Source organism: Schistocerca gregaria, chromosome 3 (genome assembly GCF_023897955.1).
Source record: "Schistocerca gregaria isolate iqSchGreg1 chromosome 3, iqSchGreg1.2, whole genome shotgun sequence".
Lineage (NCBI taxonomy): Eukaryota > Metazoa > Arthropoda > Insecta > Orthoptera > Acrididae > Schistocerca > Schistocerca gregaria.
The window spans coordinates 241,901,474-243,054,906 of NC_064922.1; the positions used below are offsets into that span (position 1 = coordinate 241,901,474).

Below are 1,153,433 nucleotides of genomic sequence, written 5' to 3' on the forward strand. Positions count from 1 at the left end.
AATTTGTATAGTAACCAGATATCAGGTATAAGAGTCGAGGGGCATGAAAGGGAAGCAGTGGTTGGGAAGGGAGTGAGACATGGTTGTAGCCTATCCCCGATGTTGTCAATCCATATAATGAGCAAGCAGTGAAGGAAACAAAAGAAAAATTCTGAGTACGAATTAAAATCCATGGAGAGGAAATGAAAACTTTGAGGTTTGCCGATGAAATTGTAATTGTGTCAGAGGCAGCAAAGCACCTCTAAGAGCAGCTGAACAGAATGGACAGTGTCTTGAAAGGAGGATATAAGACGAACATCAACAAAATCAAAACGAGGATAATGGAATGTAGTCGACTTAAATCGGGTGATGCTGAGGGAATAAATTAGGAAATGAGACACCTAAGTAGTAAATGAGTTTTGCTATTTGGGGTGCAAAATAACTAATGATGGTCGAAGTAGAGAGGATATAAAATGTAGACTGGCAATGGGAAGGAAAGCGTTTCTGAAGAAGAGAAATTTGTTAACATCGAGTAGACATTTAAGGGTCAGGAAGTCGTTTCTGAAAGTATTTGTATGGAGTGTAGCCATGTATGGAAGTGAAACATGAACTATAAATAGTTTGGACAAGAAGAGAATAGAAGCTTTCGAAATGTGGTGCTACAGAAGAATGCTGAAGATTAGATAGGCAGATCACATAATTAATGAGGAGGCACTGAATCGAATTGGGGAGAAGAGAAATTTGTGACATAATTTGGCTAGAAGGAGGGATCGGTTGGTAGGACATATTCTGAGGCAACAAGAGATCGTCAATTTAGTACTGGAGTGCAGCGTGGAGGGTAAAAATCGTACAGGGAGACCAAGAGATGAATACACTAAGCAGATTCAGAAGAATGTAGGTTGCAGTAGGTACTGGGAGATGAAGAAGCTTGAACAGGGTAAAGTAGCATGGAGAGCTGCATCAAACCAGTCTTTCGACTGAAGACGACAACAACAACAAGAGCCACAAAACACGGCGTGACATTTGGCTGTTTATTATTCAAAACAGTGGTTTTTCCTTGTTATCTGAATTGAGCAAATAAAATTCAAATGGACTAGTAGTTTCGAAAGCATGAAAGACGGACATAGAGCACGGGTCTATTGCATGAATTTAGGAGATTTGTACTTGTGCATTTTCCATCTGGGAAAGAAACAAGACCTTGTGATTCCAAAAATACTTTTTTTTTTAAATGGAATAAGCTGCGCAGCACTGTGTAAATTCATTCTCTGTGTCAATACGCAGTGTTTCAAGAATGTGGCCGGCCGGTCTGGCCGAGCGGTTCTAGGCGCTACAGTCTGGAACCGCGCGACCGCTACGGTCGCAGGTTGGAATCCTGCCTTGGGCATGGATGTGTGTGAAGTCCTTAGGGTAGTTAGGTTTAAGTAGTTCTAAGTTCGAGGGGACTGATGACCTCAGATGTTAAGTCCCATAGTCCTCAGAGCCATTTGAACCATCAAGAATGTGAATCGGAAAATGTACTGTAATCAAAATAAAACTTCAAACTTCCATTTCAATTAAATAACTGTATTTGATAGATACAGCATCTCTGAAACATCATAAGAAAGTGTCTAAGGCACGAAGACATCTTGCACAGAAGACTCGTCAGCTGCATCTGATTCCAATATGTCACAGTCCAAAAAAATGTCTTTGAAGACTATGGGACTTAACATCTGTGGTCATCGGTCCCCTAGAACTTAGAACTACTGAAACCTAACTAACCTAAGGACATCACACACATCCATGCCCGAGGCAGGATTCGAACCTGCGACCGTAGCAGTCGCGCGGTTCCGGACTGAGCGCCTAGAACCGCTAGACCACTGCGGCCGGCCTGTCACAGTCCTTCCACATGTCAAGATGCTGCTGTATTCGCTGGAACTACTAGAAAACAATTATGTGTCTATGAATTTGTCTGTGAAGACTACATTTATTATGAAGAGGATACATTTTAATCACACGATTTCCCTTGTAGAAATGTGATATGTGTCATATATATGTGTATATGTTTCCAAACTGCACTGGGAATGTACCCTGTTAGCGTTTATTGCACTTTCTGTCTTTATTTTTTGACATTAATTTGTCGATGTTGTATGGAAATGGTTGATGTCTCCAACTGTAATAAATATTTTATAAAGCAAAAGTTTTTTTGAATTTGCAACGAGCGGCGAGCACGTACTAGTCATTTCACCCTGTCAGTCGATCTCTCGACCATGTAATTAGTACGCGAACATCCACGTGTGCATCCATCGGTTCAGTGAAGCTCTCGTGCAAGGCACCTTGATGGCCAAAGAGTATCTTACACTGGTTGCAGGCCACGTATATCCCTCATGACGATCATGTTTCTGGATACCAATGATATTTTTCAGCGAGATACTACGCTAGGCGTGTCATGGTATGGTTCGAGGAACGCGGTGGCAAGTTCCAGTTGAAGTGCAGGTCTCCCTAACTCGCCATACAAGAACCCAATCGAAAACATCTGGGATATGACTGAACTTGGCATCATAGTTCATCGCCCCCTCCCCGGAAAATTACGGGAATTAGGTGTCTTCTGTGTGCAGATGTGGTGACATTTCCCTCCAGCGACCTATCAAGGCTTCATTAGTTCTACGCCAAAGGTGGACATACCGGCTATTGGGTGGATGGTCATAATGACCTCGCTGATCAGTGTATATCATTATCTGGCACAGACAGCACATGTTGTAGTATCTGTTCTTCATCTGTCTGCTAGATAATACACTACCATTTGGGGAAAGTGAAACAAAAGAGATCGAAAGACGCGATCACAGTGAAATTTATTCCACTGATTAGGGACATGACACTACATACATGATTAACATTGCAGACTTCTACATGAACTGTGACTGTGGAAATTCTGTATGGAGTAGTGCCATCACGTGGCCCAGTTAGAGCATCTAGACGTCGTGACATGGAATCAAAGAGCGGCTGAATATGCTGCTGGGGAATACAATGTAGTTTTTAGGCGCGTCCCCAACGCGTTAGTTGGGGCAGTAGGAGGACCTGAATTACCAACCATATCCCAGACATGTTCGATGTGCAACATTTCAGGCGAATGGCTGACCAGTGAAGCAATGGTACCCGTCGTTCTTCGGCTTGCACATCCCTCGCCACATGCGGCCGGACATGGTCCTGCTGGAATGTGGCATGTGGAACGGCCTGCAGGATGGGCAGTGCCTCAGGCTTTAAAACTTCCCTGATGTACCGATAGCTGTACAGATTGCCCTCAAGACGTATGAGGTGAGATCGCGTGTTATAAACAATGGCACCCCAAACAAACACAGTTGGCGCTTGTCCGCTATACCGCTAAGCAATACAGTTTGCCCGATCGCGTTCATCACGGTGGCGTCGAACGCATGTGTGGGCACCACTGTAGACTAAGTTTAAGGGAGACTCGTCCGAAAACTCTATATTTTGCCACTGGAAATGGAAATCCCGTGTGGCTGCGGTCTCCCGTCGGGTAGACCGTTCGCTTGGTGCAAGTCTTCCGAGTTGACGCTACTTCGGCGACTTGCGTATGGATGGGGATGAAATGATTATGACAAGGACAGCACCCAGTCCCTGAGCGATCACCAACCTAGTCGACAATGTAACCCGGGCCCTTAGGTATGACATTCCAGCACGCTGACCACTCAGCTACCAAGGGCGGACCATTTTGCCGCTAAGCACGCCAGTGTCGGTGTCCACGTCCTGATTGGAGTCTGTAGCGTTGTTTGGTTCCGGTCAATGGAAGTCGAAGCAAAGCTATGCGTGGCGTCAACCCAGCCCACAGAAGATGGTGTCGAACCGTCTACACAGACCTGTCCACAGCCGCTGCCGTGCTCCAACCTCGCGTCAACAAATTGGACGAAGCGATTCCGTTCGTTACGACCAAACGGACAAGACGGCGGTCATCCCGAGCTGTGCTCACATAGTGTCGTCCAGTAGCGTGTCACCGGTGCGTACGGCCCGCTTGTCTCCACTGTTCCACATACGCCTCACTGTTGAATCAGCGCGCCCTGTACGAGCCACAACGTTTCGGAACGACAGAGCCGCCTCCCAGAGACCAATAGTTCTGTCCCGTTCGAACGCACCCATAAGCCCAAATTCCACACTGTGATGTCGTCGAGACACAATGGCACTCGGTTACACGTTTCCACTTCGTACGACGGCTCTGCCCCAACTGAACGTTCTAACACTTACCTGTGTGGTCACAAAAAGAAAGATGGCGCTGTTGCGCCTACGTGCACGCCATCTTTCTGCCATTTAAATTACTTTTTATGGTCCTGCTGTTCTACACGTCCTCCTACTGCCGCATGTTGCAGACCACTGCTTCTGAGTGTTTCACTTTTTACAAACTGTAGTGTATACACCAACTATATGTAAACATAGCCGGCCGCGGTGGTTCAAATGGCTCTGAGCACTATGCGACTTAACTTCTGAGGTCATCAGTCGCTTAGAACTTAGAACTAATTAAACCTAACTAATCTAAGGACATCACACACATCCAAGCCCGAGTCAGGACTCGAACCTGCGACCGTAGCAGTCGCGCGGTTCCGGACTGAAGCGTCTAGAACTGCTCGGCCACCGCGCTATTGCTTTTAAAATCTGTGAATGTAATATACAACAGTACATGCCCTTTAAGTCTTGCTTCTAATGGTCGTTTATTTGTTCGTCTACTGTGAGTTCCTATAGCATTCATCCCATTACAAAGAATCTTAGGTGACTTGCTGTGTGCGCACGTGAGGAGGTTTCTGTGGTGGTACGAACCACCTAACGCTCACTGGAATGGAGCATGGATGTGTGTGATGTCCTTAGGTTTAAGTAGTTCTAAGTTCTAGGGGACTGATGACCTCAGATGTTAAGTCCCATAGTGCTCAGAGCCATTTGAACCATTTTTTTAAAGTAACCATGTAAATAGAAATATTAAAAAAGGTAGGAAGATTTTTCTGTTTTTTTAAATAACCATGTAAATAGAAATATTAAAAAAGATAGGAAGATTTTTCTGTTTTTTAAATAACCATGTAAATAGAAATATTAAAAAAGGTAGGATGATTTTTCTGTTTAGCAAAAGTAACGAAAAGAAGATTACAGAGTACCTGACGGCTCAACACAAAAGTTTTGTCTCAAGTACAGATAGTGTTGAGGATCAGTGGACAAAGTTCAAAACCATCGTACAATATGCGTTAGATGAGTATGTGCCAAGCAAGATCGTAAGAGATGGGGAAGAGCCACCGTGGTACAACAACCGAGTTAGAAAACTGCTGCGGAAGCAAAGGGAACTTCACAGCAAACATAAACATAGCCAAAGCCTTGCAGACAAACATAAATTACGCGAAGCGAAATGTAGTGTGAGGAAGGCTATGCGAGAGGCTTTCAATGAATTCGAAAGTAAAGTTCTATGTACTGACTGGGCAGAAAATCCTAAGAAATTCTGGTCCTATATCATAGCGGTAGTTGGATCAAAACAAAATGTCCAGACACTCTGTGACCAAAATGGTACTGAAACAGAGGATGACAGACTAAAGGCCGAAATACTAAATGTCTTCTTCCAAAGCTGTTTCATAGAGGAAGACTGCACTGTGCTCCCTTCTCTAGATTGTCGGACAGTTGACAAAATGGTAGATATCGAAATAGACGACAGAGGGATAGAGAAACAATTAAAATCGCTCAAAAGAGGAAAGGCCGCTGGTCCTGATGGGATACCAGTTCGATTTTACACAGAGTACGCGAAGGAACTTGCCCTCCTTCTTGCAGCGGTGTACCGTAGGTCTCTAGAAGAGCGAAGCGTTCCAAAGGATTGGAAAAGGGCACAGGTCATCCCCGTTTTCAAGAAGGGACGTCGAACAGATGTGCAGATCTATAGACCTATAACTCTAACGTCGATCAACTGTAGAATTTTGGAACACGTATTATGTTCGAGTATAATGTCTTTTATGAAGACTAGAAATCTACTCTGTAGGAATCAGCATGGGTTTCGAAAAAGACGGTCGTGTGAAACCCAGCTCGCGCTATTCGTCCACGAGACTCAGAGGGCCTTAGACACGGGTTCACAGGTAGATGCCGTGTTTCTTGACTTCCGCAAGGCGTTTGACACAGTTCCCCACAGTCGTTTAATGAACAAAGTAAGAGCATATGGACTAACAGATCAATTGTGTGATTGGATTGAGGAGTTCCTAGATAACAGAACGCAGCATGTCATTCTCAATGGAGAGAAGTCTTCCGAAGTAAGAGTGATTTCAGGTGTGCCGCAGGGGAGTGTCATAGAACCGTTGCTATTCACAATATACATAAATGACCTGGTGGATGACATCGCAAGTTCACTGAGGCTTTTTGCAGATGATGCTGTGGTGTATCGAGAGGTTGCAACAATGTAAAATTGTACTGAAATGCAGGAGGATCTGCAGCGAATTGACGCATGGCGCACGGAATGGCAATTGAATCTCAATGTAGACAAGTGTAATGTGATGCCAATACATAGAAAGATAGGTCCCTTATCATTTAGCTACAAAATAGCAGGTCAGCAACTGGAAGCAGTTAATTCCATAAATTATCTGGGAGTACGCATTAGGAGTGATTTAAAATGGAATGATCATTTAAAGTTGATCGTCGGTAAAGCAGATGCCAGACTGAGATTCATTGGAAGAATCCTAAGGAAATGCAATCAGACAACAAAGGAAGTAGGTTACAGTACGCTTGTTCGCCCACTGCTTGAATACTGGTCAGCAGTGTGGGATCCGCACCAGATAGGGTTGATAGAAGAGATAGAGGAGAGCCAACGGAGAGCAGCGCGCTTCGTTACAGGATCATTTAGTCATCGCGAAAGCGTTACGGAGATGATAGATAAACTCCAGTGGAAGAATCTGCAGGAGAGACGCTCAGTAGCTCGGTACGGGCTTTTGTTAAAGTTTCGAGAACATACCTTCACCGAAGAGTCAAGCAGTATATTGCTCCCTCCTACGTACATCTCGCCAAGAGACCATGAGGATAAAATCAGAGAGATTAGAGCCCACACAGAAGCATACCGACAATCCTTCTTTCCACGCACAATACGAGACTGGAATAGAAGGGAGAACCAATAGATGTACTCAGGGTACCCTCCGCCACACACCGTCAGGTGGCTTGCGGAGTATGGATGTAGATGTAGATGCATATGTTTATTAAACTAACAACACAAATAATTTTACACGTAGCATGAATTAATCTCTCTGGACAGGAACTTGCTCGTATAGTGTAGCGTAACCAGCTTGTGAGACAGAAAGTCGTGCTTGATCATAATCGACCGCATGCAACGAATTAGCGACCGTGGATGGTACACTGACCAATTTGAATGTGGTTTTTAGACGACTTCCCAGACTCGTATAGGAAAATGCAGAGATTTCTCCCACTTTCCGTCTCAGAAAATACGATACGCAATCAGTTAAAGTTCGGTAACACACAGAGCAAAGTTTCATTCCCTTAGGTGATTGAAGGCTGCGACGACTCGAAGGGCCTCCGGTCGCAGAGTTGAGTAAAATAAATATTCCAAAACCTGAGACTGAGAAGATTTTTGTTTCTACAATCGTCATAATACCTAAACACAAAACATCATCCAGAATTCTGCAAGAGATCAGCGTTAGCGATGTCGACTCGCGAGGACCTGGGGTCTAACCAAGACAGCACTCGCTTCTAACATCGGCCAGTCTTTGCACGTTACTACAGAGCCATCTCGACGCGTTATCAATTTTCTTTCTGGTAAGAGACACGGAATGAAATTTGACTGTTTACTAGCCTAAACATTGTTTTTTTTCCTCCTTGTTATGTGGACCGAACGAATAAAATTCAAATGTGACTGGTAGTTTTGAAAGCCGGAAAGGCCATCAGGCAAACATAAAGTACGAGCCTGTGGCTTGAGTTTAGTACATTTGCACCTGTTTTCCGCCTAACTAGTGAAATAAAATAAGCTGCGCAGCACTACGTGAATTCATTCGTTGTATTAGTGCTAACTGTATAGGAATGCAGTTGAAATCATCCTTTCTTAAGATCTTTAAGACAACCAACGTTAGTAGCACATACAACAAATCAGTCAATAGCGCAGTTATATACCTCACATTTATGAACTAGCGTCACGTAAATGTCAAAAAATGTATCATCTTTCGACTTTTGAAAAAACGAGATACTTAGACAGAATTAACTGCCATTTAAATTCGATCTTGAATGCCAATACTGCTTCCAAAACTCCACTCAAATTCAGGCAAATTACTTTTCTGAATATTTTGAGTACAAAGATATTCCCCTTCCTCTTACTCTGATTCACTCAACTAACAGTTCTCCTTCTTTTCAGTAAAATGATCTATGATCTTGATTGCATTTTTTCGTGATAGACATGAAGGACAAACAAACACCTTTGAAAGAAATTATTTCTCGACAATTACTCATAACTAAACACTCTCTAAACGAAGGAAAGAAGAAGAACCGTTCTGGAACTGTATTTTGGAACACTATCTCAATGGAATTCTCAGGAGAGAAATTCGGTGACCTTGACGATCACAGCATGCTGCTGAAACGTGCCGTGCCAATAAATATTGGAGTAGAAACGTGACTTAGGCTGAGAAAGTGTTGCTTTATAAATATGTTTATTTTAGCCCGGAGCATTGCTGCTGCAGGGGGCGTCACCCTTGGCATTTGTTTCTCGTGAGCACCTTTCACTGATTCTGGAGCTCGGCAAACTTTCCGTCCGCCCGCCAAAACACAATGCTGAGGGACGGGTATGAATAATAACGATTGGTCTTTGGCTCTCCGCCCGTTAACGGTTGGAAATGCAGGCAGTTTGCCAGTTAAGCGACTTTTGTAGAGCGCGCGAAATGTCACAGCTGCTCTAAAGTTCCTCCCAGGCGCAGCCCCACCAGTGAACCGGGATCAGCCGGTTGAGATGTTCGTTCATTTATCCACGTAGGCGTCACCCTGTCATATCCGTGAGGAAGTCTTCCAGAGGATCAACATATGGGCCTCTCAGTACGGCTATCTGCATCCAGGAAGCAAATGTCTAGCTGAACTGGCTTCTAAAACTAATCATACACGTAAGTGCGAACTTGACAAGTACACAAGTAGAACATTGTTGCGAAATTACAATGAAATTCTATGTAGTCATTACACGTTTCCAGTAAATTCTCCATTCTCCGTTTAGATGTTTTGTCCTATATTGCAATTTCATTCTGTTGTCCTGATGGCTGATGGTGGCCTGTCAGTGATCCATCTGCCTGAACTTCATCCAAAGGTATTTTAAAATATACAAAAATATTGCTAAACATTAAAAAGGTGAAATATTTACATTTTCTTATAAATTATTAATAAGACGGTTGTACGTTGGTGATGTTATACACTGCTGTTATCTTTAAAAACTGGTATGAAGGATTGTCTTCCTAATAACAAGAACGAGGCACTTCACAGCAGTGAAATAGGTTGTAGGAAAGGCAATGGTATATAATAAGTGTTTTTATGATGAGGGGGGCTGTAAAGGAGTCTTGGATTGGTTTGTGGGAATTTGCAATGTCAGTGAATGGCAGAAAAAGTGGAATGGAGGTAGGGGTAACAAGCACAGACTATGATACAGGGAATGGATCATAGGAGAAGAGGAGGAAGTATTGATCCGAGATAGAATAAGGACAGCATTATACATCATAGAAGGATCAGATTCTGGGCAGCTTTCAATGTCTGGGAGTAGGCGAGGACTGCTGAAATTGCATTGGGACCCAATATGAAGCGAGAATGGGCGTAGGGTTGCTCGTACTGGTTTGCCAGCATACCAAAATCTGGAAGAAAACGGAGGGTTTCTGGAGTCAAGTTTTCGAGATGGGTAGGAAGGCAGGGCAGAGGGTGTGTTACTGTGAACAGTTCAGTGACCTGATTGTTCTAATCAGAATCGACAGCAGACCAACACCGACAACGATAGTTCAGGTATACATGCCGACATCGCAAGCTGAAGATGAACAGATAGAAAAAGTGTATGAGGATATTGAAAGGGTAATGCAGTATGTAAAGGGGGACGAAAATCTAATAGTCATGGGCGACTGGAATGCAGTTGTAGGGGAAGGAGTAGAAGAAAACGTTACAGGAGAATTTGGGCTTGGGACAAGGAATGAAAGAGGAGAAAGACTAATTGAGTTCTGTAACAAGTTTCAGCTAGTAATAGCGAATACCCTGTTCAAGAATCAAAAGAGGAGGAGGTATACTTGGAAAATGCCGGGAGATACGCGAGGATTTCAATTAGATTACATCATGGTCAGACAGAGATTCCGAAATCAGATACTGGATTGTAAGGCGTACCCAGGAGCAGATATAGACTCAGATCACAATATAGTATTGATGAAGAGTAGGCTCAAGTTCAAGACATTAGTCAGGAAGATTCAATACGCAAAGAAGTGGGATACGGAAGTTCTAAGGAATGACGAGATACGTTTGGAGTTCTCTAACGCTATAGATACAGCAATAAAGAATAGCGCAGTAGGCAACACAGTTGAAGAGGAACGGACATCTCTAAAAAGGGCCATCACAGAAGTTGGGAAGGAAAACATAGGTACAAAGAAAGTAGCTGCGAAGAAACCATTGGTAACAGAAGAAATACTTCAGTTGATTGATGAAAGGAGGAAGTACAAACATGTTCTGGGAAAATCAGGAATACAGAAATACAAGTCGCTGAGGAATGAAATAAATAGGAAGTGCAGGGAAGCTAAGACGAAATAGCTGCAGGAAAAATGTGAAGACATCGAAAAAGATATGATTGTCGGAAGGACAGACTCAGCATACAGGAAAGTCAAAACAACCTTTGGTGATATTAAAAGCAACGGTGGAAACATTAAGAGTGCAACGGGAATTCCACTGTTACATGCAGAGGAGAGAGCAGATAGGTGGAAAGAATACATTGAAAGCCTCTATGAGGGTGAAGATTTGTCTGATGTGATAGAAGAAGAAACAGGAGTCGATTTGGAAGAGATAATGGATCCAGTATTAGAATCGGAATTTAAAAGAGCTTTGGAGGACTTACGGTCAAATAAGGCAGAAGGGATAGATAACGTTCCATCAGAATTTCTAAAATCATTAGGGGAAGTGGCAACAAAACGACTATTCACGTTGGTGTGTAGAATATATGAGTCTGGTGACATACCATCTGACTTTCGGAAAAGCATCATCCACAGAATTCCGAAGACGGCAAGAGCTGACAAGTGCGAGAATTATCGCACAATCAGCTTAACAGCTCATGCATCGAAGCTGCTTACAAGAATAATATACAGGAGAATGGAATAGAAAATTGATAATGTGCTAGGTGACGATCAGTTTGGGTTTAGGAAAAGTAAAGGCACGAGAGAGGCAATTCTGACGTTACGGCTAATAATGGAAGCAAGGCTAAAGAAAAATCAAGACACGTTCATAGGATTTGTCGACCTGCAAAAAGCGTTCGACAATATAAAATGGTGCAAGCTGTTCGAGATTCTGAAAAAAGTTGGGGTAAGCTATAGGGAGAGACGGGTCATATACAATATGTACAACAACCAAGAGGGAATAATGAGAGTGGACGATCAAGAACGAAGTGCTCGTATTAAGAAGGGTGTAAGACAGGGCTGTAGCCTTTCGCCTCTACTCTTCAATCTGTACATCGAGGAAGAAATGATGGAAATAAAAGAAAGGTTCAGGAGTGGAATTAAAATACAAGGTGAAAGGATATCAATGATACGATTCGCTGATGACATTGCTATCCTGAGTGAAAGTGAAGAAGAATTTAATGATCTGCTGAACGGAATGAACAGTCTAATGAGTACACAGTATGGTTTGAGAGTAAATCGGAGAAAGACGAAGGTAATGAGAAGAAGTAGAAATGAGAACAGCGAGAAACTTAACATCAGGATTGATGGTCACGAAGTCAATGAAGTTAAGGAATTCTGCTACCTATGCAGTAAAATAACCAATGACGGACGGAGCAAGGAGGACATCAAAAGCAGACTCGCTATGGCAAAAAAGGCATTTCTGGCCAAGAGAAGTCTACTAATATCAAATACCGGCCTTAATTTGAGGAAGAAATTTCTGAGGATGTACGTCCGGAGTACAGCATTGTATGGTAGTGAAACATGGACTGTGGGAAAACCGGAACAGAAGAGAATCGAAGCATTTGAGATGTGGTGCTATAGACGAATGTTGAAAATTAGGTGGACTGATAAGGTAAGGAATGAGGAGGTTCTACGCAGAATCGGTATCAAATGCCGGCCTTAATTTGAGGAAGAAATTTCTGAGGATGTACGTCCGGAGTACAGCATTGTATGGTAGTGAAACATGGACTGTGGGAAAACCGGAACAGAAGAGAATCGAAGCATTTAAGATGTGGTGCTATAGACGAATGTTGAAAATTAGGTGGACTGATAAGGTAAGGAATGAGGAGGTTCTACGCAGAATCGGAGAGGAAATGAATATGTGGAAAACACTGATAAGGAGAAGGGACAGGATGATAGGACATCTGCTAAGACATGAGGGAATGACTTCCATGTTACTAGAGGGAGTTGTAGAGGGCAAAAACTGTAGAGGAAGACAGAGATTGGAATACGTCAAGTAATTAATTGAGGACGTAGGTTTCAAGTGGTACTCTGAGATGAAAAGGTTAGCACAGGAAAGGAATTCGTGGCGGGCCGCATCAAACCAGTCAGTAGACTGATGACCAAAAAAAGATAATTGGAAATCGAAAGAGGAGCGAAGTGAATTGGATGTCTAGGTAAGAGACTTTAGTGGATCCAGTAAGCGAGGACGAGTATATGGCGTTCAAGGTTGGGATACTGACAGGGACTGAGTGGAGTTGATATCTATCTGACACTGGCATAAGATAGAGTGCCCTTAAAACTTTTACTGTACAATGCCAGGAAATGAATCACAACACCATAAAAATTATTGTAGAGTAATGAAAATTTTATAAATACATCTGTCAAGATAATAAATTTAAGTGATTAATGTTGCAAGTCCACAGGTTAAGGAAAGCGCGAGATATGCCATTGAAAATGTGAAATAAAGCACTCCGTTTTCAGGCCACAAGTGGCCCATCGCGACCATCCCTCAGCTGAGGATGCAGATAGGAAGGGCGTGTGGTGAGCACACCTCTCTCCCAATCGTTATAATGGTTATCTTCGACCGGAGCCGCTACTATTCGGTTGAGTAGCTCCTCAATGGGCATCACGAGGCTGAGAGCACCCCGAAAAATGGCAACAGCGCATGGCGGCCCGGATGGTCACCCATCCAAACGCCGGCCACGCCCGAAAGCGCGTAACTTCGGTGTTCTGACGGGAACCGGTGTATCCACTACGGCAAGGCCGTTGCCTAAATGTGAAATGGTGGTATATTAATAACCGATGCAACCGCCAGAATGTTGAATGCAAGCATGCAAACGTGCATGTATTGTGTTGTATGGGTGCCGGATGTCAGTTTCTGGGATGGAGCTCCAACCCTGTTGCACTTGTCTGTCAATACTGGGACGGTTTATGCTGTTCGTGGATGAAGCTGTAGTCCGATGGTGTCCCATATGTGCTCGACAGATCTAGTCATCGAGCTGGCCATGGCAACATGTCACCTCTGTAGAGCATATTGGGTTACAACAGTGGAATGTGGGGGAGAGTTATCCTGTTGGAAAATTCCTGAAATACTTTTCATGAGCCGGTCGCTGTGGCCGAGCGGTTGTAGGCTCTTCTGTCTGGAACCGCGCGACCGCTACGGTCGCAGGTTCGAATCCTGATTCGGGTATGGATGTCCTTAGGTTTAAGTAGTTCTAAGTTCTAGGTGACTGATGACCCCCGATGTTAAGTCCTATAGTGCTCAGAGCCATTTGAACAGTTCATGACTGGCAGCACAACAGATCGAACTGACGTACAAATCTGCAGTCACGGTGCGTGAAATAACCACGAGAGTGCTCCCGCTGTCATATGGAATCACACCTCAGACCGTAACTGATGGGGCAGGTATAAGTCAAGTGTATCTAACACGCAGGCAGATTGACTATAGGCCCTCAACTGGCTTTCTTCTAACCAAAACATGGCCATCACTGGCACCGAGACAGAAACCTGCTCTCCAGTGAGTTTTCGCTTGACACCACTGAAGTCACAATTGTCGGTGGTTTTGGGGAGAGTGGAATGTTTCTACATGGCGTCTGGCTCGGAGCTGTGCTTGAAGTAACTGATTTGAAGCAGTTGGTTGTGTCACTGTGGTGACAACTGCCGCTAAAATTGCTGTTGCAGATGCAGCACGATGCGCCAGAGTCATACGTCGAACGCGATGACCCTCCCTTTCAGTAATGCTACGTGAAGAAGGAGATCAGTCTTCTTGCGACTGTACGTTTCCGTGGTCCCCGTTGTCATCAGTTACGTACAGTGGCTACATTCTTGCCAAGCCTTTTTTCTGTACTGCAGAAGGTACACTCAGCATCTCGTAGCCCTATTACACGAGCTCGTTCAAACTCAGTAACGTCCTGATAATGGTGTCTTTGTCGTCTTATGGGGGTTCTTGACTAACATCAAGTCACTACGTCCAATCTCAAAGATAACTAACTATTGCGATCGTTACACTGAGTATTTAAATCAAGCCTCATTTGCATCTTCATCGTGACGCTACCGCCACTGGTGCGAAACTTAAATAGACGTCGTCTTTCAGATGTAGAAACACGCCCGCTAACTTTTGTTTGTGTCTCACAACTTCGTGGTGTTGCGATTTTTTTTCCATTGGCGTATAAGATATTCGATTATTATTGGTACAAACGAACGGGCGAACAGAGAACAATGAACGAAGCAAATAATCATAACAAACACAGGTTCAAAATGTTCAAATATGTGTGAAATCTTATGGGACTTAACTGCTAAGATCATCAATCACTAAGCTTACACACTACTTAACCTAAATTATCTTAAGGACAAACACACACACGCACCCATGCCAGAGGGAGGACTCGAACCTCCGCCAGGACCAGCCGCACAGTCCAAACATAGATTCGAATACTAACTGTTTCCCCAATTCGACGCATGTACAAGCGCAGTCATTCTAATGTTATGTTTCACGTGATGTTCATTATGATGAAAGGATCCGTATATGGTACATACATAATGGTACACCGGCTGTCTTTGACGTACCTGTTCAGGAATAAGTAGCACGAGTCTTCGACAAAAAGTGTATCAATTGTGACGCCATTTCCATGATCTCGAAGAACTCTCAACGTGTCAGACTGTTTTTCTTTTGTATGACGATATTTAAAATCTTTGGTGGAATCCATCTCTGTTGATAATCTTTAAAAATGGGTCAAATTGCTCTGAGCACAATGGGACTTAACATCTGAGGTCATCAGTCCTCTAGAACTTAGAACTACTTAAACCTAACTAACCTAAGGACGTCACACACATCCATGACCGAGGAAGGATTCGCACCTGCGATCTTAGCGGTCTCGAGGTTCCAGACTGAAGCGCCTAGAACCGCTCGGTCAGCACGGCCGGCTGATAAACTTCGGAAATGCATTGTGGATAACTGTCGATTCAGAACACGCCCGAGATTTTTGAATGGGTACGGGCATCCTTGACGAGATATTCTCAAGCCTGCCGTAACATGAACGGTAGCCATGTTGTAATTTCATTGTCCTCAAGTGCACATCTACCGTTTGGATACTCGGCGACTCTGTTATAAAGTATTCACGTACTCAGTCGTAATACATCGTATTGGGGGAATCATTGGTTTCCGGACCTATGTTTTTTAATCTTCGTACATCCATAGTTAAAATGGAGGACAGTGGGACGTCACCTGGTATAAATTTATATTAAATATGAAGAAATTCCTCCAGTTGTATTTAAGGTGTCTATTTTATTTTGGCAACTAATTTCAACGTTGTAACAACGTCATCTTCAGGCTCATACACTTGTTGACGTCAACTGCGTGCGGCTACTACTAGAAGTCAATGGTGAGATCCGGACGTGCTCAGAGTGGGAGGTGTTTGTTTTTTTTTAGAATTATTTGCCTGTTTGACTGTCCTCTGTTAGCCCCTTTCTTTTGTATCTACACTAGTCAAACACCCGGTACATCCAACGTTATGACCACCGGCTTAATGATGTGCTGCACAACCTTTAGAAAGCAATACAGCAATGATTTTGAGTGGAAAGGATTTGGCAACTCCTTGGTAGTTTCCCGGGGATATGTGGCGCCAGATGTCTACACAGAGATCACGTAATTCCCGTAAAGATTAAAGGCCGATGGTTCGTGCGTGTGTCGAGGTGGCGCTTGATAGCGTTCCAGACGTGATCCATCGGGTTCAGATCAGAAACATTTGATGGCCAAGAAATCAACTTGAGTTCACAAACATGCTCCTCAAACTACTGCAGCGCGATAGTGCCGTTGTGAGACGGACGGTTGTACATCTGGAAGATGCCATCGCATTGGGGAAAACATCAAGTATGAAGGGAAGGATGCCTGTGGTCTGCTATAGTGTTCACACAGTCCATAGCTTTCATGGTGTCTTCGATTACTATCATACCCCCTTGAGAACCCACGTGGATGTCACCACACTATAGCACCGCTCCCATCAGTCTGCAGCCGTGGGGAGGAGGGGGGAGGAGGCCGCTGTTTCGAGCAACCTATCGCCTGTGATGGAGTATTCGCGCACTACCTTCGACCTGGTCCAACAAGCAACGTCATTCGTTCGACCAGGCGATACGTGTATACTTCCAGCCTCTGTTGACACCGTACCTACTGCAATCAAGTTGACGTTGTCATTGAGTCAATATGGGAACATTTAGCAGTCACTTGCTGCGGAGCCTCACGTTCAACAACATGTACAGAACGGTGTACAACAAAACACCAGTATTGTTCCCTGTCATCAGTTCTGACACAGATCGCAACATATACAATTTCACAGAGCGGACATGTCTCTAACCTCCACGTTCTATGGTGCGATGTGGACGTCCAGTACCTTGTCACCTACTCCTAGTTTCACCGTCCTTCAGCCACTTTCTACAGATGCTCACGACAGTAGCTCGCGAACAGCCAACCAACTTCTCCATTTTCCAGATGGTCTTTCCCAGGTGGCGTGGCATAACAATCCACTCTGTCAAACTGTCTTACTTTATTTTCCTATTTGTGGCCCGTTTCGTTGCTAGAATGATAAGTCATTCGTCTCTGTTCCGCTCATATACTTTTATTACCGCGTCACGTACTTGCAACGCCAAGTGGCATTCAATCTCGCTGTGAGCAACCGTAATAATGGTTTTGATCCCCTGCGTATATGCATACTTTCTACTGTCTACCCTTAAAGGTAAATGAGGGTAGCTCTGTGCTTTGCAGAATCAGAGTTTTATCGACTGAAGAACACACTAGCTGTTAGTGGAGAATATATGGGATCAAAGGAAATCTTCCGAAAGCCTAAGTTAGAAACAGGGGAATCGGAATTGTTGTTGTTGTGGTCTTCAGTCCAAAGACTGGTTTGATGCAGCTTTCCATGCTACTCTGTCCTCCTAAAGCCTCTTCATCTCTGAGTAACTATTACAACCTATATTCCTCTGAATATGCTTATTCATCTCATGGTCTCCTACGATTTTTACCCCCCACACTTCCCTCCAGTATTAAATTGATCATCTCTTGACTCCCCAGAAAGTGTTCTACCAGCCGAACCCATATTTTAGTCAGTTTGTACCAAAAATTTCTCTTCTCCCCAATTCCATTCAGTACCTCCTCATGTGATCTATCCATCGACTCTTCAGCATTCTTCTATAGCATCACATTTCAAAATCTTCTATTCTCTTCTTGTTTCATTTCCATACGTGGGTACACTCCATACAAATACTTTCACAAAGGCATTCCTGACACTTAAATCTATACTTAATGTTAACAAATTTATCTCCTTCAGAAACCTTTTCTAACCATTGGCAGTCTACATTTTATACCTTCCCTACTTCGACTATAATCAGTTACTTTGTTTCCCAAATAGCAAAAGTCATTTACTGCTTTAAGTATATTTCCTAATCTAATCCCCTCAGCAACACCAGATTTAATCGACCTCAAAATTTTTATTTCTTTTCCATGGACTTTGATTCCTACTCCAAATTTTTCTTTTGTTTTCTTCACTGCTTGCTCAATATACAAATTGAATAACATAGGGGATAGGCTACAACCCTGTCTCACTCCCTTCTTAATTATTGCTTCCCCTTTCATGCCGCTCGACTCTTATAACTGCCATCTGGTCTGTGTCCAAATTGTAAATACCCTTTTGCTCCCTGTATTTTTCCCATGCCACTTTAAGAATTTGAAAGAGAGTAATCCAGTCAACACTGTCAAAAGCTTCCTGTAAGTCTACAAATGCTATAAACGTAAGTTTACTTTTCCGTAACCTACCTTCTATGAGAGTTCTGTCATGGCTGGCTCTCCCAAGGCCATCAGTAGCTCTAACGGAATGTTGTCTACTCCTAAGGTCTTGCTTCGACTTAAGTATTTCAGTTTTCTTCAAATTCTTCACGCAGTATCATATCTCCTTTCTTATCTTTCTCTATGTCCTCTTCCATTTCCATAACATTGCCCGCAAGTAAATCTCCTTTGTATAGCCTCTCTATACACTCCTTCCACCTTTCTGCTTTCCCTCCTTTGCTTACGACTGGTTTTCCATCTGAGCTCTTGATATTCATACAGGTCTCTTTAATTTTCCTGTAGGCAGTATCTATCTTACACCTTGTGATATATGCTTCTACATCCTTACATCTTCCCTCTCGCCATTCCTGCTTAGCCATTTTGTACTTCCTGTCGATATCATTTTTTAGATGTTCGTATTGCCTTCGCCTGCTTCATTTATTGCGTTTTAATATTTTCTCCTTTCCTCGATTAAATTCAGTATCTCTTGTATTACCCAAGGATTTCTACTATCCCTCATCTTTTTACCTTCTTGATCCTCTGCTGCCTTCATTATTTCATCTCTCAGAGCTACCCATTCTTCTTCTATTGTATTCCTTTCCCCTGTTCCCTAATGCTCCAACTGAAACCCTCTGCAACCTCTGGATATTTCAGTTTATCCAGGTACCATGACCTTAAATTCCTGCATTTTTGCACGGTCTTCATTTTAATCTGCAATTTGTAACGAATAAATTGTGGTCAGTGATCATATCTGCCACTGGAAATATCTTACACTTTAAAATCTGCTTCCTAAATTTCTGTCCAACTATTATATAATCAATCTGAAACCTTCCGGTGTCTCCAGGTCTCTTCCACCTATACAAACTTCTCTCATGATTCTTAAACCAAGTGTTACATATAATTAAATTATGCGCTTTCCATTTCCCCAAATATTTGTGGAGGAAGTTTTAGGTGATTTCCATTGCTCAGCACATTTTACCAAGTAACCTACGCGACAGGTCGTATGTCTATTCCACTTTCACTAATCAGTTTTCATAGACATTATTTTTCTTACACACATTTCAATAAAATTCTTGAAGTTCTTCGCATTTGTCTCTGCAGACCTCAAAAACTATCTAGATACTGCCTGTGCTGAAACGTGAAATAATAGCTAAACGTAAATGTCGCCAGTTGCAAATAAGCAGAGTTCAAATTCTAGCTTTCCTTCAGGTTATGGTAGTCGCCGGTAATTAGAGTTCTGCTTTTAAATTTCCTCCTTAGTTGTAATGAGACGACAGGGAAAATCGTCAACTGATATACGTACAAAATTTTGGAACAACGCTAACGAAATACGGATCTGCACTTCAGGTGCACTACACCCACGTATTTCACTTTTACGTACGAAATGAGACACCCACGTTCTCGCTTTCCTACGCCGTTTCGATTACTTAGTCAAAAACAGTGCGCTCTCTGATATATTAAGTTAGGTCAGGTAACGCAACGGTGCCAGGAATAGTGCGATTATTTGGGGAGGGTCTTTGCAATGATAATAGCAATGAATTGCCTAATCACTTAAAAATCCATTCTTCAAGAACAAATAAAGGTTCTTCTCAGGTATACATAGGATGCACGAAGTTACAGGTTAATAACACGTTATCTCCTAACAAATTAAAAGATAATAATTCAGACAGTGTAAGTCTTCAGAGTATGTAATGTAGCATCCAATCAGTCTACACTACTTGTAAAGTATGATGTGCAGAAAAAGTCGAAGATTCAAAACGTAGACAGCATTCTCCACGGGGTGAAGTATACAAAATGCATATAACGTGAAAAGGAAGCTTAAAGCAGCTCTATGAAGAAAGACAAGAGAAATATCTATTGTGAACTCCGACTCAAAATTATTTGGAGGCGGAGTTGCAGAAGGTTCGCAGTTGCATAAGACAAGAGCCCGTAGAAGATCATAAGAAGTGCAAGAGGCCTGATAATGTGGAACGAGGACATTAAAGTAGCTCCAAAAAATAATAAATATTCGAGCACGAATTTTCACTCTGTTGCGGAGTGTACGCTGATTTAAAACTTACTGACTTACTGACACCTTGAAACTGTGTGCCTAGTGGGAACTCAAAACTGCGACCCTCATCTCATAACGGTCAGCCGTCCACCGACTGAGCTTTCCAAGCAAATTACACATGCTGCGCTCACAACCTTACTTCAACCATTATCTCCTCTCCTACCTTTCGAATTCCGCAGAAGTTCTCCTTTATACCTTGCGAGATTAACACTTGTCCAAGAAACGATTTTGCGGGGACATGGTTTAGCTTAAGTCTAGAGGATTATTTCCAGAAGGGCGTATCCGTAGTCGTGTTTGGATAGTTCAGATGGTGGAGCACTTGCTCGCGAAAGGCAAAGGTCCCAGTTTCGATTTAGCCAGAAAAGTTAGAAAAATGGTAAAGAAAGGTATAAAGATAAAAGAAATTAAGCTACTCGCATATAAATAACTAAAGAAATGGAAGGTCTGTTCAACAAGTAACGCAAAACACTTTCTCCTGAAAACAGATTGGTTTTACCCATGATTCCAGTACACCACATTACTCCCCACTCTTTTGGCTACAAAACCCTATTTTAAACATTGTTACCGTTCAGTACGAGGTCCGTACACCACGTGACACGCAGGGCCTGTATGCCCTCACGGTACCACTCAACTGGTCAAAGCCGGTGCCAACTGGAAATATTCCACGATGTCCCAAAACGAATTTAGCATTATTTTTTTCAAACAAAATTGGCAGAGAAAAACTGTTGTGTTACTCACTGATGCCCCTCGTACAGCAAGCTGTCTGTGATTGCTGTAAGTAGCCACAAAATATTGTTAAAGCCCTCAAGAAAATAAACTAGAAGCAAAGGGAATAAAAACCACTCAAAGCAAATATGAACCAAACAGCTTAAAAGGCTGTCGATCTACACGCCATGCCGGACAGCATCAACACGACGATGAAAGGCGCACTGCCAGAAATCTATGCTAACTGGGGCGTTAACATCCACAGGGCAGAAAATACCGCTGGCAAGTAACACTCAAATGGTTCAAATGGCTCTGAGTACAATGGGACTTCACATCTATGGTCATCAGTCCCCTAGAACTTCGAACTACTTAAACGTAACTAACCTAAGGACATCACACACATCCATGCCCGAGGCTGGATTCGAACCGGCGACCATGGGGGTTACACGGTTCCAGACTGAAGCGCCTAGAACCGACACGGCCTCACCGGCCGGCAAGTAACAGTCAATTTAATAATTAATCACAATATAGGTAGAAGGCTGCAAGATTTCGCCGACTCCAGCACTTTTTTTGATGCTGTTAGCCCAAATGGCGCAGGGAGCAACAATTCGCAAATGAACGAAGAGATGTCACAATAGTTGAGGTTTCGTAACAGGTTAACTGGTCACTCAACTTCAGCGTCCAGGTTCGGTGGGCAACGAACTTTGTCGCTCTCGCAGCTAGCGCCTCACGATCCGACAGCGCGTACACGCCGCCAGCGGTCCCGGCCTGGCCTTGCAACGTGGAGACTTCCTCGGTGCTCTGTCCCAACCGACTGACTCAGTCCAGCACACAGACAGAATTAAATGGTTCAAATGGCTCTGAGCACTATGGGACAACTTCTGAGGTCATCAGTCTCCTAGAATTTAGAACTACTTAAACCTAACTAACCTAAGGACATCACAAACATCCATGCCCGAGTCAGGATTCGAACCTGCGACCGTAGCGGTCGCGTGGATCCAGACACTAGCGCCTAGAACCGCTCGGCCACTCCGGCCGGCAGACAGCATTAAAATAACTGCTCAGTCAAAACCACACAAGCTACACACAGTTCCGTGAAACGCTACCACAAACAACTCGATCAATATTAAAATCAGTCACTGTGGAACAACTAGGAGGACTCACAAGTCTACACATACAGAGAACTCGGAAGCGGTCAGCGACCAAATACACGGCATCCGATGAGACGACCGACCGAACGACCAACCAAGGTCGTCCCCACTGAAGGCATGTGTGCCGACAACGATTGGGTGAGTCATGGCTGTCCGGACCTCACTGATGCTCCGTCCCCACTCAATTCCCGACACACGACGACCCGGAAAGTAGTAGTTTCGAAAGCGTGAAAGACGGACGTAGAGCACGGGTCTATTGAATGAATTTAGGAGATTTGTACTTGTGCATTTTCCATCTGGGGAAGAAACAAGACCGTGTGATTTCAAAAACACTTTGTTTTGAAATGGAATAAGCTGCGCAGCACTGTGTAAATTCATTCTCTGTGTCAATACACACTGTTTCAAGAATGTGGCCGGCCGGTGTGGCCGAGCGGTTATAGGCGCTACAGTCTGGAACCGCGCGACCGCTACGGTCGCAGGTTGGAATCCTGCCTTGGGCATGGATGTGTGTGAAGTCCTTAGGGTAGTTAGGTTTAAGTAGTTCTAAGTTCGAGGGGACTGATGACCTCAGATGTTAAGTCCTATAGTGCTCAGAGCCATTTGAACCATCAAGAATGTGAATCGTAAAATGTACTGTAATCAAAATAAAACTTCAAACTTCCATTTCAATTAAATAACTGTATTTGATAGATACAGCATGTCTGAAACATCATAAGAAAGTGTCTAAGGCACGAAGACATCTTGCACAGAAGACTCGTCAGCTGCATCTGATTCCAATATGTCACAGTCCAAAAAAATGGCTCTGAGCACTATGCGACTTAACTGCTGAGGTCATCAGTCTCCTAGAACTTAGAACTACTTAAACCTAACTATCCTAAGGACATCACACACACCCAAGCCCGAGGCAGGATTCGAACCTGCGACCTTAGCGGTCGCGCGGTTCCAGACTGTAGCGCCTAGAACCGCTCGGCCACCCTGGCCGGCTATCGATAATCGCTGCTGCTGTCACTCACGGGCAGGCAAACCAGCAAATTACTGGCGCCAGTAAATCGAATAAGAAACGCGACGGGAATACCGCCAAGACAAAAGTCAAGCAATAACGGCACGAACACCAGCCGCGCACGGCTCAAAGATGGCACTTGACGTTATAAAACTCCAGCGTTCGTCAGAAGATGCAGTTGTATTGTATTGTATGTTAACTGGGGATCTAGAAACGACAGAGAGGCTCCGTGCCCACTGCAGCCGCAGTGGTTCAAAAGCCCACAACGACTACGACAATCCACTTAACCACTCCGCCACCCAACACCGAACGCAGGGTTATTCTGTGGTTCAGCCCTCAATTAACGCCCCAGGGAACGACTCACACCAGACGAGTGTAGCCCCTATGTTTGCGTGGTAGAGTAATGGTGGTGTACACGTACGTGGAGAACTTGTTTGCGCAGCAGTCTCCGGCATAGTGTAACTGAGGCGGAATAAGGGCATTCGCCGAGGCAGATGGAAAGTCGCCTAAAAGCCATCAACAGACTGGCCGGTTCACCAGACCTCGACACAAATCCGCCGGGTGGGTTCGTGCTGGGCACCGGGCGCTCCTTCAACACGGAAAGCCGTGCGTTAGACCGAATGGCCAACGGGGAGGGCGAGCATGCAGTTGGTTGATAATACCATTAGAACCTTCAGGGTGTTCACACGACGCAGGCCACGGTAACACGGATATACTGTCACCTGTATTCGAGCGCTCGTGACAGACTCAAAGTCTCGTTGCTGTACAGCAGAAAGAGACGAGGAATCCGACAGAGTCCAGTGGACTAGGCCGGTGTCGTACTAAGAGTCCAAAGCAATGAGAAGACGGTACCTTAGCGTAGCTGTCGATAAGCTGCTTGACTGGTTGCCCGAACAGAGGTCGCCTTCCGCCTGCTCTGCCACCACTTATAAAGTCATCTTGGATTTCCCCTGACTGCTGACTCTGTGGCTGACGGTCACGTTCCGTAGTAACCGACGCTTGTAGCGGAGCCGCTAAATCTACGATATCTATAGTCTCTGCTGGTGGTGCGTCTTCGTTCATCGATGGCGAAGATGTAAGAGAAATAAGAATAAAACAAGAATAAAATATTTTAAAAGTGCGAACCTTAATGCTGGTACCTACCAAACGCACACTAAACAAAATACTAGCAATACAATCAGAATTTTTGAGAAGTACAAGAAGTTGCTCAAGAGCAAGCCACATAAGAACGAAAAGATCTAAACATACAACACAATAAATCCTTGCGTACTACAAAAAATGGATGAATGTAAGTTTGTGTGCATGTTCCATATCTCCTCCTAAGCTACTGGACGGATTTCAACCAAAATTGATACACACATCCCTCACTTCAAAATCAAATGTGTGTGAAATCTTATGGGACTTAACTGCTAACGTCATCGGTCCCTAAGCTTAGACACTACTTAACCTAAATTATCCTAAGGACAAACACACACACCCATGCCCGAGGAAGGACTCGAACCTCCGCTGGGAACACATCCCTTACTGTCAGGCAACAATCGTTGTGGGGGTAAAAACCACTTACCTATCATAGTTCGGGAAATATGACGTCATTAACAATTAGACTCGTACTACTAATTCTATTCGCAATCAATTTCACAGACAGTATCTACATATGTCACTAAATGCACCTGAAAAATTATATCATGGTCCCTCACTTAGTTCCAGACATACGACGTGCTAACAGTCAGAAGCATGAAAAACTGCCTTCTTGTGTATGAATTTTAAATTTATTACTTCGTTGCTACTAACTACAGGCTGATAATTACTGAGCTTTGTGAAAAAACCTAAATCAATTATAAACTACGGTTGCACGCACTTTATTCAACATGTAAACGTCACGACAGATATTCAGATTTAGGTTATGACATGTTCGATATGCCAGTCAACATTGGCGATGAGCCGGCCGCGGTGGTCTCGCGGTTCTAGGCGGGCAGTCCGGAACCGTGCCACTGCTACGGTCGCAGGTTCGAATCCTGCCTCGGGCATGGATGTGTGTGATGTCCTTAGGTTAGTTAGGTTTAAGTAGTTCTAAGTTCTAGGGGACTTTCAGCAGTTGAGTCCCATAGTGCTCAGAGCCATTTTAGCCATTGGCGATGGTATGGCGCAGACGAATAGTTCAAATGTTTGAAATGGCTCTGAGGACTATCGGACTAAACTTCTGAGGTCATCGGTCCCCTAGAACTTAGAACTACTTAAACCTAACTAACCTAAGGACACACACTTCCATGCCCGAGGCAGGATTTGAACCTGCGACCGTAGCGGTCGTGCGGTTCCAGACTGAAGCGCCTAGACCCTGCATGGCCCGTTGAAGTGTCGAAACATCGTTGCTGTCGATGAGCTTCTAAATGGCTATTTTCAACTCATGCAGTGCTTTTTGGGTTATTGCTGTACACCTTGTCTCTAACGTAGCCCCACAAAACAAGTCGAATGTGTTCAGATCCGGAGAATATGGCGGCCCATCGAGGCCCACCACAGTGCCAGAATGCGGTCCCCAAAGTGCCCCTCCAGGACATGAAGCAATCTCCTGCTTCGATGGGGTCGAGCTTTGAGTTGCATGAACAATATCTTATCGAAATCAGGGTCCCCGTGGGTAACGGGGATGAAATCATCTTCCAGAACTTTCATGTACGTTACGGTAGTCAGCGAACCATCAAGCAACGTCGCACCGAAGAGACTTCTCGATTGCTGATTGTGGATTCTCAGTCCCCCAAATGCACCAGTTTTGCTCACTGACGAGCCCATCCAAATCAAAGTGGGCTTCGTCGTTAAACCATACAGCGCATACTAATTCCCATCATGCCCTGCGGCCAACCGTGCGGTTTTAACATCCTAACGCAAACCTTTCAGAAGTTATGACGATTTTATTTCATATAGTTCAATAATTGTCACCATATATATTCGCACCACATTTTGCAGACAATATCCACATATGTCGTTGAATGTATCTACAAAATTATATCATTGTATACAAATACACCAGGAGTTCTGACGTCATAAACACTGAGATGCGTGAAAAACTGTCATACCACTTGCGAAGCCTTAATACACTTATTCTTTACTGCTAAGAGGCTCCTACAGTCGAGTTAACCTTCGGAAATGTCTGACACATGACACCGCTTTCGAGAGCTTTCAACTGCGCAGCGCAAACGGTGTAGATGAAAATAATGCCCATCTTTAGAGGTATGAAGAGGCGTTGGCATAGAGACTTTTACAAAATAGCGTTGTACACACGCGATGTAGCTGCACCCAGCGAACAGAAACTCTCTGGGATGCTATACTTATACATCTGTACATTTTGCGTACTTATATGTATGACTGTTTCATAGTTTCAAATGTGTTTTCTCGAATACATGGGCATGACTTTTTTTCGATATTACACTACAAAACACTTTTCATTTTTTGTTTTAGTTTCTACCCTAATACTAGCAAAATGAATACCTGGGCAATGTCGGGTTTTTCAGCGAGTGTAAAATAAATGGAAAGCACATAACTTGATACAAGCACTTACAGAGATTGATCGACACACGATTTGGCAGGTAGTGTTAGGTTATTGCTACTAACTGGAGAAGATGTAGGAAGTCGTCAGACGCTATAGGCAGACTATTATCTGCTTGAAGTCAAATCCATCCAGTGAAGAACATTAAGATAGGGAAGTATCATGTCCATAAAAATACTACATTACGCCTGTTGACAGGTTCACACGTGCAGTGGTACAAATATCTTGCACATTTCCCAGAAGCTGATGTATTCTTTTTTCCCATCTTCATGTTTCCCATTCTCTGTTACCACTTGTCAGGTGACCTTCCGCTTATGTTTAATATGACGCTGGTTTTCTGACAATATCATCAGCTGTCTTTTAAATCCATTACTTTGGCCGTAGTCTTCTTACGCACACCTACGTCTTTGGTCCAGATGCATAGTATTACGAGAGGCGCTACGGCGAAAATTGCTTCGAATTGCCTCTTGATTTGTTCCATCACTCTTCTCTATACCCAGCATAGAGATTACCGATTTAGTTATCTTAAGTTTAATTCCGAAATTCTAGTTCCAAAACCCGTGACAGCCACGTTATAAATTCGAAGAGTTTTTGACAATAACAGGAAGTTTTTATAGACATATTCGCAATTTTTCTATTAAGTTTAGTTGTTTTGTCACTTCTTTTTGGATATAGGATTTGATAATTTAGTTTCTTCCCCGGAATAACATTGAAACGTCCCCTTAGAAAAATTTATACTCGACTGTGCTTAAACTGACACACAATAGTTTTTAGTGCAACGCAATCTGACTTTCAGTAATCCCTACAAGAGAATGGCCCTGACTAACATTAACCTATATGTTTCACAAATCACTTACCTCACAAAAATCTTCGCTACTCAAGCTACTGCAATACAGCCAGCACCACTACTGCCAGCTAAATAAAAGATTCTAACTACGGAAGGCACTAACTACTGATAGGCATAGTTAGCAAATGAAAGATTTTAATAGAGAACAAACAATGTATTTATCTTAATAGCCAAAGTATATATAGCAGTTCATGACATCCAGTCTTACAAATTTCAAAACTCCGCCATCTCTCTCCCCACGTCCACCACTGCTGGCGGCTCACCTCCAACTGCGCAACGCTACGCCCTGTTAGCATCCAGCTGCCGCTGCCCAACACAACAATGGCAGACAACAAAGCAAACCAACCACAGACTGCACACGGCACAGCCAGTGATTTTTATACAGAGCGCTACGTGGCGTTACCAATAAGAAAACCTAAACAGCCTACTTACAACATCATGTACCCACACTACTCATTATTTGCTCTTTTAACCTGAGTTTACTCTCAGCTTTTGCCACGTTCTTTCCACAAACATGTATGCTACTTTTGGTTTGTTCTCGAAACATCTTTTTCGTTTTTTGTCTAGATCAAAAGTATTACTTTTTTCTTATTGTTTTATTTTATAGATCAACAAAAAAAGTGGCTCTGAGCACTATGGGACTTAACTTCTGAGGTCATCAGTCCCCTAGAACTTAGAACTACTTAAACCTAACTAACCTAAGGACATCACACACATCCATGTCCGAGGCCGGATTCGAACCTGCGACCGTAGCTGAGGTGCGGTTCCAGACTGTAGCGCCTATAGAGCAACAAAGACACTTGTTAGGCTCTCTACTTAAGCTTGTAATATCACGGAGAATTGCCAAGACCTGAAAGAAGAGAAGCAGAAACTAGAGGATGTCTACAGGGCGCTACAACTGATGAAACATATCAAGACGGTGTAACGTGAATGTGTTCTCGTTATATGCTTCTCTACGTACGTTTCAGAAATGAATTAACTCACTATTCGCTCTTGGCAACAGACAATGAATGAAGTTATATCTCTAGTGTGAAAAGATCAATCCATCAGAAGTTTTCAACCCTCCCATTTACTATGCCTGCTGCACAATATGAGGTTGCGTTGTTCGATCTTTTCTTCTCGAATCTGTGGTTCGGTAACGTAAGGTGGAATGCAATAATACGATACTGCAGTGCTTGTGTTGTTAAGAAGAACGATTCAATGTTTCTTCTGACATGTATTCCTTAACCACTTTGACTATCCGTGCACGACCAACGGCCAGATCTAAATCTCCATACGTTGTTTGTCGTTTCTGCATCACAACCTCTACCCATACACATACTGCACTAATGGCCCTTAAAATTGCTACACCACGAAGCTGACGTGCTACAGACGTGAAATTTAACCGACAGGAAGAAGATGCTGTGATATGCAAATGATTAGCTTCTCAGAGCATTCACACAAGATTGGCGCCGGTGGCGACACCTAGAACATGCTCACATGATGAAAGTTTCCAACCGATTTCTCATACGCAAACAGCTGTTGACCAGCGTTGCCTGGTGAAACGTTATTGTGATGACTCGTGTAAGGAGGAGAAATGCGTACCATCACGTTTCCGACTTTCATAAAGGTGAGATTGTAGCCTACCACGATTGCAGTTTATCGTATCGCGACATTGCTGCTCGCGTTGGTCTAGATCCAATGACTGTTAGCAGAATATGGAATCGGTGGGTTTAGGAGGGTAATACGGATCGCCGTGAAGGATCCCAACGGCCTCGTATCATTGCTGTAACGGATCGTGCAGCCACGTCTCGATCCCTGAGCCAACAGATGGGGACGTTTGCAAGACAGCAACCATCTGCACGAACAGTTCGACGAAGTTTGCAGCAGAATGTACTAACAGCTCGGAGCCCATGGCTGCGGTTACCTTTGACGCTGCATCACAGACAGGAGCGCTTACGATGGCATACTCAACGATGAACCTGGGTGCAAGAATGGCAAAACGTCATTTTTTCGAATGAATTCAGATTCTGTTTACAGCATAATGATGGTCGTATTCGTGTTTGTTTGGCGACATCGCGGTGAACGCACATTGGAAGCGTGTATTCGTCATCGCCATACTGGCGTATTACCCGGCGTGATGGCATGGGGTGCCATTGGTTACACGTCTCGGTCAGCTCTTGTTCGCACTGACGGCACTTTGAACAGTGGGCGTTACATTTCAGAAGTGTTACGACCCGTGGCTCTACCCTTCATTCGATCCCTGCGAAACCCTACATTTCAGCAGGATAATGCACGACCGCATGTTGCAGGTCCTGTAGGGGCCTTTCTGGACACAGAAAATGTTCGACTGTTGCCCTGGCTATCACATTCTCCAGATCTCTCACCAATTGAAAACGTCTCGTCAATGGTGGCCGAGCGACTGGGTCGTCACAATACGCCAGTCACTACTCTTGATGAACTGTGGTATAGTGTTGAAGCTGCATGGGCAGCTGTACCTGTACACGCCATTCAAGCTCTGTTTTACTCAATACCCAGACGTATCAAGGCCGTTATTACGGCCAGAGGTGGTTGTTCTGGGTGTTGATTTCTCAGGATCTATGCACTCAAATTGCGTGAAAATGTAATCACATGTCTGTTCTAGTATGATATATTTATCCAATGAGCACACGCTTATCATCTGCATTTCACCTTGGTGTAGTACTTTTAGTGGCCAGTAGTGTATGTAATTCCACAGGGTAGGACATTTTAATGAAGGTCGCTGCCTAGTACCGGTGGATAATTACGATACTGCAATACCTGTTGTTAAGAATTACGATGCTATACTGTCGTGCATTGTCTTCATTCCCTTGTACAGTTGACGGTTTCTCGTATTCGCAACTGCAAATACATTTCAGGAATGCAATAAGACCTACAGCGGTTGTCGTTCGAGCTGTGACCGCTTGGTTTCTTGAGATGGTGTGGTGTCTTTGGTACCAGTGGTCACACGGCGTGACTGGGCGGTTAATGCGCGGTAAGAACTCCATTGCCCCGCGAGCTATAAACAAGTTTTTGCTGAAACAGGAAATGTAACTTTGCACATTCATTGCTCGCCAGCTCTGCGGCGCATAAACCAGGAACAGCACAAAAAAAGGCAACCGCGGCTTTACTCCTCATTGAAAAGGCCGAGGAAATTACTTTCAAAATGAAGCAAACCTTCATATCAGCTGGTTCGCTCATTGATGGCGCTCCTTCTTTTTGCAGTCACGCGTCCTTAGTTCGTGGCTCAAAACAGTTTATTTGAAAGAGTTAATTAGAAATACCGTGGATTTTATTTTCCCTCAGGCCCGTCGATAACCGTGAAATTACCGAGCCGGCCGCCCGGATAATGTGTTGGGAAATGTGAAAACAATACTCTATTACTGCAGATGGAGTGGGTTTTTTCGTTTCCCTTTTAAAAGGGTACAGAACGTTAAGTCATTATTGGGACTATAATACGCGGAGTCAAAATATTCTTTCAGTGGTACACAAAGAAACCAGTGGCAGTAAATTTCACGGTTTTTAACGCGTCCATAGTTAGTTTTAACCACTTAACCGTAACTGTCAATCATATTACTCTCTTTATTGTCTGCCATAATTAGAGAAGTCTCCTGGCTTCCACCAGAGTTTGTTTTGTATATCATCATCTCCGACATAATTACAGGATGATGATCGCTATTTGACTTTCAATCAGGTTATAAGACTTCGTGGGTGAAATATGGTTCCTGTGAATGTGATGAGACTACTTGATGTCCCTTGTGTTGAGAATCTGTAGCAACAGAAAATCACATTGTGATACAGTTCTGTTGCTTCTTCGATCTTTCTGTAAATCTAAGATCGATTTCAAGCACTAATCTACATCTAATGGACTACCGCAGACGGAAAGCACTTTGTTCACAATAACTTAAATTTTCAAATTACAAAAGTTGGTTTTGATTAGATATGCGCTCTACCAAAACTACGGTTAGGTAATTTTGGTAAAGTACATAAATAACATAGTAAATAGTAGTATTTCTAGTAGTACTGGTAGCACTGATATGAAAAGAAACATAAATGAATGTGTGCGAGAAAAACTGGGAAACGACAAATTCTCTTTGTTTTTTTGTATTACGTATAATTAGAATCACACATCAATCAGTGTCAGTCTATTGTGAATTCTATATGCTTAACAAATATAAATTGTATTTTATATGTAACAAAAATTAGCTGATAGCGTAACTTAAGCGCTTTCATGTAACCAGAGCAATTTCTTTTGATTTTTGATGCAAGTACAGTTTACAGGCACAAACAAACAAAAAAATTATAACTTTTTTTCCCAATAGAGGGTTCTTCATCGTGAGGAAAGGCAAGAGTTTCCTGTTATTGTTGATTCATCGAAGCTTGTTATGAGTACAAGAAACATGTTCTATAAAAGCTCGACAAAGTGCTGAAGCGAATTTGATATGTTTTTTTTTTGAGGTTTTTTAATTTTACATTCACAATTTAAATTTAGCTGTAAGTGCTGTTTTTTTCGCCGGTTGGCCGTGCGGTTTAACGCACGGCTCTCCGGGCGGGAAGGAGCGCCTGGTCCCCGGCACGAATCCGCCCGGCGAACTTGTATCGAGGTCCCGTGAACCGGCCAGTCTGTGGATGGTTTTTAGGCGGTTTTCCATCTGCCTCGGCAAATGCGGGCTGGTTCCCCCTATTCCGCCTCAGCCACACTATGTCGGCGATTGCTGTGCAAACAAGTTCTCCACGTAAGCGTACACCACAATTACTCTACCACGCAAACATAGGGGTTACACTCGTCCGGTGTGAGACGTTCCTTGGCGCTTCACCGGGGGCCAAACCGCACAATAACCCTGGGATCAGTGTGCGGCGACGGAGGGGTGAAGAGGGGTGAAGTGGACTGCGGTAGTCGTCGTGGGGTTGTGGACCACTGCGGCTGCGCCGGGAACGGAGCCTCTCCGTCGTTTCTAGGTCCTCAGTTAACGTAACTGTTCATTTTCAGGTAATAGACAGGAATGTAACAATGTAGAACAAAAATGTTCCGGAGGTTACAATGCCCTTTATATATCCTCCCTCATTTTCTAGGCTGTTCGCCGCTTCCAATTTCTAGTAAGACACTGGTCGCATACGCACACGAAGCGATAGAAATGAGATAACACCCGTTGCTATGCAACACACCTATCGTATAGGTAGCCAGCCGGTGTGTCCATGCGGTTCTAGGCGCTTCAGTCAGGAACCGCGCGACCGCTATGGTCGCAGGATCGAATCCTGTCTAGGGCATGGATGTGTGTGATGTCCTTAGTTAGGTTTAAGTAGTTCTATGTTCTAGGGGACTGATGACCTCAGCTGTTAAGTCCCATAGTGCTCAGAGCCATTTGAAAAAATCGTACAGGTAACGCGATTAAGATATTAATTGACGAGGGCTATTTGGAAAACCACCATAGCCTTCACTTACTTGTGATAGTCTACGGTAGCTCAAGATAGTTTTACAACTCTAGTTCTGATACAGCAGAACAAAATACTTCCGGTCGCAACATTAAATTTCCTGAAATTATTTGGCTCTTTTTATATCAGTCGTTCAACTTGCAATCACTTTGTCAGCTATCGTCGTGTGGTTTAAGTTCGCGCTTTTAGTTTTTTTAGAAATTTTGCTTACCATCACTAACATTTATTGAAAATTAAAATCACCTGTTATCTGAAGTGATACGATTGGTTTCATCGCCAACAGCCTCCATGAGCTAATCCCACCATTGCGAGAGTTCAACCCAGTAAATAATTTTTTGTTGATAATAAATATTAACAACGAAAACGCCTTTGAAGCAACTGAGACATCTCAGTCGAAGCAGAAGTTTGAAATAAACGACGATGTTTTAATTAATTTTAATTGATTAAAAGGTATTTAAAATAGGTAGATGACTATTAATATAGTCTGATTTGACAAAATTCTGTTTCAAACTTGTGCTGTCCAAATCAAATACCATACGGTTTCATTGAAACGTCCCCTTTGAAAAATTTATACAAGACTGTGCTTAAACTGACACACAATATTTTTTAGCGCAACGCAATCTGACTATCAAAAATCCCTACAAAAGAATGGCCCTGACTAACATTAACCTATACCTTTCACAAATCACTTACCTCACAAAAATCTTCGTTACTCGAACTACTGCAATACAGCCAGCACCACTACTGCCAGCTAAATAAAAGATTCAAACTACTGAAGGCACTAACTACTAATAGGTATAGTTAGCAAATGAAAGATTTTAATACAGAACAGACAATGTATTTACCTTAATAGTCATAATATATATCATAGTTCATGACATCCAGTCTTACAAATTACAAAACTCCGCCATCTCTCTCCCCACGTCCACCACTGCTGGCGGCTCACCTCCAACTGCGCAACGCTACGCGCTGTTAGCATCCAGCTGCCGCTGCCCGACACTACAATGGCAGACAACAATGCAAACTAAACACAGACTGCGCACAGCACAGCCAGTGATTTTTCATACCGAGCACTAAGCGGCGTTACCAATAAGAAAACCTAAACAGCCTACTTACATCATATAAACCGCCTGACAGAACAAGTGAAAGAAGCAGAAAACAGATTTGTCTGTCAGTGGAACTTCATACATGTACACACCATCGGCGGGTGTGAAAATGATTAAGAGGCGCAGTATCCAGTGACAAGCAGAGCGACCTAGTGCTGTTACTCGACCTGGTAAGGTATATAAGGGGCATGAACAGCGTCAGATATTGAGTGAGAACTGTTAAGGACAAGGAAATGCCGGAACGTCAGGGTCGGGACTATACCAAGGAAGGGACAATCGAGTTATACAGTTGGTACGTGAGATCCGATGTATTAAGGTTGTTGTGGGAAGCTAGAAAACATTAAAATAAAAAAAGAGACTACAGTTTGATGTAATGGATGTGAGTGAAATTAAATGGCCTGGGATAGGAGATTTTTACAGTGATGACTACAGAGGTATTTTCTCTGGAGATGGAAACAAAGAAACAGGAATAGGAGCAATTCTAACTAAAAAAATTAGGGAAGCAAGTTAATTTTTTTACAGTGTAGCAACAGGACAGGTAGAAGTTGATGCATGTCTAGTTGATCTAATCACTATTTAGGTTCATATGATAACTATACGAGACATTCAGATAAATAATTATGGAAGAATATGAAAAATGGGACAAAGGAAGTCATTGGTGGAAAGGGGAATATTGTGGTTATTGGTGGATGCAGTGTAGTAGTTGCAGAGAGCACAGACAAAAATATTGTTGGGAATTCCGGGCTTGGGGAAACAGATAATGCATGACAATAACTGGTTGAATTTTGTCAAAAAATGGAAATGGCAGTTGAAACATGCTGTTCACACAAAAGAAGAGCAAGAGATAAACATTGATTGCACAGAACACTCAGGTGAATACCAAATCGATTAGATTATTGAGCTAGCGAAGACAGAGATACCGCCGGCCGGAATGGCCGAACGGTTCTAGGCGCTACAATCTGGAACCGCATGACCGCTGCGGTCGCAAGTTCCAATCCTGCCTCGGGCATGGATGTGTGTGATGTCCTTAGGTTAGTTAGGTTTAAGTATTCCACAAGATTTCGGGATTGGAGCCGGATATCGTCAACTTCTTTTCACGATGTTTCGACTGATAACCTTACAGCCATCTTCAGGCGAGTGTTTGACACTGGAGATTGCTAGTGCATGTCGCTCTATTTATACGCAAAAGTGCCACAAGACGCGCATGCGCAAGTTACCGTTGCATGCGCGCCACCTGTCGATTCCAAGGCCCTCTATAATATTACTGCATCTATGGAGCGCAAGCGAATGCGTGGTACAAGTAAAACATGCACACCCCCTGTTGGCAGACGTGTCGAAAACAATAAAATGCAAAATATTTCAATATTAAAATTAAAATTACTTGTCGCTCGACATGTCAGAAGGCATAAAAAGTTTTCTTTTGGTTGATATTAAAGAAACCAACGAGTCCCAGGCCTTATTCAATTGAAAGCCGCCATCACGATTAATGAGATTTTCCGCCAAACGTATTTCCACGGATTCCTTGACAACTGAATCCCAGAAGGATCTCGATGGGGCTAAGATTTTCGTGGCAGAATAATCCATAGTATGTCCTGTGGAAATACAATGTTCGGCTATGGCTGACTTACTGGGCTGTAAAAGGCGAGTGTGGCGCTCATGTTCAACGCCGCGCTCGTGTACTGTGCGTGTGGTCTGACCAATGTAGGCTATCCCACACTCGCAAGGTATTTTATAAATTCCAGCCTTCCGTAATCCCAGATCATCCTTGGCTGAGCCCAGAAGAGCACGAGTCTTTGTAGGTGGCCGGAAGATTGCTTTCACACGATGTTTCTTTAAACTTCTGCCTACTTTCGATGAAATGTTACCGACATATGGGAGAAATGCTGCGGACTTATCCTCTTGATCATGTGGGTGGTCACGTTTTTTCATCCTTAAAGCAGTACTGACCTGATGTGCAGAATATCCATTATGTTGAAATACAGATTTCAAGTGCTCTAATTCGTCTGCAAGGCTGTCTTTATCAAACACGACATGTGCCCTATGCACCAACGTTCGAAGGACGCCCATAGTTTGTGACGGGTGATGACAGCTTGACGCCTGCAGGTACAGGTCCGTATGCGTGCGTTTTCAATAGACAGAATGCCCCAATAACCCATCCACATTGCGATCAACCATGACGTCCGGAAATGGTAGGCAACCATCCTTTTCAAATTCCATCGTAAACTGAATGTTTGTGTGGATGGAATTCAGATGTTGTAAAAACCGTGACAGCTCTTCTTCACCGTGAGGCCACACTGCAAATGTATCGTCCACGTACCGAAATCTTGTGGAATATTCGATACGCCAGGAAAACTTCAAGGTTTAGGTAGTTGTAAGTTCTAGGGGACTGATGACGTCAGACGTTAAGTCCCATAGTGCTCAGAGCCATTTGAACCATTTGAACAGAGACACGGAAACCAAAACAAACAGCGTAAGGCCATGTTGATGTTTGCAGGGACCATAACCTTGTCTGCATGTAATGTAACCTGAGACTAATGAAAATAAGTGAAACCAAATCAAAATTAAGTTTCGATGTAACGAGACTAGAGAAGGAGGACTCTAGAGTATTTCAAAACTCTGTACAAAGAAGTTTGAACCAAGCGAGAGCCAGCGCAACAGACTACACGAGAAACAACCTGAAAACGCTGAGACACAGGTAATTCCCAGTACACCATGAAGCCACTGACAGACAGTTCAGTAATTAAACTGGTGGGGGAAAGAAGGAAATGCAAAAATTTTAGGAGTAAAGAAGGTTGAGCAAGTTATAATAGACTCAAAAAATTTAGTAAATAATCAGAGAAAGCTAAAGAAGCTTGGACTGAGGAAAGATGTACTAAAATTGAAGGAAGTAGGAAAAGATGGTATGTAGAAAAAGCTTAGCAGTTAGTCAAGTCATAATTTGGAGAGCGAAAGCCACAAAGAGCAACAGCCAAAAAACAAAGATGGAGAGTCCATCATAGACAGTAATAATTTAGCAGAACACTGGACAGAATACTTAAACAATTCATATTATGGACATGGGATGAAGGATGAGTTAAAGAAAAACGCAACAGATGTATTATAGGACTACTTTGGGAAAAAAATACTCAGACATGAATTCGGTGGAAACAATTAAACTTCTAAGGCCAAAAAAGGCTCCTGAATAATATGCAATAATATTCAAGCAATGCATTCATCAATGAGATGTACGAAAAAGTATAAGTTCCTGAAGATTTCCAAAAATCAATCCTTGTTCAAATCCCTCAGCGAGTATCAGGAAAATGTGAATGCTATTGTGCAAAAAACTTGCTAACCCATGACTCCAAAATACTGACAAAGGTCCTAAGTAACAAAATCCAAACTAAGATAATCCAAATCTGGTTGAATACAAGGTTGGATTTAGTTAAATTGTGCTAGAGAAGCAATAATTGTATTAAGCGTACTGTGTGAATAATTACTTAGAATTAATGAACCGCTGTTTATGAACTTTATCGATTCAGAAACGGCTTTCGACCATGAAGTCTGGTCTAACATAATGTAAATTTTAATGCACTGTAAGTTGGATCCACCACATTTACGGGAATCTCACAAACAATGACGAGAGGTTTGCAAGAGTAAGTAAAGATTTTTTCCAGGGACGCAGCCTTGCCAAACTTTTTACATATTCACTGGGACGCAGTAAATGAATGTAGAGAACACACTTTGAAGGAATAGCTATAGATGGAAAGACACAAAAATGCTTACATTTGAAAATGATACAACAATGTTATCTGAATCTGAAAACAGTCGCCAAAAGACTATAGAAGGCATGAACAAGGCATTCAGGGGATGGAGAGAAGCAAATCACCATCTTTCAGTACCTGAGTAGTACAGTAATAGAGGACTGCAGATCATGCCAGGAGATTAAATACACAAGCTAAAAGAGCGTCCTATCCAGCAAGAAGTTGCTAACATTGACAAATATTAGTTTAAATTTCAGGAAACGGTACGTAAAGGCTTTTCTTTGGAGTGTTGTTATAGCTCGGAGACATGGACAATTCTCTTCCACCTTCTCAGATCGAAATCACTTCCCTATGGGTTAGTACGTGAAAGTCGATAAAGAGACAAAATGAACATTTGGTGGTGAATCTAACGAGGATAAGCTATCGGTAACAGCTAATGCATTAAATAAGAAAAGAAACCTAAATAAGTTGGTTTGATGAGGATACTTCAGCTTAACAATTAAAGTAATGTCCAGCAAAGCATAGGTGTGAAATGTGTGAAGAGGAAGCCAAAGAGAAAACTGGCAACTGGCGCAAGATCCGTGACAGACAATGGTACAAAGTATAACTGGCATTCTTTCAATGGGGTCGAATACAATGTGGCTGTAATTAATCTTTCGTTGCTTGGACTAATCTAGAAGAAAAACTGTTTGTCTTGTGGGTGCCCAACTTTGTAGGAATGATGTTCAGACTGTTCGCCGCAGGATTTGCGTTGTTAGTCGTGTTAGTGGCATGACTTTCCACTAGGCGCCGGTACTTATTCAGCAACATAGGCCCGGGGACTGGGTGTTTGTGTTGTCCGCTTCATTTAATCATAATCATCATCATTCGTGACAGTGGCTCGATTGGATTGCGTGAATTGGGATTGTACGGGCGCTGATGACCGCGCAGTTGAGCGCCCAACAAACCAAACATCATCAGCGACATAGGGTTGAAACACAAGCATCTGTGTGCGTTACATTTCCAGTCAAAATGGGCCTGCGAAATCTGAGCAGTGCTTTGCTCGTAAAGCTGTTTTATCAAAACAACAGCAACAGTGCTACTGCTCTTCATCAGTATCGATACCTTAAAGGGATGAGAAGACGTCTTCTTTCCGAACGGGGTTCCAAGAACATGATTCGTAAATTCGGATTAACTGGCGATCTGGAAATTGTTCCTGGGATAGCAGACGGTAAATTGCGCAACTGCTGGATGAAGAAGTTGGTGATGTCATGGTCGAGAACGCCGGACGCAATATGTGTTCTTAAATCAGTGCACAGGCTGTGTCAAGATAGTTGAACATATCCATGATCAACCGTTCCAAAAGTGCTGCGAACAATTGTGTAATGGTTTCCCTACAAACTTCCAGTCTGTCGTGGATGCAGATTGTCATCATATTGAGCAACTTTGTAACCTGGAACTCAACATGCGACGCAATCAACAACTGTAACTCTGTCATATGGAAATTGAAATGCGTTTCTTTCAATGGTTTATTCGTTGTTTCTCTTCCGTATGTCCTTACAAATGGTTCCACAGAGATTCATTGTCCTACGAGCACTCGGTTTTCATGGGTGCCCTCTCAAGTAGCGAAAGTTTAATTATAACCACCCTGTATCAAATTCCTAGCCTTTGAATTCGTTGTTTCTGAGCTATAGTATGATGTTCCTAGTCGCAAACACTGCAGTATGTCACTCCCCGTATCCTCCCGGTTTCGGTGCAGTTCATGGGCCATTGTTAACATCCACATTTTGTTTGTTATGTTGGTGTTTCAGCTCCAGATCGATCACTTTGCCTAACTAATTTGTTATCTTTGCAACCGTCTCATTTCAGAAAAAATAAACTCTTCAGAATGAGTAAAAAATGATGTAAGCTCAACAGTCTTGTGGTCATTGCTAATACGAGTGGGCGGTGTCATTTCTAAAAGCAAGAAATTATAAATTTCAGAACTGTTTAATAAAAGAAGTGTGAGTGCTGTTTTCTGTTTAATTCATAAAACCTATATCTATATTTCTATATTTTCAAAGTAGAACTCCGACTGAAGTTAACGAAATGTTTGACATTACGTTGTAACGCAAAAAAAAAAAAAAAATGGTTTGTGTTCGTTTAGGTCCAGAGGCAAGAGCTAATGTGGAATTTGAAAACACGTTTTCAAAGAATAAGTATCTGACTAAATAAACGTTCTGTTCTCATTCAAGTTACCCAATGGTACGACAGAACAAAAAAATCACATGTACATGCCTACTGCATGGTGGGCTCATTAGGTTTATTTCGAATTAGCTCTGTTAATCACTGGATACGAGATGGATTGTGGTTTTCTGTCTATTAATACAAGTTGCTTCAAATTTTCAGTTTTATCACTAGATACAAGGGAAACAATAAGAAAGAGCTATAATTAGTACACGATTAAAATTACACTACACTGAAATTCTTTTCCCTCAGTGGTTTCAGCAGAGTTAGGCCTTTTTCATCTCTTAAGTGGTACATCATGACAAGCTAATGCGTACCACGCTTATCAAAGAAATAGGAATTCAGTGTCGAAATAATTCCAGACATAAACGATAAAACGGTAACCAGACGTAAACAACTCTCCCCATTGTGTTGTTCACTGTAAATGTTTTCTTCCGCTGCTTCTTCTTTTCATTTTTGGATACGTGGACTACGCACATTAATTCGGATCAACTTCTTGTTTTGTGATGTTTATCCTTGTCCGGTACTCCTTCAGTCTCACATTTTCAGCATACTTTTTCTTCTCTGCCTATGATGTTTTTATCCAGCGTCTAATTCTGTTCTGGAAGTCAGTGGTAGCCTCGATTTTCGATCTGAAAGCTGTCTTGTAAAAAACCCTGTTTTCTTTCTTCGCATATCTTCGATATCACTTCATACCTCTTGGAGCCAGCTCATTTTGGGTTTCATGTTCTCAGTTATACCATGTGAAATTTTGTAAACAGAGGATCATCAAGTAGAAGAGTGTAGTCTTCAGTATGGGATCAAATAGTTAGCTATTTAATGGTTGAGTTTCGCAATAAGCTATTTCAGGCAACACTGTTAGTCTTTGGATTGATTCATATGTCGTTAATCCGTAACAGAAGATACCGAATACTGGCGAATAATGACGTACAGGGTGATTCCGTGATGTTGTGTACATAGTTCCGCGTAGTAGCGCGTACACAACTTTCCCACTAGAGCCCTCCCCACTAAGGACAACAGCGCAGGCGCAGCGCTCGTCCGTCTCCGCACTACGAGATGGCGCTGCCATAGAGACGGACAAAATACTGCTTCTGCCGATCTGCGTATTAATATGTAATGCAGCCAACGAGATTGCTGCTGACATAGAACCTGTTCTCCTCCAGATCACACTCGCGCAGTGATACATGAACGCACAAGGTATTATAACGAGTGTACAGACCTCCGATTAGGCAGTCTGCATTAGTCTATAGCCAAGTTTCGGTCTGCGCCTAATAAGATTACCATATTCCTGTACATAGCCATGAAGATAAATGTATAGACACTTTTGTCAAGTATCAGAGATATATGTGAGAATAAGATTAACGTACCAATACCAAAGGAATTTCAGATTGTCAATTTTGGTCACTGTCAATCTGCTACTCTAAGCGTGCAAGTGGCATTTCTATCGTCTGACCTAACGGCAGAGGATAATCACGCCATGATAAGACCATGAGACATATTGCTGACACTCGCCTACTTCGTTAGAGCGACAAGTCAAATAATCTGATGGTGTGTGTACTGAAGGTCTTACAGTATGCACACCACATGTGATGAGCTTATAAACTTTCAGGGTTAGGAGAAGTGGAAATGTATCAGTCTGAGGTAAGGAGCCACAGTCCGGGAAAGACCGATTCGAAAGTTATAACCGAAAGTCGTTCTGACACGTTTGGCATTTGAATACTTGTAAACGGTAGCGTTGATGCAAATGTTGTAGTGTAGGCAACTTTCAGAGGTGGTAGTATGGACCAAAACAAGAAAAAAATGTACACTAAATATGGGCTCTAAAATGCATACCTTAAGAGCTGCAGGAACTTCTTCAGCAGAAATGATGTGTTTCTCATTTGCAAAGATGAAAAAGTGCCCATAGCTCTTAATGTATGCATTTTTAGAGTCCATATAATTGTTTTCTTGTTTTGGTACATGCTGCCTCCTCCAAATATATGCAAACCAAAGCTCTTGCAGTAGAAGAGACGCGTTTCTCGTATCAAAGGTGAAGTAGTCCTCATAGCTGCATTTTAGAACCTATGTTTACTAAACTTCTTTGTTTCGAAAGATTGTTCCGGTCACATCCCTGAACACTGACCAGTGCCGTGGCCGGCTGCATTAGGATCCATGGCACGAACAACCCGATCGAGGTGGTTTACATCCAGGGAGTCTGGTGACCAAGGAAGTACGATAAACTCATCCTGATTCTGTTCGAACCACTCGCGTACGCTGCGAGTTGTGTGACGCATTGCAGTGTCCTACTGGTAGATGCCATAATCTCGAGGAAAACCAAACTGCGTGCCGGGGTGAACATAGTCGCCATAGATGGACTTATAGTTGTGTTCATCCCCTGTGGCTTCCACAATAACGATATCACCCAGAAAATGCCACAAAAACATTTCGTAGACCATAACTGTTGCAGGGTGTTTGCCCCTCCAGGGTAGCCGAGAACACTAATGCGCTGCTTCCTGGACTCGGGTAGGCGCGCCGGCCCCGGATCGAATCCGTCCAGCGGATTAACGACGAAGGCCAGTGTGCCAGCCAGCCTGGATGTGGTTTTTATGCGGTTTTCCACATCCGGCTCCGTGAATACCGGGCTGGTCCACAACTTCCGTTTCAGTTACACGCGTCGCAGGCATTTGCACATGTCCACACTATTTCATGATTTACACTAGACGCAGACAGTTGGGGTACACTGATTCCATGCTGGGGGGTGGGGGGGGGGGGGGGGTGTTCTGGGTGGCGCCAGGAAGAGCATCCGGCCGTCTCTAAAGCTAACATTGCCAAATCCGTTGTGAACACGCCGACCCTGCAATCGCTGCGGGACTATGGCTTGCGCGAAAGAAAAGAAAGAAAGAAACTGTTGCAGGATGTTTATTTTCAGACGTCTCACGCCCTATACCCCAACTGCCATCTGTCCGATGGAACATGAAACGTGATTCATCTGCAAAGGACCCCTGTCACCACTCGGTGGACGCCCACTTAACAGCACTGGCGTGCAAATTCTAGTCTTCTTCGCCGATTAACGGCAGTCAGCATGGGTTCATGAGCCAGGCGCCTGCTGAGGAAGCCCATTCGCAGCAACATTCAGTGAACGGTCGTTGAGGAGACACGGTTGGTAACCCCTCGGTTCGTCTGGGCAGTCAGGTACTCAATAGTTGCACGTCTATTCGCCCGTATATATCGCCGCAGCCGTCACTCACCCGCTGTCATTTACGGCTCGTGATTCACAAAAGTCGCCTCGGCGCCGGTTTTGGACAGCGCAATTTTGCCAAGCACGGTATACTTTAACCTCGGCGGCACGCGAACAATTTACAAACATAGTCGTTTCGTAAATGATTCTACCCTTGTCCCAAAAAGTCAATGATCATGTCCTTTTTGTACGTCAGATAAATCGCTCCGTTTCCGTATTACGACAACGACTTCATTGTTCCCGCCTCCCCCAACGACACGGTTTATATACCCTCCTCTGCTAATGTTGCCACCTGCCGTCTGTGAATGATTATTGCTCGTTGAGGTCGAAGATAGGCGGTGGTTAATTTAATATGCCTGGACGGGACTCGAATAGGGGAGGACAGCGGTTCAAACTCTCGTCTGGCCATAAAGATGTAGGTTTTTTGTGGTTTCCCTAAACAGCTTAAGGCAAATGCCGGGATAGCTCCTTTGCAAAGGACACAGCCGACTCCCTTCATTTTTTTCGTATCTGAAACTAAACTGCGTGCCTAATGACTTCGATGATGTCATCATCGACGGACCCTTACACGCTAACTTTCCTTCCTTCCTCACTTCTGTATTTCCAGCTGTCTACAGATGTGAAGGAATGTTGAGCGTCATTTCGAAACGCTATTATTTTCCTATAAAACTATCCGTTAGTGACAGATTTGTATTATTAAAAAAGTACTTTTTTCTTGTTTTCGTTATGATCAAATCAAAAAATCCTCACTACAGCTTAACAGCATTGAGTTTTTGTTCAATATCCATCGTTTTACACGATAAATGTCGTAAAGTGTGAAACCTACAAGACTCTGAATCTAGTGGTACACGCACCTAAGATAATAAACGTAATTCTTCTAATCCTCATGGAGCGGAAAGTTGAAGCTACTCTCTCAGAAGATCGGTCTGGATTCCAGGGAAACAGGTGAACCAGCGAAGCAATAGTAGCTCTAAAATTAGCCGTAGAGAAGCGACTGGAAAAAAGTTTAGCCACATACACACCATTCGTCTTCTTCTTCTTCTTTTCCTTTGCCTTTTATTCAATATCTACCTGGGGTCGGCCTGTTGATGTGGATCTGTCACGTTAGTTGTATGGAATGGCCGGATGCCCTTTCTGCCGTGCAGACTGTGGTTTCTTGAAAAGTAAAAGACTAGACATACACTATGTGATCAAAAGTATCCGGACACATGGCTAAAAATGACTTATAAGTTCGTGGCGCCATCCATCGGTAATGCTGGAATTCAATTTGGTATTGGCCCACCCTTAACCTTGATGACTGCTTCCACTCTCGCAAGCATACGTTCAATCAGGTGCTGGAACGTTTCTTGGAGAATGGCAGCCCATTCTTCACTGATTGCTGCACTGAGGAGAGATATCGGTGAGGCCTGGCACGAAGTTGGCTTTCCAAAACATCCCAAACATGTTCCATAGGATTCAGGTCAGGACTCTATGCACGCCAGTCCATTACAGGAATGTAATTGCCGTGTAACCACTCCGCCAAAGGCCGTGCATTATGAACAGGTGCTCGATCGTGTTGAAAGATGCAATCACCATCGCCGAATAGCTCTTCAACAGTGGGAAGCAAGAAGGTGCTTAAAACATCAATGTAGGCCTGTGCCACCCAAACCAACAACGGGTGCAAGCGCCCTCCATGAAAAACACGATCACACCATAACAACACCGCCTCCGAGTTTTACTGTTGGCACTACACACGCTGGCAGATAACGTTCACTGGGCATTCGCCATACCCACACCATGCCATCGCATCACCACATTGTGTACCGTGATTCGTCACTCCACGCAACGTTTTTCCACTGCTCAATCGCAACTTACACCTAGCGAGGCGTCGCTTGGCATTCACCGGCATGATGTGTGGCTTAAGAGCAGCCGCTCGACCATGAAATCAAAGTTTTTTCAACTCCCGCCTAACTGTCTTAGTACTTGCAGTGGATCCTGATGCCGTTTGGAATTCCTGTGTGATGGTCTCGATAGATGTCTGCCTATTACACATTATGACCCTTTCAACTGTCGGCGGTCTCTGTCAGTCAACAGATGTCGGCCTGTACGCTTTTGTGATATACGTGTCCCTCGACGTTTCCACTTCACTATCACGTCGGAAACAGCGGAGTTAGGAATGTTTAGGAGTGTGGAAATCTCGCGTACAGACGTATGATACAAGTGACACCCAGTCACCTGACCAAGCTCGAAGTCCGTGAGTTCCGCGGAGAGCCCCATTCTGCTCTCTCACGATGTCCAATGACTAGTGAGGTCGCTGATACGGAGTAAGTGGCAGTAAGTGGCAGCACAATGCACATAATATGACAAACGTATGTTTTTGGGGGTGTCCGGATACAGTGTTAATAGTAGTAATTGGGAACCATGAAATAGACGAAGGTATTCTGCTATCTTGGAAGCAAAGTAACACGTGACGGCAGAAGTGATGACAAAATTTTTGGCAGACTAGCATAGGCAAAGAGGCCATTTCTAGCCAAAAGAAGTCAATCATCACTATCAATCATCCGCATTAATGTGAAGAATAAATTGTTCATCTATTTACAGCGCTGAATGGAACCGAATAATGGACTGTGGCAAAGCCGGAAAAGAAAAAATCGAAGCGTTTGAGACAAGGTGTATGGAAAGTGAGGCGAGAATCTGCTAGGAGAGGAACATGCGGGAAACACTGACATTAAGCAAGGATGGCATGATAGGATATGTGTTGGGACATCCAGGAATAACTTCCATGATACATGAGGGAGCTGTAGAAGGAGATGAGGGAGCCGTGGGGGAAAACACAGATTGGAATATATTTAAGAAATAATTGAGAACGTAGGGTGCAAGTGCTGCTCTCAAGTGGAGAGGTTGACGCAGGAGAGGAATTCATGGCGCGCCACATCAGACCAGTCAGAAGATTGACGACAAATAACATTATTCGTCCGTGAATTAGTTTTACAATTTTGTTTGATAGATCATGGTACTTCAGTTTAAGAACTAAAACTATATAGACATTGCATATACGTCTTGTCTGACAAGGCTGAGACAGGTGGCTCTATACGTAGTAGTAGACGTTCCAGCATTTGCCTGAGGTAATTCAGGAAAAAAATCTTAAATCAGGCTGGTCGAAGAAGACTGACGCTTCCATCCTCCCAAAAACACTGCCAGCCTTTAGAAAACACCGTAATCTTATTCGTAGTTTTCATTGTGTACAATTCTGTTTTGTTCATATAAACGTTAACCAAATGAAAACGAAGCAAATGAAAAAATAAAGCAAACTTTTTTTATCAAAAGTGATTGCCATAACTATTAACACATTACCGCACTAGGAGACAAGACGATCAATGTTTTCGTGGAAAAATATTTGCGGTTCCCTACAGAATGATGTTTGTATTCAGGCATGAAACTTTTCTTCCGTAGCAAGTCGACGGCCATGAATGTCTTTCTCCAAGCCTCCAAAAATATGGAAATCGTGTAGGGAGAGATCGGGACTGTATGGAAGATGTGTTAAGGGCTTCCCAGCGAAATTTCTGCAGCTCAGTCGCAACAAGTCACGCCATCTCCAGGGAAGTCATGATGATCTTTTTCTGTGACTGCAAGAGCCTAGTTGTAACAGCCTCTTTATCCTCCCAAATGCTAAGGTCATAATCATTCAAAGAGTGCCACAACAACTTGATTTGTAGTTCAAATGGTTCAAATGGCTCTGAGCACTATGGGACTTAACTTCTGAGGTCATCACTCCCCTAGAACTTAGAACTACTTAAACTTAACTAACCTAAGGACATCACACACATCCATGCCCGAGGCAGGATTCGAACCTGCGACCGTAGCGGTCGCGCGGTTCTAGACTGTAGCGCCTAGAACCGCTCGGCAACCCCGGCCGGCCATTTGTAGTATCCATCACTTTAACACTGATGTCTCATCCGTTAATTAACATGATAAACACTGCGATGCGACCTAACTTCCGTTTTATTAGTACCTTTTCGTCACACAATTGCATACCATGTCCACTAAGCAGTTGCTCAAGAGGAACTTAGCTCCTGTGACTGGCGTTTATTGATAACCAGAATTTCAAGTAATGTTAATTTTTTGTCAGTATTCGCTTCATCGGCAACATTGCATTTAGTATCATAGAATAACATTCAGTTATAGCATTTTCAGCAAAAGTGGAATCTTTCTTTTCCTGTTTCCTATTTTTTTCATGTTCATTGGATATAGTAGGTGAGTCATAGTTAGCAGAGAAATGAGACAAAGAATAACAGCACTTCTGTATTCTCTTCAGAAGGCACTAAACCACACTGACAACGACAACAAATGGTCCCCATGCTATTCGCTGAGGTGACAAAAGTCATGGGATTCCGCCTAATACCGTGTCGGACCTGCTTTTCCCCGGCGTAGTACAGAAACTCGGCGTTGCATGGACTCAACAAGTCGATGGAAGTCCCGTCCAGAAATATTGAGCCATACTGCCTCTATATCCGTCCGTAACTGCGAAAGTGTTGTCGGTGCAGGAGTCTGTGCACGAATTGACATCTCGATTATGCCCCATAAATGTTCCATAGGATGCATGTCGAGCAATATGGCTGGCCAAATCACTCGCTCAAACTGTCCAGAATGTACTTCAAATGAATCGCCAATAATTGTGGCCCAGTGACACAGCGCATTGTCATCTATAAAAATGAATCAAAACGGTCTCCAAACAACCGAACATAACCACTTCCAGTCAGTGATCGGTTCAGCTGGGCCACAGTCCATTCCGTGTCAACACAGTCTACACCATTGTGGAGCCACCACCAGCTTTCACAGTGCTTGGTTCACAAAATGTTGTCATGGCCTCTTGGGGTCTGCACCACACTCGAACGCTACCAACAGCTCTTACCAACTGAAATCGGGGCTCATCAGACCATGCTACAGTCGTCTATGGTGCAACCGACATGGTCACGTGTCCAGCAGAGCCACTGCAAAAGCACTCCCGTCGGTTCTCTGCTGCCTTAGCCCATTAACGCCAAATTTCGCTGCACTGTCGTAACGGATACATTCGTCGTGAGTCCTACTATTATTCTGTGTCTATTTCACGCAGCGTTGCTTGTGCCTTAGCACTGACAACTCTAAGCTAACGCAGCTGTTCTCGTTCGTGAACTGAAGCCCGTCGTCCACAGCGTTGTCCGTGATCGTATTCTCGGCGCACTGTTGATATGTGTATCCCAGAATATTGAATGCCCTTACGATTTCCGAAATGAAATGTCCCATGCATCTAGCTCCAACTACCATTCCGCGTTCAAAGTCTGTTAATCGCCGTCGTGCGGTCATGATGATGTTGGAAATGTTTTCAGATGAATCACATGAGTGCAAATGATAGCTCTGCCAATACACTGCCCTTTTATACCTTATTCACACGACACTACCGCCACCTTCACATGCGCACATAGTTATTCCATGACTTTTTCAGTGTATGTAGGTATGACCTTACATATAATTGCAAGCAAACTAAAATCCAGGCAATTTATAACAACTTTTTGTACACCAGAGGTACTGTTATCCAAATTCTCTCCAACAGTGAAGACAAGAGTCCATCTATATAACAGAGTGGCATTCATACATTCCCTGCAATATATGGACCAATTTATACGCAGGTCAATCAGTTAGGGCTATAACGAATGGACTGACAGAGCATGAAAGTAGTTGGGGACAGAAAAAATAATGATTCCACATTTGCTGAACGTGCACCAAAGAGCAAATAAAGGCAGAAACTAATATTAATTGTAATTCTGGTTGTCAGTGAACACCAGTCGCAGAACCCTGTCTTTACCCTTAATGATGAAATACAGTTCCATTATTCACCCTTGCTAAAGTGGCAGTTAATATTTTTTCTAATCGCAAGATAATGTGCTTGTTGTAAGCAGCATGACTGTTCTCTATTCACCACAAATCATTCACTCCTTCCTCCGCTCTGTCCCACACCACCGTTTTGCCGTTTCACCAAATTTAGCAGTTCTTTTGTCCACAGACACACTAGTCCTTTCCAGTACTCACTTGTGTGCTGTTTTGGGTATTACATTCTTGAGTTTTAATCTTTGAGTAAATTTAATGTAAGGTTTATTTCTTCGTAGCTTCTTTCTGTATTTCACTATACTTGTGTTTTTCGTACAGACAATAGTCATCAAATGAGAAACAGAGTGTTGGTTGCAGTGTTGTAATTGTTATTTATTTACCAATGACCCCTTTCACCTGATTCAGGCGTCTTCAGATTGGCCTACACAAAAAACATACAACTGCAAGATGGGTCCTACCACTTCTAACAAAATGTATATTTATTGCGTAAACCGAGCTGAAGATCCCTGAATAAGGAAAAAACGCGTCATTAGTAAATAAATAATAATTACAACCCTGGAATCAAGACCTTAGGTTTCTTCGTCGTACCATAGATTACGCGTTGACATACCTTGCGCGCTATGAGCTGTAAAAAGTTTTAGTCGCCAAATTGTCCCATATCCGTGGGAAAACGATTTTTGGACGGGTGCCACTCTCGCTGACGTTGTGTTGGGTGTGTGTTCAATCTTAAGTTGTTCGCAGATGGCCTAGAAAGCCGAAAACCAGTTTACAATGAAATTTGAAATAAATATTATTGTGGAACATCAATAATGTGCAATTCAGTTTTTATGAAACATTTTATATATTTCGTGGTTATTACTTTTAAAATCGTAGGCATCTGTGGTACGTTAAAAGTGTGTCAGAAGACAAGTTATACAGGTTGTCCAAGCTGTTGTACGGTTTACTATAACTGTTAGAATATCCCACCAACGACTTCAGTGTATTTGTGCACTCTTGGGAGAACATGTTGAGTTGCACGCTGAGTGCTTATGCAGCGGGGTCCGTGATGCGACCAAGCAGGTCATCTCTAGTATTCATCTATCGCATGTGCAACTCAGACTTCATCCAACCCATAAACAAAGATCTAATGACGTACCGTCTGATGACCTTGGTGGCCACTTAACTGAACCACCACGAACAATCCAGCGATTACGGTAAGTGCGGTTGAGATGTTCCCTGACACATCTCGTAAATTGTGGAGGGCCTCCATCATAATGCAAAGCATTAAAAATCACCGCGAAAGTCGAAAGTGCGTCAGAGCCCCAATTATGTTGATTCTCGTGAACGACTGTGATGGTATTATCACAGCGCATTGCGTTCCTCCACGGCAGACCGTCAATGCACAGTGTTACTGTTCGTTTTTCGAGCATCACCTGCGACCAGCTTTGCAAACGAAGCGGCGACACTTCCGCTCAGCCACCCATCACTTTGCACGACAATGCGCGGGCGCGTACAGCGCAAGCTGTGGCTGCTCTATTCGTTCGATGGGACTGGGAAGTACTGTACCATCCACCATACTCCCCGGACTTAAGTCCTTGTGACTTTGATTTGATTCCGAAGATGAAGGAACCACTTCAACCCAAACATCATTTTGTACGACAATACGCAGGCGCGTACAGCGCAATCTGTGGCTGCTGTGTTCTGTCGGTGGGACTGGAAAGTACTGTACCGTCCGCCATACTTCCCGGACTTAAGTCCTTGTCACTTTGATTAGAATCCGAAGATGAAGGAACCACTTCGTGGCATTCGCTTCAGAACTGTTCCAGAGATTCGACTGGCAGTACACCGCTCCATTCGACCACCAAGAGAACACACTCTGCTAACGGTGTACTACGCCTTCCACGTCGCTGGCAACCGGCTCTACACAACGCCGGTGACTACTCTGAAGGACAGTAACAGGTGCAAACGTGTAATTTTTTGTATCGGTTGTGAATAAATAGTTACCGCTACTTAAGTTCCAACCCTCGTATGTTCCAGTCCGCGTGGCAAAAGGTACGTCCTCAAAGTGTTCAACAAGCGAATTTTCCAAAATGCAAGTAATTATGTACCGTGATTCGCTCTTCTAAAATGACTGGACCTCTCAACATGTTACCTATCGAGCGGCACCAAACTCTGGTAGAAAAACGAACACATTGGTTTCCACTGTACAGGTTCGATTTTCCTGGAACCATCACTGATTATTTAGTGTACTGATTATCTTAGAAGAAAGATTAAGGAAAGGCAAACCTATTTTTCTAGCATTTGTAGACTTAGAGAAAGCTTTTGACAATGTTGACTGGAATACTCTCTTTCATATTCTAAACGTGGCAGGGGTAAAATACAGGGAGCGAAAGGCTATTTACAATTTGTACAGAAACCTGACGGCAGTTATAAGAGTCGAGGGGCACGAAAGGGAGGCAGTGGTTGGGAAGGGAGTGAGACAGGTTTGTAAGCTATCTCCGATGTTATTCAATCTGTATATTGAGCAAACAGTAAAGGAAACAAAACAAAATTTCGGTGTAGGTATAAAAGTCCATGGAGAAGAAATAAAAACTTTGAGGTTTGCCGATGACATTGTCATTCTGTCAGAGACAGTAACGGACTTGGAAGAGCAGTTGAATGGAATGGACAGTGTCTTGAAAGGAGGATATAAGATGAACATCAACAAAAGCAAAACGAGGATAATGGAATGTAGTCGAATTAAGTCGGGTGGTGCTGAGGGAATTAGATTAGGAAATGAGACACTTAAAGTAGTAAAGGAGTTTTGCTATTTGGGGAGCAAAATAACTGATGATGGTCGAAGTAGAGAGGATATAACATGCAGACTGGCAATGACAAGGAAAGCGTTTCTGAAGAAGAGAAATTTGCTAACATCGAGTATAGATTTAAGCGCCAGGAAGTCTTTTCTAAAAGTATTTGTATGGAGTGTAGCCATGTATGGAAGTGAAACATGGACGATAAATAGTTTGGACAAGAAGAGAATAGAAGCTTTCGAAATGTCGTGCTACAGAAGAATGCTGAAGATTAGATGGGTAGATCACATAACTAATGAGGAAGTATTGAATAGGATTGGGGAGAAGAGAAGTTTGTGGCACAACTTGACCAGAAGAAGGGATCGGTTGGTAGGGCATATTCTGAGGCATCAAGGGATCACCAATTTAGTATTGGAGGGCAGCGTGGAGGGTAAAAATCGTAGAGGGAGACGAAGAGATGGATACACCAAGCAGATTCAGAAGGATGTATGTTGCGGTAGGTACTGGGAGATGAAGAAGCTTGCACAGGATAGCGTAGCATGGAGAGTTGCATCAAACCAGTTTCAGGACTGAAGACCACAACAACAACAACAACAACTATTGATTCCATTCGGAGCAAACGTGGCTTCATCTGTGAATAGTATTTGTGAAAGCAATTCTCTATTATCACTTAACCAGTGACAAAGCTCAAGTCCTGTGACACTACCGTCAATGTGAAGATTGTGGACACACAATAAATACAGTTTTCTGCACGTAACATTCGCCGTTCACGTGTTCGTAGGAGACTGATGCGTGCAGAAAGACGCCGTTTGCTGTTCGCAGGAATGCGCTGCGCCATTTCAACGTTGCTATTCCTGCACACACTCTCGAACTACACGTTCAGAAGAAATATGGGAACTTGGAAGAATACCTACCCGTTCCACGTAATGTGCTGAAAACTATGGTAAACAAGCTACTATCAGGAATTGGACGTGTCGAAAAAAGCCGACGGCATTTTTCCACCACTAGGAGCACCACCATCGCAGAAGCCGTTAAAATACTCCTTATCTGCAGATTCTTCGTTAGTGTAGATGTGTGATCTTTTGCCAGGGCGTTTACAGTCGCAGTTAACCGACGCTTTTCTCTCAGTCCCTCGCACTACTTCTCTCACAACACACAATGGACAGTTGCGCGTTCAGTGGGATAATTTAATGGCAGAAAGACACTCCAAGATGAGAGGCTGAAAGCAACAAGCTATGTTGGGCTAGACTAAAACACCAAAGAGGTTAAGTAGGCAAGATAGATACGTGCGCACCACTAGCCCAAAAGCAAATGTACATTAAATTTGTTCTATCTCGGGATATGACATGTGTCCATAGGAAGTTTTTTTGCTTCATATGAGCTTTCTTATCATGTCCCTGAATACTGATCAATCCTCTGGAACATCCCGTATTTGTGGGTGGGAGACAGTAACAATTGTAACACTTCCTTCCGAGAACGGAACCCTGGATCCCCATCTAATAGAAAAGTACGTGTTATAAACTGCCCCTGCCTTTTTTTATTATTATTTATTTATTTATTTTTGACATAGCGCTCACGGAAATAAATGAAGCAACTGCATGGACAAAATAAACAAGTCCTGCAACTTCTCGGATGCAGGCGGTTTTCAGATACGAATTTCGTTTAAAGAAGGTTCACTAGAAAACTTTGCTCTCTCCTAAGGATGACAAAATAGCACCTCAATTGTCATTATGCTACTTCATACGAGAACAAAAACGAGATTCACGTTTCAGTTTTCCTAAGAAAGAGAGTATTATTCCAGGAATAAGTCCACAAAGGTGTTCCCTCAACTTGGAGCCTATTGCGCCGTTCCAAGTGATTTCTCCCCTGTGACAGGGACTTCAGCGTAATGGAAAAGATGATGGTGGCATCTAGAATCAGCGTGCTATCCTAATGAAAGTATACGTAATTGCGGCTGCCATTGTACGTATCTCGAATTTTAGATTTAAGAAAACGCAAAACGAAGATCTCAAGAACACAGGCTGTATTGAGATACGTTTCAAATGTTCTAAAAAAGAAATGAAATGCTGTGCTTAAAACACTGCAACAATTATCCAAGAGATGTACAAGTACTCTTTCGTTGAGTCCACAATTCTTCGGTCATGTGAAAGACATAATATTGTCAAAGACCTATTAAACATGGCTAAATTCCTGAAGTCATAGTACAAGAAATTTCATGAAAATGTGGATTGTGATAGTTCACTCATAACATCCAGAAAGATTCGACTTTGTGTTGAAGTACACCTTACTAAACTGTTGCGTGTTATTATTGTGTTGAGAACATTATCATCAGAATTCACATGGTAAGATGAATTGGCTGAATGAGGTTGTAGTAAAAAACCTGTGTGCCAGTAGGCAGTTCAGTGGTCAATGAAAGAAATCCGTGCTGTAGAATAAGGTTTCACAGTGATACAAAAAACTAAGAACTCTTACCTAAAACATTCTTGGAATTCATCCACAAAAATAAGAAACAACCTGCGCTACAATTGCTTTGTCGTTATATTTTGGAACTTGAAATTTGTCACACAGAGTTATCCTTACACATGCTACATCAATGTTTACCTCAGTACGCATGTGACATTATTAGTTCCTATATAAAGATTATGAAATCATTGATTCAACTTGATATCCGCTATTGCTACTAAATATTTAATGAACTGTGAATCTGTCTATTCAGTGTATGAAATATATACCTACATCACCATATGCGTTTCGTATTAATGAAAACCTAAACATCACCATTTACTGTAAATCATGTTCCACCTTTCTTTGTTTCTTACAGCGGCACAGATCGCGCATGTATAATCCAATGCTACTTACCAGCCGGAGTGACAGTATGTGTTAGAGCTACTATCAAACCTGTTTCGTCTGCAGCCTGATGAAAATAAATCCAGCTCTATTGTCACTTGTGTTTTGTTTCCTTCTTTTGTTGTTACTCCCCCCTGTAAAATAAATATCTGTCTCGTCATATTACTGTCTGAGTGCACCGCAACAAATATCGGTTTATCTTCTTTCAGGGGCTACTTTGGTCTCCATTAATGTTCCAGTGGAATCAAGTAAAGGAAACTATTAGTCATATTATTGACGGTGAGTACCGCACTTTTCCAAACTGATTGCAGATCAATTTCAGTAATTATTACAAAAGCCTGTATTAACCTACCTGAAAGGGACGACGGCCCCTGTCCTTTAAATACGATAGAATTGCTACACAGCTTCCACAGGTGTGAATGAAGCAAAGCAAAAAGTGTGACAGGCGTTCCGGGAAATCTGATGGCAGTGGCATGCGTTTGTGGAAGCTTTTCATGCCTTAAAATTCTTATATCTTTGTCGTCGGCAACTTGGCACATTCATTTATCAATAATGAAATGTCAAGTGTGTAGTATTATTGGGATTTCCGTCGTATGAAAGCTGTGAGTACCCTTGGAAAGGCATTCACCTACCTGTATATTAAATGATCAACTTATGAGATGAGACCTATTCTTTGCAATACATTTGTTTTATATAATATACTGTAAAGATGCGTATCTAGCGCGGACGCTAATACATCGATTTCCCAGTCAAATAAACATTTTAACAGAAACTGAACTAAATAAAAGATGACAGTAAAAACTTTTGTAGTTCTTCAGATTTTATCGTACTTTTGCTTCTAATGTGAAAGCGTAAAGAAGGTCGTCTTTAAGCCATAAAAGTGAGCGGTCTTGCCAGCGTACAGACAACATTATTAATTAATAAAATTCGAGTAATTTATGTTTGATACTGTAAACCGGCAAGTTATTGTTATGAAGGTGTTGAATGGTGCAAGAATTGTCTTGAAGGAAGGAGAAAAGTAATGACTGTAATTTGTGACAAAAACGTGAACCAAGGAGCTAGCTAGCACAGGACAGGATGAAATCTGATCGCACCATACAGTTAGAAAAGGACTTATGTACGTTATATTGTTTATAAATAAGCCCTAATTTGATTGTGAGAATTGTTTGAATATATTTAGTGTTTACCAGATTTCTTATTCTATTCTTTTCCTTCATATTTTTTTTTTACCTCCATGTCATATTATTTTTGTAAATATCAAACAGCCTTTACTACAGCAGAGAATACTGCGGCATCCTGGTCGTAGACAGAAGGCCGCTCCTTGTTTATATACAACTCATAGCTGCCCCATTTATTAACGAGTTCACTTGCAAATGCAATTTTTTTATTGTTCATTGTTAAAGGTCCCTTACGTGATTATAAATTTCGTACTGATTACGTAAATACATCCGGGTTGTTCTTTTCCAAATAATAGAAGTCTTTGCGTAATCAAAAACTAGCCTCCTTCTGACGACGATCAGGAGCCGACCAGAAGACGGACGTCTTCGACCGCTTTTGTGTTTCCTGTGCCAAAGCTATGCCAAACTGGGAAAACGACATTCTAGCATGTAACACAGATTTAAATTGAAATATATTTAACTTATTTGTTGTTTTTTATCATACTAGAAGTGGTAAAGCCGCGTAAGGCACTGCTGGAACAGGACACTTTCATTGTCGCCTTTAATACAATATCGTTGCAGAAGTTGTCATATTCTGCGAGAGTACGGTGAGTGAACAGCTGTTCACCGCTTCTCTCCCGGCACTTCCTCCGTCACTTGTCTGTGTCGTTCATGCTCTCTCCGCAAGGGCGCACAACGATCGCAATATGGCTCCACAAAGTTAGTAAACATTGACGTTTCGCGTAATTATCGGTAATTTATTTAGTACATCTTGTTTTAGCTTGAATTTGTTCTTCTTGGTTCTTCCGTTAATGAATTAGTATCTTTGTGATTGACTGTCATAATTTTCAGACAATAATATTTGTGCGTTTTACGAAAGCTACTACTTTGCAGTCGTTGTTGACATCCGAAAATTCGCCTTAAGTTAAACTGTAGCTTATTCCTGAGTCTACCAAATTTCATCAGATGAACTAAGTGTTTTCGCAGAAAAATATATAATGGAACTGTGCAGCAATTACGAAAACTGTAACACATGTTTATCACAGAACACAACGATTGATGCTAGTAATGCTCAAGTCGTACAACATTTTGACGGAAGTGGCAGCAGTCTTACGTCTAACTTCGATTACGAGAGAATCTACAGACCAAATGGATCCCTCGCAAGAACATTATACCTGAAATATCTACAGGACGAGAAGCTGCAAAGAATGGACAAGAGACAGGTAAGCAAATTTTTTATTTTTGCTTGGGTTATGTTCAGCTGCTGGCATATGTTCAGTACACTTGATAGTATTATTGGAAAGAATCGTGCCCTTACCAATCTGTTGTAGCAGAATAGTGGAGTATTTATTGCTGAATATAAACATGCCATTAAAGTGTTTAATTTATACTGAGTTCGTTGAATACAAGTGTCTGGTAGTGAATGTTATTCTCTAGACGAAATTCCATACCACCTTAGAGTGTCACTGAATGGTGAGAGTGGCATTTGAAAGCGTTTCCATTGCTTCTGTTGATTATGAGTTCAAAAATTATATCCCACAGTGGCAATAAAGTTTTTTATTCAGTACAGGCTTATGTATGTCACTTCTTTTCATTACACACTTACAAAGCTGTCTCGTTTGTGTATCCACAGACTCATGATGAAAATTCGATGGAGTTCGAGTAGTAGGCCTTCTATCATTTCTTAAGTAGTACTGATAGTTCATTGTTTACATATGTCAGGGAATTTTTGTTTTTAAAACTGTGTAGCAGATGTCAGTGTATTTTCCTGACCCTTAGACAAGATTGTGTAAACTATATTTCTTGGGAGAAAATTACTTAGTTAATAAAAACTTAAAGTGGATGTCAGTATGTACTGAGAGGAGATTTTGAATAAGATTCAAACTTCAGATGTGAGTGAATACAAGTAACAACAAGAGTGCACTTAGTGTGGACATGAATAGTTTTTGTGTTTGCTTGCTTGGAAAAGTAAGTAAGAAATAGCACTGAAAAACTGTAGTTTCAGTTTCTGTAGAACATTATTTATATGGATGCAGGTACTCCATACCAATTGCAGTGCACTGAAAACTGCTTGTATTCATACTAATCTTATTCTTAGTGGTTCTGCTTCTAGAGCATGGAAACAGTTGCCTCGTAACTACTTTTTTCATTTGACTATCTTTAAAAGAAAAAAAATACAGTTATGTGAGACACTGTAGAATCCATATTATTGACATATTCCTACCCTTAGATATTTCACAGTGTAAAGGATTTTCTTTTTTTAATTTGTGAGCTGAGATGTATTAATTTCATGGTTTAAAATGAAATGTGTTTCAAAGTTCATATTATGTATTTGTTTAGGTGATTAACATGATCGGATAGGAGGAATGCATATCTAAATGTGAAGGCTGGAACAGTAAAAAAGTGAAAAGTATTCAAGGAATTTTTAGTTTTTGTTTTAGAGGAAAACTATGTTCCCACAAAATACTGTATTACATTTTCATTGTTGGCTTCCATAGTTTACTATGTATACCTGTATTACATTGTTGCAACCAATGTAAAATTCTGTACTGTCTGATGTTGTTGTTAAGGTTGTATGATTCACTAGGTGTCTTGTCCTAATACCTCAGGTGCTCCTACCCTAGCTTTTCTCAACATTTAGTGTATGCCATGTTTTTATTTTGGAAGGTATGATATTTTTCTCTCTCCTTCCTTAAAAACAAATTTCAGTTACTAATGAGGTGACTGAAATACATAAGTAACCTCAGATAATCATTGGACAATAATGTTCCAGTAAAGAAAGCATTTATGTTCACAGCTCATATTGTCTTAAAACATTGATAGGCCTACTTGTCTCTTTTTTTATTTTGTTCACCTATACACTTCTTAATTATCGTGCCACCAACTGTGCTGTTATGTTGCTGTATGTGAATATGTTTCATTCCCAACAGTGACACATGCTTGCATATACAAAGAACAGTGAGACTAGTACACAGTCAGAGCCAAGTAGCTTTCCATCATGTCAGTGTCATTAACAACATTTTCAAATAAGGTATTTTTAGCCTTGACACTGGTGCACTATGTTGTGTATAAAAATGTTCTACGAAACAGTAGTGGGTCCATAAAAATTGATGTGACACTTAGGTTTTTGAAAACTCCTTATACTTATGTGCTACGGTATGCAATTGGACAGTGTTAATGTTTTCCATTTCGATGGTAATGATCAAGCAATATTTACTTACCTGTTAAAGTTAGTGAGAATCTACATAGTATATGAGTGATGTTTATTTGGAGTTCAGATTATAAGTAATGTACATCGTGTTAAGAAATGAAAAATTTTATTATTACACTGTTTCTAAGTCAAGCTCAGTCATCAACTACACCTGCCGTAGAAATCTTTTTGAAAAATACGTCGATAAATTAATTTAGATGTTGTTCAAGTCTGCAGTCCAAAAACTGGTTAAGTCTCTTAATTTCTTCAGCATAACTACTGTAACCTACATCCTTTTGAACCTGTTCATGCCAAGCTATCATCTCCCTCTACAGTTCCACTGTCATCACATTCTCATATTAAAATATTAACTGTTTCTTGATGTTCCATCAACCTGCCCTTTCTTTTAGCAATGTTGTGCCATAAATTTCTTTTCTGATATTTACCAATTCCTCCATCTGTATATGGCCAAATCATTAGGTACCATGATTGCATAAGATTATTAATAAATGATTTGTGTGGACAGTCACCAGTAGAATTTATATTAAAACATTTTTTATCATTTCAATTATTATCTGTAATGTCCCATACGATTCTACACTGTTGTCTTAAACAGACCAATTTTCAGATCAGTTTTGCTGTCACATGGAGAAAAATTATTTAATCCATGGTAGCTGTAACAAACAGCACTAAAAATAAAAACAGTAAATTATACAGTTTGTGTTGTTCCTGTTGTATTCTGTATCGTAAAGAAGAACGACATGAACTACCCTTCCAATGGTCATGGATGTAGACATCAGTGAAACAGCTGTCAGAACAGCCCCTCAGAAAATGATCCACACCCAGTAACTGAACATATGTAAAAGTGAATAAGTGCACTACATCTTTGATACATACCAAATGACTGGCAGTTACGTAATGCAATTGGTAAAAGGTAAAGTCTGTGATGCAACCCCATGACTGTACTATTGGCCTGACTGCAGGTAGAATGCAGCCCTTCTGTTGACTGCAGAACTAGGAGATGGATCTTCTGGAAAGACCCCCAATACTCATTTTTAGAGCTGCCCTGGAGGGAATGGAATGAGGAAAAATCCTTGCCCCTACCATGGTTTCAAACTGGGACCTCCTGGACTGGACTCTAGTGCTCTACTGACTAGGCTACCATTGGTCCACATAATGCAGTAGTTATAAATAAATTTTATAAGTTTAATTTTTTACTGACAATAGCTCTTGTTTATTGTTTATATAAGGGGTGTTAAAAAGAAACGAGCTGGAGGCATAATTACCTGTATGTTAGAAGTATTGACCCTGGCTGTTGAGACACTTGTCCCACTGTGACACAAGGTGGTGAATGGCTGTCTCATAAAATTACTGGAGCTGCAATGTTAACCAGTTCCGTATGTACAGCTGGACGTCATTGTCCGAGATGAATCATTTGCCCCTCAGAGCCTTTTTAAGGGGACCAAAAATGGCTTAATCACAGGCAGAGAGGTCCGGACTGTACGGAGGGTGGCTGAGAACCTCCCATTTGAATTTCTGTATGAGTGCTGTGACTGTGTTGACCGTATGAGGCTTTGCATTGTTTTGGAGTAAAATGACCATACGGGTGAGATTGTCTGGTTGGTTCGATTTGATTGCTTTTCAAAGGGTGGTCAAGGTTTGTGAGTAATGCTGGGCATTCCCTGTTGTCCCGTGCTGCAGGAAGTGAATCAGAAGTGGGCCATCTTGGTCAAATCAGCATGCCAGCATAACCTGTGTCTAGCAGCATTGGACAATTGATACATGCTGCTGCTAGCTCTGTATAGTCACATGGCATGCACGTGTCACAAGCTGTGAACTTCCACACTCTGGACGGAACCACATATGCCACTATATTACCCTCCTGTCGCTGGTTTGCTCATTCCAGTCTCCAGCATGCCACTCTTATATTATTAGTAAATTCAAGCATGGAAAAGATAATTTGCCCTAAAATAAATAATTTAAACAGTTGCTGTAGAATTGCTGCCATTGAACCAAAGTAATTATGATGGCACAAAAAAAAAAAAAAATATATATATATATATGTATATAATATACTGCTCAGCAGGGAAGGAGTAGTTACTGTAGTTAATATGAAGAGTGAATTTAGGATGAATGTTGCAGTTCACTGCCACAGTACTAGTGATTAAATAATTTTTATACACACTGTGCATCCCTCTCTAGCATTCAGAATGGCATGTTATACTCTGATGGAACGGCCTGTAGCATGATACCGGTAGACATCAGGGAGACGCTGAAAATCCCTAAATATTAATAAAAAAAAATAAAAAAAAAAAAACGGAAAAAAATGAAAAGTTAAAGAATACCACATTAGTCACACCTCCTACGAGTTGTTAGAACATTTGGATCCAGGGCTGTAAATTCTGCATAACTCTAATATCTGTATTAGTTATATCTTGACTTTGCCAGTATCATATACAGAGAGCTGATAATGGTGTTTGTAATGTTACACGAATGCTTTGTTTGAAGTATTAAAGAAAAGCAGCAACAGAGTAAAGTACAAGAAGGAAAGTGCCTTTTCCCATAGTAGCTGTTTTTCTGTTAGAATACATATATAAAGTAATATATAAGCAATTCCCACAACTATCAGTGTGAGAAGATTAGCAGTAGTCATAATACAGAGAAGAACTTGCCCCGATCCACATCCTTGAGTTCTATCCTTCATGATCGGATTTACAGGACATGATGTGATTCAGGGCCTGCAACAAAAGTGGCCACGTGGGGCACCAAGCTTGAGAGGGGCACTGGAGGTGCCCAAGTGCAAAATTTGTATACAGGATGTAACACATGTGAAAATATGAGAGGGTAAGACCTAAGGAGCTGAAAGCTGATTCGTGGTCAAGTAAATATAATTTTGCAGAACATTAAGAGATGTGCTCTGCCAAGCACCAATGGAAAATTGAGTGGATGTTGTTTTCCTGTGAGTTCTTGCCACTGCACAATAATTGTAATAATCATGAAAGGAAAAATTATAAAGTGTTTTCTCCATCTTTAATTATATTTTGTCAGGAAAAAAAGAAAACTGTCTGCAAAAAAATAACTGATAAAAATTTACTTTGTTCATTTTAATCTCTGCATCATTTACATCCATTCTTTGAAAACCACTGTGAACTTCATGGCAGAAGGTACTTGCCTATGTAACACTCATTGGGGTTTCTTCCTGTTCCATTTGGTACAAATTGCTGGAAGAATAACTGTTTAAATACCTCTGTGCAATAAGCACCTCTGTTCACGTTTCTTCACTTCTAAATGTCTGTGTCATGGACCCTGCATCTACTTCATGTTCCATCAATATAAAGGTTTTAAATTTATTTATTGTTGTGCAGCCTTAGTTGGTCTCATTTCCTATGAGGAATATACAGGACTTGTTGTTTCATCCTAAAATGCTCTTGGGTTTGTATGCTAGTTATCTCTTTCCTGGCATTTCTGTTCCTTGTTTGCCTAAGTTTTCTCATTTTGCAGGATTGTGTGTTGTTTCTTGAGTAGAACTGTGTTTTCTTGCAAGGGGGGGGGGGGGGGGGGCGTGCATGCATGTATCAGTGGTTCCTTCTTTCCATATCTGTCAATTGATAATCTAGAAAGAAACATCTTGGATTTTATATGTCTGCTTTTATTGGAACAAGGATACACATACAAACACATGCATACATGCATGGATCAGGGATACAGATATCTGGAGGGGATCATAGTTCCTTATTTTCTGCAACCCTTCCTCTTCCCCATCCTTCTCTGAAATATAATTTTCTATTATCCCTATTTTTCACATATCACAGATTCCTATGATTTTAATAATAATAACAATAAAATGTATAAATGTTTTAATAATAGTAATTTGTTTACATTGGTTCTATTTTACATGTGTCTTGTAGTTGAAGTGGGAACTATTAATAGCAACAGAGTCTCACTAGTTTGACATCACAACCTTCACAACATAAAATTTAAATATAAATGCCTCCATTATCACTATTTCAGTTAGCACTTAGCACTGCTATTGTTTCTAACCTTTTCCTTTAACATTTTATTGATAATTTTTAAATACTCTTTCACATGTAAAATTTAAAACTGCAGTCATTATTTTCTTCTGTTATTTGTTTGTTCTTCTTCTGTACATTCCAGTATCATTCATTCAATTATGATGAAATGTTGTTACACTGTGCTTGTGTCTGTGAAGGTTTTTATGCTGATAAGAACCACCTGCTGCCCAGAGGGGTGGGGCTGAAAAGTGATAGACATAGAAGCTTAACTCAGGAATGTCTGGAGCAGTTTCAGTCAATTTTTTTACATATATGACTTATTATTTAAATAAAAATACTGTGGGGGTCATGTACCCCAACCACCCCTATGGGTGGGGGTGTGAAGGCATGATAAGTAAAAACATTTGATAATGACCGATACTAGTAACAAATCCATAGTATTCGTGGTCACTAGGCTTATTGGTGACAGTCACTGTGATGTTTCAACCCTAGAATTGTGGTTGGGACCGATACTAGTAGCAAATCCATAGTATTCGGGGTGACTAGCCTTATTGGTGACATTCAATTTGATGTTTCAACTGTAGAATTGGGGTTGGGGCGGGGACGGCAAGAGAGAGAGATGCAGACAGACATATATCTCCGTAATGCTTGGAAGAATTTCTATCAAAATTGATACATATGTCATTTGCTGTCTGGAAAAATCCACTGAGTTCATAGGACACCTCTAGTGTCGCTAGTCCGAGGGGTCGGGGCGAAAAGGCTTGATGTAAAAGCATAACTCAAGAACGCTGGCGCAGTTTCAACCAAATTCCTCCACTCGCTGGAGGTGGTGATGGTGATGAGAAGGGGTGAGAAGCGAAACCGTCCGGAAACGACCTATTTTTATTTCTTTCCTCTAATTAGTTGACTCACAATACTTAAAAATTATGAAGTGCAATTTTGTGTCTTATTTTCGTTGTACAGTACTTGAATCACATCGTGTTTCGTGGTGAAAGATAATGCCGCTCGGCTCAGTACCGCAGGTACATTAGCGTCCTCTCTAGAATCCCATGGTGTAAAACACAGGTGTGTCGAACAGTTTCCGAGGACACTCCTTTTTCTTGAAACTGCATTCAATTACTAGCAGAATTACAAGTTCCCTCAGAATTCGGATAAAACTGCGTAGTGAAATTTGCTAGGGACACGGATGAAATACGTGTACAAACACGTGAGAAACATGTTAAATGTTTATAAATATATGTATGTTGCTTGCTCACGAGTGGGACAGTTGTGAAATTTGTTTCTGCCGAAGACAGTAAGACCAAAAATATTGTATAGTCCAAAGCATTTGAATAAACTTTTTCAAATGTAATTTAATGCACAAAAAATCGTTCTCATTCATTTGTAGTGTGCACGTAAATGTGTCTGCGTTGGATATGTGTACCAGCTTGGGAAGAAAAAGAGTCATTGCAGCAGCGCATGCCGGGCACAGCTAGTAAAAATATAATTTGTGTGGCTACTGTGCGCAAAATGAAATAAATAATTTTATGTATAAAAAAGTATCGGATTTTTTGGCAGCGTGTTCAGCCTGTCTGTCAATGTGCTACTTGTTCCTGGCTGGAATGTTCTCCGCAGTAAGTCAAGCGGCAAGCGTATCCACGTGGTCCAGCACTCAGGCGAGCAACTGTAATGTACGAGGGTAATCCCAAAAGCAAGGTCTCCTATTTCTTTTATAAGTGCAAAGACCTGTTTATTTCTACAGTGGTTTACATCAGTTTGCAGCTTGAACATTTAGCTACTTTTCGACACAATCGCCATTTCTGTCAATGCATTTTTGCAGATGCTGTGGCAGTTTTTGTAAGCCCATGTCATACCAGCTCGCCGCCGTGCTGTTCACAAAGGTATGAACCTCTTCTTTCACCTCGTCGTCGGAGCTGAATCGCTTTCTGGCCAAATGCTCTTTTAACCTAGGGAACAGGTGATAGTCACTGGGCCCCAATTCAGGACTATAGGGTGGGTGGGTGATTGTGTTCCACTGAAACTGTTGCGGGAGAGCAACGGTTTGTCGAGCGATGTGTGGGCGAAGGTTGTCATGGAGAATGTGTAAGCCCTTGCTCAACATTCCTCTTCTCCTGTTCTGAGTTGCCCGTTTGAGTTTTTTCAGAGTCTCGCAGTACCAGTCAGCGTTAATTGTGGTCCTAGCGATTCAGCTCCGAATAGGAGGTGAAAGGAGAGATTCATAACTTTCTGAGCAGCATGGCGGCGAGCTGGTATGACATGGGCATACAAAAACTGCCACAGCGTCTACAAAAATGCATCGACAAAATGGTGATTATGTCGAAAAATAGCTAAATGTTCAAGCTGTAAACTGATGTAAACCATTGCAGAAATAAACACGTCTATGTACTTATACTAAAAATAGGAGACCTTACTTTTGGGATTACCCGCGTGTTATGTATTAAACATAGGTTATCATAGAATGAGATTTTCACTCTGCAGCGGAGTGTGCGCTGATATGAAACTTCCTGGCAGATTGGAAGGTAGGAGGCGAGGTACTGGCAGAGGTAAAGCTGTGAGGACGGGGCGTGAGTCGTGCTTGGGTAGCTCAGTTGGTAGAGCAGTTGTCCGCGAAAGGCAAAGGTCCCAATTTCGAGTCTCGGTCCGGCACACAGTTTTAATCTGCCAGGAAGTTCCATAGTTTATCATGTTTTAGCATTCCTTATAATTTTTGAGACGATTAGTTTTCGTGACACTTGGTTTTCCGAAAGTTAGGTGAGGAACTATATCTAAAAATATAAACGATTTTAGTAAAATATTATTTGGGGGGACGCATGACCCCCTTGAATAATTACCCCCTCCACCATGGATCAGCTCCAGTAGGCACGCAATTTTACTTGTGCGTTTCCGCTTGAGGTAGTGGTGTAAAATGTGCAGTATTCGGGTATGTTGCTATCTGTGCCCCATCGTGAACAGATTAGCGAACTTCAGAATAATTTGTGAACCGTTATGTGATCAGAAGTTCTACAGAGTCGACAAAACAGTTGGCGCACCAGTGATTCTGCCGGACAACAGAAATGAGACATACTAGGGAGTCCTTTTGCGTTTCATGCAGCAGCTGTTTCGCGGCTTGATGCCATCTGCATGTTTGTGCGCTGACTTGCAATTCCCGGTCCTTTCATGCCAGAGTTCACAAATGTTTGCGGCAGAGCCCCTAGTCACAATAAGTACGCAGCACCGTCCGGGGCCGAGCATCGCGTTGCCCGAGCGCCACTGTTTGCTTGTGAATCCGCAGTTACTCTTCCGACAACAGCCCGTAGTGCATATGAATGATTAAGATTACTCCGCTGATCTGCGAGGCGACGGGTTCAGTGCGTAGGTCCCGTCGTTAGTGACTGGCACATTCATTTGTGGAACTGCTGATGGGAGTTTGCTTTATGACCACGTAACGCTCCAATCTAGCGTGAATACACTGTAGCGGCTAGTCAGCGTGCGAGCAGTCTCCCCTACCCTCCATCGTTTCTGCCCCTCTCCATGACGTCATATTTCTCTCTTCATAACATTCACGCATTCCTGCCTTATTTGTCTTGCAGAGAGGACATTACGAGTGGAAATATATTGTGTGTGAAGGGTGCAGACCGGCTCAGGTAACAATTTTACGAACTTTGTGTGCTAAGGAGAGTGCCCACAGATTTGAAAGCTAAGAAAATTTATTGATACCGTATGAAATCGATGTATAGCTTGGGTTGAATTATTCGCTTCTGCGCTGCTTTAAAGTGCCACTATAACACAACCCACAATTTTCACTGTTTTGCATTTGATCGGTCTCATTACTGTAGATGACGTAATTTTTTAAAAAAAGCAGCTTTCCAACACCGCAGCTCCACCTCCTTATAAGTGTGACAAACAATAAACAATTTCGCAGGTGAATCCAACGTACGAACTGCATTGTGACAAGGTGTTCGTAGAAATCGCTTGGAAGACAAGCTATTTGAATATGATGATCTGCTTTTCGCGAGAACGCATGAAAAATAGGTGATTTTAGTTATTACGCTGACGGAGAAAAAATTCCATCACCAAGAAGGAGTTCTGGGACGTAAACTAAACTTGGTAGGCGTACTTCTACATCTGAAAGATGGTTTCTGTTCCAATTTCGCGCCAGTCGCATAAGAACGGCGCTAAGAGCACCACTGATGATGACGATGAGCCGGCCGCTGTGGCCTAGCGGTTCTAGGCGCTTCAGTCCGGAACGGCGCTGCGACGGTCGCAGGTTCGAATCCTACCTCGGGCATGGATGTGAGTGATGTCCTTAGGTTAGTTAGGTTTAAGTAGTTCTAAGTTCTAAGGGGCTGATGACCTCAGATGTTAAGTCCCATAGAGCTCAGAGCCATTTGAACCTTTTTTTTTATGACGGCGGTGAGGTTCCATACTCCGAGGAGCATAGCGGACGATACAGGAGACCCGCAACGCCGTACTAGGCGAGGCTCTGGCGGAGGTGGTTTGCCATTGCCTTTCTCTGACCGTAATGAGGATGAATAATCATGATGAAGACGACACAACAACACCCAGTCATCTCGAGGCAGTGAAAATCCCTGACCGCGCCGGGAATTGATCCCGGGACCCCGTGCGCGAGAAGCGAGAACGCTACCGCAAGACCACTAGCTGCGGACAAGAGCACCACTGTGAGGATGCAAATCAGGTTTGCTTTAAATACACGATATAACGGTAGTGAGCGTTTGTTACCTGTGAGATTGGACAAGGTGGGTTGACGTTAGTATGAATGCCTTTAAGGCAAAAAGACGCCATTATCAACACCTGCCTGAGTTGGAACGAGGTCGTGTAATAGTACTACGAAAAGCTGGATGTTCCTTCAGCGATATTGCAGAAATACTTGACAGGAATGTAGCCATTGTACATAACTGCTGGCAGCGGTGTTCACCGGGCACTACCGACAGAACACCATCGTGTTTGGTGTAAGCGAGGCCTACGACAAAGACAGACCGCGACGAGTACGTGACGAAGGTAGTCCTGCGCTCTCTCGCTCGCTTAAATCAGCAGACAAACTACGTTTCTACACGTAACTAGGCGTGTCCGTACAAACGAAAACCGAATCTCCTACTGGAATCCGCTAGTATGGAATCTTACTGTTATTAGTCCTATAATGATGAGAAGTCCATGGGCCTACATATAATTTGTTACGGCTGTACTGGCGAACAATAAAATAAAATCATGCTAAAATGATTATCAGTTGCATAAGGCACCACTTCCAGTATGTAATGAGAACTGTTAAGCAGAAGAGACTAAAGGCTGTAAACAAGCCGTTATTCCATTTATATCGAGTTGTTGTTGTTGTGGTCTTCAGTCCTGAAACTGGTTTGATGCAGCTCTCCATGCTACTCTATTCTCTGCAAGCTTCTTCATCTCCCAGTACCTACTGCAACCTACATCCTTCTGAATCTGCTTAGTGTATTCATCTCTTGGTCTCCCTCTACGATTTTTACCCTCCACGCTGCCCTCCAATGCTAAATTTGTGATCCATTGATGCCTCAGAACATGTCCTACCAACCAATCCCTTCTTGTAGTCAACTTGTGCCACAAACTTCTCTTCTCCCCAATCCTATTCAGTACCTCCCCATTAGTTAAATGATCTACTCACCTGATCTTCAACATTCTTCTGTAGCACCACATTTCGAAAGCTTCTGTTCTGTTCTTGTCCAAACTATTTATCGTCCATGTTTCACTTCCATACATGGCTACACTCCATACAAATACTTTCAGAAACGACTTACTGACACTTAAATCTATACTCGATGTTAACAAATTTCTCTTCGCTTTCCTTGCCATTGCCAGTCTACATTTTATATCCTCTACTTCGACCATCATCAGTTATTTTGCTTCCCAGATAGCAAAACTCCTCTACTACTTTAAGTGTCTCATTTCCTAATCTAATTCCCTCAGCACCACCCGACTTAATTCGACTACATTCCAATATCCTCGTTTTGTTTTTGTTGACGTTCATCATATATCCTCCTTTCAAGACACTGTCCACTCCGATCAACTGCTCTTCCAAGTCCTTTGCTGTCTCTGAGAATTACAATGTCATCGGCGAACCTCAACGTTTTTATTTCTTCTCCATGGACTTTAATAGCTACTCCGAATTTTTCTTTTGTTTCCTTTACTGCTTGCTCAATGTACAGATTGAATAACATCGCGGAGAGGGTACAACCTTGACTCACTCCCTTCCCAAATACTGCTTCCCTTTCGTGCTCCTCGACTCTTATAACTACCATCTGTTTTCTGTACAAATTGTAAATAGCCTTTCGCTCCCTGTATTTTACCCCTGCCACCTTCAGAATTTGAAAGAGAGTATTCCAGTCAACATTGTCAAAAGCTTTCTCTAAGTCTACAAATGCTAGAAACGTAAGTTTGCCTTTCTTTAATCTTTCTTCCAAGATAAGTCGTAAGGTCAGTATTGCCTCACGTGTTCCAACATTTCTACAGAATCCAAACTGATCTTCCCCTGGGTCGGCTTCTACCTCTTTTTCGATTCGTCTGTAAAGAATTCGCGTTAGTATTTTGCAGCTGTGACTTATTAAACTGATAGTTCGGTAATTTTCACATCTGTCAACACCTGCTTTATATCGATTATTGATCTTAAATTTTGCTGTAGTACTGTTAATCAGTAAGACTTCATAACAGCAGATTCCAGTGAAAGATACAATTCTCGTTAGTATTTACACGCCCAGCGTCGAGTTAACAGGTTTAGAAACGCATTTTGTCTGTTGAGCTGAACGGGCGAGTTCAGGTCTACCTTCGTGACGTACGCGCCGCGGCCTGTCTTTTCGTGGGCCTCGGCTGTAAGGCTGTGGTGCATCGTACTGCATCTGCAGCAGCAATCTGAGCAGCAGTTGGCACCACAGTGACACAGCTAACTGTAACAAATCGGTTACTTCAAGGACAGATCCGAGACAGACGCCCTGTAACTTGCATTCATGGACACCAAACAGCACCATTTGCTACTAAACAGTTGTTAAGCGAGTGGTCATTGGAGAGTAGGGTGGAGGTTTGTCGATGATAGCTGGTTCTGCCCCGGTGTCAGTGACGGCCGATTAGGAGGAGGTCACTTAAGAACATGCTACCAACCCGTCTGCGTGCTCGACGCGCCGGACCTACACCTGGAGTTACGGTTTGGGCTGCGATTTTGTATGACAGCGAGGCCATTCTCGTAGTTGTCCCACGCACCCTGGCTGCAGATTTGGACGCCAGTCTAGTAATACGAGCTGTTGGGCTGCTATTCATGAACAGCAATTCAGGGGCTGTTTTTCAACAGGATAACGCCCGCCTGTTGTAACATAGCATGCTCTGCAGAGTGTCGACATATTGCCTTGGCCTGCTCAATCACCAGAGATATCTGAAGTCGAGAACATGTGGGACATCATCGGACGACAACTCCAGCGACATCCACAGTCAGCATTAACCGTGCCATTTATTTAGCGAACAAGTGCAAGAGGCATGGAACTCCAACACACAAACTGACATCATCTACAACTACATGGATACTCTGCAAACCACATGTATGTGCCTGGCAGAGGGTTCATCGAACCACCTTCACAATTCTCTATTATTCCTATCTCGGATAGCGCGCGGAAAGAACGATCACCTATATCTTTCCGTACGATCTCTGATTTCCCTCATATTATCGTGGTGATCGTTTCTCCCTATGTAGATCGGTGTCAACAAAATATTTTGGCATTCGGAGGAGAAAGTTGGTGATTGGAATTACGTGAGAAGATTCCGTCGCAACGAAAAATGCGTTTCTTTCAATCGTGTCCAGCCCAAATCCTGCATAATTTCTGTGAAACTCTCTCCCATATTTCGCGATAATACAAAACGTGCTGCCCTTATTTGAACTTTTTCGATGTACTCCGTCAGTCCTATCTGGTAAGGATCCCATACCGCGCAGCAGTATTCTAAAAGAGGACGGACAAGCGTAGTATAGGCAGTCACCTTAGTAGGTCTGTTACATTTTCTAAGTGTCCTGCCAATAAAACGCAGCCTTTGGTTAGCCTTCCCCACAGCATTTTCTTTGTGTTCCTTCCAATTTAAGTTGTTCATAATTGTAATACCTTGGTATTTAGTTGAATTTACAGCTTTTAGATTAGACTGATTTATCGTGTAACCAAAGTTCAACGAATTCCTTTTAGCACTCATGTGGATGACTTCACACTTTTCGTTATTTAGGGTCAACTCCCAATTTTCGCACCATTCAGATACCTTTTCTAGATCGTTCTGCAATTTGTTTTGATTTTCTGATGACTTTATTAATCGATAAACGACAGCGTCATCTGTAAACAACGTAAGACGGCTGCTCAGGTTGTCTCCCAAATCGTTTATATAGAAAAGGAACAGCAAAGGGCCTGTAACACTACCTTGGGAAACTCCAGAAATAACTTCTGTTTTACTCGATGACTTTCAGTCAATTACTACGAACTGTGACACCTCTGACAGGAAATCACTAATCCAGTCACATAACTGAGACGATATTCCATAAGCACGCAATTTCACTACAAACCGCTTGTGTGGTATAGCGTCAAAAGTCTTCCGAAAATTCAAAAATACGGAATCGATCTGAAATCTCTTGTCAATAGCACTTAACGCTTCATGTGAATAAAGAGCTAACTGATGGTTACCTGTAGGGGCAGTTTGCCACCCCTAGGACAAGAAAGTGCCCTGAACGTGTGGACGCTCCTCCGCCCCATTTTACCAGGCCGTTGGCAGAACTGGGGGTGACTTCTTATGCTGCCTTCAGCCACCAATGCTGATTCTTAATCAAAATTTAAGCAGCTGCGGGACTCGAACCTGGGACCGAAGACGTTTTGATTATGAATGAAAGACGGTGCATCTGGACCACTGGTCTTTTTTCCGGTATCTGTACAACACAATTCACGCGCGGTTGCTTGCTTGTACTCAACATTCTGGCGGTTACACCAGTTATTAATAAAACGCCATTTCACGTTTGAAACGACTTATCTCCCGCTTACATTAACCTATGATCTTTCAATGTTAGTCACATGTGTTACCTAGGCAAATGTATTCTCGGAACTTAATTACTACGTTCATTATTTTTTGGTGTTGTGATTTTTTTCCGTCAGTGTATTTTTACAAGTAAATAAAAAGTAATATTAAATCTGATGATATAGTTTTATTCCTTACGCTGTTGGCTTTAAGGGATTTTTGGCCCTACATCGGCAGCTGCTCCCTTTAACCGCTGCACTGAACAGAAGAGCCCCTTGCAGCCACAACATTGGTCATCGGCGGGAATTCCCGAAGCCCTCGTAGTAGATCTGTAACAAAATAATTTTTTATAAGTCATTTTCAGTACGGAGGATAACTGAAAAAAATGAAGTTCAAAGAAACTGGAGACTTGTTGAAATAAATATAATTCATTTCGCCCAAAAAAACCGAGAGGGTGGCATATACCGGAAGATATTGCAAAATGGCTACGTACGCTGCTAGAGAATTCAATTTAGAACGCAGTCATCAAATTCCGATGATAATCGTATATACTGTTCTTAAGACTAGCTTCCCGGGGATTTGGGAAATATGGTTTCGAGAAAAATGAGTTTAAAATTTTGGGTTACATTTTTTGTAGTTAAGTTAAACATGCCCTCTTGTCAGCGATCCCGGGACCGTACTTCAGTCCTCCCAGATAAAAAGAGGAGAGCCTCCTGCCTCTTCTTCGTGGCTTTGGTGGTACTGCGAGCCTCTTTGGCAGCTTCTGTCATGCTCTGCTCTGCTCGTTCGATACACTTTTCACCCGCTTTTGTGCAGAAGTTGTAACAGGCTGACCCGATCTAAAGGTCGAGCGCTTCCATAATTTCGCTAATGCCTGTTAGGCTGTCGTTGAAATTACATGGTGCCACACTGGCGCCGATATTGACTATTCTTCTCGCTGTGAATGGTTTTCGGAGGTACTTTTTCACATATTGGCTTGTAACTCGGTAACGGAGATTCTGGCCAACTAGGGATGAACACTACAATAAAGCCAAAAAATTCGTTTTTTATATATTTTCATTCAATCAATATTTTATTCAATTTGTATATTGAGCAAGCAGTAAAGGAGTAGGTATTAAAATCCATGGAGAAGAAATAAAAACTTTGAGGTTCGCCGATGACATTGTAATTCTGTCAGAGACAGCAAAGGACTTGGAAGAGCAGTTCAACGGAATGGACAGTGTCTTGAAAGGAGGGTATAAGATGAACATCAACAAAAGCAAAACGAGGATAATGGAATGTAGTCGAATTAAGTCGGGTGTTGCGGAGGGAATTAGACTAGGAAATGAGACATTTAAAGTCGTAAAGGGGTTTTGCTATTTGGGGAGCAAAATAACTGATGATGGTCGAAGTAGAGAGGATATAAAATGTAGACTGGCAATGGAAAGGAAAGCGTTTCTGAAGAAGAGAAATTTGTTAACCTCTTGTATAGATTTAAGTGTCAGGAAGTCGTTTCTGAAAGTATTTGTATGGAGTGCAGCCATGTATGGAAGTGAAACATGGACGATAAATAGTTTAGACAAGAAGAGAATAGAAGCTTTCGAAACGTGGTGCTACAGAAGAATGCTGAAGATTAGATGGGTAGATCATATAACTAATGAGGAGGTATTGCATAGAATTGGGGAGAAGAGGAGTTTGTGGCACAACTTGACCAAGGGATCACAAATTTAGCATTGGAGGGCAGCGTGGAGGGTAAAAATCGTAGAGGGAGACCAAGAGATGAATACACTGAGCAGATTCAGAGGGGTGTAGGTTGGAGTAAGTACTGGGAGATGATGAAGCTTGCACAGGATAGAGTAGCATGGAGAGCTGCATCAAACCAGTCTCAGGACTGAAGACCACAACAACAGTAAACCAGAAAATAATAAGTCATTGTGAAAATTGGTGCTGATTATTTCTGATGCAGTTCTCTGGGAAACTGTGAGCTAATGGCCAGTGCACATCAACCGAAAAATTACCGTCGCGCTCGAAATTTTCAGGCAGATCAAAACTTTGTTCCAGACTGAGACTCCAACCCGGGACCATTGCTAGTCGCAAGCAAGCGCGTTCTGCCGATTGAGGTATCCGAGCTCGACTCATGACCAACCCTCATTGATTTACTTCTTTTATCTGCCAGGAACTTTCAGATTAACGGACTCTTGGCTGCAGAATAAAAATTTATTCTGGTGAATTTCGCTCTTGCCAGTTGTGGTGTATGAAATTAGAATTCTTAAGACTATAATAATTCATCTTCTTCACCAACATTTCGCGAAAATTGTATCAGCTCTGTTTCCATCAAAACATATTTTCACTTGTTGTCATCGCGAAAACCGAATAATCACAGTCTGGCTCGAATTTCAGTGTACACAGCTCGTGGTCTAGTCGCTAGCGTTGCTGCCTCTGGGTCACAGGGTCCCGGTTTGATTCCCGGCCGGGTCGGGGATTTTATCCGCTCGGGGCTGGGTGTTTGTGTTGTCCGCATCATTTCATCATCATTCGTGAAAGTGGCGAGACTGGACTGTGTAAATGTTGGGAGTCTGTACGGGCGCTGGTAACCGCGCAGTTGAGCCCCCACAAACCAAATGTCATCATCATCGAATTTCAGTACCTGGAGGTATCTGAAGAGGTCGGCGGGAGAAGGTGCTAACTCTTCGTTTAGTGAGAGTTAGTTTCATTACATAATCTGTTGTGTTTTCGAATGCACCACATTCTGATAACAAGTAGCTACAGTGTATTTCTAGAAAACACTATAGGCTTATTCTATAGAAGTTACTTTGTCTTATTATATTTATCTCCTTGTCTCACGCAAGGCGTGAAAACAGGCTCTTGTAGTTTAGCACTCTCTCCCAACAATCTCTTCATTTCTTGAGTCACTCACAAAGTTCTTAGCACCAAGGTATTTATTTACTATCATATTTTTCGAATCGGAGAAGTAGTTGGTAATACCATTTGTTACTGCTGACTACACACATTTTTTCCATGTCATTCCATTTCTGTTTTTTTCCTTCCGTGCCATCCTGTAATCTTACCCTGTTATTTTTCACTCGTCCTCTAACGAGTCAACTTCTTCTCCACATTGATTCCTTCTGTACTTCTGTCATACATTTCTGTTAGATGTCGTTACTGACATTCGAAGAAATACGGCGATAAAGGTGCTTAACACGATGTTAAATAGACTTACACTTCTTAAATTTTAGGTATTCATTACTTATCATTATATACTGCTGATGTACAATTTGTAATTTCGACTCATTAAGGATGTCTGATTAGATGTAAGAGAGGGTCTGTGGGCGGGTTATCGTGTCGTGCGAAATAAATGCGCAAATAAAACAACTGCAGATCTAATTCACTACGTATAGTATTAAGAGTCATTTCTGAGAATAACCAACTTTAGTTCTGCTTTGGTAAAGTATCAATTTTCGGAGAAAGTTGCCTAACTTGTCTTGCGCTGTTAAAAAATTCATCATGTTTCCTTGCAAGCCAAGGTTAAGAATAGTATTCCGCAAAGAAATCTATTAAGTTTGGCAGTTTGGGTATACATTATCTGTTATTTTGGCCTCGTCGGCGGACGATAAACTTCCGGCAAAACAATGAACAACATGCGAGGCAGTAATTCAGGGGAACCAATGGTCACAGCCCGCTAAGTAAGAGTGGAAGTAGATCGTTGCCGTGAGCTGTGTTCATCTCTGACCACGTTACTGTATATTTGCTGCTGATGCTGATTGTGTGTTGGAGGAGACCAAACAGCGAAGGTTATCAGTCTTATATTCATCCCCCCCCCCCCCCTCCCTCTTCCAAAAGGTTTCGGGGTCTACCACGAATGACCACCACAACGAAGGATCGCCCTTCACCACTGTGCCTGCCATTTGAGAAAGGCTAATGGACTCCCTGTAATATTATTTGTCATGTCACACCATTGGTCGGAGTTCAGCAGCAGCCGGACTAGCGAACTGTTGTCCCATGCGTTTGCTGTCGTTAACAACACAATGCAGACGGCTGCATTTGGAGTGGTGCCGTGACCTGGGAGCATGGACAGCTGATGCATGGCATCGCATTGTGTTCAGCGATGAATCACGATTCTGCCCTACGCCAGACGACCAACGTCGGCGAGTTTAGCGCCGACCTGCGGATAGGTCCCATTCTTCCAGTGTTTTGGTTAAACTTAGCGATGTTACACGTGGTGTCATGGTGTGAGGAGCCATTGGGCTTGAGATATGGTCACGGATGGTAGTGACTTGAGGGAACTCTGACAGCACAACTGTACGTTACCTACATCCTGCATCCTCATGTGTTGTGCATCATGCGACAGTTTCGTGGTGACATTTCTCAAAAGGGCAATGCGCATCCGCGAGTGGAAAATGTTCGTACGAACTGTCTGCGTGAGGTTGAGGTACACCCATGTACATCGAGATCCTCAGATTTGTCCCCGATAGAACTTGTGTGGGACCAGTGCGGATGTCAACGCTGCCCCAGTCCCGGTGTCAACTGACAAAAGTTGTTGGCCAGGTTGCCTCAGTAGAAGATACGACGACCTAAAACCGTTCCCAATCGACTGCATACACGACTAGAAGAGGGGGAGGGGGGGGGGGGTGAGCAACATCATATTGATAGATAGACACATTCTGCCAAGTGCTTGATAAATCTGACTCTGTTTTGTCGTCACTGTAATGTCATCACATACCCTCAAAACTAGTGAAGTATCGTTCGTTTCCTCCTCGCGTTCACTATTTTTGTGAGGCAGTGTAATAATAACGACTTTTTAAGTCTCTAATTATGCACGATAACGTCGGAAGCAAAGGACTTGGAAGAGCAGTTGAACGGAATGGACAGTGTCTTGAAAGGAGGGTATAAGATGAACATCAACAAAAGCAAAACGAGGATAATGGAATGTAGTCGAATTAAGTCGGGTGATGTTGAGGGTATTAGATTAGGAAATGAGACACTTAAAGTAGTAAAGGAGTTTTGCTATTTGGGGAGCAAAATAACTGATGATGGTCGAAGTAGAGAGGATATAAAATGTAGACTGGCAATGGCAAGGAAAGCGTTTCTGAAGAAGAGAAATTTGTTAACATCGGGTATAGATTTAAGTGTCAGGAAGTCGTTTCTGAAAGTATTTGTATGGAGTGTAGCCATGTATGGGAGTGAAACATGGACGATAAATAGTTTGGACAAGAAAAGAATAGAAGCTTTCGAAATGTGGTGCTACAGAAGAATGCTGAAGATTAGATGGGTAGATCACATAACTAATGAGGAGGTATTGAACAGAATTGGCAAGAAGAGGAGTTTGTGGCACAACTTGACAAGAAGAAGGGACCGGTTGGTAGGACATGTTCTGAGGCATCAAGGGATCACAAATTTAGCATTGGAGGGCAGCGTGGAGGGGAAAAATCGTAGAGGGAGACCAAGAGATGAATACACTAAGCAGATTCAGAAGGATGTAGGTTGCACTAAGTGCTGGGAGATGAAGAAGCTTGCACAGGATAGAGTAGCATGGAGAGCCGCATCAAACCAGTCTCAGGACTGAAGACCACCACAACAACAACAACGTCGGAAGCTGAAGAAGTGAATTAAAATTTGTGCAACGGCCGGGACTGGAACCCGGGCCTTCTTGCTTACTATGCAGATATGCTGACCATTACACCACTAGAGTATTATGGTCAACACAGCTGCACAAACTACCTAACACAAAATCTAATTCATATCTCCCTTTATATTGTCATTATTACCAGAGCTCTCCGACGTAGATTAATTAGAGACTTACATGTCTCAGGGAAAACTTAATTTAATATCTACACGATCAGATGTAATATAACACGTCCAATGCTGCGTTGCTATTACAAAGTTGTAGAGCCTTGGTAATAGTGACAATATAAGGGGAAATGTGAATTAGAGTTTGAGTTGGGGAAGGTGTTTGACTTGAGTAGTTTGTCCAGCTATGTTGACCATAATGCTGTGGTGGTGTAATGCCCAGCATATCTGCCTCGGGAGCAAGAAGGCCCGGGTTGGAGTGACCACCGCAGTTCAAATTTTGCTTCTTCAGCTTCTAACGTTATCGTAAATAACAAAATTATTTTTATCACTCTTAGTTTTTACCTCCCAGAAAATTCGCACTAGAGGGTGCACCTACGAGGTCTTTTCAATAAATTCCGGAACATACATAATTTCGCGCCAATGGTGTGTTGGCGCGAAATGCGGTAGGCATTCGTGCACAATGCTGTGCTTAATCTGTAACTGCCAGTAGTTTCATTGTTGCATGTCTGTTAGTTATTGTTCAGTGCTTTGTTGAGCAGAAAGTTGCGTCGCATAATTTTCGATTTTCAGGATGGCTGAGTTAGAGGAGCAACGCGTTTACATTAAATTTTTCGCGAAACTGAAGAAAGCCTCTACAGACACGCCAAATGACTCTGGAAGTCTACGATGATCGCTGCTCACGCCGTACTAGGTGTTACGAATAGTTCACACAGTTTAAAAATTGTCGGACGTTAGTTAAAGATGACCCCCGTTCAGGACGCCTTTCGATGCCTACCGACGATGATCGTGTCAGGAACGTCAACGAAATTGTGCGTGGCAATCGAAGACTGACTGTCCGAGAGATTGCAGAAGAATGTAACATTTCAGTTGGATCGTGGCATCTTGGAATGCATCGTGTTGCAGCCAATAGTTTTCTTTGACCTTGCAGAATTAGTTCACCATGAGTTCGTGCCACGGGCACAAACTGCTAATCGATGGTATTATCGGGATGTGTTGCGGCTCCTGCAAGAAAATGTGAGCAGGAAACAGCCGGAAATGCGGCGAGACAATTCACAGCTCTCGCATCATGATAACGCACCCGCACATTCATTGCTGTTCGTGCGTGACAGTCACACAAAAGAAAAACGAAATCACTGTACTCTCCAGGCTTGGCCGCTCCGAACTTTTTTTTAATTTCCAAAGTTGAAAACTCCGTTGAAAGGACGAAAATTCGCAACGACAGACGAGATACAAGAAAATCCGCAACGGTGCTTCGCGCTAACCAGCAAGAGGCGTACAAGACTGCTTCTGGAAGTGGAAACTGCGTTGGAACCGGTGTATCCATTGTGGAGGAGAGTATTTTGAAGGAGACCATGCACAATAAGCAAAAGGTAAGCGTAGAAAAATTTTGTCGCCAAAGTTCCGGAATTTTTTGAACTGATCTCGTATTCATCCCCACATCTGTATCTACACTACTGACCATTAAAATTGCTACACCAAGAAGAAATGCAGATGATAAACTGGAATTCATTGGACAAATATATTATACTACAAATGACATGCGATCACATTTTCACGCAATTTGGGTGCATAGATCCTGAAAAATCAGTACCCAGAACAACCACCTCTGGCCGTAATAACGGCCTTGATACGCCTGGACATTGAGTCAAACAGAGCTTGGATGGTGTGTACAGGTACAGCTGCCCATACAGTTTCAACACGATACCACAGTTCATCAAGAGTAGCGACTGGCGTATTGTAACGAGCCAGTTGCTCGGCCACCATTGACCAGACGTTTTCAGTTTGAGAGAGATCTAGAGAATGTGCTGGCCAGGGGAGCAGTCGGACATTTTCTGTATCCAGAAAGGCCCGTAAAGGACCTGCAACATGCGGTCGTGCATTATCATGCTGAAATGTAGGGTTTCGCAGGGATCGAATAAAGGATAGAGCCACGGGTCGTAACACATCTGAAATGTAACGTCCACTGTTCAAAGTGCCGTCAATGCGAACAAGAGTTGACCGAGACGTGTAACCAATGGCACCCCGTACCATCACGCTGGCTGGTACGCCAGTATGGCGATGACGAATACACGCTTTCAATGTGGGTTCACCGCGATGTCGCCAAACAGGGATGCGACCATCATGACGCTGTAAACAGAACAAGCATTTATCCAAAAAATGACGTTTTGCCATTCGTGCACCCCCAGGTTCGTCGTTGAGTACACCATCGCAGACGCTCCTGTCTGTGATGCAGCGTCAAGGGTAACCGCAGCCATGGTCTCCGAGCTGATGCTCCATGCTGCTGCAAACGTGGTCGAACTGTTCGTGCAGATGTTTGTCGTCTTGCAAACGTCCCCATCTGTTGACTCAGGGATCGAGACGTGGTTGCACAATCCGTTACAGCCATTTAGATAAGATGCCTGTCATCTCGATTGCTAGTGATACAAGGCTGTCGGGATCCAGCACGGCGTTCCGTATTACCCTCCTGAACCCACCGATTCCTCAAATGTGACAGAATCACTGCCTATTAATTCCTGAAACTCTTGCAAATCACTTGCAACATCTTCCACAGGAGCTAACACTTCATTCTCACGGAATCCGCTTTTTTGAAACAGTTTTTAATAGTTTCAGCACTGACTTCCCTCCACGAGTACATAATTAAATTCATTTCCTGTAAAATATTCAGCTTCAGTTGTGAGCTCTGCTGGCTTCCCAGTTTTTTAGGTCCATCAAATTCAAGGCCTTTTTTACGAGGGTTGTCCTATATTTAACTTTAAGGGCGTGTATTATTCCCAAGTCCAAAGATTGCAGGTGGCTGATGCAGTTGGTTGGCAGGAAAATTACTTTCACGTTTCTCAGAAAGGATACGTCTGGTGGTTTGTCGCAAATCTATCCACAAACAACAGCAGTTTTCTTGCAGCACTCCCCATTTTGTCGTCAAATTCTCTGAGAAAACGTAAAAATCTATCACTCGTCATCAATGCCTTGGCATTGTTTGTATATTTGCACGGAAACGTGGAAATGTTTTTGAAGCACCTCGGATTTTTTGGCTTCCCGATAACCAAAGGTTTCAGCTTTTCACTGCCATCGGCGTTTGTACACGACATTAGACGTTTCTTGCTCTTCTTACTGCCATGACAATTTTCCCCACGAAAAGTAAATGTCTTATCCAGTATTAAATTTAAAAACATGCCGATTTCGTCAGTGTTATAAATGTCACGCAGTCTGTAGCCATGTATCAGATTAGGGAGAGCCTGCATCCACTGAGTTACAGTTGGTTCGTCCACACTTTTACTTTCTCCACATTCCGCTTTGTATACAACACCATGATGCTGTCAAAATTTATCAGTCCATCCATTGAACGCCTTAAAATTTTCCATTCCTAACTGTAGTGATATTTGAAGCACCTTCTCCTTTAGAATAGTTCAGTTTATAGGAATGTTTGCAGCGCGTGCTTGCTGAAACCAAGTTAATAAAACTTCCTCCATTTCGTCGTAAGTCGATGATTTCACACGCATACGTTTCGAATTTCCACAATTTTCAAACCTTTCCATTATCGACGATCTGTTTTTCATAATAGTGGTGTGTGTTGAGGGGGCCAGTTCAAACTGCTTCGCTAGCCCCACGTGACTCACACCAGGAGATGCCTCCACTTTTTTAATAACAGAAAACTTCTCTTCCAGAGGTATGTTCTTCCACTTTTCACTCATGTCCACTGATGAAAGCTTAAAAAAAAGTTATATCGAAGACACACTCTCACTAGACACACAAACTGTTTGTTGCTCAGCTCACACAACACGCTATGAATACAAAGCATCGACTGGATTGGCACTAAAAAGTTCGCAAGCAGAATGTGCGTCACATGTCATGTGACCGGGTTCTGCCACTGACATATAAAACACGCTGAGCGCGGGCTTTCTGAGCCGGTGCAAATTGTGAATCCACAGAGCGGAAAACTGTGTGTCTACATCCAGTCACTTAAACGTTATAAAGAGGTAAATAATTGACCAGGGTTCCAAAAACGTGAGCGTTACATGGAGGAAATTGTAACATGGAGGAATCTCAGTAAAAGAGGAAAATTTAACATTGTTTATAAGGGCTTTTAGTCGGGATCGAAAAAAAAACGGACGTAATATAGAGGAAGACATTATATGGAGGAATGTTATAAAGAGGTTTCACTGTACATTATGTAATAAGTTATTTGTAAAAAAAAAAAAAATGTGTACCAGGAGTAAATCTAATGATAGTCTCTAACTACAAGTCTGTAAATATATGTGTATACGAATTAGCTTATTTTAAATTGATCTAAACTTGTAAATACTTTGACATGTGCTATATCCTTGTACGGATGAATAAAACTGCTGCTACTACTACTACTGCCTGTAAAGAAGCTTAAGGTGGCAGTGTTTTCAAGCGATTTCATCAATAACTATGCAGCCCTAGTCAAAAATGGGACTTAACTGCTAAGGTCGTCAGTCTGTAAGCTTACACACTACTTAACCTAAATTATCCTAAGGACAAACACACATACCCATACCCGAGGGAGGACTCGAACCTCCGTCGGGTCCAGCCGCACAGCCCATAACTGCAGCGCCTGAGACCGCTCGGCTACTCCCGCGCGGCAGCCCTAGTCCTGATGGGGCATTGGCTATGCGAGTGCACGAGTGAGTTTTGGCCGCCGTCTCGGATGTGTTCATGTGACTCAGGAGTGTTTTAATCCGCGTGGAGCACATTTAGTCCGTGGACCAGTGGTTGGTTTACCGTTAGTGATGGGACTCTGCGCTGCCGGAGGGTCACGTGAGTGGCGTGAGGGATGGCGCTGAGCGCAGCAGGACTCGGCGACCGTGATTAAGCGTCTGTCCAGGGCGTCGCACCGGCGCGGCGCGGGCAGCCGCCCCGCCCCGCCGCAGTTAGCGCGATTAACGCTCGCGCCGCGATATTTCATCCGGCCCGCTGGGGGGCCTTGCTCCTCCCGCATGCAACAAGCTGCGCCGGTGGCCGGTGGCTGGCGCGTGTCGGAGGCGCCTCCAGTCTCCCGTCCAGTCTCTGTCCCCTCCGGACACCGTTCTAGAAGTCGTTGCTTTGCTTGCACTTGCCGTGCAGGAGTCAGATATGGGTGATCACCTTCCACTCGTCTGTCCAGCTAGCGTCAGGCCGGGCGTGGATCCATGTGGGAGGGGTCCGATCTGCCCCCACGTCTAACTTTCGGACAGTAAAGTAGCATGAATGCAAAGAATTCCGAAAACCGTGCAACGTATCATTTCACGGTAGCCGTGTTCGCTGTTGCAGTCACCTCAGCCACTTTCCGCCTGCAGATTGAAGGGATTTCTTGTTCAGCCTGAAGAATATGCGCCGTGCATTCCGTAAACCTCCTAAATGGGCTGTGTCCATAACATTCACAGCAGGTTTGTAGGGAGATTAATTACCCCATTGCCTGAAGGCAGCACCTTACAGAAGCGCTGTTTGCAAGAGCAGGAAATGGCCAGTGAGAATGCCTGCTTTGTGCTCTTGGCTGGCTGAGATGCTTTAAGTTTAAATAATTTCAGTCACAGTTGTGATTTTATTTTTATGCAAAATGCATTTCGAGACTTGGGAACCCATCTTCAGGCGCTTTGACAGTCTACATCTTTTGTTTTCGTATTTAGATTACAATCTGCTCCTGTTGAAATTGATTGGTTTGTTGTTTGATTTGGGGCAGGGGACCAAATAGCGTGGCCATCAGTCCCATCGGGTTAGCGAAGGATGGGGAAAGAAATCAGCCGTGCTCTTTCAAAGGAACCATCCCGACATTTGCCTGATGCGATTTAGGAAAATCACGGAAAACCTAAGTCAGGATGGCCGGACGCGGGTTTGAACCGTTGTCCTCACAAATGCGAGTCCAGTGTGCCAACCACTGCGCTACTTCGCTGGGTCTGCTGGGATTACGTGGTGCAAGATCCCCTAGCTTCTAAACTGATACTGTTATTACTCAGCTTAGCCGCGAGTCGGCAGAGGGTGGTATATGTGACGTACAGTATAACTGGTCAGCATTTCTCCCCGTAATTTGCGCGTGTAAGTCGGACCTTCCTTGATCCGCCATGGTGGGTCGTGTCGTCGGATTTCCTCCTACCTGTGCGCGGTGCAGCTCTCATAAATGTCGTCCCGTGCAGATTCTTCACTGGCGCATTGGATGTCTCTGTCGGTCGCAGCTAATTATCTGAAATTGCTGTCGATCAACTTTGGGGTATCTATTTACTCGAAATCAACATTGAGAATGCCGTAATATCACTTTTATTCCTATTAGGTCAATAATGACACACTCACGTCACAAACTACTCGTAACCGAGAGCATGGCTACCATCGAACAAGACAGGAAGAGCTCTTAACGCCGACTGCCGACTTTGGCGCGCAGCCCGTATCTCTTACAAGTTTCCTCACAGTTCGTGGATTTCCGATCAAGTTCGTACTTAGTAAGATATGCATTTGTTAATGAACGGGTGTGAATTTTAACGAGGCAAAATTATGATAAATAGTTTTAAACATCCAGAGGCTCCTCCTAGTATTTATGTTGTCATAAATGACTTTAATCATTAAATAAAAATAAACAAAATCTGTGACTTTGTCGCCAAGATGGCGGTACTTCCAGTCATGTATATTTCCCAGGCTGACGCTTGTTGCTACGGTCCAGCGCCGAGCCCCACCCCACTAAGGGCGATATATGGTCGCTTCGTCACCTAGCCAGCCAGCGTGGGAAATGCTCTCCGACTCATGGCCGGCTACGGACTACAGCGCTTCCTAAATATCATGAATACATCAATAAGAGACAATAATTTATTTAAACTGTTAAAAATGTCTTCCTCGCGTAAGAGGCACCTTACAATGGGTATATTGCAAAGCAGCATATTGTGAATATAAGGTTACAAAACTAAGAGAAATCGAAACATAACTTCGTGTTCCCAGTAGTGGATACATAATTCTGAATCACAGTATGAATAAACATGATTATGTACATATATACATTTTTCATTCTACTGCAAATTTATAAACACAAGTCAAAGAATTTCAAATGCGAAGATGCTGCATTTCTACAAATACCCAGGTGTTATTATTTCAAGGAAGATACAAAGCTGTTACATTATTAATTATAGAGGGATATAATTTATAAAACAAATTTCTGAAAATATAAAATGTGACTGCATTTTATCAAATGCTTGCACCACTAAATATTTGTTTATTTCCCAAGAAATAAACTATTAAAATACTAACAACCCTGTGGCTGTTAAACTCCGTTTGTTTATTCATCTTGTTTTCAGAAGATTTTTCTTTGTGTAACGTTATTTCTAATGTAAAAAAAAATTGATCTTCTGGAACAATTAGAAATAATGCTACACAAAGAAAGATCTTCTGAAAGAAATATTGAATGAACAAACGGAGTTTAACAGCCACGGGTTTTTCAGTAATTCTAAATGTTTATTTTCTCCCAAAGAAACAACTATGTAATAGTGCAGCCATTTGATTGCATACAGACACATTGGACGTATTCACATTTTTTTTAGGAATGATATCTCTCTACACTTAATGATGTAAGAGCTTTGTGTCTTCTTTAAAATAACAACACCAGTGTATTTGTAGAAATGAAGCATTTTTGCATTTGAAATTTTGCACTTGTTTCTACTTATGTATATAAATGTGCTGTGGAATGAAAATTGTCGATGTGTACATAAACGTGTTTAGTTATATAGTGATTCAAAATTATGTATCCACTACTGGGAACGGTAAGTTATCTTTCGATTTGTCTTAATTTTGTAAACTTATATTTACACTGCGCCACGTTGTAATATACCATTGTAGTCACACCAAGGTCAGAACTAACATAAACCTGAAAAAAAATTGATTTAGACAGTCAAAAGACCTGAAGATAAGCCTCCAAGTGCTCGAAATGAAATAAAGTCGCGATTGTGACTGAAGGCGGTTGTTCTTTATTTTACGAAAGCAGTACAGCCACGGAAGAAAAAATGGCGGCAGTGGATAAAATGAAGTTAAATGATTTCATGGAGCCATTTGGGCCTCGCGTAATCGGCGAGTCGGCCGTCTTCCCTCGTCGGGTTTTTGAGGTGGCTGGTTGTGTGCCGTCTGGAGCTGAGTTTGTGTTTCAAAGTAGTTATTATTTCTAACGTCCGGAGTTCGTGATCCTTTGTGATGAGCGAGATTACTTTTACGGCACGGGAAACCCACAAAACATTCGAAAATGCGTCAACGTGCGTGGACGTCAAATTCTGCTTAGTCACTTTATTGTTTCTCTAGGTGGGTGTTGCGGATTAAAAAGCGCGGACATGTTCGGCCAAAAGAGTCAGACGTCAGAGGAGAGCGCGGAACCGTTAGCTAGCTGATAAAAATGACACATTGGGCTAGGTTTAATTCGAGTCAATCAATTTCATATGCTTGCGTGCAAATCTGAGTTTTTTGCTAGTCTTTTTCCCTGTTGACGTCGAACTGAATGAACTGTAAGCGCTGAACGTATCCCATTGCAGTGATCAGATCTCGGAATCTTCGTGAGGTTAGCTAGATAGCTACGAGACTTTTAATCAATGAGTTTTGAGTTTTGAGAAGTTTAACCCGGTCTCGTCGCTCAAAGCGAGACTGGTGACCCTTAGTTGTATTGACGTGTCTGTGCAGCAGAGCAGAGAATTAATGTGGATCGGCTAATAAAAGTTTACGGTTAAATCCGCGGAGGATTATGTCGCGGAATTTGTCTCAGCTGTCGCACACCATCAACAGTGTTTGGTTTCTGACCGCCACCACGGGTCTGTTTCCGCGCGGCGCCACAGATACCCAGACTTACAGACGAAAGAAACGCTTCAGTGCCAAGCAACTCTATAAATTACAAGCTTCAATTGACGCAGGATACTTGTAATTTACTTGCCTGAGAGTTTGTCCATGTGGATCCGATTACGACCTGAGGGGTAACGTTCTAGTCAGATAAATGTGCACGTTCCCAGGCCGACCGTATGCGCTATCAGTGTCAAATCCATTATGGTTCGTAGGCCTACAGGGATAGGTCCTCCAAGAAGGGGAAGAAAGCAAACAGAAAGTTTATCTTCCCAAATGGCGTGAAAGAAACGGCGGTGCCCAGTTTTACACGCATCCATAGCTAGTCTTCAGTTTTTGGTACACAACTGTAGTGTTAAGAGAAACACTGATAATGGTAAATGCACATTTCGAGTATATAAGAGCAAGGCTATTTACAATTTGTACAGAAACCAGATGGCAGTTATAAGAGTCGAGGGACAGGAAAGGGAAGCAGTGGTTGGGAAGGGAGTGAGACAGGGTTGTGACCTATCCCCGATGTTATTCAATCTGTACATTGAGCAAGCAGTAAAGGAAACAAAAGAAAAATTCGGAGTAGGTATTAAAATCCTTGGAGAAGAAATAAAAACTTTGAGGTTCACCGATGACATTGTAATTCTGTCAGAGACAGCGAAGGACTTGGAAGAGCAGTTGAATGGAATGGATAGTGTCTTGAGAGGAGTATATAAGATGAACATCAACAAAAGCAAAACGAGGATAATGGAATGTAGTCAAATTAAATCGGGTGATGCTGAGGGAATTAGATTAGGAAATGAGACACTTAAAGTAGTAAAGGAGTTTTGCTATTTGGGGAGCAAAATAACTGATGATGGTCGAAGTAGAGAGGATATAAAATGTAGACTGGCAATGGCAAGGAAAGCGTTTCTGAAGAAGAGAAATTTGTTATCATCGAGTATAGATTTAAGTGTCAGGAAGTCTTTTCTGAAAGTATTTGTATGGAGTGTAGCCATGTATGGAAGTGAAACATGGACGATAAATAGTTTAGACAAGAAGAGAATAGAACCTTTCGAAATGTGGTGCTACAGAAGAATGCTGAAAATTAGATGGGTAGATCACATAACTAATGAGGAAGTATTGAATAGGATTGGGGAGAAGAGGAGTTTGTGGCACAACTTGACCAGAAGAAGGGATCGGTTGGTAGGACATGTTCTGAAGCATCAAGGGATCACAAATTTAGTATTGGAGGGCAGTGTGGAGGGTAAAAATCTAGGAAGGAGACCAAGAGATGAATACACTTAGCAGATTTCGAAGGATGTAGGTTGCAGTAGGTACTGGGAGATGAAGAAGCTTGTACAGGATAGAGTAGCATGGAGAGCTGCATCAAACCAGTCTCGGGACTGAAGACCACAACAACAACAAGAGCAAGTGAAATGAAAACGGAACATTTGGAAAAAATGAGTAAATTGTTTATGATTTCAAAAGTTAATGCATTTATCACACTATGAGACAAGAAGGTCAGTGCCTTCTCGGAAACATGTTTACCCAGGCGTGCATCCATTCGTGCGGGGCAAATCGACGGTCACGAACGTCTTTCTTGAGGGCTCCAAATATAGAGAAATCCCACAGGGAGAGATCGGGACTTTATGGTGCTCCTACGTGTTCGCAAGGTTGTTTCCACTAGCTGCAGAAGTTTCGCTGGGAAGCAAGTACACAGCCTCCATACAGTCCGAATCTCTCCCCCATCCGATTTTCATTTTTTTTGGAGGGTCCTAAGACGGACTTTACTGGCCGCCGATTTGCTGTGGACAATGAGGTGCACACGTCGGCACAATCTTGGTTCCGTAGGCAACAGTAAAGCTTTTTCCAACGAAGGCATTGACCGTCTTATCTTATTAATAGCTGTGGCGATTACTTTGGAAATAATAAACAGTTTACATACTTTCTTCCACCTGTCTCATTTTCGTATGACTACCCGTAATATAGTTCCTAGATTACACTCTAAGGGGAAAAAAGGGATGCCCGACGAAGGATTTTTCCAAATGAGACGGAAATCGGTAGATGCCATGTACAAGCACAGAGAAACAAATCATTACAATTTCAGAAAAATTGGATGATTTATTCAAGAGGAAGTGCTTCTCAAACTCAGCTAGCCAATAACGCGTTGGTCCACGTCTGGCGCTTATGGAATCAATTGTTCGGCTTGGCGTTGATTAGAGTTGCTAGATGTTCTCGTGAGGAACATAATACCAAAATCTATCCAACTGGCGCGTCAGATCGTCAAACTCTCGGTGTAGTTGAAGGGCGCTGTCCATAATGCTCCAAATGTTCTCAATTGTGAACAGATCTGGTGACCTTGCTGACCAAGGTAGGGTCTGGCAAGCACGAACACGAGCAGTGGAAACATTCGCCGCGTACGGGCGGACGTTATCTTGCTGAAATGTAAGCACAGGATGGCTTGCAACGAAGGACAAGAAAATTGGGTGTAGAATATTGTCGACATAGCGCGGGGTACTGTAAGAGTGCCACGGTTGACAACCAAAGGGGTCTTGCGATGAAACGAAGTGGTACCATAGACCATCACTCATGGTGGTCGGGCCGTGTGGTGGATGACAGTCAACTTGGTGTTCCACAGATGTCCGGAACCTCTCCAGACACGTCTTTGTGGTCATCGGAGCTCAGTTCGATAGGGGTTCATCGCCGAAGACAATTCTACTCCAGTCAGTGAGAATCCAGGACGAGTGACTCGTGTTTCTCGAAAAATTACTGAAATAACCACTGGAATTTGTAATGTTATATACATCCCGCGAGATACTGTGGACAAGTTTGGGTCTGAATAAAAATCCAATGGTCAGGATTTGTATATAGAGTAATTATCGAGTTTTGTCTGCAAAATTAAGGTTAAAAAATCATTCATAGATCTGACAAGGTTCTTTTATGAAGGCCAATATCGTTTCTGCAAATGCTGTTCAGTTATAAGATCTATTTCTGCTTTTGCCCCATTGTCTTTTCACCGTAGTATCGAACAAGAATACGCATGAGTTTCTTAAAAGGCTCACAGACTTACATATTTATTCCACCCTCTGCTTCATAGAACCTACAGTGGCACAGTGACAGATACAGAGAAGTGACTGTGATGTTACGGTGATCTTAATTCAGTCTTGATAGCTATTTAATATGAATCCGAAAATTTGCTGACGCCCTTTGGAAAAGGCGAAAATAGGCGGTCTTTGGCAAATGCGTCGCTTTGTCTGCTCCTCTCCTCGGGCGTGGGTCTCGTGCAACGGAAATCATCCCCGCCTTCGTATTAACATTGCGGAACGGATGCGGATGCGAGTGGAAAGGGGGAGGGGCGGGTGAGGGGGAGGGAACGGGGGGGGGGGGGGTTCAGAGGGCTGATCGGCGGGGTTGGCCTCGGCGCGCGAGGCGTGGATGGGAACGGGTCTGCAAAGAGCTGGCGGCGAGGCGCGGGCGCGAGAAAGAAAGCTCTTTATTTCGCAAAGTGGTGCGATGTTGGGGGCATTATGGGCGCGCGGGAGCCGCTATAGCGCCTTCAATCTCTTCTCCTCTTCCTCGCGGCTACGCGTCTCCCGCCGCGCTTCCTCCTTTTCGGGTTCTTCCCTCTGTTCTCCCGCTGCCTGGCCTCTTCCGCGCATCAGAGCGGCATTTCTTTTACGTGGAGGTCTTACTGTTCACACCTTATTGTTTTCAGTTAAATATGCTCCCCCGGCAGCCACATGGTCTTACCATCAGGTCTGAAGAACGTATATGACTTTGAAGCTGGATCAGTGCAAGCAGCCGCACGTGGCTACTTTAAGCTACATTAAGACAGCTTAGGTCTGGCCTTTCCTACTAATCAGCTAACCTCAAGAATGTCGAAGAGACACTGCGTCACAAGAAAAGTGAAGTACCCAGAAGGTGATGAGGGAAGTAAATGAAACTTTACGGTTTGAGAAAGTACCTGGTGTTGATTCAGTGATTACAAGATCCAGTCGGATTTACCAAAAACTTGTCAGTAAGTGCCCTCTTACCAGTATAACATTACACACTCCCTGGCCTGGACGCATGCACTGCTTCGGTTGGGAAGGGTTTGTTAAAGCCATTGGATCCACTCCTGAGGTAGTGTGGCCCACAACAGCTGTAACTCCTCCTGGACACGGACAGGCCTGGTAGGGTACATAAGGGTAGTAAACGGCGTCAGATTTTGAGTGATCACGGTGATACTGCTAACTCTTGGAATATTGATGCGTGGGCTGGGATCTTTGCCAGATAGTATTAACAGAGTACATCGAAAAAGTTCAAAGAAGAGCAGCACGTTTTCAATGGAATGAACAGTGTAATGAGTGCAGAATATGGCCGAGGGTAAACCTAAGAAAGAAGAAGGTAATGAGAAGTGGCAGAAATGAGAACAGGGGGAAACTGAACATCTGGGTTGGGGATCACGAAGGAGATGAAGTTAAGAAATTCTGCTACCTGGGCAACAAAATAACCCATGAAGAACGGAGCAAGGAGGACATAGAAAGCAGACTAGCACTGACAAAGAGGGAACCCATGGCCAACAGAAGAGTACCAGCATCAAACATAGACCTTGATGTGAAGGAGAAATTTCTGAGAATGTACGTCTGGAGCACAGCATTGTATGGTTGTCAAACATGGACTGTGGGAAAACCGCATCAGAAAAGAATCGAAGCCTTTGAAATATGCTGCTACAGAAGAATGTTGAAAATTAGGTGGAATGTCAAGGTAAAGAATGAGGTGGATTCCGCAGAATCGGCGAGGTAAGGAAGACAAGAAGAAGGGACCGGATGAAAGAATATTTAAAACATCAGGGAATAACTTCCATGTGAGATGAAAAGGTTGTCACACGAGAAAAAGACGTGGTGGCCGCATCAAATTAGTCAGAAGACTCTTAACACAAAAAATCTTTGGCAGCAATGGGCTTGTGGAATATCACGGTATGGCTACCCAAATTACCGCCGACCCTCGCCCCCCCCTTTCACTTCACTCGACGAAAGGTTGGAAACAGAGTGAAACAAGACTCATCAGACGACATGACTTCCTTCTGTTGCTCGTTAGTCCAGGTTTTGTTTCTTCGGCACCACCTTTTCCTGTTATGGTGATTTGTACCACTAGTGAGTGCTTCTGGAATTGCAGCTCGCTCATGGACCTCCTTTTGTGTTGTTTTGGTGCTGACAGGATTCGCGGATTTGACATTTAGTGGAGTGACTTTTGCAGTTGTCGTCCTCTTTTTTTTTTTTTTTTTCATCACAATCGTCTTTAATGGCTGTATGTCACGATTACTCAATACCCACTTTCGTCCGGCTTGTGGTTCAGAGAATGATGTTTCTCGGCATTCCCTGTACGCGGTGTAAATCTACGATAGGCTGCCTCTTGAAACACGAAACAGTTCGGCCACCTTCATCACGGAAACACCCACCGTAAGAGCACCAACAGTTTATCATGTTCCAATTCTCCCAGCTCCGATATAATGCGTGTACAATTAAAAAAAATGGTTCAAATAGCTCTGAGCACTATCGGACGTAACATCTCAGCTCATCAGTCCCCTAGAACTTAGAACTACTTAAACCTAACTAACCTAAGGACATCACACACATCCATGTGCGAGACAGGATTCGAACCTGCGACGATAGCGGTCGCACGCTTCCAGACTGAAGCGCCTAGAACCGCTCGGCCACCAGCGGCCGGCTCACAGTTACACAGAACACTGTCGTGACCAGGACTACCCCTTGCAGCGTACGTGCGACGTTGCACAGGGCCCGTTCGTGGTCAGGTACAACAGCGCATCTTGCTACTTCGGCCAAATTCTGCATTTATGTTCAAGCATGCATTTCTCACGTTGTTTACATACTTTTCACTTATACACTCATGGCCATTAAAATTGCTACACCAAGAAGAAATGCAGATGATAAACGGGTATTCATTGGACAAATATACTATACTAGAAATGACATGTGATCACATTTTCATTCAATTTGGGTGCATAGATCCCCAGAAATCAGTACCCAGAACAACCACCTCTGGCCATAATAACGCTTTCATACGCCTGGGCATTGAGTCAAACAGAGCTTGGATGGCGTGTACAGGTACAGCTGCCCATGCAACACGATACCACAGTTTATCAAGAGTAGTGACTGGCGTATTGTGACGAGCCAGTTGCTCGGCCGCCATTGACCGGACGTTTTCAATTGGTGAGAGATCTGGGGAATGTGCTGGCCAGGGCAGCAATCGAACATTTTCTGAATCCAGAGAGAACCGTACAGGACCTGCAACATGAGGTCATGCTTTATCCTGCTGAAATGTAAGGTTTCGCAGGGATCGAATGAAGGGTAGAGTCACGGGTCGTAACACATCTGAAATGTAACGTCCACTGTTCAAAGTGCCGTCAGTGCGAACAAGAGGTGACAGAGATATGTAACCAGTGACACCCCAGACCATCGCGCCGGGTGATACACCAGTATGGCGATGACGAATACACGCTTCCCTTGTGCGTTTACCAGGATGCCCCCAAACACGGATGCGACCATCATGATGCTGTAAACAGAACCTGCATTCATTCGAGAAAATGACTTTTTGCCATGCGTGCGTTCGTCGTTGAGTACACCATCGCATGCGCTCTTGTCTGTGATGCAGCGTCAAGGGTAACCGCAGCAATGGTCTCCGAGCTGATAGTCCATGCTGCTGCAAACGACGTCGAAATGTTCGTGCAGATGTTTGTTGTCTTGCAACGTCCCCATCTGTTGACTCAGGGATCGAGACGTGACTGCACGATCTGTTACAGCCATGCGGATAAGATGCCTGTCATCTCGACTGCTAGTGATACGAGGCCGTTGGGATCCAGCACGGGGTTCCGTATTACCCTGCGGAACCCACCGATTCCATATTCTGCTAACAGTCATTAGATCTCGACCAACTGATCAGCAATGTCGCGATACGATAATCCACAATCACTATAGGCTGCAATCCGACCTTTATCAAAGTCGGAAACGTAATGGTACCCATTTCTCCTCCACACACGAGGCATCACAACAACGTTTCACCAGGCATCGCCGGTCAACTGCTGTTTGTGTATGAGAAATCAGTTGGAAACTTTCCTCATGTCAGCACGTTGTAAGTGTCGTCACCGGCGCCAACCTTGTGTGAATGCTCTGAAAAGCTAATCATTTGCTTATCACAGCATCTCCTTCCTGTCGGTTAAATTTCGCGTCTGTAGCACGTCATCTTCGTGGTGTAGCAACTTTAATGCCCAGTAGTGTATATTGCGCCAGCTCTTTAGATATTGCGGGTAATATATTTCATCAGTCCAAAACGTATCAGGACTGTATTAATAAAAATAGAGAAAAATTAAGATGGTTTCAAATACTCTGCTTCTATTGAACGTGTAGAACCTTCATGCAACTTATGTGAGATCGTCGGGGAAAGTCCTTATTTAGGGGATTTCTCAGTTCGCGCGGCCCATTGGCTTGAATGTCGACTATGAACCTTCATGTGAATTTCTGCACTTTTTTTTACAGTTGCCTGTTGAGAACACCAAGTCTCGTTGCATTTGATAAATCTTTTTACATAAAAGAACTGCCTCGTTTTGCATTCAATCAAGTCGCAGGCGTCCAAGCGGATGTTTTTGTTCGAGATTCCAGGTGTGTGGGACAAACTTCGCACACATTTTTCTCTTATTCGAAACATTCGGGAGAATGTTTTGAAGACTTGATGTAGAGATGTTGCTCCGTTGCGATTTGTGACCCAACAATGTTGAAACACCACGACCGCTCGTCGACTATTTAACACTGCCCGCTGACAAATGACTGGCCGAATGCTCGTCTGTTGTTTACAGTTGCCAGTTCAAGCTGCCACCGGTTACTGCGTTTGACGTCGCTTGCACGCCAGGAGTAAAAACAGTTTTCGAACTTTTTGGACGGTCGGTATAAAAGGCAATTGTGTTACCATTATATAGCAGTTTGGTCAATGTGGAGTTTTCCTCGTACCAGGTACGTGAAAGATGGTATCATCGTAATTTACATATCGGATAATTAGGTGTGGCGTACAAGATATAATACCTCCTACTGTCAAATGTCGGTGTATATTAGCAGCGTAATAGACTCTCGCGTGATACGGTGCAGTCCGTGGGCGAACTGCTATATTTCTCATATTTCCACTGTAAAATCCGTGTCGTCTCTGTTCTTTTTCTCTTTATTTCCCTTGGCGTTCCAAGCCTCGTAAAACACCTACCGGCTGCTGAACGCCAATTCGAGCTGCTGGAAGGAAGTCTCATACAGCTCGCCTGCTGTGCAGACGTTTGTGTGTGTGTGTGTGTGTGTGTGTGTGTGTGTGTGTGTGTGTGTGTCTGAAAAGTCGTGCTGCTTAGGTGTGTGTGTGTGTGTGTGTGTGTGTGTGTGTGTGTGTAAAGTCATGCTGCTTCAACCTGCGGCCAGCGCATAATTCGTATTCTGTGTCTCCGGAGTGTTTAGTGGTAAAAGGTAATTTATGTGCCAGCGCGTAATTATGTTTTTGCACGATATCGTTTTAATGCGTCTCCGAAGTCGCCCATAAATTTGCAGTGGTGGCGCATTGTGCTCTGCCGGACGTGTAACGCACGGCTCGACGCCAGCGCCTCTCCGCGTCCCTTGGGGCTGCGACGAAGCGCGTGGCGAATCTGGGCACTAAATTCCTGCATGGCTAAGTGGCCGGCACGGCGCGGACCAAGCGCTGTTCTCTTCTGTTCTGTTCACTGGTGAGGTGGAGGCGGCGCTAGGTGTCTGCGGCTGACACCTCCCTCGTAACTGCTCCATCCGGATTGTGACGGGCCTCCTGATTCACGTACGTGTGTTGGGCACGAAGCTACGAAGGCACACTGCGAAAAGAAATGGGTTCAGGTTATGACACGCATTTCAATAATGCCCAGTCCCCGAGAAGAAATAAGTTTGGCTCTACACCGTTACATACAATTTCAATCAGTATACAGTTGCTTGACGAAACAGCAATTGTTTGGTCATGACTGTGGATTCTTTGATTACTCTGGCAGATGGTTCATCAGAAGAACAGCATATGAAATATTAGTTCACGTTATTGCGAAATATTAGTTCACTTTATTACAAGAACGATAAAACGATGTACTTTATACAATCCATTGCCACAGAAATGTGCCAAATACGACGTAACGTTAGCGACAGCCCCGGACGGTGCACAAGTCTCGCCCAATCACCCCCCTCCACACCAATCCATATCCTAAGCTCCGCCCATGGTCTGCCGCATGTTCCAACATCAAAGTTGTTCGTATCACAAATATGCCAGTCATAACAAGGGGGAAAATCAGTAGTTAGTACGAAATACAGTATTTCCGGTATCATTGTGAAAAGAATTAGAAATATGTTCATTGAATATCCGAGTAGAAAAATCATCAATAAGAAACAAAAATAAAAATGATGTCCACACTGTCTTTTTTAATTCATGAGCTTTCATCTGCACTATATCAAAAAATTTGGTAACTGCAGTGAGCGCAAATTTCCGTTACCTCGCGTGGTGTAAGAAATTCTGTTGGGAAGTATTAATTGGTAGTATCGCCAAGGATGCTGTCCATTATCCCGATTGTCTAAAGTCAATGTTGTGCATAAACAAGGCAAAGTCGATGTCTTGGTTGATTACCCCTTTAAGACTCAAGAATATAAGAGTGGGATAATGTAGAAATGCGTAATATAAGCAGTCAGATATTTATGCAGTGTCATTCTTCATTAATATTTGCTGGGTAATGGGTGGAATTTTAACTTGTGAACTGTTACAACTGCTTGCTTATAGCAGACACGAGATTACTTTGAGTTCTTCTTCAGTGTTTGAGAGCCTTAGAGCTGGCTATTGTTAAACATATGTACATAATTTCGTCAGTGTCATTCCAACACATCTTATCGTACTTTAATGTCTGTTAGATATCAGTTTTGACAGCAGTTGGCCACAGCAGTCAAGATCAGGTACCTTGTGTATGATAGCTTTATTGAGAGTGCATATCTGTGTTTCGTTTTGACAGTATTACACAAACGTCTAAGAAGTACTAACAGCACAACACTGCAACCGCGGTGAAACAAAAAACGACGAACAAAAACACGACAGCGACGAGAACTATCAAAGATCATAGTGATGCGCTCTTGGTTGGTGCGGCGGGAGGTAGGTGTGGAGGTGGGTAAATGGGCGGGGTTTTTGCAAATGTCCGTGGCAGTCGCTAACGTTTCCTCAAATATAAGGTGGAACAATAAAGTAATGAGACTGATTTTCTTTGCAAGATGTGGCAACTCTGCAGGCTTGCGTAGGAACAATATCTTTGACCTTGGTCTATAAGCTGCTTCTAGTCCAAGCGGCACATCGATGCAATTGCTCAGTCGTGAGTTGTGCTGTAATAGGTTAAAACGTGTTTGTATCTCTCATCATGAAAATGGAACTGCATAATATTGTGCAACGGTATGCCATTTCTTTTTGCATTAAATTGGCGAAAACGCGACCACGACTTACAGCAAGCTTCAGAAAGCTTTTGGAGAGGAGGTTATGTCAAGAGCTCAAGTTTTTCATTGGCATAAAATGTTTAGTGAAGGCAGAACGAATGTTGAAGATGAAGACCACAGTGGACGACGGATGTCAGCTTGGCCAAGGTGCGTCAACTCGTACGATCTGATCGAAGATGATCCTTGAAACTGATTGCAGAAGATTTGAACATCAATCGAGAAACTGTTGGTCTAATAATAACTGGTATGAGAAAGATTTGTGCCAAAATGGTCCCCAAAAATCTCACACCGTAACAGCGAGAAAAACGGAAAAATGTGGCAGGCGATCTGTTAGAGCAAACGGAAATCAATCCAGAATTGTTGAGCCGTGTTATCCCTGGTGATGAAAGTTGTTTTCTTCAGTACGATCCAGAGACGAAACGCCAAAGTTTGCAGAGGTGCTCAAAGGATCACCCAGACCAAAAAAAGCTCGCATGTCAAAGTCAAAAGTGAAATGCATGCTTGTGTGCTTCTTTGATTCCAAGGGAGTTGTTCACAAAGAGTGGGTGTCTCCTAGACAAACAGTTAACCAATATTACTGCAAAGAAATTTTAGAAAGACTTTGTAAAGGAGTTCTTCGTGTCCGTGTCATCACTGCTGATAATTGGATTCTGCATCACAATAATGCGCCATCCCATACTGCTCTGTCAGTACAGCAATTTCTAACCTCAAAACAAATTTCAGTACTAACACAGCCACCTTATTCACCATATATCGCTCCGTGCGACTTTTTTTCTATTTCCAAGAGTCAAAACGGCGGTCAAGGGACCCCATTTTCAAACAACACAAGATGTCCAAAAAGCTGTGACGAGGCTTTTGGAGGATATTACAGAAGATGAGTTCCAGAAATGTTACCATCAATAGCAGAAAGGCTGGAAAAGTGTGTGCAATCAGAAGGGAACTACTTTGAAGGAGACAACACTAAACTTGACTAAAACTGTAAGCTACATTTTTTTCCACATCAGTCTCATTACTTTAATGTCGCACCTTGTATATACCTCTGTCTAAATATTAAAGCATCACTTCAGGCCAACATTTACGAGAGGTGTTCAATAAGTAATGCAACGCTTTTTATTCTGAAAGCAGGTTGATTTTATTCAGTCTTCCTATACACCATATTATTCAACACTCTTTTGCTTACAAAACCGTGTTTTCCGACATAATCTCCATTAAATGCGACAGCCTTATGCTACCTTACATGGAGTACCTACATCTACATTTATACTTCGCAAGCCACCCAACGGTGTGTGGCGAAGGACACTTTGCGTGCCACTGTCATTACCTCTCTTTCCTGTTCCAGTCGCGTATGGTTCGCGGGAAGAACGACTGCCGGAAAGCCTCCTTGCGCGCTCGAATCTCTCTAATTTTACATTCGTGATCACCTCGGGAGGTATAAGTAGGGGGAAGCAATATATTCGGTACCTCATCCAGAAACGCACTCTCTCGAAACCTGGACAGCAAGCTACACCGCGATGCAGAGCGCCTCTCTTGCAGAGTCTGCCACTTGAGTTTGCTAAACATTGCCGTAACGCTATCACGCTTACCAAATAACCCTGGGACGAAACGCGCCACTCTTCTTTGGATCTTCTCTATCTCCTCTGTCAACCCGACCTGGTACGGATCCCACACTGATGAGCAATACTCAAGTATAGATCGAACGAGTGTTTTGTAAGCCACCTCCTTTGTTGATGGCCTACATTTTCTAAGGACTCTCCCAATGAATCTCAACCTGGCACCTGCCTTATCAACAGTTAATTTTATATGATCATTCCACTTCAAATCGTTCCGTACGCATACTCCCAGATATTCTACAGAAGTAACTGCTACCAGTGTTTGTTCCGCTATCGTATAATCATACAATAAAGGATCCTTCTTTCTATGTATTCGCAATACATTACATTTGTCTATGTTAAGGGTCAGTTGCCACTCCCTGCACTAAGAGCCTATCGGCTGCATATCTTTCTGCATTTCGCTATAATTTTCTAATGCTGCAACTTCTCTGTATACTACAGCACCATCCGCGAAAAGCTGCATGGAACTTCCGACACTATCTACTAGGCCACCTGCAGACGCACATGGTACACCTATCCTGGTCGACGTCGGAGTCAACTTCTGGCTGCATCTATAACCTCCTCCTCATGTGCGTACTGCGCCCTTCAAATGTGTGAATTTCTAAGGAACCAAAATGCTGAGGTCATCTGTCCGTACCGGTTCCTGCGGAGTAGATCCTTCTCTGGGCAAAACAGATAGTAGTCGAAAGGTGCGAATTCCGGGCACATGCATATGCGTACCCCAACGTTTGGACCGAGTGTGGCAGTACTGCCAACAAAGACGTCCAGTTGTGCAGCGAAGTGAAATGAAGTGAAATGTTCGTTTGGCATTGATGGCCGGAAGTTCCGACATATGGAAGTTCGGCTGCCGAGTGGCAAGTCTTTTCAGTTGACGCCACTTTGGGCTACTTCCATATCAATGATGATGAGGACAACACAATACCCAGTCCCCGAATGAAGAAAATCTCTGACCCGGCCGGGAATCGAACCCGAGCCTGCTGCATGTCAGACGCGCAGACCACTCAGCTAAGAGTGTGGACGCAGTGAGACGTTTGATTGTAATTCGTCTGTCACCCCGACTGATAGTGTCCGCACGTTGCAGTATTGCAGGAGTCACAGCCGTGTGGCACACGGGAGCTCGGGCAGGTTTGCGCGACCATGTTGCGATTATGACAGAACGCTTCGCCTAACGACCTGCCGTGGTTTTTTCACTGTGATGACTCCGTCGACATACTGCCAGCGCCTCTGAATATGTGCCGTGTTCTGGTTACCCCCAGAAGAAATTCAATGACAGCTCTCTGATTGGAGCGCACCTCAGTTCAACACGCCATTTTGAAGGCTACGTACAGCGCCGGCACCTATCGGAACTTCATGGAACTATAGACACTGAAGTGGGAATATTCCAGGATGTCACACAACACATTCCGCATTTTTTTCAACCGAAACAGGGTGAGTAAAAAATGTTTTGCATACTTATTGAAAAGCTCTAGTGCAAAACTGTTGTCTTGAAGTATGCAGATCACAAACTTCAAAAGTAGAGTTCCGTCTGAGACATGAATAACACTTGTGTCCTAAATAGGCGATGTCTGCTGGATCAGAGGTCAAGAACTGTGCTGAGCAATCCCATGCTCGACTGTATATCGGCCTCCATGCGGCGGTGCTGCGAAGCTCGGAGCGAGGATTTGGCTCCACCAGTGCCTGCCATTAGTCGATGCGGATTGCAGAGTCATCGCTAACTTGTTCGGTATCGGTGCGAGTTGCAACCTTTGGTATAGCACCACGATCTTTGAACGATACTGCAGCTACTATTTCAAGTCGTTTCAATCCGTGTAAACGAATTAGAAGGGGTTTATTCTATCACCAGTTTCATTTAACAGTGATGAAATGAAATGTCGTGTGATGAGGGCCTCCCGTCGGGTAGACCGTTCGCCTGGTGCAAGTCTTTCGATGTGACGCCACTTCGGCTACTTGCGCGTCGATGGGGATGAAATGATGATGATTAGGACAACACAACACCCAGTCCCTGAGCGGAGAAAATCTCCGACCCAGCCAGGAATCGAACCCGGGCCCTTTGGATTGACAGTCTGTCGCGCTGACCACTCAGCTACCGGGGACGGACATTTAACATTGATGAAGAATATGCAATGAGTTCTGTAATAAACTTCAGCTACTAATAGCGAATACTCTGTTCAAGAATCGCATGAGGAGGAGATACACTTAGAAGAGGCCGAGTAATACGGGAAGATTTCAGTTTCATTACATCATGTTCAGACAGATATTCCGAAATCAGATACTAGATTGTAAGGTGTACCAAGAAGCAGATATACACCCAGATCACAATTTAGTAGTGATGATGAAGAGTAGGCTGAAGTTTAAGAGATTATTCAGGAAGAATCAATACACAAAGAAGTGGGATATGGAAGTGTTAAGAAATGATAAGATAAGCTTGAAGTTCACTGAGGCTATAGGTACACCAGTAAGAAATAGCTCAATAGGCTTTACAGTTGAAGAGGAATGGATATCTCTAAAAAGAGCAATCACAGAAGTTGGAAAGAAAAACGTAGGTACAAAGAAGGTAACTGGGAAGAAACCATGGGTAACAATGATTTCCATATTGTCTGTGTAACAAGATAAGTTCCCAAATTTGAGGAAAAAATTCTGCATTTATTCTCGTCCACAAACACATGGATGCATGGCCTTTAATATAAGCCAAACGAAAATTTATACTGTTATCCGTTTAGTGTTGTTTGAAGTTATGTTACCTGAAATTTAGTTGCGAAATCAAGGATAATGTCCTAACAATTTGTGTAACCGCTATATAATTATCAACGCGCTTAAGAAGTGGCGCTTCCTTCTGGCATATTTCTTTTCTGAAGATCGGCGAAATTACTCTCTGCTGCCCGACGTCCCGCTGCTAAGTTCCTCGTAGGCCCTAACTCCACAAGAAATTAAATTTTTCGCAGTAGAACATTCGAAAGTTTCTATGCAATGACGTCACTCTAAATTTGAATATGATAGTATTATCCGTCCAAGGAAAACCTCAAAATTGGGGAACACATTGGCGACGAATGAAAATTCTCCCAGAAGAGTTCTAACCGTGCGTAGGCTCGTGGATTTTCTACGAAAGTCCACTCATCCGATGCGCAACACACCTGGATTCATATACATAATATCACTTGAAATAAAATCGTAGTTAACCTCTCAAATAAAATAAGAATGTATTTTTCAGTATTCATCTTATACGGTACGAATTAGAGTTTCGGTTTAACTTATTTGAATGTCATCAGTTCAATAACTTTTACAGTGCCAAAAATTCACAAGATGGCTGTCTTGCAACAACATAGTCAGCTACCGACATACAAAGATCAGTACACGTCTGTCTAGTTACTAGACAGACTAGACTCTAGTGGATAATTAATATCAGAGTGAGTCGTCTCGTTTTCTTCGCTGCTTATTTGCGAAGTCCAGAGAGAAGTGCCACGCGTCTTAGAGCGCATATCTTCTCTCTCGCAGTCACAAATCAAAGATCTCCGTTATGTAATATTTTCGGTGTTCAATACAACGCAGCAAAATTAGTGCAAAGACCAGTTAAAAACCATAAATTATAATGTTCTCATAATCGCTAAAATTCCAGTGAAAGTTCTTTAATTATTTGAAATTTCCTTTATTATTAAGAAATAAAATATTCATGATCTCTAAGGCGCTGCCGTCCCCCCATGAACCATGGACCTTGCCGTTGTGGGGAGGCTTCAGTGCCTCAGCGATACAGATAGCCGTACCGTAGGTTCAACCACAACGGAGGGGTATCTGTTGAGAGGCCAGACAAAAGTGTGGTTCCTGAAGAGGGGCAGCAGCCTTTTCAGTAGTTGCAGGGGCAACAGTCTGGATGATTGACTGATCTGGCCTTGTAACAATAACCAAAACGGCCTTGCTGTGCTGGTACTGCGAACGGCTGAAAGCAAGGGGAAACTACGGCCGTAATTTTTCCCGAGGGCATGCAGCTTTACTGTATGATTAAATGATGATGGCGTCCTCTTGGGTAAAATATTCCGGAGGTAAAATAGTCCCCCATTCGGATCTCCGGGCGGGACTACTCAAGAGGATGTCGTTATCAGGAGAAAGAAAACTGGCATTCTACGGATCGGAGCGTGGAATGTCAGATCCCTTAATCGGGCAGGTAGTTAGAAAATTTAAAAAGGGAAATGGATAGGTTAAAGTTAGATATAGTGGGAACTAGTGAAGTTCGGTGGCAGGAGGAACAAGACTTCTGGTCAGGTGACTACAGGGTTATAAACACAAAATCAAATAGGGGTAATGCAGGAGTAGGTTTAATAATGAATAGGAAAATAGGAATGCGGGTAAGCTACTACAAAGAGCATAGTGAACGCATTATTGTGGCCAAGATAGATACGAAGCCCACACCTACTACAGTAGTACAAGTTTATATGCCAACTAGCTCTGCAGATGACGAAGAAATTGATGAAATGTATGATGAAATAAAAGAAATTATTCAGATAGTGAAGGGAGACGAAAATTTAATAGTAATGGGTGACTGTAATTCGGTAGTAGGAAAAGGGAGAGAAGGAAACATAGTAGGTGAACATGGACTCGGGCAAAGAAATGAAAGAGGAAAAATTTTACACAGAGCACAACTTAATCATAGGTAACACTTGGTTCAAGAATCATAAAAGAAGGCTGTATACATGGAAGAAGCCTGGAGATACTGACAGGTTTCAGATAGATTATATAATGGTAAGACAGAGATTTAGGAACCAGGTTTTAAAATGTAAGACATTTCCAGGTGCAAATGTGGACTTTGACCACAATCTATTGGTTATGACCTGTAGATTAAAACTGAAGAAACTGCAAAAAGGTGGAAATTTAAAGACATGGGATCTCGATAAACTGAAAGAACCAGAGGTTGTACAGAGTTTCAGGGAGAGCATAAAGGACCAATTGACAGGAATGGGGGAAAGAAATACAGTAGCAGAAGAATGGGTAGCTTTGAGGGATGAAGTACTGAAGGCAGCATAGGATCAAGTAGGTAAAAAGACGAGGGCTAGTAGAAATCCTTGGGTAACAGAAGAAATATTGAATTTAATTGATGAAAGGAGAAAATATAAAAATGCAGTAAATGAAGCAGGCAAAAAAGGAATATAGACGTCTCAAAAATGAGATCGACAGGAAGTGCAAAATGGCTAAGCAGGGACGGCTAGAGGACAAATGTAAGGATGTAGTGGCTTATCTCACTTGGGATAAGATAGATACTGCCTACAGGAAAATTAAAGAGACCATTGGAGGAAAGAGAAACGCTTGTACGAATATCAAGAGCTCAGATGGAAACCCAGTTCTAAGCAAAGAAGGGAAAGCAGAAAGGTGGGAGGAGTATATAGAGGGTCTATACAAGGGCGATGTACTTGAGGACAATATTATGGAAATAGAAGAGAATGTAGATGAAGATGAAATGGGAGATACGATACTGCGTGAAGAGTATGACAGAACACTGAAAGACCTGAGTCGAAACAAGGCCCCCGGAGTAGACAACATTCCATTGGAACTACTGACGGCCTTGGGAGAGCCAGTCCTGACAAACTCTACCATCTGGTGAACAAGATGTATGAGACAGGTGAAATACCCTCAGACTTCAAGAAGAATATAATAATTCCAATCCCAAAGAAAACAGGTGTTGACAGATGTGAAAATTACCGAACTATCAGTTTAATAATTCACAGCTGCAATATACTAACGCGAATTCTTTACATACGAATGGAAAAACTAGAAGCTAGATTAAGGAAGGGCAAACCTACGTTTGTAGCATTTGTAGACTTAGAGAAAGCTTTTGACAATATTGACTGGAATAGTCTCTTTCAAATTCTTAAGGTGGCAGGGGTAAAATACAGGGAGCGAAAGGCTATTTACAATTTGTACTGAAACCAGATGGCAGTTACAGATGGCAGATGGCAGTTACAAGAGTCGAGGGACATAAAAGGGAAGCAGTGGTTGGGAAGGGAGTGAGACAGGGTTGTAGCCTCTCCCCGATGTTATTTAATCTGTATATCTGTATATTGAGCAAGCAGTGAAGGAAACAAAAGAAAAGTTCGGAGTATGTATTAAAATCCATGGAGAAGAAATAAAAACTTTGAGAAAAAGCCATGTCTCCGCAATATCCTTTCTTTCAGGAGTGCTAGTTCTGCAAGTTTCGCAGAAGAGCTTCTGTAAAGTTTGGAAGGTAGGAGACGGATACTGGCAAAAGTAAAGCTGTGAGTACCGGACGTGAGTCGTGCTTCGGTAGCTCAGTTGGTAGAGCACTTGCCCGCGAAAGGCAAAGGTCCCGAGTTCGAGTCTCGGTCGGGCACACAGTTTTAATCTGCCAGGAAGTTTCATATCAGCGCACACTCCGCTGCAGAGTGAAAATCTCATTCTGGAAACATCCCCCAGGCTGTGGCTAAGCCATGTCTCCGCAATATCCTTTCTTTCAGGAGTGCTAGTTCTGCAAGTTTCGCAGAAGAGCTTCTGTAAAGTTTGGAAGGTAGGAGACGGATACTGGCAAAAGTAAAGCTGTGGGTACCGGACGTGAGTCGTGCTTCGGTAGCTCAGTTGGTAGAGCACTTGCCCGCGAAAGGCAAAGGTCCCGAGTTCGAGTCTCGGTCGGGCACACAGTTTTAATCTGCCAGGAAGTTTCATATCAGCGCACACTCCGCTGCAGAGTGAAAATCTCATTCTGGAAACATCCCCCAGGCTGTGGCTAAGCCATGTCTCCGCAATATCCTTTCTTTCAGGAGTGCTAGTTCTGCAAGTTTCGCAGAAGAGCTTCTGTAAAGTTTGGAAGGTAGGAGACGGATACTGGCAAAAGTAAAGCTGTGAGTACCGGACGTGAGTCGTGCTTCGGTAGCTCAGTTGGTAGAGCACTTGCCCGCGAAAGGCAAAGGTCCCGAGTTCGAGTCTCGGTCGGGCACACAGTTTTAATCTGCCAGGAAGTTTCATATCAGCGCACACTCCGCTGCAGAGTGAAAATCTCATTCTGGAAACATCCCCCAGGCAGTGGCTAAGCCATGTCTCCGCAATATCCTTTCTTTCAGGAGTGCTAGTTCTGCAAGTTTCGCAGAAGAGCTTCTGTAAAGTTTGGAAGGTAGGAGACGGATACTGGCAAAAGTAAAGCTGTGAGTACCGGACGTGAGTCGTGCTTCGGTAGCTCAGTTGGTAGAGCACTTGCCCGCGAAAGGCAAAGGTCCCGAGTTCGAGTCTCGGTCGGGCACACAGTTTTAATCTGCCAGGAAGTTTCATATCAGCGCACACTCCGCTGCAGAGTGAAAATCTCATTCTGGAAACATCCCCCAGGCTGTGGCTAAGCCATGTCTCCGCAATATCCTTTCTTTCAGGAGTGCTAGTTCTGCAAGTTTCGCAGAAGAGCTTCTGTAAAGTTTGGAAGGTAGGAGACGGATACTGGCAAAAGTAAAGCTGTGAGTACCGGACGTGAGTCGTGCTTCGGTAGCTCAGTTGGTAGAGCACTTGCCCGCGAAAGGCAAAGGTCCCGAGTTCGAGTCTCGGTCGGGCACACAGTTTTAATCTGCCAGGAAGTTTCATATCAGCGCACACTCCGCTGCAGAGTGAAAATCTCATTCTGGAAACATCCCCCAGGCTGTGGCTAAGCCATGTCTCCGCAATATCCTTTCTTTCAGGAGTGCTAGTTCTGCAAGTTTCGCAGAAGAGCTTCTGTAAAGTTTGGAAGGTAGGAGACGGATACTGGCAAAAGTAAAGCTGTGAGTACCGGACGTGAGTCGTGCTTCGGTAGCTCAGTTGGTAGAGCACTTGCCTGCGAAAGGCAAAGGTCCCGAGTTCGAGTCTCGGTCGGGCACACAGTTTTAATCTGCCAGGAAGTTTCATATCAGCGCACACTCCGCTGCAGAGTGAAAATCTCATTCTGGAAACATCCCCCAGGCTGTGGCTAAGCCATGTCTCCGCAATATCCTTTCTTTCAGGAGTGCTAGTTCTGCAAGTTTCGCAGAAGAGCTTCTGTAAAGTTTGGAAGGTAGGAGACGGATACTGGCAAAAGTAAAGCTGTGAGTACCGGACGTGAGTCGTGCTTCGGTAGCTCAGTTGGTAGAGCACTTGCCCGCGAAAGGCAAAGGTCCCGAGTTCGAGTCTCGGTCGGGCACACAGTTTTAATCTGCCAGGAAGTTTCATATCAGCGCACACTCCGCTGCAGAGTGAAAATCTCATTCTGGAAAAACTTTGAGGTTCGCCGATGACATTGTAATTCTCTCAGAGACAGCAAAGGACTTGGAAGAGCAGTTGAACGGAATGGATAGTGTCTCGAAAGGAGTATATAAGATGAACATCAACAAAAGCAAAACGAGGATAATGGAGTGTAGTCGAATTAAGCCGGATGATGTTGAGGGTATTAGATTAGGAAATGAGACAAAGTAGTAAAGGAGTTTTGCTATTTGGGGAGCAAAATAACTGATGATGGTCGAAGTAGAGAGGATATAAAATGTAGACTGGCAATGGCAAGGAAAGCGTTTCTGAAGAAGAGAAATTTGTTAACATCGACTATAGATTTAAGTGTCAGGAAGTCGTTTCTGACAGTATTTGTATGGAGTGTAGCCATGTATGGAAGTGAAACATGGACGTTAAATAGTTTGGACATGAAGAGAATAGAAGCTTTCGAAACGTGGTGCTACAGAAGAATGCTGAAGATTAGATGGATAGATCATATAACTAATGAGGAAGTGTTGAATAGTATTGGGGAGAAGAGAAGTTTGTGGCACAACTTGACCAGAAGAAGGGATCGGTTGGTAGGACATGTTCTGAGGCATCAAGGGATCACCAATTTAGTATTGGAGGGGAGCGTGGAGGGTAAAAATCGTAGAGGGAGACCAAGAGATGACTACACTACGCAGATTCAGAAGGATATAGGTGGCAGTAGGTACTGGGATATGAAGAAGCTTGCACAGGATAGAATAGCATGGAGAGCTGCATCAAACCAGTCTCAGGACTGAAGACCACAACAACAACAGGGCGCTGCAGTCATGGACTGTGAGGTTGGTCCCGGCGGAGCTTCGAGTCCTCCGTCTGACATGGGTGTGTGTGTTTGTCCTTAGGATAATTTAGGTTAAGTAGTGTGTCAGCTTAGTAACTGATGACCTTAGCAGTTAAGTCCCATAAGATTTCAGACACATTTGAACATATTCACGATCGTTATATGAACATATCATACATAAATAAGCAAGTCACCGTCAGGAACATACAAAAAGTTCTATAACAACAGCTAATTATTTAAATGACTTTGTCTTCTTCAAATGAATCATTTTTTGTCTGCATCATCGTCAGTTTCAGATTGATACGATTCTTTGATACCGATTTGCTGTACAAGGTTTATTGGAATTTCATACACGTTGTAGCATTTCCCTTCCAACCTCCAGTCACAGCGTATTCTTAATAAAGAAGTTAAAAGATTTAACTTCATTCAAATCCTCAGCTTGTTTTTTATTACATTCATACTGGCTTAGCATTGGAATTGGAATGATACATCATTAGGAGAGTAATCGCAGAAGTCGCTCATTCCTCAGATCTGGATTCCCCTTGACCATCTTTGAAATTCAGTACTTCATTCCAAAGTTTTTTGTATCTTTGGTCTCATTCAAGTTCAACGAATGAATTTGCTGGGAATTCTACACTTTTATTGTACTGAGCCATTATATCAGCTAGATTTTATTCGATGTGATTAAGCGCTTGTTCAACACCTACTCTGGAAATTTTCTTCATCAGAGTCAAATTTTCTGGTAACCTGTTTTTTATTTCTTGAATCAGACTTACTACAAATGTTATTCACCGATTACGCAACATTTCTTCGGCTTCCCATGGTATTCCTTTTTCTCTCATTTCAGCCAGCTGCTTTTCAAAGCGGAATCCCAGATAACATCTTCAATCAAAGACATCACGAATATTTTGAGTGAAAATATTAATTTTATTTGCAGGAACGTAACTTTGCGGCAAGTATATATATCAGATTGGTCATCTCATCAAAAAGTTTAGTGTGATCTTTATCTTTCAACTAGGACTTTTTATTGACTCTGTTTATTTCAGTTACTGTTGGCTATAAAAATGAAATATGTGCGTAATTAATCTCGTTCGCATACATAGCGTGCAATAACGCTGCCGTATGATACCCTTTGCGCACTTTAGCTACAGAAAAATGTGTTTCTAGCTCTGAACATCGCGTGTATATTCTTGATACAGCGGATTCTATTGATAACCCCCCTTGCCTGGTATGCCTGAACTAGTTTTGTTTTGTGTAACTCCTTATAAAGAGATTGTCTGTAGGAGGAGTGACTAAACCAGTCATATGTCTCCTTAATTAAAAACTCCAAATTTCTCGCTAAAAATTCTTTTGCAGCATTTGAAATAGCCAGTTTTAAGGAATGGCACAAGCAGCGTACTGAAATCAGATGTGATACCTTTTCTTTCAATTTCGTAAATACTTCTTTATTTATTACAGCCGTGACAGCGGTATCATCTGTACCAATGAATGCCCTTTAAATTTTTTAGTCGCAAATCGAATCGTTGTAGTATCTTGGTTTATAGCAGAGACAATAGCTTCAGTATTAAACTCTTGCAGCTCAGCAAGGTCAAGGTACGTAGATACTATTTTTTTGATGGAATATACTGTAATAAACTATAATCAGTCCCAAATATTTATGTACAGCAATATCAGTAGATTCATCAATTAATAAGCTAAATGCTTGATCTTTACAATATTATTTTAGAACGTCAGTGAAATGGGGTGGTAACAAGTTTTTTGTATCTGAGGTGCATTTAGTTCGGTGCAGCTAAACCTTTTCGATATCTCTTTCATTACTGGGATAAATTACCTCTCCCAAACGGTCGACTACCCGTATACTGGTATGCATGGCTGTGAATAATGCAAGTCTTGCTTCTTCCTTTTTTTAAATTTCCAATGGGCTCTGACTTAAAAGCAATTTTAGGCTGCATAGTTACAACCTGCAACAATTTACTTAGTCAAAGAGTGGTCAAAGATATAAAACCGATCAGTGTATGACTAATCAATTTTTTTAAAAAATGTTGCTCTTATTTAATTTTGAAGATACTTGCGTCTGTGGCATCCCATGAGACTTCAGATCTCCACAGTGACTCCTTAAAACTGTGCCACAAAATTTGCACTTCGCTACCTGACCCATAGTACTTTCCGTAACTTTTAAATGTGGATCTTGAAGCTAAGAATTCCTAAACTTTTGCGTGTATTGTGGTTTCGGCATAGTTATAGACGTATGATGTAGTGAAATATTACCATACACTGAGAATCACAATTGTATAGTGCACACCACGAACGACAACAGTAGAGTTACCTTTTCTGCGCATCTGACGTTACGCACCCTGCGTGAACCAACAAGCGCTCAGTGGTTATTCGAAGTGACAATGAAATGAGTGAGTACCCATTGTTTTAAACTGGTTGCTGCACTCCCTGTACCTGCGCAAGCCGCCTTCGTTCGTGAAATGAACTACTGTACAACTAGGCGCTACTAAGTACTGTTCATTCTCCAGGGAATCGCCGCATGTAGCCTATCGAGTGTGATGGTTGTTTGATGTCAATTTGTAATGCATCAGTGCTGTCTTCGCAGTAAAAGTTAAGTACTCCTGAAATCAGATAAAGTAGAAATAACATATTTCGAAACATATAAATAGCTTAGTGATTAAGAGACTACATTTTCAGCAACTGAAACGGATTAATACTAAAAGACTACAATATCCACCAGGAGGGTAGGAACCACCGGTTTTAGTGAAAAATACGCTAAGTCGGCAACACTAATTGATATGCGCTGTTATACGCTGATGGACATTGCGTAGCACTACGCAGACACTGCATAATTGGATTACACGCCTGACTAGGCCGCAACAATAATAAAGTATGTGTATGTGAATTCCTAAGGGACCAAACTGCTGAGGTCATCGGTCCCTATACTTACAAATTACAGTAGGACCCCTCTAATCCGTCACCTTCGGGACCGGGACCATGATCGGAACGAAAAAAAGGTCGGATTTTCCGAAAAATCTAATATTTATTGGAAAAAATATAAAAAGACATAAAGTACAAAAAATTAAACGATTTAAGAACTAAAAGACGTCTACAGTAATATAAAAAAATTGTTCCATAAAGATGTTTTTTACACAGTGTTAAACGATATATTAACTAAAAAACGCCTACACACACTGCAATATGTATTGGTTTCAAAAGGAAAAACGACAAACAAATTATAGTACTGTACTGTACTTAATACCGGGAACGATATATACTTACTAAAAATGTTTATACCACTGTGTATATAAAAAAGGATTTTTATACAAAGAAATAAACTACTGTATGTGTAAACTAAGAAATGATTATACTGTATGCATTGTTTTTACAGTAAAAACGAAAACAAATTACTTGGAAGAAAAGTCAGTGATACATTTTTGTTTAGCAGATGTTAATTCTAGATTTAACTGCAGTTTCCCTCCATTTTTTATCCACAAAACGTCAATTCGAGCTGAAGTTGTATTCTGTTTGGTGTATTGAAGGGCGATGTCAAAAGCGTTTTTTTGCGTCGTTGTGTGAAATCCGGGTGGGGGGGTTCGTCTTCGCCGTCCGAGTCCTCATTTACAGTTTCCTGGCTAACAGCGGCAACAATCTTGTCGTCATTGAGCTCTTCAAAAGTGACACAGTCATTGTCACATTCGTTGATCCACTCTTCAACTTCATTGGCAGGGACGTTCGGCTCCAGAGTTTGTAGATCTTCAACGATTTCCAGTGCGTCGTTGTTTTGCTCATCTTCAGTATGCTAATTTCCAGTCATAACTTGTGGTCAAAGCTTTTGCCACGATTTCCGCAGTGTGTCAGGTTTCAGTTCATCCCATGCTGCAGCGATTGCGTAGATAGCATCTTTTATTGTTGAGGGATTTCATTGCCTCAAATAAGTTATGACCTCCTCCAGATTTTTCCAAGATTGAGCTGATATACTTTCTGCGATATCGCCTTTTTAACCATTCGATAACGCCCTGATCCATTGGTTGAATGATTGCGGTCACATTAGGAGGCGGAAAGAGAGCTTTTATGTCCCCTTTCACCAAATCTTCCTTAGATGGATGTGATGGTGCGTTATCTATCAGCAGTAGAGAACGAACAGGCAAATTTTTTTGCTTCAAGTATTTTTCGACTGATGGCACAAACTCGTCGAAGAACTATGATTTAAAAAGGTTGCAGTCCATCCAAGCAGATTTTTGATTGCGGTAATAAACCGGCAATGAAGATAAGTTTATATTTTTGAATGTCCTCGGCTTCTTAGATTTGCCAATGACGAACAAGGGGAGCTTGTGGGTACCATCTGCGTTGCTACAAGGAATGACTGTTATTCTTTTATAAGTTTCGTTGCTACCACGGATTCATTTGAACCTGCGAGCGTTTTCGTTAGCAACATTTTAAAGTTCAGCCCTGTCTCGTCGATGTTACACACTTGGCAGCGTAACAGTTGATTTTCTTCTACAATTTCTTGAAAATAACAGAAAACTCCTTAGCAGCTGCGGCATCGGCAGATAGTTTTCCACCGGAAATAGAAACAAATCGGACACCATGACGAGTTTTCCAACGATCAATCCAGCCTGGCAGCAAATTTGCTTTCGGCTTCCAGTTTTTTGTGCAAAACTATCGCTTTTTCTTTGAGAATTGTCCCGGATATTGGAGTTCCCTTCCTTCTTTCTTGACAAAAATCACATCCATAATGCGTTATCAAGCAATTCAAGTTTAGGCTTTTTTAATGTTTTGCTATTCTTCAGTGTTTTCACCATCAATCGTAACTGTATAAATGTCTTTCCTATTCTTCCTCCAATCCTTAATTGTCGTAACACCCACATTCAGTTCTTCTGCAATTTTTTGTAGCGATTCTCCTTCTTCCAGTCTTTGTAGCGCTGCTAATTTTTCATTTAGTGAAGGAGTTACGTGTTTACGTTTGAATCCAGACATGTTGAAAAACAGGCAACTGTACACACAATGAATGTACAGTAATAAGTACTGCAGAGAACACGGAATAAAGCAAACAACGATGTTTTTTAATCCCAACAAAGGATAAAACTGCACAATAACGTGCAGTATAACAATGTGCACAGCGATGGACTCCTCAACAATGGCCCCACAGGCGTCCAGTCAGTGACAAGTCGGCACAGACTCGCCAGCCTGAGCATGGTCGGACTAAGCGGAGCGACGGACCATCCAAGGTCGGATTGGAGGGGTTCCACTGTACTTAACCTAACTTATGAGCCGGCCGCTGTGGCCGAGCGGCTCTAGGCGCTTCAGTCTGGAACCGTGCTGTTGCTACGGTCGCAGGTTCGAATGCTGCCTCGGACTTGGATGTGTGTGATGTCCTTAGGTTAGTTAGGTTTAAGTAGTTCTAAGTTCTAGGGGACTGATGACCTCAGATGTTCCATAGTGCATAGAGCCATTTTAACCATTTGAACTAACTTATGCCAAGAAGAACAAACACACCTATGCTCGAGGGAGGACTCGAATCTCCGGCGGGAGGGGCCACGCAATCCGTGACATGGCGCCTCAAACCGCGCGGCCACTCCGCGCTGCGCGCGCGACCGTAATAATAAAGGCTCTCCTTGCTGAAATCACAGCAAGCATGTGAGCACAAGACTTAGGAACAGTGACATACGGAGGGTTGGATCGATACAGGAGGCATGCACGGATAGTCTAAAGGGTTAAAGTGCGTGTTAAGCGCGCAATCTGGGTTGTAGTCCCGGCCCGGCACAAATTTTCATTTGTCACAAGCAGATTGCACAGTTGATGTCTCAGTTTGCGATCAAAAGTGAAGGTGCAGACGTTCTAAGGTTTCCTTCGCCCCCCGGAGTTCAGCTTCGATCAAGACATTCGCGCGCAGAGTCGGAGTCGACGAGGGAACGCACTCTGCAGCAGCGCCGCCTCGGATTACACGGCCCCAGCCGCCGTTCCTGCGCACCCCCGCGCCGGCGCTTCCGGAACGCGCGGCGCGGCCCCGCCTGGGCCCTGAGTTTAAAAACGCGGAGATGCGGCCGTGAGCGGGGGTTGCGCCAGCGGACTAGGCGCGGCGCGCGGGGCGCAGATAGCCGGCCGCGCCCCCACATACGTGCCGCGGCAGCGCGCCGCCGACTTAAAAACCTCCCTGTGTACCCAGACGGCCGGCGCGCCCTTTAAAAGATTCCGTGTTCTATCGCGCGTCCGCTGCATGAGCCCGGCGCGCGGCCCGACGCTGTCTGCGCTCGTCAGCGCCCCAAGGCGTCGGTGCCGCCCTTATTGGGTTATTCCGCCGTCCCGTAATACGGCTCCTTTTCTCCGCGCTGATGAGGTGCGCCACAAAGGGTCCGACCGCGTTAAAAGAACTGGAAATGAGGACGCCCGCCGTCTGGGGTGGGGGGGAACTACTACACTCATTCCCACGCGCTCCTTCTCCTCCTGTCTTACTCCAGACGCCCGCGCCTGATTAGAAGGGTCCGATCTGAGGCGCCGTCTGAGCGAGTCAGATCGCGCTTTTCGTGCAATGGAATAAATCTTTAGCTATCGTGCCACATTTCTTGATGTTTGTTTCCTTTTCTCGCTCCGAGGACATTCCTGCAGAATAGAAAATACCTATCTGCTTCTCTGCACTGTCCAAAAAGTGCAAATTCGCTTACGTTCAACGTATTCGCCAAGTGAATAATTTACCTAGTTATCCCCCATGATTATTCTACGAAGGACACTCAAAAAGAATACAAGACTTTTTCTCGGCCAATTCCAGCTGCAAATAAATAAATAAATAATGCAGAAATAGTTGTGATACATCGTGGATATTCCCGCGTCAGCCCATCCTAACAAGGGAACCTCCCCATCGCATCCCACTCAGATTTAGTCATAAGTTGGCACAGTGGATGGGCCTTGAAAAACTGAACACAGATCAATCGAGAAAACAGGAAGATGTTATGTAGAACTATGAAAAAAAAAAAGCAAAATATACAAACTGAGTACAAGATTTTAAACATGGCTGCAACAGCAACTGTTGAAATTCTTCACGATAAAGGATGACAGCCAAAACAGTTGCAGGATAAAAATTTATGTCTTGATTATTGACGACGCCTTTGGCACAATTGTTTTATTAATCTCCATTGTATGATGTAATTTTAGATTTTTTACTTGTGGTGAAGGTATATTTATATGTACCGAAACCTTGGTCAAGAATTTTAATAAATTTTTATCCTGCAACTGATTTGGCTGTCATCCTTTATCGTGACAAACTGAGTAGTCCATGCACAAGATAGGCAACATCAAAGATAGTGTGAGCTCGGGAGCGCCGTGCTCCCGTGGTCAGCGTGAGCAGCTGCGGAACGAGAGGTCCCAGGTTCAGGTCTTCCCTCGAGTGAAAAGTTTACTTTATTTTCGCAAAGTTATGATCTGTCCGTTCGTTCATTGACGTCTCTGTTGACTGTAATAAGTTTAGTGTCTGTGTTTTGCGACCGCACCGCAAATCCGTGTGATTAGTAGACGAAAGGACGTGCCTCTCCAATGGGAACCGAAAACATTTGATCGCAAGGTCATAGGTCAACCGATTCCTCCACAGGAAAGTACGTCTGATATATTCTATAAGACACTGGTGACAGCGTGTGAATCACATGACAGAAATATGTTGTTGACCCACATAACTTGTACACTTGGCGAATGGGTAAAAAGATGCTTCTACCTTGCCCGATTTAGGGTTTTCTTGTGGATGTGATAATCACTCCCAAAAAAGTGATGAAAACATAAATTTGACACATAAACTGCAACAAATGAATGCAACAGTTTCACCGTCGCACAGTTTTCCCTGTGCTCTGTCAAAACATATGTTTTTAACGTTTTCAAATTTTTCCGTGTGTAGACCTTCAAATCCTGCATATGTCCAAGCAAATCTGAACATGTCCTTGAATTTGGGAGAGCGAAGTTGATTATGTGTGAGTGCCTGAACTTCGATAATTGACACACGAGCACGTAAACAATACTGCTCTGTGTACCTGTGCAGCTTCGCAAAATAATTGTCTGAAAACAAAAAATTAAACTTATCACTTAAGGGAAGACTTGAACCAAGGACGCCTCGTTCCGCAACTGCTCTTGCTAACCACGGGACCACGGCGCTCCTGAGCTCCCACTATCCTTCATTTTGGCTATCTTGGAGTAATCAGTTTGTATATTTTGCTTATTTTTTCATAGTTCCACACAACTTCTTCCTGTCTTCACGAGTGATCTGTGTTCAGTTTTTCAAGGCCTATCCACTGTGCCAACTTATAACTAAATCTGGGGGTGGTGCGACGGGAACGTTCCCTTGTAAGAAATTTTGGTCTTATGTCAAAGCGGTAGTTGGATCAATACAAAACGTCCAGACACTCTGTGACCAAAATGGTACTGAAACAGAAGATGACAGACTAAAGACCGAAATACTAAATGTCATTTTCCAAAGCTGTTTTACAGAGGAAGGCTGCACTGTAGTTCCTTCTCTAGATTGCTGCACAGATGAAAAAATGGTAGATATCGAAATAGACGACAGAGGGATAGAGGAACAATTAAAATCGCTCAAAAGAGGAAAGGCCGCTGCACCTGATGAGATACCAGTTCGATTTTACACAGAGTACGCGAAGGAACTTGCCCCCCTTCTTGCAGTGGTGTACCGTAGGTCTCTAGAAGAGCGAAGCGTTCCAAAGGATTGGAACAGACCACAGGTCACCCCGTTTTCAAGAAGGGACGTCGAACAGATGTGCAGAACTATAGACCTATATCTCTAACGTCGATCAATTGTAGAATTTTGGAACACGTATTATGTTCGAGTATAATATCTTTTATGGAGACTAGAAATCTACTCTGTAGGAATCATAATGGGTATCGAAAAGGACGATCGTGTGAAACCCAGCTTGCGCTATTCGTCCATGACTCAGATGGCCATAGACACGGGTTCGCAGGTAGATGGCGAGTTTCTGGATTTCCGCAAGGCGTTCGATACAGTTCCCCACGGTCGTTTAATGAACAAAATAAGACCGTATGGACTATCAGACCAATTGTGTGGTTGGATTGAAGAGTTCCTAGATAACAGAACGCAGCTTGTCATTCTCAATTGAAAGAAGTCTCCCGAAGTAAGAGTGATTTCAGGTGTGCCGCAGGGGAGTGTCGTAGGACCGTTGCTATTCACAATATACATAAATACTGAGGCTTTTTGCGGATGATTCGGTGGTATATCGAGAGGTTGTAACAATGGAAAATTGGACTGAAATGCAGGAGGATCTGCAACGAATTGACGCATGGTGCAGGGAATGGCAATTGAATCTCAATGTAGACAAGTGTAATGTGCTGCGAATACATAGAAAGAAAGATCCTTTATCATTTAGCTACAATATAGCAGGACAGCAATTGGAAGCAGTTAATTCCATAAATTATGTGGGAGTAGGCATTAGAAGTGATTTAAAATGGAATGATCATATAAAGTTGATCGTCGGTAAAGCAGATGCCAGACTACACTCATTGGAAGAATCCTAAGGAAATACAATCCGAAAACAAAGGAAGTAGGTTACAGTACGCTTGTTCGCCCACTGCTTGAATGTTGCTCGCCAGTGTGGGATCCGTACCAGATAGGGTTAATAGAAGAGATAGAGAAGATCCCTAACCTAACCTAACCTAACCTAACCTAACCTAACCTAACCTAACCTAACGGAGAGCAGCGCGCTTCGTTACAGGATCATTTAGTCATCGCGAAAGCGTTACGGAGATGATAGATAAACTCTAGTGGAAGACTCTGCAGGAGAGACGCTCAGTAGCTCGGTACGGGCTTTGTTAAACTTTTGAGAACACACCTTCACCGAAAAGTCAAGCAGTATATTGCTCCCTCCTACGTATATCTCGCGAAGAGACCATCAGGATAAAATCAGAGAGATTAGAGCGCACACAGAGGCTTACCGACAATCCTTCTTTCCACGAACAATACGAGACTGGAATAGAAGGGGGAACAGATAGAGGTGCTCAAGGTGCCCTCCGTCACGCTCCGTCAGGTGGCTTGCGGTGTGTGGATGTAGATGTATTTTCATTAAGTTCTCACTGGTGGCGTCGTTATACATTGTCTTTCAAAACGGCGTCTGTAATGGAGAGAGCTACTATTGAGTTTCTTTTGGCGGAAAACCAGAACATTGCAGTTATCCATAGGCGTTTGCAGAATGTATCTCGACACTTGGCAGTGAGCAAAAGCACGGCGAGTCGTTGGGCGAGCGGTTTGTCATCATCGCAACAAGATAACGCAAACCTGCTCGATCTCCAGCCTACCGCCCAGCGGCACAAAGTTCTGACTCCTGCAATGTTGGTTCGTGCCGACACTGTCAATTCGAGGTGATCGACGGATCACAATCAAACACTTCAGTGTTCAACTGGACTTCTCTGTTGGTAGTCCTGACACAATCGTCCATCAGTTGTTGCCTCTTCTCGCTGTAAGTATTTTTTTCCTTGTCGTCATTGTCATACACTCTCTCTCTTATTATCACTGGCTGTCGCGCCCACTTCCAGTCTCCACTTTCTCTGTATCTATAACCCCCTCCCCCCCCCCCCCCCCAACCCACATACACATACTCCCCCACGTCTCGTTCACTCCTTTCCAAGCACTGTTCTGTCCTGTCAATTCCACAGTCACTCTACCTTTCTCTTTCTTTTACACTGCCATTGTCTCCTCACTTTCTCTAACACCACCACTGTCTACTATCTTCCAGTATTTATTGTATTGTATTGTATGTTAACCGGGGGCTTAGAATCGACGGAGAGGCTCCGTCCGCGCCGCAGCCGCAGTGGTCCGCAAACCCACGACTACCGCAGTCCACCCCTCCGCCGCCTCTCACCGAACCACTCTTTCAGGGTTATTGTGCGGTTCGGCTCCTTCAACTGTCGATGAATTTCAATTGGTTTCACACCACGCAAATTCAGAAAACGCATGATTGCACGCTGTTTAAGTAAGGAAAACGCCGCAATTTTAAGTATTTAAAACAGTTCTCATTCTCGCCGCTGTCGGTAAAATTCCATCTGCCGTACGGTGCTGCCATCTCTGGGACGTATTGACAATGAACGCGGCCTCATTTTAAAACAATGCGAATGTTTCTATCTCTTTCCAGTCCAGAGAAAAAAAATCGGAGGCCTTAGAACTTGAACTCACCTCTTACAACGTGGGGTTCTCAGATAATGGAGACACTTTACAGAATATTTCTCCTTGCTACGTCACATTATAAATTACGTTTTCGGTTGATAGCGGATTTTATGTGCCTGTTTTAGGTGTACAAGTAGAGTAACTTTGAGCCTTTGTATCGCGTACACGGATCAAGATATGAAGATAAAAATTACAACTATTTTCTGCGCGTAGCCGTCTCGCGATCCGTGGTTGGGTTTTCATAACCAAAAATTAAGTTTTCGCGGTGTTTCTTGATAAAGGATAAAGATTTTTGAAAAAGAGGAGGCGGCTTCCCTAATCCGATGGGACCGATGACCTCGCTGTTTGGTCCCCTCCCCCAAATCAACCAACCAACCATTTAATCTTTATTTATGACAGACTGTTTCGGCATTTATCGCCATTGTCAAGTTCCTCTAGAGTGATATGATATCCATATTACGTCGCTAGTGAACTGTTTTATAATTGTCAGGGCTTTGATTAGATGGTAAATGACGTAAATATGACATCATGTTATTGTAGACGTACTTGACAAGACAATAAATGCCGCAACAGGCTGTAGTGAATAAACATTAATTATTAGAAGCAGCTATTCTGGTGCACCTTTCTAATAGGATGAAAGATCGTTGCAGACTGCCATGAAACCTTTGTGAGGCTACAGGAAAGCAAGTACCGCAGTGAATCTGCTGTGGGTCTCTGGTCACTCAGGTGTTAGTGGTAACGAGCAAGGTGATAGGTTGGCAAGAGCTAGCGCAATTACTCCATTTATTGGACCGGAACCTGTCCTATCACTAAGTCGATGGTAAAATCAAAACTACGTAGCTGGATCAGGAGGCAGCACTTAGAACTTTGGGCTAAGATCCCAGAACAAAAACACAGCAAGATAATAATACCAAAATAATGCTTAAAGAGATGTTCTGCAGCTCCAAGCTTAAACAGGAAGCAAGTTAAATTCGTACTAACTTTAAATGACTGTCTTTGTGATCTTTATGAAACACCAGTACACGATGGGAATAGAGAAAAAAGCCCTTGAGTGCAGACTGTGTAGTGAGGGGGATGAAACTGTTCACTTTTATTCTTCAAGTACTGGAGGCTAGAAGATAAAAGTATTTGCTTCATTAATTCCTGAAGAAATTGTGGCTAACGGAGATCTAGTAGAGATACTCGTACTATTGCTTAAGGGTACTGGTTGGATTTACTAAAAAGGAAGGGGAAGAGACCGCACAATAAAAGAAGTTTCGGTGTGGACAACAAGGGGCTAGGACCACTGTTGTTTTGTCTCTCTGGTTAAATCAAATCAAAATCCTATTATTTACTAAGATGGTATCTGTCCGAAAGAACAGATACCATCGGTGACCAAGCAGCTCGATAGAATGAAATTACAATGAAACGACACCCTTAGCTGCTTACAGGCGTTGACATACGTCAACGGGGACAGATGAAAATGTGTTCCTCGACCGGGACTCGAACCCGGGATCTCCTGCTTACATGGCAGACGCTCTATCAATCTGAGCTACCGAGGACACAGAGGATAACGCCTCCCGCGAAACCCACATTCTCAACGTATTGCCCCGCACTACATTCGTATGCTCCCGTAAATATATAGTTAAGGCTCATCGGCCACTTGACCATCTTCCTCTTCTGTGCGAACGCACAAACAGTGCCCGAACTCTTACGGGAATCGGCAACGCGTCGCGAGTAATGAGTATAATTGGCGGGGGCACTACGAATGTAGTGCGGGACAATACGTTGAGAATGTGGGTTTCGGGGGAGGCGTGCCAGAGATAAATCCCTGCAGTCGCGCTATCCTCTGTGTCCTCGGTGGCTCAGATGGATAGAGCGTGTGCCATGTAACCAGGAGATCCCGGGTTCGAGTCCCGGTCGGGGCACACATTTTCATCTGTCCCCGTTGACGTATGTCAACGCCTGTAAGCAGGTAAGGGTGTCATTTCATTGTTAAATCCTATTAGCTTCGTCTTTCGTATTACTTTCTACGTTTTTCATAATAACACTTGTCATCTGCAGCGAGAAGAAATCTAATCCGATACTACAATTTCCATGTCCTCCGGTAGACTTTTTGACGTGTAACATATCAAATGCCCAGAAGAAATCAGACGTAGTCCTCCAATAAGATGTTAATTAGGAGGGAATTGAGTCTACCCCTAAAATAATTCCAGTATTTTGGAATTACCTCCTCCGCAAAAGCTTGTAAACGAATGTCACTGAAGCCTGCGCTGAGGAAGTGCTAATGTTTACTGTACGACCAGTCGCAGATCTCACGTATGAGAAGTGGTACCAGCCGCGTGGAGGGTAATTTTCATTTCGGCCACACGACCAGTAGAGAACGCACGGCGCGTGGAGAATTGAGGGAGGAGCAAAGTCGCGGTGATATAAAAGTAAATTCCCGTCCAAATAGGTACGGCTCGAGGGGTGTCTCATCAGGGCCCTTTTTCCGTTTCGCAAATGTCTAGATTCATGAAGCCACCCTCCACATTTCCTTCGTTTCCATCCAATCATTCGCGCCCGCGCCTACCTCCTGCGCCCTCCCCCACCCCCTCCTCTTTCACCACCCACACCCCTGCCCCACCCCTTGCCCCTTGCCGGTTGTGTGCTCTCTTTCTCTTGCCCCTTGCCCTTTTCATCCCCCCACCCAGCAGAATTCGACCCCGTCCCTCCCACTCCATTACCCACCTCTTCGGTCCTCGCGAGCGAAAAATGTTGCCTTTAACATTGACGCGCAGCCGCACACGGCGCCCATGTTCGCCGAGGCACTGCGCACTGCTGAGGTGTCACTGTGTTTCGCTAGGAATCGCGCGCGTACTGATACTAATACAGACAGTTTATAAATATTTCGTGTCTACGCAGCGGTCACCAAAGCTCCAACAGCGTGGTCCGTTTGTATCAATGCTGAATGTCCCATTTAAAATGTTTCTGAAGTGAAATTCTCACTCTGCACCGCCTTCAACGCTACAATTCAATTTTTGTGAGGTTGAAAATGTCTTGCCAGTTTATCTATTCAGGCACCCACCACAGCCCAACTCACTGCACTCTGTGCTTTCTCTCTCCTACATTACTGTCTCGACATAGTCTCTCCGTCCTACGTTGTTTTACACTTAAGCCTCATTGAGACAAGTTGGAAACGGCTTACACGGCGTAGAAGGTTTATGACCAGAATGAATCTCATATTCAGCGGTGAGGTGTGCGCTGTATTGTAGACTCAGTTGATAAAGGACGTTGCCCGCAACGCAAGAAGTCACTGACATGAGAATTTCTTTGTCGGTAAATTTCGTTAAAAATTTACCATTCGTTTTGTGGAAACAGAGAGCGGGCGATTTTGGATGACGTCGAGGCGTTTATACAGGGTGCTCCATTGATCGAGACCGGATATCTCACAAAATAACTACAAAGATCGAAACTCCTCTAGCTTGAAGGGGGAAACCAAATGGCACTATGGTTGACCCGCTAGATGGCGGTGCCATGGGTCAAACGGATATCAAGTGCGTTTTTTTTAAAAATAGGAACACCCTTTTTTTATTACACATTCGTATAATACATAAGGAAACATGAATGTTTTAGTTGGACCACTTTTTTCGCTTTGTGGTAAATGGCGGTGTAATAGTCACAAACGTATAAGTACGTCGTATCCGCCAGTGTGGACGGTATTTGCTTCATGACACATTACTCGTGATAAAAAGGACCGTTTACTAATTGCGGCAAATGTCGATATCGTGTTGATCTATGGCTATTGTGATAAAATAGCCCAACGGACGTGTGCTATGTATGCTGCTCGGTATCCTGGACGACATCATCCAAGTGTCCGGACCGTTCGCCGGATAGTTACATTATTTAAGAAAACGGGAAGTGTTCAGCCACATGTGAAACGTCAACCACGACATGCAACAAATGATGATCCTCAAGTAGATGCTGTAGCTGCTGTCGCGGCTTATCGGCACATCAGTAGCAGACAAATTAAGCGAGAATCGGGAATCTCAAAAAGGTCGGTGTTGAGAGTGCTACATCAACATCGATTCCACCCGCACCATATTTCTATGCCCCAGGAATTGCATGGCGACGACTTTGAACGTCGTGTACTGTTCTGCCACTGGGCACAAGAAAAATTAGCGGACGATGACAGATTTTTGCACGTGTTCTATTTAGCGACGAAGCGTCATTCACCAACAGCGGTAACATAAACCGGCATAATATTCACTATTGGGCAACGGAAAATCCACGATGGCTGCGACAAGTGGAACATCAACGAGCTTGGCAGGTTAATGTATGACACGGCATTATGGGAGGAAGGATAATTTGCCACCATTTTATAGACAGCAATCTAAACGGTGCAATGTATGCTAATTTCCTACTTAATATTTTACCGATGTTACTACAAGATGTTTCACTGCATGACAGAATGGCGATGTACTTGCAACATGACGGATGTCCGGCACATAGCTCGCGTGCGGTTGAAGCTGTATTGAATAGCATATTTCATGATAGGTGGGTTGGTGGTCGAAGCACCATACCATGGCCCGCACGTTCACCGGATCTGAAGTCCCAGGATTACTTTATGTGGGGAACGTTGAAGGATATTTTCCATCGTGATCCACCGACAACGTATGACAACATGCGTCAGCGCATTGTCAATGCATGTGCGAACATTACGGAAGGCGAACTCCTCGCTGTTGAGAGGAATGTCGTTACACGTATTGCCAAATGCATTGGTTGACGGACATCATTTTGAGCATTAATTGCATTAATGTGGTATTTATAGATAATCACGCTGTAACAGCATGCGTTCTCAGAAATGATAAGTTCACAAAGGTACATGTATCACACTGGAACGACCGAAATAAAATGTTCAAACGTACCTACGTTCTGTATTTTAATTTAAAAAAACCTACCTGTTACCAACTGTTCGTCTAAAATTGTCAGCCATATGTTTGTGACTATTACAGCGCCATCTATGACAAAGCGAAAAAACATTCATATTAGTTTACGTACTACATGTATATGTAATAAAAATGGGGGTTCCTATTTAAAAAAAAAAAAAAAACGCAGTTGATATCCGTTTGACCTATGGCATCACCATCTAGCAGGCCAGCCATAGCGCCATCTGTTTTCCCCCTTCAAGCTCGCCAAGTTTCGTTGTTTGTAGTTTTTTCGTTTGACGCTTATTTCGTGAGACATTTGGCCCGGTCACGATCTGTGGACTACCCTGTCTATGTGAACATTACACTGGTCACACAAGTTATGGGACAGTGTTACGCACATATATGGATGGCGGTAGCATCGCGTACACAAGATATAAAAGGTCCTTGCATTGGCGGAGCTGTAGTTTGTACTCAGGTGATTCACGCGAAAAGGTTTCCGAGGTGATTATGGGCCACGACGGTAATTAACAGACTTTGAAAGCGGAATGGTAGATGGGCTAGACGCATGGACCATTCCATTTCGGAAATCATTAAGGAATTTAGCATTTTAAGGTCTACAGTGTCACTTAACGACCGAGAGCAGCGGCGTTTGCGTAGAGTTGTCAGAGCTAACAGACAAGCAACACTACGTGTAACAACCGCAGGAGTCAATGTGTAGAGTTGTCAGAGCTAACAGATAAGCAACACTGCGTGTAACAACCGCAGAAGTCAATGTTGGACGTACGCCGAACGTATCTGTTAGAACGGTGCGGCGTAATTTCGAGTTAATGGTTTATGGCGGTAGACGACTGGCGCGAGTACCGTCGCTAAAAGCACGACATCGCCTTCAGTGCCTCTCCTGGGCTCCTGGTCATATCGGTTGGACCCAACGCGACTGAAAAATTGTGGCCATTTCGGGTAAGCCCCGATTCCAGTTGGTAAGATCTGATAGTAGGGTTCGAGTACGGCGCAGACCTCACGACGCAATGGCACTAGGTTGTCAACAAGGCAATTTACAGGCTTATGGTGGCTCGATAATGGTGTGACCTGTGTTTGATAGATGTCCCAGGTTGTCAACAGGACACTGTGCATGCATGTTGGGGCTCCATAATAGTGTGGACTGTGTTTACGTGGAGTGGGCAGAGTCTCCTGGTCCAACTGAACCGATCATTCACTGGAAATGGTTATGTTCTGCTACTTGGAGACCAGTTACAGCCATTCATGGACTTCATGTTCCAAAAGCGATGGAATTTTTGTGGATGACAATGTACCAAGTCACTAGGCCACAGTTGTTGGCGATTGGTTTGCTCTGGACAATCCGAGCTCCTGATTTGGTCACTCATATCGCCCGACATGAACACCATCGAACATTTATGGGGGGGAGGGGGGGGGGGGCTGTAGAGGCAGCAGGCTCAATATTTCTGCAGGGGACTTCCAACGTGCTGATGAGTCCAGGCCACGTGGACTTGTTGCACTACGCCGGACAAATGGAGGTCCTGCACTATCTTAGGAGGTGTCCCATGACTTTTGTCACCTCAGCGTATATTTCCACTAAAATAACGTCGTGATTGACGTTTCAGCAAGTCGAGCGGTAAAGCTTGCCGAGAGGCAGTGGCACGGCAGGACTTCAAGAAGTAAGTCACACCTGCCGTCACATACTAAGACCACTGCGCACTGTCAGAAGAGGGTTTTCCTTGTGGGTTTCTTACAGACAGTTCTGTTACTGTACGGATAATAAGTGCATCACAGCCACGGAGTAAAATGGCGCAGCAACTGGGTACGTACTTCGAAGTTAAAGCATACGGGGAAACTACGGTTCTTGCAAAGAAAAACGTCTAAACTGCACACAGATTCACTGTGAAATTCTGCTGGTGTACGGACTAAATGCAGTTTCGCGTCCAGCCGTGATCAAATGGTGCCAACAATTCGACCGAGGCGGCGCAGATGTGGGTGACGCTGACCGAGAAAGGCAGGCTATAGACATCGACCACAGACAACATTGTCTAGACAAAGAAATGAATCGCTGCTGTCGCAGATTTCCCAAAAATGAGAACGTTCTCGCAGTGGTTGTCGAATGGCTCCGTCACCATGAAACAGAATTCTCTCGTTGAGGTTCTGAACGAATGATAGAACGTTCCGACCGTTGTTTACAGATCCTTGGAGACTGTGGTGAAAAATAGTGTCATGTATGACTGTCATTTAGGAACAGCACTCGATAAAAGTTGCGTACAGTAAGTACAACTTAATTTTTGAAGTCCGCTCGCAGTTCTTTCTCGAGCGGTACGATCTCGCTGTTTCGCAAGCCTCGTCAGGTTGAGTTAAAAATCATCTATTCATTCACTCAGTGACTATACTGGCACCGAAACGACAGATAACAGGGAAAAGCCCGAAATACTGAATCGGTCTTCCGAAATTGTTTCACCGCAGAAGATCGTAACACGGTCCCTCCTTTCAGTCGTCTTACGAACGTCGAAATGGCAGATATTGAGACAACCGATCGCGGAATAGAAAAAAAAAACTACAATCGCTTAGCAGTGGAAAGGCGTCAGGACCAGGTGAGGTACCTATTAAGATTCTACAAAGATTATGCGAAGGAATTTGCTCCCTTCCTAGCAGTAACCGCTTGAACAACGAAGGATACCTAGTCATTCCCGCGCAGGTCATTCCCGTTTTTAAGAAGGAACGTAGGACAGTTTCACAGTATTATAAACCTATGTCATTGTTGTTGACATCAGTCTAGTGTAGAATTATGGTTTGAATTATGGTAAAGAATTATGACGTTTTTGGAAAACGAACATCTCCTCTATAAAAATCAACATGGATTCCGCAAACAGAAATGTTGCGAAACTCGCCGGCCGTTGTGACCGAGCGGTTCTAGACGCTTCAGTCCGGAACCGCGCGACTGCTACGGTCGCAGGTTCGAATCCTGCATCGGGCATGGATATGTGTGACGTCCTTAGGATAGTTAGGTTGAAGTAGTTCTAAGTCTAGGGGACTGATGACCTCAGATGTTAAGTCCCATAGTGCTCAGAGCCATTTGAAGCATTTGCGAAACTCAGCTCGCTCTGTTCCTCCGTGAGATCCACAGCACCTTAGACAGTGGCTCTCAGGTTGATGCTGTATTCTTGTCTTCGGGATGGCACATGACACGGTCCTGTACTGCCTTCTAGTGAAAAAAAAAAAACAAAAAAAAAACAAAAAAAAACGAGCTTCTCGAGTATCGAAGCAGATTTGTGACTGGATTCACAACTTCCTTGCATATATAACTCAACATGTCGGTCTTAACGGAACAAAACCGACAGATGTAATGAAGTGTGACAGGACCGTTACTGTTTACAATATGTACAGATGATGTAGTAGGAAGCGTGGGATGCTGTTTAACGCTGTTCACGAATGACACGGTTGTGAATAACAAAGTAGCAACGCCAGAAGATAGCAACGACTATCAGAATGACCTCCAGAGAATGGACGAATGGTGCAGGCTCTAGCAGTTGACTCTGAACGTAAATAAGTGTAACATATTGCGCATACATAGGAAAAGAAATCCACTACTGTACAGCTACACTATTGATGACAAACCGCTGGAAACGGTAGCTACGTAAAATATCTGCTAGGTACTATCCAGAGCGGCTTCAAGTGGAATGACTGCATAAAACAAACAGTGGGAAAAGCAGATGACAGACTGAGATTCAGAGGAACAAATTTAAGGAACTGTAACTCGTCCACAAAGGAAGTGGCTGATAAGGCGCTTGTTCGACCGATTCTGGAGTATTGTTCATCTGTCTGGGATCCCTAGCACGTAGGACTCATAGAAGAGAGAGAGAGAGAGATAAGACCTAACGAAGAGCGGCGCGTTTCGTCACAGAATCGTTTAACGGGCGTGAGAGCGTTACCGAGATGTTCAACAATCTCCACCGACAAGAGAGGCGTTGTGCATCTCGGAGAGGTTGACTACTAAAATTTCGAGAGAAAACTTTCCGGGAAAAGTCGGACAACGTATTTCTTCCACCCTCGCGTATAGACCACGAGGAGAAATTAGAGCCAATACAGAAGCGTACCGACAATCATTCTTCCCACGCGTTATTTGCGGGTGGAAGAGGGTTGTAGGGCTCATTCAGTGGTACAAAAAGTACTCTCCGCCACACACCATTAGGTGACTTGCGGAGTATGACGTAGATCAGTGTTTTTTCAATTTTTTTGAATACGCTATACCTTTCGAAGTAAAAATATTCTGGCGACCCCCAGAACCATAATAAAAGTATGTGAGCAATTTCAAAGGCAACGTATTTAATTTTCTTTCTATTGATACTATACGGATCGAGAAATCAAGTGCGTTGTGAAATGAAATCGCAGTGCTCTGCGAGCAGAGATATATTATTTGCAGCGTTAGAGGCGTAGGAGTGAGGAGAAGTCAGCGAAGGCATAGTCGCGCGTTTTCGGTCACTACAATCTGTTGTAATACGCCACCGATTATTGTCTTCGCGCTTCGCTCTGAGCGGGCATAAAATGGTCAAGTTTTTTTTTTCTTTTTTTCTTTTAGCCATGCTGCAACTGCTTTCTCCTGCGACCGCGACCCTCTGAGCAAGGCTTTGCGATCCCCCAAACCACTGATGTAGATAATTGGCTTGATCCCGGCGACACTGTAGGCCCCCACCTCTCCCATAGCGGTCATTCAGTCACAGAGTTATTTATTTTAAGGTGTAACCCGGTCCAAAATAATAAAGAAATGAACGTGCAGACGTCTTTGTCGTGGAGGCTTTTGGGTTCTCACCTGCAGTTTTTAAGCATACCACCCAGCGCTAGTGAACTCAAAACAAAAAAAAAACAAAACAAAAATGGCTCTGAGCACTATGGGACTTAACTGCTGAGGTCATCAGTCCCTTAGAACTAAGAACTACTTAAACTTAACTAACCTAAGGACATCACACACATCCATGCCCGAGGCAGGATTCGAACCTGCGACTGTAGCGGTCGCGCAGTTTCAGACCGTAGCGCCTAGAACTGCTCGGCCACCCAGGCCGGCGCTAGTGAACTGTCGGAATTGTTAGACGTAGATCTGGAACTACTGCTTCAGAATAGTCTGAAGCGCTGCAGGCCCGTAGCACATTTTACTGCTGGCCCTCATTCATCTTCCAGTACTTAATATTGATTCTCCATTGTTTCATTGTTCGTATAATTGTGTCTTTGTTAACCGTCCGTACCCTTACTGCTGTTTGGTGCTGTTATTTCGCAACGAAACATGAAGTCTGTCGTAGGGACGAGTGTCTAATCGACAAGTAATGATCATATAATGGTAACTGTATTTTTACAACCTGCCTAAAAAGAGTAATCTCCTGTAACGTAGAGAAATGTGGTACTTAAGTTCACATAAACGATTTGTTTAATAATTAATCTTAACATGGTTCTGAAAATCTGTTTTCCTTCTTGTAAAAGACATTACTTAATGGCTTAAACTGTAAGCACTGATGTTTATGGCCAACTCCAGTATGACTAAAATGAGCGATTGTTTGGGATTGTCGGCCACGATTTGTTGCGTTGTTAAATAGCATCTCCCTGAGAGGGGGCTACGGTGGGGGTGGTGTTAGATTCCTATTGCAAAGTGAGATAACTTGAATTTGTGAGGCGAAATTAACCATACGGTTGTGAACCAACTCAACGGTCACAGAGCATAAATTCACCAGGGGATACAAAACATTGTATCAGCATGACAGTGGTGGACTGTAGAGTTTTATTTCGAATGTCGGTACATTGTTAGGGAACGGTTGGCAGATGAACCATTCTCCAGCGCCACATCTTCTTGGAGTCTGTTGATCTGTGTTTGAAGGCAGACAATGATTTGGACAGGAAATAACCGATATCAATGAGACACTGCCTCTGGATACAATGAGCTGCTCGGTACAGGCAGCGTGTTACCTGTGAGTACATTGGGTACATAACGCCCTGTCCGACGAAACTAGATTTGAAAAAAAGAAAAAAAAGCCTCCACTGTCACCGAGACCACCACAAAAGGCTCTAATCATACGTTTGCTGACTTGGATACACCGGATGCTGGTCGGCGATGATGTCCACATTTCTTGTCGCCATCACGCATTTATATTGCCCCATCTGGGAGGTAGGAGATGAAGATTTGAATGCTAGCGGTGGGGGGGGGGGGGGGGGGGGGGGGGAGTGCCACGGCTATCCATGAAAACTAAAAAAAGACCTCTGCGACAGTCTGGACCGATGGCAGGGCTGTTAGCGTACTGCCAGCACCAGCTTTTCGTGCAAGTCTGTTTTACTGCTCACTTACGACATCTGTTGGACCAACGGCAACGGTCTCAATCCCGTAAGATGCCAATAGCATTGTCAGAGAGGCCAGTTTAAAACTAGACTCTCAGCGTAGATTATCACACGGGTTTCGATTATGATTTACGTGTTGTCAGCATTCCTGTTTCAATCTGATGTTAGGCTGTATAAATGTAGATGGCGAAAACAGCCAGATTGGCTGAAATGCAGGCGCTCGCGTGCGTCATTTCATCTGCGTCGTTTGGGTTTGAACTTTCCATAGACTGTCAGTTGTCGAAAGAGTGTTTCTGGTCTTCTGTACTTCCATCTATGGTTGCTTCATTCTGAGTTGCACGCGGGAGTCCCCATAGAGATGAGTGTCATTGGACAGGCTACATGATCAAAATAGGACAGATTATTTATGAAATGAAAGGGGTCGGTGGAAGATAATACTATCAATTTAGCAAGAATCAGCCGAGCATGCTATCACTTGTGGTTTCGAATGCGCCACATGTTGGTAACAACTTTCTTCATATGCACCACTCGAAAGAGCTGTATAATACAAAATTTGTTTTGCCTTATGTTACTGTTATTTAATTTAATCAAAGATATAATAAGTAGTAACTCAAAAAGTGCTTTTGTGGATGAGAACATAGTTTCCACGACCCCTCCAAATGTTGAACCCCGTAAAGTATCATTGTCATTCCTACAACAGGGAATTATGTGTTCTCTCACTTGCCACCGTCATATCAGGAAAGCATGAATGTGTTGTTTTTCGTTCTTCAAGATATTATCCGAGTTATATTCCAATGGGGAAATGCTGTTCTCAATGTCACATGGGGCGATATAGACTACTTCTCTTTATCTTCACCTTGACTTCCCCGTTCCGACACGGCGCCTGTTCTACGTATCGACGATTTCTTCACATGATGTAGTCGTAATGTTTGTCCCCTTGCCAACACAGATGAACCTAGGCATCGGATAAATGCACCCCGTTATAGATGTCGTATACTGTATACTTGGCAATTAGCCTAGTTCTGATCCAAAGCGTAGATAGCTATTTTTGATGAGGTGTTTTATAATATATAGTAAACAAATCTTGAGATGGCTAACGCTGTCTTCAATAACATTAGAAGTTTTATAATGTTGGTTTCCTGTTTTTCTGTGCTCTAACAGAACATGTGCGATACTAAAAGTGATTTACATCTGTTTTTTCTTGGTGTTGGCGTTTGAACTATTTTCAGCGTCCATTGCAGCATAAATTAACACCGTAAGTGTCTGATAGCGTGGAAGATGCCGAGCAGATTAGATAAAATATACTCAGTTGGGTTAAAATGTACGATAAGGGCCTCCAGTTTTTAGGACTTCAGTTTCGTTTATTTGGTTGGTGGGACGTATGTATCAGTTTCATTTCATTTCGTTTCATTTTATCGTACACATTAAATAATGTAAAACATTTTCTTTTGCTTCAAAGAACTTTATGATTGTAATTTGAGGAATAATGGATCGTGATAGAGTGCAACGTGCTGGTAAACCATGGGCAGTAGAGACTGAAGGGAGTAGTTGAAGAAATAGCAATAAATTAAAAAACGAAGAAAAAAAGTTATTGAATTTCGGAAGTTCGTGTTGTGCTGCAAAATTGGCAACGTGATGAAAGTAAAGAATAATCTCAAGGAATAATATTGAAAGAAAAAGAAATCTGTTCATTCTAAGAATGGTGTTTTCATTATTCTGCCAGGGTTACTTGCATTTGGGTTTCTGTAAAGATGAAATAAGTTAAGTGGGTGAAACTGTGATTTAGTTATTGTTCGTGACCTACCAGGCCTTGTCAGTGTAAATAATTTACAATATCGGAGTAGTAAGGTCTTTATTTGGATAAACTAATAAAATAATTTCGTTATGCCCTTGACTTACTCGTTGTCATTAATGAGATGCGAGTTCGAACGTCAGAAGTAACACCTTCACTTAATTGCATTAAAAATTCATGAACCCCGTTCTCCAAGAAGGGTGAAGAAATTAAGGGTGTTGAAGTAACTACATCTGCATATTCATTGCCGACTAAATTCTTAAAAATCTCTTTAAATCAAGAGCGTTTACTGAAAACCGGAAGATTTTACAAAGTCTCTCAACGTCTGAATTTTAAATTACGACTTCACCCTTAATCTTAATGTCTGGATATAATCGAGCCGGTGCTTGACATTAGTTTAAGCGTCAGATAATTATCGTTGCGGGGATTTCTTGAGCTTAAAACAGAATAAGAGTCCCGTCTGTTAACATCTGGCTCGCGTAACTTCGTTATATTCGTTGTTATCTCCATTGGAGAATGAATTCTCCGCTAAACGTAGGCTCGCCAAGCCCTCCCTGTTTACATACAAATAACAGAACTTCCGTCCGTGGTTGCTGTTCTTGCCGTGTCGTGTGAACGCTAACCTCACAAGTTAAACTACCCAAGGAATACACATCTATTTTCATTGGATGTGAATATGTTGTAGTTTAGAGCAAAATAAGAGACACACAATTTTTTTTATACATGCCCATGTAGCTATTAGGGGGACTAAACACTCCCCTGAAAAAAAACTGAGTTTAATATTTCTGAATGAATACCGTTGAATACTGTCCACCACTTCCTGTCGGAATGCCCATTTTTTAACCGTTTACGTCCCCGCTTGGATTTGCCGTCTGAGTTATCGGCCGTTTAGCAAATGACGCGCGGGTTGTCGACCCTGTTTTACTTTTTATCTGCCAAAACAATATGGCAAAGGCCATTTAGTTGTTAGTTTTGGACCTCCGTTTCTGTATGGTCTCTTTTAGCTCTTTTTCAACGTGCCTGTTTTTAGCTGTCTTCTATTATGTCAATTGGGAGTGACGTATATGTAATTCCCACTATCCAGTATTAAAGTTCCAACCCTTTGTGTGTGTGTGTGTGTGTGTGTGTGTGTGTGTGTGTGTTCGTTCAAGGCGTTCTTCCAAAAATTTTGTTAAAATAGTAACAGTATTGGATTTCTTTTCTGGTGAATGTTCATAGTCACTAGAACTGTTAACTTCTCTTTGAGGGGTTTTATTTCTGCCATTGCCTGTAACACCACAATCTAGAACACTGTTAGTCGCGTTATAGTCTACAAAATCGTTGTCTTCATCCCCTGTGTTTCAGTTGAGCAGTGAAATGCTTATTCATGTTTCTGAATAATCAGATCCACCAAACACTGCGAAAGTTTCATCATCCTGTCCTACTGCTTGTTCCATTGGATGACGCCTTCTTAACGAGGACGCTACAATATGTAAAACGTTCCAGATATTAATGGTTTCGTTTATTTTTGCTGATTCGTATGACAATACTGACACACGTATACTAAACACGTCAACTACTTGCTGCAGTAACTGATTGATTGGTTGTTAACCTCCCATCCTCCAAGAGTGTAAGCGCTGTTGTGTCCAAGCCAACAGCAATACAATCACAAGTCATCGAAGGCGTAGTTAGAGATGTGAGTTGGGTCTGTATAGAAATGTTTAAATACAAATTTCGAGCCGAGAGACGTCCCTTGTTAGACAGAATCTGTTTATAAGACTTCGGCTACATTCTTTTACAGAGAGCTTAATGAAAAACATTTTAAATATTTTAACATGTTTCTGAAGACTGTTAAGTGGCTCAAAAGGGTTACAGCACCAGTTTATTACCTTTTCCTTCTTTTTGTTTCGAGTCTCGGGCTTTCAGTTCGTCACCGGGGTGCACGCGGAGCCAGTTTGCAGGAGTTTTCTACCGAACGTTCCAAGGGCGCACCCCTCAGCGCCACAGGCGAAACTTCGTAAAACTGCATGTCTCGCTGAGGGATAGCGCCGCCCAACCGACTCCTTTGATGTGGCATTCCGAAGGAATCGCTCTCCGGCGAGCGACGCCGAGGCCTGCGGCGGAGGGTGGTTAGCCCCCCTCTGACAGTCGCCAATCTCTGCAGAGCGGCCGGCGCGGCCTCGTTAGCATAAATGTCAAAGTAATGCTAACAACACCTGTGTTCCGCAGCACAGCGCTCTCGCCTGGCGGAAACACTGATCATTCAGTGCTATCACGTTCGTTCTCAATTGCTTCGAAGGGAGTTGAACCGCAGTACTGTAGATAGGGTATCGCATATTCATCTGTGCGACCGCTTTTCCTACTTTCAGTGAGAGAAGTTCTCGGTATTGAAACGAAATGAAACTACAATAGTCTGGCCATAACAGTGGGTTTTTTGAGTGCTCTGAGAGACAGGTCATTGGATTTTCTGCGGATGAAATTTTGGTTCACATTATTACATGAATGATAAAAAGATTTACTGAACTTGATACAATACTTTGCCACAGGAATGCTTGATAATTTACAACCTCCATTGACTATTAAAGCCGGCCTGGGTTCTAGGCGCTACAGTCTGGAACCGCTGACAGCTACGGTCGCAGGTTCGAATCCTGCGTCGGGCATGGATGTGTGTGATGTCCTTAGGTTAGTCAGGTTTAAGTAGTTCTAGGGAACTGATAACCTCAGAGGTCCCGTAGTGCTCTGAGCCATTTGACTATTAAAGCGTCACTTTATACACTAATTAACACTGTTCTGTTGAAGTACAATGTTCAACATTTACAGAAGTATGTGTCCATCTGAGACTTGACCAACGCTAGTCCTGCTCGATGATGTTGGCTGCTTCAGTCCACGTCACGAACTGGGCAGAGTACTTCCAAGCTCGGCACTTCATTGACCTCTGTATGAGGGCTCTGCTGTGCTGAGAGAGAGATCGTGTCTGCTTCAGCCTCCCCCATTTGTCCTTGCGATTGCAGCGAGACGTCGCTAATGTCTATGGTATCGTTGTTCGTTGTCGACTTTAGTGTGGCGGTGCGATCTCTGGATGACACCACAATCGGGACTTTGCAACTGGAACTCTATCGACGAAGGGTGTATTAGATGTATCCTTGACATCCATTTGTAGTAGAATCTTAGAACATATTCCGAGCTTAACTCGAACGGAATGGTCTCGATGTCACTCAGCATGTATTCCAAAAACATCGATGAAATGAAAGACAATTCGCTCTTTTCTCACATGAGATCTTGAAAGTCATGGATCAATGTAGAGGCAGTATTTCTCGGCTTCCGAGCAGCAGTTGACTCAGTACCACATCTACGCTTATTGTGAAACGTACAATTATATGGAATATGAAGATATTTGGACTGTATCGTGGATTTCTGGGTAGGGTGGATGCAGCAAGTTACTTTGAACGGTAGTGGTCGTCAGATATAGAAGTAACGTCAGCTGTGCCCCAGGAAAGAGTGCTGGAACCTCTTGCTGTTCATGTTGTGTATCAATAAACCTGCAGATAATAACCTCGGACTTTTGCTGGGTAATATGGGTATCTGTAACGACATACTGTCTGAAGAAAGCTGCACAATGATTCATTCAGAACTTGATAAAATTTCAAAAAGTCAGCCTTTGACAACTTCCTTCATATGTTCATAAATGTGAAAGTATGCAAAAAATGGCCCTGAGGACTATGGGACTTAGCATCTGAGGTCATCAGTCCCGTAGAACTTAGAACTACTTAAACCAAACTAACCTAAGGACATAACACAATCCATGCCCGAGGCAGGATTCGAACCTGCGACCGCAGCGGTCGCTCGGTTCCAGACTGAAGAGTCTAGAACCGCTCGGTCACACCGGCCGGCGAAATTATGCATTTCACAAAACAAAAAAACGTAGTAGCCCATGACTACAAAATCAAATAATCACAACTGCAACTGGTCGACTTATACAAATACTTGGGTGTAACTGTTTGCTGGGTTATAAAATGGAACTATCACATATGTTGTTGTTGTTGTTGTCTTCAGTCCTGAGACTGGTTTGATGCAGCTCTCCATGCTACTCTATCCTGTGCAAGCTTCTTCATCTCCCAGTACCTACTGCAACCTACATCCTTCTGAATCTGTTTAGTGTATTCATCGCTTGGTCTCCCTTTACGTTTTTTTACCCTCCACGCTGCCCTCCAATACTAAATTGGTGATCCCTTGATGCCTCAGAACGTGCCTACCAACCGATCCCTTCTTCTAGTCAAGTTGTGCCACAAACTCCTCTTCTCCCCAATTCTATTCAATACCTCCTAATTAGTTATATGATCTACCCATCTAATCTTCAGCATCCTTCTGTAGCACCACATTTCGAAAGCTTCTATTCTCTGCTTGTCCAAACTAGTTATCGTCCATGTTTCACTTCCATACATGGCTACGCTCCATACAAATACTTTCAGAAACGACTTCGTGATACTTAAATCTATACACGATGTTAACAAATTTCTCTTCTTCAGAAACACTTTCCTTGCCATTGCCAGTCTACATTTTATATCCTCTCTACTTCGACCATCATCAGTTTTTTTGCTCTGCAAATAGCAAAACTCCTTTACTACTTTAAGTGTCTCATTTCCTAATCAAAATAATTTTTATATATTAAAATTGAAGAGCCTTTACCCATCAGCTGAAGTTGACGGTGCGGAGAACAGTCTGTCACTGAAACTGCTGCTGTTGCCTAGGCAGCATTGCGTTATATACATCTGGTGAGAGCGTGTTTGTGCTATATGCAATGGCGTCCATAGATAGCATTTTCAGACCAGAAGAGTGCGTCAATGTTACACTACATTTCATAATATTCAGCGTACAATTTTAATTATTGCCTTATTATCACAGACGATAGCTATTTTATCTTAATTCACTTGTTTATTTCATACATACACTCTACTGATTAAATAGCCGATGCTATCGATATTTTACACTAGTTAAATAAATTATTTCCGCCAGATGGTACAACAAGAAATAAGATATATAATTTTTAAATAATCTTATTACTCATATTGTTAATATTCAGTTCTGTCTTACAACCACTACTTTTTATAATTATTCATTTTTAGAAAAACTGTAACTTCAACTGATATGTAATTTATGTAAATCGTTCCTGATTCGCTGACGTTGACGTCATGTAGCACAAACACTCCATTACCAGATCTATGTAACGTAATGCTGCCTAGCCAACAGCAGCAACATCAGCGACTGAGGTTAACTGACTACACGCCGTCAACTTCAGTGATGGTAACGATTCTTCACTTTTAATATGTATAAATTATTTTAAATCACTGACTTCTTTCTATAACTAGCACGTTGTCTATATTTCACAGTGCTGTCTGAATATGGCCTAAGACTAGGTCGAAACAGGTCGTTTTAATAAACTGTCCTCGCCATCTAGACTGTTTTTCCCCTGATTTTACAAAGAAGATGCTTACAAAGCACTGGTGCTACGTATTATAGGATATTGCTCAAGTCTGTGGGAACTGAACGGAATAGGAATAACAGGAGATGTTAAAGCTATTCAAAAAAAAGGAATTAAAAATGGTCACACGTGGGAGAGCGCAACGGCGATGCTGAAAGCTCTGAACTGCCAAACGATTGACGATAGACCCAAACTATACTCAGTAAGTTTGAAAGATCAGATTTAAGTGAAGAATCTATTAATATATATGTCGCCCCCTTCGGTATTGCAGACAAAATTAGATTAACTACAGTGCGCACTCAGGCGTTTAAGTAGTGATTCTTCTCGCATGAATGGAACGGAAAGTAGCCTTACTAATTTGTCCAATGGGAAGCACTCCATGCTGTGCACTGCACAATGCTTCCCATCGTGCTGATAGAAACGTAGATGCAGATGAAGCTCAAACTACCTAACGTCACAGTAGTGCACTCGGGAGAGAGCAAAACGTGATCAGCGAAAGGTAAACAGTTGTTCAAATGTGTGTGAAATCTTATGGGACTTAACTTCTAAGTTCATCAGTCCCTAAGCTTACACACTACTTAACCTAAACTATCCTAAGGACAAACACACACACACACACCCATGCCCGAGGGAGGACTCGAACCTCCGCCGGGGCCAGCCGCACAGTCCATGACTCCAGCGCCTGAGACCGCTCTGCTAATCCCGCGCGGCGGTAAACAGTTGTGAACAACTGACATAGTGATAATGCTTCCCAAATTGTGACGTTTCCCGCCACATTAGACACATTCAATGTCTCCTTGCAGTAAAAAAAAAAAAAAAAAAAAAAACACCGAACATCATGCTTACGTTCAGTAGTGCATCCTGGATTCCAGATATGCAGATTAATTTGTCAGTGGATTGGGCAACTCTGATTAGAACTGAGGTTGTGAATTAAATGAAGTAACTAAACTAAACTAAACTCCGTCTGAACAGGCCATGAAGGTCCAACAGTACCGACCGGCCGCCGTGTCATTCTCAGCCCACAGGCGTCAGTGGATGCGGATATGGAGGGGCATGTAGTCAGCACACCGCTCTCCCATCCGAATGTCAGTTTACGAGATCGGAGCCGCTACTTCTCAATCAAATAGCTCCTCCGTTTGCCTCACAAGGGCTGAGAGCACCCCGCTTGCCAACAGCGCTCGGCAGACTGGATGGTCACCCATCCAAGTGCCTGCCCAGCCGAACTTCGGTGATCTGACGGGAACCGATGTTACCACTGCGGCAAGGCCGTTGGGTTAAATGAAGTTAATTTATCGACGGTGATGAAGACATTATCGATGCAATGACATGAAATCATATGTGTGCAAGTTTTTCATATATGCCACATGCGCATTAGTTTATGGTTCCTATTAATAGGATGCACGCAAAATACTGTAGGCAGGGATGAATGAAAATATTAGAGACGCATGGATTAAAATTGCGCATTATCAAACCTAATTTGCATGCTTTAGTGCAGTTTTTCTATCTTGAATGCAGCGAATTGCTGAAATACGCACACTAATTCTCTGCAAAATTACTACGTAAAACATGCCTGATAACAGGGAAGTATGACTGTGAGATAGATTGAAATACATCTCGAGCAAATCATTGACTCTTGCGGACATTAGTAGTTGCAATTCCACAGCAGGCTTCATACTTTCTATGGAGCATATTGTCTCAAAACCCAATAAAAATTGGTCCAATAACACGATCCTGAGCAACGTTTTTGAGAGTTGTCCCTTGTTTGTAAGACAAATGCCATAACTGCAAATATTGACCCACATACTGCGTGACCGAAAAGTCAGTATACATTTGAAACCTGAATAAATCACCGGAATAATGTAGATAGAGATGTACAAATTGACACACATGCTTGGAAAGACATGGGGTTTTATTAGAACCAAAAAAATACAAACGTTCCAAAAATGTCCGACAGATGGCGCTTCATCTGATCAGTATAGCAATAATCAGCATAACAAAGTAAGACGAAGCAAAGATGGTGTTCTTTACAGGAAATGATCAATATGTCCACCATCATTGCTCAACAATATCTGTAGTCGAGGAATAATGTAAACTGCACTGTAAAGCATGTCCGAAGTTATGGTGAGGCATTGGCGTCGGATGTTGTCTTTCAGCATCCCTAGAGATGTCGGTCGATCACGATACACTTGCAACTTCAGGTAACCCCAAAGCCAATAATCGCACGGACTGAGGTCTGGGGACTTGGCAGGCCAAGCATGACGAGAGTGGCGACTGAGCACACGATCATCACCATACGACACGCACAAGAGATCTTTAACGTGTCTAGCAATATGGGGTGGTTCTAATAAAAACCCCATGTCATTCCAAGCATGTGTGTCAATTTTTACCTCTCTATCTACGTTATTCCATGGTTTATTAAGTTTTCAAATTTATACTGTCTTTTTGATCACCCGATACATGTCGCAGAATCCATGTCGATTCTTGCACATGAGATTTTTCCGGTCTCCCGAATGGTAGTAATACACTAGTACAAAAGTGTTGTTACGGCAGTAACATTTTCTCGTTACTGAAAAATAATTCCATACTCTTTTTGTGCATTTCTGTGGGAAACCGTATTGCGCTACTAATAACGCTCGTTGAGTGAGAGAATTTCCATTTTTCTATACTTTGCGGTCTTCCCATGTACTGAGAACATGAGCGGGTGGACGTGCTAACGTGGAGGTATCAGAGGAGAGAGCCCTATGTTCAGAGAGCTAACTTGTGCTTCGGTCCCACGCAGCTCGTGCGTCGTTCGGAAGGGTTGCGGTGTTGACTTTTAAGGGATTAGTGCGGCCCCGTCGCGAATGAGATGAGTGCGCTGCGACGCAGGAAATGCCACCTCTGATGGCGGCGGGGCCACGTATTCGATCCCAGCGCGGTGACATTTACGCTAATGCGCCGCCGGCTGCCGTCCTCTGCGACCTCTCTGTAGCCGCCCTGCTCGCGTCGGGTTCCGCATATGCCAAAGGCGACGTCTGCCCGCGGTTCGCGTCCCTCCCTTCCCCCCCCCCCCCCCCCTCCTCCAGCGCCTTAAGTAGTCGCATAGTCGCATCAGCCATACGAGCACTTCCATCCCTCCTCTAGGGCATCAGTTCACAAACACTACAGTGTCACGAGGCTAATCCTTTGGCGTGTGTTAGTGCCACACGATATTCACATGGGTGATCCTTAATGTTAGTTGTTTCTTGGTTATGTAACCTCCAATTTATGTGTGGGATTACAGTGCATGATTTAAAAGGTGAAGCACCCGGGGAAGACATGGTCAGATGTCAGTGTAATTTACGAAGGTACTTGTACACACCATCGGCTGATATGTAAATGATTCCAGTTGCAATTCGCCCCAGAATGGCTTAGTATTGTCCGTGTTTAGTGATGTCACCAGACTTCATAGGATATATGAGGGTCGTGGAGAGCGTCACATGTTGAGTGATCATCGCGAAGGACAGAGAGTTCGACAGCAACTACCGTAATTGAACGGGACAGTTTTGTTTCCTTATATGGATATGGTGTCTGTTCTTTCGGACATGTCCCAAAGAACAAACACCATTGATGACCTGCAGCAGCCTAGAACAAAATTAGAATTATATTAATACCTTCAGCTGCTGACGGGCGTTGATGTATACCAACGGGGACAGGTGGAAATGTGTGCCCCGACCGGGACCCGGACCCGAGATCTCCTGCTTACATGGCAGACGCTCTATCCATCTGAGCCACCGAGGGCACAGAGGACAGTGCGACTGCAGGATCTACCTTCTTCTTCTGTGCGGATGCACTCTTACGGGACTTGGTAAGACTCAGATGCCGGCACGGTAGCTCAGCGTGTTCGGTCAGAGGGCTGCTTGCCCTCTGTAATAAAAGAAACTTAGTGGAAGGATCAACAAAAAAACGAACTGGATCAGATGTCTTGTGACGTCCGCCCAAACGCAACGAACAGTACCGAACAAAAAAAAAGGAAAAAAAGATGTATAGAGCGTCTGCCATGTAAGCAGGAGCTCCCGGGTTCGAGTTCCGGTCGGGGGCACACATTTTCACTTGTCCCCGTTGGTATATATCAACGCCCGTCAGCAGATGAAGGTATTAACATAATTCTAATTTAGTTTCGTTTCCATTCAAGATACACAGCGCTCACTGCCGCTGTTTTCAATGTTGAGCGTGTATTTTCAGTGCAATAGAGGTTCGAAGATAAACGGGGGTACTTAATCAAACGAAATGCAAATACCAGACACCACAGGTGCCTCTATCAAAATATTCAGAATGTATTCGTGATATGGCTGTCAGATTGGTGCGCCTTATAAAAGTGGCGTAAATATCGCCTAATGACTTGCCTCAGCGAAGCTAGTTCCGTTGGAAAGTGAGATTCAGGATGGCGGGCGATTCATATAGCCGTACAAACAACACACTATTTCTCACATCAGATGTATTGTTACTCAGTAATTTCTTATCAGTCATACAAAAATTTCACTAAACTGCTGATTTTATCGGATGCAGTGTTGCACTGAATATAGCTTTATTAAATTTTCCTGTAATTTGTTATCTCTCGTTACATACACATTTCACATTCCTTACATACATATTTCACGTTGCCGTTCACAGTATTCTATGTTATCGCATCTTACGCGTCATTCAAGCGATGTACACTTCGGAGACATTTTTGTAGAACTAACAAAATTACACAGTAAAAATACATCTAGTGTGGGGAATTGTGTGCTTTTCTCACGGCTATTTGAATCTGTCTCTACAAATCGTAAGGTACTTGGTTTGGCACTGGGTACGTTCTGGAGTATACAGTGTTTAACTATTGTAGGTACAAACGATGCAAAAACTGGTAGAAGCCGACCTCGGGGAAGAACGGTTTGGATTCCGGAGAAATGTAGGAGCGCGCGAGGCAACACTGATTCTACGAATTATCTCCGAAGGTAGGTTAAGGAAAGGCAATCCTACGTTTATCGCTTTTGTAAATTCACAGAAATCTTTCGACAGTGTTGACTGGAATACTGTATTCGAAATTCTGAACGTAGCAGGGGTAAAATGCAGGGACCGAAAACCCATTTACAACTTTTACAGAAACCAATCGGCAGTTATGAGTCGAAGGGCATGAAAGGGAAGCGTGGTTGAGAAGAGACCGAGAGTTGTAGCCTGTCTCTGATATTATTCAGTCTGTACACGGAGCAAGTAATAAAGAAAACCAAAGAAAAAAATTCGAGTAGGAATTGAAGTTCAGGGAGAAGAAGTAAAAACTTTGAGGTTTGCCGATAACATTGTAATTCTGTAAGAGACAGCACAGGACATGGATGGGCAGCTGAAAGGAATGGACAGTGTCTTGAAAGGAGGGCACACGATGGATATCAAGAAAAACAAAACAAGGGTACTGGAATTAGTATAAATAAATCGAGCGATGCTGAGGGAATTAGCTTTGGAAACGAGACTCAAAGTAGTGTGTTAGTTACGCTATGTGGGCAGCAAAATAACTGATGATGGGTGAAGTATTGAGGATATAAGGTATAGACTGGGAATGGGTAGAAAAGCGTTTCTGAGGAAAAGAAATTTGTTGACATGGACTGTAGATTGAGGTGTTAGGAAGTCTTTTCTGAAGGTACGTGCATGGAGTGTAGCCATGTATGGAAGTGAATGATGGACGATAAATAGTTTAGATAAGCAGAGAATAGAACCTTTTGAAATGTAGTGCTACAGAAGAATGCTGAAGAGTAGATACATAGATCACGTAACTAATGAAGAAGTACTTAATAGAATTCTACAATTGTGGCACAACTTGACTAAAAGAACGGATCAGTTGAGATACCAAGGGACCACCAGTTTAGTACTGGAGGGAAGCGTGGCGGTAAAAATCTTAGAGGGAGACCAAGAGATGAATACGGTAAACTGATTCAGAAGGTTGTAGGTTGCAGCAGTTATTCGAAGATGAAGAGGCTTTCGCAGAATAGAGTTACATGGAGAGCTGCATCAGACCAATCTTCTCACGGAAGACAACAACAACAACAGGTACAAACGAAAAGGGCGAGTAGACGATAACGAAAACAGAAAATAATCTTAATAAACATAGATCCGGAAACCAATGATTTCCCCCCATACGCAACGTACTACGAATGTGAGTATATAAACGTCATCTTAACAGAGTCCGAGAGGATCTAAACTGCAGATGTTTGAATAATGTCCCTTGTGCTGAAAATATGCGTATAAGTCACGTGCATTGTGGTGCATCAGCACACTTTCAAATAGCTGTCCGGGAATACGCAGCACAAATCTTCGACAAGTGTTTGGGCCGTGGCTCGCCAATAAGATTCCTTCTCAGCCACCCGACTAGAACCCGTTGAATTTTTTTGTGTTATGGATATTTAAACGCTGTAGTGTCTTCTACTTATGTAAGTAGTGCCGATGAACTTCGGGATCGCTCTGTGGGCGGTTGTCAATGAACGCTGAACACCCATAGGATTTTTACCGTGTACAGAAGGAAAGAAGTGCTGATACCTGTCTGTCTTCACATGAACGATGCCAAAGTGAACACTTTTTCTCTTGCGTTTGTCCTCCAGTGCGTATGTGCAATTGGATACGCGGGGACTGTGTTAGAATGTGGTCACGTACTTAGTCATAATGTGTCGTATAAGGGAAAACATTCATTTCCGGAACTTTGTTTATTAGCATTATTTGCTTTTTTTCGCCCCCCTTTCGTTTGTATCTGTGATAATCAGACACCCTGTATAATTTCTTTTTCATCTCAGTGCCTGTCATGTTCGGTAGTGCTTTTTGCGTGTAAAACAGAAAAATGTTTGTCGCAGTAGTTCTGAAACTGTAGATCCTCCCCGAAACTAACAGAGTGATATCGTTGACATGTCGTTCGAGAATTATGGTACGCCACCTGTAGTGGAAAAAGTGGTAATGGTAACCATTTAACTTAACTGCGGCAGAAAAATGTAATGAAAAGTAGCTCAAGACTATGGCTGCATTTTCCCTTAGACAGTATGGATAATCTGGGTAGATCCAGAAAAAGGGTATTAAAAACAAATGCCTAGCCTGCCCACACTACCGAAAATCGCTTGGATGACGGGTCAGAATAGCTGATCAGCAGTTTAGTGAAATTTTTGTATGACTGATAAGAAATTACTGAATAACAATACATCTGATGTGAGAAATAGTGTGTTGTTTGTACGGCTATATGAATAGCCCGCCATCCTGAATCTCACTTTCCAACGGAACTAGCTTCGCTGAGGCAAGTCATTAGGCGATATTTACGCCACTTTTATAAGGCGCACCAATCTGACAGCCATATCAACAGCACAAAAATTCCCATATTCATTTCTCACCTGCATCTACATGGTTACTCTGCAATTCACACTTAAGTGCTTGGCAGACGGTTCCTAGTACCACTTCGAGACAATTTCTGAATCTCTCCACTTCGAATAGCACTTAGGAAGAAATGGACACGTAAATATTTCGGCGCCAACTCTATTATTTCTTATTTTATTGAGATGTTCGTTGCTCACAATGTTGGTAACTGTGAAAAAAAAAATATTTCGACATTTGGAGAAGAAAGTTGGTGATCAAAATATTGTGAATAAGCCTTTAATTTAATGCTTAATACACCAATTTTTCCTAATCATATCCGTGAAACTCTCTGCCCTCTTTTGCTATATTACAAAACGAGCTGCCCTTCTTGGAACGTTTTGGATACCCTACGCCAGTCGTATCTATCCCATACCGCGCAACAGTACCCCAGTAGAGGACAGACACCATCATCTGCAAACAAGCCAGGACCGCTATTCAGAGTGTCTGTTAAGTCGTTTGCATAGATTAAGAACGGGAGGGTGCTTCTAATGCTGCTGTTATAATAGCTGACTCACTACAGTGACTACGTACTGTGTCCGCCCCGATAGCTAAGCGGTCAGCGTGACGGATTACCGGGTTCGACTCCCGGCTGAGTCGGGGATTTTCTCCGCTTAGGGACTCAGTGTTGTGCTCTCTTCATCATTATTTCATCTCCATCCGGCGCGCAGGTCGCCCAATGTGGCGTCGAATGTAATAAGACCTGCACCAAGGCGGCCGGACCTGCCCCGCAAGAGGCCTCCCTGCCAGTGGCGCCAAACGCTCATTTCCATTACTACGTACTGTGACCTTTCCGAAAGGTAATTGCGAATCCTGTCGCACAGCTGAGACGACCCTCTGCAAGGCACGCAATTCGATTAGAAGCCGCTTGTGAGGAACAGTGTCAAAAGCCTTCTGGAATGCTAGTCATTACTTGGTGAGAATGAAGAGCGAATTGTGTTTCGTAAGAACGATATTTCATGAATCTTTGCTGGTTGTGCGTCAGTAGACCGTGTACTTGAAGGTATTTCGTAATGAGCCCTGAGCACTATGGGACTTAACTGCTGAGGTCATCAGTCCCCTAGAACATAGAACTACTTAAACCTAATTAGCCTAAGGACACCACACACATCCATGCCCGAGGCAGGATTCGAACCTGCGACCGTAGCGGTCGCGCGGTTCCAGACTGAAGCGCCTAGAACCGCTCGGCCACTATGGCCGACGTATTTCGTAATGTTCGAACACAGTATATGTTCAAAAATCCATCTAGAATTCGATGTTACGGACCTGTAGTTCAGCGGATCATTTCTGTTTTTTATATTGGATATCGATGCGATCTGTGCAAACTTTCCAGTATTTAGATACGGATCTTTCGTCTGGCGACTGGTTTCTTACGACTGCTAAAAATGGAGGTGTTTCACCAACATATTGCAAAAGGAAACCTAGGTGGTATGCGGTGTGGACCGGACAAGTTGTCTTTAGTAAGTGGCTTAAGTTGCTTCGCCACTCCGAGAGTATCTACTTAGTCCTTAATTTCATAGCAGATCTATAAAAGAGTTATATTTTTGACTTTGTCGCGCGTCTATCACCCTTTCACGAAAAATACATTAGCTCCATTTTTAAAAAATGCTACTAATCTTCCTGTTTTTAGTGGAAGACATTCATGGTGTTCTGTAAACTGCGCCCAATGAAATGTGCGAGAAAAGGTTGAGGATAGGTGCAATAATCCCCCTCTCCGAACTCGGCAACTTGCGCTGCAGGTAGAGAGAGCGATTGTCCTTGGGTCGTGTCCTGATAAAGGGGACTGAAGACGCTTGAACAGGAACTGTAATGTTAAGACTTACACATTCCAAAATGATTGTAATTTATTTTATTTCCAGTTTGAGGCAATCACAACATTTTTTTCTAATGAGCGGATCTTTAGAAAGTAGAATGGAAAAATAAAATTACAAACTCGGAATTTAAAATTCGTATCTGTAGTGCAGTGACTAAGCATACGTTGAAATAAAATATGGCCGATACCCGTGGTCAGCATATGATACATGTTGTGTAAATAAGCTATGTTGTTACACAAAGTAAAAGGGTGGGATTATCCAGGTGTATACGTGATATAAGTTGTAGATAGCTTCTCCTCTCACTCCTAGCGCTACAAGTGCTCTTCCTGTATGTGCCACTTCGAAACATTGAAACAGAGTTGTTTATAAATAAAGGTCTGCATATGATTTTCAGTATTTCCATGTTGAAGAAAATTATTTTAGCTTTATGAAACTGTACATTAAGTAAGCTATACAGTAAAAGGAGAGAGTATGCATCTTAAAATAACTTACGCAGTAACAAACAACAACTTTTTCTTTGAGACTGGATATCATGACTTTTCATATTAGGGCAGAGTGAGATTTATCTTTTCACTTGGTAAATATATGTGAACATGAAAAAATTTTATGTTTTAAACATTGATTAAAACACTATAACAAAACCATGTTTTATCTAGAAAGAAAATCAAACAGTTTTTATTAATACATGGTAAAAACACTATTTTAAACATGGCAACCGTGAGTAGTGCTCGGACGGAGAGACAAACCGATGCGGAACAAAAGGCTCCACAAAAATAGTATTAACCGTATATTAACCATTTTGACTAATCCCTAAAAAATATTGACCTTTTATTGGTATGTCATATACATTAAATATCGTTTACCTTTACTTATTTTGCAGATGGAAGACAACATTGTTTGTACTTTCCCTTGAAGCGTATGATTACGTAGCTTTGAAGCACCACATGGGAGACCAAAGTAATTTTATGTAAATTTAACGTCGCAAAAACTACGGAAAGCACAAAAATTTTCACTTATTTACTTGTTAATTGTAAATATCTTCAAATTTAAATAATTTATATAAATCAATTTTGTGAAATGTAATTATTATTTCATAAATAATATTTCAAACGTATAGCAGCAATCAGCGTGCGGCTGAATGCGATCGATTATAATACATTTTTTGTGTTCGAAAGTAAATGAAGAGCATTCTTTCTCTGATCTCTCTCTCTCTCTCTCTCTCTCTCTCTCTCTCTCTCTCTGAATTGTGACTTAAGTGTCATGTATGAGCTTTAGAACCATTTAAAATTAAGTTAATGTATATTAAGTCTCATGAGTTCTCATTTTAATAGTTCTCCTAATATGTATAGGACACTTAAAACGATTTAGTGCTTTATTGTTACAGCCAACGATCAATACGAGCTTAACGGATCGTGTCGTGGACCTGCTATGGACGAATTATTATTCTGCCATTTATTCATTTGCAACGTGCTACAGCGTCCCTGAGATGAATTTCCGATTATCACGAAGCATTTTGCAAACTCGAATGCAAAAGCGGAACATTAAATGATCTGGCCACAGTCTCCAAGCTATAGTTGGGTTTCACCGGTAAATAACAGTTATCGGCCCCTCAAAACTGATGGTGATATTTGTCAGTTTGACAGCATTTTTCTAGAAGTCTATCTGACCACTAATAACGATGCATCCACCATCAACAATGGCTGTCTGCTCCAGTTAATTTTAACAGTTTTATTTCCAGTGATTAATTTCAATTTCTATTTGAAGTCATCACACACATTTTAGTAATCTCGCGTGAGCAGACGCGTCAGCTTTTCAATTTCTGGATTTATATGATCACTAAGAGGATTCCTGACCGTGAACATCAGCCTTGCTTTCTCCCACAAACGATTATCTTCTTGCTTGCACGTGTGCTTCGGCATGTCGTCACCGCGCTTAACCTACACATTGTAAAAGTTTTGATAGAAATTAATGCTGAACACAATAAAAAAGTATTTATATGCGTTGCAGAATATCACGTCTGACTCACTGACTAGCACACAGTGAATTCGACCGGCGCAGCAGTGAACAACTTGAATGAAGCATTCACTTCAGTTCAGAGAGGTCATAAAGATAGGTGGGCTCTTCAGTATGTTCTCTCAATTAAAAAGATGACGTGGGATCTTTCACTCCCACATCACCTTAAAATGAGATTTGGTAAAGTATTTCCGGACCACGCCGTCACCCCCCCCCCCCCCCCCTCCTCGCCAATTTTGAGCTCAAGTAATTAATAGACGTCCCCTAATTCGTGCCGTGTGGGAGGATGATTGTTCAAACCGTCATCCACTGAGGTGAATCAAGATTTTCGGAGTGCAGGTGGCGGTGACTCGTAAGAAGCATTCCTTGTGGCCGAGAACTCTCGATGTACAAGTAGGCAGTTACTTAGTAAATAGGTAGTTTGGTTGATTGATTTGGGGGAAGGGACCATACAACGAAGTTATCGGTCCCATCGGATTAGGTAAGAATAGAGAAGGAAGTCGACCTTGCCCTTTCATAGGAACCATGCCGGCATTTGCCTGAAGTGATTTAGGGAAATCACGGAAAACCTAAATGAGGATGGCCGAGCGCGAGTTTGAACCGTCGCCCTCCCGAACGCGTGTCCGGTGTCCTAACCACTGTGCAACCTCGCTCAGTTACAAGGAAGTTTCCAGGAACTCTTCGGCAGATTTCCAGATTTTTCTTTGGGCACCATTTCTTTTTAGGCACAGTTTTTATATATCCGTCTCTCACGTGATTTCCGGTAGCGCAAGAAGCTACGGCTTCTGAAACCAAACCACCCTTGCCTGAGTGATTTTTCTTATACACTACTGGCCATTAAAATTGCTACACCACGAAGATGACGTGCTACGGACTGATGACCATAGATGTTAAGTCCCATAGTGCTCAGAGCCATTTGACGTGCTACAGACGCGAAATTTTACCGATAGGAAGAAGATGCTGTGGTATGCAAACTATTAGCTTTTCAGAGCATTCACACAAGGTTGGCGCCGGTGGCGACACCTACAACGCTCTGACATGAGGAAAGTTTCCAACCAATTTCTCATACACAAACAGCAGTTGACCGTCGTTGCCTGTGTTTTTGTGATGCCTCGTGTAAGGTGGAGAAATGCGTACCATCACGTTTCCGACTTCGATAAAGGTCGGATTGTAGCCTATCGCGATTGCGGTTTATCGTGTTGGCACATTGCTGCTCGCGTTGGTCGAGATCCAATGACTGTTAGCAGAATATGGAATCGGTGGGTTCAGGAGGGTAATACGGAACACCGTGCTGGATCCTAACGGCCTCATATCACTAGCAGTCGAGATGACAGGAAAATTATCCGCATGGCTGTAACGGATCGTGCAGCCACGTCTCGGTCCCTGAGTCAACTGATGTGAACGTTTGCAAGACAACAACCGTCTGCACGAATAGTTCGACGACGTTTGCAGCAGCATGGACTATCAGCTGGGAGACCAAGGCTGCGGTTACCCTTGACGCTGCATCACAGACAGGAGCGCCTGCGATGGTGTACTCAACGACGAACCTGGGTTCACGATTGGCAAAACGTAATTTTTTCGAATGAATGCAGGTTCTGCTTACAGTATCATGATGGTCGCATCCGTGTTTGGCGACATCTCGGTGAACGCACACTGGAAGCATGTATTCGTCATCGCCGTAATGGCGTATCACCCGGTGTGATGATATGGGGTGCCATTGGTTACACGTCTTGGTGGTCACCTCTTGTTCTCATTGACGGCACTTTGAACAGTGGACGTTACGTTTTAGATGTGTTACGACCCGTGGCTTACCCTTCATTCGATCCCTGCGAAACCCTATATTTCAGCAGGATAATGCACGACCGCATGTTGCAGGCCCTGTACGGGCCTTTCCGGATGCAGCAAATGTTCGACTGCTGCCCCGGCCACCATATTCTCCTGATCTCTCATCAACTGAAAAGGTCTGGTCAATGGTGGCCGAGCAACTGGCTCGTCACAATACGCCAATCACTACTCCTGGTGAACTGTGGTACCGTGTTGAAGCTGCATGGACAGCTGTACCTGTACACGCTATCCGACCTTTGTTTGACTCAATTCCCAGCCGTATCAATGCCGTTATTACGGCCACAGGTGGTTGTTCAGGGTACTGATAGGATCTATGCACCCAAATTTCGTGAAAATGTAATCACATGTCAGTTCTAGTATAATATATTTGTCCAATGAGTACCTGTTTATTATCTGCAATTCTTCTTGGTGTACTAATTTTAATGGCCATTAGTGTACATAAAAATTGATGTAATTTTTGTAGACATCAGTGTTAGGAGGGACACGCTGAATAAATATCGACACATGAACCAGAGTTTTTATTATCACTGGTATGGCTATCTCGAATGTACATCTACATCGGGAGGCGCGGAGCAGTGAGGTAGGCAGAGCGAGCTCGTCGCCATCTGCACAGCCCGCCCGCCACGAGCCTTTCGCTGTATTTGCGCCCCCATCCCGGGGATTGCGGTCTGTCGTTGCGTAAGCCGCCAGTGCCGCCGCCGCCGGCGCTTTTATTTCGCTAAGTGCTACATAAATATTTGCGCGCCGAATACCGGGACCAGCCCGGAGTAACGAGTCGGTCTAACTGCCGGCGCTCCGTATTTAATCGCGTGCGCGCCCGTTTGCTCTGCTATTTTCATTCAACATTCAGCGGATTGCGGCCTACCTTCCAGCGACGTACCTGTCCGCTGATTGATCTGGGGACCGCGCCGTAGTTCCGTCGGTGTCTTCGGCATGTTCCGTGACATTAACTGATCGGGATTCCCGTGCATATTCAGGAAGGCTGCCGCATGCCGCAGGTAATCGTGTGCCCTTCTGTTTGCGCCCCTGTTTCCGAATTAAGCCGTCGTTCGGTACCGTGGTTGGTCTGTAGCAATGACGCACGCAGACGACTGTATTAGCCCATTGTTCCTTTCGAGTTTCTGGAATTGCGCTGCAGTATTCGATAAAACTGTTCGTCAGTACACCATATAGTATTTGAAGCCGGTAAATTTGACATATCGAAATTTTTTCTGTGTTTATAGCTACTAATAATTTACTACTTAATTAGAAGGAAGGTCTGCGTTTGCCGTAATATTGATGGTTTATTGATAGCAAAAGCGATTTTCAATCATATAGTGATCATCTTCAGTGCTGTGGTGCACAAATTAAACTCGTAGGCACTGGTATCCAGTTATTATCATTAACCAAACCTAAGAAACGATCACAATAACTCACTTTACTACTAGATACTTTTATGGAGTTAACAGTATCCTTACCCAGTGGATAGTATCGTATCTGACAAAATGTACTGGAACGTTGTACTTCCTTATTAAACCAGTTTAAGCAGGGATTTTTTCCCCTTTCTTTCTTTTCTTTTCTTCTTCCTCTCCCTCTCGCATTCGGGAGGACGACAGTTCAATCCCGTCTCCAGCCAGCCTGATTTAGGTTATCCGTTATTTCCCTAAATCGTTCCAGGCTCAGTACTGAGTCCACCAGTGTTTCTCTTATATGTGGAACACCATCCGTCAAATATACAATAAGTGAAAACAGTTCTTTCAAATGACGACGCTGGTCTTCTAATCAGTCCATACATACATACATCAGCAGAAAAAATGATAAATAATTTTATTAAAATTATAATTGAGTGTTGATCTGCAAATAGTATCAAAAAGACCAGTTTATTCAATTCTAGCCCTCTAGATGATTTCACCATTGAGAAACATCTTACATGGTGAGCAAATAATAAGTCAGACAGAACTCCTAAAACAACTCAGTTGAGCGAGAGTTGCTCTTCGAGACAAATCAGGAAGTTAAGATATTTTGCGAAATTTCATTTGATAACGTCGTGTGGAATGATGTTCAAAGGTAACTGATCTATTAAAAAAGAAAGTTTTCATTCTTGAAAAGCATAGTATGAGAATGATTTGTGCTACTCACCCACGATCATCTTGTACACGTCTGTTTAAGGAGTTAGGCATTTTGTCTACCTCTTCCCAGTAGATTTATTTCCTCATGAATAATAACCCACTACAGTTCAAAAGATACAGTGCTGTACGTGATTACAATACCAGAAGAGAAAACTGTTTTCATTACTTCTCATTAAGGTTGTCTGTGGCATTAAAAGGAATCCAAAATGCTGCCACCAAAACTATCGATACATACCCAGTAGTATAAAATATCTGATACGCAGCAAAGTTAAACTTGAAAGGAAATTGAAGAAAAAAAGTTTCTTCTTGATTTCTTCTGTTCCGTAAAAGAATTTATATTATGTAATGTGAAAGAACTGGTGGGCAGGAATTAATTATTCTGACACACACACACACACACACACACACACACACACACACACACACACACACCACACACACCACACACAACAATAACAACAAAGACTTAAAATGGTCAGAACGTGGTCACGTTTACATATGTACGTCAAATTAATCGTTCTATATCATTTCGATAAATCGTAAAAGTGATCCATAGAATAAGAAACTATATTAAAAGTAAGTTCGCTAGTGGGATGGTCGCTTTTTCGTGCGTACGAATTAAATGTGGGTTTTTAACATATCGTCGACTTCTGATCGGCCACGGACATTGTAATACCTTAAATGTTTGACATATACATTTTCTCACATCTCAGTGGCAAACAGGGCACAATTATGCAAGGTAAACCGCTAGTAAATCTAGTTAGCTGCATGTTTTTTTCATTACACAAGCGATCTCACTTAAACGGAAGAGCACACCGGTATGAGGAGAAGCGTGTGAAAGGGAAAAAGATTAGTTGCCTGTTGATCCAATATGGATGCGGGACAGCGCCCTGTCAAATATTTACCAAAGAAAATCCCCAAACAACCAAATGTTTTGAGGAATTAATTTATTTAGACAACCAGTTCCGGCATCTCAGTAATGCGGTCTTCACGCCCTTATGCACTCCATATCTAGACAGTACGGTATGTCGATCATCTTTGGCCACTTACTCAGACTGTAGGCGGACTCAGTTGTTGTTAAGTCTTCGAAGTAAACACTCCAAACATGAATTCAGAGAATCCAGTTATTGGCGGCTCCAGTATGCAAGTATCGATATATCTGATTACCTATACATGGAATGCATAGGGGCCTGAAGATGGCATTATTGAGATGCCGAAACGGGTTGTCTAAATAAAATAACTTCTCAAAACATGCAGCTATTTGGCGATTTTCCTTGGTAAATAAAGAAGATTAGAATCGCCCTTGGCGAGAGAAACGTCACTGGAGACACAGTAACTCAGAAACTGTGCGGGAATTTGCAGTGACTTCGAGACCAGAAAAAACCATTATCGGATTGCTGACCGAGATTTGGAGGATTCAGAATTAAATAAGCCCAAGTCTAGTAAAATCAGTTTAGAGAGAGTGGACTAAAAAGGTAAATCACTTGAGTTTATCATCCATACGATTTAACTCGTCTTAGAATTTTAGATGTGTTTGGTAAATACTTAAATTGGCTATTATGCTGTATTATAACTACTAACTTATTGCAATTATTGGTGGGAAGAATAAAATTTAACTATATACGGAACTTGGTGGTTCTCTTTTCGTCTGAAACATGAAGGAAAATATATGACGTAAGATTTTTATCAGTATTGATTTTATATTACAAAGTATATAAATCTCGTTCGTAGTATATTAATATGCATACCTTTGATTTCCTGAGTTTTCGTGTAAATAGTGCCTTAAAATCCTGTAATATTATTACACCTGGGACACCTGCATATTACAATATTTCTTAAAATTCAAATAATAAACAATGTCATCGTCATGCTACAAAGGTATGTCGCTTGCGTTTGTATTCAGATGTACTGGGATGTTTTTGAAGTATGTGTGATGTACTGATGGCATTTATAGCGTGACTGATTTCATCTTGTATTCCCTCTGCGCACTCTTCGGTCTTCCGCACCGATAATCTTGACTCACGTTTGTTACGATATGCAGAGGTCTTTTGTTTCCGTTCTTTTCCAGCTTACTCTCTCGAAAGGAAGTACAGAATTCGTTGTTAGTTTCTTTAAATGTACTCGTTAAGGCAGCCTCTTTAAAATTTCAGCCGCCGTATAGTTATCCAGTTTGACAGACTGTCCTTGTGTGTTCACTTCCAGTTAACTTCTGGAATTTTCCAATACCTTCGTGCTTTTCTGTACATTAAAACAAAACGACTGTGAATGTAAGCCTATTCCTCTTGCTTGAATTTATAATTTTCATCCAGTCTTCTGTCATGTAAATGTATAGCGCTCTTTTTACTAGCTTTTTCGATTATAGCGATGTCAGGATTGTTAGGCGACAATGAATTCTCAGACTCGAGGAACTTCAAATCCTTAGTTTGCATTTCCAGGTTATGAGCTTGGGTCAGTTGTAAAAGAGTTACAAACATTTTAATGTTTCGATATTATTCATTCCACGAGTCTAAAAACAGGAGGAAGTACTTGAAGCTCCGCGCATTTTCTCTTAAATGCTTGCTCATACAAGGTGATGATGAATTTACGAGGCGTATTCGGAAAGTAAGGTCCGATTAAGCGCGAAATGGAAACCACTGTGAAAATCCGACGGAACTTTGCACAGATGGTTTTGACAGTGTCTTTAATGTGCCTGTCGATCGTCTCACGTCGCTCTTTTCAGTTCAGAGTGCAAAGTAATCACGTAGAAATGCCTAAAACAACAGTGTCTCCCGCCAAGTATGTGGATCTGGTGAGAGATTTCGCCTGAAGCTATGCAACCCACATAACATAAATGTTACACGTTTCTTTCTTAAAGAAAATTTTCAACTGCATTCTGCAGGGGCAATGAAGACGCTCCTGCAGCGTTTTCGATGGGAAGTGTTTGATCACGCACAATACAGCCCTTACTTGGCTCCTTCCGTTGTTCATCTCTACTCGCATGAACCGCTGGCTAAGAAGCCAACATTTTGGCACAAACAATTAAAGGCAGACCTGCGTAGAGAATTGGCGGAAAGCACAGGCGGTTGCTTTCTGTGACGAAGGTACTGGAGAGTTTGTACAACGCCACGACAGATTTCTAAGACGGAGCGGCTAATATTTAGATGGATAGCTGGAAGGGGTGGCTGTTGCGCTTAAGAAATTTTTGATTTTCACTGTTGTTTTCATTTCATGGCCGATCGGGCTTTACTTTCCGAACAGTCCTCGTATTTAAAAAGAAGTCCACGACTTCATGAAACTAAAAGCTCAAATACAAGTTTCAGTGTATGTTTACAAAACATTTAAACCGAAACAAGCCTGAAAGCAAATGTCTTGTGGACCTGGTTCACTATAACTCTGAAAACAATTGACTGTATATCTCAGAGGATGAGGCCTAATGCCATCTCGTGGTTGAAAATTAAATGTAGACTTGGTTAAATCCTATACAGAAAAATAACTTTTTTACCATGTATTGGCACGTACTGTTCAAAAATAGCAAAAAAATTGACTTGGCACATTTCTGCATGCTGCTTCTGGAAACGAGTCTATTGCCTAGAGCCTAGACCATACCTCAGCCGGCGTGTGAGAGGACCGAACCAGGAGAAAGTGTGTGTGGTGTCACAGAATAGGAGGAAGTTGAGAAGTATTGATGACATTGCCCACTTGTCATAGTATTGAATTACACAACAGATATCCTTGACATATGAGTATGTCGCAATCCCTAATGATCTATTTTTTGCCCTCCAAATACGATTTACGAACATTCTATTTTCTAAACTGTTTTCATTTATTGGACAGTTCCTGTTCCCGACAACAACTGAGCTCATTATTGATAACAGACTAGGAAAATGTCCCGGCAACCCAGCTTGTTTTTGGAGTGGAACCCGTATTATGGAAATGACTGAACAAGTGAGGTTAAACTGATCTGTCCATTGTGCGTGCCTGGGCTGTCGTGATGCTCCCAGCCCTCCTGGCGTGTGGATCCTTTCCATCTCGTAGTTGAAATCGCGTGTCAAATCGGCCTCTGTGTGCCTTCGACTGGTAGCATCTGAATGTGTCCTGTATGCGAAACGCATTTTTAGTAATTCCGTGCTTGTACTGGCCAGACGTAATGTTTACTACCCTTTACTCTCAAAAAGAACTTCATTCGGATTACGTAATATTTATTTCCCGACTGCGATGTAAACTTTTCTGTTGACGCATGAAATCATTCATACATCAGACAGTCGCCAACTTACTTTCACCCTGCAGACTTTTAATCTGTCATGAGCTGTCTCTTCTTTAATATGTAACATCTACATCTTCACAGTTTTTCACAAAGGATTCCCTTCTTGACAGAGATGCCATCCCGTGCAACAAACGAAAAAATACCAATCACCCAATCTATCTTTGCACTGTCTAAATTTTGCCGTTTTCTGTTGCAAAGACGGAAATTATTACTAAACTGAGCATCCTCCTAATTTTGCGTGAAAAAAAAAACACTCATTTTCAACTAATGTGAGTGTCACTTCGCTTCCAGTCTCGGTAGGAACAGTTTTAATCACTCAACTGTGGTGATAGGTTACCCAATAAATATGCAGTGTTGTTAGCTGTTATTGTGCTTTTTTACTGACTGGATAAGAAAGAAAAAGGCCATACGGACATATGCCCGAAAATCCGTTCCAAGGAAGTTACAACCACTTGAAAGTGGAAGCAAAAGATCTGAGGCAATGACTTGTGAATCAGCAACTGATGGGGGGAGGGGGGGGGGGATTTGCTATCATGGGATAAGCCAGACGACCAAGTGAAGCACTCCGTCTTGCGTCTTCAGACCACAAGTAGCCCATAGGGACCATCCGGCCATCCGACCGCCGTGTCATCGTCAGATAAGGATGCGGATAGGAGGGGCGTGTGGTTAGCATAAAGCTCTCCCGCTCGCTACCATGGTTTTCTTTGGCCGGAGCCGCTACTATTCGGTCGAGTACCTCCTCAATTGTCATCGCGAGGCCGAGTGCACCCCGAAAAATGGAAACAGCGCATGGCGGCCCGGATGGTCACCAATCCAAGTGCCGGCCACGCCCGGTACGGCTTACCTTTGGTCATCTGACGAGAACTGGTGTATACACTGCGGCAGGGCCGTTGCCAGACGACCATGTGAAACATCCTCCAAAACCGCCACCATCCGTATGGCTTACAACAAGTGTAGGTGGCGCTATTACCAACGCACTCGCCTCCGCGGCTCGTGGAATCAGTCATCCTTTCACAACGCTTCACAGCCCGTGTTGGCACACGTGCCTTGGTGGCACGGAGGGTAAGGTGGCTACAATGTCATAGTGGTCCCGCTAACTGTCGTTTTGAGTGTGGTGCTATAACAGTAGTACACACAGAACATTCCCATTTACCTGGTGAGTTCTCATGCTTGCACTGAATCGGTGAAACCTACACTGTCAAAGAACTTCAAATATTCACCTTCAAGTGCGTTCCCGGCCTTATTTCCCTATGGGCTTCTTAACTCCTTCTCCTCTCAGCTGTCATTTCCTGCTGTCAGTCTCATAGTGCTCAGAGCCATTTGAACCATTTTTGTCCCCATGTAGCATGTACATACTCATTTAATATAGATCTCTTATCGTTTCGTATACACTTGCAGTGCTAATCGTCCCTGCCCGCTTACTACACTAGACATTCTCGATAATCTGTTCTACATGTTCCAGTCTTTGTTTTGTTCTTTTAAATATTTTTTTACTATTATCCTGTTATCTCCCCATTTTGTACTTTATGCGCCAAGTTAATTTTTAATGTGCTACTAACTTTCTACGTTTTTTCTCGGTCCACGTTTCATCAATTCACTACATATTGTAAAGTCTCCCGCCGTGTTTTTCTCTCTTTATGTGAAGGCTAGAAACTGCTGTATGGACACTGATACGGTCTCCACTAATAACCAGGCTGATTCACGATGCAGCTTTTTGTATATAATTTATAAATATTTTGCGCAAATTGCTTGATTTATAATGATGCCTCCTGAGCACTTTCCAGGTGTGCGCTGCTTAAATAGCTGGGTGGTTGAAATTAAAGTGCAGCTACTTACAGAGGTCCATTGTGGGCTGTAAGTATCGAACGGCAGTGAAACGTGGTAGATATTCTAATGCGTTAATGCGGAACCGAGTTACGCTGGAAAAAATGTTGTTCCAGTTTTGGCCGCCAGGTGCAGATCTGGTGCTGTGAATGCAAGAAAGACTTACAGAAATACACTCCTGGAAATTGAAATAAGAACAACGTGAATTCATTGTCCCAGGAAGGGGAAACTTTATTGACACATTCCTGGGGTCAGATACATCACATGATCACACTGACAGAACCACAGGCACATAGACACAGGCAACAGAGCATGCACAATGTCGGCACTAGTACAGTGTATATCCACCTTTCGCAGCAATGCAGGCTGCTATTCTCCCATGGAGACGATCGTAGAGATGCTGGATGTAGTCCTGTGGAACGGCTTGCCATGCCATTTCCACCTGGCGCCTCAATTGGACCAGCGTTCGTGCTGGACGTGCAGACCGCGTGAGACGACGCTTCATCCAGTCCCAAACATGCTCAATGGGGGACAGATCCGGAGATCTTACTGGCCAGGGTAGTTGACTTACACCTTCTAGAGCACGTTGGGTGGCACGGGATACATGCGGACGTGCATTGTCCTGTTGGAACAGCAAGTTTCCTTGCCGGTCTAGGAATGGTAGAACGATGGGTTCGATGACGGTTTGGATGTACCGTGCACTATTCAGTGTCCCCTCGACGATCACCAGAGGTGTACGGCCAGTGTAGGAGATCGCTCCCCACACCATGATGCCGGGTGTTGGCCCTGTGTGCCTCGGTCGTATGCAGTCCTGATTGTGGCGCTCACCTGCACGGCGCCAAACACGCATACGACCATCATTGGCACCAAGGCAGAAGCGACTCTCATCGCTGAAGACGACACGTCTCCATTCGTCCCTCCATTCACGCCTGTTGCGACACCACTGGAGGCGGGCTGCACGATGTTGGAGCGTGAGCGGAAGACGGCCTAACGGTGTGCGGGACCGTAGCCCAGCTTCATGGAGACGGTTGCGAATGGTCCTCGCCGATACCCCAGGAGCAACAGTGTCCCTAATTTGCTGGGAAGTGGCGGTGCGGTCCCCTACGGCACTGCGTAGGATCCTACGGTCTTGGCGTGCATCCGTGCGTCGCTGCGGTCCGGTTCCAGGTCGACGGGCACGTGCACCTTCTGCCGACCACTGGCGACAACATCGATGTACTCTGGAGACCTCACGCCCCACGTGTTGAGCAATTCGGCGGTATGTCAACCCGGCCTCTCGCATGCTCACTATACGCCCTCGCTCAAAGTCCGTCAACTGCACATACGGTTCACGTCCACGCTGTCGCGGCATGCTACCAGTGTTAAAGACTGCGATGGAGCTCCGTATGCCACGGCAAACTGGCTGACACTGACGGCGGCGGTGCACAAATGCTGCGCAGCTAGCGCCATTCGACGGCCAACACCGCGGTTCCTGGTGTGTCCGCTGTGCCGTGCGTGTGATCATTGCTTGTACAGCCCTCTCGCAGTGTCCGGAGCAAGTATGGTGGATCTGACACACCGGTGTCAATGTGTTCTTTTTTCCATTTCCAGGAGTGTATTTCCGTATGTAATAGACTGGGAACGGGATGTAGACAGAAAAGGTCAGACAAGCGGGAAAGGGGTAATGTTGGTGTTATAATTAACCGAATTAGCCTGGCGCGAAGTCGGCATTCCAAGACATCCCAAAGGTGTTCTATAGGATTCCGGTCAAGGCTTTGTGCAGGCCAGTCCATTACAGGGATGTTATTGTCTTACAACCGCTCCGCTACAGGCCGTGCACTATGAACAGGTGCTCGATCGTGTTGAAAGATGCAATCGCCATCCCCGAATTGCTCTTCAGCCGTGGGAAGCAAGAAGGTGCTTAAAGTATCAGTGTAGGCCTGTTCTGTGATAGTTCCATGCAAAACAACAAGGGAAGCAAGCCCCCTCCATGAAAAACAACATCACCGCCTCCGAATTTTACTGTTGGCACTACACACTCCGGCAGTTGACGTTCACCGGGCATCTGCCATACCCACACCCTGCCATTGGATCGCCGCATTCTGTACCGTGATTCGTCACTCCACACAACGTTTTTCCACTGTACAATCGTCCAATGTTATGCTCCTTACACTAAGCGAGGCGTCGTTTGGCATTTACCGACGTAATGTGTAGCTTATGAGCAGCCGCTCGACAATGAAATCCAAGTTTTCTCACCTCCCGCCTAACTGTCATTGTAGTTGCAGTGGACCCTGGTGCAGTTTGGAATTCCTGTGTGATGGTCTGGGCCTATTACATATTACGACCTTCAACTGTCGGCGGTCTCTGTCAGTCAGCAGACGAGGTCGTTCAAATGTGTGTGAAAACTTATGGGACTTAACTGCGAAGGTCATCAGTCCATAAACTTACACACTACTTAACCTAAATTATCCTAAGGACAAACACACACACCCATGCCCGAGGGAGGACTCGAACAGCCGCCGGGACCAACCGCACAGTCCATGACTGCAGCGCCTTAGGCCGAGATGAGGTCAGCCTGTTCGCTTTTGTGCTGTACGTGTCCCTTCACGTTTCCACTTCACTTTTACATCAGAGACAGTGGACCCAGGGATGTTTAGGAGTGTGGAAATCTAGCGTACAGACGTATGACACGAGTGACACCCAATCACCTGTCCACGTTCGAAGTCCGTGAGTTCCGCGAAGCGCCCCATTCTGATCTCTCACGTTGTCTAATGACTACTGAGGTCGCTGATATGGAGTACCTGGCAGTAGGTGGCAGCACAGTGCACCTAATATATAAAAAACATATTTTTGGGATGTCCGGATACTTTCGATCATATAGTATATCTGCGGCCGGACAAGTTGTCTGGCGCTGCGATAGTAAGTTATATACAGATGCCTTTTTCGTGAATCAGTCTATCTGTTACTAGAAACGATATCAAAACCCACTTAGTGGTTTCTAAGATTAGCCTGCACTTGCAGAGTATAATTTATAATTTGTATAGATTTGGAGTAAATACTCGTGTTCAGTTATCTAACATTGTTCTATGAATTTTAATCGCAACTTTAGGCAGTCGGCGGTAAACAAAATCGCACGGAAGATACTTAGTGCTACCTGTGCAAAGGCTGGGCGGGTCGCTAGTTTTCACGCAGTTACCTGCACCTGACGTGCCCATTCAGATCTCTGTGCATATTCTGCGTCATAATTTGATACCAGTAAAGCTCCTTTGTTCGGTCCAACTGTCTGGATAAGCGTAAATTAACATTTGATGCCTCGTCGATCAAAGTGGTGCTATTGTTAAGTCATTGTTTTTGCATTCGAGGGGATCATCGTTAAAATATTCGTCCAGGCGTCCAGACTTCGGAGTACTTATTTCCCAAATAGACTTTACGCACAAATGGGGATTGTAACTATTCATATCCCCGGCCGATTGTTTATCCTCGTCTAACTGAGCTATTATTCCGTCTCACACCACGTGTACACCAAGGACAATTTACTCTGTTGCATAACATTCGGACAATTTACTCTGTTGCATAACATTCATTCATTCATTTCCGTGTCTGGTCAGCATTTCCAGAAAGTAGCAACTCCGATGGCCTTGTTGTTTCCCTCGATCAGGTCCAGTGCTGTGCAGGGTAGTTCAAGTTGAAGACATATTAGCAAGTGGTCCGGGTCTTGTGTTGTTCCGCACTCGTAGGATGTATCTCCTTCAGCTGGAAGAATGCCCCGTTTTTGCATGTTGGTCTTGCATAGAGAAACGCCCACCCTAAGACGATTGAGCGATCTGCAAATAGGGTGGGGCAAGTCGTTTACTGGAGCTAGATCTTCCTTTACAGGGATATCAGGTGGTAGCTTGCTCTGCCACCTGGTGATGCGATTAGATTCTGGTGTTCCCTCTAGTGGTTGAGTCCTCGTGATGCTCATTCTCGACTTCAGTCGACGAACTACAGCCTGATGATCATGAAGTGGATGTCGAGGATCATTAGTTTGCTTAGCCCTCTCTACGTCAGCAGCAACAGCCCTTCTAATAGTGAGGAGAGCTATTCCAACAATCGGGCAGATTTTATCGGCAGGAGTTGGCTTCATACATCCCGACAAGGTTCGGACGGTGTCACCGATTTGCAATATCAACCTGTTTGGTGTGAGTGGATGTACTCCACACAGGTGAAGCATACTCTGCAGCAGACACACACAAAGCAAGAGCCGAAATTCTCAGAGCGGGAGGACTTGCACCCCAGGCGGTGGATGTGAGCTGCTTCAAGATGTTATTCCGCGAACTAACTTTCAACCTAGTGTTATGGCAACGTTTCTTGAGTGTCAGAGTTCGGTCAAGGGGAACACCCAAATAAACTGATGAACGACGCTCCAGTCGTTTGCCTTGCCATGTAACGTCCAGTTCCCACCGAGCTTCTCTATTCTTCAAGTGAAATGCACACACCTGAGTCTTGCATTGGAATAACGCTACATGGTATGTCCTGTATTCGTTACCTCGGGTCACATGCAATTCATGCTTAGTAAGATGCACAAAATTTACAAGTTGAGAGTTTTTTTATTCGGCGATCGCTACTCTTCTGTATGATCACATTCGAGATAAACTTTTGATGGAATGTGACTGTCACAGACGCTCTTCTGCATACTTTGCTGGACTAGTCCCGGCAGAGAGGATATTGCAGAGAAATAGCTGAAGCAGAGTCTAAGGGACTGTTTTCACAGGGAATCGTTTAACCTACAGCGGAGCGTGTTTTGTTTTGAAACTTCTGGCAGGTAATGAGCGACAGTCATAAAGATTTAATTATTAACTCCAAAAAAATAATATTTTTGGGGAACAGTAACGCAGCCAGCCGTAAGAACCATTAAAGTACTTTATTACAACGCCATAACCTGTTTCGGGCTGTCATGCCAACCTCCAGATATCTAACGTTTCCGATTACAGTAATGTATTCGTCAGAAGCATGCCGTCGTCTGCGGCAGTGTATGTTCCAGTGGGCGGCCGTTCACCTTGCTTTGGTCCTTCTGCTTTTACAGGACAGTGTCACTTACAAACTGTTCCAGTGCAAAGAGCACACACATTCGAAATAAAGCACTGTCGCTTACGAACACTTCATCATTCATTCCAAGACAAAAAAAAAAGACGCAGACGGAGAATGTGACGGAAATTGGCAGGTGCGATATATGAGATGCGATATGAGGCAAACAAACGATTACAGTTACAGAAAAACTGAATGAGGTAGTAATGAGTTGGCCCACCACTAGCTCTTATGCAAGTAGCAAGTAGTTATTCGGCTTGGTACTGATAAACAGAGTTGTTGGATTTTCTCCTGAGGGATGTCGTGCCAAATTCTGTCCATTTGGTTCGTACGATCGCCAAAATTACGAGCTGGTTGGAGGGCCCTAACCATAATGCTGCTAACGTTCTTGGCTGGGGATAGATCGGGGGTCCAGGATGGCCAGGGTAGGTTTGGCAACCATGAAGACAAACGTTATAATCTCTCGCTATGTGCGGGCGGGCATTATCTTGCTGAAATGTAAGTCCAGGATGGCGTGCCAAGGAGGGCAACAAAACGGGACGTAGAATGCCGTCGACGTTCCGGTGTACTGTAAGGGTGCCGCGGATGATAACAAAAGAAAAAAAAGGTCAAATGTGTGTGAAATTCAAAGGGACCAAACTGCAGAGGTCATCGGTCCCTAGGCTTACACACTGCTTAAACTAATTTATGCTAAGAGCAACACATGCCCATGCCCGAGGGAGGACTCGAACCTCCGGCGGGAGGGGCCGCGCAGTCCGGGACATGGCGCCTCAAACCGCACGGCCACTGCGCGCGGTGGATGACAACGAAAGGGATTTTATCTATCGCTTGAGCCTTGTCCCGCAGCTACGCTGGGTCAGCCATCGTTTATCGGATTTGTCGTGTTAATGCTGGAAGGGTGGCCAGATGCCCTTCCTGCCGCCACCCCGTACCCCCAGGGACGGGATTAGTGTACCCCAACTGTCTGCGCCAAGTGTAATCCATGGAATAGTGCGAATGTGTCCAGATGACTGCGAGCCGTGTAACTGAGGCGGAACATGGGAACCAGCCCGGTATTCACCTAGCGGGATGTGGAAAACCGCCTAAAAACCACATCCAGACTGGCAGGCACGTCGGCCCTCGCCGTTAATCCACCGGGCGGATTCGATCCAGGGCCGGCACGCTTACCCGAGTCCAGGAAGCAACGCGTTAGCGCTCTCGGCTACCCTGGCGGGTATGACAACGAAAGGGATCCTGCTCTGAAATGAAATGGCACCCGAAACCATCACTCCTGGTTGTTGGTCCTTAAGGCGGGCAACAGTCTGTTTGATGTCCTCCCTCATGGTGCCACGATAGCAACGATCGACTCTGAAGTGTAATGTGGTACGCGAGAGGAGCTCACATGACTTCATTGGACTGCTCTTCCTCATCCAGCCTACAGCCCCCGGATCTCTCATCTTCCGACTTCCATCTGTTTGGCCTAATGAAGGATGCACTCCGCGGGAAGCAGTACGTGGATGATGGGGAGGTCACTGATGCAGGAAGACGTTGGCTCCGAATTCGACCAGTAGAGTGGTACGATGCAGCATACAGGCCTTCCCAGTAAGGTAGCGTAAGGCCGGTGCATTGTACGGAATTTAAGCTGAAAATAGGGCTTTGTAGCCAAAAGAGGGGAGAATAATATGCTGTGCTTGGATGCAGATTAAAACTAACCTGATTTCAGAAAAAGTGCGTTACTTATTGGACCCCCTTGATCTTTCAGATTTTTGTTACTAATTCTGATACACCCTACAAAATGTTGCCTCAGGAGCCCCCTCCCTCCCCCGTCAGCTTGGCACAGATAGGGGCCTCTCATGAATTCGGCTTGTCGGTCGTTCAACAGCGTGGTTATCAGCGCCTTTACAAATCCCCAATCTTTGCACTGTCCAGTCTCGCCAGTTCCAGAATGGTGATGAAATGGTATGACACAAACTCTCAGTTCCAGGGCGGCGAAAACCCCGACTCGGGGCATCTTGTGTCGGACCTTAAACAGATCCTGGGCAGAAGTAAAGCTGTGAAGGGAAGGTCGTGAATCGTTGTTGGACAGCCACTCATGAAGAGCATTGCGGCGAGAGGCAATATGCCGGATCCGATGTCCGTTCCCGTAAACAGTTTTAACGTGGCAGGATGTTTTAGGACAGTCTACACTCGGCTGCAGAGTGACAGATTCTCTGCTAGCTGCACGACGCGGTGACGTACCATATGGTGATGAAATGACGCCGGGCGTCAAGTGTTTGGCGATGCGAGTGCGTCACACACACACACACACACACACACACACACACACACACACACACACACAGCCAGACAGACAGGAGCGGCCAGCGCGGCGCCCCCTGCGTGTATTATTAAGCGCGCCGCAATTGCCGGCAGGTGGCGGTGGGCGCGCCCGCTGCCTGCTCCGGCTCCGGCTCGCATGCTGTCACGGAAGTTTGCCCAGCCCCCTCCGCTAATGGTGGCCACTCTGAATATTGATAGCGCCGCTGCCCCCTGCCTCGCGCCGTCATGACCGCGCTGCCAGCCCCTGCTCCTACCCCCCCCCCTCCCTCCTCCTCCTTGTAATCCGCCACACTTGCTTTCGGGCCATTATTTTCCCAACGCGCCGCCGACTCTTGCTTCACTTCGGCGTGCGCCGTTGCGTCCGTAATTTCGCTCATTTACACAGTTGAAACTACTGCCGATTGAGCTACAAGGCAGCAGTTATTTTTCGAGAAATGCGCAAAATAATCAGACTTCTGCATCCGCACAGAAGATGACTGCGCAGCACAAAGCCTTACACCTCTCGTGGGCCCGACAGCACCGACATTGGACTGCTCATGACTGGAAACATGTTGCCTGACCAGACGAGAGTCTCGTTTCAAATTGTATCGAGCGGATGGACGTGCACGAATATGGAGACAGCCTTATGAATCCATGGATCCTGCATGTCAGCAGCGGACGTTCAGCTGGTGGAGACTCTACAATAGTGTGGGGCTTGTGCAGTTGGAGTGATATGGGACCCTTGATACGTCTAGATACGATCCTGACATGTGACACACACGCAAGCGTCCTGTCTGATCACCTGTTACCATTCATGTCCATTGTGCCTTCCGACGAACTTGGGCAATTCGAGCAGGACAATCCGACAGCCCACACGTGCAGAGTTGCCACAGAGTGACTCCAGGAACACTCTTCTGAGTTTAAACACTTCCGCTCACAAAACTCCCTAGACATGAACATTATTAAGAATATCTGCGATGTCTTGCAACGTGCTGTTCGAAGGAGATCTCCACCCTCTCGTACTCTCACGGATTTCTGGACAGCCCTGCAGGATTCATGGTGTCAGTTCCCTCGAGCACTACTTCAGACATTAGTCGAGTCCATGCCACATCGTGCTGCGGCGCCTTTGCGTGCTCGCGAGAGCCCTAATAGATATTAAGCAATTGTACAAGTGTCTTTGCCTCTTCAGTGTATATCCCATTACATCGGCCATAATCAGTTATTTTCCTGCCCAAACATCACAACTAATGTAGTACTTTTAATATCTCGTTTCCTAATCTATTGGCCTCAGAATCGCCGTATTCAATTCTACTACATTCCAATATCCTTGTTTTGCTTTTCTGGACATTCATTTTATGTCCTCTTTTGAAGGCACTCTCCATTCCGTTCAACTACCCATCCAAGTCCTTTGCTGTCTCTTACAGAATTACAATGTTATTGCCAAACCTCCAAGTTTTCATTTCTTTCCCCGAATTTTAATTCCTACTTCAAATTATTCTTTAGTTTCCTTTACTGCTTGCTCATGTTCAGATTAATAACATCAGAAACAGGCTAAAAGCCTGTTGGACTCCCTTCTTAACCACGGCTTCATGCTCCTCGCGTAATAACTGCCGTCCATGTTTCACTTCCATGCATAGCTACGCTCCATGCAAATACCTTGAGAGAAGACTTCCTGATATTTCAGTGTATATTCCGTCTTAACAAATTTGTTTTCCTCACAAACGCTTAGCTAACCATTCCCAGACTATATCTTACACTTATGCGCCAAACAAACTGGTAAAGGTATGCGTATTCAAATACAGAGATACGTAGACAGACAGAGTACGGCGCTGTGGTCGGCAACGCCTATATAAGACAACAAGTGTGTGGCGAAGTTGTTAGATCGGTTACTGCTGCTACAATGGCAGGTTATCAAGACTTAAGTGAATTTGAACGTAGTGCTAAAGTCGGCGTATTATTCAAATATCCGAGCAATACCTGCTGGAATGACCTAAGCACTCTTTGCTACCGATTTCGGTACTGTCAAAATTGTTCGATTGGTGTACTTCATTTGTATGTACTTTTGGAGATCACAGTTTATCTAATTTATTCAGCCTGAGTGTGACTCGTGTATGAATAGTGTTGCAAAGCACTTCTCAAAGGGAGCTGCCAGACGGGCTCCCACTTTTAGCAGACCTTAGACGAGAGGAGGGGAGACAATAGCTACACTGCGCCAACCAGTCGCTTATGTTCATTTTATAAATGCGCCACCAGACCTGTCCTACATTGAACAAATGAAGGGCGTAAAGGGACGACGTCTTGGTACCACCAACATCTGTCGCCAATTCCACCACAGGATGGAAGTAGCATAAAGTAGCATACGTAAAACGCTGTCTCCTATGATGACATGCAACAGCTTTATGAACCTCTCTCTCCACTACAACTGCAGGCTGTATAAAATAGTTTGTTCTGTACGACAGTCTGCTCATGCGTGTCTAATCCTTTGATTGCAATGTAGTCCAGTGTGTGGCCTGCATAATGATGTTGCACTCTCAATAGGAAAACTAGTGTGATACACGTTTCCATGCAAGCCCATGCCGGCCGGCCGGACATAGCTGTGACTCCTGAAATGTTGGAACGTGCGGACACTCTCACTCCAAGTGATAGATGGATCACGGTCAGACAACGCGGTGCTCAAGTAGATGTCTCTGTAGGTAGTAGTGACACACTTGTCCAGCAGTTCGGGTACTCAGGTTGGATGCCCACTGAGTTGCTAGCACCTAACAGAAGACCATAGAGATCAGCAAAGGACAATCCGTGCAGTTTGCGTGTTACGAAGCTGATCGTGACAATTTTTTGTCGAACGGTGTCACTGGCGATAAAACATGCGCTCATTACTTCGAACCGGAAACAGAACGGCAATCGATGGAGTGGCGCCACAAGACCTTTTCACCGAAGAAAAATTTCAAAGCCGCACCATCAGCCGCCAAATTCATGACGACGAGCTTCTGGGGTTCTGAAGGGGTATTCTGTTTTATGTCCTCCCTCGTGGCGCTGTCCAAAGGTCAGCGCAGAAGTGATCAGCTCCACAGGAAAATAAAGAAACGACTTCAGCTTGACTCGTCACCACAAAAATGCAAACTAATTTCTCCTTATCCGTGACAACACAAGGCCTCACACAAGTCCGCACTCAAGAGGAGCTGAAAAAACTTCATTGAGCTGTTATTCCTCTTCCACTCTACAGCCCAGACTCCATTTGTTTGGCTCAATGAAGGATGCATTCTACGGGAAGCAGTACGTGGATGATGATTATTGATGCAGCAAGACGCTGACTCCTACGTCAACCAGTAGAGTGGTACCATGCGGGCGTATAGGCCCTCCCAGTTAGGTGGAGTAAGGCCGTCACATTGAACAGGGTTCATGGCGAAAAATAGGGTTTTGTAGCCGAAAGAGTCGGGAACAATATAGTGAATTGCAGTTGTGAATAAATCCAACCTGCTTTCAGAAAAGAATGCGTTACATTACTTATTGGATGTCCCTTGTGCAAGGGTCACTCCAAAAGAATTGCACACTATTTTTGCGAAAATACAGTTTTCATTCTGCATGTGTGAAAGTTTTACAGTGTGTAGATACATCCTTCCCGCTTGTTTCCAAACTTATTCAACCTGTTCCCGAGAGTGGCGCCGTCACAGCATGCCTTCAAGATGGCTGCTACACTTGACGTTCGTCAGAAGCAACGTGGTTTCATAGAATTCCTGTGCTGTGAAAACGAGACAGTGGGAAACATCCACAAGAGGTTGCAAAAGGTGTATGGAGATGCTGCTGTCGATCGCACCACGGTTAGTCGGTGGGCAAACAGGTTACGTGATGAAGCGGGCACGGCAATCTTGAGGATTGTTCTCACAGCGGCAGACCTCGTACTGCACACACTCCAGACAATGTGCAGAGAGTTAACGAATTGGTGACTGCTGACAGACGCATCAAAGTGAACGAATTGTCACGATATGTTTGGATAGGTGAAGGAAGTGTTTGCAGAATACTTGAAAGAGTTGACGTTAAAAAAGGGGCCGGCCGGAGTGGCCGTGCGGTTCTAGGCGCTACAGTCTGGAAGCGAGCGACCACTGCGGTCGTAGGTTCGAATCCTGCCTCGGGCATGGATGTGTGTGATGTACTTAGGTTAGTTAGGTTTAATTAGTTCTAAGTTCTAGACGACTGATGACCTCAGAAGTTAAGTCGCATAGTGCTCAGAGCCATTTGAGCCATTAAAAAAGTTTTGTGCCAGGTGGATTCCCAGGATGTTGACAGTGACTCACAAAGAAACAAGAAAAACGGTATGCAGCGAAATTTTGGAACAGTACGAGAATAGCGGAGATGAATTTTTTGGAAGAATTGTGACAGGTGATGAAGCATGGCTCCATCATTTTTCACCAGAGACGGAACAGGCAATCAATGAAGTGTCATCATGGAAATTCACCCAAGAAAAAAAAAAAATCAAAACCATACCTTCTGCTTGAAAAGTTATGGCTACGTTGTTTTTCGATTCCAAAAGGACTCTTGCTTGTGGACATCGTGCCAATTGGAACCACCATAAATTCTGATGCATATGTGACGACACTGAAGAAATTTCAAGCTGGACTGAGTTGTGTTCGACCACATCGCCAAAAGCAGGATGTTTTGCTGTTGCACAACAGTGCCTGGCCACATGTCAGTCAAAAAACCATGGAAGCGATCACAAAACACGGATGGACAACACTGAGACACCCGCCTTGCAGTCCTGACCTGGCTCCATGTTACTATCATCTCTCTGGGAAACTGAAAGACTCTCTTCGTGGAACAAGGTTTGAAGATGATGACTCCCTTGTACACGCTGCCAAACAGTGGCTCCAACAGGTTGGTCCAGAATTTTACCGTTCGGGTATACATTCGCTGGTTCCGAGATGGCGTAAGGCAGTTGAGAGGGATGGAAATTATGTTCAGAAATGAAAATATTGTTCCTAAAGAATGTATCTACACATTGTAAAAGTTTCAAACATGTAGAATAAAAGATGGATTTTTAAAAAAAAGTAGCGTGCATTTCTTGTGGAGTGATCCTCGTAAGTATCTATCATGTAAGTTAATTCAGTATTTCTTAGAAATGCACCAGTAGTTCATGAGCACCTTAGATATGAGCAGAACTTCATTCACGTGGAACAACAGCGCCATTTTCCGCATACTCAGGTTGCCACAGAAGTCCTACCTGTTCGAGCTATGGTACGCTGAATAGTCTCGGTGGCCCGAGATGGCGGGCCACCAAACAGCGACGTAATCGAGGCTTTCCCGCCTCTGCTCCCCGCCCCGCCATGCAAACAGTGCCGGCAAATACTCCTTGCCGCCTCCGTGTCCGCGGGCGTTCGAGCCGCTCTGCAATTCCGACGCCTGGCGCCACCTCGGTTCCCTGCCGCGCCGCTGCGCCTTTTATTCCGAGCTGCGATGCGCCGAGAGCGGTCCGTATGATTCTAACGGCCCTCTCCGCGCTCTCGCCCGCCCTCCTTTTATTCGCCGCGGGGAGCGAGGCTGTTGTTTAACTTGGCGACCGCTGCCGCGCCCCGACGAGCTAGGTGTCGCGGGATTCCTCCCACTCATACATTCATTCACACGCCGCCTTTGTTCTCATATCTCATATCCTGCGCCCGTCGCCGCCACCTGATTTCTGCTCGGCTGCGCCGCCTCACCTCGCCTCGCCCAGTTCTGCTGCAGCCGAGAGATTCTCCAGTCGCAGAAGATCGAAGGACCACCAGTTTGCATCGGCTGTCTGTGGCCTTTCGCTAGCGAGCACCATTACTGCTTCCTGTACCACTGTTGAAAATCAGTATGATAAAGTGTACAGTATATCAGAGGTTCCGTTTCAACATAGTCATATCACGTAAACGAAACCATGGAGAAAATTGGAAATGTAGCTTAAGATGATGGAGCAGAAATAAAAAAAATTGGCAAGATGCGAATAGCTCTCGCGTACTGCCGTACAAACACGTGTACATAGACATATAATCCATTACAGAACTCGAGAATCTCGACGATTTTTACCTATTATGGACATTGATACTGGCAAGACGATGGTGCCAGTTGTTCCAAGACTTCCGAGAATGTTTTAAAGTTTAAAGTCGGATAACAAATGACAAAAGAAATATTTTTCGTCTGATACAATTACAGATTAACAATTTACTCATTATTTTCCTGTAATTGTATTGTGGAACCGTTCTTGTTGCCAAAAGTTTTGATTCTATGTCATGAGAAGTAATCTATATGTTTCAATGAGCCAGTTTGCGAGCATCAAAATATGTGACATAAATGGCCGCATCTTACGATTGCATCGTTTTAGAAGCTTAACATTTTTACACCATCAAACGACTTTACACCTCAGTATATGACGAATTTAAACTTGGTACATCTACTCGTTCTTGAGAAAAGGGTTTCTTAACAGACGGAGGGACAGGCAGTCAGATGATAAATGACAAAAACTTTTTTTTTCTCTCTGCCGTTATTACAAATTAACAATTTGAACTTTTCTTTTTGCTTGTGATGTCAGGCCGTCCTTCTTCTCGGCCGGCCGGGGTGGCTGAGTGGTTCTAGGCGATACAGTCTGGAACCGCGCGAATGCTACTGTTGCAGGTTCGAATCCTGCCTCGGGCATGGATGTGTGTGATGTCCTTAGCTTAGTTAGGTTTAATAGTTCTAACTTGGAGGGGACTGATGACCTGAGAAGTTAAGTCCCATAGTGCCCAGAGCCATTGTTTTTTTTTTTCGTCCTTCTTCTCAAATTTCATGTTTCTACATCAACAGGAGGTCCCCTACCCCTTTCGACGAATCAGTTTGCTAGAATCAAAATATATTACACAGATCATAGCTTTCCATAGCATTGACATAGGAGCTCATATTTATCACGCAGCCAAAGGACTATATACACTCAAGCGCCAAAGAAACTGGTAGAGGCATGCGATTACAAATACAGAGATATTTAAACACGCAGAATATGGCGCTGCGGTCGGCAACACCTATATAAGACAACAAGTGTTTGGCGCAGTTGTTAGATCGGTTACTGTTGCAACAATAGCAGGTTATCAAGATTTAAGTGGGTTTGAATGTGGTGTTATAGTCGGCGCACAAACGATGGGACACATCGTGGGGACTTTCCAGTATTACCATTTCAAGGGTGTACCGTGAATATCAGAATCCGGTAAACTATTAGATCTCCGACATCGCTGCGGCTGGAGAAACATCCTGCAATAGCGAGACCAACGACGACTGAAGAGAATCGTTCAACGTGACGGAAGTGCAACCCTTTCGCAAATTTCTGCAGGTTTCAGCTTTGAGCCATCAACAAGTGTCAGCGTGCGAAACATTCAACGAAACATTATCGATATGGGCTTTCGGAGTCGAAGACCCACTCGTGTACCCTTGATGATTGCACGTCACGAAGCTTTACGCCTCTCCTGGGTCCGTCAACCCCGGCATTGGACTGTTGATGACTGGAACATGTTGCTTGATCGGACGTGTCTCGTTTTTCAAATTGTACTGAGCGGATGGACGTGTACTGCTATGGAGACAAGATCATGAATCCATGGACCCTGCATGTCAGCAAGGGGACTGTTTAAGCTGGTGGAGGCTCTTTAATGGTGTGGGGCGTGTGCAGTTAGAGTGATATGGGACTCCCGATACGTTTAGATACGACTGTGACAGGTGTCACGTATGTATGCATCCTGTCTGATCACCTGCATCCATTGATGTCCATTGTCCATTTCGACGGGCATGGGCAATTCTAGCAGGACAATCCGACACCCACATGTCCAGAATTGCTATAGAGTGGCTACAGGAACACTCCTTTGAGTTTAAACACTTCCCCTGCCACCATACTTCCCAGACATAAACATTACTGAGCGTATCAGTGATACCTTGCAACACGTTGTTCAGAAGAGATCTTCACCCCCTAGCACTCTCACGAATTTATGAAAAGCCCTGCATAATTAATGGTATCAGTTTCCTCCAGCACTACTTCAGACAGCCTACCAGAGTGGCCGAGCGGTTCCAGGCGCTACAGTTTGGAACCGCGCGACCGCTACGGTCTCCATGCCTCGGGCATGGATGTGTGTGATGTCCCTAGGTTAGTTAGGTTAAAGTAGTTCTAAGTTCTAGGGGACTGATGACCTCAGAAGATAAATCCCTTAGTGCTCAGAGCCATTTTGAACTACTTCAGACATTAGTCGAGTCCATGCCACATAGCGTAGTGGAACTTCTGTGTGCTCGCGGTGGCCCTACACGATATTAGGTAGGTGTACCAGTTTCTTTGTCCCTTCAGTGTACTTTAGTTGTTGTTGTTGTTGTGGTCTTCAGTCCTGAGACTGGTTTGATGCAGCTCTCCATGCTACTCTATCCTGTGCAAGCTTCTTCATCTCCCAGTACCTACTGCAACCTACATCCTTCTGAATCTGCTTAGCGTAGTCATCTCTTGGTCTCCCTCTACGATTTTTACCCTCCACGCTCCCCTCCAATACTAAATTGGTGATCCCTTGATGCCTCAGAACATGTCCTACCAACCGATCCCTTCTTCTAGTCAAGTTGTGCCACAAACTTCTCTTCTCCCCAATCCTATTCAATACCTCCTCATTAGTTACGTGATCTATCCACCTTATCTTCAGTATTCTTCTGTAACACCACATTTCGAAAGCTTCTATTCTCTTCTTGTCCAAACTAGTTATCGTCCATGTTTCACTTCCATACATGGCTACACTCCAAACAAATATTTTCAGAAATGACTTCCTGACACTTAAATCTATATTCGATGTTAACAAATTTCTCTTCTTCAGAAACGCTTTCCTTGCCATTGCCAGTCTATATTTTATATCCTCTCTACTTCGACCATCATCAGTTATTTTACTTCCTAAATAGCAAAACTCCTTTACTACTTTAAGTGTCTCATTTCCTAATCTAATTCCCTCAGCATCACACGATTTAATTGGACCACATTCCATTATCCTCGTTTTGCTTTTGTTGATGTTCATCTTATACTCTCCTTTCAAGACACTGTCCATTCCGTTCAACTGCTCTTCCAAATCCTTTGCCGTCTCTGACAGAATTACAATGTCATCGGCGAACCTCAAAGTTTTTACTTCGTCTCCATGAATTTTAATACCTGCTCCAAATTTTTCTTTTGTTTCCTTTACTGCTTGCTCAATATACAGATTGAATAACATCGGGGAGAGGCTACAACCCTGTCTCACTCCTTTCCCAACCACTTCTTCCCTTTCATGCCCCTCGACTCTTATGACTGCCGTCTGGTTTCTGTACAAATTGTAAATAGCCTTTCGCTCCCTGTATTTTACCCCTGCCACCTTTAGAATTTGAAAAAGAGTATTCCAGTCAACATTGTCAAAAGCTTTCTCTAAGTCTACAAATGCTAGAAACGTAGGTTTGCCTTTTCTTAATCTTTCTTCTAAGATAAGTCGTAAGGTCAGTATTGCCTCACGTGTTCCAACATTTCGACGGAATCCAAACTGATCCTCCCCGAGGTCCGCATCTACCAGTTTTTCCATTCCTCTGTAAAGAATTCGCGTTAGTATTTTGCAGCTGTGACTTATTAAACTGATAGTTCGGTAATTTTCACATCTGTCAGCACCTGCTTTCTTTGGGATTGGAATTATTATATTCTTCTTGAAGTCTGAGGGTATTTCGCATGTCTCATACATCTTGCTCACCAGCTGGTAGAGTTTTGTCATGACTGGCTCTCCCAAGGCCGTCAGTAGTTCTAATGGAATGTTGTCTACTCCGGGGGCCCTGTTTCGACTCAGGTCTTTCAGTGCTCTGTCAAACTCTTCACGCAGTATCGTATCTCCCATTTCGTCTTCATCTACATCCTCTTCCATTTCCATAATATTGTCCTCAAGTACATCACCCTTGTATAAACCTTCTATATACTCCTTCCACCTTTCTGCCTTCCCTTCTTTGCTTAGAACTGGGTTGCCATCTGAGCTCTTGATATTCATACACGTGGTTCTCTTCTCTCCAAAGGTCTCTTTAATTTACCTGTAGGCAGTATCTATCTTACCCCTAGTGAGATAAGCTTCTACATCCTTACATTTGTCCTCTAGCCATCCCTGTTTAGCCATTTTGCACTTCCTGTCGATCTCATTTTTGAGACGTTTGTATTCCTTTTTGCCTGCTTCATTTACTACATTTTTATATTTTCTCCTTTCATCAATTAAATTCAATATTTCTTCTGTTACCCAAGGATTTCTAGCAGCCCTCGTCTTTGTACCTACTTTATCCTCTGCTGCCTTCACTACTTCATCCCTCAGAGCTATCCATTCTTCTTCTACTGTATTTCTTTCCCCTATTCCTGTCAATTGTTCCCTTATGCTCTCCCTGAAACTCTGTACAACCTCTGGTTCTTTCAGTTTATCCAGGTCCCATCTTCTTAATTTCCCACATTTTTGCAGTTTCTTCAGTTTTAATCTACAGGTCATAACCAATAGATTGTGGTCAGAGTCCACATCTGCCCCTGGAAATGTCTTACAATTTAAAACCTGGTTCCTAAACCTCTGTCTTACCATTATATAATCTATCTGATACCTTTTAGTATCTCCAGGGTTCTTCCACGTATACAACCTTCTTTCATGATTCTTAAACCAAGTGTTACCTATGATTAAGTTGTGCTCTGTACAAAATTCTACTAGGCGGCTTCCTCTTTCATTTCTTAGCCCCAATCCATATTCACCTACTATGTTTCCTTCTCTCCCTTTTCCTGCACTCGAATTCCAGTCACCCATTACTATTAAATTTTCGTCTCCCTTCACTATCTGAATAATTTCTTTTATTTCATCGTACATTTCTTCAATTTCTTCGTCATCTGCAGAGCTAGTTGGCATATAAACTTGTACTACTGTAGTAGGTGTGGGCTTCGTATCTATCTTGGCCACAATAATGCGTTCACTATTCTGTTTGTAGTAGCTTACCCGCATTCCTATTTTCCTATTCATTATTAAACCTACTCCTGCATTACCCCTATTTGATTTTGTGTTTATAACCCTGTAATCACCTGACCAGAAGTCTTGTTCCTCCTGCCACCGAACTTCACTAATTCCCACTATATCTAACTTCAACCTATCCATTTCCCTTTTTAAATTTTCTAACCTACCTGCCCGATTAAGGGATCTGACATTCCACGCTCCGATCCGTAGAACGCCAGTTTTCTTTCTCCTGATAACGACATCCTCCTGAGTAGTCCCCGCCCGGAGATCCGAATGGGGGACTATTTTACCTCCGGAATATTTTACCCAAGAGGATGCCATCATCATTTAATCATACAGTAAAGCTGCATGTCCTCGGGAAAAAATTCGGCTGTAGTTTCCCCTTGCTTTCAGCCGTTCGCAGTACTAGCACAGCAAGGCCGTTTTGGTTAATGTTGCAAGGTCAGATCAGTCAATCGTCCAGACTGCTGCCCCTGCAACTACTGAAAAGGCTGCTGCCCCTCTTCAGGAACCACACGTTTGTCTGGCCTCTCAACAGATACCCCTCCGTTGTGGTTGCACCTACGGTACGGCCATCTGTATCGCTGAGGCACGCAAGCCTCCCCACCAACGGCAAGGTCCATGGTTCATGAGGGGGTGTACTTTAGTGTGTGACATAAATTTCAGCGTGATGCGTGTAGCCTTTCTTGAGAAAAAGGTATCTTAACATATGGACGGATAGAACAGTTTTATAAGATGTGTCAAAAATTTTCTTAGTGTGATATTACAAATTCATAATTTTCGGATTTTTTCCCTTTGGTTGTAATGTGAACCCTTATTTTTGGCAAAAGAGAAGTATAGGTTTTGATGAGTGATTTTGCGTCTATCAAAATATGTGACAAAAATGCCATAGCTTTAGGCTGCATTAATGTAGAAGCTTCATTTTTTTACATCGCCAAGGGACCATAGAGGTACCATAAAAATGACATAAATTTCAACATTATCCGTCTACCCGTTCCTCAGAAAAAGGGCTTTAAACCGTCAGACAGAGAGACACACAGACGGACAACAAAAATGATCCTATTTTATAGACTGAGGCACAGAACCCTGAAAAACTTATAAGTTTGCCGATGACACTGTAATGCTGCCAAAGAAACCAAATGTCTTGGGAGATTATTTGAACAGTATGAATAGTGCATTGCAAAGAGGTTGTAAGAAACATAAAACAAGGGTACCGGAATGTAGCCGAATTAAATCGGGCGATGCTTAGGGACATTAGATTAGGAAATCAGACACTAAATGTTGTAGATGGGTTTCGCTATTTGGGCCGCAAAATAATTGGTAATGGCAGATGTGGAGGAGATATAAAATATAGACTGACGATATGAAAGAAGACTTTTCTGAGAAACATAAATTTCTTAGCATCGAATATAAATTGAAGTCTTAAGAAGTCTTATTTCAAGAGTTATTTCCGTTGAGTGTAGCCTTCTAAAAAAAGTGAAACGTTGACGATACGCGTTTCAGACAAGAAGAGAATAGAACATTTTAAAATGTTGAGCCGAAGATTAGATGGGTAGGTCGCTTAGCTAATGAGGAAGTACTGAATACGAGCGACGTTCTCAAAGTAATCCAACACATTTACTTTCTCGGCAAATTTCGGTTGAAAAAAATACGCAATTTTTTGAGGGACATCGTGGAATATTCCCGCTTTAGTCCATATAGTTCCATGACGTTGCGCAAGGTGGCAAAGCTATACGTAGTCTTCAAATTGGCGTTTGTAACGGAGGTACGTTCGAACCAGGGACCTGTCATTGAGTTTCTTTGGCGAAAAATTAAAGCATTGCAGATATCCCTGGCCGCCTGCAGAATGTCTACGCAGACCTGGCAGTGAACAAAAGCACGGTGAGTCGTGGAGCGAGACGTCTGTCATCAGCACAACACGTTCGCCCAAACCTATCCGCACTCCCGCATACCGGCCGCCCTCACACAGCTGTGACTGCTGCAATGTTGAAACGAGCGGACACACTCATTGGAGGTGATCGACGGATCACCATCAAACACCTTGCAGCACAACTGGACGTGTCTGTTGGTAGTGCTGATACACTCGTCCACCAGTTGAGGTTCTCAATGGTGTATGCCCGCTGAGTTCTTTGCCGCCTAACAGAAGACCATAGAGAGCAACGAAGGACCATCTGTGTGGAGTCGCATGTTCGTTACGAGGCTGTGCGTGACAACTTTCCTCTATCATTGTTACAGGCACTTACACATGGGTTCATCGTTTCGAACCGGAAACAGAACGGCAGACTGACGCAACACCACCTCTCCTCCGAATAAAAAACTGATAGCTGCACCCTCAGCTGGTGAAGTCATGGCGACAGTCTGCAGGGACTCTGAACGGGTTGCTCTGTTTCATATCCTCCGCGATGGTGCAAGGATTAACTCTGAAGTGTATTGTGCTACCCTCACGAAATCGAAGAAACGACTTCAGTGTGTTCGTAGCCACGAAAATGCAAGAGAATTTCTACTTCTCGATGGCAACGCAGGTCATCACAGAGGTCTGCTCATCCTCAGAAGATCACAGAACTTCATCGGACTCTTCTTCCTCATCCTCCCTCAGCCCGGATCTCGCACCTTCCGACTTCATCTCTTTCGCCCAATGAAGCATGCACTCCGCGGAAACAAATAAGAGATAATGAGGAGGTTGTTGATGCAGCAAGACGTTGGTTCCGACGTCGACCAGTAGAGTGTGACCACCAGTATGGTAGCATAAGGCCGTCGCACTGAACGGAGATTATGTTAAAAAATAGGGTTTTGTAGCCGAAAGAGGGGGGAACAGTATGGTGTACTGGAATCTTGAATTAAACCAACCTTATTTCGGAAAGAAAGTGTATTTATTGAACGCCCTCGCTGAACTGGATAGAAAAAAAAATGTCGACACAGGAAAACTGAAACAAGGGATCAGTTGACAGGACAGAATCTTCTTCTTCTCTCTCTCATTTTTTTCTGTCCACCCTTGAGGTTGGTTTGCAGCAATACACCATTCTTCTCTTTTGTTTGCCCCGATCTTCATCTCCGCATGTTTAGCACATCCGACAACATTCATAATCTGCTACATGTGCGACGTCCTTTTTCGTTCTCATCGATTAGTCCCTTCGATAGCTCCTTCTGCTGTTGTTGCAGTAATATTATTGTGCCTTAAAATGCTTTCTACGATTTCATCTCTTCCTTGTTTGGATGAGTCTCCAGAGGGGTCCTGTTTCTTGTGCTGTTCTCCGCACGTGCTCTTTCGTAACACTGTCTCCCCAGCTGTAACATCTGTAGGACAAAATCTCCAGGGCTCCTCTCTTGTTTCCCAGTCGTCCAAGTTTCAGACCCATATAGTTTCACACTCCAAACAAATGCTTTCACGATCCGTTTCCTTATTTCCCGATTGCCACTCTTGCTGGTGAGTAAGCTCATTTTCAAACTACATGCAACTTTGGGGTGCTGTCACAATTCCTTTCCAACTTCTACCATCCCTTGTGATCCTAATCCCCAAAAGGATAAAGTCGTATACGACTTTTAACTCCTCCCCTCAAATTCTCATTTTTAGGGATTCATATTCTCCTTCAGTACTGCATTGCTCTTTCCCTTGTTTATTTTCATACCGTACTGATTACAGAAAGATTTTCCCATCGTGCTTGAGGACCTCCTCTAAATCTTCTTACGTCTCCATAACACACCAATATTGTCTATCTACATCAACATGGATACTCTGCGAGTGCCTGGCAGACGGTTCATCGGACCACCATCACAATTTTCAATTATTCCAATCTCGTATAGCGTGCGCAAAGAATGAACACCTATATCATTCCGTACGAGCTCTGATTTCCGTTATTTTATCGTGGTGATCGTTTCTCTCTATGTAGGTCGGTGTCAACAAAATATTTCCGCATTCGGAGGAGAAATTTGGTGATTGGAATGTCTTGAGAAGATTCCGTCGCAACGAAAAACGCCTTTCTTTTAGCGATGTCCAGCCCAAATCCTGCATCATTTCTGTGACACTCTCTCCCATATTTCGCGATAATACAAAACAAACTTTTTCGATGTACTCCGTCAGTCCTATCTGGTAAGGATCACACACCGCGCGGCAGTATTCTAAAAGAGGCCGGACAAGCCTAGTCCCCTTAGTAGGTCTGTTACATTTTCTAAGTATCCTGCCAATAAAACGCAGTCTTTGGTTAGCCTTCCTCACAACATTTTCTATGTGTTCGTTCCAATTTAAATTGTTCGTAATTGTAATACCTAGGTATTTATTTGAATTTACGGCTTTTAAATTAGACTGATTTATCGTGTAACCGAAGTTTAACTAGTTCCTTTAGCACTCATGTGGATGACCTCACACTTTCCGTTAGTTAGGGTCAACTGCCACTTTTCGCACCATTCAGATATTTTTTCTAAATCGTTTTGCAGTTTGTTTTGATCTTCTGGTGACTTTATTAGTCGATAAACGATAGCGTCATCTGCAAACAAACAAAGACGGCTGCTCAGATTGTCTCCCAAATTGTTTATATAGACAAGGAACAGCAAAGGGCCTGTAACACTACCTTGGGGAACGCCTGAAATCACTCCTGTTTTACTCGATGACTTTCCGTCAGTTACTACGAACTGTGACCTCTCTGACAGGAAATCAGAAATCCAGTCACATAACTGAGACGATATTCCATAAGCACGTACTCCAACTACCTTTCTTGAATATTGGTATGTAACGCAGGGACACCAAGGAATAGTTGATTTGGTGAGGGAGGGAAGTGTGAAGAAAGAGATGCTTGCAGAGGCCAGATTATAAACCTGTCTTCAGTCTGAAGACTACAACAGCAACAACAACAACACGTATCACGTTACACCACGAGTTGCCAGTCCGATATTTCTCAAATTGTATGAACATTTTCGTCACATAACGCAGATTAAGTAATTGGCTCAAGGTCGTCGCCACCACCAGTATTACGTGTGGCCCCCACAGGCGCGAATACATTCTCTCCAGAGGTGGCCAGTCTCCGCCAGTGGAGCTACGTGAGTTTGTTAGCGTGCCAGCAGCTGGGGAGTCTCCTTTTAAACGGCGCCGCCTCCCGCTGAGCCGGTAGCGCACGTGGGGACACGTGTTTCCCGCATAGCGGGAGGGGAGTGGGACACGAGACGCAGCAGTGAAGGCCTCTGCCTGGCGCTGACGGTCATCCCCTCTGAGCCATTTCCCCCGTCTGATTTTCTTCCGCTCCGCGCATTCTCCGCTCTTCTTATTTTAATCTCGGCGCCATCCTCTTCTGCAGTGGTTCACGCCGTTTGCTGCGGAGCCTCGCTGCCTGACAATCGGCCTGTTCCCTTCACTCCGAGTCCATACGGGTTTCATCAGACAGATGTCACATGCCGGCTGCATCAGACATTCGCGACATTTTTTTTCCCCCCATTTGTTCGTGGTGCATCAGTTGCGACTCCTTTGTCTCTTTATGCTCAGTTTTCGAGTCATTACCTGGCTTTGCAAGATCTATTGTATACTTCCACAGATCATTTTATACCGAAATAAAAGAGGGACTGTTTGTTTTTTGTCGCGCGGGATTAGCCGAGCGGTCCAGGGCGCTGCAGTCATGGACTGTGCGTCTCGTCCCGGTAGAGGTTCGAGTCCTCCCTCGGGCATGGGTATGTGTGTGATTATCCTTAGGATAATTTAGGTTAAGTAGTGTGTAAGCTTAGGGACTGATGACCTTAGCAGCTAAGTCCCATAAGATTCCACACACATTAAAAAAAATGTTTTGAGAGACACGCAAAGTAACGATTTGAATTTTTCCTGCAGATGGTTCATGGTGTGGGTTCCTGTAGTCATGTCCTAGTTCATGAACCACGGGCAACGTATGAGTGGTCAAGTAAGTGGTCCCGACAGTCGGGATACCAGTTACTTTGGAATAAGGCTGGGCATCTCGGACATATTCTGAGTCGCGGTCATCTTTGTGCTCATACGGCAAAGACTACGAAATCCACCGGTTAGTCCCTCAACCGGTAGGGGTAAAACTCAATGGGACTCAGGGCAAGTAAGGCTAGCAACCTGCTTCCCCGATATTTTAAATATGATGCAGGCAACAATCAGAGCAAAATGCCTCGGACCTTTGGAGGTGACTGAGTCCACCTCTAACTGACAAACCAGGGACTCCTAAGATACGACTTGGAAAACAAATGGTAATGAGATGGGGAGCTATTAATACCAATGGGGGCTACCCTGGGAAGAAGGTAGAGCTGGCAGAGGCTGCAAGTAAGATGGGGCTGGACGTTTTAGCTGTTAGTGACATTCGGGTAAGGGGTGAGAAAGAAGAGGAAGTGGGAGAATACAATGTCTTCCTGTCAGGAGTCAAAGCAGGAATAGCACTATGGGGTGTAGGGATTTACATCAGGAAAGAAATGGAACCCAGCGTAGTTGCAGTAAGGTATGTAAGCGAACGACTGATGTGGATAGATCTGACGGTGTCTAGCAAGAAAAGTAGGATTGTTTCAATATATTCGCATTGTGAAGAGGCAGATCAAGATAAGATGGATAGTTTTTATAACGCACTCAGTGGTGTAGTTGTTAGAGTGAAGGACAAGGACAGTGTTCTGCTCATGGGTGATTTTAATGCCAGGATTGGAAATCGAACAGAAGGGTATGAAAAGGTTATGTGTAAATTTGGAGAGGATATGGAGGCCAACAGGAACGGGAAACAACTCTTGGATTTCTGTGCCAGTATGGGCTTAGTAATCACAAACTCCTTTTTTAAACATAAGAACATTCACCGGTATACTTGGGAAGGCAGGGGAACCAGATCTGTCATTGACTTTATAATAACAGATCAGGAATTCAGGAAGGCTGTGAGGGACACACGTGTATTCAGGGGATTCTTCGATGACACTGATCATTATTTAATCTGCAGTGAAATTGGAATTGTGAGGCCGAAAGTGCAGGAGGTCAGGTCCATATGTAGGAGGATAAGAGTGGAGAAACTTCAGCATAAGGAAATCAGGCTCAAGTACATAACAGCGATCTCAGAAAGGTACCAGTTAGTTGAATGTAGTCAATTACAGTCATTGGAAAAGGAATGGACAAGGTACAGGGACACAGTACTAGAAGTGGCTAAAGAATGTCTTGGAACAGTAGTGTGTAAAAGTAGGACGAAGCAAACAGCTTGGTGGAATGACACAGTCAAGGCAGCCTGTAAAAGGAAAAAGAAGGCGTATCAAAAATGGCTACATACTAGAACTCAGGTAGACATGTAGCATCCAAGAAGAAATCTTGGGAAGACTTTGGAAACAGATTGGAGACTATGGGTCAAGCTGCTGGAAAACCATTCTGGAGTGTAATTAGCAGTCTTCAGAAGGGAGGTAAGAAGGAAATGACAAGTATTTTGGACAGGTCAGGAAAACTGCTGGTGAATCCTGTGGATGCCTTGGGCAGATAGAGGGAATATTTTGAAGAGTTGCTCAATGTAGGTGGAAATACGATCAGCAATGTTTCAGATTTCGAGGTAGAATGGGATAGGAATGAGGATGGAAATAAAATCACATTTGAGGAAGTGTAGAAAACGGTCAATAGATTGCAGTGCAATAAAGCAGCTGGGGTGGATGAAATCAAGTCGGAACTCATCAAATACAGTGGAACGTCGGGTATTAAATGGGTACCCAGGATAATTGAAATGGCCTGGGAGTCGGGACAGGTTCCATCAGACTGGACAAAAGCAGTAATCACACCAATCTTTAAACATGGAAACAGAAAAGATTGTAACAACTACAGGGGTATCTCTTTAACCAGCGTTGTGGGTAAAATCTTCTCAGGTATTGTTGAAAGGAAAGTGCGAGTATTAGTTGAGGACCAATTGGATGAAAATCAGTGTGGGTTTAGGCCTCTTAGAGATTGTCAGGACCAGATCTTTAGCTTACGGCAAATAATGGAGAAGTGTTACGAGTGCAACAGGGAACTGTATCTATGCTTTATAGATCTAGAAAAGGCATATGACCGGGTTCCTAGGAGGAAGTTATTGTCTGTTCTACGAGATTATGGAATAGGAGGCAAACTTTTGCAAGCAATTAAAGGTCTTTACATGGATAGTCAGGCAGCAGTTAGAGTTGGCGGTAAATTGAGTTCATGGTTCAGAGTAGTTTCAGGGGTAAGACAAGGCTGCAACCTGTCTCCACTGTTGTTTATATTATTTACGGATCATATGTTGAAAACAAGAGACTGGCTGGGTGAGATCAAGATATTTGAACACAAAATAAGAAGTCTTGCATATGCGGATGACTTAGTTGTGATGGCAGATTCGATTGAAAGTTTGCAAAGTAATATTTCAGAGCTAGATCAGAAATGTAAGGACTATGGTATGAAGATTAGCATCTCCAAAACGAAAGTAATGTCAGTGGGAAAGAAATATAAACGGATTGAGTGCCAAATAGGAGGAACAAAGTTAGAACAGGTGGACAGTTTCAAGTACTTAGGATGCATATTCTCACAGGATGGCAACATAGTGAAAGAACTGGAAGCGAGGTGTAGCAAAGCTAATGCAGTGAGCGCTCAGCTACGATCTACTCTCTTCTGCAAGAAGGAAGTCAGAACCATGACTTAGTTATCTGTGCAATGTTCAATCTTTCGACCAACGTTGTTGTATGGGAGCGAAAGCTGGGTGGATTCAGGTTACCTTAGCAACAAGGTTGAGGTTACGGATATGAAAGTAGCTAGGATGATTGCAGGTACTAGTAGATGGGAGCAATGGCAGGAGGGTGTCCACAATGAGGAAATCAAAGAAAAACTGCTAATGAACTCTATAGATGTAGCAGTCAGGATGAACAGGCTTAGATGGTGGGGTCATGTTACATGCATGGGAGGAGCAAGGTTACCCAAGAGACTCATGGGTTCAGGAGTCGGGGCAGACCAAGGAGAAGGTACCTGGATTCGGTTAAGAATGACTTTGAAGTAATAGGTTTAACATCAGAATAGGCACCAATATAGCACTGAATAGGGGATCGTGGAGGAATTTTATAAGGGGGGCTATGCTCCAGACTGAACGCTGAAATGCATAATCAGTCTTAAATGATGATGATGATGATGATGATGATGATCAAAGCGCTGAAAGACATACTTCGCTACAAGGACCCGAGAGTAGACGACATTTTGTCAGAACCACTGATAGCCTTGGTCGGGCCAGGCATGACAAAACTATTCATCTGATGTGCAAGACGTATGAGACAGGCGAAGCACCCTCAGGCTTAAAAAAGAATATAATTATTCCAGTTCCAAATTGTTTACAGACAAATGGGAAAAAAATCGGGTAGAAGTCGATCTTTGGGGACACCAGTTTACATTTCTGAGGAATGTAGGAACACGCGAGGCAATACTGCCCTGACGCGGCATGTAAACTGAGAATGTTTTAAATATCAGTGCCGTCGCGAAATACTTCGTTCTTATGGGATTTCTTTATCACCATAAAAATTACAGCGCAGTAACTGTTGCAGAAATAATTAAACCAGTGTACAGAGATCTCAGGCATCCTAATCTTCTTAGAAAATGTCTTCATGGTTGTGTCCAGAAAAAAAAACAACTCGTATACACTCTTGTGTTTAAAAATGCTTTTGTTGGTGTAAAAACGTTGGGATGAGGGGTCATAGACGCCGTTATTTCATGCAATGATGGTCATCTGCGTAGGTTAAAGGTCCTGGAAGGGCTCATCAATGTGCCAGGTACGAATACCTCAGCGTCTAAACCAGGGGTCTCCAAACTTTTTAGCCCGCGGGCCACGTTGACTCCTCCACGAAGTCATAAGGGCCAAGATCTACCTAGTGGGATTAAAGCACCCTAGCACTCCATGATCACCGTCATGTAAGGCTAAAGGAAAGATGAAATCGCAAAAATCTAAGGTTGTGGGAATAGCTAGCTCTGAAACGAACTACGATTTTTATTTAATTACATAATTTTGATTGGTGAACATACCTGACCGAAATTCTGGTGTATTTTATTCTGGCGAATTTCACCGACAAAAAAGTATGTCACTGCACATTCTGTATGTAGTTTACAACGTAATCAAAAGAAAGTGAAACCTCGCTTAAGAAGCATCTTCCATAATGATTGATTTCTAAGGCTAGTCGCCGAAGTGGCGTCCATTTGAAAGACTTGCACCAGACTCGTGAGTAGAATAAAATGCAAAGAATTGTTTTACTTAAAATGTTGTCGCCAAAGTAGTCTGTTAACCGTTCTTTTTTTTTTTTCTTCACTATCGCACGGAGCATGTTCTGTCTGTTTATTGTGGATAGCCACAAGTTTAACCATGACCTTTCGCTTTGTAAAGATAGAGCTCTGACAATATCGCGGTGTATTGGTCTCGATAGGCCTCGAAACTCAATTGTTGCCAGTATAGGTACCACCTCAAATATTTGGCGGGCCGGATACCGGGAATGACCGGCCAGCTAACGCGGGCCGGTTTGCCGGCCCTTGTGGGCCGGTTTCGGCCCGCAGGCCGTAGTTTGGAGACCCCTGGTCTAAACGAAATGTGATTAAGGAATATAATGCCAAGAGTGCACAGGCAGCAGGAAAAAGAAACCTTCAAGGTGAGGGGGAAGAACCAAAAAATGACCCTTATTACTCCGGAGAAAACTTTCGATTATAATATCGGAGTTATTTGTGAAATTCGATAATAAATTCCATGAATCGGATGTTCTGGAATAGACGTTTTCAGTTTTATATGTATCATTAACAATTCGTATTCATGCCATAAAGATTTTAAAAGGAGCCAGTGAACCAGAATCACGGCAAGAACTGCCTTGTTGTCTAAATCAAAGGAAGTGACATGAAATTTTTTCCAGTTAAATGTGGTTAATGAAAGCTATAAACATTTTACCAACGAGAAAGATACATTGATTCCTGTTCTGTGAGGTAACAATTCATGCACATCGCCAAGCAGCAATTTCTCTAAATCACGTGTTCAAGACATTCTCCACAATGTTTTTAAGAAGAGAGAACTATCTGCAACGTTAGACTCGCGCAGCTTGACTCCCGAGCAAAACCGAGACTTGTGGACGCTGCCGCGCGAGTGCGGAAATTCACGTGAAGGGCAACGCTTTGACGACGTAAACGACATTAAAGTTTTTGTGACACACGAGTTGGAAATCATCTCAAAGGACTTTTCTGAGAATGTCATGTGGTTGTATAAACGTTCTGTGCGTTATGCTCAAGTGGCGAGACACTATGTGGAACACGTGGAGCGCTAAAACCACAATCTTAACGTTTCTCTAATTTTTTTTTTTAATAATCCGGCCTCGAAACTTTTTGGCCTTACGCGGTATAGAGATTAACTTCTCACTCAGTCCTATCGGCCCTCGTACAGAGCGCCACTTATAATAATGAGAAATAAAAAGGCTTAACGAGTCAGTCTGGTATTTATCCGAATGTCAGCTGTCGTTGCGTAGCAAATTTCTGCTGGTTACCAATTAGAGACGCAACTTTGTGCGGTATAATCGACTGAAGATCTCACAGAGTCGCATAAAAAGGATATGAAAATACAGCGCTGAATAAGATATCGCGTCAAGGGATGACAGCGAACGGTTTGCTGTTTAAGGGATCTTGAGACCTGATTCTTCTCTTTTCTGCGTCGTGGACTGCAGAGATAGCAAGGAGGCGAGATTCGTGTGACTAGCAGCGCCTCTAATTGGCAGGTGTTCGTCACTTCGACGATTCTTCGTAATGTTCTTTTGAATAACGCTCCTGTTTAACGTGAACAAATTCGTGGCTGTGTTCGATGGGGGTGTTTAAGTTTCCGCTAAGAATTAGACACGGTATGGGAGAGCATCGTGTGCTCGTTAAGTAATGAGAATAATTTGGCCGCCCTGCAGCCAGACGCTGTACGTGCAGTTCTTTGCTTCTGAAAGGAATGAATAAGGCGGGGATGCCCATAATTTAAAGTATAATTTACACCCTTGTAATATTCTCTCTTCGTGAAGTGTCCATTAAGTAAGGACCGCCCGTCTCCTCCAGGAAGTGAAACGCTGCGATGCCGTTCCGAGTCCGCTTGAACTCTTGTCCCCGGGAGAAGCGCGAGAAAGTAATCCCGCAGCGGTACAAGTCGGAGGAACGAGGAAGATTTACACAAATTGACGACTTGATGAGCCTATTTCGTACTTTGATGCATAATTTTACGGACCAGTAGGCACGGAGAACAACGACCACGAGGTGTGTGTGTGTGTGTGTGTGTGTGTGTGTGTGTGTTTGCCGTACAGTTGCGCCTTAGAGAAGTACTGAGCGCCAGAGCGGATTCTTCCGCCGTCGGTAGCCTCAAAAGGAACAGCCGCCTGCTAAGAGCCTCCGACGGCGAATGGTGAACATTACGGAGACCTGCCGAGTCCTTGATGAGCGCACTCTCGGTCGCACTGTGTCGGCCGATTCTGTACTTCGCTTGTCGCGTAACTTAATTGGATTGGCTCTCCCCCCAAACCTCCTCACAGCAGTCGCCCGTCGCAGTCTTGTTAACAGTCTGACGTCGCGCACGTTCACGCGGAAGCGTGTGTAATAACGGCGCCGCTGTTTAATTGCCATAAAGCCCTGTCTGAGGTATATTTTTGATAATTAAATATCCTGGCGAGGAGCAGCTCCGCGCAAAAAGGGACGCTGGCGCTCGCAGGGGAGCCGCATAATGCGGTCGGCGCTCATTTCTTGGGGCGTCGTAATCAGAAGAGGCGTCGCCGGAGCGGAGGCGTCGCGACGCGTCGGGACGGGACGGAGCGTAATTTGACGCCTCGTTTGTCGCGCCCGAGTCCTGGGGGACGCGGCTGAGGCGGCCGCTAATTCATCGGCCACTGGCGGCGCTCCATCCTACCGACGACGGTGCTGCCGAAGGACTCAGAGAGCAGTATCGTCCCGCTGTACGAAGAAGAGATGTTGAAGCTAATTCGGTGTCTGAATCAGAAATCAACTGCAGTGTACGGTGGCGCAGGAAGAGCACTTGCTTTGCAAATACACTCCTGGAAATTGAAATAAGAACACCGTGAATTCATTGTCCCAGGAAGGGGAAACTTTATTGACACATTCCTGGGGTCAGATACATCACATGATCACACTGACAGAACCACAGGCACATAGACACAGGCAACAGAGCATGCACAATGTCGGCACTAGTACAGTGTATATCCACCTTTCGCAGCAATGCAGGCTGCTATTCTCCCATGGAGACGATCGTAGAGATGCTGGATGTAGTCCTGTGGAACGGCTTGCCATGCCATTTCCACCCGGCGCCTCAGTTGGACCAGCATTCGTGCTGGACGTGCAGACCGCGTGAGACGACGCTTCATCCAGTCCCAAACATGCTCAATGGGGGACACATCCGGAGATCTTGCTGGCCAGGGTAGTTGACTTACACCTTCTAGAGCACGTTGGGTGGCACGGGATACACGCGGACGTGCATTGTCCTGTTGGAACAGGAAGTTCCCTTGCCGGTCTAGGAATGGTAGAACGATGGGTTCGATGACGGTTTGGATGTACCGTGCACTATTCAGTGTTCCCTCGACGATCACCAGAGGTGTACGGCCAGTGTAGGAGATCGCTCCCCACACCATGATGCCGGGTGTTGGCCCTGTGTGCCTCGGTCGTATGCAGTCCTGATTGTGGCGCTCACCTGCATGGCGCCAAACACGCATACGACCATCATTGGCACCAAGGCAGAAGCGACTCTCATCGCTGAAGACGACACGTCTCCATTCGTCCCTCCATTCACGCCTGTCGCGACACCACTGGAGGCGGGCTGCACGATGTTGGGGCGTGAGCGGAAGACGGCCTAACGGTGTGCGGGACCGTAGCCCAGCTTCATGGAGACGGTTGCGAATGGTCCTCGCCGATACCCCAGGAGCAACAGTGTCCCTAATTTGCTGGGAAGTGGCGGTGCGGTTCCCTACAGCACTGCGTAGGATCCTACGGTCTTGGCGTGCATCCGTGCGTCGCTGCGGTCCGGTCCCAGGTCGACGGGCACGTGCACCTTCCGCCGACCACTGGCGACAACATCGATGTACTGTGGAGACCTCACGCCCCACGTGTTGAGCAATTTGGCGGTACGTCCACCCGGCCTCCCGCATGCCCACTATACGCCCTCGCTCAAAGTCCGTCAACTGCACATACGGTTCACGTCCACGCTGTCGCGGCATGCTACCAGTGTTAAAGACTGCGTTGGGGCTCCGTATGCCACGGCAAACTGGCTGACACTGACCGCGGCGGTGCACAAATGCTGCGCAGCTAGCGCCATTCGACGGCCAACACCGCGGTTCCTGGTGTGTCCGCTGTGCCGTGCGTGTGATCATTGCTTGTACAGCCCTCTCGCAGTGTCCGGAGCAAGTATGGTGGATCTGACACACCGGTGTCAATGTGTTCTTTTTTCCATTTCCAGGAGTGTATACTCGGGTGACAAAACTTATGACGTACATCCCAATATTGTTTTAGACCTCGTTTTGCTCGGCGTAGTGCAGAACGTGGCATGGACTCAACAAGTCGCTGGGAAATATTGAGCCATGCTTCCTCTATAGCCGGCGATAATACCGACAGTCGACATCTACATATATACTCCGCTAGCCACCAAGCGGTGTGTGGCGGAGGACACAATTCGCGCCAAAGTCATATTCCCCCCCCCCCCCTCCCCCTGTTCCACTCGCGGATCGCGCGAGGGAAAAACGATGTCTGAACGCCTCAGTACGAGCTCTAATTTCCCTTATCTTTGCATGATGATCATTACGCGATTTGAAAGTTGGTGGTAATATCTATCACTTTAATAAGTCACAGCTGTAAAATACTAACGCGAATTCTTTACAGACGAATGGAAGAACTGGTAGAAGCTGACCACGGAGAAGATCAGTTTGGATTCCATAGAAATGTTGGAACACGTGAGGCAATACTGACCTTACGACTTAGCTTAGAAGATAAATTAAGGAAAGGCAAACCTACGTTTCTAGCATTTGTAGACTTAGAGAAAGCTTTTGACAATGTTGACTTGAATACTCTCTTTCAAATTCTAAACATGGCAGGGGTAAAATACAGGGAGCGAAAGGCTATTTATAATTTGTACAGAGACCAGATGGCAGTTATAAGAGTCGAGTGCCGCAAAAGAGAAGCAGTGGTTGGGAAGGGAGTGAGACAGGGTTATAGCCCGTCCCAGATGTTATTCAATCTGTATATTGAGCAAGCAGTAAAGGAAACAAAAGAAAAAATCGGAGTAGGTATTAAAAACCATGACGAAGAAATGAAAACTTTGAGGTTCGCCGATGACATTGTAATTCTGTCAGAGACAGTAAAGGACCTGGAAGAGCAGCTGAACGGAATGGACAGTGTCTTGAAAGGAGGATATAAGATGAACATCAACAAAAGCAAAACGAGGATAATGGAATGTGGTCCAATTAAATCGTGTGATGCTGAGGGAATTAGATTAGGAAATGAGACACTTAAAGTAGTAAAGGAGTTTTGCTATTTAGGAAGTAAAATAACTGATGATGGTCGAAGTAGAGAGGATATAAAATGTAGACTGGCAATGGCAAGGAAAGCGTTTCTGAAGAAGAGAAATTTGTTAACATCGAATATAGATTTAAGTGTCAGGAAGTCGTTTCTGAAAGTATTTGAATGGAGTGTAGCCATGTATGGAAGTGAAACATGGACGATAAATAGTTTGGACAAGCAGAGAATAGAAGCTTTCGAAATGTGGTGCTACAGAAGAATGCTGAAGATTAGATGGGTAGATCACATAACCAATGCAGAGGTATTGAATAGAATTGGGGACAAGAAGAATTTGTGGCACATCTTGACTAGAAGACGGGATCGGCTGGTAGGACATGTTCTGAGGCATCAGGGGATCACAAATTTAGCATTGGAGGGCAGTGTGAAGGGTAAAAATCGTAGAGGGAGACCAAGAGATGAATACACTAAGGAGATTCAGAAGGATGTAGGTTGCAGTAAGTACTGGGAGATGAAGAAGCTTGCACAGGATAGAGTAGCATGGAGAGCTGCATCAAACCAGTCTCAGGACTGAAGACCACAACAACAACAACAACAACAACAACAACAACAACCTCGCTGAAGATTGGATTTCGGAATTTAATGAGCAGCCCCTTCTGTTTATCACGTCGTCTATCTGCAAGTGTGTCCCACTTTAAACTTTCTATGAGATTTGTGACGCTCTCGCGATGGCAAAATGTACCAGTCACGAATCTTGCCGCTCTTCTTTGGACCTTCTCAATCTCTGGAATCAGACCCAACTGGTAACGGTCCCATACAGACGAACAGTACTCCAAGCCTGGACAAACTGACGTATTGTAAGCTATTTCCTTTGTTGAAGGGCTGCATCGCTTCAGGATTCTACCAATAAACCGCAATATAGAGTTCCCCTTACCCGTTACTTGTGTAATCTGAATATTCCATTTGAGATCATTTCAAATAGTCACATCCTGATACTTGACCGATGTTACCGCTTCCAAAGACTGATCATTTATTTTCGCCTTGTTATACGCAGTAGGTTACACTTACTAATATTGAAAGATAACTGCCAGTCATTACACCACGCATTTATTTTCTGCAAATCCTCATTAATTTGTTCACAACTTTCGTGTCATACTACTTTCCTGTAGACTACAGCATCATCAGCAAACAGTCTAAGGCTGCTGCCGGCTTTTGCCCATGATCTGACTTCTCGATTATATCCCATATATGTTCGATGGGACCCATGGTGGGCGATCTGCATGGCCAAAACATTCGCTAGAATTGTCGAGAGTGTTCTTCAAACCAATCGCGAACAACTGTGACTCATTGACAAAGTGCATTGTCATCCATTAAAGTGCCATCGTTGTTTAAGAACGTGAAGTCCGTGAATGGGTGCAGATGGTCTCCTAGTAGTAGCCGAAGATGAGCATTTCCAGCCAGTGATCTGTTACGCTGGACCACAGGACTCGGTGCCTACAGTGTAAACATAACCCACATCATTATGGAGCCACCACCATCGTGCACAGGTCCAAGGCTTAGTGGGGTCTGCGCCACACTCGAACCCTCCAGTCAGCTCTTACCAACTGGAATCTGGACTAACCTGACCAGGCCACGGTTTGCTAGTCGTTTAGATCCCAACCGAAATGGTACGGAGCCCAGGAGAGACGCTGCAACCGATCTCGTGCGGTTAGCGAACGCACACGCTTCGGTCGTATGCTGCCACAGCTCATTAACGCCAATTTTCACTTCACTATCATAACGGATACGTCCGCGGTACGTCTCACATTGATGTCTGCGGTAACTTCACGCAGTGTTGCTTGTCTGTTAGTACTGACGTCTCCTCTGATCCCGGCGGAGGTTCGAGTCCTCCTCGGGCATGGGTGTGTGTGTTTGGCCTTAGGATAATTTAGGTTACGTAGTGTGTAAGCTTAGGGACTGATGACCTTAGCATTTAAGTCCCATAAGATTTCACACAAAAAAGTACCGACATCTCTAAGCAAACGCCGCTGCTCTCGGTCGTTAAGTGAAGATCGTAGACCACTGCGTCCGTGGTGAGAGGTCATACCCGAAACTTAGTATTCTCGACACTCTCTTGACACTGTAGATCTTGTAATACTGAATTTTCTAACGATTTTCGAAATAGAGTGTCCCATGCTTCTAGCTACCATTCGGCATTCAAAATCTGTTAATACCAATCGTGCGGCCATAGTCACGTTGGAATCCTTTCCACGTGAATCCACTGATTTCACTGCCATTTTATACCTTGTGTACACGATACTACTCTCAGCTGTGAATGTGCATATCGCTATCCCAGGGCTTTTCTCACCTCCGCGCATATGTAGCTAGTGTGGAGTCTGGGTTGTGCTGTTTAGCACACCCCTGGATGCTATAGTCCAATATCTGGAGACCTGCAGAGACAGGAAGTACGTCATGTAGTTATGCAAATTAATTTAAAGGAAATCATAGTGTTTCCCAGTCGGAAACTTCTTAAAGAAATGGTAATTAGTAGAGATGGCCCACTAACAACACCAGAAAAATCGCCAAATTGCATAATGAGAGGAACTAGCCGGCTGTGAAACGTTAAAACTGTACAGTTAGCTCCTGAGCGGAGTTAACTAATTTCGCATTCCTGCCGCTTCGGTCTTCGACACGCTGGCCTATCTTACCAATCTTATCAAACTCGTAGCGTGAATGCGGAAGGTAGCGGCGAGGGAATTTGAGTTCTCTCTCTCTCTCTCTCTCTCTCTCTCTCTCTCTGTGTGTGTGTGTGTGTGTGTGTGTGTGTGTGCGCGTGTGTGTGCACTCAAGTGCAGACAGCCTTCTGTATGACAGTAGGGCTCGTCTCATCAGCCGTATTCACTCTTCCATTTTCCAGCGCCGACTCATTACTTTCTCCTTACTCCTCCATCTCGTAGGAGCAAGTGTTTTCTATCTTAATGCTCTGAAACATTACTGTCTGTCAAATGGTTCAAATGGTTCTAAGCACTATGGGACTTAACATATGAGGTCATGTCCCCTAGACTTAGAATTACTTAAACCTAACTAACCTAAGGACATCACACACATCCATGCCCGAGGCAGGATTCTAACTTGCGGCAGTAGCAGCAGCGCGGTTCCGGACTGAAGCGCCTAGAACCGGTCGGTCACAGGGGCCGGCCTGTCTCTGTCAAAGCACGAGTCTCAGTGGCCAATAGAAGTAGAAGTTGCGAGTTCCATAGAATAAAATTTTAGTAATAATGTAAAATAACTCCTACTCTTGTGGATGTCGTTGTCATTAACCAATAGCGTGTGAGGAAGAAGCTGGGAGACTTCTTCCACTTCGTGATACGATTTTGAAGCTGACAAATGACAGAGATGTCACGTAGACACACATGTAACAACGCATGTTCTACAGAAAATGTTGCAATGAACCAATAGAAATGCTTGTTTCAGAAATTGAAATTGAAATTTCCAACAGGAGTGGTCGCATTCTGCTGAAACTTGGTGTGAAATGTGTTTTTAGGCTGTAAAACTAGCCGACCCTGGTGGATGAGCGGTTCTAGGCGCTACAGTCTGGAAGTGCGCGACCGCTACAGTCGCAGGTTCGAATCCTGCCTCGGGCATGGATGTTTGGGATGTCCTTACGTTAGTTAAGTTTCAGTAGTTCTAAGTCTAGGGGACATGACCTCAGATGTTAAGTCCCATAGTGCTCAAAGCCATTTGAACCATTTTGTGTAAAAATGATGATGTTGGTTTGCATGAGTTGGGTGTCTGCCGTATACCTTGCAGTTGTGGCGTGTTGTACATTGGTCCTACCGTTAGGACCGTCGACAGACCGGTGTATGGAGGATTACAACAACCGAGCAAATCTAGTATTGCAGAACACTGACTTGGCAGTGGCCATCCTATGGAACACAACAACACGGAGGTTCTGTCTCTTATTGTGTTATGGAAACTTGCGTTAATTACGTCAGAATAAGCTTTGAAAATACGATATGCGTTTAGTGTAGTTGTGACGCAAACCAAATTTGCGTTTCATAATTAAACTCTTTCCACTGCAGAATCTAATCCATTTATTCAACATTGATTACAAATGCTCCACTCGCGTACCTTTGCCATAGTTAGTTAATGTAATTAATGTAAATTAGCAGGCTTACAGTATAACATACGTTCGTACAACTTGCGGGAATGCAGAGGGGTAACTCTTCGACAACCGCTGATTTCCTGACAGGTGAAGACACCGCCGTTTGTGTCTAGAAACTGATCTGTCGGGATATTGGCGGTTGCCGAAGACGTTACCTATCTGCATTCTCGTAAGCTATCCGAATATTCGCCAGTAAGTCTATTAATTTATAATCGACTTTTACATTGTTCACAACAAATTGTTAATTACAGTGACACGTTTATCTTTTACAAATCGTTTCAGAGGTCTATTGAACCGAGTTTATTAGCTGTGCATAAGGGGATTTTGATTTTAATTTGAAAAGTGTTGTTACACAAGTTGAATCAGGCACATCGGGCTATCGCAGTAGGGATTACTTGAGGATGCCTCTGGGGAGCTTATCTGCCCAGATCGCATAAAAATACGCATTGATATACTAGTTTCAACAAAATTAAATTGCCATCTTCAGATTATTTTTAAACATAAAATTTAAAGTTAAAATATGAAGTTTGGTTGGAAGCCTTTGTTCAATGACTCCGTGCGTAACACTTATCGTGACTTAGTCCATTGCTCAGATAACAGACTTAATACATTGGACGATAACTTAGACCTTGAGCTACTCAGCATACACCAGTTGATCATTGAAGATACAGTGTTAGACAAGATTGTAGACTCGTATGAAGTAAAGTCGCACAACACCGTTTTCATGTTTTTAATCTCTATAAACCAAGTATTTATTATTGTAACGTTAGTAGTTTACCACTTTGTGTGTCTGGTAACAATGACCATAAGACTGATATAAGACATAGTAATAATATTTTTGTAACAGATTTTGACGTATATCTTTGGAAAACTAGGTATATAATCCCTTTTCTTCTATAGATTTTTAAGATATAGGAAATATAAAGAAAATTAAAAATATAAAATTTTGAACATTGCATTTCGAAGACATAGTGCTATCATCTAGTGGCGCCTCAAAACATGATGTTTTCCGCTGACTGCCTCGGAACAGTTTCCTATCAGATGTCGTGTTAACGCAGCATGAAAACATTTTGTTCATGTCTTATGTATTTTATTTGTGACTATTGTGCGCTGTTCGCACAGTTATTCTCTTATTGTACGTCGACAGACGGTACCGCGTTATGTCGTCTCTATAAGGTGTGTTTACTTTGAATTTGTATGAATTTTATGTTTGTTTGACGTTAGAATTTTCCATAATGATACCTTTATACACATTACATTCGTTTTCAGTTATAATGTGAACAGTCGACGAAGTGGATTTTCCCAGTAAACATTTTTGTTCTATACAAATCATCTCAAGATGGCAATTTAATTTCTCTGAAACTAGTAATCGTTGTGCATTTTAAGCGATTCTCTAGCAAGAACAACAATCGCCAAAAGATTAATTATTCAGTAGATGCAGTTCTTATTGACCGGTAAACTGAATGTTGAGCAATCTAAGGGGTCTGTTCAGGACGTGAGAATTTTCGGAGTTCGCCATGAAATGTTACTAAGCAAATTCTGGATTCGTTTAGTCCTGTGGAGGGATGAAATCTTTTCGATAACTTTTAGACAGTTTTACTTTTTCGAAGGCTATAGTTTCGATACAGAGGTACCGTAAAATTTACAATCCAGTTGTAGACGCAAAATAGGGAATTGCGGTAGAAGTTGTTCTTGTGGGACAGGACACTGCAGAGATTTCTTTCTGTTGTAGTCTGGGGTTTCAGATCCTTTCACTCGCTGCCCAGCGACTGGTTGCTGCTAGCTAATTGGAGGTGGCGTTAATCGAAGGAACACTCTTGACTAGATGACGATAAACTGTGTTACTTTTGAGGCAACATATGTCTACATCAGAGTGACTTTGGGTCTCGCATTTGCTACTGGTATACTCAGACTTGTCCCCCTAGGGTTCAAGGACTTTGCTGTTAAATTGAGATGGCAAGAAGATTATAATTCCTGGTTCAGTGTAGAGATGTGAGGTTTTACGAGTACCATCATTTAGCAACGAGGTTATGTCCGAGTAATATAGGAGCCGAGCCTAATTAACCCCATCGCGCGGGTTAAAACTGTGCATTATAACAATTTAATGAACCCGGTAGTGGAGGAGATGGATCCGGGTACGCGAGCAATATGTTTTCTTTCCCGACCGTGGGGTAATTACGTCGGACAGCTGAACTGCGTGCGTCACACACCGCTCGAGTCACGTGAACGAAGGCGGCGAGCGCTGTTTTTCGACCACGAGAAGCAAAGGAAGATTTGCATACTTTACTGTGGGAGTATTACCTCATTCTTTCTGTAGGCATATGATAAGCCTGTTCTTGAAATCTTGAAGTTCCATATCGCGCATGGCGATACGTCGTCTAACAGCAGCAGAATGGCGGCTTCCGAGGCTTCTGCGGTGCGAGGTGACGCATGGTGTCAGAGCGCAGCTACGCTTGTGGCATCAAAATAACCCCGAGTAAGCCAAACGGGCAACGGGCTTTCCACTGTTAAATGCAGAGGACACAGCGGGTTGGTGGAAAGAGTAGATTGAAGGCCTGTATGAGGGGGTACATTTGTCTGATGTGGTACAACAAGGAAAAGGAATCGATTTAAAAGAAATATGGGATCTAATATTAGAATCAGAATTTGAAAGAATTTCGGAGGACTTAAGATCAAATGAGGCAGCAGCGATAGATAACATCCCATCAGAATGTCTAAAATCGCTGGGGGAAGTTGCAAAAAGCGAGTATTCACGATGGTGTGCAGACTGCATGGGTCAGGCGACATACCATCTGACTTTCGGAGAAATGCTCAAAATGTTCAAATGTGTGTGAATTCCTAAGGGACCAAAGTGCTGAGGTCATCGGTCCCTAGAGTTACGCACTACTTACACTACTTAAACTAACTTACGCTAAGAACAAAACACACACCCATGCCCGATGGAGGATTCGAACCTCCGGCGGGAGGGGCCGCGGAATCAGTGACAGGGCGCCTCTAACCGCGCGGCCGGAAAAATGTCATTCACACAATTCTGAAGATTGCGAGAACTGAGAAGTCCGAGCAGCTTAACGCTTCATGCATTCAAGTCGCTGACAAGAATAAAATATAGAAAAATAGAAAATTGAGAATGTGTTAGATGAAGATCAGTGAAATGAAATGAAATGTCGTGTGACGAGGGCCTCCCGTCGGGTAGACCGTTCGCCTGGTGCAAGTCTTTCGATTTGACGCCACTTCGGCGACTTGCGCGTCGATGGGGATGAAATGATGATAATTAGGACAACACAACACCCCGTTCCTGAGTGGAGAAAATCTCCGACCCAGCCGGGAATCGAACCCGAGCACTTTGGACTGACAGTCTGTCGCGCTGACCACTCAGCTACCGGGGCGGACATGAAGATCAGTTTTAGGAAAGGTAAAAGTACCAGGGAGGCAACTCTGACGTTGCTGTTGATAACAGATGCAAGGTTAAAGAAAAATCAAGACACATTCATAAGATTTGTCGACCCGGAAAGAAAGTATGACAATTTAAAATGGTGCGAGATGTTCGAAATTCTAAGAAAAATAGGAGTAAGCTATAGGGAGAGGCGGGTAATATACAATATGTAAAAAAACCTAGAGGGAATAATAAGAGTTGACAACCGAGAACGAAGTGCTCGGATTAAAAAGGTTGTAAGACAGGGTGTAGTCTTTCGCCCCTACTGTTCAATATGTACATCCGAGGAACAATGATGGAAATAAAAGAAAGGTTCATGAGTGGGATTAAAATTCTAGATTAAAGGATATCTGTGATATGATTCGCTGACGACAATACTGTCCTGAGTGAAAGTGGAGGAGGATTGCATGATCTACTGAATGGAATGAACAGTCTAATGAGTACAGGATATGCTTTGAGAGTAAATCGAAGAAAGACGAAAGTAATGAGAAGTAGCGGAAATCAGAACAGCAAGAAACTTAATAGTAGGATTGATGGTTACGAAATAAATGAGGTTAAGGAATTCTACTTTCTGGTTAGCAAAATAACCAGTGACGGACGGAGCAAGGAGGACATCAAAAGCAGTCTACTATTGGCAATAAGGGTATTCCTGGCCAAGAGAAGTCTACTGGTATGAAACATAGGTCTTAATTTGAGGGAGAAATCTGTGAGAATGTGCGTTCGGAGCACAGCGTTGTATGACAGTGAAAAATGGACTGTGGGGAAAACCAGAAGAGAAGAGAATCGAAGCATTTGAGATGTGGTGGTGCTAGAGGTGAATGTTGAAGAAACTTAAGTGGATTGATAAGGTAAGGAATGAGAAGGGTTTGCGCAGAATCGGAGGGGGAAGGTATATGTGGAAAAGATTGACAGGTAGTAGGGACAGGATGATAGGACATGTATTGAGACATCAGGGAATGACTTTTAGAGGGAGCTAGAGGGCAAAAACTGTAGAAGAAGACAGAGATTGGAATACATCCAACAAATAATTGCGGGACGTAGGCTGCAAGTCATGGTCTGAAGTGAAGGGATTGGTTGGCACAAGAGAGGAATTCGTGTCGGGCCGCATCAAACAAGTCAGAAGACTGACGATCCCCCCCCCCCCCTTCCCACTCCCCCCAAAAAAGGCCAAACGCTCGTATTGCACACCGCAGCAGTCGGTGAGAAGGGACGAGAATGAACAGCAGTGGGTAGTGCTGTCCTAATGCACTCACTTCTTAAACGGCCACATACTGGCTGCTGCCCGAAAGGAAGAAATGTTAAAAGGCTATATGCTTGTCAGCTTAATTCAGTTCCCGTTTATTCCCTGTGGCAAGATAATGCACGATCCAGGGTGCTCCCGCAGTGGTGTGACGCTATTTCCTCATGCCCCGCGGGCAGAACTTCGTGTGTAATATAAAGAAATACTAATGACAATGAAAGTTTGCGTCGGGCCTCTAGACATTCTCACATTAGCCTAATGGTTGAGGTGACTACTCGTGAAAAGCAGGAAACCAGGGACAAATTTTTAATAGTAACTAGATATTACAACAAAGAAATAAATTAAAAACATTTATCTATGTCGGTAAGTTTTATTTTCTCACGCAACGCGTTTCGAGAGCTTATTATTCATGTGATTGAGTGGATTACATTCTGATTTCATTTGCTGGATGTAGGCAGTTGTTTGTTGTGAACTTCTTTACGCTTCAAATAAGGTATATTTTGTCACTTGTTATCGTAATATAGCACTGAAATAATGAAGCTTAAACATTAATAAATATACTTGAAAGGTATTCCAGCAGAAAGAACCCTGAAGGCCGTTTTAAATTTGCATTTGCTTCATTAAATGCTACACTAACACGAAAGAATAAGACAAATAATCAAAAGATTGTACATATGCAGAAATACACTGCCTTGTAAGTCGAAGAGCGTATCAGTCAGACAGATAACATGGATATAAGTGTTTAAATCTTCACAGTCTTTCAGTTTTTTCACTTGTACATCTCATTATTGCAAAAAAAGGCTCATAAGCATGTATTTCAGATTGTTTATATTTGTTGAGGAATAAACTGAACTCTCAGATTATTAAACCACTTAATTTGATGGAGAGTGAACTCAATCTCCAAATCACCAAACCAATTCCTCAACAAATAATTTGTAAATTTAACAGAATTTTCAGTTGTCTTGAATTCATTGGAATTAATAGAAATACGAGGGGCAGCCACGGCTGTATTACGGGATGAACTGAGAAAAATGTTAACCAGATTGGTAGTTCAGAAGAGTGCAAGGAAAGGGCCCTAGATCGACAAAGATAGACGCAAGTTTTAAGCTGCACAACCCGTGATCTAGGGGTAACGTCTTTGATTCATAGTCAAAATGTCTTCGGTCCCGGGTTCGAATCCCATCGCTCTTAAATTTTCATAAATAATCAGATTTTGCGGCCGAAGACCTCCGGCGTAAGAAGTCACCCTCATTCTGCCAATGGCCTTCTCAAAGAGAGCAGAGGAGCGGACAGAGGTTCAGGGTACCCTCTTATCCAAGGGTTGGGAAACTGCCTCTAAAAGCGGAAGAATCAGCAATGATCAACGGCATGAGGATGCAGAAGGCAATGGAAACCGCTGTATTAAAGACACGTAACGTGCATCCACAGAACATGTGGCCTGTAATTGAATAAGTGTCATGATGATCTCTCCGTTGGCAAAAGATTCCGGAATAGTCCCCCATTCGGATCTCCGGGACGGGACTGCGAAGGGGGAGGTTACCATGAGAAAAAGATTGAATAATCAAAGAAAGGATAACGTTCTACGAATCGCGCCGTGGAATGTCAGAAGCTTGAACGTGGTTGAGAAACTAGAAAATCTGAAATGGGAAATGCAAAGACTCAGATTAGATATAGTAGGGGTCAGTGAAGTGAAATGGAAAGAAGACAAGGATTTCTGGCCATATGAGTATAGGGTAAAATCAACAGCAGCAGAAGGATTCGTTAGAAACAGGAAGGTATGTCAGAGAGTGTGTTACAGTGAACAGTTCAGTGACAGGGTTGTTCTTATCATAATTGACAGCAAACCACACCGACAACTATAGTTCAGGTATACATGCCGACGTCGCAGGCTTAAGATAACGAGATAGAGAAAGCGTATGAGGATATTGAAATGGTAATACTGTATGTAAAGAGGGATGAAAATTTAATAATCGTGGGGGACTGGAATGCAGTTGTAGGGGAAGGAGTAGAAAAAAAGGTTACAGCAGAATATGGGATTGGGACAGGGAGTGAGAGAGGTGAAAGACTAACTGAGTTCTGTAACAATTTTCAGCTAGTAATAGCGAGTATCATGTTCAAGAATCGCGAGAGGAGGAGGTATACTTGGTAAAGGCCAGGAGATACGGGAAGATTTCAGATAGATTGCATAATGGTCAGACAGAGATTCCGAAATCAGATACTGGATTGTACGGCGTACCCAGGAACAGATATAGGCCCAGATAGTTGTGATGAAGAGTAGCCTGAAGTTTAAGACATTAGTCAGGAAGAATCAATACGCAAAGAAGTGGGATATGGAAGTACTAAGGAATGACGAGATACGCTTGAAGCTCCCTAAGGCTATAGATACAGCAGTAAGGAATAGCTCAGTAGGCAGTACAGTTGAAGAGGATTGGACATCTCTAAAAAGATCCATCGCAGATGATGGGAAGGAAAGCATAGGTACAGAGAAGGTAACTGCGAAGAAACCGCGGGTAACAGAAGAAATACTTCAGTTGATTGATGAAAAGAGGAAGTACAAAAACGTTCCGGGAAACTCAGGAATACAGAAATAGAAGTCGCTGAAGAATGAAACAAATAGGAAGTGCAGGGAAGCCAAGACGAAATGGCTGCAGGAAAAATTGTGTAGACGACGAAAAACAATTGATTGTCGGAACAACAGACTCAGCATACAGGAAAGTCAAAACAACCTTCCGTGACATTCAAAACAAGAGTGGTAACATTAAGGGTGAATGGGGAATTCCACTGTTAAATGCAGAAGAGAGAGCGAATAGGTGGAAAGAATACATTGAAACCTCTATAAAGGGAAGATTTGTCTGATGTGACGGAAGAAGAAAAAGGAATTAGAAGAGTTAGGGGATCCAGTATTAGAATCAGAATTTCAAAGAGCTTTGTAGGACTTACGGTCAAATAAGGCAGAAGGGGCAGATAACATCCCATAAGAATTTCTAAAATCATAGGGGAAAGTGGCAAGAAAACGACTGTTCACTTTGGTGTGTAGAATGCATGAGTCTGCCGACGTACCATCTGACTTCCGGAAAAGCATCTTCCACACAATTCCGAAGACGGCAAGAGCTGACTAGTGTTCGAGAATAATCGCACAATTAGCTTAACAGCTCATGCATCCAAGTTGCTTACAAGAATAATATACAGAAGAATCGAAAAGAAAACTGAGGATGCGGTAGATGACGATCAGTTTGGCTTTAGGAAAAGTAAAAGCACGAGAGAGGCAATTCTGACATTACGGCTAATAATGGAAGCAAAACTAAAGAAAAATCAAGATACGTTCATAGGATTTGTCGACCTGGAAAAAGCGTTCAACAATATAAAATGGTGTACGATGTTTGAAATTCTGAAAGAAGTAGGGGTAAGCTACAGGGAGAGACGGGTCATGTACGATATGTACAACAACCAGGAGGGAATAATAAGAGTGAACCTCGGCCGCGGTGGTTTCGCGGTTCTAGGCGCGCACTCCGGAACCGTGCGACTGCTACGGTCGCAGGTTCGAATCCTGCCTCGGGCATGGATGTGTGTGAGGTCCTTAGGTTAGTTAGGTTTAAGTAGTTCTAAGTTCTAGGGGACTGATGAGCACAGCAGTTGAGTCCCATAGTGCTCAGAGCCATTTGAACCATTATTGAATAAGAGTGAACGACCATGAATGAAGTGCTCGTATTGAGAAGGGTGTAAGAGAAGGATTTAGCCTTTCGCCCTTACTTTTCAATCTGTACATGGAGGAAGCAATGATGGAAATAAAAGAAAGATTCAGGTGTGGAATTAAAATTGAAGGTTAGAGTGTATCAGTGATACGATTCGCTGATGACATTTCTATCTTGAGTGACAGTGAAGAATAATTAAATGATCTGCTGAACGGAATGAATAGTCTAATGAGTACACACTGCGGACTGAGAGTAAATCGAAGAAAGACGAAGGTAATGAGAAGTAGTAGAAATAAGGACAGCGAGAAACTTAACATCAGGATTGATGGTCACGAAGTCGATGAAGTTAAGGAATTCTGCTACCTAGGCAGAAAAATAACCTATGACGGACGGAACAAAGAGGACGTCAAAAGCAGAGTAGCTGTGGCAGAAAAGACATTCCTAGCCGAAAGAAGTCAAGTTAATTTGAGGAAGAAATTTCTGAGAATGTACGTGTGGAGTACAGCATTGTATGGTAGTGAAACATGGACTGTGGGAAAACCGGAACGGAAGAGAACCTAAGCACTTAAGATGTGGTGCTACAGACGAATGTTGAAAATTAGGCAGACTGATAAGGTAAGGAATGAGGAGGTTCTGCGCAGACTCGGAGGGGAAAAGAATATGTGGGAAACACTGGTAAGGAGAAGGGACAGGATGATAGGACATCTGTTAAGACATAAGGGAATGACTTCCATGGTTATAGAGAGAGCTGTAGAGGGCAAAAACTGTAGAGGAAGACAGAGAGGCCGGCCAGGGTGGCCGTGCGGTTCTACGCTCTACAGTCTGGAACCGCGCGACCGCTACGGTCGCAGGTTCGAATCCTGCCTCGGGCATGGATGTTTGTGATGTCCTTAGGTTAGTTAGGTTTACGTATTCTAAGTTCTAGTGGACTGATGACTTCAGAAGTTTGAACAATTGAAGACAGAGATTGGAATACATCCAGCAAATAATTGAGGACGTAGGTTGCAAGTGCTACTCAGAGTTGAAGAGGACAGCGCAGGAGAGGAATTCGTGGCGGGCCGCATCAAACCAGTCAGAAGACTGATGACAAAAAAAGAAAAAAAATCTATGGAGAAGGTGCTTTGCTATTACCTGGGTATATTTAAATACTTTCCTTGCAAAAAAATCTCCCGAATATTTCCTCATCCTGCAATAACAGAGTAAGGAATTAAATCATATAATTTTTACCTCCGGAAAATGTGGTTCCTAAGTTCAGGTTGTAAATAAACAGTAAAATTTAATGAATTAGTAACAACACCTTCATTTGCAACTAAAGGTTGTTCCGAAAATAAAGAGTGCTGTGTGATTGTCGGTTACTCCGCGGGCGTTAAAGACAAAATAGTAATAAAGCTCAGTCTTTGTACTTTTTGATACAGAAGTCACATTTAAAAACTTCCCAAGTCTCATCGTAGACACATGCACAAAGCTCATAACACCGGGTCTTTTTAATCAGTTGGTTGCAGAGAGTTCGCTTCCCTTCCTCTTCATAATCAGGTCATAAATCTTTCGTGACACTCTGGTTTTTCGCACGAAGAAATTCCTTTTGGTAGCCCCAGATGTTGAAGGTATGGGAGATGCATGAAATGAAGCTCGTGGAGTAGGTTTTGTTGAAAGTGGCGTATCCCCTGTAACCTTTCCCCTATAGTCAGAGACTGCTTCAAATCCTTTGTAAAGGCGATAACGTCAACACTGCTGCTTTACTTGCCCGTGTTGTTAGGCTTGACGGTGGAAGTAAGGGAGGTCGGCTGATTTCAAAAGTAGAAACCGCTGACTCTCGCATTCCATAAACTCCACTCGACAGTGGCTCTGCTGTGGCTTTTGAGGCCTTATCTGCATTTGCTGCAGAGTACCGAGGAGGAAAATTCCATAGATGAAGAAACCAGGGTAGATCGTACAGTTTTTGAAACCATTTGCGGCCACTTCTGTTGTTGGGGGCTTTGCAGTATGCCCATCCCATCAATGGCCCAACGTCTTTGTCTCTCAAACACTGGAAAGCTGACATCCGTAATAAAATTCAGAACGTATGTGTGTGTAAACTGACTCGAAATTTCGGGTACTCGATATATTGCAACCTGTTACTACCTGTTATAAGGGACCATCCGTTAAATCTATTTAGACTCAACGAAACACTTTAGTGAACGTTAAATGACACGCTTTATTAAATACATAAGAAAGTGCGTGCTTCAGTCTAGTTGGCGCTATGAAATAGTTTGAAAGCACGCCGTACCTGGCTTGAGGAAGGACTGCCAGCTGAACGCTGTAGGCCGTGCGGTTCTAGGCGCTACAGTCTGGAGCCGAGCTACCGCTACGGTCGCAGGTTCGAATCCTGCTTTAACATTTTAATGTTCGCGTAATAAGTTGCCGACTCTTTAATCTAATAATAGATTATGAATGCAGCTAGCCGCTATCTCTGTGTAACGTCTTGTCTGTATAGACGTGTATCTGTTGTCTTTAAGATCCCTTCACGTTGACACATAAGTCTATACAGTAAAGTAAGGCCCTCCCAGTTCTTGGCTGATCCGTGATAAGACAGGCGAAAAATTAGACTAATGGAGGATTATTAGTATTATCTCGATTTTCATTCGCTCTTTTTCTCCTTTATCTATGTATAGTTTTTAATATAAGATTTCATTACGTGATATAGTGATAAAAAGAATCAGCCAAATAGAATCTATGGTGGAGCCCTTCGTCTTGGTAATCAGCGGCTGGCTTACTGTAAGAAAAAAAATGGTTCAAATGGCTTTGAGCACTATGGGACTTGACATCTTAGGTCATCAGTCCCCTAGAACTTAGAACTACTTAAACCTAACTAACCTAAGGACATCACACACATCCATGCCCGAGGCAGGATTCGAAACTGCGACCGTAGCAGTCCCGCGGTTTCGCACCTAGAACCGCACAGCCACCGCGGCCGGCTCTTGCTGTAAGACATCTTTACATTTATTATTACTGTTAAACACTGCAGTCAGTCGAGAGAATCAATCGTTTGGACAATTTATTCCTTTTACGAAAGATTACGAATTCCAGATGTGTACGAAACCTTTTTGGGCGATGTAACACAGACTCAGTGATTGCAGGCTCTCTTCGACACAGCTGAAACTTCCCCACTAATTACAGGGCCAACGTGATCAACAAATGATTCAGAAAAAACTCATTCATTCATTCACTCCAGAACAAAAAATTCAGAAACCTTATTTATGGAGGAAATCGTGTGTTAAATCCATCTCCATTATATGTCTAGATCTCCGGTGTTTCCACGCCTTAATTATTGTCCTTTTACAGTCTCTTTCTCTTCAAAACAAACCGCTAGCGGCACAAATGTTAATTGGCTCGCTTTAGCGAGAAGAAAAGCAGAATATGTGTCTCTCGGAAACACGTCAGTCCCTCAACAGATACTCCAGAAGCTGTCCTAGTTACCACTCTCACAACCATGGAGAATGCATATATGCATCTCTGTTATTTCAAAGAATAAATGCACTAGAAAATACTTCGGCGTCGACGAGCTGTCGCCTCATATATTACGACAAATTCAGATCAGCTAACTTTTCCAACGTGAATGAACGTGGATGGTTTGATTGAAAATGATTAACTGGTGCGTGGTAGAGGGTATTTGCTGTGGGGACATTACACTGCCTCGGGCATGGATGTGTGTGATGTCCTTAGGTTAGTTAGGTTTAAGTAGTTCTAAGTTCTAGGGGACTGATGACCATAGCTGTTAAGTCCCATAGTGCTCAGAGCCATTTGAACAGCACCAAATTCACAGTGGCGTATCAGAACGACGTGCGCTACTGGTTATCGGAGTGATCTACGGGGTGTAGCACCAAACGAGGCAGGTAGCTCCCAGCAATTAGGAAACCACCCGAAATAGGGGCACTACAGCCTAGTGGTAATGCTCTTGTGTGTTTCAGGGCCCAGTTGCTATGTTCTGAGCAAATCAGTGAACTCCTGTTGAAACACAGACACCGCACGCCCAACCATTTTCTTTGTCGTGGCGAGAAACCATTCCGTTTCATATGACGAGTGTGCGCCTCATAGCAAATAAGTTACGGCCTCCGCCCGAGCCCCGCCGCAGGTGTTTTACCGTGACTCACTTTTTTGCGCTCTTGTCCTTTTCTGTGACTCAGCTGATGGGTTTGCTCTGCACCTCGGGGCTGTGAGCTAGTTATTCGTCGACCGCAGAGTGTGGGGCCGTAAGTGCTGGCGGAGCTAGCAATTGCCCATCAGGGTCGGCGGATGACGACTGGCGCGCCGGCCGGACTTATTTACGAGTGCGTAAAACAACGCTTCCCATGCCGGCTTTACGGCGCCCCACCCACGCCCCGCCTACGCGTGGCGACTCTGCCACAACGTGTTCACTGCACGCCGCGCGCTCCACAGGTGCAGCTGCCAGGCGCCGCGACACGGCTCCTGCCTTCCTGCGTTCCTGTTGAACACGGACCCAACAGTGGACTACGGTAATCACCTTCATGTACCAATAGTGGCCGTCCGTGGTAGCAGATATCTTGTGGGGCTGTTGTGGTATCGATAGCTACGATGCCACAACGTAGGTGCGCTCTACAAGGTCGACACTACGACACCGACGACAGCGCCCTCTAGCCGGCGCTGTGCAGCTCTACGAGCGGCGCTACGGATTCAGCCCGTTTGATTCCTAGAATGACGACCAAGCAACATTGTTTCTATTTCATAGTGGGCGAGCCACTACAGATTTTGCCTGTGTAACTTCTGTGAGCTTTGAGACATCCGCCTTCGTACCTACGTGCACCTCAGCGCAAAGTTACATATTCCTATTCTTCCTATAGTAAAGGTGATTTAAATTTACACGCAGCGCCGAAGTACTTCCTCCTCACCTGCTCCTCCTAGCTTCCTACATTCGGCCTACCCTTCAGTTTTCAGGAGCAGACCCACGCACCGCCTTCCTGGCGGGATACAAACGCTGTGTCAACAGAGTGAAACGCACATTTTCATGTTCCTTGTTAACTTCTCAGATTCACCTCATTTTTTAGGGTTCCTTGCCTCAGTATGTAAAAACGGAACCCGCGTGGAATCGGTCTGTTGTCCATCTGTCTGTACGACTGTTAAGATCAATTTTTCTCAGGAATTGGTGGACGTGCGGAGTTCACACTTATCTCACATGTTAAGACGTACGGTCGCTTGGCATTGTACAAAGTTGAAGCTCCTAACTCGGTGCAATCAAAAGATACGCCATTTATGACACTTATTTTGAAACTCGAAAACTCACTCATAAAAACCTCTAGGGTACTTCCCGTTGAGCTAGTATCGTGAAATTTCGTAAGAACCGGAGTTTCAGAGTAAGAAAATCCGAAACTTTGTAATAATATAGTATAAAAATATATTTTTTCATCTTGTCTGTCCGTCTCTTAAGACCCATTTCTCTGGAATAGGCTGACGCATCAAGTTCAAATTCGTCACGGACTAAAGTGTATGTTTCCTTGGCGTTCTAAATAATTTAAGCTCTTTCCGTCAATACGATGCAAAGATTGGGCCATTTCTGTCGCGTATTTTGAGGCAAACTCACTCATCAAACGCTATAGTGTACTTGCCGTTCACCTCTCCGTCCGAACAGGCCTTGGAATGCCCAACGGTACCGACCGACCGCCGTGTCATCCTCAGACCACAGGCGTCACTGGATGCGAATATGGAGGGGCACGTGGTCCGCACACCACTCTCCCGGCCGTATGTCAGTTTCAGAGACCGGAGCCGCTACTTCTCAATCAAGGAGCTCCTCAGTTCGCCTCACAAGGACTGACTGCACTCCACTTGCCAACAGTGCTCGGCAGACCAGATGGTCACCCATCCAAGTGCTAGCTCAGCCCGACAGCGCTTAACTTCGGTGATCTGACGGGAACCGGTGTTACCACAGCGGCAAGGCCGTTGGCTTCCCATTCGCCTAGAATCATGAAGTTCGGTCGACGGGACGTTAAACTCTGATCGTCCTTCTCTTCTCGCTCTTTTCAAGTTCCTGAGCACGGTGATTGGTCTGGCTGGACTGCTGGTAACACTTCGGAACTCACAAGTCATGCCTTCCGCTGATTTCATACTACATACAGTGCATGACGACCCGTGTCCGTCAGTACTTGAAATCTGCCTGGTCTTGGTTTTACGACTGTCATTTCTTCGCGTTTCCATTTCCCAGTCACGCCACCGACCGTCAAGCTGGGCAGCAATGGAAGAGCCTGTTACTCACGAGTGAAACTCCCCATCGCTCCCCCTCAGACTTAGTGGTAAAAGGGCCCAGTGGACTGCCCGTCATAACCTGAACACAGATCAAGCATCGAAACAGGAAGGAGGAGTACTGAACTGTGAAAAAACAGCAAAATAGAAACAGTGAACGCTCCAAGGACAAGAAGTGCAATATAAAGCTACTTGAAAGAGCAACGTCGTCGTGATTAAGTGGTCGCAGTGTTTGGACTGCCAAGCGGACGAGCCGTGTTCAAACCTCCCTCGCTGTCGCTGTATTCAAATTTGTGTCTGTGTCATGTTATAACGTCCTTTTACAACAGCGAGGTGTATAAAGGCAGTTGATTCTCCACAACTAGTCTATTAGCATCCGAAAGGAACTGGCTTTCGAATTGGAACCGCAAACGTTTGATGACAAGGCGACAAGTCAACCGAATCCTCAGCCGGAAAACAAGTTTGGTGTGTCATACACGTCATTAGTGACAGTACCTGTGTGATATGACAGGAATCTCTTATCGACACCTAATTTGTACGCCTGACGACTGAGTGAGATACATGTCCTTGCCCGATTTAGGTGTTCGTATGAATGTGATAACTCTCAAGGAAATGATGAAACCATAGTAGTTTGTTCATAATCTGCAACAAATGAGCGGAACAGTTTCACAATCACACAGTCTCTCTGTGTTCTGTCAAAACATATGTTTTTAACGTTTCTGACGTTACGTTCCGTATTGGAATTTTTGGCTCTTGAATTCCTTTGTTGTAACATAGTTTGCACCTGTTTATCTGTCTGTGTGGCATTTCGCCCGCTCTCACCATTCATCATATTTACTTGCGACGGTAATGTATTCTTAAGATACAACTCATATTCTATAACAAATATATAGCATCACAACTGTCAAGACTACAGAAAGAGAACGAACATTTGAATGACTGTACGGACAGTTCATAATGTTGTGAAAAAATGAAGTAAAATTGAATGACACGAGGGAGTTCTGAACACGGTTCGTCCGATTCTGATGTTACTGCGTCCCTATTAATAACACAGTGTTAGTCACCTCCTTTGATACTCGTGGGTCTGCGTCTTGTGACATCTGCTGGACATTTTTGCATTACATAGGGGTGTCCGGATACTTTTGATCAGATAGTGTATATTCCTCCTATAGTCAGTCACTTTTTCACCATACATTCTTAGAATGCGGTTTCCTAAAATAAATCACACCGTCTTACTCTGTTAAAAAATACATTAAAACCTTCAGGTTTTCCAGGTAATATGTTGATATGTTGAATAATCGTCTCTTCTGCAGGTTGTTCGCATCGTTCTCGCTCGATATTTCCACGACGTGACTCACTGTCTTCCTCAACTTCTTTCGGAGACCTGAAGAAGACAGCGAGTCACACCGTCGAAATATTGTGCGGGGACGAGGCGAACATCCTGAAGAGAACCCAATTATTCAACATGTCTACCTTAAAACGTACTTCCAGTTAATAGTAATGTCATAGTGCTTGTGTGCTGCGGCCGTCCATTGACACTATGGAATCTGACTGCTGGCGCGCAATGCGCGACGGAGTAAAAACGCGGTGACAGGGTCCAGCTGTTTGGGCTCGTAATTTGAAATTTCCAAAGCTTAGGCGACGTCGGAACGACAGCATGCTTACAACGTCCATTCGTTCCTAACGATGCGTTGTGCCATAGTGCTGTAGTGTCTGCAAATGCTGTTGAGCATAGCGAAGAATTTGGTAGGCGACCACAGTAATGTATATGCAGTGTACAGCGACAGCATCATTGACAAGCAGCAAATGGAGTATGGAATCTTCCAGCAAGACATTGCACCATGTCGTAAAGCTGTAGAATCTGCAAATGTCTGAAAGAACATAGTGAAGTGTTTTGCAGGTGGCTACAGAAATGTGACAGTGCCGTGTATAGTGATGACTTTGACAAGCAATAACTAGAATATGGAATTTTTCAGCATGTGAGTGCACCGTGGCATAATGCAGTAGTGTCTGCAAATGACTGGAAGAACATAGTGAAGAGTTTTGCAGGTAGCCACAGTAATGTGACTATGCAGTGTATACTGATGGCATGTCTTCGACAAGCAACAACTAGAGTATAAAATTTTCCTACAAGACACTGCAGTATGACATATTTCTGCAGAACCTGCTAATCTCAGGACGGACACAGTGAAGAGTTTTGTAGGTGGTCACAGTAACATGACTCTACAGTTTGAAGAGACGGCATGACTTTGACAAGCAGCAAGTAGAGTATTGAATTTTTCAGCGTGACATTGCACCATGGCATAATACAGTAGTGTCTGCAAATGACTGTAAGAACATAATGAAGTCTGTTGTAGATGACCACAGTAATGTCACTGTACAGTGTATAGTGATGACATTACTGTGACGAACAACTGTTGTGTACTACTTCATACCCAAGAGTAAGGAGAGGTGGACTAAATAGTGGGGCGGCAACTATCGTCGTAGGAAAGCTCTGCATCTACATGAATACTCTGAAAATCACATTTAAGTGCCTGGCAGAGGGTTCATCGAACCACTTTCACAATTCTCTATTATTCCAATCTCGTATAGCGCGCGGAAAGAATGAATACCTATATCTTTCCGTACGAGCTATGATTTCCCTTATTTTATCGTGGTGATCGTTCCTCCCTATGTAGGTCGATGTCAACAAAATATCTTCGCACTCGGAGGAGAAAGTTGGTGATTGGAATTTCGTGAGAAGATTCCGTCGCAACGAGAAACGCCTTTCTTTTGACGAATTCCAGCCCAAATCCTGTATCATTTCTGTGACACTCTCTCCCATATTTCGCGATAATACAAAACGTGCTGCCTTTCTTTGAACTTTTTCGATGTACTCCGCCAGTCCTATCCGGAAAGGATCCCACACCGCGCAGCAGTATTTTAAAAGAGGACGGACAAGCGTAGTACAGGCAGCGTTCTTAGTAGGTCTGTTACATTTTCTATGTGTCCTTCCAATAAACCGCAGTGTATGGTTAGCCTTCCCCACAACATTTTGCATGTGTTCCTTCCAATTTAAATTGTTCATAATTGTAATACCTAGGTATTTAGCTGAATTTACGGCTTTTAGACTTTATTAGCCGATAAGCGACAGCGTCATCTGCAAACATCCGAAGACGGCTGCTCAGATTGTCTCGCAAATCGTTTATATAGATAAGGAACAGCAAAGGGCCTAGGACACTACCTTGGGGAACGCCAGAAATCACTTCTGTTTTACCCGATGACTTTCCCGTCAGTTACTACAAACTGTGACCTCTCTGACAGGAAATCACAAATCCATTCACATAACTGAGACGATGTTCCATAAGCACGCAATTTTACTACGAGCCGCTTATGTGGTACAGTGTCAAAAGCCTTCCGGAAATCCAGAAATACGGAATCGATCTGAAATCCCTTGTCAATAGCACTCAACACTTCATGTGGATAAAGAGCTAGTTGTGTTTCACAGGAACGATGTTTTCTAAACCCATCTTGATTGTGTGTCAATAGACCGTTTTGTTCGAGGTAATTAATTCATAATGTTCGAACGCAATATATGAAGATTAGATGGGTAGATCACATAGCTAATGAGGAGGTATTGAATAGTATTGGCGAGAAGAGGAGTTCGTGGTACAACTTGACTAGAAGATGGGATTGGTTGGTAGGACGTGTTCTGAGGCATCAAGGGATCACCAATTTAGTATTGGAGGGCAGCGTGGAGGGTAAAAATCGTAGAGGGAGACCAAGAGATGAATACACTAAGCAGATTCAGAAGGATGTAGGCTGCAGTACGTACTGGGAGATGAAGAAGCTTGCACAGGATAGGGAGAATGGAGAGCTCCATCAAACCAGTCTCAGGACTGAAGATCACAACAACAACAACAACAACAACAACAACAACAACATCATATGTTCCAAAATACTACTACATATCGACGTTAACGATATGGGCCAGTAATTTAGTAGATTACTCATACTACCTTTCGTGAATATTGGTGTGACCTGTGCAACTTTCCAGTCTTTGGGGACGGATCTGTCGTCGAGCGAACGGTTGTATATGATTGTTAAGTATGGAGGTAATGCATCAGCATACAGCAAAGATGGACTTGAGCAGAGATAATTAGCGAGTAAGCTAACACAACAAACAAAAGATTTATTTAACTGGTACTTGTCCAAATGGACAAAGAGTCGTTCCAAATAATGTAACAGGAAACAGAGTCTAGCTACCAGAAAGTCAACTGGAATGAGGCTCGCTGTAGTAACAAGGGAACCTTCCCATCGCACCCCCCTCAGATTTAGTTATAAGTTGGCACAGTGGATAGGCCTTGAAAAACTGAACACAGATCAATCGAGAAAACAGGAAGAAGTTGTGTGGAACTATGAAAAAAATAAGCAAACTATACAAACTGAGTAGTCCATGCGCAATATAGGCAGCATCAAGGAGAGTATGAGCTCAGGAGCGCCGTGGTCCCATGGTTAGCGTGATCAGCTGCGGAACGACAGGTCCTTGGTTCAAGTCTTCTCTCGAGTAACTTTATTTTCGCAAAGTTATGATCTGTCCGTTCGTTCATTGACGTCTCTGTTCACTGTAAGAAGTGTAGTGTTTGTGTTTCGCGACCGCACCGCAAAACCGTGCGATTAGTAGACGAAAGGACGTGCCTCTCCAATGGGAACCGAAAACATTTGATCGCAAGGTCGTAGGTCAACCGATTTCTCCACAGGAAAACACGTCTCATATATTCTATACGATACTGGTGACAGCATGTGCGTCACATGACAGAAATATGTTGTCGACCCACCTAACTTGTACACTTGGCGAATGGGCAAAAAGATTCTTCTACCCTGCCCGATTTCGGTTTTCTTGTGGATGTGATAATCACTCCCAAAAAAAGTGATGAAAACATGAGTTTGTCACATAAACTGAAAATAAAAAATTAAGCTTTCCACTCAAGGGAAGACTTGAACCAAGGACCTCTCCTTCCGCAGCTGCTCAAGCTAACCACAGGACCACGGAGTACCTGAGCTCACACTCTCCTTGATGCTGCTTATCTTGCACTACTCAGTTTGTATGTTTTGCTTATTTTTTTCATAGTTCCACACAACTTCTTCCTGTTTTCTCAATTGATCTGTGTTCAGTTTTTCAAGGCCTATCCACTGTGCCAACTTATAACTAAATCTGGGGAGGTTCCCTTGTAAGCATGAATGATGGTGTCGTAGCAAGTGCAAGGGGCTCTGTGTGTGCCGCCGTCCATCCTAAGTTTCTGCGGCTGAGGGCGCTCGTAGTCCAGAGCCGTTGAAGGCGTGGCTCAGCTGGAATGCACCATTGGGTCCACCAGATCCCACGCAACCGCTATGGACGTCAGACAGAAACTTGCAATTCCATTACCAACGCCGCAGCATACGGATTGTGGAATTTTTCAGCATGACAATGCACCATGGCACAGTGCTGTAGTGTCAGCATATGGCTGGAAGAACATAGGTGAAGAGTTTTGCAGGAGGTGGCAGTACTGTGTACAGTTGGGCGAGCAACACCTGCGAGCCGTGGCTGGGCTAACCGCCGGCAGCGTGCACGCGCAGCGACGGCAGCCGCTGGAGGCGCGACGAGACGCGACGCAGCCACTAAAGCCGGCCCTCAATTACTTTGATGGGCGTAAATAAGGCGCTGCGCCGCGCCGCCAGGTACGCCACGGCTCGCGGCGCTTTACTGCCGGCCGGGCGCGCCGCCGTATACACATACTTTTACCGGCGCGCCCGCTTTACGGCCCCGGATGCACTATTAACTCGCCACATAAAACTCCACAATGCAACTAAATATGCTAGGGACAGCCGCAGACGAGACGGCTCGGGCCGAGCCGAGCCGAGATGTCCTAATGCGCAAGCGACTGCCGCCTCCCTCGCCGCCACCCACCCACGCCACTCGAGGAAACCTGTGGCACAGTAATTACCGAGCCAGGTGGTGCAGCGGGCGAAACACACGGCTCTTTTTCAGAAGAGCGAGGGAGCGTTAAGAGACTGCAATCAAGCCCTTCTTCCACATATCAAGATTTAATTTTCCCCTCGGTCAGTTCCTAAAACCGCTTGGGGCAAATACGAGGGGCGTTTGAAAAGTCCGTGCAAAAATAAAAACTACTTAAGTGACTGGGGTAAACCTATTTTTATTTTTCGACATAGTCTCCTTTTAGACTTATACACTTCGTTCAACGAATAATAGGAACTGTCCAAGTCTGTAAAATACCTATTAGTTGCTACGATCACCGCCTCGTTTGAATAAAATCTTTCTCCTGCCAGCCATTTCTTCGAATTGGGGAACAAATAGTAGTCCGAGGGAGCCAAGTCTGGAGAATAGGGGGGATGTGAAGCGAGTTGGAATTCTATTTCCATTAATTTTGCGACCACAACTGCTGAGGTGTGCTGGTGCATTGTTTGATGGAAAAGAACTTTTTGCGGTCCAATCGCCGGCGTTTTTCTTGCAGCTCGGTTTTCAAACGGTCCAATAATGATGAATAATATGCACCTGCAATAGTTTTACCCTATTCCAGATAGTCCATGAGGATTATCCCTTGCGGATCCCAAAAAACAGTCGCCATAACCTTCCCGTGCGAAGGTCTGGTCTTCGCCTGTTTTGCTGCCGATTCTCGCTTGATAACCCATTGTTTAGATTGTTGTTTGGTCTCAGGAGTATAGAAATGTATCAATGTATCCATGTTTCATCCACAGTGACGAAATTACGCTTAAAGTCCTGCGGATTCTTCCTCAACAGCTGCAAACCATCCTTGCAACCCTTGTTCGCAGTACGAGCAGCCCCTAGCGGCTCGCCATCTCACAACTATTCATGACATCGCCTTTCCGGCTTAGATCTTTTTTAATATGTGACTTGTAAGTACTGCATCTTTTCCAGTCAGTACAAACTTTAATTTTATTAGTGTATTATATACCTAATATGTTTTAGAACAGTTAGTCTAATTCTGAAGACGACGCTCACAGTAGCGTCGAAACACTCGCAGTAGCGTCGAAACATGGTCAATTTTGACTTAATATTTGTGACCGAGGGCTTATTTGTTCTAATATAACTTCACACGATTCTGTTTTTGGTCAAGCGTGAACAATCGCGGAACCCATCCTGCGGATGGCTTTCTCGCGTCCAAATGTTTATGCAAACTATTATGTACCCGTTCATTTGAGATGCCCGCAGCACTAGCAATCTCACGCACCTCAACTCTTCTGTCATCCTTCACCATATCATGGATTTTATCTATGATTTCTGGAGTCGTTATATCCACAGGGCGTCCAGAACGTTCAGCATCACTAATGCCCATATGGCCACTCCGACAATTTCGAAACCACTTATAAACTGTTCGAATTGAAGGTGCAGAGTCACTGTAATGTTTATCAAGCTTCTCTTTAGTCTCCTTTCATAAAGCAATGTTTATTCACCACACGAAATTCTTCTTCGTCCATTTTTTGACAATCACTCTACTTCCTTGATTCACACAAATGCCAGACACAAAGAAATAGACAAATATGCCTGAAACTTTGTGTGCGTTCTTTCCAAAGATGCTACTAACTAGACGTGACCGCTATACGCGCCGGTCGTGCCATCTCTCGGACTTTGCACGTACTTTTCAAACGCCTCCTCGTAACAGACTGATTCTTTAGAAAAGCGTATGAGGGAATTTCTTTCGTATCCTTCCACAATCCAAGGTAACGCTGCATCTCTAATGACGTCCTCGTCGACGGGACCTTAAACCGAAGTCTTTCAGCCATTCTTCATGTTCAATAGGACCACGCATCGTTCTCAGAATGCCCATACTGAATAACTGCTGGCTATACCAGCCCAGAGCTTTCAAATAAATTAACGGTGGTTCCTTACCCATACTTGTTCAATCGAGCGATTATTCCGTCTCTGATGGCTTAGCCACACTGTTTTGTTAATGTATATATTCAGACTGAAACGACGAATGAAAATTTGTACCAAGGGCGCGATCCTAACGCAGATCTGTATCTACATCTACGTGATTACTCTGCTATTCACAATAAAGTGCCTGGCAGAGGGTTCAGTAAACCACCTTCAAGCTGTCTCTCTACCGTTCCACTCTCGAACGGCGCGCGGAAAAACGAGCACTTAACTTTTATTTGTGCGAGCTCACTAGGCACATGCGCTAACCACTACGCCACTCGGGCACGCTGCCTTTGCACAACTGCACAGACTACTCTAGCACGCCTTCCTCTTCATTCCAAGTTCCCCTCACATCTCAGACCACTTGGTATTCCCCTAATCTCGAATAGCATTGCAAAGGCTCTGCATCTGTAGTGGAACAGCACCTCAACATCGAATGAAACGGGGAATACCAAGTGGGCTGAGGTGCGAATAGGAACTTTGATTGAGGAAGGAGGTGTGCTCGGATAGTCTGCACAGTTGTGCAAAGCCACTGTGCCAGGGTGGCGTAGTGGTTAGTGGAGCCAACAGAGCAGAAGACCCGGGTTCGGATCGCGCCTTAGGTATAAATTTTCATCCTCTGTTTGCATATGTATATCATAGATGTTTGAGACTTAAAAAGTTATCTACGACCATATAGTTTCATTTCTTTTTAGTTAAGCCAACGGCCTTGCGTAATTGAATACAGGGGTTGTCGTCAGATCACCGAAGTCGGGGATTGCCAGCAATTCGATGGGTAAACATCAGGGTGTGCCACGTGTTGTTGGCGGAGCCGTAAAGTTTCTGATCACCAGTCTTTGCACCAATGTCCTAGGTTAAAATCCAAACCTCTCAACAGTGTCTCATGAATTGATGGCCTGTAACACTCTTGATGTGACGTCCATCGAACGGGGGCGTTAAGCTCGGCGATCCCTTTGATGCTACTCGGCTTTCACTCTCTGCCTTCTCTCATCATCTTCCAACGCAAACTTGATACCACACTACAAAAACAGTCACCTAAACCTCTCAGATTCACTTCAACACACAATCTCACAATTCGCGAAGCAAATGTGCCATTGTGGGCGAAGCGCAGGAAAACCTTTCCAGTGAGGCAGCTGAATCTGCCCTTCGAGATCTCCCAGCCAACAACGCCATAAAACTTCACTTGTTATTTTTTAGGTCTACAATCAGGACAATGTAGAACTGCTGATGGAAACAGGACATCGAAGCTCAGCTTTGTCGGTCTGATATGAACAAGAATGTACCATTTGTTGAAGCTTACCACAAGTTAAAACGGTGGTTCTGTCGGGATTATATGCTTTTGACAAAATTTTAATTTAATGGTACACCACCAACGGCCATTTTGGTATCATCAAGCTACAATACACAGTGGTCGGACAAATATGAGGAAAAGCAGCAGGAAATGCAAGCTTGAAACAAAAATCCATATTTTAGCCAAGTCTGCTGGTTGCGCTCTTGTATTTGACTACAAATGGCACGTGTACGATGTCCTGATTAAGTTACAAGTCTCAGTTGTGGTCAGAACAGTGTGCTGTGAGTGCGTTATGTCAGAGGCATGTGAATTTGAACGTGAGCAAAGTTTTGGTAACCAAGGAAGCCGAAGTGTTTGGCGTTTCAAGAGAGACCGTACCGAAAAATTATACCGCGTGCAAGGAAAGCGGGAAAACATCAACCGGTAAGTTACAACGCTGAGTAAGGAATGCATTGAGTGATCGTGACAGATGATCACTGAAAGGGATTCTGATGAAAAAGAAGAAGACTACAGCAGCAAAAGTCATGGCAGAATTAAATGTCGCGCTCGCTAACCCTGTCAGCTGCAAAACAACACAAAGGGAGCTCCATAAGCGGGAAATTGTTGGGCAAGCTGATCAGTGATGCAAATGTCCGTAAGAGGAAAACGTGGTGCCGAAGCAATAAAGCGTGGACTATGGTGCTATGGAAGAAAGTAATTTGTTTGGAAGAATCCTCTTTCACTCTGTTTCCCCGAGGGTGAGGAATGAAACATGGCGGGGATTCGGCGATGATTTTGACAGCTATATCTCAGTGTTCCGTAAGCCCCAAAGTTACTCTGCAAGGTCGCATTACAAAATGATTCAAATGGCTCTGAGCACTATGGGATTTAACTGCTGAGGTCATCAGTCCCCTAGAACTTAGAACTACGTAAATCTAATTAACCTAAGGACATCACTCACATCTATGCCCGAGACAGGATTCGAACCTGCGAGCCTAGGGTCGCATTACAACCAAGGATAATCTGACCATTTTGCCTGATCAGGTCGATTCAATGTTACAATTCTCTGTCCCAAAATGGTGTTACTGCGTTTCAAGGCGATAGGACCCCTGTTCACACAGCTCGCTCCGTCCAGGACTGATTTTGTGAGCTCGGGGATGAGTTATCTCCTCTCCACCACAGTCACCAAATGTCGTTATTATTGAGCCCGTGTTGTTTGCTTTTGAGAAAAGGGGACTTGATTGCTATCCACCTCCATCTCCGTTACCTGAATCTGCCAATTTTGCGGGGAGACTGGCATAAGATTCCCGAGAAAACTGTTCAGTAGTTGTACTTATCCATTCCGAGACGATTGGATGCTGTTATGAATGCCAAAGGTTTTCCTGCACTGTATTAGTCATGGTAATGTTTTTTTTTTTTTTTTTTGTATTTCCGTCCATCGCTTGTACACCGCTTGCAATAATCCTGGGAAGCAGGGCACCTTTTGTGCAGTCTTCATAAGTGTGCATGAACGCGGAAATTTGCTCAATTCTGCACGTCGTAAGATTTAAGTATGTTGCTCGGACTGTACAGACGTGATCTTGTATTGAAGTTTCATACATAAAGTTGTAGCAGTCCGTGGAACGAATCAGCTATATCTTTCAATGTATACACATTGCTGTGGGAAAAGCAAAGCAGTCTTTAACATTAGGTTAGATGAAACAGCATTGTGCCTTACTTACGTGGTCCTGCTAGAGGTCGCGAAGTGTTAACCCCACGGCTTCCTGTAACATGTGAACTGGTGAAGTCGACGAAGTCCTGCTGAACTGTCAGTTCGAAGTGCAATCTGAACTGAGGCCCAGCTTCACACTTTTCATACACACAGAAAAGTACCGGGGGTAAAAATGCATGTTAACTGCCAGTAGACCTGGCAATGCTCAACCATCAAACAGTCAAACAGCGAACCTCTTATAATCATTTTTGTCCATCCGTCCTTACAGTGTTATTTACTATATGGCTACCAGTTTCGGTACTTCAGTACATCGTCTTCAGGCCTTAACTGATATTGAGGGGTTAACTCCAATCGTACGCAGGATTCATCAGTGACCAACGTCTATGAACTGGGTCTCGCAGACTACATATAACAACAATGTTGTGTCTCCGCCCATCAGCTTGGTAGTTGATAGTTGGAGACACAACATCGTTGCTTGAAGATGGTGACCTGAAGCACTGAAAATGGTAGCCATATAATAAATAACAATGTAAGAACGGCTGTAGGTGTCCCATTTTATTGCATCTTATATTCATTGTTTAAACCGACTCACACAGCCACTGTCTAGGAACACAAAGGCATGCTTCTGTTCTCTGGCAGCATCTGAGGATGTTGCAGTCTGTAGCAGCTTATTAAACCAAGGTGGTTATTTCTTTTATTTTAAAATATGTGAAACGACAGGTGAATGATTCAGAGGGATGATAAACTGTATCAGCAGAGATAATGTGCATAAAAGTTTATAAAACGTGGATGTACTGGACGCCACACATATACCTCAATGAATAAAAATCAAAAGAAAACTTCAGGGTGATAAATAGCTAAAACTATCACCAGGTGACCCGATCCTAGTTGCAGTTTGTATATCTAACGGCTTCTAGGAACAAGAATAATTTTATTCTCATAAGGGAAGCTACCCATCGCAACCCCTCTTAGATTTAGTGGTAAAATGGCCCAGCGGATAGCCCATCAAAATCTGAACACAGAACAAGCTTTAAAAGAGAAAGAAGGTGTACTGAACCGAACTAGAACTACCGCTTTGTGGTTGTGTGGTCGCGGCGTTGGACTGCAAAGCGGGAGATCCGTCTTCAAAACTCCCTTGTGCTCCACTGTTTTATAAATAAAATCATGAACTTCCCGTTCGGTCATTGACGTATGTGTTCCTTTTCTGTAGTCGTGGGAATTGTTATACGAGTGCATCGGTTATAGAATATGACCACATAACCACAACGCCGTGGCTGCCCAAATTCCATCGACAGTGCACGTCGTGAGCTTGGGCGGTTCACTTTTTCTATTTTACTTCTTTTTTCACAGTTAATCACCCCCCCCCCCTTCTTCCTGTTTCCATGGTTGGTAGGGGTTCATTTTTTGATGAACCATACACTGGACCACGTTGCCACTATATTTGAGGAGGGTAGGGGTGGGGTGCGATTTCAAGTAATGATGGACCTAGTTTAAAATTTTGAAATTGTCGTAATCTACTCATTAAGAGGCATAATCTTAAGTTAAAGGTTTTACACACTAAGACATCATTAGTGTTAGGAACTGCGTATTTGCCTTGAGCCATCTTAACTCACAACGAGCGTATGACACAGACTGTATTTATTCAGTGTCTGTGAATGAGAGCGCTTAGCAACTTCCAAGAAAGTGTACACATAATTTCAAATCTTTTCGAAACTTTTACTCGCTGACATACTCAACGGAAAACGAAAGTCACTGTAGTTCTCTAACACACATTGCGAGACGTGGTACCAGCGAATGTCGCGGTACATAAGTGAGGCGTGCATGAATAGTAGAAGTCAGTGTAGGGACAGGTAGTAGACATCACGGGTAGGAGTTTTGTGAGGTGTTCTTAATCTGGTATTAATGAACACAATACTTTGTTTGACACTGCTTCCTAACTTACGGCAATCACTTTCCAGGTGGGAAGGTAGCCACGATTTTTGAAGGAGTACACGAGCTCACATGTAAATCAGGTAAACTCTCCATCGCCGGCCGTTGTGGCCGAGTGGTTCTAGGCGCTTCAGTCTGGAACCGCGCGACCGCTGCGGTCGCAGGTTCGAATCCTGCCTCGGGCACGGATGTGTGTGATGTCCTTAGGTTAGTTCGGTTTAAGTATTTCTAAGTTCTAGGGGGCTGATGACCTCAGATGTTAAGTCCCATACTGCTCAGAGCTGTTTGAACCATAAACTCTCCATCGATGGAAATTAGGAGATTTTGTTACCTTACCAGCAGTTGGTGGGACACGCGACAGTTGCTGGTTCTTTTTCCCACTCTGTGCTTCCAGTCCGTGCGATCCTTGGAGGCGTGGTGCAGTGAGCTGAAGACGGACTCATCGAGCAACTGGATCTGCCAGTAACTCCTATCTGTCTGTAAATAAGTGTGGAAAACAGAAAACAGTGCAATTTCTGCAGTGGTGCAGTTTACCCTGTAAAATCTTTCACCAGCTGCGACATAGTCGCGAATATGAACAGTGAAACATTACTGTCAAATGTTTTTATTCCAGTCTTTGATCACAATATGAATTCCTTTGACGAAGACCGGTTTCGGTCAGTAATAACCATCTTCAGATCTGTTCTACACCATGTCCTAATGTGATATGGCCGTAATGGCGTCGTCAAAACATGTAAATATTCTCATCGGTCATCGTCAAAGGAATTGACATTATGATCAAAGACTGGAATAAAAGAAATTTGAATCAAATCTCTGCTTCAGTGAACTACTGGTGGTGTGTTCCAAAAGACAAGGTACAACTACTTACTCAGCGCAAAATTCACCTGCTCAACTCTTCTTCGTGCAGCCAGTGGGGCTATTGCCATTCGACAGTCGCCCTGTTGGTGTGTCCTAGAATTCGTTACCAACCAACAGAGCACTCTGATCGAAGTATTAAGTATGAACTACACATCTAGTTTCAGCTCAGTGATTTCGTGCTAATAATTAAATTATTTTGAGATATTGAAATTATATTGTTTATTTCTATTACGGTTTGTCGTGTGGCGCACCAGTTTCACAGTATATTAGTAACGACTTACATTAGTTGAAATTCAGGTTTAGGGGACTTTGCCAAGAAACTGGAATATTCCGTTGCTGATGACAGTGATGAATATTCATGCGTTGGAATGCAGTAGTATATCTGTATTATTACTTATAATTTGGGAACTGAAAGCAAGGGGATCTCTGTCAACAGTGCCATATTGTTCATATCGAGGTGGCTCCAGGGAGAATGTGACGAACTATGAGAGTATATCGGCGTATAAGTCTGAAGGTGATGAGGAGCAATAAGAAATTTTCCTCCAGAACCCGCTATCTTGGAATCAAGTGCTACCAGTTTATCTGGCGTAGAAGTAACTACGTCTAAAACTATTTTTTTTTCCGTACCGATGGAACGAAAAGTGTTGAACAGTAAGAAGCAACCCACCGCCCGTCGTAGAAATAGGAGTTATCGCTGGTTCATTCTATTCTTTTTACCGTAGAATTTATTACGCTGCAGATTCGAGTCGGCGCTTGGCATCTTGCATCATTCTGAGCATTTGTCTTACATGCGACTATTAGTGTAGTTGACCGCTTACGTGGTAGATAACACATTTGCCATGAGTACTTTAAGGAAATTCGCTAAATTTGGATTAAGCGAGATTTCACACAAATCTTAAGCTTGTAAATTCAATAAATACTTAGGGATTCCAATTACAAATAACCTAAATTAGGGCGATCACATAGATACTGTTGTGGGTTGAGTAAACCAAAGACTGCAATTCATGTAACGTGTCTACTAAAGAGACTGATTACACCACGCTTGTCCGTCCTATCCTGGAGTACTGCTGTGCGGTGTGGGATCCGCATCAGGTGGGACTGACGGATGACATCGAAAAAGTTGAAAGAACAGCATCTCGTTTTGTATTATCAGGAAACAGGGGAGATAGTGTCACAGACATGATATGTGAATTGGAGTGTCAATCATTAAAACAAAGGCTTTTTTCGTTGCGATGGGATCTTCTCATGAAATTTCAATCAGCAGTTTTGTAATCCGACTGCGAAAACATTCTGTTGGCACCCATTTACATAGGGAGAAACGACCATAACGATAAAATAAGAGAAATTAAGGTTATCCCACAGAAAAATTTAAGTGCTCGTCCGAGCGTGGAACGGTAGAGAGACAGCATGAAGATGGTTCATTGAACCCTGTGCCAGGCACTTTATTGTGAATAGCAGAGTAATCAAGTATATGTAGTTTTACACAGTAGGAAACCTTATAATGGCTTTCCCATTTGAAGGAGGGAAGCTGCTAGACGTGTTCTCTTCTAATCAAATGGTTCAAATGGCTCTGAGCACTATGGGACTTCTTAACTTCTGAGATCATCAGTCGCCTAGAACTTAGATCTGCTTAAACCTAACTAACCTAAGGACATCACAAACATCCATACCCGAGGCAGGATTCGAACCTGCGACCGTAGCGGTCAGCGGTTCCAGACTGTAGCGCCTAGAACCGCTCGACCACTCCGGCCGGCTCTCTTCCAACCCCATTGTACTAAAAGATTAGTGTAGTTCGTATAGCAAAGAAATGAGACAGTTAAGAACACAGATAACGAAGCAGAGTCTGGTTCAACGCAACCCGCTACGTTATCATGTCCCGAGCCAAGCTCTTCTTCTCAGAGTAGTACTTACAACGAAAGCCCTTAATTATTTATTGTATACATCCCAGTCTCTTTCTTCCCATATAGTTTTGGCCCTCGGCACTCTCTCTAGTATGATGGGAAATGCTTCCTGATATCTCAACGCGTGTCCTGTGATCCTGTCCCTTATTGCAATTTATTTTATCCACATATTCCTTCCCTTTGCAATTGTGCAGAGAACAACCTAATGTCTTATATTACCAGTCCACTTTATTTTGAGCAACCACGTCTTAAAAGCTTGGATTGTCTTCCGATTTTTCCACAGTTCATATTTCATTTCCATCCAGTGTGTGAACCGAAAAATTGTTCTGTAAAAAAGGAGATGTACGTATAAAAATCGCTTCGGCGTTCCTGAAGAAAGTGTAGCACGTTGGTAGTCAATCGTTTTTGCTCGAGAGCCAACACTGACATTGTGGGGCAGCACTTCGCTCCGCCTATGTACCGATCTTAGAATTAATTGGTGACTTACATGAAGTAGTGTGTTCTGAGCCCGAAGTCGAGTAGCTATGGTAAGGCTGCCGGAAGTTGGACGCCGAAACTCAAGTACCGCTCATTAAAAGTCGGCATTAAGAGGAGGAGGAGATTAGTGTTTAACGTCCCGTCGACAATGAGGTCATTAGAGACGCAGCACAAGATCGGGTTGGGGAGGGCAGGAGAAGGAAAGCGGCGGTGCCCTTTCGAAGGAATCATCACGCCGTTTGCCTTGAGCGGTTTAGGGAAATCACGGAGAACCTAAATCAGGATGGCCGGATGCGGGTTTGAACCGTCGTCCTCCCGAATAAGTCAGTCCGGTGTGCTGGCCACTGCGCTACCCCGCTCTGTGCAGGGTTAGGAACACTTTATGTCAAGTGTTCTCTGTTTGAGGTTGCTGCCGCCTCTAGCGACCCCAAGGCTGTGACGCTGCAATTCCCAGACGAAGTGGTATTGTTTTGTCTGTCTGTGCGGCTGATCCACTAATAACAGTTATTGTATTGCGTAGTGCAATGTAACACAGGAACACGAATGTTTACTAAATATCGTGAATGCCTTTTTTTCAACTCGTTGCGTTGCATTACCACAGCTGTAATTTAATTTCATGTTTCTTGCTGAAAATACGGGTTGTTTAACAAGCCCCCCCGCAGTGCCGTACGATTTTTAGGCGCGCGTGCCGTATGCCGCAGTGAGTACACGGAAATGGAACTCAGTTAAATACAGTTTATTAATTCATTGAATATTCATTTTTACTTACAAATGTTCATATTAAATGTTGAAAGTGTCCCCCCTGTTATTGAATACACAATTCAATTCGTTGAATCATGTTTCCAAACACAAGCTGTAACATTTCTTCTGTAACAGAAGCAAAGTGGATATTGCAGTTTTCAATTCATCAATAGACTTTGCACGGTTTTTAAAGTAAGTTGCTTTCGCTGCACCCCAGAAGAATAAGTCAGGTGGTGTTAGGTCAGGCGATCATGGAGGCCAGAGACAGTGTGAAATTATGCGAGCACCAAAAACATCAGCAAACAGTGACATTGAAACGCGAGCTGTATGCGCGGTTGCACCATCTTGTTGAAAATAACCGCTCAGTATTTCTCTTAATAACAATTTGTCCATTTTATTTGGGCTGTGCTCCGTGGCCGTGGATAATGATATTTCACTGAAAAAATACGGCAACCAGCCACTTTTTAATGCATTTTTATTTACGCCAATATGCATTTCGGGTTTGCACCCATCTTCAGCTGGCAAATTACATGGATCTTCAGTTACTACAGTAGTACAATCTCGACAGCAGTTTGGATGCTGCAGCAGGCATTCTCCTCTCCTTGTTTTTTCTTGGCTTTTCTTCTTTTTTGCAACAACACAAACACTTTTTATCGTGTTATCCGCCATGTTGCCTCATCAGTGAAAAAGTTTCATTAAGAATATCTCTTCCATTTTGTTGCATGAAATTTTTGAAACGTTCACAATAATGCAATCTCTTGTCATGGTCAGTATTTTTAAGTTCTTGCACGACTATCACTTTGTATGGGAAAAATTCTAATTTTTTCGTTAGATCTGTGTGAGCCGTTCCGACACTTAAAATCGATTTCCTGGACGAATTTTCTTACTGACTTGTTCGGACTCATGGACAGTTTATCTGAAATATCGAGTAGTTTATCCTCAAACAAAACGCTAGGACGCCCACTTCTCGGTGCATCTGTCACTGAACCCATACTTCGAAATTTGTTTAATCAAGTCAAACACAGTATTGCGATGTGGGAGTGTTGTCTCCGGGAAAACTGAATTCAATGTTTGACGAACTGAAACTGTGTATTTACCGTCAGCTTTGAACACTTGTTCGACTAAAAACACACGTTCTTAAATGGTTAGCATTTTAACAGTGACAAAAACGAAACAACACGTTCACCTCAACACGTCACGACACACACCAACGATACCACTGACACTGGCTGAGATAAATGGAGCGGTCGAATGTTGGGAGAGTTCACTTGAAGGGAAGTAACCCAGGCAGAAGAACAGTCATACGAAACGCGCGGCTAACAGTCATACGGCACTGCAGAGAGACATTTTGAACACCCCGTATTTACCGCATTTGAAGAAGGCATTGTAATGCACATCGAATCCTTTTTACTACGTTTTTACCGTGACAGTTGATCATACGCGCATCGGACGCCTGTGAGTTCAATCTGGTTAAAATGGCTCTGAGCACTATGGGACTTTACATCTGAGGTCATCAGTCCCCTAGAACTTAGAACTTCTTAAACCTAACTAACCTAAGGACATCACTCACGTCCATGCCAGAGGCAGGATTCAAAAATGCGACCGTAGCGGTCCCGCGGTTCCAGACTGAAGTGCCCGGAAACCGCTCGGCCACACCGCCCTGCCGCCTGTGAGTTGTCGGTATTGAAAGACAAACAAACAAACAAACAAACTTACTTAGTTACTCTCCACTTCTGACGTCCTTGTAAGCCCTCAGTAGCCGCGCTACTCACCCCTCTGCCCCTGAGGTAAGCGGTCAACTTCGCTTAGCTCATAGACAAATCCACTAATGTCTACTTTTAACAAAAGTAAACACATCTTTAAATATTACTGCACTGTAAGTCCTTTTGGTTCTTACTGAACAGGAAAACTACACTCTTAAGAAACTTTTAGCGTCAGTTGACGTTTTCGGCTTCTGTTGTTCGTTTTACAGGCGTATTACTATAAAAGACGGCAGATAATCGCGGATTGCCGTTACCCATCCTACTGTCGCAGAGGTTTTTTCCCTTGGCGCTTGCCTTGGCACTTTTTTCCTCTGCCCTTACAATCGCTACCCTTCGATCGTTTTAGACCACTTCTATCTCCTGATGGACCATGTTAATGAGTAATCTTACCCAGACGCATGGATAACATCACAGCCCGCATCCTGTGATTCCTGATTCAAAAACTAACATGTTTACGGAGGTGACAGTTGAACTTTTGGTTACGTTGGTTGGTTGTTTTGGGGAGGGAGACCAGACAGCGAGGTCATCGGTCTCATCCGATTAGGGAAGAACGAGGAAGGAAGTCGACCGTGCCCTTTGAAAGGAACCATCCCGGTATTTGCCTGGAGTGATTTAGGGAAATCACGGAAAACCTAAATCTGGATGGCCGGACGCGGTATTGAACCGTCGTCATCTCCCGAATGCGAGTCCAGTGTCTAACCACTGCGGCACCTCGCTCAGTTTTTGGTTAGGTCAACACGTTGGTGTGGGCGTGGAGGGGCCCCATCCTTCATGCGGAGTGCCGTTTGACGACCACTGGTGTAACTGAAACACATGAATTGCGGTGGACGTAATTTTAAGCGCATTTATGAGCTTCTCATCCGCTGTCCCCAGATGTTCTACCTCGGCTCCGGATGTAGGACAGCGGGAGGTGTGGGTGAACGCCTCGGCTCCTCCGAACCTTACGTGCTGCGCTGCCGCCAGAAATACGGCGAGTGATAGACCCGCAAGCAAATTCGGGGCTTTTATTCCACCGAGGCTTAATCCATCAATTAGGCTTTAAAAACGTGCCATCACAATGAGGATGAACGCTGAAAGAGGGCGGAGGCAGCCGCGTCCCCCGGGCCGGCCTAAAAGCCCTGCATTGTGCCCGCGCTTCCTACAGGTGTTCGCGCTTCGTCTCTGTCACGGCGTGGGCGGCGAACACTGAACAGCCGCGTAGCTGCCGGCTCCTCGTTCCCCGACACCTCTGAAGTCGCACCGCCCCCGCCCAGCAGTGTGCGCCGTACAAAGCCACTTAACAGGACTACCAACAGGCGACCTGTATCTACATCTCCGTAGATCACTGGTTCTCAACCTTTATGGGGCCATTACTCCTTAGTGTAATCAGCGCGGAGACTTCCTTACTGGAAAGGAATCGTGAATCAGAAAGTATTAGAGACATCAATTTAATTCTGTTTCCTTTACAAAGAATACCAACTAAAGTTTTGTTCCATTAAGTTTTTAAAAAAATGATATCTTGGAGCCCCCGGGAGTAGATAACATTCCATTAGAACTACTGACAGCCTTGGGAGAGCCAGGGCTAACAAAACTCTACCATCTGGTGAGCAAGATATATGAGACAGGCTAAATACCCTCAGACTTCAAGAAGAATATAATAATTCCAATCCCAAAGAAAGCAGGTGTTGACAGATGTGAAAATTACCGAACTATCAGTTTGATAAGTCACAGCTGCAAAATATTAACGCGAATTCTTCACAGACGAATGGAAAAACTAATAAAAACCGTCCTAGGGGAAGATCAATTTGGATTCCGTAGAAATACTGGAACACGTGAGGCAATACTGACCCTAGGACTTATCTTAGAAGAAAGATTAAGGAAGGGCAAACCTACGTTTCTAGCAGTTGTAGACTTAGAGAAGGCTTTTGACAATGTTGACTGAAATACTCTCTTTCAAATTCTGAAGGTGGTAGGGGTAAAATACAGGGAGCGTAAGGCTATTTACAATTTGCACAGAAAGCAGATGGCAGTTATAACAGTCGAGGGACATGAAAGGGAAGCAGTGGTTGGGTAAGGAAGTGAGACAGGGTTGTAGCCTCTCCCCGATGTTATTCGATCTGTATATTCAGCAAGCAGTGAAGGAAACAAAAGAAAAATTCGGAGTAGGTATTAAAATCCATGGAGAAGAAGTAAAAACTTTGAGGTTCGCCGATGACATTGTAATTCTATCAGAGACAGCAAAGGACTTGGAAGAGCAGTTAAACGGAATGGACAGTGTCTTGAAAAGAGGATATAAGATGAACATCAACAAAAGCAAAACGAGGATAATGGAATGTAGTCGAATAAAATCAGGTCATCCTGAGGGAATTAGATTAGGAAATGAGACACTTAAAGTAGTAAAGGATTTTTGCTATTTGGGGAGCAAAATAACTGATGATGGTCGAAGTAGAGAGATATAAAATGTAGACTACCAATGGCAAGGGAAGCGTTTCCGAAGAAGAGAAATTTGTTAACATCGAGTATTAATTTAAGTGTCAGGAGGTCGTTTCTGAAAGTATTTGTATGGAGTGTAGCCATGTGTGGAAATGAAACATGGATGATAAATAGTTTAGACAAGCAGAGAATAGAAGCTTTCGAAATGTGGTGCTACGGAAGAATGCTGAAGATTAGCTGGGTAGATCACATAACTAATGAGGAGGTATTGAATAGAATTGGAGAGAAGAGAAGTTTATGGCACAACTTGACTAGAAGAAGGGATCGGTTGGTAGGGTATATTCTGAGGCATCAAGGGATCACCAATTTAGTATTGGAGGGCAGCGTGGAGTGTAAAAATCGTAGAGGGAGACCAAGAGATGAATACACTAAACAGATTCAGAAGGATGTAGGTTTCAGCAGGTACTGGGAGATGAAGAATCGTGCACAGGACAGAGCAGCATGGAAAGCTGCATCAAACCAGTCTTAGGACTGAAGACCACGACAACAACAACATCTTTGAGGTGGCCTCCGTTCTGCTCAGTGCATTAGTAGAGTCGAAATCGGAAGTTTCCGCCCATTTTTTCCAACATGACTCTGTGTCGATGTTGACACGAATATTGTTCCGTAGCTCAGCCAGGGCCGGCGGACCTTTGGTATACACCAAGCATTTGAGGCAGCCACATAAGAAATAGTCGCATGGCGCTAAATCTGGCGAGCTTCTGGCCACTGGAAATTACCCCTCAAAGAGATGAGACGATCGGGGAAGTGTTCGCGCAACATGGTCGATGTTCGTGCCGTGTGAGCTTTGGCGCCATCTTGTTGTGACCAGACACCACCCAAATCTATTTCTTCAAGTCCTGGAAGAAAAAAACTGTACAATTATCTGAACTTTCGCCCAGAAGTGACCGTCACTGCCTTATCGTTCTTTTCGAAAAACCACATGCCAATAATGCTAATTTTACATAGTGCACATTTCTCAGAGAGGTCGCAGTTCGTAGTGATAGACGGTAAATCATCGAGTAGAACAGAAGTCCTATCTGGCGTTCCGCAAGGTAGTGTCATAGGCCCTCTACTGTTCCTGATTTGTGTAAATGATCTAGGTGATAATCTGAGCAGCCCGTTTAGATTGTTTACAGATGACGCTGTAATTTACCGTCTAGTAAAATCATCAGACGATCAATTCCAATTACAAAATGATCTAGAGAGAATTTCTGTATGGTGCGAAAAGTGGCAATTGGCACTAAACAAAGAAAAGTGTGAAGTCATCCACATGGGTACTAAAAGAAATCTGATAAATGCTTGGTATACGATAAATCGCACAAATCTAAGGGCTCTCAATTCGACTAAGTGCCTAGGAATTACAATTACGAACAACTAAAATTGGGAAGACCACATAAATAATATTGTGAGGAAGGCGAAACAAAGACTGCGCTTTGTTGGCAGAACACTTAGAAAAATGGCTCAAATGACTGAGCACTATGGGACTTAACTTCTGAGATCATCAGTCCCCTAGAACTACTTAAACCGAACTATCCTAAGGACATCACACACATCCATGCACGAGGCAAAGTTCGAACCTGCGACCGTAGCGGTCGCTCGGTCCCAGACTGAATCGCCTAGAACCGCTCGGCCACAACGGCCGGCCGAACACTTAGAAGATGCGACACACCCACTAAAGAGACAGCCTACATTACACCTGTCCGTCCTCTGCTGGAATATTGTTGCGCGGTGTGGGATCCTTACTAGGTAGGATTGACGGAGGACATCGAAAAAGTGCAAAGAAGGGGACCTCCTTTCGTGTTATCGTGCAAGAGGGGTTGAAAAGTCCTCTTAGAAAAATTAGTGAATTCCAGTGCTGGTAAATCCCTTACGTTATTTGATTTTCAAACAGGTGAGCAAAACTGAACGTACTCAGACATTTCTATCTTTACTTATTCTGATCATCACCTAACTGACACACAATATTTTTAGCGCAACACAATGTGACTTTTAACAATCCCTACGAAAGAATGGCCATGACTAACAATAACCTATACCTTTCATGAATCACTTAACTCACAAAAATCTTCATTACTCGAACTACTGCAGTACAGCGAGCGCCAATACTGCCAGTTAAATAAAAGATTCTAACTACTGAAGGCACTAACTACTGATAGGCATAGTTAGCAAATGAAAGATTTTGATAAAGAATAAACGTTGTATTTACGTTAATAGTGTTCAAAAGTTCAAATGGTTCAAATGGCTCTGAGCACTATGGTACTTAACATCTGTGATCATCAGTCCCCTAGAACTTAGAACTACTTGAACCTAACTAACCTAAGGACATCACACACATCCATGCCCGAGGCAGGATTCGAACCTGCGACCGTAGCAGTCACGCGGCTCCGGACTGAGCGCCTAGAACCGCGAGACCACCGCAGCCGGCTGTTCAAAAGTCATTATATATATATCAGTTCATGACATCCAGTCTTACAAATTTACTGTCTATGATGGACATCCGGCCGCGGTGGCCAAGCGGTTATAGGCGCTCCAGTCTGGAACCTCTCGACTGCTACGGTGGCAGGTTCGAATCCTGCTTCGGGCATGGATGTGTGTGATGTCCTTAGGTGAGTTAGGTTTAAGTGGTTCTAACTTTAGGGGACTGATAACCACAGATCTTAAGTCCCATAGTGCTCACAGCTATTTAAACCATTTTCTTTTCTGATGGACACGCGTCCAGATCAACCGCTCTCAAAACTCCGCCATCTCTCTCCCCACATCCACCACTGCTGGCGGCTCATCTCCAACTGCGCAACGCTACGCGCTGTTAACATCCAACTGCGCAACACTACAATTGCAAATTCGAACAATGCAAACCAGCCACAGACTGCACACAGCACAGTCAGTGATTTTCATATAGAGCGCTACATGGCGTTACCAACATAATAACCTAAACAGCCTACTTACAGGGTGAGAGTGTTACTGATATGATACGCGAGTTGGGGTGGCAGTCACTGAAACAAAGGCGGTTTGCTTTGCGGCGAGATCTATTTACGAAATTTCAATCACCACCTTTCTCTTCCGAATGCGTAAATAATTTTCTGACACCAACCTACGTAGGGATAAATGATCATCATAATAAAATAAGAGAAATCAGAGCTCATACGGAATGATTTGGGTGTTCCTTTTCCCCACGCGCCATTCGAGAGCGCAACGGTAGAGAAACAGTATGAAAGTAGTTCGATGAACCCTCTGCCAGGCATTTAAGTGTGAATTGCAGAGTAACCATGTACATTTGGATGTAGATGAAGCAGTCACACGTTCTGTATGCAGGGACTGTTCATGAAGTTCTCGGGCGTTCGTGCCACTCCAGTACCACGTGTTTATTCATGCTGCCAGACAAATGAGAATGTGCCTCGTCGCTGAAGAACACTAAGGCGTCATGAGGCAGCTGATCGATCAAGGCTTCATAGGCGTTTTTTCGTGAAACAAAATCACGTGCATGAAGTGTGTGCACCACTGACAGTTTACACGGATGAAATTTCAACGCGTCATGAAAAATTCGTCTCACTGTGCATTCAGAAATTGCGAGAGCAGGTGGACGTTTGCGTGCAGATCGCTTGGCGGAATTCAAAATCGACATCCTTACCCTCTCGAAGTTTCCATCCGTTCTGGTGGTTCTTGAAGGTCCCGGTTTCTTTTTCTGCACACTTCCAGTATCCATAAAGGTGTCTACCCACATAACGGTTGATTTCCCACCAAGAACACGATCTGCAGTCGCGATGTTGAGCTGTTTCCTGAAGGCACGCTCAGTTCTGATGACCGAACGGCGAACGCGCGCTCCTCTCTTGCCCAGTGCATGATCTCTACTTAACTAACCTTAAAAAAACGTTAAGTCTCGCAATTTTGATTGCACTGAAACCCACGCAACGATGACTAACAGCCGCTGTGTGCCGCGCGTTTCAAATAAGGAAGTTCCCGCGCCGCACCCTGTACCTAGTACCCTCTCCTCCCGCCTTTATCAACATCGGTGTTTAACTAAACTTTACAATAAATAGAATTTTCCTTATACACTTCTATTTTTGAGATGATGAAAGACGAATAATTTTTAGTTTCTTTAGGTGTTTTATTAAGCCACAAACTAATGAGTCAATGAGACAGTTATTACCATTTTGTCTAACAACTTATATATATATATAATGAAGCTGTTCTGAGGGCATTCAAGTGCTACCTACAACTACTTCTCAGAAAAAAAGGTTAACAGCTACCCATACTGAGGGTAGATACTTGTTAGGAAACATTCTACCAGTCCTCTCCCTAACGACACTTCCTTCAGCCACACCGCCGGCCGCTGTGGCCGAGCGGTTCAGGGCGCTTCAGTCCGGAACCGCGCATTTCAGCCACACCCTGCACCCTCCTTTAAAGTGAAGCAAGTGAAATGTGTGGACTACACGTATTGTTTCTAAATTACTTGATTAATGGACTCCTTCTTTGTCAAGCGGCAGAAACACTTCAGGTTCAAATGGCTCTAAGCACTATGGGACTTAACTTCTGAGGTCATCAGTCCCCTAGAACTTAGAACTACTTAAACGTAACTAACCTAAGGACGTCACACACATCAATGCCCGAGGCGGGATTCGAACCTGCGACCGTAGCGGTCGCGCAATTCCAGACTGTAACGCTCGGCCACTTCGGCCGGCTACACTCGAGGCTGCCAGTACTTTCTATATGAGCACTGCCATTAATAATAATGATATGAGATAATAGTAACAATGATATAATAACAGTAATAATAATATGATGATGATAATAATAATAATAGTGTGCCTTACGTCAGTGCAGTAGCCATTGCGTAGTTGCTCTTGCGTGCTACGGTAATTTAGTTCGTTTCTTGTAGCCAATGAAGAGTCAATTTTTTTTGACTAATGTGGAAACTATTTACAACTCGGACTATGCTTATTTATGAGATATTAAAGTAGATGCATGGTAAGGAACGCGAAGTATATATGTGGTGGACCAGGTATACGAAATTGTTCATATATTCGTTCCACAAGCTGTAACCTCGACCAGATTTTGTTACACACTGTTGCTAGAGTATGAAATGAAAAAGTAATTATTGGATTCTTAAGTAATTAGTATTACAGATTTACCAAATAGTGACAATACGAGGGGCGATCCACACTCATGTATTATTCACAGTACGCCACATTACTCGTATTACCACCTACTTAAGACTATGGAGCACTCTCTGTGTAGACATCATTTTGCAGATTTCCAGGTACTACGAGCAGCTGCCCTGAGTTGGGCACGACAGACTCCAGAAAAATGGTTCGAGGAGAACCTGCAGAAGTTAAGGGGAACCAAACCAGGAGAAAACGATGGGTATGACAGTATCTGCAACCCCAATTCAGCGACGGCAGTGAGGATTTTGAGATTCGTATGGGGAAGGGCGTTGTCGTGTTGGAAGATCACTTTTCCGTAACGATACACACTCCTCACACATTTATATCAAGCGCTTGTAAATATCCACATTGTTTACATCCTATTTCCACAGAAACAACGTTCTGCAGCGCTGTCCTTGATGGTCGCACTCCATATTTTCTACTCACGTAATGTCAGCAGTTGGAAAAATAGGGTGTAGTGTGCAGGGCTTCTGTGCATTATGCTGCCACCTACAGTTAGACAAAGTTGCTGTATACTTTCAGCTGTAATGAAGATTAAAATGGAAAAATAAAGTGTAAATCAATAATGAATGATCCTCGTAGTTAGGATGACTTACAAGTAATGTAGAACACGTGAGCACTTGTGTGTTTACTCGTCAGAAAATTTCATTTTGCCCATCAGGGAGTATTTACACCAGGTTGGGAACCACGGACACAGATACTCCACATACCACTGCACAGTGCACGGTGGAGGATTCATTGTTCCATAATTATCGATTTTCTGTCCAATTCCAATCGCGTAGCGAGTGAAAAATGGCTGTCCGTATGTCACTCTACGCTCTCTAATAAGGGAACCTTGCCTACTGGCCACCATCGATTCCGTCCAGATATGTGGTATATTCAAGGATCCACCAGGAATAAAAGTTGACAAAAGAAATTCATCCTCTGAATCGAAAATCTCCACGCTTTTTGCCTGTTTCCGACATTAATACTGACAAGATATCGGCCTCGGGAATTCCAATAATTTAGAGAATCTTTTAAGATTGAAGTCAGAAAACAAATTACAGTAGAAGTATATTTGTGATATAATTACCAATTAACAATTTTGCGACTCTTTTTTTCTTACTTCTTCTGTGAAACCTTGCTCCATGCCAAATTTCACGATTCTAGGTCAACAACAAGTACCCTACAGATTTTAATGAGTGAGTTTGCGAATATTAAAATATGACATAAATTGCCGTGTCTTTCATTGCATCGGCATAGAAGCTTTAATTTTTTACACCACCAAGTGACACAGCCCTTAATATGTGACATAAATTTGCTGAGAAAAAGACGCCATAACAGACGAGCAGACCAACAGTCGGACAACAAATGACAAAATAAATGTTCTTGTGTGTCGTATAATTACAAATTAACACTTATCGGATTTCTCCCCTTACTTTTAACTTTTAAACCTTGCTTCTTGGCAAATTTCAAGATTCTATCCCAAAGGGAAGCACCCTATAGATTTTGATGAGCGAGTTGCGAGTATCAAAAAATATGTGACCTAATTCGCCGTATCTTTTCATTGCACCGACTCAGAAACTTCAATTTTTTACACTGTGACAGGACAACAGATCTTAGTATGTGCCATAAATTTGAACATGATACATTTACCCGTCCGAGGGAAAAAGGGGTCGTAACAGTCGGACGCACAGACGGACCAGTGGACAGACGAACTAGGGGCTCCATTATTATCGAAAGAGGTACGCAACCCTAAAAATAGCATTTTTGGAGCGGGTCGCGCGAGACACGAGCCGTTTGTGCTAACGTAGTTTCGAGACAGCAGTTAGTGTGGCAGGAACAGTACTGAACGCTAACACCAGGGCCGCGCGTTCGACTCCTTTTGTGGAAACGAATATTTTCATATTCAATTTTTACCTTACCTAGACTGTAAATAAACCGAAATGTGAACAAAGTAACCCACTCTATGCAGCCCAATATACTATAACTCTTTCTGGAACATTATTGCCAACAGTCTGCGCATGTCAGCACAGTACTGGATCTGTTTGACTGAGTATTCAAAAAACGTTGAATGAGTACGCGGTAATGTAGACTGTAGGACTGTCGCTTTTACTGCGCCAAAATATGAGAACTTCCAACAGCCTTACACGGAACTTTTTTTGACTAATGTGCTGAAGCGCCACGGCCATGAGAAGAACTTGCTTCTGATAATTGATTCGTGGGAGGACAATTCCACAATTATTCAAGGAGCTTTTTCAAGTTGAAGAAGGATAGTTATTGTGCAGTATATGTTCATTCCTCCAAAATGCCCTCCGCTACTGCAATCCTGCGATGTCTCTCTTTATCGTAAGGTAAAGAATTCGACCTGAAAGCTCCAGAACTGTTCGTATCTCATCTTAAGGGAAACAGAAAACACATACGAAGAAGACTACACTACGATACATTACATTTTGGTAACGGGCTAGGTGGCGCAGTGGTAGCACACTGGACTCGCATTCGGGAGGACGACGGTTCAAACCCGCGTCCGGCCATCCTGATGTTAAGTTTTCCGTGATTCCCTAAAATGATTCAGGCAAATGCCGGGATGGTTCGTTTGAAAGAGCACTGTCGCGTTCCTTCGCTATCCTTCCCTAATCCGATGGGACTGGTGACCTCGCTGTTTGGTCCCCTCTCCCAAATTAAGTGACCAACCAATATTTGGCGAAAGGATACTTCACGCCTAGTTCGCTGCCAAACTGTGCGATGAGAGAGAACCTGTTATGAATGTAAATCACGTTTGTCTTTCTGTAGAACATTTGAAACATCGTGTAACTGTAAAAACGTGTCGTTTATAAAGTGTGCAAAATGTCGAGATGATTATTGCTTATCCCATTCTTCCAACGAATAACACCCTAGCAAGTGTAAATCATCAACTGTAAATTAATAAAAGTATCTGATTTTATATACGAAGCTTCCGTCTATGTCTTAAAACTCCCTCTTGGAAATTTATTTCCAGTCCCAAATGTTCCTTTCATTTTCATTATAAATATGCTAATAAATACAATATAATGAAAATTATTTCGGTGGATTTGCAGTGTAAGTACCATCCTTCCGCATGAGGATCCGACCTCACGATTGTCGGATTACCATTCTGTTCCCTTCCCTCTACGTCAACCGCTGCCTTGTGTCTGTTGTTGTGGTCTTCAGTCTGGTTTGATGCAGCTCTCCATGCTACTCTATCCTGTGCAAAGATGCTTCATCTCCCAGTACGTACTGCAGCCCACATCCTTCTGAATCTGTTTAGTGTATTCATCTCTTGGTCTCCCTCTACGATTTTTACCCTCCACGCTGCCCTCCAATACTAAACTGGTGACCCCTTGATGATGCCTACCAACCGATTCCTTCTTCTAGTCAAGTTGTGCCACAAACTCCTCCCCAATCCTATTCAGTACCTCTTTATTAGTTATGTGATCTACCCATCTAATCTTCAGCATTCTTCTGTAGCGCCGCATTTCGAAAGCTTCTATTCTCTTCTTGTTAAAACTGTTAATCGTCCATGTTTCACTTCCATACATGGATACGCTCCACACAAATACTTTCAGAAACGACTTCCTGACACTTGAATATATACTCTTCTTCAGAAACGCTTTCCTTGCCATTGCCAGTGTCCATTTTATATCCTCTCTACTTCGACCATCATCAGTTATTTTGCTCCCCAAATAGGAAAACTCCTTTACTATTTTAAGTGTCTTATTTCCTAATCTAATTCCCTCAGCATAACCCGACTTAATTCGACTACATTCCATTATCCACGTTTTGCATTTGTTGATGTTCATCTTATATCCTCCTTTCAAGACACTATCCGTTCTACACTCCTGGAAATGGAAAAAAGAACACATTGACACCAGTGTGTCAGACCCTCCATACTTCCTCCGGACACTGCGAGAGGGCTGTACAAGCAATGATCACACGCACGGCACAGCGGACACACCAGGAACCGCGGTGTTGGCCGTCGAATGGTACTAGCTGCGCAGCATTTGTGCACCGCCGCCGTCAGTGTCAGCCAGTTTTCCGTGGCATACGGAGCTCCATCGCAGTCTTTAACACTGGTAGCATGCCGCGACAGCGTGGACGTGAACCGTATGTGCAGTTGACGGACTTTGAGCGAGGGCGTATAGTGGGCATGCGGGAGGCCGGGTGGACGTACCGCCGAATTGCTCAACACGTGGGGCGTGAGGTCTCCACAGTACATCGATGTTGTCGCCAGTGGTCGGCGGAAGGTGCACGTGCCCGTCGACCTGGGACCGGACCGCAGCGACGCACGGATGCACGCCAAGACCGTAGGATCCTACGCAGTGCCGTAGGGGACCGCACCGCCACTTCCCAGCAAATTAGGGACACTGTTGCTCCTGGGGTATCGCCGAGGACAGTTCGCAACCGTCTCCATGAAGCTGGGCTACGGTCCCACACACCGTTAGGCCGTCTTCCGCTCACGCCCCAACATCGTGCAGCCCGCCTCCAGTGGTGTCGCGACAGGCGTGAATGGAGGGACGAATGGAGACGTGTCGTCTTCAGCGATGAGAGTCGCTTCTGCCTTGGTGCCAATGATGGTCGTATGCGTGTTTGGCGCCGTACAGGTGAGCGCCACAATCAGGACTGCATACGACCGAGGCACACAGGGCCAACACCCGGCATCATGGTGTGGGGAGCGATCTCCTACACTGGCCGTACACCTCTGGTGATCGTCGAGGGGACACTGAATAGTGCACGGTACATCCAAACCGTCATCGAACCCATCGTTCTACCATTCCTAGACCGGCAAGGGAACTTGCTGTTCCAACAGGACAATGCACGTCCGCATGTATCCCGTGCCACCCAACGTGCTGTAGAAGGTGTAAGTCAACTACCCTGGCAGCAAGATCTCCGGATCTGTCCCCCATTGAGCATGTTTGGGACTGGATGAAGCGTCGTCTCACGCGGTCTGCACGTCCAGCACGAACGCTGGTTCAACTGAGGCGCCAGGTGGAAATGGCATGGCAAGCCGTTCCACAGGACTACATCCAGCATCTCTACGATCGTCTCCATGGGAGAATAGCAGCCTGCATTGCTGCGAAAGGTGGATATACACTGTACTAGTGCCGACATTGTGCATGCTCTGTTGCCACTGTCTATGTGCCTGTGGTTCTGTCAGTGTGAACATGTGATGTATCTGACCCCAGGAATGTGTCAATAAAGTTTCCCCTTCCTGGGACAATGAATTCACGGTGTTCTTATTTCAATTTCCAGGAGTGTAGTTAAATGAGAAAGCTGTGTGAGAATAATCGCCAGTTGTTTTTACCCTCGGAACACCTTTATTGGTGAAGATACCTCTATAACTGAGAAAAGTTTCTCATACCCGGATCACCATAACGGAGACTATCTGATCTACCCCCAAGCGGTAGAGGACCAGCCTACGTTAAAGTGCGTGAAATGCTTTCCAACCTACGAAAGTTAATTATGTCATACGCACGTTCTTATCGTACTTCTTAGTATGCGCATTCATTATCTCGGTCTCTTTTTCTTAAAGCCGGCCGCGGTGGTCTCGCGGTTCTGGACGCTCAGTCTGGAACCGCGCGACTGCTGCGGTCGCAGGTTCGAATCCTGCCGTGGGCATGGATGTGTGTGATGTCCTTAGGTTAGTTAGGTTTAAGTAGTTCTAAGTTCTAGGGGACTGATGACCGCAGATGTTAATTCCCATAGTCCTCAGAGCCATTTGAACCATTTTTTTTTCCCTTAAACCCCCTGTGTCAGAAATGTAGATGAGAAACCAGCTGAGTGAGAAACCTATACAAAGGAGAAAAATTTTTGGTCCTTTAAATCACCGTTTGTTTACGTTCGAATGGACTACATTGTTTTACATACGCCGCGAGCTTAGGTTTGTCACCCCCAATCTTTCTGGACACTGCGGTCTTTAATTATCAATCATAGACTGTGTATCATTATTTTCCCTATGATATTCAACAGGTAAAGGCAATTTTCTTTGGTACATGGCTTGCCACCACTGACTCAACAACAACATGCCGTAAATTTACGAAGAACTAAGTAGCAGGCTATCGATTTGTGCAGACTCCGTAGCTCGAAGATCGACGAATCAAAGTCTAGGCGAAAATGAAAAAAACTAGACACGGATCATGGTTAAACATCCTGCACGACATTTTGAACGTGATAAAGGTCACCGTATCTAGGGTCCGCGGCTGCTCGGGTGCAGCTTATCACCATGGACGAGTGCTAGGTTTACACTTATGAACATGAGGCAATGAATCAAGCCAAGCATTAACCACCCCTCACTTTTTTTAATGTATTGGTGCGGTGGTTAGAAACTAATTCGTAAAGGGTGCACCGAGCATACAATCGATGTCTACAGAATGGTTTACAGCAGTGTTTTAAGATGAAGTGTCGTTGGAAGGTGTCCAAGGGCGTTTTTTTGCTCCACGATATTGTTCAAGATCATACCGCTATAAACACACTCACATATGCTGCTTCTCAGGGCTGTCAAATTTTGCTAACCCCTTTTACGCTACTGACATTCCAGCCAGTCGCTTCTTTAGTTTTCCACGAATGAAGAACCATTTCGTGACAGGCATTTCCAGAAGTACAACGAGGCGATTTTCGACGTGGGACGTTTCGTGAAAAGCCAAAATGTAGACTTTTACAACAAAGGTCTCTGCCGGGTCGTCCACCGGTGGGAGAATGTGTTCAACTGAAAGTTGAACCTGCAGCGAATGTCCAACACCATGGCCATGACCTGCAGTGTCATAGCTTAAAGTTTTCGAGGTTATAATCAAAACTACACTATCCGATGAAAAGTAACTGGACACTTTAACGTAAAGCTGTGCCGGCCACTAGATGTCAGGAGAGGTTGACATGGCAGTTTAAAAGGAGAAGGAGAGTTCTGTGATGTCGATAGGTAAGCAGTAGCAGTTGGATGGGTCGATCAGCAGAATTTAGTGACTTCGAACGTACACTCGTCATTGAATGTGACGTAGATAACAAATGCATCACGGACATTGCAACCCTTTTAAATCTGCCGAGGCCGACTGTAGCCGATGCGACTGTGAAACGGAAACGCGAAGGAACAACCACAACTGTATCGGGACCAAGCAGATCTCATGCGGTGACGGACAGGGACCTTCGAACACAGTGGAAGATGACTGCAAAAAATCTCCTGAAATAAGCGGAAGGAGCCACTCGTGAGTTCCAAAGTGCTACCATCAGTCCATCTAGCACTGTGCTTCCCAATTTTTCTTGGACCATTATCCCTGACTGGCCTAACTCACTCCCTCCCCTGCCCTCATCATCAACTTTAGCACGTAAGTAAACTGTTGAATGAAAGAACTGTCTTCGAACACTTTTGTTTTTAAAATGATGACAGATGAATGATAATTGGTTTGTGTGGGGGAGGAGGTGCGAGGAGGCCGGGGGGGGGGGGGGGGGGGGCGTTAGAATGAATGACAAACGAATTCGTGGTGCATTGCAAGCGTTACACACAACTCCTTCTCACTAAAGGAAACTAGCTTTCTACAGTGAGGTAAACGCTTTTTACAAAACATACATGCCCTGCATTATTCCTCTCCACTGCGGAAATTGCTTGACCAGCACACTGCAACCCATTCAAAATCAAGAAAGTTAAAGTGTGTACACTATACTTATTGTTCATAAATCGCTTGTTTGTTGGCCGAGCGGTTCTAGGCGTTTCAGTTCGGAACCGCCGTGTGCTGCTACGGTCGCAGGTTCGCACCCTGCCGCGGGCATGCATGTTTGTGATGCCTTAGTTTAGTTAGGTTTAAGTAGTTCTAAGTCTAGGGGACTGATGACCTCAGATGTTAAGTCCCATAGTGTTTAGAGCCATCACTTGATTGCTGCACTCTTTACTTCTGAAATGGCAGAAATTGGAAAACTTCAGGCTGTTAATGCCTCGTCGTGTCTGTAATAGTAATAATAATAATAACACTGTACACAGTACTTAGCTACTGCTGTGTCGTACTGTCAATTAATTCATTTATCTTTTTCGAAGTGAGTAATGAAAAAATTTCTGCAGTACTGCAGCTACTATCTAGAACGTGAGAAGACATTTTCTTGAGGTACTTAGCATTTGTCTCACTTTTATCATCAGCGATGGATGGGATCTACATCTACATCTACATGATTACTCTGCAATTCACATTTAAGTGCTTGGCAGAGGGTTCATCAAACCACAATCATGCTATCTCTCTACCGTTACACTCCCGAACAGCGCGCGGGAAAAACGAACACCTAAACCTTTCTGTTCGAGCGCTGATTTCCCTTATTTTATTTTGATGATCATTCCTACCTATGTAGTTTGGGCTCAACAAAATATTTTCGCATTCGGAAGAGAAAGTTGGTGACTGAAATTTCGTAAATAGATCTCGCACCGACGAAAAAGGTCTTTGCTTTAATGACTTCCATCCCAACTCGCGTATCATACCTGCCACACTCTCTCCCCTATTACGTGATAATACAGAACGAGCTGCCCTTTTTTTGCACCCTTTCGATGTCCTCCGTCAATCCCACCTGGTATGGATCCCACACGGCGCAACAATATTCTAACTGAGGACGAACGAGTGCAGTGTAAGCTGTCTCTTTAGTGGACTTGTTGCATCTTCTAAGTGCCCCGCCAATGAAACGCAACCTTTGGCTCGCCTTCCCCACAATATTACCCATGTGGTCTTTCCAACTGAAGTAGTTCGTAATATATGCAACTATATGTCCAACTATGTGTGTAGTGGGTGGACTAAATGAGGAACCTGTAACGTCCAAGGCATTAATGCTACTAATTGAGAAAAAAGTAGTTATTATAACTTACATAATCAGTATTAGAGTCTTACAAAATTGATGACGGTAATTATCTTTTTAAAATAATTTTTACAGAATCGAATAGTTTGGTTTCTAGTCCTTAGAAAATTTCATTTTACAACTCATGGGATAGTTACCCGCAGATTGGGAACCACTGAACTAACGCATTGACGGTGGATAGATAGTTAAAAAGATTGTGGTACAGTGGTAGCAGCTCCTCATAAACCGAACGTTTCTATAGTGAATGCTAAGCGACACTTGAGGTGGAACAAACAGCGACGCCACTGGAGAATGGGTGACTAGAAAAGAGTGATTTATAGTGATGAATGACGCTTACCTCGTGGTTATCCGATGGGAGGTTTTGGGTTTGGCGAATGCCCGGAGAGCTTTAACTGCCATTATATGTAGTGACACCATTGAAATATGGAGGAGGTGGTGTTGCGTTATGGGGTGTTTCTCTCTATTAGGGTTGTCTCCTTATTGTGGTTATGATGATGAAGTCCCGTACTCCTTGACGGAGCGTAGGGGAGCGATGCGGAAGACCCGCACCGCCATATTAGGCAAGGTCCTAGTGGAGGCGGTTTGCCGTTGCCTTCCTCCGACCGTGCCCGCATCTCGTGGTCGTGTGGTAGCGTTCTCGCTTCTCGCGCCCGGGTTCCCGGGTGCGATTCCCGGCGGGGTCAGGGATTTTCTCTGCCTCGTGATGGCTGGGTGTTGTGTGATGTCCTTAGGTTAGTTAGGTTTAAGTAGTTCTAAGTTCTAGGGGACTGATGATCATAGATGTTAAGTCCCATAGTGCTCAGAGCCATTTGAACCCTCCGACCGTAATGAGGACGAATTATGATGATGATGATGATGATGATGATGAAGACGACACAACAACACCCAGTCATCTCGAGGGAGATGAAAAATCCCTAACCGCGCCGGGAATCGAACCCGGGACCCCGTGTTCGGCAAGCTGGAACGCTACCGCGAGATTATTGTGGTTAAGAAAGCGCTAAATGCGGAGGGGTATGGACCCATTTTACAGTACTGTGTGCTTCGTACGGTAGAGGAACAGTTCGAAAACGATAATTGATTGTATCGGTATGGCAATAGCAGTAAAAACCGAATAAATCAGTATCTGTGTGGCAAAGATTTGTGGACGACAACATTCCTGAAATGGACTGAACTACCTCAGAGTTCCGACTCGAACACAGTCGAACAATTTTGGGATGAGCTAGGGCGTCGACTTCGCCACAGACCCCACCGGCCTACATCAGTACATTTTCTGGTCTCGTCTTCTCAGGAAGATTGGGCTTCCATTCGTCCACAGACATTCAGACACTCCATTGAAAGTATCCTCAGCAGAGTGCAAGCCGTCCTAAAGGCGAAGGGTTGAACATATCCCGTGCTAATGTCCAGTGAGGCGTAGCGCCGTATACCGATCCTGCCTTGGAGGCGGTTAAGTGGGAGATCTGTCTCAGAGCTGGATAGTGACAGACGGTGACGCGAGACTGGACGCCCACGTAGTATATGTATCAGCCGATAGAGGACAATATTGGATAGGGGACTGTGGTTTAGTTTCGATTGTGCCCACTAGAGTGCACTAACGTAATAGAATGTTTTTCATAAACTGTTCTAGTATTTTCATAAAGTGTTCTTATGTCTTTTAGTGTATGTAAAATGTTATAAATGTGTTTTAGTAGTATGAATGATACGTGAGTGTGGTTTAAGGTTAATATTAAGATAATTGTTTGACGAGCTATGTAGTGGGATTTAGTGTGGCAACATTTCGAAGAAGTATGGATGTGGACAAAGTAGAATAGATTCGTAAAGTAAGTTTATGGTAAAGGGAAAGATAATTCAGATATAAACAACGATAGTAAATAACATTATGCATAAACAAAACTTCAGCATATTAGATAATTACGGCGGTAAAAAGTGCAGTCGTTAGGTTCACTGTTTTGCGATTGGTTATTGATGAAAAGCGCGGACTGAAGCGGGAGAACGTTGTTTTGGTATTGGCTATTGAGTAAACTGACCAATGGTAAAGCAATATTCTTCGCGCGCCTTTCTCTGCTGGTAGAGAAGACTTAGACTATTCTAGAGAGGATTCGGAGCCCAGCCATGAAACAGTTCGGACGTGTGTAGTAGTAGTTCCGATGGAAATGATAAGTTGCCGGATCTAGCAGTGTTTCATACATCAAAAGTTTTGTAAAGTGACGGCATAATTATTCCGATGGGTGTGTAGAAATTTCGGAATTTTTAAGTGACGAGAAAAAGACAAAAATTCCGCGTGGCGTATTGAGCAGGTCGGTGGCTAAAAACTATGACTGCATTAGGTGCCGACAGACTTAATATTCGTCGAGCATTCTCAAACAAAAACAATCCGTATTTTTGTAGCTATAATGTTTTCGGGAAATGCAAACTCCATAAACTTGCTAACGCGAGTGAAAGGGATTGTGAGTACTGTGTTAAGACTAGCACGGGCTTGGCAGTGATATTTGTTCACCTAAGTTTCAGAATATATTAATTGAGGACAAAATTTCCAACCTTTCATTTCGTGTTTCTCCCGAAACGTAGATTAGTGACTTTAACTGCACCCTGGTTCACTTCGAAGTACAGCAGGTTTCGCTCGGCTTTCCTACTGATGATCTGCTGAGACAATGTTCACAGGTAGGTGCAGGTTTGTCCTGAACGGACGGAAGGAACCGCGCCGACACACCAGCAGTAGGTGTCGGGATGCTTTTGATGAAATAGTGTATGATTACACTCGTACAGCAACCAGGTAAATGTTGAAACTTCCTGGCAGATTAAAACTGTGTGCCGGACCGAGACTCGAACTCGGGACCTTTGCCTTTCGCGGGCAAGTGCTCTACCAACAGAGCTACGGAAGCACGACTCACGCCCTGTACTCACACCTTTACTTCTGCCAGTACCTCGTCTCCTACCTTCCTAACGTTACAGAAGTTCTCCTGCGAACCTAGAAGAACTAGCACTCCTGAAAGAAAGGATATTGCGGAGACATGGCTTAGCCACAGCCTGGGGGATGTTTCTAGAATGAGATTTTCACTCTACAGCGGAGTGTGCGCTGATATGAAACTTCCTGGCAGATTAAAAACTGTGTGCCGGGCCGAAACTCAAACTCGGGACCTTTGCCTTTCCCGGGAAAGTGCTCTACTTGCTAATGCATGGTGCGCAGGAGAGCTTCTGTAAAGTTTCGAAGGTATAAATGTAGATGTAGAGGTAGACTTGAGCGGCAGGAAATGTTACGGGCAGAATTCTCGTTCTGCGCATCCGAATGCTCACAACATAAATATTTGTATTCTATGATGGCTGCAAGGAAGTTGCTGGTATGTAAAGAGCTTAATGACATCGGGAGGCCTTGTTTCCACCCTAACAGCCCAAGAAAGTGACGAAAAAATGACTCCCACTTATAAAACGTGGTGTTTCTGCAAAATTTACGCTGTGGTCTAGCGATCCTCCACAACCACAATCTCGTAACATGCCAAAAACGTTTACGAAACTATAATTTTAATTGGGATCTATTTTCGTCACTTCCTTTGACCGTTTGGCTGCGAACTTCACGTCCCTAATGACATCACTGTGGACAGAAACGATCAGTGCGAACTTATGTAACTGACGACATGCAGACCGAGTTCAATGTGGCGTCCGGGAGACTTCTAGTACGAGGGACGTTCAGTAAGTAGAACACTGTTTTTGTCCGTCTATTTAAACTGAAATAATTCGGACTTTGTTGTGTGACATCGTAGAATATTCCCGCTTCGGTCCCTAAGGTTTCATGAAGTTCCGTCAGGTGGCGGAGCTATAAGTAGCCTTCAAAGCGGTGTCTGGAACGGAGGTGGGTTCAAGGCAGAGAGCGGTCATTGAGAATCTCTTGGCGGAACACTAAGCAAAAGGCAAAGGTCCCAAGTTCGAGTCTCGGTCCGACACACAGTTTTAATCAGCCAGGAAGTTTTATATCAGCGCACACTCCGCTGCAGAGTGAAAATCTCATTCTGCAGGTACATGTTGACTGTGGCGTATTTATTAAAGAGATTGTTCAGTAGTATCTCACACTGTATCGTGATAATGTTTGGAGAAGCGCGCGATGCGCCAGTGGCGCGGGGCGCGAGGCGGCGCTGGCGCAGTGTGAACACGTGTGATACACGGCGGTGGCGGCGGCGGCGGCGGCTGCCGGGAGCGGGCGGTCCGGTCGGCTGGAATGTGCCACCTGTGCGGCCTGTATTGTATTCCTTATTAGTAGAGCGGCCGGCCGCCGGCGCGTCGCTTTGTCCGCGGCCTGCCCGCCTCTGCTGCCGCCGCCGCCGCCGCCGGCCGCCGCTTCTTGCTCGCACCTCGGCCCCCGTCATTACTGCGCGCGCTTTTTTGCCCGCCTGATGGACGAGGCCGGTCGCGATTCAGGCGCCGAGGCGGCGAGCGGGCGGTGCCTGTCGCACCGCGGGCGCGCGCTTCTGCACTCGTTAAACGCTCCCGCTGCCACCGCCGCCCGTCAACTGTCTCGCGCGGCTGCCGCTGCGAGTTGCTGCAGGGAATGCGGTAGCACGTAGCTGCCGGCGCACCTCATAACTATTTACTGCTGCTTCGCGGGTAGAATAAGCGTTTATATGTCCCTGTACGAGCCGTCATTTAACGGTTAGTTTATGTAGCTCCGACTCTCCCGGACGACACGCTGAACTCGCTCTGTATGTCGTCAGTCACAGACTTTCGGACTGATGGTTTTCGTCCACAATAATGTTATTACCTCAGATGGAAACCCAGTTCTAAACAAAGAAGGGAAAGCAGAAAGGTGGAAGGAGTATATAGAGGGTCTATACAAGGACGATGTACTTGAGGACAATATTATCGAAATGGAAGAGGATGTAGATGAAGATGAAAGGGGAGATACGACACTGCGTGAAGAGTTTGACAGAGCATTGAAAGACATTAGTCGAAACAAGGCGCCCGGGAGTAGACAACATTCCATTAGAACTACTGACGGCCTTGGGAGAGCCAGGCCTGACAAAACTCTACTATCTGGTGAGCTAGATGTATGAGACAGGCGAAATACCGTCAGACTTCAAGAAGATTATAATAATTCCAATCCCAAAGAAAGCAGGTGTTGACAGATGTGAAAATTACCGAACTATCAGTTTAATAAGTCACGATTGCAAAATACTAATGCGAATTCTTTACAGACGAATGGAAAAACTGGTAGAAGCTAACCTCGGAGAAGATCAGTTTGGATTCCGTAAAAATGTTGGAACACATGAGGCAATACTGACCTTACGACTTACTTTAGAAGAAAGATTAAGGAAAGGCAAACCTACGCTTCTAGCATTTGTAGACTTAGAGAAAGCTTTTGACAATGTTGGCTGGAATACTCTCTTTCAAGTTCTGAAGGTGGCAGGGGTAAAATACAGGGAGCGAAAGGCTACAGAAAGCAGATGGCAGTTATAAGAGTCGAGGGACATGAAAGGGAAGCAGTGGTTGGGAAGGAGTGAGAAAGGGTTGAGGCCTCTCCCCGATGTTATTCAATCTGTATATTGAGCAAGCAAAAAAGGAAACAAAATAAAAGTTCGAAGTAGGTATTAAAATCCATGGAGAAGAAATAAAAACTTTGAGGTTCGCCGATGACATTGTAATTCTGTCAGAGACAGCAAAGGACTTGGAAGAGCAGTTAAATGTAACGGATAGCGTCTTGAAAGGAGGATATAAGATGAACATCAACAAATGCAAAACGAGGATAATGGAATGTAGTCGAATTAAGTCGGGTGAATCTGAGGGAATTAGATTAGTAAATGAGACACTTAAAGTAGTAAAGGAGTTTTGCTATTTGGGGAGCAAAATAACTGATGATGGTCGAAGTAGAGAGGATATAAAATGTAGACTGGCAATGGCAAGGAAAGCGTTTCTGAAGAAGAGAAATTTGTTAACATCGAGTTTAGATTTAAGTGTCAAGAAGTCGTTTCTGGAACTATTTGTATGGGGTGTAGCCATGTATAAGTGAAACATGGACGATAAATAGTTTGGACAAGAAGAGAACAGAAGCTTTCGAAATGTGGTGCTACAGAAGAATGCTGAAAATTAGATGGGTAGATCACATAACTAATGAGGAGGTATTGAATAGAACTGGGGAGAAGAGGAGTTTGTGGCACAACTTGACAAGAAGAAGGGACCGGTTGGTAGGACATGTTCTGAGGCATCAAGGAATCACAAATTTAGCATTGGAGGGCAGCGTGGAGGGTAAAAATCGTAGACGGAAACCAACAGATGAATACACTAAGCAGATTCAGAAGGATGTTGGTTGCAGTAAGTTCTAGGAGATGAAGAAGCTTGCAGAGGATGAGTAGCATGGAGAGCTGCGTCATACCAGTCTCAGGACTGAAGACCGCAACAACAACAATGTTCTTAAGGAGGCCTTGTTTGCACCCAAACAGTCTAAGGAAGTGACGAAAAGCGTTTCCAGGCCAAATGTGTGTTTCGAAACATTTTTTGGCCACTGCCGAAGTGGGGGTTAGGGAGGAAGCAAAGATTACTCCTAAAATATTACGGGAACATTACGTTTCGGCCGCCCCATGTTGCAGAGCGGTTCTAGGCGCTTCAGTCCGAAACCACGCGGCTGCAACGGTCGCAGGTACGAATCCTGCCAACTTTTAGTTGAATTAAAAATTATACCTCAAGAGTAAGAAAATCATGTTCTCCAGTACACTAGTTGCGTTGTTGGAATGAACAGCAATGTGTGTCTGCAGACCTTTGGTGTTTCTTCACGGTCATATACGAGGGGAGGGGTATGTAGGACTCAGCAGATTTCTTCAAGATTATTCTGGGAAAACATGGAAGTTTTCGAAGCAAGTCTTTCCAGAATATTTGACGTCTTTCTTGGATTGAATGCCCTCTAACAAACTGAGCTCAGTTGAACAACACGTAGTCTGCAAAGGACGCTGCAGTTACCTAGATATGTCCGATATTCACTATGAGGGGAAGTAATAAGGACCATACACATTTGAGCACTGTTCAGTTTGTGACCGTTGAGCGCGTTACACTCATTAATTCCGTCTGTAAAATGGAGATTCCTAATATCTTACTAGTGACCTCATACCTGTAATAGAGAATCGTCGCTCAGGCGTCAGACAGCGACATGTTCCAACACTTAACAAGAATCCATAGGTTGGATACGTTTTGCTATCGCATTGACACACTGCGTTACAAATTTTAAAAGTTTTTGTATGGGGTTCTGCTGTTGAGGTTGCGTTATTGACGTTACGCAGAGTGCGTTTTGCCGTCCTTGTCTGGTAATGATTTGTGCTAAGTGATGCTGGTTGCAACAACAAAGTGTTATATCATCTGATAAGTGACCTTTTTTCATTTTCGAAAAGTATTGGCACGTTCGTTTCCAGCCAGAAAATATTAAAGTCCAGAAGAACTGAATCACGTTGATGCACAACCAGCCAATGGCATGCAACATATTTCTGCAAAATTTTGTTACTAGAATTGTGCAGAAACACGATACTATACCGAACATGGAAAATTGAACGGAAATTTTCGACTCCCATTAGCTATCTTTGTAACATAATTCTTGTGCTCCCACCTATTAAAAAAATAGGGAACTTATTAGAATGATAAGCTGAAAACGAATGATTTCGTAAAGGTATCACAGTTTGCTAGCTTATCGCGGATTGATATTATGTGAGCCGCTGTTTCTAATTATAGGTGCCTTCTGAACGAAACGAAAACATCAAGCATCTACAGTAGTCTTCTCTGTTTATTTTAGGTAATAGAGGTATTATGTGTTTTAAACATCACAATTGCAGGTCTAGACGCATGCACGAATTGCACATAATTTCGCAACGGTCGCAGGTTCGAATCCTGCCTCGGGCATGGATTTGTGTGATGTCCTTAGGTTAGTTAGGTTTAAGTAGTTCTAAGTCTAAGGGACTGATGACGTTAGATGTTAAGTCCCATAGTGCTTAGTGAGCCGTAGTTGTGTCCGGTTATCCGAAAAGCACGCCAGGCGGAGTGCCTTCGCTTCGCGTCTAGTGTTTGCGGTGGCGCTTTCGGTTCGGCGCGCTCTTTGGGATCGCTACCGCCCTCTGGCGGGAGATGGAGCAGGTGTACGGTCGCGTGACGATCGAAGAGTATATTGTCGGGAAGGCGAGCCTAAGGTTGCGTTTCATTGGCAGGACACTTAGAAGATGCAATAAGTCCACTAAAGAGACAGCTTACACTACACTCGTTCGTCCTCTGTTAGAATATTGCTGCGCCGTGTGGGATCCTTACCAGGTGGAATTGACGGAGGACATCGAAAAGGTGCAAAAAAGGGCAGCTCGTTTTGTATTATCACGTTATAGGGGAGAGAGTGTGGCAGATATGATACACGAGTTGGGATGGAAGTCATTACAGCAAAGACGTTTTTCGTCGCGGCGAGACCTTTTTACGAAATTTCAGTCACTAACTTTCTCTTCCGAATGCGAAAATATTTTGTTGAGCCCAACCTACATAGGTAGGAATGATCATCAAAATAAAATAAGAGCTCGTACAGAAAGGTTTAGGTGTTCGTTTTTCCCGGCCGCTGTTCGGGAGTGGAATAGTAGAGAGATAGTATCTACATCTACATGACTACTCTGCAATTCACATTTAAGTGCTTGGCAGAGGGTTCATCGAACCACAATCATACTATCTCTCTACTATTCCACTCCCGAACAGCGAGCGGGAAAAACGAACACACAAACCTTTCTGTTCGAGCTCTGATTTCTCTTATTTTATTTTGATGATCATTCCTACCTATGTAGGTTGGGCTCAACAAAATATTTTCGCATTTGGAAGAGAAAGTTGGTGACTGAAATTTCGTAAAAAGGTCTCGCCGCGACGAAAAACGTCTATGCTGTAATGACTTCCATCCCAACTCGTGTATCATATCTGCCACACTCTCTCCCCTATAACGCGATAATACAAAACGAGCTGCCCTTTTTTGCACCCTTTCGATGTCCTCCGTCAATCCCACCTGGTAAGGATCCCACACCGCGCAGCAATATTCTAACAGAGGACGAACGAGTGTAGTGTAAGCTGTCTCTTTAGTGGACTTGTTGCATCTTCTAAGTGTCCTGCCAATGAAACGCAACCTTTGGCTCGCCTTCCCGATAATATTATCTATGTGGTCCTTCCAACTGAAGTTTTTCGTAATTTTAACACCCAGGTACTTAGTTGAATTGACAGCCTTGAGAATTGTACTATTTATCGAGTAATCGAATTCCAACGGATTGCTTTTGGAACTCATGTGGATCATCTCACACTTTTCGTTATTGTGGTTCGATGAACCCTCTGCCAAGCACTTAAATGTGAATTGCAGAGTAGTCATGTAGATGTAGATGTAGATGTAGATGTAGATGTACTGGGCAGTGACCGAGAGAGGTGGTGGTGCGAACAGGACCTGTTGGGAGTCGTCAACTGCTCGCACCTTGCTTTGCCCGTCCTCTTGGCTGTCAGGGGCTAAGTCTGCCTTACCCACATGTACTGGCTTATGAAGCTTAGAAGCCGTGGTGCAGGAGATCAGCACATGGGACTGTATGTCTTCTTATCTTCTTATCGGCCGTTGAAACCGCTGTCAGCGGTTGGCTCTGACGAGCATTTGGAAGTGCAACCTGTTCCCGGTGCTGTGGTGGAGTGTTAGAAGTTTTATATATAAAGAGGTTTTTCAAGTTCTAGTGAAGTGTATGAGTTTCTTCACCAGTGGTTTTGTTGGGGTCTTCCCACCACAGTTTTCGTTTGCCTGTCCGCGGGAATGTGGTAGTTGCTTCTCGGTCGGGCCTTTTCATTCACACCTCGATTGGGTGATTTACGGTCAGTGTCGCGTGTCTCTCTGTTTCGGAGTCTGTGCAGGCACCGCCTTTGCTACATCTTGTGGTTTCGGGGAACCCGGGGAGGTGACGGCTTGTTATGGAAGTTTTGGGGCTGATCTGCTACGGCCCTGTAGACCACCAGTAACTATTCCGCCCATTGTGTTTTGGCCCCTATCGTATTGAGACATTGCGTTACAAATTTTAAAATTTTGTGTATGAGGCTCTGCTGTTGAGGTTGCCTTATTGACGTTACGCAGAGTGCGTTTTGACGTCCTTGTCTGTTAATGATTTGTGCTAAGTGATGCTGGTAGTAACAACAAAGAGTTATATGAGCCATATCATTTTCGAAAAGTATTCGCACGTTTGTTACTAGCCAGAAATTATTAAAGTCCTGAAGAACTGAATCACATTGATGCACAACCAACCAATGGCATGCAAACTATTCCTGCAAAATTTTGTTAGTATAAGTGTGCAGAAACACGATAATATACCGAACATGGAAAATTGATGGGAAATTTTCGACTCCCGTTAGCTATCTTTGTAACATAATTCATGTGTCCACATCTTTATAAAAAAATGAAACTTATTAGAATGTTAAGCTGAAAACGAATGATTTCATAAAGGTATCACAGTTTGCTAGCTTGTCGCGGACTGACTGTCGCTATTTCTAATTGTAGGTGGCTTCTGGCCGAAACGAAAACAGGAAGTGTCTTCAGTAGTCTTCTCTGTTTATTTTAGGTAATACAGGTATTGTGTGTTTTAGACATCACAGTTTCAGGTCTAGACGCAGGCAATGTGTTCTTAGCAGTGGGACTTGGGCTCACAATGCAATCTTTTACTGCAGTTTCTTGCCGCTACAGTCAAAGTTTATGCAGCGTTGGCAGCTGATGTCAGAGACAAGTGTCAGAGCTAATAACGGACTACTAAAGCTCATCACATTCTAAGGAACACATGGATTCTTGTAAGTAGTGATTATTTGACGTTACAATATTTTTTATTACAAGCGACAACAAACGGAATTAATCTTACAGAGATCATGCAGTACCGAATACTTTTCAAATTTAAACAAATCGGCATCAAGGCTATTTTCATGCAACGCCCTGACCGACAAAGATGAAACAAGCTCACCAATACTCACTGTATTTGACACTGTGGGAAGAGCGTAAACTGTTCCACGGGAAATGAACGAGATGTAGAAATACAGAATAGTTTGACACAACAATTTTCTCCTTTCACTTGCGCCAGTGTCACTCAGAACAAAAATCTGTTCGATGAGTTAGGCACGCGAACAGCATCCTACAATACAAAAATTCACTAGTAAAACTCGCCATAAAATAATTATCATAATTTAAAATCAATAGTAGTATATACAGCTACAGCGATAAAAAATTATTTTCGTTACTTATTTGTAAAGCAGTCAGTAAATCAGAAAACTGTGCGCTATGCGGTGATGAAAATCTCTAATTTTTCACGTAATAACGAAATGTCAAGAAAAACTTGTATTTGATTCGAAAGTTTTTTTTCTTCTGGATAATTTCCTTTATTCTAAACACAAGTTTTAAATTAAACATTAGTAGGACGAATAATTTATTTTTGCAGTGGAGGTTTGTATCTTTCTCTCGGCTAAGTAGTATCAATAAGTCTCTTTTTCCTGTATGGTGACATCTTTACACGCATCTGAACTTCGTTATCTCCAACGAAGTATATTCGGGTGGTCGCCCCTACCGATGAGTTATTCGAGATTTCAGAGGCGTGCAGAAGGGACAATCGTGTATGTGAAATGAAGGAGTAGAACGTGAAATTCTACTGGGCATCTTTCTTTGCCGTTCGTCAAAACTAAAAGGAATGTTATGCGGACACTCATATGTGTTACTGCTTTTAAAACTATTTTAAAGTAATTTTCGATTAAGAGAAGTTCAGTTGTAATAATAACAGTTAATTCTGGCGAAGAAATATACAGATGAATGTCTGCATAAAAATGTTTTATATTCACAGCTGAAAAACATTAACTGCACAACAGTTCGAAGCCCTAGTCAGAAAGCATTTACACATTGAGAAAAAAACCGCAATCGATCGCGAAATATCAGCTAATACGTAGTGATCTTCAGTGCATATAACAGTGGGTGTCATTAGTGAAGTGTATCACGTAGTAAACAGTACTAGTTTATGTAGACCGAGCTAGGGTCTAAAACGACTTCCCTTACAGCTCGGTCGTGAGTCCACCAGACTTCGACTTGTTCCTGAAATTGAAAAAAAAACATATGCGTGGACGTCGTTATCTTTCGATAGAAGAGCTTTCCACTACCGTTACCCTAGCAGCTCGATAGATGAACGGGAGTGGTTTCCTGGATGGCATAATAGAGCTTCAGAGACGTTGGCACTCAGTCATAGAGAAGCACGTAGACAAAAAGACTGTAAAGAGATATTTAAAAAGAAAATAAAAGTGTAAGTAAAAAAATTAGGCCGAATTATTGATGAAATGTCTCTCGTAATCCCGTCAGCGTCACCTGATTCAATTCAATTACATTCCATTATCCTTGTTTTACTTTTGCTAACGTTCATCATATAATCTTTTCTAGACACCACCCATTCCATTTAGTTTCTCTTCTAAGTTTTTTGCTGCCTCTGACAGAATTACAGTGTCATCGACAAATCTCAACTGTTTATGTCTTCTCCCTGAACTTTAACTCCCACTCCAAATTTTTCTTTGTTTTCCTTTGCTGCTTGCACAGTGTATATATTGAATAATATCGAGGATAGGTTCCAACCCTGCCTCATTCCCTTGCCAATCACTGTTTCCCTTTCATGTCTCTCGACTCTAAAGACTGCCGTTTGGCTTCTGTTCAAGTTGTAACTAGCCTTTCCGTTCCTGTGTTGTACCCGTGCCACCTTAAGAATTCGAAAGAGAATATTCCGGTCAGCACTGTCAAAAGCTTTCTCTAAGTCCAAAAAAGCTATAAACGTAGGTTTGCCTTTCCTTTACGTATCATGCTAGAGAAGTCATAGGGTGAGTATTGCCCCGAGTGTTTCCTCGTTTCTCCGGAATTCAAATTGATCTTCTCCGAGGTCGGCTTCTACCAGTTTTTCCGTTTTTCTGTGTTTCTGTAAAGAATTTATGTTATTATTTTGCAATCAAGTCTTATTAAACTGACGGTTCCGTATATTTCACACCTTTCCGCGACTGCTTCGTTTGGAATTGAGCTTATTACTCTTTTTTTTATCAATTGCTGTAGAATTGAAACCTGATGAATGAAACCACTTCAGCTGTATAATAAGTCTTTATTACTGATTCAGCTTGTTACCGTGCGTTAGAGCCACATCTTCAGGGATACAACTGTATGTAAACAAGAGTAGAAACGAATGAAGATTCTGTTGTAGTTAAAATATGATTTTGCTATACGCGAAACTATGTAGGAAAAAGTATGTACTCACATTTCTAATTTATTCCAAACGATAAGCAGTAGGTGACTGAACGTTCTTTGTCCCTTCTGATAAAGCTGTTTAACCGTCAAGGGGTCGGTAGTCCAATTTAAAGTAAATCAGGATGTAGCGAACATCGTCGAGATACAGGAAAACTAGAATTAGAATTTATGGATGTCAAAGATAAAACAAATAATATGTTTGGGTGGTTCACGCTGCCGAGGCAAAATAAATCTCAAAGCAGAGCTTGAGTGATTGTACGATAAGTCAAGTTTAGATAAATTGCTACATTCAGAATACACAATTATCTAAATGAAAGGACTGGAGGAAGGAAAACATAAAATCTTGTATAGACATACCTAGGGCCTACTAACGTCATGACAAATTGACATCTGCAGGGACCGCCTAGACAAACTAAGCTGAACTGGCGCTGACGCAGATAAGTAAAACTGCTGCATCCCTGAAGATGTGGCTCTAACTTCTTGAAGTGTGATAAACCCACTAAACCACTGAATCACGAGCCAAAGAAAAAAAAATGTGTAAATACGGGGCGTTCAAAAAGTCTCTCCGCAGTGCCGTATGATTGTTCGCCTGCCTGGGTAACTTCCCTTCAAATGGACTCTGCCAACATTCCGCTGTTTCGTTGATCTCAGCCAGCGTCAGTAGTATCGTTGGAGTGTGTCGTTACGTGTTGACGTCAACGTTTAAGTTTAGTTCCTTTGTTCGTTTGTTTCGTTTTTGTCATTGTTAAAATGCTAATCATTGAAGAACGCGTATTTTTTGTCGAACAAGTGTCCAAAGCTGGCGGTAAATACACAGTTCATTTCGTCAAACATTTAATTCAGTTTTCCCGGAGAAACACTCCCACATCGCAACACTGTGCTTGACTTGATTAAACAAATTTCGAAGTGTGGGTTCAGTGACCGATGTTCCGAGAAGTCGTGGTCCTAGCGTTTTGTCTGAGGATAAACTACTCGATATTTCCGATAAAATGTCCATGAGTTCGAACAAGTTAGTAAGAAAACTCGCCCAGGAAATCGATGTTAGTGTCGGAACGGTCGACACAGCTGTAAGGAAAAAATTACAAATTTTCCCATACAAAGTGACAGTCCTGTAAGAACTGAAAAATACTGACTATGGCAAGAAACTGCATTATTATCGATGGTGTTCAAAAATTTCGTTCAGCAAAATGGAAAGGATATTCTTAATGAAACGTTTTTCACGGATGAGGCGTGGTTTCATTTAGCCGGGTACATAAACCCGCAAAATTCTCGTATGTGGAGTACTGCAAATCCATTGTTAATTCGTGAGGAAACATTTCAAAAATGGTTCAAATGGCCCTGAGCACTATGAGACTTAACATCTGAGGTCATCAGTCGCCTAGAACTTAGAACTACTGAAACCTAACTAACCTAAGGACATCACACACCTCCACGCCCGATGCAGGATTCGAACCTGCGACCGTAGCTGTTGCGCGGTTCCAGACTGAAGCGCCTAGAACCGCTCGGTCACTCCGGCCGGCCGAACCACTTTATTCTGTGAAAATAGCAGTTTGGATTGCAATTTCTAGACCTTGGATTCTGGGTCCCATATTTTTCAACGAAACAATAAACGCACAACTATACTGCAGTGAGATTCATTACGGTATATTCACTGCGGCATACGGCACGCGCGGCTAACAAAAAACGTATTACGAAACAAGGCCAATCGACGAATTGTGGTAAAATAACATTGTGGTAGAGTCATACAAAAAATTGTTAGTTGAATTTGTTGTTTCGTCATTTAATTTCATGCAGTTAGCTAACCGACATCGAAATTACTCTGCTGTAAGATTAGTGAAATACAAGACAGATGTATATCCCTCAAGATGATGCTCAACCGATATGCAGCTTCTTCAGCAGCAAGACAGATGGCGATGTAACACCACTCTTTTTATTTTTATTCGTTTTTTGACAACTTGTTCACAATTTTAGAACTGTGAAATATTATCAGTGATGGAAGATACTCTGTTCAGTATATGCTCACGTAAGGCTTCACATTTATTTTTGCTTTCGAAACGTTAAATTTTGTGCGTGGCGGGATCGATGTTTCACGTCGGCGCCGAAACAAAACCAAAAATTCCAGCAAACACACCTGGAGTTATAAGGCCTCGGCGTGGCCGTGCAGAAGCATTAAATCCTCGGTTTCCAACCCCGCGTGTAGTGTGAACCAGATCAGGAAAGTACAAGTGGAGGACGCCTCATAAAACTCGCGATTTGTATCTTAAATCTTGTAGCGCACATTATCACCCATCTTTCGCCGGCGCGTCCTTTATTTTGATTCGGGCGCTACTTTATCTGTGAATTTGTAGCGCGGGGCGCGCAAGAACGGCGCGGTCCGGTATCGGCGGGCGGCTTTTGTTATATTGTTCGGCCCGTGGGTGGACAATGGCGGTGGCCGCTGGTTTCCCGCTAAGCGCATAAGCGGCGCGCCTGATAGCATCTGAGGCGGCGGACGGCCACCCGCTCTTCCCTAAATAACGCTCCACACCACAGCACAGCTCTGCGGCGGGGAAGAGGCTATGACTGAGCGCCCGAGGCCCACCCGCCGGGTATGAGGCTCTTACAGACGCCTGGCTTGCTCGTCTCTGCACCGCCCTGCGTCGCCACTTCTGCAGAACGTAGCGAAGGAAGTTGGACAAACCATCGTCGTGGCCCCATACATAACGGGTGATCAAAAAGTCAGTATAAATTTGCAAACTTAATAAACCACGGATTAATGTATATTGAGAGGTAAAAATTGACACACAAGCTTGGAATGACATGGGGGTTTTATTAGAACAAAAAAAAAAAACAAAGTTCACAAAGTGTCCGACAGATGGCGCTGGACAGCAAAACGTCAGTGACTGCGGGTGACAATCGTTTATAAAAGGAGCTGTAATGAGAGAGAGAATCAGATCCGCCAGCAGTCGCAGCATGTTGACGTTACCTGAAAAGTTGCTTTTAGTGTATCTGTATTATCAGAATGGGGAATGTGATAGTTCAGCGTTACGATCCTATCGTCACAGGAAGGTGATTCGAACCAGCTGTGGCGAGAATGATTTCGAAGTTCGAAGCCACGGGTTGTTTCGACGATAGACTCCGTAGTGGCCGACTGAGCACAAGGCGTAATGCTGCGGAGACAGTTCAGGAAGAAATGGAGACTGTAGCGAGTTCGTCTATGCACGGGGAAGTCAGCGCTCGTGCAGTCGCACGTCGCGCCGGCATTCCATACACTACTGTTTGGTTGGCACTGAGGCGTGCCCTCCGATGCTATCCGTACAAAATCCATCGGCATCGTGAACTGTTACCTGGTGATTTAGTCATGCGGAGGGCATTTGCGGTGTGGGCGTTTCAAAAGATGGCGGAAGATGACGATTGGTTGAGTAACGTGTTGTGGACCGACGAAGCTCATTTCACGCTCCGAGGGTCTGTCAACACCCACAACTGCAGAAGTTGGGCTACCGAAAATCCTAGAACTGTCGCGGAAACTCCATTGCACGACGAGAAAGTCACGGTATGGGTTGAATTTACCACATCTACCGTTATCGGGCCTTTTTTCTTGCAGGAAATGCGTGATTCTGGTTTTGTAACTGCTACCGTGACGGGTGAGAGGTACGCCGATATGTTACAGAATCGCATCATCCCCAGCCTGGCTGATAAACACCTGCTGGAACGTACGATGTGTATGCAGGATGGTGCTCCACCCCATATTGCTAGACGCGTGAAAGATCTCTTGCGCGCGTCGTTTGGTGGTGATCGTGTGCTCAGCCGCCACTTTCGTCATGCTTGGCCTCCCAGGTCCCCAGGTCCGTGCGATTATTGGCTTTGGGGTTACCCGAAGTCGCAAGTGTATAGTGATCGAGAGACATCTCTAGCGATGCTGAAAGACAACATCCGACACCAATGCCTCACCATAACTCCGGACATGCTTTACAGTGCTGTTCACAACATTATTCCTCTACTACAGCTGTTGTTGAGGAATGATGGTGGAAATATTGAGCATTTCCTGTAAAGAACATCATCTTTGCTTTGTCTTACTTTGTTATGCGAATTATTGCTATTCTGCTCAGATGAAGCGCCATCTGTTGGATATTTTTTGAACATTTGTATTTTTTTAGTTGTAATAAAACCCCATGTCATTCCAAGCATGGGTGTCAGTTTGTACCTCTCTATCTACATTATTCTGTGATTTATTCAGTTTTTTTTTCCATTTTCCCTCTGGCATCCATCTCCATAGTTCCTTTTGCCATAAGTTATCATCCACTCATTCCACATTGGCCATATAAAAACTACTTACGTTTTTGGGGTAAACCTTTTTTATTTTTCGACATAGTCTCCGTTTAGACTTATACACTTCGTCCAACGCTGTTCTAATTTGTTGATTCATTCCGAATAATAAGAATTGTCGAAGTTTGTAAAATACCTATTAGTTACTGCAATCACCACCTCGTTTGAATATAAACTTTGTCCCCCCAGCCATTTCTTCAAATTGGGGAACAAATAGTAGTCCGAGGAGACAAGTCTGGAGAATAGGGGGGATGTGAAATGAGTTGGAATTCTATTTCCATTAATTTTGCGACCACAACTGCTGAGGTGTGTGCTGGTGCATTGTCGTAATGAAAAAGGACTTTTTTGCGGTCCAGTCACCGGCGGATTTTTTTCCAGCTCGGTTTTCAAACAGTCCAATAACAATGAATAATATGCCCCTGTAATAGTTTTGCCCTTTCCCAGGTAGTCGATGAGGATTATCCGTTGCGAATCCCGAAAGACAGTCGCCAAAAACTTTCCGGCCGAAGTACTGTTCTTCGCCTTTGTTGGTGCAGATTCTCCGTTGGTAACGCATTGTTTAGATTGTTGTTTGGTCTGAGGAGTACAGTAATGTATCCATGTTTCATCCACAGTGCCGAAACTATGCTTAAAGTCCTGCGGATTCTTCCTGAACAGCTGCAAACCAACCTTGCAACACTTCACAGGATTCCGTTTTTGGTCAAGCGTGAGCAAACGCGGAACCAATCTCGCGGATAGCTTTCTCATGTCCAAATGTTTATGCAAAATATTATGTACCGGTTCATTCGAGATGCCCACAGTACTATCAATCTTACGCACCTTAAGTCTTCTGTCATCCATCACCATATCATGGATTTTATCAATGATTTCTGGACGCCCTGTGGTGCTTACGCCTCCAGAACGTTCAGCATCATTTGTGCCCAATGACCACTCCGAACATTTTTAAACCACTTATAAACTGTTCTGATTGAAGGTTCAGAGTCACCGTAATGTTCATCAAGCTTTTCTTTAGTCTCCTGAGGCGTTTTGCCTTTCATAAAGTAATGTTTAATCACCACACGAAATTCTTTTTCGTCCATTTTTTGACAATCACTCGACTTCCTTGGTTCACACGAATGCCAAACACAAAGAAATAGCCCAATATGGCTGAAACTTTGTGTGCCTTCTTTCCAAAGATGCCACTAACTAAACATGACCTCGATACGCGTCCACGGCGCCATCTCTCAGACTTTGTACGAACTTTTCAAACTCCCCTCGTAGTAATCTTTTCCTCCCAATAGCTTCCATTCTTGAGACTGCAGAACTTGGACTCTTGTAATCCGTTTCTGCCTCTACATACACGCTCCACAAGCCACTGCACGTTTCGTGGCGGAGGGTACGCTGTACCACTAAAAGTCACTTCCTTCCCTGTTCCACTCGCAACGGAGCGAAGGATTGAGCCTTTATTTCTTATCTTCGTGATCCTTTCGCGAAATGTTTGTTGGCGGCAGTAGAATCGTTCTGCAATCAACTTCATTGTCGGTTCTCCAAATTTTCTCAGTAGTGTTCCTCGTAAAGAATGCCGCCTTCCCTCCAGCGGTTCCCATCTGAGTTCCCAAGCATCTCTGTACTTCTTACATGTTGTGCGAACCTACCGGTAACAAATATAACAGCCCGCCTTTGAAAGTTTCGATATCTTCCTTTAATCCGACCTGTTGGGGATCCCAAACGCCCGATCAGTACTCTAGAATAGGTCGCACTAGTGTTCTATACGCGGTCTCCTTTACAGATGAATCACGCTTTCCTGAAGTTCTCCCAATTAACCGAAGTCGACCATTCACCTTGTCTACCACAATCCTCACATGCTCGTTCCATTGTACACCACTTCACAGCGTTACGCCCAGATATGTAAACGATATGATTGTGTCAAGCAGGACACTAATAACGCTGCATCCGAATATTACGGGTTCGTTTCTTCTGCCAATGTGCATTAACTTAAATTTTTCTACATATGTAGCGAGCTGCAGTTTAGCACTCCAAAAGTCGTCTCGTATCCTCGTACGGTGACTTAACTTTGACACTTTACTGTACACCACAGAACCATCAGCAAACAACCGCAGATTGCTCCTCACCCTCTCCGTCAGATGATTATGTGTATAGAAAATAATAGCGGTCCTATCGTGCTTCCCTTGGGCGCTCCTTTTGATACTCATCTCTCTGATGAGCACGCAACATCGAGAACAACATACTGGGATTGTTACTTAAGAAGTCTTCGAGACACTCGCGTATCTGTCAACCTATTCCGTATGCTCGTGCCTTCCTTAGCAACGTGTCAAATGCTTTCCGGAAATCGAGAAGCATGGAATCTGCTTGTTGTCCTTCATCCATAGCTTGCGGTGTATCATATGAGAAAAGGGCAAGCTGAGTTTCACACGAGCGTTGCTTCCTAAACCATGCTGATTTGTGGATACCCGGCCGCTATGGCCGAGCGATTCTAGGCGCTCAAGTCCGGAACCGCGCGACTGCTACGGTCGCAGGTTCGAATCCAGCCTCGGGCATGGATGTGTGTGATGTCCTTAGGTTGGTTAGGTTTAACTAGTTCTAAGTTCTAGGGGACTAATGACCTCAGAAGTTGAGTCCCATAGTGCTCAGAGCCATTTGATTTTCTACAAGGAAATCTTAAGGAGGGCGTATGAGATAATACCCGCATAGATATAAGCTAATGCAAGTTTTACTATCTGAAAGATAACTGAAGCAAATTGTGCACATTCAAGTAATTTGATCAGGAAGGTGCTGGATACATTTAGAGCACGTACTATCACACGAGGAACATTTTCTAAAGGGTTACTTATTTACAAAATGTGGTAGTTAATTCTCAGTAATTAAATAAACAAACCTGTCTTCAGTTTTTTTAAATATTTGTCTTAGAAGACTCGTAACAATTTTTTTTAAATTTGTGAATGTCATACATAGCAATTTTTATTTCACAAAAATGTAAATAAATTTGACAATAACACACCTTGAAAAATTTTGAAACAGAGCAAGCTGTGTTATAGTATGTACAAAGCCTGTACCAAATTTCACCTGCAATCGTTCAGCAGAAAGTGTTCCCTAGCCACTGGAAAATGAAAGTTGCCGGAAATGCAGAAAAAATTATTAACATTTATACCAGAAACTAGTACATTCATGTTGGCCATGACCATACATTTGGTCTGTCTGGTCTTCATATAGCTCTTTTCTTCTATTCTGATCCTTCTGGGGTCTCCTCTTGGCAATTTCCTTCACTAACATTTTGGAATTAACGATACGCACATCATAAATCTTCTTCTATAGATTTTCAGTGAGGCAACCTACATCAAATCCTTGTCCCATATGGGTCCTGATTGTTCCAGTGTTACTATTACTGAACACTAGACAAAAAATGTGATTATTAAAGCTCTCGTTCGGGTTTCGTGTTCCTCCAAGTGTGCAATTCTTTGAGAAATCCTAATTAATCGCATCGTAAATGGGGTATCATAACCTTCTATACTATACAGATATCTTCTCTGATGACAGGAAATAGTAAAATATCACATAAATGAACAGGGTCCTGTAGAATAGTGGGCATTGTTAAAAAACAGAACTATTGGTGGCAAAAAATTATAAAAATAAAAAGTTTCAACATTTTTGACTACTTTTACATAAAACATAAGAATCAGTGGCACTAACTGGAGAAAGGTATTTTAGAAGAAGTGCGAGCAATCCCCGTTCATAAGGAATAGATGACGGGATTCTAGGCAACATTCATTTCATTATTTATTAGCGTATGGCTCATAACATCACTGTAAAAGTTACAGAAACAATACGATTAAAAAAAAGTCACAGATGTATAAACAGAACAATAAATAACACTTCGTATATAAGGACACCACCAATTGTAAATTTACAAATGGTTCCAATGGCTCTGAGCACTATGGGACTCAACATCTTAAGTCCCCTAGAACTTAGAACTATTTAAACCGAACTAACCTAAGGACATCACACACACCCATGCCCGAGGCAGGATTCGAACCTGCGACCGTAGCAGACCCGCTGTTCCGCACTGCAGCGCCAGAACCGCACGGTCACCGCGGCCGGCCTGTAAATTTACACTCACAGAAGAGCAATCACAAGCAGACGTCCAGCTTTGATAATATATAGTCGATGGCCTCTTTGGTCGCCATTAGGAAATCCTGTGGGTGTAAAGTTAGTTCGCCTCCGCGTGGTGCACCCTGGGTAACGCTAAATGAACTAACACAACTGGCGGCAGACCGAACAAAGAATTTCTGCGCCATATCACAGTGAAACAGAACGACAGACAAAGCGCTATGCAAGATACATTTCATATGCACGCAGCAGAGCGCGCATGCCGTGCCGCCTTTCAGGGGCGTAACAAATATTAAAAAACTCCCAGCGTCGTCGTAAAGTGTCGACGAACATTTTGTGTCTAATAACAGTTGTTCCCCATAATGTGATCCATCGCACCTAGACATTTGATGCAAAGTCTTTGAAACACCTAGTATACATACACTTAATAATATTGCTTTATATACAACGTGTTCGACTATTATAGATACTACGAAAGAGGACGAAACAAGAAAATAATCTTAATAAACGCATGTCCGGAAACTACTGATTTCTCCGATATGGCCGGCCGCTGTGGTGGAGCGGCTCTAGGCGCTTCAGTCTGGAACCACGCGGCTGCTACGGTCGCAGGTTCGAATCCTGCCTCGGGCATGAATGTATGTGATGTCCTTAGCTTAGATAGGTTTAAGTAGTTCTACGTTCTTGGGGACTGATGACCTCAGATATTAAGTCCCATAGTGCTTACAGCCATTTGAACCATCTCCGGTACGACACATGCACAAGCGCAGTCATGCATGTTGTTGTTGTTGTGGTCTTCAGTCCTGAGACTGGTTTGATGCAGCTCTCCATGCTACTCTATCCTGTGCAAGCTTCTTCATCTCCCAGTACCTACTGCAGCCTAAATCCTTCTGAATCGGCTTAGTGTATTCATCTCTTGGACTCCCTCTACGATTTTTACCCTCCACATTGCCCTACAATGCTAAATTTGTGATCCCTTGATGCCTCAGAACACGTTCTGCCAACAGGTCCCTTCTTCTAGTCAAGTTGTGCCACAAACTCCTCTTCTCCCCAATTCTATTCGATACCTCCTCATTAGTTATATGATCTACCCATCTAATATTCAGCATTCTTCTGTAGCACATTTTGAAAGCTTCTATTCTCTTCTTGTCTAAACTCTTTATCGTTCATGTTTCACTTCCATACGTGGCTACACTCCATACAAATACTTCCAGAAACGACTTCCTGACACCTAAATCTATACTCGATGTTAACAAATTTCTCTTCTTCAAAAACGCTTTTCTTGCCATTGCCAGTCTACATTTTATATCCTCTCTACTTCGACCATCATCAGTTATTTTGCTCCCCAAATAGCAAAACTCCTTTACTACTTTAAGTGTCTCATTTCCTAATTCAATTTCCTCACCATCACCAGACTTAATTCGACTACATTCCATTATCCTCGTTTTGCTTTTGTTGATGTTCATCTTGTATCCTCGTTTCAAGACACTGTCCATTCCATTCAACTGCTCTTCTAAGTCCTTTGTTGTATCTGACAGAATTACAATGTCATCGGCGAACCTCAAAGTTTTTATTTCTTCTCCGTGGATTTTAATACCTACTCTAAATTTTTCTTTTGTTTCCTTTACGGCTTGCTCAATATACAGATTGAATAACATCGGGGAGAGGCTACTACCCTGTCTCACTCCCTTCTCAACCACAGCTTCCCTTTCATACCTCTCTACTCTAATAACTGCCACCTGATTTCTGTACAAATTGTAAATAGCCTTACGCTCCCTGTATTTTACCCCTGCCACCTTTAGAATTTGAAAGAGAGTATTCCAGTCAACATTGTAAAAAGCTTTCTCTAAGTCTACAAATGCTAGAAACGTAGGTTTACCTTTCCTTAATCTTTCTTCTAAGATAAGTCGTGAGGTCAGTATTGCCTCACGTGGTCCAAGATTTCTACGGAATCCAAACAGATCTTCCCCCGAGGTCGGCTTCTACCAGTTTTTCCATTCGTCTGTAAATAATTCTTGTTAGTATTTTGCAGCTGTGGCTTATTAAACTGATTGTTCGGTAATTTTCACATCTGTTAACACCTGCTTTCTTTGGGATTGGAATTATTGTATTCTGCTTGAAGTCTTAGGGTATTTCGCCTGTCTCGTACATCTTGCTCACCAGATGGTACAGTTTTGTCAGGAATGGCCGTCCCAAGGCCGTGAGTAGTTCTAATGGAATGTTGTCCACTCCCGGGGCCTTGTTTCGACTCAGGTCTCTCAGTGCTTTGTCAAACTCTTCACGCAGTATCGTATCTCGCATTTCGTCTTCATCTACATTCTCTTCCATTTCCAGAATATTGTCCTCAAGTATGTCGCCCTTGTATAGACCCTCTTTTTTACTCCTTCCACCTTTCTGCTTTCCCTTCTTTGCTTAGAACTGGGTTTCCATCTGAGCTCTTGATACAAGTGGCTCTCTTTTCTCCAAAGGTCTCTTTAATTTTCCTGTAGGCAGTATCTATCTTACCCCTAGTGAGATAAGCCTCTACATCCTTACATTTGTCCTCTAGCCATCCCTGCTTAGCCATTTTGCACTTTCTGTTGATCTCATTTTTGAGACGTTTTTATTCCTTTTTGCCTGCTTCATTTACTGCATTTTTATATTTTCTCCTTTCATCAATTAAATTCAATATTTCTTCTGTTACCCAAGTATTTCTACTAGCCCTCGTCTTTTTACCTACTTGATCCTCTGCTGCCTTCACTACTTCATCCCTCAGAGCTACCCCTTGTTCTACTGTATTTCTTTCCCCCATTTGTGACAATTGTTCCCTTATGCTCTCCCTGAAACTCTGTACAACCTCTGGTTTCATCAGTTTGTCCAGATCCCATCTCCTTAAATTCGCACCTTTTTGCAGTTTCTTCAGTTTTAATCGACACATCATAACCAATAGATTGTGGTCAGAGTCCACATCTGCCCCTGGAAATGTCTTACAATTTAAAATCTGGTTCCTTAATCTCATTCTTACCATTATATAATCTATCTGATACCTTTTAGTATTTACAGGATTCTTCCATGTGTACAACCTTCTTTTATGAATCTTGAACCAAGTGTTAGTTATGATTAAGTTATGGTCTGTGCAAAATTCTACCAGACGGCTTCCTCTTTCATTTCTTTCCCCCAATTCATATTCACCTACTATGTTTCCTTCTCTCCCTTTTCCTACTCTCGAATTCCAGTCACCCATGACTATTATATTTTCGTCTGCCTTCACTATCTGAATAATTTCTTTTATCTCATCATACATTGCATCAATTTCTTCATGATCTGCAGAGCTATTTGGGATATAAACTTGCACTATTGTAGTAGGTGTGGGTTTCGTGTCTATCTTGGCCACAATAATGCGTTGACTATGCTGTTTGTAGTAGTTTACCCGCACTCCTATTTTCCTATTCACTATTAAAGCTACTCCTGCATTACCCCTATTTGATTTTGTGTTTATAACCCTGTATTCATCTGACCAAAAGTCTTGTTCCTCGTGCCACCGAACTTCACTAATTCCCACTATATCTAGCTTTAACCTATCCATTTCCCTTTTTAAGTTTTCTAACCTACGTGCCCGATTAAGGGATCTGACATGCCAGAACGCCAGTTTTCTTTTTCCTGATACATGTTAGAACACTGTTAATGTCTAAGGCTACGTTTACGCTGCAGCATTCTTATGGTAAAAGCATGCATGTATGTTACATACATATTGCGGCACCGATACACTGTCATGTTGCTGTTCGGGAATACTTATCGTGAATCTTTCACAACAACTGTATCGTCCATGGCGCGTCATTACCAAAGGCTCCCAGGTCATCTAACTTGAACGCGCAGGAGATTTTTTTTGTGGGGATGTTTTAAAGCTTTGGTGTATTCTAGCCGTATTGATAGAGCCGATGAATTCAGGGAACGCATTTGGTTTTGAGTGTGGTCTTATTACACCAAAGAATTGAGTTTGGCGGCCGAACAAAACCTTCCTCCTGTCCAGTCTTATTTTTAATAGCTTCTGTAACATTTCCATTTTTAAATGCAATTAAATCTAGGTATTTAAAAGAAAGGCAGCAGTTAATAATGAAATTCAGAGAATCTAAGTCACGTTATTTGTACCACCTGTATCTTGGTAAAAGGAGTAAATCTTTACAACAGTGGAAGATACATGTTTGTTTAATAAAAATCCGTCGGCTGTCTATGTTTTGGTTTTTATTTCCGACTCTTAGTTCCAAGTGGAGACTCCATCGTTAGTATTCCCAAGATCCACACGAGGCTTCCCGTCACGACCTGGTGACGCAATTGCACCAGACTGTTGCGAGAATCTCATCCACTCCCGGCCCATCCCAAAATTGTTCAGTGTTCTTTAGTTGTCATTGCATACATATCTTCAGTAGATGTCAAGTATGAAAACATTGAAAATAAAATGGCTGTGAGGTTTACCGATGACGGTGTAGTCCCGTCAAAGACAACAGTGGAGTTGGAAGATCAGCTGAGAGGTGTGGTAGTGTTCTGAAATCAGATTATAAGGTAAACATCGGCAAAAAGAATACCAGCCGAGTTAAAGAAGGCGATGCCGAAGGAATTAAGATTCGGAAATGGGTCCCTGAAAGTAGAAGTAGAGATTTGCTTTTTGGGGACCGAATAACTTACGATGGCCGACGTAAAGACGATATGAAATCTAGACCGCCATAGCAAGAAAAGCTTTTCTGCAAAAAAGAAATTTGTTGACCTCTAATACAGGGCTGCTCAAAAAGAATAAACAGATTTCAAACATTGATTGCTTCCAAACTACAAAATATTGAAACACAATTCCAAAGTTTCTGGGAAGAGAAAAGTTCAGATTTTTATGCATTCAATGTGAGCACCATGTGTTACACGACAAATATCAAAACTGTAGCTCATTTCCTACCAAACACGAAGGAGCTGGTCTCTCGTTAACGAATTCACAGCTTCGGCAACGCGATTCGCCAACTTTCAAGAGTGTCATTCATAGGTGGGATGAAAACATGGTCTTTTACTTGACCCCACAGATAAAAGACACAAGGAGTAGGGTCTGGAGACCTGGGAGGCCACCGACGATGAAGTTCACCCCTCTTCCAGTCCGTCATCCTGGAATGGTGTCATGCAGGTAACGTCGGACGTGCTTAGGGAATTGTGTTTCTATCTTTGGTAGTTTGTAAGCAATAACTGTTGGAAATCTATTCCTTCTTTTTGAGTAGCCCTGTATAAAGTGACGTACTATCAAGATAAGAGTGTTAAAACGTTCCGACGAGAACGAGATCATTAGAGACGGAGAACAAGTTCGTATTGTGCCGAGGGTGTGGAGGGAAATCGGCCGTGTTCTTTCAGAGGTTCCGTCCCGGAATTTCCCTGAAGTGAATTAGGGAAATCACGGAAAACTTAAATCATGAAGTTCCTCGACTTGCGTGCCCCATTTGCAACTTTTTCATGTTTGCGAATTAAACTTGAATTTTTTAAAATTCTACCTTCTGCAGAACAATTTCTTTAGCAGCAGGTGGTGGTGAAAAAATTTGCAGACAGGAGGAGAATGAGATGCTTTTGAAATGAAGTTGAAATTTGTTGGTACGGAAGAATTCTGGAGATTAGATGTATTGATAGAGTAACTAATGAAAACATGATGAAACGAATCGAGGAGAAAAGAAATCTGTGTTTCATCTTGACGAAGGGAAGGGATAGGTTCGTGGAACACATTCTGAGACACAAAGGAGTAGTTACTTTGGAAATGGAGGAACAATTAAAATTTGGGGGGCAGTAATTCTTAGAGGGAGGTCAAGACTTGTCTTAGAATTGAGATATGCAATGGGTCAGTTCCAAAAAAGTTGTAGATTCAACAACATTTTTTAACACCTTCCACATACCACGCTTGAGTCTAGAAAGCTTGTATAGGATGTTCTCATTCTCTGCCAACCTACTCCCTGTGTTTCAAAAGAGATCTAATTGGATACTGTTTACTGGAGAAAGCATAGCGAATCAGACTGACCCAACCTAATAGCCTACGAAGACACCTCTGTCAAGGAGAAACTGGAGCCACATAATTCACATCAGAACCAGGCATTCAAGATGAAATGAGGATAGTACATACTCCAGACGATGCTAGTTTCACAGTGGAGCAAAAAGCAGACCACATTATCAGCGAATGCCCATTAAGAAATTATTAAAGGGACTAGGACGACGTCATAAAGACCTCTCCAAAGACTGTTGGGTGATTGTAATCCCTGGCCATGAATGTCTGATTCAACAGTGACATTGCTAACGTCTGTAAATGTTCAGTTGCCCTAATATGTGCTAGATTGTTAATATTTTCGTATGTTAGTTTTATACTTTATTTTTCTGTTTACATCCGTCACACCGGATAGAGTAGCAACGGTATCCGCGTTAATCCACACCACACCATACCAACAGAATCAGGTGCCCGAAAACATCCCCGTTTTTGTCAAATAACTGATAACGAAATCACCTACCAGACACATTCTGTCGATTTAGCTTTATTATCCACACATATACTCTGCAAATCACTATGAAATGCGTTATAGAGTGTACTTTTCATGGCGCTGTATACTAAGATTTCTTCCCATTCCATCACAAACGGAGCGATGGCTGTTCGTACATCTACATCTACAACTTTATACTGTGCGAGCCAACATACACTGCGTGGCGGCGGGTACCTTGTATCACTAATATAGTCATTTCAGGTATTTACCCGAAGTGTTGTTGGCAGCAGTAGAATCATTAACAGTCAGTCACAATTGTCGGTTCTCTATACTATCTCAGTAGTGGTTCGTGACAATAACGTCGTGTTTCCTTAGGAATTCCCTTTTGAGTTCACAAAGCATATCCGTAACACTCGCGTGTTCGTGGAAGCTACCGGTGGGAAATAGAGCTTCATGCGTCTGAAATGCTTCAATGTCTTTCTTTAATCCGACGCGGTGGGGATCCCAAACAGTCGATCGGTACTCAACAATGGGTCACGTTATTCTAGTACCATCTCTAGTACCATGGAAGTCATTCCCTGACGTCTTAACAGATGTCCTATCATCCTGTCCCTTCTCCTTGTCAGTGTTTTCCTAGTATTCCTTTCCTCTCCTATTCTACACAGAACCTCTTCATTCCTTACCTTATCAGTCTACCTAATTTTCAAGATTCGTCTGTCGCACCATATCTCAAATGCTTTGACCCTCTTCTGTTGCGGTTTTCCCACAGTCCTTGTTTCACTACCATACAACGCTGTGCCGAAACGTACTCCCTCAAATTAAGGCCTATGTTTGATACTAGTAGACTTCCCTTGGTTAAGAAGGACCTTTCTGCCAGTGTCAGTCAGTTTTTTATGTCCTCCTTGCTCCGTCCGTCATGTGATATTTTGCAGCGTAGGTAGCAGAATTTCTTAACTTCGTCTATTTCGTGACCATCAATCCTGATGTTAAGATCTTCAGTGTTCACATCTCAGTTACTTCTCATTACATTCGTCTTTTGTCGATGTACTCTCAATCCATATGCTGTACTCATTAGCCTGTCATTCCATTCTACACATTGTGCAATTCTTTTTCGCTTTCACTGAGAATAATAATGTCATCAGCGAATATTATTATTGATATCTTCTCACTTTAAATTTTAATCCCGCTCCTGAACCTTTCTTTTATTTCTGTCATTGCTACTTCGATTTCTAGGGGGAACAGTAGGGGCGAAAGATTTCAGACCTGTCTTAACACACATCGTTCTCCGTCTCCAGTCTTATTGTTCCGTCTTGGTTCTTGTACATACTCGTATATTACCAGTCTTTTCCTACAGCTTATCTCTTTTTAGAATTTCGAGCGTCTTGCACCATTTTATATTGTCGAACACTTTTTCCAGATAGACAAATCGCACAAACGTATCTTGTTTTTTTCTTCAGTCTTGTTTCCGTTATTACCCGCAACATCAGAGCGGCATCTCTGGTGCCTTTACCTTTCCTGAAGCCAAACCCATCGTCATCTAACAGATCCTCAGTTCTCTTTTCCATTTTTCTATACATTATTCTTGTCAGCTACTGGGATGTGTAAGCTGTTAAGCTGATTGTGCTGCAATACTCGGACTTCCCAGCACTTGGAACCTTCGGAATTGTGTGGATGATGTTTCTCCGAATGTCTGATAATATATTGCCCGTCTCATACATTCTACACATCAACGTAAATAGTCGAAAAATGGCTCTGAGCACTATGGGGCTTAATATCTTAGGTCATCAGTCCCCTAGAACTTATAACTACTTAAACCTAACTAACCTAAGGACATCACACAACACCCAGCATCACGAGGCAGAGAAAATCCCTGACCCCGCCGGGAATCAAACCCGGGAACCCGGGCGTGGGAAGCGAGAACGCTACCGCATGACCACGAGATGCAGGCGAATAGTCGTTATGTCGCAACTTCCACCAATGATTTTAAAAATTCTGGTCGTGTTTTGTCTATCCGCCGTGCCATATTTGATTCTAAGTCGTCCAATGTTATTTTATAGTCCAACTCTAGTACTGGATTCTCTTCTCTGTCGACTCCTATTTTTTCTTCCATCGCGTCATTAGACTAATCTTGCCCTTGATAGAGACCATCAGTATACTCTTTCCATCCATCCCCTCTCTCCTCTTCATTTAACAGCAGAATTCTCATTGCACTCTTAAAGTTACCGCCATTGATTTTAATTTCACCAAAGTTTGTTTTGGCTTCTTGAATGCTAGGTCAGTCCTTGCGACAATCATATTTTTTCTTTGGTATCTTCACATTTTTCATGTAGCCTTTTCGCCGTAACTTTCCTGCAATTCGTATATATTTAATTTCCCCTTTTGTGGAACAAGTGAAATATTTTTTTCTGTTAGCCTCGGTTTTTTCGAATTTACCTTCCTTGTACCTACGTTTCTCTTGCCAGCTTCTGTGATTGCCTTTTTTAGAGATGTACATTCCTCTTCGACTGAACTGCCAGCTGAGCTGTTGTGTATACAATCCGTACAATATACTATACTCAGGAGCCTGAAGACTTATCGTACTTTCTGAACTTAAAGACGGTTCTCGAAGCTTTAAAGCGACTCCCCGCGTTATGTACTGCGTCTTTCGTCGCTTGGCAGCAAGTTAAAATTTTCCCACATTTGTGCTGCTCATTCTCACCAGCCAGACTAGCTATTTTCCATTCGCCACGCCCTTCGTTGTATACACTCGATGTCTCCTGTTACCTCCGATCTGAATCGCGCCCCATACACCCAACCAGTATACACAATGGACAGTCCAGATGTTTTCTAGGCAGTGTCTTTTGTAAACAAACTACAGTTTTTCCGTGTCCTACGAATGAATAATAGCCTGTGATTTGCTTCGTCTGCAACAAGGCTTTCTGGTCGTACATATTATAGCTCTACAAATTGATACTGAGGACTGCTTAATCTCAGTAAAAAGACAGTATTCCTGGAAGATTGAGTTTCACAAGGCATATGACATTCTGCTGGAAGATCTTCACTTATTTAAAGATAAAGACAAAATAAAACGTCGGGGATATGGTTTACCGTATTTATTGTTTAGCTTGTATAAGGAAGAGGCAGTGAAGGATGGAGGGAAGGAAGGGAGATTAGAATTTAATGTTTCGTCGACAATGAGGTGGTGAGAGGTGAGGCTGAATCTCGGAAACTGGAAGAATAGCGAGGAAATGGGGCGTACGCTTTTAAACAAACCACATCCTCAAGCACTTTAGGGAAATCACTGAAACCCTAAAACTGGACGGCGAGGCGGGGATAGGAACTCCCCTCTTCCCGACTGCAAGTCCTTTACTTACAGCTGCGGCACATTGCTCGGTGCACGAAAAAAAGAAAGAGAAAATATAGAAGTAAAACTTCTGTAGAAGGACAACAACATTAAGATGCGCCGTCGTACTAACGATCTGGCTAAAGTGTTGTAAGAGCTAACAAACTATTAATCGAACGAATTGTGTACATAGTAAGGAACTTGACCATACAGCGGAAAAAAGAAAAATCCTACAGAAACCTTTTCAGAGAAATGGGTATATTAACTAGTGATATTCAGTGTGCGATATTTTATTTCTTAACGGTAGTAATTACTTACCGGTTTTTTATTTATTTTTTATTTTTATTTTTATTTTATTTTATTTTATTTTATTTTGCAAACCAGCACCTCAGTAAACGCAATGAATACTAGGAATACGAAAAAATACACAAAACTTGAAAGCACTTATTTTGGACCAAAGAGTGTGTCCATTTTTTAGGGACACACATTTACAGCTTTTGCGGGGAGTAGTTGAAATTTTTATTACTTACTTATAAAGAACTTGGTCATCAGAAAGTCCTTCTACACCTTGGCTTCTTATATGATCGTCAGATAAGTTAATACTAAATACTAAACAGATAATCCATGGAACATTGGCAACAGTTCACAGATTTGCAGAAATTGTTTTTGAAAATGTGTGACATTTTATGACTGTACATCAGTAGAAAAGCACAACCGTTATGTAATTCGCAGAGAAGCTCTGAACAAATATATGTTACATTATTTTATACATAAAGGTTAAAAGTACAGAAATGTATTAGCAAAAAACGTTCTATATTTGGGTAATTGCAAAGACTGCTATGCAGTTTGGACAAACTGATAAATGTGATGAATACGCCGAAAAAGGGCGGGGGCAGGGGAGAATCGAGTCCGTGGAATGTGGGTGTGGAACATTTATGACAAGAATATTATTTAAAGGCGAGAAGAATACGAACTGGCTGCTGCTACTTTAGCAAGGGTGAATAATGAAACTATTTGGTCACTAAGGACCAAGTCAGGGTTAATTCTGTTTGGCTTGCCATCATCATTTACTTCAGATGCGTCATTTGAGTATTAGGGCGTACTGAAAAGTAATACATCCGAATCTTTTAGCCTGTTCTCAATATCGGTTGAGGTATTATATGTCGTGCATATTACTCCATCGACTTTCCTACTTCGCTGATGCAAGTTGCCGCTAGAGGGCTCCGAGTTGCAGCGTGTAACATTGGATACGTGTAACGTAGCTGTGTCGGTGCGTGAGATACAGCGTGCTGTAATCAAGTTTGTGACCGCAGGAAACGAGCCTCCAATTAAGGTCCTTAGAAGTATGAATACCGTGTACGAAGATGATTGTATCGACATCAGTAAAGCGCGACGTTGGGTTGTTAATGCTCGTAACGAAGGAAACGGTGGTGCTAACCTCAACGTGTTTGACAGAGATCGGATAATGACGACAGCTTAGGGTAACCTACGGGACTTACAGGAATCATTTTGATGAACTCATCAGAGAAAATCATCGGATAATACACACACAGTTCTAAGGCAAGTATGGCGTATCACAAGAACGTGTGCAGGCTATCACTACGAAAATGCGGTACAGAAAACTTTGTGCACGGTGGATGCCTCGAATGCTCAGTCCTGACACGAAACAGTGGAGAGTGGAGATCTGTCGACAATTTCTTTTGCGTTTTGATCACTAGTTTGATGGGTTGTTTAACAACACTGTGACAGGCGATGAAAACTGGGTTCTTCATTTCACCCCGAAAACAACAGAGCGTCAATGGAGTTCAACCACAAAGGGTCACCAAAGCTTAAAAAAATTAAAAACAATGCCAGCAGCAGGTAAAGTGACGCTCACAGTGTTCTGGGATGATAAAGGTAAGGTTCATTTGGATTTCAAGCCTAAAGGCACCACCATAAACTCTGCAAGGTACTGCGTGACCCTCAGAAAACAGAAAGTACGAATTCGAAGAGTTCGACCCCACATGGAGCACGCTCTTTTCCAGTATGACAATGTCAAACCATACACGAGCGCTGCGACATCCAATCCGACACGTTGGGTTAACTGTCATCGATCATCCTCCATACAACCCCGACTCGGCCCCATTCGATTTTCATCTGTTTCCAAAATTAAAAAAAAAAAAAAAAAAAAAACTTCGAAGGCTTCCCGTGGTAGCGATGTAACAGTGCAAGCAGAAGTGAGGCTGTAGCTCCGTAAGCAAAATAGAACAGTCTACAGCGACGGTATCAACAAACTGGAATCTCGTCGGGAGAAATTTGTTCGTTTCTATGAGGACTGTCTTGAGAAATAAATATGTAGACATGAAGGATAAAGATGTAGAATATTAATAAGTTCGTTTTATTTAAAAAGCTTTGAGAGTTTTCACCTTTAAAATTCGGAGGCATTACTTTTCAGCATGCCCTCGTAGAACGTGAAATCTGAGAATATGTATCTACCTATCTAATCTCAGAATGAAAAAAGAGTTAAAAAACCATATAAGTTCAAACATCAAGACTAGAGAAGATTCCATTGACTCACTGATATGACATGTATTTACGTTATAACTTGGGTGCTTTATTATCATCGTATTTAAAATTTTTAAACTTGTGCGTTAAGAAAACCTGGAAGCAGCAGTTGAAAGTATAGGAAATCTCGAAGTCTACAAAAATGAGACTAACGCCAAAACTTACGAAAAGGCGGGTGCTGATATCAGCAGATCCATCTTAATTTTTAGATTGTCCTTGTTTTCCTTAGTCGCTTAGTCGGATATTGCAGTGTTTCTTTCATCAGTCCGGAGATCGATGCTTCTGCTAATACTTCTACAACTGATCTAACAACCTTCTCGCCAGCTGATGTATTACATACCAGCTTGTTGTACAATACCTCGATCTTCAACCATACTTTCAATTTCCTTGATAGTTTTTGCTACATACTCCAACTTATATATTTTCTCACCACCTGAGACTTCTTTCACTACATCCATCTCCAGGCTAGTGAGTACTATATTGCGAAGCCTTTGTCCAATTAGTTTATTCCTACCTTTAGGGATAATTATTCAAAGATCGCGTCCTTCACTTGTTCTGTAGAATACTGCTTCATGTCACTTAATCTCCCAGTTTCATTTTTAATCATGCTTTTGTGACACCTTCTCCCTTTCTGTCTTTTCTTTCCACTGTTCGCTTTAGACAACCATTTATTTCGGTACTCGAATCACATAGCATCATAATCTTCTTTCTTCGTCCTCGATTACAATGGTTTCTCTAAGTTGAAGAAATGGAAATATTAATGCGAAATTCTGATACTTACAGCAATCTTCCGTTGTTTTGCTTCTTAGGTGCCCGAAATTCTTCATGTCCTGTGTCGTCTATTCCATAGTTTTAATGTTGTTAGTGTAGTTTCCCCTACTCTGTTGCTTCTGCAGTAGTTTTGCTTATTGTCTATCTGACGTGTATCCTAAGTAGCCTGTCCATGCAGTTTTAACAATTATTCTAAATTTTGTAACCAGAACAACAATATCATTTGTTAATCTGTCAGTGGATTTCTGGCGAAATGAATTAATGTGAACAAAAATTCGTGCATTTTGAAAGAACGCGTTGGCTGAGCCTCAGTATGTGTACTTATACACCATGACACATTGTTAAATATTTTCTTTCTTATTCTGATATCACAGAACTTTTAAAAAAATTGCAATTACGTGCTCAGAGTATCTTTATCTGTGATAAGGAACACAGACACACAATTATTATTACCAGAATATTAACAGTAAACTCAATCACCATTGTATAGATATAAATCTTAATGTTGCAAGATGTTGAAAATAAAAAAGAACACATTTAATGAGACTGAGGTATACGTTCTTTGAATGGATATGAAAACATAATTATATTAATCCGAAAAACAGGAATGCGAGAGTATGAAGAGAAAAGAAGGTAGAATTTTAGCTGAATATTTCGAGAAGGAAATAATAAGAAAAAGTCTTCTGGTAATTTGTAACAGAGTGTAAATATACACAGTCACCATATTATGATGTTGCAAGCAATTTTAAAAGAAGTTTCCGGTAAAAGAAATTCAGCAGAGACTTACTTCGCATCGAGCAGTACCTCGTTGTGAGTTTAGTCGACCAATTTGACTGCGTATGTAGGCTTCTTCCCCGCCTTGCGTTTTAAGGACTTACGATCCTTTGATTTATGCTATATCGCCATTCGTTTCTCATTTGAATTATTTCACTACGTCTTTGATTCATTGATTTGTAAATGATTTCGTTATTATACCGTTGTCCAATTTGGTTTTACGCTCGCTATATTTTCTTGCCTCTTTTCTGGTTTATTAGTGTTTAAAATGTCCAGATTCTATGTGACTACCGTTTTTATTCCAGTGTTTTTCCTTTCATTGCCCTAAAGAATTTCATCTCCACTTCTTCTATACAGTTTTCATCCTTTATTATCATTAGCCATAGCTCAAGTTAACAAAGAAATACTCGAGCGACTACAATTTTAAAAGGAATGATTCACTTCGTAATATTATTTATTCCTTCAAATTATGTCGCTTGTTCGCAATATAGCATGAAGTATATTTATCTTCCTGCTCCTGCTGCATTTATTACTGAAATCACAGCTTAAACCACAGCGTGTTTCGAACCCCATGTTCTTTGCATTCCTTTGTTTCAGTCAGGATTACTGTTGCGATGCTTCATTTGTAAAGGACACGATCGACATATTTTTCCAGTGCTAACTTTTACTCCGTCTGTAATAATCTCCAGTCTTCCTTGCCTTTCGCGGTCTAAATAGCAGGCAAAAATATGTGCAGCTGTTTTATCTCCACCAAATTGTTACTGTCTGTAAATTGTCGTTGAATTGTTTTCATTTCCTAAATTGTATTCAGAGAAAGTCTTTTTGAACGGGAAATAACGAATTGTAACCGTTATTATGTGTTCTTAATTTCTGACATGTCATTAGCAATTGTTTTCGTGAATTTTTGCTCCCTTTCTTTTAAATATGTTTTTTTAGAAATGCGCATTAAGAAGCGTAAAAGATAAGATTCGGTGCTCTTTCGCACCGCCGTTTCGACACATTTGTTCACCACTAAAATTTAATACGTCAGTCACATTGCTTTGTTAATGTGTTCTGGGTTCCCTATTTCTTGGACTATCTAATATAGGAACTTTTTGCTAGTTCTCTGAAACGCCTTTACAAAATGTTGTAATGGCATGTGAATTGCATCCTTTCATGAGGGAAACGTGAAAAGAGTGACTGCTGCTAGTACGCCTTTGTGCGTCGTATCTACATGATCGATTCAGGGGGAACTGAAGAATATTTTTGGTTTTCGTGCCGAAAGCTGCTTCTTGGAATTTCTTAAATAACATTTTTATGGAGTATATCTTACTTTTCTTCGAATGTTTATCTCTCTCTCCCTCTCTCTCTCTCTCTCTCTCTCTCTCTCTATATATATATATATATATATATATATATATATATATATATATATATATATATATATATATATATATATAATCTCTGTTTCGAATGAAACAAGCACTGACGATTTGCTCCGCCCATCATTGCACTTCGCGGTCCTGTGCATCATGTATTCCAAATGAAGGAAGACTAATTTTCAACAATAGTCGAAGACGCTACTGTTTAAAGGGTTTGCACCATGTCCATTTCTTCAGAGAAACCATCCCGGAATTACCTTAATCTATTTACCGAAATCATGGATAACGCAAATGTGAGGTTATGGATCTCTGAAGTATTTCTTGACTGACTCTAGTTGAAGGCGTTAATCATACTGAAGCAATATTACTACTTTATACGTTTTGTGAAGCGAACAGCTTTACCTTGCTGTGTAGTAAGAGCTAATTGCCCATTTGATACTTTGCAAATACTTATGAAAATAATAACGCCCTCTCTGTAGAAATCGTCGACGTCCGGATTATGTACCCGTTATTAAGAGAGCGGAGGGAGGATTTTCGTCTCTTTCAGAGTTGTTGGGGTCACAGCATGCGCGTCCGCAATGTTCTGAAAGTGCCAGTGTTCATAAGACTCAGTCGCAGAGTTTAAAAAAGTCTCGTACACCAAGAACTAAATTTGACAAGAACAACACAAGAACATCGTGTATCTGAATCGATTAATATTTGTCTGTTTAGCATTTTAAGGTAATTGAAAGAAAAATCGAGAATCAACAAAAAGGGAGTGTTAGTACACCAGTGAATGGAAGGATGATCAGTGCATAACTTTTAAAAAGTACTTATTCAACTTTGGTCTCATCGACTACATTTTTTTGTTTACTAAACTTCACATCTAATCACATTACTTTCAGGCTTTCTAATTTGTTAATGTTGACTGGAATAACTTAAGTTGAACGAAATGTGTTTTGAAAGCTACAGTTTTTGGATTGGTTAGGTAAGGTGTAACCAAGGAGCAGTATCTGACTAAATGTATAAGAGTATTGTCCCAAAATTACTCCCAAATTGGCCGGTAGAATCGATTTCTAACAGCCTAACCCTGAACCAGTGCAGTTCTCATCTTTTCAGTTTCACACATTAACTAGCATAGCAACTGGATAACAGAGTTCATAGATCTATTAGTGCATGCAATGTTGTGTTACACCCAGTGTTACAGCCAGTACAATCACTGAGTGATGTGGCGTCTTTGACTCGGCGTTCGACATAGGATCACAGCAGGTTATTCCATTTTTGCTCATCTTGAGATTTCCGTCGTCAACTGAATCTAGCTGTCTTTCGTAATTCTCTGTCCCATCTGCCCATTGGTATTTCCCTCCAGTCTAGTATTTGTTTTGTCCATCTGCCGTGCTTTCTTTGAACGACATTTCAGGATATTTGGTCTTTCCATAATGTCACTTACGTCTGTTGCACTTCTGATGTGACCGAGCGAGGTGGCGCAGTGGTTAGACACTGGACTCGCATTCGGGAGGACGACGGTTCAATCCCGCGTCCGGCCATCCAGATTTAGGTTTTCCGTGATTTCCCTAAATCGTTTCAGGCAAATGCCGGGATGGTTCCTTTGAAAGGGCACGGCCGATTTCCTTCCCAATCCTTCCCTAACCCGAGCTTGCGCTCCGTCTCTAATGACCTCGTTGTCGACGGGACGTTAAACACTAACCAGCACCACCACCTAATCTAAAAGCCGTAAATTCAACTAAATGCCTAGGTATTACAATTACGTACAACTTAAATTGGAAGGAACGCACAGAAAATGTTGTGGGGTAGGATAACCACAGACTGCGTTTTATTGGCAGGACACTTAGAAAATGCAGCAGACCTACTAAGGAGACTTCCCACACCACGCTTGTCCGTCCTCTTTTGGAATACTGTTGCGCGGTGTGGGATCCTTACCAGATAGAACTGACGGAGTACATCGAAAAAGTTCAAAGAAAGGCAGCACGTTTTGTATTATCGCGAAATGTGGGAGAGAGTGTCACAGAAATGGTACAGGAATTGGGCTATAAATCGTTAAAATAACGGCGTTTTTTGTTGCGACGGAACTTTCTCACGAAATTCCAATCACCAACTTTCTCCTCCGAGTGCGAAGATATTTTGTTGACATCGACCTACATAGGGAGGACGATCACCACGATAAAATAAGGGAAATAAGAGCTCGTACGGCAAGATATAGGTGTTTGTTTTTTCCGCGCGCTGTACGAGATTGGAATAATAGAGAATTGTGAAGGTGGTTGGATGAAGCCTCTGCCAGGCACTTAAATGTGATTAGCAGAGTATCCATGTAAGATGTTGTTGTTGTTGTTGTTGTTGTTGTAGTCTTCAGTCCTGAGACTGGGTTGATGCAGCTCTCCATGCTACTCTATCCTGTGCAAACTTCATCTCCCAGTACTTACTGCAACCTACATCCTTCTGAATCTGCTTAGTGTATTCATCTCTTGATCTCCCTCTACGATTTTTCCCCTCCACCCTGTCCTCCAATACTAAATTTGTGATCCCTTGATTATTCAGAACATGTCCTACCAACCGGTCCCTTTTTCTTGTCAAGTTGTGCCACAAACTCCTCTTCTCCCCAATTCTATTCAGTACCTCCTCATTAGTTATGTGATCTACCCATTTTCAGCATTCTTCTGTATCACTACATTTCTAAAGCTTCCAATCTCTTCTTGTCGAAACTGTTTATCGTCCATGTTTCACTTCCATACATGGCTACACTCCATACAAATACTTTCAGAAACGACTTCCTAACACTTAAATGTATACTCGATGTCAACAGACTTATTTTCTTCAGAAACGCTTTCCTTGCCATTGCCAGTCTACATTTTATATCCTCTCTACTTCGACCATCATCAGTTATTTTGCTCCCCAAATAGCAAAACTCCTTTACTACTTTAAGCGTCTCATTTCCTAATCTAATTCCCTCGGCAGCACCCGACTCAATTCGACTACATTCCATTATCCTCGTTTTGCTTTTGCTGATGTTCATCTTATATCCTCCTTTCAAGACACTGTCCATTTCGTTCAACTGCTCTTCCAAGTCCTTTGCTGTCTCTTACAGAATTGCAATGTCATCGGCGAACCTGAAAGTTTTAATTTCTTCTCCATGGTTTTTAATACCTACGCGGAATTTTTTTTTTGTTTCTGTGGTGTGCGTACTGTAAGACCTTCAGTACACACACCATCAGATTATTTGACTTGTCGCTCTAACAAAGTAGGCGAGTGTCAGCAATATGTCTTGTGGTCTTATCGTGGCGTGTTTATCTTCTGCCGTTAGGTCAGACGATAAAAATGCCACTTCCACGCTTAGAGTAGCAGATTGATGGTTACCAACTGTAAACAGAACTTGATTAATTTTCACACACATTTATTAAAATAATAAAAAGCATTGACATTACGTAACTTGATTCTGGATGCTGTTTACAATTGACAATCTGAAGTTCCTTTTGTCTTGGTACGTTAATCTTATTCTCACATATCTCTGATACTTGACAAAGTTCTATACATTTATCTTCATGGCTATGTACAGGAATATGGTAATCTTATTAGGCACAGACTGAAACTTGACTATAGACTGGTACAGACTAATGGAGTTTGGTACATACTGGTGGAGACAAGTGCACACTGACTAATCGGAGGTCTGTACACTCGCTATACGAGGGCTGTCCAGAAAGTAAGTTACGATTGATTGCGAAATGAAAATCACAGTGAAAATCAGAAATGTTTCATTTGTAACAGTTTGCTACACCTTTCAGCTACTTCTTTACGTAGTCGCCGTTCTGACTCAGACATTCGTCGTAACGTTGTACCACTTTTCCAATACCCTGATCATAGAAGGCAGCCGCCAGTGCTTTCCGCCAATTCTCTACGCTGACCTAAATCTCGTTGTCTGTGGCAAAATGTTGTCTTCATAGCCAGCGGTTCGTTTGAGAAGAGATGAGAGAGACAATTACGGACTGTGTTGTGGGTAACCAAACATTTCCAATTGAAACGATGCAGGAACATCTTCATTGCCCCTACAGAATGAGGCTGAGAATTGTCTTGAAGAAGAAACCGCACGACAGTTATGTAATATTGGTTGCATAGCTACAGGGGAAAATTCTCACCAGGCCATCGTACTTGGCGGGAGACACTATTTTCTATAACATGTTTACGCCCTCACTAAGAGCTCAGGAATGAAAAGAGCGACACAATTCTACCTAGAGTCATACTAGAGACACTGCCCAACACATCTTTGCAAAGCTTTATCGGATTTTCATAGTCGTTTCCATTTCGCGACCGATCGTAACTTACTTTCTGGACAGCCCTTGTAATACAAGCGCGTTCAGGTATCACTGCGCGAGTGTTATCCGCGAGGAGAAAAGGTTCTACGTTAGCAGCAATCTCATTGGCTGCATTGCATATTAATGCGAGAATCGGCGGAAGCATAATTTGGTCCGTCTCTAAGGCAGCGCCATCTCGTAGTGCGGAGACGGACGAGCGCTGCGCCTGCGCTGTTGTGCTTAGCGAGGCGCGCTCTAGTGCGAAAGTAGTGTACGCGCTGACTACGCGGAACTATGTATACAACAGTTTCCTTTACTGCTTGCTCAATATACAGATTGAATAACATCGGGGAGAGGCTACAACTCTGATGTAAGATGTAGATGTAGACGTAATTGGAGGATGGAGTCGAAAGTCAGCCGTGGCCTTGTGTGCCTCGAGGTTCACGGCACTACTGTGCGTTAGCGACCTCGGTTACGGAGGCGGGTGCTGTGAGTGAATGAGTCGGTGTGGTGCGCCTCCCGCGATCTACTTACTCGGGCAAGCGGCGCGACTGCTGCTGCTGCTGCGTGCGGAATCCGTGTCCCGCGTGTCGGCGCATACTTGCCGCGGAGTGGGAGCGGGCGAGCGCGTGCCGCCTGCAGACCGAGCACCGGCCGGGCCGAACGTCGGAACAGCGGGAGGCGGCGTGGCGGCGGCGCGGGCGATCGGCACGCCAGGAATGCGCCGTAAAAATAGCGCGCCCAGCCGCGGCCGAGGGCACAGGTGTGCACGCCGGGCCGGGCCGGACCGGACCAGCCGCCTACACCGCCAATGTTACGCCTGTCCGTCCCACACCGCCAGCCTGTCCACAGCTACCCAGGCACACTCCACTGACTCGTTGCCAGCCACCTGTTTCGGTATGTCCTCCCGTCTTCACTTACGAGGGGGGTTCAGTAAGTAACGCAACACTTTCTTTTTCTCGGCCAGTTTCGGTCGAAAAAAATGTGGAATACAATGTGGGACATCGTGCAATATTACCGCCTCAGCCCCTGTAGTTCCATGAACTGCCAGTAGCTAGCGCCGTTATACAGGGTGAAAAGTATTTATACCGACAAACTTTGGGAGCTTTGCGAGGTGCCTGGGCTAACAGTGTATGTAACACTAAATTCTTCTAGAATCTTCATATGTAAATGATGCTCTGAGCCCCCCCCCCCCCCCCCCCCATTTTCTAACTCCGACTTTTTCTGTTGCACATGGATTAAGAAGAAACGCGAACTGACTGTAATCGACACTGCAAGTGGAGTAGAAAAGTGTTAGGCACCTGCAATAATTTAACTTGATAGAAATTAATTAAATAAAGGAAAGTTTCATTAACGTAGTGAGAAATGAAAGGGTTGCTCTACCGTGTAACAGAATGAAAGTTCTGTCCAAAATAACAATTTGATTTATTATGACTAAACTCAAAATAGTAAACAAACACATGAAACATTTACAATACGTCCAATTGGATAATCAAATAAATGCTGTGAAGGTGAGGTTGTCCATAAACTTGATTGTGACATTTATGACCAAGTGGTATGTGGAGCCAATTCCTTGCAACTCAAATCTTAAGAGAAACGCCCAGCCAACCCAACGTTAATTCCTGCTACAGTAGTGAGAACTCAGGCAATGAACATCCAAGACAGAACCACGTAAGAAAAGACGGGAACGGGCGCGCTCTGCTGAGCTCTGATTATCACAGAGAAAATTCCCTAATCTGCCGGTGCTGCGGACATACATTACCAAGCTGCCTCACCACAAGGACACGATCTGGCGTACCGGAAGCGATGGCTCGTTGCTTCGACGTTCCGTCGTGGTGATGATAATGTCACGACCATAGCCCGAAACGAAGTATCCTGGTCTGGATGTTCCAGACTAAAGACTTCCTATCAATACAAATGCGCCTCTGAAGGAGACGACGAAGGCTCGCCACACAATCACTGACGGTACAGTGAGTGATTTTAACAGGCGAAGTCACACAGTAACTCCGATACAGTCAACTTTTGCCAAAACTGCTCAAGACGGACAACATAGGTCGCTTGTACGCAGGACGCTCAATTGCCAACTGTACTCGGAAAGTTACGTTGAAATCGAAACTTCAGCAACTCCGTCAAGCAGATCCCGAGAGTGCTATCCCACGCTATGACGTCAGAAACTCGGCACGCTCAACGTTCGGATGCACGGTCCGTGTGCAGACGGCTTAACGGTGGTGCGTTCCAAGCAGAGAGCTGTCATCGATTTACTGTTGGTAGAAAAGCAGCGCATCGCAGATATTCGTAGGCGGTTCAGACCGTATACGGACACCTGGCAGTGAACAAAGGACGGTGAGTTGTTGGGCGAGACGTCGGTCATCATCGCAACAAGGTCGCGCAAACTTTCCCGACCTCCCGCATGCCGGCTGGCCGTTCACAGCTCTCCCCTGCAGCGTGGAACGTGCAGACACTCTCTTTCCAGGTGATAGACGGATCACAGTCAAACATCTCGCTGCACACTTGGACACATCTGTTGGTAGTGCTCATAAGTTCGTCCGCAGTGGCCGAGCCATTCTAGGCGCTTCAGTCTGGAATCTCGCGACTACTCCGGTCGCAGTTTCGAACCTGCCTCTGGCATGCATGTGTGTGCTGTCTTTAGGTTAGTTAGGTTTAATTAGTTCTAAGTCTAGGGGACTGTTGACCTCAGGTGTCCCATAGTGCTTAGAGCGATTTGAACCATCATAAGTTCGTCCACCGGTCGAGGTACTCGAAGATGTGTGTACGCTGGATTGCTCTCAGCAGCGAAGTACCATGTGTGCGGAAATTCTTGCGCGTTACGAGCCGATGGTGCTAAATTTTTGTCGATGATCATCAGAGGCGATGGAACATGGGTTCATCACGTAGAAACCGGATACAAAAACGGCAAAGCCGGCCGGCGTGGTGGAGCGGTTCTATGCGCTGCAGTCTGGAACCGAGCGACCGCTACGGTCGCAGGTTCGAATCCTGCCTCGGGCATGGATGTGTGTGATGTCCTTAGCTTGGTTATGTTTAATTGGTTCTAAGTTCTAGGCGACTGGTGACCTCAGAAGTTAAGTCGCATAGTGCTCAGAGTCATTTGAACCAACCAAAACGGCAATCCATGGAGTGGCGCCACACCACCTCTCCTCCGAAGAACAGTATCAAACCGGCAACGCCTGCCGGTAAAGCCGTGGCGCCGCGCGGAGTGGCCGCGTGGTTTAGGGCGCGATGTCACGGTTTGCGCGTCCCCTCGTGCTGGAGGTTCGAGTCCTCCCTCGGGTAAGGGTGTGTGTGTTGTTCTTAGCATAAGTTAGTTTAGGTAGTGCGTAAGTCTAGGGACCGATGACCTCAGGAATTTCTTAGGAATTGAAACACACACACAAAACCATGGGACGCTGGGGAGGGGGGGGGGGGGGGGGGGGGGGGGGGGGTTGTTATTCTGTTTGATGTCATCCGTCATGGTACAACGATCTACTCTGAAGTAGTCTACATTTTGCTATCCTCAGGAAATAAAAAAAAAAGGTGGAGGAGGCTGTTATTGTGATCTTATTTTGTACTGAGGATGAGGGGAAGCGGTGTTAAACGTCATTCATTGGTTTATGCTCTACACGGGTATTCCCGGATAATCTTCACTGCACGATGTTTCGGCGATCCATCTGATCCCCATCTTCAGGTGCGATCGCTGTGTACACAATCACGCCGGAGCTGAATGAACATCCGAAGAATTGCAGCACCGCCGGCGGTAGAAACAAATGGGTCTAAGCACTGTGCGACTTAACATCTGAGGTTATCAGTCCCCTAAACTTAGAACTACCTAAACCTAACTAACCTAAGGACATCACACACATCCAAGCCCGACGCAGGATTCGAACCTGCGACCGTAGCGGTCGCGCGTTTCCAGACTGAAGCGCCTAGAACCCCTCGGCCCAACTAGCCGGCGTAACCAAAACAGTGGGGAATAATATGGTGTATTGAATTCCTAAATAAAACAAATCTGCTTGCAGAAAATAATGTGTTGCATTACTTATTGTACAGTCGTCGTACTTCCCGAGAAAGCCAAGTGGTGCAGACAAGACACCACAATCGTATTCGACATGGCGACGGCTGAAAACACTGTCTGGCCATCGATACGAAGTGTAGTCGTAAAATATTATTTATTAACTCCAAAAAAAATAACGTTCCGTAATTTAATAAAATGGTTCAAATGGCTCTGAGCACTATGGGACTTAACATCTGTGGTCATCAGTCGCCTAGAACTTAGAACTACTTAAACTTAACTAGCCTAAGAACATCACACACATCCATGCCCGAGGCAGGATTCGAACCTGCGACCGTAGCAGTCACGCGGTTCCGGACTGCGCGCCTGGAACCACGAGACCACCGCGGCCGGCCGTTCCGTAATTAGTTTTCATTTAAATGTTCTCAGTCGTACAGGGAGCACACAAAGACGTGGAAACACCGCAAACAAATCATGGTGTAGGATATTCCAAACAACTTCCACTCTGCTCGGAATGGATAAATACAGGGCCTGTATGGTTTTCAACGAAATGTTACATCATTCTTCCAGCATATAGTGGCAAGTTCGGGCAGCGATGACGGATGTGAAAAGTGACCACGCACCCATTCTCTCCAATGTAGATCATAAAGGCTCAATAATATTGAGATCTGGTAACTGTGAGTGGCCAGAAGAGACGCAGTATTCACCTCGTGCTTAGAAAACCAGTCCTGGTTGACGCTAGCTGTTTGCGCAGGCACCCTGACTTCTTGGAACACAGCATCAACATTGGCGAACAAACATTGTTACAATGAGATGGGCTTGCTCAGCTAATATAATCACTTAATCGTTGGCACTAATGAGACCTTGCAGAGTGGTCATCTGGCCCGTGGAATACCACGATATGGCTGGCCAATTCCTCACAGAACTTTCGACATGTTTCAACCCTGGCCGGTGTTGGGAACAGTGTGGCACAAGACTCATACCACCGATTGACATTCTCCCATTACCCCGTAGTCCAGATTTTACGGGTGTTTGTATCACTCATATGTGGTTTTGGTATTTCAGCTCCCCGTGCAATTCCCAACTTTCGAAGCTCCCTTCGTGTTGTTTTGGTGCTGACCGGATTCGCGAGTGCCACATACAACTGTGCAGTGACTTTTGCAGTTGTGATCCTCTTATTTGCTGTCACAGTCCTCTTCAGTGACCGTCAGATGCGATCAGTCAACACACACTTTTGTCCGCTTTGTGACTTAGTGCATGATATTTTTCCTCATTCCCTGTATGCTGTGTAAATCTTCGATACAGTTCATCTTGAGACACGAAACAGATCGCCCACCTCGTTTATGGAAGCACTCACCATTCGAGCACCAATAAGCTGCCCACGTTTGATTCACATTTGCTCCGACGTAATACACTACACAGATTAGATTAGTACTTGTTCCATAGATCATGAATACGACACTTCGTAATAATGTCGAACGTGTCAGGTTAATAAAGCTGTCTATACAAGATATTACATTACATAAAATATTACATGACATTTAACATTTTAATTTATTTGTGGGGGTTGGGGAAATTACTTACTATATCCCAAAATTCATCTAATGAGTAGAAGGACTTGTCATTAAGAAATTCTTTTAATTTCCTTTTAAATGCTATATGGCTATCTGTCAGACTTTTGATGCTCTTAGGTAAGTGACCAAAGACTTTTGTGGTAGCATAATTTACCCCCTTCTGAGCCAAAGTTAGATTTAACCATGAGTAGTGAAGATCATCCTTTCTCATAGTGTTGTAGCCATGTACTCTCTATTACGTTTGAATTTGTTCGGATTGTTAATAACATATTTCATAAGTGAATATGTATATTGTGAGGCTACAGTGAGGATCTGCAGCTCTTTAAATAAGTCTCTGCAGGACTATCTTGGATGAGCTCCAGCAATTATTCTGTTTACACACTTTTGTGCAATGAACACTCAATGATAAGTTACCCCAGAATATGACGACATACGAAAGCGGAGAATGAAAATAGGCGTGGTAAGCTAATTTAATGAGATGTATATCGCCAAAATTTGCAACGACCCTAATATCATATGTAGCTGAACTCAAACGTTTCAGCAGATCTTCCGTGTGTTTTTTCCAGTTCAACCCCTCACCAGTGCATACACCTAGGAATTTTGAATATTCTACCTTAGCTACCGATTTCTGATCGAAGTCTATATTTATTAATGGTGTCATTCCATCGACTGTGTGGAACTCTATATACTGCGTTTTATCAACGTTTAATGAGAGCTCATTTGCAGAGAACCACTCAATGATTTTATGAAAAACATCGTTTACAATTTCACCAGTTAATTCTTGTCTGTTGGGTGTGATAGCTATACTTTGTATCGTCGACGAAAAGTACCAGCTTTGCATCTTCGTGAATACAGAATGGCAAGTCATTGATGTATATTAAGGACAGCAGAGTACTCAAGACCGAACCTTGTGGCACCCCATTCTTGATTGTTCCCCCGTTTCAGAAATCGCCAGTTTTTTGCATATAATGTGAACTGCTGAAACATCCCCTTTGAAAAATTACACAAGACTGTGCTTAAACTGACACACAATATTTTTTTAGCGCAATGCAATCTCACTTTCAGTAATTCCTGCAAGAGAATGGCCCTGACTAACATTAACCTATACGTTTCACAAATCACTTACCTCACAAAAATCTTCATTACTCGAACTACTGCAATACAGAGAGCACCACTACTGCCAGCTAAATAAAAGATTCAAACTACTGAAGGCACTAACTACTGACAGGCATAGTTAGCAAATGAAAGATTTTAATACAGAACAAACAATGTATTTACCTAAATAGTCATAATATATATAGCAGTTCATGACATCGAGTCTTACAAATTTCAGAACTCCGCCATCTCTCTCCCCACGTCCACCACTGCTGGCGGCTCACCTCGAACTGCGCAACGCTACGCGCTGTTAGCATCCAGCTGCCGCTGCCCAACACTACAATGGCAGACAACAATGCAAACCAGCCACAGACTGCACACAGACAGCCAGTGATTTTCAGAGCGCTACGTGGCGTTACCAATAAAAAAAAACCTAAACAGCCTACTTACACTGCTTATTTCAACTTTCTGCACTCTTCCAGTTAGGTATGGCACAGAACATAGCTCTCACTACGATTGACGCTTGCACCGTATTGAGGAAATTGTACAGGTCCCGTTCGTGGTGAAATACAGTAGCGCAAGTTGCAGGATTACTAGTTTATGCATTTGTGTTCAAGCAGGCTTTGTCAGGTGCTTCCATATTTTTATGCAACCCTGTAGCTTCAGCGAGTCTCCTTTTGTGATGGTTCTCTTTTTATTATCCCATGATCCGTTTCAAGTCGTCCAGCGATTCGTCATGAGATGGTTGATTGTGGCGTTGTGAGAGTCGCTTAGCTGTGGAAAGATAGAAAAGACGAAACAAGTAAGTGCTGGATGTGGCAAGGTATCAGATTCTCATCATAACATCGACTTGAACACATTACTTACAGTTATCATCATCCATGAGTTTAATCGTGGTGCACGTATTACTCTGAGAAACATAATTGTTGTTTTCCATTTATGTTAACTCTACAGCACTACACAAATTTTGCCACTAGCAACAACTCCCACATGCTTTTCGAGATGTAAACGAACCGAAGAGCGTGAGTAAGGGTAATGTTCAAAGAATTTTCGGTGGAACAGAGATGTTCTTAGATCACGACAAGCATTGTGTAATGTTCCACATGGATTACAGTAAATATACAGGGTGTTTCAAAAATGACCGGTATATTTGAAACGGCAATACAAACTAAACGAGCAGCGATAGAAATACACCGTTTGTTGCAATATTCTTGGGACAACAGTACATTTTCAGGCAGACAAACTTTCTAAATTACAGTAGTTACAATTGTCAACAACAGATGGCGCTGCGGCCTGGGAAACTCTATAGTACGATATTTTCCACATATCCACCATGCGTACCAATAATATGGCGTAGTCTCTGAATGAAATTACCCGAAACCTTTGACAACGTGTCTGGCGGAATGGCTTCACATGCAGATGAGATGTACTGCTGCAGCTGTTCAATTGTTTCTGGATTCTGGCGGTACACCTGGTCTTTCAAGTGTCCCCACAGAAAGAAGTCACAGGAGTTCATGTCTGGCGAACATGGAGGCCAATCCACGCCGCCTCCTTTATGTTTCGGATAGCCCAAAGCAATCACACGATCATCGAAATATTCATTCTGGAAATTAAAGACGTCGGCCGTGCGATGTGGCCGGGCACCATTTTGTATTAAACCACGAGGTGTTCGCAGTGTCGTCTAAGGCAGTTTGTACCGCCACAAATTCACGAAGAATGTCCAGATAGCGTGATGCAGTAATCGTTTCGGATCTGAAAAATGGGCCAATGATTCCTTTGGAAGAAATGGCGGCCCAGACCAGTACTTTTTGAGAATGCAGGGACGATGGGACTGCAACATGGGGCTTTTCGGTTCCCCATATGCGCCAGTTCTGTTTATTGACGAAGCCGTCCAGGTAAAAATAAGCTTCGTCAGTAAACCAAATGCTGCCCACATGCATATCGCGCCGTCATCAATCACCGTGCAGAATGGCGCACCCACAGACCGCGTTGTCTTCTATATCTTTCACATCACTTGCAGCGCCATCTGTTGTTGACAATTGTAACTACTGTAATTTCGAAAGTTTGTCCGCCTGAAAATGTATTGTTGTCCCAAGCATATTGCAACAAACGGTGTATTTCTATCGCTGCTCGTTTAGTTTTTATTGCCGTTTCAAATATACCGCTCATTTTTGAAATACCCCGTATAAATACAGATTTAAGTTACATTCGTTCTTCCAAAAGAAATATGTATGAATTATTGCAAAGTTAACGTCATTTACGAAGTCTGTAAAACTAGAGCTCAGGACAGCTCCTATATAACTTTTGGTACCGAAATTATTATGTTTAACATATTCGTGATTAATACACATACGTTGTGAACTGGACATCAGAGCTTAGCATTTTGGTGCTTTCACTAAATAAGACAAGCAATGCGAACTAAGTGGGCTTTGGGAGGGTGGTATAGGCGGCGGGATTGCACTTGTCTGGAAAAAAGAGAGAGACAGTGGTAATTAAGTGTGACACTTTGAAGGTTTACGTATCGATAATGTGTGAACCAGGAATACTGATAACTGTAAGTAACCCTGTCAAGGCGATCTCATGATGTAAGCGATTCCTGATAACTCGCCAGTGCCAGTACTTACTTGTTTCATTGTTTCTATCTTGCCAAAGCTACATGACCCCCACAATATTCCAGTCAGTCACGAAAAGTATGTACTATCTGACGATGATTCGCTAGGTGAGTAAAAACCTATCATGGTATAATAAAAACTGAACCATCTGAAGTGACGACTGGTTACATTTTTTTCTGAAAACCTTTATTCATCACAGTCGCAGCGTTCCACATCCATAACGGATAAATGATTTAATTTTTTTAGTTCCTGGGTGCATGGCTGCACTTTCCCGTTACACATTGAATTTGCCACTGTACTCGAGGAGACAAAACATAACGGCGTGGCTAATTGTTAAAGTAGAATATCGCGCGGTTCAAATGCCTCCTGTGGGACTTAACATCTGAGGTCATCAGTCACCTAGAAATTAGAACTACTTAAACCTAACTAACCTAAGTACATCACACACATCCATGCCCGAGGCAGGATTCGAACCTGCGACCATAGCAGTCGCGCGGTTCCGGACTGAAGCGCCTAGAACTGCTCAGTCACAGCGGCCGGCTATCGTGCGATAGTTAGTTTTCTGCAACAGTGGAAATATTTCGTTTGTGTCAGATCATTGCGGATGGCTTCTCTAACCGTCTGGAGTGGCCTACGGCTCTGAGAGCGGGTCGTGAGTTTTGTTTGGATAGAAAAATTTCGGATCACTCAACACTTCGCAGCAGAGTGAAGATTCACGGTGATAGACTGAGTGGGAGGGGGGGGGGGGGGGCAGTGGTTAGGACATTGGACACACATTCGGGAGGGGGACGGTTCAAATCCGCGTCCGGCCATCCTGATTTAGGTTTCCCGTGATTTCCCTAAATCGTTTCAGGCAAATGCTTTCAAAGGGCACGGCCCACTTCCTTCCCTAATCCAATCTGGTCCCTCCACCAAAACAACCAACCAGCCATTGTGAAAGAAAAAAAATGAATTACTTATCTTCTGCTCTTTCACTAATAACACGTCCTCGATGAGACGTTGAACTATTAACCCATTTTCTGCCGAAGTGAAGTAGGTTTTAAGGATGAAGAAGGAAAAAAAAAAAGGCTTGAAAAGGTGCCAGTATATGCGAGCAGCCGCGTGCGGATTGTATTCCCCCCCCCCCCCCCCCCCTCGCACACAGCTCAACGCTAAACCTAATGAAAGAAATATCGAAAATATCAGTTCTTATTGAGATAAGATATAAACGTGGATTCACACATTATACATGAACGCAATGATGGAAAAGCGACAGTATGTGATGTTACAGCCAAACAATTGTTAAGTTTTTGTGTATTTTATCGAGAAATCGCTACACAACTCTGTGCAGGAATTCCCAATACGTTAATTGAATTCTTCGGGACTGTACTTGGTGGTATATGATAATTAAAACAAAGAAGAAAAATGTTAATATTTTGCGATCAGTTTGATTGATTTTTGCCTTTTCTTCCGCTTTCATGAAATGGTAATTGACAGTTGCAACCGCAGATAAGGTATCTTGCGACAGAGACGAGATCTTGCGTGATACAGAATCTACAACATTTAAATTTTTAAAGTTTATGTATTACAGCTCTTTCATGTAAATAGTTCTTCAGTTCGACAAAGAGTATTTCATACAAAAATTTCTCAAATTCGGAAAAAATCTTCCTTGAGTCTTATAAACAGTTGAAAACACCACCAGGGCTATGGAACATTGTGACTTTGGCATAGTAAGTAATTGCACGGTACTGAGAGTGAAAATATTTAGCCCAGTTCTTATGCTTGTGGATACTTGGTGTTCACTTCAGTGATCGTTTACTCGCGTTGCGCGTCATGCCGTCCCACACTTAACCGTACCGCTGAGTGCTTGCCTTATACACTCGTATTTCCCTTTCTCGGACAGAAATATGGCGGTGCTACCACTGTAACCGGACCGCTATTCGCGTTTTCGCTAATGCTTCGCGAATAGTTATTTTGTTTCATTTCGTCCGTACTGGAAGTTGTTGAACGCTGCCGCTGTTCTGTAACGTTTGCATGTGGGTGGCGGAATAATTTATTACTAATTTATCAGATTTAATAATTTACGATATTTAATGTGTATGCCGTTATTTTCCTTTCGTTTACCGCTTCATGCGCTAGGGCAAAATTGCCGAAGTAATCGTGCACAAGTCGCCATTTATGTTATGTCTACAGAAATTAAATCCACCTTATTCTATTGTTATAAATTCTTTGGAACGTGTCATGCTTGTGTGGTATACACTTAACGTTACAGAGTCTAGTTACTGGTAGTATCCTGTTCTTTTCGATTTTTAATTTAAATGTTTATATTTTAACTATCGCAAGTATAAACTATTACACTAAAAATGCGTAATGAAGGTGACTTTCTTAACGGGTCGTTTCATTTATCTCTAATTTCCATGAGGGACCAGTTCCTTTTCACGGCAGATGGTGTAAATATTACTCAATGTCAATAATTAAAATCGGGTGTAGTGAGACAGAAAACAGCACCAAAAAAGTGTTAACATCTACCTTGCTGTTGTCAGTAAAACTCCACGCAAATCGTTCGGAGCGTTAGTAACTGTGTAAGTGAAATAGCGCGGTACGGAGTCTAGCTGTATCGCACAGACTATACAGGAAGCTATTAGTCTGTAGCTATACGGTAAGAGCTTCCCCACTTTTCAGCCCAGGTCCTGGTTCCATGAGTTTCGAAAATGGTATATCGAATTGAGAATTTTTTGATAAAGTATAGAGCATCATCAACTCAGTAATGTGTGGGTTTTTCCTGCTCGCTGAATACATAATCCAGTTTTCCTGCGTTGCAATAGGAAAAAAGTAGGTGTAATTGCTGTAGTAAAAGAGATGTTTCGTTTTAACGTAATATCTGGTAGCAGCAGAATACTTTTTCCTTGGATTTATGTCTACATCCACCGCACGTGTATACACTTTCCAGTGGCTTGTGAAGCCTGACGGATGGTTCATGTTTCCCATTCTGTAATTATAGTTTCTAACGACCTTGCCGTCGACAAAACGCCTTCAATTACAAGCCAAATACTCGTATTAATGAAGAATTTTTTTTGACCGAGTGGGAAACCTCTGAGTGGCACACTACGCATGAGTTCTCTCTTTCGGTTCCGGAGGTGTTTATTCAGATCTACTTACACCACAAAAGTCCTGCAACGAGAGAGCCCTTTAATTTATTTTCGGGTGGTAAAAAAAAGTTCATGGCAATTCTGATTCGGAGAGAAAGCTACTGTGGTTCGTCCGATTGGCCCACTCATTTGGCTAACGTTTAAAGATAATTGTACATCTCTATTTATATTCAAGTAATCACTGTAAATTGTAAAGAATGGATAAATTTTCCTTGTACCAGTTGTTCTGTTCTCCTATTTCCTGTTAAATTTAAGGATGTGACTGTGACAAAACGATCGTGATTGCTTAGTGCGTGATTTTATTATTCTGTCATCATTTGTGTACTGAAGCGACACATAAGATGAGCATGGAGACATATGTGTTGGCTTATATCACATTTTGTAGAAATTAGTTGTGAAGTAAAGGTGAGAAAGAAATTATATATAAAAAACTGGGTGAAAACAGTGTACATAATAGCAATAAAATGAGATATCCTCAAGAGATACACATCGGGACAGAGTGCAGTAAGAAACATAACTACTTCCAGGAAAACGTTTTCCAGAAATGCACAAATTTCTCTGTAATTACTTTGCAGATGACCTGGTGTCAAAATGACAAAGAACGGGCACAAAATAATCTGGATAAATGCATTTTCATAAGCATTTTCAGATGAACAATGGATACAAATCAAACGAAATACGCATGTCATAATTTTTAGGCCTGCAGTAAAACGTCCGTAGACTTTGTATTGTATTTTACAGAAATGTATTTGACTGACAGAAGATGACATATAAGCTAGGTGTCGAAACATGTCTGTGTAGATAAAAGAAACTGTGTTCCAATAAAGCGAAGTTCAAACACCCTAAAAACTTAAAGGATGAAACGTATTTGTTAATTTAGTTCCGAAAATAATTTCGTCAGAATGTTATTGTGAAGTGTTCGGATGTCTTTTAAGAGTTTTCTCCAGCCGTTGTGATTTCTCAGCATTTCCTTTACGTTCTGCCCGAGGCCAACCCCTCATTCTGTACCTTCAGTTGCTGTAGTACCTGGTGTAGATCCCAAACATTCGATGGTATTAGGTTTTATAAGAAATCTATTTCGCATGCGTGCTATATTTCCCCGGTATATGTCACTGAAACTGAGTCTACCGTTTACTCAATCTACGACCGAATCTATTTGATTGTTACACTTCATATTCCCGCACATTTTTTAGTCCCAAGTACTTTTATGGCATAATTATCTCCCATTAATTATTATGTGATCCAGTAATATTTATTTATCGTGTTAGAAGCACAACAAAAATTATAGACATCTTAAGAAAGGACGAAATGTAAAGACGACGAATCTTAGGCAACTACAGTCCAGAATTTCACAATCTAGATACCAGACGGTAGGTAGCTTTTGACAATTCTTGCGTGGTATCGAGAATGGGCGTTAGTGCAACTCTAAGGAGGAGGCTTGTTAGTGACACTGTAAGAAGAAGGCTGAGATCTACTCAGCAGCACATTCACGAAACACCGGCGCCACACTGAAGCCTGAGCTCTGGAAATTAAGTTTACTCCTCGTGACATCAGAACAGATTCTACTGACTGAGTTTCAGTTAGTCCATTCTTCCTTGCAGCCACTAGGAAGACGTTTTAGTCAGGTATCATCCATTCTTCAGGACGCTAGATTCTAGCACGCCATGTTTGTAGTCTCGAATGCTATCATGGTGCCGTTTGTATATAGCATGCGGCAGTAATAATGTTCGGTACAAAATCAGTGGCTCTTTTAACGTTTCTCTAAAAAATATTTACAAGGACGTTTTACAAAGCTCATTACACTGAGAAGTGTAGCACATTAATATGGTTTAGCGTTTGGGTGAATTAACATACAGTTGATAAACGAACTGTGTAATCTAACATTTAATAGTATGCAGTACATGGTCAAAACTTGTAAAATGACCTCATATGTCTTCGCAATTTGGGAAAATGTGTCGCATGAAACTCTAAAAACTCCGTTTTAGCAACTCTGAGAGAAACTTGTAATTTCTCTCCTAGTGCGCACGCCACGAATCCCTCTCTTGCGCTAACCTCTTCATCTCGGAGTAGCTCTTACTCCCAACATCGTCAGTTATTTGTTGGGTCTATTCAAATCTCTGTTTTCCTCTGGAACCATGGAAATTTTTCCCTGGCGTGTTACACATGTCCTATAATCTTTTCTTCTAGTCAGTATTTTCCATATATACATTTCCTCGCTGATTCTGCGGAGAACTCCTCATTCCGTACCTTATCTGCCCACCACATTTTCAACGGCCTTCGGTAGGACCATATCTCAGACGCTTCCATTCTCTTCTGTTCCGGTATTCCCACAGTCCATGATTCATTACCATACAATGCTGTGCTCCAGACGTACATTCTCAGAAATCCCTTCCTCAAATTAAGGTTTATGTTTGGTACTAATAGACTTCTTTCGATCACGAACGCCCTCTTTGTTCTGTGCCACTCTGCTTTTTATGTCGTCCGTCATCGGTTATTCTGCATCCAAGATAGCAGGTTCGCTAAAATTCTTCTACTTCGTAATCACCAATTTTGATGCTACGCTTCTCGCTATTCTCATGTCCGCTACTTCTCATCACTTTCTTCGATTTACTGTCAGTTGTATTCTTTACTTATTAGATTGTTCATTTATCACTCAGTAATTCTTCTTAACTGTAACGCAAACACACGGCAATGCGCGCTTCCGTGTGTACGTGCAAGTGTAGTGTAATGTTTGTGTTGTATGATGATGATGAACGAAAGGAGAGGATGAAACACGGTCCCAGTACATAGCATACTCCTCGGTAGAGCCGCGCGGTTTAGAGCGCCTTGTCACGGTTCGCGCAGCTCCCCTTGTCGGAAGTTCGAGTCCTCCCTCGGGCATGGATGCGTGTGTTGTCCTTAGCGTAAGTTAGTTTAAGTTAGATTAAGTAGTGGGTATGCTTGGATACCGATGACCTCAGCAGTTTGTTCTCATAGGATGTTGCTATAAATATAGAAATTTCCTCGCGAATATCACCAAGGGAGCCGTCAAACTTAGCGTCACTATACGACGGACGGATCACCATGAACAGTATCGTATGCCCTCATCTGATGAGACACTGCGGAGAGGTTTGATATTTAAACTGCTACATACTATTTCTAACCCATTTTCAGAAATGTAAATACGAAAACAATATACCAGTGTGAATGAGCTTTTAGTAAGGCAGGAGCAGCCAGCTAGCCAGTGATGTCACATGCACCACATGACTCAAATGAAGCGTTTTATTTGGATTTCAAGTAATTTATATTTCATTTCCCTTTAAAAAATATTTGAAATGGAAGAGGAAGGTGGTGTTGTGGTGTTGAGTCCTGAGACTGGTATGATGCAGCTCTCCATGATACTCTATCATGTGCAAGCTCATTCATCTCACAGTACCTTCTGCAACCCACATTCTTCTGAATCTGCTTAGTGTATTCATCTGTTGGCCTCCCTCTACGATTTTTACCCTCCACGCTGCCCTCCAAGAATAAGTTGGTCATTCCTTGATGCCTCAGAACATGTCCTACCAACCGATCCCTTCTTCTAGTCAAGGTGTGCTACAAACTCCTCTTCTCCCCAATCCTATTCAATACCTCCTCATTAGTTATGTGCTCTATCCATCTAATCTTCAGCATTCTTCTGTAGCACCACATTTCAAAAGCTTCTATTCTCTTCTTGTCTAAATTATTTATCGTCCATGTTTCACTTCCATACATGGCTACACTCCATACAAATACTTCCAGAAACGACTTCCTGACACCTAAATCTATACTCGATGTTAACAAATTTCTCTTCTTCAAAAAGCTTTTCTTGCCATTGCCAGTCTACATTTTATATCCTCTCAATTTCGACCATCATCAGTTACTTTGCTCCCCAAATAGCAAAACTCCTTTACTACTTCAAGTGTCTCATTTCCTAATCCAATTCCCTCACCATCACCCGACTTAATTCGACTACATTCCATTATCCTCGTTTTGCTTTTGTTGATGTTCATCTTAAATCCTCCTTTCAAGACACTGCCCATTCCGTTCTACTGCTCTTCCAAGTCCTTTGCTGTCTCTGACATAATTGCAAAGTCATCGGCGAACATCAACGTTTTTATTTCTTCTCCATGGACTTAAATACCTACTCCGATAAAGCGTGTTATTAACATAAAATGGTATGATTTAACCATTTAAGACGATTTCCAAAAAACAATATTAGGCTTTGAATAGCTTCATGCGACTATTTGACTGCAGCGCACTTTGTTGCGAGGAGAAATACTCTTGGTGCTGCTCTCCGAAAGTGACATGGCACACCTGTCTGTCTTTCTGTAGTGAATGACTTCTACATTTTTACGTTGCTACATTTGCCTTCAGCAAGAAGTGATTGCCGAGTGAGAACATTTAGATGGGGTTCAGTGTTCTGCAGAGCTCGGTTCACTGCGCGAAGTACTTAGCGCCGAGCTTTTGCGAGTGTCGAGATGGGGCCGATGGCAACCACGAAGCTGTCAGGCAGTGGCCGGGGTCCTTTCACGGCCGGGCAGCCTGTCAGCGCGCGCTGTTTGTTAGCCCACTCGCGCCGACAGCCCTCGGCGGGCTAATGATAGAGTAACGCTAGTAGGAAGCGTATGTCTCGTACGTCATCCTCCCCCTCCTCCCGCCGTCCACAAATAAGAGCCGTCAATACGCGGTAATGGGCGGCGCGCACTATTGTTTTGGCGCTGACAGAGTGCCGAGTCAGGGCCGGACAACAGGTGTGGCGGGGTCAATCCCAACAAGGCTGACTTGCAGGGGCCATTGTGAGGGCCCGCTCTTAATTCCGGTAGCGGGCAGCACCGGCGCCGCATCATTAGTGGAGGCGCTGCCTGCCTCCGGGGGCGGCCCACAAGCCTTCACCTCGCCTCGGCTCCCGCCACACTCGGCTGCGTCCTTCTCACCGTCTTCGGTCTCGAGCGCCATCCCTGTTCACACAAATGAATAACGATGTTTTTCAGAAAATCATCTTACAATATATATAATTGACATAGTAGACAGTGTCGGAAGTTCCATGCGGCTTTTCGCGGATGATGCTGTAGTATACAGAGAAGTTGCAGCATTAGAAAATTGTTGCGAAATGCAGGAAGATCTGCAGCGGATAGGCACTTGGTGCAGGGAGTGGCAACTGACCCTTAACATAGACAAATGTAATGTATTGCGAATACATAGAAAGAAGGACCCTTTATTGTGTGATTACATGATAGCGAAACAAAGACTGCTAGCAGTTACTTCTGTAAAATATCTGGGAGTGTGCGTTCGGAACGATTTGAATAGGAATGATGTTGTGGTTGGCAGGAGAGCCAACACCGTGTTACTAGAGGAGGCCGAAAGGCACGCGTTTTAGCTCATGCAGGCTGGCGTGAGGTCTGGAACAGGACAAGGAAATGAGAGTTTAGAAAAACGGACGTAGCTGGTGGAATACTTAACTTTACTCCATTAATGATGAACGTCGCTCTTGACGGTACATGATTTACAATATCAATAGTAACTGTTAATGCGCCTTGCTAGGTCGTAGTAAATAACGTAGCTGAAGGCTATGCTAACTATCGTCTCGGCAAATGAGAGCGTATTTAGTCAGTGAACCATCGCTAGCAAAGTCGGTTGTACAACTGGGGCGAGCAATTCGTGTGGCCGTAAAGCTGCCTGACAACATTGTCGGCAACATGCAATTCTTGTAAACCCTAGACGTACATTTACGAACATACCTGAGCCACCCATGTATCCGCGGATTTCCTAGCAATGAAGTCGGGATCTTGATTATGGCAGTCGGACTTTCTGCTGTTATGTTTGCCGTCATAATGCGTTTCGTAATGGATAGTAAAACATGCTTCATAGAGTATCGACAATATGAACCGAGTACCCTTTATCTTACGTACTTTGTAGATTTATTACTGTATTATAGCCCGCCTCCTTGGCTGATCGCCGGCAGGGTAGCTCAGCGTGTCTCGTCAGAAAGCCGGCTGGCCTCTGTAATAAAAAACTGAGTAGAAGGATCAACCACCGAACTTGAATAAGATGTCTTGCGACGTCCGCAATGACCAAACACAACTATCAATAACGAACAAAATGAAAAAAAAAACAAGTGGTTAACGCGTATGATTGCCATGAGCGGGCCCGGGTTCAATTCCCGGCCATATCGGACTTTTTTTCGCTCGGAGACTGGCTGTGGAGTGGCCCTGATCATCATTTCATCATCGTCGACACCCAAGTCGCCCAGTGCTGCGTCACTTGAAAATCCATGCAACTCGGCGGCCGCAACTAACCCATGTGTGGTCTCCCGGCCATCGATGCCATGCGATCATTTCGTTTTCCACTGTATTAAAGGAAATGTCTTACACGATTACAGCTGACAGGGAGGGGGAGGGGTCAGGTAGTGCATCGTACTCTTCAGCTGCTAGCACGCAGATGTAACACGGAGCCTAGCAACGTTATAGAAACACATCCATGCGCAATTAGATTTGCGTAATACACCAAACAAGACACACACCCAAAGACATTTTTATTGTATGATTACAGGATTACCGAACAGTCATGTCCATTAAATATCTGGGCGTATGCATACGGAGCGGATCACAAGTGCAACAACCACACACAGAAGTAATCATGGGAAAAGCAGATGCCAGACTGAGATTCATTGGAAGAACCCTAAGGAAGTGTACTCCATCCGTGAAGTAGGTAACTTAAGGAACCCTCGTTCGACCTGCAGTTGAGTATTGCTCGTCAGATAGGTCTGATAGATGAAATGGAGAAGACCAAATGGGAGCAGCGCGTTTCGTCACAGGGTCGTTCAGAAAGCGCCACGGAGATTCTCATCCAATCTAGTGGAAGACGGTACAAGGAAGGCGTTGCGTATCACTATGTAGATTACTGTTAAAATTCCGAGAGCGTACGTGCCTAGAATAGACAACCAGTACATTGCCTCTCGCTAACTACATTTCGCAATGATTCGACGAGCCTTACCAACAATACTACTTGCGCAGTCCAAGCTGACGCTCGCCTCTGTAACTGAAGCGAGCTAGCGTCACTGACAAACTAGTGTACAGTCACTCTCACCAGCCACCGCCCCGAGCGTCGACTTTGACTGAGCGAATAGAAGTTCTTTCCACGCTCTATTCTCGACTGAAACATAAAGGAGTGGGGATCGACAGTGCTGGACAAAGTACCCATCCCCACACACCATAAGGTTGAGTGTGGGCCATAGTTGTATCAGTAATAATAAACAAAATCATTCTACCTCAGTTGCCTCTTCAGTTACGTTCAAGATGTAAATAAGGATAAATATTTTCAGTTTCACTCGGCATTTCACGGGCAATTCTACTTCCAGTGCGGTGCAAGTTTTGACATACCGTTAGTTGAAAACTTATTTTCTGGTCATATAGTGCTTATACAACAGTCAGTAGCTCACAAAACGTGTAGGACACAAAACTAATCACACAATCACAAACCTGTAATTGTAAATAATAGCCGGCCGAGGTGGCCCGCGGTTCGAGGCGCTACAGTCTGGAACCGCGCGACCGCTACGGTCGCAGATTCGAATCCTGCCTCGGCCATGGATGAGTGTGACGTCCTTAGGTTAGTTAGGTTTAAGTAGTTCTAAGTTCTAGGGGACTGATGACCTCAGCAGTTAAGTCCCGTAGTGCTCAGAGCCATTTGAACCATTTTTTGTTGTTGTAATCACTAATTATTTCACAACAAAATACGTATAAAATTGTTAAGACTTTCGTGGCCCTCCATCGCTGGTGGTGAACCGGAGCCGAGTGTGAAGCTTTGACAATGACAGCCACTCGTGGTTGCGAAACGTCAGTAAAATCACCGGACGAACTTCGGCCGAAGTGTCCGAGACAGAAACCAATAGCCAGTTTGTCAACAAGTGGCCACGAAATCGTTAACAATTTTATACGTATTTTGTTGTGAAGTATGTAGTGTTTATGGAATGTTGTTATTTACAATTACAGGTTTTTGTCTGAGTGCTTACTTTGCGTCCGAGACAGAAGCCAATAGACAGTTTTTGAAAATACGTATTGTTGAATAGTTGCCTGTCTTATTTTTTATAGACCGCTCATGATAGGTGAGACGTGTTTAGTTGAAAAGAATAGTAAACGATCAGTTGCAAATGGAGGAAAAATATTTATTCTTATGTGCATGATAACCTTGATTGATGATGATAATGATCGTTATCAAAACATACAGCAAATCTTGTGAAATAACTGTGGCGGCTTTCTTATGAAACTTAAACTAATGATTATTTATGTGGAAATAAGTTAGTGACTTGTTCAGAGTTATTCTAACGCCGCCAGTTTCAGTTTAATAGAGAACGCAAGAGAGTACTTTCTTAATTACTACTTAGTTGTTCAGACGAAATTCTTTTACAAATTAACAACTTTTTCTTGTTCAATCGAAATTTTGTTACAAATTTCCAGCCCTTATTGTCACACAGTACTGAATGGACGCATATCTGGCAACTAACTAATTTCACTACAACAAATATCACAGGAAAGACACTATTAACAACTTCTAGCCACTTCTCGCTAGTGAGCAGTCAGTAATTACGTATCTGTGATGTACATCATGTAGCTCTCTCACAGCGGAAATTAACAGCAGTTTTACATTAAATTTTTCCATTTGATGCTACACATTATACTGTGTACATTATGACAAATTTTGAAATAAAGCGTGACTGTTAACAGCCTCAAATTCTAGGCCGGCCTGTGTGGCCGAGCGGCTCTAGGCGCTTCAGTCCGGAACCGCGTGACTGATATGGTCGCAGGTTCGAATCCTGCCTCGGGCATGGATGTGTGTGATGTACTTAGGTTAGTTAGGTTTAAGTAGTCCTAAGTTCTAAGGGACTGATGACCTCAGATGTTAAGTCCCATAGTGCTCAGAGCCATTTGATTTCAAATGGTAGTGAAAATAGAGGTACAATCTTTTCACTGCATATATTTGTAAGTATTTACAGAAGCCGCTCAAAGGTAGCGACTGTCTACTGACCATTCTGCACGTATGCCGCATTTTGTGAGGTAATTAAAGAATGCTTGACACGGAAATAAATAAATACCAAAGTAAAAGAAATGTGTACAAGCAAGTTAGTATAATGATTGTATCATTTTAAGTCAGGGTCATCCTTTTTCTGTGCCAAATTGAAAAAGGCGTTTGAACTTATTTTGTTATTTTCTCAGTATCTTCTTCATCCCTGTTTTGCTATTGCATTATTGTGTCCAGCCTGTAACCTATCGAAGAGGATTCTCAGCAAATTTGTGATGGTTCATTAAGGGTCTAAATTTTAATGTATCTCCAATGATTTCTTCTTGCACACCAATTTCCTTTACGTGTACATGAATTTCTGTTAATCAGCCTGTTTCCGCCCCTGATGGATAAAACTACGTTCCAGGATTTCTTTGTAAACGTGTCTTTAGTTATTCAATGTAAGTGTAGTGAAGTAATCCACCGCACGTTACAGCATAGACTTGCTGCAGCTTCGCTGCCCCGCCATTTCTTTTGTGTTTTTATTTATTTTTCTGAATATTTGCTCTTAATGTTAACAAAGTCAAGTATAAACTGACATGAAACAATGAAATATTAGTATAAGCCAACCTTTAAAATAAACAAAATTTCAGGAAGTATTGCCCGCTCTTCACAAGTGATTTAAGTGTATTTATTCCTTATAATAATTTTTATAGTCTAACTGCCTGGAAATGGCAACAGAGCAAAAAGAGGCTAGCTGGAACTATAGTTGTTGTGCTTGGATATTTATACAGTGTTAAAGACGTTCACACAGTGAGGGTCACAGAACTTTTTCTTGTACTCATTGCCTTCTGCGTCGGTTTGGTTGGTGACTTAAACGCTAGTACAGGTGACGAACATCTGTACAAGACACCTGTTGTGGATGCACCAGATATAAACGTAGCAGGAAGTAAGATCGTAAACTGAAAACTGTCTCACTGCTCTATATGGTACTTTTTCATCTGTGGAAGGTTTTCCGTGTAACTTTGATGCAGAATAAATACTTCCGTATGAATCAAGTCGTTCCTCAAATTCGATGAAATTTAGGAAATAGTTTTAAAATATTTCTAGTTGTTTCTGTGAATTAACAAACCTTTAGATCAATTCACAAGTAGGTATTTAATGTTTCGCGGAATAATGACTATAATGCAACTAACAGCTGTAATCACAGAGCTTGCCATCTTGACTGATCAGTAACACAAATTTTGTAAAGAAACCAAATCGACATTGAAGATAGAGATAAAGAGTATACAAGGAATATTGACACTTCGTTTGTGTGCGTTTCCGTGGAAAAAATATTGGTACTGAAGATACTGGTTTGAAAGTAGACTTTATTGGATTTTGACACTACGGGTACCTTCTTCTAGTTTGCTAAGTGTAATTACTGTACTCATTAAAGCAAATTAGTATCTCATATTCATTATAGCTTTCTGAATTATTTGTTTACTGCTCTTCGCACTCTTCTTAATATGAAGTTCCCTTGGTGCTCCGTGGGTAACTGCAGCTATCTGTGTTTTGTTTTGAAATTAAAGAAAACTGAAGTCCGAAAATGCATCACAAATGACAAAATATGTGGCTAGATAAACGTCTAAGGGAATCAGCAATCATAGTTATCACAGATAATATCGATATAACTCGAAACAAATACCGATTACCATTCAAATCAGAGATGTTACGTTGCATATTAACAAAAATTCCAGAAACAAAATGATTTTCAGCCTAGCAGAGATTATATCGTTGTCTGCAGTGGAGGAATGCTAGCATAGCCGTTAATGTTACTGGAGTGTAAATAACTCGGCGTGCCCGTCTGGATTCTTTCACGAATTTCACAGTAACATGCATTATACTCTGAAATTATATTGTGGAACTGCAAATATGTTTTTTTAAACTTTTCCCCACCTTTACTTTTCATCTTATAAGAAACCGTAGTTTAATTCTTTAAGAGGTAAGTTTTGCCTTTTTAAACAAGGCAGTTTAAGTTATGTATTTCTTGTACACTTTGATTCCCAGGTTAGAAGTACAGTTTTGAGTTTCTCTTTTAGTTTCATATTCGTTTAAAATCATTTCACTCGTCTAGAGATACCCGTCATAATGTGGCTAGTTCACAGATGATTTTTTTCCCCTCGCATATCGTTCTTGTTAGCGAATGAGAGCGTTTTGAAGTCGTAACTTCGCCACACATTTTTTTTTTTTTAAGAAACTTTAAATGATTCCTTATTGCGAAGTCTTACTATGGTGTTCGTCAGAATCAGGAATTTAATGCTTCCCCGCCTTTGCTTACTTTTTCAATAACTTACTAGCTCTTTTGCTACTTCCCTTTGCTGAATTTTTCATATTGTTTTCGCTATCTATTTACCGGCAATGAAAACACGCAAGAGACAGGCTACAAAACGACCGGTGCACGCGGAAGTGTACAATTTCCATCTTCATTATAGCCAACTCGCGTAACACATTCTGGCACTTATACCATTTTGCATGAACCAACTCATAGGAGAATCTGCTTCAGCCATCCTTGGAGATAGCCCCTTCAGAATGTAAAAGCCGTGTTTAGATACCACGTATCGAAGTAGAAGACTCAATTTGTACAAAACTGGCGTTTAACCCATTCAGTTAGTTCAACCTACTTTTGTTTTTCGGAAAGCGTTCAAGTCGAGTGTGAAGTTAAATTTGTATTTTGGACTGAATGGAGAGATAAGTTCTAGTTTACAAAGATTCGTGATACACTGTAGTGACAAAAGGCCATAGAATAGCTATATGTACATACACAATAGCGGTAGTATCACGTACACAAAGCATGAAAGAGCCGTGTTTTGGCGGAGCTATGATTTGTACTCGATGATTCATGTGTAAAGGTTTCCGGCGTGATTGTGTCCGCACGACGGGAATTGACAGACTGTGAACGCTGAATGGTAGTTGGAATAGGCGCTTGAGAAGTCGTTTGTGAATTCAACATTCCCAGACCCACAGTGTCAAGAGTGTGCCGAAAACACAAAATTTCAGGCATTACCTCTCACCGCGGACAACGCAGTGGCCGACAGCCTTCACTTAACGACCTATAGCAGCGGCTTGTGCGTAGTGTTGTCAGTGGTAACAAAGAACAGTGCGTGAAATAACCGCAGAATTCAATATGGGTCGTAAGACGAACGTATCCGTTAGGGCAGTGCGGCGAAATTTGGCATTAAGTGGTTGCGACAACAGACGACCGACGCGAGTGCCTTTGCCTGGCTGTATGACATCGCCTGCAGCTCCTGCCTCGGGCTCGTGACCTTATCTGTTGGAACCTAGACGAGTGGAAAACCGTGGCGTGGTCAAATGAGTCGCGATTTCAGTTATTAAGAGCTGATGGTAAAGTTCGAGCGTGGCGCAGACTCCACCAAGCAAGGAACCAATTTGTCAACAAGAGACTGTGGTCGCTCCATAATGGTGTGGGCAATGTTTACATGGAATGGTTTCTCTGGTCCAAGTGAACAGATCATTGTCAGGAAATAGTTATGTTCGGTCACTTGGAGATCATTTGCAGCATGTCATGAATTTCATTTTCCCAGACTATGATTGAATTTTTATGGATCGCAGTTCTTCGCGACTGCTGTGCAGAACATTCTGGACATTTCTGACGAATGATTTTGCCGCCAAGGTCTCCGTACGCGTATCCCATGGAACATGGGAGGGCAGTTAGAGCACATAATCGTGCAGCGGTAGCACTTTTGTAATTATGGACGACTATGGAGGCAGCATGGCTCAGTATTTCTGCAGGGGACTTACGACGACTTGGTGAGTCCATGCCAAGTCGATCTCTCAACCCCGCCGGGCAAAAGTAGGCCCGACACGATATTAGGAGGTATCCCGTGATTTTTTTTCAATCTCAGTATACTGTTAACAAGAGTTTACAGTAACGATAATGTGGTACATTTTCTGGTAATGTAATGCAGCCGCCAGGTAGCAGAAGAGGAACAAGTGGTGGGGTGTAGCTGTTCCTCCCTCCAGAGAACAGCATGGAAATACACACATCAAAAAAAAGTTTTGCATCACCTAGGCTCCGACGGAACCTGTACAGAAGATTAGAATACAGATCAATATAAACATTATTTCCGCTCTTTTTATTGCTCATGAAAATCACACATAGCATGTTGTACCACCACACATCGAGACCTTCTGAGGTGGTGGTCCAGATTGCTGCACGCACCGCTACCTCTTATACCCAGAAGCACATCCTCTTGCATTGATGCATTCGTGTATTCACCGTGGCACACTATCCACAAATTCATCAAGGCACTGTTGATCCAGATTGTCCCACTACTCAACGGTGATTCAGCCTAGATCCCTCAGAGTGGTTGGTGGGTCACGTCGTCCATTAACAGCCATTTTCAATCTATGCCAGGCATGTTCGATTGGGTTTGTGTCTGGATAACATGCCGGCCACTCTAGTCGATAGATGTCGTTATCCTCAAGGAAGTCATTCACTAGATGTGCACGATACGGGCGGGAATTGTCATCCATCAAGACGAATGCCTCGCCAATATACTGCTGATATTGTAGCACTATCAGTCGGAAGATGGCATGCACGTATCGTACAGCCGTTACGGTGCCTTCCATGACCACCAGCGGCGTACGTCGGTCCCACATAATGCCGCCCCAAAACATCAGGTAACCTCCACCTTCCTGCACTCGGTGGACAGTGTGTCTAAGGCGTTCAACCTGCCTGGGTTGCGTCCAAACACGTCTCCTACGATTGTCTGTTTGAAGGCATATGCGACACTCATCAGTGAAGAGAACGTGATGCCAAAATCCTGAGCGCTCCATTCGGCATCTTGTTGGGCCCATCTGTACAGCGCTGCATTGTGTCGTGGTTGCAAAGATGGACCTTGCCATGGATGTCGAGAGAGAAGTTGCTCATCATGCAGCGTATTGCGCACAGTTTGAGTCGTAACACGACGTCCTGTGGCTGCACTAAGAGCTTTATTGAACATGGTGGCGTTGCTGTCAGGGTTCCTCCGACACATAATCCGTAGATAACGGTCATCCACTGCCGTAGTGCCCCTTTGGCGGCCTGAGCGAGGCATGTCACCGACAGTTCCTGTCTTTCTGTATCTCGTCCATGTCCGAAAACATCGTTTTGGTTCGCTCCAAGACGCCTAAACACTTCCCTTGTTGAGAGTCTTTCCTGGCACAAAGTAACAAAGCGGACGCCACCGAACCCGGTATTGACAGTCTAGGCATGGTTGAACTACATACAACATGAACGGTGTACCCCCTTCCTGGTGGAATGACTGGAACTGATCGGCTGTGGGACCCCCTCCGCCTAGTAGGCGCTGCTCGTGCACTGTTGTTTACATCTGCGGGTGGGCTTAGTGACATCACTGAACAGTCAGAGGGACTGTGTCTGTGATACAATATCCACAGTCAACGTCTGTCTTAAGAAGTTCTGGGAACCGGAGTGATGCAAAACTTTTTTTGATGTGTGTATATGAAAATATGATTTGTGTCAGTAAGAAAAAAACGTTTATACGTAAAGACGTTCCTAACGAAAGTAACGGGTGTGATTACGAAGGCTTCCCGGCGTAATAATTGATAATATTCTTCTCGGATGTGCAACCGGATCATAACGTCATCTTGACACAGTATTTCAGCGGTCCAACTGGCCGCCATCTTCAGGTGAGAGTGCTGGGACAGGATCTCGCCGGAACTGGCTTCAAAGCGCAAGCGGCGGCCCCTATATAGGCCGCGGAATTCCCACAACGCGTACGCGAGAAGGTACCATAATTGCTCTCTAGCGCTACTAAACATACCGCGCCCCCTGCAGTGGAAACAGGCGAAATCGAGGTACCACTATCAAAAATTATAAATTATTCCGACGATAGAAACACAGACCGTTGTTTTTTAATGTCTGATAACACCGAGTTCCAAGTCATACTTAAAAGGTAACCCTTGTCTCTATTAATAAGATTATGGATTCTTTTAAAACACAGTCCCAATAGTAAGACGCAGGGGCAACCATTTGTGTCTCGTCATACAGCATTCTGTGTCCCTCGGTGACACAGTGCTCCGCCACTGCAGACTTCTCAGGTTGAAGCAGCCTTGTGTGCCGCTGGTGCTCAACACATCGGTTCTGAATGGTCCGGATTGTCTGACCGATATAAGCCTTCCCACAGTGGCAAGGGATCTTGTACACACCGTGCTTTCTCATCCTTAACAGAGCCAAGAAGCGCTCTAATCTTGGCCGGCGGACGAAATATACTTTTGATATGATATCTTTTTAGAATTCTACCTGTCTTCGAGGAATTGCCCCCAGAAAAAGGTAGAGAAGCCACCGATTTGCTGGTATCTTCTGGTGGTTCATGTGAAGGTACAAACTGGAAAGCATGACGGATCTGTGTATCTGTATAGCCATTCTGCTTGAACACAACCTTGAGATGGTCCAATTCTTGTGTCAAGCTTTCTCCGTCTGAAATGGCGTAAGTAAGTTCTCACCAACGTCAGCAGGACCCCCGTACGCTGGAACGATGGATGACAGCTAGAAGCATGCAGGTAACGGTCCGTGTGCGTAGGCTTTCGATAAAACACTGTGTCCCAGTGCCATCATCCTTTCTGTACACCAGAACATCCAGAAACGGAAGCATTCCATCACTTTCCACCTCCATGGTGAACTTGATGCCAGGATGCATGGAATTAAAATGATCTAGAGGCGGTAAAGCGCTTCTCTCCCATGAGGCCACACCATAAACGTATCGTCGACGTACCTCCAGAAACAGGTCGGTTTTAAAGGCGCCGCCTTCTGCGCCATGTCCTCAGAATCATCCATAAAAAGATTGGCGACTATTGGGGACAATGAGTTCCCCATAGCCACTCCGTCAGCCTGTTCAAAATATTTGTCCCTGAATAAACTGTATACCGATTAGGTTCCTTTCAGATTGCGCTGATACAGTAGCTCCCTACTTGGCAATCAAATACAACCGCTCGCTCACCGATAGATCTGTACCTACAGATTGTAAAATTGCGCAGGTCGCACCAGTGTTTAAGAACGGTAGCAGGAGTAATCCATCGAACTACAGACCTATATCATTGACGTCGGTTTGCAGTAGGGTTTTGGAGCATATATTGTATTCAAACATTATGAATCATCTCGAAGGGAACGACCTATTGATACGTAATCAGCATGGTTTCAGAAAACATCGTTCTTGTGCAACGCAGCTAGCTCTTTATTCGCACGAGGTAATGGCCGCTATCGATAGGGGATCTCAAGTTGATTCCGTATTTCTAGATTTCCGGAAAGCTTTTGACACCGTTCCTCACAAGCGACTTCTAATCAAGCTGCGGAGCTATGGGGTATCGTCTCAGTTGTGCGACTGCATTCGTGATTTCCTGTCAGGAAGGTCGCAGTTCGTAGTAATAGACGGCAAATCATCGAGTAAAACTGAAGTGATATCAGGTGTTCCCCATGGAAGCGTCCTGGGACCACTGCTGTTTCTGATCTATACAAATGACCTGGGTGACAATCTGAGCACTTCTCCTAGGTTGTTCGCAGATGATGCTGTAATTTACCGTCTAGTAAGGTCATCCGAAGACCAGTATCAGTTGCAAAGCGATTTAGAAAAGATTGCTGTATGGTGTGGCAGGTGGCAGTTGACGCTAAATAATGAAAAGTGTGAGGTGATCCACATGAGTTCCAAAAGAAATCCGTTGGAATTTGATTCCACGATAAACAGTACAATTCTCAAAATCGTTCAAATGGGTCTGAGCACTATGCGACTTAACTTCTGAGGTCATCAGTCGCCTAGAACTTAGAACTAATTAAACCTAACTAACCTAAGGACATCACCCACATCCATGCTCGAGGCAGGATTCGAACCTGTGACCGTAGCGGTCACTCGGCTCTAGACTGTAGCACCTAGAACCGCACGGCCACTCCGACCGGCTACAATTCTCAAGTCTGCCAATTCAACCAAGTACCTGGGTGTTAAAATTACGAACAATTTCAGTTGGAAAGTCCACATTGATAATATTGTGGGGAAGGCGAGCCAAAGGTTGCGTTTCATTGGCAGGACACTTAGACGATGCACCAAGTCCATTAAAGAGAGAGCTTACACTGCACCTGTTTGTCCTCTGTTAGAATATTACTGCGCGGTGTGGGATCCTTACCAGGTAGGATTGACGGAGGATATCGAAAGGGTGCAAAAAAGGGCAATTCGTTTTGTATTATCACGTAATAGGGGAGAGAGTGTGGCAGATATTATACGCGAGTTGGGATGGAAGTCATTAAAGCAAAGACGTTTTTCGTCGCGGCATATATTAATAATTATAGTACAGAGTTACATCACCAGTTACAGTTACATTTTCAGCAAGTACACCAAGTCCTTTGATCCATACATGTATTTTTTCATCATTACTAACTTTGCGACATGAGCGGGTATACAATGCAAAAGGCATATTAATATATACATAACTAGGTCTAGATTGGGATTTAGCATTTATTCCACAATGCCACGTCTTGTAGGCGATAACATCTCGGCGAATGATTCCAATCCAGGTAGAGAAGCATTCTCACATCTAGATCTACATCTAGATCTATTTACGAAATTCCAGTCACCAACTTTCTCTTCCGAATGCGAAAATATTTTGTCGAGCCCAATCTACATAGGTAGGAATGATCATCAAAATAAAATAAGACAAATCAGAGATCGAACAGAAAGTTTTAGGTGTTCGTTTTTCCCGCACGCTGTTCGGGAGTGGAAGGGTAGAGAGATAGTATGGAATAAATTTACAAAGCGCTGTGCCAAGCACTTAAATGTGAATTGCAGAGTAATCATGTGGATGTAGATACGGCGACAAAGTTTGGTTGTGGACGGGTATGTGCGTCGACAGTACCGAATACGCTCATTCGTTACTTTCACACTGGTATTGGCACCGTTCGTGACTGTTAGCCCCGTTCGAGGTTCAGACGTAACAGGCGGCAGTCGGAGAAGTGGTCCGTCGCCTTTTCCTGGAAAGGCTGTGATGCGACGCGACTCGGCGGCGCCTCCCGCCCACGCCTCCGAACAGCCAGTAATCGAGTTTGTCCGTCCGTCTCATTAGGGCGGCCCGGCCCGGCCCGGCCCGGCTAGCGCTCTCCGGGAGCTGCTGGGAGCTTCGTCACCGCCCGGCGCAGAGACAAAGCGCGGCCAGCGAGCGCGCCCGTGATTCACAAGGGGATGTTAATTATGATTACTCTCTTTCGAATGCCCGCTGCTCCTTTTTCTGTCCCCCTCCGCTCCGCTCCGCGCTGACTGCTTCGCTCTCCCCGCAGTCATTTATATTTCTCCGGAATGTCTTTAGATTAAGTTAATTAAGCTACTGAAAACTAACTTCTCGACCCAGCGGGCCATCCGGGCGAGCCGTGACCGCACAAAAAAGAGGAGCATGGGAGAATAAGGACGGCCAAAGAAAGCGAAGAAAATAGATGGCGAAGACGCGCCGGAACACGTATTTCGCATCGTCAGATTTTGTACAAAAGCTCATCATGCACTCGAGGCGGGCAGCAGCCGAGAGACGTGGTTTTCTATTGAAGACGTCCGTAATGAAAGCTTTGTGTGTACAGGGACTGATAATGTTTCTGACTACGCAGCAGTTTCTTTACAGCAGATGTAGACTTCGTGGTACAGTGTTATTCTGTTGGTCGTCTAATTACACTTTTTTGTGTAGCATCGGCTCCTTCTTAAGCACTCCCTCCGTCCATTTCAATTACAAAACATCTTCTCTGGCTGCCTACATCTTGTAAGCAGAATACCTTATACAGTGGCACCAAAAAGTATTAGCACAGACATCTTTTCGCATCTGGTACAAAATTTATAAATACTAGGTACATTATATGTATACCTGAATTTTTGACAGTGTCTTGAAAGGAGGATATAAGATGAACATCAACAAAAGCAAAACGAGGATAATGGAATGTAGTCGAATTAAGTCGGGTGATGCTGAGGGAATCAGATTAGGAAATGAGACACTTGAAGTAGTAAAGGAGTTTTGCTGTTTGGGGAGCAAAATAACTGATGATGGTCGAAGTAGAGAGGATATAAAATGTAGACTGGCAATGGCAAGGAAAGCGTTTCTGAAGAAGAGAAATTTGTTAACATCTAGTATAGACTTAAGTGTCAGGAAGTGTTTCTGAAAGTATTTGTATGGGGTGTAGCCATCTATGGAAATGAAACATGGACTATAAATAGTTTAGACAAGAAGAGAATAGGAGCTTTCGAAATGTGGTGCTACAGAAGAATGCTGAAGATTAGATGGGTCGATCACATAACTAATGAGGAGGTATTGAATAGTATTGGGGAGAAGACGAATTTGTGGCACAATTTGACAAGAAGAAGTGACCGGTTGGTAGGACTTGTTCTGAGGCATCAAAGGATCAGAAATTTAGCATTGGAGGGCAGCGTGGAGGGTAAAAATTGTACAGGGAGACCAAGTTATGAATACACTAAGCAGATTCAGAAGGATGTAGGTTGCAGTTAGTACTGAGAGATGAAGAAGCTTGCACAGGATAGAGTAGCATAAAGAGCTGCAACAAACCAGTCTCAGGACTGAAGATAACAACAACAACAACAACAACAACAACGACTCAATAAAGAATATAATTTTTATATTAAAATGTTTTCCCAGCACAACGAAAACACATGTAATCAATTAAATGCGCGTTTTCTCCAGCTTAAAGTCCGCAGCTCGTGGTCGTACACCGAGCGAGGTGCCGCAGTGGTTAGCACACTGGACTCGCATTCGGGAGGACGGCGGTTCAATCCCGTCTCCGGCCATCCTGATTTAGGTTTTCTGTGATTTCCCTAAATCGCTTCAGGCAAATGCCGGGATGGTTCCTTTGAAAGGGCACGGCCGATTTCCTTCCCAATCCTTCCCTAACCCGAGCTTGCGCTCCGTCTCTAATGACCTCGTTGTCGACGGGACGTTAAACACTAACCACCACCACCACCGTTGTCGTACGGCAGCGTTCTCGCTTCCCGCGCCCGGGTTCCCGCGTTCGATTCCCGGCGGGTCAGGAATTTTCTCTGCCTCGTGATGACTGGGTGTTGTGTGCTGTCCTTAGGTTAATTAGGTTTAAGTAGTTCTAAGTTCTAGGGGACTAATGACCACAGGTGTTAAGTCCCATAGTGCTCAGAGCCGTTTGAACCATTTGAACCTTCTCAAAGAAGTATTCGCACACGTTGCGACGTACGAGATTTGTGGGTTCAGAGTTTACAAACAGTTCAGTCAATTGCCAGACGTCCAGCGTAAGGGGCATTCACTTTTCACGAGGAGTCCCAAGGAGAAGGAGCATTTTGTGTCGTTCCGCCACAAGACGGCTTTATTGCATTCGCAGGATAAAAGGTACCGTGACGTTGGTAAAGACCATTCTGTTAATTATACAACACAGTGGGCAATCATCAAGAAGTTTCAAGAGACTGGTACAACAGACAATAAACGCAGTTTCGGACGTCCAAGAGTTCTTACATGTAGGAAGCGTCGAAGGACAGTTCGTCTTGCACAAAAAGCACGTTAAAAGTGCTGTGTCGTTTATATTGGACATCCTCTCTACGTCGAACAAATAGGTCAATGCTCACACCATCAGGAATCTTTTGGCGCAGTTGATATTCGACCAATCTCCCAGATAGAAACCACTTATTTGCGAAGTTAACCGAAGAAAACACTTGGAAATTTCCGAAGATTATGTCAATAAATCGAATAAATTTTGGAATACTGTGCTATGTCGTGACGAATCGAAGTTTAACTTGTTTGAACCTGACGCAAAACAAATACAAAGCTCCAGTCGCAACATGTTCAACCTACAGTAAAACATGGGGAGGAAGCACAGTGCTTCAGGGATGCGTGAGGGTTCTGGTGAGTTGGCAATTATTAAAGATGTCATGGATCATCGGTAAATATATCAATTTGTTGCGAGTGCATTACGCAGCAGTGCACAGAGACTGGGTCTAGAATCGTTTACTTTCAACAAGACAACGACCCTGAACATCCGTCTCTCACAGCTCCAAGAAGGGTTTTCACTCTACCACAGAGACTTGGTCTTAAACTAACATAGCATCTTTGGGCATAGAAGGATACAAAGATTCGAAAACGTCGTTCTACAGGGAAGTGGGATATTGACACGGTGTTGTTAGAGTAGTAGTCTAAGATCTTGCCAGATATTACTTGCAACTAGGTTCATTCCGTGCCAAGACGTAAACAAGCTGTCAGCAATGCCAACGGGATGCATGCAGGCTGTTAGAATTCAGTTACTTAACTTCTTTTTTGTGCAGGTGTACCATACTTCTTTGACTGATTTATTTTTCTAAACTGATATTCATGTTGTGAGAAACCAAATGTACTACAATCTTATATTTACTACCGTATGTTTAAATAAATCTAACAGTATCTTGGCATCACCTTGATTTGTTTGTAATGCATATATAATGGTAGGTGAGCCAATAATTTGGGGTACCACTGTAACTACACATTTGTCTTTGAAAGAGGAATTAAGAATAAGAGGGAAAGTACTGTATCCCAAAATTTTTGGGAGAGCATCCCAAAGACACAGTACATGATGTAGCTTGACTAGCAGAAAAAGCCGGCCGCGGTGGACGAGCGGTTCTAGGCGCTTCAGTCTGAAACCGCGCGACCGCTACGGCCGCAGGTTTTAATCCTGCCTCGGGCATGGATGTGTGTGATGTCCTTAGATTAGTTAGGTTTAAGTAGTTCTAAGTTCTAGGGGACGGATGACCACAGATGTTAAGTCCCATAGTGCTCAGAGCTATTTGAACCGTTCTAATTAATGATACGCGTGCAACGTAGCTATAGTGGGTCCTACCAGTCTAAAGGGCAACAGAAAAGAGAGAGAGATACGAACAGGTTAAATGAAACTACCGGCTTATACCACAATGGATTGTCGGAGGTCTCGTTGTCGTGAAAGTGGTAAATATTGCGAGATATATAGACAGTATGCAGCTGGATGTTGAACGAAATCGTGAAAATACACATGAAAGGAAACAGAGCTGTGAAAAATTATTAATTCACTTAGATGTGAAACAGAATTTTCTTAAATTTATATCTGTGGAGAACTATTTAATATAGAATGAAAAGATGGATGTGGTAACATGTAGACATAACAAATCGGAAAATGGAGAAAGAGGAGTACCAAACCTGTTAAAAATAAAGTTGACGGGTAAAATAGCGCAGAAGAGAAGTGGAAAGGAAGCCGTGGGAAAGAAATGTAGGAAGATCAGAGGTTGACGCCCTGTCGACGACGAGATGGAACACAAGCTGCGAATATGGGAAGGAAATCGGCCACACACTTAGCAAAGGAACCGTTCGATGGTTTCCCGTAATCGATTTAGGGAAACCAAAGAAAATCCTGATCTGTAAGACCAGACGGTGATTTTAACTGTCGTTCTCCCGAATTTGTTTCCAGTGCCCTACACCAGTGACACATCGCTTGGTGACTGTGTAGTGAATCTCTTAGCTGGTTTTGGAGTTGATTGGCGGAGTCGGTTAGTTCTACAATGCGAAGGAATTCTGGAAAGGCCACAGGGGGAGCAACTAAGGCGAATCCTGCAACAGAAGACGAGCACTGAAATGCAACTATGCAGTACAGATTATCGACGAAGTTGAGTCCAGCTGTTGCGTAGCAACGAGAAAAATGTGCTGAATGAGCATAAATAGAGAACTCCATCAAAATGCTTGGAAGAGTGTTGAGAAATTAAATGTATTTTGACCGTTTGAGACATAAGATGTGTAACTATAACGGTAACTGATTTTTGTTCATGTTACATTCACGTGAGTATTTTGTTTTCGTTTGCTGTCAGTTTTCTTCGGTACCCAAAGATACATGCAAAGAAGTCTCCTTCCCCGTGGCGCATGAAGATGGAGAGTGATTCTCAACCGCAGCCTTCGCTGATTTTGCTTAAATTCTTACTCGAATCTACATTAAAATTGTTATTGGAGCCCTTGGACGACAATTTGTCTTGAATCAAAACAGATTTTCTGAAAAGCAGAAATAAATTCGGAGCACTATATGAAGGAATATACATGTGGTATATTTTCAATTTACTCACAATCGCCCATTGCCAATATTTAATCATAACGCCCAGTACATAATTATAGTAGCGCGATCAATTGTATTAAACATAAAAGGCACGTAAAATAATTAGATGTTCTATGTTAACAGAATCTTCCGCCGGTTCTTGGTAGAACAACATTATGTGCTACGCCTTCGCTAAAGTATTATTTAGTAATCAATTGTTCCTCAACACAATTCAGTAGAAAGCCACATTCTCTCGTCATTTATACCTCACAAGTCAGCTCCTGCATGCTCATAAATCGTTTGCAAAATTTTTACAACTTTAATTACTAGGAATTACTCGTCATTTATTCCAACTTCACACACATGTTTCAGTAAAGGCCAGTGTCTTGAGTCGTTCAGAATTTTATTTTCGTAAATTCGATGTCCAAAAGTTTTCAAGCTTACTATCCTACTTTTTTTCCCTACTCGTTCTTTCACCTTCTTCCAGCTGTACACAACAGAAAATACACGCGTATAGGCTAAGTATATTACCGTATAATATTCAATGCCTCCTTGACCACGACGAAATTCTCTGAGATGGCTTACGGCTGTGTGTCTGAGAAGGACCGTATTTTGTTCTATTGACGCTCTAATATTGGCACCAGAGTTTTTTTTTTATACGCTCCCTGCCGTAGATCGTAATATGAACAAGAACACCTAATACTATTAGACATAAACACGTATGCTCTGTATGCTCCCCTAAAGGGACGTATTAGATCATAGCCATTTGGCTTGTAGAACCACAGTTCCTCCAACACTATAATAGCTGCAGCGCCATTAATTTTGTTGCCGTAGAACGTTAATGCTAATGTGTCTATCCTATCGTCCGAATCAGGTGCAGGAATGCAAGCCTCAAGGAGTCTGAAGTTTATCTGATATGGACCCAATCTGCATAAAAAAACGCTAACTAGACGTCAACTGTAATGCAAAAACTTTCCTCAACATTTTATTTTGCCTTTTCTCTTAGAGAACGTTAGATGTTCAACACTTTTAACCCAAATATTTAACTTCTGCTTGATTGTTATCATCTGCTTTAGTTTGACCCACTGACCAGTATACCAACATAAAAAGGATTAGTCTGGAGCACAGTATTCTTATAGTCACATTTGTTTTTAATACTTGTCCAGTTTGTCACTGTATTAACAGACATTGACTTATCAGGTTTACTATATGTTACAAAGTTATATGCATTTCGGCCACTAAATTTCCTCCGCGAATTACCAGTTGAGTCAGATCCCTGACAACTAAATTGAACAACAGAACAAAAACCAGTTCAAGTTGCAAATATTTTACTTTGCATTGGATGATGTAACAAAGTCCTACATGGTATTTGTTACGTTGATTTGAAAATGTGTCTCGGCCCGAAACTGTTCATAGAATGAAAAATAAAATATTTGCAACGTGGACTGGTTTTTTGTTGTATTGATTAACAGAAGTTGCTGACCCAAGTTACTCCAGAATGCTGGAAGTTCGTGAACTGACGAAGTTTTTTCTGACACAGAATCGAACCTTTCCCATAACGCCTGCTTCCTCAAAATATTTATTGCCGGACGCTGTGGCCTAGCGTTTCTAGGCGCTTCAGTCGGGAACCGCGTTGCTGCTATGGTCGTAGATTCAAATCCTGCCTCGGGCATGGATGTGTGTGATGTCCTTAGGTTAGTTAGGTTTAAGTAGTTTTAAGTCTAGGAGACCGATGACCTCAGATGTTAAGTCTCATAGTGCTGAGAGCCATTTAAAACGTCTTTTGAAAAAAATTATTTTGTGCCTGACCGTCGTTCGTAATTCTCTCTATTCTAACCATAATACGATATACTCAGGTTACTACTTCATTAATAAGATTTTGATACTTATTCTTAAAGGACACTAGCTCGTCCTTGGTATTGTAATGTCTGAATGCCGGCAACTGAACATGGAATCAAACTTGTCCTCCGCGCCTTGCAGTTTCACCACCGAAATTAAATTCAACATCAATGCTGTGTGGGACATATCGTCGGATGAAGCGACGTCATCTGACTCATAGGTTAAAGGGATAGACACATCGTAGGCGTAAAATCATTATTGCGACACGTCTAGGGGAGATGTCGTTGGAAGACACAGTTTGTTGAGACATTTTATGTTGGATTTAATTACGGTGGTAAAACTACCTTGCTGGAGGGCAACTTTGATTCATATGCTATTCAGTTTCCGGCATTCGGACATTCAAATATTAAGGACGAGCTAAGGAAAAAGAGTAAAATACGTAAATAAATGCACCAGAAAAATTCCGATTCAGGTGATTATTAGGTGTAAGCTGTAGCTGTCGCTGTCGCTTGGCGTTGGACGCTGTATGGATCTACGGAATTTGATTTACAACGGCCTTCGCGCTTTTGTGTGTGTGTGTGTGCGTGTGTGTGTGTGTGTGTGTGTGTGTGTGTGTGTATGTGTGTGTGTTTGTTTGTTTGTTTTCATGCGTCTCGTGTGCTTTCGTTCGTGACAATCTGTTGGTGCGTATTCCGCTGCATAGCTTACAAGTTCCCACGATTTGTCGCCTTTCGAAAAGATACGTTGGGTCACGTGTTCTGCATTCCTACGTACTGTCTTTGATGTCCTTTTGCCTTCCATAGCCTGAGATGTTCACACGTCTGGGACATCAGAGTGCTTGTACATTTTTTTCGCCCTAACAATACGTCAGTGCGCTTTTATTTCTGGAGCTCCTGCTTAATCTTTCAGCAACGTTCGTTTACATCGTGTTTCACCCGGCCTATGAGAACATACCGCGCGCTCCCGGCAGTCGATTTCGCCAATGCGCGTTAGTGAGGTGGCGGCAGATTTGGAGAGATCTGATTGGAATTGTGCGTAGTAAAAAACTTTAATTTTCTTCGTTTGAATGAGGAAGGCGGGAGCGGGTGCTGCGGTACAGTTCTTGATCACCGGAAACGTCATCGCAGTGTCTAACGGAGTGAGCTTAAGTTTCTCCTTTTATTGGAAAAGAGCATCAGTGAGCACATTCCTTTTAACTAAAAGTCTACTTTGTCAGTGCTCACACAGAAATCATACCAGCCTCATATAATAATCTCTCCTAGGGTGCATCGACGCAAACATCAAATGGCTCTGAGCACTATGGGACTCAACTGCTGTGGTCATTAGTGCCCTAGAACTTAGAACTACTTAAACTTAACTAACCTAAGGACATCACACACATCCATGCCCGAGGCAGGATTCGAACCTGCGACCGTAGCAGTCGCACGGTTCCGGACTGCGCGCCTAGAACCGCGAGACCACCGCGGCCGGCCGATGCAGACATCGCCCGAGAGATATAGTTGGGTTATTGGTAATGACTGGTCTGTTGAATCGGTGTAGCCTTTGAAGAATTTGTGTGAGAATTAATAAATGAACTCTATAGTAATGGAGTGAGGGCGTGATGGACTGTTGTAAAAGCTGACAACCACCGCAAGGAGCAATTGATAACTGGAACTCCAAAAAAACTCATTCTCCGTCACTGATCTCAGCATTTGTACTCGAAAAGGAAACTCTCAAGTCCAATTTTATATAACAAGCTTACCGTACAAGCATTACAAATGAACGAGGAAAAGGAAGTATGCAGGAAATATGGCGGACAGTCATATACACACGCTCAAAATCTCTGTGAATAGACCGATGGTAACGCTTAATGCGTGCATTTACGAAATGTCCAGAAATGACACTTAGCAATGAACGTACTGAGCTGAACCAGTTAGTGAGTCTGAAGAGTCTTTTTCACAATGAAATGGGGCAACGGATAAACATCGAGTTTTTAAGCGAACTGTTACAAACTCCCGTGAATAGGCAGTCGAAATTGAGGCAAGTATACCTACCAAAAACAGTGAGTTGAAAATGTGTTTACTGATGGTTTAAACGCCAGAACACACAATATTCCTCTCTCTCTCTCTCTCTCTCTCTCTCTCTCTCTCTCTCTTTTTTCTTTTTTTCTCTTTTTCTCTTTTTCTCTTTTCTTAGCCCTCCAGCCCCCTTCCACACTTCCTCTCGCTAACCCCCTCAATTGTACTAAATGTCTCTTTCCAGTAGGTAGTTTCAAAAAGCTTAAATTACACACTTGGCAATATAAGAAGTAAGTTGCTACGAGTATGTTGACTGACTCTGTGTGTTAATAAGCATTTCAAATCTCATGTTGAATATGTAAGAAAGTGAAACAAAAGTTGTTAACTGTCACTCCTCGAAATAATTTTTCCTATTTCGTAAATCTATATAAACGTAAATAATACGAAATTCAACACTTCGTCTTATCAATGTAACATAGGTTAATCATGTCATTTGAGTCACGAAGTATTATGATAAACATGCTAAACTGTCAGCAATATAAATGCAAGTCTGAAAATTTTTCATCATTGCATAACACGAATGTTTGGTGATCAAACACAGGTAATATGTTACAATAATTCATTTCCCTCATTATTCCCTCCTGAGATACTTTTCTCATTAATTATAACAATTGTATCCTTGTGTTAGTATTAGATTAAAATCTAAAGCAGATTTGGCCCCATCGTGACTATACAGTTCTTGAAAATGGAGCTGTACCTCCGAAACGCGTTGAATGCACCTAGCTGTCGGCACAGAATTCGGAGTTAATTCACGCTTCTGCCGAATGAGCACGGCTCCCCATTAGTATTCTAAAACGCTATCTTACCGTCTATGGCGAGTAGCAGCTGTGTCTGTTTTGTTTCTGCTGTTGGTATAAGGCAGTAAATATGTTGTGACTGCGGACGGAATGTTATTAACAAATGTATTCCTAACGTAGAAGTTACATCAACCTCTACATACATACTCCGCAAATTACCGTATGGCGCGTGGCGGAGGGTACACTGTACCTTTGCCAGTCATTTCCTTTCCTGTTCCTCTCGCAAATATAGCGAAGATAAAATGTTTTTCTATACCCCTCCGTTTGAGCCGTAACGCCTCTAATATTATTTTCAGGGTTCTAACGTGAAATGTACCTTGGCAGCAGTAGAATCGTTCTGTAGTCAGTCTCTGACGCGTGGTTTTCTAAATTTTCCCAGTAGTGCCCCTCGAAAAGAACGTCGTCTTTCCTCCAGTGATTCCCATTTGAGTTCGCTAAGCTTCTCAGTAAAACTCGCGTGTTGCTCTAACTTTCCGGTAAGAAATCTAGCAGCCCGCCGCTGAATTACTTCGAGGTCTTCCTGTCAAGGACCACTACTACTAATGCTGTACTCGACCACTAAGAGCTGGTTTTTCTTATTCAGCCGCATTAACTTCCATCTTTTTAACATTTAGAGTTAGCTGCCATTCACTACATCAACCAGAAATTTTGTCTAAGTCATCTAGTACCCTCGTACTGTCACTCAGCAACAACACCTTGCCGTACACCACATCATCATCAGCAAACAGACGCAGATAGCTGCATACCCGTATCCGCCAGATTATTTATGTATATAGAAAGCAACAGCGGTCGTATCACACTTTCTTGTCGCTGGTGACGACTCGCACATCGAGGACAACATACTTGGTTCTCTTAATTAAGAAGTTACAGTCACGGCCAGCCCACGAAGTAATGTCTATTAACAACATAAATAGAGATATAGCTAATGTATTCGCAATTTCGAATGCAGGTAACATACAACTGTAGAATGAAATGACGACATTGAAAATTTGTGCTGCACTGGGAAACAAACTCGGAATTTACGCTTGTCGCGAGCGATCGCTTTAAGCACGTCCGCTATTCGTGCACGGCTTCATGCATATCCGAAGGAACATTGCATCTTGATTGTTACATACACAGACACTGCAATATCGTACTTATCGCCAATGGCAGCCTAGCGACTTTCTATTAAGTGTCTCCCATGTACTTGAAATACAGTATGTGTACGAGTGCTAGTTAATAACACAAGGACGGAAACATGCTACGGACGTTTGGAACTGGACGTGAAGTGCGCACGGGTAGCCGAAATTGTTAACGTGACCGCTGGCGCCGGCCGCGGTGGTCTCGCGGTTCTAGGCGCGCAGTCCAGAACCGTGCGACTGCTACGATCGCAGGTTCGAATCCTGCCTCGGGCATGGATGTGTGTGATGTCCTTAGGTTAGTTGGGTTTAAGTAGTTCTAAGTTCTAGGGGACTGATGACCACAGCAGTTGAGTCCCATAGTGCTCAGAGCCATTTGAACCATTTGTGACCGCTGGCGACAAGCCGGAAATCTGGGCTCGAGTCCCGGTCTGACACAAATTTTTAATGTCGTCATTCCATTCTACAATTCAGGGTGAACCATATTCGCAATTGCGAATTAATTCCTGTATTTCGTAACAGCTGTAAACCACTGCGTCGTACTTGTTATAAACAAAAGCACTCCAGTGTCGTATGAAGTAGAGGCCTTCAGAACCCTGATTGCTGAACTTTATTGTGTGCGGATATGAATTAGGCCTTCTTCCGCCAGAAATGGTTTTTTAAAATGAAATACCTGTGGTGTTCTTCGGTACGTCTTTCCCAGGCTACTGTTCATCGCATTCCGGCCGTCCATGTATTGAGGACGCTGTTCTCGTCTGCGACTCAACACCTGTCTGGCGGCACAGAATTCGCAGTTAATTCACGCTTCTCCCGAATAAACACGGCTCGCCACCGGGATCGTAAAATCTGGATCTTGCCATTTATGGCGAGTAGCATCTGTCGTGTATTTGGTTCTTGCTGTTGTTATGTTTTGAAACGCTGAGAACGATACTGTCGGAACATTCATTTAACATTTCTTTGGTCAGTTCCGCATTGACAGTTTTATATTCTTTGTTGACAATGACGTAAGTCTCTCGCTTAACCCATCGTAAATTGATCGGCGTTCGGCAACTTGTTTTCTCGATTTGGGTGTTACGGGCTTCGAACTTGACAGAGAAATCTGGGAGACTCTTGTGCTAGATCTGTAGACATCCCGTTGTAACTCCTTGTTATTGTATCTTCGAACCGCGTTTCCATTGGCAACTGAGGAAAAAAAATCCGATTGGATAGCGAAGTCCTGCTTCACAACCACCTGGGTAAGACACACCTCACGTCGTCGTCGTCGTCGTCGTCGTTGTTGTTGTTGTTGTTGTTGTTGTTGTCTTCAGTTGGAAGACTTTTTTAATGCATCGATCTACGCTAGTCTATCCTGTGCTAATACCTACATCTCTATGTAACTACTGTAACATACATCCATGTGAACCTGCTTGCTGTAGTCAAGCCTTTGTGTGCCTCTACAATTTTTAATCCTGCCATTTCCTTCTATTACCAAGTTAATTATTCCTTGATGGTCCAGTATGAGATCTATCAAGCTATCCATTCTTTTAGTCAGGTTGAAGCATATGGATCTTTCCTTCCCAACTGGATTCACTACCTCTTCATTTGTTATCCCATATACCTATCAAATTTCCAGCGTTTCCCATTTCAAAATATTTTATGCCCTTTTTGTCTGCTCTGTTTATCGTCAATGCTTCAGTTTCAGGTAAGGTTTCTCTCAAGATAATACTTTCAGAAAACACATCCGACTAGTTAAATTTACATTCGCAATTTTCAGGAAAGCTTTCCTCTCTCTTGCCTTACTGTATTTTAATATCCTCTTCTGACATCGTCAGTTGTTTCGATACCCAAATAAAACGCTTGGTAATGTTAGTGCCTCCTTTCCTTATCTAATTCCGTCAGCATGACTTCATGAAGTCTTAAGGGTGTTTCCCGTTACATTCAGTGAATATAATTTTCTACAATGTATAGTTACTATACCGGGATTGTAAGTGATATATTGATGAATTGTTTTACATGTGACTTTGTAGGCATACACCTATATAATTACTCTGCAATTCACAATTAAGAGCCTCGCAGAGGGTTAATTGAACCACCTTAAAGCTATTTCTCTACCGTTCCGCTCTCTAACAGCGCGCAGAAGATCTCGCGTGCGAGTTTTGATTTCTCTTATTTTATCATGATGATAGTTTATCCCTATGTAGGTAGGCTCCAACAAAATCTTTTCACACTCTGAGGGGAAAGCTGGTGCTAGAAATTTCATGAGAAGATCCTGCCGCAACAAAAAACGCCTTTTGGATTAACACCCCAAATCGCGTGTCATTTCCATGTCATTCTCTCTCCTATTTCACGATAATGCAAAATGAGCCGGCGTTCTTTGAAATTTTTTGATGTTCTCCGTCAATCCTATCTGGTGCGCATCCCACACCGCCCAATAATACTCTAGAAGAAGGCGGACAAACGTAGTATAGGAGTTTCTTTAGTAGACGCGGTGCATTTTGTAAGATTTCTGCTAATAAACCGCAGTATTCGGTTTGCTGTGACTGTTCTAATTTAAGTTGTTCGTATTGTAATCCCGAAGTATTTTGTTGAATTTACAGCTTTTACATTTGTGTATTTTATCATGTAACCAAAATTTAACGGATTCTTTTTAGTACTCATGTTGATGACTTCAAATATTTCATTATTTCATTATTTTCGCACCATACAGATATCTTGTCTAAATAGTTTAACAATTTGTTTTGATCATCTGCTGACTTTATAAGCGGTAAATGACTGCATCATCTGCAAGCAACCTAAGAGGGCTGCTCAGGTTATCTCCTAACTCGTATACGTAGATTGGGAACAGCAGAGGGCGTATAACATTTCCTTGGGGAACGCCAGATACCACTTCTGTTTTACGCGATGATTTTTCCGTTGACTAATACGTACTGTAACCTTTCTGACGGGATATCACAGATCCTGTTGCGCAACTGAGACGATACTCCATACGCATGCAATGTGATCAGAAATCGCTTTGAAAAACGGTTCAAAAGTCTTCTGGAAATCTGAAAACATGGACTCAGTTTGACAGCTCTCATCGATAGTACTCTTTACGTTGTTGAAGTATCTTGTTAGCAGAATGAAATTTTCACTCTGCAGCGGAGTGTGCGCTGGTAAGAAACTTCCTGGCAGATTAAAACTGTGTGCTGGATCGAGACTCGAACTCGGGTCCTTGCCTTCCGCGGGCCAGTAGGAAGGTAGGAGACGAGGTACTGGCAGAAGTAAAGCGGTGAGGACGGGGCGTGTGTCGTGCTTGGGTAGCTCAGATGGTAGAGCACTTGCTCGCGAAAGGCAAAGGTCCCGAGTTCGGTTCTCGAGCCGGCACACAGTTTTAATCTGCCAGGAAGTTTCATCTTGTTAGCAGTTTACGGCTTTAGCTGCTCCGTGTGTCATAAGTAAATAAAAGGCCATTGTCATCGCAGTTAACTTCGCATACTCATTTAATAGCGTAGTGGGCCCCAGCCAACTTAGTCTAGCAAATTTCAGAGCCTCTCAGCGAGAACAACGGATTCACGATCTGACTCCTACATCTGCGCAGGGACAAGGACGTCTTTAGGAGACAACAGGCGGGTTGACAATCACAGAATGTCAGTGTTCTCCTTTGATCCGGCAGAGTACAAGTGGGTCCCTCACATTTCCCGAATTTCCAATACAAACGGGAACATTTACATGCAATCTGTAGTAACACAGCGGAGAGCGTGAATATACAGAGCACATGTTTCACCAGACACTGACCGTCACCACATTTGGTTGCTATATGCGTTCATTCTGTTTCGTATTTCATTTTATTACCATAACTAATTGCATGCTGTTTGCGTCTTTATACATATATAGTAGACCATCGTTGATCCTGCCTCGCATCCGAGGCTGAGTCCAACCATCTCATCTGCGGCGTTTGTTTACACGACTCGTCGTTTGCGATATTGGTCAGTAGGCAGTTGAGCCTTCCTAGATGTGAAATAACTTGTTTCTACGTCGATCAAGAAATACTATTGTGTACGCATTTGTTTTGTAAATTGGTAACAGTGTTCATCCTTCATTTTAAAGTACGTAAAACTAAATTATATCATCAACTTAACGTAAACATCTGACGTTGTCTGTAGTGGAGTCTTTTCAAAACATTACCGGTGATGTAGGGGTTGGCATAAGAACTGTTAAACGCTGGAGAAAAAATAGGAAAATTCGTGAAACTCATGCAATGATAATTGTCACGAGAAACGACTGAAAATACGCAAGACGCCTTTGAAGAAGCCTAAAAGTGGAATTCTAGACAGTGTTTTGTGGGTGCCCTTTGAGCAGGTGAGGACAAAAGGAACTGTGTTGTCTGGGCCAATCATATTCTGCTAGAATATTAATTCATTAGTCACCATTGATGTTCTTCTCTTTGTTGATCGTGTGTATCTTCCTAAGTCGGCATTGGTTTACTTCAGGAAGACGGTGGAAACCAAGGAATACAATGCTACGTCGCTTTAAATAATTCTCGTCAAGCTTAGATACATCTCAATATTTTTTATTCACAAGACAATAAGACTTGCTGTGCTCGTCGCACAAACCATAAATACTAACAAGATGGCTGCCTTTCCGCACACACCAGCAGTATTATGTTATGGGAGACATCCTGCGCTTGCATGGGACCTGTCGTGGTAATCAAAGACACGCTCAGAGCTGCGAAACACCTGCATCGCTTCATGCTTCATGTACTCCCCAATGTTATCTTTTAACAGTATAACAGTGCATGTCTCGGAGCCAGAACCGTGCTACAGTGCTTTGAGGAGCACGATAAAGAATTCACATTGATGTCTAGGCGACCAAATTCGCCTGATATAATACTATGAACCCACCTGGCTCGCTATCGGGCGCCATTACCGCGTACCCAAATCAGTGGCCCGTTATTTACGCCAATCACATGACCTGTGCGTAGACATCTAATGCCACATACCAGCACAAAACTACCAACAAACTGTCGGATACGCAGCATCAGTGATGCATTTCATTCCAAAGACGGACAAACAAGCTATCAGGCAGGTGGTCCTAATGTGTTGGCCCATCAGTGTATTCGAATGCAGATGGTGGTAGTATATCTTACACAAGGTATAAAAGGGCAGAGCATTGGCAGAGCTGTGATTTGTACTCAGCTGACTCATTTGAAAAGGTCTCCGGCGTGATTATGGCCGCGCAATAGGAATTAACAGCCTTTGAACGCGAAATGGCGGTTGGAACTAGACACGTGGGACATTCCATTTCTGAAATCGATCAGTGGTATGATCCATAGTGTGAAGAGTGTGCCGAGAATACCAAATCACAGGCATTACGTCTCACCACGGGCAATGCAGTGGCCGACGGTCTTTACTTAACGTCTGGGAGCAGCAGCGTTAGCATAGAGTTGTCAGTGCCAACAGACAAGCAACACTGCATGAAATAACCGCAGAAATCAATATGGAGCGTACCATGAACGTATTCGTTACGACAGTGCGGCGAAATTTGTCTTTGATGGGCTGTGGCAGCAGACGACCGAAGAGAACGCCTTTGCTAACAGCACGACGTCACCTGCAGCGCCTCTCCTGGGCTCGTGACCATATCGCTCGGACCCTAAATGACTGGAAAACCGTGGCATGGTCAGACGAGTTCCGGATTCAGTTGTTAAAGAGCTTACGGTAGTGTTCGAGTGGACGCAGACCAGCCAAAGCCATGGACCCATGTTGTCAAGAGGGCAGTGTGCAAGCTGGTGATGGCTGTATCATGACGGGAGCTGTGTTTACATGGAATGTACTGGGTCCTCGAACCCAGCTGAATCGATAATTGACTGGAAGTGGTTATGTTCGGCTACTTGCAGACCATGTTCAGCCATACATGGACTTAATGTTCCCAAACAACGATGGACTTTTTATGAAAGACAATGCGCCGTGTCATTGGGCCACAGTTGCTCACAGTTGTTTTGATGTACATTCTGGACAAATCGAGCGAATGATTTGGCCATCCAGAGTACCCGGCACGAATCCTGTAGAACATTTATGGGACATAATCGAGGGGTCAGTTCGTGCACAAAATCCTGCACCCTGAACACTTTCGCAATTAATGACGTCTATAGAGGCAGCAGCATTGCTCAGTGTATCTGGGGATGACTTCCACCGACAAGTTGCTCCACCACGCCGAGCGAAAGGAGTTGCGACAGGATATTAGGAGGTATTCCATGACTACTCAGTATATGTGTACAACAGCATCGTACACACTACTCCAGACGCAGTAAAGATGGCGTCCTGAGCTCTCACGAATGATCTGTCTGTCTCCCTCCCTCCCCCACACCCCCTCTTCTCTCTCTCTCTCTCTCTCTCTCTCTCTCTCTCTCTCTCTCCCTCCCTCCCCTCCCCCTCTCCCTACCTCCCTCTCTCCCTCCCCCACTCCCCCCCCCCCTCTCTCTCCCCCTCCCCCCCCCTCTCTCTCTATCTCTGTACTCTGGTCTAGGTGTTTGTGTGGCCCAGCTGGCAGCCGCGTCGCGTGTTTGCAGCAGCACCCCGGCCCTGATGACACTTGCCGGCCAGCGAGGCAGCCACTAATTACATCTGGTGGCCGGGCAGCGCGCGTCCCCCCGCCGACCCGCCGCTGGAATCTAAATTACATTAGTCGTTACAAACCGCGCCACGCCGCAGTATTCTTTCACGTTCCGGCCTTCTCTGAATCGCGCTGCCGGTTTGGGAGCAAGGCGAGGGCCTTTCAGAGCGGCAGCAGCAGCCGCGCTAATGAGTGCTGGCAGATGCGTGTCCGGTCACAAAGCGGCGAGCACCTGCGCACTTGCTCCGAGCCAGCCACTGCCCGAGTGTCTGGCCATCAGCTCCGCGCCTCCATCGCGCGTTACTACTGTAACAACAAACATTCGTTCCTAATGGACTGCTGCCACAGGGTACGACTGATTAATAATGAGCTGAATAGAACGGCGTTCCGCGGCGGCTACACTTTTGTTCGACCGACAACACATTTCATATCTCGTGTTATCATCATCAGTTGGATTACTTTGCATTTTATTTTTTGCACTGAGTTAGCGTCGTGCACGTTTGATGTTATTTTCGACATCTGATGCTACGAAAAGGTTATCTAACGCTTTGCGCTACTTTACACTGAGGTGACAAGAGTCATGTGATAGCGACATGCACATATACAAATGGAAAAATTGGAAATTCGTGATAAGTATCTAAGGGACCAAACTGCTGAGGTCATCGGTCCCTAGCCTTACTCACTACTCAATCTACATCTACATGGTTACACTGCAATTCACACTTAATTTCCTGGCAGAGGGTTCATCGACCCATTTTCATGCTACTTCTCTACCATTCCGCTCTCGAGTGGCGCGTGGGAAAAAGGAACACCTAGGTCTTTCCGTTCGAGCTCTGCTTTCTCTTATTTTATTATGATGATCATTCTTCCCTACGTAGGTGGGTGTCAACAAAATATTTTAGCATTCGGAAGAGAAAGTTGGTGATTGAAATTTCGTAAACAGACCTCGCCGCAAAGAAAACCGCCTTTGTTTCAGTGTCTGCCACCCCAACTGGCATATCATATCAGTGACACTCTTACCCCTCTTGGCCGGCCGGGATGGCCGAGCGGTTCTAGGCGCTACAGTCTAGAACCGCTCGACCGCTACGGTCGCAGGTTCGAATCCTGCCCCGGGCATGAATGTGTGTGTTGTCTTTAGGTTAGTTAGGTTTAAGTAGTTCTGGCTTCTAGGGGACTGATGACCTTAGCAGTTAAGAGCCATAGTGCTCAGAGCCATTTGCACCCCTATTGCGCGATAACACGAAACGCGCTGCCCTTCTTTGCACTTTTTCGATGTCGTCTGTCTATCCTACTTGGTAAGGATCCCACACCGCGCAGTAATTTTGCAGCAGAAGATGGACAAGTGTAATGTAGGCTGTCTCTTTAGTGGGTTTGTCGCATCTTCGAAGTGTTCTTCCAACAAAGCGCAGTCTTTGTTTCGCCTTCCCCAAGATATTATCTATGTGGTCTTTCCAATTTAAGTTGCTATCAATAAATAATGTGCAAAAAGATTTGCGTTGGTCTCTTCATTATTGTTTTTTTTTTAATTGTAAAATTCCATTATTTTATAGGCTGACAGGTGAATGAACCTTTAACACGGGCAGATGCTCTCACTTTATGAGGCACTGCGAAGAGGTTTGCAGTTTAACCCGGGACATTTGCGCAGAGACTGGTGATTAGGAACTTTGCGCCACCACGCCTTTTCCCCTGTGCCGTAAAGGCGTAGGGAAAGCAGCTAATAGCACGTGGCGTACCCAGGCGGTTACCCATCCGAGTATTGGCCACGCCTAACGTTGGTTAACTTCGGTGAAGTAACGAGAACCGGTGAATTCAACAGGGCAAGGTAGCGAAATGTTATTTATAACTTGTTAAAAAACCAAATTGGAGTTTCAAGTTTCGAAGGATGTAGTATAAGGGAAGTTATAGATCAAAAGAGGGTGAAACAAGGTAGTAACTATCCCCAATATTATTCGATCTATACGTTGAGCAGGCAGTAAGAGAAACCAAGAAAAAAATTCGAGAAGGAATTAAAGTTCAAGGGGAAGTAATAAAAATATTGAGTTTTGCCGATGCCATTGTAATGTTGTCAAAGACAGCAAAGGACTTTGAAGAGCGATTGAATGGAATAGATAGTATCTTGAAAAGTGGATATAAGAAGCACATCGGCAACAGTAAAACAGGGTAACGGAATATAGTCGAATAAAATCGGACGGCGCTGAGGTATTTAGATTAGATTCAAATGGGTCTGAGCACTATGGCACTTAACTACTGTGGTCATCAGTCCCCTAGAACTTAGAACTAATTAAACCTGACTAACCTAAGGACATCACACACATCCATGCCCGAGGCAGGATTCGAACCTGCGACCGTAGCGGTCTCGCGGGGCCCGGACTGAAGCGCCTAGAACCGCTCGTCCGCCGCGGCCGATAGTTTTGGGAATGAGCCACCAAAAATAGCCGATGAGTTCTGCTACGTGAGCAACAAAATAATTGACGATGGCTTAAGTACAGAGGATGTAAAATTGAGATTGGCAGTGGCAAGAAAAGCATTTCTGAAAAAAGGTATTTGTTAACCTGTAACATCAATTTAAGTGTTAGAAATCGTTTCTGAAGGTACGGAAGTAAAAGGTGGACGATAAGCGATTCAGACAAGAAGAGAACATAAGTTATTGAAATGTGGTGTTACAGAAGAATGCTGAAGGTTGTTTGGATAGATGGAATAACATATGAGGAGGTTCTAAATCGAGTTAGAGAAAAAAGAAATTTGTGACACATCTTGAATAAAAGAAGCGCTCGGTTGATAGGTCACAACTTGAGGCCTTAATGAATAGTCAGTTTGGTAATGGGATTTGTGGAGTTCTTGTGCCATGTAATGGACAACATGTGACGCCGTTGGTAAGAAAATTCGGATAAAACAAAACTCTTCTTTGCTACTATTTAGTAATCTCTGTCTTCGATTGTAGAACTTTTCTTCGAAGGCGTGCTGAACAGTAATGCCTCTGAATCTGATTGTGAAAACTCGTAAAGCTTTTTAAATAAAGCAAACGCTATTAACTTTCTAAATCTCTATTCCTCATGTCTACGTATTTACTTCTCAACATAATCAAGCTGGGGGTGAACACATTTCCTCCAAAGAGAGTCCAGTTGGTTGATACTGTCCCCGTGGAATGTTTGACCTTCTGGACGAAGCGACATCCTCACGTTTGCTTGCACCAATTCATCAGTATCAAAGCGAAATCCTCGCACGTGTTATTTAAGTTTTGGAAACAGATGAAAAACGGATGGGACCAATCGAGACTGTATGGAGGCTGATCGGTGACAGTGAACCCAAGGCGTCGGATTGTTGCATCTGTCGCAGCGCTTGTGTGTGGCCTTGCATTGCCATGCTGATGGAGAGGGTACTCCATGTCTGGACGAACTCTTCAAATTCAACACTCGATTACAGCACGCTGTTTCTCACGTACATAACGACCGAGCTAGGTGGCGCAGTGATTAACACACTGGACTCGCATTCGGGAGGACGACGGTTCAGTCCCGCGTCCTGCCATCCTGATTTAGGTTTTCCGTGATTTCCCTAAATCGCTCCAGGCAAATGCCGGGATGGTTTGAAAGGGCACGGCCGACTTCCTTCCCTAACACGATGAGACCGATAACCTTGCAGTTTAGTCTCTTTCCCCAAAAAACCAACCAACAAACCAACCAACCACGCACATAATTACGGTACACACCACATGTCACACTCTACAAGTCAGAGTCCTCTTGTGGCAGAGGGTTGAAAATTTGTTGACATGGACCATAAAGATGTAGAATGTTAACAACGTTTGTTTTATTTAAAAGGCCTTAAAAGTTTTCGCATAACAAATTCAGAGGCATTACTTTTCAGCACATCCTCGTATTTATACACTATGGGTTCAAAAGTATCCGGACACCCCAAAAACATACGTTTTTCATATTATGTGTATTGTGCTGCCACCTACTTCCAGGTAGTCATTAGACAACGTGAGAGAGCAGAATGGGGCGCTCCGCGGAGCTAAAGAATTTCAAACGTTGTCAGGTGCTTGGGTGTCACTTGTGTCATACGTCTGTACGCGGGATTTCCACACTCCTAAACATCCCTAGGTCTATTGTTTCCGATGTGATAGTGAAGTGGAAACGTGAAGGGACACTTACAGCACAAAAGCGTACAGGCCGACGTCTGTTGATTGACACAGACCGCCTACAGTTGAAAGTGGTCGTATTGTGTAATAGGCAGACATCTATCCGGAGCATCACAGGAATTCCAAACTGCATCAGGATCCACTGCACGTACAATGACAGTTAGGCGGGAGGTGAGAAAACTTGGATTTCATGGTCGAGCGGTTGCTCATAAGCGACACATCATGCCGGTAAATGCCAAACAACGTCTCGCTTGGTGTAAAGAGCGTAAACATTGCACGATTGGAACAACAGTGGAAAAATGTTGTATGGAGTGACGACTCAGGATACACAATGTGGCGATCCGACGCAGGGTGTGGGTATGGCGAATGCCCGGTGAACGTTATCTGCCAGCGTGTGCTGTGACAATAGTAAAATCTGCAGGCGGTGGTGTTACGGTGCGGTCGTGTTTCTCATCGAGGGGGCTTGCACCCTTTGTTGTTTTACTTGGCACTTTCACAGCACAGGCCTACATTGATGTTTTAAGCACCTTCTTGCTTCCCGCCTTTGAAGAGCAATTTGGGGGTGACCGATTGCATCTTTCAACACGATCGAGCACCTGTTCATAATGCACGCCCTGTGGCGTAGTGGTCGTACGACTGTAGTGGACTGCCCTGCACAGTCCTGACCTGAATCCTACAGAACACCTTTGGTATGTTTTGGAACGCCGACTTCGTGCCAGACCTCAGCGGCCTACATTGATACCTCTCATCAGTGCAGCACTTCGTGAAGAATGGGATAATGAGCTGCCATTCACCTGATTGAACGTATGCCTGCGAGAGTGGAAGCTATCATCAAGGCTATGGGTGGGCCAACACTATATTGAATTCCAGCATTACCGATGGAGGGCGCCACGAATGTGTAAATCTTTTCAGGCAGATATCCGGATACTTTTGATCACATAGTGTATGTTTTAGGCCTTTGTTTCTCAAATGTCTTTTAATTGTATTTTGTCCTATTTTGTAACCCTACCTACAACATGTACATCAAATACGAAACTTCATGGCAGATTAAAACTGTGTGCCGGACCTAGACTCGAACTCGGGACCTTTGCCTTTCGCAGGCTAGTGCTCTAGCACCAGAGTTACCCAAGCACGACTCACGTCCCGTCCTCACAGCTTTACTTCTGCTAGTACCTTGTCTCCTACCTTCCAAACTTTACAGAAGCTCTCCTGCGAACCTTACAGAACTAGCACTCCTGAAAGAAAGGATATTGCTACATGGCTTAGCCACAGTCTGGGGAATGTGTCAAGAATGAGATTTTAATCTGTGAGGAAGCTTCGTATCAGCGCAAACTCCGCTGCAGAGTGAAAATCTCATTCTGGATGCATCAAATATGGTCTTCTTTCATGACTACGTGCAGCCTTGGATGACAGCACAAATTTCTCATTGCACATGACTGAACGAATGAGCAATAAATAACATAGACTAGCTTCAGTAACGCTAAAAACCAAAGAACTAACTTGGAAGCAAAGTAATGATCATATATGGTTAATCGCACCCTTATTTGTCCAATTAACATTTTTTCAATGAATTCCAATTTGTTTCTAATACCACTTTTGTTTCGATGTAATTTGGGAACGGCTCTGTTAAATAGGAGTTACTTTCATACAAGCCCCTGTTATTCTACGAGTATACGAATTTCCTCCAGCTGTGCTATTTGTCTAAGCGTGCAAGGAGCCAAATCTGCAAAATGGGGTTGAACAGGTTCACCGTTCAACGATTTTATCCATTCCAATCAAGGACTTGATAGTGGGTACACTGACGGGAAGAAAGTATGTTTTTTTTTCTGAGCCGTTAGTAACTCTTTTATATCAGTTACTTCCTCTTCCATATCAGTTACTTCAGAAATTTGCACGAGAAATTTCCGTTTTCAACTTCATCAGAAGATATTCAGAAAGAGATAACAAAAAATTGTTGTCGCTGTTAGGGTGGAAGTGAAGTTAATGAGTTACATCAAAAGTGGCATAGCACAATACGATCACGTCGGCAATAGCGGCATCTTTCTTGCTGACAGTTGCTCATACCCAGAAATATAATGCATTTCAAAGATAACTATCCGATTTCACAAGATTGTGCCATCTCCATGGGTTAAGGCAAAAACTTGGAGTGAATTTTAACGTAATCAAAGAACTACAGAGTTTCTGTTTTTAAAAGATTTTATAGGGATATATCATCACAAGCATATTAAATCTTTAGTGCTTTCTGGAATTACTTTAATTATAAATGTTTTCACCTAAGTTAGACAAATATTCAGTGTGCTCTCTACCGACGCATGTTAAATATACAGACGATAGTTAAACTCGTCTCATACTTTAGCGAATGTGTGTGGAGTAACTGCATTCGCTGATATTGCTATTCATCGGCGCAGTTCATCAAAAGCTGCAAGGTAAGACACACAGACGGAGTCTTTCACAGCTCTAACCGCCTCCCCCAATCCCCGCCCCCCAAATTCTCCCCCTCCCCCCCAAAAAAAAACATTCTGTGAGATCAGAAGGTTTTGGAGACCTTCGTTCAGAGAGATCGTTTTTGACAAAACGTCTTTCTTATTGAAAAATTAGACGGCTTTTACTTTTATTGTTGCGCTGCCGCCACCTTGACTTGACACACATTGCATAATGAACGAGTGAGTCAGCGACGTTACTTCACTAGGAAATCCCTACATGGATCGGCAAATTGAAGCTGGGGCCACGGTAAACTTTTATTTTCGGTGCGTAAACAAATATTTGCCCCAACTTTGTCTTCGTTTCTGTATAAGATATAGGGTTTCATATCAACTTTCTGAAACGCTCTGCATCAAGAACCCGTTCACGAGGCTTTTGCGGTCTTTGCTATCTCGCAAATCTTCGCTCGGCGTAGGCGAACCCAATAATGTGAGGCTGATCGTCTATTAAAATGTGACCGCCTCGCTAATTGTCATCATTTTCTCTCTCTCTCTCTCTCTCTCTCTCTCTCTCTCTCTCTCTCTCTCTCTCTCTCTCTCTCTTACGACCACAATAATAACAAAAACATCATTACTGACCGAACAGTTCGCAGGACAAGCGGTATGACAGAGCAGAAAGCACCCAACACATTTTCAATTTTTCTCTAATTTATTTGACTGTTTTTCCGTACAACATGAAGTATTCTTCTCCCTTCATCGAGAAAAGACGCTGGGTAATTTTCGATACTCTTTGTAAAGTTTAGCCTCGTAAATCAAACTAGATTTTGTGTTAATGCAAACAACAATGTTTATGACGTTAGAAATATTTGCTGTTGATGCACAATATCGTGATATCCACAGGATCATTAAAGTGCCAACCACGAACGGTTTTCATTCATCTCGTTAATTGGCCCGCTACGGTCGCAGGTTCGAATCCTGCCTCGGGCATGGATGTGTGTGATGTCATTAGGTTAGTTAAGTTTAAGTAGTTCTAGGGGACTGATGACCTCAGAAGTTAAGTCCCATAGTGCTCAGAGCCATTTGAACCATTTTTTGTTAGTTGGCAGTTTAAGTATTTATGTCTGTATGTTTTTTGATTAACTTTAGCGCTCGATACCGCTTTGCCAACTCAGACACACTGTCACCTCATTTCCTCTACAGGTCCACCCAGTACTGCGGAAGTTACTCCCTTGCGTCTTAACACATGTTCTATCATCTTGTACCGTCTTCTTATAATTGTTTTCCGTATTTTCCTTTCTTCGCCAAATGTGTAGACAACCATCTCATTCCTTATCTTGCCAGTCCACCTAATTTTGAACATTCTTCTATAGCACCACGTATCAAATGCTGTGATTCTTTTGCCTGACTACGCTACAGATCAGCCTGTCACCACAACCTGCATTAGACCGAGCGAGGTGGCGCAGCGGTTAGTACACTGGACTCGCATTCGGGAGGACGACGGTTCAATCTCGTCTCCGGCCAACCTGATTTAGGTTTTTCTGTGATTTCCCTAAATCGTTTCAGACAAATGCTGGGATGGTTCCTTTGAAAGGACACAGCCGATTTCCTTCCCAATCCTTCCCTAACCCGAGCTTGCGCTCTGTCTCTAATGACCTCGTTGTCGACGGGACGTTAAACACTAACCACCAACCAACAACCCGCGTTGCAGTAATGTAGACGCAAAAGAAATATTGCCAGTGTTCTGTTCTCCTTCTGTTTGCACGTATATAACGGTACACGTCAATACATTGTTCCATTACGGAACGAAATCGACAAGCGTGTATCGGTAGGTGCAGTTGACCCCCTCTTCTCCACTAATTCGAAACCAGAGCACGAACTGAAGCGCCACCTCATTACGGCTGTTACGGCTTGTGTTAAGCTTTCAGCGAGTGGCGGTAAGCCGTGACACTTTTTCACGGCGCTCTGGCTGTTTAGGCTGACCGCGTGTCTGTTTTTGCACAGTGGTACCAGTGCGGCCAGCTGGCGGAGCACGCGCAGCGGACGTTCCAGGAGCAGTCCGTGGACGAGGAGACGGCGCACTTCCTCCAGCAGGCGTCGCACAAGTCCGACTGGGTCTTCACGCAGCTCTGGCACTCGCTCGCGCGCTCCATACTCAGCATCTTCATGTCGCAGACCTCCATCAACGGGTGAGTGCAAGCCCGCCCGCTCCCGCCGGCTCTCCTTTCGACCTCGGCGTCTTCCACTCTGTCTTTATGCTGCGACAGTGAGGACGGGCAACACACCGAGCACTGTGCCCTACGGCATTCTCGTCTCAAGCCACACATTTAATCAAAAAGCAAATGTTATTTTCTACTCATATTCCCAGATGAAGGTAAGATGAAGTATAACTTCTGCTACGCTCTGTACAAGCCTTATTTGGAAAGTACACTACTGGCCATTAAAATTGCTGCACGACGAAGATGGCGTGTTACAGACGCCAAATTTAACCGACAGGAAGAAGATGCTGTGATATGCAAATGATTGGCTTTTCAGAGCATTAACACTAGGTTGGCGCCGGTGGCGACACCTACGACGTGCTAACATCAGGAAAGTTTCCAACCGATTTCTCATACACAAACAGCAGTTGTCCGGCGTTGCCTGGTGAAACGTTGTTGTGATGCCTCGTGTAAGGAGGAGAAATGCGTACCATCACGTTTACGAGTTTGATAAAGGTCGGATTGTAATCTATCACGATTGCGGTTTATCGTATGGCGACATTGTTGCTCGCGTCGGTCGAGATCCAATGACTGTCAGCAGAATATGGAATCGGTGGGTTCAGGAGGGTAATACGGAACGCCGTGCTGGATCCCAAAGGCCTCGTATCACTAGCAGTCGAGAAGACAGGCATCTCATCCGCATGGGTGTAACGGATCGTGCAGCCACGTCTCGATCCCTGAGACAACAGATGGGGACGTTTGCAAAACAACAACCATCTGCACGAACAGTTCGACGACGTTTGCAGTAGCATAGACTATCAGTTCTGAGACCATGGCTGCGGTTACCGTTGACGCTGCATCACAGACAGGAGCGCCTGCGATGGTGTACTCAACGACGAACCTGGGTGCACGAAGGGCAAAACGTCATTTTTTCGGATGAATCCAGGTTCTGTTTACAGCTTCATGATGGTCGGATGCGTGTTTGGCGACATCGCGGTGAACGCACATTGGAAGCTTGTATTCATCGTCATACTGGCGTATCACCCGGCGTGATGGTATTGAGGTGTCATTGGTTACACATCTGGGTCACCTCTTGTTCGCATTGACGGCATTTTGAACAGTGGACGTTACATTTCAGACGTGTTACGACCCGTGGCTCTATGCATCATTCGATCCCTGCGAAACCCTACATTTCAGCAGTATAATGGGCGACCGCATGTTGCAGGTCCCGTACGGGTCTTTCTGTATACAGAAAATGTTCGACTGCTGCCCTGGCCAGCACATTCTCCAGATCTCTCCCCAATTTAAAACGTCTGGCCTATGGTGGCCGAGCAACTGGCTCATCACAATACGCCAGTCACAATACGCCAATCACAACTCTTAATGAACTGTGGTATCGTGTTGGAGCTGCATGGGCAGCTGTACCTGTACACGCCATCCAAGCTCTGTTTTGACTCCATGCCCAGGCGTATCAAGGCCGTTTTTTACGGCGAGAGGTGGTTGTTGTGGATACGGATTTCTCAGGATCTATGCACCCAAATTGCGTGAAAATGTAATGACATGTCAATTCTAGTATAATATATTTGTCCAATGAATACCCGTTTATCATCTGCATTTCTTCTTGGTGCAGCAATTTTAGTGGCCAGTGGTGTTGTGGACAAGAGTGTACGTAACCGTTCACTAGGAGGCCTGTAGTTCCTGCATTAGTACTCTTAAGTTCTGGGCGTCTATTACAAGTAGACTCGTTGTGCTCATCTTATTCCCACTCAAACTGATTACACTGGAAACGAGATATTTCAGTCTCATAATCGCTTCCGAAGTACACAGTGCGTCCACCCATTGGGGGATAGTGTGGTGAGACAAGCGCCCGCTCACTGCGACTTCACCAAGTTACTTGACAGTCCTGGAAAAAAAGGGATTGGTGCTCTAGGCAGGCACACACAAACACAATTACAAAGTTTCCGACAGGGGACATGTCGCAAAGTTCAACAATAGATGTCACTAGCAGTGAGAATGACTAAAAAAACTTAACGGAGGCTGATGACAAAGCAGTGCAGACACCCCACTCGGAACGTCCAACGTTGGACAGGTTTGGCGGTAAGTGATACTAAGCCTGAGGGCTGAGTGTTGTGTTGCATGATTCATATTCTGAATTGAGAGAGTGGAGTACCTATGAATTATTAAGCGGAACAGTAAACTTTCTTAACAGCGTTAGGCACCCCGTCTATCACATATCAATGTTAGCCCTAACACTTTTCGCTCCATTAAATGCAACAACATGTGTATCATATTTAGTTACTATTTTTCAGAGAGCTCCATTGTAAGTGTCTTTCCTCAAGCTATCAGAAACCGATAAAAATAAAACGGAAATTATTCGATTTAAAAACAGACTTTTGAATAGATTCTTCACATAAAAATAAGATAAAATCGACTTATGTATGCTGTAAGGGTAAGGTGGGATAAAGTGACGCAGTCGAAGAAGTGACCATTGTCCATTTCATAATTTTTGCCCTTAGCATTCCTGCTACATGCTGTGAAGTGATAAAATTGTGGCTCTAACATGCACCAACATTGTGAATCTGACAGAAGATGCTTGTTTCGTGAGTTTTTAGTAAAAACGTTTATGATTTTCAGTCGTCGGATGTAAGGTAAGTCATTTGTATTATTCTTGTTACCTCATTCAGACGTAGAGTAAGACTTATTAAAATGTTGATGTTTAAAACGCGTTTTTTGGTCTACAAGTGTAGATTTCTTGTCGTTTCTTTCGATTATCGTTTCATCTCTGAACCACTAGTGGCGTTTAGGTGTGCGATCAGGAAAAGTGTCACAACAACAGTTAATTACTTCCATATATCATCAAAACGCAACAGATCAGATAGACTTCTAATCCCTTTGAAATTTGAATATATAACGCATCATTTTGTGACAGCTTTGAATTAAGTAAGTAATTTATTTATATTATTTAAAACTGTCTCTGTTGTATTATATTTTGTCTAATACAACAATTCGATTCAAAACCCTTTGATGCAGCTGCTTGGTATCATTTCAGATACTATGGCACCAAGATGCCCGGTAAATATATCAGTAAACCACAACAACATACAGGGGATCTTGTTAGGATGACACTGGCCACATTACCCCCTTACGTAGGGCAAAGTGGCCACTATGTAAGTCTTCATAAAAATTCACATAGTTCCTATAAATTATTTTCTTTTCCACGTAAGAGTTCAGAGTGTCCATGAAAGAATCTCCCAGTTTCAGTGGTATTTTATAACAGTTAATTTAGACCACTTACAAAACTATTCATTAAACTGAATATAAACCAGCCTAGTTTTTCTTGCATATATTCAGTATGTGCACCTTTAGTTATACGGCACACATCCGGCCCAAAATACAGTTCTTCCCACACTTTGGTTAACAAGTCTAGAATAATGAGAAGCAATATCCTCTTCAATTCTGTGTTACAACCATAGCAACAGATAGTGGCACAACATAGACATGATGTTTTATAAAGCCTCCAAACAAAGAAATCACATGCCGTTAGATCGGGCCAACATGTAAGTAAGCCAGCGGAAAAGTCTGTTGTATTGACCAGTCCAACTGGCAGGGACTTCGACTTTCAACCAATTTCGTACAAGGAGATACCAGTGGACAGCACTTCCATCTGGTAACAACCAGATGAAATTTTCAGGTTCATCTTCTAATTGGGGAAAGAACAATTCTTCTAACTTATCAAGATAAGCCACAAGTATTACGGTAGCTTCAGAAAGAAAAAAAATATTGTCCGTAGACTTGATGTCGGGACGCAGTGCAGAAAACGTTTAATTTTGGGAAATGTTTTACAGGTTCATGAGGATAATCTGACCCCAGATACGAACATTATGGGTATTTAGCCTGCCATACCATTTAGATGGGAATCTGCCTCATCGCTGAACACAACACGATCAAGAAAGTCATCTTCCCGCTGCAATATTTCACTTACAAAGCTGTAATGTGCACCATAGTCATCTTGCTTTAAACATATACTAAGTGTAACCAGTATGGAATCATGCAAACTTTTTCTTAAAATCTTCCACACGGTCATCCCTACCCAATGAAGTTCAAGACTTGGTTTCGAACTTCTTGTGACTACGAAGGTAAGATGCTCTGACACGGTCAATTTACTCTTCTGACATTTATGGTCGTCCCGTGCCTTTCTCTTAACACGTAAGTCCGGTCGTTTCGAATTGACTGTGCCATCGTCAGATGATTTTGCCACATGGGGGATCGCAATTTAACCGAAATGCACATTGAACTGAAATTACAGATTCAGCCCTACCAAACAGCAAAACACAAAACGCTTTACACAAAGGAACCGTCATTTTGCATATGTGGCGTTGTAAACGGGAAAATGACACAACAGTACTTGTGTATGCGCTTATCTAAAAGTGTTTGATCGTGAGCTTGAACCAACAATCTTTCCGTTGATATCAGTCCCCTAAAAATTAGAACTACTTAAACCTAACTAACCTAAGGACATCAGACACATTCATGCCCAAGGCAGGATTCGAACCTGCGCCGTAGCGGTCGCGCGGTTCCAGACTGAAGCGCCTAGAACCTCATGGCCACACCGGCCGCCCGTGTGTAGAGTGGTGATGGCGCGCGATCAGTCTGAGTTAGATGGTTGTGTTGGCCCGGACGCTCTGCGTGAGCGTTTCGAAAACTGCACAAGTTGTCGGGTGTTAGAGGAGTGCTGTTGTTAGTGTCTGCAACACGTAGCGATACGAAGGTGAAACCACGTCCAGACGTCGTGGGGTTGTGCTGTGCGATCACGCCTGATTACAGTTGTCGGACGTCGTAGGCCGTGAAACAGGACAGACGGCGAACTGTGGCCGAACTAACATCGATGCTGGGCAGAGTACTCCTAATGATGGGTATCCGCAGTCGATGACTCATGAATATGCCAATGTTAACACAACGGCATTGGCAACTACGACTGAAATGGGTACGTGACCATCAGCACGGTATGTTGGCGCCCAGAGCGTTGCGTGGTCCGTTGAACCCCCATACGTTCTTCATCATGTCTATGGCAGAAGGCGAATCCGTCTTCTTGCAGGGTACAGCTCATTGACACCTGTACTGCTGCTCGGAGACAAGATGGCGGCGACTCCATTATGCTGTACAGGATAGCAGCCAGTCAAGGAATATTTTCGGGAATTAGTTTAAAAAAATTTATTTCGAAGGCCGAGTGGAATCTTTACAAGTTTTCTCCCAGAGTAATTCACGCCGTGTGTACGTAACACAAGTCGCTTGTCTTTCGAAACCGAGGCGGTTCTGTCCGCTTAAAACTGCTGACAGGAGACGCTCTGAGCCGTCTGCTGAAACTGCTAGCGAATTCACGCCATTGTTTTTAGCCAATAGCGTGCACGGGATACGGATCACATGTGTGGAGTCTCCTGCGGTGCCGGACACAGTTGATTCTCTCTCTTGTAATCCAGACCTCGAGCAGAACAGACGTCTTTCTGGAAGGCAGAGCCTCTGGCTCTGCTTTTCACGACCGGCCACCAACTTAACATAAACCACTTCCCCTTGCGTTGCCCATTTTAATTAATTGTTAGACCACTTAGACTGGCCTAAACCTACTAACTTCCGACCGTAGGCGCACCTTTCGTACTCCGTATATTGAACTATATCCTCTTTATTGCACTTAATTCCCTGTTTTGACGGCAGCCCTGGATGCCCACTATCAAATCCTGACCGCTCGATCTCCTGCACACTGCCGCCACGAGGCATATTTAACAACCTTCTTCCTCCTTCCCTGCCATTTTAGACATTAACATTGGTGTCAGAAGTATCTCTCCCCATCCCCAAACCACGTACTCTTTTTACATTTGGTGTCAGGAGTGGGATGTTACAATTATATCTCCCCTTCCCGACACGAATTCCTTTACAATGCCCTTAGGAACATTCACATTGGCATCCTTAGGTCCAGTGGACCCTGTGCAAGGACGGTCAAGGAGAACCGTACATTGGTTGCGGACCACGTACACCCCTTCATAACGATCACGTTTCTCGATGGCAATGGCATTTTTCAACAAAATAATGCGCCATGTCACAAGGCCACAAGTATGACGGAGTGGTTCGAGGAGCACAGTGTCGAGTTCCATTCGATGTGCTGCCCCCACCCCCCGCCAGCTCCCCGTGCCTGATCCAGAACGATCACATTTGGGACTGAATAAACGTGGCGTCCCGCTCCCCAGAATTTACGGGAATCAGGTGACGTGTGTGTGCAGGTGTGCAGATGTGGTGCCAGTTTCCTCCAGCGACCTACCAAGATCTCACTGCTTCCATGTCCCGACGTGTTGCCGCTGTTATCTGTGCCAAAGGTGGTCATAATGATCTGGCTGATCAGTGTATTTTCTCAGAAATGCTTAACTAATTGTTTATACAAATTTTGAGCTACTTCTGCTTTATAGTCCGCAGCTCGTGGTCTTGCGGTAGCGTTCTCGCTTCCCGCGCACGGGGTCCCGGGTTTGATTCCCGGCGGGGTCAGGGATTTTCCATGCCTCGAGATGACTGGGTGTTGCTGTGTTGTCTTCATCATCATCATTCATCCCCATTACGGTCGGAGGAAGGCAGTGCCAAACCACTTCCGCTACGACCTTGCCTAGTCGGCGGTGCGGGTGGCCCACATCGTTCCCTATACTCCTCGGACTATGGGATCTCATCATCATATGCTTTAAAGATTGGTACTACTGCGAGGGGGACGAGAATGTTAGAAACCCAGCGCGTTCAGCGAATGAGAACAGCGTTTAGTGAGTGCTGTCCGACGCGTGGAGGAAGACGTACGCGGGGCGTATTTCAGCCGGATTGCCCACGATGGGAGGCGACGCCATTGCAGAGGTATCGACGGCGGCCATTGTCGCAGCTCCCGTCTGGCGTGACAGTCGCGGGCGGAATGGGCCCTCGCTCGCGCGCCCTCAATAGTCGCTTCGGAAGCGAGGCGCACGGATATAGACGGCCGCGCCATAAAACTGTTCATGAATTTCTATTGCTCTTAAATTTTCATTTAAACTTCCATATTTATTTCTTGTCGCACATAGATTATGCATGAGGAACGGTGCATCTGATGTCCCTGCCGGCCGTAATACCGGCGGAGCATGCAATTCGGGAATTGGGCGAATAAAGTGGACTGTCTGACTGGGCTGCTTCCTGCGCGGCGAGACGAGGCGCGTTCATTGCCGCAGTGGCGGGCGCCTCGTTTAAATCGAAATGGAATTAACCTTGTTCCCCGGTCCCCGTGCCAGGAGGGAAGCTCTCCCCGGCGCTGTCGTCCGCCGTGTGATCGCCCAAATTGCTCCCGAAACACCCCGTGTTCTCCGCACAGCCTGCACCTGTAGGATACTGTACCTCTTTACCATAAGTACTTGCCATACGCGGTCGCAGATCTCTGTTTGCAGTCTTCCTCGTAAGAAGGTATCTTATCTGTTCTCCTTACGTAAGATGTCGGTGGTGTCAGGGGGTGCAAGCCAGCAGCTAAAGGTAACGCGAATGGCGGTTTAAGGCAGCAGTTAGAAGGTCGTTGTATCTGTACCTTCCTCCGGTACCGTTTCTACTAGCTGTTAAAATGGAAACTCCATTCTGTGAGCCGTGTAGCCTTTACAGAAACACCTGTATCTTGCGCAAACATTGTAACACTATCACAGCAGACAGGGGAATGAATCTTCGAAATATCCTCTGCCACAGTATGTACACGGGGACGCACAGTGATACTATTTGTGATTTAGAGGTGGAAGTCTAGTGCGTCCGCTCCCTACCTCTCGTAATTGAATTGTAGCCAACTTGCTTACCTCCTGTCTGGTAGATGTTGTCCCCAGTTCCTTTCGCCTTCATCGGTCGCGATCTCTAACGCTTGTGCATAATAATGTGACAAGTGGATAGGTGTAAATGCTAAGCATAATAAAAAACGCACTCCGTCTCCAAGCCACAGGTGGCCCATCGGTACCATCCGACCGCCGTGTCATCCTCAGTGAGGATGCGGATAGGAGGGGCGTGTGGTCAGCACACCGCTCTCCCGGTCGTTATGATGGTTTTATGTGACCGGAGCCGCTACTATTCGGTCGAGTAGCTCCTCAGTTTGCATCACGAGGCTGAGTGCACCCCGAAAAACGGCAACAGCACATGTCGGCTCGGATGGTCACCCATCCAAGTACTGGCCACGCCCGACAGCGCTTAACATCGGTGATACGACGGGAACTGGTGTATCCAACGCGGGAAAACCGTTGCCCTCATCACAATAAGAATCTTAAAATGTTAGGATGCCAATTAATTTAGCTTTATTTCACCAATCGCAAAATTACTAAAACGATTTCTAGAGCCACTGTATCGTCAATATTCATAACAAAATTACCGGTCATTAATCATTCGTTACCGAGCACCGAAAAAGTCACAAAAGTGCCTCAGTCGATCATGGAAACAACATAACCTCCCACAAATATGTTTTCCGAGGCAGCTATAACACTTAACTCCGTCTTTATAAGGAGTTGCACTTCACACATTAGCTCGCTTACTGCCACCTCGGAAACCGATCGTAGACTGCTTTGGATTAACACAACATCTCACGCGAAGCAATTGTTCTACAAACTATTCTGTCTTTACATGAGATCAGATTTCATGCACTGATTCATTTATTACATCTTTGGAAACCGATCCCAGTCTTGCAGTGAGCTGTCTTAATACACTCCTGGAAATTGAAATAAGAACACCGTGAATTCATTGTCCCAGGAAGGGGAAACTTTATTGACACATTCCTGGGGTCAGATACATCACATGATCACACTGACAGAACCACAGGCACATAGACACAGGCAACAGAGCATGCACAATGTCGGCACTAGTACAGTGTATATCCACCTTTCGCAGCAATGCAGGCTGCTATTCTCCCATGGAGACGATCGTAGAGATGCTGGATGTAGTCCTGTGGAACGGCTTGCCATGCCATTTCCACCTGGCGCCTCAGTTGGACCAGCGTTCGTGCTGGACGTGCAGACCGCGTGAGACGACGCTTCATCCAGTCCCAAACATCCTCAATGGGGGACAGATCCGGAGATCTTGCTGGCCAGGGTAGTTGACTTACACCTTCTAGAGCACGTTGGGTGGCACGGGATACATGCGGACGTGCATTGTCCTGTTGGAACAGCAAGTTCCCTTGCCGGTCTAGGAATGGTAGAACGGTGGGTTCGATGACGGTTTGGATGTACCGTGCACTATTCAGTGTCCCCTCGACGATCACCAGAGGTGTACGGCCAGTGTAGGAGATCGCTACCCACACCATGATGCCGGGTGTTGGCCCTGTGTGCCTCAGTCGTATGCAGTCCTGATTGTGGCGCTCACCTGCACGGCGCCAAACACGCAGACGACCATCATTGGCACCAAGGCAGAAGCGACTCTCATCGCTGAAGACGACACGTCTCCATTCGTCCTTCCATTCACGCCTGTCGCGACACCACTGGAGGCGGGCTGCACGATGTTGGGGCGTGAGCGGAAGACGGCCTAACGGTGTGCGGGACTGTAGCCCAGCTTCATGGAGACGGTTGCGAATGGTCCTCGCCGATACCCCAGGAGCAACAGTGTCCCTAATTTGCTGGGAAGTGGCGGTGCGGTCCCCTACGGCACTGCGTAGGATCCTACGGTCTTGGCGTGCATCCGTGCATCGCTGCGGTCCGGTCCCAGGTCGACGGGCACGAGCACCTTCCGCCGACCACTGGCGAAAACATCGATGTACTGTGGAGACCTCACGCCCCACGCGTTGAGCAATTCGGCGGTACGTCCACCCGGCCTCCCGCATGCCCACTATACGCCCTCGCTCAAAGTCCGTCAACTGCACATACGGTTCACGTCCACGCTGTCGCGGCATGCTACCAGTGTTAAAGACTGCGATGGAGCTCCGTATGCCACGGCAAACTGGCTGACACTGACGGCGGCGGTGCACAAATGCTGCGCAGCTAGCGCCATTCGACGGCCAACACCGCGGTTCCTGGTGTGTCGGCTGTGCCGTGCGTGTGATCATTGCTTGTACAGCCCTCTCGCAGTGTCCGGAGCAAGTATGGTGGGTCTGACACACCGGTGTCAATGTGTTCTTTTTTTTCCATTTCCAGGAGTGTAGTTTAACCCTGCTATTTCAGGGCGTAAGTGCGGTTGGGTCATCCTTTCCATTGGTAAACACTGACAGGAACTAAAGTTTGTGATTACCATTTCGTGATGAATTCTACTGGTCGGTTCCTCGTTCCATGTGAGTTCCTGGGTGTTATCGATCAGATAGCATATGTAGGACTTTTAACCGCCAGTATTTTTATAGAGTATTCTGTACACGTTCTATTTCTACCAAGTAATCGAGTCGGTCTGTCCAATCATTGGCGCGTTAGCTGTTGAAGATAATGTCGTAGCTAAGCCTCAAATAAATGATTACAGTACGGTGTTCCTTAGAGTACCGCTCTCTCTTCACCTTGTGGTTCTTCCTCATCATTTTTGATCCTTTAGAATATTCGAACTGTATCCGGTTACATAATGTCAGCTTTTACCACACTTCAAGTTGTTGCACTTTCTTCTCCGCATTTCGGACGGCCCACGTTTCACTTCTGTCCAATGATGTGCTCTAGATGCACGCTTTCAGGAACATCTTCCTCAGCTCCTTGTCAATATTTGATGTCAGCAGAGCTCTTTTGTCGGAGAAAGCTTTCTTCGCCTGTGCCAGTCTACTTCTGATACCTTCATTACTCGTGCATCTTTTGTAACCTTGCTTCCTAGATAGGACAATTCGTTTAGTTCTTCCAGTACTGTGTTATCAGTTCTGATGTTAAGCAAGTCGCTGTTCCCCGTTCTATTTCTCATTATCATATATGTCTTTGCTGCGTATGTCCACAAGCCATATTTCGTATTAAATACACTCCTGGAAATTGAAATAAGAACACCGTGAATTCATTGTCCCAGGAAGGGGAAACTTTATTGACACATTCCTGGGGTCAGATACATCACATGATCACACTGACAGAACCACAGGCACATAGACACAGGCAACAGAGCATGCACAATGTCGGCACTAGTACAGTGTATATCCACCTTTCGCAGCTATGCAAGCTGCTATTCTCCCATGGAGACGATCGTAGAGATGCTGGATGTAGTCCTGTGTAAGGGCTTACCATGCCATTTCCACCTGGCGCCTCAGTTGGACCAGCGTTCGTGCTGGACGTGCAGACCGCGTGAGACGCCGCTTCATCCAGTCCCATGTTGGGGCGTGAGCAGAAGACGGCCTAACGGTGTGCGGGACCGTAGACCAGCTTCATGGAGACGGTTGCGAGTGGTCCTCGCCGATACCCCAGGAGCAACAGTGTCACTAATTTGCTGGGAAGTGGCGGTGCGGTCCCCTACGGCACTGCGTAGGATCCTACGGTCTTGGCGTGCATCCGTGCGTCGCTGCGGTCCGGTCCCAGGTCGACGGGCACGTGCACCTTCCGCCGACCACTGGCGACAACATCGAGGTACTGTGGAGACCTCACGCCCCCACGTGTTGAGCAATTCCACATACAATACGAGACTGGAATAGAAGGGACAACCGATAGAGGTACTCAGGGTACCCTCCACCACGCACCGTCAGGTGGCTTGCGGAGTATGGATGTAGATGTAGGAAATGCAATCCGACAACAAAGGAAGTAGGTTACAGTATGCTTGTTCGCCCACTGCTTGAATACTGCTCAGCAGTGTGGGATCCGCACCAGATAGGATTGATAGAAGAGATAGAGAAGATCCAACGGAGAGCAGCGCGCTTCGTTACAGGATCATTTAGTAATCGTGAAAGCATTACGGAGATGATAGATAAACTCCATTGGAAGACTCTGCAGGAGAGACGCTCAGTAGCTCGGTACGGGCTTTTGTTAAAGTTTCGAGAACAAACCTTCACCGGAGAGTCAAGCAGTATATTGCTCCCTCCTATGTATATCTCGCGAAGAGTCCATGAGGATAAAATCAGAGACATTAGAGCCCACACAGAAGCATATCGACAATCCTTCTTTCCACATACAATACGAGACTGGAATAGAAGGGACAACCGATAGAGGTACTCAGGGTACCCTCCGCCACACACCGTCAGGTGGCTTGCGGAGTATGGATGTAGATGTAGATGTAGACATTCACCCGGCCTCCCGCATGCCCACTATACGCCCTCGCTCAAAGTCCGTCAACTGCACATACGGTTCACGTCCACGCTGTCGCGGCATGCTACCAGTGTTAAAGACTGCGATGGAGCAACGTATGCCACGGCAAACTGGCTGACACTGACGGCGGCGGTGCACAAATGCTGCGCAGCTAGCGCCATTCGACGGCCAACACCGCGGTTCCTGGTGTGTCCGCTGTGCCGTGCGTGTGATCATTGGTTGTACAGCCCTCTCTCAGTGTCCGGACCAAGTACGGTGGGTCTGACACACCGGTGTCAATGTGTTCTTTTTTCCATTTCCAGGAGTGTATATTTCTTTCAACAGAATTGCTAAGCCTTTAGTACATCCTCTCAGGCCAGTGTTTACACTTTGATTCCACAATGTCTAAATAACAGATGGGTGTGCGTTTAACCGCATTGCATTTCGTCCAGAAAGTTATGTCTCAACGTGGTTCTACGTCGTACTATTCGCGGTGCCTGCTCTCACATGCATAGCAATTGCGTGCCATATGCAGATGACACATGCGGTTTGCAGAGTTGCTGGTATGTATGCACTTGTTTCGTGCAACGCCACTGTGGTAAAATACTTCTTCCGTGATTTAGACGTGAATTCAGAATTTAAAATATTGTGAAATAGCTAGGAACAAAGGCCAAATAAATCGCAAACGGTAAAACTATGAATTTTAAATTGTGAATAATGATAATGTGGGTCATGATTATAATTTGTTTTATAAAGTAGATAATACATTGAGAAAGTAAGCTTTCTGTCTTTTGTCTCTCTCTAAAATCATTTATGTAATTGTTCTGAAACAAACCGCAGCGTAACAAAATTTAGAGTAAATATTATTGGGAATCCATTTATGGAATAAGGAATTAATATATTTTGTAGGAACGCTCAACTTTATTAGCCCGTATAAAGCCTCACAAGAAAAGTGAAGCACCCAGGAAGACATGACCAGATGTCAGTGTAGCTTCATACACATTCACAACATGGTCGGATATGTAAATTATGAGAGTTACAATTCTCTGTGACAGGTCGAATGTGTTCGTGTTTAATGTTGTTACCAGGCGTGTTGGGGTATACAAGGGGCATGAACGACGTCAGGTTTTCAGTTATCAATGTGGACATGCAGATGCCTCATGCGCGTATGAAACAACGTTATCAGCACATGTCTTGTCTTTGCAAAGGGTTTCACATTGTGAGTGTCCATTGGCCCGGCTGGTCACACCTTGTATATCCAGAATTGAGGGGCATTCGATTGTGACAGTGGACTGGTGTTGGGCTGCATGAGGAGGTGAGGACAGGTATACACGTCGTCGAGGTTCCGGTGGATCATGTCAGACCATCACAAGGCAGGATCACAGCAATGTTTACCAAATACATCTCAACCCATTCACTTATATGCGTGCTGCTCTAGAATATGTAATCGACCCTCTGCAACATACTGTGTCACATTTTGAGTAGTGCCTCGACCGGAAGGCCTGAGCCGCTGATCAATGAATGGCGTCGGGTTGCGTTCAGCGATGAATCACGGTTCTGCGCAACCGCACATGACCTTCGTCTCCGAGTATGGCGGCGACCTTGGGTGGGATCCCACTTTTTCAATTTTAGGAGAGGTGTCATGGTGTGGGTTGCTGTCGGGTATGACTTCATGCCAATTTTTCAAGAGGACAAATCTCGTCCACACATTCCACGTGTCTGTAAGAACTCAGTCATTGATGTTGAGGTTCTTCTGTGGCGAAGAAGATATCCAGATCTGTCCCCTATAGTATATACATGGGACCAGCTTGGCTGTCAAATCCGTTCCAGCTCCGCCTTCCAGTATATACAAGGACCACTTAGAAACGTTATGGGTTAGCTTCCTTGAGGAGAGGATACAAAGGCGTTACGCGACCCTTCCCAACCGAATCATTCCATGAATACAGGCAAGACCAGAGATTGTACAACGTCATGCTGATAAGAGGGCTCATACAGCCCAGTTATTTGTAGAAAAGCAAACAATGAAAAATGCAGCATGGGATAGTCTGGCCTAGGCGGCCGGAGACTGTAGTCATGTATATAATATATATGACTGCCTGTTTGGCCGAAAGCTTTGTCTGACGGTCTTTTTGTTTTGCATACCTGCGGCTCAGCACCTCCTCTTATGGTGGGTAGCAACTACCCTTCTCATAATGTTGCCAGTTCTTTCTAAATTTGACCTGTTTTGTAATCCATGAAATTACATCACATCCCTTCTCAACCTGTGGAGTTTCATTTTGTTCCATGCTTCCCTCTGGGTGTTCCACATTTTTTTGCCAGGCAGTGTAATTTTCTCAGTGATGACTGCATTATGTACTGTTCGATATATTTTGCCTCCGACGATTCTTTCCGTTTTAACGTGTCAATATATAAGAACAAATTGTAGTCTGCTTCACCTTCCATCTCATCTCGAGCCAGCGAGTAAAGATGCGAAAACTGCCATTTGTGTATTCGGTCGGATAAGCGTACTCCATCCTATCAGAGATATATTTTCTTCTAAATAAGCATGGTGTATTGATGTTATACGAATAGTAACGCTACACGTTCGATGCCAGGAGCGAATACAGTTACTTTTGGATCTATGTTATATGTTTTTTATATTCCAATTTTTGCGTCATGCTGAGTTTATATCTCGAAACGTGTTGTAATATTTAGTAATTTAAGCGACTCATCAAATAAAATTATGACTGTTGGCGGTTTCCGAGAAGTTTGTTCACTAGGTCAGTTAAAAGTTCCAGACAGAATAAAATTCCAGATATTTTGTCGTATTTCCGGAAGATTATCTACATCTGTCTTGTCCACTGTATATTGTAGAACTACCGCTCTTCTTAGTTTTAATTATTTTTGGTTGAAGGAACTGCCGCGAGATGGACGACTGCGGTTATCCGATAAGTGACTCGAGCAGTTGGGCCTTTAAATCCTAATCACGTTTGTCACGGTCGGGATCTAATTAGCGCTTTTAGCGGGGAGGCTGGAATTCTATAAATCAGCCGCGCCCGGAGGTATTTAATTAAAAGTAATATGGCGGCGAGGCGCGCCGGCACCGAGGCGCGCACACTGTGTTCCCGGACACCGTTTAACGAACGTCTCGCGGAGATCCGATTGGGCCGCAGATGAGATGGCGATAAGGATTTATTTATAAGGTCCTAAGGGCCGACCGCCGAGTTGCTGACAAGGTGCTTTATAGTTGGCTCCGGACGGCACGCAATGCTCCGAGGCGCCAAGCGAGGCCGGGCAGAGACCAGCCCAGCCATAGGGGCGGCGAGCCGCTGCGCTGCGCGGTAGGCGGCCACTGTTCTCCAGTATACACGCCTCTCATGTCACCGTTTTCACTGGGGCAGGACATACAATATACACTACTGACCATTAAACTTGCTACACCAGGAAGAAATGCAGATGATAAACGGGTATTCATTCGACAAATATATTATACTAGAACTGAGATGTGATTACATTTTCACGCAGTTTGGGTGCATAGATCCTGAGAAATCAGTACCCAGAACAACCACCTCTGGCCGTAATAACGGCCTTGATACGCATGCGCATTGAGTCAAAAAGAGCTTGGATGGCGTGTACAGGTACAGCTGCCCATACAGGTTCAACACGATACCACACGTGTTGTGACGAGCCAGTTGCTCTGCTACCATTGACCAGCCATTTTCAATTGCTGGCCAGAGCAGCAGTCGAACATTTTCTGTATACAGAAAGACCCGTACGGGACCTGCAACATGCGGTCGCCCATTATACTGCTGAAATGTAGGGTTTCGCAGGGATCGAATGATGCATAGAGCCACGGGTCGTAACACGTCTGAAATGTAACGTCCACTGTTCAAAATTCCGTCAGTGCGAACAAGAGGTGACCCAGATGTGTAACCAATGACACCTCAATACCATCACGCCGGGTGATACGCCAGTATGGCGATGACGAATACAAGCTTCCAATGTGCGTTCACCGCGATGTCGCCAAACACGCATGCGACCATCATGAAGCTGTAAACAGAACCTGGATTCATCCGAAAAAATGACGTTTTGCCCTTCGTGCACCCAGGTTCGTCGTTGAGTACACCATCGCAGGCGCTCCTGTCTGTGATGCAGCGTCAAGGGTAACCGCAGCCATGGTCTCAGAACTGATAGTCCATGCTACTGCAAACGTCGTCGAACTGTTCGTGCAGATGGTTGTTGTTTTGCAAACGTCCCCATCTGTTGTCTCAGGGATCGAGACGTGGCTGCACGATCCGTTACACCCATGCGGATTAGATGCCTGTCTTCTCGACTGCTAGTGATACGAGGCCGTTAGGATCCAGCACGGTGTTCCGTATTACCCTCCTGAACCCACCGATTCCATATTCTGCTGACAGTCATTGGATCTCGACCGACGCTAGCAACAATGTCGCGATACGATAAACCGCAATCGTGATAGATTACAATCCGACCTTTATCAAAGTCGTAAACGTGATGGTACGCATTTCTCCTCCTTACACGAGGCATCACAACAACGTTTCACCAGGCAACGCCGGTCAACTGCTGTTTGTGTATGGGAAATCGGTTGGAAACTTTCCTCATGTCAGCACGTTGTAGTTGTTGCCACCGTCGCCAACCTTGTGTGAATGCTCTGAAAAGCTAATCATTTGCATATTACAGCATCTTCTTCCTGTCGGTTTAATTTCGCGTCTTTTGCACATCATCTTCGTGGTGTAGCAATTTTAATGGCCAGTAGTGTATTACATATACCTTGGGCCTTCAGAAATTAATGCAACGCTTTCTTTCTCTCGGCCAATTTCATTTGAAAGATGTTCCGAATTTGTGGTGGGACATCGTGAAATATTCCAACTTCGACCAGTATAGTTTCACGAAGTCCCTATAGGTAGCGGCGCTATACGTGCCATTCAAATGACATCTGCAACAGAGGTGTGTTGCAAGGAGAGAGGTTCATTGACTTTCTTTTGGCAGAAAACCAGAGCATCGCAGATGTCCATAGGCGCTGACAGAATGCCTAAGAAGACCTGTCAGTGAGCGGAAGCACGGTGAGTCGTTGGGCGATGCATCTGTCATCATCGTAACAAGGTCGCGTAAGCGTGTCCGATCCTCCGCATGCGGACCGATCGCACACATCTGTGATTCCTACAGCGTTGTAACGTGTGGACACTCTCATCCGAAGTTATCAGCCCATCACAATCAAACGGTTCGCTGCTCAACTGTCGGTAGTGCTGACACGCTCATCCGCCAGTTGGGATACCTGAAGATCTGCAACCGTTGGATTCCTCGCCGTCTAACAGAAAACCATTAAGAGCAACGAAGGACCATCTGTGCGGAAAGCTTGCGCTCTATGAGGCCGGTCGTGACAAATTTTTATTAAACGTCGTCGCAGGCGATGAAACATGAGTTCAGCACTTCGAAGCGGAAACAGAACGCCAGTCCATAGAGTGGTGGCACGCCACCTCTCCACCGAAGAAAAAGTTCAGAACTACCCCTTCAGCCGGACGGTATTCTGGGACTCGGGCGGGGCTATTCTGTTCCTGTATTCCTACCTCATGGTGCAAACGATCAACTCTGATGTGTTTTGTGATACACTGCGGAAATTGAAGAGATGGTTTGGGCGTGTTCGTCGCCACAGAAATGTATACGAACTTCCCCTTCTCAGTGACCACACAAGGCCTCACCCAAGTTTAAGAACCTGACAGAAGATCACAAACTTCATAGGACTATTCTTCCTCATCCACCCAGATCCCGCATCTTCCGATTTCCATTTGTTTGGCCCAATGAAGGTTACACTCCGTGGGCGATGTTATTTATGCAGCAAGACATTGTATCTGACGTCATCCGAAAGAGCGGTACCATGCGGGCGGCCATACAGGCCCTCCGAGTAAGATAGAATAAGGCCGTCGCACGGAACCGACATATGTTGAAAAGTAGGGTTCTTTAGCCAACCATGAATAAAATCAACCTGCTTTCAGAAAAAAAGTATTGCATTACTTATTGAACGCCACTTATACATTTACACTGCTGAGCCTAAACATTACGACCACTGCCCACCACCCAACTATACGGCGCCTTGTGACTTTCTAATAGCGAAAGTATACACGGTGTAAACGCAACTTTTTATAACGTACATAGTGGTGCAGAGGTACACGAGACGAAGAGTTTGATATGGGACATTTGTGGTCTATCAAGCCGGGGAACAACCCCATATGCCCCACAGAAGACACTACAGCGCTTAAAGGTCGAGCGATATTTTCAATATCCTTCTGCTCCCTTTCTCCTCCGGCCTGCTCGATCTAAACTGTTGGAGGCCCTTTTCTATTTCTCGCTGAAATCGTCTTTGAACATAAAATAAGCCCTGTTCTTGCAGATATAGTTGCAAAAAAGACGTTTTTGTAAATTTTAATCTAACATTTTGTAAATTTTAAGAGCGTAAAATTTAGAATTAAATCGTTTTGTTCCTCTAGTTTACTTACTGTAAAGAGCAATCAAAATGTTTCCATTCGAAGGCCGTACTGTCCAAATCAGTGTGACCATTGATTCAATCATCCCAGCGACGCACCGAGTTGAAGATGTTCGTCTGTTATAACACCGTGTCCTACTGAATGGCGAAATCCGTAACTACCTGCTGCACATCCTCGTCCGACAGCAATCGTCAACCCTTCAGTGCCTTTTCCAAGGGGCCAAAGGCGTGTTAATCGTATGGGGAGTGATCAGATCTACAGCTTCGGATGTCTCCCACTTCAGTAACCTCTGCGTTACGTCATTTGCGATATCGAGATCTGCGTTGTCGTTAAGCAGCGGCACCTTTTGTCGCAGTTTTGCCAGAAATTTTGCCTTAATTGTACACCGTAATTTCTCCGACTTTGCGCAGTGCCGTTTCACTATAAGGGAGACAGCAGGTTCCTTGAGGCTGGCGAGCGAGGTGGCGCAGTGGTTAGCACACTGGACTCGCATTCGGGAGGACGACGGTTCAATCCCGTCTCCAGCCATCCTGATTTAGGTTTTCCGTGATTTCCCTTAATCGTCTTAGGCAAATGCCGGGATGGTTCCTTTGAAAGGGCACGGCCGATTTCCTTCCCAATCCTTCCCCAACCCGAGCTTGCGCTCCGTCTCTAATGACCTCGTTGTCTACGGGACGTTAAACACTAACTACCACCACCACCACCACCACCTTGAGGCTGGCCTACCAGATCGACCGGCGTCTTTTGTCGATTAGTGACCAGCAGGGAACTTGGCGCACCATTCCATAACGGTGTTTTTCCACAGACGCGCTGTCCCATACACATTCTTCATTCTCCTATGGGAGTCTCTACCTTTGTTTGTCCTTCAACAACCAAGAAGAGACTAACAGCACGTAGGTCCTGTTTGTGGGCGCATTTGGTAATGTCACCATAGTTCATGCGCCTGCATTTACCGCACGCAAGTCTTTACATGAAAGCCACCCTAATCCCTTGCCTACCTTTCGGTGCTTATATACCCACATCGGAGTCGCGCTACGTTACATATACGGTAAAGAAACGCCCTCAAACGGAAACTTTTTGATCGCTCCTTATACGAGACTACTGCCTTTGTAAAACGCTGTATTCAGTAAACCTATACTACACTGATGTTCATAAATTAAGGATAATGCTGATACATGGTGAAACAACGCTCTGGTGGGCGGTTTGCGGGTTAAATCACCTCGGGGTATGACCGCGCGGTGCATTTGACCTGCGGTCGTCGCACGGTGGCGCTGGCAGCAGTCCACATACGCATATGTGTGTTGGTGCATGTCAGAGTACGGTGCAGCTAATGGTGTCTGTGTGTTGAAAATGGCTCAAAGAACACATGTTGATGACGTTATGAGGGGTGGAATACTAGGGAGACTGAAGGCTGGTCAAACTCAGCAGGTCTTAGCACGGGTCCTCCGTGTGCCATAAGTGTGGTCTCAAGATCATTGCAACGATTCCAGCAGACAGAAAACGTGTCCAGGCGCTACAGTAGGGTACGTCCAGTGTACAACACCACAAGAAGACCGATACCATCAGTGCTCGCAGACGGCCACGGAGTACTGCAGGTAGCCTTGTTCGGGACCTTACCGCAGCCCTGGAATAGTTGTCTCCAGACACACAGTCTAGAGACGACTGAAAAGACATGGTTTATTCGCCCGGGGACCTGCAAGGTGCATTCCACAGCCCCCTGCCCACAGGAGAGCCCGTAAAGCCTACCGGCCGGGGTGGCCGAGCAGTTCTAGGCGCTTCAGTCTGGAACCGCACGGTTGCTCCGGTCGCAGGTTCGAATCCTGCCTCGGGCATGGATGTGTTTGATGTCCTTAGGTTAGTTAGGTTTAAGTAGTTCTAAGTCTAGGGGACTGATGACCTCAGATGTTAAGTCCCATAGTGCTCAGAACCATTTTTGAACTGTAAAGCCTGGTATCAAGAACACAGTACACGGTCATTGGAACAGTGGTCCCAGGTTATGTTCACGACGAGTCCAGGTATAATCTGAACAGTGATTGTCGGTGGGTTTTCATCTGGCGTGAACCAGGAACCAGGTACCGACCCCTTAATGTCCTTGAAAGGGACCTGTATGGATGTTGTGGTTGATGGTGTGGGGTGGGATTATGATTGGTGCACGTACACCCCTGCATCTCTTTGACAGAGGAACCGTAACAGGTCAGGTGTATCAGGATGTCATTTTGCACCAGTATGTCCGCCTTTTCAGGGATGCAGTGGGTCCCACCTTTTCCTGATGGATGGTAACGCATGGCCCCACCGAGCTGCCATCGTGGAGGAGTACCTTGAAACAGAAGATATCAGGCGAATGGAGTGGCCTGCCTGTTCTCCAGACCTAAACCCCATCGACTACGTCTGGGATGCTCTCGGTCGACGTATCACTGCACGTCTTAAACCCCTACGACACTTCAGGAGCTCCGACGGGCATCGGTGCAAGAATGGGAGGCTATACCCCAGCAGCTGCTCGACCACCTGATCCATAGTACGCCAACCCGTTGTGCGGCCTGTGTATGTGTGCATGGTAATCATATCCCATATTGATGTCGGGGTACATGCGCAGGAAACAGTGGCGTTTTGTAGTACATGTGTTTCGGGACGGTTTTCTCAACTTACCACCAATACCGTGGACGTACAAATCTGCGTCGTGTGTGTTCCCTATGTGCCTATGCTATTAGCGCCAGTTTCTTGTAGTGCCACGTTATGTGGCACCACATTTTGCAACCGACCTTAATTTATGAGCATGAGTGTATATGCAGTACGGTATGAGACGATATGCGACGCGAAGCAGTAGCAACCTGCATTGGTGGACCGCATAGGAAAGTAGTTGAAGCTACTTGACATTGTTTTTAACTGTCGTAGTAGAGCAATAGCTCTTTCCGTTTTCGAGAAAATACATGATATATGTTGGAGGTTCCCACAACGATTTTTTTTTAGCTACTGTTCTTTCCTTGCCAATACTGCCGGTACTCCTACCATTTACTACGTTATTTATGTACATACCAAAGCGAACAAACCGTAGTTTTGGTAGGTCGCAATTCTACTGATCAGATATACCCCAATCAAGCCGAACGAGTATTTTATAAACTTCTTCTGTCTTGGACTGCGCCATTCTTCTTCGGAAGTAGCAGTTCTGCTGGCTATCATTAGGACATCATTCGCGGTTGTTGAACATTCGCTACTGAGCGAGGTGGCGTTGCGGTTAGCACACTGGACTAGCGTTCGGAAGGAGGACAGTTCAGATTTGCGTCCGCCCATCCTGATGTAGGTTTTCCGTGTTTTGCATAAATCTGTTTAGGCAAAAGCCGGGATGGTTCCTTTGAAAGCGCACAGCCGGTTCCCTTCGCCATTCTTCCCTAATCCGCGCTTGCGCTTCGTCTCTAACAACCTCGTTGTTAATGGGACCTTAAACAATAATCTCCTCCTCTCCATAAATATTCGCGATTACTTAAGATTTATTATGATTGCAACCATGGCTGGAATTCGTGCAACACAGGCAGAAAGCAACCGCGAGACTGTTCAGTGTGATTACTTACTCACTGTTGAAGACGTCCTCACGAGATGCGAAACACCGAGAGCATTCTTCACGGCTCAGTGTACCTTTCATTTTTCGGAACACTGATTCTAATACTGTCGCCTTTGTTGTATGGATCAGAGCAGCGCTCTGTGCAAATGTTATAACACTCATCATCACTAGAAAATTGTAGCCAGAACCGCCTCCTACAGTAATAATTCACTGACTTGCTACTACGATGGTGAAAAGTTGGAGTGTTTATAGTTCACTTCGTGTATTTACCCATTAGTAGTGAAACTGTTTTTATGATTGTGTGGAAAATCTTCAGCCAGTGGCAAACAATCGCAATATGCTGACAAATGGTTTTCTGGGCAAAAGTGTATTTTTTACTGTAGAACTATGGCAGTAGATCATTTGCTGATGAGCCTCCTACGAAATTTCCGTTCATAAGTGATTCTGATCCACATTTCATGGTAGTTGTTGTTCTTGTTGTGCATTGCCTATGGTTCAGTATAATTACGTTCAATCTAGATGTGGCATTAGTATCTCTAGTGAATACCTCACACATTATAAGTAATAGAGTTACATGCGTTTCGTAATTATTGATAAATCATGCTGTGTCGCTGCTTGATACGATACGAGTCGTACTCAGAGCTTCGTATTTCACAGCATATGACGACCAAATTACTTCATCAGTACAGTAGCACCCCACCCGACATATTTAATTAAACACACAGATTAGGTTCATTCGTGTACGGGCACAGTCCGAAATGAATTCCAGCCGATCGAATGTTTCTTCTTTACGTTGACGACCTGAAACACTGTGGGCCGGCCGTTGTGGCCGAGCGGTTCTAGGCGCTTCAGTCTGGAATCGCGCGACCCCTACGGTCGCAGGTTCGAATCTTGCCTCGGGCATGGATGTGTGTGCTGTCCGTAGGTTAGTTAGGTTTAAGTAGTTCTAAGTACTAGGGGACTGATGACCACAGATGTTAAGTCCCATAGTGCTCAGAGCCATTTGAACCATTTGTAACGGTGTGTTCTCATACTCTTTGAGGATTTGAGATGTGTCATTGCCACATGTAGAGAAACTGTGTGTACCCATCTAAGACTCTCTCCAGAGCTTATTCTGTAATGCTCGATGTAGAGGTTTCCGTTTAAAGACTTACGGAAACAGCTTTCCGAGCCAGTTATTTATTTGAGTCTCTGTTGATTCCACACGTTAAGGAAATACGAACAAATGGAAAGCTATGCGACCACTCTTTGTGTCTCCTTTAACGTGGTTCCGCATAGCTTTTAAATCGCAATATGTGGTCCGGGTGCGGGCCGTAAAATGCGGTAATTGAATAGCGAGTGATAGCTCTCATCTGCGCTCAGCTCCTGCCGTTGTGCCGCTGTCTCGGAATTGACTCATTCATAACGCCCTCGGCATAAATCAGTCCGCACCGTAAAGTGTCGCAGCAAGGAGTACTTTGTTCCCTTACTTCGGCCGTTTATGCCTCGTTTCCCACATTAATTGCCGACAGTATATAATCTCCTGGCATTAAACGAAGTACTTGTCCACTGTCGACCTCTGGAAGCAGCAAGTCGAACTCATATGAGACATGCGCAATCTCTGTTTCTACGCATAGAAGGCGGCCGTTGTGGCCGAGCTGTTCTAGGCGCTTCAGTCCGGAACCGCGCTGCTGCTACGGTCGCAGATTCGAATCCTGCCTTGAGCATGGATACCTGTGATGACGTTAGTTAGGTTTAAGTAGTTCTAAGTCTAGGGGACTGATGAACTCAGATATTAAGTCCCATAGTGCTCAGAGCAATTTGAACCATTTTCTGCGCACAGAACGGATAAAAGCTAAATACACTCATGTGTCAGAAAGGACAGAATGCCTTGAACGAGTAGAGATAGGACGTTCCTGTTCACAGAGCATGAAGACTAGTGTGTTCTGCAGATATGATTAGCATTTCTGTCACCTCAGTACAGCATGTGTCCTGTTGCCTAGTAGGCACAGAGTCGGCCATGGGCCGGGATAACTTGTTCCATGTGTGATGGCATAGACGCGTGTAAGCGTCCTCTGGTACAGCCATCCATGCTGCATTCACCTGGTTCCAAAGTTCATCTGTGGTGGCTGGCATTCGGTCACAGCGCTGCACCCGTCATTTCATTATACTCCACACATTTTCGATTTGCGACAAGTCTGGTGATCTGGCGGGCCAGGGCGAAAGGCTGTCATACCGCGACACCGAGAAGGCACGTGTTCGTGCAGCAACATGTCATAGTGCATTGTCTTAGTGAAAAATGGCGTCTGGGGTGTCGTGCAGAAAGAGTATGGCTACGGGTCGCAGGATGTCATTAACGTGGGTCACACTGGTCACAGTGCCCTGACACGCTCCAGCTGTGATTTGTGGTTGTACCCAGTAACACCCCATACCATAAATTCTTGTGTTGGCGCTGTATGTCTTGTGCAAGTGCGGTCACTTTGATGCCGCTCCCCCTGTCTGCGGCAGACCAAAATACTGCCATCATTTTCATACAAACAGAACCATTATTCGTCCGTAAACACTATGTGATACTATTCCTGCCCCAGTGATGTCGATCCATACACCATTGTCGTCTAGCATGTTTCTGCACGTTCGCCAAAGGTAGGCGGAGAAGCAGGCGACGCGCACCTAACCCGTGCCGTAATAAACGGCGACGGGCTGTCACCCCTTATAGTGTACAAAATGTTACACTGTCCCACGGCTGTGCCTGAGCCGAGGAGGACTCAGTCCTGGAGTGCCATAAGGTGTCGAACTTCTTGCGGGGTGGTCTGGGTGATGCGACCTGACCGTTCTCGTTTTGTTCCACGGCATTCCGTGAACCATTCTGCACATACCCGACGTACTACTGAAACACTTTGTCCAACACGAACAACTGTTTCCCGAATGGATGTATCACACTTTCTCATGCCAGTAATGCACCCTCTTTCAAAATCACTGACTTGACGGTACGTACGCGCAACTACTGCGAGCGATCGTTACGTTTGTTCAAGTCACACTGATCCATTATCTACGGTTTACAACGACAAAGAGAGTCGCTGGTACATTTTACCGATATCAGTGTCACATGGAAATCGTCAGCTGACATGGTTCAAATGCTAATCATTTCTCCAGAACATCCTAAAGTAAATGTCCTATGAATATGAACATCCTGTCTGTAGTCGTTTACGGTGTTTTTATTTCTGAACATTAATGTAAAAGCAGTGAAACTGGTGCGTTGCGTGCACGCGACGCGGTAAGGAAAGTATTTCAGAGCAGAGACCAATGAGGAATTATTCTAACAACGATTCGTGGCTACAAATGAGGAAAGCCACTGACGTATGTGACTTTGGCCGAGGCCAGATTGTTACGACCAGCGCCTGGGGATGATCATCTCAGAAACGGAGAAAGTGGTCAGCTGTTCGCGAGTTACTGTCGTGGAGTCTGTGGGAAGCGGATGAAGGACGGCGAAATCAATAGTAGGCGACAACATGTTGGTCGCCGTGTCTTATTACAAAACGTGGTGGTCGAAGGCTTAAACGCTCTGCAAAGGACAATACCCGACGATCTGTGGCAGATCTGGAGTTGTAAAACTACCGTAGGCTACCGTAAGCAAGCGTAGACTACGGCAGATTTCCTAGTACCTTTGATTAGTTGAGATCGTAAACACGGTACCTGTACTTTAAGTGTGTTGCACACCAATCGCGCTTTACATCATGTCGGTCGCTTTGTTTGGGTGTGCGATCAGTGTCTTACTAGATTCCACTGGAAACTGAATGATGATATACAAAAGGCCGCGTAACATTTTTGTCCTAGGTACATATCTTCGTATCATTACTTAAAGATAAACAGTATTTATAGCAAACTGAAGATGTGAATGTTTAATTGCTGTTTTTTTCGAAAATTTTAGATGTTTTACGTGAAGCAGAGGTGTGTAGTGTTAAAAATAAAGAAAAACAACACAGATTTATCATATCGGTAGCATATGCAATTTTATGATACAAGGTAAACTTAAAATAACGTGTAATAAAAACATATGAACACTTTATAAAAAAAAATGTGTCTTTTATTGCTAAACAATTTTCGCACTTATTCTAGCAGGCATCGTTTGCCTTCGATCATGATGATGAACGTTTTATTGACTAAAAAATAACAACAATAATTATATAGATTTCTTATGTTTGTGCATATAAACTGTACTTACGTCAAAAGTAATTATTACTTTAGTTACAAATAAACGCAGAAGCTACTTGGTCAACTAATTCCTATTACTTATAAAACGTAATTTATATTTCGTAAGGATATAAAATACACAATGAACTAACGCTGAATGATGTGCGTTTCTAATTATGTGCAAAACAAACAAATAACAAAGAGAAGTCGTAGGCCCTGGGTTGCTGTCTCAGACATACGTTTATGTTTCTGTCCTACCGACGCTACGAACAGTATACAGGGTGATCCATTGATAGTGACCGGGCCAAATACCTCACGAAATAAGCATCAAACGAAAAAACTACAAAGAACGAAACTAGTCTAGCTTGAAGGGGGAAACCAGCTGGCGCCGTTGGGCATTTTGATCACAATAGCCATACATCAACACGATATCGACATTTTCTGCAATTGGTAAACGGACCATTTTAACACGGGTAATGTATCACGAAGCAAATACCGTCCGCACTGGCGGAATGTTACGTGATACCACGCACTTATACGTTTGTGACTATTACAGCGCCATCTGTCACAAAGAGAAAAAAGTGGTCAAACTAAAACATTCATATTTCTTTACGTACTACACGAATATGTAATAAAAATGGGGGTTCCTATTTAAAAAAAAAACGTAGTTGATATCCGTTTGACCAGTGGCAGCTCCGTCTAGCGGGCTAACAATAGCGCCATCTGGTGTCCCTCTTCAAGCTAGACGAGTTTTGTTCTTTGTAGTTTTTTCGCTTGACGCTTTTTTGTGAGATATTTGGTCCGGTCACGATCAATGGACCACCCTGTAGATAATCCTACGTTATGCACTATATCAAAACTACCTAACAGTAGTGTGGTAGAGCGCAACTCTAGTCAAATTATTGACAGAGTACAACACTGGTGAAGGCACAAGCGCTTTGGGGCACAGTGCTCAAAGCGTATTGTTGAACGTGGCGACCCGTAGAAAGCGAGCCCTGTTTGTTCCTGTGTTGAGCCAACGACATCGTCAGTTACGATATCAGAGGGCCCAGGATCATCGAATCTGGAACATGAATGAATGAAATCGCCTAGCCTGATCGAACGTATCAAGTTTCTTGTTATACCAGGCCGATGGTCGTGTCCGGATACCCGTCATTCTGGTGAACGTCTGGTCGAAACGTGTATGACGCGACGGATGCAGATCAGTGGAGCTTGTATTACGTTACGGGGAACGTTTACCTGGGTTTGCATGGGACCTGTTTTAGTAACCTAAGCCACCGTGATAGCTGTGGACGACCACCGTTCCGTCATGCCTGATGTCTTCCCCGACGGCGGCGTCATCTTCTAGTAGGATAACTGTTGGGGTCACAAAACCAGAATCGTGATAGCAGTGAGGAGCATGGCAGTGAGCTCATGTTCATGTCTTGGACATCAAATAAGCCTAATCTGTACACGAAGAGCGCATTAGGGGTGCTACAGAGTGCCAGGTCTAGCCTGAAAAACCAACGGCCCGTATTTTAAGAGAATTGCATGATCTGATGTAGCTACATTTTTCTTGATGCATGACGAGTCTCAGCTTTATCTTCAATAAGGATAGAACCCGAAATAATTAATAAAAATTTCTGCTAAGGCCGCGACTGGAACCAAGATCTCTTGTTCATAGGCAGATGTGCTGTCTACTGTACCACCATGGCATTCTGGCTGACACAGTTGCACGGAATACCCTAGTCCAGTGCCCTCCCCAACACAAACTTCAATTCGCACATAAAAAAAGTTCAAATGGCCCTGAGCGCTATGGGAATTAACATCTCAGGTCATCATATCCATGTCCGAGGCAGGATTCGAACCTGCGACCGCAGCGGTCGCGCGATTCCAGAATGAAGCGCCTAGAACCACTCGGCCACACCGGCCGGCCAATTCGCACATCAGCCTATCTTTTTTACCCCCTTCTTAAATCGTCAGTATTGCTGAGACTCTCCGATAGTGGAATAGCACCCCAGCTCTGTACGTAATGGGGAAGTCATGTCTCCACCTCAGGAGTAGGTGATCTATCCATCTGATAAAATTACATTTTCCTGGAGACATTGAGTCTCAACTTTATCTTCGATAAGGATAGAAGCTGAAATAATGAGGTTAAGTATGTGTTGGGGAAGGCACTGGACTAATGTATTCAGTGCACCTGTGTCAGGCACAATGCCAGGTTGGTGTAGTGAACAGCTCATCTGCTTCGTAAGCAGGAGACGATGGCCCAAGTCCGGGCCTTGGAACAAATTTTAATACATTACTTCAGCTCCTGTTCTTATCGAAGTAACTGCGCGACTTGGACGTAGACTTCTAGTGACACATGTCTCCGGACACCTACCAAGAACATGTCGAACCGTGTCACGAAGTGTCGCTGCTGTTTTTTTTCGGGTTCTACACGCTATTAAGCAGGTGGTAATTGTTTCGGCTCTTCACCGTAGGCGCAGAGCCCAAATGTAGCGAGTCTGTTGGCTCTCGGCCTTCGCAGGGAAGGCCGTATGTGACGAGAGGCGGACCAGAAGCCGCGTGGTCTTGAGAAGGCGGTCGCAGCAGGAGTTCCCACGTCGCGGCTCTTAGGCAGTCGCCTGATTGCGGGCATCCGCTGGGAACTCGGGCCATTATTGAAAACAAGGCGATCAGTTCCGGTTGCGATGAGCAGAGGACGCGCGGCCGCCGCCACCATGTCGCACGGCGCTACCGCGGCCAGCATGGGAGGCAGCCGGCCATCGTTCCACTCGGATGCCGGCCGTACTGGGTTACACATTCGTGCGCATCATCCTTAACGGCTGGTCGTATTGTGACGGTGTTTCCTAGGCTAACGCCCTTCAAGACGTGGTGAGTGTTCAACTCACGAACGACGGCATGTTAAAAAGTTTAATGACGACATCACAGTTCATTTGTGAGGGGAGTGGTTTTGGAATGCCAGGGTTTCTGTGTAACTGTGTTTAAGGAATCATCCCAGCATTCAGTCGAAATCCTCGTAAGAAGTTGACCAAGTCCTACGGATGGTTCCGTGCATGTAATTAGTTCATCCGTCCTTGGAATCTAGAATCTCACTTATTTTTGCCTGTTATCGATATGGATACTTGAGCGATTCTAGGCGCTTCAGTCCGGAACCGCGCTGTTGCTACGGTCGCAGGTTAGTTAGGTTATAAGTATTTCTAAGTTCTAGGGGACTGATGACCTCAGAAGTTAAGTCCCATACTGCTTAGAGCCATTTGAACCATTTGATATAAATACTGGCAAGATATCGGTCCCAGAAATTCCAATACCATATCAAAATCTCTACAGTAGTTTCTGAGACTAGCTTGGACATGTAAAGAAGAGCGACCAGGGGACAGACTAGCTTGGACATACAAAGAAGAGCGACAAGGGGACTTCACTTTATATATGTAGACAAAGAATATGTAATAAAATATATTTTATTTACTCAGTAAAACATGAGTACAACTTTCCTGTTATGTTAGCGTAGAGTAATGTTGGTCTGTTACGCTATTGGCGGATGACGGGTGTGATGTATGCTCGTATGGCAAAAAGAAATTTGTATGTGATACAAATGCAGTTTAACAATTTTAAGATTATTTACTTTACTTGTACATTGGAACCTTGATTTTTGCGAATTTCACTGTTTTAAGTGAACGGGAAATGCTGTGTAGGTTTCGACGGGTTAGTTCTCGAGTATCAAAGTGACACGAATATCAAAATAGACATGACATAAATGGCCGCGTCTTTTGACTGTATTGACTTCGTAGCTTAAAACTTTTGTACTGCCAACGGACCGTATATGACGTAAATCTGAGCTTGATACGTCGACCCATTCCTCAGGAAAAGGGGTTCTTAACAGACAGGCAGATGGACGGACGGACAACAAAGAGATTCTATTGCCCAACTAATCCGTGGTGGTGGAATCTTCACAGCATTCGCCTGGAATGACTGCACAGAAAAAGGAGAAAACACATGATGTACGTTAGAACGGCTGGACGGTGATTCAAACCCAACTCAACAGTGAAGGAGGAATTTGAAGGTTCGATGTGGAGAAGCTAGAGTGACAATTGGACAAACACTGAAGAACGATTTTATTGAAAACATCAAAAACTTTGTCTTCTTCATCTTGAAGCATAAATTCACAGGAACACAAAAAATAGATAATCAGTCTTACTCCCAGTCTTAAAAAAAAGTTCATACAGTTCAGGTCAAAGTTAAACTGTCCGCCATAAATGGCCAATCCCCAAACGATGTGGCAGAGTCAAAGTTTTAAGGACAACAAGATGAGACGACTGTCTATAAAACAAGCACAATACGAACCAAATATCAGAGTCTGTGGGGCGTCGAGAGTCACGATGGGAACTCAGTGGTGGCGTTACACATTTCTGGAAGGCGGCTCTCCCAGGTTGGGTGGCTGGCTGCAACTGCCCCATAAAAGACAGAGCGACGGAAACTGCCACTGGGTGGATCAATGGCTCGCAAACTATTTGCAGCCACATGATGTGGCGGAAGGAAATACACTATGCGATCAAAAGTATCCGGACACCTGGCTGGAAATGACTTAAAATTTCTTGGCACCCTCAATCGATAATTCTGGAATTCAATATGGTGTTCTCCCTCCATTAGCCTTGATGACAGTTCCACTCTCGCAAGCATACGTTCAATAAGGTGCTGTAAGGTTTCTTTGGGAATGGCAGGCCATTCTTCCCGGAGTGCTGCACTGAGGAGAGGTATCGCTGTCGGTCGGTGAGGCCTGGCACGAAGTCGGCGTTCCAAAACATCCCAAATGTGTTCTATACGATTCAGGTCAGGACTTAATGCAAGCCAGTCTATTACAGGGATGTTATTGTCGTAATCGCCATCCCCGAATTACTCCTCAACAGTGGGGAGCAAGAATGTGCTTAAAACATCAGTGTAGGCCTGTGTTGTGATAGTGCACGCAAAACAACAAGGGGTGCAACGCCCCTCCATGAAAAACACGACCACACCATAACATCACCGCCTCCGAATTTTACAGTTGGCACTACACACGCTGGCAGATGAAGTTCACAGGACATTCGCCATACACACACCCTGCCATCGGATCGCCACTTTGTGTACCGTGATTAATCACTCCACGCAACGTTTTTCCACTGTCCAGTCGTCCAATGTTTAAGCTCCTTACACCAAGCGAGGTGTCGTTTGGGATTTACCAGCGTGATATGTGACTCATGAGCAGCCGCTCGACCATGAAATCCAAGTTTTCTCTCCTCCCACCTGTCATAGTACTTGCAGTGGATCCTGATGCTGTTTGCAATTCCTGTGTGATGGTCTGGATATATGTCTGCCTATTACACGTTACGACCCTCTTCAACTGTCGGCGGTTTCTGTCACTCTACAGACGAGGTCGTCCTGTAGGTTTTTGTGCTGTAAGTGTCCCTTCACGTTGCCACTTTGCTATCACATCGGAAACATTGGAACTAGGGATGTTTAGGAGTATGGAAATCTCGCGTACAGACGTATGGCACTAGTGACACCCAATCACCTGATCACGTTTGAAGTCCGTGAGTTGCGCGTAGCTCCCTGTTCTGCTCTCTCACGATCTCTAGTGACTACTGAGGTCGCAGATATGGAGTACTGGCAGCACAATGCACCTAATATGAAAAACGTATGTTTTTGGGGGTGTCCGGATACTTTTGAAAACATTGTGTACGTTTGCGCTAGCTACGCCTCCCAGGAGCGATGCTGCTGCCTTCAGCCGGCGAGGCGAGTGCCCAGTGTCTGAGTCGTGGCCTGTCTCCTTCTTTTATCTCTTCTTCAGTTTCTGCAAAATTTGATATTTTCCGACAAGTACTTCTTCTTCTACTCCCTCAGTTTTTGAACTTTTCTGCATTGTGTCTTCACATCTCGAGCACTGCTGCTTTCTCTGACGCTAGCTTATTCCCATTCTTAATTTTCCATGTCTGCTTCCCACATATCCCTCTTAGTGCTCTTATGACTGTCCAGAAGCTCTTTGTGTCGTACTCTCTTCCCCTGTCCTCAACCATGTTTCCAAATTCCTCCCAAGATTTCCTTTTAGCTCCCTTCAATACTCGTTTCACTTCATTTCTTCTTTCCTTATACTCCAGCCTGTCTTCTTCAGTCTGAGGTCCTATCTATCTTTCCCAGGTTTTCTTCTTATCCTTCACTGCCTGCTTTACTTCTTCATTCCACCAACTTGTTCTTTTATTCCCTTTGTAACTATTAGATTCCTACATACGTATTCTACTGACTGTATTAAGACTGATTTCAGCCTGATCCACGTGACATCCACGTCATTTCTGCTTTGCAGCCTTGTTGTTGCCAGTTCTGCATACTGAGTCTCTTTCTGTTCATTCTAAAATTCTTACAGATTAGTCGACTTCAATTTCTTGCTTTCAGATTCAGCTGGTCTTCTGATTCTGTCCTCCACCAACAGTCTATGATCTGTAGCAAGTTCTGTTCCTCGTATAACCTTCGCATCCATGATATTATTCCGCTTACCATGGGGATATACAAAGTAATCGATAATGCTTTTCATATTTGTACATTCGACTTCGTTGAAAATTTTCTGCACTTGTTTGTGAGGGAAAAAGGAGCTTCCCAGGATTCTGCTAGTTGCCTGCCACAACCTTTTCGGGTTTTCTCTTCAACATGACTGCTCATGCTTGCATGTGCTATTCGTTCATCGTAACTCGTTCTGCCATTGTAATTTCCTCTTATTGGTACTTGGCGTCCTCTGGCTACCTCCTTGTGCGCAGTCCGTTGCAGTATTACTTAGAATTCTCTCTATCTGGTCTCCTGGCATCTTCAGTTGGCGCGCACATTTGAATGTAAGGCACTTCCATTTCTAAGTCCTACATTTATTCTTGAACTGACTGATTCCCATCGGTTCCCTTTCATTTCAAGCTGCATTGTGACAGTTATACCTACTCCCTCTTGTGCTCGACTATCCATTCCCATCACAGATGATGATGAGATCGAAGTCTTTCGCGACAGCACTGATATGTAAAACATTCTCGGTTTTCTTGCTGCGTCAATTCGGGACAAAATCTCGAGCTTTCGACGATAGTCTATCGTCATCATGGTCGGCGACCAATCGCAATCCGACCAATCAGAAGCCGTCCACGGACTATAAAATCCCACCACAGCAGCAGTGAAGTCAGCCAGTTGCTCCTGACGATAACGATGGAGGCTATCGCCGAAAACAAGATATTTTATCCCGAATTGACGGGGCAAGAAAACCGAGAATGTTTTACATACATATGATGATGGTTTTGGTTTGTTGGGTGCTCAACGGCGTGGTTGTCGGCGCCCGTTCAAATTCTCAATCTTTTCCAGTCTCGCCATATCCTGAATTTTGTTGAAATGATGAAGACAAAACAAATATCCAGTCCCTGGGCGCAGAAAATCCCCTACCTGGCCAGGATCCAAACTGAGACCCACAAGACCACGAGCTGTGGATACCAGTTACAGAATCCCTTAAAGTATACCCCTCCTATGTTCTTCACATTCCAATACCTTTCTTCTTCCCCTTGCTTAGCCCAAGAACATCTAGTTTATGATCCTTCGTTCCTGAATCACTTCTTTCTCTCGTTCCTGAATAACTTCTTTCTCTTTAGCAAGAATCGTTTTTAGGGACCAAGTTCCATATCGTATCTTCTGTTTCCAAGCCGGTCGTCGTACAGACCTGTCCACTTCGAAGCTAATATTACACTCCTGGAAATGGAAAAAAGAACACATTGACACCGGTGTGTCAGACCCACCATTCTTGCTCCGGACACTGCGAGAGGGCTGTACAAGCAATGATCACACGCACGGCACAGCGGAAACACCAGGAACCGCGGTGTTGGCCGTCGAATGGCGCTAGCTGCTCAGAATTTGTGTACCGCCGCCGTCAGTGTCATCCAGTTTGCCGTGGCATACGGAGCTCCATCGCAGTCTTTAACACTGGTAGCATGCCGCGACAGCGTGGATGTGAACCGTATGTGCAGATGACGGACTTTGAGCGAGGGCGTATAGTGGGCATGCGAGAGGCCGGGTGGACGTACCGCCGAATTGCTCAACACGTGGGGCGTGAGGTCTCCACAGTACATCGATGTTGTCGCCAGTTGTCGGCGGAAGGTGCACGTGCCCGTCGACCTGGGACCGGACCGCAGCGACGCACGGATGCACGCCAAGACCGTAGGATCCTACGCAGTGCCGTAGGGGACCGCACCGCCACTTCCCAGCAAATTAGGGACACTGTTGCTCCTAGGGTATCGGCGAGAACATTCGCAACCGTCTCCATGAAGCTGGGCTACGGTCCCGCACACCGTTAGGCCGTCTTCCGCTCACGCCCCAACATCGTGCAGCCCGCCTCCAGTGGTGTCGCGACAGGCGTGAATGGAAGACGAATGGAGACGTGTCTCTCTTGAGCGATGAGAGTCGCTTCTGCCTTGGTGCCAATGATGGTCGTCTGCGTGTTTGGCGCCGTGCAGGTGAGCGCCACAATCAGGAATGCATACGACCGAGGCACACAGGGCCAACACCCGGCATCATGGTGTGGGGAGCGATCTCCTACACTGGCCGTACACCTCTGGTGATCGTCGAGGGGACACTGAATAGTGCACGGTACATCCAAACCATCATCGAACCCATCGTTCTACCATTCCTAGACTGGCAAGGGAACTTGCTGTTCCAACAGGACAATGCACGTCCGCATGTATCCCGTGCCACCCAACGTGCTCTAGAAGGTGTAAGTCAACTACCCTGGCCAGCAAGATCTCCGGATCTGTCCCCCATTGAGCATGTTTGGGACTGGATGAAGCGTCGTCTCACGCGGTCTGCACGTCCAGCACGAACGCTGGTCCAACTGAGGCGCCAGGTGGAAATGGCATGGCAAGCCGTTCCACAGGACTACATCCAGCATCTCTACGATCGTCTCCATGGGAGAATAGTAGCCTGCATTGCTGCGAAAGGTGGATATACACTGTACTAGTGCCAACATTGTGCATGCTCTGTTGCCTGTGTCTATGTGCCTGTGGTTCTGTCAGTGTGATCATGTGATGTATCTGACCCCAGGAATGTGTCAATAAAGTTTCCCCTTCCTGGGACAATGAATTCACGGTGTTCTTATTTCAATTTCCACGAGTGTATTTTCGTCAATCACTTCTATCTCCACATGGTTGGTTAGTGCGAGGTAGAGTTGGCCAGTTGACCGTCATACCCCAGGCAGTACTGGTTTCCTCATTACCCATTTAGGTAGTGTTATCCCGCCAATTCTCGGTTGACTGCTTGCAGTGGCTTCCCATGTGCGGTAGGGTTGCCACATCCCTACGTCATACGTATTTATACACTGATGAACCAAAACATTATGACCACTGCCCACCACGAGGTTGAATGCGTCCTGGTAGAGTTTCGGGTATGTGACGTAAGGAAAGAATGTAAGCGGAAGAGAGACGAATGGGCAGTCATAATAGCGAAGATACGGGGCACAAATTCTGAAATTCGCATATTTAAACTGTTTCGACAAAGGGCACATTGTTTTGGCGCTGCGGCTGGAAACGTGAATTCTGAAACGGCCAAGGTTGGTGCAATACTATCGTGAGCACCTATGTTAGTGGTTTAAGAAGGGTGAAATAACGAGTAGGTTGTGTGATATTCACGACCACGACTCATCACAAAACATACAGGTCAGAGGACCGCGCACTGTGTAATCCACGATAGACAGCTATCTACGGCGAATCTGACGAAACAGTACATCGATGGTGCAGGCACAACTGTTTCGGAGCACACTGTTCATTGTTGAACATGAAGCTCCACGTCACATGACCTTTACATGTTCCTGTGTTGACCCATCTCCGTCGTCATTTATGATTGTAGTGGCCACAACATCAATGAGTTAGCACGTGGATCAATAGAAATATATTGCCTGTCGCAAGCATCGCATTTCTTGTTACACCAGGTCGATGGTTGGATCCTTACACGCCGTGGTCCAGGTGAATGGCTGCACGAAACATCCCCCACAACACAGATTTAGGCCGGTGAGGGCAGAATTATGCCATGGAGAACATTGAGTTGCGCGTCCGTGGTATCTGTGGTGGTAGTCGAACGGATCATGACAGCAGTGAACTACGTAAACTTCGTTGCGCACCACCTGCATCGCTTCATACTTGACGTCTCCCCCTTCGGCGATGACATCTATCCGTGTTGCAAGGTCAGACTCGTGCTACTGTGGTTTGAGGGGATTGTAGCGATCTCACATTGATGTCTTGGCCAGCGAATGTGCTTGAACTGTACCCGTTGGAATACACAGCTAGATGCCCATAAACCACTGTCTCATAATTCGCTGCAATTGCTTGTTCTGTGCGTAGACATCTGGCACTACATACTTCTAGAATATTGTGCAGAACTTGCAGAATCCATCCCAAGCAGGATCTCTGTTGTACAGTGTTTGAAAAGAGGAACAACACGCTATTAAATAGGTGGTCATAATATTTCGGCTCATCGGTGTGTATGTATGTATTGAAACTTTAAAACTTCTTTTCCGATACGTTATTTGTTGTTGTGGTCTTCAGTCCTGAGACTGATTCGATGCAGCTCTCCATGCTACTGTATCCAGTGCAAACTTCATCAAATGGCTCTGAGCACTATGGGACTCAACTTCTGTGGTCATTAGTCCCCTAGAACTTAGAACTACTTAAACCTAACTAACCTAAGGACATCACACACATCCATGCCCGAGGCAGGATTCGAACCTGCGACCGTAGCAGTCGCACGGTTCCGGACTGCGCGCCTAGAACCGCGAGACCACCGCGGCCGGCCGCTTCTTCATCTCCCAGTACCTACTGCAACCGACATCCTTCTGAATCTGCTTAGTGTATTCATCTCTTGGCCTCCCTCTACGATTTTTACCCCCCACGCTGCCCTCCAGAACTAAATTGGTGAGCCCTTGATGCCTCAGAACATGCCCTACCAACCTATCTCTTATTCTAGTCAAATTGTGCCACAAACTTCTCTTCTCCCCAATCCTATTCAATACCTCCTCATTAGTTACGTGATATATCCACCTTATCTTCAGCGTTCTTCTGTAGCACCACATTTCGAAAGCTTCTATTCTCTTCTTGTCCAAACTATTTATCGTCCATGTTTCACTTCTATACATGGCTACACTCCATACAAATACTTTCAGAAAAGACTTCCTGACACTTAAATCTATATTCGATGTTAACAAATTTCTCTTCTTCAGAAACGCTTTCCATGCCATTGCCAGTCTACGTTTTATAACCTCTCTACTTCGACCATCATCAGTTATTTTGCTCCACAAATAGCAAAATTCCTTTACTACTTTAAGTGTTTCATTTCCTAATCTAATTCCCTCAGCATCACCAATCACCATACGTATACAGATTATTCACGTGTAATTTATATATAGTGAAATCAAAATGGGTTACATTGGCTCTGTCTGTTGGCATAAACCTGACTTTGTTTTTCCTTTACTCCTTTGCGTTGTTCGTAATATTTCGTCCTTCTCATGGCACCTGCGTGTCCACAAGTGTGCCATATCCCTTTCGAAGAAATTGAGAAGCAGTAACTGGATAACCAGCACACACGTATTCATAATCCCTATGCAGGCACCTTCATCGTGTAAGCCCACAGAGCAAGGAGAACGGCAATGAAGCCAACGAGGGCGACACCTGGACAGCTAAAGAAGCGATCAGCCAGCTAGAGTACACGGGGGGGGGGGGGGGGGGGGGGCACCTCACAGCGTATAATCACGGAGCGATTAAGACAGCGCCTAACGATGGTCCAGTTGAAGCGGGCGCCCCTAGTCGGCGCCGTGTTTCTTACCTCCTGCGTTTCTTCGCCGCACCGTCCGCCAGTCCGTTTATTACCCTGGCTACACACTGGTCAGCGCGTCTCGACTGTCGATGCCTCATTGCAGACGTTAGCTCCTGAGCCCTGTCTCTATTGTCAGTCGCGCATAAGAAACACCTTCTGACTTAATGACTTCATACGATTCATGCGCGGCGGAAACTTCTGCTATACATAAAAAAGTTTCAAGATTTAGTATTATTATTAAACGCATTGTTCGTCAGGAAGGTAGAATAACTGAAGTATTTGGAGCACCCGGTGTAACCTATGTTCATCTGTCATTTAAATTACTGTAGAAGCCCGACCTCACCCCGTTGTTGGAGGATATGTTTTACTCCTGCGTACTCTCGGGATATCGAGATCGAGCCATGTAATAACAAAGTGTCTTGAAAGGAGGATATAAGATGAACATCAACAAAAGCAAAACGAGGATAATGGAATGTAGTCGAATTAAGTCGGGTGATGCTGAGGGAATTAGATTAGGAAATGAGACACTTAATATAGTAAAGGAGTTTTGCTCTTTGGGGAGCAAAATAACTGATGATGGTAGAGAGGATATAAAATGGACATTGGCAATGGCAAGGAAAGCGTTTCTGAAGAAGAGAAATTTGTTAACATCGAGTATAGATTTTTTTAAGTGTCAGGAAGTCGTTTCTGAAAGTATTTGTATGGAGCATAGCCATGTATGGAAGTGAAACATGGACGATAAATAGTTTGGACAAGAAGAGAATAGAAGCTTTCGAAATGTGGTGCTACAGAAGAATGCTGAAGATTAGATGGGTAGACCACATAACTAATGAGAAGGTATTGAATAGAACTGGGGAGAAGAGGAGTTTGTGGCACAACTTGACAAGAAGAAGGGACCGGTTGGTAGGACATGTTCTGAGGCATCAAGGGATCACAAATTTAGCATTGGAGGGCAGCGTGGAGGGTAAAAGTCATAGAGGGAGACCAAGAGATGAATACACTAAGCAGATTCAGAAGGATATAGGTTGCTGTAAGTACTGGGAGATGAAGAAGCTTGCACAGGATAGAGTATCATGGAGAGCTGCATCAAACCAGTCTCAGGACTGAAGACCACAACAACAACAGAAAGTTGGCAAAAACACACAATGCAGTATTGTAGATCCTGAATTTTACTGTATTTAAAGAACATTAGAAGTAAAGTAGTTCTGAAACTTACCAAATGGGATACAGCAATTAGACAAACTTCACTCAAAGTCGACCAAACAGTAACACGACCTTCGATACGGTATGCGAGTGGGGGGGGAGATCGAAAATTTACCAGCCTAACAAATAAAGAATGACAGAAATTTCATAATACCAATTTGTTTTTCAATATAATACCCGTGTGCACTAATATACTTCCAGGTACGGTCAGGTAACTTCTGCAAACCATTCAGATAAAAGCTCTTCGATTTCGAGCCCAACCAAATGTTCACAGCATCAATCACTGGATCATCATTGTCAAATCGTCGTCTTTTTTGTTTAGGTTTGGCAAAAGAAAAAAGTCTGATGGAGCCAAATGTGGAGAATGTGACGGAAAACGTAACAATTCGAACTCGCAGTCACGCATCACGCAGAGTTTCCAGTGTTGCGAGGGCTTTGTAGGCCGGTGCGTTATTCTGATGCAAAAGAACTCCGCGCGCCAATTTCCGCGCCTTTTTTCTGTATCTCTTCTCTCAAATGGCACTGGAGTGTGCAATAGTATCATGTATTGATAGTTACGCCCTTATGCAAGTAATCCACCATAATTACACCTTCTGCATCTCAGAAGACCGATGCCATCACCTTACCTGCTGATTTTTGCACCCTGAATTTTTTTGGCATAGGGAAAGGGTGTTTCCATTATTGTGACCGTTGTTTTGTCTCAGGAGAAAAGTGGTGAACAACGTTTAGTCCCTTGTCACCTACCTTGCAAGAAAGCCATCTTCATCCGCTTAAAATTGGCAAACGATTTCTTCACAACACTGCACATGCTCCCGTCTCTGATCTGCGATCAAGTCTTTCGGTACCCACCGAGATGAAACTTCCCGCATTCCCAGAATATTTACAACAACGTCATGAGCACGCCCATGGGAGATTCCAAATGTGTTGTCAACATCTTCCACATTCATCCTTCCACGTTTGAAGTCGGACACCCAGTTTTCACAGTTGAATAAGACGGAGCACTGTTCTTACGTGTATATCGCATGTCTTCCGCAATTTCCTTGGGCGTCATTTCCTTCAAATGCAGATACTCAATCACAGCACGGTTTTTGATTCTATAGTCGCAATTTGCTTACACTACGGTATACAACGCATCCTAGCGGCGAAACTAATAAAGCTGGAGCCGCGAATTTTGACTTGCATACCCACAAGAGGTCACCATAAAGGTAGGTGGTGGTGTTTGTGCGAGACATTACGGTAACTATCTCGGGCTAGAAATTTTCCTACCGCCCCTCGTATAAACTGCATTATTAAATACAGTATCATAATTTACCACACTGCCTCCAAGCACGTCATTCTACTGCTTTAAAGAAGGCAGTCGGTTTTCTTTCGCGGGTCGTTTTTCGCGGTTTCTTTAGTGCGTGTTGTTTCATGATCATCCGGTGCAACAGCTCTGTTTGGTTTGATTCACCTGTCTCTCCATCAACGTAACCCCTGTTTTTATATTAACCAACATTTCACGTGTACTTGGAAAATAGTCTATACTTTCTTCTTCAGCTCCATCATCCTCGTCATCAATTGCTTCGCTAATCTTATTGCGAACATCATCAATAATGTCATTTTCATCCGTGGTCTCCGAAATCGTTTCTTCTTTATCGATGACTACCCAGCGTTCCAAATACTCGTGATCAACATTGCACCATAGAACACCAAATGCAGACTGCTTCTGAAATGTATGCCACTAAAGCGTTCATCTACTGAGTGTCTTCTATGGAACACGTGTTCCAGCAATTCCTCGTAGTGGTTGGACCGATGCTTTGCCACTCCAGACCTACTGAATGCCTAACGCTCTTAAGACTTACAGATATCAAGAACATTTCCATTTCCTCATCTGAGTTTACTATTGAATTGATTAGTTCATATTGAGTCTTAAATGCTCGTTTGATCCCCTGATCCAGCGGCTCAGTTATTAATGCCATTGTGTCTTTAAGCAAAAACAAAGTCTTTATTTTTCCATCTTGTGATTGCAAAACGTCAGCAGGTGGATGAACTGGACAGTGATCAAGCATTAGTAGAGCTTCTTCTCTCAGCGTAAGTGATCGCAGGTGCTTTCTCATCGACGGAACAAAACTCTTGGCTCTGAGCGCTATGGGACTTAACATCTGTGGTCATCAGTCCCCTAGAACTTAGAACTAATTAAACCTAACTAACCTAAGGATATCACACACATCAATGCCCGAGGCAGGATTCGAACCTGCGGCCGCAGCAGTCGCGCGGTTCCGGACTGAGCGCCTGAACCGCTAGACCACCGCGGCCGGCAACAAAACTCTTCTTGAAACCAATTGGTTTTTATATCACGTGTCATCCAAGCATTCTTTGAATGCCTGTTAGTGATCTGTAACGATGACAGGTTTAAATGCTTGAAACATCTTCGTCTTCTACTTTACCTATACAAAGAGCTTTCAGCTCGTGGCTGCCTCATTTATTTATGGTAAAGAGAAGGGTCCTTTTGTCTTTATTCATTTCGAAACACTGCGAAGCACATTCAGCGTTGCAACCTTGGTTCTCCTTCAGTGGTCGTTTGGTGAATTCCTTCGATATTTCCACCTTGAAAACTATCCGTCGGAAGCTATAAAATCTTTGTTGCCATGTAAATTAAAGAGAAATGTTTCAGCTTGGGTTTTAATAATTGACTCGGAAAGTGGTACACATCCATTCCTTTTTATTAAAAACTACTTATAAAGTCATTTGTCAAGTTCACTCTCTTTTCTTACGTTACTCCTTTTCGTGTTCGTTCCCACATTACTTTCAACTTTGTTTACAAAACTCCCATCTTTGTTCTCTTCTTCCATCAAACCCCTGATTGTTTATTCAGGTGCACCACACTCCCGCGATAAGCTTGCTTCAGTTTCACCATTCCTCACACGATCAATAAATTTTACTTTATCAGTCACAGAATATCTTCTCTGTGTCCGTGACATCGCAACAAGAACACAGAAATCTAGAGCGTAAATGAGTAATTCATGATCCCCCTTGATAGTTGTGCTCATTTCTACAATTGCCAAGCACTGTTGCATAGTCACCGTGAGATATATATTCTAGCTTATGTCCGGAAACAATTCTGATATGGTGCTAAGATAAACCAAAGGTTGAGTTTAATGACGTCCATTTATTTTGTTTATTGTTTATGGAGCTTAGAAGCTGCAGCAGTAAACTGTACTGCAGAAAGGCTACATGGAAAGTGTAATAAGATTTGTTTCTAGTTTATAAAATATACTGAGAGTGCAAAAATCGTTCAGAAATAATATTTTATTTTGGGGATCATTTCTCTTATTATCTATGTTGCAATGAAAATGTCCGCACAACTGTCCAAATGTTGACAGTGTACACCATTTCTCGCTTTTGGAAACAAACTTGTTCCTTTCACTGACTTTACTTGCTCTTCATAAAAGTAACTCCGCCCAACTGACTCTTTATCCTTGCACGTAGTAACGCCAGGTTCTAACTCGGGCTTGTTTTTCCGGTAGTGTTAGTTGTATGTTAATGGTGATGCACAACACAATGAACAGGTTTACTGATGTAGGGTTGGCCGATGTGCACCTCGTCTGTGTGTTCACTGAATATAATCGCACAGCGACGTTGCGCATGCATGTTTCGTCTAACGTAAGGACTGTCGTATTACCCTGTGTTTTGTATTGTACGTTTTGATGGATCCATATTACTGCCTTTTTCACTGACGTGGAGATATTATCACAGAAACAAACCGGATAAATCGAAATCACATTATTATTCTGTACTAGTCACAGGAAAATCTTCCCGAGCAACCGCCGAAATTTTATCCTTGTAGCTCGGGTTGACCTTCTGTACGTGACAAGTTTGGCTGAAATTTCTCCATCTGTTCAAGAACTATTTTTGCATGTTATCATTTTCGGCTTTGTTTTATATCATTTTCCGCTTTGTATTTCCAATTAGAATAGCTGCTAATACTCAAGAATTTTTCGCATCAGTGACATCAGCTTTTGCCGTGCATATTAGAATGAAGGTATTCACTTAATTAGCAACAGTTTGTGGCACAAAGCAAAAGTCTACATCTTCATCAACATGGCTATTCTACAATTCAAACTTAAGTGTTTGTCAGTGAGATATAGAACCACTTCCAGACTGTTTCTCGAACGTTCCATTCTCCAGTAGCACATGGGAAAAGTAAACACTTAAATCTCCCCGTGCGAGCTCTGATTTTTCTTCTTTTATAACGATGGAAAATATTCCCTTAGTAGATTGGAAACAACAAAGTCTTTGGCATTCAAAGCAGAAAGTTGGTGATCAAAATTTCGTGGAAAGACATTGCCACAACTAAAAACGCCTTTTACTGTTCGCCACCTCTAGTCGAGTATCATATCCATGACAAACTCTCCATTATTTCCCGTTAATAGAAAACGAGCTGACTTTCAGTGAACTTTTTCGATGTCCGCCGTTAATCTTGTGTGATAAGGACCCCTAAAACGCAGCAGTACTTTAGGAAAGTACGGACAGGCGTACTGCAGACAATCTCTTTTGCAGATTTGTTGCATCTTCTAAGTGTTCTGCCAGTAAAATGCTGTAATAATAATAATTCTGTAATAATTCTTGCTAGAGTCTAATTACTATACTTGACAATAATTTGCCATTATCTTGTAGCATGGCGTGCGCAGTGGAACTTTACTATCAGGGCACAACCGTACATCATATTTTCTTGAGACTTTTCACTGGCTAATGAGTTTTCTTCACGTACTTTGGACACTTTTGTGTGATATGTCTGTTTTCCGTGGAAAGAATTCTATCATTGACTTTCTAGAAATTTGCTGCTAGACACATTTGCGGGAGTAGCAGTGTCTTCTCGTCTCCAAGTTTCCTTCACTGTTTCATTTGCCTACTCTTGAATGGGTGGTTTTTCGTCGGTGGCTGTACCTGTCATGAAACTGTACTCTATCTAGGATAGCAGAAGGTTATTAAATTTAGACCAATATGCTATTTAAGAATCTTTAAACGACCAAGAGGCGGACACACAAAAAAAATCATCTTTTCGTACACGCATACTGACTCGTTCCACATCATTTCGATGTGATTCTTGTAAATGAGCTGTATATTGCACCTAACCACTTAGCTCGAAAATGTATCGCCGCCGTAGATTGATTGCAAGGAGAATTTGGAAGAAGTTTGTATAGCAAATTATTGCTGGAGTGCTGAGGAATAGAAGTAGTTTTCCTCAGATAGCAAAAGAGCCACCTCGTATGCTGGCCATAAAGATGAAAAATTGTGTAAGTAGTCAAGAATAGGAAAGTCGGTTATTTATGAAAAAAACCGGTTTTCGATTGTATCGTTTCTTTCCAGCGACAGTTTAACAGTAGTAATGAAACTGCTGAAAATAATAGATTTCTGAAGTAATCGATTTTCAGTCTTTTATTCTTGTTATTTCTTGTATTAAAAGTAGAAGTCGAGCAAAGATTGAAAAATATTGACTCCATCAGTTTTAAGATACATAGAACCAAAATATTAAATTAATTAAGCGAATAAAATAAAAGTTAAATGCGAAATTTAACAGTGCCACAAGTTCCTCCAAAAAATCGTAACACAACACACACACACACACACACACAAAGTGTCATACTAACTATTGTAAATCCACCCGATGATGAAGGTTTAAACCTTTGAAACGCGTCGTGGAAATAAATAAAACGGTGACTGGTAACAGTAAAGTTGTTGTTTCATTTAAAGAAAACTTAGTCCGTCCATCGTTTGCTGCTTTTCTCTAAAAGTAGTAAGTAGTTTACTACTACTAAAAGTCACCAGTATTCTCCTACTTATTCTAATTTTTTGCAACTCTGCTCAAAAATCGTTTTGTAATTGGGGATCGTACCACTGTTTGGACATTAAGAATAGTTAGTGGTAAAGAGTGAAAACTGAGGCTGAAGAACTATATTTTTCGTATTAATTTGTCCGTTCTCAGGGGGCTACAAACCAGATAAAGTAATGTTGTGTATACGCAAGCAGCTAACAGCTGCTTTCTATTTTTATTTTTTTTTTTTTCAAACTATGAATCAACTCTTAAGTGTTAAGTTTTCTCGTTATATTATGTCATAAACTCTTTGTAGCTCCTCTCGTTTTTAATCTTTTAAAGCAAATGGAGCATTGTACTTAGTTGATATTGCACTTCGCAAATACTTCCAGACTAGGGATGATGCCATTCCGTAATACAACTGATGGCCGAAGACGACAGTGAGAAGCTACCATATAGAACAGATGCACACTACCTGCACACACCAACTATTAGGCCACACCACATGTGGCAGCTGGTACGTTATTGTCTCAGCATTGCTATATGAATTCTTATGCCATGTGATTGTTGCTCGTTTTTGTCGGCATTGTTATTAAAATAGCATTGATCGTTTTTCCCATTTTCTGTAGTAATTTTAGCACTGCTACAATGAGTTACTGATATTTTTTACCTAGTTACTAGTAAAAAAAATACCTGCAACAACGGCGGGCAGTCAGTGACCTAAAAATACAGATTATTCAGCTCTAAAATACCAGTGTCGGTTTTAACCGGTTGGTTTTCAAGTCTACAGTTGCCGCATTATCCGTCACTCCCTCGCCGCAAGATCGTTTAAACTATCTTTGTCAGTCCTCCGACGCTCCTTACGCCAGAGTCAAGCCGCAGTGAACGCACTGTTGAAAAGGACTCACATGTCTCTATTCGCCTGGCGTTTATGAGTGAGCTGGCGTCATTCCGCGGCGAATTAAAGCCTCGCGGTAATTCCACGGCGCGGGCATATTGAGATGAGGGCAGCGGTGCCGGCGAGGCGAGGCGTCGTAACAATCCTCATTTTGGTCCAGCCCGACTTTTTTATTCGAAACCATGCAGTGGCTTAATTAAATTCGCAGTGCTATTTCAAGAACTGACGCAGCAGCAGCACTAATTTAAAATTTCGTGAGGGAGGGCTTTAGTTAACTCGAACCGGCGGTAAAGTGGTCGTAAAAGCAGCGGGGCCCATTTTGTTTTTCTACGATAGCGAAACATAGTTATCTCTTGCGCAAGTTCCTTGCCTTAATTGGCGGCTGTAATAAAATTAGATAAAGCACAGCACGAACTCCCACGGCGCATTCAATCTGCAAAAACTTCCGCGCCCGCGGAGCCGGTTCGCGGGTACTGGATGCGCTCCGCTGCACGATACTCGCCGATACACTGCCGTCCGGGTGGTTTCGCCAGTAGTCTCCAAAGTAGAGGCCCGATACATCTGGAGCAGTGCAGTACACGGTGTCTGACAAGAAACGTGCACGTTTCCAGAGTCCACTGCCTCAGCAGTATCAAGTTATAAAGTTCAGATGACGAAGTTTAAGTACTGATAGCTGCGACCAGTAACTTGGTTTCCGTGAACTGGTTTTCGAATGATTTAAGGCTCATCTTGAGATGAGTTTACGTATTCATTACACGTAACAAGACACTGGACTCTGGAGGTAACTCCACAGTGACAAGTACATAAAAAAACGGTTTAATGTGTCGCTTGTGCTGTATTTATTAGGGAAGTTATACTGAAAGTTGAATTTATTTACTTGTTATGTCAATATAGGTATTACTGGTGTTGATATCCAACTGGAATCTTCCATTTTCGTTGCCTATCGGCCACAAAATTAACCACTGTACTCTGTAAGATATAAATATTTCAAAAAATCGCCAGTATCCAGCATCTGCTGTATAACTGGTGTCTGCTACAAAGATCTTCGCTCAAACGCATAACATTTTTCGTTAGAAATCTTTCTTTTCTGTGTACATCTCTGAGTGGAGATTTTTATACACACATCAAAAAAGTGATGCATCACCACGGTTCTAGCAGTTCCTGGCTCTTTAGATAAAAATGGAATTGAGATATACGACGGTAATCCCAAAAGTAATGTCTCCTATTTTTTATAAGTACATAGACCAGTTTATTTCTACAATGGCTTACATCAGTTTACAGATTGAACATTTAGCTACTTTTCGACATAATCACCATTTCTGTCGATGCATTTTTGTAGACGCTGTGGCAGTTTTTGTATGCCCATTTCATACCAGCTCGCCGCCATGCTGTTAAGAAACTTATGAACCTTTCACACCGTCGTCGGAGCTGAATCGCTGTCCGGCGAAATGTTCTTTTAACCTGGGGAACAGGTGATAGTCACTGGGAGCCAAGTCAGGACTATAGGGTGGGTGGGTGATTATGTTCCACTGAAACTGTTGTCGGAGAGCAACGGTTTTCGAAGCGATGTGTGGGCGAGCGTTGTCATGGACAATGTGAACGCCCTTGCTCAATATTCCTCGTTTCCGGTTCTGAATTGCCCGTTTGAGTTTTATGAGAGTCTCACAGTACCTGTCTGCGTTAACTGTGGTCGCCTCGATTCACCTCCGACGACAAGATGAAAGAGGAGGTTCATAACTTTCTGAACAGTATGACGCCGAACTGGTATGGCATGGGCATACAAAAACTGCCACAACGTCTACAAAAATGCATCGACAGAAATGGTGATTATGTCGAAAAGGAGATAAATGTTCAAGCTGTAAACTAATGTAAACCATTGTAGAAAAAAACAGATGTATGTAATTATAAAAAAATAGGGCCTTACTTTTGGGATTACCCTCGTACAAAAACCACATTTCAGCTCCCTCCCTCTCTCTCTATTACTCATGAAAACAAAAAGCTGAAAGTTGTACAATAATAATCTAGAATTTTTGAATTTATGTTCCAGATTGCAGCATCTGTGCCTGTAATACTCGGTAACACTACCTCTGGCACTAATGCGTGCCTCTATTCGTGGGGACAATCGTCCACTAGATCATCAAGGCACTCTTGACTACATTGTCCACTCCCTAGCGGCGTTTCGGCGCAGATTTCTCAGATTGGTTGGTGGATCATCTCGTCCAAAAACAGCCCTTTTCGTTGTATACGAGGCATGTTCGATAGAGTCCATGTCTGGAGAACATGCTGGCCATTCTAATCTAGCGATTCTTTTATCATGAAAGAACGCACTCACAAGATGTGAACGATGGGTGCGAGAAATGTCGTCCATTAAGGCGAATCCCTCTCCGAAATGCTGCCGATATGATTGCATTGTAAGCCTACGTCGGAAGGTGTCATCCCTCTTATAGTCTTTTGATTGCTCTCAGCGATCACCAGTGACGTACTTTAGGTTCACACAAAGTAGCACCCCAAAACATTAGGAAGCCACCACCTTGCTGGACTCGCTAGACAGTGTGTATAAGACGTTCAGGCTGATCACACTGCCTCAAAAAACGTCTCCGACAATTGTCCGCTTGAAGGCATATGCGCGTCTCATCTGTGAATAGAACTCGATGCCCATTGTGAGGAGCTCATACAGAAAGTTGTTGGTCCCACCTGTACCGCGCTGCGTGGTGTCTACGTTTCAAATTTTGACATCGCCATGGACGTCGGGAATTAAGCTGCACATTATGCAGCCTGTTTCTTACAGTTTGAGACGAAACACGAAAATCATTATTCACCACGATGACGTTCCTCCGAGCTGAAATCAGTAGGAATCGGTCGTCAGCTGCAGTAGTAGCGTTTGGGCGACTTGAGACAAGTCGTCGACAGTTTCTGTACGTCTGTACCTTCTCCAGCATCACCACTTTGATTCAGTCTGAGACGTGTTTAAACTTCCCTTGATGAGGGCCCTTCCAGATACAACGAAACAATGAGGATACCATAGAACTTTTGGAATAGACCTTCTAGGCGTGGGGAAACCACAGATAACACATGTAGTATACTCCCTTCATGGTGGTACGACTGGAACTGATTTGCTGTCTTGCCCACTCAGTCGCATAGGCACAGGGCGTGCATAGTTGTTTACCCCTTTGTGTGGGTTGCGTGATATGTATGAACAATCTCAGAGAGGGTATTGTTGGTGCAGTATACACTTTCAACGTCTGTGTTCTGGAGACCATGGAACCGAGGTGATGCAACATATTTTTGCATATGTGTAGTATGCTTCTGTTGCAAATCATATGCAGAACGCTGAAGAACTTCTGGTGACACTCAGTGTTTATACTGAATAATGATTATGTCCCAATAGGCGATGAAAATGGAAAACTGACGGATGGGTATTGACGCTAGCACCATCTATACTGACGCAGTGAGTAAAGCAGTTCGCTTTCCGATACAACTCGCAATGCATTTAATAACAAAGGCAATGTATGGAAGTGTTTCCTATCTTCTTGTCTGAGAGGAGCGTCCTGTGGTACGCCTCCTGACACCATGGTCTTGTCTCTCGATAGTGCCACGTGGCCGTCCGGAGCACAGTCCTCTTGTGATCGTACATTCCCGTGACCATGGCTGCCAGTAATCATGTACAGCGGCTGCATTCCTGCCTAGTTTATCTCAAATATCGCAGAAGGAACAGCCACAACCTCTTAGCCCTATCACACGACCACCTTCAAACTCAGTGCCTTAAAGATAATCCTATCAGCTCACCACGTCCATTCTCAAAGGCAACTGACGCTTACTACCGCTACAGCGTGCATTTAAAGCAAGCCTGATTTCCGTCCTCACAGTGGTGCCACTACCGCGATTCGTACGCAACTGGCGCCAAATCTGAATACAGGGCATCTTTAGTCGGCCGGAGTGGTCGAGCGGTTCTAGGTGCTTCAGTCCGGAACCGCGCGACCGCTGCGGTCGTACGTTCGAATCGTGCCTCGGGCATGGATGTGTGTGTCGCCCTTAGGTCAGTTAGGTTTCAGTAGTTCTAAGTTCTAGGGGACTGAAGTCCTCAGATGTTAAGTCCCATAAGTGCTCAGAGCCATTTTAATCATTTGAATAGGGCATATTTCAGATGTAGAAACACTCCTACTGACTTCCGTTTATTTCACGCAACTCCTTCTTGGAGCTGTGCTTTTTTTGTGTCAGTGTAGTACACCAAGAATGTAAGCAATATTGCAAAGACTGCTGGTGCATTGAAGCCGATATCGATATTTTTTTAAAAAATTTGACCTGCTGTAAACCTTTCATTTTTAAATAGCTAAATTATGTGTATGTCTGTGTGTTTCATCATAGGTGAAGTTTCTTCCCACCCCTATCTTTGAAACGACTGCAATTCTACACTCGCCAAAAGTTGAAGTATGTTACACATATGGGAACTCGGTCTTGGTCAAACTACGGCTTTCTGAATTTGTAGTGCTTCCTGAAACACGATACAGTACGAAGTGCAGCCTTTGGGAGTATTTTGGGACCTTTCAGGTTTGCTGGAACTTTTCAAAATGGTTGAAATGGCTCTAACCACTATGGAACTCAACATCTGAGGTCATCAGTCCCCTAGTCCAAGAAACTACTTAAACCTAACTAAGCCTAAGGAAATCACACACATCCATGCCCGAGGCAGGATACGAACCTGCGACCGTAGCAGGTCGCGGCCGGCGGGAACTTTTCATAAAACAAATTTTGAACAGAATTCTGTCTAACCGGAATTTATACTTGCAGGGAAGCTCACTTCTTCTCTCTGCAAACACCTCCGATTCAGAGAAAAATAACAATAACATATGACACTTTCATGTACAGCAGTTTTCAAGGCTACGGTGGATGAGCTTCAGAAGCGATGGCAGACTACGTGTCGTAGTCCTCCACTCTCCTGTATCATGATTTCAGTATCTAGATAAAACGAAGAATTAGAGCGAATATTGAATAGTAAATTCGAGTCTTTTCCTCCTATGTCATCCGAAATGGGAAGCAAACTGTCGTAAGTGGAATCGATTATGTGTGCCCACCGCCACCCCCCTTCGCTACAGCTGGCGAAGTCTAGATGTTGACGTAGATGTAGGTGCATCGTGCACGCGAACGAGCCTCACTGGAATCTATAACTGGGAGGACTAGCAGACCTGCGCACAGAAATCTCTGGAAATGTGACGCCGATCGTCAATAGCAGTGTGAGACCGCAGGTTTTGTGTTAATTGTGTGTGACATCTCATCTCACGTCGTTTGGTCGTTGTAGTTTCTTTTCCTTGACGTCAAAACACATTTCAATATTTTTAAGATCACACCGCAAGCTTGGTGGCAATGCAACGCTTGCAGAATTTGAGCACTCAGTTAAGATTATATTTGATCCGCATCTCGTTGTCTTCTGTACGCTTCTAGGCGCTTCAGTCCGGAACCGCGCGACTGCTACGGTCGCAGGTTCGAATCCTGCCTCCGGCATGGATGTGTGTGATGTCCTTAGGTTAGTTAGGTTTAAGTAGTTCTGAGTTCTAGGGGACTGATGACCTCAGATGTTAAGTCCCATATCCCATAGTGCTGAGAGACATTTTCTGTACGCTTCCTGCTTATTGTAATCTTTTTCTCTCCCACTCCTTAACTTTTCTCTCGTTCACCATCATCGTACCCCCTGCCTCCCCCCACCAACACTCACACACAAAGTAGAAATAGCCTAAATAGATTAGCGCAATATGTTACAAGAGAATGCAACTGTAAAGTACAGTTTCAGTTAATATCGGGAGACAAGTGTGGTAAGAATTTTTACTCGTACCTCAGAGACTAGTGACTTTTGGCCTGTGAACGTTCGATAATGCTTTCACTTCGCTATTAATTTCGAAGATAGTGGGATTCTGGCTAGAACGGGCTGTCACTTCTCACACATAATAATTACATCGATCGGTTCGTATCATGGTGATTATCTGTTTATTTGGCATATGGCTAGTACATACATAGTAGGTTACATATACATATATAGGGTGTTTCCGAAATAGCGTGCAAAACTTTAACAGGACTTAGGGGACGTTCCACTGAACAATTTGAGGTAGGGAACCTGGAGCCTGGAGTCGGAGAATCCAGGTTAAGGAGATAATAAGAATAAAATCACATTACTGTGTACTTCTTTATTTACATTTGTTAACTGCAAATACCATCATTGGCACAATGAACGTACCATCTGTACTGTATCTTACAAAAGCTGAAACTGACGGCCATCAACCTCAAAGCAAACATAACATCGGCGCACAACATTCTGACGCACCGTGACAAGTATCCCTGGTGTGTTTCGAATTCCATGAGAGGCAGCTACAATTCTGGCAACTAATTCCATCTCCGTATCCACTTAGGTCTCATACACAAATGACTTTAGATATTCCCGTAGGAAATAATCAAGGGGATTCCGGCTCATATGACCTCGCAAACCGTAGAATAGGACCTTCCATTCCAATCCAGCGACTAGAAAATACTGTACGTGTACTGCTCAGTCGTACTGTAGCGCTGTGAGTCGCACTGAGTAATGAATAAGTCTGTTGTTAATTCATAGCAAGTTCTGACATGGGGCAATGTAAATACGTACAACAGAGCCACCTTATGATCAAGTAAAATAAGCAAAACCTGCATCATGACTTCCTAGTGATCAGGCTCGCCCTCTTATATACGAAGACTGTAACTTGTTCTCGAAAGAACAGTTACTGTTGATGACCGTGCAGCTTTTCCCGGTCGGGGCACACATTTTCAGCTGTCCACATCGAGGTATATCAACAACACCTGTCGGCAGCTTAGGTTGTCAGTCAGTCATCATATGTCCTCCTTGTTTCCTTGCAGGAAATAAAGAATTTACATGTAAATAAACAGTAGTATATGTTAACTTGTACGCATGTTAGCTGTAAATGAGTTGGAAAACAGTGATGCTAGACAAAGCAAACAGACAAGTTTACTCCGACCCCGGGTTCCCTATCTCAAATTGCTTCGTGGAGCATTCTCTATGTTTTGTGACATTTTTGCTCCCTCCTACGGAAACACCGTGTATATTTTTTTGCAGATGAGAAACGTAGTACTGTTTGTGCTTCTCAACTGGATATCCACTTCTTCGATCCAGCGCAAAGCATCTGGAGTTGCCAGTATGAAGTCCTCTTCATCGCCGTGATAGGCTCGAATCTTGCAATCACTGACAATTTCATTAAAATTTTGGTATGGAGCTCCGCAGTCACAGCCTGGATTGGGCAGCTTTTTCCACTCGGGGAGAGCAACTCTACACCGGCCATGGCCCGTTCATATACTGTTCAGGGCAGTCCAGATCTCGCTTAGTAGGTCGGATCCCCTTGGAAGTCCAGCACCTGTAAAGGTGTTATGCAGGCCCACATCTGTTACTTATTGTGACCGACATTGCCATTCATCAAGAGGCTTAAAATCCTTCGCATCCCTGTCAGTAGCATCACGCAGGGTTGGGCGGCGCGATTTTAATCGTTTAAGATTCAGAAGTGGCACATCAAGTATGCAAGATCTTGTTGAATTCTCTCGTAAGGGCAGTAGATCTACGTAGATAAGGAGGCATTATACCGGTTAGCAGCGGAAGCCAATGAACTGGAGTAGATGCGATTGCGCCAGATCCTATGCTCCTTGTAGTATTCAGCTGGGTATCTGCAAGCCTTGTATGATGACTGTCCATCCAAACAGGTGCACAGCATCCAGCTGTTGAGTACTCCATACCCACGGCTAAAGATCACAGAGTAGTTGTTGATGATCCACAGGTAATTCCGCATAGCTTACGGAGGATGATTTTTCAAGCCGTCAACATTTGAACCAGGTTCAGAAGATGCTGTTTGAAGATCAGTGAACGATCCGAGATGACACCAAGATATTTTGGAGAGGCAGGTTTTTTTCATAACGCTATTTTCTGGCGATGTATCGGTACTCGTTCACTATATGCATCGTTCATTACCCGTCTCATAACTGAACTGCTTGGCTGAGATCTAAATCTTTTTTTTTTTTTTCAGTAGTTCCGTTTAGTTATCCATACAATGACGGAAAATCGTGAGTTGCTTTCGGTTGGTTATGACTGACAGAATCCACAGCGGAAGAAGTTACCACCTGTTAACTTTATGCGGTGTTCATCAGTTCAGTTGCTCGCGAAAGCTGTTTGGATCTACGACAATAATTCGCACGTTGGTACCTATAATAAATTAGTGTCGGGAAAACAGAAAAACCGTAACTCGGGGTGAGTTTCGAAGTTATTCTGAGATGTTCATCTTCGACTCAAGTTTTTCTTTAGTGGTCGTCAGCTGTCAAAATGAGAAAACATGCTATACGAGACCTAGTCCTACTCTCATTAGAGAGGAATAAATGGTAAAAATCCACAGCAGTTAATAATCATGTTGTCAAGTTGTTTGAGCTACGCAAAATTTATGTTATTAATAAATACCGTCACGAACTCATGAGTAGCTTTCCAGCATGTTACAACTTTTAAAAATTTAACTGGCTTGTTTTTGTAAATGGCATTGCCTATAGTTATGTTGCTGGTATTCACAGTAAAGTGTTGAATTGGAAGAAATGACTTACGCTATTAGAATCATATCACTGTACCAGTGCGTCCCAAAAATTTTGCGACAAACTTCTAGGGGTTGTAGAGGGTGTCTTGAGCAACAAACGTCATTCGACGAGGCTAAAGAGTGTCGAAGTTACAGGCGCCGGCGCCTGTCAGTAGGCAACCCCTTTGGCAGCAGACGTGACTGTGTACGGAAGATGGAGCTAGCTGTTGTGTAGACAGGCCATGTCTCCTATGAATGCGATGGTGTGTTTCCTTTATGAATGACGCTTTCAGACACGACTTTCCATATACAGTTTCTTTTTCTCCTTAATACCGAAAAACATTGGAAGTTTTAGATGGTCCCAGAAAAAAATAAACTGCAGATGGAAACCTGTGTCCTAAACTGTCCTCCACTAAGGCAACAGAGCATGACTTTCATAGGAGACAAGGCTTTTCTACGTAGCAGCTAAGTCCACCTTCTCCATTGGCGATCGTGGCAATCAGTCGCAATCACTGAATAACAAACAGCATTGTGAGACGTTCCGCCTGTAGTTTGTCAACGTACAAAGCCATGTTTGCTGCCGAAGGGGTGGCCTAATGGCAGGCGTCAGCGCCTACAACTTCCGTCCTCTGTAGCGTCGTTGGATGAGATTTCCGGACACTGGTTTCTATCCTCGATTTATTCTTCAAGACACCCTCTGCAACCTTTCGAGCGAACGAGGTGGCTCATTGGTTAGCACACTGGACTCGCATTCGGGAGGCCGACGGTTCAAACCCGTGTCTGGCCATTCTGATTTAGGTTTCCCTAAAATGCTCCAGGCAAATGGCGGGGTAGTACCTTTTAAAGGGCACAGCCGACTTCCTTCCCCATTGTTTCCTAACCCAATGAGACCAATGACCTTGTTGTTTGGTCCCCTTCTGCCAAATCGTCCAACCAACTGCAACCTCTCGAACTTTGTCGCAACATTTCTGGGGCGCCTTGTTTATGCATTTGTGTATGTCGAAATAATTCTGTGTATAAATTATATTTACTTCTTCTTTAATTGTGTTACAGTTGACATTTCACTGGTTGTGTTGAAGTCCCCACCACAACTACTAGTTATATGTTTTCATCACTTTGCCTGTAATATGATACTGAATATTTGCTTTGGTTAATGCAGCGTGCCAGCGTGCTGTACACACACAAACGTAGCATAATATCGTACATTTTTCCTCGGTTATTTCGTTTGTGTAATTTTTTGTATAATGAAGGCCATTTGATATGAAAAATATACAGGGTCAGTGACGAATAAATCTCCATTTTTACGTCGGTCTCGTGAGTCATGAGGCTCGTTTTTCTCGGTATGTATCATTCGTCCCAGGTCTTTTGTCGGACTGTCTCGAGTTTGTCAGGAAGCAAGCAGTCACCGGTTTTGTTCTTCCTAGCTTCCTCGATTACCATTCGGAAATTACAGATCATCCGTATACATCAGTTTAATATTGAAATGCGTGTCCGCGGAAGGCTCTCGTTGAAGGCAATATGATAAAATAATACATGAATTTCAAATCTGCCGATTTCATCTGTTACGTTCCCCCCATGAATAAAGAACGTGTCTATGAGGCCGTCGCGCTGAATATTTATACCGGCCGAACAGAAACGGTGAGGAAGCTCCGCGCGCGGGGCGTATTATGTGCTTTTTTTCTGGTCGGCACCGCCGAAGATGTTATTCAAATTTAGGTCAAGTGCAGACGGCGGCAGGCGGCGGCGTGTTGCGCAACGCTTTTGGCCCAGATGCGGGGCCCGGCGTGTGTGATTTGTGTGTTGTGGCGCGGCGCGGACCATTACCACAAGGTGACTCCGCGTGTCGGAGCGAGGCGACGCGCCGCCATGCAAATGGGAAAGACGCGCGCGGCGGGCCACCTGGCGACCCAGAGGGGCGCGCCAGCTCCCGCCGTCGTCCGCGCCCGCGGGACCTTGTCCGTCTGTCTGTCTGTCTGTCTGTCTGGCGGCTGCTGGCCGGCCCCTGTGTGTCTGGCGCGGCACCGCCGCGGTCCTCTGCCACTTGGCGCCGAAGCAGTCCTAAGTACGTGGGGTAGTCGTACTGTCTTAATTGTCATTTTGTTCTTCAGCCCACATACTGGTTACCTGCAGGTCGCAGTGCTACGAACCCCAGATCTACTGGCCATCAAAATTGCTACATCAAGACGAAATGCAGATGATAAACGGCTATTCATTGGACAAGTATATGATGCTAGAACTGACATGTGATTACATTTTCACGCAATTTGGGTACATAGATCCTGAGAAATCAGTACCCAGAACCACCACCTTTGGCCGTAATAACGGCCTTGATACGCCTGGGCATTGAATCAAACAGAGCTTGGATGGTGTGTACAGGTACAGCTGCCCATGCAGCTTCAACATGATACCACAGTTCATCAAGAGTAGTGACTGGCGTATTGTGACGAGCCAGTTGCTCGGCCACCATTGACCAGAAGTTTTCAATTGGTGAGAGATCTGTAGAATGTGCTGGCCAGGGCAGCAGTCGAACTTTTTCTGTATCCAGATAGGCCGGTAAAGGACCTGCAACATGCGGTCGTGCATTATCCTGCTGAAATGTAGGGTTTCGCAGGGATCGAATCAACGGTAGAGCCACGGGTCGTAAGACATCTGAAATGTAACATCCACTGTTCAAAGTGCCGTCAATACGAACAAGAGGTGACCGAGACGTGTAACCAATGGCACTCCATACCATCACGCCGGGTGATACGCCAGTACGGCGATGACGAATACACGCTTGCAGTGTGCATTCACCGCGATGTCATCAAACACGGATGCGACCATCATGATGCTGTAAACAGAAATTGGATTCATCCGAAAAAATGACGTATTGCCATTCGGGCACCCAGGTTCGTCGTTGAGCACACCATAGCAGGCGCTCCGGTCTATGATGCAACGTCAAGGGTAACCACAGGCATGGTCTCCGAGCTGATAGTCCATGCTGCTAGGGTCGTCGAACTGATCGTGCAGATTGTTGTCGTCTTGCAAATATCCCCATGTGTTGACTCAGGAATCGAGACGTGGCTGCACGATCCGTTACAGCCATGCGGATAAGATGCCTGTCATCTCGACTGCTGGCAATACGAGGCCGTTGGGATCCAGCACGGCATTCCGTATTACCCTCCTGAACCCACCGATTCCATATTCTGCTGACAGTCATTGCATCTCGACCAACGCGAGCAGCAATGTCGCGATGCGATAAACCACAATCGCTATAGGCTACAATCCGACCTTTACAAAAGTCGGAAACGTGATGATACGCACCCTTGCACGAGGCATCACAACAGCGTTTCACCAGGCAACGCCGGTCAACTGCTGCGTATGAGAAATCGGTTGGAAACTTCCCTCACGTCAGCACGTTGTAGGTGTTACCACTGTCGCCAACCTCGTGTGAATGCTCTTAAAAGCTAATCATTTCCATATCACAGCATCTTCGTCTTGTCGGTTATATTTCGCGTCTGTAGCACGTCATCTTCGTGGTGTAGCAATTTAATGGCTGGTAGTGTACATTTGTCCAATGAATACCCATTTATCATCTGCATTTCTTCTTGGTGTAGCAATTTTAATGGACAGTAGTGTACTACGATATTTCCAAACCGGAGCAAAAGCTTAATAGTGGCACATCCCCTCCCACATGCAGCATTGAGATAGGACAACAAAATTAAAAAAAAAATCAATTTTTGAAAGACACGCTCGTCTATTAACGCACATCATTGTGAAGAGTCAGATGTATAAAACATGTATATTCAAGGAAATGTAAGACGTGTTATTTGGTCTTAAGTTTCCCAAAGCGCAGTGTCCGCCTCTTAACACAGCATGCCTCTATCGCACGTCACTGTATTTCGCTCTGTGGAATTCAGACGTGTATACTTTGTAATGGAAGTCATCAAACCTATATTCAGGACAGTGGAAATTAAAATGTCCTATGGAGCCTGTCCTGCTCCCAGTTGACCCGAGGAAAAAGAACTCTTCAGAAAATTTACACTCTTTATTCCTTATGTGCTAATAACTTTCTATTTTGTGTGACAAAATTAAATATAAGAAACTTAAAAGCAGTAAGGTCAAGAGACATGCAAGACAGTACACCTTTCTTCAGTGCTTAGGTTCCAGCATTTTTCTCTAATCTTTACAGAGCTTGCTTTCCTTCCTGCGACAGTAACTATTACCTCATCAAAGTTCGTCAAACGTTTTGCTACATGAAAAATCGAAATGTTGTGTAATATTGAAAAAGCTGTCAATACGAATAGTACGAGGGTAATCCCGAAAGTAAGGTCTCCTATTTTTTATAAGTACATAGACCTGTTTATTTCTACAATGGTTTACATCAGTTTACAGATTAAACAGTTAGCTATTTTTCGACATAATCACAATTTTTGTCGATGCATTTTTGTAGACGCTGCGGCAGTTTTTGCATGCCCATGTCAAACCAGCTCGCCGCCATGCTGTTCAGAAAGTTATGAACGTTTCCTTTCAACTCGTCGTCGGAGCTGAATCGCTGGGACCACAATTAGCGCTGACAGGTACTGTGAGACTGAAGAAACTCAAACGGGCAATTCAGAACCGGCCAAGAGGAATGTTGCGCAATGGCGTACACATTCTCCATGACAACGCTCGCCCAGACATCGCTCGGCAACCGTTGCTCTCGTGCAACAGTTTCAGTGAAACATAATCACCCAATCACCCTATAGTCCTGACCTGGCGCCCAGTGACTATCACCTGTTCCCTAGGTTAAAAGAACATTTGGCCAGAAGCGATTCATCTCCGACGACGAGGTGAAAGAAGAGGTTCATAACTTTCTGAACAGCACAGCGGTGAGCTGGTGTGACATGGGCATACAGAAACTGGCACAGGGTCTACAAAAATGCATCGACAGAAATGATTGTCGAAAAATAGCTAAATGTTCAAGCTGTAAACTGATGTAAACCATTGTAGAAATAAACACGTCTATGTACTTATAAAAAAATAGGAGACCATACTTTTGGGATTACCCTCATATCTTAGTCAGGTGTGGATTCTGATTTCTTTACGTCTGTTTTATCACTGTTTGCTAGATAAAACGGAACAGACCTTTCTAATATTGTAGCAATTGTCACACACGCCAAATAAGCGAGACAGTTTTGACGCAAGTGCTCATTTTCATGTGCCTCGTTTACATAAATGATACAACAGAATGTAATTCACGAAGTTCCAGTATCAATTGCCTGATTGGCCTACTACAAGCAAAAAGTTTTAAGCTAGGAAATAGTTTCACAATTCAATCATACGCCTCCAGTTTCTCAAGCATGAGATCGAAAAGTAGTCGTACGAAATTTTTGTATAAATTTGGAATCGTCATATTCTTCCTCATAATTTGTGTAATGTCCCTGTTTCTTCTCCTTCCGTGATGACTGGGTGTTGTGTGATGTCCTTAGGTTAGTTAGGTTTAAGTAGTTCTAAGTACTGGGGGACTGATGATCATAGATGTTAAGTCCCATAGTGCTCAGAGCCATTTGAACCATTTGAATTTTCTCCTTCCTCGTTCTAACCAACGATCTTGCCATTAATAATTTTGTAACTATTTCTGCCATTCTCAAAACTCTCCGATTAAGTTCACTAACCCTGCGAGAATCACCGGTTCAGTTACCCCGTGTTTTTTATCCGGGCAGGCGTTATTATGTATTCGTACAACACATTGTCCGCGCTGTCAGAGAATAAACTTTTGACGGCTGCCAACCAGTGTCTGTACAACTGGCCCTTAGTAGTATTGCATTCTGGCAAGAATTTTCTGTAAAAATTTCATTTTCTTGGATACATCGAGAAGATAATATGTAATCTTTCTTACCTGTTATTCCTATTCGTTGTTTATTTCCACTCTGGTAGTCTGAATCTGTGGATTGCGCTAGTAATTATAACAATTCATATCATTGACACACCCAATCAACCATATAAACTAACAGCGATTGTCATTGATCCGTTTGGGTTTATTCGTCTCAGCTCGTGTAGCCCCGTCCCCTTTTATCTGCGGGAAAATTTTTTATTTCTAGGTGCAACGGGGATTCCCCTGGCAGAGACATCTCGTACCGTATGCACGCATTCAAAAATTAACTTATGATTCGTTGAGAAATAAACTTAGAATGTCTTCAAAAATGTCCAAAAACAGCTGGCATGCGTTTCAAAATCATAGGAATAATCGATAGACGTTTTCTGTATGCTAGGCATTTTGCAACAAGGTTTTTTTTTTCCTTCAGAATATGAACTTGGCGCCCCGTGGAAGTTGCCGCCCGGGGCAGATACCCTGGTTTTCTCCCCTCCCTGCGCAACCGCCTCCCCCACCCAAATCCGGGCCTGCGTGCTACTCTATCCTGTGCAAGTCTCTTCATCTTCCGATTAACTACTGGAACCTGCCCTGAGGTGACAAAGGTAATGGGATACATCGTAATATATTGTCGGACCTCTTTTTGACGGCCGTAGTGCAGCAAGTTGGATGCCCACTGCGCCTGTATCCGCCCATAATTGCGAAGGTGTTGCCGGTGCAGCATTTGTTCACCAACTGACATGTCGATTATGTCCCATGAATGTTCGATGGGTTTCGTGTCGGGCGATCTGGGTAGCCGTATCATTCGCTACAATTTTCCGGAATATTCTTCAAATCAGTCGCGAGCAATTCTATCCCGGTGACATGGAGCATTTTCATCAGTAAAAATAAAGTCAATGAATGGCTGAAAATGGTCTCCAAGCAGCTGAACATAACGATTTCCAATCAGTGATGGGTTCAGTTGGACCAGAGGACCCAGTCCATTCCATGTAAACACAGCCCACATCGCTACGAAGGTACCAGCAGTTGCCACGGTGCCTTGTTGACAATCTGCGTCCATGACTTTGTGGGGGTCTGCACCACACTCGAACTCTACCGTCAGCTCTTACCAACAGAAATCAGGGCTCATCTGACGAGACCACGGTTTCCCAGTCGTTTAGAGTCCAACTGATATGGTGAGGAGCCCACGAGAGGCGCTGCAGACTATGTCGTACTGTTAGCAAAGGCACTCGCCACTCGCCTCGATCGACGTCTGCCATAGCCTATAATGACAAATTTCACCGCACTTCCCTAACTGACGTACGTCCCACATTGATTTCTTCGGTAATTTCACTCGGTATTGTTCGCCTGTTAGCACTGACGACTCTAGACAACTACCGCAGCTCTCGTTAAGTGAAAGCCATCGGTTACTGTGCTGTCTATGGTGAGAGTTAACGCCTGAAATTTGATATTCTCGTCACACTCTTAACACTGTGAATCTCGGAATACTGAATTTCCTAACATTTTCCGATATGGATTGCCCCATGCGTCTATTTGTAAGTACAATTCTGCGTTGAAAGTCTTTTTAATTCCCGTTGTGCTGTCATAATTACGTCGGAAACCTTTTCACAAGAATCACCTGAGAGGTAGCTCCGCCAGTGCACTGCCTTTTTTACCTTGTGTTTTCGATCCTATTGCCACCCGTTTATGTGCATATCGCTACCCCGTGTCGTTTGTCGTTTGCCGGCCGCGGTGGTCTAGTGGTTCTAGGCGCTCAGTCCTGAACCGCGCTACTGCTACGGTCGCAGGTTCGAATCCTGCTTCGGGTATGGATGTGTGTGATGTCCTTAGGTTAGTTAGGTTTAAGTAGTTCTAAGTTCTAGGGGACTGATGACCTCAGATGTTTAGTCCCATAGTGCTCAGAGCCATTTGAACCATTTGTCGTTTGTCAAGTCATTGTATAGCCACTTGAAGCTGCTTATTGTATTCACTCGTGGTCTCCCTCTTCTGTTTTTACCACAAACACTAAATTGGTGATCCCTTCTTGTCTCTGAATGCGTTCTATCGGCTGATCTACATCCGACCACCCGTGTTTTTTGCTCTTCCTGAAGTTCATCTTATATCCACCTTTCACGGCACTGTCCCTTCCGTTCAACAGCACTTCCAAGTCCTTTGCTGACTCTGACAGGATTAAAATGTCATCGGCAAAGCTCCGCGTTTTTATTTCTTATCCTTGAACTTTAATTTTTTCTCCAAATTTTTCTTTGGTTTCCTGTACTGCTTGCTGTACGAACAGATTGAATAACATCGGCGATAGGCTCTGGCTCTCACTCCCTTCTCAACTACTACTCCTTTTTCATGCCCCTCGACAGTTAAAACTGTCGTCTGGTTTCTTAACGAGATGTATATAACCTTTCACTCCCCTTATTTTACCCATGTTACTTTCCGAATTTCGAAGAGAGTACTCTAAATGATAATGTCAAAAGCTTTCTCCAGACCCACAAAAGCTATGAATATAGGCTTGTCTTTCCTTAGGCTATCTTCTAAGAGAGGATCTGTATTGCCTTGCGTGTTCCTTTATTTTTCCAGAATCCAAACTGATCTACCTCGAGGTCGACTTCTTTCATTCTTCTATAAATATTTCGTGTTAGTGTTTCGCAACCCTGACTTATTAAACTTAAAGTTCTGTAGTGTTCACACCTGACAGCAGCTGCCTTCTTTGGAATTCGAATTATTACATTCGTGTTCGAGTTCTGAGGATATTTCGTCTGTCTCATATGACTTGGACAACAAATGAAAGAAATATGTCATGGCTGACTCTCCTAAAGGTATCAGTAGTTCTGACGGAATGTAGTCTACTCCAAAGGCCTTGTTCGACTTAGTTATTTCAGTTGCCTGTCAAATTCTTCACACAGTATCTCGTCCTCATCTACGTCCCGTCCTCTTCCATTTCCATAATACTGGCTCCTATTTCATTTCCATTGTTCCACCCCTCTCTGTACTACGTCCATCTTTGAGATTTCCCTTCTTTGCTGCATACTGGTTTTCCATTTGATCAGATATTCATACAACTGCTTCTCTTATCTGCAAAGCCTCTTTAATTTTAATGTACGTGCAATCTATTTTTCCCCTAGTTATATATACTTCTATAGCCGTGCACGTGTCCTGTAGTTTTAATTAGCATCTCGAAGAAATCAAGCTGTGACAGTGAAACTCGGTGATTTTATCAGTCCTTCAGCAAAATAATCATCCAGTGCCTCGCATTTTTCCTAACGATCAAAGCCTGTTTAAGGCCTCCTGCTACACAAGCAACCGCTTGTTTCGCCAAACTGAGAGGTATAAATTTGAGCCCAATTAGGTGGGGACTCAACCGAGAAAATTACATTTGAAATACATTTATAGTAAAAAGGACAAAATTTGATGCTGAAGTCACTCGCGCTTCGTAACCACGCATTCGCAGTTACGGGAGGTGGACATAAATAAGCGAACGCTTAAACCACAATTCATTACCGTGACTTATACTGCACTGTTGTCATACGGAGCAGCTCCCAGTCGTGTGAGAATGGATAAATACCGGTCCTGTATGGTATCCAGGGAATCTTTTACGATTATTCCTGCAAAATAGTGGGTAGTACAGGCAACGATGATGGATGATGATGATGTTTGATTTGTGGGGCGCTCAACTTCACGCTTAACAGCGCCCGTCCAAATTCCCAATCTTTACACAGACCAATCTCGCCACCTTCATGAATGATGATGAAATGATGAAGACAACACGAACGCCCAGTCCTCGGGCAGAGAAAATCCCCAGCTCGGCCGGGAATCGAACACGGGATCCCAGAGGTAGGAACGCTAGCCACTAGACGACGAGCTGCAGACAACGATGGTGTAGGCTGATAGTTATGACACACCCTTGTCTCCAGAGAAGATCACGAAGTCTTAATAATATAGAGATCCGGTAACTGCGTTGACCACGGGAGATGCGATAATTTGTCCTCGTGCTAACGAAACCAGTCCTAGGCGACGCGAACTACGTGACCAGGAGTCGTGTCGTCACGGAACACATCACGATGAAGAACAATCATTATACCGTGGGATGGACGCCATCTGCCAAAATTGTCACATAATTCTTAGCAGTAATGCGACCTTTTAGAGTAACCAGAGGTCCCGTGGAATACCACGATATGGCTGCCCAGAACATCACCGAATACGCGGCATGTTTCACTCCTGACAACAGCCAGTCTTCATCGTATGCTCGGGACAGCGTTCGCCAGACGTAAACAGGGCCGGATATTACAGTGTGCAGCAACACTTCACCGACCAAATGGCTTTCTTCCATTGCTCCATAGTCCAGGTTCTGCTGTTTCGGCACCACGTTCTCATGTTACGGGTTTTTCATCAATGACGTGATGCTTTAGAATTACAGCTCACCCTGCATTACCTAGCGAATGTTGTTTTGGTGCTGGCAGTGTTCGCGAGTGCGACATTCTGTTTTGGAGTGGCTTTTGCAGCTTCGTGCTCTTGTTTTTTTCCGCAGTGCACTTCAGTAACCGTCTGTCGCGATCTGCCAGTACACGCCAGCCGTGGTGGCCGAGCGGTTCTGGGCGCTTCAGTCCGGAACCGCGCGACTGCTACGGTCGCAGGTTCGAATCCTGCCTCGGGCATGGATGTGTGTCACGTCCTTAGGTTAGTAAGGTTTAAGTAGTTCTGAGTTCTCGGGGACTGATGACCTCAGATGTTAAGTCCCATTGTGCTCGGAGCCATTGGAACTAAAATTATTGTATTACATTACGCTTATCCGTTCTCTTCTGGAGTATTACTTCGAGATATGCGACCCGTAGCAGGTAGGACTGACGGAGGACATGGAAAAAATTTCAGAGAATGGCAGCTCGGTTTGTACTATCCCGAATAGGGAGCAGAGGGTCACTGATGTGGTATGCAAGATGGGGTGGTAATCATTAAAGCAGAGATGTTTCTCGAATGCCAAAATGTGTTCTTGGCTCCCACCTACGTAGGGAGAAATGAGCATCGAAATAAAATAAGAGAAATCAGAGCGTCCGCGAAAAGAATTAGGTGCTCATTTTTCCAGCGTGCTATTCGAGCGTGAAACGGTCGAAGAATAGTGGTTCTACGAACCCTCAGCCAAATACTTAAGTGTGAACTACAGAACACTCATGCACATGTAAAATTAGATATGGAACTGTATGTGAACAATTTTTTGTCATACGTTGACAACTATAATCTTAAATTTAACACAAACGGGACTAAAATAATAGTTGCCGTTAAATCAAACAAACAAGTAATAACAAACATTGGACAGGAAATAAAATACGAATTCGAGTAAATGACTTTTGCTAGTTTCGCGTGAAGTTTAGGGATCTCGTCGGATACATTGAAATCGGAGTAAAGTAAGTGCCATTAGTCCTTGCGCCCCTTGCGATGAAGTCCACGTACTCTGTTTTCTAGAGTCTAGGTGCGTTGGTGACAAGAGGTAGTTCATCGAAATCCCGCATCACTGCGTCCCAACCGGCTTCGGCATTAGTTGGTTTGTTGAGAGGTGATAGGAGAACTATCGAATCAGATGCGATCTGGATCTTATTCAGGTCCAGCAGCCTGACGAATTGGTGAACGTGCTTGCAATGTGTCCTCTGTCTGTGGTGGTAACACACCTTCTGAGGCAGCGAGTTTTTAGATACTTTTTAAATATCTATGTATTGGATTACCAATATTTTTTAAAAATATCAACAGTCGTACTGTAAAGTTAGGGACTTTCCGACCAAATAAACGGCGAACTGGAGTGGGGAAAAGGGTGACCCAATTGGGAAAATTTGGGAGACAATTTCCAGTGCTGGCAGTAAAGAGATACCTCCTGAAAACCTTGGTCAGAATCGAGGGTAATTACTGTTTTTAATTTAATTCTAAGGAAATTTATTATCGGCTCCAGATATATCGAAAAAAGTAACGATATATCGACGGAAAAAATCGACGTACGTGCTTATAACTTTGTAAATGTGTAACGCTGGTTTTAGAGCTGTGTATTTAAGTGTTGATTTACTATTAGATATTCTCTTCGTCGACAAGCTAGCAGCCTGCCTATCTTTCTTAGAGCAAGAACTGAAAGGAAAACAGTGCACTTTCACGTTTGGCATAATTACTTTGCTAACAATGGCAACTGCAAGTAAGTGGCGCAACAAAAGGTGTCCGATCCGCCCGCCGTTCGGTTTCGTCATATATCGGATTTGTCCGGAACACTTCATGTCGACTTACATGTTGTTTCTTTTTTTTCATTTCTACCAACGACCTAGCAATTGTAATGTCAAAATTGCGTGATGACGCTAAACGTTGCATTTTCTGTTGGCAGCGCCGAGAGCGGATTACATCAGCATTTCCCGCTTTCACGTCTCCGCCCACCGTAAAGATCGATCTTGCCATTTATATTTTTGTTAATAATTTTGAGCAACCTTTTTTGAAGAACGCCGATGTGGAAAAATACATACTAGTTGCGTTAAACTAGTGCTATTTCTTCACATCAGAAATTTCGTTATTCCGCTGACACAGCCATCCCCCAGCGCAATAGGTCAAAGTGAAAGATTGGACCTGATGAAAGCTCAAAAAGTAGTAAGGCTCCTTCACACAGTGAAAGTAGAATTACAGTCTCATAACAACAACTTTAAATATTTACCAATAATAGTAAATAAAATAAAACATAAAATAAAAATATCGGCACTCGATATTGCCATCTTGATGTCGGTTTACTCCTTTGCCATTTGGGGAGCAAAATAACTGATGATGGTCGAAGTAGAGAGGATATAAAATGCAGACTGGCAATGGCAAGGAAAGCGTTTCTAAAGAAGAGAAATTTGTTAACATCGAGTATAGATTTAAGTGTCAGGAAGTCATTTCTGAAAGTATTTGTATGGAGTGTAGCCATGTATGGAAGTGAAACATGGACAATAAGTAGTTTGGACAAGAAGAGAATAGAAGCTTTCGAAATGTGGTGCTAGAGAAGAATGCTGAAGATTAGATGGGTAGATCACATAACTAACGAGGAGGTATTGAATAGGATTGGGGAGAAGAGAAGTTAGTGGCACAACTTGACGAGGAGGAGGGATCGGTTGGTTGGACATGTTCTGAGGCATCAAGGGATCACCAATTTAGTATTGGAGGGCAGCGTGGAGTGTAAAAATCGTAGAGGGAGACCGAGAGATGAATACACTAAGCAGATTCAGAAGGATGTAGGTTGCAGTAGATACTGTGAGATAAAGAAGCTTGCACAGGATAGAGTGGCATGGAGAGCTTGATCAAACCAGTCTCAGGACTGAAGACCACAACAACAACAACATCTTTGGAAAAATTATCGATGTGTCGATATTTTATCAGCAGCCCTATTCTACTGTGGGTCATTATTGTAATGAACATTACTTGTACCTTTCGTTTTCATTAAACATTACTGATACATAATTTTTCAAATGCAGAATTATTTACGTTACGGAATGCTACTTTTGTGAGGTATAACTTTTTCAGTTGCTTGGGTCGTCCTGTTACTATAGTCTTCGTTTTCCAAGATAACAGAGAAATAAATGAAAAAAATCTCTTAAGGTTTTATGTTGTGTATTCGTGATGAATTGTATATTCTGTTACCGCGTGTCCACCATCACCTGAGAACGTGGTCGTTAGTTTTCTTGTTTTCCTCTTTGTGTCCCAGTCTCTAGCCTTTACGTGTCGCCCCAACAAATTTCGGACGTGTGTTCCATCGATAAGGATAATGGGCGGGACGGCGTGCGTTTAATTTGGCTCGTTATCAATTGAACGCGTCGGCAGCCGGGTCGGCCGTCGCCCGCGCAGACAGTCGGGAGACACCTCTCGGCCTGTTCAATTAACATACTGCTCCACCCTGCTCTGCCCCGCTTTCCCCACTCTGTTCCGCCGACGATGTCCGTATATGGCGCCACAGCTTTGTGTTTCCGAAATCGGTTGTCCTGATGAAGCAAAAGGGGAGAAAAACGATATAATGCTTGGAGCCACCTCCTTGTAAGTCCTCCAGAGGACTGTTGGTAAGTGTGGCGGAGAACGATGAACGATTTACGCACTTACTGTCCTACGCGTAGTCATAAGATGGTGGTATCCTCTCGAGATGAGCGGGTATTTGGAAAATTTGAAAAATCTGTCTTTGCAACAAGAGCTAGTGCTCTCATGATTGAGTCTGTGTGGGACTCTCTTCTTTTTGGGGGCCAGTAAAGTGTCTCCTTCTAACAAGGGAACCTCCCCATTGCACCCCCCTCAGATTTAGTTATAAGTTGGCACAGTGGATAGGCCTTGAAAAACTGAACACAGATCAATCGAGAAAATGGGAAGAAGTTCTATGGAACTATGAAAAAATAAGCAAAATGTGCAAACTGAGTAGTCCATGCGAAGATAGGCAACATCGAGGACAGTGTGAGCGCAGGAGCGCCGTGGTCCCGTGGTTAGCGTGAGCAGCTGCGGAACGAGAGGTCCTTGCTTCAAGTCTTCCATCGAGTGAAAAAGTTTAAATTTTTATTTTCAGACGATGATTATCCGTCCGTTCGTCCGTCCGATGCGAGGTAACTGCGCCGTAGTATGGGGACGCTGCACGTAAACAAACATCGAAACACGCGACGTCAGTCGACTACAGCGCACGGAAGAGAGGGTATTCCTGCTAACGAGGCTCCCTGGCTGGCAGTTGACTGTTCGCTACTTTGGACGCCAGTGCATTAAATACGTGAGATGTATTCCGTGGGCAATGTGTTTTCGGTTCCCATTGGAGACGCACGTCCTTCCGTCTACTAATCACACGGTATTGCGGCGCGGTCGCAAAACACAGACACTAAACTTATTACAGTGAACAGAGACGTCAATGAACGAACGGACAGATCATAACTTTGCGAAAATAAAGAAAGTAAACTTTTCACTCGAGGGAAGACTTGAACCAAGGACCTCTCGTTCCGCAGCTACTCACGCTAACCACGGCGCTCCTGAGCTCACAATTTCCTTGATGTTGCCTATCTTGCGCATGGACTACTCAGTTTGTATATTTTGCTAATTTTTTTATAGTTCCACACAACTTCTTTCTGTTTTCTCGATTGATCTGTGTTCAGTTTTTCAAGGCCTATCCACTGTGCCAACTTATAACTAAATCTGAGGGGGGTGCGATGGGGAGGTTCCCTTGTAAGCCGCTGTGTCTACTTCTGAAGTGACTGGGTATGACTTCAGGAGCTTCTCTTTGTAATTTTTATGTCAGTGTGCGAAAGGCTTAATAGATAACGAATGTTGCCAAAATAGCGAGTTCGAGCCGTTTGTTGTCGAAATCATGACTGTCGGTGCCTAATGTACATCTTTCGTCCAGGAAGTTCCGACACTGATTTCATTTTTGGCGTATAAATAACGTCGGCGCATTAACTACGGTGGCAGCTTGAATTAATAACAGTAAAGAACAGATGTGCATTCACCTAGTCAGTTCTTAGAAGGCCGCGCGGTGTAGCCGTGCGGTCTCAGGCGCCTTTCACGGTTCGCACGGCTCCTCCCGTCGGAATTAGAGTCCTCCCTCGGGCGTGTGTGTGTGTGTTGTCCTTAGCGTGAGTTAGTTTAAGTTAGATTAAGTAGTGTGTAAGCTTAGGGATCGATGACCTCAGCAGTTTGGTCCCAAAGTCCTTACCACAAATTTCCAGTTTCCAGTTCTGAGAAATGGACTCGTTGCTGTACGGATTCAAATTTATTACATCACGAACGCAATAGAGCAACATCTCTAAATCAATTATTCAAAAATTCTACATAATGTTTGTGCACTTCGGCGCGGCTCGATTGAAATGCAAAACGCGGACAGTTCTTTTCTCAAAGAAATTATCACGGAAGGTGAGACTTCTGTAACTATACGAGCCTACCACGAAACGACTAAGTGCAGACATTCACTCGATTTCATGACATAATCGACATTCAAGCCAACATGGTGCGCGAGTTGAAAAACATCTCAAAGAAAAACTTTTCTGGTAGTTTTAATCAGGTAGTGTACGCTCCACAGGTCACCTTGCTGTGTCTCTCGGAGTGTACTCCATCCGAAGATGCCCCGAAAGGCCTAATGATATCGACCGACCGCCATATAAGACTCAGATCCGGATCATCGGATGCGCATATGGAGGGCCATGTGATTAACACACTGCTCTCCGGCCGTTGTAAGCTTTCGTGACCGGAGCCGCTACTTCTCTGGCAAGTATCTCTTCAATTAGCGTCACAAGGGCTGGGTGCACACTAATTGTCAGCGTTCGGCAGACGTGAAGAGTCACCTATCCCCAGGTGGTAGCCAAGCCCGACAGCGCGCACCTTCGATGACCTGACGGCGTTAGCACTTCGGTAAGGCAGTTGGCTCAGAATGTACAGGGTGGTTATGATTATAGTTTCGCTACTGGAGAGGGCCTCTATGGAAAACGAGTGATCTTAGGATAATGAAAATTTGTGAAACATTTATAAGGAAATGCGGAAGAGAAACAACGAATAAACCATTGAAAGAAGTACATTTTAATTTCCACATGGCAGAGTCAGATTTGTTAATTGCATACCATGTTAACGCTCCGGGTTACAAACGTTGCTCTAGCTGACGACCATCTGCAGCCACGAGATGTTGGAACAGCATACGAGATTACTTTACTGCTTCTCGAAACATCTCAGATGTGATGTTGGCGCCGGCCGCGGTGGCCGTGCGGTGCTTGGCACTTCAGTCCGGAACCGCGTGACTGCTACGGTCGCAGGTTCGAATCCTGCCTCGAGCATGGATGTGTGTGATGTCCTTAGGTTGGTTAGGTTTAAGTAGTTCTAAGTTCCCAGGGACTGATGACATCAAATTTTGAGTCCCCTAGTGCTCAGAGCCATTTTTTGTGTGATGTTGGCTACCTCCTTCCTATGCTCGTCTTCAATTTTCAACCTGTTTTAGTGTCCCGTTGATAAATCCTGTCCTTCAGGTGACACCACAGCCAGAAATCACACGAGTTCAAACCTGGTGACCATACAGTTTGGATGAGTTGTCCAGTGATTCGGTTTTCTCTACATGTGTTTCGGAGTAACCGACTGACGTCAAGAGCAATGTGAGGTGGAGCTCTATCGTGCATCAAAGCAGTTGAGTCCGAAGCACCTTTCTCCTGCAGAACGCGAATCACATGTTGGCGAAGCATATCACAGTAACTTCGTCCTTACCGTTAGAGTTCCTCCTACGTAGCCGTACCAATACGAGCGCCTAACGGCAAGTCATGACACGTTCTTTTCGAGAAACGGTATTTCAGTCTGACTGCAGAACGATCCTCGTGCTAGCATAAGGACCACGAAGATGAGATACGAGAAATTATGGCTCGTATGGAGGCATTAGACAGTCCTTTCTCCATCGCTGTATTCGCGATTAGAACAGAAAGGGAAATGTCTAGTAGTGGTGCAGGATACCCTCCGGCACGGAGTATGTGTATAGATGTACGCTTGGCGGGCACCGAGCGAGTGGTGAGCTGTTGCCTCCCTGTAATCATTTTGACAGCAGGCTGACTTGCCGTTAGGCGCTGGTACTGGTACGGCTACACAGGAGAAACTCGGACCGTAAGGACGAAATTACTATGATATGGTTCGCTAACGTGTGATTCGTGTTCTGCATGCTTAGTACAGCAGCCCTGGTGGGACTGGAACACGTGAAAAATCACCCGTCTCTTGCAGGAATTGAACTCCTGTCCTACAAGGTCGGAGGCTAGTGCTCTACCCGCAGTGTCACTCGATATTAACGTGAATTCCTTCTGTGGCGACCAATTTTTTCTCCAGTGTTCTTAGTTAGTCGCTGATCGAACTGCAGGCGTTACGGGCATTCCATCTGACCACTTTTGGGATTAACGACCGATAGTGCTTCTCCGCTGAGACCAAATATTACTGTTTATTTGCTCCCTCCTCCCCCGGGAAGCAGCGCCCTTTGACTGCCGCCTCCTCCTCTCCCTCCTCGATATGCGCGCCCGGTGCCCGCAGATGTATTGCAGGCTCGGCATCAGAGGAGTATCGCCGCTGCCATCCGTGATGGAGTGTCGGCGGCAGCCGCCGCGCGTCCATTCAAATGAGCCGGCCAGAGCTATCCCTGGCCACTGGCTGCGCCGCCATTCATGCTGTCAGCGGCGCCGGCCGCCGACCGCCGGGGAAACAACACTGCCGCCGGGGGACGCAGAAAAGATGCAAACTACAAAGCGTCACTCTCTTCTGCTTCCCACCTACTGTACAGCAATTTACGCGAATACTCCACACAACTTGCATCGCTGCGGTTCTTCTTCTTCTGCTTTCTGGCGCGTATACGGGAGAAGCCAGCCACATTTACGATTTTCGTTGAGTCGAATACCGGGATTTTTCTTCCCGGACCTTGCCGTCGCTATTACTTCTGTGATGAAATACTTCCATAGTAGAGGCAGGAGACCATTACGATTTGGTACAACTTTGAAATATACACCGAAACGCCAAAGAAACTGGTTTAGGTGTGCGTACACAAATACAGAGATGCGTAAACAGGCAGAAGACGGCGCTGCTGTCGGTAACGCCTATATAAGAAAACAAGTGTCTGGAATAGTTGTTAGATCGGTGAATTTGAACGCGATATTATAATCGGCACACCAGCGATAGGATACATCATTTCCGTGGTAGCGATGAAGTGGTGATTTTCAAGTATGACCATTTCACAGGTGCACCGTCAATATCATGAATCCGGTAAAACCTCAAATCTCCGACATCGTTGTGGCCGGAAAAAGATCCTGCAAGAACGGGACCAACGACGACTGAAGAGAATCCCTTCCACAAATTGCTGCAGATTTCAATGCTGGGCCATCAGCAAGAATCAACGTACGACCCATTGAACGAAACATCATCGATATAGGCTTTCGGAGCCGAATGCCTACTCGTGTACCCTTGATGACTCACGACACAAAGCTTTACGCCTCGCCTGAGCCCGTCAACACCGACATTGGACTGTTGGTGACTGGAAACATGTTGCCTGCTCGGATGAGTCTCGTTTCAAATTGTATCGAGCTGATGGACGTGTACGGGCATGGAGACAACCTCATGAATCCATGGACCCTGCATATTAGTAGGGGACTGTTCAAGCTAGTGGAGGTTCTGTAATGGTGTGGGGCGTGTGCAGTTGGTGTTATATGCGACCTCTGTTACGTGTAGCTACGACTGTGACAGGTGACATGTACGTTAGCATCCCGTCTGATCACCTGCATACATTCATGTCCATTGTGCATTTCGACGGATTTGGGTGATTCTAGCAAGACAATGCGACACCCCAAACTTCCCGAATTGCTACAGAGTGGCCCCAGGAATACTCTTCTGACTTTAAACGTTTCTGTCGGCCACCAAACACACCAGATATGAACATTATTGAGCAAATCCGGGACACCTTGCAACGTGCTGTTCAGAAGAGATGTCTAGCCCCCCTCGTACTCTTACGGATTTGTGAACAACCTTGCAGGATTCATGACGTCAGTTTCCTTCAGCACTATGTCAGACGTTAGTCGAGTCCATCCCAAGTCGTGTTGAGGCACTTATGAGTGCTCGAAGAGCCCCTACGCGATATTAGATAGGTGTACCAGTTTCTTTGCCTCTTCAGTGTAGAAAGGTCTAGATCGCACAATTCTTTATCAAGCGTTACGCGTTTCAAAATTTCATCGTCAGACTGAAGCTGTGGAATGAAGTGCACAATGAATTAGTGACAGAAAATCTGGGTATTGCAATATACAGACTGTTGATTAAGACTACCTCTGCCAATGTTTTAACGATGTCACCTAGCTATGCACTTATCGTGCTGTTAGTATGCGTTTCTCTTCCATAATAGTATCACAAATGTTTTTGTCAACTTTGTTCACAAGGTGCAGACATGTACTTAATTGTGGTGTATAGGAGTTTATAAAGTTACTCTTTGACTTGCTTTCTAGCCAACTCCTAGCCTTTATTTACCTCTTTGATAGTTCAATCGCCACACTCATTTTGGCACTGGTTCGAATACACGGCACTATCAAATATGCCTACATGAGATGAGATTTGTATTGCATTCAGTCTATACGCGCTCACTTCCGAGAGCTTTGTACTAAAGTTTGAATTTTATGGAAGTATGGTACTCTTTGAAATTTACGTCTATTGCAATACTTAGATGTACAGTTATGTATACTTTCTATCATTAGTTTATTGTACACTTCAATCCACAGCTTCAGTCTGACTACGAAATTCTGAAGCGTGTAATGCTTAATAAGAACTGTGTGATCAAGAGTTTTCTGTACTTCAGAGTTGTGACATCCTCACTCATGGCACTTTAAATTCTAATTCTTGTAACGTATGCGCTTATTCACTGACGGAAAAAATCCTAACACCAATAAAATAATTAATGTAGAGTAGTGAAATTTCGGGAATACATTCATCTATGTAACATATATAAGTGATTAAGATTGCAAGATTAAAGGTTACTGTAAGCGCGAGATAAGCCGTTACAAATGCGAAATGCTGGTACATTAATAACCCGTGTAACCGCTAGAATGTAGAATGCAAGCATACAAACGTGCATGCATTGTGTTGCCCATGTGCCGGATTCAGTTTGTGGGATAGAGTTCCATGCCTGTTTCTGTTGGTCGGCCAATATACCGACATACATTCGTGATCTCTTCGGGAGGTATAAGTAGGGGGAAGCAATACATTCCATACCTCATCCAGAAACGCACCCTCTGGAAACCTGGCGAGCAAGCTACACCGCGATGCAGAGCGCCTCTCTTGCAGAGTTTGCCACTTGAGTTTGTTAAACATCTCCGTAACGCTATCACGGCTACCAAATAACCCTATGACGAAACGCGCCGCTCTTCTTTGGATCTTCTCTATCTCCTCCGTCAACCCGATCTGGTACGGATCCCACACTGATGAGCAATACTCAAGTATAGGTCGAACGAGTGTTTTGTAAGCCACCTCCTTTGTTGATGGACTACATTTTCTAAGGACTCTCCCAATGAATCTCAACCTGGTACCCTCCTTACCAACAATTAATTTTATATGATCATTCCACTTCAAATCATTCCGCACGCATACTCCCAGATATTTTACAGAAGTAACTGCTACCAGTGTTTGTTCTGCTATCATATAATCATACAATGAAGGATCCTTCTTTCTATGTATTCGCAAGACATTACATTTGTCTATGTTAAGGGTCAGTTGCCACTCCCTGCACCAAGTGCCTATCCGCTGCAAACCTTCCTGCATTTCGCTACAATTTTCTAATGCTGCAATTTCTCTGTATACTACAGCATCATCCGCGAAAAGCCGCATTACGGACCCCTAGGCGGAGCCAGCTTTCCACCCTGCTCAACAGTGAGCTCTCACTTGACACCACTGAATTCGCAAATGGCGGTGGTGTGGAGTCGGTGGAATGCATGCTACAAGGGGTCTCGTTCAGAGCTGTCCTTGAAGTAACCGATTTGTCACACTGATCAACTGGCTGCTGCAGAAGCAGTGCTATGCAGCAAAACCATTCGTCGAACACGATGGTCTTCCCTTCCGGTAGTGCTACGTGACTGCCCGGAGACTGGTCTTGTTGTGACCGTATACTCCCGTGACCACCGCTGCAAGTAGTTATATACAGTGGCTACATTCCTATCAGTTCTTTCTGTAAAATTGCAGAAGTGAAATCCTCGTTGCTACTCAGTGAGGTGTTGGTAATGGCGTCTTTGTCGCCTTAAAGGTATTCTTGACTAACATTAACTCAGCACGTGCAATCTCAAAGGTGACTAACGCTCACAATAGTTACACTTTTTTTCACTAGCTGCTTATTTTTCTGACCCACCGTCTAATTTATTATGGTGGGTCGTATGTTGCCACTTAGCCGCTGTGATTGGGTCTGGGGTCCGGTGTGACTGGAAGTAACACCGCACCGGCTCTCGTCCCCATTCACACCGTTGCCCGTGTACCGTCACGTGGAGGTGGGCTCTATTTGTTTACATCCATATGATATCTTTTTTTTGTGCAGAATTAGAAAAACTTATAACTAATACAAAATCAAGTGAGATATTAATAAACAAAACAAAATTAAATATTTAGAAAGAAGGAAGGAAGAGAATTGAATATAGAAGGGATAGGTATAATATTGCCCGTCACCTGGTTGTGGGCGGCGGCCCGGGTCTTGGAATGACACTCAAGACGCTGGCCATCGCTCACCATGCCTTTAACATTTACCATCCTAAAAACTAACTTAACTAGAAGAGATTAGGGTACGTTAAAGCTAGAAACTAAGACTCAGATCTCCATGTCCAGCTTGCTAAACTATTTACGATATACAATGGAGAGGTAACTGATTTTGTGATTGGCTCAAAGTTGCCAATGAAAGGGTTCTTGTGTTAATAGTAATAAAGGCAATGACGCTAACGGTTTGTGTTGGGACTACAAGGCTCCTAGTAGAGTACATCAGGCGCAAGCACCTCCCGGCCCTGCCGACAACACGACCTGAACGGTGATTTTCCCCGATCTACCATAGGTATCCGTCGGGTTGGGCTCAAAGGAGAGGAACCACAATTAAGATCATTCCATCCAGATCGTGCGCCGCCTCTTACCAGGGGGCGTACGTCCCTTTAAGAGGTGCCTAACTTTAAGTTTCAGATCAGAAGTTATTAGTGTAGTGGAGGTTGGGATATAGACTGTGTAGGGTGGTCGTACAAACAATTCATGCTGAGCCAGTGAGACTTATAATGATACCTGGTGTGGCAGTTAGCACCTTCCGGCCCCGCCAGCAACACAGCCTGAGCGTTGGTTTTCCCCGATCTACCATAGGTATCCGTCGGGTTGGGCTCAAAAGAGAGGGACCACAATTAAGATCCTTCCATCCAGACTGTGCGCTGCCTCTTAACGGAAGGCGTAGGTCACTTGAAGAGGTACCTAGCTTTAAGCTCTTATTAGACATGGAGGTACGATAGTTACAGCGTTTATTTAAAGCAAACCTGATTTGCACCCTCATAGTGGCGCAATTAGCGCCACTCATATACGCCTGGGGCGAAAGTTGAACAGCCATCATCTTTCAGATGCAAGAACACGTCTACGAATTTTATGTCGAACAACTCCTTGATTTTTCTATTTTTTTCCGTCAGTGTATGTTATGTACAGGTTTTACAAGTATTAAGAAACGACATAATTTTCGCTCGTACCTTGTGGTTCAAAGACAGCTCCAATGACTCAACGAGGTAAAATTGACTGAAATGAAACTCGAAGTACACAAAGAGAATACATATATCGCTTTATTCATTCTATTACATTTTAGATAGTAATAATAATGATAATAATAATAATGGTAACATTTTGGCTGTAAAAATAGTGGTTCTAGGCGCTTCAGTCTAGAACCTCGCGACCGCTGCGGTCGCAGGTTCGAATCCTGCCTCGGGCATGGATGTGTGTCATGTCCTTAGGTTAGTTAGGTTTAAGTAGTTCTAAGTTCTGGGGGACTGATGACCTCAGATGTTAATTCCCATAGTGCTCAGAGCCATTTTTTGTTGTTGTAAAAATACAGAAATACAGTCTTCCGGTCGATGCAAGCGGATAAAAATTTCCATCTCCCATCTCCTTTGTTTTCGTGTTCCGGTGACATCTGAATATTATGCCGATGGGGGAATTAATATCTCAGGTGAGCTTTCTTACTACGGAAAAAGAAATCGAGAACCAGCAAGGAATACATTACACTGTATTATTTTATGTAATCAGTATGAGCCATTAACTTCTACGTTTGTGGTGAATTATTTGCTGTTTATGTTCGTATGATTATGCACAACAATATATTTGTCAGCTGTGCTGGACAGTGAACTCATAAACTGAACTGTAGGTCGAAAAGCCGCGCGGGATAGCCGAGCGGTCAGAGGCGCCTTGTCACGTCCGCGCGGCTCTCCCCCCCCCCCTCCCCCCCACCCCCCCCCCCCACCCGGTCGTCGTATGTCGGGGCTTGAGACCTCCCTCGGGTATGGGTGTTTGTGTTGTCCTTAGCGTAAGTTAGTTTAAGTTCGATTAAGTAGTGTGTAACCTTGGGGACCGATGACCTCAGCAGATGGTTCCATAAGACCTTACCACAAATTTCCAATTTTTGTAGGTCGAAAAGAATTAATAACTATTCAAACAATTGTCAAAAAATGTGTATCTCCCTTTTTTTTGTTTTATACCTTGATGTAAGTACCATGGTCGTCTGCAGACTGTGTAGATACTTTGTTGCAATGCGTTCAATATTTAGACTTTTACAGTACACGATGGACCTTGTTGTGTTATGGCTTATGAGCCTGAGCGTTACAGGAAGCCTAAACCTAGGAGCAACCATTTAGGAAGGATATATCTGGAGAGGTCAGAATAACGTGTGGTACCTGGAGACCATTATATTTTCCAGTGGCATATACCTTTACCGGTGGCTTCCTCCAACATATAATATCCCGCAGGTAAAACTGTCCCGTATTCAGATCGCCAGGCGAGGATTAGTCAGGAGAATGTTGTCATCAGAAAGCTTGCTAAGGAATAATAAATTTTAGAATGGTCGGAAGCGTGGAAAGTACAGGGAGGCGAAGACTTGAATACAGAAAGGGGGCTCGTTGAATATAGGGTTTAGTAGTCGTGCATATATGAAACAATTTGCACATGTTAGACTAGCGAGGAGAGTTGCGTCAGACTTGTCTTTAAAGTGATGATTGTAACAAGAAAATCCACAAGGAGGCAGCAATCCCAATGTTGGAAATAAGGGCCATTCTGGGAACACACAGTTTTTCATTGACTAAATGATGTCAGGTAGACGAATCAGCTGCTCCGGTGCCATTGGTATCTTTGCTGCGAGTCTCATGTCTCTCGTGTGATTCTAAGTGCCACAGCCTCAAAGGTGAATATGATTTCCAAGGGTGCATACAACTCAAGCTTTCTGAGAAGTGTACCGTCCGTGGATGAGTGGTCACAAATGACGACTGTCAAAATTTCCCGAATACCAGGCATGCAGCAGTGGTACAAGACATTTTATCTTCGCTGTTTTCTTTAGCACACCATTCACTGCGTTGCCAAAAAGAGAACCCAGATATAATAAGAGAAGGGATCTCATTCTCAATCAGCGGAAATGAAAAGTAAAAGTATTCATATTCGGAAGGATGGCGGTTCAAATCTTCGTCTCGCATTCTAGATTTGGCAAGTAAATTTTAGGCAAATTAAAATTGTCTGTCGGATCCAGTTTCGAACCTGAGACATTTTCCTTCTACAGACAAGTGCACTATTGACTGAGCTATCAAGCGTGACCCACGGGCCGCCCTTACAGCTTTACTTCCGCCAGTACCTCATCCCCTACCTCCCAAACTTCACAAATCTTCTCCGCGGTACATTGCGGGACCACTACTCCTGCAAGAAAGGAGGTTCGATTACCGGTCCAGCACACAGTTTGTCTACCAGGAAGTTTCAAATCAATCCTCATTCTGCTGCAGAGTGAAAATTCACCAGATTTAAGGATTCCGTGATTTCCCTAAGTCGATAGAGTAAATGCCGAGGTGGCTCATTAGGCGACGTTAATCCGTACTCTTCCCTCAGTCTGCGGACTTATCAATCTGGGTCTGTCCCACTAACTAAAGACGTTTCCACAAATATAATGAGACGATAAGTCATAGGACACTTCCTAATACCGTGTCGGACATCCTTCGTCCGCTTTAGTGCAGCAACTCAACGTGGCATGGACTTAACGAATTGTTCGAAGTTCCCTGCCATCTCTATAGCCGTCCATAATTTCGGAAATGTTACCAGTGCAGAATCTTGTGCACGAACTGACCTCTCAATTATGTCCCATAAATGTTCGATGGGATTCGTGTTGTGTGATCTGGGTGGGCAAATAATTCACCCGAATTGTCCATTGTGTTCTGACATAGCGTATTGTTATTCATAAAAATCCGTGATCTTCCAATAGCCGAACTTTGCCATTTCCAGTTAAACATCGGTTCAATTGGACCAGAAGAGCCAGTCCTTCCAGCGTAAACCAAGCTTCACCAGTATGGAGCCAACACCAGCTTACATACTGCCGCATTGACAACTTGGGTCGATGGTTTCTTTGTGTCTGCGCCACACACTAACTGTACCATCAGCTCTTAACAACTGAAATCGGAACTCGTCTGACCAAGTCACAGTTTCCTAGTCGTCTTGGTTCCATCGCATATGATCAAGAGCCCAGGAAAGGTTCAGCAGGTGATGTACTGTTAACAAAGGCACTCGCGTCGGTCATCTGCTGCCATAGCCGATTAACGCCAGATTTCGCCGCACTGGCCTAACGGATGTGTCCACGTTCGTTTATGCAGTTATTTCATACAGTGTTGCTTGCCTGTTAGCAGTGACAATTCCACGCAAACGCCGCTGCTCTCAGTTGTTAAGTGAAAGCCGTCAGCAACTGCTTTGTACGTGGTGAGAAGCAATCTCAAAAGTTTTGTATTCTAAGCAGACATTTGACACTGTTGATGTCGTAATAATGAATACGCTACCGATTTCCGAAATGGAATGCCTTATTCGTCGAGCTCCTGTTACCATTGCTCGTTCACAGTCTGTTAATTCCCATCGTGTGGCGATAATCACGTTGGACACTTCCTGTCATAATAAACTGAGTACAGCTGACAGCTTCACCAATGCACTGTCCTTTTATACCTTGTGTACGCCATCCTACCGCCATCTGCGTATGTGCGTATGGGTATCCCATGGCTTTTGTCACCTCGGTGTGGAACGACCTCATCCAGAGCTATGATGGGTGTGTATGTTGTCCTTGGCGTAAGATAGTTGAAGTTAGATTAAGCAATGTGTAAGCTTAGGGATCGATGACTTTAACAGTTTGATCCCAGAAGATCTTATCACAAATTTCCAATTCCAGAACTATGTTTTAGTGCTGTCTTTTGTGCATTTGATTACTATTCCGAGATCTCCAGTTTGGATTCTAGCAACTACTAAGTTTTTAAAAACTAATCCGTACTGTTGCATGGCGGACTGCCGATTATTGTGTGGGCCTTTTCGGTAGTAATTACAAACAGTGTTTTAAACTCTCGGTAAGCTCATCTTTTGCTGAAAAGATCGGGTGTCTGGACATTGAGAAGTAGAATACGTATAGCGAGTGATGTGAATAACAAACCTTAGTCGAAGCGCACTGGCCTTACCATTACACCAAGATGTTATGTTCTGAAACAGCGTTGTTTACATTATGCTGATTTCTTGTTCACTGAAATCGACTGTCTCCTTAGCACACAATGGCGGTGAAAGATAAACAGCTCGAAAAGTGGTCGCCAGTTCCATGAAACAGACTGACGGTATCCGAATGAACACTTTTGGAAACTGTTTAATTTCGCTTACTGTGTAGATCGCAGTTTTTTAAAGCATTAAACTAGTCTTAATGTATCTAAACTGAAGATTCTGGTAATATAGGTTATTTAGCGACTTACTTAGACTATACGCGTTTCGCTTGATTTTAAAGCATCTTCGGGTGGATGCTGTAACAAAAACATTTTTCTCCCAAACCTGTATTCCAAGACTGTAAAAACGTTCTCATGTTTTAAATTACTGTTATTAAGCAGTATTAAATAATAACGATTAATCGTGCTGTTTTGTTTCCCACTTCATTCCCAAGTTTCATCTCTACATATATGTTCGATTTCAGTACGATGCACTTCACTGATATGGAATATATTGTACAGGATGTATCAGGAAGATACAGTCTATATTTCTGAAACTAGTAAACATATACATTGAATTTTGTTTTTGATGAACGGGAAACCGAAAAAAAATTTTATACCTTTTCATAGGTATTCAATATGACCTCCTTGAGATGCATGGCACATGTCAATGCGGTATTCTAATTGTTCCCAAACTGCAGCATGTCTTGAGCTACAGCTTCCACAGCTGCTGTTATGCGATGTCTCAGTTCATTCATTGTTGTTGGTAACGGAGGCAGGTAAACAGAGTCTTTTATAAACCCCCACAAGAAATAATCACATATAGTCATCTCCGGTGACCTTGGACGGCAGTAATGTAAATCTGAATCATTTGGTCCAGTGCAACCGATCCATCGTTCAGTAATCCTATGAATTAAAAATTCCCCCATTTCCATGTGCCAGTGTGACTGTTGGTAAATCAAGTCGGACGTCGGGGACATGTAGAGCTGTTGAGCTGCACGGCGAATGGATATCTGCGGTCTCCTTGTGAAACTATGGCGGATGCGTTCGACACCTGTGCCACACACTCGGGGACGACCCGGCGATTTGACTTTACACAAACAACCTGTTTCTCGGAACTGCTCATGCCATCGTCTAATGCTCTGTGCTTTAGGAGGATCCTCTCCATACCTAGTACGAAACTCACGCTGAACAGTTATTACTGACCCGCACTGCGCAAAATGTAGAACACGAGACGCTTTCTGTCGTCCCGACACCATTTTTACATTGCTGCTACCCAGCGGGAACCGTTTGCTTTTTCCAACAGTACGTTGTTCATGCATGTATCTGAAATAACATAATAGTTATGATTTTTTTAAGTCTGATAATTCTTTTTGATACACCCTGTATATTCGCTTTTATTTTGTGTAGATCCACTTACACCCATGTACTTTGTTTTGATATTGCGAGATGCCATAGTCTTTTTGTTTTGTTTTAATGGTTGCTGAAGCGCCTAGTATTGCTCTTTGAGTGTGATTATATTTTTCGATAGATGTGTGTCCACGATCGTTACAGTATTGCTTTTTCCCCGGTGATGGGAATATGAAAATTATTAGACAATTCAAAACTGGTTCAAATGGCTCTGAGGTCATGAGTCCCCTAGAACTTAGAACTGCTTAAACCTATCTAACCTAAGGACATGACACACATCCATGCCCGAGGCAGGATTCGAACCTGCGACCGTAGCGGGCGCGCGGCTCCAGACTGTAGCGCCTATAACCCCTCGGCCACGCCGGCCGGCCTATTAGACAGTACTGAGATGCAGGAAATGATAGTTATCATGATGACAACATCCGCTTTTGTTACGGCTCTCGTATTATACTGGAATGACAAGCGTAATGGGATACTTCCTAATATCGTGACGGACCTCCTTTGCCCGACGTAGTGCAGAACTCGACTTGGCAAAGAGATACAAGTAGTTGTTAAGTCCCATGGAGAAATAATGAACCAAGCTGCCTCTATAGCCGATCATAATTGTCAAAGTGTTGCCGGTGTAGGATTTTGTGCAGGAACTGACCTCTCGATTTTGTCTCATAAATGTTCGATGAGATACAAATGGCCAATTATTCGCTCGAATTGTCCAACATGTTCTTAAAACCAACCGTGAATAGCTGTGGCTCAGTGACTTGTCGCATTGACATCCATATAAATTCCGTCTTGGCTTGGAAACATGAAGCGCGTGAATGGCTGCAAGTGGTGTCAAAGTAGCCGAACATAACTATTTCCTGTGTCAATTACCCAGTCCATTCCATGTAAACACAGTCCACACCATTGTGGAACCACTACCAGCTTGCAGAGTGCGTTGTAGACATCCTGGGTCGATGGCTTCAAGGGATCTGCGCTTCACTCGAGCCCTACCATCAGCTCTTACCAACTGAAATCGGGACCCATCTGACCAGGCCGGGTTTTCCAGTCGTCTAGCGTCCAGTCGATATCGTCACGAGTCCAGGAGACGCTCTGCAGGCGGTGTCGTGCTGTTAGCATACCACTTGCACCGGTCATCTGCTGCCATAGCCCATTAACGGCAAATTTCGCCGCACTGTCCTGAAGGATAGTCCGTCGAACCTTTTACATTGATTTTTGGAGTTATTTCATGCAGCGGTGCTTGCCTGTTAGCAGTGACAACTCAATGCAAATGTCGCTGTTCTCCGTCGTTAAGTGAAGGCCGTCGGCCACTGCGTCGTCGGTGGTGAGAGGTAATGCCAGAAATTTGGTACTCTCGACACACACTTGGCACTGTGAATCTCGGAATACCGAATTCCCTAACGATTTCCGTAATGGAATGTCCCATGCGTCTAGCTCCAGCTACCATTCCGTTTCAGAGTTCGCTAATTCCTTGTCGTGCTGCCATAATCAGGTCGGAAAACTTATCACGTCAGATATAACTCCTCCGCCAATACCCTTTTATACCTTGTGTACGTGAGACTACCGCCATCCGTATATGTGGATATCACTATCCCCTGGCTTCTGTCATCTCCGTCTAATATGATGTATTTTGACAACCAAGAGTGAGGATAATTCTGTACCGTGAATGTAACCCTTATTACTCTCAATTAGAATTTAAACATTTTGCTACTGTTTCCTACTTTGCTACAGTGCACTAAATTGTGGAATATTAATTAGCGGACTTCTTGGTGAAGCTGACCAAATACTGCGCGGAGGTATACAGCAATTAAGTCGGATATTAGGTCTTACGTAGGATGATCCTGCCGAGTGCTGGAAGGCTGCTATGAGGGCCGTCTGCTGACGTCATAGTCTCTCCATGTTTAATTCATGTCGTCTTGTTATTCGCATGTCTCCAGAGCTTCGCGGAATTCATTGGCATTCAGCGTATCGAAATCGACCGTCGTTAGGCTTCAATTTCCCTTTTATCACGTTCGACCGATCGTAGTCCATTTTATGCTGCGGCAGCAGTTTCCTCGGCTAGGCAAACGCTAACGGGGTGTGTGCGTTCCTTTTGCGGCCACTTGGCTACTGATGATAAGAGTGAAGGCGACGGTCGGCGTAGTTTTATTTCACAGATCGTTTTGTTTGGACCGCGATGGCGGAGGAAGCTGTGCTGAAATTTACAGCACTGCACACGTCGGAGTTGAGTCCAGTGTCTGCCAGAGATGGTTAAAATTTCGTGCCGCGATAGCTAACGTCCGTCCGAGCATCTGCCATGAAACCCGGAGAACTCCCACCAGCGTCACTGTAGCGTATGTCGGGTCTACGACCCTGCTACCAACGGGAGAAGTGACCTAGAAAATGAGACTTTTCCCCCAGAACTGACATATAAAATATTATATAATATTACACTTTAATGATCATCGTATACAATGAATCATGCAACTGTCAATAAACGGCGAAAAATCTTCTGGTAATTTTTTTTTTCAGTCTGCTGTTTTCCATTTGATAGCTTTGCAACTGGGACACTCTTCTATCTACGCCTTCCAAATTTTTGTTTTAATCCGTGACTACATGTGGTTTTTACACGATGCCATTCCTTGAATTTACCTCAGAAAATGCATAGTCATCGAACATGCTGACTGTGACGATGTCTCTCTCATCCTCCCATTTCATCAACATCTACTTGTTTTTGTACGCCGTTACGTATTCGCACTTATTCAGTTTTTCATTTTTCATGATTTTAGGGCACTTCTTTCTGTTTTGCAGCAAGTGCTGGCAATGGCGGTTTTCTTACTCGTTAGTATGTCAAGGAAATCTGGACTACTGTACCAGTTGTCGAGGTAAATGCAATAACGTATTTCCGAACAAACCGTGAATTAGCTCCAAAATAATTCGGAAAGTTATTTCCTTTTCGGGATAATGACTGCCACAATTTTTGTTCTGACTCAAACAAAGGAAAACGTTTTACCTGGCCGAGAATACAGTACCTTGACTGACTAGAGGTGTCATCTGCTGGAGGGAGCATTAACTAATGGCATTTTTAACACCAGCAGGAGTGAAACTCCTCGTTCCACAGAATGGTGTAGCTGGTGTCGTCCGGCCATGGAGGGTACACTACCTGATAAAAAGTATCCGGACAAACGCACGTCTGATGCGGAATTAACCACTGGATGTCAGAAGAGGCGTGCCCGCGAGAGTGAAAGGAAGCGGGGACTATTGTGTTATCAGTAGAGAGGCGGTACTGTTGGTTATATGTTTGTGAAATGGAAACACAGAGGGATAACCTCAGCTAAACTAAGACCATCCAAACTTCATGTATTTACAGACAGGGACCGCCGTGCATTGCGAAGGGTGGTTGTAAAAAATTACATGAAATCAGCGGAAGGAATCATTCGTGAGTTCCGAAGTGCTACCAGCAGTTCAGTAAGCATATTGACTGTGAGAAGGGAGTTGAAAAGAAAGGCTTAAAGATAGTCGAGCAGCTCCTCGTACGTCACACATTTCTGTAGTGAATGGTAGTGAATGCTAAACGATGGTTCAGGTAGTCTTGAGAATGACATCATTGGACAGTGGATGACCGGAAACGAGTGATTTGGGCTGATGAATTACGCCATACCCTGCTGGAATCCCATGGAAGGATTTGGTGTTGCGCACTGCCTCGAGAACCTTACCTGTCTTCGCGTGTAGCGCCAACAGTGCAGTAGGGAGGAGGAAGTGGTGTTATGGTGTACGGATGTTTTTAGTAGGTAGGGTGTATTCACTTTATTGTGCTTAAGTAAACGGTAAATGCGGAACGGTATGAATACACTTTACAGTATTATGTACTGCGTATAGTACACAAACATTTCGGAGGCGATCCAACATTTGTGATGCAGATCACGCGGTCCCGGGTTAGATTCCCGGCCGGGTTGGGAATTTTCTCTGCCCGAGGATTGGGTGTTTGTGTTGTTCTCGTCATTTCATCAGCACCAGTGTCATCATTCGTGACAGTAGCTCGATTGGACTGAGGAAAAAAAATTAGACTGTGTAGAAATTGGGACTGTATGGGCGCTGATGACCGCGTAGTTGAGCGCTCCGCAAACCAAACATCAGCATCTGTGGTGCAATAGTTTGTGAACGTTGTTGTTTTGGTATGCAGTACAAAAACTGATTTGATGAAGCTCTCCGTGCTACTCTATCCTTTGCAAACTTCTTCATCTCCGAATAACTATTGCAACCTACATCCCTCTGAATTTGCTCACTTTATTCATCTCTTGGTCTCCCTCTACAACTTTTACCTCCCACATTTCGCTCCAGTAAAAAATTGGCGATCTATCGATATTTCAGAATGTGTCCTGGCAACTGATCCCTTCTTTTACTCAAGTTGTGCCACAAATTTCTTGTCTCCCCAATTCTATTCAGAACCTCATCACTAGTTACATCATCTACCCATCTAACCCTCAGCATTCCTCTGTAGCACCACATTTCAAAAGCTTCTTTTCCATCTTTTCTGAACAGCTTATCAACCACATTTCACTTCCTTGCGAGGCTACACTCGAAACAAATGCCTTCAGAAGACACTTCCTAACACTTCAATTTATACTCGATATTAACAGTTTTCTCTTCTTCAGAAACCCTTTTCTTGCCATTGCCAGTCTACTATTTAAAACCTATCTACTCCAGACATCATCACTCACTTTACTCCCGAATACCAAAACTTATTTACTACTTTCAGTGTCTTGTTTCCGAATCTAATTCTCTTAGCATTGCCTGATTTAGTTCAACTACATTCTATTACCCTTGTTTCGATTTTGTAGAAGTACATATAATAGCCTACTCCATTGTTTTCAACTGCACTTCCTAGTTTTTTTCCGTCTCTGACAATTACAGTGTCATCAACAAACCTCCTCGTTTCTATTTCATTTCCCTAGATTTTAATTCGTTCTCAAACTTATTCTTTCGCTTGCTTTGCTGCTTCCTCAATGTACAAATGGTTCAAATGGCTCTGAGCACTATGGGACGTAACATCTGAGGTCATGAGTCCCCTAGAACTTAGAACTACTTAAACCTAACTAACCTAAGGACATCACACACACCCATGCCCGAGGCAGGATTCGAACCTGCGACCGTAGCAGTCTCGCGGTTCCGGACTGAAGCGCCTAGAACCGCACGGTCACCGCGGCCGGCCTCAATGTAGAGATTGAATTACATCGCGGATAGACTACAAGTATGTATGTCTCACTCCCTTCCAACCACTGCTTCCCTTTCATGCCTCTCGCCTTTTAAAATTGCCATCTGATTTCTGTACAAACTGTCTCCCTGTATTTTACCCCTGCTGCCTTTAGAATTTGTAAGCGCTTTCATTTCTGAAATGGACCAGTGTCCCTAGGATCCCGGCCTGAACCGAGTGGAACACATTTGGGATGAGTTGGAACATCGACTAAGTTCAAGACGACAGCGTCCAACATCACTACCTTCTCTGGGTTAAATGTGGTACCATTGTTCCAGACAGATTCAAACACCCCATCGGAAGCGACCTCAGCAGAGTTCAAGCCGGCATAAAGGCGAAGGGTGGACGCACTCCATATTAATGTCCAGTAACAGGTGTCCGGAAACTTTTGATCAGATAGTCTGTATCCATCATGCCCAGTTGAAGGGCGGAGGACAGCGCGCCGAAGCTAGCGGTCACTGCCACAGACAAGGTTGACCCTTGTGGTAAACTACGCAGGCAGCCAAATAGGAGAGCGGGCGATATGGTCTGTAGCAGCGGTGCCTCTGCGGCCCAATACAGGAATCAATTAGTATTGTGCGGTGCGGGCAGCCCGCCGCTATCTGCGCCTAACAAATAAACGGCGCGCGCGCGTTCCGTAGCTGCGGCGGCGGCGTCCCGGCTGGCTCCTCCTTTATATGTTAAGGGCTGCCCCTCGGTCTCAGTCGGCCCACCTCCACTTACATTTTAATGAGCTGCCTCGCTGCCGGCTCCGCCAGTGCCCATACATTCGTTTCAGAAACAATATCCAGGGCGCGGGACCGAGGCGGTGGCGGTGGCGGTGGCAGTGGCGGGCGAGGGCCCATATCCCATTCCTCTCTCTCTCTCTCTCTCTCTCTCTCTCTCTCTCACACACACACACACACACACACACACACACATTGACGAGGTTTTGCCCTTTTTTGATTTTTCTTATCGATTTGATTTCACTGATTAATTCCACGCCTTTGTCTTCAGCCTCTGTGAAGCTGACGAATCGATCTATTTCTTGAGGTTGTCCCGCTGTCTGCGATGGCGGTTGGTGTTCCTGCGGGAGCGAAAAAGCAAGCGGCCAAAAACAAATTCTGGATTAATCGCGTGGCTCGTGGTCTCGTTGCTGCTGACTGATATTTCCATAGGTAATGCCGGAGGAGGTGCACATTTCCTCCCTTCTGCTATTCCTGTCCTCTTGAAGCGTCTCATAGAAGTCTTTGTACAGGTGGGAAACGTCATATTGTAGAACCGCCAAGAACTGTCGATGAAGAAGTCTCTATTAACTACTGAGTTCGATTCCCGGATCATCTTCAGACGCCATAAAATTTTCTACAGCAACCTGTCTGGCAACGGGTTTCGTGTGGCGGAAAAAAAAAAAGGCAGAAATCACCATGTGCAGACTATAATAAACAGTTCTTCCGTGCTGTGTATAGAGCACTCTACGTGCTTCACGGGAAGTTGCTGTCTTACTGTCAAATGCTAAGACCATAAAGATTGCTTTTTTCAACAAGCAAGCTAAGCTACCGCAGCGGTAAGACGCTGCAATCACATTCCGTAGGACAGTTGTTCAAATCAACGTCTGGCTTTCCATATTTAGCTCTGCTGTGCTTTCCGTAAACAGCTTAAGGAAAAATCCGGTGTGACATACTTATTGTTTATTTTAATTGGTATTTAATCTAGCCCCCCATAAATAACATAGATTCCTAAATCCACAACTCCAGTGAATATACAGAGTAGGCGAGCTGTCCCCGTACCTCCTAGTATTGTATACTAATTGATCTGATTTGTTTTAGCTCGTGTACTTACATATGAAGTGTCCAATACATAGGTGTGTTACCCATCATGCTGTAGACGCATTTCCATACGCTTCCGTGTTCTTAATCATATATTTTTAAGCATGTGCGATGTTACAGTGCGAAATACAGCCTCAAGAGCATTGGGCAGTTCCTTTGTAGCACAAGGACATGCAGATATACTTGCCTTAATGAATCCCCATGACGAGTTGTCAGTTATGATGAGGTCACGATCTCTTGCTGGCTATTTCAAGCGAACTTATGTTGCTGATGAATCACGACCTAACCACCGCCATCTAAAGTATTCATTTAGGAATTCGCGCATAGAAAGTGCATAGTGAGGAGGCACTCTGTCTTGCTGCAACCATATGCGTCCTGCAAGATCCCTTCCCTCGAGCTAAGATTTTAACCATGTTTGTAACATGCATAAATAAATTGAGCCATTTAAAGTCCCTTCAAGAAAGTACAATCCAAGCAGATCTGTTGCCATCGCTGCCTATATCATTACGTGTCGCGCTTTCCTTTGTAACTCGACTGTGTAATGAGGATTCTCTTTGGCCCAGATGACAATATATCTAGTACATGAGCTGCGATAAGTGGCACATTCATCTGGAAACACGATTCACTTCATTTGGAAATTCAGTTGACAAAGCACGGCATGCTAAAACGTACTCATTTTGGGCTGTATCCGATGTCTCTTATAGAACGTAGGTCGAAGGGGTCTGACCTTAAGGTCTGTTTTTATAGTTTTTATAAGATCTCGCATTGCTGTCATCGTTATACCGACTACCGAAGCATGTTATACGTGTCGACTTCACTGGAGATTGTTCAAGTGGAGCAGATACTCCTGCAGCCTGTCTAAGCACTGCCAAAAGCAAAAGCTCGTCTTTCCCCACTCAGAAGTGTTGCCTTCTGGGGTGGAATCTTATTACATCTTTTCTGGGATGCTTACGCAATCTGTCTCATTGTCTGCCCTGTGTGTTGTCGTACGTTCACTCCCACTTATGTCACTAAGCCCTCCTCAATAGTGTAGCTGTAACGGCTGTTGTCTATGATAGGTGCAAATTGAAACTCGACTGCGACTGCAAAGACAAAAATTCCAACAGTTGTTTTCAACAACTGATAAGAAGTAACATAGCTACATCATTTGATAATAGGCGGGGGGGGGGGGGGGGGTGTTTTGGTGGAGGAGACCAAACAGCGAGGTCATCGGTGTCATAGGACTAGGGGAGGATGGGGAAGGAAGTCGGCCGAGCCCTTTCAAATGAACCATCCCGGCAAATTACTTGAACCGATTTAGGGAAATCACGGAAACCCTAAATCAGGATGGCCAGACGCTGAAGTAGACAGTGGTCACAGGGGTACGGGACTTCTCGCCCATCCTGTACTTATATTTTAGTCGTTTTGTTTTCTATGGTTGCAGATCCACAGCTTCATATGTATGTCTGAGATGATGATTCAGTTTTAGTAATAACAAAACAAACACTTCCAACAGCTTTAGTAAATTATAGTTCTGCCAATAATCAAAATGAGGACGATGTTTTTCACGATTGAAGTACAGTGTTGCCACGTTCACTCTAAGCAAAATCGATACCGCGGCATCTCGTAAATATATACTGATCTCTAAACGAACGCACATTATCGTCTCCTAATTCGTCTGCCGACACTGTCTCCACGTCAGCCACCCCCACAAATGTTGCTGTCAGGAAAGACCCCTCATCCCACCCCCGCCGTCTTTAGGGTGCTGCTCATGTTCTAGTGGTACCAACGACATTCTCATAACGTCAGACAAGCTCCACGTCAGAATTACGAGTGTAGTATGATTCAAACTAAGTATCATGTAAATTTAGGTTGGTGGCAAATAATACATGTAGGTTAGTGCATCCATATGACATTGCGAATTCCTCACAAATTGCCGGTTCTCGTCGCATTCAAATCGTGGTTATAGCGTTCTAATTGAACCAGGAATTCAAAGGTCTAAAACATACATAACAACAAAAATCACTAGGAAATCTAACTGAATGTTATTATGCTGTACAAGGTTTAGAGCCTGAATAGTGGCAGCTACTTATTTACAACGAATACAGAATGGACATGTGTTTCAGACAGTTTACTGTCCTTCAAAGTAGTCGCCATCATTGTGGATAAAGCGTTGTCAGCTATGTCGAAGTCATAGGATACTCTTAGCAGCAGGCTATTGGCCGACGAATCTCCGTACCAGTTCTGCAGCGAAAGCCATAAAGTGCTTCCTTGAATTTAGGAATCAAGTTGAGATCACAAGGGCTTAAGTCCGGGGAGTGTGGTCGGTGGTACAGCACACTCTAGCCGCATCTGTCGAACAAGTCAGGCACAACTCACGCCATATGCGACTGCACATTGTCCAGCAAAATGTTGGGCAGGTCCTATAGAAAGTGTCTACGCTTCTTTCTCTAAGGTGTACATTTGTGAAACAATGCCCACGGCCAGCCGAGAGAAACACGAGGCTACACTGTCTGCAGGACACGTCCTTCATTTTGTAGGACAATGCTCGGACGCATATGGTGCGCATTGTCACTGATTCTTTCGTTCGATGGGGCTAAGAAGCGCTGTACCACCCACCATCCTCGCCGGACTTAGGCTCTTGTGACTTAAAGTTCATTCCTAAATAAAAGGATGCACTGCATCGTATTCTGTTCAGAAGTGTTACCTTGTCGTTGGCTAATAGACCTCTTCATTCGTACTATGAGTACAACTGGCGCTGCTGGCAACGGGTGACACGCGGTGCTGGTAATTACTTTGAAGGACAGTGTTGGAACATACACCTATTTTGTTTCAGTTGTAAATAAACAGTTGGCGCTATTGCTGGTAACTACTTTGAAGGACAGTGTTGGAACATACACCTATTTTGTTTCAGTTGTAAATAAACAGTTGGCGCTATTGCTGGTAACTACTTTGAAGGACAGTGTTGGAACATACACCTATTTTGTTTCAGTTGTAAATAAACAGTTGGCGCTATTGCTGGTAACTACTTTGAAGGACAGTGTTGGAACATACACCTATTTTGTTTCAGTTGTAAATAAACAGTTGGCGCTATTGCTGGTAACTACTTTGAAGGACAGTGTTGGAACATACACCTATTTTGTTTCAGTTGTAAATAAACAGTTGGCGCTATTGCTGGTAACTACTTTTAAGGACAGTGTTGGAACATACACCTATTTTGTTTCAGTTGTAAATAAACAGTTGGCGCTATTGCTGGTAACTACTTTGAAGGACAGTGTTGGAACATACACCTATTTTGTTTCAGTTGTAAATAAACAGTTGGCGCTATAGCTGGTAACTACTTTGAAGGACAGTGTTGGAACATACACCTATTTTGTTTCAGTTGTAAATAAACAGTTGGCGCTATTGTTGGTAACTACTTTGAAGGACAGTGTTGGAACATACACCTATTTTGTTTCAGTTGTAAATAAACAGTTGGCGCTATTGCTGGTAACTACTTTGAAGGACAGTGTTGGAACATACACCTATTTTGTTTCAGTTGTAAATAAACAGTTGGCGCTATTGCTGGTAACTACTTTGAAGGACAGTGTTGGAACATACACCTATTTTGTTTCAGTTGTAAATAAACAGTTGGCGCTATTGCTGGTAACTACTTTGAAGGACAGTGTTGGAACATACACCTATTTTGTTTCAGTTGTAAATAAACAGTTGGCGCTATTGCTGGTAACTACTTTGAAGGACAGTGTTGGAACATACACCTATTTTGTTTCAGTTGTAAATAAACAGTTGGCGCTATTGCTGGTAACTACTTTTAAGGACAGTGTTGGAACATACACCTATTTTGTTTCAGTTGTAAATAAACAGTTGGCGCTATTGCTGGTAACTACTTTGAAGGACAGTGTTGGAACATACACCTATTTTGTTTCAGTTGTAAATAAACAGTTGGCGCTATTGCTGGTAACTACTTTGAAGGACAGTGTTGGAACATACACCTATTTTGTTTCAGTTGTAAATAAACAGTTGGCGCTATTGCTGGTAACTACTTTGAAGGACAGTGTTGGAACATACACCTATTTTGTTTCAGTTGTAAATAAACAGTTAGCGCTATTGCTGGTAACTACTTTGAAGGACAGTGTTGGAACATACACCTATTTTGTTTCAGTTGTAAATAAACAGTTGGCGCTATTGCTGGTAACTACTTTGAAGGACAGTGTTGGCACATACACCTATTTTGTTTCAGTTGTAAATAAACAGTTGACGCTATTTAAGATCCAACCCTCGTACACCAAATAATTCCGTGTGATCAGATGTTTATGAAACTGTAATTTGATTATGAAAGATCCTGATTTGTCTTTTTTGATGCTCAATTAATAAATGGCAATCTAAACATCGTCTTTTAAGTGAAACCGGTTGTTAGAAGAAAGATATTTTGCTTCGCCTGCAATACATCAATTGTTTCAGAAGGCGTTTAAAAAACGTCACAATTAAGGTGACTAGTGTTCTCATAACATGTTTTGCAAATTTAGTTGATGGAAGCCATCGCCCACAAAACGTGTTATGCTACTGCGAGCAAGAGGTGGTTCTGACATCTGTTACATGTTACTAAAAGCTGGCGGTAACTTCTAAAAAGGAAACCAAATAGAAAACATTAACTACACGAAGAAAGTTGATAAAGTAAACAAAAGTAAAAGGCTCTATATGAAAATGGATGAATAATTTCAAGCAATTTTGTGTTGTGGCCGAAAGTGTCTGTGGTGTTACATCAGTACCAACTTTTATTACGTAGAATTTGTGTTGTGACAAACACTGCAGTTCTCATGTGAAACAGTCGATTTGGAACAGATCGATTAGTCGCGACGTGAATAGAATTTTATCACACAGGATGGTTCCTTCGAAAAGGGCACAGCTAGATTTGCACTCTTCCAAAGCTATCATTATTAGGAAACGCCAGATAGCTATGCAACGCACATAACATACAGATAACTCGTGTAGATCGTAACTGACAAAAGCTACTAGGAAAATAGTCTTGCAACACTAGGCACCACTCGGGCTTGTGTTCCCTTCCTGATGACCTTGTCGTCGATGGGACACAAAACCCTTACCTTTCTTCCATACTCCTTTCTTTGGAAGTACTTGTCCGGCCGTATCAACGACTGTGTTGCATGGGGCTGCCAAAACATAACCTTCGTGGAATGCACTGATGATGATTTTATGACTAATAATGATGCGAATTCTGCCAGTTAACGTCCCCAAATAAAGTGAACCAGTCCTCGTGTGAAAAAATGCAAAATGAAGATCCAAATGCCTCGGTACCACCTCATTCTTTGTGATTTAGATTACACCGTAACGAAATACCGAAAATCCTTTAATTGCATAATCATGGAGTCACATTAAAACGTGAACCTTGTATTGGAGAACAATAACAACAGTAACAACATAATGCAACTTAGCGTGTGGCAACGCAAGCTAGAGCGCTACGGACGTGCTGCGTTGATCTGTGACAATGTGTCGGTGAACATATCTGTTTTGTTGGTGGATTTAAACAACATTATGTAAGGAACCTTGTGATACAGCTCTGCCCAAAAGAAGCGTTATTTGTCACAGCTCTGCTTAATAACCACCGATCCTTGCAGGTGAGAGAGCAATACGACACATTTGTACACAAACAAAAATATATGTGCTGTTATTCTTACATGGAGAAGAACTTGTCCTGTCTGTCTCGGAAGAAAGAAGAATTCTCCTTCAAGATCTCTCGTTTCACAGCGTTCCTGTCTGAATTCTGTATCCCATTCTTTCCACCACTGTTCCTAAGTTCTTGGGCGGTAAAGGACCTATTTTCATTGTCCACTGCATTGCTACAGACATTACTTGTAATCAATACTCATCGTCTTCTGCAGTCAATACTCCCACTTTCACGAAGTAAAAACACAGCAGCTTATCAGCAACACCAAATTTCAGTTCCTTTCTATTCTTATAAATTTTCTTGAATGACTGAGCCGGTAAAAATCCGAATGAGAGTAGATGTGAAGAAAAACGCTCTGTTCTGAAATTATGACATTGGTTACTTTCACTGTTCATTAACGGATGTGATTCTTACAATATTTTCGCACATTAGATTCTTGTTTGCGCAAGACATTTTGTAAAAGTGGACTGGAAGAAATGGCTTTTCCCTACACCTGACCGTACTTGACTTTATTCTTCTGAAGTTACATGCGAAGCCTTTTTTGAAAAACATATGCAGAGACCCACCTTATCTAAAGAATCCAAGCTGCACACAATGGCTTTAGTGTGACATCAGGGGTATTTTGATCTCTACTACAACTTGGTTATGTCGGTCTTAAAACAGAGAAAACAGTTTCGGGCCATTGGTCAGTGGCACTTTTTCTTCACTGCTTTTTTTTAAATTTGTCGGCTGTGCCTGCCCTCAAATGGGATTTATAATCTCAGAGTGGACCATTTGTTCCCAGCAAAACGTATTTTTGCGAAGCTCCTCAGATACCATATTAGCATGTTAATTCTATGAAGATTATCACTCTAGGATGATGATTTCGTAACAAATAAAGACTCAAAATATCAAAGTCAGCTGGAGAAGGCGTAAGATGATTTTTCTCACTTCTTTCGCCCCTAATCTGGTTACAGTGAAGCTGCCTTGTTTCTTCGGATTTACTAATTGTCTGTTAAATCGTATGTTCCCGCAGTCACCAAAAGAAACAGAAATACTATCTGAAATCATCCGATTGACAAATTCTGGTCATTGTGACCATGTATAAGGTTTTGAAATGGGTATGATAATTTTCGGCCTATTTGCATTGGTGGCCTGTATCATCACTGCCAAAATTGAGTAAATAAGTTATTAAGTTCAGCCTATTGTCACTCTCAACAGCACTTGACGTTGCGTCCATTGACTATTTGAATACCAGAATTTTAGTTGCACTCAAGATTTCCACTATGTCTCACGTGTGTACATGTTAATCATTAGTGCTATGAACTGTGAACGTCATAATAATTTCCCACAGGTTGTTTCCCAAAATTTTGCGAATTGCATACCAGTGAAAGGCAAAACTGGGACCGTAGGGATAATAACAGTTTCAGTAACCTTTACTTCAGAAATATCACGTACTTAAAGGATTGGTTAGACATGTCTATGGCACCATGTCAACCAGTGAGGTTGCTTTATGTCATTCTCATTTTTTAATTTTTTGTTCAGTTAAATTTTGCAGGTTCACGCTTTCGCGTTTCATATTTCAATCCGTATTTTTACTAGCGAAGAATTTCAGTGATTTACCTTTTCAAAGACGGATAAAGTTTTGTTCTATCAGTATTCAATTTTATTTTGCGGTAGAACCTTTAGCGCACAAGCGGCTACTGCCCACAAAATTGTTTAGTTAGTAAAGAGCACTTTTTTGTGGTCTCGTATAATAGGCAGACTTAACTTTTTTGTGATTTTTCCTGATAAAAATAAAGGTGGAATACGCGTCCCGGCCGGAGTGGCCGTGCGGTTCTAGGTGCTACAGTCTGGAACCGAGCGACCGCTACGGTCGCAGCTTCGAATCCTGCCTCGGGCATGGATGTATGAGATGTCCTTAGGTTACTTAGGTTTAATTAGTTCTAAGTTCTAGGGGACTTATGACCTCAGAAGTTAAGTCTCATAGTGCTCAAAGCCATTTTTTTTAATACGCGTCTACTTTCAAATTGAAGCACATTTGTGTTTCTTGGGCCCAAACCCCAAATTCGGATAATCGGGAAAATGCTAAAGTACTGTGCTTGACATTGCTCGCGCTGCGTAAAGAAGACACGCAACAGAACTGGGTAAAGCAGGAGCCAAATTAAATTTATGAGCTAATGACAGTAAAGTAAAGTGACTCTAGGCGAATCTGGAACACGATCGTCTGAAATAAATTAATAGTGGCATACACATGAGGTTAGCATCCGATTTAATTGAGACATGTATAAATAAAATAGGTATAGCATAAAACTGAGTAGATGAAGTTGCTAATATCAGCATGACTTATAAAAGCACGAACTCAATTTGTCGTCTAATACGACAAACGAGTATTCTTTGTTTTGATATTTTGATGAATGAATCTGCCGTTTAATACCGGTGAGTTCTGTGAGGTACAGTGTACAAAATACTCGCTAACCATAGTACACTATGACATTATGTCTACAGTGTGGAACATTCGTGTCCCGTATTAATTGTTCATTCCTTTATTGTCTCTTGTAGGTCCACTGAGAAACAAGCGTAAAATTACGGTAGCATGGAGTTAGTCGAATGATATAAGTACACCCACCCGTGAGACACGTAAAGCAAATTGTCAGTTATTAATTCTCCGGGTATCGACTTGGTCTCAATTTTTGATAAACGTCTAGTTAATCTACGCTGTGCAGTGGTGGAAATAAGTATAAAGGCACATGGCTATTTGTGGAAAAACATATTTATTTACGTATTTGGTATTGCACGCGATTTTCCCGTATAGTTTACAACAAAGCGCAGAAAAATACATTCTCATTTTACCATTAGAATTAGACCGAGTACTTAAAACTTGGAAAAAAAGGCGGTATTTCGGGTAGGAAGGGGAGGCATTTAGTATAGAGGCAGGTCCGCTAGATGACGCGCATGGTAGTGAATATGAACAGTTTGCTGCAGTTACAGTTTGGAGGAGTGTCTGCTAACGTCGCACGGAGTTATTGTGATAATGCCGTGTGGAAAAGCCCTATTGTGTGACGAGCAAGCAAGTATTGTGGCGTATGAGGAAGCGGGCATGTCTAATCGCCAGCTTGCTGAGAAATTAGTTGTGTTGTTGATAATTTTGTCAGATTGAGTGCACAGTATGTCAAAACTGGGCACGACAGTTACCATCGTCATATACGCGTTTGTTTCTGCTTAAAGCAAAAATGTCAACGGCTTGTGATCCGCTCAAATAGTGGCTCATTTGCAGTTGTCGGTAACTTAACAGACCCGTTAGACAATTCCTGGCTCAAGACACGAATGTAGCTTTCAAGAAACGTTCCCGTAAACCAGCTTTAAACAGCGCGCATAAGGTTGTTCGATTGAAGTTTGCGGAAGAACGTATGTCGTGGACCGTAGAACGGAACAAAGTAATTTGCAGTGATGAGAAGTAACCGTAGAACGGAACAAAGTAATTTGCAGTGATGAGAAGTAGTTTAATTTGGGTGGGCCAGTATTACTGGCATGATCTCCGCACAGAAGAACTCGTTCGGATGAACGGTGCCAGCATTTTCTGCTAAAGGCACGTCCATCATACAGATGACTGCAACCCAAAATGAAGTCCGGTGGTTATACAGGAATTCTGGAAATTGAATTGTCGTTTGTATGAGGAATTTGGCGATAATAATGTACTGTTCCAACTCGATAACGCTAGGATTCACAGGTCTGCCAAGACAAACCTGTGAATTCAGGATAAAGGAATTCCACTTCGGAGTTGAACATCGAGAAGTCTGGGTTTAAATCCAATGGAAAATCTGTGGGGGATCCTAGGATAACGTGTTTATCGCAATGGACGACAGTCTAAGACTGTGACCGAGCTGAAAAGCGTAATTCTAACGGAGTGGACCTCAGTCTCGGAGAGGGAAGTCACTGCCCTTATACGATACTGTCTGAGCGTATTTTCGCAGTTATTAAGGACAATGGAGGTTCGACTAAATAAACTCATTGTTCTCATTTATAAATGGTCCATTGCGCATTATCCACATCTAAAGTCAATTTGTGCCGTTGTTTGTTTAAAAAGTAATGTTTTTTCTCTGCAATTGGTAATAATCTTGATAAATATATTATACATTACGGAGAGAAGGTCGAGGTGTATGTCGTGTGACCGCATAACTCTGATTGTGAGCAAAGTGAGATCCAGGTCAATATTCATTAGAAAAACTCTTCGTAAGGGTAATTCAGCTAAGTGGGGGTCATTTACGAGGGTCATTCCAAAAGAAATGTGCAACATTTTCCAAGAATGCATCCTTTGTTTTATATTTTTGCTGTTCATGGATATCTTATCGCTGTAGATGAATGTATGCACTCCGTCATCAGGCCACAAGTGGCCCACCGGGACCATCCGACCGCCGTGTCATCCTCAGATGAGGATGCGGATAGGAGGGGCGTGTGGTCAGCACACCGCTCTCCCGGTCGTTATGATTGTTTTCTTTGACCGGAGCCGCTTACTATTCGGTCGAGTAGCTCCTCAGTTGGCATCAAGAGGCTGAGTGCACCCCGAAAAATGGCAACTGCGCATGGCAGCCCGCATGGTCACCCATCCAAGTGCCGTCCACGCCCGAAAGCGTTTAACTTCGATGATCTGACGGGAACTGGTGTATCCACTGCGGCAAGGCCGTTACCAGATGAATGTATACCACATGTAAATTCTACGTAGAACTGAAGCAGTGTCAAGAGAAATTATTCGCAAATATATAATATTCTGGTATGAAAACGCATTTAATAAAAACAGTTTATTTGTAAGCTCTTAATTTCCTGAAAGAAATATCTGGTGATTAAGTTACGTGATATTGGTAACAAGAGCGAGAAATGGGAAATGTAACGTCAGCAAAAAATTATGTTTTTATGACGCGAGTCCTCTTACTGACAGAACTAGGAGAGAATACCCACCTAACAGTAATAATGCACGATGAAGAAACACTAGTTGGTAGGAGACGGGGTGTTGTTGTCGGTACCTTGGTGGTCCATAAACCAGGACCGTAATCCTCGTTAAGAGTTACTGCTGTAATTGTCCGCTCGTAAATGACCATTCGTATAGCGATGCGGTAGTGTGTGTGTTATCAGCAGTCTCCTCGTTCTTTGAAGTATCTGTAGTCGGCGGTACAGACCAAACGTGCTTGACACGAGAAAAAAATGTTACGTTTACCGACGCCTCTCTTCTTATTAAACGTTTCTCACCACCGGTTCGAAATTTGTAGGTTTTATATTATTTTCTTAGTTATTAGTTCATATAAAGAATCACTTCAGTTTCGCCACGGTCACAGGTTCGAATCCTGCCTCGGGCATGGATGTGTGTGATGTCCGTAGGTTAGTTACGTTTAAGTAGTTCTAAGTTCTAGGGGTCTGATGACCTCAGAAGTTAAGTCCCATAGTGCTCAGAGCCATTAGCCACTTCTGTTTATTTTTATTTATAGTTCACAGCACATGTTCAGCGTCAAAAATGGTCCATTACAACACTTTACTCCACTGTCCGAACATCGTAGCTTTGAGATGATTGTTCCGTGAGACAATAGTTGACAACAGGAGCTGTACACTGAAAACAGCCGATATAGGAACTACCGTAAACACGCTTCCCGCTATTCCTTCGCCTACACACGACAATAATCACATCAGTGTCTCCACTTTCTTCCGGATTTCCTTGTTACCGCTTCACATAAGCGATCTATCGATACCTTTCACAGCTCGTCTCTTCAGTAATAAATGGAATTAATTACATTTTTACATTAATATACAGTTTTATGCACCTATTATTTATGATTAAGGCTATGGCTAGTATGACACAAGAAAAATTTTTCCCTGTAACAGTACACACATTTAAACAGAAAAAAATTATAATTAAAAGCTAATCAGATTTACATTATTTGCCAAGTACAGAAGGTTACAGACATACATCACTCAACTGCTAGATATATTCAATTGATGTCTTTGTTGCCGTCAGGAACTACTTCGAATCGCCCGGAAATGATCGTATGAGGCACGCACGCGAGATATACTGAACAGTTGGTCGTTTGCACGACAGCCACATCTGGGCGACGTTGGTAATTCCCATTTGTACCTCGAGTCAGCAGATATCACTATTTGTCGTTACTATGTTGAGCGCAGACCACATCTTCGGGTGCTCTTCAGTTCCCGGTGGCTTGGACGAGATGCAGGGCATCTTAAATTGTTCTGGAGTAGCATTATTCTGCCATATTTCTGTTCGTAGGTCTGTCGTTGTTATTCTATTGTCCACCGCCCTATAGAGGTGGATGACGGGAGAGAAGTCTGCGTTTACTGTGGGCAAGTATATTTTCGTGTACAGGGATATAAGGACTACCAGCTATTTCTGTAAACTCCCGCTTGAGAGCAGATTTTCGCCGCAGAAAATGGATGAACTTCATGGCATCTCGGGTGCGTGGTTGCTTTCATAAGTTAGCGAACTTTTACTACATACGCAGTGGATCGGATAGTAATGAACAGGCATTCGCTGAAATTGGGACGGGGCAAGGGGCCATGTTCCTGAAAACAATATCCAGCACCGAGAAAAACAAGAAGTGACTGCTAAGGAGAAACTGATGACACAAACTCAGCGGCGCACTGAAACGGCGAAGATGCTGCAGGTCGAGATAAGAGGAAGAAGAAGAAGAAGATAAGAATGATCAAACTATTGTGTGTGTGTGTGTGTGTGTGTGTGTGTGTGTGTGTGTGTGTGTGTGTGTGTTTGTGTGTGTGTGTGTGTGTGTGTGTGTGTGTGTGTGTTTTAGAGAGAGAGAAGGCCGCAAGTGATGAGATATGAGGTATGACTTACAACAAAAATTTTCCAAGTTGCTAAGCAGTATTTTGCCACAGAATACACGAGTCCAAGAGCAGAAGTTCTTATTGTTGAAGTTGGTGAAACGCATGTCGTATCACAAAAATTTGTCTCTACATTTTAGCGGCGCATCTCAGCAAATCCTCTTAAAGCTGAGCTTCGTGTCTACAATAGCCCCTAGGTAAGGCGGACTTCTGCTGTCTCTCTTCAGTATATACCTTTACTTCCTTGTTGGCGAACTTGTTGTTAAGGTGCAAACTGGTGACTTCTATTTTGGCAGCATTTGTCTGTAACCTCCAGTTACGGAAGTATTTGCCAACAATTTGTAAGTCTTCGGTCAAGACAATACAGCAGCAGAAACCATTTGTAATGGATCAAATCAGACAATAGCAGAAAATTAAAAAAAAATATTTTCGTGGCAGTTATAAAACGTAAATAGAACGTAAAAAAAAACTGCACCACGGAAGTCTTATCTTTCATGTGAAAAGAATAAAAAAAAAGGAGAAAGAAAAGAATACTGTATCAGATTATAGTAGAATTTTCACAAAGTCTGTATGCGAAAACAATAAATAGTGCAACGCATACACAGATACACATCCTGTTTAATTTTATGACACTGACTACGCCTTGCGTGTTTGCACTTCAGTAGATACACTAACGTGTTTCGGTATGATATGTACGCTAGTACAGTGATAAAACACGCGTAAATCTTGCTGCTCTTGTCATTTTACACGCGGTTTTCAAATCTATGATGACTGTGGCCATAAATGCTGCAGTTGTGCGAAGCTCTTTCGTTAGGGGCGCCATCACTTGTTTTTTCCGCACGGTGATGAGTGAAATATACCATGCTGTTCGGGTAACAATTTTAATTGTTATGTCATCTGGCCTGGTAACATAGTGGTAAAACGCCTACCTGGAAACCGAACGGCCACATGATCGAATCCCGACCAGACCATGGAATATTTCAGTCTACCTGTAACCCAGCCTTCAAGTCTCAGTAATGTAGAAATTCACCAGGAACGATAAGTGTTGCGATTCCAAGCAGAATATAGGTCCACTTACCCCACGAGGATCATTGGGGTACGCGTCCAGTCGAAAAACTTGCGCTAGGCCGTCTAGGCATACGAAATTATCATCATCATTGCTGTGATGTAGCTTGATAATGCCCAAGTGGGTCGAAATTAGCTAATTGCTAAATAGTGGTATGGAGTGTTCCTTTCAAAATAATAGTCTACGCGGGTGAGAGACTTCCTTTTTGGAAATTTACAGCGACTCCTGATCGATACTTGAAATAGATTATTGTTATATTCTGACTATTTTTGTATCGTTATTTACAACTTCAGCTCAAAATGGCTCCAAGCGCTATGGGACTTAACATCTGAGGTCACCAGTCCCCTAGACTTAGAACTATTTAAAGCTAACTAACCTAAGGACATCACACACATCCATGCCCGAGGCAGAATTAGAACCTGGGACCGTAGCAGCAACGCGGTTCCGGACTGAAGTGCCTAGAAGCGCTCGGCCACAGTGGCCGGCTGGAAATCTGGGTCTGGCCGTGAATGGTGCATGGATACCCACATGATAAGGCGAGCTTTCGCGGAAAAGCGGGAAATCTGGGTTCGAGTCATGGTCCGGCTCAGATTTTCATTGCCGTCATTCGCTTTTACAGCTGATGTTTGCCCATATTCGCGCCTGAGAAGACACAGAATATATTTCATAATGACTGTAGTCGCTGCAATGCCTGTTCCTTTGGACATGCATGCAAGTCCAAAGGAAGTTTCATAGTAATTCAGAACAACACAGACGCTGCAATATCGTAACTATGTTTAATAGGCGTAGTGATCTTTTCTCTCGAAGTACATGCCCTGTAAAACTGCAAAGCATGAATTAAAGATATTTGCTCTTGTTGATCGTAAGACAATCAGTCTAGTGGTGATGAAAAACTAATTCGTTACATTGTGTAGAATGCTCTATGCAGTCAAAAGCATAACGTATGATTAAAATTTTGGCAAATAAATGAAGGAACACTATTTTAAAATGATTTTCCTTGTTCTGGACAAATGTTAAAGGTTCGTGACATCTGTCAGCCATAGGCCCAATTGTGCGGAGGGCCTTCAATAAATAATGTAACACTTTTTTTCTCGGCCAGTTTCGCGTGAAGAAATGCGGTATTTGTTGTGGGATATCGCTTTAGTCTGTATAGTTTCACGAAATTCCGATAGGTGGCGCTTCTGTAGGTAACCTTCACACTGCCGTTAGTACCGGAGGCGCTTTCCATGCAGAGACCTGTCACTGAGTTTCTTTTGGTGGAAAAACAGACCGTCGCAGATATTCATAGGTTCTTGCAGAATATCTACGGAGACCTGGCAGTGAACAAAAGCATGGTGAGTCGGGCGAGGAGTCTGTCATCATCGGAGTAAGGTCGCACATACCTGGCGCATCTCTCGGGTGCCGGCTAGCCGCACACAGCTGTAACTCCTGCAGTCTTGGAACGTGCGGACACTCTCATTCGAGGGGATCGATGGATCTCATTCAAACAGCTCGCTGCTCGACTGGACGTCTCTGTTGGTAGTGCTGGTGCACTCGTCCAGCAGTCGGGGTAACCAAAAGTGTCTGCTCGCTGAGCTCCTCAACACCTACGCACCTTCCCTCTTCCTACTGTTTGGCCCAATGAAGGATGCACTTCGCGGGAAGCAGTACGTAGGTGATGGGAAGGTTATTGGTGCAGCAATACGTTTGATCCCACGTCGACAAGTAGAGTCCTACCATGTGGATATGCAAGCCCTCCAGTAACGTGTCGTAAGGCCGTCGCAATGAAGGGAGGTTATGTTGAAAAATAGGGTTTTATAGTCAAAAGAGTAGGGAATAAAATAGTCAAATGGCTCTAAGCACTATGGGACTTAACATCTTAGGTCATCACTCCCTTAGGCTTACAACTACTGAAACCTAACTAACCTAAGGGCATCACACACATCCATCTCCGAGACAGGATTCGAACCTGCGACCGTAGCAGCAGCGCGAATAATATGGTGTATTTCAACCCTGATTAAAACCAACCTTCTTTCAGAAAAAAAAAAAATTGTGTTGCATTACTTACTGACCTTGCTTGAAATCCTTGTTCCATTACTGCGCAATTGCCCCTTTTTCGCAGTCTATAAAACGAAGTGGGAAAGAAAAGAAAACATTTCTCTTCATTGGTTCAATAGGTGATAATTAGAAACGCCTTCGGAGGGTAATAGGAGGATATAAAACGAGGCATCCGAAGAGAGACAGGAACTAAACACACAAAGCTGGTGCTCAGGTATGTGTTAAAGCCTTCGGCCCGAACGAGGCCAGCGCCCGGGAAACGCGTGGAAGATGACGTTTAATTTACGCCGGCCCGGATGTCAGCGTAAACGCAGCGCCCCTAATGAGCGGCTACAGAGGTCCGCGCCGGGTTACGAGCGCACGCTTTTATTTACCAGGCCGGGCGCGCACGTGCATCCCACGTGTGGCTGGCCGGGCGCCGTCGAAGTGCGACTTACGAGCCGCCCACGGGATTATTTATAGTTGCGTAAGGTGGCCGTACCAGGTCGACACCTCGCCACATCCGTCCTCGCTCGCCCCGGCCTACGTCCTCTGCCGCTAAATATATTATTGTTTTTAACGAGTCCTGCGCTTTTCCGCCATACTGCCGAACATTGTGCACTTCGATATATATGGCCTCGTAAAGACGTGCAGGTGCGTAAAAAGCGTATTATATTGTAACAAAATAACAGGATTTGATTTATCGAGATAACTATAAAGCAAATTTTTATGACCTGTAATATTTGCGTGCGATAATAAAACGTGCCTAAACGCCAGTTGAGTTCGCCCTCGCCTCGATGAGGGACATCTGAAAACTTATGGTTTTTCCCACCTTTTACTTCTCCATTTCGGATAGCAATAACAATGGACACTCATTCCATAAATACATAAAAGAAAGGCTAATAGTTTTAGACCTTCTCGCCACCATCCGGTTTTCCATTGGAACGCTCTCTGTACTAGTAAGTGATCCTTCAATTTTCCCCATCGAAACTGGTGGTTTACAAATTTCTGCTTCTTGCAACCGAGTTCTCATTTTCTGTCTTCACAACGTTTCGATATCTTCCCTATTTGTCTTCGTCATATGTCGCACGCAGATTTCGTTGCTGAGTGTTTGGACTCCAGCAATATGGGAACAAAAGTTTTTCTCTTATTATGACTAAAGCAGCTGAGTGCAAATAGCAAGTTTGATTTTTCTCTCTTATTGCGTAATACTCTTCCCATTTGCAAGCCTTGGACAACATTTCTATCAGCTGTAATATCGCTAACCCGACATGGGTTATATGTTACGAAAATCTAGTTTTTTCTCATTATTTTTCGCTTTGTGCGTATAATGTAAAATACACTTCGTATCCCCTTAGTAAAATTTTAGGAGACGATATGACTTACATGTTTCCCTCCGTGGTACCGTTTGAAATGACTAAAAACCCAGTATATAACGATTAAGGGTTCCGCTGTACCAATAGCACGGATCGGTAGTTTGGTACACTGCATAAATCTTGTAGTAAGTAAATGGAGTGCCGGTACTATTGGTAAAATTGATAAGAAAAGGAACATCAACATACGCACGCTTCTGAAGAAGGCTAGATTACTCTAGCTGAAACCTGGGTAAAGACCAGTAACGTCTCGCAAGTGAGGCGGATTTTTGACATATTAATTTATCACAGTTGCTGTCAGGGCTGCAACATGTTAAAAATTCCTCAGTTGTTTTCTTTATTTTTACTAGTACATCCATTTGTTTCACATTACAAATCAATATTAACAGTTAAACTGTCACCGTTTCATTTTTGCTGTAAATACTGTTATGCCTTAAGTAACTGTCAGAAGGATGACTATAAAGAACCAAAATTTTCGGTACGTTGCTCAGCCCTTAATATATTCTGTCTCACTTTCTGAAGGGTTCACCGCTTCCATTTTTTAGGTGGGTCTAGTAAGACATTGGTCGCATACGTAAGCGAACGTTATGAGGTAACATCTGATAGGTATGCAACCCATTCACATACGCAGGTAACGCGGTTACGATCTTAACTGACTAAAGCTAATACGAAAACGACCTTGGTCTACGCTGACTTTCGGTAGCCTACAGCTGTAATTAATTATGGTAGCTACCAGATGCACTACGAAAAAAATTAGACTTGAAAGAAAAACTATGGAGCTGTTTAACAGCAAATATAATATAAAATAAGTTCCATTATAGAAGGGATCACCAGTAACGTACAGAACTCAAATGTGTTCGGAAGTATTTAACATATTGAAAGATAGCGTTCCGCAAGTGATTCTTTGCAAAGTTTATACTGTTAAAGATGCAAACATCGCTTCAGCAGGCAACACAGTGGCGTCTTTATTGTGTTTTCTCCGCGACGAGGGCCGGTTCGAGAACATTTTTTCACATACGCGCCACGTTTTGCACCCCCCCCCCCCCCCCCCCCCCCGTTTCTCTCTCTCTCTCTCTCTCTCCATCCAACTCTCCCCTCCTCCCCTACCTCTTCCTTAACGTTAGTTGTCTTTACTTGGGCTCAAATTTAAATGTAGTAATAGCAAAAACTGCTTCTTTTGTTCCTAGACATTTCTCTGTAACAGAAACACATTTCTGAATCTTATTCCGGTGCTAATTGAAGGAAAACAATTTATTTCCTTTTAAGGTAATTGCTAACATCTTTAAAAGATTCTACTGAAGGCATTGTTTTAACTTCAATAAAAGTGGAAAGTTTGAAACTATAAAATTTGTGTTAAAGTTATGGTTTAACATTGAAACTCTCTAATTCTGTAATTTACAAATTATTTCACTTTCCATCGGATAAAAATGGGACAGAAATACAAGAAATACAGGGTGTATGTAAAGTCCGGGAACACTTTCAATTATTTATTGCACAAGAACCAAACATTGTAGAGATATCATACATATGTCATTTTGAAGAGAAACACTGAAAGTTTTTTCTCATGTGTACCGTCAGAGCGTAGTTCGGTAATTTGCCGATAGTCAGCGCTAGTCGCAAACATGCCGAGTTCAGGCGCGGAGCGAGCTTTCTGTGTGTTGGAGTTCTAAATGGCCTCCCCGATCACCAGATCTCACTCCGTGTGACTTTTTTCTGTGAGGACACATTATAGATCTGGTGTATGTATCGCCTCTACCACGTGATGTAGCAGAGCTCCGGGAGAGAATACGGGAAGCGACTGCCACAGTTGACGATGCCTTGCTGGGAAGGGTATGGCAAGAATTCGATTACCGTATTGACGTCTTGCGGCTTACTCATTGTTCGCATATCGAATGTTTGTAAAGAAAAAAAAACCTTTAAGACTTTCTCTTCAAAATTCAATTTGTATGACATCTGTATAGTGTTTAGTTTTTGTGCAATAAATAATTGAAAGTGTCATCGGACTTTATGTACACCCTGTATATTCTAATTTTTTACTGGCGTGTTAACAGTAAGACATCTTCAGCTGCGTAAGTTGTATTTTACATGCGAAGATAACTCAATAGTAAACTTTAGTATGTAATTTACTGAAATAGTATTGTACGTTGAATTTCTTGATGAGGCAGGCCATGGCTGAAATTTGAACCCAATTAAATGAGGACATACTCTGAAAGTTTACATTTTAAATTATTTTTACTGTCTGTAACACTATTCGATGTAGAAGTCAGTGCTGGCTCGTAACCACACATTGGCGATTATCTTTCAATCGGCTTATTTACGGACACCTCTGTACTGGAGCGTTTTTTACTTCTGTTGTCCTGTACTTTTCGCGTTGTCCGTTTTCATTACAGTCTCTATACGGCATGGCGCCCCGAGCAGCAGGTTGTGTCGCTTGGGCCTTAAACCGGCCATGTCCGCTGCTGTTTATGCCGCCAGGAAAGAAGAGAGACACAAATTCCAAAATATCTGTTGAAGTACCATATACACTCCTGGAAATTGAAATAAGAACACCGTGAATTCATTGTCCCAGGAAGGGGAAACTTTATTGACACATTCCTGGGGTCAGATACATCACATGATCACACTGACAGAACCACAGGCACATAGACACAGGCAACAGAGCATGCACAATGTCGGCACTAGTACAGTGTATATCCACCTTTCGCAGCAATGCAGGCTGCTATTCTCCCATGGAGACGATCGTAGAGATGCTGGATGTAGTCCTGTGGAACGGCTTGCCATGCCATTTCCACCTGGCGCCTCAGTTGGACCAGCGTTCGTGCTGGACGTGCAGACCGCGTGAGACGACGCTTCATCCAGTCCCAAACATGCTCAATGGGGGACAGATCCGGAGATCTTGCTGGCCAGGGTAGTTGACTTACACCTTCTAGAGCACGTTGGGTGGCACGGGATACATGCGGACGTGCATTGTCCTGTTGGAACAGCAAGTTCCCTTGCCGGTCTAGGAATGGTAGAACGATGGGTTCGATGACGGTTTGGATGTACCGTGCACTATTCAGTGTCCCCTCGACGATCACCAGAGGTGTACGGCCAATGTAGGAGATCGCTCGCCACACCATGATGCCGGGTGTTGGCCCTGTGTGCCTCGGTCGGATGCAGTCCTGATTGTGGCGCTCACCTGCACGGCGCCAAACACGCATACTACCATCATTGGCACCAAGGCAGAAGCGACTCTCATCGCTGAAGACGACACGTCTCCATTCGTCCCACCATTCACGCCTGTCGCGACACCACTGGAGGCGGGCTGCACGATGTTGGGGCGTGAGCGGAAGACGGCCTAACGGTGTGCGGGACCGTAGCCCAGCTTCATGGAGACGGTTGCGAATGGTCCTTGCCGATACCCCAGGAGCAACAGTGTCCCTAATTTGCTGGGAAGTGGCGGTGCGGTCCCCTACGGCACTGCGTAGGATCCTACGGTCTTGGCGTGCATCCGTGCGTCGCTGCGGTCCGGTCCCAGGTCGACGGGCACGTGCACCTTCCGCCGACCACTGGCGACAACATCGATGTACTGTGGAGACCTCACGCCCCACGTGTTGAGCAATTCGGCGGTACGTCCACCGGGCCTCCCGCATGCCCACTATACGCCCTCGCTCAAAGTCCGTCAACTGCACATACGGTTCACGTCCACGCTGTCGCGGCATGCTACCAGTGTTACAGACTGCGATGGAGCTCCGTATGCCACGGCAAACTGGCTGACACTGACGGCGGCGGTGCACAAATGCTGCGCAGCTAGCGCCATTCGACGGCCAACACCGCGGTTCCTGGTGTGTCCGCTGTGCCGTGCGTCTGATCATTGCTTGTACAGCCCTCTCGCAGTGTCCGGAGCAAGTATGGTGGGTCTGACACACCGGTGTCAATGTGTTCTTTTTTCCATTTCCAGGAGTGTATTTGGTAAAAAGTGTTGATGGACACCATGCCGACCGCAAAGGCGGCGAAAACTAAAGAAAAAAATTGCAGCGAACCCATTCAATCTAGAGGAACAAAGATCGAGGAACAAAGTAAATAAATCTTAAAATTTAATGTTACATGACTGGCTACTTACAGATTGTTTGTGACTGTAATTAATATGTGAAGACAAATCTTTTTGTACTAAACCGACACTCGAACCTGTATCGCCTTAGCGCAGGCAGTCGCCTTATCTATTAGGCTTATGGGAATTAACTGCTAAAGTCATCAGTCCCTAAGCTTACACACTACATAACCTAAATTATCCTAAGGACAAACACACACCCATGCCCGAGGGACCAGCCGTTTCATCTGTCATTACGTGTCCAGTATATTGTAGGCTTAGAGAAAGCTTTTGACAATATTGACTGGAATACTCTCTTTCAAATTCTAATGGTGGCAGGGGTAAAATACAGGGAGAGAAAGGCTATCTACAATTTGTACAGGAACCAGATGGCAGTAATAAGAGTCGAGAGACATGAAAGGGAAGCAGTGATGGGGAAGGGAGTGAGACAGGTTTGTAGCATCTCCCCGGTGTTATTCAATCTGTATGTTGAGCAAGCAGTAAAGGAAACAAAAGAAAAATTCGGAGTAGGTATCAAAATCCATGGAGAAGAAATAAAAACTTTGAGGTTCGCCTATGACATTGTAATTCTGTCAGAGACAGCAAAGGACTTGGAAGAGCAATTGAATGGAATGGACAGTGTCTTGAAAGGAGTATATATGATGAACATTAACAAAAGCAAAACGAGGATAATGGAATGTAGTCAAGTCGGGTGATGCTGAGGGAATTAGATTAGGAAATGAGATACTTTAAGTAGAGAAGGAGTTTTGCTATTTGGGGAGCAAAATGACTGATGATGGTCGAAGTAGAGAGGATATCAAATGTAGACTGACAATGGAATGGAAAACGTTTCTGAAGGAGAGAACTTTGTTAACAATGAGTATAGAAGTCGTTTCTGAAAGTGTTTGTATGGAGTGTAGCCATGTAGGGAAGTGAAAGATGGACGATAAATAGTTTGGACAAGAAGAGAATAGAAGCTTTCGAAATGTGGTGCTACAGAAGAATGCTGAAGATTAGATGGGTAGACCACATAACTAATGAGAAATTATTGAACAGAATTGGGGAGAAGAGAAGTTTGTGGCACAACTTGACAAGAAGGGACCGGTTGGTAGGACATGTTCTGAGGCGTCAAGGGATCACAAATTTAGCATTGGAGGACAGCGTGGAGGGTAAAAATCATAGAGGGAGACCAAGATATGAATACACTAAGCAGATTCAAAAGGATATAGGTTGCAGTAAGTACTAGGAGATGAAGAAGCTTGCACAGGATGGAGTAGCATGGAGAGATGCATCAAACCAGTCTCAGGACTGAAGACCACAATAACAACATATTGTACGTTCAGCAGTTTTTAACGGTTTTATTGATGGTACTAGCTTACAAACCCGGCATTCGCTGGGTATTCGTTTTACCAATTTTGTATTCCAAAAAAAAGTGTCGTTGTAGTGTAATATCCCGAACAGTTTCTGTACAGTTGGCGCAGCTGCTTCACGTATCTACAACGTGATTTCGTAATCATCTCTGTGATAACGTCAATTCACAGCTCTATAGATGGCTACTGTTTTCGCCAATACCCGTTTGCCCTTTGCAGTTGAAAGCCTGCCGGGTGTCAGGGATTTCCTTAAATTCACTCTGACTGTAGCAATGTCCTAGTAATAAAGAATAAGTGTGTTAAAACTTCATGCATTATGTGACATTATTTCACGCATCTCAGTGTTAGTGACGTCATATTTCCTGAGGTGTGCGTGCTATCGTGATATAATTGTGGAGGTTCATTCAGATGTAGATGTTGGTGAAATTTATTGTGAATAGAGTTAGTAGCACAGAAGTAATAAATTTAGACATCAGACATGATGCGGCAGTTTTTCATTCGTCGCATTGTTTATGGTGTAATGTCTCATGAACTATGATAAGTAGGTGTTCCTTACCTCGACAAAGATTGTTACCGGACGTTAAGGGATATGCGTACAGAGTTTGGTTGAAATCGGTCCAGTGGTTTAGAGGGAGATACGGAATACACACAGCCGGCATGAGTGGCGGAGCAGTTCTAGGCGCTGCAGTCTGTAACCGCGCGACCGCTGCGGCTGCTGGTTCGAATTATGCCTCGGACGTGGATGTGTGTGATGTCCTTGGGTTAGTTAGTTTTAAGTAGTTCTAAGTTCTAGGGGACTGATGACCTCAGAAGTTAAGTCTCATAGTACCATTTTTTGAACAAGTCAAAAAAACATTCCGAAACGCAGAGTTCACCAGAAAACGCTTGAAACCCCTACCAAATTAACCCGACGCCTGTCGCAAGAGATCGGCATATCATGTGGATAGATCGGCATATCACGTCGATCATGCGAACGAATTTCTACGGAATACACACACACACACACACACACACACACACAAGTTTTTACAATATGTATGGATTTAATTTATTTGCATCCACATTGATTTCATTCCCGCTAATGTCATTATGTTCCCTTCAGTAAACTTAATTCGATTGTTTTCACTGTGTTTGGCTCCTCAGTCGTATTTAGGAAATGACTAATTTTCCCTAGCCGGCTTTGCATGGTTTGATATTAGATTCCTTCCACTATCGATTTCAGCTTGCAGCAATTTCAATAATTCTGAAAGCCTTAGCGTGCCTGTCACAGGTAAGAGAGCTGAAGTGGTTCAAAACAACTTGAATATGGTCACAAGCTGAAGTCGATAGTGGAATTAATTGAATATCAAACTACAAACAGTGGCTTGGCGAAAATGTTGCCCTATCTTAATTCATGTAGCTTATGACTGTCTTTCTCTTAATGACTGTCCCCGAATTTTAAACAATTCTTGCTTGTTTTACAGTTCATTTTTTTTTCGTTTGTTGCAATGAATGTAAAGAGGCTTTCGAATACCAAACTGCAGAAATTATTCAATGCTGAATTCTCTCTCGCTCCCAAAGGATCGACTGAAGCTGTAATGCCTAAAATTATCTTGCTCATTTTGTGGAACTTCAGTGCTTGTATTAATCATGTATGGTCATTAAGTACAGCGCCAATAGTTACTATTTCGTTTAAAAAAAATGTTTTATTCTATGGTAACACCGGTTCTCGTTATATCACCGAAGTTAAGCGCTGCCGGCCTGGGCTATCACTTGGATGGGTGACCATCCAGTTCAAAATGGTTCAAATGGCTCTGAGCACTATGGGACTTAACAGCTATGGTCATCAGTCCCCTAGAACTTAGAACTAGTTAAACCTAACTAACATAAGGACATCACACAACACCGAATCATCACGAGGCAGAGAAAATCCCTGACCCCGCCTGGAATCGAAACCGGAAATCCGGGCGTGGGAAGCGAGAACGCTACCGCACGACCACGAGCTGCGGACAGGTGTGCCGAGCGCTGTTGGCAAGCGGTGTGCACTCAGCCTTTGTGGGGCAAACTGAAGAGCTAATTGATTGAGAAGTAGCGGCTCCGGTCTCGTAACCTGACATATGGCCGGGAGAGTGTTGTGCTGATCATATGCCGCTGCATATCCGCATCCACTGACGCCTGTGGGCTGAGTAGGACACGGCGGCCGGTCCGTAGCGTTGGGCAGTCGAGAACTGTTCGGGCAAAGCTTAGTTTAGTTCTTCGTCTTCTCCTTATTCTTCTCCTTCTTCTTCTTTCAAAAAGCCCGAATATAGTAAGAAGGCTTCGAAAATGTGTCCAACGAGTTTTGTTTTCCGTTGGTCAATAACTTTCAATCGTTCTTTCTGCTCTCCTATTTCCTATAGATACGTTGTTAAGAATGGGCGCTAACGCGTAGGCTCGGTGGCAACCTAGCAACCACAGATCCAAAGGTTTTGGGATAGATCCTCGATCCGTCCTAGGATTTTTATCTGTCGCTTATTTCTATTTCACTTTCGACGGCATTGTTAGTGTGAAAAAGGGCGTTGCACCGTTTTTCAAAATCCACGAAAAACTATAGGTGCCTCTGATACTGGCGGGATAAGTCAGTTTAAAGGTCGGAAGGTAACGGCATTCCATGTCTCATAGGTGCATCCTTGGTAAAGCTTTTACTGCTGAAACTAATGTTTGGCTGATACCAGCTTAACTTCATCTAAATTAGTCTCGACTATGATATGTTCTCGACTTGCATAGACTTAATGCCGAATTATTTGATACCGTTGCGTCCTCATAGCGGTGACCTCTTAGCCGTACGTTATCGCATACTACTGAAATGGCTCTTGGACGAACTTTCATAAGAATCGCCTCTTGTGCGGAGCAGCTAATGACGCGGCTCCTCGGTTGTCGGACAGTAGCGACCCAGTGTGGCTGCTTGCTCCATAATGCATACTCTTGATCTGTCTGCGTCTGGACAGACGTTAGAGTATTTGAGGCGCGGATGTCTGGGCGAAGCACGTACTTCCCCGTGGACTAAATTTAGGGCGCCCCTTTGTCAACAGCTACCGTGTGAAAGCAAGTAATCTGTGTGTCATATCCTGTTTCCGTAAGTTATAAAAATGATACTTAGTCTAGTTCCCTGACTCGTTGATGACTCGATAGCTCTCGACTGCATGATGAAAGAAATTTTCATTCGCTAACAGGCCGGCGTACATTCCCTGCTTAGCAAACTGTGCGTTTCTGACCTGATTTTAGTTCCATATTTCCTGTATGGCTGTTGGTGTGGGAACATGAATCAGTAATTGGTCCGTCGAATCGGGTTGTTAAATTGGACGACATTCTTGCTGCTATCCGAGAGCAAACTGCAAGCATAATACATTCGCATCAATGACATTTCAACACTACCGACTCTCGACGATAGCAGAATTGTGGATTTATTTAAATACAGTTAAAAGAAATGGAGTCAATGGGTATTAAATCAGTGAATATACAGTGACAGGCAATATACAGGGTAAATGATAATTAATTTAAATTCTCCGCTGCCGACAGATGTTGTTTAAATACCTCGATGGGGACACCTGAAAATGTGTGCCCCGACCGGGACTCGTACCCGAGATCTCCTGCTTACATGGCAGACGCTCTATCCATCTGAGTCACCGAGGACACAGACGAATAGCGCGACTGCAGGGGCTTATCCCTTGCACGCTTCCCGTGAGACCCACATTCCCAACTGTCCACAATCTACATATGTAATATTCCAAGTAGATACCTTGCCGATCCCTGCAGTCGCGCTATCCATCTGTGTCCTCAGTGGCTCTGATGGACAGAGCGTCTGCCCTGTAAGCAGGAGATCCCGGTTTCGAGTCCCGGTCGCGGCATACAGTTTCTGCTGTCCCCATGGAGGTATATCAACACCACCTATCGGCAGCTGAGGGTTTCAGTTAATCATTTATTCTAGAGAAGCTGCACGGTCATCAATGGTATCTTCAAATATACGGAGTGTTACGAAATTCCTGTTACGAACTTCTAGGACTTGTAGAGGAGTTGGGTAAATAATGCAGGCTGGGGGAATTAAAAGTGGCCCGGACCACTGGGTACCATTGGACGTGAAGGTATGCATATGGTAACGCGACGTCACGGGCACACCACGAGTACGCCCGCCACATAATCCACACTGGTTCAAAGCGCAATACGCGCTGTTTCAGTGTGAGTGGAGCAGTGCAAAGGGGACGATAGTAATCACAGTGGTGCAGCGGGTGTTGGTTGTGGGAAGTTACGTGACGACAAAGTAATGGAAACGGTGTGGTCACTTGTTTGCTGAGCAGTTTAATGGTGTCAGATTGCCAGCATAGAGTGCCACGCAACGCTTAGTCCGAAAATGGCGTCAGACAGAATCTGTTTTGAACAAGTCAAAAGCCGGCCGTGGTGGCCGAGCGGTTCTAGGCGCTACAGTCTGGAACCGCGCGACCGCTACCGTCGCAGGTTCGAATCCTGCCTCGGGCATAGATGTGTGTGGTGTCCTTAGGTTAGTTGGGTTTAAGTAGTTAAGTAGTTCTAAGTTCTAGGGGACTGATGACCTCAGATGTTAAGTCCCATAGTGCTGAGAGCCATTTGAACCATTTTTTGAACATGTCAAAAAAACATTCCGAAACGCAGAGTTCACCAGAAAACGCTTCAAACCCCTACCAAATTAACTCGACGCCTGTCGCAAGAGATCGGCATATCACGTCGATAGATCGGCATATCACGTCGATCATGCGAACGAATAATCCACCTGGATCTGCAAATGCATCCCTATCCAGTGTCTGTCTGGTCATGCATTAAAACCAGCAGATGCTCTTCAGCACCTCCTGTTTTGTGAGTGGCTTTTTAGTGATAACAAGGAATGGCTTGGACACGAATCTGTTCTTTATGTCCGATGAAGCCTGGTTTAACCAGAGTTGTTATGTCAGCTCGCAGATTCTAGGCAGCGGAGAATCCGCATAATTTCCACGAAACACCATTGTATGAGGTTTAGTGCGCAGTGTCTGCTCGCCTCATTGTTGATCTCATCTTCTTTCATCAGACGCTGATTTCGGCTCGTAACATTGTCAGAATTTTGAAACCGTTTTTGGCAGCATTAACGGAGGAGGAAAAGACGTACAGCTACTTCCTACATGATGGAGCAACTCCCCATACAGCCGGCCGAACCTTGGAGCACATTTACACAATCGTCACTGCTGACAGAGTTGTTTGTGAGGTCAGTCTGGGCGCGGTTCTACCTGGCCACCGAGGGTACCTGACCTGTCAGTGTGCGATTGCTTTGTGTGGGGAACCCCCAAGTCTAAGATGTATCGCAACAACCTTCAGAGTCTTCAAGAACTGCAGCACAACATTTGGATGAGATTGGAGCAGGTCTAACAGTATAGCTTCGATCTGCCTGCAGCAATTTGCTGACCGGGGCCCAAAAGTTCCAAGAGATGAATGGTGTTCACTTTCAGCATCTGTTATAGTCGGATTAGTGCTGTATTTCCATCCCTCTGCTGTATTTCTTTGTGCCCTGGAACTCTGTTCTCTAGGCCACTTGTATTTGCCCCACCCTGTATTTTGAATTGGAACCAATGTCCGGAAACGTAGCAGTTTCGTACTATACTGGAAAACATATTGGTAACGCGACCACTTTTTACGTGTAATATGTTAGGCGTGACTCAAAAAATCACTTGTTTTACATCCATTGCACGCGCAATTTCTCTTGTACCTGCGGAAGGTGAAGGTACTCCTTTTTTGATGCCGTTGCGCAATTGTGGCGAAAAGAGTATGAAATGGAGTAGGACATTGTGGATAACGATCTTGATATAGGTGACGAGCAGCTCTTCCATTACCGTGAGCTTCAACACACAGAAGAATCAAGTCGGTGCACTGTGCAAACGTGTACTCAACCATGTTGGTCTTAACGCTCACAAATACGTGAATGAGGTCCGAAGCAGGTCAGAGACGTAGGGTAGACGTCAAATAACAACAGCCGATCTGACTCAGGCGCACCCCCACCATGACAACCTTCTATGCTTACCTACCCAGCGAACATATTTTCGAGCGGTACATTTCTGTACGCGGGCTCCTATTCCAAATATTAAGTACTCACTTCCCTCTACAAGTCCTAGAAGTTTGTTACGGAAATTTCCGAATACGCTGTATAAGATGGGCAAAAGAAAACTGTCCCAGAAAATATTTCATGCAGCATTGCACCTGGGGCAGATGATGGTTGGTTGCCTATATGGTGCATGAAATATTTTCTGCGCCATCTTTATTTTCGCCATAGTGTATAAGAAACCGAGAAACCGGTCTCGTGTGATGCACGTGCATTGTCTTGCGTCTGAGCAGGCATATGGACCCGAGTCACAATTTAGCTCTGATACTTCCTCGTGCTGTTATTTTTCCAATACTGCAGTCAGAGGTATGATTACAATATGTAAATCTACAATTTCTATAACAACATCGTGGACATCGTTAGAGGATCCTATTGAGATTAAGAATGCAGCCTTTATTGTACGGCGCACATATCTGGCGATCTCGTAGGGTGGATGGTAAGTTGCACAGAGGAGGTCGTATCGTGGTATTTTACCCCTTGTCCTGACTTGGTCTTCGTCATTTGCATGTGGTTCTTCGATAGCGATCACGTCAACATTATTTTCCAGACAAAGTTTTGATAAATATTGGCATTTAGATTTCATGATACTCTATTTTAATCTGTAAAATTCTAACATTAGGTCAAAAATATGTAGGTTCTCAACTCTTGAAAAAAAGCCCTAGTGATGTCGTGTGCTACATCAGAAGGATCGTCTAACAACCAATTTTGTTTGCTTGCTAAGCACCACCAAGGAGCCACGTGTAGGGTATTTCGAGGTTATACCTACACACGTGAAGCAATAATCTTAGAGTGTTCCATGTGTTTCCGTACGAACTATATTTCTTAAATTTGCGTGACAAGACGTTGGTTGGCATTTGTTATCTTTGTGTGAGTTCAAATGCTGTTATTGTAATCGCTTCTGGGCTGCGCTTTTCGTAAACATATGGGATTTTGCTATGTCGAAATGTGTGCTATAGTCGTAACTTTCTGGAGAGAAGATTCTTGATAGATCTGCGATCTGACTTGTGAGCCCCACGTCCTCGGTATTAGCAGGTAGTGATTAACGAGGCCAGAATCTGAGCGACTTTACGACATAGGAATGCTCTCTCAGATAATATCGGAAGTCACAGTAATTTTAGTCATCTTCTAGGTGGTGTAAGAGTGTCGCGTGATGACAACCAAGGGGGTCCTACTGTGAAATGAAACGGCACCCTTGACCATCGCTCTTTACTGTGGGGCTGTATGGCGGGCGAGTAGCACCATCGATTTGACGACGTTCGGGGAGGGGGGGGGGGGGGGTCGGGAGCGGACACAGATTGGTTGACTGTGGCTGACCATGCCACAAGGCGTACATAAAAATTGAAACTGGGATGAAACGAATAGGTAGATAAAGATGAAATTAGTGAAGATGCAGTGACATGAGACGTTAGTGTAACATATTTCCTGGCTGCTCATGTGTGCTAGCCCTGTTCGCTGTTTTAGTCACCTTGGCCATTTTCCGGCTACGTGGGCAGGGGGGGGGGGGGGGGGGGGGGGCGGGGGGCTCTTCTTCAATTTGTAGATGAGTAGACGAGTGGCCGGTGTTTCCCTTATCGTCTTAAATGAGCGACGGTCGGAACCGACTAGACTGATTTTGAGGGCGAGTAATTTGCCCATGACAGCCGGTGTCTTGCAGCGCCCCGTGACAGAGAAAGGCCTCACAGTCCTGCCAGAAAGCAGCAGCTTACAGAAGCTCTATTACCGGGAACAGGAGACTGCCAGTGAAAATACTTACATTGTGTTCCCGATTTTGACTGGCTGGTAGGCGTAAAAGTGAAGTAATGGGGCTTGGGTTTGAAGGTGAGCAATCCCTTGGGCTGTTGCCGATGTCTGTGTTCGGAGACATAATGATCCACGAAGTACTTCTTCGAGTACGGAAGGCTGAGTGGACATGGCTTGCCGTGTTTGGATGTGGAGCGCTCAACTGTTCTACGGTTTTCGTGAAATGAAGTTCGTTTTTAGCGAGGATGCACGTGCTTAGTAGGCGGAGTCCTCAAACGAAGTTGTCGAGCTAAGAAGCTACTTGCATGGCTGGTGTTCTAGGTGTTCCAATTAACGAGACAAGCTAGGCGATCCTTCCATTGAAGCCAATAAATTACATTTTCTGTGTGAATTTGAGTGTGGTGTTTCGTGTTACTCCTTCGTTCTTGAGTTAGTTGGGTCAGTCCTGAGGTTTGGATGGAGGGATCTCTTTTACCTGTCTCATCGTAGCCATGGAAGGACAAATACTGATTTTCCATTCTTCTCTTAGATCACACCTCTGTGAAATGGGTTGACCTTTGTTTAACCAGTTGGTTTTGTAGATTTTCGTCGTCTGTCTGTGCTCCAAATTGTTAAGTGTTTCATGAGTTGTAAGCATCCGGATCTTTCGAGTTTTTCCTTCAACTGTTACTGCTTGTTGTCGTCGGAGATTTAGAGGGAAGTATTGGCGAGTACTGATGGACCTGGCGATGATGTGAGTTTATGGTTTCCTGTGAGACAGTCCTCATTCTGCCATTTGATGGATACCTATTTTACTGACATCGCTACCACAACTCGAAACACAAGAACAGTATTAGGCGATAAGATACGCTAGCTCTAGTGCCCAGCTAGCACCAAACAGTTTTCTTAATATTTCTTGAGTGTAGGTTTTGTCCTGTTAATTCTGTGTGTTTTCTAGATGTCAGTGTTCTGTCGAGAGTCACATCCACATATACTACTGACCATAAAAATTGCTACGCCACGAAGGTGACATGCTACAGACGCGAAACTTAACCGACAGGAAGAAGATGCTATGATATGCAAATGATTAGCTTTTCAGAGCATTCACACAAGGTTGGCGCCAGTAGCGACACCTACAACGTGCTAACATGAGGAAAGTTTCCAACCGATTTGTCATACACAAACAGCAGTTGACCGGCGTTGACTGATGAAACGTTGTTTTGATGCCTCGTGTAAGGAGGAGAAATGCGTACCATCACGTTTCCCAGTTTGATAAACGTCGGATTGTAGCCTATCACGATTGTGGTTTATTGTATCGCGACATCGCTACTCGCGTTGGTCGGGATCCAATGACTGTTAGCAGTATATGGAATCGGTGGGTTTAGGAGGGTAATACAGAACGCCGTGCTGCATCCCAACGACCTCGTATCACTAGCAGTAGAGATGACAGGCATTTTATCCGCATAGCTGTAACGGATCGTGCAGCCACGTCTCGATCCCTGAGTCAACAGATGGGGACGTTTGCAAGACAGCAACCGTCTGCACGAACAGTTCGACCACGTTTGCAGCAGCATGGACTATCAGCTCGGATACCATGGCTGCGGTTACCCTTAACGCTGCATCACAGACAGGAGCGTCTGCAATGGTGTACTCAACGACGAACCTGGGTGCACGAATGGCATAACGTCATTTTTTCGTGTGAATACAGGTTCTGCTCACAGCGTCATGATGGTCGCATCCGTGTTTGGCGACATCGCGGTGAACGCAGATTGGAAGCCATACTGGCGCATTATCCGGCGTGATGGTATGGCGTGCCAATGGTTACACGTATCGGTTACCTCTTGTTCGCATTGACAGCGCTTTGAACAGTGACGTTACATTTCAGATGTGTTACTCCCCGTGGGTCTACCCCTCTTTCGATCCCTGCGAAACCCTACATTTCAGCAGGATAATGCACGACCGCATGTTGCAGGTCCTGTACGGGCCTTTCTGGATACAGAAAATGTTTGACTGCTGCCCTGGCCAGCGCATTCTCCAGATTTCTCACCAATTGAAAACGTCTGGTCAATGGTGGCCGAGCAACTGGCTCGTCACAATAAGCCAGTCACTACCCTTGATGAACTGTGGTATCGTGTTGAAGCTGCATGGGCAACTGTACCTGTACACGCCATCCAAGCTCTGTTTGACTCAATGCCCAGGCGTATCAAGGCCATTATTACGACCAGAGGTGGTTGTTCTGGGTACTGATTTCTCAGGATCAATGCACCCAAATTGCGGGAAAATGCAATCATATGTCAGTTCTAGCATAATATATTTGTCCAATGAATACCCGTTTATCATCTGCGTTTCTTCTTGGTGTAGCTATTTTAATGGCCAGTAGTGTATCTGCGGTGTCGACTGTGCCGCAATTTTTTTACTGCTCAGGAGGGGAAATCGTAGCGTGCCGCACCACAGTTCTTCCAGCAAACAAAATATTTTACCAGAGTCAAGAGTCAAACGGTGGCCTCACCCGCCCCCCTTTCCCCCCTTTTGCCTCACAAACAGGTACGTCACTCTAGCTGCAAAGGTAGACCACTTACTGAGTGGTCCACAGAAATTGTGAATACGTGTTCGGACGCCAGTCGCGTCACGTCCGTAGACAACGCCACTGGGCGCGATATATGGAACTGATCCGCATCGCTCGTAACTTTCACTTTTTTTCCCGCCCGGACGCGCCGTAGGCGTGAGGAGCGGTGCGTCTGCAGTGTGGGCGGCGGTGGCCTTGCCGTCCGTGTGGACGCGACGCCGTGTGGCGCGACGCGACTGTACCTCAGCCAATACGCAATCAGTTGAGCGTCTCTTGTTATCCGGCCTGTCACACCCAGCAGCAGGTACGGACACCGTGCCCACTTTCCTTTTCTTTACTTCTCACTGTCTCCCCCCTTCCCCCCTCTCCCTCCCCCTGCTTTTTTCCCTTTTCTTTATTTTCTCTGCTCTGCCACGACTGCGCTCGCCGTCCTTTACCCCGTACCCCTCCCCTCCCCCCCCCCCCACCTTCTCGCGCACTCGGCCCCACCTCTGCGCCTCCCCTCGTACCACGCCTGTACTAGAGGCGACAATACACAAGTGGCTGCGGAGAGGTGGCTATAGATAGCAGCGGGCTGAGGCGCGGTGGTCGCGCATGCGGACTCCGCCGCGGCGACGCGCAGCCCGCCTGAAAGAATATCATGCAAATGAAATGCTAAATATTGTGCTCGCGCACGCGGCTAAGTGGTAGCCTAATGTATGCAGTCGCTGTGTGTGTGTGTGTGTGTGTGTGTGTGTGTGTGTGTGTGTGTGTGTGTGGTGTTCGAGCACGCACGCGCGAGTAATGCTGTGGAGTGGGGGGGGGGGGGGGGAGGGGTCGGTTAGGCCGCCCCGACTGCTGCTCGTTTGCGCTCACCGCCGCCGCCGCAGCACCAGCACCGCAACTGTTTGTTTTTGGTGGCGCTTTTTGTTTAACCATTTCTCTCCCGTCCCCGCCCCGTTTTAGTCCTTTTCTGCGAGATTCCCCACGGCGGCTCCCGTCTGGGGCAATGCTAAACCAGGTGTGCGAGGAGCCGCCGTATATCTTGGCGCACGCACCCGCCCTATTAGAGGGAGCTGACCGCGCGGCGGCGAACAAAAACGGGACGCCCCGCGTGTCCTCGGCTTTCCTCGCCTCAGCTCGGCCGGCCTGCCCGGCCGCGCTCCCTTTCGTTAATCTAAATAACCCGCCGCGTAGTCTTATTGTCAGGCCGCGTGTTTATCTGATTAGATTGGTTATACGAGCCAGGAATCACATACTAAATGCCTCCTCGGCGGCGCTTCCAGAAAAGGAGTCGGACAGCCCGAGCAGCGGGTCCAAGTGCAGGAGGAGCGGCAACGTCTCGCCCGCCTCCTCATGTATATTGAATTAGGGAGTAAGCGCGTAGATTAATAAAAAAGACGGAGAGAGAAGGAAGGACACGTCGGCGGTACCCCTGTCCGCGGCACGTAATGGGATCGGACACGCCGAGCGGGTGTTACAGTTTGTCCCTGATAACACGCCCGCGTGGCAGCTCGTGCGATAAGCGGCGCGTACACGCCCGATGACAGAGGGTGTGCCGGGCACCTGTCGCATGCCGTGTCAACTCGAGCGCGGTCCTCACGAAAGCGAAAGAACCGCGGCGGCGCTGCCTTCCGTAAGCGACGAGGAGAACACGGCAAGTGCCATAACCCAATTTCTCAGAAACTTCGCTCAATGGAAGAGGAGCCAAAGTAAGCGAACGGTTATACCTAGATATTCGACCGTTTCTGAGTAAACTACAGTCAATTTTCGACGTGCTTTATGCGCCTTTTACCGAGCGACACAGTGGATAGCATCATGGCTTCGCTCTTTTGTGCCCCGTTTTCGAAACCCAATTGCTATCTTTATTTTTGTTATTCGTTTGCCGACCCTGACCATAGAAGATTAATACGCGAATGTTTTACAATGTGTATTGAAATAGCCTTGTCCGTAGTCTTCTAATAATTGTATCTCTGCTGAATGAATTAAAGAAGAACAAAATAAGAAGTAAATGAACAGAAAAATTATTTGAAATTGTTTTTCGTGACATTCCTCTAGTGTATTGTGGTTCATAATTAAATGCAAGAGCCAGTTATCAGAAAAGCGATGCATAGGCATGGTGTACCTCGCAACCATTGGCAAAGTGTGAAATCTTCCGCAAAGTTGACGTTTCTTTCTCGAGGGAGATTCATACGAAGAAACGTCGCTGCAGCAAACCTGTCCCGATACTCGATGTGATCGGAATTTTTACGTTTCCAGTGTCTCTACGATCGGTATCATCCAAGGCAGTGCACTAAATGTTTCTGAAGAATAAAGATAAGAATTGAAGTGTGAATGAAACATAAGAATATAAGAATTTAAAAAAAGATTGTAAACCCTGAAAATTGTATAATAAACTTCTTAAAATGTCGTGTGACTAGGGCCTCCCGTCGGGTACACCGTTCGCCCGGTGCAGGTCTTTCGATTTGACGCCACTTTGGCGACTTGCGCGTCGATGGGGATGAGACGATGATGATTAGGACAACACAACACCCCGTCCCTGAGCGGAGAAAATCTCCGATCCAGCTGGGAATTTAACGTGGGCCCATAGGATTGACATTGTGTCGCAATGACCACTGAGCTACCGGGGCCGGACAATAAACGTGTTACACTTATTGTGAAAGCCAGTTGTAATTTCACAATTACCCTTGTATCCTCTAGCTCGATAAGAAACATTCGTGTAGTAACCTTCAACAATCATAGCCAGATAAATGAAAAATGAAAGACCCAGAAGTGACACGCCGTTACGCTACAAAGGTACCAGAATTTTTTTAAAACTATTTAGGGACACTGTGTCAAACATACATCTACACTTTCTTTCTTTGTCTGGGTCGCCCATGGTTAATCGGATGAGGCATGGTAAGTTGAAGGGGTGGCCCTTCCTGCCACCACCCCGTACCCCTCAGGAAGGAATTAGTGTACCCCAGCTGTCTGTGTCTAGTGTAAGCAATGGAATAGTGCGAATTTGTTGCAAATGTCTGCGAGTCGTGTAACTGAGGCGGAACGTGGGGACCAGCCCGGTATTCACCTAGGGGGATGTGGAAATCAGCCTAAAAACTACATCCAGGCTGGCGGTCCTTCGTCGTTAATCCGCCGGGCGGATTCGATCCGGGCCGGCGCGCCTACCTGAGTCCAGGAAGCAGCGCGTTAGCGCTCTCGGCTACCCTGGCGGGTCCAAACATTCATCCACACTATCTGATCTAAATTATGCGGACATCTGTTACTCGGCATTAATGTGGGCTATTTCCACATTTCGCTTTTATGGCGCCCTGGACTCTATTGGAGACACTTTCAGTAATGATGAATTGGAATGTCTGACGGAAGACGGCTCATTCTTCCTCATGAGCCGAACCGACGTGAGGTAGTGATCTTGGACACTGGGATGTGGAGCGAATTCTGCGTTCTAACTCAACCCAAAAGTGTTGCGTTGAGTTCGGGTCGGCACTCTGAACAGATCAGTCCATTTCAGGAATGCTACTCTCCACAAACACAGCTCACAGATACTACTTTATGACAAGATGCTGATGCAAAGAATAATCGTCTCCGAACTGATCTTCTACTGTACAACAGTAAACAGTGCGGCAGATGTGTTCGTATCCTTTCGCTTTTATCGTTTTCTTAGGGCAATAAGGGGTCCAAACTTAACCAAGAGGAACACCCCTACATCTTAATACCACCTTCCCCGTACTTCACTGGCACCACTACACATAATGAGCGAAGTAGCGCAATGGTTAGCTCGCTAGTCTCACAGTCGGGAGGATGACGGTACAAATCCTCGTTTGGCCATCCTGATTTAGGTTTTCCGTGATTTCTCTAAATCACTTCAGGTAAATGCCGAGATGGTTCCTTTGAAAGAGCAAGACCGACTTTCTTCCCCATCCTTCCCTAATCCCATGGGATCGATGACCTCGCTGTTTGGTCTCCTCCCCCCTCAGATTAACCAACCGACCAACCAGCACTATACATGGTCGCAGGTAATCTTCCTAGGTACTCGCGAAATCCAAAACCTTACATCTGGTTTCTATAGCGCACAGCATCATTCATCACTCAAAATCACTTGTTTTAAGTCTTTAAGTTGCTGCTACTTAGTGATGTCGCTCTTTATACCACCTCATGCTTTCCTTAGCATTCACTACAGTAGTATTTGATTTATGATGAGTTGCTCGTGATTTGCACACCATTCTCTTTAACTTCCTACGTACATTCAGTGTGCTAGCTCGTAGCACTTTGCAACTCACGAGTAATTCCATACGCTAATTTCTTGCGATTTCATGCAACCACCTTGCGCATTTCTCGCCGGTCCTTGTCGGTCAGTGGCCTACGTGAGGTTTTTCTAGTCTCTCTTTAGCTGTGGTTGCTCCTTCGCGTTACCATTTTTCAGCGACATTACCAACAGTCGACTTGGTCAGCTTGAGAACCGTTGGTATGTCCCTGATGGATCTGTTACGCAGGTGACATCCAATGATTAGCCCACGTCCGAAGTGGCTGAGCCCTCCTGACCGACCTATTCTCCCGTTCTTACTGTTCTACTGACAACACAATACTCTCCGCCTCCTTTTATACTGGCGTGTCCGTCTCTCGTGACATCTAATGATCGATTCCACTCTACATAGGAATGTCCGGATACTTCTGATGAGACCGTGTGCAACTACATCTATGCCACACTAGCGGAAGGTACTTCTCGTACCTCTGTCATTTTCTGACTTCCCTGTCCCATCCGCAAATGGTCCATGGGAAGACACTCGACTAATTTCATATACGCTCTAATGCTTCTTATTTTCTCGTAATTTTCTCTTATTTTCTCTAGTAATTTCGCAAGATATCAAGAGTATGCATTAATATATTTCCCAGCTCTCCTTCGACGTACGCTCTCGGAAATTCAACAATAACGTTGTCCGAAATTAACAATGCTTGTCTTGTAACGACTGCGAATGGAGTTTGTTGATCATCTCCGTAAAGCTTTCGCCGTTACTGAACCATCCTTGAAACACGCCGCTCTTCCTTGAATATTGTCTCTCTCTCCTGTTAATCCTACTTGGAATCGTTCGAACAATTTTTATGTGGTTATTCCACTTCAGGTGGTTCCCGACGGTTACTCCTGTGTATTTTACGTTTGTTACTGTATTCAGTGATTTTACGCCATTGACGTAATAGAACGAAAATGTTCCCTTTATTTAAATTCAGGGTTAACTGTCACCCTAGAACCAGCTGCCGAGCTTCTGCCGATCTTCTTTTGTTTCGATACAGTCTTCTGGCGTTGCAACCTTCATATAGACAGCACCATTCTCTGTAAAATGTCTCACAGAGCTTCTGGCACTATCCTCTGGATCATTGATATACCAGCGGAAACATGCACCAGCGGAAAAATGCTCCTTTCGGAGCACAAAAGTTGGGAATATGTCCCTGTTTACTTAAAAGACTCACTGAAAAGTGGGATACCAACTGCCTTATTCTGCCATCTTCAGCACCGTTAATAGTTTTCCCAAAATTTTTGGCATGCAAACATATGCGTGCTGCTCTTAAGATGTAATTCACCGCTCACTTCCACAAGCTGTCCTAATTGTAACTCACACCCACTAATCTGTCGCTGTAAGCCTCTATTCCCATCCACTCCCAATTGTCCATTCTCACTCACTCGTTCGGTCCAACCCAGTATCATTATCTCTTTGTTGCCCTACAACGTCACTATTTCCTGTATCACAGCCACAGTCGCCTTCGTTTCGTCCTACTGCTACTGTCTCTACTGTCACTTTCACTGTCTTCCTACTTCGCTCTCTTACTGCTGCTATTTCATTCCTTCCTTCCCACTGTTGCTATCTCTTCTCGTTGTCACTATCTCTTTCTTCCTCGTTGTAACTGTCATAGGCTCTATCTCTTATTATCATTGGCTCTCATTTCCACTTTCTCCATGTCTCTATTCCTCTCCCACTGCCACTGTCCTCTTCACTGTTTCCCTCCCACTATTCCGTCACTGTCAACTATGCTCCACTGCCATTGTACCCCTTCTGTTTATCTCACACTGCCATTCTTTCCTTCTCTCTTCCTATACCACAATCACTGTCTACTATACTACAGTATCGCCGGCCGGAGTGACCGAGCGGTTCTAGACACTACAATCTGGAACCACGTGACCGCTCCGGTTGCAGGTTCGAATCCTGCCTCGGGCATGGATGTGTGTGATGTCCTTAGGTTAGTTTAAGTAGTTCTCAGTTCTAGGGGACTGATGACCTCAGAAGTTAAGTCCCATAGTGCTCAGAGCCATTTGAACCATTTGAACTACAGTATCTATTATTTTTCCGTCTCTTCGTCCTACCTGTCTCTCAGCACAAAAAAGCGCGAATGTGTTCACTTGCCAAAACGTTTTGGAAAGTTCTTAAATATGGCGAGGAAAATAGAATGAGACAGCTGGTACCCCACTTTTCAGTCAGAGTTTTTAAATAAATAGGAACATATGACCAGTAGATTAAAACTGAAGAAACTGCAAAAATGTGAGAAATTAAGGAGATGGGACCTGGATAAACTGAAAGAACCAGAGGTTGTACAGAGTTTCAGAGAGAGCATAAGGGAACAATTGACAGGAATAGGGGAAAGAAATACAGTAGAAGAAGAATGGGTAGCTCTGAGGGATGTAGTAGTGAAGGCAGCAGAGGATAAAGTAGGTAAAAAGACGAGGGCTGCTAGAAATCCTTGGGTAACAGAAGAAATATTGAATTTAATTGATGAAAGGAGAAAATATAAAAATGCAGTAAATGAAGCAGGCAAAAAGGAATACAAACATCTCAAAAATGAGATCGACAGGAAGTGCAAAATGGCTAAACAGGGATGGCTAGAGGACAAATGTAAGGATGTAGAAGCTTATCTCACTAGGGGTAAGATAGATACTGCCTACAGGAAAATTAGAGAGACCTTTGGAGAGAAGAGAACCACGTGTATGAATATCAAGAGCTCAGATGGCAGCCCAGTTCTAAGCAAAGAAGGGAAGGCAGAAAGGTGGAAGGAGTATATAGAAGGCTTATACAAGGGCGATGTACTTGAGGACAATATTATGGAAATAGAAGAGGATGTAGATGAAGACGAAATGGGAGATACGATACTGCGTGAAGAGTTTGACAGAGCACTGAAAGACCTGAGTCGAAACAAGGCCCCGGGAGTAGACAACATTCCATTAGAACTACTGACGGCCTTGGGAGAGCCAGTCATGACAAAACTCTACCAGCTGGTGAGCAAGATGTATGAGACAGGCGAAATACCCTCAGACTTCAAGAAGAATATAATAATTCCAATCCCAAAGAAAGCAGGTGCTGACAGATGTGAAAATTACCGAACTATCAGTTTAATAAGCCACGGCTGCAAAATACTAACGCGAATTCTTTACAGACGAATGGAAAAACTGGTAGATGCAGACCTCGGGGAGGATCAGTTTGGATTCCGTCGAAATGTTGGAACACGTGAGGCAATACTGACCTTACGACTTATCTTAGAAGAAAGATTAAGAAAAGGCAAACCTACGTTTCTAGCATTTGTAGACTTAGAGAAAGCTTTTGACAATGTTGACTGGAATACTCTTTTTCAAATTCTAAAGGTGGCAGGGGTAAAATACAGGGAGCGAAAGGCTATTTATAATTTGTACAGAAACCAGATGACAGTAATAAGAGTCGAGGGGCATGAAAGGGAAGCAGTGGTTGGGAAAGGAGTGAGACAGGGTTGTAGCCTCTCCCCGATGTTATTCAATCTGTATATTGAGCAAGCAGTAAAGGAAACAAAAGAAAAATTTGGAGTAGGTATTAAAATTCATGGAGACGAAGTAAAAACTTTGAGGTTCGCCGATGACATTGTAATTCTGTCAGAGACGGCAATGGACTTGGAAGAGCAGTTGAACGGAATGGACAGTGTCTTGAAAGGAGGATATAAGATGAACATTAACAAAATCAAAACGAGGATAATGGAATGTAGTCAAATTAAATCGGGTGATGCTGAGGGAATTAGATTAGGAAATGAGACACTTAAAGTAGTAAAGGAGTTTTGCTATTTGGGGAGCAAAATAACTGATGATGGTCGAAGTAGAGAGGATGTAAAATGGACACTGGCAATGGCAAGGAAAGCGTTTCTGAAGAAGAGAAATTTCTTAACATCGAGTATATATTCAAGTGTCAGGAAGTCGTTTCTGAAAGTATTTGTGTGGAGCGTAGCCATGTATGGAAGTGAAACATGGACGATTAACAGTGTTAACAAGAAGAGAATAGAAGCTTTTGAAATGTGGTGCTACAGAAGAATACTGAAGATAAGGTGGATAGATCACGTAACTAATGAGGAGGTATTGAATAGGATTGGGGAGAAGAGAAGTTTGTGGCACAACTTGACTAGAAGAAGGGATCTGTTGGTAGGACATGTTTTGAGGCATCAAGGGATCACAAATTTAGCATTGGAGGGCAGCGTGGAGGGTAAAAATCGTAGAGGGAGACCGAGAGATGAGTACACTAAGCAGATTCAGAAGGATGTAGGTTGCAGTAGGTACTGGGAGATGAAGCAGCTTGCACAGGATAGAGTAGCATGGAGAGCTGCATCAAACCAGTCTCAGGACTGAAGACAACAACAACAACAACAACATTCCCATTTTATCTTCTCCGATAGGAGCATTTTTCCGCTGGTTCTCCTCTTTTCCCTGTTGCAGCAGGGCATGCCACTGATAAGAAATGTATTGATCAATAAAATTTTTACAGTTTGCTTATGTGAAGTGTAAGTAATGCAAAAAAAATTTTTCACCTTAGACTGGATTTTATGTACAAAAAAAATTTGAATCCGTTTCAGTATTACAACATGGGACTGCCAGAACTCTTATAATGATAACGGAGACCCTTTGCAGCATATTTCTCCGTGCTAAGTCACTTTATAAACCACGTTTTCGCATCGCACCGCATTTTAAGTGCGTATTTTACCTGTACAAGTAGGGTAATTTTGAACTTCTGTATATCGGAAACGGATAAAGATACGAAGAAAATTTTGAAGATTGTTTGAGGTCGGGATCTGAGGAACATATCGTAAAGATCACAGCCATTTGATGTGATTAACCGTCTTGGAACCCGCGGCACGGTTTTTGGTACAAAAAATGGTAAAAGGATTTAAAGGATTTCTAAGGAACAGCCCATCAAGTCATGGTGCTTCCATTAGCCTCCTAAGGACCGCCTATAGCACAAACCGATTTGCTCCATTCGTCTAAGCTGGAGGAAGTGTGTACTATTCGTATTTTGCCACCATACTGAAGGATAGAGTCTAAGACTATCCTTCTGTTTGGTATACAAATGATCCCAAGCTCAACGGCAATGCAAAACAGTTGATCCTACCTTCCTATCAGCAATAGAACCCGAGGTGCAAGCTTCCGAAAAATCTCGTTTTTATGAGCGGCTTTTGTAATATATTGATAAGCATGCTGTTGCATACGTACCGATACTGTAACAGTAATGGCCCCATAACACACCCTTCGGGTACTTCAGAAGCTACATTTGCATGTGTCGATTTGTGACGTTAGGACTAACGTATCGAGCTATATCTCGTAGACCTGTATCCAGTCGCAAATCTGGTCCGAGAATCCTTAAGCTTGTATTTTGTTGACTAAACGACAGTTCGGTGGTGTATCAAATGTCTTCTGAAAGTCGAAGAACATGGCAGGTACCTGAAAGCCTCTGTCTGCGGCGCTCTGTATATCATAGGCGAAGAGATCAAGCTGTGTTTAACAAGATCTCTGTTTACGGGGCGCACTTCAGTTTTCAATAGAGGAGATTGTCGTTTTCCAGAAAAATCATAATGTACGAGCACACAAGCACTTCCATAACTGTACAACAGATTTACATCAGCGACATAACTGATCTGAATGGCCGCACGAGGTTATGAATCGCCATCTTCCTGATTACGAGTACAGTGTCAAATCACAGCGCCGCTACTCTACGTCACTACACCATACTAAGCGGGCCACTTAAGCGCGGCCTTCTACGACAGGACCCTGGGTTCACTGCTCCCTTTTACATCCCTTCGGTGTGCCAGTTCACGAGCAATTTTGTTGGCGGCTCCGTGAACTTCAGCGCAGATTTTAACTTGTCCATCAGTGATGAAATGTCGCCTTGCAAAAAGATGCAAGGTTATGAAACACTGGATAGAGCGACATCATCAGATGTGAGATTAACTTCGGGTGCACCCTAAGGGCACAAGTGTCTGCAAGGAGGGGCAAGGGGGGCGCTGGCCTTCTCCTGGGATCTTAGGCTATAGAGTTTATTCCAAAATTCTCTCGCATTTACGCAGTGATTGTTTCGGAATCTCCTAAATATGAAATTTAGCATTGCCCTGTGCTGTGGGAAGTACAGTGGTTTTTTTGTAGTTTTTGTCTGTTTCTTCAGTTTGAGAAGTACGTATTTACTTGACATTTTTGCGAAAATATTTGTTTCCTCAGTCATTCTGATTTTGTTTTATATTTCAGATTCTTAGTTTTCAATCAAACCTAACTTTCTTGGTATATGAGTAAAATTTTTTTGGTGAATAATTCGTTAAGTATCTAGGAGTTAGTCACGAGAATAATTTCAGAGTGTTGTATCAAAATAGTGGCATTCGTATTAATAACAAAGAAACACGCCCTAGCATATACTAATAAAATATGCTTGCCATACTGATATTTAAAATACAATAAGTTTTAATCTTGGCCCCCTGTTGAATGAATTCCTGCGGACGCCAATGCCTAAGACAGTGTTATTAAGGTATTAGTGGTCATGATGGTCATATTACATGAGATATCTAACTTTTTCAACTCAAACCCGATTAGAAAGGCGTAAACGTTTTTCTACCCAAGAGAATGGTACCGTTGAACGTCATTCAGTGTCGTAGAATTGCGTACGGTGTGCCATTCAAACTGCCGCAACAACAGCACAGCCGGCCGGGGTGGCCGACCGGTCCTAAGCGCTACAGTCTGGAACTGCGCCACAGCTACGATCGCAGGTTCGAATCCTGCCTCGGGCATGGATGTGTGTGATGTCCTTAGCTTAGTTAGATTTAAGTAGTTCTACGTTCTAGGGGACCATTTGAACCATTTTTGAACAACAGCACAAAAATCCTCATTTTCACTGTATTTGTACTCCGTAATGTTTTGTCAAACCTACAAGAGATTTATACCACTCGATTTGTCTCTTAGATATGTACTATGTGCTGCCAAAAGTAGCATAGAAGGTGCTGATCTAAATCCAGTGCAGACGATACAAAAGGAACCTTGTACATTTGTACAGAGAGATAGAGCTGTGAGTTCTGGAGAGTGCGTTCTCCGAGAAGAATTTAGTGAAGTTTTGCTTCCTACCACATACGCCTCGCGAAATAACTATCAAAGAAATTCCAGCTCGTTCTCTGTCTTGCCGACAGTCTTCTACATGAAAACCATTCGCAAATGAAACAGAAAAGCGGTAAATTCAAATGAGAGGGATCCTGTGTCCATACGTCGTTTCACCCACAGTCGGGAAAGGAAGTCTGTTATTTTTTGTTACTGTAGCATCTCCCCTTCTGCCTTGGCTTCCCATAATTTCCTGTGGTCTGTCGGTACCACCTGTGTGGACTCACGAACCGTGTCTAATTTGTTGTTGGCAGCTGGTATGATCAGCCCGTAGTTTGTATTGGGATGACAAACACAAAGAGAAGTTCAGTACACCGAGACACATGAGAATGAGGAATAACTGCAGAGTTACTACTTCATAAATCATAGGGAAAGAAAGAAATCCCTCAAGACCCGCTGTGTGAGTTTGTGACTGTACACCGTTTCCTGGTAGAAGTATTCTCTGCAGGAACCACTGCGCATGGGCTAATCTTCAGGAAGTCAACAGAAAAATATCGCCTACTGAACGAAGCTTGTAACTTTTTAGAATTCCTTGCGTTTTCGAGATTATTAGTATGCACAATACGGTATTCTCCGAAAGGTAGCGAAAAAATTAGAATATTTACATACGTAAAACATCACAGTCGTTTTGTTTCGAGCTTATCTATTACAGCGGTCCTCAAAATCATTCTTTTCCGCATGTCTCCACTTCTAATTTTATCAAAGTCACACCTTCAGAATCCCATCGTCACGTTCTTCATAATTCTTTCAGTTATTCCCATGTTTTTTCTCCATACTTTAAAATTCTTATTTTTATTCTTTCTATTATTTAATGAGCGTTTTATTAATGTGTTTGCATATTATTATTATTAATTGATTTTTTATTTATGGTTTGGTTTAGCGATTCCATTTTACTGTTTGCTCCTTTTATTTGAGTCCTTTAAATTATGTTTGTGGCGGTTATGAAGTCTATATTGCTTACTGTTCTCCGCAAGTTAAAGAATACGGTAATACCATATGCGATTCGCAGCAGCAGATATCGTTGAGTCTCCTTGCTGGAGCTTCTCCACCTGAAATCGCTACAGACAATTTATCGCTCTACGGGAATCGACCGATACAGCCAAGTGCTATGCTGTGTCATGTGTATGGAATGTGGCGTCCAACTTTAGTTCGTGAAATTATTTAGGTCTTCGGAGAAATATTCTCGATGAATCCCAAAACCGTGTAAAACTGCAGGTTCGCACCATCAAACTCCACAACGATTCTGAAAGACTTGCTTCTTTATAATCACAGAATATTTCTTTTGAAATAATTAAGAGTTACGAACTCTACACACCTGATGCTCCTTTTTCGCTGTTATATGTATTTATTTTCTTCATTACCATAAAACATAGATAACTGCCTTAATGGCGGCTTCCAACAATCTCCTCTCAATCCGACGTAGAACATCTCTCTTTGCTGTAGCTTAATACAGTCTGTATATCTTTGCTATTGAGTTCGCAGGGAGATGCTTAAATCCCACAGAGTATTGACCTCTCGCGCAGGTACTTTACATTATCGTTGTATTAATAGTCCGTCGCACGTAATTTTGCGTGTACTGGTATTCTGTATTCTTTAAATGTATGGTTATTCCTTACGTATTATATTTCTCTGTGCAAATTTCTGTGTACGAGTAGTTCGTGTCACCCACACCAGTATATGTGGCGCTTGGACGAGGACAGGTGGCTCTAGACGATGATGGAATGGGTTCCGGCCAATAGAAGAACTGGACGCTCGGAAACGACGTGGGAAGAGGGAGTCCGAAGCGGTATGTCAAAGAGGAATTTACGAGTGGGAGATTGCTGAGGTGGAAGCTAGAATATCACTAACAACTGTAACGTTGCATTAAATCGCAATACAAGTAACATTGTGCTCATGAAGTTCCACCATAATGCTGGAGCGAAGACGAGCAAATTGGATTATTAAATTTTATTTTTTCAGTTTCTGTCACAGTTGCGTCCAAAAATTATTATTTGTGGTGACTAGTTTCGGACTATGTTGTCCATTCACAAACCACAGATTACAAACAACACACAGCTTATAGTGTAATCTTTAAAAGATTGTTACGTACGAGGAAGAATAGACAATTCTCATTTGTGTAAATAACACTACATACCTTCGTTGTAAATGTTAGCGTACATTTCGACCAGTGCATATATACACAGTAACAATAACTGTTGTTTTAGTATATTTACACAATAATAATGCATAATCAGGACCCAGAGTGATCTCGATAAAGGCTAAATGTGAAATTCGTATGTGTTGCGAAGCTTTACAAACTTCACACATGTACAGTGGTAACCATTCGCTGTTCATTACTACTATTTAATGAACAGTTCACGATCACCACTATGCGCTATTCATTAAACAGTAGTAATGAACAGCGGATGAAGCCTGAAGCATGTAAAGCTTCGCAGCACATACGAATATCACATTTAGCCTTTATCGAGGTCACTTCGATGTGCTCATAACATGGACCACGTGCTTTTGGAGGGAGTACTCACCACTTGTCCACTTGTCATTGGAAAATTATTGGGTCCTTAATGCGCTTTGTTGTTCTGCACATATATAAAAACACTAGTTATGGCTATTGTGTGTAGTGTTGATTGCAATTGTCTTAGCTTCCTCGTACGTACCAATCTTTTGAAGATTAGACTACCAGCTATGTATTGTTTTTAGGCTGTGATTTGAGAATAGATAATGTAGTCCGAAACTAAACACAGTAAGTAAAATTTTTCTAACGCAACTGTGACAAACTGTAAAAATTGAAAATTATGTTGGGCAGGACGGGTCATCAGCAAGCCTGAGGTGTTAGACAGAGATTATGTAGTGGATGTTTAAAACGGGAGCACTGTGTCTGCAATTACGCAGAATACCAAAATGCATGAAAAACGAGAGAGAGAGCCGTGTTACGGAAGCAATCACTGGTCACCAAGCAGCTTCTAAGTGACTCTTTCGCGACAGTGTATAAATTGTTAATATTAAATTATTTTCGTAAGAATGTTCAATCATTTGATGAACTTAAATACTGGACAATTGGCGCAGTAGTAATGGAAAACAGAGGGGAAAGGCTAACTACCCCGGAGAAAGAAATGTCAACTGAGACTCTGAGTTTGTGAGTAGGTGAAACAAACTAAGCTGGTGTCTCTAGAAGAACGATAATTATTCGATAAATCAACAAGTCCTTTACCATTTAAATAACAACATTTACTGAATTGTGATGGCTACAATCATCCAGTAAACGCCACGTACGTCGATGTATCTTTTTACTTCATCTGCATCTAGGAATAACGTGCATTGGTTTGCGGCGTGACTGAGTGCAGAGAATACTCCTGCGAGGAAACGGCGCCCATTCACAGGCAAACACAGCGGGTCTTCACTGGGATCCTCTTCTTCCCCGGCGGTTTATGGGGTATTAACTCAGCAGTTATCCATCCAACTCATGTGTCTCCGGGTGGTGAACTTCTCTTTGTGTTTGTCATATCAGTATCCCAATACACAGGTTGACCATACCAGCTGCCAACAACATATCTGATACGGTTCGTGAGTCCACAGGTGGTACCGGCAGACCACAGGAAATTGAGGGAAGTTAAGACAGAAGGGGAGATCTGCTACAGCAACAAAAAATAAGAGTGCGTTTTTCGAGCATAGGCGGAAACGACGTATAGACACAGCATCCCTCTCATTTGCATGATCGCGTATCTGTAGTCTGCAGACCTGCGTTCACACCTTAGAGCTAACAAGGAGACCGTCAGACCTGTTAATCAAAGTTTTTGGTGAGTATATTGTAGAGGAACCTGTCCTGAGTACGTGGCTAGTAACTTGTCGTGTGACGGCTCCTGTTTCCGAAAAGATTGGAAAAGTTTTATGAGCACGGCCTACACACGTGGCATTACGTTTCTTGTAGACGAGCGTAGCGCTACCAATAAAGGTTCGCGGATATCACGCTGACGGAACGGATTAATAATCCTGCCCTTGTACTCTTTTTTTTCTTCAATTTTGTCATACAGAATGCCATTAAATGGTGTATGCCATGCAATATTATTCAAAAGTACTTGTTTTCACCGTAGTCATTCCATTAATAAATCTATAATTACAGCAAACTTTCTTCAAATGTGTATTTCGTTTGTTAAAGAATAGATTACGGAGTCTTCTTAAACGCTATCGCTTGCTTTGAAAAGAATTCGGAACGGTATTCGTCGTAGAAGCAACCAAAGCACAAATTCGTAGAGTACCACGCAAATTTAATGAAACCTACAGTCTTGCACACAAACGGATTTTTCAGGAGCGATATCGGAAAACACCGTTTGAATTAAGAACGACTGCTCTTTCTGCGGTCAACGTCAGTGCGAACCACGCGTATTTTATCATTCCTGCGAAAGCAGAAGCACTAAATTGATGCAGGATTGAACAAGGTATTTTTATGGAATCTACGCTCTAAGTGATGAAACGAAAATACACCGACAGGATTTGTGCCACTGCTCCAAGCTTGGAAGCCGTGAACATTAACGGGTGCGCTACGGTCGCCTGGTCAATACATTACTAACGTTATGGTTATAGGAGATACGCATAAAAATTCAACATAGATTTTGTCAGAAACTAGGCGCCGTCACATTAAAATGCGCTAGTCAGGTACTCCCGACAGATTTATCTACAACATATGCATACTTAGGAATCCCAAAACTCCGTCGTTAACAAGTTTGTTGGTCCACTTGTAAGTGAAATTCTGATAACCGTGACCAAACACTTCGATTTAATGCCGTAAAAGCGAACACGGATATCGTACGCAATTGATAAATAGGTAATGATGATTAGATATCCGTCCTAATCTCCTTGTCCCCCATCTTCTGTCCCTCTTCTCGTCCCCCTGTCTCTATCCATCACTTACTCCAGCTACGCTGTGTCCATCTCTTCCTCTCTGCTCTCGTCATCTCCACCTTCCCTCCCTCTCTCTGTCCATCTTCTCCTTCCCCATCTCTACATCATCCCCCACCCCTCTGTGCCCATCTTCTCTTGCCCCCTCCCTTTTCTGACTCTGAGCCTCGTTTATTGTTATAGCAAATTCTGATTCCATAGTTGTTGTTGTTGTTGTCTTCAGTCCTGAGACTGGTTTGATGCAGCTCTCCATGCTACTCTATCCTGTGCAAGCTGCTTCATCTCCCAGTACCTACTGCAACCTACATCCTTCTGAATCTGCTTAGTGTACTCATCTCTCGGTCTCCCTCTACGATTTTTACCCTCCACGCTGCCCTCCAATGCTAAATTTGTGAGCCCTTGATGCCTCAGAACATGCCCTACCAACCTATCTCTTATTCTAGTCAAATTGTGCCACAAACTTCTCTTCTCCCCAATCCTACTCAATACCTCCTCATTAGTTATGTGATCTACCCACCTAATCTTCAACATTCTTCTGTAGCACCACATTTCGAAAGCTTCTATTCTCTTCTTGTCCAAACTATTTATTGTCCATGTTTCACTTCCATACATGGCTACACTCCAAACAAATACTTTCATAAACGACTTCCTGATACATAAATCTATATTCGATGTTAACAAATTTCTCTTCTTGAGAAACGCTTTCCTTGCCATTGCCAGTCTACATTTTATATCCTCTCTACTTCGACCATCATCAGTTATTTTACTTCCTAAATAGCAAAACTCCGTTACTACTTTGGGTGTCTCATTTCCAAATCTAATTCCCTCAGCATCACCCGATTTAATTTGACTACATTCCATTATCCTCGTTTTGATTTTGTTAATGTTCATCTTATATCCTCTTTTCAAGACACTGTCCATTCCGTTCAACTGCTCTTCCAAGTCCTTTGCCGTCTCTGACAGAATTACAATGTCATCGGCGAACCTCAAAGTTTTTATTTCTTCTCCATGAATTTTAATACCTACTCCAAATTTTTCTTTTGTTTCCTTTACTGCTTGCTCAATATACAGATTGAATAACATCGGGGAGAGGCTACAACCCTGTCTCACTCCTTTCCCAACCACTGCTTCCCTTTCATGCCCCTCGACTCTTATAACTGCCATCTGGTTTCTGTACAAATTGTAAATAGCCTTTCGCTCCCTGTATTTTACCCCTGCCACCTTCAGAAATTGAAAGAGAGTATCCCAGTTAACATTGTCAAAAGCTTTCTCTAAGTCTACAAATGCTAGAAACGTAGGTTTGCCTTTTCTTAATCTTTCTTCTAAGATAAGTCCTAAGGTCAGTATTGCCTCACGTGTTCCTACATTTCGAAGGAATCCAAACTGATCCTCCCCGAGGTCAGCATCTACGTTTTTCCATTCGTCTATAAAGAATTCGCGTTAGTATTTTGCAGCTGTGACTTATTAAACTGATAGTTCGGTAATTTTCACATCTGTCAGCACCTGCTTTCTTTGGGATTGGAATTATTATATTCTTCTTGAAGTCTGACGGTATTTCACCTGCCTCATACATCTTGCTCACCAGCTGGTAGAGTTTTGTCAGGACTGGCTCTCCCAAGGCCGTCGGTAGTTCTAATGGAATGTTGTCTACTCCGGGGGCCTTGTTTCGACTCAGGTCTTTCAGTGCTCTGCCAAACTCTTCACGCAGTATCTTACCTCCCATTTCGTCTTCATCTACATCCTCTTCCATTTCCATAATATTGTCCTCAAGTACATCGCCCTTGTATAAACCTTCTATATACTCCTTCCACCTTTCTACCTTCCCTTCTTTGCTTAGAACTGGATTGCCATCTGAGCTCTTGATATTCATACACGTGGTTCTCTTCTCTGCAAAGGTCTCTTTAATTTTCCTGTAGGCAGTATCTATCTTACCCCTAGTGAGATAAGCTTCTACATCCTTACATTTGTCCTCTAGCCATCCCTGCTTAGCCATTTTGCACTTCCTGTCGATCTCATTTTTGAGATGTTTGTATTCCTTTTTGCCTGCTTCATTTAGTGCATTTTTATATTTTCTCCTTTCATCAATTAAATTCAATATTTCTTCTGTTACCCAAGGATTTCTAGCAACCCTCGTCTTTTTACCTACTTTATCCTCTGCTGCCTTCACTACTTCATCCCTCAGAGCTACCCATTCTTCTTCAACTGTGTTTCTTTCCCCCATTGCTGCCAATTGTTCCCTTATGCTCTCCTTGAAACTCTGTACAACCTCTGGTTCTTTCAGCTTACCCAGATCCCATGTCCTTAAATTCCCACCTTTTTGCAGTTTCTTCAGTTTTAACCTACAGGTCATAACCAATAGATTGTGGTCAGAGTCCACATCTGCCCCTGGAAATGTCCTACAATTTAAAACCTGATTCCTAAATCTCTGTCTTACCATTATATAATCTATCTGATACCTTTTAGTATCTCCAGGATTCTTCCATGTATACAACCTTCTTTTATGATTATTGAACCAAGTGTTAGCTATGATTAAGTTATGCTCTGTGCAAAATTCTACCAGACGGCTTCCTCTTTCATTTCTTAGCCCCAATCCATAATCACCTACTATGTTTCCTTCTCTCTCTTGTCCTACTGACGAATTCCAGTCACCCATGACTATTAAATTTTCGTCTCCCTTCACTACCTGAATAATTTCTTTTATCTCATCATACATTTCATCAATTTCTTCATCATCTTCATTCCATAGTAGAGATGGAAAACTGTTCGGGCTGGAATTTGAGTTCTGTTGGACCTTGTAGAAAGATCTAGCGAGAAAATTGTTAAAAAAAACTGGTAACGTCGGAACCATTATTATATCGCATTACGTACAAACACATATTATTTACGGGAGGCTCCGTACGCGATAGGGTGCAGATATTCGTGTGCCACCGACGAGATATTAGTTCCGACGCCTCGCCTTAATACGACCGAAAATATTCTCTCCCTCCTGAACAATTTTTGTTTCTGCTCTTACTGATCCTTCGTCACTGCACTCATCATCCTAATCCCCGGTATACGCTGTACAAAAGTAACTGTAATCAGTTTCAGGCCTATGTTTCCGTTGAAGTCTAGTAAAACATATTTTTCGTGCAGTTTTGTGAAACACAAGTTTTGCCGATGTATACTACAAGCCTGCTGTCTTGAGCCCGCAGTAAGTTCAATTTACATAACACTTCGCTCTTACTGCCACAATGTCTTTGAATTCCATTAATTTTTTTGTCTATCATTATACTTATTCAGTCAAAAACCAAGTCAGCAGAGAAGGCAAAGAACGGAGGTCTCTGAGGCGGAAAAATTATTATTATTATTATTTTGCTCGTGGAGCTCGCTCTGTATTTTTCTAGCCGTCGGATACTCTCCTCTGTCAGAGTACAGTTCTATGCGGAAATTTTTTTGTCGAAACCGTCAAATTACGTAATTTAATTTTTCATTTATATCTCTTTCTTGGAGAATGAAAACACAAGATGGCATCTACAGATTCTGCCGATGTTAGTGCACTGTTAATACGGAATACAATCGATTCAGAAATACCACAATGTTTTTTTGTCGTTTTATGAACTTGTGCAGAATTTATGTCAATCCTTGCTTCTTCACTGTCGGCCAGATTAGTAAAGAACTTTCAATACTTTCGATACGACGATTTTCCAGATGTCTTTTCGTCTTTTATACATACCGACTGGAGTAGCATTACAAGTAGGCCCTTGTTTTTGCATTTAGCTCACTACCAAATACACGTCAGTGCACCGTTCCACGGAAGACTGAAAACACACTTGCACAGCCGGCCGCTGTGGCCGAGCGATTCTACGCGCTTCAGTCTGGTACCGCGCGACCGCTACGGTCGCAGGTTCGAATCCTGCCTCGTGCGTGGATGTGTGTGATGACCTTAGGTTAGTTAGGTTTAAGTAGTTCTAAGTTCTAAGGGACTGATGACCTCAGATGTTAAATCCTATATTGCTCAGAGCCATTTGAACCATTTTTGAACACGTGAACACACGATATCGGACGGAAACACAGGAACATCCAGCTGTCGCTTCCCAACATTGTACATGCGGCTTACGGCAAGGAATGGGTGTGATCTTGGGGTGTCTCATATCTTGATAGCCACTCAAGTACAGCTGTGGACCATATAATGCAATCATTGACAGCCCAGTATCTCTCCCTTCGATAAGCGACTTAGTGCTGAAACTGGTAATATTATGGACTATACAGTATGCATTTCATCTACATCTACATCATTACTCTGCAATTCACATTTAAGTGCTTGGCAGAGGGTTCATCGAACCACAATCATACTATCTCTGTACCTTTGCACTCCCGAACAGCGCGAGGGAAAAACGAACACCTAAGCCTTTCTGTTCGAGCTCTGATTTCTCTTATTTTATTTTGATGATCATTCCTACCTATGTAGGTTGGGCTCAACAAAATATTTTCGCATTCGGAAGAGAAAGTTGGTGCCTGAGATTTCGTAAACAGATCTCGCCGCGACGAAAAGCGTCTTTGCTTTAGTGACTTCCATTCCAACTCGCGTATCATATCTGCCACACACTCTCCCCTATTACGTGATAATACAAAACGAATTGCCCTTTTTTGCACCCTTTCGATATCCTCCGTCAATCCCACCTGGTAAGGATCCCGCGCAGCAATATTCTAACAGAGGACGAACGAGTGTAGTGTAAGGTGTCTCTTTAGTGGACTTCTGGCATCTTCTATGTGTCCTGCCAATGAAACGCAACCTTTGGCTCGCCTTACGCACAATATTATCTATGTGGTCTTTTCAACTGCAGTTGTTCGTAATTTTAACACCCAGGTATTTAGTTGAATTGACAGCCTTGAGAATTGTACTGTTTATCGAGTAATCGAATTCCAACGGATTTCTTATGGAACTCATGTGGATCACCTCACACTTTTCGTTATTTAGCGTCAACTGCCACCTGCCACACCATACAGCAATCTTTTCTAAATCGCTTTGCAACTGATACTGGTCTTCGGATGACCTTACTAGACGGTAAATTACAGCATCATCTGCGAACAACCTAAAAGAATCGCTCAGATTGTCACCCGGGTCATTTACGACGTGCGTTCAAGTTCTAAGGCCTCCGATTTTTTTTCTAATTAACTACTCACCCGAAATCGATGAAAATGGCGTTACTTCTCGACGTAATCGCCCTGCAGACGTACACATTTTTCACAACGCTGACGCCATGATTCCATGGCAGCGGCGAAGGCTTCTTTAGGAGTCTGTTTTGACCATTGGAAAATCGCTGAGGCAATAGCAGCACGGCTGCTTAATGTGCGGCCATGGAGAGTGTCTTTCATTGTTGGTAAAAGCCAAAAGTCGCTAGGAGCCAGGTCAGGTGAGTAGGGAGCATGAGGAATCACTTCAATGTTGTTATCACGAAGAAACTGTTACATAACGTTAGTCCGATGTGCGGGTGCGTTGTCTTGGTGAAACAGCACACGCGCAGCCCTTCCCGAACGTTTTTGTTGTAGTGCAGGAAGCAGTTTGTCCTTCAAAACATTTTCGAAGGATGCACCTGTTACCGTAGTGCCCTTTGGATCGCAATGGGTAAGGATTACGCCCTCGCTGCCCCAGAACATGGACACCGTCATTTTTTCAGCACTGGCGGTTACCCGAAATTTTTTTGGTGGCGGTGAATCTGTGTGCTTCCATTGAGCTGAGTGGCGCTTTGTTTCTGGATTGAAAAATGGCATTCACGTCTCATCCATTGTCACAACCGACGAAAAGAAAGTCCCATTCATGCTGTCGTTGCGCGTCAACATTGCTTGGCAACATGCCACACGGGCAGCCATGTGGTCGTCCGTCAGCATTCGTGGCACCCACCTGGATGCCACTTTTCGCATTTTCAGGTCGTCATGCAGGATTGTGTGCACAGAACCCAGAGAAATGCCAAATCTGTAGGCGATCTGTTCAACAGTCAGTCGGCGATCCCCCAAAACAATTCTCTCCACTTTCTCGATCATGTCGTCAGACCGGCTTGTGCGAGCCCGAGGTGGTTTCCGTTTGTTGTCACACGATGTTCTGCCTTCATTAAACTGTCGCACCCACGAACGCACTTTCGACACATCCATAACTCCATCACCACATGTCTGCTTCAGCTGTCGATGAATTTCAATTGGTTTCACACCACTCAAATTCAGAAAACGAATGATTGCACGCTGTTCAAGTAAGGAAAACGTCGCCATTTTAAGTATTTAAAACAGTTCTCATTCTCGCCGCTGGCGGTAAAATTCCATCTGCCGTACGGTGCTGCCATCTCTGGGACGTATTGACAATGAACACAGCCTCATTTTAAAACAATGCGCATGTTTCTATCTCTTTCCAGTCCGGAGAAAAAAAATCGGAGGCCTTAGAATTTGAATGCACCTCTTATATAGATCAGGAACAGCAGAGATCCCAGGACGCTTCCATGGGGAACGCCGGATATCACTTCAGTTTTACTCGATGATTTGCCGTCTATTACTACGAAGTGCGACCTTCCTGACAGGAAATCACGAATCCAGTCGCACAACTGAGACGATACTCCACAGGCCCGCAGCTTGATTAGAAGTCGCTTGTGAGGAAAGGTGTCAAAAGCTTTCCGAAAATCTAGAAATACGGAGATCCCCTGTCGATAGGAAAGTTACAAAAATGTGCACTTAAAAATATTCGCGGAGTCGTACAGTGACTTAATGTCTCTATTTAATATAAAAATTTGGGATTCGTTTTCCTGCACGTGAGTCACTGCTGTGCCGTTGTGTGCTTTACGGGCAGGCGAGGAAGGGCGCTGACGAACGAGTGAAAGAGGCGGCCTGCCCTGCTGGCCCCGGCCGGTCCCGGCTTATCTGGACATCCCGGGTCCTGTGTAATTTATGCTGAGCGGGGACTTATTGAGCGGCCTCTCGTGCGGCACGCCGCTAGTTAGCATAAATCTTTAATTACTAATTAGTGGCCGGGCGCGGGATTCTTCATAAATTACCCCAGCTGATGACGGGCAAATATGTGGAAAGCGCGCGCCTGATAGAGCCACGCCACGCCATGCTCGCCCGGGGCGCGTCATTAGCTGCGAGTCTCTCCCGCAACGCGGCCCGTCGCCGGCTATAGTGCGCTGCACGTAACAAGGCGGGCGGAGGGGGCGACGGGCCGTGTCCCGGGTGACGCTCCAGCCGAAAGCGTCAGTCCGTTGCGCGCGCTTGTGGATGCGCGTACGACATTTATCGTTGATTTTCATGTCAGTTAACCCACACTACACTCCATAAACTTGGAAACAGCATACTGCGTGTTGCAAGGGAGCAAGATGGGAGTGATTTATGTGAGTTACAGAATAGTATGCTCAAATAACGATCAATAATGACACAGTGTTGTACAGATAATTATTGTACATATACAGGGTGTTACAAAAAGGTACGGCCAAACTTTCAGGAAACATTCCTCATGCACAAATAAAGAAAAGATGTTATGTGGGCATGTGTCCGGAAATGCTTAATTTCCATGTTAGAGCTCATTTTACTTTCGTTCTTCCACCTACACTCAATGCAGCACATTATCATGATTTCATACGGGTACAATACCTGTGCTGCTACTACATGTGCCTTTACAAGTACGACACAACATGTGGTTCATGCACGATGGAGCTCCAGCACATTTCAGTCAATGTGTTCGTACACTTCTCAACAACAGATTCGGTGACCGATGGATTGGTAGAGGCGGACCAATTCCATGGCCTCCACGCTCTCCAAACCTCAACCCTCTTGACTTTCATTTATGGGGGCACTTGAAAGATCTTGTCTACGCAACCCCGGTACCAAATGTAGAGACTCTTCGTGCTCGTATTCTGGACGGCTGTGATACAGTACTCCATTCTCCAGGAGTGCATCAGGGATTCCATGCGATGGAAGGTGGAAGCATGTATCCTCGCTAACGGAGGAAATTTTGAACATTTCCTATAACAAAGTGTTTGAAGTCACGCTGGTACATTCTGTTGCTGTGTGTTTCCATTCCATGATTAATGTGATTTGAAGAGAAGTAATAAAATGATCTCTAACATGGAAAGTAAGCGTTTCCGGACACGTGTCTACATAACATATTTTTTTTCTTTGTGTGTGAGGAATGTTTCCTGAAAGTCTGGCCATACCTTTTTGTAACACCCTGTACATACATATTGGTATGTCCTGGCATTGCTCAGTTTCATATTTACTGACGACCTGTCGAAGCACTCCCACTAAACACACCAGTCGGATCCAGTAGACGGCACGACTTTGTGGATGTATGTTCCTTACAGTTTTGTTCAATTGTAGTTCCTTTTGTATAAAAGTAGGACACGCCACGAGAGAAGATAGCACACGTAGCAAAAGTTATTGAAAATGATCCAAAAGTGTCACATTCCGTATGATTCACAGGTGAAGATAGTCACTTTGCACCAAGAACCCATCAGTGTCTGACAAAAATCATGGAAATTGAAGATTTCCATCAGTGGAGTTGGCAAGATTGTACCCTGGCATCGGGAGACTGGCGCCTATGATGATTGATCATCCTCGCTCAGGAACACACAGGAAAATATCCGAACGCCAAGAAAAGTATTTGGTAATGGCCAGTGAATGTAATAGATTAAAACTTTCTGTGGAACGACTGCTAAACTGGACACAACTAGGGATGCACCAGTGAGTGAGTCAATAGTAACATGGCACCTGGCAGAAAACAGTCTCCACGTTTATATAGCAGCGAGGAAACCATTGTTGCGCCCTGTTAACAAGAGGACGAGGCGTCAGAGGGCTACGAGTCACTAACATTGGATAGCAGGGGCTCGGGGAAGAGTACTATTCACTGAAGAATACAGGTTCGAAATATTTGGAAGTAAACGCCTTCAATTTGTACGCCATTCACCCAATGAACACTTGAACCCTCAGTGCCTATTTCCAACTGTGAAGCATCGAAGGGGATTTGTGATTGTATAGCGATTTTTTGGAGGGAATAGAGCCGAATATTTGGTGAAAGTATGTGGTTCTCTACCAACATGTCAAGACATCTTGTTTGCATCTGTTTGGGAAAAGGTTTGTCTTGCAGCAAGACAAAGACCCGAAACATACGTCCCACTTCTGTTAGAATTATGTGAAGTCTCTCGAGGTTCAGAAAACTTTAAAAACATGGAATGGCCTCGGCAATCCCCTGATTGTAGTCAAATCGTGCTACTGTGGGATGAGTTGGACAAGAGAATCCGAAAACGTGGAATCTTGAGTAGGACACACTTGTGGGATGTCCTGCAGCAAAAATGGGGACTAATTCCAACTGAAACCCTGGTAAAATTGACCCATCAAATGCTGAGAGTGTGCACGATACTGATAAAGGCAAAGGATGGCTATTTTAAGGAATCTAAAATTGAATGTTGCGTTTACCTGTGTATTGTTTGAGCTCAATAAACATTAAGAAAGAGATAAAATGCAATTTTATAACTTATTTCCTTTCCATTGTCAATAATCAATTGGTGTTTCCAAACTCGTGGGGAGCACTGTATCATGCAGGCACTTCACCAAGCGACGGCCATCTTAGGCGCACTGTGCAGGTTGGTTGGTTGATATGGGGTAGGGGACCAATCAGTGAGGTCATCGATCCCGTCGTATTAGGGAAGGGTGTGTCCTTTCAGAGAAATCATCCCGGCATTTGCCTGAAGTGATGTATGGAAATCACTGAGAATCTAAATCAGGATGGCTGGACGCGGGTTTTCCTGTGGCCTTTCCGGATGCGAGTCCAGTGTGATAACCATTGCGCCCCCCCCCCCCCCCCCCCTCGCTTGGTCGCACTGTGCAACGCACTCCTATGTGTATAAGATATGTAAGATATGTGCCCTTTGTTCGCAGAAGAAATGACCGTTAGTGACACTTCGATATCGCTGTCGTTGGCATTATTCACTTGGATGAGAATTAGAGCAGGATTGGTCTTTGCCGAGAATACATGTTGAAACTTGTCTTCCTCTATTTACCGCCACCATCCCCTCTTGCGCCTTTTTGATGCGTAGTGGCCCCCACCATATTCTCGGAGGGATGTTTTCATGATCGGGCCGGCCGAAGTAGCCGATCGGTTCTAGGCGCTACAGTCTGGAACCGCGTGATCGCTACGGTCGCAGGTTCGAATCCTGCCTCGGGTATGGATGTGTGTGATCTCTTTAGGTTAGTTAGGTTTAAGTAGTTAAGTTCTAGGGGACTGATGACCTGAGAAGTTAAGTCCCATAGTGCTCAGAGCCATTTGAACCTTTTTTTCTTTTTTCTTTTTCTTGATCTGTTGTTATCAGTGCCGGAAGGCAGATGCGATACCCTAGTAATCTCAAACATACTTTAAAGCTAGGTATTGTTGTTTTAATATGTAGTTAAATGGTTGTTGCGAAATATATACTCACCTAGACTACTGTGCCACATGCTTTAAACGTGTATATGAAATGGTGCATCTGCATCTACACTCCTCAAGTTGCCTTATGGAATGTGGCGGTGGGTAGGTGCTGTACCACTTTTTTTCCCGTTTCCTTTACAGCCGCGAATGGTACGGTGATACGATCCTAAAAGATCACGTTACAGGAATAACAACAAATGTGACGTCAGCCAGCGCCCAGTGCAAAATGCATTTTCCCGGTTCTCGTTTTACCACTGATGGCAAGTAACTGTTCCTAATTGTACTAGGAATGTAAAACGCGTCGGCCTGTTGTACTCTGCCGCACCAAAGCAGAACACTGAGGTTCTCTACATGTTCACCCACCTGTCACCTTTTAATGTTATTGTTGCTCCTGCACAGGAGTGGCAGTTAAGACAGATATCAATTACGTTTGAGGCGAAGCTAAGAAATTTGTAGCGATTTGGCTATGGCTCAATAAGCTATTAAATGAAGATTCAGAGTTAACTAGGATGCCAGTGGCTATTTATTAATGATACATGAGCAAGAGAAAGCCGTCAACTGCTAACAAGTGGTATACCAAACGCATACCTACCAAGTCACACGTAAAGTAGTTCAAACATAACAGCTACATTTCAGGCTTGAAATTGCTTGTACAGATTAGATAATGTACCTCAAACTCTGTTCGTCTCAACAATAATTGTAAAACTGCGATTTCGTAAGATCATTATATACACAGCGCTCAACAACTAGTAAGATCATTATATACACAGCGCGCAAAAACTTTCACCCCGTGGCCGCTAGAATGCGAACTATACCGTGCAGCTTCTCGAGGTGGTCTGAACTGGATAGCCATAATCTCATCGTTCGGTGTGCCTTTTTGACCTGCTTCATCTGCATATCGTAATTGTGATGTTCAAATCGGTACAAAAAAGAAATCTGAACTCAGTATATGTTGGCTTACTATTGAGAGGCCATCTGTTGTGATCTGACATCTGAATTTTACTTTGACAAAGATTAATAAACGAAAATGTGAGATTTGGCGCACAGTCCAACGGTAGTTCCTCCATCTTCTATTGTGGCACCCAGTTAGTTTATACGAGTACTAAATTGGAGCAGTTTCTCACGAAACTGGTACCCACATTACCATGTGTTGTCAGCACGTCACTCCACTTCTTACGTCATACATGAGCTAATGCATTGTAGAAGGGCACTGCCACAAACTCATAGAATTTCGCTTGAAAAAATGCGGACTTTTGTTGTGCGACATCGTGGAATATTGCCGCCACAGCCCTTACAGTTTCATCAAGTTCCGACTGGTACCAGTGCTATACATAGCCTTCAGAATGGCGTCTGTAATGGAAGTGTGTTCCAAACAGAGAATTGTCTTTGCGTTTCTTTCCTCGGAAACCAGAGCGTCGCAGAAGTTAATAATAGGCACCTGCAGAATGTTAGTGAACCAAAACGAGGTGAGTTGTTGGGCGAGGCGTTCGTCGTCATTGCAACAAGATCGCGCAAATCTGTCCGGTCACCCGCATGAGAGACGGTCGCACTCAGCTGTGACTCCTGGAATGTATGAACGTGCGGACACACTCATTCGAGATGATCGACGGATTACAGTCAAACACCTGTTGCTAAACTGGACTTCTCTGTTGATATTGCCGATACATTCGCCCGCCAGCTGGGGTGCTCAAAGGTGTACGTCTCCTGCGTTCCTCGCCTCCTAAGAGAAGACCATAAAGAGAAACGAAGGATTATCTGTGCGAAACTGACTATGAAACATCGGTTCATCACTTCGAACCGGGGACAAAACGGCAATCCATGGAGTGGCGCCACACCACCCCTCCACCGCAGAAAACGTTCAAAGCCGCATCCTTAGCCAGTAAAGTCATAGCGACGGTTTTCTGGGTCTCTGAAGGGATTACTCTGTTGGATTTCCTCCCTCATGGCGCAACGATCAGCTCTGAAGTGGAGTGTACTGTGCTACACTCAAGAAACTGAAGAAACTATTTCAGCGTGCTCGACGCCACAGAAATGCAAACGAACTTCTCCTTCTCCTTGAGAACTCAAGGCCTGACACAAGTCTGTGCACCCGAGAGGAACTCACAGAACTTCATTGAACTGTTCTTCCTCATTCACCCTAGAGCCTGGATCTCGCCACTTCCTCCTTCCGGCTTCCATCTGTTTGGCCCAATGAAAGTTGCACTCCGCTGGAACCAGAACGTGGATGATGGGGGTGGTGTTGATGCAGCAGGACGTTGGGTGTGACGTCGACTAGTAGAGTGATACCATACAGGCATACAGACCCTCCCAGTAAGGTGGCGTAAGGCCGTCGCATTGAACAGACATTATGTTGAAAAATACAGTCTTATAGTTAAAAGAGTGGGGATTAATATGATGCATTGAAATTCTGAATAAAACCTATCTCGTTAAAAAAAAAAAAAAAAAAAAAAAAAACGCAAAAGTGCCCCTCATATCTCGAAATGAAGCTTCGGTTGAATATCATGCTGCCCTTTCCCAGAAATGTTAAAACGATCCACTGGAAGAACGGTTCTAATTTTTGGCTTCATGAACTTTTCGCGAGATATACTAAGGAGGAGGCGCGACGTATTTGTTGTCTCTACTAGGAGCGTACGTTCTCGCATTTTTAACATCCTCTGTTGCAGCGTTTACCACTACATTTGGCTTATTTTCTCGGTGACGTTTTCGCGCCTACCAAATGGACCTGTAACGGAACACGCCACTCTCTCGATCTTCTCTGTTTGCTCTACCTGACGTATCTGGTAATGGATCCTAGACCGACGAGCCCTATTCAAGTATAGGTCGAACGAGGGTAAGCTGCCCCCTACACTGGTAGGCTAACGAATCTCAAGTCTTAGTGTCTGCCATACTGCAATTAGTTTTATGTGGTCGTTCCACTTTTAAATCGCTCAGTACGCATACTTCTAGACGTTTTACGGGTGTTGTTGCTTTCTGTGATTGTTCTACTGTCCTGTGTATGTACAGTAATGCCGGGCCGCCACTGCGTGCCGAATCTCACGCGCCCCCCCCCCCCCCCTTTCCCGGTACCGCCGTTGCTCGGTACTTCCCGGAAGTACTCGGGACGGCGCGACCTTTCCTTTAATATTGCGTTGCGTTGTCACATTTCTTGGTCGGCACAGTTCTCTACAGCTCGATTGAATCGTGGTGCCAGCGCTTTGTACCCTTCGCTATTTGTTCGTGGTATGAAGGACGTTCACAGGTCCAGCGGCTGTTTGCACAAAAACAGACAGTGTAGCGATGTATCTTGAGTCTTTAAAAATGAATGGGAGTGACAGGAGAGAGGGATGAGAATTCTCAATAGCCGACCGGAGTGGCCGAGCGGTTGTAGGCGCTACAGTCCGGAACCGCGCGACCGCTACGGTCGCAGGTTCGAATCCTGCCTCGGGCATGGATGTGTGTGATGTCCTTAGGTTAGTTAGGTTTAAGTAGTTCAAAGTTCTAGGGGACTGATGACCTCAGCAGTTCAATCCCATAGTGCTCAGAGCCATTTGAGCCAATTCTCTGTGTATGTTATGAAGTCGTGTAAGCGAGGGGTTCCGCAAATTTGCTAGGAAATAATACTAGAATACTATGCAGAAAGAATTGAAAGATTTATTTGATAATGAAAGAGTAAAAAAATGGATCGACAGATGGAATTTATTGTTTAGTACATCAAGAAGCACTTTCTGCTAAATTTTCAGGCGAGGATATTGGTTGAGTGAATATTAAATTCCTGATGTCGCAGGCATTATTCCACTGTCAATTGCAACTGTTTCTGATTGAACTGAACGAAGAATATGGAGACTTTATACTGCATAGTACGTTTGTTAAGTCAAGGGGCAGGCCTGGAACAATTTTTCGATTTAAAACTTGCTATTGTTGAATTTATGAATTAAGAAGGAGAGCAGGAACGAAAATTAGAACATCCAGAATGGATTGCAGGCATAGCATTTTAAGTGGACTTGACTGCACACCGCTCGCAGTAAGACAACTTTCTGACGTGATGAGGGTGCATGTAAAAAGAAAATCGCGTTGTAGAAGCGTCATATTTTAACAAGTACAGCCCAGTTCCCTAAGCTCACTGATGTTAAAGACAACATTGAGATTTGAAGAATTCATTGTGGCATTGAAATAATTACCAAGACAGTTGCCTAAACATTTTGAGGACACTATTTTCGCTACTGTTTGGCAATTCAGTTGAAAGTGCATGTGCAGATGTAACTGATTGACCTGCAAAGGAATTCCAGTTTTAATGACAAATCGTTCTATGTTAAAATTGTCCTCATATAGACTTGCCACGTGTGCACAATGATGTTCCAAAAATGTTAAAATATATCAATGGACATATTTGCGTTAAGGAGCTTTTTTCAGTCGTGAAACTAAATACGAGTAAGTCATGACTACATGGCAACGTGTGTACGAAAATCTGTGAGATGGTCTGCATCTGTCAGTCTGTATTTTACCCCAGCCACCTTCAGAATTTGAAGGGGAGTATTGGCTCTGAGCACTATGGGACTTAAGATCTATGGTCATCAGTCCACTAGAACTTAGAACTACTTAAACCTAACTAACCTAAGGACATCACACACATCCATGCCCGAGGCAGGATTCGAACCTGCGACCGTAGCAGTCCCACGGTTGCAGACTGCGCGCCTAGAACCGCGAGACCACCGCGGCCGGCTCATCTGTCAGTATGTCGACAGGTTGTACCGTATAAAAATCATGTCTTCAGCAAAATAATTAAATAACAGTGAAAATCTGTTTTGTTTGTGATCCATATTGTCGAGAAATGTGAAATATAAAACCAAGTCGTATGCAGTACGACTGCGTTACCATTTAAGTGCGGCACATTCTCAGTTTCCTCCCCTTCCCCCTCCAAGCGGTCAGACAGCGTGGCGCGGTGGTGGGGGAAAAGTGCAGCGAGGTTGAGCGCTATGGCATTAGTGGCAGAGCATGGCCCGCCAGCTGGAATCTGGGCCACACCTACAGTAATGCGTCTTTCCCCCTATTTATGCGCGGTACGCTGCATTTGCTGAAGTTGTGGATCAGCTGTCAATCCCTGCATCAAGTGTCGATTCTCTGCAGGTCTTCATCTGGGCCATTGATATACAGGGAACCGAGTGAGGTGACGTAGTGGTTCGGGCACACTAGACTCACATTCTGGAGGATGATGGTTCAAACCCGCGTGCAGCCGTGCTGTCTTTAGGTTTCCCGTGATTTCCGTAATTCGCTTCAAGCAAATGCCGAGTTTATTCCTTTGAAAGGGCACGGCCGACTTCCTTCCACCATCCTTCCCTAAGCCAGTGGAGCCGATGACCTCGCTGATTGGTCCCCTCTCCCAAATGAATCAACCAACGCAATAAATTATAATTAACATTATTACTGTGCACGCTCTGGTCAAGCGGTTCTAGGCACTTCAGTCCAGAACCACGCGGCTGTTGCGGTCGCAGGTTCGAATCCTGCCTTAGGCAAGGATGCGTGTGGTGTCCTTAGGTTAGTTAAGTTTAAGTAGTTCTAAGTTCTAGGGGACTGATGGCCATAGATGTTCAGTCCCATAGTGCTCAGAGCCATTTGAACCATTTGACCATGGAACAGTAACATGACAATACTCAGGAAGAACCACAGAACAGCCTCCGAAATTTGTCAGTGGATTTTTGGTTCGCCTTTTACATGTCGATAACAGATAATGTTAAAACTACGGCAGCAACAGCTACAGTAACTACACATAATTGAATGACCATTCATAAATAATAGCGCAGGTTTTTATATAGAGGAGTTAAAACTTTTTAAAATATGAAACCGGTTCACCGTTTTTAGTCAATGATCAGTTCCATTCCTTCGGTTTTATAGACTCGATATTTACTAGTTTGACCAACTGAAGAAGGCTGAGAACTCTGCCTAGCCACATCAATTGTTATTCTGTGGTTTTCGGTAATAGCCCCCTATACCATATTATGTAAGATTTTATGTAACCATCTTTTGCTATGAAATTACAAATCTCATTTATTAAATACGAATAGGCCCATTCTTTATGGGGCTATGTGACCGACATTTGCGTTACGAACCGGATTCGTAATATTTTCTTCCTTATTCAAATCTGTTCAGACAGTACTCTGAAAGTATGTCAGATAATTTCATTTTACCATTAACAAAGCACTAATTTCTAAAAACTTTTGTGCAGATCTACACCAGAAGATACAACTTAGATGAAGCAACACAGGTTGTGTGAGTGTCTAATCTACTTCAATAAATACAGCTATTGCGGAGTATTAGACTTCATATTTAGTTTTATATTTAAAAAGTGTTAACACCTGCATCCTGAAACCTGTGTTGTACTGTATGAATAGTCACTTCTGTACAGACATCAGGAAGATAGGTACCACATTGAAGAACCCACTTCGTAGCGGAATATTTTCAGTTTCCAATCTGAGCCGCAATGTGTACCATTAAAAAGATGTGATTCTTCAGCCAGATTAGATTATGCACGGAGGACTCGGAGAAATTTGGAAAAGGCAGCCGACACAGAAATCTGTTTCTGCCGGAAGACGCTCTCAAAAGGCACCTGTTAACTATTCAGCAAGGCCTTGTATAACGCCAGGCAGCGGTCGTAGCGGATTTCGCCTCGTAATTAGGTAAGCTCCGTCATTCTGCTGTCGGCCGTGCATCAAGTCGGGCGAGCGGGCGCCGTGCTGAATTCTGACGAACCAGCTCGCGCGGGGGGTTCCCTCCCCTCCCCCCTCCCCCCTCCTGCCGCCTCCGGGCGCGTCCGAATAAATCAGCCGGATTCTTCCGAATTGTATGCACGCCTCTGCTAACGATGCTTCTTCGCGCTTGCCATTAGCATCGGCCGCCGCGCCGGGCCGCGTTTCTTCTCATTCTCTTCCTCCTCCTCCGCCGTCACGGCCGCCCCGCCTCGTCCCTACCCACTCTGCTCCTGCCTCCTTTTCTTTTTTTTTTCCTTTTTTTTTGTTTCTCGAAAACGGTTTACAAAGGCTATAAAAGATATTTTTTTGTCACGACACGGGATCGGCCCGCGTCACGACTCTCCTAATGTGCGCATTCCATGTAAGGAGCAGGACGGCGACGCGCTGAAAAGTGTATTTCACGAGGCGGCGTGATCGATCACTGCCAGCGGCCGGCGCGTCAGCCGGGGGCGAGCCCGCCTGTCGCCTCGCCTCGCCACACGACGCCGCCGCCGCCGCCACGCCCGGCCGCCGCCGGCGCTCCGCCTCCAAACAAAGGCAGCGGGGCCAGGAATTCGCGCGCCGCCTCTCCGCTCATTGACTTTCCGCAGGCGCGCGCGGCCGCCCGGCCGGCCGGATGTCGCCAAATGAATGGACACTTGCGCTCGCAGCAGGTGCTCTGCTGACCCAGCTCCTCTTATCTCGCAGTCACCGCCGTCGCCCCTCCCATTACGCACGACTTACACAATGCGGTTACACTTTATCTCCTCCGCGCTGCTAACATGCCCAAACCACCCCCACCAGTCCACCTCCTTCAGTATGCGGATGACACCGCTTTCTTCGCCCTCAACTTCAGTAGAGACACTAACTATGCATTTAGAAATGTATGGAAGCGTGCACTTAACAAGGAAAAAAACAGAGAGGAACACTTCTCGTAGTTCACCCTGTGATGGCGCTGCAAAGCAGTACAAGACAGACAGCGCAAGCAAAATCAATGGAAGTAGAGAGCGTTACCTCTGTACGCGCCATTATTATGCAATCCAGCCAATTGGCGAAATTTTTCCAGTTCACGACAGCCAGTTTTAGTCCCTGAGCAAGATTATGTTGAATCATCGAAAACTTGGAATTTTATCGGAATATCAAGCGGTAAGTAAACCGAGAACTTTTTATGCACATAAGAAGAAACTTGGCGCTTTCGGAAGATTAAAACTGTGTCCCGGGTCGCAAATCGAACGCAGGATCTCTGCCTTTCGTGGACGAGTGCTGTACAAACTGAGCTACCCGAGTACGACTCACGACTGGTCCTCACATTTCGCTTCCACGAGTACGTCATCGCCTGCTTTCTGGACTTCACAGAAGTTCTGCTGCGAAACTTGAAGGACTAGCACTGCTGCAGTTATTATATATGGGGTTATTTTTGGGGGAAGAGACCAAACAGCGAGGTTATCGCTCTCATCGGATTAGGGAAGGATGGGGAAGGAAGTCAGCCGTGACCTTTGAAAGGAACCATCCCAGCATTTACCTAGAGCGATTTAGGGAAATCACGGAAAACCTAAATTACGATGGCCAGACGCGGGATTGAACCGTCGTCCTCCCGAACGCGAGTTCAGTGTGACTGCTGGAGTATTCGTGCATATTTCGCAGGGAACTTCTTTGAAGTTCGGCGGGTAAGAGACGAGGTACTCGCGGAAGTAAAGTGGTGACGACGGGTTGTAAGTCGTGCTCGGAAATCTCAGTCAGAGCACTTGCCCACTAGCGGGAGAGGTCTTGCGTTCGATTGCCGGTCCGGTACAAAATTTTACTCTAGCAGGAACTTTCATATCAGCCCAAACTCAGCTGCAGAGTCAAAGATTTATACTGGAAACATCAGAGGAAGTAACAATACAGACGATGATGACGACAACGTTCTTGACAAAATCACCTGTTACATAATACATGACGTGTTATTGTACCTAAAGTCACGTAAAACCTGTACAGTAGATACATGCACGTAGCTTAGTAACAATGCGTATCAGTTTTTCCCCTCCCCCTCCTTCCCCCACTTCCCCCCCTCCACCGCTGGACTTCGGTGGCGCAAATCTACAACTCATCTCTACCTTTTCCATCAACACCGTAGCTCCTACAGTTTTATTAAGTAACTCCCAATTACCGGGTGATCAAACAGTCAGTATAAATTTGAAAACTGAATTAATCACGGAATAATGTAAATAAAGAGGTAAAAATTGACAGACATGCTTGGAATGACATGGGGTTTTATTAGAACAAAAAAAAGTATTTCTATATGCGTGAAAGATCTCTTCCGCGCGTCGTTTGGTGATGATCGTGTGCTCAGCCGCCACTTTCGTCATGCTTGGCCTCCCAGGTCCTCAGACCTCAGTCCGTGCGATTACTGGCTTTGGGGTTACCTGAAGTCGCAAGTGTATCGTGATCGACCGACATCTCTGGGGATGTTGAAAGACAACATCCGACGCCAATGCCTCACCGTAACTCCGGACATGCTTTACAGTGCTGTTCACAATATTATTCCTCGACTACAGCTATTGTTGAGGAATGATGGTGGACATATTGAGCAATTCCTGTAAAGAACATCATCTTTGCTTTGTCTTACTTTGTTATGCTAATTATTGCTATTCTGATCAGACGAAGCGCCATCTGTCGGATATTTTTTGAACGTTTGTATTTTTTTGGTTCTAATAAAACCCCATGTCATTCCAAGCATGTGTGTTAATTTGTACCTCTCTATCTACATTATTCCGTGATTTATTCAGTTTTCAAATTTATACTGACTTTTTGATCACCCATTATTTCATGGCAAAAGAAAAATCTGCAGGAAAAAACGAAATAATAATATTGAATAATTTGATGTTATACAGCAACCAGCAACAAATTAATTTTGAATTACCTTATTCAAAAAGTACCGTTACCGCTTTCGAATTTTTCGCAAGTCTTCCTCAGACGGTTTTTCGTACTTTCATCAAAACAGATGATACATTGGCTTACTGGTGAGTTGCCCTAGGATAAACAATAATTCACAATTACATGCGTGTAACAAAACTGGCTGCGCTACAGATTTGCATTGGAATGTAAGTTACGTGAAACGTTCGTCTAGGGCACTTGTTTCTGCAATTATGTCCGAATGAAAATATATCCTCAAGGCTGTTCGTATTTTCACCATCACATACGCTTTGTTTGCATTGTAAAACGCTTTCAATTGATCACAAAACCAATTTTCATTGTGCATCCCATGCTGTAATTTACAACATACGAAAACAAATGCAAATACAAGATAGCAGCAAACCGAAAAGAAGTAAGAGGCGTATCACGGACAACGTTGTGCCGTACCCCGCAAGCGAGATGTGAAGGCCATCAGTGCGTACAACTTGACTCTGAGCCCTGACGTTGCAGCTAAGAAGGCAGGTGAGAACTTGACCCTTCAAATCCCACAAAGCGACGGGTCTAATGGCAGCGTCAAGTGAGATAACAAACTTACGCACTCTTGTGGCCTATCGTCACTGTGAACTGTATCACAAATCCTATGTAACCATCAGACTCACAGAAATATTGTCTGCCAACATCTGGAACACCATTTGGCGACAGTGGCAGTAGTCGCCGCGAACCGGTGTCCCTCTGAATAAACAGAGACGTTGTCCACGAGTTGATATCGTGACAGCAGCTCTCATAAACCGTGTCAGATACAGTAGCATTAGCGTTTCCATTGAGGTGCACCTGCTAATCCGTGTGCCACTTCTCATTCCAACGTCACTGTGGAATTTGTTCAGGTCCCGATCTATATATGTCAGTGGCGTTCTGCCTTGCAGAATAGCCACATCGGTTTTGCAAATGTATTCAGAAATTGTTCTGTTTGCATATATTTGATTTCATCACCGAGCTGTAAGAGTCCAAAAATACTAACCCCGCTTCAAAACGAAAACGTTAATTTATATAAGATCATCCGGTAACAGCTGTTCAGTATTCACAAGCGAAGCGTGAAAATGAAGTTCTTCGTACAATGGCATCATCCAGTATTTAATCTAAACTGTGTTCTTACAAATATGTTCGTATGGGAGAATGAATCTCTCGGTTGTTTGTTAACTAAATAGCCGTTATATGAAGTAATAAACTTATATCTTCGTAGTACTATTTCTAATGCACTCTTCAAAACAGCTCTGTGTGTTACATGCGGCGATTTACAGTGTTGCAAACGGCCAGACATCACAGTTGAAGGTCACTGGAGGTGCCCTATAGTACCCAGTTAGTAATCCCATCCTCACCGCTTTAAAGACTCGAACATTTGTGATCCGTTTAAAGAAAACTAGTTTTTCATGCGTCTCAGTATTTATGACGTCATATTTCCTGAAGAGTGTGTCGTCATCATCAACAGTACGTCTTTCGAAGTTGCAAGTTGGTGGCCCACCATACAGTCCTCTTTACAGTTTGTTTCCATTCTTTCTGGTCTTCGGCATCTCGGAGTAGCTGGCCCCATGTTTGGGTGTGTCTTCTCCTTTATCTGGCCTATCCATCATCTCGGTCGTCTTCCCCGCAATGTTTTCCCTTCGACTGTGCCTTGGATGATCATCGTATCCCAGTTATCATCGTGTCGTCGAATTATGTGCCTAAATAACTGCTGGAAACAAATACTGCACAACCTTTTCCCCGGTTTGAGTTCTTAAAGGATGGATCCGTGGTCCGTTTTTCCATACATGATATTCTCAGCAACCTCCTACATGTCCACATCTCAAAATCATCAGTTCTCTTGCAGTCCCATTCTGTTATTGTCCGTGTTTCAGGTCCATACGGGAAAACTGAAAACACCTGCCATTTCATCATTCTCAGTTTTGTATGGTTGTCGTTCAACCATATAATACTTCAAGTGTATATGTCATGTGTGTATACTGGCAGCAGGATGTGTTGCTACTAGCAAAGAAGCAGTAATTTAAAACGACATGCCTGGTTCTGCAATTTTGCTGATGAAAACGTAGTAAGCGATAAATTTCTTTCCTTTGGTTATTTTGTTGAGGCTGTCAGCTAAAAAATTTCGGAAAGGTTTGAAGTCATTTGCAAAATATTATGGAAGTCACTTAGTGCTCTAATTCTCAAATACCTGTAAATACAATATGCTTAATTTCCGCTCTGGCGGAATGTTACGTGATACGACGTACTTATACGTTTATGACTTTTACAGCGCCATCTGTGACAAAGCGAAAAAAGTGGTCCAACTAAAACATTCATATTTCTTTACGTACTACACGCATATGTAATAAAAATGGGGGTTCCTATTTTTAAACAGAACGCAGCTGGTATCCGTTTGACCTATGGTAGCGCCATCTAGCGGGCCAACCATAGCGCCATCTGGTTTCCCCTTCAAGCCTGACAAGTTTCGTTCTTCATAGTTTTTTCGTTTGACGCTTATTTCGTGAGATATTTGGCCCGGTCACGATCAATGGACCACCCTGTATATACTGCAGTCTTCATATTCGTCGCGAGAGACTTCAGCAACTATATATACGTACATGTAGAGGGTGAATCACCTAAAACTTGCCACCACAAATATTGCGGAAGTGGAAACTGCTATTGACGTGCGGTTTTCACAGAACGGATTGGTAGTAAGAGGTTCGTACTGTAGGTCAATAAATAGATTGTAATAATACCTAGAAAGTGTATTATTTGTGCAAACTTACACTTTTTTTAATGCAACAGTGCCTTTTGGCACTAACGAGCTACAATTAGAGTAAATTAAAAAACCAACACTTGTGTAATACTTGTGGTATCGCACACTAAAAAACAAAGCAAGTGCATACACCAGTTACGTGAATTCTGACCAGTAACGAGACAGTTGACCGTCACAGGTTCTGTCCGAAATGACCATCGGCAGCGGCAATACAGCCTTTCAGTCTGACATGGAACGACTGCTCCACAGATGCTTGCATTTTAGCGGAGATGTCTGAGCAGGGTGCAGCAACACTTTGTTGCATATCAGTAGACAGTGTCTTTCAGCTGTACTCACAAAAAAAGTGTACGGTTGTCAAATCCGGGGAACGGGCCGGCCAAGGTACAGGTCCTCTGCGTCCAGTCTAAAGATTTGGAAACAATTCGTGAAGACATCCTGTAGTACTTCGTGCAGTATGGGCTGGACAGCCATCATGTCGGTACCACGGGTTCCTCCTAGCACGCAGAGGAACGTCTTCCAGCATCCGTGGAAGATGGTCTGTTAGGAGACTGCGTTCAGTGTTCCGTCTATGAAACACGGATCTATGAGCAGATGGTTCACTATCCCACAACACACGTTTACACTCCATGGACTCTGAGGTTGCACCTGACGAAGCCAATGGGGAGTGTCAGCAAATCAATAGTGCATGTTCCGGCCGCTTACCTGGCCATGATTGGTAAATGTGGCTTCATCGCCAGACAAGATACACGATACATCTCGAATATCCTGTGTTATGGCTGTTGATATCCTCTCCGGGATGTGAGGTCGTGGTCCAAGAACTTTTCTGCTCCTTGCGTTTCGTCCAGGACTGCGCTGGACTTCCTCAGAGGCGCTGCTCCGCTGAGTCTTGCCGACTGACTGGTCGGGTGTCTGAGAGCGACTTATATATTGTGAGAAAGGGGGGCGTGGTTCAGGTGACACGTGATGAGCAGTGATAATCCATAGCAAAGATAAGGTTGACTATCGATTACCACCTTGTCAAAGATAAAAATTGTTAGCAATTTTGTAGAGCCACTGTCCATATATCGCTAAGTTTCATAGCCTCCTCCTTCCTATTAATATTATCGTGATGTTTATAAATTTCAATAGCGTCTCTATATAACCGTGGATAATGATTTAACGTTGTAGATAAAACTTCGGTATCCGAAAACTTCACTTGGTGGTTGCCTGGTTGAAGAGCATGTTCCGGTACAGCTGATTTTTCTATTATTCCAAGTCGACAAAGACTTTTATGCTCTTTCAGTCGCGTATTTACGCTCCTTTTGGCAGTACCAATATAAACTTTACCACAGGTACATGGAATTTTATACACACCACATGTCGACAGGGGAGGGCGTTTATCCTTCACAGATCGTAGTACTTGACTTATTTTCTTTGTTGGTTTAAAGACCGGTTTTATGTCATGTTTTCGTAAAATCTTATCGATCCGATCTGTTACTTTTTTAATAAAAGGGAGAACTACTGTATTTTTCTGTCGTTGTGGTTTATTCTTATCTTTTGGTCTTCTGTTCCTTGGACGCAAAATTCTATTTATCTCTTTTCTTGAGTAGCCGTTTTTTTCAAAAGCCTGCTTCAGATGTTTCACTTCAGCATTCAAATGTTCAAGTGTACATAGCCGTTCCACTCGATCGACAAGACTTTTTATGACGCCCCTTTTTTGTTGTGGATGATGATTAGAATTTTTATGTAAATATATGTCCGTATGTGTTGCCTTCCGAAAAACTTTATATTCCAAGCTTCTATATGGACAGTGGCTCTACAAAATTGCTAACAATTTTTATCTTTGACAAGGTGGTAATCGATAGTCAACCTTATCTTTGCTATGGATTATCATTGCTCATCACGTATCACCTGAACCACGCCCCCCTTTCTCACAATATATAAGTCGCTCTCAGACACCCGACCAGTCAGTCGGCAAGACTCAGCGGAGCAGCGCCTCTGAGGAAGTCCAGGGCAGTCCTGGACGAAACGTAAGGAGCAGAAAAGTTCTTGGACCACGACCTCACATCCCGGAAAGTATATCAACAGCCATGTCACATGGTCGTGAAAGCCTTCATTCTACAATCCTGTGTTATGCCCATATATAGAGGTTTACACGATTCTTACAATAGTTTCCATGCAGATCCTGATGGGGAGAGACGTGGTAGGAATGGAGCCTATGGAGAAAGAATAGGACACTTGCCTGACTCGTGCCGGTTCCTCGTGCGACTGCGCTGGAGCTAATGTGCAGAGCAGCAGCAAGAATATTTATTTTCTCCTCTTCTGTCGTCAGTTGCTTCCTTCTGTTACGTTGTCTATTGTTATATTACCACTTTCACTTAACTGGTTGGAGGTTTGATAACTAAATGCCGAGATGGTTGACGTCTGTTGCGATATTTTAACACATTTGCCTTACAAGAACAAACTTGCATTCTTCCCACTCTCTCCATACACCATGAGCATGTCGACTTCTTCTGCATTGCTAAATCCCATCGTCCACTCACGATCTACTGCTTGGACTGTGATACACTGGCTGACTAACAAGTCGCATTGCGCTCAAGCAATATATAAGCACACTGTAAGCAAACATAAGAACGTCGTACCTATCAACTACGCAAGTAGAATAGCACTGGCAAGTGTCGGTGTGGAACTTTTCAAAATATGGTATCTCGGAAACAACTCGTACTAGATTCCTGCAGTAGATACGAATGACATTCGGTTTATCGTATTTAAAATTTCTTAATGTCAATAGGCATTGTTCCATTTAAAAAATTGCATGTTTGCACAAACAAATGCAACTAATACAGACAAATAAAAGACATAAATTTTTTAAGTATATTCAGTTTTTAATTTCAACACTCACAGTGTTAAATCTTGAACCTAAGGCATTACCTCTTGATGAGTAGACGACGGCAGCATTTTAAAATTTGTGCAGTCAGTTGGTAATTATTTGAGTTACTGAAAATGAAATTTTTCTTGGCCCTAGAAGCCATTTGATAGGAAACCTGCAACTGGAACTGTGTGACCCTTTTAGCCTTTTAATAACACAGAAGATTGCGATGGACCTGATTAGCGGCGCCTTCTTATTGCCTATGAGATCTGGTTACTGTCTTGGTACAGAGCTCTGTAGATACTATCAGATATGTAACTATTACTGGCTACAGTGAATCAGTGGAGAGCTGAGTGATGGAAATGTCAACGGTAGATCAGATTTAAGTAATCGAACAATGAAGCGAGTGGAGAAATTCTGTTTTAACGAAAAAAACTTTCTGATTTGTGAAGTGGGTAGTTAATTTTCATTTACTTTGCGTGTAATCAGCTAAGCAATCAGTTTTCGTTTTCAGCTATATAGGTGACAACTGAGTAAATCCGTGTACGCGAAATAAAACATTGCAACAAACATTGAGAATATAAATAGGTACAACATAAGATAAGACACAAAATTGATAAATGATTGTCGGTTCGAGCCCAAGAAAAAGTGTCTGATTAGCAGACATAATTGCACATGTAATAGATCTACAACAAGTGGAACCTATAAAAGTCTCGACTTGATGTATCAAGCTCGGAACTGTTTAATTCAAGAGAACTGCAGTGCTACGTTTCGTTGCCTCACTGGAAATGGAGGGGTGCAGATATGCAGGTAGTTTTATCCTCTACAGGGAAAAACTTATTTCGTTATACAATTCTGGAAACACTAGTCGTCGTGCGATGCTATATCGTAGTTATAAGGAGAACTGCCGTCAGAATGGTCTGCGCGTCAACTATCGTACCAACACGTACGGTTTGTTACTCGTACAGAGGATTGTTCGCGTTTCAGTTATGCCTTCTCGTAACGCCAAAGCCCTGTTCACTTGAAGTGAGGACAAAAGTTTAAGGATGATGCCGCGACGCCTCGTGTTCTAAGTGTTTGTGCCGCGGAGAAGCCGTTTGCACGTTGTCCAATGAGAAGTCAAATCCTTCTCTCGAAGGAAGTCGAATCTTATTTACATGCGTTTTCTGACGTTTTCTTATTTTACCGCGGGACAATGAAGACACGAGGGGCAGTAACTAGAAATGTGTCAAGAAGTGCAGAAAGTTTGGCCATAGTAGGTACAGTTTTAAAAGTGCGTACCGTATGTTCGTGTTAGAGTATCGTTGTCGACAGTCAACGAAGAAACTTCAAAACCCTGCAGTCGCATGCGTGGTGCCCGTTCTGACACACTATTCATTCGTGTACCCCTCTCGTGGCTTACTCAGAGCGCAGTCAATCGTTTGAGTCTCTCCATTGATATCCTCTCAAACTCCATTGATATCCTCTCAAAGTCATACGAACCTTAGGGTTCACATTGCAGAAATTATAATATATTATGCCACACATGACTAAAACATGTTCCAGTGCTGCCCACAAACTAATACTGGGCGAGAATATCTTTATATAAAAAAAGTAATCATGGCTTTCGACTGAATCGATTTAGGGATTCCAGGGAAAAGCTAACGGGCGGGATTTGAGCTCCGCTCCTAACGAAGGCAGTCCATTTGTGCTAACCGTTACAAACTCGCTCGGTGAAAAAATTTATTCTCGATAGTGGTAATTTCAATTTTGATTGTATACAGATATGCTATATTCGTGGTATGGCATGAATGTGTTATTGCAGAGGGAGATAGTTTAGCAGCGCTACAATAGAGTTCTTGTTTATTCGCTTATTTACCTGCTTTCTTCCAGTTTCACTGTCACGTCTAGTACCTATCTACCAAACACGAATTGCTATGATAGGGATGGTATACAAAAGGTAAAATAACAATGCAGCCATTTATTAGGTACCACAGAATTTTATTCCTTGTGTTATATTGATTGTAATAACACGCAGAACTCTCTGTTCAACAGATTACTAATTGCCCCTTATAGGCAGATGGACTTTGTGGATACGGAACCATTCATCACGAAGGTTATTCTGTCGTTTCTAGCGACATTCACGCCGCCCCCCCCCCCCCTCCCCCCACCTCTTTCCACCCAATCCTAAGCCATTGCGTACTTTTTTCCCCAATAAATTCTTATATATGTTAGGCAATGAGGAAGAGTCGGAACAGGTTTTAAAAGAACCGTCAGAAAGGATCAGTATGCAAAGATGTGGGATTCAGGTGTTCTGGGGAATGATCATGTGCGTTCAGTGTTCTCTAACGGTGTTAATACTGTGATAATGACTACCACAGTAGGCAGTTCAGTTGAAGATGGATGTCTATCCCTAAAAAGAGCAATCATAGAAGTTGGACTCACAGATAAAACTACAAAGAAGGTAAACGCGTCGAAACCATAAGGACAGAAGAAATACTTCAGATGATAAACAGGAGAAGGTAATACAAAAATATTCAAGCAAATCCGCAATAAGAATAACCTCAAAAGAAAATGCGAGGCAGCATTAGCAGGAAAAATGTAAACATATCGGAAAGTGAATAGTGAGTAGTCATTGGTAGGGGGGGGGGGGGGGGGGGGGGGGGGGGGGGGGGGGGGAGGCAAATCCGCCAACATTAAGAGTACAAGGAATTCATTGTTAAATGTAAAGGAGAGAGAGAATATGTGGAAAGAGCACATTCAGGCCCTCTGCATGATGGAGAAAGTGTTCGCTAAAGTGAAAAAAAAAAGAGAGTGAGTTCGGTGTGAAGAACATAGCAGATCTAGAAGTAGACTCGGAGTTTGACAGTGCTTTGAAAAGCTTTTGACCAGACAAGTCATTAGGGATTGATGACATCCCTTCGGAACTTCTAAAATCAGTTTGGTAAGTGGCAACAAAACGATAGTACAAATTAATATACAGACTACATTTGACTGCGGATATACTCTTGAGACGTTCGGAAGAATATCATCCACACAATCCCGAGTATAGCAGCAGCAGACGAATGTGATAACTATTGCGTAATCAGCTTGGCAGCTCATACATCCACGTTTTTGACAATAAGCATATTCATAAAAATGGAAAATAAAGTTAAGGGTCTGTTTGATGATCAGTTCGGCTGTAGGACTTGTAAGGGCATCAGTGAGGCAAGCAGATGTTACGCTTGATAACTGAAGCAAGACTTATCAAAACACTTTCTTAGGATTTGTTGACCTAGTAAAAGTGTGCTACAACGTAAAGTGATGCGAGATGATCAGAACGCTCAGGTGTATAGAGGAGGGGTTAACAAACAGTGTGTACAAGCACCAAGAGGAAGTAATAAAAATCGAAAGCCGAGAGATATGTGCTCTGATTACAAAGGGTGTAAGGCAGGGACGGTGTCTTTCTCCTCTGCTATTCAACCTATAATTTCAGAAATAAAATAATAGTTACCAAGCGGAGTGATAGTTCATACGCCGTTTTGTAATTCCGTTCACGCCTTGCAAATTGTTGCACTGTGCTGTAGCCACTTATGAAGACAGCGTGTTCGCATCACTGATTCAAGTGTACTTTTCCCCCTATGTGACTGATGATTATTTTATTGAACGGCTTCTACATTGACGTGTAGTACGTCTGTATTTTTGCGTCATCCCTAGACAGTAGAATGATTACAATGTTTGTCCAGTTTTGGAGGATTATCTACTTCCTCAGACATTCTGTAAATAATTTTCGATTTTATTAATTTGTATTTCAAGCCTAAATCTGCAACTTACCATACTACCTCGGCTCTCAGATGCGAAATATCCTTTCTCATTGTAAATTAGGACACAGTTTCGATTCTCAGTCGAAAATAGAACTGATAGTTTACACAAAGTATGTTGGTATACTTCGTGTTGCTGAGACATACCTTGACCATGTTAGCTACTGAAATGTGTCATCAGCTAAACTGCGTTAGTTTCGTAGATCTCTAATAACTCACATCTTGACGAATCTTCGTCTATTTGGACACTTCAATGTGACACACAATTCAGATACTGAAAGGATTTAGTGACCATTGTCGAATTATAATAGTGGAAGGGAATTTGTACTGAAATCTTACAGAGCGGAAGCACCGGAGAAAGGAAAAGGCAGAAATAGTTCCGCTATATAACTAAGTCGGCCACTAGTAATGCAAAAAAGAGCAATTCAGCCAAGCTTGCTACATGTACATAGTTTTCCGTCAATGCTCATTCGATTGCACAATTATATCTACTTCAGAAATCAAGATAGAAACTCGATGCGAATATTAACTTACGTATCGGGACTAAAAGTTTACGTTGGCTTCAAGTCTAAAGTTATCACTCTATGTTTTTGCCGGTAGGTGCCTTCGTCGTGCCGGCAAGACTGGCCGAGCGGTTCTAGCCGCTACAGTGGAACCGCGCGACCGTTACGGTCGCAGGTTCGAATCCTACCTCGGCTATGGATGTGTGTGATGTCCTTAGATTAGTTAGATTTAAGTAGTTCTCAGTTCTAGGGAACTGATGACCTCAGAAGTTAAGTTCCATAGTGCTCAGAGCCATTTGAACCATTTGAGTCTTCGTCGTGCACCTAGCTACCTCGCTAGCTTACGCCTTAACTATTACCTGCCTCAACGATGGTTCGACTGAAGGGTACGTACGGACATCGCATTGGCTTCCAAGGTCCCCTGATCTCACAGTATGTGATATTTTTGTGGAGGTTCCGGAAAGACTGTGTGTGTCGTCTTCCAACAACACGGGGCGCCGTGCGAGGCCGCACAGCAGCAGAAGTGAATACGTAACTACGGACATTATTGCAATAGTATCGGACGAGTCTGGCTATCATCTGGATGTGTGTCATGTGTTCTACGGAAGGTGTATTGAACATTTAAAAAAAGTGCATGAAAGCTTTGATCCTAAACATATCTGTAAAATTACAATGAAATGAATACCCATAGCTGCATACAGGCGTTGACATAAGTCAACGGGGACAGTGGAAAATGCGTGCCCCGACCGGGACTCGAATCCGGGATCTCCCGGTTACACGGCAGACGCTCTATCCATCTGAGCCACCGAGGACACAGAGCATAGTGCGACTCCAGGGACTTATCTCTGGCTCGCCTCCAGTGAGACCCACATTCCCAGCACATTGTCCCGCACTATGTTCATAGTGTGCCCCTGCCCATTATACTCACTACTTGCGGCTTGCTGCCGGTTGCCGTAAGAGTTCGGGCACTGTTTGTGCATCCGCACAGAAGAAGATGGTCAAATGGCCGGTGAGGCTTAACTATATATATATATGAAGATGGTATCTGTTCATTCCGACAGGTCCGAAAGATGGTCTGCCATGAAAGCAGGAAATCCCGGGTTCGAGTCCCGGTCGGGGCACACATTTTCAACTGTCCCCGTTGACTTATATCAGCGCCTGTATGCAGCTAGGGGTATTTATTTCGTGGTAATTTCAATGTAACAAGCTGCATGGTCACCGATGGTATCTGTAAAAGGTTCTGTGTGTATGTGAAGGCTAATCTGAAAGCTTTCAGAGATGATACTATGGATGAAAACACAGAAAAAATGTCTAGGTAAAGGTAGGCTCTGAATAGCATACCTTACCAGCCACGGGGACTTGCTCACAATAGCCAAAGTGAACAAGTACTCATAGCTTTTGAGGTATGTACTTTTAGAGTCCATGTTTACTAGACATTTTTTTTAATGCTTTGGTCGATACAACCTCTGAGCGGTTATCGGTGGCGTATTCGTGCACCCTGTGTAATTTATTTCCACTACGCCAGACAAGTAGTCTGGATGTAGATATTTAGTGCTACCCTTAGGATGCCAGGTCCGGCCGCTAGTACCCTAACGAAAACGGATGGTTCTTGTGAGACAAAATAGAAAGGGGTGGGAGCGTGAAATCTCTACCATTTTCAAATTGTCGAAAGCTAGCTGCAGTGCCCTGCGTTGCCCTCGAAGTCAAATATCTGCCACACAAAGTTAATGGCCCTGTGCCCTGTTGATACTTATAGCGAATACAAGCCGCATGGGAAACTGCAGTGGACGAAGGTCTCTTTCCTCTGACGTTTTTCTTGCCCTAGACGTAGGAACCCTCATACGCTCATGATGCTGAAGTTCGCGTTGTTCAGGTGTTTCCGACGTCCATGTAGCTGTCTGTGTTTTAGCTGCAGGGCTTTTCTGACCAGTAGACGTTCTTTTCTTCGGCGGCATTTCGATAGGTGTGAATTGATATCTGACGGAACTAAACTTATCTACTTCTAGTTCTAGCTGATACAAATACATCAGCAAGTAAAAGTATTAAAAATTAGGTTAAAGAAAGCGGGATGACTCATATGATAGACAGTAATTTAAGCTGGCAGCCACGCTTCCTAACGGCCGTACTAAGCAACTTCCGGAGTAAGTTGTGCTTTGTTATCAGTATTCGATAAACAAAATTTGGTAAACAGAACTTCGTTATTTCTGATAAACTCTGATAGGAACTAAATGAGTTGCTATTAGTGTTCTTAATGCATTTCTTCAAGAAAATTTTAGCAAACTTTATACAGACCTATTCAAAAAGAAGGAACAGATTCCAACATTTATTTCTTCCAAACTACAAAAGATAGAAACTCAATTCATTTGTTCCTGGGAAGAGAAAATTTCAATTTTTTTATGCCTCTAATGTGAGCTCCATGTGTTAAATGACAAATATTAAAACGGTGACTCATTTTATACCACACATGAAGCAGTTGGTCTCTCGTTATCGAATTCACAGCTTCAACTGTGCGATGTCGTAGACTTTCAAGAATGTCAGGCATAGGGGAGAGAAAAACGCGTTTTTTTTTTTTTTTTTTTTTTTTTTTTTGTGTGTAACCATACAGATAAGTCACAAGGTGTTCGGCCTCGAGACGTGGAGGGCCACGGCGATGTAATTCATCTGCTGCTCCTCCACTTCCAATTCAGGTGTCATTCAGGTAACGTCGGACGTGCTTAGAGAAATTATCTTCCTGTCACACCTGGTGACTTTAATCTGTGGGGTTACGTAAAAGACCGCGTTTTTATCCCCACTCCCCTATCTTTGACACTCTTGAACATCTGCAACATCGCATTTTTGAAGCTGTTGATTCGATAACGGGAAACCAGCTGATTCGTATGTGGCAGGAAATGAGCCACCATCTTGATATTTGTCGTGTAACACATGGTGCTCACATTGATTGCATGAAGATTTCAGCTTTTCTCTTTCCAGAAACATTGGGATTGTGTTTCTATCTTTTGTAGTTGGGAAGCAATAACTGTTTGAAATCTGTCCCTTCTTCTTCAATAGCACTTTATTTTTCCTATATGAAAAGATAATTAGTTTGCGCCATGTGTTGTTACATTTTGCGATAAGTATCCCATGGTGATTTTGGAGAATTCGTCTATTGTTTCAGCACGGATTTCACTGTTTGACGTGGGGCTGTATTTGAGTACGATTCGAACTGTTCAAACAGTTTACGTCACCGTGCGTGAAATCTCGGGTTCTGTTCGATCTTTTGATCGACCAGGCGTCTAGTGACTTTCTTTGGTACTATATCCACGACCTGCCTTAGCGTCTGTGTGACAGTATGGAGTTTAATACTGAAAACAACTGCGAAACAAGGACTAAAATATCTTCCAGGGTATATGTCATATCTAACAACGGCAGCTAATCAGTAACTGGTAGCTTCCAATCATGTTTCTGCCCAGTTCTCGCACTTTCGCTCGTCTCGCGGTCTAGTGACGTCTTACGGCAGTAACTCCCAGACGGCTACTAACACTCTAATTTATCTACATCTACATCCATACTCCACAAGCCACCTGACGGTGTGTGGCGGAGGGTACCTTGAGTACCTCTATCACTTCTCCCTTCTATTCCAGTCTCGTTCGTGGAAATAAACATTGTCGGTATGCCTCTGTGTGGGCTCTAATCTCTTTGATTTTACCTTCATGGTCTCTTCGCGAGATATACGTAGGAGGGAGCAATATACTGCTTGACTCCTAGGTGACGATATGTTCTTCATCAAAAGCCCGTACCGAGCTACTGAGCGTCTCTCTTGCAGAGTCTTCCACTGGAGTTTATCTTCATCTCCGTAATGCTGTCGCGATTACTAAACGATTCTGTAACAAAGCGCGCTGCTCTCCGTTGGATCTTCTCTATCTCTTCTATCAACCCTATCTGGTACGGATCCCACACCGGTGAGCAGTATTCAAGCAGTGGGCGAACAAGCGTACTGTAACCTACTTCCTTTGTTTTCGGACTGCATTTCCTTAGGAGTCTTCCAATGAATCTGAGTCTGGCATCTGCTTTACCGACGATTAAATTTATATGGTCATTCCATTTTAAATCACTCCTAATACCTACTCCCAGATAATTTATGGAATTAACTACTCGCAGTTGCTGACCTGCTATTTTGTAGCTAAATGATAAAGGATCTTTCTATGTATTCGCAGCACATTACACTTGTCTACAGTAAGATTCAATGGCCATTCCCTGCACCATGCGTCAATTCGTTGCAGATCCTCCTGCATTTCAGTACAATTTTACATTGTTACAACCTCTCGATATACTACAGCATCATCTACAGCATCTTCTACAAAAAGCTTCAGTGAACTTCCGGTGTTATCCAGAAAGTCATTTATATATATTGTGAATAGCAACGGTCCTACGACACTCCCCTGCGGCACACCTGAAATCACTCTTACTTTGGAAGACTTCTCTCCATTGAGAATGACATGCTGTGGTCTGTTATCTAAGAACTCTTCAATCCAGTCACACAATTGCCCTCATAGTCCATATGCTCTTCTTTGTTCATTAAACGACTGTGGGGAACTGTATCGAACGCCTTGCGGAAGTCAAGAAACACGGCATCTGTCTGGGAACCCGTGTTATGGCCTTCTGAGTCTCGTGGACGATTAGCGCGAGCTGGGCTTCACACGATCGTTTTTCGAAACCCGTGCTGATTCCTACAGAGTAGCTTTCTAGTCTCCAGAAAAGACATTGTACTCGAACACAATACGTCTTCCTAAATTCTACAGCTGATCGACGTTAGTGATATAGGTCTATAGGTCTGCACATCTGTTCGACATCCCTTCTTGAAAACGGGGATGACCTGTGTGTGCCCTTCAAGAAACTTTTGGAACGCTACGCTCTACTAGAGACCTACGGTACACCGCTGCAAGAAGGGGGTCAGGTCCACTCGCTTACTCTGTGGAAAATCGAACGGGAATCCCATCAGGTCCAGCGGCCTTTCCTCTTTTGAGCGATTTTGTTTTTCTGTCCCTCTGTCGTCTATTTCTATATCTACCATTTTGTCATCTGTGCGACAATCTGGATAAGGAAATCTTCCTCTGTGAAACAGCTTTGGAAAACGACATTTAGTATTTCGGCCTTTAGTCTGTCATCCTCTGTTTCAGTACCATTTTTGTCACATAGTGTCTGGACATTTTGTTTTAATCCACCTACCGCTTTGACATAAGACCTAAATTTCTTAGGATTTTCTGCCAAGTGGATATAACCCATAATTTTTTTAATGTTCGAGGGAAGATAGCAATTACTGCCAGTTTACCACGATATATTTTGTTTGTTGGGAATTTAATTTTTCTTTAATTTTCTTCACTGTTTCATCTGAATGTAGAAATTTGAAGTTAATCGCCCAAGAACTTTGAAGTAAATCGGTCGAGTACTTTTCGAGATATTTGGTAAAAACATTTCAGTCCACAGGGCCATGTTTGGCGTATATGGGGACGACTGTGTAGACCTTAGCAATGTCTCCAGGTGGTGTGCATTCTTCCAAGAGGGCCGTGAGAACCTTGGTAATTCGCTACACTCCGGGCCGCCGGTAACAGTTGCATCCCCACAAAACGTCGGAGCCATTGAGACAGCAATTCTGAACGACCGGCATGTACAACTGCGAACCTTAATGTAGTAATTCAACATTTCCTATGGCGCCGCGTACAATATTGTTGAAATTTCGTAAAGTTAGTGTTCGTTGGGTTCCTAAGAGCCTGACCGTAAAGGCCAACGAATGTGTCAAGCTTGGATCACTTAACGCGTTACGCCGCAGAAGGAATCATCACTGATGATCAGTCGTGAGCAAATCGCTGCACGCCCGAAACTAAGCGGGACTCTATGCATTAGAAACATCCTGGTTCTCCAGTACGAAAAAAAAATTCAGAGTGACTCAGTCTCCTAGGAAAGTGCTTGTGACAGTGTTCTGGGATATGCGTGGTGTGTTATTGGTGGACTTTTCTGAATACGGGTCCACTCTGAATGCTGCAGCGTCGTGCCCTTCGTGACAAACACCTCTTCATGACAATAAACACCCCTTGTTGTTGCTCCTGCTCGTGAGAAAATCGCCAAATTTGGATGGGAGGTGCTCCAGCATCCACCATACAGTTCGGACCTTGCACCGTCGGACTCCCATCTGTTTTGATATTATGAAGACATTCCTGGACGGTTAACTCTTTGCGAGAGGTGCAGAAATAAAGTCAGCAGTCCGCAGATGCTATACTCAAACCAAACGGACTTCTACGAACTCGGGTTACTGAAACTGGTACTACAACGGGAGAAATTTATTGAGAACTTTGGAGATTATGTATAAAAGCAGGAAAAATATGTAACTTCGTTTGTTATTTTTTTGTTTAGTTACCTATTACACTTTTTAGTAATAACATTATTATGCCCTACTTTCCGACCTTCCCTCGTACATTAAAAAAAATTATGGCTTATGTCCATCCCAATGTTTATTGGGGGATCGTGTATAAATTTGAAGTAAATAGGCCAACAACTTTTAGATAGTTTTTGGTTACAGCTTTTCCCCTGTGTATATTGTATTGTATGTAAACCGGGGGCCTAGAAACGACGGAGAGGCTCCGTTCCCGCCGCAGTCGCAGTGGTCCACAACCCCACGACGTCTACCGCAGTCCTCCGCCGCCCCCACACCGAACCCAGGGTTATTGGCGGTTCGCCCCCCCCCCCCCCCCCCCCCCCGCTCGACCCCCCAGGGAATGTCTCACACCAGACGAGTGTAACCCCTATGTTTGCGTGGTAGAATAATGGTGGTGTACGCGTTCGTGGAGAACTTGTTTGCGCAGCAATCGCCGACATAGTGTAACTGAGACGGAATAAGGGGAACCAGCCCGCATTCGCTGAGGCAGATTGAAAACCGCCTAAAAACCATCCACAGACTGGCCGGTTTACCGGACCTCGGCAGCCGGCCGCGGTGGTCTCGCGGTTCTAGGCGCGCAGTCCGGAACCGCGCGACTGCTACGGTCGCAGGTTCGAATCCTGCCTCGGGCATGGATGTGTGTGATGTCCTTAGGTTAGTTAGGTTTAAGTAGTTCTAAGGTCTAGGAGGACTGCTGACCACAGCTGTTAAGTCCCATAGTGCTCAGAGCCATTTGAACCATTTGAACCGGACCTCGGCACAAATCCGCCGGGCGGAATCGTGCTGGGGACCAGGCGCTCCTTCCCGCCCGGAAAGCCGTGCGTTAGACCGCACGGACAACCGGGTGAGCCCTGTGTATATTACACACATATATATGAGTTGTGTACATAGTTCCAAGTAGTCAGCGCGTACACAACTTTCCCACTAGAGGGCACCCAGCTAAGCACAACAGCGCAGGCGCAGCGCTCGTCCGTCTCCGCACTACGAGATGGCGCTGTGTTAGAGACGGACCAAATTCTGATTCCGCCGATCCGCGTATTAATATGTAACGCAGCAAATGAGATTGCTGCATACGTAGAACATTTTCTCCTCGCGGATCACACTAGCGCAGTGATACATGAACGTGCGAGGTATTATAACGAGTGTACAGACCTCCGATTAGTCAGTGTGCATTTGTCTGCACCAGTCTACATTTGCCTTTACCAGTCCACAGTCAAGTTTCAGTCTGCGCCTAATAAGATTACCATATTCCTGTACATAGCCATGAAGATAAATGTATAGACACTTTTGTCAAGTATCAGAGATATATGTGAGGATAAGATTAACTTACCAATACCAAAGGAACTTCAGATTGTCAGTTATAAATAACATTTGGAACCAAGTAATTTTTATGCTTGTTATTATTTTGATAAATGTGTGTGAAAATTAATCAAGTTGTGTTTAAAGTTGGTCACCGTCAATCTGCTACTCTAAGCGTGCAAGTGGCATCTAAATGTATAGACACTTTTGTCAAGTATCAGAGATATATGTGAGGATAAGATTAACGTACCAATACCAAAGGAACTTCAGATTGTCAGTTATAAATAGCATTTGGAACCAAGTAATTTTTATGCTTGTTATTATTTTGATAAATGTGTGTGAAAATTAATCAAGTTGTGTTTAAAGTTTGTCACCGTCAATCTGCTACTCTAAGCGTGCAAGTGGCATCTAAATGTATAGACACTTTTGTCAAGTATCAGAGATATATGTGAGGATAAGATTAACGTACCAATACCAAAGGAACTTCAGATTGTCAGTTATAAATAGCATTTGGAACCAAGTAATTTTTATGCTTGTTATTATTTTGATAAATGTGTGTGAAAATTAATCAAGTTGTGTTTAAAGTTGGTCACCGTCAATCTGCTACTCTAAGCGTGCAAGTGGCATTTCTATCGTCTGACCTAACGGCAGAAGATAAACACCCCACGGTAACACATCGAGACATATTCCTGACACTCGCGTACTTCGTTAGAGCGACAAGTCAAATAATCTGATGGTGTGTGTACCGAAGGTCTTACAATACGCACACCACGATATGTTTGAGATCAAATTACGAAATCTTATGTAGACAGTGATCTTCCTCTCGTTTCGAAGATCAGGTGTGCAAAATTTCGTGAAGATCAGAATAAAACTGGAGATTTGTACGAATTTATAGATAGAACACATTTAATTCCATGCGCTCGGTAGTAGAGTATTTGTCTAAATATACAGCCGGCAAACGCCAGGTTTAATACTTATAAGACCCAGTGCCCTTAGCGCCCGTGACGCATCGTATCTCAAAGCTGGAAATGTCTGTTTAATGAATAGGTGCGTCGCTGCTAGCCGTTCGACCATGTGGTTGTCTGCCACTGAACTTGCGCCCACTGCGCTTACTCCATAGGCTACGGGTTTCCATTGTAATTCAACCCGCTAATCCCGTTTTACACGGGTTGCGCACCCCGGACGACATTAACAGGTTGTTTTTACAGCCGCTAATCCCCGGACTCTTTTGCATTTTACGTCTTTCGAATATCCTTTTTTTTCTCTTTTTTCCCCCTCCTGGTGGGGTTCCCCCCTCCCGGCTGCGTTAGCCGGTCCGTTTTGGCGAGGTTTTTAGTAGGCATGATTTGTTCGCCGGACAGCAGAAAATAAAAGCGAGGAGTCGGACGGGCTGGCGGGCGGCGCGGTCGCAGGTGTCGTAAACGCCAGCAGGCGCTGCGCTGCGCTGCGTGGCGCGGCCCGGCCCGGTGTTATGTGGGCGGCAGTAAATCCCGCCGGCCGCAGGTAATTAAACAGCGGCACGGCGAAGCGAGGCGCGGGCGACGGCCATCGATACGAGCGGCGCCGAGGCGAGAGTGCGCAGATTAGCTCCGCACTCGCCGGCTGTAAATCTGCGAGGCGGGCGCAGCCGGGCAGCGCCCAGCCGGGCCCGGCGACTTCGGCGACCGCAGTCCCTCGCGACAGCACGGGCCCCACTTGTTGCAGCTGCCGCACACCACCTGCGTCCAGCCGCCCGGGGCTGGACTCCTCTGCGTCCGTACTCCGTCCGTCACAAGTTTAACACGGAAGCAAACACGCGTGCCTCTGCGTTTGTCGTTGCCTCACTGGAAGCTCCTTCCCGCGGAACGCAAATGATGCATCTCTGTATGTCCATCTTTTCAGAGATGTTTGCAGCACTCGGCTGTTCAACACAGTATGTCGAATCAAACACCTTACAGCCGTATAATTTCCAAACTCTTACATAAGGGGGGTAGGACGTCAAACGGGCCGACTCGGAGCAGGAGAGGCACCACAGGACATTTTATTTTCTACTGTCTATACTTTTACAAATAAATTCATAAAACTTTGTCAGCATGACCAGGAAGGATTCAGGATTCACACTCATAGCAGTGGCAGTGCAAAAACATAACAAAATAATTTTCTTTTAGATATGAACTTTCATCATTTTGTCACATACTGTTGGCTGCATTAGTTGCTGTAGGCACATTTTTCTTCACAACTAAGAGAGATTCTTTGATGAATTTTGCACAGCATACAAACCATACTTACAAGTGTATGAAACTCTAGAAGTTCCCAAATCTATTAATCGTAGGAGCGGAAGTTCAAAAACATAGCAAAATAACTTTTTTTACATGTGAAATTTCATTTTTTTTTTTCACTTACTATTGGCTGCATTTGTTGCTAGAGGTACACTTTTCTTCATAAGTAAGAGAGACTGTTCGATGAATTTTGCACAGCATACAAACCATACTTAATGGTCCTGAATGAGATTTTTCACTCTGCAGCGGAGTGTGCGCTGATATGAAACTTCCTGGCTCATTAAAACTCTGTGTCGGACCCAGACTCGAACTCGGGACCTTAGCCTTTCGCAGGCAAGTGCTCTACCAGCTGAGCTACCCAAGCACGACTCACGCCCCGTCATGACTGCTTTACTTCTGCCAGTATCCGTCTCCTACCTTCCAAACTTAACAGAAGCTCTCCTGCGAACCTTGCAGAATTAGCACTCCTAAAAGAAAGAATATTGCGGAGACATGGCTTAGCCACAGCCTGGGGGATGTTTCCGGAATGAGATTTTCACTCTGCAGCGGAGTGTGCGCTGATATGAAATTTCCTGGCAGATTAAGTTTGGACGGTAGGAGATGAGGTACTGGCAGAAGTGAAGCTATGAGGACGAGGCATCGTGCTTCGGTAGCTCAGATGGTAGAGCACTTGCCCGCGAAAGGCAAAGGTCCCGAGTTCGAGTCTCGGTCCGGCACACAGTTTTAATCTGCCAGGAAGTTTCATATCAGCACACACTACGCTGCAGAGTGAAAATCTCATTCTGGACCTATAAGTATGGTTTGTATGCTGTACAAAATTCATCGAACAGTCTCTCTTACTTATGATGAAAAGTGTACGTATAGCAACAAATCCAGCAAACAGTAAGTGAAAAAATGATGAAATTTCACGTGTAAAAAAAATTATTTTGCTATGTTTTTGAACTTCCGCTCCTACTTGTGTGAATCCTGAATCCTTCCTGGTCATGCTGACAAAGTTTTATGAATTTACTTATAAATGCATAGAAAGTGGAAATTAAAATGTCCTGTGGTGCCTCTCCTGCTCCAAGTCGGCCCGTTTGACGTCCTACCTCCCTTAATTGGGCTACCAGTTCCGGCGATATATTACGACATCTTCAGGCCTCCTGACGGACGTGTAGGAAGATTCCAACCTCGGTTGCGGTCAAAATAGGGGCCAGCATTCAAAGATTATGATGAACGCTTTTCACTATATGTATAAATGACCTAGTAGATAGTGTCGGAAGTTCCATGCGGCTTTTTGCGGATGATGCTGTAGTATACAGAAAAGTTGCAGCATTAGAAAATTGCAGCGAAATGCAGGAAGATCTGCAGCGGGTAGGCACTTGGTGCAGGGAGTGGCAACTGACCCTTAACGTAGACAAATGTAATGTATAGCGAATACATAGAAAGAAGGATCCTTTATTGTATGATTATATGATATCGGAACAAACACTGGTAGCAGTTACTTCTGGTAAGGTGGGTGTCAGGTTGAGATACATTGGCAGAGTCCTAGTCCATCAACAAAGGAGGTGGCTTAGAAAACACTCATTCGACCTATACTTGAGTATTGCTCATCAGCGTGGGATCCGTACGCGTTTCGTCACAGAGTTATTTGGTAAGTGCGATACCGTTACGAAGATGTTTAGCAAACTCAAGTGGCAGAGTCTGCAAAAGAGCCTCTCTGCATCACGGTGTAGCTTGCTGTCCAGGTTTCGATAGGGTGTGTTTCCGCACGGAGGCTTTCCAGCAGTTGTTCTTCCCGCGAACCATACGCGACTGGAACAGGAAAGGGAGGTAATGACAGTGGCACGTTAGCTGCTCTCCGCCACACACCGTTGGATGGCTTGCGAAGTACAAATGTAGATGTTTCAAGTGATCGCTGCATCAATCAGAAAACCTACAGATATCATTACGCGTTATGAATGCTAACCCCTATATTGACCAGAACCTAGGTTGGAACCTTTCTACGCGTCGCTCAGGGGGCCTGAAGATGGCGTAATGAATCGTAGAAACTGGTAGCCCAATGAAATAAGTTTGGAAATTAGACTGCTAAAAAGTGTTTGATTTGACATTCTAAATGATGCAATGTCATGTGGAGTCTCTCTCTCTCTCTCTCTCTCTCTCTCTCTCTCTCTCTCTCTCTCTCTCTCTCTCTCTCTCTCTCTCTCTCTCTCTCTCTCCCTCTCTCCCTCTCTCTCCCTCCCTCTCACCTTTCCGTCTTATCCATCAGACTTCCGTCTGGTTTGTTGCGTCCACCTCGTATCCGTCTCCTGTGCCAGAGTACCCCTTGAAAGCTACGTCTTCAATTATTTGCTGGCTGAATTCCAATATCTATCATCCTTTGCAGTTTTTACCCCCTCACAGCTTTCTCTAGGGCCATGGAGGTTATTCTCTGGTGCCTTAAAACATGTCTTATCGTCCTGTCTCTCCTTCTTGTCAGTGTTTAGTGCACGTTCCTTTCCTCGCCGATTCTGCGGAGAACGTTCTTCGCCGACCTAATTTTCAACAGTTTGATTACATATTTCTGGATTGCGAAGTCTTTTAACACTGTACCACACAAGCGGATTCTTGTGAAATTGCGTGTTTATGAAATATCGTCTCAGTTATGTAACTGGATTCGTAATTTCCTGTCAGGGAGGTCACAGTTCGTTGTAACTGGTGAAAAGTCATCGACTAAAACAGAAGTGATTTCTGGCGTTCCCCAAGGTAATGTTATCGGCCCTTACTGTTCCTTATCTATATAAACCGACTAGTAAAGTCATCAGAAGATCAAAACAAATTGCAAAACAATTTAGAAAAGATATCTGTATGATGCGAAAATTGGGTGTTGACCCTAAATGCCGGCCGCTCTGGCCGAGCGGTTCTAGGCGCTTTAGTCCGGAACCACGCAGCTGCTAGGGTCGCGGGTTTGAATCCTGTCTCGGGCATCGATGTGTGTGATGTCCTTGGGTTAGTTAGGTTTAAGTAGTTATATGTCTAGGGACTGATCCCAGATGTTAAGTCCCATAGTGCTTAGAGCCATTTGAACCCTTTTTTTGACCCTAAATAACGAAAAGTGTGAGGTCATTCACGTGAGTGCTAAAATGAATCCATTAAACTTGGGTCTAAAGACCGTAAATTCCACCAAATACCTTGGATTTACAATTACGAACAACTTAAATGTGGAAGAACACACACAAGATGTTGTGGGGAAGGCTAATGAAAGACTGCGTTTTATTTGCTGGACACTTAGAAAATGTAACAGACCTACTAAAGAGACTGCGTACGCTACTCTTGTCCTTCCTCTTTTGAAGTACTGCTGTGCGATCTGGGGTCCCTACCAGATATGTTTGACGGAATTCATCGAAACATCTCAAGGAAGGGCAGCACGTTTTGTATTATCGCGAAACACGGGAGAGTGTGTCACTGAAATGTTACAGGATTTGGGGTGGACATGAGGGAAAGCGTTTTTCTAATGTACTGATGTGTGTGAATTTTTATGGGACTTAACTGCTAAGGTCATTAGTCCCTAAGCTTACACACTACTTAACCTAAATTATCCTAAGGACAAACACACACACACCCATGCCCGAAGGAGGACTCGCACCTCCGCCGGGACTAGCTGCACAGTCCATGGCTGCAGCGCCTCAGATCGCTCGCCTAATCCCGCGCGGCAAGGCGTTTTTCGTTGCAGCGCAAACTTCTCACGAAATTTCAATCAGCAACTCTCTACTCCGAATGCGTAAAATATTTTGTAGACTCCGACCTACGTAGGGAGAAACTATCAACAAAATAAAATAGGGTAAATAAGAGCTCGCACGGAAATATATAGGTGATTCCATTTACTCTCAACCGATATTCTGCACCCATTCGACTGTTCACTCCCTTCAACAGATTCTGTAAGTTTTCCTCGCTTTCGCCCAGGATAGCAATGTTATCAGCCAGTCATCATGCATATTCTTTCACTCTGAATTATAACCCCACTCTTGAACCTTTCTTTTGTTTTCCTCTTTGCTTCCTCGATCTACAGTTTGAATAGTAGGGGCGAAAGACTACGCCTCTGCCTTGCACCCTTTTCAATCCGAGTGCTTCGTTCTTGGTCTACGTATGAGATTTATCGGAGTCCACTATTCGACGTTAGGATTATTACGATACCTTTAAGGTGCTACTTCACAGCTCGCACATCACCTCAAAAGGGGGCCTTCATAAAAGTGGCTAATTTTCAATTTAATTTTTGTTTATTAATAGAACCCTTGATAAGTTCCCAAAGTTTCAGTGATGAAATCGCATCCGAAATGAATAAAAAGTAATTAAACGTGTGAAGCGACCTTACTGCCACGCCCACTTTTTGAAGCAACATTCAAATATCTACATGCCCAGAGGGATAACAACTCCAACATTTAGAAGGAGAGGCTTCCAAATCGTATCCTTGATTTTGTCAAGCCAATGTACAGGTTTCTGACAGATCCTGAACTTCTGAAAAAGTGTGTCCATGGCAAAACCCGGAACTCAAATCAGTCTTTAAATTCACTCATATGGAAACGACGCCCTAAAACTAAATTTTCCTCTGCTAGAGTTGTTAGAATTGCAAAATCTGGTGCAGTTCTTTTATTTAATGTTGGCAACGTAGGGAGGATGAAAGTATTCGATAGAATGGGCTTAAAGACCGGAAATTTCACTCAAGAGACCTTTAGAAAAATAATTACGGTGCCTCTCTACAGTTGAAAAGTCACCTGAAGACCTGGAAAAGTAGCGAAGGCAGAAAACAAGAAACCAGAAGTGAAGCCTTTAAGAGAAAGAGGACCCTGAGTACAAATTTCGGGCCTTCTGAAAATTATGTTTTTTAATTTTTATATACCTTTTTCTGAGAATTTATCAAGGCTAGAATTGTGAAATTTTGTATCCTTATTTCTGTAAACAGAATAAATGTTGACTCAAGAGTAAATTTTGAAATTCTGCGTATAAGCTGAGATATGGGGCAAAGTTCTTGGAATTTTGAATGAGTTTTATCTTCTACATACAGAATTATAATTAAAAACATATTAAAAGTCTCCTATTGGATATATTCAAAAAACCTCATGGGAGAAGCCGGCAGTTGTGACCGAGTTGTTCTAGGTGCTTCAGTCTGAAACCGCGTGACCGCTACGGTTGCAAGTTCAAATCCTGTCTCGGCCATGGATGTATGTGATGTCCTTAGGTTAGTTAAGTTTAAGCAGTTCTAAGTTGTAGGGCACTGATGACCTCAGAAGTTAAGTCCCATAGTGCTCAGAGCCATTTGAACCTCATGAGAGAAGCTCACCATATGCACAGAGATTAAACACAGAAAAGTTTATAGGACTCCCTCGAATAATTTCTGCGAACATATATACGTGTAATAATGTTTTTCAAATCCATAAAAAATAATGTAAGGAATTTGACTATGAATGTTCTGATTTCATGTAAAGAATGGTACAAAATTGTGGATTTGGTGCATCTTTTAAGTAGCGTGTGTGTTTTTCATGAACCCCCCACCCCTTAGCCCATTTTTTACGGCCTACTGTTGCATTCATGAAAATGAATCTGACGGCCAAAATCCAAGCTAACAGAAATCGAACTCCTCTCTACACAAAAATTGCACGTTTGCAACAGATATAATCATTGGGCATTATACGTAACATATATTCGCAGTTGCATTGCATTGTACTTCGGAACAACACGAGGATGTGCAATGTCGTGTTGTGGGCTATATTCTATTATGTCAAACGTGAGGACGAAAGTAACTTTCGCATGTGTCACTGCCAGATTCAAGAAACTTGGACGATACATAAAAAGAAGTCAAAGCAATTTCAAATGGTTCAGATGGCTCTGAGCACTATGGGACTTTAACATCTGAGGTCAACAGGCCCCTACAACTCAGAACTAATTAAACCTAACTAACCTAAGGATATCACACACTTCCATGCCCGAGGCATGAATCGAACCCGCGACCGTAGTGGTCGCGCGATTCCAGACTGAAGCGCCTACAAACGCTCGGTCACTGGGGCCGGCTCAATGCAATTTATCATGGTCACCTGGACATTACAAAAGGTGTCATATGCTTGTTAACAGGGCGATCACTACGAACGGCATTACATCCTCTGTAAAGCGCAGCCATACTACCCACAAAGTTGGCGACGATTTCTTTTTGTTGGGTGTTTCTCTGCTCCACCAGCGCTTTTCACGACTGCCACATGGTCGTTGGTGCATACGGACGTGTTGCAGTACGTCTCCCCACCACATATCACACGTGATCGATGTGATTTAGGTCGGGGGAAGGCAGTCCAGTCCATTCGCTTGATATCTTCGAAGTACAAGAGTTCCTCCACCTCCTCTGTCCGAAGAGGTCGCGTGTTATTATTAAAAAAGTAGTCGTGTGCGTCGAACGCACCACTGACAAGGCCAACATGGAGGAACAAGTGCAGTGTCACAATAACGTAGATCTATGAATGTACGACGTTCAGAGATTTGGAGGTCAGTATCTCGATATAATATTATAGCTTCCCACACCATGACACCTGGACCACCAAAATGATGATGATCGACAGTGTCCTGGGGCGCATCACGCGTTCCCGTCTGTCCCCACAGAGCGAGGTGGCGCAGTGGTTAGCACACTGGACTCGCATTCGGGAGGACGACGCTTCAAACCCGCTTCCGGCCATCTTGATTTAGGTTTTCCGTAATTTCCCTAAATCGCTCCAGGCAAATGCCTGGATAATTCCTTTGAAAGGGCGCGGCCGACTTCCTTTCCCATTCTTCCCTAATCCAATGGGACCGATGAACTTGCTGTTTGATCTCCTCCTCCCCCCCCCCCTCCCCCCCAAGATCAACCAACGAACCAACCTCTCGCCATGTGAGGGTATGTCCAGAATCATTACACAGTCTCCCCACGATTCTTCTCCATGTGAAGTCATCCGAATGTAGGCTCCGGGCCATATTGTGATGAGGAACACCACCACAGTGCACCGGAACAGCTCACTCATTGATATACACAGTCACGTAATTGGCTTTTGAGACGTGTCCATCCAGAATCAGTGGTGGAATGTCAGTTATGACGATACGAGCGTAAGGATAACGCAACAAGTAGTCCCAGAGCGGAGGAAATCTCCGACCCGGCCGACATCGAACCGGGGCCTCTTCGGCTAGTAATCCACCGCGCTGACCGCGCAGCCACCGAGGCAGACATCCCATTCCTTCAACTGCCTAGTGTTAAAGGGCCAGTCCAATTTTTCGTTGTTGTTACGCTGACCCCACGCCGTGTAACGTCCAATTTTCTGTACGCGACAGGAGAACATCTCAAAATATGCTCCCGCGCTCTCGATTCCATTGCGGTCTGTCACTTAATCCAGCTCTTCCTTAAGTCTTACTGATCAGTGTGTCTATAGCAAATATTATGGGGAACATCTTGTTGGTAGATCATAACTGTATAAAAACTGAATATAGCTATAAATAACTGTGACCAGTCACTGATAATTTATTTGTTTGTTTCCATTAATTAGTTTTTGTGCCTCTTCAGGTACAGCTTAAGATGAGTCACTCACAAGTTACATATTCATGCTCGTAGCGTGTTGCTGGGTGCTGAAGATGATAACAGTAGTTATACACCATATGCTGGATACTGACGAATTTCTGGTGACACTTACTGTTTACAGAGAATATTGAATAATTCTGTTGCTGTTTACAACGAATGGTGCTTTATTGTGTGGCCGATAGGCAGTGAAAGTGTAATCTGCCAGGTGGATATTAATATCACTACCGCTCATACTGACGCAAAAGGCAACCTCTGTTATCCAGCATCGCGCTACATACATAAATATGTAACTTCTGAATATCACATCTGAGGATGAGTCTGAAAACTCTCGAAAATTAGTTAATGAGAAAAAAAACTATTTCGTAAGTGACTCGCAGTACTTACACTCTATTTATATTGAGAACTGCTTTTTGTTGCAGACAAAAGAAGCACCTCCCTCTGTATGAGAATCATTCACACGTTACGAACATGAGCTAGTCACAAGACTTTCGTCTCAATATACAGTACATAACATGGCTCCCAAAGATAAAAACTGAATAGAATGAATAACTGCTGCAGAATTTCGGTCTTACAATGTCCTCTTGTAAGAAGTTAATGAATTTCATTTAAGAACCAAAATCATAAATGTCTCCACGTACGTTAGCTAAAAGGTTACGAGTAGTATCCATAGAGTCGAATACTCTTAACTCTATTACCACTTGGTGAATCAGGATGGAAACCCAGTTCTAAGCAAAGAAGGGAAAGCAGAAAGGTGGAAGTAGCATATAGACGGTCTATACAAGGGCAATGCACTTGAGGACAATATTATGGAAATGGAAGAGGATGTAGATGAAGATGAAATGGGAGATATGATACTGCGTGAAGAGTTTGACAGAGCGCTGAAAGACCTGAGTCGAAACAAGGCCCCGGGAGTAGACAATATTCCATTAGAACTACTGACAGCCTTGGGAGAGCCAGTCCTGACAAAACTCTACCATCTGGTGAGCAAGATGTATGAGACAGGAGAAATATCCTCAGACTTCAAGAAGAATATAATAATTCCAAATCCAAAGAAAGCAGGTGTTGACAGATGTGAAAATTACCGAACTATCAGTTTAATAAGTCACAGCTGCAAAATACTAACGCGAGTTCTTTACAGACGAGTGGAAAAAACTGGTAGATGCCGACCTCGGGGAAGATCAGTTTGGATTCCGTAGAAATGTTGGAACACGTGAGGCAGTACTGACCCTACGACTTATCTTAGAAGGAAGATTAAGGAAAGGCAAACCTACGTTTCTAGCACTTGTAGACGTACAGAAAGCTTTTGACAATGTTGACTGGAATACTCTCTTTCAAATTGTAAAGGTGGCAGGGGTAAAAAACAGGGAGCGAAAGGCTATTTACAATTTGAACAGAAACCAGATGGCAGTTATAAGAGTCGAGGGGCATGAAAGGGAAGCTGTGGTTGGGAAGGGAGTGAGACAGGGTTGTAGTCTCTCCCCGATGTTATTCAATCTGTATATTGAGCAAGCAGTGAAGGAAACAAAGGAAAAATTCGGAGAAGAAATAAATACTTTGAGGTTCGCCGATGACATTGTAATTCTGTCAGAGACAGCAAAGGACTTGGAAGAGCAGTTGAATGGAATGGTTAGTGTCTTAAAAGGAGGATATTAAGATGAACATTAACAAAAGCAAAACGAGGATAATGGAATGTGGTCGAATGAAGTCGGGTGATGCTGAGCGAATTAGTTTAGGAAATGAGACACTTAAAGTAGTAAAGGAGGTTTGCTATTTGGGGAGCAAAATAACTGATGATGGTCGAAGTAGAGAGGATATAAAATGTAGACTGGCAATGGCAAGGAAAGCGTTTCTGAAGAAGAGAAATTTGTTAACATCGAGTATAGATTTCAGTGTCAGGAAGTCATTTTTGAAAGTATTTGTTTGGAGTGTAGCCATGTATGGAAGTAAAACATGGGCGATAAATAGTTTGACCAGAAGAGAATAGGAGTTTTCGAAATGTGGTGCTACAGAAGAATGCTGAAGATTAGATGGGTAGATCACATAACTAATGAGGAAGTATTGAATAGGATTGGGGAGAAGAGGAGTTTGTGGCACAACTTGACCAGAAGAAGGGATCTATTGGCAGGACATGTTCTGAGGCATCAAGGGATCACCAATTTAGCATTGGAGGACAGTGTGGAGGGTAAAAATCGTAGAGGGAGACCAAGAGATGAATACACTAAGCAGATTCAGAAGGACGTAGGTTGCAGTAGGTACTAGGAGAGGAAGAAGCTTGCACAGGATAGAGTAGCATGGAGAGCTGCATCAAACTAGTCTCCGGACTGAAGACGACAACAACAACAACAACGAATCAAGATTAGTTTAAGAACTGTTAAGTACGTCCACATACTGATAGGTTACCACATCGTTCCTCCAGTCGCCTAAAATTAAGCTTGTAGGAAACCCATCTGTGTTGTCACTATCCAGAGAGCCGAGCGCGCAGTGACTCGCCCGAAATATAGGACTTGTGTACAATGGCTGGAGCTATTCTTTCACGGCCGGCGAAGGCCGAAAAACGTGGAAGTGCGATGCCGCCGGAGCTATCTGTCACATAGCTGCGCGGTGAGTCGACAAGTCGACTGTGAGCTTTAATTGGATCGTCCTGAAATCTCATTAGCGGTGATTCCACGCCGGCGGCCAGCATTGCAACAGAAGGCGGGGAAAGAAATCGGCATTTCCCAAATTGCCTCGCGCTGCCCGCGGCCGCTGGGCGCGCCGTGACACCTTTCGGCCGAGGCGGAAGCCCTTTGTCCGCGGCGCCATTGTGCCACGTCATTATGCACCGCGTCCGCCGTCGACTACGTTAATTACTCGGGCCTATCGATTCGCCCAGCGCTCCGGTCGCGCTACGACCCCGACAGTAACGGCGCGCTCTAAATCTACAATTGCCGGCCTCATTATGTCAGGTGAAGATGAACACAGTAAAATGGAATTGGAGAAAGTTCGCTGGTTGTTCGTACCCATTTGCCATAAATTCAGTTATGTTTCATTTAGAAATAGTTCTGAATTTGTAATTCCCCTCCTCCCCTTCCTTATCTGTATAGCATGTAAACAGGCGAAGATATTCAAATGTGAGTAAAATTTTATGTGACTTCATTGCTAAGGTCATCAATCGTTAAGCTTACCCACTACTTAACCTAAATTATCCTAAGGACAAACACACACACCCATGCCCGAGGAAGGACCCTGTAAAGGAACTGAAAATATTGTGATTTAATCGCAGAGGTGCTGAAAAATTGTTCCAGTGACACACCAGAGAAATATCTGGTAAACTTTTTATCTTTGAGAGACATAGGAACAATTTCGCCCTTCGTTTTTTATTTCTTGTATGAACGACTACTTTTTGTTCTGATGGGCTGGTGGGATGTCGTACTGTCTAATTACTAGTGTGTGTGTGTGTGTGGTAAATGAATGAGTTAAAATACGCAAGATGTGTTTTATATTATTTTCATCGCACAACAAGCCTTATTCCCATGCCTATGGAGTATTTATGTTAAGCAGACAAGGCGAGTTTTAGATGGAACCGAAGATCTTCAAAACGGCGCTGCTCAACAATAGAGGTACGTGATTGTGCTCTCTACTTTCCTTTCGTGGCCGCTAAAATTACTTCTGATTCGTTTTGCCGAGACATTCAGAACCTGCAATCTTCTTTTTCTTATAAAAATACTAGTCCGATGCAAAAGAAATACTCTTAGATTTAAATAATTGCCATTCTTTTACCCAGGCCACGGGGAATGATAGAACGTACGTGCCTCTACTCTGAATGTACGTTCGCAACCTCCGAGTGTGTTACGACGAAATTATTTCACAATGAAAATTTCTCATCAGACCGCAACCACTCGCACGCGAATGTACGTACCCTCTGAATGTATCTAGTCAGTCACGCGCGTTGTTCAAAAGCTTTACTTTTAATATTCAGTGGATTACATTTCCGAAATTAATTTTTGTTTATGCTGCAAATCGTACTTCACGCGAAGTATTTATTACGTAAGTTTCAGGCTCAATTTAATAAAAAAAAAGATTCCGAATAATAGAAATAAAGAATAACAATCAAACAAATCAAACGTAAATAAACAGAAAGAGGGAACGTTACAACCCGAACCTCCGCCGGGACTAGCTGCACAGTCTATGACTGCAGCGCCTTAGACTGCTCGGCTAATACTGCGCGGCGAAGACATTCATCATGTTAGAGAGGCTGTATCACCGAAAGCAGTAACAACTGTAAGATAGCTCGGAGAAAGTATCCGGAGCGACCTAAAGTAGATTGGATTGGATTTTTTGGGGGAGGGGGGAGGAGACCAGACAGCGAGGTCATCGGTCTCATCGGATTAGGGAAGGACGGGGAAGGAAGCCGGCCGTGCCTTTTCAAAGGAACCATCCCGGCATTTGCCTGGAGCGAGTTAGGGAAATCACGGAAAACCTAAATCAGGATGGCCGGACGCGGGATTGAACCGTCGTCCCCCAAAATGCGAGTCCAGGTGCTAACCACTGTGCGACCTCGCTCGCTCCTAAAGTAGAATAACCGAGCGAGGTCGCGCAGTAGTTAGCACGGTCGACTTCCTTCCCTATCCTGCCTTAATCCGATAGGAACCATGACCTCCTAGTTTGGTCCCCCCAAAATCAACCAACCAACCAACTTAAAGTAGAATGACCACATGCCGGCACGTTCACAGGAGCTCAGTCCGTCAGTTCACCTGATGATGGCGACATGTATGATCGCCGAAATATTCTGCCCGTTGGACACTGTAGACCGGCATTACGCCGAGTTCCCTCTGAGCAGCCATAGCGTACGGATCTCCGTGCCTGCACGTTCACTGTAGCTCAGTCCGTCAGTTCACCTGATGATGGCGACATGTATGATCGCCGAAATATTGTACCCGTTGGACACTGTAGACCGGCAGTACACCCGTGGATATTCTGATCACATTAAACTAGGCTGAAATTAGAATTACATTAATACCTTCAGCTGCTAACGGGCGTTGATATATATCAACGGGGACAGGTGAAAATGTGTGCCCCTACCGAGACTCGAACCCTGGATCTCCTGCTTACATGGCAGACGCTCTATCCATCTGAGCCACCGAGGACACAGAGGAGAGCACGACTGCAGGCACTTATCTCTGGCACGCCTCCCGTGAGACCCACATTCTCACCTTTTATGTCCACACACACTACATTCGTAGTGTCCCACCCCAAAAATCTCATTACTCGTGGAAGACGTTCTTACCAAGTCCCGTAAGAGTTCGGAGAAAATATGTGCATCCCCACAGAAGAAGGAAGTGTTGCCAGAACTATATATATATATATATATATATATATATATATATATATATATATATATATATATATATATATATATATATATATATATAATGTCCGAAAGAACAGACACTATATCCATATAAGTACATTAAACTAGTTCTAGAAAAAGCGAATAAATCTTGTACTCTTAGTAGTTTACAGTCTGTAGACTGGTTTGATGTAACTCTCCACGTTATTATATCCTTTGTAAGCCTCTTTATCTCTTTGAAACTACATCAACCCACATCTATTTGAATCGGCTTACTGTAGCCAAGCCTAGGTGTCCCCCATCTAGTTTTTACCGTCCGCCCCTCTCTGCATTACCAAATTCATGATTCGTAGATGCCTCAGTTTGTGTGGTGTCAACCGATCCCTTCTTTTAGTCAGTTCGTGCCGTAAATTTATTTTCTTCCTGGTACAATTAGTACCTCCTTATTACGAGTAATTATCCGACATACGCATCTGGTCTTCGGTATTCTGCTGTCACTGCTTCTATTCACTTTTTGTACGAACAACTTGTACTCCAACCTTTCGTATCCGTACTGCGAGGGAACAGAAATCATGAAGTTTTTGTTTGGAATGTTTGTTCAGGAGTAGAATTAAAATTCAAAGTAAAAGGATATCAGTGATACCATTCGCTGATGACATGGCTATCCTGAGTGAAAATGAAGAAGAATTACATGATCCGCTGAATGGTATGGATAGTCTATTGAGTACAGAATACGGATTGAGAGTAAATCGGAAAAAGATGAAAGTAATGAGAAGCAGCACAAATGAGAACAGTGAGAAACTAAACATCAGGACTGATGGTCACGAAGTAGATGAAGTTAGCGAATTCTGATACCTAGGCAGAAGAATAACCAGTGGCGGACGGAGCATGGAGGACATCAAAAGCAGACTAGCACTGGGGAAAAAAGGGCATTCCTGGCCAAGAGAAGTATACTAGCATCAAACATAGGCATTAATTTGAGGAAGAAATTCTCGAGAATATACGTTTGGAGCACAGCATTGTATGGTAGCGAAACGTGGACTGTGGGAAAACCGGAACAGAAGAGAATCGGAGCATTTGGGATGTGCTGCTACAGACGAATGTTGAAAATTAAGTGGACAGACAGGGTAAGCAATGAGGAGGTTCTGCACAGAATCGGTGAGGAAAGGAATATGTGGAATACACTAGGAGAAGGGACAGGATGATAGGACAACTTTTAACACGTCAGGGAATGATTTTCATGGTACTAGAGGGAGATGAAGAGGGAAAAAATTGTAGAGGAAGACAGAGATTGGAATACATCCAGCAAATAGTTAAGAACGTAGGCTGCAAGTGTTACTCTGAGATGAAGAGGGAGGAATTCGTGGCGTGCCGCATCAAAACAGTCTGAAGGCTGATGACGCAATAAAAAAAGATACATTTTGTCTTGCTGCACTGTATTTTATTTTCCCAGACGCGTCTCACCTTTTTTCACTTTCAGGCAGAATGAGATACACAGTGAACCCAAAGTACTTATGTCCATATTAATGTTATGTCTGTATTAGTGACAAGACTGATAGCGACATCACAACAAGTGCAAACAAAATGAAAAGTGGGAAGAAAAATGTTCGAAACACAAAAGCATGGCGGCACGGAGTGGCCATGCGATTTGAGGCGCCAAGTCGCGGATTGCGCGGCCCTTCCCCGTCGGAGGTTCGAGTCCTCCCTCGGGCATGAGTGTGTGTGTTGTTCTTAGTATAAGTTATTTAAGTAGTGTGTAAGCCTAGGCACCGATGATTAGGAATTCAGGAGCACAAAAACATGCGTGTGTTTCGTAAAGAGAGTGTTACGGCGACCTCCATGTGACCAGATGAAACTCCGACGCCAACTAAAAACAGGAAGAACCATCTCACTGACGATGCCTTAAAGTGAAAAAGGGTGAAACGCGTCTGAGAAAATACAATACAGTGCAGCGAGAGAATACGTTTTTTATGTACGAAATAAGTATTTCTGTGCTTGCTGCGGCGTATGGCCACGCAAACAAACTCAATTAGTTTCAGAGAACGTCATCAAATTTTTTTCTCGGTTTGAAATTTCTGTAATCTCAGCATGGGCAAAGATACGATATTGTCGTATTTTAAAAGCGCTAGTAAACATTCTACACGATTCCGATTTTGTATGCCAGCGATTTATTTACATAACATGTGGTAGGCTACGATTCTGCTTGCCCTTTATAATTTCTGTTTGAGGTACTCGTATTTGTGGTCTTTGTGCGGTGTTGTAGGCGTGACTAACGATTCTCTGGCGTTAGCCCGGGTGTAACAGAGATAGAGGTCAACGCCGTACGTCGCTTCAAGAAATACGTGCAACATAAGCCTTTCTTTGGTCAGCGTTAACAAAGACGTATAAATAAGAACGTCAAATCAGTTTTATACAGAATAAGTTGTTTGAGAAGCTTTAGGCTACCTTCAGAAAGGTCTGTTGTATCAAAATCGGCAATAAACCAAATCATAACTTGCAAGTGTATGACTACTTATTGCAGTGGTGACGTACTGAAGAATTAGAAATTACCTCGTTTTATCCTACGAAACCGTCGCAGTGCAAGTTTTCACTCCAGACATATAGCTTCAGAAAGGTTAAATAACATTCAAATTTATGTTTAGTGTTAAAAAATTTATCTTTTTAATAAACGCTTTTTTACAATTGTCAGTCTGCATTTTATATTCCACTCTACTATCGGTATCGTATTTTTTGCTGCCCAAAGAACAAAAATTATTTACTACTTACAGTGTCTCATTTTGTGATCTAATTCCAACATCATTGCCCGATTCCATTTAACTATATTTTATATTCGACTCTACTATCGGTATCGTATTTTTTGCTGCCCAAAGAACAAAAATTACTTACTACTTACAGTGTCTCATTTTGTGATCTAATTCCAACATCATTGCCCGATTCCATCCAACTAAAATCCATTCACATTACTTTACTTTTGTTGATATTGACTACAATCTCTTTTCAAGATCTCCATTCCATACAACTGAAATTCATAGTCATTTACAATCGTCCATCGGCAAACTCAAAGATTTATTTCTTCTCAATGAACTTTAACACTCTTCAAAATTGTCTTTAGGTTTCGTTTACTGCTTGCTCACTACACAGGTTGAATAATTTTGACGGCGCACTACAAACTTGTGTCTCTCACTTCTTGACTATCGATTCCCTTTAATGAGCTTTATTTATTATTATATTCAGGTTTCTGTACGAGTTCTAAATAATTGTTAACTCCTTGTATTTTATTCCTGTTACTTCCACAATTTCGAAACATAATATTCCCGTCAACACTGTCAAAAGCTTTCTCAAAACTCACATTCATCTTCTCATAGATCCACTCCTACCAGTCTTTTCATTTTTCAGTAAATAATTCGTGTGAGTACTTTGCTACCTAAAGAAAATGTCAATCACCTACGAAAGAAGTGGCTTGCAAATCACACGATCGATCGATCTTGAGTATTGCTCGTCAGTTTTGGACTCCTATCAGGTGATCTTATAATGATCCCGTACACTACCCAACAACAGGGATACACATTTTCTTAAAGTGCTCAATTAAGAATAGAACTCGAATATTTCCATTTTGTAGGGGTTATAATCGTGGTATTCTACACAGCAAAAGAGAAAATAAAGAAGGTGACTCCATTTTCTTAAAGAAAGTGTGAATCCTTGTTGCTGGGTAGTGTTCGGGAACATGATAAGATCACCTGATAGGAGTCCAAAACTGACGAACAGTACTCACAGAAGAAGGGAAAGACTGGTAGAAGCGGAACTGGGTGAAGATCAATGAGTTTTGAGAAAGCTTTCCGACAGTCTTGATGGGAGTCCTCTCTTTGAAATTCTGATACTGTCAGCGATAGAATACAAGGATTATCTTACTTGTGAAATTCTACCCTGGAGCAGGGAAAACAAAAAAGGTTATTCCATTAACAAATTATTCATTGTGTGACGCATTTAAAGATTTTTCGTCGGCAGCAATTTCCTGGCTTCATATTGAATATTTCGCACTTATATGATGGTTTTACCGAAGGTTGACTGGCCCGAACCCCAACCTTTTAGGACGTACTCTCTTCTCTATGATTTTCGAGGTATCCGCAAACCCCTTTTTCCGCCCGCAGGCTTTGGCTAATGCAGATGGACTGGTTACCGGCACCCCAAAATAAAGCGTGACATCCGAAAGTGTGTGAAAATTAAGCGGCTCACGATGACATTACTCACTGAACTATTGTTAGAGACGCTGGCAGGATTACGAGTATATGACTTTGTTTGTTAGAAACTGACTAGGACTGTCTCCTTTTACAGGAAGGGCAGGCAGCTCTTCCTTTCGTTGAACGGCGTCTGACAGTGTTAGCCTGATTAAGACAGAGAAAACGTAACTGCTCGTTACTAGTATCTCTCCAAGTTGTTAACTCACGTTACAGGTGCCCATTTTTAGTATTCAGTAACGGGCAGAAGAGCTTGTGTATGCCAGTGATTGAAATCCCAGTAACTGCAGCCCACTTTGGAAATCTGTAGATTGAGCTGCCTATCTGCAGGCGCGAACAAATTCGAAGCGACAATATGGAGTGGATGATATGTCTACCTTTCCTGAGAGGCGTGCCAGTATTGCAATTGCGCCACAACGCTTATTACCAATCTAAACTTGGAGAGATGTGTTGTCGACCGATAGGTGTTATTTTTGTTTTGCACAGTCGTCTTCTGAAACACCGCAGGTACTTAGGAAGAAGCCTATACACAGTAAGACTCCACGCTACGCTTAATGTCGGCTTCTAACGATCATGCGTGGAATGAACTTCAAGAGCGGGGCCGGCACGTAACACACTCATGAATGACCGTTCTTTGCGTATCTTTTGCGCGGTGAGTGCTGCATCGACCTATTCCCCGAACAACACAATTAATTTTAGTACATCTCCTGATAGTTTCTGCCTCATAACATAGAGTATCCGGCGCATCCCAATGTCTGCAAGGGGAGACGCGCAGTACTTTCGACACGAGGACTTGCCGTACGTAATTACGTTCTCGCCCAAGGACTTCAGAGCTTGTATCCGTCTGTTGTACTGAATAAAGTGTCTCAGGACACTCAATTCGAGTAGTGTTATCAATCTTGTCTAAGTAAACCAAGTGAGCCCGTATTATCGGGTGCGATCTCCGTTTCTTGTATGAAGAACTCATTTAGTGTCATCGTAAGTTGATACATTCACTGCAAAGCTATAGACCAGTTTTCTGGCCATGCCTTCAAGAGAAAAAACGTGTTTTTTGATCGTAGACAAAGGTACAATACTGTCGACAGAACTTTCAAAATGGTTCAAATGGCTCTGAGCACTATGGGACTTAACTTCTGAGGTCATCAGTCCCATAGAACTTAGAACTACTTAAACCTAACCTAAGGACATCACACACATCCATGCCCGAGGCAGGATTCGAACCTGCGACCGTAGTGGTCGCGCAGTTCCAGACTGTAGCGCCTAGAACCGCTAGGCCACCCCGATCGGCGATAGAACTTTCAAACTGTTCCGGAAAGTTCTCAACGTCTTCAGCGATACGTTACCCGTAGCTGCACTCGCATTTCTTCGTTACAATGAGTGGGTGTCAGTTTTTAGGAGTTCCTCTGGATCACCAGAGCAACACGTACCAGCAGTTTCTTCCATTTCAAAACATTACAGTGACTACGTTCTTGATCCATTCTCCCTACGTTGACTAATCATAATTAATGTAGTCGATTAATGGAACGTAATCAAATGAAGTCTCACAAAAAGCCTCCCACGTTCTACATGTGACGTTCTGTTTGTCGTACATCATTCAATGGACGCTGTCATTGGGAGTCTCGAAGCTTCTCAGAAGCTGTAAGAGACGCGTCACGTTCAGCGTCAAAAATGCGACGCGCCAGTGATTGTTCTGTCTCTCCAGATCTTAAGGCCACATGACGTTCTGCATCTGAGTTCCTGCTGATCTGAACTGATGCGAGGTTTGTTGGTCTCGAGTAACTTTTGGAACTCTAGCTGTCTTAGAAATGTGCGGTGAATCAGTCTTATGTTTGCGAGGCATCTCGTAAAATAAATGACATTGATAATATGTTTCTTAAGGCCTACTCTACGTTACAATTTTAATACGGTTATTGCGATCACCATCGGATTGTTTTGTTATGTCTTCACAATTTTTAACCATAAAAACTGTCCAGCTTCGCCAGCTGGCATAACAGTTCTTTTTAAAAATTCAGAAACCTTCTGCACGAATAAACACTGGATTTGCACTGTCATGCAATAATCTATAAACATCCCGAATCGCCGACCTGCGCGCAAGCATCGTCTGCACCCCCCCCCCCCCCCCCCTCACTTTCTAAAGTAACATATGTTCTTCCTCAGAGTTGAAGCCATCTCCATACCAAATTCCATCAAACTCGATTCAGCGGTTTAGTTGTGAAAACGTAGCAAATAGAGCTACTTTCGCAGTTATAATATTAATATGGATTTAAATATTTTAGTGACGAAATTATGATGTGCCGAATGTTTGATCTTCGTTCATCTTCCGAGAAACTAAAATATTAACCACACACTACCTTTTTCTATGTCGTAGAAACTATTGCCACAATTTGCTATTATAACTGCTTTAAAATAAGGATAATGGTTTGAAAACCTTGTGTATTAAGGAGGAAATTAGTCAGTCATATAAATCTTAACAGCAGATGAATATTACTCGAAACGTGTGTACATTCAACGGATTGACTGGCAGCGCGCTCCACATTACCGAATTGATCTAGCACTTGTCGCACAAGGTAGCCCTAATATGTTAACACTTTATTATCCTGTGTATCGATATTTTTCAACAACTAAAGTACTTGTTTCTGGTGTGATAATTAAGTTAGACTTTTGTGGTAGTTGCCCAAGGAATGTTGCTGTGCCTGTTTTGATATATTTTTATTTGCATCTGTATCTGCAACGGTTCAACACTGTTGCTGTTAGATAAATGTGTAAAAAGTAGGAGATACTTATTCAAGTTTCAGCCTTAGCGCAGAATGTAAACAACAATGTCAGTTATTTCCCTAAATCACGCCAGAAAACTGTCGGGATGATTCAACTCGAAAGGGCACGGCCGAATTCCTTCCCCCTCCTTGACACAATCCAAGCTTGTGCTCTGTCTCCAATGACCTCGATGTTGACGGGATGTCAAACCCAGTCTTCCCTCCAACAATGTGATACAAACGTCATCTGACTATTTCAGTTTAATATTTGCGTTCCGTACGCCGTGTTCTCTCCACAGATGTTACTTCTTTATTGTGACAACCGCAGATCTTAGTACTCACAGCAGGAGATAATGGACAAACAAATATTCAAACAAAATGCCCAGAGCAGTATTATCATTTCTTGGTTCATATAAAACGCTCGAAATAGCAGAGCAACGGCAACAGTAACAGTACCAGGCAGTAGTAATAGACTTCTCTACAAGGCGTGATACACTGGATGCGATAGCGCGTTATACCATTTTTATTCCAGTAGTTTCTCTCTCGATTGTGGCGTGTGGACAGAAATGTATCGTCAAGTAGTATCCGGCAAATCTCGTTATCCCGTATTTCCTCACCAGAAATTGTCACCTTTGGTGAGTTACAAATGACAGAAGGAAATCAACAGCACACATTTGAAGCAGTGCGTTTACTCAGTCACATATTATTACCATAGCTACAAGTCGACAAAATATGTAGTGTGAACATCAATACAAATATAAAATGACTTTCATATTAAGATAAATATGTACAGTGCAGCCATTTATCAACAATAAAAGCCTGTCAGACTAGGTGTTTTTTTGCTGGATTAAAGCATCTCTTTAACCATTGTCAAGCGACTGTCGGAAATAAGCATGATGTGTGACATGGCTAAAAAGTATAATATGTAAAGCACCCATTGGTTTCTTAGTCAAGGTAATAAAAAGAGGACAACTAATGAAATCGACAGACTTGATTATAGTCAATGTATTCGCCAAGTCATGCAATAAAAAAGTAGGAGTTGGCCTGTTACGCCATAGTTAAATTATATTAAAACTGAAGTCATTAAATGCTGATATAATAAAGCACTTTGACACACTAACGTTCTAAGCAAAGGACAGCGGTGACATGGTGTATCACTTTAAGAGTGTAACAGTTGTAATGGCGCCATCTCGCGGCCTACTGGTCTACATTTTTCCGTCAAGGCAGCCTCTAGTGTTGTATAAATAGTATGAATATTACTCTACGAAAGTGGAGTAGTGCGACGTTTCGACGGTAGATAGGGTAGAATGATATATGTTTCTTTATTGTTGACACATTGTTCGTAGGGAGCTTATGTCTCCAATCTTCATGGCTCTTTTATATTTGTAATTTAAGTATGTTACATCTGATATCTATTTCAGACAAAAGTCTGAAAATAGCTACACAGTCGAAAGTGTGTGGTAATGTTGAATGGACAACAAAAGAATATTAGATTGGGACTGTAACTTGGGAATAAAACTGAATTTTTACTTGGCAAACCAGAAAAAAAAATCCAACCAGTGGCAGCCATTAGGGGTGATTGTTGTACTTCAGAGAAAGTTGGAATGAAAAGAGTCTAATTTTGTGGATATTACTTCTGTTGTGGTTTTTTGTATCTGTGCAAAGTTGTTGGTGGTAACAAAGACCTCTGGTAGAAGCCGCGCTGCGCTGCCGGCAGCGCCTGCCAGCCAGGGTCGCTCCGGTCCGCGAGAGGCGTGACATATCTGCGCGCAGGAACAATGGCGGCGAAGTGGGTCGCCTGCATATTTTATTGATATGCAGGCCGGGCTGCGCGCGTGACCCCTCTCGCTTCCAGCCCCGACAGGATTTCGTCACAGCGTCCTTTGTGATTCATTTATGTGGCCGCCACCGTGCAAGGCGCGCGCCGAACCGCGCGGCACGCTTTAGTTCGTCCGACAGTTCCTCGTCCGAAGTCGCCGCTTTCGAGAACAAATCCGAGACTTTTTTTACCGAACGTGCGCTCATACGTAAGTGTGGTTCACGACGACGTAACGGAAGCTGCAGGCGGCAGAAAACGTGATGTCTGTGTACACTTGTCAGTCCAGCCTGTAGAGCAACCAGAATGCAGTTCTAGAAGAACATGAAGCGGAAGCAGTAGTTGACAAGCCAGTCAGACCGGGCTATTGCCTATTCTCCATTTTACGCAGGCTGTAGTCCTACAAAGAGGAAGCAGCTAACGAAGCCAAGACGAACTTTTGAATTGGAATCAGCTCTCAAGAAGAAGAAGTAAAACTTGGAAGGTTTCCAGATGACGCTGTAACTGCGTTCGAAACAGAAAAGGATTTGAAAGTTCGACAGAATGGAGAGTGTCTGAAAAAGGAGTTGTAAATAAGGCGATGCTGAGGCAGTTGGTTAAGGGAATGACACAATAAATGATAAGATTCACTGTTCTACATCTACATACATACTCCGCAAGCCACCCTCCGGAGCGTGGCGGAGGGTACCGTGTAATAATAATAGCTGTTTTGTTTCCTGTTCCACTCGGAAATAGAGCAGGATAAAAACAACTGCCTATATGCCTTCATATGAGCCCTAACTTCTCGTGTCTTAACGCCGTGGTCCTTACAGGAAATATACGAGTGTATTGCTGGCAGTGGAATCGTTCTGCAGTTTTATTCAAATGCTGGTTCTCTAAATTTTCTCAATATTGCTCCCCGAAAAGACCGTCACCTCCCCACCAGGGATTCACATTTAAGTTCCAGAAGAATCTCTAACACATTCGTCTTATTCGAACCTGTTGTTGTTGTTGTTGTTGTTGTGGTCTTCAGTCCTGACACTGGTTTGATGCAGCTCTCCATGCTACTCTATCGTGTGCAAGCTTCATCGTCTCCCAGTACCTACTGCAGCCTACATCCTTTTGAATCTGCTTAGTGTATTCATCTATTGTTCTCCCTCTACGATTTTTACCCTCCACGCTGCCCCCCAATACCAAATTGGTGATCCCTTGATGCCTCAGAACATGTCTTACCAACCGATCCCTTCTTCTAGTCAAGTTGTGCCACAAACCCCTCTTCTCCCCAGTCCCATTCAATACCTTCTCATTAGTTACGTGATCTACCCATCTAACTTCAGCATTCTTCTGTAGCACCACATTTCGAAAGCTTCTATTCTCTTCTTGTCTAAACTATTTATCGTCCACGTTTCACTTCCATACATGGCAACACTCCATACAAATACTTTCAGAAACTACTTCCTGACACTTAAATCAATACTCGATGTTAACAAATTTCTCTTCATCAGAAACGCTTTCCTTGCCATTGCCCGTCTGCATTTTATATCCTCTCTACTTCGACCATCATCAGTTATTTTGCTCCCCAAATAGCAAAACTCCTTTACTACTTTAAGTGTCTCATTTCCTAATCTAATTCTCTCAGCATCACCCGACTTAATTCGACTACATTCCATTATCCTCGTTTTGCTTTTGTTGATGTTCATCTTATACCCTCCTTCAAGACACTACCCATTCCATTCAACTGCTCTTTCAAGTCCTTTGCTGTGTCTGACAGAATTACAATCTCATCAGCGAACCTCAAAGTTTTAATTTCTTCGCCATGGATTTTAAAACCTACTCCGAATTTTTCTTTTGTTTCCTTCACTGCTTGCTCAATATACAGATTGAATAACATCGGGGAGAGACTACAAGTCTCACTCCCTTCCCAACCACTGCATCCCTTTCATGTCCCTCGACTCTTATAACTGCCATCTGGTTTCTGTACAAATTGTAAATAACCTTTCGCTCCCTGTATTTTACCCCTGCCACCTTCAGACTTTGAAAGGGACTATTCCAGTCAACATTGTCAAAAGCTTTCTCTAAGTCTACAAACGCTAGAAACGCAGGTTTGCCTTTCCTTAATCTTTCTTCTAATATAAGTCGTAAGGTCAGTATTGCCTCACGTGTTCCAGTATTTCTATGGAATCCAAACTGATCTTCCCCGAGGTCGGCCTCTACTAGTTTCTCCATTCGTCTGTAAAGTATTCGTGTTAGTATTTTGCAGCTGGGACTTATTAAATTGATAGTTCGGTAATATTCACATCTGTCAACACCTGCTTTCTTTGGGATTGGAGTTATTATATTCTTCTTGAAGTGTGAGGGAATTTCGTCTGCCTCATACATCTTGCTCACCAGATGGTAGAGTTTTGTTAGGCCTGGCTCTCCCAAGGCCGTCAGTAGTTCTAATGGGAGGTTGTCTACTCCCGGGGCCTTGTTTCGACTTAGGTCTTTCCGCGTTCTGTCAAACTCTTCACGCAGTATCATATCTTCCATTTCATATTCATCTACCTCCTCTTCCATTTCCATAATATTGTCCACAAGAACATCGACCCTGTATAGACCCTCTATATACTCCTTCCACCTTTCTGCTTTCCCTTCTTTGCTTAGAACTGGGTTTCCATCTGAGATCTTGATATTCATGCAAGTGGTTCTCTTTTCTCCAAAGGTCTCTTAAATTTTCCTGTAGGCAGTATCTATCTTACCCCTCGTGAGATGAGCCTCTACATCGTTACATTTGTCCTCTAGCCATCCCTGCTTAGCCATTTTGCACTTCCTGTCGATCTCATTTTTGAAACTTTTGTAATCCTTTTTGCCTGCATCACTTACTGCATTTTTGTATTTTCTCCTTTCCTCAATTAAATTTAGTATCTCTTCTGTTACCCAAGGATTTCTACTAGCCCTCGTCTTTTTACCTACTTCTCTGCTACCTTCACTATTTCATTCCTCAAAGCTATCCATCGGTAAAAAATTTAGAAACCCGCCTCTAAATCGCTTTGTGTCTTCCGTTGACCCGAGCAGAACACAAGAACAGGTAATACTAGCGTCCAATATGCGGTCTCCTTTACAGGTAAACCACACTTTCTCAAAATTCTTCAAATAAACTAAGTCTTCCACTCGCCTTCCCTACCACAATCCTCACGTACTCGTTCCATTGCACATCACCGAGCGAGGTTTCACGGTGGTTAGCACACTGGACTCGCATTCCGGGGACGACGGTTCAATCCCGCGTCCGGCCATCCTGATTTAGGTTTTCCGTGATTTCCCCAAAATCGCTCGAGACAAATGCCGGGATGGTTCCTTTGAAATGGCACGGCAGTCTTCCTTCCCCAAGCCTATGAGTCCGATGACCTCGCTGTTTGGTCTCTTCCCCCCAACAACCCACCCCATTGCACATCACTTTGCAGCCAAACGTACAGATACTTAAACCAAGTGGTTGTGTCAAGCAGGACACTGCTAGTGCTGTAACTGGCTGCTGTGGCCGATCGGTTCTAGGCGCTTCAGTCTGAAACCGCCGGACCACTACGGTCGCAGGTTCGACTCCTGCCTCGGGCATGGATGTGTGTGACGTCCTTAGGTTAGTTAGGTTTAAGTAGTTTTAACTTCTAGGGGACTGATGACCTCAGATGTTAAGTCCCATAGTGCTCAGAGCCATTTGAACCAACTAAAGCTGCATCCGAACAATACAGGTTTATTTTTCCTATTCATCCCTATCAACTTAAATTTTTCTACGTTGCACCAACTATAAATTTTGTCTAAGTCATCTTCCATCCTCCTACAGTCACGGAACTTCGACACCTTACCGTACACTGCAGCATCCTCAGCAAACAACCGCCGACTGATGACCACCCGACCCGTCAATCTTTTATGTATAGAGAGAGCTACTGCGGTCCCATCTCACTTGCCTGGGCACTCCTGACGGTACCCTTGTCTCTGATCAACCCTCGCCGTCGAAGACAAAGTAACGGACTGGAATTTAAGAAGACTTCGAGCCACTCACATATCTGGGAACCTGTTCCGTATGTTCGAACCTTCGTTAACAGTCTGCAGTGGGGCACCGTGTCAAATGCTTTCCAGAAATATGGAATTTACCTGTTGCCCTTCATCCATAGTTCGTATAATATAATATGAAAAACTGCTAGTAGAGATTCGCGTGAGCGAAGCTTTCTAATACTGTGCTGATTCGTGGACATAAGCTTCTCGGTCGTACATGGGATATAAAATGTAGACGTTCAATACCAAGAAAATCTATTCTGAAAAATCAAATATGTTCATGTCGAGTATAAGTTAACGTGTTAGAAAGAGTTTGAAAATTATTTGTGTTGATTGTCGCCTTCTTTGGAAGTGCAACGTAGTCGGTATGTAGAACAGAGAGGAGGAGAATAGAACCTTTTGGTATGTGGTGATGGACTAGATTCTGAAGATTATGTCGGTAGATCGGAAACTTAAGTAATGAAGCGAATCGGAGAGAAAAGAAATTTATGGCGTAACTTGACTAAAACAAGGAATCGATTGAGATGAAACACAGTGTAACGTAAACGTAAAAAGTGTAGGGGTAAAAGTTGTAGACAAATCATTGCGTGACTATGGTAACAAAGTCAAGCGGATGTAGTTTATAGTAGTTATACAGAGATGAAGAGACTTCACAGGATAAGGCTAGTTCATAGAGCTGTATCGTATCTGTCTTGAAGACAACATCAACAACAATAACGGTTTCATCGACACTAGGAAGACGTGATAAGCACCTATAGCATCTACATCATATACGTCAGTATTCCAAAACCATCTGACAGTGTGTGGCGTAAGGTACTCGTGGTACGATAGAGCCACTGTTGTTCTCTATATGCAAAAATGATGTGACGGACGGGGAGGGTAGCAATCTGCGATAGTTTCCTGATGAATCTGCGGTGTAAGGTGTCCAAATTGAGTGTAGGAAGATACAAGACGGCTTAGACAAAATTTCTAGCTCGGAATGTGGAAAAATGTAAGTTAGTGCGAGTGAGTAGGAAGGACAAACCTGTGATGTTCGCATACAGTATTACTACTATCCTGCTTGACATTCAAGTCGTTTAAATATCTGAGCGTAACGTTGCAAAGCGTTATGAAATGGAATGGCCATGTTAGAACTGTGGACAGGAAGGCGAATGGTCGACTTCAGTTTATTGGGGATCCTGGGAAAGAGTGGTTCACCTGTAAAGGAGTCCACATGTAGGATGCTGGTGCGACCTATTCTTGAGTACTGCTCGAGTGTTTGGGATCCGTACCAGGCCTGATTGGAGCAAGACGTCGAAGCAATCCAGAGGCGGGCTGCTAGATTTGTTACCAGAAGGTTCGAACAAAACGTAACTGTTGCGGTGATGCTTCGGGACCTCAAATGGGAATCCTTGGAACGAAGGCGACCTTCTTTTCGAGAACCGCTATTGACAAAATTTAGAGATTTGGAAGCTGGCTGCCTAACGATTCTACTGCCGCCAACATGCAGTGCATTGCGCGTAAGCACCATGAAGATAAGATTGGAGAAGTTAGGGCTCATACGGAAGCTCAGTGTGTGAGTGGAACAGGAAAGGAAATGAGTAGCGGTGGTACAGCGTACCCTGCGCCACGCACTGTACGGGGGCTTCTGGAGTATCTACGTAGATGTAGATGTAAATGTAAGTGTATATGTACACGTACGTGTACCATTGACTACTCCCTCCCTTTCCTGTTGCACTGGCGAAGGCTACTCGGGGAGAATGATTGACGATAAGCCTCTGTAATTGCTCTCATTTTTCGATGTTGAGATCGTTTCTCGAGGCATATGATGAGGAAGGAGATAGACCTAATGCGTTGTCTCATTCTTCCCGGAAAGTACCCTCTCGAAATTCCTTTACTAAAAGTCTGTGCACGATGCATAACGCTTCTCTTGTAGCATCTGCTACCGTAGTTTATTGGGCGCCTCTGTACTCTGTAACGTTCTCGTGCTGACCAAGCGATCCCGTGACAAAACTCGCCTCTCTTAGTTGGATCTTTTCTCTCTCTTCTATCAGTCCTGTCTGGTAAGGATCTCAGATTGATGAAGAATACTCAAGAACCAGTCGAACAAGAGCCTTTAAGTCACTTCCGTCGTGGATGTGTTGCAGTTCCTTAAGATTCTCCTATGAATCTCAGTCTGGCGTCTTCCTACTATCTGTTTTATGTGGTGATTCCACCTAAGGTCGCTCCGGGCAGATACTCCTAGCTACGGTGCAGTAATTCTATTCCCAGCAATTTGTCATCACTCGTTTTCCTGCGTATACACAGTATGTTACATTTATTTTAAATTCAAAGTCAATTCCTAATTCTACAACATTTATTGATCCACTGTAGGTCCTTCTGCAAATCGTTACAGTCTTTTGTTACTATCGTCCGATCATTTGTATACAATGTAAACAATAATGATTTTGTCACACTTCGTTGTGGTACCCCCGAAATTACATTTACACCTTTTGATTTTTTGCCCTTAAGGGCGACGTGTTGTGTTCTATCGGCAAGGAAGTTTTGAAAATCTCGTCTCAAACTCTATAATCTCGGCGTTCTTTTCTGTTTTCTTTTTTCTTTTTTGTCGGTAAACGACAGCCCTGGACAGTGTCGAATACTTTCCTGAAATAAAGAAACACGGCATTGGCCAGAACACCGTTGCCTACAGAGCTATGGATCACATGGAGAAACAGAGCGATCTGTGATTTCGCAAGATCTCTGTTTCTGGGATGCATGTTGGTATTTATCAAGGAGATTTTCTTTCTGTAATAGTGTCGTAATATGTGAGTGGAAAACATCTTCCATACTTTAACGACAGACTACAATTATGTGGACCTGTCCTACGACCCTCTTGAAAACGTGAGTGACTTGCGTTTTTTTTTTTTTTTTTTCTGTCGTTAGGTACCCTTCGTTGCTGCAGCGGCCTACGACAAACTGCTCCTTGAAGGAGATCATCTTCTTACGCATAACTTCTGTAGAATATTTCTGGTATCTCATCTGGTTCTGATTGTATTTGTTTTTCTATTCCGCAATCAGTTACTTCAATGTCTGTCATCTACAAGGTCGTACGATGATTGAAAGGACCGAACGTATTACTTTCTTCCGCGGCGAAATCATTTCGGAAGACCGAATTAAGTATTTCGGCCTTCTGTCAGTCATTTTCCGTTGCGGTGCCATTATGGTCATTGACGTTCTGAATAGATGTTTTCGAACCGCTTCCTGATTTTACGTAAGACCAAAACTTCCGGGTTTTTACTCAGCTCGGTTGACAAAATCTTACTTTCAAAGTCATTTAACGCTTCTCACATTGCTCTGCTTACCCTTATTTTCGCTTTGTTCAGCTTTAGTTTCTCAGCACGATTTTGACTTCTCTTGAACCTGTGATCAAGCTCTCTTTGTTCACTTTGCACGTAACTACAACGGCTACTAAACCAAGGTAGTCTTTCGGAACGCTTAAGACCTTGCTCGGAATATACTTGCTCGGGATATACTTGCTAAGGCATATCGAACGATGCTTTTGAATTTTTTCCATTTGTTGTCCCGTGCACTGGATACCTGATGTTGACTACTCACATACTTTGCAATTTATATCCTGTCGCTTTTTCTAAGCAAAAATAGTTTTCCTACTTAACGCTTCTTCATTAACGACAAATCAAACTTCAGTCTGAGACAATACTCTCCAACTAATCTGATATAGCCTCAAAATCGATGTACACAAGTTCCTGAATAATTTAAAATCTGAAGCTTATAAGAACAGGAATTGACAAAGTGTAAAACGGGATACATTTATGATGAAGTAAGTAAGGAAACAAATCAAGCAAGAGGCAGTTTTGACCCCAAAGAGATGGCAGCTCAAGGTATAACATTTCTAATGTAGTTTATACCAACAATTCGATATATTATTTACTATTAGTTAGAATAAATATTCACGTTTATGTATTAGAAAGTTTCAAAAGCCTTGAAATGAGTATTCAAAGCAGATACCGTAGAAGGTGATTTGAATAACTGAAGAAAGACGTAATGTGAGGAATACTATGAATGCGAAACACTGTCAGCTGTTATGAGTTTAACAACGTATCATTTAATTATCCCAATAAAAACTTTAATTTGTTCTCTGCTAAACACTAAAACAGGCGAAAGCTGTGGACTAAATACTAAAATTTAAGCATTATTTTTTTTAAAAATGTGTGTGAAATCTTATGGGACTTAACTGCTAAGGTCATCAGTCCCTAAGCTTACACACTACTTAACCTAAATTATCCTAAGGACAAACACACACACCCTTGCGCGAGGGAGGACAGGAACCTCCGCTGGGACCAACCGCACAGTCCATGACAGTAGCGCCTTAGACTGCTCGGCGCAATATTTCAAACGTTGCTTTAGGCAAAGAATGAAACCTAGAGAGTCCTAACCAAGCGAGGTGGCGCAGTGGTTAGCACACTGGACTCGCATTCCGGAGAACGACGGTTCAATCCCGCGTCCGGCCATCCTGATTTAGGTTTTCCGAGATTTTCCTAAACCTCTCCAGGCAAATGCCGGGATGGTTCCCCTGAAATGGCACGGCCGACATCCTTCCCTACTCCGATGAGACTGATGACCTCGCTGTTTGGTCTCTTCCCCCAAACCAACCTAGAGGCTCCTAGATGGTATCACAGCCTGGTTTAAGGGAACCACCACTTCATTTGTGTTAATTGATTTGGAAGAACAGCGCGAAACTTTAATTTAGATAAGCGAACGGGAATTTTAGCCCAGCGTTTCCTTAAGGCGAGTGCATTTCAACAGTCGCCGCACAAAAATACTGATTTTTCTTGCGTTGAATTCTCCTTTTAAGCAACATCCTAATACATGATAAGCATGATGACGAGATTCAATGCAGTTTACATATGACCAACATATGTCTATATTCACGTACAATACTGGCAGCTGTGTTGTTACTGGAACACTTGTTGTGAGCTTTACTTCTCGATCAGTACATTTTTCCACATACGTTTGTGTTACAGCTGGCCTCTCTGTGGCGGGATAATTTTAGCACCAGATGATGCCCCCTCGAAAATAATGAACTTTGGAGTCTACACATTTTTTTCGTGTGAAGCTTATTTTTCGAGTTATTCTGGTTTGTCAACCTAAAATTTACACCCTGTATGTAGTGGAGAAAAACTGTCACGAAATTTTAACCCTCGAAAGCTGATGCGAGTAGGAACGAAAATTACTAATGTTGTGTAGGTCGACAACGCGCCATTTTTAAACTACGGGAACTTGGGGCAACGCACTCCGATTGGTCGCGGCTTTGGGGCATGTTGCCGGATGCTCTGCTCAAGGCGTTCTGCGAATGATTTGCCTGCCGGATATCGCGATGTACCCGAGGCGGCCTGCATCATCGGTGGAAGCGCGCCATCCTTCCACTCTGAGGACCTGGTGGCGAATCCACCGGGCTCCCGACACATCCGTAAGACGTAGCGGGGACAAACCGGTCAACTGCTGTTAGTTCGAGTACAGAAAGTCTTTTACAAATTATGTCGGCCCTGAAAGGGCCTTTTTTGTAGCTAGGACATTGTTTACTTGAAGCAGGTGCTCGAGCTGGTGACCCTCTGACGCGACACAAGCTTGGTAACGACGATCGGTGTTTTGCCGAACTCTTTCAAAGATTCCATTAATTCCTCTTCGTTTCTAGGTGCTTCGCGTCAGTGTGGGTGAACTAGAACCTCGAGGAATCCCCACAGCAAAAAGTCCGGTGGTGTGAGGTCTGGTGGTCGCGGGGGCCATGTCCTACGAGCACCTCTGCCAATCACCCAGCCGACGAACGGCAACAGAGCAATCCCACGGCCAATCGGCGCGCATGTCGCCAAGTTTCTATAGTTTAAAAATGGTGCCTTGTCGACCTACACAACAGTAGTAATTTTGGTTTCTACTGGCTTCAGCTAGGGTTAAAATTTCGTGACTAAGTTTTTTCTCCACTGCGTATATATACATTACTGGCCATTAAAATTGTTACACCACGGAGATGACGTGTTACAGACGCGAAATTTAACCGACACTAAGAAGATGCTGTGATATGCAAATGATTAGCTTTTCAGAGGATTCACACAACGTTGGCGCCGGTTGCGACACCTACAACGTGCTGACACGAGGAAAGTTTCCAACCGATTTCTTATACACAAAGAGCAGTTGACCGGCGTTGCCTGGTGAAACGCTATTGTGATGCCTCGTGTAAGGAGGCGAAATGTGTACCATCACGTTTCCGACTTTGATAAAGGTCGGATCGTAGCCTATCGCGATTGCGGTTTATCATACCGCGACATTGCTGCTCGCGCTGGTCGAGATCAATGACTATTAGTAGAATATGGAAACGGTGGGTTGAGGACGGTAATACGGAACGCCGTGCTGGATCCCAACGGCCTCGTATCACTAGCAGTTGAGATGACAGGCATCTTATCCGCATGGCAGTAACGGATCGTGCAGCCACGTCTCGATCCCTGAGTCAACAGATAGGGACGTTTGCAAGACATTAACCATCTCCACGAACAGATCGACGACGTTTGCAGGAGCATGGACCATCAGCTCGGAGACCATGGCTGCGGTTATCCTTGACACTGCATCACAGACAGGAGCGCCTGCTATGACGTACTCGACGACGAACCTGGGTGCACGCATGGCAAAACGTCATTTTTTCGGATGAATCCAGGTTCTGTTTACAGCATCATGATGGTCGCATCCGTGTTTGGAGACATCGCGGTTAACGCACATTGGAAGCGCGTATTCGTCATCGCCGTACTGGCGTATCACCCGGCGTGATGGTATGGTGTGACATTGGTTACACGTCTCGGTCACCTCTTGTTCGCATTGACGGCACTTTGAACAGTGGACGTTACATTTGAGATGTGTTACGACCCGTGGCTCTACTCTTCATTCGATCCCTGCGAAACCTACATTTCAGCAGGATAATGCACGACCGCATGTTGGAGGTCCTGCACGGGTCTTTCTGAATACAGAAAATGTTTGACTGGTGCCCTGGCCAGCACGTTCTTCAGATCTCTCAGCAATGGAAAACGTCTGGTCAATGGTGGCCTAGCAACTGGCTCGTCAAAATGCGCCAGTCACTACTCTTGGTGTACTGGGCTATCGTGTTTAAGCTGCATGGGCTGTACACGCCATCGAAGGTCTGTTTGACTCAATGTCCAGGCGTATCAAGGCCATTATTACGGCCAGAGGTGGTAGTTCTGGGTCCTGATTTCTCAGGATCTATGCACCCAAATTGCGTGAAAATGTAATCACATGTCAATTCTAGTATAATATATGCGTCCAGTGAATAGCCGTTTATCATCTGCATTTCTTGTTGGTGTAGCAATTTTAATGGCCAGTAGTGTATATATTGCAGAAATGTAGTAAACACTGCAAGACTGCGAGCAAATGAGGTACATGGACAGAGACGATATTTCGTAGTGTTCGATAAGTTGAGAAAAAATGGCTCTGAGCACTATGGGACTCAACTGCTGTGGTCATCAGTCCCCTAGAACTTAGAACTACTTAAACCTAACTAACCTAAGGACATCACACACATCCATGCCCGAGGCAGGATTCGAACCTGCGACCATAGCTACCGCACGGTTCCGGACGGCGCTCCTAGAACCGCGAGACCACCGCGGCCGGCGATAAGTTGAGAATTTGGGTCAGACGGAAAGCGTGTTCGAATAGCCAAAGCGGCTGAGGCAATCTTTCGCGTGAACCGGGAGATGCGGGCTCGAGTCCCGGTCCGGCAAAAAAAATTTCAATTTTCTCGACTGAACTATTTCAGTGTCCAACTGCGGCTGATTTCGGTGCCGTCGTCGAAAGACTGATATTTACAGCCGCAGTATCAAATACATAGGTGCCTGTTTTACCGGACATGTTCGACAGAACAGGCACCACACGTGTATGCCAGTAGAGAGTGTTTCAGAGCTGACCTGTCTGCCGTAGAGAAGCAACAAGATATTCACCAACGGAACGTCCGTACCAGGAAGTGAGTCGAACCCGGACCTCTGCCACTGGTGAGGATTCGCCCGCCGCCGTTTTGCTTTCGTACAACGGTGTCTCGGCTTAAACACACACACAGAGGCGGCGGCTCGCGGCTGGACACCCCTGTGGGAACGAGGCTCACGTAATGTCAGAGGCTGAAGCGCGCGCATATTACCGTTCTGGCTTGCCTCCGATCAGCGCCGGCGCAGTCACGAAGCTTTAATAAGCACCGGCCCAGCCGTCTAATTATGTTTCCCTTTTCACACGTTCGCCGGCGTTCCTGGGATTCCTTCCCACGTTGCATCACATCGCCATCGCATCGCATCGCTTCGCGTTCGGTGGTCCGTTTCGGTTCTCGCTGGCCGGTGGGTCCTTCTCCGGGCCAGGACAAGTGGTCGAGCCTTCGTCCCGTATGACTCAGCAGCGGCTGCCTCGTTCCCCAATCCCCCCCCCCCCTCCTCCTCCCACTCCTCCTCCGGCCCTCTCTTACTCTCTGACGCGCGCAGATCGCACTACGTGGGCGGGGCATGGCTTGTACGAACAGCACGGTTGCGGCCGTTGATCGCCCCCCGAAATCTAATCAGGCATTAACACAGGCCGATTTGTTACGTGTGCTGAGCAGCGATGGAGTGTCAGGACATGTTTTTGAAGTGATTCTGCCTTGAGCAGGCAGTTTCCTTCTTTTTGGTAAAATGTTGTAAGAAGGGCGAAAACAAGATGACTGTAAGTACTATGGGACTTAACGTCTGAGGTCATCAGTCCCCTAGGCTTACAACTACTATAATCAACTAATCTAAGGACGTCACATACATCCATGCCCGTGGCAGGATTCGAACCTGCGACCGTAGCAGCAGCGCGGTTCCGGACTGAAGCGCCTAGAACCGCTCGGCCACAGCGGCTGGCAAAAACAACAGTCCACCGAATTTACACAATGGACGTTTGTCTGAATTTGCTTAGACAAGTGAAAAATGAAAAATAGAGAAATGGAGTATAAAACCAGCGTCAGGTTTAGTTGTACAAAAAATATGCAATTGCTTGAAAGTATTCAGGATATCTGTATCAGTGGTTTTGAAAAGGGCTTAAGTCCCTAAGCCTTAGTTTCAGAAAACAAAAAAAACAAAAAAACCTGTTTGGCCAAAAAGTTTTCAATAAAATTTGTAACTTTTTTTCCTTAGTTACTTGTTGTGAAAAAGACATATTCTACTAAATCTTATTTTGTACAACTTTGTTGAGCTAGTAAGAAAAATTATAAATAAGCGGACTGACGCCCATTTCAGAACAGAGATAAAGAAAATGTTTCAGAACCAAGATAACATGGCTTAAACTATTTTAGATTTTGCAAAAGTGAACACCAATACATATAATGACACAGCCTACAACATCTGTGCACAAGAAGTGCATTTATGTGTAACAGTTAGCTTCATCAGCTTTGATATTATGCCTTTTAATCGGCTTCTTCTCTGTCCTTCGGTGGCTACTCGTAGATCTCCCCCCCCCCCCCCCCCCCCGGAATAAATTGCTGGGACTCTACTCCTGAGGCACTCCTCCAAGTACACCTTTTCTGTAGAGAATGGTATATTACAATAATCTGCACACTTAAAACTATGAACTCTTAATTTGTCGTGCTTGTTGCATTCAAACATGTATTTTGATATACACCACTGCTCTTTTTCTTCTCATTTTGATTACAACTATCAGGACTTTTTATACCTCTGTTACGTTTTTAGGAACAATTTCCTCTTCAGAATCAGTCACAGAATTCATCTTTTCAGGAAGATTATCAGCATCTAGCTAAAATAAAAAATAAGAACAGCATCATCTGCAAGGAGTTTCGCTGGTTGATCACAGCGCTACTGTAGTTGTTTTGAACAGGTCATCACTCCTGGACTGACGCCCCTTTTCTAAACACGTGGAATTTTCAAACCATGGTAACTTCGACAATATTCAGTCGATTGATACCCTTTCCAATGAAAACAGCCGTAGAGCACGTATTCAACTCCTAACGACCTGTTCTTAAGAAGTATGACTGATGTCATTCTTAGAACCACTGATTTCATTTTAAAAAAACTTTACAGTGATTGGAGCTCGAATTCTCTTAGCCAAATGAACAGTAGCAAATGCACAAATTGAGTATAAAATTGACCAGCTTCAGATCTAGCTATGCAAAACTACCGTACATTAGATGCTTGAAAGTAATCAGGGTAATTAAGAAAAACCAAATAGTGATTTGAAGGGAAATTGAAATGTTTCACGAAAGATTCTGCTTGCTATATAAATGAAGAGTAAAAATTTCGTGTCTTCAGAGTCTAGCTATTTTGCGGATAAAAAATTTGAAATAAAAAGAATAAAACATTGAAATGTTTTCTGAAGTTATTTCTGCAAAGCTATGAGATAAAATAGCCTATAGAAACATTTGTCACGCCTTTGAATGATGCTTGAAATCATGTGCAGCAGATGACAAGCGGACTGATAATTTTTAAGTTAGAAATTTGGTATTTTAAAGAGCACTGCAGGATGCATATCTGTTGGAGTATGTAGACCTTGCAGTCTCAATTTGCTGTACATGATTTCAAGTATCATTCAAACAAGTGTCAAATGTTTCTCTAATCTATTCTTTTTGATCTACACATTTTTCGATGAAGTGTTTGCTAGTATATTTTTCGTTGAAGTGTTTGTGAATATAGTGTTCATAATGTAACGACAACGCGGAAACCGTAAAAATTGCTGGCGACAGGCTGTACCAAAGTAACAACTAAACTTCAGAAGAGACGCTACTTCGCAAACAACAATATGCGGTGTTAAGAAAATAAAGTGATGCCACTGATGGTGAATAAACTTCACGAAAACATATATGGGTGAAAAATTTGAAAATTTTGTTTCCTTAAGGTAAAATCCATTTCAAAGCATATTTGAACGCGAACTGGGGTAACACGAGAGCTTACCCGTCAAGGTGAATAGCTTGCAAAACATTTGAAGAAGAACACTTCATTTGGCGTAATCGTGTTGGAGCTGTGATTCCTCTGCTTCCTCCAGTCTGTGAAGTGGCCTACTAGTCAGCTACAGGGCGACAATCACTAACTAATCAAAAGTATCCGTCAGTCGTTGTGGTCGGTCGTGTCTAGGGGCTTCAGTCCGGAACCGCGCGACTGCTACGGTCGCAGGCTCGAATCCTGCCTCTGTTATCGATGTGTGTGATGTCCTTAGGTTAGTTAGGTTTAAGTAGTTCTAAGTTCTAGAGGACTGATGACCATAGATGTTAAGTCCCATAGTGCTCAGAGCCATTTGAACCAATGCTATTATATTAATTTAAACCGTTAACTTTTGTTACTTGTGTGTTCGCGCTATTTAAGAGTTATCTTGCTATTGGTGGACTACATCAAGTGTGGTAAGCTGTCATCAGCTGGCGAGATCACGTGACATGAGCTATGACTGGCTCATCGCAAGCTCGACTTCAATGCTTCAGAAACTGACATGCTGTGTTTGGTGGAATTGAAATTTATACCTCCGTAATACGAAAATATGCAGCGTACGTGTTACAGCACATCAAAAGTCTTTCAGAACGTGTTCGCCCCTCCCTGAATTTCGTTTCCTAAAGTGTCGAGAAATTCTACTTCGGTATATAAAAACGTTAAACATTCAAAGAATTAATGAATTTTACAATGCTGAGGAAGAGTATACTGTCACTTAACACGGAAGAAATGTATTTTCACCTGGGAGAAAGTGTATTTTTAACCAGGAAATCTGGGAAAAATCCGGGAATTTTTATCCTTGTCAACGTATACACCCTCATTAAGCCAAACGATGTATTGAAAACCAAAAATAATTTCGATAAAAAAAAGCGCAGACCATGCAGTTGAGAAAGGAGCAATTTTAACGGCCATCCATAAGTCTTAACTTAGACGAGATGCCGCTCCAAGTATTGGCGTCTTCCAAACACTGGATTTTCGGCGTGACCTTGTATCCAGTCAATTAACCACTGATGCCTCCTCAGCGGCGACAGCTGCTGGAAGCTGCCACTGTAGTAGCTGCTGGAAGCTGCTAGTTCCAGGGCTGCTGGAGACGGCTGCCTCCGCTGAGTGCCCGCAGCAAGAACAAAACTCGCCAGCGCCGAGTGCTCGCATTGCTGTGAAATAATTAACTCAATCTCGACTTCTCTCCGGCTGCGAGAAAATTAACTTTTTTTCCTGCGCCCCCAGAGCCAGCCGCGACCACCTTCACAAGTGAGCTAGAATTTAAAAGAAAGAAAAAAGTGGAAACTAAGGGAAGGAGCGCCACGAGAGAGCGGCGGATGCTGCGCCCGTGTTATTTCCGTTGGTTTTTCTCGCCCTCCCGCCGGCCGGTGTATTAATCCTGGCGAGATTAAAGGCACGCAGGCAGCCGGGATAAGCTTCTTAATTAGCGTGCCGCCTTGTTGCGAGCAGAGGCAGAAGCCGCGCCATTTCTAATTGCCGGCCTCGCAGCTGCAACAAGTGCCGGCAATAACAGGCCAGTGGCACTCTCTCTGTCTGCCCCCGTTGCCAGCACTCAGCGCCGGGCCCTGCGCGTCAAAGAATTGCCCATTCGTTTTCTTCATGATACACTTGCTTGCGTGATGAAGTGTGAACAGGTACAGGGCACGCCGGGATCTGTGCAAAGCATACCTGTAAGTGCGATGTTCTCTTGTGCTTACGATTCTCTCGTGAACCTCGGGTACCCGATGCTACGTTACTGAAAACCTGGAACAGATTCGATATTGTCTCTGTTTTCCGTCGTCGCCGCTGTCAGCTTAATCTTCTCGTCGTACCACGCACCGGCGGAAGGTCGAAACGGCAGCACTTCTCCAAGAACTTAAAACTAGCCAAGTAGTCAATAAAAGTAGACGAAGAATGATATTTCTTGTATTACATGTGAACTTGCCGCTTTAATTCCTCGTGAAAATTCGAACTTTCAACAATAATCAATATTGCCTTCGTCAGGCAAACAACAGACTGCGGAAAAATGTAACGCAGTTGCACAACTTTGCCCGGTGCGAGCACAGATTACATTGGCGCCAACAGTGAAACGTAACTGGCAGTTAGTTTGTTTGTACGTAACTGGCAGTTAGTTTGTTTCTACAACGATATATAGTATGCCTCTAGGACCACGAAGCGAAGACCAACATCAGACATCAGCTATAAGTAGCAAACCTTGCACCGACACCGACCAATTTGGAAGCAAAGAAACCACAAGAATTCGGCCTCCTCGAGCAGCAGACAATCCCATAAACATCCGCAAATTACCCTGGAATTCACCCGATGTTGCCGCAATCCCACAAACATCTGTAAACTACCTTGGAATTCACTTGTTCTTGTTGTTGTTGTTGTGGCCCTCAGCGCACAGACTGGCTTGCTGCAGCCCCCCATGCTACTCTATACTGTGCAAGCCTCCCCGTCTCCCAGTACCCACTGCAACCCACATCCTTCTGAATCTGCTTAGTGTATTCATGACTTAGTCTCCCTCCACGATTTATACCCTCCGCTCTGCTCTCCAACAATAAATTGGTGATCCCTTGATGTCTCAGAACATGTCCTACCAACGATCTCTTCTTCTAGTCAATTTGTGCCACAAATGTCTCTTCTCCCCAATTCTGTTCAATACCTCCTCATTAGTTAGGTGGTCTACCCATATAATCTTCAACATTCTTCCGTAGCACCCATTTCGAAAGCTTCTGTTCTTTTCTTGTCCATGTTTCACTTCCATACATGACTACACTCCATACAAATACTTTCGGAAACGACTTCCTGACACTTAAAGCTGTACTCGATGTTAAGAGATTTCTCTTCTTCAGAAGTACATTCCTTGCCATTGCCAGTCCTCATTCTATATCCTCTCTACTTCGACTATCGCCGGCCGGTGTGGCCGAGCGGTTCTACGCGCTTCAGTCTGGAACCGCGTGCCGCTACAGTCGCAGGTTCGAATCCTGCCTCGGGCATGGGTGTGTGTGATGTCCTTAGATTAGTTAGGTTTAAGTACTTCTAAGTTCTAGGTGCCTGATGACCTCAGATGTTAAGTCCCATAGTTCTCAGGGCCATTTGAACCATTATCATCGTTTTGCTTTTGTTGATGTTCATATTATATCCTCTTTTCAAGGCCGTCCATTCCATTCAGCTGCTCTTCCAGGTCCTTTGCTGTCTCTGACAGAATTACAATGTCATCGGCGAACCTGAAAACTTTTATTTCTTCTCCATGGATTTTAATTCCTACTCTAAATTTTTCTTTTTTCCTTTACTGCTTGCTCAATATACAGATTGAATAACATCGGGGGTAAGCTACAACCCTGTCTCACTCCCTTCCCAACCACTGCTCCCCTTTCATGCCCCTCGACTCTTGTAACTGCCATTTGATTTCTGTACAAATTGTAAGTAGCCTTTCGCTCCCTGTATTTTACCCCAGCCACCTTCAGAATTTGAAGGGGAGTATTGGCTCTGAGCACTATGGGACTTAACATCTATGGTCATCAGTCCCCTAGAACTTAGAACTACTTAACCCTAACTAAGGACATCACACAACACCGAGTCATCACGAGGCAGAAAAAGGAAGTATTCCAGTCAACATTGTCAAAAGCTTTGTCTAATTCTATAAATGCTACAAACATAGGTTTGCCTTTCCTTAATCTATCTTCTAAGATAAGTCGCAGGGTCAGCACATGTGCGAGACGAATTGTTGAAACGTAGAGGGAAAAATCAGTGCTGCATTTCAAAAAGTTTCGGATGCGTGGTTCTGTGCAGCAGCTTTAACACTGACCGCTGGGAAACTCTTACTAGACCACAAACATACCAATGTACCCTCCTGAAAGACTGAAGCTTTGAGCCGCACACCTTTCTGGAATAGCACTCCTTGGAAACAGGACACTGAAGAGAAATGGGTTACCCGCGACTAGTGTTGCTTTTTCCACCGATGTTATCAGCCAGGACTTGAAGCAAGGTCCTCGCACTTCGAGGCTTTTTCCCTTGGAGCTATTCTGGCAGAATACACTCACGGCTTTAAATCTCCCGGTACTTTACGTCTGCATAGTTTTAATGTGTCATTGAGTTTCATAATATCGCATTACCTAGTGCATACACGAAATAACCAAAGAATCTAGAGACCCATGGAAAAGCGGCAGTGAACTGTAGCCGTAAGTCCAACTATTGTGTCCACATAATTAATCTACACAGTCGTGGAGATACTATAACTGTTTGCGTAAAGAACGGTCTTGAAATTGTGTTTCAAATAGAATGATATAATTTTTCCTAATTTCCCTAATTTCATCCCAGTGAGGTAGTGCTAATACTGGGCTTCATACATGTACAAAGAAGGGTAGTGAGACTGATCATAACTTTATTAGTTACCAAGTCTTTAAGAAAGTCGTCTTTTATCTCACGAAAATCCCAAAGATTGGTTTTCAAAGCGGAATGCACGGAAGTCTTCAGTCCACTACGCGCCGTTCCCATAGAGACCATAGAGATAGAGAGACTACTAATATCTCGCATGTAAACATAAAAGATACTTTTTCGAAGCTCCATTCGTTAATGAAGCATTGGGAAACATTAATACATGGTGAAATAATAAGTACCTTCCTCACACATTACACTGATTTCTAGTGAACGCACGTACCGAATCAATGTGAACGCTGGGCTATTTTCGTCAGCAGTGTGGCGATCTTTTCCTGCCCTCTTCTTCCTCCTTCGTGTCGTAATGACCTCCATGCAGGAGGAGGTCCAACTGAATCCTTCCATTTTATGCAGTGGCGTCTGACCTCGTTTTGACCTCTTACAACATACACAAATTTGCAAGCAGGGAGTGAAAGGTTTTTTTTTTCTATCGCAAAGTTACTATACTGGTAGGTGTCAATATCGGTATTTGTGCCACACCGTGATATCCTTGTCTAAACATATTCGTTCAGATTGTTCAAGATCAACGCTCTAAACGGAGCAACCCACTATTGGTGTTCTTTAGTTGTAAAGGAACTGCTCAGCTGATCGTGCATTGCAAACAAACTGACTATTATACTGATACACAAATTGCATATTCAAAAGACGTCTTGAATTATAGTAACGTCCTTAGAAATCCTCCACAGTAAGACTACCACAACATTTTGATGGTATTTCCTTGTTGACAACGCATGTTAATTACGGCATATCGATGGTAGGCAATGAAAACGTCGTAGCTCTATGTGTCTGTTACAGCTTCGTAATTCCGGTAATTAGTAACTCCATGATCAAACAGAAATTTGAAAGCGCAAGATATCTACAATCTGTCAGTAACTAGGCTTCTACTATATAGTTACACATGACGAACCTAATTTGTATCACTTTATATGAGGCCTAGTCGGAAAGTAAGTTACGATCAGTCGCAAAATGGAAATCACTGTGAAAATTAAAAACGTTTTATTTGCAGCGGTTAGTTACACCTTCCAGCTACTTCTCTACATTGTCGCTGCACCAATTTAGAGATTTGTCGTAGCGTTGTACCAACTTTCCAATGCGCTCGTCATGGAAGGCAGCCGCCGGTGCTTCCTGCAAATTGTCTGCGCTGATCCACAGCTCGTTGTATGTGACAGAACATCGTCTTCATACCCAGCAGTTGTTGTGAGCAGAGATGAAAGACAGGGAGAGTCAGTTACGGGTTCTATTGTGGATGATCAAACACTTCCCATGGAAAACGCTGCAGGAGCATCTTCATTGCCCCTGCACAGTACGGCCGAGAATTGTAATGCAGAAGGAAATGCATGACAGCTATGCCATGTGGGCTGCGTGGCATCAGGCGAAATCTCACACCAGGCCGTCATACTTGGCGGGAGACACTATTGTTCTAAGCAGCTTTACGTGCTTACTGTGTGTACAGAACTAAAAAGAGCGACGTGACGCGATCGGTGGGCATACCAGAGACACTGCCGAACGCATCTGTGCAAAACTGCATTGGATTTTCACTGTGGTTTTCATTTCGCACTCCTCGGACCGTATAGCGCTCTTATTATTTTTTTTTAAGATACCATTTTTGCTTCTCCTGTAAAACTTAACAAATGGAGTTATGAAGTTTTCATTGCCTAGATTCGATATGTAGCTTTCTGTGGTGTTTTAATTTCACACCCCTGCACTGGTGCCAATGCTCTATCTGATCAGAAGTGTTGGGAAAACATTGTGTAATACGGAATTGACCACTAATGTCCTGAGTGGCGGACCCGCCATTGTAGAAGGAGACGGGGGATATTATGTTGGCAGTAGAGGAACACCAACAACAGAATGGGTCAGTCAGCAGAACGCCGTGACGTCGGACGCGGACTAGTCGTTGTCGTTGGATGTCACCCGAGCAACATATCCATCAGCGACATTTCAGCCCTTCTAAAGCAGCCCAAGTCGACTGTTGGTGATGTGGTGAAGTAGAAGCGCGAAGGGACAGCCACAGCTGAACCGATACCAGGTAGACGCCATTGTCCGACAAGGACCGTCGAGCACTGCAGGTGGTGGTTGTATAAAATCATATAAAATCAGCGGAAGAAGTCACTCGTGAGTTTCAAAATGCTACCGACACTCCGGGTGGTACAGTGAGTGTGCATAGGGAGTTACAAATAATGGGATACAGCGGTCGAGGAGCTTCTCATAAGTCACACGTTTCTCAAGTAAATGCTAAGCGGTGCTTGAGTTGGTGTAAAACACGACGCCACTGGGCAGTGGATGAATGCGATCGAGTGATCTGGAGTTAAGCATGACGCTATACCCTATGGCAGTCCGATGGAAGGGTGTGGGGTTGGAGAATGCCTGGAGAGCGTTACCACAGCATGTGTAGTACCAACAATTAAGTAAGCAGGAGTTGAACCCGATGGAACACTTTTGCAGTGAGCTACAACGTCGACTGTGCTTCGGAACCCAGAGTCCAACATCGCTATCGTCTCTAGTTTCGGCTATCGAGGGAGAGTGGTGTGCGAATCGTCCACAGACATTCAGACACTCTGTTAACAGAGTCCCTAGTAGATTTCAAGCCGTCATAAAGGTGACGGGTGGACTCACTCCATACTGATGTCCTCTAATAGATGTTGGAAAACTTTTGATCAGATAGTGTATGTTAGCATTTTATGAGGTGTGATAGGCGATATGATAAATTATGCTTCCTTGCTATTAGGGATTGGTTCTGTTGTCATTAATCAAGACCATATATGCTCTTTTTGTTCCCCAGTGGCTAGGGTCATTATTAATGAATATAGCCTGCGGAGGAAAAGTGTCTGCTAATGTATACGTCTTGACTAACGGCAGTTAGTTCTAGACTGAGACTCGAATTCTCTGCTTTTCGCGACCAGTCGTCTTATCCAATAGACTAAATGAACACGTAGGTCGCCCGGCTAGCCGCGCAGTCTAACGCGCTGCTTCCCGAGCGGGAAGGCTTGCCGGTCCCCGGTATGAATCCGCCCGGCGGATTAGTGTCGAGGTTCGGTGCGCCGGTCAGCCCGTCCATGGTTTTTAGGCGGTTTTCCACCTGCCTTGGCGAATACGGGCTGGTTCCCCTTATTCCGCCTCAGTTACACTATGTCGGCTGCGCAAACACTGTCTCCACGTACGCGTACACTATAATTACGACTCAAACATTTGGGGTTACACTCGTCTAGGATGAGACGTTCCCAGGAGGGTCCACTGGGGGACGAACCGCACAATAACCCTGATTTCGGTGTGGGGCGGCGGTGAGGTGGGTGGACTGCCGTGGCCTGTTGCGGGGTTGTGAACCACCGAGGGCTACGCCTCGGCGAAGCCTCTCCGTCGTTTCTAGGTCCCCGGTTCAATACACATACGTCCACACAAATGAACACGTAAGTGAGCTCAATTGAGATTAGGTAATATGGATGAAATCGACGAAGATGAATTAAAATGAGTTCAAACCAGTGTGGTGATATCTAGAAATGCTAGACTCCAATCTAATAGATGTGTCGTGAGTAATGAAAATATACTCCAAACTAAGGCTGAGAACAGGATATTCTGCTTCTCGTAAGCAATTGCTGATGTAGCCTAAAAATTAATGGGACTTCTCTCGGAAAATGAGAATCCGCATCAAAATCTCGATCTGGCACGAATTTTCATTGCTCACGACGTATTCCTTAGATTAGAACTCGTCATTTCTGGACCTCTACCACACTTACATGATTACGTGTTATTGTATCTTCGTCGATATCATCCCTATTATTTCCATTCATTAAGCGAATTTTTTCTCAATTTCGGCTCTGGGCCCAAGTATGCAAAATATTGTGTGTTTGCAGGCTTTTCAGGCGAAAAGGTTCTCGGGCATGCGCTGTCCGCTATGAACAGAATGCGACCGTAGTGCCCTCCGAGAGCTGGCCGGCGTGGCCCAGCGGTTCTAGGCGCTTCAGTCTGGAACCACGCGATCGCTACGGTCGCCAAGTTCGAATCCTGCCTCGGGCATCGATGTGTGTGATGTCCTTTAGTTAGTTAGGTTTAAGCAGTTCTAAGTTATAGGGGACTGTTGACCTCAGATGTTAAGTCCCATAGTGGTCAGAGCCGTTTGTCCTACCTGATTCAAGTCTGTCTAAAGCACTTCATCGAAATGGCAACGAACGATGTACAATCGCCCCAAAACTGCTAATATTTCCCTAATGGCCACTATGTCAATAGTACGTCCAGCTGCAGCAATAAATTAATAAATGGTAACAAATGAAAGAAGTGTTGCTCCAAAATCAAAATTAATAGTTCTTTGCTTTTCCGGGCGTCTATTCCAACTTAATAAAAGCTTTATCGCACAACCTAATGTCATCTCTGTGTCAGCGAGATGTATATTAGTTTCTCCGCCACACATCATATTTTCATTGCAACAGTGGAAACACGCTTCGCCTTGAAATGACACTAGCCCGTTGCAGTGTTGTGTTCAGTTAAATTTATTCGGTATATCGGCAAAGGTAGCGTCTTCAATCTCGTGGCGTATTATTCGTGACTCAGTATAATTTCCCGGGTGAACGCTGGCATATTATCTAAAATGAGGATGTGGCATTACGTTCCCCAGGCCCGCGACATAATGTAATTGCGTCCTCGCTGGAGTGGATGAGCTTTAATCAATAAAACCAAATCAGGAGAAAGCGTGTCACATAATCATGAGTCTCCGTAATCCGATACCTGTTCCCAGTAAAAGCAATAACTTAAACTACTTATGTGATAGGTAGCGGCCGGTAGTAGTGAACACCGGACTTTTATTACAGGATAGAAAACCGCAGCCAGCCTCCCTCATTTCACTGAACATCTTTGCAACGTATCTCGCCTTACGTGTAATGGAAGCTTGAGTACTTCCTCAGTTAAATGCACATTTTCGTCTTGTCATTGGGTGGACGTTAAGTTAGAAAGTGTGGAAGGGTGTGCATTAACGTCCGAATGAAATACTGTGAAGTCGGCAGGCAAGAGAAGCTTCCTAGAGGTGTCTAAATTCCCTGACTGTGTTGGATTATCCAGGCCACCCCAACATTTAATAAGTCTCTCTCTCTCTCTCTCTCTCTCTCTCTCTCTCTCTCTCTCTCTGTGTGTGTGTGTGTGTGTGTGTGTGTGTGTGTGTGTGTGTGTGTACGTGCCGCATGAGCCGAAACGTCTCAATACTATGGGTTCTGTTATATTTGCCATTTCTTGTAGCATTGTGTACTTTGTCTCTGTTATTTCCAATGTGGACATCGGCTTTCTGAAGTGGCAGAGTGCCCTGAGTTGCTGATGAAATGGTATTTTCGGTACTGTTTGATCCAAGAGCAAAGTCTGTGTTTACTGACATAATACCTGATGATTTTCTCGGTCCTCTATCGACATTCGAAGATATGTTTATTTGTTCATCAAACAATGTCACTTCCTTTTGTTGTGGAATTAGTCTTTGTACCCATTGTTTGCGAAGTAATGCAAGGTGGGTCAGTCGTCAGACCGAATATTGGTATGAACACCAGAAATATTGGCGGACTTGCAAGTTAAAGTGGACACCCAACGACAGTGTAACTCAGAACTTTTCGCGGTAACAAAGAAGTGAGAAACGAGGGATAAAAATTCTTGGACTCACTCGGGATCGAACGCGATTCGTTTGGATGCGTAGCTCTTCACTTTCACACTGTACCACTTTGTTCTATTAAAATATAGCTTTCTTACAAGGACTGACATTAAATCTGAAAATAATGAATGTTGATGGTGTTCAGACAGCAACCAGCCACTTATTTATTTTCAGTTCCTTTATTCGAAAGGTACCGTTACCGTTTTCGAATCATTACGATTCATCTTCAGACGGTTTTCAGGCTTTCATTAAAACATGTGGTGCGTTTTTTTGCAGATTAATTGTCCCAAAATGTAAATAGATAGCACGCCACACATATGGTTGCGTTACAGATTTGCATTGTATGTGACTTACGTGAAATGTCGGTTTGGAGTGTTTGTTTTCACAGTTTTCGTCCAACAGATGTGAATTCATACCCACTGCTTCTTATCGTTGCACACGTAAATTTTTTTCACTGAGCACCTTAGATTTGTCTCAGAGTAGATTTCTAACATGCACTACATGTTTTGATACATACAAAGTCCTTACAAACATATGAGTGTCAAAGATGCTATGATATATCGTAACATTATAAAGATGTCCCATGTTTGGAAAAAGTTCATATATTCACGTATACAACTGAAACGCCTTTTACACTAGTACAGAGAGACATTGATTTTGTGAGTTTTAGAGTCAATACTGTTACATTAATTATTATAATTAATTAATTATTATTATTATTAATTATAACCGACATGGACTGTTGATGATTGGAAACATGTTGCCTGGCCGGACGAGTCTGGTTTCAAATTGTATCGAGTGGATGGACGTGTACGTGTATGGAGACAACCTCCTGAATCCATGCAGTTGGAGTGATGTGGGACCTCTGTTACGTCTAGATTTGACTCCGACAGGTGGCACGTACGTAAGCAAAAAAATGGTTCAAATGGCTCTGAGCACTATGGGACTTAACTTCTGAGGTCATCAGTCGCCTAGAACTTAGAACTACTTAAACCTAACTAACCTAAGGACATCACACACATCCATGCCCGAGGCAGGATTCGAACTTGCGACCGTAGCGGTCACGCGGTTCCAGACTGAAGCGCCTAGAACCGCATGGCCACAATGGCCGGCGTACATAAGCATCCGGTCTGATAACCTGCATTTGTTCATGTCCATTGTACATTCCGACAGACTTGGGCTGTTTCAGCAGGACAATGCAACACACCACACGTGCAGAATTGCTACAGAGTGGCTCCAGGAAGACTTTTATGAGTTCAAAAATTTCCGCTGCCCACCAAACTCCCCAGACATGAATATTATTGAGCATATCTGGGATGTCTTGCAACGTGCTGTTCAGAAGAGATCTCCACTCACTCGTATGATTACGGATATGTGGTCAGCCCTGCACGATTCATGGTGTCAATTCCCATGCAGCAAACTTCAGACATTAGTCTAGTCCATGCCACGTCGTGTTGCGGCACGTCTGGGTGTTCTCGGGGGGCCCTACGCGATATTAGGCAGGTGTACAAGTTTCTTTGGCTCTTCAGTGTATCTTGGGCGCGTTTCGTAATATGTACAATGTCTAGATGATACTTTACTTCAACTCATGTGCATTTAGGCGTGTCTGTGATGGAGGCTATTGCATCCACAACTTTGCGTCAGCGCATTGTCAATGCAGGTGCGAACATTACGGAAGGCGAACTACTCGCTATTGAGAGGAATGTCGTTACACGTATTGCCAAATGCATTGAGGTTGACGGACATCATTTTGAGCATTTATTGCATTAATGTGGTATTTACAGGTAATCACGCTGTAACAGCATGCTTTCTCAGAAATGATAAGTTGACAAAGGTATATGTATCACATTGGAACAACCGAATAAAATGTTCAAACGAACCTACGTTCTGTATTTTAATTTAAAAAACCTACCTGTTACCAACTGTTCGTCTAAAATTGAGCCGTATGTTTGTGATTATTACAGCGCCATCTATCACAAAGCGAAAAAAGTGGTCCAACTGAAACGTCCATATTCCTTTACGTACTACTTGAATATGTAATAAAAAACGGGGTTCCTATTTTTAAAAAAACGCCGTTGATATCCGTTTGACCTGTGGCAGCGCCGGCCGAGGTGGCGACCGCTTCTAGGCGCTACAGTCTGGAACCGCTACGGTCGCAGGTTCGAATCCTGTCTCGGGCATGGATGTGTGTGATGTCCTTAGCTTAGATAGGTTTAAGTAGTTCTGAGTTGTAGGGCACTGATGACGTCACAAGTTAAGTCTCATAGTCCTCAGAGCCATTTGAATTTGAACCAATGGCAGCGCCATCTACCGGGCCAACCATAGCGCCATCTGGTTTCCACTTTCAAGCTAGACGAGTTTCGTTATTTGTAGTGTTTTCGTTTGATGCTTATTTCCTGAGATATTTGGCCCGGTCACTATCAATGGACCACCTCGTATATATGCATGCCGCGATTGTATCCGACGAAAGAGGAAGAAGTGACTGGACGCTATGTAAGGAGAACACGCAGTGTCAGGCAAATTTTGCCTGACATTGCCTATTGCGTATTCTCCTTACGCACGTCGGATACAATCGCGGCATGCATTCTCTGAACGCGTCGCCTGTTGCTCAACGGGGACCAGCGCCACACTTGGGGTCATGCAGCACAGTGTTTATGCACGTGGAGAACGGGTTGAGATTACCTTTTTGTCTCTCGCTCTCCAGGGTAAGGTACTGCTTTCTTTCACACGAAAAGTCTTTGAGTCATTCTCATATTTCAGAACCTGTTTTTGTTAAGTGTCTGGAGTGCGGTACAGTGTGGCACACGTTTTATGCATCAATAGCAGGGACGTATCTACGGTTCGGTTCTAGGAGAAGTCAAAGTCAGTTGTAATCTCTCGCCTATTCCTTTCCTACATTGTCGTCACCTCCACTTTTAATGTAGCACAAATATTGCACTTGCCCGGAAAAGGAGGAAGTAGGGGACAAGCAGGCGAGGCAGAAAGACGAAGAGAATTTTGCCTTGTTAGATTAGCTGAAAGATAACAAAGAATCAGGTCTGATTGCAGTTAACGACTGAAAGCTTCGGACGGTACAGCAAACCAAGAATCATTTCCGGAAAGCTGTGTTCCAATGCCGGACTGACAGTCTTTGCAATAAAGCATTGCATGGGTTGTTTTTGGAGAGGATTGAAGGCACAATAGGTAAAGAAAATATGTATTATTTGAACCAGAAATTCTTCCTTAGTAGAGGCGGCGACCATTCAGATTTGGGACAAACTGCGATTACGGAGAAGTCTTTGTCGTGCAATTCTTTATTAGGAATGATAAATATGGCATTCAGAGGCATTAATGTTTTACCTAAGAATATTGTACATAGTAAACGTGTGCTAAAACAGCTTAACACTAAACTTCGTGATGAACGTGTGATTGCTACGAAATCAGATAAAGGTAACTTCGTATTTCTCCTTTTTGACAAGGGTTAAATAACAAACATAGAAATTTTTTACTAATGCTGTACTACTTTACTTCATGTAATATTTTACTTACAGGAGCAAAAAACAAAGGCTCTGATATCATATGTATATGAATGACGTGCAGATAAATAGTTTCGTCTATTGTGTTGCTATCAAATTTTGATGCAGCTTATATGTTATTATCTTTTAACTTTTTTACGTGTCATTGTAATACCTGGTGCACATTTTTATTGTCATTTAAGTTTAATCTAAAGGCAACATAAACATCTTATTTCTTAAAAGAACTTACGTTATTTACAGAAAAAGCATGCTAGTGCGTTTACTCGTCGATGTGAATTGTCTTTGGTTAATGCTTCCGCCATCTGTCGTGTACTTTACTTCTTTGACAGTTTTATACACTACAACCAGTTTGACACTTGCATTCATTGAAGTGACAACTCTGCTACCATATGCAGTCTTTATGAAATGAGAGTTGTATTTCCATATATAGTCCACACTCGCTGCCTTTTGACCCTAAGTTAGGACTCCATGTAAGTAATGAAATAATTGTGCATACAGTGTATGTCGTGATCATGCAATATTTTGCACTGCACTTACTTTTAATAATTTTTGTACATTGTCTCACAACTTATGTCTGACGACGATTTTTCGAAACGCATGATATTTAAAAAAGAATTGCCGGATCTAGACTTTTCCGTAATTGCAACTTATGTCGAGAAGGATATGGAAGGCAAAGCAGATAACGAAAATACCTGTTTTGGCTGACCAACGAAACTCTAACGATGAAACTGGAGAATTTCTAAACGGGCACAAGGCATCAACTATTCATCGAAAGACCCAAAGTGCAGACTCTGCAGAGATTTTGACGAAACAGTTGACCCTCTTCCGAACTGCTGAAAAAAGATCGCTCAGACTGATCAGGATTACAGGCATAAGGATGTGTCTCGAATGATCTATTGAAACTTATACTAAATTTACTATCTGCCAGTGGCAAAGAACTGAGGGACCACAAGCCAGAAAAAGTTACCGAAAACGAAGATGCCAAATTGCTGTGGCACTTCCGACTTTAGACAGATCGAATGCTGGGACACAGTACAACAGACGCACAACTGTGGAGAAAAGATAGTGTAGATGATTGACATTTCCATCGCGATGGAGATACCAGTAAAAAGACCGATTGGGAGGCATAGAAAAATATGAGCAGATCAGGTTAATGCAGATTTGAAGAGAAGTAGCGTGGGATGCAGTGCAGAGAGAAACGCTATTTCGGGACAGGAATCAATGGGAGCATATCGTTCACAAAAGTTCTCGACGGGTCGCTATGATGATGATGATGATGATGATGATGATGATGATGATGATGATGATTGCTATGCGAACTTGTCAGTGGAAAGCTGTTTCTTTCAGTCGTTTGGGCCTACGATCGCGAAGTGAGTCATGCTGTTAGTTTTTTCTTGGTGGCGGTATTTCCGGTTCTGTCTTCCCTTATTCAGCTTCATGTGGTTTGGCGGTCCTACCTGTGAAATCGCGAACCGTGTCGGATTTGTTGTCGGCGGCGGGTACAATCAGCTTGCCAATGCCCGCCTCTGCGCCGCTGCAGTGATGTCCGCAGGCGGTCAGGACCCAAGCCCACCCACGTGGGCCATACGCTGACAAGTGTCATTGCTCACAGAGTTCGATATCTTCTAGAATTCCTTGCCATTTTAGAGATTCTTATTTTTGATGCTACTTTATTCTGCGAAAGTGAAGTGAAAAATTAGAAAATTGATGTATGTAAAAATGTAAAGACACTGAAACGTTTCTTTCGTTGGTCCTCGAAGCTTCCGTGGCGTCGCGCCGGCAGGCAAACATAGAGTTAGGATCAAATGTATAGGCACCAGAGCGTCACGAAAACAAGTGCTCGTTCAAAATGTTCAAATGACTCTGAGCACTATGGGACTTAACATCCGTGGTCATCAGTCCCCTAGAACTTAGAACTACTTAAACCTAACTAACTTAAGGACATCACACACATCCATACCCGAAGCAGGATTCGAACCTGCGACCCTAGCGTTCGCGCGGTTCCAGACTGTAGCACCTAGAACCACTCGGCCACACAGGCCGGCCCCAGGGCAGGATTCGAACCTGCGACCGTAGCGGTCGCGCGCTTCCAGACTGTAGCGCCTAGAACCGCTCGGCCACTCCGGCCGGCAAGTGTTCATTAGACAGTAATATTAGATTATAAGAGAAATGTAGAAAGAGCGGACAGCGGACGTTCCCTTGTAATGTGACGTAACCTAAATATAGAATCACGCCAATTGAGGGCGAAAGGCGCACACCGTTGCTGAGGCCCTCCCCCACAGATGGCGAGTAGCAATGGATGGGGCGAAGGCTTCACGACTGTGCTAGTAACTAAGTGGCAAATTATCTGTAAACAGCAGCAATTAAATTAATACACACAGTGTACACTGATGAGTCAAGACATTATGACCACTGCCCAACGCTACGATGGATGCTGCCTATTGGCGTTTCGAGCAGGCGACGCGGTAAGCATGTAAGTGGAGCAGACACGTACGGGGCATCACCTTAGCGAAGATATCCGATACAAATGGGGAAATCCATTTACACAAAGTACAAATTATTATTACGAATATCCCGAGAACGGCGAAGCTGGTCGAATGTTCACGTGATACTGTCGTGAGCATCTACGGGAAGGGATAGAAGGACGGTGAAACTACCATAAGCACTAAATCGTTTGACGTCCACGGCTCCTAACAGAGCGTGGGGTTCGGAGGCTTGCGTGCTCTGTAGAGTAGAGCAGACGGTCATCTGTGGTATCTCTGCAGAAGGAGCATAATGCCGGTCCACGCCCAAGTGTTTCGGAGCACACCGTTCATTGTACGCTGTTGAACATGGAGCTCCACAGCATACCTACCCTACGTGTTCACATGTTGACCCAACGACATCATTAATTACGATTGCAGTGGGCACGGGACCATCGGGATTCGACCGTCGATCAGTGGAAACGTGACGGCTCTTCAGGTGAACCACGGTTTTGCTACACTATGTCGACGGTCGTCTCCATGAACGCCGTCGTCGAGGTGAACGGTGGCTCGAAACATGCAGCCCGCCAGGGACGGAGAATTATGCTACGGGAGAAATTCTTCTTCACTTTCATGGGACCTGTGGTAGTAATCGAAGACACGCTGACAGCTGCGAACCACCTGCGTCCCTTCATGCTTGATGACTTCCCCGACTGCGATGTCATCTTTCAGCAGTATAGCAGTCCGTGTCTCGAAGCCAAAACCTTGGTACGGTGGTTTGAGGATCATTATAGTGAACTCACGCTGATGTCTCGGCGACCAAATTCGCCTGATATAAATCCTATGCATCCCATCTGGGTTGCTATCGAGCGCCATCACCGTGTACACAAATCAGCGACCCGTTATTTACGCGAATTACATGACCTGTGCGTAGACATCTAATGCCTCATACCTCCACAAACCTACCAACAAACTGTCAGAGCCCTAATACGCAGACCGGCCGCGGTGGTCTCGCCGTTCTAGGCGCTCAGTCCGGAACCGCGTGATTGCTTCGGTCGCAGGTTCGAATCCTGCCTCGGGCATGGATGTGTGTGATGTCCTTAGGTTAGTTAGGTTTAAGTAGTTCTAAGTTCTAGGGGACTGATGGCCACGGATGTTAAGTCCCATACTGCTCAGAGCCATTTGAACCTAATATGCACAATCAGTTACGTATTTCGTTTCAAAGACGGACAAACAAGCTATTAAACAGGTGGTAAAATGGAAATGAGTGTTTGGCGTCATTGGCCGGGAGGCTCCTTGCGGGGCAGGTCCGGCCGCCTTGGTGCAGGTCTTATTACATTCGAAGCCACCTTTGCGACCTGCGCGCCGGATGGGGATGAAATCATGATAAATACAGCAGAACACCCAGTCCCTGAGCGGAGAAAGTCCCCGGCCCAGCCGGGAATCTAACCCGGGCCCGTAGGACGACAATACGTCACGCTGACCACATTTTTTTTAAATCTCTTTTTGTGCGCTTTCGTTCGTTGCATCTACTCGGGGCTGGCGTCGTAAGACACCCGTTTAAGTTCATTGTTGATCGATTGATCAGTTTTTTATTAGAGGGGGCTGGTAGCCCTGTGACCGAACACGCTGAGCTACCGTACCGGCATCACTCAGCTATCGGGGCGGACAACAGGTGGTAATAATGTTTTGCCTCATCAGTGTAAGCACCACCGCTGCCCCAGAGGGCTCACAACCTCTCCACCCCATGAGGACTGCCGGCCGACTCTTCGATTTCGCGAGTTCCTACCTGCTCCATGAAATCGTTTACCATTTGAAGCTTTCAGCCAATCAGAGTCAGGAACAGTATGTAGGTATCATCATTGGACATTTACTGCACCTGCTAACAGTACTCTTGCACGGTACTTCCACCTAGGAGGACTTTGAGAACTCGTATGCTGTACCAAATAGGGGGATAAGGGAAATACCACCATTTACCTCCAGGCTGGACGAAACCTCTTTCCCTGGTTTACACATAACCAACGAAACGAGCAAACATGCGCGGCACAGAAACTATGTCGCAGCTTCTACTAAAATGGTTTCTGGAGTTGTTCATGACCCCTCCCCCCTTCCACCCCTGTATGTGTACCTTGTTTATGGGAGTGTAGGATCTGTGTCTTTCCTTTTGTATCACATAAGCAGCCTTTAAATGCGTGAAACTATATGCGACTTTAGGCTTTCCCGACGTATACTGCTGACAAAATCTTCTCGAGCTTCTATCTGGATGTCTGCGTTAAAATTCCGCGACGTTTCAGTGAGGGGCACTCTCATAATCTTCTGGCGAAGTGTGGAGGTTACGTAGGAATCCAATATACACAGAGTGTTTGTCTTAACTTGAGACAACCAATTATCTCGGAGACGATGCATCGTACGAAAAAACATTTCTAGCTGAAAAGTTAGTATTAGTGAAGAGGGGGACACGGGCTATCAGGTATGTTCGGCGTGCAACACTGCTCTACCAGCTCTACGCCAAGACCGCGGCCAGCAGTTGACGATTCGCGAGAGTGGGCAAGACTGGATGCACCGCCAGCCGAACTGCGGCCCGCTGACCGCATCACAGGTCGCCGAACCCCGCGCCAGGGGTCAGGATTGGGGAGAGGCAACCGCCGTTCCGATACATATGTGTGTGTGGGGTAAGATGACGAGACTATCAGGGAAACATCGTGTAATTTCAACGCAGTGACGCGGTTGAAAGCGAGAGAAGAATTCTTCAGCATGAAACTATTCCCTAAAACGTTTGCGGCATTGTGTCTAAATCATCGACATATGTAAGTGAAAGTATTTAATGTAATATAAGGTAGTGCACCGAAATTTCTGGCTGCTCCTGCGTCCCGCGCTGACAGCGCGGTGTGTGAGTGTGTACGTGTGGGTGTGTGTGTGTCGGGGCCGGCAGGACGGAGCGTGCGCCGCGGGGCCCCGCCCACGCACGTGGGGCGCGCGCGCAGCGGGCCGGCGAATCAATTGGCGGCCGCTAATGAGCGGCTCCCAATTAACACGGCGCCGCGCGCAGACGCCGCCGGTGCCCAACGGGTTGCGGCCGCTCCGGTGACAGGCGCCAGGCGCCCGCGCCGGCGGCCCGCGCATGCGCCCTGCGAGCAAGCACCTGCGCCGCCGCGCCAGCTGCTGGACCCCGGCGGCTGCCCGCAGCGCCGTGTACAGTGCACAGGGATGGCAATATTTCCGGAAATATCGACGCACAGACCCCTAGATAAATCGCATCAGTTTTGTTACAGATAGCTGGGCCACACTGTGAAAGGATGGAGCGGTTTATTGAAGCTGGATTTGCGTTTTTAAAACATTTATTAAAGATCAAAATTGCGTATAAGTTCGATCGCTGATGACCGCACAAAATATTCTCTTTAGTTGGGCTATAGTTACTGTATCAGTTTCAACATTAAAGCAATTAGTTTCAGAATCAAATATTTAAAAACAATAATTTACTTCAGAAACAAATGAACCAACAGCCTCTCAATTAAATCAGTGAACTTCACGATTTAATAAAGCAAACAAAATTTGTCCTACAGTAAATTTCAATGGTGTTTATATGGTGACAATTATTGAACTATATGAAATTAAAAAACCCACTCCGTCTACAGGCTCCAAGTGGCCCATCGGGACCATCCGACCGCCGTGTCATCCTAAAGGAGGATGCGGATAGGAGGAGCGTGGTGTCAGCACACCGCTCTCCCGGTCTTTATGAACATATTCTTGACCGAAGCCGCTACTATTTGGTCGAGTAGCTCCTAAATGGCATCACGAGGCTGAGTGCACCCCGAAAAATGGCAACAGCGCATGGCGGCCTGGATGGTCACCCATCTAAGTGCCGACCACGCCTGACAGCGCTTAACTTCGGTGATCTCACGGGAACCGGTGTATCCACTGCGGCAAGGCCGTTGCCATTGAACTATATGAAAGAAACCTAGTTACAAACTACGGCGTGCCCACACGTCATTTGTCGCTACAGTCATTAGGATTTAGGTTATGACATCTTCGATATGCCTGCCATCATTGGCAGACCTGCTGAATGTAGGAACATCGATGCTGTCGATGACCTCATCAGTGACTGTTTTCAGCTCACCAATGGTTTTGGGATTATTGCCGTACACCTTGTCTTTAAAATAGACCACAAAAAGGAGACGCAAGTGTTCATGTCCGGAGACTATGACGGGCAATTGAGGACCATTCCAGTGACATTTGGGTAGCCGAGAGCCAAAATGCTGCCCCCAAAGTGCAACAAAATGAATGGCAAAAGCACATACAGTTGAAAGTGTACGATACCAGAAGCAAAAACGTCTCAGTAAACATAGGTCCGCGAACGAATCGTGTGCGAGATGATTTTGACTTTGTAATTGCCAGCCACCACTGAATTGATTATGTGTAAACCTAATGCAGGTTAGGGAAAGGTAACAAGTCTGTACAACAGTAAGAAAAATTATTAGAGATAATTTGGCGAAAGGTTTTCTTTTTAATGTATACGACAACAGTAACATGACTGTACTTGTAGTTACATTAAATGTATTCGCAGTTCCGAATATGGATAACCGTCAGCTGCATAATGGAATGACGACAATGAAAATTTGTGTCGTACCAGGACTCGAACCCGGATTTCCCCCTTTTTCGAAGACGACTCACGGCTGGACCCAAACGTACATATGTCAACCGTATGTCCACAATATTCATTATGTAAGTTGCCGTTTGTGAATTCCTAAGGGACCAAATTGCTGAGGTCATCGGTCGCTAGACTTACACACTACTTAAACTAACATATGCTAAGAACAACACTCACAGCAATGCCCGAGGGAGGACCCGAACGTCCGGAGCGAGCGCCCTAAATCGCGCAGCCACTCCGCGCAAAGTCACTTACCCAGCGTCGCCGTATAAATACGATATTGCAGTGCTTGTGTTCAGAAGTATGCAGGGCCGTAGGAACTTTCAATCGTACTTGTGAATAACACAGGCACTGAATCATCGTATTTATGCGCTGACTGCGAGCAAGCGACTTTCAATTACACTCCTGGAAATTGAAATAAGAACACCGTGAATTCATTGTCCCAGGAAGGGGAAACTTTATTGACACATTCCTGGGGTCAGATACATCACATGATCACACTGACAGAACCACAGGCACATAGACACAGGCAACAGAGCATGCACAATGTCGGCACTAGTACAGTGTATATCCACCTTTCGCAGCAATGCAGGCTGCTATTCTCCCATGGAGACGATCGTAGAGATGCTGGATGTAGTCCTGTGGAACGGCTTGCCATGCCATTTCCACCTGGCGCCTCAGTTGGACCAGCGTTCGTGCTGGACGTGCAGACCGCGTGAGACGACGCTTCATCCAGTCCCAAACATGCTCCGGAGATCTTGCTGGCCAGGGTAGTTGACTTACACCTTCTAGAGCACGTCGGGTGGCACGGGATACATGCGGACGTGCATTGTCCTGTTGGAACAGCAAGTTCCCTTGCCGGTCTAGGAATGGTAGAACGATGGGTTCGATGACGGTTTGGATGTACCGTGCACTATTCAGTGTCCCCTCGACGATCACCAGAGGTGTACGGCCAGTGTAGGAGATCGCTCCTCACACCATGATGCCGGGTGTTGGCCCTGTGTGCCTCGGTCGTATGCAGTCCTGATTGTGGCGCTCACCTGCACGGCGCCAAACACGCATACGACCATCATTGGCACCAAGGCAGAAGCGACTCTCATCGCTGAAGACGACACGTCTCCATTCGTCCCTCCATTCACGCCTGTCGCGACACCACTGGAGGCGGGCTGCACGATGTTGGGGCGTGAGCGGAAGACGGCCTAACGGTGTGCGGGACCGTAGCCCAGCTTCATGGAGACGGTTGCGAATGATCCTCGCCGATACCCCAGGAGCAACAGTGTCCCTAATTTGCCGGCAAGTGGCGGTGCGGTCCCCTACGGCACTGCGTAGGATCCTACGGTCTTGGCGCGCATCCGTGCGTCGCTGCGCTCCGGTCCCAGGTCGACGGGCACGTGCACCTTCCGCCGACCACTGGCGACAACATCGATGTACTGTGGAGACCTCACGCCCCACGTGTTGAGCAATTCGGCGGTATGTCCACCCGGCCTCCCGCATGCCCACTATACGCCCTCGCTCAAAGTCCGTCAACTGCACATACGGTTCACGTCCACGCTGTCGCGGCATGCTACCAGTGTTAAAGACTGCGATGGAGCTTCGTATGCCACGGCAAACTGGCTGACACTGACGGCGGCGGTGCACAAATGCTGCGCAGATAGCGCCATTCGACGGCCTACACCGCGGTTCCTGGTGTGTCCGCTGTGCCGTGTGTGTGATCATTGCTTGTACAGCCCTCTCGCAGTGTCCGGAGCAAGTATGGTGGGTCTGACACACCGGTGTCAATGTGTTCTTTTTTCCATTTCCAGGAGTGTAAAATGTCTCTCTTGTACGGGAATATACGTAATGAACGTAGAAGTGCAGGCTGTAGACACATAGAAGAGGACGTATGTAAGTTTGGTTCTGGCCATGAGTTGTGCTCGAAAGCCCCTGTGCAGCACAAATTTTCACTGTCGTCATTCCATCATATAGCTGATGGTAATCTACGTTCGCAACTACGAATACATTTAATGTATTTCATAGCGGCTGTAGTCGCCGCAATGCCTATTTTGCATCGTAATTCCGAATAACACAGGCGCAGCAAAATCTTACTCTCAGACAGAAGAACTGTTCAAAGCGTCATCCTTGTACCCTGGTGCAGGCCTGTACCCTTCGCAGCAATGAGTTTCGAATGCTTTCAAACACGTCCGCATCACTTCCAAATTCTCTACAAGCGTTGACAAGTGTCTGCTCCAACAAATATGTTAACCGGAGTGGCGTACACACTACCTCTATGGTCGCCCCCAGCACAGAAATTCTTGGAATAACGTAAGGTGATCTTGGAGGCCACAGTATAGCTCCTTCTCGACCAGATCATCTTTGGCCATGTCGGCTTGGTGGATGTCGTCTTAGCACACTAATAAAATGTCCTGGTTCTGCATCCTGCACGTACCACATTCTCTGGCGTTTCTCCAAGGGAACATCCTCAAGCAGTCCTGCAAGATGTTGCCGTATGGTTGCTAACATGTGCGGCCAGTAAGACGATCAGCTAGTACCGCCGACCACACATTCGTTGAGAAACGTCGCTGGTGTTGAAAACCCACGCACAATATTTGGGTTGGAGGCTAGATGACTTCAAACGTGAGAATCGTGAGTGGACCCTGCTTCATCTGTAAATAAAATGTTGTTATCAAACGTAAGGTTAACTACAGCTTGTTTTTGGATTCACTGACTGAATATTTTTCTAGGACCAATGTCCGCCTCAGCCACTGAACTCGGTGGAGGTCGTACGAAACGTTGCATGCGATGCATTATCACCAAACACTACTGTGGCTCATTTCAGGAAATTGTTTGCGAGTCTCCTTGTCGAGATTTTAGGAGAGTATTCGACTTTTCCCAGCCCATATCTTGAAGCAAAGGTGCAATTCGAGCTGGCCTCCCCGCTCCCGTAGCGTGTGAAAAGCTCCCAGTTTCTCGGAGGCGTTGACGCAATCTTTCAAACGTTCTACTCTCGGGGTACCTTCAGGCGGCGTACGCTTTTTCGTACAAGCGTGCAGCCTCCCTTGCACTGCTGTTAGCCCTACCATACTTGAAATGCATATCCGCATACTCCTCGTTACGGGAATGTTTCATCTTACCACCACACTTGTACCATACAACTGACGTTCTGCAGACAAGTGACATGAGTGTCACTCTTACTGTTTACTGTACTGTCGTTCCAATTATATTTACAACTCCGCGTCTGGAAAATGTAAACAAACACCATGTCAAGGACCAGCAGGCGACATTCACAAAGAAGCATGTCTGTAGTGGCTGGTAGTCACACAGTCTCAATTAATCGCAAACGCTTATTTCTGTTGATATATTCATCGTCTGCCTAGTTATGACCAGTGTTGGCCGGTGATAATAGTATGTGCTGTTCATTTGTATTACCAGCTTCCTTATTTCAAAGTCAACTGGAAACTTGTTGTTGTTGTTGTTGTTGTTGTTGTTGTCTTCAATCCTGAGACTGGTTTGATGCAGCTCTCCATGCTACTCTATCCTGTGCAAGCTTCTTCATCTCCCAGTACCTACTGCAAACTACATCCTTCTGAATCTGCTTAGTGTATCCATCTCTTGCTCTCCCTCTACGATTTTTACCTTCCACGCTGCCCTCCAATACTAAATTGGTGATCCCTTGATGCCTCAGAACATGCCCTACCAACCGATCCCTTCTTCTGGTCAAGTTGTGCCACAAACTTCTCTTCTCCCCAATCCTATTCAATACCTCCTCATTAGTTATGTGATCTACCCATCTAATCTTCAGCATTCTTCTGTAGCACCACATTTCGAAAGCTTCTATCCTCTTCTTGTCCACACTAGTTATCGTCCATGTCTCACTTCCATACATGGCTACACTCCATACAAATACTTTCAGAAATGACTTCCTGACACTTAAATCTATACTCGATGTTAACAAATTTCTCTTCATCAGAAACGCTTTCCTTGCCATCGCCAGTCTACATTTTATATCCTCTCTACTTCGACCATCATCTATTTTGCTCCCCAAATAGCAAAACTCCTTTACTACTTTAAGTGTCTCATTTCCTAATCTAATTCCCTCAGCATCATCAGACTTAATTCGACTACATTCCATTATCCTCGTTTTGCTTTTGTTGATGTTCATCTTATATCCTCATTTCAAGACATTGTCCATTCCATTCAACTGCTCTTCCAAGTCCTTTGGTGTCTCTGACAGAATTACAATGTCATCGGCGAATCTCAAAGTTTTTATTTCTTCTCCATGGATTTTAATACCTACTCCGAATTTTTCTTTTGTTTCCTTTAGTGCTTGCTCAATATACAGATTGAATAACATCGGGGAAAGGCTACAACCCTGTCTCACTCCCTTCCCAAACACAGCTTCCCTTTCATGCCCCTCGGCTCTTATAACTGCCATCTGGTTTCTTGTCAAATTGTAAATAGCCTTTCGCTCCCTGTATTTTACCCCTGACACCTTTAGAATTTGAAAGAGGGTATTAAAGTCGACATTGTCAAAAGCTTTCTCTAAGTCTACAAATGCTAGAAACGTAGGTTTGCCTTTCCTTAATCTTTCTTCTAAGATATGTCGTAAGGTGAGTATTGCCTCACGTGTTCCAAGATTTCTACGGAATCCAAACTGATATTCCCGAGGTCGGCTTCTACCAGTTTTTCCATTCGTCTGTAAATAATTCGCGTTAATATTTTGCAGCTGTGGCTTATTAAACTGATAGTTCGGTAATTTTCACATCTGTCAACACCTGCTTTCTTTGGGATTGGAATTATTATATTCTTCTTGAAGTCTGAGGGTATTTCGACTGTCTCATACATCTTGCTCACCAAATGGTAGAGTTTTGTCAGGCCTGGCTCTCCCAAGGCCGTCAGTAGTTCCAATGAAATGTTGTCTAGTCCGGGGGCCTTGTTTCGACTCAGGTCTTTCAGTGCTCTGTCAAACTCTTCACGCAGTATCGTATCTCCCATTTCATCTTCATCTACCTCCTCTTCCATTTCCATAATATTATCCACAAGAACATCGACCTGGTATAGACCCTCTATATACTCCTTCCACCTTTCTGCTTTCCCTTCTTTGCTTAGAACTGGGTTTCCATCTGAGATCTGATGTTCATGCAAGTGGTTCTCTTTTCTCCAAAGGTCTCTTTAATTTTCCTGTAGGCAGTATCTTACCCCTCGTGAGGTGAGCCTCTACATCGTTACATTTGTCCTCTAGCCATCCCTGCTTAGCCATTTTGCACTTCCTGTCGATGTCATTTTTGAAACGTTTGTAATCCTTTTTGCCTACTTCACTTACTGCATTTTTGTATTTTCTCCTTTCCTCAATTAAATTTAGTATCTCTTCTGTTACCCAAGGATTTCTACTAGCCCTCGTCTTTTTACCTAATTGATCCTCTGCGGCCTTCACTACTTCATCCCTCAAAGCTGCCCATTCTTCTTCTACTGTATTTCTTTCCCCCATTCCTGTCAATTGTTCCATAATGCTCTCCCTGAAACTCTGCACAACCTCTGGTTCTTTTATTTCATCCAGGTCCCATCTCATTTAATTCCCACCTTTTTGCAGTTTCTTCAGTTTAAATCTACAGGTCATAACCAATAGATTGTGGTCAGAGTCCACATCTGCCCCTGGAAATGTCTTACAATTTAAATCCTGGTTCCTAAATCTCTGTCTTACCATTATATAATCTATCTGATACCTTTTAGTATCTCCAGGGTTCTTCCTTGTATACAATCTTCTTCCATGATTCTTAAACCAAGTATTAGCTATGATTAAGTTGTACTCTGTGCAAAATTCTAACAGGCGGTTTCCTCTTTCATTTCTTAGCCCCAATCCATATTCACCTACTACGTTTCCTTCTCTCCCTTTTCCTACACTCGAAACTGGTCTACCATATTTCTTCGTTAATGTGGCTCGATGGTGAAATCCAAAAGTCAGGGATTCAGTACCATGTGACGCTTCCAATTTTTATGTCACTTCTCACAATGTTTGTTGATGTGAAAAATGTATAGCTGCACTGTAGTTCAGAGCCTACGCTAATCTGTGTATCCTCCTGAGGTTGACCAGTACATCACAGTGGTGCTCAAACCAACCATGGGATTGACGACGCTTTACTTCAAAATATCTCCCATTGGATATTGCAAGTCATGCTTCTAGCTCACTCGATTCCTTGGTATTGTTGTAATTTCAAACAGCAGTCAGACATGCACTTTGACTCCTGTAAGTTGAAGCAAATCGAATCAGTATTCGTAAGAAATGTTCCAGTCATAATGGATACGAACGACCGACTCTTTGCCACAGTAACTCTACTTTTGTTCTACCAGAATTTGTTTTTAGTGTGTTACCTTCAATAGGTACAAGATATTTTAATTTGGATCTAATTTTGCTATCTGAAAGCTTTCGTTCATTTACTTGTTGGTTTTATACAGCTTTCGTAGCCAAATGGTACATTCTTCCTGAAGAACGCGGCGGACTTGGCCTTTCTTGATTGAGCGGTGTCTCTCTGCGTTACTATGCGCCTCGAGTTTTGGCCAGTCTCACTAGCTCACTGATGGAGGTAGAGCACCGTCTTCCGTGGACCCTCCACTGGCTGTTGCTGAAATACTGGTGCCATTTTCCTGTTTTGGATTTTTTTTGTCTGTATTACATCTAGCTAAGGGAGGTTCTCCCTGTCTCTCTCTTCCCAACGGTCAGTGACATCTATCATGTAATGTAGTCGAACTGACCTACCCTATCGTGGCATTGGAAGGTAGCATGCACACTGTCAACGCCGTAACACTAGGTTCAGACGTATGTTCGACCAGGTGAACAAAAAACAGATTACTCGAGAGAGATCCATTGCATACATCCTGCTGATTCGCCTTGATGTGTAAATTGCAACCTTCAGGATACAGACGAACATCGGCTTCATTGTGGGCCGGTGGTAAAGATATGGTCTTTCATGCGTCAAATTTTGCCTCTCTTTTTACGGGTGTGCTTATGTCGATTCACGCACTTTACCCGGCCGGTGTTTATTACCCGTGAACGAAACATAACGCCGTCATCAGGCTCAGAAGTTTTGCGATTCGTTATTTGTTTGGAGGTGGTGCCATAGATTTTTGGAACTAATTAACCAGTCTTCATTGTACAGTTGTGAAGAATCCTAAGTAACGCTAGTACTTTTCGAACTTCTTGCGGAGCATGAACCACGATCCGTCCCACAGGTGATCTTTAATGGCAGGAGATAAATTTGATACAGCCACACGTAGACGATTGAACAGATGACGGTACCTACACAACACTACGAGAAGGTTCAAAACGGTTCAAATGGCTCTGAGCACTATGGGACTTAACATCTATGGTCATCAGTCCCCTAGAACTTAGAAGTACTTAAACCTAACTATCCTAACGACATCACAAAACATCCAGTCATCATGGGTCAGAGAAAATCCCTGACCCCGCCGGGAATCGAACCCGGGCGCGGGAAGCGAGAACGCTACCGCACGACCACATGTGCATGTCTCAGACGTGCTTCTCTCTCTCTCTCTCTCTCTCTCTCTCTCTCTCTCTCTCTCTTTCTTTCACGCAGTTAGTATGTAAAGTTTGTACTTTCAAAGACTAGACGACAAAGACATTTCGTGGAAGAGGTGGATTTATTTCTTAACAATAAATATATGAGTATTCTCCCATGGCGCTTTAACCCTTTCATTTCGTCCTGTTTGTCGACGGGGACATTGTGCCAGACCCCATAAAATCACACCTGCCCACTTTGCCCCAGGGACGATCCCCCCTTGAAAAGAAAGTTAACATTGGTACCTTCGTTGTGGAAGGGTTCGAATCCTGGTACGTTCTCAATTTTTTTTCTGAGGCGGGGAGGTCTGGAAGAAGGTCCACTCAGCCCCGTGAGACCAGACGAGGATCCGCTCGACTAAAGAAGCAGCGGCTTCATCAAGATCCATCTACTGGCATCAACGGCTGAGGAGATCTGGCGACATTCTGATCACATATCTCACGATGATAGATCGCTCCTCGTACTGCATTACAAGCAACAGTCGGGCAGACGGGACAGGCTCAACACCTAACCCGTGAGTAGTCTTTATTTTACGTTTACTTCTCGGTTCTACAACTCATTAAAATATTTGCTATCAGAATCCACGACTGATGACAAATGACGACGCTACCACAGAATGGCGGAAAAAGAAGTAAACAAAGACTAAAAATAGCTTGCAGCGCTTTTAATATACACTATAAGCTTACAAAACGAAACTTCCAATGCGTCTGAAACTGAAAATTTACGATCGATATGTATTACCCGGTTTTGATTCATGGCATTGAGGTATGGACTTTTAACACGAAACCGATAAAAAAATAAAGTTTACTCAACGACCGACGGAGAGATCCATGCTGGGAAGGGAATTACTGGCAGAATTATGGAAAAACAAACAAATGGTCCGAATAACAGGCTGCTGTGGAAGTAATTATGGCTGTAATCAAAACGAAATGATGGCGGACAAGCACCTGTATACAGGGAAATGGAAGGTAGGTGGGAAAAGGGCTATTGCTGAATTCCAAGAGAAGGGACAGGATCAGTACTACGACCTAATGTAAGGTGGATGCATGAAACTGCACGAGCAGCATGGACGCGTATAGCTGGATGTGTGTGATGTCCTTAGGTTAGTTACGTTTAAGTCTAGGGGACTGACGATCTCACATTTTAAGTCCCATGTTATGTTAACTGGGGACCTAGAAACGACGGAGAGCCTCCATCCCCACCGCAGCCGCAGTTGTCCACAACCACACGACGGCTACCGCAGTCCACTTCACCCCTCCGCCCCCCCCCGCCCCTCCTCCCCACCCCCGAATCCAAGGTTATTGTGCGGTTCGGGCCCCGGTGGACCCCCAAGGAAACGTCTCACACCAGATGAGTGTAACCCCTATGTTTGCATGGTAGAGTAATGGTGGTGTATGCGTACGTGGAGAACTTGTTAGCGCAGCAATCGCGGACATAGTGTAGCTGAGGCGGAATAAGGGGAACCAGCCCGCATTTGCCGAGGCAGATGGAAAACCGCCTAAAAACCATCCACAGACTGGCCGGCTCACCGGACCTCGACACAAATCCGCCGGGCGGATTCGTGCCGGAGACCAGACGCTCCTTCCCAATCCGGAAAGCCGTGTGTGTGTACTTGTACATATGTTATTAGAACGAAGACAGCGTAATCATCACGACACCAGCATTTGTCGGCACATTGATAGGAATACTTGTATAATGGTCCTATTACATTTCCATGTTACGAAGTGCATGCAATGGCTTGGAAGGTAGTAGATGGTACAGTAACTCGTGTCTAATTCAAAAATCTACTGCTTGCTCAAGTTGTGGCTATGAGCACTATGGGACTTAACTTGTGTGGTCATCAGTCCCCTAGAAATTAGAACTACTTAAACCTAACTAACCTAAGGACAGCACACACATCCATGCCCGAGGCAGGATTCGAACCTGCGACAGTAGCGGTCACCCGGTTCCAGACTGCAGCGCCTAGAACCGTTCGGCCGCCCTGGCCGAATGCATATGTTGTGTACAACACAACAGTAAGGAGGGGTGGACTACAGAGTGATGTAGTAACTGTCACTAAGAAATCTGAACAGGAGCAAAAAATTAACACGTTTAAAAGAAAATTTACTTCTACTTCTCCCAGCGTATAAAGACTCGTCACAAATAATGCAGCAAGAATTAGTGTCCAGCAATCAATTTCAACAAGGATGAGGCTCCCTAAAGTAAGCGCAAACGATGGTGTCGTAGCAAAGACACTGCAGGTTCGAGTGTGGTGGTTGTCTGCACCTGGCCTTCCTGTGTCGCGGCGGCAGAGGCCGCTCGTGGTACAGTCCCACTGGGTGTGTGGCTCAGCCGTGGGCGCACCGCTGGGTCCCCCAGATCCCGCGCGACTTCTGTCCGCACGAGATGGAAACTTCCAGTTCCATTGCCAACAGCATGATGCCTATGGGGCGGTATCGAGATGTGAAACCACAGCATATTATAGCTGCATATACCACCAATTTGAATCACAGCTGCAGTTCGTCATCCACAAAAGACATAATGAATTAATAAGCTATTTACGACCATGTTATATGAATGTCTAGTGTCTATTCTTTCGAATATGTCCGAAAGGACATACATCACGCATTCATGTAACTGATAGCCTCAGTGGGCAATGAATCCACCACCTTCAGTGCAGGTGCACAGTTATGTCTGACCTCCTGCAGGAGTCTGAAAGTAGCGAGCATAGAGGACATGGAAGGGAATTGCGCATAGGTGGCGCTAGGTGGGAGTGTGGGCTGTCCGAGAGGCGTGCCGAGGTACTCCACGCGATAAACACTGTGTCCGGGTGGCGCAGTGGTTAAGTGGTTAATGCAGTTGCCTAAGAAGCAGGAGATCCCGGGTTGGAATCCTGGCCCGGCACTTATTTTCAGCCGCATGGGATTAGCCGAGCTGTCTGAGACGCTGCAGTCATGGACTGTGCGGTTGGTCCCGGCGGAGGTTCGAGTCCTCCCTCGGGTGTGTGTGTGTGTGTGTGTGTGTGTGTGTGTGTGTGTGTGTGTGTGTGTGTGTGTGTCCTTAGGATAATTTAGGTTAAGTAGTGTGTAAGCTTAGCGACTGATGACCTTAGCATTTAAGTCCCATCAGATTTAACACACATCTGAACATTTTTGAACTTATTTTCCAGAATGAGATGTTCACTCGGCAGCGGAGTGTGCGCTGATGTCAGAGTGCTAGTTCTGCAAGGTTCGCAGGAGAGCTTCTGTAAAGTTTCGAAGGTAGGAGGGGAGGTAGTGGCAGAAGTAAAGCTGTGAGGACGGGTCGTGAGTCGTGCTTGGGTAGCTCATTTGGTAGAGCACTTGCCCGCGAAAGGCAAAGGTCCCGAGTTCGAGTCTCGGTCCGGCACACAGTTTTAATCTGCCATGAAGTTTCATATCGGCGCACACTCCGCTGCAGAGTGAAAATCTCATTCTGGAACATTCCCCAGGCTGTGGCAAAGCCATTTCTCCGCAATATCCTTTCTTTCAAGAGTGCTAGTTCTGCAAGCTTCGCAGGAGAGCTTCTGTAAAGTTTCGAAGGTAGGAGGGGAGGTAGTGGCAGAAGTAAAGCTGTGAGGACGGGTCGTGAGTCGTGCTTGGGTAGCTCAGTTGGTAGAGCACTTGCCCGCGAAAGGCAAAGGTCCCGTGTTCGAGTCTCAGTCCGGCATACAGTTTTAATCTGCCAGGAAGTTTCTTATTTTCAATTGTCGCCGCGGATTTCGCGTAAAATTCCGAGGCAGCTGATATCACTAGTGCGTTCCCTTTCCTTTTCCTTCTGCCCCCTCCCCTCCGCCCCCCTCACCAATTTCCATTTACATAGAACATGCAGTTCTTAATGTTTGTTTTTAACGGTACGTCATTTCCTCCTAATGAGATTCATTTGTTTTGATTTTACTGTAAACGTATATGTTTGATGCTTAACTACGGTTTTCACCAGAGGGAATAAATATCCTTGTAATGAATTCACAAAGTCGGTGATGTTTATTTCCCAGTTCACCGATACCACAGTTGCGATTTGCGTGAGAGCCGAGACGAATTACCCGAAGATGATATGCTGTTCTTGTTCTCTCTCTCTCTCTCTCTATATATATATCGTGTGTGTGTGTGTGTGTGTGTGTGTGCGTCGCGTGCGTGTGTTTTTGAGCAAAAAAGGAAATGGTGATTCACAGAATATCTGGGAATTAAGCGGCCACGTGGTATTCCAAGCCGAGAGTCGTAATGCAATATTTATGTCTTATTTACGCCGTGGCATAAGTCGTAATGAGACGTGAGAACTTCTCGGATGCATCCTTACCTGTCGGAATATTTGCGTTAATTATGAATTGCCTCCTCCTCACGGTGGTGCGTGGCATCTCTCTCTATCTGTCTCGCGCACCGTGTTTTGCTTTCGCTCGCCTTCGTTTCGCGCCTGTCTGACTTATTGGCGCGTTGCCCCAGCGACCTTGGACCATCCCAGAGTGGTTCTTATTATATTTCATTTGGCGATTAATGATTCACACCGTACCCCCGCGACGGGGCCGTGCCATGTGTGTGTGTGTGTGTGTGTGTGTGTGTGTGTGTGTTGTGCGCCCGAGGTGACGGCGATAAACCACGCGCCGGGCCGGGCCGGACCGGGCCGTACGTCTTGATGCGGGCAGGTTGACGGTGGCGGCCGTCGGGTCGGCTTAATTGCCGCGGCCGGTAATTACGAGCAATATAATTTAGTGGCTCCTCGGCGCGACGCCGCGTTGGCGCATACTGCTCGCACGGACCCCCGCGGGGCCAACTGATTTATCCGGCGCTGCGCTTTCCGCTCCCCGCACCCCACCTCCCCGGCCGGCCGGCCACTGGCCATTCCGGATTCTCCGATAAAAACAGTTTTATGTTGTTTTGCGCGGCGGCGGCGGAAAGAGCGCGCGAGAGGACCGATACGGGCGAGTCCCGGAATTAGGTGCGAATTTTATGTCTCTTATGCAGCGCCGCCGCGGGCCCGGCCGTAAATAGCGTCTCCTCCGGTGACCGCGCCGCAACCACCCGCAGGGGGGGCGGAGGCCGGGGTTTATTTTGGGGCGCTTTATTTTGTTTTGCGACGGCCGGATGTGTCCGCCTGTTTGCGAAGCTGCGGCCACCGGCGGAGTTCCGCCTGCAGTGTATCTGGTCAACACCGGCTCAAAGGAAGGCCCCGGCGCTTGTTCGTGACGTCACGTCAGCTAGGCACGGCGAACGCCAGGTCTGTTGCAGGCAGAAGCGCCGGCGCGTGCTTATCACTATAAATCTCTTATTTTCGGACAAAATCTTTGGTGTTGTTTTGGATTCTGATGTTTTATGTAGATGAAAGATTTTCTTACTATCGTAAAGCTACAAATGAAGACCACAGTTCTGTATTACTGAACGCTGTCGAAACGAACGTAGATCAATATGAGAAGATGCTTTGCCCCATTGCAAGCTTCGGAAATTTTACATTCAATTAACTACATTTACTTGATCCATTTTGTTATCGAAACGTACCTCAACCCCCCTACAATGAACTCCTTTCATTTATTTATTTATTTATTTTCGTTTGACATCGTCACTGGAAACGTGAACTAATTTACATGTGTAAATGTCCAGTCATTTGATTACAGTCGTTTTCAAATAAAGGAATTCTAAACAGGAAACAAAATAGCTTCATACATCGAAAATACTGCTGAGCTTAAATTTTTTTCAACATGCACATTAGAAAAGATAAATATTCCCCTCTTGCAACTGAAAGGAGAAACTTTATAAGATAAAAAAATTATTTGATAAAACAAGTATCTCTCTTTTGCCTCTTCTTCTGTCCCTCACCCCCTCCCCCAACGTCTACAATCGCAAGATATTTCGTTAACACTCAGTGCTCCTCGCCCCATAGTCGACCAAGATACCTAAAGAAGAGGACCAGTATATTCACAGTTTCTTGTAAAAGCAACCCAGTACAAAAGTAACTTCCACAGATTTACAAATAAGGTAAAGAAGCACGAATTCTGTTGCTGCTGGACAATGAAGTTCTTTTTGTATGTCAATCCTTAAAACAGGTGGAAATTTAAGTTCAGTAGTACACTATTTGTTGAGAAGTGTAATGAATTGCACAATTAATTGATTGCGGAAATTTCCCAGAACAACGTGTGTTCGTCAACTACCGCCAATAGTTTCACATTTTCCTGTGTCAGAGAGGGAGACACCACCATTATGAGTATGCCTGCAACAGACCTGGCGTTCGTCGTGCCTAGCTGACGTGACGTCACGAACAAGCGCCGAGGCCTTCCTTTGAGTCGGTGTTGATCTGGTGCGTTAACGTGGCGTCGCTAACGTCTCGCGCCATTGGTGGCTCGTCAGTGTCGAGATGAATCGGAAGGAACCGTTTGTTATCGGATATGGACGATCTGACGATGCGTCACACTGCAGCTTCTTTAGGTTCCTGCCCCTATGCTCACCCACCAGCGCTGAGCGTAGAGGTACTGGAGAATACTGCGTACTTTCTACATCTGGGACCGTGCTGACGCCATGGCGAGATAAGCCCCCATCAAGTGGGCAGGAACACAGGGTGCGCATAAACTGAACAAAGAAAAATACGGTTTCAAAATTAACCGGGATTGGAGCTTTGGCAGCTCTCCCAAGGGTGCAGTAGCACCTCAGTACGGTTTTGTCAACATCTGATCCTATAATACGCAATCCATCGTGCAGTGTGTGGCGGAGGGTACTTCGTGAACCACCGTCACTTCCTCTCTCTCCTGTTGCTTTCAGTTGGCTCGTTAGATCGTCCAAATCCCGAGATGGTTTGAGGGCTCTGCCCATAATACTCCAAACGTTCTCAATTGTGGAGAGATCTGGTGAGCTTGCTGGCGAAGATCAAGTTGGACAAGCACGAAGACAAGCAGTAGAAATTCTCGCCGTGTGCGGATGAGCATTATCTTGTTGAAATGTAAGCCCAGGGTGGTTTATCATGAAGGCCAACGAAATGGGGTGTAGAATATCGTCGACATACTGGTGTGCTTTAAAAGCAGCGCGGATGACAACCAAAGGGGTCCTACTATGAAATGAGATGGCACCCGAGACGATCAATCTTGGTTCTCGGGCCCTGTAGCGGGAGACATTCTGGTTGGTATCCCACAGTCTTGCGGCGCGTCGCCAGACACGTCTTCGCTGTTCGTCGGTGCTCAGTTCGAAGCGGGAGTCGTCATTGAAGACAATTCTGTTCCAGTCAATGAGATTGCGGGCCGAAGATGTGTCTGGAGACCGTCCGGACAACAGTGGGGCACAAAGCTGACTGTCGACCGTCATACGACCCGACAACCAGCAGTAATGGTATGGGATGCCATTTTTTTCATAGTAGGAGCCCTTTGATTGTCATCCACGACGCCCTTACAAACAACGTCACGTCGGCGATGTTATGCGCCTCGTTTTGTTGCCCTTTTGGCAACCCATCCTCGGCTTACATTTGAGCAAGATAATGCCCGCCCACACACGCCGAGAGTTCCTACTGCCTGTCTTCGTGCTTGCCAAATTCTGCCTTGACCAGCACAGTCCTTGGATCTTTTCCCACTTGAGAATTTTTATAGCATTATGGACAGTATCATCCAACCAGCTCGGGATTTTGAAAGTGTAACGCTCCAATTGGACAGAATTTAGCACGTTATTCCTGAGGAAGACGATCAACAACTCTATTAATGAACGTCAAGCTGAGTAACTGCCTGAGGCTGGTCCTGGCGGAGGTTCGAGTCCTCCCTTGGGAATGGGTGTGTGTGTTTGTCCTTAGGATAATTGAGGTTAAGTAATGTGTAAGCTTAGGGACTGATGACCTTAGCAGTTAAGTCCCATAAGATTTTACACACATTTTTAACTGTTTGCATAAGGGCCAGAAGTAGACCAAGGCCTTATTGACTTGCTCTGCTTGTTATGCTCTCTCTCTCTTGAACAAATTATACAGTTTTTCTGAAATTGTATTAATTTGTTTCTGTATACATGTACGCCTCATCTACCGATTTCTGTCCCATTCGGATACTTCCTTCGTGGTAGGTTTTCCTCCTCCTCCTCCTCCCCACCCCCCCTCCACCCTTCCCCCTCGCCAGACTGTATATCCTCGGCAATAATTCTAATGATATGCAGAATTATAAAGCAGACTGTTTTCATGTTTTTGAAGTTACATACAGGGAACGGTCGTCGTAGCGCTAGGAGTGAAGCTATGTACAGACTCTTTCACCCAAAATTTGTATGTGGATGATACTGGCGTTTTAATTAGCAAAACAACGTGTCTTACGTCCCGCATGATGATCTACGGGTATGACCCATAAAAATATGGGTATATGTATTCTACAATAAGCTTTGTTAAACATAAGCTATATACACTCCTGGAAATTGAAATAAGAACACCGTGAATTCATTGTCCCAGGAAGGGGAAACTTTATTGACACATTCCTGGGGTCAGATACATCACATGATCACACTGACAGAACCACAGGCACATAGACACAGGCAACAGAGCATGCACAATGTCGGCACTAGTACAGTGTATATCCACCTTTCGCAGCAATGCAGGCTGCTATTCTCCCATGGAGACGATCGTAGAGATGCTGGATGTAGTCCTGTGGAACGGCTTGCCATGCCATTTCCACCTGGCGCCTCAGTTGGACCAGCGTTCGTGCTGATTGTGGCGCTCACCTGCACAGCACCAAACACGCATACGACCATCATTGGCACCAAGGCAGAAGCGACTCTCATCGCTGAAGACGGCACGCCTCCATCCGTCCCTCCATTCGCGCCTGTCGCGACACCACTGGAGGCGGGCTGCACGATGTTGGGGCGTGAGCGGAAGACGGCCTAACGGTGTGCGGGACCGTACCCAGCTTCATGGAGACGGTTGCGAATGGTCCTCGCCGATACCCCAGGAGCAACAGTGTCCCTAATTTGCTGGGAAGTGGCGGTGCGGTCCCCTACGGCACTGCGTAGGATCCTACGGTCTTGGCGCGCATCCGTGCGTCGCTGCGCTCCGGTCCCAGGTCGACGGGCACGTGCACCTTCCGCCGACCACTGGCGACAACATCGATGTACTGTGGAGACCTCACGCCCCACGTGTTGAGCAATTCGGCGGTATGTCCACCAGGCCTCCCGCATGCCCACTATACGCCCTCGCTCAAAGTCCGTCAACTGCACATACGGTTCACGTCCACGCTGTCGCGGCATGCTACCAGTGTTAAAGACTGCGATGGAGCTCCGTATGCCACGGCAAACTGGCTGACACTGACGGCGGCGGTGCACAAATGCTGCGCAGCTAGCGCCATTCGACGGCCAACACCGCGGTTCCTGGTGTGTCCGCTGTGTCGCGCGTGTGATCATTGCTTGTACAGCCCTCTCGCAGTGTCCGGAGCAAGTATGGTGGGTCTGACACACCGGTGTCAATGTGTTCTTTTTTCCATTTCCAGGAGTCTATTTTTAAATTCCGTATTTTTAAGTTGATTTTGTATCTCTTTAGATGAAGTTCCTGAAGCTATGGCCACAAGTAAACATTTTGTGATTCCTTCTGATACAGAATTATAATCACTTCAGATTATACAAATTTTGTATTAGTAGTTCATGTTCGAGAATCTCCAGTTCTCTTCCTCCGTCAACACGTAAAAGCCCTTGGCAAATTTCAGTGGGCGCTGTTCACGGGACACCAAACCACACTACGGCGTGTGGTGCAGAGTGCTTATGTACCACTGTCACTCCTCCACTTGCCCCCCCCCCCCTGACACACACACACACACACACACACACACACATTCTCTCTCTCTCTCTCTCTCTCTCTCTCTCTCTCTCTCTCTCTCTCTCTCTCTCTCTCTCTCTCCTCTCTTTCTTTTCCCATTCTGTAGATGAATGGCTCGCTGGTAAGTCTCCGTCCGAGTCCAGATCCTTGCAATATTACCTTCATGGTCTTTTCCCGAGATGTAAGTAGGAGATGGCTAATACTGGTTGACTGTTCTAGGAACGCACGCACTCGAAATGTAAAATTAAATGCAACCGTTATGGACAACGCTTCTCCTGTAGCGTCTTCTAGTGATGCTGGATGAACATCTCTGCCACGTTTTCACGATCATTAAATCAACCTGTGACGTAATGTGCTTCTATTCTTTGGATGTTCTCTGTCAATCCTATTCGGTACGGGTCACGTAGGTCACAAGCAGTACCGATGAGACAATGTTTTTTAAGCTGTCTCGATGGTGGGTGGCCTATACTCCTTGAGGAGTTTTCCAATGAAACTCAGTCTGGCATCTGCCGACTTGTCATTAGTTTTATGTGATCGTTCCACATTAAATCGCTCTGTACACATATTCCCAATTTGTAATAGGTGTGACGGGTTCCAATGATTTTTCGGACTCGTGTAATTAAATAATAACCTGTCTTTACGACTATTTATGCACAATACGTGGCGTTTGTTTTGACCGTTAATTGCCAATAATTTCGGCGAGCGTCGACCTTCGGCAGGTCTCCCTGCACTTCGCAACAGTTTTATAGCTTTGCGACTATCGTGAGTACGAGAGCAACATCTGCGAACAACCTTTTGATGGTACCCGCGTTATCCACTAGGTCATTCTCTGTTTCTGACGAACTCGTCTGCGTTGTTTCACTAACTCACATCTCGTTCTTCGTAAGTCTTTAGAATGCCAGGTGCATATATGAAGAGGTTACATTGTGCTCTTTACACAGGCGGTCGTCTGTTCTGGTGGCCAGGGGTGGTCCACCAGAACGTTGACGACGATTATGCCTGGTTTCATGTTCCCATATAGCCCAACATCCTCCAAAGGCCCCAAAAATTTGGATGTTACGTAGTTCCTCCAGCCAGCAAAATTAAGACCCGCATTGAGGTCCCTTTCACACTCAGATGCTGATAACACTGTCTCACGCGAGTACACGGCTCCTATGTGTCTCTCACATTGATCACTTAACATCTGGTGCCGTTCACGCCCCTTATATAGTGAGGTGACAAATGTCATGGGACACCTGCTAATGCTGTGTTGGCTTTTGTGCTGCGTAGTGCAACAACTATATGTGACATGGACTCAACAAGTCGTTTGAAGTCCCCTGCAGAAATATTGAGCCATGCTGCCTCTTTATCCTTCCAAAATTGCGGAAGTGTCGCCGAAGCAGGATTTTGCGCACGAATATCTCGATTATTTCCCATAATGTACAATACGATTCATGTAGGTCAGTCTGGCCAAACAATTTGCTCGAACTGTCCAGAGGTTTTTTTTTCATATCAACCTCGAACAATTGTGGGCTGGTAACATGGCGCTTGTCATCCACAAAAATTCGATCGTTGTTTGGTAACATTAAGTCAACGAATGGCTGCAAATGGTCTGCAAGTACCCGAACGTAACCATTTCCACTTGGTGGTCGGTTCAGCCGGACCAGAGAACCCATTACATTGTTTGTAAACACAGTCCACACACTACTGTTGTGCCATCACCAGCTTGTAGTGTCTTGTTGACAACTTCGATCGATGGCTTCGTGGGGTCTGCACCACACTCGAACCCTACCATCAGCTCTTACCAACTGGAATCGGGACCCATCTGACTAAGCCACGGTTTTCCAATCGTCCAGCGTCCAACCAACATGGTGACGAGCCCAGGAGAGGCGCTGCCAGCGATGTCGTGCTCTTAGCAAAGGCACTAGTGTCGGTCGTCTTTGCTATTGCCCATAACACCAGATTTTGCCTCACTGTCGTAACGGATACGATCGTCGTATATCCCGCGTGGATTTCTGCGATTATTTCACTCTATGTTGCCTTCTGTTAGCACTGACAAGTGTACACAAACGCCGCTGCTCTCGGTCGTTAAGTGAACGCTATCAGTCACTGCATTGTTCTCGGTGAGAGGTAATGCCTGAAATTTGATATTCTCGGCACACTCTTGACACTGTGGATCTAGGAATATTGAATTACCAAACGATTTCCAAAATGGAATATCCCGTGCGTCTAGCTCCAACAACAATTTCGCTTTCAAAGTCTGTTTATTGTCGGTGTCTTTTCACATGAATCGCCTGAGTAGGAATGGCAGCCACGCCAATGCACTGCCATTTTTCACCACTGGCCATTAAAATTACTACATCACGAAGATGACATGCTACAGACGCGAAATTTAGCCGACAGGAAGAAGATGCAAATGATTAGCTTTCCAGAGCATTCAGACAAGGTTGGCGCTGGTGGCGACACCTACAACGTGCTGACATGAGGAAAGTTTCCAACCGATTTCTCATACACAAACAGCAGTTGACCGGCGTTGCCTGGTGAAACGTTGTTGAGATGCCTCGTGTAAGGAGGAGAAATGCGTACCATCACGTTTCCGACTTTGATAAAGTTCGGATTGTAGTCTCTCGCAATTGCGGTTTATGGTATCGTGACATTGTGGCTCGCGTTGGTCGAGATCCAATGACTGTTAGCAGAATATGGAATCGGTGGATTCAGGAGGATAACACGGAATGCCGTGCTGGATCCCAACAGCCCCATATCACTAGCAGTCGAGATGACAGGCACCTTATCCGCATGGCTGTAACGGATCGTGCAGCCACGTCTCGATCCCTGAGTCAACAGATGGAGATGTTTGCCAGACAAAAACCATCTGCACGAACTGTTCGGCTAAGTTTCCAGCAACATGGACTATCAGCTCGGAGACCATGGCTGACGTTACCCTTGACGCTGCATCATAGACAGGAGCGCCTGCGATGGTGTACTCAGCGTCGAACCTGGGTGCACGAATGGCAAAAAGGCATGCATTCAGAAACTGTTTACAGCATCATGATGGTTGCATCCGTGTTTGGCGACATCACGGTGAGCGTGTATTCGTCATCGCCATACTGGCGTATCATCCGGAGTGATGGCATGGGGTGCCATTGGTTGCATGTCTCCATCACCTCTTGTTCACATTGACGGCAGTTTGAACAGTGGACTTTACATTTCAGATGTGTTACGACCCGTGGCTCTACCCTTCATTCGATCCCTGCGAAACCCTACATTTCAGCAGGATAATTCACGACCGTATGTTGCAGGTCCTGTACGGGCCTTTCTGGATACAGAAAATGTTCGGCTGCTGCCGTGGCCATCACATTCTCCAGATCTGTCACTAACTCGAAACGTCTAGTCACTGGTGGCCGAGCAACTGGCTCGTCACAATACGCCAGTCACTACTCTTGATGAACTGTGGTGCGGTGTTGAAGCTGCATGGGCAGCTGTACCTGTACACGCCATCCAAGCTCTGTTTGACTCAATGCCCATGCGTATCAAGGCCGTTATTACGGCCAGAGGTGGTTGTTCTGGGTACTAATTTCTCAGGATCTATGCACCCAAATTGAGTGAAAATGTAATCACATGTCAGTTCTAGTATAATATATTTGTCCAATGAATACCCGTTTATCATCTGCATTTCTTCTTGGTGTAGCAATTTTAATGGCCAGTAGTGTATAACGCATGTACGTGATACTAACGGCCATTGTAAATGTGCACATTGCCGCCTAGTGGCAGTTGTCTCCTCAATCTATACCCTAGAACGGCCGGTAAGAAGACTAATCACGAACAACAGTAGTCCACTCTCGTAAGTGTTCTGTCACTGAGAATTTTATCTGACCATATCTATATCTTCTGAGTGCTTCACTATTTTTTTTTTCAGCTCGTATAGTCGCCGTTACTCCTGCCCACTTTGTCCGAACGCGCTGAAATGCGAATGATACCCATGTTCAGCCTTCCCGGGTTCGATTTCCGGTGGAGTCAGGGATTTTCTCTGCCTCGTGATGGCTGGGTGTTCTGTGATGTCCTTAGGTTAGTTAGGTTTAAGTAGTTCTAAGTTCTAGGGGACTGATGACCATAGATGTTAAGTCCCATAGTGCTCAGAGCCATTTGAACCATTGTGTTCAGCCGGCCGGTTTGACCGAGCGGTTCTAGGCGCTACAGTCTGGAATCGCGCGACCGCTACGGTCGCAGGTTCAGATGCTGCCTCGGGCATGGGTGTGTGTGATGTCCTTAGGTATAATTAGTTCTAGGGGACTCATGAGCTTTAGAAGTTAAGTCCCATAGTGCTCAGAGCCACTTGATACCCATGTTCAGTCATGCCAATTTACGCTTGACGGAATTCGCTTTCACGGTGAAGCGCTTACAATGAGCAGCAGTGTAGTGTGATGATGAAAACGTGGTACCGTGCGACTAGGAGTGCTCTGTGTGGACACGTGTCGCTGGGAGACAGAACAAGGTGGTGGCTGTGCAGCGTGGCAGCTGGTAGCAGAGGGGGCGGCAGGTTGATTTGCGAGCCATAAGCCGGGGGCCGGCGCGGGCGCGGGCGTGGGCGGCGCCATAAACGCTCGCCTCTGGTCGCGCAGCCTCGCCTCTGCCCGCCTCGCCCTGCCAAGGCCAAGGTGCGCGCCTGGGCTCGGCGCGGGCTGGCCCCCATTCAGCCGCCGCGTCCCCTTCTGCTACCGACGCTGGCCGGACCGGGTGTTCGTCACTCAGCTGTTACGGCTCGCCCTGTCCACCGTGGCCTCGACCCCCAGACCCTGCAATAGGCGTCCGCAAGGTGGGAGGGCTGGGGACGTGCCGCCTCCTGCAATACACACGTACATGTGCGCACCAGTAAGACGTTCATCCGACTAGTGGGATATTCCTCTGCACCACTAGCGGACTACCTCGCACTACCATATCCAGACCTCCACTGATCGGTGACTTATCCAAAGTATTCGCAAACTTGACTTCAGAAACTCCTCAGACATTATATACGAAGACAATAGCCGGCCGGAGTGGCCGTGCGGTTCTAGGCGCTACAGTCTGGAACCGAGCGACCGCTACGGTCGCAGGTTCGAATCCTGCCTCGGGCATGGATGTGTGTGATGTCCTTAGGTTAGTTAGGTTTAATTAATTCTAAGTTCTAGGCGACTGATAACCTCAGAAGTTAAGTCGCATAGTGCTTAGAGCCATTTGAACCATTTTTGAAGACAGTAACTTGTTCTCGAAAGAACAGTTACTGTTGGTGACCGTGCAGCTTTTCCCTGGAATAAATGATAATTAACTGACAACCTCAGCTGCCGACAGGTGTTGTTGATATACCTCGATGTCGACAGCTGAAAATGTGTGCCCCGACCGGGACTCGAACCCGGGATCTCCTGCTTACATGGCAGACGCTCTATCCATCTGAGCCACCGAGGACACAGATGAACAGCGCGACTGCAGGCACTATCCCTTGCACGCTTCCCGTGAGAACCACATTCCCAACTGTCCGCAATTCTACCTGTGTATTCTACCTTATGGTGCAATTGTGGACACTTGGGAATGTAAGTCTCATGGGAAGCGTGCAAGGGATAGTCCCTGCAGTCGCGCTGTTCACATGTGTCCTCGGTGGCTCAGATGGATAGAGCGTCTGCCATGTAAGCAGGAGATACCGGTTTCGAGTCCCGGTCGGGGCACACATTTTCAGCTGTCGACATCGAGGTATATCAATAACACCTGTCGGCAGCCGAGGTTGTCAGTTAATCGTCATTTATCCTCACACATTGCCTACGAATCAGCAGGGACCACCCTGTTCCACACACGTCTCGTAAAACTGACAACAGGAACTTCCCATCACACCCCCTCAGATTTAGTGGTAAGATGGCCCAGTGGACAGCCCGTCATAAAGTGAGCACAGGTCAAGCATGAAAAGAGGAAGAAGGTGTGCTGAACAGTGATAAATAGAAACAGTGAAAAGACCAAGGACAAGAAATGCAGTATAACCAGCTTGAAAGAGCAAGGGGGTTGTGGCTAAGTGAGCACGGTGTTTGACTGCCAAGCGGGCGAGCCTTCATCGTGCCAACTTCTTTTTTTCTACTGTTCGCTGTATTCAAATATGTGTCTCTGTCGTGGTGTAACGTCCGTTTGCAGTAGCGAGGTGTAAGGAAGGGACCTGCAACGATAGTTGGTTCTGCTGCACAAGTACCCTATTAGCAGCCGAAGGAAGTGGTTTAGAGTGGGAACCACAGACGTTTAATGGCAAGGCGACAAGTGAGCCGAATGGCCCACCGGAAAACACGTCTTGTAAGTGAGCGAGATATGCCTCTATGGCAGATTCAGGCGTTCGTACGAATGTGAATGTGATCACTCCCAAGGAAATGATGGAAAATTGGAAATTTGTGGTAAGGTCTTATGGGACCAATCGCTCCCTAAGCCTACACACTAATTAATCTCTCCCGAACAGGCCATGAGGGCCCAACGGTATCGACCGGCTGCCGTGTCATCCTCAGCCCAACTACTTAATCTAACTTAAACTAATTTACGCTATGGACAACACACACACACACACACACACACACACACACACACACACACACACACACACACATGCCAGAGGGAGGACTCGAACTTCCGACGTCGGGAGGGGCACGGACCGTGACAAGACGTCTCAGACTGCGCATCTACCCCGAGCGGCAGGAAATGATGAAATTAATGGCTCTGAGCACTATGCGACTTAACATCTGAGGTCATCAGTCCCCTAGAACTTAGAACTACTTAAACCTATCGAACCTAAGGACATCACACACATCCATGCCCGAGACAGCAATCATTTAGACTTATTCTGGAAAAGTTACTTGGGCTCCCAGCCGTGAATTGATCTTTGTTGTTCCAAAGAGAAAACTGTGCATTGATTTGAGGAATAAAGTAGCGTGTAGAATAAAATGTTCTCGGGTTTCCAACCGCGTCAATTGCTTAAAACTAGACGAGCTTTTGGCCAAGCACTTCTTGGCCATTGTCAAGTGCTCCTCCATAGACCGTACATGTCCCTACGAAGGGACTGCGTGATGTTGAAGTACTGCTGCAGCCAGCGAGGTCTGCACATCCGTCGCGATGGGAGCCCTTCCGGTGTCAGTTCTGTCCCCATGCCAATATCGAGTATACCAAGGGTCGGTTGTAGGCCAGCTTGCTTCAGAAGAGGATTCTGTGGCTTTGTGACACCCCTCCGAACCGTGCAGTGTATGCATCAAGGCAAGAGCAGTGCAACGTCATACTGATAAATGGGCTCATATTGTCAAGTCTTTTATATGTTTCACACGACTTTGTAAAAACTGAAATGACACCATATGGCCTCTCAATCCATGAAGTTTCCTTTTTCTCCTCCTCTTCTTCTGGCTACTCCTCTTGTTTCATCAGGCAGTGTAGTTATAGAATCTTAATTCATTACAGAACTATCCGCGACTTATTGCAGTGACTGTCTGTGAATGTACGAAATTGTAGATTTAGCACTGCCGAGCGCATGAGGAAATAGATGGCTGTGCCATTTGCTATACAACTTGGCTTAGCTTTAATGAAATCATGCAAGTAGAGTCTTCGTTTTGAAGCGACGTTTGAAAAATTTTCATGCTTATTATCTCCTAGCGGAGGGTATGGGTCAGACTGGATGCTCGTATTTGTTTGATTTAGGTAGTATCTTTCAACTCCCAGAATCGAACCACACGGGCGAATCGTAAATGCTTGGAAGTGTGAGGCAAAGGAGACGTGGAAGAGGTTGCGCACAGTGTTCCGCGGTCGACAGTCTGTCCTGTCCGTTGCTGTCACTCTAATTTGGGAACAAATGTTTGATAATACAGTACGCTTTTCCAAGCGAAGCTGAGGTCAAACCGCTGTCTCCGTTCGCTAAGCTTACATGGACACTTGTTTCTGTTCCTTCCTTGCTTCCGCAGGGTACGCAAAACAATACAGGCCCGGAAAATATTGCATGCACCGCAAGGTAGGCTACTCAGGTTACATTCTTCCTGCCCAGTAACATGTAAGCTCGGTTGCCTGTCTTAAGGCGCTTGTAATATTTTCCGGGCCACATCTGTTTTGTCCACCCCGTAGAATCCCTGAAACTGCTGGCGCGATATAAGACCTTGGAAGTTAAATCTGTGTGTCTGGAAGATGCTCTTCTCCGGTACCGCGCGATTTGTTTGTGTAGCCACAGCGAACGTTTCTCACGTGTTCTGCGCATCTCTACGAGACGGAGCGTTGTGTTTGGTCGGTATCTTGGCGACCACACTCAGACGTGATGGTGGGGACGCCAGGTGTTCTTAGTCATTAGGGAGATATCTCATCGCTGCATTTCACAGAGATGTGTAGAACTCGCGCCAAACGTCCGCCTCGCCTAGACAGACAAGTCTTCTAGAGCAACACCTTTAACTTCAAATTCACAAAGGTACTCTGTCGCGCCAGTGTTCTGGGATTCTAAAATCACCGAAGGGATCAAATTAGAGGGGAAGAAAATCTAGAGAACAGAGGAAGCATCTCCCATTTCAGCTCTATTTAGGACGATGCATTATCCAAAGCTCGCCAGGTGTTTTCCGTGATTAGAGAGGCCACAACGGACATAACCGATTGGCGGTCCACGATTCAGCCAGAGCCCCCACCCCCTCACCGCTGCGTCCAACATTCGGGGCTCCGACTAGTAATCGCTCGAGACTGGCACACCATGTGCGACTCCGGGGAGACGAAAGATGGGACCCGTAATGGATTAATAGCAGCATCCGATAGGAACTTCTTCACCAGAAGATTTGCCGGAACGTCTCTCCGAAACGAAGATTTTACTCAGCTGAATACCCGACAAGCACTGATCAGTGCATTTTGCCGAGAAACCCTGAATTTGAATATGCACTGATGGAAAAAAGTCGGAACACAAAAAAAATTAACGTAGAGCAATGAAATTTCGGGAATACATTTCTCTAGCTAACATATGTAAGTGATTACATTGCAAGAGCACAGGTTAATATAAGCGCAAAAAAAGCCATTGCAAATGTGAAATGGTGGTACATTAATAACCGGTGTAACAAAAATGGTTCAAATGGCTCTGAGCACTATGCGATTTAACTACTGAGGTCATCAGTCGCCTAGAACTTAGAACTATTGAAACCTAACTAAGGACATACATAACACACATCCATGACCGAGGCAGGATTCGAACCTGCGACCGTAGCGGTGTTTTTGTGAGGCGTAGCACGACAAATTTTGAAAACATATTTCCGCTTCCCCATTTTTGAATATGATTCTGCGTGTGTTTGTTCTGCCGTTGTTTCCCTGCAGTGGCCCTTCTTTATTCTCTATACACTAAGAGTTCTTTATCAAACAAAATAACTATTCTTCTGAGACGGAAAACGAGAAGATATTCAATAATTTTGATACATACAGTTAGACTTTTATAAAATAGTTTTGCGATAGCGAAGGTGCAGCGCAGACCAATGTCGCTCGCACGGGCGTGTCTCGACACGGGTAAGGGCGATGAGCGAGTGTGTCAGGGCAGGGTGCAATGGCATCAGCTGACGGTCGCATTGTGCATTACACTCGTGCGGACTATGAGGAAACGTAGGACACAGGCATAAGAGAAGCATATACATTTATAACCTTATGATATATTTCCTTAATCTCCTTATACTTTCGTCTCGCGCTTACTTCATTAGCTTGGAACGGGCCTTAGTTGTGCGTTCTCTTAACGGACCTGACATTTATTTGGCAGGACACGACCGTGAAAATTCGGACATATAGCAAAACCCTACTTGTAGATCTTCTGCGGCGTCGCAGCAACGACCGGTCACAGTGAAACTGTTGTGCGTACGCCAGAACACACCATATTGCTAATCGGTTTCTCGTTTTGGTAATTCAAATCAAAGGACAAAGGCCGAAAAGCTTAATAAGTCATCGCGTTCAACATACTGAACACTTTAAATGTGCTCCGGTAGAACTGGATTTAGCCGGCCGGAGTGGCCGTGCGGTTCTAGGCGCTACAGTCTGGAGCCGGGCGACCGCTGCGGTCGCAGGTTCGAATCCTGCCTCGGGCATGGATGTGTGTGATGTCCTTTGGTTAGTTAGGTTTAATTAGTTCTAAGTTCTAGGCGACTCATGACCTCAGTAGTTAAGTCGCATAGTGCTTAGAGCCATTTGAACCATTTTTGAGAACTGGATTTAACTGTTAATAAGTGCAAGTTATCAACGAGATGGGATTTTAGAGGTGTTCGTGTGAGTTGACACTGCGGGATAAATTTGAAAATGAAGGTATACAGAAGAGAATGAGCTTGGGCACCGTTGTAATGGATACAATAGAAGCAAAACTATTGAGATACTATGGCCATGCGTGCCGTTTGGGTGAGGACAGATGGCCTAAGATGATGATGGAATGGATTGCCACTGATAAAAGAAGAAGAGGGCGCCCGAAAACATTATGAGAAGAGAGAGGCCGAAGAGCCACATCAGACAGGAATTTTCAGGTGGGAGGTTATAAACATAGTAGTCGTTGGAAACTAGGATGTGGAAACAACTACATTATTAAACCGCAAAAAAGAAAAAAAAGCAAGAACTCGGGAGAAGCAGATTTTTTGAATTATGTACGGGCTGAATAGAGATAACTAGAGTTTCGTTTTACCTAAACTACGGTTCGGTAGTTTTGGTTCACCATGTACATAAATGACGTAGTAAATGAAGGGATTTCCGATAGTATTGGCAGCACTGGTAAGGACAGAAACAAAAGTGAATGAGTAAGGAAAAAATTGGGAGGTGACAACTTCCCTTTGTTTTTTTGTTTGTTTCGTTGTTTCCTTTGCACATTATTTCAATTACACATCGTTCAGTGTTAGTCCACTGTGTATTTTATATCCTTACAGACTCTTAATTGCATTTTATTAGTAATAAAGATTAGTTGAACGCTTAGCTTCTTCGCATTTATGTAACGAAAAAGTTATTTTGATGCAAATGCTGTTTACATGGACCAACATAAAAAATGTTTAATTATTGTTCTATTTTGCACTCAGTAAGACGTTCTTCATTATGGTCAAAGGCAAGAGTGTCCAGTTATTATTGATAAATGCGAAGGTAGTTTATGGATAACAGAAACATGTTCTATATAAGTTCACCGAAGTATTGAAACGATATTTGATATTTTTTATTTTGCAATTTTTTAATTTTACGTTTTTGTTCAGAAAATTGCGTTTTCTATCGCCATGTGGTTAATCTGTATTTTCTTTTTTTGTTTTTACCGCATCCCTCTGTTTCATGACAAAAATATTCAATCTAAAATATGAATTAAACATTGATAGTTTGTTTCGCTATAAATAGTGTTTACTCGTAAGTAACAGGAGGATAACTGTGTAGAACAAAAATGTGCCGTAGCTTACCTGGCTCTTTATGTGTTCTCACCCAGATTCTAGACGGTTCACCACGTCTTGTAAGACACTAATAAAGAAAGCGCTTGTTTTGAGGTAAGGCTGTATAGCTATTCAACACTCGTAACATACTCGTAATGCGGGTACAACCTCAACTGACGAAAGCCACTGGGTTCAAATGGCTCTGAGCAATTGGACTTAACATCTGAGGTCATCAGTCGCCTAGACTTAGAACTACTTAAACCTAACCAACCTAAGGACATCACACACATCCATGCCCGAGGCAGGATTCGAACCTGCGACCGTAGCAGCAGCGCGGTTCCGGCTGAAGCGGCTAGAACCAGTGGGCCACAGCGGCCGGCGAAAGCCACTAGGGAAACTGGCATAGTCTACTCTTACTTATGATAGTCTACAGCTCTAGACATAACACATTCACGCATGTCGAGCAAAATACCAGAATACCAAATACTGAGTACTGCCAGTGAAGGGATTTTTCCTTCCTGTCGTTCAGCAAGTGACGAACACAGATACTTGTCAGCAGCATGCGTTCTGCTGCCAGAAGACGCAAAACAAACATGCGAAATTAAAGTCTTCGATGGGAGTAATTGCTGCTCTGACGACTGATTACCTGACAAGCGATGTACGCTCTGCAACAGCTACTGGTTATCGGTAGTATGAAATGTTAATTTATATTTTATTTTTATTTTTGTTTTCTTGAGGAGTAACTAATTTCGTTAAGCATTTTCTCTGTACTTCTGACACGATGAAAATAATAGTTATAGCGTCGGCGAACCGAAAACAGCTGGCAGGTTTGGCTGCAATTAATTTTGTGTATTTACTCAACCTCTTTCATCGGGTAGCAGGTGCCCCGTCCTCGAGCCATCACAAAAAGGGAGAGAGCGCGGGAGAGCTGGCGAGATGGGTGCTTTCACGTGTGCCTCCCGTCTGCCCGTCGGCCCCGCCTCCGAATTAAGAAAATGCGTAATGGGAACTCCGACCCTAGGCGCAGAAAGCTGGTGGGGACGCCACGCGCTAGAGGGGCAGCGAGCAGACTGCGTCGCGTCCGCGAGGCCTGCGCTCGGAACAGTTAACGGCGGAGGCGAAAGCAGCTGCTTCCCCCGTCCCGTCCCGGCAACTCTTTCCCTTATCCGGCATTCCTGGCTCGGCGCCAGTTAATTGGCGGGGCCGGTAGGCAAATTCTGGCCGGCCGGTTAACGGGCGAGGTAAGGAAGCCGCCCCAATCAACCCGTTGGGCTCTGCCCTGGCCCGCCGTGCTCTTCTAGCCTCGCCATATGGCGCGTCTGTGGGAAGCAGGTCAGCCGCTGCATCTGCGAGCCCAATTATCGGCGCACCTGCCTGCTGCTGCCCCCTCCCCCCTCCCACCTACTCGCTCTGTAGACCTTTACAGCAGCACCAGGTCGTTTCGCCATTACCCCTAACACGCCTGGCCTGGGGGAAGCCGACGTCTTGAGACACTTCGGCGCAGTCAACGTTCAGCAAGCACCCAAATTCACTGGTGTAAAATCAGATATACCATCCCGAAGCAGCGTTTCCATACCAACAAAGTTTCAATCACACACACTCTCTCATAAAATGTACACACATCAAAAAAGAGTTCCGGAACCTGTACAGAAAATTGGTAAAGAGATCAACATAAACATCGTTTCTGCCCTTTTGTTCCTCATGAAAACCGCACATTGCATGTTGTACCACCATGCAGCGAGATCTTTAGAGGTGGTGGACCAGGTTGCTGTATACACCGGTACCTCTAATACCCAGTAGCAGGTCCTCTTGCATTGATGCATGCCTGTGTTCGTCGTCTCATACAATCTACAAATTCATCAAGGCACTATTGGTCCAGATTGACTCACTCCGGAACGACAATTCGTGGTAGATCACTCAGAGTGGTTTGTGGGCCACATCGTCCATAAACAGCCCTTTTCAATCTATCACAGGCATGTTTGATAGGGTTCATGTCTGGAAAACATGTTGACTACTCCACTCAAGGAAGGAAGTCATTCACAAGATGTGCACGATGGGGGCGTGAATTGTCGTCCATGAAGATGAATGCCTCGCCACTATGCTGCCGATATGGTTGCACTATCGGTTGGAGCATGGAATTCACGTATCGTGCAGCCGTTACGGCGCCTTCCGTGACCATCAGCGGCGTACGTCGGCCCCACATAATGTCACCCCAAAACAACAGGGAACCTCCACCTTGCCGCACTCGCTGGACAGTGTGTCTATGGCGTTCAGTCTGACTGAGTTGCCTCCAAACTCATCTCCAACGATTTCTGGTAGAAGGCATATGCGACACTCATCAGTGAAGAGAACGTGATGGCAATCCCGAGCGGTCCATTCGGCATGTTGTTGGGCCTTTCTGTACCGCGCTGCACGGTGTCGAGGTTGCAGACATGGACCTCGCCATGGACGTCGGGACTGAACCTGCGCATCATGCAGCCTATTGCGCACAGTTTGAGTCGTAACACGACGTCCTGTGGCTGCACTAAAAGCATTATTCAACATGGTGGCGTTGCTCTCAGGGTTCCTCCGAGCCATAATTCGTAGGTAGCGGTCATCCACTGCAGTAGTAGCCTTTGGGAGGCCTGAGCGAGGCATTTTTTCGACAGTTCCTGTCTCTCTGTATCTCCTCAATGTCCGAATAACATCGCTTTGGTTCATTCCGAGACGCCTGGACACTTTACTTTTTCAGAGCCGTTCCTGGCACAAAGTAACAATGCGGGCGCGATCGAACCGCGGTATTGATCGTCTAGGCACGGCTGAACTACAGACAACACGAGCCGTGTACCTCCTTCCTTGTGGAATGACTGGAACTGATCGACTGTCGGACCCCCTCCGTCTAATAGGCGCTGCTCATGCATGATTGTATACATCTTTGGACGGGTTTAGTGACATCTCTGAGCAGTCAAACGGACCTCACCTGCGATACAGTATCAACAATGAACGTCTATCTTCAGGAATTCTGGGAACCGGGATGGTGCAATACTTTTTTTGATGCGTGCAATGAGACTCCTATGTACACTGAGGTGACAAAACTCACGGTCTACCTCCTAGTATCGTGTCGGACCTACTTTTGCCCGGAGCAGTGCAGCAACTCGACGTGGCGTGTACTCAACAAGTTGTTGGAAGTCCCCTGCAGAAATATTGGGCCACACTGTTTTTATAGCAATCCATAATGGCGAAAGTGTTGTCTGCGCATGATTTTGTACACCAACTGACATCTCGATTCTATCCCATAAATGTTCGATGGGTAGCCAGATCATTCGCTCGAACTGCCCAGAATATTCTTCGAGCCTATTGCGAAAAGATATGGTCCGTTGACATGGCGCATTGTCATCCACAATTATTCCAACGTTGTTTGGGAACATGGAGTCCATGAATGCCAGCACATGGACTCCCAAGTAGCCGAACATAAGCATTTCCAGTCAATGATCGGCTCAGTTGGACCAGACCAGTCCATATAAACACAGTGCACACAATTATGGAGCCACCACCAGCTTGCACAAAGCTCTTTGTCGACAACTTGGGCCCATCGCTTCGTTGGGTCTGCGCCACACTCGAACCCTAAAATCGTGACTCATCTGACGAGACCACGGCTTCCCAGTCGTTTAGAGTCCAACAGATATTGTTATGAGCTCAGGCGAGGTCCTGCAGGCGATGTCCTGCTGTCAGCATAGGCACACGCGTCGAATTTGGTATTCCCGGCTCACTTCGATGGTTCAAATGGCTCTGAGCTCTATGGGACTTAACATCTGAAGTCATCAGTCCCCTAGAACTTAGAACTACTTAAACCTAACTAACCTAACGACATCACATCCATGCCAGAGGCAGGATTCGAACCTGCGACCGTAGCGGTCGCGCCGTTCGAGACTGAAGCGCCTAGAACCGCTCGGCCACAGGGTGGCCGGCTCACTTTGATTCTGTGGATCTCGTAACGGTGAATTCCCCAACGATTTCCGATATGGAATGTCCCATGACACTACCTCCAACTACCGTTACGCATTCAAAGTCTGTCAATTCTCGTCGTGCCGGCCGGTGTGGCCGTGCGGTTCTAGGCGCTTCAGTCTGGAACCGCGTGACTGCTACGGGGACAGATGACCACAGATATTAAGTCCCATAGTGCTCAGAGCCAATTCCCGTCGTGCGGTCATAATCACGCTGGAATCCTTTCACATGGATCACCTGAGTGAAAACGTCAGCTCCGCCAATGCATTGGCGCTTTATTCGTTATGTATGGCATACTATCGCCATCTGTTTATGCGCATATCGCTATCCGATGACTTTTGTCACCTTAGTGCAATGCGAAATTGGCCCCTACATACACGACAAGGGGAGCCGAGAATTTTGTTGTCAGTTGAGAAGCATGCGGTCAGGAGAGTATAGCGATTTCTAATGTAGACTACTGAACAACTACCGTTAAAATGAAACCAGACAGACCTCATATACTAACGGGCAGAGACCTTCTAACACTGCGGAGGGTGGCTGTAAAAATCACATGAAATCAGGGGAAGAAGTCATTCGTGTCTTCCAAAATGCTTCCAATGAGTAGGGAGCTAGAAAAATCATGGTGAATGGTGAGCGGCTCCTCATAAGGCACACGTATCTGTAGTCACTGTCAAGTCATACTTGAAATGAAATGAAAGGAGCGTATGACATTGTTGACCGAAAGGCCCCATCCAGGAAAGTTGGGCCGCCGAGTGCAAGACTTGTTTCAGCCGACGCCAAATTGGACGACTTGCGTGTCGGTGATGAGGATGAAATGATGATGAGGACAACACAACGTCCAGTCCACGAGTGGAGAAAATCTCCAACCCGGTCGGGAATCGAACCCGGGCCTGCTGCACGGGAGGCAAGCACGTTAACGCCCAGCTAAGCAGGAGGACTCTAAGTGATACTTGAGGGGATGTAAAGAACTGCGCTTCTGGACAGTGGACGACTGGAAAAGACTGACTTGGAATGATGAATCACGCTGGAAGGCTGCGGTCACGGTGGATTCCGACTACGACCGACAGTATCCGAAAAGCGTCGATTTCTTCAAACCAGTACGCCGCAACTAATGCGGTCACACTGTAGCCGAACTTGTCGCCCGAACGTGGAGTCTTCGGACGACAATCGGTGAAATTCAAAATCAGTTTGTTTTCTTCGGTCAAATCGATCGACATTCTCACACATACATTTAGGACTTTGGGAAACTGATGAGTTTAGTCCGAGAATGTGTGATACCGTGGCATCTCGAGGATGAAAAATGTCGTAATCGGGTTATAGTTTCGAATCTATGGGCTGAAAGTGTGAGTTTATTGGAAACCACAAGTAGACAAATTCTTTATCGGAAATTGTGGATGTAAATTATATAAACTCAAAAAATAATTTGCACAAGTGAGAAAAGTGGCGTATATTTTGCTTTTAGTTGCTGTAGTGGATCTTTTTTGGATTTTAGTAGTTGGGCATTAACTGCTTACAAATTATTATTACTGCTTACTGCTGTGTTTATGCCAGTAGAATGGTGTTTCTGTTATATGAAGTGATTTGCTAATCTCTGTATGTCCATCTTTTTAGAGATGGTTGCGGGACTCGGCTGTTCGATACAGAATGTCGAATTAAACACCTTTCAGACGCCTAGTTTCCAACATTATTTTACTTGGCAACCAGTTTCAGCGTTTTAAAACGCCATCTTCAGGCATATGAGGACCGAAGTGATACCAGTGCATTACCTTGCTCTAGTACGGATTTGAGTTTTCATCCGGTTCAAAGTTTTACTCTTTCAAGAAGGAGCTTTAGAACTTAATGCTTCCCCGTGGCAGATAGTCCTTTTGTACCACAGCCACCTCACTGCATGTGTAGCTCATTCCACGCAATCACTTGAGTGTGGTCGGCCGTCTCACTGTTGGCATGTTGTTGTTGTTTCTAACGACTGGTTGCTCGGAAGCGAGGCGTAAGGTACCGTCGATGCGTGAAATACCTGTGGAGCGCAGGGGAGCGTTCTTCCCTCATGACGAGCCACATCGGTGATTCACGACCTCGGGCTACTCACTAGCGGCCACAATTCTGATGGCGGAGACCTTGTTTAAGCCTGTCATAACCTTTCACGCAATCCCGGCATTGGATCCTTACGTAAGGCCAACCGATTTCTTGTCATCTAAAGCGGAGATGCTCCATCTTTCATCACATCAAAGTCGTTGCAATCCGAAACGCGAGTGACTCATTTCCTCGGACTGTTTCCAACCTTGCTAAAAATCGAACGATACGGATTACAAACGGATGACTTCACTTCTCGTCCCTGTTTTATATAGACAGTCGTGTTCGTTTTACAGTGGTGATCCGTCAGTTTAGGGCGATTCACGAACAACAACTGAAGTACACATGTTACTCCAAAAACGTTATCGTGGAAGTATGGGCCAGGAGGTGCTGGTGAAATAACACACATTGCTTGAGATACCTTTTTATTTTAACTTTCTCAATAATAAATTTTTAAGTCTGGCATTTAAAAAAAAAAAATAAAAAACAATCTCCAATAGATGACAAATTTTCTTTATGAAACGGAGATTGCAAGGTATGACGTTAACAACTTCCCAATAATAAGATTTTAAACTGGAAATTGAAATAAGAACACCGTGAATTCATTGTCCCAGGAAGAGGAAACTTTATTCACACATTCCTGGGGTCAGATACATCACATGATCACACTGACAGAACCACAGGCACATAGACGCAGGCAACAGAGCATGCACAATGTCGGCACTAGTACAGTGTATATCCACCTTTCGCAGCAATGCAGGCTGCTATTCTCCCATGGAGACGATCGTAGAGATGCTGGATGTAGTCCTGTGGAACGGTTTGCCATGCCACTTCCACCTGGCGCCTCAGTTGGACCAGCGTTCGTGCTGGACGTGCAGACACTGCCGGCGGCGGTGCACAAATGCTGCGCAGCTAACGACATTCGACGGCCAACACCGCGGTTCCTGGTGTGTCCGCTGTGCCGTGCGTGTGACCATTGCTTGTACAGCCCTCTCGCAGTGTCCGGAGCAAGTATGGTGGGTCTGACACACCGGTGTCAATGTGTTCTTTTTTCCATTTCCAGGAGTGTATGTATATAAGGCTATAAAAGTAGCTCTATGTAAAGGATATTGCAAGATTTGACGTTAACAATAAGAAGATTTTAAACTTGTTACATCAGTAAGGGAACCATTCGCAAAAATTTTAAGTAGCTAGCTTGTACTAAGCAAAATAGTTGTCTCTCGACAGTTACATAACTTATATTTGTTACAAGATAAATGTGAATAAGCCAGCACACAAACCTTCACATTAAAGGCAGTATCCAAAAAAATATTTTCTTAGTTCGGTGAGGGAGTGACACTTCTAAAGGGGCTCAGATCACAATGGGCGGAGTAGTTACTGGTGGTCTACAGGGCCACAGCAGATCAGCCCCACAACTTCCATTACAAGCCGGCACCTCCCCGAGTTACTCAAAACCAGAAGATGTAGCAAGGGCGGTGCCTCCACAGACTCCGAACCACAGAGACACGCAACACCGACCTTAAATCACCCAGTCGAGGTGTGAATGAAAACGGGCCGACCAAGAACGAATTACCACATTCCCGCAGACAGGCAAACGAAAACTGTGGTGGGAAGATCCCAACAAAACCACTGGTGAAGAAACTCATATACACTTCACTAGAACTTGAAAAACCCCTGTTACATAAAAACAGTACTCAACTTCTCACACTCCACCACAGCGGCGGCGAACACGTTGCACTTCCAAGTGCTCGTCAGAGCCAACCGCTGCCAGTGGTTTCAACGGCCGATAAGAAGACATACGGTCCCACTTGCTGATCTCCTGCACCGCGGATTCCAAGCTTCATAAGCCACGTGCTTGCGGGTAAGGCAGACTTAGACCCTGACAGACAAGAGGTCGGGCAAAGCACGTGGCGAGCAGTTGACGACCCCCAACAGCAGGGCCCCGCTCGCGCCACCACCTCTCTCGGTCACCGCCCAGTACGTCCTCGATCGTCATGCGACAGTATACTTGCTCCATCTCCCGCCAGAGGGCGGTAGCGATCCAAACAGCACGCCAAACCGAGAGCGCCACCGAAAACACTAGATGCGAAGCGAAAGCACTACGCCTTGCGCGCTTTTCGAAGAGCCGGACACAACTACGGCTCAAGTGGTAAATCGATCGATTACAACATACACTGTACGAAACTGTTATTTTTCTTAATTAAATTGAGCGTATCAAAATGGAATTCAGTCTGGAATGAAAAGGTATGTATTTGTTTCAGCTCAGACTTATTTTACAGCATTTATTGGATACATAAATAGCTGTGTTTGTCCGTGCGTTCAGATGACTACACTTCCACAGCCAGGTGGACTCACTGAACTTCTCGTAACGTAGATGCTTTCTGTGAATTCATCTGAAAGTAGAGACATAATCCTGCGAAGGGATTTGTGGAAAAAAGCGAAATTCTTTTTACTCGCCCTTATCCCATATTTTCACAGGGTCGCCTTGTTAGTGTGGATTTGGTAATGTTAGTTGTACAGGAAGATGCCCTTCCTATCGAAACCCATCTCCGCTCGGGACGGACTCGTTGTGTCTGCGTCTAATCCCCTGTGAAGGCGTGAGAACGTTTTCTAAACATTTTTGAATCGCGTAACTCAGGCGGGATGTGGGACACAGCCTAAAACACACGTCTAGGTTAGCCGGCATATCGATCGTCGTCGTCAATCCGCTGTCCGGATTCGATCTTGGACCAGCGCGCTCTCCCAATCCTGGAAGCAGCGTCCTAAAGGCCCCCACACACGCTACTGCATGCTTGACAATCAAGCTTGCGCAAGCGTGCTTGGCCGTGTGTGGGGTAAATTAACGCAACCATCAGGCTTGCACAAGCAGCTTGACGCTTGACCGAATTTCGATTATGCGTGCTTGTGCAAGCCTCCGAGCGTGTCCTTGCTTAGTCGTGTGTGCCTAGAGTACGGACGCTTGAAAAATCACACATCTGCCATTCGGACACAGACTGTGGAGAGGGCTCGTTTATTTAGATTTTGTGTCGTTTCCTTCTTCGTTCTGATATCGGACCGGGAAGTGTTGGAGGAATTTATTAGGTGCTAGGAAAGACACCCATGTTTATGGAATATTAAAAGTAAAGAATATCACGATGAAATGAAGAGAGACGCGATACATGAGTTGCTTCTCTCAAAGTACAAAGAAATAGAGCCATTCGCAACTAAAGATACTGTTATTAAGAAAATTAATACATTACGAACGAATTACTGGAGAGAAAAAGGAAACGTGAGAGCACTTACAAATCAGGGGCTGCAGAAGACGGAGTTTACAGACCTGTTCTGTGGTACATTGATCTTTTCAGCTTTTTCAAAATGGTTCAAATGGCTCTGAGCACTATGGGACTCAACTGCTGTGGTCATCAGTCCCCTAGAACTTAGAACTATTTAAACCTAACTAACCTAAGGACATCACACACATCCATGCCCGAGGCAGGATTCGAACCTGCGACCGCAGCAGTCGCACGGTTCCGGACTGCGCGCCTAGAACCGCGAGACCACCGCGGCCGGCTTCAGCTTTTTAAATGAACAGTAGACACCAAGATGCTCTTCGAGTAATTTACAAGGAATAGAGGTAAGTGAGATAGGTTGGTAGTGGTATTTAGTTACAGTAGCACTGTTACAATTAAGATATATAGGTAGAGGTCTGCGCGGATAAGAAAAGTGAAATCCGCATCCGCATATATTTAAGTTTTGAATGAGCAGTTAATAGTAATAGACAGTAGTAGTTAGAATTATGGTATGTAATGACATAGTTATTGTTAGGGTGCCATTTCTGCTACAACTTAACTACTTTTTATAAATACTAGGATGGTATCTGTTCTTTCGGACATGTCCGAAAGAACAGATACCATCGGTGACCATGCAGCTCGTTAGAATGAAATTACAATGAAATGAACACGCTTAGTTCCTTACAGGCGTTGCGTTGACATACGCCAACGGGGGCAGATGAAAATGTGTGTCCGACCGGGACTCGAACCCGGGATCTCCAGCTTAAATGGCAGACGCTGTATCCATCTGATGGTAGACAGTAGGCAGGTTTGCCACTCAGAGAGCACTTCACAGTCCACACAAAAGACACGGTCGCGGAAACGGATTAGGCGCAGGTCTCTTGGATACAGCTACGTCGGTCGTAGCCAGGGGCTGAGGACAACAGACATCCGCTCTACCCGGGCCCTGCAGGATTCCAAGAATGTCAACAGACTTGAAGTTCTCAACTAACATTGCAACATACGTACTGAGCAGATGCCTTGCTCATTATCCGCAGATGATGCGCGGATATCCGCGCCGGTCGCGATTTTATCCGCCAAGTAACAAATACCGCGGATATATCCGCGGATGTCCGCATCCGCGCAGACCTCTAGATATATGCCTATGCTTTTATTTGTTTATACTATACTGGAATACACATTGTTTCCTTTTACAATTTTTCTTTACTGCTAATGCAAAAAATTATGTTGCCAAAGAACTTGTCCTTCATTCACAAAGTAGTTCATAAATCCCTCTCTCACATGTTTAGCATCAAGTGGAATGTTTCCTGTAGTAGACCTTTGCAATGGTAGCATACTAGAATCCTCTGTTGTTAAGCCATAAGACGTCTCGAGGGACAAAAGATTCAAATACTTTTCCGCATTCATCCTGAGGTAATTATGCCAATCACGACGATATATCTTCAATTCACTCCGTAAATTTGTATGAGAATACGTTTTTTGTTTTATAAGCCACCCTTTACTCCACGTATCGCGTTTCCTCTTTTGTTTTTTTTTTCGTAAAACAAACGAAAAGGCTGCAACAGTAAGCGCATCGTCGTCTGTGGTCGACATTTTCCAATGTAAACAAACTGACGCTTATACGTGCGTGCTTGAATCGTGTGGAGGCGCGAGGAATTTCTGGACACTTGACCAAGCACGCTTGCGCAAGCGTGATTGTCAAGCATGCAGTAGCGTGTGTGGGGGGCCTTAACGCCGAAGGGAGCTTAAGAAGCAGTTAATTGCAGGGCGAGCTGGAATTTCAGTACTTAGTCATCAGTTGTGCAAATGCCCGTCACGGAGAAACTTGGTGCTGAAGCCATAAAATCTGGACTCTGGAACGATGGAAGAATCTCATTTCATCCGATCTTGCTTCACACTGTTTCCAACTTCTGTCCTAGTTTATGACCCAAGAGTTAAACATGGCGCGGGTTAGGTGATGATTCAGGCAGCCACATCGTATTATTCCAAGGGCACCATGGTTACTCTGCAAGGTTCAGTACTGCCAAGGATTATGTAACCAGTTTGACTGATCAGGTCCGTCCCATGGTACAGTGTTTGTTCCCCAGTGGTGATGCTGTGTTCCAAACAGACAGAACCCCTGTTCATACAGCTAGCCTCGTCCAGGTTTGGTTTTGTGGCACGAGGGTGAACTGTTGCATCTCTCCTGGCTACCACACTCACCAGATCTCAATATTATTGAGCCTTCGTGGTGTCCTTGTAGAGAAGGCTAGCCACCTTAATCATCGTTACCTCCACTTGCTTCTGTTTAGCGGGAAGAATGGTATAAAATTCCCTTGAAAACGGTACAAGTCGTGCATTTATTCATTCCGAGACGAGTGGAAACCGTTTTAATTACGAATGGTTTTCCTACACTGTACTAGACACGGTGCTCTTCTGCGTTTGTGGTGGTAGCACATTTTTCTCCACCCACTGTACATTTCGCGTAAGAACCGCGAAAGGCCGAGCGGTTCTAGGCGCTTCAGTCTGGAATCCGCGCTACTGCTGCAGTCGCAGGTTCAAATCCTGCCTCGGTCATATATGTATGTGATGTCCTTAGGTTAATCAGGTTTAAGTAGTTCTAAGTCTAGCGGGCTGATGAGCTCAGATATTAAGTCCCATAGTGCTTAGAGCTATTTGAACCATTCTAACCGCGAAATCAAAACCAGAGAAAATAAGGCTCGTACGAAATCGTACAGGCTTTCTGTGGTGTTACCGCCAGACACCACACTTGCTAGGTGGTAGCCTTTAAATCGGCCGCGGTCCGGTAGTATACGTCGGACCCGCATGTCGCCACTATCCATGATTGCAGGCCGAGCGCCGCCACACGGAAGGTCTAGAGAGACTTCCTAGCACTCGCCCCAGTTGTACAGCCGACTTTGCTAGCGATGGTTCACTGACTTCTAAGCTCTCATTTGCCGAGACGATAGTTAGCATAGCCTTCAGCTACGTTATTTGCTACGACCTAGCAAGGCGCCAGTATCCGTACTATTGATATTGTGAATCATGTACCATAAAGAGCGACGTTCTCCATTAATGGATTAAAGTTAAGTATTCCACCAGCTACGTCCGTTTTTCTCAATTCTAATTCCCTTGTCATGTTCCAGACCTCACGCCAGCCTGCGTGAGCTGAGACGCGTGCATTTCGGCCTGCTTTACTAACCATACGGTTGGCTCTCCTGCCAACCACAACACTTTCTTCTTTCTCTCTCTCTCTCCATCTCCGTGTGGAATAGGAAACGAAGTGACCAGCAGTGATAAATGGTAGTCTCTGCCGTAGACCATACGGTGGCTTGCGAAGTATGTATGTAGATGTAGATGCGCTAAAGAGAAGAAAGTTTGGCCATTGATAAGCTACCGACGAAACAACGTGCACTTTAAGGATAGCGACCCAAAGACTCCGTAAGGATGAGTAATTTCTGGTCGTATTGATGAATAACGAAACCAGGCGCGAATACAAAAATGGTTTATTTCAACATCATAACTGGTTTCACGTTATCGAGCTCGTCATGAGACGTCTAACGTTTCGTATTACAGTACTGTATTGGTCAGCAACAGCCGGCTCATGTGACCGAGTGGTTCTAGGCGCTTCAGTCCGGAACCGCGCTGCTGCCACGGTCGCAGGTTCGAATCCTGCCTCGGGCCTGGATGTGTCTGATGTCCTTAGGTTAGTTAGGCTCAAGTAGATCTAAGTCTAGGGGACTGATGACGTCAGATGATAAGTCCCATAGTGCTTAGAGCCATCTGAAACGTTTGATCAGCAACATGTTCATTCCTGCAGTATGTTGTAGTGGACAGCACTTTGTCTTGCTATGGTCCGTGTGCCTCTTTAGGACAATGTTTTACAAACATAAATAACCACTTCGGCACGCAAACGCTTTTTTATGCCAGTTTCAGGCCTCAAACATGTGCTTAAGATTCGATGTTTTTATTTACAATGCAAGTTTGTAGGTCTTGTAGCGTGCGTATCGGCGACCGCAACTGAAAGTGAGAGAGAGAGAGAGGATTTTTTCCAGTGAAATTCGATCATGGTTTTCGTCCTCGTTATACAGCGTCTCCCTGGAGGAATGGTCTAGGTAGAGAAATACGACAGGAACGATCAGTCTGGCAAACACAGACTCTGAAATGCATATCTTAAGTACTAACGTATCTTAAGTACTAACGAGCACTTTTTCGTTTTCGATACTGTGAAACAATCCTCTTCTGTTACAAGCTCTTTGCTTTCTAGATTTTGGGAGGAGGTAATCTGGACGAAAATACGACAAAATTTTAAACATGGGCTCTAAAATTCACACCTTCATAACTATGAGCACTTGTCATTTGTTCAGTAGAAGAGATGCGTTTCACAGTAACGAAGATGAACAAGTGCTCATAGGTCGTAAAATATGACTTTTAGAGCCAGTGTTTGATTTTTTGCTTCGAATGGTAGTTCCTGTCATATTCCTGAATACTGACTATTCCTCTTGGGACACACTGGATGTGCATCGTTACCTTAAAAGCTTTGAACACAGAGTTGAATATATTAAGCGTGTGCATATGTACTTATTACGGAACACTGCAGTGGGGATACAGACGGGTAGTTAGTAGTTAGACGGAAGGCGTATGTGCAAATTTTAGACTTCTAGCGAACTGGAGGTAATTTAGAAGCATTTGAAGACGCACATACCTTACGCATGGATAAATACCATTTAAAGTGAGCGATGTGCAAAGCAACTTTGTAAACAATATCAAAATGCCGCATATTCAACTAATATTTTTTGCAACATAAGGGAGGAAATATTTATAGCATTCTTGAACTGAAAACGTAATTTTATTACACAAGGGTGTTCGTGTTTAATTTACATTATCACAGTACTCCCCGCCGAAGCTTCATGTCTAATTTAAGCGAACACCTGATGCTGTTACTACGTAATTGCCTTTGCATCCAAATACAGGACAAACAATTATCCACACGGCAGTATAGACAGCTGAAAGATAATGAGATGTTCACATTATTGGAACTCTCGATATTTTACTCTGGCGCAATAAAGTTAGCGGTTTATGTAACAGGACGTATAGCAAATTAGGTTTTCTTGCTCCCCACCCCCATCTCAGGATAAAAGTCCGCTAAGTGTGATGGAAAGCGCGGTCCGTGTTTTTCCTTCTCCCGCATGTGCGCTAACGGACTCCTCGCGCTGCTCAGAGGCAGGCAGGAACAACGGCGCGTTTTAAGGAGCGTGTAAGTGATTGAGGAATATAAGTTGCGGCTAATATACGGCCGTCAGCGGGCTGCGTATTCTGCGGACGCGTCGCCCACGCCTCAGTAAAACGCGCTGAGCGATGGATCCGCTGACAGCCGGCGGGCCGCGTCCATTTTTCTGTCGCTGCGAAAATTAACGCGCTTCCTATCGGCAGGCCGTTGTCTCCCGCACAAGGTGAGTAATTATCTTCAACGTCTTCTGACCTGTTCTATTCGGCCGTGTCTTACTGGTCGGCTTCGAATTGCCTGGAGGAAGATTCAGGTGCGTGAACAGAACAGCACAGGTTAGGCCCGAGATACGTTCGACACATTAATTTTTCATTTACTTCGACCAGTTTCCTTCTGCTGCTTGCCATCATCTGGAATTCAGTTGGGTTTTCGTGCTACTTTTTTGGCACTAAAGGGGCCTGCGCACCTTCGATTTAAGTGCCCAGTTGTCTGTCCATTCCAAAACCAGCATTGCTGCGTGAACTAAAGGTATCTAGGGTGCATTGAATTTTTTTCCCCTTCTGTTACGTTCTCAATTCTCTCTTAAGGGGAGGCCATGACGTCGGGATCACAGATTTATTTCAGACATTGTACAACTTTAGTAGGCCCTTAAAACAACATAGTGTGCAAATAGTAAAGTGCACTACAGTGGCAAGAGAAGTTTTACGCTTCTATTACGTGGCTTATATATCTGTGCGTAGGCTTTTGATGTCAACAGTTCCTGTGGCGCAGTCACGGTAGCCCAGCGTGTTGGATCACAGGGTTAGCTGCCTACTGGAAAAAAATAAATAAAATAAAAAAAATCCTGAGTTAATGGATCAACGATGAACTTGAACAAGCGTCATGAGACGTCCGTCCCGAACAAATACGAGGGTAATCCCAAAAGTAGGGTTTAAAAAAAAAAAAAAAAAAAAAAAAGATGCAAATGGCTCTGAGCACCCCTATAACTTAGAACTACTTAAACCTAACTAACCTAAGGACATTACACACATCCATGCCCGAGGCAGGATTCGAACCCGCGACGGTGGCAGTCGCGCGGTTCCGGATTGAAGCGCCTAGAACCGCTCGGCCACCGCGGCCGCCCCAAAAAGTAAGGTCTCTTTTTTTCTTATAAGTACATAGACCTGTTTATTTTTACAATGGTTTACATCAGTTCGCAGTTTGAACATTTAGTTTTTTTCGACATAATCGCCATTTCTGTCTATGAATTTTTGTAGACGCTGTGGCAGTTTTTGTATGCCCATATCGTACCAACTCGCCGTCATACTGCTCAGAAAGTTATGAACCTCTTCTTTCACCTCGTCGTCGAAGCTGAATTGCTGGGATCACAATTAACGCTGACAGGTACTGTGAGACACTGAAAAACTCAAACGGGCAATTCAGAACCGGAGAAGAGGACTGTTGGGCAAGGGCGTACGCATTCTCCATGACAACGCTCGCCCTCACATCGCTCGGCAAACCGTTGCTCTCCTGCAACAATTTCAGTTAAACATAATCACCCACCCACCCTATAGTCCTGATTTGGCGCCCAGTGACTATCTCCTGTTCGCTAAGTTAAAAGAACTTTTGGCCGGAAAGCGATTGAGTTCCGACGACGAGGCGAAAGAAGAGGTTCGTAACTTCCTGAACAGCATGGCGGCGAGCTGGTCTGACATGGTCATACAAAAACTGCCAGAGCGTCTACAAAAATGCATCGACAGAAATGGTGATTGTGTCGAAAAATAGCTAAATGTTCAAACTGTAAACTGAGGTAAACCATTGTAGAAATAAACAGGTATATGTACTTATAAAAACTAGGAGACCTCGCTTTTGGGATTACCCTCGTACAACGAACAAAATTAGATTTTAAGAAAAGTAGCGTTTGAACTTCGTAAGATAAACGTGTATGACGGTTCGATTTTCCTTCAAACTTAATTTTTAATCAATATTTTTTCATCAGCGATCATATTGTTTAATCTCTGCGACATTTGAGCGGTAATATAATTTAAAAAACCACGTATAATTGCATGAACTTTTAGTGAATTTCATGTTATCTGACTACCTACTATTTTTAATTAACTTTAATTATTAGAACAAACATATCTCTAACTATCGACAAGTATATGAAGAAACGCTTAGATTTTTTCCTGAAAATGTAAGCAAAGTATCCGGAACTACTTGGCAGGCCCCATTTGGCAATTAACTTCCGTAGAGTTGAGACGTTGCTAATGTAAGAAAAACGAGAAGTGTAGATGCAAATTTTTTGAAGATAACAGAATTTACGCTTGTACCACAAAAATGAAGATTTCAGCGGGAGTCGAACCGTCGCCTCATTCACGTTCGTCTTACGAAGCTCGAACGTTAGGCACTTGACCACTATGCACTTTAACGTCCGGTACCTGCCCACAGGTACATCAGTTACATAATAGATGCGTAAAACTTCTCTTGCGACTTTCTCGGAATTGCCAGAGTATTACGCCTTACTACTTCCACATTATGTAGTTTTTAATGGCCTACTAAATGTGTAAAATGACCAATGAGAAACATGCCACACACAACTTCACTACCAGAAATATTGTCCTAAACACTTTGTTGTAGATTTTGTAAATAGCATCAGAAAATTTTGCAATGTAAAAACATAATAATAATTTTTATAAACAAAGTAATGTAATAAATATATATTTTATTACGAATGCCACACAAAACGAAAAATGAGCAAAGAAAATCTCTGCCACCACAAAACTATTTGGAGACAACAGCCACTCTCTTTCGTTTGTTTATATTTTGTAAAGTATGTGGGAGTCGCCATCGGTGGAAAAGTGCCTGTTCCACTTGATATTTAACGATACTGGTAAGACCATATTATGTTTTCCAGAGTAGTGCCTGCCACAGGAATAAATACAGTGAATAATACCATCAAATTAATCTTACAATCTTAATATTCTTCCCACATACATTGCTCACTTTTTTGTCTCTGTATTTGCCACAGATGCACGACCCCCCATAATACTCCAAACCAAATTGTATCATCTGATGATTAATCGCCAGGCGATTCGAAACCGATCATGAATAAATGAAAATTGAAGAAAAAACTGCGATTGGTTGCAGTAATTCCTGAAACATTCATGATTAGATTGCGGGGGTGTTGATTCCTAAGTTTTACTGCTACAAATAGTCCCAGACATTTCCGGTGGGGTTGAGACTGGGTGATTTATCGGACCAGGTGACAGGTTGAGAACTACTGTTCTGATCTTGGAAGATCCGAGTATCCACAGCATATCCATCATGAAGACGTAGAAGAAAGGACAACAGTTTGTTACCGAGAATATTGAAATAAATATCCGGGTTCATTTTGGTGGTAATCTAGATGAGTGAGCCCAAATCGTGGTGCGAAAAACTCACCTAATACATCACAGAGTCTAAAGTAGACGCTCCACATAAACGTCTTTTAGGGTTGTCGGCGCGTTCTACGTATAATTTGCATCGTTTGACAAGAAGAGAATTCGTGACCTGTTGAAGACGTGTAGCTCGGTGTGGCGCGACGGGTGTGATCTTTAAAGGGGACGAATGGTATTTTATCCGTCGAGCTTTTCTCTCGTCTTTTGCAACTGAGCTTCAGTGAAAAGGACAGGTTATAGTTACTACTTGCGAGGTAGTAACTACGCGGTCTCAAACATGTTTTGGGAATGAAAAGGAAATAAAACTTTTTTTAAAAGTATCATCACTTGAATGTTAAATAAAATGTTTTTAGATATTGGACGCGTACTTATGAAACAGTAAAACCAGTTATGAAGCTGACGTTTCGACCGTTTTTACAGCGGTCTTCTTCTGGACTACTGAAGAGGATATATAAAAGGATTTTGTTCACACTGACACTGGTCGTAAAAAACCTACGCTCCTTCGACCGTTTTAATGCTGTCCTCTATCCTTTCCCTTCTCCTAATCTTTTCATCTGTGAGCTACTGATCCACCGAACATAACCTACAGGGTGTTACAAAAAGGTACGGCCATACTTTCAGGAAACATATCTCACACACAAATAAAGAAAAGATGTTATGTGGACATGTGTCCGGAAACGCTTAATTTCCATGTTAGAGCTCATTTTAGCTTCGTCAGGATGTACTGTACTTCCTCGATTCACCGCCAGTTGGCCCAATTGAAGGAAGGTAATGTCGACTTCGGTGCTTGTGTTGCCATGCGGCTCATTTCTTTACAATTTGGGCAGACATTGTTGGTGATGTCTTGATTGGGCCCCATGTTCTTCCACCTACGCTCAGTGGAGCACGTTATCATGATTTCATACGGGATACTCTACCCGTGCGCTAGAACATGTGCCTTTACAAGTGCGACACAACATGTGGATCATGCACGATGGAGCTCCTGCATATTTCAGTCGAAGTGTTCGTACGCTTCTCAACAACAAATTCGGTGACCCATGGATTGGTAGAGGCCTCCACGCTCTCCTGACCTCAATCCTCTTGACTTTCATTTATGGGGGCATTTGAAAGCTCTTGTCTACGCAACCCCGGTACCAAATGTAGAGACTCTTCGTGCTCGTATTGTGCACGGCTGTGATACAATACGTCATTCTCCAGGGCTGCATCAGTGCATCAGGGATTCCGTGCGATGGAGGGTGGATGCTTGTATCCTCGCTAACGGAGGACATTTTGAACATTTCCTGTAACAAAGTGTTTGAAGTCACGCTGGTACGTTCTGTTGCTGTGTGTTTCCATTCCATGATTAATGTGGTTTGAAGAGAAGTAATAAAATGAGCTCCAACATGGAAAGTAAGCGTTTCCGGACACATGTCCACATAACATATTTTCTTTCTTTGTATGTGAGGAATGTTTCCTGAAAGTTTGGCCGTACCTTTTTGTAACACCCTGTGTAGTCTGCTTTGCATTTTCAAGACTTTTCTACCTCTACTATTTCCCCACTCTATTACCTCTCCTGGTAACCATCTTCCATATTCTCTCCTCGCCTCACTTTTTCATTACGTACGTTATCTCTCCATTTAAGTTTCAACATACCACGATGGCAGTTCATTTCAAATGCTCCCAGCTTCTTTTTATCTGGATTTTCGATGGTCCACTTTCAACTTCTTTGTGGTCAACTCTAACACATCCACGAACATATTTCTCACTTCCATTTCAGTATATTGTTCCAGTAGAGGTCCTTTATTGAAGGAAGCCTCTTTCACCTGTGCGGGTCTGCTTGTGTCACTTCCTCCTTCAACAGTTTTGTCTGATTTTGCTTCCTAGGTAGGAGAAGTGATGTTGCCAGTTTTGGTGACGGCAAAGTCGTTATTCTCCTTTCCACTTCTCCTTATCACTTTCATATTTGCTTTATTTATCTTTAAACCAAATTCTGTGCTATGTACAGGAGTACAGACGGGCTAATTATTCTGACGCTGTACTGAAAAGATCTGATCGTCCGTCCTTTACAGGCAGCTTTGTGAGATCACTTCAGGAAATTTTTAACTTGGTTGTAAGAGAATACATCGCAAGCCAGAAACAAAGCCTTCACAATTCCCTTGATATCTCGGTTATAATTAAAGTGCAACTATGCACGGAGGTCCAGTGCGGACCGCAATCATCGTCCGACTGTGGAACCTAGTAGACATCTCATTTGGACAGCTGATGTGAAGATCGACATAGGGGTACACGTTTCTCGGATTCCACCAGGAGTGCTGCCAACAACTGTTGAGCACGTCTTTTACGGATGTAGCATCTCGTCGATGTCTCCGGTGCTCATATTGAGCAAACTGTGTAAGCGGAGACTCGTAAAAAATCAGTATTATGCTTTTCACTCTTGTTTGGCTTTCCAGCTCACGTGCCGTTTGTAACCCGTGATGTATGGAAACATTTCTGTACGTCACGATAAAGGATGACAGCCAAAAACAGTTGCAGGATACGTTACGCGAGATTCTCGCGCAATACACTAGTGCCCTCTCTCGTTAGATGTTCCATAGCGCAAGCTTTGTCTGTTTGACACTAGGACACAGGGAAATTGTGTTCTATATTTTCTGTTTTACATAAATGTTTTTAAATGGTCTGATATGTTTTATTTATTAAGACAGAAATTTTGATTTTACACAACTTTTAATAATTTTTGATGCGCTTTTGTATGTATTCGTGGATTTTAATTTGCGCGATTGTCTGGCACATACAAGTGCCCTCTCTCGGCGAAACCATCTGCCCTAGTGCTTTCACACTCTTGTCTCGGTAGTTCATAGGCGAAGTAATGATGCTAAACTGTTCGCTTTGACCCTGTGCCCAAAGTCATGTTGTATAGATGGAGATGATGTCTCAATTATTGACGACACCTTTGGCACAATTGTTTTATTAATCTCCATTGCATGATGTAATTTTAGTAAGTAATTAAAGATTTTATGTCTGTATTACTCTGGTAATTTTACTGTTACGTAAGCTTTTGTGTTTCTCACTTCCGATGCTAAGGCTTTTCTAATGAAAGTGTCTTCCTGTTCAGGATTTTATACTTCTGATGAAAGTATATTTATATGTACCGAAACCTTGGTCAAGAATTTTCATAAATTTTTATCCTGCAACTGTTTTTGGCTGTCATCCTTTATCGTGAAGAATTTCAGCAGTTGCTCTTGCTGCCATGTTTAAAATCTTGAAATTTCTGTACATCTTTCTTGTACCCACAGTGTCAGATTTACACCTGATGGCCAGAGTTGGAACTAATTTTTCTTTCCTCGTAAATCGACTCCGCATTAACGTGTTAGAATGTGTACCATGTTGTCTGCCATACGACAACTATAGCCCAACTGCACCTCTGTGAGTAGCTGCACTTTAATTATATTTACCCGATAGCTCATCACGAATGTATCACTGTAGTTACCGTTACTATTATTGTTCCTTCCCGAAGAAGCATGTTTCGTTGTAGCGATACAAGTGTTTGGTGAAAGTTTAGAAAAGAAGCAAAATAACGTGGTTCGGACGCTGTACTGGTTGACTTCTAAATGCAGCTCCAGTCGGTTGCGTTTACGGCTGTCGCTTTCGTATGATACTACTCAGCCGCCACAAGTCACAGCAGCCGGCCTCTGTGACCGAGCGGTTCTAGGCGCTTCAGTCTGGAACCGCGCTGCTGCTACGTTCACAGGTTCGAATCCTGCCTCGGACATGGATGTGTGTGATGTCCTTAGGTTAGTTAGGTTTAAGTAGTTCTACGTTCTAGGGGACTGATAACCTCAGATGTTAAGTCCCATAGTGCTCAGAGCCATTTGAACCATTTTGCGCCGGCCGCGGTGGTCTCGCGGTTCTAGGCGCGCAGTCCGGAACCGTGCGACTGCTACGGTCGCAAGTTCGAATCCTGCCTCGGGCATGGATGTGTGTGATGTCCTTAGGTTAGTTAGATTTAAGTAGTTCTAAGTTCTAGGGGACTGGTGACCACAGCAGTTGAGTCCCATAGTGTTCAGAGCCATTTTTGAACCATTTTGCGATAGTGAACTGGAAATGTGAAGCGACACGTACAGCACAAAAGCGTACAGGCCAACCTCGTCTGTTGACTGACAGAAACCGCCGACAGTTGAAGAGGGTCGTAATGTATAATAGGCAGACATCTATCCAGATCATCACATAGGAATTCCAAACTGCATCAGGATCCACTGCAAGTACTATGACAGTTAGGCGGATTGCGAGAAAACTTGTGTTTCATGGTCGAGCGGCTGCTCGTAAACCACACACCACGCCGGTGAATGCCAAACGACGTCTCGCTTGGTGAAGAAGCGTAAACATTGGACGATTTAACTGTGGAAAAACGTTGTGTGGACTGACGAATCACGGTACACAATGTGGCGATCCGATGGCAGGGTGTGGGTATGGCGAATGCACGGTGAACGTCATCTGCCAGCGTGTGTAGTGCCAACATTGATGTTTTAAGCACCTTCTTGCTTACCACTGTTGAAGAGCAATTCGGGGATAGCGAGTGCATCTTTCAGCACGATGGAGCACCTGTTCATAATGTCTGTGGCGGAGTGGTTACATGACAGTAAAATCTCTGAAATGCACAGAGTCCTGACCTGAATCTTATAGAATACCTTTGGGATGTTTTGGAAGGCCAACTTAGTGCCAGGCCACACCGACCGACATCGATACCTCTCCTCAGTGCAGCACTCCGTGAAGAATGGGCTACCATTCCCCAAGAAACCTTCCGGCATCTGATTGAACGTATGCCTGCGTTGAGTGGAAGCTGTCATCAAGACCAGGGTGGGCCAACACCATACTGAATTCCAGCATTACCGACGGATGGCGCCACGATCTGGTAAGTAATTTTCAGCCAAGTGTCAGGATAGGATTGATCAAAAAACAAAAACAAAAATGGCTCTGACCACTATACGACTTAACGTCTGAGGTCATCAGTCGCCTAGAACTTAGAACTAATTAAACCTAACTAATCTAAGGACATCACACACATCCATGCCCGAGGCAGGATTCGAACCTGCGACCGTAGCGGTCGCTCGGCTCCAGACTGTAGCGCCCAGAACCGCACGGCCACTCCGGTAGGCTAGGTTTGATCACATAGTGTACATTAATAGCTGAAAAATCCGGTACTGCGGGTATTCATTTTGACATTTTTTATTAGTAATGTAGTTTCTGTATGCTGGGCGCAGCTGGTTCTCGTATCTACAACGCCATTTTGTAAACGTCTGTATGGCAACGCCTCTTGACAGCTCTTGTAGACGGGCATAGACGTCGTCTGGAACCGTTTGGGGTTCGCAATTAAAAGCTGCCAAAAGTGCTGCCATTTGTCAGAGATTTCCGTAAGTTGTCGCGACTGTAGGAGTGTCTTAGTAAGAAAGAATAAAAGTATTAAGACTTCATTCATGATTCGGCATTTTTTCACCCACACTTGCATTTATGATGTTATATCTCCTGACCTATGGGTCATACAATGATATATTTTTGCAGGTACGTTAAGCAGCATATTTGGATGCCGCCTGAGAAATTTATTGCGATTGGAGTTAGTAGCACAGGAGTAATAAATTTGTCATGCATGTTGCGGCAGTTTTTTTATGTATGTCATTGCTAATGACGCCAGACCATCTAAACTATGATATGTAGGTGTTTCTTATCCACATTGCGATTGTTATCTAATAGTAAGGGATATGTATACCAAGTGTGGTTGAAATCGGTCCAGTGGTTCAGGAGGACATGTGGAACACACACACACACACACACACACACACACACACACACACACACACACACACACACGCTATATATATATATATATATATATATATATATATATATATATATATATATATATATATATATATTGACAGGAAAATAATACCAGTTATACAGTAGACATTGATAGTTGACAACCTCCGAAGTTAAATTCATGGAACAAACATCAGAAGGATTTCAGATTAATATTGGTGTTCAGCAAGGAGATGGCCTCTCCTCCCTTCTATTTAACATGGTTCTGAAAAAAAATGAGAGGTCATGGGAAAAGGAAATAAAGCGAATTCGACACGGGATTTAAAAAAAATAACAGCTTCCGAGGACGATATTGCTATACTAACCAACAACAGAGAAGAAGTCAAACTTTCACTAGAGACGCTTCGCAAAATCTCACAGAAAACTGGCCTACAAATCCCCTACGAGAAGACTAAATTCGTCGGAAGCAAGCCTGAAGATAATCTTCTACGAGTTGCGCACTGCAAATACCTAGGAGACATAATCATAATCCAACCATCAGGACTGAACTCCGTAGCCGTTCAAGAAAGAATCTCCAAATTACAGAAAACATGTAAGATCACTTGGAATGACTATAATAAAAAATCTGTATCTGTCAATGAAAATCTAAGGCATTACAACAAATTCTACCAGAAGCACTCTACGCTGCAGAAATTACAGTGGTTCGTGGTATTGAAAGGCGAGAAAGAAAAATTCTAAGAAAATATGTGGACAAGTGCATTGTGAAAAAATTTGGATAAAGAGGCCAAGAAGAGAGATATACAGAGAGAGAGAATCAATAACGGACACTTTTAGAAAGAGAAGGTTGAAATCCTATGGACATATCAGCAGAATGAACAAGAACAGTCTGACAAGGCAAACCTTTGGCGTAGCGAACATTGGAAAGAAAAAGACAAAGTGGATCACTGAAACAGGATAAGTATCTATTAGGAACACTGCGTATGTAGATTGTGGACAGTTGGGAATGTGGGCCTCACGGGAAGCGTGCTAGGGATAAGTCACTGCATTCGCGCTATTCATCTGTTTCATATGCCTCTGAGCACTATGGGACTTAACATCTATGGTCATCAGTCCCATAGAACTTAGAACTACTTAAACCTAACTAACGTAAGGACATCACACAACACCCAGTCATCACGAGGCAGAGAAAATCCCTGACCCCGCCGGGAATCGAACACGTCCGCGGGAAGCGAGAACGCTACCGCACGACCACGAGCTGCGGACTCATCTGTTTCCTCGGTGGGTCAGGTGGATAGAGCGTCTGCCATGTAAGCAGGAGATCCGGGGTTCGAGTCCCTGTCGGAGCACACATTTTCAGTTGTCCCCATCAAGGTATGTCAACAACACCTGTCGGCAGCTGAGGGTATAAATTAATTATCGTTTATTCTAGAGAAGCTGCACGGTCATCAATGGTATCTGTTCTTTCGAGAACAGTTACTATCTCCATATATACACATTAAAGAAGCTGGGAATCATACAAGACAACATAAGCAATCGAGAACAGTTGAGGAACATCATAATGAAACAGTATTGGTTAAAAACAGTCTTGGTTGCAATTTTAATTTTTATATTTTTCAGCGACGCGTTTCGCCTTGTTTAGGCATCTTCAGGTTATCTACATAGAAAACAGAGAACAAATACATCTATTTACGAATCGCGATCGCATTGTGCAGTCTTGGATAACGCAAGAGAGAGCGCAAGCGAGAGCGTATGAACAGAATTTGGGAAGAACGAAGGAAGAATACTCAAATTCAGTCACCCTCTTGCAGTTACAGCTAAATACTACAGTTCTGGGAAGGATGAGCAGAAACTGTGACTCTTTGGATGTTGTTGTTGTGGTCTTCAGTCCTTAGACTGGTTTGATGCAGCTCTCCATCCTACTCTATCCTGTGCAAGCTCCTTCATCTCCCAGTACCTGCTACAACCTACATCCTTCTGAATCTGCTTAGTGTATTCATCTCTTGGTCTCCCTCTACGATTTTTACCCTCCACGCTGCCCTCCAATACTAAGTTGGTGACCTCTCAATGCCGCAGAACATGTCCTACCAACCGAGCCCTTCTTCTAGTCAAGTTGTGCCACAAACTCCTCTTCTCCCTACTCTATTCTGTACCTCCTCATTAGTTATGTGATCTACCTATCTAATCTTAAGCATTCTTCTGTAGCACCACGTTTCAAATGCTTCTATTCTCTGCTTGTCGAAACTATTTATAGTCCACGTTTCACACTACATACAAATACTTTCAGAAATGAGTTCCTGGCACTTAAGTCTATACTCGATGTTAACAAATTTCTCTTCTTAAGAAACGCTTTCCTTGCCATTGCCAGTCTACATTTTATATCCTCTCTACTTTGACCATCATCATTTATTTTGCTCCCCAAATAGCAAAACTCTTTTACTACTTAAAGTGTCTTATTTCCTAATATAATTCCCTCTGTTGATGTTCATCTTATATCCTCCTTTCCAGACACGGTCCATTCCGTTCAACTGCTCTTCCAAGTCCTTTGCTGTCTCTGACAGAATTACAATGTCATTGGGGAACCTCAATGTTTTTATTTCTCTTCATTGATTTTTATACCTACTCCGAATTTGTCTTTTGTTTCCTTTACTGCTTGCTCAATATACAGATTTAATAACATCGGGGAGAGGCTACAACCCTGTCTCACTCCCTTCCCAACTACTGCTTCCCTTTCATTCCCATCGACTTTTATAACTGCCATCTGTTGTGTGTGCAAATTGTAACTAGCCTTTCGCTCTCTGTATTTTACCACTGCCACCTTCAGAATTTGAAAGAGAGTAATCCAGTCAACACTGTCAAAAGGTTTCTCTAAGCGTAGAAATGCTAGAAACGTAGGTTTGCCTTCTCTTAATCTAGCTTCTAAAATAAGTCGTCGGGTCAGTATTGCCTCACGTGTTCCCGTATCGTTGGATGTATGTCCCTCATATTGGTCCACAAGGCGATGAAGGTGTGTATCCCTCCCCACCTGCCCCTTCAACGATTCCTCCTACAGTTACTAAACGTCAGGGCGGAATTGCTCGTCGGCAGGGGGTGGGGGGTGTATGGAAACGTGTCGAGCAGATCTGGCAGGCACTTGTGCGGGCCGTTATTGCCGCGGCCCAGCGGCTGTGCTCGGCTGTGCTCTCCTGTGCTCTCCTCTGCTCCGTGTTGAACAATAGGACGGCCCGTACCGAGCGCGGCCACGTGGGAAGCCGGCAGGCCCCCCAGCCGCGCAGCGCCTCGCGCCCGCTGCCTGCCTGGCCTCCTCCATTCACGCGATGACTACTTTACGACGACTTTTATGAATTTCGCCCCGGCGCGGCCCCTTGGCCGTTATTTATCCGCATTTTTTTACGTTTTCGCGAACGGAGAATTACGAGCGTGCGCCATTATCTGCAATTGTCACCTGCGCGCGACCTGGCCAGAGTTACGAGCCGCCGGCACGGAGGAGGCAGCACCAACGCCAGCTACAGCTGGAGAGGCGGAGGCAGGCTGCAGCAGACCAGGGCAGGCCGGTTAATGAAGCAGAATCGCCGGCACCGCTCCACTGTGCCCACCTCCAACGGATCACACGGCCCCGTGCTCTGCGCTCCCTCCCTCTCTCTCTCTCTCTCTCTCTCTCTCTCTCTCTCTCTCTCTCTCTCTACACCACTGCTTGTCACGCCTCTTTTACATCTACATCCATACCCAGCAAACCACTGTGGCAGAGGATGCTTCCAATTGTAGCAGTTATTAGGGTTACGTCCCATTCCATTCACGTATGTAGTGCGGGAAGAATTATTGCTTAAACACCTCTGTGCGCGCTCGAACCTACCCTCACGATCGCTATGGCGGCGATACGTACGGGTTGGTGTATATTCCTAGATTCCTCACTTAAGCTCGTTCAAGGAACTTTCCGTGTAGGTAATATTTCTGAGTAGGATTTCTAAGGGTAGTTTGCGTCTGTCTTCAAACGCCTGCCATTTTAGCTTCTTCATCGTCACCGTGACGCTCCCCCAAAATACACAGACGCGAAAAAATAAAAAATAAATTTTAAAAAAAATGCAGCACCAGCCAGCAGTTGTGCGACTCAAACGAAAGAGGGTAGGCGTGTTTCTACATTCGAAATATATCTATTCAAATTTCGCACCAGTCGCATAAATGTAGTGCTAATAGCGTCACTATAAGGATGCACGAGGCCCACGACAAAGGCCGCGGCGAGTACGTCACGAAGGTAGTCCTAAACTCAAAATGATTCAGATGGCTCTGAGTACTATGGAACTTAACATCTGAGGTCATCAGTCCCCTAGAACTTAGAACTACTTAAACCTTACTAACCTAAGGACATCACACACATCGATGCCCGAGGCAGGATTCGAACCTGCCACCTTAGCGGTCCCGCGGTTCCAGACTGTAGCGCCTAGAACCGCTCGGCCACTCGGGCCGGCATCTCAGAGGGTTGGCAGGAGGAGGAGAAGCCAGCCGAACCACGCCGCACAGTCCAACAAGCATTTGTTCGGTCTAACCACCTATGCCGCCAGTGTAATCAGCACATCCACAGCTCGCTTTAATGCATCGTCCCAATTGTTTCTTAGTGCGTCATGACGGAATGCTTTTGTTCTTGGGAGTTTAGATTTTTTTTTTTTTCATGGAGACTCAGATATGCTCTACCAATGGTCATCCAGTAGATAATTTTCTCATGTATTTAGGAAAGTACACTCGGCACCAGAAGGATGTATTTTTTTTTAGTCATAGTTGTGCATTGTGTTCCGAATATGCAACTATAGAAGTGTCTCGGCATTGTTTACATTTTACCTATGTTACTATGTTAGTTGTTGTTGTGGTCTTCAGTCCAGAGACTGGTTTGATGCAGCGCTCCATGCTACTCTATCCTGTGAAAGCTTCTTCATCTCCCAGTACCTACTGCAGCCTACATCCTTCTGAATCTGCTTAGTGTATTCATCTCTTGCTCTCCCTCGACAATTTTTACCCTCCACGTGGCCCTCCAATACTAAATTGGTGACCTCTCAATGTCTCAGAACATGTCCTACCAACCGATCCCTTCTTCTGGTCAAGTTGTGCCACAAGCTCCTCTTCTCCCTATTCTATTCTGTACCTCCTCATTAGTTATGTGATCTACCTATCTAATCTTCAGCATTCTTCTGTAGCACCACATTTCGAAAGCTGCTATTCTCTTCTTGTCTAAGTTATTTATCGTCCACGTTTCACTTCCATACATGGCTAAACTCCATACAAATACTTTCAGAAACGATTTCCTGACATTTAAATCTATACTCGATGTTAACAAATTTCTCTTCTTCAGAAACGTTTTCCTTGCCATTGCCAGTCTACATTTTATATTCTCTCTACTTCGACCATCATCAGTTATTTTGCTCCCCAAATAGCAAAACTCATTTACTACTTTAAGTGTCTTATTTCCTAATCTAATTCCCGCGGTATCACCCGATTTAATTTGACTACATTCCATTATCCTCGTTTTGCTTTTGTTGATGTTCATCTTATATCCTCTTTTCAAGACACTGTCCATTCCGTTCAACTGCTCTTCCAAGTCCTTTGCCGTCTCTGACAGAATTACAATGTCATCGGCGAACCTCAAAGTTTTTATTTCTTCTCCATGGATTTTAATTCCTACTCCGAACTTTTCTTTTGTTTCCTTTACTGCTTGCTCAATATACAGATTTAATAACATCGGGGAGAGACTACAACCCTGTCTCACTCCCTTCCCAACTACTGCTTTCCTTTCATTCCCATCGACTTTTATAACTGGCATCTGTTGTGTGTGCAAATTGTAACTAGCCTTTCGCTCTCTGTATTTTACCACTGCCACCTTCAGAATTTGGAAGAGAGTATTTTAGTGAACAATGTCAAAAGCTTTCTCTAAGTCTTCAAATGATAGAAACGTAGGTTTGCCGCTCCTTAATCTAGCTTCTAAGATAAGTCGTAGGGTCAGTATTGCCTCACGTGTTCCAATATTTCTATAGAATCCAAACTGATCTTCCCTGAGGTCGGCTTCTACTAGTTTTTCCATTCGTCTGTAAAGACTTCGCGTTAGTATTTTGCAGCTGTGTCTTATTAAACTGATAGTTCGGTAATTTTCACATCTGTCAACGCCTTCTTTCTTTGGGATTGGAATTATTATATTCTTCTTGAAGTCTGAGGGTATTTAGCCTGTCTCATACATCTTGCTCACTAGATGGTAGAGTTTTGTCAGGACTGGCTCTCCCAAGGCTGTCAGTAACTGTAATGGAATGTTGACTACTCCTGGGGCCTTGTGGCTATGATAATATAGAAACAAATCGTATTAATGAGTTTTATTACGAAATGAACAATGACAATACTTCACCTTGACAAAAACACAGAAGTGTCGCAAGCAAACGGCGATATGCAAGTAAGAAATCTCGTCAGTATATACAATTCCTAACTCGCTGGTCTTGAAGCTCCTAATCCTGATGCTGGTGTAGAAGTGGGCCTCGACCAGTCGTCGTGGCCTCTTTGTGAAGAGGACACGAGGGCCACGACGACTGGTCACAGCCCTCGTGTCCTCTTCACAAAGAGGCCGCTGTCGTTGCGTTGTCGTCCTGGAAAGGGGTCATCGAGAGTGCAATTGGGTGACGTCTTCTTCACAGCTCTCTCTGCCCTCTTGTTTCGACTGGCGTGCCGGCGCTCGACTTTACGCCGTAACAAATTGCTTCCCCATTCTTGACGCAATCACATCTTCTGCTCTGACTCTAATGAGCTTCTTCCAATGTATTTTGCTTTCTGTGTGGAGGTAAATAATGAACTGAAGTAAAGAGTGTACTCTAAAAAGGGAATACAAACGAGTGACCGTTCTTGCTGCCCTTCTCTGTATTTCTTCCATATCCAGTACTGTCCATAAACTTGAGCAATATTATAGTTTGGGTCGCACGAGTCAATTGTAAGCAATCCGATTTGTATGTATGTATGGTATTCTGCCTTACAGCGGGTCTAGTCATGGGTTAAGCCTCTTCCACTGTTGTCTGTACATAGCCAGTCTTTTCTTTTCTGTATATTTTCCTCCTTTGATAGTGTGCAACATTTGATATCTCCTTTTTCCTCATCCCCTTTTTCCCCTGCACCATTCCATCTATTCATTGCTTCAATAAACAGTCCGTCCTCAAACAATGTCCAATCCAGTTCTGTTTTCTCTTTTTGATGACTTTCAGTATGTTTCTTTCTTCTTAATACTCCTTCATTCATTATTCGGTCTTCCCATTTCACGTTTTTCCATTCTTCTCCATTTCCACATCTCTAGTGCCTTCAATCTTCTTTCATCTTCCTTCCTCAATGTCCAGGTCTCCGCCCCATATAGTGCAACGCTAAAGATGTAACATTTGGCAAGTCTTTTCCTCAGATATCGGTTTAGTTGTACACAAAGTAACTTCTGTTTCCATTGTGGACCTCTAAACAGAGATCTGATTTGTAGACTGATTTAGTTTCCCTAGTATTCCACCAATCAGCCATATGCTGAGACCTGCTTTACCTAGAACTGTGCCTATTTGATCGTTCCATTTCATATCCCTACAACTAGATACACCCAGCTATTAGTGGGAGTTGGACTGTGCCAGCTTTGAGTGGTTGATATTGTGGTCATAAGATATTAGATTTTATGGATTTGTGAAGTGTACATTTTTACATTTTTGTACCATTAAACGAAGTTACTGATCTTTGCATCACTCTGAAATCATATTACAGTTCGACTGAATTAAGACTTCACTATAGATACCTGCACCATTTGCGAAGTTGATATTACTATTGTCTGCAAGGTCGTTAATATATAACATCAACACGAAGGGTTCACAACACTCTTCCCTGGAACACTTCTGAAGTTGCTTCTACATATACCGACGACTGTTCATTCAGTATAGCGTTCTGCGTCCCTTCTGCTAATAAATCCTCGATCCAGTCACAAATTTCGCCTGATTCCCCATAGGATTGTACTTTCGGTAATATCCGCACGTGTGGTACCAAGTCAAAAGCATTTTTTAAGTCAAGAAATACGCCATTTTCCTGACTGCCTTGATCCATGGCTTTCAGTATGTCATGTGAGAAAGGTACGATTGGTGTTTTGCATGATCAATGTTTTCGGAATGCTAGCTGCTTAGCATAGAGGAAATCGGTCTGTTTGAGATATCTCACTACTTTTACGTTCAGAATATGTTCTAACATTCTACAACAAAGTGATGTCTAGGCTGTTGCACGGTAGTTTTGTGAGTAACTTGTGCTACCTTTCTTGTAGACGGGTGTGACATGTAGTCTCTTCCAGCTATTGGGAACAGTTTTCTGTTCAAGAGATGTACGGTAGATAATGGTTAAAAGAAAGGAAAATTCGGCGGCTAAATTCGGCATAGAATGTAAAGACAACAAGTGATTGCTGGTGCTTTGGAGAAATAAAAAAAAATAATCGTGCAACAAGCATGTCATTCGTTTTTTTCGATACAGTTACATATATAGTATCTGGTTGCTGAACTCTAGGTTATATATAAATTCCGCATACGTGCTCATTCCAATGCCTTGCATCATTCACCATGCTCTATTTAGGCAAATAGTTTCAGTTGGTCTGTTCGTGATAAAGGATTATTTACCCACTTCAGATTATAAACGTTATGTCATGGACTGTAATAGTAACTGAAGAGCAAAGATTTGTCATATCAGAAGAATATTGAAATATTTCATTAGAAGAGGCGTGCATAACCAGAATAACTGGTTCCTTCACCATTGCTGACTTTCACACCTGCGGGACCCTTTCAATCATTTGCAACACTATTCCCAAGATGTGTCAACTTGTATGTTTATCTGTGTTTCAAAATAAGCTGTATGAAGCACCCATACATACAATTTATTCCCTCTTGAAGTAAGTATCTTGTCTGATTTACAGTATCTATCTGTGTGTCACTGGCTGGAAACATAAATGCAGGTAGGCAACACATCACTTCACATATGAAGTAATTAAAAATGTATTTCGTTTTAAGTTGAAATATTAGTGCTATTCAACATTCCAATACCAGTTTATATTTAGCAAATACATGTGTATTGTATTGTATGTTAACCGGGGACGTAGAAACGACGGAGAGGCTCCATCCCCGTCGCAGATGCAGTGGTCCACAACCCCACGACGACTACCGCAACCCCTCCGCCGCCACACACCGAACCACTCTTTCGGGGTTATTGTGCGTTCAGCCCCCGCTGGACCCCTCAGGGAACGTCTCACACCAGACGAGTGTAACCCTTACGTTTGGTTGGTAATGGTGGTGTACGCGTATGTAGAGAACTTGTTTGCGCAGTAATCGCTGACATTGTGTAGCTGAGGCGGAATAAGGGGAACCAGCCCACATTCGCCGAGGCAGATGGAAAACCTCCTAAAAACCGTCCACAGACTGGCTGGCTTACCGGACCTCGACACAAGTCCGCCGAGCGGATTCGTGCCGGGGACCAGGCGCTCCTTCCCAACCTGAAAAGACTGAACAGCTAACTGGGTGGGCAAGTACTTGCATTGTTCACATTTCGTAATAATTAGTAGCGCCATATCTGAGGAAACAATGTCAACGTTTCTAAAGAGGCGTCTGCGTTGTTAGAACACTTGATTTTATGAGCCACAAGTATATGAAGGTTTGGCTAGTACAGTACCTAATTTGTTGATATCTGCTGCATCTCATACCTTTCTGTTGCCAGACAGTGAAATATATGAGTAAAAGGTGTGTGGAATAAATCAGAATCAATATTTTGATCATCCTGCCAATGTCTAGATGACAGGAGAGTTATAAATGATACAGCAGAATTATCACGTTCTTGCATTCTTCTTTAAATGGGTCGTCTTATTCTCCAGAGTTCTGGAACATGGTATGTAATAGGCTCATGTGAGCTCAGAATCATAAAGTATTTTATTTTGTGCTGTATTAGAGCACATCGTCCACAAGCAACACAGGCATGTCAGGCAGGTTGCATACTGACAGGTCCTGCTGCCAACACGTAAACATTACGGGCTGACAACATAAATACCAGTTTGTTTTTGTGCAGAACTTCGGCGGATGCTGAAAAGATGAGCAGCGCCCTATCTGCGTACAGGCGGCGCCCTTATCACCACTAGAGACGCAGAAAATACGGCTTCCGTGGATTATACATTGTCACGTACCATCAAATAGGCAGTATCACTATTTAGGCAGCTGTCCAACGACGGAGCCAGTAGTCCCAGCTACCACACCAACCTGAAAATTATGTCCAGCAATTAGCTGTCGTCTCTGAGCGTCCACATCTCCGACATTGGCCTTACCTGGACTCTGCATAATGGGACTTAGTATCCTTAAGTTGTTACTGATTCTGTGATTGTGTGAGAGGATTACTTCCAAGATTTGGTGCGTCTGGAATTAGGCTTGTGCTGTTAAACACTCGGCAGTGATTGAAGTCATACCTAGGCACATTTACTTCAACTGTTAGTATATTTGATATGAATTATAGTACTGATGAAGAGGATCTTTTATTTGTGGTCAGCTAATATTGCTACATCTGTGGAGATTCGTTGTAAATCATTAACTTCATGCTTATCAAAAGAAATTTATCTCTGCCCGGGAATTTTATTCGGTATTGTGTCACCACATTTAAACATTCTAGTGTCATTTTGTTGTCGCCTTATTGTAACTGGACAAGATACAAAATATAAAGATCTTTGGATGGCACCGTTGGATGTCTGGGGATCGATATCCTGTTTAGATAGAGATCACCGATCCTGCATCTAGAGACATTCTCTAGCAACTGCTGTGAAGTGCGTGACAGAGAGTACTTAGCACTTAACCATGCGCTCTACACCTACATCTATGTGCGACAAACTTCTGACACTGTGTCACGGGGGGTACTTCTGGCGCCACTATCATTTTCCCCCCTCCCCTGTCCCATTAGCAAATCCCGCGTGCGAAGAACGACTGTCAGATTCACTACATTATTTGCTTTCCCCGTCTTGGTCATTTCGTAAAACATGTGGCAGGAAGCACATGTTTCTGACTATCCATCGAATGTACACGCTCGGAAATTTAACACAAGCCCTCTGCGTGATACAGAGCGGCTCTCTTGTGGCCTCGGCGAAACGCTCGTGTGTTTCCTAAATCAAATGAATTGATCGTATGGCATTGTTGGCCGGGAGGCCCCATGCGGGGAAGTTCGGCCGCCGTATTGCCTTTTTAGTTGACACCACTTCGGCGACTTGCGAGTCAATGATGATGAAATGATGGTGAAGAACACACAACACGCAGTCATCACGAGGCAGAGAAAATCCCTGTCCCCGCCGGGAATCGAACCCGGGACCCCGTGTGCCGGAAGCGAGAACGCTACCGCAAGATCACGAGCTGCGACCTGTGTTTGCTAAACCATCCCGTGACGAATCGTGCCGCTCTTCGTTGGATCTTCTCTCTCCCTTCTGAATTCTACTAGGTAACAATTCCAATTTGGTTGACAACACTCAGAAAACGGTCGAACAAATTTTGTGTGATCATTTCACTGTAGGTCGCTCCGGGTGGTTGCTCCTAGATATTTTACTGTTGTTGCTGTTCCCAATTCTTTTCACGAATGGCATAATCCAACTGTAATGGATCTCTTCGCCAAATTGGGCGTAGTTTATTGCATTTACTCACATTCATGGTCTACAAAAATCCCTCCACCCGTCATCGATCTTTCGGAGGTGTTCCAGCCGTTCGCTACACTCTTTGGCGTTGCAGCCTTACTAAAGGCAAGAGCATCGTCAGCAAGCAGGCTAATGGGGTTCCGATTTTAAGCACTATATGATTTTCATATGTATTGTAAACATCAATGGCCCTATAACACTCACTTAGGCAGCCCCAAAAAATTTCTTTATATTTGCCGTTTTCGTCCCGTTCAGAATAAACCGTTGAGTTCTGCCTCTTAGAAAGTCCAGAATCCAATTACAAATCTAGTCCATACTTTGTAAGCGAGGATTTTGTTCACTGAGTGGCAGTTTCCAAAGGCGTGTCTGGTGTGGAAAGAATGGCTGCTTCACGCTTCTGCGCGTACTGTAATTATTGTAATATTAATAGATTGCCTTATGGTGTTCAGTCGAATTGTTGATTCCATTCTTATTGGCAATATTTCGATAACCGACCCAGCCGTATTTTTCGGGTACTGCGGGCTGTGATGATATACGAACTCACTACTGGACTCCAGCCACACAGTGAATTACTGGAGACGTTGCACTATTTATAACAGAGTTAGACTGCTGGCGCTCGCTACGCCCTTTGATGCTCGTGTGTTTTCCGGTACCCACGCTGTCCTGCCGTGAAACACAATTTCTCCCAGCGTTTTCCAGCGCTCTTGTATGGTATATTAATAAATGGAGCACCGGGTCCCAAGCCTTGATTAAACTGAAACTTCCGTCCCGGTTTATTATATTTTTCCGGCATCTTTATTTCGATTCGTTCCCAGTTACGATGTCCCAGAAACGTGACGTTTGCCACGATGACGTTCTCGTCGTATTTCATTTTGTGATAAGCTAGTTGATTACGAAAGAAACATAATTTCTTCCTTTTTTACCAGACTTATCGAGCCACCCAGGTACATCGTTCCCAGTCGTCATATGGGAATACCGCTTAGTTATCCTGTACTCCTCTTGATGATCCGTTGTTACAGCGTCTTCTCCTAGCTCGTCTGCTAATTCATTGCCATAAAGGCGGTAATATCCTCTTATACGCACAGTCATTTTGGAATTGTGTATGTCTTTTGACCCTAGAGTCAATTTAACCATTGTATACGCGCTCAGAAGTTGTACTTGAGGAAAGGAAGATGACTATTTTATTGGGTGAGGTGACGCATCCCGTCTAACCCTTTTTGTAAGTCTCTGACATGTGAAATATTGTATTGGGCGTTAGGGATGTTTCCGCACATTCCGATTTACGAGGTGGTTGATAATGCCAGCATTTCTCGACTGTTGCGAGAACTGTGAATGCAGAATCTTGAGAAATTTATGAAACACAGACTACGGTGTCAATGGCCGTGCGACGTATTCCTCAACGCTTTAGCTCCAAGAGGAATGAGCTAGCTCCTCCTACCATCCTCTCTTATCCCCCGCCCGTTATTCTGTTATCGACGGTGCAGGAATTGTTCGTTTTCCTCGCGTTTACGACTTCGCTGACCGTAAGCAAATGCAAACAGAGGCGTAAAATATTACCCAAGGCGTATATGGCTGATCTGTAATTGTGGTGCCCTTGGGTAATGGTCCACGCGCTCAAGATGTTAAGCGGCACTCGACATTTGCATGCAGTAAACACTCCCTCCTCTTCGCAATGCTCTTGGCCTCTTGCCTTGCCTGTGGATAGTGATCTGTGATTCTGGCGTGTTGTATTGCAGCATTGCTGGTCTCATTTTGCTCCTTAACTGCACCAGATAGGTATGACACATCCCGGCGGACATCCGAGGTTATAAAACACTAGAGTAATATTTTACTGGTGGCTCGGGGATATCGATGCGTATTTCAGTCGTCTTAATTATAAACGTTGCAATAATCTGCGCACTCTGATTGTTTTTCTTGCGAAACACGAACGGTTTAACGAAGTTGTACGTATTCCGCGATAGCTATGATGACTGCGTCATTAGTGTAGTTTCGCGGTTTCATTGTTTACGTCGAGGTGAAGAAGAAAAAGAGTGAAACTGAATCCCTGGCGTGTAGCATACTCCCGTCGAAAATCAGCACGCCATCTTCACGTTTAAATTCCTATACGATCAATGCATCACTATCAATATGGACTTAATACATGTAACCCATCAAACCCTACTGCTAGATTATGTCATCTGCAGAGTAATATACTATTAATATTACTGACGGAATGGTACGGTACTTTGTTGTAATTTTTAGCTACTCTCTGTCCTATTCAAAATTGGTTCAAATGGCTCCATGCACTATGGGGCTTAACATCGGAGGTCATCAGTCCCCTAGACTTAGATGGTTCAAATGGCTCTGAGCACTATGGGACTCAACTGCTGTGGTCACCAGTCCCCTAGAACTTAGAACTACTTAAACCTAACTAACCTAAGGACATCACACACACCCATGCCCGAGGCAGGATTCGAACCTGCGACCGTAGCAGCAGCGTAGTTCCGGACTGCAACGACTAGAACCGCTCGCCCACAGCGGCCGGGTCCTCTTCTATTCGCATATGAAACTGCAAGAAATGACTTTATCCCTTCGTACAGTTCCAATTATCTCTTGTCTTGTTCTCAAGCGATGTTTACGGCACACACAATAGGATACTTGTAGTCATCTCGAATAACAACGTTTTGCGAGGACATCATCACCTCATTTCTAACAGATACTATATGTTTCCTGAGTATTTCTGTTACTCTACCGCATGGTCTACACTGGGTTGAGAACAGTCACTACACTTATGCACAATCTTCTAACGACACCTAGCCTGAATGTTCCTGGCTGTAAGGAAAACACACACACACACACACACACACACACACACACACACACACACACACACACACACATACACACACGGTTAGACACTGAAGGTCCTTTCGGTAACAGTGCGTCCTATGGCTGAGATTTGCTTTTACTGACATATCGCTTCTGCTATTTTGTGGGCCTGCGTCATCGACAGCCTAATTAAGACTATTGCCTGATTTCCTGCATAATGAGTTCTCGCCATGTTTCGAAAATGGTTGGCTTGTTTTAATAAAGCAAGTTTTATCAGCGACACGACGTCAAGCATTATGCAGAAGCAAAGCGACAACCTGAAATGATGAGAATCGAAACGTGTGAAGTGTGGTGCTACAGAAGGATGTTGTAAATTAGGTGAGGTAATAAGGTGAGGAACGAAAAGTTTCTCCGCAGAATCGGCGAGGAGAAGAGGATCCGGAAAACATTCACAAGAAAAGAGAACAGGATGACAAAACATGCGCAAATACATCTAGGAGTAACCTCTGCGGGACATGAGGGAGCTGTAGAGGGTAAATTATGTAAGGGAAGACAGAGATCGGAGATTATGCAACAAATAATTGTGAACATTGAGTATATATAATATTCAGCGAAGCAGAGGTTGACGCAGGAGAGGAATGTGTATCAATCTGCATCAGACCAGTCAGAAAACCGACGACAAAAAACGATACGTTAGCTACATCTTAGCATTGTACGATCAGTAGAAAACGTAAGGCGACTACCGAGCGAGGTGGCGCAATGGTTAGCACACTGGACTCGCATTCGGGAGGGCGAAGACTCAAACCTGCGTCCGGCGATCATGATTTAGGTTTTCCGTGATTTCCCTAAATCGCTTCAGGCTAATGCCGGGATGGTTTTCTTTGAAAAGGTACGGCCGAGACTTCCATCTCCATCCTTTCCTAATCCGATGGGACCGGTGACCTCGCTGTTTGGTCTTCACCCCCGGGCCAACCAACCCATCTTTGTCGACTGAGTGAACGTACACGTATACATGTGAGACAAATCGAACAATGAAGAACATCCTTTGCCATGCCCTTCACAATGATTTGCCGAGTATGGATGTAGAATTGGTCGCCTACTAGATCTACATGATTACTCTGCAATTCACACTTAAGTACGTAGCAGAGGGTTCATCGAACCATTTTCATACTACTTCTCTACCACTGCACTCTCGAATGGCGCGTGGGAAAAAGGAACACCTAAATCTTTCCGTTCGAGCTCCGATTTCTCTTATTTTATTATGATGATCATTTCTCCCTACGTAGGAGGGTGTCAGTAAAATATTTATGCATTCGGAACAGAAAGTTGGTGATTGAAATTTCGTAAATAGATCTCGCTACAAAGAAAACCGCATTTGTTTCAGTGACTGCCACCCCAACTCGCGTATCAAATCAGTGACACTCTCACCTCTATTGCGCGATGGATATTGTGACCATAAAACGACTTCCAACGCGCTTCACTCCATTGTCTGTTGGTGGACATTCATGTTTTTATTGGCTCTGCACATTTAGCCACATCACACCTGTATGTGTCAACAGCCAGTACATTTCTTGTAGGGTTTCCGAGTTCGGGTGCTGGCATGCCGTACTAAAAACGACAGATGGTTTTCCAAAACAACTTTCAACCATTCTGTTTTTTGTACTTACTTTCTTGCTACTAAATAAAGGCGTTTCGACCGTAGAATGGTGCTGGAATCTTTAAAACCTGATAGTTTCATACAAAATGATACCAGTTTTCATACTAGCAATAAGCCTTGTCCGTTGTGGAGTATCAATGAAGCAGCCGCAGTTAGGAACACTTGCAAGTATTTATGCAACAGTTTTTTAGAGCAAGTTATTTCTATGCTAAAGTAATGTTAATGTATTTTCAACACGGAAAATTCAGTTATTGTTGAACTTGTAAAGGAAGTGCATTGCTGATACCTGTGTCGACGAACTAAAACCCAATACTCGCTTGGTTCAGTGTGTGCTAAACGCATTGTGACTAACAGATTTACATTTTAGTGATTTATATCGGAGTATATTTGTCGCTTTTAACATTTTTATTATTCTGTTTATTCACTGGAATGTGCATGTGTTCGTATTTATCATTTGCCGCAAGTTTTCGATTTTGTCAGCTGGTGCAGGGACAGCGACCAATACAGCTGTATTACTAGCACTTGTAATCTGTCAATCGTCAGTGGATTCTTACCGCATAAGGAAATGTGAAGTTAGCAGCTGTCATGAAAATGTGTTATGTAACAGATGCAACAGTTGTTGCAAATTTCACGTATAGTAGCTGTGAAATAACAAATGTGCAAAACAAGAGTATAAGATCAGAAAAGTGTGAGATACTGAGGAAACCGAACCTAAGCACCTTTAGGTCATGATGATCGCCCAAAATGAATTAACGTGTCCCAGAAAACTTGTAGACAGTCGCTGGGAGACATATTGTTCAAACGCGGCAGGCTCCGTTTGAGTGAAGACAACCAAAGCACTGACACACCTTTTTATGCAGAAAATTGTATTGAAAGTTTGTGAGTTGTCACTGAAATCGAACATGTGCAACTCTCTATCTAATAACGTATCCCACTGTATGGCTAGTTAGCAACCGCGTATTAGAACTTCACACGCGTGAACATTGATAGAGATAGGTCTAGTTATATTAACTGTAACATCCCCCTTACGTAAGCCTACCAGGCGACTACCGTGATACACTTGCATCAGCCTGACTAACAAACTTTGCTTCGCTAGGATGAACTCTGTGGTCTAGCTGACTTCAATGTCCAATCCCTCAAATCACAACTTGCGCAAGTCGGTTGATTTCGTTGAATCCATCGCTGGCATTCCGCTCGTTCTTCGAAACGATCGCATATGTTTTCACTGGGTTCAGCTCCACAGCCATTGGATGATGCTCAAGAAATGCGATTGATCCTAAGTATTTCTCACGCCAAGCAGCGCAATTCTAGCCCGGTGGTAATACGAATTTTACAAGTATATTGTCGGACACAGCGGTAATGTTATGGTACTTGTTAAGATGACGGACAAACAGCAGCTCGATGTAAAATGGCTCTGAGCACTATGGCACTTAACATCTGAGGTCATCAGTCCGCTAGAACTTAGAACTACTTAAACCTAACTAACCTAAGGACATCACACACATCCATGCCCGAGGCAGGATTCGAACCTGCGACTGTAGCGGTCGCGCGGTTCCACACTGAAGCGCCTAGAACCGCTCGGCCACACAGGCCGGCAGCTCGATGTAGCCGTTGTGGTTCAAGTTAGCTGTCACCTCGAGGAAAGGCTCAGGTTTCGTGTGGTCAAAAAAAAAAAAAAAAAAAAAAAAAGAGGGTTCAAATGGCTATGAGCACTATGGGACTTAACATCGTAGGTCATCAGTCCCCTAGAACTTAGAACTACTTAAACCTAACTAACCTAAGGACATCACACACATCCATGCCCAAGGCAGGATTCGAACCTGCGACCGTAGCAGTCCCGCGGTTCCGGACTGCAGCGCCTAGAACCGCAATACCACTGCGGCCGGTCGTGTGGTCAAAACGCTAGGAATGTCGTAGAGTCTTCACCAATTTGTATCGCATCCTCGTTTATCGACTACAATGAACAAGACGCCGGCCATCATTCACTACCAAGCAGTATTGTGACGCGCCTGGCCTAACAATGCGTTTCCAGCGTCCGTTCTTTATAATCCTTCCCCCACAGTAGCAGAAAGTGCTCGAGAGAGGGATGGTGCCTTGCGGACTAGACTGACAAAAACGTTAGAGCTGCGCTAGCACGTCTGCTGTGTCCGTTCGGGTAGGTCCAGCGTTGGCGCCTTCGCAATTCCAGCTGCGCAAGGAAGCGGTTTCTATCCACGAGATGCGATATGCACCATCGCGATGCATTGGTTTGGTCTTTATGATAGTCTTTCGGTTTCATTTCTGACGTGATTTACCAACAGAAACTGATTTCTGGCTCTGCCGGTAAACCCATAGGACAACAGGGAGAGGTGAAATTTGATACGCCCAAATGCAATCACTACATTTTTTCAACCTTTCAAACCACCGTAGCACTGCGTGCTTTGCGGCGATAGGGGTATGGAGTACACGTTATCATCTCCGTAGATATAATGATCACTTTCCTACATTTACCAAACAATTGAAACAGCACCTGATATTACCCCGCCTGCACACCTCAGTACATTCAGCTACTCCCGAGGTTAGTATTAGGATCCCGAAAAAGATAAAGTTGCGTGTTCTGGCCCTAAAGAGCCCAATCGAGTCTGGTCGACCGCCGTGTTATCCTCTGGCAATGACGCCGTGCGCTGCAGTGTGGTGGGACGTGTGAACAGCACACCGCTATCTCGGTCGTTGGACTCCTAAACGGGTGTCTAGTTTCTTATTCGGTGATCTGGTATTACAAGTTCATCTGATGGCGGCAAGACACAACGCTGTTCAAACATCGTTTGATATTTGCAGCTGCATTTTCCTGTGCGCTTGGGAAGAACTTAGACATACAACAGTAGAGAAAAGTTTAATTAGGCCTGCCCATATTTGTCCACAACACTTTCGTACGTTTTTATTTTGGAGGACAACTCTTTACAATCTTTTGATTTTCAGTAGCCAACTATGATTTTCCACTGTTCTACAGCTTTTTCCACACAGATCTTAAATACTTCTGTCTTTTGCTGTTATTTTATTCCATCTATTCTATGGATCTCTACGTAAATGCTGGTGCTTTTTATATTGGTTCGTTTGTTGTAACATTGAATGTATTTCAACGGAAGTTTTTTTTTAGTTTCCATTTGATGCTTGTTGCCGAACTTAGCAGAAGAGATTCGTGTGCAGATGTAGAGTGTTTCAAGCCAAGCCCTGTCTGTCTTGATGAAGCTCAAGCCATTGTACGTAATTCGATTTGGTACTAACCTATAGTTACTATCTTGTTTCCAGTGTCCAGTGTCCTGGACAGGTTAGAAAAAAGTCAATTTAGAACAGATATGAAGATCTTATGTTTTTAAATTCTATTTAATGTTGGATATTAAGCTGTATAAGAAATACATATGGTTGTTAGATGCCTAGCGAACATTCCAGATACAAGTCACTTTTTCCCAATAGTTCTCAAACGTGGTCACAGATGCTACCGAAAGTGTCAGCAACGTTAACCAGTCATACAAAGAGGTTGAGCAACTTGGCTACTGTACTAACTAACTTTCGACCTGATATGATAAAAAAAATTTAATAATAGTGTCGATACTAGTTACGTATAAAATATTTTCCTGAATTTTAGTGAACAGGATGAAAACAACACTGAACAGTAATTTAGGTGAATGTCAAGGTGGTTCTAGAAAGGGCAGATCGTGTTCTGAACAAATATTTAACTATAAGTCAGTCATTCGCGACAGATTACTGAATTCAAAAGCTGTTGTAGTAATGTTTGGTGATTTCAAAGAAGCTTTTGATTCCGTTGACAGTCAAGCTGTAGATAAAATAATCCGAGAATTTGGTGTCAAAGCTAAATTAGAAAATTTAATTAGCGAAACACTTACAGACACAGCATCTGAAATGAAATTTGTGGAAGAAATATGTCAGCTTTTCGAAATAAAAAGTAGTGGAGGGCAAATAGGCCTGTCACCAATTCTTTTTAATTGTACTGTGGAAAAAACAGTAAAATACTGGAATGGAAAACTTAATAAATATAAAATTTCACCAATAAGTTTGAGGATAAACAAAAACATTGGAATAAATTGTCTCTCATATGCGGATGACTGTGGTACATTTCTGAAACGTGGCGTCTGCTGTAACACAGCAAAAACAGCCAGTGGGACCGACTTAAGAAATTCTACAGAGAAAACCAAATATTTTACAGACATTAAAAAGGCACCGAAATTTATAAAAACAGATATTGCTCACATTTAAAAGGTTAATAAATTTAAATATCTTGGGCAGATAATCCCCGAAAATAGTCTAGAAAAAACTGCTGTAGAGGAAAGGATACTTAAAATGGGAAGGGCATTTGGTATAGCCAAAGGCTGTTACAGCAAAAAGTCTAAAAATACAAAAATAGTGCAGTACAATAAAATGGAGAAGCTAGAATATCTATGTGGAAGCAATTGTGTAGCAGTAAACTGTAATTTAGATAAATTAGAGATACTAGAGAGGCGAATCATTAGGAAAATGTTAGACCAACCAAAAACTACGGAAGGTTGTAAATTACGTAGGAATGCTGAAATTTATCGAAACGAAGAAAATGTGTGAGAAGTAATTAGGACGAAAAGACTGGAAATTTCATTTATATCAAATGGAAAGCAGTAAATTAACCAAAAAGATCTTCAAATATTTGTGAGCTAAGTCAACAAGAAGTTGGACCCATGAAATAAAAAAAATAAGAAAACATGATATAATTCTGAAGGAGCAACTGAACAGAGAAGTGTTTAGGGAAGAAAATTTTGAATATGGAATGGCTGCAAGTTAGGAGAGTGATAGAAACTGGTCAGGATGCAGGAAGAAAAAACATGAGGAACAGATGAAAGAGTACTACAAGGAAATGGGAGAATAACGAATAAGGAATGCATTTGGCAGCTGGTCCTTAGCTGGCCCGTCCTATAAGGAGAAATTTTTTTTTTCGTATTTTCATAATAGAAGGTTCAAATGGCTCTGAGAACTATGGGACTCAACTGCTGTGGTCATTAGTCCCCTAGAACTTAGAACTACTTAAACCTAACTAACCTAAGGACATCACACACACCCATGCCCGAGGCAGGATTCGAACCTGCGACCGTAGCAGTCACACGGTTCCGGACTGCGTGCCTAGAACCGCGAGACCACCGCGGCCGGCTTTGATAATAGAAAGAGGAATACAGAATGTAGATAACGTCACATGGAAACAAATCTTGTTCTAATTACCCAGAAATACAGTGAACATTTTATGTTCTCTCTCTCTCTCTCTCTCTCTCTCTCTCTCTCTCTCTCTCTCTCTCTCTCTCTCTCTCTCTCTCACACACACACACACACACACACACACACACACACACACACACAAATTGTACCTCTAAATTCAAGTTGCATGTGTACAACTAAAAATTTCAGTTATATTAATATTAGCACTATTCATATATGTACATATATCTTGTCACCTGACTTGTTCCACATCATATCGATAAAATAGTCGGGAAAATGATCTACGGAACATTACATAACCAAAACTAATCTAAAACACTGCTGATACCATTCCAACCACAATGTTTCCCACAGGTACGTTCCCTTATACAAATGTTATTGGTTTTCGCCTAGCTCACTTCAACAGCTTTCTGCATGCCCATTTGCCTCAAACAGTCCTAACAGAGAAGCTGCAGCAGAATTATTCATTATGTGAAGCACATAGTACGTACTGAAACACATCACATGTAATCTCAAGTTATAAGGGGCGATCAAAAAGATTCCGTTCGAAGGTCACACAGTCCAGAATCGCTATTCCATTCAGGCAAAATCGCTATGAGTATTGAGGCAATCACGACGCACCAGGTTAAAGGTACCTATTTGATAACGCACCGTGTCCTGCTGCGTGAAGAAGTCCGTAACTGCCTGCTGCACATCCTCGTCCGACGTGAATCGTCGACCCTTGAAGGCTTTCTTTAAGTGACAGAAGGCGCGGTAATCTCACGGGGAGAGATAAGGACTACAGGGCGGATGCTCTAGTGTCTCTGACTTGAGCTGACGCAACTTCTGCCGTCTCTCAGGCCAACTGGCGTCCTGTGACGAAACGTGACCGACACGGAACTCGGCGCACGGAGCTCTTCGACACAAATGCTGCCCCATACACATCGCTCGCTTCCCAGTCGATGTCTACCACTGTTTGTCTTTCGGCAGCCAAGAAAAGAATAACAGCGCTTTGGTCCGGTGTGGACGCATTTGGTAGTAACGTCGCCATAGTACACGTTTCCCTCAAGCACACCAGAAAGACACGAATGCCGCACTAATCCTTTGTCTACATGTCGGAGCTGATACTTTGTGTAGCCGCATCGGAGTCGCACTGCGTTGCATACACGGCCCAAATATCGCACGAAATAAGCATCAAATTAAAAAACTACAGAGAACGAAACTCGTCTAGCTTGAAGGGGGAAACCAGATGGTGCTATGGTTGCCCCGCTAGATGGTGCTGCCATAGGTCAAACGAACAACTGCGTTTTTTTTTTTAGAAAAAGAAGGAACCCCCATTTTTATTACATATTCGTGTAGTACGTAAATTAATATGAACGTTTTAGTTGGACCACTTTTTTCGCTTTGTGGTAGATGTATAAGTACGTGATATCACGTAACATTCCGCCAGTGCGGACGGTATTTGCTTCGTGATACATTACCCGTGTTAAAATGGACCGTTTACCAATTGCGGAAAAGATCGATATCGTGTTCATGTATGGCTATTGTGATCAAAATGCCCAATGGGCGTATGCTGCTCTGTATCCTGGATGACATCATCCAAGTGTCCGGACCGTTCGCCGGGTAGTTAGGTTATTTAAGGAAACAGAAAGTGTTCAGCAACATGTGAAACGTCAACCATGACCTGCAACAAATGATGATGCCAACTAGGTGTTTTAGCTGCTGTCGCGGCTAATCCGCACGTCAGTAGCAGACAAACTGTGCGAGAATCGGGAATCTCAAAAACGTCGGTGTTGAGAATGCTACATCAACATCGATTGCACCCATACCGTATTTCTATGCACTGGGAATTGCATGGCGACGACTTTGAACGTCATGTACAATTCTGCCACTGGGCACAAGAGAAACTACGGGACGATGACAGATTTTTTGCACGCGTTCTATTTAGCGACGAAGCGTCATTCACCAACAGCGGTAACATAAACCGGTATAATATGTACTATTGGGCAACGGAAAATGCACGATGGCTGCGACAAGTAGAACATCAGCGACCTTGGCGGGTTAATCTACAGTGCGGCATTATGGGAGGAAGGACAATTGGCCCCCATTTTATCGATGGCAATCTAAATGGTGCAATGTCTGCTGATTTCCTACGTAATGTTCTACCGATGTTACTACAAGATGTTACTGCATGACAGAATGGCGATGTACTTCCAACATGATGGATGTCCGGCACATAGCTCGCGTTCGGTTGAAGCGGTGCTGAATAGCATATTTCGTGACAGGTGGGTTGGTCGTCGAAGTACCATACCATGGCCCGCACGTTCACCGGATCTGACGTCCCCGGATTTCTTTATGTGTGGAAAGTTGAAGGATATTTGCTATCGTGATTCACCGACAACGCCTGACAACATGCGTCAGCGCATTGTTAATGCATGTGCGAACATTACGGAAGGCGAACTATTCGCTGTTGACAGGAATATCGTTACACGTATTTCCCAATGCATTGGGGATGACGGACATCATTTTGAGCATTTATTGCATTAATGTGGTATTTACAGGTAATCACGCTGTAACAGCGTGCGTTCTCAGAAATGACAAGTTCACAAAGGTACATGCATCACATTGGAACAAATAAAATGTTCAAACGTACCTATGTTCTGTATTTTAATTTAACAAACCTACCTGTTAACAACTTTTCGTCTAAAATGGTGAGCCATTTGTTTGTGACATCTATCACAAAGCGAAAAAAGTGGTCCAACTAAAACATTCGTATTTCCTTACGTACTACACGAATATGTCATAAAAAATGGGGATTCCTTAAAAAAAAAAAACGGAGTTGATATCCGTTTGACCTATGGCAGCGCCATCTAGAGGGGCCAACCATGGCGCCATCTAGTTTCCCCCTTGAATCTAGACAAGTTTCACTCTTTGTAGTTTTTCGTTTGACGCTTATTTCGTGAGATATTTGGCCGGCCACTATCAATGGACCACCCTGTATACGCTGCAGGAAAGTCCTCACACGGAAACATTTGATGGCCCCACTAAGCGGTAAATCTGTGTCCGTAAGGAAGTTTGTGTGTTCCTCAGTGCTTTAAAAATTATTACGTGCATATTAAGACAATTTCAATTCCTTTTTAAATAAACTTAATTCTTCACATTCTTGTTTATTTCAAAATGTCAGTTGCCAGCTATCAAGAATGTGTACTATCGAGCCGTCCCAAATCAGACCGCGAGCCGCGAAATGTATGACGTCTTTTACTTTCTCCGGTTCTTTTATCTGCCTTTCAAAAGGGCCGAAGCTCCTGCCCTTGTCGGGAACGCGTACAGAGAGATCCCCCGCCCTTCACAACCTTCTCCAGTGTTTCCATCCGAAAATTATCTGTTATTCTGTCACAACACGCGTTGTTACTGCCGTTATGAGAGGAAGAGCCGATGCGTATAAAAAATAATCTTATTGTGAGCGAATGGGGAAAAGAGAAGGCCTTAAATCTTGCCAATGAATGGGGACGGCGCGCCGGCTTTGAGACGGCGCGGTGGGCCCGATGGAAAAAAATCCCGGCCCGGTCCGACCTCGCGGCCGCGAGGGCGCGATTCAAATGAGAGCCGATACGTTGCGCGTTAGCCATGCATATTGGGCGCGCACAAAGGGCGCAGCCGATCCCTACCGCAGACCGCGCGGCTCTCTAATTGAGCCGCCGGAGCCTTCCGCCTCATTGGCGGATCGCGTCCTGCGCCGTGCGTCAGCGCGATGCCCACTGGCGCGTGTCCTCTGTGTCCTGCGCGCTGCCCGCTCTCGCAACCCTATGCGCCAGCTGTTGGCGATTCAGAAGCTCTCGTGCACCTCTCCCGCTGATGATGATGTCGCGCCTTTCGTAACGTTTCTGAAATACTGCCACAAGACAAAGCTATGTTATGAGTGCGTATGGAGTTCAGATTCTGGTCCTGCTAAGTGATGTGGGCATTCCAAAGAAAAAGAAAGCATATCCAAGAAAAGCAAAAGGAAAGGAAAGAAAAGCAGAGACGAGAAAGCTGAAAGTTGGAAGGGCTGTGCGAGGGAGCTGTAGTGTAGTTGAGGGCAGTATTATAGAAATTCAAGAGGATGTAGATGAAATGAGATAGGAGATGTGATGCTGTCAGAGGAATTTGACAGAACAGTAAAAGACCTATGTCAAAACTAGGCCCCGGGAGTAGACGACATTCCGTCAGAACTGCTGATAGCCTTGGGAGAACCAGCCATGGCAAAACTCTTCCATTTGGTGTGCAAGATGCGTGAGGCAGGTGAAATATACCGAGCGAGGTGAACTCGCATTCGGAAGGACGACGGTTCAAACCCCATAGCGGCCATCCTGATTTAGGTTTCCCGTGATTTCACTAAATCACTTCAGGCAAATGCTGTGATGATTCCTATGAAAGGGCACGGCCGATTTCCTTCCCCATCCGATGGTACCGATGACCTCGCTGTGTCTTCCGCTAGCCCCCTCACCCTCGGAATCAACCAACGAGTCTGCAAGCGAAATGTCCTCAGACTTCAAGAACAATGTAATAATTCCTATTCCAAAGAAATCAGGTGCTGGTAGGTCTCAATATTATCCAACTGCCAGCTTAATAAGTCAAAACACTGACAGGAATTTTTCACAAAATATTGAAAACTACTATAAGCTCATCTCGGCAAAGATCAGTTTGGATTCCGGAGGAATGTACAAATGCGCGAGACAATACTGGCCCTGCGGCTTACCTTAGAAGATAAGTTAAAGAAAGGCAAACCTACGTTTATAGCATTTGTAGACATTGCGAGAGCTAATGAGAATATTGACTGGAATACTCTCTTTAAAATTCTGGAGGTAATAGTGGTAAAATACGGGCAGCGAAAGGTTGTTTACAATGTGTACAAAAGCCATACGGTAGTTATAAGAGTCGAGGGGCATAAAAGGGAAGCGATGTCTGAAAAGGGAGAGTGATGGGGCTGTAGCCTGTCTCCGATGTTATTCAATCTGTACATTGAGCAAGCAGTAAAAGAAACTAAATAGGAATTAAAGTCTAAAGAGAAGAGCCAAAAACTTTGGGGTTTGCCGATGACACTGTAATTCTGTCAGAGGCAGTTAAGGACTTGGGAGAACAGTTGAATGGAATGGACAGCATCTTGAAAGGAGGATATAAGGTGAATATCAACAACAGCAGAACAAGAATAGTCGAATGCAATCGAATTAAATCAGGTGATGTTGAAAGAATCAGATTAGGTAACGAGATACTTGAAGTACTAGATGAATTTCACTATCTAGGCAGTAAAATAAGTGATGATGGCCGAAGCAAAGAGGATATAAAATGTTAACTGGCATTGGCAAGAAAAGCGTTTATGGAAAAGCGAAATGTGTTAACATTGACTATAGATTTAAGTGTGAGGAAGTCTTTTCTCAAAGTATTTGTACTGAGCGTAGTCCTGTATGGAAGAGAAACATAGATGATAAACAGTTAAAAAAATAGAAGCTTTTGAAATGTGGTGCTACAGAACAATACGAAAGATTAGATGGATAGATCCGTTAACTAATGAGGAGATTAGATGGATAGATCAGTTAACTAATGAGGAGGTACTCAATAGAATTGGAGAGAAAAGCGATCGGTTGATAGGACACGTTTTGAGACATCAAGGGTCATAAATTTAGAACTGAAGGGAGTTGTTGGGGAGGGGGGAATCATAGTGGGAGACCAAGAGATGAAGACAGTAAGCAGATTCAGAAGGACGAAGCCTTGCGCACGATAGAGTAGCGTGGAGAGCTGCATCAAACCAGTCTTCAACCCGAAGATCACAACAACATCAAGCATTTCAGAAGATTTTATGTTAGCATTCAAAGAAAGTTTCCTAAAAGATGATTTGGGAACAAATATTCCGCTCACATACAGCACAAAGATATCTGTCTCAAGACTCAAGGATTAGCGATCTTCAATTGTAATAAATACGCAGGATTGGTGAAAATCGTGTCACTAGGCACTAAATCTCTCTTATGTAGATGATCTAAGCCTTTTCTCTACCATTCAATACCCTCAACCTCTTTGTGTAGTTTCAGATAGGTCGTTTTACACAGTAAACCGTTGTTTTGTTATCAGTGGCCCAACGATTTCAGGTGAGAAATCTGTAGTTCACGTCAGCTGCAGAAGATTACAACACGCCATTTTATTCGTACGTCTGTACTCCCTGCCGGTGAAGAAAGCGAAACTTTTAGGCGTAGTGTTTGACATGCACTTTACAAGAGATGTTCACATAGCCCTTATAATCAAGAAAACAGAAAACTGCTTTAAAAGGAAGATATATGTCGCCGGAACTTGGCAGGTTGAAGATCCTTACATTCCTCTGATAATTCACAAGGGTCTCGTACGCTCAGTCATAGATTGTACATCCTTATATCACACCGCTGCCAAACAGGCACTTCAGAAACTTGTCACAGTACAAGACCGACGCCTGCTGAACCTCTGCTGTATGTTCGACGTCAGTACTTGGAGAGAGAATTTATTTTCCACAAGAGTCAGCAACCGAATAGTAGATTAATCACCTTCCTATGAGACATGAGAGACGATCTTCCACTCATATGATCTAAAATGGAAATGCGTGATTTTTACCCTCCGCTTGTGGTAGCATTGGACACAACGCGTACCATACGTCATTGCGTTCAGTCTGATAGCCATATATAGTTTTGAAATTCCGTACAGATGTCAGTTGCAAAACCTAGATGTTCGCTATTACAGTTTTATGAGAAAATGTTTCAGAGCTTACGTTAATTTTTATTGGCTAAACATTTTTCATGTATATACTGATGGCTTTCAGCGTCATGACACTTCTGTACTAGGCTGCGCATTTTGTGTCCACAGGTGAAACATTGCAAGCAACTTCATTAGCTCCCATAGTGTTTAACTTACTCCTACAATGCGGAAGTGATATTTTAATGTTGGTCGTCATTCGTGACTCCAAACCCTGCTTATAGTATCAGATTAAAAAACATACTGCGGTCTGTTTAAAACCCTAACTGGAACAGTACAATAAGAATACCATAATTGTTGCAAAATAAAGAAGAGATATAAGCATCTCCTTTCTATAGGCCCCAGGTCGTGTAGGATTGGTTTACAATAGAAAGGTGACTTAATTGGTGAGGAAGGCCAGCATATCTGGACCTGTAAAGGACTTCATTCTACTCCTCCGATTATAGGATATGAGTACAGGATCTGGCAGAAGAATATTGAGCAATGGCCCCTATAAATCTACCATAAAGGTCAGATCTAGAATACAATCTATGCGTTAATTAGGAACTCCCCCCTGATTTTGAAAATTGTAGGCGAGCAGTAAACTTGTAGCTATGAATGCGTACCAGCGATGGTTCAACTCCTTCACACTTCAGTCGAATAGTCATGGAGGGTACAAAGAAGGAGGAGACCAAAATCAGTTGCTGATTTCCTGCAGTTTCTTCGAAGCACGCCATAAGCACTTACTGCAAGCCTTTGAGAAAAAGGAGATCTCCCTTCCAACAAATGCTCCCGTTTTTTTTATTATTTCAGGAAGATAGTAACGTCCGCTGTTCTATAAAAAAATGTCATAAACAGTAGGGCAGATAGAAAACTGACGAACAAGTGAAATGTTCACCCCATTTCATACTGGTATCACATTGCATGAAAGCTTAATGAGACGTGGTGGTCATATTCTGTACTTAACAATGAAACACGTATTGACCACAAAATATTTATTTTGTTTTTTCCTCACGCGGTTCGCGTTTTTCCATTGTCAAAGCAACCGAAAACTGTTGATACAAAGTATCCGTCCAAATTACTCGTACTTGAATAAGAGGAAGCTGGACTCAATACTTTGAAACAACAACGTTCTTTTCCCTCGACAATGGCGAATTGCCGAAACGAGCCTCGAAAAGTAAAATAAATTTTTAGTGGTCAAGGCGAGCGCTTCACAATAAGTTCCTTTTCGTAATGGTAGTTGCGAAAACCTTCTTTCGATATCGAGAAATAGGAGTGCCCGTCAAACTAAATACAGCTGTATGCTCGCCAAATTCAAGATCCAGATATTGCTCTGATACAATCGCTCATACAGTGACATGTGTGTTTCTTGTTACTTTTACGGTTCTGTACATCAATCGGTAAAAAGAAACCCTTACAGGATCACTTTGTTGTTCGTCCGTTCTTATTCCTTTCTATCTGTCCGACTGTTCATAACCCTTTCTCTCAGGACATGTAAAGTTGCGTCACTTGGTGGTATAAAAAAGTGATCCTTCTAAGACAATGCAATAAAAAGACAGGGCCATTTAGGTCACATGTATTGATACTCGCAAACTCGCTTATCAAAAGCTGCAGGGTATTTACCGTTAACCTGGAAACGTGAAATTTGGCCAGCAGCAAGGTTTTACATTACAACCAAAGGAAAAAAAAACAAAAATTGATAATTTGTAATTATATTACACGACTTTTTTTTCATCAGACTGGTCTTCCGTCTGTGAAGATCCTTTTTTCTTAGGAACAGGAAGACATAAAAAGTTGAAATTTATGCTACATGCAGAGGCCTTCGGTCGTTTAGAGGTATAATAAACGTTTGCTTCTTAGTCAAATCCCGTCAAAACACAGGCCATTCATGTCACACATTTTGATACTCCTAAACTCACTCTTCAAAACCTGTGGGTCCCGCCCGCTGACCTAGAATCATGAAGTGTGCCAAGCAGCAAGGTTTCACAGTACAGCCAAAGTAAAAAATTCGAAAATTTTTAACTTGTAATTATATAACACGAAAATAAACTTCTCAATTGTTATCAGATTATACACTGTGTGATCAAAAGTATCCGGACACCCCCAAAAACATACTTCTTTTATAACAGGTGCATTGTGCTGGCTGCCACATACTGCCAGGAATTCCATATCAGCAACCTCAGTAGTCATTAGAGTCAGTGAGAGAGCAGAATGGGGTGCTCCGCGGAACTCACGGACTTCGAACGTAGACAGGTGACTGGGTGTCACTTGTGTCATACGTCGGTTCGCGAGATTTCCACACTCCTAAACATCCCTAGGTCCACTGTTTCCGATCTGACAGTGAAGTGGAAACGTGGACACGTACAGCACAAAAGCGTGCAGGCCGACCTCGTCTGTTGACTGACAGAGACTGCCGACAGTTGAAGAGGGTCGTAATATGTAATAGCAGGCATCTATCCAGATCATCACACAGGAATTCCAAACTGCATCAGGATCCACTGCAAGTACTATAACAGTTAGGTGGGAGGTGAGAAAACCTGTATTTCGTGGTCAAGCGGCTGCTCATAAACCACACGTAACGCCGGTAAATGCCAAACGACGTCTCGCTTGATGTAAGGAGCGTAAACATTCGACGATTGAACAGTGGAAAAACGTTGTATGGAGTGACGATTCACGGTACACAATGTAGAAATCCGATGGCAGGGTGTGGGTATGGCAAAGGCCCGGTGAACGTTATCTTCCAGCGTGTGTAGTGCCAACAGTAGAATTCGGAGGCGGTGGTATTATGGCGTGGTCGTTTTTTTCATGGAGGGGGCTTGCACCCCTTGCTGTTTTGCGTGGCACTATCACAGCACAGACCTAAATTAGCGTTTTGAGCATCATCTTGCTTCCCATTGTTGAAGAGCAATTTGGAGATGGCGATTGCATCTTTCAACACCATAGATCATAATGCACGGCCTGTGCCAGAGTGGTTACACGGCAGTAAATCTCTGTATTGGACTGACCTGCACGGATTCCTGAGCTGAATTCTACAGAATACCTTTGGGATGTTTTGGAACGCCGACTTCGCGCAAGGCCTCACAGACCGACATCGACGCCTCTCCTCAATGCAGCACTCCGTGAACATTGGGCTGCCATTCCCCAAGAAACCTTCCAGCACCTGACTGAATGTACGCCTGCGAGAGTGGAAGCTATCATCAAGGCTAAGGGTGGGCCAACACCATAGTGAATTCCAGCATTACCGATGCAGAACTCCACGAATTTGTAACTCATTTTCAGCCAGGTGTCCGGATACTTTGTTATCACATAGTGTGTGTCGGTCCGTTTGTCTGTTAAGACCACTGCTTTTCGGAAGTGCGTCGACGTATCAAGTTGAAATTTATGACGCCTGCTGAGGTCTGTAATTCTTTGGTGTTATAAAAATAAGCTTCTGAGTCAGTTCAAAAGATGTAGGTATTTATGGTACACATTTTGATCCTCGTAAACTTCCCCGTGACGCAGAACGATGAAATTCGAAAAGAATGTAGGTTTCGCTGTGCAAGTAATGGAAGAGAATCAGGAAGTTATGAAATTGTAATTATATCACACGAAAAAATTATTGGTTTTGTCATTTGTTAATCGAATTCCAACTTCAAATTAAAACAAAAATCTTGTGAATCCTGGGACCGATATCTTGCCCGTATCAATGTCGATAACGGGAAAAAATCGTCAATATTGTCGATTGTAGGAATGAATAAATTGTCTAGATACATAATTAAGTTCGTACAGAACCCTCAGTGCGCCAATCCTGCTCGCACCTGGTAAACTTTTTCTACCTCTGGTATTTTTTTCCCTGACAGTGTACTAGAGTAATTTCGAGGTAAACTGTCATATATGAAATAGTTGAATGCAGGAAGCAATAGTATGCACCACAGTTTGCAAGTCTATGCAAAATCCTAAGAGATGAAACCGGAAGGCAGTGAAACGTCGGCTGTCTAGTCGCTGGCGTCCACAGCGCTGGAGAAAGCCTGTGTGCACGTGCGGTGCTGGAAGGAGTGCAATCAGGTGCTACTCCCCGCTGGATGAAGCGGTTGCGGTCGCGCCGGTCCGGGAAGCCAGATTTGCGTCCTACGCACCATTGCGCATGCGTAATGAGCGGCGGCGAGCGACGTACGCTGACGCGGTGATGGAGCGCCGCGGCGCCAAGCCGACAAAGGACGGCGCAGCCGCGCGCGTGCTGGGAAAGGGGCAGGTGATGCTACCATCTGGGGACGGGCGCTCACGATGCTTAGCGTTCAGTGTGGTGACACACACACACACACACACACACACACACACACACACACACACACAAAAGAGCCGGCCGTTGTGGCCAGCGATTCTAGGCGCTTCAGTCCGGAACCGCGCTGTTGCTACGGTCGCAGGTTCGAATCCTGCCTTGGGCATGGGTGTGTGTGTAGTCCTTAGGTTAGTTAGGTTTTAGTAGTTCCAAGTCTAGGGGACTGACGACCTCAGATCTTAAGTTCCATAGTGCTCAGAGCCATTTGAACCATTTTTGAACACACACACACACACACACACACACACACACACACACGGATATATATATATATATATATATATATAGAGAGAGAGAGAGAGAGAGAGAGAGGAAGTAGCGTACTGAAACTAGTTTTCTACAGTGACATCTTTATGCGAGTGGGACGGAAACGGATAGATCTGATGTACATTTTCAGACAAACAAATTAATGAATTTGATTCCAGGGAAATTGGGTGATTCAGTCAAGAGACACAGCTTCATAAATTGAGCAAGTCAATAACGCGATGGTTCACCGGAGTCCGTTACGCAGGCAGTTATTCGATGTGGCATCTATTGGTAGAGATATTGGATGTACTCCTGCGGGATATCTTGCTAAATTCTGTCCAACTGGCGCGTTATATCGTCTAAATTCCGAGATGGTTGGAGGATCCTGTCCATAATACTCCAAACGTTCTCAATTGAGGAGAGATCTGGCGATCTTGCTGACCAAGTTAGAATGTGAGAAGCAGTAGAAACTCTTGTCGCGTGCAAATGGCCATTATCTTGCTGATATGTAAGCTTAGGATAGCTTGCCATGAAGGCCAGCAAAACAGGGAGCAGCATCTCGTTGACGTACCGCTATGCTGTAAGAGTGCCGCAGATGACAACAAAGAGGTCCTGCTATGTAACTGTACATAGTTCCGCGTTGTCAGCCCGTACACAACTTTCCCACTAGAGCGCGCCCCGCTAAGCATAACAGCGCAGGCGCAGCGCTCGTCCTTTCCGCACTACGAGATGGCGCTGCCATAGAGATGGACCAAATTCTGCTTCCGCCGATCCGCGTATTAATATGTAACGCAGTCAATGAGATTGCTGCTAACGTAGGACCTTTTCTCCTCGTGGAACACACTCGCGCAGAGATACTTGAACGTGCGAGGTATTATAACGATTGTACAGACCTCCGATTAGTCAGTCTGCATTTGTCTGCACCAGTCTGTATGAGTTCTACATTGGTCTGTACCAGTCTATAGTCAAGTTTCAGTCTGCGCTTAAGAAGATTACCATATTCCTGTACATAGCCATGAAGATAAATGAATAGACACTTTTATCAAGTATCAGAGATATATCTGAGGATAAGATTAACGTACGAATACCAAAGGAACTTCATATTGTTAATTGTAAATATCATCCAGAACCAAGTTACGTAATTTTATGCTTGTCGTATTTTAATAAATGTGTGTGAAAATTAATCAATTTCTGTTTAAAGTTGGTCACTGTCAATCTGCTACTCTAAGTGTGCAAGTGACATTTCTATCGTCTGACCTAACGGCAGAAGATAAACACGCCACGATAAGACCACGAGACATATTGCTGAAACTCGCCTACTTCGTTAGAGCGACAAGTCAAATAATCTGATGGTGTGTGTACTGAAGGTCTTACGCACACCACAGCAATGAAATTGCACCCGAGACCATCATTGCAGGCTGTCGGACCATATAGCGGGTGACAGTCAGGTTGGTATCCTACCGCTACGCTGTCTAGGGCCTCTCTAGACACATCTTCGCTGGTCATCGGGGCTCAGTTCGAAGCGGGACTCATCACTGAAGACAGTTATACTCCAACCAATGAGACTACAGGCGACAGCGTGTCTGGAGACGGCCTGGAAAACAGTGGGATGCCAACCTGTCTGTCGCCGTACGACCGCGACAACCACGAGTGATGGTCTGGGGTGCCATTTCTTTTTCACAGTAGGAGCTCTTTTGTTGTCTTCCGCGGCACCCTTACAGCAATGAGGTACACCTATGATGTTTTGCGCCCTGTTTCGTTGCCGTTCGTGGCAAGCCATCTTGGATTTAAATTTCACCAACTTTTTGCACGCCTGAGGGAGGCGAGAACTTCTGTTGCTGGTCTTCGTGCTTGCCACGTCCTACATTGACCAGAAAGGCCGCCGGACCACTCCCCAATTGAGAACGTTTGCTGCATTATGGGAAGGGCCCTCCAATCAGCTCGGGAGTTTTACCATCTAACGGTCCAGCTGGACATAATTTTGCACCATATCCGTCAGGAGGAAAAAACGGTTCACACAGCTCTAAGCACTATGGGACTTAACACCTGAGGTCATCAGTCGCCTAGACTTAGAACTACTTAAACCTAACTATCCTGAGGACATCACACACATCCATGCCCGAGGCAAGATTCGAACCTGCGACCGTAGCAGCAGTGCGGTTCTGGACTGAAGGGCCTAGAACTGCTCCGTCACAACGGCCGGCCCTAGGAGGACATACAAACTTTGTGGATCAGTGTTAAGCCGAATAACTGCTTGCAAAAGGCCAGAGGTTGACAAACGTTTTGTTGTGTTGCTCAATTCGTGAAGTCTTTCACTTCAATAAATCATCCTCTTCATCATCAATACCATCATCATCATTTAAGACTGATTATGCCTTTCAGCATTCAGTCTGGAGCATACTCCCCCTTATAAAATTCCTCCATGATCCCCTATTCAGTGCTAACATTGGTGCCTCTTCTGATGTTAAGCCTGTTACTTCAAAATCATTCTTAACCGAATCCAGATACCTTCTCCTCGGACTACCCCCACTCCTCCTACCCTCCACTGCTGAACCCATGAGTCTCTTGGGTAACCCTGCTTCTCCCATGCGTGTAACATGACCCCACCATCTAAAAGAAATGGTCCAAATGGCTCTCCTAGAACTTAGAACTACTTAAACCTAACTAACCTAAGGACATCACACACATCCATGCCCGAGATAGGATTCGAATCTGCGACCATAACGGTCCCGCGGTTCCAGACTGTAGCGTCTAGAACCTCTCGGCCACTCCGGCCAGCCCACCATCTAAGCCTGTTCGCCCTGACTGCTACATCTATAGAGTTCATTCCCAGTTTTTCTTTGATTTCCTCATTGTGGACACACTCCTGCCATTGTTCCCATCTACTAGTACCTGCAATCATCCTAGCTACTTTCATACCCGTAACCTCAACCATATTGATAAGGTAACCTGAATCCACCCAGCTTTCGCTCCCATACAACAAAGTTGGTCGAAATATTGAACGGTGCACAGATAACTTAGTCTTGGTACTGACTTCCTTCTTGCAGAAGAGAGTAGATCGTAGCTGAGCGCTCACTGCATTAGCTTTGCTACACCTCGCTTCCAGTTTTTCCACTATGTTGCCATCCTGTGAGAATATGCATCCCAAGTGCTTGAAACCGTCCACATGTTCTAACTTTGTTCCTCCTATTTGGTACTCAATCCGTTTATATCTCTTTCCCACTGACATTACTTTCGTTTTGGATATGCTAATCTTCATACCATAGTCCTTACATTTCTGATCTAGCTCTGAAGTATTACTTAGCAAACTTTCAATCGAATCTGCCATCACAACTAAGCCATCCGCATATGTGAGAATTCTCATAATATGAACAACAGTGGAGACAGGTTGCTGCCTTGTCTTACCCCTGAAGTCATCCTCTTTTCTTTTCTTTTTTTTTCTTTTTTCTTTTTTTTGTAATTGTAATAATTTGTTTGTGTGGACCCGTACATCATGTCTTCCGGTTTCCGTCCATGTCGGGTAATTCCTTCGTGGTACGTCTTTTTCTTTTTTTCCCCTTCGAGTTTATTTGACTCTAGAATCTAATATCCCATTTTAACCCAGTGGCGGCCGTTTATGTATCCACACTCAGTTTCTAGTCTTTCCACCCCTTCCAGTTTCTAGTGGAATCTCGTAATACGCTGACCAAATACGCAAACAAAGCAATCGAAATGAGGTAACATATCTGAGGTACAGGTAACACGATTATAGTGTTAATTGACGAACGCGTCTAGGAAAACTAATGTACTCTATGCTTATTTAGGACAGTCCAAGGTAGTTTTACGACTTTATTCGTCACTAATTGACCGCTAACGAAGGTTATTGTGAGGTACTTTTCTTAAAGTTGGCAAATTCCCACTTTCAAAGAAAGAAAAGGCAGCGGTAACTTCCAAAATTGCTGCGAAATTTTCCAGTTTAAGACATAATCGTCTTCTCCATTCGTTCGTCTGCTAGAACGGCTACCGCAGTTTAGGGTCTCGAAGGATGGCGAAAGTCGATACACGCCTTCCGTCGTCTTCGATACAGCGCGTACAGTCATAATGACGTCACATGGGTTCCATCTACCGTCGACGGTCTGCAGCAGCAACCTTCGTGCGGGGCTGTGGAGTGCCACAGAACGCAGGGGGCCACCCAGTTGCCGGTCGGGCGGCGAGAGGCGGGCACCTCCCGTACCGGCGGCGCCGTCTTTAGCGGTGCTCGGATTGCCTCGTCACTTATTTAGGCGCAGGCCGCGCAGCGCCTACTTGCTGCACCCCCCTCCCTCTCCGCCACTCCTTCTCTCCCTTTTCCACTTCCTTGCTCTGATTCTCAGACTCTCCTTCCTTCCTCCTTTCTTTCCTCGGCTTCTTTTTCGCTTCGCGATGTTCTCCCCTCAAACTCATAAAATTCCTCCACTCTCGACATTATTGCTTGAATTAATGCTTAGATTCCCACCCCATCGCCACGGAAGAGAATGAATCCAAAAGAAAAGATGAGGGAGGGCATTTTCTTTCTTTCTCCTCTACGTGCCACCGTTCCTATATCCCCTTCGCTTTTGTCCTACGGGGCCGTGAAATATTCTTTCTCTGCTTGTGACACGACGACCCTATGTACATTGCCGTTCTCCCTTCTTATGAGTTTTCACTTCTTTTGCGGTAAAAGGCAGGCTAGCTTGAGATATGTATATATATAGTAAGCGTTCAGTGGGTCATTAGCACGATAAATCACTGTGACGGTAGACGATTCAGATCACGGTTTGTTTCACACTATTCCTGTTCAGATACGAATTTACAGAATAATTCGTGTAATATAAATGTAAATGTTGTGTGACTAGGGTCTCCCATCGGGTGCAAGTCTTCGATTTGACACCACTTCGGCGACTTGCTCGGCGATGGGGATGGAATGATTATTAGGACAACACAACACCCAGTCTCTGAGCGGAGAAAATCTCCAACCCAGCCGGGAATCGAACCCGGGCCCTTAGGTTTGACGTTCTGTTACGCTGACCACTGAGCTACCGGGGGCAGACATTAGTATCATTAGTATAATAACAGAAGTACGTGTATAACTCTTCCTCTTCGTGTGATCTACGAGTAGAAATCGTAATTAGGTGCGCAAGTGTACACTAAAATAATGCTAGATGTCTTACTATACATCCTTTTGCATCACTGTGACAAGTGGTTGTTTTTGTCGCATGTGTGCTGATTTTCGTTTGCTTGTGTTGGGTGTTAAAATCACGAACAACTTCAGTTGGAAAGACCTCATAGATAATATTGCTTACAACCCGGAAAAAATGCTGCAGATACGCGCTAAATGTTGCAACAAACTTTTGGAGACAACGGTTTAGATCAGACACTGGTTTACGACCAGTATAAGCGTTTCAGAAACGGCCGTACATCGATTGGGGATGACTCCCTTTCTCTTGACCTTCAACTGATACCACACTAAAAATTGCTCAGAAAATGAGTTCAGTAAAGAATTCTGTCTAGATGTTGTAAGACATTTGACGGGGGACATGAAGGAGAGAACTTCCACAGAAGTAGCGTACGTGTGACAAGTTAGTTACTGCAGTATTACAATGCACGATCGCATACGGTCTGCATGATTCGCGAGGATTTGACTGAGAACGAGGAGATAGACGACACCCGTTCCGGTCTTTCCAGCCACTATACTCACCAGACATAGCTCTGTGTCACTTCACAGTGGTGCGTTTCAAGCGAAACCACAGAGGGTACTAAATGCCGCGAAAAGAAATACTTTAAGTATGCGTTTCAAATGTAGCAGAATGGTTGGAATCTGTTTATTCCCCCCCCCCCCAAGGGCACTGCTTCGAAGGTCATGGTGCTGAGTAAGAAGTAACACGTAATAATATTTACAGAGTATGTTCCGGAAATTTTAATACTGTGTCGTATTACTCTCTCCCACGTAAGTCTCGCTAAATAACATCGACAAAGAATATCTGAAAAATACGGACTCAAATGGCGGTTTACCATCAATAGTTCTTCTCGCATACTGTTCGCAGATGATAAAGGGAAAGGAGGAAATGAAAGTTGGACCAGAAGTACCCATTTCCACACACCGCAAGGTTCCTTGTGCAGTGTAGGTGTAAATTTAGCGGTACCATAAGTATAGTTCGTCGTTCATCGAAAAATGGATTTCGTAGTACATAGGGTGGACCCGAACTCTCCGGGTAAAATTTCGAAATGGTTACCTGACATGACCATTTAGTGCAGGACGTGTTCTTTTGAAACTCTTTTCATTTGCCAAGTCCGCTATATTAACACAACTACTGGATTACTAGTTTCGGCATCAGGTATTGCCATCTCAAATCCATAAAATTTGGCAGTCGTAGTTACGTCATACGACGCTTACACAATTCTGTCACATGAGGACTATACAATATGCTTAAAAATGTCGACGCATTACATTGATGTGCAAGGTGTTTTGTCATAAGTGTATACAACTATGATTACGCATAGCACGTAGATGACAGACAAATGCCGCGTGTTGCCGCTTCGTTGTATAAAGAGACAGGGCCAGACACTTACCATTTCGCAACCAACTTGTCTGCGTCCAATAAGTAATACAAGAATTTTTTACTCGGCCAATTTCAGTTGGAAAAATTAATTCGTTGTAGAACATCGCCGACCGGAGAGGCCGTGCGGTTCTAGGCCCTACAGTCTGAAGCCGAGCTACCACTACGGTCACATGTTCGAATCCTGCCTCGGGCAAGGATGTGTGTGATGTCCTAAGGTTAGTTAGGTTTACTTAGTTCTAAGTTCTAGGCGACTGATGACCTCAGAAGTTAAGTCGCATAGTGCTCAGAGCCATTTTTGTAGAACATCGTCGAATATTTCAACTTCAGCCCCTATAGTTCCACGATGTTCCGATAGGTGGCTGCGCTAGACGTAGCCTTCAAAATGGTGTCTGGAAAGGAGGTGCTTTCCAAGCAGAGAGCTGCCATTGAGTTTCTTTTGGCGGAAAAGCATCGCATATTTACAGGCGCTTTCAGGTGGTCTACGGACAGCCTGAAGTGAGCAACTGCAAGGTTAGTCGTTGGGCGAAGCGTCTGTCATTATCGCAGCAAAGTCGCGCAAAACAGCTTTGACCCCTTCAATTTTGGAACGTGCGGACATTCTCGTTCGAAGTGCTCGACGCATCACAAATACCTCGCTGCACAACAGGACGTCTCTGTTGGTAGTGCTGACACACTCGTTCCACCATTTGGAGTACTGCCCGGATCTGACACCTTCCGCCTTCCATCTGTTTGTCCCAGTGATGGATGCACTCCGCAGGAAGCAGTACGTGGTTGATGGAGAGGTTATTGGTGCAGCAAGACGCTGGCTCCGACGTCGGCCAATAGAGGCATACAGGCCCTGCCAGTAAGGTGGCGTAAGGTCCCCGCTTTGCGCGAAGATCATGTTGAAAAGTGAGTTCTTGTGGCCAAAATATTGGTGAATAATGTGGTGCACTGGTAACCTGAATAAAACCAACCTGCTCTCAGAAAAAAATGTGTTACATTATTTAGTGAAAGCCCTTCGTACTCTAACATCCGACGTGTCTTCTGGGTGCTTAACTTTTTTTGATCAAACAGTGTAGATTTAGATATACAGGGTGTTACAAAGAGGTACGGCCAAACTATCAGGAAACATTCCTCACACACAAAGAAAGATAATATGTTATGTGGACATGTGTCCGGAAACGATTACTTTCCATGTTAGAGCTCCTTTTATTACTTTTCTTCAAATCACATTAATCATGGAATGGAAACACACAGCAACAGAACTTACCAGCGTGACTTCAAACTCCTTGTTACAGGAAATGTTTAAAATGTACTCCGTTAGCGAGGATACATGCATCCACCCTCCGTCGGATGGATTCCCTGATGCGCTGATGCAGCCCTGGAGAATGGCGTATTGTATCACAGCCGTCCACAATACGAGCACGAAGAGTCTCTACATTTGGTACCGGGGCTGCGTAGACAAGAGCTTTCAAATGCCCTCATAAATGAAAGTCAAGAGGGTTGATGTCAGGAGAGCGTGGATGCCATTGAATTGATCCGCCTCTACTAATCTATCGGTCACCGAATCTGTTGTTGAGAAGCGTACGAACACTTCGATTGAAATATGCAGGAGCTCCATCGTGCATGAACCACATGTCGTGTCGTAGTTGTAAAGGCACATGTTCTAGCAGCACAGGTAGAGTACCCCGTATGTAATCATGATAACGTGCTGAATTGAGCGTAGGTGGAAGAACATGGGGCCCAATCAAGACATCACCAACAATGCCTGCCCAAATGTTCACAGAAAATCTGTGTTGATAACGTGATTGCACAATTGCGTGAGGATTCTCGTCAGCCCACACATGTTGATTGTGAAAATTTACAATTTGATCACGTTGGAATGAAGCCTCATCCGTAAAGAGAACATCTGCACTGAAATGAGGATTGACATATTGTTGGATGAACCATTCGCAGAAGTGTACCCGTGGAGGCCAATCAGCTGCTGATAGTGCCTGCACACGCTGTGCATGGTACGAAAACAACTGGTTCTCCCGTAGCACTCTCCATACAGTGACGTGGTCAACGTTACCTTGTACAACAGCAATTTCTCTGACGCTGACATTAGGGTTATTGTCAACTGGACAAAGAATTGCCTCTTCCATTGCAGGTGTCCTCGTTCTAGGTCTTCCCCAGTCGCGAGTCATAGGCTGGAATGTTCCGTGCTCCCTAAGACGCCGATCAATTGCTTCGGACGTCTTTCTGTCGAGACACCTTCGTTGTGGAAATCTGTCTCGATACAAACGTACCGCGCCACGGCTATTGCTCCGTGCTAATCCCTACATGAAATGGGTATCTTCCAACTCCGCATTTGTAAATATTGCACTGACTGCAAAACCACGTTCGTGATGAACACTAAGCTGTTGATGCTACGTACTGATGTTCTTGATGCTAGTATTGTAAAGCAATGAGTCGCATGTCAACACAAGCACCGAAGTGAATATTACCTTCCTTCAATTGGGCCAACTGGCCGTGAATCGAGGAAGTACAGTACAAACTGACGAAACTAAAATGAGCTCTAACATGGAAAGTAAGCGTTTCCAGACACATGTCCACATAACATCTTCTCTTTATTTGTATGTGAGGAATGTTTCCTGAATGTTTGGCCGTACCTTTTTGTAACACCCTGTAGGTGCCGTTATCTGGCGGGCAGTTGTTGGTGAGGAGCGCGACATATGCTGGCGACCTCCGTGGCTACGCTAGCGGTCTCTGGCGGCCTCGCGCCACGCAGAACAACGCCCGCCGCCGCCGCCGCCGCCGCCGCCGCCCACGCCCTGGCTGGCCGCCACTTTACTGCAGCGCCCGCTGGGGGCGGCGACTTAATATTCACGCCGTGCGAACGCCACCGGCCGGCCAGCCACCTCCTTTGTGTTTCTCGCGGGCGGCCGGCTTTTATTGGCGCTCGCTCGCCCCCATATTCCCTCCACTTCTCGCACCAAAAGGCACACCAAGTAACACGCTTACATTGTAAATTATGGCGAACATCTGCGGTCGTACGCGATGATTACAAAGAGGGGGAAGCAGCAATTAACATCCGGGGCGTCTATATGGACCATTAACCGTACAGCACGCCGCCGCCTTTTCTCCTTGCTCCTTTCCTTTCCTTTTTTTCGTTCCGCGCCTCGTTACAGGCGGTGCTTCGCTGAAAGTCGAAGTGTGCTATTACGCCGCCCCCCGCCTTCGTGCGGGCTCCAAAACGGCTTCTAAAGCGGCCGCTCAACTCTTCGGAGAATCCGTGTGGGATTAGCTGCCGTCCAGTCACAACCGCAGGTCTGCCGTGTCCGTTGTCTGACGCTCGGCCGTCTCTGGCTGTCCCGCTAGCCAAGTCATAATTTGAACCTACTGCGCATCGTCGTGTTGCTCAGTCTGTTGTGTCGAAGAGACTGGAAGAAAACGTTACAACCAGTCTCTACTTTTTTTCTTCGACAAGGATAGCAGCTGAAGTAATGAATCAAAATTTGTGACTAATCCGGGACTTGAACCTGGGTCTCCTGCTTAGGAGGCAAATGTGTTATCGACTACGCCGTCCGCAGCTCGTGGTCTAGTGGCTATCGTTGCTACCTCTGGATCACGGGGTCCCGGGTTCGCTTCCCAGCCGGGTTGGGGATTTTCTCTGCCCGGGGGCTGGGTGTTTGTGTTGTCTCATGATTCCATCATCATTCGTGAAAGTGGCTAGATTGGACTTTGCACAGATTGGGAATTTGTACAGGCGCTGATGAACGCACCTTGGGCGCCCCACAAATAAATCATCATCATCATCATCATCATCATCATCATCCACTACGTCACCCCGGCATTGTGGCTAACTCAGCTACACGGACTGCCGTAGTCCATTGCTCTCTCTAACACAAACTTCAATTCATACCTCAGCTCATCTTGATTTTCTCCTTCTTAAACCATCAATATTTCCGAGGCTCCCCGCTGTTGGAATAGCACCCTAGGTTTGTACGTAAAGATACTCCGTGCAGCTGTGTTAGCCACAGTGCCAGGGTGGTGTAGTGGATAACATCTACCTAGTAAGGAGGAGACCCGGGTTCAAGGCCCGGCCGTGGTGCAGATTTTAATTCATCCCTTCAGCTTCGGTCCTTATCGAAGAAAAAGTTGAGACTCAGTATGTCGCTGGGAAAAATGTGATACCACCAGATTAGTCTCAATATTATCGAATCCCGTCCTCAGCTAATGATACACATTACTCGTTCATAACACATCGTTTTTACCGTGCTATAAACAGAGGTATGACTCTGTAGTTGCGGTCGTAAAGCTAAAGTTCAGCCCAAAATAACCTAACACAGTGCTTCCTCCTTCGTGTAAACAGAGACTAGCAGGGATGGAATATTGCGCAGTGTAGCCAGACTTGGCCTTGCCATTTAGCACATCTTAGAGTCTTTGTTTTAAGTTTCTCTCTGAACATGAGTTGTATCATGCTACTGCTGTCGCTGTCGGATTCGTAAGTGGTGCGAATCCTGAACGAGCGAAAAATTTTCGTGCCAAACATTTGTTCGGAAACGGTAATAGAGGAACTTGCGCACAGTTCCTGTTGACCAGTCTACGCCAAGTCACTGAATGGTGACCCATGGAAGAAGGGCATATGACACTTGGGTGGGGATCCCCATAGGCTGTAAGCATTCAAATCTCCCTCTCTCCCCTCCTGCCTCTCTCCTCTTTATCCTTTTTATCCTATTCTCTCACTCTCTCTCTCTCTCTCTCTCTCTCTCTCTCTCTCTCTCTCTCTCTCTCTCTCTCTCTCTCTCTCTCTCACACACACACACACACACACACACACACACACACACACACACACACACACACACACACATTAATCTGGCATTGAAGATGCTTTCAGTAAGATGGTTTTTCGTGGATGAGAGGCGATTAGAAATTCGCTTCTCTGTTAACTTGTGGGGCGATGTAGTCGATAGTCGCTTGAACATTCTACGGGCAATCGAAAAGCAAAGTCAACCACGATACAAACTGTACAATGTGAAATACACACAGTGGTTGGCAAAGTATTTAAAAAAAATTATCAGCTTCGTTTATCTTTGTATTACATTGAAGATATCTCTGCAAGAGTGTAAATGCCGACTGTGCGGGCTGACTGCCTTCCTTAGTAACAAAGTTTCCCCATACTGCCTATTGACAACAGTAATGCCCGCTTTGCTCTTCGTGTTTAAGCTTCTACTCAAGTTCTTACTTCTCGGTTCTGTCTTGTTTTTCTTTTTTTTTTTTCCAATTGCGGTCTCGCTGCCTCACCAGCTCGGTCATGAGAAATCACATAGGGACTTTTCCTTTTGTGGGCATGTGAAGAGTCTAGTTTACGAAGCTCCAGTCGATACTGGCTCGTATCTGGTTGCCGAGATTGTCAAACCCACGCAATTAGTAAGCCAAACCACAGAGATTCTTGAACAGGTAAGCCAATCGATGGTGCGCCACTGTACACAGTGGCATGACCATGGAAGTCGATGTTTTGAACAGTACCTGTAAGACAACAGTTCCGCATTTGCTAACGCTTTACTGTACACTGACAGAACTGGTTGAGGGCACTGTAATGTAAGTGTGCGTGTTTTCCTTGAGGACTGTTAAATTAATGTGTTATTTTGTGTTGTGCGTTTTGGTGATTGAATATTACAGGCTGTGTCATTGTTGTGAAGGTGTTTTCATAGAAATAAGGGCAATTGGGGCACAAACCGAATAAATCATTATTACATTATTACTCTGTAACTGTCCACCAGGCACCACGGGATCATAACGCCAAAATACTCACGAGGGAAGTGTGTGAGATCGAACCTTCAGAACCGCACGAAAATGCGCTTAGAATGTAAATCGCTCACCTAAAAAACAGTGATGTGAGCCATTCGTACGGAAAATTGCTCGTCTTAATACGAGAGACATTTGAATGAGGTAATTTGCCAACACGAAGAAACAAAATATCGTTATAATAACACCAGAATTAGATAATTCATTGTTGTAACCTATTGCTATATTTCCCTGTGCTTAAAATAATTACACTGTCCGAACACCGAATTTTTTTTTAGTGACCTGATAGTGCTACACCGGTATCCACTTTCAAAGTTCAGGTTGGGATTTCAATGAAGAAGTAAAAACAAAGTATGTGCATCTAGCTAAATGTCACATTCGCCATCAATTCTACATTCGAGCAGTTCAGTATCAAACGCCCATCTAGTTGCATATTCAAACGATCACATTCGTGTGTAAGTGCCACAACAATCTGCCTTTTTCCCTCGTGTATTGTAGGCTTGTTTGGATGCAGAAAGCTGATTGTATAGTACAGAATGAAATCTGTTGATGAAATTTCTATCGTTTATCTTTGCTTGCGTTTTTCACATGAAGAGGTTGATAATATTTTTTAGTCTTCGGTGAGCGTTTCGTCGTATTACATCAATATATTGTTTCTTGCCGTTACGAAAGTTTCTCCCTTAGATCTCTCTCGTGATACGAAGCGTAGTTTTGGATGCGAATGGCTCACTGTACCACTGCTTTTGGGGTGAGTTTATTCACAGTTTCATGCGGCCTCGAGCGTTCGAGATTACGCGCTTCTGTTGCCAGAAAATGTACGTAAAAGATTTCAAAACTTTGGTGGCAGAGTTCAGGTGCAACCTATATGGTGTAGTCGTAAAACGATGGGGTTTACAGCGCTCTACTTCTTCGTCTACACTAATATCTATATCTACTCTTCAAGCCACCTTTCGGTGTGTGGTGTAGGGTACTTTGTGTACCAGTACCCTTCCCCCTATTCCTGTTCCAGTCCCGTATGGTTGGCGGTAAGCACGGCTGCTCATAAGCCTGTATATGGAGTCGTATCACTCTAATTTTATCTTGATGGTCTTTTCGCGAGGTATTTGTAGGAGGAATCAATATATCTGTTGAGTCTACTAGGAACGTACGCTTTCGGGACTTTGCCTCTCTTGCAACCTCTGCCGCTAGAGTTGGCCAAGCATCTCCATGACGCTTTCTCGCTTGCTAAATAAACCTGTGACGAAAACTGCTAGTCTTCTTTGGATCTTCTCTGTTTTCTGTGTCAGTCCTATGTAGTGCGGATTCCATACTGAAGAGCAATATTGAAGTATAGGTCGAACGAGAGTTAATGTTTTGAACGGCCTGTGTGGTCGAGCGGTTCTAGGCGCTTCAGTCTGGAACCGCGTGACCGTTACGGTCGCAGGTTCGAATCCTGCCTCGGGCATGGATGTGTGTTAGTTAGGTTTAAGTAGTACTAAGTTCTAGGGGATTGATGACCTCAGATGGTAAGTCCCATAGTGCTCAGAGCCATTTGAACCATTTTGTAATGTTTTGTAAGCCCTTTCCTTTGTTGCTGGGCTACATAACCTGAGAATTATTCCAGTGACTCTGAGTCTGATATCTGCCTTACTCTTGATTAGCTTTATGATCCACTTCAGATCACTTCGTATGCATAGTGCTTAATATTTTCTGGAAGTAAATGTCTCCCTGCTTAGCTCATTGGTGACATGTTTGCCTACCATGCCGCGGGCCATAGTTCGATATCAGGCATGTTTCGAGTTTTTTGCTGCCCGTGTTGAGTTGTTCTCATCGTCATCTCATCATCACCGTCGCGCAAGTCGCCCAATTCGCGTCTCCTGAAATAAGACTTTCACCCGGCGGCCGAACTTCACCGGACATGGCTGCCCGGCCAACACTGTCACACAATCATTTCATTTCATTTTTTCCTGTGGTTGTTCTGCAATCGTTTAATCATACTGTAAAGGATTTATTCGCACTTTTGTGTTTGTTTAGGATCAGTTGCCACTCCCTGTACCAATCGATCCTCTGCAGGTCTTCGAGCGATGTGAATTGTCTGTATAAAACAGAGTCATAGAACCTCAGACGTTATCTACTAGGTCATTTATATATGAGGGTTTCCCAAAAATTAATGCACCGCATTTTCTTAACAATTCTTTATTGAAGATTATGAGAATTACATACACGAAAGAATAGTGTTTTATCTACACACCCTATATTTCTAAGTTATCTCCATCCCGTTTTATTACTTTCCTCCAGCGCGAAACAAGAGCGTGTCTGTCCTCTCGGCAGCAATACTTGTCCTGTTGGTGGAGCCAGTGACTCACTGTCTGAATCACGCCCGCATCGTCCTCAAAATGTCTTCCATGAGGGGCATGCTCTAATGGCTCAATCAAGTGTAAGTCCGAGGCGACTTCGTCAGGTGTGACAGCCGTGGATGGTCTTCCCGACCGCCGCAAATCGTGGAGCTCTGCCGAACCGCCTTCTGATGACCTCACCGTTCGTGCCCAGCGACTAACTGTACTTCCGTCGACAGCAGACGCAATAGACTTTGCACAAGCGTTTGTGAATATTCCCCACAGTTTCTTTGTCATCATTGAGAAATTCAATACTGGCACTTTACTTCTAACGTACACCAGCTACAGATGCCATTTTGAATCTGTTCTGCAGGTACTTTATCTGTCGGTTTGGCTATGAAAAAGAAATGCGGTTCATTACTTTCTGGCCAGCCCTTTTACATTGTGAAAAGTAACGATTTTATGACAATCACTTGCGGCAGGCCCGAATTTGCTTTTACGTCTAAAGACTTCTCTCCCTCCAAAATGGCATGCTGTATTCTGTTTGCTAGAAACTGGTAGGACCAATCAGAAAATTGCAGCGAAGTGCAGCAAGATCTGCAGCGGATAGGCACTTGATGCAGGGAGTGGCAACTGACCCTTGACATAGACAAATGTAATGTATTGCGAATACATAGTAAGAAGCATCCTTCATTGTATGATTATATGATAGCGGAACAAACACTGGTAGCAGTTACTTCTGTAAAATATCTGGGAGTATGCGTACGGAACGATTTGAAGTGGAATGATCATATAAGATAAATTGTTGGTAAGGCGGGTGCCAGGTTGAGATTCATTGAGAGAGGACTTAGAAAATGTAGTCCATCAGCTAAGGAGGTGGCTTACAAAACACTCGTTCGACCTATAATTGAATATTGCTCATCAGTGTGGGATCCGTATCAGGTCGGGTTGACAGAGGAGATAGAGAAGATCCAAAGAAGAGCGGTGCGTTTCGTCACAGGGTTATTTGCTAAGCGTGATAGCGTTACGGAGATGTTTAGCAAACTCAAGCGGCAGACTCTGCAAGAGAGGCGCTCTGCATCGCGGTGTAGCTTGCTGTCCAGGTTTCGAGAGGGTGCGTTTCTAGATGAGGTATCGAATATATTGCTTCCCCCTACTTACAGCTCCCGAGGAGATCACGAATGTAAAATTAGAGAGATTAGAGCGCGCACGGAGGCTTTCCGGCAGTCGTTGTTCCCGCGAACCATACGCGACTGGAACAGAAAAGGGATGTAATGGCAGTGGCACGTAAAGTACCCTCCGCCACACACCGTTGGGTGGCTTGCGGAGTATAAATGTAGATGTAGACAGCTGGTCTGATGTTCGGTGCGCCCGTATGTTGTTCGTTCAGAACTATATAGAATGCCTTACGGAAGTGAAGGCATCTTCCCAGGCGCCGGTACCTAGAACTTTCTGGGTCTCGTGGACGAACTGAGCGAGCTGGGTAACGCACGATCGTCGTTTGCGGAACCCGTGTTGATTAGTACCTAGCTTATTCTGAGTGTACAGAATTGGGTTTCCGAGCAGGTTAGGAGATTACTCGTGCTTCGAAATGGGCGTACTTTTAGTTGATGGTGCAGAACCGCGGGAAGAAGCGGCAGGGAAGTGCCCACGTTGTGCGTTGCCTCTCCTCACACCGGAGACTTCGGCGGCGCAGAGAGGGTCGCGCTAAGCGGGGCGACCTAGCGACCGACCGACCGACCGACCGACCGACCGACCTGCGGGCAGAGCCGCTGAAGCTGAGCCGACCCGGCCGACCGACCATATTTTTAATTGGTGTAATCGCGGCGCACCAGGCGTTGTTATTACTGCCGTACCTGCCCGGCCGCTCTCTCACCAGTCGTTAACTTTAATTACTCGCGATTACAGCTTGTTGCCTCAAATTGAGAATAATTACTCCAAAACCTTATTTAACATCTATGATTTTTAAAAGCTGCTCTACAGTGCTTTTTTTTCGTTCCTTTCCCTTTACTACTTCCCCTCTACTCTCGCTCTGGTCGCCGGTTTTTAAGAACTGAAGAAGAAGGCCGGCCATACAGAGTGTTCTTTTGTTTCTGAGTAGCCGGCTGGCCGCCAGGCAGTTGTTGCGTTTAAATACCGCGTGTAAATATAGAGGCCGACCGGCGGCGGCAATTACCGGCCGCTGTGGGAACGGTGGGATACGGTCCAGGGACCGCGCGCCGCCGCCGCCACCGCCGCCTCGGCAGGTGTCGCCCCCGCATCACACAGCCAACGCCTGATGCTGCTTCCGCTGCTTCGAAGGCGGCCGCCACACAGTCACGCATCTGTCAGTGGCATACACCTCCAGCATCCTGCTGATTCCGTACTCCACTACCTGCTTCTGATTGCACACAAACAGAAATGTGTACGGCGCAAGACACTTTACATCCTCTGGCTGGCTGGCTCTGAGCACTGTGCGACTTAACTTCTGAAGACATCAGTCCCCTAGAACTTAGAACTACTTAAACCTAACTAACCTAAGGACGTCACACACATCCATGCCCGAGGCAGGATTCGAACCCGCGACCGTAGCGACCGTTACATCCTCTGGTTTAGAGTCCTTAGACTGCGACGTGTGTGACTAGAAAGAATACAGAAACCAGTCAGTTTTATTTTTACATTTACAGAAAAGCATTCAGGGGAACGTCTTATAAATTGTACTACCTTTTAAATTATCTCTAACATTCATACTCTACTGGCCATTAAAATTGCTACAGCACGAACATGATTAGCTTTTCAGAGCATTCACACAAGGCTGGCGCCAGTGGCGACACCTACAACGTGCTGACATGAGGAAACTTTCCAACCGATTTCTCATACAGAGACAGCAGTTGACCGGCGTAGGCTGATGAAACGTTGTTGTGATGCCTCGTGTAAGGAGGAGAAATGCGTACCATCACGTTTCCGACTTTGATAAAGGTCGGATTGTAGCCTATCGCGATTGCGGTTTATCGTATCGTGACATTGCTGCTCGAGTTGGTCGCGATCCAATGACTGTTAGCAGAATATAGGATCGGTGGGTTCAGGAGGGTAATACGGAACGCCGTGCTGGATCCCAACGGCCTCGTATCACTAGCAGTCGAGATGACAGGCATCTTATCCGCATGGCTGTAACGGATCGTGCAGCCACGTCTCGATCCGTGAGTGAACAGATGGGACGTTTGCAAGACAACAACCATCTGCACGAACAGTTCGACGACGTTAGAAGCAGCATGGACTATCAGCTCGGAGATCATGGCTGCGGTTACCCTTGACGCTGCATCACAGACAGGAGCGTCTGCGATGGTGTACTCAACGACGAACCTGGGTGAACGAATGGCAAAACGTCATTTTTTCGGATAAATACAGGTTCTGTTCACAGCATCATGATGGTCGCATCCACGTTTGGCGACATCGTGGTGAACGCACATTGGAAGCGTGTATTCGTCATCGCCATACTGGCGTATCACCCGGCGTGATGGTATGTGGTGCCATTCGTTACACGTCTCGGTCACCTCTTGTTCGCACTGACGGCACTTTGAACAGTGGACGATACATTTCAGATGTTTTACGACCCGTGGCTCTACCCTTCATTCGATCCCTGCGAAACCCTACATCTCAGCAGCATAATCCACGACCGCATGTACGGGCCTTTCTGGATACAGAAAATGTTCGAGTGCTGCCCTGGCTACCACATTCTCCAGATGTTTCACCAATTGAAAATGTCTGGTCAATGGTGGCCGAGCAACTGGCTCGTCACAATACGCCAGTGACTACTCTTGATGAACTGTGGTATCGTGTTGAAACTGTATGGGCAGCTGTACCTGTGCACACCATCCAAGCTCTGTTTGACTCAATGTCCAGGCGTATCAAGGCCGTTATTACGGCCAGAGGTGGTTGTTCTGGGTACTGATTTCTCTGGATCTATGCACTCAGATTGCGTGAAAGTGTAATCACATGTCAGTTCTAGTATAATATATTTGTCGAATGAATATCCGTTTATCATCTGCATTTCTTCTTGGTGTGGGAATTTTTACTGACCAGTAGTGCAGCTACACTACAGCTTAGTGTGTCTACAACAAGGGACGGTTTAGAATTCGGCATAGGGACAGGGCTCTGGTTCTGATGCCATAGCTCTCTCATCTGTCTGCACACTTCCCTTCGCCCCTCCACCTCCCGCCAGGCTACGCTCTCTTAGCTTAGGGAGAAACAAGAGGGGGAAATTTCGAACGTGCCGCGCCAGCTCAACAGTATTATGAAAAGCGTAGATTGTGCTACTCACCCTTATAGTGGAGGCGTTGAGTTTCAGACAAGCACAACGAAACGATTGGTAAACAAATAAGCTTTAGACCAGAAGGCCTTCTTTTGAAACAGACACACATTCATGTAAACACAGTTCAGTTACAGATGACCACTTTGTTTGGCTGTCGAGGCAGCCAGAGAGAGCAGTCGTGTGTGTGTGTGTGTGTGTGTGTGTGTGTGTGTGTGTGTGTGTGTGTGTGTGCTGTGTTTGCGCAAATATTGTTTAGCAGTCTTTTTGTTGTCCCTGTCAGCGATTCAACACCTCCACTATATGGTGAGCAGTAGTCTGTCCGTTTCATAATAATGTCATTATTCCATCCTGTATTTTCCGTTGTCTGATGTTTATCATCATAATCACAAATGAAACTAATTTTCACTGTTATTTAATTACTTCGGGGATACTGAAGACGTAATATTATTTTTTATCTGGTATTAACTGTCAACATATGGACAGATTTCTGCAAAAGGATTGCCACATAATCGTCGCTTATTTAGGTTTGTAATCGAAAAAAAGGTCTTTCAGGCACATATGTGTTGTATGAAATTTTGTAGCACTTCTGCAACCCCATTATGGAGACGCCGGAACACTACCTGCCGAAAACATTGTAAATACCGTGGATTTGTCTTTAAAATTGGAATTATACCGCAGATCAGCACATGCACACGGGCACTTTCAGCTGACTCGTGTGACCAAAAGAAACTACTTTCCTCTGGCCGTATGTTACGTTAACCGGGGACCTAAAAACGACGGAGAGGCTCCGTTCCCGCCGCAGCCGCAGTGGTCCACAACCCTACGATGACTACCGCAGTCCACTTCACCCCTCCGTCTCCCCACACCGAACTCAGGGTTACTGTTTGGACCCCGGTGGACCCCCAGGAAACGTCTCACACGAGACGAGTGTAACCCACATCTTTGCGTGGTAGAGTAATGGTGGTGTACTCGTACTTGGACAACTTGTTTTCGCAGCAATCGCTCTCATAGTGTAGCTGAGGCGGAATAAGGGGAACCAGCCCGCATTCTCCGAGATGGAAAACCGCCTAAAAACCATCCACAGTCTGGCCGGCTCACCGGACCTCGACACACATCCGCCGGGCGGATTCGTGCCGGGGACCAGGCACTCCTTCCCGCCCGGAAATCCGTGCGCTAGACCGCACGGCCAACCGGCGGGCCCCTCTGGCAGTAACTGTGGTTTCTTTGATTGCTCGTGAGGTGGCACAATAGTGAATACAAGATTTACTTAACTTCGATCTACGTTTTTGTCACGTGACTACAAGATAGTTTACAACTGCAGTTGACTAGCAATCACGTGATGCACTAATTAATAAACTGTTCTTTTGAGATAAAGTGTTCAACATTTACTCGAAGCACAAGTTCATCAGAAACTTCAATAGCCGGTTGGCTCTACAGTGTCGTCTTGTCTCCTTCAGATGAAATCACGAACTGGGCTCAGCTCTTTCTTGTTACAACAGCATATTTGACCTCAGTGTGAGGGCGCTGCTATGCTGAAAGGAAGGCGTGGTCCTCTGGAGCGCCTCACATTCGTTGTTGAAGATTGCAGCGAGCCCTCGATAATGTCTTTAGTATCGATTCACAGACGAATCTGGTGTGGCACTGCAATCTCTGACGATACCACAGAAACGGCAACAGTCATGAAAACAACTCGAAACAGACATGAGACTTGCAGTATCTTCAAATAGTTAAGAAAACTATCACTGTAGGTCTCTCAAAGCCACAATGAATTCTTCGAACCTCGTGTTTTCCTTAATGTCAGTGATACTTTTTTTCGTCCCTTCTACGACGCGATTTTTTTTTAATGCAGCCCCATCAAATCAGAAATAAGTTGTTCCTCCCCTCGCGCTTTCTTACTGTGGGCAGTGTGCATTCAGTCCACTTAAAATATGACGTCTGAAATTCATTCCTAATGTTTTAATTTTCGTTTCTGCACTCCTTTTTCCTTCATACATTCAACAACAGCGGGTTTTAAAACGAAAATCCGTTCCCGGCATGCTCCTTAAATTAACCAATGTACTTTGCAGTGATAGATAAAGCCTCCATGCTCTTCCTTTAGTTCCATCAAAAATTTTCGGAGCTGACAGTGGGATAATTGGTGCAATTTCGAAAATTTTACTGTTCATACCGCCAATTTCTTCACATGCTCTGTGCTGCAAATTTAGCACTAAGTGCTTCTTGATATACAGAAGAATGCATTACTTCTGCCGATCATTGTAATTTTTTGCCTTTTCATACTTAACTAAATCTTTAAATTCTTTCTGCATGGTGTTTCAATGTCGTTTCACAGTAAATTTGAGGCAACTGTGGATTATCCGACTGCGTATTAGATACTTATAATTTAGATGCCTTTCTTCTGTCATTCCCATTCATTTTTAAACAGTTGTGACGATAAATCGCTAGAGCTTTTTGTGAAGACACACACTGGACCTACGAACGTCCTTCATACCACGAACAAAATGCGAAGGGCAAACACGATTCTGCCGAACTGAAGAGAGTCGTCCTTACTAAAAAGTGCCGTACCGCAGTACAGTGTCGCACTGTACCAGGTACTTCCGAGTACAACCGAGCAAATCCGAGCCAGGCCGAGCGTTGTCCGACACGCGGCCCGCACATCGGGCTCGCATGCGTTTTGGAACGCCCTGCTTTAAATCTTCCGGGTTACAATTCTCATGTTCAGATGTATGTTACTTGCAGGGATACCTGCAACGTTCTTCATATTTATGGTGATGCATGTTGGGCAGAATGTTTATTAGGTTGTATTTAGCTGTCGTCCGTTACCAGTTGACAGACCTTACATAATTTTGGTATGCAGTTTTTCAACTTCATTTTGTGCTCTGAGCAAGTAGATATTTATTTGTTTGTGAAGCTAATCCTCTGCACCCTTACATATATGTACAGGCTATTTATAATTTATATAGCCGAAAACAATATAACACAGGAATATTTCAAATCACCTAAGTAAATTTAAAAAGTATAGTGTGATGGTGATGATGTCCCATACTCCGAGGAGCGTAGGGGACGATGCGGGAGAAGTATAGTGTAGGCTAATAAATTGTACCACCACTTTTCTTACGCAGGGTGTCCCAGAAACCTTGCGACAAGCTTGTTTTGAAGAACAAATCGAGGAGAGGAACCCATGTCCGGAAACGTCATCCAACGACGCTACGGAGTGTGGAAGCTACAGCTGACGCCGCCAGCCAGTAGGACACTCCTTCGGCAGCAAACGTGACTACTCTGCGCTGACGGACCGTAAGCGGAATGTCTCGCAGTGCTGTTTGTTTTTCAGTGATCGGGTGTGATTACCACGGTCGCCAGGGGAGAAAAAGGAGCTAGCTGCTGCGTAGACACGCCTTGTCTCACACGGATTTCTATCTGCAGTTTATTTTTGTCCTGGAACCCTCTAAATCACCAGTTTTTTCCGGTATACACGATAAAATAAACAGTAGATGCAAACACGAGTTCGAAACCGTCATCCGCCTAGGTAACAGAGCATTGCATTCATAGGCAACGAGGCCTGTCTACGCAGCAGCCATCTCCATCTTCTCTACTAGCGTTCGTGGCAATCAGTCGCGATCACTGAATAGCAAGCAACATTGTGAGGCTTATCGCCTTCGGTCCGACAGCGTACAAAGTTGCGTTTGCCGCAGAAGTGGTGGCACAGTGTCAGACGCCGGCGCCTAAAACTTCGAAGCTTTGTAGCGTCGTTGCATAACGTTTCCGGGCACGGGTTTCTATTCTCTGTTTGTTCTTCATAACACCCTCTTCAACCTCCCCCCTTCCCTCAAAGTTCGTCGCAACATTTCGGGGACACCCTGCGTACTGTGCCGGAACATTTTAGTGTTTGTTCACCATATGTGCTTTACCAGTTGACTTGAAGTGACAATTGTCTACTCTACGTGTTTCCTGCTGTAACTTTAGCTACATGTAATGGTGTAATTATGTTTTGCCTACCTCCACACACCACGTATAGGCCACAGTCTCTGTATGCTACTTTCATAACCCACCTGGAGCTTATTACAACCAAGCAGCTGACAAACAGCTTAGCACAAACCTTGACTGGAGAATCGGGCAGACAAGAGTTGCTGAACTGACATATACAAAATGCTGGAAGTGGCTGCTCCAAAACTGAAATCTGGGCTTTGGATCCTTACGTTCTTCATGATCCGAGCTTCGTGGCGATTAAATCCAATTCATAATCAGATAATCAGAAGCTAGACATGAGGACGAAGAAATGAGTGAACATGAAAGTCAAGAACTCCTGGGAAAATCAAAACAAACCAATGGAAATTATACACTGCTGAATTCTTCAACTCCCATGAAACGAACCTGTAGTAGGAGAGTGTCAGTAGGCCCACAAGATATCTTCCCTATCCCAACTCTGCAAGAAAGATACGGAAGTAGAGCTACATCATGTGCTGTTGAGATCACTAATAGTCCTTATAAGATGCTCCTCCTCGACGAAGTATCTGAGAAAAACAAAAGTAGACTAACAAAACTAAAATGTTCAAAATCTGAAGTGGCTGTACGTCATCACGTTGGTCCAGCAAGATCTGCGAAATTGGTCCGTAGAAAGAAGTAAGCAAGTTCTTCATTTGTTGTGATGGTACAATACTTGGTGTGTGAAATTAAGTTTTAAAAAAGAAAGTATTTTATTGTGACAACTGTAAACTTGAAAGAGTAGCTGGTGTTGAAATGTTCAGTGCAAGTCCAAAAGCATCCTAATATATTAGATAATGAATGTGTGTCTGTATTTCTTACTATATCTGAGAAAATTGTTAGTGGTACAATTTACGGTACAAGTGGTACAATTTAATACTCTCTCGGCTCTATCCACTACGTCATTTTTATGTACAAAAACTGCAGAGCCGCAACAAGTCGCATGCAAATTTTCCTTTGTTTTACATCTTTCACTCGACCAGCGCGAGCGTCTTCAGAACTGTGGAACTAAGTTGTGTTACACCACCGTAAAATAAGCTAAATTAACAGATTCCACGTACAACATAAGAACTTGCATTACGTGACGGAGGGTGTTGTTGTTGTTGTGGACTTCAGTCCTGAGATTGGTTTGATGCAGCTCTCCATGCAACTCTATCCTGTGCAAGCTTCTTCTTCTCCCAGTACCTACTGCAACCTACATCCTTCTGAATTTGCTTAGTGTATACATCTCTTGGTCTCCCTCACGATTTTTACCCTCCACGCTGCCCTCCAGTGCTAAATTGGTGATCCCTTGATGCCTCAGAACATGTCATACCAACCGATCACTTCTTCTGGTCAAGTTGTGCCACAAACTTCTCTTCTCCGCAATCCTATTCAGTACTTCCTCTTTAGTTATGTGATCCACCCATCTAACCTTAAGCATTCTTCTGTAGCACCGCATTAAGAAAACTTCTGTTCTCTTTTTGTCTAAACTATCGTCCTTGTTTCACTTCCATATATGGCTACACTCCATACAAATACTTTCAGAAATGACTTCCTGACACTTAAATCTATACTCGATGTTAACAAATTTATCTTCTTCAGAAACGCTTTCCTTGCCATTACCAGACTACATTTTATATCCTCTCTACTTCGACCATCATCAGTTACTTTGCTCCCCAAATAGCAAAACTCCTTTACTACTTTAAGTGTCTCATTTCCTAATCTAATTCCCTCAGCATCACCCGACTTAATTCGACTACATTCCATTATCCTCGTTTTGCTTTTGTTGATGTTCATCTTATATCCTCCTTTCAAGACTCTATCCATTCCATTCAACTGCTCTTCCAAGTCCTTTGCTGTCTCTGTTTCCTTTACTGCTCGCTCAATATACAGATTGAATAACATCGGGGAGAGGCTACAACCCTGTCTTAGTCCCTTCCCAACAACTGCTTCCTTTTCATGTCCCTCGACTCTTATAACTGCCATCTGGTTTCTGTACAAATTGTAAATAGCCGTTCGCTCCCTGTATTTTACCCCTGCCACCTTCAGAATTTGAAAGAGAGTATTCCAGTCAACATTGTCAAAAGCTTTCTCTAAGTCTACAACTGCTAGGAACGTAGGTTTGCCTTTCTTTAATCTTTCTTCTAAGTCGTGAGGTCAGTATTGCCTCACGTGTTCCAGTATATCTACGGAATCCAAACTGATCTTCCCCGAGGTCGGCTGCTACTAGTTTTTCCTTAGTCTGTAAAGAATTCGTGTTAGTATTTTGCAGCTGTGGCTTATTAAACTGATTGTTCGGTAATTTTCACATCTGTCAACCCCTGCTTTCTTTGGATGACGGAGGGTGACTCGTTATAAATATCGGGCTGTGTATAGCGCCACCGTCGTATATAAAATGGTGTAAGATGGATTACTTATGACGGTGGCGCTATACACAGCACGATATTCAACTTATAATATGCACGTTATCATGTTTTAAGTTGAATCTGTTAATTTATCTTATTGTATGGTGGTGTAACACATCGTATTTCCACAGATCTGAAGATGCTCGCGTTGGGCGAGTGAAACATGTAAAATAAAGAAAAAGTTATATGCGACTTGTTGCGTCTCTACACTTTTAATATCTAACGGCTGCTCCCATACAGGCCAATGCTTGCTCTGACTATTCTTATTTATGTATTGTGGGAACGAATGGCCGTATAACACCTCCTTGGGTACATCTAAAGTCACATTGACCCTTAAGATTTCTTTATTTTAAAAATGAAATGCTCTGTTCTGTTTTCTAGTGACGGAAGTAAAATTTCGTTTCCGCATGTTCCAACGCAGGGATTCGACTGTCCTTGTTTTCAAAAATTACCGTCGGCTGACACTCTCGTTCGCTAATCCTAGTGGCTCACGGTGAAAGACACTGTTTCTTCGGCGCCGAAATGCAGATAGCATTCAGTTTCACACCTCTCTCCTCCACCCTTAAAAAGGTATGCGCGTCCTTCGAAGATTGATAACTAGGCACATGTTGTGTGATAGAGACAGACTTGCAAAGGAGCCAGAACATCCACAATTTGTGTTCAAGGACAATGGATACTCTCCACATCAAAGTAGCATCGCTTTAACGAATGGTACAAATGTGAAGGGGCTCATCCAGTCCAGTTTGTCCCTCCAGTGCGTAATATTTCTTCCAAATCAGGCTGAATCGTAAGGAAACTTTATGTCGAAGTAATCTTCCGGCCACCTACAAAGACCGGTGCCCTTCTCTATTCGATAGCGTGGTCTTAATTTCGGAAGGCTGGAGTCAGCCGAATACCATGCCAGTGTAGTAAAGCGTATATTGGTCAGACTACACGCATAATATCGACATGAAAGGTGCGTGAAATTTAGTTGCCACACTGGCCTTTCGCAGCTTAATAAGTCAGCCGTAGCCGAAAACTGAATCTCTATAGGACGTTCAGTGGCTGCCATGAAATTCTTGGCCAGGGCGATATCCATCTGCGCTTCAATTACCAACGAACGTGTGTGAAAGTAGATTTGACAGGAACATGATGGCAGGTTTCAGCTCATACAACGGTAACCTTCCCGCATGCGCCACCGTGTCAATTTGTGCTGCAAGTTTAGTGACGTGCGCCAGAAATCTCGCCTAAGGATATCTGAATGGTTGTCATCCGAAACAACGAAATATCGGCTGCAGTCCAGAAACCTCAAGGATAATCTATATCACTCCTCCGTATAGCCGATGAAAATATCAGCTCGTAGCAGGATAAGATGATTGGACATGCACTGAGACATCAGGGAATAACTTCTATCGTGCTAGAGGAAACCCTAAAGGACAACCATTGCAGAGAAACACAGAGGTTATAATATATAGAACAAGGAAACTTTGGACATAGATTGTAAGCTTGTTGCCTAGTTCTGTGGGGAATGGACATTCGATGAGCATTGTCGTACTGAGGAAGCGAATTTGACGAGGTGAGCGAGCGTGCATTTTTCAGTACTCGAGTGGCAGTCGAATATAAGAGGAGTGAGCCAGTAAGTCGAAACACGAGTGGAGGTAAGCAGAATCTGGAGTCGAACAGAGTTCTATTGAATATTAGTGAATAGAAGTTAAAGCAGTTGTAGCCCTCGGTCACAAAATTTAAGTCTTTCGACAAGGTTTCGACACTTCTATGAGTGCCTCCATCAGAAATTAAATATTGAAATTGGCCTATAACGTAAGTACAAAATTATGGAATAAAAGTGTAAGTACTGACTAGCAGTACAAGTAAGAAATAGTACTTACATGTCACGTATAAGATAAATATCAAGCGGTAAGGTTTCGTCACAAAAATTTAATAAATAAGGCGAGCCACTATGGGCTGCTCATACATATAAAGTCGCACGTAGCAAGAGACAGGCGCTCGCGTTAGCAACTGCGGGCAGGTAAACATTACACCAATAGTGCCATTTAGTAGCCGGAAATATAAGTAGGCTACTTAACATTTAAAATGTAGACATATGAATGTTAAGATGAACCGTATTTAGTACATGAACTAACAGGCTAAGTTTTATTTGACAGCAGCAGACATGGTAAATTTTTCTTTATGTAAAAGCTTAAAAGCACAATTTTGAAGACTGAAAACTGATTAGCACTACAAAAAGAAACAGTACTTACATGTCATGTATAGTACCAAGCGATAAAGCTATAGTCACAATTTCTAAAGTAGAATACTTGCCTTTGCGTTTAAGTGGCTCGTATACTGAATGTCATGAAACACGTATTCACGATGATAGATGTTAATGGCCCTGTACGAGGTTTCTACTAAATTTTAATACCTTTCATCGAGAAATTTCCAGAGTGAAGACAGTAAAGTAAAGCACTGACGATCGTAGGTGTAGACTGAAGCTTTTTAGTGTGGCTATAATTACGAGTGGTCCTTCTTAATTGCTGAATACGAACCAGGCACATGATCTTTTTGTTGAACATTTCTTGAAACTGTGTTAAAAGAGCGAAATAGGGACATGTGATGGGTACTAGGTTCCTTAATCTTGCTTTGTTTTCTTGTATGTGAATTCTTCACCACCAAAATAAATAGCTTCTGATTGTCTTTAATGAAATTCGTGGCCGCTAAGAACCATTTAAGCGTAGAGAAACGGGTGAAAGCTTATAAGGCGCTACTTTGAGCTCAAGAGTTTGACGAAAAGGTGTATGTGGCACGGTTGGTTGGAGAGAACGCAAAGATTCAGGAGCCTGATCGAAAAGATATTTCTTTTTTTTCGCATGCAATAGCTTTTTCTTCGCTAAGTGTGAGAGTTGTGTCTTAACTGCATGTGTTGTGTATAGGTGACTGTAATTGGTGTGTGTGTGTGTGTGTGTGTGTGTGTGTGTGTGTGTGTGTGTGTGTGTGTGTGGTGTGCTGTCATTTTTGTGTTGAATGACGGTCACAGAAGGGAGAGGGTGGAACCGGGTGCCGGCAAGTAGCTTACTCCTCTCGAATCGCACCAACGGGGCCACAGATTTTGATGTCCCCACCTGAAGGTGTCGCATACCCTCTCTTCATTAAACACTTCGGAGAGGTTTGTAATTTAATCCAGCATATTGGCAGTAAGTCTGATAGTCATGACGTCTACGGCACTACGTCTGCTCACCTTGCTGTCCAGATACTTGCTGTGAATTTGTTTTTTCGCCATCAGAATTTAAACCGACGTGGCTCAGATTCGAGCACCACCGCAAATGCGCCTCTAGTGTTCTCTGCTACGGAGACGGATAGAGGAGACATAATCGTTGCGGACGGCATCAGACCTGTGGGAAGACTCTTTCTACATATTCTTCTTCCTCCTCCTCATCCTCCTCCTCCTATTCTTGTGCCGGCCTCTGTGACCGAGCAGTCGTAGGCGCTTCAGTCCGGAACCGTGCTGCTGCTACGGTCGCAGGATCGAATTCTGCCTCGGGCACGAATGTATGTGATGTCCTTAGGTTAGTCAGGTTTAAGTAGTTCTAAGTTCTAGGGAACTGATGCGCAGATATTAAGTCGCATAGCGCTCAGAGCCATTTGAACTTTTTTTTTGTCAAGTCCCATAGTGCTTAGAGCCATTTGAACCTCTTATTGTGCCTTTGTGGCGTATCGGCATGTTATTAACGGATTTGACATTCAGTTTAAGGGATTTCCAGATGCCCACTCTGTCGTCGCCTGCCGCCCTCCACCCCCACCCCCCACCCCTCAGGATGGAATACGTATACCCAATCTGTCTGTGTGTAGTGTTATTTGTGCGAAACTAAGTGAAAGGTTTCTAAATGTTTGCGAATCGTGTAACTCAGGTGAGACTTAGGTACCAGCCCAGTATTCACTTAGTGGGATGTGGGAAACCGCCTAAAAGTCATATGTATGCTGACCAGATCACCGACCCTCGTCGTTAATCCGCCGGTCGGATTCGATTCGATACTGGCGCACCTCACTGTTCCATAAACAACGCTTTATCACGCACGGTTTTTCTGGGCGGGATAAACTGATGACAAAAAAATTAATTAATTAAAACTAAAACAAGAATACAGGTACTTCTGCTTCGTTACATAGTACCTCATTCCCGTTGCGATGAATGTGGCCAAGTCCGTGTTTCATATCAGGCTTCTACAGCGTCCTTCAGAACACGCCAGGTACATACTGATTAGCCAAAACATTACGATCACCTACTTAATAGCTTGTCCGTCGCTCAAACGAAATACATCATTGATTCTGTGCATCAGGGATTCGACAGTTCGTTGGAAGAGTTGTGGAGGTATGTGGACTAGATCCCTATGTACAGCTCCTGTAATTCGCTTAAATAACAGGCCTCTCATTTGCGTACGGGTGATGGAGCCCGATAGCGACGTAGATGGGTTGCATAGGATTTACGTTAGGTGAATTTGGTCGTCGATACATCAACCTGAGTTCACTACAATGCTCCTCAAAGCACTGTAGCACGGTTCCGCCTTCGAAACAGGGACAATTATACACCTGAAAAATGACATCGCCATTAGGGAAGACATGTGGCATGGAGGACTACAGGTGATCCGCAGCTGCGTGTCTTCGATTACTACCACAGGTACCATGCATGCGCAGAAGAATGTTGCCATACCATAATTGTATTGTATTGTATGGAACTGGGGTTGTAGAAACGACGGAGAGGCTTTGTCCCCGCTGTAGCCCGCAGTGGTACACAACCCCACAACAGGCTAAAGCAGTCCACTCCCACACTGCCGCCCCACACCGGACCCAGGGTTATTGTGCAGTTCGGCCCCCAGTGACTCCCCCGGGAACGTCTCACACCAGAGGAGTGTAACCCCAATTTGTTTGCGTGGTAGAGTAATTGTGGTGTACGCGTACGTGGAGAAAGTGTTTGCGCAACAATCGCCGACAGTGTAAGTGAGGCGGGACAAGGGGAACCAGCCCACAGTCGCCGAGCCCGCCTTAAAAACCATCCACAGACTGGCGGGCACAACGGACCTCGATACTAATCCACCGGGTGGGTTGTGTGCCGGGCCCGGCACCCCTTCCGGCACGGAAAGCAGTGCGTTAGACCGCACGGCTTACCGGGCGGGCTCTCCCTTACCATAATACTGTTCTCACCAGCCCGAGTCCGTTTCGCGCCCCACTTTCCCTGCCGCCGTTCACATCGATGACGGTGTTTGTGGAAACGACCATCGACCTAGCGTAGCAAAAATGTGATTCACTCCAAACATTTAGCGACTAGTGGTTGTTTCGCTGCCCTCCTACCTCTTTCCGTAGATGCTGACGACAGTAGCGCGTGAACAATCGACCAGTTTCGCCGTTTTCTAGATGCTCATTTACAGGCTCTGTGTAATAATAATTTGCCCTTTGTCAAACTCGCTTATCTCGAGGTTTCCCCATTTTCAGTCCATATCTTCGCTTGGGTGATCCCTCTTTCGTGTCTGCTCCGCTTACATACACTTGTCATCGCGTCACGTGTCCTCAACACCGCCAGGCGGCATCCAACGTTGTGGTGGGCAATGGTCATGCAAATTCAAATGGAACATGCATCACATTTTTCCGTAGCAGACTATGCTCCCAGTTGTCAACACGTCAGTCAGTGACGTTTTGTATAGAATAAAAGTTTAGGCACCACTCCCGATTGTTATATCACCGTGCAGTTCCTGTCAGTGGTAACGAGCACCCACCGAGACGCTACTTCCGACGCACTGTGGTAACAAGCTTCAATCCGCTCGATGACACTGCGTGGCGGCTGATGTCCTCGAAGGGCTTGTCTGATCAGTAGGAGAGAACTGCAAACACGGGAGCCCCTTCGGACGCGCATTTTGAGCCGAGTGTGTACAAACACTGGGCCATCGAGGCGGACGTCCGAAGGGCCTAGGCACGCGTCCGCCGCTAATGGTCCGTTGTTACTGTGACGCCCTGTGCGCCTCGCTGGCCCGTCGAGGGCTCTTTGACGGCTGTAATTGCGCCACGAATCGCCGCCCACCTCCACCAGATTCCTGTTCGTCCCATAACGAGTTCCCCGCATTCTCCCCTCAGTTCGTTAACCCCCCCTTCCCCCCCCCCCCCCCCCCCGTCTTCCTTGCAAGTTTTGCCGAGGCCACATGAAAGCAAGCACTGCTCCGCTACTCAAAACCCTGTCTTCGTCAATAGCACTGCGTTAAATTAGCGGCCATTGAATACCTCCCTCCTAAGCAACGCCGTCACGGATGTTTCTCACTTTTTACGTGGTTCTACCTGTTGACACGTTCTTCCGTGTAAAATTACATTACATTTGTGCAAATGAAAAGCGACAGGCTCATTATATTAGTTTCGTAAGCATTAACATAAAACTAAACTAAACTCCGCGCGAACAGGCCATGAAGACCGAACGGTGCCGACCGACCGCCGTGTCATCCGCAGCCCACAAAAATCGAAATGAGCGTACGGCATTGTGGGCCGGGAGTTCCCCATTCGGGGAAGTACTTACGACGTCACATTGGGCGACTTGCGCGTCTAGGTATGAAATGATTATGAGGACATCACAACACCCAGTCCCTGAGCGGAGAAAATGCCCTGCCCCAGCCGGGAATCGAAGCCGGGCCTCTTGCCGTGGCATTCCGCCGCGCTGACCACTCAGCTAACGGGCGCGGACCTCAGCCAACAGCCGTCATTGGTTGCGGGCATGGAGAGGCATGTGGTCAGCACACCGCCCTCCCGGCTGTGTAAGCATTGATACAGTGTGTACTAATTCTTCTTCATCTGAAAAAATACCATAAAAATTATATAAGAGTTCTGTCATAAAGCAATGAAAATGCTATCCTTTTCCAGTAGAGAAAATATGCATTGAAATAAAAAAATCCAAAACCAAAAAGGAGCTGTGCGACGAAACGGAAGTTGGTAGGCTTGTTTCTACATCTGAAGGGTAGGTTTGAATGAGTTCGTGTAAAAGGACTACGAGAAGCTTGATGTTCCTTCCGCGGTATTGCAGAAAGACCGGGCAGGAATGTATCCACTGTACGTGGCTGTTGGCAGCGGTGGTTACGAAAATATACGGACGCAAGAAGACTGGGCTCCAGATTGCCACGTGGCACTACTGAGAGAAGACCATCGTGTTCGGCTCTGGCGCTTCGTACCGCGTCTGCAGCAGAAACTTGAGCACCAGTTGGCACCACAGTGACACAACCAAGTGGTACAAGTCGCTTAGTTCAAGAAAAAACAAGAAGCAAGACCCCCTGTAGCGTGCATTTCACTGCCCCCAAACTACCACCACCACTTGCGACTTCATTGCTGGGTGAAGTGGAGGTGTGTGGTGTTTTCGGATGAAAGTCAGTTCTCCGTCAATGCCAGTGTGTTCGTAGAAGAAGGCCAGGTGAGTACCTGCAACCAAACTGTCTTCTGACAAGACATACTGTATCTATACCTGAAGTGATGGTCTGGGGTCCGCAGTCCGTGGCCGTGCGTTCTCTCTTCCCGCGCCCGGGTTCGCGGGTTCGATTCCCGGCGGGGTCAGGGATTTTCTCTGCCTCGTGATGACTGGGTGTTGTGTGACGGGACTGATGACCATAAATGTTAAGTTCCATAGTGCTCAGAGCCATTTGAACCATTTTTTTGATGGTCTGGGATGCGATTTCGTGTGAAGCAGGAGCACTCTGGTGACTATTCCAGGCACCCTGACTGCAAATTTGTTCGTCAGTCTGGAGATTCGACCTGCTGTGCTGCCACTAATGAACTGCATTCCAGCGTGTGCTTTCCAACAGGAGAACACTCACCCACATACTGATCTTGTAATCCAAGATCTTTTACAAAGTGTCAGCAAGTAGCCTTGGCCTACTCTTATCACCACATCTGTCTCCAATCGAGCACAATACGGACAACATTGGACGACAACTCCGTCATCCACAACCAGCATTTAACCGTCCCTGTACTGACAGACCAAGTGCTACAGGTGTGGAACTCCATCCAAGAAAGTGACATCTGGCACCAATATGACACAATGCACGCCCTTTTGCCTGCTTAAATTCAACATTCTGCCATTTACACCAGTTGTTAATGTCCAGCATTTCACATTTGCAACGGATATTCACTCGCTAACGAGAAACGTTAATCACTTACGTGTGTTATTTAGACAAATGTATTCTTCAAATTTCATTACTCTACAATTAATTATTTCTTGGTTTTGGGATTTTTTCCGTCAGGTTATATCAAAATGATATTTATGGATTATTAATTATCTCGTCATAAAAAGAGAGACGCTGTCACAAAGTTTTCTACTTTACCGTCACGGTGATCCATCATTCTCTCTCAGCCATTCTGGTTGATTGCGAAAAGGGAAACACACTCAATAAAATATCGTGACAGTATTTTCTTTGAAATTAACACACTAGCACTAGTATTTGAATTGCAGTTTTGATTGTACTCTGTGTTACCTTAGCCTCGTATGTTTCCTCTCTGTACTTCGTTCAGAATTGCATGTGTAATTTCGTATACTGTACAGCCAAGTTTCCGTACCTGTTATCGACTTCTGTTCTACTCCAACTGAGAAACAATATTAATAAAAGAACACGCACAGGAGCAGTCTCAGTACTGATAATATTCTATTCGAATCCCACGGCGCATATAATATTGCTAAAAGTTTAAATATCCCTACAGTGAACCAACCTATGTAAAGACTGACAATTAGCCCTCAGTGCGCGAAATGTATAAATGTAGCAGCATGTTAATACACGGTTAGTGAGTCCCAACCGTTGTGCTCATGTTGTAGAAAAACTAGTGAATAGGTATGCATGGGTATATGCGGTGAAGCCATCACATAAGCTTACTTCTAAGTAAAGGGAATGGTAGACTTCGATTCTGTGATAGCATTCTCAGAAATTTCAGTTAATCTGTGAAAGGCTTTGCCTATAAAATACTTGCACAACTTACACTAGAATACTGTCCTTATTTATTTAATTCAAACTGGATTGGAGCAACAGAGACACGAACTGCATGCAAAAAAAAAGAAACGAAGATTGGAGATTAAAGTGGAGGTGATTAGAGACGGAACGCAAGCTCAGATTAGGGAAGGAAATCAACTGTGTTCTTATGAAGTGAATCAGCCCGGCGCTGGCCTTAAGTGACGTAGGAAGACCACGGGAAACATTAATGTGAATGGCGGAACGTGAATTTGAACCGCTGTCCTCTCAAATTCGAGTCCAGTGTCAGAGTACTGCCACCTCGCCCTGTGTGTGTAAAGAAAGGCAAAGCAAATTGCGAAGGACTAGTTTGCCACGCAACAGAGTCTAACAAAAACCTGTGAGACCTAAACTTTCAGAGCATAAAGAGGTAATGGCAGACGGCAAATAGACTACGATTTCCAGAAAGGAGTCTACTGGTATCTCAACCCCCTAAATATCGCACACGCAGGGGCATCAGGCTGAATTCGATTGATAAATGCCCTCACCGAAGCGTGCGAGTAGTAATTCCTCCTATACTTCAATCGACAGTGCAGTTTCAATATTCAGTTGCGTTCAGTAAACACGATTTGGAGAATACAACTCTAGATGTAGACGTAGAGTGTTTTGTTTCGTTTCACGTTAGTTCATTCGAATATTTCAAGTTTTAAGATAGCCTGTCGCAAGATAACTATGTTCGTACTGGCTCTGAGCACTATGGGACTCAACTGCTGTGGTCATCAGTCCCCTAGAACTTAGAACTACTTAAACCTAACTAACCTAAGGACATCGTACACATCCATGCCCGAGGCAGGATTCGAACCTGCGGCCGTAGCAGTCACGCGGTTCCGGACTGTGCGCTTAGAACCGCGAGACCACCGCGGCCAGCTATGTTCGTACTGTAAAGACAAAGAGTAAGTAATAAAGTTCCTGTAGAGAGCACTATGGGACTCAACTGCTGAGATCATCAGTCGCCTAGAACTTAGAACTACTTAAACCTAACTAACCTAAGGACATCACACACATCCATTCCGGAGGCAGGATTCGAACCTGCGACCGTAGCGGTCGCGAGGTTCCAGACTGTAGCGCCTAGAACCGCTCGGCCGGCAGAGGAACAGGTGCCCAGGGCAAACTTCAACTTTCCGCCCCAAACACCCCCCCGCCCTTTACCATCTCGACGACCGCACTCAATTTTTTTTTTGTGGTTAAACATCACACTGATTGAAAAGTTTAACAAAAAACAAATAAAACCCTGACTGGCCCATCACTTCCTTGGTACCGATTTTAGTAATTATTTTTGTGTGATATAATACAAATCTCAGTTCAAAATCGCGTGTCTTGCAACGATGTTGCTACGCTTTTCATTGTTTCACCACTGCATTACCTTCATACTTTCGTTGTGTTGCCTTACTTTCATAAAGAGGCTGGCTGCATCTGTTGCTGCTGCTGCTGTCGTCGTCGTCGTCGTCGTTGTTGTTGTTGTTGTTGTTGTTGTTGTACCATTTCCGGAGAAATGCGGTATTTTTTTTATTTGTGGGGACCACGTGGAAGAGCTTCTCGTAATTCCACGTGAAAGAGAAGCATAAAAGCAACAATGCCAGCGAGTGGTTATTTGATTGTACTTTTCAAATTCCACATTACAATACGTTCAAGTAAAACATCAGAGAAGTTACATTTAAGCAGTGAAAAACAGACTGAACTCATTTCATAACCTCTGGAGCGACCTGCAGGAACGAACTTTCTTAGGACAATAAGGTTACAATAAAACAAGCAGTCAATTCAAATACAAAATGTTACCATAATCTCGAAATAAAGTTATGTAATTAATGTTTTTCTTTGTTTGCACGTAAGAATTACGTGTTCGCTGTCCTGGTACACATTGAATGGTTGCGCCAATGTTACGTAGCACGTTGCTAGAAACAAAATACCACTGCCCATTGGTAAGGTACGCTGTCGCGTGGTAGTTCATTTTTCTATTTGAAGGAGAACAAAGCTCCAACAACCCACGCTGAATTAGCGGAATTGTATAGTAATAATAAATCATTATATGATGTTTTTCAGCGCTGATGCTTCAGTGTGGTCAAATAAAAATAACGAAGAACGTCTCTCTGTGAAAAAACCTCGAATCGCAAGGGAAGTGGAGTCCTCGGAAACCAGCTTATCACAATCACGGTGCTGATAGACAGATACAGAAAGTGACAATCGCTCATTGGTCAGTTCTGAAAACATTGGACGACACTAAACGAGATGAAGGTCTCCGCCTGCTGGGTAGTTCAGACATTATGGTGAAGAGATAGGGAAAGTTATTACCTGAAAACAAAAAAAGGAGCGTATAGGAAATTAAACAGAGTTTCTTTTTCTTGAAACTCAATGCAAGATAGCGAACATGGACAAAAAAATCCAAAAAGCTGCAAATAACGGTTTTTCTTAAATAAGTAAAAAACTATACCTACGATTGTAAGTAGGCTGTTTAGGTTTTTATTTTGGTAACGCCACGTAGCGCTATATATAAAAATCACTGACTGTGCTATGTGAAGGCTGTGGTTGATTTGCATTGTTGCAGTATATGCTATTGTAGTGTTGGGCAGTTGGCTGTTAACAGCGCGTAGCGTTGCGCTGTTGGAGGTGAGCCGCCAGCAGTGGTGGATGTGGGGAGAGAGATGGCGGAGTTTTGAGAGCGGATGATCTGGACGTGTGTCCATCAGAGACAGTAAATTTTTAAGACTGGATGTCACGAACTGATATACATATTATGACTTTTGAACACTATTAAGGTAAATACATTGTTTGTTCTCTATCAAAATCTTTCATTTGCTATGCCTATCCAGTAGTTAGTCCCTTCAGTAGTTAGAATCTTTTATTTAGCTGGCAGTATTGGCGCTCGCAGTATTGCAGTAGTTCGAGTAACGAAGCTTTTTGTGATGTAAGTGATTCATGAAACGTATAGATCATTGTTAGTCAGGGCCTTTCTTTTTTAGGGATTTTTTAAAGTCAGATTGCGTTGCGCTAAAAATATTGGCTGTCATTTAGTGTTGATTAGAATAGGTAAAGAGCGAAATGTCTCTGAGTAGGTTCAGTTCTGGTCAGCTGTTTGAAAATCAAATAACGTAAGGGGTTTACCAATTCATTAATTTTTTTTAAGGGGACGTTTCCCGATCCAAAAGCGTTAAATTAGAAAGTGACGGAGCTTAAAATATCCTGTCTTTACTTTTGTGTAAGATCCGATCGCTTTGTCTCGTTTGAAGACATTTCGAAAAAACAATTACAAACTGAGTTCTCTACAACTCGTTACCATTCACGTTCCCATATTGCTATTTGTGGTAAGTATAAGCCAATAAAGTATTTGTCGGAAAAATAAAAAAAAAACATTATTTTTCAAGATAAATAGATCTTTTTTAAAAAAATGGCTCTCTCGATAACTGGCTAGATGTTCTCAGTACGGTTCTAGGCGCTACAGTCTGGGGCCGAGCGACCGCTACGGTCGCAGGTTCGAATCCTGCCTCGGGCATGGATGTGTGTGATGTCCTTAGGTTAGTTAGGTAGAATTAGTTCTAAGTTCTAGGCGACTGATGACCTCAGAAGTTAAGTTGCATAGTGCTCAGAGCCATTTGAGCCATTTTTTTCTCAGTAGATGGTCCTACATAACGGTTTCATAGTTATTTTCTTCACAAACAGTTGTGTTGTCATACTATTAAATTGTTACTATTTTATAAGCTGCAATGGTCACAAAAAGTTTCTCATATTTCATTTTATGAAAATAACTCTTAAAGAAAGAAGTTGTTCACATTCCATTACTTAAAAAAATGTTTCTACGACCTTATTGAGCCGAAATAACCTCTTAATTCTAAAAAAAAAAAAAAAAAATCTAAATTATCTAGTGGACGCAATAAAACTTTTCTGTGATCTGCGTGATGGAATATTTACATTTTCAAGGAAAAAGTACTAAGATATGTTTCACAAATTTTTAATAATAGTATTTGAATAATAAAACGAAACGTGCAAGAGCAGAGTGCGCGGCGGAATGAAGTGGAAAAGTGGGTTGGTGGGAGGGATTGGGGGGGAGGGGGGAGTCTGAACCGGCGCGCCTTCGCTATGGAAGGTGAATCTAAACGGCGGCGCTTGCATAACCGCTGATATCTCGTTTCCTGGTACACGTACATAAATCCTTTTGTCCTTACTCTGTGGTAGTTTTCAGAGATAAACACGAATGTTAGTCATTTACACCTTAGACGCAAAACAGACTCGGAACAAATTAATTTTATTTAATTTCAATTTCATTTTGTCTCTTTTGTTTTAAAGTTTATCGTCATTTTAGAAATTTTGTATTAGTACAACAGTATTCTTCTTGCCATACCTTAAATGGTTTGCTTCGTTAATGATAGCTACGCTATACTTTTTCCAGGTTTCCTTGACACTCTCTTCATTACTTCATTATTTTTGGTCCAAAACAAAGTAAATGCAATATATCAGTTTACAGAATTTTATTAATTTACACAAATATTTAATAATATTACTGTCTACAAAGTATGTATAAATTCATTATAATGAAAACTTTCTTATACACCCCCGACAAAAGTACAAGATTTTCGAAGTCATTATTGATCCTTACAATTACTGAATCGTAAAAATTGTGTAATAGCGCAGTAGCACAACTCTTTTGCGAAGAACATAATGCTGAATCCGTTATTGTAGGTCCATCCACTTAGATGCTCTAGCGAATCATCGAGAGTGTGCCTTTCAGAGATCGCTCTACGTCGAAAATATTTAATATATTTGAACTGCTCAAAAAAGTGCTTTTTTGACTTACCTGCTTTCTATACTTATAGGAAATAGTAAGTATGAGTACGGGAACCCTAAGGAGTTATAGACAACCCTGTTTTTAACGTTTTTTCAACAACCTCGAAATGTGACGAAGCAATGTATAGATTTTTTAAGCCCTACGCCCTTGTTGTTTGACATTTTGTATCGCGGCTATAGTATCTTTAGTTATTTAAGATAAACCGTATTTTGCAACTTTGCTTATATTTTTGGTTACCTTTTCCGTCTTGGATTGAGTTTCATGAAAAAGACTCCATTAAAAATTTAATACCTATACTCTCATATTTTCAGGTAATAATTTTTACAAATTTAAGAATTGGACGTCACAGAATGCTTGGATTAGGGCTCGCTTGTCTGGATATCGTTCCTGATACAAGCTTATTGCGGGTTGCATAACATGAATCGGTAGGGGTGGCTGATTCAGTCTGTGTATAATGCCTGTTTAGACGTAAGAGAGGGCCTGATGGTCCTAATCTTGCTAGGTAGAATAAGTAAATAAAGAAAATAATTAAATCGTTAACGATCCCATGCAAGTGCATCTGAAATCAGGACCACGGTTGCGCCAGGCACGTTTCCACAGTTGTGCTGTTCCGATTTCCGCGAGTGGTTTCCCATTTAATAAACGGTAGGTTCTACACTCGACGATCGCTATGCACTGGCAGAGCAAGCGAAGAAGCGGTGTTCGACACGCCTCGCCGCAGCGGACGGGTGTTATTAAACACGCAGCCACTACCACCGTCTCAACCTCAACCTCCACCTCCACTGCCACTCCCATTGTTTTCGAGCGACAAGCACTCGCCTCCGCCTTTGAAACGCAATACGGCGGGCCGCCGACGGCTGCCTATATCTGTCACCACACCACGGCACGGCAAGTCGCACTGCCAGGGAGGCAAACTCCACTCTGTAATAAACTGCGACGTCGCGTACTCTAGAATCAGTCCACGCAAGGCCGCGTTATGGATGCGAAAAACCTACCGTTTAAAACCGATACCGGTATTTTACTTTTGAATAACCGGTATTTTACGGCATTTGTTTGGTTTCGGCAATAACAGTTTTTTTTTTAATTTGTTACTTATAACCGCTTAAAACCAGACTTATCAGTTAGCCATAGTAATAAAATTTTTGTTGTTATTTGCATTTAAAAAGGATTAACTTTTATTGGTGAAATTTCCATTGCTTTGATATATTGCGTTATTAGAGAAAATGGGAAAGGCGATGAGTGGCATTTTAATAACAAAGCCGACAGAAACGAGCAACAAACAACTGTTACAGCACTGCTGTGACAATAATGTACATGTTACCATGTGGCGTGGCCTGTTGGATGATTCAAATGTAGATGAAGTGTGTAAGATGTGCCCAATCTGATGTATATGGTAGTTTTTCACTGTGGTATTCGGACATCAGTTGCATTACAGAATGGCACCAGTATTTTACGAAGTGCAAAATCACTGAAATACAGTGCCTCATTTTGCTTTAAAAGATTAAGAACGGTTGGACCCACTACAAACTTGCGACATCACATAAAACTTAACAGTTAACAATGAAAATAGAAAGCTACTGATATATTCCCCATGCCTACATATTATACCTTTATCTGATTGTAGCCCTGAAACTGGATTAATTTGCTGGCCGATGTAGCCGAGCGGTTCTAGGCGCTTCAGTTTGAAACCGCGCGACCACTACGGACGCTGGTTCGAATCCTGCCTCGGGCATGGATGTGTACGATGTCCTTAGGTTAGTTAGGTTTAAGTAGTTCTAAGTTCTAGGGGACTGATGGCTTCCGATGTTAAGTCCCATAGTGCTCAGAGCCATTTGAACCATTTGGATAAATTAACATGGAGAAACAAAGCTCTTCAAACTCAGTTTGCACCCTTCAGCACTAACTATTCTTAATATACATGATCGTCGATTAGAACATGATTTTTCATCAGAGTCCCAAAAAATTAGAATCCATAGGAGAGTAATGGTGATTTTTTGTAGTATTCAACCACTTTTGGAGAAGAACAGTGAACGGTGGACGGATTAACTTTTCTTGTATACTGGAACTGAAGGAGTCGGAATTTTTCAGTCTTTGTTCGATTTCTGCGTTTATTACAGAAAATAGCAGGAGTGAAAAACCGAATATCTGTAATTGCAGGAACCGGTTATTTTGAGCGGTTTTAACACTCAGGTTAAACTGGCTTTGAAATCAACCGATGGAACCGAAAACCGGTTGTTTCACCGATAACCGCCAACCTTCGGCCACATCGTGCTTATTCCCTGTCATACCCTCTTATGGGTCAGAAGCGGTATTAAAATTCTGCGTGAAGGGATACCAATGAAAAAATTCTACATCTACAACTACATTATATCGACCATTGGGAAGCACTTGGCAGAGGGTAATTCCCATTGTATCACTTACTAAGGTCTCTTGCCGCTGCATTCACGAGTGGAGCTTGTTGTAATTAGTGTAATCCTGTGTTTACAGCCCCTGCGGGAGTGATACATGGGCGTTATAGTAGATTGCTGGATTCATCACTTGAAGCATTGGAAGTAGGCCTTCTCGGCGTAGTTTGCGCCTATATTCGAGCATCTGCAAATTCAGTTTCTTCACCACCTCCATGGGTGAATCAAACCTATGTGCAACGACCTGTCCTTTTTTGTATACGGTGGACATCCCCCGCTAGTTGTATCTGATACAGGTCCCGCACATTTGAGAAATATTCCAGGACGGATCTCACGAGTGTTTTGTAGGCAATCTCTTTTTCACACTATTGGAACTTCCTAGTATTCTGCCAGAGAACCGTAGTCTGCCATCTGCTGTACCTATTCCGGAGCCTTAAGTGATCGTTCCATTTCGTATCACTACAAATTCGTACTCTCAGGTATTTGTATGCGTTTGCACATTCCTGTTGTGACTTGTTATGGACTTAGGAACGTTTTTTTGACTAGTGCACTGTTTTACATTTCTGAACATTTAAAGCAAGTTTCCAGGCTTCGCAAAACTTTTAAATCAACCCGACTGCATATTTGTGCAGCCGTATTTCATCATAGACAAACGGATCATCACTGAAGAGTCTGAGGCCGCTATTAATATTGTTAGCAATTTCATTCTTATGCAGCATGAAATCCCGGGGACAAGCTTGAGGTTTTACTCAATGTCACGGTGTTTCAATTCTATGTCACTTCGGCGACTTACGTGTTTCTAACGTACCCCAGTTATCCAACCGGGAAAAGGAGACATATATTTTAACGTGGAACCCGAAACACGCGTCGTTTGTGGTGACTCTTCACGCCGTTGAGAGATGAAGGCAATGTCGAAACGCTCTCTGAAAAATCGGTGATACGACCGCGGTTCGATACTGCGACATCTCGGTTTCCAGGCACGCGCATTTCCACTTTTTGTTTCGTCTTTCGATCTGTTCCTTCGTCGTCATATCGTCACTGATTTTTCCAGATGTTTCATGACTTCTTTCGTACTCTATCGATGAGTACTTCACTCAGTTCTTTGTTTATTATATGGAATGGCCTGGCCCGTGACCGCTACCTCACCAGCACCGCTAGACTGACACTTCAAGTTAATTTCTACATCTATCGTTGCCCCTCCATTCAAGATAACACGATGCGTCTTCCATAACAATAATTCCACAGTCCCGTCAAAAATTTCGCTTGATACTTCATATGATCGTACTGTCGATAATATGCGTGGTTGTGGTACCGAGTCAGGTGCTTATCGGCACGCAGTGGTGAGCAGACTGGACTCGCATTCGGGAGGACGACGGTTCAATCCCGCATCCGGCCATCCTGATTTAGGTTTTCCGTGAGTACCCTAAATCGCTCCAGGCAAATGCCGGGATGGTTCCTTCGAAAGAGCACGGCCGACTTCCTTCCCAGTCCTTCCCTAATCCGATGAGATCGATGACCTCGCTGTTTGGTCTCTTCCCCCAAACAACCCAACCCAACCCGCTTATAGGCAGTCAAGAAATGCTGCAGCTAAACGGGCTGTCCTGGTCTATGGCTTTCAGGAAATCACGTAATAAAAGTGCGGATAATCAAAGGCATTCAGTTATGACCAAAATAAAATTTATAAATTGAGAAAAAAATATAAATTACCTCCATGTTTGACAAAATAACATGAAGCAATTTGAAGGACTGTGTGCTATTGTTCAAACTGATGTTGAAAGGAAACAAGTAAAATTATGGGCAGTGTTTGGAAATACCTGCCTCGAGTATTGAGGTAAGCATACCTCTGACTATCGTAGGCGCCCTAAGACTCCTGGCATAATGCGAACATCTTCACTAGCTAAGCGTCTCATAAACTACTGTCCCGAAATGTTCAATGAAATAGCTGTCCGGCGGGGTGTGGTCAGCCGATCGAGACGTCGCAGACGCTAGTCATATTTTCGGTGCTCTACAGCGTCGTTGGCAGGATTCCTGTCCACAGTTTGTTCGAACGAGCACCATCTGCAATAGCTGAAATAATTTAACCTGTATCAAGACGTTTACAGGCGGATAAATTGCAGCAAAAGAACCATTGAGTAAAGATTAGTTGCTCTGACTTAAGAGTACGGAAATGCTTATTATTGTCGAGCCGAGCGGGGAAGCCGTGCGAACTCAGGCGTCTTGTCACTGTTCGCGCGGCTCCCCGCCCCCCCACCCCCACCCCCCCTCGGGCGTTGGTGTGTTTGTTGTCCTTAGCGTAAGTTAGTATAAGTTAGTTTAAGTAGTGCGTAAGCCTAGCGACCGATGACCTCAGCAGTTTGGTCCCCTAGTCCTTACTACAAATTTAAATTATGTTATTGTCGTTTAATTCCGTTCATCCTAACCAAGAACAATGTTCCAATGAAGCTAACGCATCACGAGCGTTCAAAGATGGCTGAAGGAACAGTTTGTAGTCTGACTGATGAACCATTCTGGAAGGAAGGAAAGAAGAAAGATAAGCGTTTAATGCGATGACATGGTCATTGGAGTACAAGCTCCGACAGGGGAAGGATACTGGCAGTATCCTGTTCCAAGGAACCAGCCTGGCATTTTCCTTAAGCTAGTTTGCAACAGTTCAGCATATCGATGTCTGGGTGGCCGCTCGAGGACTTGAACCTCCGTCCTCCCAAATACGAACCGAATGTCTTCCTAATACGCCGCTCTTTGGAACAATCCTCGCATTCGCCTGGAGCGATTTAGGAAAACTACGAAGGCCTAAGCAAGGACCTGCTCGCATAACGAAACACGCAGCGCGCTAGATTGCGAGAGATGGAGGTCAGGCGGACCCAGATAGCAATATCGCGGCAGATGAATGACTGTGGGATGGTACACGGCCGGCCTAAGTGTGTCTATTAGGCGGTTGTCCCGCTCGTTTAAACAAATACTGGGCTTGCCCCTAAACCTAACCTCAGAGAATACGATACACAAACACAACAAATACAACAACACAGAAACGCGAGCGTATGCTATTCCAGATGATACACGCAGCTTCCCTTCCTTAACTTACCTTGGCGACTGCATTGTCAAAAGAAAGTTATATAATAAAATAGAATATACCAAATGATGAAAAAAGGAGGTCCCTTACTAGACAAGGGCAAACGCTAGGGAAAAGAGAAAGAAGAAGGAGAACAAGATTCCACGTGGGGATTTGAATCTTGCACCTTCTAAAATTGATATAACAGCGTTACTATCGATGTAGTTACCAAACTTGAGATGTGGGCTTGCCCCCCCCCCCCCCCTCCCCCACACACACACACAACCACTGTAACGACGCGTTTATGTCGGCACTGCGATTTGCACGACACGACCAGGCAAAATCGTTCTGTCCGCTTTACATCTTTTCCTGTTTAGTTTTCACATCCAAGTTGCTTCAGTAAGTGTTCAAAAAAATGGTTCAAATGGCTCTGAGCACTGTGGGACTCAACTGCTGCGGTCATCAGTCCCCTAGAACTTAGAACTAATTAAACCTAAATAACCTAAGGACTTCACACACATCCATGCCCGAGGCAGGATTCGAACCTGCGACCGTAGCAGCAGCGCGGCTCCGGACTGGAGCGCCTAGAACCGCACGACCACCGCGGCCGGCTCAGTAAGTGTTACATGGAGGAGTATGCGAGCCTGTTTACGGATATTACTCGCGCTAAAATATGTAGTCCAGCTTTACAGTTGGAGCATCTGTCGAATGTTGAAATGGGAATGTGCGTGCGAGGATGAAATGATGTAGACCCAGCCCAGTCTGACACGGACTTTTCCGAAATATTCCGCTTAGTCATATTAACATCCTCCATCGCTTCTGGCAGTCCTTCAGAAACACAGAAAAAAATCATGGTAAGATCCCAGCTGAGTGAAATATGCAACGCGCACGCTGCTTTATTTTAGGATAAACAGTAGATAACTGCGACGGTATATTGCATTTCGTATATGTCCTGCACACATTCTTAAAACAGATATGAGACGCTTCGATAACCGTCGGTTATGGGACGGGGTAACACAGTCGTTGAAGGAGAACATCGTTACGTTACTTGCAGATGTAATAGCTTTGGACTTCTTAGGCATAGATGGATGGGTACACTTTGCAATTGTTCTTTCATAGTTATGTCCAAAGTCGTAACGATGAAGTCAGCTTGCGTCTCACTAATGGCTGAACTGAAGCCACACATACGACACAAATTGTCAACGTTCTCTCCCTCAACTCGGTCCTGCAAGGGTTCGGACGTCAGCCACCCAGAAATATGTCGTGCTGAGACGTGTCCCATGTGGTAGTGGCTGTGTTAAGCGCGTAAATGTGTTCTACGGCCGTCTTCCATTAGAGTAGGGGTTCCAGACTTTTCCTTTGACGGAACCCCAAACTGGTACTTTGGTGGATTACTTTCTTTATTTGTGTCGTAGTTTCATAAAAAAAAAACGTGAGGAAAGGCATAAGACAATGATGAAACTGTGTAGCGTCTGTCTTCTCGAGTGGTTTATCGACTTTCTGCACCGGGTCGCCAGTAATGACTGAGTTTTCTCATCGCGCTCATTTACGCGACCATCTTTGAATGTTCAGTATCATTTTCTAAACTTTCCAGCGTTTATAGCGTTTCCTCCATACACTAATCTGCCGACATATTTCAGCTGCTACCACGCCTCTTGCGTTTAAGAAATGAATTACAGGACGTATTTCACAATTGGCGGCATTTTCACTGGCTGAGCCATTTAAAACACGTATCAGTAGACATTCATCCAAACGAGAGCTACTTTTTAGGCATTTACGGATAGCCAACAACTGAAGTCATTCTGCGAAATGCGCAGAATGGCGGCCGCAACGCTCAGCCGACCGTATTTCAAAACGGGAGTTACTTTAAAAACACGCTTTTTATTTCCAACCACGTGCGACGCGTTATTCTCGCAATATCTGCTCTGTTCCAGAAAAATATCTCATTTTCACTTTCCCTTTAAGTCTGCTAACAGACCGACAGCACAGTAAGAGCACGTTAGAGGTGTACTTTCACAGAGTAACGTGTGTTAGAATGTCGACAGGAGTCTTCACAACCAGTTACCTCATCGTCGTTCTGGCGTAATAGTTACGTTATTGTTTGACCTTGTCTGCAAAACTTTTTTAATGATCCGACAGTTTCTTTGAACTATTTTATATTGCAGCTTCTCTAACGAAGTTATGTAATAACAATTGCTTCAAGACGCTGTGTTTGGCGACCATTGGGTGCAGCCCGACGTCATAGCAGATAAGGATACAGTAGACTGAAGCAGCGCACAAAAAAGTGATGCTGAAAGACACAGCCAGAAATATATTGCTCCCTACCCGCCTCGTGGAAACAAACTAGTGCTGAAATGCACGTTAATGTGGTCTTGATGATGGAGAAGTTGGAGCGACTCTGTGTTATATCATTGCCGAGGTCAGCTACCTGGACATACTTAATTAAATTTTTGTTAATTACTAGTAAAAATCAACCAAAAGAATCAAACTTTTAATAGAACAACTCTACGACAATTACTCGGCTATTTTTATTTTTCTATTTTCTACTTAGCTGCGAGAAAGAGAACAGGTATCTGTAAATTATTATTCTCGTGTTGTTCCTTGTAGGAGCAGACGATCTGCTTCCTATTCACGCAGACTACCTCTCTTTAAATCGCTTTTCGCCGGAGCGTAGCCAATGCCGCGCTATAACTTGTGCTCTGTAATGCAGAACCTTAACCTGGCTTCGTTTTTAGGCGAGTCGTCTCTACGAACATCTTCTACATTCAGTACACTCAGTACGACAACGAAGTATTGTATCCCCATGTCACGACTCAGTGAAATCCATTAACATTTTTTGTGCCACACTATTTGTACAGTAATAGTGGAGTTAGCATGCACGCGAGGCATAGCGAAGAGTTGGTGACAGCATGGTAAAGGACTGGGCTTTCCATTGGAAGAGGAGCGAGTTTCATGAACTAGTACATTCTCTAGCCACAGATCTCGGCGATGTGTAGAGCGATTCAGAAAAAAATAATCTGTCTGTAGAAAACCTACGTCTACATCTACATATATACTCCGCAAGCCAACGTAAGGTGTGTGGCGGAGGGTACCCTACACCATTAATTGTCATTCCCTCTCCTGTTCCACTCGCAAATAGAGCGAGATATAAAAGACTGTATGTGTCCATCTGTATGAGCCCTAATTACTCAAATCTTATCTTCATGGTCCTTACGCTCAATGTATATTAGTGGCGTTAGAATCGTTCGGCAGTCAATTTCAAATGCTGGTTCTCTAAATTTTGTCAACAGTGTTTCTCGAAAAGAACGCCGCCTTCCCTCCGGGGATTCTCATTTGACTTCCCGAAGCATCTGCGTTACACTTACGTGTTGTTCGAACCTACCGGTAACAAATCTAGCAGCCAGCCTCTGAATTGCTTCGATGTCTTTCATCAATCCAATCTGGTACAGATCGCAAACACTCCACCAGTACTCAAGAATAAGAGGCACCAGCGTCCTACATGCGGTCTCCTTTACAGGTGAACCACTCGTTCGTAAAATTCACCCAATAAATAGAAATGGAACTTCCGCCTTCCCTACCACAGCTATCACATGCTCGTTCCATTTCATATCGCTTCGCAACGTTATGCCCAGATATTTAAACGACTTGACTGTGTAAAGCAGGAGACTGTAACCGAACATTACAGGTTTGATCTTCCTACTCATTCACATGTTTCTCCACATTTACGGCTACCTGCCATCCATCACACGAACTTGAAATTTTGTCTAAGTCGTATCTCCCTACAGTCACTCAACTTCGACACCTGCCCTTAGTCCATGGCTGGCATCATCCGCAAACAACAGCAGATTGCTGCTCACCCTGTCCGCCAAATCATTTATTTGTATACAGAACAACAGCGTTACTGTCACACTTCCTTGGGGCAATCGTGACGATAGCCTTGCGTCTGAAGAACATTCGCCGTCGAGTACTGGCTTTCATTAGTTAAGAAGTCCTCGAGCCACACACATATCTGTGAACTTAATTCACATGCTCGTACCTTCGTTAACAACCTGGAATGGGGCGCCGGCCGGGATGGCCGAGCGGTTCTAGGCGCTACAGTCTGGAACCGCGTGACCGCTACGGTCGCAGGTTAGAATCCTGCCTCGGGCTTGGATATGTGTGATGTCCTTAGGTTAGTTAGTTAGTACTTCTAAGTTCTAGGGGGACTGATGACCTCAGAAGTCCCATAGTGCTCAGAGCAATTTAAACCATTTTCCAATGGGGCATCGTGTCAAATGCTTGCCGGAAATCTAGACATATGGAATGTTCGCGCATTAGTGTTTATGTACCGCACTTTTGAAGTACAATAAATAGCAATTAGTGAAACTGTTCAGAGAGTGAAGGGCACACCTTATTTCAATGTGCAACGTTCCTTTCGTCCGTGCTTCATAGCGATCGTAGCGTCGCGAGAAAACACACTTTCGATCGCAACCAGAATCCACAGTACTCCTGCGACGTGCAGGACGCGGGACAAAGTATGCGATGCATGCTCTCCGGACTTAATTGGTAACGTTTACTGGTCTTCCTTCCTGAAGAGCATCCTCTCTAGAGGACAATGCGTTTGGTCTCTATACACGCAGAATTTCAACGTCCAATGCAGTCGTTTTGCACACAAGAATCTGCTGTTCCGGGTACTTCAGTTTTAAAGTACGTTTCCAGTGTCGCGCCGTTTCACTCTCACACCAGTTCAAAAAATGTTCAGATGTGTGTGAAATCTTATGGGACTTAACTGCTAACTCCATAAGCTTACACACTACTTAACCTAAATTATCCTAAGGGCAAACACACACACCCATGCCCGAGGAAGGACTTGAACCTCCGCCGAGATCAGGCGCACAGTCCTTGACTTCTGCGCATCAGAACGCTCGGGTAATCCCGCGCGGCTTTCACACCAATCCACCCCCGGTAGTTGAGTGGTCAGGGAGACAGAATGTCAATCCTAAGGCCCCGGGTTCGACTCCCGTCTTGTTCGGAGATTTTCTCCGTTCAGGGACTGGGTGTGGAGTTGTCCTAATCATCATCATTTCATCCCAAGTCGCCGAAGTGGCGTCAAATCGAAAGACTTGCACCCGGCGAACGGTCTACCCGACGGGAGGCCCTAGTCACACACTCTCACACCTGTTAACCGTTCCACACCCCTCTCCAACACGACAACGCGACAGCAGGGCCTCTATGCGAAGAGGACATACGTGCCGCTCCCGACTGGTCCCGGCCCAGAACAAGAGGAGCTTCAAGACTAGCGACCTGAATAGAAGCGTCTACGGTATTACTTACCTTGTAATAGGATTGTTCATTCTGAACAAAATTGATTATTTTGCATGTCGCCCTTTGCTTGCTACACATCTATGTAATTGTCAGAGTTAAATATTGTCATTTCCTTTTTTTTAATCTCTCTTGTGGTCTACAGTCCAGAGACTGGTTTGATGCGGCTCTCCATGCTACTCTATCCTGTGCAAACTTCTTCGTCTCCCAGTACCTACTGCAACCTACATCCTTCTGAATCTGTTTAGTGTATTCATGTCCTTTTCTCCCTCAACGATTTTTACCCTCCACGCTGCCCTCCAATACTAAATTGGTGATCCCTTGATGCCTCAGAATATGCCCTACCAACCGATCCCTTCTTCTAGTCAAGTTGTGCCACAAATTTCTCTTCTCTCCAATTCTGTTCAATCCCTCCTCATTAGTTATGTGATCTACCCATCTAATCTTCAGCATTCTTTTGTAGCACCACATATCGAAATCTTCTCTTCTTGTCTAAACTATTTATCGTCACTGTTTCGCTTCCATACATGGTCACACTCCATACAAATACTTTCAGAAAAGACTTCCTGACACTTAAATCTATACTCGATGTTAACAAAACTTCTCTTCTTTAGACACGCTTTCCTTGCCATTGCCAGTCTACACTTTATATCCTCACTACTTCGACCATCATCAGTTATTTTGCTCCCGAAATAGCAAAACTCCTTTACTACTTTAAGTGTCTCATTTCCTAATCTAATTCCCTCAGCATCACCCGACTTAATTCGACTACATTCCATTATCCTCGTTTTGCTTTTGTTGATGTTCATCTTATACCCTCCTTTCAAGACACTGTCCATTCCATTCAACTGCTCTTCCAGGTCCTTTGCTGTCTCTGACAGAATTATAATGACGTCGGCGAACCTCAAAGTTTTTATTTCTTCTCCATGGACTGCAATACCTACTCCGAATTTTTCTTTCGTCTGCTTTACTGCTTGCTGAATATACAGATTGAATAACATCGGGGAGAGGCTACAACCCTGTCTCACTCAGTTCCCAACCACTGCTTCCCTTTCATGCCCCTCGATTCTTATAACTGCCATCTGTTTTTTGTACAAATTATAAATAGCCCTTCGCTCCCTGTATTTTACCCCTGACACCTTCAGAATTTGAAACAGAGTATTTCAGTCAACATCGTCAAAAGCTTTCTCTAAGTCTACAAATGCTAGAAACGTAGGTTTGTCTTTCCTGTATAGTAAAACTCATTAATACGATTTGCTTAAATTGTTGTCTAGCGATCCGAGGAAGCAAGTTTCCTAGACACCCCATTAGGCATGCTTTAACAGGTTGGACACAAATATGCCTGCTTGAATTTAAATGCACATGCTATCCAAGTCTGCACTAACAACAATAATAAACTAAAACCGACGTTTCGGCCGAATTGCAACAGCCTTTCTCAGGGCACGTGTTAGTTTTTAGCAATGACGCGAATTTTAATCACTATGACACCGGCCGCGTAAGCCTACGTTCTAACATCCTCAATAGCTTGCATGTATCAGTCGTGGCGAGACCGGTGTTCTGTGTAGTTGTGAGTGCATTATTTCGGAGCTCAGAGAATTCCAACGTGGACAAATTGTTGGTACTCCTACGATTGGTGCTTCCGTAACCAAGTGTGAGTTGACATCCACGTCAGTCAATTCAAATATTTCAAAATGTGTTCACCAGAATGAAAATCATAATCACAGGTCGGTGTTGGTAGCAGCTCAACAGAAGGTGTGGACCGACTGAATTAAAAAAAATTACTCTGCATACTGCTATTTCGTAATCACTCTGTGCTGTATGATTGATTTGAAAAACTCGGATTTCATCTCTGAATGACTGCAGGTTTCGCGGACAGTAGTTGAAAAACAGAAACGAAATCACGACAGTGGTGGATCAGTGTCACATCATCGAAGTGTTGCGTCTTTCTTGCTAGAAATGCAGAAAAACTGAAATCGTAATACAATAAATATTCGTATAAATATGTGATGTGGTATTTCAATAAGAAAGAAACACATAAATGACTCAAAATAAGCTCGTATATTATGAAATAATTTACAAAAATGATTCAAATGGCTCTGAGCACTATGGGACTTAACATCTCAGGTTTTCAGTCCCCTAGAACTTAGAACTACTTAAACCTAACTAACCTAACAACATCACACACATCCATGCCCAAGGCAGGATTCGAACCTGCGACCGTAGCGGTCGCACGGTTTCAGACTGTAGCGCCAAGAACCGCTCGGCCACACCGGTCGGCAAATAATTTACAGTTGCAGCCCACGATGCTTACATTGCGATAGCTAAAAGCAGAAAGACAAGTGCACACACCCCGGCTTTTGCTAGCTGCTCTCTCTAAAAAAAAAAAAAAAAAAAAAAATGCGCCTTCTTCAATTACTCAACCATTAACAGACAAAATCGTTGACATTTGTATATATTATACAAATTTTGATACATACATAGGAAAAGTAAATTTTTTAGGTGTTATTACACAAGGTAGCCTAAGTGTTTGGTGTCTCAAGAGGCACGGTAAGGCACCGTACCGAAGCTTTATACCTCATGTAGGAAAAGCGGAAAAACATTATCCGCTGAGTCACAACGCGGACGAAAGTGTGTGTTGAGGATGGTGGTAGACGGTCATTGAAGAGGACTATGACGAAAAATAAGGGGACGACAGATGGAAAAGTCACTGAAGGACTGAATGTCGCACTCGTGAACCCTGTCAGAACAAAACAACACGAAGAGGGGTCCATAAGCAGGAAATTTTAGGGCTAACTAGAATTCCAAAACCGCACGCACATCAGGGATTCAGATGCACGTATCAGTATAACTTGATGCCAAGCCATAAAAGCTGGACTATGGAGCAAAGGAAGGAAGCTGTTTTGTTGGACGAGTCTTGCTGCACACACTTTCCAATTTCTGACCGAATTTCTGTCACAAGAGTGAAACGTGGCCGGGATTCGGTGATGATTATTTGGACAGGCATATCGTGGTATTGCATGGGCCCCATGGGAGCTGTGCAAAGCCACATTGCTGCCAAGGATTATTTGATAATTTTGGCTGTCCACTTCTACCGCATGGTACAGTGTTTGTTTCCAAATGGTGACGCTGCGTTACAAGACGAGAGAGCTACTGTTCACATTGTTCGCATTGTCCAGGAGTGGTCTTGCTAGCACGAGGCCGAGTTGTTGCCTTTCCCCCAGTCGCCAGAGTCACTAGATGTCAACGTTATTGAGCCTTTGTTATCTGCTTTGGAATGAGGTCGTCACCGTTACCGGAAATTGCCACTATTTTACAAGAATAATAGTATAAGATTCTCACTTGAATTCCACACGGAACCTTATATTTATCAATTCCGAGACGACTGTTAAGTTGTTTTGAATTCTTGCAGTTTTCCTACGTCATATTAGCCATGGAAATGAGTTCTGTTTTTGATGTTTCCATATCTTTCGCCATGCCCTGTATGTCTGCAGGAAACGTGTGCTTTCTTCCGACAATGCACCACTGTTGTTGCGCCGTGGTTTTAGTGTGGAACGATATGTGTTGCCTTTTTAAGTCCTCTCATACTATCTGTTACTAGTAATGGACGCTGTATATCAATACTAGACACTCAGAACGGAGAAACTTCTGCTAAACTGCTTTCCTTCGATCAAAGAATTCAAGGAGAATTTCAACGGGAAGCGCATCGAGAAACTATCACGGAAGCCTCACCTGTCTTATATGCCGTGCAGTGTTGCCTAGTTTTCTTAGAATATAATTGTAGCCTTCGAATACATTTGTGCAATAATAAGGATCTATCACAGCATTCGGTTACAATATTCTGTGACATTCACTTACGCGTTCAAGCTCGTTGCAGACTTGAGTCGTTAATGCCATAGGTGTGCATAAAAAGAATCGGGCTAATATTCCGGTGTTATAAATCTTCTGTAGAGATTGCGCCTCACCAGGTACGGCGTAATTGCTTCTCACTGCAGGGCTTGTCTTTTAAAAAGGGTAGATGGGAAGAGCTTGTAACTACGTAACCTGGTTGTTAAGAAAATAAAAAAAGCAAATATCGACTCAAAACGCACTGGGAAGTTCAATCCGCAAATCGGATTGCTCAGAGGGTGGAACATCGCCCGCTAAATGCGAGGATCCAAATTCATATTATGCTTCAGCATACATTGTAAATAATGAAATAATTCAAATCTATCAAGTGGATCGACAGCAACCGTACACTATGCCCGAGGGTTGACTTAGAAATCCAGGAATAAGGAAAAGGATAATTTGTGTTAACTGTACTGTGGGTACTTGTTGAAATACGATTACTGGAAATAACACCATTCTGTCATTTATTAGTGAAACAAATGGCAAAATAGTGTTCTTTTCCTGTAAAGAAAAGAAATTTCAGAAATACTGCGAGGTACTGACTGGTGGTAAAAGAGAGAAACAGGATACTTCAGTAGTAAGTTATGTCAACATCTTTCTATTTCTTTCTTATTAGTTTTACAATTATACTTTCGCTATGAAAGTATAAAGTGAGTAGTCGTGACTATACTGCTATTTTAAATTGTCCTGACAAAAGAGGCAAATATTTTACAAGCTCCTTCCGGTTCGAAGAAAATATTGAATAATTGTCGAACTATCGCAGATTGTCGAGATTAAAAAGGTAGATAGATTTGTACACCTGCAGCATACATGTGTATTGATAAATGACCAATCACAGTTGTCCTAAATTCACTAAATGAAAACAATTTCGCTCTTTTTTAAAATTTATGTTAGATAATTGTTACTAGAAGCTTGAAATAAAAATACCAGTTAGGAAATTTTGCAGGAAGAAAATTAGCTTTAAGAATACACACATATAATAAACCAAAAGTCTCCCGCCGCATTTTTCTGTCTGTATGTGAAGGCTAGTCACAGTTTTGATAAGTTTTTCACTAGTAGATAGACGGATTGCTAATTCAGGGGGGAAATTTGTGTATTTAATTTATGAGGGCTACTCCAGACATGTCGTCCGGCCATAAATATTTAGTGCTACCGTGAAAAGACGGGGCAGCTCGGTAGTATAGATATAAAACAGATTTTAAAAAAACTAACGTGGCATACACTGGGTGTATTATGTCTTCGCGCACTATCGCCACAGCTCCTTGGATGACTTTCAAACTTTGCTGTTCGATTCGTGCTTCATTATTCCACCATCGTTTTGTTTTCCACTAATAACCATCACAGAAAATATTTGCAACCTGTTATTTGTCGAAATCAACTCTACAGTGTACTCTAATGGCTTCAGGATACGTGTTTGCGTATTTAATGTCGACCTGTAAAAGAGCCAAGTATTAGTCTAGTGGGCTATCCTTTTACTTCAGCAGTTTCCATGCAGTAAGCGGCTTTTACGGACACGTTAACTATAGATCCCCTACTTTTCTACACTTCTGTCAGAGTTTGTTTTCCGCTAGAAACAACAAAATGAACTAAAACGTTCTGGCAGATTGAAACTTGTGCTGGACTGGGCAAGCGCTTTAATGACTGAGTTATCCAACCGCGACTCAAGCCCGGCCCTCACAACTGTACTTTCGCGAGTACATCGTTTCTGCCTTGAGTATGCTTCGGTAGCTCAAGCGGTGGAACACTTGCCGCCGAAAGGCAAAGGTCCGTCGTCAAGCACAAGGTTTTAACGTCTTCGTTCGCTCCATCGATACGTGTGGACCTTAGTTCTTTTTTTTTTCCTCCGTAAATAGGCGTGTTTTTCCGCTTATAGACAGATGGTCCATAAATTCGGGCTTTCTAGTTCTTCGTTTTAAAACCAGGGCGGAGCACCTTGCAAGGTGCGTTTGGTGTGTTAGTTTACAGCCGGTCGCACGCAGATAACGGTTACTTCTCCAAAATGGAAAAGGTATGTAAATAATTATTGTGCCTAAATATTAGACTGAGAATCTGTGTTTTTTCCTTAAAATTCACTAACTATACTAGATCAAGTGAATTAGTTCAGATTCACATAAATTTTGTTCGTTCCTACTGAAATAACCCGTTTTCTGAAGTTTCTCGTACTAGGATCTCAGGTCTTAATGCATATTTGCTAATATCAATTTGGTCTTCGATAATGGAATACTGAAATAACAGATATTTCTACACTTTTCAATAATGCATGAAATATTAACTGGTGAACAATTAGAAACTCGGAAACACGGAATTGGGAAAATGACGAATTCTCGTTTTTGACTGAAGATTGTATTGCTGAGCTGGATAAAACTGACTGGTAAACAATAAGAACGTTAAGACGTCGTGCAGCTAGCTAGAAGAGGACGTCCTTGTGCAGTGAATTCCTGTGACAGCGAAGATGTAGAAGCCAAGAATAAGTGTGTTGGAACCAATTTTAGAAGTTTGATTTTAAAATGTTGGCCAACTACCAAAATTTGTTGAGGCAATGCCTCAAAATGCAGGCAATGTGACTACAATTCCAAGATAAGAGACATGTTCGTCAAACGTGGTATATATTTGTGTGTTGTGAAAAATAATTGCTTCCAAGGTTATCATAAAACATATTATAAGATTTATTTACTGGCAGTAGCACATTATTACTTGACAGTAATTATTCTATGATTATCTTGCATTTATGAAGATGGTTTAGAACATCAACAAAAACTGAATTGGAAATCACATATTCCAGAGTATTAACATTAAGAATCCAGTTTTCTGTGTGCATTGGCATGTTGAGTTCACCGTTTCTGCTGAATAAAATGTATTTTTTGCAGAAAGGGAAAACAAAATTAAAAAGGAAAGACTATTACGTTTGGTCGATATGTGTATATTAGTTTGCTGGCAAATATAAACAGGAAACTTTACTGTGATTTTTTTTCCCTCGGGAGTAAAGAGGCTAATCTGCCAAATACACACACCGCTGCGGAGTGAAAATTTACCCTGGAAACGAAATGACCGTTCCTGTCGAAACCTTTACCGTTTTAACTCTCTGAAATTGGTCCGTTTGCTGCCCGAAATGTACTACAAAATTTAACAAAAGTGTGTGTAGGAAATGCGTTTGTCGATAAACGCATCCAAACAGATTATACGAGGTGGCGTTTTGGTTAAGGTACTACAATTGTGTTCGGGCTGAGCAGAGATCATATTCCCTCCAGGTCTCAGGCCATTCGCATTTAGGTTTTTCGTCTTAGGTGTATTAAGACCAACACCGGGATGACGTCCTAGAAAAGAAAAATGCCAATTTCCTTCCTCATCCTGACCTTACAGATTCTTTTTTTAACCCTATGTAAGAAAACCGTACTTTTCCTTTTTTCACCGGTCAGGAAAACAGACAACGGTCGGGAGAGCGGTGTGCTGACCACATGCCCCTCCGTATCCGCATCCCGTGACTCCTAAGGGCTGAGGATGACACGATGACCGGTCGGTACCGTTGGGCCTTCCAAGGCCTGTTCGGAAGGTGCTCTTTTTTTCTTTTTTGACTTCACGAAGTTCTTATTTCTGAAGTGTCTCGTATGTAGATGTGCACCTACTCGTATTGCGTAACGCGCAGCGCGCGAAACAAGCAGGTAAGCAGATCCGGATCGAATCCACAAGCCGTATTAACGATGGTGGCTGGTGCACTGACGAGCCTCAGTGTGGTTTTTAGTCAGTTTCCCACGCTCATTCAGGCAAATGCTGGACTGGTCCACAATTTCCGCCTCAGACATTACGATGCGCAAACATCTACATCTACATCGATACCCTGTAAATCACATTTAAGTGCGTGGCAGAGGGTTCATCGAACCACGTTCACGATTCTCTATTATTCCAATCGGCGTATAGCGTGCGGAAAGAACGACCACCTATATCTTTCTGTGCGAGCTCTGATTTCTCTTATTTTATCGTGGTGATAATTTCTCCCTATGTAGGTCGGTGACAACAAAATATTTTCGCATTCGGAGGAGAAAGTTGGTGATTGGAATTTCGTGAGAAGATTCCGTCGCAACGAAAAAAGCCTTTCTTTTAAAGATGTCCAGCCTAAATCCTGTATCATTTCTCTGACACTCTCTCCCATATTTCACTACGATACAAAACATGCTTCCCTTCTTTGAACTTCTTTCGATGTACTTTGTCAGTACTATCTAGTAAGGATCCCACAACGCGCAGCAATATTGTAAAAGAGAACGGACAAGCGTAGTGTAGGCAGTCTCCTTAGTAGATCTGTTACATTTTCTAAGTTCAAAATGGTTCATATGGCTCTGAGCACTATGGGACTTAACTTCTGAGGTCATCAGTCCCCTAGAACTTAGAACTACTTAAACTTAACTAACCTAAGGACATCACACACATCCATGCCCGAGGCAGGATTCGAACCTGCGACCGTAGCTCTGGCGCGGTTCCGGACTGAAGCGCCCAGAACCGCTCGGCCACAACGGCCGACCATTTTTTAAGTGTTGCCAATAAAACGCAGTCTTTGGTTAGCCTTACCCACAACATTTTCTGTGTGTTCCTTCCAGTTTAAGTTGTTAGTAATTGTAATACCTAGTTATTTAGTTGAATTTACGGCTTTTAGATTGGACTGATTTATCGTGCAACCGAAGTTTAACGAATTGCTTTTAGCACTCATGTGGATCACCTCACAATTTTCGTTATTTCGGGTCAACTGTCAATTTTCGCACCATTCAGGTATCTTTTCTAAATCGTTTTGCAATTTGTTTTGATCTTCTGATGACTTCATTAGTCGATAAACGACAGCGTGATCTACAAACAACTGAAGACGGCTCCTCAGACTGTCTCCAAAATCGTTTATATAGATAAGGACCAGCAAAGGACCTGTAATACTACCTTGGGGAACGCCAGAAATCACTTCTGTTTCACTCGATGGCTTTCCTTCAGTACTACGAACTGTGACCTCTCTGACAGGAAATCACAAATCCATTCACACAACTGAGACGATATTCCATAAGCACGCAATTTCACTACAAGCCGCTTGTGTGGTACAGTGTCAAAAGCCTTCCGGAAATCCAGAAATAAGGAATCGGTCTGAAATTCCTTGTCAATAGCGCTCAACACTTCATGTGAATAAATGGCTAGTTTTATTTCACAGGAACGATGTTTTATAAACCCATGTTGACTGTGTGTCAATAGACCGTTTTCTTTGAGGTAATTCATAATGTTTAAACACAATATATGTTCCAAAATCCTGCTGCATATCGTCGTTAACGATACGGGCCTGTAATTTAGTGGATTACTTCTGCTACCTTTCTTGAATATTGGTGTGACCTGTGCAATTTTCCAATCTTTGGGTACGTATCTTTCGTCCAGTGAACGGTTGTACATTATTGTTAAGTATGGAGCTAATGCATCAGCATGCTCTGAAACAGTTAAAATACGATGTCCCACAGAATAAAGTTTACACAATTCACAAGCAGGTCGCGCACTCAACTTTCCCTTCTTTTGATAGCCGACGATTGTGCCGACAATAATGACATCCTGCCGCAAAGTTAAATAAAATGAAATTTGCCAAATCTTCAGTATAGTGGAGTCCAGACTGGGCTGAGTTACCACTATCGGGGATAAGAAAAGAATAATTCTATATAGATGTATAGCTTGCGGTAACAGCGATTTCCCCTGTGCGTGCTTTTTACATTGCTGCTGTTGTACGAACGCTCTTCGTATTTCATTCGTTACCACAGCCTTTGTTTTGAACAGATATTCCTTGCTACATATGCTCATTTTCGACGACTGTGCGCTTGATCCAGTGGGAATCTAATTTCTCGGGGATGTAGGTTTTGTAAAACTAAGCAAAAGTACATCGGTATGGATTCAAACATTTCATCTTTGGACGAAAAGCTTTTTTCACAATGAAGACATATTTTAGACTAAAGGAATATAGATAGATCAGTTGAGGTTACGTCAGGAGATGGACAAGGATTGAAACAGCTCAGATGCCAGCTGATTCCCTCTCACCCTGTGAATCCTTCTATGCTTCCTGCAGCCCTGTCCCGACGAAAGAGCACTTTATTGTGAGACAAATATTGATGGATCTACAGATAGTTCCTGTTTCAAACGGTCCAGTAATGAAGCACAAAAGGGGTCAACTATAGATCTGCCTATGTTCGAGTAATCTGTCCAGTTTCACAACTGAAAACGCGAACGAGAGTGACTGCCATCTTTAGACCCAACAATATACCCTCCACCTCGGCTATAGAAGGCTGCGGTCTCGCTGTTACATGGTGTCATGATTGTAGCAGTAAATCCGTGTTCATTTCTTTCTCAGGAATATGCACAGAAGTCCAGCAAATTTTCTTAAACATTACCGGATTCTGCAGAGAAATATTCTTCTGTTGGCCATATGGATTAAAGAAACGGCAATTGCAACATGCAACACACACGTAACTGCTTCATGCCCAACTTTTCCCGAAGAATTTTGCATATTGATGGAGATACCTGTGATACGACCGTCCACTGTCATATCGTGAACGATTCATCGGCTTCCTGTGCTATGACAGTTACCGTGGTCGGAGCGCATTTCAGCGCCTGTTCTTCTACCGTCACTTAGAAACTCGTTAATTAAGAGGCAAATTATGTAAAATAATACTCCTGAGTAGTAGGAAAGCGCAATTCGAATTCTTTCGGAGCAATCGGAACAACAAGCAAGTCATTCTCCCTTGCCTTCTCCACTAAACCTCGCACCTCACCTCCTCTCACTTCTGGCGAATACCACCTCACAACTGCTCTTGATTTCCATGCGAAACTTGCAAGCGATAATGTTAAAAAAATTCATGCTTATCAGCAGTTTTATGAATCAGCAAAATTTCGCAGTCATTCGTAGACGTGTATCGCTTTGTGTCTCTAGCAGGGCAGACAAGGCGTTGCTGCATGTGGACGTGGCTTACCAGACTGTTCAGAATACTCGTTTACCCTTAGAGCCACTTTATTCTGCTGTGGCTTGGTGGCTACAGATAAAATCGTCCGGGGTTCGAGCCTCAGTGTCTCCTGAAATTTGCTATCATTTGTCGTTATTTCACTTTTCGCAAAGATCTGAGCATGTGAAAAGTTACGAGATGCACGATGATTCGTAGCAGGCGGCCTACACGTTAAATTCTAAGTCTCCCAGTAACTGGCAGGGAAAGTCGTTTGGGGACCGGTAAAACGCTGCGGTGATCAGACCTTCGAGTAATGGATAACTTTATAATATTAACGAGAAGAATCAAAACGCTACGTGTCACCAAAAAATTAGAGAACCTTTATTTTACCCCCAAGACTGGATTCGGGCTAGTATACCGATGAGCACATTGCTACTGATATTTCATGACAGAACTGGCCACCCGCCTCGTCTTCACACGGATAGCAATAATTTTATTTACTTCCGGACAACGTGTCTGGCGTAGCGATGATAAATTATAAACAAACCCTCGTGAATCAGTCTGTGTATTAGTGAAAATTGTATAAAAATCGCTGAGGTAGCTGCTGATGTTAGAGCCTTTACACGTAGAAAAAAAAATTAAAAAAATATTCGCGTCGGAAGACTGTTAATGTGTGTAGATATGTACAGATTCTGCTCAAGCTTCGCCGCTGTCTGGTTTTGCGGTGGCTGTTTACTGGATTTCCCGCCAGATACCGCCTCCTTTCTAGCTAAACAGCTCGTAGCACCCATTATTGCCACGAGATGTCACGCCAAATGCCAGTTAAATATGGAATAGATAACAATAAATACGTTACGCATTCATTACTACTACAATTATGAATTATCTACGCAAGCCTTCCGTATGAATCAGTTTATCTGTTGATGAATACTGTATAAAACTCCTTACAATATTTTCTGAGATACATACAGACAGATAAAGGCGGCGATGGACGTTAATTTTGTAATATGTAAAGCCCAAAATCCTCAGCAGCATGCCGTATACTCCGGCGCTGCGTAAGAATTTTTGAATAGTTACTGTCACTTTCGCCGGCCGGTGTGACCGAGCGGTTCTGGGCGCTTCACTCTGGAACCGCGCGACCGCAACGGTCGCAGGTTCGAATCCTGCCTCTAGCGTGAATGTGTGTGATGTCCTTAGGTTAGTTAGGTTTAAGTAGTTCTAAGGAACTGATGACCTCAGATGTTAAGTCCCGTAGTACTCAGAGCCATTTACTGTCACTTTCGAAGTATGTTATGAAGGTGACTTGTACAACATTACTTGTATGATATAGAAACGATGACTCCTATAACATAGAAATATATGCAGATGGTAACACATAAAGTTAGTGAGTGATATGCACTTACATTTTAGTTTTATCCTCCGCAGCAAGCACATAAATATTTGTTTTGCAAACAAAGAACGCCTTCTCTTGCTGCAGTGTATGTTATTTTTCCCAGACATGTTTCGCTTTTTTTCACTGTAATGCGTTGTGAGTAGGATAGTTCTTCGCGTTTTCAGTTGACGTCTGCATTTCCTCTGATCTATTCGCACACTGTCAGTCGCACTACAACTCTGTCTACGAAACATGAGCATGTTTTCATGTTCCGAACTTTTTTCTTCCCGCTTTTCGTCTTGTTTTTCCTTATTGAGATTTACTATCGGTCACTAATTATAGGTATTTGATTGAAAACTGTGATTTGAAGACGTAACTACTTTGTGTTCACTATATATCTCAGAACGAGAGACACAGAGTTGAGCCTTGAAATCTCAGTTTTCGATCAAATAAATGTAATTAGTGACAGAAGACCGATGTACATCACAACAACAAGGGCAAACAAGATGAAAAGTGGGAAGAAAAGAATTCGGAACATGAAATCATGCTCATGTTTCGTAAACAGAGCTGTAGTGTGAAATTCGTTTTCCATGTTTAGTCATTATGCTTTCGAAATGCGTAATTGCATGCACAGTAGCATATTCGCTAGTCAAAGTCATCCATATAGCATACGAAGTGACGCTAAATATTCAAAAATTCTTGTGCAGTACATGAGCAGACGACAGGGTGTAAGGGTATCAATCTGAAGAAGGGCATAATATTCCGAAAGAAGTCATGTCAGTAAAATAAAACTTCTTAAAATTGTTGGTAAGTGTTTACGTTCTCCGGCAACAAACCTTAATTGAATAATTACAACGGAGCTAGAAAATAACTTCGAGTTGTATTTTGCGGCAGCAGCTCGAGATCAAATCTTCTAAACTTGATTGCAGTCCTAATATGTGTAACTATTACTTCCTTATTTTCGCTTTTTCTTAAGACCACACCTGGTCTGAAAGGGATCGTATGCCGCAACCTTTGACTTTTGTTCTTTCGAAAACGGAAGCGTACTGACATAAAATCCGTCGCATGTGCTACATTCGACTGTTCCCCAATTCGACTGCTGAATGTCGAAACTAATGGGTCGCCGTGTGTGGCCTCTCCTTATTAGTCTATGGCTCGTATTTAGTTCGCCTTAAAATTGGGTGCATAAATTCAGACAAAAGGCGCAAAAAAATTGTGTTGCTCAGTCCAATTTTATCTGTATTAGTGTAGTTATGATTAAACTGGTGATTTGTTGTTTTCACACTATTTTGCGAATTCTCGTAGTGTGGTGACAGTTATCAGCGGACAGCTGACTAATATCTCAATGAAACTTGACGTAGCCAAACTGAAACACGTGAAATATTTGAAATACACTCTTTTATTTACAAATATCCTTACCGCTTTTGGTGGCTGTTTGACTCTTAGGTTAACCTGAATTAGAGCGCCTTTAGTGAAACTGGTAATATGTCCGTTTCGTTTTGTCGGGCATAGGGTCGCCGTTTAATTTTGCTTCGGTACTCACAATTGTGATGAATTTTATTTTAATAAAGAAACTAATGATAACGCCACAAAACTGCTTCATTGTAACTATTTTTTTAAATTGTACATCTCGCACATGTAAGTATAGTATCCATTACCATTTCGACGTAATTGTTTGTAATTTGTGCTTGAGTGTTTCATCTCTGTTATCATGCATATAATCCTTGTTCATGGAGACATTTAATCTCTGGTGCAAATCTGCCTTCCAGCACTTGTTTTATCACTAGATTTTGTTAATGGACGCTCTGCTGCCTGGGCGTACGAGCGAGCAGTACGCAATTTCACTACTCTCGTGACTCTATGTATTTTTCTGTATTGTTTGTCGGACTGTTAACCCAGGGCATGTTATTCATAACCAGTGAATTACGATAAACAGTTATTAACAAATAGAGAAGGTTATTAGTTTCAACTTATAGTTGCTAGTCAATTTTCTGTTTAAATGTTTTGTAGCAATTTTTTCTTTGTGGTGTTCTGTAACGCGAACGACATACGCTGTCGCGAGAGTGGTTTTCTGTGCTATCCTCTGACGCTAGCGGTAGTCAAATGCGAAGGGACCTGCAACTAATTCTTTGGAATAATAATTTATTGGTCGTCCAACTGTCAGTACACGTATAAAAAATTGAAATTCTTCAGTTAGATATAAAATGATTAAAACAGGACACCACGAAAGCCGAGCATGATCTCGTGTCTCCTAAGAATATAACAGATCCACTTTTTAAAGTAGAACGGAAGAGCAGGCGCGGCAGTTTATTTTATCGACTACGGTGGCCGCTAGTTGACGATTTGACGAATTTACTTTCGTAACAAAACGCTGTTTATAATTTAATTTTTTTTCTCTTTACCTTGCACTTTTTAACAGTATTTAACAATAATTTTGCGCTATTATATTTTCTAATTCTGGTGACGACTGTCAAAATCAATCCAGTGCGACCAGGACATTTGGCAATAAAAGGGTTATGACTGATCTATTTGAGTCAGTGTGATAGTAGTAGCAGTAGTAGTGGTAGTGGTAGCAGCAGCAGGAGCAGCAGCAGTTGTGAAGGAACATTTATGACGGCGTTTCTCGCGGTGTCTGTTCGCCGGCATGTGTGCGAGTTTCGGACGCCAGTCGGCAGCATCTCCTCCGTGCTCGGCGTTCCGCAAGACGTCCCAAATCGGGCCACGTGCTGCCACCTGGCGGCCGAACCTCGGAAGCTGCCGGCTCCGCCCCCCGCGGACCGGCCGGCCAATGGCGGCGCGGGGAGCATGCGCGCGGCGGCGGGCCGGCCCCGCATGGCCGCCCGTCCCCCCGCCCCGGGTTCGTGGCCTGGCCGCGACACCACACCTCGCCGCGCCGCGCCGTGCGATACCATCGCAGCTGCAGCCGCTGACGTCGCCGGCCATCGCAGCTCGCAGAGCGTTGCCCCCGCAGCCACAATGTTTTCAAGGATACGCTCGGGCGGCCAGCAAGGACGCAGCCGCCTGCATTCTCTCCGCGTAATAGCCTCGCTCTTGCCACTCTGTTAATCGATCGATAGCAGCGCTCATCGTTGTCTCGAAAGTTCGTGTCATTTAGTTTTACAATCAATCTCGCAGCATTCGTTACTGAAATAAAGTTCATTTAAACCATTTTACCAACCAAATGCGCGCCGAAAATCCTCCGTATCACTCCGTTTTTCGACCTCTGTTTAATTCCAGTTCTCTTCACCTACGAATGGATTTATGCAGTCGTACTGAAGTTTATATGTGCGCAGAAATGAGGTCAGCGATAACCTTCATAAAAAGCTGAGTATTTCGTAGTGAAGTCGGACACACTTACAGATAGACGACGCGCTAAATAGAAGGGGCTGCTCTCAAAATTCCGAAATCCAATCTTCAGCGAAAATGTAGAGCATATATTATTACCACCAACTTTCAAATCGCGTAATGATCATAATTCAAAGGTGGAAATAAGCGCTCGTACTGAGGTGTTCAGACAGTCGTTTTTCCCTCGCGTGTTCCGCGAGTGGACTCTTCACGTTTGCTGTTGTATTTTCGAGTGCACCTCTGCAGATAACAAGTGCAGGGTGGTCAAAATATAACTGTCTCGCAAAATATTTACAATAAGACTGACATGCTATTGACCCTTGTTAATGAACATCACAGAAGATGCTGGAAACGGCCACTGTTGCGCACCTTTTTGCCACTATGTTTTGCATTGCAGTCTTTGCTGGAGGTGTTGCCGAAACAGCTCCCCACACGTTTTCCATGAATTGTGCTCCGCGTAACATTCGTCAACGGACACATGCTGCTTTATCACGAGCATCACTTTGTTTGCATTCAACTCTGCTCCTCTCACTGATTCAAACGCTGCTAAGTACTTGGGGCGGAATATGCGGGAGGTGGACATGTGTATAAATGAGACAGTAGCCGAGTTGTCCATCGAAATCACCGTTTCCAACATTTTCTGTGGTGGACATTTCTGCTGTTTATTGACAGCTATTGGGAATACATCCAATCATCCAACACAACACAAAGAAAAATACTTTTTTTCCAGCATTGCACAGAATGTTACAGTTACCACTCACAGATGAGGAAAGGGCTAGAGAGTTACAGACTTGAAAAGGTTGCAGTAAGGAACGGTTTTCATGAAGATGATGCGGCGAAGTTATACCACATAATAAAGAAAAATATTAACCGGGCGAAACAGAGTAGTATAGACAATCGATTCGGAAAAAAAAACCATCGCATTCATATATATAAAGGCCCCATAATTGACCGCATTGCCCGATGTTTTCCCAGGAAGAAATAGCAACTGCTAGTACATGCATTGAATCACAGGAATGATATAGTTAATGATAAATACAATAGGCCAGACGTATATAAAATTGTCAGAATTGTCAAAGTACATATACAGGGCAGACAGGAAGACTGCTTCGAACGGGGTACAGAGAACATTGTAACCTGCATTCAAACAGTACAGCATTGGGTGAGCATCTGAAAGCAATCAACCATACTTTACGTGGCATTTAGGATAGTCTGAGAGTTGTTCAAATTGCAGATAAAGGCCCAACGTTGAATTTATTCCAAGAATTGAAAGCCTTCATTGAGAAGAAGAGAAACCCACACACATTGTTAAACGATCAGAACGAGTTTAATACGGACGGGTCAGTCCGGTTGTTTGGTGATGTACTGTAGACAGGCGCATGTGATTTAGTTATTAAGTGAACCCGCAGTAGGCCGTGCATGAAGCGGTTGTGCAATGTCTGCAGGAATTAGTGTCACCCGTGATTTGAACGTAAAAAGCTTTTAACTACCAGACGTTTTATTCTCAAACAGGTAAGATTTATAGGATCTTTATCCGAGATTTTTCTGTGCCCAGTATCATATATGCAAGTTGCGTTAGAAGACATGTCAACAACTTATTATACACAATGCCTTTCATAGTAACTGCTCGCCCCTCGGTGCGTCATCATGTCGTGTTATTAAACGAAAGTAGCTAAAGCAAACCTCAATTTAAATTGTGTACTTACGGCCATAGATTATTGCTTTTGTTACATACAGTGGAAACATGATGCTTATTATTCTTTTTGCCTCATTAATGTTCTTGGTGCTCGCAGTTCAAATGCAAATGGTAGATAAAGCATGTCCTTGATGTTGGCACGCTAACACTATTGACGATCATAATTATTGCCTCACAGAGAGCCAAAATGGGAACAAAATGTTCCAGTAAAAAGAAAGAAAGGAACTATCATCCCATTACAATCATAATAATTGAAGAATGAGATAGTCGCAACTTTGTTTGTGCCATTTTCTTCTGACGACACTCCAATCCCGCTGTCGTGGAAACAAAAGAACGCTTGACGAACGAAGCAAGGACGATACAGGACGCAGACAACACAACCAAAGAGAGCATTCCTTGCCAAAAGAAGGCTAATAGCATACTCAATTTGAGCAATATATTTCTGAAAATGTGCGTCAGAAACTTAGCACTGTATAGGACTGAATCAAGCAGGGAAAAAAGAAAATCGAAGCGGTTGAGATGTGGTGTTACAAAACGATACTAAGAATTGAGTGAACTGACAGGATTATAACTGAGAAAGTTCTGCGAAGAACCCACAAGAGAAGAAATGTCTGGGAAACAGTGAGTTAGAAGGGACAGGGCTGTAGGGCCCATGTTAAGATGACAGGGAATAACTTCCATGGTACTAGAGGGAGCCGCGGAGGGTAAAAATTGTAGGGGAATATTAGGAAATTAACGGAAAAAATTGAAAGCGTCGAATGTAATTGCGACTATGAACCGAAGAAGTTGAAGCAAAAGCGGAAATTGTTGCTCGCCGTGTCGAACCTGACAGAAGTCTGATGACAGAAAAGAGAGAAAGATACGCGTGTAAAGAATATATCAAATTACAGTGCCAAAAAATTAGTTTGAAGACGTTAGACCAGATCGAAGAAATTGATGAAGTCTTATCGGGACTTGAGCTTAGTGAACTGGTCGATATGTGACGACGTTTAGCCAAGTCGCTAAACATCGATCAGTTCGTTGGCTGACGTTCCGAGAAGAATTCATCGGTGAAGGTCGACGAGAAACCCGCCATTCGCGTCCCTTACACGTATTATTGGACGTCGGCTGTAAGTGCTATTCGATTTTCAAAGAAAGTAGTTAGTTCGTCTGGGTCAATACAGTATTTGTCAAGCAACTTTACAACGAACAGTACTCATTACTATCTTGCTAATAGGAATTTTAAATCCTTAAATCTAGACGATCAGGTAATTTTAAATAGAATAGCCAATGAGATCTTTGAGAAGACATATTATTATAAAAGCGAGAATTTGTGTAGGTGCTGACTGTACACCAAGATCAGTATGCAGCATGCCAAACTGACCTCGCTCCCCTAACATCCTAAGAGCTATGGTTAGAGAGAAACCTTCAGAAAGCATTCTCTTTCCACCAGGCTATCGTCTGGCTGACGTGATCTTACAAGGCGAATAGCTATAGTACGTGGGTATCATCTGTGTGAAGACTGATCCACGAGCGGACAAGTAATTCCATCTGTGCCACGACGAAGTCCAATAAAGAAGCCACTGTTGACATAATAGATATTTTACAACGATAGACATTTACTCGAAATATAATTCACATGTAAACAAAAAGTTAGGACTACTCAGACATCACGATGAGAAAAAAAAAAACTTAAAGCATGATTTACACATTCATCGTGGTTATCTGGCATACCAGACAGAACTTCGTTAGAAATGAAAACAGCCACATCCCCATGTTTCATGTTACAATATATCCTAAAAAGGTCAACAAATTTTTAAATAATGAGTATGCTCTTGTAAAAAGACTTCTCACCACTTGAAGTATATCGTAGCATATGTTCAAAGTAACGGCCGTTATCATGCTGGCATAGCGCCATAAGTATTCTAGTGCGAGTCCTAGCTCCTCTACCCGGATTCCTTCGTTTGATGCTATCTTCCTGCCCTACACTCTTTGTCAAACTGTTTATCCGCACCATGTTTATGTACTGTTAGTAGATTTGCCGCAGTTTCTAGCATCAGGTGTCGTGGGTTATCAAGATTTTTCTTTCCCCTAGTCTGTGTTTTTTGTACTTGTCCGATTTTGAACATTCCGCTGCGTATAAAGCTTCTAGTTTAAAAATCGCTCTAGAAGCAGGTAGTTCAATTTCTAGTAATTCAATTCTGTCCCCAAAATTTTACCGACAATCAAGAAAGAGCTGATGACGTAAAGTTCATGATAAGCAACCAGCTGAGTTAAATTTGAAGCGTCTCTGCCGCCGCCTGTTATATGGGGTGAGGCCACGTGAGTGTGTCGGTGGCAGCAGTGGGGAAGTTAAACTCGGGCGCCCCCTTCGTGCTTCTACGTCGGAGCAGGGTACGTGCCGGTATCAGGTTTCACCCTTTCGCCTATCTCGCGGACACCCACGTCACAAACACAACAACACACTTTGGATGCACTTTCATCACATCTTCCACAATGAAACTGCAGACACAAATATTTGTTGCCGATGCGCGCGAGTGCAGAAAGTCAGTTAGCGTGTTCGAAGCTAAACTTCTCGCGTCTCTTGGCCAACGATGCCATACGACTTTATTTTCTGCTTGTTCAGTGCCTTCTTGCAGTATAGGATATTGATCGTCTCTTGCACAGATCTGTAGCAACTTCAAACTCCATTGCATCCGGTTGAGACTTTCCGAGGTGGCTTGATTTAGAACACATCTGACTCCATTCGTATTGGTATTTGAACCTTAAGACTCTTTGTAATTATCTTTTACTACAACTGTAATAAAACGGTTCTTCCTGTTAGATTGCTCTGTATTTGCTTTTGGAACCGCGCGACCGTTACGGTCGCAGATTCGAATCCTGCCTCGGGCATGGATGTGTGTGATGTCCTTAGGTTAGTTAGGTTTAAGTAGTTCTAAGTTCTAGGGGACTGATGACCTTAGAAGCTAAGTCCCATAGTGCTCAGAGCCATTTGAACCATCTGATTTCGTATTTTCTTTTTTTCTATAGACCGTAATTGTTGCTTTATTTATTTCGTAATGGTAACTGGCAATATGTGTATGCATCTAGCAATAATCTTTTTGACTAACAGGATTTCTTGGCAATTATTTTACAAATATGTGTACATAAACCGTAGGCGTAAAGTGAATACTTGTTAATGAAACATATCTAAGCCATTTTCGTTTTTCGGATGACGCTGCAATGTTAGCCTCTAGTTGGTCTACACACAAACTTTACCAGCGAGTGAAACGTAACAGAGCAAATTAGAAAATAGGGCAATAAATCAGTTACAATAAAATTAAAATAATGTAACTTAAACTGAAAAAAAGCATACCCAGAATCTGAGCTTGCGAGGTGACTCGTTAGGGGGACCTCACGTTAATTTCGTGGTGAATCACAGAATAGATTTGAGATTTTACGACAGTTTGTGTGCACATGCCACTAGTCAAGATCCATTACATGATCTTGATTTCTTCGGACTGATACTTAACTGATAGGCTAATGTCTGTTCTGTTTGTCTGGCGGGGCAGTCTGCGAATTCAGTTAATGATTTTTTAAAATATTTTTTTTCGTACTGTGTGTCTGTGTGCGTATGTGGAAGGGAGGGGGAGGTGGGGAACAGGGAGATGAACTCGCGGCTATCTTATTCTGCTCATCACTGCTTACGCCCTCGCCTACAGGTAAACAGATTAACAATGAAGTCATAGGACCAGTTGATGACTTGCTGCATCACGTGCAGTTGAATATAATGACTTGACTGGCAGTGAAAGAAATAAAAAGAGGAGGAAATGTGACCTCGTGTCCTCTTGGTAAACCAAGCGTCTGATGTACCTGAAATTGAAACGCTATGATCAGTCTGAACTACCAGTTTTCACTTACGACAGCAAGAAGAGAATTTTTAAAGCGAAAATTGTTTCAAAATTGTGAATTGTCGAGGAAGCAGTGGAGAGATGCATTTTGAGGGTGTAGCGCAACTTTACGCTAGCACAGGAAAGGTTCAGTTAATGAAAGCACTAGGCCACAATTCTCAAACATGATTGACTTTATTACAGTATAACTCCGCAAAGAGCTTAAAATTTTTAGACAAAGTTTCTCATAAAAACATTACTCTAATTAAATATAGAAATCACAAAAACAAATTCAAGCTGACAAATAAATGACTTTAGAGTTAACTTCTGCAAAGTTCAACACAGGATCATTAAACAAACTCGTGGTTTTAAAATTAAGCCACCACCCACACAACTACAAATGCATCAAAGGTAATGGTTATAATTGGAGGCGTATGCTCATACCAGGATTACGCAGCTTTCCTTTTATTACACATGTACAGCCGCTCTTGGTACGAGCTCTTTTTCTCTCCAACAATCAACAGGCCCAGCTTGCCCGTCTCCTCAAGTAGGTCGTTGTACACACGGGAGAGAACGCAAAGTAACAAGACAACCTTTTAAAACACACAAACAAATGGTGTTAATTCAACAAGCCTCAAAAACATGTTCATAATTGCTTCAGGGAATACAGGCCAGACAATAATGACAATTTAAAGTATGGCCTGGAAACTTAAGCAACCGATTGGTCCAGTAAATAAAATAAAATAAAATAAAAACTTTAACCACACTTGATAAACCAAAAAAACACTGGCGTTTCACTACTAAAGAAATGGTTCAAGACTGGCAGTTGGCAATACCCATAGCACTGACTGAAGTAGATGAGAATTTCGAATGAGGTAACAAGAGACAGCAATACATTAAATCACTTTGTTACCACAGTTCATGGGCTGAAATTTTGCTCCCCCCCCCCCCCCCCAAAAAAAAAAAAACTATCCATGGTTTCAATGGCGTCGTGAGCAGGAACAAGGCCGTCCACTCAGATCCCGCCAACCAATGAACGTCAGAATCACCAACGCCAGGACCAACAGTTCTACGCGTTTCCAGCTTAACTGCCGCCCAGCATGCTCCTAAACACAGTGCATGCGCGATTCACGCCTCCAGCGACTCCGTGTTCACTCTCTTGTCACGTGGCTCCTCTCAGGCGCGCGCTATATAGGCAAACTTTAGGCCAGACGGAATCGATAACCGCTAGGTCGATGTGCACACAGCAGAGGGACAGTGAAAGTCTTAAATGGATCACAGAAATGACTCGAGTGGAGACATAATTAGAATGATGACTGTAATTAAAATGAACTGTAGATGGACGGTGTGACATTCTGAGTCTCAGCGACCACTTAAATGTAATAAGTAGTCAGAAATGCGGTCAGTGATATGTTTTACATTACATTCGAGTAGCGAACGCAGCCTCTCTAGATCGCTAATTTGATGTCAGCTGAGGGGTGTGGCACGGTCTCTGAGAACAAGGGGCATTCTGTTTTTGGCGGTCATGAGGGCAACATAACTTAATAGTATGGTACTAGCCAATGTGTTTTAATAAATGCGTTCTGAATAAGCAGAAATTAATTTCAGCGTATCTCGACAAACGTTCATTTATTTAAAAAATATTTTAAAACTGAACAGGAACATCAAAGAGGGACAAAGTCACGCGAATGAGTAGAGAAACGAAGCTCCTTGTTACATTCCAAGATACAAGAATAGATCCGAAAGGTAAGTTACTGAGAGGTGGATAATTACCGAAATGTAATGACATCAAAAGACACGCAGCAGCAATGTGGATGCATGTATGTGAGGGTCGTAAAACATGCAAAAGCATAGAGGAGACTTTTATCCAGCAGTTAGTAGAAAATGGCTGCTGGTGATGGAAATGATGAAGATAACTTATTTTCTGTGTAATATTTGAAAATAACCTGTTTCGTCGCCTGTTCTTCTAGAATACCGCCTATATTTGAAATCTGTTGCCGACGTTCACTAAGAAGCTGAAATGAAAGGAAGTACGTTTGTTGTCGTAAGGTATCTACCAAATCTTTTGCTAAAGAGTTCTGGTAGCAATGTCAATTAGCGTAAAATAACTCAGTCAAAATTACAAAAGCAGTCACAAAAAGTCGGTCATTCCACATGCAAAGTTATTGATCCTGCACGTTACCGTAGTCACAATGGACTTGATTGGTTAGCACTGCATTGCAGTGCCTTGTACTGTGCATGCTAGCAGTCTCCTGTTCAGTGCAAAGATGTCTGGAAGGAAAGCCAGACTTCAACGCGATGTCCATGTCGAGGTCGTTACAGCCGGGTGGAGGAAGGTACCGGCCGTGGCATTTTCGAACTTCGGTCGCGCCATTCACCAACAGCGATTTTGAGGGAAAACTAGATAATCCCTCCTCACGAGGTCATTGTATTTTTGATAAGCAATGCACATGTGGCATGAACTCGAATGCCTTCTCCGTCACTAAAGAATTGCACAAACACTGTAAATTTTCATTCGAAAAATACAAGTTAAGCTCTCTCTTTTGATTTTCCTTCAGTACCCGGAAGCAGATCTGCTGTGTATTAACATTTTACTATTACTTGACTTATTATCGTTCGCCAGCCGTATATTGAAATCTTACCCTGAAGAATCATTTTGAACTTAGTTTATACTCGAAGGAGAAATGACTTCTGAAACTAGCTGCGGTGGTTTACTGAAATTTCTGATACTGAAATAATGTGTAGCAGTGTCCCGAATAGTGAAGTATTCGCCCCTTGCCACTTGCCTGTAACTAATAACATTGCCAATATTATTGATTGGTATCGTCTTAATCGTACTGCTGTTTAAGAGACAAGACGCGTTTCGCGTTTGGTGGTACGAAGGGTAATATGCCTACTATGTGGTGGAATTCTGTAAATGTAGTACACAAATACGTATCTTAATTTCACCATTTATAGATTGATAACGGTTTTTCATTATTAATTTTGTGTACAATTAGTTACAGTTTTTAGCACCCCTTTTTACATGTTCTATAGTCAACAGATTTTCCCATCGTTGTCAGCACAGGTTGAAGTTGAAAAGTCTTGGTTGTATTTTTCGCCTTTTCGACTTCAGCCTCTACTATGAGGGTAAAACTTGCTTACTTCAGCACATATAAAAATTAGTACTAAAGCGATAAGTAATTTGTTCACCACATTCATAACGAATACCTGTTTTCATTCCATAGATATGAAAATGGAGAAACGTATAGCGTATACTATACGAAACTAGCAATTCGTAAAAAAAAGCGAAAAGCGCCTGGTATGGCTCTGCCTTAAATTGCAGTACTCGTAAGACGGAAAAACCAAACAATAATTGATACATAACAGCTACTGCAGGAGATTGGCATTCAAATAAACACACAATAACTTTCCGTGTGAGACAGTTTGTGCTTACAGCTGCAAGGACAATACTGGGTGTATACAGGTGGATTCTTAAAGTAAAACCAGCAACCATTCGATACAGCATTTCGTAAAAAATAGCGCCGTTACTTCTGTCTAAATGTCAAGCCCATCTTCAGACGTTGTTCATGTATACTTTGTCATTTACGTACGTTGACCACAAAATGTCGGCTGTCTTCAGCTGTGACACAAGTTTCTCTGAGACATGAACCAGTCGAAAATCTTATGTCGTTTTCTGCGGAACTGATGTATGTCGTTGGAAGAATTTATAATCCGCGGAAAAATAAGCCTGAATGGACACTATTTCGATTCTGAAGAGATGTGTACATCAATACTTTGCTAACATAAGATCCAAGTATGTTCACTAACTCCACCCAGGGGAAGAGAAATTTGCCATTGAAATATGCTCAGTCCAGGATTAAACGCATGTCGAGAGCTCGGTAGACCAATAAGGATGTGTTGAGTTTGCACGTACTCACCACATTTAACACGCTTGAATTTTTACCTATGGGTCGCTCTGAAAGACTGCGTACGCCACGAAGTCGTATACTCTGGATGCAGTGAGAACCCGTTACCAACGAAATCGCAGCTACTGCTTTTTACCACGATTTACAGAAATGTATACAAATGCTGTCACTTGGAATATCAGAAAAAGAACGATGTTGTTTTTGTGGTCTCCAGTCCAGAGACTGGTTTGATGCAGCTCTCCATGCTACTCTATCCTGTGCAAGCTTCTTCATCTCCGATTGACTACTGCAACCTACATCCTTCTGAATCTGCTTAGTGTATTTATCTCTTGGTCTCCCTCTACGATTTTTACCCTCCACGCTTCCCTCCAGTACTAAATTTGTGATCCCTTGATGCCTCAAAACGTGTCCTACCAACCAACCCCTTCTTTTTGTCAAGTTGTGCCACAAATTCCTCTTCTCCCCGATTCTATTCAGCACCACTGGTCACGCGATCCATCCATCTAATCTTCAGCATTTTTCTGTAGCCTCACACTTCGAAAGCTTCTGTTATCGTCTTGTCTAAACTATTTATCGTCCCTGTTTCGCTTCCATATATGGCCACACTCCATACAAATACTTTCAGAAAAGACTTCCTGACACACAAAATCTATACTTGATGTAAACAAAGTTCTCTTCTTTAGAAACGCTTTCCTTGCCAGAACCAGTCTACATTTTATATGATCTTTACTTTGATCATCATCAGTTATTTTGCTCCCCAGATACCAAAACTCATCTACTACCTTAAGTGTCTCAGTTTCTAATCTAATTCCCTCTGACCGAGCGTGGTGGCGCAGTGGTTAGCACACTGGACTCGCATTCGGGAGGACGACGATTCAATCCCGTCTCCAGCCATCCTGATTTAGGTTTTCCGTGATTTCCCTAAATCGTTTCAGGCAAATGGCGGGATGGTTCCTTTGAAAGGGCACGGTCGATTTCCTTCCCTAACCCGAGCTTGGGCTCCGTCTCTAATGACCTCGTAGTCGACGGGACGTTAAACACTAACCACCACCACCACCATCTAATTCCCTCTCAGCATTACCTGCTTTAATTCGACTGCATTCCATTATCCTCGTTTTGATTTTTTTGATGTTCATCTTAGATCCTCCTTTCAAGACACTGTCCATTCAGTTCAACTGCTCTTCCAGGTCCTTTGCTGTCTCTGACAGAATTGCAATGTCACTGGCAAACCTCAGAGTTCTTATTTCCTCTCCAATGATTGTAATTCCTACTCCAAATTTTTCTTTTGTTTCCTTTATACTGATTGAATAACATCGGGGATAGGCTACAACCCTCACTCATTGCAGAAATCGACTGTACGGCTGGTCCCGGCGGAGGTTCGAGTCCTCCCTCGGGCACGGGTGTGTGTGTTTGTCCTTAGGATAGTTTAGGTTAAGTAGTGTGTAAGCTTAGGGACTGATGACCTTAGCAGTTAGTATCATAAGATTTCACACACACACACACACACACACACACACACACACACACACACACACACACCTGTCTCACTGCCTACCCAACCACTGCTTCCTTTCCTGCCCCTCGACTCGTATGACTGCCATCTGGTTTCTGTACAAATTGTAAATAGCCTTTCGCTCCCTGTATTTTACCCCCGCCACCTTCTGAAAGAGAGTATTCCAGTCATCATTGTCAAAAACTTTCTCTAAGTCTACAAATGTCAGGAACGGTAGGTTTTCCTTTCCTTAATCTATCTTCTAAGATAAATCGCAGGGTCAGTATTGCCTCGCGTGTTCCAACATTTCTACGGAATTCGTATTATGAAGGTATACCCAAAGCTATTCTTCCTCTTTTTTTTCTCTTTCCGCGTCTGCCACTCTGAATCGATTATTTCACTTTAGATGATATTCTACCTTTTTTCTGAAGCAACAAACTCACTTAGTTTCAAAGGGACGTACTCATTATTGACCTATTTCATATCCGAATTAAGTTTCGACTTAAGTTACTACAACGGTTTCGATTGTTCGTGGAGAAGTGGCAGGCCATCTGAATTGTAAGAGCAGTGCTCGCGGAAGATCAAGGTTCTGATTGAAGCCCAGGTCGGAACGAGGTGATTCATCGCGATTATCGCTTCATTTCTGAACGTAGCTTTTATTTTCCGTAAGGTTGTACGGAAACCATTCGAAAAATAGCGCTGTTACTTCAAGGAGAATAATTATGATCGAATAGAGGTGTTATCTTCAGTATCTGTAGCGTCTTTTCTGTTTTTTACTTTTGTTTTCTTTTCCTGTCTTCAGTGTCTTCGACCTACTCAGAACAGGCAATTAGTCTATAATGTGCATCGCAGAACATCTGTTTGAAAAGAAACCACAGCTTATATACAACATTTAAGAAGTAACGTGTAATATTTTCTTATCAAGTCCTCATGAGCACTCTTCTCGCAGCATCATGCCTATTGTACCAACATGTTGCCTAAGGTGACATATCTCGGCAGTGCGTTTAAGGGAATAACGTAAATGTTTCACTTAACCACAGATGAAGCTAGCTTACGAAACACATGGTGTGAGGAACAAATCACTTCTGTGGCAAAAGTTAAGAAGTCGATGGTGTCCATTTACAAAGTCGCTGGGAACGTTATAAAGCCTGCCATATCGTTTAAACACCTCAGGAAACTATTAAATGCCACGAACATGTGAAATAAATTGTGGGGAAGGCTAATTGAATGGTTTGATTTGTTGCGAGTTGTCTAGAAAAGTGCAGTGTGTTGCTAAGGTTGTAACATCTCGAAAAAGTAACGGAAATTCTCGGTGGACTTCATTGGCACTGTTGGGAGATAGGCGATGCAGTTATTGGTAAACTATGTTAGGTAGCTTTGGAGAACCGATATTCGACACGGACTGTGCTAAAGTTGTACTGACGCCCACATACAGGGGTTGGACGAAAATATCGAAACACCGCGAGAAACGCATGCTTGAACATAAACGCAGATGCTGACAGAGCCTGCGAGCTGCGCTGTTCTATTTACCCACGAACGGCACCTGACCAATGCAAGTGTCATTCGTGCTCACAACAGTGTTCTGTGTAGGTATATTGGAGCTAAGAGAATTCGAGTGTGGGAAATTGTTGAGCTCGTGCGGTGTGTGCCTCAATAAGGAAAGCAGTCGAAGTGTTTGGTGTTTCAAAAAGCAGCGTATCGAAGATTTATACCGCATGCAGGGTTAGCGGAGAAACATAGTCCTCTAAGTTACAACACGGACGAAAGTACGTTGAGTGATCGTGACAGACCGTCATTGAAGAGGATTGTGACGAAAAAGTTATTGGAGGACTGAATATGGCACTCGCGATCCCTGACAGCACTTGAACAGCACGAAGAGAGCTCCATGATCAAGGAATCGCAGGCCGAGGGGGAATTCTAAAACCACTCATCAGTGGTGCAAATGTCCTTAATAGGAAAACGAGATTCCGAAGCCATAAAACCTGGACAGTAGAGCAATGGAAGAATGTCGTTTGGTCGGGTGACTCTTGTTTCGCACTGTTTCCAACTTCTAGCCTAGTATACGTCCGAAGAATGAAACATGTTGGGGTTCGGTGATGATTTGGGTGGTATTCCATGGACCCTATGGTTACTCTGCGAGATCACATTACCGCCCAGGATTAGGCAACCATTTTGGCTGACCAGATCCATGTCATGGTACAGTGTTTGTTCCCAAATAATAATGGTGTGTTCCAAGACCACAGGTCCCTGTTCACACGCTCTCATCGTCCGGGACTGGTTGTATGAGCACGAGGATCAGGTGTCGCTTCTCCCCTGGCCATTATAGTCACCATATCTCAAGAGTACGGAATCTTTGCGGTGTGCTTTGAAGAGAAGGGTGCGTGATCGCCGATCACCTTCACTGTCGTTACCTGAACTTGCCACTATTTTGCAGGAAAAATGGTGTAAGATTTTCTTGAAACCCAGACAGGACCGATATTTGTTCATTCCGAGATAACAATTCTGTGTTGAATGCCAGGTGGTGTCGTTCATCGTATTAGGCTTTGGTTTTGTTATTTCCATATTTTTGTCCACCCCTGTATGTCTGTTGTAGGCATGAAAGAGTACAAAGGATTAGGGCGCATATTGTGTGTACACATCTTTCTGCCCCTTATGGAGGAGGTTTCGTTAAAGAGAACTGTGTTTCATACAGAGTTTGCGTACATAGTTTCATTATGCAGATGATTTACTGAAGGAGTCATTAGTAAGCTGTTGTTTCCTTTTGGTTTTGAATTTCTTTAGTTTACGAAATTCGTCCTATGTTTGCACACAGCTTATTAAAAAAAAATCACCTGCAATAAGGACCGCGTGTTACGCCGTAGATAAGACTACAGCGTCCATGTGAAAATTCGTCATAGGTCATACACAGCGTCATCTTGCTGAAGGGGAAAAATTGCAGGAAATGATCCCTGAGAGTATACCATCTACGTCTGCATGATTACTCTGCAGTTCATAATCAAGGACCTGGCAGAGGATTCATCGAACCACCTTCAAGCTATTTCTCTACCGTTCCACTCTCGAACATCGCGGGAAAAACGACCGCTCTAAGATTTGCCGTACGAGCTATCGTGCATCTTATCTTGTGATGGTGATCATTTCTCCCTATACAGGTGGATGACAACAAAATATTTTCACACTCTGAGGAGAAAGTTGTAACTGAAATTTTTAGAGTAGATCCTGGCGCGACGAAAGACATCTTTATTTTATTGCTTGCTACCCCAATTCGCGTATCATATCCGCGGCCTCTTTCCCCGATTTCGTGATCATACAAAACGAGCTGCTCTTCTCTGGACTTTTTCGACGTTCTCCGTCAATCCTATCTGACGCGGACATGTTATATATTATCTATGACACTTACTCGTTTAGCACCACGTCACGTCACTTGTAGGGTTATTTAGATTATACCTACGGACGTGAGTAACGATCGACCCTCAAAAATTCCGGTTAGGCACCGCAAGGATACGAACCCTCGATCTCCTGTTTACCAGACAGGCGCTTTAACCAACTAAGCAACGGCGCCGCAACAAGAGCCCATCACCTTGCTCCCACAAAGAAGTCAAAAAGTTTTGACATACCGAGGAACCTCCGGTGCCGCCTCAACAGGTTACGGACTCGACATAATTGTTGTAACTACTTCAGGTACGAATGGGGCTGGATCAGTTCACCAGTGTGTGAATGTAATCAAGAAGAGCAGACAATTGTACATATAGTCCAACGCTGTCCACTTCATTCATACCCTGGAATTACCGACCACTTGTTCACTCTCACACCAAGCTTAATTAGTTTAAACCTTTAAGTCCGTGTTTCTCAACTATGTCTTATATCATATGTATATTGTATAAAATCTCTTGTCTTATATCAACTGTATATTGTATAAAACCACTATACGATTAAATAAATAAATCTGACGCGGATCCCACACCGCTCAGCAAAACTCCGGAAGACGGCGAACAGGCGTAGTGTAAGCTGTCTCTGTAGTACGCCTGTTCCATTTGTTAAGAGTTCTGTCAATAAGTCATAGTCTTTGGTTTGCTTTTCCGACAACGTTAACACTATGACCATTGCAATTCAAGTTATTCGTAAGTGTAATGCCTAAATATTTAATTGAATTTACAGCCTTTTGCTTTGTGTGATTTATCATCTAATCGCAGTGTAGCGGATTCCTTTTAGTACTCTTTTGTATGAATTCACACATTTCAATTTTTAGAGTCAATTGGCGCTTTCGCACCACAGAGGAGTAAACAGGATCGCTTCGTTAAATTGCCAGAAGTGCGCTCCAGTGGAAGTCCGTCCAGTTGAAGGTGGAGATTAAAGATTTTTTACAGTGACTCTCGTGTCAGCACTAGTTAGATGGCCCATCAGCAGGGGATAAGCCAGACGACCGTGAGGACTAATCCCTGCGACAGCTGACACTATCCTTATCACCTACAATGCGTGCAGACCTTATTCATTATAGACTTTTGTCTGCGGTGACGCTATTGTCGGTGGTTCGTGGCACAAGCCACCGCGGTGACGAGATGTTTGTCGTCCATCCTGTTCACAGACAAAGCCACCTTCACAAGGTATCGTCAACCACAACACCCACCTGTAGGCCACAGAGAATCTCGACGGTATGGTGACAGCTAACCATCAGCACGGGTTCAGCTTCATCGTTTGGGTGGGATTTACCGACGACCGCTACGCGGGACCAAGTTTTCGAACAACGCCTCACTGGCGTGTCTGCACTTCCTGGGGATGACGCTGTCTGCCGTAGTGGAAGACGAGTCCTTGGTGGCGCGAAGGGTAATATGGCTACTACATGATGGTGATCCAGTTCACTGCTCTCTTGAGTATGGAGTTAAAACACTTGTACAGACAGAAAATTCCCACTTGCCTGTCGTGTTCTCATGGGTGCTATCAGTCATGTAGAAAACTGCAGTCTCGATCTTTCCTCTGCACATTCAAGTGCGTGTAGCTCTCTCTGAATGCGATTGTGGAATGACGGGGAACGAGGGGGGAGGGGGGCTGTAACATATGTGACGAGTAAGGTGGGTTCCAACAATTCGTACTCCAAATCGCTCCATTTATCCCAGTCCGAAACACTTTTCATGCTTCTAACCAAAGCCTTTTTTTTTTTTGTATTTAAGTTTGAAATCTGGGCCTCTTCTTATGCAGTAGCGAAGAAGAATGCAGATTTTCCCGTCCCAGTAACGTAGGTTATAGCTTTTCCGGCAAATGTAACAAACCTTGCTCATTTCTGATTAAGGACTGTTGGCATCCACTCGTTGCTTTTTATCCCACTTTCAGTTCTGCCGTTAAATGGTAGGCACACGTTTCGCTCGTAGTAACAAAGTGGAGCGCAAAGCCAGAGTACTTCTTCTTTTAAAAGGATTCAAATATTGCAGAGAAATGCGTTTCGTCAGTTTCTTTTAGTCAGTATTCCTGGAATGCAACAACCAATTCGCACAGAAGTTCCACAAGGTTAAATCATCATATAAAAGGTGTCCCATTCTGTCCCCTGATATGCTTATTGTGGGAATTGTTGCATACATCTTTAATTACCGATGATTCAGTACCAAATCGTGCGCCCTTTCGATCTTTTCTTCTCTTACTGAAGTTTTATGATCATCTGTGGTACATTTTCCTCTACCTGTTGGAGTCCTAGCTCTGCGCCTGTGAAATTTTTATGGTTCCAAACACTGTAAGTTACACTAGAACCTGCTGTGCAATTTTCCAGAATAATTTGAATAACCCCAGTTCTTTCTCTTATTAATTTCATTCCTCATACCTCCATAGTATTATCCATAGATTGCTCACTCCAATCAAATTATTATCCTTTGCTTTCAGAACAATGTGACCTGCTTCAGCAGGCTACCACTGATGCTGTAATCTGATACTATCGGCTTCTTTCTGTTTTTTGTATGCATTGCTCTGAATTTATGAACATTAAATAAGAGCATTTAATACAGAAATACTTAGTCAGTGACAAATAGTTTGGATTTCAAAACGATATTCAACTGAAAAGATTATATGTACCTCGTCGGATGATATACTAGAATCAATAAATCAGAAATTGTTAGCATTGGAAATATTTTGTGACGCGACCAGCCACAAATATTATTAAAAATCTTTATTTTGAGACCATAACCGGTTGCAGACCATTATGATCATCCTGGCTAACGTTTTCAATTGCATTAATGTTTTTGTCAGCAGCATGTCGCCAGTTCGGTTCAAATGGCTCTGAGCACTATTGGACTCAACAGCTGAGGTCATCAGTCCCCTAGAAATTAGAACTGCTTAAACGTAACTAACCTAAGGACATCACACACATCCATGCCCGAGGCAGGATTCGAACCTGCGACTGTAGCGGTCGCGCAGTTATAGACTGAAGCGCCTAGATCTGCTCTGTCACATCGGCCGGCGCGTCAGTTCGTGCACTACACAAGAGAATTTGATATTTGGGATGCAACACATTTTTTCTCGGTCGGTTTAGGTTGAAAAAATGCAGAATTTGTTGGCACGTCATTGAATATTTCACTTCAGCCCCTATAGTTCTATGAAGTTCCGATAGGTGACGGCGCTATACGCAGCCATCAATATGGCGTCTGTCACGAAAGTGCGTTCCAACCAGAGAGTTGCCATTGAGTTTCTTTTGGCAGAAAACTATAGCATCGCAGATATTCGTTGGCGCTTTCTGAATGTCTACGGAGACCTGGCAGTGAACAAAAGCACGGTGAGTCGTTGGGCGAGGTACCTGTCACCATCGTAATACGTCGCGCATGTCTGTCCGATCTCCCACATGCCGGCCGGCCGCACACAGCTGTGACTCCTTGAGTGCTATCCTCAGGAAACTGAAGAAACGACTTCAATCTGTTGGTCGCCGCAAAAATGCAAACGAACTTGTTCTCCATAACAACTCAAGGCCTCACATAAGTCTGCGCACCCGAGAGAAGCTTGCAAAACTTCATTGAATTGTTCTTTCTCATCCAAACTACAGCCCGGATCTCGCACCTTGCGAGTTCCATCTGCTTGGCCCCGCGAAGGATGCACTCCGCGGGAAGCGGTACGTGAATGTTGGCGATACAGCAATGCGGTAGGTCTGACGTTGAGCAGTGGAGTGGTACTATGAAGGCATGCAGGCTCTCCCGTCGCACTGAACGGAAATTATGTTGAAAATAGTGTTTTGTAGCCATAAAAGTGGGATATAATATTGTGTTTTGTAATACTAACTGACACCAACCTGCTTTCAGGTGTTGCATTACTTATTGAACGTCTCCCATATGTTGTTTACATGGTAAAACCATCCAATGTGACTGCGTTATGTTCGATATGAGGTGAAACAGTTCTGTACACATCCTTTTGATCCAGTGGCGGTGCCGGGGTGGCCGAGCGGTTCTAGGCGCTTCAGTCCGGAACCGCGCGACCGCTCCGGTCGCAGGTTCGAATTCTGCCTCGGGCATGGATGTGTGTGATGTCCTTAGGTTAGTTAGGTTTGTTCTAAGTATAGGGGACTGATGACCTCAGATGGTAAGTCCCATGCCAGCCGCGGTGGTCTCGCGGTTCTAGGCGCGCAGTCCGGAACCGTGCGACTGCTACGGTCGCAGGTTCGAATCCTGCCTCGGGCATGGATGTGTGTGATGTTCTTAGGTTAGTTAGGTTTAATTAGTTCTAAGTTCTAGGGGACTGATGACCTAAGCAGTTGAGTCCCATAGTGCTCAGAGCCATTTGAACCATTTTTTTGGTAAGTCCCATAGTGTTTGGAGCCATTTGAACCATTTTGAGATAACCCATTTTGTGCTTTTTAGGGCGGCATGAACAGTCATTTATAATTTCATTTGTGGTGTTGGCATTTCTACTATTTTTGAAACCATTTCTTTTGATCAACGTTTTTATTCTAAGATAATGAAAAGTGATGGTCTGATATCTCTGATGCTTAACAGTGTGTTTTGATATTGGTCTGCTAACTACTCATGACATTTGCATGTCATTCAATTTCAGCTACTGTACCGAGCAGCAGAATGACTGTACCATCGGTATGCCCTTCGTTGTAAATCAGTTTACGTGTCAAATCGCTGCTGCCACTGAAAAAATAATTTTCCAAATGGGTAGTATAAGTATCTGCGATTAGGCCTCCAAGATTGCTTTCCATTGCTAGACCGTCTGGCTGATGTAGAATTTCCTGTTGAATGAGAAGCAGTCACGTGCTAGAATTAATTCTAACATCTCCATAAGTTTTCTAGTAAAGTGCACTTAATTATTTCAGTAGCATCATGGACAGCATAATGTCCACTATACTGCAGAAATAATTATTGGTTTGGTGCATAAGTTCGAAGCGCTATTCCGTAAGTTTAATAAACACAACACATACACAAAACAGAGTCTTCAGTCACAAATGGTTCAAATGGCTCTAGGCACTATGGGACTTAACATCTGAGGTCATCAGTCCCCTAGACGTAGAACTACTTAAATCTAACTAACCTAAGGACATCACACACATCCATGCCAGTAGCAGCAGCGCAGTTCCGGACTGAAGCGCGTACAGCCGCTCGGCCATAGTGGCCGGCCCACTATTTACAACAGTCTGGCAACGCCAGTATAACCATTCGATTCTACGACTGTAGAAATCACGTAGTTTTGAAGTGAAGAACTCGTCGATCCACGTTCGGAGCACATTTTCATCTGTAAGGGAAGTTCTTTCAGTGGTAACCTGCTGAAGCAGGTCACATTGTTCTGAAAGCAAAGGATAATAATTTGATTGGAGTGAGCAATCTATGGATAATACTATGGAGGTATGAGGAATGAAATTAATAAGAGAAAGAACTGGGGTTATTCAAATTATTCTGGAAAATTGCAAAGCAGGTTCTAGTGTAACTTACAGTGTTTGGGACCATAAAAATTTCACAGGCGCAGAGCTAGGACTCTAACAGGTAGAGGAAAATGTACCACAGATGATCATAAAACTTCAGTAAGAGAAGAAAAGATCGAAAGGGCGCACGATTTGGTACTGAATGATCGGTAATTAAAGATGTATGCAACAATTCCCACAATAAGCATATCAGGGGACAGAATGGGACACCTTTTACATGATTAATTAACCTTGTGGAACTTCTGTGCGAATTGGTTGTTGCATTCCATGAATACTGACTAAAAGAAACTGACGAAACGCATTTCTCTGCAATATTTGAATCCTTTTAAAAGAAGAAGTACTCTGGCTTCGCGCTCCACTTTGTTACTACGAGCGAAACGTGTGCCTACCATTTAACGGCAGAACTGAAAGTGGGATAAAAAGCAACGAGTGGATTCCAACAGTCCTTAATCAGAAATCAGCAAGGTTTGTTTCATTTGCCGGAAAAGCTATAACCTACGTTACTGGGACGGGAAAAGCTGAAAATATGAGGGCGAAAGATCACGTGAATATGTTGGGTACAGAATATCTTCCCAAGCCAACTGCTGTGTTATGTGTTCTGTCGGTCTAGCAGAATGTGGGTGTGTGTTATTGTGCACTATATTAGCTTCACTTCAAGCAGTCTTCCTGGTCGCTGCTGGATTGTGTCTGCAAGACGTCTCACTTGTTGACAATAGGCGTCAGCAGCAGTGGTTACACCACACCACACCACACAGCCACTGTTCAACCAGATGCATAACGTTACCTTTTGCGCGTGCGCGCAGGTCCCTGCACAGAGAGATGCTGCTTGGTTTGAGCACAACCATTCCTTATGCTAGCATAAATATACAATTTCTCGTCACCAGTAATGATATAGGGCGTTGTTCGCGAGACAGTTGCTCTGAGCAAGCAGAGATGCACATATCGTGGCCACCCGCTGATTTTTGTGATGTTGGCTTAGAGCGTGTGGTACCCATGCACCCAATTTTTGAAACCCCCCACAATTGCATGTAAATGTTGCACCATGGTGGAATGATCACAGTCCATCAAATGTTCTACCGCTCGAGTACAGTGGCGTCGAATGTTGTGGATCGTTGCGTTTAAACGATCTTCATCAAATCCCGAAGGTCTTCCTGAATGTGGGGAGCCACTAATGTCAAAACGATCCTCCTCAAAACGAGAAAACAATTTTTTTTTCATGCTCTATCAATGACATGATCGCCATACACGGAGCAAATGTTTGTGGCTGCCTACGCTGCTGTCACCCCTCCATTGGACTCAGGTAGAAGAGTGTGTCGTGAATGTCCCGATTTCTCCATTTGGCACTGCATTTTCAAGCATCCACAGCTCCATTCACTATCTCCAAATGACAAAATGACAATACGTAAAAGTCAGAAAGCAAAAGTGAATGACAACAAAGAATAAATGAATGAACTACAAAGAAAAAATGACAATCGATAAATAAACTCATAGTAATCGGAAAACCAACGCGCAAAACAAAAACGCTACGAAATTAGGCGCCAGCCTGATAACGCTTTTTACTTAATACGCGCTTATTGACTTCTGGGTATGTTTTACGCAGAGGAGGCATACAAACAAGGTCTCTCACATAAACCCATCAAAAGGAATCCATACGTATAAGACCCGGAGAGCTAGGTGACGAGGAGCAGGACACAGGATGCCCGATCCAATGGTTTGCGAGGTACCAGTTTAAAAATGTGCGAACTTTATATTCTCTGCGCTTGCACAACGTTCGAATTTTTTATCGTTCTCTTTCATTCTCACGGATGTATCAGTACGCATTAAGTAGTTACAGCCGTTTGTAATTGCTGCGTTCATTTCTAATTGCCGTGTGTAGGATATGACTGATGTATTACAGCCGTAATGCCATAACCTCATTGTGGATCCTCTGTGGCCTCACATTTTAACACTTTGCCGTCCGCACGCGTCTTACAAATTGATTCACTTGGCGCCGGCAGCGCTAATTCGGATTACTTGGTTGTCGACGGCCGTTCTTGACATCATCGGGAGATTATAAATTGTTAAGTGTTACTAATCTCGTCGTTACTTCTCTTCAAGTTCTCAACCCTGTTCCCCTACTTTCATGAAATTTCGAAGATATGCATACGTAAATAAACGCAAAATTTGTTTGTTTCAAATATTTGTTCATTTCAACTTTTTGGAAAACTAATCAGCTCCGTATTGCAGTTTGAAAAGCCGGTCGGCATTATCCGGTTTATTGTTGCTGTCGAAAAAAATGTAAAAATCATAATATTTGTCTGAATCTGTTGCGGAGCATCGTTTTGCGAAAGATCGGTGTGTCTATCAACGGATTCATTTACCAATAATCGTCGACCCTTGCTTTTTTTTACAGTTCCCTCGAGGATAGCAAGCCCGGACCATTTTCTAAGTTCGGGACCCGTAACGTCGACAAACTTGGCATTTTTTAAAGTCTAGTTTCCTTCTATTGCAATTTGGACTGTAGTACTTGTTGGTTTCGTCGCTAATATATTCAAATATCGTTTCCAATATATAATTCTACAATATCCTCGACGCTCTGTGTATCTTTGGGAAATATGTTTGGACCCGAAAATCCTTCAAATTTTTTGGCTGCCCTCGGTAAATCAACGTCTGACCACTGTGCACTGTCTTCTTCGTCTGATTCATTGGATCAGTTGGCAACCGTAGCGTTCGCAGAATTCTTCTTTGACGTGTTTCACTATGTCCCGCCGATTCTGCTTCACTTTCATTTGTTCGATACCCAGTGTCTACTTCCAAATTGGCTAAGTCGTTCCGAACGTCAAAGACGTCCTCGCATTCATCGTAAATAATCGTATCGTCTCTTTCGTCTGCCATGATGAAAGGGCAGAAGTACTTGTAAAAACAAAAAAAAACTTGCTGACATGTGTATCCCATTGTTACCTAAACAAAACAGCAACAGAATGCAAAAGATACTAAAGTGCTGTCGCCGGCCACTGCACGATACTATGCTCACGACACCACTGTGGTGTCGCCGGCCACAGGGCAATACCATGCACACGACACCACTGTGGTGTCGCCGGACGGCGGTGTGATAATATACACCTGAAGATGGGATACATGTCCTGAAACCATGTTGTGCTTTCTTTTTTAGAAACAAAAATTATTTTTGCAACTGTAAGCGGATCTTATCATGATGATGATGCAATCTGTTTTGCTCCACATCGTTGCCGTGCTGTTGGTAGTCAATCGCAGAATACGTCTGTAATCCTAATAAGCTGTCATAGCTGATACATAGTGTGTAGATACCACAAAAAGAGAACTCAGTCCGACCAGAAGTAAGGCGGGAGTCGGAAGCGCCAGAGTGCGTGGCGTGGTGCTAGAGTAGCGGCGGAAGCTTTCGCCAAGTGTTGCAGAGGTGGTCTCATTATACGCGCCGCCGCGGCCGGTAGGCGGGGCGGAGCCCGGTTTGTTAGGTGCCCACGGCAGACAAGATCCCTCGCCTCTTATATATAATGCTGTCCGCGCGACGTCCATCGATTGCCAATAAAGCAACCTAACAACAGAATAAACATACAATGCTGGCGCGGCTTTTAGTACGGAGGACGCCACCGCAACTGGATTTTATCCTGTTTGGGAAAGAGCTTTTTTACTGCCGTCTTAGGTGCACCTATATTTTTTCTCCGCGGTAAATGGGCAGACGTGACGTGTCAAATAAGACCGACGAGCAGAGCGTAATGGAAAGTGTAGTCGGCCGCGTTTAATACGAACAGAAATTATTGATGTGCTGTCCGTTTTACAGGGGGAAAAATGCCATATTTTCCATTTCGCGGAACAAGTGAATTAATCGTATTCGTTCGATTGTTATGATGGAAAATTGGGAGGAGGGGAGGGGGCTTGCTACATGAAAGGTTTTACTGTTGCTGTCTTATAGAAAAAGAGAGACGAAGTAATGTGACTCGGGGCGTTCAGAACGATGGAACGTCGACGTTATTGGAGACAAAGCACTAGCTCATTTGCTGAAATAAGCGGCCCCTACATTCATCCGATCTGAGTCAAGGAAACATAAATCATCATTGACTGGCAGGAGTTGAACCCTTCTCGGTAAAAATGTAAGTCCAATGTGCTAATCTGTGCGTCACTTCTCTCTGTCTGTAACCTTCACACTGCGCGGATTGGATTGACCGCTCGTATTATCCAAGAGAAGCATGCTCAGAATATGTTTAGAAAATCTGATTGATGTACAAGGGTTTCAGAAATAGTGTGCAAAACTCGTAGGGGTGTTACAGAAATATTTGATAAGAAAAACAGCCGATACGCTGCTACGCTGCGCCGTTTCCTATTTATCTGGCATTGAAGTTAGCCAAGCAGATCGTTGGCACGCAAAGTCAAGCTTCCTGTCACAGACAGTGTCTCCAAACGTGTTTCTTGTTTGATTTACTCAAACCAAACCAAACCAAACAAGAGAGCGATAAAAAGTTTGACGTGGGATGGTAGTAAGGATCGAACCCAAGACAATGGCAGAGCAGTCTCTTGCGCTAGCATCTACGCTATGAGAAAACTGACACTTAACTGTATCTCGCAGGCTGCTTGAATCTGCTTACGCAACGACCTGATTGGCTAACCTCAAAGTTAGTTAAATCGGGAACGACGGAACATACCGCACTTTTCTCTTAACAGTTATTTCTCAGCACAAAACACCCTGCAACAGCTTTACAATCTTTCTAGACGGTTTCTGACCACCCTGCATAAGGAGTGTTAAAAAAAAAGTATTTCCGATTTTGAGAGGTGGCAATATGGACCACATGAAGTCAGAAATTTCCAATAAATGTGAGCTATAAAATGGATACCTTAAGACCTATGAGCACTTGTTTATCTTTGTTATTATGAAACGAATCTCTTCAACTGCAGTCTGTTTTCTATTACGAACGACCTACAGAGTGCAGTAAACAAATGATGACGGATTCCTGTTTTAGTTTCCGTGGATACAGCGTGTTAGTGTTGTTACAGTAAATCGTGTTATCAGTTCTGGGGTAAGTTCAGCTCATCCATTAGTTCTAATGGAAACAGTTAGTGTTTTGATAAGTTTGTGAAATGCTTTTACATTTAAATATCTTTTCACTTATCTGCATAATGGGAGCCTCTTTAGCACACGGGAAGTGGCAGATATGGTCTTCTGTAATGTTCTAGCAAATGGAAGCAACTGTCGAACCCGTGTCCTGAATACTGAAAATATCCAGGATGTATGATGCTATCTGCACAGCCATTCAGATGTCTTTTGCAGCAACTAGCAGACTGGCTTCCCAACTCCAACAATTCGGATCGTCGTAGCCCTCGCACCATTAATACTCTTGTTGTGCAGGAGCGAGAGGCACGAGAAGTGAATGAAAACCCTGGAACTAATGTACGCAGAATTTCAGCATTTATTGGGGTGAGTCACCCTGGAGTCTGACCGATCCTACATGAATAGTTGTTATACTCGTGTCACGCAGAGCGTGTCCAAGCCATTCTGCCTTAATATCAATGCAGTTCCGCCGATGGCTGTGGCAAAGATGTGCTGAAAAGCCACTTTGTACAACAATATTTCCCATAGACGAGGCTGGTTTCACGCAGGTATTAGGATTGTCAGTTTTCATTATCAATATGTGTGGGCTGATGCAGAACTAACACAGGTGAAGTAGCAAGGTACCAGTGCCGATTTGCAGTTGATGTATGGACAGGAGCTATTGCCGGCAGAGTTATAGGGTACTTCATACTGCGAAACACGTTGCCTGAAGCAGAGTATTGTCAGTTCCTATGAAAAGTCCTGCCTGTCCTTCTAGAGGAAACACCATTCCAGCAGTGACTGGAGATGTGTTCTGCGGCTGACCTAGCAGCAGCCCATTTTGTCCGAAATATTCGAGAACACCTCACACAGACACTTAATGGAAAATGGATTGGTAGGATAGGTCCAGCTTCCGCGAGCTTAAACCCTTGGGTTTTTGGTTGTGTGGAAATTGGGAATCTCTGGTGAAAACAAGCACTATTAATGTACAAAACCTACAGGGACTCGTCGTCGATAAGTGCCACCACATCCATGACCAAACAGGAGGAATACAGACATAGCGTGATTCCGTAAGATGTCGGACAGAAGCATGCCTCACTGTGTATGAATGTACACCGTATTGAGCACCTCCTTTAGCGATGGTTCACAAATGCAGGACGTCGGTATTAGCAAGTATATTGATCAGAAGATCTTCTGTTTCACACTAACAGAATCATATGTTCTCGTTGGTATACTCATTTGTGTACTGCGTTCTTTAGGTTTTTCGTAACAGCAAAGAGCTTACAGTAGCTGTAACGAAGATGATTACGTATATATTCTTTTCATTAGTGTACTTCTGCTTTGTAAATTTCTTAGAGGAGATATTTCAGTATTTTGTTCCCAGTAGGGAGAGATTATCGAAAGCGAAAGCTGCATCTGCCATGTGTGTAGCTGAAAGTACTATGGTAGGGTCGATACGATGGACGGTATTGTAAGTGACGGCCGTAATATTCCGTAGATGAATCTGACAGTGAACCATACCTAGTATTTGAAAGAAAGCACAGGTCATACCCATCTCCAGTTAAGGTTAGCTGAACTGATATATAAAATTACCATCCAGTATTCTTGACATATCTTCGTTGTAGAATCTTAGAACATATTCTGAGCACAAATGTGGTGTATCTCGAACAGAATGACATTCTCCATCCCAGCCAGAATGGATTTCGAAAATATCGATCATGTCTAACCCTAATCACATTTTTCTCACATGACATCTTGAAAGCCACGGGTCAAGCTTTATTGGTAGCCTACATGAAGAGTGATTGACAGATATAGAAGTAACTCTAGATGTACCGAGGGAAGTGTGTTGAGATCCTTGATGTTCGTGTTGTACATTAATGATCTTGCTGACAATATTAACAAAACCTCCAGAATTTTGCAGGAGATTCAGTTATCTATAATGAAGTCCCGTCGGAAAAAAACTGCAACAATATTTCTGCTGAAGCTGATAAGATTTCAAAGTGATGTGAAGATTGTCAACTTACTTTAAATGTTTCTAATGTAATATTTGCACTTTAAAAAGAAAAACGAAGTATTCTAATACTACAATAGCAATAGCTCACAACTGGGATCGATCAATTTGTGCAAATACCTGGCCGTAACAGTTCGTGTGGATATAGGAATGTAAAATATAACGACAAAATAGATTTAGTTGTAAGGAAAGCAGGTGGCGGGCATCGGTTCATTGGTAGACTACTATGGAAATGTAACCGTCCTCAATGGAGATTGCTTCAAAACACTTGTGCGCTCCATCCAAAAATACTGCTTTAGTGTGTGGGACCTTTACTAAATAGGACGAATAGTGGCTATTGAACGTACACAATGTGTCTCAGGAGGAATGGTCAACGTTCTAGGATATGACAGGAACGATCATTCGAAGCAAAACAGTCTAGTAAACATGGACTCTGAAAAGCGTATTTTAAGAGCTATGAGCGCGTGTTCAGTAGAAGAGGTGTGTTTCACACTAGCGAAGTTGAACAAGTGGTCATATTTCTTATAGGTATGCACTTTAGACGCATTGTTTATCAGATTGTTTATGCTTCGAATGATCTTCCTGTCAGATCGCTAAATACTGACCATACCTCCTGGAACAGCCTGTGTAAAGGAGGATAATAAGAATGATCACAGGTAGCTTTGGCCAAAGAGAGAGCGTTATGGAGATGCTGAAAGATCTGAGGTATCAACGTGTCTTACTTGCGAAGTTTCAAGCAGTGATGGACGTAGGAATATATAACACCCTATGTATCGCCCCCGTAGAGGTCACGAACGCAAGATTCGACTAATTACAGCATGCAAGGAAATCTTTAAGCAATTAATCTTAATCAATTAATCTTAATGAATGGAACGGAAAGAAGCCGTAATTACTGGTACACAGTGGGAAGTACCCTCTAGCATGCACTTAACGGTGGTTTTTGGGGTATGGATGTAGATCGGAGATTGGAGAATGTTGGTACTCTCTGATACTTTTCGTTCATAACGCCGTTATGTGTAAGGAAATTAGCATCGATCGATCGATGGATTTGAGTTTAAGGCCCATGTTATCTTGGGTCATTGCCACCCATAATTTATTTACTATTATCGTGAGTATAAATAAATAAAATGTTATGAAGTGAGAGATATTTTTACACTTCCCCATACTGATGCTAAAAAATTAAAAAGAAACAGACAGTAGATGTAATTGTTCTGAGAATGTAATTAGTTCCTTACTTATTATGAGGAGGGGCGGGGGGGGGAGGGGGGGGGGGGAGATTAACCAGCCGCTCTGAAACATATATTCTGTTCGGACTCAATAGTGGAGGTGAGAATAAAAATAAAATAAACAATTTTTAATTTTATGGCACACCCTGTTCCGTAAAATACATTTGATCCCATCTAAAGAAATTTCTAGTAATTTCTCTAAATACAGAACGCAACCAGTCAAGATGTGACGCGCTACATTTGCTGCGCTTTATACGCCTCTACTCGGAGCATGTTGTACTTGCAGAATGGCCGCACCCTATAGTGTAGTGCCCTATTTTTAGACTTACTGGTGCCACTTCTCTCCATCTAAGTGACTGGAACGATGTCTGCCATTACCCTGTAGTCATCTTCGTCTGCCGTAGCGTGATGGGTTATAGCTCCATCTACTAGTTCCGTTACTAGCACATAAGCTTTCTTCTCAAGTGCGAGATGTTAGCTCTTAACAGACTGACCCTCTGCCTTACCATCTCGATCTACATGATTACTCTGCAGTTCATGCTTCAGTATGTAGCAGTGGGTGCTGTAGTAATGCTTCATAGAACAGTAATTCATTCTTCCAAGAACTTGTTAATAAATCTGTTGCGCTTTCACAAGGAGCGCATAGGTTGCACATTCGTTATCATCTCTGAGGTGGCTTAGGCGTCTTACATTTATTCTTAATACACATGGATTACTGTTACTGTTCTGTTGTATTTTTTAGTCAAGAACGATTTGGACAAAGAAGCTATTGTAAGACTTTTCTTACATTTAAAGTGGAATAACAAGTACACCGTGTTTGTCCTACTGATCTTAATTTCAGACTAATTTTCGGTTTACTGGGCCATTTTTAGGAAACAACTGACTAGCATCTTAAGGGGACTCTAGTTCTTAGGTAATCAAGCATTAAAAGCGAAGATACACTCCACTTGCGTGGAGTGTTGTGCATCAAAATTGTTTCTTAGCATTGAAATAACGATTTACACACTGGACACAGTTAAGTAAAATAAATAATTAAACTACACAATACTACAGGTTAAATGGTTAAAATGTTAAATTTTGTAAGTCTCGACATTGACTGAGAAACTGTTAAACTGAGCACTCTTCATTTATGTTGTGCAAAGTAAATGTTTTTTAACGTTGTAAACTAAATTTTAGGCAGTGGACAGTATTATACGCAATAATGACAATACACAATTTTACAGTGTTAAAGGTTGTATGGTCGTGATGCCAAGTATGTATGTGTGTATTAAACCGGGGACCTAGAAGCGACGGAGAGGCTTCGTCCCGCCGTGGCCCTCAGTGGTTCACAACCCCACAACAGGCCACAGCAGTCCACCCACCCCACCGCCGCCCCACACCGAACCCGGGGTTATTTTGCTGTTCGTCCCCCAGCAGTGCATCGCCCCTCCCCTCCCCCCCCCCCCCCCCCCCTCGCCCCTGGGAACGTCTCATACCAGACGAGCGTAACCCCAAATGTTTGCGTGGTAGAATAATTATGGTTTATGCGTGGAAACGGTGTTTGCGCAGGTAGGTGGAAAACCGCCTTAAAAACCATCCACAGGCTGGCTGGCACACCGGTCCTCGACACTAATAAGCCGGGCGGATTCGTGTCGGGGACTGGCACGCCTTCCCATGCGGGAAGCAGCGCGTTGGACCGCGCGGTTAGACGGGCGGGACATGATGCCATAGTTTGTGAAGTTGAGAACTATCTAACTAATTACTATTAGCCTATATTCCGCAACAAGCATGTTTTACATTGTAAATTATATTTTTATGGAATGGAAAATGTTAAACATAATACATGATTGAATAAACAATATTAAAACTATGTTGTTGAAGCTTGTGGGGTATGCAAGGTAAGGAATGGGAAATTCTTTTGTGTTTTAATTTTGTGTAAGAATATGTCTCATTGTGGCGGCCTGTGGGTATGTGGCTGGTTAATTGCATCATGTCAAGCTTAAAAATAGGGTCGTGCTCAGCTGTAATTGATCATTTAGAACCAGCTGGGGATTTTGAGCTAAACGTCTGTTTATCTCAAGTGCTTCTAACAGGCTTAGTTTTCTTCCTTTGTTGGCTATATGTAGTACTTTTGTGTGGACTTGGTATTTTTGTCCTTCCTTCAGTACATGTGGCAAAGCTGGAGTCTGACTTACGTTATCTCTAGCGGCGCTCGTGTTCAGTTAGCCTAGCTGTTGTGGCCCTGCCTTTCTGCCAACATGCAGTTTGTTGCAGTCATTGGAGTTGGTTTTGTAAACACCACTGTTATTTAATAAATTTGTTTTGTCCTTGCTGTTGAATAAGATGAGAGTTTTAGAGCCTCTTACATAGAGTGAAGTTTTGTAATTCCAGGATTTCAGGGTTTTGGTTAATTTGTTGGCTAGCTTTCCTGAATGAGGGATATTACGCCAGTTGGTTTTAGGCACTACTTTTAATGCAAAAAATGGTTCAAATGGCTCTGAGCACTATGGGACTCAACATCTTAGGTCATAAGTCCCCTAGAACTTAGAACTACTTAAACCTAACTAACCTAAGGACATCACACACACCCATGCCCGAGGCAGGATTCGAACCTGCGACCGTAGCAGTCCCGCGGTTCCGGACTGCAGCGCCAGAACCGCACGGCCACCGCGGCCGGCCTTTTAATGCAAATGGGGCATACATATAGAGGGACTTTTTCCTTGTTTTGTTTTCTTGTAAAATGTTGTTAATTAATTATTTGATGCAATGATTTTAATGGTGTGTAATTCAGTCTAAGAATTCTGTTCTGAAATAATAATTAACTTTTTCATTTGGGGGGGTGTCATTTATTTATAGCTCGTATCGTATAGCTAGTTGTGTCAGTTGGACTATTTTCACAAGATCAGAAGTTTATCTTAGCCGACGCTGTAATTTCGTTAAGAGACTGGTGTTTGCGAACAATTCATCGTTGGTAATTCGTCACGTAGGCACTAATTTAAAACCGTTAATCGAATCCGTTACCTGTTACTTACGTGTATTCTGGAATATAAAGCTCGATCACTATTCCCTACTGAGCGAGGTGGCGCAGTGGTTAGCACACTGGACTCGCATTCGGGAGGACGACGGTTCAATCGCGTCTTCGGCCATCCTGATTTAGTTTTTCCGTGATTTCCCTAAATCGCTTCAGGCAAATGCCGGGATGGTTCCTTTGAAAGGGCACGGCCGATTTCCTTCCCAATCCTTGCCTGACCCGAGCTTGCGCTCCGTCTCTAATGACCTCGTTGTCGACGGGACGTTAAACACTAACCACCACCACCACCACTATTCCCTGAGCGCTACATCTCACTTCTGAATCATTTATATTCCTTAGATAATGCAACATCAAGCTGGCTCAGCGAATGTCTCTACTTCCTGGTGCCTGTGGATAATATTTCGGAGCTGACCTAAGTTTACTTTTATTCACACAACAGATAAAATTATCAGTTAATTTGCTCCTTAATGTGTACTACTACTGCTGGTGCGAACCTTCATTGCGTCTACTGTCTTTGTCGTGTCAAAAGAAAAAAAAAGCGTCGGCAATGCATAGAACCACTCCGAGGCTATTTATCTACTGTTACACTCATGAATAGCACGTGGGATAAATGAACACTTAAGGTATATCGATGCGAGCTCTGATTTCTCTAATTTTTCACGAGTTTCAATTCTTCCTATGTAGATAGGAGTGAGCAAAATATCTACGTATTCGTAGGAGGAAACTGTGACCGAAATTTCGTAAAAAGATTTCGCCACAACGAAAACTGGCTTTGTCTTAACGATCACCACCCCGACTCGCTTATCATATCCGTGACACTTTCTCGCTTATTTCGTATTAATATGAAACGAGCTGCCAGTCTTTGAACTTTTTCGATCGTCTCCATCAGTCCTGTTTGGTAAGAAACCCACACCGCTCAGCAGTATTCCGGAAGAGGACAGGCGAGTGTAATACAGGCAGTATCTCTAGCCGATTTGTTGCACTTTCGAAGTGTTTCGCCAATAAAATTGAAACTGGATTTGCCTTCCCCACAAAATTTTCCATGCAATGGTTGCTTGTAATTGTAATCCTCAGGTTGCATCGAGAACCTTCAAATTTGTGTAATTAATGGTGTAACCGAAGTTTAAGGATTTTTTTTAGTACCTATGTAGAGGACTTAACAATGTTTATTATTCAGAGCGAAATATCACTTTCCACATCATCCACATGTTGTCTAAAAACCACATGACCCTCGCAGGCTTTCCTTGCTTCATTAGCAGCTTTCTCACTTTCACGGATTCCCAAGTGTCCAGGTACACAGACGAATGATACCTCTTCCACTGACGCTGTAAAAGGAGAGTTTTTTGTGGATATTCTGGACTATTCGCGTCCTTAGGAAAAGGCTCAAAAAACCAGGATGACGCGGATGATCAGTTGTAGCTCTTTAGATTAGCAACTGGACCTCAAAAATAGCAAATGTGATGCAACAGGCAAAACAAATCTAATATTATTGGAATTACATCGTTCACAGTCAATTACTGCAATCAGTCACACCCCTGAAATATCTGTGAGGATCCATCTGGAATGATTTAAAGTTGGAGGACCGCGATGTGCGGAAGGGAAATTTTTTTCTAGTGGCTATTATTGAGTTGGGCCAACGGAAGCGGTAGAAAAAATTTGAGGAACTATGTTTATTCACCGTCGTTGCGTTAGAGAAATGGTAAGAAAATAAGAAGAAAAAACTCCAATGTGAGACGCGTAATGGAAAAGCCATACTCATCAAATTCGGAGGGCGGTCGTTGAAGGATAAGTCACAAACTTTTTCTGCTTCCGACATGCGTGTAGCGTAATGACCATTGTCGAAAAATTAAAGAGGCATGCGGTTGTACGGAAATGTACGGAAAGCCGTGTTCTCTGCGCAACGTTCGTAAACGGTGTAAGGATACAGGGAATGTATGTACTAGCGATCACGCTACGGACGGTGGATTGCGGAGATCAGTAACACATTGTGGAGCCTCGTACTTGATTACGAGAGGTGTGTCACATGGCTAATGAAGGTCCTCACGTGTTGTTCATCGCGGTCGTGGTACGTAAGAAAGGCTGCGCATTTCCAAATACGAAACCAGTAACTTAAACGTGCGCTGCTTCGCATGTTTCTATATGGTAGCCAAAATAAAACTGGCTCTAAGTTTATTTTCTGCAATTTTTGCAGATAGAATCCAAAAGGCAGGCCTGCAATTTGCATGAAAATGCTGTAAGATTACGCGGCCATTTTGAAGCACTTTTAATAACTTCTCTTACGTCTCTTATGTTTGCAGCAACACACAAGTTTCACTTTTCTAGTGATTGAGAATGTTGACGTGATACAATGTGTGTAATGAACAATTTTATATGACTAACATAACACTGCCCTTGAAAATCACGGAAAGTCGAAACGCCTTAGGTTCAAATGGCTCTGAGCACTATGGGACTTAACATCTGAGGTCATCAGTCCCCTAGACTTAGAACTACTGAAACCTAACTAACCTAAGGACATCACACACATCCACACCGGAGGCAGGATTCGAACCTGCGATCGCAGTGGTCGCTGCGGTTCCAGACTGTAGCGCCTAGAACTGCTCGGCCACTTCGGCCGGCGGCGACGAGCAGACTGAAGTGGTTTCTTCAGTTTCCTGAGGATAGCACTGTAGGAGCCACAGCTGTGTGCGGCCGGCCGGCATGCAGGAGATTGGAAAAATTTGCGCTATCTTGTTACGATGATGACAGAGGCCTCGCCCAACGACTCTCCATGCTTTTGTTTACTCCTAGGTCTCCGTAGACATTTTGCAGGCGCCTACGAATATCAGCGATGATAAAGTTTTCTGCCAAAAGATCGTATCCAGAAATGTCCGACAAAATCGCAGCGCCGTTCATCTACACAAGTGGAAAAGAAATTACCGTTACCAAAGAGTATTATTAAAATGCACACTACATATTTTCTTTGATGCACTAGTTATAGCGTCCGAACGGAACGGTATGTGTTTACTTCCGCAGATGGTTTCTGAATGAATTGGTATCGGGATGTTTGCATTCTCGGTTTCACAGAACATAGGGCATTATTCATAGAAAACAACACCTTATCAGTAAGTGTAAGAGCTGCTGCATAATGTAAACACTGGTATTTTGGGCGCAGTTATAGAGCCAGTTTCCTTTTGGCCACTCTTTACTCCTCTGAACTCCATACGTTAAAGTCGGCTGCGTTGATATCTTCAGTAATGAACTAGACGTTACCAACGTTATTTACTGTATTTCAAAAAATGGTTCAAATGGCTCTGAGCACTATGGGGCTTAACATCTGAGGTCATTAGTCCCCTAGAACTACTTAAACCTAACTAACCTAAGGACATCACACACATCCATGCCCGAGGCAGGATTCGAACCTGCGACCGTAGCGGTCGCGCGGTTACAGACTGTAGCGCCTAGAACCGCTCGGTCACACTGGCCGGCTACTGTATTTCACGCAAGTAACTAATTTCTGAAATGCACTACACACTTACCGGAGAGGCTTAGACATTGGAATAATGTCTGCTTTGTCTTGTTGCACGTGTTTCTCTCCTGGTTTGCAATGGTATTAGAAAAGGATGAAGAATGGGTTGTACTCTTCTCTTGCCGGCGGCGGTGGTCTAGCGGTTCTAGCCGCGCAGTCTGGAACCGCGCGACTGCTACGGTCGCAGGTCCGAATCCTGCCTCGGGCATGGATGTGTGTGGTGTCCTTAGGTTAGTTAGGTTTAATTAGTTCTAAGTTCTAGGCGACTGATGACCTCAGATGTTAAGTCGCATAGTGCTCAGAGCCATTTGAACCATTTGAACTCTTCTCTTCTCTTCTCGTCTCTTCTCTTCTTCCTGCCATATGGTTTAAAATAGTCCAAGGTTATGTTATCTATAAGACTTTATGTACACGGTTACGTCCAGCCATTATCTAGGTGACAAGGAAACTTGCTATAATGTATTGGGAGTTGCATTTTATGTTAGCAGTCAACTAGAAAGCTGGGAAAACTACTATACTCAATTACTATGCTTATTTATATAGCTATGGAGAGCTATTACAAACTATTTTGACGGCACCTTCTCCCTAGGAATAAAATCGCTTAAACAGCGGTAGTTCACATCGCACGTCTTTCCTTTCTGTGTGACAGCGAGCTAATTTCCTTAACCATTCTTTTCAGCACCTAACTCTAATCTGCCTGTCTTTACGCCTCTTCGGTTTCCTATCCGATTAACTTTGTAATTTCTCTCATTACTCCCTTCGCCATTTTCGTACTTTCGCCTCATCAACCACTTCTTTGTCAAGACTCGCCAGAGTGTCTGTAATTTCAGCCGTGGCTGGACTCATTTCTTTTTCTTCAGTTACTAGTGTGCCCAGCGTCACTGCACGAAAACATGGTGCCAGCTTCTTTCGTGGTGGAAGATGCGAAATTTACTTTTCTCCAATGTAGGTAGGTATTAAACTTGAAGAAATCAATCGTCAAAAAATGGTCTAGTGTTTGGAAGGGAGGGCGAATTGTATCGAAAAATTTTGAGAGCAAAAGTTTAACGCAAATTATCTTAAAACATGTCACCGTTTATTATTCAAGTAATGGATTAGCACTTCGCTACTGCAAGTTACAAAACACGGTAACTGCAGGTAATAACGAAATTAAAAATGAAAATAAGTAGCGTGAGTCATCTGATGATTTACAATAGCGTTGACAGTTTAAAATTGCTAAATCCTAAATTCAACGAGTTTTTTCAAGCATTCGAAACCATCGACTGATATTGGACAGTAGTGTATTTCAAATCCGCATTCCGCCATCTAGTGTAAGATTTGTCATTTTTTCTCAGATTGTTAGGATTAACTGTTGAAGTCCTTTTCCGATAGCGGAATAAATTCGGTTCTGATGGGATTTTGACCTTCCTTCCTTTTTTGTACCACAAAATAGATAATTTCGGAAAAGCAGAGTAGCTAGTACGCGCTTTAGTATGAAAGTTATTCATATTGTGGAAGCTTGCGATATTATCCATTCCTTCTCGGGATACTTTCTTGATCTGATGTATTTACGTCAGCAGTTCGCCATAGTTCTGGTCCTTGACCTGCTTCGTAATATTCAGTGTGATAGAACAAGTGAAATACGGTATCATTATTTCGCCTTTATGCAGCGATTTCGAAGTTTGTTTAGGTGCATAATCTGTAACATACCCTCGATGATTTCATTAACGATTGTTAATTATTCAAATAGTCTGTCTCAATGTAGATAGAAAAAGTCGTATTAAATTTATAGTAGTTGCTTCTTCGACAGAAGTTATACTGCTGCTTTCTCACTTGCAGACTATAAACCATAGAAATAATGTCGGCAGTGACAACTCAGAATCCGTCTACTATTCTTTAACAGCTTCTTCACTTGTTGTAAAGTTCCGATTTTATTTAATTACGTACCCAGTCTGGGTCTGGAGTCTTGATGTAAAGGACGGCGTTGATAGATATTTTAATTAAATAATTTTTTTGAAACTTGTGCTCATTAAATAACGGCGTATTATTTTACCTTATCTCCGCCGACGTCTTTCTATGCGATAATAATTAAAAAAGTTAACTAAAAAAATTGCAATACCTCTCAATCTAAAAGAAATACACTTTCCTTACTTGCGCTTCTGCCAAATCAAGTTCGACCCGTCGTTCCAACAAATGTGCGTTAAAATCATTCTATTTATTGTGAAGTCTCGCTCGCACACTTTTAATTAATTTATATGTTTCGGTCACTCAGGCTGAGCTTCAAATCTAAAATAAAGTAAAACTATTTATGTACCATCTAACTTTAGTTGCTGCACGTAGTTTCACATTAATAATTTATTTATACATTTTACTGTTTCGTACTTTCAGCGTTTCTAAAGAAATTCACATAATTTTAGTTTTTTACGATCTTTATGAATTTCCCTGTTTATATAGCCATTGCTCTAGGCCCATACTTTTAATATTTTAACGAAAAATTTTTTATTCATTTTTATTTTTTATACTTCCAGAGTAAGACCTTATGGTTTTTATACTTTCGAAGTTTCACTCTCTTAATACCTTAAGATACTAATTCACTTTTCGTCACTTTAATTTCACTTTTATAGTCCACTGTTTTATCCTCCTTTACAGTTTTACATGCCCATTCTGCTGTTTTTGCGTAATTGATTCTTTGCAAACTTTGGCTCCCCTCACCCTTCTCCCTTGCCTTCTTTTCCCGCTCTCTACCTCCCCTATAATTTTATTATTTTATGCCGTTTACGTTTTACATACTCATTGTTGTACGCTGTTAGTATTTTTAACGAGAATTTTTACGTAATTACATGTGCTATAATTTTAGCTAGACCCCTCTTTATAAAATCATGACATCCCCACCACCACCATCCTGCTTCCTTTCCCCTCCCCCATCAGCCTCATTCAATTTCCCCTTCATCGTCCCCCCCTTCCCCCTCCCTTACCGCCAACAAATGCCTCTTTAAAACACTGGGAGCAGCTGCAGAGCACAGAGTTTTGATATGTGGTTCTGAGTGGATAAGACGGGTTGCTGACGCAACTACTTAGGTAAATTCTACGTTTATGTACAGTTCTTTTTTTCTACTTATTGTAAAATATTATAGGGTATATATTTAGTTTTGCTTTGTTTTAGATCTGAAGAGGGTCCTGGGTGATCGAGACGTGTAGTCTAATTAAAAATGTGCGACTGAGACTGATAAATAAATGAGAATTCTCTTAAATATCAATATAGTTGCTGATTCTCACGAGACAAATATGTCGGCTATAGTGAAAATTGTGCAATATAATTTCAGTTACAATTGAAGAGTATCGCAATACAACCAGCGTTCACCAGGTGAATCAAACAGCAACTGATCATTAATGCAGACGAAAAATAACATTTCTTTTTCTAACTGTAAAATAATAATTATCACTTACTGCGCAGTTGGCCGAAGTGTATGCCTTTTGCGATCACAGACTTCCACCACGCGTTCATACAAAGATAAGTTTCGCGGACAGTCTGTGATTTTACTTCGAATGAACTTCGCTCGGCCGCAGTCTCATTTAGTGAACGTGAAACATCAAAAGCACAAGGAGGTAAATCAGTTTTTAGAGTTTACGAGGTGGTCTTGTGGTTCTAGGCGCTCAGTCCGGAACCGCGCGACTGCTACGGTCGCAGGTTCGAGTGCTGCCTCGGGCATGGATGTGTGTGATGTCCTTAGGTTAGTTAGGTTTAAGTAGTTCTAAGTTCTAGGGGACTGATGACCATAGCTGTTAAGTCCCATAGTGCTCAGAGCCATTTGAACCATCTGTCATTACCGTGTGTTCCTGCAGTGGAAAAAATACAAATGGTGTAGTTCTACAGGCTGTAAGCTTTGTCTAAGTTGTTGTCAGAAGTTTCAGTTAGTCCGTGTTCTGCAGTTCATGGGAAATAGTTACACATACTGTAACTGCATGCTTCCTCTCTTTCTTGCGTAGTATTTTTTTAACATTAGATAATATTTTCTTTGTCCTCTGTGAAATAATTTTGAAGCCATTTGCTGACTACTGTGTTACGCTATTAAGCTATGAAATCGTTCCCTTTTTCGTCTGAGGAACGTCGTGGTAAGAGTACTAATAAAACCTTGCTCGGGCGATGAGCACTCGATGTATAATTGGCTAATTTGAAGTATACATCGGAATAGCGTCGCGTGCAGTTTTCTACCTGAACACTCAGCTCTCAGATCGGTGCGTATGCGTGAAGGCTTGCGTCACTGAAACAGCGTGAAATCACTCTGTGGCGGGACTGTTCTGTGTAATTTCTTCAATTATGTGTGAGCCGCGAATCGTTTGATGAGCACCAGCTGAGCATCTGAAGTCATTTCCCGTGTCTTCGTGTGTTTCCAGGCCTTGACATATTCGCATTTTTTCTCGTCGTTTTTGAAACAGACGCTCGAAACCTCTCGTCCTACGCTCTGCGGAATTTTATAATTGCAACCATTATAGACACCGGAGAATTGGTTTTTCATTGCGGTTGCGACCTGAAACGAGAAACTAATGGAACTTCATTTTTGCTCTGTGTTTTCTTATTCTACAGATTGATATTTCAGGCTGAGCGGAGATATCCCTGACATATATGAGAGACTGGCTGGTAGCGCGAAACAAAGTCACGCAACTCGAGAGAAGCAGATTCCGATGCTGACAAACAACGTCCTTTCTCCATTTATGACTGTCGTCAAACAGGGATAATAACCCATATTCTCCCTTCGTACATTTTTTTTGCGGGTGCTTAGTGGGAAAATTAAACAACCAAAAATGAAATTTTGTAGCTTTTATTCGTAATAATTACGGTGTAACGACATTTTGTCTTTTCTGCTAAAATTACTCCAAATTTACTGGTGTATTGTAAGCCAGTACGTTTTCAAAGGAAACACCATGTGGGCGTTGGTGCAATACGTGCGTTGAAAGTAGTATCTAAATAAAATGTCTAATTATTATTGACCACCTCCACACATAATTTTTGTCAGGAATCGGCAAATGTCTCAGTAGCAGAGTTTCGTTGTTACGGCCTTCAGTCCGAAAACTTGTTTAATGGAGCTCTCCACGCTACTCTATCCTGTGCAAGCCTACTCATCGAATAATGGAATATCGGACTAGTTGTAGACAGAAACTGTGCAATTCTAATTTGGTTTCTGCAATATTCTTAAAGACGTTTGGGGATGGTCAGTAGAATGATTGGTTTTTGATGAAAGACTCAATTGCTGTCACCATTTCACAGTGATCACTTGACAATGGCCATCGAGCACGCGGTCGAAAGCTTGCGGATTTTAAAACAATTGACGCTGCTGGAAGCTCGAGAGAATTTTGTGACTATCAGTTCAAAAAATGGCTCTGAGCACTATGGGACTTAACATCTGAGGTCATCAGTCGCCTAGAACTTAGAACTACGTAAATCTAACTAACCTAAGGAGATCACACACATCCATGTCCGAGGCAGGATTCGAACCTGCGACCGTAGCGGTCGTGCGGTACCAGACTGAAGCGCCTAGAACCGCTCGGCCAGCCCGGCCGGCCTGTCACTGTCAGTATCGTCCCCATTCCTTGAGCAACGAAGATAGTTGTTGCATACATCTACATCCGTACCCTGAAAATTACTGTGAAGTGAAGGCACAGATTACCTCTCATTGTGCAACTAATTATGACTTTTTCCCATTGCATTCGCGTATGGAACAAAAAAATGATTCAAATAGCTCTGAGCACTATGGGACTTAACATATATGGTCATCACTCCCCTATAACTTAGAGCTACTTAAAGCTAACTAACCTAAGGACATCACACAACACCCAGTCATCACGAGGCAGAGAAAATCCCTGACCCCGCCGGGAATCGAACCCGGGAACGCGTTTGGAACGCGAGAACTGTTTAAACCCCCATGTGCGCGCTGTAATTAGTTTGATCTGGTCCTCGTGAGTCGTACGGGAGCAATACGTAGAGGACTGTAGTAGATGGTTAGATTCATAATTTAAAGTTGGTTCTTGTAACGTTGTAAGAAGGCTTTCTGTGGATAGTCTTAGAGCGTCTACCATTTCAGTTTCTTCTGCATTTCCATGACGCTCTTCCGTGTATAAAAGCAAACTTGACAATTCGCACGGTACCTCTGTATATACGTTGAATATCCCTTGTTAGTGCTACTGGGTACGGGTCCCACACAGTTGTGCAACATCGGTACACATGCGAGAGCATGCGCTACCTAATATGTACCAAAACGCCGCCCATAAAAAGAGATTTTTTTTTCAGAACTCAATCCTCGGGTTCTGTTAGTGATAGAAGGTTTACCAAAACGGAGGCGCGGATCCCATATTGGCTACGGCCGACGAGTGGCTGTAATTTTTGCGATGTACTCCCTAGATCCCGATCTCTAACAGCGCTGAAAATTTTCTTGGTATCTATCCGTTTCCGAGATACAGACGTTCGAAGTTATCATACTTGTACACGTTAAATACTCCCGTAAAATCCGATATGAGGCGAAATCGCAGTTATAAAGTGACGTTGCCCGAATAGATATTCTGCATAGTGACTCGATTATCATCAGAATGGTTTGGGAACCCGATGTTGTAGTACTGAAGCACATTGAAAATTTTTGTGCTCGTAAAATCTGGTCTGAGGTGTAAAATTAATTTTGGGTTATTTCAGTTGTACTGACGCATAAAGTTCATTTCATACGAGTCACGTACCCTGCTGTTACAGGGAAAAGAAGGAAACCGGATGATCGTGTCGGGGCTCATTGTACCTTCCTCACCGCCTTTAAAAATTCTCTCGAAGCTTTTGGCATGCGAACACATTCGCGCTATTTTATGGTGGGGGAGAAGGAGATGGTAGGAATAGGAAAAAACACATAAGATAAATACTGGAAGATAGTAGACAGTGGTGGTGGCATAGAAAGAGCGAGAGAAAGTGGGAGACAGTGGCAGTGGAACATACTTGAGGGTGACAGAACACAGTCGGGAGAAGAGTGAAAGAGACTGTGTCATTGGGAGACGAATAAAGAGAAGTAGAAAGTGGAAGTGGGTGAGAACTAGCAATATTCAGACACAGAGTTTATGACAATGACAAAAAGGAAGAGAGAGATAGTGACAGTGAGAGAAGACTGTAACAGTAGGACAGAACAAAGGACTCTGTGACTGTGAGGCAGGAGGCAGCGACAAAGAGATATTGGCAATGAATTGGGCTAAATGAGTGACAGAGTGTGGGCGAGTGGTAGTGGATGGGTATGAGCGACTTACAGCGATGGACTAAAAAGCGGGTGTGAGCGAGTTATAGCTAGGTGAGCTTGTGGGATTGGTAACTGAATTGCATGTTAAAAAGAGCGCAAATGTGTTCACATCCCAAATTTTTTGCGAAAAATTTAGTACTCCACTTTTGAGTCCGAGTCGATGCGCCGGACGAATGTCTTGTAAGAAACCTCCTTTGCAGACTGATTGCATTTCCCCAATTTTCTACCAGTGAGCAGAACTCTGCCATTCATCGATCACAACATCAGTACAGTGAAGAGCCGGTATATGGAGCATACGTGCTCATAATAGCCGAGCGATCTCCGATTGCAGAACAATGCTTCGTACCGGTAATCGTAAAAAATATAATAATATGGAGATCTCCGTGCACTTTAAGTAACTGGAATAATGTTATTAAATAAAATAATCTGTTGAGATAAAACTAGAAAATAATCTTATAAACAGAGACGAATGTTTTTGTTTAAACTCTGCCTGAAATCCTACTCTCTCCCGGGTCAAAAACCAGATGGACAGAGTTAGCGCTGCCGATAAAGTCTGACGTTACCCGCCAGGATTGGCGTGCGTGTTAACCCCTCACTTCCGGGACGGTGAGATACGCCGTTCCCAGATCGAATACGCCCGAGGGCTGATGTGTGGACCAGCTGGCATGTGGTTTTAGGCGGTTTCCCAGGTTCAACGAGGTGAGTTCTGGACTAGTACCCCAATCGCATCTCAGTTACACGATTCGCCAAGTTTTAAAACATTTTCGCTGAATTTCACATGAATAACATTATATAACTCCCCGTGATAGGGGGGGGGGGGGGGGGGTAACGGAGTGGTGGCCGAAAGTGCACCTGACCACCGCTTAAGGGGGGAAACCACGTTAGGAGGTTAAAAAAATGTATATAGCATAAATCGTTAACTTAACTATCCAAGAATACTCTGTCAAAATTTCAAAGAGAAATTCGCATTCTTTTAGATTTTATGAGCATAGAACTGAGTGCAAAACATGAAAAAAGCAATTATGGCGACATACTAATATATGATTTCCACTGATGAAAATCCTCGACACAAGTATTGCCCAGAGGGAGAAGATAGCCGGTGCAAGTGGCAGAAAGAACAGCTCTTGGAACATGAACCGCAACCTTTTGCATTGCACCCCGACGTACAGAAGGGCATTCTTCCAACATATGAAGATTTATCAAGGGATGAATTGCTGGAGAGATGTTTAGGTGGCCACACACAAAATGAATATGAAAGTGTTAATTCCACTATTTGGCGATTAGCTCCTAAACACTTGCACTCTGGACTGAGAGTCGTTGAAGTGGCATCATTTAGCAGCAGAGTTATTCAATGAAGGAAATTCATTCCTTCTGATGGTCATGGACGAGGCAGGAATTGTAGTAGGCACGCAAACTTTCAGTTATGCCGAAAAATGGATAACCAGCGCGTGAGCCGGCAGAATCGACTTAGTTCATTGGAATCGAAGGAAGGTCGGGAAACTCGGAAAGCACTGCTGCCAGCGCAAAACGAAGCTTGTGAGGAAGAAGAATGGTTACTATATGGTGCTGAAATCGCGGATTAATCGGTAAGCATTTTTCATTATTGTCAACTTCCTTGAATTTATAGTTTCCGAAAGTTTATTTTTCAAACGCGTTTATCTGGAAATGAGTTTTTTCGCATTTGTGTGCAGTCTAACTCAAAAAGTGTATAACTAATCATTATGAAAATTGATAGTATGATTCCTTATAAAATTACGAATTACGATATCAGGTTTAAGGGTGTTTTACTTTGCATAATTAGACAAAAAAACCGTAAAAATCGAAGTAAATTGTTCTAATTTTCATTAGTTTCACCTGCACTGAGGTTCATACTCTTAGAAAATAAGTTATTAATGTAAGTACCACACCGGTTGAGACCTTATGATTGTAATTAACCACTGCGTACACTATAAATTATGACTTACTTTGAATGAAATATAGCGTAGTAAAATTTACGATGGTTTAGTAACAATTTAACATTTCCCCCACTCCCCCCCCCTTTAATGTTCTAGAGCTAATGTTGTCGCCTCACGCCATAACTTATTTTGTTTCAGTTCGATTTCTCAAGATTCTACCGTCTGCTCGACTTCTTAACATTATAACTTCTGTTAAGAGCCTTGCTTTTAGCCTGAGAGCCGGCCGGGGTGGCCGAGCGGCTCTAGGCGCTGCAGTCTGGAACCGCGCGAGCGCTACGGTCGCAGGTTGCAATCCTGCCTCGGGCATGGGTGTGTGTGATGTCCTTAGGTTAGTTAGGTTTAAGTAGTTCTAAGTTCTAGGGAACTGATGATCTCAGAAGTTAAGTCCCATAGTGCTCAGAGCCATTTGAACCATTTTAGCCTGAGAGATGCTGTTGTCTTGCCTATGCATCTACGTTCCTCTGATTTCATCATGACGCATAACTCGTACACACGCATGAGTGCCTTTGAATGTACCGTGTTTTATGTTGTCTTTCGGTAAGGTAATTTCCTGTCCTGTAGTAATCTCTTCATTATAGTCCACTTTCGCTCTGTGTAACACTCGTCTGGTTTCCTTCCGCGTTATAACGTTTGTTACGTAACGCGCTAGAAGAAAGTTTAATGGCTAACAACGCTGTATTTGTTTGTATTGTAATACTAATCCTTACTTCTCTGGTTCACTGTATTTCTCACTTCATAATTAGAAAACTGTGCTGTTCGTTATTATCTTTCGATTTTCAGTTCTAATTTTACCTAAAATCTTTTCCATGTATTCATTTACTTGTTAATATAGCACTGTGGTGTGTATTGTTTTTCATGGTTAAAAATTGTTGTTGTGTGTCGTCACGATTCTTCGGTGAACTTGTGATTACCCGGATGAAAAATAGTTACGTCCTCTTTGTCCTTCGCTGGAGCACGCACACTTATGGTACTTAGTAACAAATGGCACAAATTAGTTATTTCACCCCATAGAGACATATTTAACAAAGAAGCCTCTCGCAGCCAACGGCTTCTTAATGTTGTTTCATGAGCTGTGATGTATAGTGGCCAGAAAGTAATCACGGGGGGGGGGGGGGGGGGGGGCAGGGCTAATAGTGGCCTCATTTTAGAAAGTGTGCGCTTAGCATGAGCATCATTTAAATGGCACGCCTTTCCAGACACAGCGTCTGCTAAGAAGCAAGTTCTTATCTTACTTCACGTAGTGTGATCACTGCAGCCGCGGTTTGTGCATTATTTACCTTGAATCTACATATGTTACTAGAAATATATGCATACATAGCGGAAGTAATCGACAATCCCATCAGCTGGGTGAATGTTTCTCGGATCTGTTGCTGCGGCAGATTTATCTGTAAACTCAAGCTTCAACGACTTCCTTTGTCCTCATCGACAAGAGTTATCCTCTTAATAATAGGCCTGCGGTACTTTTGTATTTAGTTTGCCGAATTATGTCATGGAGACGTCACAAATTTACAGAACTTCCTTAGCCTATTAGAGACTATATTTTATGTCTAACACTCCATTCATTCTTAACGACTTAAATATCATCATCTTCTTCGTTTCCCCTCTATCCAACATCTGGTCGGGTTGCGGTATCAATCGTACTTCGCCACTGTCTTTCCACCATTCTTCTTCCACAATTTGGTTCCATAGCATGTTTCTCCTCCTTAAATTCATCTTTATTGTGTCAGTCCATTTTGTTCTCGGTCTTCATCCTGGCCTCTTGCCCTCAATCTTGAACTCCATGATTCTTCTTGGTATTCTTCCCCCTCCCATTCTCTTCACGTGCCCAGACCATTTTAATCTATTCTTTCAATTTTCTCAGTCAACTTCTCCACTCCAATTTCCTTCCTAACATCTTCATTTGGCCGCGCGGGTTAGCTGCGCGGTCTTAGGTGTCTTGTCACGGTTCGCGCCGGGCGTGTGTGTGTGTGTGTGTGTGTGTGTGTGTGTGTGTGTGTGTGTGTGTGTGTGTGTGTGTGTGTGTGTTGTCCTTAGCGTAGTTTAGTTTAAGTTAGATTAAGTAGTGTATAAGCTTAGGCACCATAGAACTTAACACAAATTTCCAATTTCATTTTTCACTCTGCCTCTCATCGTCTTGCCTACCATACTTCCCAGAAACTTCATTTCACTGGATTTTATCTTGCTCTACTGTCTTCTAGTCCAAGTATGGGTGTGAAGTAAGTCTTTTATGGCACCAGCTTGCACCTCATTGGCCTTTCCCTTCCCCACACCAAGCCCCTGACACATTGGTAAAATGTACCACTCTGTTGTATTCTTTTGCTAATTTCTGTCTCCAAACGAGAATTCCCCATTAATACACTTCCCAAATATTTAAAGTTGTCCACTATTTCAATATCCCGTCCTTTGATATGAATTTGTCCCTGGCCCCCTCTATCCTCTCTGGTTATCACCGTGGTCTTGCTTTCTCCGCACTAAATTTCATGCCATATTTCTCGACCTTACCATTTAGGAATTTCTTCAGATGAACTGGCCGAAATATTTGCAAATTTATACATACGACTCGAAAACTGAAACACACGTGGGCATCGCAGTTTTTTGTCCTACAATTGAATACCAGTTGATAGTTGCACAGCCTGTGGGAACTAGTGCTTACACAACACAACTGTTAACCATAAAGGAGGCGGTCGGTTAAGGAACAACTCACGGTGACACAATATTAATTTTGATGGGTTGAAAACGTAATTTACGAAATCTGAAACATCAGAAATCGAGTCTGCAAACCAATGTTTAAATATGTGACGTTCGCGAGATAATCGAGCAAGCTAAAGCAAACTGCGAAACTATTAACCTAGTGGTGATTAAGGCTCACGTCGGCATGCGCCACATTAAGATTATATCAGCAATGGCTAAATCTTTGACTTGTATCACAAACAGAAAAGCATGGACATTACGCTACTATTCAACCACCAGTGCCAACTTTTAATTGGTCCAGCCACTTTTTTTATGTTCTTATCTCCTTAGTTTGTACGCTGTAGGGGATGGATCTCACGCAGCTTACTTGCACAAAGGCAGAGATACACAGTCTCCTTACTGCGAACGACACCAGCGTGAAGTTTCCATTTACTGTTTTGGTGCTCGAAGTATTCAGAACAACGCAGGGAACTACACGCAGCAACAGCATAAACCACAACTCTATTATCAATTAGAGATGTGGGTCTTATACCGAAGTTTGATACTACTGTGTGTTCATAAATATGATAATATATTTTTGAAACACGGCTTTACGTGTAAAAATGAGTATTGTTCAAATGGTTCTGAACACTATGGGACTTTACATCTGAGATCAGCAGTCCCCTAGAACTTAGAACTACTTAAACCTAACTCACCTAAGGACATCACACACGTCCATGCCCAAGGCAGGATTCGAACCTGCGGCAGTAGCTCTGTCGCGGTTCCAGACTGAAGTGCCTAGAACCGCTCGGCCACATCGGCCGGCGAGTATTGTTCAATTAAGTGCGAGTTGACTACTATCCGAGTGTTAAATTGTATAATACAAAGGTTAATGAATAAGTAAACTGTAGTGACCCGTTTCCGAAGGGGGGTGGATGACTCGGCTTGTTTCTCTGTAGGCTTCAAGTATCGAGCACCCGGTTGTATGCACTACTAAGCTGTTACATCCACCATCACTGCTTATGATCCTCCTCCATAGACATCGACATAAACTCTAGTTGGATATGTAAATTCGGTGACGACTCCACGACATATTTCAGCCAAGTATAAACGAAAGTAATACTCGGCCTATTAACACCACAGATAATACGAGTGCAGCACAATGACTGGGAGTATTACGTCCATAAAATATAACGATTTTAAGTGGAACGAACATATAAAATTAATCGCGAATAAGGCATGCCAGACTGAGATTCATTGGAAGAATTCTCAGGAAACTTACTCTATCAGCATTATGAAGCACTCGTTCGACCAGTACTTCGGTATTGCTCGTCTGTCTGGGATCCGTGAGAGAGAGGACCGAAATACGAGTAGATAAGATCCAAAGAAGAGCAGCACGTTTCGTTACAGGTTCGTTTAGTACGCACGAAAGCGTCACTCCAGTGGCAGACGCGTACTGTCCCAGACGAGGCAGCCAATATATTGCTTCCTCTTATCTAAAGCCCAGCTTACACGACCACACTAGGTTGCAGGCAACTGCGCTACGGGCCACTGCACATGCGCGCCGCGCGTTTGCGCAACTTGTTGGTGAAACTAAACACTTTCGGTGTGTTCCAACTTTGGCGACACTAGTTGCATGAGTTTTGAGGTTGTGTGTGTTCGTAGAGTGTATACAAACTGAAATATGAAGTGGGGAACTGAGAATATAGTTAGCTTTTTCGTTATCTATGCTTTGATAGGTGTTTGTGGGATTTCAGTTATGCTGATCAAAAAAATAAGCGACGTACTGCTGCCGCTGAGACCGTCATATGCGATCATAACATAGATGGTTTGACAGTATCTTAGCTGCAGGAAAAAATTTATTGAGTTAGGAGCAGATATTCAACTGAATTAAGAAAAATACAATCAAGTGTAATTCTAGCTGTGACAATGCTCTCGTCTTCAAGACTAAAATCCCATCGTTTGAGTTGGCCGGCTTTTTGTTCAGGAATATTGTTGACAGGAGGGAAGGCTATACAGATTCAACAAGCTGCATTCTTTATTCAATATTCATGTATTTAAAAGGTCGCTGCAGTGCTCTCCATTCACATATGTTAGAATTTTGGAATATTGTCACTGTACAGATCTATCTTCTTAAAGCGGCCTGCTTCGAATAATTATTGTTGCTAATGTTAATAATTATCACTGTTAGTGTTAATAATTATTGGTGTTAATGAAATAGCGTCGCCACCAACTAGAACCGTATCTTATAGCATGCCGAGTGTTCTCGCTTGTAATGCACGCAATATGATATGTAATTACAGTTCTGGCGACTGTACCTCATGCATTACAGCACCTTTATTCCTTATTGCATAATTAACTCTATTTAGAAAAATGGCTCTGAGCACTATGGGACTTAACATCTATGGTCATTAGTTCCCTACAACTTAGAACTACTTAAGCCTAACTAACCTAAGGACAGCACACTACACCCAGTCATCATGAGGCAGAGAAAATCCCTGACGCCGGCGGGAATCGAACCCGGGCGTCTATTTAGAATAAACGTGAACAGTTCTGGTGACATTCTAAGATAATTAAAAGAACTTCTTGGATCTTCCGTTATAAATTATGTCAGCAATGATGCTGAGCAACCGAGCTGACGTCTTTTCTTTATGCAGTCACGAATCGAAACACGTTTCTTATTTTTTTTCTTAAGCAGCGATTCCACGCAACAAGCTTTAACTCCATCGCAACTCGTACGACGTGGAGCTGCCAAAACTTTCATTTCAGACACCACTCAGGGAGAGATTCGATCTCATACGGAGGTTTACCAACAACCGTTCTTCCTGCGAGCCGCGGCTGGAACAGGAAAGGTGGAGTGACACAAACGGTCAGGTGACTTGCGGAGTGTAGATGTAGATGTACACCCGACAATGACGGCGGAGGTAGTCGTTGAGGGTCGAGTTTACAAAGGAATCCAAGAAACATTTATCGGAGAATGTCGCCGCGAAAAACTGAGCTCTCAAATTCCATCGGCTGATAGTTTCTCCGACGGGAGGATGTCGCGCTGTTGAATCTGCGGACAGGAGTGTAATATAAGGCGCGTTTCGGCGACGCTAGCGCAGACTGGCGGTGGGAGGCGGCAGCGACGGCGCCGGGCCCGGGTTAGGGCGCCTTAACGCCCGCAGAGTGATAGTAAAATGGCGCGCCGGGTCGGCCGACTATCGCCTCGCGCCTCTCTTCTGCTTTTATGGAAGTGAGTTGTAAGTCTCTGGTCAACTCGTCCGGACTTTAGTGCGCGTAAAGCGGTCCCCGACTGTTGCCGCCCCCACCTCTAACCCTTCCCTTGCCTCCGCCACAACACGCCACAGCCGCCTACACTGCCGGGCAAGGGATTTGCCCCCACTGGATTTGCGGAATAACTCGTGTGCGGCAGTGGAGAACGTCGTCGTGCACAAAATAAGCCTGCCGCGTAACTGAATTACAAACGCGCTTAGCGGCTTGTAGTTGGCAGTTTGTGATCGTAGTGTAAGCACACTCTCGTTGTAATGCAGGCAGTATCGCTGCATAGAACAGTGTCAGCAGTCTGCACTAATGTTGTTCGGTACATCCCAAGAAACTGATTCCGCAGCGCTATAAGATATACAGAAAACTGGATCTTGTAAACTTGTTCCTATCTCGGCCTAAGTGCGAAGTAAAATAATACAGGGTGAGCACAAAGTCTTGCCCTGATTGTAACAATTTATTACAGAATAACCGTTTGACATAATAATTTACATTTGATGCCGTTACATAGATTAGTGTTACTAGATTTTTTTAAGACCACTTAAGTTAGTAAACCTGAACGTGTGCACCCTTGGTAGCTCGGACAATGTCGAGGCGGTATTCCAGTTCCCGCCAGGTGTTTCGTAACATGTATTCTGTCACAGTACCCACATCAGCTTCTATCCTAGCCTTCAGTTCGTCGACGTCAGCAACTGGTGTGATGGAGACTCTGCCCTTGTTATAGCCCCAGAAAAAAAGTCAATGGGTGTAATGTCTGGAGAGATGAGTAATGTCCGGATCGGTGGATTGGAAGAAACAGTCCAACGCCCTGGCCAACGCGCTCTCCAGATATTACGCCCCTTGACATTTTTTTTTTTTTTTAGGCTAGGATACAAGCTGCTGTGGGTACTGCCCGCATCTCGTGGTCGTGCGGTAGCGTTCTCGCTTCCCACGCCCGGGTTCCCGGGTTCGATTCCCGGCGGTGTCAGGGATTTTCTCAGCCTCGTGATGGCTGGGTGTTGTGTGATGTCCTTAGGTTAGTTAGGTTATAAGTAGTTCTAAGTTCTAGGGGACTGATGACCATAGATGTTAAGTCCCATAGTGCTCAGAGCCATTTGAACCATTTTGCTGTGGGTACTACCACACAACACATGTTACGAAACACCTGGGGAGATCTTGAATGCGGCCTCGACATTCTCCGAGCTACCATGGTAGCACATGTTTAGGTTTACTAACGTAAGTGGTCTTAAGAAAAACTAGTAACACTAACATATGCAACGGCATCAAATGTAAATTATTAAGTCAAACGGTTATTCTGTAATAAATTGTTATAATCAGGGCAAGACATTGTGCTCACCCTGTATTTACGAATAATTCGACATCGTGACTTAGAATTAATCATATAAAAAGAAATACATCATTTACACTGGTCTGTGTGGTTTAGAAAAGGACTGTGTGAGGGCGTGCCGCAAATTAATGTCTCCGAATTTTTTATGTGAAAACTCTTAATGCTTTTCAAATAAAACAAACTTTAGTAACATTCTACATCTCTATTCTTCATGTCTACGTACATGACGGAAAAAATCACAGCACTAAAAAAATAATTTAAGCACAATAATGAAATTCCTGGAATACATTTGTCTAGGTATCATAGTTAAGTGATCAACATTGCAGGATTACAGATTAATGTAAGCGCATAACAGCCATTGCAGGTGTGAATTACGAGGACATTAATAACCAGTATAACTGCCAAAATGTTGAATGAAAGGGTGCAAACGTGTGTGCATTGCGTTATACAGGTACCGGATGCCAGTTTGTGGGATGGACTTCCAGGGCTGTTGCACTTGGCCGGGAAATACAGGGACGGTTAATACTGTTTCTGGATGACATGCTGGAGTTGTCTTCCGTATGTGCTCCGTTGGAGACAGGTCCGGTGATCGAGCAGGCCAAGGCAACATGGCGACTCTGTGAAGCATGTGGTTTACAACAGGGGTATGTGGGTGAAAGTTATTCTGCTGGAAAACACCCCTCGCATGTTTTTCATGAATGGTAGCACAACAGATCGAATCACCAGGTTGACATGCATATTTTTAGTCAGGGTGCATGGCATATCCACTAGAGTGCTCCTGCTGTTAACGAAATAGTACGCCAGACCATAACTCCAGGTGTAGGTCCAGTGTATCTATAGCACGCAGACATGTTGGTTGCAGGCCCTTAGCTAGCCTCCTCCTAAAAAACACATGACCATCACTGGGACCGAGGCAGAACCAGCTTTTATCAGAAAACACAATAGATCTCCACCTTGCCATCCAATGAACTCTCGCTTGGCGCCACTCAAGTTGCAAATGGTAGTAGTTTGGGGTCAGTGGAATGCAAGCCACAAGGTGCCTGGCTCGGATCTGTCCTTGAAGTAAACGATTTGTAACAGTTTGTTGTGTCACTGTGGTGCCGACTGCTGCTCAAACCGCTGCTGGAGACGCAGTACGGTGCCCTAGAGCAATACGCCGAACACCATGGTCATCCCTCTCGGTATTGCTACGTGGCTGTCCGTAGCTCGGAATTCTTGAGACTGTATTTTCTCGTCAGCACCACCGCTGCCAGCAATCATGTACAGTGGCTGCCTAGTCTTTCTCCAATATCGCAGAGGGAACATACAGTTTCTCGTAACCCTATTACACGACATCGTTCAAGCTCAATGAGGTGTTGACCATAACGTCTTTGTCGCCTTAAGGGGTGACGGAAGGCAAGTGGGCTTCAAAAATTCGATTTTTAGATTTTAGCATATTTGAAATGCCTGGTCTTTCCTGTGTGAAACAGTTTTTGTTTTATATAAATACGACAATTTTTCGTGAGATATGGTGGTTTTCCTGACGCTCTGTGCCATCTGGACGGTGACAGCAAGGCATATGACCGGGTATGTGCAGAACAACCCTATGGTCCTAATGTCACAATCTATAAATTAGAGTGCATTGGGCATGCCCAGAAGAGAATGGGGTACAGGTTGAGAAGACTATTGAAAGAAAAGTAAAAAATAATATTGGAAGCTGGTAAGAAGATAGGTTGTGAAGGTCGCCTGACAAATATTGGAATAGATAGACTACAGAATTATTATGTCGTGGCCATAAGACGAAAGTAGGGAATTTAGAAAACATGAAAAAAGCTGAATGAAATGAAACGCATATTTAGAGACCTTTGTAAAGATACCTCGTTGAAGAAATGTCTCATGGGAAAACCCAGAATTTAAATGAATTTGTGAATTCTGTCATTTGGAACCAGCTACCGACAACAGTATTTGTTCGGATTGCAACCCTCAAATTTGGTGTCTATGATGCTATTTTATGCCCCAATGATGGTGTAATTAAAAAAACTGGATATTTTGGAATAATTGGGCATAAAATCTAGTGGAAAAATCCGTGGTGCAAACAGATAAAGAGAGAATCCGCAAAGCAGATATTACTAATTTAAAATGCACAAAAGAAGCCAAACAGAAAAGAAGAGAGACTAAAAGAAAAGGTTATCAGTATGATTCAGATTATGCTCAGTATGGTACAGGAAAATATTAGTGGTAAGTCATTCTCATCAATAACCGTACTAGAATTACAATAGTAAACTTTAAATGGATTTTCTCAAAACTATATTTTTTTTACTTTCAGGTATCATTATTTGATAAACTAATGGGCTTAGAAAAATAAAATTTGGTCAATTTGTGCTACAGATATTAATACGTTATTACAAGTCAATTGAGAACCACCAATCAGAAACTGTTTTTTAATAATTAAAGCTCAAAAAATTAAATTTTACTAGTGAAAGAATAAATTTTTTTCTTCAAAACTATAAGAGGTATTATGTTCATTTTACTTGTAAACTGAGGCATATATGTTATATGTATGCAGTAAAGATTTCATTGTTTTATCACTTATAGTTCTTTTGAAAAGTGTACCTATTCAAAGGGTAAAATAGCATTGACAGAATAGGGGTAAAAATTGCCTTCCGTCTTCCCTTAAAGGCGTTCTTGACTCACATCAACTCACAACCTCCAGTCTGAAAACTAACTCACTCTTACGACCGTTATGGTTTGTATTTAAAGCAAACCTGATTTGCATTCTCATAGTGGCGCTACTAGCGCCATTGTTATGCGACTGACGCGAAATTGGAATATACAGCATCTTTAGAATGTAGAAACTTTCATACCAACTATCGTTTCTGTAGCACAACTCATTCTTGGTGTTGCGATTTTTTTCCCTTTAGTGTATTTGCATCATTCTACAGCTAGAGGGCTCCGAACTGTAGCGTGTAACATCGTGGTCTGTTATCGTAACTGTGTCGGTGCGTGAAGAACAGCATGCGCCATCGTGTTTCGATTTCGACAGTTCGCCCACACATAGAACACCCTCAGGATGACAGTGCCATCCTTCAGGATGACAATGCCAGACCACTCACGAGCGCTGCGACATCTGCAACAATCCGACTCCTAGGGGTCACTGTCATTGATCACGCAGCATACTGTCCCAACTTCGACTCAACTGTTTTTCATCTGTATCCAAAACTTAACACCTTCCAGGACTTCACTTTCATAATGACTAATCAAGTAGAGGTGAGGCTGTGCCTCAGTGAACAAACCCAGACATTCTTCAATGACGGTATCAACGAACTAGAGTCTCGTTGGGAGAAATATGTTCGTCGTTCTGTGATTATATTAAGAAATAAATGTCTAGACCTGAAGAATATAGATGTATAATGTTAATAACGTTCGTTTTATTTAATAAGCTGTAAGAGCTTTCACACAAAAACCTCGTAGACATTACATTTCAGCACGCGCGTGTATTTAGCATTACTGGCCAGATTAGAGCTTTACCTACTGTTCTAGCTCACAGATGGATGTAGACACGTAGCTGTAGTAAGTACACAGGGGGTTTCAGCTATAATGTTCAACTATAATATTTCCTGATCCGTTTAAGACGTCGAAATTCTGTTTTCACTCAAATGAATTGTAAAAAAGTCCACAGTAATTGACATACAGTCTCGTTTCATCCAATAATAACTACAGAGATGGCTACATGTGCTTGGACCGACACACCAACTGGAAAACGAAGGCTGTAACATCTAAGAATGATACACAAGTTAAATTCGGTAACAGCTCTACTCTTGTTTCTACCAGAGCCTTGAAAGAAAGATTCACTTCAAAACTTAAATAGATTTGTAAAACAGGCTATTGACGTTTTAAGGCTGTTAAGTAATAACGTCTCGTCATTAGTTTAATGTCATGATACATACTTACATTGCAAAATTACACTGAGGATCCAAAGAAACTGGTACACCTGCCTAATTTCATGTAGGACCTCCGCGAGCATGCACTAGTGCAGCAACACGACGTGGCATGGACTCGGCTTATGTCTAAGTAGTGCTGTAGAGAACTGACACCAAGAATCCTTCAGGACTGTCCATAATTGAGTAAGAGTACGAGAGGATGGAGATCTCTTCTGAGGAGCACGTTGAAAGACATCCCAGATATGCTCAGTAATATCCATGTCCGGGGAGTTTAGTGGCCAGCGATAGTGTTTAAACTCAGAAGAATGTTCCTGGGACCACTCTGTAGCAATTCTGGATGCGTCGGGTGTTGTATTGTCCTGCTGGAATTGCCCAAATCATTTGGAATTGACATGAATGGATGTAGGTGATTAGACAGGTTGCTTATGTACGTATCACCTGTCAGAGTTGTATCTAGGCATATCAGGGGTCCCATATCACTCCAACTGCACACGCCGCACACCATTACAGAGCTTCCACCAGCTTGGAGCCGAGCGAGGTGGCGCAGTGGCTAGCATACTGGACTCGTATTGGGGAGGACGACGTTTCAATCCTGCGTCCAGCCATCCTGATTTAGGTTTTCTGTGATTTCCCTGATTCGCTCCAGGAAAATGTTAGGATGGTTCCTTTGAAAGGGCACGGCCTACTTCCTTCCCCGTCCTTCCCTAATCCGATGAGACCGACGACCCCACTGTCTAGTCTCCTTCCCCAAACAACCCAACCCCACCAGCTTGAACATTCCCCTGCTGACATGTAGGGTCCTTGATTCATGACGTTGTCTCCATACAAGTACACGTCCATCCCCTCGAAACGATTTGAAGCTAAATTCGTCCGACCAGGCAACATGTTTCCAGTCATCAAGAGTCCAATATCGCCGTTGGTGGGCCCAGGCGAGTGGTAAAGCTTAGTGTTGTGCAGTCATCAAGGGTAAACGAGTGGGCCTTCGGCTCCGAAAGCCCAAACCGTTGATGTTTTATTGGATGGTTTACACGTTGACACTTGTTGGTGGCCCAGCATTGAAATCTGCAGCAATTTGCGGAAGGGTTGCACTTCTGTCAAATTGAACGATTCTCTTCAGCCGTCGTTGGTCCCGTTCTTGGAGGATCTTTTTCCGGCCGCAGCGTCCACTTCATCGCTACCTCGCAGATGCTGCCTCCCATCGCTCGTACACCGACTGTAACACCACGTCCAAACCCACTTAAATCTTGATAATCTGACACTGTAGCAGCAGTAACCGAACTGCGCCAGACAATTGTATGATATAGGCGTTGCCGACCGCAGCGCCGTATTCTGCCTGTATACATCTCTGTGCGCCGCGCGAACTGAAGCGCCTTGCCACGGTCTGCGCGGCTCCCCCAGTCGGAGATTAGAGTCCGCCCTCGGGCATGGCTGTGCGTGTTGTCCTTAGCGCAAGTTAGTTTTAAGTTAGATTAAGTAGTGTAAGTCTAGGTTCCGATGATCTCAGCAGTTTGGTCGCACAGGAACTTACCACAAATTTCCAAAATTTTTCCTTATCTCTGTATTTCAATACGCATGCCTCTACCAGTTTCTTTGGCTTGGTATTTGCTTGTTTATCGCTAAGTTGTATCAGTTTACGACCATGCCACTACCAGTCTGAATTGAAAGTACTCCATGTTTGTGCCCCGCCAGTAGTTGAACACTCTTCTGTGTGTTCACCTAGTTCGTAAGACCTTCAGTAGCTGTTTTTATTTTTATTTTTATGTATTCATTTTTAACGTGCCTCCCGTCGCATTGTGTTCTCTAGCGCACATTGAGCTCCGCCCTCACCTGTGTGAGTCTGGTCTTCTTATTCGAGAGGAAAAGTCCTTTTAATGTGTTCCTGTCCCCATAAGTTGAAGTTTCTTATGATTAGTATTTTGTCCATCTTCAGAAATTGTAGTCGTATATAATGAAATAATAAGCAACCAGTTGCATATAAGACATTTAATTTCTCGACCGGTTTCGGGCACTTAGAGCCCTTCTTCAGAAGGATATGGCTATCGCATTATTTGTGAGTGTCAATAACAAACTGCATATGGCACGGCGCCATGGTCCTAAAAATGTATGCAGGAACAGTAAGTAATACAATACTGAATATTATTAGTTCAATTTGCGTAAAAAGTACGTGTTGTTATCAATTTTTGATGTCGCTGAACACAAATCTGAAGTTAGATTTTCAAAATTAAAAATGGGTAAACCAGTAAGGTGGGCCAAAAATTATGTTATGACTAATTTTGACCAAAATTTGACCACAAAACATTGTTTCGTTACTTACGTTTAGTCTGCAGTTCCAGGAAAGTATATCAATCTTTCCTCTGAACTCGAGCTGTCTCTGGAGAGCGATACGCTCTTTCTTCTTGACAAGAAAAGCCGATGTGGATGACGTGGAGCCGGCCAGGGTGGCCGAGCGGCTCTATGCGCTACAGTCTGGAACCGCGCGAGCGCTACGGCCGCAGGTTCGAATCCTGCCTTGGACATGGACGTGTGTGATGTCCTTACGTTAGTTAGGTTTAAGTAGTTCTCAGTTCTAGGGGACTGATGACCTCAGTTGTTAAGTCCCATAGTCATGCATGACATGACATTACATTTATCTCGCTACTTAAAGAAATTACCATACATGTAATTTAATTATTAATGTAATTAAACTAATAATTTTTCCGTTCCGTTGTTTTCTAAATAGTTAGGAAGGGCTTGAGCTGGCGGCGACCCTGAATTTCTGAATTTTTATCATTGTTTGTGTGACAGAAGCAGCGACAAATGCGAGATAACGTATATGGCTCGATGAGAAATGTCGTAACGATAGTAATACGTTACAAGGTTTAATCTTGTCTTATATGTATATTGTATAAAATCACTTGACTTATATCATCTGTATATTGTACACTACTGGTCATTAAAAGTGCTACACCACGAAGATGACGTGCTACAGACGCTAAATTTAACTGACAGGAACAAGATGCTGTGATATGCAAATGATTAGCTTTTCAGAGCATTCACACAAGGTTGGCGCCGGTGGCGACACCTACAACGTGCTGACATGAGGAAAGTTTCCAACCGATTTTTCATACTGTTGTGTACTTAGTTCCGCGTAGTCAGCGCGTACACAACTTTCCCACTAGAACGCGCCCCGCTAAGCACAACAGCTTAGGGACAGCGCTCATCAGTCTCCGCACTACGAGATGGCGCTGCCATAGAGATGGACAAAATTCTGCTTCCGCCGATCCGCGCATTAATATGTAACGCAGCCAATGAGATTGCTGCTAACGTAGAACCTTTTCTCCTCGCGGATCACACTCGCGCAGTGATACATGATCGCGCGAGGTATTATAACGAGTGTACAGACCTCAGATTAGTCAGTCTGCATTTGTCTGCAACAGTCTGTACGAGTTTTACATTAGCCTTTACGCGTCTGTACCAGTGTATAGTCAAGATTCAGTATGCGCCTAATAAGATTACCATATTCGTGTACATAGCCATGAAGATAAATGTATAGACACTTTTGTCAAGTATCCGAGATATATGTGAGAATAAGGTTAACGTACCAATACCAAAGGAACTTCTACCTGTAATTGTAAAATGCATCCAGAACCAAGTTAAATAATTTTTATGCTTGTTTTTATCTTAATAAATGTGTGTGAAAATTAATCAAGTTCTGTTTAAAGTTGGTCACCATCAATCTGCTACTCTAAGCGTCCAAGTGACATTTCTATCGTCTGACCTAACGGCAGAAAATAAACACGCCACGATAAGACCACGAGACATATTGCTGACACTCGCCTATACGTTAGAGCGACAAGTCAAATAATCTGATGGTGTGTGTACTGAAGGTCTTACAGTACGCACACCACACATACACAAACAGCAGTTGACCGGCGTTGCCTGGTGAAACGTTGTTGTGATGCCCCGTGTAAGGAGGAGAAATGCGTACCATCACGTTTCTTACTTTGATAAAGGTCGGATTGTAGCCTGTCGCGATTCGGGTTTTATCGTATCGCGACTTTGGTGCTCGCGTTAGTCGAGATCAAATAACTGTTAGCAGAATATGGAATCGGTGGGTTCAGGAGGGTAATACGGTACGCCGTGCTGGATCCCAACGGCCTCGTATCGCTAGCAGTCAAGATGACAGGCATCTTATCAGCACGGCTGTAACGGATCGTGTAGCCACGTCTCGATCCCTGTGTCAGCAGATGGAGACGTTTGCAAGGCAACAACCATCTGCACGAACAGTTTGACGACATTTGCAGCAGCATGGGATATCACCTCGGAGACCATGGCTGCGGTTACCTTTGACGCTGCATCACAGACACGAGCGCCTGCGATGGTGTACTCAACGACGAACCTCGGTGCACGAATGGCAAAACGTCATTCTTTCGGATGAATCCAGGTTCTGTTTACATCATGATGATGGTCGTATCCGTGTGTGGCGACATCACGGTGAACGCACATTGGAGCGTGTATTTGTCATCGCCATACTGGCGTATTACCCTGCGTGATGGTATGGGTTGCCATTGGTTACACGTCTCGGTCCTTTCTTGTTCGCATTGACGGCACTTTGAACAGAGGACGTTACATTTCAGATGTGTTACGACCCGTGGCTCTACCCTTCATTCGATCCCTGCGAAACCCTACATTTCAGCAGGATAATGCACGACCACATGTTGGAGGTCCTGCACGGGCCTTTCTGGATACAGAAAATGTTCGACTGCTGCCGTGGTCAGCACGTTTTCCAGACCTCTCACCAACTGAAAACGTCTGGTCAATGGTGGCCGAGCAACTGGCTCGTCACAATACGCCGGTCACTACTCTTGATGAACTGTGGTATCGTGTTGAAGCTGCATGGGCAGCTGTACCTGCACGCGCCATCCAAGCTCTGTTTGACTCAATGCCCAGGCGTATCAAGGCCGTTATTACGGCCAGAGGTGGTTGTTCTGGGTACTGATTTCTCAGGATCTGTGCACCCGAATTTCGTGAAAATGTAATCACATGTCAGTTCTAGCATAATATATTTGTCGAATGCATACCCGTTTATCATCTGCATTTCTTCTTGGTGTAGCAATTTTAATGGCCAGTAGTGTATAAAATCACCACGTGATTAAATAAAAATTGGTTTCGTGTGAGCATATACGCATACGTTTCTGCACTGATTTCGGTATTTTCGACGACGGTACATGAGAGCCGATAAGGCAGGTTGGTCACGCAGCAAGTGTTTGCAGCGTACCGGCGGTCCCAGAGTCCTGCACGGCTGTGCACAGAGGCCGCGCCTCGCCTTCGTTCCCTCGTCGCCGTGAGCCGCGGCGCCGGGCCTTCCTTCCCGTGCCGGCGTGTGAGCTTGAGAGCGGGGGAGAAAATTGTCGTTGGATGTTTTCATCTCCAAACTATCGATCGCCACGCCGCCGACGCCGACGCCGCCTCCTCCGCTGGCAGCCCCGGCAGAGCGACGCGCCTGACAGCGGCGGCCACCCCCGCCGCCGGCAATCGATGCATTTTTAGTGGAATCTTATGTCTTTTGCATGTGGCGGCGCCCGGCACCCAGCACCCAGCTCCCCGGCACTCGCCGCCAGGATTTGCGCGTACACCGCCTTTCACTCTGGCTCTCAGGCGCGCCGGCCCGGCGATCAAGTTCATCCGTCTCTCCGCGACACCGGTGGGGGAGGGACTCCTCTGAAACTCGGCCATTTGTGGCTGAAATGGGGCAGTTCCGCGGGAGGCGGATTGTGGCCGTCCCTCATCCTCGTATCAGTTTCGTGGAGTCTCTGGTCGAGGCGCCGGTGTTGAGCGACTGAATGCGGCGACTCTGTGGCCCCAACACGTTATTGGGAATGTAACTGAGTTTAGCCTGCCGGTTGCTTCGTCCCGCATTGTCAGCCGTGTCGTTGTCCCTTTGGCTATCCGAGTGCGACTGGAGGCCAGAACCAAACTTCCATCTGTTGTCAACCACGTGTCTATAGCCTGTACTCGTACATCTATTTTACTTAAACGACGTTTGCCCGGTGTCGGCGGATGAGTACGATGCTGCCATGTTATTCCGAATTACGATACAATGTTCCTTCGGACATGCATGAGTGTATGCATGGTACTTTTGACCAAGGGAGCTATACACTAATTGTCTGGACATGCTCTATACCCAACTACTTCATAAAAACACTACAGCACGCCACAGACACTTGTCAATGTGTCCGCAGCTCGTGGCCTCGCGGTCGCGTTCTCGCTTCCCGAGCATAGGGTCCCGGTTTCGATTCCCGGCGGGGTAAGGGATTTTCACCTACCTCGAGATGACTGCGTGTTTGTGTTGTGCTCATCATCTCATCCTCATTCATGAATGTGGCGGGATTGGACTGAGCAAAGGTTGGGAATTTGTACGGACGCTGATAACCGCGCAGTTGAGCGCCCCACAGACCAAACATCATCGTCACCACCACTTGTTAATGTGCAGCAATCGGCACCACCCGAACACGTCGTCTGGGAATTTACCGTCAGACAAGATGTGACACACCAGGACAGAAACACTTTTGGTAATGCAACAGCCTATAATATAATGGAGTACTGTGGCGTAAGCTGAATTCCCTGACTTCTGGCCGGCCGTTGTGGCCGAGTGATTCTAGGTGCTTCAGTCTGGAACCGCGCGACCGAATCCTGCCTCGGGCATGGATGTGTGTGATGTGAAGTCCCATAGTGCTCAGAGCCATTTGAGCCATTTTGTGAACCCTGACAGCTAAAATATCGGCTTACGAACTGTAAGCCTACACGGTCGCGAAGCAGCCAAGAAGAGCCAAACATGCTGATAACGAGAGACGCCGCGGCAGAACATTCACCTTCAACAACCAAGTAGTGAGGGGATTAACCCGGGGGAGGACCAGCAAGGATTCCCTGAGACCTTGACAGACATCTCCCAATGTCTAGATCTTCGGTGACACATCATTGCAGCCCCGGTGAATCCTGAGACGCATCTCAGCCTGCCGGGAGCTGACCACCCAAGCAAATGAGAAATCCAGCTTGGTCCTGATACCAAGTGCAATAGTGTAGTGTTGTCTAGTGTGGTATTGTGTAGTGTAGTGAAGTATAGTAGTGTAGTCTTGAATTATAAAATTTTTGGATTACCAATTCTGCATAGTGTAACATACAAATAGCACGTGCCTTCTGGATTCCTCGTGAACAGACATATGTGTGTCAGATTGCCGAATGGTAGATTGTAGACCGTTTTTAGGTTATAATTTTTATTATTTTTTATGTAGATACTTTGTGTAGATGTTTTTCTCTTAAACAGCATAACACTTAGTTATTACTGACACATTTGAAATTATGTTAAAAGATTTGCTGCAGTCAAGGCAACTGTTGTGCAGCATTAGGTCTGTTCCTTTATATAGATAATAGACAAAAAACAGCAAATAAAGAAACATTGTTCTTGTTGTTAGTTCGAAGACGGATTTGATGCTGCACTCCGTGCTAGTCTATATGATCAAGAGTACCCAGACACCTGTCAATGGAAATTAATATGGGACGTGTTCACTCTTCACTTTTATGACGGCTTCAGATCTAATGGGAACGCTATCAGTCCGTGGAGGGATGACAGTCTATTCTTCCTCAAGAGCCGGAACCACTTAAGGTGGTGATGTGTGGCGCTGGGATCTCCAACAAAGTGAACATTCCTCATCCCAAGGATGTTCCAGTTTGGTTCAAGTCAAAACACTGAACAGGCCAGTCCATTTCAGGAATGTTATTGTCTACAAAACATTGCCTCGCAGATGCTGGTTGTGACAGGGTGCATTATTAAGCTGATAGAATCATCATCTCCGAACTGTTCATCTACTGTACACTACACACCACACTGTAAAATGTGTTCACAACCTTCCACATTAAGCGTTTTCTTAAGGGCAGTAATGGGACCACATCCTAAGCACCTCCTCCGTACTTCCCTGTTGTACACGTGAAGGCAGTAACGTTCTCCAGGAGTGCTGTCGGACTACCACGGCGTGTAGCGTGACCCATCTCTCCAAAACACCCACTTCCAGTCGTCCATTGTGCAGTGGCATCGCCCTCTAATGTGGCTTATGAGGAACTGCTCGATCATTGTACGAGGTGCATTCAAGTTCTAAGGCCTCCGTTTTTTTTTTTCTAGTTAACTACTCACCCGAAATCGATGAAACTGGCGTTACTTCTCAACGTAATCGCCCTGCAGACGTACACATTTTCACAACGCTGACGCCATGATTCCATGGCAGCGGCGAAGTCTGTTTTGACCACTGGAAAATCGCTGAGGCAATAGCAGCACGGCTGGTGAATGTGCGGCCACGGCGAGTGTCTTTCATTGTTGGAAAAAGCCAAAAGTCACTAGGAGCCAGGTCAGATGAGTAGGGAGCATGAGGAATAACTTCAAAGTTGTTATCACGAAGAAACTGTTGCGTAACGTTAGCTCGATGTGCGGATGCGTTGTCTTGGTGAAACATCACACGCGCTCCCTTCCCGGACCTTTTTGCTGCACTGCAGGAAGGAATTTGTTCTTCAAAACATTTTCGTAGGATGCACCTGTTACCGTAGTGCCCTTTGGAACGCAATGGGTAAAGATCACGCACTCGCTGTCCCAGAACATGGACGCCATCATTTTTTCAGCACTGGCGGTTACCCGAAATTTTTTTGGTGGCTGTGAATCTGTGTGCTTCCATTGAGCTGACTGGCGCTTTGTTTCTGGATTGAAAAATGGCATCCACGTCTCATCCATTGTCACAACCGACGAAAAGAAAGTCCCATTCATACTGTCGTTGCGCGTCAACATTGCTTGGCAACATACCACACGGGCAGCCATGTCAGCATTCGTGGCACCCACCTGGATGACACTTTTCGCATTTTCAGGTCGTCATGCAGGATTGTGTACACCGAACCCACAGAAATGCCAACTCTGGAGGCGATCTGTTCAACAGTCATTCGGCGATCCCCCAAAACAATTCTCTCCACTTTCTCGATGATGTCGTCAGACCGGCTTGTGCGAGCCCGAGGTTGTTTCGGTTTGTTGTCACACGATGTTCTGCCTTCATTAAACTGTCGCACCCACGAACGCACTTTCGACACATCCATAACTCCATCACCACATGTCTCCTTCAACTGTCGATGAATTTCAGTTGGTTTCACACCACGCAAATTCAGAAAACGGATGATTGCACGCTGTTCAAGTAAGGAAATTGTCGCCATTTTAAGTATTTAAAACAGTTCTAATTCTCGCCGCTGGCGGTAAAATTCCATCTGCCGTACCGTGCTGCCATCTCTGGGACGTATTGACAATGAACGCGGCCTCATTTTCAAACAATGCGCATGTTTCTATCTCTTTCCAGTCCGAAGAAAAAAAAAAAAAATCGGAGGCCTTAGATCTTGAATGCACCTCGTACCCGGTTCTCGTCAACTACTTGCACAAAGTCATAGAGCTAGCTGGATTGCTGGTAGCACTTCGGAACTCGGGAGTGATTCCTTTCGCTTATTTCATGCGTTTTTTTTTTCAGGAACCTCGTCTACTATACTGGATTGTGTCTCTCCGTCAGTACAAGAGGCCTGCCTGGTGCGCTTCATTTGTGGTTGTTTCTTCGGGTTTTCCATTTCACTGCCACATCACATTGGTCGACTTGGCAGCTTTATAAGGGTTGAAATGTACCGATCAATTCGCCAGGTACACCCAGTGGGCAATGATGGTGATGATGACAATCCTGGTTTTTGAGGCGCTCGATGATGCGATTAACAGCTTTAGTACTAATTCCCAATCTTTTGATTGTCCAGTCTCACCAATTCCCCGAATGATGATGAAATGATTAGGACAACGCAGAAACCCAGTCCCAGGGCACGCGGTAATTCTGAGGAATGAAAGGGCTGATCGAGCAACCAAGGAGGTGTGTCGTGACCGTCAGATCTTTCACTGTGCTATCCCCCTGCATGCCCTCACCTCTCTGTCGCTGGGAACATGAGTGCCTAGAAGTGACCGTCAACAACCTCCATCGGCCACAGCTCTATGACGCATGAATATTTACTCCGGCGACACGACCATTCCATGTGTGGTGCTTGTGGCCTGCAGCACATTTTATTGGACTGCATTTTATTTGCTAACTAGCGGACTGCAGCGGATTTGCCGGCGGATCTGCAGTCTATTTTATGCAATGCCAAACGAATGTGGTTCGCGTTTTAAAGTCCTGTGAATTGTCCCACGTTTTTAACAAGATTTTGGGGAGATATTTTTAATGTGTCAACGGGGTGGTTGGCTCACCCAAATTTTTTCATGAGTGGTCAGCCAGTCACATTTCCCTGAACTGTTCTTTTGGCTCTTTGGCGGCCGGAGTGGCCGAGCGGTTCTAGGCGCATCAGTCTGGAACCGCGCGTCCGCTACAGTCGCATGTTCGAATCCTGCCTTGGGCATGGATGTATGTGATGTCCTTAGGTTAGTTAGGTTTAAGTAGTTCTAAGTTCTAGGGGACTGATGACGTCAGTTGTTAAGTCCCATAGTGCTCAGAGCCATTTGAACCGTTTTTTCTGCTCTTTCGTGTTTTGTTTCCCCTCTGTTTCAATTTTTTGAATAGCCTCCTCATTGGTTTTAGTTCATGTGAGAGTGCCTGTGCGATACAGTCATTGTGTGGTCGTTTCGTGTGCATGCGCGTGCGACAGTTTTCGTTGTGATCCACATTCGTTTGTTTTAATCGATGTCAGGGCGCTGATAAGCTCGCCGTTGGGCGCCCATAAGATCTCAAACTAGACACAAGCACACACAAACCGAAACCCAGTCCCCGGGCGGAGAAAATCCCCGACCCGGGTGGTAATCGAACCCGGGACCCCGTGATGCAGAGGCAGCAATGCTAACCACGTGGTGAGGAGGTCACTAAGGCACCTGGCCGACTCATTTCCTGTTACTGTTTCTTTAGTGACAACGCAGCACGCCTCTCCTCCTTTTAGACTGGTAGGTCCCCTTCTCTTTTCAAAAATGGCTCTGAGCGCTATGAGATTTAGCTACTGAAGTCATCAGTCCCCTAGAACTTAGAACTACTTAAACCTAACTAACCTAAGGACATCACACACATCAATGCCCGAAGCAGGATTCGAACCTGCGACCGTAGCGGCCGCGCGGTTCCCGACTGTAGCGCCTAGAACCGCTCGGCCACTACGGTCGGCCGTCTCTTTTCGTCTAGTGATCACTTCTGCATTGAATAGGGGTGTCCAGCAACTAGTGACCAGATTGTATGAGTGCGCTTATGTGACCATTGCATTTAGTATCTCGCGGAAAATGTTCCTGCAGGTGTTCGTATGTGTCGACTGACTCGAGAACGCTATCTGTAGGACAGCAGAGCGGGCGTCCTTCCCCGCGGTGTCCACGCCGGCTTTGGCTGTGGAGCCGGTGCTTATCTGCCATTTGCCGTAATCGGAGGCGGCGTGCTCGCTGGCGCAGGGACTTTGCATGAGCCGTAGCGGCGCGGCGCCGCGGCACGTCTGATGGACTTTTAATAGTTGTACTCCCGGGGGTGATTTATGGGAGTCCCCGCAGGACGGCGTGCTGCGCCGGCGGGGCCTGCGGGATTACTGCCGCTCCCACGGTGCGCTGCCCTGGTCTGCTCTGCTCTCCTTTCCTGTGCTGCCGGTTACCACGGCACGGATGCCCCCACCCTGTGCAGCGCTCTCTGACGAGCTGCACTCTACTGCTAGGCACCCAGGGGGTCCGTACATCAGCTCACATCAGCGCTCGGTTATTTGTTTGTTTTGCCATCTGGTAATCTTTAAATGCTAACATTTTACCTTAGGCTTGACCATGACTGTTACGACTACAAATCGAAAATACAAGTAAATACACTACTGTCCATTAAAATTGCTACGCCATAAAGATGACGTGCTACAGACGCGAAATTCAGCCGACAGGAAGAAGATGCTGTGATATGCAAATGTTTAGCTTTTCAAAGCATTCACACAAGGTTGGCAGCCACGTCTCGATCCCTTAGTCAACAGATCGGGGCGTTTGCAATACAACAATCATCTGCACGAACAGTTAGACGTCGTTTGCAGCAGCATGGACTATCAGCTTGGAGACCGTGGTGCGGTTACCATTGACGCTCCATCACAGACAGGAGCGCCTGCGATGGTGTACTCAAAGACGAACCTGGGTGCACGAATGGCAAAACGTCATTCTTTCGGATGAATCCAGGTTCTGTTTACAGCATCATGATGGTCGCATCCGACATCGGAAGCGTGTATTCGTCATCCCCATACTGCCGTATCACCTAGCGTGATGGCATGGGGTGCCATTGGTTACACGTCTGACCTCTTGTTCGCATTGACGGCACTTTGAACAGTGGACGTTACATTTCAGATGTGTTATGACCCGTGGCTCTACGCTCCATTCGATCCCTGCGAAGCCCTACATTTCAGCAGAATAATGCACGACCGCATGTTGCAGGTCCTGTACGGGCCTTTACGTTGAAAATATGAGTAATTTATTGTGGGGCATCGTGGAATATTCCTGCTTTAGCCCCTATAGTTTCATGATGTTTGACTGGTGGTGACGCTATTCGTTGCCTTCAAAATGACCTCTGTGACGGAGGTGCGTTCCAAAGCAGAGAGCTGACATTGAGTTTCTTTTGACGGAAAACCAGAACATCACAGATATGTATATGCTCTTGCAGAATGTTTACGGGGATATGGCAGTGAACAAAAGCAGGGTGAGTCGTTGAGCGGTGTGTGTGTCATCATCGCAAGAAGGTAGCGCAAACTCGTCGTATCTCCCGCCTGCCGGACGGCTGCACACAGCTGTGATTCCTGCAACGCTGAAACGTGCAGACACTCTCATTCGAAGTGATCGACGAATCACAGTGAAACACCTCACAGCTCAACTGGGTGACTCTGTTGGTAGTGCTGACACACTCGTCCACCACTTCTACGCCACGTAGCAGGAGACCATAAAAAGCAACGAAGGACCATCTATGCATAATTGTTGGCGCTTTACAAGTATATTAATGACGATTTTTTGTCGTCACAGCCGACGAAACGTGGGTTCATTACTTTTAACTGGGAAAAAAAGCGACTCATTTAGGGACGCCTTGTCCTCCGAACGAAAAGTTAAAAGCCGCACCCTCATCCGGTTGCAATGGTGACAGTCTTCTGGGACTCTGAAAGGGTTATTCTGTTTGATGTCCTCCGTCATAGCGCAACGATCAAGTCGGAAGTGTACTGTGCTACTCTCAGGAATTCGAAGAAACGACGTCGGCGAGTTCGTCGCAGCAAAAGTGCAAACGAACTTCTCCTCCTCCTCCATGCCACCGGAAGGCCTCACGCAAGTCCGCGCATCCGGAAGGAGCTCACAAAACTTCAAATGATTGTTCTTTCTCATACATCGTACAACTTGGATCTCGCATCTTCCTACTTCCATCTTTTTGGTCGTACACTCCACGCGAAGCATTACGTGCTTGCTGGTGAGGCTATCGATGCATCAAGATGTTGTCTTCGTCGACGGACCAGTACAGTGGCACCATGCACGCATATAGGATCTGCCAGTAAGGTCCTGTAAGGCCGTGGCATTTAACGGAGATTATGTTGAAAAATAGCATGGGAAATAATATGGTATGTGGAAAACCTGAATAAAACAATTCTGTTTTGATAAAAACAATACTATAATTATCCATCACCTGCATCCCTAATTACATCTCTCATAAAGCATTTTCAGTGCATCTTTTCAGTTCCAGGGTTTTTACTAACACTTTGCAAGGTATAAAAAATCACGTGTACACCACGTATAATCAGACCGTTACAACGTATCAATAGTCCTGCAGAACATGCATAAACTCGCTGATTTACGTTTGTGTTACCAAATGGTCAGCTTAAATTGTGCTACGAATGCGAACTTGCGACTTCTATCTGTTTCGTCCAATGAAGGATGCATTCCGCTGGAAACATACGTGGATGATTTGGAGATTATTGTAGCAAGACGGTGGCTCCTATGTCGACCAGTATAGTGATGCCTTGCAGGCATATAGGCCCTTCCAAAAAAAGTGACGTAAGGCCATCGCATTGAACGGAAATTATGTTGAAAAATAGGGTTTTTTAGCGAAAAGAGTGGGGGAATAATTGTTGTCTGGAATCCTGAATAAAGACAACCTGCTTTCAGAAAAAAAGTGTTCCACTACTTCTTGAACGACCTTCGTTACTATGTATCTGTCTGTCCCAAGTCCCAAAATCCACACACCAACAATTTTTACCCTCAGTCTGCTTCAATGCAAATTAATTGCTTATACACTGCCGGAAGAAAAATGCAGCACTGAAGGCAAGTTCGTTTTATTGACAAGTGAAGTGGCCGGTACCAGCAGTAGGAATGTATGACAACAAATTCAGACCAAATGAAACACACGTCACAGTTAAGGCGACAACACGGACGCATCAGTAAACAGTGTTCCCCTCTCTGGCTACAACACAGGCGTTTAGTCTCACATTCAAGCGATCATAAAGGTGACGAATGGATTCTACGATAGAATGAGATTTTCACTCTGCAGCGGAGTGTGCGCTGATATGAAACTTCCTGGCAGATTAAAACTGTGTGCCCGACCGAGACTCGAACTCGGGACCTTTGCCTTTCGCGGGCAAGTGCTCTACCAACTCAGCTACCGAAGCTTCGGTAGCTCAGTTGGTAGAGCACTTGCCCGCAAAAGGCAAAGGTCCCGAGTTCGAGTCTCGGTCGGGCACACAGTTTTAATCTGCCAGGAAGTTTCGATTCTACGATAGATTGTCCCAAGCATCTTGCGTCTTTTGTTGGAGTTCGACAACGGTTGTTGCAGGCTCTGGACAACGAGTAAATTTCGATTTCCTCGTGTTAAATACATGATCAGTTCGCGAGACAGTTGGTTAGCCTGCTGGCCATGGCAGTTGTACACCACAAAGGGCACGTTGTGTCGCAGCAACCGTCTATAGACCCGCATTATTCTGCTGAAACAACACATCACCTTCTTGTCGAAAAACGGCATGTACCATGGGGATAACGCCCTGTACAATCCAGCGTGCACTGTTTATTTTACCCTGCAGAAATACCAAACATGCCCACGAGTTGTAATTGATGCTACCCTCCCCCATCCCATGAGGTTTGGGATGGCACCTGTTTGTCGTGGGTGAATGCACACTGGGATGGGTAGGTCACCAGGTCCACGCGATATATGTGTAGTCCATCTCTCGCATACAGACCTACCCCAATCACAATACAACAGAGCGCCATTCTGCTCTCCAGTCAACTCGCTCAAGACACCGGAATAGCCATTGTTGGATGTGTCGTGGTGTCAGTGGTAACCTGGTCATATTCACACGTGATCTTAATACTGGTGCAAACTGACAGTTCCCAATGACCTCTGTTAACACAGCAGGTCGGCCACCGATGCTTGCCCAATTTGTCAGTATTGATGTGCCATTATGCTGTACGAAGGTCCAGAACCTGGTCTACGAGGGTGGGAAAGTTCCACAGACTACTGTTGAATGCAGCAAGACACGACCGATACACTGTGCCCACCGTGTGTAGCAGTCTATCAATATGTCCATCCAGCCTCCCGCAGCCTCACAGTGCACCCCTTTTCAGACGGCTGAAGCTGTTCCACTGGAGTAAATACTCGTCGGTGGGGCATGGTTGCACCTTAGAATGAATTTTACACACGCTTTTCACCTTCAAAATCGCGCAGTTACTGCCTGCAGAGTCAATGGAGGAAGAGCACAGGTAGCCATCTGATCGCCGATGGCTGTCATAGATGAATCACTAACGCTACAACCATTTGATATGCAGATGTTATACGCTAGTGCCACTGAACGCAGGCCTTGCATTGTTTTCTGCAGTGAATACTGGTGATCGAAACATTAAGAACACTGTGTAGCGCGAGATAGACCAACTAAAAGTGTTGCGGGCGCGTCACGCGACAGGGAAGGTTTGTAAGCGGAACAGGGACGAGAGGGGAATCATCCAGGTGACCATACAGGCTGCATGCGGTGATAAGCGACCTTAGCAAAGGGCAGATTGTTATGACGCAGTGCCTGGAGAAAGCATCTCGGTTGCTTTGAAGCTGGTCGGCTGTTCGCGTGAAACCACGAATAGCCACAAGTTTTCGGTCTTCCACGGTCCATCACAGAAGGTAGAGGCTTATCTGCTCTGTAAATCGGAATACGAGGCAATCCGCGGCAGATCTGGGACAGAATTAAGAGCTGGACCCGGTACGTTACCGAGCACACCATTCAGCGTTCATTGATGTACATTGCGATCCGCAGTAGGCGACTCTATGTTTCCATGTCGAACCAACAACGTCGTCGTTTACGATTGTAGCCATTATGGGAGCATCGACATTGGACTGAGGATCAATGGAAACGTGTCTCTTGGTCCCCAGGTTGATGGTCCTGTGTAAATACGTCGTCATCCAGGTGGATGGTTGCTCGAAACATGCAGCGCACGCAGGTCGCTGGCGGCAGTATTATGGTATGGGGGAAATGTACCTGGCTTCAATGGGAGCTGATCATTACAGCTGTGGGCTATGTGGACATTACTGCAGACCGCCTGTGTGTGCATCTGGTGATGTTTGATGTCTTCTCTCATGGCGACTGCATCTTCCAGCAGGATAACTGACCGTGTCACAAGACCAGAATTATGGTGCAGTGGTTTGAGGAACATGTTAGTGCGCTAACGTTTGATGTGTCGGGGGCCCACAAGTCACTGGTCGTTAATTTTCGGGAATTCTATGACATCAGGTGTCACATACGTTCGGGCACCTAGTAACTACTCGTCGAATTCATGTGGATCAGCATGTTATTAAGCTGGTACTTAATGGTTTGGCTCATCAGTATATACTTAATAGACGAAACTGATGTATTATGTCTTAGATTTACCATTTAATACATAAAACAAGCCACTAACTTTAGCACCACTACTGGGTTCTGGAGGAGGAGATTAGTGTTTATGTCCCATCGACAAAGAGGTTTCTAGAGACACAAGCTCGGATGAGGGAATGATGGAGAACGAAAGCGGCCTTGCCCTTTCGAAGGTACAATCTCGATATTTGCCTTCAACGATTTAGGGAAATTACGAAAGACCTAAATCAGGATGACCGGACACGGGACTGAACCATCGTTCTGCCCAGTGCGACACCAGTGTGCTAGTACCAATGCGCTACACCGCACAGGAGCTTTGTCTGCCAGCATAAGACAAAAGCTTTTTTAGTACAAGGCTCAAAGTTTTGTGGGTGCTTTAATTGCACAAGTAAACAGTAGTGGTAACAGTCTGCTTACACACTCCCATTTACATCACGTGTGCTTAATGTAAATTGATTTAAGCAAGATGGTGTATTATGGGCTAACAAGTGCAAAAACATACATACACTCCTGGAAATTGAAATAAGAACACCGTGAATTCATTGTCCCAGGAAGGGGAAACTTTATTGACACATTCCTGGGGTCAGATACATCACATGATCACACTGACAGAACCACAGGCACATAGACACAGGCAACAGAGGATGCACAATGTCGGCACTAGTACAGTGTATATCCACCTTTCGCAGCAATGCAGGCTGCTATTCTCCCATGGAGACAATCGTAGAGATGCTGGATGTAGTCCTGTGGAACGGCTTGCCATGCCATTTCCACCTGGCGCCTCAGTTGGACCAGCGTTCGTGCTGGACGTGCAGACCGCGTGAGACGACGCTTCATCCAGTCCCAAACATGTTTAATGGGGGACAGATCCGGAGATCTTGCTGGCCAGGGTAGTTGACTGACACCTTCTAGAGCACGTTGGGTGGCACGGGATACATGCGGACGTGCATTGTCCTGTTGGAACAGCAAGTTCCCTTGCCGGTCTAAGAATGGTAGAACGATGGGTTCGATGACGGTTTGGATGTACCGTGCACTATTCAGTGTCCCCTCGACGATCACCAGAGGTGTACGGCCAGTGTAGGAGATCGCTCCCCACACCATGGTGCCGGGTGTTGGCCCTGTGTGCCTCGGTCGTATGCAGTCCTGATTGTGGCGCTCACCTGCACGGCACCAAACACGCATACGACCATCATTGGCACCAAGGCAGAAGCGACTCTCATCGCTGAAGACGACACGTCTCCATTCGTCCCTCCATTCACGCCTGTCGCGACACCACTGGAGGCGGGCTGCACGATGTTGGGGCGTGAGCGGAAGACGGCCTAACGGTGTGCGGGACCGTAGCCCAGCTTCATGGAGACGGTTGCGAATGGTCCTCGCCGATACCCCAGGAGCAACAGTGTCCCTAATTTGCTGGGAAGTGGCGGTGCGGTCCCCTACGGCACTGCGTAGGATCCTACGGTCTTGGCGTGCATCCGTGCGTCGCTGCGGTCCGGTCCCAGGTCGACGGGCACGTGCACCTTCCGCCGACCACTGGCGACAACATCGATGTACTGTGGAGACCTCACGCCCCACGTGTTGAGCAATTCGGCGGTACGTCCACCCGGCCTCCCGCATGCCCACTATACGCCCTCGCTCAAAGTCTGTCAACTGTACATACGGTTCACGTCCACGCTGTCGCGGCATGCTACCAGTGTTAAATACTGCGGTGGAGCTCCGTATGCCACGGTAAACTGGCTGACACTGACGGAGGCGGTGCACAAATGCTGCGCAGCTAGCGCCATTCGACGGCCAACACCGCGTTTCCTGGTGTGTCCGCTGTGCCGTGCGTGTGATCATTGCTTGTACAGCCCTCTCGCAGTGTCCGGAGCAAGTATGGTGGGTCTGACACACCGGTGTCAATGTGTTCTTTTTTCCATTTCCAGGAGTGTATAAAATATACCTAAGACAAAAAAAGACGCAATACCAGGAAATATTCGAATGGGACAATACCAGGAAATATTCGATTGGGACGGAAATCGGTAGATGTAATATATATGTACAGGCAAACAAATGATTACAATTTCAGAAAAATTTGGTGATTTATGCAAGAGAAAGAGCTTCACAAAATGAGCAAGTCAATAACGCGTTGGTCCACCTCTGACCCTTATGCAAGCAGTTATTCATTGTTGACGTTGTTGGATGTCCTTCTGAGCGATATCGTGCCAAATTCTATCCAACTGGCGCGTTACATCGAGAAAACCCCGAGCTACTTGTATTTCCGTTGCCATAATGCTCCAAACGTTCTCAACTGGGTAGAGGTCCGGAGACCTTTGACGACTTCCGGAGGCGTCCATTATATTGTGGCCACGGTAATGAAGCTTTGACCTGCTTCGAGCGGTGCAACTGCTTGTCCACGATTGTAAACTCTCAAATGACACGTTCCCGGAGACTGATTTCCGGTCGGTCTTCCGCCGCAAAATTTTCCCGAACTGGGATACTAAATGGCGCACCCTCAGTACACCAAATAAACTTCGTGTTATCAAGGCGACAACAAATGCGTGGCGGTCATCTATGCGAGCCACTCGCCTAGACCATACGTGGCTAAGGCATGCTGACATCCTCCGTCGCAAGGACCGACCTCGGTGTCGCTGTAGCTCCCATATGACTGTCGTCCACATCTTGTTGGACTGCCCAATTTTAGCCACTCTGCGGCGGACTTTCAACTTTTCCAGCGCCCTACCTACGGTTTTGGGCGACAATGCCTCAACGGCTGATTTAGTTTCATGTTTTATTCTTGAGGGGGGTGTTGTCATGCAATCTAAGGGTGGGCGTCTGGGCTTCGCTCTCATGCTTCCACTCTCCCTCCATCTTACTTTTTCGTCACTCTTTCTGTGCATTTTGTTTGCCTTGGTGTTCAACTTTTCCCCATATGTGTTCATCTCGCCTTGTCTTTTAGGCTGGAGATTTTTCTGTGTTACAGAGTGGCTGGCTCATACTTTGTTATTCTTCTGATCAGACAGCCCAGGCTATCTGTTCTTTTACTACCTTCCTCTGCTTTACCTTTTAGTGTGTGTTTTCCCCTTTGGTTCGCTTCTTTCGTTATCTCTTTTGGTGTTGGTCCCCGTTAGATTTACGCCCTTTTACTTTCCGCATCTCCTTTTTTAAAACTGTTTTACCTTGAGACTTGTTTGCTCGAGGAAAAAGGGAGTGATGACCCTGTAGGTTGGTGCCTTTATACCTCAAAGCAACCACACTGAATGTTCCACTGATCGGTCCAACAATAACTTTCGTCAAACACAATACCGCATGAACTGACGAATGCATACAGAGCTTTCGTGCACGGGCTTCACTTCAGTTAACACGTTCCACTTTCTACATTTCGTTTTATTATCATTGATCGGGTATTCCGTAGCAGTTGTCTGTTGTTACTTAGCAACTAGCCGTTGTTCCTTAGCAAGTGTCTGTTGTTCCTTAGGAGTTTTCAAACAGTGTACTAGCACTTGTCAAACAGTGTACTAGGGGATGTTTGTATTAGGGGATGTTTGGAATACTTCGTACATGGTTTGGCACTTGGACCAAGTCTACGGAAATGTGACCGAGTACTGCGGACACATTAGCACTGGAAACGGGTTTTGTGAAAAAATGGCGCTTAGACTGTTTTTCATTTCCACTTTTCGTATGTTTGTGTAAGTATTTTCTAGTTTTGACCAGAGCTACGTCGTGTAAGAATATGAGACTGGGTGTTATGATCAGTAATGGTGCTACAAACACTCCAGTGTGGTATTCGGAAAGCCACTTTATCTCTCCGTTAGGGAAGGGGAAAGGTTACGGGTAGCAGGTTCCTCCAACGTTGCAACGACCCAGTAAGTTTGAAATCTCGGCTTATTATTTTTTAACAAACTGTTGTGAGTCGCGAGGTCTGCCGGGCGCGCAGATTTCTGCTCGTTTGGGAGGAAAATGGCAGGCCACGCAAACTTTGTAATTTCCCGGCAACGGCAGCGGGCAGGGAACGTTAATTGGCCGCGATTATTCAGGCGAATTTAAGCTGTCTCATAAATTTGTGAGGAACCGGCGAGCGGCGATAAACGCGCGGAAAGAGAACCGGCGCCGCCCGCGCTGTGAGAAAGCGCGTTGCGCAATAAATCTGGGGAATCGAAGCTGTAATTTGTGGCGCGGCTGGGACAATTAAACGGCGGAGCGGCCTGATGACAGTATTTAGCCCTGGCGGGGGCCCCACGCTGGCGCCACGCCGGGCCGTGCACCTGCGCTGTGGGAATGCCCGCCCGGGATGGAATCCCTGTGTCATAATCACCTTACTTAGCGATATGCGAGCCGGGTGAGGCTCCCGCACTGGCGCCATTCCGTCGTGGAGTAGTTTCTGCCTCTTAGGCTAATCGGGCGAGTACATTCCACAACGCCGACGGCGGAGTAAAACAGGCAACCGTTACACCCCGAGGAAAAAAAATCGCAATACCAAGAACGAGTTGTGAACATAGATGAAAGTTGGTGGGCGTGTTTCTACATACAGGGTGGTCCATTGATCGTGACCGGGCCAAATATCTCACGAAATAAGCATCAAACGAAAAAACTACAAAGAACGAAACGCGTCTGGCTTGAAGGGGGAAACCAGATGGCGCTATGGTTGGGCAGCTAGATGGCGCTTCCATAGATCAAATGGCTATCAACTGTGTTTTTTTAAATAGGGTATTCGTGTAGTACGTAAAGAAATATGAATGTTTTAGTTGGACCACTTTTTTCGCTTTGTGATAGATGGCGCTGTAATAGTCACAAACGTATAAGTACGTGGTATCAGGTAAAATTCGGCCAGTGCAGACGGTATTTGCTTCGTGATACATTACCCGTGTTAAAATGGACCGTTTACCAATTTCGGAAAAGGTCGATATCGTGCTGATTGTGATCAAAATGCCCAACGGGCGTGTTCTATGTTTGCTGCTCGGTATCCTGGACGACATCATCCAAGTGTCCGGACCGTTCGCCGGATAGTTACGTTATTTAACGAAACAATAAGTATTCAGCCACATGTGAAACGTCAACCACGACCTCCAACAAATGATGATGCCCAAGTGAGTGTTGTAGCTGCTGTCGCGGCTAATCCGCACATCAGTACCAGACAAATTGTGCGAGAATCGGGAATCTCAAAAACGTCGGTGTTGAGAATGCTACATAAACATCGGTTGCACCCGTACCATGTTTCTATGCACCAGGAATTGCATGGCGACGACTTTGAACGTCGAGTACAGTTCTGCCACTCGGCACAAGAGAAACTACGGGACGATGACAGACTTTTTGCACGCGTTGTATTTAGCGACGAAGCGTCATTCACCAACAGCGGTAACGTAAACCGGCGTAATATGCACTATTGGGCAACGGAAAATCCACGATGCCTGCGACAAGTGGAACATCAGCGACCTTGAGGGTGTTAATGTATGGTGCGGCATTATGGGAGGAAGGATAATTGACCCCCATTTTATCGATGGCAATCTAAATGGTGCAATGTATGCTGATTTCCTACGTAATGTTCTACCGATGTTACAACAAGTTGTTTCACTGCATGACAGAATGGCGATGAACTTGCAACATGATGGATGTCCGGCACATAGCTCGCATGCGGTTGAAGCGGTATTGAATATCATATTTCATCACAGGCGGATTGGTCATCGAAGCACCATACCATGGCCCGCACGTTCACCGGATCTGACGTCCCCGGATTTCTTCGGTGCGGAAAGTTGAAGGGTATTTGATATCGTGTTCCACCGACAACGTTTGACAACATGCGCCAGCGCATTGTCAATGCATGAGCGAAGATTACGGGAGGCGAACTACGCGCTGATGAGATGAATGTCGTTACACGTATTGCCAAATGCATTGAGGTTGACGGACATCATTTTGAGCATTTATTGCATTAATGTGGTATTTACAGGTAATCACGCTGTAACAGCATTCGTTCTCAGAAATCATAAGTTCACAAAGGTACATGTATCACATTGGAACGACCGAAATAAAATGTTCAAATGTACCTACGTTCTGTATTTTAATTTAAAAAAACCTACCTGTTACCAACTGTTCGTCTAAAATTGTGAGCCATATGTTTGTGACTATTACAGCGCCATCTGTCACAAAGCGAAGAAAGTGATCCAACTAAAAGATTCATATTTCTTTACGTACTACACGAATATGTAATAAAAATGGTGTTTCCTATTTTAAAAAAACGCAGTTGATATCCGATTGATCTATGGCAGCGCTATCTAGCGGGCAAACCCTAGCGCCATCTGGTTTTCTCCCTTCAAGCTAGACAAGGTTCATTCTTTGTAGTTTTTTCGTTTGGCGCTTATTTCGTGAGATATTTGAGCCGGACACGATCAATGGACAACCCTGTATTCAAATTTCGCGCCTGTCGAGGAAGCTTATATACACCCTGTAACGGTCGTAAGTATTAGTTACCTCCATATTGGACATGTGAGCTGATATTAGGCACGAATGCTTTTAAGGCATTATCAGTACCTCACTGCGTTTGAACGACGCCGTGTAATATGGCTACGAGGTCATGGATGTTCCTTGTGCGATACTGCAAAAAGACTTCTCAGAAATGTAGCCACTGTACGTGATTGCCGGCAGCGGTGATCACAAGAATGGACGGTCACAAGAACAGTGGCCGGCCGGTGTGGCCGAGCGGTTCTAAGCGCTTCAGTCGGGAACTGCGCGACCACTACGGTCGCAGGTTCGAATCCTGCCTCGGGCATGGATGTGTGTGATGTCCCTAGGTTAGTTAGGTTTAAGTAGTTCTACGTTCTAGGGGACTGATGACCACACAAGTTAAGTCCCATAGTGCTCAGAGCCATATTTATTTTTTATTTTTATTTATTTATTTATTTATTTATTTTCATGCTTGCATTAAACATTCTGGTGGTTACACAGTGTAACATCCACGAGACAAATTTTTGGCTACAGTGTGACGAGAGGAAATTATGCCTCTAACAGTGATAAACATTGTCTATTCGACATATGAAAAAAAAGTGAATTAATTATTTATATAAGATTCTATGATGTAATTAGACATATCGATGTGTATCATACAAAGACAATGATAGTTGTAAATTCCTTTTATGGTCTGCGTTTGTCTTCCTTTATTTTTACATTTTGTTGGATGGCTTTTGTAGGTTCAGCACGCAAGACGCATATCAAACTGAGGTCTGTTAAGAAATTGTGATTATTTGTTAATTATTACTTGAAAATAGAGTTTATTATTATTATAAACATGAGTGAATAATTATTTGTAACTGTAATTCCTCTCTCAGTAAGCATTATCTGTGTTAATTGTTTCTTTCCGCTGCAACGGGCGCAGCCATTGATGATAGCGATTTGTATCGCGTTTTTGTCTGTGTTTTCCTTAGAAACAAATCAAATGTTTGCTTGTTGACGTCTAAATAGTGCACAATACGAAAGTAAAGTTTCTGTAAAGTTTAATAAGCAGTTAAAATACTTACTTGGTCTAACAATAGAAAGTCTCTATCAATTGTCTGCCGCCATCTTAACAATTATCACAGCGCCAAATTCAAATTACGCAACTCTGCAGACATAAATGCTGAACGTAATACAAATGTGTAAAAATAAATGTGCACCGGTGGTCCCGAACTCATTTGAATGAAAATGATTCGAATCAGATTGGTTCTAAAAAAAAACACTGCTTATAGCACGAACGTTATAACAAACTTTTCTAGCTGATGTATGGAGCCGAAATTAATTACGCACAAGTTGCGAAGAATATTGTTTCAGGTAACATACGTCAGTGTTGTGCGCGGCTGATATTCAGTGGTTTTAATGATAATTTTGCTAAAGATAACTGCTTCCATTTTAATCAGTAGTTGTATAGAATCTGTTGTATGAACTGTGATTTAGTGACACTTACACAACTTACAGACAACACTTTAATACGACGTTAACTTGGAGTTCCTTAGCAACTTGACCAATTCTTTAGCCGGGAGAAAATTTATTTAGTAATTACTCAATGTAATAAAATAAGATTATCATTTTCATTTGCAAATTAGTTAAATACCAAACCACTGAATAACACAGCGAACGCCACAACAGCTTATTAAAGTACCAGCATTTCACATTTTCGATGGCTTCTCTTGCCCTTACATTAACCTGTGCTCTTGCAGTGTTAATCACTTACATATTTTACCTGAACGAATGTATTCCCTGAATATACTTTCTCTACATTAACTATTTTTTGATGTTGCAATTTTTTTCCATCAATATATTTTGAATGTGGTCCTGGAATATGTTCACTGTTAACGCAGAGGGCAGTCAGTCAGTCTGCTTTGCGTACAGCCGGCTGCTGTGGCCGAGCGGTTCTAGGCGCCTTATAAAATGACATTTATCGTAATAATATGAATATTTGTATATGTGTTTGGAGAGAGAGAGAGAGATTGATTTTGATTGAGACTTTACTTTAAGTCGTAACTGGTACCTGAATTTCGATTGCTGCCTCCTTAAATGATCAGCTTCTGCACCAGTTGGTGATGTATTATAATTTGGAGGATGCTATTGTTCTTTTAAAATTTAAAGTACGACTCTGTTGGTTACTTGGCCGTATTGCTTTGAGCCCAAGTTTTCGTAGCTTATCATACCTAAGGGACCCCTGTTGTAAGTAAATACGATCAAACAGCAATCTGCTTTTCGTGATAAAAGAAACTCTTTAGCGCGCATTCCCCGCTTGGGGGGGGGGGGGGGGGGGGGGGGGGGGCACAAACTTCCTTCAAACTACACGTCCTGCTACATCAAAATTGGTCAGTGGAGTTCAGCACCAAACTATCGTACAAGATCATAATCCACTTACTGTAATTAAGAAATTATGAGATGTTGTTACGTATTTAATGAAAACTATAGAAAATGCATTTCCTTTCCTGTATTTTAGTGAACTTTGTACACTTACAATTCAGTCGATTGATAGCCGGCGACGACAATGAATTTCACCTCCTTTTCCAAAAACAAGATATTTCTATTCTTCACTTCCAGAAAAATTTTATACATAAATGTTTGGCAACTCTTACACATAATTCATTCAGTTTTATCAGTACAATAGCAATTTTCATAACATGTAACAGTACGTTCTGAGCGACGGCCTATCAACACGTCCTCTTCCCATAAGATACAGATTAACAGTCCTCTTTCTTTAATAAATTTTTTTTAGTCCATACTCAAAGATTCACAACTACTATCGTTGCGGGTATTACGTGCTAAAGAGTTTCTTGCTGTCCAGCTGCAGTCCACTTCAAGTACTTTTTGAATCACATTTACATTTACGGTATTTGCATACATTACTGAGCTACTCAGAATAAAATCAGGCATCAATTAGTTAGAAAAAGGTAGTGAGACTCACATAACATTACAGCTTCAGTGTGGAACGGCGCGACCGCTACGGTCGCAGGTTCGAATCCTCCCTCGGGCATGGATGTGTGTGATGTCCTTAGGTTAGTTAGGTTTAAGCAGTTCTAATTTCTAGGGGATTGATGACCTCAGATGTTAAGTCCCATAGTGCTTAGAGACATTTGAACCATTTTCTTTGCTTGCATTCCCACACTGGCATCCCCCATAATGAGGAAGTTGACGTCTTAGCCAAGCAAGCTGCATCAACAGGAAATGTTCTCGATATGAAATTGCCGTACAGATTACTTACGATAAATCAAGACCCACGAAAAGCAACAGTGGCAAGAGAAGTGGAATGCGTTCCAAGAAACGAAAGGTGGATATTATGCGGCATTACAATCTCATATTCCTACAAGACCGTGGTTTACGAGGACGCATTTGGATCGTTTTTCGATTTCCATTATTATTCGACTCCGCTTCAACCATTTTGCTCTACATCTATATAGAACCGACATTTATGATTCCCCTGCATGCGAGTGTGATTCTAAGTTATGCATCTGATGTAAACCACGTATTGTTTTTGTGTCCCAAATTTGACAGTGAGCGATCGGAATTTTTGATGACTTTTATAAGTATGGATTACCTCCTCCCTCTATCAGCATCTTCTCTTTTGGTTACTAAAGACATTCGCCTTTATACATTAATCGTTAATCTCTTTAAGAGTACAGATTTTAATAGTTTCATATATTTTTACCTCTGTCACTTATGGTTAAATTTAAGATATAGTGTGAATTAGTAAAACACAAATGTCTAGTTTACCTATCATGTTATATGTGGAAAAGTTCAAAAAAATTACGGGTTGAGCTTTGAATTCTATAAATATGAATTTATGTATTTCCTATATACAGCTATGTAAACATGCAGCTCTTTTAATTGCTAGAAGCATCTTCGATACGTTATACTACTTCTCTCTCTCTCTCTCTCTCTCTCTCTCTCTCTCTCTCTCTCTCTCTCTCTCTCTTCCCCTCCCTCCCTAGTACGTTAGGAACAGTTTGATAAACCTGTTGAATCATCGGCATTTGCTTTCTGCTAATTTAGTTATTTATACACTTTTAATAGATTGCTCTCACGCTACTCTGAGATAACAAATGTTATTTTTTTCCAGGTAAGTACAAGGAGCGTAGCAGCCCTTCATAGTGGCCCAGCCTTGGTGAGTCTGCTGCTGGCACACTCTTCTGTTTCGTGTTTATATAACTTTTTGCGTTGCTTTATCAGATTTAGCAGCTCTATGTCGTCTATCCAGCTAATGACAGGTACAGGGAACCATTACTCTGAATGAAAAATACTTGATTGTGTAGACTGGTATCGGAAGAAGCACACATCAAGCCAGTCATTTTCCAACGAAGAAATATTCTGGTCTTGCCCCTCCATACAGTTGATTATCGACAAACGAGAATATTTCGCTTCATCTTTCTTAGAATGTGTACAGACATTGCTATTCTGTGGACCAGCTGTTACTGTTTGACGGATGGTCTGATGTGAAATCACATGCGATTAGCAACACAAATTTTGTATATGTGGTCATGGACGAAAGATCAGCTCTTTCTTTTGCACTTTAATCAACAACAGAATTACTACATTGCATTCTACATGCTCTTTCCATTAGCATCACAGAGTTACTAACACGCTGGACACTCAGATCGGACGGGCAGTAAGTAAGGCGCATTGTGCACACATGTTTAACTCCTGCACAGAGTTGTTGGAGGATCCCCATGAAAAACGAATGATCGTGGGACAATGAAACTTATTGGAAATTTTTGTAAAGACTTGCGGAAGAGAAATAACGAAAAAACCATTGAAACAAACACATTCCAGTTTCCGCATGAGTGAGTATCGTTTGTTAATCGCATAAGTTCCAGGTTACAATCATTGATCAATGTGACGAGCATCTACATCCAAGAGAGTCTGGTACGACACTAGAGATTGCCATTCCACAACTGTTCGCAGCACTTTTCGGACGGTCGGCCATGGAGTTTTCAGCTGTCGTGACACAGCTCGGGCACTGCTTGTAGATAGCACATTGCGTCGAGCACTCTCAGCCGTTGCAACTGTAGCTTCTTCGGCAGTTTAAGGTGCAATTGGCCGTCTGCCTCTCCAAGAAGCAGTTCCCAGTTAATTCGAACTTACGTTTCTTGTTCTCCAACCGCGGTTCGAAAAGAGGACCTCTCCGTATTCCTTAACTTGTGAATACTCGCGACGAACAGCAGAGCTGTTGCTGTTGTTTCGATGAAACATCTTTACGAATAAAATCTTGCTCACCTTTTCCAGGCCCATTATGACTGTCTGCAAATCCACGATCTTTCACTTGGCGAAACTGTGACAAAACGAGTGGTTTGGCCGATCGTTTTAGCGATATAAGGAGGCGAAAGATGACGTGGCTTGTAAAATGAGTGTGTCAAAAGTATTGTATGCCTGCTAAAACTGCCAAGACTGCCTACTGTTGAAGTATAGCGAATACAAGGGCATTTCTGGAATTAACGGAAACCCTAAACACAAATTATTAACACTTGTATAAGTCATCATGTTTAGCGATTATTAAAGTTTATATATTTGTGGCGCATAATAACAATTAGCAGACATCAAATAGTTCATGATCTCAACTTGATGATGAGCTAGCTTGTTATGCGATATGTACAAAAACAATCGTTAAATTATTTATAATTTTGATTAAACTGTGATAAAACAGAATTCGGCACATAAACACTTACTTAGCGTCAGCATGTTGACATTTCAATACAGATTAAGATGTAGTAATCTATGGAAGTATTGTTTGTTATTTTCGTAAAAATACAATAAGAAATAAAAATAATTAAGAAATTCGCTCTAAATCTCGTAGTGTCGTAGCAATAAAAAGCACGAAGCGTAGACATTCGTTATGGAATAAGACATACACAAACGAGTAAGTAGATTTAAGAATATATATATTAAAAGTGTACAATGTATCCATTCTGAAAAGGTGAGCCGGGGCGTAACAAACTTGACTACAGTAGTGGGTCATACAGCACGTTCTGGAGGGAGCAAGCAGAGAAGCTTCGTGGTCTTTTGTCGCTGTCGGTTGGAGGAATGAAGTTGTGCTTATGATCTTTGGCGTTGGACTTTTAAATGAGTTTCAGTGGAACTTAGAAAACTTTACAAGCTCTTGAAAATTGTACATGTGCTATAAACTCTGACGTTAATGTTCGGAAATGGCATTCGATGCTCTGCGTGCTTTGCTCTGCACTACACGCTCATTCATGTATCTGCTTCACGTTTATTTAGAAATGTATGTCCACATTTTCGCACTTGTTACCATTGATTCTTTACTTGCAAGTTAAGTTGCAAATTGAAAATAAATCATCGCATTGTGCCTCATTATCCTTCGGGATACACCTCACTTAATTTGTATCATTCTGTAAAATTACGCTGATTACCATGTTTAACTATCTCAGTGCACAATTATTTGGGCCAGAACGCAGCAGCACATAAACGACACTTCGATGAAAGCGAGCGAAATGACTGTAGGTTATGTGCTTGCTCAATCACATGTTTCTACTGATAGGACCACAGTTGGTTCACTTGTCAGGACGTAGCCAGTGAGCTCGCGAAATAATACAGAAAGTGAACAGTAGCTGGACCTGTGTACTGCGGTCCGACAAGGTGTGATTTTTGCCTATTTTGAAATGATACATGGAATCGAGTGTACCGAGGAGCCAGTGAGACGTTTGACCCTCAGTTTGTTGAGGGTGTAGTTATGGCCGGATGTGGACCTGCGATATTTAGCAACGTTTTTTCGTACCATAACTTGGATCATGTCATTGAGATTACAGTGTACATGAAGAAGAATGTTTATTTCAACATTCTCGATCAACAAGTGCTGCCATCTCCTCTACATCTTCATGATGACAATGTTACGAATAATGCCTTCGTCCAGCATGCCGACAGCCATGTACACTGGGCTGTTTGCATACGTTCCTGATTTGACGAACTCTCAGGCATCCTATCACATATAGACTGGCTCCCTAAATCACCCGATCCTAATCACATACAGAATGTCTGGAACAACGTGCGAAAAATAAGTCAACATCCCCCACCACTTGGTGACTCTACTGCATCCAGATATCAGCGAGTCGCTTCAGCTGGATTTGGCGTTTTTACATGAAGAAACATGTGGACTCTCTTCCTCGCCGAATTGATGTCATTATCAATGCTAGAGGCGCTGTTACAAGGTTGGTTGGTTGATTTGGGGGGAGGAGACCAAACATCGCGATCATCGGTCCCATCGGATTTTGGGAAGGATGGAGAAGGAAGTCGGCAGTGCCCTTTCAAAGGAACCATCCCGGTATTTGCGGGTTTGAACCGTCGTCCTCCTGAATCTGAGTGCAGTGTGCTAACCACTACCTCTCTCGGTGCGCTGTTACACAAGATATTAGTGTGATGTCTTCTGGGAGTGGGGGGAGGGGGACAAATTTTTTGTCCATCGTGCTTATTAAGCGTGAAGCTACACTGTCCAGTCACATTAATGTGAACATCTGTCAGAAACGTGAGTGGGCTAGAAGGACAGAGCAGATGAGGTTTTATTGGTGGATAGGGGCCAAAATAAGTTACCGTCAGTTGCACTCAACATATAAATTTTATTTCTTAAAACAATCACACAAGCAAGAATCAAAAACTCTCAAGGTTTTAACGAAAAACCTTCTTTGATTTAATGTAGATCGGCTGATAGCCACATTGAAAATCCAAAGCACAATGCCTAAGCAAGGAATTGAGGTACAGGAGTTCCTCTGGAGGTTTCACTTTTTTAGAATTTTTTTTATCTTCAATATAAAAAGGCTGAAAGCCTTAGCTAAAACTTTTCCCATAGAACTCGGCTGAAGGCCTCACATTAATCAAGAACGGTGTTACGGCTTAAGGATGAGACAAAGATTTTCAATGTTTAATCTAAATAGGCTGAAAACTCGGCTGAAGGTCGCATATCAACAAAACAATTTAACGGCTTACGGCCTAGGAAGAAGAGCTTTCAATTCGAAAAGGCTGAAGGCCTTATCTTAAAATATTTCGTGTAAAACTCGGATGAAGGCCTCATACTAAAAAATAACAATCTTATGACTTAAGGGCAAGACAAGGATTTTGAATTTTTAATTTAAGAGAGAGTAAAACTCGGCTGAAGGCCACACACCATACAAAAAACAATTTTACAGTTTAACGCCAAAAGGTAAAAACTTATAAATTTCAAGTAAAATAGGCTAAAGGCTTAATCCTAAAATGCTTCCCATAGAACTCGGCTGAAAACCACATACAGACTACAAAATATTTCTTACAGCTTAAGGCCTAGACAAAATTTTTCAACTTTCGATTTGAAAAGGCAAAAAACTCGACTGAAGGCCACATACCAACGTGAAACAAATTTGCGGCTTAAGGCCTAGGCACATGGAATTTTCAATTTTAATTTTGAAAGGCTGAAACACGGCTGAAGTCCACATACCAAAGAAGAAACAATTTTTTTACGGCTTAGTGCCTAAGCAATTTTAATAAGTTAAAACACGGCTGAAGGCGACACAGAGTACTTAAGACTAAAAAGGAAATCACTATCTAAAACACAAGTAACGGCGCTCAGAATGTTCCAAAGATCAGCCTGCGAAGGTAACACTAACGCACGGTTAGGTCAGAAACCCAGCCAGACCGACAACCTCTTAATTGGAAGTCAACCCAACCGAAAGCCAGCTCACGAACCAACTAACAAGATCAGTTCTGCTCCACCTGACCAGCAAAACGACAACAAGATGTCCATAGCACAGGATACTGGTGACCAATCTAGCCAAGTCAGAATAAACGTCCAAAACTACTAACAACACCTCAGCTGTCGAACTACCCCCAGTGCTGGACAGCACCAACACAACGAGGAAAATACAGTGCCAAAGTACATCAACTACCAGGACAGGTCACCGGAACGTCAATGGCTACAATGCAGAAGATACCGCCGGTATACTTCATTAATGAAGGAATGAATTAAATTAAATATGACACAGGAAGACAGCCACAATTCTAGCCTACTTCAGTGCACACACGTTGCTCACGGGAATCTCCCAGAAAGCGACAACCAGGAAGGCCCAAAAATCTAACACTTGAAAAGCAACAACCTTAATTTAAAAAGGCCGATGATTTAAGACTCAAGGTAAAATTAAATAAAAAAACACAAGGCAGAAGGCCTTATCTTCAATTAGGCTGAAGGCCCCAAACAGTCTAACACTTGACAAGCAAGGAACTTTAATTTTAAAATGGCTGAAGGCCCATGACTTAAAACACCACTAAAAACAAATCAACTTTAATTCAAAACCATCGGCTATGAGCCATACAAATATAAACAACAGATAATAAGAAAAGGCAGTGCAGCTAACGGCGTCAGAAGTTTCGAGGGCCGGCCACCACTTGAAATACTAACACTCACTTAGGTGAGACGGGCAGTCGGCCCAACCATTCTCGATCCAACGACAACCCAACCGACAGACAGTCAACGGACCCATCGACAAGGTAACTTTTTGCTCCACTCTTCTAGTACACAACCGGGAGTTCAATGCAAACAACCACAACCAAGCATACATTAAGCTGTCGAACTACACACTGTGCTGAGCAGCGATAACACGGTGAGGAAAGAACGCTGCCTAGATTTACGTCAACGGCCAGGGCAGATAATCGGAACGTTAACGGCTACAAGGCAGAAAATTCCGCTGGTGCACTTCAATTGCAAAAAACCAAATACAGTTAGATTCCACCGGACAGTGGCTAAACCTTCGCCAACTCGAAGACACACGTTGTTGCTTGCAGGAATATCCCGACAGCCAACAACGAGAACCAAACAGGACAATGTGAACAATCTTCACTTGCTGGTAAATTAAATCCAAACTCAACTTTCGTGTCCAGGGTCGGTGAGCCACGGACCTCGTAGCAATGGAAACAGCCCCACACACTCCGACACTGCTTAGAGACCGCCAGCGGCCCCGGTCAAACTATGCCCCGCGGAGATTTCCTCACTGATCCACGCCAACCGACCGACTCCCACACATCGGCACGGAGACAGCGCTAAAATAACTGAGCAGTCGACATCACAAGCTACACACAGTTTCACGAACACTAGCACAGAGTACTAGACAGTACTAACAGCAGCGACTGTGCAACAACATGGACGAACCACGAGTCGGTGCACGCAGGAATCCCATAAACGATCGCCGGCTGCCGGCCGGAATGGCCGTGCGGTTCAGGGCGCTACAGTCTGGAACCGAGCGACCGCTACGGTCGTAGGTTCGAATCCTGCCTCGGGCATGGTTGTGTGTGATGCACTTAGGTTAGTAATGTTTTATTAGTTCTAAGTTCTAGGCGACTGATGACCTCAGAAGTTAAGTCGCATATTGCTCAGAGCCATTTGATCGCCGGCCAACAACACGTAGTCCGACAAGACGACCGACCGACGACCAAGCAAGGTGGTCCGCCCTCAAGTGATATGTATCGGCAACCGTCGAGTGAGTCATGGCTGTCCGGACCTCACAGAAGCCGCGCCCCGACTGAACTTCTGCCGCGTCCTAAGTCAAACACTGCCAGGTCCGAACTGCACTGCTAGCACCTCCCATCTCACTGACAGATCCGAACTACAACCGGGCATTAATAGCAGTCAGTAAAGATAATACACCAGGGCTTCTATCGATAAGCACCATTGCTGCCGCTCACGGGCAGGCAAGGCGGCAACCCAGTGACAACAGTAATTGAAATTAACATAATGAGGTGGTAGTGCAGTAAAAACAGGATGTCAAATGAGATATGGCACGAACACGAGTCACGCACGGCCCACCATTTATAGGTGGAACTCCGGATTCTGGTTGTGCGTGATACGTAGAGAGGTCAGAAAGCAAGTAACGTATGTTGGCCTACGCTAGACCATTGGTCAACGACAGTGCTGCACTACCAGAAGAGAGTTCACACTCAGGGTTTCCTGCAGACGCAGTCTTGCTGCGGTACGAATTACAAGTGCATCACGTTGTGCGAGTGAAATGGCGCGGCGACTGGAAACTTACTGCAAGCGCGGGAGAGTACGATTCTTGTGTGTAAAACGCTAAGTAGCACACTGATCCACCGTGAAATTTTGGTGGCATGGCGACCAAATGCAGTGTCGCGTCCCGCCATAGTAAAATGGAGCCAACAATTTGTCCTAGGCCGGACAGTCGCGGGTGATGGTGTTCGCAAGTTCGTCGACATCCATCACAGACGACCGTATTCAGACGAAGAACTGACTGGTAGCAATCCAGAGTGACTATCGCGGATACCGCTCAGCAGATGTGTGTCTCAATAGGCAGTCCTCATTCCAAGGTCGTCGGCAGTACCGGAAATTATTTTCCGCGTTCAGTGTCACCACCACAGGAAGGTGCAAGGTTTACAGCGTCTCTGGACTTCCTTGAGCATTACTCCGTGGGGAGCAATGATTTCTTTAGCTGCGACTGGCGATGAGACACGGTTCCATTATTTGATACCTGCAACAAAGAGGACATCCATGGAAAGGAGACATGAACCCTCGCCTCCGCCGGAGAAATGGACAGTTGCGCCATCAGCTGCGAAGGTCATGGCCGCCGTTTTTTCGACTCTGAGGTAGTTGTGTACACAGACTGAATGCATTCGGGACGACGACATTCAAATCGGCGTCGGGAAGATATCGAGCCATGCGCCCATTGCTGGTTCTTGTTACACGCTGTGTGGCTACATCGGTTGTACAGGTGTTACGTGACTCAAGATACAATAAGCAGTCACATACTAGGTGATGGTTCAAATGGCTCTGAGCACTATGGAACTCAACTGCTGTGGTCATCAGTCCCCTCGAACTTAGAGCTACTTAAACCTAACTAACATAAGGACATCACACACATCCATGCACGAGGCAGGATTCGAACCTGCGACCGTAGCAGTCGCACGGTTCCGGACTGCGCGCCTAAAACCGCGAGACCACCGCGGCCGGCATACTAGATGATTTAGTCGAGGAAGCTGTCATTATCCTCGGTATTGTTGCTTGGGTCAGTTTCGCAATATTCCTCCGAGGTGTGTGTCATGTCGCAGCAGGTGGAAGGCGGGTGCTGTCAGTAATCTTGGTGAGCGCGCCTGGGAACACCAGCAGACGCTAATGCGGCGAGGGTGCGCCTCTACACTCTACTACTGTGCGCCCCGCCCTGCCGCGGACGGCTCCGTCGCGCCCACGCCGGCTGTCACCGCCAGGGCGCCGCTCTTCACATGTAAATGCGTGACGTCACCAAAAAATTCCTCGCTCGCCAGCCAGCAGCTGCAGCGCCCTCCACTCGGGTCCCGAGCTCCTCTTTAACCGCAACTTTTTCCCCCGCTCCGTCCTTGTCGCGGCTTGTGCGACCAGGTGCTGGATCGCCGCATATTTTCACACACATATTTCACGGCCCAAATGCCAGGCGCAGCCTTTCTCTGTTTCCCTCCCTCCCCGCATGTTTCCGGGTTCTTTTTCTTCCGGGAACCTTTACAGAAAGACAACAAATTCCTCCCCAGAGCCAGGGGACATTTTGACTGCTTTCACCACAACTTAACAAAACGAGCCTCTTTTCTACAGCAGTATCCCTAAATCCACTGAAAAAAATTTGGAGCTAGTTCAGTGATATTTTCCGAGTATTTTTGTACTGGACCCCGTGGTTTGTCTCCGGTGCATCGTTGCAGAGTAGTAATGGAATTATTGGATTTCAAGTCTGCTTGTCGTGCAAAAAATTGCTTTTTATATAAAGGGAAACAGGTTTCAGCAGCTTTGTGCCATCGTAAGTGGGTTCTCTTTATTAAGTTCTGCAAAATGTAAATATGGTGCAAGTATTAAGTATTCTAACGGAATTAGTCCTAAAACAGTTTTGGCGGATGGTTCTCGTTACCTTAAATTTTCTATATTATTGGGTGGCATAAGACCCTCAGTACGTTGCTGTATGTTGATAGCTTGGCATCTGCAACTAACCTCTGTAACTGTGAGATGGGTTGGCGTGTTAACAGGTCGCCTAAATTATAATCGCAATTTTGTTAGGCGATAAACTTTCGCAACTGTATTTTCCGATTGTATTGTATTGTATTGTATTGTATGTTAACCGGGATCCTAGAAACGACGGAAAGGCTCCGTCCGCACCGCAGCCGCAGTGGTCCGCAACCCCACGATGACTACGGCACCGCCCCATACCGAACCCAGGGTTACTGTGCGTTCGGCCCCAGGTGGATCCCCCAGGGAACGTCTCACACCAGACGAGTGTAGTCCCTATGTTTGCGTGGTAGAGTAATGGTGATGTATGCTTACGTGGAGAACTTGTTTGCGGAGCAATCGCCGACATATTGTAGCCGAGGCTGAATAAGGGGAACCAGTCTGCATTCGCCGAGGCAGATGGAAAACCGCCTAAAAACCATCCACAGACTGGCCGGTTCACCGGACCTCGACACAAATCCGCGGCGGATTCGTGCCGGGGACCAGGTGCTCCTTCCCTCCCGGAAAGCCGTGCGTTTGACGTCACGGCCGACCGGGCGGGCACGTATTTCCCGATTACTTGCTGTTAACTTCCAAATAGCCGATCTCATCTACATTCTCATCTGTTCTTGAGACGCACATACACAGAACAGCCGAAGAAACTGGTACACATGGCAAAGGTCGCACTTGGGCCTGATATTTTCCCTGCTAGCGTTCTCCCATAAAACAGACGAAATATCTAAAAGCATAAAAGCTATTTACGTATTGGAATTCCTGGACAAAGGTAAAATGTAAACTATGCGTAAACACGTAGGTGAATAGACAATCGTCTTTTATATAAATTGTTTCAACAGTGAAATCTTCGGATCTTTTTAACGAGAAAAATAATTATTGATGATGCACTGAAGGAAAGAAAAGAAAACCGGGGCACCACGAAGGAATTATCAGAATGGGACGGAAGTCGGTAGATGGTAGATGTGATATACATGTGCAGACACACAAATGATTACAATTTCAGAAATATTGATTGATTTATTCAACAGAATGAGAGCCACGCTTCGCCGTGAAAAGGTTCAAGTGTGTGTGTGTGTGTGTGTGTGTGTGTGTGTGTGTGTGTGTGTGTGTGTGTGTGTGAAATCTTATGGGACTTAATTGATAAGGCCATCAGTCCCTAAGGTTACACACTACTTAACCTAAATTATACTAAGGACAAACAAACACACCCATGCCCGGGGAAGGACTCGAACCTCCGCCGGGACCAGCCTCACAGTCCATGACTGTTGCGCCCTAGACCGCTCGGCTAAATCCCCGCAGCGCCTTGGCTTAGCTCTTGCCAAGAAGCAAACAATTATTCTGCTTGGCATTGGTTGATAGAGTTGTTTTATGTCCTTGTGAGGGATATCGTGCCAAATTCTATCCACCTGACGGGTTAGATCGTCAAAATTCCGATCTGGTTGGAAGCCCTGCCCAAAAGGCGCCAAACGTTCTCAGTTGGGTAGATATTCGGCTACCTCGCACCAGGATAGGATTTGGCAAGCACGAAGGCAAGCAGTGGAAACTCGCGTCGCGTGCGGGCGTACATTATGTTGTTGAAATGTAGGCCCAGGATGGCTTGCAATGAAAGGGAACAGAACAGACGTAGAATATCGTCGACCTACCGCTGTGCCGTAAGGGTGCCGGGGATGAGAATCAAAGGGGTCCTGCTGTGAAATGAAGTGGCACCCCCATCCACCACTCCTGGATGTCGGGCCGTGCAGTGGGCGTCAGTAAGGTTGGTACCCCACTGCTGTCTGGGTTTTCGTTGGTTGTCGGGGCTCACTTCGAAGTGGGAATCATCAATGAAGAGAGTTCTATTCGACTCAGTGAGATTCCAAGTCGAATGTGCCCGACACCATTGCAAACGGACTTGTTGGTGTACTGAAGTCAATGGTATTCGGCGCAAGGGGCGCTGTGAGGTCAGCTCCCTTTAAGCGAGACGCCCCTGGCAGCGATCGGATACCAACGTGACTCGCCCGCCGCAGGGCGTGACAACCAGAAGTGACGGTTTAGGTGCCATTTTCATTTCGTAGCGGGACCCCTTTGCTTGTCATCCGCGTCACCCTTACAGTACGGCCGGCCGTAGTGGCCGAACGGTTCTAGGCGTTACAGTCTGGAGCCGCGTGACCGCTACGGTCACAGGTTCGAATCCTGCCTCGGGCATGGATGTGTGTGATGTCCTTAGGTTAGTTAGGTTTAAGTAGTTCTAAGTTCTAGGGGACTGGTGACTTCAGAAGTTAGTCCCATAGTGCTCAGAACCATTTGAACCATTTTGAACCCTTACTGTACAGCTGTACGTTGACGATATTCTACGCATCGTTTTGTTGCCATTTATCTCAAGCCATCCTGGGCTTACATTTCAACAAGACAATGCCCGCCTGCACCGGCGTTTGTACTTTCTGTCTTCGTGCTTGCCAGACCCTATCTTGACCAGCGAAGTCCCCGGATCTCTTCCCAATTGAGAATGTTTGGAGCATTATGGACAGGATCATCCAACCAGCTCGGGATTTTGACGATCTAACTCGCCAATTGGACAGAATTCGTCACTTTATTCCTCAGAAAGGCCTCCAATAACAATATTAATCAATGTAGTGATTTCCCTAAATCGCTCCAGGTAAATGCTGGGATGGTTCCTTTGAAAGAGCACGGCCGACTTCCTTCTCCATCCTTCCCTAATCCGATGAGACCGATGACCTCGCTGTTTGGTCTCTTCCCACACACAGTCCAATCCAATCGTAATCAATGTCAAGCTGAATAGCTGCTAGCATGCGGGCTAGAGGTGGATCAAGGCTTTATTCAGTTTGTAATCATTTGTTTTTCTGCAAACGTACATCACATCTAACGACTTCCATTCCATTCAGATAATTCAGTCGTTGCGTACTACTTCTTCTTCTTTTCTCTTATCGTGAATATTTGCCAGTTACAAATGGACCACATGGCAGTCGGATTTTTGCATTTTTTTTTTATATTTGTGTTACATGAAGTCCAGCTTTCATATGTCAGTATCCCAAAACAGGTCGATGCAGCTCTCAATAATTAACGAGAAAATCGATTTTTAAGTTTTAAAGGCCCTAGAGCAGGTATAGGCAACATTTGGTGATCGGCGTGCGTGATTCGAATACATACTTGCGGGCCGCCTCGTCACGTGATGTGACAGCAGCGCTCCAAGCGCTTAACGTCGAAACTGAAGAGTCGACAACGTTAACGTTTACGAGGCAAGGCCCACGAGAAACACAGGCTGTGGCGTGTACGTCCCAGCACGTGACACGATGCCCACGAGAAAGACAGGCCGCGGCGCGAACGACACGAAGGTAGTCCGGACGTCGCTCGCTCGCTCGGCTCAGTAGACAAAATGTATTTCTAAACCTGTTAACTCGCTGCTGGCCGTGTAAGTACTAATGAGACTAGCATCTTCCACTGGAATCTGCTGTTATGAAGTCTTACTGATTAAAAGTACTACAACAAAATTTAATTTAAGACCAATACTCGATACAAATTGTATATCAGCTTGTTTATAGCATTTAGTCTCTTCTGCTTAACAGTACTCATTACATGCTGGAAGTGGTGCCTTATGCAACTGATAATCATTTTAGCATGATTTTATTTTATTGTACCCAAGAACAGCCGTAACAAATTACACTACTGGCCATTAAAATTGCTACGCCAAGAAGAAACGGGTATTCATTGGACAAATATATTGTACTAGAACTGAAATGTGATTACATTTTCACGCAATTAGGGTGATAGATGCTGAGAAATCAGTACCCAGAACAACCACCTCTGGTAGTAATAATGGCCTTGATACGCCTGGGCATTAAGTCAAATAGAGCTTGGATGGCGTGTACAGCTACAGCTGCCCATGCAGCTTCAACACGATACCACAGTTCATCAAGTGTAGTGACTGGCGTATCGTGACGAGCCAGTTGCTCGGCCACCATTGACCAGATGTTTTCAGTTGGTGAGAGATCTGGAGAATATGCTGGCCAGGGCAGCAGACGAACATTTTCTGTATCGAGGAGGGCCCGTACAGGACATGCAACATGCGGTCGTGCATTATCCTGCTGAAATGTAGGGTTTCGCAGGGATCGAATGAACGTAGAACCACGGGTCGTAACACATCTGAAATGTAATGTTCACCGTTCAAAGTGCCGTCAATGCGAACAAGAGGTGACCGAGACGTGTAACCAGTGGCACCCCATACCATCACGCCAGGTGACGAATACACGCTTCCAATGTGCGTTCACCGCGATGTCGCCAAACACAGATGCCACCATCGTCATGATGTAAACAGAACCTGGATTCATCTGAAAAAATGACGTTTTGCCATTCGTGCACCCGGGTTCGTCGTTGAGTACATCATCGCAGGCGCTCCTGTCTGTGATGCAGCGTCAAGGGTAACTGCAGCCATGGTCTCCGAGCAGATAGTCCATGCTACTGCAAACGTCGTCAAACTGTTCGTGCAGATGGTTGTTTTCTTGCAAACGTCCCCATCTGTTGACTCATGGATCGAGTCGTGGGTGCACGATCCTTTACAGCCATGCCGATAAGGTGCTTGTCATCTCGACTGTTAGTGATACGAGGCCGTCGGGATTCAGCACGGCGTTCCGTATTACCTTCCTGAACCCACAGATTCTATATTCTGCTAACAGTCATTGGAGCTCGACCAACGCGAGCAGCAATGTCACAATACGATAAACCGCAATCGCGATAGGCTACAATCCGACCTTTATCAAAGTCGGAAACGTGATGGTACGCATTTTTCCTCCTTGAACGAGGCATCACAGCAACGTTTCACCTGACAACGCCGGTCAAGTGCTGTTTGTGTATGAGAAATCGGTTGCAAACTTTCCTCATGTGAGCACGTTGTAGGTGTTGCCACCGGTTCCAACCTAGTGTGAATGCTCTGAAAAGCTAATCATTTGCATATCACAACATCTTCTTCCTGTCGCTTAAATTTTGCGTCTGTAGCACGTCATCTTCTTGGTTCAGCAATTTTAATGGCGAGTAGTCTATTAGTAGGCCCATGGACTTCCAATCATTATAGGAATAATATCAGTAAGATTCCATAATAGCGGATTCCAGTAGGAGATCCATTTTTCGTTTGTACGTATACCCCTAGTTACGAGTTAACAGGTATAGAAACGTAGTTTTTCTGCTGATTGGAGCGAGCGAGCGAAGGAGTACCTTCGTGACGTACACGCCGTGGCCTGTCTTTCTTGTGTGCCTCGACAAGACACTGCAGGTCTTACGAGTGCCAGCAGCCGTCTGCGGCGCGGAGCGAGTAATTATTTAAGATGAGTTTAATTGTTCTTGACTGCACGTTTAAATGTATGCAACCTCTCAACAGCACACGACAAAGTTAATGCCTTTGCTGTGTACCTTTCCACTACTACAAATTGATTTCCCGTGGGCTCTGCACGGAGTCTAGCGCTCGTGAAGTGTGGCTGGCAAATCGACTAATGTGGTGTCATATGTATTTCTTGTGGTCCCCGTTAGGAGATATCGTATCAATATAAATGGCACTCCTTTCCCGACGCGCCATACTCGCAAATTATTGCGCAAAAGATAAATTTTTGAGAGCACATACCCTTTATCTTCATCCTTTCTTCTGAAGTCTACATTTATTTACGCGTCGTGTACATTGTTTATTTACTTAAAAGTTCCGTTGCTAAATTCTCCAACGGCATTAGTATGTAGCTGTGAACATATGAAGAACGGATGCCAGCCATCTTGAATGGTCATCATTGAAAAATAAACGCTTATAAAAGTAACTGGCTGCAGCTATTTCTTTGCAAATTACCTCTAGTTGCAACGATTTCAGTGTACTAATACGTCCACAACGGACAAGAATTAATTATTGTTAACACGAGGAAGAATAGAAAATAAACTATGGCCTTGAGATAAGCAGTTGCAGTAAACAAGCAGTAACGAGTAAATTCGCGATCTTTGGACACAGACCGGTCATTCGAGTGTTGGAAATTTAATGTGTTAATGTCCAGAAACACTATTAACAAACGTTTTGGAAACATTTATCCAAAAATATTTTTGCTAACTGATCGCGGAGTTTTCCCAAAACGCATCCCGAACGGAGTACAGTACGAGCGCCTGTCTCTCTACCCTTCTCCCTCTCCCTCCCCTTTCTCCCCCCCCTCTCTCTCTCCCTCCCCCCTCTCCCTCTCACTCTCCCCCGTTGTCCCTCCCTACACGAATTTCTTCCGCTGACCCTATTGAAACCAACTGTGGGCCGCACCCTAAAACAAAGTTGCTATCTCTGTGGGCTGCATGGTTTTGTGGAAGAATGCACATCTGGCATGTGGGTTCCCATGTCCGATTCCCAGCGCTGGTAAATTTTTAAGTGAAGATGCGTTTTTTGAAGCAGAAAACATGAAGATGAAGGAAGTAACAATTTCAATATCTTTTTAAAATTTAAACAGTCTTTATTAATAATTAATAATTTAAATTTGTAATGTCTGCGGTATATAATTAGAAATAAGACGATGTCCACTTTTCACAAATGTGAGTAATAGATTTTTGTTAATAAGCACATATCTGATGAATTTTGTTTTTTAATTACGTACATAGTCTAAGAGAATGAATAAAAAGCGAGAAAATTAACGGCTGAAACGAGGCAAGAACTAGCGAACAAGCAATCTAGTGGTTACCACCCTCAACCACTACCGACTTTCCCCATTTTGTATGTATTATACGCTTCATGGCAATGCTCCCAAAGCATGCACATGTTTAAAAATTTGCTTCTGCCAATAATCAAACCTAGGCCGTTAACCTTGCAGGCGCGCATTATACTACAAGGCCACGGTGGGCATCGAAAAATCGACCTTGCTTTAAGACATTGAAGGCACACGGAAACCTTCAAAATCGAAGTCCTTTAGAATTACTGAGAGTTGCATCGAGCTTTTGGATATTGATATAAAAGTTCTGAACTTTAGGTACCATAAACATAAAAAAAGATCGCCGTGTGGTCTACTTGTTAGAAAGAAAACAAGACACAAATAATAAAATAAAAAGACATTATTTACTGCCTTCTAAACATTTTTAAAGTTTTTAAGCATATATTTTTTCTAGGAAAAAAAAGCAGATCTTTGGGATTCTTTTGAGGGCACTTTTTCTGTTCTTTCCGTTTTCAAGAATGAGAGAATGTAACTTACCATCAGTATCAAGAGCATCCACTATGAATTTTGCTTTTAACATGACTAAATTCACCCGCCTCCGTAACCAACGCCGCTAACGCAAGACTATGTCGTGACGCTTGCCCTGGAGCAACGCTGGTTCGAATCCTGGTAGTGGATGAAATTTTCGCTGCCAGTTTTCGGCATACATGAGGAGGAGACATACCGACGTAAATTTCCTGATCACCACTTCTTTTACCAATGTCTTGGGTTAAATTTCAAAGTTCACCGCTTTGACTCATGAAACGAAGGCATGTGATACAGTTGGTGGTGACACTTTCGTCGGATGGGGACATTAAGCTCGGAAACGCTCTTGGTGCTACTCGAAAGGACTGAGCTACGGCGGCACTGGATTTCACTCTCTCCCTTCTCTCATCACCATCACCATCATCATGATCATCATCATGGAACAGAAATATGACGTTTGAATATACGCGCACCCATTGTATTATCTACGGATACGACACAACTCTCACATATCCGCAAGAAAAGGGCCAGAGTGCACGGGGTAAGAAAACCCTACCCGACTCAGTGACTAAATTCACCCCGTGGTATTTTCCAGCGAGGAACACTGTACGACACTTACGTACTAACTAACTAAGATATTCGGCATTTCCCATGTTTTTATTTCTTCCTATCTTGTATTCGTACATCTGCTCCTCTCCACTCCCACTCGGTCCACCTCCTACACCCTCCCTCTTTCTGCTCATCTATTCCTACCTGCTCTCAGTATCCATATCCTTGTCCCTCTCTCTGCATGGCCGTGGCTGCCCGCTCGTATACTGCCTGTAGCGCATTCCGATACTACCCGCACAACATGGTGGTCGTACAAGAAATCCAATCGGATGGGTGCTTTTCAGCGTACTTCACGGTAAGGAAGAACTATTTTTTCATACCTACCTCGAACACTGTGGCACCTTAGGTTTTATTACCTCCATGGCGCTTCTTTCCAGACGGTAATTGATACTATTACCGTTATTACTGTCTGTACATATAAATGAGCTGATGACAGGGCGAGGACCGCTATGTATCTGTTTCCTGAAGATGTTGTGGTGTAGGGAAGACGTGGTTCAAAAATGGCTCTGAGCACTATGGGTCTTAACAAATGGTTCAGATGGCTCCGAGCACTATGAGACTTAACTTCTAAGGTCATCAGTCCTCTAGAACTTAGAACTACTTAAACCTAACTAACCTAAGGACATCACACACATCCATGCCCGAGGCAGTATTCGAACCTGCGATCGTAGCGGTCGCGCGCTTCCGGACTGAAGCGCCTAGAACCGCTCAGCCACAACGGTTAGCGCAGATGTGGTTGTTGAGTGATTGTAGAGGGATACAAGATGAATTAGTAAAAAATTCTAGTACCTATAATGAATCACAGCTTGCTCTAACTATAGAAAAACGTAAATGAATGCAGATGAGTGAGAGAAACAACCATTTAATGTTCGAATACAGCTTTAGTAGTGTGCTTTTTGAAACAGTCACGTCGATTAAACGTCTGGGCGAAACGTTGCAGAACGATATGAAATGGAACGAGCAATGTAAGGATTGTTTATTGGGAGAATTTTAGGGGAGTGTGATTCATCTGTAGAGGAGAGAGCGTCTGAAGCACTAATGCGACCAGTTCTTGAATACTGCTCGAGTGTTTGGGATCCCCACCAGGTCGGATTAAAGGAAGACACCGAAGCAGAAAAAAGACGGGCTGCTGGATTTGCTACCGGTAGGTTCGATAAACGCGCAAGTTAATACAGAGATTCTTCAGGAAATTAAATGAGAATCCCGGCAGGAGAGGCGACGTTCTGTTCGAGGAACACTACTGCCAAAATTTAGAAAATCTGCATTAGAAACCGACTGCACTGCTGCCAACGTACATTTTGCTAAGGGTCACGAAGATAATAGAAATCAGGGTACTTATAGAGGCATATGGACAGTCGTTTTTCGCTCGCTCTATTTGCGTGTGGTACAGAAAATGAAATGATTAGTAGTGGTGCTGGGTACCCTCCGCCATGCACCATACTGTGGCTTGCGAAGTAATAACATAGATGCAGATAGGTGGAACATACATACATTCACACTTACATTTTTACAGTATATAGAGACACAGTTTCTGTTACATTGTTTGTCCCTGCATTCTGATTTTAGCAAAAAGGATAACCGCCCAGAACTTCGCTTCAGACGTTCAGGGTCTAAACTACGGTCATGCAACATACGCAGTCTTGGCGCTGACTCTAATCTGACTCAGTACAGGAATAAAACGCCACGGGCGCTTTAGTAGAGTAATATGACTGTGACAATGAAGTTCCTTCTGTAAACGTGGCTTTAGCCCCAAGAATACTACAGGTTGGGAAAAATACGAGCGCTATTCGGAAAGTGAGGTCCGATCTGGCGTGAAATGGAAACCACAGTGAAAACCCAACGGAGTTTTGTACAGGCGTGGCAGTGGGCAGTGTCCCTAGTATGCTCATCAATTGCGTCACGTCGCTCTTTACAGTTCTGAGCACTTGACAATTCTCGGTCGCACTCTGCAGGAGCAATGAAGATGTTGCTGGAGTGCTTTCGATGGGAAGTGTGTGGTCACCCACAATACAGGCTGTAGTTGGCTTCCCCTGAGTTTCATCTCTGCTCACATGAACCCCTTTCAGAGAAGACAACATTTTGACACTGACAGCGAACTGCATACCAGCTTAGATAATCGGCGAAAAGCACTTACGACTGCCTTCTTTGACGAAGGTACTGAAAAATTGGTACAGCCTGTAGCCGCCCTCCGTCGATCCGCTGTCGTCGACTTCTCTGAGACAAGGTATTTACGTGGTTATTTACTGTATATGCCCGACTTTCCGTTATATCTACACATTAGTTGTGCTGCCACAAACAGCTTTACTGTAACGCCGATTAAATTTCGGGTTTACATAATAATAATTAATGTTGACGTTTTGCACAGTCGATCATCCTTCATTTGTTTGCTGCGTTAATAATGTCTTTGGATATTAGTTCTTATTTCAGCTTCCTGTTTCCGACGTTACTACTTATCCGCACTATTTCTGATTTTTTCTTATTTCTGTCCGATTGGAAATGAAATGTTATATAACTTTTAAGTCATAATTTACCCTTAGTAATATTTCATAATCGAACCTACCGCACCGCAGCTTCCCTATGATTATCGTTGATTAAACCACACGCTGTTGCGGAAATCACTGTAGTTTTTTATTAACAACATTTAATAATAATTAAATGATCATGAATGATTGCGTTTTGTATATAGGGAAAAGAGCGGTTGATCCTACAATTACCCTCAGCTATTACAGCAACTAAAATGTCCGTGATTTTTGTAGTTCGTCAGTCAAAAGATGTTATAGCAAGAATTTACTGCATTACTATACATCGATACAGTCATTCAAACTTCGTACGCTTTTACTTTCACAAAGCTAAGTGTCCAATTCCATTCTTATATTCAGTTTAACGTCCCTTTGCATAGTCCACAGATACTATTATCGGTTATTCGGCATATAATAGAGTTTAATACTGAGCGCTACTTTTTCTCGCGCACACAGACATGCCAGCTATGTCACACGCCGCAGCTACGCAGTCTTATTCAGAGCGCAGAAAACAAGAGAAGTAGCAATAGCCACGCATGGTTTATAGTAGAACTTAGAAACAAAAGTAGCCACGTTGAACGCTTTTTGATTTCCCTGAGGCGCTATTTGCTGCGGGCATTATTCTGAGGAGAGGTTATATATCTATAATTTTAATTAAAACTTTTTCAGTGCTATTAATTATTTCCGATATTACCGATCACCTCTCCCCTACTTGAGAATAAGCCTGATAATACTGTTCTCACTTAAAAGAGCGGTTATAAACGCTACGGCAGATATCTCAAGTCGGAGGGGCGACTATGTAGGGAAGTACACTATGTGATGAAAAGTATGCGGATACCCGTAGAAACATATGTTTTTCGTATTCATTGTGCTGCCACCTACTGCCAGGTAATCCATATCAGCAACATCAGTAGACATCGTGAGAGAGCAGAATGGGGCGCTCCGCTGAACCACGGACTTCGAACGTGGCCAGGTTATTTGGTGTCACTTGTGTCAAACGTCTGTGCGCCAGATTTTCACACTCCTAAACGTCCCTAGGTCCACTGTTTCCGATGTGATGATAAAGTGGAAACGTGAAGGGTCACGTGCAGCGCAAAAGCGTACAGGTCGATCTCGTCTGTTGAGTGACAAAGACCGCCGACAGTTGAAGAGGTTTGTAATGTGTAATAAGCAGACATCTATCCAGACCATCACACAGGTATTCCAAACTGCATCAGGAGCCACTGCCAGTACTATGACAGTTAGGCGGGAGGTGAGAAAACTTGGATTTCATGGTCGGGCGGCTGCTCATAAGCCACACATCATGACGGTAAATGCCAAACAATGTCTCGCTTGGTGTAAGGAGCGTAAACATTGGACTATTTAACATCGGAAAAACATTGTGTGGTGTGACGAATCATGCTACGCAATGTGGCGATCTGATGGCAGGATGTGGGTATGGCGGATGCCTGGTGAGCGTCATCTGCCAGTGTGTGTAGCGCCAACAGTAAAATTAGGGGGTGGTAGTGTTATGGTGTGGTCATGTTTTTCATGGAGGGGACTTACACCCCTTGTTGTTTTGCATGACACTATTGCAGCACAGGCCTACATTGATGTTTTAAGTACCTTCTTGCTTCCCACTGTTGAAGAGCAATTCGGGGATGGCTATTGCATCTTTCAACACGATCGAGCACCTGTTCATAATGCACGGCCTGTGGCTGTAATGGACTGACCTGCACAGAGTCCTGACCTGAATCGTATAGAACACCAGGCCTCCCCTACCCGCATCGATAGCTCTTCTCAGTGCAACACTCCGTGAAGAATAGGCTACCATTCCCCAGGAAATCTTCCATCACCTGATTGAACGTATGCCTGCGAGAGTGGAAGCTGTCATCAAGGCTAAGGGTGAGCCAACGGCATATTGGATTTCGGCATTACCGATGGAGGGCGCCACGAACTTGTTAGTCATTTTCAGCCAGGTGTTCAGATACGTTTGATCACATAGTGTATATTAATAGCAGAAAAATCCGGTATTGCGGGTATTCATTTTACCGATTTTCTATTAGAAACGTAGTTTCCGTATGCTGCAGCTGCTTCTCGTATGTACAACCCCATTTTGTAAACGTCGCTATGGCAACGCCTCTTGACAGTTCTGGTAGACGGCTATAGATGTCGACTACAACCGTTTGCGGTTCGCAGTTAAAAGCTGCCAAAAGTGATGCCATGTGTCAGGGATTTCCTTAAGTTGACGCTACAGTAGGAGTGTCTTAGTAATAAAGAATTAATGTTTGAAGACTTAATGCGTGATGTGGCATTTTTACACCCACACTTGCGTTATGATATTATTTCTCCTGACCTATGGGGCATACAATGATATATTTTTGTAGGTACGTTAAGCAGCATCTTTGGATACTGTCTGCGAAATTTATTACGATAGGAGTTTGTAGCACAGAAGTAATAAATTTATTTGTCATCCACGATGCGGCAGCATTTTATGCACGTCATTTTTAATGACGCCAGACTTCCCAAACTATGATATGTTCAAAAAAATGTTCAAATGTGTGTGAAATCTTATGGGACTTAACTGCTAAGACCATCAGTCCCTAAACTTACACACTACTTAAACTAAATTATACTCAGGACAAACACACATACCCATGCCCGAGAGAGGATTCGAACCTCCGACAGGACCGGCCTCACAGACCATGACTGCAGCGCCTTAGACCGCTCGGCTATTCAAATGGTTCAAATGGCTCTGAACACTATGGGACTTAACTTCTGAGGTCATCATTCCCCTAGAACTTAGAACTACCTAAACGTAACTAACCTAAGGACATCACACACAACCATGCCCGAGGCAGGATTCGAACCTGCGACTGTAGTCGTCGCGCGGTTCCAGACTGTAGCGCCTAGAACCACTCGGTCATTCAGGCCGGCGCTCTGCTAATCCCGCGCGGCCTATGATATGTAGGTGGTTCTTTTCCACACAGCGATTTTTATCTGACAGTAATTATTTCAAATAAAACATATTTGTTTTACACTGTGGTTTCCATTTCGCGACCGATCGAAAACTTACTTTACGAATAGCCTTCGTATTTCATACCCCTTAAGGTAGTCAACCCGACTTACACTAGCTACGGCCAAGGTGGTTTGCCTATCTTAAGTTGCATGAAATATTTTCCTGGCCAGGTTTTAATTTGCTCAAGCTGTGGTTACTTGTGGTACAGCTCTCTGGCTGTAATAACAACGCACGGCGTGTTGTGACCGTAGAAAATTTTAAGTTTTATTCTTGCGTTCGTGACCACAATAAAAGTCCAGACTCCATAGCCAAACAGCCATCCAACATTACCAAATAGTCCACCAGGACGTAGGGACAAGATAAGCGGCGGAGGCTGCCAAGTATGGCTTGTTGATCAAATAACTTAGTGTTTGACTTCCTGCCAGAGGAAGCAGCATGAATCAAACTTGTGCAATGGAAGACGGAAACACAAGCGTTATAATACAGCAAGAGAGAGTGTCAGTCACCTGTGGAAAAGACTCGTGTGGAACCATATTAAGTTGTGAGCAGCTAGAAACGCAAGTGTCGTGTGGAACCATATTAAGTTGTGTGCAGCTAGAAACGAAAGTGTCGTGTGGAACTGAAGGCATTCTTGCACAAGCCGACCAATTAAAAACGAGAGTGCCGTGCGGAACCATAGGCATTCTTGTGCAATCCGATCACATAGAAATGAAAGGGTCGGGTGAAACAAATTAACTCGTGTGCACCTAAGTACATGAGAAACGAAATAAAAGGCCAGGCAGCGGAATAGCTAGAAGCAGAGATTCAGATGCAGATTCAGAGCCAGTGCCGGCAGTTTGGAGATTCCGCACTGAGACGCCAGCGGGGCCGAGTAGACCCATAGCAGCTGATACAGCTGATAAAGACGTCAACTTGCGAGAAGACAGTGATAGACTCTGGTGGACACGCAGGAACTGGAGGTCAAGTAGGATTTTCAGAGCTTCATTGGAGTAGTGTTGAAAAGAGGCTGTCAGTCTTTGTCTCAATTACTTAGAGAGATTTCAGTGCTAACCAAGAACAAGTGATTGCTTTGCACTTGTTTCTTATATGTACCGGCAATTAGCTTTGAAGTAGCAAGTCCGAATAAATAGACTGAATCTTACTAAGGGGTTTATGGTCCAACACCTCGCATAAGTATATATGAGAATAAACTTGATAGAAACTAACCAATATTTTCTGCCTATTGCAGTTCTGTAAACTATTTTCAGAAAACGTATTTGCTTCAAACGAAGGAGATTCTCCCCCTCTCATCACCAATATAAAGGTGACAGCAATTTATAACCAACCCATTGTCGTTAACGTCCAGATTGCGCTATGCAGTTCGCTCTTACTTCGTTCTGGTATAGTGAGGCTGTGCCGGGACGCGACAGGCGTGCCGTGGTTAATTTGTAACCGGCAGTGTTGGCACCTTTGCAAAAACTGACATAATGTCTGATGGGTTAGCAGCAATCAGTGATTGTATAATGTTACTTATAATTCGTCTTGATTGCAAAATTTTGTATTCTTATGACCGGTTTCGGTTCATTCAGAACCGTCTTCAGATCTGTCATATGAATAAAAAAATTTTGCAATCAAGACGGATTATATGTAACAGTGTTGGCACCATCGCACGAGGCGGTTTCTTAATCCCGCGACTGACAAGTCCAGCCAACTGGCCACGCACAGTGCGAGAAGGCTCGGCCCTAATTGTGCGCGAGGCGCGCCGGCCTCTGCTCTAATTTATATTTCAGCCTGGCGTCGGACGCGACGCGGCCGAAGGAGGCTAGGGCGTCCTCGGGCGGGCAGCCTCCCGGCGTCGTTTTCCCCTCCTTAGTTCACCCCCCCTCCCCCCTCACACCGTCCCACTCGCCTCCTTCCCCCCTGCGTATTTTTTCCCTTTCTTCCTTTTCCACCGGTCCCCTTACCACAGTTTCTTCAAACCCCGCTCCCCGCTTTCCATCGCTGTTCCATCTTCTCACCCCCGGCCAGCCGTCGCCACCCCCTCCGACTACCTTTTGGCCGTGAGCTAGATCAATATTAGGGATGATATAAATGTTGTATGCGAAGCGATGGCGGCGGCGGCGGCCGCAGCCGCAGCTATAGCTGTGCAGCGCGAGTGTAGACCTGCCGTCTGCGCGCAGGCCGCAGCCTTGTGAGTAATTAACCCTCTGGAGACGCGTGGCGTGACCGCTGCTGTTTGCCGCTGCTAATTGCATCTCCTGAGACACTCCGCCGCGACTGTTTTGTGTGCGTATGCGGCGACCGGGGCAACACAGCGCTCCCACACGTAAACAGTACAGTTAATCCACCGCCTGCGGCGAATTCGTCCTGTTACGCATCCTAGCATTCTGCTAGCGTCAGCCACTATACTGGGAATTAACTACTACGTCCATTTGTGAATATCGTTATTATTGAGATTAAGAGTGTGTGACGAAATAGCGTCAGACATGAATCACTAATAACTACGATACTAATAGTGCATAAAAAATGGTTGAGCCGACAATTGACAGATAGTGTCTGTACGAGTTAGTTGCGCAGTATTTATTTTGCCTGTGACATTATCGTACCAGCGTAGGCTAGCGATTCCAGTTTGGCACTTTTTCGTAATTTCGAAGGAAAATATTTTTAAGGGAACTTTTGGGGAAATTTTTGGAGCAGTAGACTTCGGTACCGGTGGAATCAGGGACGCATTTTATCTGCGTACCCTTACTACTACCTTAAACGCTGGGTAATCCGCCTCACAGTAGTCTGCCTCTGAATAAACCGGCCCACATGCAGCGTCCAGACACTCAGGCAGAAATGTCACATTCGGTAATGAATTCTTCTGTTCAACAACGTTGTCAGTTCATTACAATGTTAAGCAGTGGTATTCCCAAGTTTCAAATTGTGGCTTTCTTTACAGTTCAGTGTCATGGCTTCTAGATGGAAACACGTTAAGCTAGGCCTCTAGAAGAAACACGAAATAAGAGATAAGATGGGCTGAGGTTCTTCACAGAAAGCGATTGTTGGTGAGTACATTGTTGGACAAGCAACTATTTATAACCAAAGTTTAACAGCTGAAGAGATAACTAAGCCTACAGAAACCATGTGATTACAGTGATGAAGGAGAAAAGACAGGAGGTGAGAACGTGAAGATACGTTACACTCCAGGTGCGGAACCTGCAGACGTCTTCCTGGAATACATTGTGCAACAATCAGAAACGTGCAGTACCGATGCAGTGCTTGCTAAGCACCTGTGTGATAAAGCGTTCTACCTTTCCGTATCATCATTGCAACAATTAAAAATTTGGGATATGTTTCGTAATGAATGGTACTACCATATATGTACACACTCAAGGGCTAATTTAAATGAATGCATCTTTGCATTCAATAAAGAGTAAGCCTTATGCATTTACAGCAATTTTAAGACACTCTCAATAATCCTGCATTTCCGCTAATCCGGCACACGGATGTGCGAGAAATGGTCTGATGAGCAAGAGTCTAGCGTAATACCATCTTTGATATTTTAGTTCAAACTGTGGTGTCACCTCCAGACACCACACTTGCTAGGTGGTAGGCTTTAAATCGGCCGCGGTCCGTTAGTATACGTCGGACCCGCGTGTCGCCACTATCAGTGATTGCAGACCGAGCGCCGCCACACAGCAGGTCTAGAGAGACTCCCTAGCACTCGCCCCCAGTTGTACAGCCGAGTTTCCTAGCGATCGTTCACTGCCTATGTAGTCTCTCATTTGCAGAGACGATAGTTTGGCATAGCCTTCAGCTACGTCATTTGCTACGACCTAGCAAGGCGCCATAGTCAGTAATTAGAATGAATTCTGAACAGACAATATTGTGAATCATGTACCGTCATGAGCGACGCTCATCGCTGATGGATTAAAGTTAAGTATCAAACTAGCCATGTGCGCTCTAAGAATTCTAATTACTTGTCATGTTCCAGACCTCACGTCAGTATAGTCCTTCCCTCCTCACGTTAGCCTGCGTGAGCTAAACGCGTGCATTTCGGCCTCCAATAGTAACAAGGTGTTGGCTCTTCAGCCAACACAACACAAACAACATATTCTTAGTTTTCTAGGTATTCACTAGACGTCACTCATTCTTCAAATCTATATATGCATCTTTCCTGTTTTGGGAGATGCGATGTACGCTGCTGTGATACCTCTCCATGACGTCACTGTGACGTGTACATGCCCATTTTGGAGACCGTTTGATATGTCTATCGACTTTTGTGGTCGTATTGATTTCTGAGAAGACCCATATTAAATTTCGCCGTTTTAATTGAAGTTTGTATTTTATTGGTTTTATATTGTAAAGTACATCCTCTGTATTTGTATACGCTGTTTGAAATACTGAGATCTCTCGAAAACGTGTATTGGCATGATTTGTTATAACTAAATATAAGATAATGACAGATTGGCGGTGAAGAGCGTTCATGAGGTGCAAGTAAAAACCATAGGCACGATTTTGTGTGTTTATAGTAGCGCAGTGGATAGAGGTAAGGTAATAACAGATCAGCGGTTAAGAGTCTTCGGGGGTTGTAAATAAAAAGCACAGACATGCACTCTGTGTGTTCACAGTAGCGTAATGGATAGAGGTGTCTAGTTTCGAAGTGAGATATAGGCCGTGCGCTAAAGGGAAATAAACAGAACAGTGAAAGAGGAGCGAAGAAAGCAATGTGGCACCACTAAAGCACTTTTTTTAAAAAAAATTCTGGTTGTTTTACCGTTCTTATTTACGAATTAAAAATTACAGTTCATGTACTATAATTTTTTAGATGTACAATAATTTTACGGCTCTGAACACACAATTTCACCTCTTCAATCTGCCACCACTGATAACATATACTAGTTTGAAGGAATAGGCAGGTTTAAAATGTTTGGGGAAAAGATGTCGAAATGGTATCATTTAGGGTATTTTTGTTTTCTTTTATGTCTTCTGTGGGAAAATTTCGAAAATTCAATCAGGAAACGCTGGTGTATCCACATGTGCGTGTTTGTTAGGAATTAGCTTTGTGTGAAATTATAAATTGATGTAGCGTGAAGACGCATTTAGTTAGGACCTTGACTCGGATGTCATTTTCGAGAACTTGCGGAGCACTGTTAAGATCCAACGTGAAACAATATAAATATCCGTCGAAATGTGAGTCAAAGCCGGGCTTAAGTAGAAAATTACAAAGCAGTGAAAGATGTCGTCTTGTACGACATAAATATGCTTGGAATTATTGAAAACGCAAGTCAGAGGGAAGCTCACGTCGCAAGGAATCCAAAAATACTAAGTCCAGTGGCGATCAAATGCAACAGCTATGGCTGCGTCGAAAAGGAGATGAAAAAACAGCGCAAAGCGATTACGTAGCTGGTACATCATGTAGCGGCCAGCGATAGCCCAGATTTGTTATTTATCTATACTGTAACCATTATAGTACTCTGTGTAACCATTGTATCAGAGAGACTGAGAAATTACGCTGTATTTATCGTCCGGTGTAGTTTTTTGTGTATGGTCTGTAGTGCGACACAATGAAAAATAATAGTAAAAAATTTGTGTGTGCTCAGTTCGGGTCCACGCCTTAGATTTTTCATGAAAACAGCAGAATAAAATCATAACAATTGTTTCGTATTCATAGAGGGTGACAATTATTGGACTATAGGGAAAAAACGTAAATTACTTACAAATAAGGCGTGCACACACTATATTTAACATATAAACGTTACTGCACATATTAAATGTTATGACATTTTCGAAATGCCTGCCATTATTGGCAATGATGTGGTGCAGACGAATAGCGAAGTTCTACCTGACCCGCTGAAGTTTCGGAACACCGTTACTGTCCATGACCTCTTTTATGGCTATTTTTCAGCTCAGCAATTGTTTTGGGGTTACTGTTGTCCACCTAGTCTTTAATATAGCCCCACAAAAAGGAGTCAAGATCCGGAGAATATGATGGCGAACCGAGGTCCATGCAGGGCCAGAATGCGGTCCCAAAGTACTCCTTCCGGACATCAATCAATCTCCTGCGTCGATGGGGTTGACCTCCGTCTTGTATCTACATCTACATGACTACTCTGCAATTCACATTTAAGTGCTTGGCAGAGGGTTCATCGAACCACAATCATACTATCTCTCTACTATTCCATTCCCGAACAGCGAGCGGGAAAAACGAACACCTAAACCTTTCTGTTCGAGCTCTGATTTCTCTTATTTTATTTTGATGATCATTCCTACCTATGTAGGTTGGGCTCAACAAAATATTTTCGCATTCGGAAGAGAAAGTTGGTGACTGAAATTCCGTAAAAAGGTCTCGCCGCGACGAAAAACGTCTATGCTGTAATGACTTCCATCCCAACTCGTGTATCATATCTGCCACACTCTCTCTCCTATAACGTGATAATACAAAACGAGCTGCCCTTTTTTGCACCCTTTCGATGTCCCCCGTCAATCCCACCTGGTAAGGATCCCACACCGCGCAGCAATATTCTAACAGAGGACGAACGAGTGTAGTGTAAGCTGTCTCTTTAGTGGACTTGTTGCATCTTCTAAGTGTCCTGCCAATGAAACGCAACCTTTGGCTCGCCTTCCCGACAATATTATCTATGTGGTCCTTCCAACTGAAGTTGTTCGTAATTTTAACACCCAGGTACTTAGTTGAATTGACAGCCTTGAGAATTGTACTATTTATCGAGTAATCGAATTCCAACGGATTTCTTTTGGAACTCATGTGGATCATCTCACACTTTTCGTTATTTAGCGTCAACTGCCACCTGACACACCATATAAACCACATCTTGTTGAAATCAGGGTTGCTTCGGATAAGGCGGATGAAATCATCTTCCAAAATCTTCCCGTACCGTTCAGTAGTCACCGTGCCGTCAAGAAACATCGCACCGATTATTCCGTGACTGGACACTGCACACCACACAGTCATCTGTTGAGGGTGAAGATACTCCTCGATCGCGGGATGCGGATTCTCAGTCCCTCAAGTGCACCAAATCTGCTTATTGACGAACACATCCAAATGAAAGCCGGCTTCGTCGCAAAACCAAACCACACTACGCTTACTAATTCCCATCATGCCCGACGCCATCCGTGGTTTTGAACGTCCTAACGCAAAATGTTCAGAAGTAATAACGATTGTATTTCATATAGTTCATTATTGTCACCCTGTATGTAACACGGCCTCCAGCCTACCCTTGATAATAGGCTTAATTCGGCAATAAGGTGTCCACAAGTTTCTTCTTCTATGCAATCTCTAGGTGCAGCGACTCATTGTTTGCTCAACTTCCAGAGCTAGGCTCATGGACAAATTTTTTGGTGGGTGCAAGCTCTTCTCTAAAGAAGACGGCGATTATGGTTCAGCGATACACGGTTATGCCTGCCATAAGTCTGGATAACTCCCTGTTGAACGCAGTCGACAAATCCTCGGCAGTGTAAGATGATTTCTCTCTGGACAACGAAATAAACGCGAGAAATGACAGAGTGGCGAATACTTTTGCGAAGTTCTGCACTAGAGTATGGGGACAACAAATACCATACGGTGAGAAATACTCCTCTATAGACCATGTGCGCTCACCACACTCTTTTGTGGTGCTGAGGTCTGGACATCGTATGCTAAACAAGAACGTAAACTCAACACCTTCCATCTGCAGTGCTTACGAAATAGTTTTCTGAATGATGTACACTACTGGCCATTAAAATTGCTACACCACGAAGATGACGTGCTACAGACGCGAAATTTAACCGACAGGAAGAAGATGCTGTGATATGCAAATGATAAGCTTTTCAGAGCATTCACACAAGTTTGGCGTCGGTGGCGACACCTACAACTTGCTGATATGAGGAAAGTTCCCAACCGATTTCTCATACACAAACAGCAGTAGACCGGCGTTGCCTGGTGAAACGTTGTTGTGATGCCTCGTGTAAGGAGGAGAACTGCCTTGAAATAGTCAGATTGTACTTGCGAATGCGAACTGCGGCAGGACGGTTGATGTGGGTAGGTAGGAGGCAGGGACGCTCCAAGGGGGACACGAGGTGTCGTCCGTGGGAGATGGGAGTGTCGCGCTGGCGGCGGCGGCGGCGACGGCGACGGCAGCGTCCGTTTTGTAAACACGCCGGCCGATAAGGCGCGCTGCATACACACGTGATGGATGGGAGGCGGCGGCGAGCTGCCCCGCCCATCCAGAGCGCGGCTGTGCCGCCTTATCTGCGCCTCTGCCGCCGCCGCCGCGCCGCCACGAGTAATAACGACACCGGTGTGCTCTTAGTTGGCTGACTGATGGCGGAGCCGCTCGGACACTGCGCCTCTGGCCCACCATTAATAACACACCGGCCGACAACTCGTGCGCCGGTCCCGTCCAGGCGCCCGTCCAACTCTGCGCCAGGCGGTAATAAGGTGCAAGCAGCCCAGCAACGACACCTTCAGATCGTTCCTGGGCTCATGTGGGGACTAACATGCTTAAGACTTTTCATACTTTCTTCAACAAGGCCACTGCATACACTGCCCGATCAAAAGTATCTGGAAACCCTAATGCGAAAATGTCCTCTAGATGTCGTGAGAGCCGGACCAGCCATAGAGAGCCTGTATACAGAGAGAGTGGCCATAGGTGAAGTTGCCCGTGATTGGTTGATTAGCTTTGGCAGAAAAATGGCGCCAAACGTCTCTCGCGCTTCCTATGTTCGCCGTGCTTTTGAGTTGAATAGAAGTTCAGAGGACTTTTGGAAACGATTAAAAGGTATTTGAACTATTGACTTGTTATGCGTTGTGCATGCATGTTCGATTTAGTTGTATATCGTTTTTAGTTGTATAAGCGTTTGCGATCTTAAATACGAATTGAAATAATGAAGAGTTTTATGATGACGTCGGTAGGCCTACATGTTTGAAGTAAACACGTTAGTATTTGTACATTGTTTTTGACATCCTTAATTCGTTCTGCAGACGTTCGTAAACGATGTCAGATTGTGCTGCATTCGGTTGTTCCAATAGAGGCGCAAGTGGATTTCGCATGTTAGCATTTCAACGCAATGGAGAAAGACGAAAGCAGTGGGTAGTCGCAATCAACAGGGCTGACATAATTCAACAGGAGCCTTGTGGAAACCAACCAAGTACTCTTACCTATGCGAAGTAAGTCGTTTTTGCTTTTTACTACATATAAAACAACTTGCAATATACATAGTTAAATTTGAAAACAGACCTGTAAATTGTCTGTGTGAAAATTATTATAACACATTATTCTTATAAAAAAAAGGCATTTTACGAATGACTTCACCATATTGTCTTGTGTTTTTGATTCGGTGAGTGTACTCCACTACTGGCCATTCCCTCCCACAGTATCGCAGGAAAATGGCCGCCACATCGTCCGGTTGGCTACACTCTCCCTATACAGGCTCTCTAACCAGCCATTATAAAAGGAGGCGGGGAGCACTGTGTTGACAGCAGAGAAGCAATAACAGCAGATGGGTCATTGACTTCGAACGTGGACCACGAGGGGCATTTGAAAAGTCCGTGCAAAAATAAAAACTACTTACGTGTTTGGGGTAAACCTTTTTTATTTTTCGACATAGTCTCCTTTTAGACTTATACACTTCGCTGTTGTTCTGATTTGTTGATCCCTTCCGAATAATAGGAATTGTCCAACTCTGCAAAATAGCTCTTAGTTGCTGCAGTCACTTCGTTTGAATAAAATCTTTGTCCCGCCAGCCATTTCTTCAAATTGGGGAAAAAAATAGTAGTCCGAGGGAGCAAAGTCTGTAGAATTGGGGGGGGTGAAACGAGTTGAAATTCTATTTGCAATACTTTTGCGACTGAAACTGCTGGGATGTGTGCTGGTGCATTGCCGTGATGGAAAATGACTTTTCGCGGTCCAATCGCCGGAGTTTTTCTTGCAGTTCGGTTTTCAAACGGTCCAATAACGATGAATAATATGCACCTGTAATAGTTTTACCATTTTCCAGGTATTCGTTGAGAATTATCCATTGCGAATCCCAAAAGACAGTCGCCATAACCTTTCCGGCCGAAGGAATGGTCTTCGCCTTTTTTGGTGCACATTCCCTCTTGGTAACCCATTGTTTAGATTGTTGTTTGGTCTCAGGAGTATAGTAATGTATCCATGTTTCATCCGCAGCGACGGAACGATGCTTAAACTCCTGCGGATTCTTCCTGAACAGCTTCAGACCATCCTTGCAACACCTCACACGATTTCGTTTTTGGTCAAACATGATCAATCGCGGAACCCATCTTGCGGATAGCTTCCTCATGTCCAAATGTTTATGCAAAATATTATGTACCGGTTCATTCGAGATGCCCACAGCACTAGCAATCTCACGCACCTTAACTCTTCTGTCATCCATCAGCATATCATGGATTTTATCAATGATTTTTGGAGTCGTAACCTCCACAGGGCATCAAGAACGTTCAGCATCACTTGTGGCCATATGACCACTCTGGAAATTTTGAAACCACATATAAACTGTTCTAATCGAAGTTGCAGAGTCACCGTAATGTATATCAAGCTTCTCTTTAGTCTCCTGAGGCGTTTTACCTTTCATAAAGTAATATTTAATTATCACACGAAACTTTGTTTCGTCCATTTTTTGATAATCACTTCACTTCATTGATTCACACGAATGCCAAACACAAAGAAATAGACCAATATGGCTGAAATTTGGTGTGCGTTCTTTCCAAAGATGCTACTAATCAAACACGATCCCTATACGCGCCGGTGGTGCCATCTCTCGGACATAGCATGGACTCTTCAGACGCCCCTCGTACTCACGGGATGTCACTTGAGTAGCAAACACATAATGGATATTTCAGTCCTCCTGAAACTGCCTAAGTCGACCGTTGGCGATGTGATTGTGAAGTGGGAACGTGAAGGAATGACCACAGATAAATCACGAAATGTATTCGCAGTTGTGAATATGGACAACCATCAGCCATATAATGGAATAACGATGACAGTTTGTGCCGGACCGAGACTCGAAACCGGATTTCCCATTCATAGCGAATGGTCGCCTTACTATTAGCTATCCGACCGCGACTCACGACCAGACCCAAACTTCTATACGTCGTCGACCATGTGCGTTCAACCTGTCCTCTTACATCCGTTATGTATATTCCCGTACAGGGGAAATATTTTACTTGAAAGTCGCTTGCTAGAGTGTTGGCTAGCACTATGACTGTGCGTAGGGAGCTGAAGAGAATGTGGAACAGTGGTCGAAGAGCTACTCGTGAGTCGCATATTTCTGTAGTCTTGCTAAACGACGGTTGGGGTGGATGGACAGTGGACAGTGGACGGTGGGTGACTGGAAACGAGTGATTTGTTGTGATGAATCTCACCGTACCCTGAGTCGATCTGATGGTAGGGTTCGGGTTTTGGGAGTGCCTGGAGAACTTAACCTGCTGTTGTGTGTAGCGCCTGTAGTGAAGCACGCAGTAGGTTGTGTTACGTAAGTGGCGTTTGTCGTTGTTAGGTCAAGGTCCCACCATTGCGCTTAAGAAAACGCCAAAAGCGGAAGAATATGAACACATTTTACAGAATTATGTACTTCGTACAGTAGAGGCACAGTCAGGAGACGATATCTGTGTCTACATGACAATGAATCCTGTCATAAAGCAGCACCTGTGAGGCAATGGTTTGTCGACAATAGCATTCCTGAAATGGATTGGCCTGTCCGAAGTCCCTACCTGAACCCAATGAAACACCACTGGGCGATGATTTAGAACGTCAGTGTCACTCCAGATTCCAGCGTCCAAAAGCATTACGTTCTGTGGTTCCCACTACTGAGAAAGAATGGGCTGCCATTTCTCCACAGACATTCAGGCACCTCACTAAAAGTGGCCCCAGCAGAGCTCAAGACGTCATAAAGGCAAAGGTTAGAGGCATCTCATATTAATGTCCACTAATATACGTTCGGATACGGTGTCGTAGTACACCTCCCCCCCCCCCCCCCTCTCTCTCTCTCTCTCTCCTTCTCTCTGTCTCTACATACCTTCCTCCCCGTCTATCTCCTTAAACCAAGAAAGTACGTTCTCCACATGATGAGGAGACACACTCCCAGTCACCCCGCGAATCGTGGTAGTGAGTCTTTCAGCCATCGAATGAACTGTTCAGCATGCCATCTTTTATGCATGGAGTTAGAGTGAATGTTCGGCAGACATGTTTACACTACATCACAGTTCTGAAGGAACAACAGACACCATTCTCCAATTCGGGCAGACACGTATTTCGCAATTCAGAAAGGGTCGAGGAAGAGTCCACTGAAGCCCCTACTTGAATTACTTGATTTCCCGTCGGGTAGAAGAGTCCGTTTTCCGTAAACAGGTGCATCCAGTAGCGTCGTCTTAGGGGCAGATGTCTTGCAGCTGTAGTGCTGAATGTAATACCGAGAAAGTAAGTTACAGAGAAGTACTCTTACACATGTAGAATAATTATACCGAAGATGCAGTTTTTAATTTTTAATTAATTTATTTTTTAACAGTTCTCTGGCTAGTTTGATGGTGCCTGCCTCTACTTCCTCTCCTGTGCCGACCTTATCAACTCAGAGTAGCACCTTCACCCAAAACCTTCATTTATTTATTGTACACATTCCAGTCTGTCTTCCGTTTCAGGTTTTACCAAATTCAGATGGTTCAAATGGCACTAAGCACTATGGGACTTAACATCTGAGGTCATCAGTCCCCTAGACTTAGAACTACTTAAACCTACCTAACCTAAGGACATCACACACATCCATGCCCAAGGCAGGATTCGAACCTGCGACCGTAGCAGCATCTCGGTTCCGGACTGAAGCGCGTAGAACCACTCGTCCACTGCGGCCGGCGTATGTGCTGGAATGAGGGGCAGGTCTCAGAATGACCGGCCTCATACCGGCAATTTACTATCCCGTTTCTACGTGTAATAGCTGTTCTACATGCTGTTACATTTTTATATCATTTCACTTGTTGTGTGTTATTGTTCCTTTTGCAAGCTATAGGTTTGTATCGTAATTTTCTTTTTATTTTGTTACAAACGGATTCGTAAAGTGCTATATTATGAAGGGCAAAAGTGTCAAGTGCAACGAAGAGAGGACGGACGACAGTTTACGTCAGCACTCCAGCGTCGCCGCTAAGGTTCTTTCTACTCTGCGGCGTATTTTCGTGCGAACGTCTACAGGTAGTACTCGCCTCCTGAAAGGTGTCGGGTTCTGCGGTTTCCTCGTGCCCTTTCTCTTCTTTCGCATCCAGAAGGTGCGATGAGATAAAACGTCGCAGGCCGCCAGAATGGCAGGTCTCGCGCGTGCCGATGAGAGAATTCTCTCGATGCCTGCTGCGATACGCATTTTGCGCTCGGGAGAGCTGCAATGGTACTGCCTGGGGGTGGCCAGCCTCTGGGAAAGGCTATAGATCTCAGTAGCGCCCCCGTAATGGAAACTCATCTGTGACACCGGACGCTCTCATCATCGCTTCCATCTCCCGCCGAGTTTCGAGCCGGGATCTAGCAACGTCCGGTCCAGGCACACGGGACCTGCAGCTTACAATTATTATGGTGTCATGGGCGCCACTAAACACAGGTGAAAAGCGAATGACCTTCACTTCTAGCGCCCATATTAGCTGTTTTGAGAAATTTCATCCGCGATTGCTGCCATACTATTGCAAGTCCTTCAACAGCTCCACGATCTGCAACGGTCTTTTCTTTCAAATTATTGCTGCATTGTTTTTGTACTGGAACAGAATTCTCGATCGCCACCAGAAAGGAGGCTGAATCTAACACCTACATGTTTACGTCAGATTTTCCTCCGGAGGTAGCACACACTACTACTACATTATATCCATTGTGAATGAAGAACTACAGTTTTATTTTAAATTATCGGTGTACTTAGGTATATTACGCAACCAATTATTTCTGAGTTTGAAACGTATATATTGTACGATTTCCTAGTTTTGTAGCCACTGCATCCTTATAATCACATGAAGGCGTTAGAGGAACATTATTTATTGAACCATGTGATTGGACTGTTTCGTAGCATCCGTGACAAATTCATTCCGATAATGTATATTTTAGTCAGTTCATCCCCCCCCCCCCCCCCCCCCCCCACACACACACACACACTGAAGGACCATATACCAGGAGTATGCAAATACTCTTTGTACTTATGTACAGTGTTTATCTCTTGTAAAATCAACTTCACCAAGATACTGTCTGTGTGTGTCTGTGTGTGTGTGTGTGTGTGAGAGAGAGAGAGAGAGAGAGAGAGAGAGAGAGAGAGAGAGAGAGAGAGAGAGAGAGCACGAGAGCACAAGCTGGCTATATTTTACATTATCTAAATGAGTGTGTGATGCATACCACGAGACAGTGCATTGAAGACGACCCTAGCGTGTAAATGTGTATGGATGCAGTATAATATTCCTATAACACCTCAATCTGATGACGCGCCTGCAGTGGCTTGACAACTAGTTAATGTTACCAAGAATACGTTCAGTCCCGAAACTGCTTTGATGCAGCTCTCCATGCTACTGTATCCTGTGCTAGCTTCTTCATCTTCCAGTACCTACTACAACCTACATCCGCTGGCCGGTGTGGCCGAGCGGTTCTAGGCGCTTCAGTCTGGAACCGCGCGTCCGCTACGGTCGCAGGTTCGAATCCTGCCTCGGGCATGGATGTGTGTGATGTCCTTAGTTAGTTACGTTTAAGTAGTTCTAAGTTCTAGCGGCTGATGACCTTAGATGTTAAGTCCCATTGTGCTCAGAGCAATTTGAACCATTTTGAACCTACATCCTTCTGAATCTGCTTAGTGTATTCATCTCTTGGTCTCCCTCTACCATTTCTACCCTCCACGCTGCCCTCCAGTACTAAATTGGTGATCCCTTGATGCCTTAGAACATATCTTACCAACCGATCCCTTCTTCTAGTCAAGTTCTGCCACAAACTCCTCGTCTCCCCAATTCTGTTCAATACCTCCTCATTAGTTATGTGATCTACCCATCTAATGTTCAGCATTCTTCTGTAGCACCACATTTCGAAAGCTTCTATTCTCCTCTTGCCTAAATTATTTATCGTTCATGTTCCACTTCAATACATGGCTACACTCCATACAAATACTTTCAGAAACGACTTCCTGACGCTTAAATCTATAATTTATGTTAACAAATTTCTCTTCTTCAGGTACGCTTTCCTTGCCATTGCCTGTCTACATTTTATATCCGCTCTACTTAGACCATCATCATTTATTTTGCTCCACAAATAGCAAAACTCCTTTACCACTTCTTGTGTCTCATTTCCTAATCTAATTCCCTCAGCATCACTTGACTTAATTCGACTACATTCCATTATCCTCGTTTTGCTTTTGTTGATGTTCATCTTCTATCGTCCATTCAAGACACTGCCCATTCCGTTCAACTGCTCTTGCAAGTCCTTTGCTGTCTCTGACAGAATTACAATGTCATCGGCGAACCTCAAAGTTTTTACTTCTTCTTCATGGATTTTAATACCTACTCTGAATTTTGTTTTGTTTATAGGTATGAAATTCACAAAACGACTGTTGCATATTATACCTATACAAGCCATAAGTCTCTTTCTTACAACTATTATAGAAATAGAAGAACGGCAGTATACTAACATGTATAGCAAATTTAAAGACCATACCTCACGTCAGGTGACCGTGTTGGAAGAAATACTGGTAACAATGCGGCATATCTACTTGCAAAAAAAGTTTGGATAAAGGAGGCAAAGACAATTAAATATAAAAAAAGGGAATCCCATTTCTGTCTCACGTTTGGAGAATTTTATAGCGTCTAAACACACAAGTTTTGTATTTTCTTTCACTTTCATTTGAAACATATGCTGTAATCAATACTAATATTACAAATACCAGAGTATCTCTGTTACAATTTGACGACTAAACTGCTTAACCAGTTGCCATCGAGTCGGATATGGATATAGTTTGAAACGGAGGAAGAACATAGGCTACTTCAGAACATGAAGAAAATAAAAAGATCTACCCTCAGAGAGGGTAAGGTACGGAATGGGACTTTTTATGACATCTGTAAACGTAAACCATGCAAAAAACTATTAAATTTGTTACACAATTTACATAGTATATAATGTATAGCAAATTCAATAGAACTATGCATAGATGAGTACTCTTGCCCAAGCGCTTCGGCAGACGTTGCTAGGTAACGATGCTACGCCGGCCTGAGTGGCCGAGAGGTCTAGGCGCTACAGTCCGGAACCGCGCGACAGCTACGGTCGCAGGTTTGAATCCTGCCTCGGGCATGGATGTGTGTGATGTCCTTAGGGTAGTTAGGTTTAAGTAGTTCTAAGTTCTAGGGAACTGATGACCTCAGAAGTTAAGTCCCATAGTGCTCAGAGCCATTTGAACGATTTTAACGATGCTACGCTTGCCACCGTGTCGTCGTCAGTTGGTGCAATTGGAGGGAGAGGGTGGGGGAGGGAACACATCATGTGTTATGCTTATCTGAACAGGCGGACATGTGAGGGTAGCTGACGATATTGCTCGCACTTTAGCTCATTTACTCAACACCACTCATAACAAAACTACACAAATGCGAGCGCAGGGTAGGGGCTAGTGGGTGTGTAAATAAACAAGTTTTTTCTTACCGTCAGTTGAAAGAGGAGGAATATAAAGTGAGTGGTGAAACCGATCATATACATAAGGAGCCTGACAGTTTTTGTGTATTCGATCATGGGAATTCTTACATAAATCAAGCTCTTTTTTCACGCAGTTTACTTTTGTGTTATGTCACCTTTAACTGACAAATACCTGTGACATCTGAATACTAAAATAAAAGACGCTAGTAGTAACGTGACTGATCAGTGGTAGGGAAGGTGACTCAGTAATTACAAAGCTGTGATCCTTGCCAGAGTTTATAAGCAGCAATGGACAACGCTTGATTTCAGAGCTTGACTCTGTCTGCTATTCTGTTACTTTCTTAAGTTTATGTGTAGGGATTGTGAGTGAAACCGGAATTACCTCTGCGTATCATAAAACGCCCATAGGACTAAGCGGAAGGACTGGACCTTAAAGCTGGGTGAGCATTCACCTTTTATTGTTCACAATATTTATTAAAGCCAGTCAACAGATAATTTCCAAACGTCAAGTGAGAACATTTTTACGTGAGACACACCGGGTAGCTTTCGCCAGCAAAGCAAGTATAACAACTTTTCAAAATTGTTCAAATGGCTCTAAGCACTATGAGAGTTAACATCCGAGGTCATCAGCCCCCTAGATTTAGAACTAACCTAAGGACAGCACACACATCCAAGCCCGCGGCAGGATTCGAACCTGCGACCGTAGCGAACAAATAGTGAAATAACATTAATAATAGTAAACTCCCAGGCAGAGAACATTTATACACGAAGGCTACTAGTTGGCTTTAGTTACTAACAAATTTATAGCAACTTTTCCATTGAGAAAGGTAATACCTTTTTATAGAAAATAGAAAACACTGCACGCCCAAAGGACTATCGTATGTTCACTTACAGTTTTAAGCCCGTACCCAAATATATTCGTTCAAAAGAAACAGTAGCCTTACATACGGACTCTCAACTAGGCAGGGAATAATATACATCAGACACTTCTCTTACAAATAGTTCCCAGCTCATCACCGGCCAAGTGCGGGCATGAACGTCCTGCGGAGCATCCAACACGGGCCACACCTGCTTGTGCCGATCGGACGCGATTTATGGGCCCGATCGAGGGCGTGAAGTACAGTAGGTGTGTCCGACTTCACTTCCCGGATGCCAGTATTCAAACCTCCGCACGAGTGTCTCATGGAGTAAGCGTACTCTGGTGCATCATACAGGTCAAGATGCACAATATTGTCTGGAACAACAAAACACTGTTTTAAAACATTATACACAACAGGCCCCACGGTTTGGATGGTAAGGCAGAATGCCGACGCTGCTAGACACCAAGCAACAACAGTTCGATCAGAAGGGTGCAACAAATTGCGTAGCGTCCCACCCCAAAATGGATTACTAATATACACTCCTGGTAATGGAAAAAAGAACACATTGGCACCGGTGTGTCAGACCAACCATACTTGCTCCGGACACTGCGAGAGGGCTGTACAAGCAATTATCACACGCACGGCACAGCGGACACACTAGGAACCGCGGTGTTGGCCGTCGAATGGCGCTAGCTGCGCAGCATCTGTGCACCGCCGCCGTCAGTGTCAGCCACTTTGCCGTGGCATACGGAGTTCCATCGCAGTCTTTAACACTGATAGCATGCCGCGACAGCGTGGACGTGAACCGTATGTGCAGTTGACGGACTTTGAGCGAGGGCGTATAGTGGGCATGCGGGAGGCCGGGTGGACGTTCCGCCGAATTGCTCAACAAGTGGGGCGTGAGGTCTCCACAGTACATCGATGTTGTCGCCAGTGGTCGGCGGAAGGTGCACGTGCCCGTCGACCTGGCACCGGACAGCAGCGACGCACGGGTGCATGCCAAGACCGTAGGATATTACGCAGTGCCGTAGGGGACCGCTCCGCCACTTCCCAGCAAATTAGGGACACTGTTGCTCCTGGGGTATCAGCGATGAACATTCGCAACCGTCTCCATGAAGCTGGGCTACGGTCCCGCAAACCGTTAGGCCGTCTTCCGCTCACGCCCCAGCATCGAGCAGCCCGCCTCCAGTGGTGTCGCGACAGGCGTGAATGGAGGGATGAATGGAGACGTGTCGTCTTGAGCGATGAGAGTCGCTTCTGCCTTGGTGCCAATGATGGTCGTATGCGTGTTTGGCGCCGTGCAGGTGAGCGCCACAATCAGGACAGCATACGACCGAGGCACACAGGGCCAACACCCGGCATCATGGTGTGGGGAGCGATCTCCTACACTGGCCGTACACCTTTTGTGATCGTCGAGGGGACACTGAATAGTGCACAGTACATCCAAACCGTCTTCGAACCCATCGTTCTACCATTCCTAGACCGGCAAGGGAACTTGCTGTTCCAACAGGACAATGCACGTCCGCATATATTCCGTGCCACCCAACGTGCTCTAGAAGGTGTAAGTCAACTACCCTGGCCAGCAAGATCTCCGGATCTGACCCCCATTGAGCATGTTTGGGACTGGATGAAGCGTCGTCTCACGCGGTCTGCACGTCCAGCACGAACGCTGGTCCAACTGAGGCGCCAGGTGGAAATGGCATGGCAAGCCGTTCCACAGGACTACATCCAGCATCTCTACGATCGTCTCCGTGGGAGAATAGCAGCCTGCATTGCTGCGCAAGGTGGATATACACTGTACTGGTGCCGACATTGTGCATGCTCTGTTGCCTGTGTCTATGTGCCTGTGGTTCTGTCAGTGTGATCATGTGATGTATCTGACCCCAGGAATGTGTCAATAAAGTTTCCCCTTCCTGGGACAATGAATTCACGGTGTTCTTATTTCAATTTCCAGGAGAGTAGCTTTGATTGCATAATGCTGATCCTTGAACAAACATAAGGGGCGTTGAAAAAGAATCAAGCCGGAGTCTGGAATGCGCACACCGGTGACAGGAGGGTAATACCGTGGCGTGTGCAACGAGGTGTAGTTCCGACCAGAGCGTGGAAGTTCACAGGCCGTCGGTAGAGGGCACGCGCGCACGTCACGTGGCTGTACAGAGGTAGCAGCAGAATGCGCCCATCTTCCAACGCTGTCAGTCTCATAGGAATTAGCGACATGGAGGCGTCAACAGAAGAGCAAAGAGGTGTTGTGCGCTTTCTGACTGCGGAAGGAGTAGGAGGAACGGACGTTCATCGAAGACTGTCTCAAGTGTACGGCGAACGCTGCATGTCCCCTGTAAGGGTCAAGGCATGGCACAAGCGCTTCAGGGAAGGACGGTTGTCGTTAACCGATGCACGGTCTGGAGCACCAGACTCCATTACCGATGACATCGTCCAGCTGGTGGATGCACTCATTACCCAGGACCGCCGAGTGACAGTGAAAGCCATAGCCGCCGTGGTCGGCGTGAGAGTCGGAAGTGTTCACACCATCATGAAGGAACGACTGCACATGTGAAAAGTGTGTGCCGAATGGGTGCCCCACAATCATCAACCACACCTGGAAGCATGACAAATGGTCCACTGTCTTGCTCATCTGCAGGGCTATGCTTGGGAAGGGAATGCGTTCCTGGCACGAGTGGTGGCTGGAGATGAGTCATGGTGTCACCACTTAGAACCAGACTCAAAACAACCAAGTCTCCAGTGGAAGCATCCAGGGTCACAACACCAAAAATGCCAAGGACATACACACGAATGCAGGAAAGGTTATCTATGACCAAGATGGCCCCCTTTTGATTCACATCCTGCAGCACGGGACAACAGTGAATGCCCAGCGTTACTCGCAAACCTTGACCACCCTTCGCCAAGCAATCATATCAAACGATCAGGAAATCTCACCCGCGGGGTCATTCTGCTCCACGACAATGCAATGCGTCATACGGCCAACACAGTAGCGGCACTCCTGCAGAAATTCAAATGGGAGGTTCTCGGCCACCCTCCTTACAGTCCGGACCTACCTCCCTGTGATTACGCCATTTTTGGCCCCTTTAAAAAGGACTAATCTAGAATAGAGTGTTTGAGGCCCAGTCCCTGTGAATATTTCAGACAGATTAAAATAGTGTGCTGCATCGGGACACGAACCCAGAACCTTTGAATTTCGCGGACAAATTCTCTACCGACTGAGCTATCCAGTCTCTACTAACGACCCGCCGTCACAGCTTTGCTTCCGCAAGTGCATTTCTCGTATCTTCCGAGCTTTACAGAATGTTCCCCTTCATACCTTTCAGGACTACCACTCTCCGAAGAAAGGATTCTGTTTGGAATTTGAAATTCCAACCTTAGCCGTAATCACGCATTGAAAAAAATTCAGTCGTGACAAGTAAAAATTTATGCCGTACCGGCACTCTAATCCGGATTTGTCGCTTAATACTTCGGCTATCCCACCACGCCTTCCGTCCAGCCCAAATTCCCAACTGGTCGCACACTGCAGGTATGGTGCATCCTGTCATTTACCCTCATTGCTCGCAGCCTCACGCTGAATCCCGCGAAAGTTCCGACGAAGAGTGCATCTGCTTTGAATGATAATTAATTGTCGTCACGGCTTGTATGCTCGTATTTATATGTATGGGTCTGTTTTCTCGAGCATGTGCGAAAGAGTAGACACCGTGTTCTCGCAGACGTAGGCACACGTGACGAAACTGAAATTCCGACCTTAGCCATAATCTGGGTGAAATATAGTTTCGCAGGACAGAGCGGATCAGGTTGTGGAAAGGAGCCCAATTCAGTTGCTGTAAGTTGCACAAACATACAAACTTTATTTTGCTAAAACACTTAATCACAGATGCCCTTCAAAAAATTGAGAAACAATACGAGCCGGCCGTAGCAGCCGTGCGTTTCTAGACGCTACAGTCTGGAACTGAGCGACCGCTACGGTCGCAGGTTCGAATCCTGCCTCGGGCATGGATGTGTGTGATGTCCTTAGGTTAATTAGGTTTAATTATTTCTAAGTTCTGTGCGACTGATGACCTCAGAAGTTAAGTCGCATAGTGCTCAGAGCCATTTAACCAAAAAATGCGACTGAAGGCCAGAACCAAGTTATTAAAATTTCCTTACGGAATGCACACGGCTGAAGGCCTTAGTTACAAAGTAGAAGAACTGAGGCCTTAAGGCCTGGATAATAAGAATTTTAGTAAGAAAATTTTAAAAGGTTTTACACAAATGACCTTGCAAATTTTAATTTAAGACGGCTGAAGGCCTTATCTTAAAATATTTTACGTAAGGTTCGGCTGAAGGCCATATACTGAATGTAGAACAACTCTAGGATTAAAGCCTGGATAACAAAATTAAGATAGAAACGAATATTCTCAAATTTTCAAATGATTTTCAAATTTTGGTTTAAGATGGCTGAAGGCCTTATCTTAAAATATTTCATACTGAAGATTAAAACAAACTAAATTAATACACGACTAGAAGAACTGAGGCCTTAAGGCCTGGATAACAAGAATTTCAGTAAGAAAATTTTAAAAGGTTTTACACAAATGACCTTGCAAATTTTAATTTAAGACGGCTGAAGGCCTTATCTTAAAATATTTTACGTAAGGTTCGGCTGAAGGCCATATACTGAATATAGAACAACTCTAGGATTAAGGCCTGGATAACAAAATTAAGATAGAAACGAATATTCTGAAATTTTCAAATGATTTTCAAATTTTGGTTTAAGATGGCTGAAGGCCTTATCTTAAAATATTTCACGTAGAAGTTCAGCTGAAGGCCACATACTGAAGATTAAAACAAACTAAATTAATACACGACTAAATTCCTCGCACAGTTCACCATACAAAACAACAGAACAGTGGAGCTGAGAAGTGCTCTAAGGGTCGGCCTAGGGAGGAAACTCTAACATAAGTTTAGGTGAGACAGGCAGCCAAGCGTAATACTAATTAATCTGATGGCAACACGACCTAGGGACAGCTGAAGGACCAACCAACAACCTAATCAATTCCCTTCCACCCGACCAACGGCACGACAACCGAAAATACCGGCTAGGACGAAGATACCAGTAGCACTACGTCTTGACCACTGGCGTCTAAATACACAGTCAAGGCACAGTAACCACCCAAAAATATGAGCAAGACCAAAGCTGTCGAGCTACACGCCGTGCCGGACAGCATCAACACGCCGAGGAAAACACACTGCCGGAGAACTACGCTAACGACAATGGAAGGTAAACGGAACATCAACGGCCACAAGGCAGAAGATACCGTTGGTGCGCTTCACTAATAAGTTACAATCAATTCAATAGATAAACACCATACAGGAAGACGGCTGCAAAATTTTGCCAGCTCCAGCACACCATACGTTGCTGCTTGCGGGAACGGCCCAGGAAGCAACAACCAGCGATGAAAGGAGAAATTTCACAGCAGTTGAGGTTTCAGAACAGGTTAACTAGTTACTCAACTCCAATATCCAGGTTCAGTGGGCGACGAACATTTCAGCTCTCACAGCTCGTGCCACAGATATCCGACCGCGCGTGCACGCCGCCAGCGTCTCCGGCCTGACCTCGCGTCGCGGAGACTTCTTCGCTGTTCTGTCGCAACCGACCGACTGCCTCACACACACCACCACACTGAAATATAGCGGTCACACCAAAGATGGTACAGCAGTACTAGTATCGATAAGCGCTGTTGCTGCCACTGACGGAGGCAAGTCAGCAACTCGTTATGGTAGTTACTCAGGGAGCAGTAAGACGCCAGTCGATTGTGAGAAAATACCAAAGAAGAAAAGACATGTACGCGAGCCGGCCATGTCTCACTGCCATTATTGTGGAGACAAATGAAAATTGTGTCCACACCGGGACTCGAATCCGAATTTCCTGCTTGTCCTTATACGGGGATCACGGTAATATAGTGCAAGGGAGGGTAGACAACAAAACTAACAGAGATTTGGGCCGCTCCTATTAACGTGCCGGGATATCTACAGCTGGTAAGGCGACTGATTGCGACATTGCGGGGAATCCGAGCCCGAGTCCCGACCCAGCACAAATTTCCACTTGCTCTGAAATTTTCTATAGCTGATGCTGAACCATTATTGCAGTTTGCGAGTTCATTCTTAGTGTGTCATGCGCTCACTTCATGAGGTACTATTGAGAGGTTTCGAATTTAATTTTTTAAAAAAATGGGTCAAATGGCTCTCAGCACTATGGGGCTTAACTTCTGAGGCCATCAATCCCCTAGAAATTAGAACTACTTAAACCTAACGAACCTAAGGACATCACACACATCCATGCCCGAGGCAGGATTCGAACCTGCGACCGTAGAAGTTGAGCGGTTCCAGACTGTAGCGACTAGAACCGCCCGGCCATCCTGGCCGGCGGAATTTAATCCAGGGCAGTAGCTGTCAGGAATTTAACGCCACTACCTCTGTCGCGTCCCGGCACAGCCTCACTATACCAGAATGAAGTACAATAGAACCCCTCTAATCCGTCACCTTCGGGACCGGGACCATGGTTGGAACGAAAAAAAGATCGGATATCCGAAATATCTAATATTTATGCAAAAAATATAAAAAGACATTTCGTACAAAAAAAATAAACGATTTAAGAACTCAAAGACGTCTACAGCAACATAAAAAGACGGTTTTTACACAAAGTTAAACAATATATTAACTAAAAAACGTCTACACACACTATAATATGTATTGGTTTTAAAAGGAAAAACGACAAACAAATTACAATACTGTACTGTACTTAATAAGGTATAAAGGATATATACTGTAAACTAAAAAATGATTTTTTACAAAGAAATAAACTACTGTATGTAGAAACTAAGAAATGATTATACTGTATGCATTGTTTCTACAGTAAAAACGAAAATAAATTACTTGGCAAAAAAGTCAGTGACACATTTTTGTTTAGCAGATGTTATTCTATATTTAGCTACAGTGTCCCTCCATTTTTTTTATCCACAAAACGTCCATTGGAGTTGAAGTTGGATTCTGCTCGATGTAGTGAAGGGCGATGTCAAAAGCGTTTTTTGCATCGTTGTGTGAAATCCGGGTGGGGAATTCGTCATCGCCGTCCAAGTCCTCACTCACTGTTTCCTGGCTAACAGCGGCAACGGTCTGGTCGTCATTGAGCTCTTCAAAAGTGACACAGTCTTTGTCACATTCGTTGATCCACACTTCAACTTCATTGGCAGGGACGTTCGGCTTCAGAGTTTGTAGATCTTTAACGATTTCAAGTTCGTCGTTGTTTTGCTCATCTTCGGTAAGCTCATTTTCAGTCATAACTTGTGGCCAAAGCTTCCGTCACGATTTCCGCAGTGTGTCAGGTTTCAGTTCATCCCACGCTGCAGCGATTGGGTAGATAACGTCTTTGATGATCAGGGATTTCATTGCCTCAAATAAGTTATGACCTCCTTCAGATTTTTCCAAGATTAAGCTGACATTCTGCGATATCGCCTTTTTAACCATTCGATAACGCCCTGATCCATTGGTTGAATGATTGCGGTCACATTAGGAGGCGGAAAGAGAGCTTTTATGTCCCCTTTCACCAAATCTTCCTTAGATGGATGTGATGGTGCGTTATCCATCAGCAGTAGAGAACGAACAGGCAAATTTTTTTGCTTCAAGTATTTTTCGACTGATGGCACCAACTCGTCGAAGAACCATGATTTAAAAAGGTTGCAGTCCATCCAAGCAGATTTTTGATTGCGGTAATAAACCGGCAATGAAGATAAGTTTATATTTTTGAATGCCCTTGGCTTCTTAGATGTGCCAATGACGAACAAGGTGAGCTTGTGGATACCATCTGCATTGCTACAAGGAATGACTCTTATTCTATCTTTTATAAGTTTCGTTCCTACCACGGATTCATTTGAAGCTGCGAGCGTTTTTGTTGGCAACACATTAAAGTTCACCCCTGTCTCGTCGATGTTAAACATTTGGCACGATAACAGTTGATTTCCTTCTACAATTTCTTGAAACATAAACAGAAAACTACTTAGCAGCTGCGACGTCGGCAGATAGCTTTTCACAGGAAATAGAAACAAATCGGACACCGTGATGAGTTTTCCAACGATCAATTCAGCCTTCACTGGCCGCAAATTTACTTACGGCTTCCGGTTTTTTGTGCAAAACTACCGCTTTTTCATTGAGAAATGGTCCAGATATTGGAGTTCCTTTCCTTCTCTCTTGACAAAACCACATCCACAATGCGTTATCAAGCAATTCAAGTTTAGGCTTTTTTAATGTTTTGCGATTCTTCAGAGAGTTTTCACCATGAATCGTAACTGTATAGGATTCAATGTCTTTCCGATTGTTCCTCCAATCCTTAATTGTCGTAACACCTACATTCAGTTCCTTTGCAATTTTTCGGAGCGATTCTCCTCCGTCTAGTCTTTGCAGCACTGCTAATTTTTCATTTAGTGAAAGAATTACGTGTTTACGTTTGAATCCAGACATGTTGAAAAACAGACAAGTGTACGAACAATGAATCTACAGTAATAAGTACTGCAGAGAACACGGAATAAAGCAAACAACGATATTTTTTAATCTCAGCAAAGGATAAAACTGCACAATAACCTTCAGTATAACAATATGCACGGCGACAGACACCGCAACAATGGCCCGACAGGCGTCCAGTCAGTGACAAGTCGGCACAGGCTCGCGAGCCTGAGCGTGGTCGGACTAAGCGTAGTGACGGACCATCCAAGGTCGGATTAGAGGAGTTCTACTGTAAGTGCGAACTGCGTAGCGCAATCGGGACGTTAACGTCAATGGGTTAATTATAAACTGCTGTCAACCTTTACATCGGAGATGATGGGGAGAGAATCTCCTTAGTTTGAAGTAAAAAAGTTTTCCGAAAATAGGTTACAGAGTCAACCTTTACATCGGAGATGATGGGGAGAGAATATCCTTAGTTTGAAGCAAATAAGTTTCCCGAAAATAGGTTGTAGAATTGCAATAGGCAGAAAAGATTGGTTAGTTTCTATCAAGTTTATTCTCATATATACTTATGCGAAGTGTTGGACAATAAACCCCTTAGTAAGATTCAGTCTATTTATTCGGACTTGCTACTTCAAAGCTAATTGCCGGTACATATAAGAAACAAGTGCAAAGGTTAGCACTGAAATCTCTCTAAGTAATTGAGACAAAGACTGGCAGCCTCTGTTCAAAACTATTCCAGCGAAACTCTAAAAATCCTACTCGACCTGCAGTTCCTGAGTGTTCACCAGAGTCTATCACCGTCTTCTCGTAGCTGAAGTCTTTATCAGCTGTATCGGTTGCTATGGGCCTACTCGGCCCCGCTGGCGTCTCGCTGCAGCATCTCCAAACTGCCGGCACTGGCTCTGAATCTGCATCTGAATCTTTGCCTCTAGCTATTCCGCTGCCTTGCCTTTTATTTCGTTTCTCATGTACTTGGGTGCACACGAGTTAATTTGTTTCACACGACCGTTTCATTTCTAAGTGATCGGATTGCACAAAAATGCCTATGGTTCCACACCACACTCTCGTTTCTAATTGGTCGGCTTGCCCAAGAATGCCTTCGGTTTCACATGACACTTTCGTTTCTAGCTGCACACAACTTAATTTGGTTCCACACGAGTCTTTTACGCACGTGACTGACACGCTCTCTTGCTGTATTATCGCCCTGGTGTTTGCGTCTTCCATTGCGCAAGTTTGATTGATGCTGCTTCCTCTGGCAGGAAGTCAAACACTAAGTTATTTGACCAACGAGCCATGCTTCGCAGCCCCTGCTGCTTATCTTGTCCCTACGTCCTGGTGGACTATTTCTTAACGTCTGCTGGCTCTTTGCCCATGGAGCCTGGACTCTTATTATGGTCACAAAAGTAAGAATAAAAGTTAAAATTTTCTACGGTCACAACACCTCTCCATTCCTGGCCGGTCAAGTACTGGCAGTGAACATTCCGTCCAGCACTAGGATTCGAACAGATTTAAGTCACAGTAGAGTGCCTCTGGTATTCTCGGCACACTCTTGACAATGCGGATCTCGGATTATTGAATTACCTAACGATTTCCGAAATGAAATGTCCCATGCGTCTAGCTCCAACTACCAATCCGTGTTCAAAGTCTGTTAATTCCCGTCTTTTGGCCACGATCGCGTCGGAAACGTTTTCACACGAATCATCTGGGTATAAATGACAACTCTGCCAATCTGCATATGTGCACATCGGTATCCCACGATTTGTCACCTCAGTGTAGGTCCGTGATCGAATCCCGTGAAACCCCAGTTGTGATTTTTCCTATTCTTATGATGTGGCGTCATAACATTCCTGTGTAACCTTCTACATCCTGCTTCTTAACAGTTAACTGAACCACAGATGTGCTTCACCATGTACCTCACGAAAGGTTATCTTCTCTAAAGGAATATTATCATTGACACAGTCAATTCTCTTCGATGCCCGCAACTAGTCACAGTCTATCATTTATACAAAGTAATGATATTAGATGCTGAGTGATACCCACTCGCATTGCGTAACGCGCAGCGCGCTTGCCCGCGACATTGTGAGGTGAGCCAGACCGAGACAGAATTCGCGCGGCTGTTTCATGACGGTGGCCTCATACACCGGCTGGCCTGAGTGTGGTTTTTTGGTGATTTCACACGCTCTGTTATGAAAATGCTGGATGATCTCCAAATTACGTATCAGAGAATACGATTCACAAAGAATTAAAATACGAAACACATGTAGCAGTGCTGGTGTGGGAATTGGGATGCTGTAAATGGGTGTAACACGCCGTTTTGACAGCTACAGAGGTGCATGTTTTCAAGATGGCGCTGTAATGTGTTTGCCTTGTGTGAAGACACTCATGCAGTGAGCTATTGCAATGCAGTGAGCATTACTCCTGTGTTAATGTGAACAGCAATAGACGGACATTGAGCTAAGCTTTTGTCTTTTACTTATAAGTTCAAGATCTCGTCACTCATGAAATGGCTTGTGGACCTGCAACCCTGGACAAACCAAAGACCAAAAGATAGAAGTGTACATGGGAGTTGTGGATTTGCGGTTCCACGAGGGCGTGCTGAAAAGTAATTCCCCTGAATTTTTTTATAATCTCGTAACGTTTTTTAAATAAAACTAATGTTATTAAGTTTGCACATCTTCAGTCATCATGTCTACATATTTATTTCGTAATAGTCACTCTGGCGACGAACACATTTCTCCCGACGAGAGACCAATTTGTTGACACTGTCACTGTAGAATGTTTGACTTCGTTGAAGCAGCCAGAACCTCATCTCTGCTCGCATCGCTTCATCACTACCCTCGAAGGTGTTCTTTAAGTTCTGGAAACAGATGAAAATAGGATGGGGCCAAGTCGGAACCGTAAGTAGGATGATCGATGACTGCGAGCCCAAGGTGTCAGATTGTTGCAGATATCGCAGCGACCGTGTGTGGTCTGGGATTGTAATGCTCAAGGAGTGGGTGCTGCATGTGTGGACGAACTTTCTGAGGATCTCGGAGTACCTCGCAGAGTTTATCGTGGTGTTTTGGCACGAACTCCAAATGCACCACACCTTGAACATCCCGTAACACTGTGAGCGTAAGTTTGCCTGCTGATGGCATTGTGTTAAAGCTTTTTTGCGGCCGGTGAACGTCTGTGGCGGAACTCCATTCATGCTCTCTTGTTTTTGGTGTCAAAATGGTGAACCCAGCTTTCATCAGCTATCACAATGTTGTCAAGGATTCCATCACCCTTGCGCTCAAAATGCAAAAGAAATTGCTGACATATCTTCAATCTTCTGTGCTTCATGTCAGCAGATAAGCATTCGAGGCATTCCTCTCGTGCTATAGCCCCTCAACGCCAAATTACACCGCACTGTCCCAACGAATACGTACGTCCCACATTGATTTCTGTGGTTGTCACAGACAAGTCCAAGGAAACGCCGCTGCTCTCAGTCGTTAAGTTAAGGCCGCAGACCACTGCATTGCCCGTGGTGGGAGGGTATGCTTGAAATTTGATATTCTCGGCACGCTCATGATTTCGGAATATTGAATTCCGTAACGACTTCCGAAATGGAATGTCCTAAGTGTCTAGCACCAGCTATTATTCCGCGTTCAAGGTCTGTTAATTCCCGTCGTGCAGCCATAACCACGTCCGAAACCTTTTCACATGGATCACCTGATTACAAATCACAGCTCCGCCAATGCAGTGTCCTGTTACACCTCGCGTACGTGATACTAAAGTCATTTTTATACGTACATATCGCTATCCTATGGCTGTATGTGACCTCAGTGTAAGTTGGATTATATGTTCTAATACTAAAATGTAGACTCGAGTTGCTCGACGCTAAGATGGAACATCTTAGCACTAATGAAGAACGGATATTCGTCCGCCGAAACAAAACGTGCGTTGAGGCAGCCACGCAGAAATCATACTGACGTGCAGGCTACAGCAAAATTTAAGGTTTTCCTGCCGTTTGTTAAAAATGTAACTGAAAGAATAGGGAGGATCTTGACGAAGCGGAATATTACCATAATTTACAAGCCCACCAGGAAGACACAGGAATACCTTAAGCCTGCCAAGGACGCTCGCAAACCATTGGAAAAAGCTGGAGTTTATAGGATCCCATGCAGCTGTGGTGATGTTTATGTGGGTACCACTAAGAGAACTGTTTTTAAACGTTTGGAAGAGCATAAGGGAAATTGTAGAAGAGAAGAAACGGAACAATCAGCTGTTGCGGAGCATGTTTTCCAGCCAGGGAACCACAATATTCGTTTCGAGTAGACGCAAGTACTAGCGGCCACAAGCGGATATTACGAAAGGCTCTACAGGGAGGCAATCGAAATCGCTAAACACCCAAATAATTTCAACCGAAAGGAGGAGGGTGTGAAATTAAACGGTATATGGATGCCGGTGTTAAAGAAGATCTGTACCACCCGTCCACTGCTGGGTGATGGCAACGGCGATCGACGGCGACGGACAGCGGCCAATTGCACTGACGTTTTCAAAACACGTGACGTCACGCCGCAGAGCGGGAGCGCGCGGACACGGAATTTAGCGGCAGTCAGTAGCGAGCCAGTGGGTGTGTTGGACCTTCCATGGAGCTACGGACCCCCTTGAAGATGTCTTCCGCAGTCGGAGACGAAACGTTGGGAATCGACACAGAATTCATCAACCGACCACAGCATAACAGCCCGGATAATTATAATGGACATTATATGTCCGAAGGTGAATGAAATATTTTGCGGTACAGATTTTTTTGCCCACTCTGTATACCGTAGGACTCGGCCCAGTTAAGGTTCTGCAGAATCATACAGCGGCTGCACCGTTGCGGTCTCGCACCGCAGCAGCGTTGGCTACGCGACGCGAGTGGTTTGTCCCGGAAGGGCCAGGTGGATGTGACGAGACAGAGGAGCAGTCGGCCTGCGATAGAGCTATACGACATTAGCAGGCCCATCCAGGGGGCAATCGAGCGTGCGAGAGGAAACTGCGTGACAACGGAGACAGGAAGGCGGGCAGCGGCCGGGACGGGCCGCAGAGAACCCGAGGGCGGCTCCGAATAAAAGCGAATAACGGGGGAGGAGGAAAGGCAACGCCATAATACAAGAATGATGCAGCCACCTGGGGATTGAAGAGTCCAGTCCATGCGGAAGAAATGTCGCCATCGGAGCAACTGTAGACACACTCGGAGCGCAGCCGCGCGGCGCGCCGGGAGACGGCCGGGCGCGGTGGAAAGAAAAGAAATGTTAAACGAGGGCGTTGCGGGGGTTGGGCGTTGGGGAGGGGGTGGAAGACAGGGGCGGTGGAGGAGGCGCCGGCGACAGCCGCCCGAATGGGGGAGCGGGGAGGCCCCAAAATCTCCTCTATTGAAAAAAACAAAATGTTTTCACACTCACTGCAAATGCATTAGACTTTCAAAAAGTACAGGACGGCGGCCGATGCGGAGGAGACGGCGGGGGGCGGCGCGGGCGGCGGGGGAGAATGTGCGAGGGCCGCGCAGCGCCGGAGGTTACCATGGAGACGCCGAAATGGCTATTCGAGATATTCCGACTGCAGGGGGCCGCGGGCAATTTAATAAGATTTGCCCCTGCCGCCGCCCGCCGCCCACGTCCGACCTCCGCTCCGGTACAGCGCCGTGGAAATGGGAAAGGTGACAAGCGGAGCGTGCATATCTGCGGCGCCGCCGGCCACGGGCCACGGCGTCGGGTCGCGCCCCCACCACTGTGCTGCTCCGCGGCAATTAGCTTCGACACTCTGCAGTAGCAGATTTACGCAATTCCCAGATTTTCAAATTACGATTAGCTGGTTTCAGACCTAGTCCTCTAAGTTACGTGGTACGCTAGAGTTGCTAGCTACTAACGCAGCTCAATACCACACACCTATTTATATACGTAGAACAATACTGACCACACCAGCCATGTGCACATATGCAGATTGCCAGTGTTGTCATTTGTACTCAGATGATTCGTGTGAAAACGCTTCCGACGCGATCGTGGCCAAAAGACGGGAATTAACAGACTTAGAACGCGGAATGGTAGTTGGAGCTAGACGCATGGGGCATTTCATTTCGGAAATCGTTAAGTAATTCAATAATCCGAGATCCGCATTGTGAAGAGTGTGCCGAGAATACCAGATTTCAGGCATTACCTCTCACCACGGACAACGCAATGGCCCAGGACCTGAGAGCATCGATGTTCGCGTAGAGTTGTCAGTCCCAACACACAATTAACACTACTTGAAATAACCGCAGAAATCAGTGTGGGATGAAACAGCGGGCGTATCCGTTTGGACAGAGCGGCGACGTTTGGCGTTAACGGGCTCTGGTAGCAGTCTGCCTTTCCCAACAGCAGTGTAGTGCCTCTAATGGCCCCGTGATCACACCGGTTGGAATCTAGACCACTCAAAATCCGTGGCCTGGTGAGATGAGTCCCGGTTGCAGTTGCTATGAGGTGATGGCAGGGTTCGAGATTGGCGTAGACCCCAAATTGTCAACAATACGCTGTGCGAGCCGGTGGTGGCCCCACAATGGTGTGGACTGTGTTTACATGGAATGGACTGGTTCCTCTGGTCCAACTGAACCGATCATTGACTGCAAATGGCTATGTTTGGCTACTCGGAGACCATTTACAGTTATTCATGGACGTCATGTTCCCAAATAGTGATGAATTTTTATGGATGAGGATGCGCCTTGTCACCAGGTCACAGTTGTTCGCGGTTGGTTTGAAGAACGTTCTGGACGTTTCGAGCGAATTATTTGGCCGTCCGTATCACCCGACATCAATCCCATCGAACTTTTATGGGACATAATCGTGCCCAAAATCTTGCACACTTTCGCAATTATCGTCGGCTACAGAGGCAGCATCGCTCAGTGTTCCTGCTGGGGTCTTCGGACGACCTTTGAGTCCACGCCACGACGAGTTGCGGCACTAAGCCGGGCAAAAGGAGGTCCGACACGATATTAGGAGGTAAACCATGACTTTCGTCTACTCAGTGTATTGCTATAGGTGCTCTGTGTCAGTTATCTACCATTTTACAGTATTTGCAATACGAGGACAATTTTATCTTGTTTTCAGATGATCCAAGCATTATTCCCAAGAAGAGCATGACGCATCAACAGGGAAAACAATAAATGACGTTTTTATTAACGTTATGTTTGCTTAAATGGATCACCTAAGTACAAAAATAGATCATGTGCTTTTTTACTATCAGATATGCTCCGTATCCAACTATATATGGGCTGTTCAAAAAGTCTCTCCGCAGTGCCGTGTGATTGTTAGCCGCTAGTACCGTATGATTGTTAGCCGCTAGTGCCGTATGATTGTTACCCGCGCGTGACGTATGATTGTTCGCCTGCGTGGGTTACTTCCCTTCAAGTGGACTCTCCCAACATTCCACTGAATCAGCCAGCTTCAGTAGTATCGTTGGTGTGTGTCGTTACGTGTTGACGTGAACGTTTAAGTTTAGTTCCTTTGTTCGTTTCTTTCGTTGTTGTCACTGTTAAAATGCTAACCATTGAAGAATAGTCGAATAGGTGTTCAAAGCTGGCGGTAAATACACAGTTTCAGTTCGTCAAACATTTAATTCAGTTTCCCCGGAGACAACACTCCCACATCGCTATACTGTGCGAGATTCGATTAACAAATTTCGAAGTAGAAGTTCAGTGACAGATGAACCGAGAAGTGGTCGTCCTAGCGTTTTGTCTGAGGATAAACTACTCGACATTTCCGATAAAATGTTCATGAGTCCGAACAAGTCACTAAGAAAACTCGCCCAGGAAATCGATGTTAGTCTCGGAACGGCCACACAGCTGTAAGGAAAAAATTAGAACTTTTCCCACACAAAGTGACAATCGTGCAAGAACTGAAATATACTGATCATATCAAGGTAATGCATTATTGTTAATGGTTCAAAACTTTCGTTCAACAAAATGGAAGGGATATTCTTAATGACACGTTTTTCACTGATGAGGTGTGGTCTCATTTATCCGGGTACATGAACTCGCAAAATTCTCGGATGTGGAATACTACAAATCCATTGCGTATTCATGAAGAACCACTTCATTCTGTGAAAATAGGAGTTTGGATTGCAATTTCTAGACATTAGATTGTGGGCCCCATATTTTTCAACGAAACAATAAACGCACAACGATTCTGCAGTGATATTCTGTACCCATTCACAGGAGAGCTTGTGTTTAGTGAAATACTGAACGATTGTTTTCAACAAGATGGTGCAACCGCGCATACAACTCGCATTTCAATGTCACTGCTTGCTGATTTTTTTGGTGATCGCATAATTTCACAGAGACTCTGGCCTCCACGTTCGCCTGACCTAACACCACCTGACTTCTCCTTCTGGGGTGCAACGAAAGTAACTGTCTATAAAAACCGTCCAAAATCCATCGATGAATTGAAAACTGCAGTATCCACTTTCACCGCTTCTATTACAGAAGAAATGTTACAGCTTGTGTTTGGAAACATGATTACACGAATTGAATTGTGTATTCAACTACAGGTGGGACACTTTCAACATTTAATGTGAAAGTTTGTAAGTAAAAATGAATATTCAATAAATTAATGTATTTCACTGAGTTTCATTTAGGTATTTTCACTGCGGCATACGGCACGCACGGCTAACAATCATACGGCACTGCGGAGAGACTTTTTGAACACCCCGTATTAAACGTTTAGGTTCAGTTACTTTTGCCACAAGGAAAATTGACAGCCTTGGTGTCATATAATTCAGTAAGTTAACATATTTTGCATATTCCCATTCACTGTAATGTTTTATGGCGGTAATATTCTGGGGTAACGCCTCACTTAGGAATAACGGAATAATTGCGCAAAACAAAGCAATTGAATTTGTAATTAATTACAGTTAAAGGTAATCACAACAGCAGAACGCAAAAGGGTCGGCTCTTCACTCTAGTTATTTTGACTTAGGCAACGAAAGGGATCCAATACACTGCTATAAATCTCATCTCTTCTTCAAGACATTCAACTGTAGTATAGAATAATCCTTCAACAGAAATCAGTAGTCATTTACAAATAGGTACCATTCAGCCTTCTGAATGTATATTTTGTAAGACACAAATGAATTACAGATATTGGCTGCGAGTGGATATTGATTTAAATCAATGTGCCTGACCGGGATTCGAACCTGTCTGTCTTGCTCACTAGGCAGATGCTCTGACCACTGCGCCATCCGGGCACAGTGGCCATCGCAGCTACATCGACTACCCTAGCACACTTCCCACCAGACCCAGATTCTCAACTCAATCACACACTACTGACGTAGTGCCCTTTGCCCATTACCCTCATTACTCGCGACAGTTCGCCGTTTCCCGTAAGAGTTCGAATCTGGTGTTCATTCGCACTGAAGAGATCTTTGGCCGCCCTCGCCGTAATTACATATATACGTGATGTCTGGTCTTCCACACTTTTCCGAAAGAATAGACACCACGTTTAGTTAACTGAGGTTTTCCTCACCATAACGGTTGTTATGGTTGTGACCTTTGGAACATGATACTAACCAGCAGCCGGCCGCTGTGACAGAGCGGTTCTAGGCGCTTCAGGCTGGAACCGCGCGACCGCTACGATCGCAGGTTCGAATCCTGCCTCAGGCACTCAGGCATGGATATGTGTGTTGTCCTTAGGTTAGTTAGGTTTAAGCAGTTCTAAGTTCTAGGGGACTGAAAACCTCAGATGTTAAGCCCCATAGTGCTCAGAGCCATTTGAATTAACCAGCTAACTTCAAGAGTGGTCCACATTCGACAATGCAGGAAGTATCGCTCTTAACCTTGCCATTACTATTACCCTGTAATAAACTTATATAATCCGCCCGAATGTCTTGCTCAGTCCGGTATTCTCTGACTGTAAGAAACACTTGTTACCTTCGTGTCATGTGATCACGACAGAACGAGCTTTGCCATCGAGATATGCCCCACTTCCTTTCCTATACAATCCGAAGTGCACGACAAATACACAGTCCGTATTTGGTATCCAAGAGATCTTGAATCCTGAGAAATAGCTTCTGTTGCTCCTGAATGGACGTCAATGATGTTTCACGGCTTTGGCACAAAAAACTATTCCAAATCGTTGAGACAACTTAAGGAGAGTAATTTTCTAGTAAAAACCGCAATGGGTCGATATTATTTCAATCCGCAAACTGCTAAGATCAGGATATGCGTGTTATTTAATCCTCGTACACTTCTAACCAACCTTAGCCATTCCGTCTTTCTCAAATGGGTCAAACGGCTCTGAGCACTCTGAGGTCATCAGGCCCATAGAACTTAGAACTACTTAAACCTAACTAACCTAAGGACATCACACACATCCATGCCTGAAGCAGGATCCGAACCTGCGACAGTAGCGGTCCCGCGGTTCCAGACTGTAGCGCCTAGAACCGCTCGGCCACCCCGGCCGGCACGTCTTTCTCAGTGAGGACATTATTCCACTGGCCAAACGTTTACCGTAAGTAAATTCGTCCAGTGGTGGAGAATAACGTACCAGTAGATTGACTGCACGGCATTTCCATGGATCGGTGGGTTCTAATTTTGGTCTCCTTTCAGCAATGGAGCCATTTAGCAGATTTCGCAATAGCATCTCTACCAGGAATCTCATGCTTACGTAGACGCAGTCGCATGTTTCAGTTGACACTGTTATTTAGATGCACATTCAACTCAACAATTACTTGCATTATAATTTACGACTGCGGTGCTATCGGCTTCGCACCAGACCTGTATTTCTACACTTAGTGCCTGTTCCAGATGCTATATTTTACCGCTCCGAGTTTGAGATGTATCGGACACACAAAGATTATACCTGCTTTCTTTGCACGCCTTCTATTTTGGATTTTAAGATAGACTGATCGAAGTGTGTAACGCTGAAAGTCGGTGACCCTTGTTTAATAAAACAGCCTGCGGAACGCGGCTTCGATGTTCGCGGAAAAACAGCCCTTGTCAAGAGTGTTAATAAAATGAAATAGCATATTTATTTACAGATAAAATTCGATCCCTTTGCAAACTTTCGCCTGCACGACGGATTTAACGTCGCTGGTAACTGTGCGCGTGGCTTAAATCCCGTTCCGTATGACGTCAACAAGGGACATGACGTCAGCGGCTCCCCCTTGGCCATTAACTCTAAACAAGATCAGCGACGAGATTTAAGTTTATGCGAGCGCCCGGGGCCAACCCCGGTCCCAGCTTGCCTCGCGGCGTGGACTGCCCCCGCTCCCTCCAGCGGCGAAACAATCCCAAACTGTCGGCAAGTAAAAGCTCCGCCAGCCGGTATGCCTGAGCCACGAGTTTCTATTATACCTGACGTATCATAATTAATAGCCAAAACCGAGGCGAGTGAAGGTATACAACAGGGGCAAGAACGTTCTAATGAATATGGTACTGCAAATGAGTCGTTTGCGAGATGGTTGCGAATGTTTGGCTAGAGTCGCCACTGACTTCAGTATGAAATATTGTCCCAGTTAGTACAAATATGTTTGAAATGTAAACTTGTCTATTACGTCCCCATCTGATTCAGATTTTACTTATGGCCCATGCTCGAGGTATGTAGCAAATGCATACTGGGGCATCGGCAAATGTTGCTGCTGACGTGAGGTGACATCTCCCGCACCAGTATGGTCCAAAATGGAAAGGTTGTGCGGGGCCTGTACTTTGGCCTGCAAACTCACGACACCTCAACCCTCTGGATTTTTCTTTGTGGGATCTTCTCAAAACTGAAGTGTACAGCACTCCCTTTCGCTACTATTGAAGAACTGAAGCACCACAATGTGTAATCTTCTCGAGATGTTCGCGATGATACAACAGTGTTCGAGAGAATTCGTAACTCACTGTAGAGTAGAGAACAGTACTGCCTCCAAATGCGAGGACGACACGTGGTTCACCTCCTTTTACAGAAACGAGAAACGTACTCGTGTACACCGAATTGTAACGTTCAACATGCTGAAGCAGTATTGTATTTCTTGTTAAGGTGGGCCCACTTTAGATGTTGACTTGATCCACAAGTTTACACTCCAAATACATTCCTACCAATCAGAAGAATACTTCATACTGAAGACAGCGGCGGTTCGTTAGCTCACATTCGCAAATAACTCGCAATCGAACAACTTTGAATGAAGCAGCATAAATTTGTTATGAACGAACTATTTGATTTTTAAATTCAGATTGTTGAACTACTGAAAGCACTTCAGTATGAAAGTTGCTTGAATATTTTGTGACTCTACTATTGATATAATCTCGAACTGTGTTAGCCTCACGTTACGTAAAGATATTAATTGAATTCGTTTGGTGAATAACACTAAAGTACTAATGTATGTTGCTTTCTTGTCAGAAAAACAACACACCTTAATTTCTTCAATCTGCAGCGCAGTGCGCGCAGATATGAAACTTCCTGACTGATAAAAACTGTGCACCGGAGTGGAATTCGAAACTGTGACCTTCGTCTTTAGGAGTCAAGCGCTCTACCAAATGTCAAGGGGACCGCGCCTTCATGTCTTCACCGATTTCATCCTAATTTATGGTATGGGTACACGTCTAAGTGATAGAAGTGAGAGCGCCAGATGGCCAACAGTTTAGAAAAAATAGCATTTTTGACAAGTATTGGGTCATGCATAAAGCCATTTATGTTAACATAGATCCTAGACAGCGTTTGGCGCAGCTGAATGAATCCAGAACGGTAATCCGACGGTCGTGATGTCGAGTCCATGCGCTTTTTTTACTTATTATTTTTACGTTGTTTACACCGTAACGAAACCGAAATAATGATCAATACACTATGTGATCAAAAGTATCCGGAAACCCCAAAAAACGCGTTTTTCGTATTTGGTGAATTGTGATGCCACCTTCTGCTAGGTAGTCCACATCAGCGACCTCAGTAGTCATTAGACATCGCGAGAGAGCAGAATGGGGAGCTCCGCGGAACTCACGGTCTTCGAACGAGGTCACTTGTGTCATACGTTGGTACGCGAGATTTCCAGACTCCTAGACATCCCTAGGTTCACTGCTTCCGAAGTGATAGTGAAGTAGAAACGTAAAGGGACACGTGCAGCACTAAAGCGTAAGGGGCGACCTCGTCTGTTGACTGACAGACACCGCCGACAGTTGAAGAGGGTCGTGTTGTGTAATAGGCAGACTTATACAAAACCTAAAACCTTGTCATTATGTCATCGTAATTAGACTGTCAGCTTTGTATGCATCAGAATGTTTAAACATGACGAAGAAAGGACCACTATGAAAACTTGAAATAAAAGACCGGAAAATTTTGAGGAAAATCCTTGGCCCTATCAAAGAAAACTGAGTTTTCCGCTGAAGACAAAACTGTGAATTATACGAAAATACAGAAGACATTGTTACATACATGAGGAAACGGAGAATGATGTTTTTTGGTCATCTGGAAAGAATGAACCCCTAAAGACTTACTCATCGCATACATTCATCAATTTCAAAAACAAAATCGTATTCAAAGTCGGCAAGCCAAGTTAAAAAAGACTTACAGGAAGCTGAAATTTCATTTGATGACAGTCAGGATCGAGACGTTTCCAGAGAAAAAGCCAAAATTAGTAAAAAACATATTTCACTTACTACGCCAGTTCCACGTCCTGCCTGCAAATGGTCAAAACAGAGAAAAGAAGCACAGTGAGCCAAAATGAATATCTACTGCCAAAAGATGAAAACACAAGCAGGGAAGAGATAAAAATCTTCGTGGTCCGTAGTACGCCGAAACGATAGGAAAAAAAAGGTAGACATATGTCCAGACCATCGCACAGGAATTCCAAACTGCTTCAGAATCCACTGCAAGTACTATGACAGTTAGGAGAGAGGTGAGAAAACTTCGATTTCATGGTCGAGCGGCTGCTCATAAGCCACACATCACGCCGGAAGATGCCGACGACACCTCATGTGGCGTAAGGAGCGTAAAGATTGGACGATTGAACAGTGGAAAAACGTTGTGTGGAGTGACGAATCACGGTACACAATGCGGCGATCTGATGGCTGGGTGAGGGTGTGGTGAATGCCCGGTGAACGTCATCTGCCAGCGTGCGTAGTGCCAACAGTAAAATACGGAGGCGGTGGTGTTAGAGTGTGGTCGTGTTTTTCAAGGAGGGAGCTGGCACCCCGTCATTGTTTTGCGTGGCACTATCACAGCACAGGCCTACATTGATGTTTTAAGCACGTTCTTGCTTTCCACTGTTGAAGAGCAATTCGGGGATGGCGATTGCATCTTTCAAATCGATCGAGTACCTGTTTATTATGCGCGGCCTGTGGCGGTGTGGTCACACGACAATAACATCTCTGTAATGGACTGGCCTGAATCCTATAGAATGTCGATGGACATGCATGCAACTTCGAAGGAACATCGTATTTGTGAAGGAATTGTGTATCAATTAGCCTCCGCCACACGCGGTAATGTGGTTTTCGGAGTTCAGAGGTGTGGATGGCAGTTTCAGATTCCACTAGAAATAGCTTCAGGATGAAAGCCGAAACCGAATGTGGTCTAAGGTAAACAACTTTTTAGCAGCCGGAGCGGTTGGTGGTTAGTCAAGTGTTGGGGAAGAGCCGCCGTTGTGTGTCGGCCAGCCGGCACCCCACAGCACCGGCTGAGTCACGCGCCGCCTCCACGGCGCAGCCCGCTCGCTCGCCTCCCTTTCGGATTCCTAAATTTTTTAAAACGGCCTCTGCCGCGGCCGCCCCGCTGATCTTTTGTCGGATCGCGGCGGTTTATCAGCTCTTACTCATCGCGACCCTGCGTCTGCGTCCCCCCAGCCCTTGCCGTGTCGCCGCGGCCGCGGCCGCCGCAGCTCCGCGCGTGTTTTTCTCCGGATTGTCGCGACTCGTCCCCGCCGGCTGCGTCGTGATTGCCTTCTATCCACGCCTCCCCTCCCCTCCACCCTTCCCTGAAATATAGCGCACGGCAACTCGCGCTCACTTTCCGCACCAACCCCCAGCCCTTTTCCCCTTTGCACTTTCCCATTCCCGCGGAATACCTCCGTATGTGCAAGGAAAGCGAAAACATTCATAACGTTTACGCTTAATATCCTTCTCCAGATCGAGAGAGATACCTCTGTGGTTAAGACGTAACTGTCGTGTGCAGAAGGGCAGAGCTTCAAATCACCGCGCGGCCGTTCTATTTTGCGTCTCTGTATGTCCATCTGTTTAGCGATGGTCGCGGGACTCGGCTGTTCGATTGGTGACGTCAGATTAAACACCTTTCAACTATATTTTATTAGGCAGCCAACCTTTCAGCCGTCAATTTTCAACCTTATTGTACTAGGCAACCAGCTTCGGTGCCTTATTACGCCATCTTCAGGCCCTGGCCGACGTGTAGGAATAATGTACCTCGCTTGTGATCGAAGCAGAGGCCAGCAATACTACAGAGTAAATATATCTGGAGTGAGCATTCACATGCGCAGAACAGATCTTGTGTTGTCAACATACATTGCCGGCCTGGTCACATGTTCTCGGGACGTCGTGTGTTTGTCCGTATAGCGCCCTGTACATTTCGAATGTCACTACATCCCTAGTACAGACGGATTATTTTCGTACGTGTCGTGGATTACTTATATATGTTGCGCAGACATTTTAACAGTATCCATATGATACAGGGAATAAACCAGCTACGTAACTGTTAAGGGCAAGTATATTGCATTCTGCTTCTTTGCGATAGGTGTCACAGTTCAGATGCACTCGATTTTTCGTATTTTTCGGTATGATACGGCACTTTATAGTATTGCAGAGCCTGACGTATATTTTTGCAGTGATAGTCTTGTAAAACGACTTGACAGTACGCTAGTACTTTTGCAAGTGTCCGAAAAACACCGAATTTGCCACATGTAAGCGATTATATCCCTGCTAATTCGTCCTTCTTTTCTGCTATTTCTGCACATTTATTTTCTCGTTTTTCTGACCTAAGGCACAATTTTTCTTACTGGTAACACTTTGAAGTGTTTATTTAATGCATTTTACGTACTTGCTCCCAGTATATTAAATGAATAGTAGACTCAGTAAGAAGGGGGAAAAGGCGATCGGAGAATAAATGTACTGTAAAGCAAATACAGTTGGTCATGTAACAGTCAACCCATATAACACCATTAAGGGAAGTGGAAAGTGACACAAATGAAAGAGTTTGCGGACATGTTTACCAATATTTTACGCTTCTTAATCAAATGGCGAAGAAAATAAATTGAATGTGTACTTTGATTAACTACACTATTGTGTTTTTTATTTAATTTGTGCAGAAAATGTATTTACGCTGAATGCAGAAATTGGTAGTAGTTGCTGTGAAAAATTAAAAATAGTTGGTATAGCAACTACCTTCAGCCACACACGTCCAAATTTTTCTCTGTCTAAACATTCCTCTTCAAAGTGTTTTGAACATACTTCGGAATATTTTGTGGGGACAAAATTACTCCTCCTTATCCTCCTTATTTTCTGGAGCCACATCTTTACTCGTTGTTCATCCTTCGGGAAACTAAAGTATAAATCACACATAATCATTCTCCATGTCCTAGACACACTTAACATGGTCTCCTACTGTAACTTTATAGTAAACAAAAAGGTTTGGACACATATATCATATGAAGACAATTATAGACTCCCACTATATTTAATTTATCTGTCTCCCGTCTTTCAAATCTATATACATAATCGAAAAGTCACTGATAAATGCATGGAGGATAGTATTTGCTGAAACAACTAACCATTCCCTTTCCTGTTCCACTACCAAATTTACGAGAGGAAGCGATTGTTTGTAAGCTTTAGTACGAGCCGTAATATCTATAATATAGTCATAAAATCGTAGAAACATAGGTGTATACAATTAAGCCTTAATTATAATGCGTCTCGAAATTTTTAAACATAGTACCCATGAGAAGTTACTATCCCTCCTTTCATATATTTTTCTTTTCATCCGTAGCAACAACAGTAATTCACCATAGCTATTACACTATCAACAAACGGTGAAAACAACAAAAACTCTTGATATTATAAACTTCAAACTGTGCGGAAAGCACACACGCACAGCGAAGTCCCGAAAACACGTGACAATCCTGGTTTAATGTTGACAACATGCGCAGAACGCAGTGCTCACTCCAGAGATATTTACTGTATGAACACTAGTGGTATTAGTAGATATCTGCTTTCTACATTGACCACTTCGGCGGGTGATGTTTGAAGTGGTCACTATAGTAAGTAGATATCTACTAATACCAGTAGTGCTCGCCTCCTCTTCGATCACAAGCGAGGCAGATTATTCCAACACGTCGGTCAGCGGCCTGAAGATGGAGTAATAAAGCACCGAAACTGGTTGCCTAGTAAAATGAGGTTGAAAATTGACGGCTGAAAGGTGTTTAATGTGACATAATCGTTGTATTTTAGGTTTCCTCCAATTACCATATCATGGTTGTTAACTACTAACGCGAACTGTGTAGAGGAGGTCAGTTTGTTTTTAGTATGAGAAAGAGTGCAGACTTCCACTGCCTACACTTAATTAATGTTGATTACTCGTATAACATACAGTGTGATGAAAAAGTCATGGGATAGTGATATGCACATATACAGGGTGGCCTATTGACAGTGACCGGGCCAAATATCTCACAAAATAAGCATCAAACGAAAAAACTACAAAGAACGAAACTTGTCTAGCTTGAAGAGGGAAACCAGATGGCGCTATGGTTGGCCCGCTAGATGACGCCATAGGTCAAACGGATATCAACTGAATTAAAAAAAAATAGGAACCCCCATTTGTTATTACACATTCGTGTAGTACGTAAATAAATATGAATGTTTTATTTGGACCACTTTCTTCGCTTTGTGATAGAGGGCGTTATAATAGTCATAAACGTGTAAGTACGTGGTATCATGTAACATTCCGCCAGTGTGGATGGTGTTTGCTTCGTGATGCATATCCCGTGTTAAAATGGACCGTTTACCAATTGCGGAAAAGATCGATATCGTGTTGATGTATGGCTATTGTGAACAAAATGCCCAACGGGCGTGTGCTATGTATGCTTCTTGGTATCCTGGACGACATCATCCAAGTGTCCGGACCGTTCGGCGGATAGTTACTTTATTTAATGAAACAGGAAGTGTTCACCCACATGTGAAACGCCAACCACGACCTGTAACAAATGATGATGCCCAAGTAGGTGTTTTAGCTGCTGTCGCGGCTAATTCGCACATCAGTACCAGACAAATTGCGCGAGAATCGGGAATCTCAGAAACGTCGGTGTTGAGAATTATTTATTTATTTATTTATTTATTGCCAAATTATAGACCTGTTACCTGATCTTTAAAGCAGGTCGTACAACTATGTATGCTTCTTGGTATCCTGGACGACATCATCCAAGTGTCCGGACCGTTCGGCGGATAGTTACTTTATTTAATGAAACAGGAAGTGTTCACCCACATGTGAAACGCCAACCACGACCTGTAACAAATGATGATGCCCAAGTAGGTGTTTTAGCTGCTGTCGCGGCTAATTCGCACATCAGTACCAGACAAATTGCGCGAGAATCGAGAATCTCAGAAACGTCGGTGTTGAGAATTATTTATTTATTTATTTATTGCCAAATTATAGACCTGTTACCTGATCTTTAAAGCAGGTCGTACAACTTACAATTTTAGTTTTCTTTTCTTTTGTTTGACATACAACATTTACAAAGAATGACACTTTTCAAAATAACAATAATTTAAAGTTGAAATATAAATAAAATGTTGTTTTTTTTAAGAAGACTATAAAAAGGAAATAGGATAAAGGAGAGATTTGTTAGTACCATCACCGAATGTGACTGACGGTGAATACCTCGGAATGGTTTCTTCGAGCCGTCAATCACCAGTCACACACACACACACACACACACACACACACACACACACACACACACACAAATGGTTTTTCGTAGAGAATGCTCCATCAACATTGATTGCACCCGTACCATATTTCTATGCACCAGGAATTTCATGGCGACGACTTTGAACGTCGTGTACAGTTCTGCCGCTGAGCACAAGAGAAATTTCGGGCCGATGACAGATTTTTTGCTTGCTTTCTGTTTAGCGACGAACCGTCATTCACCAACAGCGGTAACGTAAACGAGCATAACATGCGCTATTGGGCAACGGAAAATCCACGATGGCTGCGACAAGTGAAACATCAGCGGCCATGGTAGGTTAATGTATGGTGCGGCATTGTGGGAGAAAGGATAATTGGCTCCCATTTTATCTATGGCAATCTAAATGGTGCAATATATGCTGATTTCCTACGTAATGTTCTACCGATGTTACTACAAGATGTTTCACTGCATGACAGAAAGGCGATGTACTTCCAACATGATGAATGTCCGGCACATAGCTCTCGTGCGGTTGAAGAAGTATTGAATAGCATAATTCATGACAGGTGGATTGGCCGTCGAAGCACCATACCATGGCCCGTACGTTCACCGGATCTGACGTCCCCGGATTTATTTCTGTGGGGAAAGTTGTTGGATATTTGCTATCGTGATCCACCGACAACGCCTGACAACATGTCAGCGCATTGTATTTACAGGTAATCACGCTGTAACAGCATCCGTTCTCAGAAATGATAAGTTCAAAAAGGTACGTTTATCACATTGGAACAACCGAAATAAAAAGGTTCAAACGTACCTACGTTCTGTATTTTAATTTAAAAAACCTACCTGTTACCAACTGTTCGTCTAAAATTGTGAGTCATGTGTTTGTGACTATTATAGCGCCATCTGTCACAAAGCGCAAAAAGTCGTCCAACTAAAACATTCATATTTCTTTACGTACTATACGAATATGTAATAAAAAATGTGGGTTCCTATTTTAAAAAAGGCAGTTGATATCCGTTTGACCTATGGCAGCGCCATCTGGCGGGCCAACCATAGCGCCATCTCGTTTCCCCCTTCAAGCTAGACAAGTTTCGTTCTTTGTAGTTTTTTCGTTAGACGCTTATTTCGTGAGATATTTGGCCCGTTCGCAATCAGTGGACCACCCTGTGTAGATGACGGTAGTATCACGTACATAAGGTATAAAACAGTGCATTGGTGGAGCTGTCATTTGTTCTCAGATGATTCATGTGAAAAGGCCTGCCACGTGATTATGGCGGTACGACGGGAATTAACAGACTATGAACGCGACACGGCAGTTGGACATCCGATTTCGGAAATAGTTAGAAAAACCTATGTTCCGAGAACAACAGTGTCAAGAGTGTGCCAAGAATACCAATTTTCAGGCATTACCTCTTACCATGGACACCGAATTGACCAACGGACTTCACTTAACGACCGAGAACAGCGGCGTTCGCTTACGGTTGTCAGGGCTAAGAGACAAGTAATTCCGCGTGACATAAGCCCAGAAATTAAAGTGGGACGTACGACAACGTAGTCGGTAGGACAGCGCGGTGAAATTCGGCGTTAATGGACTATAGGAGGAGACGACAGAAGCGAGTGTCGTTGCTTACAGCACGACATCGCCTGTAGCGCCTCCCCTTTGCTCGTGACCATATCAGTTGGATCCTAGACGACCGGAAAACCGCGACGTAGTCAGATGAGTCCGAATTTCAGTTGCTAAGAGCTGATGGTAGGATTCGAGTGTTGCGCAGATCGCACGAAGCCACGGATACAAGTTGTCAACAAGGCACTGTGCTAATTGGTGGTGCATCCATAACGGTATGGGTTGCGTTTAAGCCGGCCGTGGTGGCCGATCAGCTCTAGGCGCTACAGTCTGGAACCGCGGGACCGCTACGGTCGCAGGTTCGAATCCTACCTCGGGCATGGATGTGTGTAATATCCTTAGGTTAGGTTAGGTTAGGTTTAAGTAGTTCTAAGTTCTAGGGGACTGATGATCTCACACGGTAAGCCCCATAGTGCTCAGAGCAATTTGGTTGCGTTTAGATCGAATGAACTGGGTCCTCCGGTCCAATTGAACCAATCATTGACTGTAAATGGTTATGTTCGGCTACTTGCAGACCATTTGCAGCCTTCACGGGCTTCATTTCCATGTATGACAATGTGCCATGTTATCGGTTCACAGTTGTTCGCGATTGGTTTGAAGAACATTCTGGACGGTTCGAGAGAACGATTTGGTCACCCAGATCACCCTACATGAATCCCATCAATGATTTATGTCACATAATCGAAAGGTCGCCAACGGCTTTGCCGCAGTGGTAACACCGGTTCCCGTCAGATTACCGAAGTTAAGCGCTGTCGGACTGGTCTGCCGCGCGCTATTGCCAAGCAGAGTGCACTTGGCCCTTGTGAGGCAAACTGAGGAGCTACTTGATTGAGAAGGTATAGACAGCAGTGCATTGGCAGAGCTCTCATTTGTACTCAGCTGATTAGAGAAACACTATTAAGAAAATCTTGAGAACTGCCATGTGAAACTGATTGTCAAACACTTGTAACGCCGCCAACATACATTGCGGGAAAAGAACACGAAGATAACGTACATGAGAAATTAGGTCTCATACAGACACATATAGACATTCGTTTTTTCCTCCCTCTATTTGCGAGTGGAATGGGAAAGGAAATGACAAGTTGTGGTACAGGGCACCCTACGTCACGCGCCGTACGGTAGCTTGCGGAGTATCGATGTAGTTGTAGACGAAGGGGCTCCGGTCTCGAAAACTGACATACAGCCGGTAGAGCAGTATGCTGACCACATGCCCCTCCATATCCGCATCCAGTGACGCCTGTGGGAGTGTTCTTGAAATGATAATGAAATCAAGACCCTAAGCTGCCAACCGGTGTTGATGTGCATCAACGTGGACAGTTGAAAATGTGTGCCCCGACTGGAACTCGAACCCGGGATCTCCTGCTTACATGGCTGATGCTCCATCCATCTGAGCCACCGAGGGTACAGAGGACAGTGCGACTGCAGAGATTTATCCCTTGCACTCTCCCCGTGAGACCCACATTCCGAACTTAATGTTCACACACTACATTCGTAGTGCCCCTGCCCATTACACTCATTACTCACGGCAGACAATCTCACCGAGTCCCCTAGGAGTTCGGGCAATTCGTGTGCATCCAGCACGTAAAAAGAAAGTCAATGGCCGGTTAGCCTTAACTGAATGAAGATGGTATCTGTCTTTTCGTACTTGATCCACTTCAAAATACACATTCCACTGGCACATGCCAAGGTGATTCTGTGGTGATCTTACAAACTTTCAGGGATGGTGAAAAAAGGTGAATGTGTCCATTTTAAGTAAGGAACTCTGGTCTGGAAACGACCGAGTCGAATATTATAAGCGAAAAGCTTTCAGATGCCTCTGACACTGGACGTCTTCTACTGAGAGCTCTTTGCTTTCAGTATCCTGGGGAAGAGGTAGTACGGACCAAAACAAGAAAAAAATGTCAAGTAAACTTGGGCTCTAAAATGCATACCTTAGGAGCTGTGAGTACTGTTCAGTAGACGAGATGTGTTTCACAGAAGCAAGTCCAGGCAACGACCGGTGCATCGTTGTTGTTCCCTTGCCTGCCTCGTCTGCAGTCGCAGGCTGTTTCAACACATTTCGTCATGTATTATCAATTCTGATCACCAGTTGTTTGCAGTACTAAGCTAGATGATTAAGAAAATGCAAGGAATTGTCTCTTGCGAGATGCTGTCACGTAGATGACTACTAATTGACAATGATATCGCGAAGTGGCTTTCGATGGATACTGAGGATACACTGAGTTTATTGACAAGTGAGCAAGAAAGAACTCAGTCCGCCGAGCGAGGTGGCGCAGTTATAAGGTACTGGACTCTTATTCTGGAGGACGACGGTGCAAATCCCCGTCCGGCCATCCATGTTTAAGTTTTTCGTGATTTTCCTGCATTGCCTAAGCTAAATGTTTCGATGATTCCTTTGAAAGGACATGGCCAGTTCCCTCCCCCAACCTCAGTCTATGGTCCGTCTCGTAATTACCTGGTCGTGGACGGCACGTTAAACCCCAATCTTCCTTTCTCGTTCTTCCCTGACTTTTCGCCGTGATCGAAGCATCAGTGAACCTCAAGTTGCCGACAGAAAAGAAATTGTCGATAATATGGAGTCTGTTGCATGTAAACGGTAGATGTTTCGAGATCGTGGTAGTGTAAACATCAAGTTCTCGTATTCTTCTTTAGCAGTGCTCCACGGTTTATCAAAGTCTTCGGCCGACACTGAAAATTGAGTATGGGCAGCACTTTTTTACGGACGACGTTGATCGTGAAATTTTTATCACAAAAATTATACCGGAAGTCTCGGTAATGTTTCCCTGGTTACAAACATGCATAAGGCAGAAAATATGACACACACAGACGAACATTGTTTATCTTGAAGTGCAGATAACATATTCAGGTTCTTGTTTTCACACACACGCAATTAACAAATTTCGAAGTGTAATCCTTTCGTTGCCCAAAGGACATCCAGGGAATATTCCAATTCCACCCTGTGATCGTCTGCATTTCGTTATGGTGGATGTTATAACGTCGGTAACTCTGAGCCGTAATGCTGCGATGTCGTTCACTGGTGGTTAGAAAACCTGGTTCTTGTCTTAACCCCAAAGCAATAAATTCAGTGGTGTTATGTCCGGTGATCACTGAGGCCAGTTAATGGGACCACCACACCCAATCCATCTTCCCGGAATCTTCTTATCCAAGTAATCGTGAACATCTAACCCTCCAATGAGGAAGCGCGCTACCTTGTTGGAAAATTAAGTTCCGCAGTGTACTGAATCTGTGGCGTGACAAATAAATGCAACATATCAAGATAGATATTGGCTGTGATTGTCGTTTCGCTGAATGAAAATGTCCATTAATTTTATTTTGTATAAGACCGCCTAGGGCTGTCTCTGACGGTATCAGGCACTGCGTGGAGATTGTCGGACTCCCAGGTCCAAGCATTCTGTCGATTGATAGCATCGTTCAAATGAAATGTGGCCTCATCTGAGAAAAGGACGCGTTTCAGATAGTCAGTATCTTCCTCGTTTTCAGCCAGCATGGCAACAACAAAGTCTTAAGGAACACTGTAATCCGTTGGTTGGAGGGACTGTTTATGTGGGATGCGCTACACTGATGTCTGCGGAATCAGCAACTTTCGCGAGGCTCTGCGGACTGCTGGCTGTTTGAGACTGCTGACAATGCCGTCTCTCACCGCCTGTACTGTATGCGCACTACGTTCAGGCCTGCCTGTCATAGAGAGATCAAAGACGCTCCCTCTTTCCTTAAACTTCGCATACCGCACCTGTATGTTTTTAACCTCTGGTGGCTGTTTATGCTATGCCGTCTGCAATTTTCTTTGGACTGTTGTTGGTGACTGTGTTTCGTGATACCAGAGGACACATTGGGCTTTCTCATGATTTGAGTACGTGTTGTTTGCAAATGGTGTCAGATACCGCTGTTACGCCACTGGACCCTGTAACAAACAAAGTGATAATAAGATGTTTGTATACATAAACTTGAATATGTCACACGCAATTCAAGATAAAAAAGTATTTGTCTACGTGTCATATTGTGTGCCTTACGAATATTTGTAATCAGGGAAAGACGTCTTGGACAGCCAGTGTATGCAGAAGAGAAAAATACGGAAGATTATTCCACTACTGCAACAATAAATGGGGTTGTCATGGAAAGATCAGAAGAAATGAAAGAAATCCTTGTGGTGTGCTGACCGTTGCTCTGTATTCTTTGACAATAACTCGGCGCTTCTCAGATGGGGTAATGGAACAAGAATTCATTAATGAAATCCCCACCCTGCAGCGGAGTGTGTGCTGATATGAAACTTCGTGGCAGATTAAAACTGTGTGCCGGACCGAGACTCGAACTCGGGACATTTGCCCTTCACGGGCAAGTTCTCTACCAACTGGGCTACCCAAGCACGACTCACTTCCCCGTCCTCACAGCTTTACTTCCGCCAGTACATCCTCTTCTACTTTCCAAACTTCACAGCAGTTCTCCTGCGAAACTTGCGTGACTAGCACTCCTGGAAGGAAAGACATTGTGGAGAGACAGTTTTAATCTGCCAGAAAGTTTCAAGAATTAATGATTACTTAGAGATCTCCCTCTTTCCTAACGTTAATCCCGTAGTCCGAGGCCCGCTGTTTACATGATTTAACAAACCTTGGAAAACCACCTCTGAACAGATTGGAAAAACCGCTAGCACTAGTGTGCTATATCTGAAGGAGATCACTGTGAAGGGGATGCTGATGAATAAATGTCTTTGAGAAAAACAAAAATTCCCGCTACTTTTTGATGAATGAATAAGGGTTCTTTGAGCAAAACAAAAGTTCCCGTTACTTTTTGATCACACCTCCTATGTGCCTGTCAATAAATACAACTTCCGGTTATAATATGATGATTCTAGTAAACTGGTGTCTTCATCAAAAAGTGAAATTTCCCAGAACATTTTGGCTAATCGTGATTAACGGTGTTCATCATCATCATTATCGTCATCATCATCATCATTGTCATTATCATCATCGTCATCTCCACCACCACATCCATCACCAAGATAATCAGGAAGAGATTTGATCTGATTGTATTTTCATGACTCCTACGTAACTTATAAATAATAATTTTAGATTAGAGGATCCTGTGTAATGATTCTGAACATGTAAGATTTCTGTACAGCTTCCTTTTCTTATTAATTTCCTCAAACGTAGAAGATTTTGGATGGACTTACAGACAAAGGTGTTGTCTTGATTCAGAATTAATGGATTTTTCCAGGAACGCTTCTTACGCGGGAATGATGCGCGAATAATGGCTGATAGCATTTTTTTTTCCTTTTTTTAATTCGTTGCTGCTCTGTTTTGAGAAGGTTGACGAAGCGATCACTGGCGTCGTGACGGGCGAGATTTTAATAAGACGCTCCTTTAATTCATCTAGAAGCGGGAAGAGATTGGTTGTTTTTCCAGACTTCACACCCCCGCGAGCAACAACAACAGATTCTGTGGAAGTGATGGGGTGGCGTCTGGGGTCAATCGCAGGCTTCCCCCATTTCTTATTAAAGTACTTGGGCCGCCGGCTGCCAAAGAGATGACTGCACTATGCTCCATCGATTCCTCATAGTTCCATTAACCTGTCCATTAGGGAGAGGTCTGTGATAGCGGGCGACTTGGCGTAAAGACGCCGCACAGAAGCTCCTGCCGCTATAATTTTCCCATTAATATTTTCGATCTGCTTCTAAAAGCCGTTCGTAAAGACCGTTTTCCGCTTCTCTCCGTAGCGTCGTCCACAGTGCTGCCAACATTGTGTGACAGACACCACAAAACTGGTGCTGTGCTCAGAAGTCTCGATACTCTAGTGCTTCTTCGCTCATCAGACCCCCTGTGTGGAATGATAAGACAGTTTCGTCTTTTATATCACAAGCCTCAGAAAGGAGGCGCAACTGTCGTTTTTTATGCAGATACAAGTAACAGCACCTGAAAACATTCGAAACGGTCTAATAATAGTAATAACATACTCACTCATAATTTTTCAGATGCAAAAAATGGTTCAAATGGCTCAGAGCATTATGGAACTTAACATCTATGGTCATCAGTCCCCTAGAACTTAGAACTACTTAAACCTAACTAACCTAAGGACATCACACAACACGTCATCACGAGGCAGAGAAAATCGCTGAACCCGCCTGGAATCGAACCCGGGCGTGGGAAGCGAGAACGCTACCGCACAACCACGAGATGCGGGCATTTTCAGATGCACAATTTATTATAACTCTGAACAACAAATCTGAAGTGAAAGTGTGTAAATTGCATGATTTTGAGTTAGTTATTTTTATTTCAGTACAAAATCATCATCTTCATAAATATTTAGCTCTAGTTTTTTTTTTAAAAAAAGTAATCTACATTTTTGTATAAATAGCTAACTAACTAAATACGCATTCATGTTCCAAGATTGAGAATAACAAATTTTAAATGAATAATTACTTGAATTATGTTATTTGTTATGCATTGATAAATTTCAGTGCTATTCTGGAAGTACAAAAGTAAAATATATAGAAATAATGAAGATAATATTACATGAATAAAAATACTTTGTAAGTCTGTTTTGTACCAGAACTATGTAAAGCACAAAAGAAAATATATAAATTAACTCCTCACAACTGTATATAAAGAATTACAAATGTTAAATGTCCGTATGTACAGTATATATAATTACGTATTTTGTTCAGAGATAAATTCAGAAGATGACCGTTTTCGCTTGGCTTGACGTTTATGCACATACTCGGGAACATCCCTTATGACAGTCCAGCGGTAATCTGCTGAAATAGTGCTGATATAGAAGGGCTCCACTTTCCGGCCTACCACTTCTCAAATGTGGCAATATCTTGATGAAATCGCTCCCCATGTTCATCACTTGTTGTACCACAATCCTTGGGGAAGAAGTCAAGATGACTATGTTAGAAACGCATTGTCAATGACATTTTGCAACCAAGTCTTTCATGAGATGACAACATGTTCTTTACAACCTCCTTGTAATTTATTGCTCGTTTGTTCCCTAAGAATTGTAAACAGATTGTCTAAAAACATTCCCATGCATACTTCTCATCACCTTGTATGATTCCATCAAAGGTATGGTCTCCGTAAAGCTGTCGAATCTGTGGGCATACAAAGATGCCCTCCTTTACTTTGGCATTACTTAAGTAAGCGAATTTTTGCCTTAAGTACTTAAACGCGTCACCGTCTATGTTTAGCCCCTTCGAAAATTTTTTTATGAAAACAAACCTGATGTGCAACTGTGGGAGCAGAATCTTTTTAGGGTCTACTAGAGGTTCACTCTTAATGTTCTTTATATCTGGTTGAAGAGATTTTCTGGTGGGCCATTCATGTTTACTGCAGTGAGATGCACGAGCTCGGCTACCCATTCACAGAGAAAGCAGCAATATTTAGTACACCCTAGCTGCCTACCTAATGTCCTCCAGGTGTACATATTGCTGTATTAACACTTACAGACCGCGCAAAATACGAACGCTTGTGACACCATAACTTGTATATTCTGGCAATGTTAGATCAGTTTCTCTAGTGCTGCCTTCATATCTTTCCATTGTCTTTATAGGCACAATACTGGAGTCTCGTTTTGGGCGGTCATGGAGTCGACTCTAGGTGGGACGCCGAGGCGGACGACTCCATTGTAGCGGGAGATTATGTTGTCACGCAGACGTAATGCTCTTGTGCTTAACGCTCTTTCACGGTCCCCCCTCGCTCCCCTCCCCCCCCCCCCCCCATTCCACCTGCCGCTCTTTACTTCCGATAGCCGCGCCTCGGGATATACCAGCTTTTTCAGTAATTTTTCGACAATGGAATTAAAAACCGGTCCCGGATAGCCCTGATGGTCGTACAAAACCCGGCACGAATTACGAATTTGCTACACATATCCGTCAAACACGCGCCCGCCATTGTTACCTTCTAAATTACGTGACGTCTTTGTCTCTTTTCCTCCATTAAAGAGGAGTCTTTGGAATTATGTACGGTACAAAAGAAAATTACGTGTTTTTCGTCGGCTTGCCGGTGTCTCCCGCGTTCTCATGTGAACGATGCGAAGCGGCTACCGGCGTACGCGGTAGTCCGGCTGAGGGAGAATCTCGCAACTGTCGGGTAATGAGCGACACCAAATAAGTGTAGAGCTAGAGAAATATAAAATTACCTGCGTCTGACTCATTTTTCCTGTTCTGTATTGGACCATCTAGAAAACTATTAGTTTTAACAAGTGTAACACAGATAGGGAACGGAAAACACCAAGAACGTATAGTCTGTTGCCCCCTTTCTGAGCACAGCAAAGCTCGAAATACAAATAAAGAGCTAAGATTATTAGGTCAGAGATTAATGTCTCGACTCTTGAGGATACTGCAGAAGCAATGTTTGAACCCCGCAACAGATCTGCGAGTTATCATGGTAGGCGAATGGAAGAGTTGGGTTTTGTTGTAGGGTTCACGGAAAATGCAGCTTGTCTGAACAAGGAATCGCATGGAGTCCTTATCAAACAGGCACGAGAACAGATATCTAATTCAGAGACGCAATACTAGAATCGTAAGAAGACGGTATAGCCCTCACTAAAATGTTCGGGAACGTTCAAAGGGAGTCTTCGGAAGAAAGACATAGTTCTCGCAAAACATCAATAGCTAAATTGAGAGAACGTGTTTTGCCATAAGACTGTGCGACCTTATATGTTGCGTAGGAACTGTGAGGACAAGATTGGAGAGATTAGGGTGCGTTGAGACAGCAGTTTTTCCCTCGCTCTATATGCAATGGAACAGGGCAGAACATCAGTAATATTGGCCTCCGGCATGCACTGTAAAATGTCTTGCTGAGTACATAGCTACGACGGCTATCATTTTTTCAACCTCTGGTCGGTCGCGAAATGGAAACCATAACGAAAATAAAAAATGTTTTATTTGCATCACTTAGCTACATCTTCCAGCTACTTCTCTGCATAGTCATCGGTGCAACTTAGATGTTTGTCGTAGCGTGGCATCAACTTTCCAATACTCTAATCATTAAATGTAGTAGCCTGTTACTGCCACCAATACCCTTCGCTGATCTGCAGCTGTGCCAAAATATTGTCCTCATAGCCAGTAATTTATGTGAACGAAGAGATGAAAATCAGAGGGAGCCAAGTCTGGACTGTATGGTAGGTGATCAAACATTTCCCATCGAAACCGCTTGCATTCGTGTGCAGCCAGGAATTGTCATGGAGAGGGAAATGCATGACAGTTATGTTATGTGGGCTGCATGAAATCAGGCGAAACCCCCCAACAGTCATTTCACACTTGTCAGGAGACACTATTTTCTAGGCATCCTTACGTGCTCACTGTGTGTTCTGAACTAAGAAGAGCGACGCGTCGCAATAGACGGACGTACCTGAGACACTGCGCAACACATCTGCTTCGCCAGATTTCCGCTATGGTTTTAATTCTGCGATCGATCGGAGGTTGAAAAAAAAAAATAGCCGTCGTTGATGTACAGATCGTGACAGACGAAGTACTAATGCGACTGGACCAGGAAGGTGACAAGAATAATACTTTCGAATGTTGTGCTCCGTACAAGGTGCGAATATCACGCAACAATAATAATTTCGATGGAAGGATAGTCCCATATATTAAAGGACGCACTCTGACGAGGGAACTTAAGGAGGAGAGAAGAATCAGCCATGGAATAAGAATTCGCCTAAAGCGTTTTAGCAGAGTTACAGAACATCTGAATCGGGATCACCAGACGTAAATCGAGCGTTTTAAGCGCTACGCTACTTCGTTTGATGACTACTGGTACAGATAATACTAACTAACAGTAGGTAAACTGTGGTGCATTCAACATTCAATATACAAACAGTAGTGCAAGTTTGTATAAAGTAATATAATTCATGTTTTTCCTAAAAACCAGAATTATAATTATTTTAGAGTACACGTTTCCAAGGTTTATAAGCTGGTGTATCCTCCCAGACCACTTTCTCAAAGGTACGTTTGCACTGGAGAGTGCCGCATTCAGCGTCTACCGCTTGTTCCTTTTGCTTTCAACAAGAAGTACCAGGCATCACTTTCCATGTAAGATGGGTTAGGAAGTATTTGAAGTGGACGGTTGTAAGGAATGTCCGTACGAGTATCAGTTTTTTCCAGTTGTGGTTAGAAGAGCATTTTTTGTCGTGGGAGATAACCTCGCACCAGCTGATTTTGAACACGTTTCTAGGGTTTTTACGATAAAACATACGCCACCATATGAGCCTGCTGTCACTTTCATTATGTTCAAGCGAGTCCATTTTCAACCACAAAACCACTCTTTGTATTTCAAATTATACTTCTTCAATGTTGTTTTAACCAACAAGAATAAGACACAGGCCTACGTCTGCCGCCTCGTCTCGTGGTATATAGCCACGTTTAGTCACCCATTACGGTAGTTCCAAACGCAAAGCTTTCTGTTCTTGGATTAAACGGTATGATACTCGCTCACCGTTAATCCCTCAATAGTAAAGGCTGTCGAGTTAGAACTCAAATATCAGCATCGACAGAATTCGAAGAGTTCACTGAAGGTGCTGGTAGATACAAAGAGTGTAACAGAAATGTATGGCACAAACTGCAGGACACATCCTCATACCTAGACGAAGAAATTATTAAACATGGGTCTGGAAACGCTTTGGTTGCATGTTATTATACATTTCCTCCAACGAGTTTCAACGAGATTGGATTGCAAATTTTCACAATCGGCAAGTACGGCGTACGTCAATCCTCACTCAACTGTTGAAGGTTGTCATCAACAAAGATTTTGTGTCAAAGTTTGGGCCGGCATTGGTGGTGACTGTTGGTAGGGCCTCACTTTCTTCCACCCAGGCTCAACAGACAAAGTTATCATAATTTCGAATTGCGATCTACGTGACCAGTTAGGTGTGCCTTTAGCTGTGCTACAAAAGATGGGCGTCATGCACGATGGAGCACCTCGTTATAGTTTAACGTTCGTCGGTTTGTAAATAATACACTCAGTGACGGGTGGATACGCAGAGATCGGCCAATTGCGTGGCCTCCGCGCTCTCCGGACCTAAGCCCACTGGACTTTTATTTTGTGGGGGCATTTGAAAGCGCTTGTGTATGGAACCCCAGTACAAAATGTTCTGATTCTCCGTACCCGGGTTACGGAAGGCTGCGAACTACACACAATACCTCAGAGATACATCAGCGCATCCGAGATTCACTATGACGGCGGCTTGAGGCATGTATCAGTGCCCACGGAGGGAACACTGAACATCTCCTTTGAGTTGCATGTGGTATGCTGGTGCGTTCAGTTCGTGTGCGTTTCCCATGATTAATGGAGAAAATGAGTTGTAACATGGAAACAAAGCGTTTGCAGTCCCATTTCATATAACATAAGTTCTTCGTCTACGTGTGAGGAATGTGTCCTATAATTTGTGCCGTACTTTTTTGTTACACCCTGTAGTGACTGTCGACTACAATAGCTACACTAGCTCCCAACTAATTTCCATCTTCAAGAGACTCTTTTATTTCAGAATTTGTTCAGTCACAAAAGACCGTTACCATGTTAGGAGAACAGTCCCGAGATTCAAAATAGCGCTGATTCGCACTCATACCAATAGTGAAAAATCATTTCTTCGAATGCATGAAGAATGACAACTCAGACTTTTCCGCAGCTTCTGGGAGATAGGCATTGAATAAATTGTCAACAGGAGATTAAATTCGCAGCTGCTATTGCGTTTAGTGTTAGAATCTGAAAATGGACCGGAATACATTAAAACACAAATAATTGCAGAGCAACTCTCATTTCTGTTGGTACAATTTTCAAAGCGTACGATGCGAAGATAAAAAAAAGTAAATACGTATAAAATACATTGGCGGGAAATAAAATCACAGCTTGAAGAAGTAGTTGTGCGACGTAATGCTGGCAGGCGTGATGTTACATCTGAAAGACAATGCGTACTCAGATTTCGCACCAGTCGCATAAGAGTGGTGCTGGAAGCGTCGCTATGAGGATGCTAATCAGCTTTGCTTTGAATAAGCGCTGGAACGGTCGTAAGCGTTTCTTGCCCTCGAGACTCGACGTAGTGGGTTGATGTTAGTTAAAAATGCCTTAAAGACAACAGAGACGCCATTGTCAGTACCTCACTCTAGGGCTACGACAAGCTGATGTTCCTTTTGCGATGTTGCAGAAAGATTTGGCAGGAGTGTAGCCGCTCTGATTGCTGGCAACAGTGGTCACCGGAATATGCTGTCTCAAGAAGGCGGGACTCCGTACGGCCATGTGGCACTACAGAGAGGGAAGTCCGTCGTCTTCGGTGTATGTATCTGGTATCACTCTGCCGCATCGTACTGCATCTGCAGCAGCCATCTGAACAGCAGTTGACACCATAGTGACACAACGAACTGTTAAGAAATCGGTTACTTCAAGGTCAGCTCTGAGCCAGACGCTCCGTACCGTGCATTCCACTGACCGCAGCCATGGCCATTTGCGTCTTCAATGCTGTCAAGTGAGACCTCATTGGAGGGCAGGGTTGAGGTCTACTGGGTTTTCTGATGAAAGGTGGTCCTGCTTCGGTGCCAATGACCGCCGTGCGTTAGTTGGGAGGAGGCCAATTAAGGACCTGCAACCAACCTATGTGCGTGCTGGACACACTCTACCTGGAGTTATGGTCTTGGGTGTGATTTCATATGGCAGCACGAGCACTCGAGCACTCTCGCAGTTATGCCAAGCACACTGACTGCAAAATTGTTCGTCAGTCTGCTGATTCGGCCTGTTGTGCTGCCATTCATAAACAGTATTCCAGGGGGTGTTTTCCAGCTGGATAACGCTCGCCCACATATCACTGTTGTAACCCAATATGCTCTACAGAGAATCGACATGTTACCTTGACCTAATTGAAAATCAGATCTGTTTCCAATTGAGCACATATAGAACATCACCAGATCAGTAACTGTCCCTGTATCGACCGATCAAGTGCAACAGACATGGTGTTGTTGTTGTTGTTGTCTTCAGTCCTGAGACTGGTTTGATGCAGCTCTCCATGCTACTCTATCCTGTGCAAGCTGCTTCATCTCCCAGTACCTACTGCAACCTACATCCTTCTGAATCTGCTTAGTGTACTGATCTCTCGGTCTCCCTCTACGATTTTTACCCTCCACGCTGCCCTCCAATGCTAAATTTGTGATCCCTTGATGCCTCAAAACATGTCCTACCAACCGATCCCTTCTTCTAGTCAAGTTGTGCCACAAACTTCTCTTCTCCCCAATCCTATTCAATACCTCCTCATTAGTTACGTGATCTATCCACCTTATCTTCAGTATTCTTCTGTAGCACCACATTTCGAAAGCTTCTATTCTCTTCTTGTCCAAACTAGTTATCGTCCATGTTTCACTTCCATACATGGCTACACTCCAAACAAATACTTTCAGAAACGACTTCCTGATACATAAATCTATATTCGATGTTAACAAATTTCTCTTCTTCAGAAACGCTTTCCTTGCCATTGCCAGTCTACATTTTATATCCTCTCTACTTCGACCATCATCAGTTATTTTACTTCCTAAATAGCAAAACTCCTTTACTACTTTAAGTGTCTCATTTCCTAATCTAATTCGCTCAGCATCACCCGATTTAATTTGACTACATTCCATTATCCTCGTTTTACTTTTGTTAATGTTCATCTTATATCCTCCTTTCAAGACACTGTCCATTCCGTTCAACTGCTCTTCCAAGTCCTTTGCCGTCTCTGACAGAATTACAATGTCATCGGCGAACCTCAAAGTTTTTACTTCGTCTCCATGAATTTTAATACCTACTCCAAATTTTTCTTTTGTTTCCTTTACTGCTTGCTCAATATACAGATTGAATAACATCGGGGAGAGGCTACAACCCTGTCTCACTCCTTTCCCAACCACTGCTTCCCTTTCATGCCCCTCGACTCTTATTACTGCCATCTGGTTTCTGTACAAATTATAAATAGCCTTTCGCTCCCTGTATTTTACCCCTGCCACCTTTAGAATTTGAAAAAGAGTATTCCACTCAACATTGTCAAAAGCTTTCTCTAAGTCTACAAATGCTAGAAACGTAGGTTTGCCTTTTCTTAATCTTTCTTCTAAGGTAAGTCGTAAGGTCAGTATTGCCTCACGTGTTCCAACATTTCGACGGAATCCAAACTGATCCTCCCCGAGGTCTGCATCTACCAGTTTTTCCATTCGTCTGTAAAGAATTCGCGTTAGTATTTTGCAGCCGTGGCTTATTAAACTGATAGTTCGGTAATTTTCACATCTGTCAGCACCTGCTTTCTTTGGGATTGGAATTATTATATTCTTCTTGAAGTCTGAGGGTATTTCGCCTGTCTCATACATCTTGCTCACCAGCTCGTAGAGTTTTGTCAGGACTGGTTCTCCCAAGGCCGTCAGTAGTTCTAATGGAATGTTGTCTACTCCGGGGGCCTTGTTTCGACTCAGGTCTTTCAGTGCTCTGTCAAACTCTTCACGCAGTATCGTATCTCCCATTTCGTCTTCATCTACATCCTCTTCCATTTCCATAATATTGTCCTCAAGTACATCGCCCTTGTATAAACCTTCTATATACTCCTTCCACCTTTCTGCCTTCCCTTCTTTGCTTAGAACTGGGTTGCCATCTGAGCTCTTGATATTCATACACATGGTTCTCTTCTCTCCAAAGGTCTCTTTAATTTTCCTGTAGGCAGTATCTATCTTTCCCCTAGTGAGATAAGCTTCTACATCCTTACATTTGTCCTCTAGCCATCCCTGTTTAGCCATTTTGCACTTCCTGTCGATCTCATTTTTGAGACGTTTGTATTCCTTTTTGCCTGCTTCATTTACTGCATTTTTATATTTTCTCCTTTCATCAATGAAATTCAATATTTCTTCTGTTACCCAAGGATTTCTAGCAGCCCTCGTCTTTGTACCTACTTTATCCTCTGCTGCCTTCACTACTTCATCCCTCAGAGCTACCCATTCTTCTTCTACTGTATTTCTTTCCCCTATTCCTGTCAATTGTTCCCTTATCCTCTCCCTGAAACTCTGTACAACCTCTGGTTCTTTCAGTTTATCCAGGTCCCATCTCCTTAATTTCCCACATTTTTGCAGTTTCTTCAGTTTTAATCTACAGGTCATAACCAATAGATTGTGGTCAGAGTCCACATCTGCCCCTGGAAATGTCTTACAACTTAAAACCTGGTTCCTAAATCTCTGTCTTACCATTATATAATCTATCTGATACCTTTTAGTATCTCCAGGGTTCTTCCATGTATACAACCTTCTTTCATGATTCTTAAACCAAGTGTTAGCTATGATTAAGTTGTGCTCTGTGCAAAATTCTACTAGGCGGCTTCCTCTTTCATTTCTTAGCCCCAATCCATATTCACCTACTATGTTTCCTTCTCTCCCTTTTCCTACACTCGAATTCCAGTCACCCATTACTATTAAATTTTCGTCTCCCTTCTCTATCTGAATAATTTCTTTTATACAGACATGGTAGTCCATCCCATAAACTGACATCCGGCACCTGTACAACGTAATGCATGCACGTTTGCTTCCTTACATTCAACATTCTAGCGGGTACACCGGCTATTAATGCACCATCAATTTAAATTTGCAATGACTTACCTTGCACATTAATCTATGATCTTACAACATTAATCACTTTAATATGTTACCTATAAAAATGTATTCCCGATATTTCATTACTCGGCATTATTTATTTTTTGGTGCTGCGGTGTTTTTCCGTCAATCAGTTTATCAATATTCGATCCCCAAAATATCCTGAGACCTACTCTTCATGTTGTTTATTAATGACCTGACGTACAATACTATTAATATATGCAGATATTTGCAGATGGTGCAGTTGCCCATAATGAAGTACGTTCTGGAAAACCTGCACAAATATTCGATGAGATATTGATAAGATTTCAAAACGGTGTATTGATTTTCGTCTTATAGTAAATGTTTAGAAATGAACGCAAAAACGTGCTACCTTATGACAGCAGTAGGACTCAGTCAATTCCATCAAATATATTTGTGTAAATAATTTGGCAATGGCAAGGAGAGCGTTTCTCAAGACGAGAAATTTGCTAACATCGAATATTGACTTAAGTGTTAGGATGTCTTTTCGGAAAGTATTTTTGTGGAGTGTACCCTTGTACGGAAGTGGAACATGGACGATGAACAATTCAAACAAGCAGAGAATAGAAGCTTTCGAAATGTGCTGCTACAGAAGAACACTGAAGATTAGATGAGTAGATCACGTAACTAATGAGGATATACTGAAGTACCGAATAGAACTGCGCAAAAAGAAATTTGTGGGACACCTTGACCAGAAGAAGGGTTTGGTTGATACGACGCATCTGAGACATCGAGGAATAACCAATTTAGCATAAGAGAGAAGTGTGTAAGGGGGAGGGGGGAGGTAAACATCATATAGGGAGACCATGAGATGACTACAGTCTGCAGATTCAGAAGGATGTAGATTGCAGTAGTTATTTGGAGATGAAGAGGCTTGCACAATACAGAGTAGCATGGAGAGCTGCTTCAAACCAGTCCTCGGACTGAAGAAAACAACAACAAGAAATTTTTGAGGATATGTAATGGAAAGATCTCACAAACTCAGTCGTATGTAAAGCAGGCGGCAGATTTCAGATCATCTGCGGGGTACTAGGGAAAATGCTGTCAGTCTATAAAGAAGACAGCTTACAAATCACTGGTACATATTATCATAGACTACTGCTCAAGTGTGTGCGACCCATAGCAGATAAGACTAAACAGGGAATAATGAATATGTATCAATAACGGCAGATTTGGCTAATTCACCGAAGAGGGTTAGGGAAATGATGAAAAAGCTGTACTGGCAAGCGTTTGGAGGTAGACAACTATCCGACACAAGCCTACTTAACAACATTTCAAGAACCAGTTTTAAGTGAAGAATCAAAAGATGTAGCACACACCCCTTCGTACCGTTTGACCACAAAAACATTATTCGACTAATTACAGCTCACACAGAGACATTCAAGAAGTTATTCTTTCTAGGCTCGATGTTGTTGTTGTGGGCTTCCGTCCGAAGACCGTTTTGGTGTAGCTTGTCATGCTAGACTATCCTGTGAAAACCTGTTGCTATCTTCGTAACTAATGCACACAAGAATTTTAACCTCCTTACTATAGTCGAACGTTCCTCTCCACGTACAATTTTTACACCTTTTTCCCCCACTTCCCTTTCATTACCTCGAGGTTCCTTGATACACTGGCTTCGTCATGTATCCGATCAGCTCACTTAACCTTCATCTACATCTACGGTGTGTGGCGGAGGGCACTTTACGTGCCACTGTCATTACCTCTCTTTCCTGTTCCAGTCTCGTATGGTACGCGGGAAGAACGACTGTCAGAAAGCCTCCGTGCGCGCTCTAATCTCTCTAATTTTACATTCGTGATCTCATCAGGAGGTATAAGTAGGGGGAAGCAATATTTTCGATACCTCATCCAGAAACGCACCCTCTCGAAACCTGGCGAGCAAGCTACACCGCGATGCAGAGCGCCTCTCTTGCAGAGCGCCTCTCTTGCAGAGTTTGCCACTTGAGTTTGTTAAAAATCTCCGTAACGCTATCACGGTTACCAAATAACCTTGTGACGAAACGCGCCGGTCTTCTTTGGATCTTCTCTATCTCCTGCGTCAACCAATACTCAGGTATAGGTCGAACGAGTGTGTTGTAAGCCACCTCCTTTGTTGATGAACTACATTTTCTAAGGACTCTCCCAATGAGTCTCAACCTGGTACCCGCCTTACCAACAATTAATTTTATATGATCATTCCACTTCAAATCGTTCCACAAGCATACTCCCAGATATTTTCCAGAAGTAACTGCTACCAGTGTTTGTTCCGCTATCATATAATCATACAATAAAGGATCCTTTTTTCTATGTATTCGCAATACATTACATTTGTCTATGTTAAGGGCCAGTTGCCACTTCCTGCACCAAGTCCCTATCCGCTGCAGATCTTCCTGCATTTCGCTACAATTTTCTAATGCTGCAACTTCTCTGTATACTACAGCATCATCCGCTAAAAGCCGCGTGGAACTTCCGACACTATCTACAAGGTCATTTATATATATTGTGAAAACAATGGTTCCGTAACACTCCCCTGTGGCACACCAGAGGTTACTTTGTCTGTAGACGTCTCTCAATTGATAACAACATGCTGTGTTCTGTTTGCTCAAAACTCTTCAATCCAGTCACTCAGCTGGTCTGATATTCCGTAGGCTCTTACTTTATCAGGCGACAGTGCGGAACTGTATCGAACGCCTTCCGGAAGTCAAGAAAAATAGCATCTACCTGGGACCCTGTATCTAATATTTTCTGGGTCTCATGAACAAATAAAGCGAGTTGGGTCTCACACGATCGCTGTTTCCGGAATCCATGTTGATTCCTACAGAGTAGATTCTGGGTTTCCAAAAACGACATGATACTCGAGCAAAAAACATGTTCTAAGATTCTACAACAGATCGATGTCAGAGATATAGGTCTATAGTTTTGCGCATCTGCACGACGACCCTTCTTGAAGACTGGGACTACCTGTGCTCTTTTCCAATCATTTGGAACCTTCCGTTCCTCTAGAGGCTTGCGCTACACGGCTGTTAGAAGGGGGGCAAGTTCTTTCGCGTACTCTGTGTAGAATCGAATTGGTATCCCGTCAGGTCCAGTGGACTTTCCTCTGTTGAGTGATTCCAGTTGCTTGCAGCTTCAACACGATACCACAGTTCATCAAAAGTAATGACTGGCGTACTGTAACCTTCATCGTTTTTGTGTAACAGCACGTTTCAAAATCCTCTGTTCTCTCTTTGTCTGTACTGCTTATCGTCCACGATTCACTTTCATGTACTGCTGTACACCAGACAGGTAGATAGTGTCAGAAAAAGTCCCTAATACTTAAATTTATATTTTATTTTAACATATTTCTCCGTTACGTAAATTTTTGTCTTGTTATTGTGAGTCTACATTTTACATCCTGTATTTTCCATTCCGTTCAATTGATATTCTAAGTACTGAGCAATCTCCAAGAGAACTACAATGCAATGGAAGAGGCGCTTGTCGCCTTTATATAGCTCGTTCTCCACAACGTCAGACTTCATCGATGCCCTTCTCGCCACAATTACGCAACAGCTTCGAGAAAGGCACAACTTCCCCGTGAGCAGGCGTGACTTTGATGCTCCAAAGAGACGCTGCACACCCCAACTGGAAGACGTCGCAGTGCAGCACATTGAAGACAACCGGTGAACGAGTACGCGAGCAGTTTCATTGGCTATTAAATGTAAAACAAGTGATGTACTGGGTCCCACCTAATCAATTAGTTGTTTAAGTGGTCGCGTCACCAACATGTTTTCAAACGGTACGTTTCCGGACATGAGTTCCAATTAAAAATACTGTCTACGCACTGTCCTCTACAAGTCATAGAAGTGTGTAACAGGAATTTCCGAACGCCCTATATATTGTGTGTGTATGTGTGTGTGTGTGTGTGTGTGTGTGTGTGTGTGTGTGTGTGTGTGTGTCCAAATGTTTATTAGAGTATCGTATAAAAATGTTAAATAAATTGGTCAAAAACTTTTTTTCGTGACAACGTTAAAAGGGGACTTGTCGTTATATACACTACTGGCCATTAAAATTGGTACACCAAGAAGAAATGCCGATGACAAACGCGTATCCATTGGACAAGTACATTATACTAGAACTGACATGTAATTACATTTTCACACAATTTGGATGCATAGATCCTGCGAAATCAGTACCCAGAAAAACCACCTCTGGCTGTAATACCGGCCTTGATACGCCTGGGCATTGAGTCAAACAGAGCTTGGATGGCGTGTACAGGTACAGCTGCCCATGCAGCTTCAACACGATACCACAGATCATCAAGAGCGTTTACAATTGGTGAGAGATCTGGAGAATGTGCTGGCCAGGGCAGCAGTCGAACATTATCTGTATCCAGAAAGCCTCGTACAGGACCTGCAACATGCGGTCGTGCATTATCCTGCTGAAATGTAGAGTTTCGCAGGGATCGAATGGAGGGTAGAGCCACGGGTTGTAACACATCTGAAATGTAACGTCAATGCGAACAAGAGGTGACGGGTAGTACGCCAATATGGAGATGACGAATACACGCTTCGAATGTGCGTTCACCACGATGTCGCCAAGGACGGATGCGACCGTCATGCTGCTGTAAACAGAAGCTGGATTCATCCGAAAAAATGTCATTTTGCCATTCGTGCACCCAGGTTCGCGGTTGAGTACACCATCGTAGGCGCTCCTGGCTGTGATGCAGCGTCAAGGGTAACCGCAGCCATGCTCTCCTAACTGATAGTCCATGCTGCTGCAAACGTCGTCGAACTGTTCGTGCAGATGGTTGTTGTCTTGCAAACGCCCCCATCTGTTGACTCAGGGATCGAGACGTGGCTGCACGATCCGTTACAGCCATGCGGATAAGATGCCTGTCATCTCGACTGCTAGTGATACGAGGCCGTTGGGATCCAGCACGGCGTTCCGTATTACCCTCCTGAACCTACCGATTCCATATTCTGCTAACAGTCATTGGACCTCGACCAACGCGAGCAGCAACGTCACGATACGATAAACCACCATCGTGATAGGCTACAATCCGACCTTTAGCAAAGTCGGGGACGTGACGGTACATATTTCTCCTCCTTACACGAGGAATCACAACAACGTTTCACCAGGCAACGCCGGTTAACTGCTGTTTGTGTATGAGAAATCGGTTGGAAACTTTCCTCATGTCAGCACGTTGTAGGTGTCGCCACCGGTGCCAACCTTGTGTGAATGCTCTGAAAAAGGTAATCATTTGCATATCACAGCATCTTCTTCCTGTAGGCTAAATTTCGCGTCCTTGGTTCGTCATCTTCGTGGTGTAGCAATGTTAATGGCAGGTAGTATAGTATACATTAATGCTGCGGCAGATAAGTCGTCCGGCCGTGCGACACATGCTGCTTCCCGTACGAAGCCAGGGTAGGTAGCTAGTTGATATACGTAAAAATATAAACGTTTTTACTGAAATGTTTCTGGGTGGATGGTGTAGGGGTGAAGAGCGGGGCGGAGTGAGACCTTTTTACTTGGATCCGCCCCGGACTTCATAGTGGTTGGCAGAGAAAGGGTGTAGATTTTGTTGCAGAATCCGCATTTCCAGTTTCTCATTTGTTACACTCTTCCCAGAAGTACAGAAACAAAATCTCAGCACGCTCCTTGGCGCTGAAGAGCTGTGTGTTATCGACGACTCGGACTGAAGACCCTGCGCCGGTAATGACGGCGGGGATCTGCCCCGGCCGGGTGACCGCCGGCGAGAATGGACAATGAGCCGAGGCGAGCTGGCGGGCCCGGAGGACCGGGGCAGCTGACACCTGGCCAGCCCTCCCCGTGCCGTCATTTGCATTTAGAACTGCGAACAAAAGCAAATTTAAATGCGCCGTCGCCGGCTCGCGCCTCGCGCGCCTCCCTTATAAGCGTGCGCGCCAGGGTCATTTTCTCGTTCTTTAAAAAGGTTTTATTGCCCCCGCGATCCCGTCGCATTCCGTATTCGCCGATTCGCGCGAGACCTCTCTGGAGGGAGACGGACCGGATCGTTACGGCCGCGCCGCGCGGGCAGATTGCTTTCGCAGATGAAGCTCTGCATACCTGAGAGCAAACAGCTTATCGGCCGCGAGTGCTCACACCGCGCGTGCCGTTACATAAATTAGTCCGCGACGCTGCGTACCTGCGTTGCTTCCAAACACTGCATCTATTAAGATACATCGTATAAACACACTCAGTTTGCACGTATCCTTCCTCGATAAGCCTATTCATGATTACACTAAAATTCGTTTCTCTCCGCTACCCCTCCCCCCTTTTTTTTGTTGATTTGAGCCTCCTAAGGAACCCGAAAGTAACTACTCGTGATTTAACTTCCGCTTTTTCAATTATTTTCATTGCTACTGTTTTCGAACTTCTGACCACTTTGACCCAGAATGACATTTTCACTCTGCAGCGGAGTGTGCGCTGATGTGAAACTTCCTCCGGACCGGCACACAGTTTTAATCTGCCAGGAAGTTTCACTTTGAACCAGTTTCGCTTTTTTGGTTTTCACTGTGTAATTTTTTCTCCTATCTATGTATTTATGTAGTTATGGAGTTCTCAATTCGTTCGAGCAATCAATCATTCATAATAGGAAACACAGTCATAACTCAGTCACTCAAAATGATTCAGAAATTTTACTTCTTAGAATGAAATCAGGCGATGATTCTTCTTCTCTGCAGGCTCGTGCTTTGCGGCAGTCTGCTAATCTGTACAAACAAAATGCTTCGTATTTTTGGGAGCGTTGTATAATCAGTCGGGAAACCTCAGATCAAGCGGATATTTGGCTTTGATGAAGTTTAACCTTCCGAAGAAGTAATGGAGCTCTTGGATTATTAAATGCAGATTCGTATCCAGTCTTTCGGAAGTTCCTTTGTTATTAACCACTACGCAATATATCGATGAACATCATTGATTCTCAAATGTCAAATAATGTAAGTTGTTACACACTTTTTGTATGAAGGAATATATATATATATATATATATATATATATATATATATATATATATATATATATATATATATATATATATCCCTTTTAATCGTACAATTTCGTATCCGTTATCTTTTGTCATAAATCTCAATATTCAGATTACAATTCTTCAAACAATGCTCATCCTAATCGGCACGAAGACAATCTCGGAAGCTTTTTTCTAACAACACCCAGAGAGAGTACCACAAAGAATAATTATGCGCTCATGGCACATGGCATAGCTATTGTATGAAACTACTTCGCGCAGGGGTTCTGCGAGTATGAAGATAGAAAATTAGTAAACGTCGTTCAAGGGTAGAATTGTATCAGAATAATTCATCGAATATAAAGAGATATTACAACTGGCGGTCGTAATTTAAGACCTACACGGTCCACTCACATTGACTTCATTGCCGCCTATGTTCGACATCAACGTGCGATCACCACTCGCAGACGGCAGGTGCCAGCAACAGCAGTGGACGGTATACAGTGTCGGAGGGACGCGGAAACGGAGCGGTTTATCTGACGTCGAAAGGGCATGATCATTGGTTCAAATTGCTCTAAGCACTATAGGACTCAACATTGAGGTCATCAGTTCCCTGGACTTAGAACTACCTAAACATAACTAACGTGACATCACACACATCCATCGCCGAGGCGGGATTCGAACCTGCGACCGCAGCAGCAGGGCGGTTCCGGAGTGAAGTGCCTAGAGCCGCTCGGTCACAGCGGCCGGCTCATGATCATTGGCTTTCGAGCCAAGAGTGGGAGCATTTACGAAACGGCTAAGTTCGTAAACTGTCTGTATGCCACGTTGGTTGAAGTACAGCGTCCATGGCAAAAGACCCTATCCAAAACAGACGCTGAGGTACCTTTGCTGCACCATGGGTCATAGATGCCAAGGGTGAGCGAATGTCTGTACACATGTCAGTAAAACAATTTAGCGGAAAGCACTGTTAATCTTAATTCCGCTGTCAGAAATCTCTTTCTATTTCCGAATTGCCTCATCGAAATAAATGTTAAAAATGTGTGAGTGAAATGCTGCATAGCCGCGCGGGATTAGCCGAGCGGTCTCAGGGGCTACAGTCATAGACTGTGCGGCTGGTCCCGGCGGAGGTTCGAGTCCTCCCTCGGGCATGGGTGTGTGTGTTTGTCTTTAGGATAATTTACGTTAAGTAGTGTTTAAGCTTAGAGACTGATGACCTTACCTGTTAAGTCCCATAAGATTTCACACTCACATTTGAACATTTTTGAAATGTTGCATACGCCTTTGTTTGTGGCTATAGGCTGGGTTAGAATGCCATTCATATCTAAAATTACAGTCGTGTGTTTGTACAGACTTTTGACTACTAACGCTAAATCAGTATTACTAAACTAATAACACAGGGCGAAGTCCCAGTTGCAGCTTACCAATCTAGTGACTTCCCGGGGTTGTGGCTCTTCGGCGATTAGCGTTCAATAAATAACGTAACAAATTTTTTCCTCGGCCAGTTTCGGTTGAAGGAATATATAATTTGTCGTCGATCATCTTGGAATATTCCCGCTTCAGCCCCTGTAGTTTCATGAAGTTCCGAAGGTGGCAGCACTGTACGTGGCCACGAAATAGGTGTTTGTAACGGATGTGCGTTCTGTGAAGAGAGCTGTCATTGAGTTTCTTTCGTTGGAAAAACAGAGCATCGCAGATACTCATTGGTGGTTGCAGAATGTCTACAGAGACCTGACGGTGAATATAACACGGGTGAGTTGTTGGGGGAGGCATCTGTCATCATCGCACAAAGGTCGCGCCAAACCTGTCCGTTCTCCCATATGGCAGCCGGCCGCACACAGGTGTGAGGAACGAGTGGACAGTCTCGTTCGAGGTGATCGACAGATCACTATGAAGCAGCTCGCTACTCAACTGCACGTCTCTGTTGGTAGTGCTGACACATTCATCCACGAGTACAGCTTGTACGAAATTTGTCTATGCTGATGACAGGGGCACTGCAACGAGGCACGCCGATCTTCATACAGTGGAAGAAACCCTTACATCCGATCCTGGCAGCATACTTACGTAAATAGAGGCTTAAGCCTAACGCCACGAAGACAGAAGTAACTTGCTTCCAGCTCAATAACAGAGAAGCCGACAGAGCTCTGGAAGTATACCTTGACGACACACGCCTCAACCACAACGAGCCAAGGTACCTAGGGGTCACATTGGACAGTACCTTGTCATTTAAAACACACCTTACAAAAGCAGCTGCCAAGGTGAGAACAAGAAACCACCTCATCCACAAACTCTGCGGAACTACCTGGGGATCAACAGTAACAACTCTGAAGACGTCTGCGCTGAGCCTGGTATACTCTGCGGCGGAGTACTGTTCACCAGTATGGCTAAACAGTAGTTATGAGAACAAAATCGATGTCAAACTTAACAACACCATGCGCATTATTTCAGGAACGGTTAAGTCTACACCCAACATATGGGTACCTGTCCTGAGTCATATACCACCCCCCAAGGCCGGCCGCGGTGGTCTCGCGGTTCTAAGCGCTCAGTCCGGAACCGCGCGACTGCTACGGTCGCAGGTTCGAATCCTGCCTCGGACATAGATGTGTGTGGTGTCCTTAGGTTAGTTAGGTTTAATTAGTTCTAAGTTCTAGGCGACTGATGACCACAGATGTTAAGTCGCATAGTGCTCAGAGCCAACCACCCCCCCAAAACAAGACGAGAAGCAGCCTTGGTCAGGGAATACAAGAAGATCGAAGCATACCCTGAGCTATCGGTACACATCGATATACTTGATCGTAGTTTCAAGAGGCTTCGTTCAAGACATCCTCCTCTTGCTGTCGACAGCCTCACTGGGGCCGACATCAACTCTTGGAGAAATGCCCCAACAACTTGCCATCTAATCCCTTTTATTGCTGAGGTAGTTCCTGGGTTTGATCAGCCCCGCAAGATCTGGTCAACTCTGAACCGACTAAGTACTGGACATGGGCGATGTGCTAACCTAACCTAAACTAACCTAACCTGCTGACTCACTCTTCAAAAGTGGGCTGCTGCCTTCGCCAGCATGTGACTGCGGTGCGCCTGAGCAGACCATCCAACACATCAGAGAGGAATGCAGTGCCAGACCGTTCGGTGGGGACTTTGAAGAATTCCTCATGGCATCCCAAAAATCCATTGAATATGTACATGGACTAGATGTTTGTGAATATATGTAATGTTGCGTAATGTAGAATTACGTGATCCAATACTGAAATGTACTTAAATGCCATACCCTAAATAAATAAACAAAATCTACTAGGTAGGGTACTGAAAGGTGTGTGCCCATTGGGTTCGTCTCATCACCCCTAACGGAAGACCATAAAGAGCAACGAACGACCATCTGTGCGCAATTGCTTGCGCATTAAGAGACTGAGCGAGATGATTATTAATGCAGCAAGACGTTGGCTCCTACGTCGACGAGTGGAGTGGTTCTAAGTGGAAATACTGGCCATCCTAGCATGGTGGCGTCAGGCTGTCGTTCATGTAATGTTGAAAAACAAGTTTTTGTAGCCAAAAGAGTGGGGAATTTAATGTCGTTCATCATATTAGATGCTTGAGGAAAGTCTGCAGTTGTGTCATTCATGATTTAGATAATGAAAAACTCGCCAGATACTTACATTTTGATGCTTAGCACAGCGCGTTTCGAGAATTTATTCTCACTTTCAAGTATACATAATTAACTTGCGCAGTTTTCATTATTTAAATCGAGAGTGGAGAATAATATGGTGTATTGGAATCCTGAATAAAACCAGCCTGCTTTCAGAAAAAAGGGTTGGATTACTTTTTGAACGCCATCGTATTTAACACATTAACTCATTTGTAAAGAAATCAGAAGTTTGAAGCTGTTTCATACAGCGCAGTCGGATTCTTTAAATAATGCGCGGTGAGAGTTTTACTACGAGGGTCACTCCAAAAGAAATGCACACTATTTTTTTTAAATCCATCTTTTATTCTACATGTTTGAAAGTTTTACGGTGTGTAGATACATCGTTTAGGAACAATATTTTCATTTCTCCACGTAATTTCCATCTCTCTCAACTGTCTTACGCCATCTTGGAACCAGCGCCTGTATACCCGCACGGTAAAATTCTGGACCAACTTGTTGGAGCCACTGTTTGGCAGCGTGCACAAGGGAGTCATCATCTTAAACCTTGTTCCACGAAGAGAGTCTTTCACTTTCCCAAAGAGATGCCAGTCTCATGGAGCCAGGTCGGAACTGTAAGGCGCGTGTTTCACTGTTGTCCATCCGAGTTTTGAGATCGCTTCCATGGTTTTTTGACTGACATGTGGTGGTGACTGTAGTTCAACAGCAAAACATCCTGCTTTTGCCGATGTGGTCGAACACAACTCAGTCGAGCTTGAAGTTTCTTCAGTGTCGTCACATATGCATCAAAATCTATGGTGGTTCCACTTGGCATGATGTCCACAAGCAACAGTCCTTCGGAATCAAAAAACACCGTAGCCATAGCTTTTCCAGCAGAATGTGTTGTTTTGAATTTTTTTTTCTTGGATGAAATGCATGATGCCACTCCATTGATTGCCTCTTCGTCCCTGGTGAAAAATGATGGAGCCATGTTTCATCACCAGTCACAATTCTTCCAAGAAATTCATCTGCACCAATCTCGTACTGTTCGAAAAGTTCGCCGCATACCGTTTTTATTGTTTCTTTGTGAGCCACATTCTGGTAAAGTACCTGGCACAAACCTTTTTTTAACACCAACACATTCAGTATTCTGCAAACACATCCTACCCCTATCCCAACGTAGCGGGACAGTCCTTTCACTGTGGTGCATCTGTCAGCAGTCACCAATTCGTTAGACCTCTGCACATTGGAGTGTGTGCAGTACGAGGCCTGCCGCTGCGAGGACAATCCTCAATATGCCATGCCCGCTTTCATCACGTAACGTGCTTGCCCACCGACTAACTATACTGCGATCGACAGCAGCATTTCCATACACCTTTTCCAGCCTCTTGTGGATGTTTCCCACTGTCCCGTTTTCACAGCACAGGAATTCTATGACAGCACGTTCCTTTTGGCGAACGTCAAGTGTAGCAGCCATCTTGAAGACATGCTGTGACAGCACCACTCACGGGAACAGATTGAACTAAGTTTGGAAACAAGCGGGAAGGATGTATCTACACACTGTATAACTTTCACACATGCAGAATGAAAACCGTATTTTTAAAAATATAGTGTTCATATCTTTTGGTGTGACCCTCGTAGTTGTGGCTATGTCATGTTTGTGTGTGTTATTTTTATGTATTCATGATGTGCTAGTTGGTTGTATTGGATGTAGCACATTTTGATGGTCTCGGTCGGGCACACAGTTTTAGCCGGCCTGTGTGGTCGAGCGGTTCTAGGCGCTATAGTCTGGAACTGCGCGACAGCTACGGTCGCAGGTTCGAATCCTGCCTCGGGCATGGATGTGTGTGATGTCCTTAGGTTAGTTAGGTTTAAGTAGTTCTAAGTTCTAGGGGACTGATGACCTCAGAAGTTAAGTCCCATAGTGCTCAGAGCCATTTGAACCAACATTTTGATGTTCCTTGTACTTATTCTAGTTTGGGATGTTACTTGTACGATCCTAATTTGGGATGTTGCTTGTACTATTGTAATTTTGCTACGTCTTTGGGATGCCTTGTGTACATATTTGCCTGCCCGAGGCCAGACGACTGAGACGCCTGTGTGTCTGCGCGGCAGGCTGCTGGGCCGCGGCTCGATGTTCGTGGTGTCGCGGCGGCAGCTCGAGCGGCTGGTGGGCGACGCCGGTCCCTCGCTGTGGGGCGGCGTGCTGCTCGACCTGGGCGCCGGCGACGGCCGCGCCACCAGCGCCATCGCCTCGCTCTTCTCGCAGGTCTACGTCACCGAGGTCTCCGTGCCCATGCGCTGGATACTCGCCAGGAGGGGCTACCAGTAAGTCTCCGCCACTGCCGCAAGCGCCTTCGTGTTCTCTGGTGCTGGGGCCCCTGTGCGACGAGGTGGACCGAGGCGCAGCCAGCAACGCCGATACGCAAGCCGACATCGTATTAGAAGGCATGCACAACGCTGGGACCACACACGACAGTTACTACAGCATGTCCATATGACAATTTTTTTTATTTTCAAATGCAAGTAAAAACACAATGAATCCGGGGACATTACCCCAACTGGAGAGGAATTACGTTTGGGCTTCCACAAGGCTCATTGCTGGGTCCACCACTTGCCTCATATACACTGTAAGAGAAAAAAGACAACGTACAACGAAGGAGTGGGACGAAACTCGGTCGATGTGATGTACGTGTACAGACAAACAAATAATTCCAACTTGAAAAAAATTGTATGATTTATTCAAGAGAAAGAGCTTCAAAATTGAGCAAGTTAACAAAGCGTTGGTTCACTTGTGACCCTTATACAAGGAGTTATTCGGCTTGGGACTGCTTCATAGACGCGTTGGATGTCAACCAGTGAGATATCGTGCCAAATTCTGTCCAATTAGCGCAACGCGCTGTTTCTAATTGCCCTTCACCCAGCACGTTCGCTCGTCCCGTCACCCCTCTCGTACGCGCCATCTCGCGACCGCATCACGAGCGCCGAGGAGTACGATCGCCAGAGGAGAACTGATAGGCCGAAAGCTAGTATGATTCATTTAGGATCGGTGGACATAGACACCTGCCTAGATGTGGATGAGTTTAAACAATGTGTGGGGGCTACGACATGATCTGGGGGTTAGTTTTCTCGTATCAGCAATGTGCCATATTCGATCTTCGGCAACACAGGATGGAACTTGATGGAACAATATTTCAGTTAAATGAAGTCATTACCAGGGTTGCGGTGTCGTGAAGCGAGCCTTTCGCAAAAGATGAACCGATCAAACCTCGAATAACCACGTTTAGACTTCATTCTCACGGCCGTGCATACAAGGGTACTGTGAAATGACTTTGGGTCGGCGTTGAGTCAGGCTTGATGGTAGGAATTTTGGCTCTGTTGGGACCGTTAGAAGAGAATGAAATATTAGATCTATTAGGTTGCTTAGTTAAAAGAGGTACTGTACGCACAGAAGAAATAAAGTTTGAAAAGAAGGTACCGGTTTCTACAGATTATTTTGGTGCAGAGGACATAGGATTAACAAAGGGTTTTTAATTGCTAATATGGATATTCTGGATGAAGGCGAAGAGGGCGTGAGCGATGTCAGCCACGGACAATCGCCAGACGCCACTGAAACTGGGCTGGTTGGAGGGCCTTGTCCATAATGCTCCAAACGTTCTCAACTGGGGAAAAATCTGATGACCTTGGTAGTCAAGGCAGTGTTTAAGAAGTACGAGGACAAGCAGTATAAACTCTCGCCGTGTCTGGGCGGGCATTATGTTGCTTAAATGTAAGCCTGGAATGGCTCTTCATAAAGGGTAACAGAACGAGGCGTGGAATATCGTCGACGTACCTCTGAGCTGTAAGGCTGCCGTGGATGACTAACAAAGAAGCTTTCAGCCTGCAGTCACATTGATTGGAGTAGAATTGTCTTCAGTGATAAGTCCTGCTTCGAACTGAGTCCCGATGACAGCGAAGACGTGTCTGGTGACGCCCTGGACAGAGGTCGGATACCATCCTGACTGTCGCCTGCCATGCGGCCCAACAAGCAGGAGTTACGCCATTTTCGTAGCAGGACACCTTTGGGTGCCATCCCCGGTACCCTTACGGCCCGGCGGTATGTCGAAGATAATCTACGCTCCGTTTTGTTGTCCTTCATGGCATGCCACACTGGACTTACATTTCAGCAGTATGATGCCCGCACGCACACGGCGGGAATTTCTGTTCTTTGTGTTCGTGCTTGCCAAACCGTACCTTCGCCAGTGAGGTCGCCAGATCTCTCTCCAATGGATAACGTCTGAAATATTATGGCGCAGTCCTCGAACCAGCTCAGGATTCTGACGATCCAACGCGCCGGTTGGACAGAATTTGGCACGATATCACTCTGTCTGACATTCAACAAGTGTATGACCCAGTCCCAAGCCGAATAACTGCTTGTATGAGGGTCAGAAGTGAACCAACGCTTTTTTAACTTGCTCAATTTGTGAAGCACTATCTCTTGAATAAATCGTCCAATTTTTCTCAAGTTTGTTTCATTTGTTTTTTCTGTACACGTACATCACATCGACCGAGTTTCGTCCCACTTCTTCGTTGTGCGTCGTCTTGTTTTCTCTTAGAGTGTATACGAGGCAGAATGGAGGACCCAGCAATGAGCCCTGTGGAATCCCAACCGTAATTCCTCTGGAGTTGGAATTTCACTGTATTTTTACTTGCAGTTGAAAATCAAAAAGCCGAATAACTGCTTGCATCATTACCAAAGTTTCACCAACGAATTATTGACTTGCTCAGTTTGTGAAGCTCTTCTTCGTGAATAAATCATCCAATTTTTCTGTAACATTAATAGTTTTTGCGGTCGTCACTAGAATTGTACTCAATCCAGGTACACAAAAGCAACACAAGAAATGGTCAACAGTCTGCTTTAAAGTGTCATTTTCTGGTATTCTGTGAATGGTCCCACACTCATCTTACAAGGACACAACGTATTCAGTTCTGCACACCTAGGGATACTACACCAATGATATGAGTAACACGTGTTGAGGATAATAAATAGTGTGGTAAATTCAAAATTCTTAACTGTCCATATTGAAGAGAATTTGAACTGGAAAAAACACATTCTGGAACTCCTAAAACAACTTAATTCAGCTTCATGTGTTCTTAGAATCATTATGAAGCCTGGGGAGAGACAAATGAGTAAGCTGACGTATTTTGCATTCTTTCATTCAATAACAGCATGTGGGATAATGTTCTTAGGTAACTAATCTTTAATAAAGAAAGTCTTAATTGTTCAAGAACTTGATGTAGGAATAATGTGTGGTGTTCACCAACGATCATCTTGAAGACACCCGTTTAAGGAGTTTTGCGTACTGCTTCACAATATATTTGTTCCCTCATGAACTTCGTTGTAAATAACCCACTGCAATTCAAAAGGAACAATGACGTACGTAATTACAGTACCAGAAGAAAAAGTGACATTCATTAAGATTATCTTTTGCTCAAAAAGGTGTGTACAAAACTACAACCAGAATTTTTGATCACTTGCCCAGTGTTATAAAATGTCAGACACAAAACTAAAATTTGGAAACTAACTGAAAAAGTTTCTCCTTGGTAACTCGTATTCGGTAGAAGAATTTCTATTTTTGTTATGCGTGAAAGGTGATGGGTGGCAGTTACTAACACACTTCTGCTTGTTCATTTAAAAAAAAACTTGTAAATGAACAGCAAGCAGGCATATTTGTAGAATAATTTGTGATCTGAATATAAAATCATTCGCTCCCTACCGTTACGGTTTATCTTGCGAATGATCCATGGAACATGAAACTAAATACGACATGTACATACTTGCAGTTTGCAGCATCAAGTGAAGTAACACAAAATGTTTTGTACAAAAACTAATACATTGTTACTTCTGCAGTTCGAAAAATGTTTAGATGGTACTCTAAGAGTTGTCCTGTGCGCACAAGAATCGCTGCGGGTGATGGAGGCTATTACATAGCCAAGCTCACGTACAGGCGAGGCGTAGACATCTCAAGCAGAAATCCGGAGGAGTTATGTCAGCAGATCGGGATGACCACTTGGTTGGTCCATCACGTCCTATCCATCGCTTTGGAAACGTCCGGTCCAGAAAATCGCAAACATGGTGGTGAACCATCCTGCTGGAGGATCACATTTGGGCCGGCCAGAGTGGCCGTGCGGTTCTAGGCGCTACAGTCTGGAACCGCGTGACCACAATGGTCGCAGGTTCGAATCCTGCCTCGGGCATGGTTGTGTGTGATGTCCTTAGGTTAGTTAGGTTTAAGTAGTTCTAAGTTCTAGGGGACTGATGACTACAGCAGTTAAGTCCCATAGTGCTCAGAGCCATTTGATCACATTTGATTGACGGGAAAGAAGTTGAGGAATAGTATTTTGCTCAAGCATGTCCGGATAAACGGTCCCTGGTACTGTTTGCTCGGTGAAGAAAAATGGTTTAACTATCTTGTGTTTCATCAGCGCGCTCCACACATCCCTCTTTTCGCTGCCTCTCGTATGTTCTCGGTAACTGAAGAGGTTTTCTGAACCCCATATGCGAAAGTTCCTTCGTCAGAGAAAACGACATTTCTTAGATAGTTGGGGGTTTTGTCCGGTCCAGTCCAATACTACGATAGCAAATTCATAGCGAAGCTGCAGGTCGTTTCTGTGCTTACACAATTTGAACTGCGTGCAAACGAAATAGTATATGCAGCACCTTGTGACTATTCAGCAAGGGATGTTCAGCTCTCGTAATGCTCGGCGAATCGACTACAACGAGCTTCTTGGGGAGGTCTCTCTGAACTCCTTTACCCATTTCATCAGATGCGTGTTTTGTGCCAATACCTGTCTGTATGTTTGCAATACCACACTGACTAGGAACATGTCATCCCAGGCCTTACTTGTCTTAATGCTTGGTGACTCCTTTTGAAATTCACATGGGAAATTTCTTTGGGCAGCAGTGGATGATTTCGTTTCCGCATAGCACGCCACGCAATATGCTTCACATGATGACGCAAACCGCAAATATATATATGTCTCATAATTTTTTAATCGGATTTGGAAATCAGGGTGGCTTAACGTGGACACTCAGTTTATTATTATTATTATTTGGGGGAGGATACGTCATCAGTCTTCTGAAGGGGTTTGATACGACCCGCTATGGATTGTTGTCCTGTTGTAAGGCTACCATTATCGGTAACCTTATGAAAATATCAATATCTGCAGCTCATTGGCGGTGCCTCCAATATCGCAGGTGCTGTAGAAGGTCTAGAAGTTACAGGTAGCGGATCATAAGAGGACGGCGTACGCTTTCGAGTAGTGAAAGTGTCTGCCGGTGGCGAGTATCCAACATTGTTTGTTACATGGACTCTGGCCCAGAGTTGCGAACAAAAGTTTGACTCTGAAGTGTGCTACACCTGGATGTATTTGTGGTTTAATATTCAGACGAAGTAATTATGTGAAGTAAAAAGGTGTAGAATCGTGAGTCTGGGGATTTTTGAGGATCATAGATTGTTAAGGCCCCCGTAGACGACCAAATAATTTGACAAACTTAACATGTTAACCAAATTATTTGTCAGTGTAGTACTTCGCTTGACGTGTTTGTCAGACACAGTGTTTGAAGGAAATTCTGAATGATGGCCGATTTGACAAACGACTGTGATCGTTTACGTACGCATTTGTTAAACACTAGCCAGTTTATTGTGGAACTATTATGTATAGCTCTTAACTTTAGCAGATTTCGAAGATACAGAAGTTTATACCTTGCATTGCACCACGTACATCGCCCGCTAATGTCAGGATACTTCGTGACACGATAAACACCATGTGACAACTACTTCAAGAATGAAGTTAAGTTCGACAAACTTGGTTTTGCTATGTCTGCGCGCTTGGTTCAGAAAGCCCGTGGATAACAGACAGCTAATTTCACAAACAAGATTGATCGTTTACAGGCGCGTTTATGTGAATGTTAGCATGGCAAAAAAAGTTCTTGGATGACGGTGTTTAAATGTTGAATTTCTGGTGAAGTAGTTAAATTATTCGCAACGAGAGGTGACTGTAACCAGTATCTGTGGTTAAGCGAGCTCAGTGATTTTCCATACATAACCTGTTTCACTAGTCCGATAGCAGTAAAGTTGAGTGATTTCTTCACTCAAATTCAGAGACGAAGGTCACCGATTTTGCTCGTATTTCACACGATTTTAGTACGCACTTAGAAGCTAATGCTATTTTAGTACGATGCCCTTCTCAGGCGTCGAAGAGAAATCGAGATTGAAAGCTCTACGACCCTGTCTAATACAGTACCATCCGAGAGCGCCAGCCGTGGAGCAGCGGCTAGAAGTCTGCTCGTACTGAGAGTTTGAGTCTCGTACATTGTATTGCTGTGATGAATCCTGTTTCTTCGGAGAGGAATAATAATAATAATAATAATAATAATAATAATAATAATAATAATAAATACGTTTCCCATCCTCACTTTCATCACGATCATATCAAGAGTCCATGATCCATGAAAACTTCTGTCATCATCATCATCATCATCATCATCATCATCATCTTTATTATCAGCATCTGTAACACCCGGTGTATTTTTCTCATATTTTCAGATATTTCATGTTGACAATGTGTCAGCCATTTAAAGAACAACAAAATGGAAATTCCGGCTACAGATCAGAGGCGACTGTAATGGGTCCAAAGTGTAAAAACAAAGGTAAACTATCATTTTAAAGGCCCATGTTCAAGAGTTGTCAGATTATTTTAAAAAGCTCCAGAAAATAGGCGGTGTATATACTTGCTATGTTGGTTCAAGTGGACGGAAACGAAGCTGTTTGGAGGAAATGTCTTTACATCTGATTCAGGCACTTTTCATGCGGAAAAGAAATTGCTGATTGTGTGCTCGGTTCGCGGCAACTGTCATCACGCCTAACAGCAGTGAGGCAGATTTTACATAAGATTGGCGCCTCTCTCCGACGTTAAGATCGGTGAGGTTGGAGATTAGGAGGAGGATAAATAAATAAATGTCGCGTGACTAGGGCCTCCCGTCGGGTAGACCGTTAGCCTGGTGTAAGTCTTTCGATTTGACGCCACTTCGGCGACTTGCGCGTCGATGGGGATGAAATGATGATGACAACACAACACCCAGCCCCTGAGCGGAGAAAATCTCCGACCCAGCCGGGAATCGAACCCGGGCCCTTCGAATTGACATCCTGTCGCGCTGACCACTCAGCTACCGGGAGGAGGATGTTAACGCATTTATTCTTGATTTGTACCGCACAATTTGACGAGTATAAGGCAACACTGATGTAAAATGCTCGAAATTTTGTTGACACATAGGGCCGACACCAATCTTCGGTGCAGGCCATCATTATAGGGGATGAGACGTTGTGGCAGTGTGTCGGGTAGGCTGCCCACTCACTCACAGTACTCGGCTGACCGCATCAGATTTACACGAACGGTCTCGAAATGTGACGCCTGCTAAGTGTTCCCAAGAAACTGTTGTGGCCGATCGAGATGAATTTGAAGGCGCGAATGCAAAAGAATTTTGTTTGTTTCTTCTGTTTCCCGTATTTTATCCTAACATTTTCTGAACTCTTTGAGACATCCATGGTATGAGTTGGAAGAAACAGCAAATAAATTAAATGCAATACGTAAAAGATTAATAACTTGTTGAAGAAGGCATGACGTAATTTCGAGAAATATAAAGACAGCGAAAACTATTGAGATGGAAAGGCAGGTGCATGTTTTCTATCTCCAGGACACCAGATATTCGCATTGCAGCTAAAAAGCTTGATTTCTGCTTTAACGATGAGGATCAGCATCTACCACGACAGCGACCTTTTTAGATTGCTTTTTGCTTGATGTTTCCTTAAAATGTCGTGAAATCGTGCTGCGAATCCAGGATTACTATTTCCGAAATGAGTTCAGTGTATAAACCCTGTTCAGTTCATGAAGAGCTGTAGTCTCTGTAACTCAATGAAGAGTGACAGGTCTTGGTAACACATGGCCGTATGCCAGTTACCGTTGCATTACCACAGGCCGTTTCAAATTGAATGGTGAGCGACGCATTTCAAGCTACCATTTTTAGGGAGCCATAGCTCTCTCAAATACAGGTATGTTGAATATAAGTGTTTCTGTTTATTTGTATCAAGGACTCTGGACTCGGTGAGTTAGAATAGAAAAATGAAACTCCATGTTGTTTGTTGTTTAGTCATCAGTCGGAAAAACAATTTAACTTTTTTGAACTTATAAAGAGCTGTTTGTGTAAATTTTTGAAATTTGTGTAGAGTGTTTTGCGTCATCAATGGACTGAACATGAAAAGGGTTTATCGACTGTCTTGACTGACCCAAAAAACAAGGAGGATTTTGCATAAAACTTCAGTTAGTTGTTCAGTGGCCAAAAGTGTCTACCCTCTCGGAATCACTTAAAAAATCTCATTTCAACTTCCATCACTTCGTTCGTTTCTTTTACATAGCTATAGACAGGAGCAGGTCTCATAAAGGTTGTAAATACCTTTTGGATCGTCTTTTGTACCAAGTCGCTTCATTTTTCTTTCACCAAAGCATAAAAGCTGTAAATTATAAGTGGATCATTTGTGTCATCTCTTGTATCTTTCTGTAAGGACTCTGACTTCTGGACTGATGCATCTTAAAATTTTGGAACGGGTCGTCTCGTGGTCTGCATTTGGTAAAAGGAGTATTAATATTGTGCTCACTCGCATACATTTGGTAATGTCTTTAACTTTTTTTGTGCGTCCAAATCCCCGTTTGGTGATACATTTCCCTGAGTTTGCTCTTTCCACTTCTTTATCTTCTGGAATAAGTGGCTTGCTTCCAGCCGTAGAATCTGCTTATCCTTTGCTTAATCCGTATTTCCTGGCTGTATCGGGGATTTCCAGTCGCTTCTGTAGCCCATCGCAAGCAGCCCCTCCTCTAAATAGGACTTATGTTTTCCATCAATCTTCGTGGAGCTTTTTGCAATAACTAACACTTTTGTATGGAATACTTCAAACTCACCTTGTAGGATCGCTCGCAGTATGCTATTTGAACGTTACCCAAAGCATATGAAACCCAAGTTTTTTCTAAAATTTCCTTCTCTGCCACACTAATGTCTAGAAATTTTATTCCTTGCTTCAAGAGTGGAAAAATTTCTAGTTGAGGGCGCTGCTCCTGCGTATATGCAATGTAGCACGACTGCTATGCGGGTACAAGCACCGACATGTTCAAATGGCTCTGAGCACTATGGGACTTAACATCTATGGTCATCAGTTCCCTTGAACTTAGAACTACTTAAACCTAATTAACGGAACCGCGGGATTGCTACGGTCGCAGGTTCGAATCCTGCCTCGGGCATAGATGTGTGTGAAGTCCTTAGGTTAGTTAGGTTTAAGTAGTTCTAAGTTCTAGGGGACTGATGACCACAGAAGTTAAGTCCCATAGTGCTCAGAGCCAAACCTAACTAACCTAAGGACATCACACAACACCCAGTCATCACGAGGCAGAGAAAGCACCGACATGTAGCCAAGGGGTCAGTGTGATATTCATGTCTCTCCGACATGCGTGCACTAAATGCAGAAACTAGAACTATGACGACGTTGTTACCAAATGCTTCCATACAGGCCCAATATGCTGTTATTCTTTTCTTGACTGCCGAAGGTGAAACACCAGTAGACCCGAAGTTCAAATCTTCTGGGTTATTAGGCCGCGTGACATCTCCTCTAAAGCAACAGACGTTTCGACCACTCTGCTTGGATTCTCTTCAGGATCTTCCGATGTCCACTACTGCTAGAACACTGTCAGAGACCAGTGTCGCGTTCTCTTGTAAAGGGGAATTTTCCCCTCGTTTGTGCTCGAGGATTAGTAGTATTGGTTAAAATTCTTATGGTTACCATTGGTGGGCCATTGTCATAAGCTAAATTCCCGCGCTGATGCAGAAGAGGGGGCGTTCTTGTCTAAACTCTTGTGGATACTACTGGTGGCCCATCGTCATTGATTAGAAAGGCACTATTCCGTACTTACGCTGGAGAAGGATTATTGGTTGAAATTCCTCCTGCTGCGATAGTATCCTCAAGAGTTTAGCCAATAACGCCCCCTCTTCTGCCACAGCACGGGAATATTAGTTTATGACGATGGCCCACCAATGACAGCCATAAGATTTTTAACCAATACTACTACTTCTCCAGCACAAACGCGAGAAAACTCCTCTTTATAAGAGAACGCGACACTGGTCTCTGACAGTGTTCTAGCAGGTGGACACTGGAAGATCCTGAAGAAGGTCCCAGGAGAGGGGTCGAAACGTCGTTTGTTTTAGAGGAAATATGACGTGGCTTAATAATACAGAAAATTTTCAGTGAAAATGGCCACGGAAGCCTGCAGACTTACATACCAGATTACCTATCGGAGAATGAAAAATGTGTGTGGGGCAGCATGTTTGTTGAAAACTACCATTTTGGAATGGTGCGCCAAATTCCGTGCTGGTCGCGTTTCAACAGAAGATGCTGGTTGATCTGGGGGAGACAATCGAACACTCATCCCCCCTATAGTCTTGATATGTCTCCATGCGATTATCACTCCTTCAGTCCCTTAAAAAGATCTTGAAGGGTCGACGATCATGGAATTCTTCACGCAGTAGGACATTGTGTTTCACCAAACAGATATCTTATGGCGGTGGATTAATTGCCTCAGTGCTGACAGCAATTTTGTCTGACTGGCATAGCGATTCTGGATTGTATAACCATCGAAAGGAAACTTTTTGATGGATCCCTTAGAACTCTGCGGAACATTTAGCTACTGTTGATGAACAACGGAAAATTGAATGAGAAGTTGTTGAAACAACTACAGTTTCTTAATCAGTGCTTCTGTAAATGCAGTAAGAAGTTAGTTTTTTCAAAAGATATGCATGAGAAAGATTGCTCTAAAAGTAAATAAAAGCTGTTTGAAAGAAGTTAATATTCATTTTGGAGTGGTGAGGCTGCCTGTTAACTACTCCAAATTCATCTGTTTGCAAATTACCCCAGGCTACCGTGTGCGTATAAAATGTGTGAGTACGAAGTGTGTGAGAGAAGTAATGAGTGACAACACTGTGAGCGATCTGGCAACGCTGTGTTGTTCTACTGGTGTATTCATCCTTTCTAGATGCTCAGTCCGCGTTTCAGATCCGTAAAGCCATCACGTGATTTTTGAGAGTTCCATCAATGTCTTTGTTTTGTGTTGCAAAAATGGGACAGCGTAATTTAGAGCTACGTTATGCAATCAAGTTTTGCGATAAAACTTCGAGAATTCTTGAGTGTGCCCTTTAAAAAGTTGAAACAGGTCTGTGGGGAACATTCCGAATCAAGGGCATAAGTTTTTCGCTGGCACAAATTGTTTTTGGAAGTCCGAGAACGCATTGAATATGAATCTCGCTCTGGGACACCTTCAACTTCAAAAACCGACAAAAACGTCAAAAAGTGCGTGTGCTCGCGTGAGATCAAACCGACGTTTAACAATAAGTATGATGGGTGACTTGTTGAACACTTTCGCCGTGCATCCAATTTTGATCGAAGATTTGAACGTGCGAAAAAGTTTGTTCCAAAACGGTGCCGAAAAACGTCACAACTGAGAAGGAAGACAAGGGAGAAAAGTGTGCGTTGATCTTCTTGAGAGGACTGATAATGTCCACGAATGGTTCACGCATGTGATCACAGGTCATGAATCCTGGATTTACAGTACGATATTGAGACAAAGTAACAAAGTGAGGAGCGGCACACCGAGACATTTCCTCGACGGAAAAAAGCTCAAATGAACAAATCAAAACAATGGAGATATGCTTTTTTGACACTGTGCATAAAGAATTTGTTCCTCCGGGACAGACTGTCTACCAAGTGTTTTGCATTACGTCCTTGAAAGACTCAGGAAAAGAGTGAATCGAGTGAGACTGGGCATTCAAGACAAGTGGTTGCTGCATCATGACAACGCCTCATGTCACACGGCCATTTACTACACGGAATTTTTTTCTTCAAAAGGCATACCCGTTGTTCCACAGTTCCCACATCCATCTGGTCTGCGCCCTTGTGACTTTTTCATTTTTATGAACTTGAAAAATATCTTAAAAGTGCGCCATTTTGGGAGTCTGGAGAACAGTCAAAAGACTGTAGCCCACATGTTAAAGGTCATTCCAGTTGAAGGTTTCCAGCGCTGTTACCACGACTGAAAACTGCGACTCCGCTGATGTACAACCGCCGAAGGGAACTACTTTGAAGAGGACAATACTGTTGTTCGAAAAAAATAAAAACTTTAATAGATACAAAAGAAACTGGAATAGGAATGCGTATTCAAATACAGGGATATGTAAAGAGTCGGAATACGGCGCTGCGGTAGGCAACGCCCATATAAGACAGGCAGTTGTTAAATCGGTTACTGCTGCTACAATGGCAGGTTATCAAGATTTAAGCGGGTGTGAACGTGGTGTTACAGTAGGCGCACGAGCGATGGCACACAGCACCTTTGAGGTAGCGATGAAGTGGGGATTTTCTCGTATGACCATTTCACAAGTGTACATCAGGAAACATCAAATAGACATCGCTGCGGCCGGAAAAAGATCATGCAAGAACGAGACCAACGACGCCTGAAGAGAATCGTTCAAAGTTACAGAAGTGCAATCTTTCCGCTAATTGGTGCAGATTTTTATGCTGGGCCATCAACAAGTGTCAGCGTGCTCACCAATCAACGAAACATCATCGATATGGGCTTTCGGAGCCGAAGGCCCAATCGTATACCCTTGATGACTGCACGACACAAAGCTTTACGACTCGCCTGGGCCCGTCAGCACCGACAACGGAGTGTTGATGAATAGAAAAATGTTGCGTGCTCGAGCGAGCCTCGTTTCAGATTGTATCGAACGGATGAACGTGTAGGGGTATGGAGACAACTTCATGAATCCGTGGATCCTGCGTGTCAGCAAGTGACTGCAAGCTGGTGGAGGCTCTGTAATGGTGCGGGGCGAGTGCAGTTGGAGTGATATGGGACTCCCGGTACGTCTTGATATCACTTCGACAGGTGACACGTACTTAAGCATCCGGTCTGATCGCCTGCATCCATTCATGTCCATTGTGCATTGTGCATTGCTACAGACTGGCTCCATGAACACTCTTCTGAGTTTAAACACTTCTGCCGGCCACCAAACTCCCCAGACATGAGTATTATTGAGCACTTCTGGGAAGCCTTAGCCAGCCGCTGTGACAGAGTGGTTCTAGGCGCTTCAGTCCGGAACCGCGCTGCTGTTACGGTCGTATGTTCGAATCCTGCCTCGGGGATGGATGTGTGTAATGTCCTTAGGTTAGTTAGGTTTAAGTAGTTCTAAGTTTAGGGGACTGACAACCTCAGATGTTAGGTCCCATAGTGCTGAGAGCCATTTTTTAAGGATATCTTGCATCGTGCTGTTCAGATGAGGTCTTTACCCCTCGTACTCTTACGGATTTATGGACAGCCCTGTAGAATTCATGGTGTCAATTCCCTCCAGCACTACTTCAGACATTTGTCGAGTCCATGCCACGTCGTGTTGCGGCACGTCTGTGTGTTCGCGGGGGCCCTACACGATATTGGGCAGGTGTACCAGTTTTTTTGGCTCTTCAGTTTCAAAAATCAATCTCAGTCCTTTTCTCACACATCTCGTACATGTCTAAAAGTGGATACAAAGTACATTCGGAAAGATAGTTTATTGGTATTCGAATTTGTCCACAAAATTCTCGCACTGTGTTGTCGTGTCTGTTGGCAGAAGCGAACGAAACTGACGTCAGTACAAGCGCACGTAATTTACGGTCGCGGTCCCGTGCTATCGTGAAGCAGAAGCAACAGCGCCTCGGGCGAGGGCGGCGCGGCGTAGCTGCCAGGCTGCGTTTTACATGCAGGCGAGACCCTCCGGCCTTAAAAGTGTTTACACCGTCGCAGGCATATTAGATGGCGGAGCCTCCCGGCAGGTTTTACTGCGCGGCTGTCTTAATGCGCGCGCGGCCTCCTCCGCGCACTAAAGTTGTCCGCGTAAGGCGCTGCCATCAAATTAAGCCGCCCCGCGGGGGCCACTACTGCAGTAACGAAGGCTGGCCCGCGCCGGCCAATCAGCGCTAATGCACGCCAGGTCCGGCCGCCCGCCCGCCGTCTTGTCTCCTGTCTCGCGTCGCCCCAGTTGCGACAATTACTGCCGGAGTAGCGCTCGTGCTCTTAGCGGACTTGAGCGGGCCAAACTTCTACCTTCCGAAGGTGCGCGGTAACTGGCCGTATGAAACCTGCAGGGCTGCGCGGAAGGGACCTGTAACTGCGTGCGCGGGCAAGCAGAAAATTTGGCAGCCTGCCAGACTGAAAAACTTTCATTTTCTAAATCTACATAGACACTCTGCAAATCACGTTTAAGTGCCTGGCAGAGGGTTCGTCGAACCACCTTCACAATAATTCTCTATTATTCAAATCTCGTACAGCGCGCGGAAAGAATGAACACCTATATCTTTCGGTGCGAGCTCTGGATTCCTACTGGCCATTAAAATTTCTACACCACGAAGATGACGTGCTACAGACGCGAAATTTAACCGACCGGAAGAAGATGCTGTGATATGCAAATGATTAGCTTTTCAGAGAATTCACACTAGGTTGCCGCCGGTGGCGACACCTACAACGTACTGACATGAGGAAAGTTTCCAACTGATTTCTCATACACAAACAGCAGTTGACCGGCGTTGCCTGGTGAAACGTTGTTGTGATGCCTCGTGTAAGGAGGAGAGATGCGTACCATCACGTTTCCGACTTTGATAAAGGTCGGATTGTAGCCTATTGCGATTGCGGTTTATCGTATCGCTACATTGCTACTCGGGGTTGTCGAGATCCAATGACTTTGCAGAATATGGAATCGCTGGGTTGAGGAGGGTATTACGGAACGCCGTGCTGGATCCCAACGGCCTCGTATCACTAGCAGTCGAGATGACAGGCATCTTATCTTCATGACTGTAACGGATCGGGCAGCCACGTCTCGATCCCTGAGTCAACAGATGGGGACGTTTGCAAGACAACAACCATCTGCACGAACAGTTCGACGACGTTTGCAGCAGCAAGGACTACCAGCTCGGAGACCATGGCTGCGGTTACCCTTGACGCTGCATCAGAGACAGGAGCGCCTGCGATGGTGTACTCAAGACGAACCTGGGTGCACGAATGGCAAAACGTCATTTTTTTGGATGAAACCAGGTTCTGTTTACAGCATCATGATGGTCTCATCCGTGTTCGGCGATACCTCGGTGAACGCACATTGGAAGCGTGTATTCGTCATCGCCATACGAGCGTATCACCCAGCGTGTTGGTATGTGGTGCCATTGGTTACACGTCTCGGTCACCTCATGTTCGCATTGACGGAACTTTGAACAGTGGACGTTACATTTCAGATGTTTTGCTACCCGTGGCTCTAACCTTCATTCGATCCCTGCGAAACCCTACATTTCAGCAGGATAATGCAAGTCCGCATGTTGCAGGTCCTGTACGGTCCTTTCTGGGTACAGAAAATGTTCGACTGCTGTCCTGGCCAGATCTCTCACCAATTAAAAACGTCTGATCAATGGTGGCCGAGCAGCTGGCTCGTCCCAATACGCCAGTCACTACTCTTGATGAACTGTGGTATCGTGTTGAAGCTGCATGGGCAGCTGTACCTGTACACTCCATCCATGCTCTGTTTGACTCAATGCCCAGGCGTATCAAGGCAGTTATTACGGCCAGAGGTGGTTGTTCTGGGTACTGATTTCTCAGGATCTATGCACCCAAATCGCTTGAAAATGTAACTACATGTCAGTTCTAGGATAATATATTTGTCCAATGAATACCCATTCATCTGCATTTCTTCTTGGTGTAGCAATTTTAATGGTCAGTAGTGTATTATGATGATCGTCTCTCCCTATAGAGACAGGTGTCAACAAAATATTTTCGCATTCGGAGGAGAAAGTAGGTGATTGAAATTTCGTGACAGGATTCCGCCGCAACGAAAAACGTCTTTGTTTTAATGATCTCCACCCGAGATCCTGTATCATGTCAGTGACACTCTCGCCCCTATTTAGCGATAATACAAGACGTGCTACTCTTCTTTGAACTTTCTCGATGTACTCTGTCAACCCTATCTGATAAGGATCCCACACCGCGCAGCAGTGTTCTAAAAGAGGACGGACAAGTGTAGTGTAGGCAGTCTCTTTGGTAGATCTGTTACATTTTCTAAGTGTCCTCTCAATAAGCGTTCCCCCACAACATTTAATGTGTGTTCCTCCCAATTTAAAATTTTTGTAATTCCCAGGTATTTGATTGAATTCACGGTATTACGATTTGATTGATTTATCGTGTTATCGAAGTTTAACGGATTCCTTTTAGGGCTCATATGGATGACCTCACACTTTCCGTTGCCAATTTTTCACCATACAGATATCTTTTCTAAATCGTTTTGCAATTTGTTTTGATCTTCCGATTAATTTACTTGTCGAGAATATACAGCATCATCTGCAAACAACCGAAGACGGCTGTTCAGATTGTCTCCTAAATAGTTTATATAGATAAGGAACAGCAGAGGGCTTACAACACTACCTTGCGTAACGCCAGAAATCACTTCTGTTTTACTCGATGACTTTCCTTCAATTACTTCAGTTACTGCGAACTGTGACCTCTCCGACAGGAAATCATGAATCCAGTCGCAAAACTGAGATGATATTTGCTAAGCACGCAATTTCACTACAAGCCGCTTGTGTGGTACAGTGTCAAAAGCCTTCCGGAATTCCAGAAATACGGAATCGATTTGAAATCCATTGTCAATAGCACTCAACACTTCATGTGAATAAAGAGCTAGTTGTTTCACAGGAAAGATGTTTTCTAAACCCATATTGACTGTGTCAATAGGCCGTTTTCTTCGCGGTAATTCATAATGTTCGAACACAATATATGTTCCAAAATCCTGCTGCATACCGACGTTAACGATGTGGGCCTGTAATTTAGTGGATTACTCCTACTACCTTTCTTGAATATTGGTGTGACGTGTGCAACTTTTCAGTCTTTGGGTACGGATCTTTTGTCGAGCGAACGTTTGTATGTAAGTGTTAAGTATAGAGCTATTGTATCAGCATACTCTGAAAGGAACGTAAGTCATATACAGTGTGGACCGGAATACTTCCTTTTGTTAAGTGATTTAAGTTGCTTCAATACTCTGAGGATGTCTATTTGTACGTTGCTTATGTTCACAGTTGTTCTTGATTCGAAATTTGGAATACTTATTTCTTTCGTGAAGGAATTTCGGAAGGCTGTGTTTTCTAACTCACCTTTGGCAGTACTGTCGTCGATAGTATTTCCATTGCTATCGCGCAGAGAAGGCATTGATTGTGTCTTGCCGCTAGCGTACTTCACATACGACTAGAATCTCTTCGGATTTTCTGCCAGGTTTAGAGACAAAGTTTCGTTATGGAAAGTACTATAAGCATCTAAAATTGAAGTCCGCGCGAAATTTCGAGCGTCTGTGAAAGATCGCCAATTTTCAGATCAGTAATGCAGCTATTGGCAAAGCTTTACGAGGGGCTGTGCTTAGACCATAGACACATTTACAGTGAAAGTCAGCTACCCCTAATGTTGTGTTTTATGCAACCTGCGACACATTCAAATACTACACGAAAGTTTTTCATGTTCTTTCGCTTGCTGTGCCCGAACCTTTCATTGAGTCGTCAGTTTTTGACTGGTTTCATGTGGCCCACCAAAAATTCCTCTTTCGTGCCAACCTCTTCATCTGAGTAGCACTTGCAACCTACGTCCTGAATCATTTACTGAATGTATTCCAGTCTGTCTTCCTCTACAGTTTTTGCCCATATCAGCTCCCTCTAGTATCGTGGAAGCTATTCCGTGATGTATTAATAGATATCGCACCATCCCGTCCTTTCTTCTTGTCAGTGTTTTTCATGTATTTGTTTCTTCGTCGATTATGCAGAGAACCTCCTAATTTCATATCCTATCAGTCCACACTACATCCCAAAAGTTTCGATTCTCTTCTGTTCCGCTTTTCCCACAATCCATGTTTCACTAGCATACAATTCAACTAGCATACAATGCAGTGCTCCAAACGTACTTTCCCAGAAATTTCTTCCTCAAATTAGTTCAACGTTTGATACTAGTAAACTTCTCTTGGCAAGAAATGCTCTTTTTGCCAGTGCCAATCTGCTTTCTTTGTCGTCCTTGCTATGACCACCGACGGTTATTTTGCTTCCTAATTAGCAGAATTCCTTAATTTCATCTACTTCGTGATCACCATCCCTGATGTTAAGTTTCTCACTGTTCTCATTATTACTATTCCTCATTAGTTCCGTCTTTCTTCGATTTACTCTCAATCTATATCCTGTACTCATTAGACTGTTCATCATATTCATCAGAAACTGTAATTCTTCTTTTTTTCACTGAGGACAGCAATGTTAAACAGTATTGGCGGAAAACTACGTCCCTGCCTTACACCATTTTTAATGCGAGCTCTTCGTTCTTCGTCTTTCAGTCACATTGTTTACTCCTGTTTCTTGTACGTATTGTATATTACCCGTCTTTCCTTGTAGCTTACCTCGCTTTTTCTCGGAATTTCGAAAATCTTGTACCATTTGACACTGTCGAACGCTTCGTCCAGGTCGACAAATCCTATGAACGAGTCTTGATTTCTCTTTAGCCTTTCGTTCCATTCTCGACCGCAACGTGAGAACTGCTGCTGTTGTGGCTCTACCTTTCATAATCCAAACTGATCGCCATCTAACAGTTCTTCAATTTTCTTGCTCATTATTGTATACTATTATTCTCAGTAACTTGAATGCATGAGCTGTTAGGCTGATTGTGTGATAATTCTCACACTTGTCAGCACTTGCTGTGTTTGGAATTGTGTGGATGATGCTTTTCTGAAAGTCAGATGGTATGTCGCCGGATTCATACATTCTACACACCAACGTGTATAGTCATTTTGTTGCCATTTCCCCCAATGATTTTAGAAATTCTGATGGAATGTTGTCGATCGCTTCTTTGATCTTAGGTCCTCCAAAGATCTTTCAAATTCTGATTCTAATACTGGATGCCCTGTCTCTTCTAAATCGACTCCTATTTCTTCTTCTATCACATCAAACAAATCTTCCCCCTCATAGAGGCTTTCAATGTATTGTATCCACCTATCCGCTCTCTCCTCTGGATTTAACAGTGCAATTGCTATTGCACTCTTAATGTTATCACCCTTGCTTCTAATGTCACCGAAGGTTGTTTTGACTTTCCCGTATGCTGAGCCTGTACTTCCGATAATCATTTTTTTTTTATTCTTTCACACTTTTGCTGCAGCCATTTCATCTTAGCTTCCCTGCACTTCTTATTTATTTCATTCCTAAATGACTTTTATTTTTGTATTCCTGAATCTCCCTAAACGTTTTTGTACTTCCTTCTCTCATCGATCAACTTAAGTATTTCTTCTGTTAATCATGGTTTCTTCGCAGTTATCTTCTTTGTACCTAGGTTTTTCTTTCCAACTTCTGTGACTGCGCTCTTTAGAGATGTCCATTGCCTACTGAGCTATTCATTATCGCAGTACCTATAACCTTAGAGAACTTCAAGCATATCTCTTCATTCCTTAGTACATCCATATCCCACTTTCTTGCACATTCGTTCTTCCTGATTAATCTCTTAAACTTCAACCTACTCGTCGTCACTAGTAAGTTGTGATCTGGATCTATATCTGCTACTGGGTACACCCTTCAATCTAGTATCTGATTTCGGAATCTCTCGCTGACCATGATCTTATTTACCTGAAATCTTTCTGTATCTCCCGGCCTTTTCCAAGTATACCTCCTCCTCTTGGCATTTTCGAAAGAGTATTCGCTATTACTAGCTGAAATTTATTGCAGAACTCAATACATCTTTCTCCTCTCTCATTACTAGTACAAAGACAATATTCTCCTGTAAAAATCTCTTCTTCTCCTTCCCCTACAAACGCATTCCAATCTCCGACGACTATCAGATGTTCATCTCCATTTACTTATTGTATCACCTGTTCAGTATCCTCATATACTTTCTCTGTCTCTTCATATTCTGCTTCTGATGTCGGGCATGTATACTAGAAATTGTCGTTGTTGGTTTGCCGTCTATTCTGACTATAATAACCTATCACTGAACTGTTCACGGTAACTTACTGTCTGAACTACTTTCCTATTTGTAACGAATCCTTATCCTGTTAAACCATTTTCTGCTGCTGTTGATATTATCCTATACTCATCTATTATTCTTACAGGAAAAATGAACAGGACTGTTTTGCAGGAAATGCTTTGTGGGTTACATAAAATTGATCGGAAGGGGCAACTGAACCACCATGTAGACTGCACTTGGTTTTCATATTACACATTTAACTCTCCAAAATCCTAACATTAACGCGAAGGCAATCATTTTTCCATTTGGACAAGTGAAAGGCTAACAAACATATTGGAACGTTGTACTGACGATTTTGTCTGCCTACGAGCAACAGTACTGCAGTTCAGTGAATTCCTCCATTGTTGCACTACGAGTCATTAAGCTCACTGCTTCCACAGGAGTAGAAGACAAAATGTCTGTTGGGCGTGCGTGGAGTGTGATTTGTCTACAGTGTTGATGTTTGTGCAGTTGTTTAGGTCTGCATGTGTATAGAACTGCCTAGCACTTGACGTTAACCTTCATACGCCATTTCTCCAACTAAGGCACGACAGTTCTGAGTGCTGAGTATAGTCGTGAGTTGATGTTTCATGGTTTCCAATCTTGCACTAGGATGATGATGTCATCTGCATAGGTGGCAACCATAGTATTCTGTGTTGTGGAATATCTTTAATGTAGAGGCTAAGCAAGAGGTACCAGAGTATGCTGCCTTGGAGTTCTCCCGTTTGTATACTGTGTCATGTTGGTTGTTTACCCTGAATGTCACTGTTGACACTTATGTTTGTGAGATGTGAGTATTTAGATTGCAAATGAGGCCGTTGTGCCATAGACGATAGAAGGGTTTTTGGATGCCTAGGAATACAGCCCCCTTGTTTTGTATCCGTCCGTTTTGCGTTCAACTATGCGGACGAGTTGAAACCCAACTGTTCCGGTCTCAGGATATCGTTGTTGATGCAGAGACTGATGAGTCGTTTTAGAATCACTTGTATCCCTTGCTCGTCTCTGTTCTGACTATATACGTACTTTCCTTACCGTGTCGCGTGTCCAAAGAGCCATCAGGGTGCGCTTTGTGTCGCGGTGGGCACTGACCATAATGTTTTGGCCCATCAGATTATGCAAATGTAGAAGAGCTCAAAACGTTTTCCGGCCACGAATACGAGGAAAAATGACTTTAGGCAGGTTGGATGTTCCAACAATTCGTATATCAAATGCCTCAGTATTATCCATGCCAAAATTTTTTATGGGCAAGTGCGGTGTGTTAATGAGCATAGATTCTTCTTTTTCTGTTGGTATACAGGCTTCTCATGTATTTTATAGTAGATTGTATCAACCTTATTACTTTCCAGTTGCTGTTTCACGTCCTGCAAAAAGCATCACTTTCCAGTTGCTGTTTCACGTCCTGCAAAAAGCATCGATGACTAAAATTGTTTTTGCATACCAGTAAGCACTGACCGCAACGTTCGTCGCTTTTGTTTTATTTGGTACAAAGACACTAGCTGTCACCCATATCTTCCATTTTTGCTCAATTTCTGGCGTGGTGTGGATTCCTGTCTCATCCACAATAGCAAATCGGCGTACGTAACCACCAATGGACCAAACGTTGGTGGGAATTCTTTTTTGTACTTACTTTTGGTCAGAATTCGAGAAATCCTAGCCATCTTTAGCGTTTTTAGTCCGCCAATCCTCAGCTGCTAGTAATATTAGCTTCATTGTTTTCAAGTTTTGTCTATGTGCAACTAAATAAATGCAATCAATGTTTCGCCTTAATTTATTAGGATTTCTTCAATGGCCTGGAACACATGCACATTTTCGCTTACGTGAAACATTTCTTACGTTAAACATTTCTTACGTTTTATGCCATTGTACTTGCGAGGTGTGTTCAAAAAATAGACGAGTTCTTTTCGTTTTTCGGAAAGTACTTTATTTTATTGGTCTACATCAATATTAGTCACTTCAAAATAGCCGCCATTACATGTTATATACTTAGCGCTTTCTCCAATCCCAGAAATACTTCCGGAATTTTAGCTATCTTAGCGACGTTTCTTATCTGATCTTTGCTTTTGAAAAAATAGCAATTAATATTTCTCTATTTTTGAGAACAGGAAAGAGTCACATTTGGGCCGTGTCTGGCGAATATCGAGGCTGGAGCATCATTACATTGTCATTTTTGGCCAACAATTCACGAACAAGCAAGCAGCGTGAACAGCTACAATACAGTGGTGCAAAAAGTTTGAATTGTTTCTCCAAATCCGGTCTGTTTTTCGTATTGCTTCACGCAAAGGGTGTTCAACTTGTAGGTAGCTCTCCGTATTGCACGTTCAACCCTATAATAAGAACTCGTGGTGCACTAAGCCGTTAGAATCGAAGAAAGTTTCACATTTCGCCGCAGCTGCCGAACTCTTTTGAACATTTCACATTCACCCTATCGAGCTTTACCAATCCTGGCGATCCAAAATGCTTGAGCTCTGACGATCGAGACTTAGTATCGACTGCATATCCGTAAACCCATGTTCCATTTCGTTCATGACACGTTTCAGTAATTCTGCATCGTTGTTAGCTAAGCAACTTACATTCTCCAATGGTTTCTTTTTCGAACGTCAGTAATTTCGAAACTAACTTTTCTGTCATATCCTCCATGCCCAAAACTTCCCGCAAAATTTCACTGCCTGAACCAATTGATATAGAACATCATCCGGAACTTCTCTGATTGTGATACAGTGACTGTTAATAATCATTTCTTTCATTTTTCACACAGTTTCATCAGCATATTATGTGCTGTAAAGCTTAGGGCACTCGTGATCTTCATGAAGGGCCCTGTTCGAAACGCTTATGCCACTTCAAAACCTTTGTTTTACTCATAGCAGATTCGCCAAATTCAGTATTTAACACTCCAAAGCTTTTCGTCGCTTTATTCCGTTCTTATACCAACATTTAATATGAACTGGTCCATTTTTATACAAAATAAATAATTGCCGATGTTACCAAAGAATTTGTGGCCCTTTTGACACCTGACACCAGAACTAATTATGCGATATGGCTAATACCATACAGATAGACTATTAGCCTCTTGGCACTCTTTGATCAGTGAAGTCGGCTGACGTCGTGCCGTTTCAGAATGTTTATACTAACTGCCATTGCTCGTAGCAGAAGTAGCCTTAGTAAATATAGTGTTGATTCATGTGGGGTGTTCTGTATAGTGACTATTAAAATAATGTACAGAAGTAACCAAAGACTCTTAAGTATGTATCCAGGATTTTATCAAACGGTTAAAGAGGACTTTAAAAAGGCTCATGTTTATTTATTTATGCATTTATATTCTGAAAACATATTTATTTATTTCTTAATTATCTGCACACAATTTGCTTTTGGGAGAACTTCATACAAATGGTCGGCCATAAAATTAAACAAGAAAAGCTTTTCGTAAGAAAGTATGACATGTATTCGTATATATAACAAATGCCCCAATGCAAAGTTAAATATTTCTTTATTTGGTAATATAATTTCACTCTACTGCCAAACTAATTACAATTCTAATATAAAGTATTGCCTCTTTGCTAACAAAACACAGCTATCTTCTAACACAAGACTCACTATAACAGAGAAGGATCTTGACCTTGTGTTGAATAACTTGTAAAGTTAAATGTGTTCAAAACTCTTTCGACAATACCAGTCTTTCTCCTGCTACAATCTTGTATTTAAATTTACAGCTTACATAAAACCAAGTCAGAATTCCTTCAGCACATCAAAGCATCTCAGGTTCCTCAATTCAACCTCAAATTTCAGTAAAGTACCTTTCATTTAACCAAAATTCTTCAATTTCCTTAAGTGATTAAGAACAAGATTATTGTTTCAAAAGTCAGCTTGAAACAAATTTATTTAAAAATCTAATACACAGCTACTGTGAGCTACAGTTTTAGGATCTTAACATTACTTTACATGTTCATTTCAACTAGAATTCTGATATAAGGAGCCTCGTAAAAGAGTTTGTATTTACTCTAATGTCATAGTTATACACTCTTTGATGCTAGTATACTCTACATTACAACATACATTGTCATTTATATGATCTTCATTCACAAATGCGCTATAGTTGTGATGGTTGGACTCACTGTTCCAAGATATTATGAATAAGACATTTCACAATGGAACATTGTTCTTCTGGTAAAACCTCAAATCATGATATATCACTGTTTATACATAGATGCATAGTACATCTTGTTGATCACTAGCCACCAACCGATGTAAACACCGGGTAGCCACCAACTGCTGTAAACACTGCTGAACTATGCATAATGTCGGAATCTTCCTCAAACCAACATTAAAATTAAATACTGTTAGACCAAGAAATAAAGAACTACTCCCAAACTCAAGATAAGTACTGTTACAAAAGTAATGAAAACAATTTTTATATCATTGTTTCTAAAACTTAAAAAATTTCTGTTTCATAACAATTATAGAACATTTGAAAAAAAATTACTAAACAAAAGGACATGAGTAAAAATAATTAATTTGAATAATTTTAAATATATTAAAGCAATATTTAATTGATACTTCAGTACACTGATCGTCATTTGAATGTTTTATATAACAATTATGCTCACATGATTGCACCAGGCAAATTATAAAATGAGTTAACCAGTTTATTATTAATGTTTTAATGTAGTACAACGAAATGAAAATATTATTTCTGTATGCTATCCAAGTCACATAAAATCAGAGTATTCATTGAAAATTAGATACATCTATCAGCTAAACAAGTATTTGTTTTACATGAAAGATGGACTTCTTAGATAATTCATTATTTAAATACATATTTGTTGTAATTCAAATTTATGACTAATTTTCTTAAATAACATTAAATTTATTTATGTGCATGTATAAACACCACAATACTTAATTTAATAACTATAGTAAAATCTTTGTTTTTTTGTCCTCTTGCCACAGAATTTAAATCTTCTGTTGTAAAATGAAGAGTATTATGTACTGATGTTAACGCTAGCGAAGTCAGTCTTTTATTGCCTATTGCGTTCTGCAAGTAAATCTTCACTTGTGTCCATGTGGTCAGTTTTCCATAATGAAATGAGTGAAGACTCACTTGCGCTCTGACATTACTGCTAGTCTGGTCAGTCTTTCATTGCGCTTTTTTTTTTTTTTTGTGAGGTGGGGCAAGGGGGAGGGGGGGTCAACGTATGTCATTTGTTCAAAAGCTGCATTACTAACTCTAGTGTGCCCTATTCTAGCATATTGCTTCTATGTCTTCAGTCCTTATCAGGTGGAAATGGCATAAGTCGAAAGGATTGAGGGATCGGACGCCTTGGATCGAACAGGTAGGTATGTCTCGTTGGAAGTGTGATAGAGATACTCAGGAAACGTGTACGGGAATCTTTCAATGAAAGGCATAAGTTCCAGTGAAAAGTAGTGGGATATTTGGAGAACCAATATCCGAAGTGCAGGGTGCAACAATTCTGTTACCTCCATCGTATTGTGGCAAAAATAGGACTCGTGAGAAAAAGAAAGAGCGCATGTGGAGACATACAGGAATTTTGCTTTCCTTCGCTCCATAGCGAGTTAATTATGACGTCGTTATGCTTATTGCGTAGATAAGAACAAATCCATATTTTGTAATGAATGTTTATTTTGTTTGTAACCAAACATTTTTCACCTGTTCGTACTAGGCATCATCGGGCGTCCATAAATAAGGAAACAATATGAAATTCAACAGACGGTGTAAACAATACCATTCCAGTCCACATGACACGTACGTACTTCAGTGTATGGCGAACACAGTATGTCACGTGCCCGTGTGTTTGCGTGGAATAAACGATTTCGAGAAGGTCGGGTGTCGTTGAAAGACAGCAGTTAGCTAGGACGGGCTCGTCGTGTCATTATCACTTCTGTCATTGCTACAGTGGATGCTGCCGTCAGAAGTGACCAACGGGGGAAGACATTCTGCTCATGTTCGGCATCTGTCACGTACCGCTCATGCCGTGATGGAAGAGCATCTGAAGTTCCAGAAAATCTGAGCGCAGTGGGTTCTCCAGAGTCTGACAGAGGAGCAGAAGTTGAACAGAATGTCGGCATCACTTCAGCTACTGGAACGGTATCACGCTGAAGAATACTGTTTCCTGTCCCTTATGGTCACTGGAGATGAAAAATGGCGTCATCATTTTGAGCCGGAGAGTAAGCGTCATATTCAACCATGGAGACACATGGATTCACTCTCACAGCAAAAATCCAAAGCCGTGCATTCCACCTCTGGGAAAGTCATGATCTTTTTCTCTGACTGCAAGGGCCCGCTGCACATTGACATGAGTGCCTTCATTAAGTGCTTTCAGTCTCCTTCAAATCTTCTTGTTGATCATTCATTCCACCGCAACACAGTCATAGCTCTGTGTGCAAGATCCGATTTGTAAAAGGATGCTTTGACACAAATCTTGCATGTTTAGTTGTGATGCTGTTGCTGCGTCTCCAGGTTTTTCTTAGTAGCTGCATGCCTGAAAGAGGTACAGTTGGGTTAATCTGACCCGCCAGGCCTTGTCTAACACAAAGTGACGAGTTGGATCTCCAGCTTTGTTATAAATGGCAAGGAGCTGGTTGATGGAGACTGTTGAGGTGGTACACTGCAGGCAACATGCTGCAAGAACACTGCGGCTAAAAGTCTACGCTTATGGCGGCTGAACTAATTATCGCGTCTCTCCAAATTATTTACTCAATGCCCAACCACTAAAGATGCAGGATGCTAAACCCGCATTTTGCAGGAAATCATCGAAGGAATGGATAAAGAAAAAAGTGAACTGATAGAGCTTTTTAATGGTTACAGAAGATCACTTGAGACAAATGTGGAGAGGATTTGTCTGAAGAGGAGAAGACGGCAGTGCCGTATCCCAATTTCCCAAAAACTTCGCTCAGTGAAAAAGGAGTCAAAATAAGCGAACACGTGTCTCGACTTATGCGTAAATACTTGACGCTTTGTGAGAAAACCGCCGTCAACATTTTAGAAAAACTTTAAATGCTTTATATCGCGCTATAAGCCCAACTGTTGGCATAGTGGTTAGGGTCGCAGTCTCTCACTTCTTTCTTCCCGTGTTCGAAACTCGATTACTGTTTTCATTTATTGTATTTTTTCATTTATCTACCCATATCCGCAGAAGATTCCTACACGAATGTTTATCAGGTTAGGGGACACAAGCGAGTTATATTAAATGTAAAATTACAACTGGGTCTCACAATACGTGTCATGCATTTATCACATAATAAAGTGTGTATTGTATTTTCAGGGGTTACAATTTTTTGAACTTCTCATATTCTTACATTTCATTCTTAATTCTTATATTTTATTCTTATGTTTATTCCCCAGGGAGATTTAATGCAGTCGCCTGAATTATATCCATCGTAGAAACATTCCAAAGACATAAATTCCGAACACCACGAGCATCGCGCGAAGGCAACTTTTTCACAGCGACATTTTTTCCTATTAATCTCACTTTGGCAATAATTTCGCGGCAAGCTACGCGTAACGGATAGTTTTTCCAGAAACTGAAATTTGAAATAATTTTTCCATTCATTTACCGTATTTGTTTAATTCATCTAGCAGACATACAATTAGTAGACGAAAAAGACAACGTTATTTCAGTATACACTGGGAAACATTTGTGTAGTAATACGGAAGTTTATAGATTAATGAAAAACAAAAATAAAAATCGGGTATTCAAAATGGGACGCAAAAGTATGAAGCGGCGACGCTAGCCATTGGGTCACTACTTTGGTTGACGTGGTTACTTTTTAAACGGCACATACAGTTCAAATGTGTGTGAAATCTTACGGGACTTAACTGGTAAGGTCATCAGCCCCTGCCCGCATCTCGTGGTCGTGTGGTAGCGTTGTCGCTTCACGCGCCCGGGTTCCCGAGTTCGATTCCCGGCGGGGTCAGGGATTTTCTCTGCCTCGTGATGGCCGGGTGTTGTGTGATGTCCTTAGGTTAGTTAGGTTTAAGTAGTTCTAAGTTTTAGGGGACGGATGACCATAGATGTTAAGTCCTATAGTGCTCAGAGCCATTTGAAGCATTTGAATCATCAGCCCCTAAGCTTACCCACTACTTAACCTAAATTATCCTAAGGACAAACACACACACACACACACACACACACCCATGCCCGAGGGAGGACTCGAACCTGCGCCGGGACCAGCCGCACAGTCCATGACTGCAGCACATACAGTAACTCGAAAACTTTGATCGTATTTTCCTAAGAAACGGTCGAGTATCTACGATTAAGCAGAGACACACTTTCACTTATTTTGACCCGTCTTCCACTGAGGGAATTTACTGGGAAGTCGCGACAAGGCACTTGCCGTGTTCTCCTCATGAATAGGTCACAATGACTTTCCAGCTCCTTGCCTCTCCTAAAGACCACGTCCCTCCTCCTTGTGTTCTTTTTCTAGTTTTATTATTGTGTGCATCGTGTCTGCAGGCTGGTGGAGCCGGACGAGTGGCCGTACCTGGAGTTGCGGCCACACGTGATCAGCGCGCTGAACCTGCTGGACCGCTGCGACCGTCCGCTGACGCTGCTGCGGCAGCTGCGAGAGACACTCAGGCCAGGGGGGCGCGCCCTGGTCGCGCTCGTGCTGCCCTACCACCACTACGTCGAGACAGGTCTGCCAACATAACAGTTACCACGGTTAACGCACCAATAATTATAAATGCTGTACTTTATTTATAATTGCCACCGTATTGTTTGCGACCCCTCTTCTCTACTGCTTATAATCAAATGTGTTCTGAGTGGTGATAAAAATGAAGATCCAGTGCTCAATGTCAATTTTGCAGACATTCTTTTTGTACCTATCGAGTGGAATATTAACGTGCTGGAATTTAGTTTTATGTGGAAGTACACTCCTGGAAATGGAAAAAAGAACACATTGACACCGGTGTGTCAGACCCACCATACTTGCTCCGGACACTGCGAGAGGGCTGTACAAGCAATGATCACACGCACGGCACAGCGGACACACCAGGAACCGCGGTGTTGGCCGTCGAATGGCTCTAGCTGCGCAGCATTTGTGCACCGCCGCCGTCAGTGTCAGCCAGTTTGCCGTGGCATACGGAGCTCCATCGCAGTCTTTAACACTGGTAGCATGCCGCGACAGCGTGGACGTGAACCGTATGTGCAGTTGACGGACTTTGAGCGAGGGCGTATAGTGGGCATGCGGGAGGCCGGGTGGACGTACCGCCGAATTGCTCAACACGTGGGGCGTGATGTCTCCACAGTACATCGATGTTGTCGCCAGTGGTCGGAGGAAGGTGCACGTGCCCGTCGACCTGGGATCGGACCGCAGCGACGCACGGATGCACGCCAAGACCGTAGGATACTACGCAGTGCCGTAGGGGACCGCACCGCCACTTCCCAGCAAATTAGGGACACTGTTACTCCTGGGGTATCGGCGAGGACCATTCGCAACCGTCTCCATGAAGCTGGGCTACGGTCCCGCACACCGTTAGGCCGTCTTCCGCTCACGCCCCAACATCGTGCAGCCCGCCTCCAGTGGTGTCGCAAGAGGCGTGAATGGTGGGACGAATGGAGACGTGTCGTCTTCAGCGATGAGAGTCGCTGCTGCCTTGGTGCCAATGATGGTCGTATGCGTGTTTGGCGCCGTGCAGGTGAGCGCCACAATCAGGACTGCATACGACCGAGGCACACAGGGCCAACACCCGGCATCATGGTGTGGGGAGCGATCTCCTACACTGGCCGTACACTTCTGGTGATCGTCGAGGGGACACTGAATAGTGCACGGTACATCCAAACCGTCATCGAACCCATCGTTCTACCATTCCTAGACCGGCAAGGGAACTTGCTGTTCCAACAGGACAATGCACGTCCGCATGTATCCCGTGCCACCCAAAGTGCTCTAGAAGGTGTAAGTCAACTACCCTGGCCAGCAAGATCTCCGGATCTGTCCCCCATTGAGCATGTTTGGGACTGGATGAAGCGTCGTGTCACGCGGTCTGCACGTCCAGCACGAACGCTGGTCCTACTGAGGCGCCAGGTGGAAATGGCATGGCAAGCCGTTCCACAGGACTACATCCAGCATCTCTACGATCGTCTCCATGGGAGAATAGCAGCCTGCATTGCTGCGAAAGGTGGATATACACTGTACTAGTGCCGACATTGTGCATGCTCTGTTGCCTGTGTCTATGTGCCTGTGGTTCTGTCAGTGTAATCATGTGATGTATCTGACCCCAGGAATGTGTCAATAAAGTTTCCCCTTCCTGGGACAATGAATTCATGGTGTTCTTATTTCAATTTCCAGGAGTGTATATGCGATAAAAGTATCCGGACACCCCCCAAAGACCGAGACGGGTGGCGCAGTAGCTAGCCCACTGGACTCGCATTGAGAAGGACGAAGGTTCAATTCCGCGTTTGGCCATCCTGATTTAGGTTTTCTGTGATTTCCCTAAATCGGTCCAAGCAAATGCCGGGATGGTTCCTTTGAAAAGGCACAGCCTACTTTCTTCCCCAATCCTTCTATAATCCGACAAGACCAATGACCTCGCTGTCTGGTCTCCTCCCTCCCAAACAACCCAACACCCCCAGAAACATAAGTTTTTCATACTAGGTGCATTGCGCTGCCGCCTGCTGCCAGGTACTCAATATCAGCGACCTCAGTAGTCACTAGACATCATGAGAGAGCAGAATGGGGTGCTCCGCGGAACTCGTGGATTTCCCATGTGGTCTGGTGATTGGGTGTCACTTGCGCCATACGACTGTGCCCGAGATTTCCACACCCCTAAACATCCCTAGGACCACTGTTTCCGTTGTGATAGTGAAGTGTGAATGTCAAGGGACACGTACAGCACAAAAGCATATAGGCCTACCTCGTCTGTTGACTGACAGAGACTGCTGACAGTTGAAGATTGTCATAATGTGTAATAGGCAGACATCTAGCCAGACCATCACACAGGAATTCCAAACTGCATCAGGATCCAATGCAAGTACTATGACAGTTAGGCGGGAGGCGAGAAACCTTGAATTTCATGGTCGAACAGCTGCTTGTAAGCCACACATCACGGCGGTAAATTCCAAACGATGCCTCGCTTGGTGTAAGAAGCGCAAACATAGGACGATTGAACAGTGGAAAAACGTTGTGTGGAGTGACGAATCACAGTACCAATGTAGCGATCCGATGGCAGGGTGAGAGTATGGCAAATGCCCGGTGAATGTCATCTGTCAGTGTGTGTAGTGCCAACAGTATAAAATTCGGTGATGGTGGTGTTACCGTGTGGTCGTGTTTTTCATTGAGGAGGCTTGCACCCCTTGTTGTTTTGCCTGGCGCTATCACAGGGCAGGCCTACATTGCTGTTTTAAGCACCTTCTTGCTTCTCACTGTTGAAGAGCAAATTGGGGGTGGCGATTGCATCTTTCAACACAGCAGACCACCTGCTCATAATGCACAGCCTGTGACGGAGTGGTTACGCAACGATAACATCCCTGTAATGGACGGACCTGCACAGAGTCCTGACCTGAATCCTATAGAACACCTTTGGGATGTTTTGGAACGCCAACTTCATGCCAGGCCTCACCAAGTCATATTGATACCTTTCCTCAGTGCAGCACTTCGTGAAGAATGGGCCGCCATTATCAAAGTAACCGGGCAGCACCTACCTGAACACATGCCTGCGTGAGTGGAAGCTGTCATCAAGACTAAGAGTGGGCCAACACCATGTTGAATTCCAGAATTACCACTGGAGAGTGCCATGAACTTGTAAGTCTTTTCAACTAGGTGTCCGTATACTTTTGATCACATAGTGTACTTGTGACGGAGATACTGTCATTCTACAGACTGTAAATTACAGTTCTCTAACCATCTATTTGCGTCTACTATTTAAAAAACCACACAAAAGTATGTTTTTGTGTGATAAATAGTGAAATGCTGCAGACTTCATTTAGTGCAATAAAATAAACAAGGAGCATAGAACAATACTTAAATTATTGCAAAAATAAATGTTACATAATAATATAAATTAAAAATTTCAAATGATTTGTGCCTTAAATCTTGATTTAAACATCTTGGTCCCAGAGACTCTCCCCCCTTGTAGTATACTGTACAGAAAGGTAACCCTGAGATTTAAGGGTTAAAAAAGATTGAATCATTAGTATGAGGGGCATGGGAGCATCATACTGACAGGTTGCTCAGAGAGCTGGCAGTAATGCAGTGACTAGTGACTGCACACTGAGTAGTGGCAAAAATGATGAGACAATTTTATGTTAAGAACAGTAGGCATATATCCTGACAGAAAGACGACACCACGAGAAGTTCGTAGGATTGTTCGACTGGCTCTGATGGCTATACAGAGGGGGACTGCTGACATCTTTGCAGAGGTTATATATTTGTAATAGCTGATTTTGATGATGAAAGCAGCAGAAAATTTGCTGATTATGCATAATTTTATTCTTTGATGAAACATTGAATAATTTTCTGGAGTAATTCCGCATGTAGACAAAGTATTAGTAACATATTTTGTATGGTATGAGCTGTGGTTGCTTTTCGTACCATGCAGCTTCCCGACAGCATACATTTCCCACCAAGGTGCAGTGATTTGGAGCCCTTGCACTGACTGGCCTGACTGCATGTTATGCTGTACCAAATACTATAATTTTATATGCCTCAATATGGGATTTTAGCATTCCAAAACTGATCATGGTACAACAGAAGCAGATATCTTTAAAGTAATTAATTGTACTGTATAGATAATGGCTTTTTTATGACCTTCAAAATATTACATATACCAACAACAGCTTCACTGCACTTTTATTTCTTCATTAAGTTTTCTGTGAACAGTCAGCAATTATTTGAAGGTAATTCTAGTGTTAAGAAATATAACTGAAACTAAACTAAACTACACCTGAACAGATCTTGGAAGGCCCGATGCTGTTGGCCAACTGTCACATCATCCTCAGGCAATAGTAATCACTGGATTCTGATATGGAGGGGTATGAGGTTATCACACCACTCTCCCAGCTTTCATGATCGGAGCCACTGCTTATCAGTCAAGTAGCTCCTCACAAGGTGTGTGTGCACCCTGATTGCCATCAGTGCTCTGCAGATCTGGATGGTGACCCAATACCGAACTGGTCTTACCACTTTGGCAAGGCTGTTAACTGATATATCACTTGGAACAACAATAGCCTCCAGTATCCACTTGCCTATAAAGTAGCAAAGTGTGCAGTCATAAAAATATTTGATTACCTCCCTCATTCACTAAAGTGCTGAGATTGTGAGAGTTTTAGAAACAAATTGAAATCATTTCTACTTGACTACACCCAATCCAGTGATGCATTTCAGAGTAGATACAATGTATGTGCTTTGGTTGCTTTTATTGCATTATGTTGTAGATTCAGGCTGAAACAAAAAAAATCCTTGTTGTAAATAGCCAGTGTCTAGCCATGTTTTCACAAAGAAGATGTAACTTACTTGTGAATCTATTGACACATTCCACACCATGGCAATTTATTGCAAAAAAGATACACGGAACATGGAAAAAACTAAACTGAACTAGAGGCAGTATATATTCAAACTACCTTAATGGGGAAGTGAATAGCAGGGGTAGAATCACTTCAGTTGTGTTGTATGTTTCAGGCCTCAGTACGACACACTAGAATTACTAAACTGGTGGAATTGTAAAGTGTTACTCCATGAAGCACCATTCTGGTATTATCTAACTTTGTGGAGATTATGATCATCAAACGATTGGTATTAAATTATTATACCTATATTCTATTCATAATTTATGCCTATCATCAATGTCAGTCTGAGGTGTGACTGCCACTGGCATAAGTACACTCTTGTATTCATTGTAGCCTGGGGCAAACAGCTTCCGAATAACTTGAGAAATTTCTTGGCAAGCTGGAAACATATGCTGTGTCATTTCATGATGACTGATGGATGGAGGCTGATATGAAAGTATGTGTCTTACCATCACATTCCAGGCATGTTCGTTGGGTGATAAATCAGGGAACCAGAAAAGCTAGTGAAGGATCTGTGATATGAAATACAGTGTGGGTCATCCATTGTCCTGTTGAATATACCATTTGGTATCACAGTCACAAAATGTACAGGAACAGGTTTTACCATTGTTGCCATATTCTGTAATCATTCAGCCTCCCTTCAATAATTACAATATCAATCCTATTGTCATATTAATGGCTCTCCAAACCATGATTCTATGAGTTGGTGTGGAATGTATCTCAAGAGTCGCTGCTATCTGTGCCCTTTTGGCAGATTGTCTACAGACATGTTTGCAATGAGCTGACTAGCACAGACAGAAATGAGACTCATCTCTGAACTCCACAAGACACCACGCAGCATCCCAATTACCCCTGGCTCTTCACCTTGCAAGTCACTGTTGTCTGCAGTATGGTGTCAGTGGTAAAACAGTTGCTGCAACTCAAAATAAAAACCCTGCTACCAGTAATCTGTTCCCAACAATTTGTGCTGGTACCCTGCTCATAATCTCTGCCCAGGTTTCAACTGCTGTCATCAGTATATCCATCAGAGTCAATCAAACATTTCAGTATGATACTGCCATGCCCCCTCGAGCTAATGATTCAGTGTTTTTCATCCTTAAATTCATGAGGTGGCTTTTCTGTAATATATACTGCAAGTGGAAAGGGGGTAGGGGAGGGAGGGGGGTGGGGTTTCTTTGGGACGAATATGTTTAAACCAAGATTTAAGGCACAAACCATTTGAAATTATGTTATTATACAACATCTATTTTTACAATTATTCAAGTGTTGTTTAAATGCTCCTTGTTTATTTTATTGCAGTAAATAAATCCCAAAGCATTTGACTATTTCTCACACAAAAAACATACTTTTCTATGGTTTTTAAATATTACACACACAAAGACTGTTAGAGAACTCAATTTTACATTCTGAAAAATTATTCTATCTTTGTAGCAAGTAAATTTCCACATAAAACTAAATTCCAAGGTTTCAGTTCTACTCGACAGGTATAAAAAGAAAGTCTGCAAAACAGACTTTCAGTGCTTGGATCTGCATTTTTCTTACCAAAACTCAGAACGCATTTGACTATATCTAAAATTTTAAGCATTTTGTTAGAGAAACAGGCAGATCCCCATCACAATAGTCCTGAAATTCTTCATCTGAATGATGCTGTTGTTCAATAGCAGAACTGTGATCACTGCCTATTGTAAAATCATCATATTTTTCATCTATTTCTTTATCTATATCACTTGACACCTCCCTCTGTCCACCAACTAACGATTTCAAATTCCTGTGAACATATTTTGTGCTAGATGGTACGGGACTGGAAAAAACAGGTACGTAGTTCACGGGGTACAGTCTAGGAGACTCTAACACTTGTCAGTAACATGTGTCAGTAACAAACAAAGAAGGTAATAATGTAACTGCCAACAAAACACTGTAATGTTGGCAATTTAAGGAGGGTAGGGGGAGTATAGAAGCATTCCATGTCAGCTGACCTTGGAGCACAAGTTTGAAATTTTTTGCACAGTCTGAGAGACCACACCTTGTTAGTTAAGAATTAAAGTCTGAAAAATGGTGATAAGCTGCATGGTGTGTGTCCTGTGTACATGCTGTGCTGTGATCTCTGCCATAATAAGGATAAAAATATGGATGAAATTTTAATCAGATAAGACACAGGCGTGGAAGTGCTGTAGTATCATTTGAGCAGCATTTGGTCAAGGTGTTCATGATGTCATCCTGTCTATTTTGTTAGTGTATTTACTATGAAACTTGAGGTTGTGAATAATGTCCTAATGTTCAGTCAGAATGATTATTGGTGAACAGTACTTTGGGGCCACCTATGTACAAAACTGTGATTTTATTTTTAGGTTATCTGTCTGTTTTGATGCTGTACTCCACCTTTCTCTACTGTATGCTAGTATTTTCATGACCACAATAGCTACTACATTTATCTTCTAAATTTTTTTATATTGTAGTCTCTGTCTGCTCCATCCAGTGTCAGTCCACAGCTCATGGTCTAGTGAATAGCATTGCTGCCTCTGGATCATGGCATTCCCGGTTCGACCCCAGCCAGGTCACGGATATTCTCCGCCCCAGGAATAGGTATTTGTGTTGTCCTCATCATTTCATCATCATTCAGGAGAAGTGACATGACTGTACAAAGTTTGGGGCTTTGTATGGGTGCTGGTAAAAATGCAGCTAGGTGCCCCACAAACCATACCAAATATCACCCTTCCAGCATTACATTAATTATTCTTAGATGCGATAGATGAAGTCCCAGTAATGTGCCCCTTCCTCTTATGAGGGTACACCATAGTTTACTTCTGTCCTGTACTCACCTATTCATTTTAGTACTTCATTTCAGACCTTCAGGCGTTCTTTGATAGCAGTAGATTCCAATTGCTTCCAGTTGTTTCATTCTCTTATTTCCAATTGTACATATTTGACTTCCATACCAGGTGAAAACTTTCAGGAAGGTAATCCTTAGTTCCATATCAGCATCTGATAACAATAGAGCTCTTTTATTGAAAAAAGTTTTCTTCGCCTGTACTAATTCACTTATGATATATTCCTTGTTTCAACCATCCTGTATAATCTTGCTTCCTGTGTTGGAGAATTCTTTACTTCCTTCCACTTCTGTGTCACTCCTGATAAGTCATTATCGTCCGTTCTACTATTATTCATAATTTTCATCTATGCTTTTTTTATTAGTTAGCCACATCCTGTGCCAACTACCATGTCCATCCCTTTAAATAGGTCTCCAAGTCTTCCATACATGCTGCGAAATGGGCTACATCATCTGCGAACCCTAGCATTGGAATCTGTTCCCCTCATTATCATTTCTTCTACCTTGTTTATTTATTTCACACTTCATAATGCTCCAAAGTAGTTGTGCTCTGTTCTTGGAACTATGATTGCCTCCTTTCCAACCTCCAGAGAAGTTCTCTGGCATACCTTGCAGGACTAGCACTCATGGAAGAAATGAAAGTTGTGAGGGTAGGTCAAGAATCGTGTATAGATAGATCAATTGGTATAACAGTCACCTGTGGATGGTAAAGGTCCCAGTTTTGATTCCTGGCCAGGCACACAGTTTTAATCTGCCAGAAAGTTTCAAATCAGTGTACACTCTGCGCAGAGTGAAAATTCATTGTGGAGTATCTGTCCCTCTGTAGCTAATCCTCAATGATAGAGTGCTGCATTGGTGCCGTTTGACCATCAAGTGCATATAAACCATTTATTATGGTGTTCACAATTGTTTTATGAAAGGCAGTTGGATTTAGAAATTAATTACCAGCCACTTTTCCACTGAGTCTTTCTATTCTTGCTGGGAAAGCTACTGTGTGGGAGTAACCAAAGTTGGACATCAGAATCTCTGGATGCCTCCAATCAATACTATCTTATATGAAATCAATATTGAATAGGCTACAAGGGGAATATGAAAACACAGTCCTTTCAGGTAGCCACACTCTGTGCTGTATACTGTAAATTCCTTTAAATAGAAACCATTACACTAATGAAGATGTGTCCACACCTGACATTAACATTATTACTGGTATTGAGTTGCTGGAGATGCATGTGTTACCTTGTAACAGAGTATAAGTAAAATTATGAATTTCGTCTATCATTTCATTTTTATGCATTTAATTTGATTTTGATATGTCCCTTGTGTCTGTGTAAGCTGTGATCATCTGCAAACTCTGTTCCCTCAGTGGCAGTATAACCATATACCACAACAGAAAACTGAATGGCTGGTAAAGTATAATAGACCATTTTTAGATATAAAATTTCTTTAAATCTCTACTGCTTAAATTCCTTGCATTTATTCAAAACAACAAATACATTTTTGTGCAGATAACAATTCTGATAAAGGTGCCATGTTCTAAAAATATTCCACATTTAGGCACTATGTCAAAAGCATTAGTTTCTATATTCTCTGAAATTCCACTTTTCTGCATTGAAATAAAAATGGTTAAAATAAAGAAAGAAGTATAATTTGTAGTTGTAATTAAATCATTCATGGAAATCTTCAGTACACAGCAGATATAAGGTGGCAAAAAGTGTGTGTTCATTTTATAAAAACATAAAAGCATTCAAAAGAAAATGTATTGAGATTTCACCTGTCTTTCACTGTTATTGCATTAGATAAAACTCCATATATTAGTTCTACACTTTGTGTGATCCTGTAATGCTTTTTTTGTAAAGCTATAGTCTGTAAATTTTTAGCCCTGTAAGATCAAAAGCTTCTTTTTTTAATTGGTTATTATTTTTAGTTTTTATGATCTCAGAATAATCATTATTTTTGATAGTTCACATTGTTTCCCTGACATAAAAATATTAACATTAAGAACTGGTTCTGTTTTTTGGAAGGTGGACAAGCAGATCATCGTCCAACTGAATGGTTACCGATCAAAGGAGAAACATTTGAGGAGCAGGCGGCATCAGCCATTGTTGACTTATTTGAACCAGCAGGCTTTCATGTTGAACGATGGTGCAGACTACCATATTTGTGTGAAGGAGATCTCAATCAGGCATTTTACTGGCTAGATGATGCACTTTTTGTTCTTAGTGTATCCAACAGCTGATCAGAAAGTAACTTATGTGCAAAGGTGTTATTTATATTGTGTCTTCTTTAAGTGCATTGGAAACCTGCTCAGCAATAATAAAAACTTAAAACATTCCAATCAATGGTATATACAGTGCCTTTAGCAGTAAATACCACAGCCAGGAATAAATTCAACTGTGTTCATAAAACTCAATGTCCTGAAGGTATTACATCACTTCCATTGTTCCCTTAGGTGTAATTTTACATATCTGATAGTTAAAATCAACTAAAAGAATCAGTATATTATTGATACATCACATACAAAATGAAAGGCATGTTTTACAGATGCTCTTTTGTTATTTACATACATGTATGAAATAACTTGCTGTAAATAAATATGAAATACATTCAGATTCTGTGATGTTATTAGTATGTCATATTTGATTCCCACAGCCTATTTTCAAATTTCTATAACTTAAGAGTATCAGTGTAATAACCAGAAGGAAACACAAAATACTCATCACAAGTAATGGAGTAAAGAAATGAAATAAGACACACTTCAGAAGATGCAATGAAATGCTGGTAAACACACAAAAAAGAAACTTAATGGTGTAATTTAGCTTTCAAGTGTGATAGCAATTGGCAAATGGCTGTCTGCTGATTTCACTGACAATATGAAAACTTATTTTGTCAAAATTAAAAAACAAACAAAAAACGCATATATCACTAAAAGTAAAATGCACGTTGGTGTGTTGGTGTGTGTGTGTGTGTGTGTGTGTGTGTGTGTGTGTGTGTGTGTGTGTGTGTGTGACAAGAACACAACAGGAGAGGACAGACACGACCAACAAAGGACAGAACGAACAACATTAAGATTGAAACAACAGAGTAACAAGAAAACCTAACAACCATGTCCACCTGTACACAGAACAAGAAAGTAAATAAACTATCTAAGGCAAGGCGATGTGTCCAGAGATGTACACAAGGTTAGACTGACTTTCTGAGTGAGAGGCAGGCGCTTAAGTACTCTATCGGGGACACCACTATTGGCCGCTGTGGTGCCCTCACACCAAATGCAGGGCAGGAGGCACGCACTATCACAGCTTATGGCGTGATGGTGCAGAGACCTCTAGGGGGCTTCGACGCCCATGACATCTGGCGGGGATTCAAATTCCGTGGAGCGTGGCACCAGGCTCATATGTATGGGCAAGCTGTTATTTTAATCTTCCTTATAGTAGCTGCTGAACTAATAGAGCTTGTTATTTAATCACCTGCTGGGAGTACCAGTTATTTAGGACATTGAAGATGTTTTTATATGAAATATACAATAGGGTACATTCCCTATAATACATTAATGGGCCTTAATACTATTTCTTGTGAACTACAATGTTTGACTTTACTTACAGTGATTTGTGTCCTACAATGCTATTATCTGTTAGTACCACTGAACTGTTTTTAAAAATAGTGGCTATTTCAGAATTTCACCAAAAAACTTTGAAGAACCATTTGTCACAAACAGTGAATTGTTTTTTGTTTAGGAAAAGATCCATTTTAACTTACCATTTGTGAGTGACATGCATCATGGAGGTACATTGCTCATGGTCTGCAATGCACTGTTGCCAGCTGTTAGTTGGTTGTAGTTATGCTTTTAATTCTTCACTGTGCCTTAACTGTTAATGATGATGATTGTGATGATGGTGATGCTGGTGGTTTTACGTATGAGATTCTCAAAAGTTGCTAGATCCAAAGAAAACATGTGGAGACATGGCTTCCAGAATGAAAAGACTCTTTTGTGATTGTGGACACCTACAGTCTGAACTGTGCCCAAAGACCTGCAGTGTGGAGGACCTGTGCAAGACTAATCCAAATACAATGGATGTGGCCAGCTTTTAATGTTAGTTTTTTCCTGAAAATTCCTGCCTCATGTAATTTTTCTTTTTTAATCTGGTTTCGCCAGTTAGCATCATACAATGCATATCATTCTCGGAATATACTAATACCATACTCCAAGGCAAATAGCAAGATATTATCGCCTGTTATGATGTACTGAACTTCTAACCAGTTATTGTGAAAACTGAAAAACGTTAATTTGAGAGATTTTGTTTTCTGTTTTCAGCTATATTCAGTTCACACAGTGTTAAATATTTTGAAATAAATGTTTTAACAGCCCCAGTTTGTTTCTTCAATAATGTAAATGTGTTAGGAAATATAACTTATGAGTATCAGAAAAGGTTTATGTATAAATACAAAACACACACACACACACACACACACACACACACACACACACACACACACAATATGACAGTAGTATGATGCAATATTAATTTTTGGTCACTGTAGGATGAAGTACTGTGCTTTGCTCAAATGAGGAAATGAAGAAATGAAGAGTACCATGCTGACATGGCTTGACAAAAGGGCAATAACATATTTACTGAGAAAATCATTATGGCAATTATGTTGAGAAATAATCGGTGTGTGCTTGTAGTATTTATAAATAAATCCTCTTAATCTGTTAGTTTGTTTTACTTTCTGACTCTACAAAGTTTTAAACAAAAACCATTGATGGTGTGGTCAAAAATAGCCTTGTATTCACTGAGTAGTCAACAAACTCCATCTGTCAGAGAGGTATTGATATGTGAAGTTTGAACCATCTTGAAGAGATATATTGAGAGGCATTAATATAACCACTGTTGCTGAAATATGTGGAAATATGGCATAACCAAATAAGGCATGTGTGCCAGTTTTGGGATATGTACAAAGAGAAGGATCAGAGATTAGCTATTAAATTTTGTTTGAAAACTGATTTTTCAGTGACAAAGGTTTTGAAATGATGTTGAAGGTGGACAGTGGGATAGAACAAAGTCAGAGAAGTCTGATAATGAGTGATATTCAATGAAAACCACATGTGTGTCAAACACACATTTAGTGATTACATTATTTCATCATCATCATATTTTGATCGTTTAAATTTTCTTGCTCACCTCTTTAGAAACCATAGCATCAGAAAATAAATTGGCCATACTTTTCATTTGTTGATCATCTGCTTAGAAACAAAACTTTGTCTTCTTTAATCATACTCAATTTGTGAAGTCATTTCATGACTGTTCAATGAAAGGAATAACAATTTTACGATATTTAAATGAAAAATAAAATTTTAAATATGAGATAACTGGATCATAAAAGGAAAGGATCATTTTAATGTAGTAGTCACTCAAGATAACATAATATAGTACATGACAGTATCTAGAAAACAAAAAATTATGTGTAACCGTTTCTATATAATGCAAAATAAATAATTGTCATGCAGCACAACAGCCTAGCGTAAGTCTTTCAATAGGATGCCACTTCAGCAACTTGTGTGTACTGAAAGCTAATGGCATGCTGTTTTCCCCGAATGGCCACCCATCCAAGAACTAGCCAGGGCCAACATTGCTTAACTTCAGTGATCAGCAGGGGACCAGTGTTACCAATGTGACAAGGTTATTGACTACAAAGTATATATCATCTCAGTAGAGTTCACCTTCATGCCTGAGTGTTCAGCATCGTAGAATGCCATGTGAGGGGGCTGAGTTCATTTCCTAGCTGGGTCAGAAATTTTTTCTGTTTGGGGACTGGTTGTTGTCTTCATCATCATTTAATCTTCCTTGACGTACTAGTCACTGAAGTGGCATCAACTAAGAAGACTTGCACCAGGCAACCTGTGTACCTGATGGGAGGCTGTAGCCTCATGTACATTTCATTTCATCTAAGTAAAGGTTATTTTCACAGATTTATCCTCTTAAGATATGATTGTCTTCATACAGTAATTCACTTGTCTCTCTTATTGCTATGAATTAATAAAATTTTATTAGCACAGTCCCGATCAATAAAGCATCACTTCTCTGACACAACTAAGCCTGTCATGATGAAATTTCTTTCACTTGCAGCAAGAATGGTGCAAACACATATGACATCTTTTGCAACTTTGGAGAGTTTGGGGAAGGCACAGGCATTAATCTTCCAGCAACATATCACCTTCTTGAAGTTATCATGCGGGAAATCCATGCTTGAATAACTCTAAAATTCACCTTTAAGTTTAGAAGCTGATGAACACCAGTCCTGGAACTTCTTTATTGGAGAGTGGATATGGTCTTTCATCTCTTTTTTTGACAACTGTGCCCTCTAGCTTCTGATAAGCAGTTTGATTTTCTTTATTTTCCTCACACGTAATTAGGGGTTTTCTGGAACATGGATGAAAAAAGTGTAGCCATGTAATGAGAATCCAATAGCTTGTTAATTACTTTCTGTGTTATGAAGGTTTCTGCACATCCTTTCAGTGATTTACATACAGCATTGTCATCTTCAATTTGGCATGAATCTAATAAACTAAACTGAGTGAGTGACACAGTGGTTAGCACACTGAAATTGCATTTGAGAGGACATAGTTCAAACTCATAACAAGACATCCCAATTTAGGTCTTTTTTTTATTTATTTCCCTAATTACTTCAGGAAAATTCTAGGATGCTTCCTTTGACAAAGGGAACGGCTGATTTTCACCCCATCCTTCCCTAATGTGAGCTTGTGCTCTGTCTCTAATGACCTCATTGTTGACAGGACATTAAATACTAATCTTCTTCTCCTCCTCCTCCTCTTCCTCCTCTATATAGTAAACTAAATGCCCACGGCACTACACAAGGCAGGGTTGGTTTCGTTTCACCCTCCAAATTATTTGTGGCTTCTTTAAAAGATACCAGGGATTTAATTATGTCATCCATGACATCTGGCTGATACAAAGATATCACTTCCTGTTTTAATTTCTCTAATAACAAATTCTCAGGCAACTCTTCTTTAAGAAGCTTTTCTTCTAATGTGTGGCTTAAGGCAGTGTTCTGCACATGGCAGATGATTGTGGAATTCAAAAGCTTTCTTTATGTTTGGCCCTTGATCCATTACAAATGTCATTTTGCTTAGTTCCAGAGGAGTCATAAGTAGCTCTAACATGTTCTCATATAAATCTGTAAGAATATTTCCACTTGGCTTTTTAACATAAGGATATTTTTGTTGTGTGCAACACATTGTTTCTTGGTTCACTCCTGTCCTCAAAATCTACAATAATACTCAATATGACATTGAGATAATGTATCTTGCAATAATTATCAGTCTAAAGACTGCACATCATAGCCAATACGTTTTGGTCAATGGCTTCCTTTACTGTAGGCAAGATCTCACATCTCATTTCATTGGCTTCATCTTGAATATGTCAAAAATTGATTCTCAGAGACGCTAAAAACTTTGAGCACTCACTTCATCATATTCGGAACCAGTCCCAATTATTTCTTTGGAAAGACTAATAATCTCCACTGACAACATTGTAGGTATGTAGATCTAATGATCACATTACAGTGCACTTGTTCCTTATTGTCTCAGCAAGTGGTTTATGTCTCTTCAGACCATGAAAGAAACATGTGGCCAGCTGGCATTACTAAACCAATACTTACATTCAGTAGGCTGTTGTTAAGTGGCTCTTAACCCTGAAACCTGATTTATTTTATGCTGAGTTCAATAGATTACTTTACCAACAGAATAAATCCTTAGACAATTATAGAGATCATGTGGAAAATTAGCATGTGCCAATGCCTTAATAACTTTGTGTACTTTTTTTATTTCCAAATAAAACTTTTCTTAAAGAGGATTTCTAATTGTACTTTTTGAATCACTCTCAAACACACATATTGTCATTGCAGAAGCAATACTGCATAACAGGTTCTGTGTCTATTCACTGTATAAGTGCAAAAGCACATATAGACAAAGCACATTGTTATTCCTTGTTATCTATCTTATACTGCTGAAAAGCATTTCATAAACTAAGGCTTAATTCATGGAAATGGACAGCACTTCACAAGATGCTCTTATCACTGAGAAAAAAACTGTTAAACAATGGAAAATCCAGGATGGAATATAAGAAGGCCAATTTGCTACTCTCCGTATAGTGAAGATGCTGGGCTGCAGATAGGCACAACAAAAAGTCTGTCACAATTATAGCTTTCAACAGTTAAGGCCTTCATCAACAGTAAATAAACAACATATGCGCACGCGTGCTGCAGTCTCACGCAACTGAAACCACACTGCGAGCAACAGCACCAGTGCATGATGGGAGTGGCAATGGGTGGGGGTAAGGAGGAGGCTGGAGTGAGAAGGGGGAGGGATAGTATGATGGGGATGGCAGACACTGAAGGGCTGCAGGTTAGACTGAGGGCAAGGGAGAGGTGGGGAGGGGGGTGGCAGGGGGGAAGTAGCGGAAAAGGAGAGAAATAAGTAGACTGGGTGTGGTGGTGGAATCATGTCATTGTAGTGCTGGAATGGGAACATGGAAAGGGCTGAATGGGTGAGGACAGTGACTAATGAAGGTTAAGACCAGGACAGTGACTAATGAAGGTTAAGACCAGGACAGTGACACGAACATAGGATGTATTGCAGAGAAAGTCCCCACTTGCGCAATTGAGAAAAGCTGGTACTGGTGGGAAAGATCCATATGGCATAGGCTGTGAAGCAGTCATTGAAATAAAGGATATCATGTTTGGCAGCGGGTTCAGCAACAGGGTGGTCCACTTGCTTCTTGGCCAAAGTTTGTCAGTGGCCATTCATGTGGACAGATAGCTTTGCTGGTTGTCATGCCTACATAGAATGCAGCACAGTGGTTGCCGCTTAGCTTGTAGACCACATTACTGGTTTCACAGGTAGCCCTGCCTTTGATGGGATGGGTAATGTTAATGACTGGAGTAGGTGGTGGTGGGAGGATATATGGGACAGGTCTTGCATCTAGGTCTATTACAGGGTATGAGCCATGAGGTAAAGGATTGGGAGCAGAGGTTGTGTAAGGATAGACGAGTATATTGTGTAAGTTTGGTGGGTGACAGAATACCACTGTGAGAGGGATGCGGAGGATAGTGGCAGGACATTTCTCATTTCACAGCATGATGAAAAGTAATTGAAACCCTGGCGGAGAATGTAATTCAGTTGATCCCATCCTGGGTGGTACTGAGTTACAAGGGGAACGCTCCTCTGTGGCCAGACAGTGTAACTGTGGGAGGTGGTGGGAGATTGGAAAGATAAGGTATGGGAGATTTGTTTTTGTACAAGGTTGGGAGGATAATTAGCTTTTCTGAATTGCAATACATCTTATGTTCCCATAACCCTCCTGGCCTCAACCTTTGTCAGTCACTGTCCTCACTCAGCCAGCCCCTCCCTGTTCCCATTCCAGCACTACACTGCCATCATTCCACCACCACACCCAGTCTTTTTACTTCTCTCCTTTTCTGCTACTTCCCCACCCCTCTCCCCACTTCTCCCCTGCCCTCAGTCTAACCTGCAGCATTTCGCTGTCTGCCACCCCACCATACTATCCCTCCCCCTCCCCACTCCAGCCTCCTCCACACCCCCACCCAGTCACCACTCCCATCATGAACGGGTGCTGCTGCTCCCAGTGTGGTTTCAGTTGCCTGAAAGTGCAGTTGTGTGTGCATATGTTTGTCTGTTGTCGACAAAGACCTTAATGGCCGAAATCTATAATTGTGAGGTTCTGTTCATTGTGCCTATCTGTGACTCAGCACCTCCACTATATGGTGAGTAGCAACTTTCCTTTTCATAATATAGAATGAAACTGTTCTATTAAAAGTAGACATGAAATCAGTGGTTTTGTTTTTTTGGGAGTGATTGACAGCTTCTAGCCACTTCTCCAATCTTCAATCCCCTATATGTTTTCCTGAATCTTGCTGGTCTTCTGGCATAGCAACATCAATTTAGACAACAGTGTCATCTGTGAAAGCCTCAAAGATCTTCTCATGCTTCATTGTTTTGCAGTTATGTGGAATTTGCACCTTTCTTTCACCTAGTTTGACTTACACAGTATTGTTTCAGCTTCATCTTCATTATAAATAATCATCATATTGTCATTCCTGTGATAACAACAGGCAAAACTGATGTCTGGTGGTGGAGTCTCCAATGCCTATTCAAGTCCAATGGACCCACTTTTCATCCCTCTCTCTGCAGCTACTGTTTGGAAGATTTCACTGGATTTAGTAGCTAATGATTCAAATTTTATACCATCTGTCTCATTGCTGCTGTCATCTGAGAATTGACTACTGCATGCCTTACAGAATTTATACATTTCATGCCTAGTAATTCTTCTTATTGCGCTTTCCTTGTTCTTGCAACTTTGAATTTTTCATACATAGCACATTTTTATGCACTTATGATGACACGTTACTGTTTGTACTGCATTTTTAAGTCTGGATTAGAGTTAGTGAATAAATGATATAAATGTGTGGCAAGTTTTTTTTATTTGATGGCATTTTGGTGATTTGTACATCAATGATGATGAAATGATGATGTGGTCAACACTACACTCATTCCCAGAGTGGGTAAAATCTGACCTGCCCAGGGATCAAACACGTGACACCATGTCCGAGAGGCAGCAAAGCTAACCACTAGGCTATGAGTTCCAGATAATAGAGCTAATCAATTGTATTAAATAAAGTTATTTGTTCCTAGCACAAGATACTTTGATCCAAGATGGATCAAGGAAACAGGTGGATACAGTATTCTTTGACTTCCAAAAAGAATTTATGTCAGTACTACACCACCACTTATTAACAAAAGTTAAGATATCAAACAAAATTTGTGACTGGATTGAAATTTTCTTGCTAGAAAGGATACAGCATATTATGTTGGATGGAGAATCACTGATGGTAATAAAAGCAACTTCAGGCATGCCCCAGCAAAGTGTACTGGATCCCTCTTTGTTCACCTCATTTATTAACGACCTGGCAGACAATATTATCAGATGATGCAGTTATTTACAATGAAGTACTCTCTGGAAAACTCTGTCCAAATATTGAGATACATCTTGATAAGATTTGAAATTGATAAATAGAATGGTAACTTGCTTTAAATGCACAGAATTTTTTCACTTCACAAAATGTATAAAAGTAGTATTCTGTGAGTACAATATCAATGCATCACAACTGCAATCACTCAAAACTTACAAATAACTTACTGTAATAGTTTGTGTGGTCATGAAATGAAAAAAAATCACATAGTTGTGATTGTAGATAAGACAGGTAGCAGACATTGGTTTATTGGCAGCAAACTGGGAAAATACAGGCAGCCTACAAAGGAGATTGCTTGCAAAAAAAAAAAAAAAAATTATGCGCGTTTCATATTAGAATACTGTTCAACTGTAAGGAATCCGATCAAACAGAACTGTAAGGAGATACTGGACATACATAAAGAAAGACAATGTCAGTAGCCACAGGTTTGTCTGACTTACAGAAGAGTTTCAGAGAAATGCCTGTTTTAAGATAGCTGCAAATTATCCTCCAAAAGTCTACTTAAAAAGTTTCAAGAATCAGTATTAAATGAAGAATTTAGAAACATACTTCAGCCCCCTACAAATCGCTCCTGTAGGGACTACAAAGACAAGATTAGACAAATGCACGGTGTACTGAGAAATGTAAACTGTCACTCTTCCTACACTCCAAGCACATTGAAACAGGAAGAGACCCTAATGTTTGATGATGGAATGCTAAGTATCCTCTGCCATACACTTTAGAGTGATTTTTGGAGCATATATGTAGATACAGATGTTGGCCACCCTTTCCTCAGCTTCCACTATCATTTTCCTTGTCCCACTGTAAAGGAACACTGAGCTCATAATGGTGGGAGAATTTTAAGTTTCTCATCTTCTTTGTGTCCATGAAAAATTTCTTCCCATTTTTCACCCTCTGAATTCTCCTTGATTTATGTAAGTAACTGAAGGTGAGTTAGTTGACAGGGTTGCTTCATTACCACTATCTGACCATCATGGTAAGATAAACCATTTCTTATGAGACTCACATTTATTTAATGAGAGACTGCTGAACTTAAAAATAAATTATCAATCATTGTTGTATTATGATCAGTATTAGTCCTCTCCCCTTGCCCCCCCTCCCCCCCCCCCCCCAATCTTTGGCAGTGCAAGATCCATCACCACCTGATGTATCTCCACCATCAACAGCAGTGACAGAGGGAAGCAGAAGAATCACAAGAAAGATGAAAAACACAACTCTACAGGATTTCTGGTATCTGCCCTCAGTTACAGGACTAACTTGAGTCATAAACCTACAGGTACACTTTCTATAACCCATAACTGCAGTTTACAACAAAACAGGGATGTCAGAACAAAGAATTTAGTAAATGTCTAACTTTGTATTTTTCACCAGTGTCTAATGTGCCCAAGAAGCAAACTGGACCAGTTGTCTGTTGGCATTAATGACAGCAATGCAATCAACAATGCCAAAGTATTGTGTTTTACTGAACATCATTTGAATGAAGGACTGAAATGATGCAACTATATAAGTACAACTTAGCAGCATATTAAACTAGGAATACAATGGATAAAGGAGGTATAATAATGTATAAATAATATAGGATACAAGAATACAGATCAAAAAAATTATTGTGTTGCCCAACATTTTGAGGCTTGTTGCATTGAACTTCATGTTGATAATTTGCCTGTTTATGTGATTACTGTTTGTAGAGCTCCCTCGGGAAAGCTTAGTATATCCCTCAAACAATTAGAATCACTCTTAACTCGCCTGTTCTCAGAAACCAAAGAAATAATCATGCTTGGTGGCTTTACGTACATTTTCTTACTTATAATAATGATAGAACAGATTTTAATAATGTAATGAGCTCTTTTAATCTGAGAGCAGTATTTGACTTTCCCACAAGTGTGACAAAAGACTGCACAAGGCTGATTGACAGTATTTTTGTAGGCAGCAACAGAATTTATGGGACTTTGTGTAACACAAATCTTCCAATCATGATGGGCAGATGAGAAAAAGCATGACATAAGCCTAACAAGAGTTTCAGCAGACATTTTATGTTTCATTCAGAAATCCTAACAAACCTAAGGATAGTGAGCACTACAAGTTATACTGCAGCATCCTAAAGAATGTAATTAAAAATCCAAGAGCATGTGTATTAAATCTGAAATTGACAGTTTGCACAACAAAATAAAAACTATTTGGAAGGTAGTCAAAAAGAAGACAGAAAAAATTTCAGAAGATCTAGACAGTATCAAAGTGTGTCATAATGGAGGCACTGTAGATGAAGGTGATACGAGGGCTGCTATATATATTTCTGGCCTAATAATGAAAATATGAATATTTATCAATGAAAATGGTTTATTGTTTTTCAAAATATTCTCCATCAAGATTTATACACTTTTGCATGCGCTCAAACCAATTTTCGAAGCACTTTTTCCACTCCGATTGAGACACCTCCAAAACATGGTTTTTGAATGCTGCAACAGCATCTTCTGGCGTCGAAAATCGTTGACCATGCATTTTTTTCTTGATGTGTGGGAATAAAAAGAAGTCATTGGGTGCCAAGTCAGGGCTGTACGGTGGATGACCCATCACTTCGACGTTTTGGCCGGTCAAAAAGGCGCTGGTTTGAGCCGATGTGTGACAGCTCGCATTGTCATGGTGCACAATGATTCGTCTTCTCTTGTTCATTTTTCGAATTTCTCCGAAGACTTCAGGCAAACAAATGGTGGTGTACCACTCAGAATTGACCGTCCTACATTGCTCAAGCGGAACAGTCGCCACATGACCAGTTTTGCCGAAGAAACAGGCGATCATTTGCTTCGAAGTGCTTCTTCCACGAACAACTTTCGTTGGATTTGGCTCGTCTTGGAAGACCCACATGGTCGATTGCTGTTTTGTTTCGGGCTCATACGCATAGATCCATGATTCGTCACCTGTGACGATCTTATAAACGTCTTTTGAAGCACCGTGATCGTATTTTTTCAGCATTTCTTTACACCAATCCACATGAGCTTTCTTTTGAGCGATTGTCAAATTGTGCGGGATCCAACGAGAAGAAACCTTTTTTTACGGCCAGGTGTTCATGCAATATCGAATGTATGCTGGTGGGAGAAATGCCTAGGCATGCCTCTATCTCACGGTATGTCACATGACGGTCTTGCATTATCAGTTCACGTACGGCATCGATGTTTTCTGGCACAACGGCTGTTTTTGGACGACCTTCACAGAATTCGTCTTTGAGCGAGCGTCGGCCATGATTGAATTCGTTGTACCAGTTTTTTACAGTGCTATAGGATGGTGCTTCGTCGCCATACAAAGATTTAAGTTCATCGATGCACTCTTGTCATGATAATCCACGTCGAAAGTTGTGAAAAATGATCGCACGAAAATGTTCACGAGTTAATTCCATTTTTGTGCCCAATTGATTTCTTCAAGTCCCTGTAAAAGAAAAAAAAATTGTCGTAAGTCAAAAAGTTCTGAGTACATTTATGCTAAAAAATGTCAAACTTTCCAATGGAAATGTCAGATTGCACCTGGCAACACTTAGTGTTGCCTAGGCCAGAAATATATATAGCAGCCCTCATACAGTTGCTGATATCTTCAACAACCATTCTTTGACAGTAGGAGATCAAATTGGTTGTAAAGGATGTAGGGTTCAGGCCATGAATCTTCTTCAAAAAGCAGTGCAGAATAAATTAGTCGGCTACGTATACCCCATACTATCTTACTGCTTGCAGCTTTGCTCACATAGACTGTATGGCTGGCAGCGATTTTTTTATTTTTATTTTTTATTTTTTTAATTTTTTTTTTTTTTACTAATTGCACCACTTTCTAAGCTTTTCATGCTAATTAAGACCATATAAGCATGGACTTTTCCGAATGTACTTCTGACCAAAAAGAGATTTTGGTGGTTGCAGTCATAAGTTTTTATTAATGATGCCTTTTGCATTCATGTGAAGATGTTTCTGTAGCAACTTTCATACCCTAACTAATATTTCTTTATATGTAACTGAGAAGTGAAATACCAGTTCTCATTAATTTTGCTTTGAAGTTTCTTTAGTGTAACAAAATATTTTCTTAAAAATTTTCATCCCCTATTGCACTCCCTTAGGGGATGAATTTGCAGAAAAGCTTTCATTCGCTATTTCACCCCATGGGGCTAAATTTCCAAAAATGCTGACACATGTATTTCTTTATTTCTGACCGAGAAATGAGATACCAATTTTTGTAGGTCTAGCTTCAAAATTGCCTTAATAGTGACATTTTTTCAAAAAAGTGAAAAAAGAAAAATTCCTCATCCCCTATTTCACCCCCTTAGATTTGGAAATTCGAAAAATCCCTACTTACATGATGCCTACAGTATAAGATTCACTCCTCCAAATTTCAAGTTTCTATCAGAGGCGGGCGATAATGAGTCAGTCAGTCAGTAAGTCAGTCAGTCAGTCAGGACATTACCTTTTTTACATAAAAATCACAACTAATGAAATTAAGAAGGTAATAAGCCAAATGAAAAATAAACATTCCACTGGTGTGGAGAATATATCTATTAAAGTAGTGAGGCATTGCTGCAAATTGATTCTTAAAGTTCTTTGTCACATATTTAATGATTTTATAAATCAAGGTACTGTTCCTAATGGACTCACATACGCAGTCTTTAAGCCACTGTTCAAAAAATGGTGATAACCTGAGGTTTCCAACTACAAGCCAATTTCATTGCTAACAAGGCTTTGTAAAATCCTTGAGAAATTTATGTTCAAGGGAATCATGTATCGTCTTAAAAACATAACATCCTTAATAAAAATCAATTCGGATTCCAAAAGGATATTTCAACTGAACATGCCATTTTCCCATTTGTCAACCAACTCCTTGAAGCTCTAAACAATAAAATGTCACCAGATGGAATCTTTTGTGATCTGGCTAAGGCATTTGACTGTGTATATCATAAAATTCTACTTATGAAGACTGAGCACTATATCTTATATGGTAAAGTAGGGATGTGGCTCGAATCATATCTAGATGACAGAAGAGTATTCAATAATTCTGCATTGGCACCAACCTGCTCTGACTGGATCACAGTGAAATGTGGAGAATCACAGGGCTCAATACTTGGTCCCTCAATTTTCCTAATCTTTATCAATGAGCTGCCATGACGTATGACACAAAAAACACACATTGCCCTGTCTGCTGACAACACAATCATTATGATAGACAATGTACCAGACTAATCCGTGACCACTACAGTCAAAGAAGATCTAGATCGGCTCACTTCAGAGGTTTGGCTCGTTGGTTGATTGGGAGGAGGAGACCATCAGATTAGGGAAGAATGGAAAAGGAAGTCAGCCACGCTCATTCAAAGGAACCACCCTGGGATTTGCACGAAATGATTTAGGGAAATGACAAAAAAACTAAATCAGTATGTCCAGACGTGGGTTTGAACCATTGTCCTCCTAAATGCGAGTCAAGTGTGCTAACCACTGTGCCACCTCACTCAGTCAAATCCGTAGTAACCATACATCATTGAACAGCTGACATAGATCATTTCACACCCATTTTAGTGCTCCATGTTGAGCCAAAATTGTGGATGCATATGAATGAATTGACACACATACAAAAGACTGCCATACTGTGCTGTGCTCTCGCTATGGGGTTCAATAACCAGTTTTTGCTGCTTATGACCCTTTTCTTACTACTGGTTCTAAACAATCCATCACTCTCATAATAGCAAGGAAGCACTCCGTCGTCAGGCCACAAGTGGCCCATCGGGACCATCCGATCGCTGTGTCATCCTCACTGAGGATGCGGATAGGAGGGGCGTGTGGTCACTACACCGCACTCCCTGTCGTTGCAATGGTTTTCTTTGACCAGAACCGCTACTATTCAGTTGAGTGGCTCACGAGGCTGAGTGCATCCCTAAAAATGGCACCAGCGCATGGCGGCCTGGATGGTCACCCATCCAAGTGCCTGCCACATCCAACAGCGCTTAACTTTGGTGATCTGACGGGAACCGGTGTATCCACTGCGGCAAGGCCGTTGCACTCTCATAACAGCCAGCCCTCTAAAAGACATTTTGTCACTATATGACGAACCTATTTCTCAGATGTGAATCACTCTGATCCATTTGATCCATTTTAATTCAGTTATTTTCTGACATTGCACCCTTTAATGTTGATAATGCACCCTGGCAGATACTTTTGTGTTTCCACTTTGGTTGATAGTTTTTCACTGAGTGACGGTGGTGAAATATTGATATGATGCTGCTGGTTGTATATGTAAGCTGTCTCTCTGCATTTATTTTTAATATAATGTTACACTCCCCAAGTTTGTTTTTAACTGCATTTGACTCAGGTGAGAACAGTATACTTGCACAGTGAATTGCCAGAAGCAGCTAGGCTTCTGGGTTGACCAAAGCATATCCATCCTATCCCATTGTGTTCATTAGCCTGCTTCTTGGACAGATTCACCCAACAGACAGGGCTGCAGAATAAATATAGTCACAGTTGAAACAGACACAGTTCATGAAAAAGAAGATGGAATTTTAGCAGACTTGTGCATATCAGAACATCACATGAAAATCACTGAAAATTGAACAGATACACGTTGATGGATACAAGCTGATGTCATACCATTGTAGAACCAATAAGAAAAGAAATGGGGATTGGCTATATATTCAAAAAATGGAGTTAATTCCCAGGACCTTCATGTTAATGAGTATTGTATTGAACAGTTTTGTGGATGCTTAGCCACAATCATGGGATCAGAAAAAACACAAGCTTGTAATACTGACATTTTTCAGACTAGTAGTAAGGTGTATCACAAGCTTCATAAAGCAGCTATAAACTGTTTTAATAATGTTATGCAGACTTAAATGAAAAATCATTGTTTATGGAGACTTTAATGTTGATTTTCTGTCAGATAATACCTGGCTGAGGGCAGCTAGAGTAGTTGATGACCAACTTCAGATTATTTTCCACAGAAAAATCTCTACAAGGACTGGAGGATATAGTGCAACAGCTATTGACAGTTTGTTTTTAGACTCAACAACTTGTAACCACTTAGCTGTAAAATCACTAGTACAGAATTTTTTTTTTTACCGTGATATTCAAATGTTCACCACAAAATTTACTGATCAGTTTAGTACAAATTGATCACAGAAGAAAAATATTGTATCACAAAATCATAATCAATGATTTGATCACAGTTTTTAGTGAGGCATTTTGGCAAGAAAGCTGAAGAGAAATTTATATTTACTTATTTATTTATAAACATATTCTGTAGATGTTTCTATGCATGTACAGTACTAGGATATGGAATAACCTAAATATTATATAAATGTCAATTACTTAGAATGTAGTAAAATTAATATACAAAAATAGTTTCAGACATAACAAAAACATGAAACCAGAAAAAACAGAAACAAAGTAAAAAAAGACATCATACAAGCATTAACACATGATGTACAATACATAACAAACAAATAGCAAAAATAAGTGCATTCAAAATCTATGTGTCTCTCAAAAAATTCATCTGATAAATAAAAAGTGTTATATGTAGTCCTGTAATGCTGTTTGGCAATGAATTAAATGTTTTGATACTGGAATACTGAACACCTTTCTGTACCCATCTTAGATTTTTTTAACCACAAAGGATGCCAGCCTTCCTGCGCACATTGTGATCACCATATATTTCATTGGTTTCATAGTGGACAGGATTCTCCTCCATAAAGCTCATATGGAATATTAGAAAGTTGTGGTAAGTATCCAAGGTTTCTTAAAGAGATTACATCAGGAATTCTATGTCATCTTCTGCACATAATTTGGACATCATTTTTCTGCATGAAGAAAATCTCCTTTGATGTGGATGAATTGCTCCAGAATATAATTCCATGGTACATGATAGAGTGGAGGTACCCAAAGTAAGTTGATTTTGTGACACTGGTGTGTCCTATACATGAGACCATCCCAATGGCAAAGTACAAGAAGACAAACTTTTTGTGGTCTTGAAGATATGATGATAGCAGCTAGCCCTAATGTCCATGGAGAGGCTCATGAATTTGATGCCATGGTGACAGTGTGACAAGTAAAAATGTGCTATAAACTGGACTCAGAATACATAGATGTAAAAATATTTTCTTTGTGAGTTACCATTGTAATAAAGCTAGTATTAAGCTCTTAATAACAAATGAACAGCAGTTATATGGAGGCAGCAACTTTCTTTTTAATTTACTCTGTAAAATTTAGATGACATAAGCTTGAGTAGCACTAAGAATTGTAGTCACACTTTTTGTTAATACAGTAAAAAGATTAAGTTTTCATGATGCCTTTGTCTTATGTTGATGTAAATCATGACTTGTTCAACAAGCTTACATATTCTCCTTGTTGATAGGATCTACAAAATACAATGAATGAATGGATGAGTGGATGAATGAATGAATGAATGAATTGTCTTCCTCCCAAAAGCAAAAGTAGAAACTGATGAAAAGATCTAAGAGAGCAAATTTTTTTCAGTCAGGAAAAAAGGGAAAACAAATAACAGGAGAAATGGATAAGCAGGTTCTGGAGGATGAGTGTATATAGAATGTAGATCAAGACATATTTGTTCATCTACATCTACATCTACATGACTACTCTGCAATTCACATTTAAGTGCTTGGCAGAGGGTTCATCGAACCACAATCATACTATCTCTCTACTATTCCACTCCCAAACAGCGAGCGGGAAAAACGAACACCTAAACCTTTCTGTTCGACCTCTGATTTCTCTTATTTTATTTTGATGATCATTCCTACCTATGTAGGTTGGGCTCAACAAAATATTTTCGCATTCGGAAGAGAAAGTTGGTGACTGAAATTTCGTAAAAAGGTCTCGCCGTGACGAAAAACGTCTATGCTGTAATGACTTCCATCCCAACTCGTGTATCATATCTGCCACACTCTCTCCCCTATAACGGGATAATACAAAACGAGCTGCCCTTTTTTGCCCCCTTTCGATGTCCTCCGTCAATCCCACCTGGTAAGGATCCCACACCGCGCAGCAATATTCTAACAGAGGACGAACGACTGTAGTGTAAGCTGTCTCTTTAGTGGACTTGTTGCATCTTCTAAGTGTCCTGCCAATGAAACGCAACCTTTGGCTCGCCTTACGCGCAATATTATCTATGTGGTCCTTCCATCTGAAGTTGTTCATAATTTTAACACCCAGGTACTTAGTTGAATTGACAGCCTTGAGAATTGTACTATTTAACGAGTAATCGAATTCCAATGGATTTCTTTTGGAACTCATGTGGATCATCTCACACTTTTCATTATTTAGCGTCAACTGCCACCTGACACACCATACAGCAATCTTTTCTAAATCGCTTTGCAACTGATACTGGTCTTCGGATGACCTTACTAGACGGTAAATTACAGCATCATCTGCGAACAATCTAAGAGAACTGCTCAGATTGTCAGCCAGGTCATTTATATAGATCAGGAACAGCAGAGGTCCCAGGACGCTTCCCTGGGGAACACCTGATATCACTTCAGTTTTACTCGATGATTTGCCGTCTATTACTACGAACTGCGACCTTCCTGACAGGAAATCACGAATCCAGTCACACAACTGAGATGATACCCCATAGCTCCGTAGCTTGATTAGAAGTCGCTTGTGAGGAACGGTGTTAAAAGCTTTCCGGAAATCTAGAAATACGGAATCAACTTGAGATCCCCTGTCGATAGCGGCCATTACTTCATGCGAAAAAAGAGCTAGCTGTGTTGCACAAGAGTGATGTTTTCTGAAGCCATGCTGATTACGTGTCAATAGATCGTACCCTTCGAGGTGATTCATAATGTTTGAATACAGTATATGCTCCAAAACCCTACTGCAAACCGACGTCAATGATATAGGTCTGTAGTTAAATGGATTACTCCTACTACCCTTCTTGAACACTGGTGCGACCTGCGCAATTTTCCAATCTGTAGGTACAGATCTTCAGGGGAGGTATAAAATAAAAACTGACTATCTTGCAAGATCCAAATCCCAGATTTTCATTGATTGGCTGCCACTACTAGGTACACCAAAGATGAGAGCCAAACTCAAGAAAAATCATGGAGTATAACTGAAGAAAAGATAAAGAGAATAAAACAGGGTGTAAATAAGCAAAAGTAAGATGATAATTAACAACAAAAAGGTGATAAAAGGTGTGATAATACTGAGACAAAGAGAAGTTGAACCAGCAGATGATGAAAGTGAATTAGAAGCCTGAGACAAATTTCTGATTTCCAAGAGCTCTGAAGCACTGGCATCGGTGGACAAGAGATTGGGAAGGGTCTCATTCCAATTAATTTTAGGAAAGTCACTGATGCTATGTTCCAATTATGCTTAGAACTGGAGTATTTTTATACATAGTTCATTTCTGAACATTCTTTCTGGATGACAACTTGATAGTTGTTATTCCAGTATAAAAAGCTGTAAACACCATGTAAGTACTTGGTGTGAACATATATGTACTCTGACAGTGAGCTTCCCTTTAAGTATTTATATGCTGTGTAAGGCTGGACTATGTGTTGCTGACAGTGGATTTTAAAGAGGTATCATCTAAATAATTAGCAGTGTCAGAGATTGTAAAAATTATACTACAGCTGAAATTTTTTTGTATGTGGGTTGCACAATAGCTTTGCATTTACGCCAATATTACATGAGTTTGGTCAACTTAATAGTACCTTTTGTCCTCAGAACCTACACTAGACTTATCAAAATCATAGGAACTTGAGATAACCAGGTAATTTTAGGAAGATGTCTGCTAATCTCACAACATTTCCATATTTTAAAGTATTAGATCTGCATTGTCCTCTATGAGGCAGTTCATAAAGGGTAAATTTGTATACATGGAGGTTACATTGTTAGAAAGTTGTTAACAAAAAGCAGAGACTTAAACAGAGGATCAACACTTGGCGAAAAGATTTTCATTTCACTGTCAACATTAAGTAAACGTAACGCATTGGATGCAGATAAAGAGTCCTGGTGTTGTTTGACTACATGATTAGTGATCAGTCACTGCAATGAATCATCACTGACAAGTATATAGGAGTATATGACTACAACAATTAAGATGGAACAAACAGAACACCCTAATCGGTGGGCATGTCAGTATGAGATTTATCAGAAGAATCCTTAAAAAATGTAATTCACCATTGCTAGATGTCACTTACAAAATCACCATCCAGCTGCTTCCCACTCATCTGTTTAGCTGCCTCAACAAGATGAATGGCAGGTTGTTCAAGACAAAGTGAAGAGGCTTCTGTATGATATCATTCAGCCATCAGAATGCCCTTGGTCCTCCACTATGGCCCTCATGAAGAAGAAAAATTGTACAGTGTATTTTTTTAATTTATTGAACAAAATTACCAACAAAAGGATGTACATCCAGTATTGCATAATTATGACATCTTGGACTGTCTGAAAGGAGTGAAGCATTTCTCTACTGTGGATATGTAGAATGGCTAGTGGCAGATCAAGGCTGATGCGGTGTCTGAGAAAACTGCTTTGTTAACACCTAATAGCCTCAATGAGTTCAAACTTATACAGTTTAGTCTTCTCCAGATAACTTTGAGCACACAGTGAACATACCATTTATAAATTTTAAGTGGATGCTTTGTCTTTGCTTCCTGGTTGACACAGATTTTTTTCTTGAGGTCATTTGAAGAGGATCTAAGCTGCTTGAAAATTTGTCACATAAGAAATAAATATCTTGGGGGTACCTAGTTAACAGAAACAGTGTCTGTCATGATCCAAAAAAAGTAAGAGCCTTAATTGATTTTCCAACATCTTGGTAAATTTGTGTTGTAAGAGACATCCTGAAATTGTGCTCTCTTTACAAACACTTCCTAAGGGGTATCAGTTGAAGGGCGCAGCCATTACAACAGACAGCAAATTTTCTATGGGCAAGGAGCAAAAAGCTCTCCTTATGTCCTTATAGATGCACTGATCTCTTCAACATTCTAGACACTTTTCGATGAGAATGCCAAGACAGAGATAATGCTAGTGATTACAATGTAGGTGCAGATACAGGACAGATGCAGGGAGGCACTAAAAGAGTAACTTCTTACACTTCTAGACTAATCTCCAAGTTCAATGAGAACTACACTACAAATGAGATAGTGTGCCTTGTTGCATTTGAATCATCGGTACTATCCAACCCTGTTTATTCAGCAATACCATTCACTACTGATAGTCAGGACAATTGTCTATGTGGGTACTGATGCTTCAAATTGCAAACACAAGAATGCTGGCCACCTTTCACATCACGCATTAGAAGAACATTACAGCACTCGTGCTACCCCAGTCATCACTGTATCAACAAACACTGTAGCTGAACAAAGAGAAGATAAAGCATTACTAGAGACCTCCTCAGAGAAAGGAAAAGCTGTCAAAGGAGAATTCAGGCCAATAGACAGAATACTGTATGAAAGAAATTATGACACAATGAGGTAGAAATGGTTGGTCATCATTTCAGCTAATTTACACCCAGCCATTCTGAAGCAATTTCATGATGCTGTGGCATCAGATTATTTGGGAATTGTGAAAACATTTGATAGAATCAGAAGCAGGTATTATTGGTCATGTCTCTACTGATTTATCAGAGATTGAATAAGCCACTGTAGAGAATGTCAGTAACAGATACACCTCAGTTCGTGCAGAACATTCGATACTAATTCTTCCTTTAGTTGCTCCATTTCACCAGAATGGAACTGTTCCACTTGGGAGGTTTCCTACAGCAGGAATTGAGTGATACTGTGCACTGATTATCTCACCCTCTATGTTGTCACCAGGACTGCAGCAATGTCTGAAGTTCCAGAAATCACAATGTTTCTTGTAAAAGTCATTGTAAAAGCTGAAGAACTATATGTAATGAATACTGATTGTGGAGACATGTATCAGTCATGACTAGCTTCAGAAGTAACATTACAAAAGCAACATTGTCCACAAGATGACAACTGTCAACCACACCCAAATGTTTGGCTCTATGGACCATTTTAATAAGATGTTGGCAGATGTGCTCTTGAAGTACACTGATACTAAACAGAGAGATATGAATGCAATACTGTCTGACATGACATCCACAGACAGCACAGCAAAGGAAGACACTACAGGTTTCATGCTGCTTCTCCTGATCCATGGTGAAGATGTTGAAACAAATTTAATACTATGTTTCCATTTCAACATTATGATGCAGAGGATGATTAAATCAAACAGTTCATCACTCAGTGTCAAGAAGCAAGACATAACTGGCATCCATATATGCATTGGATCCCAAGATTAATAAAAATGAACATTTTAATGCCAAACATCAACCTGTGTGCTTAGGCAACATTGTATCGACTTTTACACCTGTGTGAAAGGCGAGCCAGTCATAAAAAATATTAAATTGCTACTTTTGTCCTACTGAAACTTTTATCTGAGGTGCAGATCAACATTAGAGGCTTCTGACATGAGGAATAACAAGATCTCCCCTACAATCATAATTGATCAATCAAAGAAATTCCATTTTAAGATTTTAATGATGGTGAGAACATGACACAATGACCAAAGCACATATGCAGGAAGCTATGACCCACTCTGAAACAGCAGGTTGCTGTTGTACCAGTGGAGAAGGGGAGAGGGACAATGCTGCAAGCAGTACATCTTCCACTATTATGTAGTAGGTTTAGTTGATGTGTGGTTATGTGAAGGTCACTGTTTTGATTCCTGTCTCCTTATGACTTATCAATTATGATTCTTATTTGTGCCCCTGCTGTCATGAATGGAGACCTACTTGACTCTAGATTTTATGTGACAATATATGTGGTATTCTAATCAGAATCGACAGCAGACCAACACTGACAACGATAGTTCAGGTTTACATTCCGCTGAAGATGAACAGATAGAGAAAGTGTATGAGGATATTGAAAGGGTAATGCAGTACGTAAAGGGGGACGAAAATCTAATAGTCATGGGCGACTGGAATGCAGTTGTAGGGGAAGGAGTAGAAGAAAAGGTTACAGGAGAATATGGGCTTGGAACAAGGAATGAAAGAGGAGAAAGACTAATTGAGTCCTGTAACAAGTTTCAGCTAGTAATAGCGAATACCCTGTTCAAGAATCACAAGAGGAGGAGGTATACTTGGAAAAGGCTAGGAGATACGGCAAGATTTCAATTAGATTACATCATGGTCAGACAGAGATTCCAAAATCAGATTTTGGATTGTAAGGCGTACCCAGGAGCAGATATAGACTCAGATCACAATATAGTAGTGATGAAGAATAGGCTGAAGTTCAAGACATTAGTCAGGAAGAATCAATACGCTAAGAAGTGGGATACGGAAGTCCTAAGGAATGATGAGATACGTTTGAAGTTCTCTAACGCTATAAATACAGCAATAAGGAATAGCGCAGTAGGCAGCACAGTTGAAGAGGAATGGACATCTCTAAAAAGGGCCATCACAGAAGTTGGGAAGGAAATCATAGGTACAAAGAAGGTAGCTGCGAAGAAACCATGGGTAACAGAAGAAATACTTCAGTTGATTGATGAAAGGAGGAAGTACAAACATGTTCCGGGAAAATCAGGAACACAGAAATACAAGCCGCTGAGGAATGAAATAAATAGGAAGTGCAGCGAAGCTAAGACGAAATGGCTGCAGGAAAAATGTGAAGACATCGAAAAAGATATGATTGTCGGAAGGACAGACTCAGCATACAGGAAAGTCAAAACAACCTTTGGTGACATTAAAAGCAATGGTGGAAACATTAAGAGTGCAACGGGAATTCCACTGTTACATGCAGAGGAGAGAGCAGATAGGTGGAAAGAATACATTGAAAGCCTCTATGAGGGTGAAGATTTGTCTGATGTGATAGAAGAAGAAACAGGAGTCGATTTGGAAGAGATAATGGATCCAGTATTAGAATCGGAATTTAAAAGAGCTTTGGAGGACTTACGGTCAAATAAGGCAGAAGGGATAGATAACGTTCCATCAGAATTTCTAAAATCATTAGGGGAAGTGGCAACAAAATGACTATTCACGTTGGTGTGTAGAATATATGAGTCTGGCGACATACCATCTGACTTTCGGAAAAGCATGATCCACACAATTCCGAAGACGGCAAGAGCTGACAAGTGCGAGAATTATCGTACAATCAGCTTAACAGCTCATGCATCTAAGCTGCTTACAAGAATAATATACAGAAGAATGGAAAAGAAAATTGATAATGTGCTAGGTGGCGATCAGTTTGGCTTTAGGAAAAGTAAAGGCACGGGAGAGGCAATTCTGACGTTACGGCTAATAATGGAAGCAAGGCTAAACAAAAATCAAGACACGTTCATAGGATTTGTCGACCTGGAAAAAGAGTTCAACAATATAAAATGGTGCAAGCTGTTCAAGATTCTAAAAAAGTAGGGGGAAGCTATAGGGAGAGACGGGTCATATACAATATGTACAACACCCAAGAGGGAATAATAAGAGTGGATGATCAAGAACGAAGTGCTCGTATTAAGAAGGGTGTAAGACAAGGCTGTAGCCTTTTGCCCCTACTCTTCAATCTGTACATCGAGGAAGCAATGATGGAAATAAAAGAAAGGTTCAGGAGTGGAATTAAAATACAAGGTGCTGCTGAACAGAATGAACAGTCTAATGAGTACACAGTATGGTTTGAGAGTAAATCGGAGAAAGACGAAGGTAATGAGAAGTAGTAGAAATGAGAACAGCGAGAAAATTAACATCAGAATTGATGGTCACGAAGTCAATGAAGTTAAGGAATTCTGCTACCTAGGCAGTAAAATAACCAATGACGGACGGAGCAAGGAGGACATCAAAAGCAGACTCGCTATGGCAAAAAAGGAATTTCTGGCCAAGATAAGTCTACTAATATCAAATACCGGCCTTAATTTGAGGAAGAAATTTCTGAGGATGTACGTCTGGAGTACAGCATTGTATGGTAGTGAAACATGGACTGTGGGAAAACCGGAACAGAAGAGAATTGAAGCATTTGAGACGTGGTGTTATAGATGAATGTTGAAAATTAGGTGGACTGATAAGGTAAGGAATGAGGGGGCTCTACGCAGAATCGGAGAGGAAAGGAATATGTGGAAAACACTGATAAGGAGGGGGCACAGGATGATAGGACATCTGCTAAGACATGAGAGAATGACTTCCATGGTACTAGAGTGAGCTGTACAGGGCAAAAACTATAGAGGAAGACAGAGATTGGAATACGTCAAGCAAATAATTGAGGACGTAGGTTGCAAGTGCTACTCTGAGATGAAGAGGTTAGCACAGGAAAGGAATTCGTGGTGGGCCGCATCACCAGTCAGTAGACTTATGATTAAAAAAAAAATGTGGTGTTTCAGGAGGAGTAGTAAATATTTTAGGGGGTGTCAGTACAGACTGAAATTCAAATAAAGCATGTGATATAACTTGTGCCCAGTTTTATTGGTTACAGGAATACAGGTGTTAGAATGTAATCCAAACAAATGCTTACAGTGGGTGTTAAAAGCAAATGAGTAAGTCTGAAGTTGGATAGCATAAATTCCACCTCTGGCTTCAGTGTACTTCTGAATACTTTTGACAACATTTCGCATAGCTTTTCTAAGGTCATCCTGATGATATTCATAATCCAAAAATTTGTTTATCTGTTGTATTTACTTTTTCGTTGTAGACCTTGCCTTTCAGTCATCCCCACAGGCATTTATCTAAACAAGGAAGATCTCAGGACATGGGTGGCCTGACCATTTGTGCTGATCCCTCTTCCTGAGAATATTAAATTTATTTTATGTATTGAAGAAACAAGTTTATTTCAAAGGAGTGGCAGTGAGGAAGTGCCAGAAAATAACTGAAGATGGATTTCTTTTACGTAAAGACCTCCTCTGGTTTGAGAAATGTTCTTGATGTGTTAGCTATACCAGTTGTAAATTTATTGCTCAAGATTTTGAAGATTACCTTGATTTCCTTTATTAGGAGCAGAGCAGTAACTTTACTTTTGACAGAGAAAATGAAGTTAAACAGTGAACCCACTCTTGATCTGTAGAGCATCATTCTTTGATGCCTAAAATGTTATCATGAGCAGTCTTAAATACAGATGAGATTTAATTGCCAAACTGCAACACTGGGACTCATACCCAGACGATATTCCAAAAATTGCAGCAGATAGGGCATCTGAGGTGTGTTATGACCTACATTTTCCACAGATGAACACTTTACTTGTTCCCTATGAAATCTGGACTGCACATGCAGCAAAATAGTGCTTCCATTTGCAGTTTGTAAAGGGACATGCTCCTCTAGCATTACTTTTCCTCAACAGTAGTTGTCAATACCAGAAATACTTTTTGAAATTTGGACATGTCAGTATTATCTAAGCTGCTTTTCTGAAAAGTGTCATATAATTTTATACACATATAACAATATTAGAGAAGGAAAGTTGCTATTCACCATATAGCAGAGATGCTGAGTCACAGACAGGCATAACAAAAAGATTCTCACAATTGTAGATTTCAGCCATTAAGGCCTTTGTCAACAATAGACAAACATACATACACACCCACCCACCCACCCACCCACCCACCCACCCACACACACACACACACACACACACACACACACACACACACACACACACACACACACACACACAAATGCAACTCGCACACATGACTGCAGTCTAAGGCAACTGAAACCACACATGGTATGTTATATTTGAAGCTAAAATTCATGGAAAGGAATTACTTTATTTTTGTTGTTACAGCTGATATGTACTAGCTCTGAACGTACAGTTAAAATTGTTTTTTTTTTTTTTTTTAACCATTTGAAATTACAAAATATTTGGCACACTTAAAATTTCTTTTATTAATTATGCAATCTAGTATTGTTTATTATGTTTATTTCTGGATTCATTTATAAAATAATAATCTAAACTAACAGAAATTCATTTGACAAAAAATTGTAAACCCTTTGGAATATTGTTATTACCACAGAGCCTCTGATGTAATCGGACACATTTTTGTGTTTTGGACGAACAATGTGATTTTGGATTTGTTAATGGGAAAATCAAAAGACAGTGTGATACAGCAAAATGTGAGACAATAATTATCATAAAAATAAAAACTGTGCAATGACATTCTTCAAAATTATTTAGATCAATTGAATCATGAGAACCTAAAATGTGAGAATTTCAGCTTCAAGAATCAGATCCCTAGACATGAAGAACTGGAGCCAACTGTGTGAAAAACGTAAGTAAAACATTTATTGTAAATCGTACTCTCTTCAAATCTTCTGAAAAGACTTTACCATAGTAGACAGTAACAACAACAAAGGAGGGAGGGGTTAGAATACAAGTTCCTACAATAGTCATTAAGAGGTCATGGTTTGAAAACTCAGAACAAATAAGAGTAAAACATATATTTTCCTAATTAAAAAAGAAAAAAAGAGACATTTATAGTTTGCGTGATTTCTCTTGATTAATGTTAGAAGGACTTCCATGGGAACAGGAGCAATGTGGAGGGAGGAAGTTCTGGCCCCCTCAAATAGTGTTACCACGAGTTAATTCATATGTTCAATACCACTTCAAAACCAGACTATTTCCTTTCATCCTATCCTAGACCTTGGGCTATGCTTCACATCAGTAAATGATCTTATCTAAGATATCATATTCATATCCATTGACTTTTCCAACTGGTAACCAGCCTTTCACTATATTACGTAACCTATACGTCAGGCTGCACTATAGATTACTATTAGATTTTTTATAATGGAGACTCACGTTTAAGCTTTATTTACAAGCAAACCAATAGGTCTACTCCAAAATACGTTACACCAATATTTTTCTCGTTTTATTCTGCTTTAAGCTATGTAGATCAATTTGGTTTTAAAGTTCAATATATAATTTTTATTATAAATTGTAGTAAGGATCGTCTGATTTTCAATGTCTTTGTTACGAGCTACTCATTTCAAAACTTTATACCCTGAAATGTATTTGTCTGATGTTACTGAAATTTCAATAGGTTATAGGCACATATACTGGGAGCAGAAACTTTAAGTTACAGAATTTTTCACCCACAACAACTGCTCTAGTGATTTTTCTAAGGTAATTTTTTCATAGCCCAGGATGAACACTAACAGAAAGTGTGGGTTTGTTTTGAATGTCTGTTTTGTGGTTGTAAGAAGATACAACCACTGTGACCTTACAGTGTGATATGGATTTCATAAAGAATGATATTAAATACTGCTTCTCTGTGTGCAGGCCCTCACATTTAACAGCATTCATGGCCGTGAGAACAAATGTGTTGTTGCTGTGAACCCTGGGGTTTTGCAAAACAGTTTGCCTGTGACTGGCAACATAGCACATGAATCCACCACTGCACCCATTGTTATTCCCACAGTCCAGCTCTGACAGAACCAGCCTTAAATACCACTCTTTATAAAATTTGTATCGCACTATATAGTCACAGTCATTGTAGCTTCTCACAGCTACAAAAGGGACCTTCAAAATAAACCCATGCTCTCTGATATATGTTTATCCTGTGCTGAAAAAGTTATCTTAGATACATAATAAGATCTGTACTCTTTGGGTGATTGAAAAATTCCGTAAATTGAGATTTTCACTACTAATTTAAGTCCTATAACATATTAAAATTTCATCAGCATTGGACAAATACATTTCAAGCCTTGTAGTTTTGAAGTGAGCGGTTGGTATTGAAGACACCAAAAATTGTACAATACTTACTACAATCTAGAAAAAAAATATTTTTTGAACTTTAAAACCAAATTGCTCCAAATAACCTAATGCAGAATAAAACAAGAAAAATGTTGGTGTAGCTTATTTTGTGGAAGGCCTATTGGTTCACTTGTAATTAAAGCTTAAACTTGAGTCTCTGTAATAACAAATCTGATAGTAGTCTGCCATCACAACCTACATTATAAAAACTAATGTTCATGAAAATATTGTCAGTATTGTATTCTCTGTGTGCTTACACTCAGGGCCAGTGGGAAATCTGGGTTCTGCAAGGAACTTAAAAAATCACTATGGTCGTCTTGCTAGTGCTCTGTTCCTGAGCACTTTAAGCTGCTTCCTACTGAATGTGTATGTGTTAAGTGTTCACTGTTTATTATTACTTCTGTGTAATTACTTAAACAACTACCTGTGTATCAGAAGTTGGTGTTATAGTATTTATTCAAGTGCACCCACTATTGCAATTGAAACCTCAAAATGCCACACAGGTTTACTGTCATTGGATGTTGTTCAAATTATGACTCAGAAACTGAAAGTACAACAATATTTTCATTGAAATTAATGACAGTTGATGTAAGGTCTAGCTTTATCACATCCCATCAGACTTTCTCAAGATAAAACAACCTGGTGTGTGTATCAAACATTTTGATGAGTCATATATCCTTAGAATTAACTGAGTTTGAGATAAGAGAGAAATGAACAAATTGCCCAGTTAATCCAAACTTACGTGCTGATTACCTCTCCAAATAAACTTGCATACTGTTCAAAATCAGAATCTGCAGTAAAAGGTCTTTCTGATGTGTCAAAAGACAATCTAGCAAAATTATTAACATAATATTGTTTCTCAATATGTCAGGCAGGATTTGCTGAGGTGCCAGAATGATATTCCCACACTTCTAGAAAACAGAAAATGTTTCATAACAAGTGGTGTGTACTGCAGGATGCTGCTGGACTGCATGTTCATCTTCTTTGAATTGGCAGTGGAACATATCATGTCATTTCATTTTTCAATAAAATGTTCATTTGTGATTATAGTGTAAGGCTAACATCATTGATAATGTTGTTAAAACCTTGTAAGAGAATACAAAGGAACTGATCTCAGTAAACTCTTGACTGTCATATGACACAGATGGGAAAAGAAACCAAGTGTGAAAATAAGTAGGGCTGTGCAAGTCATAATCTAGCAACTGCACTCAGTGTTTATGATAATGAACAATTTAAAATTTGTTGTGGAGCAACTGAAACTGTCATAGGTTACAAAAAACAACAGACAATATGACAAAAAACTATTTTAGTAGCTGTCTGGTTGTATGTACATTGCCTCTGCAATCAATGCTTACTGCACATCCAATTTGATGTTTTTACTGAAGGCACATACTTTACAGAATTAGTTTTTTAATTACCAATTTCTGAACCCATCATTAGACAGTAGTATCCCATAAATGAACATCAGAGTTAAATATTTGAAACCATATGTACTACTAGCGTCTCTTTTTGAGATTTATGTATGGCCGAAACATCCATTTAAGTGTGATGAGACATGTGGCAACAATATATTTGAGGATAAAATTTGTATTGAAATACCCCAGGTACTTATGGTCTCGTAACTTTTGGAAAAATAGTCAATGAAATTTATAAAATTTACGCTCTCACAAATTAAACAATACTGATGAAAGAGTACACAAAAAATACTGATGAATGTGATTTACAATGTTAAAGGAAAAAGTAAATTTCCTGAAGGTGACAATGTGAAGCACTATACTGGTGGCAAATTTTATGTAGTTTAAGCCCCAGTGTTTATGAGGCTTAGACATGGCTCTTCTTCTAACTAAAAATTGCCAGGAAGCACTGTTTAAACATTCCACATTTTATCACATGTGCCAGTGACCACCTGAGGCAATATTCAATTACATGTCTAGAAATAGTTAACATTTTGCACAAAATCAGGAACAAAATAGGCAAAACATTATTTACTAAAAATTGACAGTTATGACTGACACACTTTTAAAGTATTGGTGTCGCAATGTGCTGTCTTTCCTATAGCTAATATGACAGCTGGGCAGCTGAATCCTTAACCAGCAAAGTTTTGTGTATGCTGGAAGGAATAAGGTTCAATGCAGTTTCCCTCATTGCAAATAATAATAGTGTGAACAGAAAAGCTTATGAAATTTTCACTGCTAATAAAATCCTGTTAACTTGTATTCCACTGGATTCAACTAGAAAATTATTTTTTATGTTTGACATCATGCAAATTTTGAAATGCCTCAGAGACAATTGGGGAATAAATGAAATGTAAACAAAACCTTCAATTTTCCTGATGTGAAGGACCATTCAGTAATTCTATCAGCACAGTACAGATGTTTGGAACTTATTTTTGAGGAAGAAAAAAACTCTTTGATTAAATATGGCCACACTCTTATGTCAAAGGTTTTGTGCCCTTCATCACTTCAACAACAAAATGTGAAGTTGGCATTAAGAATTTTCAGGACCAAAATGGTGAAGAAGCATTGAAGCATGCCACAAAAGGCCTGCCTGAAGTTTCCGAACAAATAAATCATACAGCTGTTTTCCTCCAAATTATTGTGAATTGGTGGTAGATTGGTAATGTAAAAAATGTGTTTTAAGAGCAGATATTTAATTATCCTTGGAGAGAAGCTGTCAGAGGAACATCCTGTAGTCAGAAGCAGTTTTTATGTGATGTGTCATTGGCTGAAAATAAGGAAACTGTCAGTTCCACAAAGTGCTGCTTTGTCATCACAGACATTGCAGTCCATAAACTCAATAACAGAATCTTTCCTTCAAATAACACCAGATTTGCTTGAAAAATTTGGAATGGACATTTCCCCAGGTAGATTTCACTGTGAAAACACAGAACAACCCTTGTTTTTATTGACAACTAAGTGGGGCCAGCTACTACATAAGCTATATCCAAGTCTTTGAACATAAAGGAAATTAAGATTTAAAACTGATGTACTATTTGCGGCTCAAAATACTAATATACACCTAAAAACTCTCATTCCTGTTCAGCAAATTCAAGACCATAGCATTGATTTGCAGCTGTTTCCAGAAACACTGGATTTAAATTTTAAGTTAAATGCCTTTTCTGGTGACACTTTACGTGTACCTACATGTCAAGGTGGCTACATAGTGAGAACAGTTAGGCGAGATTCAGAGTATGATATGTGTACTGGTTGGTTATAGCTAAATGAAGAAGTGGAAGGAGATTCTTCACATAACTTTCTTAAGGACATTTGCTCTCTGAGGAAGTAGTGTTGACTGTTGAATTGGTGTGACATACAGAACCTGCACTTTCAAACAAAATTTTTCAGCAGATGACACAGAGTAAAGAGCCATCTATTTCTCATAATTTAGGCAGTAGAAGGTTTCACTCAATAAACTGTTGCATTGTGAAAACTGGGAGACATCTCTTTTTCTACATGGAAGAGACTTTGAGAAAGCAACCAACAATAAAGGAAGAGGGGAACAAATCGCTTTAAAAAATTAAAAAATTAGAACTTGCAGTATAAATAGAAGACTGAATATTTAACTGTTACTCTAAATAAAGCAAATTGCCTTTGTGACTTGTTTAAGTGTAACAGTATTTTCAGTCTATGTAATTCCTTTCTCCCTCCACCCCCCCCCCCCCCCCCCACCTTCTCTGTGTGTGTATATATATATATATAGAAAAAAACGTCCACATGGGAAAAACATATTAAAAACAATGATTCCAAGACTTACCAAGCGGGAAAGTGCCAGCAGACAGGCACAATGAACAAAACACACAAACACACACACAGAATTACTAGCTTTCGCAACCGATGGTTGCTTCTTCAGGAAGGAGAGGGAAAGACGAAAGGATGTGGGTTTTAAGGGAGAGGGTAAGGAGTCATTCCAATCCCGGGAGCGGAAAGACTTCCCTTAGGGGGAAAAAAAGGACAGGTGTACACTCGCACACACACACACACACACACACACACACACACACACACACACATATCCATCCACACATACACAGACACAAGCAGACATATTTAAAGGCAAAGAGTAAGGGCAGAGATGTCAGTCCAGGCGGAAGTACAGAGGCAAAGAAGTTGTTGAAAGACAGGTGAGGTATGAGCGGCAGCAACTCGAAATTAGCGGAGGTTGAGGCCTGGCGGATATCGAGAAGAGAGGATATACTGAAGGGCGAGTTCCCATCTCTGGAGTTCGGATAGGTTGGTGTTGATGGGAAGTATCCAGATAACTCAGACGGTGTAACACTGTGCCAAGATGTGCTGGCCGTGCACCAAGGCATGTTTAGCCACAAGGTGATCCTCATTACCAACAAACACTGTCTGCCTGTGTCCATTCATGCGAATGGACAGGTTGTTGCTGGTCATTCCCACATAGAAAGCGTCACAGTGCAGGCAGGTCAGTTGGTAAATCACGTGGGTGCTTTCACACGTGGCCCTCCCTTTGATCGTGTACATCTTCCGGGTTACAGGACTGGAGTAGGTGGTGGTGGGAGGGTGCATAGGACAGGTTTTACACTGAGGGCGGTTGCAAGGGTAGGAGCCAGAGGGTGGGGAAGGTGGTTTGGGGATTACATAGGGATGAACCAAGAGGTTACGAGGTTAGGTGGATGGCGGAAAGACACTCTTGGTGGAGTGGGGAGGATTTCATGAAGGATGGATCTCATTTCAAGGCAGGATTTTAGGAAGTCGTATCCCTGCTGGAGAGCCACATTCAAGGTTACCCTCCGCCACACACCGTCAGGTGGCTTGTGGAGTATGGATGTAAATGTAAAATGTAAATGTAAAGGTCTGATCCAGTCCCGGGAAGTATCCTGTCACAAGTGGGGCACTTTTGAGGTTCTTCTGTGAGAGGTTCTGGGTTTGAGGGGATGAGGAAGTGGCTCTGGTTATCTGCTTCTGTACCAGGTTGGGAGGGTAGTTGCGGGATACGAAAGCTGTTTTCAGGTTGTTGGTGTAATGGTCGAGGGATTCAGGACTGGAGCAGATTCGTTTGCCACGAAGGCCTAGGCTGTAGGGAAGGGACCGTTTGATATGGAATGGGTGGCAGCTGTCATAATGGAGGTACTGTTGCTTGTTGGTGGGTTTGATGTGGACGGATGTGTGAAGCTGGCCATTGGACAGATGGAGGTCAACGTCTAGGAAATTGGCATGGGATTTGGAGTAGGACCAGGTGAATCTGATGGAACCAAAGGAGTCTAGGTTGGAGAGGAAATTCTGGAGTTGTTCTTCACTGTGAGTCCACATCATGAAGATGTCATCAATAAATCTGTACCAAACTTTGGGTTGGCAGGCTTGGGTAACCAAGAAGGCTTCCTCTAAGCGATCCATAAATAGGTTGGCATACGAGGGGGCCATCCTGGTACCCATGGCTGTTCGCTTTAATTGTTGGTATGTCTGGCCTTCAAAAGTGAAGAAGTCGTGGGTCAGGATGAAGCTGGCTAAGGTGACGAGGAAAGAGGTTTTAGGCAGGGTGGCAGGTGATCGTCGTGAAAGGAAGTGCTCTATTGCAGCGAGGCCCTGGACGTGCGGGATATTCGTGTATAGGGAAGTGGCATCAATGGTTACAAGGATGGTTTCCGGGGGTAACAGACTGGGTACACATTCCAGGCGTCCGAGAAAGTGGTTGGTGTCTTTGATGAAGGATGGGAGACTGCATGTAATGGGTTGAAGGTGTTGATCCACGTAGGCAGAGATACGTTCTGTGGGGGCTTGGTAACCAGCTACAATGGGGCGGCCAGGATGTTTGGGATAGCCCAGGCTATCCGTGATCTGGAAGCTGACCTATCCATCATCATTCTTCCGGCTGATAAGGGAATATCCCACACGTCCAGGGCCTCGCTGCAATGGAGCACTTCCTTTCACGACGATCACCTGCCACCCTGCCTAAAACCTCTTTCCTCGTCACCTTAGCCAGCTTCATCCTGACCCACAATTTCTTCACTTTTGAGGGCCAGACATACCAACAATTAAAGGGAACAGCCATAGGTACCAGGATGGCCCCCTCGTATGCCAACCTATTTATGGGTCGCTTAGAGGAAGCCTTCTTGGTTACCCAAGCCTGCCAACCCAAAGTTTGGTACAGATTTATTGATGACATCTTCATGATGTGGAATCACAGTGAAGAACAACTCCAGAATTTCCTCTCCAACCTAGACTCCTTTGGTTCCATCAGATTCACCTGGTCCTACTCCAAATCCCATGCCAATTTCCTAGACGTTGACCTCCATCTGTCCAATGGCCAGCTTCACACATCCGTCCACATCAAACCCACCAACAAGCAACAGTACCTCCATTATGACAGCTGCCACCCATTCCATATCAAACGGTCCCTTCCCTACAGCCTAGGCCTTCGTGGCAAACGAATCTGCTCCAGTCCTGAATCCCTCGACCATTACACCAACAACCTGAAAACAGCTTTCGCATCCCGCAACTACCCTCCCAACCTGGTACAGATGCAGATAACCAGAGCCACTTCCTCATCCACTCAAACCCAGAACCTCTCACAGAAGAACCCCAAAAGTGCCCCACTTGTGACAGGATATTTCCCGGGACTGGATCAGACTCTGAATGTTGCTCTCCAGCAGGGATACAACTTCCTAAAATCCTGCCCCGAAATGATATCCATCCTTCATGAAATCCTCCCCACTCCACCAAGAGTGTCTTTCCGCCGTCCACCTAACCTTCGTAACCTCTTGGTTCATCCCTATGAAATGCCCAAACCACCTTCCCTACCCTCTGGCTCCTACCCTTGCAACCGCCCCCGGTGTAAAACCTGTCCTATGCACCCTCCCACCACCACCTATTCCAGTCCTGTAACCCGGAAGGTGTACACGATCAAAGGGAGAGCCACGTGTGAAAGCACCCACATGATTTACCAACTGACCTGCCTACACTGTGACGTGCTCTATGTGGGAATGACCAGCAACAAACTGTCCATTCGCATGAATGGACACAGGCAGACAGTGTTTGTTGGTAATGAGGATCACCCTGTGGCTAAACATGCCTTGGTGCACGGCCAGCACATCTTGGCACAGTGTTACACCGTCTGAGTTATCTGGATACTTCCCACCAACACCAACCTGTCCGAACTCCGGAGATGGGAACTCGCCCTTCAGTATATCCTCTCTTCTCGATATCCGCCGGGCCTCAACCTCTGCTAATTTCAAGTTGCCGCCGCTCATACCTCACCTGTCTTTCAACAACTTCTTTGCCTCTGTACTTCCGCCTGGACTGACATCTCTGCCCTTACTCTTTGCCATTAAATATGTCTGCTTGTGTCTGTGTATGTGCGGATGGATATGTGTGTGTGTGTGTGTGTGTGTGTGTGTGCGAGTGTACACCTGTCCTTTTTTTTCCCCCCAAGGGAAGTCTTTCCGCTCCCAGGATTGGAATGACTCCTTACCCTCTCCCTTAAAACCCACATCCTTTCGTCTTTCCCTCTCCTTCCTGAAGAAGCAACCATCGGTTGCGAAAGCTAGTAATTCTGTGTGTGTGTTTGTGTGTTTTGTTCATTGTGCCTGTCTGCTGGCGCTTTCCCGCTTGGTAAGTCTTGGAATCTTTGTTTTTAATATATTTTTCCCATGTGGAAGTTTCTTTCTATTATATATATATTAAAAACAAAGATTCCATGACTTACCAAGCGGGAAAGCGCCGATAGATAGACACAATAAAAAAACACACGCACATAATTTCGAGCTTTCGCAACCGGCGGTTGCTTCGCCAGGATAGAAGGAAGGAGAGGGGAAGATGAAAGGATGTTGGTTTTAAGGGAGAGGGTAAGGAGTCTTTCCAATCCCGGGAGCAGAAAGACTTACCTTAGGGGGAAAAAAGGATAGGTATACACTCGCACACACACACACGTATCCATCCACACATATACAGACACAAGCAGACATTTGTAAAGGCAATGAGTTTGGGCAGAGATGCTCTGTCAGCTTCCTCATTCTGCCCAATTCCCAGGGATCCAGGAGAAGGCCACCTCCTTCTGCCAGTACAGATGGTGAATATTGTCCTGGTCCATCTGAACTATTCTACCTCCTGGGATAATTTTCAGAACTGAATAGCCTGCAGAACACTAAGAGAGTCTGTGCAGATGAGAAATTTCCCTCCACCTAGAAGCTTCAAATTAGCTTCATGTTCTCTAGTGTTTTCTTGACTGCTCATAGTCTTGCGTAGTGCACTGAGGAGTGGTCTGGTAGGTGGAGTTTAATGGCAGAATGTGCCAACATAACAGAAAACCCTACATAGTCCCCTGGCTTTGATCCACTGGTAAAATGCACCATGTCCTTCAGACACTCCGATAAAATGCTGTTAAAAATAGAGAAGGATTGGTGAGCTTACACTCTGTAATATCCAAATTAACAATGGACCTATCAGTCATCCACAGACGTGTTTTGGTCCATTCCTGTTTAAGAACTGGTTAGTCTGCTGCACCAAGTTGCTCAGAACATTTCTTCACACAGACAGAAGAAGGCTTAGTACCCCAGTGGCTGGTAAATATGTGTTGAACGTAGGTGGATGGCACTTTGTATGCCTGTCGCGCTATGTGGAGTTCTCACCAGATGGGAAGAGGGAGCTCACCAGCCTTAGACAGAGCCCCTGGAATGAGACTGGTTCAGCGGGCACCTGTGGCCAGCCTCATATATACGTGATGGACATCATCCAACATCTTTAAATAAGAAGGCCTATCTGATCTGTACATTATGCTACCATAATCAAGCCATGTGCAGATGAAGGTTCTATAGGATGAGAGAAAACAACCATTCTGCCCCCAAGTTTTTTCTGCCAAGAGATTTTAAAATGTCTAATGGCACTAGACATCTACATGTCAGGTCATGGTGGCCTGGCAGCTATGTTGATCTCTGACCAAAGACAAGGTCCAAGAACAACACTGAGATCTTGAAGCTGGAGTTGATCACAGAAAGCACTGATGTCACCGAGTAAAATATACACATACAACTTACTCTGTGTAAAATTTGAAACCAGTGGTGTTGACCCAATCATCAACCCTCTTGAGGATTAGCTGCAGTTGAAGTGTAGTAGTTGAGAGACTGGAGGAAGAGCAGAATACCGAAAAGTCATCCACAAATAATGGGTTCCTTACTGTGGAAGAGATACTATTAATCACTACAACAAAAACGTTGATGCTCAGAACCGTACCCTGAGGAACACTATTCCATCGAGGGACTGGATCGGAGTGTGTAGCACTGACTTGATACCAAAAATATCATACAGTGAGGAACAACTGCAACAAGATGAGCAGACAACCACTAAAACGCTATTTATGTTGTTGATGGAAGATGTCCTGTCTCCAGATGGTATCATAGGCTTTCTCCAGATCTAAAATGATGCCAATGGACTGCTGTTTGAGCAGGAATAACTTTTGTATCACACCCTCTAACTCAAGAGTGGATCAGGTTCTGAAAACTAGACTGGAAATGGTTGAGCAACGCCTTGACTTTGAGGGTCCACCCAAGGTCGCCACTCTCGTAGCTGTCTGGGGATAACTCGTCCTTCCATAGCTTTACAAGTCATATCTGAATCACCTCCCGTCACAGATCCTGATGATAACCTTTGACCCAAATTTGACTGAAGAGGCGTAGGAGGACTTCTTTTGTCTCCATGCATAGGTGTTATAACACGCCATGTTGAATCATATGAGGTTCTGGAGTAGTGTCACGTACAGCAGTTACAGCTGACTGTAGTTGCCGCATGGAGAAAGGGCAGTTACATGGGTCCAGTTGTCAGACAAAAAGTCTAGTCGCTGTTTCTCCATGTATTCCCTATGTTGGTCTCCGTTCTTTCACCACTGACCTTGGCTTTTTCGCTAGACTGATTAATGTTCAGAAGTGCTGAAGCATTCTTGTCAAAAACAGAGGAAGTAGATGGAAAATCGATTCTTTGGTAGATCAGTTGGAAAATGTCGATAGTTAAATAAGCTGGCAGATAATTATTCAGTCCCAAAAGTGTTTTGTTCACTGGTTCAACAACACATGAAGTAAAATTGCTGCAAGTATTTCTGTAGACGAAGGCAAGTGGTAATGCTCTGCTAACCTGTTCAGCATCATTATACTATGTGGTTATAATTAAACTTTCCCTGTTTAACACGTTATAACACGGAAGGTAATTACCGTAGATTAACGTTGAGGGTAGGGGTGCATGATTTCCATGCATCACAGCGCCACCGTCCAGTTCCAACTATGGCCACCAGATGCCACGATCAGTCATCGTGATTATTAGTCTCACACACCTGACCATTCGCAGAGCACTTGTTGACGTATCAACATGGGCTTGGACAAAAGGAACAGGGCATGATTGGTGAAGCCCTGTTATCATAACAACATTAATGCTGTAGCTGCACTTCGAGAGTGTCGCCTGCTGAAAGGATTATAGAAGGGTCCTCTTTCTCCACCTGCTGTGTGGAGCATGATAAAGTTCGAATCAACTGGAGAACTGGGAATAGGCCGAAGACCTGTTGCTCCACAGATTATTGATGAAATCGCTGTAGCTGTGGCGGACAACACTGCACGCAATTCCCGATCGTCAGGCAGTACACGTGTTGTGTCACAACGAGTGAACATCCCACGGTCCACTGTGCAGAAGGTGCTTCGATTAATTCTCAAATGGTATCTGTACAAGATTCGTATCATACAGTAGCGTACACCACAGGACGACCTCTGCTTTCTCACAGGGATTGAAATTGATGAGGGCTGGCACTGAACCATCCTATGGACAGACGAAGTTCATTTTTCTCTGACAGATGACGCGAACACACGGAATTGCCGAGTGTGGGGATCTTCACCTCTATTCACTGTGCATGAAGTTCCTCTGTATGTTGAACATGACGCCCTATGGTGTGGCTTCACGGCTAAGTTCATCATTGGCCCATCCTTTTTTGAAGAGGATGGCGCTCAAGGACCAAAGACGTACAGTGTTACTAGCCAGAATTACTGCGATATGCTTCGCCAGCATGTCATACCCACCCTACAGGAGAGAGACGCATTGAACTCAACAGTTTTCATGCAAGATGGGACCCCACCACACTTCGCTCGAGAAGTTCACCTGTTTCTCCGAAACTCATTTGAAAACGATTGAATTATGAGCCAATCGTTTCCAAATGCTTGGCCAGCTCAATCACTGATCTCACTCCCTATAATTTTTGGTTGTGGCGCTACCTGAAGGACAGGGTTTAACAGGAGAACATTCACACATGTGCTGATATGAAGCGCAGCATATCATTAGAGGTAGCGAGCATACCTTGTCCTGCTGTGCAAAATGAAATCCTGCGATTTTAATCTCTTCTGGATACTTATGAGCGCCATATTGATCCTCTTTTACAGCAGTAATTGTACCTATATGTAATGGTATGTTGTAGCGTAGCAGCACATTAAAAGTGTTTCAACTGAATTGGTTCTGCATTATTTCTCTTCCCCATATCCTTGGCATGAATGCTACCAAGGTTGGTACTCGTAAGGTAATTAGTTTCCCTGTTACAACATTTTAAATAGGGGAAGTTTAATTATAACCACATGTTAGATTGCGACAGCTCTTCCTGTGCCTGCCATAAGGCCACAAGATGCTATATTATAGAATTTATTAAACGTAGAAAAAATTCCCATATCACGAGCATGCAGCTTATGGCTTGTGTGAGGTGGCATAGTCAGCAAAATAATACCATTGTCTGCTATGTTTGTGTGGCTTACATGACTGTTCAGAATCATGAGTATGGGATGTTCTATTGTGAGCCTTTCAAATTCAACAAAGTGACTACGAATTGGTAAAAATAACTCACTCTTCATCCGAACTGAGACTGTGGCTGCACCCCCAGAGCCAGTTGGGGCTTTGTTCAGCATGTGATCTTTAAAGTGCACGCTGGAAACGCAAGGAATGCTGACACAACCGTTCCTGAAGCACTGATTATTGCAACCACTGTCAGAAATGCAGCTCTTTCAACAGAAGCAGCTTGCGCAACTGCTCTGCAGCCAGTCTGAGTCAATATTTTCGGTGGCTTGTGCACGGTATTAGCTGTCCATATTGTGTATGCCTTTCAGTTCAGACCTGTATTTTTCTTGAATGAAAACCGGATTGTCAAGAAACATTTTCACATCTGCCTCTGTGAAGCTATTGCCCCCTGAGATGCAGATAGACCTTATCATATGCGGATTCGCTGTTTGCGTTTTCGCATATGCGCGATTTTAGTCTGAAGTCCATTCATTGCTGCTATGAAACAATGAGTCATTCGCACACCTCAACGCGCAACTTTGTCGTATTTGTCGAGATGTAAATCGCCAGTTCATATCAATAGAGCTCTGAAGTTACACCTGACACCGTTTCGGGACAACACTTTTCAGGAGGAGTCGGTTAACGTATTACTTCCCCCCACATACATTTCGCGTATTGATCACGAGGAGAAAATTGGAGAAATTAGAGGCTTACCAGCCATAATTCTTCCTGCACGCCAGTCGTGAGTGGAACAGAGAAAGGGGCAAGGCACGATCAGTTATGCTTAGTGTTCCCAAAAGTACCCTCCGCCACACACCGTTAGGTGGCTTGCGGAGTATGATGCAGATGTGGATTTATGTTATTAGAAACACATGGACTAAAATCACGTCAATATTTACGGATAGTGTATAAAGGAAACTGTGCCCCGATGCTGTGCCAGTGTCAGATGTGGTTATCACTGATAACACCGTTGCAACAAGAGAAATTGCAGACATGGGGCAACAGGTTGGGTTCGCTGATGTCGATGATGAGAACGTGTGTGTCCCCCTTAACTCTCATTCCAAGTATCTGAGCAATGAGGATTTAATAGTTAGATAGAGCTTCCACTCAAGTCTAAAGAAGAATTCAATATGTTAGCTAAATTTCAGACACAGCAACAAATTATGTAATATGCACCAAATGCAAAATCATACCGACCCCTATTTTCCATTGCAAACTTTTTCGAATTTCGCGCAGGGTCTTACTTCCACGTAAATACCACAAAAACTACGACCATTAACGAAATGATGGGCACATCATAATGAACCTGACATATGAAGCTACAAACAAAGCAAAATATATATATATATATATATATATATATATATATTTTTTTTTTTTTTTTTTTTTTTTTTACGGAATAGTTTCTGTAAAATCGTTTGAGAAAGATTACGGGACGTAAGCCTCGATTTTGTCATCGCCGACTGGCCGAAAGGTGGTAGCAGTGTCGGCATCCCCTTCCGAACATAGCAATGAACTCGCCTAGCGACTTGGGCGATCACTGGTCACTGCGCATCAGCCACTGTTTCCTGCACGGACTCCTAACAAAGAGGAAATAGAAGTCGAGGAACTTCAGTCTGTTAGAAAATCGACAACGAAGAAAATGGCTGAGTCCTTCAGAATGGTGGACATTAAAATGAAAGTTTTGGAGAACATGAACCTGAAGCAGTAAGAAGTGCAACAGTAGAGAGACAAATTAAATATTCTACAGCTGGCAAAGAAGACTATGCAGTTGACAATTAAATGTTTCTTTGCAAAACATCGTGGCACTTCAAATGAATGTCAAACGCCTAGATAGAACACTTCAGCTACAAAGGATCTGCATCTTTTCTTCTGATGTAGATAATCCAGAGGGACATAGAGTTACCAAAAAAATTTTTTCTGTTTAAGTGTTAATTTTTCAAGTGTACAATTTTTGCACCCAAATGCGTTATTTGTGGTGAAAATCTAATAAACTCTGCTATTTTAAATTTAAAATGTGAGCAAACGAAAACATATCCCCATATTTTACATATAAAATGATTCTCGATTTACTTGAATTTGGTATGCGCAACGATTCCGCGGAACGTAACTATCACGTAAACAACATTTGTCTGCAACTGACTGTTCTGGTATCCATAATTAAAGTCCGTTTTATTTGCTGGTCTCCCTGAGCCATTCTAGTTCTACCATGTTTTCTCTTTCCTACTTCTTTTTTTTGTACAGATTATTTATTTCTCTTAGAAAATTCATATACCAGAACTCTTATAGTTTTTGTGGTTACGTCGTAATACATACTACATATAGAAGGAATATACACTCCTGGAAATTGAAATAAGAACACCGTGAATTCATTGTCCCAGGAAGGCGAAACTTTATTGACACATTCCTGGGGTCAGATACATCACATGATCACACTGACAGAACCACAGGCACATAGACACAGGCAACAGAGCATGCACAATGTCGGCACTAGTACAGTGTACATCCACCTTTCGCAGCAATGCAGGCTGCTATTCTCCCATGGAGACGATCGTAGAGATGCTGGATGTAGTCCTGTGGAACGGCTTGCCATGCCATTTCCACCTGGCGCCTCAGCTGGACCAGCGTTCGTGCTGGACGTGCAGACCGCGTGACACGACGATTCATCCAGTCCCAAACATGCTCAGTGGGGGACAGATCCGGAGATCTTGCTGGCCAGGGTAGTTGACTTACACCTTGTAGAGCACGTTGGGTGGCACGGGATACATGCGGACGTGCATTGTCCTGTTGGAACAGCAAGTTCCCTTGCCCGTCTAGGAATGGTAGAACGATGGGTTCGATGACGGTTTGGATGTACCGTGCACTATTCAGTGTCCCCTCGATGATCACCAGAGGTGTACGGCCAGTGTAGGAGATCGCTCCCCACACCATGATGCCGGGTGTTGGCCCTGTGTGCCTTGGTCGTATGCAGTCCTGATTGTGGAGCTCACCTGCAGGGCGCCAAACACGCATACGACCATCATTGGCACCAAGGCAGAAGCGACTCTCATCGCTGAAGACGACACGTCTCCATTCGTCCCTCCATTCACACCTTTCGTGACACCACTGGAGGCGGGCTGCACGATGTTGGGTCGTGAGCGGAAGACAGCCTAACGGTGTGCGGGACCGTAGCCCAGCTTCATGGAGACGGTTGCGAATGGTCCTCGCCGATACCCCAAGAGCAACAGTGTCCCTAATTTGCTGGGAAGTGGCGATGCGGTCCCCTACGGCACTGCGTAGGATCCTACGGTCTTGGCGTGCATCCGTGCGTCGCTGCGGTCTGGTCCCAGGTCGACGGGCACGTGCACCTTCCGCCGACCACTGGCGACAACATCGATGTACTGTGGAGATCTCACGCTCCACGTGTTGAGCAATTCGGCGGTACGTCCACCTGGCCTCCCGTATGCCCACTATACGCCCTCGCTCAAAGTCCGTCAACTGCACATACGGTTCACGTCCACGCTGTCGCGGCATGCTACCAGTGTTAAAGACTGCGATGGAGCTCCGTATGCCACGGCAAACTGGCTGACACTGACGGCGGCGGTCCACAAATGCTGCGCAGCTAGCGCCATTCGACGTCCAACACCGTCTTTCCATAGTTCTGCACATACGGTTCACGTCCACGCTGTCGCGGCATGCTACCATTGTTAAAGACTGCGATGGAGCTCCGTATGCCACGGCAAACTGGCTGACACTGACGGTGGCGGTCCACAAATGCTGCGCAGCTAGCGCCATTCGACAGCCAACACCGTCTTTCCATAGTTCTGCACATACGGTTCACGTCCACGCTGTCGCGGCATGCTACCATTGTTAAAGACTGCGATGGAGCTCCGTATGCCACGGCAAACTGGCTGACACTGACGGTGGCGGTCCATTGTTAAAGACTGCGATGGAGCTCCGTATGCCACGGCAAACTGGCTGACACTGACGGTGGCGGTCCACAAATGCTGCGCAGCTAGCGCCATTCGACGGCCAACACCGTCTTTCCATAGTTCTGCACATACGGTTCACGTCCACGCTGTCGCGGCATGCTACCATTGTTAAAGACTGCGATGGAGCTCCGTATGCCACGGCAAACTGGCTGACACTGACGGTGGCGGTCCACAAATGCTGCGCAGCTAGCGCCATTCGACGGCCAACACCGCGGTTCCTGGTGTGTCCGCTGTGCCGTGCGTGTGATCATTGCTTGTTTAGCCCTCTCGCAGTGTCCGGAGCAAGTATGGTGGGTCTGACACACGGGTGTCAATGTGTTCTTTTTTCCATTTCCAGGAGTGTAGTTCCACTTCTGCGAAAATTTTTAAGTGGTCATTTGACAGCCTAAAATTGTTATGGTCAATCATGGAATAAAAGCCTGTACTAGTTACTGTTTAAAGGCTGACGTCGAATTACTCACGCTTCTTTCTGATTCCCGCAAAAAAAACTTTTTCATGGGTATGCTGACTGACAGCGTCTTTCCATGGTTCTGTTGGATATTCTCGATGACTGTGGTTTACAGTCTTACTCTAAGCATCATGAATCCTGTAATTCACTGTATGTCTGATTATTATGCTTAACAACTGATATACAGGGTGTAAATTTTAAACTGACAAACCAGAATAACTCGAAAAATGAGCTTCACACGAAAAAATGTGTAGAATCCAAAATTGATTATTTTCGAATGGGACATCTGCTGGTGCTAACATTAGCCCGCCACCCCAGCCCCGTGTGGGCGGGGCGGGAGGCAACTTTAAAATTTCAAATGGGAACCCTCAGTTTTTATTGCAGAATCAAATTCTACATAAAAAACTACGTACATTTAGTCTTAAACATTAGTTTTGTTGATTGGTAGTTTGCGTTGTAATTCAAGAATACGTTCATCTTTAGTTAGCGAGTGGGTTAGTCTTTTCCTCAGTTAGTCTTTTACTTTGTTTACTTTGTGAATTAATGAGTTCACTCGTTAGTAAGTGGGATGTTTGGTTGGTTAGTTAGTTAGGTAGTCAGATGATTTGTTTAATAATTAAAAGTTGTGTGGCCTCATGACCACGAGACAAACAAAACTTATCCGATTCTGCGGAAGAAATTAATATTTGGGTCAACATTTGTAAAACCCCACACTTTGGGGAGAGAGGGAGAGTTTTAGTTTTAGCGAATCAAATAAGTATTTTTTATCTATCCGTTACCATTTTCCACGCAAAAATGAGAACATGGATTTTCTTGAACTGCAGCGCCAACTACCAATAATCAAAACAAATGTTTAAGACAAAATGTACGTAGTTTTTTATGTAGAATCTGATTCTGCAATAAAAAATGGGGGTTACCGTTTGAAATTTTAAAGTTTCCTCCAGCCCCACCCCAGGGGGCTGGGGTGGCGGGCTAATTTTAGCACCAGCAGATGTCCCCCTCTAAAATAATCAACTTTGGATTCTACACATTTTTTCGTGTGAAGCTTATTTTTCGAGCTATTCCGGTTTGTCAACTCAAAATTTTGCACCCTGTATAGTAGCACATACAGGAGTAGGTGTAAGGCACTGAACCAGAGACCAGTTAACCCCAAAACATGTTGTTCTCTTACCTCCATAAGGAGTACTGAAATACAATTTGCGACAGCGTAACCTCTAACAAAAGAATGTTTGAAGACTAGACATGTAATAAAACTTAAATTACATGTTGAAATGACGTCGCCACAACTGTAACTGATAGTTAACGACTAAAGAAAGAAAGCAAAATATTCACTTCGAAGCTTGTTTACGGTGGTTAATAACGCTACAGGTACCTCTTTTACCTGCCAAAACATCAGATTAAGTGATGAAGAGCTGTCAAATTAAGGTAATTAAATTTTATGAAGACTAAAATTTTCCTACTCGTTCATTTTTAATACTCTCCCTCCCCCCTCCCCCTCCTCTCGTAATATTTAACTTCGTATTTGTACACAGACCTTCTACTATCAATTTTTACAAGTGAAAGGAGAAGCACCTGCAACGTCATGTACGGTACCCGCACTAATCTTTCATTAAATTTTGTATTTGTTGTGGATAACTTTCGTTTGAAAAGGGAATAAATGTACCTATAGGAATGAATATAGTGTATAACGAAACACTGACAGCGGGGACGTATTCTACTTGGAAGGAGTCTGACAGGTGAGTTTATGTTTTTGCCCGTTTTATTACTCGTAGAAAGTCTGAAAGAGGAGGTATTGCAATATTGTTTGCTTTAGTAGAAGGTTTACCCCGCTCCTAAAATCAATATGTCAGACAAAATTAAGGAACACACCAAAGGCCTATAAATTTGGTCATATATTATACAAGGCTTGCAGGTATACAAGGCTTGCATTTGCGGAGTATGAAATAGTAGCATGGCTTGCTCCGCGGTCGAAACAGTCGTTGAAACTCGTAAAAACATAGTGTCACATGACCTTTTTCTGTAACGCACACCACAGAGCACATATCGCTAGGGATGATGTGCATAGGCAAGGAACACGTACGTTATACATTTTCTAAAGTCAATATTAAATTTGCTTTGTTAATGATGAGATAAGCGCAGTTGTCTGTGTTGCTTTGTTATAGACAGCAATATCATTAATTACATATCGGGTATGTAAAAAGGTTACATTGCAAATAGGAGTATTGAAAATAGTGCTTTGACTGTTCCTACACTGAAGTGTTGTTGACACCAAAAACTTGCAGCTGGCGAGGTAAAACAGTTCTGTTCTAAGTCTTAAGACTTCTACAGCATTGGACAGAGGTGTCAGCAAAAATTTGTGCACATTTGTTGGATCACACTGAAAGGAAGTTATCTTTTCCACAGCAAGAGCAACAGAATTTATAGCTCGGCAGAAGTGCTCTAGAGCAGTTTAGTGCAGATTTGTTGGTAGTAGAAATATGTAACCCGCTGTCAACATCTGATATTAACGCTTCGCGGAGTAGTTTGAACTAAAAATTTACACTGAAAGGTCGTCAAAAACATATTTTCTCCCGACTGCTGACGCGCAAGCCAACAGTTTGAGGCAATCCTTTTATAGCTTGGGTGCTTACCTTTTCTGTTAGATGTTTAAGCGTCCCTGTTCCTATCTTTACCATGTTGATGCGGTCTTTTTGGCAGCAGGGCACTTGACTTTAACTAAAAGATACCTTTGCGAACATGGTGTTCTATATGAGCTTGAAGAACATCAGAGCAGTAGGTTTTTGTGTGTTGCACGGAATCTTTAGCTAAACAGATGAACGGTTGTTGAAATCAGATAACGGTCGACTGGAACTACGTGATGATCCAGGATCCAATGCACAGGTTATATCAAAATAGTGGATAATACGAAAATATAAGAAGAAAATTTGATATCAGTATGGATCCGGCAACACCAGTAATTAGTTTCCGAGTACCAATAATTGAGAGTGTACTGCATAGTATTGCAGTTGAAAGAACTGCTCATTTCATAATGTAATTCACTCAGCATCTTCTGATTTAATTCGACTGCACGCCATTGCCATTGTTTTGCTTTTGTTGGTCCTCATCTTATATCCTCCTATCAAGACACCGTCCATTCCGTTCAACTGCGCTACCAAGTCCTTTGCTGTCTCTGACAGAATTACAATGTCATCGTCAAATCTCGATTCTTTTATTCTGTTCTGTGAACTTCAATTCCTTCTTCAAATTTTTCTTTCGGTTCCTGTCTTGCTTAGTCAATGCGCTGACTGAATAACATCAGGGACAGGCTACAACCGTGTCTCACTCCTTCCTCATCCACTGCTTCCCTCTCCTGTCCTTCGACGCTTGCCGTCTGGTTTCTGCACAAGTTATGTATAACCTTTCACTCCCTGTATTCTACCCCAGCAAACTTCATAATTTCAAAGAAATTTCTCTAAATCTACGAATGCTACAAACGAAGGTTCGTCTTTCGTTATCTATCTTCTAAGGTAAATCGTTGGGTCAACATTGCTTCGTGTGTTTCTACATTACTGCAGAACCCAAACTGATATTTCCAGGGGTCGGCTTCTACCAGTTTTTTCATTTTTCTATAAATAATCGGTGTCAATATTTTGCAACTATTTCTCATTACACTGATAGTTCGGTAATATTCACATGTCAGCACCTGCTGTCTTTGGAACTGGAACTATTACGTTCGTCTTGTCTGATGGAGATTCGCCAGTCTCGTACATCTTGCACACCAGTGGAGCATTTCTGTCATTTCTGGCTCTCCTAAGAATATCAGTAGTTCTAAGGGAATGTGAGCTATTCCAGGGGCCCTTTTTCGACATAGGTTTTCAGTGCTCTGTCAGATTCTTCTCACAGTATTATATCCCCCTTTTCATCCTGACCTATTAGCCTTCCCCTTCTACAATACTGCTCCGAAACTCGTTAACCTTGTATAGCCCCTCCACATGTATTTTCAACTTTCCGTTCCTTACTTACTTGTTAGTACTGGTTTTCCATACAGTTGAACGCACAGGACCACGTGAGGTGCAATCCATCAATGCCACTTTTGATGGTTGGCCTTCCTTTGTGTCCAAATCTGTTTCATCCTTTTAAACGAAGTCTCTTTCTTTCATCAGACCACAGTGTTCCAGTCCGTCTTCTAATTTCCCTCTGACCAACTTTCCAAGTCAATCTCTTTTACCTTTTTTTCTGTCTGTAATATCTGCCTGAGTTATACGGGCTACTTTAAGACCGTCCTCAATCGTAGCGATCACTTTAATTGGCTCAGGCCGGCCTGTGTGGCCGTGCGGTTCTAGGCGCTTCAGTCTGGAACCGCGTGACAGGTACGGTCGCAGGTTCGAATCCTGCCTCGGGCATGGATGTGTGTAATGTCCTTAGGTTAGTTAGGTTTAAGTAGTTTTAAGTTCCAGGGGACTGATGACCACAGATGTTAAGTCCCATGTGCTCAGAGTCATTTGACAATTTTTTGAATTGACTCAGTTTTGGCCTTACTTCTGTTTTCGAAGAATTCTTTATTTGTTTTGTCAATCTGCTGAGTGCCATTCTTTTAATCTGCCAATAAAATTGAAGTCTTCGTTTTCTCATGTCACCATGTATGTCTGTGTATTCTTCTATTTCCTTATTACTTCTCAGCCTATAAGTTTCCCCATAAGTAATTCCGAGGCGTAATATCTTCCTAATAATCTTTCGTTCTTTTGAATTTCTTCAATATTCATCTTTCTATTTGGAATTAAAGTTTTGCTCAATAAAGACATTCAGGTTTAATTACAGTTCAGTAATGCTTAATTTTACTGAATTTACAAAATAATTTTTTTATTACAAATGTTTTTGACTAATCTGAATGCAGTTGTCATTTTTTGACAGCGATCTTCGTTTGCAGCTTTTCTCAGACCGTTTTCTTGTATGATTTCCCCCAAGTATTGAAAGTGAGATCCTTTTTCATTTTTCCATATTTTATGTTAAAAAATATGATACTTGTTTGTTGCACGTCATATAGTCCGATTTTTCTAATGATATTTGTAGGCCTACTTTTACCGCAACGTCTTAAGAACTTCAATTTGTTTGGGAGCTGTGGTAATATCCCTAGTTAAAATTACCAGATCATATGCAAAGGCGAGGCAACCTACTCTAATACTACTTCTACCTAACTTGATTGATTGATCTATATTCTGACTCGGCTTTTTGTCTCGCCATTCTGTGATCACCTTTTCCTTACAGTTAAACAGTAATGGGGAGAGTCCATCTCCCTATCTAACACCAGTCTCTATACCAAATGATTCAGAAATTTCTCCCTTGAATTTAACTTTAGAGCTAGTGTCAGTTAACGTTTTCTTAATCAGTTTAGAGTTTCTTATATAGTCCTTGCTCCTTTAAAATTTAGAAAAGAGATTCACAATCAACTGAGTAGGCCTTTTTAAAATCCACAAATGTACATACAATATTGTTACCAGAAATCCTTTGGCACCTAAAGATTAGTTTTCAATTAAGAATGTGTTCCAGACACAATTTGTTTGGTCTAAAGCCTGCTTGGTATTCACCAATTTTAGGTTCTAACTGTACTTGGGCTCGATCAAACAAACAATGCGATAGAATCTTGTGTGTGACTGGGAGAAGAGAGACTCCTCAGTAATTAACATCGGTTCTATCCCCTTTTTTATGCAATGGATAAATTAGGGCAGTTTTCCAATCCTCAGGTATTTTCTCAGTTGCCAGATAGTCCTATTAGTTGAGTGATCTCTTTTATAGTGTTAGGGCCAGCTGATTTCAGTAGTCCTGCAATTATACTGTCTTCTCCGGATGCTTTATTGTTTTTAAGTCTCTTAATTTGTTGAATTATTTCGATTTCGTCAGGTTCTTTAGAGTTAGGGTTGGTGTTATTAGTTTGCTGTGGTTGGAATTTATTCGCTGATTCTGGACAATTTAATAGTTTTTCAAAATAATTAGAAAGTACCTTACAATTTTCCTGCAGTTAGTTTTGTTTTGAATGTTTTATAAAAGTTTTGGAAATATTTTTAGATTTCTAAAAGTTGGGCACTTTCGTACTTTCTGTAAGTCTGTCGGATTAATTTAAATGTTTCTTTTCTTGCAGTTAGAAATGTGTTGTATGTATTCTCATTTTTGTTACTATTGCAATTTTCGAATGCCTCATGCCTAGACTTAACTGCTGTTTCAGAATCAACTTTCCACCAAGGGTGTTTTCTTTCGAAGCGGAATTAGATTTTGTGGTGTTGTGATGAACTTTTCTTTTAAGCTTTGCCAATTGCTGGATTGTTTTCTGTCAAGTTCGCTTGTTCGAGTTGGGGTTATTTTACCAGTGTCAAATTTTGGAATAACATTTTTTGTTTTGAAGAGCTTTTGAGGTTGAAGATTTACTTTTATTCGCATTAAATAATGGCCAGAATCTATATTAGCATCTTTCTCAACGTGGACATTTAAAATTTCTTTGTAGATAGGGTATGAAATTGCTACATGATCGATTTGAAGTTCCCCAATAAAATTATTGAGTACCCACGAAGTTTTTTATTTAGAAGGATTGTTTTTATAATGTATTGAAATGATTTTAAGATTAAAATCCCTCTTTTATAAAAAAAAAAGGCCAATTTCATTTTCCTATATGCGGTGTGTAAATTTGCACTAATTATACATGCTTCTGTATCCTTGCATTTGTCCCATCCTGCCATTCTTGCTTAGTCATTTTTAATTTCTGCCAGTCTCATTTTTAGAGGCATATATTCCCTTCTGCATGCATCATTTTCATATTTTCTCCTTTCATCAATTACACTTAACATCTCCTGTGATATCCGAGAATTGACTTTGTCTGTTTACTTATTTGACCCTCTGGTGCCTTCACGATTTCATCTCTCAAAGTTTGTCACACATCTGCCCCTGGAAATGAGTTACAGTTAAAAATTTGGTTCCAAAACGTCTGTCTTATAACTATATAATCGCTCTGAAACCTTACAGTGTCTTCAGTACACAGCGTGTGTTACTGATTATTAAATTGTGTTCTGCACAAAATTCCACCAGATGGCTTCCTCTTTCATTTCTTTCCCCCAGTCCATATTCTCCTACTATTTTTCCTTCTCTTCCTTTTCCTATTATGGTATCTCTGTACCCATCACAATTAAATTTTCCTCTTCCTTAATAAGCTGAATAATTTATCTCATAATACATTATCTCAGTCTCTTCATCATCTACGGGCCTAGGCAGTGTACAAAATTGTACTACTGTGGTGATAATGCGTTCACTATGCTGTTGATGGTACTTTACCCGCTTTCCTATTCTCTTACTCATTCTTACTACTACTCCCTTACCTCTGTTTGAGTTTGTATTTGTAATTCTGTACTTACCTGAGCTGAAGTCCTGTTCATCCTGACACTGAACGTCACTAATTCCGATTACATCTAACTTTAGCCTATACATTGATCTTTTTAAATTATACAGCATACCTAACTTATTAAGGGTATAATGGTCGTCGATAACTTAGTATGTGTCTTCGCTGACATACTTAATTACTTAATTTTTATGTCTGTCCATGGAAAATAAGCGTAGTATGTCCTGTCTGTAAGATCGAAAACCCGCTGTCATGTAGTGATTAACTATCAATTATCATATTACCTGCTGTTTCCAAATGCTTGGAATATATTGTTCACAGCCAAATTTCTGAACACTTGCAGAAGTTCAAACTATATGGCACATATCAGTGTGGCTTTCGCACACGTCATAGCACAAATACTGCACCAATCAAGGTAAATGATGAGCTGAAATATGCCATCAACAATCGTGAGACCACAATATTGACAGTACTAGACTTTAGCAAAGTTTTGATACTGTCAGCTTTGACATACTGCTGAGAGAAAGGCAACAACTAAATTTCTTATATATGCATTGAAGTAGTTTGTAAGCTGCTTGAACAAACAGAAAACCATGTGTTGTCTGAGGAAATAAGAAATATTCCTTGAAACACGTTTTCTCAGGATTGCTACAAGATTCAGTCTTAGGCCCACTTTTGTTTTTCTTATAATATGTCAATTACACTACATTGGTTCTGCCCTTCTGTGCATATAATTTTAATGCCGACGACCCCCTTGCTTTACCCAAGTGCCACATCTGAAGATATAAATTCTGTGACTGTCTGGATGAATGATGATCTTCGTTCATTGGAAACATGGTTCATGTGAAGCTGGTACTCAAGTTTCGAGATAAAAACATTTCTTTCCAGAGTTCTTGATACGTATGATAGAGTGCTGTTGTTTTCTATAGAAAATGTGAACAATTATGCAGAATTTCGTGGAGAAAAGGATAGTACTCAGGAAAGTACTGACCTCGTAGAAAAATTATTTGCCAGTTAGCCAATAGTTCATGAGATAATTGCAATAATGATGGACCCAGTTTCATTACTGGGGAAATTGACACCCAACATTCGATAAATATGCATGTTTCCTTGGTAGACATGCTATAGTTCTCGAGTTCTCTGTACAAAATTTGAATAATTCTGCAGAATTTCAAGAGAATGCCTCTATCTTCGATCACTTTAAATTCTTCGAATAGAAGACGTTTCGGTAGTGGTAGACTGCACATTTTTGTTGGCGTTACAGCTCACAAATATCAGTTCCACGATAGCTGGTGTACTCAACCTTTTTATGCTTGAGGTCTACTACATGTCATTTAGTCAAATTAGAGATGTACAGACACAAAAATTCATAGACGTTTAAGCACATTACAACACTGTAGCCAAAATTAACGATTTTTGTTACACTGTCCATCAAAAGTTGTCGCCTACTACTCAGTTTACAAGATATTACACATGAGAAAAACTAAAATATACACCGTAATAAATGTTGAAAAAGCTTTAATCAGTATTTACTCGAACCCAGAAAACATCACCCTCAGGTAACTAAACTGTCCGGCCCTTAGCCAGTTAGCCACCTGTGCAGGAGCAGACACTACAGTGTTTTGTTACCTCATTTAAGTTGCCCGTTTAAAGCAAAATTGTGGCTTCGCTCCCTCGCTATTACAATTATTCGATACTCTACTGTCTGCACAAGAAAATGATAGTTTTTTTCGATACATCACTTGGGATGCTGTCAAGCACTGTCATCAGAACTCCAGTGCGATTTCGTATATTTTATATAGTGCAAATGGGTCTCTCATTATTGTAGTTATCTTACGAACTATTATCTGCACAAAAAATATCATTAGGGTTTTCTGTGGAACTCTTGGGGAGTTACTCATAGAACTGTAATCATTTTTTTTTTTTTCGCAAACTGGCACATAACTGTTTCACAAAACTAAACTTTTTCCTGGTACTATTGTATTCTTCGTAAATTTTGCAGAACTATTCAAATTTTGTACAGAGAACCCTAGAACTATAGCACATTTATCAAGAATTCTGAAAAAAATGTGTTATTTCTCAAACGTTTGGTGCCAAATTCAGCAGACTGGTAACGTGGGCGAAACACCTGGGGCCTACAGTAAATGCAAATACTCAAAAGTAGGCTTGGTATCCTATCAGAAATTAATCTGCCTCCCATTCAGCTTGAGGGTATTCCAAGACTACTTACATCAGAAAACAGTGAAGAACTTAGATGTAACTTTAGATGTGCATGGCAGATGGGCAGAGAAAATTGTTGCCATGGGACGGAAGGTTAGCGCTTCCTCATGCCCTCAAAAATTATCGGAATGTACACTCCTGGAAATGGAAAAAAGAACACATTGACACCGGTGTGTCAGACCCACCATACTTGCTCCGAACACTGCGAGAGGGCTGTACAAGCAATGATCACACGCACGGCACAGCGGACACACCAGGAACCGCGGTGTTGGCCGTCGAATGGCGCTAGCTGCGCAGCATTTGTGCACCGCCGCCGTCAGTGTCAGCCAGTTTGCCGTGGCATACGGAGCTCCATCGCAGTCTTTAACACTGGTAGCATGCCGCGACAGCGTGGACGTGAACCGATTGTGCAGTTGACGGACTTTGAGGGAGGGCGTATAGTGGGCATGCGGGAGGCCGGGTGGACGTACCGCCGAATTGCTCAACACGTGGGGCGTGAGGTCTCCACAGTACATCGATGTTGTCGCCAGTGGTCGGCGGAAGGTGCACGTGCCCGTCGACCTGGGACCGGACCGCAGCGACGCACGGATGTACGCCAAGACCGTAGGATCCTACGCAGTGCCGTAGGGGACCGCACCGCCACTTCCCAGCAAATTAGGGACACTGTTGCTCCTGGGGTATCGGCGAGGACCATTCGCAACCGTCTCCATGAAGCTGGGCTACGGTCCCGCACACCGTTAGGCCGTCTTCCGCTCACGCCCCAACATCGTGCAGCCCGCCTCCAGTGGTGTCGCGACAGGCGTGAATGGAGGGACGAATGGAGACGTGTCGTCTTCAGCGATGAGAGTCGCTTCTGCCTTGGTGCCAATGATGGTCGTATGCGTGTTTGGCGCCGTGCAGGTGAGCGCCACAATCAGGACTGCATACGACCAAGGCACACAGGGCCAACACCCGGCATCATGGTGTGGGGAGCGATCTCCTACACTGGCCGTACACCTCTGGTGATCGTCGAGGGGACACTGAATAGTGCACGGTACATCCAAACCGTCATCGAACCCATCGTTCTACCATTCCTAGACCGGCAAGGGAACTTGCTGTTCCAACAGGAATGTGTCAATAAAGTTTCCCCTTCCTGGGACAATGAATTCACGGTGTTCTTATTTCAATTTCCAGGAGTGTATTTCCACAGTATGTGAAACGTTAACTCGTGAAAGCGTTTTCCTTATGAACCTTCACTATTTTTGTGTTATTGAAAGTGGAATAAATAGTGAATACACAAGATGCTTAGAACTAACCATGAATGCTTGTGTGCGTTACATCTGCAACATGTGTCGATATGACCATTTCAGTGTTTCCTAGGTCTGTAGAAAAATAAGGTTGCGTAGTAAGCGTTCTGTGCTGTTATTGGCTGGCGGCGTGACATCACTAAGGAACAGCCTGCGGCCCTTGGATCAATTCTTTGACAGTGTGGTAGGGAACCTTTTAGCAAAGACCTTTAATAAATGATAGAGTGAGGCCAATGTTTACTTGTTGCTTCACTTGCTTTAGTGCATTTTGTAGAATGACGCAGTATATTTGGTGCGTGGTTACCACCACAGTGATCGTTGTAAATTATGAAAAATACAAAATTCTTCATACCACAAAGCACGATGACTTCAAAAACCGTAGAAAGCGGTTGAAAATTTAAGCTCACATATAAAAAAAAGGATGTGGAAAGAGACGGAGGTGTGAAATGCCAAGAAAGTTCAGAGCGGACATAAGTGACATAAATGTGTTTATTTGTACTCCAAATAATCTAACACATCGTAACTTCATCAATTATTCGTCATCCCTCATCACATGTTTTTGGAATAATATGTAAATGGTACACTTTGGTATCTTAGTACTACATTGAAAGCTGGAGTAGCTTTCACCCGTTGCCAAATATCTTAATTAGCCATGAGATCATCTTTAGCAGAAATAGCATTTATGATTTAAAGAATGAAACAGGGTACCAGTTACGCATTTTTTTAATTTTTTTTTTAAGATTTGCACAAACCTTTGCGAGAATTTATTCTCAAGATCAAGTACAAATATTTACACAGGTATTTTATGTGATGTTTCGGAAAATCGCCCAAAGGAAATATGTCCAATTGCAGATGAAATAACACCTGCAGAGAAAGGGAGGCAGAAAAGCAGACATATAAACACTACATAAAATACCTACGTGAATATTTCCGTTAGATAATGAGAATAAATTCTTTAAAAGCATTACCCGTGCAGCTACCGTTACCCTTCTTCAGGAATCAAATGTTTGGCCCCGCGACAGAGACCCTTCCGTTGTGGTTGCACCGACAGTAGGGCTGTCTGTATCGTTAAGGCATGGAAGCCACCCATCTCGGCCATGTCCGTGGTTCAAGCGGACAGTTCATATATGTGCTAAAAGTGCCTACTTTCCATCTGAACAAATGTTTTGGCTCCCGAATGCAGTGATTCCCGAACACACTTGAATACAGCAGAAACCATAGTGTATACAATCTAACGTGCTTCCTTAACTCACAAAATAGATGATTAATCATAGGTTTTAGGTAAACTGTCCATTTAAACGTAAACCCACGTTTAAAAAATCCGTTGGTTTTTCCGCTAGGTAAGGATGGTGGACAACTGACTGTCACCCTCTAACTGGACACTGGACGGGGCAATATACACTAATGAACGACTGGACACGAGCACACCAAAATGTGTAGAGGGGTCAACAACCGCCGAAGTGCTCGGATGTTGGTTGTAGGACGGTGTGAAAATTCTTCTCACACCATCTCACAGGACACCAAGTGGAATGAGACAAGTAGATCTCAAGGATGCAGCATTTATCATAGTAGGCAAGGAGTTTCCACACAAAGTCGCTGGGACAGACTTTGTCTTTCTGAACATACAGGTTGCAGTACCCCACGTATGATATCGTAATCAGGGTCAGATACTATCTAGACTCCCTTAAGACCCAATGTTGTTACACTTAACACAATGAAAATACGCAATCGGAAATTTGGGCCTAATATGTGGTCATAAGGTAGGAAATTGCTATAAAGTCAGTTAATAATTATACACATCAAAAAGAGCTTCGCATCACCCCGGTTCCCAGTACTCCTGAAGATATACGTTGTCTGTGGATATTGTATCACAGACACAGTCCCTCTTGACTGTTCAGAGATGTCACTAAACCCGCCCAAAGATGCAAATAACCATGTATGAGCCTTATTAGACTCAGAGGGTCCGACAGCCGTTATCAGTTGCAGTCATTCCACCAGGAAGGAGGTACATGGCTCTTGTTGTCTGTAGTTCAACCATGCCTAGACGGTCAATACCGCGGTTCGATCGAGTACGCATTGTTACTTTGTGCCAGGAAGGACTCTCATCAAGAGAAGTGTCCAGGTATCTCGGAGTGAACCAAAGCGATTTTGTTTGGACATAGAGGAGATACAGAGATACAGGAACTGTCTATGACATGCCTCGCTCAGGTCGCCCAAGGGCTACTACCGCAGTGGATGACCGCTACCTACGGATTTTGGCTCGGAGAACCCTGACAGCATCGCCACCATGTTGACTAACGCTTTTCATGCAGCCACAAGACGTCGTGTTACGACTCAAACTGTGCGCAATACGCTGCATGATGCGCAACTTCTCTCCCGACATCCGTGGCTAGGTCTATCTTTGCAATCACGACACCATGAAGAGCGGTACAGATGGGCTCAATAGCATGTCGAATGGATCGCTCAGGTTTGGGATCACGTTCTCTTCACCGATGAGTGTCGCATATGCCTTCAACCAGACAATCGTCGGAGACGCGTTTGGAGGAAACCCGGTCAAGCTGAACGACTTACACACACTTCCAGCGAGTGCAGCTCCTGCTTTGGGGTGGTATTATGTGGGACCGACGTACGCCGCTGGTGGTCATAGAAGGCGCCGTAACGGCGGCACGATACGTGAGTGCCATCTTCCGACCGATAGTGCAACCATATGGGCAACATATCGGCGAGGCATTCGTCTTCAGGGACGGCAATTCGTGCCCCCATGTTGCACATCTTGTGAATGACTTCCTTCAGGATACCCGACATCGCTCGAGTAGAGTGGCCAAATATTCTCCAGACATGAACCCTATCGAACTTGGCTGGGATAGATTGAAAAGGGCTATTTATGGACGATGTGACCCACCAACCACTCTAAGGGATCTACGACGATTCGCCGTTTGGGAGTGGGACAACCTATACCAACAGTACCTTGATAAACTTTTGGATAGTATGCTACGACGAACACAGGCATGCATCAATGCAAGAGGACGTGCTACTGGGTATTAGAGGTACCAGTGTGTACAGCAGTCTGGAGCACCACCTCTGAAGTTTTCATGAGCAATTCTCTGTACAGGTTCCGGAACTCGCGGAACCGAGGTGATGCAAAATTTTTTTGATGGGTGTATTTTAAAAACAACTGATAATTAAAATGACATGAGTGGAACAATACCTATTTAAATGAAATTCAAATCAAAATAAACTGGTGATTTATTGGAAGAGTTCGTCTTCATACATAAGAAAATCAACAGACTGAGAATATCGAATGTAGCACAGTAGAGAAGTAATCAGCACAAGTATGACGTCCAGGAAAGGTTAATGAATTCAAGCTGCACATTGCCTCAATGATGTGAATAAACCCCACGAATCTGAATTTTGCCATTTAGTGGTTGGTTGTCAGAACTATAATGAAATGAAGCTATGTTCGTATCTGTCGGCATGTTAGTATCGGTGCACTGTTATAAAATAACAAACTCCCACTTAACGCTCTGGTGCTGCAGAGTATACTCACAAATCTCTTGTCGTCTCGACGGACGTCAACACGAGATCTGCACCACCCTGGAATCTGCGGATCGCGCTAAGTTGTCGGGACGACGCCCCAGCGATGAATACCAGAATGATCGGCTCCTCAGCGATCGAGCACGTGAAGTCTCCTCTAAGACGACCGACCCATGACTGTGTCCGATGACGCAACCCTGCACCACATTCCTCCGTTTGCGCCTGCGCAGCAACAAGCTCCAATGAGGCAAAATTTTATTTAATTCTGTCCAATTGCGTGAAAATGCAGTGTTAAATAATTTCCCACCACGGACTACATCAAGTAGAGGGCCAATCAAAGCGCACTCTCCTCTCAAAGTTTGTTGCGGAAATAACCGTCCGACGTCAAGAAGCGATAGGCGAATCAGAGCGTTGTTCATACAACTCAAAATCTTCGACACGCCAAGCGAACTCGACGGGAATTCCACCAGGTCCCGCTCCCATAGCAGCAGACCTGGCCTCTTCAAGAATAGTGAGTCTTCTCCAGATGTAATCAAGTGGCGGCCCACTGAAGACTCAAACCCGCTAGCCGGTCACCGGACAGTACTGTACGCCACAACATCGAAAATCTCGTCCTTCTTTGAGCGACAGGAGAGTCCTGCAATCCTCACTCGACTGGCTCTACAGCCCTCGTAAGCCACAGTCTTAATCCTCTGTGTTTCTAGCTGACTCATCTATTGCTACCAGTGTTGTGTGCATCGGCCTTTCCCCAGCTCCTGGAGAAACGAACTGCTAGGTTCCCACAAATTCCGTTGGCTGAAGCGATCCCTGCACTTTTACCAAATACAACACTCAGAGTCAAGTCTCGTAACCAGAGTTAAATAAAGTGGTGAAATCATGTCTCTCAATCACAACAAGGAGCAGAGAGTGTTAGCTTATTAATGGAAGGAGGCAAGCCAGACGGCTTGCAACCTTTCAAAGGATTCAGTAGGCTGCTCATGACGAGACAGAGGCCAATGCATCCATTGCCTGTGAGAGAGAATGGCAGGTACACCTAGGATCGCATTTCATGCTACATAAACTTTCCGAACAGAAGGATATCAATCCAAACTAAACAATAGTATGGAGCAATCCGTCGCCAATTCATAGGAACTTACCAACGTATACCACCAGGCATTAGTACCGTGTGATGCAGCGACTGTCCAGCGGTGACGCCTGCAATACACAGTCACGTGGTAGACTGCAACGAGGCAAATACTATCGCATTTGCAAATATGCACTATGAGTCAAAACATTATGACTACTGGATAATAGCGTGCTGGTTCACCTTTGCAACGCAATAAAGTAGCGATCCTGTGCGCCATAGGTTCGACAACTCTTGAGTAGGTTTCTGGAGGTATGTGGCGACAGATATCTACACACAAGTCACTCAATTCCGGGAAATTATCATCCAATAGCTCGTGAACACGAAGCTGGCGCTCGATACCGTCTCACAATCAGATGTTTTACCGGGTACGGATTAGGAGAATTTGGTGGCCAAGGCAGCAACGTGAGTTTACTATCATGCTCCTCAAGCCACTGTAGCACTATTCTGGCCTTGTGACACAGGCAGTTATCATGTCAGAAAATGCCATCTTCATCGGGGAGGACATCAGTCATGAAGGGATGCATGTGGTCCCCGTTAATATTCACGTAGACAGCAGTTTTCATGGTGCCTTCAGTTACTACCATAGGTCTCATGGAAGCCCAGGTGAATGTCTCCCATGCTGCTACTTGGCCCGTGTCCGTGGCGTGAGGTATGCTTTGAGTAGCAGTTTGCCTGGACGACGGTGAAACCGGATTCCAGAGACAACCATCGACCTGATGCAACAAAACATTTCCATTGACCCACGGTTCAATCTCAATTATCTATGTCCGCTCAAATCGTAATTGTCCATGTCATCGGTTTAATTTGGGAAGACGTAGGAGGTCGTCTACTTCGGAGCCTTGTATTCAATAATAGGCGCTGAACTGTGAAACACTTGGGCCTGCACCAGTGTTGTTCTCTTCAGATCTTCCAAAAACCGCTACCTGTCCTGGTTTTCAGAGTGGACAAGCCTCTCTTCAAACACCTTCCATAGCATTTGAGTAGCCGAAAAGCTTCGCTGTTTCCGAGCTGCTCGTTGTCTCTTCCCCAGTGTTCCTTCGGACGTCCGCGCCCGACATGGACGCCATCTGTGGCAGCTCTCTGAGAGAGGGAACACTGGGGAAGAGACAACACATTACAAGCAGCGCCAGGCGGGCGCGGACGGCAAAGAGAGCACCCAATGCCCTCTGGGCATAAATACTGGACAAGATCCTCCAACACGGCAGTCTCAGGTAGCACCTGAAGAAGGCAGCGAGTTACGTGGCCGAAATATTGTGCCAGAGCGACACAAACATCCGGCAGTAGACCCGATTTTTCCACATGTCATTGGAAACATGTTTCCTGGTCTCATGAGTCTCGTTTCAAATTGTATAGAGGAGATCGACGTGTACGGGTATGGAGACAACCTCATGAATCCATGGACCCTACATGTCAGCAGGGAACTGTTACAGCTGGTGGAGGCTCTGTAATGGTGTGGGGCGTATGCAGTTGGAGTGACAGGGGATCCCTGATACGTCTAGGTACGACTCTGACAGGTGACACGTACGTAAGCATCCTGTCTGATAACCTGCATCCATTCATGACCATTGTGCCTTCCAACGGCAATTCCAACAGAACTATGCGTCACCCTACACATCCAGAGTTGCTGCAGAGTGGCTCCAGGAACACTGTTCCGAGTTTAAACACTTCCGTTGGCCACTGCACTCCGCAGGCATGAACATGGGATGCCTTGTAACGTGCTGTTCAGAAGAGATCTCCACCCCTTCGTACCCTTACGGATTTATGGACAGCCCTGCACGATTCGTGGTGTCAATAACCTCCAGCACTACATCAAACATTAGTCGAGTGCATACCACGCCGTGTTGCGGCACTTCTGCGTGTTCGTGGGGGCCCTACATGATATTAGGCGGGTGTACCAGTTCTTTTGGCTCTTCAGTGTGTGACAGCCAAATAAAGAGACAGTAAGTAAACTATTTATTATTGTAAAAGTAATCGCCATAATTGTTAATACATTTATCCCATTGTGAAACAAGATGGTCGATGCTGCCACGGAAAAATGTTTTCGGCTGCCTACGGAGCCATGAGTGTACCCCAGGCGAGAAGCTCTTTGAACGTAGTAAACCGACGACCACGAATGTCTTTCTTCGCAGCTCAACAATATGGAAATCGCATGGGGAGAGATAGCGGCTGTATGGAGGATGTGAAGGGCTTCCCAGCGAAACTTCAACAGCGTAATCGAAACAACCTTTGCAGTACATGGACTCGCCCACACGCCATACACTTTTCCGCGTTACATGCCACCTGTGTGCAGAGACAATGTACGGCAAAATGTGCTATCGATGATTTTTTTTTTGTTTGTAAAGATACATGATAATAGTCCAAGACCGAAATTGTACAACAAACAAAGAAAAAATGACAGTTGTATGTGGCATTAAATCAGTTTAACAATTCATTGCAGCGGACCCAGTCTCAATGAAGATTATTCCAAGGAAGTTGGTTGGTGTTTCACTGCACGTGCTGCAAATAGTATTCTTCGTCAAAATTAAAAGCAGTATCTATTGCATTAGGTATTGGTTTACGTCTAATTTTTCTTCACTGTTATAACAATAATGAGCTTATTATTAGACGAACGCGTGTAGAAACGTTATGTATTGGTAAGTTAACCAAGTTTTGCTGTGCAAATGTTGTTGTTGTTGTGGTCTTCAGTCCTGAGACTGGTTTGATGCAGCTCTCCATGCTACTCTATCCTGTGCCAGCTTCTTCATCTCCCAGAACGCTCTGCAACCCACATCCTTCTGAATCTGCTTAGTGTAGTCATCTCTTGGTCTCCCTCTACGATTTTTACCCTCTACGCTGCCCTCCATTACTAAATTGGTGATTCCTTGAATCCTCAGAACAGGGCCTACCAACCGATCCCTTCTTCTGGTCAAGTTGTGCCACAAACTTCTCTTCTCCCCAATCCTATTCAATACTTCCTCATTAGTTATGTGATCTACCCATCTAATCATCAGCATTCTTCTGTAGCACCACATTTCGAAAGTTTCTATTCTCTTCTTGTCCAAACTATTTATCGTCCATGTTTCACTTCCATACGTGGCTACACTCCATACAAATACTTTCAGAAATGACTTCCTGACACTTAAATCTATACTCGATGTCAACAAATTTCTCTTCTTCAGAAACGCTTTACTTGCCATTGCCAGTCTACATTTTATATCCTCTCTACTTCGACCATCATCTGTTATTTTGCTCCCCAAATAGCAAACCTCCTTTACTACTTTAAGTGTCCCATTTTCTAATCTAATTCCCTCAGCATCACCCGACCTAATTCGACTACATTCCATTATCCTCGTTTTGCTTTTGTTGATGTTCATCTTATATACTCTCAAGACACTGTCCATTCCATTCAACTGCTGCTCCAAGTCCTTTGCTGTCTCTGGCAGAATTACGATGTCATCGGCGAACCTCAAAGTTTTTATTTCTTCTCATGGATTTTAATACCTACTCCGAATTTTTCATTTGTTTCCTTTACTGCTTGCTCAATATACAGATTGAATAACATCGGGGAGAGGCTACAACCCTGTCTCACTCCCTTCCCAACCACTGCTCCCTTTCATGTCCACCGACTGTTATAACTGCCATCTGGTTTCTGTACAAATTGTAAATAGCCTTTCGCTCCCTATATTTTACCCCTGCCACCTTCAGAATTTGAAAGAGAGTATTCCAGTCAACATTGTCAAAAGCTTTCTCTAAGTCTACAACTGCTAGAAACGTAGGTTTGCCCTTCCTTAATCTAGCCTCTAAGATAAGTCGTAGGGTCAGTATTGCTTCACGTGTTCCAACATTTCTACGGAATCCAAACTGATCCTCCCCGAGGTCGGCTTCTACTAGTTTTTCCATTCGTCTGTATAGAATTCGTGTCAGTATTTTGCAGCTGTGACTTATTAAACTGATAGTTCGGTAATTTTCACATCTGTCAACACCTGCTTTCTTTGGGACTGGAGCTGTGCAAATATTCATAAAAAAATCATAAAACGTTTATAACAGAGAGACAACATTGTTGTTAATGAGGAAAAACAACTAACATTGATGTTTGTTGTGCTGGCTATATACTTAAAGAAAATGATGATAGTTATGCTTCTGCTGAATCATGGGATACAATACTGAAAATGTGTGATCTGTTGTTAATGTCCTACTTTCAGTATTTTGGTAGTTCGTAATACGTTATAGTTCGCAAGTTACCAGCAGTTTCTGTGAACCAAAGGACGAATGCGGTAACAGTCTACTACTTAAATTTAACAGAGGTCGTGGTCCACTTATCTCTGAGCTTACCGGAAGTGATAAGAGCAGACTCATCCTAAAGGTCGTCAAACGAACTGAGCCAAGGGGCACAATTTCTCAGTCTTTTATTCCGGCAGATTTTCAAACTGAATTTCTCGTTATGGTCCTTGCGAGCCTCGATATTTCGAGTGTTTTGTTATGGATATTACCCTAAAATTATTACATTATTTTTCACAACTTCGTAGTGTATAATTCTCTGCTCCGAATGGTAGCAGAAAAAAATTACAAAATGCCAAAGTTGTTTGTCATCTGTCAGCGATTGACTCAGATGATTATCGGTTACAGTAGCGGCTATTTATTTTGAAAGCTGAGATTATCGTACGGGATCCAGGTTTGACGGCGATATTTATGTCATCTAACTCGCAACAATTAAAGTATGTGAAATTGCCATACATTACAATGTTCTAATTTTTAAGTGTAATGTAAGAGGTATATTTATTGTCTACGCTTCATAACTATTACCTAATTTAGTTCATCCTAAACGACTAATTTCACGAGGACTACATGGCTTCTGTTTCCATAACTCATTACAGAGATTCCGTTGGTTTTTACATCTCAGTGCTCCAATAACGTAATCAGAATATAAATGGACGAAACTAATATATAGAGCCACTGTGACTGGAAAAACGTAAAGCATATAAAACCTGTCACTCTGATTCATGATTTCTCGAGAAGCCAGTTAACGTCTTTCTGTAATATTTTGTCACAGTATTAGCATACCATATTCTTTGACTTCACGTTGCAAGAAAACATATTTCAGAATCACATCAAGTGTGTAGAGATTCCAGTGTTATTCTATAATATCCCAATTTGTGTGCGCCTTATAGGCCAATATTTTATACCTACATACAGACTCTGTAAACCACTGTGAAGTGCATGGCAAGGGTACTTGGCACTGCAATATACGGCATCTTCCTGCTCCAGTCGCGTAAGGTTGAAGAATGTCTCTAGATTCTTCACGTAATGCTGGTTCTTGAAACTTTATAAGTAGGATTTCGCGGGATAATTGGCGTCTATTTCAAACGCGTGCCAATTCAAGTATTTTAGTATTTCTGCGATACTCTTCCGTGAATCAAACAAAACTGTTGTCATTCGTGCAGTCTCCTTTGAATTCGTTCCGCAAGTACGTTACATCTCCTGCAAAACAGATTTGGTTTGGGTTCCAACACTAAAGTGTGTCTGTTGTCCTGTACTACATCAATAATTCATTTTACTTTTAGTATGATACGTCTGTATAAACAGCGTGTCTATATTCCCTAAAATTTTGTTGAAGTGGAAGCAGATACATGGTGTTTCAAATAAGCTGTTTTTCTTAGTAACTTACAAAAGATTAAGTGAAAGGAATGTTTATTTAGAGAAAAAAACTTAAGAAACATTCTCTCGCTGTGGAATGATGCATATAGTTTACTTATTTTCCAGAGAGTTGCGGTACCGAGCTATAATTTTTTAAATAGAATATTATTTTTACATGTAGTCAGCGGGGAGTTTAGAAGGCACACCGAGTTATGCACTCTGGAAAATAGGCACTCGTTTGAACACCTCACACAAATGAACATTTCAGCATCACAACATTCATCTGAAAACAGCCAGTTATCCATTATGTACAGCTTGTTGCATCTGACCGTAAAATTTTGAACGTTTCTAGATCTTTTACTGGAACGGACAGGAATCTGATTTACGCCAGAGTAATTTTGTACACTGTTGGTTTAAATATATCAGTTACAAGACAGATAAAAATAATGTTCTATTTAAAAAATTATAACTCGTTACTGCAGCTCTCTGGAAAGTAACTAAATAAACTATGTTCATAACTCCGTAGGAAGTCTTACGTTGTCTTATTTTAATTAGGGTATCCATTGGTCCCGTTTTCCAGGGACAGTCCCATTTTTCTCAAAAATGCCTCGCTTTTCCGAAAGTTTTTCTTTTTTTTTGGGGGGGGGGGGGAGACGAGGCTCAAAGTTCCCATTTTTGTGATTCCGCTTAGCTAAAGTATTTTACGCTACCGGATGTTTCATTTACAATTTGCTGCGCAGTGCACAACCACATACTTTTCCAACTTGCTCTACAATCTTCGTTTATTTACTGTTAATGTTTTGGACCGTTGGTAGAACCATTTACCTCCATGGGTATTACCGACTGATGTTTACAGTTTCATCGTGCCAAAATGAAAGTGTAATTTTAACAACCATATAAAAAGTGAGTTTACTTTTACCACTGGCAGTGGAGATACTCTAGAATGTAAAAAGTTTGCTTTTGGACGTGGTAGACGGTGTAGCATTGTGAATCGCATTCAGTTGAAGAAACATCAAATGACTGCTCAAACGAAAAAGCACTTCTTGGTTCAAAATGGCTCTGAGCACCAGGTCATCAGTCCCCTAGAACTTGTTGTTGTTGTTGTTGTCTTCAGTCCTGAGACTGGTTTGATGCAGCTCTCCCCTAGAACTTAGAAGTACTTAAACCTAACTAACCTAAGGACATCACACACATCCATGCCCGAGTCAGGATTTGAACCTGCGACTGTAGCGGTCGCGCGGTTCCAGACTGTAGCGCGTAGAACCGCTCGGCCACTCTGGCCGGCAGCTCTTCTTGATAAAGCACGTAAAAGTCAAAATTACCATGAGAGTGCAGTATAATAATTTTGAAATGTCATTTGGGATCATTTGAATGCATGAAGGCAAAGGTAAACTTCTACGTTCGTTATATCTGTCAATACAATTTGTGTCCCGTTTTTCTGCTAAATTATCCCGATTTTTTTAACTTTTTAAAATGTTCCGTTTTTAGTAAAAATTAAATGAGCATCCTAATTTAATCATTTACTATTCTATAAGTTACGGAGAAAAACAAATCAAGAAGAATAACTACTGTTTGCCGGCCGCGGTGGTCTCGCGGTTCTAGGCGCGCAGTCCGGAACCGTGCGACTGCTACGGTCGCAGGTTCGAATCCTGCCTCGGGCATGGATGTGTGTGATGTCCTTAGGTTAGTTAGGTTTAAGTAGTTCTAAGTTCTAGTGGACTGATGACCACAGCAGTTGCGTCCCATAGTGCTCAGAGCTATTTTGAACTGCTGTTTTAGCATGAAAAACTATTTTTGAGATTTATTTTCCAGTTCAAATTTCGAAGATTATTTACTTTTTAATTATTTTGTACGAACGAATTTATCTGTTCTTCTACCCACAAAAAAAGAATAATTCGTGTATTTCTTATTTTGACCTTCACTTTGCCTTTCGAATTTTTTTAATTTAATAAAGCACAAAACAGTTTCATGCCTTTTATCGAACAGAACGATTTTCTACAATTTAAGGCTTCAGTTTGTTCATATAACATCAGTGCCTGTGTTGTCCGCATATGTGTCCATCAAATTCCATACTAATGATACTGATGAGCTTCCAGAGTTTGGTGGGAATTCCACACTACTTACGTCGTCGTCAACCCATCGTACCTATTTTTCAAGTGTTAAGGGGTCATCCGTTTCGTGTTGTCCAGTGCAGATAGAGGACTGCAGGAAAGGTAGAAAGTTATACCCAGTTCCGTGACGTTGCTTACTGTGCTCGAGTAGCCCTATGGCAACGGGCTATGAATTTTTATATCTGCAGAAGCTAATATACGCCGTGCGATTACATTGAGGTGATAAAAAATCATGATATCCAGTCGGATCTCCTTTCGCCCGGCATAGCACAGCAACCCGACGTAGCATGGGCTCAATGAGCTGTTGAAAGCCCCCTGCAGACATGCTAAGCCATGCTGCCTCTACAGCCGTCCATAATAGCAGAAGTATTGTCAGTGTAGGATGTTGTGCACGAACTGACCTCTCGAATGTGGCCCTTTAATGTTAGATGGACTTCATGTCGGAAGATCTGGGTGGCCTAATCATTCTCTCGAATTGTCCAGAATGTTGTTCATACCAGTGGCGAACAATAATTGTGGCGCGGTGACATGACATGGCTGTTTGGGAACATGAAATACATGAAAGGGCTGCAAATAGTCTCCAAGTAGCCGATCATAACCATTTCCAGCCAATGATCGGTTCAGTTAGACTAGAGGACCTAGTCCATTCCGTGTAAACACAGCCCTCACCATTATGGAACCACCCCAGCTTGTACAGTGCCTTCATGACAAAATTTGGCTGACTTTGTTGGGTCTGCGCCACACTCGAACTCTGGCATCAGCTCTTACCAACTGAAATCGGGACTTACCTGACCAGGCCACGGTTTTCCTGTCGTGTAGTCGGTAAGATCACGAGCTCAGGAGAGGTGCTGCAGGCGATGTCGTCTTGTTAGCAAAGGCACTTGCGTCGATCGTCTCCGGACGTAGCCCATTAGCGCCATATTTCGCTGCAGTTTCCTAACAGATACGTTCGTCGTATTCTCACATCGATTTCTGCGGTGATTTCACGCAGTGTTGCTTGTCTGTTAGCACTAACAAGTCTACCCATATGCCGCTGCTGTCTGTCGTTAAATAAAGACTGTCGGTCATTGCATTGTCCGTCATCAGAGGTAATGCTTGAAATATGGTATTCTTGGCACGGTCTTGACACTGTGCATCTCGGAATATTGAGTTCCCTTATGATTTTCGAAATAGAATGTCCAAAACGTCTACTTCCAACTACTGATCCCCGTTCAAAGTCTATTAATGCCCCTCTTGTGGGCATAACCACGGCCGAAACCGTTTCATATGAATCATCTGCTTGCAAATGATAGCACCGCCAATGCGCTCCCCTTTTATACCTTGTGTTCGCGATACTACCGCCATCAGTATATGCGCATATCGCTATCACCTCAGTATACAGTGTGATCCATTGATAGCGACCGGGCCAAATATTTCACGAAATAAGCATCAAAGGAAAAAACTACAAAGAACGCAACTCGTATAGCTTGAAGGAGGAAACCAGATGGCGCCATGGTTGGCCCGCTAGATGGCGCTGCAATAGGTCAAACGGATATCAACTGCGTTTTTAAAAATAGAAACCCCCATTTTTATTAAATATTCGTGTAGTGCGTAAAGAAATATGAATGTTTTAGTTGGACCACTTTTTTCGCTTTGTATTAGATGGCGCTGTAATAGTCACAAACGTGTAAGTACGTCGCTGCTAATCTGCACATCAGTAGCAGACAAATTGCGCGAGAATCGTAAATCTAAAAAACGTCGGTGTTGAGAATGCTACATCAACATCGATTGCATCCGTACCATATTTCTATGCACCAGGAATTGCATGGCGACGACTTTGAACGTCGTGTACAGTTCTGCCATTGGGCACAAGAGAAATTACGGGACGATGACAGATTTTTTTGCACGCGTTCTATTTAGCGACGAAGCGTCATTCACCAACAGCGGTAACGTAAAGCGACATAATATGCACTATTGGGCAACGAAAAATCCACGATGGCTGCGACAGGTGGAACATCAGCGACCTTGGCGGATGTATGGTGCGGCATTATGGGAGAAGGATATTGGCTCCCATTTTATCGATGTCAGTATAAATGGTGCAACGTATGCTGATTTCCTACATACTGTTCTACCGATGTTACTACAAGATGTTTCACTGCAAGACAGAATGGCGATGTACTTCCAACGTGCTGGATATCCAACACATAGCTCGCGTGCGGTTGAAACGATATTGAGTAGCATATTTCATGACAGGTGGATTGGTCGTCGAAGCACGATCACCGGATCTGACGTCCTCGGATTTCTTTCTGGGGGGGGGGGGGGGGGGGAAGTTGAAGGATATTTTCTATCGTGATCCACCGACAACGCCTGACAACACGCGTCAGCGCTTTGTCAGTGCATGTGCGAACATTACCGAAGGCGAACTACTCGCGGTTGAGAGGAATGTCGTTACACGTATCGCTAAATGCATTGAGTTTGACTGACATCATTTTGAGCATTTATTGCATTTATGTGGTATTTACAGGTAATCACGCTGTAATAGCATGCGTTCTCAGAAATGATAAGTTCACAAAGGTAGATGTATGACTTTGGAACAACCGACATAAAATGTTCAAACGTACCTTCGTACTGTATTTTAATTTAAAGTACCTACCTATTACCAACTGTTCGTCTAAAATTGTGAGCCACATGATTGTGACTATTAAAGCGCCATCTAACACAAAGCGAAAAAAGTGGTCCAACTAAAACATTCATATTTCTTTACGTACTACACGAATATGCAATAAAAAATGGTGGTCCCTATTTTAAAAAACGCACTTGATATCCGTTTGACCTATGGCAGCGCGATCTAGCAGGACAACCATAGCGCCACCTGGTTTCACCCTTCAAGCTATACAAGTTTCGTTCTTTGTCGTTTTTTCTTATGACGCTTATTTCGTGAGATATTTGGCCCGGCCACGACCAATGGACCACCCTGTATACTGGTGTAATAACAGGCGTAAGTGGGAGAGAAAGCGGGGCAGGGCAAAAAACGGTATTTTCCCTCTCGTTGCATCTGGACTACACTGCAAAACAAATCACGGAACGAGGTGGAGGAATAGTTAACACACTTGACTCGAATTCGGGAGGACGACGGTACAAGCCGACCTCCGGCTATCTTGATTTGGGTTTTCCATGATTTCCCTAAAACGCTCCAGGCAAATGTTGGGATATTTCCTTTGAAAAGGCGCCGTGGTTCCTTTGAAAGGACACGGCCGATTTCCTTCCCCACCCGCGAAACAGTCCGAGCTTGTGCTCCGTCTCTAACGACCTCGATGTCGACGGGACGTCAAAAACGCTAAACTTTCTTCTAAATTTACTTTGTTAAAAATAAATTTGAACTTTTTGTGTCCTTTAGATGGAAATAAGTGATTCTGTATAACAAAAAGTGCTTGATTTATATCTGAAAACCGAAATGGTCCGTCAGGTACCGTTTCTGTAGGCGACCCTCTGCTCATATTTATGCAAACTGGTCTCAGAGAAATGTAAGATTGAACCGTGCGACTGCTACGGTCGCAGGTTCGAAACCTGCCTCGGGCATGGATGTGTTTGATGTCCTTAGGTTAGTTAGGTTTAAGTAGTTCTAAGTTCTAGGGGACTAATGACCACAGCAGTTGAGTCCCATAGTGCTCAGAGCCATCAAATGTAAGATTATAAAAAATCACATACACTAAAATGAGTTCTTTTTACTGTTTCCTCTCGTAGACATCTGGTGGCGAGTCCCTGATTAGAGACGAGCAATATTCAGATGACTTACGTCCATTCCATCGTCCACCGAAATGATTTTTAGTCATAGAGATGTTTTGATGGATCATTTCGCCATACTTATTACTTCTTACGCCAAGGTTTTGAGGAAATAAGTCCAGGTGTAAATCCAAAAAGTTTAGTTTTAATTACATAATTCAACCTGTAACAGAAAAGCATTTCGCCATGTCACCAGCAAGATCATCACAGTTTTTAGTTTTCTCATTTGCAAGGAGACGTGAGCACACTAATTTAAATGTCAACCATGCTACTTTTTCTCCTTCCACACTCTTCATCATGAATGACTGCTTTAATTTGTGGGCCAATAGAAACACCTTCATTTACCTTTCTCTCACTTAAATTTTTCAGTTTGTTCCTGACATGCAAGACAGCCACTCCTGCGTTCAAAGCCTTCACAAATATTTTGATTCGACCAAGTTTAATGTGCAATGGTGAAAAAATTCATTTCGGATTCATATGAATCACCTGCGTATAAATGACAGCCCCACCAATGCATTGCCCTTTTATACCCTGTGTACGCGGTACTACCGATATCATTCAGTATATGCGCACGAATGAAGTTTTGTCTTGGAGGCCAGCGTTTACAAATGTAACGATTTATTTTCTGCTACTTCTGTTCCATTCGCAGACGAAGCAGCGGAATTTAGTGTGTAGTAGTTGTATGCCTGTTAAGATCGCAATGATTTTCGGATCTCCACAAATGTGCCATTTTAATGTACTGTATTCACTAACTTCACTATAGCACTCATAACCTCGTGCGTTTCTTTTGTATTTGTAGAATATGCTTCAGGAACAGATGGACAAACATGGACTATATGGAGTAGCACTGCTTTGAGACTTCCTTTGGACGAGTCAATAAACAAACACCTCTCTGCTGGATTATGGTCACCCCCCTGCATGAAACAGACCATTTACATGACAGCAGTATACGATGTCTTCTTTCTCTGCAAAATAGTCAACAAAACGGCTTTGTCGTTTACTAAATTAACTTATTTGTACATATTTATCTAATAGATGCTAATCTTGAAGCCTAGAACTCAGTAATTCCGAGTTTGTTTGAGAGAGATCTGTGTCCCGTAAAAGATCGTTAAGTCCTGCCTTTGTGATTTCATAATGCGAACGTTTCATGGATGTAGATGGTTGATGGTCGGAATCTTGGTGATTTTTGGCGTCGGGGCAACAGTATGTTATAGGATGATCTTCAGAATGAGGAACTGGTCGTCAGCAGAGTATATATATGGATTCTGAATACAATGTTTGGATTGTGAAGAGAACTCCTTGACATTTATCAAATACAAATAACAATCCATTACGTGACTGGCCGTACACACCAAGCCATAAGTACTGCAAGTTTCATTATATTACATTTCTCATCTAATCAGTTTTTTTAGACAGTAACAAGGTAAGGCAGGATTATTTTTACACTGACGATACATTACAATGCACTCATCGTAGCATAATTTTTTCCTTAAAACACTTGAACACATCACACTTAACCTCACTAGAATTTTTCAAGCAGCAACACTTCGATCACCAACAGAGGAAACATCTGAAATAAACAAAATGTTTACAGTTAAAATGTTGGTATAGTGGAAGGGTCGAGTTGGCAGTGAATGTTTGTTATGAACTTCGTTTAATTTATTAGTTTGGTGCATAAATACGTAGCGTTTTTCCATAAGTTCAATAAAAACAACACATACACTTAAGAGAGACTTTACTCGTGAATAATATATTCTCCTTCACCATTTGCAACTGTCTGTCAATGCTTTTCGATTCCACGGCTGTGGAAATGACATAGTTTTTAGGCGATTAACTCGTCGAGCCATGTTTGGGGCACATTTCCACCCCAAAAGGAAAGTCCTTGAAGGCTGTTCGACAGAGAGCGGAAAATCTGGTGAATAAGGTGAGTGCGGAATAACTTTCCAACCCAAGCCTTGTAAAGTATTTTTTTTTTTTCTAGCAGAAAGCGGGCAGGCGTTATCGTGGAGTAGCACCGCATCAAGCAGTCTTCCTAATCGTTCTTGCATTACATCTGCCAGGCGTCTCAGTTGTTGACAATGAATGTCAGCAGTGATGGTTACACTTTGGGGAACATATATTATGATAATGAATTACAATAACCGTCAAAATTAAAAGTGGTACATCAGTACAGTGCACTTGGAAATAATAGAATGTAATGAAATATTTTAGTAACATAAGAAAGGGAACATTAAAAAACGTTACGAATGATCCAAGTATGTAGCACTAATCGTCATTGACCACTAATCGTAAGAATGCTATAATGTATCGTCAAATGATATCAAGCCAACATTAACAATTTGCTGTTGTAATACCAGAATGTAAAGTGGAACAAAATCATTACAATAAAACTGACATTTGAAATACAACAGGCGTTTGGATGCGCGAATATTAGCATTAATATCTCATTACATTTTATTATTTCCATGTTCCTGATGTACCACGTTTAGGTTTTTCGTTTTACGTAATTTATTATCGTAGTATATATGACATGGCGTCACCATATTTACACTGCTGCTACTTAGTAACAATTTTGTCTTCCTATCCTAGTTTAAAGGGAACACACTTGTAGTCTGTTGTCTCATGTTAGGTACACAACTGGTAACGCTATCTTTGCACTTGGTTGGATTGGAATGCATTGTGTTTGCACTTTTATTTAATGTTGTTTATTTACTGATATCTAAAAAAGTTATTGTAATGAATTTCTGTGTACCAATTCGTTTGTTATATTTCTGTTTTACATATCTCAAGATGAAAATAATACCGAAATGCGTCATGGGTGCTCTATAATAATGATAATAATAATAATAATAATAATAATAATAATCAATAAAGTCATTCTTCACATGCTGTATGGATTTTTATGCGACCTAGCCAGTTTAACTATACAGGGTGTATCAAAAAGAATCATCCGATTTGGCATCTCTATATTTCTGAAACTAATAAACATATACAATGAATTTTGTTTTTTGATGAACAGGAAACTCAAAATTCAAATTGTTCTCACACTGCAGCGAACATGTCTTGAGTAACAGCTTCCACAACTGCTGTTATGCGATGTCTCAGTTCATTTATAAACCCCCACAAGAAGTAATCATATAAAGTCTGGTCTGCTGACCTTAGAGGCCAGTAATGTAAGGTTGAATCATTTGATCCTGTGCGACCGATCCATCATTCAGTAATCCTTTGATTTAAAAATTCAAATCATTCAGTAATCGTTTGATTTAAAAATTCTCATACTTCCAGATGCTAGTGTGGCGGTGCCCCATCCTGTTGATAAATGTAGTCGTTTGAATCAGTTGCTAACCGCGGGAAAAGAAAGTTCTCAAGCGTATCGAGATATGTGCTTCCTGTAATAGTGTTCTCAGCAAAGAAAAATAGACCATACAGCTTATTCCGTGAAACTGCACAAAATACATTAAATTTTGGAGATTCCCTCTCATGTTGTACAACTTCATGTGGTTGTTCTGTACCCCATATTCTCAAAATTACCACGGCTCACCTCTCCATTTGAATGGAATGTTGGCCCGTCATTAAACACTAAGCTTGTAAGAAAACTCTCATTCTCCATCTTGTCAAGAACGCAATTACAGAACTCCACACGTTATTCCTTGTTACCTTCACGAAGAGCTTGCAGGGCATGTTGACCTATCAAACTGCATTCCTGCGGCTCCATGTGAAACAATGGCGGATGCGTTGGACGTATGTCAAACACACGGGGACGGCCAGGTGATTTGCCTGTACACAAACAACCTGCTTCTCGGAATTGTTCGTGCCATAGTCTAATGCTACGTGCTGTAGTAGGATCCCCATCATATCTAGTGCGATAGTCACGCTGAACAGATATTACTGACCCGCAGTGCGCAAAATGTAGAATACAAAACGCTTTCTGTTGTTCCAACGCCATTTTTACTAGAACTGAAGTGGGCGCCACTGCTGCTACCTACCGGAAACCGTGTGAAACTCGAAAGTTTGCCCTTTCCATTAGTTCGTTGTTCACGCACATATCTCAAATAATACAATAGTTATGACTTTTATAACTCGAATGATTCTTTTTGAAATACGCTGTAGATCCATGACTAAAACGGTCGCTAGCCTCCTACTTGATTTTGTCACATCTTTATTACTAGCAAAATACCTCTGCGAAGGTGGAGCTTTTGCAAGCCATAGTTGTGAGTGCATAACGGTAAAAAGACAACATGTTCTCCAATGTTGGTTGGAAAGCAAGTGACCCCAGTGTCTTGGATGAGAATCAATTCCCACATAGACAAATCGTCAGTCATCCAGTCCGTGCCACCATTAACAAATGTTCCATTAAACCTACATGATTGTAATGCGTACACATCCCATACAGATTTTGAAATGTAATTTGCTTACAATGAACAGACCGCCATCTAGATGGGCAAAATAAAATTCCACAAAGATATATAGTCTGGAATACAGTTGATAGCATCACTGGTAGTTTGTCTAACCTATTTCCATGTCAAATAATTAAAACCATAGAAATACCGCACATAATTTCATAATCAATTAGCTATCCTGATTACATGGAATGTGTGTACTTCCACACATGTCAACTGTCATCCTAAATGTATTTGCTTTAATTCTCTGTAAAGTGGTGGTTTAGATCCTATGTCAGTCTGTCTTAGTATTCTTATGTGTTTAGGACAAACACTGGAATACATTTTGGTATCGCGATATGATTATAATGTCTACCAACAAGAAATGCCTTTTTTGATGATGATTATTCAAACTGAACTAGCTAAAACCTTTGGATAAACTGAGCGAGGTGACACATTGGTTACCACGCTGGACTCGCATTCAGGAGGACGACAATTCATACCACGTCCAGCCATCCTGATTTAGGTTTTCCATGATTTCCCTAAATCACTTCATGCCAATGCCAGTATGGATCCTGTGAAGGGTGTTGGGAGACTTATTTCCTCATCCCTCCCTCACCCGTTGGAACCAATGTCTTCACTGTTTGATCCTCTTCCCCAAATCAACCAACCAACCAACCTCTTGGTAAATACAAATATGACAACACTTATAGTCCTGTGGTCTTCTGGTCATACCTTGTAACTTGCACTCAAATTGTAAAAGCCTACCCCAGTGTCTGTGCTGTGTTGTGGATACCCCAGGGTCTGGCTGGTTGGTGCGGGAGTGGTTCCAGTGACGACAAGCAACGTTCATGTGTTTTCTGTATGCGTGGTGTTATTTTGCTCACCAAAATGCATGCTAAGGGAGGAAATTTCGTGGTGTGCATTAATTAATCAGCGCCGTTGTCTGCAGGGTGTTAGAAAAAGGTATGGCCAAACTTTCAGGAAACATTCCTCACAGACAAAGAAAGAAAATATGTTATGTGGACACGTGTGCGGAAACGCTTACTTTCCATGTTAGAGCTCATTTTATTATTACTCTTCAAATCACATTAATCATGGAGTGGAAACACACAGCAACAGAACGTACCAGCGTGACTTCAAACACTTTGAAATAGGAAATGTTCAAAATGTCATCCGTTAGCGAGGATACATCATCCACCCTCCGTCGCATGGAATCCCTTATGCGCTGATACAGCCCTGGAGAATGGTGTATTGTATCACAGCCGTCCACAATGCGAGCACGAAGAGTCTCTACATTTGGTACCGGGGTTGCGTAGACAAGAGCTTTCAAATGCCCCCATAAATGAAAGTCAAGAGGGTTGAGGTCAGGAGAGCGTGGAGGCCATGGATTTGATCCGCCTCTACCAATCCATCAGTCACCGAATCTGTTGTTGAGAAGTGTACGAACACTTCGACTGAAATGTGCAGTAGCTCCATCGTGCATGAACCACATGTTGTGTCGTACTTGTAAAGGCACATGTTCTAGCAGCACAGGTAGAGTATTCCGCATGAAATCATGATAACGTGCGTAGGTGGAAGAACATGGGGCCCAATCAAGACATCACCAACAATGCCTGCCCAAACGTTCACAGAAAATCTGTGTTGATAACGTGATTGCACAATTCCGTGCGGATTCTCGTCAGCCCACACATGTTGATTGTGAAAATTTACAATTTGATCACATTGGAATAAAGCCTCATCCGTAAAGAGAACATTTGCACTGAAATGAGGATTGACACATTGTTGGATGAACCATTCGCAGAAGTGTACCCGTGGAAGCCAATCAGCTGCTGATAGTGCCTGCACACGCTGTACATGGTACGGAAACGACTGGTTCTCCCGTAGCACTCTCCATACAGTGACGTGGTCAACGTTACCTTGTACAGCAACAACTTCTCTGACGCTGACATTAGGGTTATCGTCAACTGCACGGAGAATTGCCTCGTCCATTGGAGGTGTCCTCGTCGTTCTAGGTCTTCCCCAGTCGCGAGTCATGGGCTGGAATGTTCCGTGCTCCCAAAGACACCGATCAATTGCTTCAAACGTTTTCCTGTCGGGACACCTTCGTTCTGGAAATCTGTCTCGATACAAGCGTACCGCGCCACGGCGATTGCCCCGTGCTAAGCCATACATCAAATGGGCGTCTGCCAACTCCGCATTTGTACACATTGCACTGACTGCAAAACCACGTTCGTGATGAACACTAACCTGTCGATGCTACGGACTGATGTGCTTGATGCTAGTACTGTAGAGCATTGCGTCGCATGTCAACACAAGCAGCGAAGTCAACATCACCTTCCTTCAATTGGGTCAACTGGCGGTGAATCGAGGAAGTACAGTACACACTGACGAAACTAAAATGAGCTCTAACATGGAAATTAAGCGCTTTCGGACACATGTCCACGTAACATCTTTTCTTTATTTGCGTATGAGGAATGTTTCCTGAAAGTTTGGCCGTACCTTTTTGTAACACCCTGTATAAAATGAGTGGTGCCACTCGGAACTGAACACGCAGTGCAACCCCAACAGCTTTATGGAAGAACGAGGCAATTTACCCGTGAATGGTGGGTCGTCATAATGTATGGATGAAGTATTAAGCAGAACTAAGACGTGTATTTAGACAAAATAATAATATTGACAATCTAGACCACGGCCCTCAATTCTTACCTAAAAATGCTTATGCATACTCTTTGGTAAACGTCTGAGAGTACTTCATTTTATATGAGTACACCAAAGGTACGAGTTTGTGTAATCGATTTCCAACTTAAATACACTCCTGGAAATTGAAATAAGAACACCGTGAATTCATTGTCCCAGGAGGGGGAAACTTTATTGACACATTCCTGGGATCAGATACATCACATGATCACACTGACAGAACCACAGGCACATAGACACAGGCAACAGGGCATGCACAATGTCGGCACTACTACAGTGTATATCCACCTTTCGCAGTAATGCAGGCTGCTATTCTCCCATGGAGACGATCGTAGAGATGCTGGATGTAGTCCTGTGGAATGGCTTGCCATGCCATTTCCACCTGGCGCCTCAGTTGGACCAGCGTTCGTGCTGGACGTGCAGACCGCGTGACACGACGCTTCATCCAGTCCCAAACATGCTCAGTGGGGGACAGATCCGGAGATCTTGCTGGCCAGGGTAGTTGACTTACACCTTCTAGAGCACGTTGGGTGGCACGGGATACATGCGGACGTGCATTGTCCTGTTGGAACAGCAAGTTCCCTTGCCGGTCTAGGAATGGTAGAACGATGGGTTCGATGACGGTTTGGATGTACCGTGCACTATTCAGTGTCCCCTCGACGATCACCAGAGGTGTACGGCCAGTGTAGGAGATCGCTCCCTACACCATGATGCCGGGTGTTGGCCCCGTGTGCCTCGGTCGTATGCAATCCTAATTGTGGCGCTCACCTGCACGGCGCCAAACACGCATACGACCATCATTGGCACCAAGGCAGAAGCGACTCTCATCGCTGAAGACGACACGTCTCCATTCGTCCCTCCATTCACGCCTGTCGCGACACCACTGGAGGCGGGCTGCACGATGTTGGGGCGTGAGCGGAAGACGGCCTAACGGTGTGCAGGACCGTAGCCCAGCTTCATGGAGACGGTTGCGAATGGTCCTCGCCGATACCCCAGGAGCAACAGTGTCCCTAATTTGCTGGGAAGTGGCGGTGCGGTCCCCTACGGCACTGCGTAGGATCCTACGGTCTTGGCGTGCATCCGTGCGTCGCTGCGGTCCGGTCCCAGGTCGCCGGGCACGTGCACCTTCCGCCGACCACTGGCGACAACATCGATGTACTGTGGAGACCTCACGCCCCACGTGTTGAGCAATTCGGCGGTACGTCCACCCGGCCTTCCGCATGCCCACTATACGCCCTCGCTCAAAGTCCGTCAGCTGCGCATACGGTTCACGTCCACGCTGTCGCGGCATGCTACCATTGTTAAAGACTGCGATGGAGCTCCGTATGCCACGGCAAACTGGCTGACACTGACGGCGGCGGTGCACAAATGCTGCGCAGCTAGCGCCATTCGACGGCCAACACTGCGGTTCCTGGTGTGTCCGCTGTGCCATGCGTGTTATCATTGCTTGTACAGCCCTCTCGCAGTGTCCGGAGCAAGTATGGTGGGTCTGACACACCGGTGTCAATGTGTTCTTTTTTCCATTTCCAGGAGTGTAATTAATATTAAGTTGTAGTTGTTGTTGTGGTCTTCAGTCCTGAGACTGGTTTGATGCAGCTCTCCATGCTACTCTATCCTGTGCAAGCTTCTTCATCTCCCAGGACCTACTGCAACCTACATCCCTCTGAATCTGCTTGGTGTATTCATCTCTTGGTCTCCCTCTACGCTTTTTACCCTCCACGCTGCCCTCCAGTACTAAATTGGTGATCCCTTGATGCCTCAGAACATATCCTACCAACCGATCCCTTTTTCTGGTCAAGTTGTGCCACAAACTTCTCTTCTCCACAATCCTATTCAATACTTCCTCATTAGTTATGCGATCTACCCATCTAATCTTCAGCATTCTACTGTAGCACCACATTTCGAAAGCTTCTATTCTCTTCTTGTCCAAACTATTTATCGTCCATGTTTCACTTCCATACATGAATACACTCCATACAAATACTTTCAGAAACGACTTCCTGACACTTAAATCTATACACAATGTTAACAAACTCCTGCTCTTCAGAAACGCTTTCCTTGCCATCGCCAGGCTACATTTTATATCCTCTCTACTTTGAACATCATCAGTTATTTTGCTCCCCAAATAGCAAAACTCCTTTACTACTTTAAGTGTATCATTTCCTAATCTAATTTCCTCAGCATCGCCCTACTTAATTCGACTAGATTCCATTATCCTCGTTTTGCTTTTGTTGATGTTCATCTTATATACTCCTCTCCAGAAACAGTCCATTTCATTCAACTGCTCTTCCAAGTCCTTTGCTGTCTCTGGCAGAATTACAATGTCATCGGCGAACCTCAAAGTTTTTATTTCTTCTCCATGAATTTTAATACCTACTCCGAATTTTCTTTTGTTTCCTTTACTGATTGCTCAATATACAGATTGAATAACATTGATGAGAGGCTACAACCCTGCCTCACTCCCTTCCCAACCACTGCTTCCGTTTCATGTCCCTCGTCTCTTATAACTGCCATCTGGTTTTTGTACAAATTGTAAATAGTCTTTCGCTCCCTCTGTTTTACCCCTGCCACATTTAGAATTTGAAAGAGAGTATTCCAATCAACATTGTCCAAAGCTTTCTCTAAGTCTACAAATGCTAGAAACGTAGGTTTGCGTTTCCTTAATCTTTCTTCTAAGATAAGTCGTAAGGTCAGTATTGCCTCACGTGTTCCGGTATTTCTGCGGAATCCAAACTGATCTTCCCCGAGGTCGGCTTCTACTAGTTTTTCCATTCGTCTGTAAAGAATTCGTGTTAGTATTTTGCAGCTGTGGCTTATTGAACTAATTGTTCGGTAATTTTCACATCTGTCAACACCTGCTTTCTTTGGGATTGGAATTATTATATTCTTCTTGAAGTCTGAGGGTATTTCGCACGTCTCATACATCTTGCTCACCAGATGGTAGAGTTTTGGTCAGGACTGGATCTCCCAAGGCCGTCAGTAGTTCCAATGGAATGTTGTCTACTCCGGGGGCCTTATTTCGACTCAGGTCTTTCAGTGCTCTGTCAAACTCTTGACGCAGTATCGTATCTCCCATTTTATCTTCATCTACATCCTCTTCCATTTCCATAATACTGTCCTCAAGTACATCGCCCTTCTATAGACCCTCTGTAAACTTCTTCCACCTTTCTGCTTTCCCTTCTTTGCTTAGAACTGGGTTTCCATCTGAGCTCTTGATATTCATGCAAGTGGTTCTCTTTTCTCCAAAGGTCTCTTTAATTTTCCTGTAGGCAGTAGCTATCTTACCCCTAGTGAGATAAGCCTCTAGCCATCCCTGCTTAGCCATTTTGCTCTTCCTGTTGATCTCATTTTTGTGATGTCTGCATTCCTTTTTGCCTGCTTCATTTACTGCATTTTTATATTTTCTCATTTCATCAATTAAATTCAATATTTCTTCTGTTACCCAAGGATTTCTACTAGCCCTCGTCTTTATACCTACTTGATCCTCTGCTGCCTTCACTACTTCATCCCTCAAAGCTACCCATTCTTCTTCTACTGTATTTCTTTCCCCCATTCCTGTCAATTGTTCCCTTATGCTCTCCCTGAAACTCTGTACAACTTCTGGTTCTTTCAGTTTATCCAGGTCCTTAAATTCCCACCTTTTTGCAGTTTCTTCAGTTTTAATCTACAGTTCATAACCAATAGATCGTGGTCAAAGTCCACATCTGCCTCTGGAAATGTCTTACAATTTAAAACCTGGTTCCTAAATCTCTGTCTTACCATTATAGAATCTATCTGATACCTTTTAGTATCTCCAGGGTTCTTCCATGTATACAACCTTCTTTCAAATAATTAATATTAGAGACAGATAATAGTTTGCATCTGATCCCCACCCGTGAAACACAGTTTACTCATATACAGTCGTACAGTAATACACACTATGTTGTGATGTGGATGGAGCCTTTGATGAACCATTTGCACTCGAGCACTGACGATATTTAATTTACTGAACTTCGATCATATGTATGGATGTTTCAAGACAAGAGAAAGCAAAACAAAGGAATTAACACGGCTCTCTTGTCGCAGCCAGTGGGCATCAGCACTCTTACGTCATTCGTTGACCTAGAAGCACATAACATTCAGTGTGGCTCCACAGTTAGCCATATTGATACTTATTTGCAGAAAAGAGGCGCAGAATTAATAAGTCGCTCTCGTTTGTGAATTATCTGCAATTGTTTACCTGGAATTTTACGTAAGTGTCATTCATGTCGTAATGTATGTGGTGAAATGAATACATGTATTATTTAATCGTATGTTTTTCTCTGTTTTAGTAGTTTTAGTCACCCCATTGTCATGATTGAAGCTGAGGTCGGATATCAGACTTTGTCTACAAAAAATATGTAATGAGCCCTGGCTGCGTTCCGTACATCTTCGAATGTGCGAAGCTCGATAAATTCACGGCGTAAATTGCATTTACTTTATTGTGTGACCTCAATGAACAATGCTACGTAAGATTTTATGAAACATTAAGAAATTCAATTCCAATCTTAAAGGCGAAACAAGCTTTAATCTCTCAATTACTTACCCAAACAATTATTATTATTATTACAATTTATTATTATTATTATTATATTATTATTTTATTTTATTTGTTAAAAGCCTAAAATGTATTTCTACAGCTTTTTCTAATAATGTGGCACTAATGGATTACACATGCATCGTCTACATGAATCTAACAGTACTCTATTATAACAGTCACTTTTAGCTTCGACCATTTCCACATGACAGCAAGAGTGTATTTGTTTATTTAGAAATAGCAATAATGCCTGAGGGTAAAATATTAATCATTAAAACCATAGGATGGAAAATGCTCATAGGCCATCAGATAACATTGCCAAGTCGCCCTGATTTACCAGCAGCTATATTATATGTACTTGGATTGTAATTTGTGCTAACCACATCTCCAGCTGTCTTTTTCCAATATCCGTTAACTCTCCTTCAAAACAGTCTCAAAAGCAGTAAACTTCCCACCACTGATACTGTTGGAGATAACAACCAAAAACCGGGTTAAAATTTAGGCAAACGTCAAGCAGTAGAATTAGTTGTTAATATAAGTCATGTAGATAAAATGTGTGCACAGAGCGCTTTTATCTTCTATCAGCGTTCTCGCGATTTCATCTGTAGTAGCTTCTCTCTGTGATCCATGTGGATCACTCCCCATATCTGAAATCATGCCACGTAACATTGCAGCCAAACATTTTGCGATAGCAAAAACACATGACTTGCAGCTTGCATGTATTGGGGGAGAATACCGCAGCATTCAGAATCCAGATAAAGTGTATCTTACAAATCATCTTGAGGTAACTGGACTTAGTGTATGTTAGCAATCTTTTGTTGTGTTGCGTTTTGTGTGTGTGCGTGTGTGGGTGTGTGGTGTGTGTGTTTAAAAGTAAACAGTCTTTAATGTTGTTGCATAGATTGATCATGCCTCCGAGAAGTGGATAAAGTGTCACTCCACTACCACAGCAATCCAGATACGTTCAGACTCTGTATCACAGTTGAATAATAAGAATACTGTAGCAACCCACACTAGGTAAGGTAAGCACTAAGAGCATGTACGAGTCTGTCTAAAAAGTATCCGACCTTTGATTTTCCCGCCCAAAATAGAGACGATAACGCGGCGCCACTGTACACAGTAAAGGAAGAGACCAATACGCGCATGCGTGAATTTTGTCCCCGCCTTCCAGCGCGTTACTCATTGCCTGTCGACCCCTGAATGAGCTACACAACGTGTTCGTCGGGTTACCGATTCTGTCAAGATGACTGAACGTATCATAAAGATACTGCATCAAATTTTGTCAAAAGCTTGGTGATTCTCAATGTGAAACAATTTGTAATATTCAACAGGTGTTTGGAGATGAGATGGGTGTAACACAAATTAAGCAGTAGTTCAACCGATTCAAAAATGGTCGCACATCAGTGGAGAGTGACCAGCGTTCTAACAGGCCCCAAACTGCTTGGAGCGCAGGATCTGTTGAGAGGGTGCAAAATTTGGTGGTGGCAGATCGTCGTTTGACCGTGTGGGAGATTGCCCATGAGGTTGGAGTGAGTAAAGATTCTGCACATGCAATTTTGCGTGATATTTTGAACATGCACCAAGTCGCTGCGAAATTCGTGCCCAAGTTGTCACCAGAACAAAAAGACTTCTGTTTTGTCGTTGCACAGGACCTTCTGGACATCACCAACACTGATCCTCGGTTTCTGAACACCGTGATAACTGGAGATGAGTCAGTCATGTATGGGTGCGACCCAGAAACAAAAAGACATCGTCGCAATGGAAGCATCCCGAGTCTCCAAGGCCGAAGAAAGCGTGGCAGGTGCGAAGCAAAATCAAGGTAATGCTGACTGTCTTCTCTGATTTCTGGGGAATTGTGCATCTCGAATACACACAGGAAGGACAATCAGTGACAAAGGAGAACTATTAAGATGTTGTCCGGCGACTCTGTGAAGCAGTTTGGCTCAAAATGCCAGACATGTGAATGGCAAGACTGGCAACTGCATCACGACAATGCCCCCACACATTCATCGCACTTGATCCAAAATTTCTTGGCCAAACATGGAATTAGAGCCGTTCGCCAACCTCCCTACTTTCCAGACATGGCTCCTTGAGACCTCTGGTTGTTTTCAAAATTGAAGACACCACTGAAAGGGTCACATTTTGAGAGTAGAGACGAGATAATGCGGAATACGACGATGGAGCTGAAGATCATTCCGAATGAAGACTTCTAGAGGTGTTTCCAGCAGTGGAAGGATCGGTGGGCTAAGTATGTGCAAGCTCAAGGGGCCTACTTTGAAGGGGATTAGGGTCCCAAACCCATCAGGGCAAAGACGGATACGTTTTAAACAAGCCACGTATACATATCTACTTATACATTCAAATGTGGGATATGGAAAATGTGTAAAATATGGAAAAAGTGAAAAAACCTAAAAATTGGAAGATCTATGGAAAATATGGAAAAACATAGAAAAATATTGAAAAACTGGAAATGTTGTGTAAAATATGGCAAAACCCGGATACAAAACGGCACTACAGGATATCTTTATTTGTACAGAGGAAAAAATCGAAATTTGTGGCGTAAGCACTAGATTAAAGTGTCTGGAGATCTCTTGGATACTTTCCTAGAAAGATACAAGTTGACACCAAGGAAGAGAACTATTAGAAACACAACACCATATGTTCCCAAGCTGACTGAAAGACCTGTGCTAAAGGTTGGGAGAGCTCTCTTATCACTTGAGAACAGAGTAAAGATAAAGTTACTGACATGCACTACGTCCTCTTACCGCGACTCGTTTTATTACTGTGATGTGTGGTTTGCAGAGTAGGCCTACTTTTTATTTGGATTCTGAATACTGTAGTATTCTTTCCCAGAATATGCGAGCTGCCAGTCATATGTACTTGGAATCATAAAATTTTTGGATGCAGTGTAAAATGACATGATTCCATAAACAAAAAGCGATACACATGGATCACATATAACACTAGATGAAATCATGAGAACGCTGATACAGGGTAAAAGTACTCTGTGCACGACACAGGTAGCACACATTTTAGCTACATGACTTAGATTAACAACTAATTCTATCGCTCAGTGACTGCCTAATTTTAAGCTATTTTTCTGGTTATCTCCAACAATATCAGTGATGAGATATTTACTGCTTTTGAGACATATGCTACTGTCTGTTTTGGGCGGAAGTTAACGGACAGTGGGAAAAGACAACCAGAGATGTGGTCAGGACAAATATAATCCAAGTATCATATAATATCGCTGCTGATTCATCAGGGCAACCTGGCAATGTTATCTGATGGCCTATTAGCACTTTCCATTCCATGGTTTTAATGATTGACATTTTGTAGTCATTCATTATTATTTTTTTATATAAAGAAATACACTCTTGCTACTATGTGGAACTGGATGAAGCTAAAAGAAGTGTTACAACGGAATATTGTAATAGCTTCCAGTAAACGATACATGCATTATCCATAAGTGCCACATTATTTTAAAAAAGCTGTAGAAATACTTTTAAGGCTCTGTCTACACTGCATGATGGTTCGTAAAACTATTACTGTTATGAGAAACTGTGTTTGACAGCTGGGGATCTAATACAACTATTATCAACCTGTAATTTTAATTATTTAATATGGAAATCGATCACAAAAACTCGTACTGTTGGTGTACTCACATGAAATAATGTATTCTAAGACGTTTACTACAGACGATGCATAAGCATGGATTAGGTCAATAGACAAGATTATCCATGCTATTGTTGTTGTTGTTGTGGTCTTCAGTCCTGAGACTGGTTTGATGCAGCTTTCCATGCTACTCTATCCTGTGCAAGCTTCTTCATCTCCCAGTACTTACTGCAACCTACATCCTTCTGAATCTGTTTAGTGTACTCATCTCTTGGTCTCCCTCTACGATTTTTACCCCCCACGCTGCCCTCCAATGCTAAATTTGTGATTCGTTGATGCCTCAGAACATGCCCAACCGACTGGTCCCTACTTCTTATCAAGTTGTGCCACAAACTCCTCTTCTCCCCTATTCTATTCAATACCTCCTCATTAGTTATGTAATCTACCCATCTAATCTTCAGCATTCTTCTGTAGCATCACATTTCGAAAGCTTCTATTCTCTTCTTGCCCAAACTATTTATCGTCCATATTTCACTTCCATACATGACTACACTCCATACAAAGACTTTCAGAAACGACTTCCTGATACTTAAATCTATACTCGATGTTAACAAACTCCTCTTCTTCAGAAACGCTTTCCTTGCCATTGCCAGTCTACATTTTATATACTCTCTACTTCGACCATCATCAGTTATTTTGCTCCCCAAATAGCAAAACTCCTTTACTACTTTAAGTGTCCCATTTTCTAATCTAATTCCCTCAGCATCACCCGACCTAATTCGACTACATTCCATTAGCCTCGTTTTGCTTTTGTTGATGTTAATCTTATATACTCCTCTCAAGACACTGTCCACTCCATTCAACTGCTCTTCCAAGTCCTTTGCTGTTTCTGGCAGAATTACAATGTCATCGGCGAACCTCAAAGTTTTTATCTCTTCTCCATGGATTTTAATACCTACTCCGAATTTTTCTTTTGTTTCCTTCACTGCATGCTCAATATACAGATTGAATAACATCGGGGATAAGCTACAACCCTGTCTCACTCCCTTCCCAACCACTGCTTGCCTTTCATGTCCCTCGACTCTAATAATTGCCATCTAGTTTCTGTACAAATTGTAAATAGCCTTTCGCTCCCTGTATTTTACCCCCGCCACCTTCAGAATTAGAAAGAGAGTATTCCAGTCAACATTTTCAAAAACTTTCACTAAGTCTACAAATGCTAGAAACGTAGATTTGCCTTTCCTTAATCTTTCTTCTAAGACAAGGCGTAAGGTCAGTATTGCCTCACGTATTCCGATATTTCTACGGAATCCAAACTGATCTTCCCCGAGGTCGACTTCTACCAGTTTTTCCATTCGTCTGTAAAGAATTCGTGTTACCATTTTGCAGATGTGACTTATTTAAACTGATAGTTCGATAATTTTCACATCTTTCAACATCTTAATTCCTTGGGATTGGAATTATTATATTCTTTTTGAAGTCTGAGGGTATTTCGCACGTCTCATACATCTTGCTCACCAGATGGTAGAGTTTTGTCATGACTGGCTCTCCCAAGGCCGTCAGTAGTTGTAATGGAATGTTGTCTACTCCCAGGGCCTTGTTTCGACTCAGGTCTTTCAGTGCTCTGTCAAACTCTTTACGCAGTATCGTATCTCCCATTTCATCTTCATTTACATCCTCTTCCATTTCCATAATATTGCCCTCAAATACATCACCCTTGTATAGACCCTCTATATACTTCTTCCACTTTTCTACTTTCCCTTCTTTGCTTAGAACTGGGTTTCCATCTGAGCTCTTGATATTCATACAAGTGGTTCTCTTTTCTCCAAAGGTCTCTTTCATTTTCCTGTAGGCAGTATCTATCTTACCCCTAGTGAGATAAGCCTCTACATCCTTATATTTGTCCTCTAGCCATCCCTGCTTAGCCATTTTGCACTTCCTGTTGATCTCATGTTTGAGACGTTTGTATTCCTTTTTGCCTGCTTCATTTATTGCATTTTTATATTTTCTCCTTTCATCAATTAAATTCAATATTTCTTCTGTTACCCAAGGATTTCTACCAGCCCGCGTCTTTTTACCTACTTTATCATCTGCTGCCTTCACTACTTCATCCCTCAAAGCTACCCATTCTTCTTCTACTGTATTTCTTTCCCCCATTCCTGTCAATTGTTCCCTTATGCTCTCCCTGAAACTCTGTACAACTTCTGGTTCTTTCAGTTTATCCAGGTCCCATCTCCTTAAATTCCCACCCTTTTGCAGTTTTTTCAATTTTAATCTACAGTTCATAACCAATAGATTGTGGTCAGAGTCCACGTCTGCCCCTGGAAATGTCTTATAATTTAAAACCTGGTTCCTAAATCTCTGTCTTACCATTATATAAGCTATCTGAAAACTGTCAGTATCTCCAGGCTTCTTCCATGTATACAGCCTTCTTTTATGATTCTTGAACCAAGTGTTAGCTATGATTAGGTTGTGCTCTGTGCAAAATTCTACCACACGGCTTCCTCGTTCATTTCTTACCCCCAATCCATATTCACCTACTATGTTTCCTTCTCTCCCTTTTCCTACTCTCGAATTCCAGTCACCCATGGCTATTAAATTTTCGTATCCCTTCACTACCTGAATAATTTTTTTTATCTCATCATACATTTCATCAGTTTCTTCATCATCTGCAGAGCTAGTTGGCATATAAACTTGTACTACTGTAGTAGGCAAGGGCTTCGTGTCTATCTTGGCCACAATAATGCGTTCACTATGCTGTTTGTAGTAGCTTACCTGCACTCCTATTTTTTATTCATTATTAAACCTACTCCTGCATTACCCCTATTTGATTTTGTATTTGTAACTCTGTATTCACCTGCTATTGTCTTGTCAAAATACTCATCTTAGTTCTGCTTAATACACTAAGTGATCCATACATAATGACGATCCTCTATGCTAGTGTTACTTCCAAAGTTAAATTACCTTGTCCTTCCATACAGTTGTTGGGGTTGGACGGTACTGTTTGCTCAGCTGGTATTCGCATCTACCATTTTACAGATATTGAAGATGGTTGATAAATATATGCCACATAATTTTTTCTCTTAGTATGTGCAGAGTAACATTATGCATATAAAAAACACAAGTATGTTGCTTGTCGTCACTGGATCCACTCCCGCATCCAATCCACCTTGCCCTGGGGTATCCAGATCACAGCGCACACAGAGTAACCCAACTGGGCTAGGAGATTACAACTGGAGTGCAAGTCCAATCAAATTTACGGGGTATGAACAGAAGATGAAGTGAGCGGAAGTGTTGTCATCTTGGTATTTACCCAGAGGTTTTTGCTACTTGGTTATGAACAATCATCATAAAAAAATTGCCGTTGCTAGACTTTCTGATCAAATTGCATCGCTAAAACCCATTCCAGTGTTTGTCTTACTTGTGTACGAATACTAAGGCAGGTTGATGGTTGATTTGTGTGAAAGTATAAGCACTCGAGATAATAAGGACTAATAAAACTATGTTCTGTATATCTATAGTTGTAATTATTTAACACAGACATCGGTCACACAAACTACCAAACAGCGATCCAGGTAATTGTATTGTAGAGCATATATCTCGATGGAATTCTGCGTTGCGCATCTGAACGACTGTCTGTTCATTGTAAGCAATTTACATTTCAAAATCAGTATGGGATGCTGATGCATTACAATAATGTAAGTTTAATGGGATATTTGTTAATGGCGGGAGGGAGTGGATGACTGGCTATTCATGTACGTGGAAATCGATTAGTAATCCAAGTTAATGGTACCGGATGCTTGCTTTAGAAACCGGACTGGAAAACATGTTTATTATTTATGGTTATGCACTCACAATCACGGCTGGCGAAAGCTTCACCTTCCCAGAGGTACTTAGTACTGTTAAGAGAAAGGAAAATTCTAGCGACAGTAAATCTGATAATGCGAAGAATAGCTACACGTACCTGTAATGGAGGAGAGGCCTTACTATCCTGGTAGCAATGATATATATACCTAAAGGAGTCAATGCGTGGAGCAGACTTAAATCATTACTTAGAAGAATTTGTAAGTTGGATACGTGATCGTGGCGCCATATCCGATTACGAACCCCAAAATTAGAAAGCATGTTGACACTAAGAATAAAAATCACGTAACTTGATTGGTTGGTTCATGATGGTGGTTTGTGAACTACGTGCTACTGCTCTAATGCTACAACAGATAACATTATATGTGGAATAGTGGCACAGTTCCACCAAACTAATGTGGATATGGTGACATAAAGTACCCATGATTCTCTGTCATGTCCGATCAAATCTATAATTATTTATCGCAGAACACATTTAGGAAAATGGTTCGGATTTTCAAACGCGTTTTTCTTGGTGTGTTGCTTAAAAAAAAAAAAAAAAAAATCGGGGTACAGGATTTGTTTGTCACCTTGAATCCTTTACCAGTTTGGGTTAATAGACGTGGTATATTTACTTATCATGCACCTTACCTCAAACATATGCTCGCTTAAAAATATTCCCCCACTGATTTTCGCGTGATGTGTTGTTTTTCCACCGAAGCCTATTTTACTGCAGAGACGGGGTGACAGACCAGGGTTTACATTTGCATATGTGCGAACAGCTATCAGACTGAACCGTGAAATAGACGAATGATCGCTAATTCTTCACACACACCACACGTTCTCCGTTTTTCAATGTTTTTGTTAATACATACAGGATGGTCAGAAGCAATCGGATAATACTGTAAGGGTTTTGCAGGGTAGGCTGCGTTGAGGAATAATTGCGAAAAAGAGTCGATACGTTACGCTGTTTCCGAGTTAATTAGCATTGAAGTTAGCCAATCAGACAATTCCGCGTGCATATTCATGTTGCCCTCCAGACACAATTACTGTCAGTTGTTCTTAAAGCATAGATGATAGCGTACGAGACAGCTGTCTTTGATTCGGGTTCGATCCTTACTACTGTCCCATGTCCAATTTTTGTATCGCTCTCTTGTTCGGTTTTAGGAAATCAAATGAACGACACCCATGGCGACACTGTACCTGGTGGACCGCTTAAATCCGTGACCTGACTGGCTAATTTACGCGGTAATTAACTCATAAACAGCGCAAGGTTTCGTATTTTTGCTTTAACAACTGTTCGTCAGTACAACCTACGCTGTAACACCTTTTCAAGCTTTCCAGTGTGTTTCTGACCATCCTGTAGAGTGCATAGAATTTTGTCAAGTAAGCATGACGCCTTTTCTACATCTACATCTACATTTATACTCCGCAAGCCACCCAACGGTGTGTGGCGGAGGGCACTTTACGTGCCACTGTCATTACCTCCCTTTCCTGTTCCAGTCGCGTATGGTTCGCGGGAAGAACGACTGCCGAAAAGCCTCCATGCGCGCTCGAATCTCTCTAATTTTACATTCTTGATCTCCTCGGGAAGTGTAAGCAACGGGAAGCAATACATGCGATACTTCATCCAGAACGCACCCTCTCGAAACCTGGACAGCAAGCTACACTACGATGCAGACCGCCTCTCTTACAGAATCTGCCACTTGAGTTTGCTAAACATCTCCGTAACGCTATCACGGTTACCAAATAACCCTGTGACGAAACGCGCCACCCTTCTTTGGATCTTCTCTGTCTCCTCTGTCAACCAGACCTGGTACGGATCCCACACTGATGAGCCATACTCAAGTATAGATCGAACGAGTGTTTTGTAAGCCACCTCCTTTGTTGATGGACTACATTTTCTAAGACCCTCCCACTGAATCTCAACCTGGCACCCGCCTTACCAACAATTAATTTTATATGATCATTCCACTTCAAATCGTTCCGCACGCATACTCCCAGATATTTTACAGAAGTAACTGCTACCAGAGTTTTTCCGCTATCATGTAACTATACAATAAAGTATCCTTCTTTCTATGTATTCTAAATACATTACATTTGTCTATATCAAGGGTCAGTTGCCACTCCCTGCACCGAGTGCCTATCCGCTGCAGATCTTCCTGCATTTCGCTGCAATTTTCTAATGCTGCAACTTCTCTGTATACTACAGCATCATCCGCGAAAAGCCTCATGGAACTTCCGACACTATCTACTAGGTCATTTATGTATATTGCGAAAAGCAATGGTCCCATAATACTCCGCTGTGGTACGCCAGAGGTTACTTTAACGTCTGTAGACGTCCATCCATTGAGAACAACACGCTGTGCTCTGTTTGCTAAAAGCTTTTCAATCAAGCCACACAGCTAGTCTGATATTCCGTAGGCTCTTACTTTGTTTATCAGGTGACAGTGCGGAACTCTATCGAACGCCTTCCGGAAGTCAAGGAAAATGGCATCTACCTGGGAGCCTGTATCTAATCTAATAAAGCGAGTTGGGTCTGACACGATCGCTGTTTCCGGAATCCATGTTGATTCCTACAGAGTAGATTCTGGGTTTCCAGAAATGACATGATACGCGAGCAAGCAACATGTTCTGAAATTCTACAGCAGATCGATGTCAGAGATATAGGCCTATAGTTCTGCTCATCTGCTCGACGACCCTTCTTGAAAACTGGAACTATCTGTGCTCTTTTCCAATCATTTGGAACCTTCCGTTCCTCTAGAGACTTGCGGTACACGGCTGTTAGAAGGGGTGCAAGTTCTTTCGCGTACTCTGTGTAGAATCGACAATTAAATTTTTGGAAAACACGTACTCCGCAAACCACCGGTGCCTGATGGTGGGCAGCTGGTGAGACATGCAAAAGTAGATTGAGGGAAAGAAATGAGTCTATACGCCTTTGTAGGAGCCTTTATTTCTCTTATCTTCGTGGCTATGTATGTTTGCAATAGTAGTGTTATTCTGCAATGAGTTAAAGATACCAGTTCTTTGAATTTTAACGTTTTCACGAAACGAGCTGCGTCCAATCTGAGTTCACGAATGACCCCCATAATACTCGTATGCTGATCTAACCTACCTGTAGCAAATCTACCCGACACAGCATTACGTGATTTATTTAGAGTAAGCCTTCAACAGTGTTAGTCACTAGTGCCTAAGGAGTATGTTACAGCACTTTTTTCTACATTTCCGAAAGCAACGAATGACTTACTGCTGCCAAATAAGTTCGAAAGTGCAGCTAGCAACGTTACAAATTGCCAAGTAATACAATAACATGAACTCCAAATTACTGAGTGTCAAAAAAAACGAACTTCAAGGAAATAACACACATCAAAGCGTTTCCAGCCAGCAAAGAACACTGCTATGTTTTTCCCAGGAATTAGAGAGATACGTAGTAAAGAATATTATAGTGTGTGTAATACTGCCCTACTGCAGCACCCTTCGGGCGGCGGCGCCTAATCATATCCCAGCCTCCGGCGATCGCAAGTGCTGGTTGCGTCTGTACGTACGAGGTGTTCCATGCCTAATGTATTCCCTTAATGGTCACAGAGTGAGCTCTGTGTGTTCCGGCCATTACCTGCTAACGACCGGAGAGTTAGTAGGTGGTTAGAATCCCGTGGACAGCTTCACAGTGAGTCATTCCGTCGCCAGATAGCTACGATGGTAGGTCGCGCATGCGTGATTAGACGCAGTTTTTAGCTTGTTTTAATAAAGCATATTTCTGAACGTTCCTATCCAGTGGTGGGAATTTGACAGGGTGTTCGGAAATTCCCATTACAAAGTGCTAGGACTTGTAGAGATGAGAGAGTACATAATATTTTGTATAGGAATCCATCGGCCGGAGACGGCCGATCTTTCAAATCAGTACGCAACTACATCTACATGGATACTCTGCAAATCACATTTAAGTGCCTGGCAGAGGGTTCATCGGATCACATTCACAATTCTCTATTATTCCAATCTCGTATAGCGCGCGGGAAGAATGAACACCTATACCTCCCCGTACGAGCTCTGATTTCCCTCATTTTATCGTTGTGATCGTTCCTCCCTATGTAGGTCGGTGTCAACAAAATATTTTCACATTCGGAGGAGAAAGTTGGTGATTGGAATTTCGTCAGAAGATTTCGTCGCAACGAAAAACGACTTTCTTTTAATGATGTCCATCCCAAATCCTGTATCATTTCTGTGACACATTCTCCCATATTTCGCGCTAATACAAAACGTGCTGCCTTTCTTTGAACTTTTTCGATGTAGTCAGTCCTATCTGGTAAGGATCCCACACCGTGCAACAGTATTCTAAAAAAGGACGAACAAGCGTAGTGCAGGCAGTCTCCTTAGTAGGTCTGTTACATTTTCTAAGTGTCCTGCCAATAAAACGCAGTCTTTGGTTAGCCTTCCCCACAACATTTTCTATGTGTTCGTTCCAATTTAAAGTGTTCGTAATTGTAACACCTAGGTATTTAGTTGAATTTATGGCTTTTAGATTATACTGATTTATCGTGTAACCGAAGTTTAACGCGTTCCTTTTAGCACTCATGTGGGTGACCTCACACTTTTCGTTATTTAAGGTCAACTTCCACTTTTCGCACCATTCCGATATTTCTTCTAAATCGTTTTGCAGTTTGTTTTGATCTTCTGATGACTTCATTAGTCGATAAACGACAGCGTCATCTGCAAACAACCGAAGAAGGCTGCTCAGATTGTCTGCCAAATCGTTTATATAGATAAGGAACAGCAAAGGGCCTATAACACTACCTTGGAGAACGCCAGAAATCACTTCTGTTTTACTCGATGACTTTCCGTCAATTGCAACGAACTGTGACTTCTCTGACAGGAAATCACAGATCCAGTCACATAGCTGAAACGATTTTCCATAAGCACGCAATTTCACTACGAGCCGCTTGTGTGGCACAGTGTCAAAAGCCTTCCGGGAATCCAGAAATACGGAATCGATCTGAAATCCCTTGTCAATAGCACTCAGCACTTCATGTGAATAAAGAGCTACTTGTGTTTCACAAGAATGATGTCTCCTAAACCCATGTTGACTGTGTGTAAATAGACCGTTTTCTTCGAGGCAATTCATTACGTTCGAACACAATACATGTTCTAAAATCTTGCTGCATATCGACGTTAACGAAATTGGAACTGTAATATAGTGGATTACTCCTACCACCTTTCTTGAATATTGGAGTGAACTGTGCAACTTTCCAGTCTTTGGGTACAGATCTTTCGTCGAGCGAACGGTTGTATATGATTGTTAATTATGGAGCTTATGCATCAGCATACTCCGAAAGGAACCTAATTTGTATACAGTCTGGACCAGAAGACTTGCTACGTGCACAGCCACACTATAGCCGATCTTATCTCCCGAGCGGGCAGACTTCGGACGAGAATGGGTAAAATTCAAATCAGTTTGTTTTCTTCGGTCAAATCGACCAACGTTCTCCACTTGAAATATGGAGCGTCACAAATTTGTAAGTTTTCTCCAAGAAAGAGTGAATTTGTGGCATCCTATGGATGAACATATCGTAATCGGGACATACTGCGGAATCTATGGACTGAAATCGCAAGTTTATTCGAAATCTCAAATAGGCAAAATCTTTATTGGAAATTTTAGGCAGAGATTATAACCTCAAAATATAATTTTTTCAAGTGAAAAAGGTGGCATGTCTTATATGCTTATAGCTACTGTATTGGGCCTTTTTTGTGGTAGGTTGTCATTAGTTGTCTACAAATTATTATTACTGAGGTGTTATCTCAGTAGGTTAGTGATTCTGTTAATATGAAGTGCTTTGCAAAAGTGGTGTATAGTATGTATTCCCACTTTTAAGTGCTGCAGATTATCGGAGTATCTTATGCTACACATTTTGCTTGTCTTTCACTCGTGTGCTAAATGACCGTCATTGAAGGTTAATTGACGTACGCCTGCACAACTTTAAGCAAATACGGCAGAGCAGAGTGTTTATAATTTGCTTTTCAAGGTCGCCACGAATTACCATGAGTATGTAACAGAACGTTTCTCCCATCATGTCATATATTTATAAAAACAGATTTGGTTACTCCAGTAACTGACAACAGTGTATAACACTCGCCACGTCCTTTACTTGTCAGGAAAGCTCATTCACATGCATATGGCGTCTCTTTAACAACAGGAGCCGCTATGCAGCACTCGTATCCAACCACTGAGGCGTCGTGGTATCCACCCCACCATAAGAGGTTAAAATCTAACGTACTTCATACATCGATTAGATTCTATTCTAACCTAACCTCACGTAACCTCCTTTGACCATGCCAAAAACTGACAAAGGAAATCGGACGCACTGTGACCACGCTATCGGCCGATGTCATCGGGTGACCTGTGGTCACAGTGTCTGATGACCGTTGTCGGTGCCACGGTGAACGCAGCCTTAAGCCTAGTTTACAGGACGACATTGGGTTGCGCCACTCGTTGCGTGGAAGGAGTTGCACGCAAATGGTTTCATATTTGAATGCAGACACGGCGAAACCAGTATACACTTCAGTTTCGTCGTTTTGTGGGTTCCTGAATCGTGCCTGAAATGAAAGTTTGGGCAGCTGTACATGGCACGAGTTGTGATGGAGTTAAAGCTTGTTGAGTGGAAGCGCCACCTAAGGTAAAAGAAAGTAAGAAACGTGTTTCGATTCGTGAATGGATGAAGAAAAGACGTCAGCTCGGTTGCTCAGCACCTTTACTGAAATAATTTGTAATAGAAGATCCAAGAAGTTCTTTTAATTATCTTGCAATGTCACCAGAACTGTTAACGTCTTCTAAATAGAGTTAATTATGCGATAAGGAATAAAGATATTGTAATGCATGAGGCACTGTCGCCAGAACTGAAATTACAAATCACATCGCATGCATTACAATCGAGAACACTCGGCATGCTATAAGAAGCGGTTTTAGTTGGTGGTGACGCTTTTTCAGTAACACCAATAATTATTAATAGTAATAATGAACCATGGACCTTGCCGTTGGTGGGGAGGCTTGCGTGCCTCAGCGATACAGATGGCCGTACCGTAGGTGCAACCACAACGGAGGGGTATCTGTTGAGAGGCCAGACAAACGTGTGGTTCCTGAAGAGGGGCAGCAGCCTTTCCAGTAGTTGCAGGGGCAACAGTCTGGATGATTGACTGATCTGGCCTTGCAACATTAACCAAAACGGCCTTGCTGTGCTGGTACTGCGAACGGCTGAAAGCAAGGGGAAACTACAGCCGTAATTTTTCCCGAGGACATGCAGCTTTACTGTATGATTAAATGATGATGGCATCCTCTTGGGTAAGATATTCCGGAGGTAAAATAGTCCCCCATTCGGATCTCCGGGCGGGAACTACTCAGGAGGATGTCGTTAGCAGGAGAAAGAAAACTGGCATTCTACGGATCGGAGCGTGGAATGTCAGATCCCTTAATCGGGCAGGTAGGTTAGAAAATTTAAAAAGGGAAATGGATAGGTTGAAGTTAGATAAAGTGGGAATTAGTGAAGTTCGGTGGCAGGAGGAACAGGACTTCTGGTCAGGCGACTGCAGGGTTATAAACACAAGATCAAATAGGGGTAATGCAGGAGTAGGTTTAATAATGAATAGGAAAATAGGAATGCGGGTAAGCTACTACAAACAGCATAGTGAACGCATTGTTGTGGCCAAGATAGATACGAATCCCACACCTACTACAGTAGTACAAGTTTATATGCCAACTAGCTCTGCAGATGATGAAGAAATTGAAGAAATGTACGAGGAAATAAAAGAAATTATTCAGATAGTGAAGGGAGACGAAAATTTAATAGTAATGGGTGACTGGAATTCGAGTGTAGGAAAAGGGAGAGAAGGACACATAGTAGGTGAGTATGGATTGGGGCTAAGAAATGAAAGAGGAAGCCGCCTGGTAGAATTTTGCACAGAGCACAACTTAATCATAGCTAACACTTGGTTTCAGAATCATGAAAGAAGGTTGTATACGTGGAAGAACCCTGGAGATACTAAAAGGTATCAGATAGATTACATAATGGTGAGACAGAGATTTAGGAACCAGGTTTTAAGTTGTAAGACATTTCCAGGGGCAGATGTGGACTCTGAGCACAATCTATTGGTTATGAACTGTAGATTAAAACTGAAGAAACTGCAAAAAGGGAGGAAATTAAGGAAATGGGACCTGGATAAACTGAAAGAACCAGAGGTTGTACAGAGTTTCAGGGAGAGCATAAAGGAACAATTAACAGGAATAGGGGAAAGAAATACAGTAGAAGAAGAATGGGTAGCTCTGAGGGATGAAGTAGTGAAGGCAGCAGAGGATAAAGTAGGTACAAAGACGAGGGCTGCTAGAAATCCTTGGGTAACAGAAGAAATATTGAATTTAATTGATGAAAGGAGAAAATATAAAAATGCAGTAAATGAAGCAGTCAAAAAGGAATACAAACGTCTCAAAAATGAGATCGACAGGAAGTGCAAAATGGCTAAACAGGGATGGCTAGAGGACAAATGTAAGGATGTAGAAGCTTATCTCACTAGGGGTAAGATAGATACTGCCTACAGGAAAATTAAAGAGACCTTTGGAGAGAAGAGAACCATGTGTATGAATATCAAGAGCTCAGATGGCAGCCCAGTTCTAAGCAAAGAAGGGAAGGCAGAAAGGTGGAAGGAGTATATAGAAGGTTTATACAAGGGCGATGTACTTGAGGACAATATTATGGAAATGGAAGAAGATGTAGATGAAGACGAAATGGGAGATACGATACTGCGTGAAGAGTTTGACAGAGCACTGAAAGACCTGAGTCGAAACAAGGCCCACGGAGTAGACAACATTCCATTAGAACTACTGACGGCCTTGGGAGAACCAGTCCTGACAAAACTCTACCAGCTGGTGAGCAAGATGTATGAGACAGGCGAAATACCCTCAGACTTCAAGAAGAATATAATAATTCCAATCCCAAAAAAAGCAGGTGCTGACAGATGTGAAAATTACCGAACTATCAGTTTAATAAGCCACGGCTGCAAAATACTAACGCGAATTCTTTACAGACGAATGGAAAAACTGGTAGATGCAGACCTCGGGGAGGATCAGTTTGGATTCCGTCGAAATGTTGGAACACGTGAGGCAATACTGACCTTACGACTTATCTTAGAAGAAAGATTAAGAAAAGGCAAACCTACGTTTCTAGCATTTGTAGACTTAGAGAAAGCTTTTGACAATGTTGACTGGAATACTCTTTTTCAAATTCTAAAGGTGGCAGGGGTAAAATACAGGGAGCGAAAGGCTATTTACAATTTGTACAGAAACCAGATGGCAGTCATAAAAGTCGAGGGGTATGAAAGGGAAGCAGTGGTTGGGAAAGGAGTGAGACAGGGTTGTAGCCTCTCCCCGATGTTATTCAATCTGTATATTGAGCAAGCAGTAAAGGAAACAAAAGAAAAATTTGGAGGAGGTATTAAAATTCATGGAGAAGAAGTAAAAACTTTGAGGTTCGCCGATGACATTGTAATTCTGTCAGAGACGGCAAAGGATTTGGAAGAGCAGTTGAACGGAATGGAAAGTGTCTTGAAAAGAGGATATAAGATGAACATCAACAAAAGCAAACTAGGATAATGGAATGTAGTCAAATTAAATCGGGTGATGCTGAGGGAATTAGATTAGGAAATGAGACACTTAAAGTAGTGAAGGAGTTTTGCTATTTAGGAAGTAAAATAACTGATGATGGTCGAAGTAGGGAGGATATAAAATGTAGACTGGCAATGGCAAGGAAAGCGTTTCTGAAGAAGAGAAATTTGTTAACATCGAATATAGATTTATGTATCAGGAAGTCGTTTCTGAAAGTATTTGTTTGGAGTGTAGCCATGTATGGAAGTGAAACATGGACGATAAATAGTTTGGACAAGAAGAGAATAGAAGCTTTTGAAATGTGGTGCTACAGAAGAATGCTGAAGATTAAATGGGTAGATCACATAACTAATGAGGAGGTATTGAATAGGATTGGAGAGAAGAGAAGTTTGTGGCACAACTTGACTAGAAGAAGGGATCGGTTGGTAGGACATGTTTTGAGGCATCAAGGGATCACAAATTTAGCATTGGAGGGCAGCGTGGAGGGTAAAAATCGTAGAGGGAGACCGAGAGATGAGTACACTAAGCAGATTCAGAAGGATGTGGGTTGCAGTAGGTACTGGGAGATGAAGCAGCTTGCACAGGATAGAGTAGCATGGAGAGCTGCATCAAACCAGTCTCAGGACTGAAGACAACAACAACAACAGTAATAATTATTAACATTAACATCAGCAATTATTCGATGCAGGCCACATTAAGAAGAGAATGGTTTGCAAACGACTCTCTTGAAGACAGGTCTGTACAGTGGCAATATTTCAAAGTTCAATCATAAATGAATGGGGAGCACTGCTGCGACGTTTTAAATAGTTGAATATTGAATAAAGAATGTAGCTTCTCGATTTGTGTAGGCTTCCCTCCTGTCAACAATATTTCTTAAAAACATAGAGTCGGCCAACTCGAAGGATGGGATTTTAGTCTTGTAGACAAGAGCATTTCTGCAGCTAGAATTACATTTGCTTGTATTTTCCTTAATTCAGTTGTATATGTGCTCTTAATTCAATAAAAATTTGCCCTGCAGCTCAAATATTGTCAAACTATCTACGATCGCACGTGACGGTCTCAGGAGCGGCAATGTGTTGCTTATTTTTGTAATCAGCATCACTGAAATCCCACAGACACCAAAGCAAAGCATAGATATCCAAAAAGCGAACATTATTCTCCGTTCCTCACTTCATATTTGTTTGTCTACTGTCTACAAACACACATAACCTAAAACTTACGCAACTAGTGTAGCCAAAGTTGGAACATGCCGAAAGTGTTAAGTGTCACCGACGAGTTGCGCAAACAAGCGGAGAGCATGCTCAGTGGCCGATAGCGCAGTTGCCTGCAACATAGTGTCGTCGTGTAAACTAGGCTTTAGTCTGCCTGAGCGAAACTACACGCACTTGCCACATACGTTGCGATCGGATTGCTTTAGCCATTATTTAAATATTTTAGACTTCCAGAACGTTCAGTCACTTCGTCCCCAATGCTTTTCGTTACGACTGGTATAATAACTTTGCAAATTACCTGGCCTGATTTCGCAGCATCGTATGAAGTCTCACTTGGGTCACAGTGTAAAACCTTCGAAGTGTTTAAAACGCAGAGAACTGGCGTAGTTAAAATTGTGCAAGCTTGGGTACTGACAAATTTGGCGGCTTCACACAAAGAATCGCATACCGTGTTCACTTTTCACATATATAATTCTGAAGGACAGAAGAAAACATTACACTCATCTTATTTAAAAATAATGAACATTAATGAACAACTAGTCTACGACACGATTTACAAGTAACTCACTTCTAACTTCCTTCGCGGCGAAACCACAGAGAAAAGCTAGCGAAACAAGTTTAAGAGATACTATCTCCAGACCTGCAACAAAATAAAGACATTAGATTTAATTTGAAATGACGATAATATTATTATTTATAACATTATCATCAAACAACTATCAGCAAAGAAATTTTTAGGAGTTCCTATCCGTACCTTGGAGCCCATTAAGTTTCTGCAGGATTTTTCTCACTGTTTGTGGGATCGTAGGTAATGCAAGACGACAAGCCCTCCGCCCTCTATACACTTATTAGGAGCCATCAAACCAGCCTATCTTGCATTTCTGAAATCTGAATTTGCATGCAGGCAAATTAACGACATTTCGCTACTGCATTACACTGAAATGCAAACTAGGCAATCGGATTTTACGTAGCGGTATTTACATGATCGGGAGTAGGATGCATGCAACTCGTAATTCTGTCCATTTCACGTCGGAGACAAGAGGGAACTTTTGAGCTGTGAGGAGCCCAACCGCTCACAATAGCAGCGAACGGTCAAAAGGCGGTGGAAACATCCGGTCACTGGGAATTGCGAACGGAGCCCCAATACGTAGCTGGTGGCTTTCTCCTTTGATGTCAGGCCTGAGGGGCCAGACCGATAAACGTTCGATATTTTTACAATGGCTGGGGGCAGTTTTCTCGCGTTTTGGGCAAGAATGCGCCAGCTCGGCGCCACAGCTGTGCTATTGGTTTGGACGTTTGGAGATATGGTCACCATGTCCACGGGACAACAAACAGAATGGCGTCACACGTAGCACCCTAATTATTATATTCCATTGGTGCCCGTAGCCAGAAAAGCTTCTCGAGCAAATTCCTGGCGCAGGCTATGAGGTTTCCCAGAAAGTAGCGCACCACATTTTTTTTTTTTTTTTTTTTTTTTTGGTCAACAGAAAACAAAGCTACGAAGGCGAAACGTTATGTATGTACTCGTATTAAGAGGGCCACGCCAAAAGAAATGCACACTATTTTTGTAAAAATACAGTTTTCATTCTGTATGTGTGAAAGCTTTACAGTGTGTAGATAGATCAATCCCGCTTGTTTTCAAACTTACTTCAACCTATTCCCGTGAGTGGCGCCGTCACAGCATGTCTTCAAGGTGGCTGCTAGACTTGACGTTCGTCAGAAGCCACGTGCTGTCATAGAATTCCCGTGCTGTGAAAACGAGACAGTGGGAAACATCCACAAGAGGTTGAAAAAAGTGTATGGAGATGCTGCTGTCGATCGCAGTACACTTAGTCGGTGGGCAAGCAGGTTACGTGATGAAAGCGGGCACGGCATTATTGAGCATTGTCCTCGCAGCGGCAGGCCTCGTACTGCACACACTCCAGACAATGTGCAGAGAGTTACTGCTGACAGACACATTACGGTGAACGAATTGTCATGCTACTTTGGGATAGTGGAAGGAAGTGTTTGCAGAATACTGAAAGTGTTGGCGTTCAAAAAGGTTTGTGCCAAGTGGGTTCCCAGGATGGTGACAGTGGCTCACAAAGAAACAATGAAAACAGTATGCAACGAACTTTTGGAACAGTACGAGAATGGTGGAGATGAATTTCTTGGAAGAATTGTGATAAGTGATGAAAGACGGCTCCATTATTTTTCACCAGAGACGAAGAGGGAATCAATGGAGTGGCATCAGGCAAATTCACCAACAAAAAAATTCAAAACAACACCTTCTGCTGGAAAAGTTATGGCTATGGTGTTTTTCGATTCCGAAGGACTCTTGCTTGTGGACATTATGACAAGTGAAACCACCATAAATTCTGATGCATATTTGACAACACTGAAGAAACTTCAAGCTCGAATGGGTTGTGCTCGACTACATCGGCAAAAGCAGGATGTTTTGCTGTTGCACGACAATGCACGGCCACATGTCAGTCAAAAAACCACGGAAGCGATCACAAAACTCGGATGGACAACACTGAAACACCCACCTTACAGTCCTGACCTGGCTCCATGTGACTATCATCTCTTTGGGAAACTGAAAGTCTCTCTTTGTGGAACATGGTTTGAAGATGATGACTCCCTTGTGCACGCTGCCAAACAGTGGCTCCAACAGGTTGGTTCCAAGATGGCGTAAGGCAATTGAGAGGAGTGGAAATTATGTGGAGAAATGAAAACATTGTTCCTAAAGGATGTATCTACACAATGTAAAACGTTCAAACAAGTAGAATAAAAGATGGCTTTTAAAAAAGAATAGTGTGCATTTCTTTTGGAGTGACCCTCATATTTGAAGTCTCCTGAGTGAGCGCGCCAAGTTTCCATCACTTCCGACAGATAGCATAGCTGAAGGACAATTTCAAAATGGCGTCTGTAGGCGACGTACGATACAAGCAGTGTGCCATCATTGAACTTCTTATACCAGAGAAAGGAACTCTGGAGAATATTCACAAACGAATGTACAAAATCTATGGGGCATCTTCTATCGTCAGAAGTACAGTTAATCGCTGAGCATGGAGGGTGAAGTCATAAGAAGACGTTTCGGCAGAGCTCCACGATTTGCAGTGGTTGGAGAGACAATCCACGGCTGTCACACCTGACATGTTGCAGCGAGCTGATGTCATTCGCGAGGGCAGACGCCATTAAAGGATGCCAATCTTGGAAGACATTTTGAGACCGATGAGGAGGTGATTCGCACAGTGAACCACTGGCTCCGCCACTTGGACAACGCTTGGTACCAACAGGGCACAGACGCCCTTGTTTCGCACTGGAGAAAGGCCATAAATCTGGATGGAGATTACGCGGAAAAATAGGGCGAGTAGATAAAACACAATTTTTTCATGTGTGCAATTCTCATTATGTTCAATAAAGAATTGTTGAAGAAAAAATGCAGTGCATTACTTTCTGGGCAACCCTCGTATGATAGGCTGCTCGACTGTCAAATCAGCACAGGTTTGCAGTCAGCGTCGAGAAGTGGCGGGAAGGAAAGGTGTTGAAGCCTAGGATGACGGAGTAAGGTGGTGAGAGCTTCGAAAAATTGTCGTAAGGCCATAACTGGCGGAAGCTGTAATATCGGCGACGACTGACAGAGTTCTGGCAAAGCAGAGCAGTCGCTAACTGGGCGCTGGGCGGAAGAGAATATGAGGCTGTTGGTTTCTGGTCACCGCAGGAGTTCAAATGGTTCAAATGGCTCTGAGCACTATGGGACTTAACATCTGAAGTCATCAGACCCCTAGACTTAGAACTATTTAAACCTAACTAACCTAAGGTTATCACACACACCCATGCCCGAAGCAGGATTCGAACCTGCGACCGTAGCAGCAGCGCGGTTCTGGACTGAAGCGCCTAGAACCGCTCGGCCACAACGGCTGGCCCGCAGGAGTCGATCGCGCACATTGCTATTCATGCCGCAGAGTTAATTTCACTCGCAATAGCACTTGCCCGGATATCGGACAACCATTTACACTACTGGCCATTAAAATTTCTACACCACGAAGATGTGCTACAGACGCGAAATTTAACCGACAGGAAGAAGATACTGTGATACGCAAATGATTAGCTTTTCAGAGAATTCACACAAGGTTGGCGCCGGTGGAGACACCTACAATGTGCTGACACGAGGAAAGTTTCCAGTCGATTTCTCATACACAAACAGCAGTTGACCGGCGTTGCCTGGTGAAACGTTGTTGTGATGCTTCGTGTAAGGAGGAGAAATGCGTACCATCACGTTTCCGACTTTGATAAAGGTCGGATTGTAGCCTATCGCGATTGCGGTTTATCGTATCGCGACATTGCTGCTTGCGTTGGTCGAGATCTGTTAGCAGAATATGAAATCGGTGGGTTCAGGAGGGTAAATCGGACCGCCGGGCTGGATCCCAACGGTCTCGTATCACTAGCACTCGAGATGACAGGCATCTTATCTAAATGGCTGTAACGGATCGTGCAGCCACGTCTCGATCCCTGAGTCAACAGATGGGGACGTTTGCAAGACAACAACCATCTGTAAGAACAGCTCGACGACGTTTGCAGCAGCATGGATTATCAGCTCGGAGACCATGGCTGCGGTTACCCTTGACGCTGCATCACAGACAGGAGAGCCTGCGATGGTGTACTCAACGACGAACCTGGGTGCACGAATGGCAAAACGCCACTTTTTCGGATGAATTCAAGTTCTGTTTACAGCATCATGATGGTCGCATCCGTGTTTGGCGACATTGCGCTGAACGCACATTGGAAGCATGTATTCGTCATCGCCGTACTGGCGTATCACATGGCGTGATGGTATGTGGTGCCATTGGTTACAGGTCTCAGTCACCTCTTGTTGGCAATGACGGCACTTTGAACAGTGGACGTTACATTTCAGATGTGTTACGACCCGTGGCTCTATCCTTCATTCGATTCCTGCGAAACCCTACATTTCAACAGGATAATGCACGACCGCATGTTGCAGGTCCTGTACGGGCCTTTCTGGCTACAGAACTTTCTTCAGATCTCTCACCAGTTGAATACGTCTGGTCAATGGTGGCCGAGCAACTGGTTCGTCACAATACGCCAATCACTACTCTTGATGAACTGTGGTATCATGTTGAAAGCTGCATGGGCAGCTGTACCTATACACGCCATCCAAGCTCTGTTTGACTCCTTGCCTAGGCGTATCAAGGCCGTTATTACGGCCAGAGGTGGTTGTTCTGGGTGCTGATTTTTCAGGATCTATGCACCCAAATTGCGTGAAAATGTAATCACATGTCAGTTCTAGTATAATATATATGTCCAATGAATACCCGTTTATCATCTGAATTTCTTCTTGGTGTAGCAATTGTAATGGCCAATAGTGTACATTTCACATGTTCTCTTTGCTCCCCCTTCTCACAGTAGAGATGCACACTAGATTCCATGCAGTGTCGTTTGTGCTAGTTTCTTGTCAACACCTCTGTCAGATGAGGACTATTTACATGTTTGGTTTACGTTATTATACGTGATTCTTCCTTGTACATATTCATGATCGATTTTGTGTTCCATTTAATGAAAATAAATGTATTTCAAAAAATGGTTCAAATGGCTCTGAGCACTATGGGACTTAACATCTATGGTCATCAGTCCCCTAGAAATTAGAACTACTTAAATTGAACTAACCTAAGGACATCACACAACACCCAGCATAAATGTATTTGTTTAGGACGGAACTTATCAGTTAAACAGTCACACTCGCCAAAAGCCTTTCCCATAATCGTTTTAGGAGGGAAACTTTGATCAATTGAGTTAGTGAATAAATTATATGAGAGGTTGCCACTACGCATAGGATTTATGTCTGGGCCATTACAAGATTGCTTTACACACCTTGTGCAGATTCAGTATCATCCAATTTGGGTGTGATTTACATAACATTGTGATTCTGCCCCCTAACATACATATCTTAGAGCCCCACAACAACAAACACACGGCTAGTTTCCAATATCACTTCCGATGAAACTGGCTCATACGACTTGTCACAGCTATTAACATTCATCTCACGAGCATGCTGATTTCTTCGTTACTTAGGAGTTCCTGTCTTCGAGGTTCTCTTGAAGGCAGGCACTACAGCTCTTGAATCCGGGGTGTCTTTGTTGCCTAAGTTTCCTCAAAGTGCTAAGGAACATTTCTAGAGAATCGCTGTTAAATAGACCCTACTTCTTATTAGCTCGAAATGAAAACCTATCGACAATAACTGTGGAATACACAGTACTGTAGAACACGTAGTCAACCGAAGTGCATCATAAGTCTCGTTGCTGAGGAAACCCGTTCCTTGCTCATGGCATGGTTTTTCCACTTTCTCCAGATACGTAAGGAACTCATCTTCCGGCCAATGAATCCTGTCATCATCTGTGTTGAAAAAATTGAACATGTCAGGACAAAATGTAGGTTTGTTATAACTGTGAACATGATGGATGTTGAAGCGTTTCTGAATCATTTTCATGAAATATACAGTGGCTGTGCAGACTTGGAACAAATGGGCTTTTGGCTGTACGGAATGTGTCTGGACATATTGCAGAGCTGTTATTACTGGTGTAGAAAGTATACCCCTCGCTCGCTTCAAATACTTTTTCTATGTATTTAGTGATTTAGTTGGTGTGATTTGATTTGTTTGCAGTTCAGAGATTTTTCACGTGAGAGCCACTTATTTCGTCTTCTCCATCAAAGACGGTCTTCCCCGAAAGCATATTTCTTATATTTTTAAAATAAGGCATTTATCAAACGCAAGAAATAATTTTCAGCTTTTTTTTAGATCATCTGGGTGAGTAATTTGTGACTTCTATTCTTACCACTGGAAAAGCGTCTCATTATATTTGCATTGGTCTTATGATTGTCAGTAACTAGGCGTAATATAAGAAATCCGCACTCCTCGATCTCTCTCTGAGAACACTGTCCAATTAGGTTGTTCCTTGCCTGAGATTCTTTCTTAACTTCCGCATGTATTGAGGCTAGTATTCTCAGCTTTTGTTAAAGGGTGTCATTTTATCCAGCTTTCTGTCAAATTGTTGTTTCACTGGCGTTTCGTCCACTATCAAGGAACAGAATCTTTCAACGTCATTCTAACGTTTAGATTCTAAGATTAATCTAACTCCTGTTTCGCACGAGTGTCGTCCAAATAGCGGGACATTGTGCTCATAGAAGGCAACTGTGAGATACTTTTGTAGCATGTATGTATGCTTTGGGTGATACTGATTTCCACGTTATACTATGTTCTAGAATACATTCTGTCCATCTAGGAGAATATTTCTTGAAATTTGCTATTTGCACAAGAAGTAAGGGAGATTTTACATTTGATGGATCTTACCCTGCTGTTTTAATTATATGTGACAAAGCTTTGTGACAACTGTTGTTACAATACTCCAACTACGGAGTGGTTTCATTGAGTTTCTTTTCGAGACCTAAAAGTTTCATACCCGCAATTTATTTTGCTCTATTTTCATCACCCTTCGTCTAAAACGTCACTCTGGATACTATGTAATGGGAATAACGGTAACTATTATTATTGCCGTGATACCTGTGCGGGGAGACACTTGAAAAAATAGTTTGACCATGGATCTGATAATAGACCTCCTTTCCTGTTTGACTTGTTCGGCTTTATAAAGCTGGCTAAAAAGGGAAAAACCGAGGGAACAACAGCATCCTGCAGTTTCTCAATGTAGATCTAGAGTTTACTGTTGCGAAATCTGCTCCAGATATTTCTTTAAGCCATGATTCTTTGTAATCACGTTGGCTGAAAAATTCGTGAAATGAAACTCCTTTCACTTTACTACGTTGACTCCTGCAAAACGTAACACAGCATTACACCATTGCTGTTAGTAAACTGAAACCTGTAACGTAACAACACTGTGTTTATTTAAATGCACGGCAAGATCATAAGAAATAACTAATTTGAGCAGATGTGCCAATGAGATTGGAAATTAGAGAAGGCATATGAAACACGAAATGTGCATCGGGTTTATGCAAGCTTTGTAGTGGTTTCTCATAATAAATTACTGCACTTACATACATCCGTGTAATGGAATAAATCCAACGTCATTTCTTATGACAACTCAATATAATGTCACAAATCTACTCAGGGAAACGAAACAACACGATGTTTACTCCATTTGCGCAGCTGATTCCCTTGTTTATCCAGCGCGGGTCTACTGCTGCTAGCGCCCCAGCGGCCAAGGTGACAACTCCGAGATGTTCGTATAGTCGCACAAAAGCCGAGCGAACTGACCGGGCTGGGCGAATAGAAGCGATTGTAACGTTACGGAGACGCTGAACGAACACCAGTGGTAAACGCTACGAAAGAACGTTGGCATTATCAAGAGGGTTACTGTTGATATTCTGTGAGAGTACGGTGCCTGAAAGAGTCGGGCAACACATCACTTCCTCCAGCATATTCCTCGTGAAATGACCAGGACGAGGAAATTCGACAAATTAGACCTAATACAGAGATTTACCTACAATCATTCTTTTCGCAAACGGAACAGGAGGAGTAAAGAAAAATAGTACCATCAAAAGCACGCTCCGCCACACACTGTTAGGTAGCTTGGAGAGCAGATGTAAACTGCGTATTTTCACTTGAACTTCTGTAAGTAAATCATATTAAAATTCATATCTTGCTGGCAGCATGCCGAATGAATAAAAATAAGAATGACTATAAAGTGTTGAAATATTTCGCAAGTTCTGTGGACACATCTCTCTGTTTGTTGCCGTATTGTAACATTAAAAATGTATGCCGCTCTTTTAGGTTGAACGAATGTGTAACTGCAGCGGCGTGTAGTTGTATCATCGCTGGCGCCCGTTTATCACCGCGCCTGTTGGCAATACGACAGCGACGAGCGGCGCGATAGCAGTGCAGTCCGTGACCTCGACAGGTCCCTGTCGTGACGTCATGTTATGCCAGCAGAGCAGCCGCCGACTGTTGACTGGAGCAGTCGCACAGCTGCTAGCCTGCCGCTCGCCAGTACTCGCTGCCGGCATGTCCAAGACTGTCAGGAAGATCATAAGCACGGACAAGGCGGCGCCCCCAGTTTCCGCCTACAGGTAAACTGCTCGAGTCTGCTGACTGGTATGCGTATTTCATGTAAGACGTAATTGCCTCGGTACTGCATTCCTTACCTACTGGAGTAATCTGAATTCTTGTCAGTGTAATTAATACTCTCTTGCAATTTAATACCTGGTTTCTCTGCCAATGGACTGTTAGCGAATTCATGAGAGTAAATCAATAAATGGTACAGAAAATTCGTAAATGTTTCGTGCTTATTTTGATAAGAACTTCAACTGGAAGTCAGATGCTTAAGATCTTGACGTGTGGTTAAGCTTTTGGATAATTTCCAGGAATGATTGGGTATCGAAGTCGTGGGGTCCAAACGATATATATCGAACGTGCGATCGTAAATGAATCGTGCAACTCTGGTGGCGGGCGTTATGTGTATGTTTACGGGGTCGCTACAGCAACTACAAATGAAGAACGTTACAAAAATACTTGTATTTGCAAGGGAGACGACATACCTTCTCTTCATCGGTGTTGTCATCAAAGTCCATTACGGTGGTCTGGATGGATAATTTGGAAGAGTCGAACCATATATTCTTCCTGCTACTAGTTCGTTTTCCGCAATGAAATTGTAAACGGTATTTCAGCATAGAAATTTTTATTACGAAGTTCTACACACTTCCCACCACCGCAATCTACAAAGCACCTTCTTTCCCCGTCCGGTGGTACTCCATACTTGTGACAAAAAGTCGAACAATTTTCTACGCTGGACAAACATGGAATTAGATTTGTCCATGTGAGAGAAGCCGCCGAAGAAACATCAAAAACACCAGACATCCCACTCACTAACGACATAAATCGTCTGGGATTCCCTAGCAACTCACGAATATGTAATGCAGGTCTGTAATGTAGAGAAACTAAGGGAACGACGGAAAATAGATAAAAATGACGATCACAAATAATTTATCACAACGCCCGCCACCAAAGTCGCATGATCGATTTACGATCGCATGTTCAATATGTATTGTTTGGACACCGCAACTTCGATAGGCAATCATTCTTGGAAATTACCAGCTTTTTTTCGCCATACTGCCAACAATTTGGTACAAAACGTCTGAGCTCTGAAAATTTAGCGTCAGGAGTATCTGATTTTAGAGACGAAGATGTCAAAAAGCTGACTATACCCATTTTCATTCAGAAATGTCGTATGCAATATTATTCGGATATAATTCATAATTCGTCACTGATGTAAAACGTATTTTCATTTTGTCGGTTGTTGTCAATGTTGTCGCATGACTGTATTACTTCGTCTAAAAAATAAAACAAACCGCATTCAGTGACTAATAGTGTTGTTCATTTCAGTGCATTTAGAGCGCTGACGGCTCATGTTCAGGAACTTCAACAATGAAAAGTTTGCATGAATTTCTTGAATTCAGGTCACTGTTGATCCTGTCAGGCGTACAGAAGTATATTACTGTTAGACTGAGTTGTAATGGAGCTAGAGTTTTTGCAGAGCCAAGATGTGTCGTATATCAATATAAAATAAAGATGGAAATGTATAAACAACATAAAAACGACGTTAACAATAATAATAATTAATGAATCTTTCACATCGCGCTGCTTTCTTGGATATTTGAAACAAACAAAAGTACGGGAATACCAGTGCAAAAATAAAATGGTGATACAGAAAATATAAAAAGTCACAGACCAATTTCTTCGTTATCTTGCATTCCCAAAACAATAAAAGCCATATGAAAAATTGATTAATGAAATACTGAATAAATACAACCTCTTGTGCTATGGACTGTTCGTTTCATGCCCACAAGAAGTACGCACCCAGCTATAGCACAGTTTACTGAAGTTGTACTTGAAGCACTAGACTCGAGCGAGAACACAACTCGCACACAAATGATCACAGGTTTTATTACCCAACTTTCTACACTGGAGAGCCAAAGAAACTGATACACCCTAATATCACATAGGGCCCCCGCAAGAATGCATTAGTGCCGCAACATGACCCGGCATTAACTCGGTAATGTCTGAAATAGTGCTGGAGGGAATTAACACTATGAACCCTGCAGGGCTGTCCATAAATCCGTAAGAGTCTCGTCTGAACAGCCATCACGTTGCAAGGCATCCCAGATATGCTAAATAATGTTCATGTCTGGGGAGTTTCGTGGCCAGCGGAAGTGTTTAAACTCACAAATGTGTTCCTAGAGCCACTCTGTAGCAATTTTGGACGTTTGGGATGTCACATTGTCCTGCTGGAATAGCCCAAGTACGTCGGAATGCACAATTGACATGAATGGATGCAGGTGATCAGACAATATGCTCACATATTTTTCACCTGTCACAGTCGCATCTAGACATATCAGGGGTCCCATAGCACTCCAACTGCACTCGTCCCACACTATTACAGAGCTTCTGCCAGCTTGAAAAGTCCCCTGCTGACATGCAGGATCTGTGGATTCATGAGGTTGTCTCCATACCTGTACATGTGCATCCGCTTGATACAATTTGAATTGAGACTCGGCCGACCATGCAATGTGTTTTCAGTCATCAATAGTCCAATGTCAGTGCTGACAGACCAAGGCAAGGCATAAGGCTTTGTACTGTGCGGTCATCAAGAGTACATGAGTGAGCCTTTGGCTCTGAAAGCCCGTATCGGTGTTTTGTTGAAGGGTTCACATGTTGACACTTGTTGATGGCCCAGCACTGAAATCTGCAGCAGTCTGCGGAAAGGTTGAACTTTTGTCATTTTGAACAATTTTCTTCAGTCTTTGTTGGTCCTTTTCTTGCAGGATTTTTTTTCTGGCCACAGCAGTATCGGATACTTGATGTTTTACTGGATTCCTGATATTCAATGTACACTTGTGAAATAGGTGTACAGGAAGATCCCCACTTCATCGCTACCTCAGATGCTGTGTCCCATCGCTCATGCACTGACTAGAACACCTCGTTCACTCACTTAAATCTTCATAACTTGCCATTGTAGCAGCAGTAACTGATCTAACCACTGCATCAGACACTTGTCTTATGTAGGCATTGCCAACTGCAGTGCCGCATTCTACCCGTTTACATACCCATATGTTTGAATACGCAGGCCTGTACCAGGTTCTTTGGCACTTCAGTGTATTACACAAATTAGAACTGCCGGAAATTAGGGGTATGTCAAAGAACTTGTTTAAATTATACTTGGAAAACTGGGTGCAAAGAGTTGAAATCTACTATTTCTAAACGTAGTAAAACCTTTATCAGATCCGAAATATATTGATATAGGCGTCCTCCAGGAAAGTGTGTTGTGCCCAATCTTCTTCCTTACATACACACCTCAACAAAAGTTTGGAATATAATACAGTTTACTGCAATAAATTCTTATAGCACATCCCCTGTGGTTTGTACAATACCTTATTATCAAAATAAAAATAATTCCTTCTGAAAACAGTGATTTTGGTTAGTTACAAAAAATCATTACAAAACAAAGTGGGCTCTCTCCTTAGTGTACACCTAGGACAAACAAAGGCAGCGAAAATCTTTCTCACATGGCGATGATTATCAGTCTTTAGTAGTGAGTATTTCCTCTATGCACATGGATGCGTTCTTCCACTCTGCAAGGTATAATCTGGATGATACCATCAAGTTTATCTTGGTATATAAGGCAGCTTCAGTGAGGTTCTGAAGATCATCAGGTGAATTCAGGCACTGTGCAATGACCACCTTTTAACAGTTCCCATGCATGCTCAGTTGCATTCATGTCTGGAGACTGTTCTGGCCAATGTATTTGGTTGACATTGCAGCTTTGAGCATACTGAGACACTGCTAGACTACGGAGCAATCTCAACTTGTCATTTTCAGTGTTTCTGGCAGCTGACTTTGTGCACCTGTGAGCAGATAGTTGGAGGAAATGATCCAGCATTGGTGGTTTTCATACAAGGATGACCACTGTGAGGTCTACATTGTCTACATTTCTCATATTTCTGTACTTTCTCCACACCTTAGAGACATCACTTTGAGTGGCACTGCTGTGTATGACCTGGCTATTATTGTATGCCTGTATGTGACATGTTACTGCAGTGCTGAACACAAACTGAATGAAGCTGTTGTTGATACTGGACTTCACGTGGTGAGCCACTGCAGCAACGACATGTTTACATGACTTGGAAATAGCCACAAAGCATGCCAGTAGTATGTACTGTCCAGTATATGGGCTAATGCATTAATGCTAATGCTGGATAATGCATGAAGCGCCTAGGCCAGTGAGACCTCTAGTATTGTGGGCTAAATTTTAGGATAGTATTCGAAACTTTTGTTGAGCAATGTTTATTAATTATTTCCACAGAGTCAGGTATGGAGATAATTACTATTTGGTAATGAGAGCATTATAATGATTACAGACAAAAATTTGACACAGTTAACAGTAAAATCAAATGAACATTTCAGAGACATCCACAACTGGTCATTAAAGAGTAACTTTAAATGTGAAAAAGACAAACTGTATAGACTTCTAACGAAATAAAAATCCCAGTAATACTACATTAAAAGTAAACAATGATATGAGATTGTATAAGTGATACCATATTCTTGGGGATTAATGTAGACTGTTAATTGTAGTGGACAGAACATGTGAGAATTTCAGCAAAGATACAGAAAGGAGTGTACGAATAGTAGTAACAGGTAACAGAGCACCTGTAAAGAATTACTCAAATGCTAGAAATTCTGACAGTTCCATGTGAATGCATCTGTCACAATATAAAGTATATAAGAAAAATCGTAATCTCTATGCCACAAACAGCACAATACATGACCATGGAACCAAACCCATCCAAACAGAAGAAACAAGCCAAAAAATAGTGTCTTATACCATAGAATAAAATTGTACAATAGACTGCCACAAGAAATAAGATGTGAATGATCCCCACACTTTTAGCCAAAGGCTAAAAGAATTCCTTCCAAATAATCGCTGTTACACTGTAAATGAATATTTAAAATAACTGTAGATGGTAACATAATGTTCATGAACATTGTTCTGTGTAATAATTTGTCAAAACAATGTCCTTAATTTTTTACCATACCATATTAAGACAGAAAACTGATACTGTATACCACTCTCAAAGAGCAGATGAAAAATCTTAAACATTTTCCGTTACTATTTCAGCTGCTGTTTCCCTTTCAAAACAAAAAATATATGTAACAACAGAGCAACCTCAGCAAAGAGCAGGAGATAGCTTTTCCCCCTCAGCAAGACTAACCTAGGTAAAAGTGAAAAATTTAAGTAATACTTCACTGCATACAAAAGAATATTTAGAAATGTGGTGAATTCTGTGCAAAAAACTATGCAATGACAGTCTTCTGAAATCTTCATACAATAAAAGCAAATGCCTGTGGCAGATAATCAGGGCAAAACAGGTAGGAATAGGAGTAGCATTAGTAACATTAAACTTAAAGTAAATGTAACATTAATTACTAACCAAGATGAAGTAGCTCAGAAAATTAGCTCCTACTTTATTGCAACCATAGAAAAACTAACAGAACATCTAAAAAGTAATCGCTCCCCTCAATCAGTCTTCAATACCTGTATCAACACAATTTATCATCACCAACATTGAATGCAGAGACACAAAAGATAATTCATGGTAAAATAAAGAAAGAAAATAATCAGAAGACATGACCCTTGCTTGCTGCTCCATAGATAGAGCAAGCTTATTAATAAAAGGCCACTGTCTCATGTAATAAATGCTTACTTTTCAGATGCAATATTCCCAAGGAAACTTAAAATAATAGAAGGTGTACCCATACATGAAAAGGGATCTAAAGAATATCCAAGCAACTACCATCCAGTTACAGTGCTGTCTGTATTCAGCAAAATACTTGAATATGCAATGGCTGAGAGACTGAAATCATTTCTTTAAAAAAATTCTTTCTTCTGCTCATTTATGTTTCCAACAAAATATAAGCACTGTTATTGCAATTTATAAATTTCTTAGTACTACTCTACATTTTGTTGACAAGAAATGCCCGGACATAGGTGTTCTTCTTGACCTCACATAGGCTTTTGACATGGCAAATCACAACATATTTTTGGAAAGTTGGGATTCTTGTGGGATAAGGGGAACTGCCCATGGTTGGTTCAGCAATTAAATCGACTGAGCACTGTATGTCCACATAAATAGTCAATCAGGAATCCTAAATGGGATGTACTTGTCTACATAAGTCACAAAATGTGGTGTGGCAAATGGCTCAGTTTTAGGTCCCTTATTATTTCTAGTTTACTTAAATAACCTTCCCTCTACCATACCCACTAGTAAGGCATTTCTCTTCACTGATGATGTTGTCCTCATGTCAAATGCAGATGAATCACTCCAGTCAGCAGTTAATAGAAAAACAGCCCAACTAGACTCATGGCTAATGCAAAAAATGCAGTATGCTTAAGCTTCCATACCATTCAGAACAAAACTCCCCCGGTTCCTACAGTAACAATAAGTGGAAGCAGTGTAGAATTTAATAAAATTTTTCTTGGTTTGACTGCATTGTCAATATATAAAACTACTCACATTTTGGTCACTGCTGCAAGTGACCTCCTTCAAGGTGTTTTTGTTTACTGCTGAATGAGAGAACTGTTTCCTATATATATATACCTGCAGATGTTGCTGTTACCTAATTCTGATAGGCTGTTAAGGATGAGGTAGAGGGATGCTATTTCTGTTGCCTCTCCAATCTTCCTCTGGAAAGTAAGAGAATGTTTCACCAGTACACAAGCTTCAGAAAAATCAATATGTTTGCCGCACTCATTCCAGTGTTCTGCCACCACTGACTTGGTGTGTTGTCTTAGTCAGATAAGTCTTCTGTGTTCAGTTATCTCTGTCTTGATGGGTCACCCTGTCTCGCCTACATATGTTAATCCACATTTGTACCTGATTTCGTAAACTCCAGCAGCATGTAGTTTGTCAACTGTATCTTTCGTTGTGCATAGAACATTTTTTATTCTGTTGCTGCTTAGGAAAACAGACTTCATGCCTGCTTGGCAGAGAATTTTGCCCACCCGTCCTGTGACACCTTGAACATATGGTAATAGTGTCTTTTTTTTTTTTTTGTGCTTCCTTCTGCTCTCCTCTATTGCTTTCATTCTTGGTCACCATATTTTATCTATTAGTTTCACCTACCTATTAGTATGGCATGCAACAAGGAGATGAAACTATGGCAACAAAGAATGAAAGCAACAGAGGAGAGTAGAGGGAAACACAAAACATCACTCTATTGTATGTTCGAGATGTCACTGAACGGGTGGGCAAAATTCTCTGCAAGCAGGTATTACCCTGATTTTCTGAATCAGCAACAGAATAAAAGATGTTCTTTGCACAACAAAAGATACAGTTGACAAACTACATCTGCTGGAATTTACAAAATCAGGTGCAAACGTGGATTAGTGTATGTAGGCGAGATGGGACAACCCATTAGCACATGGATATCTGAGCATGAAAGATATCTCCTACTAAGCCAACACATAAAGTCAGTAGTGGCAGAACACAAGGATGAGTGCAGCAAAAAGACTGATTTTTGTGAAGCTCGTGTACTGGCAAAGCAGCCTCTTACTTTAAAGAGGAAGATTAGAAAGGCAATAGAAATAGCCAAGTGACCTGCCATCATGAACAGTGAAGATGGGTAAAAACTTCCAACATCTTGGCTGTCAGAAATAACAGCTTTACAGGATGACATCTCATGTGAAGCAATGCACACACATGTGGGGAGACCTCAGCGACTGCAGATTTACAGATTACTGGCATGCCTCAGCCAACACAAGAAAGCAAGAAAACAATGCTGTGTCACAACTGCTGATTCCACCAATCACAAGCAGTGATGCAAACACCAATCAAAACATCTGGATTACACCAATGAAAAGAAATAACATAAGCACCAATAAAGAACTTCTGACATCCCTCTCCTTCATCCTTAACAGCCTATCACAATTAGGTAACAGCCACATCTGCAGGTATATAAGAAACTTTCTCATTCAGCAGTAAACAAAAACACCCTGAAGAAAGTCATTTGAAACAGTGACCTAAATGTCGGTAGTATTACATTTTGACAATATGGTAACAAACCCATAAAAAATTTATTGACTGTGACAATGGCCAAAAAAACCTATGCTTGTAGTGTAGAATTTGTTAATGAGACAAATGTCTTCGGGATTCACGTCACTGACACATTCATGAGCCGGCCGGGATGGCCGAGTGGTTCTAGGCGCTACAGTCTGCAACCAGGCGACCTCTATGGTCGCAGGTTCAAATCCTGCCTCGGGCATGGGTGCGTGTGATGTCCTTAGGTTAGTTATGTTTAAGTAGTTCTAAGTTCTAGGGGACTGATGACCTCAAAAGTTAAGTCCCATAGTGCTCAGAGCCATTTGAACCATTTGAATACATTCATGTGGAAAAAACACATTGACATAATTAGTTCCAGGATAAGGAAAGTTTGCTTTATGCTCCATTCAGTGAGATGAGCTGAGCGAAGTGCCAACACACTGACATGCATACGTTATACTCTTTTTTCATTTGGCACTATGCTAAGAAATTATTTTTTGGGGTCATAGTACTGAATCAATGAAACAATTTAGACTGAAAAAAAGAAATAAAAACAATAGAAGTAGAAAACAGAGTAATCCTATACAAACAGCAAAGAGGAACATGTAAACCACTCTTTAAAAAATTAAACATTCTGCTTTTCCCTGGTCAGTATGTTTGAACTGCTGTTTTACGAAACAAAATATCAATAGACTGCACAGGAATATGGACAATCACCATCATAACACAAGGCCAGGAAATTTACAACTAGTTCCCCATTCTGCTAAACTATGTTCAAAATGGCTCTGAGTACTATGGGACTTAACATTTGAGGTCATCAGTCCCCTAGAACTTAGAACTACATAAACGTAACTAATCTAATGACATGACACATCCATGCCCGAGGCACGATTCCAACCTGCGACCGTAACAGTCGCGCGGTTCCAGACTAGAGCACCTAGAACTGTTCGGCCACACTAGTTGTGTGTAGTAATACTGTTAAATGTATGGGAATAAAAGTGAACACCGTCTCCTGAAGGAAGTAGGAAGTATTCAAGAACCAACAAATTTTTTTAAAAAACAAAGCATTGCTTCTGCAGCATACAAGATTTTCTGGAATGTGATCTATTACAAACTAAATTATACGTTTTGATTATCTTTCCAAACTAAACTGTTTTATTAGAAATAACCTATTGTCAATTAATAAATTTCTGCTGTTTGATTATGACCAGCATTATTATTTAAATGTATTCTTGTTTTATATTATTATGAGTTCATATATTATATATTTTCAGTGTGATGTGCACTATAAGAAACAATGCTGTGTGTGTGTGTGTGTGTGTGTGTGTGTGTGTGTGTGTGTGTGTGTGTGTGTGTGTGTGTGTGTGTGTGTATCTATATGTAAACAATATAAGCAAAGATGCTGTGACTTACCAAACGAGGAAGTGCTGGTAGATAGGCACAATAAAAAACACACAAACACACACCCAAATTTCAAGCTTTCACAACCGAAGGTTGCTTCATCAGGAATGAGGGAAGGAGAGGGAAAGACAAAAGGATGTGGGTTTTAAGGGAGTGGGTAAGGAGTTATTCCAATCCTGGGAGCGTAAAGACTTACCTTAGGGGGGAAAAAAGGGAAATTTGTGTGTGTGTTTTTTATTGTCTATCTACCAGCGCTTTCTTGTTTGGTAAGTCACAGCATCTTTGTTTTTTATTTATATTTTTCCCATATGGAATGTTTCTTTCTATTATATAGTAAGAGGCATGTTTATTTTAATAAGAAATATTTGCAAAAGCATTTGACGACATCCATAAAATGTGTATTGTGCTACGGATAAATGAGTCAGTCAATCAGTTTTGTCGTCTTTACAAAAAAAGTGATTATTGCACAGAATCATGTGATTAAAATGTTGTCACTCTTGTAGAGAGATCTTTAAAGGGTTGGATACAGTTACCACATAGTAAACTTAGGGTTCATTCTATCTATTATTCCTCAAAAACTATCACAGTTTCATACAATTTTGTGTGTGAAGAAATACGCACTCAGGCAACAAAAAATGCAGTTGAATAAATAACTAGTCTCAAAATGTCATAAAAGCTAAAATTTTGCCTTGCAACAATCTTGATATTTATCGTTTCCTTGATAACTATAAAAGTAACAAACATTTTGCATTTATTCTGCAATACATAGTTAGAACTTCTAGTAGAATCAGAATCACTCCTTGTGAGAACTCTTTCACAATAGGTTCATAAACACTTTTTGTACCATTTTTACACCAATTAAAATTTTGTAACTTCAAAAATTTTCGATCTTTAGCATAAATTCTGGTTTATGTTTCATTCCATCACAACTAGAGTATCCTTTGAAAGTTAAAATATAATTCATGCATTAGACAAAAAGGTACCACAGTAACCATTTGGAAATATGGAAACTAACAAAATCAGTTTCAAAGTTTGATAAATGCTTTCCTATACTTTAGGATGGTCTCTGTGAACTAAAACTGCACAGGTGAATAGTGTACTCCTTGCTCTTATTTCTTTCTTGCTTAATTTTGTAATTTCAGCCTTTCCTGCTTTTTTTTCTGCTTGGTGGATCAATCTGCTCCCCACCCCCACCCTTCTTTTAGTGAAGAGATTCTCTAAGTCCATATTCTTCAAACAACTGATCATAATTTGTGTCACAGGTATTTTACGTCTCTCAACAACTTTTAATCTGACAAGTCTTTGGATATGTCTTTCAGTTTAGGGATGGAATGACTTGTTAGCTTTCAGTGAACCCACACACATACATTCTCATTTCTTTAAAAATTAAATTTATGTTACAAATCACATTTGCACTATTTTCAGTATATTCTGTTAGACTGAAATAAATTTTCACTTTTTTCTTCATAGAAATTAGTGTGTGGTTATGACTCTTAGTATTCACCTGTAAATTACTTTGTCTGTTCCCCTGAAAGTGTGTCTTTGTCATTTTACAATAGGTTTTGAGCTTTCCCATTTTTGTTAGGTTGGTTCATAAGTTCATAGCATTTTTGTTTAGTGTGTTGGCATTCCACTTAGAGGAAGAAGAAACAGACTTCTGGAATGTTGGTGGAAACAACTGAGATAATTAGCATTCCTCTCATGTACACACTTGTATAGCGACAGTCTTCCCAGGGAAAAGGTATGGGCAACCACTTGAAGCAAACACTTGAAGTCATCCAGGCAATGTATGAAAAAAGCTCTAGTTGGAAGAACTGAATGGTTACAGGCCTAAGACATCACTACTGTTTATAATGGTGATGGATGAAAAAGTCAAAGAGACAAAAGAAGCCCATAGAGGAAGGGAGATGAGGCTGTTACTTTTTGCGGATGATATTGTAGTGTGGGGAACAAGCAGTAAGAAGGTACAAAAAGAGACATCCTAAATGATAAGGCCAAGAAATATGGAATGAAATTTAGTGTGGCGAAAAGTAAGACCATGGTGGTAACCAGAGGGGATAGCGGAGGCAAGGAACAAATTCATTTTAGGGGACAGAATATTGAAATAGTGGACAAATTTTGGAAGTGTATTAATGGGGAATGCTTGCTTGGAGACAGAAATTGGCAAAAGAATACAACAGAGTAGTACATTTTGCCAGTGTGTGAAGGGCTTGGTGTGGGGAAGGGATGTGCCAGTGAGGTGCAAGATGGTGCTACACAAGACCTACTTCACACCCACACTAATTTATGGCTCAGAGACTTGGACTATGACTAGAAGATAGGAGAGTAGGATACAATCCAGTGAAATGAAGTTTCTGAGAAGTGTGCTAGGGAAGATGAGGAGAGACAGACTGAAAAATGAAGATGTTATGAAGGAAATTAGAGTGGAGTAGTTGACTGGGAAAATTGAAAAGAATATATTAAAATGGTTTGGGCATGTGAAGAGGATGGGAGAGGGAAGAATACCAACAAGAATGATGGAGCTCAAGATTGAGGGCAAGAGGCCAAGAGGAAGACCAAGCAAAAACAAGATGGACTGATATAATAAAGATGAGTTTGAGGAGGAAAAGCCTGTTATGGAACCAAATTGTGGAAGAAGAATGGTGGAAAGGCCAAGTAAAGTGGTGAAGCACCATTGATACCCCAACCCAACTGGATGTCGGATAGAGGGGAAGTGAAGAAGATGATGATGATGATGAGTGCACACTTTTAAGTTCATATACTGGTAGTGTAAATTATGTTATCAAAGTTCCTATTATAGTTCTCATATTAACTACGTGACACATATAGTTCTCAAACCTTTGGGCATATTCATTTCGATAGCAATATTTTTCTGAATTGCAATTTGTTGGACATTATACAGAAATATTGTCGTATTCACAGATGTAAACAAATTGCCATCATTACTCCATTATTTCATATATTTGTGGTAATTAATCAGTTTATGATTATGATGACAATTATTGTTATATTAAAATAGTTTAAATATCTCATTATTAAAATTGTACATGTTTGGCACGTTTGGCTTCCTCTTTTATTCCTTTCCCCACTCCATATTCACCTACTTTTCCTTCTCTTTCTTCACCTAATATTGTATTCCAACACCCAATCACAATTAAATTTTCATCTCCCTTAACTATCAGAATAAGTTCTTTTCTCATAAATTTCTTCAATCTCTTCACCTGCAGAGCTAGTTGGCACATAATTGCTGTGGTGGGTGTGGGCTTCGTCTGTCTCAGCTACAGTAATGTGTTCATTATAGTGTTCATAGTAGCTTATCTGCATTCATATTTTCTTATTCGTTATTAAACATACTCCTGGATTAGCCTGCTTGTTTTTGTATTTAAAACAGAAGTCCCATTCATCCTGCCACCAAACTTCTCTAATTCCCACTATATCAAAGTTCAACTTATCCATTTCCCTTTCTAAATTTTCTAATGTACTTGCCCGATTAAGAGATGTAGTATTCTATGCTCCTATCTGTAGAATATCCATTTTGTTTCTCCTGACACTGGCATCCTTCCAAGGAGTCACTGCTTGGAGATCCAAATGGACTATTTTACCTCTGGCATGTTTTACTGAAGATTATGCCACCATCATTTAACTATACTGTAGAGCTTCATGCACTGGGAAAAATTATGGCCATAGTTTCCCCTTGCTTTCAGCTGTTCACTGTACCAGCACAGTGAGGCCATTGTGGTTGGTGTTACAAGGCCAGATATGTCAACCATCCAGACTTCTGCCCTGCAACTACTGGAAAGGCTGATGCCCCTTTTCAGGAACCACACATTTATCCTCTAGTTGGGTGGGGTCAACTTTGTATTTGCAAATGGGAAACCTCCCAACCATTGGCTTATTTGTCTAGCAATATTATTTGTACTGTTTATTTCTGAAATTTTCTTTAGTTTTGTAAATTTGATTGTACAGTACAATATGTGCAAGATTTGATATGTAGGATGTCCCCAACTGAGAGGCATGAGAATTAAGAGATCTGCTTCGCTTGTACCATGACCAGTTTCAAGATTTTAAAATCCTGCCTTCAGGTGTATGAAATTATAGCATTTGTTAATACATAACATGCATTCTAGCCAGTCAGTGCAAGAGTTCTAATCATTGCATGTTGCCTCGCTTTATCGGCCTGTTCTGCAGGGGCTATGCCTGCGGATGGGCATTTGTGGGGGTAGATGTAGAGGAGTAGAGGATGGAACAGTGTGAAGGGGGAGGATTAGGGGACGGACAGAGGGAGAGAGAGGGGCAGAGGGGGGGATGGACAAAGAGGGAGAGCAGAGGAGGGGATAGAGAGAGATAGATAAGGGGGGGGGGGGATGCAAAAAGCAGGTGGTAGGTGGGAGGGGGATTGGGTGGGTGGAAAAGGAAGAGGTGGAGGGAGGAGGAGGAGGAGGAGTAGGAGTAGGAGAAGGAGATATCCATCCGTCCATCCATCCATCCATCCATCCATCCATCCATCCATCCATCCATGTACATACTCAGCAAGCCACCACACAGTGTACAGTGGTGGGTACACTGTATCTCTACTATTTTTTTTTCCTTCTGCTGTTCCATTCACAAGTGAGCAAGGTAAAGCAACTGTCTCTGTACAAGCCCAGAATCGTTCTGCAGTCAGCTTCAAATGCTGGTTCTCTAAATTTTCTTAGTAATGTTTCACAAAAAGAACATTGCGTTCCCTCCAGGAATTCTTATTTCATTTCATGAACCATCTCTGTAGTAGACATGTGTTGATCAACCTACTGGCAACAAACTGAGCAGCCCACCTCTGAACTGGATTGATGGGGTTCCTTACTGGGTTGGATTTAAGTACACACATGCAAGCAGAACTCAAGAATGGGTCAGGCAAGTGTTCTGAACGAGAGTTTCTCACAAGCAATATTGTGTATAGAAGCTTGTTTGTCTGTATTCAGACTGAGAATAGGCTCAAGAATTCTGCAGCAAACCAGTCTTATAGATATTGGTCTATAATTTTGTGGGTCCATTCTTTTACCCTTCTTACATACAGGAGTCACCTGCTCTTGTTTCCAGCCACTTGGGACTTTGTGCTGGGCAAGAGATTCATAATAAATGCAAGCTAACTTGGTAACTTACTTTTTTTTCAACTACTCCAGTTGCTTCCCTATGCCAATTATGCATATTACTATGTTCTCCATATGGGAGTGCATGTGGTGGTCAAATAATGGTATGTTTGTAAAATCTTCCTGTGTAAATTTCTTCTTAAACATGATATTTAAAATTTCACCTCTATGCTACAACTAGACACCTCCCAACCACCCCTCTAGTTGGGTGGGGTCAACTTTGTATTTGCAAATGGGAAACCCCCAACCATTGGCTTATTTGCCAGAAATGTCAGTGTCTAGCAATATTATTTGTACTGTTTATTTTTGAAATTTTCTTTAGTGTTGTAGATTTGATTGTACAGTACAATATGTCACACTTTCCATGAGCGACTGGATAGAAACCTTAAACACAATTAGTGGTTTTATGTAGGACCAAGATTTTATTGGGTTCTAAGCAAGATCTTTTGCTAATGTATGACAGTGGCAGTAGTTGTATGCTTTGCACATTGGTCTTTTTACAGATACTCAGATCTCTAATAACCTTTGCCTGTCATTTACACATTGTTTTTGGAACTGGGAATGCAACAGACTCTGTGTCATCAGCATTTTCTGAATTTTGTTATTAAGCCACAGTATGCCTTTTCCATTATTAATCCACTTACTTGGCACATACAAGGGCATGTTGGAAAATATGTCTGCATTTTTTATATGAAAACTCTTAATGTTCTTGAACTAAAATGAACTTTAACATTCTACAACTTAATTCTTTATATCTATATATTTAATTTTCAGCAGTCATCCTGTCATCACACATCTCTCTAAATGAGAGACCAGTTTGTTGATACCATAACTGAAGAATACATGAATTTGTTGATGGAGCCACAACCTCATCTCTGCTTGCACCACTTCATCACTATTAAAATGAAGTCCTTGAGGTGTTCTTTAAGTTTAGGAAACACTTCAAGCCATGTCACATATGTTGAAGTTAGTGCCACCATTCCCTTAATTACCTGCACAAACAATATCATGTTGCACATTACTGATTCTGAACAATCAACATACAGTTTTCATTTTTCTATGGATTTTATTTGTAAGCATATTGCTGCACTGAGACGCTTCATCACAGCACATTGTTTCTCTCACACCAACATGGTAACATTACACACTGCCATATTGCACAGTACAGTAAAGAGCCCTCTAGTGGTAATGTATTCAGCTTGCTTCAGCAAACAGGGAAAGTTGACAGAATAATATGCATGACATGTAATAAGCCTACCTCAACCAATGTTGAGAAAGCAATTAAAACTTTGATAGCATTGCTTTTCAGCATGCCCTCATACTTCTACAAAGTGTGATTTACAATCTGTTTAAACTTTGTCCATAATTCATCTACTTTCATCATACTGGAACTAAATAATGTCCATCCACTGCCTAAATGGGATGCTAACAACTGCTTATTTGTCCTTTCTATGAAAATACACTCAGAGTCTTCTTGATAAATTTATTAACTTTGGTAATTATCATCACTATAATATCACGATTACTAATCACATCTCTGTATTGATACCATTGATAAGATCAGGCCTGTTTATAGGTACCAGGTCTAAAATATTTCCATTGCATGTTGACTGTCGAACTAGCTGCTTAAGAGCCTCCAACTAATATTGCATGAAATGGGTGTTTCCTGGCTACTGAGTCTATACATTCTTTGAATGGTTCTAAAACTGTCAATGCAGAATTGTGTGGCTGGTAAAGACAGCTATAATTAACTTGATTCCACGTAGACCTGTTTTGTGTGTCCAGATACTCAGTTGCTCAATTTTGACATCGATGGGCCCAATATTTTTGTCGATTGTAATGAACACTCCTTCTCTGATTTCTAATCTTTTTGTAATAAATGTTCCATACCTCGCTCAATATTTCAGAGCTTTCAGAAGTATGAGCACCAAGGCACTCGTAACCTCCTCACTCCCATAGCAGCAGAGACATGGGCACACACATTGTTTCAACTCCTACAGCATAGGCTGCTCTGCACGACAAGTGTGCTGTGTGGAAATGGTATCAGCCTGCTTGGCAGGACAGCCTACATGTTGAGCAAATGAAAAAAAAAAAAACAGTTTTCAATCCCCCAACCTGCAGGCTAGCTAGAACAACTCGCATGTTACGGCAGTAATATTGGGCTGCTTTATCTATTTTTTTTTGCAGAGGCTATATGTGTGGTTGGGCATAGCTTGAGGAAAGCTGAGATGAATAGGAGAGATGGACAAAGAGAGGAGGGAGAAGTGTGCAGAAGGCGTTGGGTGGGGGGGGGGGGTGGGGGGGGGAGGAGAGGGGATCAAGAAGGGTGGGAGGAGAATGGATATGGGGAGATGGGTGTGGGAAACCTGTTGTGTAAGATTTCATATACAATGGTAAAGAGATGTGGAATACAAAGCAGTGGAGCGGCTGTCATCATAATGAAACTGAAATACAGTATACAAGTTTTACTTAACTTGTAGCTTTCTCCAAGCATTGTGAAGAAACTTTACAAAAGAACAAACAGTAATAAGCTCCAGCTATTTGAAGAAACAGAGTATTGTGCAGAGTGAGGCTTCTGCTACTAAAGCATGAGCGAACTGTCAAACGTGACTTAAAACTGAAGACTGTCGAAGGCTGCAACTCAGACTGGATCATGTAGCTGCCACTGACCATCCTATATCACAGGGGCAGAGGGCACTTATAGTCAGAGCCACAGAAGGCACGAGGCTCAGCAGGTGAGCATCATTGCATCCACTGGGCCCTGCACAACCACTATCGGTGTCTGTAGGAAATGTGTGTTTCTGATGCTAACTGTGAGATGCTGATGAGGGTGTTACTGATCTTTGGTACCACCAGGGGGTGGCTAGGGGAGAGGGGGTATGGGAGGGGGATGATAATGGAGACTGGAGGTGAGACAGAATGGATCGTGGAGAGGGGGTTGAGAGGGTGATGGATGGAGGGAGCGGTGGGAGAGTCATGGATGGGGCAGGAGGGATTGGGGATAGATTTGGCAGGGGGCGGGCGGGGGGGGGGGGGGGATGAGAGGAGATGGTTGAGGGGTGATGGGAGTGAGAAAGGGATAGACAAAGAAAGGGTAAGAGGAAGGGAGCGACAGGGGGCAGGGAGATGGACAGAGATAGGAGTAAGAAAGAAATGATTAGACAGATGGGGAGGAGGAGATGTGTGCACAAGATGTCTTGAACGCATAGTGGGAAAAGCTACATGAGAAAAACTAGTCTGTACCTCTTTTGTGCTGAAATTAAAAGGAGGTTATGTTTATTCAGATAGTTCATATATTTATTTTTCATTATTGTTTCTATTATTTTAGAAATGGAAGACAGTACTGAATTTGGTCTTCAGTTTTCTAAATTTTCTGCCTCATCTTTCTTGAGTGTACTAATTAACCTTGTTTCAAAAATTAAGGAAACCAACCAGATTTAAATGATAAATTAATTATTGCAGTTAGCAATGCTTTTCTTATTAATGTGTTCTTTCAGAACACAAACTGGAATTTCAGCTAGGTCAGCCAATTATTTATTTTTAATTGGTGAACTATGTGTAACCTATATTGGTTGTTGTCAGGAGCACCACTGAGTTTGCCAGCAGATAACTGGTGGTTAAAGTTGTATTACCTAGAATTTCTGTTGCAGTTCCTTAGTAATTCTGCTGAACTATTTATTCAAATGGCTCTGTAACTCCTTTGGCTGGCTTGTTTCTATACCGTTGTTTTTATTTTGTGAGTTCAGAAATTTTTTGTTGATATTTGTTGTCTCCCTCATGACAATGTTCCAGGCTGCATTGCTTTTGTTTTCTGCCTTCAGTAGTTTTGTATTCGTAATTTTCTGTCTAGGTGTACCTTTACATGAATTTTCCAGTTTTTTGGAAAATTTCAAAAAACCTGATTCATTTTAAATGTAAGTCAAATACCCGAGGTTCAAATCTTTTGACACCATTTGTTACCCAAATGTTTTTATTTGAGGAGTACACATTTTTGGGAAGTGCTTCTTCATAGCATAATGTAAATAGTACCATGAATTTATGAAGCATTTTGTTAATACCATTTCTGCTCAAATATAGGCCACACTTTTTCCTAAAATTCACTTGAAAAATCATGGTGTGTCCTATAATAGAGATTTTCCTCTTTGATCATTAACTGTCAATTTCAAAAGACATATACACATATCTCTTTTGTTGAAATTAATACCATTACAATTTGTTGCAGTTACTTTTGTAACCCATCACAGATTTAAGAAGAAAAGAGCAGAAGAACTTATATCTTGTTTGCAAATACATTAACTTTTTTTGAAAAAGGATAGCAACTTTTGTTAAGCAAAACTGTGGCAGCTTATTGGTACCTACTGGTACCCAAATCAACCACAATCACTTTCCATCATCTCAGCATTACCAGTGTCTGATTCTTCACCCTTGATAGATGAGCCAGAATGCTGCTCAGTCTCTTATCACAAAGGCCATATTCAGTCCCATCAACAGTATTAGAAATTCCATTTTTTTTGAAACTTATCATGAAAAGTTCTTCTGATATGGACCACCAAGTAGCCAAAATTTAACAGCATACTTCTGACAAATGCACATTGCAAATGGCCTCCTGCTGTCAAAGCTGCTTTATTCATGATGTAATTTTTATATAATTGTCTTATACTAACTTTAAATGGATGATGTGCACACTCAAAAGCTGCAGCACACTTGACGTGCCACCAGGAATAATCACTAGGTCTCAGTTTCTTCTTTCAATTTTTGTTTCACTTGATCACCAGTGTGCCCACAAAGCCTATCCAAACACTGATCCTGAGCAAAGAGGAGCTTCTGACCACTTATTCCATACCACTGAAATCCAGTGTAGGAATACATCCTCTGTCATCCAGCCACCATCATGAGCTCTTAGAATAATAGCAGCTGGGAAGCTTGCTCCCATGGGGAAGTGTTTCAGATTAAAAACCAAATATGGTAGTAATTCTCAAATCAGCTGTAATGCTCAACGTCGAAATGCACTGTTGCTTTTCACCACCACATGTAAGTATTTGCACACTACATTCCCCTACATTATTTACCATAGTGCATACTACATTGACCTGCATTATTTAATATTATTTACTGTAGTGCAGTTCAGCGTATCAACATAGACTGGTGTTTGGCCTGCATTACCTATTTGGGAATGTAAAGAAATTTTTATGTTGAAGCCAGAGCACATGATGCTGAAAAGATATCAAACTGTTTTCATAAGCTTGAAGCAGTTTTTGCACAAATGTAGCTCTGCAGTGCATAGGAAGATTACTTAATTGCATAAACTGCCAGACTCACCCATATGAATCTTAAAATTTCATTGGTGAAATGTTTTTATGTGCTAATTTGCAGCCTTCAATTCAATGGTAATGGCATGTCCAAATTTCCTGTCTTGAACTACAAAATCAAGCAAGTCTTTTACTTTGGCTGATATCTGCACTTTTGCCTTCTAAATGAACTCCAACTTTTCAAACTATGTAAGCGTTTCTCTTCACTTGCACATCACTGATGAACATGTTACTCATTAAAATCAAATTTGTATCCAGTTTTGTGCTTTCTGATAACTTGAACTTTAAATTTCACAGTGTAGCTAAAATGTTCTTTTCCGATCACCACCACCCACAAACCAAATGATCTGTTTTTATCAAGCCCTCAACTTTGAACTTAAGTTAGTCACATCACCATATCTCTCAATATGCAAAGCCTATACTGTTATGCCCAAAACTCAAAGCATAATATTGTTGCTTTGCACTGCTCTGTTGTTATGTAAGTCTGCGAGCATGATTTTGTGTCTGTATCATGTACTGTTGGTCCACAGTAAGTTGAAGATATGCGTAGTGGCTGACAGGAATGTTAGTAGGTGTGGCTTGTCAAAATGCCGGCTGTTTGCTATAGTCCTGGCACTGTGCATGGTAATACTTTTCAATCTGATGCCAAAAGTTTGTGTGTGGCCTATGCTCACACACAGCCTATATTCAAGCAATTATGGTATTTGTTTTGGAATACACTTCCTGCAAATTTTCGTATTGTAAACTGAGTTGCACATTTATTCAGGTTTGGTTCTGAATAGACCCTTTTGTATGCATTTAATGTTGCCACCTATTCTATGTAAATATCTGCTTTTGTAAGAGATGATCTGATAGGTCTGAATTTTGAACCAGGATATGGCTAACTGAATAGTATGTTCAAGCAGGTATTGGTACAGTATTTTAATTCATTGTATTGATAATTAAATTACCATAGATTAGTATGTTAGCTTTCAAATAGATGCTATGCCTACATGGAGTTTAGAGAAAAATGTCTAGATCTCATTATTTTGGCATAGACAAAATACAGTTAATTTTTGGGAATGTTTCTTTCTCAGTGTACAATAAACCAAAATGTTTGTCAGCACTTGATGCTATGGGGACATTTGTAGCTCAAAATCAAATACTTTTTTTTTACCTAAGTTCACGAACCCCCACCTATCACAGAGGTTGTACTACAGAAACAGTCCAGTACATGTGATGTTAAGACCGTGTATACAGTTTTTCTACCTTTGCACTGTTGTTCACTGGTGTACACACTTGAAGTCTAATGTTTGCAATTCTGTTTCTAGCTGCTGAACTTTGCTTTTGAGAGAGTGAATGTTTTGGTGAAAAACTGTAAAACATTTTGTTCTACTTATTGTGGTGGCTTCCTCTTCAGGTTCGAGGTTAAAAAACCCTTCAGATGAGATGGAGGCACTGTCTTCTGCCTGCCTGACTGCTACACTGCACATTTCTATTGCTGGTGTGATGTCTTCTGTTAGCAGTAATCTGGTAGTTTCTCTTGTGCACTGTCCCAGAAGATAATTCCATGCGACAGCAAAGAGTAAAAATGTATAAAAGATGCCAACACTCTTGTCTTTGTCAACACCACACACTGAACTTCCTGATTTGTTTGCATATCTGTTGACCTTATTGTACCTGTCGTTAAAATTTGATGGCAATACTTTCAAAATCCAGCTTCATTCTATCTATATTTATTACATTTATTAAATGCATTGTTTAAATACAGTAGATATCAGAATGCTACAAAAATAGCCCTTTTAATACAGGATAGCATCACTGAATGAATTAAATTAATGTATTTTCCAATATTATTTTGACTATAGGGGCCCTGTAAGAGCCTTGCACCTAAAGAATCATTCATTTATCCATTTGAAAATAAATAAGTATGCCTGCGAAACTGTCCTCAAAGGACTAATAAACACCTGGGAAATGTTGCAGTGGTTGTGTGTCAAATGAATAGCCTGAAATTTACAGGTTAATTACATGAGATGCAGAAACAATTATATCCAGCAATTCACCAGAACTCAGTAGAAGGCTAACTTGTTACTGTGATGAAAGAAAGGGGTAGGCATAATTTTCAGGCCCTCATACATATTCTGAATATTGTAGAACATAAATGTATGTTCATTGACTTAGGTTTGTGTAGAGGAAACAGCAAGCAGCATTTTACAAAACAAAATTCATTTATTTAAAGGAGCAGCTTATCAGAAAGTAATTTCTCATAATTTAAAAACAGGAGTAGTTATCTCACAAAGTATATTTTTCAACAAATTGTTACTCATGATACATTTCTAATTAATATAGCCTGGAAAATTTATCATCATTCAGTACACAGATAACAGTAGTAACACGTGTTCCATTCTCAATGCCTAATTGGACCTGTAATAGTGTAGGGTGTCCCAAACCTTTGGAGCCAAAATTCAGTACATATGGCAGAGAGATTAGGAAACAGTAACTGAAAACCACTTGTATGAATATCAAGAGCTCAGATGGAAACCCAGTTCTAAGCAAAGAAGGGAAAGCAGAAAGGTGGAAGGAGTATATAGAGGGTCTATACAAGGGCAATGTACTTGAGGACAGTATTATGGAAATGGGATGTAGATAAAAATGAAATGGGAGATATGATACTATGTGAAGAGTTTGACAGAGCACTGAAAGACCCGAGTCAAAACAAGGCCCCGGGAGTAGACAACATTCTATTAGAACTACTGACGGCCTTGGGAGAGCCAGTCCTGACAAAACTCTACCATCTGGTGAGCAAGATGTATGAAACAGGTGAAATACCCTCAGACTTCAAGAAGAATACAATAATTCCAATCCCAAAGAAAGCAGGTGTTGACAGATGTGAAAATTACCGAACTATCAGTTTAATAAGTCACAGCTGCAAAATACACTCCTGGAAATTGAAATAAGAACACCGTGGATTCATTGTCCCAGGAAGGGGAAACTTTATTGTCACATTCCTGGGGTCAGATACATCACATGATCACACTGACAGAACCACAGGCACATAGACACAGGCAACAGAGCATGCACAATGTCGGCACTAGTACAGTTTATATCCACCTTTCGCAGCAATGCAGGCTGCTATTCTCCCATGGAGACGATCGTAGAGATGCTGGATGTAGTCCTGTGGAACGGCTTGCCATGCCATTTCCACCTGGCGCCTCAGTTGGACGAGCGTTCGTGCTGGACGTGCAGACCGCATGAGACGACGCTTCATCCAGTCCCAAACATGCTCAATGGGGGACAGATCCAGAGATCTTGCTGGCCAGGGTAGTTGACTTACACCTTCTAGAGCACGTTGGGTGGCACGGGATATATGCGGACGTGCATTGTCCTGTTGGGACAGCAAGTTCCCTTGCCGGTCTAGGAATGGTAGAACGATGGGTTCGATGACGGTTTGGATGTACCGTGCACTATTCAGTGTCCCCTCGACGATCACCAGAGGTGTACGGCCAGTGTAGGAGATCGCTCCCCACACCATGATGCCTGGTGTTGGCCCTGTGTGCCTCGGTCGTATGCAGTCCTGATTGTGGCGCTCACCTGCACGGCACCAAACACGCATACGACCATCATTGACACCAAGGCAGAAGCGACTCTCATCGCTGAAGACGACACGTCTCCCTTCGTCCCTCCATTCACGCCTGTCGCGACTTTACTGGAGGCGGGCTGCACGATGTTGGGGCGTGAGCGGAAGACGGCCTAACGCTGTGCGGGACCGTAGCCCAGCTTCATGGAGACGGTTGCGAATGGTCCTTGCCGATACCCCAGGAGCAACAGTGTCCCTAATTTGCTGGGAAGTGGCGGTGCGATCCCCTACGGCACTGCGTAGGATCCTACGGTCTTGGCGTGCATCCGTGCGTCGCTGCGGTCCGGTCCCAGGTCGACGGGCACGTGCACCTTCCGCCGACCACTGGCCTCAACATCGATGTACTGTGGAGACCTCACGCCCCACGTGTTGAGCAATTCGGCGGTACGTCCACCCGGCCTCCCGCATGCCCACTATACGCCCTCGCTCAAAATCCGTCAACTGCACATACGGTTCACGTCCACGCTGTCGCGGCATGCTACCAGTATTAAAGACTGCGATGGAGCTCCGTATGCCACGACAAACTGGCTGACACTGACGGCGGCGGTGCACAAATGCTACGCAGCTAGCGCCATTCGACGGCCAACGCCACGGTTCCTGGTGTGTCCGCTGTGCCGTGCGTGTGATCATTGCTTGTACAGCCCTCTCGCAGTGTCCGGAGCAAGTATGGTGGGTCTGACACATCGGTGTCAATGTGTTCTTTTTTCCATTTCCAGGAGTGTACTAACGCGAATTCTTTACAGAAAAAAGGAAAAACTGGTAGAAACCGACCTCGGTGAAGATCAGTTTGGATTCTGCAGAAATGTTGGAACACTTGAGGCAATACTGACCCTATGCCTTATCTTAGAAAATAGATTAAGGAAAGGCAAACCTACATTTCCAGCATTTGTAGACTTAGAGAATGCTTTTGACAATGTTGACGGGAATACTCTCTTTCATATTCTGAAGGTGGCAGGGGTAAAATATAGGGAGTGAAAGGTTATTTACAATTTGTATAGAAACCAAATGCCAGTTATAGGAGTTGAGGGGCATAAAAGAGAAGCAGTGGTTGGGGAGGGAGTTAGACAGGGTTGTAGCCTCTCCCCGATGTTATTCAATCTGTATATTGAGCAAGCAGTGAAGGAAACAAAAGAAAAATTCGGAGTAGGTATTAAAATCCATGGAGAACTAGTAAAAACTTTGAGGTTCGCCAATGACATCGTAATTCTGTCAGATTCAGCAAAGGACTTGGAAGAGCAGTTGAACGGAATGGACAGTGTCTTGAAAGGAGGATATAAGATGAACATCAACAAAAGCAAAACTAGGATAATGGAATGTAGTCGAATTGAGTCGGGTGATGCTGAGGGAATTAGATTAGGAAATGAGACACTTAGAGTAGTAAAGGAATTTTGCTATTTGGGGAGCAAAATAACTGATGATGTTCAAAGTAGAGAGGATATAAAATGTAGCCTGGCAATGGCAAGGAAAGCGTTTCTGAAGAAGAGGAGTTTGTTAACATTGTGTATAGATTTAAGTGTCAGGAAGTCGTTTCTGAAAGTATTTTTATGGAGTGTAGCCATGTATGGAAGTGAATCATGGACAATAAATAGTTTAGACAAGAAGAGAATAGAAGCTATCGAAATGTGGTGCTACAGAAGAATGCTGAAGATTAGATGGGTAGATCACATAACTAATGAGGAGGCGTTGAATAGGATTGGGGAGAAGTTTGTAGCACAACTTGACTAGAAAAAGGGATCGGTTGGTAGGACATGTTCTGAGGCATCAAGGGATCACCAATTTAGTATTGGAGGGCAGCGTGGAGGGTAAAAATTGTAGAGGGAGACCAAGAGATGAATACACCAAGCAGATTCAGAAGGATGTAGGTTGCAGTAGGTACTGGGAGATGAAGAAGCTTGCACAGATAGAGTAGCATGGAGAGCTGCATCAAACCAGTCTCAGGACTGAAGACCACAACAACAACAACAACAACAACAACTGAAAATTAATATTCTGGTTCGTACAAGGTCTTGAATGAGTAATGCATGTGAGGCTTACATATCATAACAGATAGCTGAGCATTTCATCTACACTATGTTTCTGATTTTAAGAAAAAAAAAAAAACACTGTCACATCCCCATGGCAGAGTTTACCACTTTTGACAGTACATGATGGTTGTTGAAGATGGAGAATGACTTATTATAGGAACCTGCATTTGTATTCAGTTTTTGATCATCCAGCATACGCATATTTTTGATCCTAAAAGTTAAGGCATCTTGTGTATGTCCGTGATTTTCAAATACTCACATTTTTGCTTTGTTTGTTGCAGTCAGGCAGTATGTGTGAATAATATGGTCTATGTTTCTGGCACCATTGGAGTTGACAAAGACACGAAGAAACTTGCAGATAATGGAGTAGTGGGTCAAGCAAGAGCAGCATTTACTAATCTGGGAAATATTCTTGAAGCAGCTGGTTCATCCTTTGGAAAAGGTAAGGTATCTTTGTAACATAAGTTAAAAATGATGAGACTTTTTGAATTGTATAATGCACCTAGTCTGTAATAAATTAAATAAGGTGAACACAGCGTAAACACTGAAGTTGTATAAGACTGTAGGTTTCTGTGGGCAGAGTCCATTTCAGTAAAATTCTTCAGGGTGAGTCATGTCATCATGCATTGGTCACATACACATCAGAATTTTTTGAAACTGAGAAGTTGATTGATTGTTATATAGTCAGTAATTTTGTAAATTGTATTGAGGAGGCCAGCTTGCAAGATATGAAATATAATCAATATTTGTGTGAAAATCAACAATGGGAAATCCAGGATGAAACAATGAAAATCATATGAAAAGGATAGATTGCTGTTCACCATATAAAGGAGACATTGAGTTGCAGACGGACACAAGAAAAAGACTGCTATACATTTGAGCTTTGAGCCAAAATGCCTTCATCTGAAGTATATTTATGCTGCTCATTTGCATAAGTGTATTCAATGATGAAAAATATTATGACAACAGCTACAGTAAATTTGTTGCACTATGTAAGCAGAAATATTTCCAATTGATGTTTAAAGTAAGTCTTGCTATCTGTGAGTGATTTTTACTTCACTAAGCAACAAAACATACACTTTTCTTGCAGCATCTTTCAAATGAACTCTAATAATGAGTTTTCAAAGAAGAAGGAAAATTAGGGTTTAATGCCCTGTTAACATTTTTTAACTCATCCAATTTGAATGCACTTGTAAGGATCAGATTTAAGCATATATTTGCAATGTTGGTTTTGCAAAGTAATTCTCATACACTACCTATCATCGGTATCTCACTTTTAAATACAATAATACCAATACAGAATTACACATTTTAGATTACTGTACAATCTGCCTACACACAGTTTATTTCTATTACACAATACATAAGTACACATTTTGGATTTACTACTATTCTGCCTATACTCATTTCACTTATGTTACACAGTATGCCAGAGGAATGGGATGAAAATAGCAAACAGATAGTTTATGAAAAGAGAAAGTCAGGTTATCACCAGATACAGTTGGGATGGAAGAACCAAGAGTATAATTGATTATATTCTGTTAGATAGGGAATGGTGAGAGAAAGTAACAAATGTGAAGGTAATTTCAAGTGTGAGTGCAGATGAAGACCATAGATTACTGGTGGGACAATGGAAAATGAATCAGTGTGTGAAAAATAGAAAACAGAAGAAAGTGATGAGGTTACAGAATTGGAAACTAAAGGAGAGTGAAAGTGCTGAGAAGTATAAAGAAATTTTTCGCTGGAGTGGAAAAGAACGGAGTTCATTTAAAGACACTTTAGTCGAAGCAGCACAAAAAGTATGTGGTAGAACATCTAGAAAGGAAAAAGTAAGACAGACAAGTTGGTGGGATGAGACCACAATCCAAGCAGTTAGAAGAAAAAATGGAGCATGTAGAAAGTGGTGGAAAACAAAAATGACGAGGACCATAAAAGATACATAGAGGAAAAGAAGAAGTGGAAAGAAATAGTGGAAACAGCAAAGAAAAAGATATGGGAAGAGTTTACAAGAAACTTGAAGATGTGGAGAGCAATAAGAAAATGTTCTATAAAATGATGAAAAATAAAAGAAAGACTACTGAAGTACAAGTAAAGATGGAAATAGAGGATGGCACTGTGATTGAAGATCCAGGGAATATAAAAGATCTCTGGAAAGAACATTTTAAGAAACTGTTAAACACTGCAGAGCAGGTACATGAGGAAACACCAAATAATGGATAAATTGAGAGAAGTTGGGAAGCAGAACTAGGACAAAGTACACGGGAAGAAATGGAAATACCTGTGAAGATGATGAATGGGGGGAAAGCCCCAGGACCTGATGAAGTATCAGTGGACATGATAAGAGCAGCAGGTCCATTGGGAATGCAGTGGCTGTATAGAGTACTATAAAGTGTGTGGAGAAATAGTACAACACCTGACGATTGGAGAAGAGGAGACATTGTCCCCATCTCAAAAAAGGCAATAAAAGTCTTTGTAAAAACTACAGAGGAATAACCCTTATGAGTCATACAGCAAGATTTTTGAAAGAATTTTACTAAATCGAATAAGTGAAAAGATAAAAAAAGGAGCTGAATGAAGAACAGCATGGGTTTAGGAAAGGAAGCAGCACAATTGACCTGATATTTTCCATCTGTCAAATGAAGGAAAAAAGTTGGGAGTATAAAAAAGGGTGATAATGGTTTTTATAGACATAGAAAAGTCATAGGACTCAGTTAGCAGGGAAAGATTCTGGGAAGAAATGAAGAAAATAGATATAGAAGATGGATACATTAATGTAATAAAGACAATGTACAAAGAATACAAGTGTAGAATTAGAACATCATTGGGAGCTCTGAATACTTCAAAATAAGACAAAGACTTAAACAAGAAAGTATTTTATCTCCTGCACGTTTTAATGTTGTGATGGAGAAAATGAATTGGGCAGTTAAAGATATAGTATAAGAAAAAGACAAAAAGATGATTTTTGCAGATGATATGGTAATATGGGGTGACAAAGAGGTAGATGTGGAAGGAAATAATGAAAAGGTATGGATTAAAAATAAAGAAAGGCAAGAGTAAAGTAATGGTATTTGGAACAGACAAAGGGATCATCAGAAACATTACTCTGAATGTAGAACCCCTCAAAGTGGTAGACAGTTGCACTTACTTAGGGAGTGAAATATCTAGTGATGGAAGGATAACCAACGAAATTAATAGGAGGTTACAGAAGGGAGGCAATTTCTACCAAACAATAAAACACCTAATTTGGAATAAGGAAATTTCAGAAAAAGCAAAACTGCTTATGCATAAGAGTTATTACTTCCCTACTGTCACCTATGGAGGAGAAACATGGACAATGACAGAAAGGGACAGGAGCAGGGGAAATGAAATTTCTCAGAGCAGTTAAGGGGAAAACAAGAATGGTGTCCATTCTTGTAAGGAACGTAGATATCAGAAAGGACCTTAAACAAGAAAGTATGAGAGAAGAAATTGAAAAGAGATCAAGATGGTACAGGCATGTTAAGAGGATGTGTGGGCAGAGACTCCCCAAAATTATGGAAGAACTAAAGATGGGTGGAAAAAGACATAGAGGGCACCCAAGAACACTATGGAAAATGGGAGTGAGAATATCTGTTGAAAGGAGAGGTGTGACCTGGCAGCAAGTGGAGGAAGAAAAGTGGTGGGAGGGCCGAGCCAAATGGAGAAGACTTGTCAGCACCCAGACCTGGCAGTAGCTGGAGCGGGATGTGGATATAGATAGATACAACATACGCCTATTGTCAATTTTTTGCATTTAGCATGAATTTGAAGCGGAAATGTGTTGTATCTCCGCTTACAGTCACTCATGTGCCGTGAACTGGCTTTATCGCCACGCCTACGCACTATGCTCAAGGGAGAGGCTTTGTGGCAATAAACGACTAAAGCGGTTTCGGGACAGGACACATTTATTTTTTCTACCGTTACAATAAATGACAAGTAACATTCTTCGCTAACGTCCGTCCATACAGGTGCGTTGCACTGGCGGCACGGCTCGATCACTGATCCCGGAGGGTATACACTCCAGTGACATGGCGCAACTGCGTGGACCAAGCGAGACAAAAAGCCGCGTCACAGAATGTTCTACTCCTGGTGCGATCGGAGGCGCTGTAATGTCCGCGAAGAAGCGAAAGACACTTTAATGGCGACTGAGTTTACGACCGCGTGTACGCGTTTACGGCGGAGTCACGTTGACTCGACGCACGTGGTCTGCGGCGGAAGAACTAAGAGACGTGTGTCACGTCAGGTTGACTAGCTCGCACTGACCGCCTGCTTTGTTCTCGTGCAGTCCAGTGTGCGACGCACCATTGCCGAAATTCTGCATAACGGTACAGCTGCCCCTACTTGTGTCGGCAGTGCCGTAGTTCAGCCCTTCATGCATTGGACGGCACAAATTCACTAAGTGGGAAGGACTTCCGATGAGGAATAGATTTATTGTTTGCTTAAATTTCTCATTCAAGCTGATGTTTGAAATATGCAGAAGTCAACAGTTTAACAGTTTTATTGCCATCAAGGGTTGTTTGCCATGTGTAGTTGTGTTATGTTCAGGAACACTAAACTTGATACTATTTCTGGTAACATGACATTGTAGGTCTTCATTTTTAGTGAATCTGCTCTTATTTTCCCACACACAAAGTAGTAATTTGTATATATGCATATTGTAGATGGTTAGAATTTTAAGGTGCAGCTGTCTGCTGCTCTTGCATTAGCCATTACTGTGATTGCAGCTTTTTGCAGTTAGAAGATCACTCAAGTGATCCCATATTCCTTTGCCATAGGTCATAATAGCATTAAAGTATGAGAAATACACTATTTGCATAAAGTCATCTGCTACTATAGTCTGATCCATGAAGAATCTGACAGAGCAATGAATGACCTAAGTTATAACAGGGCCCTGGGAGTAGACAAGATTCCATTGGAACTACTAATAGCCTCAGGTGAGCCAGTCATGACAAAACTCTTCAATCTGGTTAGCAAGCTGTATGAGACAGGTGTAATACCCTCAGACTTCAAGAAGAATATAGTAATTCCAATCCCAAAGAAAGCAGGTGTTGACAGGTGTGAAAATTACCCAACTATCAGTTTACTAAGTCACGGTTACAAAATACTAACATGAATTCTTATAGATGAATGGAAAAACTGGTAGAAGCTGACCTCAAGGAAGATCAGTTTGGTTTCCATAGAAATGTTGGAACACACAATGCAATAGTGACCCTATGATATATCTTAAAAGATAGATTGAGGAAAGGCAAACATACATTTCTAGCATTTGTAGACTTAGAGAAAGCTTGCGACAGTGTTGACTGGAATACTCTTTCAAATTCTGGAGGTAGCAGTGGTAAAACACAGGGAGTGAAAGGATATTTACAATTTATACAAAAAGCAGATGGCAGTTATAACAGTTGACAGGCATGAAAGGGAAGCATTGGTTGAGAAGGGAGTGAGACAGGGTTGTAGCCTACCCCTGATGTTATTCAGTCTGTATATTGAGCAAGCAGTAAAGGAAGCAAAAGAGATATTTGGTGTAGGAATTAAAATCTATGGAGAAGAAATAAAAACTTTGAGGTTTGCCAATGACATTGTAATTGTGTCAGAGGCAGCAAAGGACTTGGAAGAGCAGTTGAATGGAATGGACAGTGTTTTAAAAGGAGGATTTAAGATGAACATTGACAAGAGTAAAACGAGGATAATGGAATGTTGATGAATTAAATCAGGTGACACTGAGAGAATTAGATTAGGAAATGAAACACTTAAAGTATTAGATGAGTTTTCCTATTTCGGGAGGAAAATAACTGACGATGGTCAAAGTAGAGAGGATATAAAATGTAGACTGGCTATTGCAAGGAAAGTGTTTTTGAAGATTCTTTAAGAAAGTATTTGTATGGAATGTAGCCATGTATGGAAGTGAATCATAGACAATAAATAGTATAAATATGAAGAGAGTAGAAGCTTTCAAAATGTGGTGCTACAGAAGAATGCTGAAGATTAGATGGGTAGTTCATGTAACTAATAATGAGGTACTGAATAGAATTGGGAAGAATTATTTTGGTGCAACTTGACTGGAAGAATGGATCAGTTTATAGGACACATTCCGAGGCATAAACGGATCACCAGTTTAGTACTGGAGTGAAGTGTGGAGGGTAAGAATCGTAGAGGGAGACTGAGGGATAAATACACTAAGCAGATTAAGAAGGATGTAGGTTGCAGTAGTTACTCGAATATGAAGAAGCTTGCACAGGATAGAGTAACATGGAGAGCTGCATCAAACCAGTCTCAGGACTGAAGACAACAACAACAACATACTGTAAATTTGTGTCAGTAGTTATGTTAGTGGCATCATCTGCAAAAAAGAATCATTTCTTTTCCAGGTAAATCATTTATTCATAACAGGAACAGGGGCCCCAGTACACTACCCTGTGCTATACTGCGACTCATTTATTGAAATAAATATTTCTTTTGTTTGGGTTGTATTTCTGCTGCTTGTTTTCTGTTTTGCAGATATTATTTAATGATACTAAGAGCTGTTTCTGTAATTGCATAGTGGTAAAGTTTCCTTTTAAAAATGTCATAGTCACCTAGGTCAAAAGTGTCGGGTAAGTTGCAAAATATACTAAGAGGTTTTGACCTTAATCTAATCCTGCTGAGATTATATTTATAACTCAAATGCAGCTGAAACTGCTGATTTTACTTCCTGAAATCCAAACTGTATACCATTTATGGTTCCATTCCTTTTAAAATATGACAAATTTTTTCAAGCACTTTTGAGAAAATGAATAGATTATCTGGTCTGTCATTGTCAAAGCTCATTGGACCTCCTATCTTGTACTGTGGCAAGATTCTAGCTATTTTCATTCTGTGTGGAGAACTACCTTCCTTCAAGGTTGAATTAAGTGGCAAAGAAGTTTGGCCATTTCATGTGTTTTTAACTTAGACATTATTTGAAAGCACATTTATGGCAGTGGAGATTATACCATCCTCTAATCCCTTTATCACTTTCAAAGTCTCTTGCTCTGTTCTTGAATACAAATAACATGAGTTAATGGTGGAATCTTTCTTACTTTTAAGCAGCTATACAGTTTGTTATTCTGTGTAATTATTTTGCATATGTCTGTGAAGTATTTGTTGAAAGTTTTGCTAACAACTACAGGATTTTCTGTTACTCCATTGTTTACTTTGAGCTTCAGGCTTTTGCTAATATTGTCTGGTTTTCCTGTTTCTCTGTTAATTATCTCCCACATGCTCCTGACTTTGTTTGATGTTTCCAACAAACACTTTTTTTCATCTTTTAGTATCTTATTGAAAATCGACTTGTAAGAGGTCATTACACACACAGCCCAAGCCACTGACAATGATGAATTTGAAAATTGGCAGTGCCATTTTCAAGTGAACTATCCTTACATTCATGTTAATTAATTTGATGAAAACCATTGAAAACATAAATTAGGATTGTCACATGAGAATTTAAAATGTGCTCCTCCCAAATGAAAATTCAGTTTATTAACCACTGCACAAATTCATTTGGATGCACTGAAAACGCTTCTGTTTTAGTGTTTTGTAATTGTGGATATTATTATTCCTTATTACAGCTAGTTCCATGTGAGAATTGTGAATTTAAACACGTAAAGGAGGGTTGGAACTTTAGTAATGGCAACTATTTATTTACAGCGCGTACAAAATAGATACATATCTCAAAGTTTTATTGACCTTCAAAGTAGTCACCAGCATTGTGTATATCCCGTTGCCAGCGATGTGGAAGTTGTAGGGTACTCTTAGCAGTGTGTAATGCCACTTCCTCGGACAAAAAATGAAAAAAAGAAAAAATAGCAACCAATACCCCAAAAATTTCCCCAAAACTAGTTTCAAATTCCATGAAAAGTGAACAAGTAACCAAGATTCAATTTAACACTATTATCTGGATAATAACCAGTAATTGAAACAAGAACCTTATACTTAGTAATTTATCAACTTACAAAAGAAAGATAGAATCTCAGTAAACTCAAACTCAAAATCATAGTAAATTGCAAAATAATCATAATTAAAATTAGCAAAGTAGAACCAACAATCTCAAAGAATACTTCGTGTGAGTACTCTTTGAGAATCGTAATGGCTAAGGAAAATTTGATCTCTTGTCACTGCGTTATGAGAGTTGGCTGAAGCTGATCAGACTTGTTTGAATGCTCATTTATATAGGCGTGGTTTGATTGCTTTTTTGTGGACTGATAATTTCGATCTACTATGACGCAGTGAAACAAAACATTGACTTCAATTATAACATAATTTAAAATTCAGATAGAGGACTATCTTATTTAGATAACTCTAAATCAACTCTAGTTAGGCATTGAACAGAGATAGACAATTAACTTCATTCAGAATTGCAAATGGACTCAGGAACTTGGCAATAGTTTTAAAGCAGACAATTTATAAATCCCCCTCACCCCGCACCGGGGAAAGCTTCTTCCTCACAGCCTTGTTAGGAAGTGATTGTTATTGTGAAATAAACTATCCTTTCATTCCCATTTACGCATTTGTGATTCCAAATTACAAAATTGCTTAGAGACCTAACTGTGATCTTTTGCATGTCGCGATAATATTTGACTGAAGCGCTCAATGCATATATAGAAACTCTTTGACATTAGGAAGCAATCACAATGTTACAACTTATTAGAGATTTGAAATTACAACCAAACTATGGGGAAGTTGGTGTCGGTGGAACTGAATTGAATTTATCATTAATATTTTAATAGCAACTGTTAAACCACTGAATATAAACGAGTTAATTATGAGAAGTAGTGTAATATTGGTAACAATTGGTGAAGTAAATATCACGCACACATCAAGAGTTCAGTTCAGCACTGTTTTTTGTAATGTTGTCTTAACCTAATAGCAGTATCATCGCTCTACTATCTATCACAGAGTTTTAGCCAGGGTCGATCAATACTAATCTATCAACTACCAGTTAGAAAAACCAGTGACTGTACAAGTTCCAGTTGTGTTGACAGTTCGAGCAGCGCAGTCTAGTGCCTGATGAACTTGTAGCAATTCTGAAGTGAATGCCGTGAAGTGTTTGCATCAGTTAAGAAATAGAGTTGAACTCACGACAGCTTAAGTCAGGAGAGGCTAGTAGATGGTATAGCACTTAGCAGCCTCATCAGTCAAACAAATCAGTAACCACTTGCACTGTACGTGCTTGAGGATTGTTTTTCAAAATGGCGGTCAGGTCCTGCAGAAAGTGGCCTCACATCTGTCTCTATGCAGTTCATTTTTGGAACACAATCTACAAGCAGCTTAGAGACAATCCTCAAGCACGTACAGTGCAAACTGTTACTGATTTGTTTGACTGATGGGGCTGCTAAGTGCTATACCATATACTGCACTCCCCTGACTTAAGCCCTTGTGAGTTCAACTCTGTTTCTAAACTGAAGGAAACACTTCACGGCATTCGCTTCAGAACTGCTACAAATTCGTTGGGACATAGCCCACGCCACTTTAATTGTCACGGCTAAGAGTATCCTAGGACTTCCACATTGCTGGTAATGGGCTATACACAATGCTGGTGACTACTTTGAAGGTCAGTAAAACTTTGAAACACATATCTATTTTGTACGAGCTGTAAATAAATAGTTGCCACTATTTAAGTTCCAACCCTTGTAAATTGCAAAGCCTTAGCTAAAATACCAAATCGTATGAAGCTGCACTTGATACAGGAATTCAGGTGACTCTAAGTATGTTAGAATCTTTTCTACTTTGCTGCAATAAATAAAAAATTATCAAATCCTGTAACTCTCAATCTTTTCTCAAAGAGACAGAAGTGCATGCAGGAAACATAAGAGATGAGTGTCATCCATCTCAGCTACTGATAGTGGCAGACAGCTAAATAATTCCAAAACTATTGCAACAATGAGAACAATAGATTTTTGACAAAATAGTGTAATTCTATAGATAAAAAATCTACTTGCCAAGCGACGGTGGAACACACACATAAGAGGGTTGTAATTAGGCAAGCTTTTAGACTCAGTGGCTACTTCATAAGAGCCCCTGTGGAGGAAATAATGTAGACCCATGTTAATATACCTGCAAGAGATACTCTTAAAGTGTAAAGTATGTGATTCTCTTGGACTAAAGGGCTCGTACCTCTAACAAGAATGGTAAGCTAAGTGGGGAAAAGGATCAAAGGTGTTGCACCAGAGTTTATAAGTGACACAGTCCAGTCTCCACATGTTATCCTAATAAACTAGAAGTGGCTGTTGTTGGATTGAGTATGCCATACTTAATTGTAATGTATTCAATCTGGCACCACTTAGACAATCGTACAACCATGGAGCTGCCTAATCAGTCCCTCTATCTATTCTTCCTACAGAAGATTTCATTGCACACAGCATGCAACTGGGACATAGCACTGTTTTCTAGGGGTTCAGTGACTGATGATCCTTACACTCAGAAGAGGCATACCTTCTTTTACAGCAAATAACAAACTTGAACCCAGTTTTCAAGATTTTCTCACCCATATAGCCCACATTCTGGTCTCCAATCATTCCAGATGCAGCTCATGGAAAAGTGATACAACCTGTACTCCTGTTACTATTTTCTTACCTGCTGTAAACTTGAAGGCAGAGCTGAGTCAGAAACAAAATCAAAGTGGATATTCAGCAAAGCAGCCTTTCAATCAGTAATTGTTAAAGCCCAATAGGAAATTAAGGATTTAAAAAAAGTGCGAAAAGCAAAAGTCATAATCTATTCCACCTTCACCACTAAAGCACCGGTATGGGACCCTGGAAGAAAATCTGTGAACAATAAAGAAAGTGCAATAACTACTCTAGTGAAATACAAAGTAATGAGAAACAAACCAAAAGGGTTCTCCCAAGCAGAGTAGCATTATATCCACAGCATCAAATCTCTTCAACATTATGTGGTTCCCTAGAGTATCCATTTTTATGGAGAGAAGCAGTAATTTTCTCATTCTAAAATTCAGGGAAGGATCCAGTCCGACCTCGAATTGTAACTGTTAGCTACACAGGAAAATACTGGAGAAATGATTAATTTCCTTATAATCTTAACCTCATACCTTCCCATTTTCCCACAACCTTATCAGTGTCAGTTTAAATATAGCCAGTAATATTTTCCAACCTTATCACCAAGACCACAGTATCCCACATGACACTTCTTGCATTGACTCTCAGCATAATATTTTCCATGCTGACGATTCCCATATCTAATACATAGGGTACAAAAGGCATTTGAAATATAATTGTCACTGTCATTAATCACACTGTGCTATCACTGACACCATGGTATTTTATGTCACTGAATATTCCCTCCTCTTGCTATGTTCAGTGAATATATTTAACTATGGAGTCATTCTTAAAGTCCCAAATCCAGCACAGCATCATTATTCAGTAGTAATGTAATGTTGAGCTCAGGATAATATGTGTGCAACAGTTTTATGAAGGTATAAATTATGGATTATGTTTAAAGTAATGCTGATGATTCATCAGTTCATTACTGCTGTAGAACTTGTTGGCAGCTGTCAGCTTTCTGTTAGTTCTTTCTCAGATCAGCACAACTGTGAAATTTGTTTGATTCTGTGACTAACCATTGGGTTAATATAGCACACTTCTTAAATAAAAAGCTGAACTTCTGTAGATGGATATATCCTCCAAATGTGATTAGTATGTTAGTGAATAAAACAATGAATATACTCACTGAGGAAGATAATCCACTTATAGGCTCTTATCTGGGAGGACAGGATTCAAGGGATAGTATTTCTCTCTACTGATTTAGGTTTCCTATCACACCAGGTGAATATAAGAATGGTTCCTTAAACTAACTATTTGATGTATTTTCAGCTCTATATTACCGTCTCTTTTTCATTTTATTTCTTGACAATGTCATGTCCTCATTTTAAACAACGGATCATTATCTTATCTTAATTTTTATTAATACATAAACTTGCTTGTTAAAAATAACAATCTATCTGCATTGTTACTGCTGAACATAAGTTTTCAAGTATTTGGTATAATGTTACTGACAGTTTGATTTATGTTTCAGTTGTGAAAGTAACAATTCTTCTTGATGATATAAATGATTTTGCTGCAGTGGGTGACGTTTATAAAGAGTGTAAGTAGTAGCTCCACACTATACTTTCATAACTTTTAAAAACACTGTTGTAAAATGCCAAAAACTTGCATTACACATTGTTTACTGTCTTTTAAAATTGGCACTTTAGCCGTAACATTGAAGCCCTTGGTTGTATAATTGTGCAGTCATGTTAAGAAAACTGTTAGCTTTTTAGTGGAAGTTTAAATTCTAACAAAGTATGGATATGAACACACATGAAAATAATGTATTCATCATCATCATTATTACCTTCTACTAATCCACTACTGAAGTAGTCTTCTCCATACTTCTCCATGTATCACAAACTTGTGGAATGTGCATCCATCTGCTCCAGCATAATTTCTCATGTCATCTATGCACCATCCTTTAGGTCATTGCCTTAGTGTTTTATTTTATGGAACATATGAAATAACTATCTTGGTCCCTCTATTATCTGTTCACCTGGCTACATCTCCTCTCAACCTCATTTCATTCAAAATTACACTCATGTTCTGAAACAACTAGGGATAGGACATAAATCATCACAGGACATGTACATTACCATGTTCTGCAGAAATAATTATCATTTGAACCATATCGCCCCATGGGTTGAGGGTCAACAAAGATATTGCAGCACAAGACCACCTGCCAGCAAAATTTTCATTCAGGTCTCGTTGTCACTATAAACTAAAGATAATGGATCAGTGTGACTTGACCAGATGTGCAGGATGCCTCACAGATGTATGCACAAACCATACCATCAAATCAGTGAGTCTGAAAAAGTGCTCATTATTGGTATGAGAGGATATTATGCATCCATCCAGGAAGCTGCCGCTCGTGTGGGACGAAGAGTTTTGGCAGTGCAATGGGTTTGTACAGAATGGTTCATGGAAGGCTGTAGAACCTGGGTAAGGTTGCACCACCCAGACATCCCCAAGAAGATTGACACCTCATCTGAATGGCATTACAGGACAGATCTGCATCCTACTTTGCTCTGGATCAACAGTGTAATACATCTTACACTACCAGGGATGACAGTCTGTCAACATTTATTGTGGCATGGGTTATGTGCATGTTGTCCAATTCTCTGACTATCTTTGACAAATGTGCAGAAACATGCTAGACAGCAATAGTGTATGGAATGACATAGTGGCAACAGAAACGGCATCAGATACTGTTTTGGATGAATCCAGGTTTTGTTTGTTTGAAAATGATGGTTTCATTTTGGTTCGCCACTGTCAGAGAGGGTGGCATCACAGTGACTGCATTCACACAAGACATACTGGGCCAACTCAAGGCCTTATGATGTGGTGTGCTATTGGGTACAATCACAAATCACAGTTTGTGTCCAGGGCACTGTGACCAGTCTGACCTATGTGAATGACATCCTGCAACCCATAGCAATACATTTTCTGCACAACACCCCAGATGCCATTTTTCAGCAAGACAATGCACAACCACATGTTGCTGCATGAACTCGTGCCTTCTTGATGTCACAGGATGTCAGCCTTTGCTCTGGCCTGTCAGATCACCAGACTTGTCACCAATTGAAAATGTCTGGGACATGATGAAATGATGGGTACATCACTGTGACCCATTGTCAACCATCACAGACAATGAATGCAGCATGGATGGCTGTACCACAGGATACCATTTTCAATTTATACACATCAATGCCATCACATATGGAACAAGTAATCTGAGCCCATAGTGTGGATCCATTGCCTACGAGGCAACAGGACACATGCTGAACTGAGGTGACTGAAATGCCAATCATTTCTGCAGGACATACTAATGTGCATAGCCTGTGAATCTGAACGTCCTCTCTCTAATCATTCAAGGTGTTATGTTTCTTCTGAATATGAATTCACTTCTTCTTCTCCAGTTCTCTGGTCCATTTGTTTGTTTTCCTGTCTTCTGTAGTAATTTTTAACATTCATCTCTGTTGCCCACCAAGTAATCCTTAGTTTTCCATCTATTTCTGAATTAATAGTTCCTGTCTTACTGCTGTAAGTACAAACTAATGATAAACTTCCTTTCCCAGTCACATTGAAACTTTCATTTAGAAAACTCTTCACTTTGTGTTACAGGCCATTTTACTCCTGTAGGTTTTTCTCTTGCTGCCCATCCAGTTATTGGTTATAATTTGCCATTAAATACGGAAACTCACCAACTTGTTCTATGTATTCTTTGTTAGTCTGCACTTTTTTGTGTGTACATTTTTAGTGATATAATTTAGTCTCTCTTGATGGCTCACTGGTAAAGTGTCAGACTTCAAATACGAAGGTCATGGTTTCAACCCCCTTCACTCCCAGGATTTTAATATCACTTAACACTTCATTTACTTCTGGCAATGCTTCGTAATGCGAAAAATGTAGAGTTGTACTGTGGTTCAGAGTCAGTGTTAAATTGTATGTCCCTTGCAACTGGCTAGGTAAGTTCAAAGGTTGGAGGAATGGAATGGCATATCTCCTCAAATAGGGCCATTCTTAGTGCAGCAATGTGGCATTTCAACCAGCTTTTGTATTGATTAAAGCCTGACATGTAACTGTTTTTGAGAGGTACCTTCAAACTTTCTCTTTATTTTTCCATTTGTTACTGAATCTGAGCTACAGGCAAACAGTAAAATGTCTTTAGAAAAAGTTGCATTAATATGTATTCCTTCAATACTTTTGCAATTTACAAAAAATCAGAAAAACTTCCTCTAGGACTGCTGAGCTGAGACTTGTTTACATCAAATCTTATTACGTAATTCTTATTTAAATATTGAGTTGCACAATATCTATTGCAAAGTTGTTCTATTTTATAATGTTACTATATGAGTACCTGGCACTGCCCAGGTCTATCTATTTATTTCAATTTTCTGCAAAAGCAAAATATAAGTAATGTAGAGTAATGAAATTTTGGGAATACATTTGTGTAGATAACATATTTAAGTGACTAACATTGCAAGATCACAAGGTAATGTAAGTGCAAGGTAAGCCATTGCAAGTGTGAAATGCTGGTACATTAATAACCAGTGTAACCCTAGAATGTTGAATGCAAGCATACAAACATGAATTCATTGTTAGACTTGTGCTGGATGTCAGTTTATGGGATGGAGTTTCATTTCTGTTGCACTTGGTCAGTAAATGCAGGGAAGGTTGATGCTGTTTCTCGATAATGCTGGAGTTGGTGTCTGATGTTCCATGTGTGCTTGATTGGAGACAGGTCTGGTGATCAAACAGGCCAAGGCAACATGTTGTCACTTTGTACATCATGCTGCATTATAACAGTAGTATCCATGGACCTTGCCGTTGGTGGGGAGGCTTGCGTGCCTCAGCGATACAGATGGCCATACCGTAGGTGCAACCACAATGGAGGGGTATCTGTTGAGAGGCCAGACAAACGTGTGGTTCCTGAAGAGGGGCAGCAGCCTTTTCAGTAGTTGCAGGGGCAACAGTCTGGATGATTGACTGATCTGGCCTTGCAACATTAACCAAAACGGCCTTGCTGTGCTGGTACTGCGAATGGCTGAAAGCAAGGGGAAACTACAGTCGTAATTTTTCCCGAGGACATGCAGCTTTACTGTATGATTAAATGATGATGGCATCCTCTTGGGTAAAATATTCCGGAGGTAAAATAGTCCCCCATTCGGATCTCCGGGCGGGGACTACTCAGGAGGATGTCGTTATCAGGAGAAAGAAAACTGGCGTTCTACGGATCGGAGCGTGGAATGTCAGATCCCTTAATCGGGCAGGTAGGTTAGAAAATTTAAAGAGGGAAATGGATAGGTTGAAGTTAGATATAGTGGGAATTAGTGAAGTTCGGTGGCAGGAGGAACAGGACTTCTGGTCAGGTGACTGCAGGGTTATAAACACAAGATCAAATAGGGGTAATGCAGGAGTAGGTTTAATAATGAATAGGAAAATAGGAATGCGGGTAAGCTACTACAAACAGAATAGTGAACGCATTGTTGTGGCCAAGATAGATACGAAGCCCACACCTACTACAGTAGTACAAGTTTATATGCCAACTAGCTCTGCAGATGATGAAGAAATTGAAGAAATGTACGATGAAATAAAAGAAATTATTCAGATAGTGAAGGGAGACGAAAATTTAATAGTAATGGGTGACTGGAATTCGAGTGTAGGAAAAGGGAGAGAAGGAAACATAGTAGGTGAGTGTAGATTGGGGCTAAGAAATGAAAGAGGAAGCCGCCTAGTAGAATTTTGCACAGAGCACAACTTAATCATAGCTAACACTTGGTTTAAGAATCATGAAAGAAGGTTGTATACGTGGAAGAACCCTGGAGATACTAAAAGGTATCAGATAGATTATATAATGGTAAGACAGAGATTTAGGAACCAGGTTTTAAGTTGTAAGACATTTCCAGGGGCAGATGTGGACTCTGACCACAATCTATTGGTTATGACCTGTAGATTAAAACTGAAGAAACTGCAAAAATGTGGGAAATTAAGGAGATGGGACCTGGATAAACTGAAAGAACCAGAGGTCGTACAGAGTTTCAGGGAGAGCATAAGGGAACAATTGACAGGAATAGGGGAAAGAAATACAGTAGAAGAAGAATGGTTAGCTCTGAGGGATGAAGTAGTGAAGGCAGCAGAGGATAAAGTAGGTACAAAGACGAGGGCTGCTAGAAATCCTTGGGTAACAGAAGAAATATTGAATTTAATTGATGAAAGGAGAAAATATAAAAATGCAGTAAATGAAGCAGGCAAAAAGGAATACAAACGTCTCAAAAATGAGATCGACAGGAAGTGCAAAATGGCTAAACAGGGATGGCTAGAGGACAAATGTAAGGATGTAGAAGCTTATCTCACTAGGGGTAAGATAGATACTGCCTACAGGAAAATTAAAGAGAGCTTTGGAGAGAAGAGAACCACGTGTATGAATATCAAGAGCTCAGATGGCAACCCAGTTCTAAGCAAAGAAGGGAAGGCAGAAAGGTGGAAGGAGTATATAGAGGGTCTATACAAGGGCAATGTACTTGAGGACAATATTATGGAAATGGAAGAAGATATAGATGAAGACGAAATGGGAGATACGATACTGTGTGAAGAGTTTGACAGAGCACTGAAAGACCTGAGTCGAAACAAGGCCCCCGGAGTAGACAACATTCCATTAGAACTACTGACGGCCTTGGTAGAACCAGTCCTGACAAAACTCTACCAGCTGGTGAGCAAGATGTATGAGACAGGCGAAATACCCTCAGACTTCAAGAAGAATATAATAATTCCAATCCCAAAGAAAGCAGGTGCTGACAGATGTGAAAATTACCGAACTATCAGTTTAATAAGCCACGGCTGCAAAATACTAACGCGAATTCTTTACAGACGAATGGAAAAACTGGTAGATGCAGACCTCGGGGAAGATCAGTTTGGATTCCGTCGAAATGTTGGAACACGTGAGGCAATACTGACCTTACGACTTATCTTAGAAGAAAGATTAAGAAGAGGCAAACCTACGTTTCTAGCATTTGTAGACTTAGAGAAAGCTTTTGACAATGTTGACTGGAATACTCTTTTTCAAATTCTAAAGGTGGCAGGGGTAAAATACAGGGAGCGAAAGGCTATTTACAATTTGTATAGAAACCAGATGGCAGTTATTAAAGTCGAGGGGCATGAAAGGGAAGCAGTGGTTGGGAAAGGAGTGAGACAGGGTTGTAGCCTCTCCCCGATGTTATTCAATCTGTATATTGAGCAAGCAGTAAAGGAAACAAAAGAAAAATTTGGAGGAGGTATTAAAATTCATGGAGAAGAAGTAAAAACTTTGAGGTTCGCCGATGACATTGTAATTCTGTCAGAGACGGCAAAGGATTTGGAAGAGCAGTTGAACGGAATGGACAGTGTCTTGAAAAGAGGATATAAGATGAACATCAACAAAAGCAAAACTAGGATAATGGAATGTAGTCAAATTAAATCGGGTGATGCTGAGGGAATTAGATTAGGAAATGAGACACTTAAAGTAGTGAAGGAGTTTTGCTATTTAGGAAGTAAAATAACTGATGAATGTCGAAGTAGAGAGGATATAAAATGTAGACTGGCAATGGCAAGGAAAGCGTTTCTTAAGAAGAGAAATTTGTTAACATCGAATATAGATTTATGTATCAGGAAGTCGTTTCTGAAAGTATTTGTTTAGAGTGTAGCCATGTATGGAAGTGAAACATGGACGATAACTAGTTTGGACAAGAAGAGAATAGAAGCTTTTGAAATGTGGTGCTACAGAAGAATGCTGAAGATTAGATGGGTAGATCACATAACTAATGAGGAGGTATTGAATAGGATTGGAGAGAAGAGAAGTTTGTGGCACAACTTGACTAGAAGAAGGGATCGGTTGGTAGGACATGTTTTGAGGCATCAAGGGATCACAAATTTAGCAATGGAGGGCAGCGTGGAGGGTAAAAATCGCAGAGGGAGACCGAGAGATGAGTACACTAAGCAGATTCAGAAGGATGTAGGTTGCAGTAGGTATTGGGAGATGAAGCAGCTTGCACAGGATAGAGTAGCATGGAGAGCTGCATCAAACCAGTCTCAGGACTGAAGACAACAACAACAACAACAATGTAGGAAAGTGTTACCTTGTTGAGAAACACCCCGTGGAATGCTGTTCATGAACGGTAGCACAACAGGTTGAATCACCAGGCTGACATACAGCTTGTAAGTCAGGGTGCATGGGATAACCACAAGAGTGCTCCTGCTGTCATATAAAAATGCATCCCGGAACATAGTTCCAGGAGTAGGTCCGATGTGTTTCGCACGCAGACAGGTTGGTTGTAGGTCATCAGCTAGCTGGTCTTCCTCTAATCGACATACAGCCATCACTGGCAATGAGGCAGAACCAGCATTAATCAGAAAATGCAACAGACCTCCACCCTGCTCTCCAGTGAGCTGTTGCTTGACACCATTGATGTCGCAAATGGTGGTGATTTGGGATCAGTAGAATGCACACTCCAGGGCATCTGGCTTGGGGCTGTCTTTGAAGTAACCAATTTGTAACAGTTCATTGTATCATTGTGGTGCCAACTGCTGTTCAAATTGCTGCTGCAGATGCAGTTAGATGCACCAGACACATAAGCTGAACACAGTTGTCTTCCCTCTCAGTAGTGCCACATGACCGTCCGGAGCCATCTTCTTGTGACCGTACATTCTCATGACCACCACTGCCAGTGGTTACATTCCTGCAAAGTCTTTGTGCAGTGCTGCAGAAGGATAATCCAGCTTCTTTTAGCCTTATTATGCAACCTCATTCAAACTCTGTGAGGTGTTGATAATGGTGTCTTTGTCACCTTAAAGACATTCTAACATTGACTCACCACATCTAGTCTCAGAGGTAACTAAAGCTCGCAACTATTAGAGTCTGTACTTAAAACAAAACTAATTTACATCTTCATAGTGGTGCTACTAGCACCATGCAACTGGCTCAAAATGTGAATAGAATCTTTCAGATGTAGATACAAGCCTAACAACATTAGACTGTCGCACAACTACATCTTGGTTTTGCAATTCTTTTTTCAGTCAGTGTATTTCACAAATATTTACAATATTTCACAAATATCTGTACTTATTGCACCTGTATCTGTAGCAAATTTCACCCTGTAGTTTATTTTCTGCACTGCTCAATGTTTGTGACTTTATACCTCCTGAACAATGTGTCATACAGTGATGTAATTTTGCAGGTACATGAAGTATTGTATGTGGATACTGTATGGCAGATGTGTTTTGAACAGAATTAGTAGTAAAAAGTGATAAATTAAAACATCACACATGATGTGGCAGTTTTTCGCACACCTGCATTTCACAACGCATCTCCTGAAATATGTGTCAAAAAATGCTATATTTTTGCAGCTACTTTCAATAGTACATTGAATACCCACAGTGTAGGAGGTGGAACACACCATTGGAAAATGTGTGTAGGATTTTGAATGAGATTTCCTTCATCTCAAGGCATGATGAGAGGTAGTAGACTTCTGATCACCTAGTAGTGCTCTAGCCTTGAAAAGCTCAACCATGTCTTCCGCTACCTCTTGTCATGCATTGAGATGGAGGGATAGCTCACACACATCATCCAGCATTAAGCACGGCCACTCATTCAATCCACAGAATACCCTAGTCTTCCCATTCAAATCCTGCTCCCAGTCTCGCACGCCATGCATCATCCCCTTGTGGTCAACACAAGTGCAAGACTTGACCTAAAAACACAGTTGCCATCCACCTCCTACTGCAGTCCAGTTACAGGCATTTACTATTCTTTAAAAGACAGGGCCACATTTAATAGTAGCCATGTAATATATCAGTTATGCTGAAATTACTGTGTAGCATTCTATGTGGGCATGACAAGTAACAGACTGCCTACTCACATTAATGGCCACCACCAAACTGTTGCAAATTGCAAACTTGACCATCCAGCTGCTGATTTGAACAGCTGCTTCACTATGTGAGCCATTTGGTTACCCTCTCCAGTATTAGTTTCCCAGAATTATACGTCTTACTATCCTGTTACCCTCTCCTGGACTTGCGCATCCTTCCCTATCCATTCTCCAGCCAAAAAGATTTATAAAGCCATGCAGCCTCTGACATTCACTCCCCCCTTTGCTTTAGTTGTTAAACAGCCAATTCAGAAAACCAGTGCTGCTATATGACCTGAGGCTGCTAGTGTCAGCACTAGCACTTGAAAATGATTCCCCTACAACAGTTGAACATTAATGGGCTAAGGACACATATAGAGGAATTGAAACCCCCTGGCATGGGCATGTCTCATGCGCTTGTGCATACAAGAAACACATTTTAAAGCCATTGACACCCGTGCAGTATGGGGCTATACCCTTCACCAAAGGATGACCTAATTGAGGACAGAGCGTAAGAAGGGGTTTTATGTTTGTTAATAACACACACCACTCCCATGATCTCTGCTTGCTTACTAACCTACAAGCAGTAGCCATTAGTGTTCATGTGGGCCAGAAGTTAACCATTTGCTCCCTCTGTTTACCTCTGCAAGATACAATAGACTTCGAGGCTCTCGCAGACCTGATTGCACAACTTCCCTGCCCATTTCTTCTGAGTGCCCATATGAATTATGGGTTTGAGGTGCACTTGCTCCAGGGGTCAAGTCTTGGCGAACCCCATGATGTGTCAGAAGCCATGCATTCTCAACACAGACAGCCATGCATCCTCATTTCTTGGCTGCTACTGCGTCACCCTCAGCCATTGACCTCTCTTTCTGCTCTCCAGCCCTTGCACACTCAGTACAGTGGGACTCAGCTGATATTCATTCCACTGACGACTTTCCACTGTGGATCCAGCTAACTGGAAAGAGAAATGCTTGAATGAAAGCCACTGAAATGAATGATTAACAGGGCTTGTTCTGAACAGGAGAATGGGCGCTTTTTTAAGTGTTACCTTCATTGCCATAGCCATAAACAGTATCACACCTACTGTACAGAGCCCATACAATGATCCTTATTTGTGGAAGATTTTTTTGTTTTCTGTTCCTTCTCCAGTGTTGGAATAGCAATTTGTCAGTTGCAATTTCAGGTTTTGTGTGTGTGTGTGTGTGTGTCTGTGTGTCTGTGTGTCTGTGTGTGTGTGTGTGTGTGTGTGTGTGTGTGTGTGTGTGTGCGTGTGTGTGTGCGTGCGTGCGTGTAACCATACATTAGGAAAACCCACATTTTGAAATGCTGTATGGAGCATTTCAGGCATGTGTGACTGGGAGAGATGGAGAAATCGATGACAGTAGAGTGAATCATCGAGGAAGACCACATCTTTTCCTTTCAGAAAACCAAGGTGCTTCACCAAGCAACCTGCTGTTGAGACAGAGTTATAAAGGAATCAATTGAAGTACAGCTTCAGGAGAATTTGGTCAACAGAAATGAATGACAGCAGTAAAATGTGGCATGGAATACTGCATTAGCAGCAGTACAATGAGAGCATAGCCAGCACTGTCCAACATGCAAGACGTGGACAGAATGCCCATATGTTAGATGCAGACAAAGCACTTACTACTCCCACCACTGCAGCCTCAGCTGTCTCCCCACCCACTGACTGGACACTACCTGGTCGCCTGTAGCCAGGTGGAGGTGGCACACCACTTGTACACATATTACAGTGTTCATATATCTCACCAGAAGGTAGAGAGTATGACACCCATTGAAACTTTGCAGTATTTTAACAAAGGCACATGGCTAGAGACCAGAGAGATTTTCACCAACAGTATATACCAGCACCGGGAGAGCCTACATTCATATTTGTACAGTTGTCTGTTATTGGTTGATGCATTATTTGGCATTTTAAATGGTGAAATGTAATGTCTACCCAGTATAATTTGCTTTCTTAATTCTCTTCATGTTTTCATTTATTTTTCTTGCCTAAATTATTTATTTTATCTTCTGATATCATTTTCAAGAAACTTCCAGATTTCTTTAGCATTATAAGATTAGTCTCCTGTCTGAGCTCATACTATGGGAGACTCTTTATCTGTGCACTTTGTCCCAGTATTCCATGCACTCTTAACTATGTCAATTCATCTCTCTGCTGTTGTTAGAAAAATGATTGGATACCTCCCATGAACCATGGACCTTGCCATCAATGAGAGGCATGTACTGTAGGTGCACCCTTAATGGAGGGGTATCTATTGAGAGGCCAGATGAACATGTGACTTGTGAAGAGGGGCAGCAGCCTTTTCAGCAGTTTCAGCGGCAACAGTGTGGATGACTTACTGATCTGGCCTTGTAACATAACCAAAATAGCCTTTCTGTGCTGATGGCTGAAAGCAAGGGGAAACTATAGCCGTAATTTTTCCCGAGGGCATGCAGCTCTGCTATAAGGTCAAATGATGGCATCCTCTCGAGTAAAATGGCCTGGAGGTAAAATAGTCTCCCATTTGGGGGGATTACTCAGGACGACGGTGTCGTGAGGAGAAACAAAACTGGTGTTCTATGGATTGGAGTGTGGAATGTTAGATCTCTTAATCGGACAAATAGGTTAGAAAATTTAAAAAGGGAAATGGATGGGTTGAAGTTACATATAGTGGGAACTAGTGAAGTTCACCTGTAGATGGAATGGGACTTACTGTCAGGTGAATACAGGTAAATGGCAGTATTGCAGGAGTGGGTATAGTAATAAGAAAACAGGTATACAGGTAAGATAGTATGAACACCTTAGTGAATGCATTATCGTAGCCAAGGTAGACAAGAAGCCCTTCGCTACCACAGTAATAAAAGTTTATATACCAACTAACTCCACAGTTGATGGAGAGATTGAAGAAATGTATGACGAGATAATGCAAACTACTTGGATAGTTAAAGGAGATGTACATTTAATATAGGACATGTCAAAGTATTAGCATTCATTATCACTTATTTTTCTACACCTTTAGCTTACATTTTTACATCATTGATAATGAATAACAATATATACAAATTTAATGGCATAAGTATTCTGCAACACTGTAAAACTCTTTGTTTAAGAATAATAGAAGGTTGTACACAAGGAAGAGAACTGGAGACACTGAAAGATTCCAGATTTTAAATTGTAAGACATCTTCAGGGGCAGATGTGGACTCGGACAATAATTTATTGGTTATGAACTGAGGGTTTGAGGGCACATTAGGCAGCAGTTGACTAGAGTGGAGGGAAAGGAACATAGTAGAAGAAAAACAGGTAGCTTTAAAAGATGAAATAGTGAATGCAGCAGAGGATGAAATAAGTAAAAAGGCAAGACTTAGTGGAAATCCTTGGATAACAAAAGATATATTGAACTTAACTGATGAAAGGCGAAAATACAAAAATGTAGTAAATGAAACAGGTGCAAGGGATAAATATGTTCATGAGATTGACATGGTGTGCAAAATGGCTAAGCAGGAATGGCTAGAGGACAAATGTAAGAATTTAGAAGCATATTTTACTAGCAGAAAAACAGATACTGCCTACAGGAAAATTAAAGATGTCTTTGGGGGAAATAGAAGCAGCTGTAAGAATATCAAGAGCTCAGATGTGTTGGAGCCTACTCATCAAATATGATGTACCTATGAAACCTGCTTCCTTGGATCGCTAGACAACAATTCAAGCAAATGGTATTCATGAATTTTATTACAAAAGGAAATGATTACAATGCTTAACTTTGTTTTAAACAGATCTCGCAAGCAGAGGGTGACAGACAAAATAAACAATGTTCTTCAGTACACACAATCCCTAAATTGCTGATCTTGAAGTGCCTAATCTTAATGCTGCTGTAGAAGTGGGGCACAACCAGTCAGCATGGCGCTTGTGTCCCCTTCGTATGGAGGGTGCTGCCGTTCACATTGTTTTCCTGGAGAGGAGTCGGTCAGCAATTGGCTGGCATCTTCTTCACAGCCCTGTCTACTCTCTCGTTTCAGACTGGCATGCTGGCACTTGATTTTATGCTCTAACAAGGTGGAAAACCAGTTGTAAGCAAAGAAGGAAAAGCTAAAAGGTAGAAGTACATATGGGGCCTATACAAGGGAGTAAACTTGAAGCAGTATTATAGAAACGGATGTTGATGAAGATAAAGATGAGATTTGAGATTAAATAAAATAAGAAATAGAAACTTTGAGGTTTGCTGATGACATTGTACTTCTGCCAGACAGGAGAGAACTTGGAAGGGCAACTGAAGTGAATGGACGATGTTTTGAAAGGAGGATGTAAAATGAACATCAGCAAAAGCAAAACAAGGATAATGGAAGGTAGTCAAATTAATCGGATGATGCGAAGGGAACTAGCTTAGGAAATGAGACACTTGAAGTAGTAGATGAGTAACTGGTGATGGCTGAAATAGAGAGGATATAAAATGTAGACTGGCAATGGCAAGAAAAGTATTTCTGAAGAATAGGAATTTAACATTGATTATAGATCCAAGTGTTACAAAGTTTTTTTTCTGAAAGTATTTGTCTGGAGTGTAGCCATGTATGAAAGTGAAACATTGACAATAAACAGTTTAGACAAAAGAGAATAGAAGCTTTCAAATCATGGTGATACAGAAGAATGTTGAAGATTAGATTAGTAGATCACATAAATAACTAAGAGGCACTTAATAGAATTGGGGAGACAAGAAATTTATGGTACAACTTGACCAAAAGAAGGGATCAGTTGATAGAACACATTATGGAACATCAAGAGATCACCAATTAGTATTGGAGGCAAATGTGAGGGTCTAAAAATCATAGAGGAAGGCCAAAAGATGAATCCCATTAGCAGATTCAGAAGGATGTAGATTGCAGTAATTATTCAGGGATAAGAGGCTCGTACAGAATAGATTAGCATGGAGAGCTGTGTCAGACCAGTCTCCGGACTGAAGACGATGACGACTCCTAATTAGTGGATTCCTCATAAAAAGAAAAGGAGCAAAAAAGGAACAGTCCAGATGGGAGATAATACATCAGCCATTAAAAATCAGTCAGCAACATGTCCTCAATGAAGTAGTCTGTACTGTCTCCTATGAAACACAAGTGCAGGCAGTTTTATTGAGATTGAAGAGTCTATTGAATATTACTGTATGCCATAAAATAGCTGTAGTACTAGCTCCAAGAGATTTACTAACTTCTGAACAAGCAGACATCCAATACATATTGCTCAAATTGTTGCAGGTTCCAGTGAAGTATATATTGAAGCTATATGTAAGGTCTTCAGTAATATGTACTAAAAGTTGCAAAACAATACTTGATGATACTGTGGTTTGTTTTATGTAACTTTAACCTTTACTTACTTCTAACAATTTAGAACAACAAAAGTTTTAAGTCACTACAACTTTTTGTATTGTTAATTAAACTCTTAGAGATACAGTTAAATTTTATGTCGAAGATAATGCAACATTTTGAATTTTGCCTTTGCACAGTTTTAATGGCAGTAAAGAGATCTTCATAGTGATGTGTTTTCTAGATCAGTAATAAGCACGAATTTCTCACCAGATGCTAAGAAATTTTTCAATTTTTACAGTTTTCAAGGAACCATACCCAGCTCGTATTTCGTATCAAGCTGGAAAGTTACCATTGGTATGTATTTCTGAGATACTTAGTTGCATTTCTATTTAATGCTTTGTTCACAGTAGATAAATAATGATAGTGATATAACTAGAGGCTAATTAATTTCAGTAATAATAGCATTTGAATTCTGTTTTTTTATGTGACATATATATTTGAACATGTTTACTGCACTTACACCTAGGTCTTCCAGTACAGTTTTAGCCCCTCACACTTTTCTCATATCCAAGAGCCACGAGGTATAGATTATGCCCACCTTCTGTGCTTTCGGGAACTTGTGATAAATAATTAATTTTTAGCAACATCATTTTGTAGATTGAGTAAAGAAAGACACAGTGTTGCCATGTATGTTTAAAATGGTGTCAAATGTAGAGTAATTGATGTGTAGAATAATTGTTTAGAACAACATTTGGGAGAGTGTGCCACATAATTGTCTTTGAATAACTCATATATATTAGTAGTTACAGTACACAGAGCACCTTCAGTGAACTTAAGTCTATTTTTGAAGTTAGACACTCTACTAATATATTTATTCAAACACAAAAGAGATGATAGTGCTTGGGGAATTTAGTGTGAACTTTCTCTAACAAATTCCAGAGATAGATCAGACCTATCTGTCTGTCCAGCAAACTGCTAAAAGCCTGATGCAAAATCAGTTCAGTGAAGTCCTAGCTCAGATATTCAATGCCTCTCTGAAACAAGGTACCTTCCACATCATAATGAAGTATGCTATTGTAAAGCCCCAATTCAAAAAAGCTATGCCTCAGATGTTACTTTCATCATATTCCTCTTTTGACTAAGTTTCCTAAAGTCTTCAAAAAAATTAATATATCCCAGGATAGTTAGTCACCTAGAAAACTCTGCAATAATTAGTAAAACCCAGTTTGGATTCAGAGAAGATATCTCACAACCAAAGCTATATTTTCATTTACCAATGGCATTTTGGAACACCTTGACGAGACGACGTTGGTTGTGGGCATATTTTGTGATCTGTCTGAAGCCTTCGACTATGTCAACCATAGAATACTTACAGAGAATGCATGCCATTATGGACTGAAAAGGACAGATGGGCAACTGGCTCAAATCCTGTCTACAGGGCAGACAACAGAAAAGAGTTAGCTGGTAACAACAGGCACGTAGGATGGGTAGAGTCCAACTGGGGAACAGTAAATTATGCAGTTCCACAAGGTTCCGTCCTTATTCGCTACTATTTCTCATATGTATCAATGACATATTATTGTTCTCAAACAAAGCAGGCAACTTTACAATTTTTGCAGATGACATAAATATTGTGATAGACAATAAGATATCCCCTGACCTAGAATTAAATGCCAACCAATTACTTAAGGATCTTCTGAATTGGTTCACAGTAAATTCTCTATCAATAAACCTCAGAAAAACTAATTGCAAATACTAACCACTACTTCACTATATCTCTTTTCAATCATAAAGTTCATACTTCACAACCCTCCTCAATATGAAATGAATGAAACTTACTGTCATCATAACACAAGATGATAATGTGACATACACTGTGACCTGAAAAATTTTTCTATGGTGCAAAAAGGTGTAAAATACACAAGCACAAAAGTCTTCAATGCACTTCCAAGTAATATTAAGTGACTATGATGATTAGATTAGATTAGATTAGATTAATACTTGTTCCATAGATCATGAATACGACACTTCGTAATGATGTGGAACGCGTCAGTTTAATAAAAGATGTCTGTACAAGAAATTACATTACACAAAATATTGCATGACACTAATGATTAAGTTTTTTTTTTTTTTTTTTTTTTTTTTTTTTTTTTACTTACTTTATATCTAAAAATTCAGCCAATGAGTAGAAGGAGTTGTCATCTAGAAATTCTTTTAATTTATTTTTAAATGTTACTTGGCTATCTGTCAGGCTTTTGATGCTGTTTGGTAGGTGCCCAAAGACTTTTGTGGCAGCATAATTTACCCCTTTCTGTGCCAAAGTCAGATTTAACCCTGCATAGTGAAGATCATCCTTTCTCCTGGTGTTATAGGTATGCACACTGCTATTACTTTTGAATTGGGTTGGATTATTATCAACAAATTTCATAAGGGAATATATATACTGTGAGGTTACTGTGAGGATCCCTAGATCCTTAAATAGATGTCTGCAGGATGACCGTGGGTGGGCTCCAGCAATTATTCTGATTACACGTTTTTGTGCAATGAATACTTTTCTACTCAACGATGAATTACCCCAGAATATGATGCCATACGAAAGCAGTGAATGAAAGTAGGCATAGTAAGCTAATTTACTGAGATTCTTATCACCAAAATTTGCAATAACCCTAATAGCATACGTAGCTGAACTCAGACGTTTCAGCAGACCATCAATGTGTTGCTTCCAGTTTAACCTCTCATCAATGGACACACCTAAAAATTTTGAAAATTCTACCTTTGCTACAGACTTCTGTTCAAATTCTATATTTATTACTGGAGTTGTGCCATTTACTGTACGGAACTGTATATACTGTGTTTTATCAAAATTTAAAGAGAGTCCGTTTGCTGAGAACCACTTAATAATTTTGTGAAAAACATCATTTACAATTACATCACTTAGTTCTTGGTTTTTGGATGTTATTACTATACTTGTATCATCAGCAAAAAGAACTAACTTTGCATCTTCATCAATGTGGAATGGTAAGTCATTAATGTATATCAAGAACAGTAAAGGACCTAAGACCGAACCCTGTGGGACCCCGTGCTTGATAGCACCCCAGTTTGAGGAATCAGCTGTTGTTTTAACATTACACGAACCACTTATTTCAACTTTCTGCATTCTTCCAGTTAAGTATGAATTAAACCATTTGTGCACTGCCCCACTCAAACCATAATGATTTAGCTTATCTAAAAGAATTCCATGATTTACATAATCAAAGGCCTTTGAGAGATCACAAAAAATACCAATGGGTGATGTCCGGTTATTCAGAGCATTTAATATTTTATCAGTGAATGCATATATAGCATTTTCTGTTGAAAAGCCTTTCTGAAAACCAAACTGACATTTTGTTAGTACTTTATTTTTACAAATATGGGAGGCTACTCTTGAATACATTACTTTCTCAAAAATTTTTGATAGAGCTGTCAGAAGAGAGATTTGGCGGTAGTTGTTGACATCCGACATATCCCCCTTTTTATGCAATGGTTTTACAATGGCATATTTCAGTCTATCAGGGAAAACACCCTGCTCCAAAGAGCTATTACATACGTGGCTGAGAATCCTACTTATCTGTTGGGAACAAGCTTTAAGTACTTTGCTGGAAATGCCATCAATTCCGTAAGAGCTTTTACTTTTCAGTGAGTTTATTATTTTACTGATTTCAGAGGGAGAGGTTGGTGGAATTACAGTTGTTTCAAACTGCGCAGGTATGGCCTCTTCTATTAATAGCCTTGCCTCTTCTAGTGAAGATCTAGATCCTATTTTCTCCACAACATTTAAAAAATGATTATTCAAAATATTTTCAATTTCTGATTGTTTGTTAGTGCACTTGTCATTCAGTTTTATTGCACTAAAGTCTTCCTGTGCTCTTGGTTGCCCTGTTTCCCTTTCAATAATATTCCAAATTGCTTTAATTTTATTATCAGAGTTACTGATCTCAGACTTGATACACATGCTTCTGGACTTTTTAATAACTTTTCTTAGTACCGCACAATAGTTTTTATAATATTGAACAATTTCGGGGTCAGTACTCCCTCTTGCTGTTAGATACAGTTCTCTTTTGCGGTTGCAAGATATTCTTATTCCTTTAGTTAGCCAAGGTTTTTTATATGTTTTCTTGGAATTATGTTTAACTATTTTCTTGGGAAAACAATTTTCAAATACCCTTAAAAATGTATTGTGAAATAAGTTATATTTAAAGTTTGCATCGGGTTCCTTATACACTTCATCCCAGTCTAGCTGCTGTAGGCTTTCCCTAAAGTTTGCAATATTTATATTGTTAATTGAACGCACTGCTTTGAAAGTCTGATTTATTATACTGCATGGAGCTATGTCATGTACTGTAACAAGTAATAATTTACTACTAAAAGTAAGCTAAAGGAGTTGCTGGTTGAAAAATTTTTCTATTCTCTAGAAGAATACTGTAGAAGAGATAGCTAAGTTCATTTGCCATGTATTATTCTGTACTCCTGATTCAATATATCTTGCTGCTTTAATTAGATTAATTGGTGATCTGTATGTTTACTCTGTAAAAATTGTTTAGATATCTGAAAACTGGATCTTAACCTCTGTCTGTGAGCTTAATTAGAATTCCTGATTGTGTTACTTTATCACTTTCAGGATGGAAACAAACATAATAATGAATTAAATGTTTTGACTCATACCACATCCATGCATTACCATGCAAAAATGGAACAATGGAATACTTATTGCAATAAATAATAAAACCAAATTGATTTCTTCATGCCTCAGGATCTTTCCCATCAACCACCCCCTCTTTTTTTAGTCAGGTTGTGCCTTTCCCCAATTAAGTCCATTAGTCCATTACCTCTTTATTATTCGATCTTTGCCCATATAAACTTCAGCATTCTTCTCTTTCATCACATTTCAAAAGCTTCCATTCTCTTCTTATCTAAATAGTTTATTGTTCACATTTCACTTCCATGAAAAGCTACACTCTAGACAAATAACACCGGAAAAGACTTTCTAACACTTAAATTTATATTAGAGGTTAAAAAATTCTTCTTTTTGGAAATGTTTTTCTTGCTATCTGCATTTTATATCCTCTCTACTTAACAATAATCAGTCATTTTACTGTCCAAATTGTAGAACTCATTTACTTCTTTTAATGTCTCATTTCCTAATCTAATTCCCTCTGCATCACCTTATTTAATCAGAGTACATTCCAGCACCTTTGTTTTACTTTTGTTGATATTCATCTCATAACTTGTTTTCATGGTACTGGGTGTTCCACTTAAAATTGGCACACCTCACACCCGAGATTCAAGTAACAGTGAACTAACTAAAAAATAGTAGATAACAATAATGTTAAAAAATGTAGTAAACAGTTTATAAGACATGCTGGATGTGGTGGCCATCACCATCCAGGTATCGCTGACTACGTGTGATGACATTTCCAGCAACACACTATAATTCTGCCGGCATGATGTTGTAATTTCTGTAGCAATGTTCCATTTAAGATCATCTATTGTGTGAGGATTGCCAGCACATACTTTGCTTTTAAGTGTTTCCTATAAATAAAAATCACACAATGTTAAATCTAAAGACCTGGGGGCCAGAGGCCTCTACTAACAAGTATGTCTTCAGGGAACACACTGATAATGTGGGCCATGCTTTGGTTGGATGTGTGAGCAGTTGCTCCATCTTTTTGGAATCCTGTGTACAACTTCTCTGAAGCTGTTAATGGTGATTAGAAAGAGTCAGAGCTCTACATATCTGGCAATGTTTAATGTGTAATTGGAAAATATGTAACCAGTAATGTGTATGCCAGACAACACACACTAAATGCTTATCTTCTCTGAGTGGAGAGGTTCTTCATGCAGAATATGTGAATTGTTCTGTGACCAGTCTCTGAAATTCTGGGAGTTTATGTAACCTGACAAATGAAACCAGGGGTTCAAGTAACTGCTAGCAGTTGATGTTAACAGCCAGTTACAATAAGGAACTCTTTTCCTGGCTTTCAAATTTCAACTCTTGCAGCACACTCACATGATGGGCTTTTCATTTCACATCTTTTAGTGCTTAATGACAGATACACCAGCTTGTTGCAATAACCTGCTTACCGAATTGCAGGGACTTCTCACAATGTCCATACAAATTGCATTTATAGATTGTCCATATAAATTCCATTTATAGGTTCAGGGGTCTTCACTATTGGTCACCTATTCTTCTGCACATTCTGAACAGATCCAACAGCCCTTCATTTTTTTGTATAGATCTTCATCAATGCTGGTTGTGGAGAGCTTCTTACCAGGGTACTTCACATGAAACATTTCTTTACATTGCTTGATGAAGCATGTCTCTGTGTAACATTCAACAATATCAATTCACTGTTCTAATGCAAACTGCCTCATTTCTGTAACAACTCAACAATATGAGCTTATCACAACAACTGATGCACAAACATACAGCAGCACTCCACTTTCTGATAAAATGCAGTGTTGTCAACTTTAGACACAATTTTGCCACTTCACAAGCACATAGACTAGAGATGGCTAACCAGAATGTGAGGTGTATTGGTTTTATGTGAGATACCCTGTGCTATTGATTCCAAGCATCAGTTCTTCAAAGTCTTTTGCTATCTCTGATGAAACTATAATGTCACTGACAAACCTTAGAATTCTTCTTCTTGAGCTGTAATTTGCTTCCAAAATTTCTCCTAGGTTTCCTTCATTGCTTGCCCAATGTATGGGTTAAGTAACCTTAGGGATAGGCTACAACCTAGCCTAACTCCCTTCTCAACTATTGATTCCTTCAACTCTTATAACTAGTAGAATTTCTGAACAAGTTGCTGATAATTTTTTGCTCTCTGCATTTCATCCCCTATACTTCCAGAATTAAAAAGAATGTATTCCAGTCAACATTCTCGAAAGCTTTCTCTAAATCTACAAATGCTATAAATGTAAGTTTATCTATCTCATATGGTAAGTCATAGGATGAGTATTAACTTGTGTATCACAATACTTTTACAGAACTCCAACTGAGTTCAGATGTTGGCTTCTGCTGGTCTTCACATTGTTCTACAAATAATTCATGTTAGTGTTTTCCAACCATGACCTATTGAACTGACAGTTCTGTAGTATTCAAAACTGTCAACAGCTGCCTTCTTTGAAATAGGAGTTATTACTTCCTCCTTGAACACTGACAGATTTTTGCATGTCTTATATTTCTTGCACACTAGGTGGAATTGTTCTGTAATGGCCAGGACTGTACCAAGGGGCGTAGTGAGATAGGTCCCAGCCAAGGTTGCAGGCAGAGAGGAGGTGCAGAAACTAATGTGGGCAAGGGGGAGATAGAAACAAGAAACAAAGAAAGATATTTTAAGAATGAACCAGGAGAGGTACATGGATTCTCATGCCACTTGTTTTCCTACCTTCTGCCTACAAAAGCATTTTTCCTTCTCCTGCAACTGTAAATGCACACTATTGTCGCAGTCATTTCTCCCATGTCATTTCATCCAACTGGCATCATAAAAAAATTGCTGCCCAACACTCATCTATTGCTAACATGGTTAATGTTTATACAGCTGCCGCCTACTTGGCTGGAGTGTCAATGGCATATTTCCAAGCTAGAATGAGTTGCATAACCTGTAAGAGTATGTCATGCTCAACAATTCAAACTCTGTGCACACAATAGAACAGATGTGAAGCATCATCACGACCAAGAATTAAAATGTTCTTTTATTCTGTCCTCAAAGTGTTGGTCTAGCCATGTCTTCATCATTCGTTCAGCATTGCATCTTGCATTTTTCTGCTTATGGTTGAGCAATGTCTTCAGTATTTTGGCCAGTTAACAAATGTTCCTTTCATTCCCTCTTGTGCTCTATAGTTCCTTTATTGAGGTTAAAAGTCTTCAGTTCTCTTCTAATGTCTTCATGTCTCCCCCTATTCAGTGATGTACAGCCCACCACACTTCTAAGGAATCTTATTTCCGCATTTTCCATTCTTCTGGCTTCTTGTTGCATTAGTGTCCATCCAGCACACACTTCCATAAAGCAATGTAAAATTTTAGAACTGTCTTGTGTGTGCTATTCTGAAAGTTCTCTTTATTGTTCCATACAAAATCTGATGCAAGTGCACACTTGCACCACACTCTCGCACTCACACACTCAATAGTGTTTTCAAACAAGTAAAGCTATTGAAATTTAGGGTGAGAAAAATTTCTATAGACATCTAATAGTGATATTTTGTTACAAAATTATCATTAAAATATAGAGAGAGAATGTTTACAGTCATGACATTGTCATGAGTAGTACTGCTTTCAGATGAAGCTACAACAAATTTAAGAGGTAGTCATTCCTTGGCAGACATCACAGAGCTTTTGCAACAGCTGCATCACACACACATGACTGCCTGCTGCATTTCATTGCAGAGTGCTCATTCTCAAGGCAGTAACTATATAGTGGTGGTGGCCTGCTGAACAGGCTTCTGCCACAGCAACATTGCCAACTTGTATGAATACAAGAGTCAAAGTGTATAATACACTGTTACTATCTTTTTATCTCTCTTTCTCCTCTATAACTATGATGATGCTGCCAACCTGATCAGATCTAAAGATTGCTTTGCTGGGTAATATTTATTACTGTGCAACTGTTATTGCCCACACATAAGACCTTGTGCTAGCGTAATGTTTTAGACCCACTAAACAATGTATTGGAACCATACAAGCTCGCATAGAAAATGAAATGTTACCATGCTTTCACAAATTAATATAATGCATTCTTCAAAAGACATCTGAACTCTGCATTTTTTCAGGTTTTGTTCTGTTCAGTTTCTATGCTGTAAAATTTTGTTAAACATGGTCAGTTCAGTCTTTAGATGTTGTGTGCAACTTTTTATTTGGAATACAATTCTGAGAATGTAAACCAAGGCTTATCACATGGGTGTGCAACTGCAATCTGTACATTTACACTTTAACCTGCCTATAAAGGGACTGATGACCTCAGCAGTTTGGTCCCTCAGGAGTTTACAAATACATACCTGCCTATAAAATTATGTTGCATGTGGAAATGCATAAAGAGTAAGTAAAGCAATTTTAATAATGTTTGTAAGAGATCTGCCCAGAAAAATACGTTAATAGATTATCATCAAGTCTTGTATTTTCTATGAAACAGTTAATAGTTTGGAGATTGTATTTGGGCTAGTGTGGTACACAATAAGTATTGCATCTCATTGGTATGAGATTCCAGAGCACCTACTCATGTGTGTCTCATAAAGTTTCTAGCATAAAGTGGAGCAGCTGGACTGTACTAACAAATTGCTGAGAGGAAAGAGTGCTACCATTGATGTAGCATAAAGTTGAAACTTCCTGGCAGATTAAAACTGTGTGCCCGACCGAGACTCGAACTCGGGACCTTTGCCTTTCGCGGGCAAGTGCTCTACCATCTGAGATACTGAAGCACGACTCACACCCGGTACTCACAGCTTTACTTCTGCCAGTATCTCGTCTCCTACCTTCCAATACATTTCATATCAGCGCACACTCCGCTGCAGAGTGAAAATCTCATTCTTGTAGCATAAAGTTTTCTGTCTGGTTTGATGAAAGATATTAAACATTATGGGAAGAAAGTCTGCAGAAATACACAACCAAAGCCAAAGAGGTTTATAATTCTATCCCTATCCAAAGCAGTTTTGCCATTACAAAGTCAAGCATGATGGGGAGGTTGGTAGGAGAGACTGCTGAATATGAGGCACAGCTTTGGCAGTTCTGCCAAGGATGCAGTATCACTTTGGCATGATATGGTCATGACTAACTCTCTCAAGGATCTCAATAATTCTGGGAATTATCATCCCCAGGGGTCTCATTTTGACCTAAGTTTTTCAGTGCTGTATCAAATACTCTCACAATATCCTGTCTCATAACTACATGTCTTCTCTTCCTGTAATATTGACTCCAAATTTGTTTCCCTAGTACAGACTCACTATATATTCCTCCCATCTTTCGGTCATCCCAGCTTTGCTTAGTATGAAATTGCCATCTGAGCTCTTAATATTCATACAGATGTGTGTCTCATCTCTAGAGTCATCTTTAATTGTCCTACAGGTGGTGTCTATCTTTTCCACACTGATTCATTCCTCTACAGCCTTGGATTTCTTGTTTAGCCACTCCTGCTTTGCCATTTTGCATTTGTTTTCAATATCAGTTTCTAAATTTCTGGATTCCTATTCCCCATTCACTTACTGAGTTTTAATATATATCCTTTGTCAGTCAGATTCAGAGAATCACATGTTATCCAGGAATTTCTTCTGGACTTTGTCTTTTTGTCTGTTTCATCTTCTGCTGCCTTCACAACTTCACCTCTGAAAGCTATGCATTCTTTTTCTATTTTATTTTTTCCCCCCATTTTACTCAATTGTTGCTCAATGCTGTATATGGAACTCTCAACAACCTTTGGATCTTTTGATTTATCCAGATCCCATCTTCTCAATTTCCTATCTTCCTGCACCTTTCCAGTTCTAATCTTCAGTTCATAATCAATAAATTATGGTCAGAGTCCACATCTGTCCCTCTGGAAATGTTTTGCAGATTAAAACTGCCTTACCATTTTATATACATCGAAAACCATTTGGTGTCTTCAGGTATCTCCCATGTCTAGTCTTCTGACATTATTATTCAACCAAATATTAGCAATTACTAAATTTGTGCAAAATTCTGTCAGTTGGATTTCCCTTTCATTTCACTTTATAGTTCATATTTTTCTGGTACTTCTGCTTCTCTCCCTGCTCCTGCTATCAAACTCTGACACTCCATCACAATTAATTTTGTGTTCCCTGTAACTATATAAATAATTTTGTTTCTAATTGTACATTCTTTCAATCTTATTTACAGAACTAGTCATCAAAGAAACTTGTAATACTGTAGTGAGTGTTGGCTTCAATGCATACACTGTGCTGTTCATAGTAGTTTATCTGCATTCCTGTTTTCTTGTTCATGGTTATACCTATTCCTGCATTCGCCTATTTGATAGTGCGCTGATAACTACTTCACTTGACTCATTTCCACTACATGACTTCAACCTATCAGTTTCCCTTTTTAAATTCTCTAACTTACTTATTCGATTAAGGGATCTAACATTACACTCTGACTCCTGTTTTGTTTCTCCTGATGACAATATTATCTTGTTTAGTCACCACTCAAAAATCTGAATAGAGGATTATTTTACCTCCAGAATATTTTATGCAGGAGGATGTCATCATAATTATACATTATGGTAGAGCTACATGTCCTTAGGAAATGAAATGGCAGTTTCTCCTTGCTTTCAGCTGTTTGCATGACTCACATAGCAAGGCAATGTTGGCTAATGTTACTGGATCAATCTTCCAGATTGTTGCCCCTGCAACCACTGAAAAGGGTGCTGCCTACTATATGATCCAAGAAATGATCTGCCTTTTGTTTATGGCACATCATGTTGCAACCCAAATGCCATTTGTCTTAGCAGTGGAAAGAAATCAAGAGTTGTTGTTGTTGTTGTCTTCAGTCCTGAGACTGGTTTGATACAGCTCTCCATGCTACTCTATCCTGTGCAAGCTGCTTCATCTCCCAGTACCTACTGCAACCTACATCCTTCTGAATCTGCTTAGTGTACTCATCTCTCGGTCTCCCTCTACGATTTTTACCCTCCACGCTGCCCTCCAATGCTAAATTTGTGATCCCTTGATGCCTCAAAACATGTCCTACTAACCGATCCCTCCTTCTAGTCAAGTTGTGCCACAAACTTCTCTTCTCCCCAATCCTATTCAATACCTCCTCATTAGTTACGTGATCTATCCACCTTATCTTCAGTATTCTTCTGTAGCACCACATTTCGAAAGTTTCTATTCTCTTCTTGTCCAAACTAGTTATCGTCCATGTTTCACTTCCATACATGGCTACACTCCAAACAAATACTTTCAGAAACGACTTCCTGATACATAAATCTATATTCGATGTTAACAAATTTCTCTTCTTAAGAAACGCTTTCCTTGCCATTGCCAGTCTACATTTTATATCCTCTCTACTTCGACCATCATCAGTTATTTTACTTCCTAAATAGCAAAACTCCTTTACTACTTTAAGTGTCTCATTTCCTAATCTAATTCCCTCGGCATCACCCGATTTAATTTGACTACATTCCATTATCCTCGTTTTACTTTTGTTGATGTTCATCTTATATCCTCCTTTCAAGACACTGTCCATTCCGTTCAACTGCTCTTCCAAGTCCTTTGCCGTCTCTGACAGAATTACAATGTCATCGGCGAACCTCAAAGTTTTTACTTCGTCTCCCTGAATTTTAATACCTACTCCAAATTTTTCTTTTGTTTCCTTTACTGCTTGCTCAATATACAGATTGAATAACATCGGGGAGAGGCTACAACCCTGTCTCACTCCTTTCCCAACCACTGCTTCCCTTTCATGCCCCTCGACTCTTATGACTGCCATCTGGTTTCTGTACAAATTATAAATAGCCTTTCGCTCCCTGTATTTTACCCCTGCCACCTTTAGAATTTGAAAAAGAGTATTCCAGTCAACATTGTCAAAAGCTTTCTCTAAGTCTACAAATGCTAGAAACGTAGGTTTGCCTTTTCTTAATCTTTCTTCTAAGATAAGTCGTAAGGTCAGTATTGCCTCACGTGTTCCAACATTTCGACGGAATCCAAACTGATCCTCCCCGAGGTCTGCATCAACCAGTTTTTCCATTCGTCTGTAAAAATCAAGAGTATACATTCTAAATGCAAGACAATGAATTTACTTAGTCATTTTTCATAATGTTAGTACAAGGCTGATATTAATTATAAAATAATTTATAATGTTCATTTTATGGATGTCTATGAATACTATTCAGTGGAGCAAGAGTTCCTGGAATTAAGTCTTAGACTCCACTACTTCAGCCATGTTACATTTATTATGGCTTTAAACATTGTCAAATACATATGTACCATGTATCTGTCTCCTGTTTGTACTGATATGAAGCCCCTGAGTCTCTGTACAGATTATTTTTGATACTAGTGTTATATTTATGCTATTTTATCTGCCTCTTTAGTTAAGGTTGCTAATGGACATCAGTGCAGTGGTGCTCAAATCAGTTGTAGCTATTTGAATCATACAGGTAAAAAAAAATCACGAGAAAGATGAGAGGTGGTGGCATGGAGTCTCTGATCACCAGACTTTGTGCCAGTGTCATGTATTAAGTTCCAAACCTAGGCCCAGTGTCTTGTGGAGGGAGGGTGTGTTGCAGTGTTGGTGATGCCTTCTGGTAGGTAGGGACATTAAGCTTGGTGAACTCTTTGGTGCTATTTGTGAGGAGTAGGCTATGTGCCAGCACCAGGTTTCACCATTTCCATTGTTTCATCATACAGCACAACACAACACTTTGCTATACACAGAGTCATTACAATCACCTATACAAGACCTTTACACATAGTTAACTAGCTAGTTTCATGTTCAATTTTTTTGATATAAAAAAGACAGTAATCCCTACCCACCACCTTTTACACATTACAATAAGAAATTCTTCTGTGGCATAGGAGTTATCAAGAAGAGAATTTCCCAGTTTGTATTCTAACTTTACTTTGCTATCTGAAATTTTATATTCTGGGGTAAATGAACAAAAGTTGCAGTTGCAGAATTGTGCACTGCTTTTTGTACTTGACATTCATAGTGTGTAGTAATGAATGTCATTTTTCCTTCTGATATTGTAACTATGTACATCATTGTTTCTTTTGAACTGCAGTGGATTATTTACAAAAAACTTCATATACTGCAAAGCAGAAGTCAGAAAGCCCAACTCCTTAAGCAGATGTGTACAAAATGATCATGGATGAGTGCCACACATTGTCAGCACATTTTGAACAATGACGACTTTTTGAAAGATGTATTACCCCAGAACATTATTCCATGTGACATGTGACAATGTCTTCAGTTTCTGTATGCAAGCTTGGATTGATTGCAATACTGGTGTCATCTGAAAAAAAGTCCCCAGACTATATTGGTTGAATTACTAAGTACATCTTTATGCATTCTTTTGGTCCGATATGACATTATCCATTGGTTAGCTGTACCATCAATCCCATAAAACTTCAATTTATCTAGGATAATACCGAGTCACACAATCAAATGCCTTAGGTAGGCAACAGAAAATACCAACGTTATTTTATTAGTTAATACTTTATTACTAGGACAATGGATATGAAATGCACTCAATTGATGCCAGCAGAACAGCAGAAGTTCTTTTCAAATTATGTTGAAGAGGTATCTGGAAGATTTTCTAGAACTAATACCATATTTAATTCTTATAACACATTTGTATTCTGAAAATGTTATCCTGTATCCTGTTGGATATCCCAAAAATAGTTTCCATAAGTCATTAAGAAATAGAATTATGCGGGCTAAACTATTTTCTTCATTTTTAAATCACCTACTGATTATGCATACCAAAAATGTAGTTGAATGAAGGCAATTCATTAGTTCCAAGATGTGAGCTTTAAAGTTATAGCTATGGTATATCAGTAGTACCAACAACTTCATGCTATCTACTCCTTGTATTTGACTGAGCAGACAATTTTTATAGCTTGTGAAATTCTGTAAGTACTCAACTGTATGTACTGAACCTCATCAAAATTTAATAATTTGGCTGTGTTTTTGGCAGCAGCATTGCAAGTAGTTCAATTTAATCTAAAAGATAGTAGACAATAGACTCAGAATTGTGCAAACAGATTTATTGATTAGATACGTTATTGACATACATTTTGTAGTACTTATGCTAGTGGATTGACATTTTCTGTACTTTCTAAATATTTTAAGAAAAGGATCTTTCCATTCTCAGTAAGAGAGATGAAGGTACAGAGTAAATGGTCAGTAAAAACTGTTTCATTTCACCTCTTTGTCAAAGTGTGTGTGTGTGTGTGTGTGTGTGTGTGTGTGTGTGTGTGTGTGTGTGTGTGTGTGTGTGTGTGTGTTTTCTCATTGTTTTTCTTAAATGTTTCAGGCGGCTAAAATAGAAGTCGATGCAATTGCTGTGGCAGGAGATATGGAAACAATCCAATGATTATATGACAGTAAACTATGATGTAAATGAAATACTATGTAGAAAAATAAAAATATCTTTATTATTTATTTTATTCCCAACACAAAAGTTAATATAAATACACACGCAAATGCAACTTGCACACACATCTGCAGTCTCAGCTCTGAGACTGTGTGTGTGTGTGTGTGTGTGTGTGTGTGTGTGTGTGTGTGTGTGTGTGTGTGTGTGTGTGTAAAGGCCTTAATGGCCGAAAGCTTTAATTGTATGATTTTTTTTATTGTGCCTATTGCGACTCAGCATCTCCGCTATATGGTGAGTAGAAACTTTTCTTCTCTGGTATTGTTACATTCCATACAACTATAACCTTATATCACTGATGTATATTTGTTTTAGATTTTTTGAACATATTTTACACTCTTATCACCTTCATAGTGATGGAATAGCTCCTCTAAAGGAGTCCACATACAAGATTAACAACATACTCCCTGTTAGAACAACAACCAAGATGGGCAGAAAAATTTAAGTCTATAGTGACAATTTTCTTTTTATTTTGCCTACTGGCTACCAGTTCAGATACACAATACCAACCTCAGGTTATCTTAAGTTTAAAAAAAAAGCACAGTACATACTAACAACAACAACAACAACAATAACAATAATAATTTAAGAAATCTTTACAAAATATGTTCTCAACAATAGCAAAAGTATCGAGTAGAACTTTCTTACAGCCATCACAATCACTATCCATGTAGAAATGTCAAAAAATAAAAGTGAAGGTCAATGACAAGCTTTAACCAGTTGTAAATTGTGGCTGGTAATAAGTGCCCCGTCTGAACAGTTTTTTTCCTTATTATAAAAGCCACTGCCAAAAAATATCTATGTAGTTATTTAATTATTTATCCATCTGATGTATTTAAGGTGATACATTTTTATTGTTACATGCAGGCCTTGACATTTTGATTATGCAATAACAATTTTCTACAACTTAGAGCATTTATGGCATAGATTACAGCATAATACATTTATGATATTGTACAGTGTACTTAGTTGTGTTTCACAGTATATGAATATTTCCATTTCATTTAAATTTCTGTACATACATTTTTATTGTTCTTTGACTTGACTGATGGTTACTTCTTATCACATCTTTTATTTTTATTTGCAGTAATCATTTAATTCATTTATGCAATAAAATGGATTTTTTCCCAGTATTTCTGTGTCCTTAAAGATATTGATGCTGTTTATTTTGCTGATATTGTTCAGGAGGCAATTGAATAGGTACTCCCCATGTATGTCACACTTCTCTCATAATGATTTATCCTGTTGGATTGCTCTGTTTGTTATGAAGAATAAAAACAGAATGAAATATTAAATTTACAAGATCACACAATAAAACAAAGAAACCAGTCCCCACTGTAATGAAATCTCAAAAGCAGAATAGCAAATCTAGACAGCCATATCTGCATTCCGTATTTGTATATGGTTCCACTATAAAACATTATATGATTATACACTCCTGGAAATTGAAATAAGAACACCGTGAATTCATTGTCCCAGGAAGGGGAAACTTTATTGACACATTCCTGGGGTCAGATACATCACATGATCACACTGACAGAACCAAAGGCACATAGACACAGGCAACAGAGCATGCACAATGTCGGCACTAGTACAGTGTATATCCACCTTTCTCAGCAATGCAGGCTGCTATTCTCCCATGGAGACGATCGTACAGATGCTGGATGTAGTCCTGTGGAACGGCTTGCCATGCCATTTCCACCTGGTGCCTCAGTTGGACCAGCGTTCGTGCTGGACGTGCAGACCGCGTGAGACGACGCTTCATCCAGTCCCAAACATGCTCAATGGGGGACAGATCCGGAGATCTTGCTGGCCAGGGTAGTTGACTTACACCTTCTAGAGCACGTTGGGTGGCACGGGATACATGCGGACGTGCATTGTCCTGTTGGAACAGCAAGTTCCCTTGCCGGTCTAGGAATGGTAGAACGATGGGTTCGATGACGGTTTGGATGTACCGTGCACTATTCAGTGTCCCTTCGACGATCACCAGAGGTGTACGGCCAGTGTAGGAGATCGCTCCCCACACCATGATGCCGGGTGTTGGCCCTGTGTGCCTCGGTCATATGCAGTCCTGATTATGGCGCTCACCTGCACGGCGCCAAACACGCATACGACCATCATTGGCACCAAGGCAGAAGCGACTCTCATCGCTGAAGACGACACATCTCCATTCGTCCCTCCATTCACGCCTGTCGCGACACCACTGGAGGCGGGCTGCACGATGTTGGGGCGTGAGCGGAAGACGGCCTAACGGTGTGCGGGACCATAGCCCAGCTTCATGGAGACAGTTGCGAATGGTCCTCGCCGATACCCCAGGAGCAACAGTGTCCCTAATTTGCTGGGAAGTGGCGGTGCGGTCCCCTACGGCACTGCGTAGGATCCTACGGTCTTGGCGTGCATCCGTGCATCGCTGCGGTCCGGTCCCAGGTCGACGGGCACGTGCACCTTCCGCCGACCACTGGCGACAACGTCGATGTACTGTGGAGACCTCACGCCCCACGTGTTGAGCAATTGGGCGGTAATTCCACCCGGCCTCCCGCATGCCCACTATACGCTCTCGCTCAAAGTCCGTCAACTGCACATACGGTTCACGTCCACGCTGTCGCGGCATGCTACCAGTGTTAAAGACTGTGATGGAGCTCAGTATGCCATGGCAAACTGGCTGACACTGACGGCGGCGGTGCACAAATGCTGCGCAGCTAGCGCCATTCGACGGCCAGCACCACGGTTCCTGGTGTGTCCGCTCTGCCGTGCGTGTGATCATTGCTTGTACAGCCCTCTCGCAGTGTCTGGAGCAAGTATGGTGGGTCTGACACACCGGTGTCAATGTGTTCTTTTTTCCATTTCCAGGAGTGTATGTGCAGCTCATGGTCTAGTGGCTAATGTCGCTGCCTCTGTATCTCAGGGTCTCAGCTTCAATTCCTGGCCAGGTTGGTGATTTTTCTCTGCCAGGAGACAGGGTGTTTGTGTTTTCCTCCTCATTTCATCATCATCATTTGTGAATATGGATAAAATTGGACCATGCAAAGATTGAGAGATTGAAAGGATGATGATGCCTGCACAGTTGAACATCCCACAAACCAATCATCATCATCATCATTATTATATGATTGTGAACCATACAATCAAGATAGTGGAGTCATAATAATGGCATTACACATTGAGAAGCCAAAATTATTTTTATTGAAATGTTATCCAGCATACAGGAGGAATAGTGGCACAGTACGTTTAAGTATTACTCTGTAACTCTTAGCTGATGATCTTCGGCCAAATTTCCAGTTAAACATTTGTCTCACCATTGTCCATGTGTGTGCTTGTGCTCTCGACGACATTGAAAGAAGGTAACACATACAGCACAACACAATTGTATGAATTAATGTTGCGGCCTCTCTTAATACCAAAGCTCATGAACACACCTTCTCACAACTGCACAGTACATATGAGAAATTGTTGTCATGGCCATAAAGGATTGTTGAACTGTGACAAGACATGGAGGAAACATGATGTGGCAGCTCAGAAAGCTCTAGCTTACTCATGGACACTAGACACTGCTGGGATAAACACAAAGCTGGAAATCATATTTAGCTGGAATCATATTTAGCTGTGCTGCACTGCGCCTCCTGAAAGCAGCATATCTTTATGATAAGAGTAATTTTAAGTTCATAATACAATGCTTTCTCAGCTACACAGTTCATGGTCGTATCAGTATTTTATATTCAGACCGACCATACACACAGATTTGCTCTTATGCTTTTAATGTTTCATTACAGTGGAAACTCTTTTATGCTCTGTTTTACTAACTGCTGGCTACAACTTGCATCTGTTTAAACATTAGTATTGGCTTTTACTTTTAGTTTTTGGCAAACTGACCGGGGAAGCAAGCAAGACAGCTGTGTGCCAGGCAAACGGGGCTAACTCTATATTCCAAGGTTCCAGTCTGCACCATATGTTTGCTATTATATGAAGAAAATATATTGTAAATATTACTTACCTTATTATTTTAACTATGTACTGTAAATTTTTCACAGGGTGACCTTGTGATAGTACTACATACAAAAACTGGTAGCAGTAGCAAAAATTAAAATGTTACTACTACAGACTAAAACAAATACTTTTTCCTGAATACACATACATTCCACAGTTAGCAATCAGTGAAACCCATGTCACTTTCAAGGATGAATCTTTAGCCCTGCAGTTGAGTGTACATTAGTTTCCAACATTCATTTGCAGGTCTTTGTTTGTCCAAGGAGACAGTAGATGTAATCACTCAAATTGATGCCCTGTTCACACTGTTGCCTAATTAACAAAATTAGCGTGTTCGGAATATCAGAACAATTTTGTGACTGGATACAGAAGTTTATTGCAAAATGCACAAAGCATACCGGTATCACTTTTAATGAGGATGACTCTTCAGATGTAAAAGTAGCTTTAGGTTTGTTAGAAAACCATTACTGTTTCCAGTACCTCTGTTTAGGTCTATATAAATGCCCTACTGAATATCCTCAGGAGCTCTGTGACACTGTTTGCAATGATACTGTACTTTGTGGAGAAGTAAAGAAGTGTATCCTCTGCATGCCTTTCTATATTAAGCTAGACTTAGGGAGGAGGGATTGGCAGTTATCCCTCAGTATGCACTAATGTACTATATTATGCAAACAGGTGAAAAGACCCTTCATTGTTTGAATACATGAATGCTGAACAACCACTGAAAGCAGTCACATCCATTAACACACAGACTGCCATTAGGCTGGTGGTGCAGAACTGCTTGCTGTGGCTGCATGGCAGTCAATGTATTAAACTCTTGGAAGCAAGAACAGAGAAAGATTTAAGATGGAACAACCACATTTGAATAAACTATAGGAAAGGCAGCTGTCAGACTGAAACTGACTGGAAGAAGCTTCAGGACGTGTAGTCAATCTTTGAAAGAAGTAGCTTACAAAATCATTGTTTGACTGTTACTTGAGTATTTCCCCATCTGTGGTTCTTAAAAAAAACTGACAGAGGTAAGAGAAAATTCACAGAACGTGTTTGTTTGGCAAGCATAAAAGTGTCACAGAGATGTTCATCATTTCATTGAACTCAGTGGCAGGCACAACAAGAGATGATGTGCATCATGGTACAGTTCACCCTAAAATTTTAATGTGTGTATATTTTTAAAAGTCAACCAGTATTTGCTTCCCCCATGGTATTTGCTTCCCCCATGATATTTTGCAAAAGAGACTATGAACATGAAATCACAGAGATTAAAGTTCACAAAGAGATTTACCAACAGTCATCTTTTGTGTGTACTGTGTGCAACTGGAACAGCAAATAGGAAAAGACAGTGGTAAATTAAGTATCCCTTGCCACACACCATAAAATGGTTTGCAGAGTAGAAGTACCAAAAGCACTTGTGCCAATTATCTTCTTATTAAGGACAAGTTGTACACTAGTAAAATTAACATGTGATGGAAAAGAATTGTATATTTTCTGCAGAAGACTGAGATTTATTAGTTTACTTCACACATCAGGTTTGGACTTAATGCTCGGTATTTTATTGTGAATTTTGAAGTTTTTCTAGCATGATGAATAACTCCTGAAGTTTTGGGATTGCAGCCTTATGGTGTCAACACCTTGTCATGATATTTTGGCTAACAGTCAAGCAAACATTTTCAGGTGATATTTACACTGGATACTCCTGGTTCATGTCACTTCATTTACACAAAAATTTGGTACTGGTATTGTTTATGGGTTACTGCTGCATGACTTTCCTTCATTGAGTTAGTCTTCTGTCAAATATTTCTCATCTAAGGCAAACAGGTGCATCCATAATGTTGATATTACATGTTGTCTGCTGTTCAATTTTGGGCTTGCAGAGTTAATTAGAATTCAGTGCTCAAAATATAAAATTAATTTCTACTGGATGTGTCATTAGGTGTAAAATTTGGTCTCTGTGAAGATATTAATGAAATCACTTGGTTCTATGTGTTATCAGATTGAAGACCACCATCATAATTAATAATATATTCCATAGATTCCTCAACAAATGTATTCCGGGAAGAACCTCATTGTTACCTCGTATTGTGCACATGGTCTGACCAATGTAGGTATAGAGACTGACATGGTGTTCTATAAACTCAAGCCTCTCACAAAACAGAGATCATTCTTTACTGTGTTGAGATGAGTAAAGATCCTTCTGAGTCCAAGGTTACTTTAACATAGTGTTTTGTTAGGACGCTGCCTGATCTGAACAATTACCCATATACAGGAAGAGTACTGGGCTTGAACAGCTCTTTCTCCTCTTTATCTTGTGAACTGGAATTGATCTGAAAATCATGTAATACTGGGTGTCAGATTTCATAAACTAAACTGAATTTAACTGTGTAACTGAAAATGAGGTCTTAGGGAAAACAAATTGATTGAGAAATTAGTCCATGGATTTTTTTTTGATTTTTTTTACTGGATTAACAATACAAATATATACTCGATGCCAGTTTGAGTGAGCATAGACATGACTTGGTAATGGAGTGAGGGGGAGGGTAGGGGGTGTGAGTGATGTCCTCTCACAACTCAACAGTGTCAGTTTTACGTGTAGGCATGTTGCAGCAGATGTGATGTCAGTGTGACACACTGACCACCCCTCAGTGTCTCTATAGCTGAGGGGGTTGAAAGTCATCAATTTTCGTCTTCCATGTTCTGTAGCTATAAGGGAACACCCTGAACAGCTAACTCCTTCGTTCTTCCATGCTGCCTGACCGCCAGCGTTAATCTTTTCAGATATAGTGTGGCATAGTGGCCAATGCTGTATTATTGTTTAGCTCTCGGTGTCTCTAGGCTGCAGAGATTACCTTGCAGAAGCAGTGTGATCATATTATTTAGAGGCCGGCATTGGACAAGGAAATGTGGCTGGGTGCTTAAACATGTGAGCATGGGATCACACGGAAGATCTCTCTGACATAGAGTAGAAAATGAGTGTCACAAAGTGATGACAGATGTCAGAATGAATGCAGGAATATGAATCCAAGTCTGAAAATTGAGTCTGCTATAGGTTGACATGCTCCCTAAAAGCAAACTGACACTCCTCTCCTGTCCGATTCTCTCCCTCTGCATTGATGACTCACTGACAGATCAATCTCTGACTGATCACACAATGTGTTGCTCACTGATTGACCACTGATAACCCAAAGCTGCTGTTGCTTGGCAGTTTTGTTAAATTGTCCTCTACTCTGTCCTCCAGGATACTGAATTTCCCATCGCATTGTTTCTGTCATTGGTGGGCTGCATGTCCGACCCCATCCAGTGAACAAACAAGCCAGTGTGACCACACATCCCTGTCTTTCTACAGGGTGAAAATTTCCTCTCTTGTGGCAGCTGATGTGTAATCCGGGAGCTTCCATATCATTCTCACACTGGCCCCTTTCTGTGGCACCTGTCAGCAAATTACACGCTACTAGGCACTGCTTCAAGTGTTTGTCTGCTTTTCTGAGTTATCAAGGAAGCAGCAACCCAATGACCAACCTGCTCGTTTGTTAAGGGAATTGCTGTACTTCGCTCAAATGTCAGCAGATGTTTGTAACACATTGGCATCCCTCTTGCTGTTCATCAGACTTTAAGTGGAACAACGTTTTCAGTGTGAGGAAAACATTTCAGTCACACCATACATGTCTGGCTTTTAGGAACGTTTGACATGCAGGTTGCAGCTTAATCATCCCCTCTCGTCCTGATAACATGAAGGCAAAATGTTACAGTCTTGAGAGTAAGCATGCTTACATCTCGTTAATATCTCATATGAAGATTACCAATGGGCTTTCAACATTGATTGTAGCTGTTCCAACTCCTTTGCAAGGCTGCCTCCATCAGCCACAACATGTGCCCAGACACCAGGATTTGTAGAATGCCAATAGTTCATGAAGTGTGATGGCAGCTAGGCTCTTTCAAATATAGGTCCATATACGTGGACCTACAGCAAACAGTACACAGAATAAAATAAAATAGTGCACACACCTATGCATTTCAGATGGAGCAATATTTTCATTATTAACAAAGCAACATGTACCAGCAACTTCCACATAAAACTCATCTGATGATGCCTGCCTGGTTGTCAGCCAAAGTATTGTGACAAGATGTCAGTGTCATCTGGCTATAATTCTGAAACCTCATGAAATATCTTCTGTTTTGTTCAGTGAACAGTTGTTGACAAGTGACACATTATGGAAGATATGTTCTGCGATGTCATGGTGATCACTTCCATGCCTTGGAAGAGACTTATTTATAAATATTTACTTGCAATATGGATGACCTTACAATTCAGATTGCTATTTTCTGACCAGTGTAGAAGTGTTTCTATTGGTTGTTGGTTTCTGTAAAAGATAACAAAATTTCAATGAACAAATATGCCTTTTTCTAATGTTTAGGATTTATTAGGTACATAGATAACAGTTCACGTGATGTGTATTTATGTTGCATGCTCTGTTTTTCCAAGTGCGATGCATGGGTGAATAGATCAAATGCTCCTGTGACATCTAAAATGGTTTTATACTGCTTTGCGGTGGTGGTAATGAGGAGGAGATAACAGTTTTCTATACACGGGACATCAGAAGTGACTAAATATTTTATTAATCAGGGCCTAAAAGTGAATGTCACAAAATCATACATACGAGAGTTCAAGGCAAGCAGATTATCTTACAGTTGTAGACAGGCACAATTATGATGCTTACACATAAGGTTTTGGCCTCAGTGTTAATCTGAAAAAGAGAAACGCACACTATTCATTCATGCATGCAAGAAAGCACACCTCGTGCACACATCCAAATTAGAGAAAGAGAGAGAGAGAGAGAGAGAGAGAGAGAGATTCTTATGTGAATGAATGGTATGTTTCTCTCTTTTTCCAATGAAGGCTGTGGCCAAAAGCAAAAGCCTATAGCTGCTGGAGTTGGCAGCCATGTGTGCAAGAGGTGTGCTTGCTTGTGTAAATGAATGGCTTGTGTTTCTCTTTCTCTGATGAAGACTGTGTCCGGAAGCTTACATGTTAAATGTCTTTTTAATTATGCTTGTCTGCAGCTTAGCCCCATTTTACAGTTTAAAGGATAATATATGGAGAATGTCATGTACAGACAATGTTGGTCTGTGCTTGGATGAAAATGTTTGATGGGTGAACTTTGAAAATTTTGTTTGCAGGAAAACAAGTAGCACTTTATTATAGGGAATTATCTAATAAAATAGTGAAAATAATGTACTATGGGATAATGTTCCCATTTATAAAGTACGGGATAAAACTGTGGGGATGTGCTTCCTATGTGCACCTTAACAGAATGTTGGTGCTCCAAAAGAGGCTACTACTGTGTCTGTTGCTAGTACTGCACATTCCCTGCCCGAAGACAAATACTGGCCAGCAATTCAGTCTCATAACTGAAGAACACAAATAAAATTTTATATTTGAAGAGTATGTAAGAACACATACTGGGGACTCATTTTAAATGAAAAAAAAGAAGAATAACTTTTTATATATAAATATCAGTATTCAATGAGTGAATTCCAAGCACCTTCACATTCTTTTTTCCAACCAGGTTTCTCAGAAAATACTATTAAGTACTTACTTAGCAAGCTACTGAGTTCATTTTGTTGATCCTCATTTAGACACTAAGACTCAGTTACTTTACCGTGCAGTACAGTTCATAATTCTTGCATGTCAATGCTATTCACTTAGATTTGGATACAGTCAGCTGGGCTACCTGTGCATGGCACCTCAGTACCTGTAAAGCTAATCTTCACTTTCTGACAATGTTTTCCATTTTTTAGTTTCTGTTTTAGTCAAATCCAGTACCAGTTCCTTTCTGCCTGCCTTTACAAAACATTTCCTTACAGAGAGGACAATTCTTGTGTCCCCCTTTTGCAGAAAGTCAGTCCCCAGAATGAAACTTTTTTTTACAAATCATCTACCACGAGAAACTTACTTTTGAATGCTTGACTTTCTGTTCCAACATTCTTGGACTTAGCACCAATAGCACCTTCTACATGACAATTTTCAACTGGCAATGTAGGAGGTCTTTTATTCTCACACACTTGTTTATAAAAATTCACAGAAACCATGTTTGCCAAAGCATCTGTGTCAATAATTACAATAGTAGGTACCTTACCTACTGTTGCAACAAATGCAGGATGAACTACTGTAGTGCTCCATTCAAGACAAGGGTTTGAATTTGCTAATAACTCATGTATACCAGTTCTGTCATTGCACCTTATTAACTTAATGTATTTCAGTATGTTGCTCCTACACCTTCCTTGACAATTGCCTCAGGACACAGCGTGGTCAACATTATTTTGTTGAATGTGTTGCAATTAGTGGATTACTTTAAATTAATTCAGTTAATTGAGCTAGTTGGTTTAGTGATCTCCAGTTTTGATGATCCCTTTTACTATTACTTTGACCATAGTTAGGATTTTGTTGATTCATATTCTGTGGCATAGGATTCTGCTGCCAATTAAGCTGTTGTTGACTATGCCGATAACCTACCCTGTTGTTATTATTATTTCATAGACTATATCTACTGTCATGATTTCTCTTCTTATCGAACAGTGGCCTATTATTACATCGTTCACATTCTTTTGCTTAAAATTTTTGCTGCGATGATGAGCTGCCTTTCCATTGCCGTTATGGTTACGGCAGTTGTTATGGTTATTATAATGTTCTTTTCCTTCACTGTAATTATTCCCATTGTCATGATTACACTGTTTTGTGTCCTCATGGAGTAGATCTATCAAATCTACAACTGACATGAACTGTCCAATGTCAATTTCTGAGAGATGTAACAACTTTTCCCTCAAGTGCATTGCCCATCTTGCCTTCAGAAGTCTTATAATATCACTAGTTGAAACTGCATCATCCCACTTTATGTATTTCTCACCATACCTATAGAGTGTTCCTTATTTGCTATTGTATCCTGGGCTATGCATCACTTTTTGCAAGTGATCAGTATTGTGCCAGGAAAACTCTCTCAAATCATTCATAACAATCACAATGTTAAATTATTGTTAATGCCCGTAGGGCTCCATCATCTTGTATGTGGGATATGATAAACTGTACCTTTTACATGTCTGTCCATGATTTAGAAAAAACACCACAAGAACTTTTTCTAAACATGACTGGGTGAGGTTTTCCTTTTTTATCAGGAAGAAAAATCTTGTACTGTTGGTGTTTTAATAGAATTTTTTTCATTAGTGCTGATGATAAAATATCCGAGTAGTCATACTTAGTGTTTTGCAAGACGAATAATTTGTATTTGGCCTAATATGATTCCTTTCATACCAATAATTTGTGTCATGTTGTGGCAAAGCAAGAAACTGATTGTTGCTACAGCCAGAATCTCACTCACGTTATTACGCACCGCTGATAGCTCCTGCTATAGCTTACTTACAACAGCCCTGAAACTTTCTTTCCATTTCACAATTTCTTTCATAATAACAGATTTAATCTTACCTAGTTCTGTTTTCAGATCGTCATTCATTTCCAAATGGTTTGCTATAGCCTCTACATTCACGTTTTGGACTACATTTTTTAACTTATTCCTAAAAGAATCGTTCACTTGCCTACCCTTTCAATATACCCAAATAAAAAATTCTTTTTTTTTTTATCTTATTACTTCGGTCAGTTAAAGGTTCAGTAACCTGTTCATCTTTCTTTTGCAGTCAACTAACAAACTCATCATTTATCGATCTACTGTGCGACATTAAATGTTGTACTGTAGTTTGTAGCTCACTTTGAATGTCTTAATTCCTTAACCCCAGATTGTTATCGGATTACAGATTCGGGTAAACCTTTACATGTGAGTTCCAAACTAGCTAAATGCATTGTGATTGTTTCAAGATTTTAGTTTAGTTTAGAGAGCTAGGCCAAATGGTCAAAATTCTATTTTACGTTCACTGTCTCCTCATTAGTTAAATGCTCAAGATGTTCGTGCATGTGAAGAGTTTGCTCATTTGCAATCTGTTCAAGACTTTAGTTCATGTGCACTGTTTGCTGATTAGCTAAATGTTCAAAATTTTTATTCATATCCACCATTCATTGTTTTGCCAGTTGCAAAAAATTTTGCGTTAGCACTGTGGCTAAACTTGTGTGCAAATCAGTGAGTGGACCTGATAAGGAAGAAGGTTATTCAACCATTTTCTCTGGTTCCACCAGTTTTTCTTCACTATTCATGGCAGAAATCCACTTATCTTCAATGCCTGATTCCCGGTCATGTTCACATGTATTTTCCGTATTCGGGTTCATTTTTCTGATTTTTCTGATTTTTCCCATTTTCATTAATTGGCTTTTTATGGTCAGGGCTGAAATTGTTAATGATTCTAATGTGAAATCCATCACACAAGAATTAATATGCCCTTAAATCATAATTTGAAGGAAAAAGAATTTAGTGGCAATCAGACATTAGGCCTATGCTTTATGCGGCGGTCACAGTGGCACCGATATTGGTGGATTCAGCCAAAGGTGCCTATCTCATAATTTTTAGGGGCGTGGGGAAAGGTGTGAATGTTAAAGTGGAAGTGGAAGTTTCAGGGAAATTATACAATCACTGGTGATAGTGCACCTTCACTGACCCATTTAGTAAAAGTGGATTACTGATTCCAGTTCTGTCAAACAATACATACTGACTAGGATAGTGAATGTGAACTATGGCTGTAATAACAAAACAGTCATACTTAGAAACCTGATTTGAAACTTGATTTATCACCTGTGGTTTGAAAACATAGTCAAATTATGATAAAATTCATTTATTTCAGCAAGGACATGCACCATGGCGTTGAGTTGTACAACACATTTTTGTTTTTGCAGAAGCATCTCAGGGTCTGACAGTTTTGCTGGCAGTTGCATTTGAAGAATCCCTGGCCACTTCCCATTGACTGAGATGTCACAACTGTCTTTTGGCGACAGTTTTCTCTGCTGGAACTTCCTCCTCTGAGATTGTTCTTAGAGGGCAAGTACTGAACTGGGACCTGAAACAAAATGTTATAGCTGTAGCCACAGTGACATATCATATCACCCTTTCATAATTATTTAAAAACAATTTATTACTGTGCATATAGTTGGCTCAGCACACCATCTCTCATCCCAATTCGGTAGAAGCCATCAGCCGTTGTCTCGAGGACGACACCCGAGATCGACCTAGCATCTCCTCTTCCTCTATCGAAGTCGGGAACTGAGACTCTCACAGTACAGTCTTTTTCCACTGTTGACAAGCAGCGATCTGAAAACTGCCACATCCTTTGCGCTTGTCCTTCAAAGCACTTGTGCACTTCAGTTCTGTGTGTTTTAATAGCATGAGTTGACTCGTCTAAATCAGTCAGGTAGTAGTCATTATTGTCAGGTATACTTTCTTTCCCTTTTTCTCAACTTCTGTTCCTGTTATTATGTTATGCTCTTGCAATGGAAATTTATTCTGATCATTATCCTGCAAAGTTTCAGACCCTGTCTCATTGCTAACACTCATTTGACTAATCATATTTTCAAGGCCATCCTCAGAGTGAACGTTCATCAATGTCTCAGGAGGTAAACGTGTTGAAGACAAACCATGTTTAGCAGGGCACCCAAAAATTGCTTCGGACAGAGATCCTTTAATTCCAAAATGTACAGCGCTATTCTTCATTAGCCGCACAAATGTTAATTTAATGTACGGCTTCACTCCACAGTGTTGTGCTCCTGCATCCATGTAGTTAGCATATTTTCTATGCCTTGATTTGCTCACTCTACACTGCCTTGGCTCTGACTGTGTCTAGGTTTACTGTGGACTATCTTAAAATTGGACCATAGTTCAGTTAAGCTGCTCATTATTTTGTTAATGAATTCGCTACCATTGTCTGACTGTAGTACTGAGGGAGTGACTAACAACGTAAAAATGTCAATAATGCTATTGCATAGCTCTTCAGCTGTTTTGGACTTCAGTGGCCTGAGAACAACATATTTAGTGAGGTGGCCCTGATGAACCATTGCGAATTTGTAATCTCAATTTGGTTGCGATTGGAAGATGATGAGATCAACTTGAAATCTGGAATGTAGCTCATTGCACAGCACTGGCGTTAATACTATTCCTTTTTTCTGACCTTTTTGCTTTTGTGAACAAGGCTCACACAAACTAAGGTAAAGCTCTGTATGTTATATTACAGAACTTTGACTTCAAGCATTTAATCATTCGGTCGCATCCACCGTGGTCGGTAATTATATGAGCACCATGCAAAATATCATACAGTTCTTCTTCATAAATATAGTATTTAATCTTACCTTCTTAAGTTGAAGGTTGTGTTAATTTGGCTACTCCATTCACTTCCAGCACTTCATATTTCTTCAAAAACGTCTAGTCGTTGCCATCCCTCTTTCGTCCAGATTTAGCCTTGCTGATAAATGACTCGTACTTTTCTCTGTCCATGAAGACAGAATTGTAATGGAGATTTCCTGGTTACGCACTCTAAGATGTTCGTAGAACTTCACTGATGCAACTGTAGCTGCACTGATGTGAACCGTAACTATACTACTGTCAACCATATCTGTGTTGCTGTTATAATAGCAAGTTGGCGACAATTACATTCATGCTGATGCGTGGTAGCATTGTTGGATGCACTGTAAATAGCTTGGGAGCAGTGTTGGTACATCTTCACTAGTGGATAATATGCTACTCTACACTTTCTCTAGCCAAGTACAGTGATGGTTCACTTTCAGTACAAGATGTGTTTTTTTTTGATTTTATGGTAAGCTCTCACTGATCATTTTAGTGTTCATCCACTGGGGAAGGTTTACCTTCCATAATATTCCATTTCCACTGTAACATTTATATCATTAGTTATTATTTCATCGTTCACACCCCATGTTGTTGATATTGAGTGGGCAGTCGGTGGTACAATACTCCACTCTTCAGCTGACAGCATTCATAACAAAGATGATAGAAAATTAAAAAAAAATGGACCACTTACGTTTTAAATTAAAAGGATTTAATGACAGATGAATAAAAGGATGAAACATATATACATTTTTTTAAAAAAAAATCACAGTTGCAATGAAGTGATACTCTTCTTTAAAAAAAGCATTGGAGCACTGCACTTTCATCTAACATCTGGAGGACCTGCATTGGGTGAAAAATATTGTGGGAGGAGAGAATAATTATTTTCCATAGAGGTTGACTGGTGTGGGCAATTAGATGGGGATCTGTCCGGAAGGGGGCAGATGAAGCAGATAGTGAGAATACAGAGTAGGGAAGAGCAGAGGGTGAGGAGGAATAATGATGTGTGCGAGTATAGTGGTACAAGAAGATAGGGATAGTGTTGGATATGGATGGAAGAGGAGAGAGGAGCCCTGATGTGGAATGGGATTGGGAGCAGGTTGGTTGGTAGGAGAGAAGCATATTGGGTTGGATCTCACTGTTTTAGAGAGGGGGGTTGGATGATGCTGTGTTGAGATATGATATATGAAGTGTTTGTAGGCGTTGGTATGGAGGGATGTGTTTGTGAAGGCGCAACATCATACCAGGGTTAGCGATCAGAGGTGAGAGAATGGGGTTATTCGAATCTAGTACAGATAGTATAGGAGAAGCGAAGGTGTTCAATGTAGGTGAGGAAGGGTGGAAATGTGAAAAGATGGTAGAGGATCCATGTGGGGGGAAGATAAACGAATGTGACTCATAGAACTTTGGTGGGGCAGATGTCCATGCCACTCTCTCTCTCTCTCTCTCTCTCTCTCTCTCTCTCTCTCTCTCTCTCTCACACACACACACACACACACACACACACACACACACACACACACACAGAGTTCTGCTGTATGTACAAGCAAATATCAAGAATTACTGTAGGGATTCTGATAGGTTCTTTTTTGATAGTTAAGAGTGATAAACAAAGAAGGTTTGTGTAGATTAATTTGTAAATATTTCGTGTAAATAATGGAATTAAAGTCCAGCAAGCTATGAAAACGGCAATTGGTGGAACTACTTGGAAGTACAGCTCTAAGCAGCGCGACGTAGCCCAGTCGAAACCCGGCCTGCTCGGCGCCGAATATTTTCCGCGTGTTGACGGTACATTAAATGAAGCCGAGCGTTTGCACGCATTTAGTCAGTGTCGACGTGCCTTAAAATATTCAGATATAGCCCTTTAGAGCAGGTTGAAATTATACGTAAGACAGCATTCATGAGTTTCTTCGAGAAGGAAACATACGTGATCTTCTTGGCACTTTAAAATAGAGTGTGGAATGGGATCCAAAAATTTCCTGCCGATGGCTACTGAAGATTCTGGAAGACTTTGGAGGTGGTTGGAGACACATTTCGAAAAACAGATGACAATTCTGGACCGACTGCGTATGTTCCCCTCAGATGAGCAATCGCAGTTGATTTATAATTTTCACTGCAAATTCGTCGAACAATGGGAATTAATCTTCGAATTATCGTAGTTATTACTACTTCATCATGAAGCTGCGATGTGAGACAAAATATGGAAGAATCAAATATTTTTACCGAACAGTTACCCTGTAATCGACTGAGAATAAGTCCGTAGCAAAAACTCTTGTGATTCAAAATTTGTAATTATTTTTTTCAACAAAAAGTAAAACGTTTTCCGAAAAACTACTTCAGCAGGGGATGCAGCTCTGCTTAGTTTATGTACAAAGGTTATTCCGGCAGTGCAGCACATTGCTCAATTCCAAGCATAGAGACTGAACATTGACTCAGTTTTTACTAAGTTCTGCAACTGGACTGCTGTCATGGGGTACATATCTACGTTAGATGTATTTTTTTTTCTTTTCTGTTACATTTTATTCTAGGCCTTCAGAAATGATCCATTCAGCCAGCCTCCGACAGTTGCGGATTTAAAAATTTTGCGCCCCTAGGCACACCACATTATATACGCCCCCCTCCCCCAAAAAAAACATGTTTTAAATAATAACTATTACCCGATCACTTCAGAATTGCCGTTTTAGGTGGGAGCGCTGTTTGCGTATTCTGCTCTTCGTTGTTGTGAAGGACGCGTTAGCGGTCTAGTCGCGCTCAATCAAAATGTAATATGGTTCCTGAACTGTACTTGCTGTACGTCAATGGATAAAACTTAAAATTGCATTATGTTAACAAATTCTTCTGTCGAAACAACAGAAACGAACACAGGGAAAATAAATTTTCTTTCATGGCCTAAAAATTCAGCAGAGTCTGTACGAGACAACGGATTATTGTTATACATTCACTTTTAGTAAGTTTATTTTTTTACACGAAATCATTGAAAACGAAAATAAAAAAGTTGTGTTGCGATCTAAAAATTGAAGCGAACGTGCCATATATTAGAAAGTAATACGCAATTTTACAGAGATGCGTTCAAAATTAAAATTAAACTGTCGTTTTACGATCTAATAGCTTTACTGTGTAGCAGATAAGATTAACACATCTTCTAATAATTTCCGGGTATGCAGCCGGATCCCGTCGACATTCTGCCACGATATTTCGGCCCAGAGACGTCCGGCCATCATCAGGTGAGTACACAACTACTGAAGAGCCCAGGTGCAGTCGCGGTATTTATGCCGATTCTCGCGCACGTGTTGACATGCGTGGCATAGCCGAGTTGTACGTGCTGCCCTCGGTGGTGAAAGTAAAAGATCATCTAGTCATTGAGTATCGAATGACGCTGTCTATTCCGCTGTGAATGTATAATTTTAATAACAGGATTCCAATTTTTATCCAGTTGAAAGCTGTTGTCACGATTTATAAGATTATCGGCAAGACGTATTTCCACTGATTCCTTGATTACGGAATCCCAAAATCAGGAAACCGGAGCTAAAATTTTTGTTCCATTGTATGCCATTGAATGTCCCAATGAAATACAGTGCTCTGCTACTGCCGATTTTGACGGTTGCCGCAGACGGGTGTATCTTTCATGTTCTGTACATCGTTCATGGACAGTTCTTGTCGTCTGGCCAATATATGCAGAGCCACATTCACAGGGAATTTTGTAGACGCATTTTGTAGTCACATCAAGATTAACACATTCGGTATTAATAAGTGAATCTATACGAAAGCTTAAGAAATGAAAATGAAATAGAGATTGCGGTGCACGAACTAATACCTAAATACAGACGAACAAACAAAGAACTGGATTTGCTATTACATAATTTTTCAGACTAGTGTGGAAAAATCAAGTTTGTTTAATAATATAATAGTTAACGTATGAAGCGTTAGGGTCTGTGTAGCTAGATGCTGCATAATAAGTATACACAATACCTGTAATCCATGTAAGGGATGAACAGTTTTGTATTGCAGCTACTGCTCTCACCACAGCTCTTCCTAATGGTATTAGCAAAGCTTTTACCTGTTTATCGACAGAACTGAACTACGGTACGTAGTTCATCTGAGCGTAGTCTCCAATAACGTATATATCCGCGATACGAATACATTTCAGCAGACGCCAAGAATACGCATCAGTTATAACATACTACAGTATCAGTATGACTTGGCTGTACAGCACAGAGCAGCCTGGGTCATTCGGGTATTGTTTAGTATTGTCGAGCGCCTTCGGTCACGTCTGCACGCAAACGAGGTTTAGTTCCGCGTTCTGACATAGGCAATTGTAAAAAACGGCTCTGAGCACTATGGGACTTAACATCTATGGTCATCAGTCCCCTAGAACTTAGAACTACTTAAACCTAACTAACCTAAGGACAACACACAACACCCAGCCATCACGAGGCAGAGAAAATCCCTGACCCCGCCGGGAATCGAACCCGGGAACCCGGGCGCAGGAAGCGAGAACGCTACCACACGACCACGAGATGCGGGCGAATTGTAAAATAAACAGGTAATACGTAGTTTGTAAATCCAGTGAATGTGCTCTACGATATAATAAAAATCACATTATAATCTTAAATTTTTAAAACTAATATGAATAAATACACAAGCTCACCAGTAGCAAAGTTTGCGTCCGGCTTTGATGGCAGAAAACTCGTTGATCATATCTTCATAGTTCAGACGATTATCAGGTAGGCGGTCGACTTCGATGAGAAGAATGGTCAAGGCGTTCAATCTTCCCTCAGACAGCGTAGAACGCAGGTACGATTTCAGTTCTTTTAAGAGCGGAAAACGAGCGTTCTGCTGAACAATTTGTAAGTACCATACACAGAGCATTGTCAACATTCGGAAACACGGACGGTAACCTCTCTTTTCGTAAAAAATTATTCATTTCCATTGGCATATCACTAATCTCAAAAGTTCCGCGAAATGTATACATTCACTAGGGAAGGACTACTTTAAATCTGTCCTATGACGCTTGGAGTTTTGCTGCACATTCAACAATATCGTCACGTAAACTGTTCTTAAGGTTACTGAAAACTGTGGAGTCCAACAGTGCCGGCCGGTGTGGCCGTCCGGTTCTAGGCGCTTCAGTCTGGAACCGCGTGACCTTACCTCGGGCATGGATGTGTGTGATGTCCTTAGGTTAGTTAGGTTTAAGTAGTTCTAAGTTCTAGGGGATTGATGACCAAAGATATTAAGTCCCATAGTGCTCAGAGCCACTTGAACCATTTATTAGTCCAACCTTGTTCTACAGCTTTCCTTCCTCCTCACTGATTCGGCGTACAAGTTGTCGAGTACTGGGAGAAATGTTTCGACTCTAAATTTTTCCCTTAGTGTCAGAAAAACTTCTTCAGAGTCCGCTTCTTCGTTGTCATGAAGTTTGCATTTTCGTGAAATTTTATAGCTGCATTCCTGTATCACACATAATCTCCATGGATTTATTTTCATAATAGTCGAATATGCCACGAATAGATGCAATGAATCATACAAGTGATTCATATAATTCATGCACTATTTTAGTATCAATATTTACACTTTGCAATTTAAGATTTACGCTATAAAATCTCTGGAGTATGCCTTCCAAATGGTCATAATGAATACTGTTTCTAGTCTGCTGAGTTGATTCAGTAAAGCTGAAGCCTCATTTCGGAAGGTTTTTCAAACGTATTATTGGCAATATGTGAGAGGGCCCTGCCAGTTTTCACATAAATTTACACACGCTTCCTCTCTTGCTGATCAACGTGTTTTGGTAAACTTTTTACCATTTTGCTTCCTAATTTCATGAAAGAAAGAAGTTTAGCCCAGCAGTGTGTAGAAGCAGAGAAAAATTTATAAAGGTTTTGTACTACATTGAAAAATGAACATGGTTCCCGACACCAGCTTGGAGCACTAGTGCCGACTAAATTCAAAGAAAGTGCTGCACAAGGCACACAATGCGCTTTCGGATTTCGTTCTACAATGCGTGCCTACAAACCAGTGTAGGTAGTAGTAGTAGTAGTAGTAGGTTTATTCATCAGTAGATCTCTTTTTACAAGGATATAGAACATCACAAAGTATTTACAAGTTTAGACCAATTCAAAATAAGCTAATTCGTATACACATATATTTACAGACTTATAGTTAGAGACAATCATTAAATTTATTCCTGGTATGCAATACCTTTTTTTACAAATAACTTATTAAATAACGTAATGCCACACTGTTCACTCATATCTCACTATCAGTCACTGCACACACTATGCACACAATGTTTCATAACACTTCACACACACACACACACACACACACACACACACACACACACACACACACACACACACACAGGTGAACTCTGGGCCATTTTCCGTAACGCAACTTCCCATTTGGTATCCCCAAAAGCTGAGTCAGCATCCCTCCATAATGAGTGAGATGTTGAGCTCAGAAAGAGGAAGAGGTGTTAGTATTGTGCTATGCATAGCTTGGGGGTAAGTACTCCTAGAAAGGAAAAAAGAAAGAAAAAACATAAAGTGAAGGTGTTATGTGGAATGTTGGATGTCTTATAATCATTATTATTATTATTATTATTATTATTATTATTTATTTGTATGATTTTTTTTCAAACCCCCTACTCTCTTTTATCTAAGTAATCCTTCAGTATATAAAATGTATTGCACAACAGGTACTTCACTTTTTAGCTGCCTTTTTAAATAAGTGTATTTTTGCAATTTATTTAATATCTTTTGGTAATTTATTGTACAGTTTTATTCCTTGGTAGAAAATGCTGTTTTGAGTTTTATGTTTATTTTTTCTTGGTAAATATAAGTTGAATCTATCTCTTTTTGCATGGTCATAGACAGAGCTCTTTGTGCAGTAATTACCAATGTTATTTTTGATGTGTACAACTGACTTGGAAATGTATTCACATGGAGTAGTTAAAATCCCCAGTGTTTTGAACAGATCTTTACAATGAGCTCAACTATTATTTTTGGTTATTATTATTACGGCTCTTTTCTGGAATTTGAAAATTGTGTACATATTTTGTGCATTTGTTCCCCAAAAAAGAATGCCATAGCTAAGAACTGAGTGTACATATGAATAATATGTAACTAAGAGACACTGCATGTTACACACTGATGATAGGATTCTAAGGGCATAACATGATGGTGACATTCTATTTGCAAGCACCTTTGTGTGTTCACACCACTTCAACTGAGAATCAATAATCATTCCTAGAAATTTTGCATTTGTTACAGTCTGTAGAGGTACCATCTACATTTAATTTAAGATTGTCATTTTTCCTCATCAAACTGAAATCCAGGACATTAGTGTTCTTTATGTTCAATGTCACTTTATTTCTTATTGACCAATCATAGGTGTCCTTGAGAGTTTCATTTGCTTTCTTGGCAAGAGTTCTCTTGTTTCCTCAGTGACTATAATACTGCTGTCATCAGATAAGAGAATATTTTCACCATGAGTAACACTACTGGGAAAGTCATTGATGTGTATCAGATATAGTATTGGTCCTAATATGCTACCTTGCAGAACCCCTATATTAATGTCTTTTGGTTCTAATAAGTGCTTCACTGACTGTTTAGATCTATTTGAAGTATGTGTTACTCTACTCTTTGTACCCTATCTGCTAGGTATGATCGAAACCAGTCATTAGCTACCCCTCTTATTCCTAATACTTCTAATTTGTTTAATAGAATGTTGTGGTCGACCGTATCAAATGCCTTAGAAAGATCCAAAAATAAGCCTGTGACACACTCATCTTTATCAAGAGCATCAAGCACAATTTTTGTGAATTCTACTATGGCTGACTCTGCATTTTTGCCACTTTAGAAAGCCGACAGTGATTCACTTAAAAGATTGTATTTATTCTGGTAATTCATTAATCTGTCTTTCATAATTGCTTCTATTACTTTTGAGAATGCTGACAGCAGGGAAATGGGCCGGTAATTTTCTATGTCTTCTGCATTACCTTTGTTAAGCAAAGATACAACTCTTGCCTGTTTTAACTGCTCTGAAAATGTCCCTGATGTGAAGGATACATTTATTACATTTGTTAAGGGGCCTTGTACAATCCCTCTGCATTGTTTCAGTACACACATTGGTACTTCATCTAAGCCTACTGACTTTTTATTTTTTAGGTTTTGAACAGTTTTATTGACTTCATTCTCTGTGGTTGGAAGTAACATCATTGTATTTAGTGCAACATTATTTACAGATGTTACATTTGTTTTGGGGAATTTTTGCTGTAATTTCTCTGCAATACTTGAAAAAATGCTTGTTTACATAGTTTGCTAAGTGTTGTGGATCTTTTATTACCTTATCCCCCTCCCTTAGCAGTATGTTATTCTGTTTTTGTTTGCCTGTCCCTGTTTTCTTTTTTATAACATCCTAGACAGCTTTGCTTTTATTCCCTGCATTATATATTATTTTGTCATTAAATAACTTTTTTGCAGTAATCAGCGCCTTCCTATAGATCTTTTTGTATCTATGATAGAAATTTAAGAATTCTGGATCATTGTGAATATTTTTAATGGAACTGAAGTGTTTAAGTATTTTGGAGGACTTCTTAATACCTGCTGTTATCCTTCTGTTTTTGTAAGATGTTGATACATCATGCATACTTCTGAAATGCCTTTTCAAAGTTCAATTTAAACAATGTGGAGAATTTAGAGAATTTCATATTCACATTGGTTTCATTTTACACTTCATCCCAGTTTTGTTTTTCTAGTTCTTTTGAAAAATCTTTTATTTTAATTTCTGATAGATGTCGATTGTAGGCTTGTAGTTTAGGGAATGACCCAGTGCCTGATTTTACTGTTGTTATTTGACATACTTGGTCTGTCCGTATTTGTGGCCACATAGTCAATTACTGTTGCAGTCATTGTAGTAACCTTTTTTGCACTATTGACCAATAGGGACATGCCAAAACTTTGAAGGATGTTTATGAAGGTGCTGCTGGATTCATTTATGGTATTAGTGTTGATGTTAATGTCCCAACACAGAATTATGTTGACGTTTGTACTTGAAACTTTATCTAGAACTTCTGTTAATTTGTTGAAAAAAGTGTCCACACTACCACTGGGAAATCTATGCACACACAAAATGATTAACTTCTTGGTGATATCAAGCCCTGTAAATTCAATAGCTGATATTTCAAAGTGTTTGCCTACATTTGCTGTACTGAGGTCATATCTTGATTTGAACTGTGTTCCTTTTCTCATATAGATGCATGATCCTCCACCCCTTGAAGTAGTTATGCAGTAAGAGTTCGCACTTTCATACAGTGATAATACTACATCTTGGATTTCTGTGTCTCTACACCAGTGCTCAGTAATACAAACTACTGTGCAATTCAAAGATTGGAGCTCAACTTCTAATAGTTGTATTTTATTTTTTATTGTTTACATGTTTTGATGGAGGATTGTTAAGTCTGTGAAATGTCCCATGTTACTCTTTCCAATGGTTTGTTTTTCTCTGTGACATCTGGTATGAGTGATATTTGAAGTGTTAAAATCTGTCTTGTGAGTGATTGTTTCAATATTTTTTAAACTGCTGGAGATACTCTTTAGGCAGGGGAACCTGTTGTCTGGATTTATCCTAAAAAAGACCTCCTTTTCCTACCTATGACAACAGGTATTTGACCACATGTGCCCTGAGATCCACACCCTATACTTTCATGAATCAGCTGTACCAATCTTCTCTTCCCAGTCCTGTTTAGGTGTAGGCCAGGTTCTTGACATTTTGCTGGTGTTGTCATATGACTGGCCTCTACAGTCAATAATATCAATGGAATTTGTAGACAGGACTTTTAGTACGGCCTCAGCTAAGTTTTTGGACTTGTGTCTTGGGTTTGATAAAAACAGAAGGAAACGTTCAACAAGTTCACCAGTCTCGTTCACATATCTTACTACGAAAGATAACTGATCAATATGTGACATGTCCGCAGTAGAACCTACTATTATAGAGAAATATTGGGCCTGTTTTGTTTTACTATGATAATTCTTTTTATTCGTTCAGAAGGAAGCTCTATTATTTCATCACAGATTGTTGAAGAAAGATAACTCGTAAGTCCCTGCCCTGGATTTCCATATCGTTCAAAGTGCGCTGTCAGAAAAGGATCAAACTCGGCTGTAAGTTCAAGAGATATCATAAATTGACCATTATGTAATGAACGGAATGTCACAACGTGTCCATGTAGCGGAAGTCCACGACTTGCTAGATTCTTCACTACTGCAAACATCCATTTCAACACACTGCGACAGTCCATTTTTCCTGTCACAACATATGACTCAAAATGGTTGCCGTCAGGGGTGGCCAAGCGGTTCTAGGCGCTACAGTCTGGAACCTCGCGACCGCTACGGTCGCAGGTTCGAATCCTGGCTCGGGCATGGATGTGTGTGATGTCCTTAGGTTATTAGGTTTAAGTAGTTCTAAGTTCTAGGGGACTGATGACCTCAGAAGTTAAGTCTCATAGTGCTCAGAGCCATTTGAACCATTTTTCGAAATGGTTGTCAATTGTTCCAAATGACTTCTTTCTTGTTAAGAATGATAACTCAGATTTTTTGTGTTTAAGTGAATTCTCGTGAAGAGATAAAATATTAGAAATATTTTTCCAACCTGCAATACCGTTGGTAGCAATCGTGGCCTTACCTCTGCACAATTTACATGGTGCACAAAAAACAGCACCACTGATGCAGGAGTATACTAGAAAACCATACAAAGATGAGTCACCATTTAAAAGTTTATGGTAAAATAGATTTTTGTTCAAATATCTGATTTTATCGCCGATCGATCTTCTTGAATTAGAAAAACCCCATTACGATTTTGATTAGAGCCACATTGTAAGAGAATGTCGATTGTTGATTCATTGACACACGATTCTGCAGGATCATCACTAACGAGGTTATTTCTTTTTGTAATGTCGGACTCGTCACTTAGTTTTTCGTGAAACTCGAAATTAGGAACAATTTGCCTGTCTTCATTTTTAACTTTTGTACTTACTTCTTTTACAACAGCTGCAGTGTATTTCACACATTGTTAGATATTCTGTTTATGTTCTTTTCATATGAACATGTGTTTAATAATGTAAAACATTCCCAGTATCAACATGTTTTGTTAAACGGATGTCATTAAATCAAAGCTCAGATATTGAAGACTACAGAGCTTTCACATTAATTACAGTAATGAAGGGTTGACTTGATACTTCCCCGTTATTTCTACAAGAAATCTGCTATTTAGTTGATTTCTTGTAGAAATTACGGGGAAGTATCAAGTGGAAGAAGCTACCTAATCCAGCCTGTGACTGCAGGGCTCCATACCAGACTCTTCACTACATTGTCAGTGAATGCAGGATTCGAGCCTATCATGGTACTGAAGAAGACTTCCTGCTAGCAATTCCAGATATATATATATATATATATATATATATATATATATATATATATATATATATATATATATATATTGTGATATGTCTGTATTAGCCATACGCTAGCTCAATAATAAATAAATCTACAAGAAATTTAAGTAGAGTCATGTTTTACATACTGAGTCCCGCACATATTACAGTACTTAAGAAACTGCTGATTAGTTTATCACAGCTTATCAGAGGTCCTGGTATTTTCGTGGGGAAAATATGGTAGGGTTAAGTAGAAGCCGACAACATTCTCGGAATAATAACGTTTCAAATATTGTATTGTAGATTGCCATCATGACAACTTACTTCAAAATATTTTAAACAATCATGAAGATGATACCAGACAGAAACCCAATGTTAAATTTCCATTCAGTCATCAAGTAAACTATGTAGATTTCCAAGCTTGTATTTTCGAATTTCGTTCTTGAGGCCTATTTAAACTAGCATGTTGTGTAACAATATTAAAAAAATTGTCGTTTGTAAGCGAAGTTATTTTAAAATGCAAAAAGTTATGATGAGTACAGAGTAAAAAAATGCCACCCCCCTTAGCTTGCCGCCCCTAGGCCCGTGCCAAGTGGACCTATATGTAAATCCGCCACTGGCCTCCGATATATGATACGCTACAAATTAAGACATACAACCATTAATCACATACAGTATTTACATTCGTTCCAACATATTAATTCAATCGTGACGTGCTCCCATCATTGCACGAGACGTCACTCCAAACGCCAGTTAACATATGGAAAAGATAATATTCATGACTTCTGAGAACTCTACAGGAGTGCATTGCATAAAATATTTCAGTGATATGAGAGGGATTATATTAACTTTCGTAACGTTGTTTTCTGAATTTTATACACAGCTCTACGCAGTGGCTACACCAGACAAGTCGTCCTGCCTTATATGTTCACAATTAGCGCTGCCCATGCGAAACCGGGGCGGCGCGCTAGTTTTTAATATTGTTGAAGATGAATGGCGATAAATCTGTGCGACGGACAATGGAAATAAACAGTTGAAGGATACTTTTCTGTGATACTAGCCTGCCATTGTCCAACAGCCATCAAAGCCCAAACTAATTAACTTATTCATATCAAGGCCCATATCAGCGATAAATTTTAAGAGAGATGAAGACATTCTCTCAGCATCCAACGTAGTTAGCTCTGCAAACCCTAAAAATTCCTCTTTTACTGCCAAGTTCAATTTATCGACAAATTGTACTCCCACCGGTAGTTGTTGCTTCCCGCTAATCTCCTGTTTGAAAACACATCCGCATGTACTTACTGAATTGGTGTGAACGCTGTGCGATATATATTTTACCTTTCCTCTGCGATTTTGTAAATGATCCTCCAACACTTTTCAGTCTGCACTTATTCTAAACAAAAGTGTATCTTGAAAATTTCCGCCACTCGAATTCTTTCCTCTAATGGCTATGTCTTGAGCGCTACGAAATGTTAAAGTAGTAAGAATTGATTTTAGTATTTTTCTGTTAATATTTAAAAGCTCTGTGATTCCACTGTCTAACTCTTCGATCACATTTCTCTTTCTCATTTCTACGTACTCACAAATCCTATGGCTTTAGTTGTAGATTCGATTGTCATGAAAGTGTTTGTAATCTTGGCAAGCCTTTATCACAAAAGCCCGAATATTCTTCTTTTTTAAACAGGTTTGAAAAGAGTACAAAACCGTTAGAAGCTTGTGTTGATATGAAACTGGAAATTGTTGTGGACTCACTTTCGAAGTTATTGGACCCGGAAATTGTAATGAGTCATGCAGGTTCCTCGTCTATTTAACAGAAACACCTTTCAAAAAAATGGTTCAAATGGCTCTGAGCACTATGGGACTCAACTGCTGTGGTCATTAGTCCCCTAGAACTTAGAACTACTTAAACCTAACTAACCTAAGGACATCAGACACATCCATGTCCGAGGCAGGATTCGAACCTGCGACCGTAGCAGTCGTACGATTCCGGACTGCGCGCCTAGAACCGCGAGACCACCGCGGCCGGCGAACACCTTTCTTTGGAAAGAAATTTCTGGTATCCATCTCTGA

The 1,153,433-nt window shown here is 43.2% G+C and overlaps 2 protein-coding genes, 2 non-coding genes and 2 pseudogenes across 4 annotated transcripts; 2 read left to right on the plus strand and 4 right to left on the minus strand.

Moving 5' to 3' along the window:
- Positions 1-56,654: 56,654 nt before the first annotated feature.
- Positions 56,655-948,940, plus strand: LOC126354078 (protein-L-histidine N-pros-methyltransferase). The gene is made up of 6 exons (XM_050003459.1): positions 56,655-56,712; positions 57,039-57,215; positions 343,756-343,940; positions 909,954-910,166; positions 938,456-938,637; positions 948,353-948,940. Exons 1-6 carry the CDS (start codon positions 56,665-56,667, stop codon positions 948,565-948,567), a joined length of 1,020 nt encoding a protein of 339 aa, XP_049859416.1. The 5' UTR covers positions 56,655-56,664; the 3' UTR covers positions 948,568-948,940.
- On the minus strand, positions 120,478-120,551 carry Trnat-ugu (transfer RNA threonine (anticodon UGU)). Its single transcript has one exon. It is a non-coding gene; the product is annotated as a tRNA-Thr (tRNA).
- Positions 210,760-210,877, minus strand: LOC126356598 (5S ribosomal RNA; annotated as a pseudogene).
- Positions 579,474-579,591, minus strand: LOC126356802 (5S ribosomal RNA; annotated as a pseudogene).
- Trnat-ugu (transfer RNA threonine (anticodon UGU)) lies at positions 602,935-603,008 on the minus strand. The gene has a single exon. It is a non-coding gene; the product is annotated as a tRNA-Thr (tRNA).
- Positions 948,941-1,059,097: 110,157 nt separating the features above from the next.
- Positions 1,059,098-1,125,706, plus strand: LOC126354080 (2-iminobutanoate/2-iminopropanoate deaminase-like). Its single transcript, XM_050003461.1, has 5 exons — positions 1,059,098-1,059,299; positions 1,085,082-1,085,242; positions 1,096,861-1,096,929; positions 1,110,857-1,110,912; positions 1,125,579-1,125,706. Exons 1-5 carry the CDS (start codon positions 1,059,148-1,059,150, stop codon positions 1,125,636-1,125,638), a joined length of 498 nt encoding a protein of 165 aa, XP_049859418.1. The 5' UTR covers positions 1,059,098-1,059,147; the 3' UTR covers positions 1,125,639-1,125,706.
- Positions 1,125,707-1,153,433: the final 27,727 nt, after the last annotated feature.

What these genes read in the sequence shown, in the direction of transcription:
- LOC126354078 (XM_050003459.1), top strand. Translation starts at nt 56,665, where the DNA reads ATGCTCTCTCCGCAAGGGCGCACAACGATCGCAATATGGCTCCACAAA. An exon ending in TCGCAGACCTCCATCAACGG is followed by an intron (nt 343,941 to 909,953) that starts GTGAGTGCAAGC and finishes TCTGCGCGGCAG; the next exon opens with GCTGCTGGGCCGCGGCTCGA. An exon ending in CTCGCCAGGAGGGGCTACCA is followed by an intron (nt 910,167 to 938,455) that starts GTAAGTCTCCGC and finishes TCGTGTCTGCAG; the next exon opens with GCTGGTGGAGCCGGACGAGT.
- LOC126354080 (XM_050003461.1), top strand. Translation starts at nt 1,059,148, where the DNA reads ATGTTATGCCAGCAGAGCAGCCGCCGACTGTTGACTGGAGCAGTCGCA. An exon ending in TGGTTCATCCTTTGGAAAAG is followed by an intron (nt 1,085,243 to 1,096,860) that starts GTAAGGTATCTT and finishes TTTATGTTTCAG; the next exon opens with TTGTGAAAGTAACAATTCTT. An exon ending in AAGCTGGAAAGTTACCATTG is followed by an intron (nt 1,110,913 to 1,125,578) that starts GTATGTATTTCT and finishes TAAATGTTTCAG; the next exon opens with GCGGCTAAAATAGAAGTCGA.